Source organism: Typopeltis vanoorti, chromosome 5, assembly GCF_054136105.1.
Source record: "Typopeltis vanoorti isolate ZY-2024b chromosome 5, IOZ_Tvanoo_1.0, whole genome shotgun sequence".
NCBI lineage: Eukaryota > Metazoa > Arthropoda > Arachnida > Uropygi > Thelyphonidae > Typopeltis > Typopeltis vanoorti.
Genome location: NC_143553.1, coordinates 60740732 through 61852592, shown reverse-complemented (window position 1 = coordinate 61852592; position 1111861 = coordinate 60740732). Strand labels below are relative to the sequence as shown.

The following is a 1111861-nucleotide window of genomic DNA, read 5'->3' as shown; positions in this document are numbered from 1 at the left end:
CATTAAATTTAGAGTATGAGCAGCACATGACACGTAAAAAGCTCGAGGAGTTTTGTTTAAAAACAAATTTTGGAGCCTATATTTTTTCCCTTTCATATTTGCCCCATTGTCATACCCTTGACCTCGCATGTCTTCAATGGGAATGTTCCATTTTTCCAGTTGTACCATTATTGTTGCACATAAACCACGTCCTGTGGAATCTGATATATCTGAAAAACCTAAAGTTTTCCCTGATCTTGACAATTCCATTGTCACAGGAAACAAAGCGAATAATAATGGTCATTTGTTCTGTTTTACTTACATCAGGTGTGCAGTCAAAAATTATGGAATAATATTTAGATTTTCGAATTGATAATAAAATTGTATCCCTGATTGCATTACTTAAAGTTTCCAATATTTCATTTTGACTGTCTTTACTCAAATAGTGTGCTCTATTGTTTCATTGTAGGGTCCTTTCAACATGATTTTCCATAACGGGATCAAACTTCCCAAACAGTTCGACTAACTTTAAAAAATTGCTAAATTTTTTTAAAGTTATGATATGATAACTCTATAAGTTATGATAAATTATTTCTTTCATATAATTTATCAGATGATCCGCGAAAAGCTAAATTTTGGCTGCCAAGGAATTTTATAATTTCAATCAGGCGTTCTAAAACACTCGTCCAATGTTTCTTTTCCATTGAGTTTGGCAATCAATAGTAGTTCTGTTTTTTAAATTTTTATCAACTTCCTTCCATTTTAAGAAATTTTTCATGTGAGTTAAACTAGTCTCATGTCAATGCACAGTTGGCCTTACATTTCTCCAATCGTTATAACCTTCTATAAGACTACTTGATTCGGTAAGTGCGAAAGGTTTGCAACAAAATCAAAACACAGAATTTAAAGTTTCGGAATAAATGAGCCATGTTCTTTGCACGAGGTCACTATTTTCCATTTTTTAATTATAATACGTGTCGCCAAATTTATGACCATATGTATCTCTGGGATATATTATATGTTTCTTTTGAACAGGCCCCATTTCAATTAAAACAACTCGTAAATTTTCATCAATATTTCCCCATTCACCTGGATCTTCTAAATTTACAGAGACTAACAATGTGTTAGTTTCTTGGTCAACTACAAGTAAATATTCTCCTAACTGTTTTTCACTTAAATCATGCTTCTTGTTATCTTGTTCAATAGTTGCAACAGTACTTTCATGAAAACTGGATGATGTGCACGGTTCTTCAACTCTGATTTCTGATGTATCGAGTTGGTTACAATCTGCATCAGAATATTTTAATATTTTAATAAAATTTTTTAAATCAGAACTGCCCACTCAGTCTCCAAAAGTTAGATAGGGCTAAATGGCCTCGCCAACTCCCCGTACACGGGAATAAAAAGGCGTTAGCTGATTTTTTTTTTATTTAAAATTTATTAAGAGCCCCTTCTTAACATCTGCTTCTTTCGCAGCATGACGCTTACGATTTTGTGCACCGGATAACTTTTTTTAATTTTTGATTCCATTTCTATTTTACACCGACAAGAAATTATTACGCAAAATGACACAGCGACGAAATAACAGTGTGCACTTCGCTACTGTCAGTAGCCTACTGAGATGCGCCATATGACTGGTTAACTAGCAACAAATGTTTTGTACGAAAATTCGTTTCTGCACACAAACAGTTTCAACATTTGACAGTTTCGTAAGGAAAAAGAAAATCTTCTTTGTATCTATTAAATTTAATGAATTGACAAAAAAACATTACAGGCAGAGTTAATTACAATACTATCAACAAGATTTACTCAAAATAACCACCATTAGCATCGATCACGGCTTCAATTCTGCTTCGGAACCTCGAACAAGCTGATGCTACGGTCTCCCTGGGAAGGGCCGCAAAAACTGTTTTAATTTTATCCATTAACTGGGCTTTTGTATTACTGGAAGTGCGATTGGTGTCTTTTTCAACTGCGCCCCATACAAAATAATCCATGGGGTTAAGGTCTGGGGAGTTTGGAGGCCAAACATTTGGACTGGTGAAGTCGTAGAAATTTTCAGACAACCATTTTTGACTTTTCCCAGAGGTGTGGCAAGGGGCCGAATCCTGCTGCCATACATACGGCCTACCATTGGCTACCCTTGTTATCCAGGGCTTGACTACAGTTAGCAACTCCACGAACAAAGCCCAAATTCCAATGCCAGGGTTCTTCAACACCTGTTCCTGCAGATTTGCGAGGAATTCTGCTGTACGAACGCAATCAGATCGTCTGCTAGGGATCTTTCTTCTTGCTACATCCTCGTAGTCACCATTGCAAGTCTCTAGTTCATGCCTGATTGTTTTTACTGTATTCAGGGAGCATTGGGCAGCAGTCGTAATATCCTTATTTTGATGGCGGGCACGAATCATCATGATACAAGTTATTCTCTTCCATGATTCAGGTGGGTTCCAGCTATCCATCCTTTCTGACATCTTGTATATGAATGAAGAAGGGTCCAAACTTTTAAATGAAAAGAAGTGTGTGTTAATACATGTAACTTACGGAAAAATATAATTAATTATAAATATGTCAAATTTATCCCGAACACCCTGTATAGTTAGTGATTTTTGATTTGTCGCTTGGGCACAGGTGTGTTTCGTTGATGAGCATAATATTGGCTTGGGTCTCTGCAGCGAATTCCTGTACTTCTAGAATATTCTTTGTTAGTCCATTCGGGTCACAGCTGACAATCTGCAGTGAGGTAGGTTTCTTTTTGTGTTTATCCATTGAGGATTGCTGAGAACAGTAACTGAGTATGCCTAAAGATGATGTCCTTGACCTCTTGCGTGGGATTGGTTTATTGGAGTTCTGATAGCATTTTTCCGATCCAGCTTGACAAATTTGACAGGTCCGATTTAGTGGAATTTTGTGGTTAGGTTGATCATGGTTTAGGGTCTTGGGGGGGGGGTAAGTAAGACTTGGCATAGCTATCTCTGAGTAAGATTTTCTGCTCGTTGTGGAGGACATGGCTTGTATGGTGGTTCTATATTCTTGTGGAGGTTAACTGAATCTAGGGTTTAGCCTTCTACTTCTGTGGGAATGCTGTACAGCCCCTGTAGTTTGAAGAGTGGGCGCCACAATTTATTATATAATTTTTTCGGTATTCTGCTTTACAACAGCGTTGTGCCTGGCCAAACTTTTGGCAGCGATGACATTGAGTCGTTGTTGACTTGTGTTTGAATGGTTTAATCTTTATGTCGCAGATAGTTTGGAAATCATAGACGTGTTTCTGGTCCTTGCTGATTTTTACCAAAATTAGAGGGTATTGTGTTTTGTTGGCTCTGGGCCAGCGGCTGAACTTAACTGGTTTGAATCCTTTGTTTTGGAGGTGTCATGTGACTTCTTCTGGTGATATTGTTTCTGTTACCCCCTCAGAGCAGTACTTTGAGGTTCTTCTCCTTGTTGGGTGCGAAAGTGTTACGATAGGCTGCTGTTATCAAGGAATTTGTTTAGTTTCCTCTAATCGGTGGAGGTTTTTGTTTTAATGCAAATTCCTTCTTCAGTGTTGGTAGCTTTCATAAATGTGATTGGTAATGTTTTGAATGACGTGACAACTGATGTCCACTGATTTTTTGCTCATAGAATGACTGGGGTTATTCTTTCTTATGGATTTGTAGCATTATCACTCTCTATTTTCATTGGTCTGGGTGTGACTTTGGTAATAATGGAGATTTTTCCTCTTTTTTTTTGTTTGTTTTTTGGAATTCCTTCGCTGTGTGTCTGCTATATCCGGTATTATGGTGGGCAATAGTTTTCAAGTTTGCCGTATCCTCTGGGTTTGGTGACTGGTCTGAGCTCTGTTGTCTTTGTTTAGTGCTATCATGTTCTTGTAGTTTGGGTGTTCCAGATTATCTTCTGCAGTGATTGTGGGGGAAATTCCTCATACAGTTTTACTCTACCTCGCCGATTGTTATTAAGTACTTTCCCTAATCTGATAAATTCTTGATATATGTCAACGAATTTAGTTTCATCTAGTAGTTTTTGCATCAGTGTTGTTATTTGTGGAGATCAAAAACCTCTTCTTGCCTGTAATTGTCTCGATCGGCTGTTTTGTAGCAGTATTCACCAATGTGATCTTTTGTAGAAAAGAATTTTCTCAAATCACAAATTGAATCTCTTTTATAGTTTTTTAGCACTTATAATACAATTCACAGTTCAATCATGCAAAATCTAATCACAATTCAAATTCATCACTCGCAAATAGATCTTTCAAACATACCAGACGATAATTGGGAAAGGTGACACTTATTAATGTTTAAATTATTGTTCGTCACATAAAAGCAGTGATAAACTGCGGATCCTGGTATGGATGCTTATTGAGCTAGCATAGTTTATCTATTAAACACTAACCCTACTTAGTAATTAATGCAGGGACGTCTTAAGGCATGGACACACTGGGCAGTTGCTCAGGGGCCCCATGTGAGAGATCTCTTGACAGAGTGTGTAAATTACTCGACCTCTCGCTTGAACACTTGAGCTAAGGGTAGAGACCCCCCAGTGCATTGCTTTGCCCAGGGGCCTACAATACTGCTAAGACTGTTCTGAATTAGTGTGTCCATCTAGTCGAGATCGCAGTCCTAAGAATAACGCAACACCCAAAGTTCTTGTCATACTGTTTACAATGCACACCTGCATCTTTTTTAAAATTTTTGTTTTCTAAATGGGAAGGTACTTTAAACTCATAATCACTGATTTCATTTGAAATATTTAGAGTAATGGACAGACATAACGAACCTGACTTTCATAGATATGCAAACATGCAAAGCTAAATTTAATTGCACTCCTCCCTTAAACAGTTATGTGAACTTCGAAGTTTCATATCATAGTAGTGTGGGAAAACTGGTTTTACTCTGCCAAGCAGAGTGATATACTTTTCCCATCAAAATGGGAACATTGTATGGTTCTCCAGTCTGGAGTCATATGGTAGACTGAAACGCTACCAAACTACAGATAATCTAGAAAAAATGCTTATGAATAGCAGCGTTCAACGCACTGGTATCTAAGAAATGTACGGTTTCATCGAGAAGCGGTCAGCCCAGAAATTAAAATTTGCTATGCCAAGAGTCTGGATAATTCTTTGCAAATGCTGCCATCCACTCTGACCCTTTAATACTCCAAACGGTAGGTTACAGCGAGCTCAACCATGCAAAACACAAACTCCCAAAACTATACTGAGCGGACAAGTTTTTAAATCACTACTAGAAGCCCACAATACGTGTGTCAAAGGATGAATAATATCTAAATCCCCTCGAGTCTACAATCTGGTGATAAATTACAATCAACAGATATATTGGAGCGAAACGTCCCAAAAATCAGGAAGTAAACAGGTATCTTTTTTTAACTTACTTCTAATAACCTACAGTGGGCGAGCCAACTGCTCAATAATTCCCATTAATTCAAGAAATTCTTTAGTAGATTCGACAGAAGAATAAAAAACCACAGGTTCAGTTAATCCATTTTGCCAGAATAGTGATCTCTGTATCTCTGGGATACAGAGATCACTCTGTATCTCCACAGGAGATACAGAGTGATCTCTGTATCTCCTGTGGAAATAGATTCCCATCCCCAGACCCGATGAACTGAGCTTTTTCCAGCAGGACATTCTCATGAATTCGCTTGCCAGAGGTTGTTTGTGGGGAAGGTGTTGCTCTTAACCAGTTACCCTAAGTCACGTTTTAACTTTATACCATTTCTTTTGTTTATTACTAATTTTGATTGCTAGTGGTTAATTACTTCTACACTGCGAGGAGATTATACCTGGCAGTCAGTTCACATCATATATATATATATATATAAACTTAAAAAACCAAGATAACTTATAAAGATTTTAATGAGAATAATACAACTAGTTTCGGCTTATAACAGCCTTCCTCAACATGCTGCAGTTATTCAATATTGGCGTTCACGTGAGCCGCCTGCACGCACACCTGCAATAAACAATGGCACGCCTGTTAGAACAACTTGAAAAAATACAACGTTTTTTATGTATCAATTATGTGTGGCAATTTTTACCTGTAATTTCCAGTTGTTTTAGATACTTCAATGTTTATTACTATTCTTTTCCTTTATGAATATCTGAGGAAGGCTGTTATAAGCTGAAACTAGTTGTACTATTCTCATTAAAATCTTTATAAGTTATCTCGGTTTTTAAGTCATTAAATCTATGTTTTAATATATATATATATATATATATATATAGCATTTTATGATAAGGTACTAAGTGTGTTAGATATAGGAGAATCACATACAGCGATATTCTTGAACTATGAAAAGCTTTTGATAGATTACTGCTTGATAGGTTTTTGAGTGTTCTAATATGACAGAACACTCAAAAAATTCAGGATAACTAGTGGAGTGGCCCAGGATTCTGTTCTTGGGTCACTGCTGTTCAAATTATTTCTAAAGGATATATCAAACAGATTGACTTGGACTCTTCACCTGTTTGGCGATGATGCAAAATTGGGGAGCATTATAAGTAGCAGAGCTTATGTAAATTCCCTTCAGGAAATTTTAAATAGGCTTTTGACTTGCACAAAGGACTAGGATTTTAATTTTAATATTAACAAGTGCAAGGAGTTGCATTTTGGAGTACAGAAATATGTGACTGTGTACTATGTTGACGGAGGTGCATTAGAGGAAGTTGATCATTTTCGAGATTTCGGAGTGATAGTTGACTGCACAATGACGTTCAGAGGGCATATGACAAGAGTTGCAAACACTACACATAATAGTGCTGCTATGATAAGTACTATCAAAGGGATATCTCTAGGAAAAAAAAGGTGGTTGTACCACTGTATATTGCACTGGTCAGGCCACACACTTGACATATTGTGCTCACATTTGGCCACCCGAATATTATGGAAACACTGGAAAGGAGAGGAGTCCAGAGCATAGTGAATAAAGCAATATCAGGACTCTGTAAAGAGAAGATGAAGAAATGTGAGTTGTAGTTTGGTCGACAGGGAGAAAAAGAGGCATATAATCGATACGTTAAGGTTAGTGAGGGATTATATTGGATTAATCCAGAAGGGATTACAAAAAGCATAGAAGAGAGAGGCAGAAGCAAGTGTAATTAATATGTGTAATTTCCTTCGAAATTTCATTCTTGCTATAATAGGTCTCTGTAGGTCCCTAGGTTTCTCTCATTGAATTGGAGTTTGTTGATGATGTTAGGTATGTACACGCTTCGCATGGCTTTTCATTGTGATTATTATACTTATATGTTATGTAGTTTGTTAACTATGGTCCTGTTATATGATACGTTATTCTTGTTATTCTGTAACAAGAATAACAAGATGTTATGGAATGAGGTAAAGTTTTATCAAGACTGTGTAGAAGCAAAAGAATTTCACCTTAAATATTTTGTGTTCCATCATTGCTTCCCATATGAGTGTGGACCCTTTCCTTTGTTCCAAGAATATCAGTTTTATCATTTTATTTTGCCACGATTGTAATTTGTTGAGTTTGTAGACCCCACAGAATGCATATAATATAATTGCATATCTTAAAATCTTTTCACATAATGCTTTACTTACATATTGCTTTATTATCCTATAATAGAAAAAAATATATAATGGAAATATTATTATATTATATATTATAATATTATTGATATTTTATTTTCTTTATATTATATATATTATTATAAAATTATATCAATATATAATAATAAGCTAAGCTTTTTATTCCCTTATAGGGAGTAGGCAAGGCCTTTAAACCTATCTATCTTTTGGAGACTCAGTGGTCAGTTCAATGTCCACTGGAATCCAATCAGAGATAGCTGGCCCATGTCTATCACTAATTATATGCAGCAACCGATGAAGAGTAAACAAGTCCTGCCATCTCTTGATACCTGACCCTAACAGGATATGACACGGTCGAAATAATATGGTTTCAACGGCCTATTTTCTTATAATATAAATAATATAAATACATCATATAAAATAATATAATAATATAAAAATATAAATGAAAATATATAAAATATATTTTGGAGAGGTTATAGTGCTATGCAGTTGTTTGAAGATGATGCAAAGTTGGGGAGAGCTATCTGATGAGCTAGCGATATGATGTAGATTTGCAATAGGACTTGAATGCACTGGCTGAATGGATAAATGAGTTGGAATGTCAATTCAATGTTGCAAAGTGTAACATTTTGAAATTTAGGAAGCAGAGATGGGATGTAGTATAAACAATCGCTGGAAATATCCTTGGAAGAGGTAGAGAAGATGAGAGATCTTGGAGTCATTGTGGATAAGGACCTAAATTTTCGGGGATATATTGCTAAAATTGTAAGGACAGCACAGCGGATAATCGAATTGATGCGGAGGGCACTGATTTAGAAGTAAGGATCTTATGGTTCCCTTGTATAAGGCTTTGATCAGGCCACATATGGATTACTGTACACAGATTTCATCACCTGGGTTTCAAAAAAATGAAAATGTATTGCAAAAGGACCAGAGATGTTAACTAAGGTGGTTTGTGTTCTCTGGAGTGTGAAGTATAAAGAAAAATTGAGAAAATGCAATTTGCAGAAATTGATGGATGCATTTTAGAAAAAAAAAACTGGATGATCGATATTTATAAGCTGTTAAGAGGTTATTACTAGATTAATAAATAGGGATTTTTGCATAGAATGGATGAAGATAGCGTGGGAACAAGAGGTCATCCTTGTTCCCACCTTACTGTATAAGGAAAGTGTGAGCAAGGAGGTGAGCAGCAGTTTTTTGCATGGAGAGTGGTGAATGATTGGAATGCATTGCCCAAGATTGTGATGAGCTCGAAGAGAGTGCACATATTTAAGGCGCAGTGTGATAAACTGTGTGAGTAACAGTGGGACCTCCCATTATGAGTCTTTTGTTTCCACGGACGTTTTAATAATAATAAATAATAATCATTTGTGGTAGCATTTTCCCACAAAATGCAGGATGAACTGATCGCTGATCCATTAGATAAACGAATATTTCATTGTTCAAAGCATTTGCAAATTCGCTGTACTTCTTCATATTCAGAGTTTCTAGTTTTTTTTTTTCTAAAATTAACTCATTTCATTCTTAGGGAATGAGCCATTGCATTTGAATGTCGAGAATAAATAAGTTCAGACAGGTTACAAAAGCATTACTGAACAAAATGTGCAAGATTTATAGGGTCTGTTGGTTTATCCTTTTCAAAAAGTGGAAGCCTTCAAATAGTTACAAATGCCAGTGAAACGAGGTACTAGAAAGTTTATACTTCAATAATCAGTTAGTTAATTACACCCTTCTAATTGGAAGTTCGTTATATATAATCAAAATAGAGAGAAACTGTTTGAAGTTTATGTATTACGTATTCATTGAAACACTCTCTAAATATGCTACTGTAAAGGAGATACAACAGAAAGCCTCTTTTGAGGAATTCAAGTGAAAAGTGGAAGAGTACACATGATCTGGGTTTTGAAAATTTCCCAACTTACTCTATTGCAGGTGTTATAGTCATGCTGAACTATTATAGTTCGCCCACCGTTTGTAGGTCCCTGCTTCGCGTCTTTCCAAGAATAGTCGATTCATGCTGAAGGGGAGAAAGAAATGAAGGACGTCCGAATTGGTCGCCAACACGCGAAATCACTTGCTTTATAGGTAAAATTTTACAACTGTTATACAAGCAACATAGTTAACTACAATAATCGTAAAAGAGAAGTTAATTGTCCGACCGGTAATAATAAACAACTCATCCCACTATACGGACTGATTACCCTATTATCGGAATGGATTCTCCTTTTTCTGAGATGCGCAGAAGTGTCGAAGGATCTCTAATCGGTGGGGGAACTATACAACGTGAAATGGTAACCCATATGGTACAGATCAAAATATGACATCACATCCAATTCCGAAAGGAGCACGGAGAGAATGCACATATTTAAGCTTTATTTATACAAACTTATTTATACAAACGCTTCCATTGTATTAATACAGAACACATCACTAGCTAGTGCTCCATAACCTGTAAAATATGAAACCCTCTGCAGAGAGATTTGCGTCAGAAAATATGAATTGTACTAACCAGCCAGCTAACATAGCAACACAAATCGGCTAATCAAGACTTTCTTCACTAACCAATGTAGTGCTAGTTATCAAAAGTAAATCAGATATTTATGAATTTTCAGAATAAAGCAAGAAAAAAGAGCAGTAACAGAGCAGGTGAGTGCTTATAGCTAAAACACCTACCAATAAATTAAACAATCACATCCCCTCATACTATAAATTAATGCTGACTTAAGCCACGTTCATCTGGGATTTTCCTTATTAAAAGTATTGAAAAATAAAATTGATTTTGAGAGGTGCATGTCCAAATGAGTTGAAACAACTGCCATAAAAAGAAAACAGAGAAAGCAAAGAAAATCAAGTGGAGACTATTCAAAAATCTTCAATTACTTTTGAGATTCTAAACATCACATGTCCATTGAATAACTTCAGAATAGTTGAAAATCATGAGAACAGCTGAAACCGTCAAATCACGAACGACATTACTTACATTCAATTATAGGAAAAGCAACATAAGTAGCAAGTGGAAGTAGACAGACTTGACCAAGCAAGCTAACATTTATCTTCATGGAAGCTGAAAGAACTTAATCAAATTCGAATCAAGTTCTTTTTTGATAACACCGAAGAATTACCGACCTCGTTATACAAGTGGAAAACATTCGATTGCAACTACGTGTCTTAGATTATGATTATGCTTGACATCGTGCACGGTCTCCCAAATAAACTTTGGGATAATCCTCTCAGAATAAACATCGAAGTTGCATTTTTCATCAATTAACTTAACATGACAGGTTTTACTCAAAAGAGAGAGAGAGAGAGAGAGAGAGAGAAAATATAAGCTCATATTAACTATAACAGGAAAAGTAGTTGCTCTAATATGAAAGTGTTTTTTTGGCAAGGAACTCATTTTTTTTCAGTGACACACACACACACAACACAAGCGAGCGCGATTGCAAGCTGCAAACGACTGGTATGGTCTTTGGAATTTAGTGTTCGTCGATTTTATCATGGAGTTGGTTTGCTAATATCCCTATACCGACCCTTGGATCATTCTTAATTATTAATGAAATATCAACGAGGTCATATTAACTATTGAGTGAAGCCGAAGTGGAAGAGTTTTATGTTCACCCTATTTAATAATCATCTTAAACATCTGAGAGTATTACTATTGCGGATTATGGAGTAAATCAAATCATAGAACTGGTCACTAGAACTACGTGAAAGACATGAATCTAGATGGATATAATTGCATCAGTGGAAGTACATTTCTTCAAAACTTCATGCTGAACTTTAAAGGGAGAATAAGGAGAAGAAACGATTAAATGTTGGATTATACATAGCATGAAGAAGTAAAGATTGCATTGTGCTGAGTCTGCTTGCATATTGAGTCTGAGTCTAAATGCAGTATATAACGCAGTCATAATGAATCTCATATTAAGTTTGTTCAAGCTAACTTAAATAAATAAATTAGAACTGTATTCGGTTTGTTAGAATTCGCAATATATGTTAGGGCAACATCTTAATCTTTCCATTCCTGAAAATAGCTAAGTGGTAAATCACTTTTACATCTCTTGAGTTCCCTGATCTAAATCGGTTTCGCAGACTGATTTTAAAACGAGGCAAAACTGTCACTTCGGGTTCTGTTTGTGCCACTCTTAGCATGATTCATAGATTATACTTTGGAAAGTCAAACTTGGGAAGACTGTTATATGGTCTAAAATTAGCCACTTAGTATTGATGATGCTTTTATAGCTGATTACCATTTTTTGTCTAATTTAACTATTCTTTTTGCATCCATTCTTTTAATTTGAGCCTGTGTAGCTCAGTAGATGTGGCGTTTGCACACCATGGCGCTTGACCGCACGGAGGAAGACTTCTTGGTTTCGAATCTAGTTTCGACTAGAAGAAATTTTTCTAAGCCTTTTTTCGACCTGTTTCCGAGTTAGTCAATCTCTGGCACGGGGAAGCGGGTTTTTTCTCACGGAAACTCGGGTTTTTCAACCGTAAACTCAAGAAAATCGACCGTAGAATCCACATTATTTCAGACATTAAATACGAGTGTTAACGTTAGGGACCAGGAAATAGCAGCACTTCTTGAGCCGTCTCTCTTCTCTGCATGCCGCTTAATTAGCGATAGCCTTGGGACAGCTATCTCTGATTGGGTGCCAGTGGAGATTGCACTGCCCACTCAGTCTCCAAAAGTTAGATAGGGCTAAAACGGCCTTGCCTACTCCATACACATAGGAATAAAAAGGCGTCGGCTGATTTATTTTTTATTCCAATTTTCTCTTGTTATCAATGCACTCAAATATTGCATCGTTTTATTTTTTTATTCTCTCAAAGTTTTAAGTATTTTCTGAGCATTTTCATTTCACAGATATTATTTCTTCTTCTTCTTCTTTTTTTTGACATTTCTATTTTTGTTTCACCATTCCAGTATCATGAACACCATTAATAGTAGCCAAAATACTGTTCGTATAATCTTACTTTTGTTTCTTTTGTTAGATCTTCCATGTAGTTATTATCCTGATATTTTGTCTTATTAGCCTTAAGGACTTGATGTCTTACTTCATTCTGTATGATATTTTCAATGTTCATAGTTATTTTTAAATATAATGTAACTTCAGATTCGGATGTTAATACGAAACACAGTGGAATGGAGACTGTTGTAGAGAGAGGAAAAGGAGTAAATGATAGTAAAAACAAATCAGCTAACGCCTTTTTGTTTCTGCATAGAGAGTAGGCGGGGCCGTTTTAGCCCCATCTAACTTTTGGAGACTGTGTGGGCAGTTCAAACTCCACTGCTAGCCAAGCCCAAGGCTATCACTAATTAAGTGGCATGCAATGAAGAGGCATGCCACTTCATTGCATGCCATCTCGTGGTCCCTAACCCTAACACAATATTCTCAAATCAAATCAAATGAACTAACGCCTTTTTATTCCCGTATACGGGGAGTAGGCGAGGCCATTTAGCCCTATCTAACTTTTAGAGACTGAGTGGGTAGTTCAATCTCCACTGGTACCAATCAGAGATAGATGGCCCAAGGCTATCACTAATTAAGCGGTACTCAGTGAAGAGAGACGGCTCAAATGTGCCGCCATCTCGTGGTCCCTAACCCTAACACAATATATTTAATGTCTGAAATAATGTGGGTTCTACGGTCGATTTTCTTGAGTTTACAGGACGAAAAACCCGAGTTTCCGGGAGGAAAAACCTGCTTGCCCGTGCCAGAGATCGACTAACTCGGGAACCGGTCGAAAAAAGGCTGAGAAAAATTTCCTCTAGTCGCCGACTAGACTCGAAACCAAGTCTTCCTTCGTGCGGCCAAGCGCCGTGGTTGGCAAACGTCACATCCACTGAGCTACACAGACTCTACACAGGAGGAAAAACACGCTTACCCATGCCAGAGATCGACTAACTCGAGATCCAGCTGAAAAAAGGCTTAGAAAATTTCCTATAGTCGCCGACTAGATTCAAAATGAAGTCTTCCTTCGTGTAGTCGAGCGCCATGATGTACAAACGCTATATCCACTAAGCTACACAAGCTCTTTAAAAGAAAATTCATTCCCGATAGAGAATCGAACCCCGGTCTCCCGCGTGACAGGCAGGGATAGTAACCACTATACTAGCTAGGAAATAAATAAATAGAAAAGACGGCGAAGATGAGGTAAGGGATGAAATGATTGCAGAGTAAAATGAGGAAAATAATACACACACATATATGCAAGATTGAGAGAGAGAGAGAGAGAGAGAGAGAGAGAGATTTTAGCATAAGAGATGTCAAAGTGGCAGAGGTGTCGACTGGCCATATATGAGACAGAATTATTAGAGGTGTGGTTAATGAGAAGGAGCATAACGTTTGGGATTTTCCAATGTAGAATAACTGAGCAGAGTGGGTGAGCACTGTATATGAGATGTGGGAATGCAAAACTGTTGGAAGTGGTAACAGGCAGAAAAGATTTTGTTCGTAACAACGAGAATATAAGAATGGATATCAGGAAGTTACTAAAGAGAGTAAAAGATAACAATGTGAAAGTAAAGGTAGTCAGAGTGGTGCTCAGGTATGAGTGATGAGACGAGACGGCGAGCCAAGATTATGTATCAGTGAGATACAAGAGGAGTTGGTGAGGAGAAATGAATTCATTTTCTGAACCTGTAGAATGAACTTGAGGGATGGAAGGAGAAATATAAAACAGACAGACTACAGTTAAATGAATTTCGTATCAGTCAGATAAATAAAGTGTGCTGTGAGAGAGCAATGACTGCTCTCTCACAGCGCACTGTAAAGAGATAATACAGGTGATGCGAAAGAGCAGGAAATTAGATTAAGAGAGGTGAGTAGTATGAATTAAAAGAATAATATAGAGAAGGAACACAAGATAGACAGAAATGGAACCTGGAAGATCGGGGTCGACAGATGGCCATTGTGTAGAAGACAATGTGATGGATATAGGAGCCAATATGTAAGCATACAAGAAAGAATTGGGGTGAGCATGTGTGTGGAGGAAACAGTTAGAGACCGGGAGAGGTGTATCATCAAAGATCATAGAAAGGAATGACCAGAGTGGGAATATTATTATTATTATTATTATTATTATTATTATTATTATTATTATTATTATTATTATTATTATTATTATTATCCTTCTTCCTACACAGCGCCCTCTCACGCTGTGTATCGTGCGTGCAGACGGATGCATGCACGATGTTTTCGCTTATATCGATTTTATCACGGTTTATATAGATTTGAAGTGGTTTTAACTCATGTTTTTAATTTGAAAGTGCTGCTATTTAATTCCGCTAGTCACGCTGAAGAGAGGGTCGTTTAAAGTATCAAAATCGGCTAAGTAATATTGATATTCTGTGTGCTGAAAGTCATTGAGTCAACTGCTCTCACCAACCAACAAAGATCGTAGAACGTCGCCATTTTAAACGTCGCACTACAGTCGCTAAAGGGAAGAAAGTCCAAAGCTTACCGAGACAGTGAAGGTCAAGCACAATAAGCCATTAAGCGACGAAGAGGACGGGCGGCATTGTTCTGGATGTGGCCGAAGACAACACCTCCAATATTTTGGGATCTCAGAAAGCACATGGAAAGCAAAAGGACCCTCGAAACGGACAGAATGTCGCTGTCCGCAATGACGTGACAAAATAAAGAACAAAGAACAGACGCCAAAGAAAAGCAACGATGCACATCAAAGTAAATCCATTCCTGATCCTAAAATAACAGACAACTTAGACTCTTTCAAACTTATAGTTAAATATTTGCTAAATACATACCTGGAACAAATTAACAAAAAATTCAAGGGGTATGAAAAGTAGATACAATACAATAACATAACCGTTGAAGAAATGTTAGGAACCGTGCGAAAAATAAATACAAAATTAACGGCAGCGATAGAAACACACAAGCGCGAAAACGAAGAATTGCAGAAAGAGGTAAACACACTCAGGTGTCAAATGGAGCACATGCTACAAAAAGAAAAAAAAATCTTTAAATTAATGGAATCCCAAAAGAAAAGACAGAAGATTTAAGCAACATTGTGCAACTGACCAGCAGCAAATTGGCATTCAAGTCGCAACCACAGACATCACCTCTATTAACCGAGGCCCACAAAAAAAAAGAGAGAGAGAGAGAGAGACCGCCACCAATCATCTCTCGTTTTACCAGAACAACGCTGAGTGACTCCATTCTTGTAGCAAGCAAGAAAATACGGCCGACAGTGGACCCCATTCTTTAAAAATGTTTTATACCAAGCAAGGAAGACAAAAACCGAGAAAAACTACAAGTTCTGTGGTCTAAGGATTCAGAGATATTTATGAGGAAGAATGAAAACACTAGAGTTTATATAATTGCAAAAGCATCCAACCTACATAGCCTACCAATATAAAACACTAACTCTTGACATCCTTAAGAACAAGATTAGAAATCACTTAAAAACTGTATAATGGAGATCTCAAATATAGGCGAATATATACAGTCAGACAATATAAAGTTCAAGGTTTCTGACTCTGTAGAAATGGTCAGACAACATTTTCACCAATATCGACTTCACTATCATACACACAAACATAAGAAGTATTAAAAAAAAAAACTGGCTTATATTGATAACACTGCTGCGAAACGTGGTGTTTTGAGTATGACCCCGAAACAGAGTGCTGAGTGAAGACCACCAGAAGAGGGGGCATCCTAAAAAGGTCACTTGGAGAAGTCAAAGGTAAAGACAGTGCTGATTTATTTCTACAATTACAAGGGCATTATCCATAAATAATTCGTTCCGCCTGGCCAAACGGTCAATAGTGAGTTTTATCTTGAAGTTTTGAAGCGATTGATAGTGAGAATTCTTTGCGTACGGAATTAATATCGGCTTCTAATGAAACAAATGTCATAAACAGTTGACACAACACTAATGAAGGTTGTCGCTTTCGGCAACAAAAAGATACAACATGTGGCGCCACTAGTTTCTATTTTTGAAAAGTTCGGTTTCTTTTTGAAAAGAGGATATACATACCCCAGATAATAATCCACTCAGATTTCTGCATGATTTAGAAGCATGGCTCAGCGGCATCGAACTCCGTACAACACGTAGGTTCATCCTAATAGGAGACATACTCTTGACCACTCTTCTTCACATACCTTGACATACTAAGTTCAGTACAACGTAAACCCTACCATTAACTCCCCAACAAGAAGAAATACTCAACATTTCACTAACACAATCATGGATGGGAGCCTGTATGTTGATCATATCAACATACAGGCTCCCATCCATACATACACATCATCAGTAATTAACGTCAAAATTGCCTCAACTTCATTTTATTACGTTACTTACCCCCCCTCCTCCTCTCACTACGACAAAAGTCAACAAAACTCGATCATATTAAAGAGCATTATCGATAACCTTGTAAAAAATACAGACTGGAATTGCCTACTTAAAATAAATGATTTTGTAACATTATACGATATTTTCCGACTAACGTTTATAGAAATATACAAAAAAGCAACAAAGGCTTCATAAATGAGGCGACAAACAGATAATAATGCATTTGTAGGATAAATGGCGATATACTAAATAGTATTATTGTAAAAGAAAATCTATGGAAAAAAAAAAAAAAAGTCACCCAGTAACACACATTTACAAACATTATTTTTGTTGTTACTTGATTTCTTGTGTTTTTGTATAAAAACACAAGAAATCAACTAACAACAAAAATAATTTGTTGTTGTACACCTGTGCGTGTGTGGAATCACGCGATCTCCAGTATCTAATAGTAGAGTTGAAAGAGTCAGCCAAATTATAGCTAAGATTGTTATTCATGTGAAAAGGGTCCAAGATGATTTCTTTTGACTCGACAATGCGGTGCTCTACTTTATCATGGGAGATGTGTAGGTTTGAAGTTGATGTCCAATTTATCTCATGTTGGCGGCTGTCGTTGTTCGTGTTTATTGAAAACAGGACATGGCTTGACAGAGCAGTTACTCTGGTTCTCTTATAAGCAATGTCACGCTGGTGCTCTTCGAGTGTAGTAAGAGAGATTTCTCTGTCTGCCCATAGTAAGGCTTTCCGCATTCACAAGTGACCTTGTATACACCTGGGAATTGTAGAAGGTTGTGAGGTTGTTTATAGTTGTTGAAGCGTGATCTTATTTTTGGCATAGTCGAGAAGCACGTTTTTATGTTAAGCTTCTTTAGAATTCTACTCAGCTTTTTGGACAGTGTGCTGATATATGGCAAGACGATATGACCTTTGGAGTTGTCCTGTGTCTCTACGTTGCTACGTTGACGGTGGGATAATTGGTTGTTAATATTTTTTAGAGAGTAGCCATTGTTTTTAAAGGTCCATTTAAGATGTAGTTCCTTTTTCAGTTCTTCTTCATCTGAGAGTACAGATCTTGCACGATTCGCTAGAGTTGATATAATACCCAACTTTTGCGCTGGATGGTGATGGGATGACGCATGCAAATATCTGTCTGTACGAGTTGGCTTTCTAAATATAGAGACTTTAATTGATTCAGGCGTCTTAGTGAGTTTAACATCTAGGAAACAGATGGAACTATTTTCTTCAATCTCCATAGTCAATTTTATATCTTGATGGCGGTTGTTTAAGTGGTCGAGAAACTTGTGAAGATTCTCAGTACCATGCTCCCATATGAGGAATATCTCATCCACGTATCTAAGCCAAATTTTCGGTTTTAAAGTAAAAGAGGAGATTGCTTTTTGTTCAAATTCCTCGAAAAAAATGTTGGCTAACACAGGAGAGAGGGGGCTTCCCATAGATAATCCTTTGACCTGTTTGTATAATTTACCTTCGAATTCAAAATAGCCAGAGTTTACACAGTGAGATAACAGAGAGAACATTTTATTTGAAATCTTGTTTTTTAAAATATGGAGAACGTCCTGTGTCGGAACGTTGGTAAAGAGTGCTACCATGTCAAAGCTCACCATGATGTCAGAAGATTTTAGTTTTAGGTCCTTTATTTTAGAGACAAAATCTGTTGAGTTTTTAATATAAGAAGAAGATTTTCCCGCATAAGCTTTTAACGATGACGCCAAATATTTGGATAACCTGTATGTGGGTGAGTCAATGCTGTCTACTATAGGTCTCAGTGGATAGTTTTCTTTGTGTACCTTCGGGAGACCATATAACCTTGGAATGAGGGGGTGTAAAGAGCGGATGGAGCCGTGTATTCCGTGGAATTTCTGTGGTCTTTTGTAGGAGATTATTGGTTCTATTGTGTATTTCTCTTGTTGGATCTCTCTCAATTTCCGAATAACTATCTGAATATATATATATATATATATATATATATATATATACAATATGAAAAAAACTGTAATAATCATATGTATGTAATTTATCTGAGACATTATCATGTTATTATTATTGTCGTTGTTGTTGTGAAGCGCATGTGGAACACATCAAATCATGGAGTGCATCGTGCACTGCAAACTCTCCACATACGTTGAAAAATTTCAAATCATACCCAAAACACAATATAGCTTTCAAAAAAATAAAAGAACAGCAACAGTCCTGGAAGATTTCACAGACCTAATAACCGTTGCATTGAATAAAAACAGAATAACATTAGTCGTATTCATTGACCTAACAAAAGCATTTGATACACTAACACACAAAATCTTATTAACTAAACTAACGCATATCGGAATCGGAGGTCGTCTTCTCCAGTGGTTTATAGCATACATGGAAAACAGGAAGCATATCACACGTATAGAATCAGCGTACAGCAAAGAGGTACCGCTAACCACTGTCGGTGCCAGGTTATTTTGCGCCCTACGCAAAATTTACAAGTGCACCCCTTATTTCACAAGTTGAATATTTTTTAAAATGAAATTTTAAATATAAAAAAAATATATATTGGCATGTTTATTAATAATATACAATGTGTATAATATATGAAAAACAAATTTAAATTTTTCTTGCCTTCAATTTTGCAAAATGTTGAAAGTTTTGCGCTTCTGGCGGTTGCCCAGTTTGCCTAAATGGTAATAACGCCGGCCCTTCCGGTAACCTGTGGAGTACCGCAAGGAGATGTCCTATCTTCCATTCTTTTTAACATATACACACACGACATAAGCCATCTTCCCTTAAAAAGTAAAATCTTGCAGTACGCAGACGACAGGGCCATAGTATCCATTCACAACAACGCAAATATCGCTTACACAAATATGCAACACGACATCAATCAAATCACTAACTGGTTAACCGAAAACGGTATGTATATATAAACCCTGGAAAAACAAAGCTAATGATATTTAAAAACTCCCAAACCCTGCCCATAGAAACAAAATATCTCACTATCCGACATTCACCTGCCTATACACAAAGCGCTGAACCTAAAACCACTACCATCAAACAGGTGAAAGCAACACGCTATCTCGGACTTCACTTCGATGCTGATCAAAGTTGGAATAGCCATATAAACTACCTACACACCAAGCTTAGGATAATAGCATAGCAAGTAATCTATACCGATTAAAAGACATAGCCCCGATACACATAAACATACTAATCTATAAAGCAGTATGTGAAAACACTTTAAGATACGCAATGGCATCATATGCATTCTGTGCAGACTACAGACTTAACAGGTTATTACAATGGTTGCAAGATAAAATGGTAAAACTGATATTCTGGGAACAAAAAAAAAAAAAAAAAGAAGAAAAAAATAAGCTAACGCCTTTTTATTCCCGTATACGGGAGTAGGCGAGGCCATTTTAGCCCTATCTAACTTTTGGAGACTGAGTGGGCAGTACAATCTCCACTGGTAACTAATCAGTGACAGATGGCCCAAGGCTATCACTAATTAAGCGGTACGCAGTGAAGAGAGACGGCTCAAATGTGCCGCCATCTCGTGGTCCCTAACCCTAACACAATATATTTAATGTCTGAAATAATGTGGGTTCTACGGTCGATTTTCTTGAGTTTACAGGACGAAAAACCCGAGTTTCCGGGAGGAAAAACCTGCTTGCCCGTGCCAGAGATCGACTAACTCGGGAACCGGTCGAAAAAAGGCTTAGAAAAATTTCCTCTAGGCGCCGACTAGACTCGAAACCATGCCTTCCTTAGTGCGGCCAAGCGCGGTGGTGTGCAAACGCCATATCCACTGAGCTACACAGGCTCTGGTAACAACCGACACTTATGCAGGCAGCACGGAGACACAACACAAAATATTTAAGGTGAAACACTTATGCCACTACATAGTCATGTTAAAACACTATTACAACCCAACCTATAGAGTAACCAGAACAACAACAACCTATAGAGTTACAAGACCACAGTCAACAAACTAAATAACATATAACTACAGCAATCACTATGGCAAAGCCACCTGAAACTTTTAATGTACTTGACATGATAAACAAACTGCCGTTCGATGACAGAAACCTACAGACATACAGAGAGCTGAAATAGACACTATATAAATATTATAGCGCGAAAGAAAATTAGAGAAATTCCTGTTTCTCTCTCTCTCTCCCTCTCACACACACACACACACACACACACACACACACACACACACACACACACACACACACACTGGATGTGAGTTTAGTGATGTTACGAGAAGAATGAAACGTTTAGTGATGTTACGAGAAGAATATCCAATATTTAAGAAGGTACGTTTCAGGAAGTTCGGTTCTATTTGAAGGTCTTCTTCAATAGAAGAAAGACGTCTTGCTCAACAACACTAAACGTTTTAGACAACGTCAACAACCTCGACAAGAAGAGGAATCCAACCCGATCACTCACATCCAGTTATCATATATAGGTTCTTTGACCCCAAAACTTGCTACAATTTTGAAGAAATTCAACATAAAAACCAACTATACCACTCTACCAAAGCCTCGTTCCTTTCTGAGCCGCCCAAAACCAAAACACAACCAGCTACATTTTCCATGTGTTTATAAAGTTGTGTGCGACTATGGTAGACCTTATTTCAGTCAGACAGATAAATCTATATCACTGCGTCTAGAGGAACACAGACGTGACATCTCCTACAAAAGAACCCGAGCGAGCGCCCTCTCCAGTCATGTTCTTTTCTCCGCCAACTCTAATCTTGAAGAGCGTCAACAAATCAATTGGGATCACACGACCAATTTATATATATGCAATGATGAGTTTGAAAGACGCATTGTAGAATCTAAAGAAATAGTCCTGGTTCCTTTACACATGAACAGCAATCTAAGTTACAGTTCATATATAAAGGGCTGAAACCGGTCTGGGTAGTGACCTCCCTCCATAATAACAGCATACATTTCCTAGGAAATGTGTTTTTACATTATGGAAAATACCTAAGAATAGCGATCTGAACTTCTTCCTCCTCCTTTGCAACGAGCTGCCCAGTATTGTACTATGTACTAGGATCCCTTGCATTGGCTAACGCTAGTGTTCGCCGATACTTTATAGTTTACTATATTCGGCAAGAAACTCTCTGATTCCTATCTTTGAGTTTCTTATTCGGTTTTAAAACTATGTGGGATTTAATATCCCCTTAATTTAAGTAATGTTTTCATTGCCGAAATGAAGCTTATTAGCTCTTTATACTTAAGTAACTTAATGGTTGCATCTGTTTGGGAAACTCGTTCGCAAAGTACATAAGTTCTTTTCGCTATACACTTTGGTATTAGGTCTAGCTGCTCACTGATGAAGCCTCAAAAAAGGCTGAAACCGGTCTGGGTAGTGACCTCCCTCCATAATGTAATAACAGCATACATTTCCTAGGAAATGTGTTTTTACTTTATGGAAAATACCTAAGAATAGCGATCTGAACTTCTTCCTCCTCCTTTGCAACGAGCTGTCCAGTATTGTACTATGTACTAGGATCACTTGCATTGGCTAACACTAGTGTTCGCCGATACTTTATAGTTTACTATATTCGGCAAGAAACTCTCTGATTCCTATCTTTGAGTTTCTTATTCGGGTTTAAAACTATGTGGGATTTATTATCCCCTTAATTTAAGTATAAAAGTTTATATTATAAATTTTATATATATAAAATTTATTTATTATATGCAATTTATCTGAGACATAATAAAAAAATATTTAAAAAAATTATTATTTTTATTATTATGTTACACTTGAATGGATGAGTACATGGAATAGTCCTTTATGAGAAGTGGGATCTTTGTGGACTTATTTAGTACTAACATAAGCTAGTATATTTGTTTAAAAAATTATAGAAGTATTCGAAATAATGACGAATCTCATTTATTCGTCCAAAACTTGTCCGAATAAGTGAGACATGGTTGATTGAGGATGTGTTACTGGTCGGAATAAAGATGAATGAATATGATACTTTTTCATGAGGATAGACATGTCAAAAAGGGAGGGAAAATGGTTTTGATTGTTGCAAAGGAGTTATGTCAATTTACTATAAAGGCGAAATGAGCAAAGGTAGCATTGATTCTGAAGTGAGGTGAAAGGCAATGGGGTGAAGTATCTAATTAATGTTACCAGAGACTTGGAAATGTGGAGGGTATTGAGAAGTCTATTGTCAAATTTGTGGGTTTAATAAGAAAAGGGAGATGAGATCATTATAAGTGATTTTACGTATAATAATATAGCTTGGTAGACAACAACTTGGGACAAAGCATATAGATTTCTTGAGTTAATAAGGAACAACTACCTTGAGTAGTATGTAATAAAGGTTATGTGGGGATAAATTGTCTTGATTTTGATTAAGTCATCAGAGGATGTTTTCGCAAACGAGTTGTCAAATCTCTCTCCCGTTAGTCACAGCTGACATAACGCCATTACTTTCGCCATCTGGAATTCATCATATTGCTGGCCAACAGTGAAAAACTGATATGTATTGAAATATAAGGCTGGTAGTCAAGCTCAGGAAATATGGGATAGTATATCATGGAATAAATAATTGGATGCAAAGGAGATCAATACTGATTAAGACCTATTTAGGAACCTTCTGATCAGAAATGAATGAATGAAGAGATTAAGCATGCAATTAGAAGAAAGCGTTATGGAGGCAGCAGAATATGAATGGTAATAGTCATTTGTATGAGGAGTACAGTAAGCAAACAAATCAGATTACTCCTAAGAGAAGGAAACGTGCAGTATAAGTATATAATAAAATAATAAATCACTTCAATCCTTTTATTCCCTTATGGGGAATAGGCAAGGCCTTTTAACTAAACCTTGGAGATTGAATGCATACTTCAATCTCCACCAGCAGCCAATCAAAAGATGGCAGTCCCAATACTATCACTAATTATAAGCGGGAACCAATGAAAAAAATGGTAAGTAATCACTGCCATCTCTTAGTACCTAACCCAAACAAGGATATGTAATTGTCAGAAATAGTGTGGATTCTACGGTCGATTTTCGTGGGTTTATGGGACGAAAAATATTAGTTTCTAGAACTAAAAAACTCACTTGCAAGTGCCAAGGATTGGTAACTTCAGTCGGCATCTAGACATAAATCTATCTTTCGGAGGCCTAGCACAGAGGATGCAAAATGTAACGTCCAGTCATCTATACAGGCTAATATATAAGCAACAGTTAGCTAATCAGGCTAAAGAAAATTCCAGGGAATTTTTTTTTATGCATGGCCATCAGAAGAAAGAATGATTATGGAAGATGATATAGATTGTGAAAATGGTAGAATGATAAGCACTGCTGGAGATATAGTTGAGGTATTAAATGATGTTAATAAGGGTGAAGCGCTTGACATATCACCATGTTCTTTGAAGGAATGCTCCAGAAAGTCAACAAAATGATAACAAAAGCATTAATGTACCTCGTTATCATGAACTTAGATTGTATCGAGATCTAAATGAGTGGAGAGAGAGAGAAGGCAAAATTGTTCAAATTCATAAGCTATTCTTTTTTCTATAGTTATATTTAGGGTGCTATTAGAACACAGAGGACTAGGATTCAGAATTGGGTCGAAAAACAGTAGCATTCTCTTTGATGGACATCATCGGTTTGCTAAAGGAAGATCGTTTTTTTTTCGACAGTCATCTTATTTGTCATAACAATGTATCAAATGCATTTGAGAAAGGGGGAAGGATGCATACACAGTGGTATATTTAGATTTTGCAAACCTTTGATAGATTGCCATATGATAAGCTGGCAATTAAACTAGAACTGTGAGGGAGTTGGACAAAAATTACTACACTTGATTTGGGATTGGTTATGTTGTAGATATCAGCAAGTTGTGTATGGGGAGAGTTATCGAAGGAAAGAAATCCACTAATTATATTGCTAAATCATGTGTTTTTGGAAAGGCATTGTAAATGTCTACGAAAATGAATTTGAAAAGGGCATGAATACCGACATGCAGTTGCTTGCTGGTCATGGCAAGTTCGAAAGAAGTAGAACGGTTGTTGTATTTTTCAAAGTGAACATGAGCAGAAATGTTGAATGAAAAATTTATCATGTTGTATGTAGAAAAGTGTGTGGTTTTAAAATGAGGAAATCCAGGTTGGATGTAGAACATAAAACTAGAGTGAATATTCTCGGTTGAAATCCCTGTCTTCGGTTGAAAATGTTCATCTTGGAATTGAAAGTGGAAAAATTAGCTATTGATGTAGCGTTTAATCTTGGAATTGGAAGTGGAAGAATGAGCTATTGATGCAGTGTTTAAAGAGTTTCACCGTGTCTGGTAGGAAGAGATCTTGTAATAGTTGTATGGATTAATTTTCTTGGAATGTTCGTGAAAAGATTTACTACATCTAGGCTTGAAAGTATATTAGTAGGAACCACTTTTACATAAGAATATGTTTAGCTGATGTGTCAGCTTAATAATAACTTTACTAGGTATTTCGATGATCGATGAACAGGAAGAGATAAAATAACAGAAGAACAGAAAACCAACACTTTAGAAGAGCAGTGATTTTCCCATACATACAATCAGTCACAGATTACCCGTAAATAGCAAGGTTGCTTCCTCAAAAAATTTCAAAGGTCTCTTTCTACTCAATGAACAAAATCTCTATTCACTTGAATCATCCTAAACCTACATACCAGCTATTTAAAAAAAAAGCAACTATCTACAAGATCATATGTAGTTGTGGTTTTCACTACATAGGAGCAGGGCCGGTTTTATTATTAGGGGAATCTAGAGAATCGTGCAGGGGCACAAAGATTTCGGGGAACCAGATTTTTCTACATAGTTCGTGGAGTAATCATACATGTATACAAATGTATTGGTGTTGATTAATTAATTTTTTAATGCTCACACAAGTACACGTAAACCTACACATATGGATATTTATAAAAATAATATAATTATGAACATTAAAAAATTTATTAATGTTCATAAATTAATGTCATAAGTATGACAAAATATATATAGAGAGAGACAATGTATAGGGGTGCCTAAATTTTCTTTGCCTAGGGGCATCAGATACTCTCGGATCGGCCCTGCATAGGAGAGAGACAGCAGGTCTGGTGAGATACGGCGATCAGAACACTTCAAAGACGTTGAAAACGAAAGAAGACACAAATCACGGCTGACAGCACATACGACCGAAACAAAACTTCACTTACAGATTGCCGTTTTTTCTCGAAAGTGTCCAGCTAAAATTTATAACACACTCTACAGTGCAACAAAAAGCAAAGGACGATTTTGTATCAATTTTTTTTTCCTTTTGTTAAATTTTTTTTTCTAACAAATATTTTGTTAACTGTTATTTCTGTTTGTAGTTTTTTAAGTTTATTCACGTACTTATCCTGATGATATGGTGTAAAAGAGTTACATGAAACTAGACAAGAAAACAATAAAAATATTTTCTTATTCTATGTGATACTTTATTTTTGTGGAGTAATACCATATTTCTAGCATGTCCTCTCTCTCTCCATGTAACGCCTATGTAACGAAATATGAGTTTATTTAATTTATATCCTCTTTTACCTTTCTTGCTGTTTCCACTGAAGCATTCCCAGTAAAAGTCGGAGTTCATCAAGGGTCAGCTTTCACCCCCCCCCCTTTTTATTTGTTATGCTCTTGGATGTGTTGAAGAGACAATAAATCACAAATACATTGGACAATGATTTGGTGATTTGCACAAAGTCTGAGAAGGAATCAGAATAAAGACTTGAACCATAGAGGAAAGCTTTGGAAGACAGTGGTTTGAAATCGGTAGAAATAAGACTGAGTACATGTATTGTAGCAAAGCTGCAGGATGTATAACATTGCAAGGCACAGACATGCCACACGTATCTAGTTTCACATATCTAGGATAATGTGTCCAAAGTGATTGATACATGGATTTTGAATTCAATAGGATGATCCAGTCAAGTTGGATAAACTGGAAATAGGTTTCAGGTATGTTGTGTGATAAAGAAGTGTCTAGCAAGTTAAAACGAAAGATCTACAAAATAGTAGTGAAACCTCCACTGATGTATAGCAGTGATAACTGGCAGATGATGGATAGTGCTAATGATATTGTAAGAGAATGAACGTAGGTGAAATGAGAATACCGAGACTTGCAATTGACGTAACATGATTGGACAAGATCAAAAAGTCACTGATCAGGGGAACAATGATGGATCCCAAGAATCTGGAAAGATTAGGGAATCAACGGTGAGGTGATTTGGTCATGTTATGCGGCGATATAAAAGCTATGTGAGAAGGAGAGCACTGAAGATGGAAGCACCAGCAAAAGAGAAAAGGGGAAACCTAAACAACGATGTCTGGGGAGTTTGAGAGTGGTACCTCCACGACCTCGGACTAGAGGAGAAAAGGGCTTTGGACATAAAATGGAGGAGTTTGATCCGTTATAGGAACCCTACTTGAGCGTGCATGAAAACAATAAAGATATTTTCTTATTTGTGTGATATTTTATTTTTGTGGAGTAATACTGGAAATATTACATATTTCCAGTATTACGATATGTAACCATATGTGAGATTTATTTAATGTATATCTTCCTTTACCTTTCCTTTAATGTGGCTTAGACTCCAGGAGAATTGTAATAATAATAATAACATATTAATATATTTTATAAATTATTATTACATAATTCAAAAGGAGAAAGTCCATAAACCTATAAACCTGAGTGCATTGTTTTGTTGGCTATGTCTTGCAGAAGATTGCTTAATTCACTGTTTGGAATTAAATATTCTAACTCCTCTCCAACCATCACACTAGATGTCACATTGGTGCCGGTTAGTGATAACAATGTTTAAAGATCATAATTATTGGTTAGTGTTTACGACGGAACTATAATGGTAAGGAGAATTATTTAACCAAAAAATAAAGGAGAAAACACTTAGCCCTTCATATAATAGGACATTAGTCTTTCTGGGTTAAACAGTTATATACAGTTAATATGTTACAATACTGTATTCGTATGTTCGCTTCCCTGATAAAATGTGGTATTTGGATTTCTGTCACTGAAGAAAGCTAGTCGTGATAACGCAAAACGGTAGGTTCTGTAATTGAGTTTGAAATCGTAGTTTGTGTTTGGCATAAACAACGAATTGATATATTATTATTACTATCATTATTAAGAGAGACTTCCAGGGAAAATCAATATGAAATACGAGTCAGGTACTCGTATTTTATTTTAAAGTCAAGGTTTGTTTTTATTGATTTTTTTTTTGTCCTTTATATTTATCGATTTAAATAGGAATTTTTAAACTATAAGAATAATTTTAAATTATATAAATTTTGATATAATTAGAGACAATATATTGAATACCTTTTAAAAGCCTATACTGTCCCTCTTCGAGGGAGGAACAATATATTGCCATCCCCTTACTGCTGATTGGGGATGGTAATATATTGTTATATTACCATCTTCACCTCTTTATCTAAACGTATTTTTGAATGTTAATTGCTTGTATCCTCCGGAAAGTTTCTGGGACAAAAGTTATTACAATTCTCCTGATAGAGGCAAGCTGAGATGAAGAACTATAACGGTAAATGAGTCAGTGCATAGATTGTGTAGGAAGAATGGTGAAAGTACAGTTAGAGAAACTAGAATGTTTGGGGAGAGGAATGCAAGAGTGAACGTGGGTCCAGAGAACCTAGAGATTAGTAGTTATGAGAGTGATCACATGATGCAAAATGTATCACCTAGGTTAACTTTAGTGGGCTAAGTAATACAAGGTGTAATGGAGATTGTGGGATGAAAGGGGCATTGTAGTTTGTGTATACTAATGCAAGAGATATCTGAAATAAGGTTCAGGAGTTTTTGGCATTGGTTAGCACAAAAGTTATAGACATTAGTGAGACATGGTGACTGAGGATATGGCCATAGGAATAGAATGCAAGGGATATAGTGTCTTCAGAGAGGACAAAAAGGAACGGGATTGGGGGAAAGGGTTTTACTACTGATAGCAGAGGAAATAAAGGAAAAAAAGAGAAGTGCATTATGGAAACAGGAATTCAGAGAGCAGCTTATTTGAAGCTATCTGGTGAAATAGAGGCCAACAGGACTAAATATGTAATTGGCTGCTGCCATAATCTGGGGGGGGGGAGGGGGTATAAGGGAGAATGTAGATGACGTGCATTCACAAATTGGCATGATGAGTACAGGTCAAGTAATTATTTATTATTATTATCATTATGTGATACCTCATCGAGGGAGGGCACCTACTCTACCTCTCCATCTCCACCACTCACAATCCACCAACTACAGCGAATCGCAACTATACCAACATTGTCATCTACACAAATGCCATCTACTGGCCACTGCCACCATCACTAGTATTTTCACAGACATCCATGTCCACAATCACAAGCATCCATGCCCACAGCGGGATTCAAACTCGCTGTGGACATGGATGTGTGTGTACGAATCCTGCAGCCTTTTGGCTGGAGAGCTGATACTCTAATCACTTGGTCATCCAGGCCGGCAAAGAATTAGTATGGGAAATTTCGATTATGGAGACATAGATTGGCTGGAGGAGGGGTCATAGGCAGGGAAAGAAATGGAATTTATACAGCTGCTGGGAGATAATATGTATGAGATTCAAGAATGCTGGATCTGATCATTGCATCAGAGAAATTAATACTAACCAAGTAGCTCTGTTACTTCTGCTTGGAGAAAGTGATCATGTAGTCTTGACCTGGGAGATTGCCTGACATGCAGAATTTTCTATTAAGAAAATATATGTAGAATTACAAAGCAGGTGATTATGACAAGCTGAGGAGTCAGCTTTTAACAGAGCCATGGCATAAGAATTTGGAAGGGAGAGATGGTAGTGGTATATGGAAGGTGGTCAAGGAGTGTTTGAAGAAAGCAGTATCTGAATATACCTAGAATCAAAAGGATAAATCAAGCAGGAGTTACATGGATGAATAGCTTCATTAAGCAGGAGTTGCACACAAAGAAAAGGTTGTGGAGGGATTATAAAGAAAAAGGTGATCAGCATGCCAATGATCATGTATAAGAAGATCAGGCAAGAAGGCTGACTCATATGGTAAGAACTAAAGCTAATTATGAGAGCTGATGAGGCTAAAAGAAACCCTAAGGAGTTTTTTCTTTATATGGCAAGTAAAAGAAGGAATGACTGTAAAAAGGACTAATTTTAAGGAGGTAACAGAACCAAACTAAATAGTTGAATTATTGAGTGAGCATTTTTTACTGGTGTAACATCTAGGTAGAGACATTGCAATGCCAGATGTGACATTGACTGATAGGAGAATAAAGGTTGAAGAAAAGGAAGCACTTAAAATATTGCACAGAACCTCAATATGAACACAGCCATGGGATTAGATGGCATATCAGCCCATGTATTATAAGAATATGTGAGGGAATTATTATTATAGAGTCCAGAGAATCGTGAGAGACCCAAACTAACTGTTATGCACGAAACCTCTCCTTAAACTCATTCACTGTCAGGGAACTCGCAACTAATTCTGATAGTCCATTGCATTCATTCACCACTCTCCATGCAAAAAATCTGGTTCAGGTCTGCACATCCCCTTACTAACCACACTCTTATACAACTTCCACAGATTGCCCCTAGTTCTCTGTCTACTTAGTTGCTCTTCTTGCTTGTACTTTGTACTGCTAATGAGTATGCTGATCACCTTTTCTTTATATTCCCTGAATATAAAGCAAAGAAATATAAAGCAAGAGCTGAAAAAACATTGTTTTTTTTTCAGCTCTTGCTTTATATCTCTACTCATCCCCTTAATTCCCACTTGTTTTATCCTCTTGACCTTGGGTGTGCAATCTGATATGTTCTGGAAAGTCTGAAGACTTTATATGTCAAGAAGGGAGAGAACAAGGGGTCACCAGTGGTTATCAAGAGTGTTGGACTAGATTTTTGGCTTTGAGGGTGGTGAATGGATTGCCAGAAGCAGTTGTGGGTGCTTCATCTGTGAATAAGTTTAAGGAGAGGTACTATAGTTTTGTGTGAATAATGGATCTACCATGGTGGGTCTTCTGACACTTGTGTAATAATAATAATAATAATTACAAGTAGCCTATTTTATCTCATTAAAAAATGCTGCTTATCCTGAGCAAAATTTCGACATCTGATTTTTAGAAATGGAATCATGTTATTCATGATTACAAATTACGGTACTGTGAATATTATGCTCTTATTGCAATACAAAAATACACATAAAGTTATTTAGAAATTTATCCACCTCTAATACTAAGAGATGGATAGCCTTAAATATTTTCTGTATCTTGAATAAGCACATTAGTTTAATATTAGCTGTTAAAGGAATGCAGAAATGAATTTACACACATGCACATTTTTTATGTTGCTCCCACCCACGAAATGTTATTTGCAAACATATAGTACATTGTGTTGGAGGTTTAATGGAGTATTCACATCACTAAGAAAGGATTAAAATCTAATTTTAATGCTTCCAGTATTCCATCTCAGTCAGTGCGACATCTTCAGAGAGTACAAATAACACTTGTAACACACACACAAAGACAACACGATACTCAAGATACTGAAGATGTCTCAGTGACTGAGATGGAATACTGTCTTCAAAAAGGCTCAACAAGGATACTGCTAAGCACCCTAAACCTTGGCTAAAATTTTGCTTTTGCACTGAAAGACATGCCATTGCTAGACCTAATGTAGAATGTGGAATCCATCACTTAGCTCTGGAAATAGTCAACAGCATCAAACTTGACATCACCCATATCCTCTCCCAGTCATTGCTTCCTAAAAGTAATCTATTTTCTGGTCAACTCACAACTTTCAGAAAGTTATGAAGATATAAAACATTATCATCACCAGAGTGGATAATTATAATGCCACAGTAATCCTTACTGCCATGGGATATAATTGAAAAATGTTATTATCCAAGATTGTGCTACCTACATCCCACTAGATTATGATCCCACCAAAGCACAGGTTAAAAATTAAAATGTCTACTTTAAAAAAGTATCTTCCTGGCTGCTGGACATCACAAGACAACTCAAACCCTTCTGTTTGTGTGTTTCCCCCTCCACACACACACTGGATATGTTTACCTAAAATCCACAAACATAATTCCTCCCTAAGATCTAAAGTAGTTTCCTCTGATGCTCTATGCTACAAACTGTCAAAACAGCTGGCAAACTCTCTTACCCTCTTCATTGGACTTACCACATCCTATATAAAAAAAACTACCCATTTCAAAACCTTGATTGAAAATCTAACTTTAAATTACAGATATACAGAATAATACAGATAAGCTTTGACATCACCTTACTGTTTACCAATATTTCCTTAAATGACACCTTAACAATCATAAGAAACGTTTTTTCTTTCTAACATCTTAGATCTCTTTTCCTTTGCCATCAGTTCTGACTATTTTTCTTGGAAGAACAAAATTGGCAAACAGAGGAAACCACTATGGGTTACCCCCCCCTCTCTTATCCCTACTTGCCAATTTTTACATAAAACATTTTGAAAAACGTGCCATAGACTCAGCCCCTCTCAAAGCTTCTATCTGGCTAAGATATGTAGATGATGTGTTGTCTATTTGGCCTCATGGCCGACACACTTTAGACTCCTCCTTCAGTCACCTCAATAGTCTATATCCTAGAATCCAGTTTACGATGGAAAAGGAAAATAACAATAAAGAGCCAAAAGGCTATTTTTTCGGCGACATAAATTAAGTTAAGGGACTTACGCTTGGACTCGCCGATAGTTCTTCGGCATGAAACGCTTAGATTTCGATGGATTTTGATCTCTGAGTTCCATACCCAGCTGTTAAATAAAATAATACGGGATTTATTATCCCCTTAACTTAATTTATGTTGCCGGAAAAATAGCCTTTTGGTTCTTTATCGTAGTAATAATAATATATGGGTACACCGGTCTGGCAGTTCATTAGTAGAGGTATATGTAAGTTCAGTTCACTTAAACCTTGATATTCCAGGGTCTACCTACTCACTGATGAGACCTCAATAAAGGTAGAAACTGGTCTGGGTAGTGACCTCTCTTCATAATGTAAAATAGTAATACATCTCCTAGGAGCTGCGTTTTACATTACGAGAAAATATTAAGGATAGTGACGGACCTTGCTCCACCTTTGCCACGAGTTGCACTACCCAAGTGATGACTTATGCTTGGACTCGCCGATAGTTCTTCGGCATGAAACTCTTAGATTTCGATGGATTTTGATCTCAGAATTTCATACCCGACTGTTAAATAAAATAATATGGAATTTATTATCCCCCTTAACGAAAATAACAATAGTTTACCCTTCCTAGACACCTTACTGATCTGCCTTCTGAATAGTAACTTCTTCACTGTATATAGAAAACCCACTCACACAGGCAGATACATTCACAAACTTTTTCATCACCACCCCTCTCAATGATATGGAATCATTAAAACTCTAACCAATAGAACCTATAATCTTTGTTGAAGTGAAATCTCTCTTTCAACAGAACTCAACCATAAACACACCTTCTTATCCAGTGGCTACAATGTTTACAAAATTAAAAAAATATATTAAATCCTTCCCCCATTCTTCAGCCATCCCTTCAGTAGGTTTTCAGAAATGCCATCACCATTCCCTATGCTCAGAGCACATCAGAAAAAATAGCCAGATCGTTAAAAAAGTACAACCTCTACACAGCTTTTAAGCCTCATTGGAAACTTGCTACCCCTTATTCGTTCTACCAAATATTAGCTCCCTCCTCTCTCAGTGCCTGGAATACATAAAGTACCCTGTTCCTGCAAATTGACTTACTTCAGACAGTCAGGTAGATCACTATCCTTTTAGATGAACACAAGTCTTACATGTGTAGTCACAATGATGGTTGGTCAATCTGGCCTTCACAGACCATGTATTGGGTATCACTCACAGGATCTTCTGGAAGAAAACCATAACGCTCCACCATACGAATAAGGGGTAGCAAGTTTCCAATGAGGCTTAAAAGCTGTGTAGAGGTTGTACTTTTTTAAAGATCTGGCTATTTTTACTGATGTGCTCTGAGCATAGGGAATGGTGATGGCATTTCTGAAAACCTACTGAAGGGATGGCTGAAGAATGGGGGAAGGATTTATTATTTTTTTTTAATTTTGTAAACATTGTTGCCACTGGATAAGAAGGTGTGTTTATGGTTGAGTTCTGTTGAAAGAGAGATTTCACTTCAACAAAGATTATAGGTTCTATTGGTTAGAGTTTTAATGATTCCATATTGTTGAGAGGGGTGGTGATGAAAAAGTTTGTGAATGTATCTGCCTGTGTGAGTGGGTTTTCTATATACAGTGAAGAAGTTACTATTCAGAAGGCAGGTCAGTAAGGTGTCTAGGAAGGGTAAACTATTGTTATTTTCGTTAAGGGGGATAATAAATTCCATATTATTTTATTTAACAGCTGGGTATGACATTCTGAGATCAAAATCCAAGAGTTTCGAAATCTAAGAGTTTCATGCCGAAGAAAAAACGGAAAGACTGTTTTTGGAATCTGCAGCAGCACCCAGAAATCATCCTAATTTAAACAAATATAGATGCATAAAACTTCCCAAAATTTGGGAAACAGTCGTCAGCAGTCCCAGTTTGCATCCTAGGCCACCCACAAATGCCGATAGAGGGCACACCACCTAGATAGGACTTTAGAGTCACCCATGTGTTTCATTGAGTATTGTATTGTCTTTGTGTGTGTTACAAGCATTATTTGTACTCCCTGAAGATGTCTCAGTGACAGATGAAATATCGGAAGCATTAAAATGAGTTTTAAATCCTTTTTTAGTGCTGTCAATACTCTATTAAACCTCCAACATGATGTTCTCCCAGCATTTAAGCCTTAACATATGGAAACATATGGTACATTTTGTACTGTGGGTGGGCTAAGGATTTTGTTTTCATCTATTTTTATTAATTTACATTTTTTTTTTGTATTTTTAATTTATTTTTTATATAGTCTGGAACCTGCTCTAGCGTCCAAAGATGGATCTTTTCAAGCCAATTCATGTCTCCAATAAGTGGGGTAGTGGGTTTTGCACTGAGCAGTTCACTTCCACCTAAGAACTTCATTCTTTATGAATCTTCAATATGACTACAACTGAGGACAAGATAATTTGGTTTATTTGTATTAAATAACCAAAGCTGTAAGGCATTACATTATTTCTATAAATTACATGTGTAATGACAATTTTCCCATTCGCAGGACCTGAGTTCTTCTTAGAACTCAGGAACTTCAGTTGGAAAGTCCTTACAAAGGTTCCTCACATCATTTGATAGGATTTGAATCTAGTTCATTCCAATAACTCAGTCATCTAACCAATCTGTGGAGACTTCCAGTTCGGAAAAAGAATATCAATGCAAAAAGATGGTGCTGAAGAAGAGTCAGCAAATTATAATAAAGTCTTAGCTTAATAAACTAATCACATTTTATAACAAAGTGACCACTAATTGAACCAAGGCAGTGTCTACACTGATATTACTGGACTTATGACTTCAAGAGAATACTGTAGAGAGAACTGTATCGGAAGGTATTGAATAAATTTGGATAGTTGAGTATTATTATTACTATTACTATTATTACGGGCAACTCCAGGGAGTCATTAGACTCATCGAGGGAGGCCCCAAATCATATTCATCACAACTATTCGACATTCATACAGTATCTATCATACCTCGCCTTAAACTCATTCACTGTCACAGCATCCACCACAGACTCAGGGAGCGCATTCCACTCATTCACTACTCTAAAAGTAAAGAACCCAGCTCTAACACCTTTACTAACCACACTTTTGCCCAGTTTCCATGGATGTCCCCTAGTCCTCCCACAACCAGCCCTGTTCTCAAAAATATCTTCTGAATTAATTTTATAGACACCCTTCAGTAATTTGAATGTCTCAATCATATCTCCCCTCCTCTGCCTATCAACCAATTTTTGCAACCCACAAATCCTCAACCTGTTCTCATACGGTTCATTCCACAGACCTGCTATCATCTTGATCACTCGCCTCTGGATCCTCTCCACCTCCTCCCCATCAAGAAGAAACCTAGGTGACCAAATCTGAGCACATTAGTCGAGATGGGGTCTTATCAAGGCTCGATACAGAGGAACAATAACCTGCTTGTCAACGTATTCTTCAGCAACCAAGTGATTTGATGAGCTGATTTGGCCACTTTTGCAATGTGTCCCCTAAATTTCAATTCCTTATCCACCAATGCAGTAAACTGCCACCAATCTTTTCACCCCAAAATGCATAACCTTACATTTTGCCACATTAAATTGGCATCCATTCTCCTTAGCCCAAACCTCCAATCTATCCAAATCATCCTGCAGAATTTTGACGTCATCTGCATTCACTATTGCCCTACCCAACTTCGCATCATCAGCAAACAAATGAACTATTCCTCTCAGATCCTTTCTTATATCATTTATGAACAAATTAAACAGCCGTGGTCCAAGAACAGATCCTTGTGGCACACCACTAGTCACAGGCTGTCTTGTGGACACTACTCCTGAGTAAACCACTCTCTGATATCTCTCCGTCAACCACCATCCTATCCATCTCACCAACCTTATGTCCATTCCCATATGCTTCAATTTACTGATTAGAATTCCATGTGGTATCCTGTCAAAGGCCTTAGCAAGGTCCAGTAGAATCACTGTAAACCCATTACCCTTATCCAGTTCAGCCGTCACTGTGTTATAATACGTGAGCAAGTTACTGAGGCATGACCTACCCTTCACAAAACCATGCTGTCCCCGATACAGTATCCCATTTTCTTCTATCCAATCTTGTATTTTCCTCTTGACTATTTTCTCTAAGACCTTGATAATGATTCCTATTATGCTGATTGGCCGGTAATTTTCAACAGCAGCCTTGGAACCACCTTTGTGCAGTGGAACTATTTTCCCCTCTTTCCACCCCCTTGGGACTGACCCAGTCCTGAGGCTCAAATTAAACAAAATGGTCAAGGGCACTGACAATTCTTTGGCTGCTTCACGTACGACACGAGCTGGTATACCATCCACTCCCACAGATGTATTGACATTGAGGTTCTGTATAGACTAGTTACCTCTACTTCATTCATCACAATTCCAGTATAAGCTGTTGGTTCTTCCATTCCTGCAAAGTCACCACCTGGATGATATACTCTTGCAAAGTGCTCGCTCAGTAATTCCACAATATCGACTGATTCGGTTACCTCCCTACCCTCAGCATTTTTTAAGATCATTCTACCATGAGCATTTTTCCTTTTACTTGCAACATATTGAAAAAACTGTTTGGGATTCTCTTTAGACTGCATGGCCAATTTCCTTTCGTAATCTGCTTTTGCTTTTCTTACCACCCTTGTTACCATCCTGGCCTGAGCTTTATACTGTTCCTGCGCCTGATGGTCACCCTTCTCCTTAAATTCCCTCCACAATTGTTTCTTTTTTTGCAGCTCAAGCTTAATAGTGTTATTCATCCATTTAACCACTACTTGATTTATTATTCGGACTCTTGGTATACAGTCAACCATTGCCTCCTGCAAACAGTTCTTAACCACCTCCTATGCACTATCAACATCCAGCCCTTGCAGTTTTACATGCCATGGCATTGAGCCAAGCACACACCTAAGCTTGTCATACTTACCAGCCCGGTAATTCCACATGTACCCTGTCTTAATTGTAAATTCGACTCCTTTAGCCACCTCCCAAGTCATGACCTTATGGTCACTCTCACCAATTGGTGGCAACATGGTCATGTTCATTACAGCCACATTCTCAGTTGCAATTACTAGGTCCAGCACTCTCTGCCCCCTGGTATTTTCCAATACATGTTGCTGTAGATAGTTGTCCCTTAATAACCGCATAAAATCCAATTCCTTCCTCCCATGTGCCCTCTCCTCTTTCCAGTCAATGTTACCATAATTGAACTCACCCATAATAATTACCCTCCTTCCACTCATTTCTTCTATTTGCTTATGCATACTATCCCCACCATCCACTCCATCACCCGGTCTATAGCAGCACCCAATTGTATATTTTGTTCTGCTAGATTCTATCTCACACCAAACAGCCTCAAATGTGCTTTTTTCGCCATCCTGCAGTTCAACTTCTATACTCCTTGGCTGAAGCTCATCAGCTATCATCAATAACACTCCTCCCCCCTTTTTATTCACCCTGTCACTCCTGAACACGCTTTACCCGTCGCATTCAATCCCACTAGCTTTATCATCTTCTGTCAGCCATGTTTCACTAATACTGACAACCTGTGGCCTGGAAGTGCCAACCATGGCCAAAAACTCTTCCTTCTTGTTTCTAATACTCCTGGCATTAGTGTACATGAATTGCAGAAGCCCATTTGTCCCATCCCTACTTTGATGCCTTATACTAACTATCCCATTCTGATTTGTTGTCCGTCGTACTCGCTCGGGCATAATATACTCATTCATACACTTAACTGCTCCCCCTAAAGTCTGCATATCTACTCCCCCCTCTTAATAAATCTAGTTTCCCTGAGTCTGTACATCCACTTCCACATCATTCATCAACACTCTTTCAAGTCTCCATACACCAACTCCATTCAAATGTAACCCATCCATCTTATATAAGTCCTTTCGCCCATCGAACTCATTCCACACATCCACAAATTCCACACCACTCTCCATGCATAACCCACGCATAAAGTCATTGGCAATTATGGCCCTCCTTCTAAATACTTCGCTGTCATACCGCAGTAAGATACTCGCCATCCTAACTCTCTCACTCTTCTCTTTTGCTACCTCAAACAACTCCCTCACATCCTCTATCATTTCCATTTTGTCCTCTTTCAAATCATTCGTTCCTGCCACGATTATCATCTCTTTCACTCTTTCACCCTCTGTTTTTGCAGTCGAATAGATTCGCTGACGTCCTTTATGTTCGCACCCGGCTGGTATGACTTCGTTAAACTCTCAATTATTACGCCTCTTAATAGCGAATCCCCATACAGCACTCGCTCCTTCATTTTATTGACGTTTACGAACATTCTGTTATTTGCCATCAAATCACCCATAATAATTAGAGTATGGATAATAAGCTGATGGTGTGAATAACATACTTGACATTCTGACAGATATCAATGAGTAGTGTTTGGATTAGAGTCGAAGCACATAAATGTAAGTAGGATGATACAGTACATTAGCCTGGGTCGTAATTTTCTTCCTTAACTTGCTGAACTTCTAAGGTTCTTTGCTACAAGTATCAGCTTCTTCCATTCCTTTCTGTCTTGAGCTCATCCAGTCTAGTCCAAGATTCTCATCTCAGCTGTGTTTTTTGGATATTATCTTCCTAGCCTTGCTGGAATGCCATAGTCTTACTGTAGGTCACATTTCATTAAGCTTCATCTTCTTGAATGCTTGTTTAGCCATTCTCTCCTCACCCATTCTTTCCACATGTCCAAGCCATCTCAATCTGAAGCTCTGATTTCATCAGGTAGAAGTGGGGATCTATACAGTTCATATAGTTCTCTTTTCACCTGTTATCTCTTGCAGGTCCAAAGACTTTTCCCAAGGTTTCATTTTCAAAGATTTGCAAAGCTAAACAGTATGTTTAATGATTTTCTTGTATATTTCTGTTTTAACTCTGCTTGACAGATTAAAATGTAGTAAATGATGTAGTGATTGATACGATCTATTGTTTCTGTACTAATTTTTTTTATCTCAAATAATCAATTTTCTAAGATATTTGAAGGAATTGCCAGTTTTAAATCACATGTTATCAATGGTAAACTGGTCATTTTCCCCTTGATTGCGATTTCTACACACTTTTAAATATTCAGTGTTTTCCTAGCTGATTTATTATTATTGGATGGATACCTCCATTAAATTCTAAGACTCATTGTGGGAGACCCAAACTAGCAACACAATATCTGTTGTACCTCTCCTTGTAACCATTAATAGACAAAGCACTCACAACTGACTCAAGCAACTCATCCTATTCATTCACCACACTGAAAAATCTAGTTCTCACACCCTTCCTAACCCACTCTTACCCAACTTCCAAGGTGATTTCTTATTCTGTCCCTTTCTAACCAAGTGCTTAAATATTTCCTTTGTATTAATCCTATAAAATTCTTTGAATAACTGAAATGTTTCTATCATATTACCTCATTTTATCATATTCACTTGCCTCTGGATCATCTTCTCCACTTTCTCATCCCTAAGAAATCTAGGTGACCAGACCTGAATACAGTAATCCAGATGTGATTATATCAAGACATTTTAAAAAAGAATGATAACTCCATTATCTCTGCTCGTTTATGTTCTTCAATACCCAACTAATCCTATAAGCCCAGCCCCTCCCCCCTTGCTACTTTAGCAGTATGCCCTCTAAACTTACTCTCAATCTGTTACTGCCTCCAAATCTCTGGCTTCATCAATTTTGTAGATTACAGTTCCCTCAATATGGTACACAGCTTGTAATCTTTGTAACCCAAAATGCCAAACTTTACACTTTTCTACATTAAATTGACATCCATTGTTTTGCCTGTATTGTCAACCTATTTAAATCATCCTGTAAGCTCTCTACATCACCTTTATTTACTTTACTCTATCAGCAAACTTTACTCTATCAGCAAACAAATTCTCTTCAAATTATTTCCTGTATCATTTATGTTTAAATTAAACATCAGTGGTCCAAGCACAGAGTTTGAGTGATTAGATTGTGTGGTCAACTTTTAGAGATAGATAATTAAAACAGTCTGTATAATCACAACATTAGGAGAGTGATAAAAGCAGCAATTGAAGACAAATTGAGGCAAGAAAGTTCTGAACCAAAGTAGATTATATAGAGGAAATTCCAAGTCATGATACCCTTGGCATAGCATATCAGACCTGACAAAAGCACACTTTTCAACCTTCTTATGAAAGGCATCATATTGTACTGTGAAAAGTTTAGGTGAGCTGCAGTTGTAGAGGGTGCTTCTTCCTGAGGTTTAATGATGAATAACAGATCAGGTTTGATAACGATTGATTAGTATTAAATCCCAGATGTTAGTAATATTTGTTTTTTGTATTGCATGTTATTTTGGTTATTTTTTTTAAAATATTTTTTGTGAGTGGGGGGGGGTGTTATATTTTTATTTATTTATTACAATTTTTTTGTTTGTTGTATTCTTGATATTTTTCTGAATTCTTATTTTTTTTTTAATACTGACTTTTTTTAACTCTTAAGTGATTTTTGACTCTTTTAACACTGATTTTTTTAAATAATGTAATTCATGTTAGAATGTTGGGAAAATTTATAGAGTAGGGTAAAGGACTTGTGTACATGACCATCACATGCTCACATCCCATTCCAAACATGGCAAGTTGTTATACTTGCACTCTCTCCAGGCACAACTGGTTGAGTAAGCAGTAGCAGGATTATTTGCTAGCTGATTGGGAAGTCTTCTGAAGTGTTATGAATGGATTCGGTCCTGTGCACTATCTGATAGGCAGTGGAAACTCCTTTACTGCTGAATGAATGAAGTACAAGCCCCCTCCCCCCTCCAGTACAATAATTGTAGTGCAAAGAGCATGCCCAGAAAGATCATCACTCGCGTTGCATGTAAGAATAAACGGAGAAAACAAAAACTGGAAACCCAACTCTAGAAATGAAATGTGGCAATAGCTACTTCATGCCTCTAGTAAGCAGGACAGCAGTGTTTCACTGGGCATCATCTACCACCTATATGTTCAGTTGACATTTTCCAACTATGGAAGGTATGCTTTTAAGGTAGCATACCTTCAGGTACTCACCTGATGCCTGTTTGTTGAAACAGGTCATACCACAGGCAGGTGTGATTGACTTAGTTGGGAGAGGCTACTCATTGTGCATTGTCAGCTCATTAATGGCTGATATGTGTACATCAGTATATTTTGATTTTGTAGTAGTCATTGATAGATTATCTCATGATAAGTTGATAGTTTAATTTGAATGGATGGATGGGTTTGTTAATAGATTGGCTAGTTGGATAGATTTTTGTCCACAAGTATTAGCAAGTTGTGTATGGATAAATAACATTATCCATGAAGAGTAAAGTCACCAGTGGCATTCTTCAGGCACTTGTTTTGGGACCATTATTAATTAACTAATGAGTTATTGATATTGGGAGAGATTTAAATGAGGACCACACACACACCACATTTGTTTGCAGATGATGCAAAATTAAGAACTATGAGCAGAGAAATGTAGTCTTACAGGAGGATAGGAATAGACTGCATATTCACTTGAGTATATTTACACTTAATTTAATTGCATTTAATCACCCCTTCACTATCTACTTTTCTACTCTCTTAAGATCATTCTGAAATTGAGGTCTTGCCAGTTTGGCGAGTATCCAGTTTATCAGTATATGAGCAAAGAGAAAGCTAAACCAAGTTCTAACCAGATGACTTCTAGAAGTCTTCTGTTTAAATGCTACTTCCTGCCACCCACCTATTAATCAGTTATTTATCCATTTAACCAACAATTATTTAATGAAACATTTAACTAACTAATTGATACTTGGCATATCTTTATTTGCAGGTTCATATATGGAATAGCATTAAAGGCTTTAATAAACTTGAAATAAATAAATCACATCCCAGCCATTGTTGAATTTATCTCCTTTGTAATTATGGTTGGTTCTAGCTACCAGCAAAGCATGCTTGGGGGATAACATTTACAGGAGTAAATTCCATCAGTATACAGAAAATTATTTGTATAAATGTATATGAAAATACCTATACATAAAATTTTAACCTTTGTATAAAAATTCTACATAGATGTATTAAAAATATTCAACAGATTAACAGAGAGAATTCAATCATCACTTTCCAAAATTCTGAAATTTTTAAACCATCATTACTGGAATTAAAAAATGTTTGCTTTTTTTAATTTTTACAAATTAAAACTTCTTTCCTCTAAGAGTGGAGGTTTGGAAGGCAGTGACACTAATGGTTTTGAAAGCATATGATGTGAGGTAGAAGTGGGCAAGACAGGATATTTAGTGGGGTGTTGCTACAAGCCAGGGAGCACAGAAGATAGGGAGCAGATGTTTATGCAGTTGAGCTTGGCACAAGAAGAATGATTATGGAAGATTTTAACTGCAGCAGTATAAGCTGGGAAGAGGAAAATGCATGTAGTAATAAGGGAATGGAATTTCTAGAATTCTTGAGGGACAAATGTCTTAGGCAACATGTAATAGAGGGAACAAGAGGTTCAAGAGTTTTGGATTTGGTCATAGCATCAGAAGAGCTGATAATAAGTGAGATGACATTCCCCCCCCCTCCCCCACCCAGTTGGAGAGAGTGACCATGTAGTTTTGACTTGGAAGATGAATAGACATGCAGGAGTATCAAAGAAAAGGGAATGTATGTGGAATTATAAAGTGGATGATTATAATAGTCTTAAATATCAACTTGGAGCAGTTCCATGGAGGATGGAATTGGAAGGCCAGGATATCATTAGTGCTTAGAAAATTGTGAAAGAATATTTGTTTATCAAATATTCTTTCAGCTTACTATTGCAGCAATAGTAAGCTGTATTCCACAAATGAAGAAGAGGACATAATTTGGTCTAAAGTGGATGACAAGCAATATGAAACAGGAACTGCAGGTGAAAAAGAGATTATGGAAGAGATATAAGGAGACGGGTGGAGAGCAGATGCATGAAGTTTTTTTTTTTTTTTGTATATGGTAAACCCTTTCCTTACAATCATGTGATCCTTTTGAATCATCTGAATTGACTGACCAGTGCTGAGTCCTGTTTTTTTCTGAATCTACAACCATCTTTCTAATATAAGTGTAGTTTATATTAGAACAATCTCTCTTCACAGTACATAGTGGGAAAATCACAGGATATCTGGAGTAATCAGTATCATACTGTATACCTGAAGTTAGGAGGGTAAATCGGGTAGGAGTTAGATGGACAAGTAGTATCATTAAGCATGAGCTGCAACAAAAGAAAATGTTGTGGAAGGCATATAAGGACAAAGATGACCAGCATGGCAAGGAAGACAAAACCAGATTATGAGAAAAAATTAATCAAACAGGCAAAAGGAAATCCCAAAAAATTTTTCATTAGGTGGCAAGTATGAGGAAGAATGACTATGGAAATATAACTTCAACGAGTGCAGATAGTAGAGAGGTATCAGAGGCAGATGAAATTGTTGAGCTACTGATGAGTGACCATTTTGCAAGGGTATTTCATCCAAGTGAAGATATCGTTATGACGGGGACCGATGTGAGAACAGAAGTTGATGAATTGAAGCTACTTAGGATATTACGGAATCCGAATGTAAATACAACTGTAGGATTGGATGGGATATCGCTTGCATTTTAAGAGAATGTGCAGGAGAACTGGAGAAGCCTTTGACTAGGTTTTCTAATTTAAGTCTCAGTTCTGGCAATGTCTCAAAAGAATGGAAGAATGACAAAATATTTCCTTCACATAAAGGAGGATCTAAGTCTGATTTCAGGAGTGGTGGTGAAAGTGCTGGAAAAGTTGGTCATAAACAAAATTCAGGAATGGATGTATAAGAATGGGATACTCTGAGGGGCAGCATGGTTTTGTGAAGGGTAGGCCATGACTTAGTAATCTATTAACTTTTTATATTTATAATAAGGTGCCAGTTGAGTTGGATAAAGTGAGTGGCTACATAATGATACTGCTGAATTTTGCAAAGGCATTTGACAGGATACCACATGGAACTGTGTTATGCAAACTGCAACAGATGAAGATGGATATAGAACTGGGTGACATGGATAAAATGGTGGCTCATAGATAGATACCAAAAAGTAGTATATGGAGGAGTAGAAGGCAGGTGACTAGTGGTGTGTCACAGGGGTCTGTGCTTAGAACACTGCTGTTTAATTTGTAAATAAATGATATATAGGAAATAATTTGAAAGGAGATATTTAGTTGTTTCCTGATGATGGAAGGTTGGGTAGGGTAATAATTAATCAGGGTTATGTAGAGAGCTTGCAGAGATGATTTAAATAGGCTGACAGTTTGGGCAAAATATAATAGATGTCAATTTAATGTAGAAAAGCATAAAGTTATACATTTTGGGATACAAAGATTACAAGCTGTGTACCACATTGAGGGAACAAGGAAATTGATGAAGCCAAGGATTGGCAGATAGTAGTAGTAGATAGAGTTGAAGTTTAAAGGGCATATTGCTAAAGTAGCCAGGGCAGCTCACAGAATTACTTTTATTGAAGAACACATTAACAAGCAGAGATAAGGGGGTTATCATTCCTCTTTATAAAGCCCTGATGTGACATTCTGTGCTTAGGTCTCACCACCTGGATTTCTTGCCGATGAAGTGGTGGAGAGGATCCAGAGGCAAGTGACCAAGATGGGGCGTGGTCCGTGGAATGCTCCCTGTGAAGATAGATTGAAGGTTGGTGGATTGCAGAAGTTGGTTCGATTTAAGTTAATTTTCAAGTAACTTAAATTGAAACATTTAAGTTACTTGAAAGATTTTATAAGATTCATGCTGGGTTATTGTTTCATCACTTGGCTAGAGGGGACAGAATAAGAGGTCATCCCTGGAAGTCGGGTAAGAGTGTGAGGACTAGATTTTTCACTTGAAGAGTGGTGAATGATTGGAATGAGTTACCTGAGTTAGTTGCGAGTGCTGTTTCTGTTAATAGCATCAAGGAGAGGTGCGATAGATATTGTGTTGATAGTTTGCATAATTGCAGATTGGTTCCCCCACAATGAGTCTTAAGACTCCATGGATATGCCTATGCAATAATAATAACTTAATTTGACCTCATTGAATTTACATTGGGTAAATAGTCTTGGCAGTAGTGTGACAAAATAGGTTTCATCCTTCTGCCTCTACATTTCTTAAAATTTGTGTTATACTAATGAATCAGATCGACAGAAAGAAGTTTGAAATTTGTACTGAAATAATGTATCTATATAAATTTAGATAACTTTAAAATGTATTCAAAATATTCTTGTAAGGAAATCCCAACAGTACTAAACATTGACAGAAGAGCTTAAAGATTTCCAGTAGGAAATTGGCCAAGTCATAATATTTAGAACAGGATATTAAATATCTTTTTTTCAACCAATATTGTAACTATACAGTTTCTAAAATGACAGAGCACAACTTTATTCTGTACTTAGTGCAGTCACTGACCTGACTGCACTTTCAAACTGTCCAGGGCTCAGAAGTCAAGTAGAAACCTTAAGAGCACCTCACCACCACTACCACATTAAACTGCAGCAGTCGTATGTTGGAAAGTTGCATCTTACTTTAAACTCTCTACAAATGACTCAATTCATATTTATACTAGGAATGTATATTGTGTGTGTGTGTGTAACTTAATAGTCATTGCAGATTTAACTATTTTTATTTTGTTGCTTATTTTATTCTTTTTATTCTTCTCATAGCACAATACCTCATCATTTCAGTAAGAAGCTTAATTACCATGCATATTGAAAATATCAAATATATTCATTTGTGTCAAGTTCATGGATGAAGAGGCAGCTACTCAAAATGAAAATTCAATGGACTCTTGATTCCTGTGCTAGGCGTCTTTGGGAACGACTGAAATTTCAAGCATATGTTCTGAAGCTTACCTGCTGCTCTCTTTGCTATAATGAGTTTGCTGATAAATATTATCTGAGTGATACATGTATGGAACCAATGTTCTGGTTTGTTGATCATTTTTCTAAAGCACTGGGTCCAGTAAGTATAATTGCAATATTAACAAGAAATTAAATATGCATGATTTTCACTGTTCCAGTCAGTTCATATTTTAATCCCTGCATAGAAATGTTATTTGATTAGTCAATTTCTTCCCTGTGGAATGTAAATAAATTATACTTCTGGCAGATATATCTTCTTTGATTAATTTCAGTTTGGGATACCTAACCAATATAGGAATATTTGTTAATTTTAGTGAGTATGCAAAAATTATTTTCTAAAATTTAAAGCAGGAGCATGAGATGAGAGATCAGTGTAATAATTTAAAATATCAAAAATCCATAATTCCAAATATGCAAAACTTGTGAATCCACATACCACTGATGCATACATCTATCACAATGTACATTGCTTTAACATGTCACTTTTCAGAGTTGCTGCTCTTTTACCATGGATTGCTGTAGCATATGCCACCATTTAGTCTAGACATAACCACCTTTTAAGAGCAGTGAATTAAAAAGTATAACACTTATCAGTTATTTCATTGATATTTTAATTATGCTAAAAATTTTCATTTTTATTTCAAATGAACACGGGTTCATTTGATAACATTAATGGATGGATAATGCTTCCATGAAATTTACAAGAAATGAAACAGGTGTTTATTTCTAAAACAGGTGAATCAATTTTTTGTCATTAGAGAAGGTAGCTAGCATAATAAAAACAGAAAATGCTGTCCTTGGAGATCTAAACAGAGTAGGAAATTAATCTGAGGTATATAGAAATGTTTTGAGAAAATTTGGAGAAAAGGATTGAGATAATAATGATGAGTACCTGCTAGATTTCTGTTGCAGGTATAGACTGGTCATTACTTACACCACATTTCAACATAAAGATGTGCAAAAATTCATGTGGAGAAAAGATGCAAGAAAAAAGGAAAGTCTTTGATAATAATGATATCTCTGCTCTGGTTCAGGATACATGAGTATTATACGAATAATTTGAAATTGGAAGTGATCTTCATTTAGTTTTAAGCAGAAAACATATTTTTTTTACATATTTTTACTTTTTCTTTTCAGCATGAATATTATATTGAAAAGAAAAATATCTAAGAAAGTTTTAAAAAGAATTAAAAATCAAGTGGCTTTTAGAGGTGAACTCTAGGCTTAACTATACAAATGTCATTCAAGAAAAAATTGTAGAGTTTGAAAAACAGGAATTATCTTGGATTCCCACTGGCAAATTTTGAAGAAAATATTCATTGATTTAGGTAGAGAGGCATGTGGTTAAGTGGTTTACAAGGATAGCAAAATCAGAACTCCATGGTGGATGCAAGATAGAGATAGTCCTGGAAACATATTTAAAGTTCTTAGCAAGCAAGTTGACAGATGCTCTGAGAGAGAGAGTACAGAAAAAATGTAAACTAGCTAAGGTATATGTAAAAGTAGCTAAACAAAAATGATGGGAAGGGTTTGGTAAGAAGGTGGCAGAATATTCTATAGACTATTAGGAGGAAAGATTACTGTAAAAAGGATCAGAGATAATGAAGGTGATATAAAAAAACTTAAGATAAAAATATTCTGGATGTGTAGAGTTATTATTTTGAAAGAATATTAAATGAGACAAGCAGTGATAGAACAGTAATGAAAAAATCAGATCAGAGGAATCTCATCAGTAGTGTATATCATTCTTTGAGGTAGAAATGGCCACCAGAAGCAAACATGAAAAGGTAGTTGGAGTATATGATATTCAAATAGAAATGCTGAAATATGGAGGCATAAAAGTTTTATAGTGGATACACTGGGTTTTCAGAGTGCCTGGTCTGAAGGTCAAATTCCAGACAATTGGAGTAGAGCTGTCTTAGTTCCTACCTATAAAAAAGAGAAATAAAGCTGTATGATAATTACAGAGGGGGGGAGGTGCTTAAGAGTCAAAGCTGTATAACTGAGAGGAGACCTCCACATGCGGAGAACTGACTAGGACTTCTGACCTAATGTCCAATCCACACCTTCTCGTGGTGCACCCTGTTAGATATCTACCTGGATACTGAATGAAAATGGATAGGCTGGCGATGAGGGATTTTGCCGACCAAATTGTATTCTTATTGGCTTAAACCACAATATAATATGATGGTACAACATGACAGAATTTCATGCCAGCAGGGGTGTCGCCCAGTTAACAAGGGCCCCCGTTGTTTTCACCAGAGAACCAGGGTGAACAGCGAAAAGTCAGCCACTGGAACAAATCCTGAAACACACTCCAACTCAACATCACTGTTCAAGATTAATACTATCAACATAAAAAGCCTGAATGACATAATAGATTGACAGATTGACATAATAGAGGTGATTGAAACAAAAAAAAAAGACAATCTGCTGAGATCTTTCTGAGCAATAAATACAAAATGTTATATTCAGGCAATCACAATCAAGGAAAGGAGTAGATATAGTATTCAAAACTAAATACAAGGCTAATCTTCTTGAATGGCAGGCAATATCAAGTAGAGTGATGTGGGCAAATATCAGAATGGGGAGCTGGACAATGAGACTTGTTTGTGCCTATGGTCCCACAGAAAGTTCTAGTAAGGTAGAAGTAGAGGAATTTTTTTTGAGGCTCTAGAGAAAGCACCTGACACAATGAAAAAGAAAAAGTTGGTCCCTTTTGGTGATCTAAATAGCAGAGTAAGAAATGAGTGTTAGACGTACAAAAATATTTTGGGAAAATTTGGAGAAAAGAGCAAAGCTAATAACAATGGCAAATACCTGTTGGATTTCTGCTCAGGACATGGACTGGTTATTACTAACACCATGTTCCAACATAAAAATGTGCACAAATTCACATCAAGAGAAGAGGCAAGGAATGAGAAAAGTCTTATTGACCTATGTTATTGTTGATAGTGATTTCTTACTGGTACAGGACACTAGAGTGTACAGAAGATTTGTATACTCTAGTGTCACCATTTAGTATTGAGCAGAATAAAATTGAATTTCATATTAAAAAGAAGAATATGTAAGAAAGTTTTAAAGCAAATAAAACTAATCTTTAAAGGTACCTATGGCATAATTAAAATTAATAACTTAACACATATATAACCAACAGTAGTAAACTTTAATGAATTAAAGGTACAAATATTTCGTGCTGAAAGTAACAGTACATTATCAGCGTAGAACAAACAGTTAAAGGATGGAATACAAGGTACAGAACAGTCAGTGGATTACCAATTAAAATTGTTGCCGTGTGCCAGAAAATTACTATTAATAAAATATTATTAAATAATTCTTAAAAACTATTTCATTGATGGTTACATAAGATAAGAATCTCCCAAACTTTTGGGAGAGAGTCATTTCAATTCAAATTTGGCCGATGTAAAAGGGCTTTGCAACTTTCTTTGAAAAGGCATTCATATTTAAACTTGCATCTCTGGAGAAGACAAGCTTTATCCCACTGGATATTATGTTTAGTGTCAATATTATGTTTTGCTAGACCAGACTTATGAGGTTTCATGTATTCGATATAATACTGATGTTCCTTCATTCTTTTTTCCACAGAACAGCCTATTTGTCCAAAGTATGTTAAATTACATTCACACGGTATCTGGTAATAACCAGCTAATGATAGAGGTGCCAGTTTGTCTTTTGTAGATGGCAACGAGTGAGAAATTTTGTTGATAGGAAAATGTGGGAATAAAATGATATTACTTCAAAATTCTGCCAATAGGTTTTGAGATGCCTGAAATATAAGGGATTGGAACTCTATGGTCTGTTGAAGAATCCTGAGGTGTTGGAACATAGGAGTCAGTTATCTGCTGGATTTGATTAGAGTTGTAACCATTTGATTCTATGAACTTTTTTTATAGTGAAAAGTTCTTGTTGTAAGCTTAAGGGGCAGGAGCAAACTTTATGTGCTCTATTAATTAAAGATTTGATAACACTGATTTTTTGAGAGATGTGATGAGCAGACTTTTGATGAATGTATCTGCCAGTAAAGGTAGGTTTTCGATAGACACTTGTTGATAAAGTACCAGAGGATGTCCAAGAATGGTAAACTACCAACCTTTTCTTTTTCCATGGTGAACTGAATGCGTGGGTGAAGGCTATTTATCTGTTGTACTGTTTGCCCACAGTTTGTAAATCTCTGCTTGGCATCTTGCCAAGAATAGTCGATTCATGCTGAAGGGGAGAAAGACGTATGAATTGGTTGCCAACACGCGAAATCACATGCTTTATAGGTAAAATTTTCCAACTGTTATACAAGCAGTATAGTTAACTACAATGATCATAAAAGAGAAGTTAATTTTCTGATATGTAATAATAAACAATTCATCCCACAATACGGACTGATTATCCTATTATTGGAATGGATTCTCCTCCTGTTGACATGCACAGAAGTGTCGAATGGTCTCGAATCTGTGGGCGTACTATAGAAATGTGGTAAGTTCCTCTTCAGCATGTGGCCAAATAGCAAAGACATCATCGACATAACGAAACCAAAGAGAGGGTTGGGGATGAATGGACAAGAACAAAGTGTCTTCCAGATGGTTCAAAAAATAGTTTGCCAAAGATGGAGACAGAGGGCTACCCATGGCAGTACTTTCAACTTGTTTGTAGATCTTGTTATTCCAGCTGAAATATCCTGAATGTATAACAAATTCAAAAATCTTTACAATATCCAGAGGGTAATCATCATATAGTAAGTTGACAGTGTCAGCTAATGGAATATTGGTAAAGAGGGAAACAATATCAAAACTGACTAACAAGTCAGACTCTTTGATTTGAACATTCCTTGATTTGTTCAAGAAATTGTGTCGAATTTTTGATGAAATGATCTGGAATGATGTCCAGTATGAAATCAATCATAATCCTACAAATTTGCAAATTAAACAATTAAATGTTGCCTGATGAAGTTATCAGTTGGGATCAAAAGACCGTGGATAAACTGCGCATTCATTTTGGAAGAACTCTTTGTTTATATGGGCTCTCAAAAATCCATAAAGAAGGTTATCCAATAAGACCCATCATGAATTGTATTGATTCTCCCACTTATCGAATTGCTAAATTTTTGTCACGTTCATTAACTGCCCATACTGGACATTCCAGATCATTCATAAAACATTTCAGCTACTTATGCATGCTTTTTAGTGAAGATGGTAAATTAAATATGGAATTAACAATAGAAACAGCAAAGCTTACATGGTAGGAAGTCAACTAAATAAATTTATATGGAATAAGAGAGAGAGATTAGTCAAAATACTAAATTAGCTGTATACAACACACTGTTCAAGCCAATTTTTCTTATGAATCTGAGAACTGGGTTAGAAATGAAACACTTGACCAAAGACTACAGACTGCAGATACGAGAGTCCTGAGAAAGATTAGGGAAAGTGAACAGATGGCATCAATGGCAATAAATTATTAAAAACGAGAATATTAGGAAAGAACTTGACATTGTTGGCATCCAGGAATGTGTTAGCAGAGCTAATCTCTGGTGGTATGGTCGCTTAAACAGAATGGGAGAAGAAAGATTAGCAAAACTAGTGTTCTCTGCTGAGTTGGCAGGAAAAAGACCCAGAGGAAGACCAAGATATAGGTGGATTGATACAGTAAAAAAAAAAGTGCCTTAGAAGACAGAAATATAAGATCTGATAATGTCTTGACAGCTAACAGATTGATTTGGAGGAAAATTGTAGACAGGAAGTTGGTGATGATGTAAGTTTTTCATATAGTATTATCATATCCTGTACACCACTTGAGGGTACATGTCAGGAATTTGATGTTGATGATGAGAATTACAGAATTTCCCAACTGAGTCCTACAAGTAAAATTGCACAAGGATACTTGAGATGAGGGTAAGAGAAAAAGATTTGAATTCATTACACCAAACTAGGTGCAAAGAATGAATCTGTGGGATTTTTCTTTTCCCCTCAAGATTAATATATAAATATAGATGTGAGCACAAAATATGTTAACATAGACTTCTTAAAAGGAAAGAGAAAGGTACAGAAGACAAATTTTATTTGAGGTATGTTGTTAGTGCATCTTTCATTTTCGTTTTCAATAATTGTTGCTTTATTATGTATTACATGGGAACATGTATAATCAGTGTCAGTAGGATAGATAAAGAAGTGACTACTCTGGGTAGTAAAACCAAGAAGAGTTCTAATGTCAATGACATTTTCCCTTACTCGTGCGGTAGCTTTGGTATCTAGTCTTGACAAGCTATTTTGTACTTGGCAAAGATTACTGTTATACCTCTGTTTGCATTGAGGTCGAAAAGTTGAAGTTTTAATCTTGATGTTCAAAAAAAAAAAAGCCTGTTGTACTCTGAAATGACTCATGACTCAATTTTATAATAAAAGATGTCACTGGCTGCACACAGTTACACAATATTAATCACTATTTTACAAATAGTGATCTTCACTGTAGAGCCCCCCCTCCTCTCCCATTGCTTAGTTGGCATGAAAGACTCCATAGCTCAATTGGTTGGAAAGAGTTGGGTTTGAATCCCATCTATGATGTTAGGAACATTTATCAATTTTTTTAAATCAAATAGTGAGTTTGCTGGTGCCATACAAGAATGGAGAGTTTTTCTTTTTTCTCCTGGAAGCTCAGGTTTTTCATCTTTTTTCAGCAGGCAAACTGGACCCACAAATACACAGGTCTACAAGCATAAATACTTGCCCTTAAAGAATGCATCAAAGTAGTGGCATACTACCCCTAATCAAAAGATTACCCATCCTAAGGGATGGATGTGTTGAAGAAGAGCATCACTGTAACATAGCATTTAAATATAATTACATGAATACTAAAGTAACGGCAGTATGCACTAAATCAGTTAAACTTTTACTTAATTTTTTTTCTTGTTTATATGAATTCACCCATGATAGGTTGTAAACCTGTGCAGAAACTCTATTTTTGAAAAAATAAAACTTTTTCAAGCATCCAACAAGGAGAGTGTTGTCTTGCATCATTCTTATAATTGTAGATCTAATGGTTCATTTTGATATTGTGTTGTTGTTTACAAAACATACCCTTAGATCAGAGTTTTTCAACCGTTGTGCCGGAAGATTTATGAAAACAAATTAATTGAAAGAAATAATGTCGTAATTTGTGCATTTATTTATTAGTGTCTGGTCTTCCATCTTCTTGCATGTGTAAATCAATCAAAATTATGCCTATTTTTTGCCAGATCATCAAAAAAATTAAAAGAATATATTTTTAGTGTGCCGCAGAATTTTAATAATTAGTCTAGGTGTGCTATGTTGTGAAAAAGGTTGAAAATCACTGTAGATGATACCTTGTGTTCATCATCCCAGGACTTTCTTCCTGATATGCTTAAGATTTTTAACTTTGTCATGTACTTCAGTTCTTTTAGTTAGAAGTATGGGATCTGCAAACAAATTGAAGGCACAACCATGGGAAGCCGTCTGTTTCCTTCTCTGGCTAACTGTTATCTAGATCAATGCTTCCCAAACTGGGGGCTGTTACTTTTGTTGAGGGAGCCGTGGAATAATGAAAATAAATTTAAAATGTTTTAAGACTAAGTAGATTTTTTTTTATCTTAAAAGAAATGTTTCATGTGCTTATACTGCAAATGTACAATAACAATATATCTATCTATATAGAAATATAAGATAATGTGGCAGATTTCATTATGTATGTAAGATGCTAAAAATGTAATATTTTCATTTGATTTTTGCAATATTTGCTGTGTATATTACTTTTATTATCTTATTATAAACATTATCTTATATTTTTATATAGATAGATATATTATTATTGTACATTTGCAGTACAAGCACATGAAATGTTTCTTTTAAGATAAAAAAAAAATCTACTTAGTCTTAAAACATTTTAAACATTAAACTTTATTAAAATAATTTTTGGCACGTTAATCGTAGATATGAGTCACAATATATCTGGATACGAAAATATCAACGGAGGAATAAGGATGTTTCGGATAATTTCGATTAATTAAATACTAAACTATATTTATGGAAATACTGAATCTTATGTTTTTACATGAATAAGGAAAAACAATCTACTTCTTGAGTATTGAATATACATACAATAAGTATAATAATAATATATATCTGTATTACAATTTTTTTTTTCGATGGGGGGCCGTGAAATATTTTAAATTTTTCTAAAGGGGGGGCCTTTACATCCATAAGTTTGGGAAGCACTGATCCAGATCATTATAATAGACAAGAAATTATATTCTTGTTTTAATCTTTTGCCAAAGTCTGTTATAATTTACCTGATAATCGAGCAAAAACAACAACAACAACAAAAAAAGATATCGATTGTTATTAAAATCATAATGTAGTTCTGATTTCTACCATGGATCAATAGTTCACATCCACTTGTCTCTGTGTTGTCTGAAATTATAAGAACGAAGTAGAATGAGCTTCATTAATTTATGCCTAATTTCCTTTAGTTGGTTTATTATTTTTGGTCTTCTCTCCAAATATTTACACTTAACCCCAATGTACCTCTTATTCATTATTTAAGCCGAAGTTCTCAAAGAAATATGCCAAGAATATACAGGAGAAGAACCAGGCATATCACAATAGGCTTACATTGAAATTTCCATCTTCCTTTGCTGTTTACACCAAGCCCAAAATAAATAGCTGCAAGTAAACTATCAGCTCATCTAAAACTGATTTTGAAAGGGCTAAAAGTAAGAAACTTGCATCTTATAAAATGTCAGTCTCTTGCAAGTGTTGTTGGTCATAACTTTTTGTGCAACTTTGTTTCAATCTCTTTGCACCGAGTTATGGAAAAATCTGCCTCCATTACTTGTCTGAAAATCCTTGCTAGTACAATCTTTGTAAATGTCCTACTGCTGCTGTTGCTCACTAAATGTTCTACTGCTGCTTTGGGCACTGAAAGTTGCTCAACAAGCAACTTTCAGTGCCCTTTGGGTTTTTCTTCAGGTAGAGATCAGAAGAATCTTGTCCAAACTTAATACCAAAAAGCCTGATTCTATATTTGATTTAACCATCAATCAAATGCAAGAAATGAACATAAACTGGGTTGTATGTTGGGCAAAGAATTTTTAATACTAAAAATAAAGTAAAAACACTGACAAGTTTCGCCAACTTGGCTGTTTGGCTTCGTCAGGGTGTATAAAAGTGATACAAAATAACTTAAACGGTTTATGAAGGAATAAACCGAATACAAATGTATTTTTTTACAGATTCAGAAGAACACGTACATCAAACGCATGGAACATGTATGATATCAAGGATTAATTCTAGCTGACATTTGGAAGACCCTCATAAGATCACTAAGTACGCCAGAGTTTAATTTCGCTGCTAATTACAAAATGTACTAGCATAACAATAGTTGATATCATACACGCTCCATCCTTTTGATATATGCATTCTTCTGAATTCGTAAAAAAATACATTTGTATTCGATTTATTCCTTCATAAAAAAACTGTTTTAGTTGTTTTGTATCACTTTTATACACCCTGACGAAGCCAAACAACCACGTTGCCGAAACTTGTCGGTGTTTTTACTTTATTTTTATTATTAAAAATTCTTCAGCCAATATACAACCCCAGTTTATGTTCATTACTTGTACCAAAAGGTCTCTTGATCCTGAAGACATTTTCTGATTGTTCTAGAAGTTGTTGCTTCTATTCTAGAGTAGATTTTTCTGTTTTTATCTGTTCTACCAGTATCTATTCTATATCTTGGAAATTAGCATGTGTTTAACTCATTCCTGAGAAAATCAACAAATCTTTGCTATTATATTCCCATCCAGTTTCACTTAAGTTTTTTCTGAAATAATTTTAAAAACCATTTAACACAACTTCTGTGCTACTTTGAAACCTCCAACAAATAAACATTTACCAACATGGTTTCTGCCACTGTCAGTCAACAAAGGGTCTTCTTGCTTATGCAACTCACGTTTGGACAAATGCCATGGAAAAGTTTGGAGCCTCTGAAGTGTTTTGATATCTCTAAGCCATTTGATCTAGTTTGGCACTGAGGCCCATTAAGTAAACTCCCATCTTATTGTCTGTCTTCTGATATCTGCAACTGGTTTGTTAGTTTCTCTCTAGATGCACATTGTATGTTATGGTGGATGAATGGATGGATCTTTATCTTCAAATTTGGCAACTGCTGCCAATGATGATGATGCTCTACCTCCAGTCAACTGCAAATCTAGTACATAGTTTTGTGATGACAGTATATTGCATTCCTCATTTTGACAAACCTTGAATTACTTAAATCACCCAAATTTCAAAGTACCAACTTGTACAGTCCTATCTGGTCTCCAAACAACCATTCCTCAGTGACATTCTGTGATAACTGTTAATATCAGTGTTAGTCAGATTGTCTCATTTCCCTCTCTTTCTCTCTCTCTCTTACACGTACATGCACACACAGATTGTCTTACTTTTGACAGCTCCCTCTAGAAAAGATAAGATTTTTTGTATAAAAATATTTGTAATATGCTAATCTTTTGATATAATCATATTAGAAATATTTCTTGCTCAACATCCAACTGTTAAGGTTTTCTCTTTTGTACAACATTACCTTATCTGAATATTGTTATTGCATTTGAAGTGGTGGCCTCAAGAACTCTAAAAATTCTTAGTACAGAATTGAACAATTAGGTTTATTCAAGACCCATCTTTTACCAATTCATTTTATCCTCTTCATACAGATATTTGGTTTCTGCTGTTTTCATTTTTTCCAAATATATTCCCATGGTGACTGCATCAGAATTGGCATCAGTAATTTCCCCCACTCTTCTAAATGTGTTAAAATGCACAAGAACTGTTCAGCACTCCTTCACAGTTCACCTCCAAACTGACCAAGCAAATTTTTCTTCCTCTTCATTCATTCCTTCTAATGCTGTCTTCTGAAACAGTCTTTCATCTTGTATATTTCCTAACAAGTACAATCTATAGGTTATGAAATCAATTGAGTTTCTTCAAGCTTATTTCTTTTCGACTATCTGTCCATGCATGGCACCAACTTATTACAGGCTGAACAGTTCCTTGTTCAACCTGTAGATGAAATTGAAAAGATGGGATCCCAGATTCAAAAGGAAGAATGGTTAAGATGATAGAAGAAAGGTTTTGCATTTCATAAAAGGAAGTTGTGTATTTTAACTTCCTTCAGTTTATATGACTTAAATTCCTTTCCTCTTCATCCAACTTTGCTCCTACTTTTCATAATTCTTGCTATCCCTTCCTCGCTCCTCCATAATTAAAAATACTTGTGCGAATTTTTTGTGAGAGGTATTGTTGTACAATTGGTAATTTTCCATTTTTAACCCTGGGATGACGCGTTACCCCCAGGTGACTCCATTTTCTTCTACACACTAGTTGCGGATGTGCACATCGCTTCCCCCACCTAGCTATACTCTAACCAACAATTGTTCTCTGCGTCAGTCAATGAGTGAATGTAGGTCATGAAGTACATGTCATTCTGTAAGACCGTTGGGGTGTGTTAAATTTGTGTTAATCACCACGGCTATTTCTATGAATGTCAATGATGAACGTTTTGAAGATTTCATTAATACTGCTTTGAACGAAACCCTCCCTCCTGATTATGAAATTGAATATGATAGCGACAATAATGAACATGATGAAGAAGACCATGTTGAGTGTGATCCTGATTATGTATCTGAACAAAGTGCTTCAGAAGATGATGATGACGTTGTTCACAATTCTGGTCCTGTAATAAAAGATAAGAATGGCTATAAGTGGTCTTCTAATCCACCACCAGCAACCAGAATGCCTTCTCATAACATAGTTTTGAGAATTCCTGGGGCACAGGGTGAAGCAAAAAAAGTGAAAAATGAAACTGAGGCCTGGGACATTTTCTTTACAAAGGAAATGACTGATATGATTGCAAAACATACTAATGAGGAAATTTCTTGTCAGAAAGTGTCATATACTGCAGATACGAAGTTCACAGGTTCAATCAACGACATTGAAATTAGAGCCCTGATCAGACTTTTGTACATTTCTGGTCAACAAAAAAACAACCATCTAAATATAAAAGAAATGTGGTCTCCTTTTGGTGCATCAATTTATCGTGTTGTTATGAGCTAAGTGCAATTCCGATTTTTGATAAACTGTCTTCGTTTCGATGACAAAGATCTTAGGGACCGCGAGGATAAATTTGCACCTATAAGAGTTCTGTGGGAGATATTCATTTGCCACTGCACTGCATCATATACTCCTCATGAATACTGTGCTATTGACAAACAGCTCTCGTCTTTTAGGGCAAATTTTCCTTTCTGTGTCTACATTCCCAGTAAACCTGACAAATACGGAATGAAAATAGTTTGTACGTGTGATGCTAGAACATTCTACATGCTCACAGCTATCCCATACATTAGGAAAGAGAATCATGGACCAAATCTATTGTTTCTCCTTATGTACTATGTAAAAGTTCTATCTAAAGCAATCCACGGAACAAAGCAAAACATAACCATGGATAACTGGTTTACTTCTATTTCTCTAGCAGAAACGATGCTCAAAGATCATGACCTTACCATAGTAGTTACCCTTAGGAAGAACAAACCAGAAATTCCTGCATCATTCAGCCTAATAAGAAGAAAGAAGCGCTGTCTTCGCAGTTCACTTTTGACTGAGAAAAGACATTAGTATCATTTTGTTCAAAGAAGGGGAAGCCTGTACTCATGCTATCAGCAATGCACAGTGACAAGAAAGTTGATGAGGTCTCTAAGAAACCAGAAGTTATACTTTTTTATAACACAAACAGTGGTGTTGACAGTTTCGACCAGATGGCTCACAACTACACAACAAGCCCAAAACCAGAAGATGGCCTCTGCACTATTTTTCTGGGATGCTGGATCAAGCAGGAATCTACTCGCAGATAATTCTCCAGTCAGCAACTAAGAATAAGATGAAGAATTTTGCCTTGAATCTTGCGACACCACATGAAAAGGAGACAGGCTCAGTCACTGTCTAGAGAACTTAACAAATATCATAAAGTTCTGAATATCCAAGGTGATGGAGATACCAATGCTGGTCCTGCTGTGGCACCTCCAGAACCAAAAGTGAAGAAGCAAGCTAGATGTCAGATCTGTCCATGAGCCAAGGATCGGAAAACCAAAGTCTGGTGTTCAGTATGTGACATTTTTGTGTGTGCGGATCATAGGAAAAACATTTGTGATGAATGTGCTAGAAAACATAGTTTATAAACTGATTTTTGACACTCATTGTTTGTTTTGTGTAAATAAGTTTGTCTTTGTATTGTAAGGTATTTTTTTCTTCATGTACATTTTAACTGAAAGGTAACAACACTGTTACCTTTCAGGTTACACAAGAAAAATTAGGATATTCATTTTTTTTTTTTTATGTTTTCATTAGAAAGTATGGCACTTGGTAAATAGTAAATTTTAAAATGACTATTTTAAAATTTACTATTTACCAAGTTTATTTAAAATACAATAATATTTAAATTAATATTGTATTTTATTTTTTATTTTCCCTTTTTTCCTTTCAAAATATCGTAGTAGGTAAAATCTGTTAATAGCTTGGGCTATCTAAACACAATAATAGTTTCAATTACCTATAGTGGAGGGGAGAAAGGGGGAGAAGAAATGTTGTGGGGTGACAACATACCTCAAATGAGCAGTGATGATGTCCAAAAAAAGGGTGAGTAGTCTAGGGTTAATTATCATCATCAATTTCCTGATGTTTCCCCAAGGAATGTGCAGGTTACTATGACACCACTACATGATTAAGTTTATATTATTATTAATCTCCTATCCATAATTTTTCTCTCAATTAGTCTTACTTGTGTGCACTCCAATATTGTCATATCTGACATTTCATTCTTCTAAGACTGTTCTGACTGAATCAATCTACCTAGACCTTGGTCTTCCTCTGAGTTTCTTTCCTGCCATCTTGGCATCAAACACCTGTTTTGCTAACCTTTCCTCACCCATTCTATTTAATGGCCAATACCACCTCAGATTAGCTCTGTTTACACATCCTTGAATGCTAATAGTGTCAAGTTCCTTCGAAATGTCTTCATTTTTAATATGATTCTGCCACTGATGTCATCTGTTCAGGTCCCTAATTTTTCTCAGAACCCTCATATCTGTGGTCTCTAGTCTTTGATCAAGTGCTGTATTTCTAACCCAACTCTCAGATCTATAACTTAAAACTGGTTGTACTGCTAGTTTGGTGTTTTGTCTAATTTCTCTCTTATTTATATAAATTTATTCAGCTGGCTACCCACCATACCAGCTTTGCTTATTCTGTTGTCTGTTTCCAGATTTAACCTGCCACTTCCACTTAAAACTATGTCTAAATAGCTGAAATATTTTACTTGTTCTATAGGGTCTCCATTGAGAATGCAGCTGAAGTTTTCTATGCTCTTTCCTATTTTCACAGTTTTGGTCTTTTTATTGCTGATTTTCATGCCAAATTTGTTTACAGCTGTTATTCGGTTTAGTTAGTGAAGCCTGGAGACTTGTACTAGATGTGTTTAGGAGTAAATCATTTGCATAAAGCAAAGAGCTAAGTTTGACATGTCCAATTCTAATATTCTAACTGACAAATTAAATATAGACTATTGCTCTGTATAATGTTCTATTCACCCCATATGATTGTAGTTCTGAAAAGTTTTTCTCTGGGCATCTTGTTGTATGCCTTTTGCAGATCCACAAAACTTAGTACAAATCCTTGTCATATTCCCATGATTTCTCAATTATATGTCTTAAAGTGAAAATCTGATCTTGACAACCTCTATTTGGCTTGAACCTAGCTTGTTCTTCTTCTTCGAATTTCCCTTCCACAATCTTTCTTGACCTCTTTCCAAGTATGCTTGCATAAATCTTACCTGGAACACTTAATGGAGAAATTCCTCTGTAATTCTCACATTCAGCTTTATTCCCCCTTTTTTTTTTTTATAGATGGATAGTATGAGAGCTCTGTTCCAATCATTGGGAATTTGACCTTCTGTCCAGACCCTCTGAATTATGCAGTATAGCTGCTGTAAAACTTTTATATCTCCATACATAAGCATTTCTGGTCGAATATCATCTACTCCAGATGAATTTCCACATTTCAAGTTTTTGATTGCTTTTTTTTATCTCAAGTATTGATATGCACTCCTCTTTGTATTACTCTTGAAATTCCAGTATGGTTCCGGTACTACTTGGTTTGTTTAACAGTCTTTCAGAGTGATTATTCTAGACATCTAGAATATCCTTATCTTCAGTTTTCATGTCACCTTAATCTTCTTTGATTCCTTTTACAGTACTTTCCTCCATTTCTAAGCTACTTCAATGTCCTCCAGAACATTTTGCCACCCTCCTGATATTTATTGTCCATACTCTTAACGAATGTCTTACGTCTTCCCATGACTTTTGTTTAGCTACTTTTACACATAGCTTAGTCACTTACATTTCTTTCTGTATTCTTTTAGGGCATCTGCGAACTTATTAGCCAGGAACTTTTGGTATGCTTTCTTCTTTTCCAGGACTGCTTCTTTAACTTCTTGTATCCATCACTGTGTTATTATTTTTTTATGAGTTTACAATTTACTTGTAAAAGCTGCTGAACTTTAATTATTTTTAAAACTTGCATACTTCTTTTCAAGGTGATATCCATTTTTATCTTGCATGGTACTTAGTAATGGTCACTTACAGTTTGATTCCTCTGTCCACTCTTGTATCCTTAACCATCATTATGATATCACTATCAACAATGACAGTCAGTGAGGCTTTCTTATTTCTTGTGTCTTTTCTCCATGTTAACTTATGCACATCTTTATGTTAAAAGATGGTATTAGTAATGACTAGTTCGTGTTCTGAGCAGTAGTCCAATAAATACTTACCATTATTATTAGTTTTGCCATTTTCTTCAAATTTTCCCAGAATGTTCTTATATGCCTGGTGGGATTCATTTCCTACTCTGCTGTTCAGGACCACTTTTCCATTTTCTTTGTCAGCTGCCTGTTCTAATAACTCAGAAAATTTCTCCACTTTCTCCTTAGAAGAATCTTCTGTAGACCATAGGCACAAATAAGTTTCATTGTTCATTTCCCCATTCTGAAGTTTGCCCACATAACTCTACTTGAAACTGCCTTCCAGTCAATAAGTTTTTCTTCATGACTAGTGTTGAATGCTGTCACTACTCCTTCCTTTCCTTGATCATTATTGGCTGAAAATAGCATCCTATACTTATTTAGTAATATCTCACTGTTTTTCTCTTCTTTGTCTCAATAATTCCAAGTATGTGCACTTGGTATAGTATGTCCACACTTTGTAAAGCTTCGCTTGGCTTTCTGCCAAGAATAGTCGATTCATGCTGAAGGGGAGAAAGAAATGAAGGATGTACGAATCAATCAGCAACATGCAAAATCACATGCTTTCTTGTCTGTCACTAGTTTAAAAACTACAATGTTCGTTAAAGAAAAGTTAAATTTTCTGACGTGTAATAATAAACAAACTCATCCCAGAAGATGGATTGATTACCCTGTTATTCGAATGGATTCTCCTTTTTATGACATGCGCAGAAGTATCGAAGGGTCTCAAATCTGTGGGCATACTATACTTATCTAATTCTTCTTCAAGTTCGATTTCCTTTCCATTAATACTTCTTATATTGATGGTTCCTATCTTCAGTTCTTCGATGTCAGGTTTATTCTTCTAGGTGTTGAGTTGGAGCTTGTTCCAGTAGCTGACTTTTCACTGTTTGCCCTGGTTCCCTGATGAAAACAGTAGGGACCTTTTAATCGGGAAACCACAGCCTCCATGAAATCTCATCGTGGATCATATGCATTTGTGGTTTAATCCAGTAAAAAGTACAATTTGGTTGGCTAAGTCCCAAATTGTCAGCTCATCCTTGTTCATGCAGTACCCAGTAGATACTACTAACGTGGCACACCACGTGAAGGTGAGGATTGTATATTAGGTTAGAAACCAAAGTTAATTCTCCACATTCCTGAAAGGCAATGAAGAGGTCTCCTCCCAATTATTTGACTTTGACCCTTAAGTGATCTCATTTTTAATTATTGATTATAAATTTAACCTTGGAGTATTATGATATCTTATGTCTTTTCTTAATAGAACCATTTTGGAGTAAATCAGTTTAGAATGTAAATTGCTATTTTGGTTGGTTGACTAGATAGTGTTTCTCTTCTCCAGCCAGCATGTGGTTTGAATACCACTGTGGCATGAATATTTAAAAATGTATTGATGAAGTTACTGAATTGCATTATCCAGTGTGAGACCAGAACTATTATGTTTATTTGCCTGAAATGGCTGAAAGAAAAAAAAAAAAAGCACTAGTGTATAGCTTACCTGTATGTAGGTGTATAACCTTTGGTGAGTATGATTCATGTAAAAAAAATAACCTATTTAATATAAATCAGCAAAATTGATTTATATATTTTTACTACAAGCACTACCAATTTTTGGATCCTACTTTGTCTTAACCTATACTTTGGATCCGATATTTAGTTATTATGATGTTCTTAAACAATTGATAGGTTGCTAGTTGATTTCTAATCCAAATATAGAGAAAATTTATATTTATAGACTGCGCCACTCTATATCTGAATTAGTTCAAGAATTGAAGAAAAACCAACTCCCAACTATTTCTCCTTTATATGTTGTTATTATGTTTACAGGCCAAGTTTATTTAACTTACTTATCACTCCCGCTTTGGTTCGAATATTTTTATGGATGGTGCAGTAAAAGAGATTCAGGCAAAATACAACTTTAGATTAACAAAAACAAACATTTAATTTAGGATCACAAATTATACACTTAAGTTCAAATCACTAAATAAGATATTATAAACATTTTAACTCTTCTGATAATACAGTCATGTAATTTTAAGCAATGGTAAATCTGTTGTCCGAAACACAGCCTTCACAAAATTCAATTAAACACTTGGTAAAGCTCAAAGTCATAAAGTTCCTTGGTAATCACTTACACAAATATCTCACAGTTACTTAAGTTTCAAATACAATATAATGGCGGCAACACTTTTTCACAAGTATACACTTTTAAATCCACACTTCAGCTAATCTCTGCAAAAATGTTACTGTTAATATAGGGATATTTTAGGAAGAAATACACACATATCTCTGCATAGGAATATCAGTGGTTGGAACATTCTTACCGGTAATATTCCTTCTTCATCTACTTATATACGAACACTTTTTATAACTTTATACACTTTAAAGAATTAACGGCACTCATTAAAACAAATCTTCCTAGTAATAACTGAATTAATTAACGATCACAATTCACATGGTTAAATGTTCTTGCATGAAGTAAAACACTTGTACTATCTTAGACATTACTTGACCAATTCAGTATTCTACTAATCACTCATGAACTAAGGTGACACACAATAATCCCTTAACTTGAAGTTTTCATGCACAGTTGCCTATTCCTCCAGCATTCAATTAATCTTTTAGGCACTATAATTCTTAACACAGCTATCGTTAAACTCAACCTTGTTGCCTCTAATTATTCTCTAGTTACTCCGTGCTATGCTTCAAGTTTCCGTATGTCCTTGTAAAGTTGGCCCTGAAATTAAACCTCAACTAAAGTACAGCTAGTCATTCAGTAGTCACTTAGCTATCTTTCTTTGCTTTATTTGTTATTCTGCAACTTACTAGCTAACCTGCTCCATGACTAGCAGACTTTATTTAACTACTTGAGTGACTTGCCGACTCGCTAATATCGCACTCTGATTCCCCGAATCAATCTCCTTTTTTCTTTCCTTCCTCCGAATCAGAATATCCTCTCTTTTTTCAGCGTTCCTAGCTTATATATCCCTTCTTCCCACCTAAATTGTTCTCGTGCTCTCTTTAACTAAAATGCTTTCCAGTAAACTTTCAACATTCTCCCTCACACTCTGTTCCAAACTCGTGCAAGCTATCTAACATACGTTTCCATGACAACAAAACAAAATATAATAAAATTGAGGCATTGCATAACGTTATACCTCTACAAACAGGAACAAATAAAGAATATTTACATTTCAATTAATACGCAGTTAAATGTTAAATACAAACTCCTATAATATTAACATAGCAATAAATAAAATAACTTAATAATATTTTAATACAGAGTTATTTCTTTATTAGTACACATACTTGATTAAATAATTAAATATTAAATCAACTTATAGGTAGTTATATGAATATTAATTTATAAATAAGTGATTTACATTAAATAATATTTACAAATGTAGCCTTTGCCATGGTGGATTATGTTGGATTCTGAAGAGAGTATTAATAATTTAAATTTCTCTTCATTCAGAATCCAACAGTGAGTATGATTCATGTAAAAAAAATAACCTATTTAATATAAATCAGCAAAATTGATTTATATATTTTTACTACAAGCACTACCAATTTTTACATATAAAATTAAAATGTTTTGTGTTACATTGTAATTTTCTGTAAATAAGTAAAATGTATGTTTGTAATTTTTGTTTGCAGATTTTAGTGGTTGGTGTGATCATTTTAATGGCATCAGTGGTTGCAGTTGCCTATATTATTGGATTACCATTCTGGTGGCAGAAAAGTAAACTTATGACTGCTGTGGTTCTTGTAATTGGTCACTGGATATTAATCAATGTTGTCTTCCATTATTATATGGCATATATCACATCTCCTGGATTTCCTCCTGAGGTATTATGTTATTCATTTATAATAGTTATTTTATCAAATATTTCTGATATATTCATATTAGAATTGTTTTAGTTAGCCTCATTGGCAAAGTGGATGTTGTGCACCATGGCTGTCAAACTCGTGGGCTGCATGCAGCCCGCAACGAATATTTTTGCGGTCCAGCCAAACATTTGCCAATGAAAGTGATTACTACATATAGCCGTGTTGCATGAGTTTCCTTTACATGCAGGCTAACCATTTCCCCCACTATTTCTACTAGCCGATTATATACTTACTATCACGTGCCAGTGCCATGCCCACATCTAGTCGTCAGTCTTGTTTGAACTGACTTGTTTTGTGTGCGTAACAGGAAATATTTTGCTTTCAGTAAACAAGAAAAATAAGTTTATTTACATTAAGCTTATTAATTTGTGCAGTTATTTAGTGTCTGGTAAGTTGATGTTCAAGAAAAAATATCAGTTTTTATTAAAATATTCTATTATTTTATGTTAACAATTATTAATTTTTATCAATGCTTTGTATTCAGCATGAGTCTATTGAAACCAAGTGACAGCAATAAATGAAAAATTGCTGACGAACATCAAAATTTCCAAGAAAAGTGGGAATTGGAGTATTTTTGCTGTGAAGTAAAAAATAAAATAATCTATTTAAATATAAAGAGCCAATAGGCTTCATTTCGGAGATATAAACATTATTCAAATTAAGGGGATATTAAATCCCACATTGTTTTAAAACCAAATAAGAAACTCAAAGATTGGAATCAGAAAGTTTCATGCCGAATATAGTAAACTATAAAGTATCGGCGAATTACTAGCGTGAGCTAATGCAAGTAGTCCTAGTACATAGTATAATCTCGGGCAACTCATTGCAAAGGTGGGGAAAGTTCAGATCGCTATTCTTAGGTATTTTCCATAATGTAAAAACACATTTCCTAGGAAATGTATGCTGTTATTACATTATGGTGGGAGGTCACTACCCAGACCGGTTTCAGCCTTTTTTGAGGCTTCATCAGTGAGTAGCTAGACCAAAAGATACCAAAGGGAGGGTATAGCGAAAAGAACTTATCTATTTTGCTATACGAGTTCTCAACCAGTTGCAATCATTAAGTTATTTCATTTTAATTTTTAAGATTCCAATCTTTGAGTTTCTTATTCGGTTTTAAAACAATGTGGGATTTAATATACCCTTAATTTGAATAATGTTTATATTGCCGAAATGAAGCCTATTGGCTCTTTATATTTAAATAACTTAATGGTTGCACCTGGTTGACAACTCGTATAGCAAAGTATACAAGTTCTTTTCGCTATACCCTTTGGTATCTTTTGGTCTAGCTACTCACTGATGAAGCCTTAAAAAAGGCTGAAACCAGTCTGGGTAGTGACCTCCCACCGTAATGTAATAACAGCATACATTTCCTAGGAAATGTGTTTTTACATTATGGAAAATACCTAAGAATAGCGATCTGAACTTTCCCCACCTTTGCAACAAGTTGCCCGAGATTGTACTACGTACTAGGACTACTGGCATTAGCTCACGCTAGTAATTCGCCGATACTTTATAGTTTACTATATTCGGCATGAAACTCTCTGATTCCAATCTTTGAGTTTCTTATTCGGTTTTAAAGCAATGTGGGATTTAATAACCTCTTAATTTGAATAAAATAATCTGCTTAATATGTAATAATGTTATCAGTGTACCAAAGTTATACAACATTAATTGTCACCATGAAGAACATAAATCAAAATATGATAATTACGAGGGATTAATGAGACAAGAAAAGTTGAAAGAGCTCAAGTCGGGACTGAAAAAACAACAGTTCATGTTTACTAAAGTATCACCAGAAAGTGAAGCGACAGTGCATGCAAGCTACGTCTTGTCAGAGTTGATAGCTAAACACTCGAAACCTTTTACTGACGGTGATTTCATTAAGGAATGTCTAATTAAAGCTGCAGAAATTATTTGTCCTGAAAATATGAAGGCTTTTCAAACAATCTCTTTGTCTCGAAATACGGTTGCGGAAAGAATTACTGATTTGGCCGACAATTTAAGTGTTCAGATAAAAGCAAAATCATCTAGTTTCGAAGCTTTTTCCATTGCCTGTGACAAGAGTACAGACATTGGAGCGTAGCTCAATTAGCTGTGTTTCTTCTTGCTTGCAACACTGATTTCAACATTTTTGAGGAATTATTGGAACTAGTACCAATGCATAACACTAGTACAGGATAAGATATATTTAATTGTGTTTTTGAACTTCTGCAAAAATACAATCTACCTCAGTCAAAATTAACTTCTGTAGCTACAGATGGAGCTCCTTCTATGACCGGAAAAAACAATGGTTTCGTGGCATTACTGCAAAAAAAACAAAGTGAAATTTATGATGGATCCAAGATTCATCATGCGCATTACATTATACATCAAGAAGTATTATGCACGAAAGTAATAAACATGGAAAATGTGTTGACATTTATCAAAAAAATCATTAATTTTATAAAATCTCGAGGCTTAAATCAGCGACAGTTCTCTGCTTTCTTAAGTGAATTAGACAGCGAATATTCCGGTTTTGTCCTACTATACCGAGGTACATTGGCTATCCTGCTCCAAGATTCTTAAACAATTCTGGGACTTGAAAGAAGAAATATGTCGGTTCTTAAATACTAAAAATCAAGACACAAGCCTGTTTTTTGACACAGTGTGGTTGCAAGATTTATCCTTCATGGTTGATATAACAAAACACTTATATGATTTAAATTTTAAACTGCAAGGAAAAGATCAGATCATTACGAACATGTGTGACCAAGTTAAAGCATTCAGATGTAAACTAATTCTTTGGGAAAAGAAGTTGAAAAATGAAGATTTAACGCACTTTCCAACATGCAACATGAACAAATCAAGTTTAAGTGAAACTGCATCGTATCAAAAATACGCAGAAAAAATTGTAAGCCTTAGAACTGAATTTGAAACAAGGTTTGCATATTTTAAATTTTTGGAAGACAAGTTTTCTTTGTTTTCTTCGATTTTTTCAATGAATATTGAATCAGTATCTAATCAAATGCAAATGGAGGTAATTGAGATTCAGTGCGATTCAGATTTGAAGGCAAAATTCAGTGAAGTTGGCATGCCTGGATTTTACAAATATTTACCTGCCAGGTTTAAAAATACTCAAAAATTCGCATAAGAAATTATATCCATGTTTGGAAGTACTTATCGGTGTGAGCAGTTATTTACAATTATGAAGGGAATAAGTCTCTTATCAGATCCAGAATTACTGACATTCACCTTGGATCAGTTTTGAAAGTAATCACTAAGCTTCCTACTTTGGGGGAAACAAGATTTCCCCCGTGAAGTAGGAAAGATAGTAGCAGAGAAGAGATGCCAAGAGTCAGGGAGAAAACATTAATTTTATCGTTGTTCTTGTTCTTTTTTTATGCTGTACTTTTCAAAATAAACCTGCGTTTTTATGAAAATTGAAGTTTTTGTTTTTTGCAGCCCACATAAACTTAAACCTCATTTATTTGGCTCATGTTAACCTTTGAGTTTGACATGCTTGTTGTACACACTCTCCTGTTAACGAGTAGTTTCTTGTGTTTACAGGCTTAAGGAAAACTGGAAGAATGGGGGTAGCCAATTCAGCAGAATAGCACCTCATGGAAATACTGTAAAAGAAAAAAGGTAGAAGTATGTCTCTGAGAAAGTGTCTGGAGCAAATCCCTGAGAGAGAGCGTATAACCAATTAACTACGAGGTAGGTTCCAAAAGTTTCAGGCTTCGCATGCAAAATTCGTGCCAATTTTAAAACAGCCTGTGGAAGTAATGACTGAGGAAAATGTCTCTCTTGTGCAGATAGCACAACCTCTGGGGAGGTTAGTGAACCAGCTTCAACTTTACCTGTATCATTCAGTTGGAGGCACTCGTTTGACTAGCATGTGGCATGCTAAGTGGCTGTAATGTTAAAAATTGAGTACCACAATTTTGAGAACATTATCTAAGTTTTTCACCAAAGAAGGGATTTCTACAAGTCCTAGCAAACAGCGATTGGATAGTGTTTATAGGGAAGCTTCTCCTTAATATTCCACTATGAAGGAATGGGCTAAACAGTTTCGCCTCCTGGGGGGGGGGGGAGAAGTGCTGGAATCCATTGTTGCCGGGGGTGAAACCATGGTCCTTTATTATGATCCTCTTTTCAAAAGGGAATCCTGGAGTGGTGCAAACCAGGTGAATCACTGTTGAGAAATGCCAAGGTCACTCAGTCCACCAGAAGACCATGGCAACAATCTTTGGGAACCAGGGAATTCTCTTGATTGACTTCAAGGAAAGGAATACCACTGTGAATGCAGAATATTATGCTTCTCTCCTGCACAAACTGTGTGATGGCATAAAGGAGAAGAGATGAGAAATGCTGAGTCATGGTGTTTGCCTGCTTCATGACAATGCTCCAGTCCATATGGCTATTGTTGCGAAGGTTGCAGTGAAGGACTCCCTGTGGCTTCCAGGAGATTGAACACCTAACCTAGAGCCCAGATCTAGCACCCAGTGACTATTACCTCTTCTTGAAACTGAAGAAAGAAAGACCTTCAAGGAAGAAAATTTGCAGATGACAATGAGATGAAAGATACAGTTTTAGGCCATTTTGCAGACAGAAGTACAGACTATTTTTTTAAGAGCCTAAAAATGTTAATTCAAAGATGTGAAAAGTGTAAAGGGAGATTATGTTGATAAGTGACAGATTTCTTTCTATCACCTATAAAAGTTAGTCAGGATGGAAACTTATGGAACCACCTTGTAGATGGCCCTTCTCTGGTAGCTCAAGCATTTTCAGAGATTTTTGATATACCAGTCATATATAAGAAAAATATTCTAGGCAGAGCAGTTTGGATGTAGGAGTTGTAGATCAGAGAAGTACTTGAGCAGAAAAGGATACCTAGTTTTTTGGAAGCAGAATGGACTTTGGATGTAATGTGCTTATACCAGGAGAAGCTAGAAGTCCAAGAAGAGAGATCTGATCTCATGTGGAGATCTTAGTATTATCAATGGTGAGGGGAGGTGAAGTGTAGTTTCTATATGTGAAATAAGACAAGATTATGTTTTTGTGATGTTCAAGTTAAGAAAGTTGTCCTCACCCCTATGAATTTTTTTTTATTTTTATTTTGGGCCCATATATGAGAGGTTGGCTGGTCAACCTATAGTACTTTAGTACCATATATGGGTAGTGGGATGGGAAAGGAGAAACTTGTTGACATTCGATTTAAAAGCCTGCATATTGTATTCCTTGGGAAATACATCAGGGGGAAGACTGTTCCACAGTACAGCAGTAGCAGGAATGGAGGAGGAAAAGAAACTTGTTCTGTGGGTTTCAAGGTGTACTGCGAAAGGATGTTGGGCAGCAGCTGTACGTGTTCCAATGGGCTTAGTACAGAGTGGAGGAATTATTGATGCTGTTTCAGGTGAGCATTTTCCATGGAAATATTTATAAAATATACAAATTGGAGAGACTAAACATCTATGTGAAAGTGGGGGGAGTGAGTTGGTAAGAGATGGATCATTTATCAGTCTAATTGCTCTCCTCTGTATTGAGTCAAGCATTTTAAGGGAGATTATTGGAGCCCCCCCCACTCCAAATGTGAGAATAGTATTTGATAGCTGGGTGGATTTGTGATTTGTATAAGGTTAACAGCTGTTTTGAGGTGAAGTAGTGTCTTGAGCGAAAGAGAAATCCTAGTTTTTTGGAAGCTGAGGATGTGATGGTTGTGATGTGTTTATGCCAGGAGAGGCCTGATGTAAAGGTAATTCTGAGAAGAGAAATTTCATCTTGTCTGGGAATTTTAATGTTATGAAAAATAATACTTTGGTAAAATGGTTCTTTTTTGTGAGAAATAAGACAGAACTCGGTTTTACTAGTGTTGAAGTTGACGTGGTTATCTAATCCCCATTGGAAGATAGCTTGGAGGTCCAAATTAAGGGAAGTTGTGGTTGATGTTCTGTGGGTTGAAGTCAGTTGTGTAGGCTAAGGTTTATCAAATGAAAGGGAGGAGTGCAATGTGCTGTCATCTGCAAAACTGTGTATTGGGTTGGAGGTTAACTGAAGTAGGTCATTGATATACAGAAGGAAGAGGGTCAGTGAGAGAACTGATCTTTGTGGGACCCCAGCATTAGTTGGATGGTGAGAAGATAGGGAGCCATCTACCATCACACGTAGTGTGCATCCAGACAGAAAGCTGGCATTCCATGTGCAGAAGTCCTGAAACAGTCCAAATGATGGAAGTTTGCTTAGTAAGCCTTTGTGCCAGACCCTGTCAAAGGCTTTAGAGATATCAAGTGCAACTACTTGGGATTCACCAAATTTTTCCATGGCAAGTCACCTGTTGATCAGCATTGACGGAATCTGTACTGGTGGTCGCTTAATAGCTGGGTACCTTCAGGATAGAGTAGGAGTTGAGAATTGATGGTTTTCTCCATCACTTTAGATTGGACTGAGGTGAGCGAGATAGGACGGTAGTTAGATGGCAGCGATTTGTCACCCTTTTTAGGAATGGGTTGAATATAAGCCAATTTCCAGGCTTTGGGATATATATCAGTGAAGTAAGAGAGTATGAACAGATGGCATAGAATAGGAGTCATTTCTGCTGCACAGACCTTCAGGACAATTGGAGGAATGCCATCAGGATCAGGAGCTTTTTTTGTGTCTAATTTTGACAACAGGTTTATGATCTCTTTCTGGCAAAAGGATACAGGGGCATTGTATGTTGGGCAGTTGGAATGACTGGTAAAATATGGTAAGAAGACCACCATTTAAGGCATTGAGTGTGGAAGATCTCATACTTTGAGATGTACTAGGACTTCAGGATTTGTAAAATGAAAAAAACAGGAATGAAGAATACTTTCATTTGCAAAATTATGGATATAATTTAAGAATAATGATAGAAGGTCATTTTATGAAGAGAGGTACATTGGCAAAGGTACAGAGTCCCAGAGAACTCCAGCATTGATGAGGAATTCTGAAGATCTCATTGTTATCAGTGATATGTATTAAATGACCAGACAAGAAAAATGTCAGTGCAGTTGAAATAATGGATAAGGTGGTAATTTATCAAGCAGAGTTTTTGTGCCAGACTTAGTCAAGTGCCCTGATAATGTCTAGAGTTACCTCATGGGTTTCTTTGAACTCATATTTTTTCTGTAGTTTGTGCCAATGGGTGGGTGGATGATGTTGGTATGGAGGTCTGCTATTGATCAGAAGTTGCAGAATCCCTATCAGTAGTTCCAGATAGTGTTGACTGTTGATGACTTTTTCCATTATTTTTGATAAAGCTGATGCGACTGCAGTGAGAACAAAGTTTGATGGTTGACATTTATCTCTTTTCTTTGGAATGGCTTGAATATAAACTTTTTTTTTTCCAAGTTGGAAATTAGATTCCAGGTGAGTATAAAATAGGGTGACCAACTTTTGAACGTGAAAATAAGGGAGATTGGATCACCACAAATTTCAGCGAAATTTTTGGGACGTGAATCCTACATTAATTGATAGGTTGGTTTATATTTAAAATATACAAGTAGCAATTTAAATTATAGCACATCAAAATATTTAATATAATTTTAAACATTTATACTTATCCATACTTCTTAGATTAAACTTATTTATATTTATCAACCGATGCTGCAGCAGCTTTGATTTTCTCGTTTCCTTGTGCAAACTGCAAAAACTCTTTACAATCATAATCAAAATTGATCAGTACCATTAGTTGTAATTTAATTAATTCTAAGCTACTTTGATTTCTCTGATCTGTCCATTTATTGTTCATCATTGAGAACATTCTCTCAGTGTGGACATATGAGCCTGGAATACTTAACACAAAGCCTAAAATTTTACCAAGATTTGGAACATTGATTTTCTTGTTATTTAATTAAGTAAATATATTCACCCACTTTTGTTCAGTATTTCCTGATTTCACCATATTCACAATACTCATTGCACTACAAAACTCTTGATACAGATTGTTTTCATTTACAATATCAATATGAAATTGTTGAACAATGGCTTGCGCAAATGCCTGAAAGAAAGTTCACTGTCCAAATTTAGGGACACAAGACAATGGATGGGATTTGCATCAGGTAAATCAAAATTCTTGGAAATATACTTGTACAATGAACAGTAAAAACTAACAAAATCATCTTTAATTTTTTTTTTTTTTTTTTTTTTTTTTTTTTTTTTTTTTGTGGTAGGGCTGGGGGTCATACAGTTCAAAATCTTTCCAGTGGCATTACCAAAAAAACTGTCCTTTATCCTCTGTTGAATTTTACTACCTAAACATTGCATTATACTGTAGCATTCGATGATACTAAGATCTGCAGTTTCAAGGGATTTGGAAGCTTGGTATAGCACCAGTGTTGGAAAAAAAAAAATTAAGGTATACTTCAACAACACACTCCTTTTCTGGATCCTCATCACCGAATTGTTTTTTCAAGATTTTTGGACAGTCGTTGATACTTTTAAAATAACTCTTAATGGGTAACCAGTTCTTTATTAACCTATCTACAACTGATGTCAAAGAAAGCCACATTGCATTATACTGGAACATGACGAAGAATTTCAGACCATTCTGCTTCAAGAAAATCAAAGAATGATTTTAATTCTTCCCTTCTTTTTGCAGATACTGCAAAGTGTCCATAAATTTTTAAAACTATCATTTCAACATCAATATCCAATCCATCAGAGGCATGTTTGGTTGCATTATGCAAAATATGATTGCAGCAGTTTGCTTTAACTATGTTTTCATTGTCTTCTGTGAGCAGCTTCATTACAGAATTATGTTTCCTGTAAATCACGTGTGCATTATCTGCAAAATATGAAGTAACATTTTTTATATCTAAATTGTGCTCATCAAGGGAAGACTTTATCATGCTATAAATGGAGTTAGCTGTCTCATCAGCTTGCTCAATGAAGTCCAGCAGCCTATTTTTTAGAGGAAGCATCTTTCTATTTTTATGGTTCGAGGCATCAGTTGCGATTGAAAAAAAGTTTCTGGTTTTTGAAGGATCTTTTAAAACATCAATAAAGTCCTGCACACTTCTTGGAGCCAGAACATTTTTCACAATGCTTCTGCCTTTGTTCGACCACATGAAATCTTCTTGGCCAAATTCGAGTCATAGAAAATGTCCCTTGATTGCTTATTTGCGCAGTTCATGCTTCTATGACTGATGTTGTGTTTTACAGTGTGAAAAACTAACGCTAGCTCATCTGCAGTGTTGTTTAAGTCCTTCCTTGTGTTACCGAAAAAAGAGGTTCAAATTCGAAGAAATCTTCACATCTTTCTCTCTCTGTTTACGTCCTTCAGTGCTAGAATGTTGCTTGCAGTCATTATTATCCCCATTGGCGATACTGATGTTACTTGTATATTATGTAAATGTGACTTCAGTATTTGCCAATGGGGATAATAATGACTGCAAGCAACATTCTAGCTTTGTGAACGTTGCATGGCACGGGTTTTAGCCATGAGTACTGTTCTTCCCATTTCTTCAGAATAAACACACAAATATTTACATTTCTTTTTTTGGTGGCATTTTTACATTATTACTTTCTGTTTCACCATCACTATCCATCATGAAAATATACTATGGCACTCAATGTTTAAGGATACTGAAAATACTTTGAGAATGAATGCAGACACAATGGCTGGTAAGAACGCAAGATAGGAAACAGACAAATAAAATCCGGAAGTGTATATCAAAAATCGCTACCAACGATTTGATTATTCCAAATGGGTATCGATTATTAAAAGGGAGCCAAAGGTTACAAGATCAATGCAACGATATAACATCTTTGCCGGAACACCCATGTATATTCGTGTATCCATGTGTTGCCGAAACAGAATTGTATCGATTAGAATTTTCCAAACTATTGATATTAGTGTCAAATTGTATTTTGTAGTTATAATATACACTGAAAAATTAACGACCATGATTGATTATAAAAAATACGGGAGTATTTGAAGATCAATACAGGAGCAAGGAATAATCCAAAAAAATTAGCTAAAATATGGGAGTTCCTGGGAAATACGGGAGAGTTAGTCACCCTAGTTTAAAAAGTTGTAATAATTATCTAGAGCCCTTAATTTAGAGGAAATGAGTTCTCAGTACTATTTTTTTGGGGGGGGGGAAGAGTTGTAATCAGAAGATCTGTTAATATTTAAGATGTTCAAGATTCTTCTGTTATTTTTCTGGTGAAAGACTACAAGATAAATGTATTGAGTAGTTCTTGGTAACATGGAGGGTTTTGTCTTGATCATCATAAGAGTTGGAGGAGAATAATGAAACCAGGGTAGCATTGTCTTTGGAAATTGTTACAGTAGTACCTTGTGGATGTTAGAGAGAGAGGTGGAAACATGGATGAGCAAAAGTTGCACCATCCATGATGGTGGAACTATAAGACCCAACGCTGTTTGAGCAGGAGACAAGTTTTCTGCACTTCTACATTCAGCTACTGTGTGTGTGTGTGTGTGGTGTAAACTGAGTGTGATGCTGGAGTTTTGGTTTTGAACAATTTCTAAACCAAATGTACTATGGTGGTCCATGAAAAGAATTCAACTTGTAATATGCTGATACACACCCTGGTACAAGTGTTGAGAACCAAGGATAATGGTAGTTTTTTTGGGGGGGGGGAGAAAGAAGGCTTGTATTTGAGCAGGTGTTTAGGTCAGGATAGCAAAAACAGTAATCAGTCCAAGGAAAGGAGCAGAAATTCTGCAGGTCATCCTGTTTGTTGGAATTGTAGTGACAAACACAAGTCTGATAGTGTTGGGTGAAAGATGTTTTCTAGAGAAGAAAACCTGGACAAGTTTTATGGATTGACCTGATATCTATATAATATTTATCAGAACTGATTAAGAAGAGATCCAAGATGTTGATTGAGTAGAGAGGAGTATCATGTATTCTAGTGGGCAGAGAACAGATATAATTTGTGAAAGATTGTTGCTAATGGCAGACATCTGCAACTCTTTTGGCTTGATTAGCAGAAATGGAGAAAGAAAAACAGAGTTGTGAGCATTGAAATTACCAAGAAAGGCATTCATTTGAGCATTTGGACAGGCTTCTAAGGCAAATAAGGAAGAAAAAAAAGTCCAGAGTGATTATTAGAATTTGGAGAGCAATGAGATGATGAGAAGAAGTGATTCAAGATTGCCATTTTTTGACACATATGTAATATTTGACAAAAGGGCTGTCTCCATCCTTGTGACATAGGGAATCATGCAGAGTGTAGTTAAGAATGTTCAGGTGAACTGTAAAAAAAAAAACACATAGTGGGTTTTAGATATCTCTGTAAGTGATGATATGTCAATTATATTGCAGTTAAGATCATGAATGCAAAGAAAGTAAGTGGATTGTTTTCTTGGAAAGAGCTTTTTTTTTTTTTTTTTTTTATTTGTTTCTGTTCATGGGTTAGTTTATTTTCGTATACTTTTTTATATTTTTAACATCTGTGATTAACAGAAATGAAACATTTGGATTAATAATGTCAATTTTTTTTTAAATTTAAAAATATATTAAGTAAGCTTTTTTGTTTATAGAACTCCATAACAACAACAGCAAAAAAAAAAAAAAAAAAAAAGAAGCTTGCTGATTGATTTTCTAATATTTAAACCAAAGTAGCAACATAAACCCAAGAGGTTCAGACCACCACTAAGTAATAAATTTTTTAAATGATTAATAAATGTTGATTCTAAGAGAGATGAAAATATTACTTTCCTGCTTTTAAGAATAATGATAAACATCACATTATATATCATTGAGTTAGCCAAAGATTGCAAATTTGATTCCAGAAAAATCATAAGATACCACTGCTTTGGATCCACAAACAAAAGAAAAAGATAGAAAAAAAAGCTTCCTGTGTCTTGTGAAAGTGACCTGTTACATACTGATGAACATGTCAGGTTTAATAATGGTGAACAAGTTTGAAGGCCCCCCCCCCCCCCTCAGGCAATGACAATCAAAGGAATATTATAGTATTCAACACTAAATATGAGGCTAATCTTCTTGAATGGTAGGCAGTATCAAGTAGAGTTATGTGGACAAATATCAGATTGGGGAACTGGACAATGAGACTTAATTGTGCCTATGACAGTAATTTCCTAGCAGAGTAGGAAATGATTGTCAGACACAAAAATCTTTTGGGAAAATTTGAAGAAAAGAGCAAAGCTCTTTTCTTCAATAAAAATCGACTGAAACATTGAAAATATCAACTTCGTTGTGAATGGAGAACCTATAGAACAAGTAAAACAATTTAGCTACTTAGGCACAATTTTTAGTGAAGATGGGAAATTAAATATGGAAATAGACAACAGAATCAACAAAGATGGTATGGTTGGAAGTCAACTGAATAAATTTATATGGAATAAGAGAGAAATTAGTGAAAAGACTAAATTAGCTGTATACAACACAGTATTCAAGCCAATTTTAACTTATGGATCTGAGAGCTGGGTTAGAAATAAATCACTTAACCGAAGACTAGACACCACAGATATGTGAGTCCTGAGAAAGATTATAAACATTGTTAACATTCAGGAATGTGTTAGCAGAGCTAGTCTCAGGTGGCATTGTCACTTAAACAGAATGGGAGAGGAAAGATTAGCAAAACAAATGTTCTCTGCCAGGTTGGCAGGAAAAAAAAGACCCAGAGGAAGACCAAGACAGTAAAATTTGCCTTAGAAGACAGAAATATAAGATCTGATAAGGTTGATATCTTGACAGGTAACAGATTGATTTGGAGGAAAATTGTAGATAGGAAGTTAGTGGTGGTGTAAGTTTTTCATGTAGTACTATCATATCCTCTACACCCCTTGAGGGTACATATCAGGAATTTGATGATGATTATAAACATCATTATATATCGTTAAATTAGCCAGATTTTTCAAATTTGATTCCAGAAAAATCATAAGATACCACTGCTTTTGACCCACACAAAAGAAAAAGAAAAAAAAACTTCCTGTGCTTGTAAAAGTGACCGATAAACATATCAGGTTTAATAATGGTGTTATTATTACCCCCCCCTCCACACACACATACACACACAGTTGAGTGTACAAGCCCAACCAAACCTTACTTTCACTTAGTGGGAATGATGTGGATAACTAGCAGAAAAGTGCCAAAGTGATGGATGGATCATTGATTACAAAAAAAAAAAAAAAAGGAATATTAGTACTATCAGCTATTGTGGAAACCAGTATATAGTCATTGCATAGGAAATGTGCATAACCTATGCAAGCCTTCCAAATCCATAAATATGTGGTCTCATTTCCAAATTCAATAGTGTTCACTTCCATATTCATTCTGCAAACCTACGTTTCTTGGTAAAAATTTCAGCTCCCTCTTTCCCTGTTCATCTCAGCTTTCACAATTATACACTCTTTGATTCTTTTCAACCCAAAGGTGCACCAGTGCACATATTAACTTTGATATATCATGCCAGAGGGCATCTGGCCTAGAATTTCCTAACTTTGGCTTTCTCTGGCTGAAAATCTGTTACACCCAGTCCATTTGCTAACTCTGTCAATCTTTCAATGCCACCAACCACTATGAACTCTGACTTCCTCTCCACTCTCACTTTCATAATAGAAAAATATGGAAATAGAATTTCCATAATTTTTGTCAAAAATTATGGAAATAATTTTTGTGAGCATTACTTCGGTAATGCTCATAAAACCATCTAGCTTTCCTCCTCTCATTGCACAGACTGAGCAGACAAAGATCCTGAGACATTTGCCATCACTAATGACCTTACACAAATCATTCACATGCCTTCCAGGATACCAGATAACCTAGCCACTCCTCAAACACCGAAGATCGCTTCCTTACTAGTAATTCCAAATACACTGCAAATGTTGGATGTCCTCTAAGTAATTCAATCTAGTGCTTATCTCTTTTCTCATGGAATGCTGGCCTTGGCAAGTGGTTAGCATATCTGCTCTCCAGCCAATGAGCTGCAGGTTCAAATCCTGTCAACAGCATGCATGTTTGTGATTGTCCTACTAACCAATTAGCATATATACTACTGTGACCTATTTCCTGGTGCAGTAGGACCTTTAATGTCTCTGCACCATAAAAAAATAAAATCCATCAATCCCCATTAAACAATGCTGACATAGCCACTCTCTCTCTCTCAATCAAGAGTTTTATGGTAATTTAACAGTGCCAAGTGGAATGACCTTAGAGTTTTTTTGCCTCATTCCCATGGTTGAACTATTGTTTTTGGCCTTCTAAGCTAAAATCTGCACTGAACTTATCACTGAAGTAATCCTTTCTGGTATAGAAACATATTCATCATTCTGCTCTAAACTGCCATTCTCAGTTCTTCAAAAGATGTGCCATGGCTATACAAATGAATTACTGGCTTTCATCAAGAACTCCAACTCCTTTAATGCTTGTATCAAAGTCCAAAACTGCAAGTAAACCATCAAGCAGAAATTTGCACTGTGTCCAAATGGCAGCCAAACCTTCTGATCTTTTGTCAAAGCAATTAGTCATAACATTTGCTCAATACTCATCCCACCCTTCTTGCATCTAGATGGATTTATTGCATCATCACACGCATAAAAATCCAATCTCCTGGCTATTTTCTAGTTTAATAAGCTGATCAAAAGTAGTTATTTTAATATACTTATAAAAAAAAACTCTCATGTACATATTCATTATATGTATCATAGTTTCAAAGAATTATCATTTTTAGTTGTTTGGAAAAAATGTAATTTTATAATATATGGTTCTTAGCTATTAAATAACACTAAATATACTCTTGGGGGTGTTTAAGGGTCAAAGCTGTATAACTGAGAGGAGACCTCCACATAGCCTTTAAAGGAATGCGGAGAACCGACCAGGGCTTCTGACCTAATGTCCAATCCTCACCTTTTCCTGGTGCACCCTGTTGGTTATCTACCCGGATACTGAACGAACGAGGATGGGCTGGCAATTTGGGATTTAGCTGACCAAATTGTATTCTTATTGGTTAAACCAAAATAAAAAATGATGGTACAACATGACAAAATTTCATGCCGGCTGAGGCATCACCCGGTTAAACAAGGCCCCCGTAGTTTTCGCCAGGAAACCAGGGCGAACAACGAAAAGTCAGCTACTGGAACAAATCTGAAAGCACACCTCAACTCAACATCACCAAAAAAGTTAAACTGGTTAAACAAGGCCCCTGTTGTTTTCGCCAGGGAACCAGGGTGAACAGCGAAAAGTCAGTTGCTGGAACAAATCTGAAAACAGCTCAACATCACCAGAGTTAAAGATCGGTACTATCAACATAAGAAGCCTGAATGGCGAAGAAATGGAGCTAACTGAGAAATTAGATAAGTACTAGATCGACATAATAGGGGTGACTGAAACAAAAAAGACAAAAACTGGTGAGATCTTTCTGAGCAATAAATACAAAATGTTATATTCAGGCAATGAGTTTTTTTGTGTTATTTTGTGTTATATTAAGGAGTAGCCATAATATTTTGGCTACTGCTTAATATTTGTGTTAAATATTAAGGAGTAGCCATAATATTTAACACAAAATACGAGGATAATCTTCTTGAATGGCAGGCAGTTTCAAGTAGAGTGATGTGGGCAAATATGAGAATGGGGAACTGGACAATGAGACTTATTTGTGGCTATGGTCCCACAGAAGATTCAACTAAGGTAGAAGTGGAGGAATTTTTTGATGCTTTAGAAAAAGCAACTGACACAATGAAAAAGGAAAAGTTGGTCCTTCTTGGAGATCTGAATAGCAGAGTAGGAAATGATTGATAGACATGCAAAATTATTTTGGGAAAATTTGGAGAAAAGAGCAAAGCTAATAATAATGGAAAATACCTGTTGGATTTCTGCTCAGGACATGGACTGGTTATTACTAACATCATGTTCAACATAAAAACGTGCACAAATTCACATGGAGAGAAGAGAATAAGAAAAGTCTCATGGACTATGTTATTATTGATAGTGATGTTTTTTCCCTGTTGCAGGACACCAGAGCATACAGAGGATTTGAAATTGGAAGCGATCACTATTTAGTCTTGAACAGGATAAAATTGAATTTCATATTGAAAAGAATAACATGTAAGAAAGTTTTAAAGCGAATAAAAGTTGAGCAGCTCTCAGATGTGAAATGTTGACTAACATACACAAAGATTATTGAAGAAAAATTGAAAGAGTTTGAGAACAGGAACCAAACCTTGAAGAAAACCCTGATTGATTCAGCCAGAGATGCATGTGGTGAGGTTGTCTGCAAGGATAGAAAAATCAGAACTCCATGGTGGACACAGGAAGTTAAAGAGGCAGTGAAGGAAAAGAAGAAATCATATCAAAAGTTCCTGGCAAATAAGTCAGCTTTTGCTCTTAGAGAACACCGAGACAAATGTAAGAAAGCGAAACACTGTTTAAAACTAGCTAAACAAAAGTCATGGGAGGACTTTGGAAAGAATATAGAAAATAAATATCAAGAAGGTGGCAAAATATTCTGGAGGTTGTTGAAGAAGCTTAGGAATGGAGGAAAGAGTGCTGTAAAAGGAATTAGAGATGATAAAGGTGACATGAAAACAGAAGAAAAAGATATCCTTGAAGTATGGAGTAATTACTTTGAAAAATTGCTAAATGAAACAAGCAGTGATAGCACAGTGGTAAAAACACTCAACAGGCATACAGTCAGGAAAACATATCCATACTCGATATAGAAAAAGCCATCAAAGGCTTGAAATGTGGAAAGGCAGCAGGAGTAGATAATATTCGACCAGAAATGCTGAAGTATGGTGGTATAAAAGTCTTACAGTGACTGCACTGCATAGTTCAGAAAGCCTGGACACAGGGACGAATTCTCGATGATTGGAGTAGAGCTCTAATAGTGCCCATATGTAAAAAGGGAAATAAAACTGAATGTGAGAATTACAGAGGTATTTCCCTACTGAGTGTTCCTCCCAAGATCTATGCAAGTATACTTGAGAAATGATTGAAAAGAATTATGGAAGAAAAGCTTGGTGAAGAACAAGCTGGATTCAGAAAATAGAGGCTGTCAGGATCAGATCTTCATTTTACAACAAATTGTTGAGAAATCATGGGAATATAACAAAGATCTGTATTTAAGTTTTGTCGATTTGGAAAAGGTATATGACAAGGTGCCAAGAGAGAAGCTATTCAGTACGCTACAGTTATATGGTGTCAATGGGGCATTATATCAAGCAATACTTAGTCTTTATTTGAGTTGTAAGTCAGCAGTTAGAATTGAAGGAAGTACAGGAAGATGGTTTAATGTTAAATCTGGTGTGAGACAAGGACGTACATTATCCCCTCTGTTATTCATTATCTATATGGATCACATTATGAAGGAAAGTGGTATTAAACATTCTCGATGAAGGACGTACATTATCCCATCTGTTATTCATTATCTATATGGATCACATTATGAAGGAAAGTGGTATTAAACATGATATCAGAATTGGAGATGTTAATGTCAGTTCTTTGCTTTATGCAGGCAATGTTATACTTCTAAATAAATCCGCTACAAGTTTGCAAGATTCCCTGACTAAACGGAATAACTGTTGTAATAGATATGGTATGAAGGTCAGCATTAAAAAGACAAAGATAATGAAAATAGGTAGAATTGTTGAAAATGTCAACTGCGTTGTGAATGGGGAACCTGTGGAACAAGTAAAACATTTCAGCTACTTAGGCACGATTTTTAGTGAAGATGGTAAATTAAATATGGAAATAGACAACCGAATCAACAAAGCTGGTATGGTAGGCAGTCAATATGAGTAAATTCATATGGAATAAGAGAGAAATTAGTCAGAAGACGAAATTAGCTGTATACAAGACAGTGTTCAAACCAGTTTTAACTTATGGATCTGAGAGCTGGGTCAGAAGCAAAACACTTGACCAAAGACTAGAGACCACAGATATGAGAGTCCTGAGAAAGATTAGGGGCGTGAACAGATGTCATCAATGGCAATGTCGTATTAAAAACGAGGATATTAGGAAAGAACTTGACGTCGGCATCCAGGAGTGCGTTCGCACAGCTAATCTCAGGTGGTATGGTCACTTAAACAGAATGGACGAGGAAAGATTAGCAAAACAAGTGTTCTCTGCCAGGTTGGCAGGAAAATGACCCCGATGAAGACCAAGATATAGGTGGATTGATACGGTACATTGTTCCTTAGATGATAGTAATATAAGATCTGATAATGATAATATTGGAGTCTTGACAAGTAATAGACTGATTTCGAGGAAAATTGTAGATAGGAAGTTAGTAATGATGTAAGTTTTTCATGTGGTACTATCATATCCTGTACACCCCTTGAGGGTACATGTCAGGAATTTGATGATGATGAAATATACTCTTAAGAGGGCTGAGTAAAAAGTACTGGTAGTGAGTTTTTTTTTTTTTTTACCCTTATAGTTGCCTGCTAACCAGATAACCTCTGTTCACCATTAAATACCATCTCAAAACAAGTGGTTCTGAATACTCACAAGGGACACTGTGATATGAAAGATTTTCTGTTTGCTGAAAATATTTACTTTGGAGAGGTGCTTTCATTTTAGTACAAAGATGGCAAGAAAATAGAAAATTCTCTTTCTTACTTCTGTCAAGTCAGATATATAATAGATTCTGTTGAATATCTCTGTGTTTTGCCAACAGTGGATAATTTTGCAGTTGCTGTGAAAGTCTTTTACTTATTCAGCAAGAGTTCATTAAATATTTATAACAGGGCTTTCATTCCACTAACTTTATATAAACCATATGTACATCAGTATACAAGCATGATGCTGCTTTTATTTTAATCCACATGCATTGCTTTAGTTTTTTAAACACTTTACTGACTACTTTCAAGTAAATGATGTACTTGTCACAGACACAGATGTCACTGTGCCAAATGAATGGGTGTGCTATCATTGCTTCATCTGTAATTTCAAATTGCCTGCTATAGTGATTTATGGTATTGCTGCTACTTTTTTTCCACTAAGTCCAAATTTTAAATCACTATTCTTTGGATCACTAAGTTAATCTTTTCCTAATGTTTAATTGCTCCTTGTTTCAAATGATTAGCTAATATCAGAATTTTATTTTATATTAAGGGTGCACTCATTCCAGAAGCTGTTTCAATTTGTAAAAAATGTATATCTCCAAAGCCTCCTAGAACTCATCACTGTAGTGTTTGTAATAGATGTATATTAAAAATGGATCACCACTGCCGTATCCTTTGGTTTACTCAATAAATTGCATTCCTCTCAGTGCATAGCTAACTTGTGTTCTTGAAAAAAAAAATTATTTTTTAAATTAGAAAAAACTTAATTTTTAATTTTCTTAAAAATTTTCTTAAAATTTATGAACTGTTATATAAGGCTGATTTCTGTAAAATTTATTTAATAATGTGCATGAAGTCAAGCACTTTTGAAATGCTGTTATCATATTGTATTCAGCTGTATACATTCCAGATGTCTTAATCATTTCCTCATCAAGATGCTTTTTAACCTGAGGAAGAAGTTGTGATAAAGGGACCTAATCTAGTCTGGCAGGTGTTGAACTTCATAGAGAACCAGGTGTTGCACCTGGTTAAGAATTATTACACATCCTGGACTGCATGGCATGATTCATTGTGGTGCAAACAATTTGTTGGTTCCAATGAACTGAGATGTGTTAGGAAGTTGTTCTGTAGACAGTCTGATTCATGTTCTGGCCTTAGAAGAAATTTCTAAAATGCTTTGTTTTCTCTGGCTGAAGTGATCTTCCATTATGATGATATTTGCTTTGTCTCTGGATTGCATTCATAAACTCATGCCTTATCTTCTTCTTCTTCTGCAGCTTTTCCCAACTTAAGTAGGGTCACTGTCATTTGATCATAGCTAGAGCTGGCAGTGAAGTTTTACAACCAGATGCCCTTCCTGACATCAACCCATTTATCTGGGCTTAGGACCGGTACCTATTGGGGCCAGCTTGTCCCCTTCGGTGGCTGCATAAGATGAAATAACATAGCAAGATAGAAAAGATTCACCCCTAACCCTCGAATACTCTAATAGCATTGGGGATAAGGAGCAAGAAGAGAAGAAAATAGCAAAGGAAGAAGGGGAGGGAGGGAGGGACCAGTCTACAGATAATATAGCAGATGTATATTTCATGAAGTAAGGCATAGTATTATCTCATTTGTGATAATATTTGTGCCAAAAATGTTATTCTTTCTATTATCATTATAGCATTTTGCAGCAAGTTGTTCTTAGGTAATAGGCAGTTTTATAAATAGGAGATGACTAATTAGGGAAAAAAAATTGTTTGATGCAAAAAGATCCAGGTAGAAAGGTTTAAAGAAGATCTGATTAAAGACCTAGCAAATGCAGCATGCTAAACAAGCACATCAATTTGTAAGAACATTAATAATAAAAAAAACTTGTAATGTAATGTAATGTAAAGTATGGTGTATTATTGTAATCCTGCTCATTTCTTGATTGATACATATCAGGAAATGAAACATTGTGTTTTCTACACATGATGTTGTTGAAAATAGCACAGCTACTTAAACACATATCACTTAGCTATCTTCAGAGGATGTTAGTGAAGTATGATTATACAAACAATATACTTAATCAGTTTTAGTAAACACACTATATTTGGTACAGTGTACATCACGTGCACCATTTCTTTAAATTGGTGGGTGGGGACTTTAAAAAAATATATATAAATCAGAATCTCATTCATCTGAGAGTGGTATGAGAACAGTATTTGTAATACATTATATAAAGAAATATAATAATTATTATTACAATAGGTCCAGGGACTTATCATGGAGGGGAACTCTACTCTGCTACATTTATTTAGACAACATGCACAACTTGCCCCCTGTCCTACTACTTAATTCTCCTGTTACAACACAACAATACCACCACTGTCTATTATCCAAATAATTTAAAACTAAAATATTTAAGAAACATATATAATCCTTTGAAAATTGAAAATCCATTAATCTTGATATAAAAACACATCATAGAAACTGACAGTAGATATAGCTAAACTTTTATCTCATTGTATCTGCAAATTTTTTTCCTCTAAGGTTTTTCTTCAGTTTTGAGAAGTAGTAGTCGTCACGGGGATGCTATATTTCGGCTGTAGGGTGGATGTTCAATCTCCTTCAAGTCACAGTCCTTTACAACAATAGCTGTATGCATTGGAGCATTGTTGTGAAGCAGGCGAATACCATGACTCAGCATTCCTCATCTCTTCTCCTTGATGGCATTGTGCAGTTTGTGCAGAAGAGAAGCATAATATTCTGCATTCACAGTGGCATTCCTTTCTTTAAAGTCAATCAAGAGAATTCCATGGTTCCCAAAAGATTATTGCCATGGTCTTCTTGATGGGCTGAATGACCTTGGCTTTTCTCAGCAGTGCTTTGCCTGATTTGTGCCACTCCATGGATTCCCTTTTGGAAAGAGGGTCATAATAAAGGACTATGGTTTCATCCCTGTGACAATGGATTCCACCACTTCTCTCTGATTCCCTTTGCAAAGCTCTAAAAACTTGCAGGAACAGGTTCCACAATGCTCCTTCTGAATTAGAGAGAAGGTGTTGCACCCACCTTGCACTGACCTTCATCACATGAAGCTTCTTGTGAATGATGCAAAAGATCCTTCTTTTCTTTGTTCATTGCATAACCTACTGTGAAATTGGATGTTTGTGAATGTTTTTAGTTGGCAGATGATTTTCATTGTCCTATGTGAGACTCTTATCCTACTAATTAGAGGCTCGAGGTGACTGAAAAAGCACTATGTTTGGTGTCTAGAGCAAGATTCCCAGATTAGCTAATTCTTAGTCCAATCTCTGTATTAATAGATATGTACTGTAGGTTTCAGTTTTTCATGGACAGGATTCACATCCCAAAAAATATTTATTTTTGTCAAAGTATCTGCCTCCATAGAGGAGGATTAGATTACATCTAATGTGGTGAATTGCATATGTCCAGTCTGGCTCAACATGGTATTGGTACCCAACATACAATCCTTTTCAATGACACCGAGCTCATCTGCAGAAGCAGTTTTAGTTTATAGGTATGTAGCACTTATATCGAAGAGCTAGTTGATTGTTATGTATATTCTGCATTCAAAGAACCTTGTTAACTAGATATTTAGTTTTTACATCACTGGAGATGGAATAAGTTATTCATGCTGAAATATTTGATGTTTTAAGATTACCATAACAAATAGTGTGTTTTGAACCAGTGCTTTAAAAAAACAAAAAATATACTAGTACTTTGCTAGCAGGAAAAATTTAGGATTTAAAAGATATGAAAAGAAAACTAAAAATACATTTACCTATAATGTTACTTCATAATATGATAATATTTTCTTTCTTAAAGATAATAGCTGTTTCTGTCTGCTTTCACAGTTTATAGGCAACTTCATTGTTTGCTCATCCTTAGAAATCTTCATGTCCATCATCTTTTCCACTCTAAGCATTCTTTTATTCATTTACATAATGCACATCACATAGTGATCCACTGAACAACTAAGGCAGTGGCTAGGAAAGTACTTGGAGGGTGACAAAATGCTGTCTTAGAAAACCTTTTTTTTTTTTTTTTTTAATATATACTTATTTTCTTGAATTTAGGAGTGGCGTTATACTCTAACAATGGTCCTGCATCTAAGTCTCTTATTTTGAGAATTTAGCCACTTGTACTCCATGCAGAAGTAATTTTCAAATCTTCACTCATTTTCTCACTTGTTTTTAAAATTCTTAACTGTGGAAGGTGAAAAGAAACTAGTCATCCTTTTAATTTTTTTGCTTTATGGTTGAAGACAGTTTTTTTATATTATTTCTTAGATGAACACAACATCTGCGAAAGTCGAAAACAACAAAGTAAAATGATTTGCTTAACATGTTTGCAAAGGGAAGAGACAAATTGACTTGTGTTGTACTTAACCTTTAGACAGGACATGAGAATTTGTCAACTGCTTTCTGTTTGTGCATCTGATATGTATTGGTAGTTTAGTACTAGAATGAAAATGAACCCATATAGTGAAATACATCTCTCCCTACAAATACCATATTGCACAGATGGAAGAAAAACAGAATACATTTTTATTTTATCACTAAAAACAGTACACAGATGCAGTCAATATATACTGTATTTAGTGAAAAATAAGGTAATTAGAGGACTTCATCTCAATCCTAGGAAGACAAAGATTATGGTTCTTGAAAGAATATAGACAGGGAAGCTCCTGAGAAACAAGTGTACCTTAATGGAGAAAGAATTGAGGTAGTCAGGAAGTTCAAGTACCTGGGATCCATTGTTAATTTTAAGAATTCCTGTTCAGAAGACATCAGAAGAAGATTAGGAGTGGCTAAAACAGCAGAGTCAGAGACTTGTCTGAAATCAGTAAGGATGGATCTAGCACCACAAGAACAGAATTGAGGATTTTGGATGCTGCTGTTTTTCCAACAGTGGCTTATGGATGCGAGACCTGGAACCTAAAGAAATCTGATAGGAAATCCGCAAGGAGATGTGTTTTGCATTATGGGAGATACTGAGATAGGAGTGTTGGTAGCTTGCTCCACCTTTGCAAGGAGTTGCCCGGTGTTGTACCACTTTACCCCAGTCCTGAAGATACTTTCAGGCGCAAACTATGTTTGCACACACTTGGATAAAGGATTAAACTAAATTTATTATAGTCTGACCAAGTGAAAAATAAACTTTCAACACCTTTCTCTAAATCCAGAGTAATTTAATAAAAAGGTGGCATACCTTTGCAAGGAGTTGCCTGGTGTTGTACCACTTTACCACAGTCCTGAAGATACTTTCAGGCGCAAACTTTGTTTGCACACACTTGGATAAAGGATTAAACTAAATTTATTATAGTCTGACCAAGTGAAAAATAAACTTTCGACATCTTTCTCTAAATCTAGAGTAATTTAATAAAAAGGTGGCATACCGTTTGGCAGCTCCTATAGGAGGAGATGACCTTGCTAATGCTTCTGCCTTGGTATCTCCACTTGGGCCTGGCTCCCACTGAAGAGACCTCAATAAAGGTCGAAACTAGTCCTGGTAGTGGCCCTTCCCTTAATGCATAACATTAGACATATCCGCAAGGAGATGTGTTTTGCATTATAGGAGATACTGAGACAGGAGTGTTGGTATCTTGCTCCACCTCTGCAAGGAGTTGCCCGGTGTTGTACCACTTTACCCCAGTCCTGAAGATACTGTCAGGCGCAAACTTTGTTTGCACACACTTGGATAAAGGATTAAACTCAATTTATTATAGCTGCTTTTGAGATGTTGTGTTACAGAAGGCTGTTGAGGATATCATACATTGAAAGGCAGCAGACAAACGGATGGGTGCTAGAAAGGATCAGTAGAACTTTAAGGCTCCTTAAGGATATTGATAGAAGAAAGTTGAAATACTTTGGACACATTGAGAGGATAGAAGATGGATTTCTCAAGACAGTAATAGAATGTAAAGTTCCTGAAAAAAAAGGAAGGGGTAGACTCTTGATAAGATGGTTGAGTGTGTCTGGAATGACTGATCTTCAGAGAGTTGAAGCCTTCAGAAAAGCATATAACAGGACCACATAGCAAGGACTGAGGTGGGACATCACTGGGCATCTCTTCATGTTCATTGAATAGATGGATGAAAATATTTTGTGTAATTAGAAACAACTGGAATGAACAGCCTACTGCATATTTGCAAAAGGAAACAAAATAAGTTTTATTGTAGTAGCTCTAAAATAAAGTAGTCTTGCTTGAGGTACAGCTCTCAGGAGACAGTCTGGCGTGAAGAAGGCTATAACAGGGATTCTCAACCTTTTCCAGTGGCGTACCACTATATTTAATTCAAGATATTAGATGTACCACTAAGGCAGTGGCTCATGTACCACCAGTAGTACGCATACTATAGGTTGAGAATCCCTGGGCTATAACAATAGGCATTTTTTCTATGCCTATTGTTATAGCAAATATCTTAACAGTAAGCAGAGAAAAAATTATATTCAAATTTCTTAAGTAACTAAGCTTATTTGAATACTAGGAACATACAAAAGTTGCTGAATAGTACACATTTCTAAATGTATTGCATCTGTACGTGACACATTGCTGCTTAATGGAGTTGCCGGTACACCATATCTTTGCTGCATACCATCCCAAATTACTATTACTTATTACTATTATATATTATATATCATCATCATCATCATCAAATTCCTGCCATGTACCCTCAAGGGGTGTACAGGATATGACAGTACTACATGAAATATAGTTACTATTCCAAACCACAAATATTTTAAAGTGCATAACAGAAACTAAGTGTCAGTTTCTTCAGTCACTACTATTTCTATTTGCATACCCATTGACTTTTTTAGATGTTGAAGGTGGAAATTTTGCACGTTTGTTTGGACATCCCATGTGACAGAGAGAACATTTACTCTATAATCTGTTTTGCTCTTTGGCTAAAATTCTCTTTACATCATTTGATTAATTTGTTGCGTGTTGCTTGGGTTCCCCCCCCCACATACAAAATAGACACATTACTGGAGAATGCTTGTTAACACAATTAACAGGCATAATACACATGGTCTATGGTTTTAGTTACCTTTGCATAAAATCATCCACTACATTCTCTTTATTCAGATAGAGGACTCCAGATCTGATTGGGTAATAAGACAAATTTCAATGTTCTTTCAAAAATGACATTAGAAGCGTGGTCTTATCACATTCTCAGTAAAATTTTATAGGATAGTACATAAGATATAATTTTTAGGTAGCACAACAAGATAAATGAGAATGATAAAAGAGATTTGAGGCTTATTCCCCCCCCCACACACACACCAGCATAGTGATGGATAATAGCATACCCATTAGTTGGAAAAGTGATTTGTGTGTTGCCCATTTATGGCAATAGTGAGTCGAGATTGTAGAGATGAACAGCATGATAAGTGAGCTGTATGAAGCAAAAACATTAATTTATAACAGTTTTGTAACATAATATCCTATTATTTAAATTAAGGGGATATTAAATCCCCCATTGTTTTAAAACCGAATAAGAAACTCAAAGATCGGAATCAAAGAGTTTCATGCCGAATATAGTAACTATATAATTATAGCCGAATATAGAAACTCTTTGATTCCGATCTTTGAGTTTCTTATTCGGTTTTAAAACAATGTGGGATTTAATATCCCCTTAATTTAAATAATGTTTTACATCGCCAAAATGAAGCCTATTGGCTCTTTATTTTAAATAATATATAATATCCTATATTATGAAATCAGCAATAAACAAGTAATCATTACATATACTTAAGACAACAGATATCATGGAACAAAATATCATGGACGAAATTAAAAGATGCACGATGTTTTTTGGTGGAAAGCATTTGGAAAACTACATTCAATATTCAAAAGCCAACTACCATTATGCCTGAAAAGAAAAGTTTTTAACCAATATATTCTTCCTATATTGACATATGGCCATGAAACATGGACACTAAATGCAAACGAAATTCAAAAATTAAGAACAACACAATTTAGTATGGAAAGAAGTATGCTTGGAATATGTGGATAAGAAATCAAACCAAAGTCTCTGACATCATAGGAAGAGTGAAACATCTGAAGTGGGAATGGGCTGGACATATTGCTCGAAGACAAGATCAACGATGGACAAAAGAAGTACTGGATTGGATTCCATGAGAGGAAAAACGACCACAATGCCAACCTAAATCACGGTGGATTGATGATATCATCAGATTTGCAGGAGTGACATGAACAGACAGTTTTGGAGTAATCTTGGAAAGGCCTTCAACTAGCAGTGGATCGATAATGGCTGATGATTATGAAATTGTAATCATATTGCAGTTTAAATGCATTCTTATAATGTAGTATTTATAACAAAACTGATGTAAAATGTAACAATTATTTGAAAATTCATTTTTCTTTAAAATATGAAATTCTTAACTTCTAACAGCTTGGCTGAATAACTGTATTGGCCACTTCAACCACCGTTATTTCTTTATGTTTTGTGTGTATATTTTGTTAGGTGTCAGCTTTGTAATGCTTTTTGGACTTCCTGTTGCTTGGGAACATTATTTTGGAGAGGATTCTGTCTTACCTGTAAGCTAAAGCATTTTACTTTTCTTTTTACCATACTTTTAGATAATGTTTACTTTATCAATACAAAAAACTTGAATTCTAGAAAAAAAATGGATTTGCATGGGAAACAACAGAATCTTGTTTTCGACAGGTTTTTAATTTTTTTTTTTTTTTTGTTAAGTGTGATAACAAAACTGGAGTGCTTAAGGATCAAAGCTGTCTAACTGGGACTCCACATAGCTTTTTAAGGAATGCAGAGGACTGAGGATTTTGACCTAATGTCCAATCCTCACCTTCTCGTGGTGCACCCTGTTAGGTATCTACCCAGATACTAAGGATGGACTGGCAATTTAGGATTTAGCTAACCAAATTGTATTCTTATTAGCTTAAACCCTAGTGTAAAATGATGGTACAACATGATGGAATTTCATTCTGTCATGTTGTACCATCATTTTACATTAGGGTTTACGTCTTTGGAAAAAAGATGGAACTAGCAAAAGAATTGGATAAGTAGTAGATTATAGGCATGCCTGAAACAAAGAAAACAAAAACAGGTTAAATCCTTCTAAGCAACAAATACAAAAGTTATATTTGGTCAATAAAAAATCAGGGAAAAGAGTGAATAGCTATAGTATTTTCTTCTTCTTCTTCCTTTCCAGGCTTATGGGCCAAGTGGCCTATTCTGGACTCGATTCCATCTTTTTAAGGGTCATCCTCTGCATTGAGTACCTTTTGGGTGGTGATTTAGAATTAATTTGGATATTCTGCTTCTATTCATTCTCAGTATATGTTCTTTCCATTTTTCTCTATAGCAAATAACTGTTTCATTTAGGGAGTTTGTAATTTTTTATTTTTATTTCTGATTATTTCTGATTTTGTTTATGAGTTTATTTCTGATTTTGCTGCTTTTCATTTTATCCATTATTGTGACTCCTTCAGTTCTGCGCAGAAATTTCATTTCAGATGATTCAATTCTTCTTTAATATGCTTTTTTTTTTATTGTCCATATCGCACTGCCATAAAGTAAGCTGGTTTAGCTACTGTATTGTAGATTCTTATTTGCATGTGTTTTTGTACATAATTGGGTTTAAAAATTTAATTTATAATGCCTGTTACTTATAAAAAGTTTGATAGCTTCAGTTCTATATCAGCTTCATTTTCATATGACATTGTGCATCCTAAATATTTGTTCTATTCTTTTGTTTATTACTATTTCGCTTCTTATTGGATTAGCACCTTTGAAGGCCATGACTTTTGTTTTGTCTGTTGATATTTCCATACCATATGTTTTTATCAGATTATTTAGACTACATAATAATTTTTGTGGTTCATCTTCATTGTTTACAAGGATTATTTGGTCATCATCAGCAAAAAGTAGGATATCTAACTGTTGTTACAGTTTATCTTGAATCCTCCTTCATTAGTTATCTTCCATTCTTTTATGATTTTATCTATGTATATATATTAAATAAAACGGTTGAGAGAGGGTAGCCCTGACATACTTCTCCATTTATTGGTTTCCAGCTTGATGTTAAATGATTGTACTTCATAGATATTTTATTATCTTGATATATATATATATATATTAAGACTCTAAAGGGTTGGTTTGGGATTTCCCATAGTTTTTCTCTGATAATTTTATAAAATGCTTTGGTGTAATCTATAAAAGCTATGTGTGTTTCTCTGTGTTTTTCAGTTAGTAATTTTAATGTAAATGCCAAATCTATGCAAGACCTGCCTCTTCTGAATCCATTTCATTCTTTTATTAATTTTGAGTCTACTATACATTTAAGTTTATATGCTAAGATTTTTGCATATACTTTATAACAGGTACTAAGAAAGCTGATGCCACGATAATTGTTACAATCAAATTTGTGTCCTTTTTTGTAGATAGGGGATAACTATTGCTTTAGTTCAATCTTGTGGGCATTTTCCTTCTTTCCAAATCATATTATTAAAGTTAAGTAACCTGAGTGAGAATTCAAGTCCTACATATTTGATAAGTTCCAAGTTTGTATTATCTTCTCCTGGAGCTTTTTCTTGTTTTGCTTTGGGTTAATACTTCTGTTAATTCTTTTAGAGTGATGTTTTCCAAGTTGTCTGAGTTGTTTACAAAGGGTGATTTTCTGTTTTGAATGTTTCCATCATATCACAGATCTTGATAGTAATTTTGCCATGTTTCTATTTTAATGGTATTAATATCTACTTTTCTTTAGTTCAATTTCATTATTCAGATCTTTAAGGATTTTATATGTGTTAGGTATTTTGAGTGTACAGTCTCTCTCTCTCTCTCTCTTTCTCTCTCTCTAATTTTTTAAATTGTCCCATCTGTTTCTGTTTATTATCCTGCATGTTGCTTTTGCTATAGTATATTCAACACTAAATATCAGGATAATATTCTTGAACGATAGGCAATATCAAGTAGAGTGATGTGGGCAAATATCAGAATGGGAAACTAGACAATGAGCCTTATTTGTGCTTATTGTCACATAGAAAATACTGCCAAGGAAGTAGTGGAGGCATTAGGGAAGACAGCTAGTACAATGAAAAAGGAAAAGTTGGTCCTTGTTGGAGATCTAAACAGCAGAATAGGAAAAGATTACCAGGAAAATTTGGAGAAAGGTGGAAAGCTAATAACAGTGGTAATTGCCTCCTGGATTTCTGTTCAGGGTATGAATTAGTTATTGCTAACACGATGTTCCAACATAAAAATCTATACAAATTCACATGGAGAGAAGATGCAAGGAAAAAGGAAGATCTTGTTGACAATGTTATAGTTGATAGCGATGTTTTATGATTGGTTCAGGACACAAGAGTATACAGAGGATTTGAAGTAGAAAGAAATGATCACTATTTAGTTTTGAGCTGGATAAATTCGAATTTCATATTTAAAAGAAGAGTGTGTAAGAAAGTTTTAAAATGAATCAAAGTTGAGCAACTTTCATTGGTAAACTTGTAGACTCAGATGCACAAACATCATTGAAGAAAATATGACAGTTTGAAAAAGAAACAAACCTTGAAGATTTGATGGCAAATCCTGCAGAAAACATTGATTGAAAAAGCTAAAAAATAGAAGAAAAAGTACTGTAGAAGGAATCAGAGATGATAAAGCTGACATGAAAACTGAAGATAAAGATATTTTAGGTGTCTTGAGTAATTGCTTTGAAAGACTGCTAAATAAAACAAGCAGTGCCAGCACAATAGTAGAAACCTCCCAACAGGAATGTAGTTAGGAATGCATACCTATTGTTAAGTTTAATGATTTTTATATTCTTTAAGTTTTTTATGTATACCTTATTCGAGATGTATTCGATCTTATTTCTTTACTTATCTTATTTAACTTCTTGTCTTAACAGTCGTAACTCCGAGTTATAATCGTTGCTTGGTCTAGTCTTATCACCGTTAATCCTTTAGTCTACAATTTCAAATCCCCCCCCCTCAAGGTCATAACTATGCTACTTTCACGTGTGTGTGTGTAGTATAGAACTTTGTCTAACTAGCTGGCTTTCTCTAACACTGATCTTTAAATATTTATTTGTGTAACGACTGCGCCATTAAAGATCACGCAAAGGGATTGTTTGTCTTTACTAAACATGTAAGAGAAATGATCAACCAAACACAGAAATATTTCTAAAATTCAGCACTAAATCAAGCAACATTTGAAACTTACTATTAGTCACTTATGGCTACTTTTAACTTTAAGGACACACAGGTTCTATCTTTTTATGAGAAGTGCATTGGTAAGTCGAAATCAGGCAAGTTATTTAACAAACAAAACAATTTATTCATGCTAAGACATGGAAATTACAAATTAAAGGAAAAAGGATTTCACACATAGAATTTATCAGGCTCTTGTCAATTCTGCCAAGTAACAAAACAATGCACGTGTCTGGTTCTCAACTTACTTAAATCAGTACTTCTAGCCTTTAGCTTAAAGACGATGACAAATATTTACTTTCACATATACGTCAGACACATGGTTAGTTTCATATACTTTAAAACAATTTAGCTTAGATCAATATCAGAATTATGCTTAACTAAGCTTCACAATCTCTACTTTAAACATTAACAAATACTCTGACTTCTGTGGATAACAATCTCACGATAATTAAGAAGTACGGTTTCTGACTTCATAACCTTACAATATGCTAGCAACTATATAATCAACAATCCCTGCTCTAAGGTTCACAATCCATAACAGTTCTACATTAATCTTACTTGATACATTTCTCAGACAGTTCAGCATTCATGATCCTAGAGATCACGAATATAACCTTCTTCTTTCCCATTAGAACTGCAAACAGACATTATTCCATGGCAACGACAATACAACATTCCTGGAGATCGCTTAAGGAACTTCGCAATGGGACTTTCTGGAACGGGCCGACACCACCATTAAAATTCTCCTATTATCGTTGGAAATACTGCTAGCAGGATATCCTTCCCCCTTCCATGGAACAGCTGGATACAGGAACCATCTTCGAAGCGACAGCAAAACAAGTCAGGAACAGAGAGACCAGAGCAAAGCAAGCCTGAAAAGTCTGGAGCAGAGCACCTGTCTCCTTTTTATTCTCCATTGATGGCCTTGGAACTTCTTTAGATCAAGTTCCCCTGGATGTTCTACCAGGGGTACCTTCCCTCCTACAAAATCGCTGAGTCATGGCAGGAAAGCCCTGTAACTCGCTGACCTTCGTGCCTGGTGATAGCCTCCGGTCTACATTCTAATTCTGTCTGGGATATCTCTTTGTTTGTACAATATTGGCAGTCAAATAACTTAGCAGTTCTTAGCAAAACTTAGCATCATCAGGACTTAGGAAAACCATAGCTTCCTTGCTGTGTTTAGTGCCTGCGTGCACGTGTCCTTATTGTAAGTTCCTTTGAAGATGGCAATATTGGAAATATATTAAAGTTTAATTTAATGTATATTCTATTGTACTTTGTAATTTCCTTAAGTTATTTAGTAAGCATGTACAACCGATGTTTAAAGCCTGTCTATAAGAATTACTATCATCCACGAAGATTCCATTGCGCGCGGGGGCCGCCAATATGGTAAAATGAAGCTGAAGCTATCAAGACAACTGAATCGCCTGGCTTTCCTAAAACACCGCTGGGATAATCAGGTAATCCCAAATTGTGTTAAATTCAAGCACCGTTTCTTTTCACAAAAGGCTTTCCGAATTTATAACCGCATGAGCCAAGCTTTGCTACGAGAACAAATTGTTGCCACATGCATTCTCCTAGCTGACGCTAACACAGCTATTCAGGCGCTTGAAGGAGAGCTTTCAGCATGTTAAATCACTAGCTTTGGTAAATTTTATATGACATCTCATGCACTGTGGCGGATAAAGAATTCGAGAAAATACGGGGTCGACATATCAAGAAATTTGATAAATTAAAAAAGAACTCTACCTCCGAACCAAAACTTCCAACCAACATGGTAATCAACCTTTCTTCGGTTATTCTGAAGCCTGAAGCACTCAACGCACTTTCATGTGGCCACAACTTCATCATTGCTCCCAGAAAAATGCCGGCCGAGGATATTATGATCCAAATTGAACGCGGGATCTGCACCTTCCAAACCACATCGCCAACAATATTAGGCTGGATGTAGTTTGTGTTATCACCAAAGCAAGACCACCAAAAACCAACTTATCCAATAAGGAATATAAAGTACTGCAGGAAATGAGGAAAAACAAAGAAATAATAATCACCAAAGCAGATAAAGGAAATGCCACCGTAGTACTCAACTAAACGGACTACACAGGTAAGCTTAAAGCTCTATTATTAGATCAGGCTACTTACCTCCCCATTGAATACAATCCTACCAACTCACAAATTAGAAAACTCCACAGGCTCCTTAATAAGGTCACTTCTTGGCCTGTAGACTAACAAATTAAAACCGTATATATGGACTCCCAAAAATGCATAATGAAAATGTGCCATTACGTCCCATAGTGGATGGCATTGATTCCCCCACATACAAATTAGCTAAACATTTGGCCAAAGTGCTTGTACACTATACTGGCAACACACCATCACACACAAAAAACAGCCCACTTCAAAGCCAGCATAGAAAACCTTACATTCCAACATACTGACATAATGGTCAGTTTTGATGTCTCCTCCTTATTCACAAATGTCCCACTCAAGGAAACCTTAGAGCTCATCCAAGCTAAATTTCCTCCTGATATCTCAGCCCTATTTCAGTTCACAATGAACTCGGACTATTTTATTTGGCAGAGAAAATTCTACAAACAAATAAAGGGGACAGCATGGGTTAACCACTCTCCCCACCCTTGGCCAATTTCTTTATGGAGACCTTCGAAGAGAAAGCCTTAAACTGTGCCTCACAAAAACCTACCATATGGCTTTGCTATGTTGATGATGTGTTCGCTATTTGGCCACATGGCTCTGATACGCTCGTCTCCTTCTTAACACACTTAAACAACCAACACCTTAGAATTAAGTTCACCATGGAAAAAGAGGAAAACAACAGCCTCCCTTTGCTAGACACACTAGTCACCCACCAGCCTAATTGAACCTTGGTTTTCTTTTATAGAAAACCCACCCATACAGGCAGATACATTCACCAACAATCCCCCCCACCTCACAACAATATGGAGTTGTTAAGACACTATACAACAGGGCTAAACTAATCTGTTCAAATGACAATGCCCTAACCAATGAACTAAATCACATCCTCAACACTTTCTCAGCCCAAAAAAATATTGAAACCAGTAAACCACAACTCCCCCCCCCCTCACAACAAGGATTACTCTAAATCCATCGCCATTCCCTACATCCGAGGCACCTCAAAAAAAATTGCCAAAATCTTAAAAAAACATGACTCGACCTCTTGTTACAGACCTTATTGAAAATTGGTGTCCCTTATCTGCTTCACTAAAGACCAACCACTCCCCCCTAGACTTACCTGGTGTATACCAAGTCCCTTGCAGCTGTAAGTTGTCATACTTTGGCCAAACAGGCAGGACAGCGAATATCTAAATTTCAGAACACAAGGACTACATCTGGTTTCACCAGTACAGCCACTCTGTTCTTGCTGATCATGCTCTGGATACATGCCACAGAATACGGTGGAAGAAAACCACAATAATACACCATAGCAAGTTCAAATTTGAAAGACTATTCATGGAATCATCCTCAGCTCTAAGAAACATGCCAAACTTCAACAAATTTGGTTGCATGAGACTGCCCCAAATTTGAGAGGCTTACATCAGGAGACCTTCAGCCCAAGCCTACATAGCCTGCTTGGGGGGCACCATCAGGACTTTTAGGAAAACCATAGCTTCTTTGCTTCGTTCTTATTTACTATGTTTAGTGCCTGTGTGCACGTGTCTTTATTGTAAGTTCCTTTGAAGATGGCAACGTGACGTTGCAGAAATATTGGAAATATATTCAAGTTTAATTTAATGTATATTCTATTATACGTTGTAATTTCCTTAAGTTATTTAGTAAGCAACTTAGCAATTCATTCTAATATTTTTATAGATTACATATTGGTGGTTAAATAATTTAGCAATTCATCCTAATATTGCGCCAGATTACATAAAACACTTATGAAAAATTGTTAATTTAACTACAAGTATTTTGCATTGACTTTCTTTCTCAAGTAAAATCTGTATATAAGAATTTTGTACAAAATTCTTTCTATACAAGATTTTATACTATACTTGAAGTAGAAAAAGTCATTAAAAACCTCAAATGTGGAAAGGCAGCTGGAGTAGATGGAATTCGACCAGAAATGCTCGAATATGAAGACATGAAAGTTTTACAGTGAGCGTATTGCATAATTCAGAAGTTGAATTCTGCGTGATTGGAACAGAGTTCTCATAGTTCCCATCTATTAAAAGGAAAATAAAACTGAATGTGAGAATTACAGAAGTATATCCCTGCTGAGTGTGCCTTTAAGTAATCCTGAGAAACAGCTAAGAACAATTGTGGAAGGGTAGCTTGTTCAAGTTCAGGCCAAATAGAGGTTGTCAGGATCAGATTTTCACTGTAAGACAAATTGTTGAGAAATCTTGGGAATATAACAAGGATGTGTATTTAAGTTTTGTTGATCTGGAAAAAGTACATTACAAGGTGCTAGAAGGAAAGTTCTTCAAAATGCCACAGTTATATGGGACATCATATTTAGCAATATATAGCTTGATATGCATTTAACTAATTTCATGTTAAATCAGCTGTTTGACAAGGGTGCACATTATCTCCACTGTTATTTATTATCTATATGGATCATATTATGAAGGAAAGTGCTATTAAATCTGATATTAAAATTGCAATGTTAATCTTAGCTCTTTACTTTATGCAGATGATATTATACTCCTGAATAAATCCAGCACAAACCTGCAAGATTCTCTGACTAAATTGAATAACTGCTATAATAAATTTGGTATGAAAATCAGCAATAAAAAGACAATGAAAATATCCCCAAACATTGAAAACCTCAACTGTATCCTGAATGGTGAACCTGTGGAGCAAGTACAGCATTTCAGCTATTTAGGCACTATTTTAGTGAAGATGGTAAATTAAATATGGAGACAACAGAATTAGTAAAGCTATTATGGTATGAGGTCAGCCGAATAAATTTATATGAAATAAGAAAGAAAATTAGTGAAAACACTAAATTAGCTATATACAAGATAGTTTTCAAACCAGTTTTAACTTATCGATCTGAGAGCTCAGTTGGAAATATGAGGGTGTGCTGAAAAGTTGTGATAATCACCATGGAGGAATTGAGTTAGAACCTTCTATGTATTCCCCATGAAGTGTTATACACTTGTTACAACACTGCTGAATCATTTGCAATCCTCTGAGAAAATAATCTTTCCCTTGTTGCACAAACTAGTCCTCAGCTGCAGATATGACTTCATCTGTGGTAAATTTTGTTCCTCTCAAGTGTTTCTTTAAATTTAGGAATAGGAAATAGTCAGATGGGACCAGGTCGGGCAAATAGGGTGTGTGAGGCAATCATCGAAAGCCCAAGTTGTGTGTTGTATGTTGGGTTTCATGAGCAGTGTGAGCAGGTACTTACTCAGTTTCCTGCAGTATTTTTCCTTCAGTTCCTTCAAAGCTGTTGTAATAAACTGCTGCTGTAACAGTTTCAACTTTTTTTGAGGTACTTGATAAGGATTACACCATATCTCAAAAGACAATGGCAAGAACCTTCCCTGCTGACTTTTAGGTTTGGAATGTCATTGGCTGTGGAGAACCTTTGTATCTCCACTCCATTGATTGAAATAACTCTTGTTTAGTCTCTGGATCATAGAGATAAAGCCATGCTTCATCACCAGTCACAATATGAGCCAAAATATTTGCACCTGATTTCTCAAAATGACCCCAAATTCCTTGAGATAACAGCACACATTCTCTCTTTTGGTCGGCTACATTTGGGGATTCACTTTGCTGAGAGCTTCTGTATGTCTAGATTGTATCAATACATGCCATATAGCATGTATTGATACAATACGTGCTGTATGGTATGTATTGTATCAATGTTTTCAGGTGTGTTCACTGTGGAAGGTCTTCCTGACCTGGGTGCATTTGTTGTCTCAGGATGCCCAGTTTTAACTTGGGCACTCATCTGGCAACTGTTGGATATGTTGGGGCACAGTCCCCTGAAGTCTCACACAAAGTTTTGTGAATCTTAGTTGCATACTTTTCTTGCAGCACAAAAAAACTCGATGATGGCCCACACCTCTGTGTCTTCGAATCTCCTCAAAACTTCTGACATGTCTTCTTATATATATCCTAAAAGAAAAAGAACAAATTTTATATAATTTGATGAAACATGGGGGTTAAAGGGTTTTAAGATATGTTCTTTCTTGTGGTTATATCAGTTGCTTTAATATCATTTTTGTTCTAGGTGTTTATCAGAACTTTTCAGCCTTCGCTCGTAAAACAGTTGATCAAAGACTGGAGACCTCTGACATGAGAGTTCTGAGGAAGATTAATGGAGTGAACAGATGGCATTGTTAGTATTCAGTAATGTGTTAGTAGAGCTTCTCAGGTGGTATGGTCACTTAAACAGAATGGGAGAAGAAAGATTAGCAAAACAAGTGTTCTTTGTCAGGTTGGCAGGAAAAAGATCTAGAGTTAGACCAAGATGTAGATGGATTGATACTGTAAAAAGTGCCTTAAAAGACAGAAATATAAGATCTGATAACGGAGTCTTGACAGATAACAAATTAATTGGAGGAAAATGATTCATCAGAAGTTGGTAATGGTAACTTTTTATTTATCCTGTAATAATTATCTTGTATGCCCCCGAGGGTACATATCAGGAATTTGATGATGATTATGACAAAGTAGGCTGGTGTTTGCTAAATGAAAACGTAGCATGTATGATTGTATTTTTAATAATTCCATAACTCCTAGACCCTCGTATTTAGATGTTTGTAAGGAGTGCTTATGCATTGCATACTTAATACATTTAATTATACTGCTTATTAAGGATACCAAGTAATTTTATAAACTTTTTTTTTTTTTTTTACTCCTTCTCCCAAGTAAGCAAAACAGTTAGGTTTGCGCCTGAACGTAGTTCAAGTCTAAAAGGTAGTGCAACACCAGGGCAACTCATTGTAAAGGTGGGTAAAGCTCTGATCACTGTTCTTAGTATTTCCCATAATGTAAAAGACATCTCACTGGAAGATGTATACTGTTATACGTTATGGGTGTGGGAGGTCACTACCTAGACCGGTTTCAACCTTTTTTGAGGTCTCCTCAGTGAGTAGCTAGACCCTGAAATAGCAGGAAGATGTATAACAGTATACATCTTCCAGTGAGATGTGTTTTACATTATGGGAAATACTAAGAATAGTGATCAGATCTTTATCCACCTTTACAACAAGTTGCCCTGGTGTTGCACTACGTTCAGGCGCAAACTTAACTGTTTTGCTTACTTGGGAGAAGGAGTAAACAAAAAAAATTCAGATATACTGCTTATGTAAATGTTTATAAAGTTAAGATAGTTAACTCACTGTAGTGCATTCTTAAAGACCCAAAACTATAATTTGTTATAGTGGTAGGTTTGCTCTACTAAATGTAAGGCTAAGAATGGACTTTTCAGTAGCGTGTTAGTGAGTTTGCCATGCCACCTTCTACTAAAACTGTTCTACTCATCTGTTATAGAGTTAAGGTATATATTCTTCAACTTTTGAAATTTTTGTTCAGTTTTTAACTCTGAACATAAATTGTAGATATATTTGAATAAAAATAAATTTGAATGAAAACATTGAAATGTGCATTATCTACTGGGAATGCATTATTATTTTTATTATTAAAAAAAAAAAAAGACATTCTGGGAGTCAGGGAGGCCACATACTGCACAAAAACCAGTTGTCATACTTGTTCTTGAATTCATTCACACTATTTGCACACACAACACCCAATGGTAATCCATTCTAATCATGCCCCACTTTATGAGAGAAAAGTCTAGCTCTTACTCCTTTCTTGATGGCATTCATTCTCATCTTCCAAGAATGCACTCTTGTCCTTTCCCCCACCCTCAATAAAATAAAAAAAATTCCATGAACCGAAATCCTGTATGGTACTTTCCAAAGTTTGTAAGTCTCAATCATAATCATCTTTCTTTCTCCTCTTTGCTAGTGTATGCAGTCTTCAAATAATCAATCTGTCTTCATAATCAGTATTCCACAATCCTGATATCAATTTTAACATCCTCCTTTACACTCTTTCTCTCCACTGTATCAGAATCGCAATGGAAACCTGGAGACCAGACTTACACACAATAGTCCAAGTGAGTCTTATGAAGATTCTTGTAAAGAAGCAAAATGACATCCTTATCTTTACATGTCAAAGTTCATTTCAGTATTGCAATTATCCTCCAAGTTGTATTTGCAATCTTTGCTATATGGCCCATGAACTTGAACTTCTTATCTACTAAAACTCCAAGATCCCTAGCCTGATTAGTTTCTTCTAGCATAATTCCACCAGTGTAATATGATGCTGAATATCTAATCTGACTGAAGTGCATGACTATATTTACTAATATTGAACTGATGAACATTTTGCCATGCCCACAATTCCAGCCTATGCAAATCATTCTGCAATTCTTGCATATCAGCTGCATTCCAGACTACCCTGCCTATCTTTACATCATCAGCAAATAACTGTTGGCTGTCAAATCCTAAATGTTATTAATATACAGATTGAATGACAATGGACAAAGAACTGATCCTTGAAGCATACCACTGGTTACCTTGAATCTTGCAGTCCCCCCCCATTTATGACTTTTTGATATCTGTCAGTCAGCCATCCTCTAATTCTTGCCAGTAATTTATAATTCAATCCTATAGTCTCCATTTTATGTAACAGTTTTCCATGCTGTGTTCTGTGAAAAGCTTTAACAAAATCCAATCCAAAAATATCATGATGTATCAATTCTCCTTGTCTTGCTCAATGGTAACATTATTGTAGAATGTGAGCGAGTTGCTAAAACATCACCTTTCCTTAGTAAAACCCATGCTGTTCATTGCATAGTAGAGATTCTCTGTCACCCCATTTCTGAATGCGAGCCCTAACCAACTTTTCCAAAATCTTTACCACCACTCCTGAGATACTGGCTGGTCAATAGTTGGACACATTGGTCTTTGCACCACCCTTGTGCAATAGGACTTCCCTGTTCTGAGACTCAAATTATATAACCCAGTCAAAGGAATGACCTGTTCAGTTGAACACTCTTTTAGCATCTGTGCTGATGTCCCATCAGACCTGATTGCTAAATTCTTATTTGGTTTGTGCAACAACTCTAATAACTCCTCCTCATACACCAGAGTTTCTTCATTCGTTGTAGAGGTTGCAGTGAGTGCAATATTGCATACACCAGATTGATAGCTTTTAGCAAAATGGGCATTAATTTGTTGAACAACCTTATCTGCATTCAATAGAGTTATTTTTTCATATTCATTTTTTCTTTTACTTGCAGCATAATGATAGAATTCTGGGGTTGTCTTTAGCTTGCAGAGCTGGTTTCTTTTCATATTCATACATAGCTTTCCATACAACAGTTGACTCTTCTGGCCTGCTGCTTATAATTTTTTCACTGGAAAAATACAGTAAAGTATTTTTCCAGGGTCTTACTTAACACTTCTAGATCTTCATGGTCTTACTTAGCACTTCTAGATTTTCTGGAATGACACATCACATCCATAGTTTATATAAAAAAAAAAAAAACTTGGTGTTTTTTCAAGTTCAAGACACTACTCACCTGCACAAGACCCTCTTTATCTCAGGCTTGCTTCAGTCCCTTTCTTGTTTGGCATTCTGCTCTGCATTATGCATTTTATGTAAGTGTTTTAAAGAATGCTCTTCATCTTTAATTTTCACTATTCTTTGACTTTCCTCTGTGTCTTTAAAAATATGTACAACTGTTGTTCAACATCCATGCACAATTTAGTTGCAAATCTATTTATAACAACTGCTCTTATCCTCCTCTTTTTTTTTTTTCTTCGAGGATTAGGTATTTTCCTGTTCTGGCTGCACTGGTCTTCCTCTTTCTCTCTGTCTCTTCCTTTGGTCTGTATTTATCCATCTCTTTTGATAGCTGATATCTTTCCTTCCTAAATAGATGCTCTTTTTTCTATTTCTCTCTATATTCCTTGATTCCCCCCCCCCCCCATCTATTTCTGTTTTCTACAGCAGTCTTCTTTCTACTATAAGCTCCAAGGAATGTAACCTCCATCTCTTTAGAAACGCAGCTGTAGTTTTTTATCTTTCTTTAATCAATTAGTTAACACATAGTATTAACTTGTTATAGATTTTGCAATCTCATATAGGAGATTAATGTATATTAAAGAAATTTTATCATACCTTCTCAGATTATCTCTGTTTTACGTTCTTGATTGTTAATATCAAGATATTATTAGATTCTGCCATTGACTTCACTCTTTTGCTTTTCCCTAACCTAAAACTGTTTTTTTTTTATAATCCAGCTTTGGGTACAGGTTAAAATTGTTTTGAATAAACATTGTCTATTGCAAATTTTTTTTGCAATAGACAATTAAGTCTTTAAGCAAATTAAGTCTTTTCTTGTGTGTTCCTTCTCATGTGAGTTAACATTTTTATGTTGGAACATTGTGTTAGCAATGAATAGTCCATGTCCTGAACAGAAATCTATGAGGGACTTGCCAGGATTGTTAGCTTTGCTCTTTTCATCCAAATTTTTCATTTGCATGCGAATGAGATTCATTTTGTACTCTGCTGTTTAGATCTTTAACATATACAGCATGTTATGTTAATCCCAAAGAAACTATGCTGTCTTTTTGAATTACTCAGAGTTAAAGATTTGTTCTTATTTATATTTGCAAATGTTTTTTCACCTATCATTTTTGATCCCTGTAAATCACGGAATATCAAGTTGACCTGTTTATTGGAGGCCTAAAGTGAGTTGAAAAATAATTCCATGTTTGGTTTCCAGAACATAGTTTCTGGACTACTTAAATAAAATAAAAAAAATATATAAAATTAATAATAATAAAGTAGAAAATCCTTAGCTGTTCCATAGTACAAATGTATGATAAACTTACAGAAATATCTCTTCATTGGTGGAAGCTTCAAAAAAAAAGACATTCCCATTGAGTATTTGAATTTCTGTGACTTGGCTTTGATACCTAAACATGCTTCTGTTTCAACATGCTGGTGAGTAGGCCTTGCATAATTAGTGTGTCTTTCTTCTCTATTGATTTTGTCTCCCACCCATGAAAGATTGTAAATATATAGTACTACATCAGTATTGTGAGTGGATTAAAGATTTTTTTGTCACTTTATTTTATTGAAGCTTCCACCAAAGAAGAGATATTTCTGCAAGTTTATCATTCCTAATTTAAAGAATAGGAGTATTTCTCCTATTCTTTAAATTAGTTTTTACATAGTCTGGAAACCCTACTCTAGATGCTTGAGCATAGAGCTTTTTTCAAGCTGTTTCAGACATTCAATAATTGCAATTGTGGTCTCAAACCAGATAATGAAATTCATTTCCCATTTAGATAATCACAAACATTCATATCTATGGTAGGATTCATATCCAGAACCTATTGGTTATGTATATGAATCTTAGAGCTAATTTTCTGTGTATTTCCTTTTCTCTTGGTTATGCAATAACTAAATTATACTGTTTTTCTAAAGAGGTAATTTCATTATGCTCCTGTACTGCTATCTTTATTTACAGCTAGAAGTTATACATGGTGTGTTTAACAGAAGAATACATAAATGCATGTCTAATATGAAATTAGCATTTAATTACTTTGTTTTGCTAGTAATTTCACTTTAGCATATCATCAGAGAAGAGCCAACATAGATTGTTGGAAAATTTTAGAAAACAATATAGAATTGATTAAAGCACATGCATGACCATTATGACTATAGCTGAAAAATGTGAGATTTAGTAGCTGAAGCCGTTTATGAGAAGAATATAGTTAATGTTTTTTTTTCCCCTTTATAATTAGCTTACTAGTTAAATATAAACAAAGCAATTAAAAATACATCCAGATTTTTAAAAAATCTAGATCATCCATTCTGGATGATCTAGATTTTTTTCTCCTTCAGGGGAAAAAAAATTAACAGTCATATGCAAGCATATAGTATACTAGGAATGTATGACCTTGAAATAAAAATGCACAAAGCACATTGAGTATATATAAAATGAATGAGAAAAATATGTTCTAAAAACCATGAAATGAAATCATGACTCGTATATTCGCATGATTTGTGTTTCCCATGTTCACGAAATTGTAAAACATTTGGTTATTTTTATGATTGCTGAATTACTACACTTATGCAGACACACTGAAAACTTATTTTTATTTACTTATAGCCCATTAATGTGTCCACAGAAGTGAATGGCAACTATTTCTTTAATGAAAGTCTAGAATCTCAGGTAAGTAATGCCTTTTTTGGAACCAAATTCCATATCATTATTTAGTAACCTAAGATAACTGATTTCATAAGTTATTTCCTGATTTCACAAGTGTCTGTCATAGATTTATTTCTGTTAATATTTTGATCCTGATGAAACACAGATTTGTTATAAAGTGTTTATAAATGAATTTGCAGATAAAGACTTCATTTAAATCTCTTTACTATGCTGCCTTTTAGTATAGAAGCCTTGAAAAAAATGCTTTTTTTTTTTTACAAAATAAAAAGAAAATTAATAAAAAAAATGGAAATAACTGATTATGCTTCTTTACAAACTTATAAAGTATTGTCAATTATTCATCAACTTATTAATACTTTTATATCAATAGTTGGCATATTATGATCCTGCTAAAAAGGTGAATTAGCCAAAAAAAAAAAAAAAAGTAATTAACACACATCATTACACTGGCCTCACATAACCTTATTTGCTTTCACTGTAATCAAACAGTGACAGTGAGCAAATCTGTTGTACACAATTCATAAATAAAATAATTCAGGGCTAATCTCATGGAAATAAACAAAAATACCCTTTAGATGTTGACAGACAATTTTTATAAGGCGATCAAGGTAACCAATTAACTCCTGTTACAACTGTGTTTTCTGTAAATAAACTCTTTCATTTCCCTGTGTGATATAATTCTTTGTAGTTGGTGAATGTGCCCTCCCATGACTTTCAATGAGAGAGTCCATTACTCATGGTTTTCCCATTGTGGTGCTTTTCTAATGAAGACTATGTTTTCTCTGATATACCATGCTAAAGAGTATTCAACTTAGAATCTCCTGATTTTGATCTCCTTTGGCTGACAATCTCTCTCTTTACCACATTATACCAAATTCATCTGCTGTTTCTATTACTCCCCTAATGCCAACAATCATTCTGAACTTTTTGATTACTTCTCTTTTAAATGTTAATTTTCTTCATTGTGACTTCCTAACAACAAAGTCATCTTCTGAGGAAGATTTAATGTTCACAACACCAACTGGCATTCCTTTTTCAACTGCGCATATCAGGCAGGTAGATATATCAAGACATTTACAATCACCAATGACTGCATGCAAATCATTCACATGTCCACTCAAATACCAGATAACTCTAGCCACTCTCCAAACACTCTAGACCTCTTCCTTACAAGTGATATAGCTGTGAATTTTACTTGTCCTTTAGGTAATTCAGACCATAACCTAGTGCTAATTTTGTTTCTCATGAAACAACATGCACACAGTTGTTCCTACCAACATGTTGTTTGGCATTATAAAAATGTCAATTGGATTATTTTTGCAACCTCTGTGCTCTGTTTCCTGGTTCAAGTACTATTTCCAATCTTCTGACCCAGATTTTCCAATCTTGGCCCATCTCAAGTGGTTGCTCTTGATCCCCAAGGCTTTTGATAGGATCTGGCAAAAGAGGCTATTAAGCTCACATCATTTGGGAGCTTAATTTATCTCATGAATAAACTAATCCCATAATTAATGCAGAAGGCACTTAGTTTCAGATGTGATGCACACTATTTTATCCTCTAACTGTGCAACTAATGTTGAGTTGCCACAGAGTTCTATTCTCTCACCCACTGTTTTCATTCATTGCTATATAGAGCACTGTATATCAATGACCAAAGCTATACATCAGCACATTATATATTGATATATAGTGTGCTGATGACAGCACCTCGCACTCCTTCCATTCATCACCATAACCTCCAGAACAGTAACTTCTACTACTACCCTAACTTCTCATCCCCAGACCATTTTTCCATGGGGGGTGGGGATTCAACAGTTTTAATGTCAATTTCAGTGCTTGTAAAACATTATTCTGCCTTATCTCCCATTAAAAAAAAAAAAAAAAAAAAAAATGTCTTTGCACTCTTACTTTCACCAACATCCAAATCTCTACAAGATGAGATTGGATTGGCATAAGTACATTACAACTGTTGCTTCCTCAACATCCAAAAAATGAAAATTTCTCTTTTGCCTAAGGCATTATTTTATAACTGTTAACCTTATACAAATTGCAGAATCTGCCCAACCATTGAATATTGTTCTCACATCTAGGGCAATGCCTCTAAGAGATATAGAAAAGTGCTATTATGTTGATTAATGATTCTCATTCTCACACAGGCATTCAGTTTCTGCTGCTTGCATCTTCTATAAATACTTCCACAGCCAGTATTCAGTTTAAACCTGCATCAATAATTCCTCTATCCATCTGTTAAATTCATTGAGACACATGCAGCACTATTCAAGATCACTTCACAGTTCAACTCCAAACCCACAGAACAAATTTTCTCCACCTCCTCATTTATTCCTTCTACTACACTCTGTAACAGTCTTCCATCTTGTTAAAGTAAAGCTTCAGTTTAATATAAACCAGAAGAATCACTTGACATTTCGACCTTCGCATTAAGGTCATCATCTGGAATATACACATATATACAAAGAAACAAGCTACACTACAACCTACATTGTATGCTAAAGTTGCATTAATTTGGTCAAACATTAAAAGTATTGGCCTGGCCTCTGATGGAAAAAAAAATTCTTACTACATCAACACTAGTCCTGTTATTATTATTATCTATTTGGTTACAAAAAATAAATTAAGCTAGAGAGCAACATGCTCTCACATAATTACTCATATAAGTATATATGTAAATTAGAACAAACCAGTATGAGCTGAAATTATTGCTTAGAGTCAAGATCATGGTTTGCTAGAAAACTTAAGTGGACTGAATGTGTGCCATCCAAATTCTTGGGATTTTTATGCCACCATTATTGTTAAGATTAGGATGGTTGATTAAAATTTCACAGGCTTCTTTAAATTTGTGTTCATACCAGTTTTTGTATGATGCAAAGAACAGGTACTATTCCACTAATCTTGGTGTATCATGTTAAGAGCAGGATCTGAGAGGCTTGCTTTACAAAAATTGTTAATTTTAATGTGTCATTTGTGTTCTCTTTTATGGATAGGAATTGTACATCCAGTTTCACTAATATGAGGTAAGTGACAGGTGCAATTGATACGATATACTCCAGGGTGAGCCAATGGGTAGATGCCGCATTTCAACTACTAATGGAGAGCTGAGATTTAGAATAAACAAGGGCACTGACAATTCCCTAGCACCTTCTTATAAAACTCGAGCTGGTATACTATCCAGTCCCACAGTGTATTCACATTAAGGTTGTGTAAATATGCTATGCACTTCTATTTCATTTATCTCAGTTCCTATATAAGCCTTTTCCTCTCTTGTTACTGCAATATTTCCACCTGGATAATATGCTCTTGCAAAGTGTTAACTTAGTATTTCTACTATTTGACTGATTCAGTTACCTCCCTACCATCTGCATTCAATTAAATCATTCTGCCATAAACATTCTTATTTTTTCTTGCAACATATCAAAAGAACTGTTTGGGATTATCTTTGGCCTGCATGCTAATTTCCTTTCTTACCACACTGATTACCTTTCTTGCCTGTGCTTTGTACTGTTCATGTGCCTGCTGGTCACCTTTCTCCTTGAATTCCCTCCACAATTTTTACTTTTTTTTTTTTGCAGCTCCAGCTTAATGATGATATTCATCCATTTAACTCCCACTTGATTTACTCTCCTGTCTCTAGATATAGTCTGCCATTACTTCCCTCAAACACTTCTTTACCACTTCCCATGCCATGGATGTATTAGTTATAGGCAAATTCTCAGATACAGTTACTAGATTGAGCACTTGATGATGAAAATTTATTTTTCACTTGGTTAGAGTATAATAAATTTAGTTTAATCCTTTATCCAAGTGTGAGCAAACAAAGTTTGCGCCTGAAAGTATCTTCAGGACTGGGGTAAGGTCGTACAACACCAGGGCAACTCGTTGCAAAGGTGGAGCAAGCTACCAACACTCCTGTCTCAGTATCTCCTATAATGCAAAACACATCTCCTTGCGGATATGTCTAATGTTATGCATTAAGGGAAGGGCCACTACCCAGACTAGTTTCGACCCTTATTGAGGTCGAATGGGAGTTCATGCCTTTCATCACTGGCCTCTTTAGATTTAAAAAAGTTGTGCTGAGAGTCAGCTTGATAGTGAGAGAGGAGGAGAAAGGTAGAGTGGATAGTAGTAGATAGTTAAAGGAGGCCTCAGTCGATCTACTTGGCCTGACTTAAATGTCAGCACCAAGCAGATCTCCGACATTATCTCCCTCCATCCGTTCTTTTCAGCTTTCCTCGGTCGGTCACCTCTTCAGATGACCGCCCGAGGAAAGCGGGGGAAAAACAAATGAAAGAAGCAACACATGAAAAAGGAAACTGGTAAATAACATTAAAACGTACATATAACAATTTGTAAGACAGAACCAAAGAAATAAGAAACTAGGTGAATTTCGGAATTTCAAACTGAATGACCAGAAGAGCGGGGGAAGAGCCTGGCCTGAGTGATGCAGCTCACAAGGAGCTGCACCGCCTCGATGTAGGCCTTCGCAGCCCAGGTTCTCAGGGTACCCCCCTCCTGTGGAATAGACAAATACCTTTTCATAACAAAAATTCTAATGTGAAATGGAAAGAGAAAAAGGGGATTCCCCCCCCCCCCAAGTCTGGTTGCTCAGTACGACGAATCTACTGACTTGTCTGCCTGTTAAGCAAGGCTTACATCCTCCTGCTTTCTGTTGTTGTGGGTTTTGAGGATGTGATCTGCTAACTTTTCTCCGCGGGAGTAGTTTAACATTCCTAGGCCTCTGTACAATGCTGCTCCTGCGTCATCCTTTGCATCAATAAATTCTTCGATTTGTTCTGGAGTGATTTCGTCTATGTCTTCAACAAACATATCGTTCCACTCTGCGCTTACCACTTTAGGCCCGTTTTTCCCTGTGAGGATAAGTAGGATATCCCCGAATGCTTCTATACCATTTCGTAAAGCCTTCTCTTCCTCGGGGAAGTCTTTTAGTAGATGTAGTATTGTCGCATTGGCTTTTGCATAAGGGTACTTTGTGGGTTCTGCTATTACCTTTCCAGGTTCAGCTATGCCCGGACTCCCTGGTTTTGGTTTTTTTACATTCCCTTCTTCAGGGCTGCCTGGCCTTTTTTGTGTGGTTTCTTCGCTATGAATTTCCATTTCTACTGTTTCTTCTTCTGTTATTTCTTCAACTACCATGATAGGACCTTCCTGCTGGTGTTTCTGTTTATTTTCTGTGGTGGTGGTTTGGTCGTTGGCTGGCTCCTCATGCTTTGTGTCTTTCCTGGCTGCTTCTACAATTTTGTCTGTCGGTTTCTCTGTTACTTCCTTTTGCGATGTGGTGGTGTGATTCTTTGTTGCTGCCCTTTCATGTGCAGCCTCCAGGGTTGGGAAGTCGTTCTGCTCCATGCCACTGATATTGTTTTCCGGTGTTGCAGTGTTGGGTGTAATAGTACCTCCCACTCTTTCTGCATGGTTTCTACTTGGACAGGTGTCCACTTTATGGTCTGTGTTACCACATTTTAAGCAGGCCGACTGGCAATTCTGCAATGTATGGCCAGCTGTCAGGCAGTTCCTGCATTTCATTTTCGGGCACTGAGCCCCGAGATGCGTGAGGGCACCGCACTTAAAACACTGTCGCTTTACGCCAGGGTAGCTGACCATTACCCTGGCCGATCCTATCTTGACAAAATTCGGAATTTCTGCCTTCATCATGATGGAAAAGGTGACTTCACCTGACTTCCACTGAGGGAAGTCAGCGTCCGTGCCAATTTTTATATCACGCACGGCTCCCCATTTCGAGAAGACTTTAGTTATGATGTCAGTGTCTTCTTCGAGATATTCTAGTGGGAAGCGATCTATTCTTACACTTTTGGAAAGACTTCCTACCACAAAAGGATGAAAAAATTTTCCCTGGCACTCGACTCCTGTCAGTAATTTTTCTCTAGTTGCAACGTTAGTACATACAACTTGAAACCTTCCCCCCCCGTAAGGGGTAAAGCCAGAAATGTTGTCGGCCCCAACATAGTTAATTATAGTCGTCGCAAACGTCCGCTTCTCAATATTAGCATCAATTTCGAACCCGAGGGTTCTTACCCTCGGCAAAACCGAAGACATTACTTAAACAAAGAAAGGAAGAAGACTTTCTAAGGATAGTCTATTCCTTTCCTATAAAGTAGCAGAATGCCGTGTATAGGCCTAAAAAAAAAAACCACAAAAAAGAACAAAGGAATCTTACCAAGGCACGACTTCAATCGGAGCTCTGTTTTCGGTTCACCTAAACTGTTGCTGGAATCCGCTGGAACAGGTTTGAAGAAGGACTGGAACATGGAGCTTTCTCTCGTGGCCGCTGCAAACAGGTCTCTTCAGTGGGAGCCAGGTACAAGTTGAGATACCAGGCAGAAGCATTAGCAGGTCATCTCTACTTATAGGAGTTGCCAAATGGTGTGCCACCCTTTTTTAATAATTTACTCTGGATTTAGAGAAAGATGTTGAAAGTTTATTTTTCACTTGGTTAGAGTATAATAAATTTAGTTTAATCCTTTATCCAAGTGTGAGCAAACAAAGTTTGCTCCTGAAAGTATCTTCAGGACTGGGATAAGGTGGTACAACACCTGGGAAACTCGTTGCAAAGGTGGAGCAAGCTATTTTTAAATTACTCTGGATTTAGAGAAAGATGTTGCCAAATGGTGTGCCACCCTTTTTTCAACTCCTATAGGTAGAGATGACCTGCTAATGCTTCTGCCTGGTATCTCAACTTGGGCCTGGCTCCCACTGAAGAGACCTCAATAAAGGTCGAAACTAGTCTGGGTAGTGGCCCTACCCTTAATGCATAACATTAGACATATCCGCAAGGAGATGTGTTTTGCATTATAGGAGATACTGAGATAGGATGTTGGTAGCTTGCTCCACCTTTGCAACGAGTTGCCCTGGTGTTGTACCACCTTAACCCAGTCCTGAAGATACTTTCATGCGCAAACTTTGTTTGCTCACACTTGGATAAAGTATTAAACTAAATTTATTATACTCTAACCAAGTGAAAAATAAACTTTCAACATCTTTCTCTAAATCCAGAGTAATTTAAAAAAGGGTGGCACATTTGAAGAGACCTCAATAAAGGTCGAAACTAGTCTGGATAGTGGCCCTTCCCTTAACGCATAACAATGGACATATCTGCAAGGAGATGTGTTTTGCATTATAGGAGATACTGAGACAGGAGTGTTGGTAGCTTGCTCCACCTTTGCAACGAGTTACTGGTGGTGTACCACCTTACCCCAGTCCTGAAGATACTTTCAGGCGCAAACTTTGTTTGCTCACACTTGGATAAAGGATTAAACTAAATTTATTATAGATTGAGCACTCTCAAACCCCTAGTATATTTCATCACATGTTGTTTCAGGTAATTATTCATTAGTAACTGCATAAATTCCATTTCCTTCCTCAGGTTTTTGTATGCCTCCTTCCAATCTATGTTCCCATAGTTGAAATCCCACATAATAATTACCCAACCTCCACTCATTGAGCATATTTGCCAATGCCTACTATCCTACCATCTTTTCCATCCCCTGGTGTATAGCAACATCCAACTGTATATTTTCTGCTGGCCTCTTTCTCACACCAGATATCCTCCAATATGTTACTTTCACTGGCCTGCAGTTGAACTTCTGCTCTCTTTGGTTGCAGTTCATCAGCTATCATCAATAACACTCCTCTCCCCATTCTTTTCTCTCTATCCTCCCTGAACACACTATACCCTTCACATTCTATCCTAATAACTATATCATCTGTCAGCCATGTCTCACTAATGCCAATAACCTTTGGCCAGAATGAACTAACTAATGCCAAAAATTCCTCCTGCTTGTTCTGAATGCTCTTGGCATAGTGTACATAAAGTGCAAAAGCCCCTTAGGTCCACTGCTATCCTCGTGCTTTATACTAACTATCTCATTCTGGTTTGTTACCAGTGGCACTAACTTAGATATTTATACACATTCTTACACTCACCTGCTTCGCTAATGTCTATATATCCACTCAACATCTCATCTCCCTCCCCCCAAAAAAAGCTCTAGTTTCCCTGATTTTGCACATCCACCTTCACTTCATTCAATAGCACTTTTTCTAGACTATGAACACTAAATCCCATTCAGATGCAAACTATCCTTCTTATATAAGTTCTTTCACCCATCAAACTCCACTCCTCCTGCATGACCTATGCATTGAGTCATTCACTATTATGGCCCTTCTTCTCAGCTCTACTCTGTCATACTGCAGCAACAGACTCACTATGGCATACTCTCATGGCATACTTTTCTCCTTTCAAATCATTCATTCCAGCCAATACGATCATCTCTTTCACCCTACCCTTTTGTGCTCTAATAACCTCACTAACATCATTAATTTTCGCACCCGGAAAGCACAATTTTATCAAACTCTTGTCGATCACACCTTTTATGATTGAATCACCATACAAGGCTTGCCCCTTAATTTTTCTTTCTCTTTTGGTCAAGCCTTAATTTCTCTTATTTCATACTTTTGTGTTTTTGTTATCAGCTGACTGACTCACTAGATGTTTCTGCATTCGCTCCAGCTCCCTCTTCACCCTGTGTATCACTCTGCATACCGAGCTATCTCCCTCTTCACAGCCAATCCTTCATTCTTTACATCTGTTCAACCGCTATTCTTTCTATCTCTCTCTCTCAGTCATGTCACATTTAATCTCTTTCAATCCTATCTGCCGTTACATCACACACATTTTCAAGCGTATTCTCAGTTCCGTCCACCACTTCAATCTCACAACCTGTTATGCACTTTTGACCCTCGCTTTGATGGCATTTTCGGCACACTTTCCCATCATTATCACTTTCAGACCAAATTTCATTTGCTTTTGGTAATGTGTATATCTTGCAGACATTACACTGCATGAAGTCCCTGTGGTTAAATTCATTAAACAATTATGCTTTGGATGCCATTATTCTGTTTCACATCAGTGCCATGTGCTATGCTATATAACTTGCCATGCAAAAGGCTATATTGACTATATTTAAAAAAAAACTTAACTTGCATCTAACTAACCCCCACAATACATTCTAACACAATTTTTAACTAATAACACTATTTTTTAAACTAAACAACAGCTTTCAGAGCTCTCTAAACACAGCCGCACCACCACACCACCTGATAGCGATTCCCAATATGGCAGTAAATTAAAGAGACCAAGAAATTATATACTTGGTTTAAACCTTTATCCAAGTGTAAGCAAACAAAGTTTGCACCTGAAGTATTTTCAGGACTGGGGCAACTCGTATAAGGAAGCTAAGACTCCACATCACTTGCCTTAGCATCCCTTAATGCAAAGCACGTCTCCTTGCGGACATGTATAATGCTATGCATTCAACACCTTTATTGAGGTCTCTTACTAAGGCTAGTGATGTGAATGTCTTAGCTTCCTTATACGAGTTGCCCAGTCCTGAAAATACTTCAGATGCAAGCTTCGTTTGCTATAATTTCTTGATATCTTTAATTTATAGTATAACCAAGTAAAAAAACTTTAACGACTCTCTCAAATCCAGAGTAATTTAATAATAAGGTGTGACACCTTTTGGCAACATGTATATGAATATAACTTCTGCATTACTTCAACCTTAAAGGATTAAACCAAGTATATAATTTCTTGGTATCTTTAATTTATAGTCTTGGTTTAATGTATAACCAAGTGAAAAAACTTCTAAAAAAAGCAATATAGCAGTGTAAACATGAACATCCTAATCTGGAATACCATCTGCTGTAAAACTGCTGTGTATTGTGAAATGAACCAAATCGTTTTACTGTAAACAGTTATAATAATCTTATAAAAGATAATTTTCCTGCTCAAGCCCAGTAAATAATTTGGACTTAAAGAGATTAGCAAACAAAGTGAAGTAGATAATTTTATCACCTTATTTAGGAATATTTAAAGATGTTGTCATTAATCAGATGAGCATAGGAATTGAATAGTTAGGAGGTGCAAATAACAATAGAGGATGAAATTAACAAGTTAAAACAGAATAAAGCAAAACATGTAAAGATAAATAATTGATGCGTTAATAGCCAACAAAAACTTATATCTGTAGGAAATTGTAAAAAAAAAAAAAAATTATATATACACAATATACTGCTTGGAAAGAAGTCGACGGACACCCCTTCATGGTCAAGGTGCATCGTGCCATGTAAAGAGTCACATGTTTGTGGCCTGTATAAATTGGAGGAATATGATGCTCCCAAGTTTAGTGTAGCTGCGTCTGATTGAAATGGCTGTAAGAAGGGAAATTATGAAGTTTTAAAGAGATATTGTAAAAGGATGCCATGTTGCAGGCCTATCTGTTGAGCGATTGGGTCATCCCAGATCAACAATGAGTGATACCATACTGAGATGGAAGTGCAAGGAGTCAACAGCAAGTGCTACCCATAGTGGGTTGTCCACTGTGAGTAGCACTAACATGACTGTAGGGCGCTACGAAGGATGCAGACTTCCCGGCATCAACTGGAACCCAAATCTTCCAAAAATATTCAGAACCGAGGCTCACAACATGGTTTCCATGATAGGACAGCATTATGCAAGCCACACCTTTCCTGAATTAACATGCAGCATTACATTACAACTGTAGTGTAATATAATGTTGCAACACATTACATACACTGAAGATGTGTTTTTGCAACACATCTTCAGTGTTGCAAAAAAGCATGTACAGTGAGATGTGGAGGCTTGGGAAGCTGTGTTATGGAGGGATGAATACACTACACCCTCTACCTAGCAGATGGACAAGTGTTGGTGCGGTGGAGGCCAGGTGAACATCTCTTACCAAAGTGAGTAAGCCCAACAAATTTGGTGGTAGCAGTTTGATAGTATGGTTCTGTTTTTCCTGGTTTGTTCTGTTTTTTTTCCTGACCTGGTTTGACCTGATCTGACATTGGTAGCTTAGTAAATGATTATAGGGAGAGACATTTCCATTGAATGCTGATCAGATGATTCATCTAGATATGATTTGGATGTATTGATTTAGCACCATTGGTGCAAATTATCCTGCATACAATTTGTTGTGATTGTTATGTGTATTTATTTTTATATTTTATTTTCTAAGAAGAATTTTTCATAATTTAGAAATGATTGTTATGATCAGCTAATATGCTAATATTTGTTGGCAATCACCAGATACAGCTCTTTTCATGTAAAACATGGGATCCATTTTTATTCACAGAAATAAACAGTTTTCCTCACTTCAGAAAGAAACAGCAGTTCTTTCTGAAGACTGGAATGAAAACATCCCATATAGTGACAAAAAAAAAAAAAGAAGCTTTCCCACCAGCATTATACTGCACAGACACAAGCAAACAAAGAATATTTTCATGTATCACTGAAACAAGGACAGTGAGAATTAGGGACTATATATTACATTTAGTGACTATTAGAGTAATTAGCGTTGAGGCAACGGGAATGAAAACAATCATGTATAATGAAAGCTCTTCCTTTCTTACAGATGCTATGTAAATGCCATCAAAACAAAGTAGAACTTTTACTGTAGTGCTAAATACATTATTTGGGCATGTATTGCACATCATTTGATCCACAATTATGTAGCCTCTTGCAGTCAAGTCCTCCTCACCTTTCAGCAGTATAGCCTGTTTCCAAACATGGGGCTCTGGTGAGCATTGCCGCCGCAAAAGTACATCTTCCCTAGTTGGAGGAAATGCCAACTAGATCTTGCTTATTAGAGACCTGAAATGGCTGCAGCCATGTTTGGTCGCTAGAGCAAGGTTTCTAGCTTCCCCCACCACCACCCCCACTCTTGATGCAGGTAACGCCCTCAATGACATACCAATCTTACTGTAGGTATCCAGGAACCTCTCCATTTGAGGGTACAGCAGTAAAATGGCTGGCCACTGGATAGTGTATGGGACTCAACGAGTTAGGAACTAATCTGGAGGCTTCCCGATCAGCCAGTGTCAAATCCTGCAGCCACATATTTTGCCAGTTCGTGATTGAAGGGAGACCAACTACTGTGGCTGAAGGGGAACTGTTGAGGCCATGTATGGACAGGAAACTGAGTTCCCTCTGTTTGATCTGCTTTGGCTCAAAATTTCTCTGCCAAACCAACCTGCCCTTTTCACATGCTCTCTCTCTATTGCTCTCCAAATTCCGTCAACCACTCTGAGGTCTTCAACTATCTCTCACTAAAGATCAACTTTCTGCAGTTAAAATACCCCAATAGTGAGTCATCCTTCTTGGGGACATCAATGTCCACAATACACATTGGCTCTCCTCCAGTTTCACCAATCAAACAGGCAGGGATGCTGAGGTATTTGCCATCAGCAAAGACCTATCTCAGGTCATCACTCTTTCTACTAGAATACCAGACAACCCCCTCCACTTTGCAAAACACACTTAACCTCTTCTTAACAAGCTCCCCTTCCTGGTATACTGTGGTTGCCAGTTCTCCTGTTGGTAACTCAGACCACAACCTCATGCAAGTCTCTTTTGCCACAGAACAATCTTCACCCATCAATCCACAGTCTCGTGTCCTTTGACACTACAATGGTGTCAAATGAGGGGATCTCCGTGACTTCTATTCCTCCTTTCCACTGTCCAACTACTGCTTTAGTTCTTCTGAGCCAAACATTTTGCTCAGACTGAATCACAGAAATCGTCGTTACAGGAATGAAGACTTTCATCCTTTATTCCACTCTAAATTCTCAGCAATCATCCAAACCTTGGTACTCAAAAAAAAAGGTTGCAATGCTGTAAAAGAAAAAAAAAACTCTGTGTACTACGAATGGGTCAAGACCAAAACTCCAGCTGCCCGCTCTGCCTACACTCGCAACAGCTGTAAAAGAATCGTCACCAAGCCCAACTCAGACTTTGAAAGGGCCAAATGATGTAAACTCGCCTCCTGCCCAAGTGGCAGTTGTTCCTTCTGGTACCCCTGCCAAGGCCACTGGGCACAATTTTTGTACACCTAGTTTTCCACCATGTATGCATCCAGATGGTACTGTAATCACGTCACCTGAAGACAAGGCTGACTTATTGGCATCACTCTTCTCTTTAAATTCCTACATTGATCACCTGGGTAAACTTTCCTCCACTCCCCAAGAACGGCTCTTCATTTCGCCCATAGTCTTCCACCAGAAAGAAATCCGAAGAATCCTTAATTACCCGAACACAAACAAGGCATCTGGTCTTGATGTTATCCCACCTATTGCGTTAAAAAATTGTACCCCAAAACTAACACTTATCCTGTATTGCCTCCAATCTATCCTATTCAATTTGCATCTACCCTACAACATGGAAACAGGTCCACATCCAACCCATCCCAAAGAAAGGTGATAAAAGTCAACTAACAAACTACCGCCAATTGCTCTCACTTCTGTTCTCTTTAAAATTATGGAGAAGGTCATTAACAACCAACTGTTGAACACCAACTAATCAGTGACCAGCAGTATGAATTTCGCCACTCACAATTTACAATTGATCTTGCTTTCACTACCTGCCTCTGGACTCAAGTGATGGAGAAATTTGGAGAAACTCACATGGTTGCCCTCAACATTTCAAAGGCATTTGATCAGGTTTGGCACAGGGGCTTACTTAACAAACTGCCATCATATAGTCTGCCTTCCTCACTCTGAAACCGGATCACTAACTTTCACACTGGTTGCTCACTACGTGTCATGATGGATGGTTTGCTCTCCTCACATTTCTCCACCATTGCAGGAGTGCCCCAGGGCTCTGTTCCTTCACCTACTCTTTTCCTCTTGTATATAAATGACCAACTCTGCCATTGCCGGTCCCAAGCCTGGATGAAAAGGAGGAGGGTTGTACTTGTGGCTAGCAACCATAATATCAAAAGAACATATTATTACTATTATTACGGGCAACTCCAGGGAGTCATTAGACTCATCGAGGGAGGCCCCAAATCATATTCATCACAACTATTTGACATTCATACAGTATCTATCATACCTTGCCTTAAACTCATTCACTGTCACAGCATCCACTACAGACTCAGGGAGCGCATTCCACTCATTCACTACTCTAAAAGTAAAGAACCCAGCTCTAACACCTTTACTAACCACACTTTTGCCCAGTTTCCATGGATGTCCCCTAGTCCTCCCACAACCAGCCCTGTTCTCAAAAATATCTTCTGAATTAATTTTATAGAAACCCTTCAGTAATTTGAATGTCTCAATCATATCTCCCCTCCTCCGCCTATCAACCAATTTTTGCAACCCACAAATCCTCAACCTGTTCTCATACGGTTCATTCCACAGACCTGCTATCATCTTGATCACTCGCCTCTGGATCCTCTCCACCTCCTCCCCATCAAGAAGAAACCTAGGTGACCAAATCTGAGCACAGTAGTCTAGATGGGGTCTTATCAAGGCTCGATAGAGAGGAACAATAACCTGCTTGTCTCTGCTTGTCAACGTATTCCTCAGCAACCAAGTGATTTGATGAGCTGTTTTGGTCACTTTTGCAATGTGTCCCCTAAATTTCAATTCCTTATCTACCAACACTCCTAAATCTCGTGCCTCATCAATTTCCTGGAGCACGGTTCCACCAATGCAGTAAACTGCCGCCAATCTTTTCACCCCAAAATGCATAACCTTACATTTTGCCACATTAAACTGACATCCATTCTCCTTAGCCCAGACCTCCAATCTATCCAAATCATCCTGCAAAATTTTGACGTCATCTGCATTCACTATTGCCCTACCCAACTTCGCATCATCCGCAAACAAATGAACTGTTCCTCTCACATCATTTCCTATATCATTTATGAACAAATTAAACAGCAGTGGTCCAAGAACAGATCCTTGTGGCACACCACTAGTCACAGGCCGTCTTGTGGACTCCACTCCCGAGTAAACCACTCTCTGATATCTCTCCGTCAACCACCCTCCTATCCATCTCACCAACCCCATGTCCATTCCCATATGCTGCAATTTACTGATTAGAATTTCATGTGGAATCCTGTCGAAGGCCTTGGCAAGGTCCAGTAGAATCACTGTAAACCCATTACCCTTATCCAGTTCAGCCGTCACTGTGTTATAATACGTGAGCAAGTTACTGAGGCATGACCTACCCTTCACAAAACCATGCTGTCCCCGATACAGTATCCCATTTTCTTCTATCCAATCTTGTATTTTCCTCTTGACTATTTTCTCTAAGACCTTGACAATGATTCCTGATATGCTAATTGGTCGGTAATTTACAACAGCAGTCTTGGAACCACCTTTATGCAGTGGAACTATTTTTCCCCTCTTTCCACCCGCTCGGGACTAACCCAGACCCGAGACTCAAATTAAACAAAATGGTCAAGGGTACCGACAATTCTTTAGCTGCTTCTCGTACAACACGAGCTGGTATACCATCCAATCCCACAGATGTATTGACATTGAGGTTATGCAATAGACTACTCACCTCCACTTCATTAACCACAATTCCCGTATAATCTACTGGTTTATTCGTTTCTGTAATGTCACCACCTGGATGATATACTTTTGCAAAGTGCTCACTCAGTAACTCAACTATCTCAACTGATTCAGTTACCTCCCTACCATCGGCATTCTTTAAAATCAATCTGCCATGTACATTTTTCCTTTTACTTGCTACATATCTAAAAAACTGTTTAGGATTCTCTTTAGCCTGCATGGCCAATGTTCTTTCGTAATCCTTTTTTGCTTTTCTTTTCTTACCACACTCGTCACCCTTCTGGCCTGCGCTTTATACCGTTCATGTGCCTGCCGGTCACCCTTCTCCTTAAATTCCCTCCATAGTTGTTTCTTTTTTTGCAACTCAAGCTTAATGGTGTTATTCATCCATTTAACCCCTACTTGATTTATTATTCGGACTCTAGGTATACAGTCAGCCATTGCTTCATGCAAGCACGTCTTAACTACCTCCCATGCACTATCAACTTCTAGTCCTTGCAGTTGTACATGCCATGGCACTGAACCAATCAAACTCCTAAGCTTGTCATACTTTCCCGCCCGATAATTCCACATGTACCCTGTCTTAATTGAAAATTCTACACCTTTAGCCACCTCCCAAGTTAAGACCCTATGATCACTCTCACCGATTGGTGGCAATGTGGTCATATTTGTTACAGCCAAATCCTCAGATGTAATTACTAGGTCAAGCACTCTCTGACCCCTAGTATTTTCCATTACATGCTGTCGCAGATAGTTATCCCTTAATAACCGCATAAAATCCAGTTCCTTCCTCCCGTGTGTCCTCTCCTCACTCCAATCAATGCGACCATAGTTGAAATCTCCCATAATAATCACCCTCCTTCCACTCGTTTCTTCTATTTGCTTGTGCATACTGTCACCACCATCTTTTCCATCACCTGGTCTATAGCAGCACCCAATTGTATATTTAGTTCTGCTAGCCACAATCTCACACCAAATGGCCTCAAATGTGCTCTTTTCTCTATCCTGCAATTCAACTTCTATTCTCCTTGGCTGGAGCTCATCAGCTATCATCAACAATACTCCTCCCCCCATTTTATTCTCTCTGTCATTCCTGAACACACTATACCCATCACATTCAATCCCACTAGTTATATCATCTACAGTCAGCCATGTTTCACTAATACCTATAACCTGTGGTCTGGAAGTGCCAACCATGGCCAAAAACTCTTCCTTCTTGTTCCTAATACTCCTAGTATTAGTGTACATGAATTTAAGACCCCCATTAGCCCCAACCCTACCTTGATGCCTTATATTAACTATCCCACTCTGATTTGTTGTCCTTATTTGCTCTGGCATATTATATTCATTCTTACATTCAACTGCCTCCATAAGGACTGTATCTCTACTCCCCCCCCCCTTAACAAATCTAGTTTCCCTGAATTTGCACATCCACTACATTCAGCAACACTTTCTCAAATCTTCTTACACCGTAACCATTCAAATGCAAGCCATCCATTTTATATAGATCTTTTCGCCCATCCAACTCACTCCACACATCCACAAATTTCACACCACTCGTCATACATAACCCACGCATAAAGTCATTTGCAATTATAGCCCTCCTTTTAAACATTTCACTGTCATACCGTGGCAAAAGACTAATCATTCTATCTCTCTCACTCTTTTCTTTTGCTACCTCAAACAATTCATTCAGGTCTTCTATCATTTCCATTTTATCTCCTTTCAAATCATTTGTACCTGCCACAACAATCATTTCTTTCACCTTTTCCTTTTGCTCTCTAATAGACGCAGTTACGTCCTTTATGGTCGCACCAGGTTGGTACGATTTTGTCAAATCCTCTACTAACACACCTCGTACTAACGAGTCTCCATACAGCACTCTATCCTTCATTTTGTTCATGTTCACATTCATACGTCTATTTTTCCTGTCATACCTTTTATTATTGGTTGGTTCATTCAGTCTACTTTTGTTCATGCACTCTAGCTGCTGTTTTGCTCTTTCTATCGCACTATTCAACAATGCGATCTCACTCAATGCATCTATCTCATCTTTTTTGTTCTCTGAGAAACCATTTATACTATCATTCACACTTTCTACATTCACACTCTCACAATTTTCATGTACAACCTTGCCGTTTCTTGTCATATCCCTATTTCCTTCATTCTGAAGGTTGACAAAAATATCACACTCACGATCCGAAATACACTTCAATTCCGCATTCTCCCTACATTTTCTACACATATTCAATCCTTTATCATCATCTAACCACACTTCGACCGCACTCCGCAAAGCGTACATTTCACAGCTAGTACACTGACTCATTTCTTTTATGCTACCGTTCTTTGATAACGATGGCGAACCTTCATTACTGGCCGCCATTTTCCTACGCACAGGTGCCATATTTATCTGTAACGTGTTTTGTCAAATTAAACGTTATAACACACCAAAAATAGACGCACTAAAATACGCAAGGCAAACAAAACAAAACTACACAATATTAAGTAATTTGTATCGATAACTGAAAATGATACTTATCTTATCTGGAGCTTGCACGAACACTACTCATTACGAATTCATCTAGCGGCGACTTCCCGACATAGATTATGTTATAAAACACTTTAGTACACTAACCACGTTAATAAAGCTCTAATAATATACCAAAATTAAACACTTAAGTCCATTAAATTGAATCCAAAACACTAATAAATCAACAAAAAACACAAATCTCTCAGGAGCTCTCCGATAGCACGTCCGTTCACCAGCTAGCCTCGACACCAATGTTGCTACAGAAACCTCAACCATTGTTGGAAAACCGACAAAAAACCAAGAGGGAGAAGTACTGGGGAAAAGTGAAAGCTCCATTGGGGAAGCTGACAGGCAGAAAACTCCAAGAAAAAACCTCTTTATCCCAAAACTTTTAACCAAAATTGGGTGCGGGAATAGCTAACTTACTAACCAGAGAAATGGAAAGATACAAAATAGAAATGCTAGGTCTAAACGAGACAAGATAGAATGGTAGCGGAGAAGTCCAACTAACAACAAACAAATACATTTTATATTCTGGAAACCAGAATGAAGACACACATAGCAAAGGTGTAGCTTTTATGCTAACAACAGATGCTAGAAGAGCACTAATTGAATGGAAACCAGTTTCTGAAAGAATCATCAAAGCTAGATTTAAAACTAAATACAGAAATGTGACTATAATAAACATATATGGACCAACAAACAATGCAAAAACAGAAGAGAATGAAGGCTTCTATGACATGCTGCAAAAAGAAGTACATGAAGTCAAAAGTAAAGATATGCTTTTAATTATAGGTGACACGAATGCAAAAATAGGAAATAGTAATGTGGGATATGAACGAATAATGGGAAAAGAAGGTTTAGGAAACTGTAAAGAAAATGGGGAAATCCTAAAAGACTAGCACTTTCAATGATATGATATGATCATAGGAGGAACCGTATTTAAACATAAAGACATCCATAAACAGACTTGGATATCACCTGATAAGAAATCCAAAAACCAAATAGACCATATGTTAATAAAAAGACCTTGGAGAACCTCTTTGATGGATGTAAGAGTTTGGAGAGGTGCAGATGCCTTTATAGACCACTTATTATCGATTGCAAAAATAAAAATGAAACTAAGAAAAATATTTAAAGGCAAGAACCAAAGAATTAAATACAATATATCCGAACTGAAAAACAATGATACAAAAGAAAAATATAAAGTAATATTAAGGAATAAATATGGAAGCCTTGTAGAACAACATAAGGAAATAGACATTGACGAGAACTTGGAAAAAATGAAGAATATATTTAATAGTACCGCCGAAGAAGTTCTGGGAAGGCAGAGTAGAAATCACAAACAATGGATCTCTGAAGAAATCAAATTATGTGAAGAAAGGAAAGCTTTATGGAATACACTTCTGCAAAGTACAGAAAAAAACAAAAGAAATAGGATAAAGGAAAGATACAGGCTTAAAAAAAGACAGGTAAAAAAAAGTGCAAGGAAAGATAAAAGAGTTTTCCTGGAGGAAATGTGTAAAGAGGCTGAAGAAGCAGCAAGTAAATTTGACCCAAAGAGGTTGTTTGAGATAACAAGAAAGCTAGCTGGGAAGAGTTTTAAAAGAGAAGGGCCTGTAAAAACTAAACAAGGAAAGTTACTCACAAATGAAGCAGACATAGAAAAAAGATGGGTAGAACATTTCTAAGAAACTTTAAATGGAGAAATAGAAAACTTAAAACAAGGAATACCAGAAAAAGAAATACTTAAAATAAATACAGGAATTATAACTAAACTAGAAATAACTCATGCAGTAAAGAAAACAAAAAACAATAAAGCAGCTGGGAGTGACAATATACAGGCTGAACTACTTAAAGCAGATATAAACACTGCTGTTGAAATGCTACAGCTGCTATTTAATCAAATATGGGAAAAGGAGGAATGGCCAGAAGACTGGAATACAGGACTCTTGGTTAAACTGCCAAAAAAGGGAGATATAACACTTTGTAAAAATTGGAGAGGAATTTTACTTTTAAATGTTGTAAGTAAAGTATTTACTAGAACTTTGCTAGAAAGAATGAAACAAGAAATTGAAACTAAACCGAGTAAAGAACAGGCTGGGTTCGGTCCAAACAGATTTTGTATTGATCAGATAATAACATTAAGAATAATTATTGAACAGTCAATAGAGTGGCAGAGTAGCATATATTTGGGATTCATCAACTTCGAATGTGCATTTGATAGCATAGACAGAAAGACTCTATGGAAGTTAATGAAGCACTACGGGATTCCTCAGAAAATCATAAATATAACAAAGAAAACTCATGAAAAATACAAAATCCAAATAATAAATAATGGGAAACTATCAGAACCATTTGCAACAAACACAGGAGTAAGACAAGGATGTACTCTCCCTGACCATCTTTCTGATTGTCATTGACTGGGTGATGAGGAAAACATCTGAAGAAAGAATATGCATTCAATGGGGATTGTCAAATAAAATCAGTGACCTGGATTTTGCAGACGATATATATGCCTTTTTGGCGCAAAAACATCAACACCTCCAAAAGAAAATAGATAATTTAAACCAGGAAGCAAAGAAATGTGGATTGAAAATAAATCATAACAAGACCAAAGTAATGAAGATAAACCCCAAACAAGAATTAGTTTTTGAAATACTAGGGAATACACTGGAACAGGTAGATAACTTTATCTACCTGGGATCAGTGATCAGCACACAAGGAGGAACCAAACAGGACATACAAAATAGAATCCAGAAAGCACAGATTGCATTCAATATGATGAAGAAAATTTGGGGGTCCAAAGAAATAAAATTAAAAACCAGAATTAGGCTCTTCAACACTAATGTTAAACCAGTTTTACTATTCGGAGCTGAGACATGGTCACTAACAAAGGAAAAATGAATAAAATACAGGTCTACATAAACAAATGCTTGAGGAAGATACTAGAAATATACTGGCCAAATAATATAACAAACATAGAACTTTGGCAGAGAACAGGTCAAACCAGCATCAGAAATGAAATCACTAAAAGAAAATGGAACTGGATAGGTCACACAATCAGGAACCCAGATAAAGAAATAGCAAAATTGCACTAGAATGGAATTCCCAAGGCAAGAGGAAAAGAGGCAGACCTAGGATAACATGGAGAAGATAACTAGAAATAGAGGCAAGGCGGCAGGGACGTTCCTGGAAAGAGATCAAAAAAGAAGCACTGAATAGAGTCAGATAGAAGTCAGTGGTTGAGGCCCTATGCTCTGCAGGGAGTGAAGAGGGTAAGGTAATATAAATGACCTGCTCTCTCAGACTGCCAATCTTATCCATAGCTTTGCCAATGACAGTACACCCCATTCCTCCTTTCATTCCACAAACCTTGTAGTGCTCAAGTATTAGAATCCTGAAGTTCTACCACAACCAGTGACCTGAACTCAGATCTCCTTGCGATATCCCAGTGAGGCAAGGACAACCTTGTAAACTTCAATGTCACCAAAACTCAGTCCTGTCTCTCAGTTCATCATTATTATAAATTCATAATGGACAATGACTCTCCAATCGAAAAATTGATGTTCTTAAGAAAGTTTTCATGACCATTTGCATTGGCAAGCAGTTCCTGACTGATTTCAACACTGTTCTCTTTCTGATCATCAGTCAACAAACATGGCATGAATTTTGCACTGACGCAGTGCATCTGAAGTTTTTCAGTCAATATTTGATGGCAAGATCCTATGGTGATGCCCACTTCATCAGCAACTTCTTGGACAGTTAAATGATGATTTCCATGAATCACAGCACAAACTCTCTCTCGACATGGTCATCGTCTGGTGATAAGGTCATCCTGGCCTTAGATCTTCACCGACCAACATTCTGCCCTTTTTTAAAATGCTTAAACCACTCGTAGCACTGCATTCGGCTCTTATATTCCTCCTGTATGCTTGGTTATGCAATTAAAATGGCTCTGTAACATTTTTACCAGGTTTGAATCAAAATTTCACATGCACACATGTTCTAAAAGCTCTTTCATTGTCACTTTGTCACTAATCTGATGAACAGCTTGTGCACATACTTACTTCAGCAGATGTAACTCGACAACTAATGCTCATAGCAGAACTGGTCAAATGGCATTTTGTTGTCAAAACCTTCTGCTAGGTACGCTCAGTAGGCTGCAACGCTATTTAAAAAGTTCGGTCATTTTTGGAACAGCCCTCATATTGCTCCCATATTTGTGGTAGTGGTGCACCAAACTCCTCTCTATGATTGCTAGATTCCATTTGGGATAGGGCATTCTGGCTAATTAATGATCCCTCTCTCACATACACACTTCAATCCCTCTAACATACAGACATTCAGTTTCTGCTCTTCTGCAGATATTTTCATTGACAATGCTCTTTTGAATTGGCCACAATTATTATCATTATTATCATACAGGCACCTCCATGGAGTCTGAAGACTCATCGTGGGAGACCCAATCTGTTAACACAGTCTATCATATCTTGAACCCATTAACAGACAGAGCACTCACAACTGACTCTGGCAACTCATTCCACTCATTCACAACTCTCCAAGCAAAAAATCTAGTCTTCACACCCCTACTAACTATACCTTTATTCAACTTCCAGGAATGACCCCTTGTTCTGGTCTATCTAGCCAACTGCTGAAACATTTTCCCTGCATCTAAAACTCTTTAAGCAACTTAAATATTTGTATCATATACACTCTTTTTCTCCTGTCAACCAACTCTGCAATCCATACACCCTCAATCTATCCTCAAAGCTAACATTTCACAGACCACTCACCATCTTGGTCACTCACCTCTGAATCTTCTCAACCGCTTTCTCATCCCCAAGAAACCCAGGAGACCAGATGTGGGCATATCGAGACCTTGTACTAATTTGGCGATAGATGTCTTCAGATCATCTGTGGAACTCCCTAGCTTATAGGAACAACCAACTGTATATTTAATCTTGCACCAGACTGCTTCAAATGAACAGATACCCTCCCACCTATCTCCTATTCTTTTTGGCTACAATTCATCCACTATCATCAGCAGTACCCCCCTCCCAATTCTATATTCTCTATCTTCCCTGAAAATACTAAACCCTCTAAATTCTATTCCTGTAACTCATCTGCTATTAGCCAAGTCTCACTAATACTTTTGACGAGGTTGCACTAACAAGGTTGCCATGCTGACAATATTGCATTTTAACCAAACAAAAAAATACAAGGGTTACTTACAAACTAACTTATTCCTTCACTCTCCAAAAATCATTAAAATGAGCCACTGCTAATAAACACCCTTTTACAGACCATCTTAAAACTCACTGAATCAACTTCTGTCATTTGGGACAGTCTCCACCACTTTGCCTTCTCTGAAGATTACAACTCTCTACTGTTCAAGCAAAATGTGAACAGATTCCTCCTTTCTTCTATTCCTCTAGTTTATACATGGCATTAATGTGTTATAGGAATTATGACCTTTCATTTGTGGATCAGATATATATATAAAAAAATTTAACCAAATATTATGGCCTAGCAGCTTGTTTCAAATTTTCAGTTGCAAGAAAATGAAGTCACACTAGTTCATAATAGTCTGAATACAGAATCCAACTAATTTATATAAAGCAAATTATCAAAAAAAAAAAAAAAGAAAACAAAACAAAAAAAAGTGAAATAAGTAGAATTACACTTGAGAATTTTTATATTATTATGACAGTGTACAAATACCTAACTTTCTAAATAAAATTCTACCAAACCATTGAAACTGGCATGCAATATATATATATATATATATATATATATATATATATATCAACAGCAGCCATTGTCGATCCACTGCTGGATAAAGACCTTTCCAAGATTACTTCAAAACTCTCTATCCATGTCACTCCTGCAAATCTAATGATATCATCAATCCACTGTGATTTAGGTCGGCATCGTGGTCGTTTTTCCTCTCGTGGAATCCAATCCAGCACTTCTTTTGTCCATCGCTGATCTTGTCTTCGAGCAATATGCCCAGCCCATTGCCACTTCGGATGTTTCTCTCTTCCCATGATGTCAGAGACTTTGGTTTGATTTCTTATCCATGTATTCCTTTTGTGATACCAAGCATACTTCTTTCCATACTAAATTGTGTTGTTCTTAATTTTTGAATTTCGTTTGCATTCACTGTCCATGTTTCACAGCCATGTGTCAGTATAGGAAGAATACACTAGTTAAAAACTTTTCTCTTCAGGCATAATGGTAGTTGGCTTTTGAATATTGAATGTAATTTTCCAAATGCTTTCCACCCAAGCATCGTGCGCCTTTTAATTTCATAATGTATATATATATATATATATATATATATATATATATGTAGAAAGTATTTTTACCTTGGGTATAAATATGTTAAAGATACCAAGCAATTTTAAACCTGGTTTTACTCCATTTCCCAAGTAAGCAAACAGACTAAAAGTCAAGTTTGCGCCTGCAATTGATGCAAGTCTAACTGATCCCACAGGTAGTGCAGGACCAGGACAACTCGTGGCAAAGGTGGAACAAGCTCCGATCACTAATCTTAATATTTACCCTTAATGCCAAAACACATCTCCAAGAAGGGGATGTACGATGTTTTGTATTAAAGGCAACGGGCCACTACCCAGACCGGTTTCGACCTTTATTGAGGTCTCGTCAGTGGGAGCTAGGCTTAGAAATACCAATACCAAGATTTAGTAATACCGAGCTTGTAAGTATTTCGCCAAAACAAGTTACCATAAGGTGTTTTAACCTTATTAAATAAAAATCTCTGGAGGAGATATAAATGTAGAAAGTATTTTTACCTTGGGTATAAATATGTTAAAGATACCAAGCAATTTTAAACCTGGTTTTACTCCATTTCCCAAGTAAGCAAACAGACTAAAAGTCAAGTTTGCGCCTGCAATTGATGCAAGTCTAACTGATCCCACAGGTAGTGCAGGACCAGGACAACTCGTGGCAAAGGTGGGAACAAGCTCCGATCACTAATCTTAATATTTACCCTTAATGCCAAAACACATCTCCAAGAAGGGGATGTACGATGTTTTGTATTAAAGGCAACGGGCCACTACCCAGACCGGTTTCGACCTTTATTGAGGTCTCGTCAGTGGGAGCTAGGCTTAGATAGAAATACCAATACCAAGATTTAGTAATACCGAGCTTGTAAGTATTTCGCCAAAACAGAAATACTTACAAGTTTTCGCCAAAACTTGTAAGTATTTCGCCAAAGGGTAAATATTAAGATTAGTGATCGGAGCTTGTTCCACCTTTGCCACGGGTTGTCCTGGTCCTGCACTACCTGTGGGATCAGTTAGACTTGCATCAATTGCAGGCGCAAACTTGACTTTTAGTCTGTTTGCTTACTTGGGAAATGGAGTAAAACCAGGTTTAAAATTGCTTGGTATCTTTAACATATTTATACCCAAGGTAAAAATACTTTCTACATTTATATCTCCTCCAGAGATTTTTATTTAATAAGGTTAAAACACCTTATGGTAACTTGTTTTGGCGAAATACTTACAAGCTCGGTATTACTAAATCTTGGTATTGGTATTTCTAAGCCTAGCTCCCACTGACGAGACCTCAATAAAGGTCGAAACCGGTCTGGGTAGTGGCCCGTTGCCTTTAATACAAAACATCGTACATCCCCTTCTTGGAGATGTGTTTTGGCATTAAGGGTAAATATTAAGATTAGTGATCGGAGCTTGTTCCACCTTTGCCACGAGTTGTCCTGGTCCTGCACTACCTGTGGGATCAGTTAGACTTGCATCAATTGCAGGTGCAAACTTGACTTTTAGTCTGTTTGCTTACTTGGGAAATGGAGTAAAACCAGGTTTAAAATTGCTTGGTATCTTTAACATATATATATATATATATATAGCTGTAAATATGTTTTTTTACCTTGGGAATAATGTATATTAGGGTTACCAAGTAATTTTATACAAATTTTAATTTTTAAGCAACTCAATTACTTGGTAACTAATTAGGTTAAGTAATTAGGTTACCAAGTAACCTAATTACTTGGTAACCCTAATACATATATATACAGGGTGTTCGGGATAAATTTGACAGTTTCGTAAGGAAAAAGAAAATCTTCTTTGTATCTATTAAATTTAATGAATTGACAAAAAAACATTACAGGCAGAGTTAATTACAATACTATCAACAAGATTTACTCAAAATAACCACCATTAGCATCGATCACAGCTTCAGTTCTGCTTCGGAACCTCGAACAAGCTGATGCTACAGTCTCCCTGGGAAGGGCCGCAAAAACTGTTTTAATTTTATCCATTAACTGGGCTTTTGTATTACTGGAAGTGCGATTGGTGTCTTTTTCAACTGCGCCCCATACAAAATAATCCATGGGGTTAAGGTCTGGGGAGTTTGGAGGCCAAACATTTGGACTGGTGAAGTCGTAGAAATTTTCAGACAACCATTTTTGACTTTTCCCAGAGGTGTGGCAAGGGGCCAAATCCTGCTGCCATACATACAGCCTACCATTGGCTACCCTTGTTATTCAGGGCTTGACTACAGTTAGCAACTCCACGAACAAAGCCCGAATTCCAATGCCAGGGTTCTTCAACACCTGTTCCTGCAGATTTGCGAGGAATTCTGCTGTACGAACGCAATCAGATCGTCTGCTAGGGATCTTTCTTCTTGCTACATCCTCGTAGTCACCATTGCAAGTCTCTAGTTCATGCCTGATTGTTTTTACTGTATTCAGGGAGCATTGGGCAGCAGTCGTAATATCCTTATTTTGATGGCGGGCACGAATCATCATGATACAAGTTATTCTCTTCCATGATTCAGGTGGGTTCCAGCTATCCATCCTTTCTGACATCTTGTATATGAATGAAGAAGGGTCCAAACTTTTAAATGAAGAGAAGTGTGTGTTAATACATGTAACTTACGGAAAAATATAATTAATTATAAATATGTCAAATTTATCCCGAACACCCTGTATATATATATCAAAAACTTTGTAAAAATGCATCTGTCTGATGCAGAAGGGACATATTGAACAAGACAGTTGGGTTCAAGCCTTATGTACAGTACGTAGTTTGGCATGAATGTTCTCTTTTCTTTATCTTTTTTAACTGTGTTAAAAAAGATAAAGAAAAGAGAAAATAACTGACGTAAGAAAATAGACAATGAAATGAAAGTATTACAGTACAATCTCACAATAGGAAAATAATAATAATAATAAATTATAATAGATGATAATGGATGGGATATTAAAGATTAAAAAAAAACATAATAGACAGGGCTAGACAGTATTTTTTTGGAATTGAATGACACTGCAAATTGTTGAAAACATTACATGAAAGCCAGAAGAACAGGAAGCAGAAGAAGAGGAGGAGTATCCTAGAAATAATTAAACAGGATCACCAGATTATTAGATGAAACTTAGCCTAATTCACAAGTTGATTTCAGAAAGGGTTGTCATAATCAACCATCTGCTGAAATTGAATCAAAATCAAGTGAGAGAAAAATGTAGAAAACACAACCTGACATTGTACTAAGGTTTTTCTAGATTAAAAATACCTTTGATTCACTTGAAAAACAAGTAGTCTTAATATCAATAAAGAAACATGGAATAAGCCAAAATTATAATCTTCTAATAAACAGAATATATCAAAAAACAACTGCTAGTATTTTTATATATGAATAAAACAGTCCACTCAAAACAAATCAGGGCTATGCCAAGGAGATACCATTTCACCCAAATTATTCAATGCAATATTAGAATATGCCTTATGTGAACTAGATTGAGTGATAAAAGGATTAATATCAATGCTAAAAAAGACAATCACCCAGTGGCATCCATGTAAAGGAAGATGAATGCCTTGGCAACCACAAAAAAGATGGAAGGATGACCTAGTATATATGATTGGAGAATGCAGGCATTTAGAAGCCTACAATGGAAAAAGATGAGACAAATAGGAGAGGCCTATAACCAAAAATGGTTATAAAAAGGGGCGTAAATTGAAAAAGAATGTTTTCTTGGAAGCCAAGGATAGTGTAAAAGTAACTGTGTCACTAAAGAAGTAAGTCAGCTTGAGAAGAACAATCTGGTTATGACTGTTAAGTTGAGCATTATCAAAGGAAAGGAGAAAAGTCTTTTTTGTGAGAAGAAAGACAAAACTATTTTGGAATGGTATGGAGAATCATTGTTTCTGACACTTGTTGTAGGTGTTCTGGAAGCTTCAGATGTTTGAGCAAAGTTTGTCATATGAGGTGGAGAGTGCTGTCTTCAGCAAACCTATGGATAGGGTGTTAGGTCATTGAAACTGGGGGGGGGGGGGATCATTTATGTATATTTGAATTCTTCTTCTTTGGTGCATCAATCCGAAAATTGGTAAATATAGCAGCACATCACAACATCCTGTCTTGTGACTTCCTTTTTATCTCTTCATAACTCTTAGTGCCAGTTAGCATCATTATGTTATTTATATATGAAATTCTTGGTCTGCCTTGTGGCCTCTTTCCTTCTACAGTCCCCTCCATTATTTCTGTAGTCCCCCATGCCTCAAATGGTGTTCAATTAGGCTTTTTCTTCTCTTATCGATGTGTTTCATTAATGACTGCTCTTCATGAACTATATTCAGAACTTCTTCATTACTTTTCTTTTCTGTCCAACTAATTTTTATCATCTTTCTCCAGCACCAAATTTCAAATGCCTCCAACTTTTTCATATCTTGTTTTGTTAGAGTCCAGGCCTCACAACCATATACATCTCCCTGATAAAAACTGATATTTGGATTAGGATGGATAAAATAACAAAACCCTGAGTAACTACCTGCATTAATCCGAAAATCTGAAAAAAAAAGATAGAATCTCCTTTATTACAGACAGTGAATGGCACAACAGAAAAGGCAATCCAATTACAGAAATTTCAAGTACAACAGCACAGGTTTCTCCAAACCTTTGCATTTCCATGGCACATCCAAAGGTGGGATGTAAGCAAAGAGATCCATTGTAGATCTATTGACAAAAATCCACATCGGTGATTGCTGATCATTTGACAGCTCTTGATATTTTGAAGTTGATTGCTAATGGCTTCTCTATTACTTTAGACAACATTACAGTGAGAGCAGTTAGCAAGTAATTTAATGTTATACACTTATTGCATATTTTTGGAATAGGATTTGTATGGATTCATTTGAGTATAATATGTTGTAGAGATGGAAGCCTACTTAACTCAGGAGCATGCACATCTCTGGAGCACAGTTTAAAGGTGGTGATTTGCCTTGACCTTGTATAAGTGTACAGGAGTTGGATGACAAGAATGATGCCAGACTTTAGTTGATGTTGCAGCATTACCATTTGGATGGAGAGGTGGAATAGTTGATAGAAGCTGCATTCTAAGAACTTTTGCAAGAGACCAGAAGGCAGATCTGCCATTAGCACAAACAGTGCATTTTCTGTATTTAACTCCTTCAAAGTCAGACCTAGTTTCAAAGTCAGACAAAGTTATACCCTGTTAATGCTAGTTTTGCAAGTGTTGTGAGAACATTCAATGTAGGCTGTGAATGAAGCTGGAGTTTTTGGCTCAAGCCACCTATGATAAGGTGTTTTCTACCTTCAATGTTCTTTATGCACTTTTTGGAAAACCACGGATTTGGATACTGGCTGGGAATTTTGAACATAGTAGTGAATGAAGGTCTTCATTTTATCATGGATAATTTCTGTAACAGAATCACCAGCATCTGGATGTTGAGAATGGAATTAGTTGTCTCACCACAGAAAGGAGCACTAAAGTGAGATTTACTGCTTGCAATTATAATGCCCAAGGACAAAATATTGTGAATGGCTGAAGGGAGGTCATCTTACTAGAGACGAAACTTAGATGAGATTTTAATCTGAATGACGAAGAAGAGCAGTCATCTTAAAAGATTACATGAAAGGGAAACCATTGAATAAAAGATCAAGAGTATTGGATGAGTGAAGATGATTATCAGGAATTTGGTTGAGCATTACTAGAATGGTAGTTCTCCAAACAGAAATTACCTGTTGATAGAAGATTAGTGATAATCTCTTGCCACCAATTTTCCTCCAAATTAGTCTGCTACTTATCTGCACTTCAGTATTGTCATATCTTATATTTCTGTCTTCTAGGGCAGTGCTTCACAAACTAATGGATGTAAAATCCCCTTTGGAAAAATTAAAATATTTCATGGTCCCCATCGGGAAAAAAAATCATAATACAGACATATATTATAATACTTATTGTATTTATATGCTATATGTGCTATCGGCACAGTCGCCCTGCACCCCAATTCCTGTGCATCACCCCTACCTGTGTACATTAGCAATGAAACATTAATTTAAAGTGCGAAAAACTTGTCCGTTTTAAATGAGCACAATATTTTGCATTTGTAACTTTTTTGTGCTTCTTATGAATTTTACCTTTGAAATGAAACTTATATGAATAAGCATCATCATCAAATTCCTGACATGTACCCTCAAGGGGTGTACAGGATATGATAGTACTACATGAAAAATTTACACCATTACTAACTTCCTATCTACAATTTTCCTCGAAATCAGTCTATTACTTGTCAAGACTCCAATATTATCATTATCAGATCTTATATTTCTATCGTCTAAGGCACATAGTACTGTATCAATCCACCTATATCTTGGTCTTCCTCTGGGTCATTTTCCTGCCAACCTGGCAGAGAACACTTGTTTTGCTCATTCTGTTTAAGTGACCATACTACCTGAGATTAGCTCAGCTAATGCATTCCTGGATGCCGACAATGTCAAGTCTTTCCTAATATCCTCATTTTTAATATGATATTGCCATTGATGCCATCTGTTCACGCCTCTGATCTTTCTCAGGACTCTCATATCTGCGGTCTCTAGTCTTTGGTCAAGTGTTTTACTTCTGATCTAGCTCTCAGATCCATAAGTTAAAACTGGTTTGAAGACTTGTATACAGCTAATTTAGTGTTCCGACTAATTTCTCTCTTATTCCATATGAATTTATTCAATTGACTTCCTACCATACTAGCTTTGTTGATTCTGTTGTCTATTTCCATATTTAATTTACCTCTTCACTAAAAATTATGCCTAAGTACTGAAATGTTTTTACTTGTTCCACAGGTTCTCCGTTCACAACACAGTTGACATTTTCAACAATTCTACCTATTTTCATTGTCTTTGTCTTTTTAATGCTGACCTTCATACCATATCTATTACAACAGTTATTCAATTTAGTCAGGGAATCTTGCAAACTTGTAGTGGATTTATTTAGAAGTATAACATCGTCCACATAAAGAAAAGAGCTAACATTAACATCTCCAATTCTGATATCATGTTTAATACTGCTTTCCTTTATAATGTACATCCTTGTCTCACACCAGATTTAACATTAAACCATCTTCCTGTACTTCCTTCAATTCTAACTGCTGACTTACAACTCAAATACAGACTAAGTATTGCTTGATATAATGCCCCATTGACACCATATAACTGTAGTGTATTGAATAGCTTCTCTCTTGGCACCTTGTCATATGCCTTTTCCAGATAGACAAAACTTAAATACAGATCTTTGTTATATTCCCATGCTTTCTCGACTATTTGTTGTAAAGTGAAGATCTGATCCTGACAGTCTCTATTTGGCCTGAATCCAGCTTGTTCTTCACCAAGCTTTTCTTCCACAATTCTTCTCAACCGTTTCTCAAGTATACTTGCATAGATCTTGCCAGGAACTCTCAGTAGGGAGATACCTCTGTAATTCTCACATTCAATTTTATTTCCTTTTCTATATATGGGCACTATTAGAGCTCTACTCCAATCATCGGGAATTCGTCCCTCTGTCCAGGCTTTCTGAACTATGCAGTGCAGCAACTGCAAGACTTTTATACCACCATACTTTAGCATTTCTGGTCGAATATCATATATTCCTGCTGCCTTTCCACATTTCAAGCCTTTGATGGCTTTTTCTATTTCAAGTATGGATATGTTTTTCTGACTGTATGCCTGTTGAGTGTTTTTACCACTGTGCTGTCGCTGCTTGTTTCATTTAGCAATTTTTCGAAGTAATTACTCCATACTTCAAGGATATCTTTTTCTCCTTTTTTCATATCACCTTTATCTCTAACTCCTTTTATAGCACTCTTTCCTCCATTTCTAATCTTCTTCAACAACCTCCAGAATATCTTACCACCTTCTTGATATTTATTTTCTATGTTCTTGCCAAAGTCTTCCCATGACTTTTCTTTACCTAGTTTTACACAGTGTTTCGCTTTCTTACATTTGTCTCTGTATTCTCTAAGAGCAAAAGCTGACTTATTTGCCAGGAAATTTTGATATGATTTCTTCTTTTCCTTCCCTGCCTCTTTAACTTCCTGTGTCCACCATGGAGTCCTGATTTTTCTGTCCTTGCAGACAACCTCACCACATGCCTCTCTGGCTGAATAAATCAGGGTTTTCTTCAAGGCTTGTTACTGAATCTCTAAGATTTTTGGTTCCTGTTTTCAAATTCTTTCATTTTTTCTTCAATAATCTTTGTGTATTTTAGTCTACAGTTCACATATGAGAGCTGCTCAACTTTTATTCACTTTAAAACTTTCTTACATGTTATTCTTTTCAATATGAAATTAAATTTTTTCCTGCTCATGACTAAATAGTGATCGCTTCCAATTTCAAATCCTTTGTACACTCTGGTGTCCTGCAACAGGGAGAAAACATCATCAACAATAACATAGTCAATGAGACTTTTCTTATTGTCTTCTCTCCATTTGAATTTTCACTATATTAAGGAAATTACAACGTACTAGGATATACATTAAAATAAATTTTAATATATTTCTATATTTTGGCAACGTCACGTTGCCATTTTCAAGAACTTAAGTACAAGACACGTGCACGCAGGCACAACAAAACAATAAGTGAGGAAGAAGTATGAAGCTATTATTTCTCCTAAAGTGCTGATGGTGCCCTCTAGTGGGCAGTGTTGGTATTTTTGGGCGATTGGGCTGTGAAGGTCTTCTGATGTAGGTTTCCCAAATGTGAGGAAGTCTCATGCAGCCAAATTTGTTGAGGCTTGGATCGTTTCTTAGGGCTGAAGCTGATTCTATGAAAAGCCTTTCATATCTGTATTTGCTACGGTCCTTGCTTTCTTCCACCGTATTCTATGGCAGGTATCCACGCATGGTCAGCAAGACCAGAGTGGCTGTATTGGTGAAACCCGATGTAGTCCTTGTGTTCCAAAATTCTGATATTTGCTGTCCTGCCTGTTTGGCCAAAGTAGGACAGCTTACAGCTGCAAGGGACGTGGTATACACCAGGTAGGTCTGGGGGGGGGGGGGGCAGGTCGGTCTTTAGTTGAGCGGATAAGGGATGCCAATTTTTTATATGGTTTGTAACAAGAAGTTAAGTTATGTTTTTTTAGGATTTTTGTGATTTTTTCTGATGTGCCTCAGATATAGTGTATGGTGATTGATTTAGAGTAATCCTTGTTGTGGGGGGGGGGTTGTGGTTTACTGGTTTCAATATATTTTTGGGGGGGGTAGCCATTGGCTGAGAAAGTGTTGAGAATGTGGTTTAGTTCTGTGGTTAGGGCATTGTCATTCGAGCAGATAAGTTTAGCCCTGTTGTTAGTGTCTTAATGACTCCATATTGTTGTGGGGGGGGGATTGTTGGTGAATGTATCTGCCTGTATGGGTGGGTTTTCTATATACTGAGAAAACCAAGGTACCATCAGGCTGGCGGGTGACTAGTGTGTCTAAGAAAGGAATGCAGTTGTTGTTTTTTTTTTCCTCTTCCAGGGTGAATTTGATTCTGGAGTGTTGGTTGTTTTAAGTGTGTTAAGAAGGAGAGGAGTGCATCGGAACTATGTGGCCAAATAGCAAATACATCATCTACATAGCAAAGCCAAATGGTTGGTTTTTGTGGGGCAGAGTTTAACTTTCTCTTCAAAAGTCTCCATATAAAAGTTGGGCAAGGGTGGGGAGAGTGGAGGACCAATGGCTGTCCCCTCTATTTGTTTGTAGAATTTTCCTTGCCAAACAAAATATCCTGAGTTCATTGTGAACTGAAATAGAGCTGTGATATCGGGAGGAAACTTAGCTTGGATTAGCTCTAAGGATTCTTTGAGTGGGATATTTGTGAATAAGGAGGAGACATCAAAACTGACCGTTTTGTCAGTGTGTTTGAGTGTAAGGTTTTCTATGCTGGCTTTGAAGTGGGCTGAGTTTTTTTATGTATGAAGGTGTGTTGCCAGTATAGTGCGAGAGAGCTTTGGCCAAACGTTTAGCTAGTTTGTATGTGGGGGAATCAATGCCATCCATTATGGGACGTAATGGCACATTTTCCTTGTGAATTTTTGGGAGTCCATAAATATGGGGGGTAAGGAGTTGTATGGTTTTAATTTGTTGGTGATTTCCACAGGCCAAGAAATGACCTTCTTAAGGGAGCCTGTGAAGTTTTCTAATTTGTGAGTTGGCGGGATTGTACTCGATAGGGAGGTAAGGTGGCCCGATCTAACAATAGAGATTTCAGCTTACCTGTGTAATCTTTTTGGTTCAGCAATACTATGGAATTCCCTTTGTCAGCTTTGGTAATTATTATTTTCTTCTTTTTCTTTAATTCTAGTAGAGATTTAATTTCTTTACTGGGCATGTTAGTTTTAGGTGGTTTAGCTTTGGTCAGAACACAAGCTACATCCAGTCTAATATCGTTGGCGATGTGGCTTGGAAGGTGTCGAATCCCACGTTCAATCCATATCATGATATCCTCAGCAGATATTCTTCTGGGCGCAATGGCAAAGTTGTGGCCGATGGCAATGGCGAGGCCGTCGAGTGCTTCAGGTTTCACACTAAGTGACGACAGGTTAACTACCGTTTCCGGTAGGAAGTTGCAGTTTCGAGATCGCATCCTTTTTTAATTTTTCAAACTTTTTGAAGTATTGATCTCGTACTTTTTTAAATTCTTTCTCCGCTGCAGTGCATGAGATGTCGTATAAAATAAACCAAATTTTTTGGCTTAAGGTGCTTTAAAGGTCATCTTCTAGTGCCTGTATAGCTGAGTTAGCTTCACTCAGGAAACGGCGAGTGGCGGCAATTAAAAAAAACATAACTTCTTGTTACAAACCATATAAAAAATTGTCATCCCTTATCTGTTCAACTAAAGACCAACCTTCCCCCTTAGACCTACCTGGTGTATACCAGGTCCCTTGCAGCTGTAAGCTGTCCTACTTTGGCCAAACAGGCAGGACAGCAAATATCAGAATTTCAGGACACAAGGACTACATCCGGTTTCACCAATTCAGCCACTCTGGTCTTGCTGACCATGCGCTGGATACCTGCCATAGAATACGGTGGAGGAAAGCCAGGATAATACACCGTAGCAAATACAGATATGAAAGGCTTTTCATAGAATCAGCTTCAGCCCTAAGAAACGATCCAAACCTCAACAAATTTGGCTGCAAGAGACTTCCTCAAATTTGGGAAACCTGCATCAGAAGACCTTCAGCCCATTCGCCCAAGAATACCAACATTGCCAACTAGAGGGCACCATCAGGACTTTAGGAGAAATAATAGCTTCATACTTCTTCCTCACTTATTGTTTTGTTGTGCCTGCGTGCACGTGTCTTGTACTTAAGTTCTTGAAAATGGGAACGTGACATTGCCAAAATATAGAAATATATTAAAATTTATTTTAATGTATATCCTGGTACGTTGTAATTTCCTTAAATAATATAGTGAAAATGCATAATCAATGTCTAAGCCTTTCCACGAGAACCATGCGAATTTGTGCACATTTTTATGTTGGAACATGGTGTTAGTAATAACCAGTCCATGTCCTGAGCAGAAATCCAACAGGTATTTGCCATTATTATTATTAGCTTTGCTCTTTTCTCCAAATTTTCTCAAAATATTTTTGCATGTCTGATAATCATTTCCTACTCTGCTATTTAGATCCCCAACAAAGACCAACTTTTCCTTTTTCATTGTGTCGGTTGCTTTTTCTAAAGCATCAAAAAATTCCTCCACTTCTACCTTAGTAGAACCTTCTGTGGGACCATAGGCACTAATAAGTCTCATTGTCCAATTCCCCATTCTGATATTTGCCCACATCACTCTACTTGAGACTGCCTGCCATTCCAGAAGATTAGCCTTGTATTTTGTGTTGAATATTATGGCTACTCCTTCTTTTCCTTGATTGTCATTTCCTGAATATAACATTTTGTATTTATTGCTCAGAAAGATCTCACCAGTTTTTGTCTTTTTTTTTTGTTTGTCACCCCTATTATGTCGATCTGATACTTATCTAATTCTTCAGCTAGCTCCATTTCTTTGCCATTCAGGCTTCTTATGTTGATAGTACCGACCTTTAATTCTGGTGATGTTGAGTTGGGGTGTGCTTTCAGATTTGTTCCAGTAGCTGACTTTTCGCTGTTTGCCCTGGTTTCCTGGCGAAAACTACGGGGGGCCTTGTTTAACCGGGTGATGCCCCAGCCGGCATGAAATTTTGTCATGTTGTACTATCATTTTCTATATTGGTTTAAGCCAATAAGAACACAATTTGGTCTGCTAAATCCCAAATTGCCAGCCCATCCTCGTTCGTTCAGTATCCAGGTAGATACCTAACAGGGTGCACCACGAGATGGTGAGGATTGGATATTTGGTCAGAAGCTCTGGTTGGTTCTCTGCATTCCTTTAAAGGCTATGTGGAGGTCTCCTCTCAGTTATACAGCTTTGACCCTTAAGCACCCCATGAATAAGCATATATTTACTAATATTCATTAAGCGCCGAAATACACAGCAAGCAAAATTTGTGAACCAACCCCAATGTGTGATTTTTTCCATTAAAATATAAAAAATAACAAAAAAGAAAAATAAATAATAAATAATAATTAACCCGGCGTTAGTAAGGTTGGAAAATGTAACAAAAGTGGTTAGGTGGGGGTCCCACACTAAACTTGCTTGAACGCAACAGCCTGTCATCTATGGCGTCAAGTAGCAGGTTTCGGGAGGGGAAGCTATTCTGAGGCATGACTCACTGCCACACGATATTAAGAAGTTATAGTCAATTTAAAATCTTTGGAGTCTGTGACACCCTACCTTACTACCTCTGGCTTAAATGCATTTCTTTTAAGATAAAAAAATATCTATTTAGTCTTAAAACATTCGAAATTTGTTTTCATTATTTCACAGCCCCCAAGGAAGCAGCAGCAGCCCACAGTTTGGGAAGTTCTGTTCTAGGGCATGTATGATTGAATCACTTCTAGGTGAAGTGATTAATTTTTTTTTTTTTTTTCCCTTGCTGTTTTGGCATCAAACATTTGTTTTGCTAACCTTTCCTCTCCCATTTTGCTTAAGTGACCATACCACCTGAGAGTAGCTCTAGTCACATAGACTTGAATGCTAACTGTGTTAAGTTCCTTCGTGGTATCTTCATTTTTAAAATGATTCTGCCATTGATGCCATGTGTTCATTCGTGGCATCAATGGCAGAATCGGTAGTCTCTAGTCTTCGATCAACTGCTTTATTTCTAATCCAACTCTCAGACCCATAAGTTGAAATTTGTCTGAATACTGCCTTGTACGTTGCTAGTGTTTTGGCTAATTTCTCTTTTATTCCATATAAATTTATCCATCTGACTCCCAGCCAGACCAGCTTTCTTAATCTTCAGTCTGTTTCTAGATTTAACCTGCTATCTTCACTAAAACATGTGCCTTAATAGCTAAAATATTTTACTTGTTCTGCAGGCTCTCCATTGAGAATGCAGTTGAGGTTTCTTTACTGCAGCCTTTTTCTTCATTTTGGTCTTATTGCTGATTTTCATACTAAATTTGTTATAATTGCTATCTAATTTAATAAAGAATCCTGGATACTTGAATTGGATTTGCTTAGGAGTATATCTGCATAAAGCAAAGAGCTAAGTTTGATATCTCGAATTCTGTTATCAGGCTTAATGCCTTTTCTTTCATATGTAAACCATATTGATGATCAATAGGAGTGGAGTCTTACTACTTGAACACAGATTATGTATTGCTCTGTATAATGTTCCCTTTATCCCATCATATGTAGCATTTTGAAACTTGACAACTTCTTTTGACTCCTTGTTATATTTCTGTGATTTGTCAACTGTTTGTTGTAAAGTGAAAATGTTCTTCGCAACCTCCATTTGGGCTGAACCCAAGTTTTTCTATTCCACAGTTTTTCTTAGCCTCTCTTGAAGTATGCTTGCATTAATCTCATTGGAACACAAAGTAGAGAAGTTCTTTTGTAATTCTCACATTGTTTTATTTCCTTTTATTTAATTTAATTTATTTTTTTAATAGATGGGTACTATGAGAGCTTGACTCAAATCATCCAGAATTAGCCTCGAATTATGCAATTCAGCCACCATAAAACTTTTATATCTCTATTTTTGAGCATTACTGTTCACTTGCTATTTTCTCCAACTGCTTTTGATAATTTTTTTTACTTCAAGTCTTGATATGTACTCCTGACTGCATTTCTCTTGAATAAGAGAGAAATTAATCAACTCTGTCACTGCTTGTTTCATTTAATAGCATCTTTCAAAGTAATTACTCCTGATATTCAAAATATCTTTAATTTCAATTTTCATGTCACCTTTATCATCTCTGATTCCTTTTGCTGTACTCTTGCCTCCATAGCTTTTTCAATACCCTTCAGAACAGTTAGTGGTATTAGTGATGAGCAACCTGTGGCCTGCACGGCCCTCCAACTACTAACCTCCAGCCTACTGAAACATCACACTTCATGTAGCTGAAGTATAAAAATTTTAGCAAAAGGCACAATGTGTCATCAATATGAAGCATGCATTAAGAGGTCACGTGAAAAATATTTGCTCATGACGATAGTTCCCACGATTGTGCCATTTGGCTTTGCATTTTCAGTTGTGCATGAGCAGTTGTAATTTAACGATATATGAAAGTAGTTGCATTATTCTTGAATAAACTTATTGATACAAGTTCATTCAAAACCTAAGCAAATTATAATTTATAAGGTAATATAATTTTTTCTTTTAAAAAATTATGTCTTTACAAATTTTTTCTTTTTTTTTAAAAACAGAACCCTGTGCTTAATCATTGAGTTCAAAATTTAGAAAATGCCAAGTTGAGGACAAAAATCATCAGTTTAACGAAAGATGGACTTGCGACTATTTTTTTACTTGCATAAAAGACAATGCTGTTTGCTTTATATGTTGTGAAAAGATATCTGTTCTCAAGGAATATAACATCAAGAAGCATTAAAGAACCAAACATTCTTCAAAAATTGACAATTTGCAAGGACAATTGCGCAAAGACAAAGTGCAAAACTGCAAAAAAAAAAAAAAAAAAAAAAACTTAAACAATGACAAAATGTATTTAGAGCTGCTTCATTAATTGCAGATAATGCAGTTTGTGCAAGCTACATTGTTAATAAAATTTTGGCAAAAAAAATGAAATCATTCTCTGATGGAGAAATAGTAAAAGAATTCTTACTACTACCGGTAGCAGATGTCGCTTTCCCTGAGAAATAAAGATATAATTTCGAAAATCAGCTTCTTGTGATTGTAAATCGCAAGAAGGATTGATGATCTTTCGCAAAGTATTGAGGAAATTTTGCAGGGACATGTTTCTAAGTTAGAATGGATTTCTTTGGCTTTGGATGAAAGTTGTGATATTAGTGATACAATACACTTGCTGTCTTTTTTTGAGAGGAACAGATTCTAGTTTCAATATCACCTAAGAATTTGCAATTTTAGTTCCATTGAAACAAATTACTACTGGAAAAGATATATACAGGGAATCGAAAACTCTTCTTAATTAAATATCCCAATAGAAAAGATCATCAGTATAACAACAGATGGAGCTCGAGCCATGTCTAGTATGAATGTTGGTCTGTTAGGATTATTATCCAGAGACATAAGTAGATTAACAGGATACGAAATAATTATTTCTCACTGCATTTTGCACCAGGAAATTTTGAGTACCAAAGTTTTGAAACTGTCCAATGTTGTTTCACGAATCATTAAAATTGTAAATTTTATTAGATCTCGAGGACTGAATCATCACGAATTTAAGGAATTTTTGAGAGATGGAAAGCGAATATGGTGATATCCTTTTTATCACCGAGGTTCGATGGTTAACTCTGGAACAATGCTTAATCGTGTGTACGATTTGAAGAGCAAAATTCAGTTATTCTTGGATATGAAAGACAACCTGTTTCCAGAATTTAATGACAAGGACTGGGTGTGCGACTTTGCATTTTACGTTGATATTACTCAACATTTGAAAGAATTAAATGTAAATCTTCAAGGACAGAACAAACTTATTAATGAAATGTTCGATAAAATAAAAGCCTTTGAAAATAAACTAAAAATTTGGAATCGGCAACTGGAATCTAATAATATGGTTCATTTTCCAATTTTAAGAAAAACTCCATCTGAAATGAAAAAATATACAGAGGAAATGCAGATACTACAAGAATTCAGTTTGCAGTTCAGAAACTTAGATGAAAATGAAACTAATTTTGATATTTTCTCATCAATATTTAATATAGCCGTTGAAAGGGTTCCTGAAGAATTTCAAATGAAAATAATTGATTTGCAAAGCAACACTGAAATAAGTTTCAAAATGTTAGTCTTATTGACTTTTATTAGAGTTAATTTCCAAATGATAAATTTCCATTTCTGGTTACCCATTCCAGGCAAGTAATGGGCTTATTTGATAGTACTTATCTTTGTGAACAACTCTTTTCAAAAATGAAAATTGTAAAAAATGATTGTCGAAATCGCCTTGATACGAACAACTACAAAATTGTATCAGCGTCGCAATTTCAAACATATCTCCCAATATTGAAAAGCTTGTTAATGAGAAACAGAGCCAAATATCTCATTAATTAAATTTCAGCAGCTATTTAATTTCTTTTGATTAAAAAAAATTATGTACATATACCTGTGTATATATTGAAAGTATTATTAATAAAGAGTAAATCAAATAAAAAACTTTTCATTGTAAATCTGTTGAAAATAACAAATTCCACCCCATAAATTAAACGTATTTGATTAATATATTAAAGTATTTATTATTGTGTTTGTTGTGGCCGATATGGAATATTAGGTTATCAATTGTGGCCCACTGAAGAACAAAGGTTGCTCATCACTGTTCTGTATTTTATTGAAGTGTTCCCATGACTTGTGCTCATAGCTCTGGCTAGGAGAATGCTGCTGCTTTATAAGCATATTTTCCTTGGAGGAAATGCCAACTAGATTTCTAGGTAGTAGATGTGTTATCACCCAGCAAAAACCATCACCCTGCTTATTGGAGATGTGAAATGGCTGCTGCCATCTTTTATCTCCAGAATAGGGTCTCTGGTTTTCCACTCCTCATATACAGTGTGGGCAATGGTCTTATTGAGCATGTACAACATATTATTATTAATAAATTAAGGGAACAGTATTGTATCTATTTGAGGGTATAGCAGTAAAGCAGTGCATGTAGGTTGGGCAGTAGATAGTACATGGGACCAAACCTAGTGGTAACATGTCTGAAGACTTCCTGATTAGCTGGCAAATGAACCTATAGCAGCATGCAGAGGATACTCTCAAGGCTGTTGGAGTCTAGACATTTCATGTATGGGAGTCATGTATATAAGTCCTTCACCTCAACTGCATGTCCTTGCTCACTCTTAAGTTTCCTAGGGTCAAAGCTGTATAACTGAGAGGAGACCTCCACATAGCCTTTAAAGGAATGCGGAGAACCGACCAGGGCTTGTGACCTAATGTCCAATCCTCACCTTCTCGTAGTGCACCCTGTTGGGTATCTACTTTGATACTGAACGAACGAGGATGAGCTGGCAATTTGGGATTTAGCCGACCAAATTGTATTCTTATTGGTTAAACCAAAATAAAAAATGATGGTACAACATGACAAAATTTTATGCCGGCTGGGGCGTCGCCCGGTTCAACAAGGCCCCCGTTGTTTTCACCAGGGAACCAAGGCGAACAGCAAAAAGTCAGCTACTGGAACAAATCTGAAAACAAACCCCAACTCAACATCACCAGAGTTAAAGATCGGTACTATCAACGTAAGAAGCCTGAATGGCAAAGAAATGGAGCTAGCTGAGGAATTAGATAAGTACTAGATCGACATAATAGGGGTGACTGAAACAAAAAAGAACAAAACTGGTGAGATCTTTCTGAGCAATAAATACAAAATGTTATATTCAGGCAATGACAATCAAGGAAAAGAAGGAGTAGCCATAGTATTCAACACAAAATACGAGGCTAATCTTCTTGAATGGCAGTCAGTCTCAAGTAGAGTAATGTGGGCAAATATGAGAATAGGGAACTGGACAATGAGACTTATTTGTGCCTATGGTCCCAAAGAAAGTTCCACTAAGGTAGAAGTGGAGGAATTTTTTGATGCTCTAGAAAAAGCAACTGACACAATGAAAAAGGAAAAGTTGGTCCTTGTTGGGGATCTAAATAGCAGAGTAGGAAATGATTGTCAGACATGCAAAAATATTTTGGGAAAATTTGGAGAAAAGAGCAAAGCTAATAATAATGGCAAATATCTGTTGGATTTCTGCTCAGGACATGGACTGGTTATTACTAACACCATGTTCCAACATAAAAATGTGCACAAATTCACATGGAGAGAAGAGGCTAGGAATAAGAAAAGTCTCATTGACTATGTTATTGTTGATAGTGATGTTTTCTCCCTGGTGCAGGACACCAGAGTGTACAGAGGATTTGAAATTGGAAGTGATCACTATTTAGTCTTGAGCAGGATAAAATTGAATTTCATATTGAAAAGAATAACATGTAAGAAAGTTTTAAAGCGAATAAAAGTTGAGCAGCTGTCAGATGTTAACTGTAGACTAAAATACAGAAAGATTATTGAAAAGAAAATGAAAGAGTTTGAGAACAGGAATCAAACCTTGGAGATTCAGTGGCAAACTCTGAAGAAAACATTGATTGATTCTGCCAGAGAGGCATGTGGTGAGGTTGTGTGCAAGGATAAAAAAATCAGAACTCCCTGGTGGACACAGGAAGTTAAAGAGGCAGTGAAGGAAAAGAAGAAAGCATATCAAAAGTTCCTGGCAAATAAGTCAGCTTTTACTCTTACAGAATACAAATGTAAGAAAGCTAAAGTGTGGTGGTATAAAAGTCTTACAGTGGCTGCACTGCATAGTTCAGAAAGCCTGGACAGAGGGACGAATTCCCGATGATTGGTGTAGAGCTCTCATAGTACCCATATATAAAAAGGGAAATAAAACTGAATGTGAGAATTACAGAGGTATTTCCCTACTGAGTGTTCCTGGCAAGATCTATGCAAGTATACTTGAGAAACGATTGAGAAGAATTGTGGAAGAGAAGCTTGGTGAAGAACAAGCTGGATTCAGCCCAAATAGAGGCTGTCAGGATCAGATCTTCAATTTACGACAAATAGTCGAGAAAACATGGGAATATAACAAAGATCTGTAGTTAAGTTTTGTCGATTTGGAAAATGCATATGACAAGGTGCCAAGAGAGAAGCTATTCAATACGCTGCAGTTATATGGTGTCAATGGGGCATTATATCAAGCAATACTTAGTCTGTATTTGAGTTGTAAGTCAGCAGTTAGAATTGAAGGAAGTACAGGAAGATGGTTTAATGTTAAATCTGGTGTGAGATAAGGACGTACATTATCCCCTCTGTTATTCATTATCTATATGGATCACATTATGAAGGAAAGCGGTATTAAATGATATCAGAATTGGAGATGTTAATGTTAGCTCTTTGCTTTATGCGGATGATGTTATACTTCTAAATAAATCCGCTACAAGTCTGCAAGATTGTCTGACTAAATTGAATAGCTGTTGTAATAGATATGGTATGAAGGTCAGCAATAAAAAGACAAAGACAATGAAAATAGGCAGAATCATTGAAAATGTCAACTGTGTTGTGAATGGAGAACCTGTGGAACAAGTAAAACATTTCAGCTACTTAGGCACGATTTTTACTGAAGATGGTAAATTAAATATAGAAATAGACAACAGAATCGGCAAAGCTGGTATGGTGGGAAGTCAATTGAATAAATTCATATGGAATAAGAGAGAAATTAGTCGGAACACTAAATTAGCTGTATACAAGACAGTCTTCAAACCAGTTTTAACTTATGGATCTGAGAGCTGGGACAGAAGTAAAACACTTCACCAAAGACTAGAGACCACAGATATGAGAGTCCTGAGAAAGATTAGAGGCATGAACAGATGGCATCAATGGCAATATCATATTAAAAATGAGGATATTAAGAAAGAACTTGACATTGTCAGCATCCAGGAATGCATTAGCAGAGCTAATCTCAGGTGGTATGGTCACTTAAATAGAATGGGAGAGGAAAGATTAGCAAAACAAGTGTTCTCTGCCAGGTTGGCAGGAAAATGACCCAGAGGAAGACCAAGATATAGGTGGATTGATACGGTACATTGTGCCTTAGATGATAGTAATATAAGATCTGATAATGATAATATTGGAGTCTTGACAAGTAATAGACTGATTTGGAGGAAAATTGTAGATAGGAAGTTAGTAATGATGTAATTTTTTCATGTAGTACTGTCATATCCTCTACACCCCTTGAGGGTACATGACAGGAATTTGATGATGATGATGAATGATAACCAAATGAATACCGATCACTTTGAATGTAATAATATAAATAACAAATGAAAAATGCAACTAAAATTGTAAAATATGACAAAAATATCAGAGTGGTTATTGTATCCACTCTCCAGCCAAAAGATGGGTTCGAATCCTCCTGTGGGCATGGTTGTTTGTGATTGCCAGTGAAAGTACTAGTGGTGGTTGGCAGTAGTTGCAGTTTGTTGTAGTTGGTGAATTGAGTAGTTGTAAAGTAGGTGCCTTCCTCGATGAGTCCTTGGACTTCCTGGATGTCGCGTAATAATAAATATCCTCCTCCCACACACACAAAAAAAAAAAAGACTATTCCTAACCAAACTCCAGTTGGCCTCTTCCATGACAACTCTGTCCACCTTATCTATCCCAAGGCATCATGTAAGATGTCTTCTCTAAAAAAAAAGGAAGGAGCATGCATTTAAAGCATTCCTCACTTTATAGCTTTCATTTGATACCTTTCACCATTTTGCTAATTCTGCAGTCATTCTGTTGCTGCTGCTCTCTTTGATGACTTATCTCTAAAAGTCGATTTCATAGTCTAATTACATTCTGTGATTCTATCTCTCTAGGAGAGTTTAACATTCATAGTACATAATGACTTCCTTCACAGATCAAGCCAGAAGGAAAGCTAAATCATTTGCTATCATTCATGATCCAATGCAATAGTAAACTTACCAATCAGAATACCTGATAATCCTCATCATTCTTCCAACACTGGACATTCTCTTAGCCAGCTCTCCCTCCAAATACACTACTGTAGCTCTGCTGATAACTTTTCCACATTTCTGCAGAACAGTCTCTTCCCAGCAAATCCCATTCTTGTACCCTATGCATTATAATGGTGTGAAGTGGGAGTTCTACAGTTCTTTTCCATGGTCTAATTATTGTTTCCACTCTCCTGATCTAAATGCCTCTTCTGATCAAATAATCAGGGTAATCCTTAGGGGGCAAAGGCCTTCATAACCTACTCTGCTGCAACCCCTTCCACACACACACACACAAAATCTCCATCCAAGGCCTAGTTCTCAAAAAAAAGTAAAAAAAAAAGCCTTTGCAGTCTGTGATAAAAATAATATAGCATGTACGAGGTGGTATCAAAAAGTTTCGAGACTAGCTGTGTTTACAAGAAATTACTTTATTATTCTATGTTTACACACTATCACCTTCAAAATAGTCGCCTTGTATATCAATACAACACTCTCAGCATTCTTGCCACTTCTGGAATGTGTCCTGGAAGTCTTCTTTTCGAAGCATGTCAAGCACCTTCTGTGATTCGCACTGGATCTCCTCAGTGGTGTCAAAACGGTGACCTTTGAGCTGGATCTTCATCTTTGGGAAGAGGGTGAAGTCTGCAGGAGCCAAATCTGGCGAGTAGGGTGGGTGCGGAAGTGAGATCATGTTGCTTCCGGTGAGAAACTCGTGTGTGTGGAGAGCTCGGTGACAGGGTGCATTGTCATCATGGAGCATCCAGATTTTTGCACACCACAGATCTGGTCGCTTTCACTGAATGTCCTCCCTCAGACGCCTTAAAACCTGGCAGTAGAACTCGCTATTGACAGTCTTGCCCCTGAGGACGAATTCTCGATGCACATTGCCACGAATGTCAAAAAAGATGATGAGATGAGCTGCACTTGTTCGAGCTGCGGACCTGCCTCACCTTTTTCAGTCGTGGAGATGATGGGCTCTTCCACTGTGAAGACTGTTGCTTTGTCTCAAGGTCGTACCCGTACATCCAAGTTTCGTCACCAGCAATGATCCTCGACATGGATGGGTCATCCACGGCACGCTGACGGAGTTCTTGACAGACTTCGACGTAGTGTTCCTTCTGCTCCTGGGTCAACAGCAGCAACACGGCGCATGTTCAAATCACACGTGAAGATTGCCTGGACTGGACCGACAATGGCAGCAATATTGCAGAGTGTTCTCCGACAATCCTCATGCACCAGTTGCTGAATGGTTTTGACATTTTTGGGGGTTGAGCTCGTTGAAGGTCTTCCTGATCTCTCATTGTCTTCCAGTGATGTTCTTCCGCTCTTGAAGCACGCGTGCCACTCAAAACACCTCAAACCACTCGTTGCAGCATCGCCGTAAACTTGCCAAATCATGTCAAATGTCTCTGTGGCAGATTTTCCCAGTTTCATGCAGAATGTCACGTTTGCTCTTTGTTCTAACTTGCTGTCCATGATGAAATCGCATATGTGGTAATGCAGGTGGTCAGAATAGCATCAGTTGCACAGCTCCCAATGTACACAGGACAATCACACTGACTTTACAATCTCAGGTTTGAGATTATTCACAGTTTTGCTGATGATAGTATTATCCTCTTCATTCAAGAAATCCTGTAGTACTCAAAGTAGTACTCTGTAATTATTGTTTTAAACACTGATCTTCTCACTATTCTCCAGTGGTGAATGTAACTTAATTTCATTGCTATCAAAACATAGTCTTTATTACCTACAATAAATATCTTCCCCCTCCCCTTTACTTTTGATAATGATCTGAATTCCATTCAAGATCATTCCCAATGTATCCAGTTTCTTAGACTGACTTTCACAACTGACTTTACCTGGCATAAGCATATTACATATTCATAGCCTTGAAAAACTTATTCTTTTGTTATTCAAAGCACCACTACTTCATGTATACTCCACTGAGCTGGTCCCCACCCTTTCTCTGCCTTCCTCTAATCATGCAAGAATATGAGCCGCCACTAGTCAATATCCATACACAGACCAACTCCAAACATATTTGAACCAATAGATTCCTAACTGTTGGTTTCAATATGTTTTGTTTTGTTTTAAATTAAGGCTATTAAGTAAGATGTCTTATAAATATATGGTATAAAATTCTTTCTTTTTTTTTTTTTTTTTTTTGGAATGCTCCTGATAAATGATGTTTATTTTGCATTACAGTTTGCATTGTTGATTAAATTTAAATTAAAAAATTTTTTTTTTTTTAAATTTAGTAAATCTTGTCAATTTTTAACTAAATATAGGTCGAACTATCTAGTCATGCATTTAGTGAGTTAAACGCTGCTGGTATATCCAAGAGGTCTCTTTCAAGCTACTTTTATCATGTATCAATAGTTTATGCTGGGTTACTTTGTATCGGTGTATTTATGGCTGTAGGAGCCCTGTCCACTTGGCATGCTCGTCTTATAACCCGAGGGGAAACAAGCATCGAGGCTCACATAAACAAAAAGGAAACATTACGATTAGCTAAAGAAGGAAAGGTAAAGATTCTGTTGAAATATTCAAATTATTAACTCATTACGTTTCTGCTTCTTTAACTACTTTGCTTTAACTACTTTAACTCTGCTTCTTTATCACCTTTACATCAATAACATTAGTTGGAAAGTTAGTTCAATTTCTTTTCAAGAGATGATGCTGTGGCTATTTATTTTTAATATGTGTGATGTCCAATCCTCACCTTCTCATGGTGCACCCTGTTGGGTATCTACCTGGATACTGAACGAACGAGGATGGGCTGGCAATTTGGGATTTAGCAGACCAAATTGTGTTCTTATTGGCTTAAACCAATATAGAAAATGATGGTACAACATGATAAAATTTCATGCAGGCTGGGGTGTCACCCGATTAAACAAGGCCCCCGTAGTTTTCGTCAGGGAACCAGGGCGAACAGCGAAAAGTCAGCTACTGGAACAAATCTGAAAGCACACACCAACTCAACATCACCAGAGTTAAAGATTGGTACTATCAACATAAGAAGTCTGAATGGCAAAGAAATGGAGCTAGCTGAGGAATTAGATAAGTACCAGATCGACATAATAAGGGTGACTGAAACAAAAAAGACAAAAACTGGTGAGATCTTTCTGAGCAATAAATACAAAATGTTATATTCAGGAAATGACAATCAAGGAAAAGAAGGAGTAGCCATAGTATTCAACACAAAATACGAGGCTAATCTTCTGGAATGGCAGGCAGTCTCAAGTAGAGTGATGTAGGCAAATATCAGAATGGGGAATTGGGCAATGAGACTTATTTGTGCCTATGGTCCCACAGAAGGTTCTACTAAGGTAGAAGTGGAGGAATTTTTTAATGCTTCAGAAAAAGCAACTGACACAATGAAAAAGAAAAAGTTGGTCCTTGTTGGGGATCTAAATAGCAGAGTAGGAAATGATTGTCAGACATGCAAAAATATTTTGGGAAAATTTGGAGAAAAGAGCAAAGCTAATAATAATGGCAAATACCTGTTGGATTTCTGCTCAGACATGGACTGGTTATTACTAACACCATGTTCCAACATAAAAATGTGTACAAATTCACATGGAGAGAAGAGGCAAGGAATAAGAAAAGTCTCATTGACTATGTTATTGTTGATAGTGATGTTTTCTCCCTGGTGCAGGACACCAGAGTGTACAGAGGATTTGAAATTGGAAGAGATCACTATTTAGTCTTGAGCAGGATAACATTGAATTTCATATTGAAAAGAATAACATGTAAGAAAGTTTTAAGCGAATAAAAGTTGAACAGCTCTCAGATGTGAACTGTAGACTAACATACACAAAGCTTATTGAAGAAAAAATGAAAGAGTTTGAGAACAGGAACCAAACCTTGGAGATTCAGTGGCAAGCCTTGAAGAAAACTCTGATTGATTCAGCCAGAGAGGCATGTGGTGAGGTTGTCTGCAAGGATAGAAAAATCAGCACTCCATGGTGGCCACAGGAAGTTAAAGAGGCAGGGAAGGAAAAGAGGAAATCATATCAAAAGTTCCTGGCTAATAAGTCAGCCTTTGCTCTTAGAAAATACAGAGACAAATGTAAGAAAGTAAAACACTGTGTAAAACTAGCTAAACAAAAGGCATGGGAGGACTTTGGCAAGAACATAGAAAATAAATATCAAGAAGGTAGTAAGATATTCTGGAGGTTGTTGAAGAAGCTTAAATGTAGGAAAGAGTGCTGTAAAAGAAGTTAAAGATGATAAATGTGACATGAAAACAGGAGAAAAAGATATCCTTGAAGTATAGAGTAATTACTTCAAAAAATTGCTAAATGAAACAAGCAGTGATAGCACAGTGGTAAAAAACACTTAACAGGCATACAGTCAGGAATACATATCCATACTTGAAATAGAAAAAGCCAGCAAAGGCTTGAAATGTGGAAAGGCAGCAGGAGTAGATGATATTCGACCAGAAATGCTAAAGTATGGTGGTATAAAAGTCTTGCAGTTGCTGCACTGCATAGTTCAGAAAGTCTGGACAGAGGGACGAATTCCCAATGATTGGAGTAGAGCTCTAATAGTGCCCATATATAAAAAAAGGAAATAAAATTGAATGTGAGAATTACAGAAGTATCTCCCTACTGAGTGTACCTGGCAAGATCTATGCAAGTATACTTGAGAAACAGTTGAGAAGAATTGTGGAAGAAAAGCTTGGTGAAGAACAAGCTGGATTCAGGCCAAATAGAGACTGTCAGGATCAGATCTTCACTTTACGACAAATAGTCGAGAAAGCATGGGAATATAACAAAGATCTGTATTTAAGTTTTGTCTATCTGGAAAAGGCATATGACAAGGTGCCAAGAGAGAAGCTATTCAATACACTACAGTTATATGGTGTCAATGGGGCATTATATCAAGCAATACTTAGTCTGTATTTGAGTTGTAAGTCAGCAGTTAGAATTGAAGGAAGTACAGGAAGATGGTTTAATTAAATCTGGTGTGAGACAAGGATGTACATTATCCCCTCTGTTATTCATTATCTATATGGATCACATTATGAAGGAAAGTGGTATTAAACATGATATCAGAATTGGAGATGTTAATGTCAGCTCTTTGCTTTATGCAGACGATGTTATACTTCTAAATAAATCCGCTACAAGTTTGCAAGATTCCCTGACTAAATTGAATAACTATTATAATAGATATCATATGAAGGTCAGCATTAAAAAGACAAAGACAATGAAAATAGGTAGAATTGTTGAAAATGTCAACTGTATTGTGAACAGGGAACCTGTGGAACAAGTAAAACATTTCAGCTATTTAGGCATAATTTTTAGTGAAGATGGTAAATTAAATATGGAAATAGACAACAGAATCAACAAAACTGTTATAGTAGGCAGTCAATTGAATAAATTCATATGGAATAAGAGAGAAATTAGTCAGAACACTAAATTATCTGTATACAAGACAGTGTTCAAACCAGTTTTAACTTATGGATCTGAGAGCTGGATCAGAAGTAAAACACTTGCCCAAAGACTAGAGATTGCTGATAAAGATTACAGGTGTGAACAGATGGCATCAATGGCAATATCATATTAAAAGTGAGGATATTAGGAAAGAACTTGACATTGTCAGCATCCAGGAATGCGTTAGCTGAGCTAATCTCAGGTAGTATGGTCACCTAAACAGAATGGGTGAGGAAAGATTAGCAAAACAAGTGTTCTCTGCCAGGTTGGCAGGAAAACGACCCAGAGGAAGACCAAGATATAGGTCAATTGATACGGTACAAAGTGCCTTAGACGATAGAAATATAAGATCTGATAATGTTGGAGTCTTGACAAGTAACAGACTGATTTGGAGGAAAATTGTAGATAGGAAGTTAGTAATGATGTAAATTTTTCATGTAGTACTATCATATCCTGTAAACCCCCCCCCCCCCTTGAGGATACATGGCAGGAATTTGATGATCTATAGAGCAAAAATTATGTTAAAATCAAAAGTATTTTGAGAGATAGAAACTTGCTGGAAAGCATTTTTAAAAGCTTTTTTAAAAAAATATTTCTGAATATATTTTAAATTCAAATTAGTATTCATCTAAGCAGGAAAAAAAAATACTTTTAATAAAATTCCAATTTTTTTAAAAATTGAACTTGTTTGTATATGCTAAAACCATTTGATTAATATCTCATGAATGCCAACTCTAATATTTTATTTCTCATTTGATCTTTACTGTATTTTTGGTGTTTTATGTTATTACTCTCAATAGGTATATGTAAATCCATATAACTTTGGACCTAGAACAAACTGGAAACTCTTCCTTGGACTCTTGCATGGACGGTAGGCTTGAATATTATTACAAAGTAAAGTTAATATAGATAAAATGCATGCAATAGTGGACAAAAACAAATTGCAGTATACCGTAATATTGAGAATGAATCCATAATGATAAAAATTTATCTACTAACTCAGGATGGATGATCAAGTAAGTTAATAAAATTTGTTTCATCGTGACAACACTTGACTTAAATATTGTAACCTGAGTTGAGAGGAAAATGTATGTGTGTATATTTGATATCAGAAGGAAATACTCTTAGCTGCAAAAATTAAGAATGATTTCTTAATTAAAAAGCATTTTTTTATATGTTGCATGCTTACTTAATACACATAATTATATAACTGTACCATTATACAACTTTATGAAAGCTGCTAGGAATGTGTTTGCTGGTATTTTTCCACATGATAAGACAGATGAGATATATAAATAATTTATTGACTACTCTACTACTTTTGTGATTTTTTTTTTTTTACATCAAGAGAAATAAGGGAGTAAACAAACAAAAAAACAAGTAATGCTGATAATGAAATATTTGAAATCAGGAATAACAATTGAAAACATTGAATAAGTACCAGATCACCATAATAGGTGTTACTAAAACAAAGAATACAAAAACAGGTGAGATCTTTTTAAGCAAGAAGGACAAGATATTCAGGCAATAACAATTGGGGAAAAAGAGTATCTCTAGTATTCAACACTAAATATGAGGATGATCTTGAATAGCAGGCACTGTCAAATAGAATGATGTGAGAAAGTATCAGAATCGGAAACTGGACAATGCAATTTATTTGTGCATATGATCCCATAGAAGGTTGTCTGCAAGGATAGCAAAATCAGAACTCCATGGCGTTCTCAGGAAGTTGAAGAGACAGTCAAGGAAAAGAAGGAAGGAAGTCAGTTTGTGCTCTTAGAGAATACAAAGAAAAATGTATGAAAGTGAAGCACTGTGTAAAACTAGCTAAACAAAAGGCATGGGAAGGCTTTGGTAAGAACAAAGAAAATAAATATCAGGAAGGTGGCAAAATATTCTGGAAACTATTGAAAAAGCTTTGAAATGGAGGAAAAAGTACTGTAAAAGGAATCAGTGATCATAAAGATGAAAAAAAAAATGAAAGTAAAGATATTCTAGATATCTGGAGTAATTACTTGGAAAGACTGCTAAACGAAACAAGCAGTGTCAGTGCACTGTTCAGTAGAAAACTCCCAACAGGAATACAGTCAGAGATGTGAAATGTGGAAAGGCAGCTTGGAGTAGATGAAATTCAACCCGAAATACTCAAATATGGAGGTATAAAAGTTTTACATTGTCTGCACTGCACTGCATAATTCAGAGGGTCAAATTCCAGATTATTGGAGTAGAACTCTCATAATAACATCTATAAAAAGGGAAATGAAACTGAATGTGAGAATTACAGAGGTATTTTCCTGTTGAATGTTCCTGGTAAGATTTATGCAAGTATACCTAGAGGTATATTTAATGGGAAAGTGACAAAAGCATGTTTTCCAGGTACAAAGATGTTAGTGAAGCTTTAAGTATGCAGAAGAAAGAGGCGAATGAGTTAATTGTTTTGCCAGGCACAAATGATTTGAAAGGTGAGAAATATGCAATGAGAGAAGATATGGAAGAGTTGTTAGTAGAAGCAAAAATTAAGAGTAAGAAAGTAAAGATTGTGAGTCTGCTGCCTTGGTATGATAGGACAGATCTGAGAAGAAGGGCTATGATTGTGCAGGAGGAATGGTGTGCAGTTTGTAAATGTGTGGAGTGAATTTGATTGATATAAGGACCTGCATATGCCTAATGGACTGCACTTAAATGATTTTCGAGTTAGATGTTTGTAGAAAGTGTTGGAGATGTTGGAAGTGCAAAACCAGAGAAACTAGAGATATGGGGGGGTGGCATTTGAGCAGGTGTCTAGACAGTTCTGGGTCAAATTAGTTTGAAGGGATGGAAAGGTATAAGAGTGTTGGATCTGGTAATAGCATCAGAAGATTTATTTGTAACTGCAGTAGCAATTCTACTTCCAATTGAGGAAAATGGCCATGCAGCCTTGTCCTGGAAGGTTGCTCAACATGTCGAAATCTCCTCGTGAAATTTATGCAGAACTATAGAGCTGGCAATTAAGCTTAGGAGGCAATTTGGAGGAATGCTATGGCATAAACTTGTCACATCAGGGCAGTGTCTAAAGGTAAATTAATTTGTTTCTACTGAAGAGAACATTTGTCCTGATGAGCAGAAGCACTGCTTCAGCGATGATGATAATATATCTAAGGATAATCTGATGATTAGTAAAATATGGGATATTTTAATCGGAAATATCCCGATAAAAGAAATTATTAGAAAATTGACCAGAGAATTGGAAAAAGTGGAAAAACATTTAACAAAACATAGGATAACAGAAAAGGACCAGAACAAGAAGAGGCAGGAAAACACTGAACTTGATAATCATAATAATAATAATAATATAACAAGTAAGTCAATTAAAATCTAAGGAAAAAAAGAGGTGATATAGTGTGGTGATTCAAATATGAAATTTACCCTTGCTAGGGAGTCACTACTTCTAGTTTCCCAAGGGTGAAACTAGCTCCCTAGCAAGCATAAATTTCATATTTGAATCACCATTTAAGTGCAGGCCACTTAATTTAATTGAGATATGACAGTACTGAGTTAAGAAGGAGAGCAATGATAGCAAATGATTCCATGCAGATTTCATGTAGTGTTGTCATACTAACCTGAACATCCCTTGGAAGTTCATATCAGGAAATTGATGATGATTCCACACACAGGCTGTGTAGAAGAAATGGATGCAAGTTTTTAGATGTGTGGATTGTGTTTGATGGTAGAAAAGACATATAAGACTACCTGCACTTGAATTCATTTGGCAGCAGGAGCCTGGAAAAATTACTTATTGAGATGAGGCCAAATGCAGAGTCAGAGAAACTAGATCATCATGAGAGGAATGGGAAAAATGTGTGTGGAAGTTCAGCTATGGTATGCAAATGTGATAAAGATACCAATGACTTTGAACACGGCTATACATCTGTCGAAGAGGTGGAAATATGCACTTTGGGTTCAGACCTTTTGAGTATTTCTAAGAAGGGAAAAGAGAAAGTTTTACAAGGCCAAATAGATTTCATATCTCATTATAAGAATAGGCTAGGTGGTAATTTGTTATGTCTATACACAAATGCTAGAAATATAAGAATTAAAGGGATTGAGCTCATTGCTTTATTGGATATGATTTGGCTTAAGATTGTTGGCATTAGTGAAATATGGTTATCAAAATCAGGGGTAACTGAGATCGAGAGTAATGGGTATACTATTTAGGGTAGAAATGCAAGAAAACAATGTCTCATGTAGCAGTGAGTTTGAGACTATCTATGTGAAGTGGAGGCTAACAGAATGAAATATATGGTGGGGTGTTGCTACCTGGCAGCTAAATTGCAGGGGATGCAGAAATGCATCACTAATTTAGCCTTATGGGTGCTAAATGAGTAATCTTTATGAATGATTTTAATTATCCAAATATGATTGAATAGAAGTCTCGTGATAAGAATGAAAAAGAATTTATTGAATTGTTGCAAGACAAATTTCTCAAGCAGCATGTGAAACAAGGAACTCGAGGTCCAAGAGTGTTAGATTTGTTCATAGAGGTTGAAACCGGTCTGGGTAGTGACCTATCTCCCTTAAAGTAATAACAACATACATCTCTAGGGGATGAGTTTTACATTAGGGCAAATACTAAGAATAGTAATCCTAGCTTTATCCACCTTTACAATGAGCGCCCGGTATTGTACCACTCAGGTGTTTACTCACGCTTGGACTCGCCAAACTTATATAGTTTACTATATTCGGCATTTAACTCTTTGATTTCTATATCAGAGTTTTCTTATTCGGCTTTGAAATAATGTGGGATTAAATATTCCCTTAATTTAAATCATTTTAACATTGCCGAAGTGAATCCTTTTGGCTCTTTATTTCATTAATTTATCTGTGCACCTTTTTGACAACTCGTACTGTAAAGTATTAAAGCTATTATCACTATAATCTTGATATTATTTGGTCTACCTACTCACTGATGAGACCTCAATAAAGGTTGAAACTGGTCTGGGTAGTGATCTATCTCCCTTAATGTAAAACAGCATACATCTCCTAGGGGATGAGTTTTACATTAGGGCAATTACTAAGAATAGCGATCCTAGCTTTAACCACCTTTACAACGAGTTGCCCGGTATTGTACCACCCAGGTGTTTGCTCATGCTTGGACTCGCTGAACTTTTATAGTTTGCTATATTCAGCATGAAACTCTTTGATTTCTATCTCAGAATTTTGTTATTCGGCTTTGAAATAATGTGGGATTAAATATCCCCTTAATTTAAATAATTAAAAGCACTATTTAACCATGCTACCAGCCAAGACGTCTATAGACGTCAAGTATCATGGATGCAAAGTGCATATTAAAATTGTAATACCATTGATATTACATTGAAGTATGTGATGGATATGAAGCGCATGAGGATGTGTATTTGATCCATAATGGCCGGTAAGTTAGCATTTTTTTTTTTTTTATTTATTTCAAAATTGCCATTCATTACTTCTTTACTATATTAACTGTATAGAGTTAAGTTAAATTTTGTATAATCTTCATAAATCTGAATTTCTCTGTAATTATATAGAACTTGGAGGCATTTCCTTCTGCCATCTTCACATAAACCAGAAGGTAGCGGACTTACGTGGTATACACGATTCAGCATAGGTGAAAGTATTTCGGATTTAAAGAGCTGACAAACTATGGAAATGCTCTGTGGTGTGTTGTTTTCTCCTCCAGGTGATATTTAATTACCAGTTTTGATATTTCCTACAGTCATGTTTTGTTAAGTAAATTGGGATAATTGTACCAGCAAGCAGTTTTATGTGAAGGGTGTGTAGATTAATGAGATGCTATTTTTTTAAAAAAAGATTTTGCTCAATTTGAGGATAAGAAGAGCAGCAGCAGTAGAAATATCCAGTTTGTATTTTCATACTCATTGTTATTTTCCATAAGTGAGAGAAACATTTTTTACATGCTAAGATAGTTACTTATTTCTACATATCTTATTTCTACATTTTTAACATAAAAAATATGTCATCTGTTCTCTCCCAGTATTTTAATGGGAAAATATGCATTTAAATGATAGATTTGAATTAAGTTCAATAATTGTAATTTGAACCAATTATTTTTCAAATAATTGGCTCAAAATCATTATTTGAAAGCATATTTCACATTGTTTTTGAACAGATTAGGTTGACATGCCAAGGTAGCTTGTAATTTATTTATTTATTTATTTTGTTATCATTTCTAACAAGATAAATCACATTAGGTGCATGAAAATAAACGAGTATTGTTAAGATATGGTTCCTATAAATATATCAAAATGCAGTGAAACCAGCGTGGGATTTCCAACTTGTTAACTATGTTTTGTTATTGTGGATTCTGTTTTTAACCAACATTTTTATGCCAACATTTGAATGACTGCTTGAAAATACTAATTCTCAAAATTTTATTTAAAAAATCTTTGAAAATATAGGTTTCTTAAGAAAAAGTGATTATTTTTAAGAATCGCTAATCTGGTGTTTGATAATGTTTGAATGTATATATATTGTTGAATGTGAACTAAATTGGATTTTGCTTACTTCACACACGTGTTATGTCATAGCTATGATATGTTGTGTGATTTATTCCCTACCTCTTTGTACTGTGCACAGATGAACTAGAGGGCCTTAATATTTTATGTTATGAAAATCTTAACTTAATATTTTAACATGGTGAGAATTAATCACTCTACCATTTGCAAAATTTATTTAAACCTCCCACTTAAGAACTTAGTAGCTGAATTGATTTTATGGTATTCTGTGGGAATTTTTGCAGGTTTCCTGTTGAAAAACTAATAACATTTGAAATGGCCATAGGGATGCTAAAATATTTATGAGCTATAATAAAATGCAAGGATACTCATGCAAAATTGGGGAGAATGCCCTTTGATTATAATGCTGTACCAAGATAGTTCATTATGAATTAATGTCTTAAATATATTAAACTTTGATTCCACCATTTTTTGCAAACTTCTGTTACCTTTTTCTTGGTTTGGAAATAGGAATTTTAATCCTACTTTCTTTACTTTGCGTCAATGGGATGAGAAGTCAAACGTTTTTGTGTATAGAATTAAATAAATTGTATATGAGGTCACACCGTTGTCTTGATGAAATAAGATTCCAAGTAGTGTTTTTACATGCAGTGTACAACATCATATATAATTGCAAATACCATACATTTAATATAAATGAACCTCTTCAATATGGTAAAGACACAACATCAGATATAAAGGAATTATCAAAATATGATTTGCATGACTTATTTTAACAAGTAATACTCTGAATATTTACTACAATATCAAGGAGGCCATGAAGTTTTTGTTTTTGCTTATATGCAGTGGGAATTATCAAAATATGATTTGCATGACTTATTTTAACAAGTAATACTCTGAATGCTTACTACAGTATCAAGGAGGCCATAAAGTTTCTGTTTTGCTTATATGTAGTGATGTTTAAAGATGTGTCTTGAAGCAAGAGATATTTAAAACAGTAATATTCTAACTTTTACAAGTTTTTGCTCTCAGAACTAGATCAGGTGATAATTATATCCATTTGCACACAGTGGGAAACAGTGGTGAACAAAAGTCAACCATGTTGGCACTTGCCAGAAAGAATCCCATTTAAGGAACTTACTGTTTCATGTCAAAGTCAAATAGTGCTCGTGTGTTATACTGAATTGAATTTTTTTTTCCATATATGGGTATCCATCTGAAGAAAAATGTTGATCCATATCAAAATGTATTCATTTAATTTTTAATTCATTAATATGTGGTGAGAAAAATAAACCATAACAATTATTATATATACAAACTATAACTGTAAAATTTTGAAGTCCCATATATTGGAAAGCTTATATATGTGAGTTTTCACTGGCAAGAAACAACAGAATTAATATTAACTGTTTTTGTTCTCCTTCCAAAGGACTTCTTCAGGTGTAAGATACATTAAAAAAATACGTTCACAGAAATATAAAAACATGGCAAAAGACTGTTGTCTAACAGATTTTTATTTTGTTGCAGTGTTGTGAAACAAAATTCTAAGTAACACTGCTCATTGAATGCATCCATGTCGAAAGGGAATTAACTGTTGTAAACCGTTATCAGCAGCTGCACATTATTCATGACCAAACATTAATCATTTGTTTTCTCTGCTTGGGCTTTTGAGCAGATCTCAGATAGTTCTGAGAGCAAAGCAAAACTAGAGGAAATTGGATTTGGATTTCTGAATAGATCAGTTTTCAAAATTGGCTCCTATAAGAATATATTATTTTGCATTGTATCTGTTGGAGATTTAATGATTTTTGTAGTATGTATACCGCTTACACTCACATTTCATTTTATACATCTATTCCCAGAGATCTGCTCAAAATTTGAACAGGTCTCAAACAGATCTCTTGTGGATGTACAAACATTTCAAAAGCATGGAAATATATATCTTCACATGATTACTTCAAACAGGAATGGTTTTTCTTCATCAGCATTTATTTTATGCTATCCAGAAAAGAGCAATCCAATAATTTCCAGCCCTCTTACATCCTCACTACAGTCACTACTTTCTCATAGACATTCTTTCTTTTCTGCATTTGTGCTTCTTATATTTTCATGGTTCTTTCCTCATCTTTCTCTTAAGCTTGTAAAAACACACCTATTGGTTAACATCCATTCTTTGTCCAGCTTCAGTTCCATCGAACCAATTTTTGTCCTGTTTTGTCCTTTCATTCTGTTTATCTCTGTTCTTTCTTTTCAATAGCCTGCTTTATATTGCTTTACACTTAACAGAGTACTCCTCAAATTCTCAAAATTTTATTTAAAAAAAATCTTTGAAAATATAGATTTCTTAAGAAAAATTGATTCTTTTTAAGAATCAATAATCTGGTGTTTGGTAATCGGTAATCCTATTTTCTTAACCATTTGCTAATACAAATCACTGTTATGCTATAAGTTTCCCAGTCTCTTATATATAGGATTCATATATGTGTTAAAAAAAAAAATTATTTACACTTTGGTCAGTTTTACCACATACAGTACTAATGTTATAAATACCAGTACATCTTTCCTTACTCAGTGGATGAACATTAATGAAAGGAATTAGCTGTTGTAGCTACTGTCTCCTCCATTATATTATATAAAATGAACTTTTAAGTTTTTAAAATCCAGTTCTTAAGGGGAAAATCCATCATACTAAATTGGATGTTTTACAATTCCTGGATAAAAGATTTAAAGACTATTGAAATTGTTTTATTCAAAGTAAAAAAAAAAAAGAACAACAAAATCAGTGGAGTGAATCTCTAGAAATATAGTTTCAAGAGCACATAATTAAATATATAATTTATGATTTTCAATGTATGAAAAAAGTCACCGTTTACTTATATGAAAATAATTTATTTAGTGACAATTAATAAAATATCCATATTCTTTAAGCAAACAAGGAAACTGTTTGCACTAAGAAATTGAAACATCCAAAAGAAAGTGGTAGCATTATGATGACTTATAAAGCCTTTATCACTATTAAGTATTGCACTACTAACACATTAACTCTGTGCTATGTTTTGCATGTGTCGCACATCCAGCAGTAGTTCACTTGACTGTGTAACATGTTCCTCTTTCTTTGGGCAGATGAGTGCTTCACACATTTCGCTAATGATATGTACAAAAATATTATTGGTTAGTTGTTTTTGTGCAAAACAAACCACTCCCCACTTTTTTTTTTTTTCCAAAAATAAAGTCCTTCATAAATTTGCAAGTGCATAACTAGAGTTTATATATGACATGTAATCTGTTCCCTACCAGAGTAATTTATTGTACTACCCATAATACCACAAGTGTAAATTATTGTATATTTATTTGATTGTAACAAATCTATTTACATTCATGCCTATTCTTTCTCTCAGACATGCCAGTCATATGCAAAGGTGCATATCTGATTAATGCACATTGAAATATAATTACCTGCACCTTTAGAAATTCAAAAATATGAACATTTATGTAATTTCTCTTAATTATCAGTGAATTATATAATCCTAAAGCAAAATCCTTTTCCCCTTCTAACATAAATTTGGTTTCTCTAAAAAGTACACATAAACAATTAATCATGTGACAAATAGATGGCAAACCAGAGGTAGGAGACGATTTGCTACATCCTACATTCACACAGGAGCTATACAAATTTTGTTAGCTCCTGTGTGAATGTGTTAGAAGACCTGAAGATAAATGAAAGCATACTCTTACCTTTTATAAGGTCATTTTATGTGTAATATCAATTAGTGTGAATTTAGAGCAGTTTTCTTTAATACTCTTAAATATTCAGAAGAATGCACTCTCCTAGTATTCCTTTCCCAATTTTTATTTTATCCTTTGGAAAGATAGTCAATTGTTTACAGAACTCTATGTTTTAAAGACTATATACTATGAAATGGTGTTAATATATCTGCATCTTCAGTTGCTGCATGTGAAGATTCAAATATCAGTTCAGTTGTAAACACAACATTATGACCAAACAATGCATGTTGTTACAGGTTATAGTCAGTTTTTATCAAATAAATTTTTTTTTCAGATTCCAGAAATGTTTTTTCTGTTATATACTAAAATTAACTTATTGCAGTTTTTATCAAATTAAATATCATCAAGAAATACTAAATATCAAATAACAGTTGTGAAGGCAATAAGTAATCAGACTTAAAAGAATTACTTAACAGTGTGTATTGGCATTTTGATTTTTCATCATTAAAAACTCGTATAAATGAAAACTGTGCTCTTAAAAGTTCAGTTATTTTTCTGTCACGAAAAAAAATTCTTTCTGAATAAATAATTTCATTTGGTTATAAAATAAAATAACGTGTGTAACTGATGCTGTGGCCAGACAAATCACATGATCATACTTTATAATTCTGTTGATTTTCCTCTCTGTGTAGTTAATAAGTTGATGATATATACATAAACTTATTTGTACATGCCTAACTAGTTCTTAGGATGACACATAATTTGTTCCCTATCAGAGTAATTTATTGAGCCACCCATAACCCCACAACTGTAAATTATTGCATTGGTAACTCTCATTATACACAGGAATTGTGTTCTCGAGAATCGGTACGTATATCAAAAACACATGAAATAGAAGGCTTATAACATGGGGTAATAGAGGCTCTGTTCCCAAGTGAGCAATGTTCAATCTTTCAAGATTAATTTAATGAAAAATGCACCTATTTTTCAATCATATTAAGACATAAGAGCAGTAAATAAAGTATTCAACATATCAAACAAATAACTATTCATCGTAATCACATATTCATGCTGAAGTTGAAAGCTCATAGGAGGCTGAATGCTACTTTTTCAAGAATACCTTAATGGAAACCTGACTTGCAGTTTTCAACTTCTGATTGTTACCTCTCAGTGTGTAACTTCCTTCTGCTATCTGTGGCAATGTGATCTACAGCTGTAACCTTTCCAGTCATGTTGAAATTGTGGAACACATAGCAACTTTTATGAACCATCTGCATCTTGCTGCAGAAGGTGTCAGCTTCTTTTCATCTTTCATGAGATCTTCACACAAATTTTTTGCCTTCTCTGATATGACCACCCAAGACAAAGGCATGCTCAATCCATGTAACCATCATCCTTTCCATTTTCTCAATTACATGACATCGAGGTTTTGTTACTAATTGTGGACAGCTGAGTGCTCTACAAATTGTATCAGCCATTATCACTGTAGAATCGCTTAGTTCCATGGCCCTTTCAATGTCAGTGCTACATTCATCTCTATCAACCCAATTGAAAACTTCCAACTTCACCTCTAAATAATGGGATTTCATAGGCCTTTTCTTCAGTTGGTCTTTATTCACATTCTTCTTTTCACAAGTAATTTCATTGTTTTTCTCTTGCCAGACATCTTGCTCAAAGGGTGTAGAAGTTTTTTATAGTTAAAAACAAATACCATATAGACCCAGCAAGGCAGTAGAGACACAAAATGGACACTGAATTGATAGCTTCTACACCTTGTAGAGGAAACAGTGATAGTCCTTATGTACTATAATAATGAAACCGCATATATGCAAAAATGTGGATAACAAAATCGTGTATAATGAGTTGCCTGTACATATATTTGATCATAAATCTATTTACATTCATGTCTATTTTTTCTCTCAGACATATGCAAAGAGTGCATATCTGATTAATGCATAGTAAAATATAATTACTTGATCTTCAGAAATTTAAAAATATGAACAGTTATAAACTTTCTCTTAATTGTTAGTGAATTAGATAACTAAAAAGTAAAAAGTCTTTTCCCATTAACTTTGGTTTCTATAGAAAACATGTCATGATTCTTTGTGTGTGTCCAATACATGGCAAACTGGAAATGGAAGACAATTTTTCATGTCTTGCTCCATGGACAAGTAATGAATGATACAGTTTGCATGGTGCCCAGTATGAATGTGTTAAGTAGTCAAAAGAATTTTCCACTTTTCAAATACATGGTAAATATTCTTTTCAAATTATCAGCAAGGATCACACTTTTAAATCTATTCCTTCATGTGAGAAAAACAGTAATATTTATTATTATTATTTTCTTGCATATCTCCATGGAGTTGAGGACTAATTGCAGCAGGCCCACACTAACCACTATTCAATACTTATCATACATCTCCTTGAACTCATTCACCAACAAAACTCTCAGAACCACCTCTGGCACCCCCCCCCCCCCATTCACCACCTTTCAAGAAAAAGAAAAAAAATTAGTCCTAACATCCTTGCTATCACATTCTTACACAATTTTCAAGGATGTGTCCCTCCTCCCTTCCTGTGATGCTTTGAAAAAAAGTCTTTGGTAGTAATACTATAAAATCCCTGTAATATGGTTCTACCATGTCTCCTCTTTTTCATCTATCAACTAGTCTTTGTATCTCATAGACCCTAAATCTATTCTCATGGGTTCCAGGGAACTGAGTCTTGGTTACTTGTCTCTGGATTCTCTCAACTTAACCTCCATATTCCTGCTTGTTGGTGTGTGTGCTTCAGCAACTGAGTTATTTGATATGCCACTTTGGCTACCTTTTCAATATACTTTCTACACTTCAACACTCTCTGTCCACAATCACCCTGAAGTTCCCTGGCCCATCAGTTTCCTCCAATTCATTACAATCACTGTAGCACACAGCTTGTGATTTCTTCATTCCAAAGTGAATTACACCAAACCATGTAAATGCCAAAGGAACTTCTTTGAAAATTATGCCATTTGGATAACTACACGAACTTCTCATTCTTTCCGAAGAATGACTTCAATTACATTTACTCAAATAAACATTTTTTATTTTCCATTTCTAGATGAGCCAAAATCATGCTTGTTTTATCTGTAATTTATTAATTTTATATTATTTTATTTATTTATTATTATTATTATTTTTAATGTCATGTTTTTTTGGTACACATACATGAAAGAGTGCACATGTAAAGCAATTGATCGTGTTTTTAAAACTTCCTATGGCAGAAGTCTGTCCCTACCAGTCATTGCCGAAAATATATTATCCACATATACCAAGCATTTCACAGCCAAATAATAAAATAGACATTAGTATTAAGTTCATTTAGCTTTTCATTGAATGAAGGTTTCTGTAGCATAATTAAATTTTTACAAATACCTTCTTTGTCAGCAGTTAATAAATTCTCAGTGCCTTTATTCAGAAAGTGTTGTTTTAGATATCCTGAACTGAATTATAAAGTTCATGATGCAGTTGTTCAACTTAAAGTAATGTTGTATTAGGAATAATACAGCATTACTTTATGTTGAACTACTGTTGAACAGTTTTTTAAGTAAAACAAAATATAATTACATTGAAAATTTGTTTTATTTATTTTAGAGTATATTTACTGAATTCAAGTGTTTAAATCTAGTGTAATGTTATTCAAATTGCATAATTATAGTATATCAGATACATAACAATTATATTTCTTTTTATGAATTCTTTGTAAGATATGATTCAGCCAGGATTTTTTATATATGCAAAATCTAAAATTTTTATTATTATTTATTATTATTATTATTACGGGTATCTCCATGGAGTCAGTAGACTCATCATGAGAGACCCAAACTAGCAAAACAATATCTATCATATCTCTTCTTGAATTCATTTACAGACGAAGAACTCACAACTACGTCAGGCAATGAATTCCACTCATTCACCACCCTCCAGACAAAAAACCTCGTTCTCACACCCTTATTAACCACACTTTTCTTTAATTTCCAGGGATGAGTTCTTGTTCTTCCATCACTATCACACAGCTGAAACATTTCCCCTGCATCAATCTTATAAAAACCTTTTAGTAATTTAAACGTTTCTATCATATCCCCTCTTCTCCACCTATCAACCAACCTCTGCAATCCACAAACTCTCAATCTGTCAATGTAGGGAGCATTTTTTACATCACTCACCAACTTAGTCCCTCTCCACAACCTCCTCATCTCCAAGGAATCTAGGCGACCAGACCTGAGCACAGTAATTCAAATGTGGAAGTATCAACACTTTATAAAAGGGAATAATAACCTCTTTATCTCTGGATGTTAGTGTGTTCCTCAATAACCACGTAATCTTGGACACCTTAGCAATGTGTTTTTTTACAGTTTAAAATTTTAAGATTTTAGCAAGCCAATTAATAACAAATTATTAAATGAATAATGACTTACGATGTGATACCCACAAATGGATATCATTGGGTTTCACATAAACATTTCTTTTTTTTGGGGGGGGGGGGGTAAATTGTGGATTTAGATTTCAGTCCATAACAGTTAATCATCCATTCAGTCACTTGTGATAGGAAACTGTGTACAAAATTTACATGCTATCACCTTATAGTTTCCTATCACAAGTGACTGAATGATCTATCAATGAAAATATGTAGTAGTATCAATACTTACTACATATTTTCTACATTTATGGGGTGATTCAGAAGCACTTGACAGAAAGAAACTTTAATTATTGCTAATATTTTTCACATTAATTTAAATTTTAAGTTCTGAAATAAACCTAGCATATTTTTGTTGGAATTATGTTGAATCAGATTCTTAGTAGACTTTGAGAGCAGCCACAATTTCAAAGGATTATATTTAGAAGAGATATATTACAAAAGAGAAGTTGAAAAAAAAAATTCATATTTTTTAACTAAAAAATACAATGTTATATCCTTTAATAAATATTAAGTATAAGTGCCATGATTTTTTGATGCAGAATAATATAAATTATTCTGAATCAAATTAACTATAAATTATTTATTTGAAGAATAGATCTACTTTGCTTTAAAAAAAAAAAAAAAAAAAAAAAAAAAAAAAAACTGAATTACATACAGGTCATCATGTAAACAATTTATGCTCATTTTTAACTCCAAGCAAACTGACCGTGCACCATATGAATTAATTACTATACCAATGTTTAGTTAATTTTTTTGCTTAAATTTTCAGTGTTAATCAGTACAAAATTTTTATAAATATTCCCCCCCCACACACACACACATTCTCCATTTATTTCATTTTGAGACAATTTATAGCAAGAGTTGTTCAGTAGAAAGTATATTTTTATTTTCATCCTTATTTTTATCCAAGCACAAACAAACAAAAATGTTCATACAAAAATTAAAGCCACTCTACACACTATATTAGAGAACAATCTTCTTCTTTCTGGCATTTTAGTTCCAGACAGTCCTGGGGTCTGTCACTCAGACAGTTTTCTTCCACTTGTTTCTATCTTGGGCATCTCTTCTTTCCACTCCATCTTCTTCCATATCCCTTTTGATGTTTTCCCACCATTTTTTCCTTGGTCTTCCTTTGGATGATCTACCAGTCTTCTCCATACATGGTTGGCCCACCTCAATCTACTTTCTCTCACTTTGTTACTAATTTTTCTAACCTCCATCTCCTTCCTTATATCTTTGTTCCTCCTATGCTCTCTCCTTGAAGTTCCATTTATCATAAAGATGAGGATCTTAGCATCCTCATCTTTGTTCTTTCCAAATGTTCCTCTTGAGTTCTCTTTGTTGCCTATGTCTCTGCTCCATACAACAAGGCAGGTCTAATGGTAGATTTATATATACTTATTTTTACTTTTTTGAGTGCATTTTTGTCGCATATCACTCCTGACATCTCATTCCATTTAGTTCAACCTGTCCTAATTTTTTTTCAGGCTGCCAAGTTATATGTGCCTTCTCTCTCTCTCTCTCTCTCTCTCTCTCTCTCTGAGGTTGATCCCAGGTGCATAAAATGGTCAACTTCTTTCAACATACCACCTTCTCTATCCTTTATACTAATTTCTCCATGTCCTTCCCTCTCACTAACCATTACTTCATAACTAACCATTATTAGAGAATAATTATAAAAAAGAGGCAAGAACAGAACCAAAACATTTGAAGCAACACGAGGTTCTTAGACAGGGATGGCCCTTTCTCCAATATTGTTTGGAATATACATGAATGAATTAATCAAAGAATGGAGGCTAACCAACAAAGAAGGAATTCATATGAAAAATACTTTTATTTTAGATACCTTACTCTTTGCAGATGACCGAGTAATATTTGGAAGTAATGAGGACACTACAAAAGGCTGTATATAAATTTAATTTAATAATAGAACTATATAATATGACACTCTCTCAAGGAAAAAAAAAATGATGGCAATGCAAAGGAAAAATGTCCATCCAAACTAAAATAGTAATAGACAATAAACTAATTAAACAAGTCAACAATTTGAATTATGTGAGCTATAAATGAAAATGAAGATTTAAACATTTCTAACAAAATTAATAAATTATCCAAAGTAAATAGATAATAAGCAAAACATTAATACCAGTAATAATTACCGAAAAAATGTAGACTAAGAATGTATAATTTATCAAAACTAACATCATTATATGGCAATGAAGCATGAACAATAAGAGAAATAGATAAGACTCATTGTAGCAGAAATGAAACATATCAGAAGAACAGCAGGTTATACAAGATTAGATATAAAGAGAAACGAAGACACTGAAAGAACTAAACCAAACAACAATAATGGAAACCATAAAAAAATACAGAACCAAATAGAAAGAACATCTAGAAAAAATGGCATATAATTAGGGATCCCAAACGTATGATCCCAAACGGGATCATACCAATTTTGGCTACTGCGTCCCGTTGTCTCGAGAAAACTCTTCGGGACAGTTTTTTGTCCTGTATTTTAGAGTTGAAGACTGAATAATAAAATCGATGAGTTACAATTTCTATTCTATTACAAACATCGCTCTCTGTCATTACAGGGAACTGTAGATGCATTGAACTGTAGAAGAGTGATGGCAACACCTGCAACAATGATAAGTTCGTTAGAACAGTGCGCATGTGCATTGACATTTTGGCATGTGCCGTGATATTGGCTCAGCTTTAAATAGCATGGAACGGTCCGCTTAGCCCACGCCATTTTAGAAGCTTGCTCCGAGAGAAACAGGTTGGTGCTTGCAGAGTATTAATTACTGGACGGCCGCTGTTAAAATGTATGGTTTTTCAATTCTCCTGTGGCTCTGTTGAACGTTGAAAATGCCGAAAAGGAAGTGTGATTATACAGACACTTTAAAAAGGATTGTGTAGCTTTTCATGACATGATTCTTAAAAACAAACAATTGTTAAGTGAAATTCACCTTTCAGAAAAGTATTGCAAGAGTCAGCAAGACTGATTGATTAATAAGAATATTGTCAGGTGAGAAGAGCAGTACTGTATTAACAATCTATTTTGTATCTATAATAGTAAGTAAAAAACCATTTGAAGGCAACTTAAAGTGGCTTAATGAAAATATGCAGCCTAACAATTGGATTTACTATTTGTTTACTTATACTTAGTAAAGTGTGTGCATAGTAAACCTTACCACGCACACATTTGGAAAGTTAGAATCATTTTGCAAGACTGGCATATGTGATGGATGCACATACTAAACTTTCACCCTCAGTCTTAAGTGTCCCGTATTTTTTTCCAATGTATCTGGGATCTCTACATATAATAGAATACCCAGGAAGATGAACTACAAACCAAAAGGTCATAGAAACAGGTGGACCTTGGAAACACCTGGCTGAGACCAAAACAGCCACCTGGCCTAGATACATGAAAGGAGGAGGAAGAAGACAACATTTGGTACACTATCTCCTGCACATTATGCATTGAATCATTACCAATCACATTTCCCCCTCTCAGCTGACTTATATTATATTTTGACAACTACATACAAGCTTGACTCTTTTGCTATCCTTTTTCATCTCATTTAACAACTCTTTTATGTCTTCTCTGAAATCATCAATTATAAAATAAATATAATTAATGATTTCAGATTATATTCAGATTTAATGATTATAAAATAAATATAATTATCTCTCCTGCACATTATGCATTGAATCATTACCAATCACATTTCTCCCTCTCAGCTGACTTATATATCTTGACAACTACATACAAGCTTGACTCTTTTGCTACCCTTTTTTATCTCATTTAACAACTCTTTTATGTCTTCTCTGAAATCATTAATTATAAAATAAATATCATTGCTTTTTAAATTACTTTTTTTCGCATTCTTATAATTTCCCTAGCACTTAAAACTTTTCTTTTGCTGTTGTAGTTTTTTGACACATTACAAAACAAACATAATTGCCATGTTTGGTGACTCCTTGATTTCAATCATTCACACTGGATGATTCCTTAGAAATATTGGACTGAGTCATTTTTTTAAGCAGTGCACTACAATGCAACTCATGCTGAAGGTTATGTTCTTACACTCTTGATTACTTTCAGAGTGTTCAAAGAAAAACGTTTATCTACTTGGTTATAAACTATTACTTTCTTTTATTAATAGTATGGGTTACATTAACCTAGTGCTTATATGTTTTAGTATGATATCTTACTTGCTTCTTTCTGAGTTCTCTTTGTTTCTTTAATGTTTTTTTTTTTTTGTATCATTTCTAAAATTTCTTATGCCTTTGTTTAATAAGTATTTTAAATAAAAATACTTATTAAATAAAAAGACCCATAATAAATGTGCAGTAAAAGTATAGATGAAAATTTAATATAAAAATATGTTCCTGGCAAGTTTGATCATTTAATTTAGACACTGATTTTGATATGCAGAATATTTTTTCTGTGGTTATACTATTTCTGCTGTCTTTTATTTTAGGGATTTATAAATGAATCCTAATTTTAAATTATCTAAAATTTAAGAAAGTGACATATTTCCAAATTTTTAAGCATTTTTGTTTAGAATTAGCATATAAGATGAATTGAACTATTAATGAATATAAATTTCAATAGCCTTACTTGTTTTCACATTCACAAAATCTGTAACTATATATATATATATATATATATATATATATATGTGTGTGTGTGTGTATGTGTAGAAAGTATTATACCTTGGGTATAATAAATGTTAAAAATACCAAGCAATTTTAAACCTGGTTTTACTCCATTTCCCAAGTAAGCAAACAGACAAACAAGTCAAGTTTGTGTCTGCAAGTGATGCAAGTCTAGCTGATCCTACAGGTAGTGCAAGACCAAGGCAACTCGTAAAGGTGGCATAAGCTCCGATCACTAATCTTAATATTTACCCTTAATGCCAAAACACATCTCCAAGAAGGGGATGCATGATATTTTGTATTACAGGCAACTTGTTCTGGTAAAATACTTATAAGCTCTGTATTACTAAATCTTGGTATTTCTAGCCTAGCTCCCACTGATGAGACCTCAATAAAGGTCGAAACCGGTCTGGGTAGTGGCCTCTTGCCTTTAATACAAAGCATCATGCATCCCCTTCTTGGAGATGTGTTTTGGCATTAAGAGTAAATATTAAGATTAGTGATCGGAGCTTATGCCACCTTTACCACGAGTTGCCTTGGTCTCGCACTACCTGTAGGATCATCTAGACTTGCATCACTTGCAGGCGCAAACTTGACTTGTTTGTCTGTTTGCTTACTTGGGAAATGGAGTAAAACCAGGTTTAAAATTGCTTGGTATTTTTAACATATATATATGCAGAAATATGTGTATATATATATATATGTGTGTATATATATATATATGTGTGTATATATATATATATGTGTGTATATATATATATATGTGTGTATATATATGTATATGTGTGTATATATATATATATGTGTGTATATATATGTATATATGTATATATATATGTATATGTGTATATATATATGTATATGTGTATATATATATGTATATATATATGTGTATATATATGTATATATGTATATGTGTATATATATGTGTATATATATGTATATATATGTATATGTGTATATGTATATGTGTATATATATATGTGTATATATATGTATATGTGTATATATATATGTGTATATATATGTATATATGTATATGTATATATATATGTATATGTATATATATATGTATATATGTATATGTATATATATATGTATATATGTATATGTATATGTATATGTATATATGTATATGTATATATATATGTATATATGTATATATGTATATGTATATATATATGTATATGTGTATATATATATATATATATATATACAGAAATATGTAGACATTTGCAGTATTTGAAGATGAAGGGAAAAGGTGATGAGATAATTTGTAATTAAAAGATCTTACTGAAAAGAAGTAGCATCTTGCCTCACTTGAAACATTAGTTACTTATATATTACAGGTTGATCAAACTTAAAGTATCCCTGTTTAAAGCTTTGTGGAGAACAACCCAGCAATTCAAATGCTGTGAAACTTTGCAGGAACATCATGCATGGAAGTAATATCTGAGTATTCCAAATTTGTCATCAGGGATGCTGTGTGATGTACCGAATGTAGATGTAATTTTCCTGTGTGTGTGTGTGTGTAAGAAGGAGAAAAGCAACACAAGCATAAATAACACCTTCACTTTGATTATGCATTCACAGGTTGTACTGTTCAATATGCTACCCTTCCTGGTATGTTACAAAGTGCATCCTTTGCACAGCGCATTCAATGGCAGAACACGGTTGGGACTAATGTTGTGCACATTCACATTATACTGTCTTTCAGTGCTAGGAAGTTATCAGGATGATCCTGATAATCCCTGCCTTTGAGAAATCACAGGGGGGTAAGTTCAGGTGGCCATGTAGTGGGAAATGCATGGCTCATCACTTTGGCTTCCATGAAATATTCTTAAAGGACCTTCTATACGAATGACTGATGTGTGGAGAGGGCCCATTCTACATGAAAATACTGAATCCATGCACAGGCACTGCCGTAGCACCAACAAAATTTTTTATCATATTGTGATCATTACTGAGCAGATCACAGGACGCGACTGATGAATGTCCTCAAACAAGAATAGTCCAGTGATAAATGAATCTGTACACAAGGCAGTAACTTTGTGTGAATGCCAAGTAATTTGTTGGATTGCATGTGGGTTTTGCATAGTCCATACCTGGCAATTGTAGGTATTAACAGCTCTGTTTCAGGTGAAAGTGAGCCTCATTCTCCCTGCAAAATCTTCCATGGCCATGCAACGTCGAACTGCACTCAAACAAGAAATGTTAAAGTAAATGTCATTCATCTTTCAAAGTCCTGTAGGAGCAACTCCTATGTCAGGGTTGTCTTGAATGAGTAGAAATGTAGAATTTTCCAGACAATTGTGTAAGGCACATCCATGCATCTTGATACAGCATTGTGCTGCAGGAACCAACACTCATTCATGGCCTGCTCCACAACAGCAGAATAGCAACTTCATTCACTTGTTGTAAACTAATTGGTTTGCAATCTCTGCCATGTCTAACTCCCAATAATCCTGTTTCTTCAAAACAACTAATAATTTGTCGCAGAGCACATGGAGATAGTGGACCTTGTTGGCATTTGTTCGGTTGATGAAATTTGCAGAGTGCAGCAACAGTGTCTTGCAGTTGTTTAGGTAGTACAGCTACATGAGCAAAGCACATTGAGTTAGTGCCATCACTCTAAACGGTATTAACAACCAGAATGAAGGGGAAAATTCCATGTCAATCTTTTTAAACTGCCCCAGCACCTGCCAAGTTGTGTGATATGCAAATTCCATGTGTTTACAACACTCCTATGGTAGTGAATTTTGGAACTTTTTTTTCTCCTCAGATATGGCTTCTACATGATGCACAATATATTCCTGCAAAATTTTGCAACATTTGGATCACTGGGTGGTGCTCCACAAGGCCTTAAACAGGGATATTTTAGTTTTCATCACCCTGTATATCCCCCCCCCCCAGACAGACACACCTTTCTTTTATACTATTGTGTGTGCTTTTGAACATACTTTGATAATTATTTCATCAGATATTCAGACATTGTTGAATCTTTGATAAGTGTTACATGGTTGGAATTATTTTTGAATGATTTACTCAATTGCTATAGTGCTTTTGTCTTATTAAAAATACTATGCTAGTGTGTTAATAACTTTTTTTTTATAATCGGTTAAGCTTAAACTGTATATGTAAACATGTGGAAGTATTTTTATATTTTTGAACACAATTAGTGCTTTGTACAAATGCATTTTAAATTACTTTTCTATATTAATGTTTGGAAAGTTCAAGCCTCTAGTCTACAACAATAAAATTACTAAAATTTTTTTGTTTCTTAAATTACATTGCTAATCACCATCAATTGCTGTGTGATAAGTATATAAGTAAAAAGGTTAAATATTAAGAAAGTAAGGTAAGTATTTTGAGAATATTATTATTATACTGGCACCTCCATGAAAGACTCATCACGGGAGACCCAATCTATCCACAAAGCAATCCATTCCACTCATTCATCACTCTCCAAGCCAAAAATCTAGTCCTCACATCCCTACTGACCACACCTTTTCAAATTCCAGGGATCCCTTGTAATGGTCCCTCTAGCCAAGTGCTGAAACGTTTCCCCTGCATCTATCCTATAAAATAATTTAAGCAACTTAAATGTTTCTATCATATCCCCTCTTTTTCTCCTATCAACAAACTTCTGCATTCCACAGGCCACTCACCATCTTGGTCACCCCCCTTTGAATCCTCTCCACTGCTTCCTCATCCCCAAGGGGGACCACACTTGAGCACAGTAATCCAGATGTGGGCATATCAAGACCTTATAAAGAGGAATTATAATTTCCTTATCTCTACTTATTAATGTGTTCTTCACTAGCCAAGTAATCTTATGGGCTACCTAAGCAACTGTAGCAATATGTCCTCTAAACTTTAATTCTCTGCTTATCACCATCCCCTAAATCTCTAGCTTCATCTATTTCCTGGAATACAATGCCATCAATGTGATACACAGCTTGTAATCTATTTATCCCAAAATGCATAACTTTACATTTCTCAACATTAAATTGACACCCATTAACTTTTGCCCTTACTGACAGCCTATTTAAATTGTCCTGCAAGCTCTCCACATTGCTAATCTTGATTAACTATTACTCTACCTAATTTTGCATCATCAGCAAACAACTGAATATTTCCTTTCAGGTTATTTCCTATATCGTTTATGTACAAATTAAACAGCAATGGTTCCAACACTGAACCTTGTGGCACACCACTGGTCACCTGTTTTTGCCTTGATTCTTCCCCTCCATATACCACTTTTTGATATCTGTCCAGCAGCCACTCTCTTATCTACTTAACCAGTATCATATCCATTCCCCATTTGTTCTAATTTGCATAACAGTGTTCCATGTGGTATTCTGTCAAATACCTTTGCAAAATTATTGCATAGCCATTTCCTTTATCCAACTCAATGTTATTCTATTATAAAGAGTTAGTAAATTACTAAGGCATGACCGATCCTTTGCAAAGCCATGTTAACCCTCGTACAGTATCATATTTTTATCTACCCATTCTTGGATTCTCTTTTTTATAAATTTTTCTAGTACTTTTACTACCATGCCTGAGATATTTATTGGTCTATAATTTGCTACTATAGTCTTAGAACCTCCCTTATGCAAAGGAATAATTTTGCCCTCTTTCCACTCCCTTGGAAACTCTACCAGAGCTGAGACTTAAACAGATTAGTCAAAGGCACTGCCAGTTCTCTTGCACATTCTCACAAAACCCTATCTGATATCCCATCTAATCCCACAGCTGTATTTACATTCAGATTCTGCAATATCCTACTTCCATCCACTTTTGTTCCCACATCAGTGTCGGTCACATAGGTTAAATCAGTAACCTCACTAGAATGATATACCCTTTCAAAGTGGTTTCTCAGTAACTCAACTATTTTATCCACATTTGTCTCTTCATGACCATCATCACTCATTAAGGTTAATCTTCCACAGTCATTCTTCCTCTTACTTGCCACATAAAGAAAGAACTCTATGGGATTTCCTTTGGCCTGCTTATCTAAATTCTTCTCATAATCTGATTTTGCTTTCCTTGCCATGCTGGTCGCCTTTCTCTTTATATACCCTCCACAGAATTTTCTTCTTCTGCAGCTCATGCTTAATGATATTACTCATCCATCTAACTCCTACCTGATTAACCCTCCTTACCCTAGTTATATAATTTAATACTGCTTCCTCTAGATGACCCTTAACTATATCCCATGCACTACTAACATCCTTATCCTGCAGTGTTTTATGCCATGTTACAGATTTAAGCTTTTTCCTAAGCATGTCATAATCACCTGCCTTGTATTTACACAAATACCCCTTCTTGATAGAATATTCTGCATGGTCACTTTCACCAACTGGAGGCAATGTTGTCACCTTGGTTATTGAGAGCTCTTCTGATCCTATGACCAGGTCCAGTACTCTCCCATCCCTAGTCCCCTCCATCACATGCTATCTTAAGTGATTATCCCTCAGCAGGTGTATAAATTCTATTTCCTTCCTGCAATGTGATCTTTCTTCCTTCCAGTCTATATCTCTATAGTTGAAATCCCCCCCCCCCCATAATAATCACTCGACCTGTACTCATTTGGTGGTGCATGTCTTCCAGGTCATCTCTGGAACTCCCTGGCCTATAGCAACAACCAACTGTATATTTTTTCTTATTGGTCTTAATATCACACCAGATTGCTTCAAATGAACAGCTACCCTCCTGCCTGTCTCCTATTCTTTTTGGTTGCTATTCATCTGCTATCATCAGCAGTACTCCTCCTTCCATCCTATCTTCTCTATCCTGAAAATACTAAACTCTTCAGATTCAATTTCTGTAACTACATCTTCTGCTGTCAGCCAAGTCTCTTACTAATGCCTATAACTTTTGGAAAGGTTGCACTAACCAATCCAGAAATTTCTCCCTATAGTTCCTGATAATTCTGGCATTAGTATATAGACTACCCTACCTACTACTAAAAATATTGAATTACCCTAGTCAATATTTTTGCTTGAGAGACTATATTTCTCGCTTGAACATTTTCACACTCGCTCGCTTCATCACACTTCATGGGTGCCTTCACACAAACTCACTTGCTTCTACCCTAATTGCTTAAGTTTCCCTGAATTTGCACGTCATCATGCTCACTGAACAAAGCTCTCTCCAGACACCTAACACCAAAACCATTCAGCTCCATAAATTCTACATCATTCCGTTTACACAGTCTACATATAGACTCATTAGCTAACAATGCCCTCCTCCTCAGTTCGCCTCTATCATAGTATGATAGGAGACTTAAAATCTTCACCTTCTCGCTTTTCAATTTAGCCTCTTCTAACAACTCCTTTACATCCTCCCTCATAGAATACTTCTTGCCTCTCAAATCATTGGTACCAACCAAGACTATCATTTCCTTTGATTTACCTTTTTGCATTTGGATAGTGTGGCTAATATTGTGAATTTTTGCACCCGGGAAAATGGGATTTTATCACACTTTCGTTAAGTACTTACCTGATTATTGACTCTCCATACATAATTTTCTCCTTAACTTGTTTTCCTTGTTTGTTCAGTCGGTCTTTATTATTCTTTCGGATCACCTGATTCTTTCTTTTTTCAGCCTTGCTTAACTCTTTCCGCTTCTGCAGTTTTTCAGTTTCATGCTTTGTCTTATGAAGGATAAGATTTAAGTGTGCTATTTCTTTATTGATATCCATTTCATTCTCCTCTATTTCATGGCCGCACATTCAACATTATTAACATCATTTTCCATCTTATCATCAGTATTTGTTGCGTTCTTGTTAACACTAACAGATACTCGTATTTAAAACGCTTAATACATACTCTCTCTCTCCAGTTTCAATTTCCTTCCACATATTCTTTAATTTTCTCGACACATACATTTTGCATACACTGCACTGAATAATATCTCGCAAATTCAAATTACCAGACAGCATGTCTTTTACCGCCATTGTTTGTCACATTGGTGTGCCATGCTACCAGTATCACAATAAAAATGTTATAAATATACTAATACTATAAAAACATGAACATCTGCACTAATACACTATAATACTCTAATTTTCCAATGAAAAAACACACCAAAACAGACAAAAATTGCTAAATTACACGACCATTTGCAATATGAAACCAAAACCCATATATAATTATGTTCAGCATTTCCTTGCTTTATTGGCTGTAGTAATGCTCTTTGATTGGTAAGACAGTTTGAATCTGGATATGAGGGACCATTATACAAACTTTCAACTGAAGGTGATTTTTGTCTCATATGGGGATGACAGTCGTTTTTTATCTTGAAAAGCAGGTGAATGAACTGGCCAGAGAATACATGCAACAAGTGACATAAAAATTGTGCAGATGAATTAATTGCCATATCATCATTAATTAGATTTATATAAAACCATTTATATGTAAAATGCTTGTAAATAATAAATGGTTTTTGAATTCCATTTTTAAAATGTTTTCCCACCGTTAATTTTTTATTTATTTTTTTTCCATATAAGCTGTTTCAAAATCCTCTTGGTCTATAAGTTCACCTTTCTGTGCTTGTGCAAGAGGCATGTAAGTTATTGTTGCATGGCATCATGGGACTTATAATAAAACTTCATTTTTTTTTTTTTTATGAATTTTATGTCTTTTAGTCCTTTTTTATTGAACTTTGATGCTTGGGTTGAGAGAAATCAAAAGCTTTCTCATTCAGCACTTAAAAAGCATGTGATCAGTATACCACATACTTCAGTCCTGTAATCTTCATACACAATGTGGACCACAAAATTAAGAATCTCTAGAAAAAACTAAACTTGCAATAATTAAAAAAAAAAAAGTATAAAGAATAATCCACCCAGATGCATTTCATATTTATCTGTTTTAGTTTTTGCCAACCTATAATAGTGAGTATGTAGTTATTAAAGTAATATTTTATTTACATTATATAAGGTTTACTAATGAATTTTCTTTAGAATAGCACTGATAATGTGGAACTTTTCATTTATAACATATTATTATATATATGGACTACTGTGTACCAATTTGATCACCTGGTATTCAAGGAGATGAGAATATATTAGAGACATTACAGAGAAGGTTCACTGTCAGTTTCAGATGTATGGAATGTGGGATATGAGGACAGATTGAGGGAAGGCTATGCACGTGGCACATGTGCATAGCTTTGTGAATAGGAGAGGGGATATAATTGAGGCATAAGTTGTTAGTTGTTGTTACCAGATTAATGTGGAGGATATTCTTCATAGAGAGAGTAGAGGGAGATAAGATTGAACAAGAGGCAATTCCTGGAAGCTGTATAAAGAAGGTGGGAGAGAGGATAGGGTTTTTTGGATGGAGAGTAGTTAGCAGATGGAATGCATTACCTGAAAGTGTGGTGAGTATAAAAATTGTGAATGGATTTAAGGCATGGTTTCAATGATCTTTTAGCATGAGAGTGTGGAATTTCCACAATAAGTGTTTTGACTCCATTGAGGTCTGTGATGTTAATAATAGTCTTGCCATAATACAACCCCTACAACTTCTGCACAACCTCATGCTGCCCACAGAATCAAGTGCGTATGGTTTATGGTATGAAAGCATGTGTCATGAGAAAGTATCATAAATGTTTCATGAGTGAGTTTTTGAAGTAAAAGGTGTCATGCAGGAAATCAAAGTTATGAATTTAATAATGAAAGATATGAAAATGAGGATGTAGTTGGAGTCAGTGATAGTAAATGAAATGTTAATGTGATTATGAAAGGTGATGGGAATTGATGAGGTGGCTGTGATGAGAGGATGCGTAAAGAGTCCTTTGCAGGACAAAATGAGCCATCTGTTGTGTCGAATAACAGAATGAAGAATGTTGAAAGTTTATTTTTCACTTGGTTAGACTATAATAAATTTAGTTTAATCCTTTATCCAAGTGTGAGCAAACAAAGTTTGCACCTGAAAGTATCTTCAGGACTGGGATAAGGTGGTACAACACCAGGCAACTTGTTGCAAAGGTGGAGCAAGACATCTCCTTGCGGATATGTATAATGTTATGCATTAAGGGAAGGGCCACTACCCAGACTAGTTTCGACCTTTATTGAGGTCTCTTCAGTGGTAGCCAGGCCCAAGTGGAGATACCAGGCAGAAGCATTAGGAAGGTCATCTCTACCTATAGGAGTTGCCAAACGGTGTACCACCTTTTTATTAAATTACTCTGGATTTAGAGAAAGATGTTGAAAGTTTATTTTTCACTTGGTTAGACTATAATAAATTTAGTTTAATCCTTTATCCAAGTGTGAGCAAACAAAGTTTGCACCTGAAAGTATCTTCAGGACTGGGATAAGGTGGTACAACACCAGGCAACTTGTTGCAAAGGTGGAGCAAGACATCTCCTTGCGGATATGTATAATGTTATGCATTAAGGGAAGGGCCACTACCCAGACTAGTTTCGACCTTTATTGAGGTCTCTTCAGTGGTAGCCAGGCCCAAGTGGAGATACCAGGCAGAAGCATTAGGAAGGTCATCTCTACCTATAGGAGTTGCCAAACGGTGTACCACCTTTTTATTAAATTACTCTGGATTTAGAGAAAGATGTTGAAAGTTTATTTTTCACTTGGTTAGACTATAATAAAGTTAGTTTAATCCTTTATCCAAGTGTGAGCAAACAAAGTTTGTGCCTGAAAGTATCTTCAGGACTGGGATAAGGTGGTACAACACCGGACAACTTGTTGCAAAGGTGGAGCAAGCTAACATCACTCCTATCTCAGTATCTCCCATAATGCAAAACACATCTCCTTGCAGATATGTATAATGTTATGCATTAAGGGAAGGGCCACTACCCAGACTAGTTTCCTGTATCAGTTGTTGTACCTGTAGTTGTCTGGTATCTCCACTTGGGCCTGGCTCCCACTGAAGAGACCTCAATAAAGGTCAAAACTAGTCTGGGTAGTGGCCCTTCCCTTAATGCATAACATTATACATATCCACAAGGAGATGTTTTGCATTATGGGAGGTACTGAGATAGGAGTGATGTTAGCTTGCTCCACCTTTGCAACAAGTTGCCCGGTGTTGTACCACCTTATCCCAGTCCTGAAGATACTTTCAGATGCAAACTTTGTTTGCTCACACTTGGATAAAGGATTAAACTAAATTTATAATATTAGAGTGAAGAATGAAAAGAAAACCAGAAGAGTATGAAAGACAAAGTGGCATTAAGGAAAGAGTATTGTATGGTTGATGCTATGATAATATGTGTAGTTGACAAAGATGTGATGAAAGTATGTTTTCTGGGTGCAAAGATCAAGGATGCTAGTGAAGCTGTTAGTATGCGTATAGGGAAAGTAACAGTTGATTGTTTTGGCAGGCATGAATGATTTAAAAGGCAAAAAAAAAATTTAATGAAAGAGTTACTGAGTAAAATAAAACAGAAGAGTGAGAAAGATTGAGTATGCAAATGAGTCAACAAAGATTGTTCAGGAGAAATGATGTGCAGTTTTTTAGATGTTTAGAGTGAATTTAATGTACAAAAGGACTTGTATATGACTGAAGGATTGTATCTGAATTAGTTTGGAATTAATGTTTCGAAAAAGTGTTGCTCAATGTGAGGCTGGAATTGCAGAGTTAAGTACTGGGAGATATTCTGTAAGGCTCTCTTGTGTGAGATATCTTGCATTATCAGATTGGCACAATGAGTCAGGCCAAGCAATTATTAAAGAGTTGTCAGGTTCAACTGTTGGTCCATAGATTGTAGAGAGGAAATGGAGGTTTTGAGTAGCATTTCAGTGTTGCCAAGCATAAAATTATGCATTATGTATAAGCCAGAGACTTAGGGTGGATGGGGGTATTAATTAGGACATTGAGTTCAAGTTCAGGGGCTGCATTGCTAATGTGGTTGTCATTGCATTTCATTAGATAACAGTGCTTTTAAACAGAACACTATAAGGAAATTATTTTCCCACTTTATAAGGCTTTGATAAGACCACATCTTTGGAACATTGTGTTCAGATAATGAGATGGGAAGACATTTTAAAAGATTGATTCAGTGTCAGGTAAAAAATATAACTTACTTATGAGGAGACTAATGAAGGCAGTGTTTTTCAAACTTTTCTGATCACGACCCACCACAGGAAGTATATTTTACACTACAATGCAAAATTTGTTTTATATGTTATCCATGAATTTATTAATAATTAAATACAGAATGATGCCAAAAAAAAAAATCAAGAAAAATATTAGCATTTTTTTTTTCAGTGTCACATTTCATGCCAGTTCAGTGAGAGAGAAAGAGTTTATAGATAAATTTGAAACTTTTTTTTTAACCAAGTGGTTGCAATGTATATTTAATTAAGCAAACCAAGAAAATATTCCTAATTCCATCAAAATGTCATGTTCTTCTCATAGCATTAAAAATATGAAGTAACTAGTATTGATCCTTTAAATTAATCAGTAAGACTGTATAAAACTTTATTCTTGATAATCAGTGCAAGCTGGTGCAACCCACTATTCATCTCACAATCCACTAATGGGTCACAACCTGCACTTTGAAAAATGTTAGGTTAAGGGAATGCAGGTTGCAAAGTTTGAGGAATAGAGGGATGAAATAGGATATAACCATACATTTAAACATATAAACATACATAAAAAACAAACATAAATAAGGGGATCTTACGGTATTTACAAGAGTGAGATTTTGCAGCTTATGGATGGTGTAGGTAGAAACATAAGTCTTCTCTGATGGATGTTTGCTAGGGGTGTTGTGAGAAAGTATCAGATTCAGGTTCTTCTCATAGCATGTAATGAGTGTGCAAAATTAGCTTCCATAAGATGTGTGCAAAGACACTCAAGAAGACAGTTGAGTGTCTAAATTGGGAAACTTTCTTAGTGAGCACTAGATCTTCTTGAAGGATCATTCATAAAAAAATAATACAATAGTTTTGATGACCACAATGGAAATAGCAACGTCCAAAATTTTAATGACCACAATGGAAATAGCAACGTCCAAAGTCATCCAAAATTTTGAATGCTTATCAATTCCAGAGTGTACCATATATAAACAGCTAAAAGAACTAGCTACTGTAAGTTAGTCATATTGGTATGTGGGTGATATGTAGATGATGGTTAGATACCTGTCAAAAGTTTCAGGTGGTCTTTGAGTCCATCTGTGGCATTATGCAGGTTGCACCTTCATCTTGTAGAGCATAATAATAGTGACTGGAGAAATGAAATATATCATTTAAAATTTCAGTTTGAAGAGGAAAACGAAAACACTAGTGTTGCTGCTATGAAGTAAATTTTTGTTTTAAATCAGTTCTTCATCATGCTTGTTATTTTGCAACCTCAAATCAAGAAAGGAAGCAGTTACCTTCCTGAATATGTATATACTCAACTGGCTTACCACACATTTAGTCACTGAAGTAAATTAGGAGAGAGGAAGGGGAGGATATCCCAAACCCTAACCAGTCATCCTATTAATATGATAATGTGTAGGTGTTATAAACAGACAACTGCAATTTGGCTGTAAATAAGTAAATCTTCATAACGTTAACTTCTATTCCAAAGAGATCAGGCAGATTGTTTTAAAAAAATCCAAATTCATTTCACATTTGCAGTAGCTTAAACACCCAACTTTAGAGTTGACTTCCTGTTTTTAACCAAACCACAAATTGCAACTTCAACGAACAAAGTCTACTCTGAATATTCACATTACACCTTTTATCATCATTCCTTTTGCTATAAGGGCAGCTTCTTTTTTTGTGTGTGTGTGTGGTCTGGTATACCTTACCAGAGGATTCCAATTCTTGAATCTCCTTGTTTGGACCTTCTCTAGCTCAAGGTTTTCTTCATTATGCATGTTGGAAGTTTTTTTCACTTGGTTATACTATAAATTAAAGATACCAAGAAATTATATACTTGGTTTAATCCTTTATCCAAGTATAAGCAAACAAAGTTTGCACCTGAAGTATTTTCAGGACTGGGGCAACTCATATAAAGAAGCTAAGACTTCACATCATTTGCTCTCGTATCCCATAATGCAAAGCACATCTCCTTGTGGACATGTATAATGCTATGCATTATGGGAAAGGTCACTATCCAGACTGGTTTCAACCTTTATTGAGGTCTCTTCGGTGGGAGCCAGACCTAGAGGTGATACTAAGGTTGAAGTAATGCAGAAGTCATATTTTAGTCATATAGTATCACCTCTGGGTCTGGCTCCCACTGAAGAGACCTCGATAAAGATCTAAACCAGTCTGGGTAGTGACCCTTCCCATAATGCATAGCATTATACATGTCAGCAAGGATTATGGGATACAAAGGCAAGTGATGTGAAGTCTTAGCTTCCTTATACGAGTTACCCCAGTCCTGAAAATACTTCAGGTGCAAACTTTGTTTGCTTACACTTGAATAAAGATTAAACCAAATATATAATTTCTTGGTATCTTTAATTTACTTCATTATGCATCATTTATCTGCTGTTTCTGACCTCTTTGACTTGAAGCTAGATTTCTTGCAGTCCAAAATAAAGTTTTCTCCTCAATTTACCCAACATGCTAAATCTCTTCTTTACCAGTTTTAGTTACATTGCTGAGATCATCTCTCCTCTTAGCCTATAGCTTATATCTGCTCATATTGAATATCTAGTGCAATGGCTTTCTCTCTGCCATTCTCAATCTCATATTCTTTGGCATTACATTACTACCAAGTGGAAAGCTCTATGGGAACTCTATTACTCATTTTCATGGTCAGACTACAGTTTCTAATTTCAATATCTGGATATTTTCTGTGATTAAGTTACAAATATTATTCATGTGAAATGGGATACTTCATTCAAAATTCCTGCTCAGTGTTTAGTGTTTTTTTTTTTTTCAAGGATTATGCCAAAGGAGAAAGAGAAGAAAGGAAGCAATGAAAAAAAAAAAAGGCATATTGCAAGTTGCAACAAAAACTCCACCTTCATTCAGCATACACTGAAACAATTGCAAAACAACCTCTAAATTCTTCTGCATTTAGTTCTTTCAAATCTGAGTTTGAAAGAACTAAATGCAGAAATTTTTTGCACAAATGATAATCTTTCTTTTGATCCTTTAAAAGGCTATTGTATGCAGTTTCCAACCATCTAATATCCCACTTCTCTTTGGTACAGATGGCACTATTGCAACAATATCTGAAAACAAAGTTGACCTTCAACTCAGCCAGAACAAGTCACATGCCTTCTGTTAGAAAGAAACTAGACAAGTACAAGTATCTTTTAGGCCTAGTGGTAGCCTCCTTAAGAGGTGTGCTTGTGAACAAACACAAGCACATTCAAAAAAAAAAAAAAAAAGGCTGCATCCAACTATCAACCTATTGCCCAGTACTCTTAAAAGATAATGAACAGTCATCTTTATCATATGGAGAACTGGAGATAATTGGTAACCACCAGTATGGATTCTTCTACTTGAGATCCACTACAGATCTCATCTTCATCACTCAATCTCTTGGCATATGATATGGAAATGCCTCAGTAACCTGTGCTATTATGTATAACCACACAGATTACTGAGGCATTTCATAGTCTCTGTTGTAGAGGATTTCCAAAGAAATTGCCATTTTATGGACTTCCTTTTACACTCTTTGTAATTTGGCAATGATTGCTGCAGATAATGGCCAATAGGTGCAGATTTCTTTATTAATGCAGGTGTTTCTTCATGGTCTGTTATATCATTATCTTCTTCCTCATATACATAAATGATCTCAGCCTCTGTAGTTTTTCTGATAATAGCACTTGCTATTCCTTCTGCTCATGAAATACCCAGAAAAAAGAATATGGAAATCATAGATGTCAGATTTCCTTAGATAAGTTATTATAGATTCTTATAAGACACCTTCAAAGTGTGTATGGAAAATATGAGAAAAGATAAAGCTTAAACTGTGGATGCTGAAACAGACTGAGAAATGTCAAGAACTTGGTCTCACATCAGCTTCAGTCTCCAGGAGTTAACTGCAGGCAGTGCAAATGAAGACACGAGAAATTTCGAAATGTAATGGTAGGAAATCAGAAGAGCAAAATATGCTGGTGGAATGGTAACGTTAAAGAAGCTATTAAGTAAAAAAAAAAAAAAAAGAAAAAAAAAAGCCTTTTGGAAGGTAGTTTAGGTCAAGTTGATGGAATTGAGAAGTAGTCATGCAGAAAAAAGAAATAAAGTAAAATAAAAATAAAAAAAAACAGTTGAATTTTCACATAAGAAGATATTAAGGACAAAAAAAAAAAGAAGAGCAACAAGATTGTTTAATAAATGGAGATAGAAAATTTGTGACTACTACCAGAAGAGAGCTCAGGGTGTCACAACCACATTTTAGATCTGTTAAAAGATAACAACAGTGAAATTAAAAAATGAATATAGGAGACAGATAATACAGAAATAGCTACCAAAGGGGGAAACATTGAAGATGAAAATGCCTTGGGATAAATTTGCGTGTTGAAATATTTGTCAAGTCCTACTTAAAATGATCTGATTATATAAGGAGAATGAATTTAGTAAGAATGTTGGGGAAATGAAAAACCAGAGGCAGACGAGAAAATATTTAGATGGGACAGCATTCAAAGAAAGGAAGGATAGTGAGAAATCTGATCCGAAAGTTTGAGCAGATAATAATCGCTGCTTTTTTTTTTTTCTTCGAGTACCGCAAATAAAAACATAAATTGAAAATATAACTTCACCAACTATGTGAAGTTATATTTTTATATGTATAAATTTTTATCATTTTATAATTTATAATATAGATAAAACGAATCTCATGAATGTTATCTGTTTTGGGAAATGTCTTTAAAATAAATCGTTTAACACCCTTTAATTTCCTCATTGGAGTTGGTGAAAACCCTTCAGTACTGACTTGGAAATTACTAGGTCACTAGTCATACAGGGTGTTCGGGATAAATTTGACAGTTTCGTAAGGAAAAAGAAAATCTTCTTTGTATCTATTAAATTTAATGAATTGACAAAAAAACATTACAGGCAGAGTTAATTACAATACTATCAACAAGATTTACTCAAAATAACCACCATTAGCATCGATCACAGCTTCAATTCTGCTTCGGAACCTCGAACAAGCTGATGCTACAGTCTCCCTGGGAAGGGCCGCAAAAACTGTTTTAATTTTATCCATTAACTGGGCTTTTGTATTACTGGAAGTGCGATTGGTGTCTTTTTCAACTGCGCCCCATACAAAATAATCCATGGGGTTAAGGTCTGGGGAGTTTGGAGGCCAAACATTTGGACTGGTGAAGTCGTAGAAATTTTCAGACAACCATTTTTGACTTTTCCCAGAGGTGTGGCAAGGGGCCGAATCCTGCTGCCATACATACGGCCTACCATTGGCTACCCTTGTTATCCAGGGCTTGACTACAGTTAGCAACTCCACGAACAAAGCCCGAATTCCAATGCCAGGGTTCTTCAACACCTGTTCCTGCAGATTTGCGAGGAATTCTGCTGTACGAACGCAATCAGATCGTCTGCTAGGAATCTTTCTTCTTGCTACATCCTCGTAGTCACCATTGCAAGTCTCTAGTTCATGCCTGATTGTTTTTACTGTATTCAGGGAGCATTGGGCAGCAGTCGTAATATCCTTATTTTGATGGCGGGCACGAATCATCATGATACAAGTTATTCTCTTCCATGATTCAGGTGGGTTCCAGCTATCCATCCTTTCTGACATCTTGTATATGAATGAAGAAGGGTCCAAACTTTTAAATGAAGAGAAGTGTGTGTTAATACATGTAACTTACGGAAAAATATAATTAATTATAAATATGTCAAATTTATCCCGAACACCCTGTAAGTGCTGTCATTCATTTTTCTTTGTATTAAAAAACCCTTGAATGGTGAATAGCAGTAGGTGGAATGATCTTTTAGAATTACTATAAAATCCAATGTAGAACTTAAGTATCAGTGACGTCAGAATACTCGGAATGTATTCTGTTAGTGTATGTAATGGGAGAATCTAGAAGGGAATACGGAGTGGAGTAGAATGGTCTCCCGCCTTGAGCCCTTGGAGGTGTCACGTAATAATAATAATAATAATAATAATACACTAGCCTTAATTCCAAACAACAACCAGCAGTAAAAATTGCCTTACTCAGGAACTTGGGGGGGGGGGGGAGTTCCTCTAATCCAACACACCTAACAATGCGCTATGCATATGCAAAATGTAATTTCCTTTCATTGAAATATCTAATTAACTGTTTTAGTCATGTAGTCTTGATATACTTGCGTTCATTTTCCTATGTATTTAAAAAAAAAAAATCTTTAGGTTTGCTGCTCACATTGTTGGTTTGAACCTGTACAAACTTTGGATCTCCACAAATTTCTTGCCACGATTGAGGTGCGCGGTATTCTTTCACCCTAATCTGAAGCACAAAACAGGCTATACCTCATGTATGATGACAGAAAAGCTGGTATGGATAAAATAATAATACGAGATTCTCATTGTTAAAAATCCAAGGATAATTTACTCTTTCATTAAGGATAAACTCGTTACAGCAGAAGATGAAAAGGACAGGAAAATGGTTAGACTTCGTTGAGCATATTGTATTACCATTTGGAGTAATTATCTCAGAAAGGTCACACGTGTGCTAGAGATATATGATTTTTGTGTTAGCAGCTTTCAGCATGTGGTTACTAATAACATCTTTAGCAGGAACATTTCGTGTCTGAGTATTTTGTTAGTGTTCTGACGTCAATGATACTTAAGTTCTGCATTGGATTTTATAGTAATTCTAAACGATCATTCCACCCCCCCCCCCCCACACACACACTCAAAAGCTTGCTTATTTTCAATCTTGTCAATGATCTTAAGTGAAATGCAAAATCGTTAGCGCACCGGCGGTACTACTGTTATTGTTAGCCTAGATGTCCCACCGCAGGGAAAAGGCCACTCCTGTCCATGTGACACTGAGCCGTTTTTCGTGTCATCTCTCCATCTTTTTCTCTTGTCTTCAGGTTTTCTGACTTTTCTCTGCAGCTACTCTGTTGCTTTCTTTGAACACCTATCTTGATATTTTGCCAAGTAGTCTGCCCAATCCCATTTTGACTTCCTAGCTCTTCAAATGATGTATTTTATTTTTATTGAGCCTCTCAAGCCCTTGTTCTATTACTACTACTGTATTATAGGTTAACAACCTTCCGTGGGCGGAAATCAAAAAAAAAAAAAAAAAAAGCGTTAAAAAGCTTTGGACTGTTTCTGTTATATTCAAAACAAAGTACCACATCTAAAATGTTTGCAATGAAACGATATCAGAGTAAGTTCCTTATTTCCATATTAGCTTAATAATCATATCACGAAATTTTTAATAGGATTGATTGCTTAAAATTACGAGCGAAAGAAACTAGGCTGTGAGGCAAGCATAATGTTATGCCTGTTAAATTTGGTCTCTGGCTGTTATATCTATTCTGTGGAAAACAAAGCTTCTCATAACAGATGTGAACTTTTCAAAACTTAAAAGGAGTTCTTTATAAAGTTTTTTTTTTTTTTTTCCGTCTTACCTGGGATTCGAATCCATGGTTTTCGCATCAAAAGACACATTGCAATTGCAGTATTTTTTTATTTTTGCAATTTGATTATTTTATTTATTTTTACACAGCTTGAAAAATAATGACTTGTTCTGTTTGCATTAACGAAAATAATAATAAAAAATCAAAATTAACAGTTAACATTACAAAAATATAAAAGTTAGAACGGTATTAATTTATATATATATATATATATATATATATATATATATATATAAAATAAACTATCATATTTTAACTCAAGTAAATAGATTATAATTACACAACGGGAAAGTTAAAAAAAAATTTAAATAATAATGTTTAGTAGCAACTCGTAAAATGATACCCAACTGTTAAGGGCTCTTTTTCAGACAGGAAATGTTCTTAATCTTCAAGAAGATCGACATAATTCAGAAGCAACTTTGGTAATGGAAGTTTTCTAATTCCATTCGGAAGCTTCCAATTATCGTTTAAGCATTTCCTAATAGTACAACGGCACAAATGCTGTAGTTCAGCCGGTTCAAAGTACCGCCTTTTTAGTCTAGGCAGAAAGTTTTCCTCGATGAGAAATTTGATGAGAACCAAGCTACTAATTCTAATCATTTTTCTTGACTCATCGGTAAAATGAATCATAGAAAAGTCCAGAGTACCAAACTTTAACTGAGGAATTGCTCTTAGTAGAAGATTGATAGTTGTTAATGTGGCATGTCTTCTTTTCTTTTCATCTGATTTTGCCATCGACTGTCTGATTTCCTTACCAGTTACGATGTCTTCTATATCGCTACCAAAATCAAACCAAGCAAGCATAAAGAGACTACGAAAGATATCAGATTTTTCCAAGTTTTCTTTGCTAAGAGGATTGGCCTCCAACTCTATGGATGCACCGGAACGGAGAAGAATCGAAAGAACTTCGTAGTTGCGGTACAGAGCTGCAGTCGTAGCTGGCGATGCCCCGTGAGGCGAATCTAATGGTATGTCAATGATTCGATGGTCATTGAAAACGAGTTTAGTCTGACATAATTGATGAAGAAAGTAAATAAGCGATGAAACAGCCGTCTTGTAATATTCACCGCATTCTAAACTGTAGACGATTGGTTTATTAAAAACTGGCATGAAATTACGCTTGCAGTGATAAATACAATTCAGAAGTTCGCTGATTATAATGTTGTTTTCGATGTTGCATTCGAAACAAAGCTGTGTAATTAGCTCCAGTATAAAATCTTCAAAGGCGGTAAATTTAAAAAAAACAGTACATTTCCAATGACGGAAAGCGTGTAACATTTCGCTTATAATATTTTCTATGGTCTCTTGACGTTGTTCCTGCCTGGCAAGGTTTGCTTGTTTTTCGAACCATTCTTTTGTTAAAATGGTAAAACTATATTCATGAAACTCATTTGGTATAGGAAAGAGTTGCTGATTTTGCTCATTCATATCTAAAACTCAAAGATTTTCTTGATGTTAATAGCTATCTAAACTTCAGAGAAGTAATTTCAATTCACCCGCTCTCCACACCGATGAACTATCTCAATTTAATGAATTTTACTATAGAAGAACGACAATAAATCTAGTTGCAAGAATGCTTTATGTTAGTTGTGAAATTAACGCGGTTATTTTGTGGTATTGTTGAAAGAAACATTGTTTTGCCAGCATTGAAATAGTCGCCACCTAGTGGGTTTAATATATTAAATATTTTATATTTTAATATTTCCATTTATAAACTTTTAACAACCCGAATACTAACATTTTTTTTTTTTTTTTTCAAGTTCAGTTACAGACTTCGATTCCAAAATCAGTTTAAAAGGAAGAAAGAGAGATACTGACGTCTTTATAATGCATTTGTGGGAGGGTGGTGGGATGGATAAATGGTGTAATGATTTTGCTATCCTTCATTATGTTGAGTTTAAACATGCAAATAATTGCGATGTGATTTATGATTGTAATTTTCTATGTTTATTACTTGATTGTAGTATATGAAATATAAAAAAAGAACTAGGATGAAGTTTGTAATTAGATAAAGTTGTCCATCATCAGGTAAACAGGCAGAGTACAAAAGAAATAATATCCGAATAACTTATAACTTGAGCACAATATAGCTGTATCATAAGTTACGTTCACGCATTAGATCAATTTTGTACCATTCAGCCTTTCGAAACCAGTTCCGATGTAATAGGGTACTCAATCCTTATTCCCGTAATATCTTATGTTTTTATATATATTGAGTGTGTTCTTCTAGCCGGTTTGCATGTTTTGAGAGATGAAAAGTCTCGGTTTCCTCAAGCAAAAATTTTGTTATCTTGGTACACTCACTTCCAGATGAAAAATCCTGATAAAGGTTATTCGCTCCTAGACGGGATGTGAATTCAGGTCTTTAGAAAACGGAATCTTCGAAACCAACAGCTGTTTTTTTTTTTTTTTTTTTTTTTTCTGTTAATAATTGAAGGGTACAGGGGGAAAAACAACTTCAGTCCAATTTTGGTGAATTCAACATAATTGCCATTTGTTTTTTTAATTTTTAAATATTTAAATTAATTATGCTTAATATACATGAATGTTCCATATCTATTATTTTTTTTATTTTGTTATGCTATGTTTATGGGATGTGAATAAGGAAAATTTAATTACGTTTTTTTCGGAAGTCAATATCGTGGACTGAAGTTGTTTTTCCCCTGCACCCTTCAATTGTAACATTTATTTACATCGTAATAAATTATATATACAATATGTACATCGAAATAAGATTTTTATACCATCATTTATAGAGAAGTTTCATCTGTTATGTTACAATGTAGCTATTACCTTGTTCACTTAAAACAGTGACTTCCTTTGATTTGCTTTTCTTATAATCAGGGAATCTGATAACTGGCAGTTAATTATATAAACTTATAAATGATGGTATAAAAATCTTATTTCGATGTACATATTGTGTGTGTGTATATATATATATATATATATATAAAATTTATTACGATGTAAATGATTGTTACAATTGAAGGGTGCAGGGGAAAAACAACGTCAGTCCACGATATTGACTTCCGAAAAAAACGTAATTAAATTTTCCTCGTTGTCAAAATGCAAGTAAACATAGCATAACAAAATAAAAAAAATAATAGATATGGTACAAATAATCACAGAAGTTACAGTGGTGTATATTAAATTATGGTATCTTTCAGCTTTGTTAGCTTTTGTTTTCCTCAGTTGGGTTTACACCCAACCAAGAAATATATATAATTTACTATGCACTCTTCTTTATTTAAGAAGCTCATAGTAAATTATATATACATCGAAATAACATTCTTCAGCTTATTCCACCTAAGTAAGGTCGCTGTTTTTAATCAATATCCTCCTGTCTTGGGCTGTAACCACATCTAGTTCTTCATGTCCTCCTCCACCAGCTCTATCCATCTCTTCTGAGACACTTGTTTATGTAAGGTGTGCAATTCACATGATTATCCACTTGAAGTGTTACACTGAATAGGTAGTCATCACACTGGTGTTCACTAAGACTAAGAGTTACACTGTTGTCAGAGAAATTATTGATGTTGCATTTTATTTAACTCAGATAATGGTAGATACACTGGAGTTGTGGATGTAATATTGCTTTGGATACAGGATGTGAGTTCGCTGTTTCCGTTGAGGTAGGGAGGATCACGCTTTTTCCTGCGGTCAGCGATCCTTTTCATTTGATGAAGGTGTAGTGCAGGCACTCTTTTTCCGATGGAAGTATAGGGCTAGGAGTTCTGATTGTACTTCAGTTCTACATTATTTCCACTGAAGTGATCATGGTAGTCATTCTTCTGAACTGAATTTGTCACCGCTTCCCGAATATAGGGATGTAGTTTCGATATGGTGCCTGGACTGTCTTTTCTTCCATACTCTTGGTCGTACCTGTGAGACCAAATTGCGTACATCGCTAGGATGAGAACGATTATTTGCACTCTGTCTGTTTTTCTTTTAACCAGAATATTTCCTAGTTGATTTGCTGGATTTCAGAAAGCCATCTTTTAATGGCTTTCCAAGTTTCTTCTGCTTGTTAACAATATATCATTAGATGGTGTAGTCTTTCTGATTCTGAGCAAAATTGATGTATATCTCTAGCGACTGTCCACATTTTGGTTATTAGTAATGAAGTATGGTAGACTTCATAAAATAAAATTTTTATATTTCTGATTTATTGCTAACTTGAATAAATTTTTTAATACAGGATGAGTGTGATTTAGCCTCTACTTAATTCTCTAAGTTGTATGAGAAAGGTTGCTCTGCTTAGTTTGGAGTATGTGCCTTTTGTTTCTTGAATTAGGGTTTCGGTGCTAATGTGTTCTGTAAAAAAGTATCCCTCTGCCATCTCCGTAAATATACTGTGAACTATTCCATGAATCTCTGGCATTGTGCTGAATATTCTGTGTGGGGCATTTCTCTAGGAATGCTATTGCATATCCGTGAGTAGGAGTTAGTGTTTGGTATTTTAGCAGTCTTTGCTTTTATTTATTTTTTTTTCAAGTATATATTGAGTAGACCCAGGCCTCCAGTTTCTAATCCATGGAAGAGTGTTCTCCTCATCGGTTTGTACTGACAGCTCCAGATGTAGGTAGCACACAGTCTGAAGATCTTGTCTGCCCGTGGTGCAGGATGTTGTTTACTTTGTACTACAGGCGAAAGAATGAATATGTGTTGCATATTTTTGCTTTTCCTCTTGCAGGCAGTTGTCTTTGGTGCATCTTATTTATTTTCCTCGCGACAGCTGCATCGAGTTCTTTCTATGCAGCTGATTTTAACTCCCAGCATCAGTATTCAGGGCCGAGGTTCTTGCAAAAGCCTCTAGTAATTTCATTTGTTCTTCTATGGATCTTTCCGTCAATAACGTCAACGTTACATCATCAGCATGTACCAAGATTTTTGTTTGTCTCTCCCTGTGAATGTTCCCTTCATTTAAGTTGATCGCTCTGACGACTGGTTCTAGTGCCAGGACGAAAGGGGCCATTGAGCTGGGATCTCCTTGCCTCATAAAACATTTCATTTGAAATGTGGATAGCTTCTTGTTCACGAGTACTTGATTTTCTGCATTCTCGTAGAAAGTTTGCACCCAGTTCCAATAGTAGAGGAGATGGGATTTGGGCCAAATCCCATCTCTATAACTGAATATACACTATCTACCAATGATTATCCACAATTTATAATTGATACTGGCAGGTTAACCCTAATATCAGGTATGTTCACCATTGGCTTTGATCACCTCCTGCACCCTTTGAGAGAAGTTTTCTACCAATTTGTGCAGGCATCAGGTGGAATTTGTCTCCATTCCACCATCAAAGCAGCACTGAGTTCAGCAATAGATTGAGGACTTGCTGCTGTGGATCTCAACTCCTTTCCATTGGCAGCAGGAGCGAATTCTCCATGCTTGCTGCTCAAGCTCATTACTTGAGAAAGAAATAATATTTATTTGTTTATAAATGCATGCATTTATAACATTCCATTTAGGCTTTTATTTTTGTAGACAGAAGATGTCTTAAGTTTGCTTGGCAATAATTGAACTTTGCGTTTTGTATCGAAGGCTGATGCTTGCTCATCTGGTCAAAGCTACCTTGGCTTGCCCAGTTGCGTGAGCTTTCAGGTCCTCGCTACAGCACTGATTTCATGCACGCGCATAGCCATTCACGTCATCTTAAACACAGGCCATATGTAGTAAAAGCTCTAGCCTGTGAGCTTCAGCTAGCCTTTACAAGCGTGCATGTTGCTTGGGAAAATTAAGTTACAACCAACTTTTTATGACGGTGTTATTGACCAGTTCATAAAGAAGACCCGTAGGGGAGAATTTGTATTCCAGCAGCTAAATTGAAAAAGATAAATATCATTTGTAAAATAAATGTTGTATTTGTATGATTAAATGTACATCAACTTCTAAATATATAGTTTTAAATGGTCAGTAATTCATTATTCTGCTAATCAATTTTCAATCACACATCTCACTCCCTGAATGATAACAAGAGTAAGCGTGAATTTCAAGACCAGCATTCGCCACTGCTAGGCAGCACCTAATTATCTAGAATATCAAGATACTGAGCTACCTTCATGGAACCAGCAGTGGTTCTGCTCCAAACCAGCTGTATGCATCCCTCACCATTACTTCTCTGCGACCAAACTATTGTGGGTGCAACACACTGGTAACAAGCGTTCACCAAGCTGCCTCCGCACCCTGCCATCCTGGAAACGGGAAACTTGATTCCCCGCCCCAGGGTATCGTTTTTCACTGGTCAATTGACCAGTTCACATGCTCTTTTCACCAGGTCAGACGAACCGCCTTGTTCATTGTTTGGCTTCTATGCCACTGCTGTTTCGTGAAAACCAAGTAAATGGAGTTATTTTCGTAGTATTAGTGCTCACCATGGTGATACATGCGCCCTGGAACTAATCACGGTTGACCTATGCCGACTGTACTCGGTTTTTGTGTGCCAACCGGTTTTACACCCTCCTGTCCCTGTCAGTCATTTTAGATGCCCACGCTGGGTATTTTCATGCAGTAGCGATGCCGGAATGTCTCCATTTGTTGATCACATCGTCAACCATTGAGTGGCAATGGCACATATGGACATGCCACCAATATGAACGCCCACGATGACGCCTTTCTCTAAGTCACCATGTTCACGTCGTGTTGCATATCACCTGTATTCAACTGCTATGCTGAAATACTGTTCCTACTATCTGTACACTGGTTTTTGTGTTATTAACAAACCTATAATATTCCATAACTTCAAATAACAGGGGTGTCGCTGTTATTTAAAGTTATTAGTGGATAGTGTATATAAATGGCTTATTGTATCAAATGCCTTTTCTATATCTAAGTCTAGCAGGACGCAGGGTTTGTTGATCAGAGTATAGTACTCATATACCGATTTTAAATGAAATCGTGTCTATTATGTTTCTTTCCTTAATAGTGCTGGCGATATTTCTATAGGTACTTCTGTATTCTATTGGACAGAATTTTTGATATAATATTGTAGTTTGTTTTTAAGAGAGTTATTCCTCTCTATTGCTTTGTTTTTTAATTTCTCTGTGTCTTACATTTTCGGGAATAAATGAAATGTACCCTTTTCTGAATCTATCTGGCTTTATTTGTGTTTCGTATATTTCTTGCATCATTCTCATGAATAAATGCTCGAATTTTTGAAAGTAGTGCTTGCAAAATTCGCTGGTAAGACTATCTTCTCGGGATTTCTTGTCTGGTAAATGTCCTACCATTTGCCTGAATTCTACTGTTATTGGGACATTAATTTCTTCCGCCTCATGCTGGGTTATTTAGGTATGAAAGGAAAGAATTTGTTTCGGTCAATTCCTCGCTTTGTTTTTTCGAGAATAGTATTGCATAGTACACGTGAATCGCATGCAGTTGTTCTGCATCATCTGGAATAATTTTCCCTTCGTAGTGTATGCATTCTATTCTCTTTCGTAATTCCGTTTTCAAAAGAGCCGAGCTGTGGATCTTTTACCCTCATCATTTTATATGGTTCTTAACCATGCGCGGAGCCATTCTCGTCTATTTCCTGGGTTGTTGGGGATTTCATTTTGTCTCTAATTAGATTTATTTCTTGTTTAACACGTGATTTGGTCCTATCCGTGTAGTACAGGCTGGATAGCTTCTTTAGATCTGCCTCTCTTTCTTGGTTCTGCTGGGTTTTCTTTATTTTTTTCTACATCTGATAATTTATTTGGTACGTGTTTATTGAATTCCTCGTTTGGGTTCTGATTAAATTTATATAGTGGGAAATTTCTACGAATTTTATTCTTTTTTCCTTGTGAGGGGATATAAATGCTGCTATTACCATGCGGTGATTGCTGAAAGCTACAGGGATGTTAACACTGGTTGTAGTGAAGCCAATGTATTGGGACAGGTAAATCATGTGGATGCGAAGTGTGTGAATTCCTTTTTTTCTAGGATGCAGGAATCTGAAGGCAACTATTAGCCCACAGTCTACAAAGGTCTTGGTGGGTCTTTTCTATGGCGCATATGACTTTCTCCTGTTCAATGAAATTCCTATCTCCTGCAACTACTTCCATGTCCTGTTGCAGAGTGTCTTTAATTATCTTCCAAAATGTTACTTTGTCAAAGCATGAAGAATTCACGCTTTGTTGGGGCGTACACATTCATTAATGTTAGTATTCAAAAAAAAAAAAAAAAAAAAAAAAAATCAGCTAATGCCTTTATGTTCCCGTATGGGGAGTAGGCGAGACCGTACCCCTAACTTTTGGAGACTGAGTAGGCAATTCAGTCTCCACTGGTAGCCAATAAGAGATAGCTGGCCCAAAGCTATCACTAATTAATCGGTACGCAGTGAAGAAGGCGGCTAGTAAGTGCCGCCATCTTGTGGTCCTAACACAATATTTTTCATGTCTTAAAAAGTGTGGATTCGGTAGATTTTCTTGAGTTTATGGGACAAAAAACCCGAGTTTCAGGGAGGAAAACCCGCTGGCCTGTGCCAGAGATCGAACAACTTGGTAACTGGTCCAGAAAAGGCTTAGAGAATGTTCCTTTAGTCGTCAACTAGATTCGAACTGCTTCGTCGTGCTGTCAGCGCCATAGAGTGCAAACGCCACTTCTACTGAGCAACACAGGCTCTTATATATATATATTTTTTTTTTTTTTTTTTTCTTTTATGCAAAATTTTATTAAAATTCCATTAAAGCTTACATAGACATTAAAATGTGGATACAAATCACTTCAAGATCACTATTACATTAATACTGAAATTAAATTTAAAGACATCTAAAAACTTGGATAAAAAGCAAATTAAAAGCCACATCAATATTTAAAATTCCATTTAACACTTTCATTGCTAAGCTGAAAATTGGAATTTCGTGTGGTGGCCAAATTTTTTTAAAATTTTTTTATTTAGTTAGCGACGTCCACGCGATAACGCGTGATCGGTCTTTTGGTGAGAACTCGCATCGCGTGATTGGCAATGAACGTGTTAAGCTTGCATTTAAATTTGACAGTACATTAATGATTATTCATCTTCTTTCTTAGAGTCATTGTTCTCTGCAGCACCTTTAGTGTCGCGGCAGATCTTAGAGGCACAAGTGATCGAGTGGCATTGACATTCCCCACTACACTCGCATTTGGAATTTGTACACTTGCAGTATTCCAGTACCACAACAGGGCAGCTTTTGCAGAGACATAAGAAGGGCTGTACATGACATCCACAGTCTATGACAGATGCATTCCTTAGTGGTGCTGAAGCATCTATGAGGTTTTAGATCTTCCCTGGCGTCTTGTGTACGGTATACACAGAAGCCTGCAGAGTCGCAAGTATATTTGCATCTTGGATCTCTACATTTGCAGGTTGCTCCCGTCTCCGTAGCAGCACTGTTACAATGGCATTCTCCTCTGTCACAGAAACAGGTTTCTTTACAGATATATTCTGGATCGCCACACTTGCAGGACCCTTCGCCTTTTTCCGACTGTGATGATTAATCGGTACTCTTCTATTTCTACTGAGCTGCACAGGCTCTTTAATGTTAGTATTTTATTCTCAAAACTTATATCGACTTACAAAGTTTTGTGCCTGACAGAGACCCCTTGTGGGACAGCAGTTGCATACGTGGTGTCCTTTATAAGGATAGTTACGGGTAGTTACGCCTCCGCTAGAACTGCTGGCAGGCTCGTTAATTAGAATGTGGTGCTCAGCGAGTCTTTTTTTCTAGCCGCGTTACTGGCTCTGGAGCGTGAATTTTCTTGTTTCCTGTAACATTGCGATATCCGGCAATATTTCATTGATTAGGATTTGGACATTCTTTGTTGTTTAGCCCATCACAGTTTAGGCTCGTCAGCATCATTTTCGTTTAGATTTGTTTTGTGTTACAATTGCTCGGATTCTATTTCTTTCATTTTATCTTTTTCTGGCTCGGGTAATATTCGGTGTGATTTTAATTTTTGTTTTTCACTGCGTTTAGTATCACTGGCGATTTGTTACTCGTTTCCCCTTGGGATTTAAAGTTTGGCATTATTTGTGACTCATTTGGGATTTCAGTTTGTTTCCTGTACAGGAAAAGGAATCTTTTCCTGTACTAGGGAAAAGGTAATGCTGCTCAGGCGACTTTCTGGAATTTCGTTTTCGCAGCTTCCCCCTCTTATCGTTTGATATAGACATTTGGTGAACTGCGATTTGGTTGCCTTTTTTGTAACCTGAAGTCTATGTTCTCTTTCCTTTTCAAGTTGTCTGTTAATGATTTGTTGCTTTCGTTGATATTCTTATTTGCTTCTTTGCATTTGTCATACTCTTCTGTGTCTTGCACATCCTCTTTGCCTTCTGTGTCTGAGTATTCTTCGTTTTGCCTCATTATGGAAACGTACATGCTACCCTTGAATTGGTTGCACTTTTCGCATTTCAGCTCCATTGCAGTTTCTTCGTAGGTGTCTGATTTTTTTACAATGGAAGCAGGATGGCGGCCTCCCTGGGACGACGACTATTCCCATAATCTTCACTCGTATCTGTGGGATGTCGTCAGTTTTTACCCCTTCGTTGAGTTCTATAACTGTTTTTTTTGCTTAGAACATCTTCACTCGTATCTGTGGGATGTCGTCAGTTTTTACCCCTTCGTTGAGTTCTATAACTGTTTTTTTGCTTAGAACATATGACCAGTCATTATTCTTAATTGTTGAGATGTTTTCTAGAAATTCTATTTTTCCGAATTTCTCAAAGTGGAGAACAACCAAGTAATTTGGAATGTGGAGTGGCATCTAGTGTATTAATATTTCTAATTTAAATTACACGCATTTATTTTTATAATTTTACAGGTACCATTCCTCACTTGGATGCACCCCATGCTGAAAAATCGTTCTTTAACCTTCAGTTGTTTGAACGAAAGTAGGAACACAGTTATATTTTAGATGGCCTAAATGCCACACATTATTCCTTTCACTTTGCTATCTAGGCTTTTAATTATATCTTCCTCGGTGTAATGACCACATTTTGTATCCCATTTGAGAATTACAGTTTTAGACCAATCTATTCCTGTGGTAGATTTAGCGATTTTAACGGGTCATGCGCGTTAACAACTTCCGAACGATTTAACATAATGGTTCACTATATAATTTAGGTTCCACACTGTCTTTGGACTGCTTCTGCGGCTTGGAGGTCGGGGAAACTGTCGTGAACAATAAGGAGAGCTTGAAAATAGTCTGCACTCTATGAGGGCTAGAGGCGAACTTATTGCGATTGCTGCTTTAAATCGAATAATATACTCAACGAGCACTACTGTCGATTCTTAAAGCACCATTTCTAAGATACTAGAGAAAAAAAAGACAAAAGACACAAAATCTGTTATGGAAATATTTTAAATTAATTCTAAAATAAAACTATTATTTCAAAGAACCGTGAATTATCCGTTTTGTTTCAATTGTACACCGCCAGTGAATTTGCTTGAATTACTGCTCTGCATATTTATATTGCTAGACTTCTAGCTTCTTCCGAAACTATCCTTAAAAATCATGATCACATTATTATTACAGGTGGTATTCAAAAATTCGGCAACCTCTGGACCCGAAGGGTGCCGGATTTCGGATGGTTATATATATGCTGTATATTTTTAAACAGAAAATGACTACCTGTACAGTCCTTTAAAGAAAGAAAATTAAACCCTAAATGAAAAGCTTATGAAATTTTAATGTTCATCAACTAAATATAATGGTTCTACAGAATTTTAGTTCAACTGAATAAAATAGTTCCTCAGAATTTTAATTAATAAAATGTCGATGGTGGTGACAGCACATGTGGTGTCACCACCATCGACCTGAAGTTAATGGCAGTGGATTATCAAGTGTGGACACCACTGCTGCTGCTTCATATATTTCGGTCTTTCTCTAAAAAGTTCATATTGGAGCAAGTAAACATTTATGATTTCTTGTTCACTTACAAAACTTCGTTGCTCTAGTCCAGCTGGTAGTTCAGTTGTCAATGTAATTAACCTGTCAATAGAGATTCTTTCTCTCACGTCTTCCTCATTTTCGTCACTGCTTTCATCTTCATCACTACCTGTAGAGGCATTTATCTCCAGACTTTTAACCATATCTACAATTTCGGAATCAGTGTAATGATGAACTGTAGGCACATTATCACCAACATTCATCCATTCCGTTAAAACATCTTCATTTATCCTTGATGAAAGCTCCTTGGCATCAGGATTAGTTACACCTTTAACATAAGCAAGAAGTTCCTGTATAAGCTGCTTTTCTGTAGGAACCCTAAACCCTGCAATATTATTTTCAGTGTCTTCGTTAGAATGAGCAGTAAACTTGGCCACAATTGATGCCATCCATTTTTCAGTGGTGATGTTAACGCTAACAGTTCCTGTTAATAGGCGAGGAAAGAAGTTTTTCCAAGCTTAAAAAATTATTTGCGAACAGCAATGACCCAAGAAAGATTGGTTGGTCTTGCAACTATATCGATAGAGGCGGATATAGCTTATAATTTAAATTTAGAAGAGCTTATATTATAAGCTCTTCTAAATTTCACAATGAAACTGTAAGCCTTATAAATAGTTTTATTGTGCGATATCCCCGTGCAGTAAACAAATCAATATCAGCTAACGCCTTTTTTATTACCATATAGGGAGTAGGCGAGGCCGTTTCAGCCCTATCTAACTTTTAGAGACTGAGTGGGCAGTTCAATCTCCACTGGTACCCAATCAGAGATAGCTGGCCTAAGGCTATCACTAATTGAGCGGCATGCAGTGAAGAGAGGCGGCTTAACAAGTGCCGACATCTCGTGGTCCCTAACACAATATATTTAATGTCTGAAATAATGTGGGTTGTAGAGCAAACATTTAATTAATATTATGTAATAATTTTGCACTAATGTCTCTCTTGTAATAAAAACAAAATAGCAATTGGAGATTTTCTTATATTTATGTCTTATAATCCATCAGGTGCGATATTTAATTTTTTTTTGCCTGAGTGCACGATCTAATCTGGCGACAGCCCTGAGGCTAATATGTTGAGCAATTTACTGTTTTATTTTTGGGCTTGATTTCCTTCAATTAACGCAGTCCAAACTTGCCATTGAAGCAGGAAAATTATGCTATTTATTTCCAGAGAGGAATTCGGTAAGGGCACTGTTGACAAATCCACACTTCTCGGAGATTTTATTTTATTTTTCCTTCCAAAACTTGAATTCTTAGCTCCACACCGCAGAAACCGGCTTGCGGATGCATGTTTTTATAATCACTTTAGGGAAGTATGTTTACAGCACGAAACGAATTTGTATCGTAGAATAATAAAATGGGGAGGTTCCCCCCCCGCCAATGTAGAGAGAAACTTTCACTTTAAAGTCATAGAGATTATTACCAGAAATATAGAAAAACGAACCGATAACTCTAGCAGGAGAGGATTTGAAGAACAGCAGCATATATATACTAACTGCACATGAACTGATTTTTAACAGTTGACCTTATAAAGGAATATCGTCAAGGAATAAGAGAAATTAAACCAGTGATTTTAGTATCTGGACTTCATCACAGTACCAGTTTCTGCGAGTTAATAATCTACTGTGGCGTCTTTATCCTCTTAGCATTGCGTTCTTTTTTTTTTTTTTTTTTTTCACTTCACGCACAAACTTTATTTATACTTGGATAAAGGATGAAACCAATAATATAATTTGGCATCTTTAATTTATAGCTTTGCGTTTGTGTAATACAAGTAGAAGGATGCGAAATATTGTTTATGCCTAAACTTTTTATAGTTTAGATCCTGTAAATTTTGGTCCCATCTTAGAATTACGGATTAGAAATTTGCCTTTATGACTTCAAATTAGGCGCATTCATCAAAAAACATCTATGCCAACACTACTTTATATGAAATCTTTCACATTAAACTCTTTGAACAATATCTTGATTACCACTGTTGTTCACATCGGTGGCACAGTATATTATTACCAAGTCTAGCCATAAATGCTGTTACAACTTGAACAGCGCATAAACCTTTAATTTATCGGTAAATCATTTGCAGCTTTCAGCACATATAAATTACATGCATATGGCAGCATGCGATGTTCAAAATGTCCCCCTTTTGCTTTCATGCACCCCCAAAGTCTGTAAGACAACATACCAATGATGGCATGCAGAAACATCCAATGGAAATGCTGCCACTGTTCTCTTGAAATCCACCTTCTGGCTGACGATGCTTGAATGTCATTTCTTGCAGCCACCCTCTCAAGCTCCAACCACAATTTGAAGTCCAACAGATTCAGATTGGGACTTCCAGATGGCCAATGAGATGGTGATACGTGGTCTGGCACATTCACCTTCAACCAGTGGTGGCCCGTGAAGTTTAAACGGGGGGGGGGGGGGGGTGCTGCCTATACAAAATAATTTAAAAAAATTCTTTTTTTTCCTAATTAGTAACCAATTTATTAAACTTCACGTTTTATAAATTTATTAAATTTATAAAACCCCGACTTTAAACTTCACGGGCCGCCACTACCTTCAACCACTGTTGTTTGGTCCTCACCTTGTGTGCAGTTGTTGAATCCTATTGATCCTATTGTTGAATCACTGCCTCCCCTGAACCAAGGTGTTGTTCAGCAGCCATACCACAGGTTCTAGCACAGTGTCTTGTTGCACTTTGGCAGAAGCTTTGACCCCTTTCTCACAGAAATGCAAGTTGGATACCCCCATGATTATGTTCCCCCTCACACCAAACTATCACTGATGTGGGGTGATGACCTTTCAGATACCTGGGTGCTATGGTACATGCTGTGCAACCATCCAGGGCATGTACCTAATCGTTTTGATGGTTAAACAAGTCTTCAGTGGTAAAAATCTCTGTCTTTGAGGAGGATATCTCTGTGTCTGTTGTTATACTGCTGGAGAAGTGCCTTTAATTTTATCACCCCTCTGCTGCATAAATTGTGGTGTTAAGTGTCCAGTAGATTCCCCCCCCCCCCAGATCATCAGTTAGTATTCAACAGCATTCTCTGCGAAACGTTCACCTCTTGCAACATTATTTTCTGGGGTCTCACAGGATTATGATGGAGGCATGCCTTTATAGCCTTGACAAGCTGCTGTTGTGTTCTAATGCAACATGATCGACCTGTTCTTTTGTGGTCAGATACATTTTGTGTATCATTATAACAGTTATTAGTCCAATACAGAAACATCCTGATCCTGAGGGCTTTTAGCATGTTTGAAAATAACATTCCAACCTTTCAAAGTGCTATTAAAGCTACAAGGTTCTCATAATCTCACCACTGCATGTTAACCTGTACAGCTAGACAACTCTCTCTAATAATAAACATGCAAATATTGACTGCACACAGTACCATTAATGGAACCAGGCTCATGCAGTTCTGTGGGGGCGGTGCGGAAGTTGTAACAGTATTTATGGGGCAGTGCGGAAGTTGTAACAGCATTTATGGCAGGAATAGGAATGTTATGCATATTTTTGAGTTACTGTTCATTCTTACAGTTGCAAAATAGATTTAAATTTGATTTAAAATTGATAGTGATGTTGAGAGTTTGCAGGATGATTTAAATAAGCTGGCAGAATGGGCAAAGAAAGGGTAATGGATGTCAGTTCAACGTGGAAAAGTGTAAGGTTATGCATTTTGGAATTAAAGATTACAGGCTGTGTACTACATTGATGGAATGGTACTCCAAGAGATTGATGAGGCTAGGGACTTAGGGGTGTTGGTGGATAGGGAGATGAAGTTCAGGGGACACATTGCTGAGGTGTCCAAGATTACATATAGGATTACATGGTTATTGAGGAACACTAACATCCAGAGATAAAGAGGTTATTATTCCCTTTATAAGGCATTGATACCTCCATATTTGGATTACTGTGCTCAGGTCTGGTCACCTGGATTCCTTGGAGATGAGGAGGTTGTGGAGAGGGTTCAGAGCAGAGTGACTAGGTAGGTGAGTGATGTAAAAAATGCTCCCTGCATTGATAGATTGAGAGCTTGTGGATTGCAGACATTGGTTGATAGGTGGAGAAGAGGGGGATATGATAGAAACATTTAAATTACTAAAAAGGTTTTTATGTGATGCAGGGGAAATGTTTCAGCTATGTGATAGTGATGGAAGAACAAAAGGTCATCATGGAAATTAAAGAAAAGTGTGGTTAACACGGGTGTGAGAACGATGTTTTTCGCCTGGAGAGTAGTGAATGAGTGGAATTCATTGCCTAACTCAGTTGTGAGTTCTTCGTCTGTAAATTAATTCAAGAAGAGATATGAAAGATATTGTTTTGCTAGTTTGGGTCTCTCATGATGAGTCTACTGACTCCATGGAGATACCTATAATAAAAATAGTCATGCCCAAAAGAACGTTATAAAGCTTAGTGAATTAGTGAAGAAAAAAATTTTCTTTTTTAAAAAAAAGTTGTAAATAATGGCATTTTAATGTTCAGTACACCATATGTAATGAAAAATTTGCTATCAGACATGGAGAACGTTCGATAGGTGCGATATATCAAAACAAAGACACATAGGCTACAACAAATAAATCTTCATCCTAAAAGCTAATTTCAGACAACAGTATATAAGAATCGGCAAAACTATTGCCTGTCATAGAAAACATAATCTGTAGTTTTTGATCAATAGATCACACAATAATAATAAATTCTTACTCTGAAACTGAAACATAAGCAATAATTGGGAATATTTTCCCTCCATGTGCACAATCAAACAAGTTAAGTTTGTCACCTTGCCAACTGCTAGTTCCAGTCACCTCGACATAAAAGATACTTTTTATTTAAATAATTAATTTGATCTGATTTGCATTAAATTTTTGTGGGCAAAATTGCAAACAGTGTATAGTGTAGTGTATTGTTTATCACATCTGCCTTACACATGGAAGGTGTGAGGTATGGTAGGCACAGTTTTTTTTTTCTTCCCATGCAATAATAATAATAATAATTACTCTTATTACTCTTCCTCTTTCATGCTCTGGTTCATCTTTCCTAATTTCCTCTTTCTTTTGCTTCTCTGCTTACCACTTTCCAGGTATATTATATCTCCAATTAATTGAGTTGACATTCTTCCTGTGAGACTCCACCATAATCCCGCTACTGCTCTTATTACCACCTCATCATTCACTTCATATTCCACTATATGTTACATGCTATCACTTAGACATTATACTCTGTATATGTTCACCTACTCTTTCTGACACATTTTCTTGCCTTTTGTTATTCACTAATCTACTCTCCACACTTCTGGCATTCACTTTTTTAAAACGCTTCCAGCATACTATCTTATCAGTTTCACTATTCTTCCATAGAGCTTTCATCCCTGTACAGAATAAATCTCACACACTTCAGCAAACAGAATCCTTTATGTTACATTCACTTGGCACTATGACATTCATTCCAAATATTGATCAGAAAACAATAATAATAATAATTATTAATGTCTGTGCAGTTAGCCTAGTGGCTGTGCGCTTTGCAACCATATGGTTGGGGAAGGAGTGTCCTTGGTTCGATTCCTGTCGGTGATGTGAGGAACTGAAGGATCTTTCTCAGCCATAGCCAAGTTAGCTGGTCTTGGGTGTGGACAGTAGGGTTTTTTCTCCAGTTTATCCTGGGGTTTTCATCCTGCAAAGCAGGCAAACCAGCCTTGAGAACTCAATACTACAGAACATAGGATACACCAGGGTGTAGGGCTGACCACCTTATCCTGTGAACGGTTTGAGGTCTGATGATTAATAAACTCTCTACACCACAAGGTAAAAGAGGGTATAAAGAAGATGAGATGAGATTATTATTAATTATGTCCAATCCTCACCTTCTCATGGTGCACCCTGTTAGGTATCTACCTAGATACTGAACAAACAAGGATGGGCTGGTAATGTTGGATTTAGCCGACCAAATTGTATTCTTATTGGCATAAACCACAAGTAAAATGTTGATACAACATACAGAATTTTGGCTGGGGCATCACCAAGTTAAACAGGGTCCTCAATGTTTTCAAAAGAAAACCAGGGCAAACAGCAAAAAGTCAACTACTAGAACAAATCCTGAAACACACCCCAACTCAATATCACCAGAGTTCAAGATCGGTACTATCAACGTAATCCTGAACAGCAAAGAAATGGAGCTGGCTGAGGAATTGGATAAGTACCAGATCGACATAACACAAAAAAACGAACTGGAGATCTTTCTAAGCAATAAATACAAAATGCTATATTCAGGCAATAACAATCAGAGAAAAGAGGGAGTAGTTATGGTATTCAATACTAAATTTGAGGCTAATCTTCTTCTATGGCAGGCAGTATCAAGTAGACTGATGTGGTCAAATATCAGAATGGGAAACTGGTCAATGAGACTTATTTGTGCCTATGGTACCACAGAATGTTCTACTAAGGTAGAAGTGGAGGAAGTTTTTGAGGCTTTAGAGAAAGCAACTGACACAAAGAATAAAGAAAAGTTGGTCCTTGTTGGGGATCTAAATAGCAGAGTAGGAAATGATTGTCAGATATACAAAAATATTTTGGGGAAATTTGGAGAAAAGAGCAAAGCTAATAATAATGGCAAATACCTGTTGGATTTCTGCTCAGAACATGGACAGATTATTACTAATACAATATTCCAACATAAAAATGTGCATAAATTCACATGGAGAGAAAAGGCAAGGAAAACGAAAAGTCTCATTAACTATGTTATAGTTGATAGGGATATTTTCTGACTGCTGCAAGACAGTAGAGTGTATACAGCGGATTTGAAATTGGAAGCGATCACCATTTAGTCTTGAGCAGGATAAAATTGAATTACATATTGAAAAGAACATGTAAGAAAGTTTTAAAGTGAATAAAAGTTGAGCAGCTCTCGGATGTGAATGAAAGACTATAATACACAAACATTATTCAAGAAAAACATGACAGAGTTTGAGAACAGGACCCAAACCCTGGAGATTCAGTGGCAAGCCCTGAAAAACATTGATTCAGCTGGTAGAAAAATCAGAACTCCATGGTGGACACAGGAAGTTAAAGAAAATATATTGAAAGTTCCTGGCAAATAGTCAGCTTGTGTTCTTAGAGAATACAGAGACAAATGTAAGAAAGCTAAACAAAAAGTAATGGGAAGACTTTGGTAAGAACATAAAAAATAAATATCAGGAAAGTGGCAAAATATTCTGGAGGCTGTTGTAAAAGCTCAGAAATGGAGGAGAGAGTGCAGTAAAAGGAATTAGAGCTAATAAAGGTGATGACATGAAAACTGGAGAAAAAGATATCCTTGATGTATGGAGTAATTACTTCAAAAAAAATGTTAAATGAAACAAGCAGTGACAGCACAGTGGTAAAAAAAAAAAACACTCAACAGGCATGCAATCAGGAATACATATCAATACTTGAAGTAGAAAAATCAATCAAAAGCCTGAAATGTGGCAAGGCAGCAGGAGTAGATGATATTCAACCAGAAATGCTCAAGTATGGAGGTATAAACGTCTGGCAGTGGCTGCACTGCATAGTTTCAGAAGGCCTGGACTGAGGTACAAATTCCAGACGATTGGAGTAGAGCTCTCATAGTTTCCATATATACAAAGGGAAATAAAACTGAATGTGAAAATGACAGAGATATTTCTCTACTCAGTGTTCCTGGTAAGATTTATGCAACTATACTTGAGAAACAGTTGAGAAGGATTGTGGAAGGGAAGCTTGGTGAAGAACAAGCTGGATTCTGCCAAATAGAGGCTGTCAGGATCAGATTTTCACTTTATGACAGGTAGTTGAGAAATCGTGGGAATATAAGAAAGATCTGTATTTAAGTTTTGTAGACCTGCAAAAGGGATATGACAAGGTGCCACAAGACAAGCTATTCAAAATGCCACAGTTATATGGTGTCAATGGGGCATTATATCAAGCAATACTTGGTCTTTATTTGAGTTGTAAGTCAGCAGTTAGAATCGAAGGAAGTACAGGAAGGAAGATAGTTTGGCATTAAACCTGGTGTTAGACAAGGATGTACATTATCCCCTCTGTTATTTATTACCTGTATCGATCACATTATGAAGGGAAGCGATATTAAACCTGATATTAAAACCTCAAATTTGGAGGTGCTAATCTCAGCTCATTACTTTATGCAGATGATGTTATACTTTTAAATAAATCCTGTACAAGTTTGCAAGATTCCCTGACTAAATTAAATAACTGTTGTAATAAATTTGGTATGAAAATCAGCAATAACAAGACAAAGACAATGAAAATAGGCAGAAACATTGAAAATATCAAATGCATCATGAATGGAGAACCTATGCATTTCAACTAAATAGGCACAATTTTTAGTGAAGACAGTAAATTATGGAAATAGACAACAGAATCAACAAAGCCAGTATGGTAAGAAGCCAACTGAATAAATTTAATGGAATAAGAGAGAAATTAGTCGAAACACTAAGTTAGCTGTATACAAGGCAGTGTTCAAACCAATTTTAACTTATGGATCTGGGGCAGAAGTAAAACACTTGACCAAAGACTAGAGACCACAGATATCAGAGTTCTGAGAAAGATTAGGGGAATGAACAGATGGCATCAATGGCAATATCATTATTATTATTACTTCACACCTCCAGGAAGTTCAAAGACTCATCGAGGGAGGGCATCTCACTACTCCACCAACCTTCATATTAAAAACGAGGATATTAGGAAAGAACTTGACATTGTCAGCACCCAGAAATGCATTAGCAAAGCTAATCTCAGGTGGTATGGTATCTTAAACAGAATGGGAGATTAAAGATTAGCAAAGCAAGTGTACTCTGCCAGGTTGGTAGGAAACAGACCCAGAGGAAGACCAAGATATAGGTGGATTAAACAGTAAAAAATGCCTTAGAAGACAGAAATATAAGATCTGGCTAATGTTGGAGTCTTGACAGATAACAGATTGATTTGGAGAAAAATTGTTGATAGGAAGCTAGTAATGATGTAAGTTCTTCATGTAGTACTATCATAATATCCTGTCCACCACTTGAGGATACATGTCAGGAATTTGATGATGATAATTATTATTATTATTTACAGTATCTCCATGGAGTCTGGAGACTCATCGTGGGAAACCCAAATCGACCAACATACACACAAATCCTATCATACCTCTCTTTAAATCAATTCACTGTCAAGGAACTCGCAATTCTGGCAATCCATTCCACTCACTCACCACTCTCCATGCAAAAAAATCTGGTCTGTGCACACACCCCTACTAACCACACTCTTACACAACTTCCACAGATGGCATGTAGTTCTCTGACTATTTGTCATACATTGAAAAATTTCATTTGAATCATTTTATAAAACCCATTTAGTATCTTAAAAGTTTCTATCATCTCCTCTCTTTTCTGCCTATCAACTTAACTTTGTAACCCACAAACCTTTAGCCTATCCTCGTAAGGCATATTCCACAGACCTGTCACCATCTTGGTCATTTGTCTCTGAATCATTTCAACCACCTTCTAGTCCCCAAGAAACGGTGACCAAATCTGTGTACAATAGTCAAGATGTGGCTGAATCATAGCCTTATAAAGAGGTTCTTTATAAGGCTATGGGGACCACAAACTTCTGTTTGTGGTTCCTATAATTACAAGGCAATCATTAGAAAGTGAGTGCACAGAGCAAGATTCATATTAGAGTCCTGTGCCTATAAAAAAAAAAAGGGGGGGGAACTTAAGATCATTTGGCAGTCTTAGTTATGTAAGAGTTTGCAGAATATTATTAGTTACTGTTGTTACAGGAATCCTTGATAAATTGGTCTATATTAATGGGTTAAGTGTGCAGACTAAATGTTTGTAATTTTGAACCCCATCATTTTTGTTGAGGTTAAGGCTGGGCGATTTGGCCTAACATGCCTCACTGAATTTACTTTAGTGCCATGTCATGGTGAAATGTAGCAAATAGATTAGACGTTATTTCATTCAATCAGGTTTCCAGGACATGGCTGGAAAAGCCCAACCACAAATCACAACAGATGGATATAGAAATGATGTATCAAAGATTCCTATAATTGTAGTTGATAATAAAGAACCCTCGCATCTATGCTTGCAGGTTAACCATAAGCCCCAGTTTTTTTTTTTGGCATAAATTTTAGGATGAATCTTATTTCTTTTATTCAGTTTCTGTTGATAGCCTTATAATTATGAAAACCAATGACAACAAAACTTTAGCTACTGTGATAAATCTGAGTGACATAGATGACCATACTAATGCATTTCTCAGACTTAAGATTAATTCAATCTCACTAAAATAAAGATTTCTGAATAAAAACTATAAATAAAATTAATTACAACTATCTATCATTTATAGGTTTCCAGTTAACTGCCTCTTGAAAGTTTGATGTTTTTTTCCCACGAAGTGTCAAGCTAGTTATGAAGGTTGTGACAGCCAGGTTCTGTAATGAGGCACTGACTTCCCTTAAAAGAATCATAATGGCCAAAATTTGACTTGCTGTTATAATTACTAGTCTAAATTGAATATCATTGGTCTTCCATTTGTTATTTGAATTGGCATATTCAACAGGACAAAGTTAGCCAAATTTTAAGCACTAAATCCAATTAATGAAAGTGCCAGGGCACTTTGAAAATAGCAATCCCTTTAAAAAAAACTCTCTCTCTCTCCCTCCTCCTTCTCCTCCCCCCCTTCCACCATAGATACCTTTACACGTTGCACTATTCAATTCATTTCAGTAGACTATCCTCTGGATACTCCTTCACACATGGTGAAATGGAAGAAGACATCGGTATTACATATAGTCACTATAGATCTGAGAGATTTGTTTCAATAATGAAATGCTGTGAGTTGGCATAATTCTTTTCATTAGGTCTGGAGGACTATTTTTAGAATAAGCATCTACTATGAAGCACTTCCCCAACATCAAGAATGGTTATATTAATTTGCCAAAAATCTGGGAAGCAGTCATTCTTAGACCAGATAGGTGACTCCTCCAAATTAACTTCATGGTTATCCGACCTATAACCATATTTGGATATTAGTTCTGTTTTAGTTACAATTTGAGTTGTTCCTAATGCTTTAGTTTAATGTCTGTGTGTACTTGTCACAGTTATAATTTGTGCTCTGAAGATGCTGAGTAGAAATCCAGTGAAGTATTAGTAAATTCAATAAATTAATTTATTTTTTCCTCTGTTGGTGGTGTTTATACCATATAGTGCTATTATGAATAATTTCAGTAACATTTGGGACATAGCTGTGTCTTACATTACTGAAGTTCCCCTGACACATTAAGTTTAATTTGAATTAAATGAAAGAAAGAGAGAGAGAGATTGCTTCATGTGTATGTATGGGAAGGGTTCTCCACTGACATAGGACATTCAATCAATTTCTGCCAAATCTGGAATACAATTATTTCTTATTAAATTACTTAAGGAATTGAACAATGTAGATACGAATATAAATTAAATTCCACTTTAATAAATATTTCCGATATTTCGGCAACGTCGCGTTGCCATTTTCAAAAGGAACTTACAAAAAAAAAAGAGGCACGTGCACGTAGGCACTACAACATGGTAACTGAGAATGATTTTATTCTGAAATATCGGAAATATTTATTAAAGTGGAATTTAATTTATATTCGTATCTACGTTGTTCAATTCCTTAAGTAATTTAATAATGCATAACCAACGTATAAGCTTGTCTACGAGAATTAGTTCTTATGCTGCCAAAGATCTGGGAAATTCAGACCAATCGCCCTAAAATGAAGGGAAGAAGCTCACAGGTTACATTTTTACTCAAACACCACACTATTCGACTGTTTTTGAGCAAACTTGGAATATACTTTTTTTTTTCATACAATGTTTAAGTTCTTGTAACAATTTTGGCATAACTGTACCAAAACGGTGTAAAGAAGTGAGAAGAAAGTAAAATGCCAAATAGTGCCAAATGTTGAATCACTCTAAATCATACTAAAGGTAGTATTACTTCTAAGCCTCCATGGAGTCGGAAGACTCATTGTGGAAGGTTGACCACCATAAATATCATACTTTGCCTTAAACACATTTGATATTGGAGCACTCACTACCAACCCTGGCCACATATTTCGCTCGCTAACCACCCACCAAGCAAAAAAATCTCCTTTTCACTTACATGACCTTTGTTACAGTTTCCAAGGATGACCTGTTTGTTCTTTCATCACCCATTATCCTGTGCAATTATTCTCCTGTTTTTTATTTGATAGGCTCCTCTCACCATCTTATATGTCTCAATCATATCACCCCTCCTCCTCCTGTCCACCAAACTCTGAAGACCACAATTCCTCAATCTGTACTTATACTCAATATTTCAGAGTCCTGAGATAGTCTTAGTTATAATTGCACTTGCTCCAGTGTTTCCTTATCACCAATACAGCCAGGTGACCAGATCTATGCACAGAAATCCAATTGAGACCTAATTAGCACCTAATACAGTGGAACTATCACCTCCTTATTCATACATATCAGCATGCTTTGCATTATAGCAGCAGTTTTCTGGGTAACCCTTCTACTTTCTCAATGTGCTCTCTGAACTTCAGTTCCCTATTCACTAAGATCCTCAGATTCCTTGCTTCCTCCCCTTCCTGAAGAACAGTTCCTTCAGTCTGGTAAACCTCATTCCATCTTTTCTGGCCAAAGTGCATAACTTTTATACTTAGCAATATTGAAATAACATCCTCATTCTTCAGCCCAAAGCACTAACCTACTCTTGTAATGACACATCAGAACTTCCTGATATTTTTCTTCCTAATTTAGCATCATTAGCAAACGGCTGCTCTGGTGGGCTGAGTGGTTAGCATATCAGCTCTCCAGCCAAGAAGCTGCAAGTTCGAATCCCACCATGGCCATGGATGTTTGTGATTGTCCCACTAACTTTGTGTGGAAAAGGCATCTGTGACCCTACCACTTCTTCTAGCAGAAGGTTTCACTCCCAAAACCTATGACGTACGGAAGTGGCCAAGTGCTGTCCAGTGAAGTGAAATGTGGATAATTAACTAACTAGCAAACAACTGAATATCTCCTTTCACACTGTAAACTATATCATTTATATGCAAGTTAAATAACAGTGTTTCCAAAACAGAACCATGTGGCACCTACTTATTACCTTCCTTTATCAGGACACTGCACTTCTGTATACAACTTACTGGCTTCTATCAGGCAACCATCCCTGTAACCAAGCTACTACCAAATTACACTATTCGTGCCCATCCTGCTCAATTTCAAGAGTAGTTTATCTGTGGTACTCAATACTATGCTGAGTATCACACTGGAATATTGAGTATGTCAATCAAATGCTTTATCAAAATCTAAATAAACAGTATCCAAACTGGAGAAGTAAAGTTTTGGACAGACAGGGTTGGAGGCATCAAATCCAGTAAGCCAAGGCTCGATTTGGGTTGTAAAGCCATAAGAAGAAGAATATTTCTTGCACTTGAAAAATGCAAACTAAAGTATCACAGAGGCAGATACATTTTTGAAGGATATTTATAAGAGCATCATTATTATTAAGAAACCTTCATGGAGTCAAGAGACTCATTGTGTGAAGGTTTTACTCAACTAGCAACATATAATACAATTGCATGAAGTTACTGTAATAATATGTTACTGGTTGCACAAAATTTCCCCACAGTGAGTCTCTTGACTCCATGAAGGTTTCTTAATAATAATAATAATGTTTTTATAAATATCCTTCAAAATTGTATCTGCATCTTTGATACCTTAGTGTGCATTTTTCAAATGCAAGGAATATAATTTCCAAGAAAATTCCTGCTTTTACAAATATGTTTAAAATGATTACTACTACTAAGGAATTGATTCACTAAATCTGTCTGTTGTTCTAAGGTAAGTCCCCCCCCCCACCCCAACCTCCATTTTTAAAACTTTCAGGGGGTGGCCTCTCATTCTCACCCTTCACTCCTTTTATAATTTCTTCTGTAGTATTCTGGTAAAATCCTTTCACTAAGATGAATGCCTCTATTATATCATCTCTCTCTTCCTCCATTTCTTGTATAATGAAACCTGTGGGCTATTCACTATTATAGATTCACACATGTACCATAGTAAAAAAATGATTTATTAATACTATTGTTATTAAGAGAGCCTCCAGGGAGTCAGAGATTCATCGAGAGAGGCCACATACTACATGCACCAGCTATCATACTTATTCTTGAATTCATTCACACTGCATGCAAACACAACATTCAATGGCAATCCATTCCAATCATGCAGCATCCTATGAGAGAAAAATGTAGCCCTCATCTCCTTCTTAGCAGCATTCTTTCCCAGATTCCAAGGATGCCCTCTTGTCCTTTCCCTCCTACCACCCATAAAAAAATCCCATCAACTGAAATCCTATATGATCCTTTCAGAAGTTTGTGAGTCTCGATCATATCACCCTTCTTTCTCCTGTTTACTAGTGTCTGCAGTCTACAAATTCTCAGTTTTTCTTCATTCCGCAAACAAGCCTTAAAGTACAAGCCATTAGGAAAAAGAAAACCAGGACATCCTCTTAAATGATTCAACGATGACTTCTAAGGCCGGAACAGGCCGTGCTAGGCCTAAATCCTTGATACGTATGATGATGTCTTCATTCCGCAATACTGATATACTTTTTAACACTTTCCTTTGCACTTTCTTCACTGTATCAAAATCACTACAGAAACCTGTGCACAGTAGTCCAAGTGAGATCTTATCAAGGCCTTGTAAAGAGGCAAAACTACATCCTTATCTTTACATGTGAAAGTTCGTTTCAGCATTGCAGTTATCTTTTGAGTTGTATTAGCAATCTTTGTTACATGGCCCTGAACTTCACTTGCTATCTAACACTCCAAGATCCCTAGCCTGATCAGTTTCTTATAGTATAATCCCACCAGTATAATATAACATTGGATATCTAATCACACCAAAGTGCATAACTGCATTTATTGACACTGAATAACATCCAATTTCCCATGCCCACAATTCTATTCAAATCATTCTACAAGTACTGCATATCAGCAGCATTTCTATTTCAATGATAACATTATTATGCAATGTGAGCAAGTTCTAAAACAAGACCTTCCTTTAGTAAGCCCATGCTGTTCATCCTTGCAAAGTAGAGATTCACTCTAACCATTCCTAACCAATTTTTTGCAAAATTTTCACCACCACTCCTGGGATACTGATCGGTCAATAGTTGGATACATTGGTTTTTGCTCTACCTTTGTGCAGTGGGAGGATTACTATACATTCTTTCTATTTCTATGAAATCTTCTCTGTTCTGAGACTCAAATTATATAGTCTGGTGAAAGGAATAGTCAGTTCACCTAAACACACTTTTAATACCTGTGCTGATATCCCATTAGTCCATATTGCTGAATTGTCATTTAGTTTGGGCAACAGCTCTGACACTTCCTCTTCATATACCTGACTTTCTTCATTCAGTGAAGAGGTAGCAGTGAAACTGAATGTTGCACACACCAAGTTGATAGCTTTTAGCAAAATGGGGACTCATTAGTTGAACAACCTCTTCTGCATCTGTCACCCTCACACCATTTGCATTCAGTAGAGTTATTCTTTCATATTCATTCTTTCCTTTACTTGCAGCATATAGACAGAATTCTTGTGGGTTGTCTTTAGCTTGCAGAGCCATTTTTTTTTTCATACTGAGACTTAGCTTTCTGTACTACAGTTTTAACCAGGGGTGGCTCATGCATAGGCACTGCAGAACTCCAGCACCCCCAATTTTTCTCGCTATATAAATATATTTATTAATTAATTTATATTTGCTTGTAATATTTAATTTTATCATCAACAATCCTATACAGTTCTCTTATTTTGTATAAAAAATAATAAAAATTCATCTTGTAGCACTTAGGAGGGTGAAGGATGCTAGCAGCACTGTGTTTACCAGTGTCATATTGCTATGCACGTCATAGTGATATGCAAGCTATTAGCGTGATGCGGTACTGTCCATCGTGCAGTTCCACTGTTGTTTATGTGCAGTTTGCTCCAGTAGTAGAGTGTTCATAGTGCTTATTGTGTTTACTCAGTCTCTTTAAATATTTGGACATTACAATTAAAGGATTTAATTGTATTGTCCAAAAATTGTAAATCCATTCATTTAATTACAAATAAAGGAATGAATTTTTTTTTTAAGTAAGTTTGAATTATACTAAGCTGTATAATTTTATCAATAATAAACAATATTTTTTCATGAAACAAAACAAGAAGAATATATTTTATTTTTAAGTTATTTTGAATTATACCAAACTGTATAATTTTATCAATAATAAACAATATTTTTTATGTTTAATTTTTTTAAAAATTTTTACCATAATTTTGATATTTTATCCAAATAAGTATACATTGTACTTACAGTGTGTATATATATTTCGAAAGTTGCAGCACCCCCACGATTTCAAGCCACCAGCCACCACTGGTTGTGACTATTCTAACCAGCTATCATCCATTTCTTACGAATCTCTTGCTTAATAAGATTACGCATCCATTTGACTCCTACCCTATTTATTCTTCGAACTCATGGGACACATTCTGATACTGCATCATTTAAGTATTTTTAAATGCTTCCAATGCAATGCTGATATTCTTCCCATCCAGGAGCCAATACCATTCTGCTGAATGAATATACTCCTCATTTGTAGTTCAACATGTAATCTTTTCTGAATGGAACATTCATAAACTTAGTCACTTCCCATGTGAATACTGCATGATCACTGTCACCAACCAGAGGCAGAATAGTTACGTCTTTAACTGAAACACCCTCTGACACTATAATCAAATCTAACACTCTTTGACCTCGAGTTCCTTCTGTCACATGCTGCTTGAGGAAGCAGTCTTGCAACAGCTCAATAAATTCAGTTTCATTCTTGTCATGAGATTATATTGCTACCCAATCAATAATTGGATAATTAAAGCCTCGCATTATGATTACTCTTTTCGTGCTCATCGTATCTATTTGGCGATGCATTTCTTCATCACTAGCAACCGATCCGCCAGGTCTGTTACAACACTCCACAATGTAGTTGAAAGTGTTTCCACTTGGTTATACTATAAATTAAAGACACCAAGAAATTATATTTTTGGTTTAATCCTTTATCCAAGTGTAAGCAAACAAGTTTGCACCTGAACTATTTTCAGGATTGGGGCAACTCATGGTAAAGGTGTCTGTCTTCCCATCACTTGCTTGGTATCTCATAATGCAAACACACATCCTTACGGGTATGTATAATGCTGTGCATTATGGGAAGGGTCACCACCCAGACCAGTTTCGACCTTTATTGAGGTCTCATCCTTGGGAGCCAGACCCACCAGTGATACTGAGGTTGAAGTAATGCAGAAGTCATATTTTTACATACAATTTGCCAAATGCAATTTGTCACACCTTATTATTAAAATACTCTGGATTAGAGATAGTTGTTGAAAGTGTTTCCACTTTCATATATAATTTCTTGGTATCTTAAATTTATAGTGTAACCAAGTGAAACACTTTCAACAACTATCTCTAATCCAGAGTATTTTAATAATAATAAGGTATGACACCTTTTGGCAACTCGTATGTAAAAATGTGACTTGCATTACTTCAACCTTGGTATCACCTCTGGGTCTAGCTCCCACTGATGAGACCTCAATAAAGGTCGAAACCAATCTGGGCAGTGACCCTTTCCATAATGCATAGCATACCAGTAAGGATATGTGCTTTGCATTATGGGATAATAAGGCTAGTGATGGCAAGCCGTACCTTTACCACGAGTTGCCCCAGTCTTGAAAATAGTTTAGGTGCAAACTTGTTTGCTTACACTTGAATAAAGGATTAAACAGGTATATAATTTCTTGGTATCTTTAATTTACCCCACTATGTAATTGATCTTGTTAGATTCCACCTCACGCCAGATGTCTTCAAATTCACTGCCATATGAAATACTGCTACTAGTACTGCAACCATAGGTCTCAACACTGAATTCAAGTCATCCAATATTATTAGCAGCATGACTCCTCCTATCCTGTCTATCTTCCTAAAATTACTCTACCCTTTACACTCAGTACCAGTTAATATGTGTGATTCTGATAGCCAGGTCTCATGAATGCCTGCAATCTGAGGTTCCAACCTATTGACCAAGGCAACAAACTCTATGCCTTTGTTTCTGATGCTCCTGGCATTTGTGTATAGAAATAATAATAATCTACCTTCATGTTCTTTTGTATACTCTTATCTGCAGTCTGCATGCCACAGTTGGCTTGCAGATCTCTATTCTTCTCTCTAGTGCCTTATATATGTAGATATCTTTGCATGCTTATATTTGTCCAGTTCAGACCCATCAAAGTCAGAATCATTCTCTCCTTGAAATAATATCCACGAGAATGCCCATTCTTATCATTAGCACAATTATATATTTATTCAATCAGGAATTTAAAATAAAAGAAACAGTGCATGAGATTGGAATCCCTCTATATATAGTTGCAATGGGCTCAAATAATCACTATCACTTAACCTAGTAACTTTTATATAGAACACCTGGAAGAAAGGATCTTGGCACAAAACCATCAATCTGGGTGTGGTACATAGATGGTCTTTGCAGTCTGGAGTCATACAGAATCAGAACTGCATTCATTTCTACAAAAAATCAACACTTGACATCCTCATATTAAGTTCATGCTAGTAAAAGAATCATCAAAAGGAATCTCCTTTCCAGATGTATGCATCCAATGGAAACAAGATGGATTCTCCACATCGGTCTACCAAAAACCATCTTTTATGGGATACTATAGCTACAATAAAATCTAAACTAGAGGGAATGCAATCCTGTGAACAAGCTGGATTTAGGAAGAATTACAATACTTTGGACCATATTCACACATTAAGACAGCTCATTGAAAAATCAATTGAATACAATAAACCCTTATGTCTGGCCTATATAGACTATGAAAAAGCATTTGATTCAGTTAAAACATCTGCAACACTAAAAGCACTTGAAACCCAGGGAACTGAGAAACCATATATTGAAACACTAAAACATATTTATAATAATGCAACTTCTGCATAATTAAATTATATAAAAACAGTGAAAAGTTCCCAATACAAAAAGGCATCCGGCAAGGCGACACCATATCTCCCAAATTATTTACAGCTGCACTAGAGGAAGTCTTTAGAAGCCTTGATTGGGAAACAAAAGAAATAAACATAAATGGAGAAAGGCTGCATCATCTGAAATTTGCAGATGCTATTGTCCTGATAGCAGATAATCTTGAAGATCTGGAAGAAAGGCTAAATCAGCTAAGATTTAGCCTTTCTTCATCTGGAGATGAAGAAAGGCTAAATCTCTTTAGCCTCCCGAGAAATTGGATTAAAAATAAATAGAGAAAAAACAAAAATAATGATGAATAAATACATAAACCATAGAACTATCAAAGTTGAAAACCATAAAATAGAACAAGTTACTTCATATGTATATTTGGGCCAATTGTTATCCTTTCAGTAGTGCCAAAGAAACGAGATTGAACGAAGAATTCACCTTGAATGGATGACTTATGGGAAAATGAGAGACATATTCAGAAGTGACATCCCTATGAGTCTAAAACAGAAAGCTTTCGACCAGTGCATACTTCCTGTCCTAACATATGGAGGAGAAACATGGACTTTAACAGAAGCCCTAAACAAAAAGCTGAGAACAACACAACATCGCATGGAAAGAAGTATGCTAAAAATAACATTAAGAGATAGGAAGACAAATATCTGGATAAGATCTCAAACAGGTGTCATGAATATTGTAAAATACATTAAACAGGTTAAGTGGAGATGGGCTGGCCATCTCTACTTAGCCTAGTCCATCTCAACTTAGATGGGAGATGGACTAGAAAAACAACAGAGTGGAGACCAATGGATGGAGCAAGGCAAAGAGGAAGACTGAGAAAAAGGTGGAGAGATGAACTGGAACAAATTGCAGGAGTGAGATGGATGGGAGAAGCAGAAAACAGAGTGATCTGGAAAATCATTGGGGAGACCTTCGTCCAGCAGTGGATGGAACCAGAAGGTTGAAGAAGAAGAAATCTACAATACATTGGCCTATCTCAAAAACATGGCGTCATTAAATCTCTAGTGTCTTGAGCACACAAGATTTATTTCTCTGGATCTGGATTTATTTTGTTGTACTATATATAAAAGGCATCTCTGAATGAGTGGCAAAACGTATGGGATAACAGAAGCTCATCACTACTTATCCATCAACCAAATTTATAATCTTTCATTATTAAAAATAGTAAATATATAGTGTTATAGTAAAACTTCAGTTTAATATAAATTATTATTATTATTATTATTACAGGCAACTCCATGGAGTCGACAGACTCATCGAGGGAGGCTCTAACGAGCCTCCCTCGATGATGTTAATCATGTCAAGAACAACTATTCGACATTGACACAGTATCTATTATACCTTGCCTTGAACTCATTCACGGTCGTAGCACCCACAACAGACTCTGGCAGCTTATTCCACTCATTTACCACTCTCCAAGTAAAGAACCTAGCTCTATCACTCCTGTTAACCACATTTTTGCCCAGCTTCCATGTATGGCCTCTAGTTCTCCCACCACCAGCCCTATTCTGAAAAATATCTTCTGGATTAATCTTATAGAAACCCTTCAGTAATTTGAATGTCTCAATCATGACACCCCTTTTCTGCCTATCAATCAATTTTTGCAACCCACAAATCTTCAATCTGTTCTCCTAAGGTTCATTCCACAGACCTGCCACCATCTTGGTCACTCATCTCTGGATCCTCTCCGCCTCCTCCCCATCAGGAAGAAACCCTGGTGCCTATATCTGGGCACAGTAGTCCAGATGAGGTCTTATCACTCGATATAGAGGAACAATAATTTGTTTGTCTCTGCTCATTAAAGCATTTTTCACTAACCAAGTGATTTGATGAGCTGTTTTAGCCACTTTTGCAATGTGCCCCCTAAACTTCAACTCCCTATCCACCAACACTCCCAAATCCCTGGCCTCATCAATCTCCTGGAGTACAGTTCCACCAATGTGATATACTGCTGCTAATCTTTTCACTCCAAAATGCATAACCTTACACTTTGCCACATTAAATTGACATCCATTTTTCCTTAGCCCAGTCCTCCAAACTATCCAAATCATCCAGCAAAATTTTGACATCCTGTGCACTCACAATTGCTCTACCCAACTTTGCATCATCAGTAAACAAGTGAACACTTCCTCTCAGATCCTTTCCTATATTGTTAATGAAAATATTGAAAAGTAGTGGTCCAGGAACAGAACCCTGCGGCACACCACTAGTCACAAGCCGTCTTTTGGACTCCACTCCTGAATAAACCATCTCTGGTATCTCTATCAACCACCCTCCTATCCATCTCACCAACCCTATATTCATCCCCATCTGCTCCAGTTTACTGATTAGAGTTTCATGTGGTATCCTATCAAAAGCCTTGGCAAGGTCCAGTAGAATCACTGAAAACCCATTACTCTTATCCAGTTCAGTCGTTACTGGGTTATAAAACGTGAGCAAATTACTGAGGCATGATCTACCCTTCACAAAACCATGTTGTCCCCCATACAGTATCCCATTTTCATCTATCCAATCCTGTATTCTTCTCTTGACTAGTTTCTCCAAGACCTTGACAATGATTCCTGATATGCTAATCGGTTGGTAATTTACAACAGCAGTCTTGGAACCTCCTTTATGCAGTGGAACTATTTTCCCCTCTTTCCACCCCCTTGGGACTAACCCAGACCCAAGACTCAGATTAAACAGAATGGTCAAGGGTACTGACAATTCTTTAGCCGCTTCACGTACGACATGAGCTGGTATACCATGCAATCCCACAGATGTATTGACATTGAGGTTTTGTAATAGACTACTCACCTCCACCTCATTCACCACAATTCCCGTATAAACTTTTGGTTCATTCATTTCTGCAATGTCACCACCTGGATGATATACTCTTGCAAAGTGCTCGCTCAATAATTCAACTATATCAACTGATTCAGTTACCTCCCTACCATCGGCATTCTTTAAAATCATTCTGCCATATACATTTTTTCTTTTACTTGCAACATATCGAAAAAACTGTTTAGAATTGTCTTTAGCTTGCATGGCCAATGTTCTTTCGTAATCTTTTTTGCTTTTCTTACCACACTCGTTACCCTTCTGGCCTGGGCTTTATACTGTTCATGTGTCTGCCGGTCACCTTTCTCCTTAAATTCCCTCCATAGTTGTTTCTTTTTTTGCAGCTCAAGCTTAATGGTGTTATTCATCCATTTAACTCCTACTTGATTTATTATTCGGACTCTAGGTATACAGTCAGCCATTGCTTCATGCAAACACTTCTTAACCGCCTCCCATGCACTGTCAACTTCTAGCCCTTGCAGTTTTACATGCCATGGCACTGTAGCAATCAATTTCCTAAGCGTGTTATACTTACCAGCCTGATAATTCCACATGTACCCTGTCTTAATTGTAAATTCCACACCTTTAGCCACCTCCCAAGTCAAGACCTTATGATCGCTCTCACCAATTGATGGCAATGCGGTCATATTCATTATAGCCAAGTTCTCAGATGCAATTACTAGGTCAAGCAGTCTCTGACCCCTAGTATTTTCCATTACATGCTGTCGCAGATAGTTATCCCTTAATAACCGCATAAAATCCAATTACTTCCTCCCATGTGTCCTCTCCTTCTTCCAATCAATGTTACCATAGTTGAAATCTCCCATAATAATTACCCTCCTTCCACTCATTTCTTCTATTTGCTTATGCATACTATCTCCACCATCTGTTCCATCACCTGGTCTATAGGAGCACCCAACTGTATATTTTGTTCTGCTAGTTTCAATCTCACACCAAATAGCCTCAAATGTGCTCTTATCTCTATCCTGCGGTTCCACTTCTATTCTCCTTGGCTGTAGCTCATCCGCTATCATCAATAACATACCTCCCCCCATTTTATGCTCCTTGTCTCTCCTGAACACACTATACCCCTCACATTCAATCCCACTAGCTGTGTCATCTTCTGTCAGCCATGTTTCACTAATGCCAATAACCTGTGGTCTTGAAGTGCCAACCAAGGCCAAAAATTCTTCCTTCTTATTCCTAATACTTCTGGCATTTGTATACATGAACTGAAGAAGCCAATTTGTCCCATCCCTATTTTGATGCCTTATACTAACTATCCCATTCTGATTTGTGGTCTTTCCTACTCACTTGGCATATTACACACATTCACACACTCAACTGTCTCCCTAAAATCTGCATATCTAACCCCCCCCCCCCCCCAATAACTCTAGTTTCCCTGGTTCTGTACATTCACTTCCACCACCACATTCGACAACACCTTTTCAAGTCTCCGCACACCAAATCCATTCAAATGTAATCCATCCATTTTATATAAATCCTTTTGCTAAATCAAAATAATCACTCGACATTTTGACCTTCATATCATAATCATGGAGTATACACATGTATATATGTATAATCACGTAGAGTTAGTACATACACATATGTAGAGTCAATAAGTAAAAAAAAAAATGTACTATTGCATAAAAACTAGATTTAGGACTCTAGCTTTGATGTAGTAGTAATTTTTTTTTCACCAGAGGTCAGGCCAGTTTTAGTGAAATAATAGTCATAGTAAATTGACCAAATTACTGTGACTTTAGAATACCATATAGATTGTAACATAGCTTATTTTTTGTGTATAGGAGTATACTCCAGATGATGACCTTGATATGAAGGTGGAAACATCGAGTGATTACATCCCTGGAAGTTACGAAAGGAAACTGTGAGCCAGAGGGTGAGGAGTGGTTTCTTTGCATGTAGGGTGGTTGAACCATGGAATGCATTGCCTGATGGAGTGGTGAGAGTAAGAACGGTCAATCAGTTCAAGGAGTGGTATGATAAACTTTGTGTTTCTTAGGAAGGACCTCCCACGATGAGTCTTTTGACTCCATGGAGGCCTGAATAATAATAATTATTATTTTGGTTTATGTTAAACTGAAGTTTTACTATAGCATGATAGTTGTTTCCATAATTTGTAATGAATGCTGATCACTGCGTAACCATGAAGGAAAGGAAACAAATTCATACTCTGTTGTCTTCTCCAAAACTCTCACCACTTTGATGCTACCTGGCATATAAAAAGTATGATGTTTGTGTAATTTGTCTTACTACGAACAAACAGGAAGATCTGCCAATAAACATCTCTGAACATCGAGACCATATCTGGCTCTTCAAACCTCACAAATCTAGCACAACATGGATTGAAAAACCCAGCCACAGGATCCCATGGGTAAATGCCAAACTATTACATAGATCCATGTATAAACATAAATGTTTCTTCAAGGAAAGTGCTGAAGCCCTACTTCATCGACCTAACCTCAATCATAGCAACTGTTTCACCATTCCTAAAGTGTGGGAAATTATCATCCATAACTGTATTAAATAATTGTATTCTGAAGGTTTCTTTTTTTAACTCAAAATTATTTATCCAATTTAATTTTATTTCAGCCCAGCAGTTTTATTTCAGCCCAGTAACCAATGTACACACGACTGTATATATAGAGGGATTCCAATGTAATGCATGTGCTCTACTGTTTTTCTTTTATTTAAATTCCGTATTGTTGTTCACCATCCACACTGATGATGTCTTACAATATGCAAGATGAAATATCTAAATAATAAATCAGTTTTTTTACTATGGTACATGTGTTATTCTATAATACTACAACTACATTCCTCCAACTGTCACTTTCATACCAACATTCCAGAGTCCTGATATCACTTAGGTCATTCACCTCTGGATCCTGTTGACATGATGCCGTAAACTCTTCTAATCAACTTGACATCTATATATCATATCACCTCTTTTCCATCTATCCACAAAAATTTTGCAATTTATATTTCTTCAATATAGCAACCCCCCCCCCCCCACACACACACTAGAAGATACTTACATAAGCAGTCACACCATCATCCATTCCAACAACATAGTATTTTCAAAACATTTACACACAGAGCCAAGACTATTTGTTCAAATGACACAGCTCTTGCTACTGAACTCAACTCTACCTCCAAAACCTTCATCCATGGCTACAAATTTTTGTTCTGTTTTGTAATAGATAACATACTACATTCCCTCCCATTCTTCTTGCATCCAACAAACAGGAGCACAGCAAAACTGCTCCCATCACTATATCCAGGGCATATCTGAAAAAATAGTTAACCTTTTTGCAAACTTAACCTCCATGTCACTTTCAAACCATACATGCACCTAGCAGTCTTCGTCCTTTTGCACATTTTGAAGTATAAAGTTCCTTCTGCGTGCAACTTAAGCATGCATTAGAAACAGTGGCAGACCGGTTAACATCTGTCCTGAAGAACATGAAAACTACATTTACAATCATTTGTATGGCAAGTCAGGACTAGTAGATATGCCTTCATATCTAAAGCATGGTCTTCAGAGGATTAAATGAGAGAAGACAGCAGTGCTGCATTTAGGTCTGAGAGAATACTTTTGGAATCAGCATCAGCTATGAAACTCTAGCATTCATTTGCCAATGTTCTGGGAGGCAGTCATTTCAAGATGACATTCACCATGCATTCTCTGAATTAAATCTGGCCTCTAGAGGGTGCCTTGATAGAACATCAGTTCCTTTTCAGTTAAAATTTGAACTGCTTCTACTACATTCTAATTGAGTGCTGCATGTGTTTTAACACAGGTGAAATTGTGCTCCGAAGATGCTGGTTAGAAATCCAGAAAAATATCAATAAATTGTTATTTATTTTTCCCAGTGTTCTTTCTTAATACCACAAAGCACTGTGATGAATAATCAAAGAACTTTGCCATCACCATGTGCTGCCATTTTTCTACCTTCACCTTGAACAAGAATAATTCCTCTGCTAAGTTTAATTCTCATAGAGTCTTGTCACCATGTACTGTGATTTTCCACCTCCACCCTGAGCAAGCATAATTCCTCTTCTGTCATCCTCAGTTAACCAGATGTTGCATTTTTTTATGTGAATTCCACTCATAAAAGGTTGTAAACCTATCTTTATTTATTTTTTTATTCCAGTTCTGTGGGTGAGCTAAGAGTTAGATATCTTGGAAACCCTTCACTAGAGACCAAAAATGGTACTTTTTTCAAGTCACTTCAGACTTTCAATAAGTAGGACAGAGGTCTTGCATGAGGTAGTGAAAATTGTCTACCACTTAAAGACTTCCATAAATATCCATGCTACAGTGGAATTTGAACCCACAGCCTGTTGGAGAGAGTAAATATGATATCCATACAGCCAGTTATTATTATTTTTATACAGGTATCTCCATAGTCAGAACATTCATCATGATAGACCCACACTAACTTTTATACACACAATATCTATTATACTGCTTCTTGAACTCATTCACTGCCAGGGCACTCAAAACTAATTATGGCAATCCATTCCACTTATTCACTGCTCTCCAAGCAAAATATCTAATCCACACTCTTACACAACTTCCAGGGGGTGACCTCTAATTCTCTCTCAATTTTTCATGTATTGAAAAATGCTATTATGTGTTATTTCTTCTTATTATAAGGCTGTGATTTATCATGCCCCACCCTTTTTTTTTTCCACCTATGATCCCCAAGAAACCCAGATGAAAGTCTGTGTACAATAGTCAAGATGCAGCTGAACCATAACCTTAAAACAAGGAATAATAATCTTCTTATTGAAGTAATTCTTTGAGCTGTTTTACTAACTTTTGCGATATGCCTTCAGAACTTCAGTCTGTTCACCATTACCTCCAAGTCCCTAGCCTCCCTGCAGTCTACCATCAATGTGATACACAGTATGTAACCTTTTAAAATTGAAGTGCATAACCTTACATTCTGCAACATTCAATTGATAATCATTATCCTCTGCCCACAGTGATTTATTTAAAGCATCCTGCAAAATATCTAAATCTTCTTTATCAATCCATTGATAAATGACTATTGACCTCCCCAGTTTAGCATCATAAGCTAACAACTGAATATTCCCTTTTAAATCTTTCCCTATACCATTAATATACACATTAAAGAGTAGTGGCCCTAGTACAGAACCCTGAGGTACTCTGCTAGTCACCCTCATTTCCTATTTTCCACTCCACCAAACCCTCATTGCTGGCTTATCACATTTTCCTTTTATGATTTAATTAAAAAGTAACATATATAAAACTATTTGAGTTGTTTTAAAATTAAGATTAACCAATAGTGTGACATTTATAAATTGTTTAATTGAAAATCTTTCTCAGTACTGGCTGTTCTGCACCACCTTCATTATCCTTTCAAAATTTAGCTGTTGTGTGATAATTTTCTGATAGATACACCTATGACAGGGCAGCATTTGTCACACATATATCTACTGTTCCCCCCCCCCCTTTTTTTTTTTATTCTCTTCAAGTGAGTTGTTTGAACACACTTGGCAATACCTTGTGATTAGTAGGATTTTTCTTTTTTTTGATGCAAGTAGTACCAGGGATGGGAAATATCTTTGTTTCAATCTGATTGGTTGGTCACCATGTGATGTACATTCCATTTTAGCAGTTGTTCTTAGGTGTATGAGATGCATTATGGGATAGTGACCCATAATGCATCTCATGGGTCACTGGAAAACTTTGTAAGAAAACAAAGTTTTTGTGTGAAGTAACTTCATGACTGGGCAACTCATATATGGAGGCTAATGACTTTGCATCACTTGCCTTAGTATCACATAAGGATATGTGCTTTACATTATGTGATACTAAGGCAAGTGATGAAAAGTCATTAGCCTTCATATATGAGTTGCCCAGTCATGAATTACTTCACACGAAAACTTTGTTTGCTTACACTTGGATAGAGGATTAAACCAAGAATATAATTTCTTGGCATCTTTAATTTATTTAAATGATATTATACAGGATTACAGAGAGATGTTTAGTTGTTTGCAGATGATGTAAAGCTCTGGAAAGTTATTAGTAATAGTGCTAACATTTTGGCTGAGGTGGATGAAATAGTGAGACTAAATTGCACTTTTTATCCATGTTATTCAACGGGTGTTAGAGAATCATATCCAGATTTAGCTGGACATCTATAGACGTCATAGTCAGTTAGAAGGTTAAGTAAGCCTCCTCTTGAAGGCTTATTCAATCCTTCAAGAGGATTTGATGATGGGATGCTTCATGCTCACTTGGTAGAGTTATACTGGAAGGAGCGGAGGAAGCAAGGGATCATGAGGTGAGTGTGAAGTGCCGAGGATATATTGCAAAGGTTGTGAGGACATCTCAGAGAATTGCTGCAATGTTGAGGAGGACATTGATCATGAGAGATAAGTGTAGTGGTCCCATTGTATAAAGCTTTGGCCAGACCATATCTGGATTTCTACAGATAGATCTAGTCACAGGGATTTGAAGGGGATTAAGTGGAGAGATGGATAACAAAAATGACATCAGGACTGTACAATGTTGATAAGGATAGACTAAGAGCATGCAGACTGCAGAGTTTGGTAGACAGAAGACAAAGAGTGGGATATAATTGAGACATTTAAGCTGCTGAAGGGTTGGTATTATATTAACACCGAGGAGATTTTTCATATGGTAGAATGAGGGGGAAGAGACAAGGACAAGGGAGGGGCCATCCCTGGAAGTTACAAAAGGAAGGAAACTAAACTAATTACAACAGGCAATTAACAACCTTTATTTGTCTGCCTTAAATACAACACTGTAGTACAATTTTCAACAGACTGACATTACAATGTTGGTAAAATATGAGCTGACATTAATCAATGGCAAAACATACAGGAATTTACTGACCAGTCCTATCAGGCACAATCATGTTCACTATTTCCTCACACAGCTGAAGAACAAATATTTATTGTAAATTTTGAAATGTTAGTACTGTATAGTTCGACAATATACAACAAACACCTTTATTTTTGAATATTACACCACATTTTGGAAAGGGATCTTGGAAAACATTTTTCAAAGTGCATTTATAGAAATATTATGATTTGTTAATTTTAAATAATTGTCAATTACATGTCCCAATATGTTTTTCTCATACAAAAACTATTATACTTACACAATCGAAAAAAACATAATAATTACACAATAACAGTATAATTATTGATAGATATTTTCACCACAAAATTATGCTTTAGGAACTTAAAAAGTATCATTATAATATATTTTGATTCCATCTTTTCAGTTCAGTTCTTTGTCAATGCCCATGAGTCTTTCTTTTTATCACTTGCAGAAGGAAATTAGGGTAAAACTACTCCATCTTCAAATATTACACAGCAAAAATATTTACAATGCTGGAGTAAGTTTTACATGCGTGCTGCACATGCACCGCAGGAATACACACAGGAGTATGGAAATACTCAAGAATACACACTCTATAGTTACAAGTATAGCTGACATTTACATATATTCAGATAAACAAACAAACAAAAAACATTGAATAAAGTCAGTATGACAGGTATAGTACAAAATTCCCATGTACAAAGTTTTATAAGCTTAAGTTAATATGTACAGCTGACAAAAATCATCTATAAATTTTGGGAAAGATTCTGCAGTAGCAATTTTACAGCAAACTGTTTATATTATACACAGAGAACTAGAAAGGGAAGTACTATTGGATAGTGATTATTTTTCTTAGGAAAACTATTTACTTTAAAAATAAAGTTGTGATTTAATAATAACTTGAATAATAGTAATAACACCATTGCTATGAAAACTAAACATAGTCCTTTTTACTTCCACTTTTCCTCTATCACCCAGAGAAAATGCTGACTGATACAGTTTACTAACCTCTTAAAACATTACTTTTCATTCGAGTTTCTTCAAATGAATTTTGACTATATTCTGTTTGAGTACAAAAAAGAGAACTTTCTGATTTATTTTGTGCACTACATTTTGTAAAAACAACCCACTGAAACTGTGACATATCTTGAGCATTAGAATTATGATAATGTTTATAAACTAAAATTATATGACACTAAAAACACAACATATGATTAATTAAGTGATATAGTCAATTCTCACTACAGTAAACTCAGTGACAAAAGGAATAATTTGTTGTAGTGAAAGGTTTGCTATGGTGAATATCTATTAGAACATCACGGATGTTAAGAAGACATAGTTGGGACTTTTCAGTAGTTTACTGTAGTGAGTCAATTCACTAGTAAATTACTGGAATAATGAGATCTGACTGTATGGTAAGCTACTGTAATCACGTTGCTTGTAATAGCTGATTGTAAATGATTTTGATTAACCTGCATGATAGTGTCAGTCTTGCTTATCAGAAACCTAAGGCATGGAGAAAAAAAAAGTTTTGTTTCATTAGCTCCCATGACTTTGGTTTTATCAACTGGAAGACCCACCCAATTTATTACAAGACATACTACTTTAGCTGTTTATTTATTTATTTATTATTAAAGGAAGATTAAGAGAAGGACTTAATTCTTTTACATGTTGTGTTTTTTCTTCCTTTTCAGTTTTTTCATATTTTAAAAAAGTATGATTTAAAGGGATTAAACAAATGAAAAACAATAGACAGTATAAAATTTATTAAAAAGACAAGTATTAAAAAATATTTTCATCTTCTAATGTATCCTCAAAAGATGTACATTAGAAGAAGATGATATGACAGTGTAATTAAAATTTCATGACTAGTTTCTGGTCAACAGCTACTGTCTTTCAAATTGGTTTATTATTTGCTAGATTTCTTCTGATCAGTTCTTACATTTCAATTTTCAAGCATCCCTAATTCATCTACAACCTTATCTTCCTCAAGGACTTTTTCCTTGCCATTTTTGCTTCAAAACACTTGTTTTGTTTTTGCTAATCTTTCATCTCCATTTCTGTTCAAGTGTTCATACCACATTTATTTATTCTGCTTTTCTTCACATTTATGATATATTTATTTATTCACATTTATGATAAGCTCTGCTTGCACATTATTGAATATTAATAAACATCAAGTTTTTTTTATATCTGTTTTTAATATAGTTCAGCCATTAGTGTCATCTATTTAATCTCTTAATTTTCTTCAGAAATCCCATATCTGTAGCCTCCAGTCTTTGATTAGCTGTATTATTTGTAATCCAGTTCTCCAATCAATATGTTTAAATTAGTCTGAACACTGATTAGTACACTTTCTTCCAAACTGGTTGGAATTAATGGGCAAAGCAGCTAAGGTCAAGGTATTATATGTCTGTTAATTGCATATGTTCTCCTTAAATGAAAAAAAAAAAAAAAACCAAGTTTCTAGGAAGGAAAAACTCTACCACCTCAATATGAGACAAACTGGTTTTGGCTTGGTTTTCTGATTAATTTTGCTCTTGTTTACAAATATTTATCTGGCTTCTCAACATAGCAGTCTTACTTATACATTACTTATGTTACATATATATGATGATAAAACATTATCATATAATTATGTTCTTGATGATGAATTCTAATTTTAATATATTAATTCAAAACACATATCATTACTATAGTTATATTTCATTTCATTTAAATCAAAATTATTAATACAATAAAGAACCAAGAGGCTATTTTTTCCGGCGACATAATTATCCCCTTAACAAAAATTATTAATGTAAATGCTAAAAGGAGAAATTTTTAAATCTTAACATAAAAAATTACACATAATCTGCCTTAGCATAAAAATATTTCTATAAACTGGAAAAAAGATTAAATATTCATTGTTCAAGTTCAAGAGCGCCTGTGTAGCTCAGTGGATGTGGCGTTTTGCACACCACGGCACTTGACTGCATGAAGGCAGACTTGATTTTGAGTCTAGTCGGCGACTAGAGGAAAATTTTCTAAGCCTTTTTTCGACTGGTTCCCGAGTTAGTCGATCTCTGGCACAGGCAAGCGGATTTTTTCTCCCGGAAACTCTGGTTTTTCGTCCCGTAAACTCAAGAAAATCGACCATAGAACCCACACTATTTCAGATATTAAATATATTGTGTTAGGGACCACGAGATGGCGGCACTTATTGAGCCATTCTCTTCACTGCATGCCGCTTAATTAGTGATAGCCTTGGGCCAACTATCTCTGATTGGGTACCAGTGGAGATTGAACTGCCCACTCAGTCTCTAAAAGTTAGATAGGGCTAAATGGCCTTGCTTATCCCCCTATACCGGAATAAAAAGGCATTAGCGGATTTTTTTTTTTTTTGTTCAAGTTAAAGAGCAAAATAGCATTTTTTTTTATGTGACTCCTGTCATGAAAGGTTGTAAACTTATAGTATGTTAGTACCCATAAATTGACTGTGGATTTTTTTATATAAATTTTTTTTGTATTTTTATTTATTTATTTTTACATAGTCCAGAAACCCTGCTCTAGAGACCAAACATATATAACTTTTTTCAAGCCACTCCAGGCATCCAATAAGCAAGATGGGGGTCTCATACTGGGTGATTAAATTCATCTCTCTCTTAAAAATGGTAACAAACATCCATGCATGGTGGGATTCAAACCTGCAGCTTGTTGGCTGTAGAATGGATACACTAACCACTCCTCCGACAGGTTGGAAATAAATGCATATGGTATACTGTTTTGCTCTTGACAAAATATTTATCTGAATCCAATGGATTTAGGTATATCCTGTTAATCAGACATTCAAGATGAGATTTACTCCTATAGTTATGCATTACAGTTGTAAATTCATCACCAGAAATCAAAGGAATAAATAAGTATTTAGTTTGATAACAAGGTAAAGAAACTCAAGTTTAAGTTGTATTCATCTTTGCTGTAATACTGCTTTACTTAAAATAATCCCAGAGTTGTATTTTTGCCCACTCACCCTTTTCTGGGTGATCTGACAATCTTGATTCTATTCACAAGCCAAACAGAAATCCAAAATATGTGCAGTAGTTCATGGCAAAAAATAAATGTTAGCCGATAACTTCTTGAAAGGTTTTGTCTTTTAATAATGAAGCCAAGTTATAACAACAGTTATAACTTGGCTTCATTAATTATACTTGTTATCAGTGATTGTTAATTAAATAACAAAATTTAAATTAAATTAATACTGCATGACTATTTCTTTTCTACACTACATTATATAAATTTTCTTTATTTTTTTTGCCAAAGTTTGATAGAAGGATGAGGAGAGGAGAGGAGATATGAAAAGAGGGAGATTTTCACTGATTGAGTTTATTCACCTCAAAACTGTTGGAATAAGTGAAACATGGTTGAATGAAGATGATATTGTAACAGGAATAGAAATGGAAGGATACAGTATTTTTTGAAAGGATAGAAAGAGCAAGAAGGGGTGGGGGGGTACTGCTGATGATAGCAGGGGAATTAAGTCCACACGATATAGACATGAAAGGGGGAAATAGTGGCAATGGTTATGAAGCACTGTGATGCAAGGTGGAGGCTGACAGAAAGATACATTTAGTTGGATGTTGCTATAGGCCAGGGAATGTGAAAAGTGGTGATGAAGAAATGTATAAACAATTGGGTTAGTGAACAGAGGAAGGGTGATTATTACAAACAGTTTTAATTATGGCAGTGTAGAGTGGAATGAAGAGATAACATTTAGGAATAAGGAAAATGAATTTCTTGAGAGACAACTATTTCAGGCAGCATGTAAAGGAGAGTGCTCGAGGATTCAGAGTTCTGATCATTTCATCAGAGGATGTAATTGTGAGTAGAGTTTGCACTTTCTTCCAGTTGGTGATCACTCTCACCAACTGGAAGAAAATCACCACAATCACCTTGGGTTGTGGCTAGCCATATGCAAACTCCTGTGAGGAAAGATATATGTGACAGTACAAGGCTGGAGATTATGACAAGCTTAGGAGGCAGCTTGGAGCTACAGCATGGAATGAGGAGTTGAGCAGTAGGAGAAATAAATGCTGCTTGGGAACTGACAAAGAAATACATAACAGCATCAGTGTGTGAATGTATTCCAAAGGCTGAATAAGGTAGATGTAAAATGGATGAATGAGGGGATTAAGCATGAAATCTGGAAGAAAAAGAACACATTTTGGAGGCAGCACAAAATGAATAATGGTAATAATCAGTTACATAAAGAATATAAAGAACAAGACAGAAGAGTGACTTGATTAGTAAGGAAAATAAAAGTGCACACTACCAACAGAAATTAGCAAATCAGGCAAACAAAAACCTAGAGAGTTTTTTAGATATGTGGAAAGTAGAAGGAAGAATGAATATGATAAGATGATTTTAATGGATGATAATGGTTAGCTGCTGCAGAAAATATTGTTGAGGTATTCAGTGATCAATTGATAAGTGTGTTTCATTCTCACTGAAGGGTTTTTTCCACCAGTTTATCTGGTGTTTTTCATCCCGCAAGCAGGCAAACCAGTCTGAGGACACACGGATTACAGTCAGGAATACTGACCCAGCCATACGTCTAATTCGTCAGCCTATGCTGGTTCCGGAGCCCGGATAAAATTTGGGGGGACTAGATAGTACCGTGAACTCCCGTAAAAAAAGGGGGAACGCGGTATCATCACACAAAATTTATTTTTTTATCCTCACTGAAAATCGTGAGAAACTCAAGTGTAGAGGACATAGGAGAGTTGAATGAGCAGGAGGTATTTGAGGAAATAAATAATCTTGGTGTCAATAAAGCAATATTATATGATGATATATCACCATGCACCTTAAGGGAATGTTCCAGGGAATTGGCAGTAGCACTGGCATGTCTGTTTAATAAGCGTCTTACAACAGCACAGGTTCCAAGAGAGTGGAAAGCAGGTAAAATTGTCCTACTGCATAAATTTGATGATAAGGCTGTGGCTACAAATTATAAGCCAATCTGTATGTCTGGAGTTGTGGTGAAGGTACTAGAACTACTTTCCATATGTATAACAAGGTGACATATATCTTGGACAAGGAACATGCATGTACAGTAGTATACTTAGATTTTGCAAAAGCTTTTGATAGCCTGCTACTTGACAAGTCGTTAAATAAATTGAAAGAGATGGGATTGGATAACAGATTTTTGAGTTCAATCGATGACTGGCAGTCAAATTAGGTATCAGAAAGGTGTATTGGGGAGGATGCATTATCCCTTCATTATCCATTATCACTGTGGGTATGCCACAGAGGTCAGTTTTGGGACCATTGTTGTTCAATTTGTATATTAATGATATTGGGATGGGTTTAACTAGTGCTATGTAGTTGTTTACTGATGATGCAAAATTGGAGAGAGAAATGCAGAGTTAAGGAGGACTTGAATAGATTGCATGAAACAAGCAGGTAGTAGAATTGTCAGTTCAACATTATAAAATGTGAGGTTTTGAAATTTGGTAAGCGAGAATGGGATGTGAATATACACTAGGTGGGAAAACTTTAAAGGAGATCTGGGAATGGTGATGGACAAGGTCCTGAATTTCAAGGGCTACATCACACAAGTTTTGAAGACATCACATCTGATAAACGGCATGGAGGACCCTGACATACAGAAATAAATAATTTATGATGGCCATGTATAAGGCTTTGATCAGGCCTCATATGGATTATTATGCACAGATTTGGTCACTGGGTTTTCATAGTGATGAGGATATGTTAGAAAGGATCCATAGAAGATTCACAGAGGTGGTCAGTGGTCTTTGGAATGTGGAGTACGAGGACAGATTGAGAGAATGTGAATTGAAAAGCCTTGTGAATAGGAGGTGGAGGGATGGGAATATGATTAAGACCCCTAAGTCAGAGGATGTTATCAGGTTGATATAGAAGAAATATTTCATAGAATGGGAGAGGGAGAGAGAACAAGAAGCCATCCCTAGAAACTGTATAAGGAAGGTGTGAGCAGAGGAGTGAGGATGAAGTTTTTTGCATGGAGAGTAGTGGTTGTTGAGTGGAATGCATGGCCTGAGTTTGTTGTGAATGTAAATACATTGAATCAGTTTAAGGCATAGTTGGATGAGCTTTGTGTGTGTGATAGTGTATAACTCCCACAATGAGCTTAACTCCATGGAGGTCAGATGCTAACAATAATAATAATATGAAGAAACTTCTTATAGTAAGAAGTGCTTACAGTATAGATACTGGGGAAATTCTGCAGCTCATGGTAGGTGGAGGAAGAACTCAGGGTCATCTTTGAAAGCTGAGTAAAGGTGTCATCAGGAAGAATGTAAAGTCCAGATTCTTATCACAGAAGGTGAATGAATTAAGCTACCAGTGAATACTTTGAGTGTATCATCAGTGAATGTGTTTAAGAAGAGATATGATAGGTATCAAGGAATTACACCTTCCATGACTCTCCTTTGTTGAGTCCCTGAAGGTTATATATAATAATAAAGATGATATTTCTATTGCATTTATATTTTAATGTTATTGTTTTAATAATAATAATTGCAGTGTGTTACACTTTGGCATACAGCGATATAAGGCTACGTATTGTATTGGTGGAGCTGTGCTTCAGGAAGTGGATGAGATTTGGGATCTTGGAGTGATGGTAGACAGTGGACTGAAGTTACAATGGCACATTGCAGTGCTGCTATGATAAAAAGTACACTGACATATAGGGATAAGAAGGTGGTGGAGCCACTGTATAAGGCATTAAGATGTTGTTAAGATGGGAAGAATGAGAGGCCACCCCTGGAAATTGTATAAAGATGTGGTGAAGGAGAGTGTGAGGAGTAGATTTTTTATGTGAAGAGTTGTCGAGAGGCCTGAGTGGAATGCATTGCATGCGTGCAGGTAGTGTAAATAACTTCAAAGCTAATTATGACAGGCATGTTGCTGGCTGAGTGGGCCTCCTACATGAGTCTTTTGACTTCATGAAGGTTACCAAAATAATAATAATATAAAATATATGTTATTTATATACTCGGTTTGTTAAGTAAAACAATTAAACACTATTTTACACATAATAAAATAATCCTATTAATTATTAAGAAAATAATTTTTAATGTAATTTGTGAATTCCTTTAAAATCAACAATATTTTTCATTACAATTACCATAAGATTTTCTAATAACAACAACAAAAAAATCTGTTAAATGGATTTTGAATGCCACTAACTCCCTGGTTCTTAACTTACAAATCTAAGCTAGCCTGGCTGGCTGTGTAGTGTAACTGCTCTCTAACGCGAAGGCTGCAAGTTCAAATTCTGAAAGAGGCATGGATGATTTGTGAATGTTCTTAGGTATAAAAAGATGAATTTCAGAGACTGGACACTACCCTGCTAACATATTAGATATTAGACATCTGTAAAAGTTCCGTGCTTGCTTTCTAGAGCAAGGTTTCTACTGGATTATGTAAAAAAATAAAACCACATCACAAATAATAATAATAAAAACATTAACCAACATAGTAATAATGTATTATAGGTTTACAACTTTTTGTGAATGGGAGCCATTAAAAAATGAAACAATTATACCTCATAATAAAACTGTCAATATGATAAAAAGCAGCTATAGCTATTATTATAATACAGACATTGCATGAAGCCTGAAAACTCATCGTGGGAGGATATACTAACTGTTATTAACACAATACCTATTATACCTCTAAATTCATTTACTATCAAAGCATTGACTACTACCTCTGGTAACCTATTACCCTCATTCACCACTCTCCAAACAAAAAATTGGTCCTCAAACCACATTCTTACACTACTTCCAAGGATGACCCTTGTTATCTCCCTACTTGTCATGTATTGGGAAATTTCTTCTGCATAAATCTGCTTTAGTAACTTATACGTTTCTGTCATGTGCACTCTTTTCTCCCTATCAACCAAACTTTGCAACCTACACACCCTCAATGTATCCTCGCAGAGAGAGCATCTCAAAGATTGTTCACCATCTTGATTGCTTGCCTTTGATCCTCTCCACCATCTCCTCATTTCCAAAAAAACAGTGAACCAAACTTTGCACAGTAGTCTAGAAGCAGCTGTATCAAACCCTTATTTATTTATTTGTTTAAAAGATTCTTTATAAAGGTTTGATATAGCTGCAATGTGTTCAGCATCCAACCTGCATGCCACTATCATTACTTGAACTAATAATGAAATTACAAAATAAATAAAAGAGCAATCAAAATAAGAAATAAAATAAATATGAAAAGAGCCATGTGCAGCTCTCAAACTACAGGATGCCCAGCATGTTGGAGGGAACACAAATCTAGAAATGATTTACAGATACATAAATAAAAAGTTATTTGGCAGAAAAAGCTATTCTGCAGTAATTTACAATGTGTGCTTTCATTTGAGTTTAACCATACAAAGAGAACAAATGAGCTTGCCCCTACTCACAATTACATTCACCCAAGATTTTGTTTTATGTTATCTATAGTATTTCATCTTACTGCAGCTCACAAGGACTGGGAGCCTTCTCTGTGCAGCTGCAGTGATATATCTATCAGTAGGAAGATTTATCACTTGATTTAAAGCATATTATACTTGAAAAGAAATTATATACCTGATTTAATCCAAGCAAATAGACTAATTGTGCAAATGTTCATGACAAGTCTACCTGTATATAGAGGATGTTAATGTCACATCAATTGCCCTAGTATCCCATAGTGCAAATCACACTTCTTTTTTGAATGTGTGTGTATATACTGCTGCATTATGGGAAGGATCAGTACCCAGACTGATTTAGAACTTTAATGAGGTGTCATCAGTGGGAGCCAAACCAGGAAGATACTAAGGTTGAATTAATGTAGAGGTCATATACTTTTATTTTCCATATGAAAATAGTAAAAATGGTGTATCACATAATCTTGTATATGTAAAATATATGACTTCTACATTGATTCAAATTAGTATCTTTCTGGGTCTAGCACCCACTGACACCTTATTAAAGGTCTAAGCTAGTGTGAGTAGTGACCCTTTCCATAATGTATAGCAATATACAAATGTGAAAGGTTTTGCATTTATGGGATAGACAATTGATGTGAAGTCAACAGCTTCTATATACAGGTAGACAAGTTGTGAATATATGCTTGGGTAAGGATTAAAACAAGAATATAATTTCTTGTCAGGTATAATATATGCTATATCTATCGGTATAAGGAGAGAGAAAAAATATAAGGCAATAATAATTTCCACCGCATAAAGGTGGTGATAAGGCCGTAGCTTCAAATTACAGGCCAGTCTGTATATCTGGAGTTGTGAAGGTACTGGAGAGATTGGTGAGAAGTAGGATACAGAGATAGGTTGATAACAGCAGTATTCTCTGTGATTATCAGCATGGATTTGTTAAGGGGAGACCATGTTTCGCTAACTTATGTACTATAACAAGATGGCAAATACCTTGGACAGGGGAGATACATATATAGCAGTGTACTTGGATTTTGCAAAAGCTTTTAATAGACTGCCACATGACAAGCCTGTGAATAAATTGAAACAGATGGGATTGGATAACAAACTTTTGAGTTGGATCAGTGACTGGCTGTTAGATAGGTATGTATCAGAAAGTCATATGGGGGTGTGCTATCCCAAAAGAGAAAGTCACTAGTGGTGTAACACACTGGTCAATTTTGGGATCATTGTTGTTCAATTTGTATGTTAATGATATTGGGATGGTTTCAACTGGTGATATGCAGCTGTCTGCAGGTGATGCAAACTGGGGACAGCAATCCAGAGTCAAGTTAATGTTATGGCCTTACAAGAGGACTTGAATAGAGTCCATGAATGGCAGGTAAGTGGAACTGTCAGTTTAATGTTACAAAGTGTAAGGTTTTGTAATAATCCATATAAGGCCTTGATCAGGCCTCATATGGATTACTGCACACAGATTTGGTTCCCAGGCTTTAATGGTGACGAGGATATGTTGGAAAGGATCCAGAGAAGAAGATTCACAAAGGTGGCGAGTGATCTTTTGAAATGTGGAGTATGAAGACAGATTGAGAGAATGTAAGTTGCAGGGAGTTGGGAATAGGAGGAAGAGGGGGGGGGGCTATGATTGAGACACATAAGGTAGTCAGGGGTTGTTATCAGGTTGACATGGAAGAGATTTTTCATATAATGGGGGGGGGTAGAACAAGAGGCCATCACTAGTAACTTTATAAGGAGGGTGTGAGCAGAGGAGTAGGTTCTTTGCATGGAGAGTGGTTGGTGATTGGAATGCATTGCCTGAGTGTGTTGTGAATCTAGACACATTGAATCAGTTTAAAGCATGTTTGGATTAGCATTGTGTGCAATAGTATGTACCTCCCAGAATGAGTCTCTGACTCTATGGAGGTTATATGTTAATAATAATAATTATAAAATGAGAGGAACAGAATTTTGCATTTGGTATTCTCTTATTCTTTGTGAAGCCGTTATTCAAAAAATGTAGTATGTCTAACAAACGTGTCTCTATTAAACAACTAGTAAGTGCAAGATCTTTTACTGAAATGTGATATAGATAATCTCAAGAGTTAAAAGTTCCAATATTTGAACAGAATTTCATAAACACACTCTCATTATACATATAAAGTTATAAGTAGGCATCTCCTCTCTGCATTCCACAGAGTACAGGTATATTAGCTGGAATTTTTATCATCGGTAGCAGCAGTTGTGAACTTTTCAACTTTTCTAAATATGACAACAGGTATGCAGAAAATTAACTGAAAACAATTAATGGAATAAAAAATTCATCAAACAACAGTTAATCGAAAAGACAATTCATTGAAACTAAGTCATTGAATCAACTTCACTGAATAATGTATTATAAGGTGTGAGAATGTTTAACAAAAATAACTTCAGTGATCCATTTCTGCCACTTGAGTTCAAAAACAAGTAAATTATAGTAAGGGTGAAAAAAAGCAAGAAATGAACGGAGAACAGTCAGTTATTCATAAATGAAAACAAAAATACTATAAACCATAAAAGCAACAATATGCACATATAAATTTAAAAAATTTAACCATGGCTGTATTTAACTATAGGAAACTAATATGGAAAATAATTTATTTATTATTAAACTTTTTTTTTTTTTTTAGTATTCTGCAGGTATCAAAACATATTTTTTTTAAATTTAGGAGTAATTATCATCAGGGCATGTTTACCAATTTCATCTTTTTATTCCTTACATCAGAATATCAGTATTTTGTAATTTACAGTGTAGCTACGTTAATAATAATTAATCCAGATGGTTCATTGGCAACAATATATCAGCATGGATGCTTCATCGCATGGAATCCTTAAGTTCTTAATTAAAGACATAATTATATAATAATTATTGTTATTATTATTAGGTGAGGTTTATATACCAGTTATTATAGGATGAATTTTACTCAGATTTGGTATTTGAAACCCTTAGAAAACTTTGTCAAACTTCCAATTTTCAGTTCAACTATATTCAGTGCTATTAAGGGACAACATGCTGAAATTATATACTACAATAAATCTTTGACTTAATGGAATATAATCAACTTCATGATTTAGGAAATGCCCTTGAAGTTACCCTCAATTCAGTTTTAGTTACAGTTGGCTCACTTGGAAAAATTTGTGAAAGAAGTTTCAAAATGATGTTAATAATTCTGCTTTGGTTGAATGAAATTTAAAGAGATTTTGCAGTCAAGATCTATATTAAAAATTATCAGTTTTGATTTCATTCTAACCATTACTGTTGTGAAAAAATAAGGGTGAATAAAATTTTGTCTAGAGATAAATTTCTTTATATTTCTATAATTTCTTTATCCAAGTGTAAGCAAATATTGTTTGCTTGCACTTGTATATAAATAAGAATATAGTTTCTTGGCATCTTTAATTTATAGTATAACCAGGTAAAAAAAAAAAAAACTTTTAACATCTGTCTCTAATCCAGAGTATTTTAATAAGGTGTGACCCTTCTGACTATTTGTATATGACATCTGCATTATTTCAACCTTGGTATCTCTTCTGGGTCTAGCTCCCACTGATGAGACCTCAATAAAGGTTGAAACTGGGTCTGGGCAGTGGCCCCCTCCCACAATGCATAACATTTTACACATCTGAAAGGGTATGTGCTTTGCATTATGGGATGCTAAGACAATTGATGTGAAGTCATTAGCCTCTAATTATATAAGCAGCCCAGTTGTGAAGATACTTCACATGCAAACATTGTTTGCTTACACATGGATAAAGGATTAAACCAAGATGCCAAGAATATAATTTCTTGGCATCTTCAATTTATGAAACAGTCATTTACTCTGGGTGATCCCATTATAAGCAAAATATTTAAATTAGAACTGAGAACTGTACAACTAACCTGAAATCAAGAAAAAGAATGTGAACTTCAAACTAGACTTACAATGGTACTAAATATAAACCTTCTCATACATGTGATGATAAAGGAAAACTACAATCCAACAATAAGTTACTTCAGATCTTCTTTTCAGTCATTTATAATAATTATTATTTTTCAGATTAATGTATTCACAATAAAAAATCAAATAATTAACATGTCCAATATTTGCAATACCATTTAAAGAAGGCAGTATCATTACAGCTCAATCCTATCCATTTGTTTGTAGGATAAACTGAAGAACTTGGTATTCTTTGATTATTACTCAAATAAATAAAGTTGCTGTGTTTAACTATACAATCTACTGTGTCTGTCTTTCTGCCAAGCAGAGTCATGATAAAGTTTAGTAGACTAAGACAACTTCACACATAAGAATCAAATCAGTAGTTATATTAAAAATCTTTCAGATAATATAATACAGAATTGATGCTATTGACTGATATATTGCCTTGTCATATAAACTGTTTTCAGCCATGCTCTGAAATAAGTGTCTCGAACTAATATATTAAAAAAAAGAAGGCCATAATGGTACTAGAGGTATACCAGTGCATAGAAAAGCACAGAAGGCTGCTTGCTGCGGACAGTATCAGTTTTGTCACATGGCTTCCTATTTCTTGGTAAGTAAGCTGTTATATTATCATAATTTCAAAATTATTACACCAGGTTTTTTAATATATTGCTGACGCTGAATTATTAGACCAAAGATCTTTCAATTTTTTAACATATAATATATATATTTTAATTTATAATGTACAGCCACTTGCAGTTATTTTCATAGGTAATTTTACCTCGGGAAAATAGTAATAACTGTGCAATAAATAAACAATGATTTTATAATATATCAATAAACTACTCTTTTTCAGTTAACTTGAATAATATTGCTCACACTAATTTAGCCAATAAATAGTAAAATATTCACATTCCATATTTTCTCCAAAAATATCTTATGAACAATTTCAGTAATTTGATAATAATGACCCAGTGTATTTTACTACTAAAGAGGTTTGTTTAAACATAATGTAATACACATACACAATACATAGAGAGTATTATTTATTTATTTATTATTTTGAGGAATCTTTACTGTTAAACAGAAATTATATATAATATGTTAAGGAATAATTTTAGTTTGGTGAATAGTTAGGGAATAATTTGTTCTATTACAGTGTATTAAAAACGTCTTCACAATCTGAGGGTTCTTATGAATTAAGAAGCTCTGTGAAAATATGATATAACATTAAAGAAAAAAAAAGCTGAAACATTTTTGAAATATTGTGCTTTCATGCTTATATTTTCCTTTTCATTAATAGCTAACTAAAAATTACTAATCTGGTTTCCTAAACTTTTCTTCTGAGAAAAGACATGCTGCATTTTATTCATTGAATCATTATATAATTTGATACGAGATTTGTTATATCTGCTTTAATATACCATTTATAAATACAGTCACATTAGCTTATTCATGGCACTGTTGAGATTCTGAGGTAGAAAAAAGAAATGCAGAAATGATTCTTATCTTCGGCGTGAAACTCAACAAACAAAGTATGTTTGGATTATCCCTTCCTGAACATTTATGCAACAAGGTCATATTTTATCCTTTAATGAAAAATTAAAATATGAAACATAAAAAGTAATATTTAGGGCTAAAGAAGATTTCTTAAGATTTTAGTAAATTGTACTGAAGCTGAAATCAAAGTGAAAAATTCAGAAAACATGCTGCAATTTTGATGATTCGTATTAAATAAAAAATAATTTGCTTAAGTACCTCTTGAATGTAAATTTTTAAGGAGTACAGGGTTTACTTTAATAGAGTATTTAAAACAAATTTACCATTGTATTTATACAACATATATATATACTGATTAGATAAATTATAGTTAAATAAATTCTAGTGACTATTTTATTCACTGTAAGAATATATTACCCTGATTAATATTAGACTGGCAGTGTAAGGCAGTTCAGTAAATGAACTCTATTGCTGTTACATTTATGTAACATATAGATATATAATATATATGAAATTTAAAACTAAGAAGAGAGGAAAAAATTACAAAAAATAGCTCAACATGCATTTGATTTCCATATTTTTTTTATTGGAAATAAAACAAAAATATAATAGCAACATACATATTTAGTAATAAAAATAGAATCAAAGTCCTATTTTTCATTGGTTCCAAATAAAACAAGATGAGTATGTTCAATAACTAATATTTAAAACTAGTGTAACAGATATTCTGTTATACTTTACTTAATAAGTAAATTGCCTTTGTCAGTGAATTAAATAACTAAATGGTATCTTTCATTTCTGTGAACCTGCGTGTGATGTGTGTGTGTGTGTGTGTGTGTGTGTGTGTGTGTGTGTGTGTGTGTGTGTGTGTGTGTGTGTGTGTGTGTGTGTTGAGGGTAAGAGTGGTCTGCAGGTTTTTGTCTTTAATGATGTTAACTCATATTAGAAATTACTTTTGGAATCATAAGACATATGCAGTTAACAGAAATGCATTTGTTTTGTTAATCTAACATGAGTTTTGCAACAGGGCATGTCCCAAAGAAATGGAAGGCAAACATTGTTCCACTTCACAAAGGGAAGGGGAAATGAGACTAAGGCTACAAATTATCAATCTATATACCTGGGATTGTTTAAGGTATTAGAGAAGTTGGTGAGAACTAGGATTCAGAAGTGGGTTGATAATAGCAGTATTCTTTATGATGGTCAGAATGGGTTTATTAGGGAAGGTCATGTTTCGGCAATCAGTTTATATATTACAACAAGGTAATAAATTCACTCAATAAAGGAGATGCAAATACGGTGGTGTGTACTTGGATTTTTCAAAGGCCTTTGTTTGATAGACTACCACATTACAAGCTAGCAGCAAAACTGAAACAGAGGGGGATTAACAAACTGATATGTTGGACAGCTGATTGACTGTCAGACAGGTATCAGCAGGTTGTACATGGAGGAGTGGTATCCCAAAAGAGGATGGTCACTAGTGGAGTGGCACAGGGATTTGGCTTCAGACCATTATTGTTTCAATGTATATTAATCACATTGGGACTGACTAAACTGGAGATGTGCAGCTGTTCGTTGATGATGCAAAGTTGGAAAGGGCTATGAGAAGGAGAGTGGAGACAGTAGCTTTGCAGGAGGATTTGAATAGACTGAGGTGGGAAAATGCTTAGAGTTATCAGTTTAATATTGCAAAGTGCAAGGTTTTTAAATTTGGTAGGTAAGATTGGGATGATACAATTAATGGATGACACATAGTATTCAATTAAGGGAGAAATTTTGGAGATGAGAGATCTGGGAGTGATGGTGAACAGATACTTGAAGTTTAGAGGTTACATTGCTAAAACTGTAAGAATATCCCAACAGATATGTTGGGATATTCTTATGACAATAACGAGGAGGACATTTCACATGCAAAGCAAATGTGGCCTAATTTTTGATCAGGCCATATATAAACTACTGTGCACAGATTTGGTCATGTGGTTTACAGAAGAAAGAGAATGTCCAGAGAGTTTACTAAGTTAGTGTCAGGTCTATGGAATGTCAGATATGAGGAAAGATTGAGGGAATGCAACTAACAGTGCTTTGTGAATAGAAGAAGAGGGGTATGATTGAGCATAAAAGTTGGTGAGGGGTTGTTACCAGATTAATGTGAAGAAGAAATTTCATAGAACAGACGGAAGCAAAGGTAGAGGCCATCCATTGAAGCTGTGTAAGGAGCTTTTGGGCAGAGAAGTAAGAAGCAGGTTCTTTTTGTGGAAGTGATTAATGAGTAGAATGCATTGCCTGAAAGAGTTTGGAAACTGAATGGGTTCAAGGCACAGCTCAGTGATCTTTTAGCATGAGAGGGAGGGAGAGAGAGAGAGAGAGAGCAAGAGGGAGTATAGATCTCCCACGATGATTCCTTTGACTCCATGGATGCCATTTATTAATATTATTAATAATAATATTGCAGAATCTTAATATGAATATCACAATGGAATTAGATGGTATATCATCTTGTATATTTTCAAGAATGTGCAAGGGAATTGGTAGTTCTTCTGACCAAGCTGCTTAATCTTGCTCTGGAAAAAAGTCAAGGGAGTGGAAAGAGGACAAAATATATAGTTTCATTGCATAAGGAAACTTCAAGACAAAGGTAGTAAATTATAGTCAGTATCTCAAGAGTGGTAGTTAAGATACTGGAAAATTTGATCAAAGTCAAAATTCAGAAATGAGTGGATAGGAATATGATACTCTGTGGGGAGTAGTGTAGTTTTGTGAACAGTATCTCTTGCTTTTCTTAAATAACTCCTCCCCTTTTATTTTATAATAAAGTGACAGCTAAGCTGGATGAGGTAAATGGTTACAAGAGAAAGGTATTTGACAGCATACTACATGGAGCTGTGTTAAGAAATGGGGGCCAACAGAGAAGGATACAAAGCTATTGTTATGGATAAGAATATGTCTGATGGTCAAACATTAAAGAGTAGTGTATAAAGGAATGGAATCAAGAAGAAGGTGAATGACTAGCAGTATGCTGCAAAGGGCTCTTTACTTGGATCACTGGCATAATTTGTACATGATTTAAGGGGTTAAATATTGAGTTGCTTGATGATACACAAATTGAATAGAGTAAAAAATAATAAAGGTGATACAGGATGACTTAAACAGACTACCAGTATAGGCAAAGGATAAAGGATAACGTGTATGGTTATGCACTTGGATGAAAGAGATTACAAGTCATGCACCTTAATGGTACAGAACTGGAGTGTATGAAACTGATAAGGCTAGGGATAGAGGGCGATTGTGTATGAGGGGTTAAATTTTAGAGGACATACTGAAAATAACTCAGATTATCTGGATGTTGAAGAACCAACTGATATAAGGAGGTTATTATCCTTCTTTATGATTTGTTGATATGGCCACACCTGGACTTTGAGCACAGTTCTAGTCATCTGGGTTCCTTGGGAATGAGGAAGTGGTAGAGAGGATCCAGAAATGAGTGACCAAGATGGTTAATGGTCTATGGAATGTTCTATGAGGATATAATAAATGATAGACTGAAGGTTTGTGGATTACAAAATCTAGCTGATGGAGTTCCAAGAGGAGATATGATAGAAACATTGAAGTTGTTAAAAGGGTTTTATAGGATTAGTACATAAGAAATTTTTCACTGCATGAATGGACAGGATACAATCAGGGCTGACCCTGAAAATTGCATAAGAGTATGGTTAGCAAAGAAATAAGAACTAGTTTTCTGCTTTGAGAGTGGCAAATGGGCCGTAGTTGGTTCTGAATGCTTTGTAGGTGAACGAGTTCAAGTATGATGAGTTTATTAGAGACGTATATTCACAAGAATATAGTAATTTTATTAATGCAAATATTTCAACCAGAAACCAACTGATCATCATCAGTGATCAGCATAATCACAAGTTGAAGCTACAACAAAATAAATAAATATGATTAACATTCCTTGTATTCACCTTGTGATTATGCTGATGCACTGATGATGATCAGTTGGTTTCTCGTTGAATGTAGTAATAAAAGTAATAGTAATAAAATTACTATATTCTTGAGCACATGTCTAATGAACATTATCGTGCCACAAGTCCCATTAAAAAAAAAAAAAAAGTATGATGAGCATTGTGTGTGTAACAGTCAGTGGAGACCTCTTGCAACAAGGCTTTGATTACATGGAGATACACAAGGGGGAAAATTTTTTTCCTTTAATATATCCCATAATAAGGGTAATACTAATTTAATGATCAGTCCAACTTTGTTTATGTGCTGTGATATTATTTTGTTAACAAATGTTTTAATTTGGTGTGTAATGGGCTACTTCATTTATTCAATGGAAAACTAATATTTCAGTAATAAATAAGATTATTTGGTCAACTGCAACTGACAAACTCAGATGATGAAAAATTTGAAAATAATTAGCAGCTTGACTTGATGTTAGTAATTATTATCATTACCTAGATGAAACTTCATCCCATAATAACAGTAGATTTTCTGAGTCACCGATTAGTGATCAAACAAATCATACAAATCCCAGAGCATGATACATGCAGTTTATTCTCCTGTTTTCACTGTTTCTGCAACGTATTTTTCATCTAAAACCCATGTTTTTATTGACAAATAGTTATATCTGATTTCTTGTTTACCTGCTCTGGTCTTGCATTCATTTTTTTATGGTATACAAGGAAGAAATTTAATCAACCAATCACTCAATCAACTTTAATTTCAGTTCAACTTATTCATGATTATTTGACTGTCACCTCCATCTCATAGTTGGAAGAATTACAATGAATCCTTGGATGGAAAAGAGCTAGGTTCAGTTCTTGTCATGATGTAAAGAACCTTAGTATGGGTATGGGCTTTTGCAGTTGAAAGTGAGTTAGATGGTCTTAGATATCAGGAGTTTTTCTTCTCAAAACTTGGATTTTTGTCTTCTATCAAACAAGAAAACCAACCAGATAACACATAAGTTAACAAACAAATGTAAAAAAAAATGCAAGTGGTGTCATGTATAGTGGCCTCCTGCAATGAGCTCAGGGACTCTCTCTGAAAGTACTACGTAACAATTCAGTTTTTTTTTTTTTTCTTTTGGATAATTAAGCTCAACTCAATAAGTAGTTCTGCATGTCTCTATCATTAATATGAATTAATGATAGAGACCTGCTCATAAAAAAGAAATCACCTTTATGATTTAATATAAGATCAGTCATTGGATAATCTTTTAAAATTATGAGGCCCTTCTCCAATGCAGTCTTGAATTATAAATAAACTTTTATTATTGTTTTTATTATTTAAAACAATGTCACAATCATATTTTAAAATGAATATTCAATAAATTTGATGGTCCTAAGAATAGTATGTCATCAGAAGGTTGAATGACAAGTTTCCAAAGAGAAGAAAGAAAGAAGGAAATGACTGACACTCTTAAATGTTCAAATGCATGCTTCTTGAAATGCTAAGAATGATCAAAATAATATATAAATATGAAGATATAAATGAAGCCTCTACAGCTCAGTCAGTATCGATGATATCACAGTTTTTTCAAGTAAAGGTGAGTTAGTTGGTTGTATGTGGAGATGGAAGAGTACCCTCCCCAGAAATTCAAGTTTTTTCATCCTGCAAAAGAGGCAAACCAGCCAGAACAAATACTTGCAATTTACAGACATGGCAGATAATGCAGATAGGATTAATTACCTTATCACAAGCAGCAAATCTGGTTTCTAAGGAGCCAAGCTACTTAGCTGTGACAACAGGGCATTGAGCATAACTTGAAAGGAAGATGGGATAAGAGATATATAAGGGAGCCTACATGGTGCAGTCAGTAATGACAATGGTTATTGATTGGAAAGACCATCTAGGATGGACGTGAAAAATCTTTATAAAGGCTTTTCAAGCTACACAACAGACAAATCAACCAGAGAATACATGCTATGACACAGTAAATAGGATCAACCACCTTATTATAACTTTAAGTTTCTATGAAACCAAGTTACTTGACCACGAGACCATTGAGACTAACACATTAAGAGGATGATTAAGCAATATACGAGGAAAATATATTTACATAACTTGTCAGTATTTCTGAATCCTGATGCAAATGGAATAAAGTCTGTATATGAAGTCTGCATCATATAAATTTGCTTTCTAGGATCTTAAAACATCTTTCCAAGCCACTGGCGTGGTAACTTGATTAAAGGTTACTTTTATGGCATTAATTAGAGTTTTTGCTGGGAACATAAAAATATATACATAATAAACACCAGAAACTTCATATGTGATTGTACTCCTATTTGTAAGAGGAGCACAATTACATGAAAATACAAAAACCCTCATTAGGAAGCACAAAAAAAACTAAAGCCTAAGTCTCCTGCTTGTTACACAAGGTGCGTCAATACACCCAGTTACATAATAGAATAGCAACTTTGTTCACCATTACTTTGTGTGGAAGCACACCCGTTTATTATTATGAATGGTTTGTTAGTTAATAAAACAATGATATAAATAATGTTTTGTATATGTTTCTTAAAATATTATATTAGAAATTTTATTGCATTCTTCAGATACTGGCTTCACATTATGCTAAGACAAATGGATAAATCTTTTCTATTAGGGCCTTTATAGCATCATTGGTATTCTTTGTATTTAAGCTTAAGTGTGCTAGTTGGAGCTCATATTTTGGTTTAATGGAATGAAAGCCACTAATACGGAAAACAGTAATTAGGCCCTCACAGAACAGCCAATGCTATCACTATCCACAGAGGTGTTCCCCCCATCTCAGGACTTCAGGTTTTCAGCTAATCTCTTCCACTGGCTTGTATTGCAATATTGAAATTCTTATATTGTATCCCTGTTGATGTCTCTGTGATAGAGACAAAATACTGGAATCATTAAAACTTTCTTTAATTCATTTCATGTGCTGTCTTTATTCCATTAAATCATAATATGACAATGTGAGGTCATTTTAAAAGCTTTTGCAAGGAGGGTGAGATGGTCTCGTATGGAGGTGGCAGAGTTTCTCCTTCTGCAAAACATACTGCCTACACAAAAAGACATAGCATAGAAAATAGCATGGGATGAGATCAACTTCTATTATTTTTTGCAATACACAATTTGACAATTTGTCTTGGTTTTTCACTTATAGAAAGTGAAAAATAAAATAATCCTAGTTATTTTATTATGTTATTTTTATTTATTTATTTTATTATATTTAGATATTTTATGAAATGATAAAAATTTTTACACTACATAACTAAGACTTATGAATCAGTTTGTAATGGATAATTCTTTAATGGAAGGTTGATGTATGTGATCCGCATACATTGAAGAATAAAATTATTGGAAAATTTTTTATCATGTGACTGTACAGAATGATATCTTCTTTATCTCACTATTCATATATCATAGATGTAGGATGGCATGCCCTTCCTTATCTTTCATGTCTTAAACTGGAATGCTTTCTTTCCCCCCCCTTCTACTTCAGGAAGGAGGGGGAGGAAGTAGGACAAGAAATTCATAAATACGTAAAAATTATATAGTAGCTTTTATTATAGTTTAAGTAGTTTAAGGTTTTTCCTTCCTGGAAAATGAAGTAATTTTCGTTAAATATCATGTGGTGCAATATAAAATGGCACAAGATTTTGAGCAACTCACTTTCATGTAATATAATTTAATGAAATCAAGAGACAACGACCACATTGCTGGTGGGATGTTATTTCTCCTTCATATAGTTTTTCTTTATAAGTGGTATTTTGCTTTCTCTCTCTTACAACCATGTTCCCAATTATTTCAAAAGAGATCTCATAATTTTATATATATATTTTTTCCTTCCCATCAGTAAATTCAACTGCACATTATACTTTTCAGTTCCATTCAAATGTTAAATGACGGCCTGGTTGGTTGAGTGGTTAGTGTCCATTCTCCAGCCAAAAGGCTGTGGGTTCGAATCCTGCCATGGGCATGGATGTTTGTGATTGTCTGTGGAAATACTAGTGGTTGTGGTAGGCGGTAGATGGCGTTGGTGTAGTTGCAGTTGGTGGATTGAATGGTGGAGACAGAATTGTAGAGTAGGTGCCCTCCCTCGATGAGTCCTTGGACTCTATCATGTAATAATAATAATAATAAATCATGAAGGATAACAGTAAAATGCAAATTTTTTATTTATGTTTGTCTTTTGTAGTGAATAGCTGTAATTTACAGGTTTGTTTGACTCATGCGAAAAGAGAAAAGAGCTGGGTCAGAAGTAAAACACTTGACCAAAGACTAGAGACCGCAGATATGAGAGTCCTGAGAAATATTAGAGGCATGAACAGATGGCATCAATGGCAATATCATATTAAAAATGAGGATATTAGGAAAGAACTTGACATTGTCAGCATCCAGGAATGCGTTAGCAGAGCTAATCTCAGGTGGTATGGTCACTTAAATAGAATGGGAGAGGAAAGATTAGCAAAACAAGTGTTCTCTGCCAGGTTGGCAGGAAAACGACCCAGAGGAAGACCAAGATATAGGTGGATTGATACGGTACAAAGTGCCTTAGACGATAGAAATATAAGATCTGATAATGTTGGAGTCTTGACAAGTAACAGACTGATTTGGAGGAAAATTGTAGATAGGAAGTTAGTAATGATGTAATTTTTTCATGTAGTACTGTCATATCCTGTACACCCCTTGAGGGTACATGGCAGGAATTTGATGATGAAAAGAGAAGCTGAAGGGCCACAAGTGTTAAGTAATATAGCAAAGAAATCAAAATAAAGAAAATATAATGAATCATTTTGTGATGAAAATGATGAACTATATTTGTTTCTTAGTTTCACTAGTTTAGGACTGGTAACGAGAAAAAAGTGCATTATGTGATATGCATTTAGATTATCAATAGCAGATATCATAAGCAGCTGATTCAATGTCACCAAATATTTTGAAATTTGAAAAGAAAACCTTGTTAATAATAAATTTAGTTTAATCCTTTATCAAAGTGTGAGCAAACAAAGTTTATACCTGAAAATATCTTCAGGACTGAGGTAAGGTAGTACAACACCAGGCAACTCGTAGCAAAGGTGGCCAAACTACCATCACTCCTATCTCAGTATCTCCCATAATGCAAAACACATCTCCTTGCGGATATGTATAATGTTATGCATTAAGGGAAGGGTGGCCCTTCCCTTAATGCATAATGCAGTATCTTACTGAGCACAGGCAGTATCTTACTGAGGTAAGATACTACCTTACCTCAGTCCTGAAGATATTTTCAGGCGCAAACTTTGTTTGCTCACACTTGGATAAAGGATTAAAATAAATTTATTATAGTCTAACCAAGTGCAAAATAAACTTTCAACATCTTTCTCTAAATCCAGAGTAATTTAATAATAAGGTTTCACACCTTATGGTAATTCCTATAGGTAAAGATGACCTCTACATTGCTTCTGCCTGGTATCTCCACTTCAGGGCCTGGCTCCCACCGACGAGACCTCAATAAAGGTCAAAACCGGTATGGGTTGTGGCCCTTTGCTTAATGCATAACATTATACATATCCGCAAGGAGATGTGTTTTGCATTATGGGAGAAACTGAGATAGGAGTGATGGTAGCTTGGCCACCTTTGCTACGAGTTGCCTGGTGTTGTACTACCTTACCTCAGTCCTGAAGATATTTTCAGGTGCAAACTTTGTTTGCTCACACTTGGATAAAGGATTAAACTAAATTTATTATAGTATAACCAAGTGCAAAATAAACTTTCAAAACCTTGTTAACTTTTTTGTGCTCAGCAGGATAGTTTCTTTGCAAACTACTACAATTCCATCAAAAGTACTTCCAGTATTGTATAAAAGCCTATTAAAATGTTTAATTATAAATTTGATTACTGAATGGGAAGAAACAAAAAAAAAAAGACAATTTCTGCAGAGAACACCAGTTGAAAAACCTTGGACATCTGAATGATTTTTTTTTTTTTTTACAAACCTGTTTTATATAATATTAACATGTATTTGTGCACTAAACCAAAATAATTATTAAAGAATATTAAAACTATAAATGCAAATTTTAAATAATTATAATAGTTTGTAATGCAATATTTTATCTATCCAAGGAGGTCCAATAGTTCAGTTAGTATTAATACTCGACTTCTTTAGCTCACATGATCTTATAACATATGTATGATATTTTAAACTAAGCAATAGGAATTAACTGCTTTCCTGTTATTTACATATATTATTCAAAACATTTTATATATCCATATGCAAATAATAATATATATATATATATATATATATCCAAAGTTTAAAGTCATAACATGACATTAATTAATTATCTTTTTGCAATATAGATATTAACCTGCATATGAAAAATCTTTTCTGAAAAAATGATTCACATAATTTATTTGATAAAATGATTCATCCAAGAAAATTAATACATTCATCCTAGACAGAGATGAATCACCTTGCTCACAGGATGGGACATAAGAAATTGCCTTATTCTTTTTTGGTGTACATAGTCAGTCATGGCACTCCATGAATTATGGTATATATGTTTTCTCTTAAAGCCAACGTTATGGAGAAAAGACTCTTTTGGTTTCAGAATATATTTGAATCAGTAGTGATTAATTGGACATTTAAAACAGAAAAGAAAGTGAGAGAGAGAGAGTGAGAGCATGAGAGATTCAACTTCATAAAATAATCTAATAACCCAATAATTTAGAGGATAGTCTTTGAACCTTACTCAGTAAAAAATGATGCTGTTCAGCTAGAAAGACCTGGATTCAAATCCATCTTGGACATGAAGAACCCTTATAAAGACTTTTCAGCTAAAGATGAGTTAGCTACTCTCATACAGAAACTTGGGTTTTTCATACTTCAAAAGAGACAAACTGGTCAGAGAATGCATGCAAGTAGCAGACAAGATTAACTGTGCTACCATAGCATTAATTAGTAAGATCCTATGAAGCAAAGTTACTTAGCATTGACAGACTTGAGTTTAACCTGTAAGAAGAGGTTGACAATTTAGAGGATGTCTGTTGTGTAGGTGATATGATAAATTGCTAAGGAATTACATATGAATTCTGTATAATCCTAGTATCTATAACCATGAATTATATGTGAATATTTGATGGATTTAAGTTAAAAAAAAAAAAAGAAAGAAAGAAAATGCAGAAGAAAGATTTATTACAATAAAAAAAGAGTATACACAGCTTCCATAGCACAACACAACTGGAAGAATGACAGTATGTTGTACCCCTCAGTTAGAAAAGATCTAAGTTTGATTTTCATTGTGATGAGAGGAATCTGTATATATGGGTTTTTTCAATTGAAGGTGAGTTAGCTGATCTCATATGGAGATAGGTTTTTTCCTTACAGAAACCCATATTTTCAATCCTGCATACAGGCAAGTTGGCCTTGAGAACACACACAATTTACAGACAAAAAATATTAGTGGTGGTAGTGAGCAGAAGATGGCATTGTGAGTGGATAAAGATGGTAGTAGCAGTCCTGTGTAGTTGGTGAATGAAATGGTGAAGACTGAGAGTTGTTGAGTGCCCTTATCTGCTTAATAATAACAATACTCTGATCAAAACTATCTGGACCCCCGTCCCCTTTGTGGTAGTGGGAGGAAGTGGTAGAGAATTGAGACAAGTGACAAGTCTGTGGAATGCTCCCTATGAGGATAGATTGAAGATTTATGGGTTACAAAGTTTAGGCAGAAAAGAGAGGACATGATAGAAACTTTTAAGATATTCAAGGAGTTTTATAAAATTTATGCAAAGGAAAATTTTCAGTATATGACAAATAGTTAGAGAACTAGCTTCCATCTATGGAAGTTGCGTAAAAGTGCAGTTAGTAGGATGTGCAGACCAGATTTTTTGGCACAGAGAGTGGTGAATGAGTGGAATGAATTGCCAGAATTAGTTGCGAGTTCCCTGATAGTGAGTGAATTAAGGAGAAATATGATAGGTTTTGTGTATATAATAGTTAGTTTGGGTCTCTCACAATGAGTCTCGGACTCCATGGTTTGTACAGGTATAAAAGGAAGCACATAGCCTTGCAATCTTCATAGACAAACATTAATAGCAAAATAGGCTGTACTGAAGAGCTCCTTAACCTTTGACATGCCACTGTCATAGGATGCTTTGCAATAACTCAGTTCAGGAAATTTCTGCCATGATCAAATGATGTTATTGTGAAGTGGTAGGCCACATAAAAATCTTTGATCAAAACACTTGTTACTGAATTCCCAAATGTTTTTGCAAGCAGTGCCAGCACCACTATTGTTCATCGGGAGCAGAAGAACACCGGTTTCCATGGCTACACATCCATATACACACACAAGACTAACATTAGCAAAGGGCCAAGTGTTTGGTGGAATAGTGTGCTTACCACTACTGGACTCTGGAACAGTGGAAAAATGTTCTCTTAAGTGATGAATCACATTTTACCATCTGATAGCCCAACAGATGAGTCTGGGTTTAGCAGATGCCAGGAGAACGTTACCTGCCTGAATGTGTTGTGTCAACTGTGAAGTTTGGAGGAGGCATCATGGTCTGGGACTGTTTTTCATGGTTTTCGAAATGGGCCCTAGTTACACTAAAAGGGAATAACACTGTGGCCTATAATGACATACTAGACAATTCTGTGAATTCCAAATTGATGGCAATAATTTGATGAAGGCCCTTTCCTGTATAAACATGATAATATCCCATCCACAAAGCAAGGCTGTGCAGGAATGGTTTGTTGAGATGAATATTGAAGAACTTTACTGGCCTGCACAGAGTAATGATTTGAACCTCAAACACCTGTGAGATAAACTGGAACACTGATTGTGAGTCAGGCTGAATCACCCAACACCTCATTAATGCTCTTCTGGAAGAGTGGAAAGGAATTACTACAGCAGCATACCAAATCTAGTGGAAAGCCTTTCCAGAAGACTGTTATAGCAGCAAAGGATGGACTAACTCTTTCATTAATGCCTTTTATATTAGAGTGAGAGTTAGGATGAGCAAGCATCCAAATATTTTTAATCAGACAGTGTGCATATGTATTCATAACTTAGTAAATCATTACAAGGAAGAGTTATATATAGCTATTAATCCACCGGACTAAAAAGACACGAGTGTGAATCCTGAAGCATCCGGGTAATGACATTTAAAACACATATTCATTGATGAAGTAGTTAGTATGCAAAACAGTATACAATTGTTTGTCTTGCTTTGATATAGCTATTAGCAGAAGTAAAAGAGATTCTATAGCTCATTCAGTATTAGCAATACCCTTTAACTAAAAAGACCTGGATGTGGATCCTATCTAGAAAACAAGAAACCTTTGTAAAAGTTCATCATCCAAAGGTGAGTTAGTTAGTTTCACATTGAAGCGTTAGGATTTTTACTCCAAGAAACTCAGGTTTTTCATCCTGCATAACAAGCAAACTGGACAGAAAATACACTAGATATATCAGATCATGCAGACAGGATTAACTATCCAATTATGATGCTAAGCTTATATGAAGCTACATTATTTAGCTGATGAGCCTAACAAAGGTCTTAATCAAAGGGAAGGTTAAACAGAAGTAAAATAATATTATTATAATATTATTTTACTTCTATTATAATATAATATTATAGCAGAAGTAAAATAATAATATTATATGTCACAATATGACTGCGACATATAAACAAGAAAAGATGTGAAAGCAGATTTTTTTTGCTTGGAAGATGATAAAACGAGTGAATGAGATACATTGCTGGAGTGGGTGGCGAGTGCACCAATGCTGATTATGCTAAATGTGAGACATTATTATTACCAGGAGACTTGTGCCTATCTAGTGTGGTAATGACCAACTCATGAGTTATCCAAATTTATACTTTATACTCTTTATAACAGTACATTTAAAATCTGCCCCATAGCCAAAGTCTAAGACTGACTAAATCAATGTGTGTGTGTGTGTGTGGGGGAGAGCGAATGGCAGTTGAACCATATACTAAAGTAATCGCCACTGTGGTCAAACCAATCTGTGACAGTTCACTATCACATGTACAGGTTGATGTATATTCACACCCAACTTATTTTCTTCTCCTTTAATCTCAAATATCCTTCTTTTAAATTTTTTCTTTAATTTTTGCATACATTTTCTCCACCCATATTTACTGTATATATGAACACATAACATTGCTAACATTTAGATAATATTATGTTACACATACATTTTAATAATCTATTCTCCACCCATAACAACTACTAAATTCATTCTTGAATTTACATAAATTCACCATTTCTATAACATGTTACTGAAGGCCGCATATTTTCAACCTTAAAAAACTGAATTTTGTATTTGCTCCAAATTTGCTGCATTATGCAGAGCCTGGTGCAGCCAAGTAAAATCTCCTGTGATCTCTTATTATATATTTGAAATCATGATATCCAATATTTTGGATATCCAAAAAATAAATTTAAAATGGATACACTACTTGATTTTGTCAAAATGTTTGAGAGAATTCTGCATGGAGATTGTTATATAAACTTAAGGATGGGTATGTAAAATAGGCTTGTGATATGGATAAGATAGTAGCTGACTGATAAGTATCAGAAAGTAATGTATAGGGATGCTGAGTCTAAGAGAAGGAAGGTGGCCAGTGGGATACCCCAGGGTTGTACTTGGGCCACTGTTATTAACTTGTATATTAATGATATTTGAGGAATATCAAGTTATTTGCCAATGGTAACATTGGGGAGTGTGATAAGTGATATAGTTGATACAGAATTCCTCTGGTTTGATTTGAACAAACTGGAAATTCTATTGGCAAATGACAATGAGTGTCAATTCAATGTTGACAAGTGTAAAGTCATTCCCTCTGGACTGACATTGCAGGCAGAGTATTATATTAATGAAAATTTGGTGAGAAGCCAGAGACGGTTGGAAATGGTGAACAGAGAGTAGAAGTTTAAGGGCTACATGCTAAGGTAGTTGTTATCGCGTTGGATAAATGCAGTGTTGGAAAAAAAAAAAAAAAAATGCTGATCTGCAGGAATAAGGAAGTTATCATCCAACTTTACAAGATTTTGATAAGACAATATCTGAACAACTGTGCTCAAATATGGTCAGCTTGAGGGAGAACTTGGGGACCTCACTTGCTTCCTTACTTAGCATACTGTGATGCTGTGAGTGTGTGTGTGTGTGTGTGTGTGTGTATTCAAGTGAATATGTTCAAGGAGAGATATGATAGGCATTGAGTGACAAAGAAGGAAGAGCCTGCATAATAATAATCTTAGAATATATAGGATAGTAATACATGCATGTATGCACACACACAAAAAAAGAATCTTTTCTCCATCTTGTGTTAGGTAAATTAAATAAAGTACAGCAAATTCACTGATTTTTCTTACCATTATGTACAATCCTTCCACACACTTAGTAGGTCTTATCTGAATGCCTTTGATTCTCCTGACATCCCTTAAAAGTCTCGATAAGTAAATTTGAGCCATGATCCAAAAATTAACTGATCAGCATCTTCTATAAAGATATCATAACTTTTTTTTCTCTCAACAACTGGACCACCTTCTTTTAATTATACCTACAATCTGGAAGCGTTATTAGTTGTCTTACCAATATGATTCCTGAACTTAATTCATTATCAAACAAAATATACAAATTCTTATATTCATTGACTCTTTCTAAAACCTCCATTCAACTTATATCCATTAAATATTACGTTTGTACTCAACTGAATACAGTAATCTACCGTTTATCCGACCCTTCAATTATCAGAATGGCAAGTTCAGATTATTGAAGAGTTGGACAATTGAAGTATACATGAAGCTCTACTGAGAAGTCAGTTGACATGCGAAGGTCGGATAAATGGTAGATTACTGTATATTTGTTTACTCACATGAAATTTTAACCCTTCCTCCCACTTTACTGTCTATTCTTCTGATGTTTTACAATCATTACAAGAGTTTTCACTGCCTCAATGAGTCGTGAGACTCAACAGAAAGCTGGAATAATACTAAAAAAAAAAAAAAAGGGAAGGGACCTCCCTTGACTTTGAACTTTAGGAAATCAGAAATCTTCAAGATTTATTCAAATCTGTATTCAAAACTTATTGATGTACCTGACACTATTCAATACCAAAAAATGTGAAATGTCTTATTCTTTGAATTTGTTCAGTGAAATGAAACTAAAAGAAATATCTGATTATTTAAAATAGCAATGAAGAAAATAATAAGAGCAATTGAGTTTTATTTAAGTTTGTAATACTGATGATGGAAGGGATAACAAACACTACAGCATAATTTTATATTAGCACTTAATGATCTAAAGTTGCTGTTTCATATTGTACTCTGAGGAGTATACAGCCTCTTCCCACACCCTAATAATGCTCATTTATAAAAGTGGAGAAAGGAAGTACTAATTTTTGAAGGTATACCCTAGGTTTCTCTTATAAATTTGAAGATCATGTAATATACTATACCACATAAAATTATAGTCTTGATGTGCATACATAGATATCTGCATTGGACACAAAAATCAGCTGATTCCTGTAATACATAATACTTTGACAATGAAATATTTATTTTAATTACTTGAAATAAGATAACACTGTTTATGTTAGTTTTCTATGAAAGCACAGTACTGAGATATTAAAAAATATTTGTTTTTATACATGAAAATTCTTCTAGTAAGAACTGAAACTGGTATCACATAAATAGTAATGACTTGTAAAAATTAATCTGTCCAGTTTAGAAAGGATGTTAAGGCAAGATCTTGTGTAGTGCACAAATCGAGACATTCCTAGCATGAATGAGTTAAGAGTAAACATTGGGGGGGGAGTAGAAACAGCAAAAATTACAATCCCATCTACATGAGCGAAAGAAAAAAATGAAAATGTACTGAACATATTTAATCTCTTTACAGGATTTTGGTTATAAACATTTCAGCTTTAATGGATTGGTAACTTCATATTATATATAACTGTGAAATAACTTCATATTATATATAACTGTGAAATAACATTTATTCATAAAGTATTAATAAAAGCTCTTTTGTGCCTTTCAACAAGCTAATGTTAAATCCTATGAAATGATTTACAGATCAGTTAATATAAAACACTTACATTAACTAATTAGTTGAATTATAGATTTAAAATTATGTACATGACATTTTCATGTTAATACTATGAAATACAAAAGTGATAAACTCAGAGTAAAAAATGTGACACACACAATAAAATTTATATAAACTTTTTAAAGTAAACAAAAATGTTTCATTATTAAGCAGTGTATCAAATGAAATATGGATAAAAAGAACAAAAATATAATTATGAAATTAGTATTTATTCACTTGAAGGAAATCTATTCATTTCATATTTGTTTCTTTGAAAAATGATAAAAAAAGAATCAGATGTTAATTTAAATATACTTTTTTAAGATCACCTTAAAGCTGAAGTCAATTATTACTTGTTTTAATTTAAAACACAAAAATGATATTTCTGTTATTTTGCATGTGCAAGAAATATAAAAATATAAAATGTAACATATAGTAATTTAATATATCTATATAATTTGTTCTCTGCCAGAGTTAATCAGAATCATCCACAATATTAAATTAAATGCTAAAATTGTTAAGAGCATCATTCAAGAATCACTTTATAGAATCAAAAAGAATATCATATGCCATAATTTATTATAACAACTACAAGTACTTTAAACTGTAGAGCAGTTATCAGTTATACCAGTTAGCAGTGTAAAAAATGAAGTATAAATTGTATACAATTAATTTGCATTTATGATTTTATTTGAGGCACTATTCTTGCATTATAATATTTTTTTTTTCCACCTAAAAATCAACTAATATAGTACCACATGTTGCTCTATGCAACTGATTATAACTAGAAAAGGTTAACAATGCTACTCCTTTTATCTAAAGACAGTACTGAAGTCTTTGGATTTTCTCTTGCTTTAAAAATAGTTTTAAACATCAATACAAAAAGAAAAAAAAATGTGGACAATTCAGAAGATAGCTGATATCTGTACACTTCTGGATCACTCATGTTTTGAAACTATTATATCTTCTGAAGTAATAACTGAACTTGGAGCCTCTGAGTAAACTACTGTTATTTCCTGTGGTTGTCTTTCTTATTCTCACAATAGTTTTTTTTTTTTTTTGGCTTGGTTTAGATTTGTAGATTTTAAATTTATTCATCAGAGATATAGAGAAATTATGTTTAAGATGTGGTAGACATGGTTTTTCAGTAATGTAAAAATAAAGGACATCTTGTCCTGTTTTCATAATTGAAATATATTTTCGTGATATAGTTGTAATGCTAACTGTGCTGATACTTCCTTATAATCATTAGAATTCTTATCTGTTTCTACAGGAGTAAATCACTTCATAATTTTATTCTTTTTCCCATTACCATTTAGTAATATCACCTCCAAAATCTATATATGCCTTTATTGAGATAAAACAAACCCTTGAAATCTTCCTTTCCATGAAGACAGGTTTGAAGAAATTAAACAAATATTACATATTTTAAGCTGTGCTCACCACAATACTTTTACTTTATTTTTTGTTAAAATGTGGGTCAGTTGTATCCTGTTAATACAACCTCTAAGTTGCCATTCTATATATTTAAAGATGAAAATAGTGACTTTTGCCATAATGAACAAAAATCACTTTTAGTATAATGATTATAATTAATATATATAAATGAAATGGAAATTTTGTTCTTCAGTTGAGCTGTTTCTGAGAAACTTGCATTTTTTTTTCTGTCTTCATAAGAAATCTAGTCCTTAATTATTGTCTAACTTAATAATTATTAAGTATCAGCAATAATCTAGTTTTTTAGATTCTGATGTTCTTCATTTATTATTATATTCTAAAACATGCCCATTTGGTGAATAGTGTAGGAAGACTATTCAGCTTATTTACTTTTCACACCATAATGAGTGGATATTGCTTTTTACTATTAGTTTTTCCAATCTGATAGTAATATGATTCAATAACATTTTCCTCTGGACCTTAGAAAAATTCAATTCCTTTGTTTTATTATAAAAAAACAATGAAACTGTTTTATCATAAGATAGTCAATAAAATAACAAAAAATAAATAGTCCATTCCATTTGACTCAGTAAAATTATGTCTTCATGAGTTTGCTTTCCAAATATGCTTGCTTATTTTTGTATAACTTATATGTAAAAGTATTAAAATAACTATTTCTTCCATTTATTATCATTATCTCCCCCCCCCCCCCCCCGTACCTCTCACTTATATTTGTGTAAGAAGTTTATTGCTCTAGTCCTAATATAAACAGTTTGATTATTTTTGGCTGTTACAAAATAGCAATTCCAATACTTTTCTATTTCCTAAAATAAAACCTTTGAAATGATGATGATTCTATATAAAGAAAAAAATCTGAAATTCTAGTGATTCCCCCCCCTCCCCTTCTTACTATACAGAGAAGGTAATGAAGGCAGTTTTTGTTGTTATTTATACCAAAAATGGTATGAAGTATGTCTGAATATCAAATAAATATTAAATAATAACTGGTGTAGGTCAGAAACTTGTGTACTTGCAAGCAGGTTAATGTCACAGTTCATGTGCTATATATATCTTTACTAAAAATGGAAAAAATAAGCATAGTTTTGGTAAATTTATATACAAAAGAAGTTCACACAAATTCTCCAGTTAAAATTTAGTAAAAAAAAAAGGTAATAAAAAAAACTTGGCAATAAACAGTGATATGACTGGAAGGAGAATAATTTTGATATGAACACATGCCAAGAGTTCCTGCAAAAAGTTTTGCAATGTTCTGTCGGGTATGATATACAATCAAGAAAAAAAATCGCTGGTGGGTATTACAATTTGCCAAATGATATTCTAAATGTGTGTTTTCATATTTTTACTGTCCTCGAATGTTTTATGTGAAATTTCACTGCTTGCTATAGAGGTCCACACCTGGAAAAATCTCTTCACATTTAGTTACCCGCTCCATTTACAGTAGTCAACCTACACCATAGTTAACAGACTTTAGGTACAAGAATGTACAACACACATACTAGGGAAGCTCTATAAGAGGTACGATCGAAGTTTATCTGACCATCTGGCCAGTCTGCTTTTATGACCAAGGGCAGCAGTTAGCCCATCCAAGTTGTTCACAAGGTCTTGCATCCACTAGCACTGCAAGAACACTACAGCTCTGCTCTGGATTGCTGGCAAGGAATGTCTAGAACTCAGCTGGTAGGCGAGAAGAGCTCCCTGCACGAGCTGATAGCACTGGTTGGACCAGATGCTGGCTGGGTGGAGACTGTTGAGTTGGGTTCTTCTGATGATGACAAACAGGTGCTACCATTGAAAATCTTCACTCCACTGGCTGCTTGCCTGGATCAAGTAACCATTATTTACTAACGTACCCTAGGAACATAAATATTAGCATATATATAGGAAAAAATATGCTTAAATAAAGATGTATTATATACCATTTTCACTGAACTAATGATTGCATATTACAAACATGCAAAATGCTTTATTAATATAATAATTTTTTTCTTTGTTAGTAAAGAGAAAGTAAGGAAAAGGTAATTGGCTATGAATTGTTAAGAAAAAAAACTCGAAAAATTGACTTATTTAATAAAATAACTGAACTGTATCTGCTGCATAATTTTTGGCCAAATATCATAGCCATATAACAGTGTGAGTAGTACCAATTACAGGAAAAGAATGGTAATAAATATCGGTAGAAGCCAACAGAAATTAGAAAGATACAATTGGAGAGCAATGCATGCTTAAGTCAATTATGATTAATATGGGCATTTTGGAAGCAGAAGAGTCATCATGGGAGATCCACACTAACTTTTAGTTTTAGCCAAATATCATGGCCATTATTAATGCAAAGCTATTGGCATGAGGTAGCAATGAAGCAAAATAAGTTAAAATAAGCTACGATGTGAGTAGCACGCAGTTACAGGCATTGTGAGAAATACCATTAGAAGCTACCAGAATTAATATTTTGATCATATTTTGATGATTGTGATGGTGGGAACAAATGACTTGAGTGGTGGTGTAAATAGGGCAGAAAGAGATATGAGATTCTTGCTTGAGGTGGTATGAAAGAAGACAGAGAGGAAAGATAGTGTGTGTGTGTTGCCTAGGTATGATAATGACGAGCTAAGCAGAAGAGCAGTAATATTGAATGACATAATAGCTAGAATGTGTGACAAGAGAGGACTGGAATATGTGGATGCTTGGAGTGTGTTTGAGGACAGAGAGGAATTGTATGCAAGAGACCGCATACATTTGAATGAGGAAGGACGTAGGTATCTGGAGAGATTGCTGTTCTGAACAAGTCAGTGTGTCCCAGGGAGGAAGGTAGCAGGGGTGGCCTCTTGTGGGAATGGGTACTTGGGAGAAGGGGGACTACAATAGCTAACACTGAGCCCTGTGGAGTCTAGAGGGGATAATGCTGGGTATAGAAACAACGGCATTTATATGCTTTATACTAATGCCAAGAGTATCCAGAATAAGGGAGAGGAATTGGTGGCGCAGATAGCATCAGCCTGGCCAAAAATTATTGGGATCACTGAGACGTGGTTGACAGAAGAGGATATAATAACAGGAATAGAAGTCGCTGGGCACAGCATTTTTCAGCAGGATAGGAAGGGAAAGCGTGGTGGTGGAGTACTGCTTATGATAGGTGACGACCTATGTCCTCTAAGAGTGGAGACTTTGGAAGTCAGTGGCACTAATGATTTTAAAAGCATATGGTGTGAGGTAGAGGTGCGCAAGACAGGATATTTAGTGGGGTGTTGCTACAGACCCAGGAGCACAGAGGGTGGGGACCAGGAAATGTTTCGACAGTTGAGTTTGGCAAGTGCAAGAAGAATGATTGTTATTGGAGATTTTAACTACAGTAGTATAAATTGGGGAGAGGAAGATGCATGTAGCAATAAGGGAATGGAATTTCTAGAATTCTTGAGGGACAAATGACTTAGGCAACATGTAATAGAGGGAACAAGAGGTTCAAGAGTTTTGGATTTGGTTATAGCATCAGAAGAGTTGATAATAACTGAGATGACATCTCTCCCACCGATTGGAGAGAGTGATCATATGGTTTTGACTTGGAAAATGAATAGACATGCAGGAGTATCAAAGAGACAGGAACATATGTGGAATTATAAGGCAGGTGATTATAATAGTCTAAGACATCAACTTGGGGAGGTTTCATGGAGGGAGGAATTGGAATGCCAGGATATCATTAGTGCATTAGAAATTATGAACGAATATTTGTTAGCAGCAATGGTAAGTTGTATACCACGAGTGAAGAGGACACAATTTGGAATAAAGTGGATGACAAACAATATTAAACAGGAATTGCATGCGAAAAAGAGGCTATGGAAGAGATATAAGGAGACAGGTGAAGAGAAGATGCATGAAGAGTATAAGACACAGGCCAGAAGAGTGACTAGTATGGTAAGGAAGACAAAACTGGAATATGAGAGGAGATTGGCCCTAAAATCCAAAGAAAATCCTAGGGAATTTTTGAGCTATGTGGCCAGTAGGAGGAGAAATGACTGTGGAAGAATGATATTGTGGGATGAAAATGGGAATAGAGTGACTGATGCAGAGGACATAGTTGAATTGTTCAATGAACACTTTATGGAGTATTTCATCCTGGAGGAGACAGTTTTAATGCTAGAGGGATTGGGCAGGTTTGAGGTTTAGAGGTACAGGAGGAGAGTGTGTTTCAAATACTGAATACTCTGGATGTCAGTAAAGCTGTGGGACTGGATGGTATTTCACCACAAGTTTTGAGAGAATGTGCAAGGGAGCTGACAGTGCCTTTGAATTGGCTTTTCAATAAAAGTCTGGCTGTGGGAAAGGTACCAAATGGAAGGAAGGTAAGATAGTGCCATTGCATAAGGGTGGTAGCAGACTGAAAGTGTCTAATTATAGGAAAGTTTGTGTGTCCTCAGTAGTTAGTAAGATCTTGGAGAAAGTAGTGAAGGAACGTATACAGCATTGGGCAGATAAGGGTAATGTTATCTGTGAGAGTCAACATGGATATGTGAAGGGGCGCTCTTGTTTTAGCAATATGCTAGCCTTTTATGATAAAGTTACAAGAGCATTAGATGAGCGAAAGGCATATACTGCCATTTTCTTAGACTTAGCGAAGGCATTTGATAGGGTACCACATGATAAGCTGATATTTGAGTTGCAGCACATGGGTCTGGATGTCAGATTGGTCAACTGGATTCAGGATTGACTGTCTGATAGGTATCAGAGAGCTGTGTATTGTAGAGCAGTTTCAAGGAAGCAGAGGGTTACAAGTGGGGTCCCACAGGGCTCAGTACTGGTACCTATATTTTTTAACCTTTATATTGATGACATTGTGAGTGGATTGCAAGGGGATATTCAGTTGTTTGTGGATGATGCGAAGCTGGGAAGGATTGTTAGTAATAGTGCAGATGCGGCAGCCCTGCAAGAGAATTTGAATAAGCTAGATAGATGGGCAAATGAATGGGGGTTTCGGTTTAATGCAGCAAAATGTAAGGTCTTGAGGTTTGGGAACATCGATGGGACACTGTATACTCTATGGGAGGAGTTATACTTGAAGAAGTAGGAGAGACAAGAGATCTGGGATCGATGATTGATAGAAACCTGAAATTTAGGGGATATATTGCGAAGGTGGTGAAGGTAACACAGAGGATTGCTGCAATAATGAGAGGGATGCTGACCTGCAGAGATAAAACAGTTATCATTCCGTTGTATAAGACCCTGATCAGACCACACTTGGAATATTGTTCTCAGATTTGGTCCCCAGGATTTGAAGGGGATAAATTAACTGTGGGAAGGGTACAAAGGGGATAACAAAGATGGTTTCAGGACTGTACAATGATAGTTATGAGGATCGGCTGAGGGAATGTGGACTGCAGAGTTTGGTGGATAGAGGAAGGAGAGGTGATATGATTGAGACTTTTAAACTATTGAGAGGTGGTTACAGGGTTGACACTGGAGAGTTCTTTCGCTTGGTTGAACAGCGGGAAGGAGTGATGACAAGAGCCCATCCCTGGAAGTTACGAAAGGAAACTTTGAGCAAGAGGGTGAGAAGTGGTTTCTCTGCATGGAGGGTGGTTGAACCGTGGAATGCATTGCCTGATGGAGTGGTGAGAGCGAGAACGGTCAATGAGTTTAAGGAGTATAACGATAGACTTTGTGTTTCTTACGGGGGACCTCCTCTCGATGAGTCTTGATAGACTTTGTGTTTCTTAGGAAGGACTTCCCACGATGAGTCTTTTGACTCCATGGAGGTCAGGATAATAATAATAATAATCTCTTCTGTCTGTTCATTTCTGCATATTGACCAAATTTTGTTAACTTGCAAACCTTCAAACTAGTACAAACGTACTAATTATATATTTGGTTGTATCCTTTATCCAAGTGTAAGCAAACAAAGTTTGCACCTGAAGTACTTTCAGGACTGGGGCACTCGTGGTAAAGGTGGTATAAGTTCTCATCACATGCCTTAGTATCCCATAATGCAAAGCACATCTCCTTGCAGACATGTATAATGCTATGCATTAAGGGAAGGGTCACTACCCAGACTGGTAGTGACCTTTATTGAGGTCTCATCAGTGGGAACCAGATCCAGAGGCGGTGATAATAAGGTGGGAGTAATGGAGAAGTCATATTTACCTATATGAGTTACCAAAGGGTGTCACACCCTATTATTAAAATTCTCTGGATTAGAGTTAAGTTTATGGAAGTTTTTCACTTGACTATGCTACTAATGCTCCCACTGATGAGACCTGAATAAAGGTCGAAACCGGTCTGGGTAGTGACCCTTCCCTTAATGCATAGCATTATACATGTCTGCAAGGAGATGTGCTTTGCATTATGGGAACTTATACCACCTTTTACCAAAAGTTGTACCAGTCCTGAAAGTACTTCAGGCGTAAACTTTTTTGCTTACACTTGGATAAAGGATAAAACCAAATATATAATTAGTAGTATAGCCAAGTGAAAAACTTGGCTATGCTAAGATCATGGAAAAACTTCCATAAAAAAAAATATAAATGTACTCCAACATATACTAAAAATTATCAGAATCAACAATGGGAGACAAAACTTTAATCCTTAAACACAGAGGACCAGACACTTTAAAAAATTATAAAGGCCCTACACATATAATCAATAAACACCTTCTGCTAATTAATAGCAGGCAAGGCTTGATACACTATGATGAGTAGAAAGCTGAAGCCTTTGTTGAAATCCTGGAAAAGCAGCTTTTTTTTTTTTAAATTTTAAATATTGATCCCATACACGAGCATAACCTAAACTATACCAACATGGACCTAGACTTCATCAGTAAAGTCATATCTGGATATCATGTCATTTGCTAAAATGCATACACCACTAAAGATCCATCCAACTAACCTATCCTAGTGTGATACATAAAGTCACTGCTTTGCTTTTCTGTTCTCCATCATTAATACAATATTCAATATGATGGAAAGAAGCCGACACAATCTTGAAACATGAAAGCAGAGTTGATGAAGATGAAGTACATGTGAAATGAAATGAAAAGAATTATGGACATACATCATGGAAGAGTGCAAAAGTGTGGAAGAAAAGATGTAACAAATGATTCGAGAGTGACTCGATGGAGATTCCATTATTAGAGGTGTGGTGAATGAGAAGATTTGTTTTCTTGGTGGTAGCATGAGCAGAGTGATTGAAGCATTGGACATGAGGAATAAGAGAGCAAAAGAGTTGGTGGTTGTAGTAGGGATGAATGATATGGATGGGAACAAGGAAAATGTCAGATTGGATGTAAGGAGATTATTAAGTAGAGTAAAAGATAATAGTGTGTTGGAAAAGTACTCAGTGTGTTGCCCAGGTATGATAGTGATGAATTGAGGAGAGCGAGTAAAGATTATGAACGATATGTTAGCGCAGTTATGTAAGGAGAAAGGGGTGCATTTTATGAACGTGTGGGATGAATTTGAGAGACAGATGGCACTGTATAAAGAAGATGGGCTGCATTTAAATGGTTTTGGTGTGGGTCAGCTGGTGAGATTGTTGCTGGCAGGAGAAGTAATGACTGTAATAAATAGATTTGAGGTGGTGCGAGGTGATATGAAAGAGCAAAAGAAGCAGGATAGGGAGGCTTGCAAATTGAGAGGTGAATATCATGAATGAATTAAATGCGAGAGTGGAAGCCCAACACAATCAGGGAAACAGGAGGGTGTCAGGATGGAGACACTTTATGAAACATGAATGCTGGATTCAAAGATGAACGTGTGAGTGGAAAAAAAAAAAAGATCGAGATGGCCTGGGAAGGAAGGGGAGAGTTTGGGTGTGAGGAAAGTTGTAGAATTGGTGATAATATAGGGGAAGGTACTGAAAAGTTACATCGGAAAAGTGATGTTCATAAGATCTTGTATAACCAGAAATCATTTCTTATGTTTGTTTACTAATGCCAGAAATATTCAAAATAAGGGGAATGAAATTGTTGCATTGCAAGATTGTTGGTATAAGCAAGGATGACATCCTGACAGGAATAGAGATTAATGGCATGAAAACAGACAGGGAAGAAAGAGAGGAGAAGTGCTGTTGATGGTAGCAGATGAGTTGTGCCCATCTAAAGTGGATTTGCAAGGTGCAAATAGTGGCCACAGTTTTGAGGCAGTATTGTGTGAGGTGGAGGTGAAGAGGATGAAATATTTAGTTGGGTGTTGCTATAGACCTGGTAATATGGGGGAATAATGAGAAAGAAATGTATAGGCAAATTAGCCTAGCTAGCAAGAAATGAGTGATCATTATGGGTGACTTTAATTATGGTAATACAGATTAGAATCAAAAGACTGCATCTGGATCTGGGGGTAAAGAAAATAAATTTCTGGAATTTATGAAAGACAACTACCTTAGACAGTATGTAATGGGGGGGGTACACAGGGATTAAGAATATCGGATTTGATCATCTCATTAAAATGGAGAATGGAGAGGTTATTATAAATGGGGTGTCAAATCTTCTACCAGTTGGTGAGGGTGACCATGAGGTGATCTTTCAGGGTGACCAGTCATTTGAGAACATCTATTAGAAAGGGATATATGTAGAATTATAAGGCTGGTAATTATGAAAAGCTCAGAAAACAGATTTTAGCAATAAATTGGAAAGAGGAACTGGATGGAAAGGAGATCAATGCTGCTTGGGCCCTACTCAAGAAATACGATGGTGGTCTGAAAAGTTCTCTGCCTAACAATGAAAAAACAAATTTATAATTTCAAAATTATTTTTATTTTTCAACCTAATCTCCCTTAACACTAATACATTTATTCCAGCGATGCTCCAGTGCCATTATCCCATCCCTGTAGTGGTTCTCAGTAAGATCTGCAAAATATCCTCTACAGCTGCAATCACCCCTTGATTCGAAAAAAAAAACACTGAGCAGCGAGGAAGGGTTTTAGGAAGAGATAGAAGTCGGAGGGAGCCAAATCTGGGGAATAGGGTGGATGTTTCAACAATTCACAGTGCAGATCCCTTAATTTTCCCATTGCCAAAACACCTTTTTTTGGGCAGGTGCATTGTCCTGATGAAAGATGATTTTTTCTTCTGCAAACCAGGTCTTTTCTCACGAATTTTTTCATCTAGTCTGGTTAAAAGATTGGAATAATATTCCCTGGTTATTGTTTTACCCTTTTCAAGATAATTAATAAACAAAATGCCTTTAGCATACCAGAACATCAATGCCATGACCTTTCCTGCTGATGGAACTGACTCTGTCTTCTTTGGCGCTGAACAACCGGCTTCTGTCCATCATTTTGACTGCTGTTTGGATTGTGGTGTGTAATGGTGAATCCAAGTCTCATCCATAGTAATAAATCGATGCACAAAATTGGTTTTATTCTTGTTAAAATGCTCCAAGCACTGTTCAGAGATTTTCATGCAAATGCATTTTTGATCTGCTGTGAGCAAGTGCGGCACCCATCTTGTGCAAAGTTTTTCATTTGCAATTCTTCATGCAAAATATATCTTACACATTCTCAGCAATTTCATGCACTTTGACTCACTGGTCATCCAATTCCATACCGTGCACTTGATCGATGATTTTGGGTGTTATTACACTTTTAGGAGGTCCTTCACATGGGTCATCTTCAACAGGTATGGCCATGTTTAAACTTGGCAGCCCATTTCCTAATTGTCAAAAACGAAGGACAAGAGTGCCAATAAACTTTTATGAACTTTGAATGAATTTCTTTTGGCGTTAAACCTTCTTTTACAAAGAATTTTATAAATGCACGATACTCAATTTTATCCATTTCAAGGGATAAGACAACACTTTTGCTTCAGACAGCTGTATAAAAAACTACTTGATAGAATGACTTGCAATTTCACATGGATGCTTATGACAGATGAATCAACTTAGAAAAAAAATCTTGCCAATAGTGTTAACATCTGTGGTCGAGGCTGAGAACTTTTTAGACCACCCTCGTATTTAGTGTAGGCAATATCAGAATGTATTCCAAAAGTTAAGAGGGTAAATAGAGCAGGTGTGAAATGGATGAATCAAGAGATAAGGTATGCAGTCTGTAAGAAGGTATTATGGAAGAAACACAAAATGAGCAGATATAACAACTAGTTGCATGAGAAGTACAGAGCAGGCAAGGAAGGTCACTCACTTGCTAAGGGTAACAAAAGTGCAGTATGAGCAGCAGTTAGCTAATGTGGCCAAAAATAAATCCTAAGGAATTTTTTCGATATGTGGCCAGTAGAAGGAAGAATGATTATGGTAGAATTGGATTCATTAGCGAAAACGGAGGAATGATAACTGCTGCAGAGGATATGGTTGAAATATTTAATGAGCAATTTATAAAGGAATTTCATTCTTATGAATGTGACACATGCAGAACTCGATAGCAGCAGTGGGAGAAGTGTTAATAAGTGAACAGGAGGTATATGAGGAATCGAATAAGCTTGATGTAAATAATACTGTAGGACTTGATGCTATTTCACCATGTGTTTTGGAATGTTCTGGAGAGTTAACAGCTTTTACATATCTTTTCAACATAAGTCTTGCACTGGGTCAAGTTCCAAAGGAGTGGAAGAGGATAAAATTGTTCCAATTCATAAGGGAGGTGATAAGAGTAGAGCTTTAAATTATAAACCAGTCTGTGTGTTAATTGTGGTTAAGATGTTAGAGAGGTTAGCTAGGACCAAGATTCAGAATTGGGTTGACAACAGAAAAATACTCTTTGGCAGCCAGCATGGATTTGTTAAAGGAAGACTGTGTTTTAGCAATCTGCTTACTTTTTATAATAAAGTAACAAATGCATTGATTAAGGGCGTTGCATAAACAGTGGTATATTTAGATTTTTCAAAGGTGTTTGATAAATGCTTGGTAATTTAATTGGAATGGATGGGGCTGAACAGTAGATTAGTTCACTAAAATGGAGATTGGCTACCTGGTAGGTATCAGCGAGTTGTCTATGCCTGGTTTTCCCTTTCATTCGTTTCCGACCATAGGTGACTTTTGTAGGCATGCCCACAAAGTATTCCTGGTGAGATTTTTATAGGGTAGTTCATCATTGCTTTCCCCAACCCCTCAATTTTATCCAGGCTCAGGACCGGCACATGGCTGAGATGTATTCATGACTGTAATACATGTGTGTTCACAGGGCCAGCTTGCCTGTTCTGATGGATGAAAAACCAGAGTTTCCAGGTGAAAAAAAAAAAACCCTACCTCTGTATGAGACCAGCTAACTCACCTTTAGTTGAAAGAGACCAGACTGACCGAGCTATGGAGACTCGTGAGTTGTTTATAGAGGAGTGATATCCCAGAAGCGGAAAGTTACTGGTGGTGTACCCTTGGGGTACACCACCAACTGTTTTGAGTCCGTTGCTGTTTAATTTGCATGTAAATGATATTAGGAGAGGGGTCTAAATGGTGATATGCAGTTGTTTACAGATGATGCAAAGTTGGGAGAGCTATCAGGAGTAGAGCAGATGCTGTGGCTTTGCAAGACTTGAATACATGGGCTGAATGGGTAAATGAGTGGGGATATCAATATTCAATGTTGCAAAGTATAAGGTTTTGGAATTTGAGAAGCAGAGATGGGACGTAGAGTACACATTTGATGGAAATATCTTGGAAGGGGTAGAAGGAGATAAGAGGATCTGGGAGTGATTGTAGACAAGGACCTAAAATTTTGAGGACATGTTGCTAAAATTATGAGGACAGCACAGTGGATAATGAGAATGATGTGGAGGGCACAGACGTAGAATTAAGGATGTTATGGTTCCCTTGTATAAAGCTTTGTGCAGTGTTGCTGTGTGCAGATTTGGTTACCTGGTTTTCAAACAGATGGTGTATTGCAAAAGGTTCAGAGATGATTGACTAAGGTGGTTTCTAGTCTTTGGAATGTTGAGTATTGACAAAATGCAATTTGCAGAAATTGGTGGATAGAAGGAAGAGATGGGATATCATCGAGACATAAGCTGTTAAGAGGTTATCACCAGATTAATGCTGGAGAAGTTTTTCATAGAACGGGTGAAGATAGGAAGAGAACATGAGTGCTGGAAGCTGTATAAAGAGAGTGGTGAATGATTGAAATGCATTGCCTGAGAGTGTGGTGAGCACAGAGACAGTGAACATATTTAAGCTGCAGTATGATAAATTGTGTGTGGAACAGTTGATATTCTCTTTGACTCCATGGATGTTTTTTTATAATAATAATAATCTTAATCCCAAAACCAAGAAAAGAACTTGACATGTTTCACTTAAATCCAACTCAATTTCACCATTCTCTCTCTCTCATGGTGCCACTCTTGTTCCATGATACACATCTTAGTCAATCTTTGGACAAAAGAGTCATCGAAAGATTTAGACATATGGTTACTCAGGGCATCTGATTAGGTCTAGCAAAGAGTCCTATCTAAGGCTTGAAAAGGTTTCATGTTTGGTCTTTAGCATAGGGTTCCATATTATATAACCTTAGGAAATCCACAGTACTGATGCTAATCCACTGTGCATTTATATCTTTCATGAGTGGGATTCACATAAAAGAAGTGAACATCAACATGCAGTTCACTTCAGACTTACTGAAAAAAACTTCACATTCTCCTTTTTCATATCATATATCTCCAAAGATGGCATGAGGAAGAGGTCCTTGTCCCCACATCTTTGGAACAACTTCCTCACACATTATCTCCAGATTATCTGATGATAATCTGGAGAAACACTTCAACAGGTTCCTTCTTTTTCCATACATCTGTCCACATATCACTATTGCAACCCTGCATGAAAACCCATAACACAAAAGGATGCAACAAAAAGGAACTGTCAGTTTACATTATCCATACTAGTCATCCATCTCAGGATGTATCATCTGATGTAAAAATTTTTCATCTATTTTTGAACTGTGCATTTTCCTTCTGTATCTTCTCCAAATGCCATGAATATCTTGCTGGTTACCTATGTAGCATTTGTGTCCATTTTATGCTTGTGAAGTATACTTGTGCAATAACTCTAACTGGAGCAGCTGTTTTGTCGTTTTTCACTAATTTACTGAACTATCACAATTTATGCTTGCTAGGTATTGACTAACTAAGCATAACCTTTTACTAGGTAGTAGATGACTTTCTTTACCTGGAGAAACACAACTGGTCTGGAATCTTTATAATGGCTACTGCCATGTTTTGTTTCCAAAGAGAAACATCTCCAGTTCCACTTCCCCCCACCCTCAAAAATGCAGCACAATAAACATTATTCATGGACATGCCTACATACCATACTAAACTTGGGAGTCAATGGAGGGTACAGCAGCTTAAACAGAGAATATACTATCCATGCACAGCCTTACCAGTGTCCTCTTGCATAATGCTATACCCAGACCTCCCCTCGCCTCCAGTTATGATCTAACAGCGTATGTAACAGCAAGAATATTTGCTATTAGATCTAAAAAACAGCAAACAATTTTTTATTACTGAACGAACAAGGATGGGCCAGCAATTTGGGATTTAGCCAGTCAAACTGTATTCTTATTGGCTTAAACCACAATGTAAAAGGATTCTACAACATGGCAGAATTTCATGCTGACTGGGACATCGCTTGGTTAAACAAGGTCCCCCTGTTGTTTTTGTCAGGAAACCAGAGTGAACAGAGAAAAGTCAGCTACTGGAACAAATCCTGAAACATCCCAACTCAACATCACCAGAGTTCAAAATCGGTACTATCAACATGAATGGCAAAGAAATGAAGCTGGCAGAGGAATTGGATAAGTACCAGATCAACAAAATAGAGGTGACTGAAACAAAAACTGGCAAGATCTTTCTAAGCAATAAATAAAATGCTATATTCAGGCATTAACAATCAGAGAAAAGGAGTAGCTGTAGTATTCAACACTAAATATGAGGCTAATTGAGTCTTGTATGGCAGGCAGTATCAAGTAGACTGATGAGGGCAAATAACATGGGAAACTGGACAATGAGACTTATTTGTGCTTATGTTCCACAGAAGGTTCTACCAAGGAAGAAACGGAGGAATTTTTTGAGGCAGAGAATTATTATTATTATTTTACAATATCTCCATGGAGTCAGGAGACTTATTGTGGGAGACCCAAATTAACCATTCTACACAAAAATCCTATCATACCTCTCCATGAATCCATTCACCATCAGAGAACTCGCAACCAATTTTGGTAATCTGTTCCACTCACTCACCACGCAAAAAATCTGGTCTGCACACTCTTACTAACTACACTCTTACACGACTTCCACAGATGCCCCCCCTTGTTTTCTGACTATTTTCCATATATTCAAATATAAATTAAAGATACCAAGAAATTATATTCTTGGTTTAATCATTTATCCAAGTGTAAGCAAACAAAGTTTGTGCATGAAGTAACTTCATGACTGGGTAACTCATATATAGAGACCAATGATTTCACATCACTTGCCTTGGTATCCTATAACACAAAGCACATATCCTCTATGATCCATCGAGTTGTTTCTGACTCCTGGTGACTCCATGAACATACACTCTCCATACCGATCTGTCCCTGACCATGCCTTTCAGAACTTCCAAGCACACTCCAGTTGCTTCTTTAACTCCGTCCACCCATCTAATTCTTGGTCTTCTTCTTCTCCTGCTTCCATCAACTTTTGCAAGCATCATCATCTTCTCCAGACTGTCATTTGCTAGCATAATATGTCCGAAGTATGACAATTTTTGCTTGATGATCATAGCTTCAGGGAAGCAATCTGGCTTTATTCTGTCTATCATTGATTTATTGGTTTGCTTTGCAGTCCATGGTATTCTTAGTAAGTGTCTCCAAACCGATAATTCAAATGCTTCTATCTTCCTTCTTTCACTCTTTCTCAGGGTCCAACTTTCATATCCATACAGCACCAGGAATACCATTGCTTTCACGATTCTGATTTTTGTTGTGTGGCTAATATCTTTATCTTTAACGATCTTGCTTAAATTTGTCATTGCTTTTTTTCCGAGTAATAATCTTCTAACTTCTTCGGTACAATAACCATCTTTATCAATTCGGGATCCTAGGAACACAAAATTGTTAACTGCTTCCATTTTCTCCCCATCTACTTCAAAATCATTAAGTTCACATGTTAGCATAACGTTTGTCTTTTTGAGGTTAAGTTTAAGACCATATTTAGCACTTTCTTCTTTAACTTTCATAATGAGTTCCTTCAAATCTTCTTTGCATTCTGCTAGCAAGGTGGTATCATTTGCATATCTCAAATTATTAATATTTTTTCCACCAATTTTAATTCCAACTGGAGACTCCTCCAGCCCTGCCATTCTTTAAATGTATTCGCTGTACAAGTTAAACAGGTACGGAGATAAAATACATCCTTGTCGCACCCCTTTATCTATTGTGAAATACTCAATTTCTCCAAGATGTCCGGACAGTAGCTTCTTGTTCATAATAAAGATTCCCCAGAAGGATAATGAAATGCTCTGGGACTCCCATTGTTCTTAACACGTTGCACAGTTTCACATGATCTACAGCAGGGGTTCCCAACCTTTTTGTTTCTTAGAGCACATTCTAAAATACCGATAGGGCGACGGGCACCATCTATTTTTTCAAGCACATTTTTTGAATTCGTTTGTTAAATGAATACATACAAAGTTTACATTATATAAAAATTTAAATATATATATGTAAGTTAGTGTGATCTTTGGCATTGCATTTCATTGGCCAGTGCTTCATAATTAGGAGAATATGATGATATTCCAGTTCTTAAACTGGAATGAACAACTAACTTCGAATGCACGTCTACTTTACCTTGTATGCGTTTAATACTCGTTATGTGTCATTAACACGTCTCATATAGCATGCCATGAATTGTTGCGTGATTATTTCAAACTATATGGCACATGGTTGAACAGCGGCAGGCACACACAAATTGGTCGATGGGCACCATGGTGCTGCGGGCATAGGGTTGGAAACCCCTGATCTACAGTCAAAAGTCTTGCTATACTCAAGGAAACAAAGGTAGACATTCTTGTGATATTCCTGTGCTCTTTCTATTATCCATCTCACATTGGCGATTTGATCTCTAGTTCCTCTGCCTTTTCGAAATCCTGCCTGTTCATCTGGCATTTCTCTCTTCATGAATGGTTCCAGTCTTTTCTGAATGATCTTAAGTAAGACTTTACTTGCATGAGAAATCAGTGCTATAGTTCTGTAATTTTCACACTCTCTTGCATCGGCTTTCTTCAATAAAGGTATATAAACCGATTTTTTCCATTCCCTAGGCCATGTAGTTGTGATCCAAATTCGCTGACAGACAGCTGTTAAAATTTTAACTGCCTCTTCTCCCAGGGCTTTGAGCAGCTTAATGGGTATTCCATCTCTTCCTGGTGCTTTCTTACTATATAGCTGTTGCAGTTCCCACCTCACTTCACTCTCCAGTGGTACTGGCTCCTGTGTATAATCCTGCTCTTCATATTTCTCAGTAATTTTGGAGTCCTTTCTGTAAAGGGCTTCTGTATACTCTTTCCATCTTTCTTTGATGCCTGCAGCTTTAGTTCTCTGATCTTATTGAAAAGATCTCTTGTTTTTCCTTTCTACTTTTGGTCTTCTATTTGTTGTCATTAAAGTGTAGTCTCTTCTGGCTTGTTGTTGAAACTCTGCATTCAAATGCTGTACTTCCTGCAAATTTACATTATACATGTCCTTATCATTAAGGACATATACAATGCTATGCATTATGGCAGTGGTTCCCAAACTTTTTTGATTATCGGCACCCTTAGTGAATCAAGGTTTTCCCAACGCACCCTATGTCAAATTCTAACAAGTACACTTTGTGAAATAGAAAATAATTTTTTTTAAATTAAAGGGTTAGGTAAAAATAAATAAAACACGTATTTAAGATCACAAAAAAAAAAATAATTGAACAAATTCAACTAATTATCATTAGTGGGATAAGCAGGATAATTATCATTAGTGGGATTGATGAGCCTGTTGATCACTGCACATTTTCTTAAATCTTGGAATCAAACTGGACACAACCACCCTCATTTCCTTCTCCACATTGATTTTCGCGCAATACTTAGTTTTTATCACAGCGACCGCCGAAAATCCAGCTTCGCACAAATAAGAAGTCGCAAATGGAATTAAAATTCTCTGAGCTTTTTCATTCGGAAGGGGATATTCATCTTTTTACTGATATCCAAAATTCAGTTAATTCCATGCTGCTAAATTTTGTTTTCAACGTATTGTCACAAAACAACTCAATAAGATTCTCTTCTTCTGCAACAGTAAATTCAGATGGAGCACTGGCATTAAATGGATCTTGAATCCATGCAAATTTATCGATATTATCATTTTGAAAATATTTCTCAAACCAGGTGATGAGTGTTCTTCAAAAATGGATTTCATATCTCGAGAGAAACCAACTCCATTGGAGGTCAAAAACTGTTGCAACAAGGGGAAACATTCTTTGCCTCCGTCTTCATTCATTTTTCTTTTCCATAGTTTTAGTTTTTTTATAAAAGCTAAAATTTTCTCAATCGACTTTAAAAGGTGCATGTTGCATCCCTGCAGGGAGAGATTCAGAGCATTCATCTTTTCAAAAATATCACATAAGTATTCTAGTTTTACAAAAAAAATCTTCATTCACAAAATTTTCAGTATACTTGTGGTCTTCCACTTTAAGAAAAATATAAATTTCCTGTCGCAGTTCAAAACGTACGAGACAAAACATTACCAAAAGAGAGCCATCGCGAAATGCTGTAGTACAACAAAGACGTGTGCTTTGATCCCATATCCTCACATAGTTTTTTTGAAAAACCTTGCCTTCAACAGCCAAGTTTTTATAAAGTTGACTACATTCACTACATATTCTAAGACCTGGTTCAATGTAGGACTCAGATATTTTGATGCGAGTGCTTCCCTGTGAATAACGCAATGGGTCCACACTGCATCAGGGGCTTTGCTTCGAATAAGTGCCAGCAATCCTCCATAACAGCCGGATATAGAACGAGCACCATCAGTGCAGACACCAATGCACTTAGTCCACTTCAAATTATTTTCGGATATAAAAGTATCAAGGATCTTGAACAAGTCTTGAGCCTTAGCACCAGCAGTGATACTTTTACAAAAGAGAAGGTCTTCTACAATGTTATTACCATCTATAAACCGTACATAGCAAATCAAGTGAGGCATCATTATTATTATTATCTGTGGCCTCATCCAGCTGCAAACCCAAATTCCTTCCCTTTTATTTTTTTCAGTTAATTGATCATTAAGGTCCTCCGCTATGTGCTGTATTCTGCGACTGATGGTGTTATTGGACAAAGGTGCTTTTGAAAGCAGCTTCCCAGCAGACTCATCGATCATAATGTTCACCATATCTACAGCAGCCGGTAGAATGAGTTCTTCTGCGATGGTATGAGGTTTCTTATATTTTGTGATTCTATGTGCCACCTTGTAAGATGCTAGCAAAGCATTGCTTAGTATTGATGTCTGCTTATAAATCATTTATTCTTTAAAAACTACCTTTTTGTTGATTTAACTCTTTTAACTTTCTGGTAAAGTAGTCACGAGATATACTACCCATGCTGGGATGATTGGTTTCTAAATGGCGTTTCAACTTACTTGATAGCATGCACTTTGGTGCCAAAACTGTCATATACAGTACACACTGCGGCCTCCCTTCACCACTGACTTCTGTCGACGTAAAACCAAAGTACAAATAACTGTCATCATATTTTCGATATTTACACTTCTTCACACTCCTGTCACTATTTGACGGTGTGCCCTCTTTATTTTCTTTCTCACAATGCTTATTACTGTTTAGTAAAAACCGATCCATTTTTAAAAATACATATGAGAAGAAATACTTCAAAAACTTAACTTGACTAAATCACAACAATATTCAGTTTATACAATCTCTGAAAACTAATTCAACACTAAGACCGCGCAAAACCGACAGCTATTTATATACGAATACAAAATACCGAGAAAGTTCGAGAAACTTAATTATTGTAGAGCACCATCTAGTAATCATTTGTAGAGGATTCTGCAAACAGTTATTACTAAGTGAGTTACTGGTTTGCACCAGGTCAGCTAGATGCCGCGTCCTATCGCATTGAATTGAAAATGGAAATAAAATTATGAAAATTTTGTAATTGCGGCGCCCCTGTGACAAAGCTGCAGCTCCCCAGGGTGCCGTGGCGCACACTTTGGGAACCACTGCATTACGGAAAGAGTCACTACCCAGACCAGCAGAAGTTATACATCCATATACAAGTAGTCAAAAAGTGTCACACTATAATCTAGATTAGAGATAGATGTTGAAAGTTTTTCCACTTGGTTATACTATAAATTAAAGATGGCAAGATCTATATACTAGTTGCCCAGTCATGAAGTTACTTCAATACAAATTTTGTTTGCTTACACTTGGATAAGAGGATTAAACCAAAAATATAATTTCTTGGCATCTTTAAATTATATTCCCCTAGATTCCAACCATATACTACTCTCCGGTATCTGTTCATCACCAACCCTCCCCCCCCAATCCATGCAACTAGCCACATATCCTTTTCCATTTGGTCCAGTTTTTGTAATAGTTTTCCATATGGCATTCTCTCAATTGTAAGTACATGGATTATTCATCATTAACACTATCTTCACGCATAAATCTGTATATGAGGAGAACACACACATATATAGACAGTTATTGTTCACAGTGATATCTTCAGAGTGATCCAGGATACAATAGTATGAAGGTGAATGAAAAAAGGAAATAGTCATCATTTGGTTTTAAGTTGGATATTAATGAAGATAATACTGAAAACAAAGAAAGGAAGAGGGAAAAAAATACATATATATATATGTGTGTGTGTGTATATACATACTCTTGTTCAAAAACCTCAGGATCAACAGTATTTCTGAAGATTAGAACCACAAGCTGACGCACAAATTTATGCTAATCAGATTGTGGAAATTTGTATAATTGATGATTTTGAGAGTAGAAAGTGGATACACATTGAAATTTTCAAATCACATGCAAAGGGATTGTGTGGTAGCACTCAACAGAATAAAAGGCAAAAGACTGTGCTAAGTGACGTGTTTCAAGGAATCTCTTTTTGTGAAGGAATAATGTTGTAAATTTCAAGGTCTTGTGATGTCTCAAACACATTATCTAGATGATTTAACATGGGGAAGAATTACTGGAAATCTTGAAGAAGTCTGCAGAATTACCAATATTGCCAGAGAGTTTGGAATTCTGTGAGATTCCAAACTAGAAGAGAGAGCCTGGAGTTGTATCCAGGCTCTGGGCAGTGTTTCAAACTAATGGAATGTGTTCCAGACATTTGCTAAGAGGTCACCATCACTCTACTACAGGGTTATGAATATAGATTTATAACAGCAAAATGTATTGATGCACAATGGCAGGTCAGCTTGTGAGTTGGCTCTATTCATGCACAGGTACACGGATATCTTGACAAACTGTAGCAAAACATCTGTGACAAGTAGACCTATATGCCCGAAGGCTTGTAGTATGTGTCCCTTTATATCCACAGCTCATGGTAGAGCACATTTTCAGTGGTGTTGTATCCATAAAAATTGGACAAGACACCAGTTGGCTAATGCACTCTTTACAGATAAGAGTTGTTTTAGCCTTTCCTCCAATTCTAGATGACAATTGATCTGATGTGAAAGTGATCCTGCTTACCATCGTGAGAATGTTCTTGAAAGGGATTGATATAGCAAGATCATGGTGTGGGGAGGCATTATGCTTAATGTATGCACTGAGCTACAAGTGCTGGAAAATGGGACTATGACTGGTGAACCATACTATAACGAAGTCCTTCAGCATCATGTTTGATTGTTCTGTGGTGCTGTCGGTGAAGATATCATTTTTATGGATGAATGCCACACTACATTACACATACAAGCAATAGAGATACTTCTGGAGAATGAGAATATTAATCAAACTGAGAAGCCAGCACCCTTCCCAAATATCAACCTCACAGAACACATTTGGAATGCAATAGGGGGATGTATTGCTTCTCGACATTCCCCCCCCCCCCCCCAGAAAACAAACAACATCTTATCCTTGTTTGCCTGAAGAACTCCTGAATCACTTGGTGTTGAGCATGGTATGACATTGTGAGAGCTGCATTGCAATTTGGGGTGGACACATTCTATACTGAAATGTCTCTATTCATAGTTTTCTGTAAGCACTGTATATTAATTCCCTAACTACATTCTTAGGAAATTTATAACACATTTATTGCGTAATGTAATTTATTAGTATGCCGGCAATAAATTTATCATTATTATTATGCAACATCTCCAGGGAGTCTAAGGACTCATTGCAGGAGGGCACTCTAATTTGATAAATACATCTCACCCTCTCCACTAATACTTAATTCTCCTACTAAGACACTACACTACTACCATGAATGCTATCTACTGTATCCACCACCACCAACAACAACATTTTTTGGTCTGTAAATTTCGTGTGTTCTGAAGGCTGATTTATCTGTATGTGGGATGAAAAACCAAAGTTCCCAGGAGAAAGAACTCTGCTACTTCCATATGAGATCAGCTAACTCACCTTCAATTGAAATAAGCCATATAGTGATTCCCCTCATTATGATGAGAAATGAACCCAGGTCTTTTCCAATTGAAGGGTGTAATGTTCCGCTGTTCTTCCAGTTGCACTGCAGAGGGACATTTATCTCCACATTTGGCTGTAATCATGAAAATTTTTTCATATACTGGTAAAATGTAGTTCATCCTTAGCTTTTAGGCACCAGTGTGTGTGTGTATTCAATGACATCTTTCTAATGGAAAGACACTGGTTTGAATCCTGTGTAAAATGCAAAGGACCTTTATGAAAATGCAAAGAACCTTTTCGGCTGAAGGTTAGTTAGCCTGACCTGAGAATCTACATAACTGGCAGACTATGCAGATATGATTACCTGTTTCATCAAGCATTACTTAGTTTATATGAAGCAAAATTACCTGACTGCGATAGGCCACTGCATAACATGTTACCAAAAAGGTGAGATGGGGTACAAATTTTTGAAAAGAATCAAAAGTCAGACAGCTGTTTAATGAGAATGTAGATTCAAATAAGAAAATATTTTTAGAGAAAAGTGAAACATTTTGAAACCAGGAACCAATCATTAGAGCCAGTGGCTAAATCTGAAGTTAAGCAATCCATCCTGATAAGCATATTGCAAAGTTGTCTGCAAGGATATTCTATCCTTGCATCAGAAACATGGCAGATTCAAGAAGTTCCAACAGTTAGTTTGAAAAGTAGTAGCAATCACATTAAAAGTCAGACAGCTGTTTAATGAGAATGTAGATTCAAATAAGAAAATATTTTTAGAGAAAAGTGAAACATTTTGAAACCAGGAACCAATCATTAGAGCCAGTGGCTAAATCTGAAGTTAAGCAATCCATCCTGATAAGCATATTGCAAAGTTGTCTGCAAGGATATTCTATCCTTGCATCAGAAACATGGCAGATTCAAGAAGTTCCAACAGTTAGTTTGAAAAGTAGTAGCAATCACATTAAAAGCTCCTAGTAAGTGAGTAATGCAGTACCCATTAAAAATACTTATAAGAATGCAAAAAAGCTAACCATGTATAAAAGTAGTTAAACAAGAAAATAAGAATGCGTTTGGAAGAAAACAGAACATAAATATCACAAATAAATGTGATATAAAAACTAAATATGAACGCATTAAAAAATATATAATTACTTTAATTTTCCAATGTTTTGACTTTCATATTAAGATCACCTGGAGTACACACACAGAGAACAAGCTACATACAGTTAAAACAGTATGCTAAATTAACACTAATTTGATTAACTGTTATTTAAATAGCCTGGCATAGTGAAAAAAAAAAAAGAAAAGAAAAGATAAAAGTCCCACTGCATTTGAAACCCAACAAGTAATTGTTCAGCTCTTTATTGTTGTATATGTTGTCTTGTTTCAGGCATGAAGAAACTGTTTAACTATCATTTGTAACTATAGAATGTATTTGTGAAACAAAATCATTCTTAGTATCTTTGATCATGATTATTGTAGAAGACAAAGTTGAAAAACAGTTACATCATTATGGTTTAGAGTCTCATGGTTTTTCCTTCAAGTACTGCTTTCTTGAAGAAGCAATTCCACTTACAGTCTGAGTGGAAAGGTTTAATAGCTAATTCAAATTAAATGCATACTCTATCAAAATGGCATGTGCTATCAGACTTGTCTTATGTACCATGATTGATAAATAAAAACGGTCTGGTTTGTCTTATATGCTTTGCATTCTTTTCTTTATATCAAGTAAACGTTCTCTCTCTCTGTGACCAAAAAAGTGCTGCTGTAGTGACATCTGATTTCAAACTCTTGAAAATTTCTCAATGGATAATTTTCAGTGACCAAATGCATTGTTCTTGGATGATAGATTAGTAAGCCACTTTTACGCTGCACCTTTTAACAATAGACAAAAGGGGATTCTTTATCTAGTTCCATCTGAAGCAATGGAATCTATGATAATTAACTAACTTTGCATTGTGACCATTCCTAATTTTTTTTATCTAACATAATAGCTGAGTTAGCATGCAAGTATCACTGTTCATGTTTCTTCTTTTATATATATATGGGGTGCTTAACGGTCAAAGCTATATAACTGAGAGGAGACCACCACATAGACTTTAAAGGAATGCAGAGAACCGACCAGGGCTTCTGACCTAATGTTCAATCCTCACCTTCTCGTGGTGCACCCTGTTGGGTATCTACCTGGATACTGAACGAACGAACGAGGATGGGCTGGCAATTTGGGATGTAGCCGACCAAATTGTATTCTTATTGGCTCCAAAATACAAATTGATGTTATAACATGACAAAATTTCATGCCGGCTGGGGCGTCACCCAGTTAAACAAAGCACCTGTTCTTTTCACCAGGGAACCAGAGTGAACAGTGAAAAGTCAGCTACTGGAACAAATCTGACAAATCTGAAAACAAACCCCAACTCAACATCACCAGAGTTAAAGATCAGTACTGTCAATGTAAGAAGCCTGAATGGCAAAGAAATGGAGCTAGCTGAGGAATTAGATAAGTACCAGATTGACATAATACGGGTGATTGAAACAAAAAAGACAAAAACTGGTGAGATCTTTCTGAGCAATAAATACAAAATGTTATATTCAGGCAATAACAATCAAGGAAAAGAAGGAGTAGCCATTGTATTCAACACAAAATATGAGGCTAATCTTCTTGAATGGCAGGCAGTCTCAAGTAGAGTGATGTGGGCAAATATCAGAATGGGGAATTGGACAATGAGACTTATTTGTGCCTATGGTCCCACAGAAAGTTCTACTAAGGTAGAAGTGGAGGAATTTTTTTAATGCTTTAAAGAAAGCAACTGACACAGCGAAAAAGGTAAAGTTGGTGCTTGTTGGGGATCTGAATAGTAGAGTATGAAATGATTGTCAGACATACAAAAATATTTTGGGAAAATTTGGAGAAAAGAGCAAAGCTAATAATAATGGCAAATACCTGTTGGATTTCTGCTCACAACATGGACTGTTATTACTAACAATTTGTTCCAACATAAAAATGTGTACAAATTCACATGGAGAGAAGAGGCAAGGAATAAGAAAACTCTCATTGATTATGTTATTGTTGATAGTGATGTTTTCTCCCTGGTGCAGGACACCAGAGTGTACAGAGGATTTGAAATTGGAAGTGATCACTATTTAGTCTTGAGCAGGATAACATTGAATTTCATATTGAAAAGAATAACATGTAAGAAAGTTTTAAAGCGAATAAAAGTTGAGCAGCTCTCAGATGTGAACTGTAGACTAAAATACACAAACATTATTGAAGAAAAAATGAAAGAGTTTGAGAACAGCAACCAAACCTTGGAGATTCAGTGGCAAGCCTTGAAGAAAACACTGATTGATGCAGCCAGAGAAGCATATGGTGAGGTTGTCTGCAAGGATAGGAAAATCAGAACTCCATGGTGGACACATGAAGTTAAGGAGGCAGTGAAGGAAAAGAAGAAAGCATATCAAAAGTTCCTGGCAGATAAGTCAGCTTTTGCTCTTTGAGAATACAGAGACAAATGTAAGAAAGCAAAACACTGTGTAAAACTAGCTAAACAAAAGTCATGGGAGGACATTATTATTATTACCCCAAGACCTCATGGAGTCAAAGACTCATCTGGGACTTTGGCAAGAATATAGAAAATAAATATCAAGAAGGTGGTAAGATATTCTGGAGGTTGTTGAAAAGCTTAGAAAGAGAAAAGAGTGTAAAAGGAGTTAGAGATGATAAAGGTGATATGAAAACGGGGGGAAAAAATATCCTTGAAGTATGAAGTAATTACTTTGAAAAATTGCTAAATGAAACAAGCAGTATGACAGCACAGTGGTAAAAAACACTCAACAGGCATACAGTCAGGAATATATATCAATACTTGAAGTAGAAAAAGCCATCAAAGGCTTGAAATGTGAAAAGGAAGCAGGAGTAGATGATTCGACCAGAAATGCTGAAGTATGGTTGTATAAAAGTCTTACAGTGGCTGCACTGCATAATTCAGAAAGTCTGGACAGAGGTACTATTCCCAATGATTGGAGTAGAGCTCTCATAGTACATATATATAAAAAGGGAAATAAAACTGAATGTGAGAATTACAGAGGAATTTCCCTACTGAGTGTTCCTGGCAAGATTTATGCAAGTATACTTGAGAAAATAGTTGAGAAGAATTGTGGAAGAAAAGCTTGGCGAAGAACAAGCTGGATTCAGGCCAAATAGAGGCTGTCAGGTTCAGATCTTCGTTTTACAACAAAGAATTGAGAAAGCATGGGAATATAAGAACGATCTCTATTTATGTTTTGTCAATCTGGATAAGGCATATGACAATGACAAGGTGCCAAGAGAGAAGCTCGGTTATATGGTGTCAATGGGGCATTATATCAAGCAATACTTAGTCTTTATTTGAGTTGTAAGTCAGCAGTTAGAATTGAAGGAAGTACAGGAAGATGGTTTAATTAAATCTGGTGTGAGACAAGGATGTACATTATCGCCTCTGTTATTCATTGTCTATATGGATCACATTATGAAAGAAAGTGGTATTAAACATGATATGAAAATTGGAGATGTTAATGTCAGCCCTTTGCTTTATGCGAACAATGTTATACTTCTAAATAAATCGACTACAAATCTGGAAGATTCCCTGAGTAAATTGAATAAATGTTGAAATAGATATGGTACGAAGGTCAGCAATAAAAAGACAAAGACAATGAAAATAGGCAGAATCGTTGAAAATGTCAACTGCGTTGTGAACGGAGAACCTGTGGAACAAGTAAAACATTTCAGCTACTTAGGCACGATTTTTAGTGAAGATGGTAAATTAAATATGGAAATAGATAACATAATCAACAAAGCTAGTATGGTAGGAAGTCAACTGATAAATTCATATGGAATAAGAGAGAAATTAGTCGGAACACTAAATTAGCTGTACACAAGACAGTATTCAAACCAGTTTTAACTTATGGATCTGAGAGCTGGGTCAGAAGTAAAACACTTGACCAAACACTAGAGACCGCAGATATGAGAGTCCTGAGAAAGATTAGAGGCATGAACATATGACATCAATGGCAATATCATATTAAAAACGAGGATATTAGGAAAGAACTTGACATTGTCAGCATCCAGGAATGCATCAGCAGAGCTAATCTCAGGTGGTATCGTCATTTAAATAGAATGGATGAGGAAAGATTAGCAAAACAAGTGTTCTCTGGCAGGTTGGCAGGGAAACGACCCAGAGGAAGACCAAGATATAGGTGGTTTGATACTGTACAAAGTGCCTTAGATGATAGAAATATAAGATCTGATAATGTTGGAGTCTTGACAAGTAACAGACTGATTTGGAGGAAAATTGTAGATAGGAAATTAATAATGATGTAAATTTTTCATGTAGTACTATCATATCCTGTACACCCCTTGAGGGTACATGGCAGGAATTTGATGATGATGATATATATATACATATATTATATGTTAAAGATACCAAGCTATTTTAAACCTGGTTTTACTCCATTTCCCAAATAAGCAAACAGACAAGCAAGTCAAGTTTGCACCTGCACATATTGCAAGTCTAGCTGAACCTCAAAGTAGTGTAAGTCAAGGCAACTCATGGTAAAGGTAGAATAAGCTCTGATCACTATTCTTAATATTTACCCTTAATGCACAGCCCATCTCCTTGAGGAGATGTATGATGCTATGTATTAAAGGCAAGGGGCCACTACCCAGACCGGTTTCGACCTTTATTGAGGTCTCATCAGTGGGAGCCAGGATAGAAATACCAAGGTTTTAGTAATACAGAGCTTATAAGTATTTTACCAGAACAAGTTACCATAAGGTGTTTTAACCTTATTAAATAAAAATCTCCGGATGAGATATAAATGTAGAAAGTATTTTACCTTGGGTATAATAAATGTTAAAGATACCAAGCTATTTTAAACCTGGTTTTTCTCCATTTCCCAAGTAAGCAAACAGACAAACAAGTCAAGTTTGCACCTGCACGTATTGCGAGTCTAGCTGATACCCAAGGTAAAATACTTTCTACATTTATATATAGGAGTTAATTCAAAAATATTTTCATACATACTTTAAAAAAAAGTTTATCAGAGAGAGGAGAGGATGGAATATTCCTTGAATGGAAACAAGACAATGTTACTTACCTGTTTTTCACTTTCTTCCTAAACGGAAAACATCCAGTTGTTTCTACAGGTGGTGGCTGATCTAAAATTAAATCAGGACTGGGAGTATTGTTGGGGCCAAAAACATTTAATTCTTTAAAACAGTCAGTCTCTATCATCTGAAATTAAGAAGTAAAAAAAAAAAGTAATTTAAATGGAACACAACATATAGAACTTTCAAATGCATTGATTCTTTAATATTATATGGGCACATGTAAAGAGGAAATTCAAATTTTGGTGACCTGAAAAGCACAATGTAATTTAAAAAGTCTTGTACACATGCTAATTAATAAACATCATGGGAGACTTCACATAGTGCAATATAATTAGAAGTTGCCCAGAATTAAATAAAAAATACCATAGGAAAAAAATTTTGAATTATGTTAATTATTGTCAATTATTATTATTATTATTCAGATCTCCATGGAGTCAAAAGACTCATCGTTGGAGGAAGGACCTCCAACGATGAGTTGGAGGAAGAAACACAAAGTCTATCAAGACTCATCGAGGGGAGGTCCCCCCCTAAGAAACACAAAGTCTATCATACCACTCCTTGAACTCATTGACCATTCTCGCTCTCACCACTCCATCAGGCAATGCATTCCATGGTTCAACCACCTTCCATGCAAAGAAACCACTCCTCACCCTCTTGAGTGATGACAAGAGGCCATCCAGGGATGGCCTCTTGTCATCATTCCTTCCCGCTGTTCAACCAAGTGAAAGAACTCCCCAGAGTCAACCCTGTAACCACCTCTCAACAGTTTAAAAGTCTCAATCATATCACCTCTCCTTCTTGTATCCACCAAACTCTGCAGTTCACATTCCCTCAGCCGATCCTCATAACTATCATTGTACAGTCTTCAAACCATCTTTGTTATCCACCTTTGTTACCTTTCCACTGTTAATTTATCCCGTTCAAATCCTGGGGACCAAATCTGAGAACAATAGTCCAAGTGTGGTCTGATCAGGGTCATATACAACAGAATGATAACTGTTTTATCTCTGCAAGTCAGTGTCCTTCTCATTATTGCAGCAATCCTCTGTGTTACCTTCACCACCTTTGCAATATGGCCTCTAAATTTCAGGTTTCTATCAATCATCAACCCCAGACTCTATGGGAGGAGTTATACAGTGTCCCATCGATGTTTCCCAAACCTCAAGACCTTACATTTTGCTGCATTAAACCGAAACCCCCATTCATTTGCCCATCTATCTAGCTTATTCAAATTCTCTTGCAGGGCTGCCGCATCTGCACTATTACTAATAATCCTTCCCAGCTTCGCATCATCTGCAAACAACTGAATATCGCCTTGCAATCCACTGACAATGTAACTGATATAAAGGTTAAACAATATAGGTCTCAGTACTGAGCCCTGTGGGACCCCACTTGCAACCCTCTGCTTCCTTGAAACTGCCCCACCATACACAACTCTCTGATACCTATCGGACAGCCAATCCTGAATCCAGTTGACCAATCTGACATCCAGACCCATGTGCTGCAACTTAAATATCAATTTATCACGTGGCACTCTGTCAAATGCCTTCGCTAAGTTGTAACTTTATCATAAAAGGCTAGCATATTGCTAAAACAAGAGTGTCCCTTCACAAATCCATGTTGACTATCACAGATAACATTACCCTTATCTGCCCAATGCTGTATACGGTCCTTCCCTACTTTCTCCAAGATCTTACTAACTACTGATGACACACAAACTGGTCTATAATTAGACGCTTCCAGTCTGCTACCACCCTTATGCAATGTCACTTTCTTACCTTCCTTCCATTCCATGGGCACCTTTCCCGCAGCCAGACTTTCATTGAAAAGCCAGGTCAAAGGCACTGTCAGTTCCTTAGCACATTCTCTCAAAACTCTTGTGAAATATCGTCAAATACAAGTAAGATTAAATCACGAGCTATCATATACAAGAGAGATAAACCAAGGGGTCTGACAGGGATGTCCCCTCTCAGCAACTCTTTTTATATTTACTAAATTAAATAATAATAAAATGGAATAAAAATATACATCAAGGAATTAAACTTTCTCCTACAGTCAACTTAAACACTCTTCTTTTTGCCGACGACCAAATAATAATTACAAATTCTGAAGATAACTTACAGAAAGCTATTTTAGATCTAAATGAGATATCCAAAGATTATGGTATGATAATATCAACAGAAAAATCAAAAACTATGGCCTTTAAAGGACAAGATCCGGCAACAACAAAAATAGTAATAGATAACAAGATCTTAGAACAGGTGAATCCATTTAACTACCTAGGATGTATGATCACATATGAAAATGAAAAAGATATAAATGTAAAAATTGCAAAATATTTAAAAATAACAGGTGTAATTAACTCTATATTTAAACCAAACCTAGTTCAAAAACAAACCAGACTAAAAGTATACAATACGTTAGCCCTACCAGTTTTAATGTATGGAAGCGAAATCTGGACAATAAAACAAAAAGACAAACGAAGATTAATAACAGCAGAAATGAAGTTTATGAGAAAAACTGCAAAGTATACCCTATTTGATCACAAAAGAAACGAAGAAATAATGAAAGAATTAAACCAAGAACCAGTAATAGAAAAAATTAAAAAATATAAACATAAATGGATGGAACATGTTCAAAGAATGAAAACAGAAAGATTACCAAAACAAGCCTTACAAGCCATTAGGAAAAAGAAAACCAGGACGTCCTCTTAAACAATGCAACGATGACTTCTAAGGCCGGAACAGGCTATGCTAGGTCTAAATCCTTGATACGCATGATGATGATGATGATGACTGAACTTGCAAATAAATTTCACTCATATAACATTTGAATGTAACTACATGAACTCTATAAACATTATGCAATACAAGTAGTAGAAAAAGTAACCAATATATTATTATACAGTATCTCCATGGAGTATGGATACTCATTGTGGAAGACCGAAACTAACTTTTATGCACACAAAACCTATCATACCTCTCCTTAAACTTGTTCACTGTCAGGGCATTCACAACTAATTCTTGCAATTCATTCCACGTACTTGCCACTCTCCATGCAAAAAACCTAGTCTACATGCTAACCATATCCTTACTAACCATACCCTTACACAACTTCCACTGATGTCTCCTAGTTATCTATTTGCTCTATACTGAAAAACTTCCTTTGTATTATATAAAAACACCTTTAATATCTTATAAGTTTCTATCATGTCTTCTCTTTTCTTCCTATCAACTAAACTTTATAACTCACACACCTTCAGCTTATTCTCATAGGAAGCATTCCATATACCTGTTAACAGCTTGGTCACTCGTCTCTTAATCTTCTCTACTATCTCCTGATCTTCAAGAAACTCGTCATCAAATCTGTGCACAGTAGCCAGGATAGGGCCAAATCATAGCCTTATAAAGAGGGATAATAACGTCCCTATCTTTACTTGTTACTAGTTTACATGTTTTTCAACATCCAAGTAAACCTTTGAGCTACTTTACCAAGCTCTCTCATCTTCAGTTCTCTGTCCACCATTACCCCGAGTCCCTGGCCTCATGAATTTCCAGCAATCAGTACCATCAATGTGATATATGGCATGTAACCTTTTCAACCCGATGTGCATAACCTTACATTTTGAAACATTAAATTGACAATCATCATCATCATCCCTCTCATCAGCCCACAATGCCAGTTTATTAAAATCATCGTGCAGGATATACATATGCATCACCTTTATCAACGAGTGCCCTCCTCAGTTTTGCATCATCAGCAAATAACTGACTATCCTCTATACCCCCTGAATATATGCTAATAAGTTTTTTTTTCATGAACCTATATGAGGCATTTACTATCATAGCAACAGTTTGCATTATCTTGCTAAAAGAAACAGAAGGTGTAGCTCAGTGGAAGTGGCATGTGCATCCTCGAAGCTAGGCTGCCTGAAGAAAGAGCATCCTAAGTTTGCTTCTAGCAAGCATTGCCTTAGGAAAAACTCTGAACTCTTTCCAAGCTCGTTTTTGACTGGTTCCTGAGTTAGTTGATCTCTGACATGGGCAAGTGAGTTTTTTTTCTCCCAGGAAGTCGGATTTTTCATCCCATAACCTCAAGAAAATTAACTGCAGAACCCACACTATTTCAGGCAGTAAACATAGTGTTAGGGCCACTGAATGATGGCACTTGTCAGCTGCCTTTCTTCGCCAGATGCCATGCATAATTAGTGATAAGTCCTGGGCCAGCTATCTCTGACTGGCTACTAGTGGAGATTGAACTGTTTTCTCAGTCTCCAAAAGTTAGACAGAGCTAAACAGCCTTGCCTATTCCTTATAGGATGTGTTGTGAAATAAAACATTCCATTTTGTGCACAGTATTCCAACAGGACAGAGCAACCTGTCGCATATCACGTGGCTCTAGCGCCTATTTATCAGAACACTTCCTTGGGACACTCATTTCGAGGTTCACAGAATTCCCATATCGTTCACATTCTCCTGATCTCATATCACTTGATGCCTTTGTTATGTGTATGTCAAAGGAATGAGTATTCCATCATGACCTGCCTTCAAACCTTGATGAACCAAGGGATGAAATTACACGATATGTCCATTAGATGTTCCAACCCTTGTTCTCCAAGATGACAGAGAACCTTTGCATGTGCTATGAAACCTGTCTTGAAAGACAAGGTGTCTATTTTGAGTACATAATCTACAGTCATTAATACTTCATTCAACCAAGATTAGACTGATAGTTAGAATTGTCTACATACATATATTTTTTTTTTATTTAAAAAAAAAATAAATTTGGAAATTACTACACTTGTATAGTTATCTCACATTAGCTACTTAGGCAGAGCTTTATAGAATTGTCTGCTAATGTATAATTGAAATTCTGTGATTATGTACTGACAATGTCTATAATACTTAGGCAAAATTCTGTGCTAATAGAGTTTGTACGAGTTTTCCTCCGGTGTTATAATTCTTTTCAATATGCCAACAACTCACGGTATTTTATTATTGAAACAAATTTACCTACATCTTGGTCTTCCTCTACTGGCAAAGAATATTCTTTGCTAACTTTCCTCTCCCATTATGTTTAAGTGACCATATTACCTATTGTCTCTGTTAACACATTCTTGAATGACAGCAATAACAAGTTCTTTTTTAATAGCCTCATTTTTAATTTGATACTGCCACTGATGCCAGCCGCTCACTCTCCTAATCTTTCTCAGCACACTCTCACATCTGTGGTCTCCAGACTTTAATCAAGTGTTTTATTCCTAACTCAGCTCTCAAATCCAAAAGTTAAAATTGGTTTGAACATTGTCTTGTATGCAACTAGTTTAGTGTTTTGATAATTTATCTTATTCCATCTAAATTTATTCAGCTGACATCCTACCATATCAATGTCTATTTCCAAAGTTAATTTGCATCTTCACTAAAATTTGTGCCTAAATAGTTTAAAAGTTTTACTTGTTTTATAGGTTCTCCATTTAGAATGCAGTTGATGTTTTAAAAGTTGTGGCCTATTTGCATTGTCTTTTTATTCCTGATTTTCATACCAAATTTATCACAACAGTTATTCAATTAAATCAGGAGATACTGAAAACTTGTAGTGGATATATTTAGAAGAATAACATCATCATCTCCAATTTTGATATCAGGTTTAATACCACTTTCCTTCATAAGGTGATCCATATAGATGATGAATAAAAGTGGAGATAAAGTATGCCCTTGTCTCACACATGATTTAACATCAAAAACCATCTTCCTGTATAATAAATTTAGTTTAATCCTTTATCCAAGTGTGAGCAAACAAAGTTTGCTCCTGAAAGTATCTTCAGGACTGGGGTAAGGTGGTGCAACACCAGGATGACTCCTTGCAAAGGTGGAGCAAGCTACTAACACTTCTATCTCAGTATCTCCCATAATGCAAAACATTAAACATGTGTTTTGCATTATGGGAGATACTGAGATAGGAGTGTTAGTATCTTGCTCCACCTTTGCAAGGAGTCATCCTGGTGTTGCACCACCTTACCCCAGTCCTGAAGATACTTTCAGGAGCAAACTTTGTTTGCTCACACTTGGATAAAGGATTAAACTAAATTTATTATATTCTAACCAAGTGAAAAATAAACTTTCAACATCTTCCTGTATACCCTTCAATTCTAACTGCTGACTTACAACTCAAATATAGACTAAGTATTACTTAATGTAATGTCCTATTTACACCATTTAGCTCTACTGTTTCAAACAGCTTTTCTTTAGGCACCTTGTCATGTCTTTTCCAGATCCACAAAATGTAAATAAAGAGCCTTGTTATGTTCCCATGATTTCTCAACTATTTATCTTAAAGTGAAAATTTGATCCTGACAACCTCTATTTGGCTTGAATCCAGTTTGTTCTTCTCCAAGCTTTCTTTCCACAATTTTCTTTAGCAATGTTTCTCAAGTATACAGTACTTGCATAAATCTTACCAGGAACAATCAGTAGGGAAATTCCTCTGTAATTCACACTTTATTTCCTTTTTTATAGATGGGGTACTGTGAGAGCTCCATTCCAATCATCCAGAATTCAACCCGCTGACCAGGCCTTTTGAATTATGCAGTGCAGCTATTTTATACATCCATATTTGAGCATATTTCAGCAGAGTAGAAATGAACCCACCAGGAATACAGGAATATTTTGGGAAAATTTCGAGAAAAGTCAGCCAACAAAGATTGGTCGTTTGGTAGAGCCTCTGCTACTAATGGCTCATGCAAAAAGTTAAGCAAGTTTGAGCATGGTTAGTAGTTGGAAGGAGATCAATTGTTCGATGCTGTTGCCACACTCTCCCTCGATGAGGCGTTGGACTCCCTGGAGGTGTCACATAATAATAATAATAATGAAGGGCAAAGCTAATAATAATGATACTATATGCCCACAGATGCGAGACCCTTCGACACTTCTGTGCGTATCAAAAGAAGGAGAATCAATTCCGATATTAGGGTAATCAATGCATTTCGTGAGATCATTGTTTATTATTAGAAAATGTCAGAAAATTAGCTTTTCTTTAATGAAAATTCTAGTTCTTAAAGTGGTAACTATTTTGCTTGTATAACAATTGGAAAATGTACATATAAAACACGCGTGTGTAGGTGACCAATTTATACATACATCCTTTATTTCTTTCTCCCCTTCAGCATAAATTGACTATTCTTGGCACAAAGCCAAGGTCGGCTCTACGAACTTTGGGCATACAATAAGTATTTACTGGACTTCTGCTCAGGACATGGACTAGTCATTACTAACACCATGTTTCAACATAAAGATGCGCAGAAATTCACTTGGAGAGAAGACACAAGAAATAAGAGAAGAAGCCTCATTAACTACATCAGTGTCGACAGTGATATCATCATGCTGGTTCGGGATACAAGAGTATACAGAGGATTTGAAATCGGAAGTGGCCATCAATTAGTACTAAACAGGATAAAAATGGATATCACATTGGAAAGAACAGTATGTAAAAAAGCTTTAAAAATAATTATAGTTGAGCAACTTTTACAGGTAAATTGTAGACTCAACAATTCAAACATTATTGAAGAAAATTTGAAGCAGTTCGAAAACAAGAACCAAACCTTGGAGACTTAAGGTAAACTTTGAAGAAGATACTGAGTGATTCAGCTAGGGAAGTATGTGGTGAAGTTGTCTGCAAGGATAGAAAAATAAGAACACCATGGCGGACACAAGAAATTAAAGGAGCAGTCCTGAAAAAGAAGATATATAGGAAAAATACAGGAAGATGGTTGATGTAAAATCAGGGGAAAGACAAGGATGCACATTATCTCCTTTTATTCATCATCTATATGGATCACATATACAGATGATGATGATGCACTCCTTAACGCATCAAGTGCAAGTCTCCAGGATTCTCTGACTAAATTAAATAACAAATTTGGCATGAAAGTTAGCAATAAAATGACCAAACCTATGAAAATAGGCAGGAGTATAGAGAGCTTCAGCTGCATTCTGAATGGAGATCCTGTAAAACAAGTAAAACACTTCAGCTATTCAGGCACAGATTTTAGCAAAGATCGCAGATTAAATCTGGAAATAGAGAACTGAATAAGCAAAGCTGGAATGGTGGGTAGCCAGCTGAAGAGCTGGCTACCCACCATTTATATGGAATAAATGGTGGGTAGCCACCTTTATATGGAATAAGAGAGAAATTAGTCAAAACACCAAACTAACAGTATACAAGACAATGTTTGAACCAGTTTCAAGTTATGAATCTGAGAGTTGGGTTAAAGCACTTGATCAAAGACTAGAGACCACAGATATGAGGGTTCTGAGAAAGATTAGGGGAGTGAACCATTGGCATCAATGACAGAATCATATTAAAATTTTGTATTTATTTATTTCTTCATGTGGGTCCCCCCATTTCTCAACCATCCCTTAGGACTGGTTGAGCCCTCCTAGTGAAGGATTAAGTATGTATTTTATGTCTGTAGATCCGTGTGTGTTCACAGGCTGGTTTGCCTGTTCTAGGGGACAAAAAACCCATTTTTCCAGGTGAAAAAACCCTCTACCTCCATATCAGACTAGCTAACTCACCTTGAGTCAAAAGAGACCAGATAAGGGTTTCTCAAGTCATGGATGGGAATCAAACCCAGTCTTTCTGACCAAACAGCTTCGTCTATACCAACTGATCTACAGAGGCGCTATGAAAGAATATATTAGAAAGGAACTTAACATTATTATCATTCAAGAATGTGTCAGCACATTCTTGAATCTAACTCACCTCGAGTCAAAAGAGACCAGATAAGGGTTTCTCAAGTCATGGATGGGAATTAAACCCAGTCTTTCTGACCAAACAGCTTCGTCTATACCAACTGATCTACAGAGGTGCTATGAAAGAATATATTAGAAAGGAACTTAACATTATTATCATTCAAGAATGTGTTAGCAGAGCTAATCTAAGTTGGTATGACCACTTAAATAGAATGAGTGTGGAAAGACTAGCAAAACAAGTGTTTGATGCCAAGATGGCAGGAGAGAGACACAGAGGAACACCAAGATCTAGGTGGATTGATTCAGTTTGAAGTGCCTTAGAAACACGAAATGCTAGATATGATAATATTGGAGTTCTAACAAGTAACTGATTCATTTGGAGGAAAATTGCTGATACTAAATCATGTGGTGCTGTCATAGTAATCTGAGCACCCCTTGGGGGGGGGGATACATATTGTGAAATGAGCAATTCTAGTCAAAATCATGTATTCCAGCTGACTTGGTACATTTGAGGTTTTTGATTTTTTTCCTATTTCAAGTGTTGATATGTACTGTTGTTTGCAATCCTGTTTTGCATTTTGTACCATCATGTTGTCACTGCTTGTTTCATTTAGCAATCTTTCAAATTAATTACTCCATATATCTAGAATATCTTTACCTTCAGTTTCATTTCATGATGATCATCTCTGATTACTTGTATAGCATTCTATCCTCCATTTCTAAGCTTTTTTCAATACCTATAAAATCTTTTGATGCATTCCCGATATTTATTTTGTATGTTTTTAACAAAGTCTTTCCACGATTTCTGTTTAGTTAGTACTAAACAGTGCTGCACTTCCATACATTTTCCACTGTATTCTTTCAGATCCTGAGCTGACTTACTTGCAAGGAACTTCAATACACTTTCTTCTTTTGCTTGACTTAACTTCTTGAGTCCACCATGGATTTCTGATTTTTCTATCCTTGCAGACAACCTCACCAGATGAGCATCTGACTTAATGTTTTCTAAAGTTTTTTTTTACTATTGAATCTCCAAGGTTTGGTTCTTGTTTTCAATCTCTTTTAGTTTTTCTTGAATAATGCTTTGCGCATTTAAGTCAACAGTTCACCTCTGAAAGCTGCTAAACTTTGATTTGTCTTAAAACTTTCTTACACACACTCTTCTTTTCATTACGAAATTTAATTTTATCCTGCTCAACAATAAATGATGATCACTTCTAAATTTCAAATTCCCTGTACACTCATGTCCGAAACCAGCTTAAAGAAATCACTATCAACCATAACATAATAATAATGAAACTTTTCTTTTTTCTTGTACCTTCTCTCCAAGTAAATATGTGCATATCTTTATGTTGGAACATGATTTTAGTGATAAAAATTGTCCATGCCCTGCACAGAAATCTAGCAGGCACTTACCATTTTTATTATTATTAGCTGTGCTCTTTTCTATAAATTTTCCCAAAACATTTCTATATGTTGCAAAATCATTTCTTGCTCTAAAGATTATCTTCTTCATAAGCTAAAATTTTTAAGCATACTATTATATTATTTTTTAAAATGTTTATATTAGAGTAGATCATTTTGAAAAAGTTAATAGTTTTTTAGTACTCAATATCAGTTACAGTTTATAAACAAAAAATAAAAAAATATTATTAGATCAATTAGGGAAGATAATTAATTAAACAGTTTCCAATGAAACAGAGCTGGGAAGTTTTTTCACTTGGTTATAAAATTAAATTTGATTGGATGGTATACCGGCACGGGTCTTACGTGAAGTGGCTAAAGAGTTATCAGTGCCCTTGACCATGTTGTTTAATCTGATTCTCGGGTCAGGTTTAGTCCCGAAGGTATGGGAAGAGGGGAAAATAATTCCACTGCATAAAGAAGGATCCAAGACTACTGTTGCAAATTACCGACCGATTCAGCATATCAGGAGTCATCAAGCTCTTGGAGAAAGTAGTTCTCCAAGGGAAAAATACAAGAATGGATTGATGAAAATGAGATACTGTATGGGGGACAGCATGGCTTTGTGAAGGGTAGATCATGTCTCAGTAACTTGCTCAAGTTTTATAATACAGTGACAGCTGAACTGGATAAGGGTAATGGGTTTACAGCGATACTGCTGGACCTGGCTAAGGCCTTTGACAGGATACCACATGGAATTCTAATCCATAAACTGCAACATATAGGAATGAATATAGGGTTGGTGAGATGGATAGGAGGGTGGTTGATGGAAGATATCAGAGAGCAGTTTATTCAGGAGTAGAGTCCAAAAGATGGCCTGTGACTAGTGATGTGCTGCAAGGTTCTGTTCTTGGACCACTGCTGTTTAATTTGTTCATTAACAATATAGGGAAGGATCTAAGAGGAACGGTTCATTTGTTTGCTGATGATGCAAAGTTGGGTAGGGCAATAGTGAATGCAGAAGATGTCAAAATCTTGCAGGATGATTTGGATAGATTGGAGTTCTGGGCTAAGGAGAATGGATGTCAATTTAATGTGACAAAATGTAAGGTTATGCATTTTGGGATGAAAAGATTAGCAGCAGTATACCACATTGGTGGAACTGTACTCCAGGAGATTGATGAGGCCAGGGACTTGGGAGTGTTGGTGGATAGGGAGATGAAGTTTAGGGGACACATTGCAAAAGTGGCTAAATCAGCTCATCAAATCACTTGGTTGCTGAAAAATACTTTGACGAGCAGAGACAAGCAAGTTATTGTTCCTCTGTACCGAGCCTTGATAAGACCTCATCTCGAACACTGTGCTCAGATTTGGTCACCTAGGTTTCTTCTTGATGGGGAGGAGGTGGAGAGGATCCAGAGGTGAGTGACCAAGATGATAGCAGGTCTATGGAATGAACCTTATGAGAACAGGTTGAAGGTTTGTGGGTTGCAGAAATTGGTTGATAGGCGGAAAAGGGGAGATATGATCGAGACATTCAAATTGCTAAAAGGATTCTATAGGATAATTCAGAGGATATTTTTGAGATCAGGACTGGTGGTGGGAGAACTAGGGGACACCTATGGAAGCTGGGCAAGAGTGTGGTTAGCAAGGGTGTTAGAGGTGGGTTCTTTACTTTTAGAGTGGTAAATGAGTGGAATAAGCTGCCAGAGTCTGTTGTGGGTGCTATGACAGTGAATGAGTTCAAGGCAAGGTATGATAGATACTATGAGAATGTCGAATAGTTGTGTGGACATGATGTTTAGGGCCTCTCTCGATGAGTCTAAGGACTCCCTGGAGTCGCCCGTAATAATAGTAATAAAGATATCAAGAAATTATATTCTTGCGTAATCCTTTATCCAATTGTAAAGAAACAACTATTGTGCATGAAGTTTCTTTAGGACTAGGCTACTTGTATATAATGGCTAGAGTCTTCACGTTAATCACTTTAGTATCCCATAATGCAAAGCACGCATCCTTTCAGGTGTGTATAATGCTATGCATTATGGGAAAGAATAACCAGACTAGTTTTGACCTTTATTGAAATGAAAAAGTAAAGGATGTTCATCATAGGCCTAGAGTAGTTAGTATAGAAGTGTAAGAAAACTTGATAATATTAAGAGAAAGAAAACACAAACAGATAGTATGAGAGAGAGAGAGAAAAAGACCTCAGCACCAGCACTTTTACATCATCATATAGCCAAAGGCTATGGTTTTTTTCTTGTTCACCAGTATCACGCAACTGAACAACAAAAAGACTAGCTGAAACTAAAGAGCAGAGATGACTGATACCTAGGTGGTTAGCCTTGTCTCAGTTAACTGCCTTGAGTTGGCTTTCTCTGCCTATGATTTCTCTCCAGTCATTCCTGCAAATGACCATAAGACCACACTGAGCTAAGAGGGCGGAACCATTTAAAAAACCTGTCATAGTTAAAAACAAAAAAACAAAAAAAAAAGACAGGATTTTATCTCCTCCTGGTGAATATTGCATAATGTGGGTGGTCTATACCAACTTAAAATTTTGTATCTCCGAGAATGTATCTTTCTAAATACAAAAATCGTCTGACTGAACAATAAAATTTCCACAATATAATATTGTGAAGCATTTGTATGTCATATTGCTGGTTTTCAAATCCATGTCTTCCTAACTTTCTATAGATGATATTTTAATTCATTAATTATAAAATTAGATATTCTCTTCCCACTAATCGTAGGTGGGGGGGGCACGCAAAAAAAAACAAAAAACTGTTCTGCTGAAAGTAATGGAATGTCCAACATATTACACAACCTGTTCCAAATATGCAGGGCAAGAGGACAGCTGTAGAATGCATGTTATACTGTTTCCAATCAGTAACAGATGTCATCACAGATTGGGCCACCGATGTTAAATTACCTCTATTTGATGGCATTAACTGGAAGGTGACCATATGCAATTCTCCAAGAAAGATCCCTCCTGTTAGGTTATCCTTGGAACTTCAATAAGTCATGAAACAAGGTGCTGTTGTCAGTACCCAACTGTGGAAGTTCGTGATGCAAGAGGTTAAAGATTTCTTTATACCAAATTTTACTTGTATTAATGGAAAGAATGTCAATGCCAGAATGTTGTAGTTTTCAAGAATAATTTCAGCTTTTGGACCTTTATAATTATTTACCCCAAACTGGGGAAGATGAAACCCAGTTAATAGTGGAGAAGGTCTTCATGATTGGTCTGCAACAATTTATGGATTTTTGAAGCTATATTTCTTAAATAACATAATTTGCAATTCTGGGGAATATTGCATAATGTGGGTGGTCAATACCAACTTAAAATTTGGTATCTCCGAGAATGTATCTTTCTAAATACAAAAATCGTCTGACTGAACAATAAAATTTCCACAATATAATATTGTGAAGCATTTGTTTGTCATATTGCTGGTTTTCGAGAAAAAGAAATTCCTTTTTTTAACTTCTTGGAAGTGAAAAAGGAATTTCTGAAAAACTGGGCATGAAAGTGGCCCAGTTTTCCAGTCTTCTAAGGTTTAAATGTTTTTGTATATAAGATCTTGAACTTGTAATATTGGGTAAGTGGAGAAGTGAATTCCAAGTATAAGTAAGGGGCTCTTAGGGATTAGTCCAAAAGGAATGTCTCCAAGATCCTACTTTCTAAAAAAATTTAATTTTGTCTTGTCTTGTCTGCATTAGCAGTTAATCCACTGATTTTGTTGACTTTTTCCAAAATACCAAAAAAGATCTATATAGAATCATTATCCTTTAAAGTGCCTACTGCATCTAAAGGTGAGATAGAAGGTTTTTCCCTCTGGGAAACTCGGGTTTTTCATTGCTCAGAACAGGCAAACCAACCAGTAGAACACACGCAATTTACAGACAAGAATACTTAGAGGAATAGGGTTAACTGCCTTATCCTCATATTACAGTTAGGAAATCCAAGGATACTTGAAAGGCTGTGGGTGCCTTAGTGCCTGTTAAAGCCACTGATGAATGAATGAATCATGCAATGGAGAGCATGTGTTTAATTGTTGCTATGTCATTTAAATTTGAAATCAATGCTCCTAGGTAATTAAAACCTTTAACTTGTTCTATGGTTTTCTGAATGAGAATTATTTGTATATTTTCTGGGTATCTTCCAATTTTCATTATCACTGTTTTAATTTAATTTATAATCATATTAGAATTTCTACAGGTTTCTTATAATTTTACAAGCTGGTATTGGAGATTTGATTTGTTATCTGGAGAAAAAAACATCTTCCTCCTATCCACTAGACTCCATAAACTGCATCTTCTCAACATTTCCTCATATTCAGCATTTCAGAGATCAGAAACTACCTTAGTCAATCATCTCTGGACTCTTTCCAACATCCCTTCACCCTTTCGAAAACCACATGACCAAATCTGTGCACAGTAGTCCATATGTAGCCTAATCAAGGCCAAATACAATACAACAATCTTCTTCTACAAATCAATGTCCTCTGAATCATTCCCAAAATTTGATATGTTGTCCTCACAATTTTGGCAATGTGTCCTCTAAATTTTAGATCCTTGTTCATCATCACCCCAAGATCTCATTTCCTCTACTTCCAACAATATATCCTCACCAAGCATATATTCTACATCCCATCTTTGTTTCCCAAATTATAAAATCTTACATTTTGCAACATTGAACTGATAACCTCACTCACAAGTCTATTAAAGTGTTCTTGTAAGGCCAGAACATCTGCTCTACTCCTCATAGTTCGTCCTAACTTTGCATGATCTGCAAACAATTGAATATCCCCATTCAAATCTTCCTCAATATCACTGAAATACAGGTCAGTGATATTGAGGCGCCATCTAAGTTAAAGAAATAAAATAAAGTAAATAAAAAAACAGAAAAAAAAAACAGATTAATTTGATCTTAGGATGACTGTCTCCCAAATCTTTGGTAGATTTATACAGCCATACTTGTTGAGGTTAGGAGTATGCTTTAAGGCCTCTGTTGATTCCAGGAACAACCTCTCTGACTTGTAAAAGCTTCTATATAGTACTTTTGCTTTTTTCCAATTGATCCTGTGTGCAGGGGTATTCAAAGCGACTTGCCATAGCGAAAGTGCCAGATATATTTTTTGTGTTCATTGAGGCGGATGTCCACAGTTCTTCCTGTCTGTCCATAGTAGGCTCGATGACATAAACAGGGCACTTCATAGACTCCTGGATGTGATAAAGGAGAGAATCTGTCTTTAGGTGAACAGATGAGAGTTGCCAATTTCACATAAGGTTTAAATACAGTGCGTAGTTGGTGTTTGTTAAGCACCCTAGATATCTTTTCAGATGTGCCTTTAATGTATGGGATGGTCATAGTTTTGTTGTAGTCTTCTGTGGTAGACAGTGGGGGGGGGGGATTTTTGAGGAACATTTGGTATTTTATCTATTTTATGGGGATTATAGCCATTGGTCAGAAAGGTGTGACGCAGGTGAGAAAGTTCAGCAGTGAGAGCAATGTTATTGGAACAAATTGCTCTAGCTCTATGGGTTAGAGCAATTTGTTTTTAAGATACCATATTGTTGATAAGGGTGATGGTGTGATTGTTTGTGTAAATATCTCTCTGTATGTGTGGGTTTTCTATAAACCGAGAATGCTAAGGAATCTTCTGGAAGACATGTGATAAGAGTGTCCAGGAAGGGCAGATGGTCACTGGCTTCTAGTTCCATCGTAAAGTGGATTTTAGGGTGCTGGCTATTTAGATGCACTAAAAATGTATTCAATGTGTGTCTGAGCCATGTGGCCAAATAGCAAACATCATCAACATAGCATAGCCAGAGACTAGGTTTGAGAGTGGCTGTGTTGATAGCTAGCTTTTCCAGATGCTCTATGTTTGAGTTTGTTGACTGTTTCTTTTGGCTAGGAAGTGACTTTGTTCAATAACTTGCACACCTTATTCTTTTATGAGTTGGTGGGATCTCTATCTATGATTTGATATGTTGACTGGTCCTGGAGAAGAGCGTGCATTTTTCTTTCATATTCTATTGTATCCATCACTATAGTTGCGTTTCCTTTGTCTGATTTGGTTATGGTGATGTGGTTATTATTGCATAGCTCTTTTAGAGCCATGATTTCTTTATGTGGGATATTATTTTTGGGAGGCTTAGAATGGGTTAGGATGTTGGCCATTTGTATAATTCTCATTGCATACTTAGGCTGGTTTAGTTATCGAGTAATAAGACCTTGCTTACCACTATGCTGCAATTTTTTATTAAGTTCATAATATGGAGATAAACCAATATCTAATTGTCTTGCGAATTTTCCGAAATCTAACATTTTGAACCCTGAACTATGGGATATCCTGGATAGCATCTCTGACTCTACAGCCAACAAAGAATTTGTCAAAGTCAAAAACTGGCACCAGAAGAAATTTAATATCCTCCAACAACACATTGCTACGCAGCTTCTGCAATTACATCAAGATGGTGTCATTGTGAACTTATCATTGGTAACTTTAACCAAAGAAGCCACGAGTGCATTAAGTCGAGGATACAATTTTGTCGTTACTCCTAAAGAAGTTCCAAAAGCCAAATACGACCTGCCTCCAACAATAGCCCATAATATTCGATTAGACATGGCTAACATCCTAACCCATCCTAAGCCTCCCAAAAATAATATCCCACATAAAAAAATCATGGCTCTAAAAGGGCTATGCAATAATAACCACATCACCATAACCAAATCAGAAAAAGGAAACGCAACTGTAGTGATGGATACGACAGAATGAAAGCAAAATGCACGCTCTTCTCCAGGGCCAGTCAACATATCAAATCATAGATCAAGATCCCACTAACTCAACAAAAGAATAATATATGCAAGTTATTGAACAAAGTCACTTCCCGGCCAGTCAACAAACTCAATCCCCTCCATGTTAAAACACCCAGGATATATGGAGTTCCAAAAATTCACAAACAAGGTACACCTTTACGTCCTATTGTAGATAGTATAAACAGTCCCACATATAAACTTGTTAAACATTTAGCCAAACTACTAGCCACTTACACAAACAATCTCTTTTTGTTAAAAATTCTACCGACCTAAAAAGTATTTTACAGAACCACACCTTAAAAAGTTCAGACTTAATGGTGAGTTTGATATCACCTCATTATTTACAAATGTACCATTAACTGAAACTCTTAACTTACTAAATTCACAATTTCAGCCTGATATATTTCAGCTATTTAAATTCACAGTACAGGCAGGTTATTTTACATGGAAAGGGAAAATATACAAACAATTAGATGGGGCAGCTATGGGATCTTCCCTTAGCTGACGTCGACATAGAACATCTGGAAAAGCTAGCTATCAACACAGCCACTCTCAAACCTAGTATCTGGCTACGCTATGTTGATGATGTTTGCTATTTGGCCACATGGCTCAGACACACATTGAATACATTTTTAGTGCATCTAAATAGCCAGCACCCTAAAATCCACTTTACGATGGAACTAGAAGCAAGTCACTGTCTGCCCTTCCTGGACACACTTATTACATGTCTTCCAGAAGATTCCTTAGCATTCTCAGTTTATAGAAACCCCACACATACAGAGAGATATTTACATATTTACACAAACAATCACACCATCACCCTTATCAACAATATGGTATCTTAAAAACAAATTGCTCTAACCCATAGAGCTAGAGCAATTTGTTCCAATAACATTGCTCTCGCTGCTGAACTTTCTCACCTGCATCACACCTTTCTGACCAATGGCTATAATCCCCATAAAATAGATAAAATACTAAATGCTCCTCAAAAATCCTCCCCACTATCTACCACAGAAAACTACTACAAAACTATCACCATCCCATACATTAAAGGCACATATGAAAAGATATCTAGGGTGCTTAACAAACACCAACTACGCACTGTATTTAAACCTTATGTGAAACTGGCATCTCTCATCCGTTCACCTAAAGACAGATTCTCTCCTTTATCATATCCAGGAGTCTATGAAGTGCCCTGATCACATCATTGAGCCTACTGTGGACATCCACCTCAATGAACACAAAAAATATATCCAGCACTTTTGCTATGGCAGGGCGGGTCTGGCAGACCATGTTATGGAAGAAGTTACATGTCTGTGGTTATAAAAATTTTTAAATTTATGATTTTAGAGATTTAGTGGAAATGGATTTGACTGGAAAGTTACAAAACGCAATTCCAGCATGGTGAAAAAAGCCAAAGTGATTATGGCAGCAATTGCAGTTTGCAGCACTGAAGCCGAACAAGCTTTTAGTGTGATGAATAATATTGTAACGATGAAGAGATCTTCTCTCACTATAAAACATATTTCAAATTTAATGACAATATGTATGTCAAATCTTTTCTAGAAAATCATTGCTCAGCTATAGATCCTCCTAAAAGAACACAAGACATGAAGGAGGAAGGAAATAAGGCGTGGCAGCTGTTGTCATAAGTATTTCCTTAAAGTAATTGTTTGTAAATGTTAACCTGTAAAGGAGTGAGTTTTTTCTGGGTAAATGTGCACCAGACAGTTTTTTTCATGTAAAATCGTCTCGAAAGTGATTTTATTAAATAAAATATTATATTACTGTTACTACCATTTTACAAATAAGAATTTCACTTTTGGTAATTGCATATAAATAAATAGGACTATAAAATAATGCCCGTTGATTATCATTTGAAGAATAAAAAAAAAGAGAAATATAACGTATTTTAATATTATTATGTTTAGATAATATTTATTTATTATTTATAGATTGTTTGTCATAAAAACTTCTATCGCAAACAAAACAAATTTATTTTGTTTATAAAAAATGTGGACTATTGCATATGTGCAATGATAAAAGATTTTATTCTTAATATATTTTGATAGTTGAAAAATGTATTTTTTAACTATCAAAAGGATTAAACCAAATTTATTATAGTCTAACCAAGTGGAAAATAAACTTTCAACATCTTTCTCTGAATCCAGAGTAATTTAATAATAAGGTGGTACACCTTTTGGCAACTTGTATAAGTAAAGATGAACTCTCCATTGCTTCTGCCTTGGTATCTTCACTTCTGGGCCTGGCTCCCACTGACGGGACCTCAATAAAGGTAAAAACCGGTCTGGGTTGTGGCCCTTAGATGTGCAAGGAGAGTATCTCCATTATGGGAGATACTGAGATAGGATTGATGATAGCTTGGCCCACCTTTGCTACAAGTTGCCTCAGTCTTATTATTATTATTATTTATATTATTATTATTATTCCTGACACCTCCAAGGAGTCCGAAAACTCATCGCGGGAGGACACCTACAACTGTCTCAACTGATACAACTGTCTCAACCACTACACCAAACCTCTACTATGAATCGCCTCCATCTACCGCCCACCTCCACCACAACTGGTATTCTATGTCTGTAAATTGCGTATGTTCTGAAGGGCCGATTTATCTGTATACGGGATGAAAAACCCGAATTTCCAGGAGAAAAAAAACCATGCTACCTCCGTATGAGATTGGCTACTACCTCACCTTCGATTGAAAATCATCCAGATAAAGATTCCTCCCGTCGCGACGAGAATCGAACTTAGGCCTATTCCAATCGAAGGGCGCAATGGTACCATCGTTCTTCAAGTGTCTGGAAGTGTCTTGAAGTATCTTTAGGCACAAACTTTGTTTGCTAACACTTGGATAAAGGATTAAACTAAATTTATTATAGTATTACCAAATGGAAAATAAACTTTTAACATCTTTCTCTGAATCCAGAGTAATTTAATAATAAGGTGGTACACCTTTTGGCAACTCATATAAGTAAAAATGACCTCTCCATTGCTTCTGCCTTGGTATCTTCACTTCTGGGCCTGGCTCCCACTGACGAGACCTCAATAAAGGTTGAAACCGGTCTGGGTTGTGGTCCTTCCCTTAATGCATAGCATTATACATATCTGCAAGGAGATGTGCTTTGCATTATGGGAGATACTGAGATAGGAGTGATGATAGCTTGGTCCACCTTTGCTACAAGTTGCCTCAGTCTTATTATTACTATTATTATTATTATTCCTGACACCTCCAAGGAGTCAAAAAAGTCATCGCGGGAGGACACCTACAACTGTCTCAACCACTACACCGAACCTCTACTAAGAATCGCCTCCATCTACCGCCCAACTCCACCACCACCACAACTAGTATTCTATGTCTGTAAATTGCGTGTGTTCTGAAGGGCTGATTTGTCTGTATGCAGGATGAAAAACCGAAGTTTCCGGGAGAAAAAACCCTGCTACCTCCATATGAGATCGGCTAACTCGCCTTCGATTGAAAATCGTCCAGATAAAGATTCCTCCCATTGCGATGAGAATCGAACTTAGGCCTATTCCAATCGAAGGGCGCAATGGTACTGTCGTTCTTCCAATGGCGCTATGGAGACGCAATTGGAAGTGTCTTGAAGTATCTTCAGGCACAAACTTTGTTTGCTAACACTTGGATAAAGGATTAAACTAAATTTGTTATAGTATTACCAAGTGGAAAATAAACTTTTAACATCTTTCTCTGAATCCAGAGTAATTTAATAATAAGGTGGGACACCTTTTGGCAACTCATATAGGTAAAGATAACGTCTCCATTGCTTCTGCCTTGGTATCTCCACTTCTGGGTGTGCCTCCCACTGATGAGACCTCAATAAAGGTCGAAACCGGTCTGGGTAGTGACCCTTCCCTTAATGCATTGCATTATACATGTCCTCAGGGAGATGTGCTTTGCATTATGGGAGATACTGTGACAGGAGTGATGAGAGCTTGGTCCACCTTTACCACTAGCTGCCTCAGTCCTGAAGCATCTTCAGGTGCAAACTTTGTTTGCTAACACTTGGATAAAGGATTAAACTAAATTTATTATAGCCTAACCAAGTGGAAAATAAACTTTCAACAAAGAGAATAAATTTCTTGAGTTTTTAAGGGATAACTACCTTAAGCAGTACACAACAGAGGCCCTGCATGGATTGAGGATCTTGGATTTGATTGTCTCATCAGAAGATATTGTTGTAAACGAAGTGTCACATATCTATGCTGTCTACTTTTGTGTTTTGCCTTTCACCGCCACATTGTATCAGTGTATTACTGGTTTGCTGTGATAACATGTAAGGAGGAATTGGATGGGAAAAAAATCAATGCTGCTTGGTCTCTACTCAGGAAGTATCTGGAAAATGCACTGACGGTGTATTTCAGCAATCAGGAGATTAAATAAGGTAGGTGTAAAATGGATGACTGAAGAGGGTGAAGCCTACAATCTTGATGAAAAAGGCATTGTGTAGGCAGCACAAGATGAGTTGAGATAATCAGTTACATGAGAAGTAAAAAGAGCAAGTAAGGAAGGTGACTCACTTGGTAAGGGTAACAAAAGTGCAGTATGAGCAGCAGTTAGCAAATGATGCTAAAAGAAATCCCAGGGAGTTTTTTCAATATATAGTTAGCAGAAGGAAGAATGATTAGTGAGTTGGATTGAAGACTGGCTGTCTGATATGTATCTGCAGGTTGTGTATGGGAGATTTATTTCCCAGAAGAGGAAAGTCACTAGCAGCATGCTCCAGGAGTCCATTTTGGGGCAGTTGATGTTTGTATGTAAATGATATTGGAAAGGGCTTAAATGGTGATATATAGTTGTTTGCAGATGATGCAAAGTTGGGGAGAGTTATGAGAAGGAGAGTAGATGTTGTTACTTTGAAGAGGATCTAAATAGACTGTCTGAATGGACGAATATGTGGGAATGTCAGTTCAATGTTGCAAAGTATAAGGGAAGCAAAGATGGGATGTAGAGTATAAGATTCATGAAGATATTTTAGATGAGATGGAGAAGATGAAAAATTTGGGGGTGATGGTGGATAGAGACTTGAAATTTCATTCACATTTTGCTAAAATTGTGAGGACAATGCAGCAGATTATGGGAACGATGCAGAGAACACTGATATGTAGAAGTAAGGATGTTTTGATTCCATTGTACAAGACTTTGATCAGGCCACATATGGATTACTGTGCACAGATTTGGTTGTCAGGTTTTCAAAAGGATGACATGTTGGAGAGGGCTCAGAGATGATTGACTAAGTTGGTTTCTGGTGTCTGGAATGTGGAATATGAGGACAGATTGAGAGAATGCAAATTACAGAGCCTAGTGGATAGAAAAAAGATGACCTCTTGCACCGACTCCCTCCAGTCACTTTCTCAGAAGCACAATGTTTCTATATTATGCTTTTTATATAGGTACTTTCATAGCCATTGCTCCACTGAACTGACTATTACCATTCTTCTGCTTTTCAACAGAAACAATCACAGTCACTTAGTAAGGGCAACTTTTGCTGCCCTCACTGCCTTCCACATTACTAGGTCGATAGCAACACTTTATTAATCATTTTATCCTGTCCGCTTCCACTTCATACCATAGTGCTTCAAAATCACTGTCAGTATTTGCTTCTTGCATCTCCACCCTAGATGGGTACAACTCATCTGCCATCATCAATAATACCCCTCCTCCCTTTTTTTTGGTTTGTCTGTCTTCAAGAAAGACTACATATCTCTCCATCTCTATTCCTATCAGAATGTCATCTTCATTGAACCATATCTCACTTATACTAACAATTTTTGGGAGAATGAATTCTATCAATGCTACAATTTCATTCTTACTTTGAATACTTCTAGCATTTGTAAACATACACACTAGCTCATTTTTGCTTCTATAAAAAGTCCCACTAATCCCACTTCTTGAATACAACTCCTCCACACTCTCCTCTGTCCATTCATATCTATCACTCAACTTGCCTTACTTTCTTGCTCTTCTACAACATCTCTTGCTTCCTCAGGTCTTATATTCGCTTCAGTCATTCTGTCTTGCAGCAACAGTTTCTCCAACTGACTTACACCAAATCCATTCCAATGTAGCCCTGTAGCCCATCTCTTTTATACAGCTCTATCTTCCCATGAAACTCATCTTAAACATTCACACAATGAAATCCTTTCTCTTCACACAACTCTGCTAGCATATCATTCATAATCTTCACTCACCTTCTCCAGTCATCATCATACCTGGGTAACATGATGAGTACTTTACCCACCACACGGTTATCTTTCAGTATCCTTAATGGCCACATGACATCCCTTCTTACATTCTTCTTGTCCCCAGTCAAATCATTTGTGCCAACTACCACTACCAACTCTTTTGCTTATCCAATTCTTCAACCATCCTGCTCATTCTAATTCCTGGAAAAACATACCTCATACCTTCGAATCTCCATACATTGCCACTTTCAAATCATTCAATATTTCTTTCAATTCTTTCATCTCATTCTTCCTCACATTGCTATGCATATCTGTAATTCTCTGCAGTTTATTCCACATACATCTAATCTCTTGCCTCATCTTTACCAACTCTACTTTCATATCGTCAATTATTTTTCCAATGCCATTTATGTCAATTGCATTTCACTACCTTGCAGGTCTGCTGTCTTACCATTGCTAACTCACTGCTATCTATGCACACTGCCTTACCAATCAACATCGCTATCTCATCCCCACTTTTGCTTGCTGTCTTACCATTACCGTTCAATCGCTCAGCTGTACCATCAACTATGCTTACTCCAATAGCAACATTTACAATCTTTTGCTCACTACTGCTTACATTCAATAATATTTCATAATTCATAAGTACGCTGCGATTCTTACACATTCAAACTCTCTCATCTCTCCTATTAATCCTCTCCACATAAATATCTTTAATTGAAAAATTCATGCCACTTGCATTCGTCTTTTGCATTATCTTAAGTTTCATTGTCATTTTACTCATGCTCACAGCTACATACAAGAAACACAGTTATATTGTTGTCTAGCATAGCTGTCTTATAAGGAAGAAATTTCGTAACTCAGTTGATAATTATTTTCCACTTTATTTTTAGCCATTTTGGTTTAAATCAAATTTTTGCCAATACTATATAACGATCAGTGTTGAAAGCCTCGATATGCTATTACATCTAGGATTAATTTCACTAGTATAAAATTTGCAATAATATAATCACTAACTGACTTACATCCTCTGGCTGACCATGCATATTCATGTATTTCTTTATGTTCAAATACCTAGTTCATTGTTTTCATATTATTTTCATGTTGTATTCATGTTATTATGGATGAATAAAGAGATTAAGCATGCGATACAGAGAAAAAGGGCATTGTGGAGACAGTATAAGAGATGTGGAAGTAACCAATTTCATGAGGTCTACAAATACCAGGCAAGGAGGGTGACTTGGTTGGTGAGAGTAGCTAAAGAGAGATATGAACAGCAGTTAACCAATGAAGCCAAAAAGAATCCTAGGGAGTTCTTTCGATATGTAGCCAGCAAAAGAAAGAATGATTATGGAAGGATGACATTGATTGGAGAAAATGGTATAAAGGCAGCTGTTGCAGAATGTGTGGTGGAGATACTTAATGAGCAGTTCATAAAGATCTTTCAATCTTGTGAATGTGACTTCATGGAGAGATTGAGAGCAGTTGATGATGGGGAGGAGAGACTGACTGTAAGTGAGCAAGAAGTGTTTGGGGAGTTGAGTAAACTAGATATAAATAAGGCTGTGGGACTTGATAATATATCACCACGTATTCTGAAGGAATGTGCCAGAGAGTTGAAACCTGCCTTGACATATTTTTTTAATATGAGTCTTGCATTTGGTCAAGTTCCTAAAGAGTGGAAGGAGGGCAAAATTGTGCCACTTCATAAAGGAGGTGATCGAACTCAAGCATCAAACTATAGGCCTATCTCTGTGTCAGGTGTTGTGGTTAAGTTGTTGGAGAAGCTTGTGAGAACTAGGATCCAGAGTTGGGTTGACAACAATGGTATAATCTTTGATGGACAGCATGGATTTGCTAAAGGGAGGTCATGTTTTAGTAATCTACTTACTTATTTCAATAAAGTGACTGCTTCCTTGGACAGAGGAGAAGGATACACAGTAATATACTTGGATTTTGCAAAATCTTTTGTTAGAGTACCTCATGATAAGTTGACAGTCAAACTAGAGCAGATGGGGTTGGATATTAGATTAGTGCATTGGATTGGAGACTGGCTATCTGATAGGTATCAACAAGTTGTGTATGGGGGTGCAATATCCAGGAAAAGGAAAGTCACTAGTGGAGTGCCTCAGGGGTCTGTTTTAGGGCCATTACTATTTAACTTGTATATTAATGATATTTGGCGAAGATTTGGATGGAGATATTCAGTTGTTTGCAGATGATGCAAAGTTGTGACGAACCATAAAGAGTAGTGAAGATGTTGGGGCCTTGCAAGAAGACTTGAATAAATTGAGTGTTTGGGCAAGCTAATGGGGATGTGAGTTCAATGTTGCAAAATGTAAGGTTTTAAAATTTGGAAAACAAAGATGGGATGCAGAATTTATGTTTGGTGAGAATATATTGTTGGAGGTAGAGGAAATAAGAGATCTGGGGGTGATAGTGGATAAGGATCTAAAATTTAGGGGACACGTTGCCAAAATTGTGAAGACAACACAAAGACTTCTGGGAATGATGCGGAAGACACTGACGTGTAGAAGTAGGGAGATTCTTGTTCCATTGTATAAGGCTTTGATTAGGCCACACATGGACTATTGTACCCAGATTTGGTCACCGGGTTTTCAGAAGGATGAAGAGATGTTGGAAAGGGTCCAAAGGCGACTGACTAAGGTAGTTTCTGATCTCTGGAATGTTGAGTATGAGGAAAGATTGAGAAGATGTAATTTGCAGAGTCTGGTGGAGAGAAGGATGAGGGGAGATACAATAGAGACCTACAAGTTGGTAAGGGGTTGTTATAAGATCAATGGTGTAGAAGTTCTACAGAGAATAGCGGGAGATCAGGGGAGAACCAGAGGTCATCCCTGGAAACTTTATAAAGAGGGTGTGAGTAGGGAAGTGAGAGGCAGGTTTTTTTCGTGCAGTAGTTGTGAATGATTGGAATGCCTTGCCTGAGCGTGTGGTGTCTGCAAGGAGTTTGAGTGTGTTTAAGACACGGTATGATGAGATGTGTGTGTGATAAAAGGACCTCCCAGATGAGTCTTTGACTCCATGAGGTCTTGTTTAATAATAATAATAATTATAAATGACAAAACCTAACAGTTTCTGTCCATTTTGATTGCATATATTATCGTCACCAAATCTCCCTATGTTTGTTTTGTATTTTATGTTTCCTATTCTGAACTTTTAAATCCTCATCTAGTAGTAAATCGTCTGTTTATTTGTCATAGATAAACTATGATTTTCTGCAGTTCTTTGTAAAAGGTTTTACTGTCTTCTTTTCTCCCCTTTTTTTTGAATCATATGCCCCAATTATTATGTGTCCTATGTTTTGAGTCTAATTTCCATTAGTTTTCAGTCCAAGAGTCATAATAGACAGTAACTGTTCTTCATAGAATTATGTATCATTATTATTATCCCTGCTTTTGCTCTTTCTTCTTTTTTTACTCTGCTATCGATTGGTGTATAGATATTTCATTCTTTGGTACCTTTTTCTTTGTTTCTGTTACTATATATATACTTATAACCAAATTATTCATATAATGGCACAAAGAAAATGGAGAGGATCTCTTCTGAATGTGAGATAAATGAGAGGAGTAGATTTTTAACACAGATAATAATACAGATCAGTTTTTTGTAAAATGGACATGGTTTGTCTTTTGGCCATGACTATGTTTGTGAATACCAATGAAAAGCAGAATGTGTGAAGAGAGAGAAATAGAACTCTTGAGAAAGGAGACAAAAGGAATGGAAACTGAGTTGAGGAGGGTTAATGAAGATCTTGAGAGGATAGAGAGGTTGGGTAGTGTGAGAGTGAATGCAAGAGAATGGCATCAAAGAGCAAGGAAGAGAGGAAGGCGAGAGATGGGTCAGACAGGAGAAGATTGGAAATTGCAGAAAATCAGAAAATTGTGGATGTGTATAAGCGAACTATCAGAGAGGAAAGCGAGAGAATGGGAAAGACAGTGGAAGACAGTCGACTACAGAAAGGCGAGAGGGTGGAAACAAGGGATAGATAGGTGAGTTGGAGAGAAATGAGAGAGAGAGACATTGGAAGGTGAAAGAGAGAAAGATGAATGAATCTGTTTAGAGTGTCATGCATGGAGATTCAATGATTTGGGAAGCACAGAGTAGAGTGCCAGAGGAGTGCTTGCCTGGTGGAACAATGGAGAGTGGGAATGGCTGTCAAGAGGGGGAAAAATGTGGAAGAGATAATAGTAATGGTTGAACAAATGACCTGGGAGGTTGTGTGAATTGTGTAGCATTACATTTGAGGTAGATGTTAGGCATAGTGCAGCAGAAATGTGTCTGAGGAAAGATAGTGAGCATGTTACTCCAGTGTGATAACGTGGAGGGCAGAGAAGAGCAGTGATAACGAATGAGATGATAGCAAGAATGTGCAGGAAAAGAGGTCTGGAATATGTGGAGGTGTGGAGAATATTTGAGGATAGAAGAGAACTCTATGTAAGGGATTAATTACATTTGAATGCAGAAAGGTGCAGGCATTTGGAAAGACTGTTGTTTCTCCAACTGTGTGTTAGAATATGGAAACTAGAATTGCAGAGATCACCTTATGTGGGGATAGTTTAGGATAGTGGCTTGAAGAATGAGTGGCTGTATAATACACTATATTACAGAACCAGGTGGAATATAAGGAGAGTAATCATAGTTAAAAGAATACTGGCGTAACTACTGTATACAAATGCTAAGAGCATTAGGAATACAAGAAATGAATGTGTGGCAGTGATTGACTCAGTCTCTGCAAAGGTTGTTGGTATCAGCGAAACTTGGTTAACCGAGGAGAATGTTCTAACAGGGACAGAAATCGAAGGGTATAGCATATTTCAGCAGCATATAGAGAAAATAAACAAGGTGATGGTAGAGTGTTACTCATGACAGAGATGAATTGTGTGCCCTCAGGTTCGAGAATCATAGCAGAAATAACACTAATGGCTTTGAGAGTATATGGTGTGAGATAGATGGTTATAAGACAATATATTTAGTGGGATGTTGCTACAGACCAGGGAATATAGATGGTGATGAGAAAAAAATGTTTAGGCAAATTAGATTGGCAAGTGCAAAGCAAGCCATCGTTATAGGAGACTTCAACTATAGTGATATAAACTGGACAGTGGAGACAGCATGCAGTAATACAGGAACTGAATATAATAGATTTAGTTTAATCCTTTATCCCAGTGAGAGCAAACAAAGTTTGCGCCTGAAAATATCTTCAGGACTAAATAAAGTGTTGTACTATCTTATCCAGTAAGTAGTGCAACACCAAGGCAACTCGTGGCAAAGGTGGAATAAGCTACCAGGCACTTCTAACCCAGTATCTCCCATAATGCAAAACACATTTCCTATGTGGATATGTATACTGTTATGCATTAAAGGGATTGGCCATCTACCCAGACTAGTTTCGACCTTTATTGAGGTCTCTTCAGTGGGAGCCAGGCCCAGAGCTGGAGATACCAGGCAGAAGCAGTAGCAAGTCATCTGTGCCTATGGGAGTTGCCAAAAGGTTTATCACCTTTTTTAAAAATTACTCTGGATTTAGAGAAAGATGTTGAAAATTTATTTATCACTAGGTTAGACTATAATAGATTTAGTTTAATCCTTTATCCCAGTGAGAGCAAACAAAGTTTGCACCTGAAAATATCTTCAGGACTAAATATCTTCAGGACTAAATATTTAGTCCTGAAGATATTTTCAGGCGCAAACTTTGTTTGCTCTCACTGGGATAAAGGATTAAACTAAATCTATTATAGTCTAACCTAGTGATAAATAAATTTTCAACAGGAACTGAATGTTTGGATTTCTTGAGGGACAACAATCTTGGACAGCATACAAGGATGGTCTGAAAAGTTCTGGGCCTAACAATGAAAAAACGAATTTATAATTTCAAAATTATTTTTATGTTTCAACATAATCTCTCTTAAGACTAATATTATTCCAGCGATGCTACAGCACCGTTATCCTGTCCCTGTAGTGGATCTCGGTAAGATCTGCAAAATACCCTCTGCAGCTGCAATCACCTCTTGATTTGAAGAAAAATGCTGACCAGCGAGGAAGAGTTTTGGTTTTGGGAAGAGATAGAAGTCAGAGGGAGCCAAATCTGGAGAATAGGGTGGATGTTCGAACAATTCATAGTGCAGATCCCTTAATTTTCTCATTGCCAAAATACCTTTCTGGGCAGGTGCATTGTCTTGATGAAAGATGATTTTTTTCTTCTGCAAACTGGGTCTTTTCTCACGAATAGTTTTGTCTAGTCTGGTTAAAAGATTGGAATACTATTCCCCAGTTATTGTTTTACCATTTTCAAGATAATTAATAAACAAAACGCCTTTAGCATCCCAAAACATCGATGCCATGACCTTTCCTGCTGATGAAACCAACTTTGTCTTCTTTGGCACTGAACAACCAGCTTCTGTACACTGTTTTGACTGCTATTTGGATTCTGGTATGTAATGGTGAATCCAAGTCTCATCCATAGTAATAAATCGAAGCACAAAATCAGTTTTATTCTTGTTAAAATGCTCCAGCACTGTTCAGAGATTTTCATGTGAGTGTGTTTTTGATCTTCTGTGAGCAAGCGTGGCACCTATTTTGGGCAAAGCTTTTTCATTTGCAAGTCTTCATGCAAAATACATCCTACACGTTCTTTTGAAATGACCATTGTCTCAGCAATTTCACACACTCTGACTCGCTGGTCATGCACTTCATCAATAATTTCTTGTGTTGTTACACTTTTTGGAAGTCCTTTACGTGGATCATCTTCAAGGCTGGTACGGCTACATTTAAATTCGACAGCCCATTTCTTAATTGTTGAAAATAAAGGAGAAGAGTGCCCATAAACTTTTATGAACTTCAAATGAATTTCTTTTGGCGTTAAACCTTCTTTTACAAAGAATTTTATAACCGCATGATACTCAATTTTATCGATTCAAGGTATACAGACAACACTTTTGCTTCAGACAGCTGTATAAAAATATTACTTGATAGAATGACTTGCAATTTCACATGGATGCTTATGACATATGAACCAACTTGGAAAAACAAAATCTTGCCGATAGTGTTGCCATCTATGGTCAAGGCCAAGAACTTTTCAGACCACCCTTGTATTTCATTGTCATCTGGTAGCATCCTCTAAAATGAGGATTGGAGCAGATGAGCAGCTCTTCTCCATTTCTCTCAGTCTGTTGTCTCAGTCATTCTTAAACCAGTCCATTCCACGATGTCCTTAAACCACTCTTTGGTTGGCCTTCCGTCTCTCGTATTTAGTGTAGGCAATATCAGAATGGATTCCAAAAGTTAAGAGGATAAATCGAGCAGGTGTGAAATGGATGAATCAAGAGAGCCTGAGGGAAGACTTGTGACAAGTGGGTCTAGAAAAGGAAGTGAGTTTATTGTTTTCAATCTCAATGGTAAATTAGATACGTTTGTGTTGTTTGTTCAAGCGGCTTAGGAATGTATTTAATGTTTCGCGACCATAGGACCAAATGGCAAAAATATCAACAACATATCTGAGACAGACTTTGGGCTTGAGTATTGCTGAATCTAGAGCTCGTTGCTCAAAGTCTTACATGTGAAAGTTAGCTATTGGAGGGGGGGGGGGGATTGAGTAGTAAGCCCATGGCTGCACCTCCTTTTTGTAGGTAGAAATTATTTTGCCACATGAAATACCTTGAGTGAAGTATGTGGACAAAGAGGGCTGTGATATCGGGCTGAAATATGTTCTGTATGAGAAGAATAGTATCGTTCATTGGGACATTAGCAAAAAAGATAGTTATGTCAAAGCTGACTAATAAATCTTCTTCGTTGAGTGTGATGTTTCTAATTTTGTTTATGAAGTGTTGTGTATTTTTTATGTAGGAGTGTGTGTGTGGGAGAATGATCTACTAATTCCTTGAGCGTAGCTGCTAGTTTCTTGGCTAAGTGATAAATGGGTTGATTCCTTCAACTATAGGTCATAGTGATGCGTTTGTTTTTGTGTACTTCAGGCAGGCCATAAATTCTTGGAGCACAGTCATAATGCAGTAATAGCTTTATAATTGTTTTCTCTGGCCACATGATCACTTACTTGATTAATTCTGTTGTTTTCTTTTTGATGCAGTTTGTAGGGTTGGAGTTAACTATTTGTTTCATTTTTTCAAGGTATGCTGTCTGATCAAGGGCGACGGTAGCAATGACTTTGTCTGCTTTAGTAATAGTGATGTCATGCTTATTTCTTAAAGATGTAACCACTAATTTTTCTGCTTTGGTTAAATTGCAACTTACTTGTTTATTGGAATTTAGTATGTTGGATGTTTCCATCCGTATTTTATCAGATATATTGGAGGGGAGGGATTTTAGACCTCTTCCAATGTTGTAGATGAAGTCTAGTTTGTTTCTGACTTTTGTGCAATAGCATAGTTTAAGGCTTTTTTGCAAAAATGACAGTTCTGCTTCATTAAGGTTGTAGCTGGATGTGTTGATAACTTGGCCATGGCCGGTTGGTGGTTGGTTGCTTCTTATATCGCTTTTTTTGTGATTGGCTGCTTCTTATATGATTGGTTTGTGATTTGCTATCCCTCTGGGCACGGCCTCCAGATTATCTGTGGTTTTCGTGTTGTTTCACCGTTTGGAACTCCACTATTAGTTTTTCTTAGTTTTTATATGGGTGGTTGAGCCGTGGAATCCATTGCCTGATGGAGTGGTGGGAGCAAGAACGGTCAGTGAGTTTAAAGAGTGGTATGATAGACTTTGTGTTTCTCAGGGGGGGGACCTCCCCTCGATGAGTCTTGACAGACTTTGTCATAGGAAGGACCTCCCTCGATGAGTCTTTTGACTCCTTGGAGGCCTGAATAATAATAATAATAATAATAATATATAAAATGTGCTTCGCAGAGTCATCTGTGATCCTCTCCAGGATATCCCAAATATTACGATTTATGTTATTCAATAGCTCTAATTTTATGTACCTATAGGTTTCTGTGGTTAAGCAGCTCTGTGGGAAGTTTTCAGTATTGAGACCACACTGAAATATAAATAAGGAGTTTATTAAAAATTAAGCAATTAAAACCACAAATTTCATGTGTCGTAAGACTTACATCATCAGGAATAGCGGTACATGAAAGTTTTGCACAACAAAAGCCTATTAACAATTATTATTATTATTTATTATTATTATGTGATACCTACAGGGAGTCCAAAGACTCATCGAGGGAGAGTGTGCCAACTGCATCAAACGATTTTCCCCTTCCAACTACTAACCGCACTCAAACTAGCCTAACTTTTTGCGAGCCATTAGTAGCAGAGGCTCTACCAATCGACCAACCTTTGCTGGCATTATACATATTCATTATCATACACATTATCAAAAACATATTATGTTTTTGATAACTTCACAACTGTTAAATATAATTGATAAACCAGAATACAAATGATAAATTCATTACTGTATGTGTGATGGAATATTGCTAGTTGTTGCTATTACGTTCTGTGGTATTACACGTGGTGTTATTATTATTATTATTATTATTATTTTGGGCTACTCCAGGGAGTCCTTAGACTCATCGAGGGAGGCCTTAAACATCATGTCCACACAACTATTCGACATTCTCACAGTATCTATCATACCTTGCCTTGAACTCGCTCACTGTCATAGCACCCACAACAGACTCTGGCAGCTTATTCCACTCGTTTACCACTCATTTACCACTTATTCCACTCATTCCACATAAAGAACCCAGATCTAACACCCCTGCTAACCACACTCTTGCCCAGCTTCCATAGATGTCCCCTAGTTCTCCCACCACCAGTCCTGATCTCAAAAATATCCTCAGAATTATCCTATAGAATCCTTTTAGCAATTTGAATGTCTCGATCATATCTCCCCTTTTCCGCCTATCAACTAGTTTCTGCAACCCACAAATTTTCAACCTGTTCTCATATGTTTCATTCCATAAACCAGCTATCATCTTAGTCACTCGCCTCTGGATCCTCTCCGCCTCCTCCCCATCAAGAAGGAACCGAGGTGACCAAATCTGGGCACAGTAGTCGAGATGAGGTCTTATCAGGGCTTGGTACAGAGGTACAATAACTTGCTTGTCTCTGCTCGTCAAGGTATTTTTCAACAACCAAGTGAGTTGATGATCTGATTTAGCTACTTTTGCAATGTGCCCCCTAAACTTCATCTCCCTATCCACCAACACTCCCAAGTCCCTGGCCTCATCAATCTCTTGGAGTACAGTTCCACCAATGTGGTATACTGCTGCCAATCTTTTCACCCCAAAATGCATAACCTTACATTTTGTCACATTGACATCCATTCTCCTTAGCCCAGAACTCCAATCTAAGTCATCCTGCAAGACTTTGACATCTTCTGCATTCACTATCGCCCTACCCAACTTTGCATCATCAGCGAATAAATGAACTGTTCCACTTAGATCCTTCCCTATATCGTTAATGAACAGATTAAACAGCAGTGGTCCAAGAACAGAACCCTGCGGCACACCACTAGTCACAAGCCGTCTTTTGGACTCGACTCCTGAATAAACTACTCTTTGATATCTCTCCATCAACCACCCACCTATCTATCTCACCAACCCTATATCCATTCCCATATGTTGTAGTTTACGGATTAGAATTCCATGTGGTATCCTGTCAAACGCTTTTGCCAGGTCGAGCAGTATCACTGTATACCCATTTCCCTTATCCAGTTCTGCCGTCACCTTGTTATAAAACTTGAGCAAGTTACTGAGGCATGATCTACCCTTCACAAAGCCATGCTGTCCCCTGTACAGTATCTCATTTTCATCAATCCAGTCCTGTATTTTTCCCTTGACTACTTTCTCCAAGACCTTGACAACGACTCCTGATATGCTGATCGGTCGGTAATTTGTCACTATAGTCTTGGATCCTCCTTTATGCAGTGAAACTATTTTCCACTCTTTCCATGCCTTCAGGACTAAACCAGACCCGAGACTCAGATTAAACAACATGGTCAAGGGCACTGATAATTCCTTAGCCGCTTCACGCAAGACCCGTGCCGGTATACCATCCAATCCGACTGATGTATTCACATTAAGGTTCTGTAATAGACTATTCACCTCCACTTCATTCATCACAATTCCCGTATAAGCTAATGGTTCCTTCATTTTTTCAATGTCACCACCTGGATGATATACTTTTACAAAGTGCATGCTCAGTAACTGCACTATATCGACTGGTTCAGTGACCTCCTTACCATCATCATTCCTTAAAATCATTGTGCCATGTGCAGTTTTTTTTTTTGCTTGCAGCATATTGAAAGAACTGTTTGGGATTCTCTTTTGCTTGCATAGCTAGTTTCCTTTCATAATCGGCTTTTGCTGTTTTTACCACACTCATTACCCTTCTGGCCTGCACTTTATACCGTTCATGTGCCTACAGGTCACTCCTTTCTTTAAATTCCCTCCACAGTTGTTTCTTATTTTGCAGCTCAAGCTTAATGGTGTTATTCATCCATTTAACCCCCACTTGTTTTACTATTCGGACCCTAGGTATACAGTCAGCGATAACCTCCTGTAAATGCTCCTTGACCACTTCCCATGCTCTATCGACGTCCAGCCCTTGCAGTTGTACATGCCATGGCACTGATCCAAGCAATCTCCTAAGCTTGTCGAACTTGCCAGCACAGTAATTCCACATATACCCTGTCTTAATCAAAAATTCCACACCTTTAGCCACCTCCCAGGTCAAGACCTTATGACCACTCTTACCAATAGGTAGCAACATGGTCATATTCATTACAGTCAAATTGTGAGATGCTATTACCAGGTCAAGTACTCTCACACCCCTAGTATTTTCAATTACATGCTGTCTCAGATAGTTATCCCTTAATAATTGAATAAAATCCATTTCCTTTCTCACCTGTGTCCTCTCCTCCTTCCAATCGATGTTACCATAGTTGAAATCCCCCATAATAATTATCCTCCTTCCACTCATTTCATCAATTAGTTTATGCATACTATCTCCTCCATCTATTCCATCACCTGGTCTATAGCAGCATCCAACTGTATATTTTATTCTGCCAGTCTCAATCTCACACCAAATAGCCTCAAATGAGCTCCTTTCATTATCCTGCAATACAACTTCAATTCTCCTTGGCTGCAGTTCATCAGCTATCATCAATAATACTCCTCCCCCATTTTATTCTCTCTGTCCCTCCTAAACACACTATAACCTACACATTCTATCCCACTAACTATATCATCTTCCGTCAGCCATGTTTCACTAATGCCAATAACCTGTGGCCAGGAAGAGCCAATCAAGGCTAAAATTTCTTCCTTCTTGTTCCTAATACTCCTGGCATTAGTTTACATGAAATGCTGTGATCCCTTTGTCCCACCCCTATCTTGATGCGTTATTCTAAATGTCCCATTCCCATTTTTTGTCCTTAGTGCTGGCTCAGGTACATTATATACATTTTTACACTCAACCGACTCACTGAAGTTTGCATATCCACTCCCCCACCTTTGTAGTTCTAGTTTCCCTGGTTCTGCACATCCATTTTCACTTCATTCAGCAACACTTTTTCCAGTGTCCGCACACCAAGTCCATTCAAATGCAGGCCATCCATCTTGTATAAGTCCTTTAGCCCATCAAACTCATTCCACACGTCCACAAATTCCACACCACACCGTCTGCATAACCTGTGCATAATGTCATTTGCGATTATGGTCCTCCTTCTAAACTCCTCTCTGTCATACCGCTACATACGGCAACAGACTCACCATTTTAACTCTGTCACTCTTTTCTTTCGCTACCTTTAACAATACTTTCAAGTCCTCTCTCATAAAAAATTTATCACCTTTCAATTCATTCGTACCCACCACAATTATTAATTCTTTCACCTTCTGTTTTTGCACTCTAATACTCTCACTTACATCCTTAAATTTCGCACCCGGCAAGTACGATTTAGTTACACTCCCATCTATCACTCCTCTTAATAACAAGTCACCATACAACACTCTTTTCTTCATTTCAGAAACTCTCCCACTCTTATGCTGTTTATTTACATTAGCTGAATCACTCTGGAAAGAGTTTTGCAGTTGCTCTAATTGCCGCTGCGCATTTTGTATCACTGCGTGCAACCTAGCGATCTCACTTCCTACAAATAATTCCTCATTTTTTTATCATTCAAACCATTTTCTCTTTCTATATAGTTGCTCTCACTCTTTCTTAGATCAGCGCTCTCATTGCCATCTTGTACATCGTCATACCCTATCAAGCCACTATTTTCACTCTCATTCTGGCTTTCTTCAACCATAACTGTCTCACAACCTGACACATACTTCAACTCCTCACTTTGCTTACATTTTCTGCACATTCTCCCACCACTATCACTTTCGATCCAAACTCCAGCCTCATTCGGGAATGCATACATTCCACACACATCACATTGGACAAATTCTCTCACATTATAGTTTTTGAACAATGGCGTCGTATTTTTGGACGCCATTATCTTACGTTGCATTGCCGCCATATTCAAATCTATGAAACGTATCGTTAAATACTGAATTAAATAACGGAATTCACACCAAAATCACAAAACTACCAAAATTAGACAATATTACGTTATAATTTTAACCTATATTCTAATTTTCATTCAAAATTATATTTAGCTTTCGGGAGCTCCCTGAAAATACGACCGACCGTCTGGCCCTCTAGCGGCCAACAATGTGTTATATCCAAGGTCCATGGAAGTTAAATTTCTGATGACAGAAGACCATACTTGATGTAAAATTAAGCCTTGATTTTTACTGCATTGTGTAGGAATCCTAAGCATTTGTGAGGCTTCTTTAAATTTTTTTGTGAAACAGTTCTTATCAATATGTGACATTTTTGTTTGTTGCTAGATGGCCAGTAGTGGTTGTTTGGAATGCCAGGCCTGATTTATGCTTTCTTCTTTTTGCTCATAAAAGACATGCTTTTTGCATGTCTTTTATGTATTCAGACATGCAGATCTCTCCCAACCTCCCTGTGTGGCTTACATAACAAATGCCACAAGAGCAATGAATCTCATAGTTGCCTGGTTTTTTCATGGGGTGATGTGGAGGTTTTGGTGGATGTAGGAATCTTGATATTTTTTGTAAAGGTAAAATAGCCACTTTTATGTTGTACTCATGAAACAACACAGCCACTTTGTGACATTCTTGATGTAAGGCAGCGTGATTGCACTCTTGAAATCTTGTTTAAGTAAGGGAGTTGTAGGAGATGTATTAAGAATTGTTCTGATCGTCTTGGGTTCAAAACCATTAAGTGTGAGGTTCTGTTTCAGGTAGTGCAGTTCTTCATTCCTTTTAATTGGCATGCTTAATATATTAATATATCATTTAATATATCATTGATTTAATATATTTAATATCAAACATATAGAGATATATTAAAAATCTTTCCATTGTGGTAGGTTTTCTGTATACAGAGAAGGATAACTTTTTTTCCCTCTTCATTTATTTGAAAAGGTAAAAGATATAAATATAGAACCTTCAGACATCATAGCAAGTTTCAATGTAGTCAGTGTCTTCACCAATGCATCCAGAAATGATACAGTGGATCTACTTGTAAATCTTTTCCCATTGAACACTGTAAGACTATTCAAATACTGCATGGAATACACTTTTTTCATATTTCAAGACAAATATTGGGAACAAAAAGAAGGGTTTGTGCCATTGTTTCCCCTCCACCCTCCTTTCTCCAGCCTTAGCCAACCTGTTTATGGAAAATTTCAAAACTAATGCATTAAAAACCTAACAGAAGAAACCAAAAGTTTGGTTACATTACATCGATGATATTTTTGTCATTTAGTCGGGAATAGCGGATAAGCTGCCTGCTTTCAAAGATTATCTAAACAACTTGCATCCCAATATAAAATTCACTCTTGAACTAGAACAGCACAAAAAATTACCTTTCCTTCATATCCTTGTCAAAGTAAATGAAGAAGTAAAAAGGTTATTACTATTATTACTATTATTACGGGCAACTCCAGGGAGTCATTAGACTCATCGAGGGAGGCCCCAAATCATATTCATCACAACTATTTGACATTCATACAGTACCTATCATACCTCGCCTTAAACTCATTCACTGTCACAGCATCCACCACAGACTCAGGGAGCGCATTCCACTCATTCACTACTCTAAAAGTAAAGAACCCAGCTCTAACACCTTTACTAACCACACTTTTGCCCAGTTTCCATGGATGTCCCCTAGTCCTCCCACAACCAGCCCTGTTCTCATACGGTTCATTCCACAGACCTGCTATCATCTTGGTCACTCGCCTCTGGATCCTCTCCACCTCCTCCCCATCAAGAAGAAACCTAGGTGACCAAATCTGAGCACAGTAGTCTAGATGGGGTCTTATCAAGGCTCGATACAGAGGAACAATAACCTGCTTGTCTCTGCTTGTCAACGTATTCTTCAGCAACCAAGTGATTTGATGAGCTGATTTGGCCACTTTTGCAATGTGTCCCCTAAATTTCAATTCCTTATCTACCAACACTCCTAAATCTCGTGCCTCATCAATTTCCTGGAGCACGGTTCCACCAATGCAGTAAACTGCCTCCAATCTTTTCACCCCAAAATGCATAACCTTACATTTTGCCACATTAAACTGACATCCATTCTCCTTAGCCCAGACCTCCAATCTATCCAAATCATCCTGCAAAAATTTGACGTCATCTGCATTCACTATTGCCCTACCCAACTTCGCATCATCCGCAAACAAATGAACTGTTCCTCTCAGATCCTTTCCTATATCATTTATGAACAAATTAAACAGCAGTGGTCCAAGAACAGATCCTTGTGGCACACCACTAGTCACAGGCCGTCTTGTGGACTCTACTCCTGAGTAAACCACTCTCTGATATCTCTCCGTCAACCACCCTCCTATCCATCTCACCAACCCTATGTCCATCCCCATATGCCGCAATTTACTGATTAGAATTCCATGTGGTATCATGTCAAAGGCCTTGGCAAGGTCCAGTAGAATCACCGTAAACCCATTACCCTTATCCAGTTCAGCCGTCACTGTGTTATAATATGTGAGCAAGTTACTGAGGCATGACCTACCCTTCACAAAACCATGCTGTCCCCGATACAGTATCCCATTTTCTTCTATCCAATCTTGTATTTTCCTCTTGACTATTTTCTCTAAGACCTTGATAATGATTCCTGTTATGCTGATTGGCCGGTAATTTTCAACAGCAGCCTTGGAACCACCTTTGTGCAGTGGAACTATTTTCCCCTCTTTCCACCCCCTTGGGACTGACCCAGTCCTCAGGCTCAAATTAAACAAAATGGTCAAGGGCACTGACAATTCTTTGGCCGCTTCACGTACGACACGAGCTGGTATACCATCCAATCCCACAGATGTATTGACATTGAGGTTCTGTAATAGACTAGTTACCTCTACTTCATTCATCACAATTCCAGTATAAGCTGTTGGTTCTTCCATTCCTGCAAAGTCACCACCTGGGTGATATACTCTTGCAAAGTGCTCGCTCAGTAATTCCACAATATCAACTGATTCAGTTACCTCCCTACCCTCAGCATTTTTTAAGATCATTCTACCATGAGCATTTTTCCTTTTACTTGCAACATATTGAAAAAACTGTTTGGGATTCTCTTTAGCCTGCGTGGCCAATTTCCTTTCGTAATCTGCTTTTGCTTTTCTTACCACCCTTGTTACCATCCTGGCCTGAGCTTTATACTGTTCCTGCGCCTGATGGTCACCCTTCTCCTTAAAATTCCTCCACAATTGTTTCTTTTTTTGCAGCTCAAGCTTAATAGTGTTATTCATCCATTTAACCCCTAATTGATTTATTATTCGGACTCTTGGTATACAGTCAACCATTGCCTCCTGCAAACAGTTCTTATCCTCCATATATAGAAAATCTACCATAACGGGAAGTTTTTTAAATGCCGCTTCACACCACAATCCACTGCAAAAGATAGGCAAAATTAAACTTAATGAGACAGGGTATACAATATATCAAGCATGCGAATTAAAAGGAACAAAACTGCACTAACTGAAACAGAACCTCACGCTTAATGGTTTTGAACCCAAGATGATCAGAAAAAAGTTTTAATACATCTCCTGCAACTCCCTTACTTAAACAAGATTTCAAGAATGCAATCATGCTGCCTTACATCAAGAATGTCACAGACAAAGTGACTGCATTGCTCTGCGATTACAACATAAAAGTGGCTTTACAAAAAATAGCAAGATTCCTACATCCACCTAAACCGCCACATCACCCTATGAAAAAATCAAGCATCTATGAGATTCATTGCTCTTGTGGCATTTGTTATGTAGGCCAGATAGGGAGGTCAGGAGATATCTGAATGTCTGAACACATAAAAGATGTCACAAAAAGAAGAAAGCATAAATATCAGGTCTGGCATTCCACACGGCCACTACTAGCCATCAAGTACTCTAGCAACAAACCAAAATGTAACATATTGATAATAACTGTTTCAAAAGAAAATTTAAAGAAGCTTCACAAATGCTTAGGATCCCTACACAATGCAATAAAAATCAAAGCTTTAATTTTAGTTGTACCACCTTGTTTTTGGGTAATTGCTAGAATTTTCCAGGCCTCATGGATTTGTCTCTCCAAAAAAGCTTTTTCCATAACCGCATAAATACAGCGCACTTTGGCTGAAGTAAACTTCCTTTTAAGCTTAATGTTGTTAGGTATTAAGTTGCTGTCTCTACATCATTTTAGAAAGGTTAGCCAATTAATTAACAACGAAACACTTATTTTATAGTTTTTTTAATATGTTTCATCTTACCACATGATCACTGACTTGATTAATTTTTGAAGGAATCAACAGTCCCAATTATCATTTAGCCAAGAAACTAGGGGCTACACTCAAGGAGTTGGTAAGTCATTCCCCCTCCTACATAAAAAATACACAACACTTCATAAACAAAATTAGAAACATTGCATTCAACGAAGAAGTTTTATTAGCCAGCTTTGATTAGCTCTTTTTCTTCTCATACAGAACAATAAAGAAGGTCAGGCTATGGTAAACGATTATCAAAGCATTTAAATTTATCTTAATTTTGTGTAGTGTAGAGTCATGAAGCTTGTATCCTATACATATATATGTTTTCTTAATGATTACCTCAATACAGCAGTCAAAACGTCAAGTGTTAATTTTAAGTAACCTTAAAAGAAATAAATGAGGATCAAGAACTTATGGAAGTTTTATCACTTATGGAAGTTTTATTAACTAAAGTGTTTAGGTAAAAGTTGCATTTTACAATGGATTCCTGCTCATGTAGACATTGATCACAACGAAGCAGCTGATAAATTAGCAAAAGAGGCCAGAGAACTCAACCAAGAAACTCATATGATAACTCTTGCTGATGCCAATGCACTAGCAAAAGCTAAACTAATTCCATTGAAATCAGTGATACATCATCAAATTCCCGAGATCAATGCTGACAGAAGGACCTCCACCACGATAGCAAGACTACGAACAGGACATTATAGAGGAATGAAGATCAATACAGATGATACGAGAACATATAGAAACTGCAACAACTGCCCCAATACTGAACTGACACCCACTCACATCTTTACCTGTCCAGCAATTACAGCAGCCTTGCAAGAAATAGATCCTAATCCTGAACAACAGCTCTATACAAACAAAATCACAGACATAGCCAAAGCAGTACAAGGAGCACACGGAAACATCTAAGACTCTTCAAAGGACAAGACAACAACATCACTTGGCTATGCTACTAATTATATATTTGGTTTTATCCTTTATCCAAGTGTAAGCAAACAAAGTTTGCACCTGAAGTACTTTCAGGACTGGGGGCAACTCATGGTAAAGGTGGTATAAGTTCTCATCACTTGCCTTAGTATCCCATAATGCCAAGCACATCTCCTTGCAGACATGTATAATGCTATGCATTAAGGGAAGGGTCACTATCCAGACCGGTTTCAATCTTTATTGAGGTCTCATCAGTGGGAGCCAGACCCAGAGGTGGTGATACTAAGGTGGAAGTAATGGAGAAGTCATATTTACCTATAAGAGTTGCCAAAGGGTGTCACACCCTATTATTAAAATTCTCTGGATTAGAGATAAGTTTATGGAAGTTTTTCACTTGGCTCTGCTACTAATTATATATTTGGCAACTCGTATAGGTAAATATGACTTCTCCATTACTTCCACCTCAGTATCACCACCTCTGAGTCTGGCTCCCACTGATGAGACCTCAATAAAAGTTGAAACTGGTCTGGGTAGTCACCTTTCCCATAATGTACAGCATTATACATGTCCACAAGGAGATGTGCTTGGCATTATGGGCTATTAAGGCAAGTGATGAGAACTTATATCATCTTTACCAAGAGTTGCCCCAGTCCTGAAAGTACTTCAGGCACAAACTTTGTTTGCTTACACTTGGATAAAGGATAAAATCAAATATATAATTAGTAGCATAGCACAGTAGCAAATATTGTTTGCTTACACTTGGATAAAGGATAAAACCAAATATATATAATTAGTGAGGATCAAGAGTTTTGGATTGGGTCACAGCATCAAAGGTTCTGATTGTGACCAGTGGTGAGCTATAAGAGGCTCGTAGGAGCTCGTGCGAGCCCTTTGTTAAATTTTTCTCAAATTTGTGAGCCCCTTGTTCATCTTGTTTAATAATCTTATAGAACAAGAAAATACCACCGTGGAATATATACATGCTACTACAATTGCTACTTTAAATTCATATGGATTTTCTGATAACTATATAAAAGATCTTGGAGAAACTGAGTATTTCACAACAGGTAAAGGGGCTCGACAAGGATGTATTTTATCTCCGTACCTGTTTAATTTGTACAGCGAATACATTTAAAGAATGGCAGGGCTGGAGGAGTCTCCAGTTGGAATTAAAATTGGTGGAAAAAATATTAATAATTTGAGGTATGCAGATGATACCACCTTGCTAGCAGAATGCAAAGAAGATTTGAAGGAACTCATTATGAAAGTTAAAGAAGAAAGTGCTAAATATGGTCTTAAACTTAAACTCAAAAAGACAAGTCATGGCAACATGTGAACTTAATGATTTTGAAGTAGATGGGGAGAAAATGGAAGCAGTTAACAATTTTGTGTTCCTAGGATCCCGAATTGATAAAGATGGTTATTGTACTGAAGAAGTTGGAAGAAGATTATTACTCGGAAAAAAGGCAATGACAAATTTAAGCAAGATCGTTAAAGATAAAGATATTAGCCACACAACAAAAATCAGAATCGTGAAAGCAATGGTATTCCTTGTGGTGCTGTATGTATGTAAAAGTTGGACTCTGAGAAAGAGTGAAAGAAGGAAGATAGATGCATTTGAATTATGGGTTTAGAGATGCTTACTAAGAATACCATGGACTGCAAAGCAAACCAATAAATCAGTGATAGACAGAATAAAGCCAGATTGCTCCCCTGAAGCTATGATCATCAAACAAAAATTGTCATACTTCAAACATATTATGCAAGCAAATGACAGTCTGGAGAAGATGATGATGCTTGCAAAGTTGATGGAAGCAGGAGAAGAAGAAGACCAAGAATTAGATGGGTGGATGGAGTTAAAGAAGCAAATGGAGTGTGCTTGGAGGTTCTGAAAGACATGGTCAGGGAGGGATCAGAATGGAGAGTGTATATTCGTGGAGTCGCCAGGAGTCGAAAACGCTTCGATGGATCATAACAACAACAACAAAATATAAAAAATCATTTCATTGAATTTTGTTCTGATGGAGCTAGTGTAATGTTAGGAAATAAATCAGGTGTTACAATCAAACTTCTACAAAAAATTTCCCAACATTGTGATTTGGCATTGCGCGCATAGTTTACACTTGACATTAGACGATTCGATAAAAAAACATTAAAGAAATAAAACATTTTGAAATATTTATGGATAAATTATATGCTTTTTATCATCAATCACCAAAAAATCAACGAGAATTAAATACAATTGCAAAAGATCTTGGTATCGAAATTTTAAAGATCGGCTGTGTGTTAGGACCACGATGGACAGCTTGCAGTTTACGAACAGCTCTTGCTTTGTGGAGAAATTACCCAGCTTTATGCAAGCATTTTGAATCATCATCATCAGATTCCTGCCACGTACCCTCAAGGGGTGTACCGGATATGATAGTACTACATGAAAAAAATTACATCATTATTAATTTCCTATCTACAATTTTCCCACCAAATCAGTCTGTTACTTGTCAAGACTCCAACATTATCAGATCTTATATTTCTATTGTCTAAGGCACTTTGTACCATATCAATCCACCTATATCTTGGTCTTTCTCTGGGTCGTTTTGCTGCCAACCTGGTAGAGAACATTTGTTTTGCTAATCTTTCCTCACCCATTCTGTTTAAGTGACCATACCACCTGAGATTACCTCTGCAAACGCATTCCTGGATGCTAACAATGTCAAGTTCTTTCCTAATATCCTCGTTTTAAATATGATATTGCCATTGATGCCAACTGTTCACGCCTCTCATATCTGCAGTCTCTAGTCTTTGGTCAAGTGTTTTACTTCTGACCCAGCTCTCAGATCCATAAGTTAAACTGGTTTGAACGCTGTCTTGTATACAGCTAATTTAGTGTTCCGACTAATTTCTCCCTTATTCCATATTAATTTATTCAATTGACTTCCCACCATACCAACTTTGCTGATTCTGTTGTCTATTTCTATATTTAATTTACCATCTTCAGTAAAAATCTTGCCTAAGTAGCTGAAATATTTCACTTGTTCCACAGGTTCTCCATTCACAACACAGTTGACATTTTCAACGATCTGCCTATTTTCATTGTCTTTGTCTTTTTATTGCTGACCTTCATACCATATCTATTACAACAGCTATTCAATTTAGTCAGAGAATCTTGCAGACTTGTAGTCGATTTATTTAGAAGTATAACATCGTCCGCATAAAGCAAAGAGCTGACATTAACATCTCCAATTCTGATATCATGTTTAATACCACTTTCCTTCATAATGTGATCCATATAGATAATGAATAACAGAGGGGATAATGTACATCCTTGTCTCACACTAGATTTAACACGTTCGCTGCCAAGCTACTTTGGCATGGTCTCTTCCCCTACGCCGAGCAGTTTTCCTTCTTCAAGGTCAGTACGATAATCTCGTTACTGGAGGTAAATGTCCTACGAGTATACTCGTAGTTGGCTTGTACAGAGCATATACGTTCTATGAGAATACACAGTTTTGAAGCTAGCCCCACAAGCCAAGCATTTTCACTTCTTCAAGGTCACTACAATAATCTCGTTCCCAGTGGTAAGCGTCATACGAGTATACTCGTAGCTGGCTTGTGAAGCAGGTTTACCCACTACGAGTATACTCGTAGTTGGCAGCGAACGTGTTAACATTAAACCATCTTCCTGTACTTCCTTCAATTCTAACTGCTCACTTACAACTCAAATAAAGACTAAGTACTGCTTGATATAATGCCCCGTTGACACCATATAACTGCAGCGTATTGAATAGCTTCTCTCTTGGCACCTTGTCATATGCCTTTTCCAAATCGACAAAACTTAAATACAAATCTTTGTTATGTTCCCATGCTTTCTCGACTATTTGTCGTAAATTGAAGATCTGATACTGACAGCCTCTATTTGGCCTGAATCCGGCTTGTTCTTCACTAAGCTTTTCTTCCACAATTCTTCTCAACCGTTTCTCAAGTATACTTGCATAGATCTTGCCAGGAACACTCAGTAGGGAAATACCTCTGTAATTCTCACATGCAGTTTTATTTCCCTTTTTATATATGGGTATAAAAAGAGGTATATGAGAGCTCTACTCCAATCATCAGGAATTCGTCCCTCTGTCCAGGCTTTCTGAACTATGCAGTGCAGCCACTGTAAGACTCTTATACCACCATACTTCAGCATTTCTGGTCGAATATCATCTACTCCTGCTGCCTTTCCACATTTCAAGCCTTTGATGGCTTTTTCTACTTCAAGTATGGATATGTATTCCTGACTGCATGCCTGGTCAGTGTTTTTTACCACTGTGCTGTCATCACTCCTAGTTTCATTTAACAGTTTTTCAAAGTAATTACTCCATACTTCAAGGATATCTTTTTTTTTTCCAGTTTTCATGTCACCTTTATCATCTCTAACTCCTTTTACAGCATTCTTTCCTCCATTCCTAAGCTTCTTCAACAACCTCCAGTCAATATTTTGCCACCTTCTTGATATTTATTTTCTACATTCTTGCCAAAGTCCTCCCATGACTTTTGTTTAGCTAGTTTTACACATTGTTTCGCTTTCTTACATTTGTCTCTGTATTCTCTAAGAGCAAAAGCTGACTTATTTGCCAGGAACTTTTGATATGCTTTCTTCTTTTCCTTCACTGCCTCTTTAACTTCCTGTGTCCACCAGGGAGTTCTGATTTTTTTATCCTTGCACACATCCTCACCACATGCCTCTCTGGCAGAATCAATCAATGTTTTCTTCAGAGTTTGCCACTGAATCTCCAAGGTTTGATTCCTGTTCTCAAACTCTTTCATTTTTTCTTCAATAATCTTTGTGTATTTTAGTCTGCAGTTCACATCTGAGAGCTGCTAAACTTTTATTCGCTTTAAAACTTTCTTACATGTTATTCTTTTCAATATGAAATTCAATTTTATCCTGCTCAAAACTAAATAGTGATCACTTCCAATTTCAAATCCTCTGTACACTCTGGTGTCCTGCACAGGGAGAAAACATCACTATCAACAATAACATAGTCAATGAGACTTTTCTTATTCCTAGCCTCTTCTCTCCATGTGAATTTGTGCACATTTTTATGTTGGAACATGGTGTTAGTAATAACCAGTCCATGTCCTGAGCTTTCTTATATCCCACAGATATTTGCCATTATTATTAGCTTTGCTCTTTTCTCCAAATTTTCCCAAAATATTTTTGCATGTCTGACAATCATTTCCTACTCTGCTATTTAGATCCCCAACAAGGACCAACTTTTCCTTTTTCATTGTGTCAGTTGCTTTTTCTAAAGCGTCAAAAAATTCCTCCACTTCTACCTTAGTAGAACCTTCTGTGGGACCATAGGCACAAATAAGTCTCATTGTCCAGTTCCCCATTCTCATATTTGCCCACATTACTCTACTTGAGACTGACTGCCATTCAAGAAGATTAGCCTCATATTTTGTGTTGAATACTATGGCTACCCCTTCTTTTCCTTGATTGTCATTGCCTGAATATAACATTTTGTATTTATTGCTCAGAAAGATCTCACCAGTTTTGCTCTTTTTTGTTTCAGTCACCCCTATTATGTCGATCTGGTACTTATCTAATTCCTTAGCTAGCTCCATTTCTTTGCCATTTCAGGCTTCTTATTCATTTCAGGCTGACATTACGTTGATCTTTAACTCTGGTGATGTTGAGTTGGGGTTTGTTTTCAGATTTGTCAGATTTGTTCCTGTAGCTGACTTTTCTCTGTTCGCCCTGGTTCCCTGGCAAAAACAATGGGCGCCTTGTTTAACCGGGCGACGCCCCAGCCAGCATGAAATTTTGTCATGTTGTACCATCATTTTGAATTTAGGTTTAACCAATTTGGTTTAACCAATAAGAATACAATTTTGTCGGCTAAATACCAAATTGTCAGCCATCCTCATTCGTTCAGTATCCAAGTAGATACCCAACAGGGTGCACCAGGAGAAGGTGAGGATTGGACATTAGGTCAGAAGCCCTGGTTGGTTCTCGAATTCCTTTAAAGGCTATGTGGAGGTCTCCTCTCAGTTATACAGCTTTGACCCTTAAGCATTTTGCATCGAACAATAAATCAAAGGGCTTTTTAAACCGACTTCTCAATTTGGAATTTTTAAAAGATTTAGCATTAATGATTGATATCCATCATCTTCATCATCATCAAATTCCTGCCATGTACCCTCAAGGGGTGTACAGGATATGACAGTACTACATGAAAAATTTACATCATTACTAACTTCCTATCTACAATTTTCCTCCAAATCAGTCTGTTGCTTGTCAAGACTCCAACATTATCAGATCTTATATTTCTATCTTCAAAGGCACTTTGTACTGTATCAATCCACCTATATCTTGGTCTTCCTCTGGATCGTTTTCCTGCCAACCTGGCAGAGAACACTTGTTTTGCTATATCTTTCCTCTCCCATTCTATTTAAGTGACCATACCACTTGAGATTAGCTCTGCTAACGCATTCCTGGATGCTGACAATGTCAAGTTCTTTCCTAATATCCTCATTTTTAATATGATATTGCCATTGATGCCATCTGTTCACGCCTCTAATCTTTCTCAGGACTCTCATATCTGCAGTCTCTAGTCTTTGGCCAAGTGTTTTACTTCTGACCCAGCTCTCAGATCCATAAGTTAAAACTGGTTTGAACACTGTCTTGTATACAGCTAATTTAGTGTTCCGACTAATTTCTCTCTTATTCCATATGAATTTATTCAATTGACTTCCCACCATACCAGCTTTGCTGATTCTGTTGTCTATTTCTATATTTAATTTACCATCTTCAGTAAAAATCGTACCCAAGTAGCTGAAATGTTTTACTTGTTCCACAGGTTCTCCATTCACAACACAGTTGACATTTTCAATGACTCTGCCTATTTTCATTGTCTTTGTCTTTTTATTGCTGACCTTCATACCATATCTATTACAACAGCTATTCAATTTAGTCAGAGAATCTTGCAGACTTGTAGCAGATTTATTTAGAAGTATAACATCATCCGCATAAAGCAAAGAGCTGACATTAACATCTCCAATTTTGATATCAGGTTTAATACCACTTTCCTTCATAATGTGATCCATATAGATAATGAATAACAGAGGGGATAATGTACATCCTTGTCTCACACCAGATTTAACATTAAACCATCTTCCTGTACTTCCTTGAATTCTAACTGCTCACTTACAACTCAAATAAAGACTAAGTATTGCTTGATATAATGCCCCATTGACACCATATAACTGCAGCGTTTTGAATAACTTCTCTCTTGGCACCTTGTCATATGCCTTTTCCAAATCGACAAAACTTAAATACAGATCTTTGTTATATTCCCATGCTTTCTCGACTATTTGTCGTAAAGTGAAGATCTGATCCTGACAGCCTCTATTTGACCTGAATCCAGCTTGTTCTTCACCAAGCTTTTCTTCCACAATTCTTCTCAACCGTTTCTCAAGTATACTTGCATAGATCTTGCCAGGAACACTCAGTAGGGAAATACCTCTGTAATTCTCACATGCAGTTTTATTTCCCTTTTTATATATGGGTACTATGAGAGCTCTACTCCAGTCATCAGGAATTCGTCCCTCTGTCCAGGCTTTCTGAACTATGCAGTGCAGCCACTGTAAGCCTCTTATACCACCATACTTCAGCATTTCTGGTCGAATATCATCTACTCCTGCTGCCTTTCCACATTTCAAGCCTTTGATGGCTTTTTCTACTTCAAGTATGGATATGTATTCCTGACTGCATGCCTGGTCAGTGTTTTTTATCACTTTGCTGTCATCACTGCTTGTTTCATTTAGCAGTTTTTCAAAGTAATTACTCCATACTTCAAGGATTTCTTTTTCTCCTGTTTTCATGTCACCTTTATCATCTCTAACTCCTTTTACAGCACTCTTTCCTCCATTCCTAAGCTTCTTCAACAACCTCCAGAATATTTTGCCACCTTCTTGATATTTATTTTCTATATTCTTGCCAAAGCCCTCCCATGACTTTTGTTTAGCTAGTTTTACACGCTGTTTAGCTTTCTTACATTTGTCTCTGTATTCTGTAAGAGTAAAATATATATAATAAAGATAAAAGATAAGAATAATATAAAATAAAAGATAAGAATAATAATAAAAATAAAAAGATAAGAAGATAAGATAAAAAAAGCTAGTTGTGCACACTGTTTAGCTTTCTTACATTTGTCTCTGTATTCTGTAAGAGTAAAATATATATAATAAAGATAAAGATAAGAACAAAGATAAAAGCTGACTTATTTGCCAGGAACTTTTGATATGCTTTCTTCTTTTCCTTCACTGCCTCTTTAACTTCCTGTGTCCACCAGGGAGTTCTGATTTTTTTATCCTTGCACACATCCTCACCACATGCCTCTCTGGCAGAATCAATCAATGTTTTCTTCAGAGTTTGCCACTGAATCTCCAAGGTTTGATTCCTGTTCTCAAATTCTTTCATTTTTCTTCAATAATCTTTGTGTATTTTAGTCTACAGTTCACATCTGAGAGCTGCTCAACTTTTATTCGCTTTAAAACTTTCTTACATGTTATTCTTTTCAATATGAAATTCAATTTTATCCTGCTCAAGACTAAATAGTGATCACTTCCAATTTCAAATCCTCTGTACACTCTGGTGTCCTGCACAGGGAGAAAACATCACTATCAACAATAACATAGTCAATGAGACTTTTCTTATTCCTAGCCTCTTCTCTCCATGTGAATTTGTGCACATTTTCATGTTGGAACATGGTGTTAGTAATAACCAGTCCATGTCCTGAGCTTTCTTATATCCCACAGATATTTGCCATTATTATTAGCTTTGCTCTTTTCTCCAAATTTTCCCAAAATATTTTTGTATGTCTCACAATCATTTCCTACTCTGCTATTTAGATCCCCAACAAGGACCAACTTTTCCCTTTTCATTGTGTCAGTTGCTTTTTCTAAAGCGTCAAAAAATTCCTCCACTTCTACCTTAGTAGAACCTTCTGTGGGACCATAGGCACAAATAAGTCTCATTGTCCAGTTCCCCATTCTCATATTTGCCCACATTACACTACTTGAGACTGACTGCCATTCAAGAAGATTAGCCTCGTATTTTGTGTTGAATACTATGGCTACTCCTTCTTTTCCTTGATTGTCATTGCCTGAATATAACATTTTGTATTTATTGCTCAGAAAGATCTCACCAGTTTTTGTCTTTTTTGTTTCAATCACCCCTATTATGTCAATCTGGTACTTATCTAATTCCTCAGCTAGCTCCATTTTTTTGCCATTCAGGCTTCTTACGTTGATAGTACCAATCTTTAACTCTGGTGATGTTGAGTTGGGGTTTCCTACAGGAATTAAGTTAGGCCTTTTTTTTTTCTCGAAGATGCGAGCCGTTTGTTAAAATTTCCACAGCTCACCACTGATTTTGACATACTTGGCACCTTTTGGCGAGAATGACCATGTAGTTCTGACTTGGAGGAATGAATAGGTATGTGGAGGTATCAAAACAGAAGTTATGTGGAATTATAAGGCAGGCGACTATGTGCGCTTCTGGAAAGTATGCCTCATAGGACTGCTGCATTCATCACAGCAAAAGAAGGTCCTACATCTGATTAAGGAGGACATCATGGCTCTTCCTCACAGTATGGTGTCTCTTCTGACTTCTTTCCAAGCAGTGTATATTTTAGAGCCAGGTGAAGTATAAGGAGTATAATAATGGATACACGAATACTGGAAATACACTCTTTTTTTTTGTATAAATATTTTAGAAGCATTAGGAATAAAGGAAATGAGCTTGTAGCATTGATTGACACAGTCTCTCCAAAGACTCTATCAGTAAGACTTCATTAACTAAGGAGGGTATTCTAACAGGGATAGAAATCGAAGGGTATAGCATATTTCAGCAGGATAGGGAAGGTAAACATGGTGGCAGAGTGTTACGCATTATAAGAAATGAACTGCACCAACCTTTCAGGATAGAGAATCACAGTAGAAATAGCATTAATGACTTTAAGAGTACATCATTTGAGGTAAATGTTCATAAGACAAGATATTTAGTAGGGTGTTGCTACAGACCAGGTAATATATATAGAGATGAGCAGGAAATGTTTAGGCAAATTAGTCTGGCAAGTAATCATTATAAGGGACTTCAACTATAGCAATATAAACTGGCAAGAGGAGATAGCATGTTATAATAAGGAAACTGAATTTTCAGATTTCCTGAGAGTCAACTATTATAGGCAAATTTGGTGGAGGGAACACGAGGATCAATAGTTTTTGATAGCATCAGATTTAGTCATTACATTGGCTTGAATATCAGGTTAATGCATTGGATTGGATTAGAGAGATCTGATTGTGACTCAGATGTCATACTTGCTTCCCCCCCACCTGTGGTTAAGGTGACCATGTAGTTCTCACGTGGAAGATGAACAGGCATGTAGATGTATCAAAACAGAAGGAATTTATGTAGAATCATTAGGCAAATGACTCTCAGACTTAGAAACAGGCTTGCAGCAGTGGATGAAAGAATTTGAAGGTAGAGGGGTAGCCATTACTGCATGGTAAATATTTAAGTAAAAACAGTTGATTGTATACCTTGATTGATGAAAATAAAGCAATTTGAAGTCAAATAGATGACAAGAAATAAAAGTGGAATTGCAGATGAAAAAGAGATTATGGAAGGCATAAAGAGAGAGGTTGGGAACAGTTGTATGAGAAATGTAAGGCTCAAACTATGAACGTGACTAGTATTGTAAGGAGAGAAAAATTAGAATATGAGAGGACACCTTGGAATTCCAAGGAGTTTTTTTGCTACGTGGCAAATAGGAGGAAAAATGATAGTGGATGGATTATCTTGTAGGATATAGATGGGAATCAGGTGACGAAAGCAAATGACATAGTTGATCTATTTAATGATCATTTTAGTGTTCCATCCTGGTACTACAGGCTTTATTCCTAGAAAGCTAATGACTGGTGAGGTTAGAAATGAATGAAGAGTATTTATTCTGAATACTGAGCATGCTAAATGTCAATAAGACAGCCTAGATTGAATTTCGTCATGTTTTAAGGGAATGTGCTTTAGAGCACTGTGCCATTAACTTGGCTGTTTAATGAAATTCTTGCATTGGGGCAGGTTCTTGGAGAATGGAAATAGGGTAAGATTTTGCTTTTTGACAACATTGAGAGAGAGAGAGAGAGAGAGAAGCAGTATGGAAATTAATGGCATATTATGGCGTATCATGTAAAATCATCAACATAATTTTTTTAAACTATGAACAATATAAAATACAAATCATATGCAATGGAGAACTTTCAAAAAAAAAGTTTGAAATTAAAACAGGAGTTATACAGGGCTGCATTCCCCTCTCCTTAACAATATTTCTTATTGTTGTAAACTGGGGAATGAGAAATGCCATGAAAAATGCAGAAGGAATACAATGAAATTTAACAGAAGAGCCACATGTTGTGGATTTTGCAGATGATATGTGTTTACTAGAACATACACAACAACATTTAAAGGTAAAAACACTAAAACTCAACAAAAAAGCCTTGACCACTGGATTAAGAATAAATAAAATGAAAACTACATGGATTGATTCAGTCAGAAGCACCTTAGCAGCACAAAATGTTAGATACAACAGTAATACACTAATTTGGAGGAAAATTGTGCACATAAAAGATTAATAATAATGTAAACTTAATCACATAGTGCTGTCGTAGTAGCCTAAACATCCTTTAAGGGTAGATATCAAGAAATTGATGATGATGAAAACAAAAATAATGAAAATAAATAACAAACAAAAAGAAGACATGGTACTGGATAGTCACATTTTAGAAACAGTGGAGAACTTTAATCACCTAGGATCAACAATAAATAAACAGAGAAGAGCAAAGGAAGATATAAATCTAAGATACAGAGAGCACATAGAATTTTTAACATGTTAGGGAAAATACGGAGTTCAAAGAAAATAGGTTTAAAAAACAAAATCAGATTACTTAATACAAATATGAAACCATTTCTACTATATGCATCAAAAACATGGACAACAACAAAAGCAATTTAGGAAAAGAATTGCAAAACTTTGTAAATAAATGTTTAAGATGGAATCTGAAAATAAAATAGCCAGAAAATTTATTCAATAAAGAATATGGCAAAAAACTAAACAAAAATCAATAATGTATGACGTCAATCAGAGAAAATGGAGATGGATAGGGCATTTACTAAGAAAATCTGCGAGGAAAGAGGAAGAGAGATAAACCAAAGATGAGCTGATGGAGAGGATTGGAAGAAGAGCTCAAAAAGATTGGAAAGAACTGGACACAGATGAAGAGAGAGACACAAAATAGAGTCAGATAGAGATCTGTGGTCAAGGACCTATGCCCCTTCCCCCCACTGGAATGAAGAGAAATATGTACATAATAACTAATTGTTTGTATACTGTGGCAAACTGTCCTGGTTAAAAAATCAGTGAAAAATTAGCAAAATAGGTACCTAGTCTATTTTGTTCTTTTGGTGTTATGAATTACTGCAAAGTATCAAATAAATCCCTCTGAGTCCTGCAAAGATGCCTGATTGTGGCAGAGGGATGATACTGGAGAGAACAAGCAAAACATGTCAGGAGTATACGTATATATTCTTCTCTGGTAGGGTCACCCTAGGCAAACATTGTTCCGCATGTCCAACTAAATTCTTGCAGGTGAAGTCAGGAGAAGAGATGGGTACCACATGTCCTTAATTACCCACTAATTAGATATGAAAAAAAAAACATTACCGAATGTCATGTTGGCTCGGTCATCACCTAGACAAACAAGGACTGCATCATCTTCTGGAGACACTAGAAGAGATGATGAAAAATGTGCTACTGGTGACAATGACATTCCATGAATATACAGATATTTAAAGGTGAATTTCATCTGAGAAACAGATTTATGATCGGAACATGGAATGTTAGATCATTATATCAACATGGTCAGCTCAAGATTCTGCAACAAAATTAACATGCAATGAATGTCCCATCATTCGTATATGTGAGAAAATATGGCCAGAATTTGGAGAATTAACAATAGAGGAAGGAAATCTCTTTCTTTGCTCAGGTACTCCAGAAGGAGCTGGCATTGATGGTAGTAGTGTGATTATGTATTGTTGGAGAATTAAATAGTAGGGAAGATGTGTTGTGGAGTAGAGCAGAGGAGGGCATCCTGCAATGAGGTGTCAAATAATAATAATAATAATCTCTTTTATGACCAGATCAATAAACATGATCTGTGAAACACCCAAGAAAGATTCTTTGTCTTACTTCAAAAATTTGTAATAGGACCGGTGTATGGTATTGATTATTCAATTAAACTATTCAAGTGTGATGATAGACCGGACCAAAATCAGCTGAATTTGACAATATTCTATCAACTACATAAAGAAGGGAAAGAATTTATTGTTAGTGCACGCCACAAAATTTGCCAGCAGGTGTGGAACACTAAGATCTGGCCAAAAGACTGGCACACAGTTATCTTTATTCCGATTCAAAAAGTGCAATAATTTTAAAATAGCTAGCATCATACGCCATCTATATAAAATATTTTTGGACATCTTACTCTCATGTATTGAAGCAAAAAATGGAATTCAATTTTTCAGACTTTCAGGCTGGATTTAGAAAGAAGTGCAATTGACCATTGTTTATGTATATTTACACTTCCCAATAAAGATACCAAAAAATTACATACTTAGTTTAATCCTTTATACAAGTGTAAGCAAACAAAGTTTGCACCCTTGAATATGATCAAGACTGGAGCAACTCATATTGCTCCAGTTCTGATCATATTTCAGGCATTATCCAGTATATAATTTCTTGGTATCTTTAATTTATAGTATAACCAAGTGAAAAAATTTCCAACTTCTCCATACTATAGGAGAAAAATATGCAGAACGTAATTCCAGAATATGCAGAACGTAATAAAAATATGCTGGCCTGGTTGGCCGAATGGTTAGCATATCCGCTCTCCAGCCAAAAGGCTGTGTTCAAATCCCACCGTGGGCATGGATGTTTGTGATTGTCTTTGAAAATAATAGTGATGGTGGTGGACAGTAGATGGCATTGGTGTAGTTGCAGTTTGTTGTAATAGGTGGATTGAATGGTGGAGACAGAGAGGTAGAGTAGGTGCCCTCCCTCGATGAGTCTTTGGACTCCCTGGAGGTGTCGCATAATAATAATAATAAGTGATGTGCCATAATTCTATTGATGTACAGAAAGGCCTTTGATTCTTTTTTGCCATGATGCCCTTTGGGAAATTTTGCAACATTATGGAATAGACAGCAAAATAATATGACTGATTGAATCTCTGTACTTATCTTCTGAAATGATGGTTGAAATCAATGGGAATTATAGCACTGCCTTTCCAATGGAGTATGGAGTGAGACAGGAGTGCAGATTACACCACTGTGCCGAGGTCATTTAACAAACTGGATATCATTCATCATATCAAGAGAGGTCTAAGATCCCTCTCCGCCAATCTAGCTGACAAAATACGTATGGAAACATCTTGCATACTAAACTCAAACAAAAAACTAAGCAGCAACCTAAACAAAAAGGAAACACTGGCTGTCAAATCCCTAAAAAATAACAAGGACATTATAATCACAAAAGCAAATAAAGGGAATGCTACTGTTGTTTTAGATCAGACAACCTACACAGAAAAAATGAACCATTTGGTATCAGACCACAACACCTACCAAATGGTAAACTATAACCCCATGAAACGCATCAAAAAGAAAACAACTGAATTAATTAAATCTGTTAACACATGGCCAGAAGAAACAACCAAAAACTAATATCTCATTATACCTGCAAGCCCAGAATTTATGGCCTGCCAAAAATACACAAAACACACCACTACGTCCAATTGTTGAAGGAGTCGACAGCCCGAATTACTACTTAGCCATAAAATTAGCGACCACACTCAAGGAATTGGTAGGTCATTCCCCTTCCTACATAAAAAATACACAACACTTCATAAACAAAATTAAAAACATTACACTCAATGACCAAGATTTATTAGTCAGCTTTGACAGAACTGCCCTTTTCACCAATGTCCTGATCAATGATACTATTATGCTCCTACAGAACATATTTCCACACGACATCACGGTCTTCTTTGCCCACATACTCTGCTTCTGATATTTCATGTGGCAAAACAATTTTTACCTTCAAGAAGAAGGTAAAGCCATGGGCTCACCACTTTCCCCCCAAATAGCTAACTTTTATATGTAAGAGTTTGAGCAATGAGCTCTAGAGTCAGTGTGCCTAAAGCCCAAATTTGGCTCAGATACGTTGACAATATTTTTGCCATTTGGCCGCACAGCCGCGAAGCACTACTACATTCCTTAGCCACCTGAACAAACAACACAAACGTATCCAATTCACCATTGAAATTGAAAAAACAACTATCTTCCTTTCCTAGACATACTTGTCACACATCTTCCCTCAGGCTGTCTCTCCTTCTCGGTCTACCGTAAACCTACACACACAGGCCAGTACATACACAAAAAATTCTTACCACACAAACACAAACTCAAACAGGGCGACTCCTTGCAAAGGTGGAGCAATCTATCAACACTCCTATCTCAGTATCTCCCATAATGCAAAACACATCTCTTTGCGGATATGTCTAATGTTATGCATTAAGGGAAGGGCCACTATACAGACTAGTTTCGACCTTTATTGAGATCTCTTCAGTGGGAGCCAGGCCCAAGTGGAGATACCAAGGCAGAAGCATTGGTGTTGTACCACCTTACCCCAGTCCTGAAGATACTTTCAGCCGCAAACTTTGTTTGCTCACACTTGGATAAAGGATTAAACTAAATTTATTATATTCTAACCAAGTCAAAAATAAACTTTCAACATCTTTCTCTAAATCCAGAGTAATTTATTAAAAAGGTGGCACACCATTTGGCAACTCCTATAGGTAGAGATGACCTTGCTAATGCTTATGCCTTGGTATCTCCACTTAAGCCTGGCTCCCACTTAAGAGACCTCAATAAAGGTCGAAACTAGTCTGGGTAGTGGCCCTTCCCTTAATGCATAACATTAGACATATCCGCAAGGAGATGTGTTTTGCATTATGGGAGATACTAAGATAGGAGTGTTGGTAGCTTGCTCCACCTTTGCAAGGAGTCGCCCTGGTGTTGTACCACCTTACCCTTATCCTTATCCTGAAGATACTTTCAGGTGCAAACTTTGTTTGCTCACACTTCAATAAAGGATTAAACTAAATTTAATATATTATGGTCTGCTGTGGACTATGAAAAGAAGTATAAAAAAAAATAAAAATAACTACCAACTCTCTAAGCTAGTATCCAAACAGCCTAACAGCTGATGGTGTGCTCAATGTGAGGTCTTCATGATATACCATTATGCAATACTTTTGGAACTATTTTTGTTTAAATTTTTTTTATCTATAATATTATTTAGCTAATTATCTTGATAAAGCCACCAGCTGTAAAAGACAGTAAAAACATGTTTTGATAAAAAATATATTAATGACATTATAAGTATGATTATGTTTATTATGTGTATGCAAGGCATAACTAGGGGAGGGTGGTGGTCCACCCCGGGAGGCACTTTGAATCTTTTTTGAACTTTTGCAGTTAATTCTAAAATGCAGTCGCGAGAACTCAGTTCCAAATATTGTAATACTACTGTGAATTTTCCTCACAATTGCTGTAAGTTGCAAAGAGGAGTTTTTCTAAGTATGATTATGTTTATTATGTGTATGCAGAGGCATAACTAGGGGAGGGCGGTGGTCCACCCCGGGAGGCACTTTGAATCTTTTTTGAACTTTTGCAGTTAATTCTAAAATGTAGTCGCGAGAACTCAGTTCCAAATATTGTAATACTACTGTGAATTTTCCTCACAATTGCTGTAAGTGTTGCAAAGAGGAGTTTTTCTAAAACTCCTCTTGTTGTGAGAGGAGTTTTTCTAAATAAAATAGATTAAGAATTACCTACATTACTATGAAATAGACTTTGCAATGTCATCGAAGATTTTGCTAACAGAAAAGCAAGAAAAATAACATTTTAGAATGTTGGAATTCAAGTTTTACTTCAAAAATAAACATAGTGTTTTAATTTATTTCCCTATACGTCATTTTGACTTTTTGTAGTATTTCTGGTGTGTACTGAGAGGGGCAGCAAACTCAGGGATCGCCCCGGGCAACAAAATATCTAGCTACACCACCGTGTGTATGTGATTTGTCATGAAAACAATTTTTAATATGAAATCAAGAAAATTAAAATCTGGATGTGTGTGTGTGTGTATCTACTTTTATGCATTTTGCCAAATGGCCTGTTATGTTAGTCAAGTAACTTGTCTTATAAACCCTAATTCTGGTAATGATACAGTACTTTGTCTCAGAGCCGGTGCTAGGGTCTTTGACACCCGCATGCAATTTCTATCTAAGCGCTCCTGTAACGATCCGGGAGTGTGTGGTTCTTTTACGATAATAAAAATTTATATTATTTGAAATTTCTTAAATAAATTTTGACAGAACAGCCACACGTTGGTTCGCTAAATGTAATGAACCGGGAGTGTTGACAAGGGAGGGTAATTGTTAAAAATCCGTATATTCAAAAAATTCTCAAAAGTTAAAGCAAATTTTGATAAAGCCACTTCACTTTAATCATTGAATATAATGATACAGAGATTATAGCCTTCTCACCGACCCGAATCGCTAAAAAAATTAAAATGAATTTCAATTAAAGTTAAAATTTATTTGAACTAAAGTTTAAAAAATTCTTGCATTTTACAAGTTACTAAATTCTTAGTAACTTGTAATAATAATTTTTATAAGTGGAACTATCTTTTAGAAAAATAAAAGAAACTCGAGATAGATGAGAAAATAAGAAAAGAATTCAGAAATAATTAGAACATTTAATATAAGTATTCAAAAAATGACATAAATATACTTCAATTTTTTTTTATTAAAATTTTAAGGTTTTTGATTTCATATTCACAAAATTAGAAATAATGGTCTCAACGTCTAATTCCGCATATATATCATTTTCAATAGCTATTAATGCCAAGCTAACAAGCCTTTTTTGTGACATACTTGTTCTTAAGTAGGTTTTAATCAATTTCAACTTAGAAAAGGAACATTCACCGCTTGCTTCACTAACAGTTAAGGTTAATAGTATTCTTAAAGCAACAATTGAAAAGTTAGGGAAAAATAAATTATTGAACACAATAAAATTAAGAATATCGAAAGGGCTTTTGAATATTTAAATTATCCTTCCAAAAAATATCCCGGAAAGCACATATCTCGTCATATAGTTCTATTGCATTTACGTTTTTATTGTCGCAGTCCTTCAAGAGAATCTCTAAATCGTCACAAATTTGTAGTAATCTATACAAGAAATTGAAATTATCATATCGTTTAGATGTTCAAAACGTTCTATTAACGAACACATTGCAACGTCTAGAAGCGTATAAAACACATCACTCTAAATTTATCTTCTGGCGATTGTGGCATTTCGTCATGATGCTCGTAGTCAAATTGTCGTGTCTTCTTTCGTCGTTGAACTTCCGTACCAGTTTTATATTCTTGTTCTCCGTCCACCTCTTCACTCAGTTATTTTGCTGTCTTTAGAACTTTTTTAAAATTTGTATCTGATCAATACTCTTGTAAGAATATTTTTAAGTTTTCGATAGATTCTAAAGTAAGTGTAATGTTCATATTTTTGTCTTGAAGCATTTTACTCTAATTTTACTTTCCCATCGCGTTTCTGATGGTTGTTTCAATGTTAATTTTTTTTACGAACTTTAAAAGGATTGCCCAACGTTTGTAAGAGAATGAAAAGAATTGTATATTTCTTGAATAATTGCAAAGAAACTAATTGTATCTGCATTCACTTTGGCTGCATCGTTAATGATTAAATTTAGAGTATGAGCAGCACATGGCACGTAAAAAGCTAGAGGATTTTTGTTCAAAAGCAAATTTTGGAGCCCATATTTGCCTCATTGTCCTACCCTTAACCTCGCATGTCTTCAATGGGAATGTTCCATTTTTCCAGTTGTTCCATTATTGTTACACATAAACCACGTCCTGTGAAATCTGATATATCTGCAAAACCTAAAACGTTTTCCCTGATCTTGACAATTCCATTGTCACAGGAAACAAAGCGAATAATAATGGTCATTTGTTCTGTTTTACTTGCATCATGTGTGCAGTCTAAAATTATGGAATAATATTTAGATTTTCGAATTGATAATAAAATTGTATCCCTGATTGCGTTTACTTAAAGTTTCCAATATTTCATTTTGACTATCTTTACTCAAATAGTGTACTAAACTGTTTCGTTGTAGGGCCCTTTCAACATGATTTTCTATAATGGGATCAAACTTCCCAAACAGTTCGGCTAACTTTAAAAAATTGCCATTATTTCTTTCATAAAATTGATCAGATGATCGCGAAAAGCTAAATTTCGGCTACCAAGGAATTTTATAATTTCAATCAAGCATTCTAAAACACTTATCCAATGTTTCTTTTTCATTTCATACATGCTTTGAGTCTGGAAATCAATAGTAGTTTTGTTTTTTTAAATTTTTATCAAGTTCCTTCCATTTTAAGAAATTTTTCATGTGAGTTAAACTAGTCTCATGTCTATGTAAAGTTGTACTTACATTTCTCCAATCATTATAAACTTCTACAAGACTCAGTGGGTGATTCAGTTGATTCAGTAGGTGTGACCAGTTTGCAACAAAAGCAAAAAACATAATTTAAAGTTTCGGAATAAATGAGCCATGTTCTTGGCACGAGCTCCCGTTTTCCATTTTTCTATTATAATATGTGTCACCAAATTTACGACTATACGTATCTCTGGGATATAATATATTTTTATTTTGAACAGGCCCCATTACAATTAAAACAACTCGTAATTTTTCATCAATATTTCCCCATTCACCTGGATCTTCTAAATTCACAGAGACTAACAATGTGTTAGGTCAACTACAACTAAATCTTGTTGTAGTTGACTAAATCCTAACTATTTTTCACTTAAATCATGTTCAATTATCTTGTTCAATAGTTGCAATAGTATCTTCATGCAAACTAGATGATGTGCATGGTTCTTCAACTCTGATTTCTGATGTATCGAGTTGGTTACAATCTGCATCAGAATATTTTAATATTTTAACAAATTTATTAAGAGCCCCAGTTTGTTTCTTAATATCTGCTTCTTTCGCAGCATGACGCTTATGATTTTGTGCACCGGATAACTTTTTTTAAATTTTTGATTCCATTTCTATTTTATACCCACAAGAAATTATTACACAACACGACACAGACGAAATAATAGTCCGCACTGCACTACTGTCAGTAGCCTATTGAGATGCGTACCATATGACTGGTTAACTAGCAACAAATGTTTTGCACGAAAATTCGTTTCTGCGCATAAAAACTGTTCACCGTTTCACTTTAGATAGACTGCGGTAGACACAACATTCTGCAGGCAAGCATTTAGCCTGCTCTAGCTGCAAAATTGTAAACAGCCAGCTGATCAAAGAGGTGGCAATATACATTTTTTTTCCAATTTTTATTAGTTGTATACGGGTCATTTATTTTAATATTGATCATTCTAAGAATTTTTTTGTTTTTATGATAAAAATTTTGTTTCTTAAAAATTAACTTATGAACCATTCCCTGGTGGCGGTGCTCGCATGCTCTGCATGCCCGCTTCCACCGGCCCTGCTTAGTCTCATCACCATAGTTTGCTGTATCCATTAACACATGAATTATTTGGCTAGTCTTTCTGATTGTTTTGCAAAAGGGGAAAACAATACTGTTAAAAGATATATTTAAGCTACCTCTGGCTGAAAAGGCCTTAAAAGGTTTCTCAAAAAGTGGACTGGAACCCAATCCTCACTATGCTTACAGCATTATGAAGGCACTATACAAGTTCTCAGCATGTAACTGATTTATGATAAACAGAGAAGGGCACATCTTTCCTGAAGCATATGCACTCTGCGTAATATGAGTCACTCCAATTATAATAAGATTATGGATGCAGAATTAGAAAATTCATCGTCTTCTTATATTATTAAAATGAAAATCATACATAATGGGAAAGAGAATTAAATAATTACCTCATTTTGCCAAGGTATTGAAATGCTTCCCATATTGAACTTGCTATAGAAAGTGTCATCACTGGCATCTAAATTTACACCTTTAACAGTAGAAAACTGTTCAATGTCCAAAACATCTTTTGCATAAACTGCATGTGGCTATCAAGTAAAAATTAATGAGCACAAAATTATTTTAAATTCAGAATTAAATCATATGATACTACAGAAAAGAGAACTGTTATTTTTATTTTACAATTATGCAAATTTTAGCAATTCTTGAAATTCATACCAAGAATATTCGTACAAACTAGATTGTAAAGAGAGCCTATTAAAATGGACTGGAAATTTAAAAAATGAGAAATATTTTTGGTGATCTAATTTTCTTTTCTTTTTTTAGTTATCCACATTGAGACTTTACCTTTTAGAAAATTAATTTTCAGTTAAATTACTTTAGTTGAAGTGATTTCAGTAGTCAGTTTTGAGAAAACATGCTAAACCTTTTCAGGAAATGTTATTTACATTACAGTCTACTCTACTACAATCTGTAGTAGAGTTAATTGCTCTTAAACAAAAAGGGAAGTAATGAAATTATTTCATGCTAAATTTTATTATTTATTTAAGCTGTAGTGAAACATATATGAAAGAAATAATATAATTTCTTGTTAAAGTAAAATATACTGTTCGATTCTATGAAAATATTGCTAGAACTTTTCAAATCCAGAGTATAGTTAAAATATTGCAATACACTGCCTTATTTTTATATACTAAAGGAGGAGGTGAAAGCTTCTACTACTGAGCTGCACAAAGTGTTTCAAGATATGGAGAGCTAATAATAAACTTTTTTTTTAATTATAAAAGTTAGCAATAAATGTTTCTTTATGAAAGCTGTGTTCTGAAGTGACTTTAAATGATTTCTCTTACTTTCAAGTGTAAAAATAAGAAAACTGTTATTCCTACAAATGCAGTTATTGAACGTGGAGAGGGAAAGAAAGAATTAGTACTACAGTAGTATTACCTTATACTCCTGTGGATTCTTGTGATGATTCATGAATGAGATTTGTCTACTTGGCTGGTCAGGCCAAGGTTACCTGAAGGAAATTTTTCCACTATTTGGCAAGCAAGAGAAAGAATAACTATGGCAGGGTGACAATGATGGTTAGTCATGGCAGCAGAAGTTGCAAAGGATATAGTGAAATTATTGAATGAGCACTTTATCAGTGTATATCATACTGGTGTAAATGATGCAGTGTCAAGTAGGAGAATTGGAAGTGAAAAAAAATCAGAGGTGTATCAGGTGTTTACTTAGATGTTAATAATGCAGTGGGAATGGATGACATATTACCATGTATTCATAAGGAATGTGCACAACAGTTAGCTATGCCCTTGACCTAGTTATTTACTGAAAATCTCACAGTGGGTAGGATTCCTAAGGCATGGAAAGAAGGCAAAATAATACCAGTTCCACAAGCATGGTTCCAGGACAGAATTTTCCAATTATAGACCAGCCTGTATAACTGCAGTTGTATTCAAGGTGTTGGAGAGATTGATTGGAGAGACAGGATTGGGTTGATGGACATAGCATTCTTTATGATGGTGAGCATGGATTTATAAAGGGTAGGTCTTGTTTTAGTAATTTACTTACATTTTATGATAAGGTAATGAGTGTGTTAGATAAGGAAGAATCATATACAGCAGTATTCTTGAATTTTGCAAAAGTGTTTAATAGATTACCACATGATAAGTTGGTGTACTGGTGTACAAGCTTAAAAGCTGCAGAGGATGAGAATGGATGGTATACTGGTTAGATGGATCAGAGATTGACTGTCTGAACGATACCAGCAAGTTGTGTAAGATGGCGTTTCACAAGAATCCCCAGAGTTCTGTTCGTGGGTCCCTGCTGTTTAACTTGTTTGTAAATGATATATCATGTGGACTGATTGGGGGATTTTCAATTGTTTGCTGATGATGCAAAGTTGGGGAGAATTATAAGTAGCACTGCTGATGTTAATTCCCTTCAGTAAGATCTGAATAGACTTTTGAATTGGACAAAAGAGTGGGATTGTAGTTTTAATATTAATAAGTGCAAGGCATTGCATTTTGGATTGCAGAAATATAAGGCTGTGTACTATATTGATGGTGCAGTACTGCAAGAAATGGATGAGATTTGAGACTTGGGAGTGATGGTTGACAGTAGACTAAAGTTTAGAGGTCATCTGCAAGTGTTGCAAAGGCAGCACATCACAGTACTGCTATGATAGGAAGTACTCTAGCATTTAGGATAAGGAAGTGGTTGTGGCACTGTAAAAAAAGCACTGGTCAGACTACACTTGGACTATTGGACTCAAATTTGGTCACCTGCTTCCAGTGTGATATATAAACATTGCAGAGGGTCCAGAGATGAGTGATTAAGACAATATCAGAACTTTGGAATGCTGGCTATGGAGAGCAGTTGAAGAAATGTGGATTGCAGAGTTTGGTGGATAAGAGAAAAAGAGGTGATATGATAGAGACATTTAAGTTAGTGAAAGGATTTTATTGGATTATAAAAAGAGTAGAAGGCAAGAAGGGATAAATCAGGCCATCCCTGGAAATTATGTAAGATGTGGTGAAGATGGATGTGAGGAGTAGATTTTTTAAATGGAGAATTGTCAGTGAATTGAACACATTACTAGAATATGTTGTTAATGCAATGAGTGTTAAGGAATGTTTACACATCACACTGAAAACCAGGTGACCAAATTTGAGTCCAATAGTCCAAGTGTGGTCTGACCAGTGCTTTTTACAGTGGCACAACAACTTCCTTATCCTAAATGTTAGAGTACTTCTTAGCATCACAGTGCTGCTGTGATAAGATATGATAAGATTTTAAGATGTGGTATGATAAATATGCTGTTAGTTGAATGAACCTCCCACAATGAGTCTGCTGACTCCATGGAGGGTGCAATAATAATAATAATAATAATAATAATAATAGTATCAGATCCGCATTATCCTCTTTTTATGCAGCTCTTGCTTGAAAATATTGGATTAATGGATGAATATCCATTAATCCATTAATCGCATGTAATTAATTCTCCTAACTGGGGATGCAGATATAGCTTATTTTAGGCACCCTTTGACTAATTCAAATGCACTGTTGATTGTTCTACCTTGCAGTTTCTCATGTGAATGTACCACCTCAAGTTACCTTCTTTATTATAATAACCTGTCTTATAGTTTCACATGTGTTCCTTGTTAGTCAAAACTCTTATATGGAGTCACTTCCGAAATCAGGCTCACGATCCCTCTTGCTGAGTGTTATTATGCGACACCCCCAAGGAGTCCAAGGGTTCACAGCAGGAGGATACTCCACATAACTTATCATCTCTGCGACTAATCCTATATCTATACACAATGATCTACTGCCAACTAATAATATTTTTGTCTGTAAACTGAGTATGTTCTCTGGCTGTATGTGAAAATTAAAAAAAAATCAAGTTTATGTTGGTGGGAGTTGGGAACTCTGCTACCACTGTATGAGACCGGCTAACTCGCCGTTAATTTAAAAAAGTACATATAAAGATTCCTTTAGGGTTTCCTCATGAAGAGAAACAAACCCAAGTCTTTTCCAGTTGAAGGGCACAATATCTCATCACTCTTCCCATTGAGGTAAAGAGGTGGGATGCAATTACTACATTCAATGCTCTGGTATTGCAGGTCCCTTCCATTACATGCTGTTTAAAGTAGTTATCCATGAGTAATTCTATAAATTCATTTTCCATCATTTTGCATGCTTTCTCTGCTCTCCAATCTTATATCCCATAGTTGAAATACCCATAATAACAGTTCTAATTGTACCCATAAAATTTATCTGTCTATGCTCTTCATAGTAGTCCTTTTCAGATGATCATGGTCTAGCAGAACTGAATCATATTTTGTCCTGTTAACCTCTATCTCATACCAAACAGCCTCAAACCCATTTCCTGTAGTATTGATTCTTCTTGGCATTAAAACCATTAAAAAAAAATCTAATGGCACCATAAATAGAGCATATCATACACATTTTGAATTTAGTATTATTTTGTAAAGGAGAATTTATGTTCTTGTTATTTGTGCATTTTTCTTTATAATTGCAGGACTTAAAATGATTTAATTCACTACTTATATCAAAGCTTTATAACTGACATCATTAGTTAGAAATTTTACTCACCGATATAGGCAAAAGTCTGCTTATGTTGGTGGGTAAAGCTGGTATAGTGCATGTAAAGAACTATTTCTCATTATGGTTAAACACAATTAAGAGTCTTGTACATTAACAAGAGTAGGAAACACATATATTGCTTCTTCTTTCTTTATTTTTTCTTGCAAAGGATTGGGTGTCACATGATAAGTTGATATTTAAGTTGCAATGCATGGGATTAAATATCAGATTAATGAAGTAGATTGGAAATTGGATGTCTACTCAATATCAGAGTTGCATATGAGGGAGCGGTATCAGGAAGAAGGTCATAAGTGAAATTCCCAGTACTGGGACTTTTGCTTTTTAATCTTTATGTCAATGATATTGTCCCTGGGTTGCAAGGAGATATTCAGTTATCTGCAGATGGTGTGAAACTTAGGAGGATTAATAATAATAGTGCAGATGTTTTGACTCTTCAAGAGTATTTGAATATGCTGGAAATGTGGCTAAATGAATGGAGATAACAGTTTAATACATCTAAATGTAAGGTCTTGAAATTTCGGATCCACAGATGAGACACTGCATACACTACTGGTGTGTAGTGTCTCATCTGTGGATCTGTGAAGCTGTTGATATGAATTTAATGTTTCAGACACATATTGCAAAAGTTGCCTTCAGGCAACTCAGAGGACTACTGCAATACTAAGACTTGGACCAGTAGAGGTAAAAGAATGGTGTTTTATTGTATAAATGACACATCACATCTGAACTATTGTGCCCTGATCTAATTATCTGGATTTGAAGAGGATATATTAACCCTGGAGAAGTTAGAGGCAGATAACCAAACCGATATCAGGACTCTGCAATGTTAGTTATGAGGACACTGAGGGCATGTAAACTAGTTTGGTGGATAGATGATAAAGGGATGACATGACTGAGACATTTAAACTGTTGCGAGGTATTTACAGGCTTGGCACAGGAAGTATTTTTCATCTAAGTACAAGGGGAAGGAGCAAGGACAAAAGGATGGTGAAAAGTGGATTTTTTGCATGGAGGGTGGTTGTACCATGGAATTCATTGCCTGATAGTGGTGAGTTTGCAGAAGGTAAATAGGTGTAAGGAGTGGTATAATACTTTGTTCTGTATGAGATGGGTCTTCTGTGATGAGTCTTATGACTCTATGGTGGTCTGGAATAATAATAAATTAAAAATTTTCAGGTTGCCATTCAAATTTCAATAAACTTGCAGTTCTTTTCCACATTATTTTTGAAAGTGACATTTTGAGAGATTACCATACTAAAACCACTAATGTTATGTTTCTCATATTGATGTTGCCTCCGCCATTTGCTATAACCTGTAAAACTGCAAGCAAAGCACTAAATTAATTTGTTTCAATCCACTTAGCTATAAAAATCCAGTACTTTGTACTAGTTCAAGTAACTGTACTGTCTAGACAGTAGGCACTCTAAACAAATATGCTTCAATTTGTGACATCAGCATCATTTTGTTCATGTGCCACAGGCTAAAAGTAAGTAACTAGTGTATTAAGTTAAAATGGGTTAGAGTAATATTGGAGTAGGGACATTAGAGAAATTATGAAATAAAATAAGTAACAGGTATACTTTATTATATAATTGGTTTTAAAAAAAAATAAAAAAATTTCAGGTAACATCTGTGCAACCATTATAATTACTTACATCTGGTACAAAAGGAGGATCTAACATGCCAGCCTCTAACCTTTTCCAGTTCAAGCATTTAAAGAAGTCATGTGCTTTAACTTCGCATGCCCCATATTTTCCATTATTACATCCTAATCTTTCTTTAGGATTTTTTTCAAGAAGCTGAAAATGAATTAATATAAAATTAAGAAAAAACAAAAGAAAATTTGATAAAAATTTTTATGAGTTTACAGTAATGATCATAAACAGTTATATTTTACTTAATTATTAACAATTTACCATACAAAAGCACCTACAAGACCTCGTGATAATTTCCATGCTGCTAGGTCTAGAGAAGAATGACCATAAAGTTCTAGCTACCAACAAGAGAAGCTTTTTTCAGCTAAATCTAAAGGTAGTCAAGGATTGATGTACAAAGTAGGGTTTCTACCCAGGAAAAAACTCAGAGTTTAATCTTGCAACTAAGCAAAATTGACTCAAGCAGTCAAGAGATTTCTACCAAAACACATTATTACAATAGTCAATGCATATCATCCAGATAACACAGATATCAATACAGAACTAATTAAGCAACTAAATCAAACAATCAAACTAAATCAAACAATCAAATACAAAGATCCTTTTATGAGATCTAAATGCCAAAAGCCCAACTTGGGGCTCTCCACATCTAGATCGGAAAGAAGCACAAACAGAAGACATAACTGATGATCTAAACCTTGGGATCATAAACAACAAGCAAAATACATACCTGTCAAAAACAACAGGCACAGAATCAGCATCAGACATCACAGCAGTAGATTATGAAACTGCAAGTCTTACCCAGTGGAAAATAATAAAGAATGCCATCAGTGATCATAAACCTATTATCACTATCATTAATTTGCAGTTAGACCAAAATCCATAGACAAATAAATTTTGGAACTTCAGAAAAGCAATTGGCCTAAATACACACAACTACTAGAAACACATTGCACTGGTACACCCACTAGTATAAAGATCTTGATCAGCAACTACTAGAATTAAGCCGGCCTGGTTGGCCGAGGGGTTAGTGTATCCGCTCTCCAGCCAAAAGGCTGCGGGTTCGAATCCCACCGTGGGCATGGATGTTTGTGATTGCCTGTGAAAATACTAGTGGTGGTGGTGGTAGATGGCGTTGATGTAGATGATGAAGGTAGTTGCAGCTGGTGGAGTAGTGGAGACAGAGAGCTGTAGAGTAGGTGCCCTCCCTTGATGAGTCTTTGGACTCCTTGGAGGTGTTACATAATAATAATAATAATAAACATACAGAGAGCTACAAAAAAATTCAATTCCCAGAAGACCCAGGAAAAACAATTGGGTTCCATTTTGGAGTGATTATAATATCAATGCTATGATCACTGAAAAAGATAATACGAACAGTTAAAAAAAAACAATACAGAAGACAACAGAAGGAAGTTAAAAGAATTAACTCAAAACACAGAAGATGAAATTTCTAACTGCAAATAAAAAAAATTGGGAAAAATTCTGCAATAGATTAGATCCAAGAAAAGACTCACAACACTGGAATATCATCAGATTACTAAATAACACAACACTTCCGGATACTGATCATTCTTCAAACACAATCTTCTCAGGAACTAATACAGCAGCAACAAACAAACAGATGGTAAATATGCTAGTGTTAGATACTGAATGCAGAGCTTTACAAGTAAATTCTTTATTCAGGATTTAACATAATAAATTACTACTAATTAAGGAGATATCTGCACATCAGCTAGTAATTATAAAGTGTTGTTTTATGTTTTGTAATAATGTATAGTCCATGTGTGCGATATAGTGAGAGTTATTGTTAGGTTATTTGTAATTCCCAAGTAAGCTGTCTAGTACTTTGCGAAATTCTGAGAAAAGTTTATAACAGTAATCCGGAATAATCGCGTATAATCGGTATGAGTCGAGCATAGCGATGGAGGCTATACCTACGCAGAAATATGACATCAGAGCGCCTTCCTAGAATAATGTAACCGGACAGGTTAGCGAGAGTGTAGGATCACCCAAGGGGCATGAACGATGGGGTTCGTGGGTGAAAACCGCATTGAATAGAGGGCGCCTGAATAGGGCGAATAAAAGACGAAGCACGCCGTTTTAGGGAGCCTTTTGACCTTTTGATCTTCGAGTGCCGGATTTGAGTTTTAGGGGGAGTTGGTCGGAGGATTCATGAGAGAGAGCAGTGGGTCTTCTACGGTAATGACGGACGGCAGGTTCTTTTCTTGAGAATGCTTGAAGATTTTCAAGCAGAGCTGATCGCGATATGACGGCCCATGTGGAATCGAGCCTTAGCAGAATGTCCCATTGGAGAAAGTTTCCTGCAGAGCGGTAGACAGCACGCAACAGTCGGAAACGATTAGAAGAAAAAGCGTAGTACATCGCCAGGTGCAAAGACAGCCGAAGAATATGCAGTGCGGTAATCCAGACCTACATGAAATGAAGGCATGAAATCTGAAAGGATCCGGTAATGTAAGAGTTTTCATTCTGTGTTAAAAATTTGTTTAGAAGAACAAGAAATTTGTGTGTGTTGTAACTAAAGGACACTAGTAGAACTTTCAGTGAGAATTTGACTGAATTAATTAAGCCTTTGTGGAACAAAGAAGAGTTGTTAAATAGGCAGTGATTTGTGAATGGCTAGACGTGCTTAAATGAAATTTAGAATTAAGGTAATCATTTATAGAGTATTAATGAAAGTGTTCAATAAGTATTCTGTGAGTAATTTGTGAAAGGAGTTATATAGTAGTAGTATTATGCTTAAACCTAATCCTTTCATAATTGAAGGATTTAATTTGCTCTGATTCATTGTGATTTAGTATAACCCTTAACTTAGAGTGAATTTTGATCCATTGAGTATTTAAACTTAAATAACTGTAAAATGTTTTATGTTTTTTCAATAATGCTTTGTACCTTATACCTGAGTTATGCCTGATTACGAATTCAAACCACCACTTATGAAATTGAACCTTTTTGGCGGGAAGGAATTTAGATATAATTGTTTAAGTGAGATTCGGTCTACGACTGCTAACTGAATCTGCACAGCGCTAGCGTAAGATAAATTATTGTGTGTATCCTTTTTAGTTTTGAATTATTTCCCTGAACAAGAGTCTCTTCTGTTATAGGATATTGGCTGGCGCAGCAAAATATAAATTTTGCCAATATCCGAAGAGGAAATAAATCTGAATTAGTATTTTAGGAGCACGACAATAGATTAGAAGGAAAGTTATTATAGAGGTAGAATAAGATATAATATAGAGAGATAGCGACGTAACAATAGAGTAGCCGGTAGGACTTTGATTGTACAAAGTTTTGAGTAAGCAAAAGGATAGATTCTAGAGACAGTAAATTAATGTATAATAAGATTGAACTTACGAGTTACGAAATAACATTATATGAAAGTAAGGATATAACAATAATCCAGCTGACAAATTACAGATATAACAATGGCGTAGCCGACAGGATGTGATTAGGGGCCCTAGAATTAAAGTTGACACCTCCTTAATCACTGTAAGTTGGTTTTTGATATCGTATCAGGCAATCAGGCATTTATTGGAATAATTAAAATTTAAGAAGATTACATTGTGTTGAATTGTAAGATGAATGCAGATATGTCCCTACCTACAAGCTCAGAGTTAGATGACTCAGAGTTTTTTAGAACGATTAATCTCCAACAGGTATTCCCTCAGTTTTCGGGTGATGAATCTGATGACGTGATTGTATTCTTCGAGTACATTGAGGAATTGAGAAGAATTGGTCGGTGGAGTGAATTCCAACTGCTCATTCTGCTATGCAGCAAGCTAGTTGGAAAGGCTAAGACCTATTTCCATTCCTCACTGGTTCTGAAAGACACCCAGAGTTATGTAAAATTTAAAGAAGTCCTTATTTCACAGTTCTCAAGGGTAAAGAACCTGGGACCGAATATGTGGAAGCTCCAAAGAATGGTACAGAAGGACAAAGAAAGCGTATCCAATTATCATCGGCTGTTAGATCTTGCTAACACACAAAGTGTTTCGGACAATGACAGGCACCATCTGAACTGGGCCGTCTTCCAGCACTTTAGGGCAGGATTGAAACAAGATCTTAAGGAGACAACATACGGAAAGGATATATCAAATATTGAGGAATGTTTGCTTGCTGTAAAAGAAAAGGAACAGATGCTCAGAGACGTTTGTCCCGCATCTAATGCCAGCTATGTTAACGTAATTAAAGAGGTGAATAATTTCGCTAGCGAGAATAAAACTGAGAAGGAATTTAGCACAAGCAAAGGAAAGACTAATGATCAAAGGGATAGTGAAAGAGAAATGTAGTCAATGTTGGTCAAGTGACCAAAAATGAATTGAACATCCCAAAACAAGTAGGGCTATCAAATATGGAAGAAGTACGTTCTATAATTAAGCAAGAAGTTGAACGACTTCAACAGCCCGTAATGGACCGTCTTGATGCTGTACTGAAACAGCTGGCGGAAGTCACAGATAAGACTTCAAGATCATCTATCCCTCAACCGGAGAAAACTAATGAATTAATTAGACTAGAAATAGAAAGACTTCAACAGCCTATGTTGAACCGTCTGGAAGAAGTAATGCAAAGGGTGGCGGCAGTGTCAGAATGGAAACCCGAGGTGTCTTTACTTCAATCGCAGAGAAATAATGAGCAAGGAGACAGAAGGGAGCCTCCTAGATGTTTTAATTGTAACAAGAATGGGTATTTAGCTCGTAATTGTTTTAGTAACAGGAGACCCTCCATGAGAAATAATAGAAATGAGTCGAAGTTTGGGCAAACTCGAAGGTAGACAAAGAAATCACGAACAATAAGGAAGAAATAAAATGATAATCAAGGGTAAGATTCAGGGAACACATTGTGACATGTTGTTAGATACTGGTTCCCAGGCCTCTGTCATAAAGGAAGATTATTTTCAAGGAATAAAATCCCGTGTATGGCGAGGCATTTCTAATCTAAGGAGACCGATCAGATTATCAGGGTTATCGACATCTAAAGTTTGTGCAACAAAAAGTGTTAGGGTAAAATTATACTTACCTGAGTTTAACATGTGTGTTTGGCAGGAATTGTTGGTCCTCCCTAGGACATCTCGCCCACACGTTCAGATAATTTTAGGAACTAACTTTCTAGAAAGGCACAAGTTCTCTTGCAACTTCTCTAGAAATGAGATAATCCTAATGGGAAATAAATGGTTCAGAAGAGGCAACGAAAATTTTAAGGTTAGAAATAGAAATGAGAGATCTCCTGAAGAAAGAATGCAGGGAAGAGGAAACGTCATGCCAATGGACAGAGTTAATGAAGTGTCTCCAGATGTCCAGACTGATTCTGAATTAGCTTCAACTTCAGAAGTGAACAGTCAATCTGAGACTTACCAAAAATCAAGTGTAAAATTAGCAAATGACCAAGGTGTTACAGAAGAAAATTTAGGGGAGGACTGTCCGAGAACAATCGGGGTAAACTACATTGAGATAGTTAATAGAACTAGAAATTCCTATAACAGGCCCAGACGGAACAAGTACAGAAAACATGAAGTTATTATACAACATCAACGGCAGTTTGATTATACAAACTTCCTCTGTTTTCTTTTTGTGCTTAGAAAAGCTATAAGTGGTTTGTTGTGTTGGAACTTAGCAATTGCTACAAAGGGTGCACACTTACTAACTGATTGTGCACGCTTTATGAGTAAAAATAATGGAGAATAAATAGGTCCAATACATTAAAAGAAGCACCGAATATACATCATGAGAATGAGCAAACTAAGTCATATCATGAGGAAACAATACAGTCTCATAAACCAAGATACGTACTAAGGCCCAGAAAGAATGGAAGGTTCATCCCCAGAAAATTGAGAGAGAGACAGAAGGGAGTTATTCTAGAAATTTAGAAAACAATCTTACAATAAGAGTTGCTTAAAGAAAATTTTATCTTACGAAAAATTTTTTTTGTAAGGGGAGACTTTTGTTAGATCCTGAATGCAGAGCTTTACAAGTAAATTCTTTATTCAGGATTTAACATAATAAATTACTACTAATTAAGGAGATATCTGCACATCAGCTAGTAATTATAAAGTGTTGTTTTATGTTTTGTAATAATGTATAGTCCATGTGTGCGATATAGTGAGAGTTATTGTTAGGTTATTTGTAATTCCCAAGTAAGCTGTCTAGTACTTTGCGAAATTCTGAGAAAAGTTTATAATAGTAATCCGGAATAATCGCATATAATCGGTATGAGTCGATCGTAGCGATGGAGGCTATACCTACGCAGAAATATGACATCAGAGCGCCTTCCTAGAATAATGTAACCGGACAGGTTAGCGAGAGTGTAGGATCACCCAAGGGGCATGAACGATGGGGTTCGTGGGTGAAAACCGCATTGAATAGAGGGCGCCCGAATAGGGCGAATAAAAGACGAAGCACGCTGTTTTAGGGAGCCTTTTGACCTTTGAGTGCTGGATTCGAGTTTTAGGGGGAGTTGGTCGGAGGATTCATGAGAGAGCGGTGGGTCTTCTACAGTAATGACGGATGGCAGGTTCTTTTCTTGAGAATACTTGAAGATTTTCAAGCAGAGCTGATCGCGATATGACGGCCCCTGTGGAATCGAGCCCTAGCAGAATGTCCCATTGGAGAAAGTTTCCTGCGAAGCGGTAGACAGCGCACAATAGTCGGAAACGATTAGAAGAAAAAGCGTAGTACATCGCCAGGCGCAAAGACAGCCGAAAAATATGCAGTACTGTAATCCAGACCTACATGAAATGAAGGCATGAAATCTGAAAGTATCCGGTAATGTAAGAGTTTTCGTTCTGTGTTAAAAATTTGTTTAGAAGAACAAGAAATTTGTGTGTGTTGTAACTAAAGGACACTAGTAGAACTTTCAGTGAGAATTTGACTGAATTAATTAAGCCTTTGTGGAACAAAGAAGAGTTGTTAAATAGGCAGTGATTTGTGAATGGCTAGACTTGCTTAAATGAAATTTAGAATTAAGGTAATCATTTATAGAGTATTAATGAAAGTGTTCAATAAGTATTCTGTGAGTAATTTGTGAAAGGAGTTATATAGTAGTAGTATTATGCTTAAACCTAATCCTTTCATAATTGAAGGATTTAATTTGCTCTGATTCATTGTGATTTAGTATAACCTTTAACTTAGAGTGCATTTTGATCCATTGAGTATTTAAACTTAAATAACTGTAAAATGTTTTATGTTTTTTCAATAAACATGCTTTGTACCTTATACCTGAGTTATGCCTGATTACGAATTCAAACCACCACTTATGAAATTGAACCTTTTTGGCGGGAAGGAATTTAGATATAATTGTTTAAGTGAGATTCGGTCTACGACTGCTAACTGAATCTGCACAGCGCTAGTGTGAGATAAATTATTGTGTGTATCCTTTTTAGTTTTGAATTATTTCCCTGAACAAGAGTCTCTTCTGTTATAGGATATTGGCTGGCGCAGCGAAATATAAATTTTGCCAATATCCGAAAAGGAAATAAATCTGAATTAGTATTTTAGGAGCACGACAATAGATTAGAAGGAAAGTTATTATAGAGGTAGAATAAGATATAATATAGAGAGATAGCAACGTAACAATAGCTTAGCCGGTAGGACTTTGATTGTACAAAGTTTTGAGTAAGCAAAAGGATAGATTCTAGAGACAGTAAATTAATGTATAATAAGATTGAACTTACAACTTACGAAATAACATTATATGAAAGTAAGGATATAACAATAATCCAGCCGACAAATTACAGATATAACACTAGCCAAACATTACTCTAAAGTAAGCAAACTGCAGTACAATAAAAAAGACAAAAAGCGCAAGAAAATTGCAAAACATCTGTTAATACAATTCAGAAAACCTATCCTTCTGAATACATCTTTATTCAGGACCTCGCAATGACAGAACTAGAAACAGCAATTAGTCAAATTGAACCTGACAAATCATCAGGAATTGATCTTATCTTTGGACACATGATTAAAAACACAGGGAAAATAGCCAAAAACTGCCTTCTGAAGATATTTAACACTTCCTGGAATACAGGCAAACTACCAAAACAAAACAAAACAAAAATCTGGAAAATTTCAGTCATTATACTCTTACTAAAACCTAGCAAAAACCCTAGTGACTATAAAAGCTACACACCAATAGCTTTGGCTAGCACACTCTGCAAACTAAATGAAAGAATAATACATATCAGACTTATGAACTGGCTCTTAGAAAATAACAAGATCAACTTCTACTAAACTGCACACAGGTCTCAAAACAGTACAGAAGATCAATTATTTTATCTGTGCCAATCAGTCATAGATGGCTTTCAAGAAAAACCACCATAGAAGACAACAACAATATTCTTGGCTCTTACAGCTGCCTTCAATTGCATTTGGAGACAAAAATTAATAAAAATTGCATATAATACTGGAATAAGGGGGGAATGCATTAATTTGGATTTCTGATTTCGTGAAAGGAAGAAAAATTAAAGTAAAAGTTAATGAAATTTATTCCAACATGCATCGAACTTGGGCTGGAGTCCCATAACGTTCTGTCTTAAGCCCACTCCAATTTCTCATCTATATGAACAATATCCATCCTCACATAACAAATGACACAAAAATAGCATGCTAAGCAGACGATATAGCAATCTGGCATATAAGCAGTAATCCTCAACAATCTGGAAAAGTCCTAAATAATTCATTAAAAGGTTTAGAAAGATTGGCAAAGGAACTTAAATTACAGATAAACCCAGAAAAAACAAAACTGAGCATCTTCTCTACTAATAGAAAAAATAGACATAATTTCAACCCTCAAATCAAAATATATAATACCAAAATAGAAAAAAAAAGTCTCCAAAATACTTAGGCCTAACCCTAGATACTTAACTGAGATTTACAACTCATATTACAAATATATCTAATAAAGCTCTTAAAAAGTTTAATATCATCAAAAGGCTTTGTGGAACAAAATGGGGTGCAAAACCAAAGATACTCAAAACTACATATACTGCACTCATATGACCCACTATGGAATATGCCTCATCAATCTGGGCTCCAGCTTCAATATTTGTCTGTATGCAGGATGAAAAACCCGAGTTTTCTCCCACAAACTCGGGTTTTTCATCCCGCATACAGACAAATCGGCCCTTCAGAACACACGCAATTTACAGACATAGCATACTAGTTGTGGTGGTGGTGGTGGAGAAGATGGGTGGTAGATGGTGTTGATGGAGATGATTCGCAGTAGAGGTTTGTTGTAGTGGTTGAGACATTTATAGCAGTTGAGACAGTTGCAGGTGTCCTTCTGCGATGAGTCTTCGGACTCCTTGGAGGTGTCAGGAATAATAATAATAACTAGCTCAAAAGTAAAACTTGATAGAGTACAATCAAGAGCAGCAAAAATTATTATAAGTGCAATCTCATCCACAAATAACTTTGTGGATGAGAAAGTGGACTTGTGAACGTGGATACTCAAAACTACATATACTGCACTCATATGACCCACTATGGAATATGCCTCATCAATCTGGGCTCCAGTTTCTACTAGCTCAAAAGTAAAACTTGATAGAGTACAATCAAGAGCAGCAAAAATTATTATAAGTGCAGTCTCATCCACAAATAATTTAAAAGCTCAGCAAGAATGTGGACTTCACATATTAGAAGACAGACAAAAACTCTCCACAGTTAAATTCACTAACAGGATCACATCTCACTCAGGACTTTCGGTGCCTGGACAAGAAAATCTAGACTAAAGAGATCATTCACTTTACAATACGATCATGAAATTAGAAAACAAATCAACTTAGAACACCTATCCATTGAAATAAGCAAAGAGCCAGTCCTTTCCACTATTCTACCAAAAAACACAATGATAAACTTAAACCTCCTAGAACCTTGTTAAAAAAAGGATTCACAGGAAGAAAATAAAAGAAAAGGACTTGACACTATACATCACTTAAATAATCTAAACCATGTCATTGCCTTCACTGATGGAACATCTGATGAAGCATTCAACCAAGGAGGTTCAGAGGTTTTTCTAACTGTACCTGGAGGCAAGGAAATGCAAATCAAAACCAGAACTGCAAAATAGCTTCAAACTTCACTTGTGAATTAACAGCCATACAAACAGCTTTCGAGTTCTATATTTCTAATCCAGTAATAAACATTACAGAAGGAATAACCATCTACAGCAACTCTAAATCACACAGGAAATTCATGAACAACTAACAACATTAAATTTGAAAAATAAGAACTGTATACCACAATGGATACCAGTCCATGTAAATATTGAAGGCAATGAAAGAGCAGACAGCCTAGCCAAAGAAGCAAGACATTTATCTCAAAAATTACACCCACTATCACTAACTGATACTAACTCAGTTGTGTTGCAAAAAATAAGATTGGTAAAATAAACACTCAAGAAGAAGAATGAAATCAGTGAAATTAATGAAAATAGAGAAATAACCACATCATCACCAGACTAAGGATGGAACATTTTAAAGGCACGAAAATTCAGCTAGACAGTAGTAGGAGCTATGAAGCATGCAAGAACTGTCCAGGAGTTGAACTAACACCTGCCCATATTTATTCTTGTCCAGCAATTGCTGCTGCTACTCTACAGAAAACTGACAGTAACCCTAGATAAAAGCTCTACTCCATCAATATTCAACAGATTGCCAACAGTTCTACAGTTCCACGGTTATATCTAGAAGCTCTTCAATGGGCTCGACAACAACAACAAGCAAAATTGACTAGAAAACACACACACACACACACACACAAACTTCCCATATTTATGTTGAGAACAGCTTAGGTGTTGTTGATTGTTATTAACAGTGCTTCACAGTATAAATAAACACTAAGAGAGGACAAAATGATTCATTGAAATTACTAATATTTCACTGGTTTTCTACACAGCATCTTTACAGCACAAATTATAACTGTGTCAAGCACACAGGCACTCAACTAAATCATTAGAAACAATTCAAATTGTAATTGAAATGAAACTGATGTCCTAACATAATGCTCTCTATGGACTGGACAACTACAAGTTTTAGAGAAGTCAGGTTATCTGGTCTCAAAATGACGATCTCTGATCTTTGGCAAATTAATGCAGCCACACTTGAAGTTGAGAAGTGTTTCATAGCCAGTGCTGACTCTAACAACAGTCTGTTAGACCTGCAGTGACAATGCTCTGGATACTCCTTAACAGAGAATTAAATGCAAGAAGACATTGGTATTAATAGTAACCAGAGCATTGTCTGCCGGTCTCAACTTGCTATATACAGATAACCACTGATGTAATTTTTGTGTTCTTCAAGGCAATGTTAACTTATCTACCACTCTGTCCAGAGTAGGCTACAGGTACTAGAGAACTTTATACACTCCAGAATGTGTAAGAGGATGATGAGGAAAATGAGTGAAGATTAGATGAATGCATGGTTTGAAAGTGGTATGGAGGTCATATTTGAAGAGAACTTCAGCTATCTTTTCTGATATACTACCCTTAATATATGGGATGGGAACAGTTTTGCTGTGATCCTGTGTGTGTGGTTGGGTGCAGGAAAAAGAGAGCATGAAGTATTTTAGATATTTTATATCGGTTATAGCCATTGGCTAAAAAGGTGTTGCAGAGATATCTGAGTTCAGTTTCAATTCGGTTTCTGTGTCATTTATACAAATAGTCTTGGCCCAGTGAGTGTTTTGAAGATGTCATTCAGTTGGGATGGATGGTGGTATGATTGCTTATGTAAATATTTGTTGAAAATTAAAGACTGAAAATAAAACTTACTTTAAGTAAATTTATTAGACGTAAAATTTTCGCCTAAATATCAAAGGCATCTTCAGTACATTAAATGGAACACAAAATAAAATGCAATCAAAGAATCAATTTTAAAAGTGTCACTACAGCATAAGTAAGATAACAATCAGTAAATTCCTAATTAAAAAAAATTAAATAAAAAAATCGATATAATCAGGAATTTATATGGGATTGATACAGTAATACTGTATCACTCATATAAATTCCTGATTCTTATCTTATTATATTGATTTTTTATTCTGTTATTATTTTTTAAAACTAAAAAAAAATACTGCTTGACTGTTGTCTTACTTATGCTATAAAAATGTAAATGACTTAGTTTTTTAAATAAGTCTTTTACTTTTTATTCAAAAAACACAAAGAAGACTAAGAAGAGGAAAAAGAGGATATCTAGATTTCTTCATTATTTCATTGCATGCAAACTGAATTCATCTCATCTTCCATCAATGTGCTAAGCTCAACTGCTTTCAGAACCAAGTAACTTGACTTCAATAGATACCAAATTAATATTACAAATGAACATGTGATTTTATCAGTAAATTCATATGACTGTGAACTGAGTATTCTCCCCACTTTGCCAATTTGTGTGATAAAAAATCCAAGGTTCTGGGAGTAAAAATCCTACTATTACTGTATGAGACCAGATAACTCAATTCACTCAAAATGCTATTATAAAAATTCTTGGCTACAGATAGGATTTGAACCTAGGTTTTTTCCAACCAAAAGGCATTATCATTACTGAGTGACCTATAGAAGCTTCATCATCTCATTTATTCAGTGCAGAACAGATTGCAGTGAATATAGATGGAGTGAACCAAGTCTGAAAGTTGTCGAAGGAATGTTGGTGTTAATAGGTTGGTCATGAATAGACTACAATAGATTATTAAAACAACAATTATTCTGATGGGAAGGATAAGATTCTTTTGTCATGGACTGGGGAATGCACAGAGGTGAATAATTCCATGAATCACACTTAAGGAACATAAATGATTTATGTTTATTTACAGTAACATAAGTATCAGAAATATTGGCAACAAATATTGAACGACAGATTTGATTTTCACATAGATTATTGCATAAGTAAAACAGCATTAAGGTGATATGTGGAAGGGGGCAATCAATATTTTCAATAAAGACAGAAAGATAAAGGAGAATATGAGATGAAATCAAAAGGCTAAGATACTAAAAACTCTCATAAAGATTCCTTACATTCTGGATGGGATTTGAACCCAGTTTTTTCAATCAAAGGGCATCATCATTATTGAATGAACTACGAGGCTCCATTGTCTCATTTATTCAATGCAGAATAGAGTGCAGTGAACATAAGTCTGAAAGCTGTGAATGGAATGTTGGTGCAAATAGGAAGATTATGCTGCTAAAGTAGAGTCATGTTTTAATAATATGCTTACTTATTACAATAAAGTGATAGGTGCATTGGACAAGGGAGATGCATATTGTAAAAGAGAGCGATGCATATTGTAAAACAATCATGGGTGATTTCATCGTGCATAATTGTGTTCACTGCAGCATGTACAAAATGTATGCACTTCACAGAATGAAATTTATGGAAGGAAAATGAAACTGGACAGCTTGTTTATTGTAAGTGATTCAAGAGCGAATGCTAGAAGTGTGAAGAGAGTAAGAAGAATGATAGTTATGACTGAAAGATGAAATATGTGAAAATGCGATTGACAAGGATGATGTCACAGGTGATATGAGTAACTGTAAGAATGAAATGGTGGAAAATGGAGAGAATTACCAGATGGTAATGGAAGAGATAGCATGCTTATTGTGGAACTCTAGAACAAAATGTGAGACTGAATGGTTCAAGAAATGCCTAGCAGATGGTATGATATCTTAATATTACGAAGAGCTAGTTTACCAATCGACTTCAGGTGCATCTCCTGCAAGCAGAAGCATGGTTTATATTTTCTCAAGAGAGCCTGTTGTCTATGTTTAGTCAGAATCCATGACAATTCCATTGAGTGTAGGAATGTTTCCATTATTTCTTTTTGGTGGTATCATCTGGCTTTCTGTGTTGAGAGGTTTTGTTTTCATTAGTCTTGGATTTTTTCTTTTTTGAGAATTATGAATGGTGAGTATCCATAATTTCTTCTTCTTTTGGAAAAAATATCCAAGATGTTGTCAAATTCTGCTCCCTTTAGGACTCTCGGTATATTAACTGTTTAATCTTACTGAGGGGGGGGGGGAAGCTAAGATATCTGTAAACAGGCTATCTAATAAAGGGTCCATAATGATTTTTCTCTTTCATTCACTCAAAGGATAGCGAGCAAGTCACATCTTTCAAGGATATTGTAGTTATGAGAAGAAGGCAGGATTAACATACATGTCAACATCCCAACTGACTTTATAGTTGCCTTCTCAGCACAAGGAGGTTTAACCGATGTTGTTATTGTTGTGATATATTGCCTCTAAACCTCCTGATAAGTAATACATTGCTCTGTTTTTTAACTTTTGTATCTCCATTTCTAATTTCCACCTTTGGCATGTGCAAGAGTATCAGGGTGGTCTCCCTCACAGCTGGAGCATTTGGTTGTGAGCAATTGGCCAGTGGGCCTTGCCTGCAAGGCTCAAGGGTGTTGCAGTGGATCTCCTTCCCCTTTTGTTCTTAGTCTCTTAGTCTTTATTTTCTTGTTTGTTTGTTACTGCCACTACAGGCAGTTTAAGAATAATCATATTTCTAGCATTTAAAGCACTGTAAAGGTTTAGAATATAGAGCTGTACTAGACAGGTGAGATATCCTGCTTTGACTGATATTGGTGGTTTTGGTTTACTGAAGGTAAGGATAATGTTTCTGGTGGAAAACAGATACCGATCCTTACATATCAGGGTGTCGCTTTTTGGTCCTTGAGTTCAGGAGCATATCTCTTCATCAGGGACATCAAGGAAGCCCCACTCTGATAGTGCACCTCTAGAAAAGTTTAGTTTTGTGGAGAGTAACTGTAATTGGTATTTCCCTGATAAATGTTGCATGGAGTAATTTTCTGATTATGCTAGTGAAGGTGCTTCAATAAGGATACCTAAATGCAGTTTCTTTACAGATTTTGGAGATTCTGCCAACCCTTCTGGATGAAGACAGGTGATATTTTTCCAATTGGATGTCACCTGTTCAGTGTATGATTAAATATAGTGGTATATTTGTTGAAGCTCCTCAAGACTTGTTTCTTACTATGCTTTTCTGTTGATGATTGTGTAGTTTCTGTACCTGGTTGGGGCTTTTTGAGGTCCACTTGATAGACAAGATGAAGAAGGTGTTCATTCTCAAGAGGAGCTGAATTTAGCAGCACAGCTCCTACCCACCATGGAACCACAAATGGACACCCATACTCCAGCAAGGACTGAATTCAAGAATGGAATGTCAGGGCTATCCCAGATACTATATGGGTACAACAGCAAGACTTGGACCCTGTCTGAGACCATGGGGAAGAAGATCCGCTGCAACACCCTTGAGCCTTGCAGGCAAGGCCCACCAGTCAATCGGTCCTAGCAAGGCCATTCAGGACCGTCCATCTTGCTAAAGCAGAAGTCAAAGTAGTGTGAGATTACAAGGATCCCCCTTCCCAGATGTCCATAGGTCGCACTACATGCAAACATGGTGGCAAGGTGTTGATCCCAGTGATGATGATCTGGAAGACAGAATAGTGATAAAACCTCAAAAGAGGTGCTTCACATGGAGGGCTTTCAGAAGTACCATGCCATAAGAATTTGGTGGAGAGAGAGATGCTGGTTGTGCACAGGAGGTGGTCAAGGAGTATTTGAAGAAAGCAGTATAAGAATGTACACCCAGAGTCAGAAGGATCAGGTAGGAATTAGATGGATGAATAGCACCATTAAAGCAGATGCTGCAGACAAAGAAAAGTTGTAGAGGGATATAAAAAATGCGATCAGCATGCCCATGAGCAGTACAAGGCTCAGGCAAGAAGGGTGACCTATGGTAAGGAAGGTCAAATCTAATTATGAGAGAAACTCATGAGACCAAAAGAAATCCTCAATAGTTCTTTCATGGTAATTATTTCCCACATAGTGAAAGAACCAAAAAGGATGAATGACTCTGAAAAAGATGACTTTAAAAAATAGTGCTGATGGTAGGGAGGCAATAGAAGCAAAGCAAATAGTTGAATTACTGAGTGAGCATTTTGAAAGGGTGTACCATCAGGGTGGTGATGATGAAATGCCAAATGTGACATTGACTTGTGGAAAAATAGAAGTTAAAATAAAATGGAGATGCTTAGAATATTATTATTATTATTATTATTACCACGGGCTACTCCAGGAGTCCTTAGACTCATCGAGGGAGGCCCTAAACATCATGTTCACACAGCTGCTCAACATTCTCACAGTATCTATCATACCTTGCCTTGAACTCGCTCACTGTCATAGCATCCACAACAGACTCTGGCAGCTTATTCCACTCATTTACCACTCTAAAAGTAAAGAACCCAGCTCTAACACCCCTGCTAACCACGCTCTTGCCCAGCTTCCATGGGTGTCCCCTAGTTCTCCCACCACCAGTCCTGATCTCAAAAATATCATCTGAATTAATCCTATAGAATCCTTTTAGCAATTTGAATGTCTCAATCATATCTCCCCTTTTTCGCCTATCAACTAGTTTCTGCAACCCACAAATCTTCAACCTGTTCTCATATGGTGCATTCCATAGACCTGCTATCATCTTAGTCACTCGCCTCTGGATCCTCTCAACCTCCTCCCCATCAAGAAGGAACCGAGGTGACCAAATCTGGGCACAGTAGTCGAGATGAGGTCTTATCAGGGCTCGGTACAGAGGTACAATAACTTGTTTTTCTCTGCTCGTCAAGGTATTTTTCAACAACCAAGTGAGTTGATGAGCTGATTTAGCTACTTTCGCAATGTGCCCCCTAAACTTCATCTCCCTATCCACCAACACTCCCAAGTCCCTGGCCTCATCAATCTCTTGGAGTACAGTTCCACCAATGTGGTATACTGCTGCTAATCTTTTCACTCCGAAATGCATAACCTTACACTTTGTCACATTAAATTGACATCCATTCTCCTTAGTCCAGAACTCCAATCTATCTAAGTCATCTTGCAAGACTTTGACATCTTCTGCATTCACTATCGCCCTACCCAACTTTGCATCATCAGCGAACAAATGAACTGTCCCACTTAGACCATTCCCTATATCGTTAATGAACAGATTAAACAGCAGTGGTCCAAGAACAGAACCCTGTGGCACACCACTAGTCACAGGCCGTTTTTTGGACTCTACTCCTGAATAAACTACTCTTTGATATCTCTCCATCAACCACCCAGCTATCCATCTCACCAACCCTATATCCATTCCCATATGTTGTAGTTTACAGATTAGAATTCCATGTGGTATCCTGTCAAACGCCTTTGCCAGGTCCAGCAGTATCACTGTAAACCCATTTCCCTTATCCAGTTCAGCCGTCACCCTGTTATAAAACTTGAGCAAGTTACTGAGGCATGATCTACCCTTCACAAAGCCATGCTGTCCTCTGTACAGTATCTCATTTTCATCAATCCATTCCTGTATTTTTCCCTTGACTACTTTCTCCAAGACCTTGACAACGACTCCTGATATGCTGATCGGTCGGTAATTTGCAACCATAGTCTTGGATCCTCCTTTATGCAGTGGAACTATTTTCCCCTCTTTCCATGCCTTCGGGACTAAGCCAGACCTGAGACTCAGATTAAACAACATGGTCAAGGGCACTGATAATTCATTAGCCGCTTCATGCAAGACCCGTGCCGGTATACCATCTTATTATATACCAATATTATAGAAAATTAATTTAATCCTCAGTACTGGGAAGGTGCTAGTGGAGTGGAAAGAGGGCAAAATAGTCCTGCTGCATCAAGGAGACTCCAAATAGAAGTAGCAAATTATAGGCCAATCAGGTGGTTAAGGTACTGGAGAAATTGGTGAAGGAGAGAATTCTGCACTCAGTAGATAAGAATATGATACTTTATAAGGGACAACATGGCTTTTTGAAGGTAGATCTTGCATTAGTAATTTTCTTACTTTTTTATAATAAAGTGACAATGTAGTTGGCTAAGGGAGATAGCTGCTCGGAGATACTACTTGACTCTGCAAAAGCATTTGATGGATTCCACACAGAACTCTGTTGCATAACTTGGAGCAAATAAGAATGGATATGAATCTGATGAGCTAGATTAGAGTGTGGCTGATGAGCAGATACCAAAGAATGGTTTAAGGAGGAGTTGCGTTCAGTACTTGGTTCTCTGTTGTTTAATTTGTACATGAATGATATAGGAAATTATGGGAAATATTCAATTGTTTGCTAATGACAAAACTGAGAAAAGTGATGGTAAATGAAGATGATGCAGAGATCCTGCAGGATGACTTAAATAGACTAGTAGTATGGATAAAGGTAAATGGCTGCCAGTTTAATGTAGCCAAGCGTAAGATGATGCACTTTGAGAATAGGAGATCATAAGCAGTGTACTATATGGATGGAACTGAACTGCTGGAAACTGATGAGGCCATGGACTTGGGGGGTGTGGACAGTAAGCTGAAGTTTAGAGGACATCTTGAAGCTAGACAAAACAGCAGATCAGAATATGTGGTTGTTGAAGAATATATTAACAAGAAGAAGCAGAGATCATCTTTATAAGGCATTAATAAGGTGACATGTTGACTATTAGATGCAGATCTGGACACCTGGATTTCATGTAAATGAAAAAGTGATGAATTCAGTGGAGAATTGACACTGAAGACTTTTTTTTTTTCAGTACATGGCAGGAAGGGAGAGAACAAGGGGTCACCAGTAGAAATTGTATAAAAGCACAGTTAGCAAGGGTGTTATTACAAGGGTGTTAGGTAGTTGTAAGTGCTTTGCTAGTGAATGAGTTTAAGAAGAGATATGATAGGTATTGTGTGAATAATGGCTAATGTGTGAATGATGGATCTCCCACAACAAGCCTTCTGGCTCCATGGAGATATCTGTATAATAATAATAATAATAATAATAATAATAATATACAGTTGTATATTTTTTGAAAAGGCTTTTGATAGATTGCCATATGATAAGTTCATAGTTAAACCAGAACAGATTGGGAGAGGAGTTGGACATTGGATTAGAGACTGGCTATCTGAATAGTATCAGCAAGTTGTGCATGAGGGAAAATATCCCTGAAGAGGAAACTCAATAGTTGTGTAGAACAGTTTTGGGATCATTGCTATTTAACTTGTATGTTAATGACATTTTGTTGAGGATATTTTGAATGAATATATTCAGTTGTGTGCAGATATATAAATTTGGGAAGAACTATAAGGAGCAGAGTAGATGTCGAGGTCTTAAAAGAGGACTTCAACAAACTGATTGAATGGGCACAGCTGTGGGATTGCCTAGTTCACTGTTGCAAAGTGTAAGCTTTTAAAATTGAGAAAACAAAGTTGGGATGTACAGTCTATAATTGGTGGAGATATATTGGAGGGGTATAGGAAAAAGAGATCTGGGAGTGATAGTGAATAGGGACTAAAATTTAGTTGACACATTGCACCACACATCAAACTCTGAAAGTAGAAGTAAGAAGAGTACAGTTTGAATATTGGAAAGGGTCTGAAGGCAATTAACTAAAATAGTTTCTGGAGTTAAGTGTGAAAGGTTGAGAAAATGCAAATTGCAAAGTTCAGGTAGATAAGAGGAAAAGAGAGGAGAGTATGATAGAGGCATATAATCTGATAAAAACCAGGAATTTGGTTTTGATCAGATATATTAAAATATTTCATATTTTAATATGAAATCTGTAGACAACAAAAGGTCATTCTGGAAGCTGTATAAGGAAGGTGTGAGAAGTTTGAATCCATGGCAGTCTGAAGATAATAATAATAATAATAATAATAATAATGAATAGATTGGTCTTGAATCACAGGACTGTGAAATGTTTAGGTAAATTGCTTTTATTAAATGAAAGGAGGTTATCCTTGTGGGATATTTCAGTATATATGAGAACAGAAATTGAAAGAAATACATGACATATGAAAATAAAAAGAGAATTTCTTGCTGCTTTGTTACCTTAAGAGCAGCAAATGATTTAAAAAAATAACATGAGGAGTAAGAACTCTAGAATTAAAAATAACTTTCAAGGATGTAAAAATATGAATGAGGATTCAGTTCTCTTATCAAGACAGAAGGATCATGAAATTCCAACTTGGGATGTATGCAGAACAATATGACAGGTGATTATGAAAGGCTCATAAGGAAATTTTGAGGAATCACAAGGGATGAGGAATTAAGAGGAGAAACAGAATGATAGTAGGTGGGGATGAGAGGAAATGGCAAAATAAAGTAGCTCAATTAAATGTAGCAGGCACTGTGGAAAAAGATGTTATCAAAAACAAACAACCAACAAAAAAAAAAGCTGTGACTGATTGACTGTATGGAATTACAGCCATAGTAGCTATGGTTATGAGGCAAGTGAAGGAGACTGGAGGCATAATTATGACAGGAAAATAAATTATGCTTCAAGAAATTATATTCTTTTCATCCTTATTTTATCCACACATGAGTACACAAGTTTGCTATGAAATACTTTATCTCATCAAAAATATCTGGATGTTTGCTAATCCCAACTTTCACTCTAATATGAAAGGCATTAACGTGGAGTTGATAATTCCTCTGCTGCTATGGCAGTCTTTAATCTTCTGGGAAGGCTTTTCACTAGATTTTGTTATGTTTCTGCAGTAGTACTCCATTTCTCCAGAAGAGAATTAGTGAGGATGGTCACTGATATTGAGTGATTCGGCCTGGCTCACAATCATGTTCCAGTTCATCCTACAGGTGTTCGATGGGAGCAAGATCAGGGCTCTGTGCTCTAGAACTGAAAATAACTTTCAAGGATGTAAAAATATGAATGAGGATTCAGTTCTTCTATTAAGACAGAGGAATCATGAAATTCCAACTTGGGATGTATGCAGAACAATATGACAGGTGATTATGAAAGGCTCATAAGGACGTTTTGAGGAATCACAAGAGATGAGAAATTAAGAGGGAAACAGAATGCAAGTTCTTCAACACATCATTCCTGCACAGACCTTAGTAGACAGAAGCACTGTCATGTAGAAACATAAAAAGGCCATCAGTGGATACTTGCCTAAAAGGTGGAAACACGAAATTGTCTAGAATGTCATTACACATTCTTATGAATGTGACTTCATGGAGAGATTGAGAGCAGTTGATGATGGGGAGGAGAGACTGAGTATAAGTGAGCAAGAGGTGTATGGGGAGTTGAGCAAACTTGGTATTAATAAGGCTGTGGGACTTGATAATATATCATCACGTATTCTGAAGGAATGTGCCAGGGAGTTGATATCTGCCTTGACATATTTTTTTTAATATGAGTCTTGCACTGGATCAAGTTACGAAGGAGTGGAAGGAGGGCAAGATTGTGCTTCTTCATAAGGGAAGTGATAGAACTCAAGCATCAAATTATAGGCCGAACTATGTGTCTGTTGTTGTGGTTAAAGTTAGAGAGGCTGGTGAGAACCAGGATCCAGAATTAGGTTGACAATAATGGTATTATCTTGATGTCTGCTAATCAAGACAGCATGGATTTGCTAAATGGAGTTCATGTTTTAGTAATCTACTTATTTATTACAATAAGGTGACAGCTTCCTTGGACAGAGGAGAGGGATACACAGTAATATACTTTGATTTCGCAAAGGCTTTTGATAGATTACTGCGTGATAAGTTAACAGTCAAACTAGAGCGGATGGGGTTGGATATTAGATAAGTACTTTGGATCGGAGACTAGCTATATGATAGGTATCAGCAAGTTGTGTATAGGGAAGCAATATCCCAGAAAAGGAAAGTCACTAGTGGTGTACCTCATGGGTCTGTTTTAGAGCCATTACTGTTTAACTTGTATGTTAATGATATTAGCGAAGATTTGGATGGAGATATTCAGTTGTTTGCAGATGATGCAAAGTTAGGACAAACTATGAAGAGTAAAGAAGATGTTGTGGCCTTACAAGGAGATTTGAATAAATTGAGTGATTGGGCACAGAAATGGGGATGTGAGTTCAATGTTGCAAATATATGGTTTTAAAATTTAGGAAACAAAGATAGGATGTAGAATTTATGCTTGGAGGTGGAGGAAATAAGAGATCTTGGGGTGATAGTGGATGATCTGAAATTTAGGGGATACATTGCCAAAATTGTGAAGACAACACAAAGACTTCTGGGAATGATGTGGAGGACACTGACTTGTAGAAGTGGGAGATTCTTGTTCCATTGTATAAGGCTTTGATACATATGGACTACTGTGCTCAGATTTGTTCATCTGGTTTTCAAAAGGACGAAGAGATGTTGGAAAGGGTCCAGAAGTGACTGACTAGGGTAGTTTCTGACCTCTGAAATGTTGAATATGAGGGAGGATGCAATTTACAGAGTCTAGTGGATAAAACAAAGAGAGGAGATATGATAGAGACCTACAAATTAGTAAGGGGTGGTTATAGGATCACTGTTGGAGGGGTTTTTACAGAAAACAGTGGGAGATCAGTGGAGAATGATGTCATCCCTGGAAACTGTATAAAACTGTATAAAGAGGGTGTGAGCACGGGAGTGGGAAGCAGGTTTTTGCATGCAGAGTTGTGAATGACTGGAATGCCTTGCCTGAGAGTGTGGTGTCTGCAGAGAATTTCAGTGTGTTTAAGGTACAGTATGATAAGCTGCATTTATGATAAAAGGATCTCCTAGATGAGTCTTTGACTCAATGGGGTCTAGTGGTAATAATAATAACAATTACAGGCTACAGCATTAAGATTTCTCATCACTGGAACTAGGAGACCCCAGTGTGAACCATGAAAAACAGCTCCAGACCATGATGCTTCCTTCACCAAATTTCACACTTAGCATAACACATTTGGGCAGGCAGCATTTGCTTGACATTGACAAAATCAGTACTCATCCATCAGACTGCCAGATGGTGAACATGAATCATCACTCCAGAGAACATGATTCCACTTCACCTGACACTTGGCATTACCCTACCTGGTGTTCATCTAGTGAATATGGCTGTGCAGCCATAGAAACAAATGCCATTCAGCTCCCTATAACCAGTTGTGGTGCTAGTGTTGCTTGTAGAGACATTTTGGAACTCAGTAGTGAGTTTCAACCAAGTACAGTTTTTTGTGCCATACCAGGTTGCAATTGAGCTGCTCTTGCTCCCAAACATTTCCACTTCACAAAACATCACTTATAGCTGATTGGGACTGCTGCAGCAAGGCAGAAATTTTCCAAAGTGACCTGTTGCAAAGATGGCATTCTATGATAATGCCATGTTAAAAGTCATTGAGATCTTCAAGTATAGTCTATTTTAGTGTTGGTTGCGATGTATATATAGCCACTACTACAAAGAGGCATCTGAAAATTTTTATCAGATAGTGTATCTTCGTAGCTAGGCTATGAAGTACATAGAGGTAAGTTGACTTCACATCAAATTGCCTTGGTATCCCACAGCACACAGGACTTTTTCTTCACACGGATACTGCTTTGGGAAAGTCATTATCCTTTACTAACACCTAACAAAGGTTCTGAGCCTTCTCCAAAAACTAAGAATGATTACTCTAAACCTCACTGAGTAATCTGATCAGATCACTCTGATTTTATCATTCAAGACCTGGATCACTCCACGATACTCAGCACTGGTTCTAATAATGCTGAGTATTCTGGAGTGCAAAAGCAGTTTTCTTGACTACTCAGACGCCACAAAAAAAAAATCAACCACTATGCTGAACCTTTGTATTATCCAGTAGCCAGCAGAAACTGATTATATGCCTAACGTAAGCAGTCACATATCCTCAGGTGTATCATGATCAAGGCTCATCAATTTGTGCAAAGCATCACTAGTCTCTAAATCAAGAGACCTCAGTAACAACATTCAATTCATGGGTTGATTATTATAAAGACTTATCCAGACTGTTTGTCTGGATAAGTCTGTTCTGGATGAGAGAGTTCCCAAACACAGGTATGGAGAAGAGTCTCCATACGTGTGTGGGAACTCTCTTGGGATAGTTCTCCCTCAAGATGCTCTTCAATGTCCAGGGTTACTTAGGGCTCTCTCACTTTTAACTAGTAGTAAATTAAATAAGTTTTGAATAGCTTTGTTGTGATAAAGGGATCTTGAAATGAAAAATCCATGAATAGAAGAACTAAGCACATTTTGATGATGCCATACACAAATCACAGACTATTGTGGTATATACAAGTGACTATGGAAAAAAAAAGTGGAATCCCCTATACTGAATCATTCTAGAAAAAGGAATTTAGATAATGAGCTGCCAAAGACCCTCAATTATAGGGGAATAAAGTTTTGCTACTGGGTTTATTATTATTATTATTATTATAGCTTAGGATAATAGCAAGCAAACTATACAGATTAAAAGACATTGCCCCAACCCACATAAAAATACTAATCTATAAAGCATTATGTGAAAACATTTTAAGATATGCAATCACATCATACGCATTCTGCGCAGACTACAGACTTAACAGGCTACAATGGTTGCAAGATAAAATTATAAAACTGATATTCTGGGAACAACCCACTCTTATGCAGGAAGCACGGACAAAACACGAAATATTTAAGGTGAAACACTTATGCCACTACACAGTCATGTTAAAACACTACTACAGCCCAACATATAGAGTAACCAGAACAACATATCAAATAACAAGATCACAATCAACAAACTACATAACATATAAGTACAACAATCACTACGGCAAAGCCACCCGAAACTTCTACGTACCTGACATGATAAACAAACTGCCGTTCGACAACAGAAACCTAGGAACATACAGAGAGCTGAAACAGGCACTGTATAAATATTATAGCGAGAATGAAAATTAGAGCAATTCCTGTTTCTCTCCCCCCCACCACACATGCACACACACACACAAACCTATGACAACCCCCTCTCTCTCAAAAACTATCACTACAAGAATACAAAGAAACAAACAACCATGTCTAAATCCAACCCTATTTGCACAAAAAAAAAAAGGAAAAAAAAAAGTTAAACTGTAATAGCAGTCGAAGTCTTCCAAGCACGTACCAATAACAGTAAAATCAACACCTGGCTTGTGACCAGCATAGGAACACAACCATGAAACCACCACCCTCTGTCATCTATTATCTTCCTCAGATAAGCTCAGCTAAGCTTCGAGGAAGAAAATTACTAACTTGCAAGGATCTGTTATACACACTTGTAATGCGTTATAAATATTATATAAATATAATTACTACAGCAACTATGTATGCAATTCATCTGAGACATAAAAAAAAATAATAATAATAAATAAATAAATAAAATAAATAAATTATTATTATTATTATTATTATTATGTATATTCTAAATTCAAAAATTCTGTATAATCCTTATTGTAAATATTGTAAATATTATTACTGTATGTAATTTATACTGAGACATAATAAAATGTTTAAAAAAAAAAAAATTATTATTATTATTATTATTACCCCAAGATCTCATGGAGTCAAAGACTCATCTGGGAGGTCCTTTTATCACACACACACAGCTCATCAAACCGTGCCTTGAACACATCAAACTCCTTGCAGACACCACACTCTCAGGCAAGGCATTCCAATCATTTACAACTCTGCACGAAAAAAACCTGCCTCTCACTCTCCTACTCACACCCTCTTTATTCCAGGGATGACCTCTGGTTCTCTCCCGATCACCTACTATTTTCTGTAGAACTTCTCTAGCATTGATCCTATAACAACCCCTTACCAACTTGTAGGTCTCTATCATATCTCCCTCTCTTCCTCCTGTCCACCAGACTCGGCAAATTACATCTTCTCAATCTTTCTTCATACTCGACATTCCAGAGGTCAGAAACTACCTTAGTCAATCGCCTTTGGACCCTTTCCAACATCTTCATCCTTCTGAAAACCAAGTGACCAAATCTGGGCACAATAGTCCATGTGTGGCCTAATCAAAGCCTTATAGAACGAAACAAGAATCTCCCTACTTCTACACGTCAGTGTCCTCTGCATCATTCCCAGAAGCCTTTGTGTTGAATTTTGACACAAAATTGAACACAAATTTTGGCTATGTGTGTCCCCTTAATTTCAGATCCTTATTTGCTATCACCACCAGATCTCTTATTTCTTCCACCTCCAACAATATATCCTCACTAAGCATAAATTCTGAATCCCATCTTTGTTTTCCAAATTTTAAAATTATTAGCATGACTTCGCCAGCCTAGCTGGCCGAGTGGTTAGCATATCCATTCTCCAGCCAAAAGGCTGCGGGTTCGAATCCCGCTGTGGGCATGGATGTTTGTGATTGTCTGTGGAAAAAGCTAGTGGTGGTGGTCAGCGGTAGATGGTGTTAGTGTAGTTGCGGTCAGTTGGTGGATTGAGTGGTGGAGACATAGTTGTAGAGCAGGTACCCTTCCTCGATGAGTCTTTGGACTCCCTGGAGGTGTCAAATAATAATAATAATAATAAAACATTACATTTTGCAACATTGAACTCACATCCGCGTTTCCATGCCCAATCACTAATTTTATTCAAGTCTTCTTGTAAGGCCACAACATCTTCACTACTCTTCACATTCCTCGTTAGGAATCATTACTTTAATTTTCTAGTATTTTGACCTTCATATTAAAGTCATTACCTGGAGTACATACACACACACACACACACACACACACACACACACACACACACACACACACACACACACACACACACACACACACAAACACAAGCTATATTACATTTCAAACAGTATATCAAAGTGACAATGATTTGATCAACCATTATTCTATTGGCATTGGACTGACCTAAAAGAGAGAGTGGAATTTATCCTCGACTTACCCATCGTGGCATATGCCATATTCATTGCACCTATAACTTGTTCTATATAGGCGAAACATGATGCACAATTCTTATCCAAAAAAAGAAATAAAGTGGCACAATAAATTTAATAGCTATGGTAAATCAGGCCTATCTGATCATGTCCTGAATACTCTACCTAGAACTGACTTGAAAAGCACTTGTTTTTCACATTACAGAAAAACATGGCATGAGCATAAATTTAAAGAGTCCTCTGAAATTCTTATCAACCACCCTAATCTTAACAATAATTGTGGTCTAAAAATCCCAAGAATATGGGATTACAAACACTTATCTGATGTTAAATTATTGATTAGACCACCAATTCCAATTTTGCTGTATTAAAGGTATTTATGAATTTGTTCCCTGATGATGTTATAAATAGGAGATACCTTTGATATAGTTATCATTGTCACTTTGGCAAGACTTCACCAGCGAGTGAGTAACTTATCTTCATAAGTCAATCACTAGCTCTTATTACTCTATTGTAAAAGGTAACCAGATTACTAAAACCACAGCATCCATTAACAAATCCATACTGGCCTGAATAACAATATTAATCTTATCTGCTCAATTCTTTATATGAGTTCTTACCAATTTCTCCAAAATCTTAATAACTACAGAAGAAATACAAACAGGCCCATAGTTTGATACCTCCATTCTACCAACACCCTTATGCAATGGTACTATCTTACCCTCCTATCACTCTCCAGGAACCCTTCCCATTGCAAGACTTTCATCAATAATTTAACATAAGCCAAGTTGAAGGCACAGTCAGTTCCATAGCACTTACTTTAAAACATGGTTAAATTCCATCTAGTCCCTCTGCCTTACTGACATTTAGCATAATCAGTATTGGGGATACATCCTAAGACTTCCCCACTGATTACTTTTCTAAGAGTAATGCCTGTAGTACCAGGATGGTACACTAATAAAGTGATCATTAAATACCTGAACTATGTCATCTATCTGCTTTGGTCACTCTATTCCTATCTCCATCCAGCAGGTTAATCCATCCACTATCATTTTTCCTCCTACTCACCATAAAGCAAAATAACTCCTTGGGATTATTCTTGGATTGCAGTGCCAATCTCCACTCCTTTCATATTCTAATTTTTCTCCTCTCTTTACAATACTAGTCACTTTCTGAGAGTGAGCCTTATATTCCTCGGGCGACTGTTCTCCACCTTTCTCTTTATATGACTTCCATACTCTCATTTTCTTCCACTATTCCCCTTTTATTCCTTTTGTCATTTAATTGACTGCATATTGCTTTACCTTCTTCACTCGAGGTATACAATCTGTCATTGCTGTCAACAATTTTTTCTCAAGTATCTTCTATGCACTAATGATCCTTCTTCCTTTAAATTGTTTCATTCATTATACAACTGTAAGCTGGTTTCTAATTATATGATAGTCACCTGCCTTATAATTGTACATAACTTCCTTCTGTTTTCATACCTCCCCATGCCTATTCATCTTCCAAGTCAGGACTACATGGTAACTCTCACCAACGGGTGACATCTCAATCTCTAGGTGTACTCTCAAAGCCATTAGTGTTATTGTCACTAATAATTATGATGAATTATGTGCTCTCAGGGCAGAGAATCTCTGCCCTGAGAGCACATAATTCATCCCTTATCATGAGTAACACTCCACCACCATGTTTACCTTCCCTATCCTGCAGAAATATGCTATACTCTTCAATTTCTGTCCCTGTTAGAACATCCTCCTCAGTTAACCAAGTTTCACCGATACCAATAACCTTTGAGAGAGTGAGTCAATCAATGCCACAAACTCATTGCCTTTATTCCTAATTATCCTAGCATTTGTATACAGGAAAAGAAGTGTATTGCCAGTCTTCTTATATCCATTATTATTCCGTTCATAATCCACCTGGCTCAGTAATATAGTGTATACCCCCAACATTTCACAAGCCACTCCCACATGTCAGGATATTCCTGCAACATCCCACCTGTGCAATGTTTAACTATCCCAACACACTCACTTGCCCAGAAAACAAGACATCAAATGATTGCACCGTTCTGCTTTCAAATTCAATCCATCTGTTGCATAGAGCTCCCTTCTATCCTCAAACAAACTCCATGCATCCACATATTCCAGACCCCCTTTTCCTGCACATTCTACGAGGGTGGTCTGAAAAGTTCTCGCCTAACAATGAAAAAACGAATTTATAATTTCAAAATTAGTTTTATTTTTCAACATAATCTCCCTTAAGACTAATACATTTATTCCAGCGATGCTCCAGCACCATTATCCCATCCCTCTAGTGGTTCTCAGTAAGATCTGCAAAATATCCCTCTACAGCTGCAATCACCTCTTGATTTGAAGAAAAATGCTGACCAGCGAGGAAGAGCTTTAGTTTTGGGAAGAGACAGAAGTCAGAGGGAGCCAAATCTGGGGAATAGGGCAGATGTTCCAACAATTCACAGTGCAGATCCCTTAATTTCCCGTTGCCAAAACACCTTTGTGGGCATTGCATCGTCCTGATGAAAGATGATTTTTTCTTCTGCAAACCGAGTCTTTTCTCACGAATTTTTTTGTCTAGTCTTTTTATAAGACTGGAATAATATTCCCTGGTTATTGTTTTACCCTTTTCAAAATAATTAATAAACAAATTTAGCATCCCAAAACATCGAAGCTAACCTTTCCTGCTGATGGAACCGACTTTGTCTTCTATGGCACTGAACAACCAGCTCCTGTCTATCGTTTTGACTGCTGTTTGGATTCCGGTGTGTAATAGTGAATCCAAGTCTCATCCATAGTAATAAATCGACACACAAAATCAGTTTTATTCTTGTTAAAATGCTCCAAGCACTGTTCAGAGATTTTCATGCAAATGCATTTTTGATCTGCTGTGAGCAAGTGTGGCATCCATGTTGTGCAAAGCTTTTTCATTTGCAATTCTTCATGCAAAATATATCCTGCACGTTCTTTTGTCTATAGTCTTGTTTTGCCTATAGTCTCAGCAATTTCATGCACTTTGACTCGCTGGTTATCCAATTCCATACTGTGCACTTGATCAATGATTTCTGGTGCTGTTACACTTTTTGGACATTCTTCACATGGGTCATCTTCAGGGCAGGTATGGCCATGTTTAAACTCGGCAGCCCATTTCCTAATTGTCAAAAACAAAGGAGAAGAGTGCCCATAAACTTTTATGAACTTTGAATGAATTTCTTTTGGCACTGAACCTTCTTTTACAAAGAATTTTATAACTGCATGATATACTCAATTTTATCTATTTCAAGGGATACAAACAACACATTTGCTTCAGACAGCTGTATAAAACAAACTACTTGATAGAATGACTTGCAATTTCACATGGATGCCTGTGACAGATGAATCAACTTAGAAAAAAAAAAAAAATCTTGGCAATAGTGGCGCCATCTATGGTCATGGCCAAGAACTTTTCAGACCACCCTCGTAGCTATCATCATGTTTGTCATCACAGCTCTTCTCCTGCACTCTGCATTATCATACTGAGGCAACACGCTCACTATCCTTCCTTGGACACATGTCTGCTACACCATGTGTAATAATCTCAATCTCAAATTTTGTGGTATGCGATTGATATTACCTCTCAGGTCATTCGTCCCAACCATTACTATCATCTCTTCCACACTTTCACCCCTCTTCACTGCCATTGCCATGCTCTCTATCATTCTACCAGGCAAGCACTTCACTCTGCACACTTTGAATCATCAAATCTCCATACATGACATTCCAAACAGATTCATTCATTCTTCTCTCACTAGCATCCCTGATTCTTACTGTTTCCAGTCTCTCTCTCTCTCATTTCTCTCCAATCTCCTTCCCTTGCTTCCTGACTCTTGTCTTTTTCCAATTTCCTCTCTTTTACTGTCTCTGTCACTCTTTCACATTCTTCTCTTCCTTGCTCTCTGATTCTGTTCTCTTACACCTACTCTCATTCCTCTCACACTAGCCAACCTCTCTATCCTCCCAAGATCTTCAATTCTTTCCATCTCCTTCCTCAGCAGTTCTGTTTCTCTCTCCACACATTCTGCTTTAAATTGCCATTCACGCATACAAGCATGGCCATCAGACAAACCATCTCCATCTGCTAAACTACCAAAAGCTAAATCAATATGTAGGTCTTTAATGTTCTCTTCATTCTCCAACTTGCATCTATAAACTGAAAACCTCCCATTTCTGAAGCACTATCTTTGCCGCAGCTAAAATCTGAGATTGAGACACTCATGTCTCCCAGTGCCTTCCACTGCCTGCATTTCATGCACACACATACATAGCAAGTTATAGTATCATCAAATAGGTTGCAAATAACGTAATCTTTAAATGGCGGGGAGGCTAGTGCTAGTACTAAAACTGGCAGCTGCCATGTTGAATATAATAACTACACGTTGAGACAATACTGAGATAGTAAAATCCTAACTAAATACGACACAATTATACAACTAAAATAGTGCAAACTTAAAAACCAGTTATTTTAATCAAACACAATAATATTTTTCCTTAGTACTAATACTTAAAAAAAATCACGTGATCCATCTACCTTTGTGTGCTAACAATGCCCTTCCCTTCTCTGGAGATGAATGTTAAAATTTTTTTCACTTGGTTATAAATTAAATTAAAGATGCCAGGAAGTTATATTCTTGTGTATTCCTTTATCCAAGTGTAAGCAAATAAAGTTTGCATAGGAAGTATGTTCATGATTAGGCTGCTTATATATAAAGTCTAATGAAGCCTAGTCATGAATAAACTTCACATACAGAGTTTGTGAAGGATAAAATTGAATAAAGGATTAAACAAAAATATAATTTCTTGGAATCTTTAACTGAATTTAGGGTATATTTTAAATTTGTACTTTACATTTGAATAAATAGGTGAAGATATAAAGACAAGTATTGGGGTGTATTAAAATAGTTAAAAACAAGTCTGATACAATTACCTCCTGACAAACTGCTTTAGCCTCATCACTGAATTTAGAAGAATATCTTTCTCTATCTTCTTTAACTCTCCTTTCAACCTCCTCTCTCTTTACTTTTTCTTTTCTTGCACGAAATGGTGCCTGCAATTAAATTAAGCATTTATATAGGAATTAAATATTGAAATAGGGCAATGATATTATTTTTAAGTGGATGTGCAGTGAAACTGCAGTAGCAATAACATCAAGAAAAATTTTTAATAAATGAGTAATTTTATATTTATCCTATGCATTAAAAAGAGAAAGTTGTAACAATAAGGCAAGGTCTGCATGTATAAAATAATGCACACATTTTTGCAAATATTTCACTTTGTTCAGCAATAAACCAGCCCTACATATTCTGTCTAAGAAGACTTAACACTATAATAGTATTTCAATATCTTTAGAAAAATAATAATGTCCTTTTGTCACTTAAGAGCTTTACCATGGCAACTAACATAACTCATTATCCTTAGCTGCAGAAGACATTCTTGAAAATATTTTGCATGTCATGAGTAACTGCTTTGAAAAATGGCTAACTGAGAGGAACAGAACAGCAGAAAATATACAAGAAGAATGTACTCTAGAGTACATATCAATCAATACTCAAGGTAGGAAAAAAGCCATCGGAAACCTGAAAGGTTGAAATGCAGCTGAAGTATATGATATTCAATGAGAAATGGTAAAATATAGAGGTATAAAAGTTTTCTAGAGAATAATTCCAACAACCTGGTTAGAAGAATGTGGTCAATAATCTGTTCTGTATGACTTGAATAAACCACTCATATTCAAATAGGAAAATAAAACTGAATGTAAGCATTAAAAGAAGAATTTCCCTGGGTTTCAGCTACAATTTATGCAAGTAATGTGATGGTGTGTGTGTGTAAGAGGGGGGACAAGTTTGGCCCAGGCTAAATATGGGCTGGCAGGATCAGATTTTTACTTGAAGACAAATAATCTATAAATCATGAGAATATAATAATGATCTGTTTATGATTTCTAGATCTAGAAAAGGTATACACCCAAGGTGCAACACAAGAAAATTTTTCTAAACATGACAGTTACATGGATAAATCAGACATTACACACAGTAATATGTATATATATCTTATACCTGAATTGTAAATCAACTTTAGAACTGAAGGAAGAAGATAGTTTGATGTAAGATAAGGTGTATGACCAGAATCCCATCTTCTCCAACATTATTCATTATCTATATGATCACATCATGAAAGAAAGTGATACTAAACCTGATATCAAAACTGGAAATATTCAACTAACTCCTTATTTTATGCAGATGATGAATAAATAAATAAATAAATCCTAAAAGAAATAAAATCCAGAATCACCTTGTGGACTCTCTAAATTGTAACAAGCTTGGTATGAAAATCAACAATTAAAAACTATGAAAATATGCTAAAACCTGGAAAATATGTTGAACAGAGAACCTATAGAATAATGAAAATATTTCAGCTATTTGGGGACAATTTTTAAAGAAGGTGTCAAATTAAATATGGAAAAAGATAATAAGCACAGCTGGTATGGTGGGGGAGCCAGTTGAATAAATTTATATAAAATAAGAGAGAAATCAGCCAAAACAATAAGCTAATAGTATACAAGAAGGTTCAAACTAATTTTAACTTAAAATTCTGAGAGTTGGGTTAGAAATAAAACGTTTGTTTCAAAGATCAGAGAGACCATAGAGATAAAATAGAGGTACTGAACACATGACATCAGTGGTAGAATTATATCAAAAATGAGGATTACAAATAACCTCACATTATGAGCAATCAAGAATATGTGAGCAAAACTACGGTTGTTAAAAGTATATTTTTCACTTGGTTAGACTATAATAAATTTAGTTTAATCCTTTATCCAAGTGTGTGCAAACCAGTCCTGAAAAGTATCTTCAGGACTGGGTTGTACCACTTTACCCCAGTAAAAGTCGTACAACCTTGATAAAACTGCCAAAGGTGCCACACCGTTTGGCAGCTCCTATAGGAGGAGATGACCCTTTTAATGCTTCTGCCTTGGTATCTCCACTTGGGCCTGGTCCCACTGAAGAGACCTCAATAAAGGTCGAAACTAGTCTGGGTAGTGGCCCTTCCCTTAATGCATAACATTATACATATCTGCAAGGAGTTTCCTGGTGTTGTACCACTTTACCCCAGTCCTGAAGATACTTTCAGGCGCAAACTTTGTTTGCACACACTTGGATAAAGGATTCAACTAAATTTATTATAGTCTACGGTTGTATGGTCACTTTATTCAAAGCCTAGCTTATTCAAATCCTCTTGCAGGGCTACCACATCTGCACTATTACTAATAACCCTTCCCAGCTTCGCATCATCCACAAACAACTGAATATCCCCTTGCAATCCGCGGACAATGTCATTGATATAAAGTTAAACAATATAGGTCCAAGCACTGAGCCCTGTGGAACACCACTTGTAACCTTCTGCTTCATTGATACTGCTCCACCATACACAACTCTCTGATACCTATCGGACAGCCAATTCTGAATCCAGTTGACCAATCTGACATCCAGACCCATGTGCTGCAACTTGAATATCAGCTTATCATGTAGCACCCTGTCAAATGCCTTTGCTAAGTCTAGGAAAATGGCAGTATATGCCCTTCCCTCATCTAATGCTCTTTTAACTTTATCATAAAAGGCTAGCATATTGCTAAAACAAGAGCTCTCCTTCACAAATCCATATTGACTCTCACAGATAACATTACCCTCATCTGCCCAATGCTGTATATGGTCCCTCACTACTTCCTCCAAGATCTTACTAACTACTGATGACACACAAACTGGCCTATAATTAGACACTTCTAGTCAGCTACCACTCTTATGCAATGGCACTATCTTACCTTCCTTCCATTCCATGGGCACCTTTCCCGCAGCTAGGCTTTCATTGAAAAGACAGGTCAAAGGCACTGTCAGTTCCTTAGCACATTCTCTCAAAACTTGTGGTGAAATACCATCCAGTCCCACCGCTTTACTAACATCCAGAGTACTCAGTATGTGGAACACACTTGCCTCCTGCACCTCTAAACCTCGAACCTGCCCTATCTCTCTAGTATTAAAATTGAATCCTCCAGGATGAAATACTCCAATAAATGTTCATAGAGCAATTCCACTATGTCCTCTGCATCAGACACTCTATTCCCATTTTCATCCCACAATATCATTCTTCCACAGTCATTTCTCCTCCTACTGGCCACATAGCTCAAAAATTCCCTAGGATTTTCTTTCGATCTTAGGGCCAATCTCCTCTCATATTTCATTTTTGTCTTCCTTACCATACTAGTCACTCTCCTGGTCTGTCTCTTATATTCTTCATGCATCTTCTCTTCACCTGTCTCCTTATATCTCTTCCACAGCCTCCTTTTCGCATGCAGTTCCTGTTTAATATTGTTTGTCATCCACTTTACTCCAAATTGTGTCCTCTTCTTCACTCATGAAATACAGCTTACCATTGTTGCTAACAAATATTCCTTCACAATTTCCCAAGCACTAATGATATCCTGGCCTTCCACTTCCTCCCTTCACGAAACTTCACGAAGTCGACGTCTTAGACTATTATAATCACCTGCTTTATAATTCCACATACGTTCCCATCTCTTTGATACTCCTGCATGTCTATTAATTTTCCAAGTCAAAACCATATGGTCACTCTCTCCAACTGGTGGGAGAGATGTCATCTTAGTTATTATCAACTCTTCTGATGCTATATCATGTATGACCCTTTCAGAAGTTTATAAGTGTCAATCGTATACCTCTATTTCTCCTGTCTGCTAGCATCTACAGTCCACAAGTTCTCAATCTCTCCTAATAATCTACATTTCACAGTCCCAGTATCATCCTTAACATACTCCTTTGCACTCTCTTCATTATATCTGCATTAACTTGGAAACCAAGAGATGAGATATGCACACAGTAGTCCAAATGATGTCATATCAAATTCTTGTAAAGAGACAAAATGACTTCCTTATTTTAACATGTCAGTGTTCATTTCAGCATTGGCATTGTAGTTATCCCCTGAGTTGTATTCATAGTGTTTGTTATATGACCTATATATTTTGCTATGTCTTCAATTTCCTATCTACTACTAAAACTCTAAGATCCATAGCCTGGTCAGTTTCTTTTAGCATAATCCCACCAATATGATATGCCATTGGATATCTCATTACACCAAAGTGTACAATTTTACATTTACTAACATTGAACTGATAACCATTTTCACATTTCCACAATTCCAGCTTATTCAAATCATTCTGCAATACTGTATGTCAGTTGCATTCCTTATTATCCTACCTATCTTTACATCATCAGGAAATAGCTGTGTGTGTCTGTTAACTCCATAATATCATTAATGTAAAGATGAATAACAGGAGACAGACGACTGATCTCTGAGATACACTACTGGTCATTCAAATCACCACAGTCCATTAATATGAGGGTCATAAATAACATTGTGGCAACATGTGCATGTTCACAAAATGTAAAACAGTTTATTTATCAAGTCTATACAATTATATCACTTCAGCATAATTCACTGCCTTAATCTGCACCTGTTTCCAATTTTATGGAAACCACTGGATACCATCAGCAGAGTGTTGCCTGTTGATATCAGAAATTCACCAAAATGAAAGAACTTCCTCTGAGGGGATGGGGGGGGGGTCTTTCATTTTGAGGAACAAGTTGAAGTCGCAAGGACTCATATTTGGTGAATATGGAGAATGTCCAAATACTTTCCATTTCTACCTGTCCAACATTCTACACCAATTGCAGCACATGACTTTGTGCACTGTTGTGCAACAAACATGGTGGAGAAATCCTGAAAAAATGTAGTCACTTTCTTCTTAAAGCTGAACTCAAATTGTGCTCCAGAAATCATCACTAGTACTGAGCGTTAACAGTTTTCCATGAACACCCCCCAACCAGCCATGATATCTATAGACATCCTACAAAATCTGGATACGATTCTGTAACAACTATTGAATAACATACATAAGAAGTGCAATTTGGTCTCACTGTTTCATCCACTATGGCCGGTAGAGAGCTTAAGGCACAGCATGATGAAGAATGACACCCTGAACATAGTGACTATCAGCATGATTTTAACTTTGCTGGGTTCCTAGCCAAGTTTTTTTGAACAGTATGATCCTGAATAGTGCCATTCATTGGATTGTCTCTTCAGTTCAGGCTCATAAGCCCTTTCTCAAGTTTCATCAATGGCTATAATATTCAGGAATGCATCCCCTTCATTTTTGTATTGTTCCAGATGGAGGCCAGCAACTGCATAGCTGTACCATTTTTTTGCATCTCAGTCAAATGATATAGAACCCAATGAGCCTGAAATTTTGCACATGATGAACCTCACTTTTAGGATGTGCCAATACTTGGGTGGTTTATTCCAATTTCTTAGGCCAACTGGCATATAGTCCATTACCAGTTGACCACAAGGAGTCCCTGAACAACCTCAGCATGTTCATCTGAAATGGCAGATCATCCTGCACGCTGATTATCATTTGGGTGATCAACACAGTTTTCAAATCGGGACATTCTCTTTGAAACACCCTGTATAAAGATTCCTCCTGTCATGATGAGAATTGAACTCATTCTTTTCCAACTGAAGGGTGCAATGTCTCATTGTCTCAAGCTTTGAATAAGATGAGCAAATGAATGGGAGTATCAGTTTAATGCAGCAAAATGTAAGGTCTTGAGGTTTGGGACACATCGATGGGATGCTGCATACTCTATGGGAGGAGTTAAACTGGAGGATGTAGGGGAGACAAGAGATCTGGGGTTGATGATTGATAGAAACCTGAAATTTAGGGGTAAGTGAAGGTAACACAGAGGATTGCTGCAATAATGAGAAGGACACTGACCTGCAGAGATAAAATGGTTATCATTCCATTGTATAAGTAAGACTCTGATCAGACCACATTTAGACTATTGTTCTCAGATCTGGTCCCCAGGATTTGAAGGGGATAAATTAACTGTGGAAAGGGTACAAAGGCGGATAACAAAGATAGTGTCAGGACTGTGCAATGTTAGTTATGAGGATTGGCTGAAAGAGTGTGGACTGCACAGTTTGGTGGATAGAAGAAGGAGAGGCGATATGATAGAGACTTTTAAACTGTTGAGAGATGGTTACAGGGTTGACGCTGGGGAGTTCCTTCGCTTGGTTGAACAGTGGGAAGGAGTCATGACAAGGGGCCATCCCTGGAAGTTACGAAAGGAAACTGTGAGAAAGAGGGTGAGGAGTGGTTTCTTTGTATTGAGGGTGGTTGAACCATGGAATGCAGGAGGGACCTCCCTCGATGAGTCTTGATAGACCTGTGTTTCTTAGAAAGGCCCTCCCATGATGAGTGTTTTGACTCCATGGAAGCCTGAACAATAATAATAATAATAATATCTACTGGTGAGAGCACATCCATGGAAGTTGAGAATGAATGTGTTCAAGAAAAGGGTGAGAGAACTAGCTTTTTCTCTTGGAATGTGGTGCATGACTAGAATGGCTTGTCTTTGGATATTGTAAGTGCAGATAGTGTGAATGAATTCAAGAGACTGTGTGACATATGATATGAGTTATATGTGGCCTTCCTTGATGGATTCCCGAGTCCCTGAGATCTCTTATAATAATAATATGCACAGTTACCTTATTTCATGATGGTTCTATGTTACCTTATATTGATTATACATGCTAAATGCATATAAGGCTATCCACAGTCTGGATCCTTTTGTAAAATCTCTTGTGGTGAAAAATAGAATTATTTTTCACCTATATCGATTTTACATAGGCCATAAAATACTTATAGTTAGAAGCGTATATAGCATAGTAATATAATAAATTTTGTAATATAATGTTAGAATAATTGAATGTAGAATCACAAGCGATACCACAAGTAACAAAAAGGATCAGACAGGTTAAGCTAGTAAACTGAAGGTCAACAACAGTCAAAGAATTATGGGAGTTTTTGCCGCCAAAACCTAACATAAGCGTGGGTGACGTAAGGGCACATCCAGTAAATATGGGAAGTTTTGGAAGGCCAAGGGACAGCCAATGATATAAAAGGCAGAGATTGAAGGGCAAAGGCTCTCTCTTTTTTTTTTGTTCCTGTGGCAAGCTTTTCGAGGAGAAGAAGAGTTTGGGGTCCCGAGAGCAGTCATCCTGGAGATCATGAGGAATTCACTGGCAGAAGAGGCTGTATTTCAAGATAGCCTTCCGTGAAATTGACAAGTGTACCGATCCATGTGTGTGTGCTGATTTCTCGCAGCCAAACCAGTTCCTGACATCGCCGAAGAAATACATTACTGCTACAAGGAAGGAATTTGCAAAACGACTACTGTCAGATAGAGCCCCAGCCAGAGGCTTTTCCTCAGTCTACATTACTAGAATGTGTAAGAGTATACTTTACGAGATTGAAAGGGGGGGGGGAAACAAGCTAAGTAGATTACGAACGGACTAAATTAGGATAATAGTATTATAAGTGAGTTTGAGATACGAGCAACACTTTAGAGATTTTCTTATCCTAAAAAAAAAAATACCATTTATTCTCTGACTCATTCTATTAATGAGTTGTTTAACATATACTTAATCATGTCTACCAGACTAATTACCTTTTTTTTTTTTTCACAACACATTTTCAGAACAACAAAGTGCTCATCAGAGTCAGTTTCTTTGTTAGGTCCTTTCCAAAATAATAAACTTTACTTCTTGTCTATGGGATTCTTTTTTATCCCCCTATTTAGCATACATCTGCTCCAATCATTCTCTCTTCCTTGCTGGAGTAATGTTCTTACCTCACGTAGTTCAATATGACACACAAATCAAAAAAATTAATAATTTTCTTTACCAGAAAAAGACAGTTTCTTCTATTATTTTATAAATAACATATCTTAGTGGAGCTCTTCATGTTAAGTCACTTTACAGTTTCAGATTTCACTCATTCTATTGCTTTTTTCCAGAGAATAATAAATAGATCCGGAGTCTTTAAGACAGAAGATGAAACTTTTCATTTAGCATTTCCTCGAACATTGAATTAGAATGTGACAATTTCAACTCTTCCAGTTTAAAGATTCACAGTGCTATGATTCCTTTTAGAATCTTCTATTAATATTCTTCCAACAGTCACGTTTTCTTAAAAACTTCCTAAGATCAAAATTCTCTGATCACTGTTCTCAAATTTCCATTCTCTCTCGCTTTTGTTTTCCTCATTACTATAGACGAACACTCTCTCTGTCAGCTGCCAATCACCCATCAATCTCCTCAGTGAACATGCATACTTGTTGTAAATGGCAAGCAAGAAGTTACATAGTAATGGCTGACACATTATCTTCATTAACATAAAGAGAATGTCTTCATAAAGAACTAAAGGTATCTCAACAACACTTAACAAATATGAACTACAATAAAGAAGACTGAAATTATTACAACTATCAGAATATTATAAGAATATCAAATCTCAAATGCTTTACATTTCATTTTAACAATAATAATGTTAATAATGAGAATATTGTAAGTGACGATCATACATGTTGCAAAAACAAAACTAATAATATACTAACAAACAATTGCAAAAGATTCATAATTTTAAATTATTATTATTTTTACAATATTACTATAATCAGCCGCAATCATAGTCAGTGCATAGTGTATTAAATGATGAGAAATTATGTTTCTTTATCATAATTCCTTTAAATGTTCATGATTATTTTAAGAATCTTATGAATTATTTAAAGAATTTTTAGGCCAGCCCGAACTGAACAAGAATGATTCCATGCCAATCAATTTGTATTTAAGAATAAGTTAATTAAATGATTCACAACTCTCATAGTCTGGTGAAATGCCAATGCCTGACTTACTGAAGGCATGAAGTGGCCACAACCATATTTGGTCCACAGAATTAGAATTAGGTATCTGGTTTCTGTCTTTCTCCTTTCTTCTTACATGGAGCATGAGTGACAGTCTCAAAGATGTGCAAACTCATTGTAGAGACCTCAAATCTCCCACATGTCAGGGTGCAGCAATACAATGCTTCCAGGGACTTGGAGTAGATAGCACACAGGACTGAAGCTGCTGGAAATGTATCAGAAGGCTTCCAACAAGGTGATGGGGAAAAAAAATCTGCTACTGGAAGGGGCATGAGTATAGAGGTATACAAGGAGAAATTGAAGCTATGCAATAGCAAACATATGCAATTTCATTAAAACAGTAGATAAAAAAAAATTACCCTAAAAAATCAATACAAAAAAAAACAACATGGAATTCTTTCTTTTAATGTTACATGGTGATCAGCATTCATTTTGATAAATTATGGAGATTGCCACCATGTTAAGAATAATTACTTTAATCTTCTGATGTTTCAACTTTCATATTAAGGTCATCATCTGGAGAATGTACATTTGTATATAGAGACAAGCTACATTACATTTCAAACAGTATGCCAAAGTGACATTGATTTGATTGACAGTTATTCTACTGGCCTGACCTCAATTAGATGGATGGTGTGTCTGGAGTGACTGATCTTCAGAGAGTTGAAGCCTCTAGCAAAGCATACAACAAGACCATCTGGTCTGGTGTGGTACATCACTGAGGAATGGAGGACCATATGGCATCCAATGAATAGATGGATGGATGATCTCTAGTGAAAAAATTACAACTTATCAAAGAATATCTGATTTTTTCTAACATGGTCAGAGAGAAAATTCATATTCTCTTTTAATACAGTAATCGTGGTGGTATAATTAAAAATATTAAAAGAGAACATGAATTTGTTCACTGACCATGTTATAAAAAAAGAGGATATAGCTTTGATGTAGTTTTTTTTTTTCTCCTTCCCGCTAGTGTCCAGGCCAATAGAATAATGGCTGATCAAATCAGAGTCACTGTTTGAATTATAATGTAGCTTGTCTGTCTCTACACGAGGGTGGTCTGAAAGGTTCACAGCCTAACAATGAAAAACAAATTTATAATTTCAAAATTATTTTTATTTTTCAACATAATCTCCCTTAAGATTAATACATTTATTCCAGCGATGCTCCAGTGCCATTATCCCATCCCTGTAGTTGCTCTCAGTAAGATCTGCAAAATACCCCTCTACAGCTGCAATCGCCTCTTCGAAGAAAAACGCTGACCAGCGAGATTATAAGATCGGAATAATATTCCCCAGTTATTGTTTTACCCTTTTCAAGATAATTAATAAAAAAAAATGCCTTAAGCATCCCAAAACACCGATGCTGTGACCTTTCCTGTTGATGGAACAGACTTTGTCTTCTTTGTCGCTGAACAACTGGCTTCTGTCCACTGTTTTGACTGCTGTTTGGATTTTGGTGTGTAATGGTAAATCCAAGTCTCATCCATAGTAATAAATACCTGCACAAAATCAGTTTTTATTCTTGTTAAAATGCTCCAAGTACTGTTCAGAGATTTTCATGAAAGTGCATTTTTTTGACCTGCTGTGAGCAAGTCAAAAAAGCGAGGCACCCATCTTGCACAAAGCTTTTTCATTTGCAGTTCTTCATGCAAAATATATCCTACATGTTCTTTTGAAATGCCTATAGTCTCAGCAATTTCATGCACTGATTCGGCAGTCATCCAATACCACATCATGCACTTGATCAATGATTTCTGGTGTTGTTACACTTTTTGGACGTCCTTCACGTGGATCGTCTTCAAGCCTGGTAAGTCCATGTTTAAACTCGGCAGCCCATTTCTTAATTGTCATAAATGAAGGAAAAGAATGCCCATAAACCTTTATGAACTTCAAATGAATTTCTTTTGCCATTAAACCTTCTTTTACAAAGAATTTTATAACCACATGATACTCAATTTTATCCATTTCAAGGGAATACAGACAACACTTTTGCTTCAGACAGCTGCATAAAACAAACTACTTGATAGAATGACTTGCAATTTCACATGGATGCTTATGACAGATGTACCAACTTGGAGAAAAAAAATCTTGCCGATAGTGTTGCCATCTATGGTCGAGGCCGAGAACTTTTCAGACCACCCTTGTATGTATATACTCCAGATGATGGCCTTAATATGAAAGATGAAACGTCAGGAAATTAAAGTAATTAGTCTCATTGCAGTAGTAGTTTCCATAGTTTATCAAAAAAAAAAAAAAAAAAGAAGAAAACAATGAACTCTAATCCAGAAAAAACACATTAAAACAAAAACCAAAAAATCACAAAAATCAAATCAAAAATCATAAAAAAAACCATTAAAAATTGGATTGCAATTTCCTCTCTGGCCATTCACATTCAGCATGTGTCATGATGGGTGGCTTATTTTCTTCAGATCTCTTCTCCAATACTGGAGAACTTCTGGGTTCTGTGTTTTGTCCATGCTCTTTCTCATATTTATTAGTGACCTTCTATCACTTTCATTGATACTCTATCTATGATATTATTATTATTATTATTACAACACCTCCAGGGAGTCCAGGTACTTATCATGGGAGGGCACACCACTCTACTTCGCTAAATACATTTTGTCCTCTCCACTACTACTCAATTCTCCAACTATGACACTACTACCATCAATGCTATCTATTGCCCATCATCACCAACAACAGTATTTTTTGTCTGTAAATTGCATGTGTTCTGAAGGCTGATTTGTCTGTATGCGAGATGAAAAACCTGAGTTTCCGGGAGAAAAAAACCCTGCTACCACCGTATAAGATCAGCTAACTCACCTTCAACTGGAAAAAAAAAGCCCATATAAGGATTCCCCCTCAAAACAATGAGAATTGAATCCAGATCTTTTCCAATCGAGGGGTGCAATGTCCGCTATTCTTCCAATTGTGCTATGGTGGTTACGATATTGCCAATAACAACAAAACTCTCCATTTCTTTTTATTTTACAAACCTTGTGGAGCTTATATATATATCCCAAATTACAAGATCATACATAAACAGTGTGTGCTTTAAAGCTGATCTTGTGTATTTCAGTAGAAAGAGAGAGAGAGAGAGAAAAACTACCTTGTCAATTCAATGCCACCAAAACAAAATACTGTTTTTATTTCATGCAAGAAAGACCACACATCACTTCTCCACACTGTTGATAATCTCCACTCAAGATCAGATATCTCTCACACCCCTAGCCTCTCCTACCATAAGCATATCACATTCATAGCTACTCCACTTCCACTCCTCCAAAAAACTAGATGTCATTTTCTGTTCAATACATTTACATTACTTGTCTGCTGTAAATTCCTAAAGCTGTGTAAATTCCAAATATGTACTACCTTAAAATACTGTTCCCGTATGTGTGGTAACGCACCAAAAACTGCTTGGTGCTATTCAGAGGAGGACTATTCTGGTTAATCGTGATGCCTCACTCACAATTTCACTCCATTCTCTTTCTCCTGTATGTTCTATTTCCACCTCATCTCTTTTACAGGCTGCTACCATTACTCCACTTTCTCTTAAGCCTGTAAACACATACAGATACTTTATGGGGTGGAACAACAGGGTTTTGTGAAGGTCATGCCTCAGTAACTTGCTCACATTTTATAATATGATGACAGCTGAGTTAGATAAAGGTAATGGGTTTACAGTGATACTGCTGGACTTTGCAAAAGCCTTTGACAGTATACCAAATGGAATTCTAATCAATAGACTGCAGCACATGGAGATGGATATAGGGTTGGTGAGGTGGATAGGAGTGTGGTTGATGAAGAGATATCAATGAGTAGTTTTTTCAGGAGTAGAGTCCAAAATAAGGCCTGCAACTAGTGGAGTGCTACAGGGTTCTGTCCTGTTCTTGGACCACCACTGTTTAATTTGTACATTAACAATATAGGAAAGGATCTGAGAGGAACTGTTCAGTTGTTTGCCAATGATGCCAATCAGCTGGGTAGAGCAATAGTTAATACAGATGATGTTAAAATTTTGCAGGAAGATTTGGATAGACTGGAAGTCTGGGCGAAGGAGAATGGATATCAGTTTAATGTGGCAAAGTGTAAGATTATGCAATTTCGGGTGAAAAAATTACCAGATGTATACCACATTGTTGGAACTGTACTCCATCCAGCAAGAGATTTGGGAGTGTTAGTAGATAGGGAGTTAAAGTTTAGAGGCACATAGCAAAAGTGGTTAAAGCAGCTCATCAGATTACTTGGTTACTGAAGAATGCTTTGACAAGCAGATTATTGATCCTCTTTAGCGAGATTTGATAACACACCATCTTGATTACTGTGCACATATATAGGTGCCAGGGTTTCTAGACGATAAAGAGGAGGTGGAGAAGATCCAGAGGTGAGTGACCAAGATGGTAGCAGGTCTATGGAATAAACCTTACGAGAACAGGTTAAAGATTTGTGGGTTACAGAAACTGGTAGATTGATAGGCAGAAAAAGGGGTCATATGAAGGAGACATACAAATTACTGAGGAGGTTTTCACAAGATTAATTCAGAGGAAAATTTCCGAACAGGTCTGTGGTGGGAGAACTAGAAACTAAGAGTATTGTTAGCAAGAGTGTTAGAACTAGGTTTTTGCTTGGAGAGTAGTGAATGAGTGGAATGGGTTGCCAGACTCTGTTGTGGGTACCATGACTGTGAATGAGTTCAAAGCAAAGTATGATAGATACTGTGCAAATGTTGGATAGTTTTTGACATGATGTTTAGGGACTCCCTCGATGAGTCTAAGGACTTCTTGGTGTAGCCTGTAGTAATAATAATAATAAGCAGATAGAACAAGACCTGCCTTTCACAAACCAATGCTTATTTACTTTCCGAGTCCAGAACACCAATCATATCCTCTCCATCCAAAAAACAGCGGCTTGTATCGCCTTGTCATTGACTATCAGAATGTCATCCGTGGAGCACACATCGATTAGATCTGAGCAACATAAAAGATGTTTGTCAGTTTGGGCATCTCTGCAGTCACTGTCATCATCTGCATAACTAACCCCATTTCATCAGGTTACTTCTGCATCTGGACACTCCCACTCTAAGACGGTTCAGAGTCCTCCAGGTGCTATAGGGTAGGTGATATCCCTTGGTTAACTCTTCCTTAATTATGGGGGCTTCTTGAAGTTGAACCGATTCCCTCCATAGAACAAGGCGTTGCTCCTCAGGTTTATGGATCAATGGTTTTGTTCTTTGCATAAAACTATGCCTTGATTTGAGTCGAGAAGCCATGATGATATGGCCATACATTGGATGTCTTTCATCCGTCATCTGCTTTTTTTTCCTCCACCTCACTGGCCATACCAATGCTGATCATTACAGAGAATCTTATTGGGTCCTTCAACCCAATCCTGTATTCTATTTGCAACCAATTTTTCCTACACTTTGATCACAACTGTAGTTATACAAACCAGTCTATAATTTGAAACTTCTTTTCTCAAGCCATGCTTATGGAGAGGTATTATTTTGCTTTCTTTCCACTCCTTAGGAACCTTTCCCACTGCAAGATTTTCATTAAATAACCATGTTAAGTCAAGGGCATGGCTAACTCTTTTGCACATTTTTTTAAAAAATAAGTGGTGACATGTCATCCAATCCCACAGCTTTACTAACATCTAACCCAAGCAAAACTTTACACACCTCTGATTCTTTGACCTTTAATTCTCCCAATCTTTGCCTCCATTCTACATGTGCACAGCATCATCCATACCACTATGATATACACTGATGAAGTGTTCATTAAATAATTCCACTATATCATTTGCTATAATTATTCCATTACTATCCACAAGTGTCAACCTGCCATAATTATATTTCCTCTTTCTTGATACATAGTAGAAAAATTCCGTTAGATCAGCTTTGACCTGACTGTCCAGTCTCCTCTCATATTCTACTTTTTCTTTTTTAACCATGCTTGTCACTTTTCTGGCCTGCAGTTTATATTCTTCATGCATCTGTTCACTGCAAACTGTCTTGTACTTCCTCCATAACAACTTCTTTTGTAACATTGTTTACTTGATTTCACAATTCATTCATTCATTTCACTCCTAATCTATTGGCTTAACTCTTGGTATGCAGCTATGCATTGCTTATATTAGATACTGCATTATCATTTCCCATGTACTGTTAACATCTTTTTTACACAACTCATCAACCCAATGTATTGATTCTAGTTGACTACAGAGCTTCTCATATCACCCACCTTATAGTTCCACATATAGACCTTCTTGATAACAACTTTTTCTTGTTTGACTACCTTACAAACCAATGCTTCATGATCACCTTCACCAACAAGTGCATTGTTTGATACCTCATTCACAATCACATCCTGTGAGAATATCACCAAAGTTTAACACTGATGAGCCTCATGCTTCCATCACATACTTCTTTAGATAGTTATCTTGCAGAAACTCAACAAATTCACTCTCCTTGTTATTATACACTATCTCTTCTTTCTAATCCACATTCCTATAATTAAAATCTCCCATTGGGATCATCTTCCTTTTACTTGCCCAACTAATTTGTCTAAACATTTCACAATCAATACCTTCCACATTCCCTGGCCTATAACAGCATCCTATTAGATATACTATCCTACTGATCTCAACTTCACACCAAAAAGCTTCAAAGTCTTCACACGTACTACTATTTTCTACTTCCACTTTTCAAGGAACACTATTCCTCTGCTACCAGTAACTATATCCCCCTCCTCTCTTCATCTTCCTATCATTTCAGAAAATTCTATATTCTATCATTCCAAGTCCTGAAAGTACATCATCCTCATTCAACCAAGTTTCACTTATGCCAATTATCTTTGGGCATACTGATTCAATGAATGCTACAAACTCAGTCCCTTTATTTCTGATACTTCATATTAGTATACAAGCATAACAATTCTCCACTTTTTTGAGGCCATCCCATCAACACAATCGCTCTTTACTATCTTTGTTATAGTGCACTTCTCTCCTCATTCTGACCATCCCTGTGTTTCTCTGATCCTGACTGTGATTTTCATTCATTCATATTCTTAGCATCCCCCAACATTTCGCACTGCATCACTCTGTTCTGCTATAATCACTTCCTCACCTTTTATCTATCCTCTTCCTGACCTTCCAAAACCTGTTTCTCCGCCTCTCTCTCTCTCTCTCTCTCTGATTCTTAGCAGTACTCGTTTCATATGAACCCTATGTACTCTTAGTAAACAACAATTGCTCTAAATGACCAACACCAAACTTGTTCAAATGCATTCTATCAGCTTTGAACCATTCTAATTTCTCTTCAAATTCATTTCATGCATTCACAAACTAAATACTCTCTTCCTGACACAATTCAGTATCGTTGCTCTCCTTAGTTCACTGCTGTCATATCTGGGCAACAACTAATCAAACTACTTTCCCAATGACACTATTATCCTTCACCTCTTGCAACAACCTCTTCAAATCCATGATTCATGCCACATCTCAGGTCATTCATCCTGACCATTACTATAACCTCCTCTACATTTGAATGACCTGAGATGTGGTATGAATCAGGTAGCATAAGCGATTTGTGGTTGATGTTAGGGATAGTGCAGCAGAAATGTGTCTGAGAGAAGATACTGAGCATGTTTCCCCAGTATGAGATGATAGTGAAATCTCATTTGTAGGGAAAGAGGTCTGGAATATGTAGATGTGTGGAGTATGATGATAGAAGAGAGCTGTAAGCAAGAGATAGATTATATTTGAGTGCAGAAGGGAACAGTCATTTGGAGAGACTGTTAATTTCTGGACAGGTGAGTGTGCTAGACAGGGAAACCCTCCTCTTCACTGCCATTGCCACACTCTCTATCGTTCCACCAGGCAAGCACTCTTCTGGCACTCTACTCAGAACACCCTGAATCATCGAATCTCCATACACGACACTCTGGATAGATTCATTCATCCTGCTCTCACTGGCATCTTTGACTCTTACATATTCTAATGTCTCTCTCTCTCTCTCTCCCTCTTGTCTCTCTCTATCACTTGCTTCTACATTCTCTAGACTTTCTGCAATTTCCTCTCTTTCCTTATCACTCCAATTCTCTTGCCTTCCCTCTTACAACTACTCTTGTTCTTCTCACACTAGCCAACCTCTCTGTCCTCCTAATATTTTCATTCATCCTCTTTATCTGGGTCATCATTCCTTCCATCTCCTACTTTGATTTGTCATTGGCCTCTTAATCCTCTGCACCACTTCATCCTCATGGAATCCAGGGGTCCAAGATTTATGCACAGTAGTTCAGATGCGGTCTTATTAAAGCCTTATAAATGGGAATAATAACTTCTTTATAACTATCACTTTGCATGGAAGCCATCACTAACTGGAATTTAAGACATTTCAAATAAATCTAATAAATCTATAATCCAGGTTATGAAGATAGCAATATCTATTATCTCCATGGGAGTGTCAGTAAAGACTGCATCCATGTTCACCATCTACTGGCTGTTTTGCTAATTAACAGTCAAGACCATTAATTTCAGATATTACAACTGAGGACCAACATTTTGTAAACAACAGATTTTGTCCAAATATAAAAAAAAAGTGGAAAAATATAAAATATTAAGAGAGGTTATACTAAACAGGAGCAGACTACCCAGGCAAACTACCAGGAATATAAGCTCATTCAAGAATCATTTTTATTCAGAAAGTATGACTGAAAAAAAAAAGATTTTTAAATGTGCAGCAAACATCGCAAAATACATGCATGACATTTCAGACTTGCAGCACACTATTGTGCAACTTGTTCTTTCATTTTGTTTGTTCTTTCTGTGAGTACAGATGTATTTGTGGCTGCTAAATAATACTAATAACTATTTTTCTATGCTAGAGGAATAGTGCATTGTATAATATATAGTGTTATTTAATAACGCACTCATACATATGTCAAAAAGGAATGTGCATGGTAATTTGGAAGCAGTTAAAAATGATTTTACATTTTTTGTTACAGTCGTTTTACAGAAAAAAAAAATCTTTCATCATGAGCCAAATTATAAGATGTGATCAAGTCTTTTCTGTCTCCATTATTCTCACTGAATGCAAATACCAACACATTTCTCCTTTCTTTTAGTGTTATACGGTGATCAGCATTCATTTTTGAAATTATGGATTCTACAACCGTGTTAAAATAACTCTTTTTTTATTAGTTGTCTACATCATACCAAAACATGGTATGAACGCAAATTTAAGGAAGCTTGTGAGATCATTATCAACCACCCCAATCTAAACAATAATGATGGTCTAAAAATCCCATACATATGGAAGGCATATATTTGTCCCACGAATCCTTCCTCTCTAAGAACAACTATAAACAGGACTGCAGAAAATCCAGGATCCTAAATCTAAAATAACTTTAATACTAAAAAATAGGACATCACTGTTAAGGAGAAAAGGGAGGAAAAAAAAAAAGAAAAAAATCTATAAGAAAGAATGTTTATTCATGTTGTAATTTATACAAAATTTTTTCTTCTTTTTTTTGTTATCAAAAATAACAATTGTAATAATAGAAATAGGACATCACCGTTACTGGAATGAAAACCATCTGTAAGCAAGAATGTTTATTATGTAATCATAAATTAAATTAGCTTGATGTAATTTTATTTTTTTTTTCCACTAGAGGTCATGCCAGCGAGTAACGTGATAAAATCATTATTTCTCTAGCTTACGTTTGAAATGTAACGCAGCTTGTCTTGTATATTTATGTATGCTCCAGATGATGATCTTGATATGAAGATCGAAATGTCGGAATAATAAAAAGAGTTATTTTAACACGGTTGTAGAATCCATAATTTCAAAAATCAACACATTTCTATTATCTAAATAATTGCAGTTGAATTCAGTACACATTATAAAAGCATATCAGATGAATCAAAGTGCATCTGACGATTATCAGAAATTTCAAGATATTTTCAATAATTCTTGAAAATATCTTGAAATTTATAAATGTTATTAAATTATTGAAAATTATTGTTGAATGAGCACTTCATCAGTGTATATCATACTCCAGTAGTATCAGGAGTTGATTGGGTTAGATGTTAATAAGACTGTGGAAATTGATGACATATCTCCACATATTTTTAAGGAATGTACACAACAGTTATCTATGCTCTTGACCTGGTTTGTTAATGAAAGTCATGCAGTGGGTAAGGTTCGTAAGGAGTGGAAAGAAGACAAAACAGTACCACTCTACAAGCATGGTTCTAGGATGGAAGTTTCCAATTATAGACCAGTCTATATAACTGTAGTTATAATAAATTTAGTTTAATCCTTTATCCAAGTGTGAGCAAACAAAGTTTGCGCCTGAAAGTATCTTCAGGACTGGAGTAAGGTAGTACAACACCGGGCAACTCGTTGCAAAGGTGGAGCAAGTTAACATCACTCCTATCTCAGTATCTCTCATAATGCACAATTTACAATATCTCCCATAATGCACAAATTGTGCATTATGGGAGATACTGAGATAGGAGTGATGTTAGCTTGCTCCACCTTTGCAACGAGTTGCCCGATGTTGTACTACCTTATCCCAGTCCTGAAGATACTTTCAGGCGCAAACTTTGTTTGCTCACACTTGGATAAAGGATTAAACTAAATTTATTATAGTCTAACCAAGTGAAAAATAAACTTTCAATAACTGTAGTTGTTAAGCTGCTGGAGAGGGTTAGGAATAGAATATAAGATTTGGTTGATGGACATAGGATTCTTTATGATAGTCAGCATGGATCTTTAAATCTTCCTTATAATTAAGAAAGATTTGAATAGACTTTTGGCTTGGACAAATAAGTGGAGTTGTAGTTTTAATATTAATATGTACAAGGCATTAATATTAATAAGTATATTTTGGAGCATAGAAATATAAGGCTGTGTACTATATTGATGACACTATTCTGCAGGAAATGGATGAGATTCAAGATATGGGAGTGATGGCTAGTGGATAGCAGACTGAAGTTTAGAGTGCATATTGCAAGTGTTGCAATGACAGCATATTGTAGTGCTGCTATGATAAGAAGTATGCTAACACCTAGGGATAAGGAGGTGATTAAGCCACTGTATAAAACACTGGTCACGCCACACTTGGACTACTGTGCTCAGATTTGGTCACCTGGATTTCATTGTGATGTGGAAACATTGGAGAGGGTCTAGAGCAGTGGTTCTTAACCTTTTCGAAGTCCTGGAACACTTTTGATTATAAGAAAAATTTGGGGAACACCAAAAGCATTAGGGTCATAAAACTAACAGTAAATATGCATGAACTTGCCTTTTGTAAAAATGGAACTTATTTTAATGCGATATTTGAGCTTGTCTGCTTTTGCAGATTTCAGCAATATCAGGTTTAATATGTGATATAGCTATCCTCATCTTTTTGTCCATATTAGTAAGTCTTTCACACTTTTTAGTTTTTATCTTGGTTATTATTGAGAAACCGAGCTCACACAAATATGATGTTGAAAACTGTAACAAAATTTTCAGTGCCCTTGTGGAGAGAGCTGGGTATTCGGCTTTGACAAAAATACAAAATTCCTCAAGAGTTATTTCAGAGAATTTCACTTTTAGAGTACGATCCATTGACAAGGTAACTAATTGTTCTTCTTCTTGTAACGAAAATTCACAACTCGACGTATTAACTGTGCCAAATGGATTTCGTATCCAGTTATAATTGTGTGTATTTAAGGGAGGAAAGTAACTTGAAATCTTTTCTTCCAATATTGTTAATTGTTCTGTTACAACGGGAATAATTTGCTTGCTATTTTTATTCAGAGTAGCCAATTACACTCAGAACTGTGTCACGTGACATCTTTCACTGGCGGAACACTTGTAACCAGTTCGCAGATACAAGTGTTCCGGGGAACACCGGTTAAGAACCACTTAACCGGTGTTCTAGAGACAAGTGATTAAGACAATATCAGGACTCTGAAATGTATGCTGGCTACAAAGTTTGGTGATATGATAGAGACATTTAAGTTAGTGAGGGGATTTTATCAGATTAATCTAGAGGGGATTATAAAAAAAATAAAAGGTGAGAGGGGGAAGAAACAGAGGCCACCCTGGAAGTAATGTAAAAGTGTGGTAAAAAGGGGGTGTGAGGAGTAGATTTTTTTAATGGAGTATTGTGGATGAATGGAACACATTACTGGAATATGTTGTTAATGTAAGGAGTGTTAAGGATTTTAAGATTCCATATGACAAATATGTTGTCAGTTGAATGAACCTCCCACGTGAGTCTGCTGACTCCATGGATAGGCATGATAATAATAATATTATTTTGAATAAGACTTCTTGGAAGCATAAAAAATTTTAACAATTGCAAAGGACATCTTAGAAATCAGGAATATCAATACGTTTGTTGAAACAGATTTTAAAGATAAGCAGATAGAATTCAGAAAATATTCCTGAAGAAATTGCTTCCAATAACAGTGAAATACAAACAAAACTTATCATATAAATGTGTTTAATGTACAAACGGATAGTATATTTCCTCATTTTAATGAAAGGTGTTTAAAACACCATAATCTTTAGAAAGAATTCTCATATTTGGATGCAAAAAAAATTGAAAATATTCAAAATGATCTTCCTGAAAATGCCCTTCTATACCTGACAGTGATTAAAACAATTTAGAAAAGATTTTAACAATAAATAAGTAATAAAAATTGCAAACAGAGGTGTTGGATATTGCAAAAAAAAAAAAAAAAAAGGAGAAAATTCAGTTCAATTCCTGTTGAAGATGTGTGGATAGGCTGACTCTAAAAATAATGATGACTTTGATGAAACTGACCATGCTGTTATCAGGTTTTAACTAAAATTAATTTTCATTTGCATATATTGGCATACAGGTGCAGTTTTTTGCTATATTATTATTATTATTATATGGGTATCTCTATGGAGTCAAAAGACTCATTACAAGAGACACAGACTAACCATTATTCACACAATACTTTCATACCTCTCCTTAAACTGATTCACCATTGAGACATTCACAACTACCTCCTGCAATCCATTCAACTCATTCACCATCCTCCAAGCAAAGAACCTAGTCTGCAAATCCTCACTAACCATACTCTTACACAACCTCCAGTAGTGACCCTTTGTTCCCCCCCCCCTCACGTAATGAAAAAATTCTTTTGTGCCAATCTAATAGAATCCCTTTAGTAACCTATACGTTCTATCATGCACTTTCTCCTATACCTATCAACTGACATCTACAACCCACACACCTGTAGTCTTCCCTCATGTGGAGAATTCCACAAGCCTGTCACTGCTTGGTCACTCATCTCTGAATCCTCTCTATCACCTCCTGATATCCAAAAAAAGCCCAGGTGACCAAACCTGTGCACAATAGTCAAGATGCAACAAATCATAGCCTTATAGAGAAGTATAATACTCTCTCTATCTTTACTTGTCAATGTGTTCTTCAACAGCTAAGTAATCCTTTGAGCTATTTTTCGAACTTTTTAGCAATGTGTCGTTTGAATTTCAAACCCACCATCATCCCCAAACTCCTAGCCTCAACAATTTCCTATAATCCAGCAGCTTCAATATGATATAATGTATCATATCTTTTCATCCTGAAGTGCATTTTACTTTACATTTTGCAATTGACGACTATTGTCCTTTGCCCACACTGCCAATTAATTTAAATCATTCAGCAGGATATCTACATCTCCTTTAACAATATTGCCCTTCTCAGTTTTGCATCATCAGCAAACAACTGAATATCTCTCCCCAAATTTAAATTTCTGTTATATCGTTAATATTCAAATTAAAGAGTAGTGGTCCCAGTATAGAGCCCCTGGGAGCACTCCTCTAGTCACCTTCATTTGCCTAGATTCTACTTCATACTCCTCCCTCCCTCAGTCCATGTCCACCAGCTTCATAGCTGGCCTGGTTGGCTGAGTGGCTAGTGTACCAGCTCTCCAACCAACAGGTCATGGATTCGAATCTCAATGAGGGCATGGATGTTGTGTGATTGTCTTACTTTATGTACTGCTATAATCTGATATGGTGCAGTATGATCTTTGCTATCCTTTGCATCATTAAAATCATCATCATCATCCAGCCTCATATCCATTCCCATTTGCACCAATTTATGTAAGTTTTCCATGTGGTATTCTGTCAAATGCCTTTGCGAAGTCTAGCAGTATCAAGATGTAACCATTTCCTTTATCCAATTCTTTGTCACTCTTATAAAATGTGAATAAATTACTAAGGCAGAGCCTGCCTTTTACAAAGCTGTGTTGCCCCCCCCCCCCCATATAGAGTATCATATTCCTATCTACCCATTCCTATATTTTACCTTTAGTCAACTATTGCAATACTCTAACCATCAAACCAGCATTCCACAGATACTAACTAGACTGTAATTTTTTATTTCTGTTCTTGGAGCCAGCTTTATACAATGGAACTATCTTACCTTCTTCCCACTCCCTTGGAACCTTGTCAGAGCTGAGAATTAGATTAAACAACTTTGTCAGAGGCACTGTCCTTCTCATTCACATTTTCATAGCACACAAGCTGACATATGATCTAGTCCCCCTGCTGCATTCACATTGATCTTTTTCAATATGTTGAGTACCTCCAGTTCACCTACCTGAATACGCACATTGGCCTCTGTCACATCAGTAACTGCAAAGTCCACATGAGTGATATATTCCTGCAAATTGATCACTTAGTAACCCAACTTTTGCTTTTGCTTCTGTCACTTTCCTACCATCAACACTAAGTCAAGTTATCATTCCATAATCATACTTTCTCTTACTTGCTACATAACACTCTTGGATTTACTTTGGCCTGCTTAGCTAATTTTCCCTCATAATATGATTTTGTCTTCCTTACTATACTAGTTATCCTTGTTCCATGTGCTTTATTGCTCATGAGTATGCTGATCACTTTTTTTGTTTATATTCCTTCCACAATTCTTTTTTTGCAGCTCTCGCTTTATATTGCTACTCATCCACTTGATTTATCTTCCTATCCCTGGGTATGCAGTTTGATACTGATGACTCTCTCATACAATCCCTGACTACTTCCCATGTACTACCGACATTTATTCCTTGTAGTTTCTTATACCATGGTACTGCTCAAAGTCACTACCTAAGTCTCTCATAATCACCAGCTTTGTAGGTCTGCACAAACCCTTTCTTGACTGAGAATTCTACATGTTGAACAAACTGCCAGAACAAGACTGCATGGTTACTTTTTCCAATTAGAGGCAGAGCTACTACTGTAGTTATAGATAAATTTTCTGAATCTATTACCAGATCCAATATTTTCGAACCTCCAGTCTCCTCCATCACATGCTGTTTCAAGTAATTATTCCTTAGTAACAGTATAAATTCTGTTTCTATCTTGCCATGTGACCTTTCCATCTTCCAATTTATAATGCTGTAGTTGAAGTCTCCCATGATAATTGCTCAGCCTGCACTCATTGTGCTAATTTGCCAATGCACAGAATCCACATCTTCCTCTTCTGACCCCCCCCCCCAAGTATAGAATGTTGTCCTAGTGGCCTCTATCTTGCACCAGATAGCCTCAAATGAACCACCTTCCTCAGATCTACAATCCACCTTAACATCTATTTTTCTGGGTTGTTAAGCTCTTCAGCTATCATTAATAATATCAGTCCTCCTGCTCTATTTTCTCGGAAAACACAATATCCTATACATTCTCTTCCTGTAACTTCATCATTCTCTGTCAACCAAGTCTCGCTGATGCCAATAATTTTTGCCCAAGCCTAGCTCGCCAATGCCCAAAACTCCTCGACTTTATTTCTGTTCTGGCATTTGTGTACAGAATTTCAATATTCCTTTAGGCCCACAGGTATCCTTGCATAAAGTTATTAATAGCCCATTCAAATTCATTTATTCCAGGGGTAGTTATATCCACACAATCAATCCGTCAATCCTACACTCACACTGTCTTAGGAATGGCCAGACACATGCTTAGTTGCATCCTCCCTTGTATCTCTAGTTTCCCTGATTTTGCATTTACAAACTCTCATTAAACAACAATTTCTCCAAAGGTCAATCAAACTTCAAAATCATTCAAATGCAGTCCATCAGACATATACAAGTCTTTGTGTCCATCAAATTCACTCCATACATCATCAACTGCACACCATTCTTCCTGCTCAATGTTCTCAATGATAGCTAATGAATCAATATGCAGATTGTGCAGAAGGAATGATGTAGAGTTTGTGGACCTATGGCCTCATTAGCAATCACGCCCTTCTTCTCAATTCTGCCCTATCATACCAAGGCATGTTATGTTACTGCTCACAGGCATGATACAGACTCACAATCCTTACTTTCTTTTTCATCATTTTAGCATCCCCCCCCCTCAACAACATTTTCACATCCTCTCTCATTGCATATTTTTCACATGTCAAATTTCTGTCTACCAAAGCAATCTTCAAAACAGGTATCCTATAAGAAATATTTCTCAAAACTAAAATATATTCTGAACAGAAGAAATTGTCTTTATATAATACTACACACTCACTTGCAGGTAGTCCTTTACAGGACAGATAGTGAGATTAAAAGGCTGCAGAAACAGCAAGAGATTAGTCAAAGTGAGAACAGAAAAAAGCAAGAGGTCCAAAGCAAAATAAGAAAATTGTAAGAATAAACAAGAGAAAGAGCATAAACAGATAATTTTTACAGCAATTTTATGATAAGGGGAATGCTTCACAAAAGCAAAATCTCATTTACCAGATGCAATAATTAATAATATTAGTAATGCTGATAGAATGGAATGTAGAAAGGGAAGGCAAAAGAATTTATTGTTTATGCTGAAACCAATGACCTGAGAGGTGAGAAGTATTGTATGAAGGAGGATGTGAAAGAGTTATTGGAAGAAGAGAAAAAAAAAAAAAAAAGAGTGAGAAGGTGAAGTTTGTGAGTCTGCTGTTATGCTATGATGGAAGTGAACTGAGGAGGAGGACAACAATAGCTAATCAATCAACATGCAGATTGTGCAGAAGAAATGATGTAGAGTTTGTAGACCTATGGCTTGAGTTTGATGGACGTAAAGATTCATACCATGCTGATGGACTGCACTTAAATGGGTGCATATTTAGGTATCTAGAGTGATTTTTTTTTTTCACTGAGAGCGGGGAAATGCAAAGTCAGAAAATTAAAGAAATTAGGGTGGATACAGATGAATGTGTGTGAAGACAATCATGAAGCAAATGGATGCAAGAATGATCAACAAGTGAAGAATCTAGTTTCTCAAGCAAAAATATTGAATAGGATAGTCAATTCAGGCAGTAAAGGTGGTTGGGGGCCCACAGATATGTTACAGTTTCTATATACAAATGCCAAACAAATAATAGCATTAGTGAGACTGGGCTAACAGCAGATGATGTAATTATAGGAATAGAATATGATCGATTTGATATTTTCAGGGAGGATGTGGCAGACAGGACAGAGAGTGGAGTATGATGATAGCAGATGAATTGTAGCCAACAAGAGTAGGAGTCAGTCAGGATGATGGCAGTTCTTTTGAGTCAATAAGGTGTGGGAATGAAGCCAATAGGACAAAATATAAAATCGGTTGCTGCTATAAGCCAGGGGGTTGCCAGGGATAATGTGGAACACTGGATCAGCAGATTAGTATGAATGCAAGTCAAATGAAGCAGAATGTAACAGATGGGACTCAGGGTATGAGAGTACTGGATCATGTTATAGGATAAGAAGACCTGTCTATAATGAAGGTGGCTACATTGCCTCTACATAGAAGAATATGTAGAAATTCCAGAAGAAGTATATATGGAGCTACAACGCAGGTGATTATCATATACTTAGGAGTTGGCTAGAAACAATGTCATGTCATAGAGATCTGCAAGGAAGTGATGTTCACAATCAAGGGGTATACGGAGGAAGTAATATCGCACTGTATACTCAATGTCAAGAGGGTAAATTGGGTAGAAGTTAGATGGATAAGTAGTATCATTAAGCATGAGCTGTAAACAAAGAAAATTATGTGGATGGTATATAAGGAGAAAGGTGACCAGCTGACTCATGAACAGTACAAGTATCAGGCAAGAGAGATAACCAGCATGATAAGGAAGGAAGGCAAAATCATATTATGAGAAGAAATTAGCCAAACAGGCAAAAATAAATCCCAAAGAGTTTTTTTGTTGTTGTTGTTATGTAGCAAGTAGGAGGAGGAACGACTAAGGAAGGAAGGAAGAGAGGTAATGGGGTAGATGAAATTGTTGAGCTATTGAGTAACCATTTTTAATGGTATTTCATGCAAGTGAAGATATTGTTATTACAGAGATGACAGGAACTGGTGTGAGAACAGAGGTTGATGAATTGGAGGTACTTAGGATATTACAGAATCTGAATGCAAATACAGCTGTGGGATTGAAAGGAATATCACTTGCATTTTAAGAGAATGTGCAGGGGGAACTAGTGATGCCTTTCACTAGGCTGTTTAATTCAATTCAAAGCTCTGGCAAAGTTCCAAAAGAATAGAAGAATGGTAAAATAATTCCTTTGCATAAAGGAGGATCTAAGTCTGTGGTAAAAAAATGATTGACCAATCAATTTCAGGAGTGGTGGTAAAAGTACTGGCAAGTTGGTCAAAGAGAGAATTCAGGAATGCATGGATAAGAATGTGATACTCTATGAGGAATAACATGGATTTGTGAAGGATCAGTCATACCTTAATAATCTGCTAACTTTTTATAACAGAGTGACAACTAAGTTGGATACAGCAAATGGCTACATGATGCTGCTGGATTCTGAAAAGGCATTTGACAGTATACCACAAAGGACTCTCTTACATGCAGAGCAACAAATGGGAATGGGTAAGAAACTGGCTATGTGGATAAAAGGGCAGCTGATGGAAATAGTATATGGAGGTGCAGAACACAGGTGACTAGTGGTGTTATGCACGAACACCTCTGCTGTTTAATTTGTACATAAATAATACAGGAAATAACTGGAAGGGAGATATTCAGTTGTTTGCTGATAATGCAAAGTTGGATAGTTAATCAATATGATGTAGAGAGCTTGCAGGATAATTTAAATAGGCTGACAATATGGGCAAAACATAATGGATAAATTAAAGAGGCCAAGAAATTATATTCTTGGCCTCTTTAATTTTTTATCCAAGTTGAAGCAAATAATGTTTACACATGAACTTCTTCACAACTGGGCTACTTGTATATAGAAGCTAATGACTTCACATCAATTGCCATAGCATCCCATAAAGCAAAGCACATACTATTTCGGATGTGTATAATACTATGCATTACAGGAAGGACCACTACCCAGACTGGTTTTGACTGTTATTGAGGCATGTTAAAATGCAGGGATGCCTCACCAAAAACTCTTAGTGATCTTCAAGATCACTCTAAATCTCACTGAGTGATACTAATGGATCATTATACTAAACTCATGAATGACAGGCAAAATCTACCACTGAGGAGAGCCTCTCTGCTTCCCAGGAAGCAAGCAACCTAAAGATGAACATTATCAAATGGCATCAGTGAGAGTCAGATCAAGAAGAGATGCCAAGGTTGGAGTAATGCAGAAATAATCTCATATGCAAATAGTTTCACACGTTATTATTCAACTATAATGCTCTGGATTAGACATAGATGTTGAAAGTTTTTTCACTTGGTTATACTATAAATTATATTTATGGTTTAATCCTTTATCCAAATGGAAGCAAAAAATGTTTGCATGTAAAGTATCTTCATGAATGGGATATTTATAGAGGCTAATGACTTCATATCAATTGCCTTTGTTGTTGTTATGTTCCATCGAGTCGTTTTCGACTCCTGGTGATTCTATGAACATAAACTCTCCATTCGGATCTGTCCCAAGCCATATCTTTCAGAATTTCCAGGTGCATTCCAGTTGCTTCTTAACTCCATCCACCCATCTAATTCTTGATCTTCCTCTTCTCTTACAATCAACACATCTTTCACATCTTTTTAGTTTGTGAAAAAACTTTCAACAACAATCTCTAATCCAGAGTACTATAATAAATAAGGTGCGACACCTTTCGACCACTTGTATATGGGAAATATATGACTTCTGCATTACTTCAACCTTGGAATTTCTTCAGGGTCTGGCTCTCACTGATGAGACTTCAATAAAGTCAAAACTGGTCTGGATAGTGGCCCTTCCCATAATACATGCCATTATACACATATGAAAGGGTGTGTTTTGCTACTAAGGCAATTGATGTGAAGTCATTAGCTTCTATATACAAGTAGCCCAGTCATTAAGATACGTTTATTATTATTATTATGTGGCACCTCCAAGGAGTCCAAACACTCATCGAAGGAGGGCAGGTGCCTGTTCTACAACTCTCTGACTTCTCCATTCAATCCAACAACTACAGTGAACCACATCATCTACACCAACACCATGCCCAACACTACTGCTAATATTTTCACAGAGAGTCACAAACATCCATGCCCATGGCAGGATTTGAAGCCTTTTCCCATAGCCTTTTCACTGGAGAGTGAATACTCTCCGCTATTCAGCCAACTAGGCTGGCAGTACTTCATGTGTAAACATTGTTTTCTGAAAAAAAATTACTGCAAAGAAGTGTGCTTTATCTCTATATGTTATCATAGCACCATCAGGATATAAGAGATGAGGAAGACATGGGACAGAAGTTACATCCAATGGCCTTGGTGAGGGATCAGAAAGCTCAACTGCCATTTGAACAGATACAAGCTTAGTGCATCTGGCACCTACAAAGTCAACTTTAGATTTGTTGATTTTTAAAAAAAAATATTATTTTTTATTTATTTATTTATTATTTATTTTTGCAGTTGATACAAGCTATAGTATAAACTAGGTGAGATACTGGAGTTTTTGACTTGAGCCAGGGCACACATATGCTGAATTTTTAGCTTTGACAGTTTTTGGCACAACTGTTGGAGAAGAATGGCTTCAAATAAGGGTCGAGTATTTTGAATGGAGTCGGAGATGAAAGCGCTCATCTCATTGGGAATAACAGGCCTGCTACGGAAAAGCTGTCTGAGAAGTAATAATTGATTCTTATAGATTTTTAGGTGCTGTGTTCAGAAAAAATATTAAAAAATTCCATCACCCACCAATTTTACCCAATTTCTAATTTTATAATTTTTATTAGTAGTATTTGGATTTAAATTCAGAGCATTGGTATTTATTTTCATTCTCCTTTATTTACAGCTAATTAGTTGTATAAGTACTTGTTCGAAGTGCCTTTTTATGGTAAATAAAGAAACTTCCATGAAACTTCTCATTCTTAAGATAGGAGAGGGGGGAGGAATGCAGATAAAAGTGCAGGGGCTACTTTGAATCTGATTCACCGAGATAACGGATGACTTTCCTGTTGGTACAGACACTTACATTTTCTTATGTGATTCTTTAGTTGAACTTTAGTCGTTGACTACTAAGGTTATCATATTTCTGAAAGTTGGCATATTTTCTAAGTTAGTGTGAAGATTTAATTTAATACGTTTGCAGTTTTTTAATGTTTTTACGTAGTGTCGTGTAATAGTGTTTGGTGTCATTCATTAAAATTCATTTAACTGTGTTTTAAGTGGTGTCTGTAATGGCTTTAAGAGGTTGCAAAAATTCACCTAGCATTTTCTGCTACATATGCAGGGAGTTAGTGGTAAAAAAAAACAATGAAGAAACATTACAGATTTCATGAAAAAAAGTGTACTATGCATATTTTGGGATGAAACTTAGTGACTTAGATAAGCCATGGGCGCTATTTGAAGAAAAAATGGCAACTGTTGAAAAAGAAGCATGGAAAGCTTTGAAAGAGGTGGTGACCAAATTTTTAGGAAATCACAAGGACCCCAACTATAAAATGATTGTGGAAGACATGCTACAGAAATTCAAGCATTTGGGATGTTCCATGAGCTTAAAAGTGTACTTTCTCTACTTTCATTTAGACTACTTTCCTGAGAATCTGGGAACTGTAAGTGAAGAGCAAGGGAAGCAATTCCACCAAGACATCAATGAAATGGAAAGAAGGCATTTCTAGACCAAATTTTTAGGAAATCACAAGGACCCCAACTATAAAATGATTGTGGAAGACATGCTACAGAAATTCAAGAATTTGGGATGTTCCATGAGCTTAAAAGTGTACTTTCTCTACTCTCATTTAGACTACTTTCCTGAGAATCTGGGAACTGTAAGTGAAGAGCAAGGGAAGCAATTCCACCAAGACATCAATGAAATGGAAAGAAGGCATCAGGGGAGGTGGAATGCTAAAGATTAATCTTTAACTACTTTAATTAAAAATTTTTTCTCCAATACTTTCATTCCAAAAATGTTTACTGAAACTTTTAAATACTGTTATTTTACTTAATATAATGTATTTTAAAGCTATTTTACTGTAATATTGAGATCCATTTTGTGAAAAATCCTTACGTGATAGAGAAAAATGGAAGAGAGATTTGAAATCAGTGGTCAAAAATAAATCAGAAACAGTTAATAGTTTCCAGACAACTTTTCATGACTCGAATTTTGCAGGCCTGTGTAATTTTTATTATTAGATCAGAGCACTTGCTGGGATCAGATCATGGACCAGGGAATCCTAAGTCTTGTCAAATGCCACTGTTGTGCCACAAAATGTGGTGAGCACCAGAATGACTTGGAGAAGAAACAAACTATAGAAAACAAAATATGGACCAGGACAAAACATGTATGGGTATGAAAGCAAAAAATAAATAAAATGGCCAAAAATATTAAAGACAACACATGATATAGCATAAACTGTACTAAGAAATTAATAGCATAATAATATTAAAACGATAAAAATTGGAAATCAGCTAGTGCTGATGGAATTTATAATGCAATGCTAAAATAAAGTAGTAATAATAATAAAAAACATAAGAACCTTAAACTATCTTTAAGAAAAGACAGATTTGGAAAAAACAGAACATAACAACCATTATAATGCCGATTCTTAAAAAAAAGGGAATAAAATCTGAACTCAAACTGTGTTTACATTAAAGAAGAATAAATTCACTTAAAAATATGCATATATACAAAAAATGCATGTATAATAAAACATTACAATATGATTAAAAATCCCTATAAGGAAAGGAATTCAATAGGCAGATGCTTTAAGTCCATCTTTAAAATAGTATTAAAAATCAGCAATTAAATGGAATAAAAATAAAAAAGATGGTGTAAAGTTGGTGGAATCTGCATATGACAAGGTACTACTTGCAAGGAAGATGACCTGAAATTACTATTAGACTGCAGCAATATGCAGTAATTTTAATCATCATCATATTCCTGCCATGTACCCTCAAAGTGTGTACAAGATATGATAGCACTACATGAAAAATTTACATCATTACTAACTTCCTATCTACAATTTTCCTCCAAATCAGTCTGTTACCTATCAAGGCTCCAACATTATCAGATCTTATATTTCTATCTTCTAAGGCACTTTTTACCATATCGTTCCACCTAGATCTTCCTCTGTGTCTTTTTTCTGCCAACCTTGCAGAGAACACTTGTTTTGCTAATCTTTCCTCACCCATTCTGTTTAAGTGACCATACCATACCAACTGAGATTAGCTCTGCTCACGCATTCCTGGATGCCGACAATGTCAAGTTCTTTCCTAATAACCCCATTTTTAATACGATATTGCCATTGATGCCATCTGTTCATCCCCCCCCCCCCCCCCCCGCAGTCTTTCTCAGGGCTCTCATATCTGCGGTCTCTAGTCTTTGGTCAACTGTTTTACTTCTGACCATGCTCTCAGATCCATAAGTTAAAATTGGTTTGAAAACTGGCTTGTATATATACAGCTAATTTAGTGTTTTGACTAATTTCTCTCTTATTCCATATAAATTTGTTCAATTGACTCCTGCCATATCAGCTTTGTTGATTCTGTTGTCTGTTTGCATATTTAATTTACCATCTTCACTAATTCCTGCCTAAGTAGCTGAAATGTTTTACTTGTTCTATAGCAGTGGTGTTCAACCTTTTTTACTATGCGAGCTACTTTTCTATAAAAAGTTACTCGGCGATCTACTCTCTTATATATATAAGTTATTCAGCGATCTACTCTCTTATATAGATCACGTTCCCCCAACCTGATATCTGATTATGCACAAATAACTAAAAATAAACAACTAAAAAAAAAAAATACACAACTAAAAACATTATTTGTGTATTTAAAAATTTATTTATCACTTTTAATTATTTTAATACAACAAATATTTTAACACAACAAAAAAAAAAAAACAAATATATTGGAATAAAATATTTATTTCTCAATTTTGGAAAACCAGTTAGAAAAAACAACAGATTGATTACAAACTCAGAAGTTATGGAAAATGTTGGTTGATTAAAAAAAAAAAAGTTAATGTGAAATTTGGCATTGTTTGGACCTCGCAATATTTTCATGGTCAAGTTGATATGAAGAAGTGGCCAATCGCAGACAATCATCCAAATGATCATTTGTAATTTGGTTTCTTAATTGATTTTTTAGGACAGGTCATATTTGAAAAGGCGGATTCTGACAAATATGTCGATCCGAAACACGACAGAATTTTTCGCGCAATACCAGTTAATATTGGGCATACTTCCAAATGACTTCATTGTTTATTGATTTTGAATGTAAACTATTCTGAATGTTTATTATCTCAAGTTCTACTTCAGCTTGGTTTATATGAAACAGCTCACTAATTTTATTTGAAATTTCTGTGATGATCAAGTTTTCTTGAAATGGATTATTGATAAAAGATAAAATCATTTTAGTTTTATTAAAATCTTTAAATCTTGAATTTATTTCTTCCTCAATTAATTCTATTTCACGAATAAATTATTTTAAATCATAGCGAAGCATTTCTTGATTTTGTTCAAAAAATTTTAATAAATATGGGAGATGTCTAAATTCGTGGTCATTTATATTTTACTTTAATAAAAGTAAGTATTGTTGGAAATTTTTATTGAACTTAACATGTCAATTAAATTTTTATCTCTACCTTGTAACTCTAAATTTAAATTACTTAATTTCGTACAGAAATCTACTAAAAATGATAAGCGTAACAACCATCTTTTATCACTCAATTGTGGATAAATATCTCCTTTTTCATCAAGAAAAATTTTTATATCATTAATTAATACAAGAAATCTTTCTAAAAATTGACTTCTGCTGAGCCAGCGAACATTATTGTACAACAGAAGTTCCCTATCATTATCTGCCTGTAATTTAAATAACTGCCATTGCAAGGCTTTTCCCTCGAACAGAATTTACAATTTTAAATGTAATATCCAAAACATTTTTTGTATTTAATCTTTTACTACACAGTACTTGTTGGTGAATAATACAGTGGTACGTTAAAAAATCTGGATATTTGTCATCGTTTTACATAATGAAATGAAGCCCGAGTTGTTACCTATCATTGCTGGAGCACCATCAGTAGTAATAGACACAAGTTTAAAAAGCGGAAGTTTGTGTTGTTTCACAAATTCATCAAATGCCGAAAAAATGTCTTCTCCCCCAGTCCTTCCCAATAATGGTATAATTTTCAAAAGTTCTTCTTTACTTGAATAATCCTGAAATACCATTAACTGAGCAATATCAGTGAAGTCGTTTGATTCATCAAATTGTAATGAAAGAGCAACACACTGGTGAATGTCTGACCTTAACCTGGCCTGGAAACTTTTCTCCGGCAATTGAAACTCGTCCTTTTGGCAATTTGAAACCCTTTCTGCGGCCTAGAAGTAGTCTCTCTCTAGCGACATCTCGAACCGAGAAGCTCCTTTCTGGAAACGGGAAACTCTCTCAAGCAACGTGGATCCGGGCAGTCTCTCTGACGGCGACTCTGGACCGGGCGGCCTCCTCTCTGACAGCAATTCTGGAACCGGGATCCCCTTCTGCTTGCTTCAGTCCCTTTTTATTAGGCCTCCTCTGAGACCTCGCATGAAGTTTGGCAACCCCCGAAGAATCGGTATGAGTCTTTCATCTTAAGTTTCAAGTTCGGCACGCCTTTTGTTCTCCTCTGCTTTCTTTTGATTGTAAGTTGCCGGCCACCAGAAAGTTATTTGAACTCTTTCTGACTGACTTCAGAGAGAGATGTTTACACTTAGAGCCTGCAAGCCTTTCTCATACATAAAAGTTTCAATAACAATCTTTCTAATGCTGCCATGTACAGCTTCACCGACAAAAACATTGCCTTTGTTTTTAACACTCGAACATATTCTTATTAAAGCAGTATATACAGTTAGCTTCAAAAGAGTTATTTACAAAAACATCTAATACAAACTATACTGAGACAAACGAAGTTTATTTTTTTACAATATTCACATGGGACTTAACCTAAGTAAAAAATCGATGTAATGTGCTTTGGAATATTTAATATTTAAGCTACAATCGAGTTTTTATACTTTGCTTATAATCGTATTCACTTGGCTCGCTGTTTGACTTCCACTGATCCAAATTAATTCATTTACCCGGAATTATAAGAAAATTACTGATTTGACAATTTTAACGAAAAATAAATAAACAATAGCAATACACTTAAAGCGAATTAAAAATAATACAAAATAATGATAAATAAAATATTATGTTTTCAGTTTTAATTAAATTTGTAAGTAAGGAGGAATACACAACAGATCGACCAAAAATCGCTCCGCGATCCACGGGTTGAACATCCCTGTTCTATAGGTTCTTCATTCAAAATGCAGTTGATATTTTCAATGATTCTGCCTATTTTCACTGTCTTTGTTTTGCTATTGCTGACCTTCATACCATATCTATTACAACAGTTATTCAATTTAGTCAGGGAATCTTGCAGGCTTGTAGCAGATTTATTTAGAAATATAACATCGTCCGCATAAAGCAAAGAGCTGACATTAGCATCTCCAATTTTGATATCCAGTTTAATACCACTTTCCTTCATAATGTGATCCATATAGATAATGAATAACAAAGGGGATAATGTACACGCTTGTCAGGTTTAATATTACACCATCTTCCTGTACTTCAATTCTAACTGCTGACTTGCAACTCAAATAAAGATTATTGTTTGATATATAATGCCCCTTGACACCATATAACTGTAGCGTTTTGAATAGCTTCTCTCTCTCTTGGCACCTTGTCACATGCCTTTTCCAGATCTACAAAACTTAAGTACAGATCTTTGTTATATTCCCATGATTTCTAAACTATTTATCGTAAAGTGAAAATCTGATTCTGACAGCCTCTATTTGGTCTGAATCCAGCTTGCTCCTCTCAACCATTTCTCAAGTATACTTGCATAAATCTTACCAGGAACACTCAGTAGGGAAATACCTCTGTAATTCTCACATTCAGTTTCATTTTCCCTTTTTATATATGGATACTATGAGAACTCTACTCCAATTATCCGGAATACGTCCCTCTGTCCAGGCCTTCTGAATTCAAAGGTCTTACAGTACAGCCACTGTAAGACTTTTTATACCTCCATACTTGCGCATTTCTAGTCGAATATAATATACTCCTGCTACCTTTCCATATTTCAGGCATTGATGGCTTTTCTACTTCAAGTATGGATATGTATTCCTGAATGCATGCCTGTTGAGTGTTTTTTAACACTGTGCTGTCATCACTGCTTGTTTCATTTAGCAATTTTTCAAAGTAATTACTCCATACTTCAAGGATATCTTTTTTTTTTCCAGTTTTCATGTCACCTTTATCATCTCTAATTCCTTTTACAGCACTCTTTCCTTCATTTCTGAGTTTCTTCAACAACCTTCAGAACTTGCCATCTTCTTGATATTGATTTTCTATGTTCTTACCAGCTTCCCATGACTTTTGTTTAGCTAGTTTTACACAGTGTTTAACTTTCTTACATTTCTCTTTGTATTCTCTAAGAGCACAAGCTGACTTATTCACCAGAAACTTTTGATATGCTTTCTTCCTTTCCTTCACTGCCTCTTTAACTTCCTGTGTCCACCATGGAGTTCTGATTTTTCTATACTTGCAGACAATCTCACTATATTCCTCTCTGGCTGAATCAATCAGTGTTTTCTTCAGGGCTTGCCACTGAATCTCCAAGGTTTGGTTCCTGTTCTCAAACTCTTTCATTTTTTCTTCAATAATGTTTGTGTATTTTAATCTACAGTTCACATTTGAGAGCTGTTAAAACTTTTATTTGCTTTAAAACTTTCTTATATGTTCTTCTTTTCAATATGAAATTCAATTTTATCCTGCTCAAGACTAAGTGGTAATCACTTCCAATTTCAAATCCTCTGTACACTCTGGTGTCCTGCACCAGGGAGAAAAACATCAATATCGACAAGAACATAGTCAATGGGACTTTTCTTGTTCCTTGCCTCTTCTCTTTAGGTGAATTTGTGCACATTTTTATGTTGGAACATTGTGTTAGTGATAACCCTCCATGTCCTGAGAAGAATTCCAACACTAGGTATTTGTCGTTATTATTAGCTTTGCTCTTTTCTCCAAATTTTCCTAAAATATTTTTGTATATCTGACTTCCTACTCTGCTATTTAGATCCCCAACAAAGACCAACTTTTCCTTTTTCATTGTGTCAGTTTCTTTCTCTAAAGCCTCAAAAAAACCTCCACTTCTACCATAGAAGAACCTTCTGTGGGACCATATGCACAAATAAGTCTCATTGTCCAGTTCCCCATTCTCATATTTGCCCACATCACTCTACTTGAGGCTGCCTGCCATTCAAGAAGATTAGCCTCGTATTTAGTGTTGAATATTATGGCTACTCTTTTTCCTTGATTGTCATTTCCTGAATATAACATTTTGTATTTATTGCTCAGAAAGATTTTGCCAGTTTTTTCTTTTTTTTTGTTTCAGTCACTCCCCTGTTATGTCGATCTGGTACTTATCTAATTCCTCAGCTAGCTCCATTTCTTTGCCATTCAGGCTTCTTATCTTGATAGTAATTTTAATATGGATATATATTAATAGAGTTAAGAATGCTTTTGTTCATAATCACAACAGAATCAATATGATGTGAATTGGTGCTAAGCAGGAAAATATTAGAATAATTAACAGAATTTATATAACTAAACATAACAGTTTAATAGTGAGGAAACAAACAAACAAACAAACAAAACAGAAGTAAGAAAGTAATTTTTAAAAGATAACAAATTACAATGATGTTTAAAGCCACCGAAATGAAAATATAAGACTTAAAAAAAAAACAGCAAAACCAAGAATTGAATGAGTACTATGAACAGTATTAATATATTTAGATGAAATAAGAATACAAATTAAAATCAAAACAGAGATGGAGTGCAGTTGCATGAGGAATTTAAGGCTGAGGCTATGAAAGTGATTAGTATTGTAAGGAGAGAAAAATTATAATATGAGAGGGGTTTGGTACTACAATCCAAGGAGAATCCCAAGGAGTTTTTTTGTGTAGGAAAGATGATAGTGGATGGATTATCTTGCAGGATATAGATGGGAATCGGATAACCACAGCAAATGACATAGTTGAGCTATTTAACAATCACTTTATTAGAGTGTTCCATCTCGGTACTGCAGGCTTTATTTCTAGAAAGATCATGAGTGGTGAAATGTTAGAAGTGAATGAAGAGGATGTATTCCAAACACAAATATACTAAATGTCAATAAAGCAGTGTGAAGTGTATTTCAAATACAAATACACTAAATGTTAATAAAGCAGTGGGACTAGATGGAATTTCACCACCTGTTTTATGGGATGTGCTATGGAACTGACCATGCCATTAACTTGGCTTTTTAATGAAAGTCTTGTAATGGGGCAGGTTTCTAAAGTGTGGAAGGAAGGTAAGGTAAGGTAGTACCATTGCATAAGGGTGGTGGTAGAATGAAGGCATCAAACTAGAGACCTGTTTGTATATCTTCTGTAGTTGATAATATTTTGGAGAAATCGATGAGAACTCATACACAGAATTGGACATGTGAGGGTAATATCATTTATGCAGGCTAGCATGTATTGTTAAAGGATGATCTCATTTTAGTAATCTAGTTACCTTTTACAATAGAGTAAAAAGAGTAGTGGATGAAGGCAATGCATATACTGTTATTTTTGAAATTTTATTTTTCAAGGCATTTGAGAGGTTACCATGACTGGTTGATTTTTAAGTTGTACCTTACAGGTTTGGATATCAGGTTAGTGAATTGCATTAGTGATTGGCTCTCTGATAAATATCAAAGAGTTGTATATGAGGAAGCAGTATCAGGGTGTAGGAAGGTTACAAGTCGAGTTTCACAGGGTTAGGGTTCAGTCTTGGGAGCACTGCTGTATGTCAATGATATTGTCACTGGACTACAGGGAAATGTTCAGTTGTTTGCAGATGATATGAAGCTTGGAAGGGTTATCAGTAATAGTGCTGATGTTTCAGCTATTCAAGAGGATTTAAATAAGCTCTAATGGTAGGTAAAGGCAAGGGGATGTCAGTTTAATGGAAGTAAATGTAAGATTTTAAAATTTGAGATTCACAGAAGGGGATGCTTCATACTCACATTGTGGAGTTATACTGGAAGAAGTGGGAAAGCAAAGGATCTTGGGGTGACTGTGGATAGAGATTTAAAGTTCTGAGGACATATTGCAAAGGTTGTGAAGACACTTCAGACAATTGTGTCAATTTAAGGAGAACACTGACCATGAGAGATAAAAGTGTGCTTGTTCCATTGTATAAAGCTTTGATCAGATCACATCTGGATTTCTGTGCTCATATCTGGTCACTGGGATTTGAAGAAGATGAAATAACTTTGGAGAGGGTACAGAGATGATAACAAAACTGATGTCAGGACTGTACAGCTGATTATGAGGATAGAGTCAGGGCATGTGGACTGCAGAGTTTGGTAGATAGAAGACAAGGAGAGGGAGGAGATATGATAAGGACATTTAAGATGTTGAAGAGTTATGATTGTATTTACATTAAGAAAATTTTTCATATGGTAGAACTAGGGAAAAGAACAAAGACAAGTGTCCATCCCTTGAAGTTGCAAAAGGAGGTGGTGAGTAAAAAGGTAAAAAATTAATGTAAGTTTTTTGCATGGATTGTAGTAGGAGTATGGAATGCATTGCCTGAGAGGGTGGTGAATGTGCAGACTGTGGATGATTTTAAGGAATGGTATGATAGACTTTATGTTCACTAGTGGCTAGTGTTGACCTCCTACAATGAGTCTTGTGACTCCATGGGGGTCAGGGAAATAATAATAATAAATATTATTATTATTATGGGTGACTCCAAGGAGTCCTTAGACTCATTGAGGGAGGCCCCAAACATCATGTCCATCACAACTATTCGACATTCACACAGTGTCTATCATACTTTCCCTTGAACTCATTCACTGTCATAGCACCCACAACACACTCTGGCAGCTTATTCCACTCATTCACCACTCTAAAAGTAAAAAACCCGGCTCTAACACCCTTACTAACCACACTATTGCCCAGCTTCCATGAATGTCTCAATCATATCTCCCCTTTTCTGCCTATCATCCAATTTCTGCAACCCACAAATCTTCAACCTGTTTTCATAAGGTTCATTCCATTGACCTGCTATCATCTTGGTCACTTGCCTCTGGATCCTCTCAACCTCCTCTCCAACTTGCCTTTACAATGGGAATAAACAAATTCATACTGTAATTTCAAAATTTCAAGATGGACATATGAAGTATAAATTGCTTTGGATACAGGCAATTATAAGGTGTGAGAAATAAGGACAGAATTCACTCTATTAAAAGACAGGAAATATACTATCAACCAGTATGTTAATAATAATAAAAACACAACAAAAATACTGTGAAACAAAACAATAAGAAACAAACAGTTAATACAACAATATCTGACATAACAAAAAATTTGAAAAAATTATGATGAATATCAATTACAGCCAATATAATGAATGATGAATGGATAAAAAAAAAAAAGAAAAATTATCTACAGTGAGCAATTGAAATTTCAACAAGCTGAAGCTTAACTGAAAACAATAAGAGCTTATGTCTGCAATTTCCAGTACAACTTGCCTTTACAATAGGAATAAACAAATTCATACTGTAATTTCAAAATTGCAGGATGGACATATGAAATATAAATTGCTTTGGATATGGGCAACTATAAGGTGTGAAAAATAAGGACAGAATTCACTCTATTAAAAGACAGGAAATATACTATCAACCAGTATGTTACAATGCTTGAAACACTTTGTATCTTCTATGGACACTTACATATTCTTAATTTTTGAAAAACAAAATTATTTTATTACTGAAATGTAGAACCAAAATTTTTCAATCTGGCATAAGTAAGATATTAAACTAGAGGGTATTATGGCTCCATTTATGTTTCAAAAGCCAAATTTAGAGAGACTTAAAAGTTTCAAAATGTACCAGAGAGCTTATGAGAAAGATAACCATCACCAGAGTTGCCCAATATGCACTACTTAAAAGACACAAACTCTGCCCACAAGCCTAAGTGTTCACATTTTATTAGTGCTTAAAATTAGGTTTCAACAGCTTGCCAGCTGTTTTGAACTGTTGTTTCTTATCAGAAACCATGCAGAAACCTAAAGGGGGCAAACATCTGGTAAATTTCAAAACTTTTAATTGACTTTTGTATATAAAATATGGATAGATTCATAATATCCTCCATTTTAATAATTTATGTCAAACTGAAGCCTTTCGGCTCTACATTTCACTAATTGATTATGCACCTACCAAGAGTTCACTTATGATGAATATAACTTTCTGATATAGGATTGCTAAGGTATTGAATATAACAGGGAATATTTACTATCTGCCTGGCCTCTGATGAGAATCAACAGTGTGAAACATCTGTCATGCCAGTAAAACCTAATTCTAAGCACGAATAAAAGAATAAAAGGTGGATGTATGGGCTCCTAGGCAGAGTTTATGTCTTTTTAAGTAGTGCATATCAGGGCAACTATGATGCTGAATGTTAACTTTCTCATCATAAGTTCTCTGGTAAATTTCAAAACTTTTAAGTATCTTTCTATATTTGGCTATAAAATCTGATCGAACCATAATATCCTCCATTTAAATATAAAATCATTAACATTGAAACACATAATAAAAGTTTAACATTTCATTATAGAATTAAATATATTTGACATTTATGACAATATATACATAAAATGTATACCTGTCCTTCAATCATTTCATAAACTAAACAGCCTAAACTGAACCAATCTGGACTGAAGGTATATTTTTCATTATCTATCACTTCAGGAGCTGAAACAGTAAGGGGAAAAAATGCTATATATACAAATACACACAACAGAATACACACACACACACACACACACACACACACACACACACACACACACACACACACACACACACACACACACACACACACACACAATAATTCCAATTTAATAATTTAACAATTTCACAGCAATACAATTTTATAAATATCAGTCAAGAAAATATCTATTAGTTTATTAAATATACTCACAAAACAACGTCTTTATAGCTCTCTGATTTATAAATGTGCTTCATACATCTAAAAGATGCATTAAATTTGTCAAGAGAAACAAAGATAATTTCCTTGAATATTACTTGAACTCATAAATAATGAGAAACTGGGGAGAGGAAGATGCATGTAGCAATAAGGTAATAGAATTTCTAGAATTCTAGAGGGACAAATGTCTTAGGCAACATGTAATAGAGGGAACAAGAGGTTCAAGAATTTTGGATTTGGTTATAGCATCAGAAGAGTTGATAATAACTGAGATGACATCTCTTCCACCAGTTGGAGAGAGTGACCATATGGTTTTGACTTGGAAAATGAATAGACATGCAGGAGTACCAAAGAGACGGAACGTATGTGGAATAATAAGGCAGGTGATTATAATAGTCTAAGACGTCAACTTGGGGAAGTTTCATGGAGGGAGAAATTAGAAGGCCAGGATATCATTAGTGCGTGGGAAATTATGAAAGAATATTTGTTAGCAGCAATGGTAAGTTGTATACCACGAGTGAACAAGAGGACACAATTTGGAGTAAAGTGGATGCAAACAATATTAAACTGGAATTGCATGCAAAAAAGAGGCTGTGGAAGAGATATAAGGAGACAGGAGAAGAGAAGATGCATGAAGAGTATAAGACACAGGCCAGAAGAGTGACTAGTATGGTAAGGAAGATGAAACTGGAATATGAGAGGAGATTAGCCCTAAGATCCAAAGAAAATCCTAGGGAATTTTTTTTAGATAATTGGCCAGTAGGAGGAGAAATAACTGTGGAAGAATGATATTGTGGGATAAAAATGGGAATAGAGTGACTAATGCAGAGGACATAGTGGAATTGTTCAATTGGAGTATTTCATCCTGGAGAAGTCAGTTTTAATGCTAGAGGGATAGGGCAGGTTCAAGGTTTAGAGGAGAGTGTGTTTCAAATACTGAGTACTCTGGATGTCAGTAAAGCTGTGGGACTGGATGGTATTTCACCACAAGTTTTGAGAGAATGTGCTACGGAACTGACAGCGCCTTTGACCTGGCTTTTCAATGAAAGTCTGGCTGCTGGAAAGGTCCCCATGGAATGGAAGGAAGGAAGGTAAAATAGTGGCATTGCATAAAGGCAGTAGCAGACTGGAAGTGTCTAATTATAGCACAGTTTGTGTGTCATCAGTAGTTAGTAAAATCTTGGAGAATGGGAAGATGAGGGTAATGTTATCTGTGAGAGTCAACATGGATTTGTGAAGGGGCGCTCTTGTTTTAGCAATATGCTAGCCTTTTATGATAATGTTACAAGAGCATTAGATGAGGGAAAGGCATATACTGCCATTTTCTTAGACTTAGCAAAGGCATTTGACAGGGTGCCACATGATAAGCTGATATTTAAATTGCAGCACATGGGTCTGGATGTCAGATAGGTCAACTTGATTCAAGATTGGCTGTCCGATGGGTATCAGAGAGTTGTGTATGGTGGGGCAGTTTCAAGGAAGCAGAGGGTTATAAGAGGGGTCCCACAGGGCTCAGTACTGGGACCTATATTGTTTAACCTTTATATCAATGACATTGTCAGTGGATTGCAAGGGGATATTCAGTTGTTTGCGGATGATGCAAAGCTGGGAAGGATTATTAGTAATAGTGCAGATGTGGCAGCCCTGCAAGAGGATTTGAATACGCTAGATAGATAGGCAAATGAATGGGGGTTTCGGTTTAATGCAGCAAAATGTAAGGTCTTGAATTTTGGACAACATCGATGGGACACTGCATACTCTATGGGAGGAATTATACTGGAGGAAGTAGGGAAGACAAGAGATCTGGGGTTGATGATTGATAGAAACCTGAAATTTAGGGAACATATTGCAAAGGTGGCGAAGGTAACACAGAGGATTGCTGCAATAATGAGAAGGACACTGACCTGCAGAGATAAAACAGTTATCATTCCATTGTATAAGACCCTGATAAGACCACATTTGGACTATTGTTCTCAAACTTGGTCCCCAGGATTTGAAGGGGATAAATTAACTGTGGAAAGGGTACAAAGGCAGATAATAAAGATGGTTTCAGGACTGTACAATGATAGTTATGAGGATCGGCTGAGGGAATGTGGACTGCAGAGTTTGGTGGATAGAAGAAGGAGAGGTGATACGATTGAGACTTTTAAACTGTTGAGAGGTGGTTACAGGGTTGACACTGGGGAGTTCTTTTGCTTGGTTGAACAGCGGGAAGGAGTGATGACAAGAGGCCATCCCGAAGTTACAAAAGGAAACTGTGAGCAAGAGGGTGAGGAGTGGTTTCTTTGCATTGAGGGTGGTTGAACCATGGAATGCATTGCCTGATAGGATGCTGAGAGCGAGAACGGTCAATGAGTTTAAGGAGTGGTATAATAGACTTTGTATTTCTTAGGGGGACCACCTCTCAATGAGTCTTGATTGACTTTGTGTTTCTTAGAAAGGACCCCCCACGATGAGTCTTTTGACTCCATGGAGGCCTGAATAATAATAATAAATACTAGTATTAGGCTGATGATACATGAAAAAAGGAAAGAGGGCTATTGCTGTAAAGCAGAGTGAAAAAAAAATGTACCTTAAGTGAGGAATCAAAAATACCATTTAAATCTACTAGTCACAAAAAAAAAAAAAAAAAAAAAAAAAAAAAAAAAAAAAAAAACTTGCCCATAGTGGTAATATATTATTATTATTATTATTATTATTATCATTACACCCTCCATGGAGTCATCAGACTCATCATGGGAAGTTCATTCAACTATTTTATTTATTTAGCATATGGCAATCTAAATGCAGTTATAAAGGTACATAAGTCAAAATAAATATATAAAAAGTAAGCAACAAACAATTAGAATTAAACAAAGACACTTATAATTTCAACAAACAAAACACTTATAAGTTAATATCAAGTTGTCTGATCCAGTCTATAACAGGCGGTGTCACCTCCAGGAAGTCATTTCTTTGGCCTGTGTATGCACGAAGACTGCACTCAGTAGAAATGTGGTGGATTGATTGATTGATTGATTCGGGTGCCCACAATCACATTCCGGTGAGGGAATTTTTTCCCACTTGTAGAGAGAGCTTGCACATCTTCCATGTCCAGTGCTAATCCTGTGCAACAATGTCCAAGTCTTCCGGCTCAGTTCAATACCCGGGATGTTGAGATGATGCCTATCAAACCAAGTTTGGAGTTGAGCATTGGTATTTATGCTACACATTCGCTTCCATTGTTCTTTGGTGTTGTAGTTGGTCGTTCTCAGGTGTTTGGCTTCACAGAGAGGGGCTTTCTTTGATTTCAGTCTATTGAGCTGTAGCTCTAGTATATCACTGTGTATAGGCAATTCAGTGTTTCTGAGTATTTTATCATATTCACGTAGTAGAGCATCATGTCTTCGTAGGTTTGGTGGTATTATGTTATTCAGCATTGGGAGCCAGTAAATAGGAGTTGATTTTATGGTTCCAGTGATAAGTCGCATTGTGGTGTTAAGCTGGCGGTCAGTTAGTTTGGTATGGCAGCTGTTGAGCCAAACAGGAGCACAGTACTCTGCCACCGAAAAAATCAATCCGAGTGCGGATGGTCTTAATGTGGTTGCTGCTGCACCCCAAGAAGTGCCACATAATTTCTAGATGATGTTGTTTCTAGTTCTAATTTTTCCAGCAGTGTTTTCAGCATGTTTCTTATATGATAAGGTGCGATCAAGTGTAACTCCTAGGTATTTAGGATATTTGTTATGGTGTAGAACTGAGTTTCGAAATCGGATGTTCAGCTCGTCATGTGCCAGTTTATTGATGAGATGGAATGTTGACACTTCAGTTTTACTTTGGCTTGGTTGCAGTCTCCATTTTTTAAAGTAGTTATGCATAGCAGCAAGGTCATTTGTGAGAGTTTCCTCCATCCGTCTTAGTTCTCTGTTTCTGGTGGCTAATGCTATGTCATCCGCATAGCAGAATTTTCTAGATGCTGTATCTGGCAGGTCAGCTATGTATAGGTTAAATAATAGGGGCCAGTACTGAGCCTTGTGGTAGGCCGTTGTTGAGTTTCTTTTGATTACTGATATTTTCTCCAAGGATAACATGGAAATATCTATTGCTGAGCATATTATTAATAAGCTGCATTGTTCTTCGGCACAGTAGTACTTTCATTAGTTTATACAGCATGCCCTCTCTCCAGACGGTGTCGTATGCAGCAGTTAAATCAAGGAAAACTACAGAAGTTTTAAGATTTTGTTGAAAGCCTGCTTCAATGTATGATGTCAGCTTCACAACCTGGTCAGAACAGTTGCGATTGGGCCTAAATCCTGCCTGTTCTATCGGAACGTGTTCGAGGATGGTGTTGCTTATGCGGTTGTACAGTAGTCTTTCCAGTAATTTATATGTGCAGCTTAGTAGTGCAATTGGACGATAGTTTTGTGGGTTGTCAGTTGATTTTCCGGGTTTGGGAAGGGCTATGATCTTAGCTCTCTTAAATTTCTTTGGCAACACGCCGGTGTTCATTATTTTCGAGAAGAAACGGGTGAGCCATTTTTTGGTATTTTTGCCAGCATGAATAAGAAATTCCGGGTGAACTCCATCAAACCCCGGGGCCTTTCCCATATTTGTATCAGCTAGTGCGTTGTTGATTTCCTCATCACCGAAGGGTCTTGCATATTCTGATTCGTCTTGTAGTTTTGCCTTCGGGTCTCTGGCTTCTCTTTTAACTTTAATGGTATGGTTTTTATCACATTGGCATCTCGAGATTCTAGTAATGTGGTTAGCAACTTGGTTTGGTGTGACATCTGTCTTTTTGGTAGTCATTGTTGTAGCGTCTCCTAGCTTCCGTAATACACTCCAAGCCTTCCTGCTAGAGTGCCCGAGGTTCAGTCCCTCAACTGTTTCAATCCAGCATTGTTGTCTTGCTGCATCCAAGTCATGGAGGAGATCTGCAATTTCCAGATCACTGCTCTCCATAAATTTCTCATAGAGCTGTTTGCTCCGTTCATTCCCTCCAGGGATATACTCCTTTCTGTAGTCCCCTAGGGATATGTTTTTTAGTAGAGATGACAGCTCCTACAAATCGATTGCAGTTATTGGGTACAGGAGGTATGAAACAAACACTTGTCAAGGTCAATGGCATATTTTTCCCCAATCGGCTCTTCGAAGGTTCCATCTCAGGTGGGAAATTGATCAGACAAGAGATATTTTTATGCCCACTTCAAGGACTATGTCAGTTCATTCAACTGTTGTCAGTTGAATGAACTGACAACATATTTCTCATATTATTATTATTATTATTTGTGATACCTCCAAGGAGTCCAAAGACTCATCGCGGGAGGACACCCATTGTACAACTCTCCGTCTCCACCAAACCTCTACTACCAATCATCTACATCAGTCCATCTACTGCCCACCACCACCACCACAGCTAGTATTTTTTGTCTGTAAATTGTGTGTTCTGAAGGGCCGATTTGTCTGTATGCGGGATGAAAAACCCTGCCACCTCTTTCAAACACCCTTGACCATTTCCCATGAACTGATAACGCCCTTCCTTTGCAAATTCTTATGCTATGGCAGTGTTTCAAGATGCCCTAAGACAACACTGATGTTGTCACTAGATCCAGCACTCTCAATCCCCCCCCCCACCCCCAAGTCTCCTTAATAATTTAGCATTTCAGATAATTATCTCTTAGTGGCTGCATAAATTCTATTTCTTCCTTCCAATTTATATGCCATAGCTGTATTGTAATTTTTGTGCTAAGTTGCCCATGCACATTCCTCTACATCTTTCTTTACCCCCCCCCCCCCCCACCCTGGAATACATATTTTGTTCTGTTGGCCTCTAACTTATATACCAGATATAAGTGTGCTTCCTTCTGCAACCCTAACTTCCTGCTGATTTCCTAGTCTCTTTGTCTGCACTTTTCCTACTACCTACTATCATGAGCGATACCCTTATCCATCCTGTTCTCTTAAGCATCCATGAAAACACTACACCTTGGCATTTTATTCCAATATTTATGTCATCCTCTATCAAGAAGGTCTGCTATGCTAACTTTATGCCAATTTGAACTGACAATGACAAAAATTCCTTCCACTCATTCCAGATGGTTCTAGAATTTTTTCTAGAACCATTCTTAAATTTTTATCTGAAGATTTGATCCTATTTTCTTCATAAAAAACAAATACCTGAAAATTTCCCTTTTCTTATTACACACACACAAACACACACACACCGATTTGTATGTGTGTGTGTAAACATTCTGTATTTACATTACAGCTAAGATAAGGCAAACAGACTATCTCTGATAAGTAGCACATCGAAGTTGAAAAAGAGAGAGCTCAGTTTTAATGGCCTCAAGAATGAAACATTCATAAAACTTTAGCTTTTTTTTAATGATTTTTAGCTATTTTCTTATGGAAAGGATTAAAATTCATGTTTGTGAAATGTACTTCATGGGTCATTTTCAACATACTGTTAAGGCAATGAACATATTGATTATATAGAGAAACCTATGGAGAATTTGTGACTAAATTTAACACACATGAACCACAGTAGTAGGTTTTTTTATTACGTAAATATTTCATCCTAGGTATCATAGGACATCATCAGTACAGTAGAACAATACTAGGAATGACACAAAGGATAGGGCACGTACGTACAATGGAATCCAAATTGCGTACAGTGGCGCATTGCGGCCTGAACTTAAATTAAATTGAATTCAATTAAATTAATTAAATTACAATTAAGTTATTTTTACACAATTTTGTATGACAATTTCCCATACTTTATGGATGGCAAGAACATCATTGCAGTTTAGATTTGGTCTGTGAAGTAGGGCTTCAGCACTTTCTTTATATAAGCATTCATATTTATATGAAGATTGGTGTAGGAGGTTTGTCTTTTCCCAGTGGATCTTGTGGTTTGGGTTTTCAACTCCGTGTTGAGCGAGGCATGATTTTTGTGGTTTGATGAGGTGGATATGGTCTTGATGTTCCGAAATGCGCTTAAAAACTGATCTGGTCTGTCTATAATAAGAGAGTTTACAGGAGCATGGAACCTCATATACACCAGGTGGTAGCATAGGTGAAAGTTTGTCTTTAGGCAAAGGTAACAAGTTGTGGATCTGGTTGATGGGTTTGTAGGTGGCAGCAAGATTGTATTTCTTCATAATTTTCAAGAGCCATTCGGAGATGCCTTTGATATAAGGTAAGGTATGGGAATCCTATGGGCTTGTTCTTGTCTATGTTGATGTGTGGAGAAGTTGCTGATGATTTTTTGAGTTGTTTTGAGATTGTATCATTTAGAGTGGCTGTGTTTTTGATAATTTCCAATTCTTGTTTTAGAGAATCCTCGGAGGAGCAAAATCAGTGTGCTCTGGTTACCAATGATTTAATGATGCCAAATTTTTGAGAGGGATGATGAGCAGAAGTATGGTGAATGTAGCGACCTGAAAATGTCGGCTTGTGATAGACAGAGGTGGAGATGGAACCATCTTCTTTTCTTTGGATGTGTAAATCCAGAAAGGGGATGTCCTGTGGAGATTCTTTTTCTAATGTAAATTTGATGCATGGATGAAGAAGGTTGATTTTATCTAAAAACTGAAGTAGCTCTTGTTCGGAATGACTCCAGACTGCGAAGATATCATCGACATATCGAAGTCAGAGTTTTGGTTTGGGTTTAAACGCAAGAATTTTTTCTTCAAGATGTTCTATAAACAGGTCTGCCAAGATGGGTGACATGGGGGACCCCACTGCTGTTCCCTCCTCTTGCTTGTAGATTTTTCCTTTCCATGTGAAGTAACCAGAAGTGATAACAAATTTGAAAAGTTCAACAATATCCAACAGAAATTTTTGATTTAACAGATCTACAGTTATGGGGGATACTGGTGAAGAGAGAGACGATGTCGAAGCTAATTAGCATGTCAGTTTTCAGCAGTTGAAAGTCTTTTATTTTGGTGTGAAATTCTGTGGAATTTTTTATTGAAGAGGTTGAATAGCCTATGTGGGGACGGAAAAGGTTGGATAAGAATTTTGATAACTTGTAAGTCGGGCTGCTAATTGAATCAACAACAGGTCTGAGTGGGACGTTGTTCTTGTGAAGCTTGGGTAAACCATATATTCTCGGAGGTCTAGCATGGCATGTCTTGAGTTTTTTTGAAGTTTCTTCATCTACAACTTTGTTTCATCGAGTAACTTGTTCAGTTTCTTCAGCTGTCTTTTTGTGGGATCATAGTCAAGTTTTGCATAAGTATTTCGGTCTCGGAGTAATAGATTCATTTTTTGGTCATACGAAACAGCATCAAGAACCACTATAGTATTTCCTTTGTCGGCTCCGGTGATGATTATGTTTTTATCATGTTTTAAGGAAGTAAGAGCCTTCAATTTTGAAGGTGGAATGTTTAAGACTGAAGGTTTGACATCAAAAATTATTTTTGCTATTTCAAAATGAGGTTTGTTGGCTTCAATACTGGGAAGGTGGCTGATGTTTCTTTCAATGTTGTATATGAAATCTAGATATGGGAGACGTTTAGGGGGGAATGACAAATTTATCAAATTCTATCGCATTATTGACATCAAGTTTATTTATTTCCTCAAATACCTCCTGCTCACTCACAATTAAGCCACTCTCTACAATGTCCTCTACACTTAAGTTTCTCATGATTCCACCCTGATCAGGAAGAACCACCCTTATAAATTAATCACTGAATATCTCAATCAAACTTTCTTTTGCTCCCTTATCACTAAATTTCGCTTCTACATCTTTGTACTCTTTCATTCCCTCAGTTTCTCTAGCTTTCATTTCATTTCCATTTTTTGTGACTTTTTCCATTACTTTTTCTTCTACATCCTTGAACATTTAATTCATTTTCTAGAACATTTTATTCGTTTTAATAGAACATTTAATTCATCTTCTATTAGTGGGTGATTAGATAAGTTAACACCCATTTTTCAGTCGGTAATTTATTGATATTTTTCTTAGATTGATTTAACAGGTAAAGGTATTTTTTCTGTAGGTTAATATTGCTTTTATCGAAAGCTTTGATCCCCCGAGTTTTTTGAGACACTAATAATCACTTGTAGCAACTCTTGATTTAGAGTGTTTGACAAATCTGCTTCTAGTTCTATAATTTTTAAATTATTTGTTGCCAGTTTATGTTTGGAATCTCATAGCTGATTCAGCAGTAGTGAATGGCTTGCTTTTTGATAGATTTTATGGGCACTTGGTGATTTAATCACTTCCTTTAGCTTGGCGAATGTTGGAATAAGTTTATTGCGTCTGCACTTTTTTTAATTTAAATTCAGGCCGCAATGCGCCACTGCACGCAATTTGGATTCCATTATACGTATGTGCCCCATCCTTTGTGTCATTCCTAGTATTATTATTAAAAACAACACGTAAGTCCACAGTAATAACTTTAATTAATAAATAAGGTAGATATTTCGTACTAAAACTAATAGTACATCTTCAGTGTTACAAGCAGATAGGAATAGAATACAAGTAACGAACATTCAGTGGATCACCTATTAAAATACAATGGTGTTGCAAGCTAGGAAATGAAAGAAATTAATAAATAATTAATATTTAAGATAATTAGTTTTTTAATGATTACATAAAATAAAAGTTTCCCAGATCTTCGAGAGAGAGAAGCAATCATTTCGATTTAAATTCGGTCGGTGTAATAAAGCTTCATAACTTTCTTTAAAGAGGCATTCATATTTGAACCTGCATCTATGAAGGAGAATAGCTTTATCCCACTGGATATTATGGGTAGTGGTAATACTGTGTTGTGCTAGACCAGACTTCTGAGGTTTGTTGTAATCGATATAATATTGATGTTCTTTAATTCTTTTTTCCAAAGAACGGCCAGTTTGTCCAAAATAAGAAACATCGCATTCACGAGGAATTTGGCAAATGCCAGCCAAAGACAGAGATGACAGTTTATCTTTTGTAGAAGGCAATAAGGAAAAAATTTTGTCGATAGGAATATAAGTGGGAATCAATTGGTACTTTTCTAAAATTCTACCTATAGGTTCTGAGATTCCTGGAATGTAGGGGATTGGAACCACATTTAAATCAAAATGATTGCCTCTCTCTCTCGAAGATCTGGGAGACTTTTATTTTATGTAATCATAAAAAAATAAAAAATAAATAAAAAATCAGCTAACGCCTTTTTTATTCCCGTATACGGGGAGTAGGCGAGGCCATTTAGCCCTATCTAACTTTTGGAGACTGAGTGGGCAGTTCAATCTCCACTGGTACCAATCAGAGATAGATGGCCCAAGGCTATCATTAATTAAGCAGTACACAGTGAAGAGAGACGGCTCAAATGTGCCGCCATCTCGTGGTCCCTAACCCTAACACAATATATTTAATGTCTGAAATAATGTGGGTTCTGCAGTCGATTTTCTTGAGTTTACAGGACGAAAAACCCGAGTTTCCGGGAGGAAAAACCCGCTTGCCCGTGTCAGTGATCGACTAACTCGGGAACAAGTCGAAAAAAGGCTTAGAAAAATTTCCTCTAGTCACTGACTAGACTTAAAACCAAATCTTTCTTCGTGTGGCCAAGCACCATGGTATGCAAACGCCACATCCACTGAGCTACACAGGCTCTAAAAAAACTAATTATCTTAAATGTTAATTATTTATTAATTTCTTTCATTTCCTAGCTTGCAACAACATTGTATTTTAATAGGTGATCCACTGAATGTTCATTACTTGTATTCTATTCCTATCCGTTTGTAACTGAAGATGTAGAGAGTTTATTTTTCACTTGGTTAGACTATAATAAGTTTAGTTTAATCCTTTATCCAAGTGTGAACAAACAAAGTTTGCGCCTGAAAGTATCTTCAGGACTGGGGTAAGGTAGCGCAACACCAGGCAACTCGTTGCAAAGGAGATACTGAGATAGGAGTGATGAGAACTTTCTCCACCTTTGCAACGAGTTGCCTGGTGTTGCGCTACCTTACCCCAATCCTGAAGATACTTTCAGGCGCAAACTTTGTTTGCTCACACTTGGATAAAGGATTAAACTAAACTTATTATAGTCTAACCAAGTGAAAAATAAACTCTCAACATCTTTTTCTGAATAAAGAGTAATTTAATAATAAGGTTGCACACCCTTTGGCAATTCCTATAGGTTAGGATGACCTCTGATTGCTTCTGCCTTTGTATCTCCACTACTGGGCCGGGCTCCCACTGACGAGACCTCAGTAAAGGTCGAAACCGGTATGGGTAGTGGCCCTTGCCTTAATGCATAGCATTACACATATCTGCAAGGAGATGCTTTGCATTATGGGAGATACTGAGATAGGAGTGATGAGAGCTTTCTCCACCTTTGCAACGAGTTGCCTGGTGTTGCACTAACTTACCCCAGTCCTGAAGATACTTTCAGGTGCAAACTTTGTTTGCTCACACTTGGATAAAGGATTAAACTAAACTTATTATACTGAAGATGTACTATTAGTTTTAGTACAAAATATCTACCTTATTTATTAATTAAAGTTATTACTGTGGACTTACGTGTTGTTTGTAATAATTATACTATGCCATAGGTCCCTCTAAAAATAAGAATTCCTAGTATTGTTCTACTGTACTGATGATGTCCTAAGATACCTAGGACAAAATATTTACGTAATAAAAAAAACCTACTACTGTGGTTCACGTGTGCTAAATTTAGTCAATGAACATATGGTGAAAAGCATTCATCATCATTGTCATCAAATTCCTGATATGTACCCCTACAAAATATTTACAAGATGATATAATATGATAATACAGACACCACCAATTTTCCAGCATCCTTGGTTTCAGACCTTGCCAGATTAACTATTTTGATCAATATTAATTCACCAGTACATCTCAACATCTTTGACCTACTTACGCAAATTAAAGCTCTCATATGTCTCTAAACAAGGATGACGAGAAACAAAAACATCAAATGTAAAATAAATATGAATTAAGTTATTAAATGAAATGCATTAGTATAAATGATACAGTAAGTGGGTATGGATGTGTGCTTATGCTTGACACCACCACTGTGAATCGGCCCTTGCTTAGAAGCTCCAGCTGGAGTTAAATATACCCATACTATCTTGGTTTTTTTTTTGAGAGAGAGCAGAAATGGAAACAATATAGTCTGTTACATACACCCTTGATTCACTGATATATGTTTTGCAGATGTTTCAGGATTAAATTTTGCAAGTTGTGGAAAGGTGCTCCAATCGGGTTGGTTAATTCTCCAGCTTAGCAACTTAAAGAGAACATAGTTCCTGTGAGGATATACTGGAAAGCATATTTACCTTTCATTATTATTATTAACATCTGACTTCCATGGAGTCTGAGACTCATCATGGGAAGTACACACTACTGCACACAATGCTCATCCAACCATGCTTTAAATTGATTCAATGTGTCTACATTCACAACACACTTAGGCAATGCATCCCACTTACTAACCATTCTCCATGCTCCCCATTCTATGAAAAATCCCTTCCACGATGACCTTCCATGATGACCCTGACTAGCTTATGTCTCAATCATATCCCAACACCACCACCCTCTTCCTCCTATTCATGAGGCTCTGCAACTTACATTCTCTCAATCTGTCCTCATACTCCACATTCCATGACTACTGACCACCTTTGTGACTCTTCTCTGGATTTCCAACATATATTCATCACCATTAAAACCCAGTGACCAAATGTGTGCACAATAATCCATATAAGGCCTGATCAAGGTCTTATATATTTTGCATGAAGAATTGCAAAAGGAAAAGCTTTGCACAAGATGGGTGCCATGCTTGCTCACAGCAGATCAAAAATGCACTCCCATGAAATTCTCTTACCAGTGCTTGGAGCATTTCAACAAGAATAAAACTGATTTTGTGCGTCGATTTATTACTATGGATGAGACTTGGATTCACCATTACACATCAGAATCCAAACAACAGTCAAAACAGTGGACAGAAGCCGGTTGTTCAGCACTAAAGAAGACAAAGTCGGTTCCATCAGCAGGAAAGGTCATGGCATCGGTGTTTTGGAATGCTAAAGGCATTTTGCTTAATAATTATCTCGAAAAGGGTAAAAGAGTAACTGGGGAATATTATTCCAATCTTTTAACCAGACTAGATGAAAAAATTCATGAGAAAAGAGACCTGGTATGCAGAAGGAAAAAAAATCATCTCTTATCAGGACAATGCACCTGCCCATAAAGGTGTTTTGGCAATGGGAAAATTAACTATGAATTGTTGGAACATCCATACTATTCCCAAGATTTGGCTTCCTCTGACTTCTATCTCTTCCCAAAACTAAAACTCTTCCTCGTTGGTCAGCATTTTTCTTCAAATCAAGAGGTGATCCCAGCTGTAGAGGGGTATTTTGCAGATCTTACTGAGAACCACCATAGGGATGGGATAATGGCGCTGGAGCATTGCTGGAATAAATGTATTAGTCTTAAGGGAGATTATGTTGAAAACTAAAAATGATTTTGAAATTACAAATTTGTTTTTTTCATTGTTAGGCCGAGAACTTTTCAGACCACCCTCATACAATGGCATCGTAACCTCTCTATTTCTTCATGTCAGGGTCCTCTGCATTACTGCCATTATCTGATGTGATGTCTTTGCAACTTGTGCAATTTGGCCCCTGAATTTCAGGTTCCTGTCCGCCATCACTCGTAGATCTCTCATCTCAACATCCCTTAAAGTTTCCCCACCAAGTGTATACTTCTATAACATCTATTCAAGTCCTCTTGTAAGGCAATAATATCAGCTTGACTCTGCTTTGCTCTCCCCAGTTTTGCATCAACTGCAGACAGCTGCATATCACTAGTTAAATCCATTCCAGTATCATTAAAATACAAATTGAACAATAATGGCCCCAAAACTGATCCCTATGGCCTTCTCTATAAAAGGGCCCAGATGCAAGACATCTTTTGGGGCCCTAAAATATTTTTCAAAGGTAAAAATTAAAGAATTCGAAATAAACGTATTGTAAAACCTCTTACCTGCAAATGATTTTGGCACAGGAAAACAAAAAAAAAACACATTTGAAATATAACAGGTTAACATAACGTTTACTGAACACAAAACGCTAATATAACAGAGATATTATTATTACCGGGGGCCCTAAAATCCCGTCGATGAAATCGGCAGGATTTTAGGGCCCCGGGAAAAAAATAAGAAAAATAAAATAAAATAAAAAATACGTTTCCACAAATGTGTACCGACTGTGCCCACTCGATCGTGGGGCCCGGGTGCATTGCACCCATCGCACCCCCGAGATGGCCAGCCCTGCCTATGGCACACCACTAGTGCCATTTCTCTTTGGGAATAGCGCGTCCCCCATGTACAACTTTCTGATATTTTATCTGACAGTCAGTCACTGATCCAACTCAGAAGTCTGTTATCCAATCCCATCTGTTTCTATTTATTTAAGAGCTTGTCGTGTGGCATTCTATCATTCAAAATCTAAGTACACCACTGTATATGCATCTTCCCCTGTCCAAGGTATTTGTCACTTTGTTATAGTACATAAGTTAGGGAAACATGATCTCCCCTTAACCGATGCTGATAACTACAGAAAATACTGCTGCAATCAACCCATTTCTGCAATCTCTCCAGTACCTTTACAACTCCAGATAAACAGACCAGCCTATAATTTGAAACTACAGCCTTATCACCACCATTATGTAGTGGAACGATTTTAACCTCCTTTCACTCCCTTGGAACCTGTTCTTTTGCAAGACTTTTATTAAACAAGCATGGCAACGCTGCTGCCAATTCCCTAGAACATTACCTTAAGATGCATGGCGATATGTCATCAAATTCTATCACATTATTGACATCAAGTTTATTTATTTCCTCAAATACCTCCTGCTCACTCACAATTAAGTCACCCTCTACTATGTCCTCTACACTTAAGTTTCTCATGATTCCACCCTGATCAGGAAGAAACACCCTTATAAATTAATCACTGAATACCTCAACAATGTCTTTTCCTCAATCAAACTTTCTTTTGCTCTCTTATCACTAAATTTCATTTCTAAATCTTTGCACTCTTTCATTCCCCCAGTTTCTCTAGCTTTCGTTTCATTTCCGTTTTCTGTAATTTTTTCCATTACTTTTGCTTCTGCATCCTTGCATTCTTTCCCCACAATTTCCACCGTTTGTTTCATCCACATATATTTTCTTTAACTTCCTGCATAAAAGAGTGGAAGGATAGCAGATTGCAATATCTATAGCAGAAATTGAATGGGCACAAGAATAAACATATGAGAGAAGGTATTGCTTCTATTATGCAGAAGAGAAGTTACTGAGCATCAAGCATATGCTCAGTAATCTAGCCTCTCCCATTGGTGTTTGACTACTCCACAAAGTACTGAGTCCATTAAAATCATAATTCAGGAAGAGACAGCTACAATAAAAGAATATGAAGGTTAGCCTGAGTTAAGTCAGAATCCATATAATGCCATATACTTGCACCAGTAGCAAATAAGATCACAAGATGTGGATGTGGTTATAAATTAGATACCAACACTGCTGCCATTTGATGAGAATGATCATGAGGTATTAGTCAGGAAGCTGATCAAACAGGTAAGGATTATTACTATTATTATTATATTTAAAAAATAAAATAAAAAATCCGCTAAAGCCTTTTTATTTCCGTATAGGGAGTAGGCGAGGCCTTTTAGCCCTATCTAACTTTTGGAGACTGAGTGGGCAGTTCAATCTCCACTGGTACCCAATCAGAGATAGCTGGCCCAAGGCTATCACTAATTCAGTGGCATGCAGTGAAGAGAATGGGGCTCAACAAGTGCTGCCATCTCGTGGTCCCTAAACCTAACACAATATATTTAATGTCTGAAAAATAGTGGGTTCTACGGTCGATTTTCTTGAGTTTATGAGATGAAAAACCCAAGTTTCTAGGAGAAAAAACCCGCTTGCCCATGCCAGAGATTGATTGACTCGGGAACCGGTCGAAAAAAAGGCTTAGAAAAATTTCCTCTAGTCACCGACTAGACTCGAAATCAAGTCTTGCTTCGTGACTGTCAGGAAAGAATGTAAGGGAAGTATAAGGTGGGTAATTAGAAGAACTCTGTAGTCAGCCAGCATCAGTATAGACTGATGAGCTGTAGGAGAAAAGAGGTTGACTGAGTATGGAAAGTGACTTGGAAGCATCTGAAATTAACTCTTGGTATATAGGAAGGAAACAGATGAACAGCAAAATCAGGCAATCAGTGTGGGAAAAGATGATGTTATGAAGAAGGATGCCATATAATACAGTTGATAGCGATCAAATGCACGAAGAATATAAAATGAAAGCTAGAAAGGTAAAGAAAGGAAAAGTGCAATGAGAGAGGTCACTGGCCTGCCAAGCCAAAGATAGTCAAGGCAATTATTATACTGTATGGAAAACAAATGGAACAATAATTATAGAAAGATGACACTGATGGATAGTTATGGTAGAAGAATGACCATGGCAAAGGATGTAGTTGAATTATTTAAGGAGCAATTTATCAGTATATATCATGCTATGAATAATGAAAGCATAAATGAGTTTAAGATTCAATTTGATAGATAAGTTGTCAGTTGGGTGGAGCTCCAATGACGAATCTAACAACTCCATGGTAGTTGCTATAATAATAATATACTCACAAATGATTTGGTTTAAATGTTAAAAGTAAAGGGGCATTCTTGTTTTAGTAATCTGATTGCCTTTTGTAATAAAGTGATAAGAGTGGTTGATGAGAAAAAGGTATATTCTGCCTTTTCTTTTTTTCTTTTACAAAGGTATTTGACAGGATGCCACAGTTTCAGTTATATCATGTCCTTGTCTACTATCCACCAAACTCTGCAGCTTGCAAACTCTCTGTGTCGATCATAACCAACACTGCACAATCCTCGTATCATTTCTGTTATCTACTGCTGAACCTCTCCAAGGTTGCTTCATCCTCTTCAAATTTCAGTGACTATGATTTGAGCACACCAATCCATATCTGGTCTTATCAGGACTTTATACAATGGAATTACCAATCATATCTCTGGTAATCAACATCCTTCTCAGAACTACAACAATCCTCTGGGTTACCTCCACCACGTTTGTAATATACTCCTTAAACTTCAAACTTTTATCAACCATCACCCCCAAGATCTCTTGCCTCCTCCACTTCCTAAAGTATAGTTCTACCAATAGAACACACAACACCTCTACATTAATGGGTAGGTCAGTTTTTTCTTTAGAAGAAACTGATCTACTGATTTATTCGCCTACCTGTCCAGCTGATTCAAATCTTCCTGAAGAGCCATACCATCAGCATTATTACCAATAACCCTTCCAGGCTTCAAATCACTACAAATAAATGAACATCTTCCTGCAATCCAATGACAATTCATTTACATAAAGATTAAACAATATTGGTCCCAGTAAGCCCTGTTGAATCCTACATATGAACTTCTTTTTCTGTAAATACCATTCTCTGATAGACCACTCTCTGATATATATCAGACATCCAATTTCCAATCCAATTCACTAACCATACATTGTAACTTAAATACCTGTAACTTAAAATCTGCATGAGGAGTCATCACCTGAGTACCCAGGCCTTTGTCTCTTATTGTGGTACAACATACACAACATGGTGCAGAATTGCCACATTTAACTAGAAGGAAAAGAGTAAGACCGTGAGGAAGAGTTCTTCGCAACTGTAAAGGCATGAAGAAAAACATGCCACGAAGAGCTAAGGAACTAGACATGTTGGAGATGCAAAAGGATACTAACGAGGAGGTACAGTCAACTGCAAATGAAAGAAAGTCAGAGTTTAACATTTTAGCATTTAACAATCCACTAACTCAGGTTTCTGTTTCTTATTCAAGCATGTACGCTAGTCCTACTGAGCAACTACTTCCATATGTACAGAGTTCAGTGATGTTAGAAGAATCACAGCCTACCAAAGGTACAATAAATGAAATACAGAAACCTCAGTTAATTGTACAGGCAACATAAACAGATACGAGTGTAGTGTATTTGTATTGCCTGAAAGTTTGCACCAATGTGCTATGTTAATTTCAGTTATAAATAAGCTACCATTCTTCAAACTACTGGATGTTTGACCCTCAACCTCATCTCATGGAATCAGGGGTAGCAGTGACAGTAAAGTATCAATTCCTAGTTCTCTTCTTTCCTGAGTTATCCACATTCATATTCTTGAAACATAATACAAGAGTATGATTCTTGCAAAGAGAAGGAAGAAGGATCACCACTCAATCACCAACCAGAATGGCCTGTCATTTGTTCCTGGTCCCACACTGCTTGAACTGCAATGACTGGAGAAAGAGAAATGGAGTAGTCAGAAAGGAACAGAGTTGAGGATAATGAATAGAGAGATTAGAATGCTTGAGATTAGTTTAGTTAATGATACAAGAACAGGACTAGGTGGGAGAAAGAGAGAGAGAAGCAAGTGAATGTGAATGCAAAGGAGAGAATGAAAGTGATAAGAAATCAAGAGAAAAAGACAAAAGAGAAAGAGATGGAATGAGATGATGTTGTAAAAGTGCATGAGTAAGTGGAAAGAGAGAGAGAGAGAGAGAGAGAGAGAGATGAGTAAAAGAAATGAAAATGGGAGAGCAAAACAAGAAACAGTATGGGAAAGGAGAGAGTGAAGAATGCCAGTGTGCGCAGAAATTAAGCTATGAGAGGTTGCAAAATTTTAAAAAATATAAATCTAAATTTTAAAATTTAGATTGCAAAATCTAAAAACGTAATTAAATTTTGCAAAATCACTTAACAGGTTGCCACATGATAAACTGATATTCAAGCTGCAATGCATGGGTTTGGATATTAAGTTGCTGGAGTGGATTGGCAATTGGCTTTCCAATGGAGGAGCAATATCGGGGAAAAGGAAAGTTGCAAGTGGGTACCACAGGACTCCATGCTAGGAGCATTACTTTTCAACCTTTATATCAATGATATTGTCACCGGAATTCAAGGAGATATTCATGTGTGAATGACATAAAGCTCGGGAAGGTTATAAAACACAGTGCTGACATGGTAGCTGTTCAGTAGGAAAAATGGGAAAGTGAATGGAGATATTAGTCTTATGTTGATATGTGTACGATCTTGAATTTTGGGATCTGCAAATGGAACAATGCATATTCTATATGTGGAATTATAGTGAAGGAAGTGGAGGGAGCATGAGGTCTTGGAGTTATGATGGATTGAAATTTAAGGAGCATGTTGCAAAGGTAGTAGAGACAACTCAGACATTTCAAACATTTCATTCCTTACAACTGTATGCCATTCCTCTGCTTAACTTGTATTACTATAGTAAAATCTCCCATAATGATCCCATAATGAGCCATTCCTCTGCTTAACTTGTATTGCTATAGTAAAATCTTCCATAATGATCCCTTGCTTAAAAGTTGCCAAACTAATTCACCTAAACATTTTCTGCCAGTCACTCTCTGTGTTTGCTGATCTATAGCAACATCCTACTAAATATCTCACCTCCACCTCCTCACACACCATACACTCTCAAATACATCCAAAATACTGGAATTCTTTGAAGAGCAGCTATTGCATTTTTTTCCTTTTTAGATATATTGAACTAATAATAGTCAAAATGTTCATATTAAAGTGCATTGTTACCATTTATAAAATTCAAAACTGAATGCAGCTACTATTGCCACAATAATAAACAAAATGTCTTGATTCTGATTAGTGAGATTAAGTGATAACAAACATACAAGGGTAACCAGCTGTACGACTTCTCAGCATTTATATATTTTTGTATGATCTTTCATTCTAATCAGTCTAAGTCATACATACCAGTATGGCAAGTGACAACAGAAAATGTTTTAACATTACACAAAACTATGATGATGATGATGTCTATATTAAGGAATTAATGTTAATGAGTCTGATTCCACGGAGGTCTGGGGATGATAATAATAATAATGTTCTCACAGCTCAACCTGTGAAAAGCATATAAATGAAGTCCAAAATTAGTTGATAGAATGTTATGCACTCATGTAAATAAACTCACATCTCCACTATTATGTACCTCATTTACAATCAAGGATCTATCCTACAATGTGAAATCAAATATTGGAAGCATTATGGTAAATAAAAATGGCCATTTAGAGGAGATTGTTTGTGTATGTGAGTGCACATACACAAACACACATTAAGTAGCTCAAGAAATCTGTTACTAAAAGGTAGTAGAAAAACAAATAATAAGTAAAATAAAACACTACTCCTGTCTTAATAAGCCTACTGACTCCTATTCTAGAACGTATATAAGAAATAACAAGGAACTTGAAGAAATAAAGCAATTCTTACACATATATCCTACAGTTCCTACTCTCCCTCGAACCATTTCCCCATCAGGTATTTCTACTGCAAGACCAAGATCAGATATTCTTACATGACCTAGAAAAAAAAGAAATAATCAACTAATGGAACCAATTTGTAAAGCAAATACTACCTCATAAATGTTATTATTATTATTATTATTATTATTATTATTATTATTACACCTCCATGGAGTCAGCAGACTTATCATGGGAGGTTTATTCAATGGATAACATATTTATCATATAGAATCTTAAAATCCTTAACACTCCTTGAATTAATAACTCATTCTGGTAATGCATTCTATTCACTGACAATTCTCCGTGTAAAAAAACTGCTCCCCACCATACTTTTACACAACTTCCAGGAATGACCTCTGGTTCTTTCCCTCTCACCATCTACTCGTTTTATAATCCTCTCTGGATTAATCTGATAAAATCCTCTCACTAACTTAAATGTCTCTATCATATCACCTCTCTTCTTCCTATCCACCAAACTCTGCAATCCACATTTCTTCAACCTCTCTCCATAGCCAGCATTCCAAATTCCTCATATTGTCTTAGTCACTTGTCTCTGGACAATCTTCAATGTCTACACATCGCATTGAAAACCAGGTGACCAGATCTGAGCACAATAGTCATATTGTGGTCTGACCAGTGCCTTATACAGTGGCACAACCTTATCCTTACATGTTAGAGTACTTCTTATCATAACAACACTACGATGTGCAGCCTTTGCACCACTAGCAATATGCCCTCTAAACGTCAGTCAACCAATGTTAGATAACAGAGAAAGGATCACGGCTAGGGCATCCCCCCATAAGCGACGCGTAGTTCTGTCGCCCAAGGACTGTGAGAAGTGGGCTAGGGTTACTGAACCAAGGATGGGTTCAGCTAAAGAAGCGAGTCCAACAGAAAGAGAGTGTGCATAAAGTAAGAATTGGGTCGCTGAATGTGGGTACGATGAATGGGAAGAGTAGGGAGATAGTGGACATGATGAGAAGAAGGAAGCTAAAGATCTTGTGCGTGCAGGAGACAAAGTGGAAAGGCAATAAAGCAAAGGAGCTGGCGGAGGGATATAAACTGTTTTATAGCAGTGTGGATGAGAAGGGAAGAAACGGAGTTGGAATTATCATCGATAACGAGCTAAAGAGTGGAGTCTGCGAGGTGTGCCGGAAGAATGATCGGATTATGAGCGTTAAGCTTGAGATGGGAGGAAGTGTGGCTACTATAGTGTGTGGCTACGCCTCGCAAGTAGGTTGTGATGATGAGGAGAAAGAGACATTCTGGAGAGAACTTGACCAAGTAGTAATGGGAATCCCTAATGGTGAGAGAGTGATTGTCGGAGCAGATCTGAACGGGCATGTAGGAAGGCGACAAAGTGGTGAAGAAAGGGTACATGGAGGTTGGAGTAGTGGTGAAAGAAATGAAGAAGGTAAAAAAATCATAGAATATGTTGTGGCCTTTGATCTGGCTATAGCTAACACGTGGTTCAAGAAGAGAGTTGGGCATCTTATAACCTATAAGAGCAGGGATAGAATGAGTCAGATTGACTATATTATGTGCCGTAGGAAACATCTGAAGGAGGTGAAAAACTGTAAAGTGATTAATGGAGAAAGTGTAGCAGCACAGCACAGGTTGGTTGTGGTAGACTGTGATATAAAAGGGGAAAAGAAGAATAGACGGAAGTGGTGGGTACAGATGAGAATAAAGTGGTGGAAATTGGAAGAGGAAGGACCAAGGAATAAGTTTAAAGAAGAGGTATTGAAAGAAATGAAGTTACCAGAAGATGTGGAAGAATGGTGGGACGTTAATAGTCAGAATATTAGAAAAATTGGAGAAGAGGTGCTTGGTATAACATCAGGAAAGGGACCACCTGAGGATAAGGAGGCATGGTGGTGGAATGAGGAGGTGCAGTTGGAGATTAAGGAAAAGAAAGAGGCAAAGAAAAAAGGGGACATGATTGGAACTAGAGCCGACAAGAAAGCATATAGATTAGCAAAGAAAAATGCAAAGAGAGCTGTGGCAAGGGCGAAAGCGAGGGCAGTTGATGAGGTTTATGAAGAACTGGAGAGAAACGGTGGCGAAGCTCAGTTGTTGAGAATAGCGAAAGCCAGAGATAAGGCCTCGAAAGACATAACATCAGTCAAGCAGATAAAGGATGCCTCAGGAGTAGTATTACAAGATGAGGACAAAATCAGAGGAAGATGGAAAGAATATTTTCGAAAACTACTAAATGAGGAGAATCCAAGAGAGAGGTGTGAGGATGGAGAGGTAAATGAGAGACCGGTGCAAGACATAAGTAGAGAGGAAGTGGTTTGGGTACTGAGAAAAATGAAGAATGGAAAGGCTGTGGGAGCAGACCAGATACCTGGGGAAGTATGGAAAAGTTTGGGCAGTGAGGGCATGGATATGTTATGGGATCTGATGTGTAAAATAGCCCAACAGGAAAAGATACCAGAGGAATGGAGGAAAAGTATTCTCGTCCCAATCTACAAAGGAAGAGGAGATGTTCAAGACTGTGGCAACTATAGAGGAATCAAGCTAATGTCACACATATTAAAAATATGGGAAAGAGTAATTGAAGCAAGGTTACGGCAGGAAACGAAAATTGGTGAGGAGCAGTTTGGATTTATGCCAGGAAGAGGGACAACGGATGCAATATTTGTGCTAAGGCGATTGATGGAGAAATATAGAGAGATGCAAGTGGAGCTGCACATGGTGTTTATAGATCTGGAAAAGGCATACGACAGAGTGGCCAGGCAGGAGGTATGGAGGTGTATGAGGAAGAAGGGGGTGTCGGAGAAGTACGTGAGGTTGGTGAAGGAGATGTATGAGGGAACAGAAACTCAGGTCAGGTCTAGTGTCGGCATGACAGAAAGGTTCCCTATTGTCGTAGGGCTACACCAACGGTCAGCTCTGAGCCCCTACCTCTTTGACCTGGTCATGGATGTACTAGTGGAGGATGTTAAGAAGGAGGCACCATGGAGCATGCTGTTTGCCGATGACATTGTTCTATGCGAATCATCCCGAGAGAAGCTTGAAAATACCCTGGAAGAGTGGAGAAAGGCATTGGAGGAGAGCAGCATGAAAATTAACTGGGTGAAGACTGAATATATGTCAATGGGGAGTGACGAGGATATCGTCATACGACTCCAGGGTGAAAGGCTAATTTCAGGGAAGAAATTCAAGTACCTTGGGTCGGTTGTCAAGAGGAATGGTGACCTGGATGAGGAAATACAGCACTGAATAACATGCGGTTGGATGAATTGGAGGAAGATGAGCGGGGTCCTGTGCGACAAGAGAGTGAGTTGTAAGAGGAAAGGAAAGCTCTATAAGATGGTGGTGAGGCCAGCAATGCTCCATGGTGCGGAGACGTGGCCTATAACCAAGGCACAGGAGAGGAAGATGGAGGTAGCGGAGATGCGGATGTTGAGATGGATGAGTGGTGTGACAAAGAAGGACAGGATAAGGAATGACTACATCAGAGGGACGGTTAAGGTGGGACCAAGTGGCAAGAAGATACAAGAAAGTAGGCTGAGGTGGTTTGGACATGTTGAGAGGAAGGGTGAGGAGTATGTTGGTAAACGAGTGGAGTATATGGAGTTGGAGGGAAGGAGGAAAAGAGGCAGGCCCAAGCTCAGGTGGAGGGATAAGATGACAGAGGATCTTAGGGAGAAAGGATGGAGTCCGAAGGATGCCCTGGACCGGAGAACTTGGAAGAGGAAGGTTAAAGATTGGTGCGCCGACCCCGTTTAACATGGGATAAGGCAGAGTAGAAGAAGAAGAAGAAGAAGTGCTACTTATAATTCTTCCTACTTTGAATCATTAGCAAATAACTGAAGGTCTCCAGTCAGTCCACGTGATATATCATTTACAAACAAGATAAACAGCAGGAGCCCAAGAACAGAGCCCTTGGGCATGCCACTGGTTATCCTCCTTTTTTGAGACACTGCTCCATCATACACAACCTGCTGGTATCATTCAGAGAGCCAATCTTTGATCCATCTAACTAATATACTATCTATTCTAACCAATTATTATCTATATTAACCAATTTCTCAAACACCTTCACCACAACTGCAGTTATACAGACTGGCCTGTAGTTGGAGACTTCTGTCTTACAACCATGCTTGTGGAGTGGAACTATTTTGCCTTCTTTCCACTCCTTAGGAACCCTACCCACTACAAAACTTTCATTAAATAATCAGGTCAGGGGCATAGCCAACTGTGGTGCACATTCCTTAAGAATACGTGGTGATATGTCATCCATTCCCACGGCCTTATTCACATCTAACCCAACCAACATCTGATACACCTCTGTTTCTTTCACTTCCATTTCTCCTAATACTTTCCTCTCTTCTATATATTCCACTGCATCATTTACACCAGTATGATATACACTGATAAAATGCTCGTTCAATAATTCCACTATATTCTTTGCAGTTAGTCTGCTGCCATGGCTATCCACCAGTGTTAATCTGCTATAATTATTCTTCCTCGCCATGAAACAGAAAAATTCCCTTGAATTAACCTTGACCTGAGCAGCCAATCTCCTCTCATACTGCACTTTTCTTTCTTTACCATACTCGTCACCTTTCTGACCTGCACTTCATACTCTTCATGGGTCTGATCACCACCAACTGCCTTGTACCTCCTCCATAACATTTTCTTTTCCAGCACAGCTTGCTTAATTTCACTGTTCATCCAGTTTACTCCTACTCTATTTGCTTGCTTAATCCTTACTAAGCAGTCATACATTGCTTTTTTCAGATACTGCCTTGCGAGGGTTCCATGCCTGTCCACATCTTTTCCACTCAGCCCATCTACCCAACGTACTGATGCTAACTGACTACAGAGTTTCCTATAATCACCTGCTTTATACTTCCACATGTATCCATTTTTGGCAGTAACCATTTCTTGTTTCATAACTTCCCAAACAAGAACCTCATGATCACTCTCACCAACCGGCAGCAGTGTCAACACTTCATTAACAACTACATCTTGTGAAGTTATCATCAAATCCAAAACATTAAAGCCTCTAGTTGCTTCAATCACATGCCGCTTAAGACTTATCTCTCAGAAATTCCACAAACTTGCTCTCCTTGTTCCCATACACTATCTCCCCTTCCAGTTTATATTCCTGTAATTAAAGTCTCTCTCTCTTCAGGATCACCTTCTTTTTATATCTCGAACTAATTTGCCTAAACATTTCACAGTTAGTATTCTCTGCATTCCCTTGGCTTGTAACAGCATCCTATCAGATATATTAACCTGTTTATTTCAACTTCACACCACACATTCAAAATCTGTGCGACTTCCACACTTTGTGGACACAATTCCTCTGCAATCATTAACAGCACTCCCCCCCCTCCTCTTTTTACATTTCTATCCTTGCAGAAAATTATATATCCTTCTAGTTCTATTCCTGACATCACATCCTCCTCGGACAACCAAGTTTCGCTTAATCCAATTATTTTTGGGCATACCATCTCAATCAATGCATTTTATTTAGCATTAATATTTAGAATTTCATATTAAAAACAAAGAAATCTCTTAATGTGGTCAGTAGTATTAAAGATACAGTTCAAACACAGACACAGTATAAATATACACTAGTTTATTTTGTATGAAGTACGAGGGTAATCTGAAAAGTTCTCGGCCTAACAATGAAAAATTGAATATACAATTTCAAAGTTACTTTTATTTTTCAACATAATCTCCCTTAAGACTAATACATTTATTCCAGCAATGCTCCAGCACCATTATCCCATCCCTGTAGTGGTTCTTAGTAAGATCTGCAAAATACCCCTCTACAGCTGGGATCACCTCTTGATTTGAAGAAAAATGCTGACCAATGAGGAAGAGTTTTAGTTTTGGGAAGAGAGAGAAGTCAGAGGAAGCTAAATCTGGGGAACAGGGTGGATGTTCCAACAATTCACAGTACAGATCCATTAATTTTCCCCATTGCCAAAACACCTTTGTGGGCAGGTGCATTGTCCTGAAGAAAGATGATTTTTTTCTTCTGCAAACCGGGTCTTTTCTCACGAATTTTTTCGTCTAGTCTGGTTAAAAGATCGTAATAATATTCCCCAGTTATTGGTTTACCCTTTTCAAGATAAGTAATAAACAAAATGCCTTTAGCATCCCAAACCGATGCCATGACCTTTCCTGCTGATGGAACCAACTTTCTTCTTTGGTGTTGAACAACCGACTTCTGTCCACTGCTTTGACTGCTGTCTGGATTCTGGTGTGTAATGGTGAATCCAAGTCTCAACCAGTGTAATAAATTGATGCACAAAATCAGTTTTATTCTTGTTAAAACGCTTCAAGCACTGTTCAGAGATTTTCATGCAAGTGCATTTTTGATCTGCTGTGAGCAAGCGTGGCACCCATCTTGCACAAAGCTTTTTCATTTGCAATTCTTTATGCAAAATATATCCTGCACATTCTTTTGAAATGCCTATCGTCCCAACAATTTCACGCACTTTGACTTGCTGGTCATCCAATACCATATTATGCACTTGATCAATGATTTCTGATGATTTTTACACTTTTTGGATGACCTTAACGTGAATCATCTTCAAGGCTGGTATGGCCACATTTAAACTCAGCAGCCATTTCTTAATTGTCAAAAATGAAGGAGAAGAGTGCTCATAAACTTTTATGAACTTCAAATGAATTTCTTTTCCAATTAAATCTTCTTTTACAAAGAATTTTATAACCATGCGATACTCAATTTTATCCATATCAAGGCACAACACTTATGCTTATAAACAACACTTATAAAACAAACTACTTGACAGAATGACTTGCAATTTCACATGGATGCTTATGACAGATTGAACTTAGGAAAAAAAAAAAAAATTGCAGATAGTCTGGCCATCCATGGTCGAGGCCGAGAACTTTTCAGACCACCCTCTTAAGTGTATCCTCAATGTTAGAAGAACAAGCAGTCAAACAAAATGCATGTTTGAATGTTTGTTACAGTAGCACTGATCTTCTATAAATTCAATATACAGTATTCTTCCCAGTACTTTTCATTTCATGTCAGTAAATAAGCATATTATTGTACTTCTATTTATCCATTATCAAATTTTTCTATTTTCTGTATAATTTAAATTATAAAACTACAAGATAATGCTTTACAACAATAGAGTACTGTGCATCCAACCTGGAAATCAGTAAGTGATTAAAATTATTAATGAAACAGGAAATGAATACCAAATTAACATTTATATTTATGATAGCTTTAAAATTCATTAAACATATCAGATTTTCTTAATTATGAAGGTGTCACAGAAACATATTATGTTTCGAAAAGTGATATATGCTGCAATTTTATCTTTGTCAGATAAAACTTGTCTAGAGGCTATTTCACAACAAAATTATTAGCAATTGGTTTTCAAAGTGTTCCATGCAAAAAGTTTGCTGGGGGGGGGGGGGGCGACATAGCAAGTAACATGATGAAAGTTTATTTTTCACTTGGTTAGAATATAATAAATTTAGTTTAATCCTTTATCCAAGTGTGAGCAAACAAAGTTTGCGTCTGAAAGTATCTTCAGGACAGGTAAGGACAACACCAGGGCACTCCTTGCAAAGATGGAGCAAGCTACCAACACACCTATCATAGTATCTCCCATAATGCAAAACACATCTCCTTGCGGATATGTCTAATGTTCTGCATTAAGGGAAGGGCCACAACCCAGACTAGTTTCGACCTTTATTGAGGTCTCTTCAGTGGGAGCCAGGCCCAAATGGAGATACCAGGCAGAAGCATTAGCAGGTCATCTCTACCTATAGGAGTTGCCAAATGGTGTACCACCCTTTTTTAATAAATTACTCTGGATTTAGAGAAAGATGCTGAAAGTTTATTTTTCAATTGGTTAGAATATAATAAATTTAGTTTAATCCTTTATCCAAGTGTGAGCAAACAAAGTTTGCGCCTGAAAGTATCTTCAGGACTGGGGTAAGTTGATACAACACCAGGGCACTCCTTGCAAAGATGGAGCAAGCTACCAACACTCCTATCATAGTATCTCCCATAATGCAAAACACATCTCCTTCCGGATATCTCTAATGTTCTGCATTAAGGGTATGCCTGGTATCTCCGTTTGGGCCTGGCTCCCACTGAAGAGACCTCAATAAAGGTCGAAACTAGTCTGGGTTGTGGCCCTTCCCTTAATGCAGAACATTAGACATATCCGCAAGGAGATGTGTGTTGAATTATGGGAGATACTATGATAGGAGTGTTGGTAGCTTGCTCCATCTTTGCAAGGAGTGCCCTGGTGTTGTATTACCTTACCCGAGTCCTAAAGATACTTTCAGGCACAAACTTTGTTTGCTCACACTTGGATAAAGGATTAAACTAAATTTATTATATTCTAACCAAGTGAAAAATAAACTTTCAACATCTTTCTCTAAATCCAGAGTAATTTATTAAAAAAGGGTGGCGCACCATTTGGCAACTCCTATAGGTAGAGATGACCTGCTAATGCTTCTGCCTGGTATCTCCATTTGGGCCTGGCTCCCACTGAAGAGACCTCAATAAAGGTCGAAACTAGTCTGGGTTGTGGCCCTTCCCTTAATGCAGAACATTAGACATATCCGCAAGGAGATTGTTTTGCATTATGGGAGATACTATGATAGGTGTGTTGGTAGCTTGCTCCATCTTTGCAAGGAGTGCCCTGGTGTTGTATCACCTTACCCCAGTCCTGAAGATACTTTCAGGCGCAAACTTTGTCTGCTCACGCTTGGATAAAGGATTAAACTAAATTTATTATTATTAGCAAGTAACATTAATCTGTTTGTAGATTTTTCCTCCCCATGTAAAATAACTAGCATACACAGTAAATTTGAATAATTCAAAGATATCAGGTGAAATTTAGACTTTATTAAATCAAGAGTGTCTATTAGTGGTACACTGGTAAATAAAGAAGTGACATCAAAACCCATTATGCCTGAATTTTTGAGGATATGATTTTTAACTAATAATTTGAAATGGACTGAATTTTTTTTTTTTTTTATAAATGTACAGTATTTTATAAAAGTATGCTAGTAAGGGAGACAAAGTGATTGGCTAACTGTTGAGCAAGTTTATAAGTAGGTCTATCTATGCTATCAACTATAGGGTGTAGGGGAATATTAGATTTGTGGATTTTTGGGGTCTCAATCTATATGCCACAGAATGAAATAGCTCCCTTAAAAATGTTGTATAGAAAGAAAAATATTGTTATTACTAAAGCTGATAAGGGTAATGCAATCGTTATCATGGGCCAAGAGAATTATAACAACAACAAAAAAAAAAAATGCTAGATCTATGTGACAGTTCTACTTACCAAATTATAGATCAAGATTACAGAACTAATTTGAAATTCTGGGAAATATAAGCCAATTAATAAACGTTTTTTTTATGAATATTCATCTGGTGTTATTAATACTGTAAAGTAATTTACAAATTGTCTTCTACATTTCAACCTTCACGTAAAGGTCATCTTCAGCATGTGCATATATATGTATACTACACAAAAGCAACTACAATGCTACTACTCTATGCTACAACATCTCCATTAACAATTAACCTGCCTATCCTGACCTCTTGTGGTGAAAACAGTTAACAATAAATTAAATTAATAATTAATCATATCAGACAATTCAGAAATTAAATTATTTGATGTCCTGTTATTAATTCTCTATTACAGTGAATAAAAATTTGTACAGAATTAGTGGAAGGGGGGGAGGGGGACCTGTTGGACCTACTTGGCAACATTACAGTTACTTTTTGAAAACCTGCCAAAGTAGCAAATAGCTGATGTGATCATCATTATCTTAATTTGTAGAGTTAGAAGAGCCTGAGCAGGCCCGGCTGGTGGCGTGTGCGAAGTGTGCAATATACATAGGTGCCACAGAAGAAAAGGCACCTAAAAGATGTCAAAAAATATGAAATAAGAGTTTAAACGAACAACGAATGGTACAGAACAGTACATATGATTATGAATGCACGTCGTCTTCCATTCGGGCCCCTTCAGATCTTCCCGGAAACAAACAAATAAATTCTGAAATTGTATCCTGGACCTGATTGTTTCACTGTAATTTCTGATTAAAATTTATGAAAATATACCTAAAACAGTTCTTTATTTTTTGATGTATCATAAATCAACTTATGATTAATTGTTGAGTTCTGTGTAAGGGCCGTATCCTAATTTTAATTGGATCGGATGCATATGGTCCGGCCCTAAAAGTCGGCTTACTACTGATAACTCATTCTTCTCGACATTCGAGCCTGTTATATTAGCAAGCTGTTAGGGCGGTGTCAGCGACACAAAATAATTGGCGAACTCTCGAGTCCAATGCGAAACATTTTTGTAAAATTCTCTTATCTATTTTCATTGAATCTTCCTGAGAGAACTAAGTAGGCTAGTATTCTGTAACATTTCCAACAAGTTATATTGAATAATTGTTGGTATAAAAGAAATACTGTTTTGTATAAAAGACATAATGATAGGATATTTCACTTGCTTTAGAAGAAATGTACCTATGTAACTAGGTTAAAAAAGATTTGTAGAAATATGGGGTGAAGTGGAATTCCTGGGTTTTTTAAAGTTTTCAAATATGAGTTAAAGGTCCAACCCTTAGGGGTTGATGTTTTCATTAGAAGAATTTAAAAATCATGAATTAATAGAAAATATAGGATAAATATTTGTGAGAACCTCCCAAAACTTTTCCAAAGCAATATTTCAAGGGACTTATCTTCTTTATAGAACCTCAAAATTAGTGCTTGGGTAAAGCTCTGGGAGATTTTCACATTGCTTAATATTTAATAAACAAAGATTTTAATAAAACACCAATATTTTTCATTCTTAAATTTTTAAAAGACGGTAATTTTATCTTTATTTTCAAATTTATGTTATTTTAATAAAAATATTTTTTGCATTATTCATAATTTTATCATTCTCTAATTTTTGTACCTATTTTTAAATTTTCCAAAAAACCCAGGAAATCCACTTCACCCGAAATATGGATCAAAAGAGAAAATTGTCTGTTTGGCAGAATAAACAAAATCGAGAAAAGAGGCTGATAGAGCAATTAAGGAATCAAAAAATGCTACATAGTTTTCTGCAAGATGGGCAAGACAAGGATAATTCTGTTCACACTATCGAACGAATGGACACAAGTGAGCTTAAGCATGATGGTAGAATTGTAACCATTGTGAGGCCTGGAGCTGAAACTAATGAAACTTGTGTTAAGATTGAATCAAATACTGGTACAAGTGCAACAAAACAGGATGATGGGAACTCAATCGATGTAGTGTTTGAAAGAGAATGTTCAAATAGTGATGTAGCAATGAGTGCTGTGGAGATGACTAACTATTCTGATCTTGAAAACATAGTGGATTGGCCAGAAAACTTACAGAATTTTCAAATTGAAAAGATAGTACTGAAAGGGCCAGCACGAGTTAACATTATCTGAAAGACCGTATTGGGCAATCATTTAGTAAAATATATTTCCAACGAAAAACAGCAAATGGTGAATTAGTGGATAAACATGGCTTGTATATTCAATCAAATTAGATAGAGTGTTCTGTTTTTGTTGCAAAATATTTAGTAGTGATGAATTTACCTTAGCAAAGGCTTGCACAAATGATTGGGGACACATTATGTTGATTTTGAAGAGACATGAACGAAGCACTCAGAATTTTGATTGTTATGGAAAGTGGACTGAGTTAAAAAAAACGACTTTCTGATGGTCAAACCGTCGATTCTTTGATGAACAAATTCTATTTGAGTGAAGTAAAACATTGGGATGAAGTGCTGAAGAGAATAATTTCAATTATTTTAATGATGGCCTCAGAAAATATGGCATTTAGAGGGTCTTCAGATAAATTATTCACAGAAAATAATGGTAAATTTTTTTAAAGTTGGTCGAGTTGTTCTCAAAATTTGATCCATTCTTAGAAAAACGTAAAACGGGCAATAGAAAATCCACACAAGACTCATTACTTGGGAAAAGATATCCAGAAGGAAATTATTTTATTGATCGCCAAAGCTACAAAGGATAAGATTTTGGACATGGTCAAAAATGTATTTCTCAATTAATGTGGATTGTACACCTGATCAAAGTCATAAAGAACAGATGTCCATTGTTGTGCGTTATGTCCACATCGAAAAAGCAGCTGAGGGTCACAATGCCAATGGAAATTAAAGAAAATTTTTTGGAATTTATTAACGTTGTAGAAACAACTGGAGTAAAGATGACCGAAGAAATTTTAAATTCTTTGAAACAAAGTGATTTATCTATTATGAATCTTTGTGGTCAAGGCTACGACAATGGAGCCAACATGCGAGGTAAAAGAAACGGTGTGCAGTCTCAAATTGCAAATATCAATCCAAGAGCCTTTTTCATTCCAAGTGTTTGCCATTCCTTAAATTTAGTTGTTGTTGATGCAGTAAATGAAGCTATTGAAATTGTTAATTTTTTTTCACCCATTCAAATAATTTACAAGTTTTTCTTGGGATCAACAAAGTGTTGGCATATTTTTCAGTCCACGTGTTGTAAATTGACAGTGAAATCGTTAAGCGATACTAGATGGGAAAGTCATGTCAATGCCGTTAGTGCTTTGAAGACCAGATTGAAAGATATTTATTCTGCGTTGAAAAAAAGTCATTCAATTGGAAAAAGATTCACTTACACTTATAACAGTGGAATCAATCGCATCAAAATTAGATAGTTTTGAATTCATTTGTGGATTAATGATCTGGCACGATGTACTTACAGAAATCAAGTGTACAAGCAAATTGTTACAATCACAAAGCATGAATGTTAAATCAGCAGCAACTGCATTGAAAAGGACAATTGAATTTCTCATTTCCCATAACTCTGAAGATTCCTTTGAGAATTATATTTCCCAAGCAAAATGCATCACAATAGATGCAGATTTAAACGATTTTAGTCCTGAGTTAGATAATCGAATCTGAAAGAGAAATTCTTTGACGAGGAACCAGATACCCCGGAGCCCGAAATTCAAAACCAAATTTTTCGACATTTTGTTCACAACAGTAATTACTTCAATGAAGTAGCATTTTGATTCATTTAGTAGCGTTTTGGAGCCTTTTGAATTTTTGTACAACATTACAGAATGTGATAACATGGAAGACCAACAATTGGAAGAAAAATGTAGTTCATTAGAAAAAGCATTAAGTGACAAAGAAAACAAGGACATTGAAGCAGAAGAACTGCAAATAGAGCTGAAATTATTATCTGGAAAAATTCAAGAAAAATTGAAGAAAATAGTACACCAGAAATGGTTTTGAAGTGGATTTATAACAACAACCTTGAAGAACTCTTTGCAAATTCACTGATTGCATTGAGAATACTATTGACTTTGTCTTTCAGTTGCTAAGGGAGAGAGAACATTTTCTAAATTACAATTAATAAAGAACTACTTGCGATCAAGAATGAGTCAAGAAACACTAAATGGTTTGGCACTAATTTCAATAGAAAATAATATTGCTCAGTCTATCTACATTGATGTACTGTGACAGGATTTCGCTAAAATGAAAGCCAGACGAGTCCCTTTTAGCAAAATTAATGTAAAAAATATTTGAATAAATCTCTTAACTTTATATTACTATTTTATATTATTTTGAAAATTTATATAACTTGAAAAAATTTGTATAAGCAGGACTAATCCGTAGGTAATATCATACTGTAAAGCGGTTTTCAATTGTTTTTCATTTCCTATTCGTTTTATTCACACTTCATTCAAAAAAAACTTTTTTGGAAAGGCACCGAACATTTATCGCACACACAAGAAAAATACTATGTGCCAGTCCTGAGCCTGAGACTGCTATCACTGCAGTTTGGTGCTGTATGCAATCAGAATACATGAGTTGTTGTTAAGACCAGATGTGTTCTTTTTTTAATTTCCAGTCTGAGGAAATCAGAAAATAACACAAGCCATAGAAGTTGTGTAAGAGTGATGCAGACCAGATTTTTTGCATGGCAAGTGGTAAGTGAGTGGAATGGATTTCCAGAATTGGTTGTGAGCTCCCTGATGGTGAATGAATTCAAGTATGATAGGATTTGTGTGTATGATGGTTGCTTTTGGGTCTCTCATGATGAGTCTCCAGAATCAATGGAGATACCCTAAATAATAATAATAATAATAATATCTGTCTAATCTGCCATGGGAAAAGGCCTTTCTGATCATGATCTGGAGACATTCTATAATAATAATAATAATAATAATCGTATGATGATACATGGCCGTGAGTCCCTTTTACGGGGAGGTACAGCACCATCTCAGTCCCTCCAAATTTTATCCGGGCTCCGGAACCGGCATAGCTGACGAATCCGACCTATGGCTGGGTCAATATTCCTGACTGTAATCCGTGTGTGTTCACTGGACAGGTTTGCCTGCTTGTGGGATGAAAAACCCCAGATAAACTGGTGGAAAAAACCCTGCTGTCCACGCCCAAGATTGGCTAACTTGGCTATGGCTTAGGAAGATCCTTAAGCTCCTCGCGTCGTCAACGGGAATCGAACCTTGGACACTCCTTCCCCAGGCATATGGTTGTGAAGTGCATAGACACTAAGCTAACCGCACGGACAGACATTCTATAGTATTGGCTGGAAAGGCACACATCTCTTACATCTAACTAGAACAGCTAAAAGAAAATTTGAAGAAGTATGTGAGATCTTCATAAAAACAGCCAAATAAATATATTATAAAACAGTTAACAGGTGTAAGGGAAAACATGAATTCAATATCAACTCTTATATATTTCACTCATGTAATGTGAGCATCATTCAGGGAGACTGCAAAAGACTGGCTACAGCATCCAAATTATTCAACACAAGAATGAGTGGTATGGCATAAATATACTTCCCCTATCTTGATCAAAGTTGAATGAACAGGAGAAAGCACTATTAAAGTTCCAAGGAAACAAGTATAGTTCGGTAATTCAAGGTTAAAAAAATAAATTTTGAATAATTTTAAAAATTAAAAAAATTATTATGAACAGTTGAAAACTTTAAAGATGTGAATGCAGTTCAATTGAATATGATTAGGGCAATGACATAGGGTTTTGAATGTTTCAAGGAACAGATAATGAAATTTAAGTCTATAGTTGTGCAAAATCTTGCTTTGATTCCAATGAACTCTATGGTAAGAGAAACAAGGCTTCTCAATGATTCTAAACATATTTCTTGGATTCTGACCTTAGTTGAACAGCCAGTCTATCCAATGTAGTAAAGGTGGCAGGGACAGGGTACTTGATAAACACTTGAAAAATAGGTAAGGACAGAGGTGGAATTTATCATTAGTAGATGATGCGAATGAAGATAACCTTGCATCCTATCATCTGGATTGTATTTGTGAAGAATTTGCAGTATTTCTTCAGAAGTCCCTTTAAGGTAGGGTATTGAAATCCTTTCAACATTAGATTGTAGTCTGGCTGTAGGATGATAATTACTGAATTTTTTTTTCTGGATGGCAGTTTCATTATACCCATTAGATGCCAAGGTGATTCTTATTTTATTGGATTCTTCTAACAGAAGGGAATCTGAAGAGAAAATTGTGTGAGCCCTGTGAATTTTGACAATACCTATCTTTTGTGATGGATGGTGATGTGAAGCTGGGTGGATATACCTGCCAGTGAAGGAAGGTTGCCTGAAAATAGAAAATTCAATATTGCCTGTAAAGTTATGGATTATTAAGCTATCCAGAAAGGGAAGGGATGGGTTTTCCTCAATATATTATCAGATTAATAGCCAACTTGTATAAGGAGCAAGAAGCCAAGGTAAGAACAAGTGTTGGATTGACTGACTGGCTTCAAGTTGGAAAAGGAGTTAGGCACAGATGTTTACTTTCTCCTCACTTGTTTAGTATATATGCAGAGGACATCATGCGTGAAGTATTGGATGAGCTCAGGACAGGAATTAGGATAGGAGGTAGATTGATCGGTAATCTGAGCTATGCTGATGATACGGTACTCCTTTGTAATGACATGGAAGAACTAGGACTAATTCTTGACAAAGTTAACAAGATCAGTAATAACAGAGGACTTCAGCTCAATCCTAGCAAGACAAAGATCATGGTTCTCAAAGGAAAAAGAAACAGAGAAGCTCTTGAGAAACAAGTGTACCTTAATGGAGAAAGAATTGAGGAAGTCAGCAAGTTTGAGTATCTGGGATCCATTGTGAAGAATTGCTGTTCAAAAAATGTCAGAAAAAGGTTAGAGATGGCTAAAACAACAGTCAGAGATCTGTCTAAAATCTGGAAGGATGGATCTATCTCCATGGGAACAAAGTTGAGGATTTTGGATGCAATTGTTTTTCCAACAGTGACTTATGGATGTGAGACTTGGAACCTAAAGAAGTCTGATAGGAAAAAGGATAGCTGCTTTTGAGATGTGGTGTTACAGAAGGCTGTTGAGGATATCATACACTGAAAGGCAGCAGACAAACGGATGGGTGCTAGAAAGGATCAGTAGAACTTTAAGGCTCCTTAAGGATATCGACAGAAGAAAGTTAAAATATTTTGGATACATAGAAAGGATGGAAGGAGGACTTCTCAGAACAGTAATAGAAGGTAAAGTTCTTGGAAAAAGAGGCAGGGGCATAGACCATCAATGAGATGGATGGATGGTGTGTGTGGAGTGACTGATCTTCAGAGAGTTGAGACCGCCAGAAAAGCAAACAACAGGACTACATGGCGAGGCCTGGTGTGGGACATCACCAAGCATCAGAGTGACCATACGGAATCTGTAGATGCCCAGTGAACATAGCATTAGTAGAAAGGGAAGACTGTTGTACTTAGTTCAATAGTGAAGTTGATGCAGGTGCATAAGGAGTTGATTTTGTCCAAAAATTGAAGTAATTCTGCTTCAGAATGGAACTATAGTGCAAAGATATCATCCACAAAGCAAAGCCAAATATGAGGTTGAGGAAAAATGGTTGAAAAGTTGCCATTCCAGATGTTCCATAAAGTAGTCTGCCAGAGCTGATGAAATAGAAACACCAGGACTACATAAGAGTTTTAGAATCAGAGGGTTCTGACCATGCTTCTTAAGCCATAGATGCTACACATAAGAGTTCACTAGAATCAAAGAAAGATTTTGACAGATTCAATATTTGATCATCTATTTCTTGAAGCTTATTATTATTATTATTATATGACACCTCCAGGGAGTCCAAAGACTCATTGAGGGAGGGCACTACTCTACAACTCTGTCTACAGTTCATTCTAACCACAACTATACCAACTCCATCTACCACCCTAGTATTTCCACAGACAATTACAAACATTCTTGCTCATGGCAGGATTCGAACCTGCAGCCTTTTGGCTGGAGAGTAGATATGCTAACCACTCAGCCAACTATGCCAGCAAACTTATGAAACCATGTATCATCATGCTAATTTAAATTGATTGGACTACATGCCTGTTTCAAAGTTTTGGGAAGTAATTGCCATAAACTGCTATAATAATATCACCCTCCCTCTCCTTGAATTACAGAACTATACTTACTGCCCTGGAACTTTAACAGGAGTTGATATTAAATTCTAATTTCACTTACATGTGCTAACTGCTTTATAATACATTACTATGTCTACCATACATCTATAAAACATAATATACAAGAATGAGGGCCTTAAAATTTCTAAGATTTAGTCAATACATATCTGGCCATGACAACAACTCATGTCCTCAAACTGCCTAGAGTCATCATCATCATCATCTCATCCACTTGGTAACGGGTTGAGTCCACGAAGAAAGGTTCTCCACTTATCACGATCTTTGGCCATCTCGGTCATGACTCTATAGCTGGGCAGATGGGAATGTTCTTTCAGCAACTTTATCCAAGTGTTTCATGGTCTGCCTCTAGGTCTTTTACTTCCTATACATCCATTCAGAGCTAAATATGGCAGTCTATAAGGGGCCATTCTCTGGATATGGCCAAACCATCTCAGCTGATGCTTAATAATTGTATCTATTATGTCATCTGGGAAAAGATCTATTCTGATTTGATCATTGGTATTGTGTTGCATCCAGTGGGTGTTATTAATTTTTCTGAGGCATTTCATTTCGAATGCTTGAAGTTTCTTGATTGGTTGTTGAGTTAATCTCCAGGCTTCTGAAGCATAGGTAGCCAAGGGGATGACAATTGTTTTATATAATTTAATTTTTGACTTGTTGGGATTATTTTATTTTTCCATATTTTATTTAGTTTATTCATGCTGGTCCAACCAAGGTTTAGCCTATGTTTTACTGTTTCCATGTTGTTGAGGTTACTGGAAATGAGACTGCCGAGATAAACATATTTCTTAACTTGTTCCAACAGGTGATTTTCGAGATTTATAGAAATATTTTCTTCTTCTCTATCTATCTTTATTATTTTTGTTTTATGAAAATTTATTTTTATACCATAGGTTTTACAGGAGTTGTTTAAGATAATAGTTTTTTTTTAATAGTAATTTGGAATCTTCTAGGATAATGATATCATCCTCTTATTTGATATGATTAATGTTGGTGCCACTGATTTTTTACACCTGGTTCATCAGCTATGGTTTTATAAACTTTTTTTAGGAAGATGATAAAGAGTTGAGGTGAGAGAGGGCAACCTTGCATCACACCTTCCTCAACTCTGAAATCCTCAGTTTTAATGTTGTTCATTTTAATAAAAGCTTTGGTATCTCCATAATAATTTGTAATAAATGTTAAAATATCAGAATCCATTCTAACGTTTTTTAAGATAGTGATCAATTTATTTCTATTAACTGAATCAAAGGCTTGCTTGAAATCTATAAAACAGCAATATATGGGCAGGTTATATTCCCAATATTTTTCCGCAATGTTATTAATGGTGAAGATGTGGTCTATAGTGGATTTATATGGCCTAAATTTGTTCTGTCAGTATCTGTGTTCTGTTTTGGATAATTCGGATGAATAGTTTATAGTTATAACTTGAGAATGTTATAGGTCTGTAATTTTAACATATTCTTTTGTCACCTTTTTTATGAATTGGTATAATAACTCCTGTTTTCCAGTCAGTTGGGATTGTTCCAGTATAAAGAATTTGATTAAATAATTTCATTAAGAAATTAATGGCTTCCTTACCACCATATTTCCAAAGTTCTATAGGTATTTCATCTTTACCCGTAGCTTTCAAGAGTTTCATTTGGTTTATTACATTTATAATTTCTGCTGCAATTATGGGTGGTGCCTTTTCATACATCATCTCTTCTGTTATACTTTCCTCTTCATGTTCTTTTTAAAATAATGTTTGATAATAGTCCTTCCAGATTATTTTAATATTTTGTATTGATCTAGTTTCTAAATTGTTTTTATCTTTCATTGTTAGTAGTTTATCTTTGTAGATCTTAATTAGTTCTTTTATAATTTTATATACAGTTTTATTGTCATTTCTTTTATTAGCTTCTTTGCATAGTTTTGCTTTTTCCTCCAACCAATCATTTTTGGCAGATATGCACATTTTATCAATTTTGTTTTTAAGGTTCTTATAGTGTTGTTTATTTTCTTCTGTATTTTTTATATTTAATATATGCTTTGCTGCTCTTTTTTCTTCTAAATATTTAAAATTTCAGGGGTTATCCATTCATGATTTGCTCTTGATGTTGTACTGAGTATGTTTCATGCAGCCTGGAGTACTTAACTACAATAAAGCCAATCTCAGGCACATCCAGCTCTAAAAGCTAAAATAGTGAAGATCACATCAGCCATTGGCTACTTTGATAGGTATGCAATAGTAACAAAAAGCAAACAACAAAGTCCAAGAGATTCTCCCCCCCACACACACACCAATAATTCTGTACAATTTTCCATATCCACTCCAACATGACACTATGCTAAGTGCTAAGTATAATTAACAAGACCTCAGGTAAAGGAAATTGACTACAAAGGTCTAATCTGTGGTTCCTGCTTTTCCCTTTCAGTCGTTTCTGACTGTAGGTGACTTTTGTAGGCATTGCTTGCCCACAAAGTATTCCTGGTTAGATTTTTACAGGGTAGTTCACCATTGCTTCCCCCCCCCATTTTTTTTTTATCCGGGCCTGGGACTGGCATATGGCTGGGATGTATTCATGACTGTAATCCATGTGTGTTCACGGGACCGGTTTGCCTGTTCTAAAACCCAAGTTTTCAGATGAAAAACCCCCTACCTCCGTATGAGACTGGCCAACTCACCTTTAGTCGAAAGGGACCAAATAAAGGTTCTTCAATCACTGAGGGGAATCGAACCCAGGTCTTTCCTACCAAAGGGCTTCTCTATACTGATTGAGCTATGGAGGCTCTAAGCCATGAATTATTACAATAATATAAAGTGCAAGAGTAATTACAAGGATTAATGGTAAGATGAAAAAAGAATTAAATGAACTTAGCTGATGTAATTAATTTTTTTTTCCCACCACAAGAGTTCAGCTAGTACAGGGTGATCAAAATTAAAGTATCCCTGTTTAATGCCTTGTGGAGCACCATCCAGTGATCCAACTCTGTGTTATGCAAAAAATGATATCTGAGGAGTGGGGAAGTAGTTTCAAAATTCACCACAGGGGAAACTGTAATTTCCAAATGCATGGAATTTGCATATCATGAAGCTCAGGATGGACACAGGATTTTTCCCTTCATTCTGATTGTTAATACTATCCACAGTGATGACACTAACCTTGTCCCAATGTGCTTTGCTCGAGAAGCTGAACTATCTAAACAACTGAATACTGTTACTGCACTCCACGAATTTCTTGCATGAAAAAATGTCAACAATGTCCACATCTCCAAGTACTTTGCAATGAATGATTAGTCGTTTTGTTAAGTTGTTACTACTGTAACAACTTAACAAATCAAGACCAAGTCAATTTGTTAAGTTGTTACTGTTGTTGTGGAGCAGGCCATGAATAATAGCATTGGTCACTGCAGTGTACATGCTGTATCAAGACACATGGATGTGCCTTACATAACTGTTTGGATGCCTTACATAACCTTCATTCTGATTGTTAATACTATCCACAGTGATGACACTAACCTTGTCCCAATGTGCTTTGCTCGAGAAGCTGAACTATCTAAACAACTGAATACTGTTACTGCACTCCACGAATTTCTTGCATGAAAAAATGTCAACAATGTCCACATCTCCAAGTACTTTGCAATGAATGATTAGTCGTTTTGTTAAGTTGTTACTACTGTAACAACTTAACAAATCAAGACCAAGTCAATTTGTTAAGTTGTTACTGTTGTTGTGGAGCAGGCCATGAATAATAGCATTGGTCACTGCAGTGTACATGCTGTATCAAGACACATGGATGTGCCTTACATAACTGTTTGGAAAATTCTATGGAAGATACTGCATTTCTACTCATTCAAGATAACCCTGACACAGGAATTGCTCCTGCAGGACTCTGAAAGTTGACTGACATTCAATTTAACATTCTTTGCTCAACAAGAGTTGGACACTGTAGCCATGGATGATTTTATGGGGGAGATGAGGCTCACTTTCACCTTAAAGGAGCAGTGAATATCCACAATTGTTGGGTATGAGTTATGCAAAACCCACATGCAATCCAATGAATTCCTTTGCATTACTCAAAGTTACTGTTTAGTGCAGGTTTACAGCTTCGTTTATCATTGGACCATTCTTCCTTGATGAAGAATGTCAAATGCAATCACAACTGGTAATCACAAGAATTGACTTTGCCAGTCAATTCTTGTGCTGACCTGCTCAGTTACTGTTGAGAGGTATCAACGCTTGTGCATGGATTCAGTCATTTTCATGCAGGATGGGGAGAGGCCTCCACACATCAGTTGATCCATACAGGAGGTTGTTCTTTGAGAACATTTCACGGAAGCCAGAGTGATTAGCCATGAGATTCCCACTACATGGCTGTCTCGTTCACCTGATTTGACCCCCCCCCCCCCTGTGACTTCTGGCTCTGGGGTTTCTCAGGGTATATGGGGATCATCCTGATAACTTGCCAGTGCTGAGAGACAGTATAATGCAGGATGTGTGCAACATCAGTCCCGACCAGCTGTGCAAAGGATTCACTCTGTGGCACTAGGAAGGGCAGCACATTGAACAGTACAGCTCATGAATGCATAATGGAATTGAATAAAAATGTGTTATTTATACTTGGGTTGTTTTCTCCTTCTTACACACAGAACATTTACTACATCTACATTCAGTACATCACACAGCAGACCTGGTGGTGAAGTTTGGAAAAACCTTTTTTTCCCTTTTAGATATTGCTTCCATACGATGCAGAATATATTCATGCAAAATTTCACAGCATTTAGCTTGCTGGGTGGCACTCTTTGAGGCCTTAAACAGGGATACTTTAATTCTGATCACCCTGTATATACACTCTTGAAGATAACAGTGTAAAGCTCAAAATGTAGAAGATAAGTTTAATGCTATTAAACTTATTTTACTCAAATTGGTAATTGATTCCATAAATCTAATATATACAGAATAGCCACTTATTAAAAATATCTATTCCATTTAGGAAAATAGACCATTCTTGAAAATTTTGAGTCAGGTGGCTGTAATTTGCTACATAAATCAGGCAGGGAGGCATCCAATGGTTCTGTTTTTTTGTGTTAAATGCATCAGAAAGGGTAAAAATATGCGACTTAAGTGACTATGAGCATGGTAGGATTGCTGGTGCCAGACAAACTGGTGCTAGTATTTCGCAAGCATCTACTTTTCTAAGCTTTTCATGCACAGCAGTGCTTAGGGTATACTGGAAATGGTGTAAGAACCAGACAACTTTAAGCCAATGGCAGTCCTCTGGTCAAAAACAGCTCATTAATACATAAGGTCAGAGAAGAATGGCAAAGATTATAAAACATGACAAGAGGGCTACACAACCTGGACACAACATCATCTCAGAGCACACAGTCCTTCACATGCTGTAATGGATGGGGTACAAGAGCTGACTATCCTTGATCTTTCCAGCTTCAGTGGGCATGTAAGCACCAACAGTAGACAACTGGCAATTGGAAAAATTTGCCTGGTCTAATGAGTCCTGAGATGTACATTGATGGCAAAACAAGAATATGGCAGTAGTAACATGAGACCATGGACCCTTCCTGAGAAGCAGCAATAGCTTTGGTTGGGAGCAGGGGTGTAATGGTGTGGAGAATGCTTTCTTGCCACACATCAGGTCTCCTGATATTGAACACTACCTGAATGCCACAGCCTATCTTAACATCACTGCCGATCACATTCATCCATTCAAGGCTGCAGTATACCCATTGTCAAATGGGTACCTCCAGCTAGACAAGATGCCATGCCACAAAGTGCATAGCGTGTTGAAGTAGTTCAAGGGACATGACAGCAAGTTTCCTTTACTTCAGTGCCAATTCAGTACCCAAACCTCAACCCAATAGAGCATTTTTGGGATGGGGTGGAACAAGCAGCCCACCATCCAATCTGCAGCAACTGGACAATGGCATTATGACAGCATGGGCAAACATCCCAGAGGAACATTTTAGACAGTTGAATCAATGTCACAGAGAATACGGGGTGTTCTTAAGGCAAAAGGGGATTCCCACTCGTTATTAAATGCTGTTCCTAATAAAGTAGACACTCAGTGTATGTGAGTGAAGTTCACCATTAAATCAGACTGAAAGAAAAAGGATATTTATGAAAAGTGAGTCAAGTGAGTTCAGCAAGAGCAGAGTATTAATTAATTTGATTACCCTCTCCTGAATAGCATCAAGCATTTTTAGGATGGAGGTTATTGACATGCTACCCCAAATGTGAGAAAAGTGTTATAATGGTGGGCAGATTTAGAACAGTGTTTTGAGATAAAAGCATACCCTCAGCCTTCAAATTTTTTAGAGGCTGAGGATATGATATGTATATATGCTCAAAAAAAAAGAATTTATATTGTCACACACATTCATTATGCATAACTTACCATGATCATCCAAAAGTATATTCTCTGGTTTTAAATCCCTAAAAATAAATCATAATTTCATTTAATGGAAACTGATATATTAATGTAAATTATTCAAAAATTACTTTGTACTATATTATATTCAAATAGTTTATGAATATAAAGTAATACAATTTTGTGTTATCAATTTTGTTTTAGAATGATAATAATGGCAAGTATATTTCTAATAATTATGATGAAATATCCAATAGCAAGACTGCAAATACAACTAATGGGATAACTGCAATGCTGAAACAAACATGGGCATATAATAAGTCATTTTGCCTTTTACAAGTCTTCCTATGATCCTGCCGACTACAATGTACAGATCTACTGCCTAATTTCCAAGGTAATATAGATACAGTGGAGAGAGAGTGCAAAGGAGAATGTTAAGGAGAGATAGATAGATTGAGAAAGTGTGAACCGCAGGCACAAGCAAACAGGAGAGGGTGGGAGGAGACCTACAAACTTCTGAAAGGGTCATATTGGATACTGGTGGATGAAATTTTTCATTTTATGGAGGGTGGAGAGAGGATGAGACGGCATTAACGGAAGTTGAGAATAAATGCAGTCAAGAATGGGATGAAAGCTAGATTTTTTGTTAGAGCAGTGCAGGATTTGGAATGATTTGCCTTCAGAGGTGGCAAGTGCAGGTAGAATGAATGAATTCAAATAAAGGTATGATGACAGCCAGTGTGAGTGATATGTAGCATCCTTTGCTGCATACCTGATTCCCTAGAGATTTCTGGTAATAATAATAATATATCTTAATTTTGAATAAGGTTCAGTTATTTGTTCATTCTCTTTCCAAGAAAGGAAAGGTGAAAGAATTGATTGTTTTGGCTAGAACCAATGACCTGAGAGATGACTACTGTATGAGGAAGGATATGAAAGAGTTATTGGAAGAAGCAAAAAAGAAGAGTAAGAGGAGGAAGTTTGTAACTTTGTAAGTCTGCTGCATGCTATGACCAAGGCGAACTGAGAAAGAGGGTGATGATAGCTAATGAATCAATACCCAGTTTGTGAACCTATAGCCACAAAGATTTTTATGCTGCTGATGGACTGCACTTAAATGGATTCATAGTTAGGTGTCTAGAAAGAGTTTTGTTCATTGAGAGTTTGGAAGAGCAAAGGCAGAAAAATTACAGAAATTAGGGCAGATGCAGATGACTATGTGTGTGTGAAGCCACCCATGCAGTGAGTGAATGAATGAAAACGTGAAATCTAGTCTCTCAGGAAAAAAATATTGAATGGAGTAGTCTATTCAGGATGTAAAACTCGTCAGTGGCCTAACGAGTGGTTAGTGGCTACAGTTCCTACACACTAATTCTAGAAGCATCAAGAATAAGAGGGAGAAGTTTGTGGGCATTGGTTAGTGCAACCTCATGAAAAGCTATAGGCATTAGTAAGACTTGGCTAACAGTAGACAACGTAGTTACAGGGATAAAATGTGATGGATTTAGTATTTTCAGGAAGGACAGAGTAGACAAGATAGGAGGAGGAGGGTATGATGATAGCAGGAGAATTGCAGACAACAAGAGTGGACAGTAGTGCAAAATATAAAATTCATTGCTGCTATAGGCCAGGGGTTGCCAGGGATGATATGGAAGACATGCATTAGCAGATCAGTTCAAGTTGAGTAATTATTATGTGGGATTTTACCTTCAGAGACATAGATATGATGGAGGAAGGACACATAGCAGGACGGAAATGGAATTTATATACTTACTGAGAGATAATTATTTGAAGCAGAATGTTTCAGAGGACACTCGAGGTCTTTTGATCTTATAACCAGATCCAACATTCTTGTAACTTGAGTCAGCTCTGTCACACTCTGCTTCAAATAATTATCTCTCTCAGTAAGTGTATAAATTCAAAATTGCCACATAACTCAGGTGGTTACATTGATTCCAACTGCAGAAACTGATCATGTGACATTGACTTGGGAGGTAACAAAACATGAAAATTCATTAAGGAAGGGAGTATATGTAGAATTACAAGGCAGGTGATTATGATACACTTAGGCGGCAGCTTAAAGCAGTACTATGGCATAGAGATCTGCAAGGAAAGAATGTTCACAGAGCAAGAGAGAGATAGTCAAGGGGTATCTGGAGGAAACAATATCACTGTATACCCAAGGTCAAGGGGGTAAATAGGGTAGGAGTTAGCTGCAAAAAAAAAAAATAAACTGTTGTGGAGGATATATAAGGAGAAAGGCAACCAGCTAACTAATGAAAAGTACAAGGATCAGGCAAGAAAGGTGACAGGAATGGTAAGAAAGGCTAAATAAGATTATAAAAAATTAGCCAAACAGGCAAAAGGAAATACCAAAGAGTTTATTGTTATGTGGCAAGTAGGAGGAAGAATGACTATGGAAGGATAACTCTAATGAATGTAAATGGCAGAGAGGTGACAGGGGTAGACAAAATTGTTGAGCTAATTAGTGACCACTTTGCAAGGGTATATCATCTAAGTAAAGATATTGTTATGCCAGAAGTTCCAGGGACCAATGTGAGAACAGAGGTTGATGAATTGGAAGTACTTTGGATACTGCAGAATCTGAATACAAAGCTGTAAAACTGGATGGGATATCCGGTTGCATTTTAAGATAATGTGTGGGAAACTGGTGATGCTTCTTACTAGGCTGTTTAATTCAAGTCTCAGCTCTGGTAAAGAGTTCCAAGAGAGAGTGAAAAGAGGGCAAAATAATTTTCTTGCACAAGAAAGGTTCTAAGACTGCATTAGCAAATTATAAACTAATCCGTAACTCAGGAGTGGTGGTAAAAATACTAGAAAAGTTGGTCAAACAGAGAATTCAGGAATGAGTGGATAATAATATGATATCCTACGAGGAATAACATGGATTTGTGAAGGGTCAAGTCATGCCTTAGTAATCTGCTAACTTTTTATGATAGAGTGACAATTGAGTTGGATAAAAGGAATGGCTACATGATGATACTGCTGGATTCTGCAAAGCCATTGGACAATATACAACATGGCAAGAGATCTAGTTTAGTATTAATCGATTCACTGACAACATCGCAGAAATTATTTCTGGGCTTATGTTAAATATTTATAATTAAGTTTTCAAATAACATTTATTGAAATAAACATGAACTTTTTCTTTCCTTACAAAATATCATCATATGGATTGTCATGCTTCAAATGAGATTTTCTGTTTTTATGAACGAAATGACATTAAAATGCAGTACCCACTTCTCAATTGTGAGAATTAATATCAAAAATTTATATCCCACAAAAAAATACAGTAGAAATTCGATCACTTTCTGTTTAGCTCGCTCATCTGAAAATTGCAACTTTTTTTTTTTTGTAGGATACGCATTTCAAAAATATATGAAACATCATATACAGAATGTATATGAAAAATCTGTATATGATATATGTATATGAACAATCTGTATATGAAAAATCATATACAGATTGACTCAAAATTTATGCTCATTCTGAAGATTTCCAATTGCTTCCCCTCTCCACCCCCAGGAACTGAATTATAAATAACTACTTTTAATTTTCTACTGGTTTGAAAGTTTTCATAGAGAGTACTCAGAATCTATTACTTCATTACTTCATACTGTTTAAACAAAAGAAATAAGGTAATAATAGTGTTGTATCTGTTGAAGCATTGTCTAATATCAGGCTATTCTTCTGCAATCTGCTTCAGCCAATGCCTTCTTTAATATCAGTTGTTCATGTGTTTGCAGAAATTATTCAAAGTTTTGCAAATACATTATGCACAAAAAAAAAAAAAAAAAAAAAAATTAGGAGTGTTAGTTCCACCCCCCCTTAAAAAAGTTCTAAATATTACTACTTTCACTGGTTTACTACTTTTAAATTCTGTCTTAGAAATACTAGATAATAATCTTCTCTACATAAGATGAAAGCTTATATTATTCTCACTGCTACTGAGAAATAAAAACAAGAACACTTCTCATGAGGCCAAAGTTATAGTGGGGCATGTTCTGAGAAAAAAAAAAAAAAAGGACATGTTTTTGTCATAATTTTTACAATTTTTCCTTTAAATTTACAGGGACTCTAAGCTAGAAGACATAATGTAGAGTCTGTGGATAGTTTGTGCTTATTGAATTTGTATTTTAGCATAATATTTTAGTATAGTTCACTAGTGTTCTTTGTGCAGTGTCTCAAGTGGAAGCAGCTACAATTCATTTTGCTAATACTTTATGTCAAAGTCTGCCACCATTTAAAGACTACATTTCACACAAAATATTATGGGATTTTGTAGTATACAATGCTTGTGGCATGTTCACATCCCAGCAGTTAGAAATAAGGTAAGAGACCAGGGAGTGTATATCTGCTTAAAATGTCTTGTTAAAAAGAATCTGGTGATATAGAAATTACCATAACAGATTTCAGCAGTATTATTATAAGTGGTATGTAAATAAGAATATAAAATCAGGGAGTGTAGTAAGTTTGAAAGATGGTGTAGTTTTGGAAGATAACGTTGATTGGAAGGATGTCAAGTTAGAATAGGTTGCTTGCAAAAAGAGAGAGATGCACTAAAATAAGAAGTGCAACATATGAGGAATGAGTTAAGAAGCATGAAAGAAGGAATTAGAAGACTTGAAACAATGGATGCAAAGTGAACAAGAGTAGGAGTGAGAAAGGGTTATGGGAATGATAGAAGGAAAGAGAATAGTAGAACCAGGAGAAGAGAGGAAATGAGAGGAAGGTGAGGCAGTGCATTAACCAACAATGGAGAGATGGCTAAAAGGCTAAGTGAGAGAACAAGGAGAAAAAGTGTCAGATGAGATAAAATTAGGGATGCAGATGAGCAAGGCAGAAACAGGGTGGTAAGAGGTGTTATGTATGGAGATTCAATGACCCATGGAATGCAAGATAGAGTGCCAGAGGAGTGTTTGCCTGGAGGAACAATAGACAGTGTAACTATGGCAGTTAAAGCAAGGTGAAAGAGTAAATAAGATGACTGTGATAGTGGGAAGCCAGTGCAAGAAATCTGAGGTTAATTTCTTGAGATTGTACTGCAGGAGAGGGAAGATAATGACTGTATTACCCAAGTGTGATAATAGAAAACTGAGGAGAAGAGTATCAATAATGAATGGTATGATAGCCAGAATGTGTTGAAAGAGAAGCATGGATTATGTGGATACCTGAAGTACATTTGAGGACAGAAAAGAAGTGCATGCAAGAGATGCCTGAATTTGAATGAGAAAGGATGTATGCATCTGGAGAGAATAATGTTTTCTGGACAAATGAGAGTGTTGGTAGAGTTATTAAGGTGGATGGTATTAGGAGTAACCTCTTGAGGGAATAGTCACTTGGGAGAAGGGGGAACACATGGTGTTATGCAGAATCCAATGGAGTCTGGAGGAAATAATGATAGGTGCAGAAACACTGTCAATGTATTGATAATTTTTTTTATACTAATGCCAGGAGTATCTGGAACAAAGGAGATGAACTTGTGGCACTGATAACCTCAACCTGTCCAAAGATTATTTGGGATCATTGAGACATGGTTCATGGAAGATGATATACTGACAGGAACAGAAGTAGCAGAGTATAGCATTTTTTTTTGGCAGGATAGGAAAGACAAACACAGGGGTGGAGTATTCCTTATGATAAGTGATGACATGGGTCTTCCTGGAGCGACCTTCATGCAATGGAATCTTACCCTCTTTTCACTCTCTTGGAACCTTGCCAGAGCTGATACTTAGATTGAACAACTTCATCAGAAGCCTATTCTCATAAACATGCACTTAGTACACAGGCTGACATGCCATCCAGTCCCACTGCTGTATTCATATGCTGAGCACCTGTTTTCAGTTCTGACATCAGTCCCTGTCATATGAGCAACTGCAAAATCTCCACTTGATCATAGGATACACTTCTGCAAAGCGATCGCTCAGCAACTCAATTATTTCTTTTCCTCTGTCACCTTTTTATCATAGCCTTTTTTTTACCATACTAGTCACCTTTCTTGATTGCATTTCGTACTGCTAATGAGTATGCTGATCACCTATTTCTTTATACTCTCTCCACAATGTTTTTTTTTTCTTTTTAGCTCTTGCTTGATATCTCTATTCATTCACTTAAACTTCACTTGGTTTATCTTCATGTTGTGCATATGCAGTCTGATACTGCTTCTCTCAAACAATCCCTGACGACTTCCCATGCACTACTAACATTCTTTCCTTGTAGCTTCTTAAGCCATGGTACTGCTTCAAAACACCTATATATGTCATAATCACCAACTTTATAGTTCAAATTAAACTCTTTCCAGACAGAGAATTACACATATTTAGCAACTTACTGAAACAAGACTGCATGGCCACTTTTCCCTAATTGGAGACAGAGTGTCTGCCTTGGTTATTTATATATCTTCTGATGCTATTACCAGATCTAGCACCATCACCCCCTGATCCCCTTGATAACATGTTGCTTCAGGTAATAATCCTTTAGCAACTGTATAAATTCCACTTCCATCTTGCCATGACTCCTTTCATCCTTACAGTCTAATTAGAAAAATAATAAACACCTTAAAACCATCTGGCTAACCCACTAAAATATATCAGATTATTACAAACTACAGTCAGAACTAAATATCCTGTATAAAGTTAGAATATCAGGGAAAGGAATTTGGCATTGAGAGAGGAGTGAGGCAAGTAGATCCATTATCGCTCAAATTGTTTTCTACCACATTAGGAGAAGTCTAGGAATGGAACAAATCTAAATCATTTATATTTTTCAGATTATATAATTATATAATATTCATATTATATAATATAATTATATAATACGCGTGGATAAGTTTATGTGTTCATCAGACATTTTTGTAATAGATTTCACGGTTTGATATGAACACAGATGGATAAGAAAATAACTATTTATTAACTTAAAAGCTAATATTTCGCTGGTATTATATCCAGCATTTTCAGAGCACACAACACAAAGTTTGTTACAAATGCAAAACAACCACAATCCGGTGTAACAGTGGAACTAGTAAAAGTAATTGCAGCATGCAACACAAGACTAAAGTCCTAATATGGCGCCACACAAAACACAAAAAATATATCCGACACTTTCGCTATGGCAAGTCGGGTCTGGCAGACCATGCTTTGGATATCCCTGCACACAGGATCAATTGGAAAGAAACAAAAGTAATGCACAGAAGCTTCTACAAGTCAGAGAGGTTGTTCCTGGAATCAACAGAAGCCTTAAAACATACTCCAAACCTTAACAAGTATGGCTGTATAAATCTACCAAAGATTTGGGAGACCGTTATCTTAAGACCAAATTAATATTTATTACTTTTATTTATTTCATTTTTTCAAACTTTCTAAGACTATCATTTGGACTACTATTTCAAAAAACTTTGAATTTTTTTTATTTATTTTTTTTTTTAACCTAGATGGAGCCATATTAGGACTTTAGTCTTGTGTTGCACACTGCAATTACTTTTACTAGTCCCACTGTTACACCGGATTGTGGTTGTTTTGCATTTGTAACAAACTTTGTGTTGTGTGCTCTGAAGATGCTGGATATAATACCAGTGAAATATTAGCTTTTAAGTTAATAAATAGTTATTTTCTTATCCATCTGTGTTCATATCAAACCGTGAAATCTATTACAATAATTATATAATATTCATATTATATAATATAATTATATAATTATTAATTATATTGTCGGCCAGGCTTGCCGAGTGGTTAGCATATCCACTCTCCAGCCAAAAGGCTGCAGGCTTGAATCCCGCCGTGGGCATAGATGTTTGTGATTGTCTGTGGAAATAGCAGTGGTGTTAGTCGACGGTAGATGGCGTTGGTGTAGTTGCGGTCAGTTGGTGGATTGAGTGGTATAGACAGAGTTGTAGAGCAGGTGCCCTCCCTTGATGAGTCTTTGGACTCCCTGGAGGTGTCAAATAATAATAATAATAATATTATTATTATTAGCAAAAAATAAAGAAGCTCAGAAATGCTAACTGACTTTGACAGAGAAAGCTGGAGCAGGAAAAAAGGTCTACAGATAAATATAACTAAAACAAATTTATGACAAATTCATATCAAACTGAATTATAATTAGCAGCTAATTCTACTGAAATTGTGATTGACTATTTACTTTGGAAAATTAGCTAGCTTTAAAGAACCTCAAGATAAAGAAATAAAAGTAGAATCACCTTCCTGTATGTTTGAAAAAAAAACTATTTAATAAGTACATTATTCCAGTGTTTACATATGAATCGCTAACTACAGAAAGATGACATTTCTATTTTTTCGAAAATGGCTTTATTGAGATCTCTTACCCAGGTGTGTAAACTCATCACTTCCTATATAACAGCCATGTTTTTAATGTGTTTTTTACTGGTAACAGATGAAAGACTAAAATAAGCTAACCACAGAAATTAGTCATGTCCAGGACTTGTCTCATTTTGCAGAAAATGTTGTGACATCATGTCTTTGACAATTCATATTATTCATATTATATAATAGGATTATATAATTATTAATTATATTGCCAGCCTGGCTTTCCGAGTGGTTAGCGCATCCGCTCTCCAGTCAAAAGGCTGCAGGTTTGAATCTCACAGCCTTTGACAGGAATTTGACAATTGACAGGAATGATTCATTTAATTTCTTTGGAAGTGCTAATTATGAGAGTCTTTGTTTCTTTTTTCTGTTTAAAATGACCACAGAATCAGAGGAAGTATATGTTACTAGAAATGGTATTATTCAAAGTGATCTTTACCAAAGGAACATAATTAAAAATATGAAACTGCATGGACTAAAGCACATTAATTATGCCGGAAAAGTGGTGCCTGCTAAACTTCCACTTGAAGTTATAAATTAATAAAGTCAAAAGGAACCATAAATTAAGGATTAAACTAAGAATATAATAAAAAATTATATTTTTGGTTTAATCCATTATCCAAATGTAAGCAAACAATGTTTGCGAGTGAAGTATCTTCACGACTGGGCTAGTTGTATACAGAGACTACTGACTTCATATCAACTGCCTTAGTATCAATTAACATCACTTAAATTAAGGGGATATTAAATCCCACATAGTTTTAAAACCGAATAAGAAACTCAAAGATCGGAATCAGAGAGTTTCTTGCCGAATATAGTAAACTATAAAGTTGTTTGGAAAACTCGTTCGCAGAGTACATAAGTTCTTTTCGCTATACACTTTGGTATTAGGTCTAGCTACTCACTGATGAAGCCTCAAAAAAGACTGAAACCGGTCTGGGTAGTGACCTCCCTCCATAATGTAATAACAGCATACATTTCCTAGGAAATGTGTTTTTACATTATGGAAAATACCTAAGAATAGCGATCTGAACTTTCCCCCACTTTTGCAACGAGTTGCCCTGGTATTGTACTATGTACTAGGATCACTTGCATTGGCTAACGCTAGTGTCGCCGATACTTTATAGTTTACTATATTCGGCAAGAAACTCTCTGATTCCGATCTTTGAGTTTCTTATTCGGTTTTAAAACTATGTGGGATTTAATATCCCCTTAATTTAAGTAATGTTTTCATTGCCGAAATGAAGCTTATTAGCTCTTTATACTTAAGTAAATTGTGTCACCAAAAACAAAAATAATACAATGATTTATTTCTTAATGAGCTTTGTTGAATCTGGTAACTTTAAGGAAGTTTAAATATACTTTTCCATTAAAGAAAATCCCTTATACCTTCGACAGGGATTTTGGTATAATAAAAAAATTTGAAGAAATAAAAAAGGAAAAAAGAAAAGAAAAGAATGCACACCCTCGATGAGTACACTTTTTTTGGTGGCAAGTGCATCTAAAAATCCCAAAAGGTTTTCAATTAAAAACATTAATACCGAAATTTTGAACTTCAAAAACAGGTAGACAACATATTAAAAGAAATCCTGCTTGAGTAACAACTCCTATGGAAAATCAGTACCAAAATGTGACAAGAAAACATTTTCTCTTTCTCTTTCTCTGTACCAACACCTCATGATAAAGTCTCTTAATAGTAGAGAAATTATTATTATTACAGCTATTTTGCCTGCTTTTGTTTAGGAGTACCCCTTTTTTTAATGTCATTGGCTTTTTACTCGAGAATTCTTAGAGCATTGCAGATTTATTTTAGAGACAAATATATGTAGCATAATAGATGAAAATTTGCACATACCTTTTCTTGGATATAGTTGCCTGTCTTCTTTCTGCAGTGTGCATACTTCTGCTGTTATGGTGTTGAAAGGGGAGCGGGGGGGGGTTGGCAATGTGGGAGAATTAATATGAAAAACCCGTTTTTTTTATATAATATATACATATAGTATTTTTAAGGGTGGGCAGAGTGCTTTTTTGTAGGGTGAGAAAAAAATGATGAAAAAGGGGGCTGAAAATAGAAACTGTTTTTAGGAAGGGGAAGGGTTTATGGGAAAAGGGGGCCGAGTAGAGAAATAATTTGTAAGGACTTTATCATTGGTTCTGTGGAAGATGTATTTAGAACAAGAACACCATAAGTGTGTGGACAGACTTATGTGTTCGTCGAACATGTTGTTTATTATTTTAACGGTATAATAGAACACAGAAACTAAGTAAATAATTAATTTATTAACTTGATGCTGATATTTCGCTGGTATTATAACCAGCATCTTCAGAGCACAAAAACACTGTTTGTCACAATACGCGAGACTAAAACAACATGGTGTACATTAACAAAATTGTAGCAGCAACACAAAGACTAGAGTCCTGATTTTGGCGCCCTCTATCTGAAAAAAAAAAAAAAAAAAAAAAAAAAAAAAAAAACGCTATCATATATTGCTAGAGTCCTAGAAAAGTGCTAGTTTTTCCTTAATATGACTGTCTCCCAGATCTTCGGCAAGTTAATACAGCCATATTTGTTGAGATTTGGGGTGTGTTTTAGGGCTTCTGTCGCCTCTAAGAACAATCTCTCTGATTTATATGGGATTCTGTGTAGTACTTTTGTGTTTTTCCAGTTGATCCTGTGTGCAGGGGTATCCAGAGCATGGTCTGCTAGGCCCGACTTCCCATAATGATATTTCCGGACGTATCGTTTATGTTCGCTGATGCGGATATTCACAGTTCTTCCTGTTTGACCGTAGTAGGCTTGATTGCATGAGCAGGGTGTGGCATAGTAGGCTTGATTGCATGAGCATGCCTGTATGTGTGGGTTTTTTCAGAAAACCCACACATACAGGCAGATACTTAACAAACAATCACACCATCATCCTTCTCAACAATATGGCATTTAAAAACGCTAACCCATAGAGCGAGAGCAATCTGTTCAAATGACAAGGCTCTTACTGCTGAACTGACTCACTTACGCCACACCTTCTTGGCCAACGGCTACAATCCACAAAAAATAAACAAAATACTAAACACTCCTAAGAAACCCCTCCCACCATCCACCACAGAGAACTACAACAAAACAGTCACCATCCCTTACATTAAAGGCACATCCGAAAAGATCTCAAGAATTCTCATTAAACATAAACTACGCACTACATTCAGACCATGTAGCAAATTAGCCACCCTCATCCGCTCACCCAAGGACAGCATTCCTCCTTTATCACATCCAGGAGTCTACCAAGCACCCTGCTCATGCAATCAAGCCTACTATGGTCAAACAGGAAGAACTGTGAATATCCGCATCAGCGAACATAAACGATACGTCCGGAAATATCATCATGGGAAGTCGGGCCTAGCAGACCATGCTCTGGATACCCCTGCACACAGGATCAACTGTAAAAACACAAAAGTACTACACAGAATCCCATATAAATCAGAGAGATTGTTCTTAGAGGTGACAGAAGCCCTAAAACACACCCCAAATCTCAACAAATATGGCTGTATTAACTTGCCGAAGATCTGGGAGACAGTCATATTAAGGAAAAACTAGCACTTTTCTAGGACTCTAGCAATATATGATAGCGTTTTTTTTTTTTTTTTTTTTTTTTTTCAGATAGAGGGCGCCAAAATCAGGACTCTAGTCTTTGTGTTGCTGCTACAATTTTGTTAATGTACACCATGTTGTTTTAGTCTCGCGTATTGTGACAAACAGTGTTTTTGTGCTCTGAAGATGCTGGTTATAATACCAGCGAAATATCAGCATCAAGTTAATAAATTAATTATTTACTTAGTTTCTGTGTTCTATTATACCGTTAAAATAATAAACAACAACACCATAAGTGATTTAAGACATCCTACAGATAAAGCATATTCGAAAAGACTGCTAATAACCAGTTAAAAGATGGACAATATTACAAAAATCACGATATGTTATTGTCTGAAGTAGGGTAGATCCTATGGTCAATAATTTTTTTGAGTTTCCAGGATGAAAAACCTGCTTTCCCATGCCAGAGATAGACTAACTCGGGAACCAGTTGAAGAAAGGCATAGAAAAAGTTCCTCTAGTCAGAAACTTGACTTGAACTTAGGTCTATGTTTGGACAGCTTAGTGCAGATGCCATTTCCACTGAGCTACACAGAACTCTGCCTAAATTGTATTAAATTAAAATTAATGAGAGCAATGAATTGTTTAAATAAATATCATATTCTCAGAAATTTATTTATTTTTATTTATTAAACCTTGCTCTTAATGCAGAAAGATGACAAGTCCACAAACAAAATTAATCAGTTGATTAAATATGAACAACATCATAGATTTTGAGAATGATGAATTATAAAGTATTAGACTCTAGAAAATGACTGCAGTAGTTCAAAAATTAAAAATTTGCAACAAATCATTGAACCTATAAAGATGGCAAAAATGGACATAATTGCTAACTGCAGTAAGCAGACATGTTTTTGGAGGTGAGACATAGGTAATGACTAAAACCAAAAAAGGCAGGTTGCAAGGCCCAAAGAGCATTGGAGAGAAGAATGCTCTGCATAACAAAAAGATATAGAATTAGAAATAACAGAATTAGAGAGATGACTGGAAGAAGACATTGTGAAGTAAAGCATATCAGTACTGGAGGGAAAATTAGAAGGAAGAAGATCTCCTGGTACCAAAACCTTCTTGGGTTGATGAGGTAAAGAAATCGATGGGTAACAGGAGCTATTACAACATCAAAAGAATCGCAGAGGAACAGACACTGGTGTATCATGATTGCTAACCTCCAAATTGGAGAAACTACTTAAAGAAGAAAGCATATCAATCGGGATGGAGTGGCCAAATTAACAGATTAATCCCCCAACTGGCCATGATGTCTATAGATATTCAGCTAAATCTGGATATGATTCTGTAACACCTGTTGTATAACATGGATAAGAAGTGCAATTTGGTCTCACTATTTCATCCACCTCACTGGTAGGGAGGCTATATTATTCCCTACTGTTTTCATTCAGAAAACAGTAGGGAGCTGTTTATCAGGTAACAGCCAAATCTGCATGAATTTTCCTTATACGAGGATGGTCTGAAAAGTTCTCGGTCTTGACCATAGATGGCCACACTATCGGCAAGATTTTTTTTTCTGAGTTGGTACATCTGTCATAAGCATCCATGTGATGTTGCAAGTTATTCCTTCAAGTAGTTTGTTTTATACACCGTCTGAAGCAAAAGTGTTGTGTGTATTCTTTGAAATGGATAAAATTGAGTATTGTGTGGTTATAAAATTCTTTGTAAAAGAAGGCTAAATGGCCAAAAAAAAAATTCATTCGAAGTTCATAAAAGTTTATGGCCACTCATCTTTGTTTTCGACAATTAAGAAATGGGCTGCCGAGTTTAAACGTGGTCGTACCAGCCTTGAAGATGATCCACGTGAAGGATGTCAAAAGAGTGTAACAACACCAGAAATCATTGAGCAAGTGCATGATATGGTATTGGATGACCGGCGAGACAAAGTGCGTAAAATTGCTGAGACTATAGGCATTTCAAAAGAACATGTAGGATATATTTTGCATGAAGAATTGCAAATGAAAAAGTTTTGCGCAAGATGGGTGCCACGCATTGCTTACAGCAGATCAAAAATGCACTCGCATGAATATCTCTGAACAGTGCTTGGAGTGTTTTAACAAGAATAAAACTGATTTTGTGCTTCGCTTTATTACTATGGGTGAAACTTGAATTCACCCTTACACACCAGAATCCAAACAGCAGTCAAAACAGTGGACAGAATCCGGTTGTTCAGCACCAAAAAAGACAAAGTCGGTTCCAGCAGCAAGAAAGGTCATGGCATCGGTGTTTTGGGATGCTAAAGCCATTTTGTTTATTATCTTGAAAAGGGTAAAACAATAACCGGGGAATATTATTCCGATCTTTTAGCCAGACTAGATGAAAAAATTCATGAGAAAAGACCCGGTTTGCAGAAGAAAAAAGTCATCTTTCATCAAGACAATGCACCTGCCCACAAAGGTGTTTTGGCAATGGAAAAATTAAGGGATCTGCACTATGAATTATGGGAACATCCACCCTATTCCCATGATTTGGCTCCCTCTGATTTCTATCTGTTCCCAAAAATAAAAGTCATCCTCGCTGGTCAGCATTTTGCTTCAAATCAATAGGTAATTGCAGCTTTAGAGGGGTATTTTGCAGATCTTACTGAGAACCACTACAGGGATGGAATAATGGCACTGGAGCATCGCTGGAATAAATGTATTAGTCTTAAGGGAGATTATGTTGAAAAATAAAAATAATTTTGAAATTATAAATTCGTTTTTTTCATTGTTAGGCCGAGAACTTTTCGACCACCCTCGTATTATGCCATACTGAAAACTTTGATTTGAACTGATATGGAATAAATATCATTTCACATAGACAGCCCCAAATTCTTAGAAAGTAATTGATCTTCGTTACCCGGTGTGAAACTAGTACCCTCAATTTAACACAACCCCAGACTGACACAATCACACGACAAAAACAATTGTCCTCATCTCCACAAATTTCTCTGAATTTTTCTTGAAAGTGATATTTCTTGAAAGCTGGGTAGTGGTTATGCACCAGGCAGGATGCAATTTGAAGAGCTCCTGATTCATATAAGTTTTACTAGGAATAATTAAGTATATATGGGTAATTGTTTGAGTAAGAGCGGGTGTAAACGTTGTGCGCTACCGGTATTATTAGTGTGGGCGATTTTTCTTGCTAAACTAAATTATGAAATCGTTATTATTAGACCTAGTAACCTGCAGAGAGAAAAAAAAAATGCTGGCGGCATTGTCATTCCATGATTTTAATTTAGATTTCAGTCATTTCGTTAAGTGTAAGGTCTGTTATATGTATTCCTTCGATTACATAAATGATTTGTGGATGTTTAGTGCGGATGGAAGAAGGGTGTGTGCAAAGTGTGATCTGAACGAGGAACTGATGAACGTAAATATGAAATTGATGACAGAAAGTGTTAGTACCGATTGTGTCGCGAGTGCATGTTTGAAAGAAATGGATGGTGAGAAAGAGAGGCAAAAAATGTTAAAAAATGAGGAAAAAAGAAAAAGAGCGATTTGAAAACCGTAATGGATGTTAAAAGGGACGAAAGTGAGGTGGAAAGAAACGAAATTGAGAGAACAAATGAAAGTAGAAATGGCATGATGCAGAAATCGCAAGTGAAAAAAATCAAAAGAATCAATGATATCGAAAAAAGAATGAATGATAGCGAAAGTTGGATGCATGTTGGACTGAAAGTACTGAAACAAAGAAAGATGAATAAGAGTAAAAGTGAGAATGATAGTGAAAGTTGGACGTATGTTGGACCGAAAGTACGGAAACAAAGAAGGATGAATGAGTGGGAAAGTGAGAAGAGGGGGTCGAGATTTAGAAAGATTTAATGATAGAGAGAATGTGTCGCGAGATTCGGAAAGTGAATGGGATTGGATGAGGCAAGAAATGAAATGGATGCGGAAAGAAATTAAGAGAATTCAGGTCAAAACTATTAAAATAAATCATGATGGCATGAAAGAGTTAACAAAAGATGAGCGAGTGGCATTGTATGGCAACTCCATTATTAAAGGTGTGCTAGAGGATAAAATGCACAAGGTATGTTTTCCAGGCAGTAAAATGAGTAGAGTGATTGAGGCATTGGATATGAGGCGAGAGCGAGCAAAAGAGTTAATAGTATTAATTGGTACAAATGATTTGAGAGAGAACAAAGAGCATGTCAAAATGAATATCAGGAGGCTGCTTGGAAAGATAAAAGAGAATAGTGTGACAGGAAGGGTAGTCAGTGTGTTGCCTAGGTATGATTGTGGTGAAATGAGGCAGAGAGCAAGGATTATAAATGATATTCTGGCTGAAATGTGTGAGGAGATGGGAGTACAGTTTGTTAATGTGTGAAATGAGTTTGAGGTAGAGAAGTGAGCTGTATAGGAACAATGGACTGCATTTGAGTGGTTATGGTGTGAGTCGCTTGGAGAGACTGCTGCTGGAAGGTAGAGAAGTGAATAGAGAGAATGAATCAGATCGAGAGGGGAGTGATGCGGAAGAGCAGGAGAGTAAGACAGGAGAGATTGAAGAAGTGGATATGAATGGGGAAGTGAGTGGTATGAGTATAGAAAATGAGAGAATGGGTGTGCAAGAATGGGAGCAGGGAAACGGGGAGGCTCAGGGTGGACAGGGGTACACAGCGTGAGAAAGGTGGATGCTCCAAGAGGAGGTGAGAGCATGTGTGGCAGGAAAGAAATGGGATGACCAGGGATCAAGAGGAAACAGATGGAATTGCAAAGGGTTCTAAAATGAAGAAGCAGAAAGGGAAATGGCCCCAGTCCAGCATGGAGAGATCACATCGAGTGAGTGGTATCAGTGGAACTAACTGTAGATCCAGAAATGAGCTGTCGTATGTTTGTATACCAATGCTAGTATATGAGACTTATTCTGACAATCTTTGGGTCTGTTCACCCAAAGATTGTCGGAATAAGTGAGACATGGTTAGATGAGGACGACATCCTGACAGGAATAGAGATGGAAAGGTATGATGTGTTTCGTGAGGATAGAAGGGGTAAAAAGGGAGGGAGAGTGCTATTGATGATAGAGAAAGAGTTATGTCCATACAAGGTAGAGATGCAAGAGGGAAATAGGGCCAGTGGTTTTGAGGCAGTATGGTGTGAGATAGAGGTGAATAGAATCAAATACTTGGTGGGATGTTGTTATAGACCTGGTAATGTGGATGATGGTGATAGTGAAATGTATAGTCAAATAACCCAAGCAATTGCAATAATTATGGCAATATAGACTGGAATGAAGAGATGTCAACTGGAAGTAAAGAAAATGAGTTTCTTGAGTTTTTGAGGGATAACTACCTCAGATAGTATGTAAAAGAGGGCACACGAGGATTAAGGGTCTTGGATTTGATCATCTCATCAGAGGATGTAATTATAAATGAGGTGTCAAATCATCCACCAATTGGTGAGAGTGACCATGAGGTGATTACCTGGGTGGCTGCCAGCAGTGCAAGAACCACTGTGAAAAAAGGGTATATGTGGAACTACAAGGGGGGGGGGGAATTATGAAGAGCTCAGGAGACAGCTTGCAGGTGTAGCATGGAATGAGGAGTTAGCTGGAAAAGAGATCAATGCAGCTTGGGGGATTTTCAAAAACTATTTAGTAGATGCAATGTCTAAATGTATTCCACGGGTGAGAAGGTTAAATAAGGTAGGTGTGAGATGGATGAATAAAGAGATTAGGCATGCGATACAGAGAAAAAGGGCATTGTGGAGGCAGCATAAGAGAAGTGGAAGTAACCAATTTCATGAGGTCTACAAATACCAGGCAAGGAGGGTGACTTGGTTGGTGAGAGTAGCTAAAGAGAGGTATGAACAGCAGTTAGCCAATGAAGCCAAAAAGAATCCTAGGGAGTTCATTCGATATGTAGCCAGCAAAAGAAAGAATGATTATGGAAGGATGACATTGATTGGAGAAAATGGTATAAAGACAGCTGTTGCAGAATGTGTGGTAGAAATACTTAATGAGCAGTTCATAAAGATCTTCCAATCTTGTGAATGTGACTTCATGGAGAGATTGAGAGCAGTTGATGATGGGGAGGAGAGACTTACTGTAAGTGAGCAAGAGGTGTTTGGGGAGTTGAGTAAACTAGATATAAATAAGGCTGTGGGACTTGATAATATATCACCGCGTATTCTGAAGGAATGTGCCAGAGAGTTGACACCTGCCTTGATATATTTTTTTTAATACGAGTCTTGCATTTGGTCAAGTTCCTAAAGAGTGGAAGGAGGGCAAGATTGTGCCACTTCATAAAGGAGGTGATCGAACTCAAGCATCAAACTATAGGCCTATCTCTGTGTCAGGTGTTGTGGTTAAGTTGTTGGAGAAGCTTGTGAGAACTAGGATCCAGAGTTGGGTTGACAACAATGGTATAATCTTTGATGGACAGCATGGATTTGCTAAAGGGAGGTCATGTTTTAGTAATCTACTTACTTATTTCAATAAAGTGACTGCTTCCTTGTACAGAGGAGAAGGATACACAGTAATATACTTGGATTTCGCAAAAGCTTTTGATAGAGTACCTCATGATAAGTTGACAGTCAAACTAGAGCAGATGGGGTTGGATATTAGATTAGTGCATTGGATTGGAGACTGGCTATCTAATAGGTATCAACAAGTTGTGTATGGGAGAGCGATATCCAGGAAAAGGAAAGTCACTAGTGGAGTGTCTCAGGGGTCTGTTTTAGGGCCATTACTATTTAACTTGTATATTAATGATATTGGTGAAGATTTGGATGGAGATATTCAGTTGTTTGCAGATGATGCAAAGTTGTGACGAACCATAAAGAGTAGTGAAGATGTTGGGGCCTTGCAAGAAGACTTGAATAAATTGAGTGTTTGGGCAAGCTAATGGGGATGTGAATTCAATGTTGCAAAATGTAAGGTTTTAAAATTTGGAAAACAAAGATGGGATGCAGAATTTATGCTTGGTGAGAATATATTGTTGGAGGCAGAGGAAATAAGAGATCTGGGGGTGATAGTGGATAAGGATCTAAAATTTAGGGGACACATTGCCAAAATTGTGAAGACAACACAAAGACTTCTGGGAATGATGCGGAAGACACTGACGTGTAGAAGTAGGGAGATTCTTGTTCCATTGTATAGGGCTTTGATTAGGCCACACATGGACTATTGTGCCCAGATTTGGTCACTGGGTTTTCAGAAGGATGAAGAGATGTTGGAAAGGGTCCAAAGGCGACTGACTAAGGTAGTTTCTGATCTCTGGAATGTTGAGTATAAGGAAAGATTGAGAAGATGTAATTTGCAGAGTCTGGTGGAGAGAAGGAAGAGGGGAGATACGATAGAGACCTACAAGTTGATAAGGGGTTGTTATAAGATCAATGGTGGAGAAGTTCTACAGAGAATAGTGGGAGATCAGGGGAGAACCAGAGGTCATCCCTAGAAACGGTATAAAGAGGGTGTGAGTAGGGGAGTGAGAGGCAGGTTTTTTTCGTGCAGTAGTTGTAAATGATTGGAATGCCTTGCCTGAGAGTGTGGTGTCTGCAAGGAGTTTGAGTGTGTTTAAGACATGGTATGATGAGATGTGTGTGTGATAAAAGGACCTCCCAGATGAGTCTTTGACTCCATAAGGTCTTGTTTAATAATAATAATAATATGCTCATGGTATTATGCTAACACCAAAGTAAGGGCTTATGTAAAAACAAGACAGAAATCAAAATGCACTTTACAATTTCTATTTATTTAATCCTGAACATGCTTAGTAATTCACAATTATGGTTCCTGAGTTCTACATAATTAAAAATTCTACCAATATGGAACTTTTCCTGCAAGTTCTGTCCTGTCATTGTTTCTGATTTATCTACAAATGAACTTTTATATACTGATGCAGGTTTGCATTTAATACTTGTATTTGAAAAAATCTCTAAATTCCACAGTAGTATATGGTGAAATATTGCTGTTATTCAATAAACAGATGGATAAGCATAATATAAAATTTCTATTCAAAATCAATACAAATGAAGTGTCTCTGTAATTTAATTATCTTTTTCCTCCATTTCAAAAGAAGAGGACACACCAAATACCATACAAATGTCAATAAATGTTTCTTGAGATTAATGTGACTGAAGATTATTTAAAAATCACATAACATTTATTGCATACATATGTGCATGTGTATGTGTACGCTTATATCATGTAAACAAACAAAAAAATTAAATAAATGTTTTCTTACCTATAAACAATTCCCTGAGCATGCAGGTGTTCCAGTCCTTGTGTAACTTCAGCTGTATAGAACCTAGAACGATCTAAATCAAAACCTGGTTCTCCTCCCATATTATAAATATGGAATTTCAGATCACCTCCATTCATTATTGTTAGCACCAAACAGAGAGCATCTTTTGTTTCATATGCATAGGCTAGACTAACCTGTAATCAGATGAACTGAACATTCTTAAATTTCCAATATGAAAAAGATGGATATCCATTAAATGAGAAATTCTAAATGACTTGCTAAACAATCTATACAAGATAATCAAATGAGATAAGATAATCAAACATTCTAAAAGTTATTTTGCATTTCTGAAGTAACTGGCTGAGTTTATCTGCTGACCGTAGCTATAATAACAGGTGTGTGTCAGAACCAAATGACACACTGATTATTTAAATTATGAAGAAATATGTGGAAATTCTTCTTCAATCCACCAGCAGTATTTCTGTTAGTGGAATGGAGAAGAATTTCCTCTTGGTCTTTTACCGAGAGTTATTTTTTATATCTTCATAAAAATACTGTTATTTTCCACATGAAAAACAAGTTCTGCCCACTGCAACTTTTTGACTTGATTAAACTAGATATTTTTCGATATAATTCATGGTTGTATCTGATCCTCCAGTGACCATTATCATTCACTGGTACAAATATTTTTCTAAAGATTTTCCTCTCAAAAGCTAATATAAAATTCTCCACCCTTGCTGTAAATCCAGGTTTCACATCTGTAGGTAACATGTTTTTTTTTTTAATTTTTTTATTTAACATATTTTCTTGCCCATCTCTGCCTGTATCTAGCCTGGGCATATAACCTCCTTTAATTTGCTTGATTGCATTATATGTTTGTCTAATTTCCGCTGTGCATATCATTTCATTAAGGGCCAGTCTTTTCTTCCTTCAAAAGATTTCATCTATTTCTCATGTTAGTTCTTTATATTTTCCTTCTTTAATGGTCTTGCAGTAAATTCTTTGTATGCACTATTTCTTTTTATCATTGCTTGAGCACCTTCATCATCAGCAATCTCTTTTCATTTCCTTATTTTCATATTCCAGAGTTTCTTCTGCAGTATTCAGAATCCATTTTTAATATTATTATTACGTGACACCGAACCTCCATAAATCAGTTGATACAGACGAAGCCTTTCAGTTGGAAAGACCTGGGTTCAATTCCCATCAGTGACACAAGGAACCTTTATCTGGTCTCTTTCAATGAAAATTGAGTTAGACATTCTCATATGGAGGTGGGGGGGGGTTCACCTGGAAACTTGGTTTTCGTTCCCCAGAACAGGCAAACTGGTCTCGTGAATGCACACAGGTTACAGTCATGAATACGAGTGATGAATGGACTGCATTAATTTATTGTTAGTCCCTCAAGGTGGGGACTCAATCCGTTCTAAGGAATGGATGGATGGATGGATGGATGGATGGATGGATGGATGGATGGATGGATGGATGGATGGATGGATGGATGGATGAGAAGGATAGAATTATATGACACCTCCAAGGAGTTTAAGGACTCATCATGGATAGGCACTATCTACTACACACACACAGCTCATCATCTGCACTACTTAATTTTCCAATTACATATAATGCCATCTGCCACCTGCCACCACCACCAACAATAGTATTTTATGTCTGTAAATTATGTGTTTTCATGGTTGATTTGCCTGTATGCAGGATGTAACCAAGTTACCAGGGGGGGGGGGGAAATCTGCTACCTCCAAAGGAAATCAGCTAATTCACCTTCAACTGAAAGAAGCCCATATAAAGATTCCTCTTGTCACAATGAGAATCGAACTCAGGTCTTTTCCAATTGAAAGGTGCAATGTCCCATTGTTCTTCTCATTGCACTATGAAGGCACTTTATAAGTCCAGCTTTTTTCTATAATGTGTTCTATATTTTCAACTTTATTTCTTTTTCTAATTTTCTGTTGGAAATTGGTTTTGATTTCATCTTCTTTAAGCTTCTGCAAGTTAAACTTTAGTGTTCTTTCAATTCTTTCTTGTTTCTTCACTGAGATTATTCTGCACTTATATTTAATTTTGTAGTATTGATTTAGTATAATTTAGTATTATAATTACACTATAATACTTGATGTTGATCTTTTATCCATAAGCATGTGATCAATCTGATTAAATGTTGTACCATCTGGGGATATCCATATCCCTAAAGGGATTCCTAGAAAAGGGATATGGATATAACCATATTTTTACACACAGAAAAATCTATCAGTTTCTGTCCATTATAACTAGAGCAGGTATGCAAACTATGCTTTTAAGCTGTTACTTCATGCATATCATCCTGCTCAACCTTGGCAATGAAATCTCCAGTAACCATTTTTATGCTACTAGATGGTGCTGAATCATATATCCTCTCCATTTTACAGAAAAAATTGTTCTCTCCCCCCCCCCCATATAATCCCTTTCTGCTATTGGGCAATGGACAATTATAATCCAAAAATTAAATCCCCCCCCATCGCATACAATCTTTCATCTTTAGATGAAAGACTGTATGCGATGAATCTTTAGACAGACATTAAAAGACATTCTTTTAATGCCTATCTACTATATACGTTACTCCAATTTCATGTTTTCCTAATTCGTTTCAACTTCAAAAAATTGTGAATGTTCCAATCTTGCTTTTTTATGTACCTACTAATTTTAATGTATATTGATGGATTTCTGATTATATATGTGGGTCGGAGCTAGAGCAACTGGAGAAAATGTGCGGAAAGGCTTATATGTTTGCAGTATGTGTTATTTATTTTCACGGTGCTGATGACAACACAGAATGATAAGAAAATAATATTTATTAACTTATTTGCTGATATTATATCCAGCATCTTCAGAGCACAAACACAGTTTGTCACAGTATGCAAAACAACAATAATTTGGTATAACAGTGGGACTAGTTTAATAAAAGAAAATTGTAATAGACAACACAAGGAACTAAAGTCCTAATTAGGTACCAGTTATGCTGGAAAAAGAGAGAAAACAAATATTAATTAGATCTTAAAATGACCATCTCCCAGATTTTGGTAAAGTGAAGTGATATCCAATATATGGTCTGCTAGACCCAACCTGCCATAACGATAGTGCTAGGTGTATTTTTATGTTCACCAAGGCAGATGTCAACAGTTCTTCCTGTCTGTCCATGGTAAGCCCGGAAGCACAAGAACAGCGTACTTCATAAACTCGTGGATGTGATAAAGAAGAGAGTTCGTCCTTAGGTGAACAGATGAGAGTTGCAAATTTGACATAAGGTCTTTTCAGATATGCCTTGAATGCATGGGATGGTAATAGTTTTGCTACACTCTTGTGTGGTAGGCAATGGAGGGGATTTCTGGGAAGCAGTTAGTATTTTTTCTATCCTATGGAGATTATAGCCATTGGTTAAGTAGGTGTGATGTAAGTGAGAGTTCAGCAGTAAGAGCATTGTCATTGGAACAAATAGCTCTAGTTCTGTGAGTTTATGTTTTTAGGATACCATACTGTTGAGCTGGATGATGATGTGACTGTTTCTGCAAATATCCCCTGTATGTGTGGGTTTTCTATAAACAGAAAAAAAATAAGGAACCATCTGGAAGCTGTGTGATTAGTGTATCTAGGAAAGGCAGACAGTTATTAGCGTCCTGTTCCATTGTGAAGTGGATTTTAGGGTGTTGGCTACTTAAATGCACTAAAAATGTATCCAATGCGTCTGGACCATGTGGTGAAATAACAAACATATCATCAACATAGCATAGCCAAACCACTGCTTTGAGAGTGGCTGTATTCATAGCTGCCTGATAGGCAGGAATTCAGAAGAGCCATGATTGCTAATGAGTCAATGAGTAGATTGTGCAAGAGGATTGGTGAGAAGTTTATAGATGCATGGAGTGAATTTGGTGAATGAAAGGACTTATATGCCTGATGAACTACATCTGAATAATTTTTAAGTTGGATGTTTGGAGGACATGTTGTTTAGTGAGAGTCTGGAAGAGTTAAACCAAGAAAACTAGAGATATTAAGGGTGAGATGCACTCCAGCATGTGTCTGGCTACCCATGGGATAAATGAGTGTGTGTGTAAAGAAATGATAATGTAATGCTAAATGTTCACAGATTTCAGATTTGAATTGGTTGGTAATGACAATACACAAGGATAACTGTGGGTCCAAGGTGACGTTGAAATGCATATACGGTGGAACCACGGTTGTCGAACGACTCTCATCTTGAACAAATCAGTTCCCAAACATATTTTCCTAACAAAAAAAAAAGCACAGGTTTCTGAACAGAATCTCGGTTCCCAAACAGGCAAACCAGTAACCACACGCTCCACAGAATCAAATGTAAGGTGGGAGAGTGTCGATTACATGGCAGCCTCCGCTCAGTGCAGACACCTGCTCGACTTTGCAGTGCACTGATCTGATTTTCTTTCTGTTTTGTTGTTTTTTTACAAATTACAACTCTCCTCCGTATAGTTAAAGTGAAGTTAATAAAGAAAATTAAGGATGTAAGTGAGGCTATTAGAAAACACAAAAGCAGAGGGTGAAAGAAATGATAGTAGTGGCAGGAAAGAATGATTTAAAAGGTGAAAAATTTGCTATGAGAGAGGACTTGAAGGAATTACTAGAGGTAACAAAAGAAAAGAGTGAGAGAGAGTTAAGATAGTGAGTCTGTTGCTGCGGTATGACAGAGAAGAGGTTGAGAAGGAGGGCCATAATTGCAAATGACTCTATGCACAGGTTATGCAGGAGGAGTGGTGTGGAGTTTGTGGATGTGTGGAGTGAGTTTGATGGGCAAAAGGACTTATACGAGATGGATGGTTGTTTGCATCTGAATGGATTTGGTGTGCGGAGACTGGAAAATGTGTTGCAGAATGAAGTAAAAGTGGTTGTGCAGAATCAGGGATACTAGAGCTATTAGGGGGGGGGGAGTGGATATGCGGATATCAGTGAGGCAGGTGAGTGTAAGAATGTGTATAATATGCCCGAGTTAGTATGAAGGACAACAAATCAGAATGGTATAGTTAGTATAAGGCATCAAGATTGGGGTTGGACTAACAGGCTTCTGCACTTCATGTATACTAATGCCAAAAGGAACAAGAAGGAAGAATTTTTGGTATTGGTTGGCTCTTCCTGGCCACAGGTTATTGGCATTAGTGAGACATGGCTGACAGAAGATGATATAGCTAGTGGGATAGAATGTGAAGGGTATAGTGTGTTCAGGAGGGACAGAGAGAAACAAAAATGGGGGGAGGAGTATTACTGATGATAGCTGATGAACTGCAGTCAAGGAGAATAGAAGTTGAACTGCAGGATAGTGAAAAGAGCACATTCGAGGCTATTTAGTATGAGATTGAGACTAGCAGAACGAAATATACAGTTGGGTGGTGCTATAGAACAGGTGATGGAATAGATGGTGGGGATAGTATGCATAAGCAAATAGATGCAATGAGTGGAAGGAGGGTAATTATTATGGGGAATTTCAACTATGGTAACATTGATTGGAAGGAGGAGAGGACACATGGGAGGAAGGAATTGGATTTTATGCAGTTATTAAGGGATAACTACCTGAGACAGCATGTAATGGAATATACCAGGGGTTCAAGAGTGCTTGACCTAATAACTGCATCTGAGAATTTGACTGTATTGGTGGCAATATGACCATGTTGCCACCAATTGGTGAGAGTGATCATAAGGTCTTGACCTGGGAGGTGGCTAAAAGCGTGGAATTTTCAATTAAGACATGGTACATATGGAATTACCAGGCTGATAAGTATGATAAGCTTAGGAGATTGCTTGGTTCAGTGCCATAGCATGTAAAACTGCAAGGGCTGGAGGTTGATAGTGTGCATGGGAAGTGGTAAAGGATCCTTTGAAGGAGGTAATGGCTGACTATATACCTAGAGTCAGGATAGTATATCAAGTAGGGGTTAAATGGATGAATAACACCATTAAGCTTAAGCTGCAAAAAAAAGAAACAACTGTGGAGGGAATTTAAGGAGAAAAGTGACCTGCAGGCACATGAACAGTATAAAGCACAGGCTAGAAGGGTAATGAGTGTGGTAAGAAAAGCAAAAGCAGATTATGAAAGGATATTAGCCACGCAAGCTAAAGAGAATCCCAAACAGCTTTTTTGATATGCTGCAAGTAAAAGAAAAAATGTATACGGCAGTAAAAAATGTATAGGGAGGTTACTGAATCAGTTGATATAGTGGAATTACTGAGTGAGCACTTTGCAAGAGTATATCATTGCAGGAATGAAGGAACTTATAGCTTATACGAGAATTGAGGTGAATGAAATGGAGGTGAAGAGTATATTACAAAACCTTAATGTGAATACAACTGTGGGATTGGATGGTATACTAGTTCAGGTCTAGAATTGTCAGTGCCCTTGACCATTTTGTTTAAATTGACTCTAGGGTCTGGGTTAGTCCCGAGGGGGTGGAAAGAGGGGAAAATAGTTCCACTGCATAAAGGAGGGTCCAAGACTGCTGTTGCAAATTACCGACTGATCAGCATATCAGGAATAGTTGTCAATGTTTTGGAGAAAGTAGTCAAGAGAAAAATAAAGGAATGGATAGATGATAATGGGATACTGTATGGGGGGACAGCATGGTTTGGTGAAGGGTAGATCATGTCTCAGTAAATTGCTTAAGTTATATAATACAGTGACGGCTGAACTGGATAAGGGTATTGGGTTTACAGTGATACTGCTGAACCTTGCTAAGGCCTTTGACAGAATACTGCATGGAATTCTAATCAGTAAACTGCAGCATATGGGGATGGATATAGGGTTGTGAGATGGACAGGAGGGTGATTGATGGAACATATCAGAGAGTAGTTTATTCTAGTGGTGTGCCGCAGGGTTCTGTTCTTGGACCACTACTAATTGATTTTTTTATTAACAATATAGAAAAGGATCTGAGAGGAACTGTTCATTTGTTTAATGATGATGCAAAGTTGGGTAGAGCAATAGTGAATGCACATGATGTCAAAATTTTGCAGGATGATTTGGATAGGTTGGAGGATAGCTAAGGAGAATGGATGTCAATTTAATGTGGCAAAATGTAAGGTTATGCATTTTCGGGTGAAAAGATTAGCAGCAGTATACCACATTGGTGGAACTGTACTCCAGGAGATTGACGAGGGCCAGGGATTTGGGAGTGTTGGTTGATAGGGAGTTAAAGTTTAGGGGGGGGGGGGGGGCACATTGCAAAAGTGGCTAAATCAGCTCATCAAATCACTTGGTTACTGAAGAATACTTTGACGAGCAGAGACAAGCAAGTTATTGTTCCTCTGTATCGAACCTTGATAAGACCCCATCTTGACTACTGTGCCCAGATCTGGGCACTAGGGTTTCTTCTTGATGGGGAGGAGGTGGAGAGGATCCAGAGGTGAGTGACCAAGATGATAGCAGGTTTATGGAATGAACCTTATGAGAACAGGTTGAAGAAAGATTTGTGGGTTGCAGAAATTGGTTGATAGGCAGAAAAGGGGTGATATGATTGAGACATTCAAATTACTAAAGGGTTTCTATAACATTAATTCAGAGGATATTTTTCAGAACAGGACTGGTGATAGGAGGACTAGGGGCCAGCCATGGAAACTGGGCAAGAGTGTGGTTAGCAAGTGTGTTAGAACTAGGTTTTTTACTTGGAGAGTGGTGAATGAATGTAATAAGCTGCCAGAATCTGTTGTGGGTGGCATGACTGTGAATGAGTTCAAGGCAAAGTAATGTAGATACTGTGTGGATGTTGAATAGTTGTTCTTGACATGATGTTAGGGTCTCCCTCGATGAGTCTAAAGACTCCTTGGAGTCGCCCGTAATAATAATAATAATATTAAATTTTCATCTATATTTTATCTATTTATTGTGTTTATTCTTTTTGTGTAAGATTTTATGCATATTCATTGTTTTTGTATACGATTTTATGCATCAAGTGGTATTATAAAGGCTTAAATAAGCAATCATCTGGGGTTTGGGAATGGATTAATCCATTTTTCAATTTACATAAATTCTCATGGGAAAATGATTACAGTTTTCAAACAAATCGGAGAATAGAGAATGGCAAAATTAGAAGTTGGGATTTTTATGTCTGGGGTGGATGGTTAATTTGAGGCTATCTGGTGTGAGATAGAGGCCAATAGGATAAAATATATGGTTAGTTGCTGCTACTGACCAGGAAGTCCACAGGAAGATGTAAATGCCATTTATACATTTGCTCAGAGATAATTACCTGAAACGACAGGTCATGGAGGGCAACAGGGGTATGATAGTGCTCAATCTGGTAACAGCATCAGAAGATATATCCATAACCAAAGTAGACACTCTGCCAACAATTGAAGAGACTGACCATACAGTCTTGTCAGACTTAGGAGGCATCTTGGAGCAGTGCTATGGTTTGAGAAATCACAAGGAAAGAATGCTGGCAGTGCATAAGAAGTGGTCAGGAATTGTCTGAGAGAAGCAGTATCAGACTGCATACTAGTCATGAAGATAAACTAGGTGGAGATTAAGTGAATAAGTAGAGATATAAAGCAAGAGCTGCAAAAAAAAAAAAAAAATTGTGGAGAGAATATAAAAAAAAGTGATCAGCATATTCACGAGCAGTACAGAATGCAAGCATGAAGGATGACCAGTATGGTAAATAATGCTAAATCAGATTATGACATAAAATTAGCTAAGCAGGCCAAAATAAATCCAAATGAGTTTTTTTTCTAAATAGCATGCAAGAGAAAGAATGATTATGGAAGAAACATCCTTACTCAGTGCTAATGGTAAGAAGGTGACAGAGCAAAAGAAATACAGTGGTATTTCACTAATCCAAACTAATAAAAACCGTGCTTGTTCGGATTAGTGAAAAGTTCGGATTAGAGAATTTTCTCCCAAGAGACAATAATAACTAGCATTTAAAACAAAAATAATAAGATTCTAATGGTACATCAAATTTAATTCTGTAAATAAATGAAGTAACTGATAGAAAAAAAGCTACTGTACTTGTAATGTAAAAATACGGTACACAAGTTTATTTTAGTAAAAAAATTTAGTTTTGTATGTACCTGTTTTGTTCAGGATTCTGATTTAATAAAATTGCATAGTTCATTACATAACTTGATTTGCGTAAAAAATATCACGTTCTTGTACACATCACAAAAAAAAGTTTCACAAAATAACACACAAAAAAGTTTTTTTTTATTTCTTTGTAAAAAAGTCACTGATTTTTTTTTGCTTCTTGGAAGCTAAACTTTTTACAAATGCTTCTTCTCTGAGCTGCATTAGCAACAAAATTTTGTGGAATTGCGTATCATTCTGCTTAGCCCATTCTATACACATATTAAAACTGTCAACTTCTTTATCATCATCATCGTCTTCTAATTCATTCTGTAGCGTCATATTTATAATTTCTGCATCTGATTTGATTTCAAATTCGGTGATTCATGCCGACAATACAGTACGTACTGTACAGTATAAAAAAGCAAACGTGAACACATGCAATAAATCAAAATAGGCCTACAATATAACCGTACAATCGAAAGTATGAAAAAAAATACTGTACTGTAATAATAATAAAATAAATAATCATAGTTAAAATAATAATTATTAAATAAAAATAATAGTGCATAAAATAATAATATGTAATAAATGTTTTTTTCTTTCAAACTGCAGTTCAAATGACTGGAGGGTTCGGACTAGCGAGATACCACTGTAATCGATTTGCTGATCCATCAATTTGCAATGACATATAATATGATCAGGTGGAGATTTTTGCAGTTGCTGATATAACAAAAACTAATGTCAGAATTCAGTTAGATGAACAGGAGATGCTCAGCATATTGAAAAATATCAATGTGAATACAACAATGGGAATGGATGGCATGTCAGCCCATTTGATATGCAAATATGCAAGAGAGTTGGCAGTGTCACTGATGAAGTTCAATCTAAGTCTCAGCTCTGGCAATGTTCCAAGTATTGGAACTATCTTACCCAAAGAGGCTAAGATAGTTCTAATACATAAAGGTTACTCCAAGACAGAACAATAAACTACAGACCAATTAATATTTCATGAGTGGTTGTTATTGGTTAAAGGCAAAATCTTACAGCGCATGGATAGGGATACAATACTCTATAGTAGGGCAGCATGATGTAAAAGGAAGGTCCTGTTTTAGTTATGTATTCACATTTTATAATAAAGTAATAGCAGAATTAAATGAAGGAAATGGCTACACTATGCTGCTGGACTTTGAAAATGCATTTGACAAAATACCACATCAAATGTGAATGGATCTGAAGCTAGTAGCAATTATGTGTGTGTGTGGGGGGGGAGCTGACAGACAGACACCAGATACTCTCCTCGAGTCCTGCAGACTATAACAGAATGATGGTGACTAATGAAGTAACCCAAGGTTCTGTACCAGAGCCACTAATCTTTAATTTGTATATCAATGATATAGGGAAAGATTTAAGGAGGAATACTCAGTTGTTTACGATGACAGAAAACTTGAGATGGCAAATAATTCATAAAGGTGATATAGATATCCTGTAGGATGATTTAAATAAACTGATATTATGAGCAAAGGATCATGATTGTCAATTTAATATTGCAAAATGTAAGTTAATGCACAGGTTAAGAAGTTACATACTGTCAAGGCTGTCTTAAGGCATGGGCACACTAGGGAAATTCCTCAGGGGGCCCCATGCTGCCATATTGTTCATGAGAGATCTCTTGGCAGAGTGTATAACTTACTTGACCTCTCAACTGGAACACTGAGCTAAGAAAGAAAACTGGAGATGGTGCACAATACGTCAATAACTAAATACTTTTCATACTATACTAGAAATAAAATTTTAAAAATATTTTTTTCCCCAGGTGGATAACATTTAAAGATTGTTTAAACAATTAAACATTGGTGTTTAAACGATTGATGTTGTTAAAAGTACCAATAAATCTATAGGCTTAATTTTATTAACCATTTACATTTTTATTCCTGTAGGTGAGTAGGTAGTATTTAAGTTGGTAAGGAGGCTGTTACTAAATTAATGTGGAATATTTTTTTTTTAAAGAATGAGAGAGAGGATAGAATAAGGGAGCCATACCTGAAAACTGTTATTAGGAGGTTATGAGCAAGGGGATAAGGAATAGGTAGTGAGAGGAATGCACTGAATGAGAGTGAATGCAAATACACTGAATGAATTTAAAGCAAGGTTTGATTGTCTTTGTATGTGATTATGTGCATCTCCTGCAATGAGTCTTGATTCCAGGGAAGTCTGCTGTTAACAACGAATAATAATAATTAACTACCTAATAATTCACTGATTTTTTAACCCAATTCTTCAGGACACAACTACTTGTTACAATATAGCATGGATCCCCTTTCACATAGGATTAGATGGAAGAAAGCTAATGTGGTGTATAAAAGTGATTAAAAGAGACTTTTTAAGAGTAATAGAAATGACACTGTACAAAATAAGGCTGCATTAATTTGCCTAAAATTTGGGAGACATTCATTTTAAGATCAAATCCAACCTAACAGTAATAAAAACTTCTATTTGTAGTGTTAGAAGGCATCAAGTTAGGACTTCAGGTCTTTTTTCAATTGCAATTTTAATTGTCTCATGACAAGTAGTTGCGTTCTAAAGTTGCTGGTTTAAAAAATAAAAAAATTAAAAAAAAAACTCAATCAGATATTATTTTCACTATTACTGTTATTATATGACACTTCCAATCAGTCCAAGGAATCATCTTGGAGACATTCATCTGCATAATCCTCTCTATTAACTACTTAATCCTCCATTTACATCCAATGGCAACTAGCCACTGTCTACACATGATGCTACCAACCATTATTTGTCTGTAAACTGTGTGTATGTTATCTCACTAATTTACTTACATGTATGATGTACAACCCTGCTGTCTCCATATGAAGTCAACTAACTCATCTTGAACTGAAAATGTCCATATAAAGATTTCTCTCATCATGACAGGAATTAATCTCAAGTCTCCAATTGAAGGACAGTGTCGCATTGTTCTTCCAAATGCGCTACAGAGGTACTTAGACAATATCTTATTTATTGTTTTGGTGTTGAGATGCTATTAGAACATGATGAAATGCAAACTAGATCTCTAGGTACATGATTGGTAGATGATTATCACTGTCCTGTTAAGCACCACCTCATTTACTAGTAACCTAAAGTAGCTGTTGCCATGTGTGATCTCTTGAGTGGGATTTCCAGTTTCTGTTTCCCCCTCCATTACATGTAGCACAGACCCACAATGTCATGCCAAGCACACTGTAGAGTCCTAGGGACTTCCATTTGATGCTATTGCAGTAAACTGGATTTGCAGGTCAGCTGTCACAGCACACAGAAACAAATCTGATAAGAATGCATCAAGAAGCTTCCCAATTAGTTAACATATAAAGCTACTACTCACACTGAAAGATCGTGTATGGAGGAAGTCCAAATATAGTGGCATGCAGGGAGCACTGCTGAGAGTACAGAATGAAAAGAGGAAACTAGGTACTTTTATAGAAATGCTTATATGTTGGCTATTCATAACTATTATTTTTGAGGAAATTACAATGTATTAATTATAATAACTTTAAAATTAATACGTCCAATATTTCAGCAACATTACATTGCTATCATCAGGTCACAGAACAATGATATGTGCATGCAGGCACTAATATTAAGTAAATGAGGCTGAAGAAAGGCAACCAAAGTCAGGCGTAGAGTCCTAAATCATGCCCCCTAGTGGGTGAAATTGGGTGGTCTTTGGGTGGTTGAAGATCAGAGGATGAGTACTTTCTAAATTTGGGGAAGTTTCATGCACCCAAATTTGATGAGATTTGGAAAGTTTCTCAGAGCCAAGTTAGATTTCAGGAATACCCTTTCATTATTTGTATTTGCTGTGGTGCAATAGAGTGCCCTTCCTCCAGAATATCCTGTGGTAAGTATCCAAACATGATCAGCAAGTCCAAAGTGACTGTAAATAGATTAAAGTCCAGAATGACTATAATCTATTTACTCTGGACTGTAAATAGACAACCTCACTATTTACAGTCCCTCAGTACCTCTGGAGTTATTATAAAGGAAGACAACCTAAATAGTGAGGTTGTCTTCCTTTGGGACTTGAGTGTTTACAAATCAAACTGGCTTCCATTCTTCAATTTCAATGGTTAAGATGGAAGAGATTTTAAGGTATTTGTGTCAGCAAATATTTTACACAAATCTTCCATCCATCTATCAGAATATCAGATATCATCTCCACCCTTCCAACATTCTTCTGACCGGATGTAGTCTGCGTGTTCAGAAATTCTGATATTGGCTGTCCCGCCTATTTGGTCATAGCAAAACAGCAAGGGATCTGGTAGACACCTGTAAGGTCTAGAGAATATGGCTTAATATTCAGTATATGTTATAATTTGCTCAAAAATAATCATTAGAAACTAGGTACTCTAATTGAACAGAGAGAGGACTGCAAGCCTTTCACCCTAAAATGCATACCCATACTTTTTAATAACTTGTTGCCAATGCTCAATCATGTGACAACAGGTTGCTGCCATAATTACATTCACCTGGGGGTATTTGGCAATTTTCTGAGTGATATGATTTTTTCTTGAAAAACAAATATTTTCTAGAAAACAAATAGTTTAGAACATGAATACTTTCTAAAATTCAAACCGTCTCAAACACGAAGACTATCTATAAATTAAACATGCCAAGAAATTATATTCTTAATTTAATCCTTTATCAAAGTGTAAGCAAACAAAATTTGCACATGAAGTATCATCATGACCGGGCTACTTGTATACAGAGGCTAATAACTTCACAAATCGTCTACTAAATCATAAGTCATCTACTAAGGCAATTCATGTTTCACATGAATTGCCTTAGTAGATGATGTCTAGATCAAAAAAGCATGTTTCTATGGATATTCATGTTTTCTTTACTATGTTTTCTTTAGCATCAAAAATGATGCTCTGATGTTCTCCTAAAAAAAAAAAAAATGAGTTAATGCTAGAACCACCCTTGATGAATGTAAGTCTCCTTGTGGAAGTATGAAAATAATAATTTAGTTTCATTGATTCTGTCTCTACTGATCTCTAAATTCTGATAATCACTCTGACTTTTCTCATTATTTATCTTTAAAACTTGATTTTCTACAGTCCAAATAGTGAGGTTGTCTTCCTTTGGGACTTGAATGTTTACAACTCAAACTGGCTTCCTTTTTTCAATTTCAATGATTAAGCTGGAAGAGATTTTAAGGTATTTGTGTCAACAAATATTTTACACAAATCTTCCATCCATCTACCAGAATATCAGATATCATCTCCACCCTTCCGACATTCTTGATCTCTTTTTAAGGAACTCTACTTCAAAATATGATGTAGATGGTCTGTTTACCTTGGAGTGGGGGGAACATCCAATGTCCCTCTTGGTAACTCAGACCATAACTTCATTCATGTTTTCTTTACTATGGATCTTCAAAAACAGTCACTCTCAGTCTCTTTGGCACTACTAAAATGGTGCCAAATGGGATGACATTCATGATTTCTACTACTCTTTTCCTTGGACTCATTGTTTTTCCTAATCTGATCCATTCACCTAATCCAATTGAATAAATGATATATCTCTTTCTGTAATGAAGGCACACACCTTCCATTCTACTCATAAAAACCAGACCAGTATCCATGTCTTGGTTTTCTAACAACTCGCTCTTTGCCACTAGACTGCCAATTCCGTCTGGTCATTCACTACATAATCTCTGGTCCTTTCTTCATGTAAGCAGCATATCATATCCATAGACTCCTTCACTTCAATAAAGCCAGATGTCTAGATGCCCTTTTCTGCTCAAGACACCATACAACTTCTAACACTGTATAAATTCAAAACTGTTCACACATTTAGAACAACAGCAAAAATTTTCCTAAAATTTCCAGTCACTTTTTCATGACCATTCTGTCCCTGCTTTTTGCCTGTTCAATACATATTTTCATGGATGCTATTCTGCTGAACTAGTTACAGCCTTTCTTCCACTTTCACTTAAGTCTGTAAACAAAAGAGGAACTGTTGATCAACACCCATTCACTGTCAACTTCAAAACTACCAAACCATATTCTTGTCCTGTTCATTCATTCCATCTGCCTATGTTGTTTAGAGCAGTGTCTTTCTCACACCATGTTGCTGAAGGACTATAATCTTTATTTGTAAGGGACTACACCAACAGGTTATTCTTTCTCCAAAACTACTTTCCACACATACACACACAGCACTGATGTGTAAAAAGCTAATAACACGTAACATGATTATGAATAACATGCTTCTTAAAGCATATCAGTTGTCCTTACTAAAAAGAAATATAATTGTAGCAGCAACCATATTGTTTTTCAATAATGACATTATTTCGGTTCTGTTTTGTGAATTATTATACATAACTGAAATAATTTCATTATTGAAAAACAAAATAGTTGTCTGTGGCAGTTATTTTTCTTCTAAGGAGGGGCAGCTCATATTCTATAAGAAGTGAATTATTCATCAATTATGTATAATAATTCATAAAACCGAAGTGATGAATAATGCACTTTTTATGGTAATATCAGCTTCCCCCTCCTCAAAAGAAAAAGAACTATAGCAGACAACCATATTGTTTTGCAACAGTGAAATTATATCAATTTTGTTTTGTGAATTACTACACATTTTGTATGATACTGAAACACTGCACCAATTTGTTATATTCAAAAGAGAGTTTGATTGCTCCAACCATGTATGTTATTTTCCACCAATATCCAACCTATATTTTAATAATCAGGCATGGAGTATAGATAACAACATATTGTTATATATTATAACAACAGTATATATAACGTGGGTTGGGTTGGGTTGTGGTATGGTATGGTATGGTATGGTATGGTATGGTATGTTAATGTTTATGTTATGCTATGCTATGCTATGCTATGTTATGTTATGCATGTATGTTATTCTCCACCAATATCCAACCTATATTTTAATAATCAGTATAGATAAAACATGTTGTTATATATTATAATAATATATATTATAACAACAGTATATATAACGATATATATATATAATTTTAATTTGGTTAGTTAGAATGTTTCAAGTTCATATCCATGATGGTGCATTGACTTCAATGATCAACAAGTTGTATATTCTCCCTAACCTGTGTGCAGGGGGTATCTAAAGCATGGTCTGCTAGACTTGACTTGCCATAGCGATAGTGACAGATATTTTTTTATGTTTACTGAGGCGGATGTCCACCATTCTTCCTGTCTGTCCATAGTAGGCTCGATGGTTAAACTAGAACAAATGGTGTTGGATATTAAACTAGTGCATTGAATTGCACTGTCTGACAGGTATCAGTAAGTTGTGTATAGGGGAGAATCTCTCCTTTATCACATCCAGGAGTCTATGAAGTGTCCTGTTCATGTCCTCGAGCCTACTATGGACGGACAGGAAGAATGTTGGACATCTGCCTCAGTGAACATAAAAATATATCTGGCACTATTGCTATGGCAAGTCAGGTCTAGCAGACCATGCTTTAGATACCACTGCACACAGGATCAATTGGAAAAAAACAAAAGTGCTGCACAGAAGCTTTTACGGGTCAGAGAGGTTGTTCCTGGAATCAACAGAAGCCTTGAAATACTCCAAACTTCAACAAGCATGGCTGTATAAATTTGCCAAAGATTTGAGAGAGACAGTCATCTTAAGACCAAATTAATACCTGCTTTCTCTCTCTCTGTTTTTTTTTTTTTTTCAACATAGATGGCGCTTAATTAGGACTTTAGTCTTTGGTATTGCACATTACAATTGTTCAAACTAATCTATTGTTATATCAGATTGTGGTGGTGCATACTGTGACAAACTGTTTTTCTGCTCTGAAGATGCTGGATAGAATACCAGTGAAATGTCCATTTCTATTCTATTCACTCAGCCATAAAGCTGGTGAGGGTAGCTATATGCTACCATCCTAGGGAAATGATTATGAGCAAGGTAGTTTACAGTTGTCTTCCTTGTCGTACTATATCCTATGACTGTAGCCTGTGTGTTTGCAGGATGGGATGAAAAACCCCAGATAAACTGGTGGAAAAAACCCTGCTGTCCACACCCAAGACTGGCTAACTTGGCTATGGCTGATAAAGATCCTTAAGCTCCTCACATCGTCGATGGGAATCGAGCCTAGGACACTCCTTCCCCAGGCATATGGTTGCAAAGTGCATAGCCACTAGGCTAACAGAGTGGACAGTGAAATATCAGCAATAAATTAATAAATAGTTATTTCCTTATCAGTCTGTATTCTCATATATACTCTTAAAGTTAAGCAACATGACTGAAGATTTTTTCTGGTTCTGGAATGTTGAGTATGAGGAAATGTTGAGAAGATGCAATTGCAGAGTCTAGTGGATATGGATGAAGGGGAAGGTGATATAATAGAGATGTACAAGTTGGTAAGGGATTGTTACAGGATTAACGTTGAAGAGATTTTTCATATCATTGAGGGAGATGGAGGGAGAACAACAGGAACAACCTGAAAGCTGTATAAGGAGGGTGTGACCAAACTAGCGAGAAGTAGGTTTTTTGTATGAAGAGTTGTGAATGATCAATGCCTGAGAGTGTGGTGTCTGTGGAGAATTTGAATGTATTTAAGGCATGGCATGATGAGTTGTGTGCATGACAAAAGCGACCTCCTAAGTGAGTCTTTGACTCCATGGGGATAGGGGGGGTGTCTTGGGATTATGATGATCATAATATATGAATTACTTTTTAAAAACACATGTGAAAGTATATGATCTTGTAAGAGAGGGGATGATGGTAACTGAACTACTTTAATAACAGATGGAATGCCATATTAGTCAGAAAAGAAATATCTCTATTATTATTATTAAGGATTGATTAATCAAGCAAAAGCATTAATTCATTTTTTATGTAACTACTCAAGAGGATGGATTTCATGGACTAACTAATATTATTACCAATATCATATACATATGCATATCTCAAAAAAAAAAAAGATGTACAGAATTAAGTCATGAACTTTCATGAATTTTGTAGATATATATTTCAGAGTTGACATCTTTCAATTAAACTACTACTGTATTATAATCGAAACTCTGATAAAATACCTTCTGCACACAGTTTACATCAAAGTCCTTTTATCAATGAAGCTAACAAATTATAACAAATAAGACTAAAGTTCATGCTGACCTGCTATGTAACATAAGCAACCCTTTCTTTGCAAGCATGTGTAGACAGGAAAGGAATGGGATGACCTGGGATCAGGGGGAAACAGTTGGAATTGAAGGGGGTTCTAAAATGAAGAAGCAGAAAGGGAAATGGCCCCAGTCGAGTGGAGAGACCACATCGAGTGAGTAGTATCAGTGGAACTAGCTGTAGATCCAGAAATGAGCTGTTGTGTTTGTATACAAATGCTAAAAGTATAAGAAACAAGGCAGATGAAATGGTTGCACTAATTGCATCTGTTCACCCAAAGATTGTCGGAATAAGTGAGACATGGTTGGAAGAGGATGACATCCTGACAGGAATAGAGATGGAAGGGTATGATGTGTTTCGTGAGGATAGAAGAGGTAAACAGGGAGGGGGGAAGTGCTATTGATGATAGAGAAAAAGTTATGTCCATACAGGGTAGAGATGCAGGAGGGAAATAGTGCCAGTGGTTTTGAGGCAGTATGGTGTGAGACAGAGGTGAATGGAATCAAATACTTGGTTGGATATTGTTATAGACCAGGTAATGGGAAGGTGGTGGTGATAATGAAATGTATAAGCAAATAAGAAAAGGGTGATCATTATGGGTGATTTTAATTATGGCAATATAGACTGGAATGATGAGATAGCAACTGGAAGTAAAGAAAATGAGTTTTTTTAGTTTTTGAGGGATAACTACCTCAGACAGTATGTAACAGAGGGTACACGAGGATTGAGGGTCTTGGATTTGGTCATCTCATCAGAGGATGTGATTATAAATGAGGTGTCAAATCATCCACCAATTGGTGAGAGTGACCATGAGGTGATTACCTGGATGGTTGCTAGCAGTGTGAGGACCTCTGTAAGAGTTATTCATTAAAGTTACCTTTAATTAATATACTTTATATGCGTTGTTAATTCCGTAAACTAATTACCAGTTATGTCTGGCCAATGTATAAGCCTTGCTACTAGAATCTGTGAGAAAAGGGTATACAGGGTGTTTGGGATAAATTTGACAGTTTCGTAAGGAAAAAGAAAATCTTCTTTGTATCTATTAAATTTAATGAATTGACAAAAAAACATTACAGGCAGAGTTAATTACAATACTATCAACAAGATTTACTCAAAATAACCACCATTAGCATCGATCACAGCTTCAATTCTGCTTCGGAACCTCGAACAAGCTGATGCTACAGTCTCCCTGGGAAGGGCCGCAAAAACTGTTTTAATTTTATCCATTAACTGGGCTTTTGTATTACTGGAAGTGCGATTGGTGTCTTTTTCAACTGCGCCCCATACAAAATAATCCATGGGGTTAAGGTCTGGGGAGTTTGGAGGCCAAACATTTGGACTGGTGAAGTCGTAGAAATTTTCAGACAACCATTTTTGACTTTTCCCAGAGGTGTGGCAAGGGGCCGAATCCTGCTGCCATACATACGGCCTACCATTGGCTACCCTTGTTATCCAGGGCTTGACTACAGTTAGCAACTCCACGAACAAAGCCCGAATTCCAATGCCAGGGTTCTTCAACACCTGTTCCTGCAGATTTGCGAGGAATTCTGCTGTACGAACGCAATCAGATCGTCTGCTAGGGATCTTTCTTCTTGCTACATCCTCGTAGTCACCATTGCAAGTCTCTAGTTCATGCCTGATTGTTTTTACTGTATTCAGGGAGCATTGGGCAGCAGTCGTAATATCCTTATTTTGATGGCGGGCACGAATCATCATGATACAAGTTATTCTCTTCCATGATTCAGGTGGGTTCCAGCTATCCATCCTTTCTGACATCTTGTATATGAATGAAGAAGGGTCCAAACTTTTAAATGAAGAGAAGTGTGTGTTAATACATGTAACTTATGGAAAAATATAATTAATTATAAATATGTCAAATTTATCCCGAACACCCTGTATATAGAACTACAAGGGGGTGATTATGAAGAGCTCAGGAGACAGCTTGCAGGTGTAGCATGGAATGAGGAGTTAGCTGGAAAAGAGATCAATGCAGCTTGGGAAATTTTCAAAAACTGTCTGGTAGATGCAATGTCTAAATGTATTCCACGGGTGAGAAGGTTAAATAAGGTAGGTGTGAGATGGATGAATAAAGAGATTAAGCATGCGATACAGAGAAAAAGGGCATTGTGGAGGCAGTATAAGAGAAGTGGAAATAACCAATTCCATGAGGTCTACAAAGACAGGCAAGGAGGGTGACTTGGTTAGTGAGGGTAGCTAAAGAGAGGTATGAACAGCAGTTGGCTAATGAAGCCAAAAAAATCCTAAGGAGTTCTTTTCCAGATCGACAAAACTTAAATACAGATCTTTGTTATATTCCCATGCTTTCTCGACTATTTGTCGTAAAGTGAAAATCTGATCCTGACAGCCTCTATTTGGCCTGAATCCAGCTTGTTCTTCACCAAGCTTTTTTTCACAATTCTTCTCAACTGTTTCTCAAGTATACTTACATAGATCTTGCCAGGAACACTCAGTAGGGAAATACCTTTGTAATTCTCACATTCAGTTTTATTTCCCTTTTCATATATGGGCACTATTAGAGCTCTACTCCAATCATCAGGAATTCGTCCCTCTGTCCAGGCTTTCTGAACTATGCGGTGCAGCCACTTAAGACTTTTATACCTCCATACTTCAGCATTTCTGGTTGAATATCATCTACTCCTGCTGCCTTTCTACATTTCAAGCCTTTGATGGCTTTTTCTACTTCAAGTATGGATATGTATTCCAGACTGTATGCCTGTTGAGTGGTTTTTACCACTGTGCTATCACTGCTTGTTTCATTTGGCAATTTTTCAAAGTAATTACTCCATACTTCAAGGATATCTTTTTCTCCTGTTTTCATGTCACCTTTATCATCTCTAACTCCTTTTACAGCACTCTTTCCTCCATTTCTAAGCTTCTTCAACAACCTCCAGAATATCTTACCACCTTCTTGATATTTATTTTCTATGTTCTTGCCCAAGTCCTCTCATGACTTTTATTTAGCTAGTTTTACACAGTGTTTTGCTTTCTTACATTTGTCTCTGTATGCTCTAAGAGCAAAAGCTGACTTATTTGCCAGGAACTTTTGATATGATTTCTTCTTTTCCTTCACTGCCTCTTTAACTTCCTGTGTCCACCATGGAGTCCTGATTTTTCTATCCTTGCAGACAACCTCACCACATGCCTCTCTGGCTGAATCAATCAGGGTTTTTTTTCAAGGCTTGCCACTGAATCTCCAAGGTTTGGTTCCTGTTCTCAAACTCTTTCATTTTTTCTTCAATAATCTTTGTATATGTTAGTCTACACAGTTCGCATCTGAGAGTTGCTCACTTTTATTCACTTTAAAACTTTCTTACATGTTATTCTTTTCAATATGAAATTCAATTTTATCCTACTCAAGACTAAATAGTGATCGCTTCCAATTTCAAATCCTCTATACACTCTGGTGTCCTGCACCATGGAGAAAACATCACATCGACAATAACATAGTCAATGAGACTTTTCTTCTTCCTTGCCTCTTCTCTCCATGTGAATTTGTGCACATTTTTATGTTGGAACATGGTGTTAGTTATAACCAGTCCATGTCCTGAGCAGAAATCCAACAGGTATTTGCCATTATTATTAGCTTTGCTCTTTTCTCCAAATTTTCCCAAAATATTTTTATATGTCTCACAATCATTTCCTACTCTGCTATTCAGATCCTTAACAAGGACCAACTTTCCCATTTTCATTATGTCAGTTGCTTTCTCTAAAGCCTCAAAAAATTCCTCCACTTCTTCCTTAGTAGAACCTTCTGTGGGACCATAGGCACAAATAAGTCTCATTGTCCAGTTCCCCATTCTCATATTTGCCTGCATCACTCTACTTGAGACTGCCTGCCATTCAAGAAGATTAGCCTCGTATTTTGTGTTGAATACTATGGCTACTCCTTCTTTTCCTTGATTGTCATTGCCTGAATATAACATTTTGTGCTTATTGCTCAGAAAGATCTGACCAGTTTTTGTCTTTTTTGTTTCAGTCACCCCTATTATGTCGATCTGGTACTTATCTAATTTCTCAACTAGCTCCATTTCTTTGCCATTCAGGCTTCTTATGTTGATAGTACCGATCTTTAACTTTGGTGATGTTGAGTTGGGGTTTGTTTTCAGATTTGTTCCAGTAGCTGACTTTTCGCTGTTCGCCCTGGTTCCCTGGCGAAAACAACGGGGGCCTTGTTTAACCGGGCGACCCCCCAGCCGGCATGAAATTTTGTCATGTTGTACCATCATTTTTTATTTTGATTTAACCAATAAGAATACAATTTGGTTGGCTAAATCCCAAATTGCCAGCCCATCCTCATTCGTTCAGTATCCAGGTAGATACCCAACAGGGTGCACCACGAGAAGGTGAGGATTGGACATTAGGTCAGCAGCCCTGGTCGGTTCTCTGCATTTCTTTAAAGACTATGTGGAGGTCTCCTCTCAGTTATACAGCTTTGACCCTTAAGCACCCCTAATGAGAAAATAAATCTGTTAATGTGTTTCTTGAATAGCTCAAGGGTGTATTCATTAGAGAAAACAGTAGGTAAAAGACTGTTCCTAAGAACCAGGGGAGATGGAATAATAAAGAGAATTAGAATTGATTCAATAACTTTACGGCTTAACTGTGCATGGATGTTGACCAGAAGTTGCATATTCTTAAATGACTAGAAGAAAGTGGAAAAATGGTAGTGGTGGTCAGTTCAGTGGAGCAGCACCCAAGAAAATGCTTAAAAAAAGATAATGTAGAAACAGAATATCTATGAGAAAGCAACTGAAGAGAGAGGGGGATTGGTGAAAGAGGGATTATTTATTAAGTAGAAATAGCATCAAACATTCTTAGAGAGGATTTTTGGTGTACTAGCCTAATATTGAGGGATTTGCAAAGTGTTATGAACTCTGCAGGTGAGAAACAATGTTTTAAATAAAAGAGGACACTATAAGTTTTTGGAGAGCAAGGAAGAAATGGATGATGTGTTTGTGTCAGTATAACTAGATGTGAAAAGCAATCCAAGAAGAGAAACTGATCTCAATTAAAGATCGGAAGAATATCAAGGATGCAGGGGGGGGGGATAAAATCATGCCTCTGAGAAATAAGACAGAAGTGTTTTGAAAGATGAAAATTTACCACTCCTACTGAGAAATAGTGAGGAGATCAGAGTTTACTGATTATCTGAAGCTTGAATCATTTAATCATTATATGGTTTGTCAAATGAAGAGGAATTGGGTGCATTATCATCAGTAAAACTATAAACAGGATATGAGATCAATGAGAGAAGGTTGTTAATGTAAAAGAGTGTGACTGTGAGTAAAGCATAGAGTTCTGGGGTACTTCGTGTTTTCATCTTTGTATAGGTGATATGGAATTTGTGTTAATTTTAGGTCACAAAATTAAACACTTATTAGTATCAAGATTATTGAGGATATTTCTAATGTCTTTCTGACAAATGATCAGCAGCAACACATAGTGAGTTGTTCATAGCATAGTAAGGTGATTTTTCTTGGTTATCCATGCAAGAGTTGAGAAAAGAAGACTGATGCCAAATGCCAGCCTAACCTTTAGATTATGTTAACAGGATACTTTCTAGATGTGAAAGAAATGGAAGCATGGAAAGAGAAGGTGCACTCATCAGCTTTAGCATGGGATCAGAAAAATCAACTGCAATTTCAGCAGGAGAAAAGTTTTTTTGCATTTGATCTTGTCAAAGGCTGCTTAGATTTGTTGATTATTTTTTTTTTTTACAGATGTTGCAGAACTGCACATTAAGTGTGAATCCAGTGAAGTTTTCTACTTGACTGACATATGCTGAATTCTTATCTTTTAAAATTCTTTGGCACACCTGTTAGAGAACCAAGGTTTTGTAAAGCGGTCAGGAGTTTTGCATAGAGTGGAGAATAAAGACCCATACCACAAAGATTATTTTGTATATTTGGTTAGAGCAGATGATTAGTCCAGGAAAGTGGAAATGTAATCAGACCATGGAAAGAGATAGGCAGAGAAATCCTGGAGGTCATCCCAAATACACCATTAGTGCAAAAGGACTTAAGGCTGAGAATGGCTCAGTGAAGGTCAATCTGTAAAAAAGAAAATGTGGACAAGTTATGGTCAGAGCTGCTAGGAGGATGGCCAACATTTATTTGGAGCAGCATTTGGAGAGAGTTGATTAAGAAATGTTGGGAGGATGATCAGAATTATCAGGCATTCTATATTATAAATGAAAGAAATTATATTCTTGTTTTAATCTCTTATCTAAGCATATACTGGAATGTGCTGGAAGAGAAAATGTCATGAAGGAGGTACAAGACAGTTGGTGGTGAGCAGATCCATGAAGAATATAAAGCACAGGCTAGAAAGTGATGAGCATGATAAAGAAAGAAAAGGTGCAGTATGAAAGGAGATTGTCAGGCCAAGTTAACTCAAGGGAATTTTTCTGCTATATGGCAAGCAAGAGGAAGAATAATTATAGCAGATTAACACTGGTGGATAAGTCATGTAGCAGATTAACAGCTGCAAAGGATATAGTGGAATTCTTGAATGAACACTTTATCAGCATATATCATAGTGGTCTAAATGATGTCGTGCAATATATAGAAGAGAGGCAAGTATTAGGAGAATTGGGAGTGAAAGAATCCAAGGTGTATCAGATGTTGGTTGGGTTGCATGTTAATAAGGCTGTGGGAATGAATGACATACCATCATGTATACTTAAGGAATGTGCACCACAGTTGGGTGCACATTCCCTTAACCTGGTTATTTAAGAAAAGTCTTGCAGTGGGCAGAGTTCTAAGGAGTGGAAAGAAGGCAAAATAGTACTACTCCACAAGCATGGTTCTAAGACAGAAGTCTCCAACTACAGGCCAGTCTGTATAACTGTGGTTGTGGTCAAGGTGTTGGAGAGATTGGTAAGGAATAGAATACAGGATTGGGTTGAAGAACATAGCATTCTTTATGATGGTCAGCATGAATTTGTAAAAAGTAAATCCTGTTTTAGTAATTTACTTGCATTTTATGATAAGGTAACAAGTGTGTTAGATAAGGGAGAATCATATACAGTGATATTCTTGAATTTTGTAAAAACATTTGCTAGATTACCATGATAAGTTGGTGTACAAGCTGCAGAGGATGGAATAGATAGTATATTGGTTAGATGGATCAGAGATTGGCTCTCTGAACAATACCAGCAAGTTGTGCATGATGGAGCAGTGTCTCAAAAAAAAGGAGGGTGACCAGTGGTGTGCCCTAGGGTTCTGTTCTTGGGCTCTTGATGTTTAACTTGTTTGTAAACGATATATCATGTGGACTGACTGGAGATCTTCAGTTGTTTGCTGATGATGCAAATTTGGAAAGATTTATAAGTGGCACTGCTGATGTTAATTCCCTTCAGGAAGATATGAATAAACTCTTTACTTGGACCAAAGAGTGGGGATGTAGTTTTAATATCAATGGTGCTGTGCTGTGCTGCAGGAATTGGATGAGATGTCATATATAAACAATTATTAATCCCAACAGGAATTGCATACTTGAGTATGCTTTATTAGCAACTATTACCAACTACAATGATCATAAATTAAGCAAAATTAATAAAATATATGAAACAGTATGCATAAAAATTAAAGTTCATCGCATTTTTCACATAGCCCATGTTTTTAGATTTATGGACACAGTACAGCTAATGATCATTGACCATACATTATTCAAAATCATCCCAACAATTTTGTTACAAGATATCATATTTCCACTTAGCTGATTCCTTAAATATACTTTCAGAATTGTTCTAAGAGATGTAAATTATTGTGGCTTACTAAATGAATGTATGTTTTTTTCTTGATGATATGAAATTCCAACTCCAATTTCTCTTTTACTCTATAATCCTTCATGAATTCTAAAAAGCTTCTTTTACTCGTCATATTTCGTATACCCCAATGTTTTTTTTTTTTTTTTTCTCAAATAGATGTGGTAATTTTTGCCTCAAGAAGAATGCTACAGATTTTCTTAACTGGAGCAGAAGATACTTTTCTGCTGTTGTATTTTAGGATTACAGAATTTATCTGTGACAGTGTTCATGTACAAGATTGTCATTGTCCTTTATATCAGAAAGCATTTTCTGTTTAGCCTTTGTCTATCCTGATATAGTAGCTTATATTTAGATCCATTCAAGACTGTTATTATGGATTTGTGTGTGTGTGTGTGTGTGTGTGTGTGTGTGTGTGTGTGTGTGTGTGTGTGTGTGTGTGTGTGTGTGTGTGTGTGTGTGTCAGTTATTGACTTAGTCCTCAAAATCACAAATGATGTTTTTCACTTTGTATTTTAATGTTGTTATTACTATTATTCCCTCTTTTTTATGAGATGGTAATGTGGCATCACAGGCAAGCAGCACTTTCTTGTGCTGCTTGCCTGTGATGTGATCCTTGCCTTTCAGTCTTCTATGCCTTTTTTTTTTCTTCTCCCCTTATAAATTGTGTTATTAAGTGATAATTTTCACTAATTTTCACCAAATTATAAATATATCATCCATGTATCTGTATCAAGTCTTACAATTCACAAGCTGCTAATTCCTTTTTTTTTTTTAAGTCTCCATAAATATGATGGTAATCCAAGAAGGGGAAACTGATAGAGCCATGACCCATCCCTGTTATTGATGAAATGGCATTATCTAACACCAACAAACTGAAGCAATGTCAAAAGAGTTTTCTAAGTCATAATGGAACAGGTCTTCAAAGCAGTGCATTTGCTTCCTATCTTGAGCACTTGTTTCCAGCTCTAATTCCACATGCTGGCTTATATTTCTAGATGGACATTACTCAGTTGTGTCTGGTATATGAGCTACATCAGAAGTATCACACTTTCAGTGTGATACTTCTGATGCTTTTGAGAGAACTGAATGAACAATGTATAAATTATCCACTAATAGCAATGTGCTGTTGGAAAATTCATGTAATTCCTCATTACTGAGACTGAAAAGTCCAGAAAATGAGAAAAATGACATAATTATCCACAATATTTAGAAAACTATCAATAAGTACATGCTAAAGGGTTTAAAAATCAGCAGATAACAGCTAGAATCATCAGCAATATTAGCTTATTTATCAATAAACAGTAATTATTTTCATATATGTCTTATTCATTTTTTTAATTTAATCATAACATGAATATAAAATAGTTAAGTATTTTAAGTGCACGAGAAATCAGAAGTAGTAGTGTTTTATCTCACTTGTAATATTTGTAAAGAATTAAAAAAAAAAAAAAAAAAAAGTGTGCTCTTAAAACAAATCATGACTTTAACTTACAACAAATCTTGAATTAATCTTCTGAAGAATCTGTTTCTCTATAAGAACCATAGATTCACCTTTCCTCTTCTTTATCCTCTTTTTTTCTAACTTTTTACAAGCATACATCTTTCCAGTTGCCCTAACTTGACATGCACATACTTCACCAAATCCACCTTTACCTAAAACCCTGTACATCCTAAAAGTTTTGGCTGTAATAGGCTGGCTAAAAAATAAATAAATACTTTTTTAAAGAAAATAAACTATAATTAATATGCATACAGAACTAGATCAAGCAATTCAAGCATTTTGGATTCAAATTCATAACAACTGTTCAGGTTAATTCATCTCTATATGAAATTAATAAACTCTTTTAATAACACAAACTATTTGAGAACAGATGCTCATTGCTACCAAATAGCACATGATCAGTGCAGTGTAATTTATTTATCATGCCACAAAGTGCCTAATACTACAAGGTTTTGTGAATGATAAATTACATATTTACTAAGATTACAACCTTTCCAAAGTTTGAATATATAAGAACTAAAAATCCTTCATCATCTTTTCATTCATGTTTAGGATTACACTAAATTACAAAACCTATGATAGATATCTGGATCATCCAATTATATGGAAAAGAGAGTTTCTTATTGAGATCTCTTTTCCACAGAAATGGATAATCCAGATCAAAATATGATTATTGATCTCAATAAACAAATAGTTATCAGAGATGCCATAATAAGATTACGAATGCATCTCTCTCTCTCTCTCTTTCTCTCTCTCTCTCTATATATATATATATAATATTCATTTTTTAAATAAATTTATTTTTATTTATTTACATATTTATTATTATATATATCTATCTATATATTTATTCTATCTCAGTCGCAGAAGGCAGTGGGTATGTCCAAGGTTGCTCCTGCTTAAAGTTGGATATTGTGCAGTTTTACATTTCAGTTAACTTCAAGTAATATACTGGCATAATCGTAAACACCTGATCTGTCATAGTATAAAATTAGCTTTTTAAATTTGCAAAGTTAGACCAAGTTATTTTTAATTTTTAAAAATGTTTCATTGTTCTTATTGTTATCGCTACAATGGTATGCCTTTGAGTTTCAGGAAATTGTCATGCATACATTTTCCTCAATTTGCCCAAAGCAATGACCAGCAAAAACTCAACCAGCACTGATATTTCACCACCAGCAACTGCCCCTCACCCGGGCTCAGCAGGAATCAGTCAAAGGTTGCAGGATTCCGATAACCAAAGAAAAGACACCAGCCAGAGTCTTAGGCACAGCGACGCAAAAAAGAAAGACATCAGTCTCAGTCCTACCAAAAACAACAGACAGAGGTCAGTGCTCTCTCTCTCTCTCTCTCTCATGCCAATATTGTAGCTAACACTGCTGCACGAATTACTACTACTGGGATGACCACCTCACACACAAATATACAACTAACCAACCATGTTTTCCAAGACAATGGAATAGTAATTTTCACAATTGAGAATTGAGAAATACCTAGATGCAGTGGTGCAGCATGTCCCACCGAAAAATAAAACCATAAAGCATAAGACAGAACTCCTCATCACGCTACATGATTCAACAACTGCCTGCACCTCTTTACCAAAAGATAAATTTCCTGACATAGACAGGCTCACCATTGAATACTACCAGTCCTTCTGCAAACAACTTGGACCTATCGTCTACAGAATATATGTCTAGGCCAATAGCAATGGCTTCCCATTCAATATGACAACATCTGTTATTAAGCTTATCTCAAAGAAAGGAGATACTACAAAATTAGGAAACTGATGACCCATCTCTGTCGTAAACACTGAATTTGAAATAATATCAAAAGCCAATGCCAACAAACTTAAACCCATGCTGAACGAAATAATAGACAGGCACCAGAGCTAATCTATCTCTGAATGATCTATCCACAAAAACCTACACCTCATAAGGGATCTCATAAGCAGAGCTAACAATAACAGTGAAACAATGGATCTTGTAACTAGACCAAGAAAACGTTTTCGACTGCATTGAACATCACTACCTATTTAACTGCTTGAAAGCCTTTCGCTCAGGCATCATTCAATCCTTTAAAGATGTTATATGCTAAAGCACACTTTTGCATGAAAATAAACAACAAGCTCACCGTATCTGTACAATACAATAGAAGTATTAAACAAGGCTATCCACTTTCAGGTCCTAAGCACAGGGCATCCCGTCCTAATCTTTCTTACCAGACTGATTTCCTACTGTATGGTCACTGGTCCACAGAAGAAAACAAATACCTTTCAATTTACCTAGGAAACACATCCTCTTATGTGGATAAGAACTGAGATATACTTATTAAATGTTTCAAGTAAGTACTAGGAAAGTGGGCAGCAATACAAGCCTCTGCCTCCACAAGAGGAAGAGCAATAATTGTTAACCAAACTAAAGATTCTCATGCCACTAGTGCAATTTATCCAACAAACACAGTCAACCATCTATTGATTCATATGGAACCAAACAAACTGGCTTTCCTACTCAAAGCTAAGTACTTCTTAAAGAAGGAAGACAAAACTTGACTGCCATTGGCCACAGAATAAAAACATTCCATACTCGCTTTTTCCTTAATACACTACAATAGAAAATGGCATACAAACGCACCACTGAATATATTTTAAATTCTGCCACTAGAGGTCTCTCTTTATCCACAACCTTACGAATGACAAAAAAGGATGTGCCAATGAGCCTAACAAATTTCTATAAAGATGCTCTTCAAGGAAGGAAGGAAGAAGTTAAACCTCTAGCACACAGTGAAGACAGTATCCCTTCCTAAAATCCTCATGAAACCGTCTTCCACATCACGATGATAAGGAACCCCATCACACTCAGAGAGATATTTTCTTTCCTCCATGGAGCTGGCGAAGCATGAGGGTCTTGGGTGATATTATTTCCTCTAAGCCTTACCTGGCACTTTACAAAATCACTCACAAACCTGGAATGCAGGAATTAGGCTGAGCAGATATACACACTATGAAATCTGCTTTTCAAGCTGCTATGCCTGATAGCATAATGGAAGAGGGGGGGGGGGGGGGGCTCAGTCCTACTGATGCAGAAGATCCGGTGTTTTTTTTTTTTTTTTGATAAAAATCAACAGTGCACAAGAGACTTACACCCTGCAATATAAACAAAATCTACAGCACTCTAATACAACAGTTCAACCAAAGCACTTCATTGGAAAATCCTGCATCATCCCACCACAAACTATGTCACAGGGATCTACCATTTTGCACAAAAGCCACCAAACCCGATGCAGATATTCAGTTTTAAATGTGGTACAATGCACTACCCACACCAACCATATTGTAGAAATTCAACTCAGATATTTTAGATAACTGTCTCTTCTGCTACTGAACAGGAACAGTCCAGCATATATCTACTTAGAATGCCCTGTCAACATTCAATCAGTTCATCTCTCAGGAAACGGCAGCCCTAACCTGTGGTTGTCTTCATATAGAAGAGGAACATCTCAATCTTGTCCATGCAGAGTGAAAAAAAAAACATTCAATCTGCATCTCTTCATCACTGCTAAAGCAGTAATATACAGTTTCTATCTTGAACCCACAAGACCAGACAGCACAACAGTTTCACAGGGAGAGGCAGCTGACCATCTCCTTGCAGCCTTCAAACAAAAGGTGAGAAGTTGTATCCTACATGAGCATCATCACCACAGGCAAAACAACACCCTAGACTTTTTCCACCAAGACTAGATTCCAAGGAATCAACTCCTCACTGAGCAGGGCAACTGCATCATCACAGTCCTCTCTCCAACATACAAGTGCCATCAAAGCTCCTTCTCCCAAAGAAAGGGAGAAGAAATAGATTTTCGAGCTAAACAATCTGAATGATGATCACCTGTTGCTTTCATGTAATATAATATGGTATGTATATATTTCAGGTAATATAATATACTATGTAATATTGTCTTATGGCAACTGTATTTTCGTGTGAGTTGTAACATCATGTTATAATAACTGTTATTGGTATGAAAAGTGTAATATCATCCTATAACAACTGTTATTCTTACATAATTTATTTCAACAATCAATGAGCATGTATCCTCTCTGTCTGACTGCAGAGAACCAAAACCATTCAAACCTGTATATAAGATTTTTTTTTTTTTAAACTTAAAAATAACAATCCAAATAGATAGCTAGATACTGCAATATATATATATATATATATATTGCAGTATCCCTTTTAACAGTTATTCCTCGACCACTTAAACAACCGCCATCAAGATATAAAATTGACTATGGAGATTGAAGAAAATAGTTCCATTTGCTTCCTAGATGTTAAACTCACCAAGACGCCTGAATCAATTAAAGTCTCTATTTTTAGAAAGCCAATTCATACAGACAGATATTTGCATGCGTCCTCCCATCACCATCCAGCGCAAAAGTTGGGTATTATATCAACTCTAGCGAATCGTGCAAGATCTGTACTGTCAGATGAAGAAGAACTAAAAAAGGAACTACAACATCTTAAATGGACCTTTAAAAACAATGGCTACTCTCTAAAAAGTATTAACAACCAATTATCCCGCCACCAACGTAACAACGTAGAGACACAGGACGACTCGAAAGGTCATATCGTCTTGCCATATATCAGCACACTATCCAAAAAGCTGAGCAGAATTCTAAAGAAGTTTAACATAAAAACGTGCTTCTCGACTCTGCCAAAAATAAGATCACGCTTCAACAACTATAAACAACCTCACAACCTTCTACAATTCCCAGGTGTATACAAGGTCACTTGTGAATGCGGAAAGCCTTACTATGGACAGACAGAAAAATCTATCTTACTACGTCTCGAAGAGCATCAGAGAGACATTGCCTATAAGAGAACCAGAGCTACAGCTCTGTCGGGCCATGTCCTGCTTTCAATAAACACGAACAACGAAGGCCACCAACATGAAATAGATTGGACATTGACTTCAAACCTACACATCAGCCATGATGAAATAGAGCGCCGCATTGTAGAGTCAAGGGAAATCACCTTAGACCCTTTTCATTTGAATAATAATCTTAGCTATAATTTGGCAGACTCTTTCAACTCTACTATTAGATACTGGAGATCGCGTGATTCCACACACGCACAGGTGTACAACAATGGAACTTTAACTCGGACTGTAGTTCAAGCTCATAACTGTAATTTACAGTCGAATATTATGGCTTTATAGTTGTATAGCTTTAGAGTGTGTCAATGTTAATTTAAGTGTCTTTTATTGTCTTTCTATGTTCTTATCGCCTGAAGAAGTCATTTTTGACGAAACATGTTGCGTTTTTTTCAAATAAATGTCATTGTGTTATAATTCTCGGGTTTAAGTCAGTTATATATATATATATATATATATATATATATATATATATATATATTGCATGTACATTCATATCGCTCCAACCTTTTTTCTCTTTTATACACGTCTCCTTATCAGTGGTGTAGCTAGAGCTTTTGCTGCCTGGGGTGGTCCCTGAGTTTGCCGTCCCTCTCAATACGCACCAAAAATACTACAAAAAGTCAAACCAACGTATAGGGAAATAAATTAAAACACTATTTAAGTTAAGGGATATTACATCCCATATTGTTTCATAGCCGAATAAGAAACTCAAAGAGTTTCATGCCGAATATAGAAACTATATAAAGTCTGGATAGTGACCTTCTCTCTTAATGTAGGACAGTAATACAGCTCCTAGGAGCTGGGTTTTACATTATGGGTAAATACCAAGAATAGTGATTGGAGCTTACTCCACCCTTACTATGAGTTGCCTCAGTGTTGCACTACCAAATGGGTTATGTGTTGCACTATCCAGGTATTTGCTTACGCTTGGACTCGCCGAACTTTATATAGTTTCTATATTTGGCATGAAACTCATTGAGTTTCTTATTCGGCTATGAAACAATATGGGATGTAATATCCCTTAACTTAAATAATTTCATGTCATCGAATTGAAGCCTTTGGCTCTTCATATAATTAATAAAACACTATGTTTATTTTTGAAGTAAAACTTTAATTTCAACATTCTAAAATGTTATTTTTCTTGCTTTTCTGTTTGCAAAATTGTCGATGACATTGGCGAAGTCTATTTCATAATAATGTAGGTAATTCTTAATCTATTTTATTTAGAAAAACTCCTCTCACAACTAGTAACACCTACAGCAATTGTGAGGAAAATTCACAGTAGTATTACAATAATTGGAAATGAATTCTCGAGACTGTATTTTAGAATTAACTGCAAAAGTTCAAAGTGCTGCCCAGGGTGGACTGCCCCCTCCACCCCTCCCTAGCTATGCCTCTGCTCCTTATGCAGACATGTATAAAAGAAAAACATGGAGAAGGGCTTGTATTTTTATATAGTTATATTTTTCATTCTGAGAGCCATCCATTGACTTATATCAGTTGTGTGCACATTCCTGTAACAGTTTTCTTTCCTGCTATATCAGTTCCAAGCTATCTTCAACTTCAACACCATAATTCCTTTCTCATCAACTACACATGCTGGACTCCTAACCTGTGGCTATTGCCAGCAAAGAATTACCTACCATGTCAACCACACTTTCCTGTACCATCACTGACTCAGCAAAACAGAGCCCCTACCACTTTGCACGTGAAAGGAAGAGCAATATTCACAGAAGCTATAAGCACGAAAGATAGGTCGGTCAATTCTAAATCTTATGCCAATGTAGTATCTATAATGGAACTATCCTATCATCCCCCAAAAACACCGATCTTGCAAATAAATGCTACATCAACCAACAGTAGACTAATTAATGCAAAAATACCTATATCTGCTACCAACACCATTTCCTGAGAAAATGGAATTGTGATTTTTGCCACCAAAGAAAACACTCCACTATCAGAGTATCTGACAGCAATTGTACCTGCAAAATATCACTGATACTTCCTACATAGCTGGGTACTAATGCGCAGGTGTATTTCAGCTACATCTCATGCAAAAAAAGGTACTACCAAAAGGCACTGACATCAATATCACCTCGAAGAAACCCCAATAGCAATGGCCCTCAACAAAAGTAATAATATCATACGTTCTCCATTAATTCCTTATCAGATCCATGTTATCTAGATACAGTTCTGTGAGAGGAAAAATACACCCATTGCCAGCAGCCAAGAAAAAGCCTAAAGCTGCCAATGTCAAAAGCTTTCAGATATTGCACTTTCCAAACAATGATGTACTACACAACCTGTCAAAGTTAATTAACACTGACCTGAATGAAATCACCTACACGTTAGACTTATCTGTCTCATCACCTTTCTTTTAACGTTACACAGTGATCAGCATTCATTTTCGAAATTATGGATTTTACAACTGTGTTATAACTAACTCTTTTTATTATCCTGATGTTTCGATCTTCATATCAAGATCATCATCTGGAGCATACATAAATATACAAGACAACCTGAGTTACATTACAAACCGTAAGCTAGAGAAACAATGATTTGATCACATGTTATTCTACTGGCATGACCTCGAGTGAAAAAAAAAAAAAAAATTATTTATAAATTACATCGAGCTAGATTTAATTTAAGATAACATGAATAGACATTTTTTTTTATTCCTTTTAGATAGTTTTCTTTCAGTAACAGCGATATCCTATTTTTAGTATTACAATTATTATTTTTGATTTAGGATCCTGGATTTCCTACAGTCCTGTTTATAGTTGTTCTTAGAGAGGAAGGTTCTGTGGGTCGAATATATGCCTTCCATATGTATGGGATTTTTTGATCTTCATTATAGTTCAGATTGGGGTGGTTGATAATGATCTCACAGGCTTCCTTAAATTTGTCTTCATACCATGTTTTGCTGTGATGTAGACAACTAGTACTTTTCTGTCAATTCTATGTAAGGTGTTCAGGGCATGACCAGAAAGGCCAGCTTCACCATAATTGTTATTATTATTATTACGAGCAACTCCAGGGAGTCCTTAGACTCATCGAGGAGGCCCGAAATCATGTTCATCACAACTATTTGACATTCACACAGTATCTATCATACCTCGCCTTAAACTCATTCACTGTCACAGCACCCACCACAGACTCTGGCAGCCCATTCCACTCATTCACTACTCTAAAAGTAAAGAACCCAGCTCTAACACCCTTACTAACCACGCTCTTGCCCAGATTCCATGGATGTCCCCTAGCCCTCCCACAACCAGCCCTGTTCTCAAAAATATCTTCTGAATTAATTTTATAGAAACCCTTCAGTAATTTGAATGTCTCAATCATATCTCCCCTTCTCCGCCTATCAACCAATTTCTGCAACCCACAAATCCTCAACCTGTTCTCATAAGGTTCATTCCACAGACCTGTTATCATCTTCGTCACTCACCTCGGGATTCTCTCAACCTCTTCCCCATCAAGAAGAAACCTAGGTGACCAAATCTGGGCACAGTAGTCGAGATGGGGGTCTTATCAAGGCTCGATACAGAGGAACAACAACTTGTTTGTCTCTGCATGTTAAAGTATTTTTCAGAAGCCAAGTGATTTGGTGAGCTGTTTTAGTCCCTTTTGCAATGTGCCCCCTAAACTTCAACTCCTTATCCACCAACACTCCTAAATCTCTTGCCTCATCAATTTCCTGGAGTACAGTTCCACCAATGTAGTAAACTGCTGTTAATCTTTTCACCCCAAAATGTATAACCTTACATTTTGCCACATTAAATTGACATCCATTCTCCTTAGCCCAGACCTCCAATCTATCCAAATCATCCTGCAAAATTTTGACATCATCTGCATTAACTATTGCCCTACCCAACTTTCCATCATCTGCGAACAAATGAACTGTTCCTCTCAGATCCTTTCGTATATCATTAATGAACAAATTAAACAGTAGTGGTCCAAGAACAGATCCTTGTTGCACACCACTAATCACAGGCCATCTTTTGGAATCTACTCCTGAATAAACCACTCTCTGATATCTCTCCATCAACCACCCTCCTATCCATCTCACCAACCCTATATCCATCTCCATATGCTGCATTTTACTGATAAGAATTCCATGTGGTATCCTGTCAAAGGCCTTAGCAAGGTCCAGTAGAATCACTGTAAACCAATTACCCTTATCCAGTTCAGCCATCACTGTGTTATAATACATGAGCAAGTTACTGAGGCATGACCTACCCTTCACAAAACCATGCTGTCCCGATACAGTATCCCATTTTCATCTATCCAATCTTGTATTTTCCTCTAGACTATTTTCTCCAAGACCTTGATAACGATTCCTGTTATGCTGACTGGCAGTAATTTTCAAAAGCAGCCTTGAAACCACCTTTATGCAGCGGAACTATTTTCCCCTCTTTCCACCCTCTTGGGACTCACCTAGACCCGAGGCTCAAATTAAACAAAATAGTCAAGGGCACTGACAATTCTTTAGCCGCTTCACGTACGACATGAGCTGGTATACCATCCAATCCCACAGATGTATTGACATTGAGGTTTTGTAATAGACTATTTACCTCTACTTCATTCATCACAATTCCAGTATAAGCTGTTGGTTCTTCCATTCCTGCAATGTCACCACCTGGATGATATACTCTTGCAAAGTGCTCGCTCAGTAATTCCACTATATCGACGACTAATTCGGTTACCTTCTTACCCTCAGCATTTTTTAAAATCATTCTGCCATGAACATTTTTCCTTTTACTTGCAACATATTGAAAAAACTGTTTGAGATTCTCTTTATCCTGCATGGCCAATTTTCTTCCATAATCTGCTTTTGCTTTTCTTACCACCCTTGTTACCTTTCTGGCCTGAGCTTTATACTGTTCCTGCACCTGCTGGTCACCTTCCTCCTTAAATTCCCTCCACAATTGTTTCTTTTTTTTGCAGTTCAAGCTTAATAGTGTATTATCAAGTTATTCGGACTCTTGGTATACAGTCAATCATTGCCTCCTGCAAACACTTCTTAACCACCTCCCATGCACTATCCAGCCCTTGCAGTTTTACATGCCATGGCACTGAGCCAAGCACACTCCTAAGCTTGTAATACTTAACAGCCCGGTAATTCCACATGCCTTATATTTAATGTGTCGTTTATGTTCTTTTTGTCTGATAGGAATCGTGCGTCCTGTTTCTCCTATATATGGTATGTTACAGGAGCAATGAATGCAGTATACTCCAGGGTGGGCCAGTGGGTCTTTGGATGAGTTGAGTAAGTTTTTTAATTTTGCAGGGAGTTTAAAGGTGGCTTTGAGGTTATATTTTTGTAGTACTCTGTTTATTTTGTCTGATATCCCTTTAATATAGGGAATGGTTATAGTTTTTTTGTAGTCTGGTTTGTCTTTGTTTTTTATTGAGGTCTTGTAGAGAATTTTGGCTGTACCCATTTTTTTGGAAAGTATTGCTGATTACTTTAAATTCGCCTTTTGCCTGTTCACTGGAGGAGCAAATTTTCAGAGCCCTGTTTTTTAGTGTATTGATGACACCTAGTTTTTGTGTTGGGTGGTGGTAGGAGTTTATGTGTATATATTGGCCAGTATGTGTCGGTTTTCGGTAAACCATGAAGGAAAGATTGCCAGAAGGAAGACGTGTGACAATCCTTCTGGCAATCTTTCCTTCATGGTTTACCAAAAACCGACACATACTGGCCAATATATACACATAAACTCCTACCACCACCCAACACAAAAACTAGGTGTCATCAATACACTAAAAAACAGGGCTCTGAAAATCTGCTCCAGTGAACAGGCACTGAAAGACGAATTTAAAGTAATCAGCAATACTTTCCAAAAATATGGGTACAGCCAAAACACTATTAACAAAATTCTCTACAAGACCTCAATAAAAAACAAAGACAAACCAGACTACAAAAAAACTATAACCATTCCCTATATTAAAGGGACATCAGACAAAATAAACAGAGTAGTACAAAAATACAACCTCAAAGCCACCTTTAAATCCCCTGCAAAATTAAAAAGCTTACTCAACTCATCCAAAGACCTACGCCCCCACTGGCCCAACCTGGAGTATACCGTATTCATTGCACCTGCAACATACCATATATAGGAGAAACAGGATGCACGATTCCTATCAGACAAAAAGAACATAAACGACACATTAAATATAATAATTATGGTGAAGCTGGCCTTTCTGGTCATGCCCTGAACACCTTACATAGAATTGACTAGAAAAGCACTAGTTGTCTACATCACACCAAAACATGGTATGAACGCAAATTTAAGGAAGCCTGTGAGATCATTATCAACCACCCCAATCTGAACAATAATGAAGGTCAAAAAATCCCATACATATGGAAGGCATATATTCGACCCACAGAACCTTCCTCTCTAAGAACAACTATAAACAGGACTGTAGGAAATCCAGGATCCTAAATCAAAAATAATAATTGTAATACTAAAAATAGGATATCGCTGTTACTGAAAGAAAACTATCTAAAAGGAATAAAAAAAAATGTCTATTCATGTTATCTTAAATTAAATCTAGCTCGATAATTTATAAATATTTTTTTTTTTTTTTTTTTTTTCACTCGAGGTCATGCCAGTAGAATAACATGTGATCAAATCATTGTTTCTCTAGTTTACGGTTTGTAATGTAACTCAGGTTGTCTTGTATATTTATGTATGCTCCAGATGATGATCTTGATATGAAGATCGAAACATCAGGATAATAAAAAGAGTTAGTTATAACACAGTTGTAAAATCCATAATTTCAAAAATGAAATCTGCCTCATCACAGTGCTCCTTATGATGAAGGTGCCATTGGGAAACACTGCCTCTATATTTCCAATGATTCATCAACAGATATCATAGCCCAGAATAACAGAACAGTGGAATAGAACAACATTGTATATGAAGAAAATCAAAGCATGGGAAAAAATAAACTGAAAGTCCTCTCCCCATCATTTCCAGAGCCAAGAAAATCCTGAACTGTACAAGACAAGGTTTACATCATTCTTGAATGCCAGCCAAACAATGAGATCCAAAAGTCTAATACCAAAGTTTCACAGCACACAATGCTCAATAGCATGCAAACAGTGACCCGTCCAACAGAGATGACCAAGATGAACAAATTATAAGCAACCCTTAGACCCAACAACTAGAATTACCAACCCAACCTTCTACTAATTCAGAATCTCATTCAATTCTGATCATAACTAACTTTTCCAATACCTTAACCACAACTCCTGAGATATTAATTAGTCTATAATTGATACAGACTTTGATTTTAAGGACTCTTTTGAGTAATGGAACTGTTTTTTCCTCTTTCCACTCCTTTGGCACTCTATCAGCACTGAGACTTTCTTAGTTTTTCAACTACTTTTCTTTATCTACTTTTACACACAGATTAGCTTTCTTATATTTTTTCTATGGTTTAGAATTCAATACGTCAGAGAATGACTAACTTCATCTTAAGGCATCTTAAATATCACTATATTATCATGCTTCGTAGGAAGTGAATACTATATTATATTAAAAAGAAAGCTCCTTTTCAGATTGTTTTTAATTTTTAGTGTAGTCTTATCTTTGTGAATTATTACCCAACTCAGCAGAAAAAAAACTTCATACACCTAACTTAAATGAAGAGCATACTTGATTCATGGCAGTTATACATCATTTTGTATATGAAACTTCTATAATCATGATAGGGAAGAGCATCTCCATGAGTCTAGCTTTCAACTAATGATTTCTCAATAAAACAGAGGGGTTAAATTAATAAAAAAAATAATTACTATAAGATCATTTTGCCCTCTTTCTGATCCTCTGGCACTGCACCAGCACCAAGACTTTCTTACTATAGTGTAATGCACAGGCTATTATACTCATATTGTTGCATATGTAATATAAATTATAAGAATATAAACAATTAAAGAAAATAAAAATGATGTGAGAAAGTGCAGAAGGAGAAAGATTTGAGATTTGAGTGTAATTTGCTGCTTGCCATGGTAACAGGCTGTGGGTTTTAATCCTGATATGGCATTGGTGGCAGATGCTTTTCATTGCCCAGTTTGAGATCACCATCTTGCTTACAAGAGGATTAAAGTGACTTGATAAAGTACTGTATTGTCTCTCTTGAGATTGGTTTTAATGTCATCTAATCCTTAATACACCTACAGTAATAAATATGCTACAGGTGTCCAACCCATCCCTCCAGACATGAGCTAGTTGGTGTTGATGAGTGGGATTTTGCTTTTCTCTCCTGATCCTCCATTTTTATCCTTTCAAACAACCTCAAAACCTCATGTGAGTAGTGTTACATGAAAAGCAGAAAGTAAGAATTATTATTATTATTATTATTATTATTATTATTGTTATTGTTCCGGGAAACTCCAAGGAGTCGACAGACTCATCGAGGGAGGCCCTAACATCATGTCAAGAACAACTATTCAACATTCACACAGTATCTATCATACCTTGCCTTGAACTCATTCACGGTCGTAGCACCCACAACAGACTCTGGAAGCTTATTCCACTCATTCACCACTCTCCAAGTAAAAAACCTAGCTCTAACACCCTTGTCAACCACGCTCTTGCCCAGCTTCCATGCATGGCCCCTAGTCCTCCCACCACCAGTCATATTTTCAAAAATATCTTCTGGATCAATCTTATAAAAACCCTTCAGTAATTTGAATGTCTCAATCATATCACCCCTCCTTCACCTATTGTCCAATTTATGCAACCCACAAATCCTCAACCTATTCTCATAAGGTTCATTCCACAGACCTGCTATCATCTTGGTCACTCGTCTCTGAACCCTCTCCCCATCACGAAGAAACCCTGGTGCCCATAACTGGGCACAGAAGTCCAGATGGGGTCTTATCAAGGCTCGATACAGAGGAACAACAACTTGTTTGTCTCTGCATGTTAAAGTATTTTTCAGAAGCCAAGTGATTTGGTGAGCTGTTTTAGTCCCTTTTGCAATGTGCCCCCTAAACTTCAACTCCCTATCCACCAACACTCCCAAATCCCTGGCCTCATCAATCAAATATTAGATAATATGCGGATGTCGCTTGCCAACTTAAATGGACTTATGCCTTACACCTGAAGATAACAATAATTTGATGATAATAGTAATAATCAAAAATAAAAATACAACACACAATATTTATTGCTCAGCTTCACTAGTAGAGAAATGACTTCAGAGTGGGGTATGCCTTAATATATCAAGCAGCTGACTATACACAATTTAACAAACTGATCTTGTTAATCTTGTTAGTCATTATCATATGTTTATCAAACATTCTGAAATGTTTGATAAACATATGATTGTTTGAATGTTTGAAGATAAAACCTAAATATAAATTAATTATAAACTAGTGTAAAATGCTGCCACTGATAGCATGTGTCGCTTGCTGTTAAAAATAAATAAATAAATAAGTATTAGTAGTAAGGAAAGATTGTGTTTATTATGTTGCCAATACTGGTTTTTAAGTTTGTGATACAGGCAGTCCCCAGGTTATGGATGTGATATGTTCCTGAGAATGTCTTTAGGTCGGATTTGTATGTAACTCGGATCTATGATGAACAGCACATATATGGTAATAATAATAATAATAATAATAACAATACTATAATGGCTCATATGGGGCAATAATAATACAGTGTAATAATAATAATACCCCTATATTCTAATAATAAGTTACAGAAACTATTGTGCTCTTTCTTTTAATTCAAACAAACAGAACATAAAAACAAACTCATACATGCAGGTTTGTTTGCATGTGTGGAAGAAACTAGTTCCTGAATTATTAATTTAATCCAGTGGTTCCCAAACTTTTTCTGTTCACAACTCCCTTAGTATATCAGGATTTTTCCATGTCATCCAAAGTCAGAACATAGGCCTACCTAATAGTTGCAGTGCACAGTTGGTGCAGTTATTTCAGTGAAAATATTGGAATATTTCATGGCATACAGTTTGGGAACAACTGATTTTATTATTAATTATCCTTATGGGGAGCCTTGAGAGCCTGTTCATAAGTATGGAACGCCATAAGTCAGGTCGTCCATAACCTGGGGACCGCCTCTATTCAAATCGATGATTTTTGTGTACATTTGTGTGATATTTTCTTAAGATTTTATTGTCTCGGTATTGTCAGAATCGTATCCAACATGGTGGCTGCCAGTTTAAGCAATTCACTAAGTCCCCTACCATTTAAAGACTACATTATTCACAGCATAGTTGATGATTTTGTTGCTTGTATGCATGCATCCTGTTGTTTAAAAATGTGGTTGTTGTGGAATGGGAATGTGTATGTGTGCATGAAATGTAGGCTGCAGAAGGCACTGGAAGACATAAGTATCTTGATCTTGGGATTTAGCAGTAGTGGATATAGTGGTTTGGAAATGAGTGAAATTCAGTTTGTGGATACTACTAGCATGTGGGAGGGTGGGGAGAATATTAAAAGCATATGCATAGATTTAACCTTGAGTAGTGTAGCAGATGGAGAGAGTTTGTCTGATAGTCATGATTGTGTGTGTGTGTGTGTGTGTGTGAGCGCGCGTGCGTGCGTGCGTGCGTGAATGTAAATTAAAAGCAGAATGTGTGGAGTTTATTTTCAGAGAGAAATGCTGAGAACAGAGAATGAAGGAAGAAAGACCGAGTTGTGGAAGGTGAATGAAGATATTAGAGGATGGAGAAGTGGGTTGGTGCAAGGAGAATGAGAGTAGGTGTAACAGAACAGCATCATAGAGAGAGAGAAAAAAAATTAAAGAGTTGAGAGAGTGGGAGAGAGAGAGATTGGAAGTGTAAGAGTCAGGGATGCCAGTGAGAGAACGATGAATGAGTCTGTTTGGAGCATCATGTATGAAGATACAATGATACAGAGTGTGCAGATTGGAGTGCCAGAGGAGTGCTTGCCTGGTGGAAGGATAGAGAGTGTAGCACTACCATTGAAAATGTGGATGAGATGATAATAATGGTTGGGATGATTGCCCTGAGAGGCAGTGTGAATTATATGGCACTATCCCTAACATCAGGTTAATGTTAGAGATAGAGCAGCAGAAATGTGTCCAAAGAAAGGAAGGATAGTGAGCATGTTGCTCCAGTATGATAATGTGGAGTGGAGGAGAAGAGGATAATAACAAATGAGATGATAGTGAGAATGTGTAGGAAAAGCGGTCCAGAATATGTGGATGCAGGAAGTACATTTGAGGATAGAAGAGAATTATATGCAAGAGATCGATTGTATTGAATACAGCGGGGAACAGACATTTGGAGAAACTGTTGTTTTCTGGGCAAGTAAGTGCATCAGGGGAGGGAAACTAGAATTGCACAGGTGAAATGCAGCAGGGATGGCCTAATGTGGGGATAGTGGCTTGAGAAATTATTATTATTATTATTATTTCATGACCCCTCCAGGGAGTCCAAAGACTCATCGATGGAGGGCACCTACTCTACAGCTCTCTGTCTCCACCAACTCAAACCACAACTACACCAGTGCTATCTACCGTCCACCACCACCACCACTAGTATTTTCTTCATGGATAATCACAAACATCCATACCCACGGCGGGATTCGAACCCACAGCCTTTTGGCTGGAGAGTGGATACTAACCACTTGGCCAACCAGGTCAGCAAGGGTATACACTATATTACAGAGTGAGGTGAAATATGAGGGGAGTAATAATGGGTATAAAAAGACTGGCAATGCACTGGTCTTTCTGTATACAAATTGTTATTTTTTATTGTTATTGCATAACACCTCCAGGGAGTCCAAAGACTCATCGAGGGAGAACACCTGCTCTACAACTCTCCGTCTCCACTAACTGCAACTACCTTCATCAGCTACACCAGCAGCACCTAACGCTGATCACCACCACCACCACCACTATTTTCACAGACAATCACAAATATCCATGCCCACAGCAGGATTTGAACCAGCAGCCTTTTGGCTGGAGAGCGGATACGCCAACCACTCGGCCAACCAGGCTGGCATTAACACCCATCTGTCCTGACACAGTATGTGGTAGCCTACCAAAGGCCTCTGCAAGATTTAATAATACTATTATATATGCATCTTCCGGATCTAATACATCTGTTATAGTAAAAAGTGGTAAATGCATTTGAAATATAACCTCTTAAGAAATCTATGATGAACATCACAGAAGGTCATGTTATTAACCCAGTTCTGGATCCTGGCCCTTTCCCACATCTCTAAACAATTTAACTGCAATTTTTTTGGCCTATAGTTTGAAGCTTCAGTCTTATCATCCCTTTGAAATGGAAAATTTTGCCTTCCTTTCACTCCTTTGGGACTTGCCTTGTTAAAAGACTCTTGTTAAACAAGTATGTCAAAGATGCCTTTAACTTTCTTGTAGCATTCTCTTAACATGTGTAATGATTAGGGTGGAGAATCACAGTGGAAATAACACTAATGGCTTTAATAGTATATGGTGTTAAATAAATGTTTATACGAGATATTTAGTGGGATGTTGCTACAGACCAGGAAATATAATTGGTGATGAGCAGAAAATATTTAGGCAAATTAGTTTGGCAAGTGAGTGATTATTATGGGGGGACTTCAACTATAGCTATATAAACTGGGTAAAGAAGATAGCATGCAGTAATAAGGGAACTGAACTTTTGGATTTCTTGAGGGAACACAAGGATGAAGAGTTTCGGATTTGGTCATAGCATCAGAGGATCTGATTGTGACTGAGATGTCACACTTGCTCCCCATTGGTAAGAAATTGTGACATCTCAGTCACAATCCTGTATTAACTATAATCATCTACCCCAGGGGTTCTCAACCTTTTCCAGTGGCGTACCACCATATTTAATTCAAGATATTAGATGTACCAGTAAGGCAAATCTGTTTTCGTACCACCCGGCAGTGGCTCATGTGCCACCAATGGTACGCGTACCATAGGTTGAGAATCCCTGATCTACCCAATTCTGTATACGAGCTCCTCTTTTTATAAGAGCTCGTATACAGAATTGGGTAGATGAGGGCAATATTTTTTAATGCAGGCCAGCATGGAATTTGTTAAAGAATGCTTTTTTTTTAGTAATCTGGTTAGTTACCTTTTACAAAAGAGTAACAAGAGCAGTTGATGAGGGTAAGGCATACACTGTCATTTTTTCGAATTTTTCCAAGGCATTTTACAGGGTGACACATGGCAAGTTGATTTTTAAGTTGAACCCTATATGACCACTAACCTGATGTGTTGCAACATGCTAGTGGATTGGAATGATGACTGGCTATCTGATAAATATCAGAGAGCTGTAAATGGGGAAGCAGGAAATAGAAAGGTCACAAATGGAGTTCCACAGGATTCAGTATTGGGATGGACTATTGCTGTTCAATCTTTATGTTAATAATATTATAAGAATACAGGGAGATGTTCAGTTGTTTGGAGATGATATGAAGCTTGGGAGGGTTATTAGTAATAGTGCTGATGTTTTGGCTCTTCAAGAGGATTTGAATAAGCTGAAAGGTGGACAGATCAATGGGGATATCAGCTTGATGCAACTAAATGTAAGGTTTTAAAATCTGAGATCCACAGATGGGTACTTCATACTCATTTGCTAGTCTTATACTGAAAGAAATGGAGGAAGCAAAGGATCTCAAGGGTGATTGTGGATAGACTAAAATTGCAAAAGTTGTGAAGACATCTCAGAGAATTGCTGCAATGTTGAAAAGGACACTGATCACAAATGATAAAAGTGTGGTAGTCCCAATGACCACACTATATCTGGAATTCTGTGCTCAGATCTGGTCACTGGGATTTGAAGGGGAAGTAACCTTGGAGAGGATGCAAGATGGGTAACAAAAATGATATCAGGAACTGTATAATGTTGATTATGAGGACAGATTGAGTGCATGCAGAGTGCAGTGTTTGGTGGATAGTAGACAAAGGGAGGGGGAAGATATGATTGAGACATTTAAGCTATTGAAGGGTTATTATCATATTAACACTGAGGAGATTTTTCATTTAGTAGAACAATGAGAAGAAGCAAGAACAAGTGGCCATCCCTGGAAGCTGCAAAAGAGACTGGTGAGTAGAAGGGTAAGAAGTAAGTTTTTTTGCATGGAGAAAGGTAAAAGAATGGAATTCATTGCTTGAGAGCGTAGTGAACATGCAGACAATGGATAAGTTTAAGGAGTGGTATGATAGACTTTGTGTTGACCTCTTACGATGAGTCTTGTGACTCCATGGAGATCAGGATATAATCAGGAGATCAGGAGATAATTTTTATAATTAAATTAATATACATTAAATTAAATTAATTGTATAATAAATAAATAAGTTATATAAGTATACTTTTAAAATGAAATATTTTGAGATTATTAAAGGGAGGGGCATAAAAATTAATATATTTTCAAAGAAGGTGGCAAGTGAAAAAATTTGAATCAGTTGGAGGATGTCAACTATTCATATTATTATCACCAGACCTCAACAAAGTCTTTGATTCGGTGGAGTGTCTCACTGTTTCACTCATAGCTCATCAAACTATGCCTTCAACTCATTCAACTGTTTCTGCACCAACCACATTTTCAATTAAGGCATTCCACCTACCAACCAACACTCTCCATGTAAAAAAACATGCTTCTCCCTCTCCTGTTCAGTCAGTTCTCTATGAAGAATACCCTTCATATTAATCTGGTAATAACCCCTTAATAACTTATACATCTCAATGATATGTCATCACTTTCTCCTCTTATCCATGAAACTTTGCAATTTACATTTATTATTATTATTTTGATAACCTCCATGAAGTCAACAGACTCATCATGGGAAGTAAACTCAACCAGCAACATGTCTATTGTAATGAGCTTTGAATTTATATTTCCTCAATATTTCTTCAGAACCAGTATTCCAGAAACTATATTAGTCAATCCTATCTGGATCCTTTCCAATATATCCTCATTTCCCCACCTCAAAAAGTAACCAAATCTGCAAACAATCCATATGACCTGATTAAGGCCTTATACAATGGAACCATAACTTACTTCTACATGTCAGTCCTCCACATCACTGCCAAAATTCATTGTGATAAACTCACAACTTCAGATACCATGTTTATTTTTTTGTCAGTTTTATATATTTTAGATATCAGTTTTAATACAATTTGGAAGAAACTATGGACTCAGTATATGGCTCACCCACAATTTGAAATCTGTCAATAATTTAGAAGAAAACTATTGACAAAAAATATGCAACAAAATCTTTGCTCTGATTTATCAAATTTTAATAAACAAATAATTACTTCATTTATCTATATGCTACTTTTATTCTCAATTCTTAATTTCCTGTAATATCTCTCTGTAACTTTTTTCTGAATCGAAAACCCAATTCAGGTTTGCTTGTTATTCTTTTATGAATGAATCTTACTATGAAAACAATTAATATACAATGAGAAATTAAATATAAATGTTTACGAGGGTGGCTGAAAAGTTCTCGGCCACGAACATAGATGGCAACACCATTGGCAAGATTTTTTTTTTCTAAGTTGGTGCATCTGTCATAAGCATCCATGTGAAATTGCAAGTCATTCTATCAAGTAGTTTGTTTTATACAGATGTCTAAAGCAAAAGTGCTGTCTGTATCCCTTGAAATGGATAAAATTGAGTATTGTGCAGTTATAAAATTCTTTTACAAAGAATTTTATAACTGCCAAAAGAAATTCATTCGAAGCTCATAAAAGTTTATAGGCCCTCTTCTCCTTTGTTTTCAACAATTAAGAAATGGGCTGCCAAGTTTAAACGTGGCCATACCAGCCTTGAAGATGATCCACATGAAGGACGTCCAAAAAAGTGTAACAACACCAGAAATCATTAATCAAGTGCACAATATGGTATTGGATGACCAGCAAGTCAGAGTGTATGAAATTGCTGAGACTAGAAGCATTTCAAAAGAACGTGTAGGATATATTTTGCATGAAGAATTGCAAATGAAATTTGCGCAAGATGGGTGCCCCGCTTGCTCACAGCAGATCAAAAACGCACTTGCATGAAAATCTCTGAACAGTGCTTGAAGCGTTTTAACAAGAATAAAACTGATTTTGTGCATCAATTTATTACTCTGGTTGAGACTTGGATTCACCATTACACACTGGAATCCAAACAGCAGTCAAAGCAGAAGTCGGTTGTTCAGCGCCAAAGAAGACAAAGTCAGTTCCATCAGCAGGAAAGCTCATGGCATTAGTGTTTTGGGATGCTAAAGGCATTTTGTTTATTAATTGTCTTGAAAAGGGTAAAACAATAACTGGGGAATATTATTCCGATCTTTTAACCAGACTAGACAAAAAAAAATTCGTAGAAAGGAACCGGTTTGCAGAAGAAAAAAATCATCTTTCATCAGGACAATGCACCTGCCCACAAAAATGTATTGGCAATGAGAAAATTAAGGGATCTGCACTGTGAATTGTTGGAACATCCACCCTATTCTCCAGATTTGGCTCCCTCTGACTTCTATCTCTTTCCAATACAAAACTCTTCCTTGCTGGTCAGCATTTTTCTTCGAATCACGAGGTGATTGCAGCTGTAGTAAGATCTCAAAATGCAGATCTTACTGAGAATACTGAGATGGGTTAATTTTGTAGCTCTTACTGAGACAGGATAATGGTGCTGGAGCATCGCTGAAATAAATGTATTAGTCTTAGGGAGGTTATGTGGAAAAATAAAAATAATTTTGAAATTCAAAAGACATATTTCGGTGATTACACCACATTTGCTATTATTCAGTTATACAATATACTGAAAAAATAGTTCCCGACAAGTTTTGTAAATCGTAGGATTTACATCTTCAGGGGTAAATAGTATAACTTAAAGTTTAAACAAGAGAAATTAATAAATACAAATTATAACCGTCTGGCTATTCATAAACTGCAATAACAGAATGCAGATATAAAACGTTATTGATGTTGAACAATACTGGATGATGTCACGTGTTCTTGTTCTCGTTCATACAGTCCGAGCTCATTTTGAGGTAGATTTTTTATTAGAGCTGACCACACTTGATGGAGAATTAATCCTTGATTTTTATTGCATTGGGTTGGGTTTTTCAGCATATTAGCAGCTTCTTTAAATTTTCTTATGTAGCAGTTGTTTTCTATGTAAGTGGTATGGAAAGCATGATCCGTTTTTTTGTTCTCTTTTGTATTGTACATGTTTTTGGTGTTCAGCATGCATAGCCATGCGTATTTCTCCAGATCTTCCTGTCTGTCCTACGTAGCAAATCCTGCAAGAGCAATGGATTTTGTAGACTCCTGGTTTTTTAAGAGGATGATGAGGTGGTTTTGGTGATGTAGGAATCTTGAGATTTTTTTCCATAGAAAGAAAGGTTACTTTTACATTGTGTTTGTTCATTAATTTGGCTAGCTTATTTGTAACATTTTTGATATAAGGAAGTGAGATTGCGTTTTTATAATCCTGTTTTATTGTCTTGTTAGTTGAAGGCATTTTAAAGATTCTCTTGATGGTTTTTGTTTCATATAATTTTGAAATTATAAATTTTTTTTTTTCATTGTTAGGCCGAGAACTTTTCAGACCACACTTGTATGATGCTTAATGATATTACTTTCAGTAGTACACTTAAAATAATATTATTTTTGAACTGTTTGTGTTACTAGTACTATTAATACTGCTTTTCAAATACATAATATAGATACCTTTCTAACCACTTCCACTGAAGATATCTATGAAAATACATGCTGTTTTCAAATTCTTTAAATGGTTCTCCAGCAAGAAAGTCTTTTACTGCTCTGAAATGTAAATATTATTTATATAAGAATAACCATACAACAATTTAGTATTGTGTGTGTGTGAGCATGTGCACATGTTTTATTGAATGTATTATGCAAAATCCAAATTTTATTTAAGTTTTCCACATATGACTCAATTCCCAGTTGAAAAGATTTTATGCAATCTCAAATCTAAACATAAATATCTCAGATTACAGACAGCTCATTTCTCCTCTTTTTTTTATTTTTATATTTCTTTACTATAAAAAGAGCTATTAAACATAATCATTTACATTTAGTCAACAAAAATAACAATTTAATATTTAATATTAATTCCACTTACATAAGATTAGAAATGACTAAGAATAAAAGACATTATATTTAAGTTCTTTGTGTGAACATTTTTGATATTTCTGCCCTTAATATTAAGATACAAAAATAGAGGACATCCCTGCAGTGTGGATTATATAACAATGACTACATAACATATATATAGTTACCACCCATTATAGCAAACACCATTATAACAAAGTTACTCACTGCATTTCTATATAATCACTATATAATCTCTCTATATAATACTCAGCATATAATGCAAGTATTATTATTATTATTATTATTATTATTATTATTATTAACACCAGGTGTCCATAGAGTCAAAAGACTCATCGTGGGAGACAGACATTGTTACACACGAAACCCATAAAACTGTGCTTTCAACTCATTTAATCTATCTGCATTCACCACAATGTTAGGCAATGCATTTCGCTCACCAACCACTCTCAATGCAAAGAAGGAGTTAGACATCTGGCTCTCAGATAAGTATCAGTGAGTTGTGTATGGGGATACAGTATTCCATACTTTAATGAATTCAGAAATTCATTCAAGGGCAGTCATACCCAATTTTACCAACCTACTTATGTACTATAACAACATGATGAATGTATTAGACAAGGAGATGCATATGCAGTGGGTATACTTAGATTTTGTAAATCTTCAGCTAATAGTATATGAGGTGCAGTACCCTCTAAGAGGAAAGTCACTAATGGTATGCTGCAGGGGTCTTTTGGGACAATTGTTATATAATTCATATGTTAATGATACTGAGATGGGTTTGACTGGTGATATACAACTGTTTGCAGATGATGCAAAACTGGGAAGAGTGATGAGGAATCAAGCAGATGTTGCAGCCTTACAGGAAGAGTTGAATAGATTGTATGAGTGAGCAATAGGGAACTCTCAGTTCAATGTTGCAAAGTGCAAGATTCTAAAATTTGATAAACAACAATGGAATGCAAAGTATACACTTGGTGGGGAAATTTTAGAGGAAGTTGAGAAGACAAGAGACCTTGGCATGGTGGTGAATAGACATCTGAAGTTCAGAGGTCATGCTGCACAAGTTGTGAGGTCATCACATGAGATTATGGGAACGATGCAGAGGACCTTAACATCAAGAAATAAGTTCTGGTTCCATTGTATAAGGCCTTGATCCTTGTATAGATTATTGTGCACAGATTTGGTCTCCTCGTTTTCATGGGTGATGAGTATATATTGGATAAGATCCGAAGAAGACTGACTGGTCTTTGGGATGTGAAGACAGACTGAGAGAATGTAGTTTGCAAAACCTTGTGAATAAGAGGAAGAGAGGGGATATGACGGAGACATTTAACTTCATGAAGAATTCTTACCAAGTTAATTTGTAAATATTTTTCACATAATGGGAAAAGGGGCAGAACAAAGGGACATACCAGGAAGCTGTATAGGAGGGTGTAAGCAGGGACATAAGGAGCAAGTTCTCTGCATGAAGAATGATTGGTTGGTGAGTAGAATGCATTGCCTGACTTTGTGGTGAATGCAGATATGTTGAATGAGTTTAAAGCATGGGTTGATGGGTTTGGTGTATAACAATGTGTACCCCTCATGACTCCATAGGGGAGTATTCTTAATAATAATAATAATATTATTATTATTAAATTTAAATGCTATCAAAACACAGTCATGTCTTATTGTTCTGGAATAACGATCCATCTTCACTCCTTACTTTTGATAAATTTTTCATTTCCAGTCAAGATCAGTCCTCTTTCTTGGATCAAGTTTCACATCTAATTGATCTCATTATATGAGATAAGCTAGACATAAAGATGAGAAAATTTGGTAAGACCTTACTAAATCTTGCTGCTTATGTTGATATCAGAAAATCTTCCAAGTTAGCCACATTGTCTCTAATTGGGTACAGAGTGATGATTCAGTCTTGACTTGGGAGAAAACATGCATACATGAAATTTTTCAGGTAAGAAAGAACATATGTGGAAATACAGAGCAGGTTAATGACAAGATCAGGAAGCAACAGTGTAACAGCATAAGAGGATGGCTACATTTTACAGGGTGTATGAAACTCATATATATATATATATATATATATATATATATATATATATATATATATATGATTTAGTCAGAACCCTCCAGTAATCCGAACTGCGGTTTGAAAGAAAAAAAAAGTTTTATTTATTACGTATTAGTTATTATTTTGTGTACTATTATTTTTATTTAATAATTATTATTTATTTTATTATTATTACAGTACAGTATAACAATGGTGATACACAAAAAGAGGGAAATTCAAAACGAGCATAATTTGGTTAAAAATATAAATCCAGATGTTGCAATTTCACAAACGGATGTTACGAAATGGATTACAGGTAGAACCGAAAGTGAATTCAAAATCAAATAAGATGCTGAAATTATAAATATGACGCTACAGAATGAATTAGAAGACGATGACGACGATAAAGAACTCGAAGAAACAAAACATGAAGAGGCAGTTGACAGTTTTAACATGTGTATAGAATGGGCTAAGCAGAATGATAAGCCATTCCACAAAATTTTATTGCTAATGCAGCTCTGAGAAGAAGCATTCGAAAAAAGTTTAGCTTCCAAGAAGCAAAAGAAAATCAGTGCCTTTTTTTTACAAGGAAATAAAAACTTTTTTGTGTTATTTTGTGAAACTTTTTTTTGTGTTGTGTACAAGAATGTGATATTTTTTACACAAATTAAGTTACGTGCTGAACTATGCAATTTTATTAAATCAGAATCCTCAACAATACAGGTACATACAAGCTAAATTTTTTACTAAAATAAACTTGTGTACTGTATTACTTTTTAAGTTTTACATTACAGTACAGCACAAAACTTTTTTTTTTTTTCTATCAGTTACTTCATTTATTTACAGAATTAAATTGATGTACCATTACAATCTGACCTTATTTGGTAGATTCAAGACTAAGTTGAATCTGCCAAATAAGGGCATTCAACTTAGTCTTGACATAGCCCTACACTCATTCCGAAAAAGTTCCGATGATGGTCAGTCGACCGAAACGGTGCGCACCCCGTTAATCCTCCTCCCCTGCCCCAGTTTCCACATAAGTAAACCCTTCCCCTTCTCCCCCCCCCCCCCCCCACAAAATGCGCCCCTAAACACAATAATATATATATATATTATTAATACATAACCCGGGTTTCCAAATTTATTTTCCCCCATCAAAACACACCCCCACACTTCCTTCCCCCCCTTTATAAACAACCTTAAGCAGGATCATGAAATTGGAAGACATTCTGGAATCAAAACAAGGTATGTACAAAATTTTTCCAGCTCTTTTATTCTGCTATAATTGCCTTCTATACTCACCCATAATGCCCTAAAATATATATATGCTTTTTTGAATAATAATAGCCAATGTATTTAAAATAAGGGACACTCCTAAACAAAAACAGGCTATAATAGCCGTTATTATAATAATAGTGTTATATTATTATTATTATTATTATTATTATTATTTGACACCTCCAGGGAGTCCAAAGACTCATCGAGGGAGAGTGTACCAACAGCATCGAACGATTGGCCCCCTTCCAACTACTAACCGCGCTCAAACTTACTTAACTGAGCCATTAGTAGCAGAGGCTCTACCAATCGACCAACCTTTGCCGGCCGTGTTTAAGAGGAGTAGTATGGGAATTTTCCCAGAAACTATACCTAATAATAATAATCATCCAGTTAATCCAACAAGTTTTCAAAGAAATGTGACTTTAAAAAAAAAAAAATATATATATATATATATATGTGTATTCCTGAGCTTCTACTTAGTTGTAATAGTACATTTTAAAGAATAAACATTTAATGACATAAACCAAGATAAAATATGAAGTTTTAATGAAAATGATACAACTAGTTTCAGCCTTTTACAGCCTTCTTCAGGTATCCACTAAAGGTAGAACACAGTGATAAAAATTGAAGTTACAAAAAAACTGAGAATTAAAGGCAAAAAATGCAATACATAATTGACACAAAAACGTTGTATTTTTCAAGTTATTCTATCTAACACGCTATTGTTTGTAGCATGCGAGCTTGCAAGTTCTCATGAACGACAGTATTGAACAACTGCAGCATGGCTATCAGGGATGTTGTAACTCAAATTGTTGTTCAAATGATCAGGATTAAGGAGGATTTCCCTGGACTTCACAATTTTCCTTTCAAACTCATCACTGCAGCGAAAAATGTTTTCAGATTTATCCCAGCAAACTGAGTGACTCTGTAGATCATTGTGAGGATTGTTTGAGAAAAGAACATGACTGGATAGGGCAGATGCATGTGATCTCTTATTATTATTATTGTTCCGGGCAACTCCAAGGAGTCGACAGACTCATCGAGATAGGCCCTAACATCATGTCAAGAACAACTATTCGACATTCACACAGTATCTATCATACCTTGCCTTGAACTCATTCATGATCGTAGCACCCACAACAGACTCTGGAAGCTTATTCCACTCATTCACTACTCTCCAAGTAAAAAACCTCGCTCTAACACCCTTGTCAACCACGCTCTTGCCCACCTTCCATTCATGGCCCCTAGTCCTCCCACCACCAGTCATATTTTCAAAAATATCTTCTGGATCAATCTTATAGAAACCCTTCAGTAATTTGAATGTCTCAATCATATCACCCCTCCTTCGCCTATCGACCAATTTCTGCAACCCACAAATCTTCAACCTATTCTCATAAGGTTCATTCCACACACCTGCTATCATCGTGGTCACTCGTCTCTGGATCCTCTCCACTTCCTCCCCATCACAAAGAAACCCTGCTGACCATTACTGGGCACAGTAGTCCAGATGGGGTCTTATCAAGGCTCGATACAGAGGAACAACAACTTGTTTGTCTCTGCATGTTAAAGTATTTTTCAGAAGCCAAGTGATTTGGTGAGCTGTTTTAGTCACTTTTGCAATGTGCCCCCCTAAACTTCAATTCCCTATCCACCAACACTCCCAAATCCCTGGCCTCATCAATCTCCTGGAGTACGGTTCCACCAATGCGATATACTGCTGCTATTCTTTTCACCCTAAAGTGCATACCCTTACACTTTGGCACATTAAATTGACATCCATTTTTCCTAGCCAGTCCTCCAAGCTATCCAAATCATTCTGTAAAATTTTGACATCCTGTACACTCATAATTGCTCTACCCAACTTTGCATCATCAGCAAACAAGTGAACACTTCCTCTCAAATCCTTTCCTATATCATTGATGAACAAATTGAAAAGCAGTGGTCCAAGAACAGAGCCCTGTGGCACTCCACTAGTCACAAGCCATCTTTTGGACTCCACTCCTGAATAAACCACTCTCTGGTATCTCTCCTTCAACCACCCTCCTATCCATCTCACCAACCCTATATCTATCCCCATCTGCTCCAGTTTACTGATTAGGGTTCTATGTGGTATCCTATCAAAAGCCTTGGCAAGGTCCAGTAGTATTACTGTAAACCCATTACCCCTATCCAGTTCAGCCGTCACTGTGTTATAAAACGTGAGCAAGTTACTGAGGCATGATCTACCCTTCACAAAACCATGTTGTACCCCATACAATATCCCATTTTCATCTATCCAATCCTGTATTCTTTTCTTGACTAATTGCTCTAAGATCTTGACAATGATTCCTGATATGCTAATCGGTCGGTAATTTACAAGAGCAGTCTTGGAACCACCTTTATGCAGTGGAACTATTTTCCCCTCTTTCCACCCCCTCGGGACTAACCCAGACCCGAGACTCAAATTAAACAAAATGGTCATCAAGGGTACTGACAATTCTTTAGCCGCTTCACTTATATGACACGAGCTGGTATACCATCCAATCCCACAGATGTATCGACATTGAGGTTATGCAATAGACTACTCACCTCCACTTCATTCACCACAATTCCCGTATAATCTACTGGTACATTCGTTTCTGCAATGTCACCACTTGGATGATATATTCTTGCAAAGTGCTCACTCAGCAACTCAACTATATCAACTGATTCAGCTACCTCCCTACCATCGGCATTCTTTAAAATCATTCTGCCATGTACATTTTTCCCTTTTACTTGCTACATATCTAAAAAACTGTTTAGGATTTTCTTTAGCCTGCATGGCCAATGTTCTTTCGTAATCCTTTTTTTGCTTTTCTTGCCACACTCGTTACCCTTCTGGCCTGCGCTTCATATCGTTTATGTGCCTGCTGGTCACCTTTCTCCTTAAATTCCCTCCATAGTTGTTTCTTTTTTTGCAGCTCAAGCTTAATGGTGCTATTCATCCATTTAACCCCTAGTTGAGTTATTATTCGGACTCTAGGCATACAGTCAGCCATGGCTTCATGCAAACACTTCTTAATTATCTCCCATGCACTATCGACTTCTAGTCCTTGCAGTTGTACATGCCATGGCACTGAACCAATCAAACTCCTAAGCTTGTCATACTTTCCAGCCCAATAATTCCACATGTATCCTGTCTTAATTGAAAATTCTACACCTTTAGCCACCTCCCAAGTCAAGACCCTATGATCACTCTCACCGATTGGTGGCAATGTGGTCATATTTGTTAAAGCCAAATCCTCAGATGTAATTACTAGGTCAAGCACTCTCTGACCCCTAGTATTTTCCATTACATGCTGTCACAGATAGTTATCCCTTAATAACCGCATAAAATCCAGTTCCTTCCTCCTGTGTGTCCTCTCCTCACTCCAATCAATGCGACCATAGTTGAAATCTCCCATAATAATCACCCTCCTTCCACTCGTTTCTTCTATTTGCTTGTGCATACTGTCACCACCATCTTTTCCATCACCTGGTCTATAGCAGCACCCAATTGTATATTTAGTTCTGCTAGCCGCAATCTCACACCAAATGGCCTCAAATGTGCTCTTTTCTCTATCCTGCAATTCAACTTCTATTCTCCTTGGCTGTAGCTCATCAGCTATCATCAACAATACTCCTCCCCCCATTTTATTCTCCCTGTCATTCCTGAACACACTATACCCATCACATTCAATCCCACTAGCTATATCATCTACAGTCAGCCATGTTTCACTAATTCTAATAACCTGTGATCTGGAAGTGCCAACCATGGCCAAAAACTCTTCCTTCTTGTTCCTAATACTGCTAGCATTAGTGTACATGAATTTAAGACCCCCCCCCATTAGCCCCAACCCTACCTTGATGCCTTATATTAACTATCCCACTCTGATTTGTTGTCCTTATTTGCTCGGGCATATTATATTCATTCTTACATTCAACTGCCTCCCTAAGGACTGTATATCCACTCCCCCCCCCTTAATAAATCTAGTTTCCCCGAATTTGCACATCGACCACATTCAGCAACACTTTCTCAAGTCTTCTTACACCGTAACCATTCAAATGCAAGCCATCCATCTTATATAGATCCTATCGCCCATCGAACTCACTCCACATGTCCACAAATTCCACACCACTCGTCATACATAACCCACGCATAAAGTCATTCGCAATTATGGCCCTCCTTTTAAACAGTTCACTGTCATACTGTGGCAAAAGACTAATTATTCTAACTCTCTCACTCTTTTCTTTTGCTACCTCAAACAATTCATTCATGTCTTCTATCATTTCCATTTTGTCTCCTTTCAAATCATTCGTACCTGCCACAACAATCATTTCTTTCACCCTTTCCTTTTGCTCTCTAACAGACTCAGTTACATCCTTTATGGTCTCACCAGGTTGGTACGATTTTGTCAAATCCTCTACTATCACACCTCGTACTAATGAGTCTCCATACAGCACTCTATCCTTCATTTTGTTCATGTTCACACTCATACGTCTATTTTCCTGTCATACTTTTTATTATTGGCTGGTTCATTCAGTCGACTTTTGCTCATACGCTCTAGCTGCTGTTTTGCCCTTTGTATCGCACCATTCAACAACGCGATCTCACTCATTGCATCTATCTCATCTTTTTTATTCTCACTAAAACCATTAATACTATCATTCATACTTTATACATTCACACTCTCACAATTCTCTGGTACAACCTCGCCATTTCTTGTCATATTAATACTATCATTCATACTTTCTACATTCACACTCTCACAATTCTCTGGTACAACCTCGCCATTTCTTGTCATATCCCTATTTTCTTCATTCTGAAGTTTGACAAAAATATCACACTCACGATCCGAAATACTCTTCAATTTCTCATTCTCCCTACATTTTCTACACACATTCACTCCTTTATTATCATCTAACCACACTCCGACCGCACTTCACAAAGCATACATTTTGCAGCTAGTACACTGAATCATCTCTTTTATACTACCGTTCTTTGATAAAGATGGTGAACCATCATTACTGGCTGCCATTTTCCTTCGTACTGAGCCATGCTTACTTGCAACGTATTTTATCAAATTATAAATTATAACACACCAAAAACACACAAAAAGTTGCACTAAGAGACGCAAGGCAAACAAAACTATGCAATATTAAATAAATTTATCAACGATAACTGAAAATAATACTTATCTTATCCAGAGCTTTCACGAACACTACTTTTATAGGAGATGTCTCTCTTATGCTCCTCTATACGAAGTTCAACAGATTTGTTAGTCTGTCAAAATAAGGAATATTACAATCGCACCATAACTTGTAAACACCTGGTTATTTCAGGTTGTGATGAATAGGCTTCGGATGGCTTATAAGAGAACGAACTGTAGGGAGTGTAGTAAAAAAATGTCCTGATGTTGTATTTTTTAAGGACTTTAGCCAAGTTTACAAAATATAATGTTTTTGTGTCAATTATGTATTGCATTTTTTGCCTGTAATTCTCAGTTTTTTGTAACTTCAATTTTTATTACTGTGTTCTACCTTTAGTGGATACCTGAAGAAGGCTGTAAAAGGCTGAAACTAGTTGTAACATTTTCATTAAAACTTCATAGTTTATCTCCGTTTAGGTCATTAAAGATTTATTCTTTAAAATATATATATATATATATATATATATATATCATCATCATCATCATGCATATCAATGATTTAGGCCTAGCATGGCCTGTTCCGGCCTTAGAAGTCATCGTTGAATCATTTAAGAGGACGTCCTGGTTTTTCTTTTTCTTAATGGCTTGTACTTTAAGGCTTGTTTTGGTAATCTTTCTGTTTTCATTCTTTGAACGTGTTCCATCCATTTATGTTTATATTTTTTAATTTTTTCTATTACTGGTTCTTGGTTTAATTCTTTCATAATTTCTTCATTCCTTTTGTGATCAAATAGGGTATACTTTGCAGTTTTTCTCATAAGCTTCATTTCTGCTGTTGTTAATCTTTATTTGTCTTTTTGTTTTATTGTCCAGATTTCGCTTCCATATATTAAGACTGGTAGGGGTAATGTATTGTATACTTTCAGTCTGGTTTGTTTTTGAACTAGGTTTGGTTTAAATATAGAGTTAATTACAAATTACACCTGTTATTTTAAAATATTTTGCAATTTTTACGTTTATATCTTTTTCATTTTCATATGTGATCGTACATCCTAGTTAGTTAAATGAATTCACCTGTTCTAAGATCTTGTTATCTATTACTATTTTAGTTCTTGCTGGATCTTGTCCTTTAAAGGCCATAGTTTTTGATTTTTCTGTTGATATTATCATACCAAAATCTTTGGATATCTCAATTAGATCTAAAATAGCTATCTGTAGTTTATCTTCAGAATTTATTATTATTATTATTATTATTATTATTATTATTGTTCCGGGAAACTCCAAGGAGTCGACAGACTCATCGAGGGAGGCCCTAACATCATGTCAAGAACAACTATTCAACATTCACACAGTATCTATCATACCTTGCCTTGAACTCATTCACGGTCGTAGCACCCACAACAGACTCTGGAAGCTTATTCCACTCATTTACCACTCTCCAAGTAAAGAACCTAGCTCTAACACCCTTGTCAACCACGCTCTTGCCCAGCTTCCATGCATGGCCCCTAGAGCTCCCACCACCAGTCATATTTTCAAAAATATCTTCTGGATCAATCTTATAAAAACCCTTCAGTAATTTGAATGTCTCAATCATATCACCCCTCCTTCGCCTATCGTCCAATTTCTGCAACCCACAAATCTTCAACCTATTCTCATAAGGTTCATTCCACAGACCTGCTATCATCTTGGTCACTCATCTCTGGACCCTCTCCACTTCCTCCCCATCACGAAGAAACCCTGGTGCCCATAGCTGGGCACAGAAGTCCAGATGGGGTCCAGAAAATTTAATTCCTTGATGTAACTTTTTATTCCATTTTATTATTATTTCATTTAAGTAGATATTAAAAAGATTGCTGAGAGGGGACATCCCTGTCGGACCCCTTGGTTTATCTCTCTCGTATATGATAGCTCGTGATTTAATCTTATTTGTATTTGATTATTTTCGTATATACTTGTGATAGCTTTTAGAATATTATTTGGTATTTGTCTTTCTTTTAATATGTTAAATAATATGTTTCTTTTAACTTTGTCAAATGCTTTTTCAAAGTCAATAAAATGTGTTTCTACATTGTATTCTCTTCTTTTCTCTATTATTAATTTTAGGCAAAAGGCCGGATCTATACATGATCGTCCTTTTCAAAATCATTCTGTACTTCTAAAATAAAGTTTTCGGAATATTTCATTAGTTTGCTATTTAATATTCTGCTATATATTTTGTAACAGGAATTTAGTATACTGATACCTCTATAGTTTTTAGGGTCATCTCTATTACCTTTTTTAAAGATAGGAATCACAATTGTTTTTTTCCATTCTATTGGGGGGATACCAGTTGAATAAATTTTATTTAAAAATAATTAAGAGTCTTTCTTTGAATCTAGTTCCTGCATATTTATATAGTTCTGAACCTAGTTTATCTTCTCCAGGTGATTTTCCGTTTCTTGTTTCTTTCAGGCTGATTTCTAATTCTTCTTTAGTTATTTCCTTTCATTTTCGTTAATTGTTTGCCAGTTGTCTTTTTTAAAATATTTGTCTGTCCAGAATTCTGTGTAGTAATTTAGAAATTCTTCTCATTTCAATTCAGTGTTTAATTTTATGTTTTCTTTGGTATCTACATTTAAGTGTTTCAAAATTTTATATACATTGGGTCTTATTTTATATAAATCATGTTCTAAATTAGAAACAAATTTGTTCCATGATTCTCTATGTCTTTTTCTGACTTCTCTTTTAGCTATGGCTCTTATTCTTTTATATTCTATTTCATCTTCTAATCTTTTACTGCTTAACCATTGTAATAGGCTTCTTTTTTCTTTTTGATTATTTCTTTCATTGTATCATCCCAGATCGATCTTCAGTTTTTTCCTTTTATTGAATTTTTTGGTCTTTCCTAAGCTTTCATTTGCTGTTGCATTTAGTATCGTTTTTATATTAAGCCATTCTATTTCTATTTCTTCATTTTGTTTTATTTTGTCAAGATATTAGTTAATTCTTTGTTCATATAGCCATTGTACATTTGTGGCATTCAATAGTCTAGTTTTATAAACAAATATTTCAATTTTTCTTTCTGTTCTTGTTACTTGTAGTCATTTAGGTGGTAATCTTAATTTTAATTCCATTCACTCACTACTCTCTGGGAAAAAAACCTAGTTCTTACCCCTTTCTTGACTACAAATAAATTTAATTTCCATGAATGCCCCCATGTTTTCTCCCTACCTTCCATATAGCGAAAAATTTCATCAGATGATATCCTATAACACCGATTCAAAAGTTTATAGACTGCTATTATATCACCCCTCTTTCTTATGTTAACTAGAGTCTGCAATCTACATACTCACATTCCATCCTCATAATTTAAATCCCATAATCCGGATATAATCTTTGTAACTCATTTTTTTCACCCTTTCCACTGCTTCTTTATCCTCTTGGAACCCGGGAGACCAAATCTATGCACAATAATTCAGATGTGGTCTTATCAAAGCCTTATAAAGAGGCAAAATGACTTTCTTGTCCTTACATATCAAGGTTCGCTTCAACATCGCAATTATCTTCTGAGTTGTATTTGCAATTTTTGTTATGTGGCCTCTGAACTTTAAATTCCTATCCACCAATATTCCAAGATCCCTTGCCTCTTCAGTTTCTTGTAGCATAACCCTGCTAATATAATATGCTGCTGGAACTCTGCATTACTGCATAACTTTACACTTACTAACATTAAACTGATAGCCATTTTTGTTTGCCCAAACTTCCAGTCTATTCAAATCATTTTGTAATTGCTGAATATCAGTAGCATTCAGCTACTGATATTCAGCAATCAGACCTGATTGTCCTGCCTATCTTCGTATCATTATTATTATTACTATTATTATTATTATTATTATTACGGGTATCTTCATGAAGTCAGTAGACTCATCATGGGAGACCCAAACTAGCAAAACAATATCTGTCATATCTCTTTTTGAATTCATTTACAGACGAAGAGCTCACAACTAAGTCAGGCAATGAATTCCACTAATTCACCACCCTCTGGGCAAAAAAAAACTTGTTCTGACACCTTTGTTAACCACACTCTTCTTTAATTTCCAGAGATGACCTCTTGTTCTTCCATCACTATCACACAGCTGAAACACTTCCCCTGCATCAATCCTATAAAATCCTTTCAGTAATTTGAATGTTTCTATCATATCCCCTCTTCTTCGCCTATCAACCAATGTCTGCAATCCACAAGCTCTCAATCTATCAATGTAGGGAGCATTTTTTATATCACTCACCAACTTGGTCACTCTTCTCTGAACCCTCTCCACAGCCTCCTCATCTCCAAGGAATCCAGATGACCAGACCTGAGCACAGTAATCCAAATGTGGAAGTATCAATGCTTTATAAAGGGGAATAATAACCTCTTTATCTCTGGATGTCAGTGTGTTCCTCAACAACCAAGTAATCCTATGTGCAATCTTGGACACCTTAGCAATGTGTCCTCTGAACATCATCTCCCTATCTACCAATACCCCTAAGTCCCTAGCCTCATCAATCTCTTGGAGTACCTTTCCATCGATGTAGCACACAGCTGGTAATCTTTTAATCCCAAAATGCATGACTTTACACTTTTCCACATTGAACTGACATCCATTATCTTTAGCCCATTTTACCAGCTTATTTAAATCCCCCTGCAAACTTTCAGCATCAGCTTGATTTTTTATTGCACTACACAACTTTGCATCATCAGCAAACAACTGAATATCTCCCTTTAAGCCATTTCCTATGTCATTTATATACAAATTAAACAACATTGGCCCAAGCACAGAGCCTGAGGCACACCACTGGTCACCTGCCTCATTCTGGACTTGGCTCCTCCATACACCACCTTATGGTATCTCTCCCTGAGCCATTCTCCTATCCAAATCACCAATTTAATATCCATTCCCATCTACTCCAATTTGCGTAACAGTGTTCTATGGGGTATCCTGTCAAAAGCCTTAGCAAAATCCAGAAGTACCACTGTGCATCATCAGCAAACAATTGCACATCTGATTTTAGCTCCTGCCTGATTTCATTGATGTATATATTGAACAATAATGGCCTAAAGTCTGAACCCTGAGGTACACCATTGATCACCTTAAATCTGGCAGATTCACACCCACTGGATACCACTTTTTGATATCTACTCTCAACCATCCCCTGATCCAAATAAAAAGTTTGTATTCCAATTCCATATTCTCCAGTTTAGCAACAGCTTTTGTGTAGTATCCTATCAAATGACTTAGAAAAATCCAACATTATCATAGTGTATCCATTCCCTTTATCCAACTCGGCTGTAACATTGTTATAAAATATGAGCAAATTGCTAAAACAACTTTCCTTTAGTAAACCCATGCTGTTCCTTGCAAAGTATAGCATGTTTGTCTACCCATTAGATACTGATAGGTCAGTAGTTAGACACATCAGTTTTTGCACCCCTTGTACAATGGAACCATCATACATTTATTACACATTCCTTCCATTCTTGTGGTATCATTCCTTAGCTGAGATTAAAGTTATACAAACATGTGAAAGCCATAGCCAATTCGGCTGAACATGTCTTCAGTAAACGGGCTGATATTCCATCTGTCCCTATAGACAAATTCTTATCCAAGTTATGCAACAGCTTTTCATTCTCATTTTCATGAACCTCTAACTCTTCATCCAATGTAGCACTGTGCATCATGTTACATACACCTAGTTGATATATCTTAGTAAAGTGAGCACTCATTAACTGAACAATCTCATTAGCTTCCGACTCTCGAGTACCATCTGCATTCAATAAAGTTATTCTTCCAAATTCATTCTTTCTTTTGCTTGCAGCATAATGATAAAATTCTTTTGGATTGCCTTTAGCCTGCATGGCCAATTTATTTTCATACTCCATTTTAGCTTTCCTCACAATACTCATTACTTTTCTGGCTTGAGCTTTATATATTTCTTAACTCCTCTCCCTCTTATTCTCATGATATTCTTTCCACATCATTATTTTAGTAGCTGCAATGTACTACTCTGTTTGTATCTTGTGATAATTATAAATCCTGATGCAAAAATATTAGTATATCATAACTTTAATAAGGAAAACTAGAACAATGTAATGTGGAAACATCATCTCGAAGTTAGCTCAATTATAGAGCATGTCAAGTAAATACTCCCATCCAATACTTAAACTGCTAATACCAAAGAATGAATCAAGTAGTGTGGGATTTGTGGGTGTTGCAAGAGACAGTAAAACAGAAGAGTGTAATGAGAGGAAATGTAAGTGTGTTGTCAAGATTTGATAGCAGAGAGCTGAGGAGAAGAGCAATAATCATGAATGGGCATGATGGCTAGAAGGGACAGAAAGACAGGATGTGAGTTTGTACATGTATTGGGTAAAAAGGTAAAATAGCTGTTTGCTGCAGACGATCTACATTTAAATGAGAGTGGTAGTGTGAAGTGGAGGAGGAGAGTGCATAGCCAGATAGCCAGGAAAACAAAAATTAACAGTGAAACTGAGTGTAAGATGGTACTGGTGTGAGATAAAGGATGAAAAAAAAAAAAAAGACATGATAGGGATGTAGGGATGGGTTCAATGGGGACAACAGAGTCAAAGGATTTGAATGATGGACGATGACGGGGAAGGAAAAGAGACCAGGGGAAAGCTACTGTACATATACACAACAAGTAGTATTAGAAATAAGGGTGCAGAGTTTGTGGCCATGATACAGTTAGTCAGTCTACAAATCACTGGCATCAGTGAGATGTGGTAACAGAGGATGATGTACTAAGAGGAATAGAATGTGATGATTATATCATGAATTGAAAAGATAGAAAAGAAAGAGGAGGAGTATTACTGATGATTTCAGGATTGTGTCCTCTCAATGTGGAACTTGAAGAAAACAGTAGTAATAATGGCTTTGAGGCTACATATGGTATGAGTTTGAGGTCATTGCAAATGTTTGATTAATTGTTGCTACAGGCTAGGAAATGCAGAGGGAGATGATTCTGAAATGTTTGGACAGATCAAACTGGTAAGTGACAAGAGAGTAATTATAACAAGTGACTAATTATGGAAGCATTGACAAGAAGCAGGAAATAACGACTGAATTCCTTGAATTACTTAGGGGCAACTATTTTATGCAGCATGTAGTTGAAACAACATGTGGTACTCAAGTGTTCAATTTAATAATATCATCTCATACAGCGTAATAGAAGATATCCCTAATTGGATAGAGTGATTATGTGAAGAGTGGCCAAGCAGGTACAAGTTTCACAGAAAGAGAGATGAGTGGAACCACCAAGCAGAGTCCTGTGATAAGGAAACAAATTAGTGATGTGCAGCGGCTCAATCAGTTGAAGCAGAGAGAAATCAGCAGTGGCTGGTACTTGGTCTGGAATCAGTTACTTATGACAATGTTCAATTGTATTCTTAAGGTTAGGAGGATAAATAAAGTAAGAGTGAAATGGATGCATCATGGAATTATGTGGGCACTTCTGAGAAAGAGGACATTATGGAGGAGATATAAAGAAGGGTGTACCACTCAGCAGCATGAGGAGTATAAGGTGCAGGCTAGGAAAGTGACTGAGTGTGGCGAGAAAGGATTAATTGGCATTTGAAAGGAGACTGGCTGCAAAGCCTAGAGGGGTAGTGTGAAGTGTTGTCTATAGTTATGTTGCTAGTAGAAGACAGGGTGAATATGAAGACTGACTTTGGTTGCTGGAGATGTAACACAAGCCTCATGTGCTGAAGATATATTGGAAATGTTTAATGAATATTTTGTTAGTGTATTTCATGTAGGGAGGTTAACAGAATTATTAAATAGCAATAGGAAGGACAGAAGACCTACAGACAGTTCAAGATTGGGAAGTTTTTATAACATTAACTAACCTTGATGTTAATAAGGTTGTGAGATTGGATGGAATATCACTATGTATATTATGGGAATGTGGAAATGACACAGCATTGCCCTTGATTTGGTTGTTAAACAAAGTCTGGCAACAGGAATATCCCAGAATAGTGGAAAGAAGGAAAAATGAAAACTGCTGCTAAAATGTGAAGAATGCCAACATGAAAATAGTTGAAAATATTAAAAAACAACAAAAATACAATAAAAAAATACAAAACAACAAAAATGAAACAAGAAAAATCGAAACAACCTGCCAGCATTAATTCTCACAAAAAAAAAGTTTCCACATCAATTTCACCAGGGCCTAAACAGTAATATAAACAATGCGCACCACCACCTACAGTCATCTAAACAAGAATTACAATTCTTATCAGAACCCTAACTGGCAACCTCAACAATCTGTTCACCTCAACTGCCCAAACTACACATTACACAGTTCTTTCTACCACAAGGGCAGCACTTGTGCATTCATTAGAAATGACATACCATGCCAAAGATTGCAAAACCTTGAATCCGTTCTCTATGCTGTTTGATCTGCTTTGGCTCAAAATTTCCCTACCAAACCAATTTGCCCTTTTCACATGCTCTCTCTCTCTCTATCACTCTCCAAATCCGTTAGCCACACTGATCTCTTCAGTTATCTCTCTCTAAAGCTCAACTTTCTATGGTCAAAATATCCTAATAGTGAGGTCATCCTTTTGCCACAGAACTTCTTGAGGACTTCAACATCCATAACTCAAGCTGGCTTACCTTCTCCAGTTTCACCAATCAAGCAGGCAGGGATGCCAAGATGTTTGCCAATGGCAATGACCTATTGCAGGTCATCAATCTCCCTACAAGATTACCTGACAACTTCATCTAATTTTCCAATACATTTGATCTTTTCTAATAAGCTCTCCTTCCAAACATAGTATGGATGTCAATTCTCCTCATGGTAACTCAGATCACAACTTCATACAAGTTTCTTTTGCCACAGAACAACCTTCACCCACCAGTTCTCATGACCCCCAGTGGTTTCCATTCCTCCTTCCCACGATCAGAATACTGTTTCAGTTCTTCTGATCAAAACACCTGATCACACCAAATAACAGAAACCATCCTCTTAGGAATGAAGGTCTTCATTCCTTTTATTCCACTCCAAATTCACAGTCACCATCCAAGCCTTGGTTCTCAAAAAAATGTTCCAATGCAATAAAAGAAAAACCTCTCCATATCACGGATAACTCAAGACCAAAACTCTAGATGCTCACTGTGCCTATACTGAAGCTCACAACAACAATTGTAAAAGAATCATCACCAAATCTAAATGAAAGGGCCAAATGATACAAACTTGCCTTCTGCCCAAATGGCAGTTGCTCCTTCTGGTCCCCTGCCAAGGCCACTGGGCACAACTTTTGTCCACCCAGGTTTCCACCATGCTTGCATCCAGATGGTACTGTAATCACTTCACCTAAAGTTAAGGCTGACTTACTATATCATGCTTCTCTTCAAATTCCTGTATTGGTGACCTAGATAAAATTCCCTCCACTGCAACAGCAATGGCTCTCTTCATTTCACCCATAGTCCTCCACCAGGAAGAAATCCGAAGAATCCTTAATAGCCTGAATGCAAACAAAGCATCTGATGCTGATGGTATCCCACCTATTCTGTTAAAAACTTGTGTCCCAGAACTAACACCTATTCTGTATCGCCTCTTCAAGCTATTCTATGAATAGCTTGAAGAGACAACATAGAAACATACCCATCAAGAAATCCTAAAGAAAGGTGATGAAAGTCAACCAACTGCTCTCCTTTCTGTTCTCTTTAAAATTATGGAGAAGGTCATCAATAACCAATTTTTGAACCGCCTAGAGACCTACTAACTAATCAGTGGCCAGCAGTACATATTCTGCCACACAATCTACAGCTGATTTTCTTGCTTACACTACCCACTTCTGGACTCAAGCCATGGATAAATTCAGATAAACTCACATAGTTGCCCTCAACATTTCAAAATATTTGACTCGGTTTGGCACAGGGGGATCTACTTTGCAAACTGCTATCCTGTGGTCTGTATTCCACACTCTGCAACTGGATCACCAACTTTCTCACTCACTATGTAATGATGTATTGTTTCCTCTGCTCAAATTTCTCCACCAATGCAGGAGTACCTCAGGGTTCTGTTCTTTTTCCCACTCTCTTCCTATTGTATATAAATGACCTGCTCTCATAGACTTCCAATCCTAACCATTGCTTTTCTGACAATACTACACTCCATTTCTCCTTTGCATATGACAAACCTTTATGTGCTCAAGTATTAGAATCTCCAAGATCCACCACAACCAATGGCCTAAACTCCAATCTCCTAGCTATATCCCAATGAAGCAAGAACAACCTTTGTGACTTCAATGCCACCAAAACACAGTACTGTCTGATCACTTGCAAGAAAGAGCTCACACTACCTTCAATAACATCCAGATAATCAAAACACATTCAGATTTCCCTATACAGACTTTCCTATACCTCCAACCTTTCCTGACACAAACACATTTAAACCATAGCTTCTGCAACTGAAACAAGTTATTATTATTACGTAATACCTCCAGGGAGTCCAAAGACTCATTGAGGGAGGGCACCTACTCTACAACTCACTGTCTTCACCACTCCAACAACTGCAACTGCCTTCATCATCTACACCAAAGCCATCTACTGCTGACCACCCACCACTAGCATTTTCACAGACAATTGCAAACATCAATGTCCATGGCAGGATTCGAACCTGCAGCTTTTTGGCTGAAGAGCAGATATGCTAACCACTCAGCCAACCAAGTTGGTGTATTTGGTGTTGGTTTCACAGCTGCTAACTCTATACAAATCTCAAATCTGTCCAGCCATGGAATATTTCTCCCATATATTTGGAGTGATGCACCAAAATTTTCTCTAAGATAACTCGATTCCATCCAGAAGAGGGCAACCCAGTTAATTAATGATCTCCTCTCTCACTTATCCACTTCAATCCCTTTTACAGGCATTCAGTTTCTGCCTTGCATCTCTTCTATAGATACCTTCATGGATAGTGCTTTACTGAAATGGCCACTAATATTTCTCCAATTTCCTTCAAAATCATTTGAACAAGAGATGGACTGTAAATGGATGCTAACCAACACCCATTTACAGTTCATCTTGAAACTTATTGAACCAACTTGCAAGAAAGAGCTCACACTACCTTCAATAACATCCAGATAATCAAAACACATTCAGATTTCCCTATACAGACTTTCCTATACCTCCAACCTTTCCTGACACAAACACATTTAAACCATAGCAATATTAAATGAGTGGCGCTAGTGTCCTTGGTAAATGTGGCGGTCGAGTTAAGCTAGTCTAGAAAACGTGTTTTTAAAGTTAAATATAGTGTGGCTTTTTGTCACAAATTGTGCTAAAATTGTGCATCGGTTAGAAACAAGTGTCCTTCAGTGGTATTATTGTTTAGAACTGTGTTGTATATATTGTGTTTTCACTGCCGTTTGTTTCACTATATCAACGTGTAAAGATGGCGTCCAACAAGAAACGTACGTCAGCGGCGCGCAGGACTTCTACTATTACACGAAAGGCTGGCTCAGCGTTAGATTTTTCGCAATGGATGCGTTGCGGAAACTGCTACATGTATGCACCGAAAAATGTGAAGGATCTGTGGTCGGTCTGGCAAAATGAAAAGAAAGAAAATGTCGACGTATGTGAGAAGTGTCGGGATAGGCTGGAGCGTTTAGGAATGGAAGCTGACATCGGGACCGTAGCGGAAGAACTTCGGCGGGAGTTTATGAAAATGAAAAATGACCTTCATCTTCTTCATGAGGAAGTGGAAGTGATCGGTAAGGAGATACTGGAAGTTAAAGCTGAGTTTAATGTGTTAAACAGAGAAATTAGGACTATAGAGATTACTTTAGCTGAAGTAACTAGAACAGGATTACATATGGGTGAGTCTTTGGTGAATGATTCAGTAATAAATAGTATGGGAGTGATTGGGAGTCAACATAATAAAACCACAAGTGGCCAAGAAGAAATGAGATGTAGTGAGAGTGGGGGGGTAAGTAATAGAGAGTTGAGTAATGAAGCTGGGAGAGTCATGCTGAATAGTGTAGAGAATGAGTCCATGAGTGTGAACTTGAATGAAGTTAATAGTGGTAAAATATATGGTGATTCTATGATTAAGGGTATGGAGAGTGGTATGCATGAGGAGTGCTTGGCTGATGGTACAATAGAAAGAGTGGCTTTAGCAATAAAGAGAGGGCATGAAACAGACAAGATGATAGTTATGGTGGGTACGAATGACCTGAGAGGTAGTATAAATCGGGTAGGAAAAGATTTAAGAACATTATTAGATATTGTGAAGAGGAAAAGTGTCAATGGGAGAATAGTGTGTGCTGCCTCGTTTTGACAATTACGAGTTAAGAAGACGAGCAATGATAATGAATGATATGATTGCAAGAATGTGCAGAAAAAGAGGTCTGGAGTTTGTTGATGTTTGGAGTGTGTTTGAAGGAAAAAGGCAGTTGTATGCTAGAGATGGACTGCATCTTAACATGGAAGGACATAAGAAATTGAAGAAGTTATTGTTTTCTGAACAGGTTGAAGTTATTGGGCAGGGAAACTAATATTGAAAAGGTTGAGTGTAAGAGAGAGAAACTTTAGCACTGATTGTGTATTTATTGATCCTTATAGGCAGAATAAATTGCAGAAGAGAGGGGGAAAAAATCGGCATAGGTCTACGGTAGTTAGTGACTTATATATCAGTTCTAAAGCCGGTACAAGATCTAGAGGGAATCTGCAATTTTTGTATACCAATGCTAGAAGCATTAGAAATAAGAGAGAAGAATTTTTGGCATTAGTCAGTGAAATCTCACCAAAAGTTGTAGGCATTAGTGAAACTTGGCTGTCAGCAGAAGATGTGGTCACTGGAATTGAATGTGATGGGTACAGTATTTTCAGGGAGGATAGAGAAGATAGAACAGGAGGAGGAGTACTGTTGATGATAGCTGATGTGTTGCAGCCAAAGAAAGTAGTATATCATGATGATAGACATGTAAATGAGAGTTCATTTGAGGCAGTCTGGTGCGAAATAGTGACCAACGCAACCAAATATACAGTTGGATGCTGCTATAGGCCAGGGAGTACAGGGGGAGATATTGAATTCATGCATCAGCAACTTAGTGCAATGAGTGAAGGCTTAGTGATTATTATGGGGGATTTTAATTATGGTGATATCAATTGGAAGGAGGAAATATCACGTAGCAAAAAGGAAATGGAGTTCATACATCTGCTACGAGATAATTACTTGAAACAGCACGTAACTGAAGGGACACGTGGTGTGAGAGTGTTGGACCTGGTTATTGGTTCAGAGGTTATGTGCATAAGTAAGGTGACCTCGTTACCTCCAGTTGGTGAAAGCGATCATGTGGTATTGACTTGGGAGGTTGCAAAATCTGTGGATTTTTCTATTAAGAAGGGGTATGTACGAAACTACAGGTTAGGCAATTATAACAAGCTTCGGAGTGAGCTTGCAGCCATCCCATGGCAGAACATATTGCAAGGGAAAGATGTTAGCAGTGCTTGGGATAAAATCAGTGGGTATCTGAGGAAAGCAATATCAGATTGTGTCCCCATGGTCAGGAGGTCAAACAAGGCAGGCATTAGATGGTAGTATCAAGCTTGAACTACAAAAAAAGAAAATGTTATGGAGAATTTACAAGGAGAAGGGCGATCAGGACACCCATGAGCAGTACAAGGCTCAAGCTAGGAAGGTTACCAGCATAGTAAGAAAAGCTAAATCAGATTATGAGAAGACCTTAGCCAAAGAGATCAAGGGTAATCCCAAAGAGTTCTTCCGCTATGTGGCAAGTAAGAGGAAGAATGACTTCGGAAGGATAACCTTAGTGGGTGCTGATGGTATTGAGGTGACAAAATCAGATGTAATAGTCGAGTTACTGAGTGATCACTTCTCAAAAGTCTATCACCCAAGTGAGGATATCTCTATACCTATAGCAATACCTAATGTGAGAATTGAAGCTAAAGAATCAGAGGTATTAAATATATTGCGAAACTTAAATGCAAACACTGCGGTAGGCTTAGATGGAATATCAGCTCGGGTGTTGCGTGAATGTGCAAATGAATTGTCAACCCCTCTTACCTGGATATTTAATTTAAGTTTGAACTCTGGTATGGTCCCTAGGGAGTGGAAGTTAGGCAAAGTGGTTCCTTTGCATAAGGGTGGCTCTAAAACTGCAGTATTGAATTACAGACCAATCACCATCTCAGGAGTAGTGGTAAAAGTATTGGAAAAGTTGGTTAAAGACAAAATTCAAGAATGGGTCGATCAGGATATGATACTCTATAGAGGCCAACATGGTTTTGTTAAAGGTAGATCCTGCCTTAGCAATCTATTAACTATCCATAATAGAATAACATCAGAGTTGGACAAAGGAACTGGCTACACAGTGGTACTTCTGGATTTTGCTAAGGCTTTTGACAGGATACCCCATAGAACACTGTTACGCAAATTGGAGCAGATGGGAATGGATATTAAATTGGTGATATGGATAGGAGAATGGCTCAGGGAGAGATACCATAAGGTGGTGTATGGAGGAGCCGAGTCCAGAATGAGGCAGGTGACCAGTGGTGTGCCTCAGGGCTCTGTGCTTGGGCCAATGTTGTTTAATTTGTATATAAATGATATAGGAAACAGCTTAAAGGGAGATATTCAGTTGTTTGCTGATGATGCAAAGTTGTGTAGTGCAATAAAAAATCAAGCTGATGTTGAAAGTTTGCAGGAGGATTTAAATAAGCTGGTAAAATGGGCAAAAGAAAATGGATGTCAGTTCAATGTGGAAAAGTGTAAAGTCTTGCATTTTGGGATTAAAAGATTACCAGCTGTGTACTACATAGATGGAAAGGTACTCCAAGAGATTGATGAGGCTAGGGACTTAGGGGTATTGGTAGATAGGGAGATGATGTTCAGAGGACACATTGCTAAGGTGTCCAAGATTGCACATAGGATTACTTGGTTGTTGAGGAACACACTGACATCCAGAGATAAAGAGGTTATTATTCCCCTTTATAAAGCATTGATACTTCCACATTTGGATTACTGTGCTCAGGTCTGGTCACCTGGATTCCTTGGAGATGAGGAGGCTGTGGAGAGGGTTCAGAGAAGAGTGACCAAGTTGGTGAGTGATATAAAAAATGCTCCCTACATTGATAGATTGAGAGCCTGTGGATTGCAGAGATTGGCTGATAGGCGAAGAAGAGGGGATATGATAGAAACATTCAAATTACTAAAAGGTTTTTTATAGGATTGATGCAGGGGAAATGTTTCAGCTGTGTGATAGTGATGGAAGAACAAGAGGTCATCTCTGGAAATTAAAGAAGAGTGTGGTTAACAAAGGTGTCAGAACAAGGTTTTTTGCCTGGAGGGTGGTGAATGAGTGGAATTCATTGCCTGACTTTGTTGTGAGCTCTTCATCTGTAAAGGAATTCAAGAAGAGATATGACAGATATTGTTTTGCTAGTTTGGGTCTCCCGCGATGAGTCTACTGACTCCATGGAGATACCCGTAATAATAATAATAATAATAATAACTTCACTGCTTCCTCTTTCATTCCATCTACTTCTGCTCTTTAGAACAGCTTTCCCCAAAGAATACAATCTCCAGCTATTCAAGCAAAATGTGAACAGATTCCTTCTTTCTTCTTATCTCTTGCTCATGCATGGTACTAATCTGCTGTAGGTCTTGTGACCATTCATGTGTGAGTCGGATAAAAAAAAAGTATAGATAAGGAGGTGAAAGTCCTACTGTTTACGGGCCTAAACTGGCTGCATTTGGATTTCTGTACAAGGATCTGGTCACTATATTGGTGATAAAGCTATATATTTCCCTTTATAATATATTTGACAGTAGAACATAAGGGAGACTCCAAATCAGTACTTTCCTGCATTGCTGAGAATGGAACTTGTTTTTCAAGTTCCACCCCTTTGTGAATACCGTACAATGTGGAAGTCTACATCACATAGCCAAAAATTTGATAACTCCTAGAATTCTTCTTTCTATTCATATAAATAAAGTGGATATTAAATCCATCATTTCAAAGCCATATATGGAAACTATAAAAGTTTTGTGTGAAAACTGACCAGAGAGCTTGTAGGAATACACTCGCTGTCACACTACGAGTTGCCCTAGCCGAACCTTATAGGAAGCAACACATGCTCAAAGCACCTGTATATTCGCTTCCTGTTGGTCCATTTTGATAAGGTTTCACTGGTCTCAAAGCTGTTTCAAACTCACTGGTTTTTGTCAGAAACCTAAGAGAGCAAACACTCTCAGTACTAAGGAACTTGAAGCATTGGAGAGGTGTATTTTCAGTAAGTGAACTCTCAGTTGGTGCGTAAAGTATTTACTAAAATAAAGAGCCAAAAGGCTTCACTTCAGTGATGCAAAATTATATAAATTAAATGGATAGTAAATCCAACATCCTTTCAAAGCCGAATACAGAAACTACAAAAGTTTCTTGCGAAAACTGACCAGAGAGCTTACGGGAATGCGCTTGCCACCATATTACGAGTTGCCCTAGCAAAACCTTATACAAAGCATGAACACTCAAAAACACTGCTCTCTTAGGTTTCTGCCTGATCTCTGGGGAAAACCAATGAGTTTGAAACAGCTATCAGAGTGAAATCTTTCAAAATGGACCAATAGGAGGCAAATATGCAGGTGCTTTGAGCTTGCATGCTTCCTATACGGTTTGGCTAGGGCAACTCGTAGTATGGCAGCGAGTGTATTACTGCAAAACTCTCTGGGTCAATTTTCACATGAAACTTTTATAGTTTCTGTATTCAGCTTGAAATGATGTTGGATTTAATATCCACTTAATTTATATAATTTTGCATCGCCAAAGTGTGACAGTCTGACAAGTTTTAGCAAAACTTGTCAGAATGAACAAGAGCCTGTGTAAAAGAGCCTGTGTAGCTCAGTGGATGTGGCGTTTGCACACCACGGCGCTTGGCCGCACGAAGGAAGACTTGGTTTCGAGTCTAGTCAGCAACTAGAGGAAATTTTTCTAAGCATTTTTTCGACCGGTCCCCGAGTTAGTCGATCTCTGGCACGGGAAAGCGGGTTTTTCCTCCTGGAAACTCAGGTTTTTCGTCCCGTAAACTCAAGAAAATCGACCGTAGAACCCACATATTTTTCAGACATTAAATATATTGTGTTAGGGTTAGGGACCACGAGATGGTGGCACATTTGAGCCGTCTCTCTTCACTGTGTACTGCTTAATTAGTGATAGCCTTGGGCCATCTATCTCTGATTGGTACCAGTGGAGATTGAACTGCCCACTCAGTCTCCAAAAGTTAGATAGGGCTAAATGGCCTCGCCTACTCCCGTATACGGGAATAAAAAGTCGTTAGCTGATGAACAATAAAATTTCCACAGTACAATACTGTAAAGCATTTGTATGTCATATTGCTTGAATATTGGATCTCCAATATTCAAGTACCTCTATTTGATGGTACTGGCTGGAAGGCAATCCCATTTTTCCAAGAAAGATCCTTCCTTTAGGGTATCCTTGGAACTTCAGTATGTTTGAAACAAAGTGTTGTTGTTATCAGTACCCAACTATGGAAGTTCATGGCAAAAAGAGGTTAAAGATTTCTTTATACCAAATTTTACTTTTATTAATGGAAAGAATGTCAATGCCAGAATTTTGTAGCAATCTTAGAGATAAGCACATAATGTTCTAGTAATCAGGAACAATCTCAGCTTTTGCACTAATATAATTATTGACTCAAATAGGGGAAGATAAAAACCCAGGTAGTACCAGAGAAGGTCTGCACATGTGTGATTGGTGTGCAACATTTTATGGATTTTTGAAGCTGTATCGCTTAAATATAAGAATTTTAAGAATGGATGCCCAAAGTCTACATGCTTCTTTGATAACTGAAGAAATGAAGAGGTTATTATTCCCCTTTATAAAGCATTGATACTTCCACATTTGGATTACTGTGCTCAGGTCTGGTCACCTGGATTCCTTGGAGATGAGGAGGCTGTGGAGAGGGTTCAGAGAAGAGTGACCAAGTTGGTGAGTGATATAAAAAATGCTCCCTACATTGATAGATTGAGAGCTTGTGGATTGCAGAGATTGGCTGATAGGCGAAGAAGAGGGGATATGATAGAAACATTCAAATTACTAAAAGGTTTTTATAGGATTGATGCAGGGGAAATGTTTCAGCTGTGTGATAGTGATGGAAGAACAAGAGGTCATCTCTGGAAATTAAAGAAGAGTGTGGTTAACAAAGGTGTCAGAACAAGGTTTTTTGCCTGGAGGGTGGTGAATGAGTGGAATTCATTGCCTGACTTTGTTGTGAGCTCTTCATCTGTAAAGGAATTCAAGAAGAGATATGACAGATATTGTTTTGCTAGTTTGGGTCTCCCGCGATGAGTCTACTGACTCCATGGAGATACCCGTAATAATAATAATAATAATAATAACTTCACTGCTTCCTCTTTCATTCCATCTACTTCTGCTCTTTAGAACAGCTTTCCCCAAAGAATACAATCTCCAGCTATTCAAGCAAAATGTGAACAGATTCCTTCTTTCTTCTTATCTCTTGCTCATGCATGGTACTAATCTGCTGTAGGTCTTGTGACCATTCATGTGTGAGTCGGATAAAAAAAAAGTATAGATAAGGAGGTGAAAGTCCTACTGTTTACGGGCCTAAACTGGCTGCATTTGGAATTCTGTACAAGGATCTGGTCACTATATTGGTGATAAAGCTATATATTTCCCTTTATAATATATTTGACAGTAGAACATAAGGGAGACTCCAAATCAGTACTTTCCTGCATTGCTGAGAATGGAACTTGTTTTTGAAAACAAGTTCCATTTTAAAACAAACCCATGCAACTTTCTCAAAAGATGCATGGGTTTGTTTAAGGGAAAGTCATGCTTTAGTAACTTGGCTATATATTATAATAATGTGACTAGTGTATTGGACAGATGAGAAGCTTATAAAGGGATTCATTTGTTAAAGCATTTGATTGAGTACCACATGATAAACTACTGTTAAAATGAAGAGGGGATTAATTGTCAAGTGGTAGCTTGGTTATAGGAATGGTTGACTGATAGGAACCATTCCTATCAGTCAACAGATTCATTGAGTGGGGCATCAAATTACTGGAATACCACAGAGTATCCTAGCAGGTGGAACACCACAGGGTGCCCCACTTGCTAGGGACCAACCATCAGTTTGCTGATAATGCTAAATTAGGAGCAATGTTTTGACATTAAAAATTTGCAAATATCAAAAACAAGTATCCTATTAATGACTGTATGAATGACCATTTGCAAATTGCTACATTTATGTACAGAAATTTTTATAGCTTCATAAGCAGGGAAAGACGGACATGCAAAAAAAAAAAAAAAAGACATCTTAAAAAAATGGCATTTAGGAATGAAAAAGAAGACAATTCACAGAAAAGTGTTATTTGAGTACATTTAAATCAAATGAAAGTACCTTGCACATTCCATAAATAGTTCTTTATTTGCTGTGTGAAGATTTGATTTGCATCTTTCTAGTAAGTCTTCATTTACAACCTCTACATACTCACTGGACTTGAAAATAGAAAAGAAATATATTAACATGTTATCTTTTCTGAAAAATAAATGCATAAACTTAGTAGTCAAAAGTTGTGCTTTATCTTAATTACTTTTAATGAACAACCTCTACATTCTATATATAGAGTCAATGCATGCAAAAAAAAATATAACAGGATCTTTATATTGGTGATAAAGCTACATATTTCTCTTTATAATATATTTGACATTACAGCATAAGAGAGAATCCAAATATAAAAAACAAACATCAGTTGCAGCTAAAACATACAATAAGAAATCTTACTTTAAAATTTCTTTGCAAATGGGAGCAACTTTGTGCTAAATACCACTCAAAAACATGACCGTCAACCATCAGTGATAAAGAAGTATTGTATTTATTGGGACTGTAAAGAAGATCATCATATAACATATCATGGACTCCTTTTGTGTAAGGTATTACTGTTGCAGCACTGCTATTAAAGCATGCTTCATTTGTTTGTGGCTTCAATTTGTTTCTGCAAGTTTCCCCATTAGAGAATACTAGAAACAGAACAATGCACTTTTCAGATTTGTGAAGGAGAACAAGAATATCTGATGTAACTGAATAGTTATTGGAGCAGTCTCTAATAATTTTTCTCCATTCTCCAATGATAACAGAACTAGATATTCCTAGACTGAGTAAGAATATGGTATAAAAAACTCCTAAATTCCAGATGATAAAGGACAGTTCAGATTCTCTATAGGAAAAACCCACTTGGACATGACCATTGCATTATAAAATCTGTTACGATTTTAAAGAGATATCCTTTCATGGCTAAAGATACGTAGTTGGGAAGAGACATGTAAAATATTTTCTGATGATACCTATTTATTTAGATCATGCATATGATTAAAACCTCAGGCCATCAAAAAAAAAAAAAAACATAACTGTGCATACAAAAATGGAACTGTTCTGATTAAAAAGTATACATATTGCATAATTTTGAAAGAAGCACTGGATAGGTATTTCAAATGTGTCTGCTCCACTTACCCTGCATTTACCAGATCATTCACAAAGAAAGTATTACTATCTTGATATTTAGATGACATTACATTATAGGTTTGGTGCAGTCTACTGTTGAATTCAAGGAAGTGAAAGCCCTTATAAACAGCAAACGATCATTTGATGGAGCATGTCAATGATTCTGCTTATTTTAAAGAAAGAACTCTTATAGGATTCCTGTTCAAGTGTAGTTTTTTTTTAGGTTGAGTGTCGTGTCATAATTTTAAAATGTTGATGTATCTGTCTGAATTTTTAAAGCTAAAATTATCTAATTTTTTATGAATGTTATAAAAATTACATGCAAAGAAAAAAAAAAAAACACCATATTTATTTGCCATAATACAAGTGATGCTCTAGACCAAGTTTTCAAAACTGGGCTAATGATGCAAATCAAAATAAATCAAATAAATGCAAATCGAAATAAACTTTTAACATTTTCATATATTATTTTAAGCCAAAAGGGAAATATTTAATCAATAGAAATAGTGCTCCTTATCTTCTTGGAGAATAACACCTACTCACCCTTTTTTTTTTTTTTTTTTTTTGAGACGTTATATGATTCTTGAGGTTATTCAAATATACAAGAATGGGTTAAGACCTAAGTGCTGGGAAAAACTCATAATAAGAGTTTAATGGAAAGAAACAGCACTAGAAAATGATTAAAAATAGTACTTAATGCTTCCAGTATTTCATCTCAGCTAGAGAGACATCGTCAGGCAGTACAAAACAAGACATAACATATGCACAAAGGCAGAATAAAAAAAAAAACTGAAACACATGGACAAAAGACTAAAGTCCTAACTAGGTGGGGCATCCTCTATGGACACCTGTAGGTGGCCTAAGATGTAACTGAGATCTCAAAGTATTAATGTTTCCCAGGAAGTTTTATCCAACCATATTTATTTAAATTAGACTGATTTCTAAGAGCAGCAGAAGATTCAATAGACAGTCTTTCTCCTCTAAATTTACTGTGATGGAGTATAATGGTCTTTTTCCAAATGATTCTGTGAGCTGCATCCAAAGCATGGTCTACAAGGCCAAGTTGACCATAGTAATGACTGCAGATGTACTTTTTATGTTCTTCCATTCAGATGGTAGCTGATTTTCCTGTCTGTACATGAGTACACCAACTTGCAGGAACAAGGAACTCTATATATACACCTGAAACTGAGGGGAGGGAGTTGGTCACAGTAAATTTAAAAGAGAAAGACTGCTTTTAGAATCTGCTGCTCATAAAAATCAGCCTAATTTAAACAAATATGGTTGTATAAAACTTCCCAAACCATGGGAAACACTAATACTTCAAGAACTCAGTTAACACTAATACTTCTTCAAGAACTCAGTTTACATTCTAGGTGTGTGTGTGTGTGTGTGTGTGTGTGTGTGTGTGTGTGCGCGCGCACGTGTGTGTTACAAGTCTCATTTTGTACTCCATGATGATGTTTATAAGTGAGATGAAATACTGGATGCATTAAATAGTATTTTTAATTGTTTCCTAGTGCTGTTTCATTCCATTAAACTTTTATCATGAGTTATACAAGTGTGCGTGTTAGGAGAGGGGATCTCTATCTCTTTATCAAGTTGGCAGTTCCATTATTTTATTTGGCTACTTATCATCTATTAGAAAAGGACTTACAATCTAACCAAAAAGAAATTTTATTTATTTTGAATTCGAAATTAATTCAATCTAAATTTACTATTCGAATAATGTACTTCAAATGAACAATAAATTTATTCCATTAAGTTAAAAATAAAGAAATAAAGAGTTTAGCATTTAAAAAAAATTTAACAGATTTTGCAACTCCCATTTAAGTGATCCGTCTTTACAGCCAGCAAAAAAAAAAAAAAAAATGATTATGGAAGGTTGACTTTGATTGGAGAAAATGGCCTAAGAACAACTACTGTGGAAAATATAGTAGAGATACTTAATGAGCAGTTCATAAAGGTCTTTCTTTCTTGGGAATGAGACATCATGGAGAGTTTGAGAGCAGTTAATGATGGGGAGGATAGAGTGACTAAGTAAGGAAGAAGTATATGGGGAATTGAGCAAACTTGATGTTAATAAGGCTGTGGGACTTGATAATATATCACCACGTATTCTGAAGGAATGTGCAAGGGATTTGGAATCTGCATTGACATATTTTTTTTAATGAGTCTTTCAGTGGGTTGAGTTCCAAATGAGTGGAAGGAGGGCAAGATTGTGCTGTTTCAATAAAGGAGGGGATAGAACTCAAGCATCAAATTATAGGCCTATCTGTGTGTCAGGTGTTGGAGAAGCTGGTGAGAACCAGGATCCAGAATTGGGTTGATAACAATGGTATTATCTTTGGATAGTATGGAATACTATCTTATGGATAGTATGGAATTGCTAAAGAGAAGGTCATGTTTTAGTAATCTACTTACTTATTACAATAAGGTGATGGCTTCACTGGACAGAGGAGAGGGATAACAGTGTATACTTAGATTTTGCAAAGGCTTTTCATAGTAACCACTTGATAAGTTGATAGTCAAACTAGAGCGGATGGGGTTGGATATTAGATTAGAGCATTGGATCAGAGACTGGCTATCTGATAGATATCAGCAAGTTGTGTATGGAGGAGCAATATCCCAGAAAAGGAAAGTCACTAGTGTTGTGCCTCAGGAGTCTGTTTTAAAGCCACTGCTGTTTAACCTGTATGTTAATGATATTGGCGAAGATTTGGATGGGGATATTTTTTGCAGATTTGTTGTTTGGGATTGTTCGCAGATGATGCAAAGTTGGGATGAACTATGAAGAGTAGAAAGATGTGTGGCCTTACAAGAAGACTTAAATAGATGAAGTGAATGAGCACAGGAATGGGGATGCAAGCCAAAATAAAATTTGGGTTGAATTTATGCTTGGTGGGGATATATTGTTGGAGGTGGAAGAAATAAGAGATCTTAGGGTGATGGAGGATAGAGATCTGAAATTTAGGGAACACACTGTGAAAATTGCAAGGACAACACAAAGAATTTTGGGAATGATGAAGAGGACACTGACTTGTAGAGGTAAAAAGATTCTTGTTCCATTGCATAAGGCTCTAATTAGGCCACACTTGGACTACTGTGCACAGATTTGGTCACCAGATTTTCAAAAAGATGAAGAGATGTTGGAAAAAGTCCAGAGATGATTGACAAAGGTAGTTTTGGATCTCTGGAATGTAGAATGTGAGGAAAGTTTGAGAAGATGCAATTTACAGTTTAGTGGATGGGAGGAAGAGGGGTGATATGATACAGACCTACAAGTTACTAAAGGGTTGTTATAAGATCACTGTTGAAGAGGTTTTTACAGAAAATGGTGGGAGATCTAGGAAGAACAAGAGGTTATACTGGAAGCTGTATAAGGAGGGTGTGAGTGTAGGGTAGTGAGAAGCAGAATTTTTGCATGGGGAGTTTTGAATGATTGGAATGCATTGCCTGAGAATGTGGTGTCAGCAGAGAATATGATTGTGTTTAAGACATGGTATGATGAGCTGTGTGTATGACAAAAGGACCTCCTAGATGAATCTGACTCCATGGGGTCATAGGATGATAATGATAATAATCATCATCATCATCATCATCATCATGCATATCAAGGACTTAGGCCTAGCATGGCATTAGAAGTCATTGTTGAATCGTTTAAGAGGACGTCCTGGTTTTCTTTTTCCTAATGGCTTGTACTTTAAGGCTTGTTTTGGTAATCTTTCTGTTTTCATTCTTTGAACGTGTTCCATCCATTTATGTTTATATTTTTTAATTTTTTCTATTACTGGTTCTTGGTTTAATTCTTTCATAATTTCTTCATTCCTTTTGTGATTAAATAGGGTATACTTTGCAGTTTTTCTCATAAACTTCATTTCTGCTGTTGTTAATCTTTATTTGTCTTTTTATTTTATTGTCCAGATTTCGCTTCCATATATTAAGACTGATAGGGCTAATGTGTTGTATACTTTCAGTCTGGTTTGTTTTTGAACTAGGTTTGGTTTAAATATAGAGTTAATTACACCTGTTATTTTAAAATATTTTGCAATTTTTACGTTTATATCTTTTTCATTTTCATATGTGATCGTACATCCTAGGTAGTTAAATGAATTCACCTGTTCTAAGATCTCGTTATCTATTACTATTTTAGTTCTTGCTGGATCTTGTCCTTTAAAGGCCATAGTTTTTGATTTTTCTGTTGATATTATCATACCATAATCTTTGGATATTTCATTTAGATCTAAAATAGCTTTCTGTAGTTTATCTTCAGAATTTGTAACTATTATTTGCTCGTCGGCAAAAAGGGGAGTGTTTAAGTTCACTGTAGGAGAAAGTTTAATTCCTTGATGTAACTTTTTATTCCATTTTATTATTATTTCATTTAAGTAGATATTAAAAAGAGTTGCTGAGAGGGGACATCCCTGTCGGACCCCTTGGTTTATCTCTCTCGTATATGATAGCTCGTGATTTAATCTTATTTGTATTTGATTATTTTCATATATACTTGTGATAGCTTTTAGGATATTATTTGGCATTTGTTTTTCTTTTAATATGTTAAATAATATGTTTCTTTTAACTTTGTCAAATGCTTTTTCAAAGTCAATAAATGCAATTTGTATTTCTAAATTGTATCCTCTTCTTTTTTCTATTATTAATTTTAGGCAAAAGGCTGGGTCTATACATGATCGTCCTTTTCTAAATCCATTCTGTACTTCTAAAATAAAGTTTTCGGAATATTTGCTATTTAAGATTCTGCTATATATTTTGTAACAGGAATTTAGTATACTGATACCTCTATAGTTTTTAGGGTCATCTCTATTACCTTTTTTAAAGATAGGAATCACAATTGCTTTTTTCCATTCTATTGGGGGGATACCAGTTGAATAAATTTTATTTAAAAATAATTAAGAGTCTTTCTTTGAATCTAGTTCTTGCATATTTATATAGTTCTGAACCTAGTTTATCTTCTCCAGGTGATTTTCCGTTTCTTGTTTCTTTCAGGCTGATTTCTAATTCTTCTTTAGTTATTTCCTTTTTATTTTCATTAATTGTTTGCCAGTTGACTTTTTTAAAATATTTGTCTGTCCACAATTCTGTGTAGTAATTTAGAAATTCTTTTCATTTCAATTCAGTGTTAAATTTTATGTTTTCTTTGGTATCTGCATTTAAGTGTTTCAAAATTTTATATACATTGGGTCTTATTTTATATAAATCATGTTCTAAATTAGAAACAAATTTGTTCCATGATTCTCTATGTCTTTTTCTGACTTCTCTTTTAGCTATGGCTCTTATTCTTTTATATTCTATTTCATATTCTAATCTTTTACTGCTTAACCATTTGTGATACGCTTCTTTTTTCTTTTTGATTATTTCTTTCATTATATCATCCCAGATCTTCAGTTTTTTCCTTTTATTGAATTTTTTGGTCTTTTCTAAGTTTTCATTTGCTGCTGCATTTAGTATCGTTTTTATATTAAGCCATTCTATTTCTATTTCTTCATTTTGTTTTATTTTGTCAAGATATTAGTTAATTCTTTGTTCATATAGCCATTGTACATTTGTGTCATTCAATAGTCTAGTTTTATAAACAAATGTTTCAATTTTTCTTTCTGTTCTTGTTACTTGTAGCCATTTAGGTGGTAATCTTAATTTTATTTTCACAAGGAAGTGGTCACTTCTTATTTCATATTATTATTATTATTATTAAACAAGACCTCATGGAGTCAGACTCATCTAGGAGGTCCTTTTATCTCACACACATCTCATCATACCGGGTCTTGAACACATTCAAATTCCCTGCAGACACCACACTCCAGGCAAGGCATTCCAATCATTCACAACTCTGCACGAAAAAAACCTGCCTCTCACTCCCCTACTCACACCCTCTTTATACAGTTTCCAGGTATGACCTCTGGTTCTCCCCTGATCTCCCACTATTCTCTGTAGAACTTCTCCATCACTGATCCTATAACAACCCCTTACCAACTTGTAGGTCTCTATCATATCTCCCCTCTTCCTTCTCTCCACTAGACTCTGCAAATTACATCTTTTCAATCTTTCCTCATACTCGACATTCCAGAGGTCAGAGACTACCTTAGTCAGTCGCCTTTGGACCCTTTCCAACATCTCTTCATCCTTCTGAAAACCAGGTGACCAAATCTGGGCACAATAGTCCATGTGTGGCCTAATCAAAGCCTTATACAATGGCACAAGAATCTCCCTACTTCTACACATCAGTGTCCTCCTCATCATTCCCAGAAGTCTTTGTGTTGTCTTTGTGCTGTCACAAATTTGGCAATGTGTCCCCTAAATTTTAGATCCTTATCCACTATCACTCCCAGATCTCTTATTTCCTCTACTTCCAACAATATATTCTCACCAAGCGTAATTCTGCATCCCATCTTTGTTTTCCAAATTTTAAAACCTTACATTTTGCAACATTGAACTCACATCCCCATTTGCTTGCCCAATCACTCAATTTATTCAAGTCTTCTTGCAAGGCCACAACATCTTCACTACTCTTTATGGTTCGTCACAACTTTGCATCATCTGCAAACAACTGAATATCTCCATCCAAATCTTCGCCAATATCATTAATATACAAGTTAAATAGTAATGGCCCTAAAACAGATCCCTGAGGCACTCCACTAGTGACTTTCCTTTTCCTGGATATTGCAGCCCCATACACAACTTGTTGATACCTATCAGATAGCCAGTCTCCAATCCAATGCACTAATCTAATATCCAACCCCATCTGCTCTAGTTTGACTGTCAACTTATCATGAGGTACTCTATCAAAAGCTTTTGCAAAATCCAAGTATATTACTGTGTATCCTTCTCCTCTGTCCAAGGAAGCAGTCACTTTATTGTAATAAGTAAGTAGATTACTAAAACACGACCTCCCTTTAGCAAATCCATGCTGTCCATCAAAGATTATACCATTGTTGTCAACCCAACTCTGGATCCTAGTTCTCACAAGCTTCTCCAACAACTTAACCACAACACCTGACACACAGATAGGCCTATAGTTTGATGCTTGAGTTCGATCACCTCCTTTACGAAGTGGCACAATCTTGCCCTTCTTCCACTCTTTAGGGACTTGACCAAGTGCAAGACTCGTATTAAAAAAATATGTCAAGGCAGGTGTCAACTCTCTGGCACATTCCTTCAGAATACGCGGCGATATATTATCAAGTCCCACAGCCTTATTTACATCTAGTTTACTCAACTCCCCAAACACCTCTTGCTCACTTACAGTCAGTCTCTCCTCCCCATCATCAACTGCTCTCAATCTCTTCATGAAGTCACATTCACAAGACTGAAAGATCTTTATGAACTGCTCATTAAGTATCTCCACCACACATTCTGCAACAGCTGTCTTTATACCATTTCCTCCAATCAATGTCATCCTTTCATAATTATTCTTTCTTTTGCTGGCTACATATCGAAAGAACTCCCTAGGATTCTTTTTAGCTTCATTAGCTAACTGCTGTTCATACCTCTCTTTAGCTACTCTCACCAACCAAGTCACTCTCCTTGCCTGGTCTTTGTAGAACTCATGAAATTGGTTACTTCCACTTCTCTTATGCTGCCTCCACAATGCCCTTTTTCTCTGTATTACATGCTTAATCTCTTTATTCATCCATCTCACACCTAACTTATTTAACCTTCTCACCCATGGTATACATTTAGACATTGCATCCACTAAATATTTTTTGAAAATCCCCCAAGCTGCATTGATCTCTTTTCCAGCTAACTCCTCATTCCATGCTACACCTGCAAGCTGTCTCCTGAGCTCTTCATAATCACCCCCTTGTAGTTCCACATATACCCTTTTTTCACAGGGGTCCTTGCACTGCTGGCAACCACCCAAGTAATCACCTCATGGTCACTTTCACCAATTGGTGGATGATTTGATACCTCAATGATAATTACATCCTCCGATGAGATGACCAAATCCAAGACCCTTAATCCTCTTGTGCCCTCTGTTACATACTGTCTGAGGTAGTTATCCCTTAAAAACTCAAGAAACTCATTTTCTTTACTTCCAGTTGCTATCTCTTCATTCCAGTCTATATTGCCATAATTAAAATCACCCATAATAATCACCCTTTTCTTATTTGCTTGGCTTATTTGACTATACATTTCACTATCACCACCATCCACATTACCAGGTCTATAACAACATCCCACCGAGTATTTGATTCTATTCACCTCTATCTCATACCATACTGCCTCAAAACCACTGGCCCCATTTCCCTCTTGCATCTCTACCTTGTATGGACATAACTCTTTCTCTATCATCAATATCCTCGGTGAACTCTAACATCTAGTGAAAATTTTGATGCCTTTTCATTTAGTATAAAGTAATCTGATATTGATTTCCATCCTCTTGCTGCCCAAGTATATTTATGTATGTCTTTATGTTTATAGAAGGAATTCATTATTTTTAGGTTATTATAAACTACAAAGTGAATCAATTTTTTACCATTCCTGTTTAGAGTATGTTCTCCATGTATTCCTATATTATTATTAATTTTCGTGTTTCCAATTCTTGCATTTAAATCTCCTGCTAAAATTATGTAATCATTTTTATTTATTTTATTATATATGTTTTGTAGCTGATTATAAAAATCAATATTATCATGTTCTCTTCCCTCTTCTGGGGCATATAAACCAATTATTGTTAAATAGCCTCTATCTATTTTTATTCTAGCTTCTATTATTCTTTCATTCCATAATTTATAATGTTTTAACTGTTCTGAAAGGGAGTTATGAATCCAAATCATGACTCCTGCTTGTGCTCTTTGGTCTCTGTCAACTCCACTGTATATCACATTAAAATTTTCAGTTCTCATGTTCCTTTTAATTTCTTTTTTTGTTTCAGTTATTACTGCTATTTTAAAATTTCTTTCATTTAATAATTGGCCTAATTCTATCTCTTTTTATGCTATTCCTCTTACATTCCAGTTTGCTATGTGTATTATATTTTGTCGTTTCCATTTTTGTTTTACCTTTTCCATTCCAGGGTCGTTTCCTACAGATTCAATCCGATTATCTTTTTCTGTCAGCTTACTAGTAGAATTATGTTCTCCATGTCAGGGGAATAGCCTGACGATGGAATAGTTCAGTGGTATGGCTGCTACCTTAAGGCTTCTGAACGAGTCTTCTTCCGAATTTAAACCCATAGGAGTAATAGGGTATATTGAAGGAGGAAAGAGTAGATTATAGAAGAATTACAATAAGGTTTATAGAGAGGGCATAGTTGTAAAGCCAGAAATGAAAAGACCCCATGGCCCTCGAGTACTCTAATAGCATAGGGGTCATAAAATAAGAAGAATTGGCTAATAAGGCCTTATAGGAAAGATTAAAATAAGTGGATCTTCCTCAAAGTAGTAGAAGAATAGATAGATTCAGCTAGGGATCCATGGGAGTGCCACTTCCCTTACAATCAAGATGATTGCTCCTTATGGCCCTGTTGGTCCACGAGTCCTTATTCAATGTATTCGGACCATCCCACCATATACATACGCACGCACGCGTGCACACACACATGGTGGGCTCCCCTATCCGCCACCCAGGGGACATGCTCTCTAGGGGTTACAGGATCCCCCGAGAGAATAATAATAATAATAATAATAATAATAATAATAATAATAATAATAACAGGATAATAAACTGTAGGTTGCCATCTGAGTGGGATCAGATATCCTATGAGAGGAAACAAATATAAACCCACTGGACATAATGGCAGTTAGAAAGTTGAAAATTCCAAGATCATCATCATCATTATTATCATCATGCGTATCAAGGATTTAGGCCTAGCATGGCCTGTTCTGGCCTTAGAAGTCATCGTTGAATCATTTAAGAGGACGTCCTGGTTTTCTTTTTCCTAATGGCTTGTACTTTAAGGCTTGTTTTGGTAATCTTTCTGCTTGGAAAATTCCAAGATGAAATACATTATGTATATTTCACATAAATGTATGCACCTCAGAAACAGGGACTAATGGAAAAGGAATGGGGACAACGTACTAAGAATAATTCGTAGATAAGTCAGACAGAAAATGTTTCAAACAAACAAGTACCTGAAAGAACAAATAAAAGTTTAGAGAATGAGATTAATCTTCTTAAGAAAAAGAAAATGACCTCCTAGATGAGTCTGACTCCATGTGGGTCTTAGGATAATAATAACAGGGCAACAAACTGTGGGTATAATATCCACAGTTTGTTGTTCACAAACTGTAGATAATAATAATATTCCAAATATAACAGCTTACTATAGTGAGCAACAAAGTCTGAATAGTCTTGTTCACTTCTCATCAACTATCATCCATAAACTGTATTGCTTGTAAAAGATTAACTTTTGAGCTGACATCCTTAGAAATCGTCAAGAAACAGTAAAATTTTTTCTTGATTTCTACTGTAATTCCATGTTTCAACTCATAAGGCAATTCTTTAAAAAAATCAGATATCATTCCTGTAGTTTTGTTTTCATGTTATTGAACTGATAAAATCTCCATTTTAATCCCTATCATGCATCACGCAAGTCCTTTCTCCAATAACCAACAGCTTTTGTTTATGAGTTCTGACATATTTGAATAGCCTGCTTAGCTCAGTTGGTATAGACAAAGCTCTTTGTTTAGACAGTCATGGATTCGATTCCTGCCCATGACATGAGGAACCTTTATCTGGTGTCTTTCAAAGTGAGTTAGCTGGTCTCATATGAAGGTAGGGGATATTTTCACTCAGAAACTCTGGTTTTTCATCCCACAGATTCCATGAACACTTACGACAATATGTGGAAGAGACAGGGTTCTCTTCCACATGTCGTAATGCCCATAGTTAACCATGAGTCATATCATGATAGTCAACCTCCTAGATAGGAGATGGTACTTGAATGGGATGGGGACATATTTGAACAGCATAACACTATTATATGATTTTTAGATTTCACTGATCCTAACAGTGTAGTGTGCTTATAACACAGAGAACCATCCAATGTAACATGATAAAATAGCTATGTTTCATCAGCACTAAATTTTTGAAGCAAGATTACAGAATTTTTTTCACATTCTGTGTGTTAGAGGTTACTGGCTGGCCAAATTAAATGTCATTGTGTCCCAACTAAACGAAGCAAATTCTTATATTCCCAGATTAACAGGGAATATAAGGTGGACCAATGAATAGGAATTGACTGTATACCAAGATCTGAACAAAAAAGGGAAGTGGTTAAGTAGGGATATCAGTTTCATGCATTTAAATGCAAAACCACTTTAGAATTTTCCGATGGTGGCTGAGGATGTCAGTTTAATGCATCTAAATGCGAAAGCACTTTTGCCATTGTGACATGGCATGATGATTACTAAATTCATGAGATATAGTGCAAGAAGTGGGCAAAGCAAAGGAACTTGGAGTGATAAGTAAAATAGGGAGCTGAAGTTGAGGAGGATGCATTACAGAGGCGGAATAGAGAAAAGCAGCCAGATCACATGTGGACTACTACTACTACATGCATATTTGGTTGGTTATCTAGCTTTCATATGGATGAGGAAATCCTATAGTGAAGAAAGTCTGAGAGAGAGAGAGAGGGGGGGTCATCAATCAATTAAACTACTCTCTTTTGAACTGCATCAAGAATTTTTATAAAGGTATTGGGTGCACCATCACATATGTGAGAGCATTATTCCAAGGTTGGATGGAGTTGAGATTTGTACAGAGCAAGCACTTAATGTCTTGAGCAAAAAAGGATGCCAAGTATTTTGGAAGCTGAAGATGATATAGAAGTGATGCAGTTATGATAGAAAATGGAGTAAGAGTCAGTCTGAGAAGAAAGATGTGGTCTTGATTTTGATTTGAACATTATCCAAGATAAGTGGAGAAGAACTAAGGTCTTTTTGCAAGGAAACAGGAAAAACTGTGTTCTGGAAGCACTGAAGATGACCAGATTGATGTTGTTCCAATGATGGATAGTTGGAAACCAGTGTTTGGGGCACCTATTATAAATGATTTTGAAGAGTGAGACGTTTGCACACTGCAAGGTTTGTTGTATAAATAGAATGAGTGGAGAGTGCCATTGTTGGATCCTACTTCTTCTTAATCTGTACTTTGGATCCAACATGTTAGTCACTATGATGTCCTTAAACAAAATAGAAAGTTGCTAGTTGATTTCTAATTCAAATATAAAGAAAATTTATATTTAAAGACTGCGCCACTTTATATCTGAATTAGTTCAAGAATTGAAGATAAACCAACTCACAACTATCTCTCCTTTTAGGTGTTAATATTATATATACTGGCCAAGAATATTTAACTTACTTAATTTACCCGCTTTGGTTCGAATATTTTATGAATGGTGCAGTAAAAGAGATTCAGGCAAAATACATCTTTTGATTAACAAAAACAAACATTTAATTTTAGAATCACAAATTTTACACTTAAGTTTAAATCAGTAATTAAGATATCACAAACATTTTAGCTTCTCTGATAAGTACAATCATACAAACTCAGACAATGGTAAATCTGTTATCTCTAATACAGTCTTCTTACAGTTCCTTAAGTTCCAAATACAATAAAAATTGCAGTAATACACCTCTTCACAAACAAACACTTTTAATTTTACACTTCAGTTAATTCTCACTAATAGTTACTGTTAATATAAGGAAATTCTAGGATGAAACTTACACACTTCTCTGTATAGAAATATTAATGGTTGGAATAATCTTACCGATAATCTTTTTTCTTCATCTACTTATACGTAAACACTTTTTATAACTGTAAACACTTTAAACAGTATACGGCACTCATTAAATAAACTCTTCTAAGCAATAACTGAATTAATCATCTGTCACAATACATATAAACAAATGTTGTTGCATAAAGTACTACTGATCACTCATGAAATAAGGCAATACATACACAATAATTCCTTAACTTTAGGTTTTATATGCACAGTTGTTCATTCCTCCGGCATTCGATTAATTCTTTAGGCACTATAATTCTAAACACATTCTAATTATAATTCTAAACAGCTAACGGTAACTTCAATTTCACAGCCTCTACTATTCTAGTAACTCCATGCTTTATTTCAAGATTCTGTGTGTCCTTGACAGGTCGGCCCTGAAATTAAATCTCAACTCAAACATCGCTAGTCTATTTAGTAGTCACTCAGCTGTCGTCCGTAGCTATAATTGTTATTCTACAATTTATTAGCTAACCGTCTCTCGACTAGTAGACTTTATTAGCTGCTTGAGTGACTTGCCGACTCGCTATTATTGCACTGTGATTCCCGAATGCTCCGATTCCAACCTAATGCTAATCCTCTCTCTCTCTGTTTTCCATTAATTTCAGCGTTCATCGCTTATATATCTCCATTCTTCCCGCCTAAATTGTTCTCTTAAATTCTTTGACTAAAACTCTTTTCAATAAACCTTCTCCTCACGTGGTGTTCCAAAAACGTGCTCACTATCTAACATACGTTTTCATGACAACAAAACAAAATATAATAAAATTGAGCTATTGCATTAAACTTCTACAAACAGGAATAAATAGAGAATATTTACATTTCAAATAATGTAAAATTATTAATTAAATAAAAAAAAATTATCAGTTAAATTATCAAATATAAATTCTTATAATATTAATATAGTAATGAATAAAATAGCTTAATAATATTTAATACAGTCTTTTCATTATTAATACATATATCTTTGATTAATTAATTAAATATTAGATAAAATTAAAGTAGTTATATGAATATTAAATTGTAAAATAAGTTGTTTACATTAAATAATATTTACAAGTCTAGCCTTGGTGATGGAAGATCATGTTGGATTCTGAAGCAAATAATAATTACTCAAATCTCTACATAATCAGAATCCAACACCATCATCCATTATCAGCAAAACTGTCAATAACAGGAAGGTCTGAAGAGAGAACGGCTTCTACCATTACAAGTAACGAATGATGTCAGAGAAATTTCGTCAAAAGACCAGAGAGAAATTTGGCCACCCAATTACAAAAAGAGGCAAGACCATAAGGCACTAATTTCCTAAGAAGTCCTCAAGGAGTTAGCATCCGCCTTGGCTTACCTGTTTAACAAGTCTTGCAACAGCATAAGCAAAGGACTGGAAGGAAGATATATAATTGTGCCACTTCACAAAGGTGGTGATAGACTAAGGCAGTAAACTATAGCCCAATCTGTATACCTAGGGTTTAGTTAAAGTATTAGAGAGATTGGTGAGAGATAGGATACAAAAGTTGCTTAATATATGAAAACAGTGGTATTCTTTGTGCTTGTCAGCATTGGGCTGTTAAAGAGAGGCTGTGTTTTACCAGTTTGCTTATGTACTATAACAAATGTACTAGACAAGGTAGATGCACATATACTTTAGACTTTGCAAAAGTTTTCAATAGATTGCCACACTGCAAGATGAGATTAGATAGGATGAGATTAGCGAGTTGGATAGGCAACTGCTCTCAGATAGGTATCCGCAAGTTTTTTTTTTTTTTTTGGGGGGGGGAGATATCCCAAAAAAGGAGTCATTAGTTGTGTGCCATGGGGTCTGTTTTGGGATAGAACCTATTTAATTTGTTTATTAATGATACTGGAATAGGCTTAACTGGTGATATATAAGCATTTGCAGATGATGCAAAACTGGAAAGTGTGATAAGGAATCATGCAGATGTTGTGGCCTTACAGGACTTGAATAGATTGCAGGAGTGGATAATAGTTTGGAACTATCAATTCAATGTTGCAAAATATAAATTTCTTAAACATTATTCAAATTAAGGGGATATTAATATCCCCTTAATCTGAATAATGTTTATATTGCCGAAATGAAGCCTATTGGCTCTTTATATTTAAGCAAGTTCTGAAACTTTTATAGATAACAATCAGATGCAAAGTATACACTTGGTGGGGAAATTTTGGAGGAAGTTGAGTAGACAAGATATCTTGGAGTGATAGTGAACAAGGATCTGAAGTTCAGAGGTCATGAAGCTGAGGACCTTAACTTGCAGAAATAAAGAAGTTCTGGTTCCATTTCAGGTTTCATTCCATAGTTCTGGTATAAAGCCTTGATTACGTCTTGCATGGATTATTGTGCAGGTTTACTCCCCTGATTTTCATGGTGATGAAGATATATTGGAAAGGTTCCAGAGAAGACTGACTAAGGTGGTAACTGGGATGTGAAACAGGAGAGATTGAGGGGATATGATGGAGACATTTTTAAGTTGGTAAAGGGCTGTTACTGGGTTATGTGAAAGAAATTTTTCATGGAATGGAAGAAGGGAATAGAACAAGGGGACATACATGGAAATTGTATAAAGGAGAGTGTGAGCAGGGATGTAAGGAACAGGTTCTTTGAATGGAGAATTGTTGGTGAGTAGAATGGGTTGCCTCACATCATGGTGAATGTTCACACATTGAATGATTTAAAGCAAGGTTGGATGGGCCCCCCACACAATGCAAGAGTGTGCTCCTACTGTGTCTTTTGACTCCATGGAAATCTGGTGTTAATAATAATAATAAAGTAATAAATGCAGATATGGAAACATGTTGTCACTTTTTATAAAGTACCACTGATTTATTTTTGTTGTTGTTCTTTATTGGTTTCAGTTTTTGGTTTTTATGTTTTGTAAAAAATTATTGGTAAACTGTATTTAATTATGCTTTATATTGTATTTCATTGTAGAGGAAAAGTTAAATAAGAACAGATGAATTCAGTAAGAAGTGAAAGTGAATCTTGAACATACCTGCAGACCAGCCTGCTGAACTACTCTATTATATCCCTGAACAGGGAGAGGCACTCTGGATCTCACAGTGTATTTGGCATGCCCTTCTCACGTTCAGTGCAAGATTATACCAACACTGCATGTGAAAAGGGAGGGTGGGGAAGAAAAACTAGAGCACTTGCTCTGGGAACACAATATAGCAACAAACAACATCAGGCCTTCAATAAACAGGGTGGTGGCATAGAGGATTTTGCAATAACAAATTTTCTTTAGAACAGCACTCCATTTATGACAGTTTGACTAGGATTTGTAAATATTTCATTCTTTTTATCTAAATTTGATAGTCAAATGTATATACATTAATTTTTAAATTTCTTTCAGACATCATTTGCAGCCTATAAACCATAATTATTAATTCTAGATTATCACAGTAAAAAGCTTTGCCATTCCTGTGGTGTAGGCATAAATAAAATTAAGATACATGAATCTCCTCTTTTAGTAATGAAAGTACAATCATAAGCACTATTAAAGTGCTTATGTTAAATCAATATATATTATACTTGACAAGAAATTATATTTGCTTTAATCCTATACCCAAGTGTAAAGCATAAATGTGAAGAAACTTAACGACAAGCCTACTCACATATATATATTATTATTATTACGGGCAACTCCAGGGAGTCCTTAGCCTCATCGAGGGAGGCCCTAAACCTCATGTCCACACAACTATACGACATTCTCACAATATCTTTCATACCTTGCCTTGAATTCACACACTGTCATGGCACCCACAACAGATTCTGGCAGCTTATTTCACTCATTTACCACTCTAAAAGTAAAGAACTCAGCTCTAACACCCTTGCTAACCACACTCTAGCCCAGCTTCAATAGATGTCCCCTAGTTCTCCCACCACCAGTCCTGATCTCAAAAATATCCTCTGAATTAATCCTATAGAAACCCTTTAGCAATTTGAATGTCTCAATCATATCTCCCATTTTCCACCTATCAACCAATTTCTGCAACCCACAAATCTTCAATCTGTTCTCATAAGGTTCATTCCATAGACCTACTAGCATCATGGTCACTCGCCTCTGGATACTCTCCACCTCCTCCCCAAACCTAGGTGACCTAGGTGACCAAATCTGGGCACAGCAGTCGAGATGAGGTCTTATCAAGGCTCGGTACAGAGGAACAATAACTTGCTTGTCTCTGTTCGTCAAAGTATTTTTCAACAACCAAGTGAGTTGATGAGCTGATTTAACCACTTTTGCAATGTGCCCCCTAAACTTCATCTCCCTATCCACCAACACTCCCAAGTCCCTGGCCTCATCAATCTCCTGGAGTACAGTTCCACAAATGTGGTATACTGCTGCTAATCTTTTCACCCCAAAATGCATAACCTTACATTTTGTCACATTAAATTGACATCCACTCTCCTTAGCCCAGAACTCCAATCTATCCAAATCCTGAATTCTGAATAAACTACTCTCTCACATCTCTCCATCAACCACCCACCTATCCATCTCACCAACCCTATATCCATTCCCATATGATGCAGTTTACAGATTAGAATTCCATGTCGTATCCTGTCAAATGCCTTAGCCAGGTCCAGCAGTATCACTGTAAACTCATTACACTTATCCAGTTCAGCCATCACTGTGTTATAAAACTTGAGCAAGTTACTAAGGCATGATCTACCCTTCACAAAGCCATGCTGTCCCCCATACAGTATCTCATTTTCATCAATCCATTCCTGTATTTTTCCCTTGACTACTTTCTCCAAGACCTTGACAACAACTCCTGATATGCTGATTGGTCAGTAATTTGCAACAGTAGTCTTGGACCCTCCTTTATGCAGTGGAACTATTTTCCTCTCTTTCAACACCTTCGAAACTAAACCAGACCCAAGACTCAGATTAAACAACATGGTCAAGGGCACTGATAATTCTTTAGCCGCTTCACGTAAGATCCGTGCCGGTATACCATCCAATCCCACAGATGTATTCACATTAAGGTTCTGTAATAGACTATTCACCTCCACTTCATTCATCACAATTTCCATATAAATTAATGGTTCCTTCATTTTTTCAATGTCACCACCTGGATGATATACTCTTGCAAAGTGCTCGCTCAGTAATTCCACTATATTGACTGATTCAGTGACCTCCTTACCATCATCATTCCTTAAAATCATTTTGCCATGTACAGTTTTTTTTTTTGCTTGCAGCATATTGAAAGAACTGTTTGGGATTCTCTTTAGCTTGCATAGCTAGTTTCCTTTCATAATCTGCTTTTGCTTTTTTTACCACACTCGTTACTCTTCTGGCCTGTGCTTTATACCGTTTGTGTGCCTGCTGGTCACCTTTCTCTTTAAATTCCCTCCACAGTTGTGTTTTTTTTTTTTTTTTTTTTGCAGCTCAAGCTTAATGGTGTTATTCATCCATTTAGCCCCTACTTTTTTACTATTCGGACCCTAGGTATACAATCAGCCATAACCTCCTGTAAATGCTCCTTGACCACTTCCCATGCTCTATTGACATCCAGCCTTTGCAGTTTTACATGCCATGGCACTGAATCAAGCAATCTCCTAAGCTTGTTATACTTGCCAGCACGGTAATTCCACATATACCCTGTCTTAATCGAAAATTCCACACCTTTAGCCACCTCCCAGGTCAAGACCTTACGATCACTCTCACCAATAAGTGACAACATGGTCATATTCATTACAGTCAAATTCTCAGATGCTATTACCAGGTCAAGCACTCTCAAAGCCCTAGTATTTTCAATTCCATGCTGTCTCAGATAGTTATCCCTTAATAATTGAATAAAATCCATTTCCTTCCTCACATGTGTCCTGTCCTCTTTCCAATGAATGTTACCATAGTTGAAATCCCCCATAATAATTACCCTCCTTCCACTCATTTCATCAATTTGTTTATGCATACTATCTCCACCATCTATGCCATCACCTGGTCTATAGCAGCACCCAACTGTATATTTTGTTCTGCCAGTCTCAATTTCACACCAAATAGCCTCAAATGAGCTCTTTTCACTATCCTGCAATACAACTTCAATTCTCCTTGGCTGCAGTTCATCAGCTATCATCAATAACACCCCCCCCCCCATTTTATTCTCTCTGTCCCTCCTAAACACACTATAACCTACACATTCTATCCCACTAACTATATCATCTACCGTCAGCCATGTTTCACTAATGCCAATAACCTGTGGCCAGGAAGAACCAACAAAGGCCAAAAATTCTTCCTTCTTGTTCCTAATACTCCTGGCATTAGTATACATGAAATGCAGAGGTCCCTTTGTCCCACCCCTATCTTGATGCGTTATTCTAACTATCCCATTCTGATTACTTGTCCTTAGTACTGGCTCGGGTACATTATATACATTCTTACACTCAACTGTCCCACTGATGTCCACATATCCACTTCCCCCCCCTCCTTGGTAGTTCTAGTTTCCCTGGTTCTGCACATCCATTTTGACTTCATTCAGCAACACTTTTTCCAGTCTCCACATACCAAATCCATTCAAATGCAGGCCATCTATCTGGTATAAATCCTTTCACCCATCAAACTCATTCCACACCACACCGTCTGCATAACCTGTGCATAAAGTCATTTGCGATTATGACCCTCCTTCTAAACATCTCTCTCTGTCATAGCGCAGCAACAGATTCACCATCCTAACTCTGTCACTGTTTTCTTTTGCTACCTTTAACGATGCTTTCAAGTCCTCTCTCATAAAAAATTTATCTCCTTTCAATTCATTCGTACCCGCCACAACTATCAATTCTTTCACCCTCTGTTTTTGTGCTCTAATATTCATCCTTAAATTTCGCACCCGGTAAATACGATTTAGTTAAACTCCCATCTATCACACCTCTTAATAACAAGTCACTATACAACACTCTTTCCTTCGTTTCTGAAACTCTCCCACTCTTACACTTATTTTTCCTTTCAAACACTTGTTTATTTCCGTTAGCCGAGGCACCCTGGAAAGAGTTTTGCAAGTGCTCCAACTGCCGCTTTTTTCACTCCAGAGAAAAAAGGCCTCAGCTCTTTTATATCATCATATAGTCAAAGGCTATTTTTTTTCTTTTTCAACAGTTTCATGCAAATAAACAACCAAAAAAAAAAACCAGTTGAAACTAAAGCACAAAGATAACTGATACTCATGTAGTTAGTCTTGTCTGAGTCAACTGCCTTGAGGTAGCCTTCTCTGCCTGGGAGTGCTTTCCAGTCATCCCTGAAAATGACCATAAGACCACACTGAATTAAGAGGATGAAACCATTTAAAAAAACTTCTCATAGTAAAAATACTGAATTTTATCCCCACCCCTTTGTGAATACAGTACAATGTGGAAGTCTACATCACATAGCCAAAAATTTGATAACTCCTAGAATTCTTCTTTCTATTCATATAAATAAAGTGGATATTAAATCCATCATTTCAAAGCCATATATGGAAACTATAAAAGTTTTGTGTGAAAACTGACCAGAGAGCTTGTAGGAATACACTCGCTGTCACACTACGAGTTGCCCTAGCCGAACCTTATAGGAAGCAACACATGCTCAAAGCACCTGTATATTCGCTTCCTGTTGGTCTATTTTGATAAGGTTTCACTGGTCTCAAAGCTGTTTCAAACTCACTGGTTTTTGTCAGAAACCTAAGAGAGCAAACACTCTCAGTACTAAGGAACTTGAAGCGTTGGAGAGGTGTATTTTCAGTAAGTGAACTCTCAGTCGGTGCGTAAAGTATTTACTAAAATAAAGAGCCAAAAGGCTTCACTTCAGTGATGCAAAATTATATAAATTAAATGGATAGTAAATCCAACATCCTTTCAAAGCCGAATACAGAAACTACAAAAGTTTCTTGCGAAAACTGACCAGAGAGCTTACGGGAATGCGCTTGCCACCATATTACGAGTTGCCCTAGCAAAACCTTATACAAAGCATGAACACTCAAAAACACTGCTTTCTTAGGTTTCTGCCTGATCTCTGGGGAAAACCAATGAGTTTGAAACAGCTATCAGAGTGAAATCTTTCAAAATGGACCAATAGGAGGCAAATATGCAGGTGCTTTGAGCTTGCATGCTTCCTATACGGTTTGGCTAGGGCAACTCGTAGTATGGCAGCGAGTGTATTACTGCAAAACTCTCTGGGTCAATTTTCACATGAAACTTTTATAGTTTCTGTATTCAGCTTGAAATGATGTTGGATTTAATATCCACTTAATTTATATAATTTTGCATCGCCAAAGTGTGACAGTCTGACAAGTTTTAGCAAAACTTGTCAGAATGAACAAGAGCCTGTGTAAAAGAGCCTGTGTAGCTCAGTGGATGTGGCGTTTGCACACCACGGCGCTTGGCCGCACGAAGGAAGACTTGGTTTCGAGTCTAGTCAGCAACTAGAGGAAATTTTTCTAAGCATTTTTTCGACCGGTCCCCGAGTTAGTCGATCTCTGGCACGGGAAAGCGGGTTTTTCCTCCTGGAAACTCAGGTTTTTCGTCCCGTAAACTCAAGAAAATCGACCGTAGAACCCACATATTTTTCAGACATTAAATATATTGTGTTAGGGTTAGGGACCACGAGATGGTGGCACATTTGAGCCGTCTCTCTTCACTGTGTACTGCTTAATTAGTGATAGCCTTGGGCCATCTATCTCTGATTGGTACCAGTGGAGATTGAACTGCCCACTCAGTCTCCAAAAGTTAGATAGGGCTAAATGGCCTCGCCTACTCCCGTATACGGGAATAAAAAGTCGTTAGCTGATGAACAATAAAATTTCCACAGTACAATACTGTAAAGCATTTGTATGTCATATTGCTTGAATATTGGATCTCCAATATTCAAGTACCTCTATTTGATGGTACTGGCTGGAAGGCAATCCCATTTTTCCAAGAAAGATCCTTCCTTTAGGGTATCCTTGGAACTTCAGTATGTTTGAAACAAAGTGTTGTTGTTATCAGTACCCAACTATGGAAGTTCATGGCAAAAAGAGGTTAAAGATTTCTTTATACCAAATTTTACTTTTATTAATGGAAAGAATGTCAATGCCAGAATTTTGTAGCAATCTTAGAGATAAGCACATAATGTTCTAGTAATCAGGAACAATCTCAGCTTTTGCACTAATATAATTATTGACTCAAATAGGGGAAGATAAAAACCCAGGTAGTACCAGAGAAGGTCTGCACATGTGTGATTGGTGTGCAACATTTTATGGATTTTTGAAGCTGTATCGCTTAAATATAAGAATTTTAAGAATGGATGCCCAAAGTCTACATGCTTCTTTGATAACTGAAGAAATTCATTTTTTTTTATTCAGCTTCTGTAAGCTTTGTAATATTTATTATGTACAAATGAGCAGGGAAGATTAAGGTTTTAAGTAGAAAAAAACTTTGGGCCACTTTCCTTTTAGAAGAAAAGGAAAGTGGCCCAAATTTTCGCTCTTCTAAAGTTTCAATGTTTTTATACATAAGTTCTTGAATTGGTAATACTGGGTAAGTAGAGAAGGGAATTACAACTAGTGAGGAGTTCTTTCTTAGGGTTTAGTTCAAAAGTAATGCCTCCATAATCCCACTTTCTAAAAATTTTTAATTTTGTCTGCATTAGCAGTTAATCCACTGATCTTGCTGAATGTTTCCAAAATACCAAAACACAAGTATATGAATTATTACCTCAAAGTACCTACTACATTGTCAGCATATGCTAATACCTTATTTTTCTTCATAGCTTAAGGAACTGTTATTCTTTGCACAGTACATGCATTGTTGACTTTCTACAAGAAAGGTTCTAGAACCAATGCAAAGAATAATGGACTAAGAGGGCAACCTTGCTTAACTCCTTTTTCAATTATGAATGGGCTTGACAGGAACCCATTAACTAAGAGGTGGGTAGCTGAATGGGCATAGGCTCTTTTAATAATGGATATCAGCTTTTTACCCACATCAATTTATTGGAGGATGTGGAACAGAAAGGGATGACAGACTTACAGTCAACAAATGCTTGAGTAAGGTCTACCTTATTCATGTATTTGAAAATTATTATTATTATTATTATTATTTTCGGGCTACTCCAGGGAGTCCTTAGACTCATCGAGGGAGGCCCTAAACATCATGTCCACACAACTATACGACATTCTCACAGTATCTATCATACCTTGCCTTGAACTCACTCACTGTCATAGCACCCACAACAGACTCTGGCAGCTTATTCCACTCATTTACCACTCTAAAAGCAAAGAACCCAGCTCTAACACCACTGCTAACCACACTCTTGCCCAGCTTCCATAGGTGTCCCCTAGTTCTCCCACCACCAATCCTGATCTCAAAAATATCTTCTGAATTAATCTTATAGAATCCTTTTAGCAATTTGAATGTCTCAATCATATCTCCCCTTTTCTGCCTATCAACCAGTTTCTGCAACAAACAAATCTTCAACCTGTTCTCATATGGTTCATTCCATAGACCTGCTATCATCTTAGTCACTCGCCTCTGGATCCTCTCCACCTCCTCCCCATCAAGAAGGAACCGAGGTGACCAAATCTGGGCACAGTAGTCAAGATGAGGTCTTATCAAGACTCGGTACAGAGGAACAATAACTTGCTTGTCTCTGCTCGTTAAGGTATTTTTCAACAACCAAGTGAGTTGATGAGCTGATTTAGCTACTTTTGCAATGTGCCCCCTAAACTTCATTTCCCTATCCACCAACACTCCCAAGTCCCTGGCCTCATCAATCTCTTGGAGTACAGTTCCACCCATGTGGTATACTGCTGCTAATCTTTTCACCCCAAAATGCATAACCTTACATTTTGTCACATTAAATTGACATCCATTCTCCTTAGCCCAGAACTCCAATCTATCAAAGTCATCCTGCAAGACTTTGACATCTTCTGCATTCACTATCGCCCTCCCCAACTTTGCATCATCAGCAAACAAATGAACTGTTCGACTTAGATCCTTCCCTATATCGTTAATGAACAGATTAAACAGCAGTGGTCCAAGAACAGAACCCTGCGGCACCCCACTAGTCACAGGCCGTCTTTTGGACTCCACTCCTGAATAAACCACTCTTTGATATCTCTCCATCAACCACCCACCTATCCATCTCACCAACCCTATATCCATTCCCATATGTTGTACTTTACGGATTAGAATTCCATGTGGTATCCTGTCAAACGCCTTTGCCAGGTCCAGCAGTATTACTGTAAACCCATTACACTTATCCAGTTCAGCCGTCACCTTGTTATAAAACTTGAGCAAGTTAATCAGGCATGATCTACCCTTTACAAAGCCATGCTGTCCCCTGTACAGTATCTCATTTTCATCAATCCATTCCTGTATTTTTCTCTTGACTACTTTCTCCAAGACCTTGACAACAACTCCTGATATGCTGATCGGTCGGTAATTTGCAACCATAGTCTTGGATCCTCCTTTATGCAGTGAAAGTATTTTCCCCTCTTTCCACGCCTTCGGAACTAAACCAGACCCAAGACTCAGATTAAACAACATGGTCAAGAGCACTGATAATTCCTTAGCCGCTTCACGCAAGTGAAGCGGCTAAGGAATTATCAGTGAATACATCTGTGGGATTGGATGGTATACCATCCAATCCCACAGATGTATTCACATTAAGGTTCTGTAATAGACTATTTAGGTTCTGTAATAGACAATTAAGGTTCTGTAATAGACTATTCACCTCCACTTCATTCATCACAATTCCCGTATAAATTAATGGCTCCTTCATTCTTTCAATATCACCACCTGGATGATATACTTTTGCAAAGTGCACGCTCAGTAACTCCACTATATCGACTGGTTCAGTGACCTCCTTACCATCGTCATTCCTTAAAATCATTTTGCCATGTACAGTTTTTTCTTGCTTGCAGCATATTGAAAGAACTGTTTGGGATTCTCTTTTGCTTGCATAGCTAGTTTCCTTTCATTTTGCTGTTTTTACCACACTCGTTACCCTTCTGGCCTGCACTTTATACTGTTCGTGTGCCTGCAGGTCACCCCTTTCTTTAAATTCCCGCCACAGTTGTTTCTTTTTTTATAGCTCGAGCTTAATGGTGTTATTCATCCATTTAACCCCTACTTGTTTTACTATTCGGACCCTAGGTATACAATCGGCCATAACCTCCTGTAAATGCTCCTTGACCACTTCCCATGCTCTATCGACGTCCAGCCCTTGCAGTTGTACATGCATTGGCATTGATCCAAGCAATCTCCTAAGCTTGTCATACTTGCCAGCACGGTAATTCCACATATACCCTGTCTTAATCAAAAATTCCACACCTTTAGCCACCTCCCAGGTCAAGACCTTATGATCACTCTCACCAATAGGTGGCAACATGGTCATATTCATTACAGTCAAATTGTGAGATGCTATTACCAGGTCAAGCACTCTCACACCCCTAGTATTTTCAATTGCATGCTGTCTCAGATAGTTATCCCTTAACAATTGAATAAAATCCATTTCCTTCCTCACATGTGTCCTCTCCTCCTTCCAATCAATGTTACCATAATTAAAATCCCCTATAATAATTACCCTCCTTCCACTCATTTCATCAATTTGTTTATGCATACTATCTCCACCATCTATTCCATCACCTGGTCTATAGCAGCACCCAACTGTATATTTTATTCTGCCAGTCTCAATCTCACACCAAATAGCCTCAAATGAGCTTCTTTCACTATCCTGCAATACAACTTCAATTCTCCTTGGCTGCAGTTCATCAGCTATCATCAATAACACCCCCCCCCATTTTATTCTCTCTGTCCCTCCTAAACACACTATAACCTACACATTCTATCCCACTAACTATAATAATCTTTCGTCAGCCATGTTTCACTAATGCCAATAACCTGTGGCCAGGAAGAGCCAATCAAGGCCAAAAATTCTTCCTTCTTGTTCCTTGCCAGGAACAAGAAGGAAGGAACAATACTCCTGGCATTAGTATACATGAAATGCAGTGATCCCTTTGTCCCACCCCTATCTTGATGCATTATTCTAAATGTCCCATTCCCATTTTTTGTCCTTAGTGCTGGCTCAGGCACATTATATACACTGTCTCACTGAAGTGTGCATATCCACCCCCCCCCCCTCCTTGGTAGTTCTAGTTTCCCTGGTTCTGCACATCCATTTTCACTTCATTCAGCAACACTTTTTCCAGTCTCCACACACCAAGTCCATTCAAATGCAGGCCATCCATCTTGTATAAGTCCTTTCGCCCATCAAACTCATTCCACACATCCACGAATTCCACACCACACCGTCTGCATAACATGCGCATAATGTCATTTGCGATTATGGCCCTCCTTCTAAACTCCTCTCTGTCATACCGCGGCAACAGACTCACCATTCTAACTCTGTCACTCTTTTCTTTCGCTACCTTTAACAATACTTTCAAGTCCTCTCTCATAAAAAATTTATCACCTTTCAATTCATTCGTACCCGCCACAATTATTAATTCTTTCACCTTCTGTTTTTGCACTCTAATACTCTTCCTTACATCCTTAAATTTCGCACCCGGTAAGTACGATTTAGTTACACTCCCATCTATCACTCCTCTTAATAACGAGTCGCCATACAACCCTCTTTCCTTCATTTCAGAAACTCGCCCACTCTTACGCTGGTTATTTACGTTAGCCGAATCACTCTGGAAAGAGTTTTGCAGGTGCTCTAATTGCTGCTGCGCATTTTGTATCACTGCACGCAATCACTGCACTATCATTGCAATATCACAATATCACTGCACTATCACCGATCTCACTTCCTACAAATAATTCCTCATTTTTTTTATCATTCAAACCATTTTCTCTCTCTGTATAGTTGCTCTCACTCTTTCTTAGATCACCGCTCTCATTGCCATCTTGTACATCGAAATTCCCTATCAAGCCACTATTTTCACTCACATTCTGGCTTTCTTCAACCATAGCTGTCTCACAACCTGACACATAATTCAACTCCTCACTTTGCTTACACTTTCTGCACATTCTCCCACCACTATCACTTTCAATCCAAACTCCAGCCTGATTTGGGAATGCATACATTCCACACACATCACATTGGACAAATTCTCTCACATTATAGTTTTTGAACAATGGCGTCATATTTTTGGACACCATTATCTTACGTCGCATTGGCGCCACTTTCAAATCTATGAAACGTATCGTTACATACTAAATTAAATAATGGAATTTACACCGAAATCACACAGACACCACAAGCTACCAAAATTAGATAAAACATTACGTTATGATTTTAACCTATATTCTAATTTTCATTCAAAATTATACTTAGCTTTCGGGAGCTCCCTGAAAACACGACCAACCGTCTCTTTGTCCTTACTGATAACACTACCACTGACTGCTTTTTCTTATTCAATAGACTGATAGATCAAGTAGTAGCAGAAACAGATTAAATTCTACTGCACGGCCTGGAACTCCATGCACTTGTGTGCTTTTAATTATGTATCTTACTCCTACTTTGAGTCTGTTATTAATAATATGAAAAAATATCTTGCAGTCAGTATTAGACAGAGAAATAGATCTCCACCTACTGATTAAAGTAAAACTCTCTTAAGTTTTGGAATGAGGATGGTATGGCTTGCTACGAATTCATCTGCTATGTGTCCCAATGAGAGAAAAGAATTAAACAGTATAACCAGAATGGGAAGAATAAAATCCCATGCCTTGTGGTAAAGTTCTATCCCTAGAACATCAGGTCCTGGGAATTTTCTTGTCTGGCATTCTTTATAGGCTGTGATAACTTCAGATGCTGCAATGGGTCTGGCAAGCCCATCTTGTATATGAAACAGGAAAGACATTAATGTTCCAAGAGTTATAATTTCCCACAGTGCTATTGTCTTCAAACAATTTTTTGTAATGTTTTTGAAAGGAGTCAAGGATGTCTTGAGTGGTGTATATGTCTTCACCATCAACGCATCAATGAATTTAGTGAATTGTCTATTGAAGAATGCAGCTGAAGGACTATCTGCTAAGTGCTGCTGCATTCTTATTTTAAAATTTTTTCTTCCACTTGTTTCTGACTTTCCACTTCTATCTGTAAGTTAATGTTCTTAATGATGTTGCTCCATTCCATACCATTGTGTTAGTTTGCTACAAATCAGATTCTTTCTTTATACAGGTGTTTCAACTTTTTTTTTCTTTTGAGGAACACCCATTCCACCAACTGAATCATATTTTCCCCATTCAATCATATTCTGTTTTACTGCTTGTTTGAATTTTAGCCACAAGTAGTTCCAGGAAACATTATTCCAGTTTGAGCAGAGGGTCTGGAAATTGGTTGAAAAGATCAACAAAAAATTTGGTGGAAGTCCCCATGGTCCAGAACCTTATCTTGTTCCATGCAGTGGAATTTAAGTAGAGCTGGATTATGATCTGATGTTGATGTCAAGATATTTTATCTGAATTACCCTATTTATAAGGGAAGAAGAGATATAAATCTGATCAAGATGGGAGACAGACCCAAGAAGATACCAACATTAAATCACTGAAAAAATCATATATTTTCTGTATATAAGTATGAAAAAAGAATCGTCTGACTGTTAAATATGCTGAATGAGAGACAGTTGTGGAAAGTTTTTCTATACCCAGGAGTATAGCATGTCTTAAATCAAATATCAAAAATAATTACATTCAAAATTATTCATCCTACCTCTGGAATGAGGTATTTGTTAAAAACTTCCTGAGCAACAGCAGCTCTATCTTCATCAAGTTGAACTTCATAACTTTCCTATAAAATAAAGATGTAATTAATTTATTTTAAACAAATATAAATATAAAATACAGGAATTCAATTTGCATTGAATGATTCTTCAAGGAATCTAATGAACCATTGTTTATGACATGTAATTCCAGCGCTCTATACATCAATCACAATGTATCATAAATGCATAAAAATTTCAAAACCATAAACCAAGTAAAGAATTCACTTTTCCTTCTCTCTCTCTCTCTCTCTCTCTCTTAAATACATACATGCAATTTTCTAAATTAACTTTCATGCCTAATCTATTCTACTATTTCTAGTTGCCATAGGTATAGAATCTGTAGAATCTTTCCACCATTCTTCTTTTCAACGATGCATCTTTCTCTCACAATAAAATCTATGTATGTTAAAATTCTGTACCCAATTAAATCTGTTTCAAAATTTTATATTCATTCAGTCTATCTCAAGGGAAATAAGCTAATTTAATTCATGCATTCTTTGTTCCAAGGCATTATTACATGTAGTACGAGGGTGATCTGAAAAGTTCTTGGCCTCGACCATAGATGGCAACACTATCGGCAAGATTTTTTTTTCCTAAATCGGTAACTTCTGTCTTAAGCATCCATGTGAAATTGCAAGTCATGCTATCAATTTGTTTTTTTTTATACAGCTGTCTGAAGCAAAAGCGTTGTCTGTATCTCTTGAAATGGATAAAATTGAGTATCATGCTGTTATAAAATTCTTTGTAAAAGAAGGTTTAACGGAAAAAGAAATTCATTAGAAGTTCATAAAAGTTTATGGGCACTCTTCTCCTTCATTTTTGACAATTAAGAAATGGGCTACCGAGTTTAAACGTGGCTGTACCAGCCTTGAAGATGATCTACGTTAAGGATATCCAAAAAAGTGTAACAACACCAGAAATCATCGATATGGTATTGGATGACCAGAGAGTCAAAGTGCATGAAATTGCTGAGACTATAGGTATTTCAAAAGAACATGTAGGATATATTTTGCATGAAGAATTGCAAATGAAAAAGCTTTGCACAAGATGGGTGCCGCTCTTGCTCACAGCACATCAAAAACGCATTCGCATGAAAATCTCTGAACAGTGCTCGAGCGTTTTAACAAGAATAAAACTGATTTTGTATGTCGATTTATTAATATGGATGAGACTTGGATTCAGCATTACACACCAGAATCCAAACAGCAGTCAAAACAGTGGACAGAAGCCAGTTGTTCAACACCAAAGAAGACAAAGTAGGTTCCATCAGCAGGAAAGGTCATGGTATTGGTGTTTTGAGATGCTAAAGGCATTTTGTTTATTAATTATCTTGAAAAGGGTAAATCAATAACTGGGGAATATTATTCCAATCTTTTAACCAGACTAGATGAAAAAATTCATGAGAAAAGACCCAGTTTGCAAAAGATGTTGGAAGTTTATTTTTCACTTGGTTAGACTATAATAAATTTAGTTTAATCCTTTATCCAAGTGTAAGCAAACAAAGTTTGTGCCTGAAAATATCTTCAGGACTGAGGTAAGGTAGCGCAACACCAGGCAACTCCGAGCAATGGTGGAAAAAGCTCTAATCACTCCTTTTGCATACTGAGACAAGGAGTGATGAGAGCTTGGTCCACCTTTGCTCGGAGTTGCCTGGTGTTGCACTACCTTACCTCAGTCCTGGCGCAAACTTTGTTTGCTTATACTTGGATAAAGAATTAAACTAAATTTATTATAGTCTAACCAAGTGAAAAATAAACTTCCAACATCTTTCTCTAAATCCAGAGTAATTCAATAATAAGGTGGTACACCTGTTGGCAACTCCTATAGGTAAATATGACCTCTCCTATTGCTTCTGCCTTAGTATCTCCACGTTTGGGTCTGCCTCCCACTGACGAGACATCAATAAAGGTTGAAACCAGTCTGGGTAGTGGCCGGTTGTTCAACACCAAAGAAGACAAAGTCTGCTTTGGTGTTGAACAACCTTGGTAGTGGCCTTCCCTTAATGCGTAGCAGTATACATGTCCACAAGGAGATGTGCTTTGCATTATGGGAGATACTGAAACAAGGAGTGATGAGAGCTTGGGCCACCTTTGCTTGGAGTTGCCTAGTGTTGCACTACTTTACCTCAGTCCTGAAGATATTTTGTTTGCAAGGTATTATATTGTCCCTCAGTCCTGAAGATATTATTTTGCACAAACTTTGTTTGCTTACACTTGGATAAAGGATTAAACGAAATTTATTATTTGCAAAAGAAAAAAATCATCTTTCATCATAACACTGCACCTGCCTACAAAGGTGTTTTGGCAATGTGAAAATTAAGGGATCTGCACTATGAATTGTTGGAACATCTACCCTGTTCCCCAGATTTGGCTTACTCTGACTTCTATCTCTTCCCTAAACTAAAACTCTTTCTCGCTGGTCAGCATTTTTCTTCGAAACAAGAGGTGATTGCAGCTGTAGAGGGGTATTTCACAAATCAAACTTTTCAGACCACCCTCATATAATGCATTACAATACTCCAATCCATGCTAACAGTTACAAGTTGTTTGTGCGTGTGTGTGTGTGTGTGACATCAAACCTACAAAAGCTTGTAAACCTTTAAGGCATAAGTTTTATTTTTTTATTATTTAGATACTATTAACTTTATCTTTTATTTTTTTATATGATCTCAAAACCCTGCTTTAGAAGGTAAACATGGAACTTTTTGAGCTACTTCAAGCTTTCCACAAGTGGGGTGATCTCATACACCAGAGATGAAATTCATTCCCACCAAAAGATATTCACAAACAACTATTCCTATAGTGAAAAGTCAAACCTGTAGCCCATTAGTTGGAGAGTATAAATTGTGTGTGTGTACTCAAGGCCGATTTGTCTGTATGTTGGATGAAAAACCCAAGTTTTCAGGAGAATAAACCCTGCTACCTTCATATGAGATTGGCTAACTCACCTTCAATTTGAAAAATTCCATATAAAGATTTCTCTTGTCATGACGAGAATCAAACTTAAGCCTTTTCCAATCAAAGGGCACAACATGCCATCGTTCTTCCAATTGCGGTATGGAGGCAATGTTTTTATGTTCACATATAAGTTCACAATCTCTGAATTCATTCTAATAATGAATCTTCACTGTCTCCACATTCTTTACAAACTCTAGTTAGCTAAGTGGATAGAATTTCCACTCTCCAACCAACATGCAAAGGTTCAAATTTTACTGTGACTTGAACATCTGTAAGAGTCTTCAAGTGGTAGACATTTTCATCACTTAGTGTGAGACTACCATCCTGTTTACTAGGGATCTGGAGTAGTTTGACAAAATATCATATTTGATCTCTAGAGAAAGTCCAGAGCCCTGCACTAGAGATAAAATATGGTACTAAACATATAACTTGTCACTAAGTGGGATTCACATAAAAATAAATAAATACTTTAAAATAAAAATCTGGGCACAATCAATCCACATGTGATCTCATTGAAGCAATCCAAAGAGGTAGATCAATTCCTTATGTTTCCTCTTTCTTATTTCTATAGTAGGCACTGTCTTCATTATCACAGTTATATGTTATGATGATATTCTCATAAACTTTTCCACTTTAACAATATCAGGAAATGAAGACTGCCTCATTTCTTCAACTCTCTATCCATTATCTGTCACTTTTAGAAGTGACACATAATGGATAGAGTTGAAGAAATGGGGCAGTCTTCATTCTAATCAGTGGTCTCATCAGATGATTACAACAAACTCAACCAAATGCAATAATTTTTTTTTTAATCTAAAATGAATCCCACACTAGACAACACTGAAATAATGCTCACTATCATTATCCCGAGCAACAGTCTATTTAGATCATTCTTTATGTATGCATTTTGTATCAGAAGTGTTCCTTATCATCCTTCCCAACTTAGCATTAGTGATAAATAACTGGCTCGCACCATTCCTAGATTTCTTTGACTATGCTCTTCCCATACACTACTATTTTGATACCTATCAGTGGGCATTCTCACCAGACTATTTTTCATTTCCATTCATTTTTATAAACCATAACAGCCCTCTCAAAAATATTCTGTAAAATACATCCACAATGACCAGAAAAATATGGTGGTATATTCATCTTTCCTGTCCACTATTGTCACTTTATTATGAAATTAAGCAGGTTGCTATGACAAAAACCTACCTTTAACAAAGCAAATGTCCTCTACAGAGGATACATTTATTTCTGCATTGCCAGTCTGGCTGCCAGAATGGTTAGCATATTTTCACAGCTAAATACTCAATGTGAAAATGCATTTTCCACATTAAATAAATGTTTATCTATTAATTATCTATAACTAATGATCAAAATCTATCTCAATATGTTAAAAGGAGTGAAAAAGTGTTAATAATTACATACAATAAATTACAAAACTTGAAGGTATTGATTTTTAATTCAAGAGTGAAACTATTTTCTTGCTTTCCTGAAAAGTAGCCAAATCCAGATTCATTTGTTTAGCATGGTGGGGACAATATCTGCTCTCCAACCAACAGGCTGTAGGTTCAAATCCTGGCATGGGCATTATGTTTGCAACTCTTGTCAGGTGGGAGATGAACTTCATTGCTTGATGTGGGCTACCCCACTTAATGGAGACTAGAAATGGCTGGAAATTGTGTTCTGTGTTTGGTCTCTATGGCAGAGTGCTCAGATTATGGGAAAAAAGTAAATTAAAAAAAATACAAAGAAAATATATAAAATTAATGAAAACAGAAAAAAAATCCTTAGTCCACTTATGGTACTACTGTATTATAGATTTAAAACTTTTTGTGAGAGTAGAAGTCACATAAAAAAAACATAATAATATGAACTCTAAGCAGTCTTACCGATACAAATCCAAAGACACTGATTTCTCTATAATCAGCCGCACTTGTTAGCAATACTCTTGTGCAATTATTTTGCTTTCCTTCCATTTCTTTGAGACTTTGCTTTTTTGATACTCAAATTAAATAAGCAAGTATGGACGCACTGATAACTTTCTTTCACATTTCCTCAACCATCATCATTCTGCTCCCATCTAATTCCACTGTTGCCCTACTGAATTTCATTAAACTGTTGCAATATTTTCAACACCTCTACCTAAATATGAAAGTTGTGGAGAGGATCCTGAGATGAGGGATCCAGATTGTTACAGGTCTATGAAATGCACCCTATGAGAACGGACTGAAGCCTGTGGGGTTACAAAGACTAGTTGACAGTCAGAAAAGAGGGAATATGATAGAAACATGTTATGAAGTTCTGATAAACATCTGGAACAAAAATGATATTAAAGCAACTGATATAGTCACAATTAAGAACATACTAGTAGCAGAGTTATGAAGGTAACTTATGTTCTTATATTCTCATATGTTCTTTCTTATGGTTATATTATATCAGTTGCTTTAATATCATTTTTGTTCTAGGTTTTTATCAGTATTTTCCAGCCTCCCCTCACAGGATTGACACAGAAGACTTTCTGTGTCAATCTTTAATATGTGATGACATTATGGGAGAAAACAAGGTCAATTTCCCCTCCCTGGAAATTGTGTTAAAGTGTGGTTAGCAAAGATGTGTGGATTAGACATTTTTCCTGGAGGGTATGTAATAGGTGGAATGGTTTCCACCTATTACATATTATATACTGACAGAGCACTCATAACCAGGTGGTTATGAGTGCTCTGTCAGTGAATACATTTAAGAAGTATAATAGGTACTATATGAATCATGACTCCCTGGAGATGCCCAAGAAAATAATTAAAATGCACTCCTACCAAAAGTCATGGTGCATCCCTCCATCTACAGAAAATGGATCTAACTATACATATCATTCAGTTTATTGTTTTGTTTTTTTAATCAAAAAAAAAAAAAAAAAAAAGAAAAAGAAAATCAGCAGTTTGCTTGGAAGTAATCATTTCCAATGAGGAATGAGAATATGCAAAATGACAATTATGGGGAAAGAGTTAACAGCATTTGAGAAGAAAAGAATAGTTCGACATAATTGTGAAAAATATTTTGTTAAGCAATTAAGTATTCCAAAGTCCATACCTAGCAATGACAAGAATGGCAGTCCACAGATGACCCTGAGCCCAGGATAAGGGAGTAGAATTAAAATACTACAGCAGCCAATGCTCTCAGAAGGCTGGTTCTTCTCACCATCACATCTTAGAGAATCTGTGTATGGTAATACAAGCAATCCCATAGGTGCTTCAACAACAAACAGAGAGCTGCAAGTAGAGAATTTTCATGGAAGGGATTAAACCCATAAACCGTTGTTAACAGCAAAAGTTTATGTACCATGAAGCAGTGAATTATGCTATATGCTCTCCATTTTATAGGTGTATTTATGTAATGAAGATGCCTGGAGAATACTATTTACATAGGTGTGATGGAGTTTGGTGTCATGAAAGCCCACATCATGGTGACAATTTAACGTAATCCATACCCCCAAGGTATGGATTACGTTAACTGGCATAATGCATGGAACTGTTATTGCTAGATTCTAAAATGATGTTTTCTGGACAACTATGTTTCTCATGTTTGGCCATTTTATGGTGCCAGTACATGGCATGACAGCATTCCACATCAATAAAATGCAATAATTATCAACATGCACTGGAAGACAATAATATTAGATCAGTGCAATGACCAGCACAGAACCTAGAGCAAGTCAGAACAAGTATAAACAAACTGGAACACAGAATTGGACATAGCCAAAGATGGCCTTCTTCTCTGGGACAGGAAGGGAGTTAGCATTCTTAAAAATTGAGGATGACTGTGGTTAGGTCAAAACTGTGGAGAACAGGTTACCAGAAGTGGTTGTTGTCAGCAAATGAGTTTAAGGAGAGACATGCAAGCATTGGATGAATGATAGTTTCTATGATCCCTTAAGGTCTAAACTCCACAGAAATGTCTGATTAATAATAGGAATTCATTTCCAAAGAGTGAGGTATTTTAATATGTCCTATCTGAATACCAAAGTTAATACCATTTTCTACATATTCAATGTGATGTAGTCCAAGAACTTTGCATAAATATTTCTTCTTGGTCCTTTTCCTTTGCTATTCCTGACACAGCAACTTATTTTTTCTTTGCATACCTCAACTTTGCATCACAGTGATTCACAGCCTAAATATCATATCTCCTGTATTTCTAGGCATATCATAATAGATATAGATATAGTTTAATCCTTTATCCCAGTGAGAGCAAACAAAGTTTGCGCCTGAAAATATCTTCAGGACTAAATATAGTGTTGTACTATCTTATCCAGTAAGTAGTGCAACACCAAGGCCCTGAAGATATTTTCAGGCGCAAACTTTGTTTGCTCTCACTGGGATAAAGGATTAAACTATATCTATATCTATTATAGTCTAACCTAGTGATAAATAAATTTTCAACATCTAGGCATATCAGTTTTTATTCATTGGCTATACTCAGCAATGACTCTCCTGCCAAACATTTTAGTTTTTTCAAGTTCACCCTTGCTGAAAATACTATACTATACTATACTTGTCAAGCTATATTTGATAATATTACAGAAATAATGAGAAGGAAAGAGAATGAATTTTTGATAAATAAAAAAAAAAAAATCTTAAAAAATATTTGACTAATAACCTATAAAGATTTACTTACTACTGCATCTAAAAAGGTGTTACATTTGTTATAAAGGGATATGGTTTCACAGTACTGTCTGAAGAGAAGCCATCCAATGGGTTGCTGCTCCACCACATAGCAGTATCTTACATCTAAATTAAAAAAACACTATACCTTAGTTTAATAGAATTGACTGTTTAAGATTACTGTTATGAACTGAAGCATTACTTGTGGATTAATTAAAAAGTATTTTTAATAAACTATTTTTTCATATATTTTTATGATCATCTGATTCATGAAAGAAGGGAAACCTTTAACAAACTCATTAATGTGATGGATAGGTCAGGAATTAACTAGGAATCCGGCTCTAGAAATCAAAACTTGTTTTTTTTCATCTAACTTTCACACGTTTGATAAATAATGTGGCAGTGATGATATCACACTATCTGACAATCAATTCGTATACTGCTTAAAGACTTTTCACAAAACATGCTACAGTAGGATTTAAACCCACAGCATGAAGGTAACAAAGCAGATAAGCTATTCCCACTTGAATGCATGCAAATTAATATGCATTTTAAGTGAATTCTGTTTTTATAAGTATTATAAACAGAGATTCATTATCAAAAGGCATGTGGTTGAATAGTGATGCCTGTGAAAGAGACTGGAATTCAAAGTCTGTTTGTAATGAAAAAAATTTTTTATTATTATTATCACCCAAGACCCCCATGGAGTCAAAGACTCATCTAGGAGGTCCTTTTATTACACACACACACACACACACACACACACACACACACACACACACACACACACACACACACACACACACACACAGCTTTTTCAGCTCATCATACTACACTTTATAACTTTTTTTTTTTCAGGTAAGTTAGTTGCTTTTCATATTATCTAATTATTACGATATATATTCATATGTCCCCCCCAAAAAAAGTAACAATTTAACTTAATGATCAAGCAGTACACGGGTACTGCTTGATCATTAAGTTAAATTGTTGCAATGAGGAAAGTAATTTCAGAAATATTCACTTAAATTTCTGTTTAATTGTTATAGATATCATAATAGCATACTTATACTTTATTTGGAAGCAAAAAAAAATTAATATATTTAAAATCTCAATAAAAAGCAGGATGAAACTGAATATCATATTGAAAAGAAAAGTGTACAGGCTCAAATATGCAAAATATATTCAAAAAAATAAATAAATAAAAAATTGAAAACAAGAATTACAACAGACTCTTAAGAAATGACTAACTGATTCAGTCAGAGAATCATGTTGAGAAGCTGTCTGCAAGGATAGAAAAATCAGAACTCCACAATAGACTCAAGAAGTCTAATAGTCATGGAAAAGAAGAAAGTGTTTCAAAAGTTCCTAGCAAGTAAGACAGCATGTGCTCTGAGCAAATACAGAGAAAAATGTAAGCCAGCAAAGCAGCATGTAAAAGTAATCAGAGATGATAAAAGTGATGTAAAAACTGAAAATAAAGATATTCTATTGTCTGGAGTAACTACTTTGAAAGATTACTAAATGAGATAAGCAGTGGAAAAACTGTGGTAGGAAATATTCAAGAGGAATTGGTTGACAATTGTGGACAGTCATCGCAGCAGAATAACAGTTGCAAAGGATATAGTGGAATTATTGAAAGAGCACTTTTTCAGTGTATATCATACTGGCATCAATTATGCAGTGCATATATAGAAGGGAGGCAAGTATTAGCAGAACTAGAAGTGAAAGACTCAGAGATATATCAGGTGTTGATTGAATTAGATGTTAATAAATTCAAGTGGTTGGCATATCTGCTCTCCAGCCAAAAGGCTGTGGGTTCGAATCCTGCTGTGGGCATGGGTGTTTGCGATTGTCTGTGAAAATACTGGTGGTGGTGGTGGGCAGTAGATGGCATTGGTGTAAATGATGCGGTATGCTATAGTTGGTGAATTGAGTGGTGGAGATGGAGAGTTGTAGAGTAGGTGCTCCCTCTCTCTCGATGAGTCTTTGGACTCCTTGGAGGTGTCATATAATAAGGCTGTGGGAATGGGAATTTTACTAAGGAGTAGAAAGAAGGCCAAATAGTACCACTCCACAAGTGGTTCTAAGACAGAAATTTCCAATTATAGACCAGTTTGTATAACTGCAGTTGCAGTCAAGGTGTTGGAGAAATTGGTTAGGAATAGAATACAGGATTGGTTTGATGAGCATAGCATTCTTTATGATGATGAGCATGGATTTGTAAAGGGTATGTCTTGATTTAGCAATTTACTTGCATTTCATGATAAAGTAGCAGGTATGTTAAATAAGGGAGAATCATATACAGTGATATTCTTGTACTTATGTGTTTGATAGATTATTCCATTTAACATGATAATTCCATTTAACTTTGCATCATCAGCAAATATTTGAAGACCTCTTCTCAATCCACATGAAATATCATGAACAAATAAATTAAACAGTAGGGACCCAAGAACAGAATCCTAATGAATGCCACTTGTCACCATCCTTTTCTGAAACAATGCTCCAACTTACACAACTCACTGATATTTTTCAGAAAGCCAATCTTCAATCCACCTAACCAACTTGTTATTTAATCCCATCTTCTGCAGCATGTACACTAATTTATCATGTGGTAATCTATCAAACAACTCCTCAACCCAATGTATTGATGCTAGTTGAATATGGAGCAGTTAATAATCACCAATTTATAGTTCCACGTATATACCCTATATCTTGATAACAACCGTTTACTGTTTGACTACCTTCCAAACCAATACCAGATGATCACTCTCACCGACAGGAGACAGTGTTGATACCTCATTGACAACCACATCCTGTGAGTATATATCACCAAATGCAACACCTGAAAACCACGTGTTGCTTCAGTCACCTGCTGCTTAAGATGGTTATCTGCAGAAACTCAACAAATTTACTCTCCTTATTACCATACACTATCTATTCTTTCCATTCACATGCTTATAATTAATATCTCCCATTAAAATCACCTTCCTTTTACTTGCCGAATTACACTCATGTCCAAAACCTAAGGACAAACACCATTTCTGAAAATTACAACTGCAAATTCAAACAAATCAGCTTGTGGCAATTTCTATAACTGATGATTCCAAATAGAAAGTGGGTACACATTCAAATTTTTGAATCGCATACAAAGGGGTCACAGAATAAAAGGAAAAAAGGCTGCACTGTTTGAAGAATGCTCTTTTCATGAAGGAATAAAGTTGCAAACTTGGATGTCTTGTAATGTCTCAAAGACGTCATCTAGATCAGGGATTCTCAACCTATGGTACATGAGCCACTGCTGGGTGGTACGAAAACAGATTTGCTTACTGGTACATCTAATACCTTGAATTAAATATAGTGGTACACCACTGGAAAAAGTTGTGACCCCCTAATTTAGATGATATCATACAGGGAATTATTGGAAAGCTTGAAGAAGACTGCAGAATTACTAATACTATGTCTCAAAGACATCATCTAGATCAGGGATTCCAACCTATGGTACACGAGCCACTGCTGGGTGGTACGAAAACAGATTTGCTTACTGTACATCTAATACCTTGAATTCTCAACCTATGGTACATGAGCCACTGCTGGGTGGTACGAAAACAGATTTGCTTACTGGTACATCTAATACCTTGAATTAAATATAGTGGTACACCACTGGAAAAAGTTGAGACCCCCTGATTTAGATGATTTCATACAGGGAAGAATTATTGGAAAGCTTGAAGAAGACTGCAGAATTACTGATACTGCCAGAGAGTTTGGAATCTCACATAGCATTGTATCCAGGCTCCAGGCAGCATTTCAAACCAATGGAATGTGTTCCAGATGTTTGCTAAGAGATTGCACCACTTGGTCTACCACAGAAAATGAAGACAGATTTTTAGGCACGGTTTTTAGTGAAGATAACAGCAAAACATAATTGATGCACCATGACTGGTCAACTTACAAGCTGGCTCCATTCAAGCACAGTTATGCAGATATCTCAGCAAATTATTGAGATGTCAGAGCTCTCTTTGCCCATATACTACATTCTAGTTATTTTGTTTGGCAAAATATTTTTTAGTTGAAAAAAAAAGGTATGCCATGGGAGTTGAAAGTTTTTTTTTTTTCACTTTGATTATACTATAAATTAAAGATGCCAAGAAATTATATTCTTGGTTTCATCGTTTATCCAAGTGTAAGCAAACAAAGTTTTAACTGCTTTATACTTTTTTCTTCTGGTAAAGGCTTAAATATTTGTAGATGACAGGTATAAGGCATATTCTGTTCAAAAGTCTCAGCAGGTTCATCTCATTTAGGAGTTTGTTAAAGTACTCTTCCCACCTGTTTGTTATATAGTCTTTGTTCATTACTATTGTTTATTATTCTTGTTTTCATATGTGGACCTGTTTTTAAGATATGTTATAATAATCAGACTTGTTTCTCTTTGTGTGATATCAGTGTTCTTTGTTACAAGCATGCCAAAACTTAATCTTCTGTAAGTATTGCTCAATGACTTAAAAAATAATAATAATAAAATAAATTAAAAAATATTCAATTAAAAAATTATACTTGGATATTTTACTATTACATTACGTAAGAAAACAAGAAAAAAGAGATGTTAACAATACACACAAATTTAAAAATGCTCATAATTATTTCTTTTAATCATAATTATTTCTTTTTCACCTTCACATGCCTCTCTTTGAAGAAATCAACAACACCCTCTCAGTGGCTTTCTGTTTTTCCTGGTATCATCACTCCATTATTAAGAAGTCCTTGTGGCACTGTTCACCTTGCCCAATTGATCACCGCATCAAGTTTTCAGGAAGGAAATCTTGGCGAGAATGAAGGAAGTGAATCTTCAGTGAGATCATGGTGCCTGTCTTGGAATATTTGTTCTTTGTTGATCAGCTGGTTTGTAATCATTTTTACTAATTATAATGAAGAGCCAAAGGCTTCAATTCGGCAACATGAACTTATTTAAGTTAAGGGATATTATATCCCATATTGTTTCTTAGCCGAATAAGAAACTCAAAGAGTTTCTTATTCGGCTAAGAAACATGCCGAATATAGAAACTATATAAAGTTCGGCGATTCCAAGCATAAGCAAATACCTGGATAGAGCAGCAACTGACCCTTGAAGGTAGTGCAAGCTGAGGCATCTTATACAAAGGGTGGAGCAAGATCCGATCACTATTCTTGATATTTACCCATAACATAAGACTTATTGTTTAATTGACCATATATTTAAAATGTACTTCTGTTCATACAAATTGCCTACCGGCTTCTTTCTTTGTGGACAAACTCAAAAAAGTTAAAATAACACAAACAGACATAAGGGCCAGTCTAGATGTAGTGTCTTTGTTCACGAATGTACCAGTAGAAGAAGTAATGAACACTATCAAAGATCTCTTTCCTGCATATATTACAAAGATGTTCAAGCATTGCCTACAATATCAAATTTTTTCAAAGTTAACAACAGGGTTTACAAACAATTAGAAGGCCTAGCCATGGGGAGCCCTCTGTCGCCACCATGTGCAGACCTTTTCATGGAGAAATTTGAAGATGAAATCTTCACGAGCATTACTCCTAAACCTTCTATATGGTGGAGATATGTGGATGATATCTTCATCATATGGAAGGACAAGTTATAAAACCTACATATGTTTGTTAATAGAATCAATGCACTCCACAATAAAATAAAATTTACTCTAGAAGTAGAAAATAACGAACAGCTACACTTCTTGGACTTACTAGTAAGAAGACAAGGTAACAGTATCAAACTGTCAATTTACAAAAAAACCAATGGACACTGGACGATATCTACATTACTCTTCAAACCATCATAGGTCACAGAAACATAGCATCATCCACATGTTGAGAAATCGAGCTAGAAAATTTATCTCCGAAGAGGAAGAAGTTCAAGCAGAACTGTCTCATATAGCTACAACACTATCACAAAATGGTTATCCTCGAAACATCATCAACAAATTTCTATACAAAGATAACCAACAACAAAGAACAGTCTCCCAACAAATTTCAACAGCAGTCATCCCCTTTATAGGTTCAACTTCCACAAAAGTTGCGAGATTGTTAAAGACCCATAACATCAGGGTTGTATTTAAACCAACAAATAGCTTAAGACAGTTTCTAAGATCTCCAAAAGACAGTGTTCCATTTTATAAATATCCAGGTGTGTATAATATTCCTTGCACATGCGGTCTTTCCTACATTGGACAGACTTCGATAAGCCTGGAAATAAGACAGAAAGAACATGTCAGTGATGTTAATCACAACAGAACGATCACCTCCGGATTGGCACATCACTTTTCAACTTCGACCACACTATAGATTGGAATAACAGCTCCATGCCCTACGTAGACGAGGATTACAGACATCGAGTATTTAAAGAAGCAGCAATTGTACTACGTATGGGCAGTAACCTAAACAGAAATCAGGGGGGCCATACTGAACGATACTTGGAAAAATTTAATTAATTCCCTCAGTTCAACAGAGCTACAGTACGCGAATAATCATATTACGCGTTTGCGTGTAACGCGTGTTCATGATACTGAGTAGATATGTCACGCGAACGTGTTACCTTAGCTACCTAACAGGTACTAATGGTTCTTTGTATTCTTAAACCTTTTTGCATTTACCATTTTTTGTACTGTGCAAGCCTTGAGAAAGCTAGTCAGTTACTAGCGAAACCAGTAGGCAATTTGTACGAACAGAAGTACGTTTTACCCATAATGTGAACTTAACTTATTATTGTTCAACATTATGAAAGAAGGTCACTACCCAGGACCTTTTTTGAGGTCTCGTCAGTGAGTAGGTAGACCTAGTTAATACCAAGTTTGTAGCGAACAGAACTTACATCCCTTTTATGAGAATTGCCAGGAGGTGTCCTATTAAATTACTAATTATAATGAAGAGCCAAAGGCTTCAATTCGGTGACATGAACTTATTTAAGTTAAGGGATAGAAACTCTTTGAGTTTCTTATTCAGCTAAGAAACAATATGGAATATAATATCCCTTAACTTAAATAAGTTCATGTCGCCGAATTGAAGCCTTTGGCTCTTCATTATAATTAGTAATTTAATAGGACACCTCTTGGCAATTCTCATAGAAGGGATGTAAGTTCTGTTCGCTACAAACTTGGTATTAACTTGGTCTACCTACTCACTGATGAGACCTCAAAAAAGGTCAAAACCGGTCTGGGTAGTGACCTTCTCTCATAATGTTGAACAATAATACAGCTCCTAGGAGTTAAGTTCACATTACGGATAAATATCAAGAATAGTGATCAGAGCTTGCGCCACCCTTTGTATGAGTTGCCTCAGCTTGCACTTCCTTCAAGGGTCAGTTGCTGCTCTATCCAGGTATTTGCTTACACTTGGAATCGCCAAACTTTATATAGTTTCTATATTCGACATGAAACTCTTTGAGTTTCTTATTCGGCTAAGAAACAATATGGGATATAATATCCCTTTAACTTAAATAATTTTTACCACTTTATTGTTGCCCAAAAATAGTCCATTAATATCTCCAATAAATTCCAGACTTCTAGTTCTACTTTTAGTAAGACTCATTTTTAATTCTTCATCTTTTAAATACTCCTAATTTGAGATCCAATAATTATTACCTTCTTCAAATTGAGTTCTAAAATTTTGAAAATAATCTATTTGGGCCTAAAAGGCTGGGCGTAGATTCTTCTTGAGTTAGCAAAGACAAAATGCATGACTGCAATGTCTGAAACTAAACACTGGAAGTCTAAAATTCCGATGGAACTAGTAATTCCCACCTAACAGGCATTAAACCATCAGATTGGAGGGAACTATCTACGGATGACCTAATGCAGTGGCACACCCAGGATTTAATGTTGGGAGGCGGGGGGGGGGGGTTGAGTTGAACGGATAAAAATATTTTTAATACAATGAATTTGCATTAAAAATATTTTTATCCGTTCAACTAAAATTCGTTAAATTTCATTCATTCAATAAAATTCATTAAATAAAATTCATTAGGTAATTATAAAAATTTATTTAAATAATAAAATCCAGTTTTATTTTCTTTTTACAAAACTCTTGAATTATTTTAGTCGTGGTTACATTAATCTCTCTCTCTGTGTACATATATAGCAAAGCCGTCCGTTCAATCGTGATTGTGTCATGGTAGATCTTAAATAGATTTTTAAAAGGCGTAAGTTAGAAAATGACCATTCATTGACACATGTTGTTAATGGAAGCATTGCAAATATTTTTAATAAGTTATAGATGTTAGGATATATCATTTTGTCACACTTTGAAACCGTATCAAAGGCATTTTTGCATGGAGCTATTGCAAACAATTTTTCAAATTTCTTATACCACAACTTGAATTCGGCGTTCAAAATTGCTGGATTTGTATAAGGCAAATCACCGGCATAAAATTCACACAATTGGCGAGAATCTTCCATTGCACTTGCTGTTGGAGCATCTTTTCCATTTGGTAGAAGAGAAAAAAATATATTTCAAAATGTTGCTGTGCCGAATGAAACGTTCATGAAGTTCAGTCAATATTTGGTCAATAAATGGAATGAAATAGTTCTCCTGAAATACTCTTCTACAGAATCAGCTGGAACATTGGACCTTAATGTTTGTTTTGACGAAGTCCTTGGCTTTTTAATGTCAATATTAAAATTATTGGCTTTTATACATGCTTCATCATAAATATCTTTAAATGAAGAATCTGGTGTTTAACGAATGGTATTTAATTGAGCCACATCATCATCAACAAAATTTAGGGCAATTAAGAGGTCACAGTTTTTTGCATTATTTTAGACAATGGTAAGGTGCACACAAATATTTTTTGCAAGCTAAATAAAGATATTATAAATCTTAAAAGATATTAATATTATAATATTATAAATAACACGGACGTCTTGTCTTTTAGGGGTATTGAAAAAATTGTGTGCCTTTTCAATTATGCCAATGCAATTTCTTATTTGTCACAGATATAGCATTTTCAAGTGCCAAATTCAAACTATGTGATGCACAATGAACATATAAAGCTTGTTGATATTATTATTACATAACATCTCCAGGTAGTTCAAAGACATATCGAGGAAGGGCACCTACTCTACAACTGTCGGTCTTCACCAACCACAACTACAATCGTCATCACCATCTACACCAACGCTGTCTACCGCCGACCACTACCACTAGTATTTTCACAGACAATCACAAACATCTATGCCCATAGTGGGATTCGAACTCGCAGCGTATTGGCTGGATAGTTGGCCAACCAGGCCGGATATATAGATAAAAATTAAATTTTGTGGATAAAAATTAAAACTTTGTTTTAATTTTTATTAAACAAATAAAAAAATTATATAATTATGTTACTATTTACTTTTAATGAGATGGATGAGCTTCTCGACCTTACAGAGTTGCTGGATATCTGGCTCAATATTGGTCAACTTCAGTCGAAGATCGGCACACACACTAAGACGAATTCAGTATTTTGTTTTTATTTGAAGGAGCGATGAAAATCATTTCTCACAAAGATAGGTTGTAGAAAACTGCATGACGATTTTCGACTTCTTCAAATAATTCGGGAAATTCACTTCTCAGCATTTCTCACCCTCTCGAAGCCCAAGGACAAGTAAAATGCCTAAAACAATTCTATGGACCACTACATTATGTAATTTTTTTAAAAACTTATGTGGGGATTACCAACATTTGGAAAAAAACTGTGCCATTTATAACATAATAAATCTAAAAGCATGTTTTGAATATATATGGAAACATAATTAACTTGGAAGTAAACAAGTAAAAGTGTATCATCATCGAACAAAGTTTTAATTTTTATTAAACAAATAAATAATATGATAAAATTATTTACTATTTACTTTTAATGAGATGGATGAGCTTCTCGGCCTTGCAGAGTTGCTCATATCTGGATCAATATTGGTCAACTTCAGTCGAAGATCAGCACGCACGCATGCGCACACGCGCGCACACACACACACACACACACACACACACACACACTAAGACGAATTCTGTGTTTTATTTTTATTTGAAAGAGTGATGAAAATCCCTTCTCGCAAAGATAGGTTGCAGAAAACTACATGACGATTTTCGATGCTTCTTCAGATAATTCGGGAAATTCACTTCTCAGTGAGGACAAGATTCAGAATCAAGCCAAACCACAATCACGAAATTGCATATTAAGCCCACTGTCACTTGAAAGCTCAATTAGCTGTTCTTTTTTTCGATAACGAAAGTCGTTCTCGTGACTGCAAGCCTGAAATGGATCGTGATCCCACAGAAATTTCTTATAAAAGTTATTCGGAAAATATGTTTCCAAATTCTGTTTCAGAGTTTGAGATGGACACAAACCCTTTCCCAGTGGTTAAATTCTAAACTAATAAGTTTCGGGACCTATACAAAATAACCAATTGTATTTACCTTTTGAATACTATCCAGGGAAGCTCCAAACCTCCCCGTCCCTTTCATCACGCGTTCGAAATCAGGCTACTGTTGATATTGATTTATATACACATTCTAAACTGTAAACAATTGTTGAATAATAACACAATAATGTAGGCATAATTACTGTAAAGGGAGAAAAGTCACAAAACAGAAAAATGTTCCTACAAAATAACCGACTATATTTACCTTTGAATGAGATCCACTGATCAAGTTTTTATTTTTTAAGTATCCATTTTATTTCAATAATTTTTACTTATTCAATTTTAATTTGTTTTGTTTGGATAATTAAAATATATAGATTTATTTGGTTAATTTCTGCCTGTGGACCACCTGTCCCATCGTCGCGGACCACAGGTTGAGAAACACTGCTATAGGGTACTCTCACCTTATGTGACTGCTAATTCATAAGTAGTATAGAAATAGAAGACATGACACAACATAAATAAAAAATGAATTTTAATTAGGAAAAGTATTTTGGAAAATTTTTCAGTGTATTTTAACTTTTTCTTTTTTTTTGGGGGGGGGGGGGGGCAGTGCCCCTTGGCCCCCCTCCCTGGGTGTACCACTGTGAGGAGGAGTTATTAAAACTGTTGCAGAAACTGAATAAGAATTTGCAACCAGGTCTGATGGGATATCAGCATAGATGATTGAAAGAGTGTTCAGCTGAACAAGCTATTCCTTTAACTTGGCTATATAATTTGAGTCTCAGAATATGGAAGTCCTATTGCACAAGGGTGGTGCTAAGACTGATGTATCCAACTATTTAACTATTAGCATCTCTGGAATGGTGGGGAGATTTTGGAAAAGTTGGTTACGGCTCGCATTCAGAAATGGATTGACAGAGAATCGCTACTTTGCAATGAACAGCATAGGTTTATTAAGGAAAAGTCATGTTTTAGCAACTTGCTTATATTCTAAAATAATGTTACCACTGAGTTAGACAAATCACCATGATACTTTTGGATTTTGCTAAGGCTTTTAACAGAATACAGCATGGAAGACTGTAACATAAAATGGAGAATATGGGATTGGATTATAAACTAATGGCATGGATAAGAGGATAGCTGACTGATATCAAAAAGTCATGTATGGGGGGGGAGGGTATGAATCTGCAAGATTCAAGGTAACCAGTAGTGTGAGTCAAGGATCAGTGCTTGGTTCATTGTTATTCAATCTGTACATTAATGACACTGGGAAGGATTTGACAGGTGACATACAGCTATTTGCTGAAGATGCAAGAATAGGTACAGTAACCAGGAGTGCTACTGATACCCAGTACTTGCAAAATGATTTGAATAGACTGGAATTGTGGGCATGGAAAAATGGATGTCAGTTCAATGTTAATAAATGTAAGGTGATGCACTTTGGTGTGATTAGATATTCAATATTGTATTATATTGGTGGGATTTTGCTAGAAGAAACTAATCAGGCTAGGGATCTTGGAGTTTAGTAGACAGGAAGTTGAAGTTCAAGGGTCATATAGCAAAAAGTGTAAAAACAACTAAGAGATAATTGCAATGCTGAAATGAACCTTGACATGTAAAGAAAAGGAAGTCATTTTGCCTCTTTACAAGACCTTGATAAAAAAATAAAAATAAATAAATAGATATAAAAGTCCACTATTTTATATTGTATTTTTAAATTTTGGCAATACGCCACTTTAGACACACAAATTCTGCAACATACTGCAACTCATTTTGATGGGGGTTAATAGTAAATATTTAACATATTGCATTTAGTAAACTTTAACTTGTTACATTTCAAAAGTTTTATTTTGGGGTTAGGAGGCGCAAGTTAGACACTTGCTACAGGCACTTCATACCCTCGTTACTGTACTGTTGGGGAGTGCCAAAGTGATATCAGGATTGCAGAATACTGATTATGAAGACAGATTGAAAATTTGTAGGCTGCCGACACTAGCAAACAGGGAAAAAGAGGGGTGATATGATTGAAAGTTACAAACTACTAAAAGTTTGTAACTCTCAGAATTTCAGTAAATGGAATTTTTTCATTTTATGGAGGGGGTGCAGAAAGGAAATGAGGGCACCCTTGAAAGTGGAGAATGAATTTTTCTCTCATAGAGTGGTACATGACTGGAATGGATTGCCATTGAATACTGTGTAGGTAAGTAGTGTAAATGAATTCAAGAACAGGTATGACAGCTGGTGCGAACGGTATGGCCTCTCTCGATGAGTTCCTGACTCCCTGGAAATCTTTCTTAATAATAATAAAAAGACAAATGAGTAAATAAAATGTATGTATAATGTTTAGTACCAACAATGCAGAATGGTTGCATGGTTTCGCTCAACATTTTAAAGGCATTTGATCGGCACTTTAAAGGCACTTCTTTCTTCTTCACTCTGCAACTGGATCACCAACTTTTTCACTGGTCGCTCACTATGTGTCATGGTGTACAGTTTACTCTCTCCTCAGATTTCCCAGAGTTATGTGGTTTCTCTTCTCTCTTTCTCTTGAGTAAATGACCTGCTCTAACAGACTTCCAATCCTATCCATAGCTTTGCTGATGACAGTATACTCCATTTCTCCTTTTCATTCAACAAACCTTATAGTGCTAAAGTATTAGAATCCTGAAGATCTACCACAACCAGGGACCTGAACTCAGATTTCCTAGCTATATCAAAGTGGGGCAAGGACAACCTTATAAACTTTAATGCCACGAAAACTCAGTCCTGTCTGATCTCTTGGAAGAAAGAGTTCACATCCCTCTCCCTTACCTTCAATAATATTGAGATATCCAAACCATGATCAGATTTCTCTTCTGGACTGACCTATGCCTCTGATCTTTCCTGGCACAACCATATTTCCACTATAGCTTCGATAGGTGCCAAAAAAATTGGTGTAGTGTAGTGTACTTTTCATACAAGTTACTACTTCACACCTTCACAACTGCTAATTTCATACGAAGCCCAAATCCATCCAGCCATGGAATGTTGCTCTCATATTTGGGGTGGTGCACCAAAATCCTCTTTAAGATTGCTTGATTCATCCAGAAGAGGGCAATCTAGCTAATTAATGATCCTTCTTTCACAGACATTCAGTTTCTGCCCTATGCCTCTTCTACAGATACATTCATGTATCTGTAGAAGATTCATAAGGCTCTGCACAGTGCTCTGCTGAATTGGTCACTATTATTCCTCCATTCTCTTCCAAAATCATTAAAACAAGAGCCTCTGCTAACAACACCCTTTTACAGATCATCTTGAAACTCACGGAACCAACTTCACTGCCTCCTCTTTCATTCCATCAATTTCTGTCTTTTGGAACAGTCTCCTTGACTCTGCCTTCCCCAAAGATTACAACCCTCATCTGTTCAAGAAAAATGTGAACAGACTCCTCCTCTCTTCTATTCCTCTTGCCCACACATGACACTAATGTGCTATAGGTCTTGTCGCCTTTCGTGTGTGGATCAGATATAAAAATAATAATAATAAAAATCTACATATAAAGAAATTTATGATTAAATGTGTTTGAATGAATTAATTATTTGTAAAAATTTAAAAATGTCATGCAATTAGTCAGAGTCTGATAACATCTGCCTGAATGTATAGGACTCAGTCAGATAAGTAAAAATGCCATTCCTTTCTAAGGCGAAGTGCTTGCATTCCACCAGAATATGACTAATGGTGAAACAGGTGTTGCCTTTCTCATACATAGGTGGGCCATCAGCCCTCAGTAAATAAGAATGTGTAAGATGACTGTGACTTATGTGGAGCCTAGAATGAACAACTTTCATTCTTCTGTTCCCATGTTGACCAAACATGTCTAGGTTTTGGTCAACATAGGAACAGAATGCCATTGTAAATAAACTGAGTTCACAAATATTGAGAATTTGCTAATTCATGGCAGTTTTATGTTGCTAAAACTGTCATATGAGCAAATGCAGCATCGTATAAATGGGCATTGGTCATAATTGAAAAATGTTGTACAAGAGGATTATCCTAAAGAGAAGTGTTGTAAGGTATGGTAGTATTGTAAAGAGCACATCACAAATATGAGGTTACAAGCATGAGGAAAACTTGATCTTACCCCATTAGAGACCACTGTAAAAAAAAAAGTCATTCCAACGAACAGCAGTAGTGGTGGCATGGTGTATTCAGTACAATCACATCAAAAAACTGGAAAGTTTCAGCAGTCATCCTTATTTAAAATCAGTATTTTATAACTCTCTTCATATAATTGATCTATTAAAAAATCAGTCTCATGTAACACTTTAGTCTTTCCAATGGATTCTGTGCCTGGAAGATATAGCACGAGTTGCAAGATCTCCATTTATTCATCTCACAGAAACAAATGTAATCTTGTTCTTCTAAATGGACCAATTGATATCAACTGGCATACCCATTATTAATATGGAAGATAACAAGAATGCCTAGATGGGCTAGAAGAAAAACGTTTATCTTTTGAGAACCATAAAACATCACTAACCTGCAAACTGGATGTAGCTCTTCCAATAAGGAATAGAATCTCTAACAATTCCTCTTGAGAAGAATGAGAGTCTCCATTGTTGTTTATTATCTTAAAAATGAGATGTGAACTGGAACCATTATAGAGAAAAGTGAATTTAATGTGTGGCAGTTCTTGACATTAAAAAAGGTTTCATTGAACATGAAGTAAGTGCACAATGAGCTAAGGTACTGATGCCACCAGACTCCTAAGAAGAATGATGGGAAATGGCATCGTTCCTGTGTTGGTTTTCTTTCTGAACACAGAAAACTGCAATGTATCAATGGCTATGTTAGGATAAAAACATCTGAAAAAGGTAGGATCTACCTTCTTCAGTTGATTGCAAATATAGCACTACATGAATCCACAAACCTTCCATAATATAAACTTCTGCAACCTTAAATTCTGATATCCAAACCATTCTTCAATGAAGTTTTGATAAACCTGTCAAACTTAATCCCATCTTATTTCTTGCAAGGTAAAAATAAATAACTTTTCTTCCAGTCTTACTTTTTGCATATCTCTAGAGAAGATGTGATTTCTCTTCTATGGAAAATTCTAGCTTCTAATTTTTCTTAGCATAAGCCTATCACAGATATTGTCTCTTCGGCATCCAAGAAATTAGATTTTCTTTTTTGCATAAGGCATTATTACCTCTGAAGAAAAGCTATTGACTCTTACAAATCAGAAAGTCTTCCAAAAAATTTAATAATGTTCTCACATCTTGGATGGTTCACTTAAGAGATACCTAAAAATACTTGACTCAGTACAGAAATGAACAATTCAAGTTAATTAATGACTTATCATTAAACAACTCATCACACTGCTGTTTGCATTTTCTATAAATACTCCCACAGTCACTTTTCATCAGTCTGTCTACTGCTGTCTTTTGGAACAGTCTCCCTATTGTGAATTTCCTAAAGGGTAAAATCTGCAGATCATCAAATTCAATGTCAAAAATTCTTCTTTGTTCTGAACTTTCTGCAATTCAGTACTGACTGAACTGCAGAGAATTGCAAGGGAAATACCCTTTGGATGGAAAAGCCTGTGTTAATGGAGGTGGAAAATTTCCTTCCAGAAACTTTTTTTCATACAGAAATTTTCTGAAACGTAGTTTCATATTGCTCCTGTTTTGTAATACCTGTTTAACCACCTAACATCATCATCATCTCACCACGACAACCAGTACACCATCATGACACTGGTCTGTATATACTTTACCAGGTTTTTTTGTTTGTTTCCTTTATTCTTTAATTTTAGTCTTCCAAATTTTTAGTTTTTATAAATTTAAATTTGAAATCTGTTTTTCATTCCATTCATCATCTTCCTTGTTTACTGATTATAATCATGTTTCATTTTTGGCTATTCAATGTACATATTTAAATTCAAATAATTCAGTTCTTTCTCAACACCTTTTTCATATTGTACATTTCAACTCATCAGGTTTGGCTCATCCCTACCTTCTGAAATTGCACTACCAGGTATATCTTTTGAACTATCCTTCACTAATTTAAATTTTATATTAACTACCTTTATATTTCATACAAAGTTGCCATGGAAGTGAATATTAAAATTGCAATACCACTGATATTATATTGAAATATAATATCAGTAGTATTATATTTCACCTGTATCGACACTGATGTGCATAAATGTAACCACGTGTTAAAGCTTAAGTGCTGGGAGGACATCATGTTGGAGGTTTAATGGAGTATTGACAGAACTAAGAAAAGATTAAAAACTAATTTTAATGATTCCAATATTTTGTCTCAGTCACTGAGGCATCTTCACAGAGTAAAAATAACACTTGTAACATACACACGATACTCAATGAAACACATCTGTGACTCTAATTGAGGTGGTGCAGTTACTAGGGGGAAGTTATAGGCTGCAAATTGGGATCTCTGAAAATTAGGTTTCCCAAATATTGGGAAGTTTTTTTGGACCCATATTTGTTTCAATTTGGTTTTACAGGTGCAAAAAACTCAGAGGTTCCAATTTACATCCTAGGATGCCTATAGAGTGCACACTACCACCTAGATATGACTTTAGAGTCACCCACATGTTTCATTGAGTATTTAGTATTTTGTGTGTGTGTGTGTGTGTGTGTGTGTGTGTGTGTGTGTGTGTGTGTGTGTGTGTGTGTGTGTGTGTGTGTGTGTGTGTGTGTGTGTGTGTGTGTGTGCGTGTGTGTTACAGCCATTATTTGTACCAAGACGAAATATTGGAAGCATTCAAGTGAGTTTTTAATCCTATCTTGGTACTGTCAATATCCCTCATGTTGAGGGTTTAATATAAATTTTCCTTTGGTTGGAAAGCAAGACAGCTCCATCACTCAATATGCTTTGCTCTTTCCATTATTCAATTTCATCCTACAAAAGGCAAAAACTAGCCAGGAGAACACATGCAATTAACAGACATAACACAATCATACACTGACCTCACAACCTTAGTTGCTTCAGCCATTCAAAATAACCCAACCCAACTTGGAACTTTCTGGTCATCCATGGTACTAATGTACACTGAGTCCAAAAGCTAAGGACAAACTACATTTTGACCTGTATATGAAAAGATTTTCATGACTAGAGCCAAATGTGGACATTAATTTATTGTCAGCATACCAATTATATTACACAAAAAATGTGTTATAAATTTTGTACAAATTAAATTGCAATATGTTATTATGCGTCTCGGGAATTACATATGTGGCTTGTTAAAGAGAGTGGAGAGCGTATGTGCGCAAAATGCAGGCAGTTGGAGGAAATAAGTACATTAGATATATCGATATCCGACTTTGTTGCTCCAGGAATGGGGAATGAATGTAGGAAGACAAGTAGTGTGATAGGAGAAAATGAGAAAATAATAGTTGATAGTGTGGAAGGTGTGAGTGACTGTGAAAGTTTAGGAGATGGTTTTGTTTGGGAGAGTGAATTTAGATTAAGAGTGACTGACCTGCAGAGGGAGATAGATGAGTTGAAAGAGAAGGTGGAATGGCTTGTGAAAGAGAGCAGAAGTATGAAAGATAAGATTAGGAGAATGGAAGAGATAAATGCAAGGCGAATCAGAGTAGGAGAGAGAGAGAATTTAGGGAGTATGAGTGAGAGGTATGGGAATGCTAGCAGACGAGAGGATGGAAAAAGTAGGAGAGACGGAATGAGAGAGAGATATGGAAGTGCTAGAAGAGGAGAGAATGGAAACGGTAGGAGAGATGGAATGAGAGAGAGGTATGGGAATGCTAGAAGACGAGAGGATGGAAACAGTAGTAGGAGAGACAGAATGAGAGAGGGATATGGAAGTGCTAGAAGTGGAGAAAATGGAAACAGCAGGAGAGAGGGAATGAGAGAGATGTATGGAAGTGCTAGAAGAGGAGAGAATGGAAACAGTAGAAGAGAGAGGTATGGGAATGAAAGAAGAGGAGAGAATGGAAACAATAGGAGCAAGGGAATGGTAAGAGGTATAATGTATGGCGACTCAATGATCCGTGGTGTTCAAGATAGGATGCGTGAGGAGTGTTTGCCAGGAGGAACAATAGAAAGGGTGGCTATGGCAATTAAGAGAGGTGAAAGGGTGGATGAGATGATTGTGATGGTAGGAACGAATGACTTGAGTGGTAATGTAAGTCGGGCAGCGAGAGATATGAGATTTTTGCTTGAGACTGTACGGAAGACACAGAGAGGAAAAATAGTGTGCGTGTTGCCTAGGTATGATAATGCTGAGCTGAGCAGAAGAGCGGTGATATTGAATGGCATAATAGCGAGAATGTGTGACAAGAGAGGACTGGTATATGTGGATGCTTGGAGTGCGTTTGAGGAAAGAGAGGAATTGTATGCGAGAGACCGTTTACATTTGAATGAGGAAGGACGTAGGATCTGGAGAGATTGCTGTTCTGAACAAGTCAATGTGTCCCAGGGAGGATGATAGCAGGGGTGGCCTCTTGTGGGAATGGATACTTGGGAGAAGGGAGACAATGTCAGGTAACACTGAGCCCAGTGGAGTCTAGAAGGGATAATGCTGGGTATAGAAACAATGACATTTATATGCTTTATACTAATGCCAGGAACATCCGGAATAAGGGAGAGGAATTGGTGGCGCAGATAGCATCAGCCTGGCCAAAAATTATTGCGATCACTGAGACGTGGTTGACAGAAGGGGATATAACAACAGGAATAGAAGTCGCTGGTATAGCATTTTTTGTCAGGATAGGAGGGGAAAGCGTGGTGGTGGGGTACTGCTTATGACAAGTGATGACCTATGTCCTCTAAGAGTGGAGAATTTGGAAGGAAGTGAGACAAATGATTTTGAGAGCGTATGGTGTGAGGTAGAGGTAGGCAAGACAGGATATTTAGTGGGGTGTTGCTACAGACCCAGGAGCACAGAGGATGGGGACCAGGAGATGTTTGGACAGCTAAGTTTGGCAAGTGCAAGAAGAATGATTGTTATGGGAGATTTTAACTTCAGTAGTATAAATTGGAGAGAGGAAGATGCATGTAGCAATAGGGGAATGGAATTTCTAGAATTCTTGAGGGACAAATGTCTTAGGCAACATGTAACAGAGGGAACAAGAGGTTCAAAAGTTTTGGATTTGGTTATAGCATCAGAAGAGTTGATAATAACTGAGTTGACGTCTCTCCCACCAGTTGGAGAGAGTGACCGTATGGTGTTGACTTGGAAAATGAATAGACATGCAGGAGTATCAAAGAGACGGGAACTTATGTGGAATTATAAGGCAGGTGATTATAATAGTCTTAGACGTCAACTTCGGGAAGTTTCATGGAGGGAGGAATTGGAAGGCCGGGATATCACTAGTGCGTGGGAAATTGTGAAAGAATATTTGTTATCAGCAATGGTAAGTTGTATACCACGAGTGAAGAAGAGGATGCAATTTGGAGTAAAGTGGATGACAAACAATATTAAACAGGAATTGCATGCGAAAAAGAGGCTATGGAAGAGATATAAGGAGACAGGTGAAGAGATGCATGAGGAATATAAGACAGGCCAGAAGAGTGACTAGTGTGGTAAGGAAAGCGAAACTGGAATATGAGAGGAGATTGGCCCTAAGATCCAAAGAAAATCCTAGGGAATTTTTTAGCTATGTGGCCAGTAGGAGGAGAAATGACTGTGGAAGAATGATATTGTGAGATAAAAATGGGAATAGAGTGACTGATGCAGAGAACATAGTGGAATTGTTCAATGAACACTTTATTGGAGTATTTCATCCTAGAGGAGTCAGTTTTAATGCTAGAGGGATAGGACTGGTTCGAGGTCTGGAGGTACAGGAGAAGAGTGTGTTTCAGATACTGAGTACTCTGGATGTCAGTAAAGCTGTGGGACTGGATGATATTTCACCACGAATTTTGAGAGAATGTGCTAGGGAATCGACAGTGCCTTTAACGTGGCTTTTCAATGAAAGTCTGGCTTTGGCAAAGGTGCCCAGGGAATGGAAGGAAGGTAAGATAGTGCCATTGCATAAGGGTGGTAACAGACTGGAAGTGTCTAATTATAGGCCGGTCTGTGTGTCATCAGTAGTTGTTAAGATCTTGGAGAAAGTAGTGAGGGCCCGTATACAGCATTGGGCAGATGAGGGTAATGTTATCTGTGAGAATCAACATGGATTTGTGAAAGGATGCTCTTGTTTTAGCAATATGCTAGCCTTTTATAATAAAGTTACAAGAACATTAGATGAGGGAAAGGCATATACTGCAATTTTCTTAGACTTGGCGAAGGCATTTGACAGGGTGCCACATGATAAGCTGATATTTAAGTTGCAGCACATGGGTCTGGATGTCAGATTAGTCAACTGGATTCAGGATTGGCTGTCTGATAGGTATCAGAGAGTTGTGTATGGTGGAGCAGTTTCCAGGAGGCAGAGGGTTACAAGTGGGGTCCCACAGGGCTCAGTACTAGGACCTATATTGTTTAACCTTTATATCAATGACATAGCCAGTGGATTGCAGGGGGATATTCAGTTGTTTGCGGATGATGCGAAGCTGGGAAGGATTATTAGTAATAGTGCAGATGTGGTAGCCCTGCAAGAGGATTTAAATAAGCTAGATAGATGGGCAAATGAATGGGGTCTCAGTTTAATGCAGCAAAATGTAAGGTCTTGAGGTTTGGGAAACATCGATGGGATGCTGCATACTCTATGGGAGGAGTTATACTGGAGGAAGTAGGGGAGACAAGAGATCTGGGGTTGATGATTGATAGAAACCTGAAGTTTAGGGGACATATTGCAAAGGTGGTGAAGGTAACACAGAGGATTGCTGCAATTATGAGAAGGACACTGACCTGCAGAGATAAAGGGTTATCATTCCTTTGTATAAGACTCTGATCAGACCACACTTGGACTATTGTTCTCAGATTTGGTCCCCGGGATTTGAAGGGGATAAATTAATTGTGGAAAGGATACAAAGACGGATGACAAAGATGGTTTCAGGACTGTTCAAGGATAGTTATGAGGATCGGCTGAGAGAATGTGGACTGCAGAGTTTGGTGGATAGAAGAAGGAGAGGTGATATGATTGAGACTTTTAAACTGTTGAGAGGTGGTTACAGGGTTGACACTGGGGAGTTCTTTCGCTTGGTTGAACAGCGGGAAGGAGTGATGACAAGAGGCCATCCCTAGAAGTTACAAAAGGAAACTGTGAGCAAGAGGGTAAGGAGTGGTTTCTTTGTGTGGAGGGAGGTTGAGCCGTGGAATGCATTGCCTGATGGAGTGGTGGGAGCGAGAACGGTCAGTGAGTTTAAAGAGTGGTATGATAGACTTTGTGTTTCTCAGGGGGGGGACCTCCCCTCGATGAGTCTTGACAGACTTTATGTCTTAGGAAGGACCTCCCTCGATGAGTCTTTTGAATCCTTGGAGGCCTGAATAATAATAATAATAATAATAATAATAATGTTTTTGGCAAAAGTTACAAATCTTCTAAGGACGTAATTTAAGGAATTAATGTTCATTGCTTACAGAAAACTATGCAGAGATACATTTCAGTGTGGAATATGTGCACCCTGAACTTAGCACAAAGTGATTCAAGGGTTCTTGAACAAATTGGCCTGTTTCTTATTCAGAGGCCTTGTTTGTTTTCTGGAGAAGAAATCTCAAGCAGCAATGCATCTCCCTATTGCATCCCAAACATGTTCTATGGGGCTGAGATCTGGGGAGCGTACTGACTACTCAATTTAATTAATATTCTTGGTCTTCAGGAGTATCTCCACTGCTCGTGTACAATGTGGTGATGCCACACCATGATGCCATCCATGAAAATGAATTATTGACTACAACACCAACAATCAAACATGACATTGAGAAACTTTGTTGCAATATCGTTCACCAGCCATAATAAATTTTTTCCAACATTTGTAGTTTGAAGCATCCATTAAGCATAATACCTCTCCACACCATGACCCCAGCAATGGTGTATCTATTCCTTTCAAGAATATTCTTGAGATGGTAAGCAGTACCTCTTTCATGCCAAATCAAGTGTCGTCTATAATCAGAGTAAAGACTAAAACGACTCTCATCTGTAAAGAGTACATTAGCCCATTGGTGTGGTGTCCAATTTTTATGGATAAAACACACTGAAAACATGCTCAATGATGAGCTGTAGATAAAGGGACGCAAACTACAGGCCTTCAGGCATATAGGTTTACTCGTCACAGACATCTTGCCACAGTTTGTCAAGATATCCACATACCTGTGATTGAATGTTATTAATCCGACTTGCAAGCCGACCTGTCGTGGAGCATTGATTACTTTTGCTGTTATAACAAAAATCTCACTCTAACATGCTCCATGTTAGAGTGAGGGTGACCTCTTAGTAAATGTCTGGAACACATTCCATTGGTTTGAAACACCGCCCAGAGCCTGGATACAACACTATGTGAGACTCCAAACTCTCTGGAAATATCAGTAATTCTGGCCTTCTTCAAGCTTTCCAGTAATTCTTCCATGCTTGAAATCATCTAGTATGTCTTTGAGACATTACAAGTCATCTAAATTTGCAACTTTATTCCTTCACGAAAAGAGCTTCATTCAAACAGTTTGCTTATCACAGCCTTTTGTATTTTATCCTGTTGAGTGCTACCAAGTGACCCCTTTGCATGCAATTTGAAATTTTGAATATATACTCACTTTCTACTTGAAATTATCAGTTACAGAAATTGTCGCAAGCTGATTTGTCTGAATTTGCAGTTGTAATTTTCAGAAATAGTGTTCGTCCTTAGGTTTTGGACACCAGTGTATTATTGGCTGAATATCTAATGGACAAGATTACCATAAAATAGATTTTCAAAGTTTAGCCAAACATCATGGAGAGACAAAACATCTTTTCTTTTTATTTTTTTTCATCTTCTTTTCTTTTCTTCTTTTTTGTGAATACAACTTTAAAATGGTTATTCTGTAGACTGGGTACTAGAAGAATCCTTATACTGAACATAAGAAGAATGCTTTTGGAGGCTTCCAGGTTAGATAGTGAACAGCCTTGATGCCTCTATTCTAAAAAATCTGATCAGTGAAAATCCAAGTAGTAGAATGTAGGGAACACTGCTAATGATACAATTTAGAGGGAAATTGGGCAAAATTCTTCAAGTGTATGGCTCATTACTGTGTATTCTATGTTCTTCCCAATTTCAACTCATCTTAAACAACCACTATCATATCTAAAAAAAAAAAAAACATTACTATACAGTCTAAAAGGCTTCATTCTGGCAAATTAAATTATAAATATGAAGTATATTATTAATTCATCATTGTTGTAGCTATAGAGAGAACCAAAAAATGTTTCAAAATTTACAAGACAGCTTATGAGAATATAGCTTCAACATCAGAGTTGCCTTGGCTTGCATTATTAAAAAGACAAGGAAAAAGGTCATTCACTCACTCTCTTATTGCTCCTGACTGGGCCTGTTGTGAATCTCTGTGGCTGTGCTTAGGAACACTGTGTTGAACCGGAACCCAACACAGACAAAGTCCACCAGCAAGCAAAGTCGCAGCTCTATGCAGTGACAGAAAAAAACCACACCAGGTGGAAGATAAAGTCTGCTTGACATGCATAGGGCCCAACATTCTAATCGCAGCCCAGGCAGAAAATTAAGAGGCCAAAATCTCTCTCTTCAATAACATAGCAATCTCATGTCAGAAAGTATACTTTTCATAAGCAAACTCCCAATAGGTGTGCGTACATAAATTATTAGAGTACAGAGCTTAAAAGGCTTCAATCTGGCAAATTATAAATATGAAGGAAATTAAATCTATCACTGTTACAGCCAAACAGAAGTGCACTAAAACATTTCAACAGAAGTAGAGTGATCAAGGGTGAGGAAGATGAGCATTATGTGAAAAAGAATATAAAATCACAGAGTGTAGCAGAATTGAAAGATAGTGTAGTGATGGTGTTGACCAGGAGAAATGAATGTCAAGCTAGATAAGTTGCTTGCAAGAGAAACAGATGCATTGAAATAAGAAGTAGAACATATGAAGAAAGAGTTAAGCAATGTGAAAAAAGAGATTAAGCGATTGAAAACAATGGATGTGAAGTGAATGAGAGTAAGAGTGAGAGAGCTATGGGAATAATAGAACAGGAGTACAGGGTGAAGAGAAGGAATGAGACAGTCCAGGAACCGGGGATGGGGAGATAACAGGAAGGCAAGTAAGTGGAAGAAGGAGGAGAGAAAGCATCAGAGGAGAGATTATGGATGCAGGTGAGCAAAAAAGGAACACAGTGGTAAGAAGTGTGATGTATGGAGATTTGATGATCTGTGGAGTGCAAGATAGAATGCAGAGGAGTGTTAGAATGGAGGAACAATAGACAGTTGCAGTTAAGTGGATAAGATGATTGTAATGGTGGGTACAAATGACTTGAGAGGCAGTGTGAATCAGGTGGCAAGAGATCTGAGATTCATACTTGAGAAGATTGAGAGAGAGAAGACACAAGTGTGTTACTCAGGTATGATAATGCTGAGTTGAGGAGAAGAGTATCAGTAATGAATAGTATGATAGCCAGAATGTGGTAAAAGAGATACTTGGATTATGTGGATGCTTGGAGTGCATCTGAGGACAGAAAGAAACTGTATGCAAGACAGCTTACATTTGAATGAGGAAGGATGTAGATGTTGTCGGAAAATATGCTGACTCACTATTTGTAAGCCAGCTTGTTTACGACCCAACACACAGTAATGATTAGACCTAAGGATAAGGACATTCAGAGACAAGGCTAAGAGAGTATTGTACATATGTTCACTCAGAAGTATATCAAACCGACTGAGATTGTTAAAATTAAGTAAACTTAGGAATTCTGTATTTAGAATTGATAATATCTGTGTAAAATAAGCAAAGGGAAATTGTGTCTCAGGACCGAAATTGTTATTATGAAATGTGCATGAGAGATCTATGTATTAGAACCATGTCAAAACAGTTCGGAGTTGGGGTGACCAATCAGCCGTGGCTAAGAGTATGACGTAGTCACCAACAGAGCATGCTCGCATTTGTAATATAAGGCGTGGCATGAGACTCAAACGCTCTCTCTTGTTTTCTGTTCCTGCGTTCCCATCCAAGTCCTGGATAGCTGTGGAAACTTGCCGCCGGTGCCCAGCAACAATCTCCCGGTTGCTGTTGTGCCGTGTCGAGTATAGTCACCAAAGGAATGGGGTCGGAATTCCAGTAAAGAGCCGTTGGTTAGTTATGCCAACGTGTAGTCAGCGAGAGGGCAACCTTTCGAAGATAATAGAAGTAAGTCGTTGATGTCATGAGAAAACGTGGTGAGAAAACACGGAAGTATAATCGCAAGGAAGCCCCAGCAACTCCGTGAAAACACGAGGATGGTAATGTACAAGTTTTCATACTCATTTCAGAATAGTAACCAAGGAATTTAGGAGCTCCACACATTTAACTTTCATATGATGCCTAAAGAACTGATTTTGGACTAGTCTGTCTATGTCAAATAAGCTGGTGCCACTCTAAGCTTATGCTGAGGAAGGGACCAAACCTTCGAACTGTTTATTAGAAAGAAACTTTATGATATTATGTTAAATATTAGCTTGAATATCAACTAAGTTGGGGAGGATAAAGCTTGAGCATAAATAAGAATATTATCCCATGTTAAAATACAAGACGGATTGTGTCTGATATGCTCTACACAAGGATTGTATATAACTATGTGCATGTGTTTTTTTTGTTATATGTGAGCACTGAGTAACTATGCATGGAATAATCGAGTCTGAACATAATAATATAACAGAGATATAGGATTGGTAGATTTAAACATAGGAATTGAAATTTTGGATATCTTAACTTAAAGAGGTGGGGGAATATTTAAAGTGTGTATATGCAAGAGTTTATAATAAATGTATTTCTTTAAGTCAAAGTTCATGAGGCTGTTGTTTCTGAGATTGAATTACCACTTATAAAACTTTCGGACCTGTATGAGAGAAGGGGGAAACCATTTATGTGAGAAATAAAAAGGGGGGAGACATGACTGCACATCACGTGATCCCTTTGTTGTTTAGTGTTGCTTATTTAAGTATCAGATTTTATTTGCCGGCTGGCGCAGTCGTTTTAAACTAATATAAATTTGTCGGCAATGGAATAACTGATATCCTTAAATGACAAATAATATAACAGAAAGAAAATAAGTGCAAAGATAAATACGGGAGTAGTCGCAGACATAACATAGGCATCTTGAGGTAATGTTGTTCTCTGAACAAGTGAGAATGGTGGTGCAAAAACTAAAATTATCAGGGAGGAGATGGTATCAGGATGGCCTTTTGTGGGGATAGTCACTTGGGAGATGGGGGAACACACAGTGTAATGCAGAATCCAGGGGAGTCTGGAGGGAATAATAATCAGTATAGAAACACTGACAATGTGTTGATAATTCTTTACACTAATGCCAGGAGTAGGAATATTCGGAATAATGGGCATCGGGAGCAGTTCCATGAATGAAGCAACTGAAAAGACAAGATATCATCAGTGCATGGAAACTAGTGAATAAATATTTATTAGCAACAATGGCAAGGTGTATACCTCATGTGGAACAACAACACAATTTGGTGTAAAGTGATTGATAAACAATATCAAATGGGAACTGCAGATTAAAAAGGGGTTATAGAAGCGATATGAGGAGATGGGTGCAAAGCAGTATAAAGAATATGAGACTCAGAATAGAAGAGTGACTAGCATTGTAAAAAAAGCAAAACTGGAATATGAGAAGAGATTAGCCCTGCGACCCAAAGAAAATCCTAAGGAATTCTTCATTATTATTATTATTATTATTATTACGGGCCCTAAACATCATGTCCATCACAACTATTCGGCATTCACATAGTATCTATCATACTTTACCTTGAACTCATTCACTGTCATAGCACCCACAACAGACTCTAGCAGCTTATTCCACTCATTCACCACTCTAAAAGTAAAAAAACCAGCTCTAACACCCTTACTAACCACACTCTTGCCCAGCTTCCATGGATGTCCCCTAGTCCTCCCACCACCAGTCCTGTTCTCAAAAATATCATCTGAATTAATCCTATAGAAACCCTTCAGCAGTTTGAATGTCTCAATCATATCTCCCCTTTTCTGCCTTGAGTATGTGGCCAGTAGGAGCAGGAATGATTGTGGAAGAATGACATTGTTAGACAAAGATGGCAGCAGAGTGACTGATGCAGAGGATATTGTTGAGTTGTTAATGAACACTTTATTAGGGTATTTCATCCTGGAGAAGTAGGTTTTAACAGTAGAGGGATGGGACTGGTTCAAAATTTAGAAGTGCAAGAAGAGAGTGTATTTCATATACCGAGTACTCTGGATCTCAAAGTAATGGAACTGGATGGGATTTCGCCATGGTTTTGAGCGAATGCACTAAAGAACTGACAGCTCCAATGACCTGGCTTTTCAATGAGAAAATGGCTATGGAAAAAATGTTCAAGGAATGGAAAGAGGTAATTCTGTTGCATAAAGGTGGTAATAGAATGGAAAGTGTCCAACTATAGACCAGTTTTTATTTCATCAGTAGTTGTTAAGATTTTGGAGAAATTAATGAGGGATCATATACAGCATAGGGCAAATGTAGGGGTAATGTTATCTGTGAGAGTCAGCATGGATTTTTTATGGAGCACTCGTTTTTAAATAATCGGATGGGCTTTAATAATTTTTTGTGGATTTTACAAAGGCATTTGGCATTTAATTACAGAACATGAGTTTAGATGTCAGGATAGTGAATTGGAGTGGGGATTGCTGTCTGATAGATATCAGCTTAATGTAAAGTCTTATAGATTGGGATATATCAATGGGAGGCTCATACTCTGTTGGAGGAACTGTACTAGAAAAAGTGAGGCAAGCAAGGGACCTTGGGATGATAATTAATAGGAACTTGAAGTTCAGGGAACATACTGTAAAGGTGGTGAAGGTAATCCAGAGGATTGCTGCAATACTGAATAGAATGCTGACCAGCAGAGATAGAAGAGTTGTGATTCCATTGTATAAAGTCCTGATCAGGCTACACCTGGACTGTGCGCTCAGATTTGGTCTCCAGGATTTGAAGGAGATAAACTGACCTTGGTAAAAGTACAAAGGCAGATAATAAAAGTGATATTAGGTCTGTACAATGTTAGTTATGAAGACAGAGAGAGAGAGAGAAAGAGAATTGTGGACTGCAGAAGTCTGGTAAACAGAAGAAGAGGTGATATTACTGAGACATTTAAACTATTAAGAGGCAGTTACAGGGTTAACACTGTGGACTTCTTTCATATGGCTGAACAAAAGAAAGGAGCAAAAGGCAATCCCTAGAAGATGAGATAGAAAATTGTGAGCAAAAGGGCAAGGAGTGGTTTCTTTGCATGAAGGGTGGTTGAATCATGGAATGCATTTCCTGGTAGGTTGGTGAAAGCAGTGAATGAGTTCAAGGAGTGGTATGATAGATTTTGTGTTGTGTAAGATAGGCCTCCCATAATTAGTTTTGTGACTCCATGTAGGTCCTGAATCATAATAGGTAAATATGACCTTTCCTATTGCTTCTGCCTTGGAATCATGACTTCTGGGTCTGCCTCCCACTGACGAGACCTCAATAAGGTCGAAGCCGGTCTGGGTAGTGGCCCTTACCTTAATGCATAACATTATACATGTCCGCAAGGAGATGTGCTTTGCATTATGGGAGATGCTGAGACAAGGAGTGATGAGAGCTTGGTCCACCTTTGCTGCAAGTTGCCAAAGTGTTGTACCACCTTACCTCAGTCCTCAAGATATTTTCAGGCACAAATTTTGTTTGCTTACACTTGGATAAAGGATTAAACTAAATTTATTATATTATAATAATAATAACCTTCAGTACAGGAGTTGCCTTGGCTTGCAATATTTCCAGGATATGGACTCGTCCCAGGAATCTGTATTTGCTTTTTTAATACTTTTATATGAAAGCCAACAGGTTCAAAATAGCTGTCATGCTAGTAAAACCTACAGGTGCTAAATTTAGGGAAATAGATAGGCTCATGAAATATTTAAGAAATATTTAACAATATAAACTTGAGACTTTTAAACTGTTGAGAGGTGGTTACAGGGTTGACACTGGAGAGTTCTTTCACTTGGTTGAACAGTGGGAAGGAGTGATGACAAGAGGCCATCCCTAGAAGTTACAAAAGGAAACTGTGAGCAAGAGGGTAAGGAGTGGTTTCTTTGTGTGGAGGGTGGTTGAGCCGTGGAATGCATTGCCTGATGGAGTGGTGGGAGCGAGAACGGTCAGTGAGTTTAAAGAGTGGTATGATAGACTTTGTGTTTCTCAGGGGGGGGGGACCTCCCCTCGATGAGTCTTGACAGACTTTATGTGTTAGGAAGGACCTCCCTCAATGAGTCTTTTGACTCCTTGGAGGCCTGAATAATAATAATAATAATAATAATAATAAACTGGACAAACCTTGGAATCAAAATTAATATCAGAAACTTAACACACCTAAGATATGCAGATGATATCATAATTTTTGCAAACACTCCAGAAGACCTTAATATAATAATAGAAGACCTATATCATGAAAGCAGAAAAGTTGGCCTAAAAATAAACTGAGAAAAAATTAAATCTTGTTTAATCATTTTGTAACGCCAAAACACATAATAGAAAACAATTTCTTGGAAAGTCTCTTCATATACATATTTAGGTCATCTCATTGATCTGAACTGTGAACTCCAAAAGGAAATAAACAGAAGAGTTCAACTTGTCTGGAGTGCATTCAGAAAATTGAAAAGCATTTTTCAAAACAACGTCTCACACTGTTTAAAAAAGGAAGATATTTAACCAGTGTATACTTCCAATCATCACATACAGTTGTGAAACTTGGTCTCTAACAAAAGCACTGACAAATACACTAGCAACAACTCAAAGAAAAATGGACAGGTGATGGACTAGGCATCATTAAAAGATAAGAAATGAAACACCTGGATAAGAAGCCAGACATGCTGACATCATTCTTCACCACAAGTGACTAAAATGGAAATGGGCTGGACATCTGTCCAGAAGAGAAGATGAGCGATGGATCACCATACTAACAAACTGGATTCCAAAAGAAGGGAAACAAGGCCAAGGACGTCCTAAAAGAAGATGGAGTGATGAATTGTCAAATTTTCATCATCATAATCAAATTCCTGATGTGTATCCTCAAGTGGTGCACAGAATATGATAGTACTGCATGAAAAACTTATACCATTACTAACTTCCTATCTACAATTTTCCTCCAAATCAATGTCACCTGTCAGACTTCAACATTATCAGATCTTATAATTTTATCTTCTAAGGCACTTTTTACTGTATCAATCTACCTATTTCTTGGTATTCCTCTGGGTCTTTTTCCTGCCAACCTGGCAAAGACCATTTGTTTTGCTAATCTTTCCTCTCCCATTCTGTTTAAGTTAATCACTTAAACAGAATGAGAGAGGAAACCTAAGATTAGCTCTGCTAACACATTCCTGGATGCCAACAATATTCAGTTCTTTCCTAATATCCTCATTTTTAATATGACATTGCCACTGAAGCCATCTGTTCACCCCCCCCCTCTCTAATCTTTCTCAGGATTCTCATATCTTTGGTTTCTAGTCTTTGGTCAAGTATTTTTTTTATAACCCATAAGATCCATAAGCTAATATTGGTTTGAACACTGTCTTGTATACAGCTAATTTAGTGTTTTGACTCATTTCTCTTTATCTCTCTCTCTCTTATTCCATATAAATTTATTCAGTTGACTTCCTACCATACCAGCTTTGTTGATTCTGTTGTCTATTTCCATATTTAATTTAATTTACCATATTCACTAATTAGTGCCTAAGTAGCTGAAATGTTTAACTTGTTCTATAGGTTCTCCATTTACAATGCAGTTTTCAATGCTTCTGCCTATTTTCATTGTCTTTGTCTTGTTATTGCTGACCTTAATACCAAATCTATTATTCAATTTAGTCAGGGAATCTTGCAGACTTGCAACAGATTTATTTAGAAGTATAACATCATTTGCATAGAGTAAATAGCTGAGATTACATCTCCAATTTTGATATCATGTTTTGATATCAACTTTCATTCATACTGTGATCCATATGGTAAATAACATAGGGGATAATGTACATCCTTGTCTGACATCAGATTTAACATAAAACCATCTTCCTGTACTTCCTTCAATTCTAACCGCTGACTTACAACTCAAATAAAGACTAAGTATCGCTTGATATAATGCGCCATTGACACCATATAACCGTAGCATATTGAATAGCTTCTCTCTTGGCACCTTGTCATATGCCTTTTCCAGATCGACAAAACTTAAATATAGATCTTTGTTATATTCCCATGCTTTCTCAACTATCTGTTGAGAAAGTGAAGATCTGATCCTGACAGCCTCTATTTGGCCTGAATCCAGCTTGTTCTTCACCAAGCTTTTCTTCCACAATTCTTCTCAACCGTTTTTCTCAAGTATACTTGCATAAATCTTGCCAGGAACACTCAGTAGGGAAATACCTCTGTAATTCTCACATTCAGTTTTATTTCCCTTTTTATATATGAGTACTATTAGAGCTCTACTCCAATCATCTGAAATTGCTCCCTCTGTCCAGCCCTTCTGAACTATGCAGTGCACCCACTGTAAGACTTTTATACCTCCATACTTGAGCATTTCTGGTCGAATAAAAAAAAATTATTGTGATCACTGAGATATGGTTGACAGAAGGGGATATAACAACAGGAATAGAAGTCACTGGGTATAGCATTTTTCGTCAGGATAGGAAAGGAAAGCATAGTGGTGGGGTACTGCTCATGATAAGTGATGACCTATGTCCTCTAAGAGTGGAGAATTTGGAAGGAAGTGAGACAAATGATTTTGAGAGCGTATGGTGTGAGGTAGAGGTAGGCAAGACAGGATATTTAGTGGGGTGTTGCTACAGACCCAGGAGTACAGAGGATGGGGACCAGGAGATGTTTAGACAGCTAAGTTTGGCAAGTGCAAGAAGAATGATTGTTATGGGAGATTTTAACTTCAGTAGTATAAATTGGAGAGAGGAAGATGCATGTAGCAATAGGAGAATGGAATTTCTAGAATTCTTGAGGGACAAATGTCTTAGGCAACATGTAACAGAGGGAACAAGAGGTTCAAAAGTTTTGGATTTGGTTATAGCATCAGAAGAGTTGATAATAGCTGAGTTGACGTCTCTCCCACCAGTTGGAGAGAGTGACCATATGGTGTTGACTTGGAAAATGAATAGACATGCAGGAATATCAAAGAGACGGGAACTTATGTGGAATTATAATGCAGGTGATTATAATAGTCTTAGACGTCAACTTCGGGAAGTTTCATGGAGGGAGGAATTTGAAGGCCGGGATATCATTAGTGCATGGGAAATTGTGAAAGAATATTTGTTAGCAGCAATGGTAAGTTGTATACCACGAGTGAACAAGAGGACACAATTTGGAGTAAAGTGGATGCAAACAATATTAAACTGGAATTGCATGCAAAAAAGAGGCTATGGAAGAGATATAAGGAGACAGGTGAAGAGAAGATGCATGAAGAATATAAGACACAGGCCAGAAGAGTGACTAGTGTGGTAAGGAAAGCGAAACTGGAATATGAGAGATTGGTTCTAAGATCCAAAGAAAATTCTAGGGAATTTTTTAGCTATGGGGCCAGTAGGAGGAGAAATGACTGTGGAAGAATGATATTGTGGGATAAAAATAGGAATAGAGTGACTGATGAAGAGAACATAGTGGAATTGTTCAATGAACACTTTATTGGAGTATTTCATCCTAGAGGAGTCAGTTTTAATGCTAGAGGGATAGGGCTGGTTCGAGGTTTAGAAGTACAGGAGAAGAGTGTGTTTCAGATACTCATTACTCTGGATGTCACCTCGAGTTTTGAGAGAATGTGCTGGGGAACTGACAGTGCCTTTAACCTGGCTTTACAATGAAAGTCTGGCTTTGGCAAAGGTGCCCAGGGAATGGAAGGAAGGTAAGATAGTACCATTGCATAAGGGAGGTAACAGACTAGAAGTGTCTAATTAGAGGCCAGTCTGTGTGTCAACAGTAGTTGTTAAGATCTTGGAGAAAGTAGTGAGGGACCGTATACAGCATTGGGCAGATGAGGGTAATGTTATCTGTGAGAGTCAACATGGATTTGTGAAAGGGCGCTCTTGTTTTAGCAATATGCTAGCCTTTTATAATAAAGTTACAAGAACATTAGCTGAGGGAAAGGCATATACTGCAATTTTCTTAGACTTAGCGAAGGCATTTGACAGGGTGCCACATGATAAGCTGGTATTTAAGTTGCAGCACATGGGTCTGGATGTCAGATTGGTCAATTGGATTCAGGATTGGCTGTCTGATAGGTATCAGAAAGTTGTGTATGGTGGAGCAGTTTCAAGGAGGCAGAGGGTTACAAGTGGGATCCCACAGGGCTCAGTACTAGGACCTATATTGTTTAACCTGTATATCATTGACATTGCCAGTGGATTGCAAGGGGATATTCAGTTGTTTGCAGATGATGCAAAGCTGGGAAGGATTATTAGTAACAGTGCAGATGTGGTAGCCCTGCAAGAGGATTTAAATAAGTAGATTATTATTATTATTATTATTATTATTAAACAAGACCTCATGGAGTCAAAGACTCATCTAGGAGGTCCTTTTATCTTACACACACATCTCATCATACCGTGTCTTAAACACATTCAAACTACTTGCAGACACCACGCTCGCAGGCAAGGCATTCCAATCACTCACAACTCTGCACGAAAAAAACCTGCCTCTCACTCCCTTACTCACACCCTCCTTATACAGTTTCCAGGGATGACCTCTGGTTCTCCCCTGATCTCCCACTATTCTCTGTAGAACCTCTCCACCATTGATCCTATAACAACCCCTTACCAACTTGTAGGTCTCTATCATATCTCCCCTCTTCCTTCTCTCCACGAGACTCTGCAAATTACATCTTTTCAATCTTTCCTCATACTCAACATTCCAGAGGTCAGAAACTATCTTAGTCAGTCGCCTTTGGACCCTTTCCAACATCTCTTCATCCTTCTGAAAACCCGGTGACCAAATCTGGGCACAATAGTCCAAGTGTGGCCTAATCAAAGCCTTATACATTGGAACAAGTATCTCCCTACTTCTACATGTCAGTGTCCTCCGCATCATTCCCAGAAGTCTTTGTGTTGTCTTCACAATTTTGGCGATGTGTCCCCTAAATTTTAGATCCTTATCCACTATCACCCCCAGATCTCTTATTTCCTCTACTTCCAACAATATATTCTCACCAAGCATAAATTCTGCATCCCATCTTTGTTTTCCAAATTTTAAAACTTTACATTTTGCAACATTGAACTCACATCCCCATTTGCTTGCCCAATCACTCAATTTATTCAAGTCTTCTTGCAAGGCCACAACATCTTCACTACTCTTTATGGTTCGTCCCAACTTTGCATCATCTGCAAACAACTGAATATCTCCATCCAAATCTTCACCAATATCATTAATATATAAGTTAAATAGTAATGGCCCTAAAACAGACCCCTGAGGCACTCCACTAGTGACTTTCCTTTTCCTGGATATTGCACTCCCATACACAACTTGTTGATACCTATCAGATAGCCAGTCTCCAATCCAATGCACTAATCTAATATCCAACCCCATCTGCTCTAGTTTGACTGTCAACTTATCATGAGGTACTCTATCAAAAGCCTTTGCGAAATCCAAGTATATTACTGTGTATCCTTCTCCTCTGTCCAAGGAAGCAGTCACTTTATTGTAATAAGTAAGTAGATTACTAAAACATGACCTCCCTTTAGAAATCCATGCTGTCCATCAAAGATTATACCACTGTTGTCAACCCAACTCTGGATCCTAGTTCTCACAAGCTTCTCCAACAACTTAACCACAACACCTGACACACGGATAGGCCTATAGTTTGATGCTTGAGTTCGATCACCTCCTTTATGAAGTGGCACAATCTTGCTCTCCTTCCACTCTTTAGGAACTTGACCAAGTGCAAAACTCGTATTAAAAAAATATGTCAAGGCAGGTGTCAACTCTCTGGCACACTCCTTCAGAATACGTGGCGATATATTATCAAGTCCCACAGCCTTATTTACATCTAGTTTACTCAACTCCCCAAACACCTCTTGCTCACTTACAGTCAGTCTCTCCTCCCCATCATCAACTGCTCTTAATCTCTCCATGAAGTCACATTCACAAGATTGAAAGATCTTTATGAATTGCTCATTAAGTATCTCCACAACACATTCTGCAACAGCTGTCTTTATACCATTTCCTCCAATCAATGTCATCCTTCCATAATCATTCTTTCTTTTGCTGGCTACATATCGAAAGAACTCCCTAGGATTCTTTTTGGCTTCATTAGCTAACTGTTGTTCATACCTCTCTTTAGCTACTCTCACCAACCAAGTCACCCTCCTTGCCTGGTCTTTGTAGACCTCATGAAATTGGTTACTTCCACTTCTCTTATGCTGTCTCCACAATGCCTTTTTTTTTCTGTATTGCATGCTTAATCTCTTTATTCATCCATCTCACACCTACCTTATTTAACCTTCTCACCCGTGGTATACATTTAGACATTGCATCTACTAAATAGTTTTTGAAAATCCCCCAAGCTGCATTGATCTCTTTTCCAGCTAACTCCTCATTCCATGCTACATCTGCAAGCTGTCTCCTGAGCTCTTCATAATCACCCCCCTTGTAGTTCCACATATACCCTTTTTTCACAGGGGTCCTTGCACTGCTGGCAACCACCCAGGTAATCACCTCATGGTCACTTTCACCAATTGGTGGATGATTTGACACCTCATTTATAATTACATCCTCCGATGAGATGACCAAATCCAAGACCCTTAATCCTCGTGTGCCCTCTGTTACATACTGTCTGAGGTAGTTATCCCTCAAAAACTCAAGAAACTCATTTTCTTTACATCCAGTCGCTATCTCTTCAATCCAGTCTATATTGCCATAATTAAAATCACCCATAATGATCACCCTTTTCTTATTTGCTTGGCTTATTTGACTATACATTTCACTATCACCACCATCCACATTACCAGGTCTATAACAACATCCCACCAAGTATTTGATTCTATTCACCTCTATCTCACACCATACTGCCTCAAAACCACTGGCCCTATTTCCCTCTTGCATCTCTACCTTGTATGGACATAACTCTTTCTCTATCATCAATTGCACTCCCCCTCCCTTTTTATCCCTTCTATCCTCACGAAACACATCATACCTTTCCATCTCTATTCCTGTCAGGATGTCGTCCTCATCTAACCATGTCTCACTTATTCCAACAATCTCTGGGTACACAGACACAATTAGTGCAACCATTTCATCCGCCTTGTTTCTTATGCTTCTAGCATTGGTATACAAACACAACAACTCATTTCTGGATCTACAGCTAGTTCCACTGATACCATTCACTCGATGTGCTCTCTCCATGCTGGACTGGGGCCATTTCTCTTTCTGCTTCTTCATTTTAGAACCCTTTGCAACAACATCTGTTTCCTCTTGATCCCTGGTCATCCCATTACTTTCCTGCCTACACATGCTCTCACCTCCTCTTGGAGCATCCACCTTTCTCACGCTGTGTATCCCTGTCCACCCTGGGCCTCCCCGTTTCCCTTCTCCTCTTGCACACCCATTCTCTCATTTTCTATACTCATACCACTCACCTCTCCATTCATTTCCACTTCTTCAATCTCTCCTGTCTTACTCTCCTGCTCTTCCACATCACTCCCCTCTCGATCTGATTCATTTTCTCTATTCACTTCTCTACCTTCCAGCAGCAGTCTCTCCAAGCGACTCACACCATAACCACTCAAATGCAGTCCATCGCTCCCATACAGCTCACTTCGTCCCTCAAACTCATTCCACACATTAATAAACTGTACACCCATCTCCTCACACATTTCAGCCAGAATACCATTCATAATCCTTGCTCTCCGCCTCATTTCACCACAATCATACCTAGGCAACACACTGACCACCCTTCCTGTCACACTATTCTCTTTTATCTTTCCAAGCAGTCTCTTGACATTCATTTTGACATGCTCTTTGTTCTCTCTCAAATCATTTGTACCAATTAATACAATTAACTCTTTTGCTCGCTCCCGCCTCATATCCAATGCCTCAATCACTCTACTTATTTTACCACCTGGAAAACATACCTTGTGCATTTTATCCTCTAGCACACCTTTAATAATGGAGTCGCCATACAACGCCACTCGCTCATCTTTCATTAACTCTTTCATGCCATCATGATTTATTTTAATAGTTTTGACCTGAATTCTCTTAATTTCATTCCGCATCCATTTCATTTCTTGCCTCATCCAATCTAATTCACTTTCCGAACCTCGCGACACATTCTCTCTATCATTAAATCTTTCTAACTTTCTAACTCTCGACCCCCTCTTCTCACATTCCCTCTCATTCATTTTTCTTTGTTTCCGTACTTTCGGTCCAACATACGTCCAACTTTCACTATCATTCTTCTCACTTTCACTCTCATTTATCTTTCTTTGTTTCCGTACTTTCGGACTAACATGCGTCCAACTTTCGCTATCATTCTTCTCACTTTTACTGTCATTCATCTTTCTTTGTTTCAGTACTTTCGGTCCAACATGCGTCGAACTTTCGCCATCATGTATTCTTTCGATTTTTTTTACTTGCGATTTCTGCATTACGCAAGTTCTACTTTCATTCGTTCTCTCAATTTCGTTTCTTTCCACCTCACTTTCGTCCCTTTTAACATCCGTTACGGTTGTCAAATCGCTCTTTTTCTTTTTTCCTGATTTTTTAACATTTTTTCGCTTCTCTTGCTCACCATCCATTTCTTTCAAACGTGCAATCGCGACACAATCAGTACTAGCACTTTCTGTCATCAATTTCATATTCGCATTCATTAGTTCTTCGTTCAGGTCACACTTCGCACATACCCTTCTTCCAAAAGATGGGCAAAGGAATGGGGGTTTCGGTTTAATGCAGCAAAATGTAAGGTCTTGAATTTTGGACAACATCGATGGGACACTGCATACTCTATGGGAGGAGTTATACTGGAGGAAGTAGGGAAGACAAGAGATCTGGGGTTGATGATTGATAGAAACCTGAAATTTAGGGAACATATTGCAAAGGTGGTGAAGGTAACACAGAGGATTGCTGCAATAATGAGAAGGACACTGACCTGCAGAGATAAAACAGTTATCATTCCATTGTATAAGACCCTGATAAGACCACATTTGGACTATTGTTCTCAAACTTGGTCCCCAGGATTTGAAGGGGATAAATTAACTGTGGAAAGGGTACAAAGGCAGATAATAAAGATGGTTTCAGGACTGTACAAGGATAGTTATGAGGATCGGCTGAGGGAATTTGGACTGCAGAGTTTGGTAGATAGAAGAAGGAGAGGTGATATGATTGAGACTTTTAAACTGTTGAGAGGTGGTTACTGGGTTGACATTGGGGAGTTCCTTCGCTTGGTTGAATGGCGGGAAGGAGTGGTGACAAGAGGCCATCCCTGGAAGTTACGAAAGGAAACTGTGAGCAAGAAGGTAAGATGTGATTTCTTTGCGTGGAGGGTGGTTGAACCGTGGAATACATTGCCTGATGGAGTGGTGGGAGCAAGAACAGTCAATGAGTTTAAAGAGTGGTATGATAGACTTTGTGTTTCTTAGGGGGGGGGACCTCCCCTCGATGAGTCTTGACAGACTTTATGTTCTTAGGAAGGACCTCCCACGATGAGTCTTTTGACTCCGTGGAGGCCTGAATAATAATAATAATAATAATAATAATAATATCATCTACTCCTGCTGCCTTTTCACATTTCACGTTTTTGATGGCTTTTTCTTCTTCAAGTATGGATATGTATTCCTGATTGCATGTCTATTGAGTTTTTTTTTTACTACTGTGCTGTCATCACTGCTTGTTTCATTTAGCAATTTTTCGAAATAATTACTCCATACATCAATGATATCTTTTTCATGAGTTTTCATGTCACCTTTATCATCTGTAATTCCTTTTACAGCATTCTTTCCTCCATTTCTGAGCTTCTTCAACAACCTCCAGAATATCTTGCCATCTTCTTGATATTGATTTTCTATGTTCTTACCAAAGTCTTCCCATGACTTTTGTTTAGCTAGATTTACACGGTGTTTAGATTTCTTACATTTGTCTCTGTATTCCCTAAGAGCGCAAGCTGACTTATTTGCCAGGAACTTTGATACGCTTTCTTCTTTTCCATCACTTCCTCTTTAACTTCCTGTGTCCACCATTGGGTTCTGATTTTTCTATCCTTGAAGACAACTTCACCACATACATGCCTCTCTGGCTGAATCAATCAATGTTTTCTTTGGGATTTACCATTGAATCTCCAAGGTTTGTTTCCTGTTCTCAAACTCTTTCATTTTTTCTTCAATAATGTTTGTGTATTTTAGTCTACAATTTACATGTGAGAGCTGCTAGACTTTTATTCATTTTAAAACTTTCTTACGTGTTCTTCTTTTCAGTATGAAATTCAATTTTATCCTGCTCAAGACTAAATGGTGATCACTTCCAATTTCAAATCCTGTGTACACTCTAGTTTCCTGCACCAGTAGGAAAACATCATTATTGACAATGCATAGTCAATGAGACTTTTCTTATTCCTTGCCTCTTCTCTCCATGTAAATTTGTGCACATTCTTATGTTGAAACATTGTGCTAGTAATAACCAGTCCATGTCCTGAGCAGAAATCCAATGGGGATTTGCCCTTATTATTAGCTTTGCTCTTTTCTCTAAATTTTCCCAAAATATTTTTTGTCTGACAATCATTTCCACTCTGCTATTTAGATCCCCAACAAGGAGCAACTTTTCCTTTTTCATTGTGTCAGTTGCTTTTTCTAAAGCCTCAAAAAATTCCTCCACTTAGTAGAACCTTCTGCGGGACATAGCCCCAAATAAGTCTCATTGTCCAATTCCTCATTCTGATATTTGCCCACATCACTCTACTTGATATTGCTAGCCATTCAAGAAGATTAGCCTTGTATTTTGTGTTTAATACTATAGCTACTCCTTCTCCCTGATTGTCATTGCTTGAATATAACATTTTGTATTTATTGCTCACAAAAATCTCACCACATTTTGTGTTTTTTGTTTCAGTCACTCCTATTATGTCGATCTGGTACTTATTCAATTCCTCAGTTAGCTCCATTTCTTTACCATTCAGGCTTCTTATATTGATAGTACCTATCTTGAACTCTGGTGACAAGTTGGGGTGTGTTTTTTGATTTGTTCCAGTAGCTGACTTTTCACTGTTCACCCTGATTCCCTTGCGAAAACAACAGGGTCCTTGTTTAACCGGGTGATGCCCAAGCTGGAATGAAAATTTTGTTGGGAAAAATTGGTAAACCATTGCCAAGAACAGAGAAAGGTGGAAGGAACTGGAGGCAGCCTTCGTCCAGCAGTGGACAGAAAATGGCTGAAAAGATGAAGAAAAAGATGGGCTGCTTAGACAGATTCCATGTTTTTTAAGGAATGAAAGCCAAAGAAACATTGAAGTTTATATTCACATAAGCTGTCAGAAAATTTTTGAGAATTTTAGCTTCTAACAATGAGGGATTGATAATATTTTTCATATTTATAATAAGGAAAACAGAAAAGAGAATTACACAAAAAAAATGAGGTCTTAATTCCAACATCTATAAAATAATACCTATTTTCCTATCAGGAATTCAATTTTAGCCTCTTTAATTTATGTTCTCTGTGCACATAAATCTTCTCAATTATATGTTCTTTGAATGCTTTTCATTAGAAAAGGTGACAAATGTGTTCACTTTTATTTTTTTTATTTTATATCAATCCAAAACTGGTTGATAGGCAGAAAAGGAGTGATTTAATTGAGCCACAGAAATTACTGAGGGGTTTTACAAGATTAATTCAGAGGAAATTTTTCAGAATAGGTCTGGTGGTGATGGGAAAACCAGGAGCCATTCATGAAAACTGAGTAAGATTGTAGTTAACAAGGGTGTTATAACTGGGTTTTTTGCTTGGAGAGTGGTGAATGAATGGACAGGTTGCCAGAGTTTGTGGTGCCATGAGTGTGAATGCGTTCAAGTGCAAATATTGGATAGTTCTTGACACAATGTTTAGAGCCTCCCTCAATGAGTAAGGGCTCCATGGAGTAGCCCATAATAATAATAATACAATAGTGAAAGGGTTTAACAAGATTAATTCAGAGAAAACTTTTCAGAATAGGTCTGGTGCTGGGAGAACTAGGGGGCATCCATGAAAACTGAGTAAGATTGTAGTTAACAAGGGTGTTATAACTAGGTTTTTTGCTTGGAGAGTGGTGAATGAGTGGAATAGGTTGCCAGAGTCTGTTGTGGGTGTCATGACTGTGAATGAGTTCAAGTACAAATGTTGGATAGTTCTTGACTATCCAACCATTATATTGCAGCATTTTTAATGTAAAACAAGTTCAAATATTTCAAATATCTGAATCTCCAATCATTTTCAAAACTACTACAGCATGCCTCAAGATAAAAACAGTTACAAAAGGACAACTAAGTGACAATAATTTAAAATGTTAGTATTAGTAATGACTTATTCAAGATAACATATTCCAAAAACCTATGAAAATATACATATCTGTTTTAAAAAAAAATTCTACATGATGGAATTTTTTGGATTGAACATCTGAATTCAGCACTTCAGAATACATTACACTTGCAAAAATTAACTTCAGTTACAAAAAATAAGTTTTAATTTGTTGACTAATATTACTTTCATCGTTTTACCTAGCATTAAAATGTCATTAGAGGTCAGGAAATAGCCTATGTCACAAAAAAAGTTATCCAAGGCTTTCATAAAAATTATCTGAATCATACCAAAAGCTCCAACCGATCCACAGACACACACACACCTCAGCAATAAAAGGAGATAATTATTTTAGGGCAACTTATTTCTTTGAGGGAAAAGTGATAAAGCAAGTTTCCTTTGTCTAAAATCTTGTTGAGAGTACGCCCTACATAAATGATGATGCCCCATAATTATATTTTATTAACCACCTAACTAACCATGGTGAACAAAATATAAGCATCTTATGCTTCGCATCCATGTTATTTCAATTTTAATGTAAACTTCCTATCCATGTTTTGATGGACATCTAAACATGTCATAGGATAGTTTAACCATAAAATATATACAGTACATATCTTATATAAAGCAATAACAAATAAAATATATAAATATTTTATATAAAATATTAAATTTTGCTTTTTGTTTTATTTTTTTCAAAGGCCTTACAGTATTTTTCATTTTCACTGCAGTTTATTTCTCTCAGTATCTAAACACATTTGAGGTAGATATAAACTGATAATTAAAACTTGAGTTTTTTCTTTGGTTTTATTCGTTGATCATATATTAATAAATGATATACACAAATTGTCAACAAGTTACACCAGCTATTCTGTCTGGCTTCTTCAGGACAAGTATGATGGTACACAATAACATCTGCTAGTAAAAAAGAAGAATGGAGTAACACAGTCAAATAAATTAAAATTGACAAGTAACATCATAAGCATGGAGCGTGGTGTCTCAGTCATTGTTTATTGAGCTCATTGTATAGTTTTTATTAGGCTTTTCCAGATGTCTTTCAGAATCGTTCCTTGATTTCTGTTTAGATTTTCTCCTGAACGGAGTACAACTGCGGCTTCTTCTTTGAAGTTTCTACATCAAAAATTTTCTTCTATATAAGACATGGAGCTGTCATCCCAATCGATGGTGTGGTTAGAGATTGAGAAGTGATGGACTAATCCTGAAGTGTCTGTTCTGTTGTTCACATCCCCTATATGTTCTTTTTTTCAAATTTCTCCAGGCTTCTTGATGTTTGGCCTAGGTAATTTAATCCACAGGAACATGGGATGTTGTATACACCTGCGTATTTGAAGAAGGCATTAATGTTCTTAGGAGATCTTACAATGTGGTATATAGTTTTGACAGATTTGAAAGCAACTCTGACGTTGAAAGACTTCATGAGTTTGACTATTTTTTTTTTAAACTGAGCCTGCATAAGGGATGACGATGTATATTGTGTTACAGGAGGTTGTTGCTGTGGAGAGTTTCTATGAAGTATTGTTTTTGATTATATTTTTTGGGTAACAGTTGTTTACTAGTGTTTGAGATATGAGAGTGAGTACATCAAGGAGATCTTTTTCTTATGAGATAATATTGGTAGCTCTATTTTTAAGCATATGTATTAGCGCCTTTCCAAATGATGAAAACATCATTTACGTATCTGCACCAAACCAACGGCTTTGGATTTACTTTGGAAAGGATGTCAGCTTCTAGTTTTTCCATGAACAGATCAGGTGATAAGGAACTGCCCATGGCTAAGCCATCAAGTTGTTCATAAATTGTGTTATTCACTTTGAAACAATTTGATTTGAGGCAATGGTAAAAAAGCTGCGGATAGAGATTTTCTATGATCTTGATAACTTCTTACAGGTATGTTGGTGAATAATGAAAAGCACATCTAGGCTTGTAAGGATCTCTGTTTTTAAGATGGTGATGCCTTTTAATTTTTCAGTGAAATGCTTAGAATTCTTTATGAAGGAATCCGATTTTTTTATATTATCTTTCAAAAGACGGGTTAGATATTTAGCTAGTAGACATGTAAGAGAATTTCTTCTGTCGATGATTGGACAGAGCGGAACTCCAATTTTGTGCACTTTTGGTGCACCATATAAGTGTGGTGTCAGTGGGTGTAGAGATTTCAGACTCTGTTGCAAGTCCGAAGACCATCTGGTCATGTTCCATATTAGGAAATTAGTTTCTTTTTGATTTTTTAAAGTTGGATCAACATCTAATATGCAATAGGTTGACATGTCTGAAACTAACTCAGTGATCTTTGTTATGTAGTCCTTGGTGTTCAAAATAATCGTCGAGTTGCCTTTGTCTGCCTTTAGGATGATTATATCTTTTTCTTCTTTAGGTTTGAGAGGGCTTGCTTCTCAGGAGGAGTTCTATTAAGTTTTGGTGGTTTTGAAGTTGAAAGGATGATAGTGATAAACTGATAATACTAAAATGTGTAATCAGTTGGCAGTAAGCAATATATGAAGCTATAAACTTCAAAATATTCAATATTGAATAATCAAAAAATGTCAATATTTTTAGATGAATACTATACCTATCTTGTTTCTCAAATCTATGCAATGTGATATGTGTGGGAACTGAAGAATTTTCTTCCATTTTTTACTCTTTCCCTTGTTACTATCAGCGCCACCTGAGAATGAATTATTAAAGTTCAGAATAACTGAAGTTAAAAATAATTATAAAATCAAAATAATCTGAAACAGTACTCTGAACTATGCTTCATAATTTACCAAATGCAATGATAAATGACCAACATGTAAAAAAAAACTCAACATGTAAAAACAAAAAAAAACTTTTAAGTGCTAAAAATGATTATATTATTGTTACCACTAGCATCTCCATTGTCCGCGCAGTTAGCCTAGTGGCTTTGCGCTTCGCAACCATACCTGGGGAAGGAGTGTCCCAGGTTTGATTCCTGTCAAAGACGTGAGGAACTTGAGGATCTTCCTCAGGCATAGCCAAGTTAGCCAGTCTTCGGCACGGGCAGTAGGGATTTTTCCACCAATTTATCTGGCGTTTTTCATCCAAGCAGGCAAACCGGCCCCGTGAACATATGCTCCTACAGCTGAAATATATCCCCCCCCCTCCAGCGGCAGACTAAGTGACAGGTCAGTTGGGAGTGGTACTAACAAGTAGTCACATCTAAGTAACACGCGGACCCTGCATAGGAAGCAGGAATAACACATAGTGAAAGAAGATCACTAGCATCTCCATTAGACTTAATTTAAATAAATTTCAAAGATTCTGAAACAACAGGAAAACTATAGGGTTTTCGAACCCTATCGTTTTCCTGTTGTTAAGAATTATTACACCTCATTCTATGACTTATATTTTGTGTTGAAACAAGTTAAAGACATTAAAATGAAGGACGATTCTTTTAATAGATATTTTTGAGATTCCTTCTGAATTGTTTTTTAGACTAGAAAACAAATTAAAGCCTTAAAACAAATAAAAAAAATCAGCTAATGCCTTTTATTCCTTATAGGGAGTGGGCGAGGCCGTTTTAGCCCTATGTAACTTTTGGAGACTGAGTGGGGCAGTTCAATCTCCACTGGTACCCAATCAGAGATAGCTGGCCCAAGGCTATCACTAATTAAGTGGCACACAGTGAAGAGAGAGATGGCTCAACAAGCTCAACCATTTTGTGGTCCCTAACCCTAACACAATATATTTAATGTCTGAAATAGTGTGGGTTCTGCGGTCAATTTTCTTGAGTTTACGGGACAAAAAACCTGAGTTTCTGGGAGAAAAAATCCGCTTGCCCGTGCTAGAGATCGACTAACTCGGGAACTGGTCAAAAAAAGGCTTAGAAAAATTTCCTCTAGTCACCAACTAGATTCGAAACCAAGAAGTCTTCCTTCATGCAGTCAAGCACCGTGGTATGCAAACGTCACATCCACTGAGCTACACAAGCCTTAAAACAATTTTTTAAAAAAATCTCAAAGAATTTTGGGATTTCTATTTCTACAAAATCTCAGACTACAGATAATTTAGATACAAGTATTATTATTATTATTAATAATAATTAATTGATTATTAATTAATTATTAATGATTATTATTATACAAATGCCAGAAAGATTTAACGGGGGAAGAAAACCACATAGCATGCAGAAACTGCCAGAGAAACATGCACTTTGTATGTTCAGAACTGTCCGAGGCCACTTGGCAGTGAAAATCAAATGCAAAGCGTGATGAGTGGAAGTGCCTACATTGTAGAGAAAACAAAGGAATGTTGGCTTCAACTGCAGGCAGGAAACAGCCAATGCAGAAAACAACCGCAGATGGTAAACAGCTAACATGGCAATCAACAGCAGAGGAAATGAAAAACAAAGAATACAACAACGGAAACCTAGATGAAATCTAGGAAATCAAAGTTGGCACTTTGAATGCATTACTTGAAAATAGATTACAAAATCTAAAAGACAGTTTAATCAATTTTGTCGGAGAACTTTTTGAAAAACAAATTACAGAAAAATTCAACCAATACGAGGAATTTATTAAATTTAATAATAGCTCAGTACAGGATGTATTACAGACCATTAGAGAAATTAAAACCTGTATTAAAGAGCTAACGGAAAGACAACATAATTTAATTAAAGATACAACGGAACTACGACAAGATCTAAACTCTTTAAAGCAATAATATGAACTCTTAAATCAAAGCAGTATAAAAATGATCTCCCAGAAATTGCTACAGAACATTTAAAAGACACTGTAATACAACTAAGCCAAAATATTGGTGCTTCCATAGAATCAAAAGATATCCAGTCAGTACATTAGTCACCACAAAAAAGGAAAAGAGAAAGTAATCCCCATCCTCTTCCCGTCGTGGTACGACTCACTAACAGCCCAACAAAAACTACACTTATAAAAGCTAGCAGGATTAAAAAACCAGTAGTCAAGGATATGAATGGAGCCCATGACAATACCCCAATATACTTGTCTGAATACTTAACGCCATATTATCAGAAACTATTCTACCAAACAAGGAAAGTAAAAACAGAAAAAAATTACCAGTTTATATGGATAAGAGACAGCAAAACATTCCTTAAAAAACACACAAGATGCAAAGTCAATCCAAATAAAATCCGTAGAAGACCTCAATAGGCTGCCACACTCATCAGAATACTGATGAGTCGTAAAGAAGGGAACAACATGCCAACCCACATGAACGCAGACTACCAAGCAGATGTAATCACCCCAGAACATGACAATTGCCACGAAATCGATAACAGAATGGAAACAAGTGACTATCCCCAAAAAAGGACTATCTATTCTCCACATCAACATCATGAGCATTCAAAAATACTGGTTGACCCTACTGACTGAAGGAAGATAAAGACAACATAGACATTTTAATACCGGCTGAAATATCTATGACAAATGAAGAGGCAACCATCTACCAAATGCCAAACTTCCAACAACACAAACACTGCAGACAAACTAAATGAGGTGGTGGTATACTAATATTTACCAAACATAAACTAGACGTAACAGAAATAAACTATAAATTAGAATGCATATGTATTATGAATTCTAATTCGATGCAGAATACATAAGCATCGAAATTAAAAACATCAAACAAGAAAACTCCTTGATATTAAACACAATATACAGACCACCCAACTTAAGCACTACAAAATTTCTAGATGAATTAAATAGATGGCTTTCAACCACGAAAAAAGGCACCTCAGAATACTTGATAATGATATGGGGCATGAATAAAAACATTAGGAACATAAATAACAAAACAGAACAATACCTAGACCTCTTATCAGCATATAACATAACCACATTCATATAGTCGTATACACAAGAAGAGATAGTCGGAAATACAACCACCTCATCCTGTATTGACCATATAAATATACGGGCCCTAAGAAATTATATATATATATAATTTCTTGGTATCTTTAATTTATATCCTCAAGACTAAACTACTTGTTATTTATTTTCACAGTTTTGATGACAATACAGAATGATAAGAAATAATATTTATTAACTTATTTTCTGATATTTTGCTGGTATTATATCCAGCATCTACAGACACAAAAACAGTCTGTCACAGTATGCAAAACAACAACAATTTAGTATAACAGTGGGACTATTTTAAAAAAATTGTAACGGTCAACACAAGGAACTAAAGTCCTAATTAGGCCATTTATGTTGTAAAAAAAGAGAAAACAAATATTAATTAGATCTTAAAATGCTGTCTGCTAGATTTTTGGTAAATTTATACAGCCTATACTTGTTGAGGTTTGGAGTATGTTTTAAAGATTCTATTGATTCCAAAAACAATCTCTCTGACTTATAATGACTTCTGTGTAGCACTTTTGTTTGTTTGTTTTTTTCCCAATTGATCCTGTGTGAAGTGATATCCAAGGCATGGGCGGCTAGACCCAACTTGCCATAACGATAGTGCCAGATGTAATTTTTATTCACCAAGACGAATGTCAACAGTTCTTACTATCTGTCCATTGCCCAGTCACAAGAACAGGGCATTCATAAACTCCTAAATGTGATAAAGAAGAAAGTTTGTCCTTATGTGAATGGATGAGAACAGCCAATTTGACATAAGGTCTAAATACGGTATATAGCTGATATTTAATGAGCACTCTAGATATCTTTTCAGATGTACCTTAAATGTATGAGATAGTTACAATTTTCTTGTTACCATCCTGTAATGTTTCTTGTTATGAATTTGCTATCATTTTTGTAAATATAAGTGTTTTTTTTTTCTGAATGTGCAATAACCCAAAAAATCCCACTTGATATGAGTATTTATTGCAACATAAAAGCAATACGTGAATTATAAGTGTTTTTTTTTTCATCTTTTGATAAAACTATTTATACAGAACAAGAACAGCTTGTGATTTCTATAGTTGTGTGCATTTTATTCCATTTTTCTTCAGCTTTACTTACCCCTCCTCCATATAGGAAGACATTGCTCCCAATCCTTTAAATTTATAAAACAATGTTTGATTTCTTTCTGCTTGCAGTCCTACTCCCCAATGTCTGATAAGGGCTATATGATATACATTCAAACTGCATTATATTTATGAACGTTTTTCAACATTAACAGCTTAACAAATAAGTACAACTTTGAGTTTGGGGAAGGGTTACTACCTTAGTTTACTTTGCTTTTAGAGTTCAGGAAAAATATAAGAAAATTTTAAACTTAAAATAACCTAATAGCACTTTTGATGGCAGTAGGCAAAGAGGAAAAACAAGGAAGAGAAGATGGCAAAATTAAATTGTTAGAACTGTTGGAATACAATGGAATGGAGAATACTAGGGGAGACTGTCCAGCCTGGGTGTCCAATGGACTGATCTAGACTGAAAAATAAGAAGAATAGCTTTTGTTGCACAGAATGCATGATAGCTTAGTATCCTTTTTTCCCTATTATTCCTTTATTTGTAATCTAGATTTGTTTAGATTAACAAATTTAAGAGTATGATATTTGTACCTCTTCAAATTTGGGGTCATGTAAACAGTATATCTGCTTCCAACCCTACAAGCTGTAGGTTCGAATCTTGTCTTGGTACAGATGTTTGTGAATGTAGTATTATTATTATTATTATTATGTAGTTATAATGAATGTAGTTATGTGTCAGAAAATTTTCATCATCTGATATAAGATCCTCATTTTGAAGCCTGAAGTCACTTTAAGAAAAGCATCATGTTTAACATACAGAGAAAGAATGCCTTGTAGTGTAGTGCAGTCTGAAGATGTCACGATATGTATATAAAGGTTAGTGTGGGTTTCTGCGATGAGTCATCTGACTCCATGAAGATATCCACATAATCATAATTTTCATCGTCCAGTATGAGACTATCACCTTGCTTAATGGAGACCAGGAGCCACTTGAAAAAGTTCCAAGTTCAATTTCTAGAGCAGTGTTTTAGAATTATTTACTCCTTACCCTAAACTCTAATGTCATAATATTAGAGCTTAGGGTAAGGAGTAATATAATACTGTCTAATATAATATTGTCTGAAATAGTGTGAATCCTACAATCAATTTTCTTGAATTTACAGAATGAAAAATCTGAATTCCAGTACCAGATACTAACTCGAGTACCAATCAAAGAAAGGCTTAGAAATAGTTCCTCTGCTTGGCAACTACAATCAAACTTAGAACAGTCTTTATTCAGGAGGCTTACAGCTATGGATGCAAATGCCATTTCCACAGGACTACATAGGCCTTATAATGGGAGATTTTAACTAATTAAATATAAACTTGGAAAGTGGAATAGCGAGTCAACAGAAGTAACAAAAAAAGTTAATTTCTTGTTTTGAAGGACACTTATCTCACAAACATATACTGGCTACTGAATTAGAAACCTTATGCATATGTACGTAAACATCACTTATGCAGCATATATGCAAAATACTTGGAAACATGCATCACCACGTGTTCTAGGCAACTATTGCAGAATTCTGCTGAATTCAATAATCCCAATTGGAAAAACAGCATCTTTCGGAGCTCAGTAAAGAGCTTACTGTGGGTGCCCATATAGCTAGAGCTGACTGGTTTCTCAAAAAGTGACATATCAATAGTTTGATCAGCAAAAAAATAACCTATTTTGCTTGTCTAAGAGGAATAACTGCAGTCCTAAGACAATCTGTCAAGAACAAGATCGCTGTCATCTGGGAAGGCTTGTATGGAACTAGGAAGTTCTATTATGGAATGTAATAGAACTTCCTATATGCAGCAATTAGCCAAAGCATTTAATGAAGACTGTTCCCAACCCATATCCCACCAAACTATGCGCAGGGAATTGTAGAGGATTGGTATTGACAGTCGCATGCCTATACGTAAAATAAAAGTTTCTAGTTCAGTGGCCGGTATAGTATGCAACAAAGAGAATACACAGATTAAGATTAACAGATTATGAATATTATGAAGGGATGAACAAGGAGGGGAAAGAGATTAAAATTGCCTGGGAGATAACAAATATTTGAGTCAAAGGAATGAATTAAGTAAGAATGGCAAAGATATATTCGCCATTCTTATTTATTTCATGACGAGTAAAGGAAGCGTGAGAAGTGGCATGTAAAGAAAGAGAAATTAGAATAAGAGAGGACACTAATAGAGCAGGCTAAAGAAGATGTAGGATTTTTTGCTATGAAGCAAGCAAGAGAAAGAATATAGGTGCTTCCCTTTGCTGGATGAGAATCATGACAGTGTTTAATATTTAAATTAGTTTTAAATGATTATTATATATACTCGTATATATATAAAACAATGAATTTCATTGCTTGGCTTCAGGGCCAGCGGAAGCAGGCATGCAAAGCATGCGGGCGCCGCTACACCGTTCATAAGTTAATTTTTAAGAAACAAAATTTTTATCATGAAAACAAAAAAATCTTAATATTATCAATATTAAAATAAATATTGGCCGGATACACCGAATTAAAATTTTAAAAAAATTGTATATTGCCACCTCTTTGATCAGCTGGCTGTTCACAATTTGCAGCAAGAGCAGGCTAAATGCTTGCCTAAAGAATGTTGTGTCTACTGCAGTCTATCTAAAGTGAAATAGTGAACGGTTTTCATGTGCAGAAACGAATTTTCGTAAAAAACATTTGTTGCTAGTTAACCAGTCATATGGTACGCATCTCAGTAGGCTACTGACAGTAGCGCAGTGCGGACTATTATTTCATCTCTGTGTCATGTTGTGTAATAATTTTTTGTAGGTATAAAATAGAAATGGAATCAAAAATTTTAAAAAAAGTTATTAGGTGCACAAAATCGTAAGTGTCATGCTGCGAAAGAAGCAGATGTTAAGAAACAAACTGGGGCTCTTAATAAATTTGTTAAAATATTAAAATATTCTGATGCAGATTATAATCAGCTCGATACATCAGAAATCAGAGTTGAAGAACCGTGCATATCATCCAGTTTTCATGAAAGTACTATTGCAACTATTGAACAAGATAACAAGATGCATGATTTAAGTGAAAAATAGTTAGGAGAAGATTTAGTTGTAATTGACCACGAAACCAACACATTGTTAGTCTCTGTACATTTAGAAGATCCAGGTGAATGGGGAAATATTGATGAAAAATTACGAGTTGTTTTAATTGAAATGAGACCTGTTCAAAAGAAAAATATAATATATCCCAGAGATACATATGGTCATAAATTTGGTGACACGTATTATAATTGAAAAATGGAAAACGGTGACCTCGTGCCAAGAACATGGCTATTTATTCCGAAATTTAAATTCTGTTTTTTGCTTTTGTTGCAAACCTTTCGCACCTACCAAATCAAGTAGTCTTGTAGAAGGCTATAACGATTGGAGAAATGTAAGTACAACTTTGCATATACATGAGACTAGTTTAACTCACATAAAAAATTTCTTAAAATGGAAGTTGATAAAAATGTAAAAAACAAAACTACTATTGATTGAGAGACTCAATGAAAAAGAAACATTGGACGAGTGTTTTAGAATGCTTGATTGAAATTATAAAATTCCTTGGTAGCCAAAATTTAACTTTTCGTGGATCATCTGATAAATTATATGAAAGGAATAATGGCAATTTTTTAAAATTAGTCGAACTGTTTGCGACGTTTGATCCTGTTATGGAAAATCATGTTGAAAGGACCCTACAACGAAACAATAGAGTACACTATTGTTTACTCTATTGTTAGAGTAAACAATAGTGTACTCTATTGTTTCGTTAAGTAAAGTAAAGACAGTCAAAATGAAATATTGGAAACTTTAAGTAATACAATCAGGGATACAATTTTATTATCAATTCGAAAATCTAAATATTATTCCATAATTTTAGACTGCACACCTGATGTAAGTAAAACAGAACAAATGACCATTATTATTCATTTTGTTTCCTGTGACAATGGAATTGTTAAGATCAGGGAAAACTTTTTAGGTTTTGCAGATATATATCAGATTCCACAGGACTTGATTTATGTGCAACAATAATGGAACAACTGAGAAAATGGAACATTCCTATTGAAGACATGCGAGGTAAAGGGTATGACAATGGGGCAAATACGAATGGGAAAAAAAATGGGCTCCAAAATTTGAACAAAAATCCTCGAGCTTTTTACACTTTTAAACAAAAATCCTCGAGCTTTTTACGTGCCATGTGCTGCTCATACTCTAAATTTAATCATTAACGATTCAGCCAAAGTGAATGCAGATAGAATTAGTTTCTTTGCAATTATTCAAGAAATATACAATTTCTTTTCATTCTCTTACAAACGTTGGGCAATCCTTTTAAAGTTTGTAAAAAAATTAACATTGAAACAGCCATCAGATACGCGATGGGAAAGTAAAATTAATGCAATCCGCCCTCTACGATATCAGTTACGAGAAATTTACGATGCACTTTTTGAAATTTTAAATAATGAAGATTTTAAGAAAGAAACTCAGCATGAAGCACAAACATTATGTGATAAAATAAAGGACTACAAATTTATTTGCTCTCTTATAACTGGGCATGATTTACTTAACAGAATAAATCCTGTGAGTAAAATGCTTCAGGACAAAAAATATGAACATTACACTTGCTTTAGAATCTATCGAAAACTTAAAAATATTCTCACAAGAGTATCGATCAGATACAAATTTTAAAGAGGTTCTAAAACGGCAAAAGAACTGAGTGAAGAGGTGGACGGAGAACAAGAATTTAAAACTGGTACGGAAGTCCGACGACGAAAAAAAGATACGGCAATTTGACTACGAGAATAATGAGAAACGCCACAATCGCCAGAAGATAAATTTACAGTGAATGTGTTTTATACACTTCTAGACGTTGCAATGTGTTCGTTAATAGAACGTTTTGAACAACTAAAAACATATTATGATAATTTCAAGGACGGTGACAATAAAGACGTAAATGCAATAGAACTATATGACGAGTTATGTACTTTCCGGGATATTTTTCGGAAGGATAATTTAAATATTCAAAACCCTTTCGATATTCTTAATTTTATTTTGTCCAATAATTCTTTCCCTAACTTTTCAATTGCTTTAAGAATACTATTAACCTTACCTGTTAGTGTAGCGAGCGGTGTACGTTCCTTTTCCAAGTTGAAATTGATTAATTTAAAACCTACTTAAGAACAAGTATGTCACAAAAAAGGCTTGTTAGTTTGGCGTTAATAGCTATTGAAAATGATATATGTGCGGAATTAGACGTTAAGACCATTATTTCTAATTTTATGAATATGCAATCAAAAACCCTAAAATTTTAATTTAAAAAAATTCAAGTATATTTATGTAATTTAATTTATTTTCTGTTATTCTGTAAAGATGTTATTTTTTGAATACTTATATTAAATGTTCTAATTATTTCAGAATTCTTTTCTTATTTTCTCATCTATCTTGAGTTTCTTTTATTCTCCTAAAAGATATTTCCGCTTATAAAAATTATTAAAATTTTTTTACAAGTTACTAAGAATTTAGTAACTTGTAAAATGAAAGAATTTTTTAAACTTTAGTTCAAATAAATTTTAACTTTAATTAAAATTCATTTTAATTTTTTTAGCGATTCGGGTCGGTGAGAAGGCTATAATCCCTGTATCATTATATTCAACGATTAAAGTGAAGTGGCTTTATCAAAATTTGCTTTAACTTTTGAGAATTTTTTGAATATTCGGGTTTTTAACGATTATCCTGCTTAGTCAACACCCGCGGTCCGTTACATTTAGCGAACCAACGTGTGGCTGTTCTGTCAAAATATATTTAAGAAATTTCAAATAATTTAAATTTTTATTATCGTAAAAGAACCACACAAGCCCGGATCGTTACAGGAGCGCTTAGATAGACATTGCATGCGAGCGGCAAAGACCCTAGCGCCGGCTCTGCTCGGCTTAGAAACCACCGCCCTGCTTACTGGAGGTCTGAAGTTCCATATCTGATCTTTAGAGCAGGGTTTCTGGATAATGTAACAATAAATAAAATACAATGCTGATATATATATATATATATATATATATATATATTTTTTTTTTTTTTTTTAATTTAGTGGTGGAAGCGTTTAAATTCCAAGATTGAGGGAAAATTTAAAGAATTCGGGTCTTTAACGATTAATTCGGGTCTCTAGAAGTGTTTAGGATATCATGTAACATTGATGTGCAAGTGATGGAAAATGAAAGAGAGGAGATAATGAAATCACTTATACATTAATGCTAAGGAATAGATAAAGCAACTGGCTGATTAATGAATCATTCATCTGAAAAGCTTCTCCCCTTCCCCTCAAAAAAAGGGGGGATGAGTATAAATTGCATAACGGCGAAGCATATACAGTAAATTACAGACCAGCTGTATTTGTGGAGTGGTAGTTAAGCTTTTTGGATAAACAGTTCAGGAACAGGATTACAGTGGGTAGACCCTGAAGTAACGTTCTAAATAAAATCCAGCATAGATTTGAAGGAGTGGTTTTGTTTTAAGAATCTACATCTAGTCACATATAATGAAAACAGTGTTAAATAAGGGAATGTATAATACTGCGATATTTGCAGATTTATCCAGGCATCTAACAGATTACTAGATAGCAAATTAGTATTTAAATTGCAGATGGAACTCGAAAATTGTAGCCAGTGGAATGGACTGGATAGAAGAACAGCTGTCAGATTAATAGTAAAGAATTGTGCATTTATGTTAATGATGTGAATGGTTTTGAGGATATGGCATAAAGGTGGAAAGAACTACAGGAAAACCTCGCTTAACGCGAATTCAATATGCGCGATAATTAGTTAGTGCGATTGAGTGAAATGATACTATTTTCCGCTTTATGTCCGGTATCAGTTAACGCGATTTTTTACGTTATGAAATTTTAAGTTAATGAATTTTTTTATTTTTTAATTTATTGTCGCCAATCTTCAGCAAGCGGAAAAGCTGGAAGTCATTAAGAGACATGAAAGTGGCGTAGCTAGAGGGGAGTGGAATGGGGCGGCACCTTGAACCTTTTTGAACTTTTGCAGTTAATTCTAAAATACAGCCTCGAGAACTCATTTTCAAATATTCTAATACTACTGCGAATTTTCCTCACAATTGCTGTAAGTGTTGTTGCTAGTTTTGAGAGGAGGTTTTCGAAATAAAATTGATTAAGAATTACCTACATTACTATGAAATAGACTTCGCCAATGTCGTCGATGATTTTGCTAACAAAAAAGCAAGAAAGGTAACATTTTAGAATGTTGAAATTAAAGTTTTACTTCAAAAATAAACATAGTGTTTTAATTTATTTCCCTATACGTCATTTTGACTTTTTGTAGTATTTTTTGAGTGTATTGAAGGGGCGACAAACTCAGGGATCGCCCCGGGCAGCAAAAGCTCTAGCTACACCACTGTTAGTAATACAATAATTGTGCGAGATCTGGGATACTGCGAGTCAGCAGTTTGGACTATATTAAATAAGAGTAAAGAATACAAAGAACAAGAAAAAATTGCTAGTTTCTTTAATCTTGCAGATCACCCGAAATAGAAGCAATTTAATGATCCAGATGGAGCGTCTTCTATCACTCTGGATTGAGGATTATAACCAAAAAATAATATCTCTTAGTACAGGGAATATTCAGGAAAAAAAGCTCTCATTATTTTTACCTCATTGAAAGAGACTAAATTTCAAGAGGAATGTGAAAGCTTTACTGCGAGTTTAGGATGGTTTGACCGTTTTAAAAATTGAGCTGGACTGCACAACGTAAGAATAGCTGGAGAATCTGCTAGTGCTGATAAAGATTCTGCAGCCAAGTTTCCTGAAGAATTACGAAGGATAATTCAGGAGGGTGATTATGACGATCGGCAAATATTCAACGTTGACGAAATTGGTCTCTTTTGGAAGCGTATTTATTCTTATTATTATTATTATGTGACGCCTCCAGGGAGTCCAAAGCCTCATCGAGGGAGAGTGTGCCAACAGCATCGAACGATTGATCCCTTCCAACTACTAACCGCGCTCAAACTTCCTAACTTTTTGCGTGAGCCATTAGTAGCAGAGGTTTTACCATTCAACCAACGTTCAAACATTTTCAGTTATTTTTTTTTTTTTGTAAAAAAAGTAGCTCAATCAAATGTTTAGACATTAAATAAAATTTAAGCAACTGATTTTTATTAACTTGGTTTATTTTATCCTCTTATGCTGTAATTTTTTTTCCAAATTTACGCTAACTGATGGATGAATTATAATTATTCATATTGTTTATTGTATTCGTTTAACGCGATTTCGCTTAGCGCACATTAATTGAGGAGTTAATTAATCGCGTTAAGCGAGGTTTTCCTGTATTTGGGATGGTACTGATATAGTAGCTCTTCACGATGATTTGAACTGTGATATGAGCGAAGTATGGGAGGCCCATTCAGTGTAGAGAAATGTAAGATTTTTCCGTTTCGAAGGTTCCGCGGAGGAACCTTCGAATAACGCTGGTAATTATCACATCTCTGAGCAGCTCGTCATTTACAGCGTCTTGATTGTATTGGTGGTGGTAAACTCATGCGTGTTTAGACAGTATTTGCACCTGAAACTACTTGTACTACATGCGTTAGAAATAAATTCGTCTGTCCCTATAACACATTTTCTTTTTCATTTCCCAAAGGGGTGGAGGGTATCCTTTTAATTGTAATATTTTTCATATCAGAAGGCACTGATTTCAATCTCTCATTATCGTCAAGATTGAAGTGTACTGCATGCTAGATAACAGGCGATATTCCTGACCTTAACTTGTATTTCATATATGAGCAGCGTTTCTATGGATTTTGGCAAGTTTCTTCAGGAAGGAAAGAAAAAGAAAATCTACTTGTTTGTACCAAATACTGACTTGTACTATAGAATCGGCTGGAAAAGGCCTGGAAATCATGTAAACTACCACGAGACTTAGAACTAAAAAAGGAAAAAAAATGTGCACAAGAATGACACACGCAATATAATTATGTCATAGCCAACATTTTTCTCCCCATGCACAATGGATTAATGACTGGTATTATTTTGCAAACAGCGTTTATCTCGGCAAGTTAAAAACGTAAGACTTCAAAAACCGATTAATAAAGAATCTGCGATAACTAATACGAGATTGTGTGTGTGTGTGTGTGTGTGTGTGTGTGTGTGTGTGTGTGTGTGTGTGTGTGTGTGTGTGTGTGTGTGTGTGTGCGTGCGTGCGTGCGCGTTCTACGTCCTTAGGTCATATACTACTTTCAGCCACTAGCTTATCTGGAATTCTATTAGTCTCGGCACGCCCACACTCAACAGGTTGTAACGGCGGTGATAAACATCACCACGTCTCGGTACCCATGACGAAACGTGCATCCCACAACATATATAAATAAAAACGATATAGCTATTTCCTTTCCAGCACTTGGCAGTGTTCCAGCCGATCGCTAATGGTATACTATCATCGCTGCCATGTAAGAAAGAACTAATGTTTTCTTTCACACATATGAAGGCCAGTTGCACTGGCTTCATACGTACAAAAGGAATAATTGACTGATTAATTATTAAGCAATTACTCCTTACCACATTTACTGTTTATATATATATATATATATATATATATTAGGATAACCAAGCAATTTTATATGCTTGGTTATTTTAGCACCTAATCCCAAGTATGCAAACAATTAAGTTTGCGCCTGAAACAAAGTTCAAGTCTAAAGATGGTACAACACCAGGGCAACTCATTGTAAAGGTGGGTAAAGCTTTGATCACTATTCTTAGTATTTTCCCATAATGTAAAGCACATCTCACTAGAAGATGTATACTGCAATGCATTATGGGTGGGGTCACTACCCAGACCGGTTTCAACCTTTTTTGAGGTCTCCTCAGTGAGTAGCTAGACCCTAAATACCAAGGTTTTAGTAATACAAAGCCTTATCAACTTTACCTATATATATAAGTTGCAACAAGGTGTATTAAGTTTTAATAAAAATCTCTGGAGGAGATATTGATGGGAATAAATTTTTAACTTGGGTATATTGTATATTAGGATAACCAAGCAATTTTATATGCTTGGTTATTTTAGCACCTAATCCCAAGTATGCAAACAATTAAGTTTGCGCCTGAAACAAAGTTCAAGTCTAAAGATGGTACAACACCAGGGCAACTCATTGTAAAGGTGGGTAAAGCTTTGATCACTATTCTTAGTATAACCGGTCTGGGTAGTGACCCCACCCATAATGCATTGCAGTATACATCTTCTAGTGAGATGTGCTTTACATTATGGGAAAATACTAAGAATAGTGATCAAAGCTTTACCCACCTTTACAATGAGTTGCCCTGGTGTTGTACCATCTTTAGACTTGAACTTTGTTTCAGGCGCAAACTTAATTGTTTGCATACTTGGGATTAGGTGCTAAAATAACCAAGCATATAAAATTGCTTGGTTATCCTAATATACAATATACCCAAGTTAAAAATTTATTCCCATCAATATCTCCTCCAGAGATTTTTATTAAAACTTAATACACCTTGTTGCAACTTATATATATAGGTAAAGTTGATAAGGCTTTGTATTACTAAAACCTTGGTATTTAGGGTCTAGCTACTCACTGAGGAGACCTCAAAAAAGGTTGAAACCGGTCTGGGTAGTGACCCCACCCATAATGCATTGCAGTATACATCTTCTAGTGAGATGTGCTTTACATTATGGGAAAATACTAAGAATAGTGATCAAAGCTTTACCCACCTTTACAATGAGTTGCCCTGGTGTTGTACCATCTTTAGACTTGAACTTTGTTTCAGGCGCAAACTTAATTGTTTGCATACTTGGGATTAGGTGCTAAAATAACCAAGCATATAAAATTGCTTGGTTATCCTAATATACAATATACCCAAGTTAAAAATTTATTCCCATATATATATATATATATATATATATATATTCCGTGTTCAGCAGAAACATAAAATAAGAAGTTTGCAATACATAAGTAAAAAAGTCAATAATAATACAAGTTTAAGACAGGAAGAATATGAATGTTAAAATTCAGATATTGATCAGAGCTTGGCACGCTCAATAGACTTGTGGGCACATCAAAAGATGTAGCGTGGTTTCAGTTTCCCCCACTTCCGGAGATCTGAATCTTTTATATAATTTTTTTTTAGGTTTGATTGTGTTTGAATTTTCCAATCTCAGTAAGCAGACTGTTCAGACTCTACCAAGTATTCGAGTCTGGCTTGCCAGGTGGTAGCTCGTCTAATGGCAGCTGTAGCTCATTCCAAGTATTAGTGTCATCAAGTGATTTTTACCAGAGGTCTGGCTTGTTGGTTGCTGATTTACTAAGTGGTTCTGTAGAAGATAGAAAGCTATGGCGTGAGTTGAGACACTATCTGGCTGAAGTGAAATGTCTGTAGTCATTCAGGCGACGAACAGTTCTTGTAATAGCTGGTAGAACTATACCAGAGTATCTATTAGAGAGATCAGTCACATATGTTGGTTTTAAATTGTGATTCATTTGCAGCTCTGATAATAATACTGTATCAAGTTTGGAGGTTTATCTATACTACACATGCACACCTTGCAGATGTTAAAAATAAGGAAAGACTTACAGTTCTCAGGGTATGAGTAAATGCATCCCACTTTGATGAGGTAAGTTTTATAAGAAGCTGTCTGACTCCCTGCCTCAGCCCATGTTTTCTCTATAAGTTTTTAAATGTTAGGGCATGATCAAGAGCAACACCCAAATGCTTATTGTGTATTGGGACTGTATGTTCTCTATAAATGTTTACTTCTCTGACTCGTGCTTACTGTGGTGAAATAAGCTTACCTACGTTTTGGCCTTAAATGACATGCAAGAAATTTTCTTTATAATAAAATAACCATTTCTTTTCTTTTTTTTAAAGGTTAACTGCATTTGCAAAGCTTCTTGTACTATCATACATTGATACCACTGGCATAATTGTTAAACATAAGAGGGCAAGCACACTCGCCTGTGGTATTATTATTATCTGTGTAGCTCAGTGGATGTGGCGTTTGCACACCACGGCGCTTGGCCGCACGAAGGAAGATTTGGTTTCCAGTCTAGTCGGCGACTAGAGGAAATTTTTCTAAGCCTTTTTTCGACCAGTTCCCGAGTTAGTCGATCTCTGGCACAGGCAAGCGGGTTTTTCCTCCCGGAAACTCGGGTTTTTCGTCCCGTAAACTCAAGAAAATCGACCGTAGAACCCACATTATTTCAGACATTAAATATATTGTGTTAGGGTTAGGGACCACGAGATAGCGGCACATTTGAGCCGTCTCTCTCTCTTCACTGTGTACCACTTAATTAGTGATAGCCTTGGGCCATCTATCTCTGATTGGTACAAGTGGGGATTGAACTGCCCACTCAGTCTCCAAAAGTTAGATAGGGCTAAAATGGCCTCGCCTACTCCCGTATACGGGAATAAAAAGGCGTTAGCTGATTATTATTATTATTATTATTATTTTGCATGCGTCACCAACTCTTTTTACAGAAAAAAAAAAATCCATTGAAGACGGATTTTAAAGGAAACTTAAGATAGCACTTGCCCTAGTTGACCTTAACCTCATTGCTACCTATTAGTTTCTGGCAAATAGGTAGTTCTTTGTGACTAACAATGTTAATAATGAAAAGAATGTTAGACAATTTACCAGTGTGAACTGCAAGTAACCTCCTGCTTTCTCAGTACTTGATCACTTTTATATATGGGACATTGGAAATAACAAAATTACAGAATTCAGACAAAACGCGTTGATGCTGTATTCATCCTATACTAAGTTAGCGCAGATACTGAGTAAGGGTGGATCAATTATCACTTAAACAAGCTTAAGAGATCTATTTTAGTCAGATCTATGTTTATTTCCTCTAGTGGAATAGGAGCTTTTTTTTTTTTTTTTTGTGGCGGTATCTTGGTATGTCAAATGTTCTCATGGACATCGCTGGGTCCTCAGGTCCTCCATCCTCATTGAATGAACACACCTTGACGCTAATTCTTACTTGGGGATGGTCTCGAACCGGGTATTGTCCTACATGATGACAATGCCGCCCGATGGATCTGGACTATTCCATTATTTATTTTATTTTTTTATTTTTTTGCGTGAAATTGAATCACTGAACTGAAGGGCTCTTGTAAATAACGAATAGCTTTTTGCGTTTAAGACTGTTTCTAGTATGGCTGGAGTGTCGAAAAATAAAAGTGGTGTATATAAAAAAAAAAAGCAAGAGAAGTTTCATTTCCTACTGGTTGTACATGTAATATTGTACTGTACTATATTACAGAAGTTGTTCACGAAGTTGAATTACACGTGAAAAAGGATTAGGTTATTTATACACTTTAGGTCTAGCCAAGCAGTTTAATTATTATTATTATTATTATTATTATTATTTCCAAGCATGTACATATAAACAGTTAAATCTTCACCTGGCTCGCGACGGGTATTGAAACAAAACCACGAACCCACTGTCATCTATTATCTTCCTCAGATAAACTCGCACATTACTATTATTATTGTGTATATTTATATACACAATAATTATAGTAATGTCAATAAAATTATTCCATAACCGATACCGTTAAAATGAAAAAGATCACTCTCAGCATATTAAATGAACCGTTTTTCTGGACTGAATATTTGTACTGAACAGAAAATGTGATACCACCTTCAGTTGTATATTTGTAAATCTTATGTATATGTGATGAGGATAATAAATTTTGTCAATGTCAAAAAAGAATTATTATTATTTTATTATTATTATTATTATTATTATTATTATTATTATTATTATAAGTAAACTCATCCCCAATGCCATAATTGTAACATGCAGATTATGCCAACCATATGAGGTGAAAGTACCGAAGGTAACAATATGTTTATTTGTACTTGTTACGTAGAAAAAGCAGAAAAAAAAAAAGGGAGGGTCGTTATCTAGGTCTCAGATTAGTTGACAGAATACCACTTATGTGCGGAAAATGTTTCACTACAAAAACGTACTTGCGAGTAGAGGAAACAGTTAGTTTCCGCAGCTCAGTCGGGTTCGATGAACTCCTTTTGTTTGGAAAGACTTGGGTTCGAATCCCGTTTAGGACGCGAAGAATCTTTATCGGAGATAACTGAAGGTGAGTTAGCTAGTATCATACGAAAGTGACAGAGTTTTTCATCCAGAAACTTGTGTTTTTTCAGCCCTTAAACCATATGGGATAAGTTACAAAAATATACATTTAGGCATAAGCTAACAACCTTCTATAATTATGGTTACGAAAGCTGAGCTGCGAGACATTATTTAATGGAAGAGACACTAATACAAAATATACTGATGACACTGAAAACACTTTTGCATAATTTAATGTTTATCTCTAGCAGTAAATTTCATAATTAACCGTGGAGAAATACGCTGTAAGAAAAAGCTATGGAAAGAGTGTGGCTCTGACAAATCATTTATTAAATGTAGACATAAAGCAACAACTAACATTAACAAAATCGTTAATTAAAGATTGTAGAGCGCAATTTGAATTACAGCTAGCTATGAAAGCTAAGATTAATCTAAAATAATTTACAAATAGGTAATAGGAGTAAGGAAAATAAACGAATTGAACATAATCAGTTCCTCTGAAACGCTTTTGAATGATCCACTTGTGATTGCTGAAGTATTTTAATAAGCACTTCGTAAGTGTATATGTGAACAGTGGTGAGTTCACGTGTACACTTCTCAGGCAGAATTTTCTCTTGACACATGAGAAGAGAAAATATGCTTGAGGATGATTAATGATTCAATATAGGAGGGACTATGAATATAGGAGACTATCAATATAGGAGGACTATATAAAGATACAATGGAAGTTTTTTTATTCAGATTGCACTAGACTGTACTAGTTTTTAAAATTTAAAAAAAAAAAATTAATTAAAGAACATTATCTATAAATTGTAATTTTAGAAGTTCTTAATTATTCTTGGCTTCGGATGCTGTTTGATTCCATCGTATTCTGAAAGTTCACGCTCTTTTTTACTGTTTCTGCTATAAATTCGTCGACTTTGATTCATGCCAAACGTATCTACTGGATTTATGCCAGCTGCACTTCACTGCCATCTCTGATTATTCACATCTAAGGTATTCTTTCACTGCACTGTGAGATAATCCAGATTTAATCTATATTAAGCCTGACTTCCACAAATTTAATATAGGTCTTTAATGATATTCTTCTCCCTCCCCTAGCTCATCAAAAATAACGCAAATAGTGTAAGGAAATCTGCACTGTAAACAAAAGATCTACACAGATTTTATTAAGACGGATTTATTAAAATCTATGTTTCGTTTTGCTGTTTCTGCAGCGGATCTATTTACTTTTGATTCCTGTTGACCATCTACTAGATCTATGCCAGGTGTCACTTTGTTCAATTAATTAGGCATGGAAGGCCTGCGTTCTTTAGCTTATTATGACTGTCTATATATCATTTGAAATTTTCTATTTACCGGTACTTAGTTTAAAAAATGCAGTAAAATAAATACAGGGTTTATAAAAAAAAAAGTTTTTAACAAACAAGCAAATGAATAACCACTAGACTGAACAAAATAGTGTTTTTTTTTTCCCTATTATTTGACCGAAATATTTCCGATTCATTCATCATATCTGGTTTATAGTTATTGATGTATCTCTATTATTAAACTTAATTACTACATTGAAGGTAGGATTCTAGTCATACTAGGATTCTGTTGCATAAGCAAAACTACACGGGCACACTGATGATGCAAACATAGTCTAAGAAAATCTTCATTTAGCACTTGGCAACAGATACTAGCTGCACACACTTTTGTGTATACACAAAGGTATTGCAACAATTCATTAAAAGTAGCCAACACCTTACAATAAGTTTTCCACACCTCCTGTAAATTTTTTCCTGATTTTTTAATACTCGATAACTGTAAGAATCAGCAATTTTGTAGTAAAGCAATTTAAATTAGAATTAAATATCCAAAACTGATTGTATTGAAATCCGAATTATAAAATTATATAACTGAAATCACAGAAAACTAAAATGAATTTTTATTTATCGATCGATTAAGTCTGGATCTGAGAATTCAGTATGAGGTAGTCAAATTTCCACAGTTATTTTTAACTCAAGAGAGCCCACATTTTTTTTTTAATAATCACTTATTGCATAAACTGGAAAATTGATGATAAAGGAAGATTTAACTACAAATTACAGGAAACGATTGTAAGGAAATTCTAATTATATATCCTAATCCTATGGCCTCCTCTCTATCGAGAGGAATGAAACTGATTACTAGGGAGATAACTGTGAAGCAAAAGTGGTTTCCCGTTGCCTTGCCGTATTTATGACTGTAGCCGTGTGTGTGTGTGTGTGTGTTCACGGGAGCGGTTTGCCGTTTTTGAGGGATGAAAAATCCGAGTTATCAGGAGAACCAACCCTCTACCTCCGTATGAGACCGATTAACTCACCTTTAATAGAAAGAGACCAGATAAAAGATTCCTAACGTCATGGACGGGAATCGAACCTAGGTCTTTCCGACCATACGGATTCGTCTATACCAACTGATTTACGGAGGCTCCATATATATGAACAGATATATAATCCGTTGCACGCGTTTTTTTTAATAAATATTTGAAGTTTTTTTGGAGATTTGCGACAATTTAAAAAAACTCGCACACGAACTGCATAGCCTAGAAATATCAAAAAAAAAAAAAAAGAAAGAAAGAAGAAAACGTTAAGTATGGCATGAATGCATAAAACATATGTATATACTAGGCGATTTTAGCATTTACTACCATAAAGTATACACAAATCTATTATAAAAAGTTAAAATTTATCAAAACTTACGCACACAAACACTTACAGATCGTAGATGCAGCCATTCGCAGGCGTGAGAAACGTAGACAAACGTAAAGATGCAGTGTTAAATCAAAAGTGCATAAAATTAACTTATTAATTAGTTAAATTAATTAATTATCATAAAATAAAATTTTTATTACTAGGCTACCATAAAGCAATTGTGTTGCTGCTGCTTCGTTATCAATACATGAATCGTTATACCAGTAAATAAATATGAATTTCTTTTTCATATTATCTTTTCATTTTTGATGTCTGGTGTTAGTAATACGTATAACATCTACAGTGTTTTGTATCATATAAGACAACTGACAGACAGACGATTCATCCAGTGTTTACAAGATGAAACAGACGATATAAACTTACGGCATCGATAAATACAGTACAGTACTATAAATGTATTTTCCCTTCTTTATGATTTTCTTTTCTCTAGCTTACTTTATTGTAAGAATAAAAGTGGGTAATTTTTGCCATTTTATAGAACTTTATTCTCTGAACCAGCATACAGATAAGGAATCAACAATGATAGAAAATAAATCCATTAATGCCTTTTCATTCTCAGATAGGAGCAGACAGAACTCTTAATTCTAACTTAAGAAATCGATAGCCAGTCAGGCTCCACCATTCGTTTCCCTTCATAGTTGAGTTTTGGCTACAAACAAGCTGTAGAGTTATGGTGATACATTTACAGCAAATAATTGTTGCCATCTTGTAATCCTAGCCCTATTTGGTATAACTATGTGAAACGATGTAAACTCTACAGTCTATTTATGTTTTCTGAGTTTTGGGGTTAAAATCTTAGTTTCCGGGTGGAAAAAGTCCATTTTTCGGTGTCAAAGATCGACTAACTCGGAACCACCAAAAATAGTCTAGGAAAATTCCTGTATAGGTTACAGTTTCATTTCTAGTCGGCGACTAAAATTAAGCCTTAAACAGTGTTTTTTATGCATTGAACAACTTTAATACTTCCATATTTGAGCATTCCTCATCGAATATCATCTACTCCAGCTGTCATTCCACATTTCAACTTTCATAGCTCTTCTGCCGCAAGTTTTAACAGATACCAATCTAGAGTATAGATTGCATTCTACCTGAATATTTTCTACCACTGTTCTGTTGTACATTTAACAATCTTTCCAAGTAATTATTCTAACATACAGAATATCTTTATTTTCAATTTTTATGTTATCTTTGTCACCTCTGATTCCTTTCACAGTACTCTTTCTTCCGTTTCTAAGCTTTTTCAATACCCCCAGAAAACTTTGTAACAAGTTCCTTGTTAGGAACTTGTTACAAAGTTTTTTCCGTCCTTACAAAGGAAGGAAAAAAACGAAAAATAGTTGTAGGTATCCTACAACTATCTTTCGTTTTTTTCAAAACTCAGTACGGAAAGGGAAGAAGATTTGATGACCTCATCATGATTCAAAAAAATGTAGGCTATACTTGCCGAATTAAAGCAGACTTTTGCAAATGTTTTCAACAATGGTCACGAAAGATAGGCTCATGGGCTCAAAGCGAACGAGAACTACTTTTGAAAGAAACTGCGGTTATCTTACAAAATAAATAAATATTCAAAACCCGAAAGTTTTAATTTTTTTCATATCACACCACATTAAATTACATAACAATCACCTTATTGAACAAAAGCAATAAAAAAGCACAGTTATCTGTTATATAATAAAAAAAAAGGAACTTGTTAGAAATATCCGCGATAGAGTGGTTTCCGCCAAGTGTTCCCTGCCTCAGAAAGAAAGAAACCTCCGTAGTTCACTCAGTATCGACGATGCTCTATGGATGGAAAGGTTTGAGGTTCGAATCCTTTCTAAGACACGAAGAATTTTCAAGGCTTTTCAGATGAAGGTGAATTAGACTCGCATGTTTTCTATTAATCGCACTCGCATGCGATTCGTAATCGCATGTTTTCTCTGTGGCAAAAGAAATTTCCCAACTTCTGTTCAGCAATCAGAAGTTAATCGGTTCTGTAGGTGGCAGGATCTGCCCCAACTACAAACAGGGAAACCGATTAAGGAACGTGCAAGTTGATTACGATAATTATACGGTGACGCATGGAAAGCGACGAGAAACTAACTACCTGGCTAAGATCTGACTTCCCTCCCCAGTCACAGAAGAATAGTACTGAGAGGACGGCTTAAGAGGACGCCACTTGCGAGCGAGCAAGAGAGAGAGAGAGAGAGACGTTAAATCTAGTCTCGACTGTATAAATCAACCTTAAATACCAAGGGTAAACCCAGTGATCTAACTTCGACTGCCCTCTAGATACAAATCACATTTAAGCATTTTTCTACTGCCGACTTCTCATACTTCAATAAACAAAAACAAAACAATAAACCAAAAGACAGACCAGTGCATCCCACAGTATACCAACCAACGATCGATATAAGGTCTGCAAAGCATTTCATGTGATCTGTGTGTGAAATTATTAAGGGCAGAACGCATGGCATAATAATGGAATGCGAACGTGAATCTACATGCATTTAGATGCTAAACATGCAAATTACGTCATCTAATAGAATTCTGTAAATTACTCGTACAAACAATTACTCCTACTGCGCTGCTGTGAACATGCTCCTAGATTTAAAAATTACGAAAACAATATGAACTTCAATGTTGTTCCTAGTTTAGACACATGCTTCATGGTTCGTAGCATTTAGATTCCTAATGAGAAAGAAGAAGCTATGCCATTTAGAATATAGACCGGAAATCTTATAAACGGTTTCTACCGCGATCTAGAACTACTTTCAATGTCGAGAAATTCTTAAGACGATTCAAGCAGCTAACTTACACGCAATGCAGGCACTTTTTATAAGGTGTTTTTTCGTAATATAAATAAAATAAAATAATTATTTTATTTTTTTCGTAATATAATATTCCAAAAAAGAAAAAAAGATCTGAGTTTTTGAACAATTAAATAAATAAATAAATCTCAGGTAGATACCATCTTGTACATTTAGAATTGCTAATATTCATAGGCTGTGATGAACGATATATGTGCTTCATACACGCTTTGATGTTGTCCTTAAGCAAATTCGAACTAAATTTTAAAATATACTTTGCTTTTTAGTTGTTCTTTCTAAGAAGAAAATTAGTTGTGGCAAATAAATCTGGGATGATAAAATTTAGGTTCAGGATAAATGATCCACAAGCACATTGCAAAAATGCTTGTTTCATGAACAGCATAAAAAATAAGGAATCACTCGAAATCAGTAATGATAAACAATACAAAATAATGATTCCATATACTCTAAAAACAAGCAAAGGAAATAACTATTGAAAATTAACCAAGAGCTATTAATTAATTTATTTATAACAGAAACAAAAAATCAAATATTATATTTAAAACATATTTAAGTTGTTCGAAATTGCTGTTGTAATATTATGGAGAAAATTTTCTGTACCGTACATGCAAAGCGATAAAACAAACAATTCATGTCCTAATATTAAGTTAGGACATGAAAATGTTAGCCATTACTAAATTAAATATATCTGCATATGTGGGGCGGAACATAGAAATTAAGTTAGTTCTATGCAAGAAGTTAAAAGTCTAAATTTTTAACATCTTGTATATCTGTAAAAATCGCCTATGTAAAAATTTCAAGAGATAACTTATTATGTTATAAAAAAGTTCGCCCACCGATTAGAGATCCTTCGACACTTCTGCGCATGTCAGAAAAAGGAGAATCCATTCCGATAATAGGGTAATCATTCTGTATTGTGGGATGAGTTGTTTATTATTACAGGTCGGAAAATTAACTTCTCTTTTATGATTATTGTAGTTAACTATGTTGCTTGTATAACAGTTGGAAAATTTTACCTATAAAGCACGTGATTTCGACCAATTCGTACGTCCTTCGTTTCTTTCTCCCCTTCAGCATGAATCGACTATTCTTGGCAAGACGCCGAGCAGAGACCTACAAACGGTGGGCGAACATACTGAACAGCATTGCATAACACTAGATTTCTTATGCTTTTCTACAATTGACAATGACTGGATGCAATGGCATCATTGCAATAGGGATGAATGGAGAGAAAAGATTATTTCTTAATTTTGCCATCTTGGTTGGCCGAGTGGTTAGCGTATCTGCTCTCCAGCCAAAAGGCTGCGGGTTCGAATCCTGCCGTGAGCATGGATGTTTGTGATTGTCGGTGAAAATCTAGTGGTAGTGATGGGCAGTAGATGGCGTTAGTGTAGATGATGATAATAGTTCCGGTTGGTGGAGACAGAGTTGTAGAGTAGGCCTCGATGAGTCTTTGGACTCCCTGGAGGTGTCATATAATAATAATAATAATAATTTAAAAGAACTACCATTAAGCAGGAGTTTTATGTTATCACCATCGGAATATGATGAAATTTATGGCAAGTCTTCACTAAATACAATTTTGCTGTGTGCACTTTCGTTATTATACTTTTTATATACGTTTCGTAAAATGCATAAGCATTTTTATATTAATAAGTCCTTTGAGATTTCGAGTTATCAAAATTTTTATTTCAGTCGGACAATTGTCCGATTGAAATAATACAATTTAAAGGTGCACAAGGGAACAAAACATGTCGAAAAGCATATACTAAATCATTCGTATAAGAGTGAATGGATGGATGGATGGATGTGTGGAATTAATAAAATTTTGGTTTAGATTGTACGCAAAAGATGTTTAGTTGATTCAAGTTAGCATTCCATCCGATCAATTTTATTATCTAAATGATTCAGAATATTTCTTCGTGGCCGGATGGAATTTAATGAAATTTAACATTACGATCTTTATTAAAATTTATCGAATCGAATCGTTCAATTTTGGTTTTAATCGGACAATTCATAAAGGAAAATAAAGCAAAATAAAATTACGTTTCGAGTAAACAAAAACGGGTAATAATAAACGTGATATAACTTTTGACAAAATCGATCAATTAGTATCTCAAGAGTGGTGGTGAAGATTTTGAAATAATTGGTTAGGGATGAGGGCTGACAGTGAATCTCTAATTTATAATGAGCAACATGGATTTACTAAGGGAAGGTCATGTTTTAGCAACTTGCACACATTCTATAACAATGTTACCATTGAACTAAACAAGGGGAATGGATACACCATGACACTTTTGGATTTTGCTAAGGCTTTTGACAGAATACAGCATGGTAGACTGTTGCATAAATTGTAGAATATGTTTGGATTATAGAATATTAGGGTGGATAAAAGGATGGCTGGCTAACAGATATCAAAAAGTGGTATACGGGGGATGTGAGTCCGCAGGGTTTTAAGGTAACAAGTGGTGTATCACAAGGATCAGTGCTTGGTCCACTGTTATTCAATCTTTACATTAATAAGATTGGGAAGGATTTGACAAGCGACATACAGCTATTTGCTGATGATGCAAAGATAGGTAGGGTAATCAGGAATGCTGCTGATATGCAGTACTTCCAGAATGATTTGAATAGGCTGGAATTGTGGGCATGGGAAAATGGATGTCAGTTCAATGTCAGTACATGTAAAGTCATTCACGTCGGCGTGATTAGATATCCAATGTCGTAGTATATTGGGATTATGCTAGAAGAAATTGATAAGGCTAGGGATCTTGGAGTGTTAGTAGATGTTAGGAGTGTTAGTAGTAGATAGGAAATTGAAATTCAAGGGCCATGTAGCAAAGATTGCAAATACAATTCAAAAGATGATAGTAATGCTGAAAAAACTTTCACATGTAAAAATAAGGATGTCATTTTGCCTATTTACAAGGCCTTGATAAGACCTCACTTGGACTATTGTGCGCAGGGTCTGGTCTCCTGATTTCCGTTGTGATTTTGATATATTGAGAGAGTATAAAGGAGAGTGTCAAAAATGATATCAGGATTGTGGAATACTGATTATGAAGACAGATTAAGAATTTGTAGGAGAAAGAGCAGAGATATGATTGAGACTTACTTCTGAAAGGGACATACATGATTTTAATTGATGGAAGGTGGGGAAAGGAGAAGAGGGCATCATTGGAAGCTGAGAATGAATTCCTCTAAGAAGGGATGAGGGCTAGATTTTTTTCTCATAGGGTGGTACGTGATTGGAATTGATTGCCATTGGATGTTGTAAGTGCAAGCAGTGTGAATGAATTCAAGAATAAGTATGACAGCTGGCGCGTGTAGTATATAGCCTCCCTCGATGAGTCCCTGACTCCCTGGAGGTCTCTCTTAATAATAATAATTATTATTATTATTATTATAATAAAATCATGATTTTCACAAAAGTACTATTATCGATCAATAGAATTCTTCGAATACTCTAAATTTGTCACAGAAATTAACGGAAGTATCGATTATCGAAAATTCAACTCTGAATAATTACAAACTGTACTGTATATACACAATAAGAAAGTAGTAAGTGTAATGTTTATCTAGTCAAAAGCACAAAACTGCATAGTAGTAACGTTAGTTGTTAATGTAATCTTGGATTCAGAAATGCTTATGAAAGCATCCCTCGTCATAATTCCGTTTTAATAGACAAAACAACTTGAAATAAAATTTTTTTTTCCCTAACTAAACAGCTTTATTGTCAAAACATTTCCAAATGATAATAATAATTCCTTATTAGCTTGATGGAATGTAATGAAGTTTAGTTTAGTTAGGGTTAAAATTTGTCTTTGGCAAAACAAAATTACCTCTAGAGCCTGTATATGCCAAAAAGGATTCTATGTTCAATTACTATATAAAGGATGCTATCAAATTGTTTTCAGCAATCATTTCCTTACTTTTTCTTATTTCTTATTAAGAAATTAAGGAATAATTTGAAAAATTATTCCTTAATTTCCATTTAGACACAAAAATGTGTCTAAATAGAAATTAAGGGAAAAAAATAAAAATGGAAACTAATGGGAAAAAAATAAAAAAATAAAAAAGTTCTCATAGAATCGCTTATACTTAGAAATAAATATGGACTGAATTAGTTCTCGTAAATTCAAAATAAATGGAAACTTGTCAAGCGTTAAATCAAATCATTAGTCTAGACAAGGAAATAGAACGGACGTAGTGAAGAAATCAGTTTGTAACTTGTAACTTCTGTGGCTTGATGGACCTCAATCCCATGGATTATTATCCCTTCATCGCTAGGAAATATTTTGTTAAAGATTAACGAGCACTTGGCTCACCCTATTCAGGGCAGTGCGGAAGCGCCTGAACCGAAAAGCAGAGCAGCTTTCGGGTGTTGAGTTGCTTGGGATCAAAAGCCGCTTAGATGAATAAGTAGTGGTAGTGTTACGGAGCAACGAGGAAATATCTGGGATATCAGCAACGATATGCAGGAGAGCATGTCACTTGTTGATCATGGAGAAGATGACTTGGGTATTCCTGAGGAATTTGTTGGTGCTAAAGACTGTTAGCATCTCCCCTAGTGAGGCAGCAAGAATCAGTGTAGAGTTTTGGCTATAAGCTGCTGAGGTTCCGGGTAAAATTCGAGGAGAAACCGTAGAAGCGAAAGTTTTATCGGCTGTAACACCCCGCGCTATGAAATCTGGCGCAGGTTTCATGACTTGATTCTGGCGCAGGTTTCATGACTTAGCGGGGCTAACGCCGCTCTTGTCATCTGTAGGTTAGAAGGGTGAATTGAGCAGCCCTTATAGTTGGCTGGATGCGGGCCGCCACAATTCGCGCATTTAGCAGGTGTAGACCGTGGTTTTGTGCAAGTGTGCTGTCACCGCACTTTACACACTTGTAATCTACCTTACATAACATTTGTGCATGCCCAAATTTTTGGCAGCGATGACATTGACCGGCGGATGCCTTTCTTCTGAGTGGTTCGGTCTTGATGACTAAGCTGCAGACTATCATAAGGTCGTAAATTTCTCTGTGGTCTTTACTGATCTCCACTAAGACCAGAGGCATGGAGCGCTTGTCTGCGCGGTACATGCGCGAGATCTTAATTGGTTCAAGGCCTTGTGATCTGAGGTCAGTAGCTATTTCATCAGATGTAATGGTTTCTGCGAGACCTCTGAAGACCACTTTTAGGGTTTTTTTTCACTCTTGAGTTGAAATGTGTGATATGGGACATTCAGTTCGTCCATATGTCTGGTGATCCGGCGGTAGTCCAACGCCCCTTCTGTTTGAATTCGGATTCCATCATCTGTGTTTTTAGCTGATATAAATTTGATGTTGCTGTTCTTGATTGTCTTCGCGATTGATGACCATTTTTCTTTCGATCTTAGAATAACTGGAGGAATCCTCTCTTTGGGCTGGCCCCTGAGTCCGTCGCTCTTTCTTCAGCAGGTTGTGCTGTTGTGTCCATTGGAGCTGTACTTTCCAAGGGCTGGGGTATTATTTCAGGATCTGCTGCAGGGGACTTTTTCTTTCTCTTCTTCCTTCTGACCTCCTGAAAGCCACTGGAGTTTGAATTAGGGATGTCTTCAGTTGTTGTTGTTGCTGGCTCGCTGGCGTTGTCATGTGAAAAGGGAGGAAGTTCAGAGGGCTGGAGGTCCTCTGTCTCCACTTCAAGAACCTGATGTTTTCCGATTTTATCGGGCCATTTTGTGTTTAGTATGTTGCCTAAATGCCTGAAAAGAGCCAATAGTTCTTTAAAACTGAGATCGTCAAAAGGCAAATCCATGTCAAGGCAAAAGCTTTAATGTAGGGGACAAGACCTGCCTTGTCCCTTCTGACCGCTACCGGAAAAATTGCGTTACCGAAAAAAGTCTTACCTGCTCTGCTGAACGAGCACGCTGCTGACGCTACAGGAGAGATCACAAATCATTAATCACAATTCAGAATTCGCAATCATTTTACTTGACTTGGCCATACTTCTCACTAATTTACAACACACCCTAACAAGTCGCAATCAATCTCTTGATATCTCTAATGACCAAGGAATCAGTTGTTTGCATCATGGATCACATAATGAGAAATTATCACATAACGAATTAAAGCCACAAGATAAGAAGCAAGAAACTAAGCACTAGGAAACTAAACTTTCAACGCAGCTAAACTTAAATCCACAGTTTTGGCTACTGTTGATGATGCTATTTAACAGCCTGGCCCAGCCACTCGATACATTTCTGGCATATTTTAACAGCAGAATTGAAAATTCGCTTCACCAAGAAAACGAAAAAAATGGCATAGTTTGCTTTTCCTATACACTTTTACTTACACGTCTTCCTAATGGTTTACTATAACTTTCTGTTTATTATTGAAAATCCACCCAAAAAAGTTGATCATTGCCTACATAAATAATCACACAATCACCCAGTCCGCCAATGTACGAAATATCGTAGTATCGTTAAGACATTAAAACCCAGGGCCAAGGCTATTCGCAACAGATACAGCAATTTCTATCGACTGAATTATTTACTCCACGCTTTTTTTTAGCCAATGGTTAAAATATATAAAGTTCTACACCTTCCCCTAAATCCTCTGACATGCATGTGATCATAGCAACTATTCCCATTCCTCATTCATATGTGGAATACGTCTAAAAGATAATCATGTTACTACATATAATCCCCACACAGCCCTAACCACACATCCAACCAGTAGCCTTTATCTTTTGGCCAGAAGAACATAAGAAATACATATATTACCATCCTTAGACGGTAATGGGCTATTTGGACAACGACTGTGGATTGGGCCAACTATTAGATAACGTCTATTCATGGTCCATAGAAAGGATATTTCTCCTCGTATAATGAGAATTGGCGAAGCATTATCAGCAAATTCATGTATCTCAGATTTAAATTAACCGACCAAGTGAAAGGTGCACCGTGTGTTATCAGTTCTTTTCCTGAAATTCATCTATCAATTCTTCTTCATTAACTAGTTATAAGTCATTACAAAGTTTGTCATATTTCATCATTAAATTTATGAAAAACGTGCAAATGTTTCCTTCGTCATTAATTTTCGAGTTGTCGATTCAACATAGATAATTTTACTTTCTTTTTTTTTTTTCCTTTTATCTTTCCTTTCAAGATTTTCAAGGGTCTTTCCAATCAAAGGACAACGTCATTTCCTCCAAAAAAAAGCAGGATGGTCTCATACTGAGAGATGAAATTCACCTACTAAATTTAAAGATATTCACAACATCCATGTCCACGGTGGTATTCAAACCCGCAGCCTATTGCTTGGAAAACCAAGTTGCTAACTACTAGTCAACCAATATATTAAAGATTTAAAATGTATGATAATGAGTTTAAAAGCTAATTAATTTTTATCTATCAATCCCACATACGAAATGTTGAAGGCCTACGCTTGTGTAGGTACAAAAGATTAAAAAGAGTGAAGAAATCTGAACAGCTGGATGTTACAGCTCTTGCGGAAAGCTATTTGAGAATAGTTGTGTCCAAAGGTAGAAGAAATGAAGGAAAGAAAAGGGGAAATTCGGTGGGTTTAAAGTTCTAAGTTTAAAGTTTAAAATATAAAATAAATAAACAACAAATTTTTTAAACGTAATTTTAATAATAATAATGCACAAATATTTATAAACCAAAACGATAAATTGCAAATAACTTTTGTAATAGATAATTTCTTAATAGACATATTTTGTTCTTTAATTTTTAAACATGAGTTTATTTAATATCTTTAAATTTGCTTTCACTTTCACTTGAAGTATCATTAACATTTAAAGTGAATATAAAGGCTCTAATTAGCCAATACTATGGGAATAAACTTAACTTCGATATTCGTCAGACATGTGTTAACATGAAGTCGCTGAATCTAGAATACGATTAACAGCATGTGACATTTGACGATGTTGCGTTCACTTTATTTTGACCTTGGGATTAAATAAGTTAATAATTATATAAAGTTCAACAAAATCTGAAACGCATAGTAAATAACATTTTTGACAGCATGTATTACATTTATGAAGTGAGTTTTTCATACTATTTAAAGGAACTTTAAATAGTTTGCTCTTACTTATTAACAATCGTACATAAAAAGGGGTTAGAGGATTTATAATTTAATACTATTTATATTTGTATATTATCAAAAAAAAATGATCGCTAAGATTTCATTATTTTTCAATTACTAAATCCTATGACAAAAATATAATGTGCTACATAATTTAAAGTCGCTCATCGTTAATAATCAGCAAATAATCATCATTAATCATCAGCAGAGTATTGTGAAATACACAAACAGATGTCTAGCCATTGTTTATAACATGATACACGTCGAACTTGTTAGTATATTAACTCTTCAAGGTTGAATCGTGAACGACATCAATGAGTGAAGAGCAAAGTCTCCTACCTCTACTATGGAAATATCTCCAGGAAGGAGCGGTACTTAACAAAGAATAAATCGTATAAAATCGAGTTTCCGTGAGGTGCCATGGAGGCATAATGATATCTACTGTACTTTTGAGAAACATGGATATAATTTCACAATATATCCCCCAGGTGGTGAGTTTCAGGTGTACATTCAATGAGTGTCGTTTTCTAATTGCGCTGTTAATTTGATCTAAAAGATTCACGTAATCCGCGTCATTTCACAAGATACACGCATATACACTATTTCATTCCGTAGTGTTATTTTTGACTGAAAAAGAGTTAGTCTAATCAGTCAGTATTTAAAGTGTATTAAAATAGGTTTAAACTGTTAGAAAAATAATCGTGGTATTTTAGAGTTTAAGTAAATCAGTCTAATAATATAAAGTGATTTAAAATATTAAGTCGCCTGTGTGATTTTCATTCCTTCACTTCCACCCTTTCGGAAGCAGCAAGAGATATATTGAGTCAACTCTTAAAAGCAAAATGGCAAGTAAATGCTATTAGTTATTATCAGAAATTCTTATAATAACATATAATAAAGAATAACATAATAACATAAATATGTATATACATATACGTACATGTTTAATATAGAGCATTTAGTTTTTAGATTTCTAATGGAAATATATAAAGTATATGTTTCATGTGAGTTCTATAACAACTGGAAAGTAGCAGCGCTGGGAATTTCTGCTGTAAATAAAATCAACAATTAACCTTTATAGTTTCAATTTTAAATAAAACTATATACATATACTAAGTAGTTTATGGTCAGTAAAAAATCGTGCAGTAAATGTCAGATGTAACAACTGCCGAAAGCGAATCTTTTTTCCCCCCTCATACAGGATATTTTTTTTATTATAACGAGAATACTATATCATAATTTTCGCAATGCAGAGCATGTGATCATTTTTCATAATCGTGTAATTGAACGTTTTCCAATGCCGAGTAACTTTTATTTCATTATTTTTTTTTGCAAAACGAAACTGATCATTTTCTGTAATTGAGAAAAATTTGGTTTGGCAAACACAGCTTAACAGGTATTGCTATTTTCCGTCGGTCACGTTCCACTACCACCACCAGCGCTAGTGATCACGATGTACTAACAGCAATCATGCTGTTTGTTGGGATAAGGCTTATATTATAAACCCGAAACCTTGTTCTAGCGACCAAACATTGACCTTTTCAAAGCACTTCGTGCCTCCAGTAAGCAGAGTAATCTCGCATAGCGACGAAATGCATCTGCTTATTAACGACATTTATAAACAAACGCTTCTTGTTGGAGAGCAGTAACGTTCACTCACTCTACCTGTATAGGCGCCCAACCATAGAAGCATAGGGAAGTAAAGAGACAAATTTGTTTATTAATTCAGAAATAAAGTTAGCATGAAATCTTATTTTTTTTCTCGCTCCAGAACCGTATCTTAATCGCACTTGCAACAATCATGTTTGCATATGACTGCAATACAATTTGACTGAACTAAAATTAAACAGGTTCTTGAACAATAAATGTGCAGGACTGAACTCTTTGTATATGTATATTCAGCCTACCTCCCGCACTTCAGTCTATGCGCTAAACCGCTCGTAGTTACAGTTCTAGCAAGCCCCACCCAGCAATGCAGGGTTTTGGATTATGGTGATTATAATATAATATAATAGAATAGAATAATATAATAATAATATAATAAAAAGAATAATAAAATTATTTATATGTATATATATTATAAGGAATACCCCCTCCCTCCCTCGAAAGGTTGGAAACTTAATGTACACTGTACCACGGGAGGAAAATGGGTGAAGAACATTATACATTTATGCTTTATCAAAATAGGAAACTACTGACACTAGGTGACAGTAGTTTTATCGGGCTTGAGGAGACTCAAAAGACACACAAATGGATGAGAAGGATGTTACTGAATTCCTGGATGAGCATGGTAAGAATCATTTTTAATTATACTTGCTGGAGTTTAATAGCGAGAAACAGAGAAAAGCGGACGAAGATTCAGAGAACGTGCTCGAGACGATAGAAGAAAAAGAATTCGCCATCATGAATAGAAGCATTGAAAAAATGTGAATAAGTATTTGAGCTCCTTTATTAGTCTACAGGTACATATCATATTTCGGGAATTGCTCCGAAGAGATATATCGCCAAAAAAATAATACTTTAGCAGTACTTGCGGATCCTCTCAAAGAGCAAATAAAGAAATTTTTCGATCCAGTAAGCTGATTCTGGATGGTATCTAAACAGCAAAGCAGAACAGGAAATCCCAGACATTATACAAATATTTTGTAGCAATTCAGAGAGAACGTAGAACTGGTGATAATGTGAAGAAACAGCTCAAGAGAAAGATTTTAATTACTAAATTTACATTACTAACATCATGTTCCAACATAAAATGGGCACAAATCCAAATAGGGAAAAGCGCCAAGTCTTCGATTACGTTATTGTTGACCTTCAGACGAGTTCAGGATACAAGATTATACAGAAGAATTTGCAACAGAATAAAAGTGGGCATCACATTGAAAAGAAAAACGTATATGGAAGTTTTAAAAAAGAATAAAAAAGGTAAGCAGTTTCAGATATGAACTGCACACTAGAATATAGAAGTATTATCCAAGGAAAAGTAAATGAGTTTGAAAACAAGAACCAAAATTTAGCAACTGAGTAGCAAAATCTAAAGAAAATATTGACAGGCTCAGCCAGGGTGGCATATAGTGAGTTGTGTACAAAGTTTAAAAAATAAGAATCGCACGGTAGATATGGAAAGTTAAGGAAGTAATCCATGAAAAGATGGAATTATGATAAAAAAAAAGTTCTTGCTAGTCAATCAGTATGTGCTCTTTTAGAATACAGAGAAAAATGTAAGAAAGTTATGCGTAAAAGTAGCTAAACAGAAAGATTTTGAAAAGATTATAGAATAATATCATGAAAGTAGCAAAATGTTTGAAGCTACTAATAAAACTTGGAAATGGAGGAAATAATGCCACAAAAAGAATCAATGATCATAAAGATTATATCCTTGCTTCAGAAGTTCTTCACTTCGGAATATTTTCACTCCAGAATATCGACACTCACTTTTTTAAAGTGAAAATATTCTGGATGCCTGGAGAAATTATTTAAAAAGTTTATTAAATTACATAATAATTTATAAAACAGTGGTAGAAAGTATATAGGAGAAGTGAATGTCAATTTTTTTTTTTCATTTGAAAAGAGTGCAATTTCATACTGTCTATTAACAAGTATGTACTTGACAGTAAAGCAATGAATCCCCAAAATATTACGTTATAAAATAAATATTAAACAACTACAATGAATGTACTTTTTCACTCCCACTAAACTTTGTGCATTTTTGTGTTGAGCTATTTGGTCAACTACGTGTTTTTGTTTTTTTGTTTTTTTTTGGCAGGTTTACCTGTTATGCGTGATAAAAAACGCTGCTATCTCCGTATAAAAACCTGTTATCTCGCCTTCAGTTGAACAATGCTTATAAAGGTTTTTAGAATCTAGTTTTTCAAAACAAATGGGCATTGTCGATATTGACTGAATTCAGTGCGGAAGCTTTACTCACTTTTTTGCACATCTATGTATTAGAGATTTGTTTTTGTTTCCAATTATTCAGAAAAAGCAAATCATCCGTTTTTCGCTAGTCTCATGCAATACAACAAGCATATCATGAGGGTAGCACGAATGTTAAAAATAAATAAATAAATAAAAAGCACAACGTGACGTTCTGCAATTGCAAAGCATGCAGAAAGCCATAAAAGCTAAAAGGGAGAGAGGAGATTTTACTATTCCTTAGAAACAAACTACTAATGTGTAACTGTATGCAATGTGTGTTGAGGATTTCAGAATATTTGGTTAATTTTATTCTTAAACACGCGCTTTAGTGATTCAATATAATTTTATGAATTGGTGAACTGTTCATTTATCTAGTTATAATGTTCCAACAAAAGGGGGGGGGCAGTGATGTTTCAAAAAAAAAAATTTAGTGAACCTAAAAAGTTTACTGATTTGAATACGAGACCTCGCATTATAGAACATGCTGAAAGAGGTGAACCTATGGCTGATAATGCATATATGTCATGGTCGTTACTGTTTGTTACACACCGATGACAACAGCAAGAAGAACGGGAAAGTTTCCTGACTTTCTCCCTCCGAAAATAAGCGGAGAGACTCTCGATCCCAAACAAGTAGGAAATGACCGAATTTAAATTTTCTGTTAATGATTTTAGAGGGTTTTTTTTAATTAATATGTAATGGGTAGTTGCGTTTATGTGTTTCGTTATATATATTATATTTCATTTTTTGAGCAGCTTTCCAAAAAAAAAAAAAAACATTTACATTTAAATTTTACTTCTTTAAAATTTTGCGCTAGTCTTACTTTGAATTAAATTACGATTGAAGCAACTAAGTCTTTATTATATTTTATATATATATATATATAATAAACACTAGTCAGTAATGGATTCGGATGCCACAATTTTTTGTTCTCGTCAAACATTGTTAAATAAGGAAGTCAGAAAGTAAATTTTATAAGTAGAACACAACTTTGAAAGCGTCTGCTGTTTATTCCCCCAGAAACTGAAAAGGCATGCGCCACTCTTATTATATCTCTGAAGTTACATGACAATAGCGAAGACTTGTATTTCTGGACAATAAGCTCTAATCTTCTCTAAGACTATTATACAAGCTAAATACTAAGTGAAATGTCAAATCATAATTCATTTAAGGAAACGAAGATGCCCGACAGTTGCTTCAAGCTATATGAGTTAATGTTCATCCACAGAGCGAGGTTATCAATAATAACAAAACAGGTGTGATATGAGGAGGGAGTGTGAGAAATGGATTTTGTATGTTATTTATTACAGGCACATCTATGAATATACGATGTTCCGGTACAAGGATCTGAAGAGAATAGATAAAATGTTCAAGAACATGGCTAGATCGTATCTTGGATAAATTAGCTACAACACAAAAGGGTTATTTTCCATTCCGGTGATTTTCAGTAAATGTTAACTTGACCTTGCTTAAGCAGCAACTGTTAGTATGCTTCACGGAAAGCTCTAGTGTTTCAGAGGGGGGAGCTCCCCCCACTCTATTACTCACTCACTCCAAAAAGTTATTGCCATAAATGTTTTCAGTCCCGGATATCATCCACAAAGTTATGGGGTCCTCTGAAGGAGAATTAACTACTTACAACCTTTCCTGAAGGGTTGACATATGGTTTTGAATATGGGTGATTAATGCTGAAGGAAATAACAGGTTTAGATATAAATGTTATTTTAAGGCATTCTAGTTTCTTCCTCCACTCAGAGGACTTCTTAGAATACGAATGTACACACACAGAGAGAGAAAGAGAGAGAGAGAGAGAGATTCCCAAAAATGCATATAATGAAATCAAACTACATGGATAAACATGTCACAGAAATATACTAAATTGATTTGTTTATAGATTTCTTGTAAAAAATAATTAAATAGATTAAAAGAAGATAAATATACTAGAGATTATTCAAAAAAAAAATGAACACTTCTAGCAACAGTCAATCAACGTATATATTAATATTAAGGACTAAATGCACTTGTGCAAGATCTTCACATTGACACAAAGGAGGTCTGATAGGCAGGTCCGGTTTTATCATGAGGCGAACCTGGGCAATCGCCTAGGGGCACTAATACTTCCGGGCGCCAGATTTTGCTACATAGTTCGGGAAAAAATTAAAACCTTCGAAAAACAATTAGTAAAACCTTGATTAATAATAAAAAAACTGAAATAAGTCAAGCCGTCCTGGTGGTCGCTGATGATCCTACATTATTTTCGCCTTTCTCTATTTCTTTATTTATTATTTTTATAAATATCCACATGTGTAAGTGTACGTGTGCTTGTGTGAGTATGCCAAAATATATATAGAGAGACAATGTATAGGGGCGCCTAAATTTTCTTTGCCTAGGGGCATCAGATACTCTCGGACCGGCCCTGCTGATAGGTTACATAAATGTATAAGAGACTTTCATGTGCCATGAAATATAAGGCCCGGGTGCCTGTTAAAGGCAACACATGATCATACCACTTCAGAGGATTCTTACAAAGTATATAAAAAGAAACTTTTCAGGTAAGGCATCGAAGACCAATCAATTTCATGATGCTCTGACAAAACGTGCGGTGAGACCACTTTCCGTTTATATTCAATGTCGTCCTGATGTTCTTTTTTTGCGGATTTCAAACAGTCTTCCCATCTGTTCGATGTAAGCTTTGCTACAAGTATATGGAATCATGTAAAACTCAGGACTTTTTACCCCTTCAAAGAAAATTCTGTAGGTTGTGGATAGGTTTAAAAGCTCTATATTATTGACCGTTTTAGAAATTGCGCTACATATTTAAGTTTGCAAAAAATCACCGAGTTACAAATAATTTGTTCTTTGGTTAATACATTAACGAAAGTAGACTCGGTCTCCTATTGTCATAATTCCATAAAATTCCTAGTTGAGGTCTATAATGGTAGAATGTTCCGTGTAAATATCCCTTTTATGTGAGTTGTTTATTATATACTGTAATTTTTAGTTTATCCAAAGACCGAGATCAAGATACATTGATGATGTGAAGATCCATTATTAATGTACGTTTACAGTGACTTGGTTGTGGGGAATGTGTATCCATCGGTTTTCCTATAAATGGTTCTATATGGATACTGACGAGAGAATGAGGATTTCGCTACCAGGTCCGAGTTCTGCTCATTTTACAAATTTGTACATTAAGAAACCTGGATCTACATAATTCAGTGGTGAAATAATTTTCATGGAGAGTTTATCTTTTAATGATAGTACAGCAATCCCTCGATTAGTGCGCCTAATGCGTTCTTTAAAACAGGTGCATTAATCTAAAACGCGCTAATCGAGTATAATAACCTATGTGAAAAAGTATAATTCGTTCCTTAAATTTATTTTTTTACCCTTGATTTTTTTAATAAAAGAATTAGGGTATGTGTCAGGGCCTAGTTAAAGGAAAACTATGAAGCTGAAAGACAATAAAACATATTCAAAATATAAATCTATTATTCTGGTGGGCATTCTGTTTCTTTTTTTTTTTTCATACAACTACCTCTTCTGCAAATTTTCCTGCTTCTCTCTTCACAAGGGCCAATCTCTAAGCATTGCTACTTAAAAGTTTCAGTTGCACGAAAAATATTTTAATTTGTTTCTGTGAAATCTCTTTGGGCTTGTCAGTGATTAAATTTTCTTCATATTCTTCAGGATCTTCCCACTGTGCATTTAAATTTAACAGGTCGGAATCACCCAATTTCTCAGAATGAGATTTAATTGAGTTAGATTCATTTGAAAATCCTCTAAAATCATTTGCACAATGTGGAAGAATGTGCTTCCAAATGGATCGCATATTGCTAGCAGTAATTTCATTCGACTTTGCAACTTTATAACCAGGCTGAAATTTCTCTGATTTAGCCAGAAAAGTTTTGGGAGGCATTGGCTTCCAAAAAAAAAGGCCAGTTTCATCGACATTAAATATTTGTTGGTCACAATAACCCCTTCTTATACAATTTTCTTCAAATCTCTGGATAATCTGAGGCCACCTCCTTATCAGCACTTGCAGCTTCGCCTGTGATTAGAACATTATGTAGGCTATTTCTCAAACTACCCAGCACTAACGTGGAATTCTTCTTTTCCATCATTGATAGCCCTTTCTTTCAAGGTTGCAAAGAGACTTAATGCTTTTGATTTAATAAGGTCAGTTCTTAGCAGGATCCGTTTTTGGTTACAATCTTCAATCCGTGTACAAAGAAGTCTCTCTAATTTAATACTATTAAATTATAATACTTTGTATTCAGCAGCTTTGCTTAAAATTGCTCTTATAGTTGATTCACCCATTTTCGTGTTCTTGTCTTATCTTTGCTCTGGACTTGCCTTGTTCACTTTCTTTATTATTTCAAGTTTTTCTTCCAATGAGATTACTTTTCGAATCATTTTCACTTTTTTGCTCACTAATTCTTTTATTCATGATGAAGGGTTGGGAAGATATTTAAAATAAAATTGAAAAAGATGTAAGGAAAATAATTGCAAAGGAGGTACGAGATATGATCAGGAAAATGCTATGTAATTAGCAGACGACATAAATTTTGGCGGTAAAAAATTTGGAACATAGTATACATAGCGTACATGGAAGTAGTGTAGTATGCCATTAAAAATAACTTTGTAAACTGTTTTAAATCGGTAACTAATTTATTTCATTCTAGTGAGCGATTTTTTAAAATAGTTAGCCATAAAATATGGATAGATAGAAAAATTTTTAAAATCTGTAACATTTATTTTTAAGATGTATATAGGTGCACTAATCGGATTTTAGAGGCGCACTAATCAAATTTGGGTATCGAAAAAAAAAAATGACGCAATAATCGAGGGCGCATTAATCGAGGGATTACTGTATAGAATTTCCTGTGCTATACTACCAAGGAATGCATGTTATTGTACAGTTGTGTACAATACAGGAAATGAGATGCGGTTTAGAGGTAAACCAAATTCAAGTAAGATGTTATTATTAGTTGTCACGTCAGTAATCAGTTCATGCAACAGAGATACCATTAGAACGTCGTCCCAGATAAACTGCTGGCATGGATGGCGAGTGATTAAAGTATTCGAACTCCAAGACAACTAACTGTTTGTTGGAGGCTTGAAGTGGCATGGAAAAAGGACCATGTTTGATCTCAAGAACAAAGTTTCCAGATTATGTAAACCTCCTGCGGCATTAATACTGATTACCCATAAGGGAAGATTCACATTTAATTGTATATAAAAAATAAAAACAAAAATGCAGTTACGCACACCATATAAACTACCGAAAGAGAGAAAAGTATGCTCAAAAAAAAAAAAAAAAGGTTTTGTATTCCTATACGCGCACCAGTTAATTCTCTGATCCAAGAATTCACGCATTCCAGTGCTTAGAAATTTCTCTTAAAGCATTAAGTTCTCTAAAATACAGCTCCTAGAATATTGGGGGGGGGGGGAAGAAAAAAATATATAAGAGCCGAATTCTATTATATTCTAATAGCATGCAGCAATCCTTTCATGGAAAGACTGCTAATTACAGCCAAACACTATTCCTAAATAACGTTCAGGTTGGATTTGCGATTTCTGAAAATGAGTATGCATAAACCTCAAAAAGCTATGCACCTTGATTTGTAGCTGAGTCAGCTACAAATTATGGAGCTTAAAAGAATGAAGAAATCGAGTAAACAGATAATAAATACAACACACGAACATTTTAAAGGGCTTTCTTGATTTTATATCATTGTCAGAGCCAAGCTGCAAATGTAACCAATCATCCCTGTGATACATTCATAATCACCCTGTAGCAGAACATCAGTAGGTTAAGCTTACCTGAATAGATGTTAACACATCTCATGGTTACGTAAACAAACAAGCGTGCAGCAGAAATAAATGCTGTCACACAAATACGGAGGGAACTTAGCATAGATTCGGAGAATTGTTATCTACATATGATGACTAGACACGATGTATGTGCAAGCTAAGATAACACGACGACACTGTAAACATACCGTTTCTGTTCTATAAACATAATCGTTGTTCTTAAATTTGTTATGTAGATATTTGTATAGAAAATCCGATATCGGACGTCTTTCGAAGTCGGCTCGGCAAACACAATTTAAAAAGCTTATCGGTCTACCAGCAGTACGGAATTTAAAACGCCCTTATCAGAGTGCACTAATTAGTTAATATGCATATGCATGAAGATTGCATTCTAAGCGAGCGCTAATAAAAGAAGAAAGTACTGTGCTCAGAAATAGCGAATATACAATTATATAAAATGAAGAATTAGTGCAGTGATATATTTCAAAGCTACTGACCGTAGGTGTAATTTAATGCAACAGTCTGTCCAGTTACCAGAAAGAATTAAACAGACTGCTTCCAACATTACTCGTAATAGTGAGCCAATTACAGCGAGAGTGAAAGGATACCGAACTAAATTAGGAAGTAACATGGCACGGAGAGTAACTATTATCTGCGAATCAGATCACAATTAATTTGTGCTAGTCGTTACTGAATAAGATTGTTTCAGTAGCTCCGGGATCTGGCAACATGCGCAAATGTTCTTCGCTTGGTTTGCTGAATACTGAATATCAAGAAATCGAAACAAACCTATTAGGAATGAATTTATTTAACAATTTAGTAGACAAATTACTGTTGACTAATTACTAATTATATTTTTATACAAATCAGTCGAGGTAATACATTAGGAAGCTGTTTTTGCAGATTCTTTCCCTCCTCTCTCGTTTTTGGCATAACATTTCATCTGTACTGGTCATTCACTGATCAAGAAAACATTTTAAACCAGGATCCAAGTGGATTCTATGTGTTTTAGGGTGTAGAATTAAAATCCAGTCAGTTTCAATAAATCTGTTTAGCTGGAAAGAGTTCGAACCTATCTGCGACGCGAAGCACATTTTATCAAACTTTTAAATTGAAAGTGAGTAAACAAGTCTCATACGGAAGTGGTAGAGTCTTTTCCCTACAAAAAATACTTCGGTTTTTCGTCCCGCTAAGCAAACCGGCCAGGAGAACACATGCAATTTACACACCCACACAAATATATACATATTTAGAAAGACTAACGACCTTATCTTAAAATTATGTTAAGGAAAGTCAAGAATTCTTGGAAGATTGAGATCCTTGAGGGAGGGGGGGGCTGCAAGCCCCGCGGACTATTATATTATTAATATTATATATATTCATGTCCCCCCCCCCCCCACACACACACCTAAAAGTTTTGAAACCTACAGTACGTTAGTAACCTGGTTGCGCTAAGATTTTTTTCAATTTAATATTTTTTTGTATTTTTATTAATTTTTTACATAATTCGGAAACTCTGCTCTAGAGACCAAGCATGAAAGGTTTTGAAGCCACCTCAGACTTCCAATAAGCAGGACAGTATACCGAAGTTTCAGTAAGGAAATACCGTGAGTAGACATATTACTTGCTATTATAATAACGGAATTAACTCACTTAAAATATTCTTTATTAGTAGAAGTTTCGCCTGAGTATCACAGGCATCATCAGTACAAGTACAAAGGCTAATTAAACAATAAATGATATATTCACAAAGCGCCATCTAGGCAGGTAAGGTTAAATTTCCTAAATTTATTTCAAGAAAAAAAAATTAAATAATTAAATAAAATGTATATATATATATATATATATATATATATATATATATATATATGTGTGTGTGTGTGTGTGTGTGTGTGTGTGTGTGTGTACAATTACAAAAGTTAGGAAAGATTTGCTGATTTACAAAGTACTATCTCCCAAAAGGGGAAAATACGTAGACCATCGGATCTGTTTAGGCTAGGGGAGTGAAGTAACGTTTCACATGTTTCTTTGTAAAGCCGTTCCATGAGAAACCGACTTTTGTGAATGACTTTTGTCTTGTTCCACTGAACTCTATGTCTAGTGTTGATGGCATGCTCTGCAAGTGCAGACTGTTCAGGTTCAAAGTACCGAATATACGACTTGTGTTCTAATCGGATCAGAGCAGATATTCCTGTTTGTCTGAAATATGATAACCCACAAGAGCAGGGAATCTGGTAGACACCTGGATAGCTGAGATGTTGGAGCTTGTCCTTTGGAGACGTGACGAATGTAGAGATTTTTCTGATGAGTCGAAAGGCAACACAAATATTTAGTGGTTTTAACACTTTAGCTATGCATTTGCCAACGCCTTGAACATAGGGGAATAGGTATACGCGTTGTTTCTTCTGTATTTGAAGAGGATACTGAAGCACGACTACTTAAAGCTCTTTTTATGAAGGAATTCTTATAACTATTGGATATGAAGGAGAAATTAATATATTGTAATTCTTTTTTGTAATAGTTCTTCTGAAGAACAAAAGGAGTGGGCTCTATGAACCAGTGTTTTTATAGTACTTGCCTTTTGACTGGGATGGTGATGTGATTCAGCATGGATGTACTGGCCTGTATGAGTCTCCTTCCTATAGACTGTTAATTTTAGGTTACCATCTGGTTTTGTGAAGAATTAAGAGGTCTAGAAAGGTTAACTGCTTATTTACTTCTAGGTTGAACTGGATCCTTGGATGAAGTGCATTTATTTTTGAGAGAAACTGTTGTAATTCTTCCGAAGTGTCCTTCCATATGGCAAAAATGTCGTCCACATATCTGAACCAAAGGTTAGGTTTGGGTGAAATGTTGTCAAAGATAAGCTGTTCGAAGTGCTCCATGAAGTAGTTGGCAATAGCTGGAGATATTGAATTACCCATTGCTGTTCCTTTGATTTGTTGGTATAACTGGTTTTTGAAAGAAAAATAACCGGACTTTATTACAAATTCAAATAATTTGATTATGCCCGGAGGAAATTCTTGGTGCAGTAATTCAATGCTGTCCGCTAACGGAACATTAGTAAATAGAGAAATTCTCCGAATCGTCCAGATGAAGATCGGAAATTTTATTTCTGAAATCCAAAGAATTTTTTATATACGTAGCAGTTCTTCTAGCTGAAGAAGTGAGTAAATTTGACAGAAATTTTGAACTTTTTTGTAAATGAGACAACCTATACAGTCTACAACGGGTATTAATGGATTCCTGGCTTATGTACTTTTGGAAGACCATATAATCTAGGTTGGCGTCCGAAGGAGGTTTTCAGTGTTTTCTTTTTATCTTCATCCCATATCGATATATTATCTATAAGAGCATTAAATCTTTTTATTTGACTACCGGTAGGATCCGAAGTGAGGGGCCTATAAGTCGAATAGTCCCAGAGTAACAGTGACTTTTTTTTTCGTATTCTCTTCTGTCTTGAATTACTATAGCCTTCCCTTTGTCAGCTTTCGTAATAATTAGGTTCTTGTTATTGTTCAATTTCAGTGCTTTTTGTTCAGCGAACAATACGTTCGGCCGAGGAAGTAGTCGATCCTTACCCCAAAAAAACAGCTAACAGGACAAGATTTGAATGTGATGCAGAAATAAAATTTCCAATCTTCATCTAGACGATTCGGAGATTATGATTAGTCTAGATGTTGTTTCTCTATTTACGAATGTTCCATTAGCGGACAGCATTCAATTACTGCACCAAGAATTTCTTCCAGGCACAGTCAAATTATCTGAATTTGTAATAGAGTCCGGTTATTTTTCCTTCAAAAACCATTATACCAACAAATCGAAGGAACAGCAATGGATAATTCAATATCTCCAGCTATTGCCAACTACTTCATGGAGCACTTCGAACAACGTATCTTTGACAACATTTCACCCAGACCTAACCTTTGGTTCAGATATGTGGATTTTTCCATATAGAAGGACACTTCCATAAGAATTACAACAGTTTCTCACAAAAATAAATGCACTTCATCCAGTTCACCCTAGAAGTAAATAAGCAGTTCGCTTTTCTAGACCTCTTAATTCTTCACCAACCAGATGGTAACCTACAATTAACAGTCTATAGGAAGGAGACTCATACATGGATGTACGAGTCTCCTTCCATTCAGGCCAGTACATCCATGCTGAATCACATCACCATCCCAGTCAAAAGGCAGGTCTATAAGAACACTGGCTCATAGAGCCCACTCCTTTTGTTCTTCAGAAGAACTATTACAAAAAAGAATTACAATATATTAATTTCTCCTTCATATCCAATGGTTATAAGAATTCCTTCATAAATAGAGCTTTAAGTAGTCATGCTTCAGCATCTTCTTCAAATACAGACGAAACAACGCGTATACCTATTCCCCTATGTTCAAGGCGTTAGAAAACGCATAGCTAAAGTGTTAAAACCACTAAATATTTGTGTTGCCGTTCGAATCATCAGAAAAATCCCTACATTCGTCACGTCTCCAAAGGACAAGCTCCCAGTAAACTTGCAGAGCATGCCATCAACACTAGACATAGAGTTCAGTGGAACAAGACAAAAGTCATTCACAAAAGTCGGTTCCTCATGGAACGGCTTTACAAAGAAACATGTGAAACGTTTTTTCACTCCTTTAACCTAAACAGATCCGGTGGTCTACGTCTTTCCCACTTGTGGGAGATGATACTCTATAAATCAGCAAATCTTTCCTAGCTTTTGTAATTGTATACATATAAATTTTATTTAATTATTTATTTATTTATTTTTTGTTGAAATAAATTTAGGAAATTTAACCTTAGCTACTTAGGTCATACATCAGTTATTGTTTAATTAGCCTTTGTACTTGTATTGATGATGTCTTTGATACTTAGGCGAAAATTATACTAATAAAGAATATTTTACGTAAGTTAATTCCGTTATTATAATAGTAAGTCAAGTATACCGAAGTCGTACACCGAACGATGACATCATCCACAAGAAAATCACAAACATTCATGTATACAGTCTGTTGGTTGGAGAGTGGATATGCTACCCACTCAGCTAACCAGGCAGGTAATATATTATTATTAAAATTTCAAAATGAACCCCCCCCCCTTCAGCATATTAGGGTTCTTTGTTACAGATGTGACAAAGCACAAGTCTGGTTAAGTGTTACTCAATGATCAAAATAAAATAAAAAACCTCTTAATTAAAAAATGTATATTATAAAATGAATTTAAACAATAATAAATTTATTATAGTCTAACCAAGTAAAAAATAAACTTCCAACATGAATTTAAACAGTCAAAATTCAAAGATTTACATATTTTACTATTACTATAAGCAAGAATACAGAAAATTAAAAATACACTTAAAAGTGCATTGTGCTTCCTTTTCTAACACTTTCGCCTGTTTCTCTTGAAGAAACTAAAGTAATTTCCCATCTCATCCAGACGAACCAGTCACTCTGCCCATTACTCACTGCGAAGAGATTTTCGGGAAAAGGAGTCCATTTGAGAATGAAAGAAGCGAAACTACAGTTACATACTCTCATCTTGTAGTGCTCAGTTATAGGCTAATTATCTACACATACCGGCCACTGAATTAGAAACTTTTATGCAGATATACCTAAACGTCACTTACGCAGTGGATATGCAAAATACTTGGTCATGTGCGTCATCACGTATTTTAGGTGACCAAAGAATGTCGCTGGCCAGTAATCGCCAACAGTGTTGATCCCAATGGGAAAAACAAAGGATTTTTCTGAGTTCAATAAAGGGCTTATTGTGGGTTCCCGTCTGGCTGGAGCGATGATTTTGAAAACAGCAGAGCTGACTGGTTTCTCAAAATGTGAGATATCCGAGGTGTTTAATAAGTGGAAAAATAACCCACTTTGCTTGTAAGAGGCGTAACTGTGGTCCTGAGACAGTCTGTCAGAAAAGAGATCGCCATCGTCTGAGAAGACTTGTACGGACAAACAGAACTTCCTGTGTGCAGCAAGTCCGAAGCATTTAATAAAGGCTGTTCCCGTCCCATATCTCACCGAACTATGCACAGGGAATTGAAGAGGACAGGCATTGGCAGTTGCATGCCTATACGGAAACCACTGATTTTTGCAGTTTCTAATTCAGTGGCTGGTATGTGTAGTTATTTATAATATACCGATTATTTGCAACTATACCGATTGTCTAAAAATACTTCATCAGTATCTTTGTACGATGTTTATACCTATTTTATTACGATTATTTTCAAATTCTTTATCTTACAATAATAATATTTCCCTAATTTGAGATCCAATAAATATACATTCCATAAACTTTAATTCTGAAATTTTTAGAAATGTTGCACTTATGATGGAATGTAGGTCTATTTTTACGCAATGCTTAACAAAGTGTTTCATCAGACCCAGTTTAATATGCAATGGTAAGAGAATATTTTCTTTGGTTTGTGTTTTATGTTCTCTATTCTTAGTATGAAATCTCTCTGGGAAGACCACATTTTCTTGATGTATAATGTTACCTTGCTATTCTTAAATGCATAAAAAGCAGCACCGTTTTTTTTTAAATCCTCCTTGCAAAGCCTGTAGTAATGTAATTATTTTTAATTTACCATTGTAATTCCAATGGTAATACTTGTGCCTTATATATATGAAGCAAGTTTTGAAAATGTGTGGACACATTTGCAAAACTCACTTCATAGTTATTGGGTATGGAAGTTTCATGTTATTATTACGCAACAGAGCTATTTTTAAGCTTGTTTAGAAAGAGTCTACAACAAGAACTTCCTTTGTTTCTCAAAAAAAGTCATCTATATCATGGTTTTACTTCCATTTCTAAAAATAGAAACTTTCGTTCGTGAAGCTAATAAGTTCCACTATTTGAAGACGAAATACACGTACTTCAGTTTTTTTTTTTGTTTATATAATTCATATTTCTAACAAGACTTAATTTTTTTCTGTCCAATGATTTGCATTTTTTGATAACTTCATAAATGTTTTTATCTAATAGCGATGATATTCTATCCACACCAGCAGCCCAAGGTTTATCATCCGTCAGCAATACAATATCATGTGATGATGGTATCACGTGGTGGAAAATTTAAAGAATGAGAGCCTTATATAGATTTCAAAGTTTGTTTTTCATTTAGCAAATCCAGATACACGCACTAAAAGAGAGAGAAGCAACAATCTGCTTGTTAGAAATGCATTACTTAGTTGAGATACATAAAGACAGAAGTAACAAATGTTGCATGATATTTTCATATCATTACCACTCAAAAGTTATACACAGACTGTTTTCTTGAATCCACTGAGTCAAATTAAATTTACAAGATGTGTAGCATTAATGAGGAACTTGCTGTTTTTTTTTTTTATTATTATTATTACGTTGGTCCTTTACTTCACGCATAAAGCAATAAAAGTATGCTGTCCTCAAAGCGCAAGAGACTGCTACTTAGCACTTGTAAACGACCAACACATACGGGTATGAAAAGCAGTCGACGTTTATTTTATAACCTGCAATTTATAAATGTCGTACAATAATAAATTAAAGAAACGTGGGATTTAAAGACGTCTGAGCGCAAGTAAGAATCCAAAGAGAATGTGTATTCTTTAATGAAAGCCAAGTTCAAATACCCCACTTCTTTTGAAACTATTGCTTCAATGTCGCAACACTATAAAAGGACAATTAAACTACTATAATTTAAAGTTTTGTCACTGTTATCGCTAAATCTATTATAAAATGTTTTCAACGTGCAGAAAAAAATAAAAAAAAAATTTCTTAAGCGATGAAATTTTTTGAATTGCAGTGTTGGATTCAGCGCTACGAAATACAAGGAAATCACCAAATCAATTCTGTTACAATTAAAAAAAAAAAAATAACCAACGTGATTTAGTGCCATGTATATTTACGTGTGTCAACCTGATTAACGTATGTTAGTCAATTTAACATTAAAATAGTAAAGAATCCTTTACTTTCTGTTTCTTATTAACGAATTTACTGTATCGTATACTCAGCGTGATGGATGGTACCACAGATAAGTCACGCAGCTAAAGACATTCGGCTTTTCAATTATAAGTAGTAGTACGTGGAGTACTTGCACCGGATTATATACGTTTATTCGCAAATTCATGACTGAAAATCACAGGATTATCTTCTCATAAAACAGATGAGTGAAAGCACAAATATTTCTGCTTTTACCATTTGTAAATTTTTTTAAAAAAAAGACAGTTTGTCAGCGAATGATGTTTTTTTCTATCTGAGAGTTTAGAGTTTTCTTAACGAGTTTTTATTTTAATTATAGAAATTATGAAATGCTAAAAAAAAAGTTCCAATGCAAGCCAGCAATGTACAGTATATAACTGGAAACCCGAGAAAAAATCACGACGTTTTGCAGTAGCTGCTTTTTCTAAAATGTTTTTCTATTTTTTTTGTCAAAAATGAATTGTGTTATGACTGATTTAAACATTTCGATTATGCTTGAACTTTCAAATTTCCTTGAATACAAACCCGTGGGGAAGAGATCAGTTGGAAGACAAAATAAAAGATAGAATGAGACCGTAATAACAGACCCCGAAGCCTAATACAAGATAGGAAGTTGATGATGAGTGATTTAAATTTGTTTAAAGCGATAAACTGATTTTAATTGATAAAAAAATTTAAATTGTTTTAAATAAAAAACAAACGTTTGGTATTTAAAACACTGTACAACTTTCATTCATCTTCGTTCTAATTTCAAAAGATCGCTATCAAAATTTCAACGAAATAAAAGCAGCCTCCGATTATACATACATACATAAGTATTACTGATCCACACTTCTATCGCAGTATAAGTTAAGGATCTTCAACTTTTATAAGTATAAGTATCGCAGTATAAGTTAAGGTTCTTCAGAAACCGCCTGGATGGTGCAAAAGAGCATCCTCACGTATTAGACGTTTTGATACGTGGTCGCTACATTGGAAACCTGTTTCAGAAATAAAGTGCTTCCATAAATCAAGTAATTCATTTTCCACATTTTAGAACTCTCTTTCGCTCACACACACACACACATTATTAATATTCCACTCCAAATCTACGTATTAAATAGCCAACTTCAACTCATAGCGAACAAGTATCACAAACAATAAATGATGCTGTTATAATATTCATCACGATTGTAATATATATAATATTTAATTTTATTTCAAAATAAAATTGTTAACAAATAAATAAATCCTATAAATGTATTATGTTTTCTCAAAAGGAGTTAGGTTGCACTGTTTTAGATCAAACGTTTTAGATGTCAATCCCTCCACCTTTCATCATCTCGGTTCAGCGTACATTCTACAGTGTGCACACTGAACCAAGTTCCTATTCTTATTATGTGTTCATGTGTATGTACTCGTGTGTGTTTTATTCGATTTTTCGAGTTACGGGATTAAAACCGGAGTTTTTCCAGAAATAAAAATACGTACATGTCCCAAATCAGACTATTTATAATTGGTGAAAAAAAAATCATCTGGTCAGTGACAAGACGATAATCAAACCGTTGATTACGCAAGGTATTTCTTACTTAATTAACTTAACAAATAATCAAAATAAAAGTGCAACGTTCCTTAAAAGGAAATTCTTTCATATAAATAAAAATGTATTAAAAAAAGACTACCCAAAACTTTGGAATTTATTTGTTATTTTGTTTATCAACCTATTCTGGTTGATAAACAAACTTTTAATGCAAATTAGTACTCTAGTGTATCATGCATCAATCAAATAGCCAATTTCACCATGTTGCTCAGATGTAATTAGTACTGTCGTATTTATACAGAAACTATGGCATATTATACAATGCGTAAAATAGCTTATTTTTAAATATTACAATTTAGAAATTTTAAATGTAATATAACTGTAATATAAACTTCTTGAAAAGTAGCAGATAAATTGCTATTAAAAATAATAAATGAATAAATTTTGTTTCTTCTTATGAAACTCAGCTTGCTTTCATTTCCTCACTATAATCGGATCCAATATGTTATATGAAATATGTCTAACGGATTTGTTGATACACAATTATGCACTGCACTGCGTATTCATATTTTAACTTCACTGGTGGATAGTTACATAATGTCGCAAGGAGAAGGACGTATTCTCACTACAATTCTTCATAAGTGGAATTTCAAAAACAGACAGTTCATGGTAGTCTATTCTGTATAATCTGCTAATCAGCGTATCTATCGATAGTGAAAATTAAATTATGGTGATAATTTATTTAATGTTAATAAGTTGATTTAATAGTGTGGCGAAGTTCTAATTAGTTGCCTTGATAATAAAAGTACTTTGTTCTGTGGTTGTGATGTAAGCAAAAAGGAAATATTCAAAAACAACAACAATAACAACAATAATAATAATAATTAGTGAAATGGTGACAACATTCTAACAGTAATTAATATATGGGCCATCCCTGTAATCAGAACAAAATGGTGAATAATAATTGCGAGTTCATAGTAGCGTTAAGAGTAATACTAAGAATATTTATGAAAAAATCAGACCTCCCATCCAGGAAACGGCACTGTTAGGAACATCTCAAATTTTAGGATAATATTTAGCTGATTTCTAGGCCTTTGGAAGTCTTTTGAAGGTTATGCTTTTGTATTTTGATGATTATCTGGAAGTTTTTTGAAGATTATGCTTTTGTGTTTTGATGATTATCCGGAAGTCTTTGGAAGATTATGCTAATTATGCTTTAACATAATTCAGATCTTCAACTTTCTTGTTACTGTTGACCCTGAATGAACTCTGAAGTGACTCTCGTAAATGCAAAATTTCAAAGTTATGAGAACAGCGTCATCATTTAATGTTAAGAATTGCCTCTTCAGCGTGCAATATCACGCTGGGAGACTGCCAAAACAAAAGCGTCTCAGATACTATCTGAAATGCGTTTAAGAAGTATTAACCTTCAACATCTCTCGGTTGAAAGAAACATTTGACCGATTATCTGATAAATATTACAACTACTTCCATTCACATTAAATACAACATTCACAGAAGATAGCACTTATGATAATTACGCTGCAATATCATAAAAGCTATCCCTAAGAATATCTTCTTTAGGGTAATATCTCAGGATTATAGATGCATTCGTAATATCCAGATAAAAAGAGTAAACATGACTTTTTCATCAAGCCATATAAATTATAATATAATAATAAAACAGCTAATAAAACATTGCACGCTCATCAATGTAGCAGAATTAGCACTGATGTGACTCATGCAGCTAAACTCTTATTAGGAAATAAGGTAATTAGTAAGGAATAGCAACTTGCGATTACATTCGGCTCACACTTATATTCACACAGACACACACGTGTAAATTTATGGCATGGTGGCAACAGCTGAAATACTTTCACGAAACTTGGTCTGAACTTAGAGAAGCTAAAAGCAATCCAACAAGGATTAACATCTGCAATGTTATTCCGTATTGGAGAATGACATCTTTTTCTGTTTAAATTTTAACCACTACATTCCTCCTGTTGGGCAGTACGATTATACTCGGAGTTTAATAACTGCACTTCAAGCCTTAGGAGATACCAATTGAACTGTTTGCTTAAAGTGGTCCGCTTTATTAACTTGAAGTGTCATTAATTCATCAAAAAGAGGGTCTTTATTGATTAAATCTTCTTACCCATCCTTCCAAACCAGTGGAAGTGTAGAAAACATTCAACAGAGTTAGACGCATTATTTGAACGTAAACCGAAATGGACTATAAATACGAATAGGTATTTGACAGAATAGAACATAACTTAGCTCGATGGTTAAAGGCGATGAGGAATGAATTTGAAAATATAAATAAATAAATTAAATTAAAGTAAATTGCTTTCTTCAAACAAACAACTAACATTATGTAGCCACTTATGAAGTAACATTTAATTGCATATGGGAAATTAAATTTTTATCTAGATGCCAATTTTTAAAACACTGATGTTCACTTCAAAATACATTTTGTGAACATTTGCTTAGTAAATGCTATGAGCGTTTGTACAATTGTGTAAACGTGCCTGTTTTGTATTTTTTTTTTTAAGTTTAGATTAAGAGTTATAGTGAGCTGGCATTTTATATAAGAAAACTATAAAATGCATCTCCCAATCCGTCTGGTCAGCATGGGAGATAAGACCAAAAACATCCATGAATATGAAGAGAAAATAGAAAGATCACAATGGACAACTAATAAAATCACGAATACGATTGTTTTCGGACAGAAACATGAAGAAATAGTTCCAAACCTGAAAGGGAGTGCTGTTTCTGATGGAAACAACACGACCAAGATTTAAAAATGGATATGTCATTAAATAAGAAGAAATGGTCATCAAGAATTCTATGTATAGCTACGTATAATGTGGATACTCTTGTCGGTGACCACAGATTACGAGATCTTGAAGGTATTAAATGGAATATAAGTGGAACAAATGAACATAGACGAAAAAAAAATACAGTCCATTAACTAACCAATCGCATTTACTAATAACATGTGGAAAACAAAATGATAGAACCACTGTGTTGGTTTTTTGATTAATAATATAAAAATTGACAAATAAAAAAAAATCAGATGTAAAATTCATATCAAAAATAATAATCGGCCAAATCAATCACAATAAGGTTAAATAAAAAATATACCTGTACAGATATACAAGTAGCTACAGGGATGAAGGAGTAGAACTCGTTTATAACCAAATACACCATCTTCTAGATTCTAGAAGATGGTAAACATTATTTTAATATTTTGATGGTAGATTTCTATGTAAGGGTAGAAAAAAAATAACTAAATTAAATATATTGCCACTAGAAATGAAAGGAAAGAAATGTTAGTATCTGGAAGAAAGAAATCTTATATTATAAACAAAGTAAAAATAAGCAAGATCTTTGATTAGTCCGAAGCAAACTAATAATAAACCTTGGAATAGAAAGGCAAAATTTGATTTAAAAAAAAGAAGTTTCGATTAAATTTGATTAAAAAATAAGAATTTCAATTAAATTTAGAAAAAGACGTTAAACAAATTGACCTAATATTGAATACTGAACATTTCAACAGTATCCTAACAAAAAGAATAACAAGAAATGCTGAAAATTTCTCTGGTAATTTAAAAAGAGCAAACATTGACGAATTAAAAAAAAAAGAAAAGTATAGTATAATAGGGGGGGAAAAAGACACACAAAACAGGATGCACATGTCCAATAAACGTAGAATACACTGAACTTGACAAAACAATAAGGAAAAAAGATAAGAGATGATATGACATTTCGATAAAAAAATTATAACAGCAATAGAAAATAACAATAGTATAAAGAAACAATAAAACTTCCTGATAATTCAGGTAATCTTTATATGACAGGTGTAAAAGATGAAAATGGAAGAGTGATTATAAACAGAACAAACATATTGGAGATTAGCTAAACTTTATCAAGAATTATATACAAACAAAGGGAACAGGGGGAAAATGGAACGTCACTGTTTTAGTTCATTTTTTTTCTGCATATTCATTTTAGTTTTCAATAATAGAGAAAAGGATATTGAAAACTAAAATAAATATACAGTAAAAAATGAACTAAAATACACTTACAAAAATGAAAAATGCAAAGATAACTGGACTTTATAGAATACTAATAGAAATGTTGAAAAATAGAGGGGATCTCTTGCATATATAAGTAGCAGTATTACATACTGAATGTTAAGAACAGGAAGAACCCCTAAAAGCTGGAACACTAGAAAAATCATCCTTCTATGTAAGAAAGGTGATAAAATTAACATAAGAAATTGCGTGGTGGTTTATCCCTTCAGTCGTTTCCGATCCTAGGTGACTTTGTAGATTGCTCCCCCCCCCCCAATTTTATCCGCGCTCGGGACCAGCATGGGCCGGTTTGCCTGTTCTGGGGGACGAAAAACCCGAGTTTCCGGGTGGAAAAAAAAACTTATCTCCGTATGAGACCGGCTAACTCACCCGTTAGCCGTGAATGTCCTGCAATGAGAATGTCTAACAGATAACAAAGAGAAGAAGAAAAAAAAAGAAAAAAAAAACGACACCGAGAACTGGTTATCGGAGACGAGCGGTAAGATAAGATGATGAGATAACTAGATGTTATGGACACAAAATCGGCCAAAATGGAAGAGGCATTCGTCCAGCAGTGGACTGAAGAAAACTGTTGTTGATGATGATTCAAAGTGAAATCTTAAACAAATGTCTGTGCATCTTATTAAAATGACCAGATAAAAGTTCCCCACGTCACCGACGAGAATCGAACTTTGGTCTTTCTGACCAAAGAGCTTCGTCTAATACTGAGGTACGGAGACTCAAGAAATTATAGATCTAACTTTTCTTCCAATCCTTTATAAGCTTTTTACAAAAATTACAGATGGCAGAATAAACAAATAAGCGTTATATTAAATTTCCAGGAACCAACGAATAGGAAGGTTTCATAATATCCTTCTCAACTTTAAATCATTTACAAGCCTTAAATTAAGTAATGAAAAAAAAAAGAGAGAGAGAATATAATATGCTAGTTTCTTTGTCTTTCATAGAATATGAAAAAGCTTTTCGATTCAATAGACTTATGTAAAAAAGTTTTAAAGCATATAGGAATAGACGATATTTATATTGATATATTAACTTATATATATATGAAAGTGGTTCAGCGGTAATAAATTTAAATGGAAAAGAAAGAGAAATATAAATAAAAAGAAGAGTCAGATAGGGAGACTGTCTGAACAACATCACTTGCTACAGCTCTTGAATATGTTATGAGAAAGCTGAATTGCGAGAAAAAAAAGGATTGAATATTGATAGAGGGTAGTACTTAAGTAACCTACGATTATCTGATGAAATCATACTAATAGCAACATCACCAAAAGAATTAGAACACATGATTATTGAATTAAATTAAGTTAGTTGGGAGATGTAAATGAAAAATAATTAATAGTAAAATTGCTCCAGAACGAAATCGAATCGAAATAAATCAAAGACAGATAGAACAGATACACTCATTATGTGTATACAAATATCTACGACAAATCATTACAAACCACAATTTACCATACTGCTTAAAAAAATCTACAACCAGTGTGTACTCTCAACAATGATCTATGGTAGTGAAATCTAAAGTATAACTAGAAAACAATTAGAGAAATTGAAAACACAAGAACCACTTTGGGAATAACACAGTTAGATAAAAAGCATACTTGGATCAAGAAGCAAACAAAGATAACTGACATTGCATCAGTAATAAAAGGCAATAAATGGAGCTGGGTAGGACACGTGAATGTCCTGCAATGAGAATGTCTAACAGATAACAAAGAGAAGGAGAAAAAAAAAAGGAAAAAAAAACGACACCGAGAACTGGTTATCGGAGACGAGCGGTAAGATAAGATGATGAGATAACAAGATGTTATAGACACAAAATCGGCCAAAATGGAAGAGGCATTCGTCCAGCAGTGGACTGAAGAAAACTGTTGTTGATGATGATTCAAAGTGAAATCTTAAACAAATGTCTGTGCATCTTATTCAAATTACTGGTTAAATAAACGAATCACATACAGAAAACAACTAAAGAAAATTTTAGTAATTCACCTGTTTCGGTATTCTTAAGCAGGGGCATAACTGATTCACGTATACTAATTTGAAAATATATAAACTAAATAACTGATTAATAAATAAACATATATATTATAAAATAAGGAATTTTAATGTTACAATAAAAATGACTTCGCACATTGTTAATACATTTTTAATATTTGATGCTTCTGACACAAAGACGATCTCTCTATATATCATAAAAACATAACAAGATCGAGGTATTGATGCAAGGAACTACTCTACAAACTAGGGAGGAACGAGGCAAACGCTGCTGAGTCGAAAAATGGCCAAACTGCATAATGGGGAATTGCCAAGAAGTTGCGAGTGGGGATACTCCACTAGCAGTAACGACTAATAATGATTATAATAAATGATGGTAACATTTGCAGTCAAGTATTTTATGCTAAACATTTCTACAAGACGATTCTATAATAACACTGGACAACAAAATTTTACAAAAGTCATGTCCTGCCAGATTAATTTAGTCATTTATTATACATTTCGAGGTGCTGAACACGAAATATATGACAATGAAAATTGGCTACAGTTTGTGAGACATCCGCAATAGTTTTTTAAATAATAGAGTGATACGTACTTATCACATATACCAGTAAATGCCTGCCTCTACGTCCGACGTCGCTTGTATAGCTGCTCAGGATTATCTCTAGCGAACGTCCAAAAGTAGTCAGCCAAAATGGAAGTGGACCACTTTCTCTGCTATCGTTTCTCCATCGTTCTGACGGAAACGTTCATTGGGCTCATCACTAACCATGCTGCTGTTGTTGAGGAAGAAATCCAAGTGGGGACGGAGAAAGTGTATTTTTAAGGACATATTGCGCCAAGTTTGTGATACAAAGACAAGTCCTGAACCAATTCCTTGTAGTTTTCTGCCTTGACATTTCCGAAGAAGTTAGCTGACACAAGACAAAATGCGTTCCATGCTTTTTCCTCATCGCCCTGTAGCAGGTTGTCGAACATCTCTCGTCAACGAAGAGCTCTCAGATCTGAGGACTCACAAAAACTTCCTCTTTAATTTTCGCTTCGCTGAGTCGAGAGAATTTGTCAGCCAGGTACTTGAAAGCTGATCCAGTCCGGTCTATGGCTTTTACGAAGTTTTTTACCAGACCGAATTTGATGTGTAGGGACGGTAGCAGAATTTTGTGCATTTCTGCCACTGCTGGGTGTTGCAGATTCTTCTGTCCGGTCTTCAGAGATTTACTCGCAGGCCAGTCTCTCTTCACATAGTGCAAAGTCCTTGCTCACAGTTTGAAGTCACTCTGATATTTTCCTTAAGAAGATTCTATTGTAGAAGTCTTGATTCCAGTAATTCTGCGTTGGCCTTGGACCTACAGATCGTTCAGTTCTTCTTATGTGAGAATGTGTGGCGCAGGTAACGCACCGTGGCAGACATATGGATCATCATTAGAAGACTCAGGAGAACCCAACATCCATTCGCCTCCGCCCTCTGAATCGATGAAAATTCTTTCGGACGTTCGGGAACGAGAAATCCATCGCCGTGAGGAACTAGTCGGAGAGAAGATGGTATATTCGGGTACGCTATTGTCCACTTCCTTTTCCTCGTGATGCCTCCCGAAACAGGTGGTACCATGCAGAAATAGCAGTCATTTGCATGACTGCTTGGCTCCCTCCAAACCATAGGAACAGCAAACGACATCGACACTTTACCGTCTTTCAGCGCCACTTCGGAAGATTTCTAGCACACGTATCGCAGCATATGTGCGGGGTCCAGGCCTTGTCCTGGTCCCGATTGTACATCCGAAATATAGCTGATACGCCTTTTCCTGGTTTGCAAACGTCACTTCCCCGCAAATGCAACAAAAGTTATTTGCACTATTAATACAAGTACGAGGCATCACTACTGCTGGATTTATACTGCAGGGATCACTTGTGTAGTACTTATGACGCAGGAGTAAATGGGAGTGTAGAGCCCAGGAAGTCTCACAAGCACTTGCTCACCCTACAAGACTTCACTTTAGACTCAACTGCTGATTATGGCTCAACGGCACTGCATCGGCTAATGATGCAATACCTCCTGGGGTGTTTGTGTATGATTGGTTCATGCAATATGTTGAACTCAGGAGATTGAAGTACAGCGTTGCCAAATGATACCTATGTACGCAATGCGGACTGAGGTTCTCCTAAACAAGAGCCAATGGACAGATTTTATTGTCATTTTCGTGTTCAGCACATCGAAATTAGCAAAGAATCGCTATTTTTTTTTCAGATGCAAACTGTGTGTTGTCCAGTGTCATCGATAAAAAAAAATACCGTTTCAAAAATATCTAGTGTCTTTAGATTTCGAAAACAAACGAGGGAAATGAATGAATATTTTTCTTATGAACTTATCCCATTGGGTTGTTTTATGAATACTCAATACCAAACGAAAATTCAATAAAAATAAATAAAATGTTAATAAATATATTAATATTTTGCGTGATAAAATTTAAATAAAAAAATTAAAAGATTCTCTGTTGAAGTGATCATGAGCAGAAAAAAATACAAAATCAAGTATATGTCGTGCTTAATAACAAGCCAACAAAACAGAAGAGCAACTTTAATTTTTTTTGTAAATTTTTAATCATACTAGCATGTGTCTTTAAACATTTATCTAGCAATGTAAAGTGCAAAATTTTATGTTTGCTTTTGAAAGTTTTCTGCGGAGACTTATCACTAAACAGATTCTAATACTGAGGAAGAATGTATACTTTATATCAGACCCGCTAGTATTAATATATTCTATACCAAAAAAATGAGACATTGCCTACATTGAAATGTCCCTTCACATTAGAAGTTTCAATAAAATTAGAACAGTTAGAATTTTGTTCTAATTTCATCGAAGAATTGGGATTCTAAAACTAAAATATTATTACAGAGGTAAAGCAAAACAGGAGGGTCGTACTTAAAATATTCAAGATATGTTTTCGAATGATCAGAAGTTCTATTTTAAACACAGGGCATTCGTGTGTATTAGAGGTAGCGCTTTCTCGAGATATTTTAACCCACTGTAAATTTTAGATGAAATTTAAAATAACTTATGAGTCGCTTCAGAAAAATTTACTTCGGTCTCCATAAAAGTGAATATATTTAGTTACAAACAGAAATGTCGCAATTAGAAATAATGACGATGAAGATAATTAGTTCATTTGTTAAATGTTTATTTATTAATTATCGATTCATTTATTTGTGAATTAATATGTCAATATGATTATACACTGTTTCTAGAAAAGAATGCTGGTATTTTAAAATTTTCAAACGAAATGCTTGATAGATACCTGAACTAAGAGAATTGCACCTACTCAAAGAAGAACAAATGTTATGCAAACGCGGCCTTACCATTCTAATAAGAATTATGAATATGGAAAAAGTTCAAAAAAGTGTTTTACGATAAACAATATGTGAGACAATAATTCACATACAAAGAAAAATGTATGCTAAGCTATACCTTTTTATTTTTTATGTAAATAATACTCACTGAAAGACCGTAAATCTATGTTGACATTAATAATGGACTAATGATTATGCAACTGGAAAAATGCTCTTGAGATCAAACAGAACTTTTATCCTAAGCGATTTTAATCTCCTGTGAAACAGGGTGTGGTCTCATGCTAGGCAATGAAGTTCATCTATCGCCTAAAGACATACCCATACATTCATGTGCCTATCAGTTTGAATCCCACTGTTTGTAAGCATAGATCTCGACCAACCAAGCTGGCTAACGTGGAATTTACACTGCGCTTGTTCGAATTCTCCTATGTCCCCCCCACAAAGTTACACTTCGAACTATCATTTACAGCAATGTCGCTGCTGTATCTAAATATTTTTGATAAATACACCATTTGCATTTAAAATAACGACATTAATTGTGCAAGCTCTGTATATGAGTAAATCAAGTATGATTTATTTTTCTTAAATTCACAATATGTTCATAATTCAATTTATTTAAAGATAATAAAGAAAGGAGAAATACGCGTTTACTTGAAATATTTAGATAAAGAGGAAACCGTTTTCTTTTTATTAACTATAAATGAAGTGCTTTACAGTAAATATACGCATAATAGGAGAAGGCGAATTATGCTGCCTAGCAAAGTTAAAACTATGTTTCTCATCAGTGCTCCAAAGAATATCATGCCAATCACGACACCGCCTAAATAGCCCAATATTACTCTTTATATCTTAATCCCAGAAAGAACTGCTTTCGTGACAAAATTATTTTAAGCGGATGGTAAAGACAAGACTCTACAAAGATTTAGCGAGAGAGAGAGAACTAAGGTGGAATGAACGTTCAGTTTACGTATTAGTCATTTACGAATAACAGTTGTATAATATTAGCCTGATGTGACCAATTTAGAATACTTGATATATTCAAGTGTTACAAATTCACTTCAATTTAGACAATTTCAATTTTGTGCACAAAAAAATAAATATGTCAGATTCAGCAGCCACTTGGAATTGAATGGAATAACTATAAAGCAACCACGGATGGCCCGTCTGTTTTAAAGGAGAGGAATCCGAGTCACTTTCCGTTGAAAAGCTCTTATAAAGGTTCCTCGCTTCACAGGTTGGATGCAAACCTGTCTTTCCAACCGAAAGGATCATTGTCGTCTCCGACAATGTCTTTAGATTCAAAGATCTGGGCTCGAATCTTATCTAGAACAAGAAGAACCTTCACAAGGGCTTTTCAATGAAAGGTAAGCCGATCACATACAGAAGTAGCAGGTTTTAACATCTCGCAAAACAGGCAAATCGATCACAGCCTTAATTTTTTCGATCGTAATTCCAAACAACAATCCAACCGAGAGGTATATGTTGTGCTGTCCTTCTCAGAGCATTTGCTAACCTATATGTCCACTAATTGAAAACAGAGCACCGTCAGTATCAACATACACAAATGGAATACGCTTGAAAGTATATACTATTCAGATGAATCTACGTTTTGATTGTAGTGATATCCCATGAGAGACGGGCCTTTCACTGTTACAATCCAAAGGAAGCAGAACGTGCAAAATGATCATATCATATGATTTAAACACGATGATATCTTTGAGCGAAACAGGCATCATCAGCCGATGGAAATGTAAGGGTGCCACATAAGAAACGTACAGAGAGACCCAGGAAGATGACACAAGGGACCAAAAGGTACTTGGAGGAATAGAACACTATTCCTGAAAGCACCTTCGGACTTTGGATTCCGAAGTGGAATCCAAAAGCGTCTACAAAGGTTCAAGTTAATACTGGTCGCTGTGTGAAGAGCTACATAATCTCGATTTTGTTTTTTTGCTGGAGACTCATAACCCAAATATGAGTCATGGAAATAACAGCCAAGACCAAACAGATGTAAAGAGCATTATGATATGAAAGTCCATCATATGGAGCAATGAATCATGACGCTACATACCTCTTTACACCTGAATGGATAAGTGTGGTTATAGCCGAAGCTTGAAAAATGCCTTATACCTAAATACAGCCATTAAAGAGCTCTTGAAAATGTGAGCTTTATGTCCGCACTTTTACCAATAAACTTCATCGTAATTATGAAGTTTGGTGGCGGTGTAATGGTCCGAAGCTACTTCTGTATGAACTGGAAGAATGAAAGCTGAGGAATATGCAGCCTTTTTACAATGTGACAGTTTCACGAACCCATGTCTTTTCAACATTCACCAAGTCGTATGTGTGCTGCTCCATATCATTTTCTTCAAAACAATACAGTTTGAAGAAAATGACGTAAAAAAAAAAAACTGAGTGACATGCATAGAGTCATGATTCAACCCAAATGAAATGAACTGAAAAGCTGAATGACGATCAGGCCAGACTAATTGTGCATGGACTGGTTGTTAAGATGAAGGAAGACTAGCCCAAAATACCTGAGTTATATTATCAAACGAATGGAGAGTATGCCTAAAAGTGTGATCAAGGCCAAAGAATGGCCAACACGTTCTTGAGGTGGGTAGGTAAATTTAGGTTTCCCGGAAATATAGTGCTGACTCAATGCTTATTTCAACTCGCGCATGAGTGTTATACCTTTCTGTCGGCCATCATTTAAACAACAATAAAATTTATTTCTTATCTGATTTATCAAGGAAATAGTGCCTCCATTCTTTAACCAACAGATGCTGAGTACGAATCTCACTGCGACATGGATGCTTGTAAAAGTCGTTAAGGATAAACGTTTCTTATCGTTAGATGCATAATCACCACATGATTGCTGAAGGTCTGAAATGACTTGAGAGTTCCATGTTTGGTTTTTACAGCGAATTTTTAGGCCCGATTATCTAACCCTTAGATAACCTTTGTGGACTGCATTGATATAAAAGAAAATTAAATGGCAATAACGGAAGCTTTGCCAGTAATTGGGTAAACAATAAAAAAATAGGAAAAAAAGTAAAAAAAAAAAAAGAAACAGGTTCACGGATCATATCTGTGATTAAAAAATGCTGATAAGAATTCTCACGGTGAATATATACTGAAGTATGAAATTTCATGTATGTCTATAAATTATCCAATTCATTAACTGATTTGGCTTGTCTAAGCTTCGTGGACATGTTATGCAGTTCATGAAGCTTGATTTATGAACAGTTGCCCTGACCAATCGAAGAAAGAAAGGAGACTCAGCAGTGAAAATCATTTCATGCTAATAATACCTTATTAAAAGATATTACAATTGATATCAGAAAAGATATCTGTAATGTTTAATGGATCAGCACACAATATCGGTGCAAGTGTGTGTGTTGATTTACTAAATAACGGATTAATTAATTTAACTTGCGTGGATTTATTTTATTGTCTTCATATACGAATAGCTTACTTGTATACAGTATTTTCTTTACATTTGTTTTAACAATGCTCTGGCTCAGTGGCAACTTTATCATATCCAGATGCTGAAATACAATATAATAATTTGTTTGTACGTGTTTAGAAATCTGTAAAGTTCCAATGATAATTGAACACTGAGAGAAGTGGAAAGGTTTGAAATCGATTTCAAACCTTTCAGATTTTAGAATTTCAAACCTTCAGATTTTAGATGCGTTTCTCAAAACTGCTTAAGTATAAGATTCGTGTTGTCCAATACGTACGTATGTTACGCTTTGGCTCTATCAGATGAGAGACTGAAAACATTCAAATGTTTTGGAAACATCTCAATATTCTTTTGTTAAGTTATTTCTTTTGTATATTATACATTCTTTTGTTTATATGTTACAATTTGGCTTTAGCAGTTTGAGAAATTGAAAAGAAAACTGAGATGTCTGAGAACATCTCAATATTCTTTTGAGATCCTTATGAAAATTTTTGCGATATCTCAATTTTCGTTCAGACTATTACAAGGGTAAAATTTGACCATTCATTTAGAAATGCAGAGCAATAACTCTAACTAAATTACATGAATTTTGTTTATATTTATACAGAACGCTCGTTAAAATTTTCGGCGAACGAACTCAATTTTGGGATTAATCAAACTATTTTGTTGATAATATTTGACAAGACGACAATAATTATTTCGCTCAGACTAGATGGAATATGATAACACTTTTATATAAGGTTTCTACTAAAATATGTTGGTCATCTCAGTTTTTGTTTCAATCGGATCCATTTACGGAGGGAAAATTTTGATCATTCGTTTCGAAATATTAACATGAATAACTTTGCTATGGGTGGATGACATTTAATCAAAATCGGTATACCGAGTGTGAAGTGCTACTACATCACCCTAACTTGAATTAGAAAAAAAAAACAAAAAAAAACAGATATATCACAGATAAATAAATAAATTCCGTGTGATGATACAGCGTTCCCCCTTTTTTCATCTAGTATCATCTAGTTCTCCCCAAATTTTATCCGGGCTCCGGGCATAGGCTGACGAATCAGACCTATGGCTGGGTCAGTATTCCTGACTCTAATCTGTGTGTCCTCGAACCGGTTTGCCTGCTTGCGGGATGAAAAAACACTAGATAAACTGGCGGAAAAACCCTGCTGTCCACGCCCAAGACCGGCTAACTTGGCTATGACTGAGGAAGATCCTCAAGTTCCTCACGTCTTCGACGGGAATCGAACCTAGGACACTCCTTCCTCAGGCATATGGTTGCGAAGCGCAAAACCAGGCTAACCGCGCGGATACATTAGCAAAATTGGTATGGAATTTTTTCATCTGTGATATGATGAAAAAATGCCATACCAATTTTGCTAATGTGTGCAAAAGTTAAAAGAGATTGCATCATTTATTTTTTTTTTATTTCAACTTTTTACTGATAGAAAAAAAGTTGTTTACTAGTCAAAACATGGAATATGTGAACAATATGGATGGCTGGAAAATGAGAACCTGTTTGAAAATAAATAAAAATATACCATTGCGACATACTTGGATTAGCGGAGGTGCGTTTGACGTCATGAGGAGAGATGGGTGGATACGAAGTCATCTGGTCGGGAAATGATATGAAATATGAAGCAGAAGTTGGATTTTCCTTCTTGGTAATGAAAGAGTAATGTTGCTCTATCTCTAGTCGGGATATATATATATATATATATATATATATATATATAGTTTACTGTAAGAATTATGATAGCAATATTTGAACGTTTAGAATTTCAATAGTTCAGCTGCATGCACTCATGTCTGACAGCATAGACGAAAAAATTGAACTAATTAATATGGTTTTCGAAAAGACGTTAGAAACTGTACTCGAGAGAGAGAGAGAGAGGGAGAGAGAGATTAATTACTGGAAGGGATATGAACAAACAAGTTGGGAAAGAATGGAAAAATATGGTTTCGGAAAGAGAAGTGAACAAGGTAAGAATATGTTAGACTTTACTTCTGGAACACGAGATGGTTATCTATACGAGATAATGGTATAATGGATATGATATGGTAACAAGAAAATGAGTAACAACAGTACAGCAGTGTCTTTTAACTTTTCAAGGAGCAGATACAGATTCGAATCATAGTTTAGATTTAATATTAAGATGAAACTTTAAATATATATATATATATATAAGCACAACTTCAGAAACAAACCTGAAGATTAGAAGAGGTATTTTTTAAGCGATGAAAGAGCAACGCAAAGTAAAGTATAATGAAGTTTGAAAAAAAAAATAAACAGACTGAACAGGGTGAGATGGTTATAAGATCACTGTAAAGAAACAGATACTATATATATATATATATATATATATAGAGAGAGAGAGAGAGAGAGAGAGAGAGAGAATATAAAACTATTTGGAATTACCGACTTATCAACTAAGGCAGTATATTATGTTTGTAAATTGCTTGCGTTCTACTGGCCGGTGCCTCTGTTTTTTAAAGGATAAAAAATATGAGTGAGGTCAGCATAATCCGCATGAGATTAGATACATAGCTTTCAAATGTAAAGAAAAAAAAATAAAGAAAAACCTTATAAAAGTTCTATGCATCCAAGAAGGGAATCAAACCCAGGTTTTTTCACCCAAAGAGCGTCATCGATACCGACAGAAGTAGAGAGGGGGGGGGGGAGTGCTTATCAGTGAGGATAAGGGTTGAGAATGCTAAATAAGTCACGGAAATTCGCTAAATGGATTCGTATGATTTGGAGCGGCCGATTGTGCAAAAAGCAGTGAAACTGCTCAAGAATAGCAAAAGCTTTGAAAAGAATAAAATATCACGAGAGAAATTATTAAATATGATGGAGACAATTTGATTAATGAGCTACATCAATTATGTAATACTGTATGAAAAAAAAGTAATGTGCAATAAGGAGTGTGAAATATTAATAACAGTGAGCAATACATAAGGAACGTAGCATGTCAAAATTTACAAATTATGGAACAATTAGCCTAAAGAATCATCTAGGCAAGGTGTTAATGATGAGACCGAAGAAGAAGTTGAAATTAAATGGAAAAATATCCAGCGGATGAGCAAGAAGGATTCATAAAAGACAGACATACTGCATAAAATATATCGGCACCGAGTAATATCACAAAATATTCCGCTAGAATACTTTCAGAAAGAATTCAATAGCATAGACTACGAGAGAATTTGAATTATTATAATCATAGGGAGTGGATGATAATCGATGATTATTAAAATATATCTATAGGGAGATGTAGCGGCGAGGTAGAAAATTGGTTAGTTTAGAACAAGTACAGATACGAGTGTGGGAGATTCCATACCGCTGAGTACTTTCATCTAGAAAGAGCGAGCGATCGAGGAAAAGGTAAAAGGGATATCGATGCGTACGATGGGAATTAATAACCTGATAACGTCTTCCTTCTTTCATAAACTGACAGCAATCAATCAGAGGCAACCAAAGGTTTCTCGTTATTAAAATTGAATCTTTGTACTGATAAAGTTTTTTTGAATCTAAATTATTGTATTATGGGTTAACACGGAACCTCCAAGCGAGGTTGGTTATTACATATGAAAAATTAAAAATCATTGTTTAGTTGCAAAGCATATTATTAATTTAAAGTTGCATACAAATCTTAAAATTCTACATTCCTGATATATAATCAGAAATTATAAAAACACGCAATTACAAAAATGATCGCCTAATTTGCTTCCACCTATAAAGAGCTGTAAAACTACAGTACATTAGTATCGTAGGGAAAGTTTTTTTTATATTTATTTTTTATTTTCGTATGTATATATTATTAATTTTATCATGTTTATTCATTTTTTCAGTCTGGAAATCTTCACTAAATACCAAACAAGAAACTTTTTAGAGCCAATCCAAACTGCCAATAAGCAGGAGAAGGGGCTCACTCAGACCAGTGGTTTCAAAACTGGACGCCGCGGAGCACAGTTTGAATCTGACAGAACAAAAAAGGTACATTTTTTAAACAAGCATCAATAATACCAAGCAACGCTTTGCTTGCATCCTACAAGGTGGCATAAAGAGTCAAAAAGTATAAATAGCCTAGGGGTGCTGTGAAAAAAAATCTCTGGGATACGAAGGGCGTATCCCAGAGATTATCCCAGAAAGTTTGAGAACCTCTGCACCAAACGATGAACTACATCTCCCACTTAATTTACACCACAGTTAATAAATATATGTGCACAACACCTGCGAATTTAGCACTATTAATTTTATTGAATGAAAACTAAGAACTGTGCCGATATTACAAAAGTTATTACTTACAATGGATGGTCAAACATGACAGTAATTCGTTGGTATAAACGATGTCAATCTGGAATAAAAGAGAAACATCTTTCTTTAAAGAATTCTCTATTATTAAAATACACTGAATTCTCGCAATTCATCTGTGAGATGAATGAGTAGATAATATAGAGAAAGAGAGAGAGACTATTATTAAATCTCATTAAGTCGAACTGCAGGCGATCAAAAATGTGAGCTTCAAAATAAACAAATTTAAATTACCCATTTGTTACTCGTCAATTAAATATTATCTGACTTATTTAGGCGTCCTTTATCAACAAAGGTTATAATAATAGACGGATAACAAGTTGATATCCTATCAGACCAAAGTTAATGAAATTGGCAGGATTGTTTCAAAAATGGACAAGTTCTAGTAATTTTAATGATAAGATTTTTTAAAATCTGAAATATATAATATATAAAATTTTATATTTTCCAATTATATATGTTATTTTATTTAGTCTACTTAGCTTAAACTACCAGTTAACTTGATCTTTATGAAATACAGCAGGCACTTAGCATATCGACAGGTTCCAATTATTTTACTAGGCCTATTTTATGTCCGTTAATTTTTCTTATTATCGCTATGTACTAAAATTAAAATTTAAGGTAAAGTTAAAAATATTAAAAAATACCAAAATATTATCTTAAAATTTCAATTATTCTGTTTTTTTTATTATTATTATTTGTAAAAACCAAATGAGGAAAAAAAACATCTGAACCATTCTTCTTTTTGTTCCAAATAAACATAAATGCAAGTTGAACAGTAATGCCAAGACATTCATTTTGATTATAGTGTGTAAAAATAGAGGCAGAGTTCATGCAAATCGGATGACCATTTAATCCTGAAAAAAAATAATTAAAAATTATTTCCTTACTTCTATAATAACAAATCTGACAAGTACAACTGTTAATTTCAAAAACGATAAAATGGTTTTTACACATAATCAAATAACGGAATATCTGAAATTTTAAGATACTATTTTTTTTTCCCGCATGAAATTAGCAAATAAGCAAAGAGTGTAGCAAAACGCTTATGGTAGAACAACAAAATACAATGAAAATAACTGAAGATCATCTCATTGATCGCAAAACAATGAGCTTTTCGACATCATTGAAAAACTCTTCGATACATTCGCGGCTATTTAAAATAAATAAATAAATAATGATTCACATAAACAGAATATTTTCTATGACAACGTTTTGAACAATTAATATATTAGTGGAATAATTTTTCTCTCGAAGCACCATAAAAAATTATAGCGTGCTTGTTTGCGAACGGTGAATCTCATCTCATCTCGATGTACGTAAGCTTCAAGTAAGTATCTAGTACTTGTTAGAAATTAATTTACAAATAAACTATTAATAAGGACAAAAAAAAAAAACTAACAAAATTATGTAATTTATAAAGTATGCTGTATCGTTTGGGTTTAGTTTTAAAAAATTGCGAATTCAATCATTGCTTATGCAAGCAAACGCTTATTTTATTTTTTATTTTTGGAATAAAAATCATCACTGTTTTCTTTTTAATTCAAAATATCATGTATTAAATTGAAGAAAGGCAGCATCGCCGGCAATACAAGGTGTCACCTTGTCTTTCGTGTATGTCGTAATAACTAAAAGGTCAGCACGATCAGTCGACACGAATCATACATACGAAGCCATGAGTTAAAATTTCTTTAAGGTCTGAACGTGCCCATTCACTTTTGGTTCAATGATTGTTTTTAATGTGTTTTTTTTTTCCCATATCAATCCTAATTTAAGCTTTTTTTTTTCTTACTGGATGATGGGTATTGACTATCTTATTTTTAACGCTAATTATTATCCTGCTTCTTTACAGTAAGCTTTTAGATATTATTATTTCTGGTTCACTCCTGTATATAACACTAAAATAAATGCCAGTACCCAACTCGTATATCATGCATAATTACGATAATTACTGATAAGTTTTCCGTTAACTAAATGACTTAAATTTTCTAAAACTCGTACATTTAGTAGTTTATAACTGAAGGCACAAATATGTTATGAATTTATTAGTAACAGAAGAATAATATTTATGCAAGAAAAATTAAAACTATCAGGAAAAACATAAATTTCTGACAACAGAATTAAAGAAACTCTTCTCGAAGATGCAAAGTTTCAGGCACAAATATACTACAAATAATTATTGTAGATAATTAGCTTGAAGTGCAAGTTAGCATTCTGTTAAATTCACAAACAGGTCTCCAGGTTCCCAAATGAAAGTTAAACTAAAAGCAGCATATGCTTACAATAAAGAATAAAATAAAATAAAATCACCCAAATTAAGTCTTGTGATAATTTACTTAATGACGGCATGCTTTCAAATCCAAAAGAATTTATTATATAACGGCCAGCATACCTGCTATCTCATAACGATAAAGGCTTTCATTCTGATGGTATATTACATTTTTCTAACTAATACAAATATTAATATTATTCATTTCTATTACGCTTAATAAATTAGATTTAATTAAGCGACTACTCATGTATTTTAAACAGGAATTAAATATATTATTTTGCAAAATTTTAAACTAAAGATTCTGAATTTTATAGCGTCATTTGGCAATTTGCATTCGACAAATCACCTTTAGATGCTCTCTAGAAGTCTACTAGAACTAAAGATGTCTTAATCAGTTTAGAAGCAAACTGAAGCAAACTATTTGGATTTGAATTTTAACATACCAAGGCAAAATACAAAGTTTTGAGTATGATAATCCAATTCAAATGTTTTCAAACAGTATTGTGGTGTGTTATATCAATTAACTTCATACATCGCACTTGTTATCCCGTTTACAATAACTTGGCTGTGTTTGGGCATTGCTATTGTGCACTTGAATTTACTGTTGTGTGAGTATTTCCGCATATCAACTTTAGAGGAATATGGTGTGTGGGTGGGTGGGTGAGTGAGTGGATGCGTGCTAAATTTTATGTGAAAAGTGTTTTCGTGTTTTTTTTTAAAATAGACAAGAAGACGCTAAAGACGATTTCTGCGATCCAATCGACATCATTAATAACATTTAAGAAGAAAATCAAACATACATATTCATCGCAATTATAGAGGTAGCAGAAGTCTTCAACGTCGGATATAACTGCTAGCGTACTGCAAGATCTGAAGTTGCTGTCTGTCGGTATCTGTAAAATTCGATCCGAAGAATTTCACATATCAGAAAGAAAATCAAAATCACATGCATTGATCTCAGAAACTTTTGTCAATGAGTAGAAGATGAAAATCCATTGCTTCCTACCACTTCTACCTGATCCAAAGCTAAAGATATCTGTGAAGGAAACAAGATCCGAAGTCATCTATTCAGTTAAAGGCGTGAAAGGAGAAATTAAAACAGAACACTGCGTGTCTTGTTTCGAAGGACGAAAGACCATTAAAATCATTGTATAGTGTAAACACAAAATAAACTAGTTCGAAAGTGAGTGTACATAGGAAGCAAACAGGACTAAAAAGTATTAATGTTTGTATACCAGCAGATCCACAGTTTCGGATATTTTAATAAAATAAATAACAAAAATATGAATTAAGCCAAAGAATACTATCTCGATCAGCATAGTATACAATGTTATCTTGACGTACACAGTAACGGATAATTTTAGCATATAATTGCATTTCAGTTTAGATTCTAACAAATGTTTACAGAGACTAAAACACCTCCTGTATATTAACTATTCATTTTTAATAATTACATAGATTTTTATCATCCTTGATCAATAATTAGTGTACGCGACAAAATTTTCTTAATTTTAACCAAGAAAAAGTATAAGGACACTTTTCCCTAATTATTAACGTGCGCTTTGCAAAATGGATAAACACCTATTAGATTCGTTGAGGGAAGCAAATTATTGCTGGAAACTGGCTGAAAGGATTTTATTGCAATTAGAATTTGGAATAAACTTTTTTCGAACGATCTCAATTTTTGTTACAATCAAATCACTTGCAGGGAATGAAATTTACAGAACAAAACTCCGCTCCATTCGAACAGAACTTAATAAAATTATGCATTTCGGATTTGCAACAAGAGATGTCCATCGGAGTAAATTTTGGTTTAAATTAAATCATTTTTATTATCAAGGATTCGAACTGATAGAATAGTGATAATTCCACTCTAGATGAATGCAATTTAATATCTCGTATGAAAGATTTCTAGTAACATTTTGTCGTCATATTAATTTCTGATTTCAATTGAAGCATTTATCGTGACAAATTTAAGCCAAAAAAAAAGAGTCTGCTAACAATGACGATTTTTTTTTTGCTTAAATTTGTCACAATAAATGAATTTGTTACTGTTCAAGAACATAATCCCGTTCTCGCACAGTGACACTATTATCTCAACAGCGGAGCCTGTGTAGCTCAGTGGATGTGGCGTTTGCACACCACCGCGCTTGGCCGCACGAAGGAAGTCTTGGTTTCAAGTCTAGTCGGCGACTAGAGGAAATTTTTCTAAGCCTTTTTTCGACCGGTTCCCGAGTTAGTCGATCTCTGGCACGGGCAAGCAGGTTTTTCCTCCCGGAAACTCGGGTTTTTCGTCCTGTAAACTCAAGAAAATCGACCGTAGAACCCACATTATTTCAGACATTAAATATATTGTATTAGGGTTAGGGACCACGAGATGGCGGCACATTTGAGCCGTCTCTCTTCACTGCGTACCGCTTAATTAGTGATAGCCTTGGGCCATCTGTCTCTGATTGGGTACCAGTGGAGATTGAACTGCCCACTCAGTCTCCAAAAGTTAGATAGGGCTAAATGGCCTCGCCTACTCCCGTATATACGGGAATAAAAAGGCGTTAGCTGATTTTTTTTTTTTTTTTTTTAAAAAGAGTCTGCTAACAATGACGATTTTTTTTTTTTTTTTTTGCTTAAATTTGTCACAATAAATGAATTTGTTACTGTTCAAGAACATAATCCCGTTCTCGCACAGTGACACTATTATCTCAACAGCGGCGCTATAAAACATAAAACAGTTTAGCCTATTTATGTCATTAAAATAATCCTGTTAAAGCCAAAATTAAAAGTACTCGAAAAATTTTAATAGACATCCTAATACGAAATTTTTAACAATCATGTACCCAATGAGAGCAGTCGTTTTCACTATCAATAAGCAAACTATTCCGGGAATCTAGATGGACGGAGTTTATTCAAATCTGTGACTCAAATATGATCTAATGGATGTTACTAGGCAGTAGTTTTTCTTGTTAAATGAGTCCCTCGTTTAATACTGTTTCAAGATTTTCTCTCTTTTTTTTTGTTCTAATTCTTTTTTGTTACCAAAACGACTTAAAATAGAAACATTTTTCACTATAAGTGGATCATTGTGTAATAAAATCATAGTTACACATAAGGTATACCCTTTAAGTTCATCGTCCTGCTTTTTAACGTAGTGTCACACAGTGGCTGTCAAGAATTCCAGACAAAATTCCAATGAACGCCTGAATATATTAATAAAAATTTAAAGTCAAACTGAAATTTCCTCCTACTGATTGAGAAAAGAGGATATGATAAATAGATGTTAACAAGGATCCGAAATTTAACACACATCCCTCTATTGCTAAACAAAATTTGCTTATCTGCTGTACGACGGCTAATAAACACCTCTGGGAGAGGATCTCTGGTTGGATAAAGTAATTAAGTCGCTTACTAATTAATCGGTGTTGTAACTTTCTCTCCACAGAAGCATGCTTTGCATCGAACCCAGTCATCCTGCCTATGTGACCAATCAAATACTGACAGGCTTTTAAAAGAGGTCTTGTTCCAAATTCCAACCAAAAAAACACAATTTTGCGTCATTAAGGAACGTATATGAAGTCAAAGATCCCGGAAAAGTTTGAGTATAATTTGCAAGGTGAGTCTACTGTCTTAGGACAGGCCACGAACTTTTCTTGCTCAGCATAACTGGACTTTACGAGTAAATTTTACAGGGATGCTTCGCTTATTCGGAAGATCCAAAAAGTAAGTAGCTGTAAAAGGTCTCATAAAAATGCGTTTGCAAAAAACATGAAGAGAAAGCAGAAACATGAAAACAGTTGTGCTCCGGATATGATATCTCATTGTTGGGAACTCTACTAGATGGGAAAAATATACTTAAGGTAATTAGCCGTTAAAACACGAAAGATACAAACGCTCTTTAAGCAATCATATACGCTTAATGAAGGTGACATAATAAACTGAAACGAGTATTAATAGATTTCTATATTCTGTAATCTAGTCAGAAAAATTATGTTTTTAATGTTAATTACATCAATTAACATTAGAAAGAAGCATAAGAAAGCGTTAGTTTTCAATTTTTCTAATCCGATAATATGAACCGTACACTGCACACTACTCTTTTGTATTACCTCAGTTATTTCTCTATTCTGTAATCTTTCAGAAGACAATCTATCGAAGGATCAGAATATTTTAAAACGAGAATGTTCATTTTAATCTCTAAAGAATTCGCTCATGCAGTGAACTGGTGCTCCGGATGATATATCATTGTTGGGAACTCTACTAGATGGGAAAAATATACTTAAGGTAATTAGCCGTTAAAACACGAAAGATACAAACTCTCTTTAAGCAATCATATACGCTTAATGAAGGTGGCATAATAAACTGAAACAAATATTAATAGATTTCTCTATTCTGTAATCTAGTCAGAAAAATTATGTTTCTAATATTAATTATATCAATTAACATTAGAAAGAAGCATAAGAAAGCGTTACTTTTCAATTTTTTTACTCCGATAATATGAACCGTACACTGCACACTACTCTTTTGTATTACCTCAGTCGTAATTTTTCGGAAGACAATCTATCGAAGGATCAGAATATTTTAAAATGAGAATGTTCATTTTAATCTCTAAAGAACTCGCTCTTTAAACTACATTTTTCTTTCAATAACGACTTAAGAATGACATGAAAGCAACAGCGACGGGGAATGAATATTTAGCATTCGATTTACATATTTCACATAATTTAATATTAACTGAGGTAAGGACCTTCGGCTACACCTAAGAGATGAAGAAAATACAGTGTTGCTATATTGTTTAGAAAAAGTGAAGAAATTTTGAAACACATTTGTGTATTTAATTTATTAAATTATATAGGTAATAATTACAATTTGCTGTTTTTAAATATTGTTATGCTACCCTGTACTGACTATACCGTATCTAATACAGCAAGAAGAAAATTATTCAATAATTATTTAATGTGCCATGTAATATTTTTAACAATGAATGATTTCGCAACGCGTCTCATAGCTAGGAAAGAGATCCAAGTTTAAATTCTTGTCTATGGAAGAAGAAATTTTATTAAGCAATTTCTTGATAAAGTTAAGGTTAGCCAGCGTTACAGAGAGAGAGAGAGAGAGAGACTGAAGTGTGTTGTTTCTTCCCCTCCAGTGACAAGACATATCAAACTGGGCACAGAGGGTTACGCCTAACAAATGCGGTTGAAATGCCACTGCCAGACAGATTATTAAGAAGGTATTAACTAAGGAAAAAGAAGACTATCAGAATAACTGTATGGGGGATAGCATGGTTTTGTGAAGGTTAGATCATACCTCAGTAACTTGCTCACGTTTTATAACACAGTGACGGCTGAACTGCATAAGGGTAATGGGTTTACAGTGATCCTACTAAACCTTGCTAAGGCCTTTGACAGGATACCACATGGAATTCTAATCAGTAAACTGCAGCATATGGGGATGGATATAGGGTTGGTGAGATGGATAGGAGGGTGGTTGATGGAGAGATATCAGAGAGTGGTTTATTCAGGAGTAGAGTCCAAAAGACGGCCTGTGACTAGTGGTGTGCCGCAGGGTTCTGTTCTTGGACCACTACTGTTTAATTTGTTCATTAATGATATAGGAAAGGATCTGAGAGGAACTGTTCATTTGTTTGCTGATGATGCAAAGTTGGGTAGAGCAATAGTGAATGCACAGGATGTCAAAATTTTGCAGGATGATTTGGATAGTTTGGAGGGCTGGGCTAAGGAGAATGGATGTCAATTTAATGTGGCAAGGTGTAAGGTTATGCATTTTGGGGTGAAAAGATTAGCAGCAGTATATATGACATTGGTAGAACCGTACTCCAGGAAATTGATTAGGCCAGGGATTTAGGAGCGTTGGTGGATAGGGAGTTGAAGTTTAGAGGGCACATTGCAAAAGTGGCTAAATCAGCTCATCAAATCACTTGGTTGCTGAAAAATACTTAGTAACTCAATAACCTGTTTGACGAGCAGAGACAAACAGGTTATTGTTCTGTATCGAGCCTTGATAAGACCCCACCTAGACTACTGTGCTCAAATTTGGGCGCTAGGGTTTCTTCTTGATGGGGGAGGAGGTGGAGAGGATCCAGAGACGAGTGACCAAGATGATAGCAGGTCTGTGGAATGAACCTTATGAGAACAGGTTGAAGATTTGTGGGTTGCAGAAATTGGTTGCTAGGCAGAAACGGGGTGATATGATTCAGACATTCAAATTACTGAAGAGTTTCTATAAGATTAATTCAGAAGATTTTTTGAGAATAGGACTGGTGGTGGGAGGACTAGGGGCCATCCATGGAAGCTGGAAAATAGTGTGGTTAGCAAGGGTGTTAGAGCTAGGTTTTTTACTTGAAAAAGTGGTGAATGAGTGGAATAAGCTGTCAGAGTCTGTTGTGGGTGCCATGAGTGTAAATGAGTTCAAGGCGAAGTATGATAGATACTGTGTGAATGTTGAATAGTTGTTCATGACATGATGTTAGGGCCTCCCTCGATGAGTCTAAGGACTCCTTGGAGTTGCCCGTGCTATTGCTAATAATAATAATAACCACTGTCAGAATTATGTCTGCTGTACTCATCATATATTCAATGTGTTAAGTGTATAATGTTTCGAATCTAATATCAGACTTGTTTTACTGGCAAGATCTCGTTAATAAAGCAAGACGTAATACATTTCAAATGAATAAGTTCCAAGCTTTCATTAAAAAATAATATATAAATTCTAAGAAAATTTTGAAACAAACCATTTTCACAGGATCCAGAACTTGGTTATTTGGAAAATTCTGTGGGCATGGGAGCACAGATCAACACAGGCAGCAGTTATTTTGCATGGAAATACCTGAGGTATCCTTTAGGAAGACTCAAAGGTATACAAAGTTATATAAGTTTTAACATAAAGAAGGGATTAAACCATCGAAAAACTGGTTCATCAATCTTTGTTGATAAAAGTCAGTCGGATGAAGCAAGTTAAAGAGTAGCTGTAGTATGCTGGTGCACATATCGACCACTGATTTAGAAACCATTATGCAGATGTACGTAAACGTCATTTACGCACATATGCAAAATACTTGGTCACGTGCGTCACCGCTGTTCTAGGCAACTATTTAAGAATGCTACTGGTCAGTCAATAGTGTTTATCACAATGGGAAAAACAAAAGATCTTTCGGAGTTCGATAAAGGGGTTATTGTAGGTGCTGGCTAGAGCTACGATTTTTGAAAACAGCAGCACTGACTGCTTTCTCAAAAGGTGAGATATTTCGGATGTTTAATCATGGAAAAATAAATAAAAATAATAAGAAGGCTTGTACGGTCAAACAGAACTTCCCGTGTACAGAAATTGACAGAAACATTTAATGAAAGCTGTTCCTAACCCATATCTCACCGAACTATGAGGGAGAAATTGATGAGGATCGGTATGGCAGACGCAAGGAAATTACTGATTTCTGTGAAGTTTCTAATTGTAACTTAGTTGCTATTCGATTGATGCCGGCAAAGTCGGCTCGATTGGAAATGGTTTTCAAAACTATTTCTATCCGAGCTACATTTTCAAAATTTTCAAAACAAGTGAATAAAAAATATGACAAAATCACCTCCGTATACTTCCTATTGTAGCTCAATTATGAAATTCCACGCTTACTTAAGAAACTTAAAATATCTTATATTTTAAGCTTCTCTGATGTCTTTCATATCGGACGACTTCCTCAATTAGAGATGTCCGATACGAAACACAAAACCAATAAAAGAAAAGTCCATTATGATCGACAGGTGAAGATAAAATTCCAGATAAGAACTTCTACATTTCACGAGGGACAAATTATAAATTTTAAAGTGTAAACGGAGAAGGGTAAAACAACTGCTATGATTAACTCGCTTCTGCGGGACTTATTCAATAGCACAATTCAAGTTGTGCCATTCAACAAGTCCCGCCAATAAAATGACGCCAATAAATTTGGAAACAGTATTACCACTTTGGTATCGGAAAAACTGATTCTTGTAGTTTTTCTCATAAACGCTCGCATAATTATCTATCCCATCAGAATCCTCTAAATTTACAATTTTCTAAGGTTGTAAATTTAGAGGTTGTAAATTGGCGAACTTCTTATTTGAAAATCTCAGGCAGTTTGCTATTCTCTAAATATCATCTAATATCAATAAATATCAATATCCCTATTTTATATATTTCACAAATGACAATACATAATCGCCTGCAGTAATATGTTGAACCAAAGAATGACCATATAACAAGAGCTTTCACTGCTTGGAAACAACTTGGTCAATTTTTCCTACGCATTTCTAAAACCATTTGCAACTCAATATGTATACCATTACAACATCTTCTGTATCAAAATTTTTGTCCTATCATTTCTAATTGCTTTCTCAAGTCAGAATATTTACATTCCAAAGGGTATATTCCTAATATCAAGACATCTCCAACTGTCATCATTTTTATCCTAAGAATTTCTTAGTATAAAAATGCTTGCAATGCTTCTTAACCAACAGGTAATGGAACACTTTTCGAAGTTGGTGGAAACATATGCATTATCCTACTATATCACAAAGAAGCTTGATATAGTCTAAAATTTCGGTGCACCGATAAAGTTCTTCAGTGCACTCATTCAACTTTTTATGATTGGAACAGAAAAAAAAAAAAAAAAAAAAGAGTAATTCAGTCATTTTTGATGAAACCATTATGTAAAATTCAGGTATATGAATTTTCTGAATTGCTTCAAATCTGGAAAACGAACATCATTGAGCCATGTTTCGACATTTCAATTAAGATCTGGAGAATTTTCTATTTGTTCCGTTGTTCTGTTCGACAGAGAGAGCTGTAGATATTGGGATTTTGCGTGGGGGGGGGGGGGATTAATGTACTGTACACAGGAACCCTTCAAGAAAAAAAAATTTTTTTCGATATATGCAGGTGGTATCCAAGAATTGGAAAAGCTTGTCAACATGTCGGAATTAAGATCCCCTAACTGATCGAAATTCTGAAACTGATGTAGTGGCAGGTGTTATTTGGTATTATGGTCGAAGCAAATAAGGTTATATGTCAGTGTATTATGTCTATAAATTGCGTGTATTCTTCTAGCAGATGTGGCTATTCTGCGAAGTGAGAAAAAAAAAGTTTCGGATGGAAACACTCTGCCACCTACGTATAAGACGTATGAAATCTGGCATAACTTATGAATAGGGAAGGAAACAACGATATGCTTACAAAGACAGTCTTCTTAGTTAGTTGGTTTAATTTTTACATTGTAAAAAAAAAAAAAAAAAGAAACATTCGAATCCCGTCTAGCATGTAAAGAATCTTTATCACAGCTTTCCAACTGAAGGTAAGATAGCCGTCTCACATGGAAGCGTAAAAGTTTTTCCTCTCGGAAAGACGGTTTTTCATCCCACAACCGGACAAATCCACCAGAACACACGCAATTTACACATGTATATACTGTACCTTTAAGCATACAGATCACCTTATCCCAAAATTATGGTTACAAAAGCCAATACAAATGGGATGTGGGCTTAAGGACTTATTAAGTAACGTGGATTATCATTACAAAAATTAGAACAAATTATATGCAGAAATTCAGAAAATGTTTATTGACGTTTTTTAAACTTTAATGAATCTCACCCAGAATGGACTGGAAAGCAGATACCACTCTACTAACAAGGGCAGCATTCAAGATTTAAATTTAATGATTTAAAATTTAATTAGCTTGAAATTTTTAGCCTTATTCAAAGAGCGTGCTCAGTCGCAAGTAGTTTTTACAAACACCCATATTTCACGCCGGATTTTAACCTGCCCTGCAGCCATTATCTGTGTAAACAAACAAACACGGTTTTCGCCAACCTGAATAACCCACGCCAGCAATTTTAACAACCCTTAAGATATACTTTAAGTACAATTCGCCTAATTTTTTTTATAAAAGTACAATCATATTCATTTTCGATATTCTTATTTAATAAATGCATTTATTAAATTTGATAATCAATCATTATCAAATTTGATAATCAATCATTCCCAGCAAAAGCTGGGAATCCACGGATTCCCAGCTTCTGCACTAGACTATTAAGATTCTTAAACTTTTTTCGGACACACGGTCACACTTTACCACTTCCCACCTCATAATTTTTTATGAGCATTGTTATCAGGAAAAAAAAATTAGAAGCTTGTTTTATAGAAATAAGTAAACTTAACGTCAGCTTAGGCTGAACAGTATAGCATGAGTTAGATTAATCAAATCTTCTTCTTCTCTTCCATCTAAGACGGGTTGAGTCTTCTCTAGTCCTTGCTGTTCGAAAAAGTTCCTTATATGTTCTGCATCCCGAGATGTTCTTTATTAATTTCAGCCAGGTAATTTTTGGTCTTCCGGGTCTTCTTTTTTCAATTGGAAAAGTATTGATTAGGACGTTAGGAAGTCTGTCTGCGTCCATGCGTACAGTGTGTCCAAACCATCTCAGTTGTTGTTTTCTAATTTTTTCTATTATTGTCTTTTTATACAATAGTTCTTGTCTGACTGAGATGTTTGTTTTCTTTTCTATCCAACTTGTTCTATTTATTTTTCTTAAGCATTTCATTTCAAATGCCAGCAGTTTTTTCTCCTCTCTTTTTTTTTTTTTTAACTGTCCACGCTTCTGCTCCATAGATGGCTGTTGGTATAATTATTGCTTCATATAATTTGATTTTGGCTTGCTTAGATATCTTGTTTGTTTTCCAGATTTTCTGTAATTTTCCCATGGTGGTCCATCCTATCGCTATTCTGTGTTTGATTGTTTTGAGATCATCTATTGTTTCTGTTAGTTTTGATCCAAGGTATATGAAGTTGTCTACTTGTTCTTTTTGTTCTCCGTTTAGGGTGGCTGAGATGGTAGTTCCGTTCCTCCCTATTTTCATCACTTTTGTCTTTTGTATATTTATTGTTATGTCATATGTTTTACATGTTTCGTTTAGCTTGTTGATCAACTTTTGTAGTTCGTTTGGGGTTCTTGCAAGAAGGACGAGATCATCTGCATATCTGATATTATTTATGTTTAAACCGTTGACATTGATTCCAGGCTCATTGTCTATTGCTTTCTTTACAACTTCTTCTAGATATATGTTGAATAAGCATGAGGATAATGGGTATCCTTGCATTACTCCTTTTTTGGATCTCTATGGGTTCTGTTGTGAATGTGTCCTTTTTAATTATTGCATTTGTCTTAGAGTAATATTTTATCAGAAACTGTATTATATATCTGTATATTGCTTTTTCTAGTAGAATTTTAAGAAGGATTTCTTTGTTGATGTTATCGAAAGCTTGTTTAAAGTCCACAAAACAGCAATATAGTAGTTCTTTATGGTCTTCCCAGCTGAGCTCTGCTAGTCGGTGCAATGTGAAAATTTGGTCTATTGTTGAATAGTTTCCTCGAAAACCAGCTTGTTCTATGCCTATCGTTTCTTCATAGGTGTTTATTAATCTATTTTGTATAATTAATATGAATATTTTATAGGTGTGGGGGAGTAAATTAATTGGTCTGTAATTTCTGCAGTCTCTTTTGTCTCCTTTCTTGGATATTGGGATGCTCTTTCCAGTTCTCCAGTCATCTGGGATCTCTCTTGTTTGTAGTATTTTATTGAATAGGGTTGTTAAATATTCTATTGATATGCTGCCTCCATATGACCACAGTTCAGTAGGGATAGTATCAATGCCTGGTGTTTTATTGTTTTTCATCTGTTTTATTGCGTATCTAACTTCTTGTAAAATTTTTGGGTGATCATTATTTTCTTCTATTGTTGGCATTGTAGTTTTGTTTCCTTGGTGGAAGATAAGTCTTAAAATGGTTTGACCAGATTTTTCTTATATATTCAATATTCCCAGTTTCAGTCATCTTGTTGTTTATCATTGTTACTGCTTTTGTTGAGAATTCCTTTGTAATTTCTCTTACAGTATCATGGAAGACTTTTAGGTTGTTTTGTTGGTATGCTTCTTGGCATTTCTTAGCTTTTTCTTCTAACCATTTTCCTTTGGCTTTTTTGCATAGGTTATCAACTTTATTTTTTAGTTCTCTGTATTTTTCTCTATTCTCTTCATTGTTTTGTTGGTTTATTAATCAAATAGAAACAGAAAATTATTTGGTGTACAAAATACACACACACACAAAAAAAAAGAGGAAACTGTAAACTTTACTATTACATACATACATGTACAATAAATAAACAAATGAAGAATTATTCATTTACTAATGTGAGGGAGTCGTCTTGGTTTAATCTCCAGAAAAGCACAGCAGACTGCTTTCAATGCGTTAGCTGTTGCGTTGCTTTATTTTAAGAGCAACTGGAGATATGTGCTTAAACTAAGCTTTTTTTAAACTTAAGTAGTACACTGCGATCCCAAAACAGATTCTGCGCATTTGAGTAGACACAGTGAAACATAGTAACACCAAGTTTTTATGATAGATGTCTATGACTGCTTATCTAAGAGCACGAGTTGAGTTTGCATAAGTTTATTCAGTGAATCCTTTGTTTCATTTTGAGTTGGACGCATAACTCACACGTCATGTTGAAAGCGGTCTGAGATAAAATGTCACTATCATGCGTAAAAATACCTGTCTAGATTTTCAGGTAAAAACTGAATTTATCTAAATTGCTGCTTCCCCCCCCCCCCCCGAAGACGTTTATTTGCGGGGTAAAGTCTCCTCGTACGCTTTCGTGGGGTCGTTTCTTCCAAGTAAAAACCCACTGGTTTAATGCTTTTCATATTTACGTTGGCAAGTGAATGACGGAGAACTGTTTGCTAATGCTCGTGATAGAAATTTCCGCTAGGCACTTCCTTTTCAATTCGTGCTGTTGACCTCGAGCAATGGTCGAGGAGATGGTCTCAATCGATTTCTCTAGTTTTCCCTACTAGATGCATAAATGTGGGGTAATATTATTTTCATACGTGACCTGCAATTAATGGCAGGAAAGTCTCGTGCAGCAAGAAAAAAAAATGACTTTCAACATCACTTGCTGTTTCGTTTCCATCTGAGCAACACAGAAGACCACAAGACTAAAGGCATTACATAACGAAAGCGTATGAGATACAGTAAAGTATCTCATACTTTATCTCATATTTGATTTTCGTTAAGATTTATTTTATTCTATAAATAAATAAACTATCTTCATTTATACAAGAGGTTAATCATCGTTATATAGAAACAATATACTAGAAAAATTCCTCGTCAATATAAACGCTCAGTGTTGAAAGTAATCGTATGGAAAGGTAGGAATCAGTATTGAATATTAAATAATGATTATAATTCGCTATAAAAAATCGCTGATTAGTAGCAATTGTCTGGTGCAGTCAACCATCTATGGCCATGATTATCTGCTGCGTTATGCGGCGCTCGTGAACCTTCTGCCCAGTTAAAGTTTGCGAGTCCAGTTTTTGCTTGTCGTACATTGCTGTCCATAACGCCGATGAGTAATACGAACAGCTATCTATCCACCAACCAAGTTTAGAAACTAGAGCAAGCTACACTGAAGATGACTAATCGGCTTCGGAAAGACATCTGCAATGATTTCACTTGGATCTCATCACTCAACAGCTATATTATACAAGCATATAAGCCTGAGCATGTCAGGAAAATTGTTTGCATTTCGTGCCAAGTACAAATACAAAGAGATGCCATTTTTATCCCCACTTCTAAATAAATTTTATCAGATATGTTGCTGTCAACAAGCAAACTTACACTTAAAACTGTCGAAAGGCTTAAAGATGGTAGATAGTAATGTATGTTAATTCATGATAAGATCATAACGTACTATTCATCTATGATTACAAATTATAATCTGTGTTACTCTCTCCCCTTGCCTCAGTGATATTATAGTAATAGAAGGTAGATGAGGGAAAAGGTAGAACAAACATCTTAAGTTCTAATGGACTATGTAAAAAATAAAAATAAAAATAAAAAATAAAAATAAATTAATATAGAAAAATTCGCATCTCGTCCACGGTACTAAGTCTTTATTTTATTTCATCAATATATAAGAGGAGTATAATAATTCATATATGAAAAAAAATAGAAAGAAAAAATGTTTTCAATAAATATGAAGTGGTGAAAGGTGGTATAATTTACATACTACAAATTATACCACTGTTTTTTGTAAATTATACATGTAAATGAAAAAAATTATATATATATATATACACATTCACACAATAACAGATTTGTTAATCTTGGAATTAGTAAATCTCTATTATTATTTGATAGAGACTACTAAGGCTATGTGGCCGGTGTATTATGTCTGTAACTTGTGTGTATACTTCTGGCAGAAGGATACACGGGTTTTTCATTCTGACTTTCCGGGAGGAAAACCCTACACCTCTGTATTAAACCAGCTAACTCGCCTTCAGTTGAAGAGTTCATAAAGGTTTTTCTTGTTCTAGAAAAACCTTTCCAACCAAAGGGCTTCGTTGATACCGACTGAGCTACGGAGGCTCGTATAATCTACAACTATATGTTAACATATACCATATGAAATGCTATCGTCTAAATGAGATCAAATATGGACAATCATTTATATACATGTTGCAAAAATTCTATAAACACTTAAGTAATTCCCAATTATTATTACAAGCCCCAAAATACAGTTGTTAAGACTTTGACCACAGCTCTCTTGAATGCCCTTTCAATAAATCTTACTAATCAGATAAGGATATTCATTTCTTTGCAGTAGTAAAGTTGGATGCATTGATCTCGCCTTTAACTGACATTATTCCAATGGTGGATTTTAATGATACTAATAGGGAATCCATGTGCTTATCAGTTTAACCTTTCGAGAATCTATACTTATCAGTTTAACCTTTCGAGAATCTATACTTATCAGTTTAACCTTTCGAGAATCTATGCTTATCAGTTTAACCTTTCGAGAATCTATGCTTATCAGTCTAACCACATCGCCATATTTGTGCAGTACTGCATAGTATATTATCGTACTGATACTCAAATGTGAAGTTTCCATTCTTCCAGGCATTATGAAAGGAGGGTGATAAGAGCCTAGTCCAAACCAGGAGAAACATTTTTCATACCATACAACCACCGTTATCACAATTAATATATGGGAGAACGAACACACACACACACACACACACACACACACACACACACACACACACACACACACACACACACACACACACACATTCTGGAAAGTAATATTCTCCCACGAATCATCACACTCAAGCATGTCCACCTGAGTTGAATGAAGAATGCGAATCGCGATTCGTCGCTTCATGAAATAGCTTTCAATTATCTACAGTCAAATTACACAAGCAATGTACCCACATAAGTCGAAACCGAACAAGCCTCCTAGTAAACATTTTTCTTGAAAAACTAGAGATAGTAGTTGTTGGAGAGCACTAGAGAAAACCGTTCCAAAGAAGAGAGGTAGACGGAATAAAAGAGGAAATGGAGAAGCAGATTCAGTATGTTTGCAGTTGGACTTAAAGGGATGTATGAAGTAAATATATTTTTCTTCAGGAAAAAGAATGGGAAGAATGTACAGCACATTTGTGCCCAACAAAGGCACAACTGCATTTTGAAAATACTGAAATGTTTAAGGAAGACCTTGAAGCTCGGGTTGGTTGTAAACAGCACGGTTTGTCGATCATAGGCAAAACTAAGGATAGGGTTATTATAAATCAGAGACGATCGTTAGGTGTGGGAGAAAGAGGGTAGGCGATAGAACAGTTCTATCCGGTGGAGAAGCAATAAGAGGAAGCCATCCACTATGACACGCTGCAAACAACCAAACTGCAGAGTTAATAGATCTTTGGCCAGGAAAGTTTATTTTTTGGTTCTCGGAGAAATTTGAGTTTTTCAAACCCGTAACTCATCAAAATCGGTCGCATAACACACACACAAATGCATCAAACTGTATACCAGTTAGGAGAAGGAGCATCGCCTTCAGTCTAGAAACCACAGAAATTCACGGAACACGGCGATGGTGAAAGGTCGAGACCAGTTAAGTGTACCTTTTATTCCTCCAGTAGGTTATTTTCCTTATTCAAATCACTCTCACCTTATTTTAAAAAAGGTAAGTAAATTACACAGTTATGCTCCGGCCTCCATATAGTGTCATGGATCATCCACCCATGACACTATATGGAGAGATATTTCTCCATATAATGTCATGGGTGGATATATGAATTCGGGCTGCAACTATTACAGAACAACTCCTACAACTTACTACAACTCCAGAAATATTTAGTACCCAATAATTCGATGCTTGTTTCTTACTTCATTCTTGTACAATGAGAAACCAGGCCAACAGTTGTCGTCAAAGGCCATATATTTACTCATAGCCACAGATATTTATAGAATTCAAATATCTACAATAGCTTTACGACGTTCAACTCGTCCACTTCTTTGTAAAACATAGAGGTCAAAAAGAAACTATTATGTACGACTAGATCATAGGTTCCCAAAGTGGGCAGTACCGCCCCTAGTGGGTGCTGAGGCCTTCTAGGGGGGGGGGGGCTATAGTGGGATCAGAAGCATTTGGGGTCGTTTAGGCGGTCTAGGGGTCGGTGGCTCTTTATAGAAGAAATTAATAATATATATTTAAAAATTAATTATTTTTGTGATTGTGCGATTAGATAATCATTTAAAATTTAAATATTGCATTTTAATTCATCTTATGCCCGTCTTACACGATCAATTTTTTATCGATTTTCTATTTCAATTATTTAATCATTTGAAAATTTACCATGTCAGATAGAAATAGATGTCAATTTTCTATGTCAATGAGAAAATAGAGCATGTATATATGTGTGTATAATAGGAGGGGGGGGGCGTTACAAAATTTATGTCTTGCAAAGTGTGCGGAGGCCCGAAAAAGTTTGGGAATCTATGGACTAGATGAATATATAATTCATGGTGTAGAAAGAATAGATCAAAATTTGAGGACGAAATTCGCTTATATTCAAATAATTTTGAAGCTAGGAAACAGCAGAATGAATTAAAGAAATCATTATGTTCTAATAACAAAAAATTCAAGACATAAAATTCCATTATTTAAAAAAAAAAAAAAAAAAAGGAAAGAAAAGAAAAAAAAGAGTTTAGTTTAATCGTCGCCACCTTCGGAAACAGATAAAATGCTGAACAGTATACTTCTGTATTTTTCACTAATATGATTTAAGAACAAATAAATACATGGAAAGAAAGAACTCTGGCCGGAAAAATCCGGGGAATTACTTTAATGTAATAAAGTGAGCAGTTGAAAATTATCTTATTAAATAAATAACGGTTTGAAATTATTTGATTCTTTTCACATTACCAATTAACTAGTTTGGATAAACCTCTCGAATTATTTAGATTCAAATTCCCAAATTTCAAAAAAAAAAAAAAAAAAAAAAAAAATCAGAATACTTTTATCTGAATACCTGGAACTCAAACTAAATATTGTGGGCCAATTTTAAGGAGAGAGAGAGAGAGAGAGAGAGAGAGAGATAAGAACAATAATCGGAATAAATATAACACAAAAATTAATACATAAAAAAACAAGGATTTCCGGTAAGCATGAAGTCCGGAAAACCCATTGCAATGGCTGGACAAGATTACAACTCTTTAAGAACTATTTCCGTATTACACCGACAGAAGGGTCTACAACTCTTAAACAGGGAGAGGGAGGAATAGTTTATGGCTATTAAATACTTATTACTTGGGTAACTCATGATTACGTAAATCCTGCAATATTTAATTTTTAAGCAACCTGAGCAGCAAAATCTCGCATGTTTGTTAGAGGGATATAACAACACTCTTGCCCATTGATACACAACTATACAATATGAATAAGTCGTAGTTATCCGTTTACTTACATTACTAAATTACATATGATTTAGGTAAGCTATGTTATTAAAAAATTATTATTACAAAATTTTATGGGAAATTAAATGAGTTTGGTCACAACATGTACATACTGAAATGATACCTGAATCGAAAAAAAAAAAAAAAAGTACACTTGATTTTAAATCCTATTTTTTTACTCGTCCGATTTAAAGCAGTCTGCTTATTGAATTATATATAGCGGCAAAACTTCCTAAAGATCATAAATACAAACTTCGTCAAAAATCATTTTAACTAGCAGTGAATTTAGAGCAAGCGCTCACTCGGCAGCGGTTTGCACGATACGCCCACCATCTATATATGAATACGATGCAAAGATCCCAAGAAAGCTTAAATTAATGCTTTGATTCCGTAGATGTGCCTAAAAAATAATCAGATTTCAAATTGTGAAACCAGAGCTGCAGAAAAAGGTTTAAAGTTATACACACTGAAGGGTACAAAATGAATCCTTAGAACGTTTGTACTTGTTGATCGTAGTTATAGTTAGAATTTCTGAGTGCAAAAATCTAATGCATGCAGGATATGATATTCTAAAATAATCTTAAGGGAAAACGCAACCAGGGCTTCCATCTAGGCACTAATCCGGGTAAACAAGTTACTGCAAGGCCACATGAACAATAAAATCCCTTTCGGCAGCAAATATCTCATTCTTGAAGATTTCAGATAAATACCCTACACGATAGTTCTTTGTAAACTGAGAATAAACAACTGGATTTAAACGTTGTTACTGGTATACCACTTCCAGATGGCTGCTTTTACTCGAACAGATTGGAAAATGGTCCAATACCATACCTTTTTTTTTTTTTTTTTTTTTGCTATCGAACGATGGAAATTCCCTATATGTCTATCTTTCAACACACTCGAGCGTTTTCAGCTTACTCAATAATCTGTATATACAAAGTATTTTGATAGATCAAGTATTTCAACTTTACATTTTTGTAAGTCTCTTTATTTTGACTTGTGATATTTAAAAAACAGTTCGGTCACGCGTTTAGGTAAGCCAGTCAGTGAACGTGCCGCTCCTCAAGGCATTGATTAAATTCGAATCATGCGTGTTAATGAACGTGAGTGCTTTCCCGAATATTTTGCTCAGCTGTGCACAGTGCGAACAATATTTACAAATATAAACTTTACACACAACCACACACAGTCTTGATCACATCCTCGAAATATACTATAAATACGAATCTGGTTTCATATGTTGGGGAAAATATTATAGAAAAGGAATGCAATATTTCTTATCGAATTAACGCTTAAATTGAATATGGAATCTAAATATTTCTGGTAACTATTTAGTAATAACTAATAAAAGGAACTATAATGTGAGCTGAGAGAAACATAATCGTGATGCAAATATTTTATTATTTTTTAGTGTTTATTGTTAATAAGGGTTCGACTCTACTTTTATGCTGATATAGACAGCAAAGAGGAAAACTGAATTCTAAAGAGGAGAGAGATGAGATGAGAGACTCCTGCATCTAACTCTCCCCCTCCCCTTCCTACCAGACCAATTGCTTATTTATATAAGAACAAGAAAATTCTAAAAGGAAACTGTGCATTCTCCAAAATGCATTTACGTAATTTTAAAATTCTAACCTTTTAATCACATTTAAGTAATATCAGCTATAAATAATGCCATATAAACAGTTTTTGTTTAAGACACATTTTATAAAACACACACACAATAATAAAAACTCATTTGCAGATCCTATTTTTGGTTTGACTAGGACCTTGCTACTAATTCTTATGACAGCCTGCAAAAATGTAAGCTATATGTAATGCCAATGTTATCACTGTTGACAACATTCAACAGATGAGTGATAATGATATGCCTAATGAAACTTGACCATAAGTAGGATTAAAATCCGAATCGCGTCCGCGGGATAACGGACGCAGAAGTAGAACGACCGTTTTCATCACAATTATAGATCTTCCACAAAAAGATCCTTGTATATCATCTACAGTTGCAAGCCTTGGATTCCGCAAATTACCCAATTCCTATTCTTTGTAGAACTACTTTATGTGTGGCACCAAACAAAATTAGTTTGGTGTCGGTTATTTTAGTTAAGAATAAAATGGGTAAAGACCAACATCGTAATCACAGCACGAGAAAAACTAATTCAATACTGAAAGGGAAAAAAAAAAAAACTATCAGATATATGATTAATTGTCATTGTGATCAAAGCGATGTGTGTAGCACGCAATTCCCTTCATCATATATAACATGGCGTGTGCATATTAATGCATAAGCAAGCAATATAATTCAATTAATACTGATGAACCACCCTTACCACAGCAATTATCTATTTTTTTTTATTAAAGGTGCCTAAATTTACTGCTTGGACAACCTTCTGATGAATGACAGACATTCACAATCATCATCAATTCTAAGAGTAAAAAAATTAACTCCTTATATTTGTTCTTTATCCTTTTCTATGTGCTCTTTTTTTAACATTCTTCTGGGATCTTACATTCTTTGAGCATTATTTAAAATAAATATGTTTCATTCCCATATTTCAATCAATAATTATTTACATACATGTAACTTTTTAAATATATCTACTACTGCTTTTATCAAACACTCGTTATTATTAGTTTCATCTCGTCATTAGTTTCTTCTTTCAGAATTTCATATTAAGGTTTGTTGAAATGATCGTTTTGAGATAAATGTAATTTTGGTCTGCGTCTTCTGATTTCATCAGATTTACATATTCACCACGCTCTTCATTACGTATCCTAAATGTTTTCCTTATAAGCTTCTATATTCCACAAAATCTTCCATTTGTCTTGAATAGACTGTCAATGCCCAGTACTCCTTATACGACTTTCGTTTTACTACATTAATTTTATTTTTAATTTTTATATATTATTCTCAATTTTCTTGAATTTAATCCCAAACACGAGAGGTCGCATACTTCCTAAATCAGAACAGTGCAGTGTGCGGGAAAGGTAGTAGAGAAGAAAAAGGAACATATTGATATTCTTCTTATAATTCAAATATTTTTTCTCTCTCACCCTCTCTCTTCAATCATTATTTTTAATTTATCATTAAATCAGTGTCCATCATTTCTGTGAATTTTTTTTTTCATATCCTTGTACTATCTTAGGCAGCTTGTGATGGCTATTCCATTAGTACCGTTATTTTCAAATGTTACTTTAATATGATTTCTATAAAGCCGTTGCTTAATGCTGCCTTGTGCAATAATCTGTTTGAATTAAAAAAAAAAAAAAAAAAAAAAAATATATATATATATATATATATATATATATATCTTTGTACTGTAGTATACATTTAATTTTATAATACGTAATCTGTCTGCCTGTGGTTGTCATGCTTCTGCTGAAGTCAAAACTAGAGCGTCATTCACTTCAGATGGATACTGTTACCCTGGGTCATTTAATATTTTTTTTTGTTTATTGGAAAACGTGTTATCTTAAACTGAAGTTATTGTTTAGTATGTGTTCATTCACTGTTTACATTATTCCATTTATAAGTTTTCTAAAATTCTCTCTACTCTGTATAAGTTCACTATATTAATTAATGTGTTATTTTGAAATGAAGATAAATAGAAAGCCGTGTCACTGCTTTTCCGTTAAACAGTCCATTAAACATTATTCCATTTATAGGTCCATTTCCTACTCTTGCATTTAAGTCTCCCAGAATCTTTTTTTTTTTTACTATTCTTAATATCCGTAGTATTCTGTAATATTTTATATAAACGTTTCTGATCTCTTCTCTTACTCTTTTAGGTGAATGCTCACGAAATGCATCGTCTTCGCTGTGTTTATTAGAAGTATTCAATGATTTATGGATATATATAAATATATTCATTCTATATAAAATATATATAAAATGCGTTAGGTAATTATGGCTAATTATTAACTCATTACAGAGAATTTTTAACTTTCCTAAACAACAAACCGGCTACTGTCGTAAAGCAATGTAATAATTAATGACTAAATACTAACTGAAAAGCATAGTGAATAGATCTCTAGGTCAGGTTCAGATGTACGTTGTACATCTGACTTCTATCATAAATACAATTACACTGCACTTGAAGGATATAAAACCAATTGAAGCTCAAAGAATATTCTAAGATCAAATTTGCAGATTTGATCCTATCTGCATAATATTACACGCTCCAGTCTGTATTTTCAGTCAAGGATATATTAACAATAATTAAAAGGATAATTAAGTATCACTGAAGATTATCCACCTGTGTAAAAATGCTCAAATGAAATCCTGTAATAATTTAGCTTTACATATTAAAGACTGAAAGATTTAATCTGAAAAAAAATATATATAATAACAATATACTCAAATAATTACTGAAAGAAATTAATGGTAAATATCTCAAATCATTATAAAAATAACTTTACAATGCTTTCATCGTGTAAACCACTTGGGAGAAAAAAATATTATACTTGAATCGTCGTTTCCTTTACCAAAAAAAAAAAAGAAAAAAAGAAAAAAAAACCTTCAGCTTGGCACAATATGTCGTCTTCTTCTGAAAACATATTATTTCAACATTTAATATCATTTCCAAAATTTCAAAATCCAGAGTTTATCCATGACATACAGTAGGTTCCATACCAGCGACTCCATCGTTGTTTAAGAAGAAGGAAATTCTTCGTATCTTCCGTCCTAGTTTCGATTAAGCCAACAATTAGGGATTAGACATTTCATGTAACCAGCTTGCCATTCTTCTGTTGTATTTCTTAAATACACTTACTGCCCACATCGCGCAGGATGAAAAACGCGAGATTCTAGGAGCAAAAGCTTTGCCAATTTTGTATTATACTCGTAACCACATCTTACCAATTGGCGCATATCTGCAATTATTATGGTTTTACATTAACTGTATAATTCTCATTAAGCATACTGGCAGAATTTTATCACCATACTTATTCAACATTACTGTAACTACCCACAGATAATCTATCTGATCTGAACATAAGAGTATAACAATAACAAATAACTATAACATTTGGTAAATCGGTACTTTCTATACCCCATACACAAAGTTTCATATGATAATGCAACCCTACAAGCTTAGCGGCTCTTGTTTTCAGCTCACTGAGATTACTCAACTACTTATTTATTTGTTTGTTAGTTAAATTTAAAGTGTTATTTCCCTTTAAATTTCTTGTATTTGTTTTCTATATTTCATTGTTGGGTTCTTCTGGTTTTACAGCATACGTAAAACAGTTTTTTTTTCTCCAAAATTTCAGATGGTCTTCTCTAATTAGTTTATTTGTTTTATCTAATAAAAATTAGATTACTCACTTCATTTGGATAATGAGATGAGTAATGAAAATCAACTACACAGTTTTCTCCAAATAAGTTTTCAAAATTCTTAATCTTCATTACTCATCTGATTTTCCAAAAATATGATTTTTAAAATATTTTTTTCCTTTCTCTACATAAGAACTGATATAGGAAAAAAGTCGGTATGAAAGAGACAGCAGTTACTAACCGTATTAGAAACTTGCTTTTTTTATGATACTTCTATCACTGTAATAAAATGTAGATGCACACAGTACTGTACTCTGTGTAATAAAAAATAATCATTATTTTTATCAGACCTCCGTTGATCATTTATCAATGTGAGGCCTTCATTATGACCATCAAAATAAGCTTTAAACGCATTCATTATACTCTATATAAATGCTTCTCAAATTTTTAAGCTGAGCTTCTCAATATTTGAAAATCACTAAATCAATGCATTATGATTTCCGGTAACCCTTTTAATATAATAAATCATATACAGGTATGTCTGCTGAGATTAATCGGCCTGGTTTGTCGAGTGGTTAGCGTACCCACTTTCTACCCAAGCTGTGGATTCGATTTCTCCCCACCCCCCCAAGGGCATGGATGCTTGCGATTGTCCTACTAACCAATTACCATATGTATTGGTATGTCCTGGAGCAGTCTGACCTTTGATATTTTTGCGCTATAAAATAATCTAAATCTACTGAGATTAAAAACTCGCAGAGAGATATTTCAAGATATTTAAATAATTAAGTTAAACAGTAATTGAGTAGCAGGCTAACTAATTAGTATTATTCGTTTCAAGTGTTTATTAACTAGAATGTGACATACTTCTTCGAAGTGGAACGTGGAACTGAGGTAACAAAACACTTGTCTAGCAATGCATTACATTCATTGACCACTCTCCAATTAAACATCTTGGCTCACCACTACATTGGGCAATATGTCTTATTCCTCCTTTCCTATTTCGCCTTATGAACAATTTTCTCAGCATCCATCTAGTAAAAAAAATCAACGTTTCTTTCAAATCATCCTTTTCCCTCTTATATACTATCTTCTGGAGAGCATATTTCCTCGACCTATCCTCACAATCAACATTCCATCCTTGATATTGCCTTGTCGTCATTATCTTATTTAATCAATGCTTAAATTAGCAGAACAATAACTTCTTTATCACCACTTGTCAATCTCCTGCTCGTCAGTGGTAATCTGCTGTGTTCTTCACAACGGTTGCTTCAGCTCTTTGTCCATTATAACTCCTCTAATACTATTTCCTCCACAGAAATACACTTTATTCTATCTCTATATTCCAAACGATAAAGATCTGCACTTAGCAACATTAAAACTAATAATTCACTCATTCACAATATCAACATATTCTTCGAGGAAGCCACAAGAGTGATTTTTCATATTTCGAAGATGTGTAATCGTATTATTATGGTTTTTTTTTTTAATGAATGACGATAAAATGCTACTTCACATAATTAAATTTAAAAAAAAAACATGAAATAAAAAAATTTGTAGACTATCTTCAGATTATCCATTTTGATTATATTGGAAAAATCTACTGTCCGTTTACGATAAGAACTGGTGTGAAACAGAGTAATGTCAAGAATACGTTTTAACACAGTTATTGATTAGATTATCAGAAAAAGTTTCAGGCATAAGGAATGGAATAAAATGAAATACTATATCACAGCTGGAAGATCTAGATTATGCATACAACATAGTTTTGACATCATTAAAACATACTGATATACAAATAAATCGGCAGCGGTGTATAAAATAGCTGTGAAAAGTGGACATAAAATAAATGTAAATAAAACAAAAGTCCTTAAACTGGATAGCAAATGCCAGAAAGAAATTAACATTGACTAACATCCAGTAAAAGAAGTTAAATAATTTACATTCTTGGGAGCTAAGGGTGATACTGAAGGTGAAATTGACAAAGATATACCATAAATATTCACAAAAGTAAATACGACTTTCAGAAAATTGAAAAATATATGGAAATCATCCAGATGTCATAATAAAACCAAAATAAAAATCTTTAATAGCAATTTCAAGACTGTATTATTATATGGATCAGATACATCAAATTTATTGAAAAGAAGAACAGGGAGCTAAATTAAATAGTTTTCAAAGAAAGTGGTCGCGTAAAATATTTTAAAAAAATATATTTTTTTGGCCTCAGCGTATAACAAATGATAAATTATATAAAAGGCTTAGGGAAAAAAAAGTATTGCCAGTGAAATAAAAAGACGCAGATGGAAATGGATTGTACATATACTGAGAATGGGCGGGGAATATGGAGAATGGTCAGTTTGATTTAGGAACATTTAACTTAACGTCCCATTGTTAAGAAAAAAGTCTTTATGAATTTTGACCAAGAATCCAGTAATCGATTAATATTTATTTCCTCTCAATCTTTATTTAAAATATTAAAATTACATAACTGTGTTACATATTATATAATATATAGCTGTACCAACCTTACAAAAAGAGAAGATTTGCATCTGTAATACACCTGTCCGAGTAACAAACGTTCTCATCTTTGAATGTCCGAATCTTTCACACCTACTATATATTTATCCCATCCCCAATTTATAATAAATGCATAAACGCTACACGCATTTGATGTATTTCTAACATGGAACACTATAAACAAATCTGACCAGGTATAATAATATTTATCGCAGATTTATATTCTAAATAATCTTAAATTTTATAAAAAAAATAAAACATTTTATATCTTTGGGTGTACAGAAATCCCAACCACGCGTCAGAATGAAAAATTGCATATTCGAAAATATTAGCAATTGTCAAATATTCACTGGCACACTCACTCCTACAGTGAAATCAATTTAATACTATTACTTCCCATTGCTAACATTAAAAATGAATAAAGAGAACAAAAAATTGTTGGACCACAACACCATATATTCATACAATATGGCAGGCGTAACTGTATCTCTGTTACACAGTGATTTGGTTCAGTGGCATTCGTCTTATATTTCTAGCAATCCTAGAAACAGATTCTAGTGACCGGAAGAAAGCGATGTATTTGCATTCGGCTACTCATCTGTCTGCTTCTAAGATCATTAATATTTTTTTATTCAAAAATAACGATGTCGAAAGCATTTCCGGTTACCACACCCTGATTTACCCAGAACAGTTGTGTTCTTCCACTTATGCATAATTTAAAAAAAAAAAAACATTTAAGGTCATGGATCCTTCGTTCACATAAGTAATGTTCTTAACAACAAAAAAAGTCACGTTATCAGCAAATCAACATCAAAGCTCTAGCTTTAATCGATTCAATGTGCTTTTACTAGGAAACGTTCTTCAGAAGGCTGCAAATGTTTCACACAAAACGAGCACAGTTAAACATATGGTGATGTTACGTTATTATAAATTAGGTCGTTAAACTACAACTACTCACTTCTTAATACGTATCTAAAAATAATAAAAATTAAAGGCATAGTAATTTTTAAAAAAACTTCAAAAACGATCAGAACTTTAAATTCGTAATAATACAGAAGAATAGTTATTAGAATAAAAAGAGTAAATATTTGTAATTCCGGTGTTTCGTAAATTTTAAAATACCGCAAAACTGCATAGAGAAAGGCATAGACTATTAAAGTGGAGTTTCTTCTTCACTAAATCCACGTGGTTAACGGAATTGCAAGCAAGGAGACCAAATGACAGGTAAGAGAAACATAAGTCAATAAATCAATGGATAAGCATTAGCCGGAACATCACAGACATCCGCCCACGATCAAGTAGGATGGATAGAGTACAGTAACAATACAACGGATGGCAGAGTGCATTTAATGAATAATGACAAAAGACCTCCATGGTTACCAAATTCTGGACTACAGGAAGTTTAACAAGCTTCTACTCATACCGAATTAGACAGACAGTAGTGACTTGTAAGATAAGAAGTACATCAGAGGTAAGATGTTTCTTACATGACTAGTAGAGGATACTGATGCTGCAACTAACACACTACGGAATATAGACAAGGCTACCTAATTGTCGTGTCAACAAGCACAAGTACAGTACCTAAGCTCTTTATGTTAATTAGTAGTTAGAGTAAAAGCGCTTAAAGAGCGATCGATCAATTTATAAATGGCAAAATACTATTATAATTGCATGCAAAATTAAAAAGATTTTAAGATGATGACCTTGTCCAAAACATATGTTCTACATCGATCACAATATCGAACAAAATTGTTGTTTTTCATAAATTCCCCATAGGCATAACATAACGTCGAAATACAAAACAATATCATACGAAGCGATTACAAATTATTCCAAAGATCACAAAAAAATAAATGTTTCTATAAATAAAGATCTTATATGTGACAGAAAGACGGAAGAATATATCTTGAAATCAGCCTGAGAGAGAGTCTAAAGCTTAATAAGTCCATATAACTCTGCTGACACCATCCACCTTTAAAAGATACAATTGCAGAGGTAAACTTTGATACAATATGTTGTTGTTCTTCCTGAAGTAGGCATGCCAAGTTTTGGTTTTCGGCAAGTGGCTTGATAAATGATCCATGTTTGGTCTCTAGAGCAAGGTTTCCCGATTATGTAAAACATAAATATAACCTTAACCCACCCACGGTATTAATGTATCATATGTTTACAAACTTTCATAGTGGAGAGTCACATAAAAAATATCATACTAAAAATCTTAATGGTGAATTGCAGAATGACACAAATCATATACCAATGAAAGCAAAATCTGTTTCATTTTCTTCCAGTCTATACTCTATAAACACGCGAAACATTTCCCCTTACACACACACAGCAAAATTAAACTCTTGCTTTGTCTTTTCTAATCAAAATATTAAAAAAAAAAAAGTTAGAATCAGAGAGGTAAATGCTGTCACTGAATTCGTTGACAGAATCATGCTGCATAAAATGTAAATAACAGTAATCTGGATATGTCAGAAATGCACGAGTAACATAGGTAAAGAAAAATTATATTCATTACTTTTGGAACCAAAAACAACTGCACATAAATTGTATGAATAAAAACTAACACACAATATACAGTCCCTTTAGGCATATAACACTGGATTGTAAATCGCAAGTTTTGTTTATTTTTATAATTTACAAATGTCACTTCTTCGGTCGATAAGAGTGCTTTGCTTCTCCAGAAAGTGAACTCGGTCGTGTTTACATGCCATTTAGAAGAAAATGTTTGTGCTACGCGCTTTTAGATAAAAATCAAAAATGTGCTATTTAAAAACATGCAGAAATGAATCTTTACACAGCAGCGACAAAGAACAGATAAGAAATATGGCACAGAGAAAGAAGGGTTTCTCAATTCCTTTTAATATTGAAAAACACACAAAATTGTTGAATAAATTTATATTGCTGCTCTTAATAACTCAGTGCATATTAAAAGTCTACATTAATTACTCAGATGATGGTTTTTCATTCATGATACAAAAAAAAAAAAGAAAGAAAGTTTGATTTCGTGTTTGATGACGTGCATGTGGGTGCAAAAAAAACATAACTGCATGCGTTAAAGACAAGAATAACATGCATATTATTCCATCACCTACAATTTGACTAGAAAAATGTTTGTTTCTCAGCAGATCACTGAATCAGTTCAGTGTAAATAAAACGAGTGTGTCAAAAGTCTTCCGTGTCGATCCCTTTTGTTTATGTAATGCAGACATTATTTTTTGTCCAATTTTTCAGCTACAAGTGATGTGAATAAAACCAAGATTAAAATCATTCGATGCATTTTAATTAACAGAGATCCTGAATAACATATTTCATTACACTCGCCAGCTGGTACGGAATTATTCATATTAATTCGAATCCTTTTGAGAACAGTAATGTCAGACTGAAACTAACCCTGAATCACATAACCACATGGTGTAATACAAATTCGCACTGTTGGATTTATAACCAAATTTTGTAACAAATGGTCTTCTAATGTACATCCCGGCAATATGCATCCTACTGGATTTCATTTTATAACATACAATTTGGTCAGGGAGAGATCACAGACTATATTTTGGCATCAACTTTTTGTTTCCCCGAAGAGGCATGTCATCATTGGAAACGCTAGATCATAAGGTTATATGAAGGTCAATCTTCAAGCAATTCCATCTCCATTTTAGGGTTTTCACACGGATAATAGAAATCAATTTGCCATCATAATTTGATATGATATCAATAACTCTCAATAAATACAGTACAATAACTTATATCAATTACATATCATATATGATACGTAACTGATAGTTCAGAAAGAGAGAGAGACGCTACTACACTAATCTGCCCAAATTTTTTTGCTAATATCGCAACAACCGTTCACCGTGTATGTGTGTGTGCGCGAGTTTTCAAAACTTTACAGAAACATATACCTACTTTTTTTTTTCTCCTAAAATTTGAAAAAATTCAGAAAAAAAATTCTGAATTTGTGATCCAAATGAAGCTCAAATGGGTTGGACTGATTTGGAATTACGACAAAAGAAACAAAAACTATGTGACCAATGTGTGATGTCTTAATTCTGTGTGTGTGTTCTGGCTGTTTGTTGATCTGCAATATTTTTTTTTTTAAATATCTGAGTCCGTAGAGCTAATCGAGTTAAGAAACCGAGAAATGCCAGCTTTTTTTTTTTGTTTTTGTTAGCAATATACAAAATAATAAAAAGAGATGCATTTTTATGTGCATTTCGTAAAATACCTTTACGAAAATCGTTTTGTTGTCCGTAAACATTTTTCCTTGAGTGCGGGGTGAAAGGATTTTACAGAAATACAGCATTTGGGATCAATATGAAAATCTGCGGTCACTGCAATTTTTGGTTTTATTAAGATCATTTGGAGGGACACAAAGAGACAAAAAAAAAAAAACGCATCTAAATTATATATTACAATAAGTTCGGTCTCAATGGTTAAATTTAATAAAAATCTGGGCTTAAAAATAAAATAAGATGCTCGGATGACGGGTTGAGGGGTCATAAATACGTTATAACGTTTGAAACACACACCCATAGGATTTTTACAAGAGTACAACCACTCGATCAAAAGACGTGGATCAAATTTCGGCTAGAACGCAAAAAAACTTTTAGAATGGCTTTCAAATGAAGGTGAGTTACTCAATCCTATACAGAGGTGGCAGGAGTTTTCATCAGAAAAGAATACACGCAATTGCAATGTGTAGAAGTAGGGTATGGTTCTGTATAAGGCTTTGGTTAGGCCGCATATGTGGCGGCATAACTAAAAATATTGTGTAGGCAGAAATTCCGTGTCCTTGCGGAAGTTAAAACGTCCTTGTCTTAATAGCGTTCTCTATGGATAAAGCTGATGAGCTAATGAATTCATTAATCCATTCCTTATCTGTGTAACTTAAACCTTATATTAAAACTCATTGCAAGAGTAATAAATTTTAATATATTCTCGTACAGATCATATTTCATCAAAATCCGTTTCGTTATATAATTTTAATATATTCTCGTACAGATCATGTTTCATCAAAATCCGTTTCGTTATATATATAACGAAATAGTAATAATCGTTAATAGTCATTAAACCTTTTTTTATATATACACACACACACACACACGTGTGAATGGTTTGCAAATCAAAATGTTTACTTCCAGTGGAGACAGGAAACCGAAATTTGATGAAGGTAGATGGTGTGTGTGTGTGTGTGTGCGCGCGCGCAAGCAATGAGCAAAATCCGAGAAATGTCGAAATTGAAGTTTAAGATGCTTCCAATAATTTGAAAAATTAGCTGAGTTTTGAAAATGGACAATTTGCAGTCATCATTATACAGAACAGAAAGATGTGTCAAGAGGACTGCTAAAGTAGTGTTAAAAGCTGCGTAACAAGCAACGAAAATTAAATAATAGAAACAGTTTTTAAGTACATCCATATATTGACCTAATTTTTTTTTTTTTTTGTCAAATTGGCATTTTCATCGGAAGTGTTTCATTAATTCAGGTAAGTTTACAGAACAATTATTTAACAGAATATCTTAACTTCGCGCACATGTTGCTGCCTTACATTAATCCTTCTGCGTCTTCCAGTTAGCGACAGACTATTCACATGCTAATTTCTATACCAACTGCCTATCGTTCTAGAAAAATAACGTTTCATGTAATTAACAAATGATGCTTCACCACAAATAAAGACAGAGAAGAGTATTTTGCGTAAATGTGATACATAAAATACTATAATTTCCACATTAAAAATATTTTAATTTGTTTGAATGCTATAACTTCAATAACAGCCCGATTGCATAACTCAGTTCAACCAAAATTCGAATGCCAGCCTATATCAATGAATAGTATTATCTCGCTCCTCTCTAACCAACAAGATGCGGTTGCATCCCACCGTGCGCAGGAATGTTTGTGAATGTCTCTGGACGGGAGATGAATTTCATCACCCAGCGTAAGACCACCGCCCTCGCTTCGAAACCTGAAGTAACTTGAAAAAAAGTCAAAATGTTGGTCTTTAGAGAAGGATTTCTGGATTACTAAAATAATATATATTTTAGTAATCCAGACTCTCTCTCTCTCTCTCTCTCTCTCTATATATATATATATATATATATATATAGCCCAAGCACAACAGCTGCTATAAGTTCACAACCTTTCGCGGGCGGATGCTGAAATTTTAAGGAGGTAGAGGCCAAAGGGACAGAGCGCCTGCTGGTATAAACCTACATTGGGTCACAAAGACAGAAGTGACCTTCACATGTCTGTCGAATTATATCTGTAGAATTATATCTGTGGAATTGTATCACTTTCACTGGAGCTCCCTTCCAAACTTTGTTTGGAAGGGAGCTCCAGTGAAAATGGTCGTGAAAGGTGTCATGATGAAGAAAATGACAATGAATGCAACAGAAATAAAAATAATGCAACATGATATTGAGTCAAAAATGTACTTTTTCAGCAACTACTTGTACCACTATTCTTTTGTTACAAAAACATTAACAGGATATCTGGTGTTACATATACACACAGGAACAGTATAAATGGAGTATCTGGTGTGTTACACATATATACAAGCAATCTATTAGAATGGTGGTCATAATATATGGTCACCGTCCTAACAGTTCATAGGTGTGGCATGGACTATGTAACGACTTTAAGCATTGCAATGGGTATACCGTACCTTTTCAAGATTACTTAACGATTTGGCACAGTACCTATTTCAATGTTTAAAGACAGTAGATCTGCGAGTGTTCGAGGTGGAGGATTAAAATCCGGCAGCCATGGTAACCTGAAAAGAGCCTTCGTAGCTCAGTCCGTTTTGACTATGCCCTTCGGTTGGAAAGACCTGGGTTCGAATCCTGTCTAGGACGTGAAGAACCTTTATCAGGACTTTTCAAAAGGTGAATTAGCCGGTTTCATATTGGGTAGCAGGGTTTTCCTCCAGCAAAGCAAGTAAACCGGTCATTAGAACACACGCGATTAACGGACAATACACTGGCCTTATAGCCTGAGTTGCCACGGCCACAAATTCAAATTAACCAATCATCACCTGAAAATCGCTATCGTGTTTGGCGAACCACTCTTGAACGACGCCTGCAACGCCTCGTCACAACGCATTATCCTGCCAAAACACATCTGAATTATCTAGGAAGACGGTCACCATGAAGGGGAAAGGGTCTATGTGATAAGTCACAATGAACAGGTACTTTGCAACATTCATAGTATGGTCAACGGATATCGGACTCCAAGATTCCCAGGAAAGCATCCCCATATTACACGGTGTCTCCCCCTGACTGCTTCTGTTGAACCGTGACATCTGAGCGATTCCTCGACCCAGCTTTTTTGCCGAACCCTCAGCCTACTAGCCACATGACATGGCACAGCTGGAAAAGACAACTTTTTATCCAGTCTTCAATGGTGTCTCTTGGATACAAACAGTAGCTGTAGTTGTGGTTAACTGAGGAATAAACATGAATTGAAGTCTACTTTGGACACCCATACGGAAGACAGTACGTTGGATGGTGGTCTGAGAAACACTGCCATCCCCAAATATTTTTTCGAAGTTGGTCACGTATACTGACTTTTACCGTGACACTTGGCAGTGTGAAATCACTTGGAGGATCGTAACATGCTGATTGTGCATATACAACTGGAATTTCAAAGCCGAGACACCAATTTATAATAACGAGTGAAGATGATCGTCTGATATCCCATTTCTGGTTTTAGATTTGTTCGTTTTCATAGGAGAAACTGTCTGATTGCATCACAACGATACGACGAAATAAATTAGAAAAATACAGTAGAAGCAACGAACAATTCGTGGCTGAGGACATTACAATGCATGAGTACTTGCTCATTTCTTGAGAGGTTTGAATCATATAAAAAGATGTTTTTAGATCTATTTCTGGATATATTCTTGAGAGCATGATTAAAACAGTCAGCAGACTGTAGGTTGAACATATTGCAGAAGAACATCTCAACATCGCTTTTTGTGGATAATTACATGTTTCTCATTCCAAATATGTAATTAACTAAAATTATGGCTATAATTATCTTATTCAAATTAGCGTGCCGAGTTCTGCAGACAGGTCGTGAATAACAAGAAGCACTCTATATATTTTTAACAATTACAACACTATGGCTGAGGACATTAGTCGGGTATAGTTATAGAGTACTATAACTATACCCGACTACGGATTATTATTTTAACCCGTCTATGCTTCATTTCATACCTAGATGAATTTGCTCTCCATGAAAATTTTTGTTTACCATTTTCAGCTTCTCGTATTATAAATGGAGAAATGCTTCCAGCTTAAGTATTTCCGGTGCAAAATGTAACATAGGAGGTTTTGCTTTGAAACGTTCGTTTCCAGTACACTTCATAAACTGGTAACTCCAGTTTCCAGTGAAGAAACAACCAGTTCTCAGATTTCCACGCCTAAGGGAAAATACTCTCTCTCTCTCTCTCTCTCTCTATCTATCTACTTCTTCTACTACGCGTTATTCCTGCTTCCCATGCAGGGTCCGCGTGTTACTTTAGATGCGACTTCTTGTTAGTACTATTCCCAACCGACCCGTCGCCTGGTCTGCCGCTGGGGGGGATATATTTTTGACTGTAGAGGCGTATGTTCATGGGGCCGGTTTTGCCTGTTTGCGGGATGAAAAACGCCAGATAAACTGGCGGAAAAAACCCTACTGACCGCGCCCAAGACCGGCTAACTTGGTTATGCCTGAGGAAGATCCTCAAATTCCTCACGTCTACAACGGGAATCGAACTTGGGACACTCCTTCCCCAGGCATATGGTTGCGAAGCGCAAAGCCACTAGGCTAACCGCGCGGGTTTCTCTCTCTATCTACTGGAGAAACAAAACCGCGATACAAGCACATATGTGCAAGCTGTAAAAAATACATGTGATTAATTATAATATAATTTCCTTAATTATTCACTTCACAAGAAATCTTCTAAACAAAATACAGCTGAGGAGCATTTTTTAAATAGGATAACAGTTGCTGCCAGTTTCTTTTATTGAAATGGATAGATTTTATTTATGTAAGCTACTCAGAGAGGTCAACATTAATTATAAGAGCCCTTAGTCTAGCCATGATACCGCTGCATTGTGCTCTAAATTTACATCCTTTCATAGATAGGATTGTCATTAAAAAATGAAATTACGAGTATATGACTGCTATACATGTACTTGGGTAAATTTGATACATAAAATACTATAATTTCCACATTAAAAATATTTTAATGTGTTTGAATGCTATATGTTTTCTATTGCAAGAAAAATCACATCACTGCACCTCAATGGATACTACTAAATGAAATCTTTCCGCTAAAATAATGAGAAAAATAGTTTACATTGCAAAGAACCATACTTTACTACATCACAGAGGAAGAGAAAGAACCATATTGGAGTAAAATGCAAATGTGCTAAACTGTTTACAACTCATTCACCGTACAATATCGAAAACAGAAAAACCTTCGTTCACTTAATCGTTTGCACATGTTAAGATAAGAATGCGGAGGCTCAGTGAACATATAAGGTTAAGGCGTGAGACGTAATTACAAATTGAAGAATAACCCCACCCATTTCGAATATGAATTAAAACGCGCAAGCAATCAACGTACAACAGAACAACTGTCGATGCTAGTGCATCTCTCTCTCTCTCTCCAATTTTTCTTAGCCTTACTCAGCATTTGTATTCGGTTCGTTTTTTTTTCCCCAAAATCAATATGTAATACTAGCAACTAAATGTATAGTGAGCTAGGGTTAGTCCTATTTAAGTCTTACTGCTCGGGTTCTTAACTCGTGCTTTTTCGAGTTAATCACAAAATGTAAATACTCGCGATCTGTTTAATTTAAAAAAAAATTAGGAAAACAGAAGTTCATATAAATAAATGATACAAACGTTGCAATATCTGCAAAGCTTATTTACGATACAAAGGTTTGCAGATTTTCTGTGTTTAGGATACAAAGATTTGCAGATGAATTTCTGCCTAGAACAAATAGAATTTGTTCCAGAAAGACAGAAAATCTAAATTAAAAAAAAATCATTTAAGTCAACGTATTCGAACCATTAAAGAGAAACATTATAAACTTCAATCTATCCTCTCCCTCTCTCACTCGTCTTGTCTCTTGGATTGTAAACCCACAAAATCTCTTCCCTTCCTCATAAAGTCACGTATACCAACTATTAATTCGGACTCCTTGCTTTTTTTATAATAAGCAGTTACGAAATTTATATAGAGGCGACTTCCCAAGTTTAGAAAATTTTTCAATGCATCTCCCCCTTCTTTTCTGTAAATAAATTTTACAAACACTATCGTAATGATTATTTAATTGAAGACATACAACGGAAATTATTGCTTCAAAATTAATACACCGCACACCACGACTAATCAGCGACTGTAAACTCACATGCGCCATATACATGATTTAGAAATATAGTAATATTTATATTAGACTGTTTAGATATTGTTAGATATTGGGGTTACTCAAAGCATCATGGGGTGGCTGTGGTGCTAAAGACAGTTAAGGCATGAGCCCCCCCCCTTCTTGGTTATAATCTAATTAATGCCAGGATATGTTGTATTAGGCTTAAGGCTCATCCTGCTAACCTGTCAATCGTTATAGTTTATGCACCCCCCCCCCCACACACACACAGATAGGCCTAATGAAGAAAGAGGAATTCTATGAAATAGAAATATTTCATAGAAAAAATCTATGAAGTTCTATGCGATTCGAGCCTTCAAATATTTAAAGAAAATTCAAGTATTGCGAAGTTAATCTCTGATCTACGTGCCATTTAAGTTCAAACTGAACATGCTGTCTGGTTATATAATTATCTTTCTACAACGCATCTGCATTATTGATATTGATATTATTCTGACTCGAGCAGGTAGACGATTTCAGAATGGCCGAATCCTTATTTTGTTTAATAGCATGATATTAATTATTATAGCCTTTTCCGAAATTCATCATGAGCTATAAGCATCCCATTATCCTGACAAATTTAAAGGACATGTAAAAATACGCATCTAGATCAAAAGTTTACCATTTATAATATGACACCATTATACGAATGGTCCATTTACATTTTTTTGATATCGGTTGCAGATAATTAGTAAACTGTTGCATTATGCTACGTTTATATTCCTAAAATGGTAACGTTATTCTGTCTTACTCTGCTTCATATCTCCACATGCGATTCGAGCCGATAGATGATTTCAGAATGCATATTTTGTTTAATAGCTTGATATTAACCGTTTTGATTTCCCTCGCTTAAATATAACACATCATGAATAAAATCAACGTAGACTAAATATACGACAGCTGTATGAAACATTTTCATAAATAATTATTTTTCTGTACAGCAAGTACTACAAATTTCTCATTTACGTCCAGTTAACAGAGAATGTCAGTAAATTCGAAATGCTTGCTTAAACTGCTACTTTAACGAAAACAAGACTTAAACACATTACTGCATTCCATCTAACAACAACAAAATAATAACTTTTCTTTAATAGAAAACTTATAAAAGAAATTTTCAATAAACTGCCTAACCCACAAATATTATAAGTGGATGATATTTATGCAAAAAGCAATAATCCTAACAAAAATCATGAGAATTAAAATCGAATCGGCTTCCGAGATTTTCGTCCTTGAACTGGTTGATTTATTTTTGATGTACTTCGCTTCTGAAAATGCAAACTCCCATATGCATGTACGTACTTCAAAAAATGACTTAGAATCTGCTTTGCCAATTTTCTTCTATAGGGAAATTTCATTTACTGAAAGCTACATTTTGTTTTTTCTATAGTGTCACTGAAAATCGATTTGAAGAATTTCAACAATGTTTGGAGTTTGTTTCGTTTGATATTTTCGCAGAGAGTATAGAGATCCTATTACTTTATCTCCAAACCCAGTGATTCGTGGATATCAGGATGATGGGCACCGGTGTATTACAAAAAATATGTTATTCTCAATTTATTCTGGCAAACTGAATAAAAGAAGATGCGGCTGTTTTTGGTTTGCGAGCCGCAGGCTGTAAGCTACTGTTTTTAACTCCCACCCACGAAAGGTCGTAAACCTATAGTACACTAGTATTTTTTTTTTTGTAATTTATTTTTACTACCTTTTTATTTATTTTTTACATAATCAGAAACCTCTAGAAACCAAACATGAAACTTTTTCGAGGCCCATCAGACCCCCAATAAGCGGGGACCACATTTATGAAATTCACCTCCTGCCAAAAACTATCACACACATTCATACCTGCGACAGAATTCGAACCTGCAGCCTGTTGGACACTCGGACAAACATGTCTGTGACCAACACTTAATGTATTATGCAAAACTAACAATATTCATTCCAAAAATAATATGTTCATATATATTTGGTAACAGATTTTCATATGGTACGTAAATATAATACGAAAGCAGTTTTTAACAGAGAATAAACTTCGATAAAGATTTTTTTTTTTTTCAGTTAGAGGAATACCTTCATGGCTCAGTGAGGAAACCGACATAACAGTTGTATGGAAAACTGAATTCAAATCCCGTCTACGAAAGCAGGAATACATAAGATTCAACCAAGGGTGAGTTAGGCAGTCTCATTTACAGAAGAAGAAACTTTTCTTCCAGAAACGCAGTTTTTAATTTCTGCACAACAAACCGGATGGAAAACACATACAACTGAAATATATAAAACATACCGTTAATGGTATTTAACTGTATCTCTCCTCTCTATATATCCGTGATACAGATTGTTCATATTAAAATGTAACCCATAATTCTTTTGTGAGATTTTTTTTTTTTTTTGTTACTGATAAAGGGAATTGACCGAATTTGACTAGTGAGACATCACTTCATGCATCTGAGCTGTTGCAGTTGTTTGGAATTAGGGCTGAAATGTTTCGCGGGGCGAAAAGATTGAGTTTTCGGAAGTAGAAATCTGACACTTCCATATGAGAAATGGACATCGCTAGAAATTAGCAGCTACTATCGTAGAAAATGGACGCGAGTTGGTGCATTGAGACGGAGTAGAAGACAGTTTTTCGATCACCAATGATGATTGCTCATGAATATAATTTTCGTTGTGAAGCATTATTTTGGTAACAAATTACATGCATTGTGCCAAAATGTTTTCCAGCAGCATTCCCAAAGTAGACACTATGCAGATCGCCTTTTCACACGAAGTCTGACGAGATGCTTTTATGAGTGATCGAAAACATAATCGCGGTCGCATGGTCCTGAACGAAAATGGACGACATGAGATTAAGTTTGTTGCAATCCTCGCCCTCCCCCCCCCCCCTAAAGTAATGCAAAAATTATCCCAAAAGAAGAACATGTCTTTAGACAGCCATATAAAAAAATTCACACCTACTTCATTTGTGAGTGTATATTGCATCCATGCGATACTATATTTGCGGCCTACTGACTATGCTGATACTCGCTACTGTAATCGGTTTAAGGTTTTGGTTCGTAACAACATCCGAGGGTAAGACAAAATTTGCATTTTTTTTTTTTTTTGCCACGAAGCATGGTTTCATCTAAGCATTTAAGGAGTTCGCAGATCCCGCAAACTTATCAGGAAAGTTCACTGCATTTGGTGAAAATCGGTGTTTGCGCGGTCTAAAGGTGCACGATCATAGGTCCATGAGGAGAGTCTGATAGCCGAATGCTATCAAGACATTCAGTACCGTAGAACAGTTAATTTCGAATTTTATGAGATTCTCCGGACCTATCCCCATTAGATTTCTTTGGACATCTTAAATAACAGTAATCGCATATAACAGTAATTCTTACTTTACAGAAACCTGAAAACGAAAATCTCAACCTGAGATCATAAAATAATAATGCTTCGACAATACCAGGAAGTTTGGTTTGATTTACGAACAACTATGGCTATGGAAGCCGGCGTACTGTGTTAATTGAGCGTGTTCGTGTGGAGGTTTGCCTGTTTTGCAAGAAAAGGAAACTCATCGCCATATGGAAAAAAAAAAAATTTAAAAACTAGTATAAGTTCGCTAGACGGAATTCGTACTCAGAACTTTCTAGGCAAATGTCGCGACTATGCTACACCAACAAGTAGGGAAGAAATGTGGAAATTACCGTAAATATAGTCCTGTTGGAACATCCACATGCAGTTGAGTGACTCACGACAAGAATGTTCAAAATATAAAGAGAACAAACCATCTAGTTAATTGGCACTACATTAAGCTTTAAGGCTCTGCGACAACGTAACACAGCCAGATCTCAAGATTACATACTAGAGGGTAATTCTCCTCCATCGATTTTAAATCCTTAATTTTACTTTATTTACTTAATTTTAAAGGATTACTTTTAAATCAAGTAATCCTTAATAAAGATCCAAAGTTTACAACTTCATGACAACCCAATGCTCGGTCATTTTAAATAAGAAAAGCTTCTATGACAGAAATTACAGATTAGTGGCTAATACAGTATTTATAAAATCGCATTAGACAGTGGACAGTTCCAATGATTGTTAGTAAAGCTTATGTAAATCCATCCTGAAGAAAGTTCAGTATACCTCGAAACATTCTTTAGACGTTTTTACTTTCTTTCTTTAACCAAGCGACCCAATACAAGTTCCGAAAGATTCACTGGATCGTTATTTAAGACATTAAATACTTATATATGAAAAACCTCCTTAGCTCAGTTGGTATCGAGGATGCCCTTTGGTTGGAAACACCTTGGTTCTTCCGTATAGGACGTGAAGAATAAGCGATTCAACTGAAGGTGATTTACTCAGTTTCATACGGAGAAAGAAAGGTTTTCCACCCGGAAAACTTGAGGTTTTTTTTATTCCGCAGAACAGACAAATCTGCCAGAATAAACACATGCAATTAACCGACATAATACACTGATTTTATATTCTTGGTTGCTTCGGTTGAAATCCCAAATAACAACCACAACAACACAATGGCGCACCCAGAGGGGGGGGATGCCCCCCAAGAAAAGGAAAAAAATACTAGAAAATTTTCGAAAAATCTTTTCCTAATTAAAATTCATTTTTTTTTATTTATGTTGTGTCGTGTCTTATATTTCTATACTACTTATGAATTAGCGATCACTGCAGATGCTCAGGTCGTATGCGATGAGTAGAGTGTATTCTCAAATCGTCTACAACTCCCCACCCCCCAAGATTAAATCTTGAGTGCGCCACTGCAACAACATAACTTGTATATAACATCGCTCTTATGCATTCATTTTATCTCTGAAAAAAATAGTTTGAACAGTGGTCTTATATAAGACGTTTACTCTGAAAAAAGAACTTAGTACCGGAAGAACTTAGGACCGATAGCACGCTTTCTAGTACCTAGGAGAAGTATGTTAAATACAACTTAGTAAATTTGCCTGATGGCCATATTCCACTTCTGCCCTCCTCCACCATTCTAGGCTGAAGTAAATTAGACTAATTAGACCATGTGAAAAGGACTGAATCCGTTACGGATCCTCATGTAAAGATCCACTGATTGTTTTTTAAAAAAAAAAACGTTACTTTATTCCACACTTTCAACCAGTGCTTATCAATCCAAAACCTACTATGACCCGGTTCAATGCGTCATTATTATTTTTTTTATAGATTTCAGTTAATAATAGATATAGTAATGTCGTTGTTCTTATTTAGAATTATGTGGGGATAGATAAGATATTGAGAAGAGTGTATTATATCTGTCAATTCCAAATGTTCTCCAATCGATAAGGAAGAATTTTTGGAATGTAAAATCCAACCACCTCAGTACAGACTAGCTAACTCCAATTCAGTTGAAAGTCCTTATATTATGTTCCTCGCAACCTAGACGGAGAAATTTATTCTAGACGTCAAAGGACAAGCATAAAATGGTCAATAGCTCAGTATCTTTCTGTTCTTAAAAGCGATCCTGGAATTTTGATACATGCTTAAAGAAATCGGAGCGGCAGCTTTGTTCAATCCGAACAGGTTCAATTATTACACTACAACTACCATAGCATAAAGAATTATGTACAGAAGGAAATTTTTAAATAATTAAACGTATAGCTTAAGTGAAAGAAACAATTATTTTTAATATGTCCATTTATGTTTCATGAAAACGCCCAACAAAGGATTTAAGACGAATAAATCGGCTATTCAAACGGAGGGGGGGGGGGTGGATTTCACCTTTAGTCCATACGGCTTGAACAGAAAAATCCAGAAATCTGAGACTTAACTGTTTTGTTATAAAGCTGTCTGTTAATTAATGAAAATTTGAACTTTATAGCAAGCCGTTTATTTTTCCAATTCAGAAATGGATTAAGAGTTGAGCTGAAAACAGAAATCTTTGTAAGAAGGACGTTCTCAATATCTGCCAAGCTTTAGATATGGCTACAAATGAAGAAAAGCTTCAGAGAGTCTCTTGCATTCTGTTGAAACTAATGATGATTTTGTAAAATTTGCAAAAGTAAAACATCAAAGGAAAGGAAATAATTTAAATCTTAATGGAAATTTTTCATTGTCTAAACAAGTAGCTCAGGAAATGAAATCCATTAAAGATGATTTAGATTTTAAAAAAAGGAAAAGAAGCTATAATCACTTAGAAAATTATATATCACTTTAGAAGGACAACTTGCTTTTTTTATTTAGAGAAATTAGGTTGGGAAGAGAAATTAGAAGGGGAGGAGAAACGTTTAAAAGAGAGAACAGAAAGAAGAAATAGAACTAAAAAATAGTTATCCTTTAATAGTTCTATCCACTATACGTTTAGTTATCAAATACCACTGTTCAAACTAGTTTTTTCAGAGATAAAATAAATGCATAAGATAACCTTGACGAAAATACCTGGCAACTTTTATAATATGATTTACAACAGTTATGCTAAAACCTTCAGTTACAGCAAAAATACGCAAATTGATAAATTCAACCTGCTATATGATAATCACATTAACTCTATATTGAACCTATCTAATCACAATTTAACAAAACCTGAGATCTCAATTCTCAAAAAAAGGATTCAATTTCGCCTTAAAACCTACTGCTATTCCTAAAATAGATTTCATCTGCAACTTAGAAAAAGCCATCTCATTGCTACCACACCCAATAGCTAATGCCCTACGATTAAAAAGCAGCATAATCCCCTCTGCTCCGTCAAGATCTCCTAACACCAACTCTAACCAAATGGAAAGAAGAACACTACTCAAATTAAAGAATAATAATAAAGACATCATCATACTTAAAGCGGACAAAGACAATAATACTGTTATCTTAAATACAAAAGATTATGAAGAGAAAATTAACAATCTATTATCAGACACGTCTGTCTATGATGTTCTCGGTACGGATCCTACGCAAAAAAACCATAATGACACCAACGAACTATTACGTGGAATAACTAACTGGCCTATAGATTTAATAAGAAAGCTAAAATCCATGCACCCGTTGACTCCAAGATTATGGCGTTCCTAAAATACATAAAGAAGGTAACCATTACGTCCAATAGTTGATGGAATCTATTCTCCAACTTACCAACTGTCTAAATATCTAGCCAAAATTTTACAACACATTCACAACTCGGATACTTATATCAAAAACTCACAACATTTTATTGAGAAATTAAAAAACATCCCTATCTCTGAAGATGATATACTAGCTAGCCTTGGCGTCACATCTCTGTTTACAAACATTCCAGTTGTGGAAGTCATCAACATCTTAGACAACTTGTTCCCAATAAACATCACTACGTTGTTCAATCATTGTTCAACTTTAACTATTTTGTTTGGCAAAAAACCGTCTACAAAACTTACCGGATTAGTGGGTAGTCCCCTCTCTCCTTCTTGTGCTGACTTATTCATGGAAGACCTAGAAGATAAAATCTCATCTCAAATTACCCCAAAACTTACAACTTGGTACAGATATGTAGATGACATCTTTATTATTTGGAATCATAAGAAAGAAGAACTAATGGAATATCTCAACAAAATCAATCGTTTCCACCATACTATCAAATTCACATTAGAAATTGAAAAAGATGAAAAACTTCCATTCCTAGACATCCTAATAAAGAAACAAACCAATAACAGTATCAACCTGTCTGTGTATAGAAAACTTACGAATACTGGACGTTATCTCCATTTCAACTCGTCACATCATATATCCCAGAAACTTAGCATTATTCATATGCTTAAGAAAAGAGCTATACAGTATACCACTAACCAAGATGACTTACAAGAAGAATTAACTACAATATCCAGAGAGCTATCCTTAAATGGTTATCCTAAAACAGCGCTTCCCAAACTGTGGGCCGTAGGTTTTGTTGAGGGGGGGGCCGTGAAATAATGAAAACAAATTTAAAATGTTTTAAGACTAAGTATTTTTTTTTTATTTTAAAAGAAACGTATTTAACTTTTATTATTTCTTTTTTGTTATTTTTTATATTTTAATGGAAAAATTCACACATTGGTGTTGGTTCACAAACTTTGCTTCCTGCGTATTTCGGTGCTTAACGAATATTAGTAAATATTGCTTATTCATATGTTTCATTTCAAAGCAGTGGTTAATTGTATTTACTTCGAATGTTCTCCAGGGAAGTTCCAAATCTTTCTGTCCCTTTCATAATACGTTCGTAATCAGGGACTGTTGATATTGACTTTATATACATATCAAAACTTGTTTTATATTATCACTGTCATCCGAGCTAGTTTTCTGTTACCAATAAAAGTTTCGCATATACTTCACACATGAAAAAAAGCTTAAACAAGTTCATGTGGGGATATAGTAACTCGCTTGCAGTGGTAAACAACACGCCCTCCCTAAGAGCCACTATACTGCAGAGGCAATAAAAATAAGTACTTTTATTATGCCAGTGAATAAGGTATGAGGAGTCTGTGTAATATATTTCTCAACAAATAGTGCAATTAGAGACAACTGGGATAAAAACACACTAATTAATGAATCACATGTCCCCTCATACAGAAACTATGCTGTATAGACTGAAACAAAACCATATGTTGCATGGGCAAACATAGTATCTAACTAAAAACTATTGTTATTAATTAGATGTATGCGAGTTCGATTTCCCAAGGCAGCAATAAAATTCAACCGAACGTGTTAAAATTCGTAAAAGTGTTAAAACTAAGTAATATATATATATATATATATTAAATGTTATGGCAGTTTCACATATGGAATTCGGTTGAAGAGAGTTAGCATTTCAACTCAATTGTCAGCTATGCTTTTATCTTTCGGTTGCGCTATCTTTTGTTAATACCGCACCAATCATATGTTATGGCAGTTTCACATATGGAATTCGGTTGAAGAGAGTTAGCATTTCAACTCAATTGTCAGCTATGCTTTTATCTTTCGGTTGCGCTATCTTTTGTTAATACCGCACCAATCATATGCACGTTTTAATAAACAGACTGCCTTTGCTGTCTGTTTCGCGTTAGGCTTAATTACAGTAAAAGGAGAAAAGTCACAAAAGTGAAAAATGTTCCTGGTCCGGGGATTCCCGTATTCAGGTAATATTCACGAATTTCATGTTATCAGTCTGTGGTGTGCCAGTATTGGTAAGTGGTGATGTTATTTTATCTATTCTACGTTAAAAAATTTAACCCTGAGATGGATAAGTGGTTGATAAAAAATAAAAAAAAAATTCCGCGAACAATCAGAAGAAGCAGAAACAGACTAAAAAAAAAGGACAGTATTTCATATTTTACCAGAACAGCCCGCATCGTCTTCAGAACCAAACGGTAAGAGGCAAAAAATGTAATATATGCATTTGATTTTTGCAATATTCGCTGTGTATGTTTTGTATTGAATATAAATACAATAAATATAATAATAATATATCTCTATTACGATTTTTTTCGAGGGGGGCCGTGAAATATTTTAAATTTTGCAAAGGGGGCCCTGACATCCAGAAGTTTGGGAAGCACTGTCCTAAAAGACTCTGCAACAATATCATCTTTTCGGATATACCACAAAGACAACGTGATGACACCCAATACATCAGTACTAACTATTCCATTTGTCAGCAGTATTTCAAAAAAATTGACTATCCTTCTAAAACCACACAATATTAGAGTAGCATTCAAGCCAGTCAATACTATTTGGAAATTTTTAAGATCACCGAAAGACCCTCATCCATTCTACAAGTACTCTGGAGTATACAATATACCTTGTTCCTGTGGTGTTAATTACATTGGTCAGACCTCTAGAAGCTTCGAAACGAGACGGAAAGAGCACATAGACTATGTTAGAAACAACAGACAAAATATTTCAGGCCTTTCTTCCCACTTCGCCACTACCAACCATCTTATTGAGTGGGATAAGAGTCATATGCCCTATATAGAAGAGAACTACCATTCCAGAACCTTCAAGGAAGCTGTAGTCGCTGTAGGTATAGTCGCCCGTTCAACAGGAAACCTAAATAAGAATCAAGGTCTAATCCTACCTGATATTTGGAAAACTTTAATTAGATCACTAAACACTAAAGAAATGAACTTTCACGCCAATTACATTATGTCTCTCAACCAATAAATCATGTACCCGTGACACGCGTATTGTCTCACGCACAGTACTAATTTTGTATGAATTAGAACTGTCAGTTAAAACCTAGTCTGTTACCTTCATATCGCTTACCAATTGTATCCCTGAAGATGCCGATAGCAAAAATCGATGAAACTAGTCGGATAATAAATATTACTCACTTGACTAACATTCCTAAAAAATGAGCTATAGTTTCTAAGAAACAGAACTGTTTAAGGACGAACGGTTAATAAAGATGTGCGAAGGTAAGCATAAAGTACTTTCTTCCAATATGTTTTATCTGTAAATATTCACACTGAGAGATAATACTCGGTGTTAATACTTGAATAGTAAATATAGAGAACACTAACCGGACAGAATCTAAAGTTGTTTCAAAAAGACATCACTCTAGAAATTAATTCTTTACTCATGTCAGCAAAAATAAGATTCAAAGGACTTATGCAGTCCCCTATACCGTTTATTAAATGCTCTTGAATAAGTATAGCTATCAATACTCTGCCTTATGGCACATAAGGTAAAAAATAAAGGACTTAAAATCTTTCAGTTTTTTTATTTTATTTTCTTTATTCTTCATCTTCTCCGGTTAACTCTGTATTTTGCAACGAATTCTACTGCTGTCCAGCTCTCTCAAACCAACCATCCTTTTCCTGTCAGTCTCTGCATAGTTATTTTAGGCCTGTCCCTTTTCTCCTTTCCTTCAAGGATCTATGTCAAAGCGATACTTAGAATCTCTCATTTCTCCATTCTCAATACATGTCCAATCCATTCCCATCTGCGTCTTTTTTTATTTCACTGATGATACTTTTTGCTTTGTCATTTCATGTAATTCATATGTTATTTATGGTCAAAATATTTGAATATTTTATGCAATACATTAGAAAACTATTTCATTTCCGACTGCTGAAGTGAAAAGGCTTCACTTCGGCGATGCAAAATTATTCAAATTAAGTGGATATTGAATCCAACATTATTTCAAAGCCGAATAGAGAAACTACAAGAGTTCCATGCCGAATATAGAAACTATAAAAGTTTCGGCGGATCCAAGAAATAATGTTGGATTCAATATCCACTTAATTTGAATATTTAATTTCCTGTTCCTTTCAATTTCCACGTATTTAATCCATATAATAAGATGCCTTAATATTGCTACTGAAGTTCTTTATTTTTGGTTTTATTATATTTAAATGATTCCCAGAAATTATTCAATATTCTTGCTTTCGACCTCCTGTAATCCGTTTAACGGATTGATGAATATTATTGATCCGTAACTTTCATTGGAATCTGTCAAATCTGAAGAGTTAAATATTACTAAAGATAAACAGAACTGAAACACATTCTCTGGAATACCATTTCTTGAAAACCGTCGAAAATGGGTCGTTCTTCAAAAAATAAAACGACGCATTTTCCTCTTTAGATCGCAACTGATTTCGATCAAATCTGAAACAGTCGTTTCATACGCTGCTTAAGGTAAGTATAGAAGTGTCTGAAGAGGAAGTGTCTCATTCTCTCCCCTTCATTTTTATCCGATTCTGAAGAAATTCTCTGAGCGATCGACGATTACCGAATATAATAATTTATTGCGTTGCTTAAGGCCTTCTCCTGAGAGCAGAACTGAACCAAAATGGAGACGGTATAAATAAAATGCCGAACACTTCTACAGGTCGCTTTGTTCAACCAATTTCAATCCGTTCAGCCGGTTATGCGTCGAATGGTTTACTTCTAAAAAATACACCACCATCTCTTAAACAAAACATCCCCTGGCCGCAATATAGAAAAGGTTATTTGGCCGATGTTATTGTTTGAATGAGTGAGAATGAATTCCAAGCTCAAATTTTGGTAACATGATAATAGTAAACGCAATATTCAATAAAAAATGAAGCCAGTCAAGTAACCACTTCTTAGCTGAATTTAACCTGTTTCCTCAGTATTTGGTTAACTTAAAAAACATGAGATAAACTGTACAGTATTAGGTTCTAAAAACGTCAATAAATATCAGAGCATATATGTAAAAGAGCAACTTATTTCGTATGTTCATATTTCCTTTCTTTCAAATCCGCACTATCTTCAGGATAATTTACTCCTGTCCTATCTCCAATTCTTCCTTATGTTCTTCATGAGTAAGTCTGAGGGCTTAGTAGAGGCTCGACAAAAGCTTGAAAAGCCCGAGAAACCTCTTTGTGAAGTGAGTAGGATACAATAATCGTTTATTCCGGCCGGCCAAGAAAAATAAAAAAAGTCAATAGATTACAGCTCATCCGTAGTTTCAATATTATTATTACTTGTTTGTATCGCTGGAGAATGATGTAAAACGGCCATTTTCAAAAATGCCAGTTTTTGTTTCCAAAAACATTTAACCGGTTTAATCGCAGGAAAAAAATCTCTATTTCGATCTCACAAATCAAACAACAATGACAATAACAAAAGGGATTTAAAATGCCAAATATACTTGCTGTCTGCCTAGAAAAAATTTAGACTTTAAATCAGATTTTCATTTCTTAAAAAAACAGCAAATATAGTAGTGATAACATCGTATATTCTTGAGAATTGGGAAAAATCATTACTTTGTCCAATACTACTTAGGTCTGCAAACAAATAATCGTTCTTCGGTTTAATTCAGGATCTTATAAATTATCCGCCTGCCTTTTCCTAACGAAATTCAACAAATCAAATGGCAAGTGAAAAGGATAATAGACATAATTTCCGTCCATTAACCACACCAAGAATATTTACCTTCGCATGAACGAAAAAGAGTGGTCTCTAAAAAATCCTCTTTCATTCCATTCGTCTTCGTTTCATTTTGTACGCTTCCCTCTAATGGAGCACTAATTTGCTGTTACCCACAAATTCCAATAACATTTAATGTATATTTCATCAGTTGCATCACATGTTACCAGTTAACTACCTTGCGTGAGAGTGATTACTAAAGCAATCTCTATAATTGGCCTTAGTAAGAGACAATTCTCTGAGAGATTCAATTTGCTAAGGAAACGAAACAATCGACCAACTCTCATTTCTAGATTATATTAACGATGATACTTAATAACTATCTCTTTTTTTTTTGTTTTTAATTTCACACAGAGAAATCGATCGATATTTCGACTCTCAAAACCCTAATTACCATTTACTTTAATCACTCTCCAATATTCAATACAGATTACTTGAAACATGAAATGAAAATTTTAACAAAATAATGAATCCGAATGATTCTTTTCCAAAAAAAAAAAAAAAAAAGATTATATTCGAAAATTTCTACAACTACATAAGGAAATAATTTTGTTGGAGGAGTTCGATTGCCTCAACGTTCTTGAGCACTGTACCTACAAAATGATGATATAAAAACAGTTTTATTTCACATAAAAAGCATTGATCACAATTTGAACAGGTTGGGAAAATAGTTGGATTCTGTGGTAGTACCTCATTGCTAAAAAAAAATAATAATCTTCCGACTCCGGAGAACAGGATCATTAGACTATTATATGACATGACATCTTTCTGAAAAAGAATGTGTTGCTTCAATGAAAATCTAAAAGTATTTACCTACGATCTGATTATGCACTAACATACAGACCTTTTAAAATATTTAATACTACAGCCATCCCGCGGTTTCCAAAATTTTATAGTGGCTCTTCCTTGAATAAAAAAATGTTCTGCTGCACACACGACTACTTTTTAAACAAGAAATGTAGTTTTTATACATAAATAATAACATTCCCATTAAATCTTATCACACTATACTATAGACAATAAAATACCTACACTCGCGAAGTATTTTTCATATCCAAAAATAAATAATAACAATTGACCATCCCCTTTCCTATTTGTGCTCTCTTGGAATGTATAAAACACTGCATTAAGCTGTGACACAATAACAATAACAAAAAAAATCTTATCAGGACATTTTTGAGAAACTAAAAATCACATGGATTGAGCTTAGTTAGTCAGCTTAACATTCATAAGCAATGCACCACTAAAATTAGCATAAAGATCATTTTCAATCCATATCCCCATTCCAATGATCCACATTCAAGAAAATAGTTACATGACACACCCTTATTCTCTTACTTCATAACACTAATATAATAACAGTAATAATCAGAAGCCGAACTACTTATATTTACGTGTTTTTTCTCATTGCGTAGTATCATTATAGAGTTACTCTACAATTTGAAAGACTACTTTTTCACGCGAAACACGCCCCCCTCATATAGAAGAAACAAACACTGGACCTCAAACTGAAACTGCTGAACCTTAACTTACTATTCGCTAAGTATGAGTTAAGGAGGACAATTCTACTGTCCTGAACTCAAAACTTGACATTGAATTATTTTCTTTTCCCCGTTGCTTACACTTTGATCAGAATCTGAAGTGCACTTTTAAGTTTCTACAAGAGACAATGAAAAATATAATTTATTATCCACTCAAGCAAAAACTATCAAGCGATTTGCGCTATTGCTAGTTATATCAATCTCGTGTCAGGAAAGAAGTTCTATCTCCCCCACACCCTCCTTTTCTCTCTTTTCTCATTTTTTCTTCGTAATTCTTTGTAATCTGGACCTCGCGATGATCTCACAGCACAACTAGAAAAGGAAAACCCAAAGACAAACAAACAAACAAACTTAATGGAGTGACGTTCTCAAAAATCTATTATCATCGAATCGATGATGCCTCTCTGACAATATATTTCTACTTTCTATATTTTCTAACAGATACTTCTAGGGGCGCTGTTCCAATGGACTGGCACCCATTATTCTTCCACTTTACACAAAATCAGTTGAAACACAAACTGTATTTACCAACATCCTTTTTTACAATCCATCTGAAAACCCAAGGATCTACTTCTCTTTCATTCCATCTGCCTCTATCCTCTGAAAGAACTGTTCATTCGAAGTTTTCTCCAACTACATCATCAAGCTTTTCAAGAACAATATAAATAGGTTTTTTCTTCCCTAACCTTTGTCCACGAATATGACAGATGCATTAATAATAGTAGAATTGATGTGACAGAAGTCCTGCACCTCTTTTGTGTGACTGAAATTAAAAAAAAATAATAATAATAATAAAAATCAGTGTAAGTGTGATGGTTATATAATCCTGTTGGTATAGCTTCACTGTACGACAGATAAATATTGCGGGAAAGTTAGTTTATTGTAACCAGTGGACCACTAGAGCAGGGATTGGCAACATACTACAATCGCATCCGGGTATCTAGCATCATAACGTGGAGTGAATGACTAGTTCTTGAGTGTTAAGAGAAAGAGAGAATACATATATTTGTAAATATACTAGCTAATGCGTGAATTAGTAGTCCCGGGCATGTTATTATTATCTATAACAAAATGAAGAACAGAACAGCAAAAAAAAAAAAAAAAAAACTGTTTAATGTCAAACCAAATCTTAAACTATATTATTTCTAATGAAAACACTTAGCCCTTTGGTAATATGAACAATGTTTCTTATAGGAATGATATTTAAAACTAGCTGATTTCAAAGTTTAAAAGAAAAAAACTTCGAATTCATAGTTTCTGAGATAACCTTTAATAGTGTGAGGTGTTTTTCATTTTCTACAAAACAAAAAATCAACTTCTTGAGACCGAATATCAAATTACGAACAATAAAACAGTAAAAATTCTATCGATTTTTATACTTCTTAGGTACCAATGAAGTTTTAAAAAAGCATGTTGCTATTTCTAGCAGTGTTACTAACATGTATACAAAATAAAAGAGGGGAAAAAATACTCAATATCATCCTCCGGTACTATAAAAATACTATGACAACAATAAAATTTTGAACAAATGAAACTTCTGAAATAGCAGCAGAGGGAGGTGTCCACTTTCACCATATGTGTTTAATCCTTGCCTGGAGAAACTGGTAAAAGAGTATATCTCAGAAAACATACAGCACGAATACCTGTGAATGGACAAATGCTATCGTTCATTGTAGCCTCAATCCACCTTACGTAATGGAGAAGGATGATGATGATGACGAAACAATAGTTACGTGTTGCTGTCATTTAATTTAATTTTGAGGAAATAAAAAATATTGGAGGAGTTATTTTATTTTTCATTTTATTTTCAATAGATTATAATATGATTTTTCCTCTATCGACTCACATTCCACAACCAATTTCTGAGAACTTTTTTTTTTGAGGAATTTTTGATATGGAATTTTTCATTATATGGAGAGTGGTGAGAGGGAATCTATGGAAGTTGAAAATGGATGCAATCAAAAAAGGAGGGGAAAGCTAGATTTTTTCTCTTATTGAGTGGTGCGTGACTGGAATGGCTTGCCTTTGCAGTCACGCACTACTGAGGTGGTGAGTGCAGATAGTGTTCGCATTCGCCGCATTCTTGGCTGTCCGGTGTATCTTCTTTCGTAAAACAATCGTTTTCGGTTAAGCTTTCGATAACGTTCCATAATGGAGTTCTTAGAGGATGTGTCTTTTACAAACGTTCCTTGCCGCTTTTGCATAATTGTCACAGTTGTAGTTTTCCCAAAATCATGGTGTGTTTGTGATGCTGGCCTAGTCTGCTAATGTATGACACCTTTATAACTTTACGGCGGGATTCGCACTACCAAAAACCACGTTAAAACAACTAAAACTATGAACCAGTATATGATCTGCTAAATGTGTGTTCCCTGATCCCATATTTAGAAAGATGAATATGCCACAAATGATGATGCTTCTTCCAAAGGTGGCTGTTGGAATTATGACCGAAGCAACTAAGGCTATGCATGAGACGAGTATGTCTTTTAGATGCGTGTTTTCCCGGTGTGTGTGTGTGTGTGTGTGTGTGTGTGTGTGTGTGTGTGTACGCGCGCGCGCGCCTTGTGGTGAGCCTTTCGTGGATTGCTTTGTAGGAAGAGCCTTTTCCTGAGGAGTAGTCATTTTTCTCAAGTAGCAGAAATGCTGTCTTCCTTCTATTTCACTCGGACATTTATAGACCACCTTGTATTAGATAACCTCCAGCTATGGTTCGCTAAATGGAACGAAATACGAAGTTCAAGAAACTTAAAAGCGCATTTGTTTCATAAATTTATCTACATACGTTCGTGTACTTTTATCATTGGTTATTCATATCAGCTGCATACCGTAAGTTTTTTTATGTGACTCCTACCCATGAAACGTTTTTGTAAACCTACAGTACATTTGTATTGTGGATAGGATGAGGTTTATTTTTTATTAACTTGTGTATATATATATATATATATATATACATACACATATATACACACACACACATGTACTAAAAATAATATATACACTATTATACGTGTTATTATACACTATTACAGGTGTGTATATATATATATATATATATATATATATATTTATTTATTTATTTTATACATAGTCCGGAAAACCTGCTCTAGATACCAAGCATGGAACTTTTTCAAGCCACTTCAGGCCTCCAATAAAGGAGGCGGAACCATTACCCTGTAGTCTCATACAGGGTAATGGTTCATCTTCTTCTCAAAGACGATTACAAACATCTATCCCCACGACGGGATTCGAACCCGCGACCTGCTGGTTAGCGTATCCGTTAATCACTCGATCAACCTGGCCCGCACTGAATAGGTTAATACCCAATTTCTTCGGGCGTGTAACTGTTAACAAAATGCTACTGTTATTACCAATAAAGGCAAAAATAAAAATTCATTGGTACCACTACTGCTATTGTTGTTTTTCTTTTACTATTAAGCCTAGCTGCTTGTAGTGCCGCTGTTTTCAAGACCAGCCCGCAAAGTTTGAAACCACTGTTTTCACATAATAAAAATAAAATTTCATTTTTATGGTTACAAATAATGAAAAATGATTACAGAAACTCGTAACCCGTGCAAGTTATAATAAGGCTAAAATACTTTGTCTCATTTATTCCTGCAAAAATAATTGACTGTAGCCATTCAATGCTTACCTAATAGCTTAAGATCTTCATTCTTTCACATATTTTTACAAAAAAAATGACTAAAGTAAATCAAAAAATAAATTTTGTCTATATAATAAAATTAGCATACAGTACAGAAAGTAAAAGTACATCATTTCTTAACAGACCCTCTGATTTTATTGCAGTTGTTTGTAGATAAAAACCACTGGGCCGCAAGTCACATATGCAGTCTCCTTCAAGCTCTTGAACACAGGCTAAATGACGGCCTTTCAAAACATTCTGAGTGGCTCAAACATACTACAGACAGTGTGATGGAACAAGGTCTTGACTTTATCAAACAAGATGCTGTAGAACTTCAAACCGTAATGTCTGAAGGATGCCTACAGTTTGATCTAAAGTATGGGGATTGATGCAAGTGTAAGCTTGAATTCTTACCGAAAGTTGAATAGCTGCCTTAATCTTATCACACAGCACTTCGATTTATCACCACAACCCTTTCCTGATGATGATGTTTAAGGAATTGCGAATTGCAGAAAAGTAATGTGAACATTACTTTTCTTACTGAAAGTTATGATCTGAATGTTGTGTGCTCTCGGCCTCGTAATGGTGTATATGTTTCGTCACCAGCAATAATGGGTCACAGGATGACGGTGAACTTCAACAGCACCAGGTTAGCGATATCTAAATGACTGTCTACGCTCGTTTAGGAACCCATCTTACGTATACTTTATGAAGTGAAGTATACTGCAGATGACATCACAAGCAGAAGTCATTAATCTACAGTTAGTTTGCTACTTTATCGAAAGTCACCCGCCCGTCGAGAATATGTATGCGAACTTTTTCATCGGTCATTGATGTGAATGGGTGCCCTAATCGTTCTTATTCAGTGACACTTGTTCGTCTTTTATAAACATGTATATACATTCGCAAATATTCTCGCTATCTATGCAACAAGTCTCTTAGATAACTTTCTTTTAGCCAACAAAATCGAATCCCTAACACTAGTTGGTGTAGCGGAAAAATCCAGGTTCTTTCTCTCTCTCTCTCTCTCTCCCCACAAGTAACATGTATTAGGACTACTGATAATACGCATATGAATGAAGTAAGCAGATACTTTTTTTATTAACGAATTTAATAGAGAACATTTTATTTATATTTGGAAAATATTAATATATTATACATATTTCGCCATTTTGTATAATGTATATTTTATATTATGTATACTGTAAAATAATGTTCATTGTAATTATTTAATTAAACGCATAAATAACTACTGGAATAGTTTGCCGAGTGGTTTACGTATCGGCGCTCCACTCATATCTCGAGTGTGGATGTTTGTGATTGTCTTGAGGTGGGATATGATTTTCATCGTCTGGTCTAGAAAAGGCATTCCCATTATATAAAAATAACAACAATAATAAAAATTTCTTAGCCCATCTGATGCGATAAGTTTCTAATCTTTCGTGAGTGGAAATCGCATACACAAAAAAAATCATACCCGAATTGTGTATAATGAAAAAATTTTATTCCTCATTAATTTTATTTCAAAAGGATCCATTTACTAATATTCTTAACTTTGAGATCAGGAAGAGATGCTCTCCCGTACTTTAATTTTCAGAATTTGGATGTTAAAATAAAATAAAGAAAACAAAGAATCTTACATTGTGTTTACACAGTTCTGTAATGTGCAAAGTACAAGTGCCTATACACTTCCTTTTATTCCTTTACCGATAGCCTAGAATTAGGCCAACCTTTTGTGGAATGCGAAAATATTGGGCACTGAAATATAATAATTGGGATAAATTTATTACAGTGTCATCTTTGCAGTACTTTTTATCACATTCGCTTTCAATTTGGACACCTTACACTCTGTTCAGCTTTAGTGCTTGCAATAAACAGAGCAAGATGCTGAATTACTGTGTGATTCAGCAAGGACACCGTTGAATGATACGTAATCCACCAAGGGCGCGGGATTAGCCAAGGCCAAATACCTCACTTAAATAATATGAGGTATATTACTGACGGCTGAGCACATTAATTAGGTTTGAAAGACCAAATTACTTAACCAAGAATGACCATTAAGCCAAACACGGAGGAAAGAAAAAATTGCTGGGCACACATTTAGCAGTGTGACAGATCGAAGAAAAAAATAAAGCGTTTCAGAATTTTCTTTACTCATGTAAAAAAATAAAATAAAAAAATATGCGAATATTAAAGATCTCAAGTGAGAGAACAGCAATGAATTATTTTATAGTTTCACTGCAAGACACTAAAAATTAATTTATGAAAGACTTCAAGTCGCAAGAAATCGGTTATATATTTTAAAAGTATTACCTTTTGTATTTTTCCTTATAAATATTTATTTATTTATTTATAATATACGTAATTTCGAATAAATTACCAATATTTGATAAATGTGATAATTTCATATACTTGCATTTTATGTGCACTAAAAAGTAAAACACGTTAAAATGAGTAAAATTATAACAATACAGTAATGTCAATCTATTCTAAACTAAACTATTTAACCGCATTTATGAATCCCATCTGATTTTTTTTTCTGAAACCCCCGTTTACTGTAATATTTGGTTAGATATCTCCATAATAGCTGCTCAGAATGTCAGAAAAATGACATGGCCTCTTTGTATGTAAACATATGGTTCGAATCTAGAATGAGAGGAATGTTTATATATAGATTTTTTTACAATTGAAGTCAAATTAGCAGGTCTTAAAGATTTTCTTCCGGAAAACTTTGTTTCAAGACGAAAAAGTCTCTGCTAAACAGGCCGGATAAAGAAAACATAAACGCACAACTATCCGACAGATTTTCGGTTCACCTTTAGTTGCCTCATAAACAATGTTTAATTCACAAAATATATACGTGGGATGATCAAAACAATTTGGGTATTTTATTTCTTTAAGATAAATTGTAATTACCTGCGAGTCTATACCCTGAGAAGCGTTTCTCTTGAAATTTGAAACAAGGATAGAAACGTTTGCCAATAACTTAAAACATTTGCAAACTCCTTTGTTTTGAACACAAGTATAATCTGCTATTTCCTTTCTTTTCAATCGTGATATCATCACATCTTCGGTACTAATTTGTAGTGAGCCAGACCTTGTTTGGGGGGGGGGGATACTGGATGAAGGAAGATGTGAAACAACATTCGTGTCATTTTCTATTAGAAATTCCTAAGCAGAGAGAAAGCAGGGGCACTGCCGTGATGAAATCTACCGTACGTTATTGTCGGGTTATTTTTGTCGTACATTATCCGGATAACAAAGTGCTTTTACGCAGAACGTTAGCTAGTCTCTGGTTGGCTGGACATAGCGTATATGCTCTCCAACCAATAGCTATTGGTTTGAATCCCACAGTGGATATGGATGACTATCAAAGTCTTTAGATGGTAGACAATTCTCACCACCCAGTGGGAGACAACCACCTGCCTACTGTAGGCCTTGATTGGATTGAATAAGTTTGCTGTCTCCAGAACAGGATTAAAGGATTATCTAACCCTTATCCTACCTATGGTACTAATATACCATAGAAACAGCCCTTCGTGAGTAGGATTCCCAGTATAAAAAACTTCAAACAATTGATGGACATAACCTGCAGCTTTAAACTAAAGTTTAAAGTTTAAACTAAAAAAAAATTAAAAAGCTTTAAACTACTAACTAAAGCTTTAAACTACTAGCTTTAAACTAACTAACTACTTGTTCAGTGATGAACAAACATGCTTTGTTAAGAAAAAAAACTAGAAATTATCATTCAATTGATTATGAAAATAAGAACATAAAAATAATAATAGCAATAACTTTTTTTTAATTCAAAACGTCATTACCAAATGCAAATAATTTCAAAATGGACCAGAGATATTTTCCAAGAATACTGAATCCCATTTATAATTCCATTTCCGCGAAATGCGTAGAGAACGAATTTTTTTGGAATAATATTCCATCATATATAATACCGGAATGGCAATTAGAATGTCAAATAAGTAAAGATTTTTTCTTTTGATCACAAAGAATTTTTGTATTCAGTATGTGCAATAATCCTTTAGATTAAAAATTTTTATTCAACGTAAACTTACCGATATCTTGAATAAAATATTGTTAATAAATAAATATTAATAATTTTACCATTATGTCAACATTATTCATGACAATTACGTGTTGTTACAAGATTCCTTCTCGGCACATTCAACTGTCCTAAGATTCAGAAAGGTTCTTACAACTATTACTTACTAAACTGGTCCGAAGACCAGGGATTGTGGAGTCGTTGTCGGAGTCAGTAAAAATAAATAAATAAATGATAAACTGGTTCCGTTGCTCCAACTAACTTGGTCAGTTATAATCATGAAGGTGACACATTCATAGTGTAGTTTTAATTTATCTATTCTTTTTATTTACTATGTTTTTTGTCTAAACCAGTGAGTGGTTTTCGTTTCATTTTTTTCATTTTCTAGAAAAGTCTATTGAGCGTTTATTTTCAGCTCGAAAAAATCATTAATTTGAGGGCATCAATGAAAGAGGAACTTGCTTGAGGCAATCTTGTTCTTAACAGAAAACTGCTATGGATAATTAAAATTTTGAAAATTGTTCTTAATTGAATTAAAGTTTTACATGTTTAAATATATATGTCAGTGTTTTTTCCCTACAATGCAATTAGTTGTTTTCAACTCATAATTCATTCACTTTTGTTCATCAAACTAAAGGTCAAATTAAATGTGTATTTTTAGCTTATAATGTAAACATCATTCCAAGTGTTTTCATTTGTCAATTGAGTATGATCATGATTCACTTCAGCAGTTCAAAACTAAATTAGGATTTTGATACATTCAAGAAGACGCAAAATTTTCTTCAGGCTCCACAACCCTGCCCAAGACTGTGGGATCAGAGCAACCTAAAAGATTACCTTTGAATTAAAAACTAATCTGTATTTATATTTGTAAATACTGTAACAAAAACTGTAGTCCGCACTTTACTAACCACATTCACGCAATTTCCAGGGGTGACCCCCTGCCTCTCTCTCTCTCTCTCTATTCGTCATATATTGAAAATTTTCTTTCGTGTCAATCTTATAGATAATTTTATATCTAGTTAGATATAGATATAATTTCTGATTTCGTTTCTGGTATCTCCTTGAAATAACGAAAGAAATTAAGCATTCTTTAAGTGTTGTATAAATTTCCCATGTTATCCGGAGCTACTTACCTTTTATCATTATTATAAACAGATAACCTAGCCCAATTAATAAAAATCCTATTCTAACTACTCTTACCTACAAAATTTCTATCACCTAAAGTTTTTCTCAACCTGTAGTTCAGTCATTAAAAAAAACCCACTTCCTATTTTCTTTGACTTATTATTTGTGATATGTAACTTTGTTTTTTACACGGCTTGAAAGTGGCTGTGGATTGATCCTATTATTCTCCCATCAATCCCTTACTGATATTATCCCGAGAATCCCGTTATGCCCACACAAAAAAGATTTAACTTATTTGTGTGGGCATAACGTAATAATTTAACTTACTATTTAGTTAAATTATTATTAAACATAATAATTTAACTTATTATGTTTTCAATTGGGTATATTTATCATATATTTCTTTTCCTGTTTCGCATTAGGGGAAAAAAAAAAACTCTTTACAGTCATGAGACCGATACAGGTTCATTCTCTAGTTATTTTGAACTACGGCCGAAGAAATTTAAGGGAATGAGGTCAGCGTAATATGCCTTGAACTTAATGGGTTCGAGTCCCTAGAATGTAAGGACAGTTATAAGAGCTTTTTGACAGCAAACGAGTAAGCCGGAGTCATACGGAGGCGGAGAGATAATGAACAATAAACTTCCTGCACTAAGCCACAGGCGCACAATGAACTCGCCTGTAGCTTAGTGCAGGCTTGTGTGAGCGCACTTCAGAAAAATAAATAAATAAATGTGTTACTTATCCCGACTTACCAAAATGAGAATAGTGCTATCCTACTTCTAGAAAAGAAATCAGTCATTTAAGATATTCAAACATTATGCGGCGTGCATATAAAATAAAAACGTTTCCTCGTATCTTACGAGATGGCATTTTCGCATTGAAATCCAAAATTAATCTTTCAGACAAACATGATGTGTTTAACCAAGTGTTCAATGTCCAATACCAATATTAGTTATTATGCTTAAACCGGCAACCTGTACGTTCCTCCTATATTTTTACATAAAATATTTTAAGAACTCATATAATTATATTTTAAAAAAAGTATTTATATTATATTATATATAATATAAATATTATATATTTATATTATATATAAATTGAAGGTGGCCATAATTGAAGAGGAAGTGTTCATAGTCCTGTAGCAAAAAATGTATTGACGAAATTCAACCAAACTTGGTATATAAGTACACTCTTGAACATGGGGTTTTGATATTTACAGAAGAAAAAAAAAAAAGGACAAAATTCTGTCATCATGGGACAACTGGCGCTAGAATCACGTGATATTTGCATAATCTCACCGTTTCTACTGACAATTTGGTGGATATAAGGAGGACCGAAACGGATTCGCATCATTCTGATAAGACTGAAGTGTGATGGATCTCACCTTACTGGAACGTGCGTTGCTAGTCAAGCTTTACTATCAACAACGCGGTAATGCTAATGCCGCGCTTTGAGAATTCCGGCGTTTAAAGAATAGGAGAAAAAGATCCAATAACAAATCTTAGTAAAATAATTTTACGATTTGAAAATAGCAGATCTTTAGTGAGGCCAGGAGGAGAGCACAAACGGATTGTTCCTCAACAAGTTCACAAAGTTGTAACTGCTGTCGCGAAATACGCAATGAATAACGTTCAAGGGTCCAGCAGTGCTCGGGCAATATCAAGGCAACTGGACGTGCCATACTCAACATGGTGTTGCGGAAAATCGACTGCAGTTTGCCCTGACGTTCTTAGTTCGAATGGAGGTGGATGAGGCATGGCCATGGAAGATCTTGTGGAGTGACGAGGCACATTATGAACGGTAGTGTTAACTCACACAGTTGCAGCATCTGGGCTGCGAATAACCCTCATGTGTTTCATCAGACCCCTTTACACTAAACGAGTCACAGTGTAGCGTGGTTTTCACTGCAATGTTTATTATGGGCCCGTACTTTTTCGAAGAACTTCGCCGACACGACCAGTGACTTGTACCGTCTCTGCTGTTAGGTATAGAGAGATGCCGAGCAACTTCGTTGTTTCACAACTGCAGCAGCGAAGATGCCTTGGCTCTACCATATTCATGCAGGATGGAGCACCACCTCACATTGGATTGCCGGCACAGCGAATGCCAATAAAACACTTCACAGAACACAGAGTGATTAGTCATGCATTCCCAAAGCATGGCCACCTCGTTCGCCTGATCTCAACCTCTGTGACTTTTTGGTTGCGAGGCCCATCTAAAACGCTTGGTGTATGAAGGACACGTTCCTGATCTGGCAAATTTGAAAGACAGAATAACGCAGCATGTGAGGCAAATCAATGCAGATCTGTTGGGTTCTGCTGTAGAAAATGTCATTCAGAATGTAGTGCTTGGAACATATGAAAGGAAGACATATTGAGCCACATCTGCATGTTATAGGAACACGAAAAAATTGATATTTGTTGTGTCTCTTCTAGCCATTACTGTTTAGTTAATCCCACTGCATTACAATTATCACAATGCAATATTTATGCTATTTTAAATTTAAAAATCAATTTTAAAATTACAAACCACGCGCTTATAGCGCCAAGTGGCCCCTGGTGGCAGAATTTTGTACTATTTTTGTTTTCTGTAAATAAAAAACCCATGTTCCAGAGTGTACCAAGTTTGGCTGAATTTCGTCCGTTTTTCGTAACAGGGCTCTGAACGCCTCCTCTGCAATTATGGTCACCCTGTGTGTGTGTGTGTGTGTGTGTGTGTGTGTGTGTGTGTGTGTGTGTGTGTGTGTGTGTGTGTGTGTGTGTGTGATTTTAAAATTGATGTTTAAATTTAAAAAAGCATAAATATTGCATTGTGATAATCGTAATGCAGTGGGATTAACTAAACAGTAATGGCTAGAAGAGACAACAAAATGACATTTTAAGAATGTCATTAAAAAATAAAATAAATTCCATTTGAGCTGTTTAAAATTAAACAACTCAGAATAATTCAGTGAGAAAAAAAATGACTGTCAAGATAAATCAATTCTCTTACCCTAGAGCTTAACAAAACTTTTTTTTATGTATATTAACTGTTTCCACAATTTCATGCTCTTGATATAGCGCTAATGAGTACCACTATTCAAGAATATAATTGAACGATGGCTTTAAATGGACAACTGGTTAAATGCAAAACAGATCCCAGATGAATCAATCCCGATATTGTAATAACAACAATTACGTTTTGATTAGCATTGCACACAAAATTATCTGAATTTTAATGTTCTTTACTGAAACGTGTCTTTGAATTTCTTGGAGTTTCTCTTTAAAAAAAAAAAAAAAAGCTTCGGTAGGAGAATAATTCTCCAGTGACATTAGGAGAATTATTAAGAAACTAAAGCCAATAAATCCACTCCGATAAGCTAAATAAGAAACACATTTATTGCAGCATGTAGTCGAACCAAAGATGTCATGTGACATTAATAAAGTGTGCTTATATTACAGGAACGTTGAATGTAGGTTGAGAATGAATTTTTACCACAAGATTTAGTAAGCAAACTAGCGATCTTTGGATCTTTTGAGATAAGAGAATGGAATTTGTCGAGAAAAGAAACACAAGCACTTGAACACTTGACACGGAATGTCTGTAAATACTTCTGTATAACTACAATCAACGCAGACATTAGACATTAAAAAAATAAAAATCCAGTGACGTAAGTTGTGGGTAAGTCCCGGAATATGCATCTCTTCTTCCTTCTTAAGAATGATGTATAAATCAGAACAAACCTAAATGCGGATTTCCGGCTTTGCACTGAATTTTTGTCACTAACTGACAGTATAAGGGTAAGACAATAATACGAACGGTTAATTAAATTAATACACTTACTCTCTGTGTATGTAGTATCACAGACTTAACATCAAGTCATTCTGAACTTTTCAACTTATTTCTCAAATCTAGATCTCTTGCAAAGTCATTTCCTAGAATACCTTAATGCCACAATTTCTTACTCACTTTGTCTCCAGATGGAAGAGATACTGAAACATTATATATTTCTCATATGCAATTGCCGATAATACTATCCGCTATACAGACATTCTTGATGTTTTCCACACCAATAACCTTTCAAACTAAAATGTTGTTTACATCCCCCACAACTACGTAATTCAGAATCAAAATTTGAATCCGAATTTTAACCATTATTCATCTGGAACTTAAAATTTGTGTGTATGTGGGTGCGTTTATATTTACTAATTTCTCTTTCGTCGGCTAAAAGTTCGATAATCTGAGAAGCTTTGTTGTACAGAACAAATATACATGTTTACAGCATTCAAGACACTTCAAATCTCCAATTCTGGGAGATTTTCATCACTTCGTGAGCAAAGACTTTTCCAAACAACCATTTCGCAGCAGAATTCGAACCTATTATTGGTTGGAAAGCGATGATATTATCCACTCAGCCAGGTATACAGCGATCACCATAATATCTATTCTTCTCTTTCCATTGACGAATTAATGCTTTTATTCTTGATTGTCATCACTTACTCCCGACACAACAGAAATTATTCTCACAATTATATATGGTACCATTATGCCTCAATTCGATTTGGAATTCTCAACGTATATACCAAGCCTTGGTACCCCTGGAGTACTAAGGCAGTTCACAACTGCCAATGAGCACATGAATAATTAGAACTTCCACCAGGAGGACTTTAGCAACCGAACAAATAAATAAATTGGCATACTCGTTTATTTGTCGATTTTTTTATTTGTTTATTAACCAACTGTAAATTAGAGTAGTACAGTACTGTGAGTGGGATAAAGATCAGATAAACTGGGAATCATGCAAAAGAAAAATGAATTAGTGAACATATCTCATACTTACTGGATAAATATTTGAATCTGTATATTATTTTTTACTTAAGATCGAAATGCAACATAACTTTTAAAATAACACTCCTATAAGATTATTAATGTTTTTTTTTTTCATATCACGCCGACTCGCAAAAGATTGTAGAATCTATACAGCTCGCTAATAGTGCCTGTGAATTTTATATGCTACTGGAGACCTGTAAATAAATTATCACACATGCAAGGAGTAACTGATCCTTAGCGCACTGTGGATGAACTAAGAATCAGTTAAACGAGAACCGTGCTAGAACGAAAGATATTTTTCAGCTTAATAAGCAATGTAGCAGTATTGCGCTTCCCGGCGCAATACTGCTCATATCATATTATTTATGACTGCAACAATTTTCTGATGTTAGAAATGTTTCCACCTAATGTTCAGAAATATTTAGTTTTTTTAGCAAAAACATTGGGTGTTTTACTAATAACAATAAAACGCCCAATTTGAGGTTACTACGGTTAGCTAACTTGCATGTAAAAAAAATGAAAGGAAAGAAAAGAAGTAGCTAAGCGCCCGACACGACTGTTGGTTCAGTCGTGTCGGGTAATAAAAGTGCAGAGTAAGAAAATCATTTAAAATTATTCCATTTTTTAACTGAAAAACAAAAACAAATCTGATTTGTCACTCACAACATTAACGAAACTAATGATTGTTGCCTTGCCTTGTCTTAGTTTCTCACGGATCAATGCTGCAGGTGCAATTCAAGACAGCACATATATGATAAAGTTAAATCCTATTGCATAAATTAATTTTATGCAAATATTATGCGTCAAAGAAAGAAAGAAATTTGAATGAATGATCATGCATGATTAACTGAAATTCCAAAGGATTACAGAAATGCCAGAGTTATGTACGAGCAATTCACGTACATGTGAAATATGCTCCGATATAAAATTTAAACATGTTTCTCGCTTTACAACGACTTGCTGGGATTTCTATTACAGCAAAAAAAAGATAAAACTAAAAACGGAAGTGACGTTCCTACTATGTTTTCCGGCCACACCTTACTAAACAGAGAGTTCAGGGAATGTTAAAAGATAAGTGTGGTACATGGAAAAATGGGGCATCAGCCTTTTGGAATATGGGCACTACCTATCGTATAAAATGGCAGCAAACCTTATTGAAAGCTAAAAGACATAATAGATCCAGAAGTCATAAAAATAAGTATTTCATGTCAAATGACACATTATTTTATATTATTATCTACTGCTAATAGGATTTCGTAAAATGCAGTTTTGTAGAATTCGTATCATTTCATGTAATTTCATAACGTGAAATTACATGAAATGACAAGTTGGCTAACTAAAACAACTCAACAAGATTTAACAAGGATTCCACATACAGAACATACATTATCAAATCAATCCACAGTTGTATTATATCAGCTACATACAACGGAGGTGGCGTAAAGAATCGGGATTCGCTAAGTAAAGAATAACTAAGCAGACATAAAACCGAAAAAGTTGACTATAAATGCAGTGTGATATTGGGGTTCGTCCATACGATTAAAATCAGTCTTTGTTTCGGCTAACACGCTTGTCGGTGACATTTGGCCATGAAACCATGTAATGGTTCGGTGAGGTCGTCTAAAATTACTAAAAATTACTAAATTACTAAAAATTACTAAAACTCTAACGGTTGATCTATAACCAGCTTCTCAACCGTTAGACTTTTAGTAATGATTTCAGTATTGACAATGAATCATTAAACCATCCAGAGCGGCATCACTAACTTTGAAGGGGGGAAAAATCGTGTAGTGCATTTTATTCTCATAGTATACCAATAGTGATACCAGTAATGCTTCCAATGTCAGTGAAGAGTGACAAAGTTTTTTTGGTGGAAAGCTATCGGAACCAACATAAAGAAAAGTCCACTATGAGACTGAATGGGAGATATGGTAATTAACTTGCCATCTTGGCTGGCCGAACGAATAGCGCTCCCACTCTCCCTTATTAGCAAGATCTAAACGCATGGTGCTGTAACACTTTTAGATCTGAAAAGTAAAATCTAAAAGATTTTTTAGATCTTACTTTTAAAGAATAAGACTATCTACTTTCTGCAGTCCGGCCAGTCAAAGTGTAGAGTACTTATATTTACTGGTACAGGTTTGGAAACGAATCTCATTTTGCCAAATTTTGGACTACAAATGGTCCGCTTTAAATCAAAATTGGTATTACAATTTCAATACACATCCCTCTTGTCGGCCTAGTTGACCAAGTGGTAGCGTCTTCGCTTTCTAAGCAATAAGCTGTAGATTCGAATCCCACTGCGGCATGGATGGCTGTGAAAGTGCTTAGCCGGTGGTCGATTTTCGTTCGGTAGTGCAAGATATTGCTTGGAAAGCAATTTCTTACAACAACCTAAAATATCACTGATTTCGTCCTTTCCCCCTCCCAGTTCATAAGAATATTTTGATGAAAGATGGATGGAATCAAACGCAAAATATGTTGAGGTAGTGAATTTGGAAAGCGAAGACGCCACCACTTCTACTGCTTTAGAAGCCAAATAGAACCGGATTATCTAACTCTGAGCCTACCATATCCATCCAGTTCTCGTCCGTGCAAGACGGGCTGATTCACCTAATTACGGATTTTAGGCAATTAATATATCCTGCTTGCATCCCCTAATGGCAAGTATTTATGTCAGTAGAACTATGTATTCACGGAGCCGTTTTAAGGGACGAAAAACCCTTTACCTCCCTATTGAGATGTAATTAAGAGACCGGATAACTGACCGTTTGATCGAAAACACTTGATTAAACACACTAACTGGAAGAAAGAACAACTCTGTAATACGTAAGCTGTGGTAGAGCGAATACCAAACTTGATTTTGAGTTGATCTCAGATATAGTATGATCTCGAATATTTTTCACATTCTTCAGCTGAAACAAGTCTCTGTGAGGATGATTCAGATGCAAATTTAATATAGTTATAGGACTAACATTTTCTTGGAATTGAAGCAATTTGGTACTAAATTTATAGTGTAAATAGCCATTGACGGGTACAACAACCTAAAATATCACTGATTTCGTCCTTTCTCCCTCCCAGTTCATAAGAATATTTTGATGAAAGATGGATGGAATCAAACGCAAAATATGTTGAGGTAGTGAACATCCATTTTAAATGTTCAGCTACTTAAAAGCAGCTGAACCCATGACCACTTACAACGGAAACATTACGTTAATCAAAAGAAACAATAATAATAATAATAATAAACTTGAATATCAAAGATCAGTTTAATGACTAAAGAAATCTAGTTATTACTTTTAACTTAAAGGTGCAGTTTGAAAGTACGCAGTATGTCTTACTAGATCTATGAAGGACGACTACAGAACTAGGTATGGTAAGAAAGCAGGAAGGGCAAAATCTAGGAGGAACCACCTTAAAAAAAGAACTGGCAAGACGAGAAATCGGAGAAATATTGTAAGCAGATATAAGATTCTTTGAAACCATAATACAGAGGTTAAGAAAATCAACTATGTAAAGTGTAGAGAATTTATTAACTGAAGAAGGTCCAAATGATAACATCATGCAACAGTGATGTTTGTTACAACAATACAAGTGATAATGGAACATAGATATAAATATACTATATAATACGGATATGTTAACGAAAAGACATGATGATAAACATGAAAAGAAAACATAAGGAACTGCACAGCATGTGTAAGCCATACTGGTTACTAGAAAAATTAAACTAATTTTTCTAGTAACCAGTAACGATACAGTCACTGCAAAATCCAGTGACTGTATCTATGAGGATTCACATAACATAGTATATACTTGTCATAATATATCAGAATCGTAACTGGACATAATACATTAAACTCTAAAACTTTAAAAAGGAAAAAAAAAAGCCACCAGGTAAATACGATTAGCATGCAAGAATTCTACTAAATAAGAAATTTGGAAACTGAACAACTAGAGTGGCAGTAACATCTTAAACTATATAATTTCAGAGACGTCATGATAGTACACCCAAACATTTCATCGCTTTGATCAAGGATGTTGCTTTTAACATTTCCTAAATTTTGAAATATCCATATTTATCTATTATACATGAAATGTTAGGAATAAAGGAACTGTTTTCATTGGTTATTTTAAACAAAAAGTGATAAGTAAAATTGAAAATTTTTCAGGAAAAAAATGTAATAAGCAAACAATATTTGCGTTCACTAAGACCGTCGGTAAAACGAGGCCAGCGAACGGCACGTCAGAAAGGCCATAGTTCACGAAGTAGATTAACATCTTACAAGACCTACAAAAGCACTGTTCAAGCAAGGAGTAAGCAAAAATGCTCTAGAGAAACCTGAATTAAAAGTTTACGTGAGGATAATTATTACCGAAGTGAAATTGCTGTGGCTGAAAGCGAAATTCGAGGCAGGCAAATACTGTCAGTTCAACGTTTTAAAATGCTCACTACGCCATCTCGTTAAGTAATTCAGAAAAATGACTTAATTTCAATCATGTCATCCAAATCACTTCATTTCTATATTATAAAGAATAGTACAATTTCTTCCTAAAGCGTAGACAATTTAACTTTTGCAATATTACAAATTCGTGATTAGTTCAAGAAGTAACAGCAAAAGTAGATAGAGCTCCTTAGTTCTATACGTGCTACTCATTAAAACTAAGATATGATATGAAAATCATCTGACACAAATCGATCTTCTTACAGATAATTAATAATATAATAAACATAATTAGCCTAATAATATATGATAGTGGACTGCAACACTACTCTCTAATAATTGAATCCTTTTTCAGTTTTGAAGTTCTCCTTGATGTGGACTCATGTTACTTGAACCTCAAAACTGCAATTCCCCCCCCCCACACACACACACTCTTCTACACAGGGTCGTCAATGATGTCAAAATACCACTTATAGTGAAGTGGCTGCAATATGAGCACTATCAACATTGCAATTGCACATAACTATATCGTGACAAGAAAACAAACGCCTTTTTGTTAATTCATTGACAGAACTCTACTAATAAATAAATGCCAAATTAAGTTTCTTGTCCTTATGAAACGTAATACAAAGTGCTTCGTTACACAAGAGATTACCGAATGGGAAAAAAAAAAAAAAAAAAAAAAAAAACGCTAAGTAATTGTTTCATGTTACTTCCTGAAGTGAAAGCAGTTAACAGGTTAAATGACACAGTACTCACATAAAGCACTTCGGGATGAATAACCGTTGGAGAAAAGAAAACTTAGGGAGAATAATTAATTAGATATATAATGAAAAAACAAAAGTGGAATAAAGTAATAAAATTACTATCATGGATTACAAACATCGAATAATAATTACAATAATCATATGCAATCTAAATGAGATATTTAATAATAATGCAACGAAGTAAACAAGGCTAAGAAGTCAATGGATTCTATCAACTGTGTATTTGTTTACCATCCAGTGCATGATTGTTTTGCAGAAGAACCTGTAGAAGTTTCAGGAGAAAAGGGAATCTTCAATCAACATCTAGGATTAACATCAGCTGAAAAGGCCTGGAAAATGTGCCTCTCGCCCATTCGAATATAGATGTTTTCAACCAAAGGGTTTTATGTAAGCGAATTCAAAAATACAGAAATTAACAGCATAGTAATCAAGATGTTCATTAATTGTTAAATATTAAATTACCACTGCCTAGTACGAAGTAAATGTTATATCGTTTTACTACTATTAAAAAAAAAAAAAAAAGACAATTATGCAGTAAAAGACTCAAAAATTGCAGTTATTTTCTAAGTATATACACATCATCGCAGAAAGGCTTACCAGAAGTAATAATTTGCTATCTAGTGGCTGTTACTGATGAAGCAACAAACATGAAACAATACTGAAACACGATTATTATATCCTGTGTATGTGTGCGTGCGATCGCATCAATTATTAAATATATAAATCATTTTAGGGCACTTTTAATCCCTTTTAGAATATTTATCGCTCAAATAATGTATATAGTATTTTCAATAATAATAATTCCTTCCTGGCTTTATGGAATTCGATGACAGTTGGTACTCAGAAAATATTAAAATCTGAAGTTTCATATGGACTATTTAATGGCAGAATTACACAAAACTGTTGTTGTTGGAGGAGAGAAAGCAGTATATACATGTACCTTCCACTGAATTAGAAACTTTTATTTAATACCGTGGTGGACCTCCTTTAGCCCGAATTACAGCACATATGCGGCTTGGCATAGATTACATAAGGTGTTGGATTGCATCTACGTCTACAATTTGCCAGGCGTTCACCAGTCTTTTAACTGGCTCAAAATTGACGGAAGAGGACTTTGCTCCCAAATCTGTTTTTCTAACATGTCCCATACTAGTGGCGCACTCAGGATTTAATCTTGGAGGGGGCCGAGCGCTCAGGATTTAACCTTTGGGGGAGGGGGGGGGGGCCGAGTTGAGTAGACGATTTGCGAATACACACTACGCATCGCATACAACCTATGACTGAGCATCTGCAGTGATCGCTAATTGATAAGTAGTATAGAAATAGAAGACACGACACAACATAAATAAAAAAAATGAATTTAAATTAGGAAAAGATTTTTGGAAAATTTTCTAGTGTTTTTCCCTTTTCTTTGGGGGGTGCCCGTACCCATTGCCCCCCCCCCCTCTGGGTGCGCCACTGTCCTATACAATCTCAATGGGGTTCAGATCCAGTCTTTGTGGCGGCCGGGGAAGATGGAAGTCACTGTCATGCTCGCTGAACCACTGCTGAGTAATTCTTGCACGATGGAGAGTAACATTGTCGTCTATGAAACAACCGTCACCTGCAAGGTAAAAAGTCAACACTACAGAATGGACTTGACTGGCAACAATATTCAGATATTCCTTGGAGGACAATCGACCTTCCAGTAATATCAGGAAATCTGTTACATTCCAACAGAACATATCCCACACCATGACACCACCTGCAGAGCCTTGAATTGTGTTTACAAGGCAAGCTAGGTTCATTACGTTACGGGCCCCCCGACAGTACAGAACAAGGTATACTGTACTTCACTCGTCGAAGTACGACTTTTTTTCCAGTGTCCAGTTTCCTGACACCAATGGAGACGAACTTTCTGTATCTTCAAGGAATTCAGTAGATTCCGTATAGGCATGCGACTGCCGATCATCTTCATGTCTGGTGATCTTCATGTCATGTGGCGATATGCACTCATTCTTATGCAGACCAATAACTACCACTCTCCAAAAAAGTTAAGAGCTAAAAGATTTCTCCCTTGATTTATTTATTTATTTTGCATACAGCACTAAAAGCTTATTCTTATTTGCAAACTGTTCAAATTGCATAAGTGAGTGACAATCAAAAAGAACAAAATTATTAAAGCACTAAGTTGTTTCACTTGTTCACAAGATACTTGACAAAAATTTATATTCTTTTAACCTTGACCCAACATAAGCAAAAAAAGTTTACTTATATATACATAATGTTGACTTCACATCAATTGCCTTACTATCCCATAATGCAAAGCACTCGTCATTTCAGATGTGTATATATATTGTCATATATTAGTAAAGGATTACTGCCTAGACTAGTTTCAATCTTTACCGAGGTCTCATCAGCAGGAGCCAGACCCAGGAAGTACAAGGTTGAATCAATGCAGAACTGACTTCTGCATTGATGTCAAATATAGGTGAAAACTAGTCTGGCAGTGACTTTCCCAATACACGGCAATATATTATTATTATTATTTGACACCTCCAGGGAGTCCAAAGCCTCATCAAGGGAGAGTGTGCCAACAGCATCGAACGATTGATCCCTTCCAACTACCCACGCTCAAACTTGCTTAACGTTTTGCGTGAGCCATTATAGCAATGGCTCTACCAATCGACCAATCTTTGCTGGCATATAATCAAAAGGAAGTGCACTTTGCATTATGGAATACTAGGGAAACTGATGTGAAGTCAACTATCTTTATATACAAGTAGACCAGTCATGAAGATACTTCACAAGCAAACTTAGTTTGCTTACACTTGAGTGATTAAAATAAGAATATAATTTCTTGTCAAGTATAATTATGAAAATTATTATAGCTTTTATATGAATTTGTATATAAAAGGAACTGTGCTGCCTGTATAATTTACAAAACCCATAGAAAAACAGACACTATCCTTACATTCACTATTTGACTGTTGGATATTCCTCACTGAGGAAAAAAAACTTGGAAACTGAGAAAAAAAAAGTCAACTGATGGATGTGACCCACAGATTTCAAAGCATCTCTCTCTCCAACAATGAAAATTCTGCACGGTTTCAGTGCAGAAAGATTAACCATAAGTAGGTTCACCGTGCAATTGAGATCTCTTGTATACATGAGATAGCATTCATAATTGCATATATAATTATTGTAGCAACCAAACCTAGGTACATCAATATGTCTGTGGTACAGTGATAACGCAATACATTCTGCAAAATGTATATAGCACCTATTGGTATTTATTTTGTCTTATTCATACATGCACATTATATAACTTTTCTGTGGCAGAATGGATTTTTATAGAAATTTTATTTGAGATCCTTACTAAAATTTATCAAATCTTTCTCAATTTTAGTTTTGCTCAAACCATTTTAGTGTCATTTAGGCAAAGCAATCTGCAACAATGCAAAATTTATTTAAAAAAAAAAAAAAAAGTCAAATGCCAAGACAGCAAAGGATGGAAGGAAGGATGTCCATACCCACTGGCTTTTTTACTGTAGACAAGTTCTTATTTATTGTCAGATCACTGATCAAAGCTGGTAATGGATCACATTTGGCTGTGTGCATTTCAGGTAGTCCATAAAATGTTTTCCTAGCATGCTGATATGCAATCTATTTGACATCTTTTGAAAACACATAAATTATAAAAAACTGGTTTTGTTATTTGCAATAAATTTCAGTATTTTGTTCTATGAAGGTAATTTCACACTTCGTTTTATTATTTTATGAGATTCCAATAATTTTTTTCACTGAATAAAATACACATCAAAATATAACAAAAAATAATTAAAAAAACATTCAAAATCCAACCAAAAAAACAAACATTAATAATACTCAAAAAAAAGAAAGAAAAAAAAAAGTTTCCATATCCACTTCCCAAATATTCCCAATTCCCACTTCCCAAATATTCATGACCTCAACAGCAATATAAGCAATATGCATCACCACCACCACAGTCATCAAAATCAGACTTATTATTACTAATGGAACCTCAGCAGACAACTTCAACAATTACAGGTCACCGTAGATCTACCACAATTCCATCTACCACACGTCACCGTGTGGTACATGGAATTGTGGTAGATGCACAATTCCATTTACCACACGGGCAGCACTTGTGTATTCATCAGAATACACAAGTGCTGCCTGTGTGGTATTCTTTCATATGTGTACCTAGAATACACATATGAAAGAATGCAAAACTTCAAACTCTGCTTCCCTAAGTTTGATTTGCTTTGGCTCAAAATTTCCCTATCAACATATGTGTTGCATTCATTTGCTGTGTCTATTGTTTCCTAAATGAGATAGTTACTCAAGTATCTATCTTTTCAAGCTTGATTTTCTGCAGTCAAAATACCAAAATAATGAGATCATCTTCCTTAGGGACATCAATGTCTAAAACTCAAAGCGGCTTCGCTTCTCTAGTTCCACTGATCAAGCAGGCAGGGATGCCAAAGTATTTGTCATTAGCAATGACAACAACACATACAGTCCATCTTCCTACCAGATAACTTCCACCATCTTTCGAACACGACTATTTCGTAACAAGCATCCCTTCAAACACATCATGTATGTCAGTTTTCATCTTGATAACTCAGACACAATGATCCAAGTTTCCTGAACTTTTACAACCTACACCCAGCCATTGCCATTTTCAGTCTCATGTCCTCTGGCATTATGAAGGTGCCAAATGGAATGATTTCTGTTTTTATTTATCGCTGCCTAATGCTTCAGTCCTCCTCATCCAAACACTTGCTCAGACCAAATACCAGAAATAATTATAACTGGAATGAAGGCCTTCATCCTTCACTCTACCAAAAATTCCCAACCAGTATCCAAATCTTGGCTCTTCACCAAGTATTCCAAGGCAGATCCATTAAAAAAAAAAAAATTCAGCATATGATGACTGGCTTGAGACAAACTTCAGCATCACACTCAGCCTATGCTGTAGCTGGAAACAGCTGGGGGAGGGGGGGAATCAATAAATCTAAATCAAATTTTGAAAGGGCCATACATTAGCAAAGGAACACTTTGGATTGAGCTGTTGCCAAGTGCATAGTATCAGAAGAGCACTAGTGACAGGATATTCTGCCAATTATTGAACGTGTCAAGCTAAAAAAAAAAAAAAAGGCATAGACTACAAATTTGCAAAGGGCACCAAAATCTAGCTATACTACTAGAGTCAAATGCAACAACCTCATCTTCAGTTCTAATGGCAGTTGAGCCTTCTGGTTCCTATCCAAGGCCACTGGGTGCAACTTCTGAAGACCAACACTTCCGATGCTCTCACATCCAGATGATACAATTATTACATCATCCAAAGACAATGCTGATCTACTGGCATCATTCTTCTCCTCCAATTCCTGCAGTGATGACTTATAAGTTGCACAATTCCATCTACCACAAGGGCAGCACTTGTGTATTCATCAGAATACACAAGTGCTGCCTAGAATACACATATGAAAGAATGCATATGAAATACCTGTATATACAGGGTGTTCGGGATAAATTTGACATATTTATAATTAATTATATTTTTCCGTAAGTTACATGTATTAACACACACTTCTCTTCATTTAAAAGTTTGGACCCTTCTTCATTCATATACAAGATGTCAGAAAGGATGGATAGCTGGAACCCACCTGAATCATGGAAGAGAATAACTTGTATCATGATGATTCGTGCCCGCCATCAAAATAAGGATATTACGACTGCTGCCCAATGCTCCCTGAATACAGTAAAAACAATCAGGCATGAACTAGAGACTTGCAATGGTGACTACGAGGATGTAGCAAGAAGAAAGATCCCTAGCAGACGATCTGATTGCGTTCGTACAGCAGAATTCCTCGCAAATCTGCAGGAACAGGTGTTGAAGAACCCTGGCATTGAAATTCGGGCTTTGTTCGTGGAGTTGCTAACTGTAGTCAAGCCCTGGATAACAAGGGTAGCCAATGGTAGGCCGTATGTATGGCAGCAGGATTCGGCCCCTTGCCACACCTCTGGGAAAAGTCAAAAATGGTTGTCTGAAAATTTCTACGACTTCACCAGTCCAAATGTTTGGCCTCCAAACTCCCCAGACCTTAACCCCATGGATTATTTTGTATGGGGCGCAGTTGAAAAAGACACCAATCGCACTTCCAGTAATACAAAAGCCCAGTTAATGGATAAAATTAAAACAGTTTTTGCGGCCCTTCCCAGGGAGACTGTAGCATCAGCTTGTTCGAGGTTCCAAAGCAGAATTGAAGCTGTGATCGATGCTAATGGTGGTTATTTTGAGTAAATCTTGTTGATAGTATTGTAATTAACTCTGCCTGTAATGTTTTTTTGTCAATTCATTAAATTTAATAGATACAAAGAAGATTTTCTTTTTCCTTACGAAACTGTCAAATTTATCCCGAACGCCCTGTACTTTCTATATAAAAATAGAAATTACCTCTTACTCTACTAAGAACTACATATCACCTTTAATTTTCCTCCAGAAAGAAATCTGAAGAATCCTGAAAAGCTTAGACATGTTTGAATCATGTTCTGATAGCAGACCATTCTATTGTGCAAATAACTTGTCCTCTGAAATTAACACTTTTCCTGTATTCTCTTCAATCTTTCCTACTTGACTGGTTTATCCTAGAGCATGGAAACAAGGCTGCATTCAGCCCATCAAATAAAGGTGATAAAAGTCAGAAAACATACTACTGTTCAAATTCTCTCGCTTCTGTTCTCTCAAACTCTATGAAGAAAACCATCAACAGCCAACTTCTAGACTATCTGGAGAATCACTAGCTAATTAGTAACCAACACTATAAATTTTGCAACTCTTCATCCACAAATGATCTACTATGCATCACCCACTGATGGACTCAAACCATGGAAAGGATCAGAGAAATTCACTTGGTTATTTTCGACATTTGATTGGGTTTGTCACAGAAGTCTTCTCAGCAAACTACCATTCTATTGTAACTGTCACCAGCTTCCTCTCATTTCAAATCCTATCCATAGCTATGTTAATGGCGGTACACTCTACTCTTCTTTCTCACATGACAAACATTACAATGCCCAATCATTAGAAGGCTTTAGATACTTTATAACAAATTCCTTTAATTCTGATCTCCTGACTATTCTTCAACAATGAGGATAACCTGGTGTACTTCAACACTACTAAAACATAATTCTGTATAGCTTCCTGCAAGAAAGATATCCCACCAATTCCCCTTATTTTCATTAACACTCAGATATCAAAACATGATCAAATTTCTCTTCTTGGACTGACCTGTACTCCCAATTTTTCTGGCACAAACACATCTTAGCCAATAGCTTCTGCAGTCAGTCACCAAAAAATTTACCTTTCCACACAAGGTATTACTTTTCTCCTATATACTGATCACACATTTGTGATGGTGCATCCAAAGCCTCACCTGCATTGCTTGATGCTATTCAGAAGAGAGCAACCAGATTAATTGATGACTCCTCTCTCACAGAAGTTACAGATTTTGCCTTTAACTCTCTTCTATAGGTACTTCAATGGTCAATGTGCTGCTGAATTGGCCATTATCTTTCCTTTACCGTCTTCTAAAATTATAAGCCCAAGCACAGCTGCTGCTGCTTCTTTTATACCATTTACCTCTCTTCCCTGAAACAGCCTCTCTCACTCTGTTTTCCCAAAGATATTCAAAGAGACCTTCAAAATATTTTAAAAGAGTCAAAAAATGTCTTCTTTCCCCACACTCATCACTAATGTGCTACAGGTCTTGTGACCTTTCATTTGTGGGTGAGATATTAAAAAAAAAAATAAAAAAAATAAGTCAGCAAAGGTTGGTTGATTGGTAGATCCTCTGCTACTAATGATGCACGCAAAAAGTTAAGCAAGTTTGAGCATAGTCAGTAGTTGGAAGGGATTCAATCATTCGATGCTGTTGGCACACTCTCCCTCAATGAGTCTTTGGACTCCCTGGAGGTGTCACATAATAATAACAATAATAATATATACATTAATAATATTATATTACACTATAGTATATAATATATATATATATATATATATATATATATATATATACACACACACATACACACACTGTAGTAATAACTATTCATAATACAGTAGATATATATACACAATAATATATAGGTGTATAAAATAAATTTACAGATGTAAAAAGTCTTGTTTTAGGAAAAATTTTGCAAAATGCCAAAATGTGGAAGCACTAATGAGATTCATTTTATTTAGATACACATGTTAGCCAGGACTCTGGTGGCAATAGTTTTAATGAAATTTGGTATTTGAAATCTTTATGAAAATTTGCAAATTTATCAAGCCATCCCAATTTTTGTTGCACATATTTTTTGCTGGAAAGGAAAATAAATTATACTAAACAAGAAATTATATTTTTGTTTCATCCATAATTATTTTACCAAAACATGAGAAAACAAAAATTTACATGTGAAATATCTTCTAAACTAGCTACTTGCACACAGAGGTGGCTGCCTTCACATGAGAATAACCTATTATTTCATAATACAAAGCATACCTCCTTCTTAGGTAGGTAGGTATATCGCCATGCATCAACAGTTACTGTCCAGACTTGTGTGATCTTTACTGATGTTTTGATGATGGGAGCTAGACCCATGGAGATATTCAGAGCTAACTCAATGGCAGAAATCATATTTCCATATATAAGTCAACAAAATGGTATATCACTATATCATTATATTTTGGATTTGGGATAGCAATTTTTTTTTTGTTGTTGTTGTTTTTTTACTGGGCATTTTACAAACTTTTCTTTGCTCATGCTTGGGTAAAATAATGAAAAATAAGAATATAATTCCTTGTCAAGTATAAGCCATCAGATCTCAATCCAGCTGAGCATCTGTGGAATAATGAGATAGAATGAGCTGTTCACAATACAGATCTGCTGCAATCAAGTATAAAATAACTGTGAGATATAACTGAGTGTGCATCTATTGTTGTTACTGTTGTTATTTTGGAATTATGGCCAAAGCAACTCAATCTATTTCCACAAAAGTGATACATGGCAAAATCAAAAGCACTGAAGGCATAATTTCAAAAGGAAGAGAGGTGCATATTTTGAAATCTGCACCTCTAATTCATGATCAAACTCAAGTTTAATCATGAATTATATAATAATTATTATTAATATTATTATTATTGACTTCCATTATGTAATGACATTCACTGTGAGCAATCCATCTGGCTCTCATTATACCTGTCATGCCTTCTATTAAATTCACAGGTGCATATTATGCTAAACATGTACCACAATGTCTCCTGCAAGTTGTTTATCACTCACCTCCATTATCATCCATAGAAGAAGCTTCTTTTAATGAAGGATAATGAAGGATATAGCAGGCTAGGTAAAGATGCAATGAAGAAAGTTGGGGTGAAACGTTTTTTAGCCCTAACTACTTAAAAAAAAAAAAAAAAAAAGACCTGCAGGGAGCTAGCCATCACAAAACGTTAAGTTTCTGGTTACTACATGCTACAGTTCATTTGAAAATTTTAGATAGAACAGTATAGCAGCTAGCTACCACCATCTTCTGTTGCTAAATCCTAACTGATATTGCTGTCTTAAAGAGTGCAAGCTCTATGGTTGATTTTTTGTGTGGGCTGTGAGGTTAAAAATCCAAATTCTGGAAAGAAAAGGAAAAAAAAACCTGTTTGGCTGCACCAAAAAACTCTTGGGAATCAGCCACAACAACAACAACAAACAAACAAAAAAAAACTCTTAAAAAGGTTCTCTAGTCAGCAACTATAATATAATCAAACTTATGACAGTCTTTTTTCTGGTGGTATTAGATAAAGGAATGTTACCAGAAAAATACACAAATCGTGACAGACTTGATGCAATGTGTAATAACTATATAAATTAAAGAATCATATTTATATATAATTCCACGGGTGAAGAAGCGAACACAATTTGGTGTAAAGTGGATGAGAAACAATATCAAATAGGAACTGCAGTTGAAAAAGAGATTATGGAAGATATACAAGGAGAGGGGTAAAGGATAGATACACAAAAAATATAAGACGCAGGCCAGGAGAGTGACCAGAATGGTGAGGAAGGCAAAACTGAAATATCAGAAGAGATTAGCACTAAGATCCAAAGAAAATCCTAGGGAATTTTTTAGCTATGTGGCCAGTAGGCAGAGAAACGATTGTAGAAGAATAACATTGCGGGATAAAAATGGGAATAGAGTGACTGATGCAGAGGACATAGTGGAGTTGTTCAATGAGCACTTTATTGGAGTATTTCATCCTGGAGGAGATTTTAATACTAGGATAGGGCAGGATCAGGATTTAGAGGTACAAGAGGAGAGTGTGTTCCAAATACTGAGTACTCTGGATACCAATAAGCTGTTGGACTGGATGGTATTTCAACACAGGTTTTGAGAGAATGTGCTAAAGAACTGACAGCTCCATTGACCCGGCTTTTCAATAAAAGTCTGGCTGAAGGAAAGGTACCCAGGGAATGGAAGGAAGGTAACATAGTGCTGCTGCATAAGGGCAGTTGCAGACTGGAAGTGTCTAATTATAGGCCTGTTTGTGTGTCATCAGTAGTTGTTAAGACCTTGGAGAAATTAGTGAGGGACTATATACAGCGTTAGGTAGATGAGGATAATGTTATCTGTGAGAATCAACATGGATTTGTTAAGGGGTGCTCTTGCTTTAGTAATATGATTGTCTTTTATAATAAAGTAACAAGAGCAGTTGATGAGGGAAAGGCATATACTGCCATTTTTTTGGAATTTGCAAAGGTGTTTGACAGGGTGCCACATGATAATCTGATATTTAAGTTGCAGTACATAAGTTTAAATGTCGGGTTAGTCAAATGGATTCAGGATTGGCTGACTGATAGGTATCAGAGAGTTGTGTATGATGGGGCAATATCAAGGAAGCAGAAGGTTACAAGTGGGGTTCCACAGGGCTCAGTACTGGAACCTGTATTGTTCAATCTTTATATCAATGATATTGTCAATGGATTGCAAGGGGACATTCAGTTGTTTTCAGATGATGTGAAGTTGGGAAGGGTTATCAGTAATAGTGCAGATGTGGCAGCCCTGCAAGAGGATTTGAATAAACTAGACAGATGGGCAAATAAATGGGGTTGTCAGTTCAATGCAGCAAAATGTAAAGTCTTGAGGTTTTGGATCCATAGATGGGAGGATGTGTACTTGATTGGAGGAGCTGTACTGGAGGAGGTAGGGGAGACAAGAGATCTGGGGGTGATTATTGATAGAAAACTGAAATTCAGGGAGCATATTGTAAAGGAGATGAGGGTAAGTCAGAGGATTGCTGCAATACTGAGAAGGATGCTGATCTGCAGAGATAAAAGAGTTATCATTCTGTTGTATAAGGCCCTGATCAGACCACACCTTAGACTATTGTTCTCAGATTTAGTCCCCAGGATTTTAATGGGATAAATTGACTGTGGAAAGGGTACAGAGCAGATAACAAAGATGGTTTCAGGACTGTACAATATGAGTAATGAGGACTGACTGAGGTGAATGTGGACTGCAGAGTTTGGTGGATAGAAGGAGAGGTAATATGATCGAGACTTTTAAACTGTTGAGAGGCAGTTACAGGGTAGACATTGGAGAGTTCTTTCACTAGGTGGAACGGCAGGAAGGAGCGATGACAAGGGGCCATCTCCTAGAAGTTACAAAAGGAGACTGTGCACAAGAGGGTGAGGAGTGGTTTCTTTGCGTGGAGGATGGTTGAACCTTGGAATGCATTGCCTGAGAGTTTGGTTGGAGCGGGGACGGTTAATGGGTTCAAGGAGTGGTATGATAGACTTTGTATTTCCTAAAAACGACCTCCCACAATGAGTCTGTCGACTCCATGGAGGCCTGAATGATGATGATGATAATAATAATCATTGCACAGACATATCAATGATGGCTAAACCTCATTCATCACAGGAGGCCCATACTAACTCTATCTGCACATTATGCAAAAGTGTCAGTACTAGATTTTTTAATAGTAGTGAATGAGCAAAGAATGGGTTGCAATCTGTTGTATTTTATTAGTGAATGTTTTCACTAATAAAATACAACAGATTGGCAACCCATTCTTTGCTCATTCACTACTCTTGAAAAATCTAGTACTGACACTTTTGCATAATTATGCTGCTATTTTTGTGTCTGCAAATTAGAGAGGATCCAAATAAGGTTCAGTAAGTCAGTGTGTGTGGGGGGGGGGTCTATGGAATGTCAGATATGAGGAGAAATTGGCAGACCCTTGTGAATAGAAGAAAGAAAGGGTAACTATGACTGAGATGTACCAGTTGGTGAGGGGTTTACCAGATTAATGTGGAGGAGATTTTTCATAGAGTAGAGAGAGAGCAGGATAGATCAAGAGGCCGTCCCTAGAAGCAGTATAAGGAGAGTGTGAGAAGCAGATTCTTTGCATGGAGAGTAATTGATGAGTGGAATGCATTGCCTGAAAGTGTGTTGAGTGCAGAAACTGTGATTAGGTTTAAGGGCAATAGTTCGATGATATTTTTGCATGAGAGAGTGTGGACTTCTGACAATGAGTCCTTTGACCATATGAAGGTCAGATAATAATAAATATTAATAATAATAGTAATAATAGTGCCCTTTGTCTGGATTTGTTTTCATAAAAATTCATGGATCTAACACTGATTTCTACAATACTAAAAAAAATACACACACACACACACACACACACACACACACACACACATATATATACAGACAGCAAGATATATCTTGCTCAAAGGAGTTCCTATTTGAAATGGAATCTCATTCAATTTCAGTTTTCATTCAATATATACCAAATAAAATCCAAATGTCCCTTTTTTGTTAAAAGCTCCAATTAAGTATGCACTCACTTACATATTAAATAATGCTTTAGGAGGAAAGAAAAGAGGATCAATTTTTTTTAATGAAAATAAACATGAAGCTGTTATATAATGGCACTTTGTGACAAAAGTATGCAATTGATTGTCATGCCTTGTGTCAGTTTAATAAACTGCAGCACTTGGAATCAACAAATCAATAAATACTTACTAAATCTGAAAGAGTAGCTGTGATACTGAATAAACAAGAATTCAAAAAAATAATTAAATGTAGTATGTCTAATAATTGTCTAATGAAAATTTCAAAATAAAACTCATCACTTTTTTTTCTGGTTTGTGAAATGTTTCATTTGGCAACATAACTCAAATATCGAAGTAGCAACATCATCACACATATGCTACATGGGAAAAGGCAGGGGTAAAGTAAAATTCACTCCAATTCTTTTATGCATATTTCTCTTACATGAATTAATCTAAAGTACATTTTCTGAGACTTTTTTCCTAATGCATTTTGTGCATTTCAGAAGAATGAAGTATGCAGTCCAAATTTGAAAAACTATGCACTTAATAGTGCATGCTTTTAAAATAATGACATATAATTTCAAAGAAAGAGAAAAATTTGTCTTATTTTATTATAACTGCATAATCAATACTTATGATAATATGTCCAACATGTATATGCACACTGGATAAGAAGCAGAAAAATTCTGATTAAACATCCTCAGAATTGTTTGGTGCCTTATTTTGTGTCAAGTATCATAATTTTTTTTTATATTTATATTATAGTAAGTGGTTTTAAATGCTGAAAGTCAATGTACTTCAAGCTTTTGAGACTCCTGACCATAATAAATAAAAAAAAAAATAAAAAAAAATAAGGCACCATAACATTAGACATAATTTAAATATTTTTAATTAGCATATGCTTTTTTTGTAATGCTGCAGTTGATGTTAAACATTGCAAGCCTAACTAAATAAGATTTTCTAGCTAACCACTGAAACTTGAAAAAAAAAATACTTTAAAATTTCTTGAAGCGATTTCTTTGGCCTGCAATACAAAGGAATTGCTTCATGGAGTTTATTTAAATCAGGAAGATGACTACAGCATCACAAGATCTTTTGATATTTCTACTAGTTTTGCCACTGAAATTATTCAGCTACAGAAAATAGGTCTTTATTCAGTCGAACTGTTAATGAACTCCTCAAAATAGTATGACTGTAATTGCAACTCAAACTGAGCTGTATTCTTGTATGAACAGAGTCAATAACAAAAGAAGAAGGCATTAAATCAAAACTGGAAAACAGAGTACATCAATTGTTTTTGCTTTGAATATGAATTAAGAAGCTCACAGGTAATGAGCTGTGGTTAAAGGTTTCTGAATTGTTTTCTGTAAGACAACAGCTTTTACTTGTTGTTTTTATGTGACTCCTACCCATGAAAGGCTATAAACCTATACTGCATTAGTACTATGGGGACTTTATTATTAGTTTATAGTTTTTTTTCTTGTTTTTTTTTTTTTTTGAATAATCTGGAAACCCTGCTCTAGAGGCCAAACACTTTTTCAAGTCACTTCAGGTCTCAAATAAGTGAAATGTGGTCTCAAGCAGGCAATAAAATTTATCTTTAACATAAAGGGCTATCACAAAAATCCAATATACTGGGAATTTGATTTCCACCATGGCATGAATGTTTGCGAATGTTTATAGGTGGAAGATAAATTTTATCTTCTTGAAATAATAATTAATTTTGGCTTTCTGTTTTGGAGTGTTCACATTTATTAATAATATTCAAGAATATTAATACAGTAGCCTTAATGAAGAGAAACTCTGTTCAGTAGAGGTACATTAAATAACTGAAATTATTACAGTTACTTCTCCCTACAAAAATGGCTTTGGTTTGTATTTTGCTCCTAATGTATTGATAAATTAATATACTTAGCAATAAAACGGGGGGGGGGAGTAATCTGAAATATAAATCACAGTTTCTCCTTGTATTAAAAAAAAAGAAGAATATATTCAGATTGCTCTTAGCATGGTATAACTTTCCAAAAAAACAGCAACAACCAAAATTCATGTTGCAAACTACATTTAACCCAAATAATAGAGAATGCACCTAATATATATACTGTATATATATTCTGAACATTCAGTTAAATAACAAAAGTGAAACCTAACCACCTATGTTTTTCGTGAACTATAATACAGCAATATAATACAAGAATTTTTTTTTTAAAATGTCATTTATGAAAAATTTAAATAAACTACATTAAATTAAAAAGTACGACAATAGGAAAACTGACAAATGCGTGACAATCACTTTCATAGCTAAAGTTGGATCTTCAAAATTAGTATATTATGCGATGGATGATAATATGCTACTTGTGAAATATTATTCATCACTGCAGTAAATAAATAAAGAATGTCTTTTGAAATAAATAATGTGATATCGGTCTGATCTATCAGAGTTTGCGCCATGTTCCAACACCTGGCCATGTTCACCGTGATTTTCACAGTGGGGGCCATGGATCCATGCATATGATCAATTGTTGCATCTCCGTAACCACAGCAACGCTCCTAGCATTTTAAACAGAAAGCATTTTGCTATATTCAAATTTTCATAAACCAATAATCCCCATATTAATTCAATATTCGATGCTAAATGATAACTGTTCTTAAAAATTAAATATTTCCTGGCTTAAGCTTTTTCTTTAAGTGCTTCGCAAATAATTTTAAAAGAAAACAAATTTAGCTCTTAAAAAATCAGATCTTAAAATACAGGCAACGAAGCCCTTTTTCCTTTTTTTTTTCCCACTTACAATAAAAACCTACTTCGATTCGTGCAAATATTACAATCACTTCGAAACACGAATTAGGAATCGTTTTTAATACATCGAAGGAAATTAAAAATGCATGTGTAACTTTTTAAAAAAAACGACAACAGCACTCCGCTAAAATGTAATCTGGTCCTACAGCCTACCAGAAAAAAAGCCCTATTTTTTTTTTTTTTTTAAATATTCAAGACATCATGGGATATAGATGCGAAGGATGATGCTATCTAATATGTAAATGAGAAAGTATACACTTATGTACAATGAAACTGACATTTCCTTTTAAACAGCTTGATTCCAATCTTAATTTCAACAAATGCATATGCATTAGCTGTTTCTGCTAAATTGGCGGCGATTTTCCTCATACTACCGGTATTAACGAGAGAGAAAAAAAAATCTGACTGATAAAATCGGACATGTGTTGCAAGTTTCACAAACCAAGTACACAGCTATGAATTGAGACCTAGTCCACTGTCAGTGTCGGCTGGCGTGATAGTAATAATAGCGCACCCATACGGGCGAAGGAGGCTTGGTCGTGCTACAACTTACAATGAGCTCACTGCTGCTACGGATAGGGTTACTCACCTTCTCGTGCCTTCAGATAAACGGTATTAGCAACGATGTTCTCTAATTCCATCAGTTCCAGCTTGATATATCCAAAGTAAGAGGGTCCGTAATGAACCCCTCACCCACAAACTAGACGTTTTCACACTAAAATTACCGCCGACGCCACTCCGTCTGGGTGTGGTGATTCTAAAATGGCGACGACCAACTGGTGAGCATTCATCTTTCTGATTGGACGAAATGCTTTGCATCTCGGTTGGAGGACGCCGGGTATTTGACATTCGCGCGGCAGTGAGCATCTATGTGGTAAAAAGCCCCTTTTATTTATTTATTTATATTGTAACAGGAGACTGACTAACATTCGTTACTCCTTCACTTTACGATCTCTAGTGACTAGTGTTAGCATAGCGTACAAGACACCCCAGTGTGGCAGATGCTTCATAAAAAGCATAACTGTAAGCGTGTTAACGGTATAAACTAGGATGCAAGTGTGTCAGTTAAAGATTAAAGCATTCGAAGTATTTTCTTCGTAAGTGGTATTGCTCTTTTCTTCCCCCCCCCCTCTTGAGCAAACACATTTTCTCAATCATCACAAATACCAACTGATTAAAAAATATATTTTTTTATTTGATACTTCTTACCTGAAACGATTCGTTTTGCGCTCCGTCTCATACATTATTATACTGATTAAAACCGGCATTTTCTTTCTTCTCATTCAAAGATGCGACAGTCAAGATGTGCATCTATCTGGTTGTCCTTTTTAAATTACACAGATTGCAAATACCAAGATGTATGACATAAAAAGTGTGTGTGGGGGGAGGAGGAGATTACTTCTGAAACACGAAAATAAATAAATAAAATGTCATTAAGCGTGAAAGTTACGTTTAATATATCTAATAGTCATGCAAACCCATGAAAAGGGACCTAAATTGCTTTTTTCTCGGGTCCAAAAAAAAAATGTTTATTATTATTATTACATATGGGCACCTCCATGAAGTCCACAGGCTCATCGAGGGAGGTCGATTAAATTTTTGATTTGATGTCCATTTTGATTGTTATCAATGGTCAAAAGTGCGCGTGTAACTCTATCAGCCAAACAGCACTAAAAATTCAAAACAGATTTTTAAAAAAATGTGGCCTGGAATTAATTAGCCAAAAGAAAATGGTTTCTGCATTTTAAATAACACTTTCTAAACATTAAAAAAAAAAAAAAAAAAAAAAAAAAGATAATGTGTTAAGAAGAGAGGGGGAGAGAGTTTATATATCAATCCCCACACAGGAGAGGTCGGAAACAACGACTGTTCCAAAGAACAGAGGTAAGCAGAAAAGAAAAAGAAAAAGATGAGAAGTTGGTTAGAATTATGTATGAATTTCTTAAGTTCTTAAGAAATTCATAAGTCACTTAAGTTCTTAAGTGATGGAGGGGGGGGGGGCGTAGGAATGGTAGTAGCCAGTCCGGCGAGGAAAATAGCTATTTAAAAAAAAAAAAAAATTAGAATGCGGAAACAGAGGTCTATGAGAAGCGACTGGAAGGAGTTTGTGTGTGTGTGTGTGTGAGAGAGAGAGAGAGAGAGAGAGAGAAAGAAAGGAGTCATCTATAAAACTGAGTACCTTCTAGCATCGAACGTTCACAGGCAAGTTTCTGTTAAACACACACACACACCAAATTTGACAACAGCATTTAAAGGTCGGTCCGATTTGGAATTTATACTTTTGGAGTGGTGGAGGCAAGAAGTAGTATTTGGAACGAAACAGAACAACTTTTTTGGAGTATAATGAAGCTATGAATAGGACGTGTTTGTGCCAAGACGGGCTAGATGTAAAATTCGCCCCACGAAGAGAAACCTAAACCTACATAATATCGGAATATTATTACAGTGTGGCGGGGATAAGATAATTCCTCGAGAAGTAAGACAGGATTGTGTTTTGATAGCATTGCACTTTATAGATTATATTCGCTCCCCTTGAGAATAGTGAAGATATTAATATTGAAATATTCGCTATACACATACCAGCTACTGAAATGGAAATCTTTATACAGATGTACGTAAACGTCACTTGCGCAGCGTAATATACAAAATGCATGGTCAGGTGCGTTCTAGGCAACTATTCAAGAATACTGCTTTACTGCTGCTGGTCAGCAATCGTCAATACTGATCTGGTTGGAGTCACGATTTTGAAAACAGCAGAGCTGGCTGGTTTCTCAAAAGGTGAGATATCCCGAGTGTGTAATCAGTGGAAAAATAAGCCACATTCCTTATCTAAGAAGCGTAACTGTGGTCCTAAGAAATCTGTTAGGAACGAGATTACCGTCGTCTGAGAAGGCTTGTACGGACAAACAGAATTTCCTGTGTGCAGCAATTGACCGAAGCATTTAATGAAAGCTATTCCCGACCATATCTCACCGAAAACCATGCGCAGGGAATTGAAGAGGATCAGTATTGGCAGCCGCATGCCTATACGGAAAACAATGATTTCTACGAAGAACCGATAAACTCGTCAACAGTGGTGTCAGGAAACGGAGAGTTTGGCGGAAGCCCCATGAAGCAATAAACACAGCTTGCCTTGAAACACAACTCAATGTTCTGAAGGTCGTGTCATGATGTGGACAGGTTATGTTGGTACGGAACAGATCCCCTGATATTGCTGGAAGGCCAGGTGTCCTCCAAGGAATATCTGACCATTGTTGCCGGTTGCCGATGGAGTCCATCTTGCAATGTTGACTTTTTTTATTCGGCAGGTGACGTTTGTTTCATGGACGACAATGCTACAGTCCATTGCGCAAGAATTGGTCAGCAGTAATTCAGCGAGCATGAAAGCGACTCAATGGGGCTCAGATTCAGGCTCTGTTGTGGCCAGAAAAGATGGTAGACACAACAAAGCCTGGATCTGAGCCCCATTGAGAATGTATGGGGCATGTTAGAAAAATGTTCCATACATTCTCAATAGGACATGTTAGAAAAATAGATTCCAGAGCAAATTCCTCTTTCGTTAAATCTGAACCAGTTAAAGGACTGTTTGGTGACGCCTGGGTGTGTTGTAGGCATAGATGCAATCCAACACCTTGTGGAATCTACACCAAACTGCATTTAGAATTTATGCGTTTGGAGTGGTGCTGTAATTCTGGCTAAAGGAGGTCCTACATGGTATTAAATAAACGTTTCTAATTCAGTGGCTGGTATGTGTAGAAGATCTTGAAGTATGAAATATTTGTTTGAACACTACAAGGTTTCCCGAATGAAAATGTTTTTTTTTTTTTGCTTGGAATTACGGAAAAAACAATTAAGAGTATGAAGCCAGTGAATTATGTCTGAGAATATGCAGATGAACACTCCAATTTCCGAGATGGAAAAACCATGTCATATTTATGCATAAGACCAACTAACTCATTCGAATAAAGAAGCGCAATAGAGTCTACTGTCATCATAGCCTGGTAACTCACTTTCTTTCAAAATTATTGAAAGAAAGTGAGTTTAGTGAAGTAAGTCATTGATGAATAGAATAATAATAGAAGAATCTGATGTGAGGAAAACCATCTACTAAAACTTACAATGAACAACCTGAGAAGAAAGTGTACTCCAATACAATAGCAAGAGAGAGGGGGGGGGCTGTAGTACGGTAGCTTAAACGCTTTGGAAATATTAAGAGCGACCATAGTGATGGCACAGATAACTACTATGGTAGCTACTCTATTTGACTTCTGTACCACACCTTTACATATAGAGTAGTTGCCAGAGTAGTCATCTGTGCCGTTACTACAGTTGAGGTTCTCGGCAACCAACTTTTAACAGGTCCCATAAGGGCTTCCGTTGTTCTCGCTTCCTCCCCGTCCCTTGTTAGATCTTGTCGTCTCAAGAACAACAAGATCGTACTGTGTGTGGGAAAGTGATTAGAGAGAAGAAAGCAACTGTTAATATCTCTCTTGAAGAGCTAGAGTTGTGTAAAACGGTATAAGGTAGATTGTTCTAAATGACGGGGATATATGGAATATAGAAAGAGGATGAGAAGTTAGCTCGGTGTGTATGGAGATGAGTCGTGTATGGATACTGACCAGCAATTGCCCATGTTCGTATTCACACATAATTACAAGAAAACGGAGCAGAATCTATGTAAAAGTTCGGGAAGATAGGTTAATGGCTGCATTTTTTTCTTCTTTTCTTTAAAATAAGTTATTAGACATGATTCTATGCAGTAGGGGGGGGTAGATGAAAGACTGTAACGACAATACAAGAGGGATGTGAATTTTGGGCACGACTGGAGCGATACCATCAGGATCAGAAAACTTATTGACATCAAAGTTATTAACACTTTCATTGCCAAGCTGAAAACTGGAATTTCGTGTGGTGGCCAACTTTTTTTATTTTATTTTTTCATTTAGTTAACGACGTCCACGCGATAACACGTGATCGGCCGTTTGGTGAGAACTCGCATCGCGCGATATCGCGTGTTTGGCAATGAACATGTTAAAACATTCTTTAAATGTCTGTTATGAATTATTAGAGTTAAGAATAAAGTGAGCTATTCTTGGTATAATGGGAGGTGATTGGCTTTAGTAGTCTGATACAGTACTGGATTAAAAGAATTGTATCAAAAAGTTAGCCTTAGCTTTAGGTGATCTTACGATCATACTATCTGGATATGAGAGAGAGAGAGAGAAAGCATGGAAAAATTGAACATGTGGCCATTAGCCTTCTCCAGGACCACAAAATCCGACAATCATTACAGCAGGAGACGAGTTTTCTGTATTTAGTCCTTCAAAGCATTTGTATTTCCTGATGGTTTTTATTTTTATAGCAGTTATTGAGGACTGTTGTGTAATGTGCAAAACTGGAGGAAATTTTCTCCCTCTAGTGACTTAACACGTACTGATTTTTTTTTTTCGTGGATTGGGGCTCTGACACTAGTTGAAGAATCACGGTCGATAGTAGGTGGAGATTTGGGTTGAATGAAGGATGGACTTCGTTTCAACAAGGACTATTTCAATTATTCGGGCAGAGCAACTTTTCGGATCAAGAGCGTAATGTGTGTGTGTGTGTGTGTGTGTGTGTGTGTGTGTGTGTGTGTGTGTGTGTGTGTGTGTGTGTGTGTGTGTGTGTCATGAAGAATAAGACAACGTGGAACTGCTATTTACAGACTAACCGAATCCAACGGATGTTTGTGCCTCTTTCAAAACGCTTGCATTTTAAGGGGAGAATCTGTTGTTTCGAACTGAATTATTTTTAGTTAAGTCTACTTTGATGTACATTTAACCATTTCCATAATTCTATTAATAGATAAATATCTTCATAAATCTATTAAATGCTATGCATCAACAACAACTATGAGAGAAAATAATAATAAATAAATAAATAGTACTAGAGTGCAGTTATGTTTGTACCAAGAACTCTTCCTGTTGGCGAAACAGTGATGCAGATCTATTTTCAAATGCATGGAAAAGAAAGGTGCTTGGTTTCTCAAACCAAGCGTTAAGTATTCCTTCTTACTTTCTCTTTTTTTCTTTACTTTTGAATGCATTGTTTAAAGCGTTCTAAAAGTCCTTGACAAGGAAAACTACTATCTACCTACAGAACTTCGTCAGCTCAAGTCTCACCCTAATGACTACAGTACATTACATTATATATGAGACTTCAGGTATAAATATTTTATGGAAAGTAAGTGTTCACTTCGGAAGATTTTTATTGTTTCATTTATTTTAGAGAAAAGAAGACAGAATAGAGTAGGAGAGAGAGAGGAAAGTAAGAGGAAAATAAACACACATTACTTTAGATTTTAGTTTTCTTTTGAAATATTAATATCGAAAAGGAAGAGGAAGAACTATTGATAGCAGTTCTTAAGTAAACTTAACATGAAGAACATTATTTTTTGTAATTTATAATTTTTCGTGGAACTCGAAGTACATTAATAATTAAATAAACATAAAAAAATTCCTTGTTCAAATACTTTTTTTTATTTATAAACTAGTATACCATTAATATGATTATTTATGTCCTTAGTTTTCACTACTTGGCTCCTTTTCATACTACTTCCATCTCTCGCAAAGATCCTCCAACGATTAGTACTTTCAAATGACTAGTCAAAAGGATGTATACACAATATTATTGTTTAAATAGCAAAAATTCAGTCCATGTTATGTTAGTAGTACAAAACAAAAGCAGCTCGAAGCAATGAGGGGAGAGCTCCACATTCGATCATAACGCTACCATTTCAAAAAAAAAAAAAAAAAATCAGCTAGAACAAACATTAGTTTGCTTCCTAGTAAGAAGCATTCGCAGCTGTTAGTAGTAAAGGAAAATGAAATCTGTATTTTGAAATCCGAGAACAGGAAAAAAACAAATGTCGATTTTGTGCTGTTAAGTTAGTATAAAGTGGAGTTTTCTTCCGGGGTGAGTCATAAGACTCCATGGAAGTGTCACGTAATATAATAATAATAATAATAATAATACCTTCAAATAGCCTTTTCCAGGCCTTTTTCCTCGACATCCATCAGTTTGAAGGCAATGACAAAGTAAAGTTGGCTCCACTCGTGTACATTTTCAGTAACTCAGAAAGAATGCGAATCTGGTCTTTTTTTTTTTCCCCTTGATTTTATATCCTTTATTCATTTTTAACGACTAAGTCCGGAAACCCTACTCTTAGCGACTAAGCATGGAACTTTTTCAAGCCACTTCAGGTATCCAATAAGCGGGATGGTGGTCTCACACCGGACAAGAAAATTCATCTCCCACCTAAATTGGTTAATTAATGCGTGTTAATAATTCATTATAAGAGAGCATTATTAGGTAATATTTAAATTTCTAAAATCTCAAAATCGGTAGCAATTAAGTAAACGTTTTGAATTACTGTTTTCGTATAATGACCTCTGACTTCCGAAGATATTACATAACATGAAGCCACCCCTTCTGATTGATGTCGCACAGCAATAGTGCTAACTTTCAGTTCTTTAACAATATGTCAATTCTTTTATAAACTCAATGAACCTCTTAAAATTCTTCGCTGTAAGCCAAGCACCATCTTCTACCCTCCCCATTTTTTACTGTTCTGTGTTTTTCCAGTTCAATTCAGGAGTTCCATCTCTGTCTGGTCTTTTTCAAATAGTCTCCTCCTAGCGTTTCCCTGATAGGCCGCTTTCGTTTAAAGGCCGAACGAAGGCCGCCTTCGTTCAAATCTTATTGTAAATTTTTTTTGGAGAACCCTTCTGCAAGAGGTTAGTCAAGCTATAGTGCCATGGATGGGGAAGAAGGAACTTGTTCACATTTTGACTTAAAGGGTGTGTAGATTGTATTCTTTGGGAAAGATACGAGGGAGACTGTTCCAGTCTCCTACCATATACGGAGATGACAGAGAGCAGAGAGATTATTTATGACAGTTATGATTAGAAATGACTATACAATTATTTATAGAAGATGAAAGCAGCGAAACTGAAACGCATGTGTGAAAGTGAGAAGAGTATATTAGTGTCATTAATTGTCATTATTAGAGGGTCATTAATTAATCTAACTGCCATAAGGAACTCATAGATGCACCATCTCAGATGAGAGAGCAACTTGTTTAACAATTCTTTCTTTTTCAGTTATTTCCAAATGTCTAAGCCATATGTCTGTAAATTTTGTGGGTATGTCTTTTTCTCCATGAAGTTAAAAATATATATAAGAAATATGTAATTTAATTTTAAACTGAATATAATTAAATACTAATTTTTTTTTTTAAAAAAAAAAAAAGAGAATATAAATCAACTTAGAAATGCACCTTGAATTCAGAGATTATAAGCTCTTGACAACAGATAAATAAAAGTAAAAGCTATTTGGTATATTAAACCCCATGTTATAGGTATATTAAAGCCATTCTAATATGTCTACACATAGGTATATAGTGCGTCGTGTCAATAAAGGTGCAATACGATGTACCGTTGCCTACCTATCCCCCCCCCAACAAAAGTACTATATATATATATATATATATTCTTATTATTATTATTCCTTTCCTCTTGTTTTACCTTGCGGTGTCGAGGATTTTTCTACATTTAACCGCTGCCGTATTGAGGATAAGGTGGTTAGCCCAATGCCTCCAGGTGTATCCTATATATATATATATATATATATATATATATATATATATATATATATATACCCTATAATATAAAATGATAAGCTTTTTTTTTGTAACGTTTTTGTGTCACGTTTTTTTGTCAAGTTATTTGAAACGTTTTGAAACTCAGGGGCTACCATGAGTGTCGAGTCTTCAAAATTCGAGTCATCAGAATTCAAGGAGAACCGGCCTACCAGTCCGGAACTCGGGGGGGGGGGGCCGTAGTGTATATATATATATATATATACACACACACACACACACATACACATGCCTGTGTAGCTCAGTGGAAGAAGAGCACTGGTGAGATCAATCAATAATGTCGGGCGATTTGGCCTGGCTCGCAATCAGCGTTCCGATTCAACCCACAGGTTGGATCGGAACGCGAATGAGGTTGAGATCAGGTCTCTGTGCAGGCCAGTCAAGTTCTTCAAACCATCGCATCAAACAATTTCTGTTTGATGGGATGGTTTCTCGCTGTGGACTGGGCATTGTTGGATTGATAGAAAAGAGCCTTCACCGAACTGTTTCCATAAAGTTGAAGCACAGAATTGTCTGGAATATATGTCATTATACGTCGCAGTGTTAAGATTCCCCATCACCAGAACTAGAATGACCAATCGGAACCATGAAAAACAATTCCAGACCATTATACTTCCTCCACTGAAATTCAAAGTTGGCGCAACGCATTCCGGCAAGTAGCGTTCTCCTAGAATCCTCCAAACTCAGACTCTACTGGTGAACTTCCAAATGGTGAAGAGTGATTTCATTACTCCAAAGAACACGTTCACACTACTCTAGAGTCCAATGGTAGCGAGCTTCACACCACTTCACCTGATGCTTTTTGTTGCCCTTGCTGATGTTCGGCTTGAGTGCGGCTGCGGGGTCATGGAAACCCATGATATTAGGGCTCCACACGAACAGTTGTGATGCTGGCGTTGCTTTGCAGAGGCATTTCGGAACTTTCTTTCCGGGATTTTTTTCGCCAACGCTTCAGCTCTCGGTGGTCCCGTTCCACGATTTTATATGGCTTACTAGGCCGCGATTATTGTTCCTAGGTGTTTCCACTTCACAATAATATCACTTGATCAGTTGACCGGAGCAGATGCAGCAGTGTAGAAATTTCCCGAAGGGAGTTGTTGTAAAGGTGGCATCCGATGATGCCACGTCGAAAGTCACTGAGCTCTTCAGAACGACCTATTTTACTATTAATGTTTGTTTATGAAAACCTCAAGATCGTGTGCTTCCTTTTATACCTGTATGAGCCATGGTTGTGATGTACACATACGGGCCACCGAACGTAAATGTCATTTACACAGAGTATGGAAAATATTCGGTCATGTGCTTCACCACATGTTCTAGACAATTACAGTATTTAAGAATGCTGCTGGTCAGTAATCGCCAATAGTGTTGATCACAAAAGTAAAGGATCTTTCGGAGTTCGATAAAGGGCTTATTGTGGGTGCCGTCTGGTAGGAGCCACGATTTTGAAAACAGCAGAACTGACTGGTTTCTCAATAGGTGAGAAATCCCGAGTGTTTAATCAGTGGGAAAATAATTCACATTGCTTATCTAAGAGGCGTAACCGTAGTCCTAAGACAGTCTGTCAAGAACGAGATCACCATCGTCCGACAAGGCTTGTACGGACAAACAGAATTTCCTGTGTGCAGTAACTGACCGATTATAAGCCTTCATTAAATGAAGGCTGTTCCGACCCATATGTCACCGAACTATGAGCAGGGTATTGGTAGTCGCTAAAGGAGGTCCAACACGGTATTAAATAAGAGTTTCTAATTCTACTACTGCGAAAGAGTATGCAGATATTTTTGATCCAATAGTGTACTTGCAATTTGTAATATAGATAATACTGCGGAAGAATTATGCAACTATGTCCCATTACATTACGCATTATCAATTATGATGCAATTAGTATAACAACTAATACAATTAATTGTCAAGTATTGCATTCTTCGATAAAAAAAAATATCACTGCTTTAATGTGCGCCTAGATCATATCCGAAAAAAAATAATGAAATATATTAGAAATGCCCTTTTATATTGTCGTCGCAAAAGACAAAGCGATATGCTTGCTCCCTTGGATTGAAGGATACTTAAATCAGAAACTGATCATTATGAAATATATATATATATATTTATTTATTTATTTTTTTAAAGAATTGAATGACATAAACCGAGAGTAAAGGAAAAAGGTTTAATGGTAACACGACTAGTTTTGGCTTTTTACAGCCTTCTTCAGGTGTTTTCAAAAAAGAAAAGAAAAAACATTAAACATTGAAGATAAAAAACTGTGAAAAAGTCACTATACATAGTTAACGTTGTAGTTAACGTATTCAAAGCTGTTCCTTCGTTGGCCACATTGGCTAAAAAATCTTAGCCTTACTTACTCATTGCATGAAGTCTGGATACCTTAGATTTCAGGACACTATCTACAAGCAAAATCATGGTCTAGCAATGGGTAATCCTTTATCTCCTGTACTTGCCAATATTTATCTGGAAGATCTTGAAGTTAAAGCTATCTCTTCTTATTCCTTAGCACCTAGAATTTGGAAACGATATGTGGACGACATTTTCCTCATTTGGAGCCATGGACATGATTCTCTCCTGGATTTCCTTGAACATCTCAATAGTCAACACCCGAATATCCAATTCACGGCTGAATTTGAAACTAATGGTTCCCTGCCTTTCCTGCACGTGAAACCGACCCGTTCTTCTGAAAAACTTAAAATTTCGATGTACAGAAAACCTACACCATAGATATCTCCATAGGCAGTCCCATCATTTCCCTCCTCAGAAACTTGGAGGGAAATTCATCTTCATAGAGCTCGCTCTCTTCTTGACGACCCATATGAACTTCATAAAGAAATCAATTTTCTTAGATCTACTTTCAGACTGAATGATTATTCTCAAAAAATTACTAAAAAATACCTTTTCAATCCTCCTAGTCGTCATACTGAAGAAATTAATAATTTTAAAGGCAATATATCTATACCATACATAAGCTCAGTCTCTCAAAAATTAGCCAAAGTTCTCAAAAAATATAACATTAGAACTTAATTCACTCCGCTTCCTAAGATCCGCTCTCTAGTGAGCCGCAACCTAAAATATCCAGGTGTATACACGATTTGGTGTGACTGCGACATTCCTTACTTTGGCTAGACAGATAAGTCTATTGAATTGAGTATGGAGGAGCACAGGAGGGACATCACTTACAAGAGAACACGTGCCAGTGCTTTATCCAGCCATGTGCTTTTTTCTGCCGATTCTGATGATCAAAACCATAGTCATACAATCCTTTGGGATAGATCTAACAACATTTTCCTTTGCCATAACGAATTGGAGAGAAAAATTGTACAATCTAGAGAAATCATCCTCAACCCTGTACATTCATAATAATTATATAATAATTTAAGCTATAATAATAATTTAAGCTATAACCTCCCGGACTGTCATTCTGCTGTGATCACATACTGGCGCTCACGGGTTGCTATACGTATGCACTCACCCAACAATGTGGCCAACGAAGGAACAACTTTGGATACGTTAACCACAACGTTTTCACGTTAAATATGTATGGTGACTTCCCTGTGCTGTTCACAGTTTTTTATCTTCAATGTTTAATGTTTTTTCTTTTCTTTTATGAAAACACCTGAAGAAGGCTGTAAAAAGCCGAAACTAGTCATGTGATACCATTAAACCTTTTTCCTTTACTCTCGGTTTATGTCATTCAATTCTTTAAAAAATATGTTTAACAACCAAGTAAATCAACCTCAGTACACACACACACACACACACACACACACACACACACACACATATATATATATATGAACTGAAGATGAATTAACAGAAAACTAATGGGGAAAAGAATTAGAAAAAAAGGGGAAATAAAAAAAAGATATGAGCGTTCGGGGTTATGAAAAATAACAGCTCATTATTTTTTGTTTGTTTTAGTCTACGTAAATCTCTAGCTGACAGAGTGTTAGTTGAAAGGAACTGCTTATCACCGGAAATTATTACCAACATGGCAAAAATAATTAAGTTCAAGACATATGTTAATCTCTACTGCCAACGTTCATATCAGTATCAGCAACACAAGAACAGTGTCAATATTTGATAAACTCACGCATGGAAAAGTTATTCAGATGTTAGACTGGGGAGTGAGAGTTCTCGCAATTACTCAAATAGCAGTGTGGCTTTATATGCAATCAAAGTATAAATATGATAAATCGTCCATCAAGTGTAATACATTTCAGAAAGATAGAGTGACAGGCCCTATTATATTGCTAAATTTGAATGTAGGCACAGTAAATACCTCTGTTTTGAAATCAATGATCATATAACCACAAATAATAGATTTGTTTCATTAAATTTCAACTCTGTAGTTCGTTACTGCTGATTGTAATTTAAGATTTTAACTAAACAAAGAAAATTTCTAGAAAATTACTTTAACTAAACAAAGAAAATTCCTTGAATAAGTAGAGACAAGTCATATTATACAACAGAATAGAAAATACACTCCTCGCTAGTAATTAAACAAAGCACAGTATATCAAGTATCAGCTGAGTTACATGAAGTTTAGTGAATTCTAAAATTGCTGCATGTTCTTTCGTAAATGAATATCAGACACCAGATTTTATATAAATGTTATTTCTAATGTTTAATGATATGTTAATGATATTTTTGCCGGTCTGGTTGGCCGAGTGGTTAGCGTGTCGGCTCTCGAGTTCCGAATTCAAATCCCGCAATGGGGATATATATATATATATATATATATTGTGAAGTTCGTCAGATTTCGGTATATAAATTGTATGATATAATTACTCTGATCAACATGCATTTTGCAACTTGGAGATAAACAGTTGAATTCTATGCAGAATTGAAAAAGGAACATTTTTATCAGCAGGTCAAAATTCTCTGTTAGAAACATGCCAATGCATAAGATTCATTAAGGATTGTTGAATGTAAAAAAGAATAATAAAAAATAAATAAATAAATAAATAAAACAAAATAAATGAATATAATTGTCAATTATAATATATATATATATATATATATATATATATATATATATATATATATATATATATATATATATATATATATATATATATATATATATATATATATATATATACACATGTATATTGTATATTTGGAATATACATGTATATTGTATATTTGGAATAAATAAGAAACATATTTATTTGGAATAAATATGGAATAAATATAAATATAAATATAAAAAAGATATAAAAAATAACTATACTATATTTGGAATAAATAAGAAACATATTTAAAAAAATGTTAAAAATACATAAAGTTAAAGGTATTTAAAAGTGCTCCATTTCCCCATTTGTAAGCACTTGTTATCCTCATTAAAAATACTAACTATAGTCTTCCATCATGATAGGAAGATAATATTTACATGACATAATGTTCTAATGTTGTTCAATTCCCCCCCCCACCCAAATAAAAACATTGTTAAAATCTTTCTTGAATACTCAGTAAATTACTTCAGTAAAATTACCTCAGTAAATTATTTTTAACTAGTCACCAATGGTTCGGTGGTATTCCTTTTATCTTATTACTTCCAACAGTTTAAACATACTTTCAAAAATCTTTTTTATACTTCAGCAACACAGAATTGCTTTTAAACTTGTTTTGGAAGAGTCCTTAAACAAGAGCAATCTTTTGGATTCGTGAACCTCATCCCTCCTCTCTCTCTCTCTCTCTCTCTCTCAGAAAAAAAAAAAAAAAAAAAATATATATATATATATATATACACTTTTTTTTTTCTGAAGATTACAACCGCAAATTCAGACGATTCAGCTTGTAGCAATTGTATAACTGACGATTTTGAGTAGAAAGCGGGTAAATATTCAAAATTTTCGAATCGTGCACAAAAGGGTCACACAATAGCGCTCAGCAGGATAAAAGGTAAAAGGCTGCGCTAAGCAAATTGTGTTTGAAGAAAGTTCTTTTCGTGAAGGAATAAAGTTGCAAACTTGGATGTCTTGTAATGTCCCAAAGACAACAACTAAATGATTTCACGCGAGGTAGAATTATAGAATTATTGGAAAGCTTGAAGAAGGCCACAGAATTACTGATATTGCCAAAGAGTTTGGAATCTCACATAGCGTAGTATCCAGGTTCTGGGTAGCAATTCAAACCAATGGAATGTGTTCCAGACATTTGCTATGAGGTCGTCCCCGCTCTATGACGGAACATGAAGACAGATTTTTAGTTATAGCAACAAAACGTAATCGACGCACCACGACAGGTCAGTCGGCTCTATTCATGTACAGGAACGCGGATATCACAACAAACTGTAGCAAGACGTCTGCGACAAGTAGGCATATACGCCCGAAGGCCTGTAGTCTGCGTCCCTTTATCCACAGCTCATCATTGGTGCTGTGTGATGAGCTGTGAATAAAGGGATGTTGTAAAAGGTTTCATTGGTGTATCTATAAAAATTGCACAAGCCACCAATGGGATAATGTACTCTTTGCAGAAGAGAGTCGTTTTAGTCTTTCTTCCGATTTTAGACGACACTTGATATGGCGTGAAAGTCGTACTGCTTATCATCGCGAGAATGTTGAAAGGATAAGGATGTGCTGGGGTCATGGTGTGGGGAGGAATAATGCTCAATAGACGCACCGAGCTACAAGTACTGGGGAAAAGGGACTGTGACTGGTGAAATATATTGTGACGAAGTTATTCAACGTCATGTTTGTTCGATTGTTCCATGGTTCTACAGGCGAATAAATTTTCATGAATGACAATGCCACAACAAATTGTACACGAGCAGTGGAGATACTTCTGGAGACCTAGAATATTAATCGAATCGAGGGGCCATCACGCGCTTTAGATCTCAACTCCATAGAACATCTTGGGGACGCAACAGGGAGACGTATTGCTGCTCAGAATTCCCCTCCAGAAAACAAATAAGGCCTTATCCGTTATCAGTTTACCTCAAGAACTCCTGAATCACTTGGTGGTAAGCATGGTAGGACGTTGTGAGAGCTGCATCGCAGTTCGGTGTGGACATATTCCATATACTGAAATGTCTCTCCACATAGTTTTCTGTCAGCACTGTGCATTAATTCCTTAACTAAGTCCAAAGGAAATTTGTAACTTTTGCCAAAAATGTATTACAATGTAATGTATACGAAATTTATAACACGTTTTTGTGTAATATAATTGATTAGTATTCTGGCAATAAATTTATGTCCACATTTGGCTGTAGTCATGAACTTTTTTCATATACAGGTAAAAATGTAGTTCGTCCTTAGCTTTTGGAAACCTGTGTATTTATGCTATAAAGAGAAAACTGATCTGAGTGAGAGTGCAACATGGCGTTTCTTAGGGAAATAAGGCAGGACTGTTTTGGTAGCATTACAATTCACTAGGTTATTTTCACGCTACTTACGGAAATGGGATTGTTTTTTTTTAAATATAGCTCCACCGAAGAAAGATTTTTTAAATCTATAGTACATTCCTACCGTGGCAGGGCTAAGGATTTGTTTCTATTCTCATGGATTTTATATATTTCTTTATTAATATTTACATAGTCGGGAAACCTTGTTCTAGATACCCCACATGGGCCTTTTTCAAACCAATTCAGGCTTCCCGTAAGCGGGGAGGTGGTTTCACACCGCGTGATGAAGTTCATCTCCCAACTGAGGTTTTGTGAATGAGGAAGATGAATGAAATATATTGAAATCAGCTGTGTTATGAATAGGATTTGGGGTTAGTGAGACAAAAACATTGATATATGGGAATAAAGAAGAAAATCGAAGATAAAAGCACAGACCTGGGATATTACAGCATTAATGGAAAATTTTGATGAAAGACCATAGGAAGCTGGAAATCCACTCAGTGGCAGAAGTTATCACTGTACCATAAGGATGAGAGAGAGAGAGAGAGAGAGAGAGAGAGAGATGTGGAAACATGTGAAGAAGTTGTCCGACAAGCTTAGAGAGGAAAGTGCAATATCGGTGAGAAACTGGAGTTTTTAACTTCAGCCATTGGATGTGTGTATGCTGAATTTTTATCATGGACTCCTTTGCACATTTTTGAGAATCAAGGATTAGATAGGGAATTTCGAACGGAGTGAGAAATAAAGGAATTCATCCCTGCAAGTTAATTTCGATTATTTAAGTGAAGAACGTGTTTGGTTCAGGAGAGCAGAAGCAATAATCAGACCATGGAAAACAGGCATAATAAATCACGAATATAATGTCAACTAACACCGTTGTAATGCCATTAGATGACCGAGATTGGATGGGAGGAAGGACGATCTATAAAAAAAAAAAAAAAGAAATAAAGAAGCATGGAAAGATTATGGTCAGAGATGCCAAAAGGTGAACTAAAATTATGATACATTTGGAAGAATACAAGGCGTTATCTGATTTTATTATTATTATTATTATTATTATTATTATTATTATACGGCACCTCCATGGAGTCCGTAGACTCATCGCGAGAGGCCAAAACGATTCCTTCAATATCTGTCATACCTCTCCTTAAACTCATTGACAGATGAAGCACTCTAAACTGAATCAGGCAACGTATTCCACTCGTTCACCATGCTCAAACCAAAAAATATAATCCTCACGCCCTTATTAACCACACTATTACTTAATTTCCAGGGAGGACGTCTTGTTCTTCCACCACTGGGCAACTTCTGAAATATTCGCCTGCACCTTTTAATAAGTTAAATAATTAAAAGAAACACACGTATTAACCACAACGAAATAATTTTCACTGTGGTTAATACGTGTGTTTCTTTTAATTATGATCGCACCACAGGTTTCGTTATTTAAAAAAGTTTTATATAATAAGTTAAATTTTTCTATCATATCCCCTCTTCTCTGCATATCAACCAACTTCTGCAACCCACAAACTCTCAGTTTATCAATGTAGGGAGCATTCCTCAGACCACTCACTAACTTGGTCATTCGCCTCTGAATTTTTTCTACCACTTTCGCATCTCCAAGGTATCCAGGAGACCCAACATGAGCACAGTCATTCAGATATGGACGTGTCAACGCCTTATAAAGAGGAATAATGACTTCTTTATTTATGAATGTTAGCGTGTTCTTCAATAACCAAGTAATCCTATAAACTACCTTAGACACCTCGGCAATATGCACTCTGAACTTTAACTCTCTCTATCCACCAATAACTCCAAATTTCTAGCCTCATCAATTTCCTGGAGTACAGTTCCATCGATGTGGTATACAGTTTGTAATCTTTTAAACCCAAAATGCATAACTTTACACTTTTCCACCTGAAATTGATATCTGTTATCTTTGGCCCATACTACCTGCTTATTTAAATCATTCTGCAAGCTCTTTGCATCAGCTTGATTATTTATTATGCTACCCAACTTTGCATCATCAGCAAACAACTGAATATCTCCTTCAAATAATTTCCTATGGTCACCTGCTTCATCCTGGCCTCTGCTTCTCATACACTACTTTTTGACATCATTAGTTTAATATCCATCCATTTGTTCTAATCTGCGTAACAGTATTTCATTGAATATCCTGTCAAACGCCTTATAAGCAAAATCCAACAGTATCACTGTGTAGCCATTCCCCTTGTCCAACTCAGCTGTCACTCTAGTATAAAAAGTTAATAAATTACTAAGCAACACCGACCTTAAATAAACCATGTCCCCCCCCCCCCCCACACACACACACAATAGATGTTCACAGCAGAATTTCATTCAGCGGCGTACTGGTACATTATCCGTGCGACAAACCAGCTCCACTAAAAGTTTAACGGAAGTAAAAATATGTTGGATGATACTTGCCTTCTCTTTAAATCACTGACGAGCTTCAAATTCAGATACCGGCGTTTCTCTAGATCCAACTTTTAATATCTCCTGTACTTCACAAACAAAATAATGAAATATGTAGTTCTCTTCCTTGCAAATAACGCTGTGTCATTGCTGCTTAACGCTTGTAAACGAACTGCGTACATAACAATAAACAGTCCCCGCTTGTTTTACAGCTTTTCTGACTTTAAAATGTGTAATCATAATACATTAAAGAATCGAATGATTCATAGACTTCGGAACGCAAGCCAGAATTCTAACAGTATACTATGTACATGTCTTAAGAGTTAACAACATCTACAAAAAGGCAATTATGTGGAGATAATTTATAATTTTTTTTAGTCGAAGATAAAAGCACAGGTCTGTGCTTTTATCTTCGACTTTCTTCTTTATTCCCATATATCAATGTTTTTTGTCTCACTAACCCCAAATCATATTCATAACACTGCTGATTGCAATATATTTCATTCATTTTCCTCATTCACAAAACCTCAGTTGGGAGATGAACTTCATCACGCGGTGTGAAACCACCTCCCCACTTATGGGAGGCCTGAATTGGTTTGAAAAAGGCCCATGTGGGGTATCTAGAACAAGGTTTTCCGACTATGTAAATATGTACTAAATGTTGATGAAATATTCCAGCATATGAAAAGTATACGCACCTGCAAAAGATATTCTTACGTGAAAGTTTCTGGATGGAAGATTTGGAATTATCACGTCGAAATACATTAGATTGAGACAGTGGTGTAGCTAGGCTTTTGCCGCACGGGGCGATCCCTGATTTTGCCTCCCCTCTCAATAGACATCAAAAATACTACAAAAAGTCAAAACGACGTATAGGGAAATAAATTAAAACACTATGTTTATTTTTGAAGTAAAACTTTAATTTCAACATTCTAAAATGTTATTTTTCTTGTTTTCTGTTAGCAAAATCGTTGATATTGGCGAAGTCTATTTCATAGTAATATATGTAATTCTTAATCAATTCTATTTAGAAAAACTCCTCTCACAACTAGCAACACTTACCCCATTGTGAAGAAAATTCGCAGTAGTATTACAATACAGTATTTAGAACTGAGTTCTCGAGACTGTATTTTAGAATTAACTGCAAAAGTTTAAAAAGGTTCAAAGTGCCGCCCGGGGTGGATTACCCCCTTCGCATCCCCCCTAGCTACGCCACTGGATTAAGAATAAGAATAACAAAGATATCCAAAAGTAATTTCATTTAAAAAAAAAAAGGCTAATTTGTTGACCATCGTTATTTATTGGAATGACAGTTATATAATGTGTTAGCTTAAATAATATATATATAATAGTCCTTTTAAAACACACACAAACACTTTTTCCTTAGGAAGTGTCACGACACTTAAGATCTTACATCAATTCTCATGTCGCAAGTGTCACATAAGTACTATATTCTGAAATCACGAGGTAAATGAATAATTATATTCTATTTGTACTCAGCAATTTTCCCGATTTTTCTCGAAATTTTTAACATTTTAAAAATCTGTTGAGAATTATGTTTCTAATCTGAAAGGTTCAAATTTTGCTATGAAAATACTTTCACTTCTTTGTAATGTAGAATTATTCCAAAGAAATCCAAAAGTGTTTTTGCATGCTATAAACCCAAAATCTGGTCATGTTGACTACTGAGCTTAAATAAACATCATGAGGGGCAGATGAGGTGAAATAAAAATATATCAAAATATGTTAATCTAAAAGCATTCATACTATAAAAGGAAAATGCTTCGACTTTATGACATGGATCATTCTATAAATATCACTTCCGACCGTAGCGTTTTTCAAATCCTCGCCTTTCAAAAGACACAACATAAGTTAAAAGACAATTTGATCTCTACATTCGTTTGTTTGTTAGATTATTAACGTACTGTTTTGGTATTTTATAAATTGTGAAGTTTTAAAATGTATAAAATTTCAAATGCAGTTCAATATATTACATGTATTAAATCACAACATGCAACAAATAATCTCGAATCTGGTCTTATTTCAAGCGTTTATCATGTTGACTTTTCCTAAAGGTGTAACGTATATGATATTCATATATCTCACCGATTTGAGACTACTAATTTTTATAGAGTTTTAATGGCATAAAAACAAGATTTATTTATTTTAAAGGTGGAGTTGAACATCAGTGGAAAAAAAAATTATATATATATAAGGAAAATGCTTCGACTTTATGACATGGATCATTCTATAAATATCACCTCCGATATATATCTAAAAAGATAAGCCGAAATTTGAAATGTTTTTTGTCTTACCAGCTTACCAGCCCGGAACTCGGGGGGGGGTTGGGCGCCGTAGGCGCCAGGGGGGGGGATTCCCTAGTATATGTATATATATATATATATATATATGTGTGTGTGTGTGTGTGTGTGTGTGTGTGTGTGTGTGAGGGGCGAATATTCCCGGTGTGCTAGGTGTGCGGTGCTCGTCCACGAAATATCAGTATCACCGATATTATATTTTTGCATTTATTCCCGTTAAAAACTCACCCAATTGTTTGCAGACTTCGCGAGCGATTCCTAAAATTGAACACAATATACTGTATTAATGCTTCATTGTCCTCTTCACGAGGATAATAAAGTATTAGTGCTTCATGAAGAAGGCGCTTTTCGCGGCGTAAACATTGCGTCATATTCGCGTTAATAAAGTGAGTGTTCTTTCAAAATGCACACACCTTTGAGCCATTCGAAAAGATGTAAAGAGGGCGCAGCGTGTCAAATTCTTAGTGTTGTATTATTTTTAAACCGCTGAGAAGGGTAACTGTTAACTTTAATGGCGAGATGGACGTCAATCCCTTGGATTTTTATCCCTGCATCGCTAGATTGTGATTATTGATAATGAGAAATCTTTGAGAGCCTGGCTCGCCCGAGTTAGGGCTGTGTAGAATTGTTTGAAGCGATGATCAGATCTGCCTTCGGGAGTTTGTGTCTCCATCTGTCGTTTTCATCCTAATTTGATGCATCACGAATGAGTTGGTTCGGATGGAATGATGCCTGGGCGAAGTAATTGGCAGCAGTCTGGTTCAGATATGAAGGTATGTCTGGCATGTTTCCGTCTTGGTGGAGGAGAGCATTCCTAACAAACCACGGGGTGTCGGAGATCATTCGGAGGCATTTATTTTGTAGTACCTGTAGTCTTTTAATGTTGCTGGGGGAGGTGTGGCTCCATGCCGGCGATCCGTACGTTAGTATGGGTCTGATGATTGTTTTGTATTGTTAGCTTGTATTCTGTACTGACTTTGCTTCTTCGGTTGAGTAGCGGGAAGAGTTGAGCTATTGCTGAGTTGGCTTTGTTGCAGGCATGTGAGATGTGGGGGGGGGGGGGTGAAGCTGAGTCGGTTATCCAGTTTGATTCCCAGGTATTTTACTTCTTTTTGCCATGGGATATCAGTGTTGAACATCGTGACTGCTCCTTGGTGGGTTACTTTCCTTCTTGTAAAGAGTATAGCCGTGCTCTTGTCGGCGTTGACATCTATCCTCCATTTCTGAAACCATTCTTCAAGATTTGTTGCTGCGTCTTGTAGTCGTGTGGCTAAGTGTGGCCTGATTGATCTGGTCAGTATTGCCATGTCGTCAGCATAGAAAGCCATGGTGGTTGATGCTGTGTTTGCTATGTCTGAAATGAAAATGTTGAAGAGTAGCGGCGATAGGAGGGAGCCTTGCGTGACACCTGCTGTGATGCTTCTCATGGAGGATCTGAGGCCACGTAGCTTAACTTGAAATTTTCGGTCTTTCAGATAGGATTCTATGATTTTGGCGAGGTTTAGTGGGTATTTTGCAGCTATTAGTTTGTGGATGAGGCCTTTGTGCCATACTTTGTCAAAGGCTTTCGCCACATCCAGGAAGATCGCTGAGAAGGCGTGACTAGGTGAGCTTAAATTTTGAGCTCACTCAGCACCTAGCGGCTGTGATTGGTTATTGTGTCAACCAATCCAATTGAATGTTGTCATGATTGTTGAGAGATTACTATATCCGATGGCTTTATTACAAACAGCTGTTATACATGTTTTCTGAAACTGAAAATTTGAAAGTGTATGTTAGGAGAAAATGCTAATTGTTTTTCGTTTGCTTGTGCAGTATAGCATCTGTTGAGGTTGCAAAGTTTTTTAACGGTATAGAGACATTTTTATTCTGTCTTTGGAAACAACAGACAGTAAAAAATATCTATTCCTGAATAAAAATGAATATTCTGTGTATTGTAAGACGTTGTTGATCTACAACAAAATACCACCATATTTTAGATTGATAAGATAGAAGAACCGCTGATACTAAAAAAAAAAAAAACTAATGAATGTAGGGTTCCCGAAAGTGTGGATAATTCCGATAATGATCGGGTGTTATGTATACTGAGTCTCAGTAAACAAAATAAAATTCTTGGAAAACGGAGCGAAATATACACAAACCAGAGAAATACACATAACATGTGCAACAAATTTTACGAGATGAATTGCTGCTCCATCAAACCATATTTATTCCTGCAATACTTTCTCTCTCTCTCTCATATTTTTTTTTTAATTATGCCATCATAAATTCACTTATTCGTGTTTAGAATTTATAGGATCGTGCTATTCGCTCTACCCAACAACTTAGTACACACATATCACAAATGATAATTATTAATTATTCGTTTACCATTAATGAAAGTGTTTCTGCTCACACTTATTCCTTCCTATTCCCACATGTCTTATAAATGACGGTTCACATATTTTCATCTTTGAGTATTTCAAATATACCAACCAAATATAGCATTCTCCTTCATTGTTGTTTTCTAATCAATCATAAAGTAGATTGTTCACCCACTCTACACAGAAGTATTCAAAGTTATCCTGCAATTAATTGCATTGGACCAATTAAGATGAGGGCTGATGCGCTATGCCCTCTCAAAACTTTCATACATCGATAAAATACAATACCACGGTCATGGGCGTCTTCGGCGGGGGGGGGACTCCCCCGGGGATCGGTTAAAAAATTCCACAAATTATAAACGTAAAGTTGATTGCGATATGTAATATTACACCCTCTACCCTGGGAATGCTTTGTCTGTCATAAAATTTTATTATGGGTTGGCCAATTGCGGGGTAGCCATTGAACACCTGTTTTATTGCAGTAATAAAACACTTGTTCCTGTTTTTGGTTCATCTTTTTCTGATTTGTGAACAGTGACCGGTTAGTTTGCCTTCTGTCTAGTAAGTTACAGAGTGAAATGTGAATTGTAAATTTATAGTGAAACAAATTTTAATTTAAAAAAATACATTTTTAAAAGGTAAGTGTTATGCAATTTAATATTGTTTTATTTGTTAGTTTTATGATTTTTTTGTTTTTAAACTCAAATATTTTAATTTAGGATTAATTAATTAGTTGATTTTTAATAAAATATGCCGGTCAATTTTTTAATATATGAAATTCTGCTAAAAACTATTCATTTTGAATACTTTTTTTTTTCCAGGAATTAAAGATTATTAAAATCGATGCAAAAAGACAATAATGTATTTATAGTTTACATCGACAAATAATTACATTAAAAAAACTAAAAGACGTTTATTGATGATGTAATTATTTAATTAAATCAATAATTATAAAAATTTATTGATGTAATTATTTTTCATTCCCCCCCCCTTTCCTGGAAACATGATAGCACACCTAACCGAGATGATCACGCGACGCCACTGGTATATATATATAAATTTATTATATAAAAAATATATTATATAAAAAAAAAATATATATATATATATATATATATATATATATATATACTGTATATAAAGATAAGCCGAAATTTGAAACGTTTTCATGTCACGTTTTTTGTCTTACCATCCCGGAACTCGGGGGATTGGGCGCCGTAGGGGGGGGGGGGCTAGTATATATATATATATTATATTGAGGCGTATCAAGGAAGATATACATTTACTAGGTGTTAAAGTCCCATGGCAGAATACAGTCAAATATCTTGGAGTAATTCTGGATAAAAAACTACAATTCACCAACCATATAGAACACATGAGTTCAAAGACGTCTAAAGCAATAGCGCAGCTCTACCCCATGATCAACAGAAAAAGTAAATTAGATACTCAGAACAAACTACTCATATACAAGATGGTAATACGCCCAGTCATAACTTATGCATCTCCTGCTTGGAGTCACACTTCGAAGACAAATATTCAGAAGCTGCAGAGAATACAAAACAAATGTCTGAGAATGAGTTTAGATGCTCCATGGTTTATCAGAAACTCCCAAATTCACAGAGACGTCACCATTCCCTACATCGCGACTCTTTTTCATGACCTAGCTGAAAAGTTCTTCAATAAGACAATTAATCATCCGAACCCACTGATCAAGCAAGCTTCAGACTATAATGAAGCAGATTTCTGCAAATACAAGAGACCCAAGTTAATTCTATGCTCAGCTGAACAGAGTTAACCTCACTTCCCTTTCAGGGCGAGCTTAAAGCTCAATAATTCTCCACCCCAAGAACTTTCCTTTTCAGATGGAGGGGAATATGAAAAGCATTTATGCTTCACCCATCAAGTCAGTACCGTTATGCGTTATATTGAGGAGTAATAGTTCAAACTGAACTTGGATCAAAAGCGTTTATTCAGAAAAAGCTAAAGTAAATATTTAATCTATGAAGTGAATAAAAATTCATACTCATGAAGAATAAAAGGCAACAAAGGCAAAAGTTGCCCAGATACATACACATCAGCAGTAAACAAGCTACAATCATCACCACTGCGACGAGTCATTAATACATTTCTGACTTTTGTTTTAAAGATAACTTGAAATAAATATAAAGAATAGGTACATACTGATATCATTCAGTCTTCCTCATAAATCTATCAGAATATTTATAAATATGTAATACTTTTCATTACATAATAACTAAAATGAAACCTGCCATTATGCAACACAACTTACGTTTGCTTTATTTTATACTGAAAGCTAGTTATTTAAATTAGGTTTAATTATGTAATAAGGAATCGCACAAAAAGAGCCAATAAACATAAACTGGAAGAACCATTGATGGCACAAAAATTGAACGGTAATATACATTCACAAAACTTTTTAACTTTGACATATTAAATAATAAAGAAAATAATGTATTTGAAAATATATTAGGAAAAGGATTTTAAAAAAATAAACTAATAATATATGCATTATAGAAAATATATTAGGAAAAGGATTTTAAAAAAATAAACTAATAATATATGCATTATAGAAAATATAAAATACAGAAATACAGAAAATCAAAACGAACTATTATTAGAAAAAAATAAAATTCAGGAGAGATTTAATAAAATAAAAACAGACAAATTCAAATAAAAAAAATAAAAAAAAAACTTATGCAGGGTTGCCCGCTGTCACCAAATTTTATTTACTATCAATCTCAAACAAATATGGAAAACCAAACCCGAAGAACCGGGTCTACAAATAAATGGCATGAAAATCTATCAGTATTAAATATGCAGACGATATTATTATTTGTTGCAGAATCTTGAATACAATAAAAATTTGGGATGAAAATCAATCTAAGCACAACTAAAACAATGAAAATAGGAAGAGATTAAGGGGGGGAAAATTAATAAATTTAGAAAATCGTATATTTGAACAAGTAAAGCAATTTACATATCTTAGCAGTGTCATTACTCACAACCTCGACAACACAGAAACAGTAAAGTACAGACTTACCAAAGGATGGTCCAATATGAATAAATTAAACAAAATATGAAAAAATAACAGCATTTCAAAAAGCCTCAAACTAAAACTCTACAAAACAATTATTATACCTACGGCAATATGGAACCAAGACATGAACACTCAATCAGGAAGAAATACAGAAATTCAAAGCATTCAAAATGAAATTCTTAAGAAAAATAAATAAGATACTCGTCAGAACACAAAAAACAAATTAGCAAGTCAAACACGTATTAAACCATAGAGAAGATGTCATAACTATAATTATTAAACAGCAATTAATATGGTAGGAGAACCTCCAGAGAATGCTCTCCCAGAGATTATCAAATATAGTCTTAAATGAAATCAATGAAGAAAAACAATCATGAGGCAGACCAAAAAGAACTTGGCTGCAATCTTTGAAGGAACTGCATCATTTTCCATGGCGCTATAAAATTAATAAGTGATAACTTATTAATAATCCAATGCAAATGTTCATCTAAAACAAGATGTTAATGAACTTGCCACAGTTATTGGTTTATCACGATCAAAATTGATTATCAGTATTTGAAACAAGACTTGCGAGCAATGGAGTAAACTAGAGAAAACCGAGTTTCCATGAGTGTTTAATTTTTTATTTACTTTAGTTATTTTATCACCATTAAAACCCATTTAATAATTAGCAGCGTTATGGTTTGTGTATAAGCTTACCTAGTGTATAGGCGCCAAATTTTGCATTTGGCGCCTAAGCCTATACACTTACCTAGTGTACAGGCGCCAGACCGCCCGAAGATAGATTCAAGTTCGAGTCTAGTCGCTGACTAGAGGAAGTTATTCTGAGCCTTTTTTAGAACGATTCCCGAGTTAGTCGATCACGGGCAAGCGAGGTTTTTTTGTGTGTGTGGCTTTTAAAGCGTATAATTTAAGTAGCTTTTAAAACTACTTAATGACAATTGTAAATTATTATAAATATAAATAATGGTTAAAATTATATTTTATTGAATATTATGGCATTAACATACACGAATTATATTCGTATATGAGTAAATGTGCTTCAAATGGAGGAAGGGCCTTGCTTGCCGAAAGAAAATTCTTGAAAGCATAATATTAATAGAATATAGGAACAACATAACACATCATCATCATCATCAACAACCGTGGGTCCAATGCCCGTAGGTGTCTGCTGCCATCTTGACATGATTCTTCCATTGCATTCTATTTTGTGCAAGATGACTCAGTTTGTGTATAGAGTTTCCACCCCATTTGACGATATCATCGCCCGATTCTCTGTTTGGTCATCCTCTTTTGTTCTTTGCTTCAGTCATTCCAAACAGCAACGTTTTAAATTTTCTCTCATCATTCATTCTACATATATGGCCAAATAGACGTGGTCTACTTTTGATTATTTTCTGGATCAGGTTTTCTTTTGGTTGTATTCGTCTGTAGGTTGTATTCGTTCCTCATTGTTCACTTTCTGTATCTATCTTATTCTCAAGATCTTTTTATAACACTCCCTCTCAAATTCCAATATCCTCCTTTCAGATTCTATCAAGAGTACCCAGGCCTCTCATCCATAGAGCATGCTGCTGAAGATACAAGTTTTTACAATGCGCAGTTTAGTTTGAATCTTTATAGCTCGGCTCTTCGATATTTTGTCCATGGCTTTTAAAACAGTTGCTGCTCTGGCTATTCTAATTTTTATCTCTTTTTTGGGGTGGTCCAGGACATCCAAGATATGTGCGTCATGTGGCATCCAAGATATGTGAAGTGTTCCACATTTTCCGGTTGGAATCTCGTAACTCTGTTCAGTAACTCCTGTTGTCCGAATATCATTGTTTTAGTTTTTTCAAAGTTGACATTTAGTCCATATCTTTTTCCTTCTGTGTATAGTGTTTGCAATGTCTGTTCCAGCCTTGCTGCATCTTCTTCAATCAGGACGATGTCATCTGCAAAGCAGAGGTAGTTTATTCTCATGCCATTTATTGAAATGCTTTCACCTTCTTCTTTAATCTTATCTAGTGTTCTTCCCATATGTGTGATGAAGATGATTGGTGATATTGGATCCCCTTGTCTTGTGCCTTGACTAGTGGCAAATCAATCTCCAGTCTCACCTGCTATTCTAATTTTTGCTTGTGCTTGGCTGTTTATATCTTTCAGCAGGTGGATCAATTTATTATCCACACCATAGGATTCCAAGACAGCCCATGTTATATTTTGGTCAAAATTATCAAATGCGTTTTGGAAATCCAGGAAACAGCAATATATCTTTTTGTTCTTTCTTCGAGCTTTCTCTGCTATTAATCTTAGTGCGAGTATTATTTGTTGTACTGTACTTCGATCTTGTCGAAATCCAGCTTGCTCATCAAAGATGTGCCTCCATATGCCCCTTCAGGCGTTCTGTTAGTATTTTCATCAGCACTTTGCCAAGATGACTCATTAATACAATAGTTCTGTAATTGGTGCATTCTAAAACACTGCCTTTCTTATGAAGAACAACCAAGACCGATTTTTTTCACTCTTCGGGGGCATACCCTGATCTCGATATTTCATTACATAGCTTATGCATTTCTTTTACAACTGATTCTCCCCCATATTTTAGCATCTCACCTATTATGTTTTCATTTTTAGGACTCTTGTTGTTCTTGAGATGTTTTATAGCCTTATTCACCTCCTCTTCCAAGATGTCATTTTCGAAGATCTCTGCTGGTGGAGAGATTGCTTTTAGTTCTTTGATCTTCTGTAGCAGTATCATTTAATTGATTTTTATATAGTTCGCTGCAATATCTTGTCCATCTGTGTATGATTTCTGTCTTGTCCATCAATACTTTACCATTTTCATCTTTGACTGCTACTGATCTTGTTTGCCACTTCCTATTGACATTTCTTATAAGTTTGTAGAACTCTCTAGTTTTGTGTTCTCCATGGTACTGTTCAATGTCTTTGCACTGGTCCTCCAACCATTTGGTTTTATCAGATCTTGCTGCTTTCCGTACTTCATTGCATTTTTGACGGTATAACTCATCTGCTGCCTCTGAATTATCTCTTTTAAGTTTCAGTCCTCTTTTCTCTGAACCACTTTTAGGGTTTCCTGAGTTATCCATTTCTTGTTGATCTTTTCTCTTTCAGGAATTACTTCCTCTACCTTTTTTAGCACTGTAGTCAGTCGTTCTGTTCTTATATTTATATTTTGTTTTTCACTTGAGGTCTTAAGCTTAGTTTCCAATATGTTCTGATAAGGTGTTCTTAGCCTGTCTTCATTTAATTTTGAGATGTCTCTAGCTTTTTGGAACTTTCCTTTGTACTTCTGTTTCAGTTTTAGTCTTATATTCTCAAGCTCCTTGGAATGATCTGCACTGTTGAACTGAGGTTCTCCATTTCTGGTCTATTAATATCAGGTCGATCATATTCCTGTGTTTGCCATCGAAGGAGCGCCTCGTCCATTTACGACAATCTTTTTGTTGGAATTTAGTATTGCAAATCATCAGGTTGTTATCCGTGGCAAATTCCAGAAGCTCATTTTTCTCCAAGTTCATTTTTTCTCCATATCCACATTTTCCCATAACCTTTTCCCATCCTGTGTTAATTTTCTGTCAGCATAGCCAATCTTTGCATTCCAGTCTCCTCCAATGATAAGTATATCCTGCTTCGGCACCTCATGAATTACTAGTTGTAGATCCCTGTAAAATCTCTCAATGTTTTCATCTGCACTCTCTGCAGTGGGCGCATATATTTGAATAGTTGTGATATTAAATGGTTTGGCACTGAATCTTGCAAACATTATTCTTTCACTAACTGGTTTGTATCCTATCATTGCCTGACAGGCCTTGTTATTTAGCAGGAAACCTACACCTACTTCATGCTTACTTTCATTTCCTGACCAGAGAACTCTTTCACCATTTGATTCTCCACAATGTCCATCTCATTTCTGAAATACCCAATATATCACATCTGTATTTCTTCATTTCTTCTTGAAGTAACTGCAATTTTACAGTTGCCCAGAGTATACGAACATTCCATGTGCCAATTGATATTCCATCCTTTACAGGTCTGAGTTTGATTTTTTTTTTTTTATCTTTATTTTCAGTAAATGATTTTTCGATCCAACCCTGGTTACTCGATTGGGAACGCGGACCTTGTTTGACCGGGCGACGTCCGAGCCGGCATGAGTCTTTTTTCTTGTACTTTTGGCATCAGATTTCAATCGTGTTTTCTTTTTACTGTCAGCACATCGACACTTGACAAACCCTTAGGAGGGAATTAAAAGGAGCATATAGATTTAGGCTTAGGGCGGCCTAAGCTCGCCTTGACGCAGTACCGTCATTGGACTTCTGTGGCATTTTATAGAGTTACTGGAGTTGCCTACTAACCCACCACATCCTGTTAGTATTGCCGCTTCTTGTCCGGGACTGCTTATTGGCTATTTGCAGTTAGCCACCATCTCTGGTGGCCATTCCTCGATCCACAACCTGGAGACCCGTCCGGCGGCGTGTAGCTTTGCCTCTGGGGGAAAGACCCCAGACCGGAACATAACACAGCTGGAGACTATATTGGAAGATATTATGGAACTTCGGGATTTATTGAAGGCAAATAGAATACACTCTCAGGGGACCCTGTAACCCCTAGAGAGCGCGTCCCCTGGGTGGCGGATAGGGGAGCCCACCATGTGTGTGTGTGTATATATATATATGATGGGGTGGTCCGAATATACTGAATAAGGACTCGTGGACGAACAGGGCCATAAGGGGCAATCATCTTGATTGTAAGGGAAGCGGCACTCCCATGGACCCCTAGCTGGATCTATCCTCTCCTTCTTCTACTTTGAGGAAGACCCACTTACTTTAATCTTTCCTATAAGGCCTTATCAGCCAACTCTTCTTACTTTATGACCCTTGTGCTATTAGAGTACTCGAGAGCCATGGGATCTTTTCATTTCTGGCTTTACAACTATGTCCTCTCTATAAACCTTACACTATATTTCTTCTATAATCTACCCTTTCTCCTTCAATATACCCTATTCCTCCTATGGGTTTAAATTCGGAAGAAGGCGAGTTCAGAAGCCTTAAGGTAGCAGCCCTACCACTGAACTATTCCATCGTCAGGCTAGTCCCCTGACATGGAGAACATAACCATACTTGTAAGCTGACAGAAAAAGATAATCGAATTGAATCTATGGGAAACGACCCTGGAATGGAAAAGGGAAAACGAAAATGGAAACGACAAAATATAATACACATAGCAAACTGGAATGTAAGAAGAATAGCATATAAAGAAATAGAATTAGACCAGTTATTAAATGAAAGAAACTTTAAAATAGCAGTAATCACTGAAACAAAAAAGAAATTAAAAGGAACTATGAGAACTGAAAATTTTAATGTGATATACAGTGGAGTCGACAGAGACCAAAGAGCACAAGCAGGAGTCGTGATTTGGATTCATAACTCCCTTTCAAAACAGTTAAAACATTATAAATTATGGAATGAAAGAATAATAGAAGCTAGAATAAAAACAGATAGAGGCTATTTAACAATAATTGGTTTATATGCCCCAGAAGAAGGAAGAGAACAGGATAATATTGATTTTTATAATCAGCTACAAAACATATATAATAAAATAAATAAAAATGATTACATAATTTTAGCAGGAGACTTAAATGCAAGAATTGGAAACACAAAAATTAATAATAATATAGGAATACATGGAGAACACACTCTAAACAGAAATGGTAAAAAATTGATTCACTTTGTAGTTTATAATAACCTAAAAATAATGAATTCCTTCTATAAACATAAAGACATACATAAATATACTTGGGCAGCAAGAGGATGGAAATCAATATTAGATTACTTCATATTAAATGAAAAGACATCAAAATTTTCACTAGATGTTAGAGTTCACAGAGGATATGAAATAAGCAGTGACCACTTCCTTGTTAAAATAAAATTAAGATTACCACCTAAATGGCTACAAGTAACAAAAACAGAAAGAAAAATTGAAACATTTGTTTATAAAACTAGACTATTGAATGACACAAATGTACAATGGCTATATGAACAAAGAATTAACCAGTATCTAGATAAAATAAAACAAAATGAAGAAATAGAAATAGAATGGCTTAATATAAAAACGATACTAAATGCAGCAGCAAATGAAAGCTTAGGAAAGACCAAAAAATTCAATAAAAGAAAAAAAACTGAAGATCTGGGATGATACAATCAAAGAAATAATCAAAAAGAAAAAAGAAGCCTATCACAAATGGTTAAGCAGTAAAAGATTAGAAGATGAAATAGAATATAAAAGAATAAGAGCCATAGCTAAAAGAGAAGTCAGAAAAAGACATAGAGAATCATGGAATAAATTTGTTTCTAATTTAGAACATGATTTATATAAAATAAGACCCAATGTATATAAGATTTTGAAACACCTAAATGCAGATACTAAAGAAAACATAAAATTAAACACTGAATTGAAATTAGAAGAATTTCTAAATTACTACACAGAACTGTGGACAGACAAATATTTTAAAAAAGACAACTGGCAAACAATTAACGAAAATGAAAAGGAAATAACTGAAGAAGAATTAGAAATCGGCCTGAAAGAAACAAGAAATGGAAAATCACCTGGAGAAGATAAGCTAGGTTCAGAACTATATAAATACGCAGGAACAAGATTCAAAGGAAGACTCTTATTATTTTTAAATAAAATTTACTCAACTGGTATCCCCCCCCAATAGAATGGAAAAAAGCAATTGTGATTCCTATCTTTAAGAAAGGTAATAGAGATGACCCTAAAAACTATAGAGGTATCAGTATACTAAATTCATGTCACAAAATATACAGCAGAATCTTAAATAACAAACTAATGAAATATTCCGAAAACTTTATTCTAGAGGTACAAAATGGATTTAGAAAAGGACGATCATGCATAGACCCAGCCTTCTGCCTAAAATTAATAATAGAGAAAAGAAGAGAATATAATTTAGAAACACATATTGCATTTATTGACTTTGAAAAAGCATTTGACAAAGTTAAAAGAAACATATTATTTAACATATTAAAAGAAAGTCAAATACCAAATAATATCCTAAAAGCTGTCACAAGTATATATGAAAATAATCAAATACAAATAAGATTAAATCATGAGCTATCATATACAAGAGAGATAAACCAAGGGGTCCGACAGGGATGTCCCCTCTCAGCAACTCTTTTTAATATCTACTTAAATGAAATAATAATAAAATGGAGTAAAAATTTACATCAAGGAATTAAACTTTCACCTACAGTTAACTTAAACACTCTCCTCTTTGCAGACGACCAAATAATAATTACAAATTCTGAAGATAACTTACAGAAAGCTATTTTAAATCTAAATGAGATATCCAAAGATTATGGTATGATAATATCAACGGAAAAATTAAAAACTATGGCCTTTAAAGGACAAGATCCAGCAAGAACTAAAATAGTATTAGATAACAAGATCTTAGAACAGGTGAATTCATTTAACTACCTAGGATGTATGATCACTTATGAAAATGAAAAAGATATAAACATAAAAATTGCAAAATATTTAAAAATAACAGGAGTAATTAACTCTATATTTAAACCAAACCTAGTTCAAAAACAAACCAGGCTAAAAGTATACAATACATTAGCCCTACCGGTCTTAATGTATGGAAGCGAAATCTTGACAATAAAACAAAAAGACAAACAAAGATTAACAACAGCAGAAATGAAGTTTATGAGAAAAACTGCAAAGTATACCCTATTTGATCACAAAAGAAACGAAGATATTATGAAAGAATTAAACCAAGAACCAGTAATTGAAAAAATTAAAAAATATAAACATAGATGGATGGAACACGTTCAAAGAATGAAAACAGAAAGATTACCAAAACAAGCCTTAAAGTACAAGCCATTAGGAAAAAGAAAACCAGGACGTCCTCTTAAACGATGACTTCTAAGGCGGAACAGGCCATACTAGGCCTAAATCCTTGATACGTATGATGATGATGAAATAGAATACATCTTCACATGATTATACCTCTAGATATCCAATTCTACAGGTTCCAGCCTACAACTTACAAAGGGATTCTAATATATAAATTGTATTTCTCGAAAGTAAAAGCAATAAACTAAGTTAGCCACTTCATTTTTGAGCATTTTTAGCACCACTCACTAAGCGCGGCTCTGGTTGGATTTTTACATGAAATCACATGAGCGAACTATCTCAGGAGGTGATTGTTCCATATAAAAACCAGTATAAGCGTTCTCAAGCACGTTGGTAATATTGAATCAGTCTAAGTTGTATGCATACTCTGTGTTTCAGAGGGAATCAGTGATGCATTTACTGATGCATCCTGGGAATTAGGAATTACGTATAACCATGGAGCTCCGAAGGTCCACACAGCACCAGATATTCAGGTGATTCTGCAACATTCATTGAATAAATGAAATTGATTTGCACTCCAACCAAAACACTTTATCTCAATCAACTAACAAACAACTGTTAATCAGGAATAGTCTCCAGAAGAAATAAAGACGAGGTTATCAACTAGTTCCACGAGTTGCCTATTAATAGTTCATATATTTTGAAGAGGAAGTATTTTCACACTCTTTATATGATAGTGGATTAGTGGAATTCTACAAGTTACAGCCTTGAAAATATTGGTAGATATGTTGTATTGATATCTGATATTTTCAAAACCGATTGTACATTTAGTTACTGTAGATAGTTGGTCGGGTTACCCTGCTCTGCTATAACACTATAATATTATTACTATTACTTGAGACATCCAAGGAATTTCAGGACTCGTCGTGAGAGGGCACACTACTCACTACATCAAACTCACCGTCTTCCTTACTTAATCCTTCAACTCAGGCATACTCCTTTCTGCAAGTGGAAAGTGAAATTGTTCGAAGCAGTTATTGGTCAGAACATTCACGGCGTTAATATATGTTGAGCGATCAACATATATTAACTTCAATAATTTAATTACGATTTATTGACGATCTCGGGAGTACTGCAACAGCTCTGGTATAACCAAAAGACAGCAACTGGATCAGTTGCTGTCTGACTTTTAGCAATGACTTTTATTAATGACTACAAGTTGTCATTAGTGCAGGTTAAGTTTTCTAATGAGATCGTACATTGAATCAAATTATTAAATTACATTTATACTAAATAGAAATCTTTTATCTAGTTGTTACTGCATATCTGAACGTGAATTTATACTCAGTTATTCTTCAAAATGTAAAATACTCAGTACTGTTATACAAGTCTACCAAATATTATAAGTTGCCCTTTTCTCCAAATATTTAAAATCATCCATGCAGTTTATGCTGACATTTCCTAAATATAAGGATATGTATGAAACTATAATCATTTATTAGTATATCTATTCATAAAATTAAATTAAGGAATATACGTGTATAAAAACAGAGTCAGAGCATTGAATAATCCTGATCAGTCGAAAAGCTTACATATCCAAAGAAGATAACGTTTTCGAACCTAAATATTAATAATAAAGTAATTTACTCCATTTTTGTGAGAAATGTCGCTCGATTATGTTTTTTTTATTACAAGAAATATTAATTTCAAAAAATCTCACGGATGAAAGTGATACTTCCTCTCTACAGGATTTTTACGAAGGTAGTGGAAGGGTTTTTCGTACCACAAACACGAATCTGATTCTTACATCCCATATAAGTGGTTTGGCTATAATTCCAAAACAACAAGAGCAATCTTATATTCACAATGCTATTCATTCTCTTAGCTTCGTGGTAATATTTTATGCATTTTCCAAGGATCGCGCTAGTGAGAACGCTTCTTTGAGCTTTTCGTGTTTAAAAACAGGAAAAATCTCCTTGTCTTGTCTTGTACTTGTTCATTGTGATGAAGAATGCTTCTCATACCGAAAATTGCAATCCCTTTCCATAAAAATAGAACAATGACAGGCACAGTTAAAGGCTACTCTTGGCAGCAAACCTCGTTTATTGGATTTCCAGTGATCACCTTCTAATATATGCATTTTGTACATTTTTGACGATATATCTAGTTCCATGGTTCCCATAAGTCTGTTTTTGGATTATTTGAATTCCTCAAGAAGATAACAAAGACGGTCTCGGACTGATAACGAAACGGTGATTTCGTGAAGAGGAATCATCAGAGCAGTTTTACCATTTTGTAACACCATTCTGTATAAATTATTCCTCTCTTGACAGTTTTAAGATCTAAAGGCAAGGTGTATCAGCTCTTAATGAAAAAATACTGGTTGCTTATCTTCATCTGTGAATTAAAATTTTGGAACTTTTATAATTTTGTGCAACCCTACCCTGTTTCAGCTTTCATACATATATATAAAATAAAATAAAAATAAATTTAAAAAAACGAACAAAATTGCCTTTTTGATCTCGGAGATTAGATTTACAAAGTTTCAAAAATATGTGCTAGATACATAAATTTCAAGTATAAGTTTAGTATCGTGCCTGATTTTAGTTTATATAATTCTGTGAATACTTTACACTATTATAAGTTCATGAATATATCGATTTATGGTGTCTTCCAAAACTAGTAAATCGAACTGTTGCTCATCCTTTTTGATTGTTCTGTCCATCCCATTTGTATCTATTGCTCATTATTTTCACTTTCTCAAATTTCTCACTTTCTTTTAACTCTACTGACATCCTTCCCTCCTTTTTTCTTCTTCTGTCAGACTCTTTAACTGAAATTCCTTTTGGCATTCACAGATTACATAACATTTTTGTCATCTGACCTTTATTAATCATATTCACTTTCAGAATGCGTAAGCACGTTCTGGGTTTCTGTTCTTCTTTCTCTTCTGCAACAAACAGGAGTTAGCTAAGTATTCTTAACCAACACTCCAACACACAGCCCCACCCCCCATTACAGACGAGTGGAAGATGTCTACATAGTTCTTACTAATATGATGACAGTGTAACTCTTTGACTTTAATATTAATTGATTTGTTTAGACGAGAATTTTTTTCTAGCCAAAGCCGAATTTAATTTTACTCTGTATTTATATAGATTGTTTATAATGTAAATCCCATACATTATTTCCTCGAGTGCAGATGTTGGCAAGAATATCGCATTCTAAGTAGGTATGTATAATTAATAGGAACTTCATCATGCAATGGAGTCATCTTTCCTACTCAAGGTTAGCCATGTAAGCCTAACATTATCATAACTAAATTACAGAATATTTAAATGCATAATGAATGACACAATTAAATAGGCGCAGCGGTCTATGTGTGTGATAATTATAAGACAAGATTGAACTCGTGTATCTGTCTATAATAAAAATGAATAGGTAGTAACGGCAGCAAACTCTGTCGGACTCAGTTCCCATAGTTTTGAAATAAAGCAACATCAATGTCAAAAGAACTCGACATATTAGAAGTTAAGCATGAAGGAAAAGTGAACTACGAGTACGAATGAACTAGTATATTTTTTTAAAGATGACTGTTGAAATTGTGGCCCTGGTTCTTTCAAGTTGCAGGCGTTCCGCAGAATGTCTGAATAGGTTGTCTTGGCTAGACTTTAAGAGCTAGACATTTAGAACTTAAATTCTATGAGATTCATCTGATGGTACTGTGATATCAAATTTCTTTTTTCGTCATAATAATTCCATCAAAAAGATTTAGAACCTGTTCTTCAAAAGTACAACGTTGCTAAAATTAGGTAGAAAGAAGATTATTCCTCGTTTTTAAATTTTTAAATTATTTATAGATAGTAGTTTCTAAGAAAAGTTTTGGAAGCCCGTTCCACAGAAAAGAAAAGAAAAGAACGGGGGGGGGGATAATATGGTTGGTATCGTGAATATTAATCGATAATTGAAAACAGATTAGTACTCAGATTATCATTTTGAGAAGAGTTGTGAATTTTCGAGTATAAATGCAATTCCAGATGATTACCACTCATTGAAGTATCTATAAGAAGTTGTGTAAAAGATACCGGATAGGATGATAAAACAAGGATCATTAATCAGTTATTAACCACTTCTCGATAAACTTCTTCGAATAACGTAACCTTGTGACATACTTCATCACAGTTCTCGCAAAATAACAGAAATATCGACAATCAAAAATACAGTTTTGGTCAATATCATACTGTGTGGTATATAACACAATATAGAACAGTTATAAAAGAATTCTAATGTCAATGTGGTAGAGTAGATAAGTTATGAAAGTAGTTTTGTTATTAAACTAATTCTACATTCAACACTGCTTGATATTTCAAGAAATAATAAACCAAGAAAAAATCTTATTACATTTTCTTTTCTTCCACTTCCTCCCTCCGTTTTAATCAGTAAAACAATTTCAAATGATTTTTTGCTATACTTGGACCATTTTATTCTGATTATTTTCAAATTAACATCAATAAAGATCTTATAACAGTTGCTTAAATGTCTGTCTTCTACCTGGATACATATTTATGCACGTGAATAAATAGTAAAATTACTTGGACTGATACAAAAATCCGCAGGTCACTCTGTGCTAATAAACAGTAGTAAACGGGAACAATAAAAATGAAATAATGACAAAAAATGACGAACAACGAGAATAACTATTATCTACAATTATTACGTACAGTTATATAATATTTAAGAGAAAACTTGCGTGTCTATGTAGTTTGTGACAACGTTTCTGGGTTCCATAATTCTTGCCCACCAGAAGACAAACCAATTTGATTCCAGTCGTCTGCTAAAGGAACTTCTTAACAGGCCTTTTTTTTTTAACAGTCGTTTCCCGAATAGCCAATTTTTTAAGCAGTTATTCATGGTTTTATCCCTTCTGAGATAAAACTCAGACAATAAGACGAATTGGTAAAGGTTTTAGGATCATAACATGCCAAGAGTTGTTTCTCATACTCTTCCTTCAATGTCTGTGCAACTATTCTTCTAAGGGCGAAGAACAGCTACACACCGATTTCTAAAAAGTCAGAGTTAATACAGCTCGACTACTCACTTTTGGAAAGGATTTATTTTATTTATTTATTTTAAGAGAAAACTTAACTATTTCGTAGCATACGTTTTTGCTATGTTAGAAATAATAATATTTCTAATATTTGCCTTATTTAATTTAATATTTGCCTCTGTTAGAAATAATAATAATAAAAAAATAAACTTGTTTACTTTTAATTTGGGTATAATATTCATGAAAACAATAACACAACTTTGTGTATACTATGTTATCATATAGCATTGGTGTTCAACCTTTTTTACTAAGCGAGCTACTTTGCTATAAAAAGTTATTCTACTCTCTTATATAGATCACATTCCCCCAACCTGATATCTGATTACGCACAAATAAACAACTAAAAATAAACAACTAAAAAAAAATACACAACTAAAAACTTTATTTGTGTATTTAAAAAATTTATTTATCATCTTTCATTATTTTAATATTTTATAATAATGTTTGACAACAAATATTTTAATACAACAAAATAAAACAAATATATTGGAATAAAATATTTATTTCTCTATTTTGGAAAACCAAAGTTAGAAAAAACAACAGATTAATTACAAACTCACAAGTTACAGGAAATGCTGGTTGATTTAAAAAAAAAAAGTTAATGTGAAATTTAGCATTGTTTGGACCTCGCAATATTTTCATAGTCAAGTTGATATGAAGAAGTGGCCAATCGCAGACAATCATTCAAATGATCATTTGTAATTTGGTTTCTTAATTGATTTTTTATGACGATCATATTTGAAAAAGCGGATTCTGACAAGTATGTCGATCCGAAACACGACAGAATTTTTTGCGCAATATCAGTTAATATTAGGAATTTTTCATGTGCAATACTTCCAAATGACTTCATTGTTTATTGATTTTAAATATAAACTACTTTGAATGTTTATTATCTTAAGTTCTACTTCAGCTTGGTTTATATCAAACAGCCCACTAATTTTATTTGAAATTTCTGTGATGTTCAAGTTTTCTTGAAATGGATTATTGATAAAAGATACAATCATTTCAGTTTTATTAAAATCTTTAAATCTTGAATTTATTTCTTCCTCAACTAATTCTATTTCAGGAATAAATTCTTTTAAATCATAGCGAAGCATTTCTTGATTTGGTTCAGAAAAATTTAATAAATATGGGAGATGTCTAAATTCGCGGTCATTTATATTTTTCTTTAATAAAAGTAAGTATTGTTGGAAAGTTTTTATTGAACTTAACATGTCAATTAAATTTTTATCTCTACCTTGTAACTCTAAATTTAAATTGCTTAATTTCGTACAGAAATCTACTAAAAATGATAAGTGTAACAACCATCTTTTATCACTCAATTGTGGATAAATATCTCCTTTTTTATCAAGAAAAAATTTTATATCGTTAATTAATACAAGAAATCTTTCTAAAAATTGACTTCTGCTGAGTCAGCGAACATTATTGTACAACAGAAGTTCCCTATCATCATCTGCCTGTAATTTAAATAACCGCCGTTGCAGGGCTTTTCCTCGAACAGAATTTACAATTTTAAATATAATATTCAAAACATCTTTTCTCTAATCTTTTACTACACAGTACTTGATGGTGAATAATACAGTGGTACGTTAAAAAATCTGGACATTTGTCATCGTTTTTACATAATGAAATGAGGCCTGATTTGTTACCTATCATTGCAGGAGCACCATCAGTAGCAACGTACACAAGTTTAAAAAGCGGAAGTTTGTGTTGTTTCACAAATTCATCAAATGCCAAAAAAATGTCTTCTCCCCTAGTCCTTCCCAATAATGCTATAATTTTCAAAAGTTCTTCTTTACTTGAATAATCTTGAAATACCATGCGAATAAATACCATTAACTGAGCAATATCAGTGAAGTCATTTGATTCATCAAATTGTAATGAAAACGCAACACACTGGTGAATGTCTGACATTAACCTGGTCTGGAAACTTTTCTCCGGCAATTGGAAATCTTCCTTTCGGCAATTTGAAACCTTGTATGCGGCCTAGAAGTAGTCTCTCTCTAGCTACGTCTCGAACCGAGAAACTCCTTTCTGGAAGCGGGAAACTCCTCTCTCAAGCAACGTGGATCCGGGCAGTCTCTCTGACGGCGACTCTGGACCGGACGGCCTCCTCTCTGACAGCAATTCTAAACTAGGACCCCTTCTGCTTATCCCTTTTTATTAGGCCTCCTCTGAGACCTCGCATGAAGTTTGCAACCCCCAAAGAATCGGCATGAGTCTTTCATCTTAAGTTTCAAGTTCCACGCCTTTTGTTCTCCTCCGCTTTCTTTTGATTGTAAGTTGCCGGCCATCGGAAAGTTGTTTGAACTCTTTCTGACTGACTTCAGAGATGTTTATACTTTGAGCCTGCAAGCCTTTCTCATACATACAAGTTTCAATAACAATCTTTCTAATGCCGCCATGTACAGCTTCAGCGACAAAAACATTGCATTTGTTTTTAACACTCTACATATTCTTATTAAAGCAGTATACAGTTAGCTTCAAAAGAGTTATTTACAAAAACATCTAATACAAACTATACCGAGACAAACAAAGTTTATTTTTTTACAATATTCACATGGGACTTAACCTAAGTAAAATATCGATCTAATGTGCTTTGGTATATTTAATATTTAAGCTACAATCAAGTTTTTACACTTTGCTTATAATCGTATACACTCGGCTCGCTGTTTGACTTCCACTGATCCAAATTAATTCATTTACCCGGACTTATTATTAAAATTACTGATTTGACAATTTTAACGAAAAATAAATGAACGATAGCAATACACTTAAAGCGAATTAAAAATAATACAAAATAATGATAAATAAAATATTATGTTTTCAGTTTTAATTAAATTTGTAAGTAAGGAGGAATACACAAGAGATCGACAAAAAATTGGTCCGCGATCGACGGGTTGAACACCCCTGTCATATAGTATACGATACCATAATATATATGATCTGCGTTTTTATAAACATGCATAAACTACTTCAGCAAAGCAAATTCCATTTATTAAAATACCGCTTACCAATAGTTGAACAGATGGATTTTTGCTATATTTTAAAACATTATTTCCCAACTTACACTTTTTTGCACTCTATAAAGTGTGCCGTTGACCTTTCCAGATTCGATTTTGTTTATTTTTATCACAGTCCTTCCACTGCAAGCACTGCATCATTCATTTCGCTGATCGGTTTTCCTGCTTTGATGAACTGCTATCAGCTAGGCAGCTTGAAGCAATTATCTTCACTCGGAATAATTCTCCCGTGGTGTTGTATTATTAAACGAATGTAGCATTTAATAACAATTTATGCTGTGCAGCTTGCTGCGGCTGCGTTATAAATGGATACATTCAAACTTCCACGAACCGCCCACATGCTTTCAAATTAATATGACAGGGATCCGTATGTTCTCTAAGTTCAAATGAAGGTTACAGTATGTAATGCAGTTCTCTGAGAGGGGAGTTTTTTCTTTTTCCTAATTACTTTCCGAAGAGTTTCATAAAATATATAAATGTATAAACTTCTACTCCCTGTAGGTCCGACGACGACCATTATTATTGTTATTGTTCTTGTTGTTGTTGTACAAGCAAACAGACATAGGTTCGTTTAAGCTAAAACCACCACGGACTTCATGAATTACCTTAATATCCTATGAATATCTTTAAACTTTTTTTCCGATTTTTTTTAAATCAGTTAACATACTTCAAAATGTAGAGTGTTCCCAAACATCCCTGATAATGTAAATCCTCATTGCTACATAATGAATGTAGTGTAAAAAAAAAGAAAAAAAAAAGAAAAAAAAAATTTACTGCAGAAAATGTTTTTTCTGCAGTAAATATGATTCTTGTAATATGATTCTAACATTAATATCAGAATCGGATTGCATCGTTCCGAATAAACTTTAATTTGAGAAGAAAATAATCTTGATCATTACGATTTAATAGCTATCATCAAAGTAAAAACAAGTTGTAAGAATCATATGCCTAGGAAAGGAGTGTCCTGGGTTCGATTCCTCGCCGACTAGGAGCTTAAGGATCTTTATCAGACATAGCCAGTCTTGGGCGTGGACAGCAGGGTTTTTCTCCCCAGTTTATCTGAGGTTTTTCCTCCCGCAAGCAGGCAAACCTCCCCGTGAACACACGCAGATACAGACATAGGACACACCGGGAGGCATAGGGCTAGCCACCTTATCCTCGGGACGGGTACGGCTTAGAAGGACTAAAGATAGCTCCGTAACAGGCCACTAGGCCTAAAGAAGAATTTAGATATAATGAATTTTTTTCTCACAAAAGGAAGATATGTTAAGAAATCCATTGTTTCTGCCACTGTGTGAATATGCTACAAACAAAAGGTGCTAAGCTTGTATTTTGTATTTTAATGAATAATCTCCTCCTTTAAAATAAAGTAAAGTAAAATAAAAATTTAAAAAAAAAGAAAGAAAATTATCCGCTTACTCCTTGTAATATGAGATTAGATTTTCCACTTAGAATAGTTCCTTACGCTACAAAAAAGACTTGATTCAGTGGTTTGAGACCGTCTTTCTCATACAAAAAACTTTCGATGGGTCTTGCAAATAGTCTAGTTAGATCTCTTACAAGCTATCTTCCAGCCAAAAGCACGCTTACCGTCGCATATAACAACCACAAAAACTCTCTCTCTCTCTCTTTCTTATTTTTTATAAATAATTATTATAACATAATAATAAGGATTTTAAGGATAATAATTAGGATTGATAAATTAATACATTTCAGGAATAATTCTGAATATTAAGATATACAAACATTAATTAATATAAAAATCATGCATATCACGAATAAGTTTGTTAAATCGCAGGTCTTAACTTTAATTCTCAAAAAAGCTGTGGGGATTACTGTGCACACTGAGGGTGGGAGAGAGCTCGAGAATGGTTGCCTAAGCACATGGATTTAATATTTCTCTCTCTCTCTCTCTCTCTCTCTCTCTCTCTCTCTCTCACACACACACACACACACACACACACACACACACACACACACACAGTGAGAGAGAGAGAGAGAGAGAAAGAGGTGCATTTTCATTATTATTATTATTATTATTATTATTATTATTATTATTATACTTGTTTAGAGTGGGCGTCTTAAAATGTGAGCCTTCGTGCTTCTTCCTAATGAGAAATCCACTGGGTACACGCTTGCAAGTATGAATGCAACTTGGGAAAATTAACTCCTTAAATTATCCTTCCTAGAAAGATTTAAGTAATTAAAACATTTGACACAGTTGCATCATTTGAAGCTGATAGTGCAAGAGCAATACTGCTCTTGCACTGACAACTTCAAATGCACAGTGCATTTCCATTGAATTTCCACAGTTTCATTACTCTGATTAAGATATATCTGCCATTACACGATGCTACATCATCCTCCTGACTTAGCATACAAACACGCCATGACTTATATATATATATATATATTTTTTTTTTTTATGAATTAAGCTAAGCCACAGCAAGTTACTACTCTTGCCGTTTCCACTAATTAAAAATGACGGGTACCTTCTAGCAAATAACAAGCTGACATCATGGCAAGCATATTCTGAATACAGTGGCGGCTCGTGGCTTGAAATCGTGGGGATGCTGCAACTTTCGAAATATACATACGTACATACTGCAAGTACAGTGCATACGTGTTTGGATAAAGTATCAAAATTATGGTAAAAATTTATAAAAATATTAAACATGAAAAAATATTGTTTATTATCGATAAAATTATACAGTTTAGTATAATTCCAAACTACTTAAAATAAAATCCATTCCTTTAATTACAATTAAAAGATTTACAATTTTGGGGCATTACAATTAAATCCTTTAATTGTAATATCCAAATATTTAAAGAGACGGAATAAACACGATAAGCACTACGAACACTCTACTACTGGCGCAAACAGTGTAACTGCGCGACGGACAATGCCGCATTACGCTAATAGTTCGCATCTCACTATGACGTGCATATGCTTGCGCGCGTAACAATATGACACTGTGGTAAACACAGTGCTGCTACCGTCCTTCGCCCTCCTAAGTGCAACAAGATGGACTTTTATTATTTTTTATACAAAATAAGAAAATTGTATAGGATTGTTGTTGATAAAATTAAATATTACAAGCAAATATAAATAAATTAATAAATATATTTATATATCGAGAAAAATTGGGGGTGTTGCAGTTCCGCACTGCCAATCGCCCCAATTTTATGCCTATAAACTTGTATAACATTGTACGGATTTGGTTTCCACTTTGATCACACACACACACACACACACACACATTTCAGGAATGCATCTATTAATATGAACATTTCTAGTTTAAAAAAAAAGACGTAATTCTATTTAGTGATTGAAAAGGAATTTATTATTACTGGCAAGCTATGAAACATGGATTTTGTCTTATCAAATATTCATGAATTAAAAATAGAAATAAATTGCATTTTATCCAAAAAAGAAAGAAAGAAAGAAAAATATTTCTCGGAAATTATGACTTACAAATGCACTCGATTTCATGTGACAGCGCCACCTTCCTTTTTTTTTTTTTTTAATTTCACTTAACTCTCGATAGACTGCTAACCTATAGCATATTTACTACAGTGGCTAAGCTAAGAGGTAAATAATACAGAATTTCCCTCTGATAACCATATCCCAGCCACTTTAAGTCTTCTTTAAGCAGAGCGGTGTTCTCACACCACAGAAATTGTCTAATATAATTCTGAAAAATAATTATCGTAATAAATACTTTATTTACTCCCCGTGTGGTTGCCGGGATAAGAATAGCACCAATGTCGCTCATGCATGTCGTACGAGGCGACTAAAATGTGTACCCAAGGAGGATAATGGATGGCAATGCTGTAGCCAATGAAGTTCTAACTGAAGTTCAGCTATTGCTGTTACCCTTTTGCCATGATCAGAGCTTTATAGCTCAATAACACCTTATCCTCTACGGACAACGGGAAATATGAAAACCATTCTTCCTTCGCCCCTTTAAGCAAGTCCTTATAATGACTAAGGACTTTATTTACCTTAAATGTATTTTCAGGAGCGGCTCGTGCATAACTGCAGCACCCTCCAATTTTTCTCGATATATACATATATTTATAAATTTATTTATATTTGCTTGTAATATTTAATTTTATCATCAACATACAATTCTCTTATTTTGTATAAAAAATAATAAAAATCCATCTTGTAGCACTTAGGAGGGCGAAGGACGCTAGCAGCACTGTGTTTACCACAGTGCCATATTGCTACGCGCGCAAGTATATGCACGTCATAGTGAGATGCGAGCTATTAGCGTAATGCAGCACTGTCCGTCGCGCAGTTTTACTGTTGTTTATATGCAGTTTGCGCCAGTTGTAGAGTGTTCGTAGTGCTGATCGTGTTTACTCCGTCTCTTTATTCGGACATTACAATTAAATGATTTAATTGTAATGTCCAAAAATTTTAAATCTATTCCTTTAATTGTAATTAAAGGAATGGATTTTATTTTTAAGTAATTTTGAATTATACTAAACTGGATAATGTCATCGATAATAAACAATATTTTTTCATGTTTAATTTTTTTTTAATTTTTACCATAATTTTGATATTTTATCCATACATGTATACACTGTACTTACAATGTGTATGTATATTTCGAAAGTTGCAGCACCCCCACGATTTCAAGCCAAGAGCCGCTGTGCATTTTAATAATCCATCTGGATATATATAGGGCGGCCATAAAATAACTTTCCCTCTTTGGAGGCATCTGTAGCTAAAACCAATAAACGAAATGAGACTGAATTTTATACTGAGACTTTTGAAGGCATGGGGAGATGAATTCCTCGAAAAAAAGATTTAGTACCAAAAGTCGCCGATAGGGGAAATTTTGGCGCTGGTGGAGCCTAAAGCAGTCAAATATTCGCAGTAAACGCAAGTAAAAAGGATTATGCAAATTTTACTATGCGTACGTGACAGCAGCCCTACCAATTCCACTTAAAAAGGGATTGGGAACGTTCAGGCAGTTATTCGAATGACTGATGAATTGTGTTCAATATGCGTCCTATCTTGCCTCAGCGTGCTTTAATTGTTAAGTTGTTTTCCAATGGCGTCATTTCAAGACATGCAAGTTGGCGTTCCCAACTTGCATGTCTTGAAAGAGAACATAAAACGGACTGTTATGAACATCCAACCCGACTCCTTACGCTCAGCTGGAGATCATGTCGCACACCGGATGCAGTTTGTTGTACACAAGAAAGGTTAGCACATTGAAAATCGTGTATGTGGTCCAGGGGACCCTGATTCTGATGAATGAAACATTATTTCCTGTGAGTTCGATCACTACATTAATTTCTGTGTCTCTCGTAAGTTGTTGTTTTAGTTTTATTATTATCATTCTTATTATCATTGTCATTATCATTATTATCGCACATATCCAGCTGGAATGAGTGACGGCTGTCGCTTATACCGTCGAAATGTTATTATTCCATTTATCTGCCTTTAAAGTAATTATTCGCTTGTTTTCGGATCCACCAGCGCCAAAATTTCCCCATATCGGCAAGTTTTGGTACTAAATCTTTTTTTTTTCGCGGAAATCATCTCCCCATGCCTTCAAAATTCTCAATATAAAATTTGGTCTCATTCAGTTTATTGGTTTTAGCTACAAAATGCCTCCAAAGAGGGAAAGTTATTTTATGGCCACCCTATATTTATAAAACGGCGATTTGAAAAAATAGTTTTCTATAATAAAAGTTATTTCGAAGTAATATGTTGAACAAATGAATTTATATAACAGGAAAATTAAAGGTCAAGATTCATGCAAGTATATTCTCAGGAAAATAGATCTTTGCACTTAAATATCTGTTTGATTAAATGTCATTAATGAATCAGGGTTAGAAAGACGTTTGAAGTAAGATATTGTTCTGCATTGCAAAGTATGTATGATTGAAGTTGTTACCGAATTATACATGATAACGAATCAATCATCACCCCCCCCTAAAAAAAAAAGTTTTTTCACAAGTTTTTTGCGGGGAAATAAAAAAAAAAAAGAACAGCCATAGAAATGTGCTGATAAGATTAAAATCTTATCAGCATATTATCAAGTACTTCAAGATAACGATTTGATTATTTTATCATTATATAAGCATTTCAAAATTACTTTATGTTTATGTCTTGACAGTACCGAGCAAATCAAACGTTGGTGCTCATAAACGGATCAGATAATTTCGCGCTTGTTCGCGTTTACACACACAGCCATGTGCAGGTTAGTGCTCTTTGGTATTTACTCTTACCTCTTATGCTTTGACCTTTATTTCAAAGGTCTCAGTCTTACTGGAGCCTCTCCTAACCAATGCGTACTAGAAACGTGCAGCAGAAAATATTTAGAACGACGACGCTGATTCAAGGAAGTGGAAGCATTTAATGTTGTTACATTAACAGGGCCCTGATAAAACGGAGAGGCAACGACTGCCACACAGACTTGCAGTAATGTTAATTGAAAGAACGCTTTAAGATTCTTCGCAAGGGGTTTAATGAAGCTGTGAGCTTTATGCGTGACATTTCAGTTAGGTTCAATTTAGTAAAGGGAAGAACGTAGCGAAAGTTAGAGTGAAAAATAAACTACTGCGCAAATAAATGTTTTTTAAAAAAGCAATTAATGTGAGTTTTCCTTGCAAAACTCATAAAGGAGGGACTTCTTTTTTCTATTATTTCAAATAGAATTTATACTTCTGAAACACCTGCATGCAATCTTTTTTTTTCTTTTTTTTTTAATGGAGAAAATCCCGAAATTCATCTCAACGTCTTTCACTTTTTTTTTTTTATTAATCTCTTGAAACCTATTTACATAGAATATTTTATCGTGGCTGTTATGAGGATGTATTGTGTTAGACTGTAAAGAAAACAAACTCCTGCTTGAAATTAATTAAAATCAGTGAAGGTTTTAAATGCAATTACATTATACCAATGGGTTTTTCTCCCATTTTTCAATTGTATATTGAGCAATGTTCTAACTGTTCACTTTAGGAAAAGTGGAAATTAAAGCAAATAAATAACTATATTTTAATTAAAGTAATATCAGAAAATGCCTGTGTACTAAGTTCTGTCCAAAAGTAGATAAATCTAAATTCATCTGACCACAATTTTTCTAAATCTTCCCTAATCGAATTCCCTACTGACACAGTTGGAGGCGACAACTACTGAATCTCGTTCCTGAGTTAAGAATGGAAACTGATCTCCGCTTAAGTTGAGAACACAAGCCAACTAATAAAACAAAATGATGATCCAATTTCAAAATTATGTTTGAAACTTTTTGGAACTACCAAATTCTGACCAACCACTATTACATACATATTTTACGAAGTTAGCTTTCACTAATCCTGTGATTATTTACGTCGTTCTTGCGTCCGTAATAAGACTTGAAGAAGCTCATATTTACTCCTGTAATCAATATTGACTTTATTTTGTCACACAATCTTTTGTTTGAAAGAATGGATTCGAATTCTGTCTTCTTGGCCTCTTCAAGAAGGAAAGATTTATCAGATCTCAAATAGATGGTTCAAAAAAAAAGATGGGTTCTATGATCTGTAGAGCTCCGTGAGATAAAGCACTTTCTCCTAAAAATAGATAAGTTTGTTCTGAAAATGCACGTCACAGAAATTAAGTCTAGAATCATCATGGCCTTAATTCATACCCCCCAACCAAAATTCTATTCTTAACAAAGCATAGATAAAGTCTGTGGGCGGGGGGTGGGGTGAAAGAAAGAAACTTTTGCTTCTTTTTTTTTTACCTTTTTATTTCTTCTTCTTCTTTAAGAACAAGAAAAACAATATAAAATCAAATTTCATCTGAATTTTTCTCTTTCCCATCAGTCAATATGTATTCCTTACTGACTGGCAATTACCGCTGTTTTTATTTTATTTATTTATATTTATTTAAACATGAAATATTTTCTAAACCAGTTGTTAATTACATCTAATTGTTCTAGGAGTAGAAAATTAAGAAAGAAATCAACGGAAACAAATTGCTTTCTGGAAGAAAAAATCTCCTCACATAAGACTGGTAAACTCAGCCTGTCAAAGGCATAGAAAATTCGTTTCGACATAATGTGATTTGAAACTAGGACTTTCGGAATTCATCCCAAATCTAGAGGGAGGTTTCTGTACCTCGAATAGCTTCAGTCCCCCTGCATAGATGAATTGCAGCGAGTCATGAAAGAAACACTGCAGTTCGTCTTGAGGTGTACAGTCGCGTGGATTTGTATTTATTAGCACAATTATAGGATATTTCTATTAAATGAGTTTGTTCTTATTTAATGTTTGGAAATCATTATTTTCACTTGAATCTACACGGCGGGCCTCGACAAACAGAATGAATTTTTAAGAAGCACGCTAGTTATCAACATATTTCCAAATTTAGAACTGTATATTTGAAAAATCTTCCAATATGTAACATAAATATATACCCCTATCTCATCTCCAGTAACATATTATTATAGCTTGTTAAAGCCAAATAACTTTGCTAATATGAACATCGTTTTTGGTAATGAAAGGACGTTAATCCCATCATTACCTATAATTACAAATTCACTTTTTGCCTTCAGTTGTCTCATATTGTCTTTCAGTTCATTTGTATTATCTGAGTGATTGTCCATGTCTGGAATTTCTCAGAAATCAGAATTTTTATGAACACTCACCTCCGCATGAGATGGGTGCAGTACTTTTCGTTGAACGTCCATTATAAATTATCCTCGTGTTCTAGACGAGATTCGAACCCAAGTCTTTCCGACCAGATTGCACGAACAGTCTTTGTAATGTTCTATAGAGGTGCTTAGAACGATACCTTAAATAAATATTTTGTATATGAGTGAGTGCATGTTTGTTCATTAAGAATTAGTTAACAGATGGAAGCAATAATATCTTGCCATGCCGTGGTAAATAATAATAATAATAATAATAATAATAATAATAATAATAATAATAATCTCATTCTTAAACTAAATTATCTACCTTTAACACGATTTGAAGAATGTTTGAAAAATCTCTTTATGATATATTTTTTTTAATTTTAATAAATTATCCGTAGGTAGATAAAATGGCCACAACAATTAATTAGCAAATGTCAGAAAAGCGATTCAAACAGAAGGAGAAACAGTGTTTGACAATGACATTAATAACCTTAAATTTATTCACGCGAAAATTCAAATTAGGCATACAAAGATCTTCCTTAATGTCCTCTTTAAGGTTTTTTAGGATCCAAAAACTCTACAGCCTACGATTTTTGTTCTCATGATTAGCGCTCTTTTGTACACTCGATTAATTATTGCTTGTTTATCATGTTCATGTTCGCCATGAGCGAAGTATTTATTTGTTTATTTTTATTTTTTTTTTTTTTCAGCACAAGTCAACAAGAGACCAAATTGTTCAGTCTTGTTAAATAGTTCACCAACTTTCTTTGCCTGAATTTGTAATTGCTTGCCCATCCCATCTACGTTTTTCTTACTAAAATTATTTTTATGAATTATTTATTAAATCTGTTTGTTATTCTTTGATTTCACTCTTTGCAAAGTTTCTAATTCGTAATGATGTTATTTTAATTTTAATTAAATAATTTTACCTCTGACTTCTGCACTGAATGAAAATGCTCTTAACTGGTGTTATCCGATTTTTTTTCAAAAATTATTACCTATAAAGTATAAAAATCAGAATCTTCGCAAATTCTCATGTTTATACTTTATTTCTTTCTTTAATTTTAGGCTTCGAGTCTTCATATTACCCGCCTTCATCCTCTCGTTTCCCATTTCTTTCTTCGACTGCTCAAGTAAGATATCTATAGTTAATGGGATATACAAGCGATTATTTTTAACGATGAGTTCTGTTTGTGGAGGCTAGAAATGCGCTTAATTATGGACGTTTTCACTTCGTCATCAATTATTTCTGGTAAATTCTGGAGGCTATTTTAATCTCCCCCTTTCTATGGAATTAGCTATGTCAGCTAATTAACTGAAATAACTTGTGTCATACAAAGCCAGCAGTGCAGGCACCAACACCCAATCATGCATCTAGTACAGTCATTAATGTTATCCGTTTATTCTAGTGCATATCGAGATAGAAATAATTCAATTAGTTTTAACAATTTAATTAACGATGTAAGGCAGCACTCTGCAAGCACACGCATATTAAATCATACTAATAACTATGTCCACTAGAGGTCGCTTATATGGAACGAATAATCATTTAAATTTCCGATGAGGTGGTTGTACCTTCATGTGGTCTCTCTTTTTCTGCTGAAAGATTTTTTGAGATTATCAACTTGTATATTATCTGGTAAAGCAAAATTGATATTCTTGCTGTCTCTCCATCTGGTCGCATTACGTATGTCAAAAGGCCACACCATTATACAGTATATGTAGACATCGAGAAATTGTGGCATTTAGTAAATAAAGCGCAACAAATAGTGACGGTTGCGAGGCGTTGACCTCTGAGCTCATACCTTTTATTATTATTTTTTTTTTTTTTCGTTGCGATCTCTGTAAATAAAATGATCAATTCCTCGTTCCACATTGGAGATACAACTATTGAAAAATAAGATTAGACTCTAGAAAAGTAATAATAAAGATCTACAGAATTTATCAATACAGTAATCCATCGATTAATGCGCCCCCGATTAGTGCGTTTTCGATTAGTGAGTCATTTTTTTTTCGATACCCAAATTCGATTAGTGCGCCTCTAAAATTCGATTACTGCGCCTATATACATTTTAAAAATAAATGTTACAAATTTTAAAAATTTTCTATCTATACATTTTTTATGGCTAACTATTTTAAAAAAATCACTCACCAGAATGAAATAATTTAGTTACTGATCCAAAACATTTTACAAAGTCAATTTTAATGACATATTACACTACTTCCATGTACGCTTATACCATGTTCCAAATTTTTACCGCCAAAATGTATGTCGTCTGCTACTTACATAGCATTTTCCTGATCATATCTCGTACCTCCTTTGCAATTATTTTCCTTACATTTTTTTATTATTATTTTAAAGTATTTTCCCAACCTTTCATCATGAGTAAAAGAATTAGTGTGCAAAGAAGTGTAAGTGAAAATGATTCGAAAAGTAATCTTATTGGAAGAAAAACTTCAAATAATAAAGAAAGCGAACAAGGCGAGTCCAGAGCAAAGATAAAACAAGAAAACAAAAATGGGTGAATCAACTATAAGAGCAAATTTTAAGCAAAGCTGCTGAATAGAAAGTATTATAATGATTGAAGAATGTATCGGATCGAAGATTGTAACCAATCTTCGGATCCTGCTAAGAATTGACCTTATTAAATCAAAAGCATTAAGTCTCTTTGCAACCTTGAAAGGAAGGGATATCAATGATGGAAAAGAAGAATTCCACGTTAGTGCTGAGTGGTTTGAGAAATAGCCTACATAACGTTCTAATCACAGGCGAAGCTGCAAGTGCCGATAAGGACGTGGCCGCAAATTATCCAGAGATTTGAAGAAAATTGTATAAGAAGGTGGCTATTGTGACCAACAAATATTTAATGTCGACGAAACTGGCCTTTTTTTTTTTTTGGACGCCAATGCCTCCCAAGACTTTTCTGGCTAAATCAGAGAAATCTCATCCTGGTTATAAAGTCGCAAAGTCGAATGAAATGACTTTAACATAAATCTTTTATTTTAAATTGCCTTAGCAATTAGGCTTAACAATTCTTAGGCTCAAGTATTAAGCCTGCTTTCTCTGTAGTTATAAACTAATTATTCTTTCGCATTGTGCAAATGATTTTAGAGCCTTTTCAAATGAATCTAAGTTAATTAAATCTCATTCTGAGAAACTGAGTGATTCCGACCTGCTAAATTTAGATGCACAGCGGGAAGATCCTGAAGAATATGAAGAAAATTTAATCACTGACAAGCCCAAAGAGATTTCACAGAAACAAATTTAAAATATTTTTCGTGCAACCGAAACTTTGAAATAGCAATGCTTAGAGACTGCCCCTTGTGAAGAGAGAAGCAGGAAAATTTGCAGAAGAGACAGTTGTACGAAAAAAAGAAACAGAATGCCCGCCAAAATAATAGATTTATATTCTGAATATGTTTTATTGTCTTTCAGCTTCATAGTTTTCCTTTAAGGCCCTGAGACATACCCTAATTCTTTTATTAAAAAAAAAAATATAAAAACAATAAAAAAAGATGGGTGGTATATTGAATATGAGAGGACAGAGATTTAAAAAAAAAAAAATTAAACTTTGAATTCGCTTCAAAATTATTTATTGCCAGTGAATAATTTTGAGATGATTTTATTTAACGAATAATGAAGAAATGTTGAAAGTGTCTCCGTAGCGCAAATGGAAGAACAACGAGACCTTGCGCCCTTCTTGTCGTGGCGAGCGGAATCTTTATATGGGTTTTTTCGATCGAAGGTGAATTAGCCGATCTCCTACGGAGATAGCAGTGTTTTTTTTTTTTCTCCCAAAAACTCGGCCTTTTTCATCTCGCAGAGAGGCAAATCGTCCATGAGAACACAGGCAATTTATAGACAAAAAAATACTGTATTATTGATGGTAGTAGTGTTGTTATGTATAGTTGAAGAATTAAGTAATGGAGACGGTGAGCTGTGTGTAGTTAGAGGATTAAGTAGTAGGGAAGACGGTGAGATGCACCTGTGTGCAGTGGAGTAGACTGTCGTCACGCGATGAGTCATTAGATTCATTGTAGGTGTCACGTACTAGTAATAGTAATTACAGAAGACCTTACTAGACAGATTTACGATTTGCTGGACAATTGATCACTACCGATACCGTGCACTTTGCTTCTATTTGCTTTAATCAACCACCCCGTTGAAATATCTACGAAGCCGAACCTATTTTCTTCTATTGTCAGTACTACAAAACAAAACAAAAATAAATAATAATAAAATAATAAATTTTTTATTTTAATATATGAATATGAATACATATGAAATACATATTTAGGGGAAAAACAGAATAGGTCATTTAAAATGTTGAATTACATTGAATATTAAAAATATCGAGTCATAAAGTCGCAAAATTGGGGTCGTATGAAGTTCTCTTTCAGATATCCGATCTAAAATTATATCCTAGGTCTTAAGCATTACAGAATTGATGTTTTTCAAGTCAAACTCTTAAAAATATTGTGATCTAAAAGAAATTATAACAAACGATGTCTTTAACTAGATTTTTCGCATTTGTAAGATAAAAATGATCCTCAAGATCCCCACCATTCATTCACACATACATGATGGACTCTTTTTTCTCTAAGTTTCACCCAAAGACAAAATCGGAAACTCGATTTTAAGTTGATGGCATGATCAGATTGAGATCAAATATTCAATCATAGAGCCTTTAAAAATAAACTCTGTTGGCCTTATTGCACACTAAGAAAAATTGCACATGTATTTATATCACCTTTTAGGAGTTCTTATTAATCCTTTTCGAAATCTTACCGTTCATCTCATGAGTTAATTATTTTCTTAGGTAAAAATGAAATATTTAGAAAGTGATCGTTACAAGGGCCTGTTTATACAATCTATCCAATGCGAATGGGATTAATTTGCAATGGCCAATAGTGAATTCAGCATTAAGTAAGAGACAGCAATAGGTTCGACTAAATATACTCATAAACATTATGAAAACTAAGCAACTCATGAATCATTATATTTAAATCTAAAAGCGCATGCACTTCGAAGGGAATGAAAATATGAAGCGCTGAAAATTATGATAACCGATTAACCTTCTCAATCGGATTACTTATATAAATACAAAGAGTAGCGGAAGGATTAGCTGGAAATAAGATAATTGCTTTACTCTAAATAAACCTCTGGAAATATTTCATTCTTTTGTATCAACAACATGTAGCAAAGCTAATGGATTTGTCTACAGAGTAGCCACTAAGAAATATAGAATAAGAATCGCGTAATGTTATTGCTGTTATAGTTCGACCATAGATGCGAGATCCCTCGATACCTCTGCGCATGGCAGAAGAGGGAGAATCTATTCTGATAATAGGGTAATCAATCCGCCTTGTGGGATCAGTTTGTTTATTATTACACGTCGGAAAATTAGCTTCTCTTTTATGAACATTCTAGTTTTTAAAGTGGTAAATATTTTGCTTGTATAACATTTTGGAAATTTTACATATAAAGCACGTGATTTCGCCTGTTGGTGACGAATACGTACATCCCTTATTCCTTTCTCCCCTTCAACATTAATTGACTTTTCTTGACATTGTGCCAGCTACGGTTCTCTTAACTGTGGGAAAACTATAGGTTCTCGTAATTTACTTATAAGCTGTGTATTCTCTAGTCATTTTGCCTGTTCTGATAGGAAAAAAAAAAAAAACTTACCGGAATAAAATAGCCTTACCACTTCCGAATGATACAGTGTAACTCATCTGCAGTTGAAAAGCTCTTATAAAAAGTTTATCAAATCCCAGACCGGATTCGAATCCAGATCTTTCCGACTGTTCGTTCTCCTGGCTGTGCTTATTGAAATATTAATCTATAAAGTATTCTGAAAGATACTTTCAAAATACTCTTTTTTAGTATAATAATAATATTTGGTTGCAGATCAAGTGTTGATCATTATTATTAAACTGAACCAACTAGTTTCATAGTTAATTTTGTCAGTTTTGCAGTTACGCATAATTGTGAGATTGTTTAAACTTATAAGTGCCCTGAAGATGGCAACAGTTAAAGTGCGGCGAAACTAGTTGGTTCAGTTTAATAATAAAATTGATAAACACTTGATCTGCAACCAAATATTATTATTATACTAATTTATGATCAAGAAAATACCTTCATGATGAATACTCTTTTTTATTTTTGTTTACTGATTGAGAATATAGAAGTCTGATACGAGAAAGTTATATGAACACTTTTCATCTATCGGTGACTTAATCTGTCTCAAAAGAAGGTAGAAGAGAATTTTTGGTTTGGTTTGTTCTGTATTGTTCCCAAAATCCTACATGAAATTCAAACGCAAGTGTAAAATCGAAAAACATTGTTAATACTGGCCTAACTTCGGATTCACTGCCTATTTATGCATTAGTAATGTTTATATTGTGAACGTGCCAATTATACTAATCAGTCGTAAAGTTCATATACATTTAAAAAAAAAACAAAAAAAAAAGAAAGAAAGAAAGAAACGCCACCTACATTTGAAGAAAAAGAAATTAGACATTTACTCGATTTAGCGTGTCAAATAAAAATCGTTTGCGAGGGTAAAAAATAGTAATAATAATAATAAGAAGAAAGGTGATGTAATGATTCAGCTAGAAATAAATATGTTAAACGAATTATATTAAAATGTATTCTGCATTAGCTATCTCCATCGAAGGCTGTTGGAAGCGAAGCTCTTTGAATTCTGTGTTTTCCACGACTTTATTTTTTGCAAACGGTAAATTGGATAAATTGGTTGCTTGAAGCGATTTGTTTTCAGTGTTTCCTTTAAGCGTCGGACTGGACATTAAATCTTAAATTAAATTAAATCATACTAGCGCCAAACAGAAGTTAACATTTAGTGTCTTTTAAAATATTTTAGCGCATGCGCACTTAGAAAAAACAAATTACAAACATGAAATGTATCTGTAAAATTACCAAACGACTCTCTACTTCGTTAGTTTATTTGCTTCCTTCATGAAGCCTTAATACATGGGAAGCTTCTATATCTTTATCGAAATATTTGTTTCTGAGTTACTTTTGTTTCCCACTCTTCGTACTGCAGAATTCGAATGAGTTGTTTTAATTGTGTAATTAAAACATCTTAATTAATAAACCAAATCATAAAATACTATTTAGGAGCCATTCGAACTTTGAAAGTTTAGCGCTGCTCTCACAAATAAAGTCATAAAATCAGTTTTGAGACTTTAACGAGAGTTTGTACTTCATTGACGTGCATTACATGCCTGTTTTCTTATTTTACGATCGTCGTAACTTATTTTGAGAAGAGCAAGACAGTTGAAATCACCACTACTCTAGCACACGATTACAAACTAATAGTAAGAAAGTGTCTTTCTATCACTGGGATGCATCGTTGAAAGAGCAGCTTTATTGCTACTCTTTTAAAATACATATTAATAAGGAGTTGCTCTTAATAATTTCTATCGAACATACATGAGTTCATGCAACTTGACGGTATGGTTGGTTTTAATATGCAATTAAATTAAATACGTATATAGCTGTTATATTCAAAGGCTGCTGTTTAATTATCAGAAACTAGAGAACCACACCTCAATATTAAAGTTAACGAGTAAAGAAAGGAATTGTAGACAATCTCAAACAGTTATATTTCGTAGTACTATTAACCATTATTACTACACTTGTATTGTAGACATAATTTTTCTTTGCATACTTTTGCTACTTAAATGGCCCAATTTGAAATAACAAATTTTAATAGGGATTCTGAAAAGTAAATTTTTATTAAATTCCGTTGCGTCATGTCATTTCGAAGAGTTTACCAATTAAAGCAATAAAACCAATAAAAATCCAGTTGTAGCAAAAACAGATAAAAAAATATTATTATTAACATTTTACATGTTTTGGAAAGGAAAATAGAATTATAACGAGCATTAAAAAAGCGTTTTATTTAACCTGTTTTCAATCTGGACTGGTTCAAAAACGAAAGTCATTGGCTATTGATGTGTTAATAGGAATTTCCATGTTCTTACATCTTCTTCTTCTTCGGTTGTTTACCTAGCCTCTAAGGGCTGAAGGCTTCAAAAACCAAGGATACCTGATTTCCGAAACATTCATTTAGCAGGATAAGATGAGTTGATGGTCTGAGGGGGAAAAAAACCGTCATCTCCATATAAGACCGATAAACTCACCCTCAGTTGAAAGGCTCTTATAAAGGTTATTCTAGACGAGATTCAAATCCAAGTCATTTTAGTCAAAAGACATCGTCGTTACTGATTGAGCTACAGAAGCCCAATTATTTATATTCAATATAGATTTATCAGAGTAAAATTTTCGATTGAGGATATTTCTGTTGTTCGCGAGAATTATCATATATGCGACAAAGTCAGCTCATTCAAAGAACCGTAGCAAGTTGCGATAACTTTTGTAAACATTTGAAAAAATGTGTCAAATTTTTTCAAATTTGAAAAAATTGCACTGTTGGTATGTGACAAATAATGACCAAGTTGAAGTTAAGATTTGGAATTATTTGGAGTTATTTACTTATTTCTGTATTTGCGCATAATGGTTGTGTCATAATACGCTAGTATTATGCACACGATAATAGGCTAGTAAAAATCCAAAGAGTATGTCAATAAGGGCACATATTTTGTACATGTTTTATTCGTCAAAAGTGATATTAATGAGGAAAGGAAGAGAAGCTAATGCGAATTATTACTATCATTTCGATTTTTTTTTATTCTAACAAAACAATCCAATAGTTTCTAAATCCTTCGAAACCAAAATTTGGAATTGTATAAAATTCCATTCTAGCCAAAACAGAGTTATTGTTACATCTCTCAAAGTCGTTTTTTTTTTTTTTTTTTTATTCGTGCTCTGTTTCTTTGTAAACGGTCCAATTAAAAAATACCGGCTCAGGAATACCTTCAGTATGGATGGGAATACAAAAGGAATCAAGATACTTCTTAAGCATTTATAAATTTACGAATTAAGTACCATCAAAGGGTTCGAAAAACTTCAGAAGCATTTAAGGTTTAAGAATTAGCAATTACAAAACTCTAGCATTTTTTTTTTCAAACCATCTTCAACTAAAAATTATTACTTACAAATAGTATAACTCAAGAATCCGCACGCTACTAAAATTTTTCTAAGCTCTTATTAGTAGCACTTGACGCTTGATGCTAGAATTAATCTGGTTTCATCTTTCCTTAAGCTTAATGACCTGTTTACAGCTAATTAAGTTTGCTTTTCATTAACCTAATTAGTATCATGATAGCATGGTTAATTCTATCTACATCGTCAGTTATTTCTGTAATTTTGCAGAGTGTCTGTTTTGTGGGGAAATCGTTCAAGTTTGCTGAGGAAGAAATCCTTTCGGCGATCCTATAAGGCTGGCTAACACCCTCTTTGGTTGAGAAGACTTTAGCAGTTTTTTTTTTTTTTTTTTTTTTTTTTTTTTTTTTTTTACAACTGTTAATTTGGAGTTTAGGAAAATATTATTACCGAGAGAGTAATTCTCAATGTAACAAATAAAATGTACGGAAGCATAAATGAGGACAAAAAAAAAGCTACATTATTTATATATAAAGAGTAGCGTAACTAGGTAATTTGTCGCCCGAGGTAACTGAATTGATTGTATTTCCTTCTCTGCTAATTGCTGCGTTCACATGCACACGCAATTTACTGCAGAGTGAGATTTATTAAACAGTTCAGCTATTCAGGACTGATTTACAGGCATAAACAAGTAATCAAGTAAAAAAAAAAAAGTAATGAAAATCCATTTATATGGGGACAATGCTTTCTCGATATTCAGGTACACCGATATTACGAATTTATTCCAACGTATAACGAAATATAAAAATTTAGGATATTTACATTCTTTAATCCAGCTTTATAATTTTATTTGAAGGATTAGTTTATTAAGAAGAAGTTATGAATATTAAAAATTCTTAAACAGTGTCATTATGACAAAAATACTATAAGTAAGAGTCAGTCCGAGAAGAATGAGAGAGAGAGAGAGAGATCTGGCCTATTTTACCCTGAACATTATCAAAGGTAAGTGGAAAACTGAGTTCGTTAGAAGAGGTAGCAATTTTCTGAGAAGCCCTCGACGCCAGACTCTATCAAATGCCTTGGAAATGTCAAATGCAACAAGATTTCTCCTAACCTTTCCATGGCAAGTATCCAGAGGTTGATGATATAGGCCAGAAGATCTGCTTTGGATCTTGAATGGCGAAAGCCATAATGGTCTCTGATTAATTGACAATTCTCTTAGAAGAAATTGACTATCGATGACTTTCTCCATTACTTTGAACAACAGTGAAGTCAGAGAAACAGGTCAATATATTGATGGTAGACCACCATTTTTTGGCTGTATATGGGCTTGCTTCTGTGCTGTAAATAGATGCCCAGCTGAATATAATATAGTGATAAAGAGCAGGTGTTATGGCGATATAGTAATACAATTATAGAGATAAAGAACAAATGATAAAGAGCAAGTGTTAGCTCAGAAACTCTTGAGGACAGATCAGACGCGTTTTAGTACCCAAGTTGTTCAAGATTCTTCTGTCCTTCTGGCAGAAGGCTACAGGAAGCATGCACTTCAATGTTCCAGGTAAAGAAGATTTGCCTGAAGTTAATGAGAAGAATGATGCCAATAAGTCAGCCTTATTTTAAGTGATGTTGCAATGAGTGAGAAAGAAGTGATTATATTATCCTATTATATTTAGCCCTATCAAAGTCAGACTTAGATGATGGTTTTGCAAGTATCGAGAGTATCGTGAAGACTGTAAATGATCTGGAGTTTTTTTCATCTCAGGTTACTTAAGATAAACATCTTACTTTTCTTGAACTGGCTTGAGATACTCTAAAACTGGTTCTCGAAATGAACTAGTGAGGAGGCTAAAATAAAAAAATTACTGAAATCAAACAGCAAAAAAAAAAAAAAAAAAATCTCTATTGATATAAAATCATATTCTAATGAATAGAATAATAAATTTTTAAAAAATTTCTATTAATTTGTGCACTAATTCGTCAATGCTTTTTAACTCTTCAGTCATTCGATGTGATTTAAAAAAAAAAATTCGATACCGATTTACTGGAATTGTATGACAGTTCATTGGACTTGTAGATAATGTTGTAATCTCTATCATTTTTGTTGATGACGACTTTTTTGTTTTATTCTAGAGACACAGCAAAATTCTCAAAGTTTAAATTTCTTTAAATAGTTTAAAGTAATTTAACTTGAATCGTAATGATCATCGTGTGATATGGAGCGTCTTCTCCATTTGCAGGAAAGCGGCTCGCCAAACAATTCTTGTCCATTAATTATGATTTCCCGCTGTGTGGGATTATTACTGACTAGTAAGCAAAGTTCCTCGTCACTACAGTTGTTATTATCACGATTCTGACATCTCTAGTTGTGATTCGATCATGAATCATCAGTTTGGAATGTCAGCAAACCACCGAAGCATGCACTAACAGTCTGCTTCTCTACTCCATGTAGTTGATAACATAAAGATGAGATTAGTTGCAGAACAATTAGCCAGATTAGTAACTTGCAAATGATTAACTATATTTAATTAGAAACCAGATATCCCCAAATAAAGTCAACATCTATGCATGAATAATTTGTTGTGGTTGTTTAGATCTGAACAACACATTATTCAGCACGAAGGACTAAATAAGAAAATTATAAACCTGCAAGATTCAGGTTTTGCTGTCTTAATTTTTATTTTATTTCATTATGGATCCAATCCACGAAATATCATTAACCCATCGTACATTAGTATTGTGGATGGTCAGATATTCTGAAAATCCTGTTCTAGAGGCCAGCTGTGGAAGTTTTCAATCCGATTCATGCTTCCAGTAAGCAGAGCGGTAGTCTCGCACAGAGCAATGAAAGTCTCCTCTCACCTAAAGACACTCACAAACATTCGGTTGTCTGTCGGGATTCGGACCGACAGGTAACCATTCGTCCAATCAGAGCGGAAAATTAGGAAATATTAGGGAAGCTGAAAATTAGGGATTATAATATTTATTTATATACTGTATATATATATATATATTTTTTTTTTTTTTTTCCCTAAAAGTAAATTATTGGATCCAGCTTTCCTTGAAGAATATCATAATGTTTTACCTTCTTTTTGCCCCTTTACGTATGAGCGAATACCTCAGTTTTTCTTGTTAATCATTTATTATAATTGTTAATCTCATTATTATCCAGTTTTCGGCAGGTTAATTCTGTTTTCGCGGTCATGTAGTTTGGTTCCTGAAGCAGTATAACTGCAAAAATGTAAGACTCAAAAACAAGTTACGTCTCTCGAGAAAAAAATACTAAGTGAATTAAAAACCAGTTACCATTACGATCCACACCATAGACGCAGTATTATCTTAGACAAAAAAAAAAAAAAAAAAAAAAAAACTTGCTTTTAATATCATTTTATCCCAAACAGCCAAATCAACTCAAAAAGTTCGTTTACAATTGCTCCTATTTTTGCTTCGATTTTTTAATAATTTTTTCTTTTAATTAATTTTTAATAATTTAATAAAAAAAATTAATAATTTTAATAATCTCACTTAAATTTTAAAACACAAATAATACTGTCAGCTAAGAAATGTAAATATTTCATGCATCTCATTATCTCTCTCTCTAATTCTTTCCTTCCATAAATAATGCAAAAGAAAATTAAGAAATTAAGTGTATTTTTAATAAAATAGTAAGCATTTCTAAATTTACAATGTACAACATAATGTTTTTTTTTTACTTTCAAAAATCTTATTTTAGATTCGTTATTTCAAAGAGAAATACTTTATACGTTCCTAAGACGAGTTGAGCACTTACGCTCCTTTGCTTTCATCGCTGGATATTCATGAATGACCGCCCATCAGCTACCAACCTCGATCATGAAAGCTAAGCAACAAATCTTTCGAATTCAATTACGTGCAATACGCATTTTCATATACAACTCTGTAGGGTGCCTAAGAACCTAATGATATAAAATCGAGGTCAATTGCATGATTTGGCAATTGTTCAATAGTCAAAGAGATTGAGACGCACAGTTTCGAAGCTTGAGCAATGGGAAGAACTGAAATAAAACTGAATATTACTTTACAATGCTAAGGTTTAGAAATATTTAACTTTTCTAGGGTGCAGCACATTCGTTAAGATTAACAAGTGCATATGTGAGAGACGTTTAAGGCAATGAACATCAACACGTGAAACGATGTCTTTTTTAAGCCAATTTTTTTAATGTTTCATAGAAGTGAAGACAAGTTGAAGAACTTGTCCTGTTTTTGATGGTAGCATTCTATGTTTGAAAATTGATTTTCTGCAAACTTTTTTAGATGTTCTCTCTCTCTCTCTCTCTCTCTCTCTCTCTCTCTCTCTTCTTTTCTTTCTTTGTTATATGTTCAGATATAAAAAAAAAGACTTCCAACCTATACATTACAGTTCTGTTTTCCTTAAGTGTGAAATTTCGATGTTGTCGACAACTAGTCTTAGCAGTCATTCAACTGACAAATTAAATTCTTTGAAACGGAATCACTCAGTACAGTTACGTGTGGATCCTGAGAAACGACTTGGCTACATGAAAAAGGAAATCTTGGAATCTGTTAGCAGAGTTTTTTTATATTGAACTTTTTGCTTGTGATCCATGTCGACTATGAGAATTGAAAATTGCACAGGAAATTGATTTTCTGCAGACTTTTAGATACTCTCTAAAAGTTTGCAGAAAATCAATTATGAGTATATATATATATATATATATATATATATATATATATATATATATATATATATATATAACACCTTATGGTAACTTGTTCTGGTAAAATACATATAAGCTCTGTATTACTAAAATCTTTTATTTCTAGCCTGGCTCTCACTGATGAGAGACCTCAATAAAGGTCGAAACCGGTCTGGGTAGTGGCCCCTTGCCTTTAATACAAAGCATCATACATCTCCTCCAGGAGATGTGTTTTTGCATTAAGAGTAAATATTAAGATTAGTGATCAGAGCTTATTCTACTTTTACCATGAGTTGCCTTGGTGTTGCACTACGTGCAGGGTCAGCTAGACTTGCAACACTTGCAGGCGCAAACTTGACTTATTTGTCTGTTTGTTTACTTGGGAAATGGAGTAAAACCAGGTTTAAAATAGCTTGGTATCTTTAACATATATATATATATATATATATATATATATATATATATATATATATATATATATATATATATATACACACACGTTTTAGTTGTTGTTGTTTTTTTAACCAGGTTCCAGAGTTAGTCAATCTTTGTTGCAGTAAAACACAGTATTTCATGCAATACATGTTAGGGTATAGTAATGCAGTCTTATACCCTTAGTTGGTTCGGTCGGGATTCCAACATGTCAACGAACGTAGATTATTTTGGTTCAATGGAAACGATCCAGATTAGTATGAATATAGTAATACAACATGTCATGGAGGAGGAGAGGGCGCTATGGTGACTTGATTTGTGGACTTACAGTGCAAAGACTGGCCAGCACAGAATTCAAACCTGAAGTTAAAGGCTGATATCGGGAATCTTCCGAAAAGTGCTATAATGCACATTCAATAAGAGTTAAAAAATGTGAGATTGGGTGAGATGAACAAGTCCAACTTTAATATAGCAAGTAACTGTAAATTTTGGTGACGAAATGGGCAAAATTCATGTGTGTTTATCAAAATTTAGTGAAGTCTATCCAGGATAGTTGGGGTTTGTGATACGCTCGGATATCCACACCATTGCAGAATAGTGCTTTACCTTAATATAAATAATTGGATCAAGTACTGTTTTCAAAGAATGCCGTCATGTATTCCTTTGTTCTTTTATCATGGGTGAAGATTTCAGAGTCTCCACTTTAATTCTATATTAGTATTGTAGGTTTACCATGCATGTTGTAGGTTTACCATGCATGCTGTTCTGAAAAGGAGAGCTTTTTGTTTTAATAAACATGGCTAACGTTTCATGATAGTTACAGGAAATTTATCTTTTGCTATGGACAGAGGTAATTTTATTTTCTAATCTAATTAAGGATGTATTTGTTTGAAATATTAAGTGTAGTTTTGTTTTCATTTTCGTCTTTTTACGCCTATATGATCAATGAAAAAAAGACTTCCATCCTACAAAATGCTAACATACGCATTTTATTTTTCTATACTTTTTTATTTTTAGGAACAAGATGAGTTTCGTAATCCCAGGGTGAAACCATCGTCCTTCTACTGGAGACCTTGAATGACTTAAAATGTGTCGTGTTTGGTTAGAGTAAGGATTTGAATTATCTGTCTCTTAATTCACTGTAGATGTCTTGTATATATCTTACTAATGTCTTGTAGATTCAGAACCATTTTTAGATGGAACAGTTATATAAAAAAATCCATCTCTGAATCTTCTTCTTTGTGTCGCGGTGCTTTTTTTGGAAACAAATAAATATTGTGCAATGCGTTACTGTATGTAGTATATAATTAATTAGTATATGTATTATTCAGAATATATTCATTTAATGAGAACCAATTTATACGAAGGTTACATAATGTTGTAGTGTGTGTGTGTGTGAGAGAGAGAGAGAGAGAGATTTGTATTCATAGCTAAAGGATATATTTTCATGCCATTTATTTTATGTTTTACAAAAGAAAAACAAGTGTCTACACTAGGAAATGTGATTTTCCATCTCAATGTTTTGTACCATTTCTTGTTTAACGCTTTACTGCATCAAGAGTCACAAACTGGATTTTAAAACCATTTTATTCCATTTGTGTTATCTATCGAAAACACATTTCTGTAGTGTAGCCAGAAAGCGTTTTGTTTGGAATGAAATACGAGAATAAATGTTATCGATCTAATTTAAAAGTCAAAATAAATGCATTTTTCGTTGTTTACGTGAATAGTGAATTATCATCCATGTGATTTCGCAGTTGTTTTCTATAGAGTAAATGACGTGGAAGAAAAGACATATCATTGAATTATAATTCTAAAGATAGCATTCCATTAGACTAATTCCATGCGCTTTCCTTTACTACATATTTTATTTAAATGACTTTGTTAAAACCACATTTAAACATTATATGTAATCAACAACAAAGCTAGTTTTATTATTCATTATTGTATTCAATATTACCATCGGAATATCTTTAGGCTGGTTTCAATTTTTTTTTAAAGAATATTTGAGCCAGTTAGTGTAAGTGTTTTCTTGTGTTCCCTATTACTTTCACCGAAGTTAGAATCATGTTATCAGTAAATGCTACGGTCGGATCCGGTTTCCTTTCGAGAAAGTAATATTTTACTCTTTTTCCCCCCTTTTTTTTTTTAACAATCTTTAGTTATTTTGTGTAAGATCGAAACTAATCCAAAAGGAAAAGTGCGTTACCGTTGATGGGTAAAAAAATCAAAATATGCTTTGCTCACCAATAAATCGGGAACGCATTGCAAGCAGCAGAAATGCCTTATTCACTTCCATATAATGTAGTCCATTTATCTAGAGCTCATTTCCTAGTCATGCCAGCTGTTTAGATTGGGCAATTTATGAGCTTGCACTGAAAATAATGTTTAACAAGCGCCCGTGTCCATATTACAGGCAATATTTCACTTACTTGAATTACTGATGTTATGGCAAGAAGTAGATTTTACAGAAATGTCTTCTCTCCTTATAGCTTTACCTTTCGCACTTCAAACAAGGTTTTATTTACTGCTATTACAAATTAAAACGGAATTGCATCGATAAGTGGCCAGTTGAGTGTAATATATAGAATAACTGTTTAAGTGAAGAACTCTAGGGGTAGAAAAGTATTCAGATTAAATGAACAGAAAGAGGAAGAGAGTTGTTTAATGTGATTTAAAATTTATATTCTTCCGTTTTAACCAGAATATCTACAGGAATAAACTGATATACGAGTAAGGAGTAAGCAGTTTTTTCTTATTTTTAATTGGACGCTTCCACTCTCGGATTCCTAAAATAGTAGCAGAGAGTATTTCGAGAACTTTGTTCGGACAAGCTCATATTCTTTAAAAGAAAAGTTTGTATTGTTATGCTAAAAAAAATAATTAATTTTTTTAATCAGATATTGTACTTTTATAAATGATAGAGACGTTCGTTTGATTTCTTTTTTTTGTATTAAATATGCATGACATCGGAAAGCGTATACGGCGATTCTTAATAAGGTCAACGACACCTATGATATGAAGATTGCTCGCATCATTCGAGAAATTCGAGGTGTCAAACATTTCAAAGTTTTCAAAGATCAAACCACAGTCAGATTTTCCTTTCGAGCGATTCAGTTTTGTCTCGTGTAGTAGGAAGGTCATTTTAAACATTCTGAGCACCTTACATTCGTAACCAGTGGGATGATGTAATAGTTTACACCTTCATGTCAGTTGTAAGCCGAAGTGAATAAAAATGTCATGTGCTGGTTTTCTGTTTCTGGATTCTTCTTGTTCGTCTAAAGAAGACTTTAAAAATGGAAGAAGAATCCTACACAATAACTCGTCATTGCGTACAAGTGGAGGATCTGATCGCATGGAAAAATATGGATTGCAAGCCACCGTCCTGATATCAGCCATCCTCTACTCCCAAATTTAAAGAATCATTCCGTGTAAATGGTTCGGAAACACGCATCCCTCGTGGGATGAGTCTTAAAGTTGTTGAATAATAATAATACTATATTTACGGAGAAAGGGATTTTTCCCCCCATTATATTTGTTATGCTGAGTATTCATTGAGAATATTGAGGACTGTTGAATACCGTAATTGTCGTCATAAAACAAATTTATAATAATTAAATTTATAATCATAAAACAAATTTATAATTATTAAAGTAACTATTACTATATAAATTTATTTTACTGCATTTATTTTCATTATTAATCACACATTATTAAATTTAATAAGCCATAAAATGGAATAATTAATTATAGTGTATTAAATTAAAACACCAAAAAAACAAATTTAGATGGCGTTGGTGTAGATCAGTGTTTCCCAACCTGTGGTCCGCGGACCCCCAGGGGTCCGCGAGTAATTCAAAGGGGGTTCGCGGGATAGTTTATTTTCATTAAACTTTATCTTACATGTTGCTCACACCTGTTGTTCACACCTGGCCTAATTGATATGTTCATATTCTTCCGAATATCTCCATTTATAACAGTATTGCGTTGTCATAAATGACGCATTTACTGTTGTAAAACTGTAATTAATTTATTACTTCAACTTTATGATATGTAAAATATAAAAACTTTCCATTTTGGATTTTATGGGGGCCGCAATGAATTAACATTCGTTACAGGGGGTCCGCGACATATTAGCATTCGCTACAGAGGGTCCGCGACATCAAAAAGGTTGGGAAACACCGGTGTAGATGATGATGATGGTGGCAGTTGGAGAATTTGGTGGAGACCAGTGGCGGCTCGTACGTAAGCACTGCGATACTGCAGCACCTCCAAGGAAAAAAATGAAAAAATTAAATTTTGTTTGTGTTTATAAATAATAATAATGCTTACAACATTATATAAATGTAATACAACATGTTAAAGGTTACAGCTTATGTTTTGTCATTGATTGAATAGATGATAATTGGAATTGTTCGATTAACGCTTTAGATTACGAAACAAATGCACTACGATCTAACGCAGTGTCAGAATTATCACGTTAGGCCAATTGCAGCTAGCTTCGCCGATATTCGTTTGCGCTTCTCATTGCATGGTACAAGTGATTCCGACGCTGCTCGTATGCTTACGCGAGTTATTTCTGTGAGATACGAAACTTTTATTATTGGTGCGTGTCCGTGGTGAACTATTTTTTATGAATCTTATTTTATTTTGTTAAAATAACATATAATTATTTATTTATTATATATAGATACATGGCTGAATTATGACGAGTGTCACTGTTGTAAATATGAAAATAATTATATTTTTTTCAATTATCATTAAACGAAACAAATGCACTGCGATCTAACGCAGTGTGAGAATTATCGCGCCAATTGCAGATAGACTCGCCGATATTCGTTTACGCTTGTCATTGCACGTTAACAAGTGAATCCGGCACTGCTCATTTGGGCAGTGTATCGTATGCTTGCGCGCGTTATTTCTGGGAGATCATCATCATCATCGTCATCATGCGTATCAAGGATTTAGGCCTGGCATGGCCTGTTCCGGTCTTAGAAGTCACTAAGAACTGGTGTTTGTTCGTGGTGAAATATTTTTAATAAAGCAATTTTTAATATATAAATTTATTTATTAATAAATTGGTTCCTGATTAGGAAAATAATAATTTTTTTATTTTGTATATGCAGCACCCCCCCCCTCCCCCACCACTTAAAATTTTCACCGGCCGCCACTGGTAGAGACAGTCCTGTAAGAGCAGGTGTCACTTCCTCGATGAGGCTTTGGATTCCCTGGAGGTGTCACGTAATAATAATAATAATAAATTTAAAATAAAAATAGAATTTTATTGACAAACATAAATAAAATAATAATAAATAAATTATGTTCCTCTTAAAGACATTCCATGAATTTTATGTAAATAAAATTTACAGTTGAGTTGCAGAAATAAATTAAACCATTGCAAAAAACGTTGAAAATCTTGTAACAGTTGCTACGAGAGAAACGACATAAAGAAACTATAGTAATGCATTATAAACGAGTAAGGAAATGAAAGTAGACATTTATGAAATAAAAATAAATAAATATATAAAGATGCATTTCGTAATGATGTTTTTGTATACTGACATCATTCATAATCACAGCAAAAAATCTAGAGGCGTTCATGGCTTATGTAAACAGAATTTTTCCCCCCTGATTTTGTCATTAAAATAGACCTATTCGAACTATTCCACAAAATTTTAAATGTGCTCCTAATTACCAAATTTTTTATTAACTTTTGAACAAAACAATTATCATTTTAAATTATTTTGCTAACAAAATGGGAAAAAAAAATTCACATTATGATAATGGTAAGACAAATTCATCGACTGTAACTCAAAGTGAAATTGTTCGGTTGCATTTTCTATTGTCATCACCATTCAGTTGTTTTCGAAAGAATTACCATAATGTCTGCGATAAATTTATGTTATTCAGAACACTTGGTCAAGATACAAGCGGTATTTTGTAAATATGATTAGGTTATCAAAAATTATCTCTCTTTTTTTACTTCGAATTGGTTTTGGCAACACACACACACACACACACGCACACACACACACACACACACACACACACACGCGCGCGCGCGCGAAGTCAAAATTTAACCGAAAGAGATCCTAAGTCCATTAATTTCATGAAGACAGTCAGAAATTATTATCAGTTCGATCGCTTTGCTAATTTTTGTCGTTAAAATGATTCAATTGAAAAGAAAAAAAAATTAAGATGGGGATACATTCTTGATACAACCAAGACGCCAAATTTTCTTTCATTCCATCTGGCGAGTGAGGAGTTCCTGCAATGCCAGAAGCATGGTAGGCGAGTGGTTAACAAGTCGGCTCTCTAACTAACACGCTGCAGGTGCAAATCCTTTACCCCCGCCTCATGGTCTTAAGTGCTAGTGATTATCTTCAGGTGGAAGATGAAATTTATCTCTCATTTGAAGACAAACACCTCCAATAAGAAAACCACCTCTCCTCTGCTTAGTGGATGAATAAGGATTATTATTCCAAATTATTCCAAATATCGAAATTCAATAAAATTTTTCTAGGCGGTCTTGAACGAACATGCAATAAGGATGCGCTGACAAAATGAATAGGCTTTTGCAAAACTAGCCTAAAAGATCGAGCATGCTTTGTTAACATTAAAATTTTGGTATGTTTATGCTTTTTTAATGTGATGTTATGATTAAATCGATTGTCCTTGTCGCTGACTTGCCACATTTCTTGATGACAATGAGAAACAATATCCTCTAGCTTAATTTTGATTAACATGAAAAATCCCTCGATGAGTTTGGACTCCAGAAGTGTTTGTATGTATAATAATACTAATTAGACTTAGTAAAATCGGTAGAATAGAAAACGTAATTGTTGTTGACATTTTTTATTTCATTATGCAATTGTTGGTTAATTACAGTAATTATGTTCTTATTTGAAAAAAGGCCTTCGATATTTTTAGAACACACCCTTTACAGCTAATAGACTGATTAAATCATTATTTATTAAAAGCGTGTCGAGTAACACGAATAGTTTGAAATTAAAGTAATAAATTATCAATGGAATCGCATGCTGCAGGGAGCGAAAACTCTCACTAATGTTGAGATGCTTTTTTTTTATTTTTAATTATTTATTGTTAGCTAAAGTTTATGAGTAATGTTTCTATGCACGAACACATGCATTATTTATACTGGCACCTTGAGTGAAATTTTAATAAAACTATTAATTATTTAATAATGTTCTGGAATATGTCAAGTTTTATCCAGTACAGAATCACCGTTTCTCTTTCTCTCTCTCTCTCTCTCTCTAGAGAGAGAGAGAGAGAGAGATTAGTTGAAAGAATGTGATGAGAACAGAATCACAGATTAGCCATTTAATCCCTTTGCCTTAAAAAAAAATGTTAATAATGTTCGTTTTATCTGTGTACACAGTAGAATCTCTCTTAACTTGCAACAACGGGACTTCGCCGATTCCGGATACGAGATTTTCCCGGATAATTGAATATATATTTCGAGAACTAACCTGTTCATGTTTTGTGATGTCATGTGTAGAAATTGCAGCATGCGAAGTTCGTTGGTCGTGTTTTTCGATCTACCGGCCATAATTAAATAAATAACATCAAAAATCGTGCGGATTTTATAAAATTTAAAACACATACACATACCGTCATTTTATATTTCACAAAATCAAATTTAAACAGCATTTAAAAATTACAGTACGTATTATCACATGAAAGTTGTTGTGAATTTCTTCATGTGACGACATAACATAACTTAGTACTTCGAATGTATGTCTGCTTACAAAATTGTCGCCGGAGCTTTAAAAATCCACTGTATATACAATGAAGTTTCATAACATCATGTGCTGACATAGACGAACATTGCTCGGCAAATCTTGCCAGAATACAAGCCTATTGCATATTTTTCTTATCTCATAGGTTTAAATTGAGACCTTCGAAAGTGCCGCACGCACACACACACACACACACACACACACACACACACATACACACACACACACACACACACACACACACACACACACACACACACACACACACACACACACACACACACACACACACACACACACACACACACACACACACACACACACACACACACACATCGGTTTGTTCTTTCACTACATACAACAGACAGTCCATTATGCAAGAACGCTGCTCTAGACTGCATCCTCCCTGTTCCAACAACCAAGCAGAACAACTTGCTATAGTTCAGTCACTTACATATCTCCAGGAATTAAAACTCAACACCTCTCAGCAAAAGACAGCAACAATTTGCAGTGATAGTAGAAGCACTATAGACGGCATAAAAAAACCAGAACACCATATTGCATTAATAGAACAGACAAGAAATCTGGTTCGAAATCTCACTCTAGAGGGATGGGAAACCAAGTTCTGCTGGGTGAAAACGTATATTGGAATAGCAGGAAACGAGAGAGCGGATCAGTTGGCTAAAGAAGTAGCTAGAAACGAACTGCTAGAAACAAGTTACCAGAAATTCTTGAAATCTACTATAAAAACACTTGCAGAAGAGAAAAGCCTGGACATGTGGGGAGAAGAATGGAAAACATCAAAAAACGGATCAACAACAAAAGAATTCTTGCTAAGCATCAGAAGCAGACTCCGGCTGAAAAAACAAGCCATTTCTCCAAATTTAACAACGCTACTAACGGGACATGGATAACTAAGACACTTACATAGATTCCATATCCTGGAATCGCCATCATGCACTTGTAGTCCACACACACACACACACACACACACACACACACACACACACACACACACACACACACACACACACACACACACACACACACACACACACACACACACACCTCCAGCAGACTGTTGACCATATACTTTACGACTATCGTTATTGGACTCCATCCGGATGCCCCTAATACAACACGTCATCACTTCCGGAGACAAGTGTCCAGTGTCAAGACAGAGACTTATCGAAAAGTAGTACATAGAATTAATTAAATTTGCTAATAAAATCAACTTCCAGTCCTTGTGATCTAACATAAATACTATATTACGTGAATTATACTGTATAGTGTTGATATATGTATATATAAAAATATAAATGCAAATACGAAAATTTATATAAAATATAAATAGAAATGTTAATCAGTACTTGTAAGCTACCTGTGATATAAGCATTGTAATGCAATGGAGCATGTAGGAATAAATTACCTCCTGGTAGGGTTACTATTGGGAGGAAAACGCAAAACACACACACACACACACACACACACACACACACACACACACACACACACACACACACACACACACACACACACACACACACACACACACACACACACACACACACACACACACACACACACACACAAATGAAATTGAGGCAGTATTAAAATCAATGGATCCAAGTAAAACTCCTGGAGAGGACGGAATAACCAGCGATAAACTACTAAGAGCGTTTGTCGAATTCCCCGAATTTATAACAACAGTTTACAACGAATTCCTAAAAAGAGGGCGATTATCTTTAAAATGGAAACGTTCTAAAATTATACCCATAACAAAACCAGGAAAAGAAACATCCGACGAAATTAGCAAATACAGGCCAATCAGTCTCATAAACGTTGCTGGCAAGGTACTAGAAAAACTTCTGATAAACCGAATAATGTACTATGTCTACTCAAGAAACCTATTAAGCAACAATCAATATGCATTTAGACCTCAATCCAGCAAAGTAGACGCAATTACTGAGGTAAAAGATTTCACCGAAGACAGTCTACAGCAAAAATAAAAAATAAAAAAATGACATACTACTGATCTCACTCGACGTACAAGGAGCTTTCGATGCTGCATGGTGGCCAGCCATAATCAATCAATTAGGAGATTTAAAATATTCAAAAACTTACTCGATCTTACAAAAAATTATTTTACAGACAGAGGAGCAACCATGCTATTAAAAACCACAACTGTAACGAAAGAAGTCAAACGAGGCTGCCCGCAAGGCTCCTGCTGTGGACCAGGGTTCTGGAACATCCAGTAAGACTCGCTATTACCACTTCCTTTCACTTATAGAAACAAAAGTCATAGCTTACGCCGATGATACGATGATAATGATTCGGGGACGCGACGGGTTACAACTGGAAGTAACGGCCAACGAAGAACTCTTTAAAATTGCAGAGTGGACACGCGAGAAGAAAGTTACATTCGATAGCAGCAAGTCTAATGTGCTTCATATCTCACGTAAAAAATCAAACCAACGTGTCTTCCTAAACGGAGAAGTTCTCGAGGTAGCCAGTGAGCTAAAATACCTAGGGGTAATAATAGAGAAAGATTTACCTTCAACCAGCACATCTCACATGGTGCTAAAAAAAAGCTTAGAAATTGTAAACCTTCTGGCAAAGTCGGAAAGGATTAAGTGGGAAACGAGCGCTGAAAACAATATATATCGGAGCTATACCACCATTAATATCTTATCCTGCACCTGCCTGGAAACATTCACTAAAATCAAAGAAAAATAGACAAAAGCTAAATAGAGTTCAACGCCTTATAGCCATACGTACAATTAAAGGATACAGGACAATATCTTTCGAGGCAGCTTGCGTAATTGCAGCTTTTACACCGATCTGCCTGAAAATACAAGAATTATTTCTAATATACGAAGTCACTTTCGGAAGATATAACGAAAATTCTAACGTAGATCCAAATTGCTACGAACGTCCACTTCACTACAGTAAGTGGCCTCACCCAGCAAAGAAAACAAATATTAAGGAGAAGGAAAGCTCTGAAAGTGACGAATTCCATATATATTCTGACGGAAGCAAAACCGTAGGGAATGTCGGCTGTTCTTTCGTTGCATATAACAGGCAGTCCATTATACAAGAACGCTGCTCTAGACTGCATCCTCTCTGTTCCAACAACCAAGATGAAAAACTTGCTATAGTTTATTCACTTATATATCTCCAGGAATTAGAAGTCAACCCCTCTCACCAAAAGACAACAACAATTTACAGTGATAGTAGAAGCACTATAGAAGGCATAAAAAAAACCAGAACAACCATATAGCGTTAATAGAACAGACAAGAAAGCCGGTTTGGAATCTCACTCTGTCGGGATGGAAAATCAAGTTCTGCTGGGTGAACGCACATACAGGGGTTTGCAGGAAACGAGAGAGCGGATCAGTTGGCTAAAGAAGCGGCTAAAAACGAGTGTTACCAAAAGTACTCGAAATCTGCTATAAAAACATTTGCAGAAGAAGAAGCCTAGACTTGTGGGAAGAAGAATGGAAAACATCAGAAAATGGATCAACAACAAAAGAATTCTTTCCTAGCATCAGAAGTAGACTCTGGCTGAAAAAACAAGCCATTTTTTCAGGATTAACCACACTACTAAAGGGACATGGAAAACTAAGACACCACTTACACAGATTCCATATCCTGGAATCACCATCATGTATTTGTAGTTCACAACTCCAACAGACTGTTGAGCACATACTGTACTTTACGACTGCCAGCTATTGGACTCCATACGGATGCCCCTAATTCAACACGTCATTACTTCTGGAGACAATGGCCAGTGTCAAAACAGAGACTAATCGAACAGTATTACTCAGAACTAATTAAATTTGCCAATAAGATTAACTACCTAAAGTAGCATATCAGTAATTTATGTTACTTTACCAGTCGTTGTAAAGTAACATAAATTACTGATATTGTATGAATTATATAGTGTTAATATATGTAAATACACTATATGTATTTACATATATATTACACTATATATAAATACATATAGTATAATATATAATAAATAATAAATATATATGTAAATATATGTATTTACACTATTATATAGTGTAAATACATATATTTACACTATGTAATTCATACGATTCATTTTTATATATTTTATTTAATTATATTCATTTATTTAATTATATTTCATATAATTCATTTTTATATATTTATATAAAAATATAAATATAAATATAGATGCAAAAAGTCGGAATATGTACATATAGATGTAAAAATATAAATGTAAATATGAATATTAATACAAAATTAGAAATGTAAATGTTAATCTGTACTTGGAAATTACATGTAATGTATGCAATGGAGCATGTAGGAATATATTACCTTCTGGTAGGGTTACTACTAGGAAGAAAATGAAACACACACACACGATTGTATATGTACTATTCTCGTGACAACATACCATCACTACTATCACTGATACTGAAACATTTAAAAATCGCGCCTATGTGGGAAAATCAATGCTGTTGAATTATAATTTAGACGAGAGATTTTCTAGCTGCAAGGAGTATTTCCCTTTGATGCCCAGGAGAGTAAGCGAATGTTATTTTTAGAAATCTGGTGATTATCGTTAATACATTAAAATATTTTAAACTTTCCGCTCAGCTACTTCAAAATAAAAAAAATAATAATAATAATAAACGAGTTCTATTTTTACTTTCACTGCAATTATTTTCTTTCATTTTGTTGCTTTTCTCTTTTATTTTTATATAGAAAATGACGGATATTTTATAAAAATGGATTTCACATTCTTTTATTATTATTCTATGTTGCGGTTATCGCATAGATTTAGAAATAAAGTTTGTATGACAAAACATTTATCGATTTGTTGACTGAATGCGGGCAGTAAAGAAACATTTGCCATGCCGTGTTCATCACGACAGTCGCAGCAGCAGTGAGTTGTATTTAATTTCCTCAGGGAACAAAAATCTAATTTTCATATTGTAACTATGGCAATCTGTAACTCCATCTTGTGTGAAGAAAGCAAACAAATTTGAGGTGTGAATAACGGATAACATTTTCTTGAAACATGATGTGTAATTCAGACGTTTTAGCAAGCATTTAGAATTTTTTTAAAAATTATATATATATATATATATATATATATATATATTTTTTTTTTTTTTTTTCTCACGAAGCTGGATATTCATTAGCCAAAATGATATTAGCACACTCTTGTGTACATTTAAATTTGAGAATACCATCAGAAGTCAGTTCTAATTGCACGTCTTGGTGTGAAAGGTTATTTCTCACTGTTTCAACACTAATATTAAATGAGTTTCTTCTTCCTTCAAATTATTGTTCGATTCGGGGAAATATTGGGGAAGATTTGTATGTCACCTATCCACACGTTTCGATTTTTTTACTTTCTCGCGGAGATGTAGAAAACAATCTAATTTGCCACTACTAAGTCGCTCTTGCCACAACTGCAACTACTGTGCATGAGTGCATTCACTTTGTCTTACATGCGAAATATAGAGAGTTATTTACCACTTAACGACAGGTGGAGGTTATTGTTTCAATAAGAAAATATATCTGTATGCTAATTTATAAAGTGATTTCTGATAATATTAAGAAACGGTTTTGTAGCTCAACAGTTTTTATCCAGAAAAATATTTAGTTCTTCCCGAAGTTCAAAAGAATCGTTTTAGAACTTTAGGACCACACGAAACCAAAAAGAATTTGAAATTCTTTTAGTCGAAATTTGAGATGGAGGCGGGGAGACTTTCACGAAATTTATAATTTAATGTGTTCATTTCGCTCTTTATTTATTATTATTTTTTTTAAAGTTTGCCTTCTTATTATGTGTAGTAAGCATCTCTCTGTGTATATACACGGAGGGACTATTATGTATACAACGTGTAAATTTTGCTTTCAGTGTAACAGCTTGAATGAATATGTGCAGTATAGCAAGCTTTTTTACTGCTTTTTTTTAAAGCAATCATGGCTATTGTTCTAACTATGCTTATTCCAACACATCGACTCCAATCCAATTTGTTTATTTATTTATTTCCCATTATGATCATTATGTATTCATTTAACTCGTATCTCACCAAAGCTAAATAATCTGCAAAATGCAATATTAGGTCGAGTCGTCAGCTTGCATGCATGCATGCAACTATCATAATAGCATACCTTGATGGACCTGTGTTTCACTCAGGATTTCTCCATGAGTGCAGGTCACAAAGATGCCTCCAACAATCTCGATCGTGAGCCTCTCTCTTCCATAGATTATCCATAGATTTCATATATCCATAGATTTCACTAGTGGATCTTCCCATCTTGTAGGTGGTCTTCCTGGTTTTCTCTTTATTCTTCGTTGCCCGTTGAGTATTCTAGATGTCCATCTGTTTTCCCTGAGTCTAGCTATATGACCTGCCCATCTCATCTTGCTTTCTTATACTGCAGTTTTCACATCTTTTATGCCTGATTTCTTTCTTAGTTCAGTGTTTCTAACATGTTCCATTTTGCTGATGTCACAAATCCTACGTTCTATTGCAAGCAGCATAATACGAGACAGTATTATCTGATTTACATTTTCGGTAATTTTTGTGATTCTATGATGAATAGTGGTATTGGAGAGGGGAATATGATCAATAAGTTTGCTTATCTCATCTCTGATTATCACTCGCGTCATTATTTTGGTAGCAAGTTTACTAAGGTTTCGCCAATCGTTTGGCTGCTTCATATTTCACTATAAATGCCACCTGATATGAAGCTTCCAAAGTATTCATATTTCCACATCCTGTCATACCACGTATAATGACGAAATGAAAAGTGTATCGCTTCTGAAGATAGCAGAATATTTAATTTCATTACTGATTTCTTCATGAATTTATTTTTGGGCTAATCGTTACAATGTAACACTGTTTACTATGCTAGTACTTACATGTTGCTTAATTATATTTAATAGCATCTTCTTCGTGCGTCTGGTAAGTAATGTAATTTAATTTGAAAGACCAGAGCTCTTTATTATTATTATTATCATTATTTTGTTTTGTTCTGTTTATAAGACAGAAAGTGAGTTAGTTGGCTTCATACGGAAACAGCATGATTTCTCCTTCTGAAAACTAGGTTCATTAAAATATGAACTGGCCAGAGCATACAACGTAATCGAAAGCAAAGCAGATAGTGATGGCAAAACTGATTTCTGCAGAGTGTTAATGTCTCTATCATACATAAATATGGTTCATGAAGAGTCAAGTTACTCGGCCGTAACTTGTATATAAAAAAAATATGACTTCTGGGTCGATTTAGCCTTGCTAGCTTTCTGGATCTAGTTGCAACTTATGCGACTACAATAAAAGTCATTAACCACTCTCCAAGCAAAAAAATCTAGTTCTGACACCCTTGCTAACTATACTCATGCTCAGTTTCCAAAGATTGTCCATAGTTCTCTACTACCACACCTGATCTGAGAATTTTTCTCTGTATTAATCTTGTAAAAATCCTTCAGTAATTTGTATCTCTCAATCACATCATCACTTTCCCGCCTGTATACCAGTTTCTGTAAGCCGCAAATATTCATGTTCTCTTAGAGTTCATTCCATGGACCTACCATCTTGATCACTCGTCTCTAGGTCTTCACTTCTTCCTCATACGCCAAGAAACCCAGGTGACCAGATTTGCCAACAATAGTCAAATTGGATCTTATCAAGTCTCGATAAAGAGGAATAACAATCTGCTTGTCAAAGTATTCTTCAGTAATCAAGTAATCCGATTAAGAACTGCTTTAGCCACTTTTACTATGTTCCCTCTAAACTTCAACTCTCTATCCACTAACAATCCCAAATCTCTGGCTTCGTCAATTTCCTGAAGCACAGTTCCATCAGTGTGGTATACAGCTGGTAATCTTTTCACCCCAGAATGCATAATCATATACTTTGCTACATTAAACTGACATGCATTCTCTTTTGCCCCAGACTTTTATACAAATCATTCTGCGAAATTATAACATCTTCGTATTAACTATTGCCTTACTAAATTTTGTATCATCGACAAACAACCGAACGGTTCCTATTAGATTGTTTCCTATACCATTAATGTATAAATTGAATAGTAGTGGCTCAAGAACGGAGCCCTTTGGCACGTCACTAGTCACAGGCCTTTTTTTTTTTTTACTCTACTCCTGAATAAACTACTCTGATATATTCCCATCAACCGCCTTCTCTTATCCACCTCATCAACCCTATATCCAACCCAATATACTGCAGTTTTATTATTAGAATCCCATGTGGTATCCTGTCAAAGGCTTTTGTAAAGTCCAGCATTATTGCTGTAAATTCATTACGTATATCCAACTCAGCTGTCACGTATTATAAAACACGAGCAAGTTACTGAAGCACTACCTACCCTTCACAAAACCATGTTGTCCTCATACAGTATCCAATTTTTCCGGACAGACATCAGAGAGTAGTATATGGTGAAGTGGAGTCTAGGAGAATTATGCTGACTAGTAGCTTAGGGTTCGGTACTGGGGACACTACTCTTTAATTTGTATATCAGTGACATAGAGAAAGATTTAAGAGGATGATATTCAGTTGTTTGCTGATGATGTAAATCTGGGGAGAGCACCATTTGATAAAAGTGACGTAGATATCCTGCAGGATGATTTAAATAAATTGGCATTCTGGGCAAAGGATAACGATTGTCAATTTAATGTTGCAAAATGTAAGGTTATGCACTTCGGTTGAAAAGGTTGCGTATGATTTATCATATTGATGGTATTGGCTTGCAGACAACTGATGAGGCTAGGGACTTGGGGATAATGGTGGACAAACAGTTAAAGTTCAGAGAGCATATTGCAAAAGTTGGTAAAATAGCTCAGCGAATTACTTGGATGTTGAAAAACACACTAACAAGTAAAGATTATGAAGTTATTATTCCTCTTTATAAGGCTATGATTCGGCCACATCTTACTACTGTGCATAGATTTGGTCACTTTAGTTTTTTTGGGATCAGAAGGTGGTCGAAAAGATTGAGAGACGAGTGACCAACATGGTGACAGGTCTGTGGAATACTCCCTGCGAGGAAAGGTTGAAGGTTTGAGGGTTACAAACTTTAGTTGATAGGCGGAAAAGAGGGGGCATGATAGAAACTTTCAAGATATTAAAGGGTTTTATAAAATTGAAGCAAGCGAAAATTTTCAATATATGACAAATAGTCAGAGAACTATGGGCCATCCATGGAACTTGTGTCAGTCGGGGTGAGTGGACCAGATTTTTTTGCATGGAGGGTGGTGAGTGAGTGGATGACTGTGAATGGATTCCCGGAGAGGTATGACAGGATTTGTATGTATGATGGGTCTGTTGGGTCTCCGAACTCCGTGTAAATGCCGTAAATAATAATAATAATAATAATAATAATAATAATAACAGACTGCAGCAGCAGCAGCTCTGTATCGGGTTCGATTGTATTAGTGTGGTATAACGCCCGTAGATGGCAGCACGTACAAACCTGGTTGCATTATTGCTATCGCTGCAGCAATAACTTTGTTATTGTTACTGTCGAAGGTTTTTTTCACTTGGTTACAAATTAAAATTAAACTTGCTATGCATACATATAGCCTAGTTTTGAAGCTACTTCACACTCTAACATATAATTTCTTGGTAAATTTGATTTAAAATTTACCAAGATGGTAAATGGTTTAAAATGGTTGCGTACATTACATTAACTATGTAATGTACGCAACATTACATTGCGTACAATACAATGCGTACAATACATTAACAATGAAATGAGGAGACGAAATGTTGGACATGTAGACATTGCATAGAGGTCATAAGAATTACCAAAAAATCACATTACAGAAGGCGACAGTATACTCGAAAATATGGTCGCACATTAATATCAGTATGATGTATGGTTTATTCACGGCTACACAGACTAAACAACGGTGGAAATGCTCAATATAAGCGTGTATGTCAGTTGGATTTATATCTGGTGAGCGTGCTGGTCAAAGATCTCATTGGATATCTTGATTTCAGACTTCTTGATTTTGTTTCATGCATGAAAGAAAATTAAGTCCAACTACACGGAGGGTTACTCCTTCGTAACTGAACATTACGATGTTCAAACCCTATTAGCAAACAAACCGAGAAAGCTCTATACGATGCTGAGTAAAAAATCACCCCCTCCAAACATAGAAAAGAAAGGATAGGCGAAATTAAACTCAGTCCTGTTCTAAACCAAGCTTTCAGATTACCAATACCTCGTAAATACAAAACTTTCTTCTACAAAGTTCACCATGCATGCTTACACACAAAACTTTGGTGCATAGCAAAAAAAGATTCCAATCCAAGGACCGGCCAAATGTCAATTCCGCCCACTCCCAGAAACAATACATCACATCATGTTATACTGTCGCGAAACTTCACAAATATGGAACACAATACTACACTTCCTACAATAAGAACCAACCATTCACCGAGAAAAATCTATTCTGGGTGGAAGACCAGAAAACAAACAAAATTGAAAAGATCCTCATAATAATAATAACTATGCATGCAATATGGTCATACAGATGCGACAAATTAAATGGAAGAGAATCAAGACCAAACATCCCAAGTAAAATTAACAACTACCTAAAAGAAATAATCAATGACACACTAAACAGCAAAAAGATAACAAAACAATCAGTGGAGACAAATAGGACTGATAGCGAAAGAAGAAGGAAAGATAACAATAACACCCATAAAGGAACCTCAGACGTTAAAGAGAAAAAAAAAAAACTGGCCAACCCAACACAGCACAGTCGAAAAATAATGAAATTAAAGTCACGAGTTCATCATCATCATTATCATGCATATCAAGGATTTAGGCCTAGCATGGTCTGTTCCGGCCTTAGAAGTCATCGTTGAATCATTTAAGAGGACCTCCTGGTTTTCTTTTTCTTAATGGCTTGTACTTTAAGGCTTGTTTTGGTAGTCACGAGGTAAAATACATTATATATGTGAACACATTGTTTTCTAATAAACTACGGACCATATAATCTTTAATATGTGAATAATGATAATGAATGGCACATAAAACAATGTGCAGTGTGCACATTGTTTGTGTGCCATTGAACAAATTGTTCAATAATATCTGGTATAACAAGTGTTACATGTGTCACGCGTATCACAATATATATATATATATATATATATATATATTATAATTAATAATATATTATGCTATGTAATATACTAGATAAATGTTGTATATTATATGTTTATATGTATCATAATACATTGGGTGTGCATGTTCTATGTATAAGATAAGAGAAGAAAAAATGTTAATATAACACATGCAGCAAGAAATGTATATACCATAAATACCCACTACCCACTCAGTCTCCAAAAAGTTAGCCCTATCTAACTTTTTGAAGACTGAGTGGGCAGCTCAATCTCCACTGTAGCCAATCAGAGATAGCTGGCCCAAGGGTATCACTAATTAATCGGTACGCAGTGAAGAAGGCAGCTAACAAGTACCGCCATCTCGTGGCCCCTAACCCTCATACAATATTTTTAATGTCTGAAAATAGTGTGGGTTCGACGGCCGATTTTCTTGAGTTTCCGGGAGAAAAAACCGCTTGCCCATGCCAGAGATCGACTAACTCCAGAACCGGTCGAAAAAAAGACTTAGAAAATGTTCCTCCAATTGGTGACTAGACCTGAACTGATGTCTTTCTTCATACGGTCAACCGTCGTAGAGTGCAAACGCCGCTTCTTCTCAGCTTTTATTTGTATAATCAACATAATATGTACATTCGGAACTATACACAAATATTTATAATCTATGTACAATATTTACATAGCATGGTTGTTGTTGTTTACATATTATTCTAATATGTTGACAATATCAGTTTGCAAGTACATTTTTTTACTTTATTAACATATCACTTAACATTTTCCCCCCTTTTTTTACACATAATATTTTAGATATATCTATTTTCATATATGTTACTAACCAATTACATTAGTTCTATATTTCTACTATTTTTGTATTTGCATGTTATTTTTACTCTTTACGTCATTCATTTCTATTCCCATGTATTACATATATTTATATATATATAAATATATACATACATAATATATATAAATATATATAAATATATACATAATATATATATACATATATTTATATATATATAAATATATATACTGATAACTTTGGGGGGGGGAAAAAACGCGTTTTTTTGTTTTTTTTCCTCCGAAGTTATTAGTATCACTTGGAGGTGAAATCACTAAAAGATATCTGTAAATGAGGAGCTCACTCATCTCCACTAGGTTGAGCAGACATTTTCTGGAGGAGAGAGGGATGAGGGGTTAGAGTAAGGGTGAGGAAGCATTGCAGGGAAGCGTTTCTTTCTTTTTTTTCGCTCTGCATTTATCAGAATCAGTTGGAGGTTTTTCCCCCCTCAAAAGTTATCATTATCAGTTGGAGGTGACATCATAAAGGATATCCGCAAATAATGAGCTCGCTCATCTCCACTAGCCTGAGCAGACATCTTCTGGAGGAAACGGTGAGAATAGCAGGATGATGGATTAGGGGGGGAGAGCATTGCAGGGAAGATCTCTGTCACCCTCTTGACTACCTTTTCACTTCCACCACCTAATGCTTTTTTCCCCATCCCAACAATTTCATACTTAACATAATAAGGACAAATAATATAGAAAAATCTTCGAGCCAGAGATATAAGATTTGCCCTATGATGTCTCAAAGTAAGATAATCTCACATCGACATCATATCCAACAGCATGTAGAAACATGTCCGTGAATCATCTGTGCAAAAGTTTCATTTTGGAAGGAACGGTCAGGGTTAAGGGTCAAGTAAACAGTACTATAGGGAAAAACAAATGAGTCAAGTGTCTTTGCAGTTACGGCAATTCATTCATCCCATGCAGCTATCGTATTGTGTTGTAGTGACTGGTATCCAGGAAAGTAAAGTAAACTAATGGATGAGCCACAAAAGTCATTGAAATTTTCTTTCTTCAGGAAAATAGCACGAGACAAAACTCTTCACATAGCTCTAAAAGGATGGAAACCGATTATTATTTTAGAAGACACATACATTGTGATGTATTTATCCAGGATCACTTGGGAACAGTTATGCAGGGAGTGGTCTGACATCCTCGGCTACTTGCAAAGAAGAGTTGACTATGAAATGGACCTCGGTAAGTGTTATATTCTGAAATTCCAAGATGAGGAACTAATACTCGATGATACAGGAGCTGATGGACATAAAATTTTCTCTATTAGTTGTGAAGAAGCTGAGAGATTTTCAACCAAAAAGTATGACATTGATAATCATTTACTATTTTTGGAAACTGAATTACCAGCTATTCGTATCATGGAGAATATTATTGCTAATCATTTAAATTAATCAATGGTAAAATTAGACTTTCAAGATTTTATCCAATTCGATAAAGATTCTTTATTTTGGGACATTTACGAACATTTTACGAAAACTGTTTGTGTATATTTGTTGACAAAAGAATACACAGAAAGTGTAGGGAGGCATGGTGTCATTTCCAGACTAACACAATATCAAATGTATGGATCTGTGCTTACCATGGTATCTCATCTAAAACCTCATTTGCATGACCAGCTATTTTGATGTAATGTAACCAAGAAACAATGAGTAACAACACTTTTCTTTATTGAACTCTTTGGAAAATGTTAAGAGTGTAAACTAAATATTGTGGAATATTTTTAGGTCATTAAAAAAAATCAGATAATACCTTTTATTCCCTTATAGGGAGTAGGTGAGACCTTTATACCCTACCTAGCTTTTGGAGACTGAGTGGGCAGTTCAATCTCCACCGGTAGCCAATCAGAGATAGCTGGCCAATGTCTATCACTAATTGCGGCAGCCACCGATGAAGATGCTGGTAGACAAGTGTTGCCATCTCTTGGTACCTAACCCTAACAAGGTATGTTACTGTCTGAAATAATGTAGGTATTACAGTCGATTTTCTTGAGTTTATGGGACGAAAAACCCGAGTTTCCAAGAGGAAAAACCCGCTTGCCCATGCCAGAGATTGACTAACTCAGGAATCAGCTGAAGAAAGGCTTAGAAAACGTTCCTCCAGTCGCTGACTAGACTTGAAGTTAAGTCTGACTTCGAGCGACCAAGCGCAGAGGACGCAAGCACCACTTCCGAGCTACACAAGCCTTAGGTAATTGCATGTTTCAATTTTTTCTCTGTAAATATACTTGTAAATATTATTTCAGCAAAATAAAATATGCAATTGTAAACTGAAATGAACAAAGATGTGTTTTTGTTGTTGTGTTTTTCCACAGTGAATTTTTTACTGAGTTATTCTGATTAGAATTTAATATTTAAATCCATAACTTTATACATTAATGCATTCTGATTAGTTATTGTAAAAAAAATCACACTGTGAAATTAATGCCAGAAACGGGAAAAAAGTGTTGAAAACTGATATCCATGTAATTGGTTATTTTAGAAATTGTCTAATGCTACCTATTGACATTGTTTGAGTTATCTGAAAACAATTCGTTCACATAATCGAAAATCCGAACTGTTAGAATTTGGTTGTTTTACAGAGAGACAGCAGATAATTAACCCAAAAACCATAGAAAAAATGTTTGTACTCTCCAGATAACACAAATACCAATTTTACCTTTCCCTACACAAAGTAAGATAAAAACACACCAACAGTATATCCAACAGCATGTGAAAACATGTCATTGAGTCATCTGTGCAAAAGGTTCATTTCTGAAGAAACAGTCAGGGTAGGGCATAGTAAGCGTAAACAATACTATAAGAAAAACCATAGAGTCGAGTGATTTTGGACTTAAGGTAATCGTTCATCCACTGCAGCTGATGTATTGTGTTGTGGTGTTTTGTGATCAATAATTTATAAATAATGGGTGCACCACAAAATTCTTTGAAAGTTTCTTTGTGAAAAGTTCTAATTGTTCAGAATTTTGTAACAGAAAGTTAACATAAATATAAGATCAGAGCTAATAATCAGTGAAATAATAATAATAATTATAATAAATAACTATTTATTTGTGGTGCCAAATGAATTAATGTAAGAAGAAGAATGAAGGAAAACGAATATGCAAAATCTACAGGGGGTGAAAAATACGAATTTTCAGTGATCATTGCTATAATTGATGTACAATTTCTTTTGAATAAGACTTCAAATTTATTTCCTAAAGAAATTTGCATATCTGATGGAATTATTGTAAGATACGCATTGACAAAATCACCTTGTAGTTGGAAAGAATTACCTGAAAGAGTTAAAAAACAGAATTCTTGGTTAATAAAATATAACCATCAGCTGAAGTGGGAAATTGGTTCATTATCTCTGGACAAACTAAGAAATTGGATGATAGAATCAACATGCAAATATCAAATATCATTCGCCAAAGGAGGAGAAAAAATCAAAAACATTAACAAGGTTAATAGGGAGTCCTATTCTTGATTTAAATGAAATTGGAGGTCCAAACTGTGAAAACATAACATGTACTTTTAAATGCTTTTGGAAACATAACGAAAGATCTGTGCTTTTAATAATTCTCAGAAATATATGTATTGGTTTCAAAAAAATAAATATGCAACCCTTAATTTTACTACAATAATAAATTCCCAGTGATCACCAGATGAAAATTAACTTTCAGATGAGAGTCGCATTGTTAAAAACCACATGATGGCAATTCCACAAGCATGGGAAGAACCTTTGAACAACAGTGCAAATTTAACAATAAGAAGATTAAGGAACAAAAAAATAGATTGTATTTTTCACTTTATTTATTTTCTGTATGTTAGATTTAGTAAATACAATTTGTAAATAATATTTCACTCAAATAAAATGTGTAAATTTAAATGAATAAATTGGGTGTTGTTGATGTGTTATACAAATTTAAGTAAGACCATAACATTTTTTTCCCTTGTGAAATTTTATGCCACAAACTAACCAGAGACTTTGTTTTCTTTTTTTTTTTTTTAAATCCATTCATTGAAACTGTGTCAACCCTTGGAAGTAAAATGAAATGGATATTAAATTAATAGGCAGAATTTTAGTGGAGAATATTTTGCCTGAAAACTGAAAATAAATAAAAAGGTATCGTAGCATGCAGATAACAAGTGATTCAACATGCATATATCAAAAAATACTCACCATTGGAAGAGACAAATCAAAAAACATTAACGAACTTAATACCGTTTTTCATTTAAATGATACGAAATAATGAAAACAATATGTGCATGAATTTCAAAACTTTGAAAAAGCTGATGAATTTCTTGTTTGCTGTGATCATCAATATTTATTTGATGGGTAAACATTTTTTTTCTGTACAATTTTTCTTTATTTCTTTCTTTCTGAGCTAATTTTCATTTGAAATAAGAATAAATAATTATTTATTTGTATTGGAAAGAATATGTAATATAATAATTGTGTTAAAATATATACTGTATATAAATATCCCTACTGTGAAATAAATGTAGGGCTGAGAGGACACCAGTCAATTAGGACTAACGGAAATGAGTTTTACATAGTTAAACTATATAAAAACCATTTTACATAGTTCAACTTGTTTTGAAATGTCACATGGAGAAAAATCACATGAATTACACATGAACACCAGTGGCAAATCATATACTATGAACATCAGCACAAATATTAAATCAGAAGAATAAGATAAAAAAATACTGTCTTTTTCACTTTAGTTAATATCTGTATGTTAGATTCAGTATATACAATTTGTTAATAATATTATAGTCAAATAAAAAGTAATATAGAAATTAACAAAGTATATATTACAGAGCTAATATTCATTTGAAATAATAAGAAATAACTATTGATTTGTTGTGCTGAGAAAAGAAGTTTCTAAAAGAATATGCTACGAGTTTAAAACCTTGTTTGTTCTCATATCCATTACTTAAAATAACTAATGCTAAAGAAAAAAATAAATAAAATAAATAAATTTCAGTTAAAGAAATAGGTTCATAGCACAAGGAATTGAAGGTAAAATTAATAGTCATATTGGTTTTAAAAAAATAAATGTAAGCATTAATTTACTACAGCAATAATTTCCCATGGAAACGAAGAGTTCCAACTAAACACACAATTTCTCACCTACGTACAACAAAATAGGCGACCAGATAAGAGATATATCTTTAAGATAAGACTTAATGAGAAATCTACAGTGTTAAAAAATAAATTCTCATACGTTTTACTTATTTATTAATTTTTCTCAGTTATTCTGTTAGAATATGTAGTTAAACTGAATTTTAAAAGTAAAACAGTGAAAATAACGAATCAATTTGGAAAAAAATCATTTCACTTGTCAGAATTCCATACTCTAACAGGACTCCGAAACAGGAAATAACACTGACCCTAAATAAAACGGCGCATAGACTTTCCCACCAAGCTGGAAAACATAGCATGAGCAACTGTGGGAAGGAATTAATACAGAGAACCAATCGGATAGTAATCTAAATTAAGTAGTCAACTAGCTTTTCTGGATATTTACAGAAATATCTTTCAACGCCTATGTTTTTTGTGCTGTGAATATATGTTAGCCCCAGTAACCTATAATGAAAAAGTCAACTGCATTTTCAGACTTGTGTTTGTGTTCTGTGTTGTGAATATATGCTAAAAATTAACAATTTGGAATATTCAGAAAACCTAGATAGAACCAAAATGTTCCAATTCTGGAAAGAAATGTAAGTTAAGTTAATTTTCTTTTAACTTAAACATAACAATTGATAATTGTAATTTCAATAATCAAATGTTCGTGTGTTTTGGTAAGCGTAATTCTAATACTGAATAGTTTTTTTTCTCATAAGAATAATCATAGGTACATATTAGAGTATCAACTTGGATACATTAGCGACTTTTCATGTCTAGTGTGTGTGTGTGTGTGTGTGTGTGTGTGTGTGTGTGTTTGAAGGACACCAGCATATAATTAAATTATTCAGAAAAGCCTAATCACTGCCGCCATCACGACTCTACTGTAAGAATTCCCACCCTTTAATAGGAAAGAAATACCCCAAAATGTATTGGAAAATTAGTAGAGCCATCTATAGACAACCAAAAACAAAATGTGACAACAATGACGAATGTGTGTCACCCTGGGAAAATTCCGAGATATCTTATCTCAAAAACATCGCCCACAATTCCATAGACAAACCAAAACATCATATGATATCACAGAGACATATGTTCCCCAGAAATACATATGTTCCTCAGAAAAATTCCAAACATTCCAATCTCATGACGTCACTCCACGCCTCCATCACAATGATGTCAATGATCTCATCACACAACGACATCACGAATCCTTATCTTATCTTGATCTTGTCACTAGTGGCCACCCTACTACTAACGTCTCTTATCAGAGTGCGTAACCTCAACTATGAAATTCAGAGGTGGTGTGATTGCATGGTCCTGTTTTTCCTGGTTTGATATCAGACCTTTGTTTGAGGTGCCACGAACAGTGAACTCTGAGTGGTATCTGAATATTCTGGGGCATACAATGTTTCCTAGTTTGTGGCATTTCTATGGAACTGGCTTTTGTCTCTTTCTGCAAGACAATGTCATAAGGCTGCTGCTTTAACTGCGGGATTTGTAGACATGAACGTCACAACACCTGACTGTCTTCCACAGAGCTCTGATCTCAGCCCTATTGAATATATGTGGTATGAACTGGAGCGTCTCTTGAGGTCAAGAGACGTCTCATCCACAACAATTCAGGACCTAATTTCATGACTACAGGAAGAGTGGTCAAAAAATTCCCATCGATCGCTATCTTGCTCTCGTGAAAAGTGTACCCCATAGAATTGCTGCAATCATCACAGCGAAAGAACGACCGAGATCTTATTAAGGTGGACGAAATGGCAGTTTTTCCTCACACTATAGTGTCAGTTGATTTCTTTCCAAGCAATGTATTTATTATCTGAAATAGTGCGGTTCTACGGTCGGTTTTCTTGTATTTACCAGATGAAAAACCAGAGTTTCCAGAAGAAGAAAACGTACTTGTCGAATATCGACTAACTCTCGAACCGGTTGATCAAAGGGTTAGAAAAAAAGTTTCTCTTATTGGCAACTAGAGTTGAACTGAAAACAGCTTAATCTGGGCAGCCTGGCGGTATGGAAGCAACAGCCACCATAGTGCCACCACCAAAATTGAAGAAAATTTGAATTGACAGTAATGCGTGTCATATGTCAAGCGCATGGCATTTTGCTTTGAGTGTCAAGTGCTAGCCAGATAATTGAAAAATGCTAAACTGTCTGATTTGATTAAAACAATTGAGCATATTTATTGTTTAATTTGTACAGCAATGATATTGGAAATACCTTGAATGGAAATATCCACTTGTTTGCTGATGATGCAAAATTGGGAAGAGCGATAATCAAGTCAAATGATGTGGATATTTTACAGGATGACTTAAATAGGCTGACGCTATGGACTGAATTAAATGGCTGTCAGTTCAATGTGGCTAAGTGTAAGGTGATGCACTTCAGGAGGATGACATCGCATGCTGTTTACTATATTAACAGAACTGAACTGCAGGAAGTTGATGAGACAAGAGACTTGGGAGTTATTGTGGACAGAGAACTTAAGTTTAAAGGGCATATTGCTAAGATTGCCAAAACATCACATCAAATTACATGGTTGTTGAGGAACACACTAACAAGCAGGGATAGGGAAGTTATTGTTCCACTCTATAAGGTATTAATAAGGCCGCATTTGGACTATTGTGCACAGATCTGGTCGCCAGGATTTCTTGGTGATGCGGAAGTGGTAGAGAGGATTCAGAGGCGGGTTACAAAGATTGTTGCAGGTCTGTGGGATGTTCCCTATGAGGATAGATTGATGATCTGTGGGCTCCAAAAACTAGCTGATAGACGTAGGAGAGGAGATATGATAGAGGTATTTAAATTGTTAAAGGGATTTTACAGGATTGATACTGATGATATTCTTAAGACCAATGCAGGATGTGAGAGAACGAGGGGCCATCCCTGGAGATTGTGCAAGAGTGTGGTTAACAAGGGTGTTAGGACTAGATTTTTTACTTGGACGGTTGTGAATGGGTGGAATGCTTTGCCAGAACTGGTTGTGAATGCTTCAACGGTGAATGAATTTAAGGAGAGGTATGACAGGTATTGTGTAAATAATGGTTAGTGTGTCTATGTCGGGTCTCCCGCGATGACTCCATGGAGACACCGTTAAAATTAATAATAATAATAATAATAATAATAATAATAATAATAATAATAATAATATTTCAATACCAAAACCCTACTTGCCTATTCCGGAGATCGACTATCTCCATAGCTGAAAAAAAATAAAAAAATAAAAAAAGGGATACTCCTAAAGAAAAATAGGCAAATACCCATAAAAATTAATATTAATTTAGAGGAGTAAGTAACATGAAAAATTTTCCAGAAATAATATCTTAAAAAAAAAAAAAAGTACTGCTACTTTTGCGAGTAGAAACGGTCTTTTCTCTGGCAGCGAAACATTTTTCCCCTCTTTAAACTACTTACGCCATCTTATGGTGATTGCATGGTAACAAGAGAAGTTGTGTACACACGTGTATGTGAGTTGCACGTGGATTTGTGTCGGAATGAGTGGGTTCGGTGTCGAGGTAATTTTAGGAACAGAAGAAAATCATCCAAATTGTCCGCATGGTAAGCATGTAACCCTGTTGTGTCGTGACTAATTGGTTCTACGTACAGTTGGTCGACTTCAGTATTATCTGTTATCGTGTGCACAAGCAACCCTCCACTCAAAGTGCATAAGGAGTTAATATTATTCGTAGAGTATTTTGATAAAAGCATTGTGAAGGGAATCATTTCCCTCGACTTCCTGAACCTGGGATTGGAGAAAATAGTATGTCGCAGGGGAATTCTCCCCCCCCCCTCCCAAATCCTCGGTGTACGTGCACTCACACGTACATACACACACATATATATGTACATATATTTAATCCATGTAGATTTGTTTTGTATGGTATATATGTATATATTTAATCCATGTATATTTGTTGCGTATAGTATATGTACGTGCAGTTTTGTTATCTAGACACGTTTTAGTACTGAAATTTAGACACTTTTTAAGGTATACATATTCGTTGTATAAAAATTATTGGCTTACTACTGATTAAGTAATTAATAACTATCTCAGAACTAATTAAGTAACAGCAAATATTTTAGAATTTTTAATTTATTCCATCTTAAATATTTTTAACAACAGCTAGATTTAGATTGCACAAAAGACAGCTACAGCTATTGACTGACGGTTTCATGAAAAGTTGCATGCCAGAGTAGTGTGCTGTTATATCTAATATATTAAGTCTCTGTAACTTATTCAGTGTCAAGAGTGTGTTCTAGAAGAACATGCAATTAACAGGCATAATGCACTTCTCTCATAGCCATAGTTGCTGCAGCTATAACTACAAAGATCCAATATATTATTCTTTTAATCAGAAAGATATGTTATGAAAAGGAGCTGTTTCGAGAACACAGTCTCTTGAATTTTTCAGTGTTTCTAATTTTAAAAAATTTGACATCATTCTGGATACCTATGTATATTCTTGTCTCATGTGACATTTAAGAATGAACCTCCATAGCAACTATGACTTTTAGAATAATACTTTTTAAAACACTATGGATTATCTAGAATTTCAACAGAATGCTGATACAGTGATACCTCGGCTAACGAAGATAACTCGTTCCAGAATCACATTCGTTAGCCGAAACGTGATTTCCCGTAGGTTTCTATAGAAAATCGTTTAATTCATTCTGGATGCTGTCTACTATTTAAAGATAAGTTTTATAAAATAGTAAAAAGCACACTATAAAAGGGCAAAAACTCACCAAAGGCTGAAATGAACAGCCACCCAATTAGATGAAGGAGAATGGAAAGTAGAATGAAAAACTGATGATCTTTGCACTATTATATACACTTTATTAAACTGAAAATATCTACACAACGTTTTTACTATTCTTCCAAATTTTCAAAGTTTTTTTCAAGGTAAGTCTCCTCTTCTTCAGTAGCTGGCCTCTGTCTCTTTGCTAAAGGAGAAGTCAAAAAATCTGTTCCAAAGTTGATTGAACTTCTCTTTTTTTCAGAATGCTTTTAAAGTGATTCAGACACTTGTCTTCAACCAAGCCACAAAGTCTGTACATTTCAGCTTTGTTGGGATGCCACTTTGTAGCCAAAGGCTGAAACTCTTCCCAGTAGTGCAGCATTTTTTTAATGTCACCTGTTGGCATTCTTCCCTTTTTATTGCTGTCCTCCTCCTGCTCTGATGAGCACTCTTTATCTTCCTTGTCTCTTTCCTGATTCAGTTGCTTTTTCAACTCTTCAGTATCTTCTGTTGTCAGATCTTTTGAGTGTTCTTCAACTAAGTCTTCTACATCTTCTTCATTTACACTCCAAATGTAATGCTTTGCCCAAGGAGACTATCTTATCTACAATGTCAGCATTTTCAGCAGCAAGTTCCCCAGCAGCAGCATCTTGAACACTGGAAACAGCACTTCTTATCTTGCAGCAGTCTGGCCATAACTTTTTTCAGGCAACATTAAGTGTCAACATTAAGACACTTCGTCCCATGCCATGGCAAGACTTGAATAGCATGAAGGATATGATAATGATCCTTCCAGAATTCCCTCAGAGTCAGACTGGTAAATGAAGTTGCATCAAAACATCTTTGGAATATGTGTTTTGTATATAATTTCTTAAAGTTTGATATGACCTATTGGTCTATGGGTTGCAAAATAGATGTGGTGTTTGCAGGAAGAAATTTTATCTTGATGAAGTTAAATTCTGCCTCCAAATCTTCTTCCAAGCCAGGTGGATGTCCTGGAGCATTGTCCAGAAGAAGCACAGCCTTTTCAGGCACATTTTCTTCTCTCAGGTACTTTTTCACCGTGGGCCCAAACACAAACACATTGGTTTAATTTTGAGATCACAATTTGCATTAGCACAAAATAAAAGAGTTATTCTATCTTTCATAGGTTTGTATCCTGCGATACACTTCTCTTCTTTTGTGATGAAAGTTCTTTTGGGCATTTGCTTCCAGAACAACCCAGTTTCGTCACAATTAAACACTTGTTCTGGCTTGTATCCATGAATGATGGTCCACTCCTGAAATTCTCTAACAAACTTCTCAGTCTCCTCTTTATTTGCACTGGCTCCTTCTCCATGTCTAATTACACTATGGATCCCTGACCTCTTGAACTTCTCAAACCATCCTCTGCTTCCTTTGAATTCTTCCTCTGCTGTACTGTGTCCTGCCACATTTTTCTTCAAATTTTCATAAATCATTCTAGCTTTGCTGCAGATCATCTCTTGAGTCATAGTGTCACCAGCCATTTGACTCTCATTTATCCAGATCATCAGAAACTTTTCCATTTCTTCATTCACAGAACTTCTTTGAGATTGAGAGGCTAAGGTCTTCACACCAGCTGCAACTGAAGCTGCCTTAATCTCCTCCTCCTTCAAAATTGTAGCTATTGATGATGATGCTATGCCATGTTTGACTGCTAAATCCACAATTCTGACTCCTCTTTCATATGCTGAAATTATATTTTTCTTTTGCTCAGTTGTGAGCAACTTTTTGCTTCCCTTGGGTTTGTCGCTTACTTTTTTTTTGGACCCATTGTCAAGAAAATTTTTTTCTGAAAAATATAATAGAAATATGACATATAGCATATTATTTATTTAATTAGATAAGAATAGAATTTACTAATTATAAATTAATCCCCCATAGTAGAATTTAGCCAAGTAAAGAATAAATGCCATCACACTTGCCTCTTGCATTCACAGCCACACGGAGCGTGCACCATACTGACACTGGTATGAGGTGTCTCACTTCTCACTGTCTTGAATGTAAACAACTCAGTCGGGTTGATGGGTCTCCTCTATGTGATGTGGTCAGCTCATTTCTTTGTCACACACACATACAGATGGAAAAGATAAGCTCCTGGAATGGCCTGACCGTTCATGTTTGCTGCTTTATGTTAGCGCGCGCATACACTAAAACATTCGTTAGCCAAGTCCGAAAAACAGCGAAATAAATCTTCATTAGCAGAGTCGCTCGTTAGCCGAGGTATTACTGTATATATGTCTTACTATTCTTCAGCTCATAAATTAAGCAAGGATTTTACATACAGGATTATGGTTGTGTTTTATGTTAAGTCAAAGTTGTTCACCTGGCTATTGAAAATATTCAGTAGGAAGCAGTGACTGACATCAAATGTTTTGAATTGACAGTGAAAAAAATATGAGCCTCCATAGCATAATTGGAAGGATGACAGGTCATTGCACCTTTGATTGGAAAAGACCCAAATTTGATTCGTGTGGTGATGAGAGGAATCTTTATATGTGCTTTTTCAATTGAAGTTGAATAAGCTGATCTTATACGGTGTGTAGTAGGTTTTTCCCTCCAAGAAACTTTTTTTTTCACCCTGCAGGAAAATCGGCCAGAGAACAATTTCCAGACAGAAATAACTACATTATTATTATAACAGAAGACTCATCACTGGAAACTATATTAACACATTACCCATTATTCACACAATACCCATCATACATCTCCTTAAATTCATTCACGGAAGAAACCCTTGCAACTGCCCCTGGCAACCCATTCACCACCATCTAAGCAAAAAAATCTAGTCCTACCACCCTGGTTAACCACACTCTTGCACGCTTTCCAGAGTAACTCCTTGTTCTCTCCTGCACTGTACCAAAAAAAAAAAAAAAAAAGTCATTCGTGTTAAGATGGTGCCCTACCTGTCCGTATTGACCTCTCATCCATTCTGTCTTCATACGCTATATAAATATATAAATTAAATAATCAAACAAATACAAAGTTATTAATTTCTAGATTATACTTGACAAGAAATTCTAGTTTTGATTAATATTTTGCTTTGACATAAAGAAACAAAAGTTGCACTTGGCAGACCTGCTTCTGTATAGAGTTTTTGACTTCATTTCAAGTTGTTCGTGGTATACCATAATGAACATTACACTTGCTTCACATTATGGTCAGTCACATTCCAGACTGATTTCTGCTTTTATTGGGATCATTAATCGGAACTAGATTCACCAAGATGGGAGCTATCTTGATTATAGAAGTCACATTTCTCATATGCAAGTACCAAAATGGCATATCACCATATTATTACAGTACTCTGGATCAAAGATAATTGTATGAATTTTTGCAAGCCTGGAAATTATATTGGAAAAGATGGTTTTTGAAACATAAAGCGTACCATATTCAGGTTCCTTAGTGAACCTGAATATGGTACATAAACTAAAATTTTGAATTCTGGATAATATTTTGAAAATAACTCTTTTCTGATTGGACAAAAATTTAATAAAATTCATCCAGCTAGGGTGGAGTTATATGGATTCAAGTTATAGCTTGGATCCATAACAAAACACTTAACATGCTATCCAAGTTATGTGCATACTCAGATGGTCAAATAATATAATAGATGTTTATGCATTTTGCAAAACATCTAAAAATGGTAGTAAGTACATCTTAAAAACAGTCTTAAAGAAGATAAAATACCAATTGTTGTCACACACAATTTTAAAAGCAAAAGCACTGTTAACAGATATTATGTGACACTTCCAAGGATTCACCATGGGAAATCACTCTGCTCCATTACATATAATTCACCATCGCCCCCCCCCCCTCCCCCACTCATCCTCCAACTACACTTGATGAACACGATACCATTTACGTCCACCGCCACTCTACATGCATAACTGTATATATGATTGCTCAAAGAAGACTGGGAGAAGATCACCTCTCACAGTTGTGAAGGTCTTCTCCCAGTCTGAAGGAATGAAGAAAAATTATGTATATAAAGATTTAATTCCATCCATCTTTTTATTGCTTAATCTGAAATGATTTTTATTTTATTTATAAATATTTGGAATTTTACTGTTTGAAATTATATGCTATCTTTTCTCCTCATATGCATTTCTACTATGTGCTTGGTAAAGTCATCAGGAGGTATGATCTGTCAGTGGTGCACCCAGGATTTAATCTTGGGGGGGGGGGGGAGTTGAACGGATAAAAATATCTTTAATTCAGTGAATTTGCATTAAAAATATTTTTATCTGTTCAACTAAAATTCGTTAAATTTCATTCATTAAATAAAATTCATTAGGTGATTATAAAAATTTATTTAAAGAATAAAATCCAGTTTTCTTTTCTTTTTACAAAACTCTTGAATTTTTTCAGTCGTGGTTACATTAATCTCTCTGTGTATATGCAGCAAAGCCAGTCCGTTCAATCGTGATTGTGTCGTGGTAGATCTTAAATAGGTTTTTAAAAGGCATAAGTTAGAAAATGACCTTTCACTGACGCATGTTGTTACAGGAAGCGTTGCAAATGTTTTTAATAAGTTATAGATGTTAGGATATATCATTTTGTTACACTTTGAAACTGCATACGCATTTTTGCATGGAGCTATTGTAAACGATTTGTCAAATTTCTTATACCACAACTTGAATTCGGCGTTCAAAATTGCTGGATTTGTATAAGGCAAATCACCAGCATAAAATTCACACAACTGACAAAAATCTTCCATTGCACTTGCTGTTGGAGCATCTTTTCCATTTGGTAGAAGAGAAAAAAATTTTTTCAAAATGTTGCTGTGCTGAGTGAAACGATCCTCAAGTTGAGTCAATATTTGATCAATAAATGGAATGAAAATAATCCTCCTGAAATACTCTTCTACAGAATTGGCTGGAACATTGGACCTTAGTGTTTGTTTTGATGTAGTTCTTGGCGTTTTAATGTCAATATTAAAATTATTGGCTTTTATACATGCTTCATCATCAATATCTTTAAATGTAGACTCTGGTGTTTCACAAATGGTATTTAATTGAGCCACAACATCATCAACAAAATTTAGGGCAATTAAGAGGTCACTGTCAGATTTTTGCATTATTTTAGACAATGGTAAGGTGTACGCAAAATATTTTTTGCAAGCTAAATAAAAATATAAAACTAAATTCACACAATGAATTATTCAAAAGTTTTGCGTTAGAGGACAAGTCTCTGTCTTCCCAAGAAATGATTGTTTCAAGATTATGAATCACTGCATCATATAATTCCACCATAGTCATGATGGCTTCATGGCATTCCACCCACCTAGTCGGGTAAACTTGGCATAGTTTCTGTCTCTTAGTATCCGGTGTATATTTATCAGTGTTGTCGACAAGGACGTCCTGTCTCTTAGGGGTATTGAAGAAATTGTGTACCTTTTCAATTATGCCAATGCAATTTCTTATTTCAGTCACAGATACAGCATTTCCAATTGCCAAATTCAAACTATGCAATGCACAATGAACATATAAAGCTTGTGGATATATAGCTGATGTGTGAGATTGGACACCATTAAACTTTCCGCTCATTGATGCGGCACCATCGTAACCTTTCCCACGTAAATATGACAAATCGATGCCATAATTATTTAAGCTTTCTAATATTTTGTTGGATAAGTTTTTTTCCTGTAATGCTTGTTACAGGAACAAATTCTAAAAATTATTCACTAACTTTGTTGTCATTTTCTTCGTCTATATACCTGGCACACAAGGAAAGATGTTCAGTGGTAGAAATGTCACAAGTTTCATCATCAAGAATTGAAAAACGTTTTGCCGAATTAATTTTTTCGACCAAACGGTTCAAAATGATTTCATTACATGCATTTATAATTTGATTTTATATGTTCCTGCTAATGTAGGTAGCGTTTTGCTCCTGTTCAAATGAAAATTCTCCATAATCATGATGTCCTCTCAAGGGTATATTTTGCCGACCACATAAAATTACTGTTTTTATAATTGGCTCTAATCGTTTCCGATTAACTGCAACTTGTGATGCACTATCTACATCAATTTGTCGATTGATTGGAATACATTTTCCATCTCGAATATTGTTTAGCCTTTCGTAAGTCATAACAGTCATATGACATTTTGTTTTTTGATGATTATTAAATTTTTCAATGGCTTTCTTCCAATTATTATAACCTTGCATAACTAACTGCCCAGGTACTTCAGATTTAGATTTTCCCACATTAGCAGGTGCAAAAAACACACAATATTTACAGTATGCACTATTTTCAACTTGAGTACACAAGCCATGTAAATTTTTGCAAACCATGTGTATTGAAAACTTCGGTTGTGAATTGCAGCACAGGTTGCAGGAAAATTAAAATTTGGTTCTGGTTTCCACAGCTTTTTCACGATATCTAAATTATCGTCAAAATTAAATGTTTGTTCTTACAAAAATGCGATGTCATGAAAATTATTAATAACTAAGGAAGTACTTTCTTCTGGATAATTCGATGGTTTTGTCAGACCTACGACTGGGGACACCGAATCCAAATCAGTATTGACAATATTAATAGCGCCAACATTGCTACTAACATTTGAATCATCCTTTTTTGGTTTTTTGGTTTTATTGAAATAGTTCAATAAAACACTGCATACTTTTTTCACCCATAATTTGAAGCACAAAAAACAAAATAAAATCTTTTACAAATTTAACTTTAACTTCAATGTTATTGAAGAATTTACATACGGTAAGGTTACTCTTCAGAGATGGAAAGAAGTTTAAAGTTCAAGACATGCTTTTCTACAAAATCAATGCAAAATAGCACAGAATACGAGCGTATCGCACATGACCTATGACTGAGCATCTGCAATTATTTGCCAATACATGATACCCCTGATCCTCTCTGGCCTGGCTCTGACAGCTATAGGAATGCGTTTCTCACCCTTTCTAAGCCTAAGGACAACTAAAATGCCTAAAACAATTCTATGGACCACTCAGTTATGTAATTTTTTTAAAAATATATGCAGGGATTACCAACATTTGGAAAAAACTGTGCCATTTATAACACAAATCTAAAAGCATGTTTTGAATATACAGTATATGGAAACATAATTAACTTGGAAGTAAACGAGTAAAAAGTATCATCATTGAACAAAGTTTTAATTTTTATTAAACAAATAAATAATATGATATAATTATTTACTTTTAATGAGATGGATGAGTTTCTCGGCATTGCAGAATTGCTGGATATCTGGGTCAATATTGGTCAACTTCAGTTGAAGATCGGCACGCTCACTAAGACGAATTCTGTATTTTGTTTTTATTTGAAGGAGTGATGAAAATCCTTTCTCGCAAAGATAGCTTGTAGAAAACTGCATGACGATTTTCGATACTTCAGATAATTCGGGAAATTCACTTCTCACCGAAGGCGAGATCCAGAATTGAGCTACACCACGATCACGGAATTGCATTTTAAGCCCACTGTCACTTGAAAGCTCAATTAGCTGTTCTTTTTTCAATAACGAAAGGTCCTTTTCGTAACTGCAAGCCTGAAATGGATCGTGAACCCACAGAAATTTCTTATAAAAGTTATTCGGAAAATATGTTTCCAAATTCTGTTTCAGAGTTTTGAGGTGGACACAAACACTCTCCAGTGGTTAAATTCTAAACTAATAAGTTTCGGGGACCTATACAAAATAACCAATTGTATTTATCCTTTGAATACTATCCAGGGAAGCTCCAAACCTCCCCCGTCCCTTTCATCATGCGTTCTTAACAGGCTACTGTTGATATTGATTTATATACACATTCAAAGCTAAACAATTGTTGAATAATAATATAATAATGTAGCATAATTACCGTAAAGGGAGAAAGGTCACAAATCAGAAAAATGTTCCTACAAAATGACCAATTATATTTACCTTTGAATGAGATCTACTTGTCGAGTGTCCAGCAAGTCAGCAAATCTTTCCTTTTATTCAGCATATTAATATTATCACATTGCAACTGATGGAAATTCTGTGTTTCTGTGGATTCGTTACAGATCTCTTTCTCTTCAGAAACTACACACAAACTGTCATTACAAACTCGTTTTGTATTATCACTGTCATCCGAGCTATTTTTCCGTTTAAAGAAGGTACCAATGTACTTATCCATAATTTAAATACCATACTTACTCGAATATAACTCGCCCTCGCATATAGCTCGTACCCCTGATTTTACTCGTCGAAAAAAGAAATTAAAAAGTTTCGCATATACCTCGCAAATGAATAAAAGCTGAAACTCGTTCAGAGCAGGGGGTAGTAATTTGCTCCCGCGGTAAACAACATGCCCTCCCCAATAGCCACCATATTGCAAGAAAAACAAGTACTTTTATTATGTCAGTGAATAAGGTACCAGCAGTGTGTGTAATATATTTTTCAACAAATAGTGCAATTAGAGACAGCGATGATAAAAACGACACTAATTATTGAATCACGTCCTTTCATACAGAAACTATGCTAGTTAGACTCAAGCAAAACCATATTTTGTACCGGCAAACACAGTATCTAACTAAAAACTTGTTATTAATTAGATGTGTGTGAGTTCGTGTGCCCCAAAGCTGCAATAAAGTTCAACCGAAGGTGTTAAAATTCGTAAACGTGTTAAAACTTGGAAATATATATATAGTGAATGTTGTTATGGCAGTTTCACATATGGAATTCGGTTGAAGAGAGTTAGCATTTCAACTCAACTGGCAGCTTGCTTTTATCTTTCAGTTGCGTGATTTCCTAAAAATATATAAATATTGTGGTTAACTCACAACACATTTTTGTCCAAGTATTACTTAGCACTTCTGAAGATATATTGATCCTTGGTTGAAGGAGAAAACCCTTTAACAATAAAAATCAATAAACAACAAGCAATTGGTTGAAATGTGGTCATGTGGACAACACATGTTTACTTCAAATCTGACAAAACAGCAAGGGAAAGTGGAAGCCATAAAACCATATTGTTGTTCACTTAATCCCTCTTTTATTACTCATCATTCTGCTGCTACAAATTAAAATAGTGGCGGAATCTTCGTTCCATGAACATTCTGCCACTATTTTTATTTTATTTTTTAAGTCACTAATTTTTACTTATTCAATTTTAATTTGTTTTGTTTGGATAATTAAAATATATAGATTTATTTGGTTAATTTAAGTCTTCTTGTGGACCACCTGTCCCATCGTCGCAGCCCATAGGTTGAGAAACACTGCTATAGGGTACTCTCACCTTATGTGACCACTAATTCATAAGTGGTATAGAAATAGAAGCCTCGACACAACATAAATAAAAAAATGAATTTTAATTAGGAAAAGTATTTTGGAAAATTTTTTAGTGTATTTTAACTTTTTCTTTTTTTGGAGGGGGGGGGGGGGGCTTTTAACTCTTCTTGGTGCTCTGCCAGTTGTGGTTCTCTCAACTTTGTGCAGACTATATTCCTAAATGTTTATAAATATTTAATTCACAGTTAATTGAAATTATTGGGGGGGGATAAGAAATGGGTAAAATGCAAATATATTACTGTTGTTTATTGAGAAGAAAACTCAAGAATTTGGTTCCCTAAATATTATAATGACAAAGTGTAGCAATGAATCTTTTGGGTTCTGCTTTAAATTTATGGCCTTGTACGTAGGCACATATAGATTAGAAAAAAAATAAGAACCTTGCATCGCATTGGTTATAAAAGGTGCATTTTGTAATAGCATTTTTTGTTTTTATCATTACAATTGAAACTAAAGCCATTTTTAGATGCTTAAGCCCCTATTGGATTCATTTGTTTCTCTCTATTCTTTTAATATTTATTGAACCATTCAAATATTTCTTTCACTCAGACCATTTACAGAGAATCAAAGAGAAATGTGCCAGAATTATATATTGCAATAATGTATTCATTCTGGCTGTATAAAGTTTGATAGAATTTGAGATTTAGAACAAGAAATGCCCTTATGGTTAATTTTGGTTTTATTTAGATTATTTTTATTCAAAAATGATTCAGTACTAATAACATAGCACTTGCTGGATGGAACTTTGTGAAATTTAATATGAGTTCTGTTATTATTAAATTTTGTTATTTTTAGTTTTATTTGTACCATTTTTAGCTGCAGAATTATTATTATTATTGCACCCTCCATGGAGTCAGCAGACTCATTATGAGAGGTTCATTCAACTGACATCTTTATCATACTGACTCTTAAAATCCTTAATACTCCTTGCATTAACAACACATTATGGTAATATGTTCCATTCACTGACAATTCTCCATGTAAAAAAATTATACTCCTTGGTAGAATTTTTTTTCACTACACTCTTACATAACTTCTTCAATACACACTTACATAACTTCCAGGAATAGTTTCTGGTTTTCCCCCTCTTGCCTTCTACTCTTTTTTAATCTCATCTGGATTAATCCGATAAAATCCTCTCACTAACTTAAATGTCTCTATCATATTACTTCTTTTACTTCTATCCACTAAATTCTACAATCTACATTTCTTCAACCTCTCTCCATAGCCAGCATTTCAAAGTCCTGATATTGTCTTAGTCACTAATCTGTGGGCCCTCTACAATGTTTCCACATCACACTGAAAATCAGGTGACCAGATTTGAGCACAATAGTCCAAGTGTGGTTTGACAAGTGTTTTATACAGTAAAACAACCAATTCCTTATCCCTACATGTTCAAGTACTTCTTATTATAGTAGCACTGATGTACAGCCTTTGTATCACTAGCAATATGCCCTCTAAACTTCAATCTGCTGTCAACCAAAAACTTCCAAATCTCTAACCTCATCCACTTCCTGCAGTATGGTACCGTCGATATAGTAACAGCCTTATCTTTCTGCACTCCAAAATGCAATTCCTTGCACTTATTATTATTAAAGCTACAACCTTTGTCCAAGTCAAAAGTCTATTCAAATCTTCCTGAAGGGAATTAACATCAGCAGTGCTACTTATAATTCTTCCCAACATATTCTCCCCCAGTTATGCAAAATATAATTATAAATCTAAAGCACATAAGCCAAAAAGCACTTTGATTTTTAATAAAATTCATTTATAACTTTTAATAAAGTAATTTTGCAGAAATATGCTTGACCAATAGTTATTTAATAATATAACTGTTTTATGACATGCTAGTGTTTGTGAAAACAACAGAAATATCAGTTAAAAATTTGATTATCAGGAAATTCAACCTCTATTGAAAAGTTATCAGAGTTTCTGTTGGTTGCTATAGAGATTTTTTTTTTTTTTAAATAACTGTTAATATTTTGTAGTGTTGTATCATGGTATGCATTAACATTTATTGTGCAGATTGCTATAAAAGTTACTTAAATATATTCAACTATATGAAAGAACTGTCCATTGTTTATGTATTTCATGTTATAGGTTTAATGGAGTAAAACAGCACTGAGAAAGGATTAAAAATGATATTTAATTCTTCTAATATTTTTCTTAGTCACAAGAGACATCTTTAGGGAATGCAATATGAGACTTGTAATGCGCGTGCACACACACACACACACACACACACACACACACACACACACACACACACACACACACACACACACAAGGCAACACAAAAGTAAGTGAAACACTTGGATGAAAGACTGGGATATCCTCTGTGGGTACTTGTTGATGGCTTAGGAGGTAAACTAGTATCTTGAAGTATTAGTGTTTCCCATATTATGGAAAGTTTTATGCAACCACTTTAATTAAAAAATTTGGTTGCTTTTTGAGATCAGCTATAGATTCTTAAGACTTTCTCTTTTAAATTTACCATGATGGAGCATAGTGGTTTTTTCCCAATTGATTCTGTGAGCTGTATCCAAAGCATAGTCATCTGCAAGGCCCAGTTGACCATAATCATGATTTTAGATGTATATTTTTGTGTTCTTCCATACAGATGTTGGCTGATCTTCCTGTCTGTCCATAGTAGCCTACTTGCAGGAACAGATAATTCTATATGCACCAGAGAAACAGAGTAGGGAGTTGGTCTTTAGTGGAGTGAATAAGAGTAGCTGGTTTCAAGTGGGGCATGAAAGCTGTGCAGAGGTTGTATTTCTTTAAGATTCTGGATTCCTGATGTGTCCCTTATTCCTATGAAAAACATAGGAATGATGATGCTGAAGTTTTCAGTATAGTTAAGTGATAACTCTGGGATAGTATAAATGCATATTTATAGCCAGCCTGATTGACCAAGTGGTTAGGGTATCTGTTCTCCAGCCAAAAGGCTACAGGTTCGAATCCCACTGTGGACATGGATGTTTGTGATTGTCTGTGAAAATACTAGTGGTGATGGTGGGCTGTAGATGATGAGGTTCACTATAGTTGGTGGAGACGGAGAGCTGTAGAGTAGATGCCTTCCCTCGATGAGACTTTGGATTCCGTGGAGGTGTCAGTACAGTGGTGCCTCGCAATTTGGCACTAATCCATCGCTGAACTGTGGAACAATATTTCCCATATAAGTCTATGGAAAATAGATTAATTCGTTGTCGGAACTCATCCTACTCCCCCTAACAGGAGAGTGGGAGAGAAATACACCATACTATTTACTTTACTTTACATATTTTACTATTGTATAACACACTAAATTACAAACTACACTATTGTATATACAATGCATACAATCTATCCAGCCTTAGATGCTGGAAGGGAGTCTTCTTTATCCTGTTCTACCTCTTCTCGTCTCCTCTTTGCTTGAACAGGGATGAGGAACTGATCAAGGGTGGACTGTCTCTCCCTCTTTTTCAAGATGGTTTTGAAGTGATGTATGATGGTGTTGTTGAACAAGTCTGTCATTCTACTCACATCAGCAGTGTTAGGGTGCCATTCCAAACAAACAGACTGTACCTTCTCCCAATGGAATAAAACTTCTTTAATGGCAACTGTTGGCATCGGTCCTTTTTCTCTGCCATCCTCTTCTTCAAGTGAAATTCCTCTTTCTTTCTCCTTTGTTTGCTGTTCACTTAGTGCTCCGAGTTCTTCCACGGTCAGTTCGTCATCATGATCCTCCACAAGCTCTTCTACATCAGCCTCATCAACCTTTTCTATGTTGAGATTCTTCGCCGTTGAAATTATCTCTCGCATAGCTTCAGCTGCTTCTGATTCTCCAGCTGCTTGGTCTGCACTGTTGTCATCCTGAGAAAAATTACGAATGAGTTTCTCTCACGATGCACAAGGGTTCTCTGTGTCCCTCCATCCTAGGCAGTTTTAATAAAGGAAATGGCATGTAGAATGTTGAACTTGGTCTTCCAGAAGTTCTTCAGTGTCTTGTCAGAAGAGTGAGTCACTTCGAAAAGCCTTGAGAACAAAGCCTTGGTTGCATGCAGTTTTTCAAAGTTTTTTAAAACATGCAATCATTTCTTGACCTTTCTCTATGGATTGGATCAGTGACATCGTGTTTGGAGGCAAGAACCAGACTTGGATAAAGTCAATTTCAAGAATGTCCTCTAAGTCTTGAGGGTGGGCAATAGCATTGTTGTCAAGGATCACCATTGCTTTCAAAGGCACATTTTTCAGTGAGGAACTTCTTCATGCTTGGGGCAAACACCTCAAAAATCCAATCTTTGAAAAATTGCTGGTCTACCCAGGCTTTTGCATTGGATATCCACATCACTGGCAGTTTGGACTTAATGATTTTCTTCCCAAAGCACCGAGGATTTTCTGAGTGGTAGACCAGAAGTGGCTTTAGTTTAAAGTCTCTGCTTGCATTTGCTGCCAATAACAAGGTAAGCCTATCTTTCATAGGCTTATGTCGTGCAGCTTCAATTCTTCTTGCGTGATGTAAGTTCAATTTGGCAAGCGCTTCCAAAATAACCCAGTTTCATCCCTGTTAGAAATTTGCTGTAGTGGTAGACCAGAAGTGGCTTTAATTTAAAGTCTCTGCTTGCATTTGCTGCCAATAACAAGGAAAGTCTATCTTCATAGGCTTATGTTCTGGGAGCTTCACTTCTTCTTGCGTGATGTAAGTTCAATTTGGCAAGCGCTTCCAAAATAACCCAGTTTCATCCCTGTTAGAAATTTGCTGTAGCAGGTAGCCTTCCTTCCTGAATAAATCTTCAAATTTTTTTTCACAAACTTTTTTGCAGCCTCTTTATCTGCACTAGCAGCTTCCCCCTGTCTGAGAACACTGTGGATGCTATTCTACCTTGGAATCTGTGAAACCAGCCTCACTTTGAATTCTTCAGTTTGATCTGAGGTACATCCTGGAGTTTTCTTCTGCAATTCTTCAAAAATTAACGTGGCCTTCTCACAGATCATTGCCTGAGTTACTGGATCTCCCTTCATCTGTCTTTCTCTAATCCAGGTGATAAGCAGCTTTTTCCATCCCTTCATTGATTGAAGATCTATTCTTGTCAGAAATCTTCATTACATCAGCAGATACCCTGGCACCCATAATCTTCTCTCTCTGTTGCCACAGTTGACCTAGGAATGCCATACTCTTGAGCTACATCTGTAATTGTTCTACCTTTCTGCACTTTATTTACAATTTCTTTCTTCTCTATGCTCAACCAAGTGTGCTTCTTTCCTGAATTATTCCTCTGTTCAATTCTCTTTGGATCATTCTTAAATTTCACTCAAAAAAATAATAACTGCAGATGCACAAAATTTTTACTTTCTGAAAAATGCAGAATTGAAAATTAGCACAAACACAAGCAAACACCAATGCAGCCCAACAAGAAATGACAAATAACAAATGACATCGCACAATTCCATGCACGCGCATATGCTGGCCTTGAAATTCAACTGTCGAATTGCAAGGCACCACTGTAATAATATAGTTGCATGCAGGGAGCCTCCATAGCTCACTCAGTATAGACGAAGCCCTTTGGTCATAAACACCTGAGTTGGATTCTCATCAGTGATGTGAGTAGTCTTTATCTGGTCTCTTTCGACTAAACGTGAGTTAGCCGATCTTGTATGAAGGTGGAGGGCCTCCCCCCCCCTTGTAACTCATGTTTTTAATCCCTCAAAACAGGCAAACCAGTCCCTTGAACAAAGGAAGGCAACAAGAAAACACCATGCTCATAATCATCTCCTTAGTATGGTAGCATATAGCTACCCCTACCAGCTGTATGACCGAGAGAATAGGATAGGATAGTTGCATACAGTTTTCATGAAACAATAGATGCTGGTATGCATTCTTTGCTACCAGGAAAAGTTAAAATCATCACATCCATGTATCCATGTGTCATTGTTAATAAAGGTGATGGTATACCATACCATTGGCACCATCCAAAAAAAAAAAAAAAAAGCACTCGTCGCATGTAGGCTTGTTTCAAATGAGATGTAAAATAAAATGCCTTTAATTTTATTTAACATTTATTTGTGATTTATGCATGTATTTATAACAATAAAGTTTACCGTCTATAGTTTTATTGTTCATGCTCAGTTTAGTTCATACATCCATGACATATTGGATTCATATATGAGGGCAGGGGGGGGGTCTGGAAAGCTCTAATAAACACCTAGAACAAAAATGATATTAAAGCAACTGATATAACCACCAGAAAGAATATACAAGGATATAAGAACATAACTTACTTTCTTAACTCTGCTATTAGTGTGTTCTTTCTTGTGATTATATCAGTTGCTTTAATATTATTAAAGTTCATCAGATATTAAATATTATATACTTAAATATTATTAATCTGGAAGGGGTGCTTAATGGTCAAAGCTGTATAACTGAGAGGAGACCTCCACATAGCCTTTAAAGGAATGCGGAGAACCAACCAGGGTTTCTGACCTAATATCCAATCCTCACCTTCTCGTGGTGCACCCTGTTGGATATCTACTTGTATACTGAACGAACGAGGATGGGCTGGCAATTTGGAATTTAGCCGACCAAATTGTATCCTTATTGGTTAAACCAAAATAAAAAATGATGGTACAACATGACAAAATTTCATGCCGGCTGGGGCTTCGCCCAGTTAAACAAGGCCCCTGTTGTTTTTGCCAGGGAACCAGGGCGAGCAGCGAAAAGTCAGCTACTGGAACAAATCTGAAAACACACCCCAACTCAACATCACCAGAGTTAAAGATCGGTACTATCAATATAAGAAGCCTGAATGGCAAAGAAATGGAGCTAGCCGAGGAATTAGATAAGTACCAGATCGACATAATAGGAGTGACTGAAACAAAAAAGACAAAAACTAGTGAGATCTTTCTGAGCAATAAGTACAAAATGTTATATTCAGGCAATGACAATCAAGGAAAAGAAGGAGTAGCCATAGTATTCAACACAAAATACGAGGCTAATCATGAATGGCAGTCAGTCAGACATGAAATGCGAATGGGGAACTGGACAATGAGACTTATTTGAGCCTATGGTCCCACAGAAGGTTCTACTAAGGTAGAAGTGGAGGAATTTTTTGAGGCTTTAGAAAAAGCAACTGACACAATGAAAAAGGAAAAGGTGGACCTTGTTGGGGGATCTAAATAGCAGAATAGGACATGATTGTCAGACATACAAAAATGTTTTGGGAAAATTTGGAGAAAAGAGCAAAGCTAATAATAATGGCAAATATCTGTTGGATTTCTGCTCAGGACATGGACTGGTTATTACTAACACCATATTCCAACATAAAAATGTGCACAAATTCACATGGAGAGAAGAGGCAAGGAATAAGAAAACTCTCATTGACTGTGTTATTGTTGATAGTGATGTTTTCTCCCTGGTGCAGGACACCAGAGTGTACAGAGGATTTGAAATTGGAAGCGACCACTATTTAGTCTTGAGCAGGATAAAATTGAATTTCATATTGAAAAGAATAACATGTAAGAAAGTTTTAAAGCAAATAAAAGTTGAGCAGCTCTCAAATGTGAACTGTAGACTAAAATACACAAAGATTATTGGGAAAAAAAATGAAAGAGTTTGAGAACAGGAATCAAACCTTGGAGATTCAGTGGCAAACTCTGAATAAAACATTGATTGATTCTGCCAGAGAGGCATGTGGTGAGGTTGTCTGCAAGGATAAAAAAATCAGAACTCCCTGGTGGACACAGGAAGTTAAAGAGGCAGTGAAGGAAAAGAAGAAAGCATATCAAAAGTTCCTGTCAAATAAGTCAGCTTGTGCTCTTAGAGAATACAGAGACAAATGCAAGAATACTAAACACTGTGTAAAACTAGCTAAACAAAAATCATGGGAGGACTTTGGCAAGAATATAGAAAATAAATATCAAGAAGGTGGCAAAATATTCTGGAAGCTGTTGAAGAAGCTTAGAAATGGAGGAAAGAGTGCTGTAACATGAAAATGGGAGAAAAAGATATCCTTGAAGTATGGAGTAATTACTTTGAAAAACTGCTAAATGAAACAAGCAGTGATGACAGCACAATGGTAAAAAACACTGACCAGGCATGCAGTCAGGAATACATATCCATACTTGAAGTAGAAAAAGCCATCAAAGGCTTGAAATGTGGAAAGGCAGCAGGAGTAGATGATATTTGACCAGAAATGCTGAAGTATGGTGGTATAAGAGTCTTACAGTGGCTGCACTGCACTGCATAGTTCAGAAAGCCTGGACAAAGGGATGAATTCCTGATGATTGGAGTAGAGCTCTCATAGTACTCATATATAAAAAGGAAAATAAAACTGAATGTGAGAATTACAGAGGTATTTTCCTACTGAGTGGTCCTGGCAAGATCTATGCAAGTATACTTGAGAAACGGTTGAGAAGAATTGTGGAAGAAAAGCTTGGTGAAGAACAAGCTGGATTCAGACCAAATAGAGGCTGTCAGTATCAGATCTCTAGTTTACGACAAATAGTCGAGAAATTTGGGAATATAATAAAGATCTGTATTTAAGTTTTGTCGATTTGGAAAAGGCATATGACAAGGTGCCAAGAGAGAAGCTATTCAATACACTACAGTTATATGGTGTTAATGCGGCATTATATCAAGCGATACTTAGTCTTTATTTGAGTTGTAAGCAGTTAGAATTGAAGGAAGTACAGGAAGATGGTTTAATGTTAAATCTGGTGTGAGACAAGGATGTACATTATCCCCTCTGTTATTCATTATATATATGGATCACATTATGAAGGAAAGTGGTATTAAACATGATATCAAAATTGGAGGTATTAATATCAGCTCTTTGCTTTATGTGGATGATGTTATACCTCTAAATAAATCTGCTACAAGTCTGCATGATTCTCTGACTAAATTGAATAACTATTGTAATAGATATGGTATGACGGTCAGCAATAAAAAAACAAAGACAATGAAAATAGGCAGAATCATTGAAAATGTCAACTGTGTTGTGAATGGAGAACCTGTGGAACAAGTAAAACATTTCAGCTACTTAGGCATGGTTTTATTGAAGATGGTAAATTGAATATAGAAATAGACAACAGAATCAGCAAAGCTGGTATGGTGGGAAGTCAATTGAATAAAATCATGTGGAATAAGAGAGAAATTAGTCGGAACACTAAATCAGCTGTATACAAGAGAGTGTTCAAACCAGTTTTAACTTATGGTTCTGAGAGCTGGGTCAGAAGTAAAACACTTGACCAAAGACTAGAGACCGCAGATAAGTGTGTCCTGAGAAAGATTAGAGGCATGAACAGATAGCATCAATGGCAATATCATATTAAAAATGAGGATATTAGGAAAGAACTTGACATTGTCAACATCCAGGAATGCGTTAGCAGAGCTAATGTCAGGTGGTATGGTCACCTAAACAGAATGGGCGAAGAAACAATAGCAAAACAAGCAGGTTGGCAGCAAAACGACCCAGAGGTAGACCAAGATATAGGTGGATTGATACGGTACAAAGTGCCTTAGACGATAGAAATATAAGATCTGATAATGTTGGAGTCTTGACAAGTAACAGACTGATTTGGAGGAAAATTGTAGGTAGGAAGTTAGTAATAATGTAATTTTTTTTCATGTAGTACTATCATATCCTGTGCACATCTTGAGGGTACATGTCAGGAATTTGATGATGATAAGGACATTAGTTACTTTCTTAACTCTGCTATTAGTGTGTTCTTTCTTGTGGTTATATCAGTTGCTTTAATATTATTAAAGTTTATCAGATATTAAATATTATATACTTAAATATTATTAATCTGGAAAGTTTATCAGAACTTTCCAGATCCCCCCCCCCCTCACACACACACACACACACACACACACACACCTTGTACCTTTTATAGTTCATTTGTGGCTTAATTGCAGATTCCATGTAAATATACAGACAGCCAAACTTCCATAAGAGTTACATTCCACATATCTTTACATAATACTACTTTTACACCAAAGATTTATTCTTATTATTAACATCAGATATCCATGGAGTTAAGAGAGACTTCATGGGAGGTCCACACTCTGATGCAAAAATATCATCAAACCATGCTCTAAACCCATTCACTTTCTGCACTGACCAGCTACTCTATGTGCAAAGAATCTATTGCTACTCCTTTCTCACATCATCCTTATATAGCTTTTAAGGATATCTTATTGTTCTACCCTGTCTCCCTTTACTCTTAAAAATCTCCTCCACTTTAATCTGGTAATAACCACCAACATATAGGTCTGTCATATCCCCTCATCTTCTATTCACACTGCTCTGAAACTTGCATTACTTCAGTCTTTCCTCATATCTGGCATTCCATAGAACTGAAACAGAACCTTCTCTAGATCCCTCTGATATATCTTCATCTCTTGGAAACCAGACAACATTTAAACCACCTCACCTGTTTATGACACTGTTGCTGTGCATTTACAATGTGTTTATGCAGTAGTACATTAACATGTTTTAAAGGTTATTTCTGTTAGTTTCATTAGCAGAAGCACACACAAATTAATTTCAATAATTTAGTATAAATGGTATGAGAAAATAAAAATAAAGTATTTTGGCTGTTTGACCTTCCTTTGGAAATTATCAATAGGCAACTGAACAGTGACGTCTTTCTTCTCTTCATAAATTTCTTGATAGCATGCTAAAGCAGTGTTTTTCAAACTTTATTAACCATGACCCACAATAAGAAATATATCTCACGATGTGACCCAGTACACACATACAGGTAGTTCCGGGTTTTGAGTTAATTCATTCCTAGCACACAATGGTCAAGTGGGAATTTATTTCCCTTAAGTGTAATGTTAAAAACAGAGGTTATGTTCTCAACAACAGCATTTGACCATAGCTAATGTTTTAGCTGGGAGATGATTTCATCGTCCTTTATTAAACCACCTTCCCTCATATCCACAGTATAAATGTACTATGCACAGTATGAATGCACAAAAGGTTTGCATAAATCTTTTGTGCCACATAAAAAAATAAAGGTTAACAAAGCAATAGTGTATGCTTAAACAATGATTTATTTATTTAAAGAAATTATCCCCCCCCAGCCAGAAAAGTCCACATTATGAAAGTATAGCCTTTAATCAGAGTTGTCCAAAGCAATCGTTTTTTTTTCCTAGCACTTTTCAAATTTTCTAGTGCACTCAAAATTTGAATCTTGTGACTCATAAATCTCAGTTACTTTTTTTGTGTGGCGAAAGACTCCATCCAGCATTTTGCCATTTCAAGGTTGTCTGCATTTCTGAGTTCTCCATTATGTGCTTGAAGATAGTGACGTTAATTGTAGAAACCTTAAGCTGCAATTGATTAGCAGCATTGCTGATCAATGATTTATTTATTCAAAGAAATTTTCATCTCCCCACTCCCCAGAAAAGTCCAGAGTATGTAAGTGTAGCCTTTCAATTAATCAAAGTTGTTTCCAAAACAATCTTTTTTTTTGTATTATTACATTGTATTATTAGTTATTAATTAACTATATTAATTTTTGAGCTAGTAATACAGCAATCAGTAGCTTCTCAGAAAGAACCACCCAGTCTTTTTGATTCCTGTATTCCTAACTCAGAATAGCAAGGAAACAATATGTTGAGTCTCTATCCCATACATTTCTTGCATCTTAGAACCAATTTCCAGAATTCTTAAGAAATAGAGTTTAGTGGTTACTTTTCTTCCTGTCAACAAATTATTATTATGGTTTCTGTCTTTCAAAGATAAATGCTCCCCTCTGACTCTTCCTAACATCTACCAAGTCCTTTTGACTGTCATCATTCTTACTTCAGATTAAATGAATGCTCAGTGGAAAAGAGAACACCACTCTTACATCAGACAGGAAATCTGAGAAATCTGGCTTGGCACATCATGCAATAAATATACAGACCTGAATATCGTATGGTCTGAAACATGCTTACTTCATCTATGTTGCTATAAATTTGAACTTCCATTCAAAGAAAACACAGAAGTTTTACTTCACCATCTGAACTTAAATCTGAAAAACTGCTTTTCACTAAGATATGAGAGAGTTTTTTACTAATCATGCATCACTAAAGTTTTTATTAATACAGTTAATAACTAATAATGGAATGTTTCCTCATTTATACTTTTGTATTGTTTTATGTATAACATCATGCAGTTCTCACTGTTTCAAATCAATCCATTGTTTGTGTTCTGCCTTGTAATTAACTAACATTGCCAATGATGATAGCCTGTAATATCCAGGCTGAAATATGACTCTAAATAAATATTTTCTTATTTCCTTGTGTTTATGTATGAATAGAACAGGACTGTGTGTGTGTGTGTGTGTGTGTGTGTGTGTGTTAAACAAGTTTTACCAAACAGTACATACCCTTACTACACATAATAAAGTAAAAACAAAAACTAATATCAAACATGATTTCATGATTATTTAAATACATGTTTACACCTGCTGGTGTGAATGCAAAAAAAAATGAAAGAAATAATAATATTAATTTTAAGTGTGGCTTCCATTCAGGGGCGAATGCTGGTCTTGAAATTCACGCTTGCTCTTGTTATCATTCAGGGAGTGGGAGGTGTGATTGAAGTCTGATTAGCGGAATAATGAATGACTGATCATTTAAAACTATATATTTAGAAATTTATGTACATTTAATTATACAAATACAACATTTATTTTACTATTAATATTCTATCTTTTTCAATTTAGTTGAATACAAATTCTACCCTATGGTTCTTCTTTGTGAACTGGTCAATAACATTGTCATAAAAAGTTGGTTGTAACTTAATTTTCCCAAGCAACACGCACACTTATAAAGGCTGGCTAAAGCTCACTGGCTAGAGCTACTTTCACTGTGTATGGCGTGTGTTTAAGACTATGTGAAGGGAGCGGAAATGGCTATGGGTGCACACGAAATCACAGTGCTGTAGCGAGGACCTGGAAGCTCACACAACCGAGCAAGCCAAAGTATCTTTGGCTAGACGAGCAAGCATCGGCCTTCAATACACAACGCAAAGCTCATTTATTGCCGCGCAAGCTTAAGATGTCTTCCGTCTACAAAAATAAAAGCCTAAATGGAATGCTTATAAATGCATGCATTTATTAACAAATAAATATTACTTCTTTCTCAAGTAATGAGCTTGCACAGCAAGCATGGAGAATTCGCCCTGCTTCCATTTATGTTTTATAGTTAGATTTGAACCTTTTATAAAATTAAATTGAAGCATGTTTACTCTGTGAGATCAGCTGCGATATTTTCTATTCTATTTCATTAACATTATCAGTTTCCTGATGTATATCCTCAAGGGGTGTGCAGACTACTATAGCAGTACAAAATGATTAAATTTACGTTCATATTCGTCTCCTATCAGCAATTTACCTCCAAATTAGCTATTACATGTCAGCACTCCAATATTGTCATATCTAACATTTTGGTCTTCTAAGGCACTTCTAACTGAATCAATCAATCTAGATCGTGGGCTTTCTTTTGGTCTTTTTCCTTCCATCTTGGCATCATACACCTGTTTTGCAAACTTTTCCTCTCTCATTCTGTTTAAGTGATTATACCACCTTAGATGAGCCCTACTCACATTCTTGAGTGCTATCAAGTTCCTTCCTAATACCTTCATTTTTAATATGATTCTGCTATTGATGCCATCTGTTCACACTCCTTTTTTTTTTAGAACTCTCAAATCCATAACTTAAAACTCTCTCATTCCATATAAATTTATTCAACTGGCTCCCCATACAAAATTTGCTTATTCTGTTGGCTATTCTGAAATTTAATTTACCATCCTGTGCCTAAATGACTAAAACTTTTTTTTTTTTTTTTTTTTTTTTTTTTTTTTGTTCTATAGGTTCTCCATTGAGAATGCAACTGAAGTTTTCTGTGTTTCTGCCTATTTTCATAATTGTGATCTTTTTATTGCCTATTTTTCATGCTATATTTGTTATAGCTGTTATTCAGTTTAGTTAGAGAATCCTGGAGAGTTACAGATCCAGTGCAACTCTCAAGGATTCTTTGCATCTTGGAGAGGCATAGGTACAAGGTATCTGCATAAAGCAAAGAGCTAAGATTTATCTCCAATTATAATATCAAGATCAAGCTGCTTCCCTTTATATTGCAATCCATATAGATTATGAAAGAGTGCAGATAATATGCATTCTTGTCTTACTAGATTTTACATTAAACCATCTTCCAGTATTTCCTTCAATTGTAACTGCTGACTTATAACTTAAATACGGACTGTATAATTCTATTTATTCCATATAACTGAAGCGTTTTGAAAAACTTTTCTCTCTGCACCTTGTAATGCCTTTTCTAAACGTCTTCAGAACTTAAGTATAGATGCTTGTCATATACCATGATTTCTCCACTATTTGTTGTTGAAAATCTGATCTTGATAACATCAGTTTGGCCTGAACCCAGATTGTTCTTCATTTTATCTTTAGCAGTCTATGTACTTTGTAGATTATATAACCATGTAAACACATAAAAAGGTAATTTAAATGATAAGGAAACTATTATTTGAAAACATTCACAAAATTAGAATAATTTTTAACGTGGTTCAAAATATTAGAATAATGTGAAAATAAATGCACAAAAATTATACAATGATAATTAATACTTTGTTGCATCCCTCTTAGCTTTTATGACCATTCACAAATATTATTTACTAGCGGTTCACAATCTTTTTCATCAAAACATGTCCATATGGTCTGCAGACTAGAAACAAGTTAATTTTTGTCTCTTGGGACAACTTAGAGACGTTTGTTCCTAATTCCACACAAATTCTCAGTGGGGTTTAAATCTAGTGAGTTTGCCAGCCAAGGAATTACATTGATTTGCCTTTCTTTGAGTCTTTCTAGTAGTGGTCTTGGAAGTGTGATAAGAAGCTGAATCTTGCTGAAAAAGGAAATCACCATCACATAAATCTTCCAATGCCAGTAACATTAAGTGCTCAAGAATTTCTTGGTACACTTTGGAATTAACTCTTTCGTACACAATACACAGCCCACCTGGATCCTCTGTGGTCATAAAAGCCCATATCATGACAGGTTGCAAATTTCACCAAACGTTTCATGCCTTCTTTATCAGATGCTTCTTGCTTAAGATGCCAAACACATATCCCTTGATGACCATGGGACACGCACAAAATGTACTTTCATCACTTAAGAGTAGTACCTTTTTCCAGTCCTCTTGACTCCACAACAGTCTTTGCTCACACCATTGCACTCTAGCTGCCTTTTGCTTGGAAGTCATAAGCAGCTTCACACATGTGATTTAAAGCCCAGTTTGTGAAGCTGTTTGAACATCTTAGATTTAGACACATTCACACCTAGTTCTTTCGATCTCATGTGAAAATACCTTACACTTTTTTAGCAGTTTTTCTTCATTATATTCTTCCATCTCTGCTCATCTCTTGATGTAGTTATTACCTTTCGACTGCTTTTGCAGCGAGTATTTTGAAAATTCTGGTTATTAAAATGTTGTCTCACTACTCTACTCAAATGCTTGCTTGAGAACATTTCAATTCCTTAGCTATAAACTGTTGAGTTCGGCCTTCTTTGTGTAGAGACACCATACAAAACTTCTTAGCTTCTGATATGTCACTTGTTCAACCCATGTTTAGCAAATGATTAACTGAAATCCACGCGCAAATGATTCCTCACACACACACACACACACACACAAATCAGTCCCACAGCTACTGAAATATATGCTATTTCTATGCTCTCTCAAAAGCAATCAGAAAAATTTGGAATATTCTAATATTTTGAACCACATTAAAAATTATTGTAATTTTGTGAATATTTTCAAATAACAGTTTTCTTATAATTTATATTACATTTTTATGTGTTTACATGGTTATATAATCTACAAAGTACATAGATTTAGATTATGCTAATTCATATTTGGTAATAATTATTTTCTATACAATAAATTAAGATTGCAAATCATTCATCACATTTTCTTTGATTATTCTAATTTTTTGATTTCGAGGTGCATGAGAACTCTGCTCCAGTCATCTGGAATTCGACCATCTGACCAGGCCCTCTGAAATGCACAGTATATCCGCTCCAAAACATATCTCTATATTTGAACATTTCTGGTCGAATATCATTTACTCCAGCTGCCTTTCTAGATTTCAAGTTTTTGATGGCTTTTTCTATCTTATGTATTGATTCCTGTTTGCATTCCTCTAGTTTTCTGCTAATATTCTGTCTTTGCTTGTTTTATGTCTTGTGAAAGACCATTGTTAAAAGTTATCAAAATAAATTTTGATAACTCGAATTTTTTTCTATAGCTCTTTCAGAATAATTTGCCTTACCCAAATTTTCATTAGCAGGGGTTTGTCTTTATATTGTTATGTAGATCATGGTCAGTAGATTACATACTAATTGGTTGTACATAATCTGCAATAATGCTCAGAGTAGTAGTAGTTTATTTTTATTTCACAATGCTAATAGAAACTTTATTTTTTTAATATAATAAATATTTTTATGATTTATCTGATTTACTTTATTTTATAATTTCATTGCTTTCAGGTCCAACTCTTTTATTTGAAAGATACCAAAGTGATGGCAAAAAAAGTGGAAGACAATTTTATGCCTGTTCAGCATGCAGAGACAGAAAAGCTTGTAGCTTTTTCCTGTGGGCTAATGACAAGTTGTCAGATTCTAGACAACATGCTTGGGCAAAATTGATAGAGGATAAAAGACCCCCATTTTCTTCTCAACAGTGTTATGTAAGACTGAAAAAGTTCTTAAATCTTCCACTTGATGAAAGATATGTATGTAAAATTTGTGGAATACTTTGTCCACCAGAAAATCTTGATGAACATGGTGACCATGGGATTTTAAAAGGTTTAACTGAAAAACAGCTCATGAAACCCAGCGTTTTGCTGAACACTTTGGAAAATAGTAAAGCAGAAGCAGTTGAGTAAGAATGTCTGTTATTTATTATATGAATCCTTCACTTTCCCTTTAGCAACTTACACAAGAGCCTATATAGTTAGTACTCTAGAAATCGTGAAATGAAAGTTGTCTTTTTATTTATAAGTATGTTTTGTTTCTTGAAATTTGTTTAATTACTAAAGCATCTTCTGTTTCTAGTTTATTTTCTGTGGATTTATTTACACCATGAAATGCTATATTATTTACTCTTGTATTGCTCTGAACATATATAACATTTACAATGATTAGTTTAGCAGAGTCCTGTTTAGCCTAAATTCATTTTGGCTCTGAGACTATCATTTTTGTTTTTATTTAAGGGAGAAAAAAATCTATGAAACATTATAGATGATGAAGAGGGTGAAGAACAGAAAATCGGTAGGCCCTGACAGGATCCCAGTGGAGGCATGGAAGGCACTAGCGGAAGTGGGAATTGACCTGCTATGGGACCTGTTCATAAAAGTTTGTCAACGGGAAAATATACCTGAGGAATGGAAGGAAAGTACTCTTGTCCCCATCTACAAGAGTAAAGGAGATGCCTAAGACTGTAAGAATTACAGAGGAATAAAGTTGATGTCCCACACAATGAAGCTCCTAGAGAGGGTTCTTGATGGAAGACTGAGGAAGGAGGTGGAGATTGCAAGGAGCAATTTGGCTTCATGCCTGGTCGATCAACAACAGATGCTATCTTTGGGTTACGACAGATGATGTAAAAGTTTCGAGAGAAGTAACGGGAGCTACACCTGGTTTTTATTGATCTGGAGAAAGTGTATGATAGAATGCCAAGGCAAGAAGTCTAGAGGTGTTTGAGAGAGAAGAAGGTACCAGAGAAATATGTCAGGTTGGTGCAGGAGATGTATAAAAATGTGAAGACAAGAGTTCGAACCTGCCTGGGAGAGACAGAAAGTTTTCCAGTGACAGTTGACTTGCATCAAGGGTCAGCATTAAGTCCGTTCCTGTTTAATATTGTGATGGAGGTGGTGATGGAGGAGGTGAGAGAAGACGCACCTTGGACTATGTTGTATGCAGATGACATTGTGCTGTGTGCAGAATCAAGAGAAGAAGTGGCACCTAAACCGGAAAGTTCGAGGAAAGTACTGGAAGAGAGAGGTATGAGACTGAGCAGAAGTAAGACAGAGTATATGTGTTGCAATGTGGATGGCAACCAGGAGACAGATCTAGAGCTGGAAGGAGATGTCATCAGGAAGGTCAGTGACTTAGATACTTAGGTTCAACAATGAAAGAGGATGGTGGGGCTGAGAAGGAAGTGGGATGCAGGATACAAGCAGGATGGAAGAACTGGAGAGAGAGATGGCTGGAGTGCTATGCAATAAGAGGATGCCGATCAATCTTAAAGGCAAAATCTACAGGACAGTAGTGAGACCAGCTATGATGTATGCCATGGATACTGTGGCTCTGAGGAAAAATAACATCAGCAGGATTGAGGTAGCGGAGATGAGAATGCTTAGGTGGATGTGCGGTGTGACCAGAAAGGATCGTCTGAGAAATAACTATGTAAGGGGAATGGTGAAAGTTATGAACTTAGGAGCAAAGATACAGGAGGCGAGATTGAGATAGTTTGGTCATGTGATGAGGAGGGAGGAAGAGTATGTGGGAAGAAAGGTCATACTGATGGATGTGCAGGGGAGGAGGAAACATGGATGGCCGAAGAAGAGATGGTGGAGGAGGACTTGAGGATGAAGAACTTGGATGTGGCTACAGCCCAAGATAGGAGGTTGTGGAGGAGGCTTACCACAAACAGCGACCCTACTTAAGTGGGAAAAGCTGCAGAAGTAGTAGTAAAGAAAAATTTATTTTCATTATCTCTTCACTTAATTGGGTGTTCCTCATAGAGAACTAGCACAATACATTATGTGGTTATGTCTTTCTCTCTGTATGTCCTTATCCTTATTGTTAGCTTAACTAAACGTCATAAATTTTGATGAAATTGGCTACATAGAAACACAAACGTTCATTGCAGGTAATAATCTTTAAGATATCAAGAGTACATCACAATATTTCCATATTCAATTCACAATATTTCTAGTTATAGTGATTCATGTTGACATTTTTGGGGAAAAAAAAGTATGTAGATGCAGGAATGAAAGAAATAATTTATGGACTAAATTAAATATTTATAGCTAGATATTTTGCAGCTCATGCTAATATTATTAAATACACTTTGAAGACACACATTCAATGAAGACTAAAGTTAAAATGAATTTATTTCAGAACAAGGACAGTCATGTGCAAGGAGGATGAGACCAGCACTCTCTGCTGTGATGTTCTGTGATTACTATTGATGGGTGGATAGGGCAGTGCACCAAAATTTATGTTGCATTAAACCATCATTTCTATTACAGTTCACTGGGATCTGTGTGTAGTTGTTTTACTTTTTTTCAACTGAAATGGCCTTCATCCAAGACATGTTGTGCTAGTCTGCTTTTTGGTTGCCCATATGGAATATGTTTGTTCTTTTCTTCACAGTGGTCTCTCCAAAGTACTGGATTCCACATTGACAGTAAATACTGTAGACACCTAGGAAGGAGAGATGCTTCTGATAGTTTTTAATTTGTCTGAGGAAAGCAGAGACTGTCCTGAGCTTTGTACACTGTTCTAATTTTGTGTTGTTTCAAGTGCAAACCCAGTTTATCGGTTGTGTCTTTAATGTAGGGTAAGGAATGTGATGTGTGCATATATAGTATGGTTGGCATGGGGGGGTCTTTATAAGGAATTTATTAAGAGTTCTTTTGTTGTAATTAGAAAGTATAAGTAGAGCCTGTTGTTCCAGATGCAGTGCAGATCCTGAGAACAAAATTTACTCTACTCTGGATACTAACGTTTTGAAAATTTCAAGTTTCTGTGGCAGGATGGTGATGTGAAGTGGCATGTATGAGGGTGGTCTGAAAAGTTCTCTGCCTCGACCATAAATGGCAACACAATCGGCAAGATTTTTTTTCCTAAGTTGGTACATCTGTCATAAGCATCCATGTGAAATTGCAAGTCATTCTATCAAGTAGTTTGTTTTATACAGCTGTCTTGAGTATCGTGCGATTATAAAATTCTTTGTAAAAGAAAGTTTAATGCCGAAAGAAATTCATTCAAAGTTCATATAAGTTTATGGGCACTCTTCTCCTTCGTTTTCGACAATTGAGAAATGGGCTGCCGAGTTTAAATGTGGCCGTACCAGCCTTGAAGATGATCCACATGAAGGATGTCCAACAACACCAGAAATCATTGATCACGTGCACGATATGGTATTGGATGATATCATATCTTGTCAAAGTCCAAGAGCGTGAAATTGCTGAGACTATAGGCATTTCAAAAGAATGTGTAGGATATATTTTGCATGAAGAATTTCAAATGAAAAAGTTTTGCGCAAGATGGGTGTCCACTTGCTCACAGTAGATCAAAAATGCACTCACATGAAAATCTCTGAACAGTGCCTGAAGCATTTTAACAAGAATAAAACTGATTTTGTGCATCGATTTATTACTATGGATGAGACTTGGATTTACCATTACACACCAGAATCCAAACAGTAGTCGAAACAGTGGACAGAAGCCAGTTGTTCAACGCCAAAGAAGACAAAGTTGGTTCCATCAGCAGCAAAGGTTATGGCATCGGTGTTCTGGGATGTTAAAGGCATTTTGTTTATTAATTATCTTGAAAAGGGTAAAACAATAACTGGGAAATATTATCGTGATCTTTTAACCAGACTGGATGAAAATATTTGTGAGAAAAGACCTGGTTTGCAGAAGAAAAAAATCATCTTTCATCAGGACAATGCACCTGCCCACAAAGGTGTTTTGGCAATGGGAAAATTAAGGGATCTGCACTATGAATTGTTGGAACATCCACACTATTCCCAAGATTTGGTTCCCTCTGACTTTTATCTCTTCCCAAAACTAAAACTCTTCCTCGCTGGTCAGCGTTTTTCTTCGAATCAAGAGGTGTTGACAGCTGTAGAGGGATATTTTGCAGATCTTACTGAAAACCACCACATGGATGGGATAATGGCATTGGAGCATCGCTGGAATAAATGTATTAGCCTGAAGGGAGATTATGTTAAAAAATAAAAATAATTTTGAAATTATAAATTCGTTTTTACATTGTTAGGCTGAGAACTTTTCAGACCATCCTTGTAAGTATCATCTACTGGGGGAAATATTTTGCAAGGAGCTCTAGTGTATCATCACTGTAACATTAGTGAAAACAGATCTCATCAAATATCACTAAGTGATCATTTCCCTCCAATTGAAGGTTCTGTATAGTGGTTTTAAAGTGTATGGATTTTTTTTTTTTTTTAATGAAAGATATCTTAGAATTGGCTCATATGCTGCAGAACCCAGTGAACTATGATAGAAATGATGGTTTAATTCAACAAATTTTGTGCACCGCCCACCAGCAGTAATCACAGAACATCGCTGCAGAGTGTGCAGCTATCATCCTCCATATATGTGTCCTTGTTCTGGAGGTCATTTTAACTTTAGTCTTTGCTGAGTGTGTGTGTCAGGTTGTAATTAACGAATACAATTAGTAAATTATTTATTTCATTTCTGTATCTATGTAGTTTTTCTATTTCGGCATGAATTAATTAAATATATTAGATCTTAATCAGAAGTTCTTAAATCAGTAGGTTAACAGAAGATATCTAAAATAATAAGCTTTATGTATATAAAGAATGTCACCTAAAGTTCTGTATACACTCTCCCATTCTTATTTTTTTTTTAATTTCAAATTTCAATGATAATATTGATAATGACCTGTAGTTATATGGGAATTATCTGTAATTATAGAAGAAGGAATTTTTCCTTTCATTTTAAGGGAATGTTTCAGTAGAGGCATTACATGGGTGGGAGGTGAAGACCGACTTTACACTTCTGAATAGCAAAAGTTTTGAAAGTGTTGGTTAGGAGTGAAATACAGAATTGAGTGGATGAGAACACAATTCATCATGAAGACCAGCATGGATTTGTTAAGGAAGTCTTCTTTGAATGATAATAATCTGGTTACATTTTATAATAAGGGAATGGTAGCAGTAGATGAGAAGGGATGTACATGGTATTTCTGAATTTTGCAATGGCATTTGACATATTAATACTTGGTGAACTTGAGAAAAGACTTGCTGAGAAATGGATATCAGAGTTGTATAAGGAAGAACATCATCCAAAAGGAGGCACTACTTGGTTCTGTATTTGATTTACTTGTATTAAATGAGATTAGGAATAGTTGGAAGATGTTCTGTTTGCCTATAGCTTAGAAGCATAATAGGCAGTTTGAAATCTGCCTATTATGCTTGTGATATGGACAGATAAATGGGATGTCAGTTCACAGTAATTCAGAGATGGAAGATTACATATAGTAGAAGGGTGGTGGTTCCCTTATAAAAGTCGTGATCAGACCATACCCAAAATACTGTGTTCAGATTTGTTCTTGGTTTGCAGGGTGATATTGATATCGAAATCCAAAAATAGTGCAGAGAGTGGTAACAAAGATGCACATATTGGCACCTTTGTTACCAGTATCAAACTGAATTAGAAACCTTTATGCAGATGTACATAAATGTCACTTATGCAGCACATATGTAAAATACTCAGTCATGTGCATCACCCATGTTCTAGACAACTATTTAAGAATGCGGCTGTCGGTAATCATCAGTAGTGTTGATTACAATGAGAAAAACAAAGGATCTTTCAGGATTGATAAAAGATTTATTGTGGGTATTCGTCTGGCTGGAGACATGATTTTGAAAACAGTAGACATGACTGGTTTCTCAAAAGATGAGATATCTGGAGTGTTTAATCAGTGGAAAAATAACCCACATAACTTGTCTTGCATAACTGTGGTCCTAAGACATTCTGTCAGAAATGAGATCACCTTTGTCTGAGAGGGTTGGTAGACAAACATAACTTATTGTGTGCAGCAATTGACTGAAGCATGGGTATCTACCTGGATACTGAACGAACGAGGATGGACTGGCAATTTGGAATTTAGCCAACCAAATTGTATTCTTATTGGCTTAAATCAATATACAACATGACAAAATTTCATGCCGGCTGGGATGTTGCCCGGTTACACAAGGCCCCTGTTGTTTTCGCCAGGGAACCGGGGCGAACAGCGAAAAGTCAGCTACTGGAACAAATCTGAAAGCACACCCCAACTCAACATCACCAGAGTTAAAGATCAGTACTATCAACATAAGAAGCCTGAATGGCAAAGAAATGGAGCTAGCTGAGGATAAGTACTAGATTGACGTAATACGGGTGACTGAAACAAAAAAGACCAAAACTGGTGAGATCTTTCTGAGCAATAAATACAAAACGTTATATTCAGGCAATGACAATCAAGGAAAAGAAGGAGTAGCCATAGTATTCAACACAAAATACGAGGCTAATCTTCTTGAATGGCAGTCAGTCTCAAGTAGAGTAATGTGGGAAAATATGAGAATGGGGAATTGGACAATGAGACTTATTTGTGCCTATGGTCCCACAGAAGGTTCTATTAAGGTAGAAGTGGAGGAATTTTTTGATGCTTTAGAAAAAGCATGTGACACAATGAAAAAGGAAAAGTTGGTCCTTGTTGGGGATCTAAATAGCAGAGTAGGAAATGATTGTCAGACATACAAAAATGTTTTGGCAAAATTTGGAGTAAAGAGCAAAGCTAATAATAATGGCAAATACCTGTTGGATTTCTGCTCAGGACATGGACTGGTTATTACTAACACCATGTTCCAACATAAAAATGTGCACAAATTCACATTGAGAGAAGAGGCAAGGAATAAGAAAAATCTCATTGACTATGTCATTGTTGATAGTGATGTTTTCTCCCTGGTGCAGGACAACAGAGTGTACAGAGGATTTGAAATTGGAAGTGACCACTATTTAGTCTTGAGCAGGATAAAACTGAATTTCATATTGAAAAGAATAAGTAAGAAAGTTTTAAAGCAAATAAAAGTTGAGCAACTCTCAGATGTGAACTATAGACTAAAATACACAAAGCTTATTGAAGAAAAAATGAAAGAGTTTGAGAACAGGAACCGAACCGCGGAGATTCAGTGGCAAGCCTTGAAGAAAACCCTGATTGATTCAGCCAGAGAGGCATGTGGTAAGGTTGTCTGCAAGGATAGAAAAATCAGAACTCCAAAGTGGACACAGAAAGTTAAAGAGGCAGTAAAGGAAAAGAAGAAAGCATATCAAAAGTTCCTGGCAAATAAGTCAGCTTGTGCTCTTAGAGAATACAGAGACAAATGTAAGATAGCGAAACACTGTGTAAAACTAGCTAAACAAAAGTCATGTGAGAACTTTGTTAAGAACATAGAAAATAAATATCAAGAAGGTGGCAAAATATTCTGGAGGTTGTTGAAGAAACTTAGAAATGGAGGAAAGAGTGCTGTAAAAGGAGTTAGAGATGATAAAGGTGACATGAAAACGGGAGAAAAAGATATCCTTGAAGTATGGAGTAACTACTTCGAAAAATCACTAAATAAAACAAGCAGTGATAAATAAAACACTCAACAGGCACACAGTCAGGAATACATATCCATACTTGAAGTAGAAAAAGCCATCAAAGGCTTGAAATGTGGAAAGGCAGCAGAAGTAGATGATATTCGACCAGAAATGCTGAAGTATAAGTCTTATGGTGGCTGCAGTGCATAGTTCAAAAGACCCGGACAGAGGGGCAAATTCCCGATGATTGGAGTAGAGCTCTCATAGTACCCATATATAAAAAGGGAAATAAAACTGAATGTGAGAATTACAGCGGTATTTCCCTACTTAGTGTTCCTGGCAAGATTAATGAAATATACTTGAGAAATGTTTGAGAAGAATTGTGGAAGAAAAGCTTGGTGAAGAACATGCTGGATTCAGGCCAAATAGAGGCTGTCAGGATCAGATCTTCACTTTATGACAAATAGTTGTGAAAGCATGGGAATATAACAAAGATCACTATTTAAGTTTTGTCAATCTGGAAAAGGCATATGACAAAGTGCTATTCAATACTGTTGTTAAATTGTGAATGAAGAATTTTATGATTTATTAATACTTCATTCATGATTTAACATGAATTGCATATCCTGAGCTAATTTTGCTTCTAAGTAAATTCTAATTTAAATACTTGCTGTTCTTTTTTTATTGAAATAATAATTGTAATTTTTTTTAGTTATTTATTCTGTTTGAATTCTTTATGTAACTTGTAAATGTATCCTAAGTGAATTGTAATATATGCATTTTATTTGTTGTTATGGAAAGTATTTCTAACGGACTCTTCTAATGTGATTTGATTGGCTGCTGTCAGTAGACTAAGTTATTTTTAGATAGCGTGTGCCTTGGCTTATGGAGAACTATACAACGATCACGTGAGAATTGCGTGTTTTGGGCAGGAAAAAGGGGAGAGGATTTATGAGATAGAGGAAGAAGGAACAAGAAAGAAAATGACGTGAGTGTAGATAGGTAGTGAGAAGTGACCTAACCTGAGATTGAACGTCGCAACAAAGATTTGGAAGTTTGTTCTGATTTTAATGAATCTTACTTCGAACTCATAATTATTTATAGTTTCCTGTCACCTTGTAAAGGAATTTACATGAGTGATTGGATAATAATAATATGATTGAGATTTATCGTAAGACAAGTTATTACGAGCAAGAAAATATCTTTCCAGTCTCGGCACATAAGTTGTTGAACTCAGGGATACTATAAGTTTTGTGTCGTCTATAGTGGAAGTTTATCGAGTGCCTAGAAGTGATGTAAGAATTTTCCATAATGTGCAAGCTATGATGATCATACCGGTAAGAATATCTATTCTATAACTAATGTGTGATAGTGTTGCTTGTGTTCGGAGAACTTGGTAAAATTTCGTGTTGCTGAAACCACCTAGTCCAGCTGGATTGAGTGATATTATAAAACATTTCCTTGTGAAACAAAATGTGAGAAACTTCATTAAAGAAATAGTTCATGTTTGAATGTGTTATCTCACAATGCATATGTATATTTAAGACTGAACCTTTTAAGAACTATTTTAATCCTCTGATAGATATTGAAGTTGCCAGTCAAGTGTTTGATAAATTGAAGTTTATGAATATTTCTCTGAGACTAAAAAGAATTAACTTTTAAATGTTTTTGCTGAATATTGATGTTGTTTAAAGTGAAACTAAGTTGAAATCATAATGGATGAGAATTGTGAAAGCCTTATACATAAGATCTAGCAGTAAATGATATACTCAGCTGAGTAGAACCTTAATATTTTATTGAATGTAGAAATTTTCTAATTGTATTGATCTTAATAGAGTTTTTGTTTCTTATGTAAGAATAAATTTGAGAGAGAATTAAATATCTTGTTTAACTTGATTCTTGTGCTTGCCTAATTTCACTTTCATTGCACTGCTTATTAAAATACGAATCTTGCGGGGAAACCCTATATACAAGTAAGACATTTTTGGCCTGTAGTAAGTTCTCATAGTTGTAGTGCTAATTGGTGCTTGATTCCCTCACAAAAATTGTGTGATTTCAAACATAGAATGGCACAGTATAATATTAATTTTCTTTATGTTTGAATGTAGGGTCAACCAACAGCTAGCAAATATAAGGATGGATGAAAGACAGACACAACACTGTACAGTTATGTGGTCTCAATGGGGCATTATATCAAGCAATACTTAGTCTTTATTTGAGTTGTAAGTCAGCAGTTAGAATTGAAGGAAGTACAGGAAGATAGTTTAATGCTAAATCTGGTGTAAGACAAGGATGTACATTATCCCCTCTGTTATTCATTATCTATATGGATCACATTATGAAGGAAAGTAGTATTAAAAATGATATCAGAATTGGAGTTAATGTCAGCTCTTTGCTTTATGCAGATGATGTTATACTTCTAAATAAATCTGCTACAAGTTTGCAAGATTCCTTGACTAAATTGAATAGCTGTTGTAATAGATATAGTATGAAGGTCAGCAATAAAAAGGCAAAGACAAGGAAAATAGGTAGAATCGTTGAAAATGTCAACTGTGTTGTGAATGGAGAACCTGTGGAACAAGTAAAACGCTTCAACTACTTAGGCACGATTTTTAGTGAAGATGGTAAATTAAATATGGAAATAGATAACAGAATCATCAAAGCTGGTATGGTAGGAAGTCAATTGAATAAATTCATATGGAATAAGAGAGAAATTAGTCGGAACACTAAATTAGCTGTATACAAGACAGTGTTCAAACCAGTTTTAACTTATGGATCTGAGAGCTGGGTCAGAAGTAAAACACTTGACCAAAGACTAGAGACCGCAGATATGAGAGTCCTGAGATTGGAGGAGTGAACAGATGGCATCAATGGCACTATCATGTAAAAAACGAGGCTATTAGGAAAGACCTTAACATTGTCAGCATCCAGGAATGCGTTAGCAGAGCTAATCTCAGATAGTATGGTCACTTAAACTGAATGGGTGAGGAAAGATTAGCAAAACAAGTGTTCTCTGCCAGGTTGGCAGGAAAACGACCCAGAGGAAGACCAAGATATAGGTGGATTGATATGGTAAAAGTGCCTTAGACGATAGAAATATAAGATCTGATAATGTTGAAGTCTTGACAAGTAACAGACTGATTTGGAAGAAAATTGTAGATAGGAAGTTAGTATTGATGTAAATTTTTCATGTAGTACTATCATATCCTGTATCTGTCAGGAATTTGATGATGATGTTCCTGACCCATATCTTGCCAAACTATGCAGAGGGAATCAAAGAGGATTGGTATTGGCAGTTACATGCCTATATAGAAACCACTGATTTCTGTTAAATTTCTAATTCATTGGCTGGTATATGTAATTTTAGGGCTGTGGAATGTTATAAACGTAGATCACGGAGAGTGTAAATTGCTAAAGATGTTAAATTACAGTAAAATATTTTTTAGTTATATGAACCTTGCATGTCAGAGGTTGCAAGACCTATAACCTGCTATGAGTGGGCAACTGGTTAGAGAGAGAGAGAGAAGGAAGTAGTTTGTTAATTTGTTACTTAAAAAAGGTGTCTTATATTCATTGGGTCAGAAGATATGGGAAAGGCTGTTTTCAGACAAAGAGATAGTAGGAATGAAGGAAAAGGATTAGAAGTGTTTTGTAAGTTTGGAGCTAACCAGTGGCTTGCCCCTTTGTTTGCACATGATTAGAGGGATGGTGTGGCCAATTCAGTGGAGCAGTGTCCATGGAAATGCCTGTTAAAAAAAAAAAATAAAATATATATATATATATATATATATATATATAGAAATGGTCTCTTTGGGATTTTGTGGGTGAGTCATCTGTTAGGGATCACTTCTAGACACAATCAAGTATCTTGACACCAGTTTTGGGTGTGCCACCATAAATGTGAAAACAGTATTCTAAAGTTGAGCATATTTGGGACTTATAAAATGCTAAGAGTTGAGCAGAGGAGAAGTACAGTTTAGAACAGAAAAGAATACCAATTTTTTTTTCTAAAACAAAAGATACAATTGGAATATTGTCAAAAGTAAGAAAGGGTGAAGCAAGATCTTTCTTCCAAAAAAGTAAAATAGAAATATCTTGGTAACATTGAAATTCACTACATTGTTTACAAGATCAGGTGTCAAGGTATTGATCATAGAATGTGAATGTAGAAGAGAAATGGAGTGTTCTGTCATCAGCATGACTTTTATAGAATTTGAGTTAGCAGGATAAGGTCATTGATGTACTGGAAGAAGAGAGTGTAGAAAGTTTTCCCACTTGGTTAGAAATTGAGGAAAAGTATGGGTGAAAGCACAGAGCCCTTGGATACACCAGCAGTGATGAGAAAAGTTGTTGAGAGGAAACTGGCAATCTAATCATGAAAGACAGCCCTTTTTGCCAATTTACCATATGAAGGCTGCATTGTCATACTCGGATGCTTTGGAAATATCGAGTAATGCGAATTTCTCTACTTTTCTGTGGCATGTGTCTGATGGTGTGGCTAGTTATGAGATATGTTGTGAATTGAGAGTGGCAGAAGCTACTCTTGGTTAAACCTGCCATGAAATTATATTCTTGTTTAATCCTTTATCCAAGTATAAGCAAACAAAGATTTGTGACAAAATATCTTCAAGACTATGCTACTTATAGAGGTATTTAATGCAAGCATGTCCAAAAGGATGTGCTTTTAGTTCCATAGCATTATGCATGTCCAAAAGGACATGCATAATGCTATGGAAGGACCAAACCACTGCCCAGCCTAGTTTTGACCTTTATTGAGGTCTTATTAGTAGGAGCCAGACCCAGAAGAGATTAGCAAGGTTGAAGTAATGCAGAAGTCATATTACTTATCTACAAGTAGTGAAAAGCTCTACATATTACCTTATTATTAAAATGCTCTGAATTAGAGATAGTTATAGAAAGATTTTTCAAAAACTTTCTGTAGAATTTATACTGGTGATTGCTAATTAATTGGTGGGTGTCCAAATAGTTGGCCTTTCCAGTTATTTTCAAGAGCATTCAGTGGAACAATAGCTTGATGGCTGACTCTTTTCCTCTGTTTATTTTGGAACAGGTTGTATAAAAGTTTTTTTGATAATCCCATACACGAGAGGTTGACAGCCTATAGTGTGTTAGTACTGTGGATGGGTAAGAAGGGACTTGTTCACATTTAGTTTGAAGAGCTGTGGATTGTATTCCTTGGGGAACACATACAATGAGAAACTGTTTCAGCAAGTTGCAGTAGAAAGGATAAATGAGGAGGAGCCATTTGTTCTATAGATTGAATTTGAAGTATGAAGGAGTGTTGAGTAGTTGCTGCATGTGTTTCAGTGGATTTAACAAAAAGTGGAGCAGATATTGGTATCAGTTCAGTTGAACATTTGTTGTAGAAGTATGTGTAGAAGATGCAAGTAGTGGAAACTGAATGCCTCTATGAAAGTGTATAAAGTAAATTGGTGAGAGATGGATCATTAATCGATCTAATTGCTCTTTTGTTTTGAGTTTAGGATTGGGGGAACAGTATTCAATGGCCAGATGGATTTGTGATTTTTATAGGGTTAATAGTTATTTAGAGGTAAATTAATGGCTTGAGTGAAAGAGAAATCTTTATTTATTTTTTTGGATGGCAAGGAAGTAGTGGTTATAATGTGCTTATGCCAAGAGAAATTTGATGATAGAGAATCCCAAGAAGAGAAGAGAATCTCATCTTGTCTGAAGATTTGGGTGTTGTTAAGAGTAAGACTGGAAGAAAACAGTTTTTTGTGGGAGATAAGTGGAACTATGTTTTACTAGCATTAAAACTGACAGGGTTATCCAAGCTCTATCAAAGAATGGTTTGGCAACCAAAACTTAGGGCGGTAGGAGTTGTTCTGTGTTCTAGAGGTTGGGGTGTTTTGTGTAGTACAAGGTTTGTTGAATAAGAAAGATGAATGTAGTGTGCTGGCATCAGAGGAATTGCAGATTGGATTGGTGGTTAGTTGGAATAGGATATATTGAAAGACGAGGATAGGTGAGAGAACAGAGCCCTGTGGAACCCTTGTACTAGTTCCATAGAAGATACAGAGCCGTCTATCCACGGCATCATTCATTTGATCTTTTGCCAAAAAGACATTAGAAAAAATATTCAAGTCTTGATATGAAATCATTCCCTAGTCCAGTTCCTGATATAGTGAAAGGAGATTTGCTTTGGTCATCTAAACATGAATTGGTGGAAAAGGATGATGCCAAGACCTCATCTTTAAATCATAGCACCATCAAGATGTGAGAGTTTGAATTAAGAAATAACATAAGTTGCAGCAAACAGAATTAGCAAGCGACCAAAAGGCTTGACTGTTCGAGCAGGATGCAAGCTTTTTTGAATTTGACCTTTACAAAGTCTACTTTGGATTTGTTGCTATTTTTGTTATTGCTACAAGAATGGAAGCTGGAGTTTTTGACTTGTGTCATTGTGTATATGCGGAATTTGTTGATGGATTGGGAGGTGGAGGGATTTAGTGGAGTTGAGACTAAAGGTATTATCTGGTATTATGATTAAGGTTTGATTGATTAAGTACAGCTTTGACACTTTCTTTGAATAAATGTTTATGCTTAAATGTAGATCTTTGTAATAGTTCAGTGTTATCCCATCGGATCCTACGGTTGGTGTTTTCAATTCCATGTTGTGCCAGCCAGATTTATGAGGTTTTCAAGCCTCATAAATAACACCAAACTATTACACATATCTATGTATGAATATGAATGTTTATTTAAAGAAAATGCTGAAGCCTTGCTTTATCAACTGTACCTTAATCATAATGATTGCCTTTCCATTTCTAAAGTCTGGGAAAATTCTCAATTGTATTAAATAGGTTGTCTTTTAATTAATTTTAATTTCAGTCAATTTTTTTTTTTTTTTTTTCAAATAATGTTTTCATCCTAACATGCGACTTCATGTATAGAGGGATTCTAATGTAATGCATGTGCTCTGCTGTTTTTTGTTCAGATCCCTCACTGTTGTTCTTTGCTTATGCTGATGATGTCTTATAGTGATGACAAAATATATTTGTACAACAAATAATAAGTTTACTGCATTACACATGTGAATTTATAGTTATGGAAACTCCACAGTTCTCATTATACAAGAAAATAATGTATATGAGAAAGATCATGAATGAGAGAGAGAGAGAGAGCAGAAACCTGGACACTTCAGCAATTGAAGAAGAATTCTGGTGAGAAGCCATTCACCATAGCATTTACTGAATGGCCAAAGATAAAGCTGGCAATCAAATCACAAAGAGCAGGGTGGAGATCATGCAGTGATAGCTTGCTAAGAAGGCTTTGATGGCAGATGTGATCAAATGCCTTGGAAACATTGAGAGCAGCCACTCGAGTTTTGCCAGCTTTGTCTGGGGTCCCTATCCAAAGTGAGCTAGGAGATCTGCTGTAGGTCACAAATGGCAAACTCCATATATGTGATCACTAATGGTTTTCAGGTATTGAAGAAGGCAGTTATTAATGACCATCACTTTCAAGAGTACTGAGATGAGAGTAATAGGACAGTACAGGATTTGTGCCAATTCTAGAGCACAAGTTTTGAACATAACTAGGGATGACATGCAGACCTCATTTTAGTATCAAGACTAATGAGGATTATTTTGATGTTCTTTTGGCAAAAGATCACAGGAATGTGCTGTGAGCAGTTTGTGGTATTGAAGGAGTGGTTTGCCTTCATTATCCCTACAAGAGTTGAAGAAAATGACTGATGGCAGAGGCAGATCTCTTGGCATCCCTAAAAAAAAAAAAAAAATTGCCTGTTACTTAGACATTTACAAACTTCATGTTGTCTGCAGTGGGTTTGAACCCACAAGCTATTGGTTGGAAATTTGAAGTGTTGTCCACTCATGTAACCAGTCATCGAACCTTTTTACCTGTCCACAGTACTAATGTACTGTAAATATTTCTAGTTTTTATAAATTGGACTGGGAGAGGAAAGCTTTCCTTAAATTTTAGATTTTATAATAGAGGGCTTACAGTTGCTCTGAAAAATGTGAACATTTCCATTTATATCTTGATATCATCAAGTAAAGATAATCATATTTCAAGGTTTAATGTAGCATTAAAATTGCATTAATACATTTACCCTTCAAGATTCAGTATACATTAAAGTGCAAGTGATACATTAAACATATTCACAAAAATGTAGGAATATAATACATGTATTAAGATTATATATTATTTCTTTTTTAGCAATTTTGGTTTACCGACGAAGCTGTAAAATTTATCGTGTCAACATTAAGAGATCTGAAGTTTGAAAGAGTCATATGTATTGGAACACCTAGGTATGTTGTCATGTTTAGTGCTGGTTTTCTCTGAGTTAAATTCTTGTGAGGTGTAGCATTTTTATTCTCTGAATATTTATTAAAAAACAAACAAGGTAATGTGGTAACAATTTTCTCAGATAATGAGGAGGAAATAAATAAAAAAAAAAGATTTTTTATTATTATTCAAAATTCACTGCATATCTCAAACCAGTTTTGATATTGTTTTGTCATCACTGCCTTTGAACATCACGTTTCTGTTCTGTTGATTTCTGTTTACATGAAAGCAGATATGTAAATCCTCCTCAAGTCCAACCCAAACTTCCTCATCATGGGAAGTTTGGGTTGGACTTGATGGGAATGCCTGTAGGGGTGAGGTATAATGGTGACTTTTTGGGCCCTAAGCCACTATGCTAGCCATCAAGGCCTTGTAGGAATGCTGGAAATATCTGCCTAATTTAAGCGATAGTGAAATCCTGATGGAGAGAAGCTGCTCTTATCAGTAGCGGCTTGATGCTGAAGATAAATAATGTCAGAAAAGGCTCATTTCCAGAAACTTACAGGCATAATGAGAATGATTATAATGGTATGCTACTGCAGGATGGAAGAGATCACAGCCTCTCCATCTTTTCACTACATGTTATGGATCACAGATTGAAGAGTTTAGTGATGTAGAAGAACTTGAGTCCTTTGCAATGGACTCTGCTGTATATAACTATAGGGAAGAACAAAATGCTAAAAATGGGAACTGTAGGATGAACTTCAATTGGCTTATGAAGATGATGTCTCAAAGCCATCAGAACAGCCATTATTGGATTAAGTTCATCTGAAAACCATAAATAGGCTCCTACAGGCATCTACTTAGAATGTCAGAACGTTACACCAAAGTGGTAAATTTGATAATTTAATGGAATAGATGCTGAATATAGATATAGACATAATGGGAGTTAGTGAGACAAGATGGAAAGGAAATGGAAAAAGTGAAAGCTACAGCTTGACCTTAATTTATTCAGGAAGTGAACGCACGAGATGTTGAAGTCATAATGAAAAAAGAAATTTGCAAAAGTAATTCTTGGATGTTGGCCTGGGATATAATCATACTAATCAAACGTGCAGGAAAACCTTTTGACATTGGTATCACCCAGGTATATGCTCCTAGTGACAGCCATTGTGATCAAGAAGTTGAAGAGTTTTATGAGGAGGTGCAAAAGATTATAAAACAAATAAAGAAACATGATATCCCACCCAATTTTTATGGAGAAGACAAGTGCAAAAGTTGGATCTACAGGAAGAGGAGTGTCCCCGCTAGCTCTGGACTTAGTGATATGAATGATAGTGGTGTAAGATTTGATAAGATACGGTGCAATGATATGATAATAACAAATTTCCAAAGCTTTCAACCACATCAAGGCCTAATAAACAAATTGCATCCTTCAGTCTCCCTGCCATGCTCTGTAATTTGGTAGCCAGCTTTCTCTCTGGTTGTTCTCTGTGAATCATGGTAGATGGCTCCCTCTCTTTGACCTTCTCCACCAATGCTGGAGTGCCTCAAGGCTCTGTCCTATCACCTACTCCCTTTCTCCTACTCATAATAACCACTAATCTCATCCACAGTTTTGCAGATGATAGTACTTTCCACTCATTCTACTGTTTCACAAACCATGCAGTTCCTTGACATCTCAGGCTATAAGATCATCTACAACTATTGCCTTAAACACTGATTTTCATACTATTCTCTAATGGGGGCAAGAACAACCTTGTTATATTCAATGCCACCAAAACACAGTCTTGCCTTTTCTTACACAAAAGAGATCACAGCTCACCCATCCTTACCCTCAGTAATGAACAAATCACCAGACAAGATCAGATCTCTTTGCTTGGATTAACTCCACTCTTTCCAGTTTACTTCCAGTCTTTCCTGGCATAAACACATCACATTAATGGCCTCCTCAGCATCCAAGAAACTTGACATTCTCTTTTGTTCAAGAGCCTATTTTACACCCAGCCAACTCTTTACTATATACAAATCCCAAATTTGTTCATGTTTAGAATACTGCTCACGTTTGGGGTGGTGGTGCACTTAAAACGTCTCTTAAAATCTTTGACATCATGCCGAGGTGTGCAATTAGGCTCATAGATTATTCTTTTCTTACAGACTCATTTCAACTTCTATCTCACAGGTGCAGTGTTTCATCACTGTCTGTTCTACAGGTAGTACTTCCATAGTTGCTGCTCCACTTTGTTGCACCTGTTAATACAAGAGCTGCAGCTGCCCAACACCCATTTACTTTGCAACTGCAAATGCACTGAAACTGCTTCTATTCATCCCCTTTTATTCCATCCACCTCTGTCCTCTGGAACAGCCTTCTTCAAGAAGTACCTATTTCCAAACAACTACAACTTGCAGCTCTTCGAAAAGAAAAAAATCAATAAACTTATATCTCAGTCCTTATCTACACCATACACATGGCACTGTGTCTATAGATTCCTTAACCTCTTGTGTATGGGATCAATATATATAAAAAAAAAAAAAAAAAAATCTTTCAACAACTATAAAGAATATTATATACCAGAAAAAGCCTAGATGGTAAAATCAAAAACCAGATTGATTATATAATGATAAGAAAAATATTTTGAAATAGTGTGCAAACAAAAATGTACCCATGAGCAGATAGACTCAGACCACATTCCAATTGTTTCAAAATGAAGACTAAAAAACACTAAAATTGAATAAAGAACTTTTATGTAACTGGATTTCGGTTACTTGAAGAATGGCTCAATTAAAAATAAGTATGCAACTAAAATTAAAGATTGTTTTGAACACATGAGAGAGTTTCGTTTACAGCATCAAATGGAACCTGATAACTGAAGATAGAAAAGAGAAACAAAGTTTTGAGAAGACTTTAAAGATGCTACCTTTTGACTATATCCTCAAAAAGAATCAAAATGAAAGAAAATAATGAATGAATGAAAGTTTATTAAATCTGTTCAACAAAAGAAGACAAGCAAAAAGTAAACCATAATATAAATCTTTAAACAGTATAATAAGGAAAGCATTCAGGGAGACCAAGGAAATGGCTTAATAATAAGTGCAAGAAAACAGAAAATAGAAGACCTCAAAATAAAAAAAAAAAATGGCTCAAGTGATACACTAGAAAATCAAAGAAACGAAACAAGAAAATGATCTACGGCACATTTCAATCAAGAGATGAGGGCAAAATGTTTTTTTGAAACAGAAGTTAAGAAAGAATGGACTGAATATATTATCAGATCTTCTCAGAGATTAGAAGAGAAAAATAATACCAGTTTGACACTCTTGATGGTCCTGCATTACTAAAAAGAAAAAATATTAAGAGCTATAGAACACTTGAAGACAGGAAATGCACCAGGTCAAGATGACATTTACACAGAAATGCTAAAGGCCTTAGTAAAGTCAAAAACAGCAAATGAAATAAAGGATGTATGTCCAAAGTGAATTTGTGAGAAACAGGGGAACAGAAGAGGATGTCTTGAATATCAGAATGATAGAAAGAAGCTTGGAAATGCAGAAAGATGTTTATTGTTTTATAGATCATAATAAAACATTTGATAGTGTTCACCATAAGAAATTAATAGCAACATTAATAAATAATTAACAATATATATATCAATGTTTCAAAATATATATATCAACCTTAATAACATAAGGTTGATATATATATTTTGGAACCAAGCTGCAAACATAAAAATCAGCAATGAACTGTCAGAAATTTTGTAAATATAAAGAAAGGTGTTAAACAGGAATCTGCTTTCTCCTCTTCTGTTCATCTAGGGTGAAGAAAATTTTGAAAATATGGAAGAACTGGAGGGAGTAAAGATAGGAGGAAGAAATATAAATAATCTTCATTATGCAGATGATACTGTATTGATTTGTTAAGAGAGAGTTAGGCTTGCAAATGTTAACAGAGTGAATAAATTCCAAAATAAAAAGAGAGCTAAAGTTATGAGAGTAAGCATGGAAAAATATATCCTAAGTTAAAAATCAGAGTACAAACGAGATTATATAAGTCAAATGTTAGTCCTATTTAGGACTAATTACAGAAGATGGAAAATATAAAAGAGAGATTCATCATCATGAATCGTGGGCTCACTGTCTGTTGGTGTCCATGCCTCCTTCACTATCTTCTTCCACCTTTCTTTGTCCAGTGCACAGTGTCGGACTTTCTGTATACCTATTCTACACCAGTCCTTTATGTCATCTATCCATTCTCTGTATGGTCTACCTCTTCTGTTCAAACATGAATGTCTTTATCTTCCAGTCCTTACTCATTCTGCAGATGTATCCAGATAATTGCAGCTTGCGTTTTATAATCTTCTGCATTAGATTCTCCTTTGGTTGTATCTTCTGATAGAGCTCTTCATTTGTGACTTTCTATACCCATCCTATTCTTAAAATATTCCTGTAACAAGTTCTTTCAAATGCTAAAATTCTTTTTCTTTGATTCCTTATTTATTACCCATGTTTTAGATCCATACAGTACACTACTAAAAATGCATGTTTCCAGCACTCTTAGTTTTGTTTGCAGGCTGATCACTATACTTTTCCAGATGTTATCCATGGCCTTTAGATTTGTTCTTCCCTTTGCAAGCCTGATCTTTATTTCTTTTTTACAGTCCAAATCATATGTCATTGTACTTCCCAGATATGTGAATTGTTCTACATTTTTTTTATATTAATTCCAACCACTTGTATCTTTTGTTTCATGTTCTTCTCACCAAATACCATTGTTTTTTTTTGTTTTTTTTTTCCCAAGTTCATAACAAGTCCAAAAGAGAGAATAGAAATAGCAAAATCAACCTTTAATAGAATGAAGATTAACATCAAGAGAAATAAGCGAAAAAAAAACTAGGTTAAGAACGATTAAATGCTTTGTTTGGTCTGCTTTTCTCTATAGAGCAGAAACACAAACAATAAACAAGGAAGAGACTAAAAGGATTCATGCATTTGAGATGTGGGTGTACAGAACAGCTCATGGATCAAGAAAAAGAGAAATGAGGAAGGTTTGGATGGTGCTAAAATGATGATGTTGGGTATTAAAATGGGAGGAAGAAATAAAGAGCATACAAAAAAAAAAAGAAAAATATTATGTATGGGTCATATTGTAAGGCATGAAAGTCTTCAGAAAGATTTCTTAAAGGGAAGAATTGAAGGCAAGCAAAAGACAGCAACATGTTTCAAAAACATAAAGGTCTGGCTGAGAGCAGCCCAAGACAAATATATGGAGATCCATATCCAGCCTCCTGGGTGGAAATAATGCTTGAGAAGACAGATGTATAAGCCTACATCTGCTGAGGGAGAATCTTCTCCTTTCCTGAAGGTTGGTCTGTTTTTAAAAATTGCTACTTTGGTATATGTACTTGTAGGGATCAAACAACTGACAACAGTAGCATTACTTGCAAGCAGAGATAGTGCATTGGACTTCCAAGAATTGGAAGAGTAGGAAGGCATGCACTTTTTGTTTAGATGGAAGCAATTTGTCTTCCTCCTCCCCAACTTGCTCCTATCTAAACAAAAGTTTTTCTTGTAAAGCTCAAGTGAAAATTTTGAAGATATATACTCTACAAATCCACAAAGTTTTCATTGGGATATTTTTTGATCTTAATGGAATATTATGAGATCAAAATGATTGTAGGAATCACCTTGCTGCTGAATAATACATGTAACTGTTTTTGGCTTCTAGTTTGATAAAATTATTCTAAAAATATATTTTGCAACTATAAATAACATTTTTAAAATAAAGAAAAAGTAAATTATGACATTTATAATTTTTATATATTTTATATGTGAATCCCACTCATGAAAAGTTGAAGATCCATAGTATAGCATTCCTGTGGATAGGTTAGATTGGATTTAGAAACCCTGCTCTCGATACCAAACAAAATATTTTCAAGTCACTTCAGGCCTCTGATAATGAAGGTATTGGTAGTGGTCTCACACCAGGTGATGAAATATATCTACCCATAAACACATTCATGAACAGCCAATTCATACCTACTGTGGGATCCCAACTTGCTGCCTGGATTGAACAGTAGAGACACTCTACCCAGCCAAACAGGCTGGCAGATGAATATAATAATTTATAAACTGCATGTGGTTAATTAGTTTAATTGATCTGCTTTCAGAAGTAAAACATGTCATTTAACTTATGGCTAACAGAACTGCAAATGCACTGTAGCAAACATCTTTATGAAATACTATTTTAAAGAAAATTCACTGTGGCAAACTATCCACTATAATAAATTTTACCTGTGGCCATATGAGTTCTAGTTTGAGTTAGCTGTATCTTCCTAGCTGGAGAAAATGCCAACTGAAACATTAAATGATAAGTGATTTTCCTAACTTGGTATGGTACTGCTACTATGTTGGTTATCGGAAGTCTGAACATGTTAAACTGTGTTTAGATTCCAAAGCAGCGTTATCAGCTTTCTTTTCCTCTCTCGGAAATATATATCTTTACCAGTAGTATTCTTTTTCTTTGGTAACTTTCATGTGCACAACTCCGCTCTGAGTGCTCTTGCTCTCATCAAGCTAGAAATATGGCATAGCATTTACTATCAGTGATGATCTTACCCATAAATACATGCACCCATTGGAATTCTTTGTACTTCTGCTCATATACTTCTAACATATCTTTTCCTCCACAAGTAACTCTTCCTAATACAGTTAAGTGTTAATTTTTTTTTTCTTTCTTTCCCATAAGCTATTCATGTCATAACTTGGTACAAGTTTCTGCTCCATGAAACACTCACCCTCATGATGTTCAGCACTATCACAATGTCACATGTTCCTATAAAACATCTTTAATAACTTATGTTTCTGTCATGTCTCCTCTTTGAGTTAAACTAAATAATTGCATCTAAATATAATAAACTTCATTCTATAAAGAAATCAAGAGCAATATTAAAACATTAGCACCCTTAAGGGGTGCTTAAGGGTCAAAGCTGTATAACTGAGAGGAGACCTCCACATAGCCGTTAAAGGAATGTGGAGAACCGACCAGGGCTTCTGACCTAATGTCCAATCCTCACCTTCTCGTGGTGCACCCTGTTGGGTATCTACTTTGATACTGAACGAACGAGGATGGGCTGGCAATTTGGGATTTAGCCGACCAAATTGTATTCTTATTGGTTAAACCAAAATAAAAAATGATGGTACAACATGACAAAATTTCATGCCGGCTGGGGCGTCGCCCAGTTAAACAAGGCCCCCGTTGTTTTCGCCAGGGAACCAGGGCGAACAGCGAAAAGTCAGTTACTGGAACAAATCTGAAAACAAACCCCAACTCAACATCACCAGAGTTAAAGATCGGTACTATCAACGTAAGCAGCCTGAATGGCAAAGAAATGGAGCTAGCTGAGGAATTAGATAAGTAAAAGATCGACATAATAGGGGTGATTGAAACAAAAAAGACCAAAACTGGTGAGATCTTTCTGAGCAATAAATACAAAATGTTATATTCAGGCAATGACAATCAAGGAAAAGAAGGAGTAGCCATAGTATTCAACACAAAATACGAGGCTAATCTTCTTGAATGGCAGTCAGTCTCAAGTAGAGTAATGTGGGCAAATATGAGAATGGGGAACTGGACAATGAGACTTATTTGTGCCTATGGTCCCACAGAAGGTTCTACTAAGGTAGAAGTGGAGGAATTTTTTGAGGCTTTAGAAAAAGCAACTGACACAATGAAAAAGGAAAAGTTGGTCCTTGTTGGGGATCTAAATAGTAGAGTAGGAAATGATTGTGAGACATACAAAAATATTTTGGGAAAATTTGGAGAAAAGAGCAAAGCTAATAATAATGGCAAATACCTGTTGGATTTCTGCTCAGGACATGGACTGGTTATTACTAACACCATGTTCCAACATAAAAATGTGCACAAATTCACATGGAGAGAAGAGGCTAGGAATAAGAAAAGTCTCATTGACTATGTTATTGTTGATAGTGATGTTTTCTCCCTGGTGCAGGACACCAGAGTGTACAGAGGATTTGAAATTGGAAGTGATCACTATTTAGTCTTGAGCAGGATAAAATTGAATTTCATATTGAAAAGAATAACATGTAAGAAAGTTTTAAAGCGAATAAAAGTTGAGCAGCTCTCAGATGTGAACTGTAGACTAAAATACAGAAATATTATTGAAAAGAAAATGAAAGAGTTTGAGAACAGGAATCAAACCTTGGAGATTCAGTGGCAAACTCTGAAGGAAACATTGATTGATTCTGCCAGAGAGGCATGTGGTGAGGTTGTGTGCAAGGATAAAAAATTCAGAACTCCCTGGTGGACACAGGAAGTTAAAGAGGCAGTGAAGGAAAAGAAGAAAGCATATCAAAAGTTCCTGGCAAATAAGTCAGCTTTTACTCTTACAGAATACAGAGACAAATGTAAGAAAGCTAAACAGTGTGTAAAACTAGCTAAACAAAAGTCATGGGAGGACTTTGGCAAGAATATAGAAAATAAATATCAAGAAGGTGGCAAAATATTCTGGAGGTTGTTGAAGAAGCTTAGGAATGGAGGAAAGAGTGCTGTAAAAGGAATTAGAGATGATAAAGGTGAAATGAAAACAGGAGAAAAAGATATCCTTGAAGTATGGAGTAATTACTTTGAAAAACTGCTAAATGAAACAAGCAGTGATGACAGCACAGTGATAAAAAACACTGACCAGGCATGCAGTCAGGAATACATATCCATACTTGAAGTAGAAAAAGCCATCAAAGGCTTGAAATGTGGAAAGGCAGCAGGAGTAGATGATATTCGACCAGAAATGCTGAAGTATGGTGGTATAAGAGTCTTACAGTGGCTGCACTTCATAGTTCAGAAAGCCTGGACAGAGGGACGAATTCCCGATGATTGGAGTAGAGCTCTCATAGTACCCATATATAAAAAGGGAAATAAAACTGAATGTGAGAATTACAGAGGTATTTCCCTACTGAGTGTTCCTGGCAAGATCTATGCAAGTATACTTGAGAAACGGTTGAGAAGAATTGTGGAAGAAAAGCTTGGTGAAGAACAAGCTGGATTCAGGCCAAATAGAGGCTGTCAGGATCAGATCTTCACTTTACGACAAATAGTCGAGAAAGCATGGGAATATAACAAAGATCTGTATTTAAGTTTTGTCGATTTGGAAAAGGCATATGACAAGGTGCCAAGAGAGAAGCTATTCAATATGCTGCAGTTATATGGTGTCAATGGGGCATTATATCAAGCAATACTTAGTCTTTATTTGAATTGTGAGTCAGCAGTTAGAATTGAAGGAAGTACAGGAAGATGGTTTAATGTTAAATCTGGTGTGAGACAAGGATGTACATTATCCCCTCTGTTATTCATTATCTATATGGATCACATTATGAAGGAATGTGGTATTAAACCTGATATCAAAATTGGAGATGTTAATGTCAGCTCTTTGCTTTATGCGGATGATGTTATACTTCTAAATAAATCCGCTACAAGTCTGCAAGATTCTCTGACTAAATTGAATAGCTGTTGTAATAGATATGGTATGAAGGTCAGCAATAAAAAGACAAAGACAATGAAAATAGGCAGAATCATTGAAAATGTCAACTGTGTTGTGAATGGAGAACCTGTGGAACAAGTAAAACATTTCAGCTACTTAGGCACAATTTTTACTGAAGATGGTAAACTAAATATAGAAATAGACAACAGAATCAGCAAAGCTGGTATCGTGGGAAGTCAATTGAATAAATTCATATGGAATAAGAAAGAAATTAGTCGGAACACTAAATTAGCTGTATACAAGACTGTGTTCAAACCAATTTTAACTTATGGATCTGAGAGCTGGGTCAGAAGTAAAACACTTGACCAAAGACTAGAGACCACAGATATGAGAGTCTTGAGAAAGATTAGAGGCGTGAACAGATGGCATCAATGGCAATATCATATTAAAAATGAGGATATTAGGAAAGAACTTGACATTGTCAGCATCCAGGAATGCGTTAGCAGAGCTAATCTCAGATGGTATGGTCACTTAAATAGAATGGGAGAGGAAAGATTAGCAAAACAAGTGTTCTCTGCCAGGTTGGCAGGAAAACGACCCAGAGGAAGACCAAGATATAGGTGGATTGATACGGTACAAAGTGCCTTAGACGATAGAAATATAAGATCTGATAATGTTGGAGTCTTGACAAGTAACAGACTGATTTGGAGAAAAATTGTAGATAGGAAGTTAGTAATGATGTAATTTTTTTATGTAGTACTGTCATATCCTGTACACCCCTTGAGGGTACATGGCAGGAATTTGATGATGATGATGATGATAGTTGATAAACTTGAAAGAATTAATAGAAGTTAGAATTGGAAGTAACTAACTAATAAACAGATATAACTTTGGATTATTAACATGTTATGATATTAAACATTCAAAGAACACGCTTCAAATTTACTGCATTGTTTTGTATTTAATCCAAAATACAAAAGTTGATACAATTTTGCACAAAATGATCACAATTTTAATATCTTTTAATCAATTACCGTATATTATCGCGTATAATGCGAAAAATTTATGGTAAAAAATACTACTTAAAGTTAGGGGTTCGCATTATATGCAGATCCTAAAAAATATAACATCTTATTAGACTTGCACATACAAACAATATATACTACCTAATGCCTATGCAACCAAATCTACTTGACCCACTCGCATTTGGCGACCGAGCACGCATCATATCTGCGCATGCGCTCTCCATCGCTGAATGATAGAGCACAGTTAGGTATATTGGTTTAACCACAGTTCATTTTAAATATTATTCGTTAAACAAATCTAGCCTGAAAATGAGCCAACAGAAACATTAACGTTCAGCATTTGAAGCAGGATTTAAATTGCGTGCAGTTTGCAGAAGAACATAATAACAGTGTTGCTATGAGAGAATTTGGTGTAGCAGAGAGTAATATTAGACTTTGGCGTAAGCAAAAAGACAGTCTTGAAAAAATTCTCAAAACGAAACGTGCCCGTCATGGAGATGTAGCATCCTTTCCAGAACTCGAAGAAGAGCTAAATGAATGGATTTTGATGCAACGACAAGATGGCATTATAGTAACAAGAAATGCAATTCGTTTTTGAGCTCTAAAACTCAAGAATGGTAAATTCAAGGACACACCAGGTATTTCATCTTTTCTTGCTTCTCCTGGGTGGTGCAACAGATTTATGGAACACAAAGCATTAACATTACGACACTGAACAAAAATTGTGCAGAAGTTACCAAAGCAGCTTGAAGAAAAAGTGCAGTCCTTCCATAAATTTATCATAAAGTTACGGAAGTGTCACGGATATGAACTTTCCCAAATTGGCAATATGGATGAGATGCCTATGTACTTTGATATGCCTGGGAATCGAACAGTAAACTCAGTTGGTGAAAAGGGTGTCTTCATAAAAACAACGGTACATGAAAAAACGCATTTTACCATTGTTCTAGCATGCATGGCAGACGGAACCAAATTAAAGCCAACAGTGATATTTAAAAGGAAGAAAATTCCAAAGTATATGAAATTTCCACCAGGTGTAATTGTTTGTGCCAATCAGAAAGGTTGGATGGATGAAGAAGGTGTGCAATTGTGGCTGGATCAAGTATGGAACATACGTCCAGGTAGCTTGTTACGTCAACAAAGCATGCTAGTCTGGGATATGTTCCAGGTGCATTTAACAGAGGCACACAAAGAGAAAGCACGTGAGCTACGTACAGACCTAGCAGTCATACCAGGTGGTCTAACTTCCGTTTTGCAGCCACTTGATGTCAGCTTGAATAAGCCATTTAAAGATCACTTACATGAAAAATGGAGAGAATGGATGTCATCTGGTTTGGTGAAGATGACAAAGGGTGGGAATTTTCAGAAGCCTGAGATCACCCTAGTCACCAGCTGGGTTAAAGAAGCATGGGATTCGATACCATCTGAAATGATTCAACGCTCATTTCTTAAATGTGGAATAAGTAATTCAATGGATGGATCCGAAGATCACATCATATACAAAAGCGAGGATGACACACAACAAATTGGAGAGCATGAAGATGATGACGTCAACTGCTACACTGATGACGCAATCCCTACAGATGAATTTATAAATGAAATGTTTGACAACTCAAAAGATGAAGAAGAATTTAAAGGATTTTGACATTTTGTTTTAAAATAAATATTTCTTTCGTTAATTCGTATTGTATTTTGACATTTTGTTTTAAAATAAATATTTCTTTCGTTAATTTATATTGTATTATTTATAATGTTATGGAACAAGATTAACAGATCGCATTATATGTGGACATGGCATTTTAGGGCTAGTTTTCAAACAAAATTTCTAGTTCATTATACGTGGATCGCATTATACACGATAATATACAGTAATCATTTTAATAAAATGATCACAAGATGTGGCTATTTCAGAACCAATGAATGAAATTTTTTTCTTATATACTGCAGAATACAGTTATCAATAAATAACAAGCAAGCTTCAGGCAAGACAGTATGAGAAAGTTTTTTTATATGTGAGAAAAATAGCTAGTGTTAATTACTCAGGAACATGTGTCAGCTTTTTGAATCATTTCTGATGGTACAACAGAGGCAAAACTGTTAGAAGAATATTGAACAAAGTACAGTTGACCCTTGAAAAACATGGGTTTGAACTGTATTTGTCCATTTATAAGTGGATTTTTTTCAATAACTATACTGGAAAATTTTTTGGAGATTTGCGACAATTTGAAAAAAACTCTTAGATGAACCATGTAGCATAGAAATGTTGAAAAAATTAAGAAAAAGTTAGGTATTTCATGAATGCAAATTATTCTATTATAAAAAGTTAAAATTTATCAAAACTTACTTACACTAACACTTACAGACCGTACATGGTGCCATTCGCAGTCGAGAGAAATGTAAAGATGTAGCATTAATCATAACTGCATAAAATTAACTGTAGTACATACTGTAATAATTTCGCAGCCACCTCTTATTGCAGTGAGCTCAAGTTGCGAGTATTCACTTAAAACAAACATTGGAAGAAGAACTGGTACCATATAGAAACATTTCTAGAGAAATATAAAGCAAAAAAGTCGGACAGAAATTACGATGCTTTTCCGTAAAGTTACAGCTAACGTGTCTGCCTCTCCTGCTTTGTTGTCAGTGCATGAATTGTTATATCTGTAAATAGATATGAATTTCTTTTTCACATTATCTTTTCATTTTTGATATCTAGTGTTAGTAATAACATCTACAGTGTTTTGTATCATATAAAACAATATTGAAGTAGGTACTAACAGACAGATGAAACAGGTGACATAAACTTATAGTATCGTAAGAATACAGTCTATGTATTATAGACTGTATTCTTACAATCAAGTAAGCTAGGGAAAAGAAAATGTTATTAACTCTAGCTTACTTGATTGTAAGAATACAGTCTATAATACATAGACTGTATTCTTACAATAAAGTTGTAAGAATACAGTCTATTGTAAGAATAAATCAAATGTGTTGATTGATTGTTTATGTAATCAGTAAGGCTTCCGGTCAACAATAGGCTACTATTAGTAGTTTAGTTTTTGGGGAATCAAAAGTTATATGTGGATTTCTGACAGCATGGGGGTCGGCACCCCTAACCCCCGTGTTGTTTTGGACCTATCTTTGTGAGAGATGTTCTCACGTAAGTACAGTATTTATTTGAGCAGTATGTAATGATATTAGAAAATCGAATATTTTTAAAATAGTTGTCTTTTTTAATGTACCTTTTGCAAATGTGTTTTGGTATTTATTTATAGTGATGACTTACAGTATACATATTTGTTCATTTCTTATTTACGTTTTCTTTCTCTCCAAATAATGAAAATGTTTCGGCATTCAAATCCCAGTTGTACTACTCTTTCAGGGATTTAGTGTAATGTGAATTTATTAAATTTAAAATTTGTTAAAATATTTGACTGCCATTACAGTTTTCCCTGATTGGTGATTGATTTTCAGAATTAATTTAACATTCTGCATTTTTATGTCTTAGAGTACACGAATACATCTGTATTGAAGAGAAACATGACCTCTCAAGCCTCTTACTTGATATAGACCATAGATATGTAAGTTGAAATTATTTTTATTAGGAATTTTTTTTTTTTTATCAATCCAAGGGTAAAATCAAAAAAGAAAATGCACGGAATGCATTTTTCTTTTTATCATTCTTATTATAATAGTTATAAAAATTATTTTGAAGAAAGAAAATAAAATGGCTTTATTTTAAGGCTTCAGTTTGCATATATTATTTTATTTAGTTGGTATGTTTAATATGAATTCCCATCCAGAAAGGTTGTGGCATAGTACATTAGTACTGTGGTGAGTTAGCAATGAGATAATCCAGAAATCCTAGAGACCAAACTTGGGACTTTTTCAAACTGCTCTAGGTCTCATGCTACAACCACACACATTAAGGCCACTGTCTCAGTGTGTGAGCTGGGCATACAGAAGATTTTCAGTATAATTGGCAGGATGTATTGTTATCATCACTTGTGTTGGTTGATCTCTTTAATTTTTCAATAATTAAATGAAGACTCGAAAGGGGGACCCCGCCCTTTCGAGTCATCAGAATTCAAGGAGAACCGGCCTACCAGTCCCGGAACTCAGGGGTTGGGTGTTGTAGGCGACAGGGGAGCGTAGTCCCCCTAGTGTGTGTGTGTGTGTCTGTGTGTATATATATCATTTAATTGACGCTAATAAATCTATTCATTACATTCTATTTTAAAAGCTTGAAAACTAACCAAAAAATTTTAATATTGAAATGACAGAAATATTAAATCTTTGTACAACACAAGGGTGCTTAAGAGTCAAAGCTGTATAACTGAAAGGAGACTTCCACATAGCCTTTAAAGGAATGCAGAGAATCTACCAGGGCTTCTGACCTAATGTCCAATCCTTACCTTCTCGTGGTGCATCATGTTGGGTACAACATGAAAAAATCTCATGCTGGCTGAGGCGTCGCCCAGTTAAACGAGGTTCCCGTTGTTTTTGCCAGGGGAACCAGGGCAAACAGCAAAAAGTCAGCTACTGGCACAAATCTGGAAACACAACCCAACTCAACATCACCAGAGTTAAAGATCGGTACTATCAACGTAAGAAGCCTGAATAGCAAAGAAATGGAGCTAGCTGAAGAATTAGATAAGTACCAGATTGACGTAATAGGGGTGACTGAAACAATAAAGTAAAAAACTGGTAAGATCTTTTTGAGCAATAAATACAAAATGTTACATTAAGTAGCCATAGTATTCAACACAAAATATGAGGCTAATCTTCTTGAATGACATGTAATCTCAAGTAGAGTGATGTGGGCAAATATCAGAATGGGAAACTGGACAATGAGACTTATTTGTGCCTATGGTCCCACAGAAAGTTCTTCTAAGATAGAAGTGGAGGAATTTTTTGAGTCTTTAGAGAAAGCAACTGACACAATGAAAAAGGAAAAGGTGGTCCTTGTTGGGGATCTAAATAGCAGAGTAGGAAATGGTTGTCAAACATACAAAAATATTTTGGGAAAATTTGGAGAAAAGAGCAAAGCTAATAATAATGGCAAATACCTGTTGGATTTCTGCTCAGGACATGGACTGGTTATTACTAACACCATATTCCAACATAAAAATGTGCACAAATTCACAAAGAGAGAAGAGGCAAGGAATAAGAAAAGTCTCATTGACTATGTTATTGTTGATGGTGATGTTTTCTCCCTGGTGCAGGACACCAGAGTGCATAGAGGATTTGGAATTGGAAGTGATCACTATTGAGCAGGATAAAATTGAATTTCATAATGAAAAGAATGACATGTAAGAAAATTTTAAAGCAAATAAAAGTTGAGCAGATCTCAAATGTGAACTGTAGACTAAAATACACAAATATTATTGAAGAAAAAATGAAAGAGTTTGAGAACAGGAACCAAACCTTGGAGATTCAGTGGCAAGCCTTGAAGAAAACCCTGATTGATTCAGCCAGAGAGGCATGTGGTGAGGTTGTCTGCAAGGATTGAAAAATCAGAACTCCATGGTGGACACAGGAAGTTAAAGAGACGGTGAAGGAAAAGAAGAAAGCATATCAACAGTTCCTGGCAAATAAATCAGCTTGTGCTCTTAGAGAATACAGAGAGAAATGTAAGAAAGCTAAACACTGTGTAAAACTAGCTAAACAAAAGTCATGGGAGGACTTTGGCAAGAACATAGAAAATAAATATCAAGAAAGTGGCAAAATATTCTGGAGATTGTTGAAGAAACTTAGAAATGGAGGAAAGAGTGCTGTAAAAGGAGTTAGAGATGATAAAGGTGACATGAAAACGGTAGAAAAAGATATCCCTGAAGTATGTCGAAAAATTGCTAAATGAAACAGGCAATCAGTGATAGCAGAGTGGTAAAAAAACACTCAATAGGAATACATGTCCATACTTGAAGTAGAAAAAGCCATCAAAGGCTTGAAATGTGGAAAGGCAGCAGAAGTAGATGATATTCGACCAGAAATGCTGGAGGTATAAAAGTCTTACAGTGACTGCACTGCATAGTTCATAAGGCCTGGACAGAGGGACAAATTCCCGATGATTGGAGCAGAGCTCTCATAGTACCCATATATAAAAAGGGAAATAAAACTGAATGTGAGAATTACAGATTTATTTCCCTACTGAGTGTTCCTGGTAATATTTATGCAAGTATACTTGAGAAACGGTTGAGAAGAATTGTGGAAGAACAAGCTGGATTCAGGCCAAATAGAGGCTGTCTGGGTCAGATCTTCACTTTACCACAAATAGTGGAGAAATCATGGGAATATAACAAAGATATGTATTTAAGTTTTGTCAATCTGTAAAAGGTATATGACAAGGTGCCAAGAGAGAAGCTATTTGATATGGTACAGTTATATGGTGTCAGTGGAGCATTATATCAAGCAATACTTAGTCTGTATATGAGTTGTAAGTCAGCAGTTAGAATTGAAGGAAGTACAGGAAGATGGTTTAATGTTAAATTTGGTGTGAGACAAGTATGTACATTATCCTTTCTGTTATTCATTATCTATATGGATCACATTAAGATGGAAAGTGGCATTAAACATGATATCAAAATTGGAGATATTAATATCAGCTCTTTGCTTTATGCAGAAGATGTTATACTTCTAAATAAATCTGCTAGAAGTCTGCAAGATTCCCTGACTAAATTGAATAACTGTTGTAATAGATATGGTGTGAAGGTCAGCAATAAAAAAACAAAGACAATGAAAATAGGCAGAATCATTGAAAATGTCATGTGCATTGTGAAAACCTGTGGAACAAGTAAAACATTTCAGCTACTTAGGCACGATATTTAGTGAAGATGGTAAATTAAATATGGAAATAGATAACAAAATCATTAAAGCTGGTATGGTAAGAAGTCAATTGAATAAATTCATGTGGATTAAGTGAGAAATTAGTTGTAACACTAAATTAGCTGTATTCAAGACAGTGTTCAAACCTATTTTAACTTATGGATCTGAGAGCTGGGTCAGAAGTAAAACACTTGACCAAAGACTAGAGACTGCAGATATGAGAGTCCTGATAAAGATTAGAGGCGTGAACAGATGGCATCAATGATGATATCATATTAAAAACGAGGATGTTAGGAAAGAACTTGATATTGTCATCATCCAGGAATGCATCAGCAGAGCTAATCTCAGGTGGTATGGGTGAGGAAAAATTAGCAAAACAAGTGTTCTCTGCCAGGTTGGCAGGAAAATGACCCAGAGGAAGACCAAGATATAGGTGGATTGATATGGTACAATATGTCTTAGACGATAGAAATATAAGATCTGATAATGTTGGAATCTTGACAAGTAACAGACTGATTTGGAAGAAAATTGTAGATAGGAAGTTAGTAAGGATGTAAATTTTTCATGTAGTACTATCATATCCTGTGCACATCTTGAGGGTACATGTCAGGAATTTGATGATGATGATATTTTTAAAAGTTTTAAAAGACACATGCCTCATAGGCTGAATCAATTGATGCTTTCTTCAGATTTTTCCTCTGAGTCTCCAGAGTTTGGGTCTTGTTTTCAAATGATTTCCATTCGGTAATATTTGTATATTTGAGTGAACAGATAACCTTTGATTCAGTTTTAGTTCCTGAAAGTCAGTAATATACTCTGCTGAGTTTAATATGAAAGGACAGTTTAAAGTGTGGAGAAAAATATCACAACAAAAAATAATGAGTTGCTTTAAAGTATAGAAGAACGGAGTAATGACAATGGTTAATGGAAGGTATAACATGGGTAACAAACTAATTTCAAATCTTCAGATAGTGGAGTTTGCCTATGCACATTTTGTTTTATTATTATTAACATAGCTTTGATAATATTTACAGAAAAAAATGACAATTTTATATATGACCTTATTATATATATATGTATACAGGTAACCCTCGTGTAACGCGGATGTTAAGTTCCACAGAAATGCAGCGTTACATAAATTGCGTTATGCAAGACTCAGTTATATAAGTTAAGAAAACATATAAACTCTGAAACATATACATAGTATAAACTTATAAAAATACAAATTGTATGTAAGCTTCATTGTGCATAACATATAAATGTTTTAGGCAGAATAAAATAAAGTGCATATTTTAATCGTCATCACTGTCTTCAAAGCGAACATTTCGTAGATGTTCTTTATTACGAGTTGCTGGACGTCGTCATCACTTGAAATCTCTTGGACATCATTTCTATAATTCTCATCGCATACTTCAGCTGGTTTAGTTATCAAGAAATCAGTAATAAGATCTTGCTTACCACTGTGCTGCACTTTTTTTTTTTATTAAGTTCATAATATGGAGCTAAACAAATATTCAATTGTATTGTGAATTTTCCAGAGTGCTCCATTAAGGGATCATTATTCGTAAAATAACTTTCTTGCCAAGTCCAATCCTGCTAATTTTTTAAACTGAATTGTTTTACCAATTAATCACAATTATAATCTTCAGCAGAACTTTCCCCGCCATTTGGTTTGACGTCATCTATTAATTGTACCAGTTCCTCCTCATTTAAATCTGTTTCCCCATCAATTAATTCACTAATTTCGTTTTCAACCATATCGCAAAAGTCCTCTAAGTGGCCATTACTATAAAAATAAATTTTTATATAAAAAAAGCATTACATATTGTATATAACTGACCAGAAAATAAAATGGTCAGTTTGAGATTAATGCACTTTCCTGGCAGAAAACGAAGGCAATGTTCAACAATAATTAACACTTTATACGGTAAACAATTGGCATACATAGGTGCTAAAGGGTATTTCCCCTAATACAAATTCGCTACTTATAACTACATGCATGATACGGGCAGACGCAAATTTAACGAAGATAAAATTTGATTTTCAAGTCGCACGGTGAAAAACATACGAAAAGATAAAGAGTTACTACAATTTGTAGACCGTGTTTTTATCAAAACCGCGTTGAACAAGGGTTGCTACAATTTGTAGACTGCGTTATAGCGAAATCGCGTTGTATAAGTACCGCGTTATACGAGGGTTACCTGTATGTATATATATGTGTATGTACGCTAGTGGCCAAAACTGTGGAAACCTTTGGTAAAAGTGTATTTTTGAGGTTTGATGGCTCATAACACCACTTTTTTTTGGTGTAATACCATAAAATTATATATCAATGGAAAGATAATTTAATCAAGAATGTAATGCAAGAAAGTTTGTTCAATTATCTCTATTCTATGAAAGGTTATAGCCAAATAACTAGAAAAAAGAAGCACAACTTGCTTAGCTTGATATGAAGTAGCTTTCCTTCATTTGAATGTAGCCAATGAGCATGAGAGTGTTTAGAGAGCCAATCAGGTGTCATCTTGTTTTTTGCAATGAGCAAATAAGGTCACAGTAGGATTCAGCTATTGATGTCATGTATTGGAGCTGAGAGGAGGACATTTGTCAGTGTGTTATGTGATTGCTATCAAGTTGGTTGATTTTTTTTGTGTTCTTTCATTTAGCGAGCTTGTAAAACGTAATAAATTTAAAGAAATGGTGCAAAGAGTTGACTGGTCACCTAGAAAGCAATTTAAAATAGTACTATTAAGTGAACAAGGCTACAGTTATGAAGAAATTAGAAAAAGTGGTGGAAACTTAACCAAAGGTGGCATTTCTAAATTTTTGAAGAGGTATAAGGAGACTCAGTCACTACAAAACCAGACTGGTAAAGGCAGGAAAACGTGCACAACAGCAAGTGATGATAGAAGAATTGAGAGACTGTGCCTATGTGACAGAAGAAAATCATCTAGGTGTATACAAGATGAAATAGCGCAATACAATGTGAAGTTGAGTGCAAGGACTGTTTGGCACAGACTGCAGGAATTTGGTCTAAATGCTAGAATTCCATGAAAAAAAGCCATTTTTTTTATTCGAACAAAGGTTGTACAGATTAAACTGGGCTAAAACCCATGTTAACTGGACAGCAGAACAATGGGACAGTGTTATTTGTAGTGATGAGACCAAAAACTTCCTCTTTGCTACCGATGGCATAAAATACGTAAGGAGAAGAATCGGAGAAGATTTGCATCCTGATTGAATTACACGTACCATGAAACACCCACTTAGTGTTATGATCTGGGGTTTTTGATGTATGACATCAAAAGGTGTGGGCAGAATTTGTGTGATTAATGGGAATATAAATGCCCCAAAATACATAATGAAATACTTGAGCCCAAACTGAAGCATTCTGCATGTGATCTTTTCCAAGATAATGAAGCATTTATATATATTTCAACAGGATTCAGCTCCATGTCATGTTGCTGCTGTGTGCAAAAAGTGGTTTCAAGATAATCATATTTCACTGCTGGAATGGCCTGGGAATAGCCCAGACCTTAACCCAATCAAAAATCTATGGAACCAATAAAGAAACTTGTTAGTCAGAAGCAACCCAGCAATAAAACCCAATTAATAGAAGCAATTATTCAATCTTAGTTTCACATTATAACAGCTGCAGAACTAAAAAACTTGGTTCACTCAATGGGAAGGCGTTGTAAGACCGTAATTAACATTAAAGGTTACCCAACTAAGTATTAACTCACATTGTGAGAATTTTTGTATATTTCATTTTTTCTACGTGTTTCACTTTTCTCCTTTATAACTGCTGTTCTAATAAAAAAAATACTTCAGAAAAGTTATTGCATTACATTCTTGATTAAATTATCTTTCCATTGATATATAATTTTATGGTATTACTCAAAAAAAAAAGTGGTGTTATGAGCCATCAAATCTCAGAAATACACTTTTTCCAAAAGGTTTCCACAATTTTGGCCACTAGCGTATGTAAATATGTATGTATATATATATGTATGTAATGAATATTAATATGGTTTGAATGACCATAACACCGAGATTAAAAAGAATCAGGTTTAATCGTGAGACACCACTAGTTTCGTTGAGAAAATCAACTTCTTCAGGTGACCAATACAAAGAATTATATAAAATATAACAGAAACATTGTAAAATAACAACAACAGATCTAATGTAAAAAACTGAAGTACAGTTTAAAAAAGAATATGTGCTGAAATTCCAATTGAAGTAAGATATCGCGAGTGTGCCAATATTGGACAGTAGAGGTGTGTGCATCAGATAAATTGTAGCTGAGGCTGTTATTCATGTGGGTTGAATTGAGTGACATTTCTTTAGATTCAAGTATCCTTCTCTCGAGTTCATCATAACAAGTATGTATATTGGACTCTTGATATGATATGATGAACTCGAGAGAAGGATCTTGAATCTAAAGAAATATCACTCGATTCAATCCATATGAATAACAGCCTCAGCTACAATTTATCTGCACACATCTCTACTGTCCAATATTGATGCACTTGCGATAGCTCATGCACAGTTTACTTCAATTGGAATTTCAGCATGTATTCTTTTTTAAACTGTACTTCAGTTTTTTACATTAGATCTGTTGTTGTTATTTTACAATGTTTGTTATATTTTATATAATTCTTTGTATTGATCACCTGAAGAAGTTGATTTTCTCAATGAAACTAATAGTGTCTCACGATTAAACCTGATTCTTTTTAATCTCGGTGTTATGGTCATTCAAACCATATTAATATTCATAACATTATTAACCGAGTAAATATGAACTCCAATATGTATGTAAGTATGTATATATATATATATATATATATATATATATGTAAGTATGTGTATTTATATGTATGGATGTGTGTATTTATTTATTTGTTTATTTATTACAGCAACAGTTTTATAATCCACAAAAGGTTTGCTACTACAACATGTTTAATCATCATTTTTTTGATGGACCAAATTCAGAAAGTATTTTTAAAACTTTTTTATGTAAAAATGATGGTAAAGGAGTTGTTATACTTCTTGATCCACCATTCGGAGGATTGATTGATGCTATTGTCCACAGCTTAAAGAAAATAGAAGCATTGTGGAAAGAAAAAGTTGAAAACATTGCACTTAATATGCCAGTTCTGTGGTTCTTTCCTTATTTTAATGAAAAAAGAATACTCCAGCTGTTGCCTTCGTTTTGTATGTTGGACTACAAAGTAAGTGAATATTTTGATTTTTTTTAAAACTTTAAAAGAAATTAAAACATTATGAAACAAAAACACTTAATGCTTTTGTTTCATAAATAATGAGTTTAGTTAATCTTACTCTCATCATCTTTCTGTCTTGTATTAGCTCTGTGATAGAAAAATTTTCAAACTTATCAATAAAAACAGTTGTAATACTTCAGTTCCTTTTGCAAGTCATCCTAGTGATGATGTCACTCTTGCACAGTATTTTCTGCTTTGATTGTTTAAATTCTTTTTACAACCCAGGTGTGAAGACATTGGATAGTTTGCTGTATATAATTCAAGTTTCTGATTTTGTTAGCTCTTATAATTAGATCTTTTAAAACACTTCTCACTGCATCTGTGTTGTTTTCATACCATTTTCAAAAACTTTTACTAATCTTTCCTTTCACATTCTGTTTAAGTTCACGCTATCCTAGATTACCTCTGCTTGAGCACATTATTACTAGTATTAAGAGAAACATCAGGGGGAGTCAGGAATTCATCAAAGGAGGCTACATATCGCTGGTATCAACTGCCATACCTTCACTTGAATTCATTCACACTGCCTGCACTCACAACCTCCAAAGGCAGTCCATTCTAATCTTGCACCACTCTATAAAAGAAAAACCCCCTTTGTGCCTTCATTCTCTTCCTCCTCCTCTCCATAAAATGAATCTACTGGTATCCTGTATAACCCTTTCAGAAGTCTCAATCATATCATCCCTCTTTCTCTCTTTGCTAGTGTTATGATACATGGCACACAATTATGATATCCTCTTTAACACACTCTCTGCACTCTACCAGGAGACCAGATCTGCACACTATATTTCAAGTGAAATCATATCAAAGCCTTGTAAAGAGACAGAAATGATTTCTTTATCCTTACATGTCAAAGGTCATTTCAGCATTGCAATTATCCCCTAAATTGTATTTGTAATCTTTGCTATATGGCCTTTGAAAGATTCAACATCCTGTCTGTTAAACTTCGGGATCCCTAGCCTGATCCATTTCTTCTTCTAGCATAATCCCACCAGTATAAGGGACATTCGATATATCATTGGATATCACTAAAGTGTGCATAACTTCAATTTACTAACATTGAACTGACAGCCATTTTCACATGCTCACAATTCCAACATATTCAAATCATTCTGTAAGCACTGCATTCCTGATTACCCTGCGTGTCTCTGCATTATAATCAAGCAGCTGTATATCGCCTGTCAAATCTTTCCCAGTGTCATTAATGTAAAGATTGAATAACACTGGACAAAGGACTGATCCATGTGGTCCGCTTTTTTGATATCTGTCATTTAGCTGTCCTTTTCTCCACACTAATATTTTCTAATCTGGTCCCGTATTCCTCCAGTTTAGGAAATAGTCATCCATGCTGTATTTTTTCTCATTGTCTAACTCAACGGTAACATTTATTATAAAATGTGAGCAAGTTACTCAAACAAGACCTTTCCTAAGTAAACCCATGCTATTCATTGCAAAGTATGAATATACATAAATGGACTGATCTGTCAGTCCATTTATGTATAGAGGCCCTTAACTTTTCCAATGCATCAGTTTGCACTACACTTGGGCATTCTCTTTATACATTCTCTGTGGAATCTTCCCTGTTCTGAGGCTCAAATTATATAACCTGGTCAAAGAAATAGCCAGTGCAGTTGAGCACTCTTTTAGCATCTGTGCTGATATCCCATCAGCTCCTATTGCCAAATTCTTATTCAGTTTGTGCAATGGCTCTAGTAACTCCTCCTGTTGAATGCACCAGGTTGATAGTTTTGAGCAGAATGGCACTCATTAGTTGAAGAATTTCTTCTGCATCTGTCACACTCCTATCTACATTCATTCATTAGAATGATTCTTTTATACTCATTCTTTCTTTTACTTTCAGCATATTGAGAAAATGCTTTTGGGTTGTCTTTAGCTTTCTCTCTGTTGAATGCACCAGGTTGATAGTTTTGAGCAGAATGGCACTCATTAGTTGAAGAATTTCTTCTGCATCCGTCACACTCCTATCTACATTCATTCATTAGAATGATTCTTTTATACTCATTCTTTCTTTTACTTTCAGCATATTGAGAAAATGCTTTTGGGTTGTCTTTAGCTTTCAGAGCATTTTCTTTAACATTCCTTACACTAGTTGTGACTCTTCTGGCCTTATAATTTTCGTAACTATCATCATCATTCTTATGCATATGATATTCTTTCCATATCACCTTTTTCTTAAGAATCTCTTGCTTAATAAGATTACACATCCATTTTACTCCTACTCTGTTTATTTTTCAAACTCCAGGGTCACATTCTGACACTGCAGCAAGTAACTATTTTTTAAATGCTTTCTATGCATGCCTGATATCCTTTCCTTTTAGCAAATGATGTCATGAGACAGAACCTAGCATTGTCTTCAGTTGATCATAATTTCCTGCTTTGTAGTCCAGCATGTAACATTTTTTTGAATGGAACATCCATAACTTAGCCACTTTCCAAGTCATTACAGCACGATCACTGTCACCAACCAAAGGCAGAACAGTCATGTCTCTAACTAAAACTTCCTCTGACACTACAATTAGATTTAATACTCTTTGACCTTGAGTTCCTTCTGTCGCATGCTGTTTGAGGATGTTGTTTGGCAATAGCTTAGTAAATTCAGTTTCATTCTTCTTGTTAGAATTTTTGCACCCATTATGTTTATTTGATAATGCATGTCATTATTACTAGCAACCAATGCACTAGATCTATGACAACACCCTACTAAGTATTTGATCTTGTTAGACTCCTTCTCACATCAGATTGCTTCAGACTCACTGCCAAATGGAAAATTGTTACCAATATTGTAGCCATAGCTTTCTACCCTAACTGGACTCAAGTCATCCAATATCATTAGCAGCACACCCACCCTACTCTCCTATCCTGTCTGACCTTCCTAAAACTACTGTATCCTATACACTCAACACAAGTTAGTATATCTGTCTCTGATAGCCATTCTGGGCTATTAATAATGACAAGTAAGCTGTTTGCTTTCTTAATTTTCCTCAGAAGACTGATATCTGTGGTCTCCAATCTTTGATGAACTGTTTTTATTTCTACCTGCTCAAAGGTGGATAAAATTGGTATAAAATACATTTCTGTTCTACTAGTTTGGACATTTTGGCTGATTTCTTCCTTATTCCATATCAGTTTTATTCATTTGACTTCTTGCCATGCTTGCCTTATTCTGTTATTTAGTTAATAATCTATACTAAAATTGCACCTGTAATAGCATAATAATATTAAAACTATTACTGAATTCTTATGGTTCACTAATGGCATGAATAAGTGTACAAATGATTAAAATTCTTAATTATTTATCATTAATGATTAATTATCATTCTTTTATGATTACAAAAAAATCTCATATTTTAGTATAAGGTGTGTACATTGTTATGTACGTAGTTTTTGGCATAATAAACATCTTGTAAGATGCATAAATGACATGATATTCATAACCGAAACAAAGAAAACAAAAATAAGTGAGATTTTTCTGAACATCAAATACATGATATTATATTCAGGCATTGAAAAGGAGTAGCTACAGTATTCAGCACTAAATATGAGGACAATCTTCTTGAATGGTAGGTAGTTTCAGGTAGAATGATATGAAGAGATATTAGAAAGGGAAAAACATGGGTACACAAATAAGTCTCACTTATTTGTGTGCCCCTGGTCCCACAGAGGGTTTTACTAAGGAAGAAGTTGGAGAATTTTTTTGAGGCATTACAGAAGGCAGGTGACACAGTAAAAAACAAAAAGTTGGTCCTTGTTGAAGATCTAAACAGCAGAGTAGGAAATGCCTGAACCAGACATTCAGAAATATTTTTGGAATATTTGAAGAAAAGAGCAAAGCCAATGGTAATGGTAAGTGCCTGCTAGATTTTTTTTTTTTTTTTCAGAACATGGACTAGTTATTACTAACATCATATTCCAGCATAAAACATGTGCACAAATTCACATGGAGAGAAGATGTGAGAAATAAAAGTCTTGTTGCTATCAAGAAAAGTCATTGATATCGATATCTTCATATTGGCTCAAAACAAGAGTATGCATAAGATTTGAAATTGGAATGATCACCATTTAGTTTGAGCTGGATAAAATTGAATTTTAAAAGAGTTTTAAAATGGATCAGAGTAGCTTTCAGAGGTGAATTGTATACTCAAATACATAAACATTATTCGGGGAAAGAAAAAAGAAAGTGTTTTTAAAAATAAGAACCAAACCTTGATGATTCACTGGCAAACCCTAAAGAAAGCATTGATTAATGCAGCTAGACAGTTGTGAGGTTGTCTCAATCAGAATTCCACGGTGGATTCGGAAAGTTAGAGGCAATCTAGGAAACAAGGACAGCATATCGAAAGTTCCTGATCAGTAAGTCAGCTTGTACTCTGAGAGAATACAGAGAAAAAAATGTAAGAAAGCAAAACACTGTGTAAAACTAGCTAAACAAAAGTCATGGGAAGAACATAGAAATTAATGAGATAATGGTTTAAAATGGGGGGTGGGGTGCAAATTATGTGAAAAAAATATTTCAAATAGACTTTGAATGAGGCTGAAAATTCACTTACCACTTGTTTATGATCATTCACTTGTGGCAAGTGAATTTCTTTAGCCCTGCCTATAATTATTTGCTGAGCTGGTTAACTGAGTGGATAGTGTCTCTGCCCTCAGCTAACAGAGTGTTAGATGAGGGCAGGTGTATGGGAATGTCTTTAGGTGGAAGATCAGTTTCATCATCTGGTGATACCTAAAGGTATGAAGTGCCTTGAAAAAATTCCACATTAGTCTCTAGAATAGGATTTCTAGTTTATACCCTAAGCTCATTCAGATCACTATAGGTATCTTTTGTGGATGGGAAATGCATAAAAAAGTAATACCACAATCTCTTGACAGTGTATATAGTTTATAAATCCAGATACATCTTGTTCTTTGTCAATTTATCTTAATTTTTTCTGAGCCTTTCCTAACTAGTATGATGAATTTATATATGTGTGGAGTGTTCTGAAAGTAATGCCACACACAAACACAGCACCTAGAGCATTAATGGCTTTGAAATGTGTCTACTTTTGGTTTATTCTGTCATCTCTCTCTGCTACAATTCAGTATATAGTGGTGATGTATAATCAGAATTGTGTTCTCATATTATTGTATATATAACAGATGAGCCTATCACAAGTAGTTTGCAGAAGTGTGTAAAACAATGTGCATTAATTAAATTGTTGATACACAAAAATGTAAAAAATTCAGGCTTATTATATATGGCCTGTATAGTGATGACATCTGATATATATATATATGTGTGTACCATAGATTGTTGGTCATGCAACACTTGGCAGAGCTGACATTAATAAAAACAAAGTGGGCATCCAGAAACTTCATGTAATCAGAGAAAATTACCAAATAAGTCAGAGATCATAGATCACTTAGCTATGAAACTGAACATTACACTAACACAAGTCAACCGAATCATTATAGAATTAGGCCACAATAAAGTGTGCACATGTGTTTCATTAATTGGTCAGCAAAATCAAAATAGTTAACAGAGGAAGTTTGTTTCTGATTGCTTCAACATTACCAAAAGGAAGACTGATTTTGTGTACAAAATAATGACTGGGAACATATTGCTATCCTACCTCACTTAGGACCAAAAAAAGTTCAAAACTGCCTTCTTCTGGAAAGTGCATCTTGACTGTCTTTTATTTCACTTATTTGAAAAGGTTGCACAGACCAATCTTGTGTCTTTTGTTTGATTTTTCCTTTCAATTGTTCATGCTTCACTTGGACTTAAAGTTTAAAAATGTTAATTTCACAAATATTAGAACTTTAAGAAACACTAAAACTTTTCAGAGGTCATTGTTATTATGAATGTGTGTGTGTATGTATGTATGTACACACACACATAGACTGTCCATAGGTAAATGTGTTTGAAATATAATCATTTTTGTAAGATGCTATGTCAGGCTTATGCATTTGTTAGGTTAGATCATTTTTTTTTCAAGCCACTTCAGGCATTCAGTAAAAAGTTGGTTTCAAATAGTGATAAAACCATCTACACCCTAAAGCCACAATGGGATTCGTATCCACTGTTGGATGCAAAGTAGAGACACTGCTTCTTAGCCACTAAGACTGAATTTATCAGTAATATAATATTTGGGTAATTTTTTTTTAATTCTAAATATTTTCTTATATATATAGGTTGATTATGTGAACCATATACATTTCAACAGCAAATCAAAAGGCAGAAAACATGGTTCTCCTGTTCGTATATTTACAAACATTAAGCCATCTCTGATCAAGTTACCTGAAGATAAAGGCTATAGGTTTGTGTTTTACTATTTATTGTATTCTTAATTTGTAAAATATAAACAAATAAAATCAGTTTGTCCTGAGTATAAATTTAAAATGCTTTATCAAAATTTAAAAGCATAACTGAAAGTATGGAACTGGTTTAATTCAGTTCCATACTTTCAGTTATGCACTTCTGCCATGGGATTTACATGAACAGGTACACTTCGAAATGTGCTTTTCTATCTCTTTGAAGAAAGAGCCTAAATGGATTCATCTTAGCATCAAAAAACCATTAGACAAAAAAGAATAAATATCTGTTATTTTATAACCAAGTAAACAAACCATAAAAGTTGCTTGAAATTTTCAATAATATAAAATTAGAATAAGTAGACACTTACTTAGTAAGCAGAGTGTATTCAAGAATTTACATAAATACTATATACAGTAAAACCCCATTTTTACGTTCCCGCAATTTACGTCGTTTTCTGTTGGTCCTGTCTTAAGGCCTATTCTTATGATATATTGTTTTCCCGCCATTAACAACTTGATGTGGACGTTATTTTCTGTGATTTGTGTTTTTTTTCTCGGGTGGCACTACTGATTTTCGAATCGATTTCTGCGGAAATCTGTACATTTCTGTTCCCAGATGGCGTTGCTTTTGGCTGTAGTTTCGTTTCTGCCATCACAGTGACCTGCACGTTTGCAGCAGTAATGTAGTGATGAGCGCGATACTGTGATTTTTCAATCACAGTACGAATTTATATTGCAGAATTTCTGCTACGTAATTTAGCATGTGAAAGTTGCTTTCAAGTTGCGGTGGTGGTAATATGGAGAAAAAAGACAGAAAATATATTTCAGTAGAAGAAAAGATGGCAATTCTGCGATGTGTAGATTGGCATGCCAGAACACATGTGCATTTAGCAAAAGATCTTGCACTCCACTCTCCATGTCCACTTTGAACATGATAGTAAAAAACAGGTCAAGTATTGGACTCAATGCAAAGCAATCTGGCACTAGGTCAAAAAAAAAAAAAAAAAAAAAAAAAGCAAAAACAATCAACAATTAAAGATTTTTTTAAATAGATAAATGTAATCAATTGTAAATTCATTTATTTTCAGTTATTAAATTTTGTAATTGAGTATGTAGACTTGCATACTAGCAGTAAGTCATCTTTTAGCCTTTTTTTAATGTTTCTTTACATTTCCTGCTATTTACACTTTTTTCCATCATTCCCCTGAAAAGTGTAAAAAAGGGATTTTACTGTATATATAAATACACCTTAACCTCATTACACAATCTGTAATCCCCCTGTATATGATATGTGTGAAGTTACATTAGTTCATTAGTACCCTTTATATAGGCTGCAGAACCTAAGATGAAATTGAGTGGTGCATGTCATGCTTCTGCTTTTGCTAGTTCTTGAATGATAGAATTAGTGTACTAATCCATTCATCCACATCCAAAATCCAACAGGTTTATGTCTGGAGATCTGGGTAGCCAACTTTCTGTACGATTACAATTGATATCCTTGCCAGAAAAATTATCATTGACATGGAATACTCATATGTATGATGCTATGTAGCCAAAAAGGTATATCATCTTACAGCAGTAGCAATTTGTCTTTGCAAAGAAAGAGATTAGCAGACTGTCTTTTCTGACCATATACATGAATTGCAAATGTTGTTAATACTATCATAAGTGAATTGAGCTTCATCACAAAAGATGTATGATTGGCATGGAGGCAGTTATTCCAGCCATTCTCCAGAGTCTCGAGGTTCAAGATGCTGAATGCTTTGTGATATAGATAGAAGCCTTTTCATGTAATATTCTTCATTTCCAGATCACCACGATGTGGAAATTCTTTGCATACTTGCAGAATATTGTCTCCTTAAAACAAAAACTAAAAACACTAATTAAAAAAATTAGATTACAAAAATGTAAAAATATCTTATATATAAGAAAGGAGGGGGGGGGAGAAGAAAGATGAAGGAACATCTAAAATTAAATGAATCCATTTTTAGTGGTGCAAAGAAACAAGCTACAGCAGTTATATCAGTGATGATGATGCAAGGAAATTTTCCAAATGATATGAAAGAAGGAATATATATTTGAGAAAATATTGAGGATAAAAATGCAGAATAAAACAATATAAGAAGTGTCAATAATTCTGAGGAAGGAAAACCCAAACAAAAATTGTAGAATTTTATGAAGCATTAGAAAACTTGAAAAAAATTATCATTAATTGAATTAATAATACTGACTGAGACTTAAATGTAGGATTGCTTAAGAGCCCAAGTTAGGTAACTGGCAGGAAACTTTTCCATGGGCTATAAGGAATGTGGAGCATCAAGGCTTCTGGTGAATGATCAGTCCTTACTTTCGCATGGTGTATGCTTTTATTGGGAATTCACAAATAAGGATGGACTGGAAAGTTGGAACTTATCTGACTAGATTGCATTCAGTATTGGCTTAAAAATTCCATTGTAGATAAATATGTGGTACAGCATTATAAAATGTCCTGCTTGTTGCCTTGTTAAACAAGACTCCCTCTGTTTTCATCAGGGAACAAGTGGGAAATGAAAGCTTTTTTTTCGATGAAATTGAAAAAGATACTGTTGACATAAGGAATATCAATGGAAAAGAAGTATCTTATTATCAAAATCAGTGATATCAAGATAAAGAAGATAGGTGAGATAATTCTGATTATAATTTTAAGATGTTATATTTAGGCTAATGAACAGAGAAAGAAACGGCAGTATTTTTCAACATTAAACATAAAATTAAACTTCTTGAATGATAGATAGTTTGAAGTGAAGTGTGCAAATTACAAAATGAGAAATTGGACAATGACTTATTTTTTTGCATTTGGTCTCCCAGTCCCAGAAGGTACTAGCAGGAATAAAGGAATTTTTGAATCATTAGAGAGTGATCGACATAAAAAAAAAAAAAGCATCTTGTCACAGACCTAAACAGCTGAGTAGAAAATGAATCCCAGATATAGAAATGCTTGGATTTTTTGGGGGTTTGTGGGGGACTAATAAGAATTGAAGAGAACATGCAAGAAATAAGAAAATTCTTTGTTATTGTTGATAATAACATCTTTAAACTAGTTCAGGATGCAAGAGCGTACAGGGAATTTAAAATAGAACAGGATGAAATTTAAATTTCATTTAAATGCCATTTAAATTTGAACAGGATGAAATTGAGTATCATAACGAAAAGCAAAATATGTGTGGATGTTTTGAAAAGAATCAAAGTGAGCATTGCAGACATTATTGGAGAAAATGTGAGAGTTCAAAAACAAGGACCACACCTTAGAGATGTGGTTCTTGTTTGAAGAAAACATATGAGTCATCCAAGAAATCATGTAACCAAATTGTTTGCAAGAAAATCATAGTGTACTCAAGAAGTTAGAGACTCCTGGAAAACAGAAATCATATTGAAAGTTCCTGCAAGCCTGTTTGGTAATAAGAAAGATGTAAGAAGTCCAAGTTAAATCAATCTTGGGAAGAGTGAGCAACAAGGACCTGTAGTTATATTTTGTTAATATGGAAGAGACATTATGACAAAGTGCTAAGCTATTATACTGTTCTATATAGAACAGTATAATAGCTCGTACTTAAGTTATATATCAACTATTAGAATTTAAGAATGAAACCGATTTCTGTTGAGAGAGCCATGTGAGTAGCAACTGTGAATTCATTTGGTCTGAAAGTAGGTTTTCCTTAAAAATGATTCATCTGCTTGATGAGCTTGCACGTTATTTACCTACCACAAATCATGCCATAATCTATCTAAACAAAATTTCTTTTCACATTGAATCAGAGAATCCATTGCTGCTCTTTGGTTCCTTTAACAGAAATTAAGAGTCATCTTAAATTGTGTCTGGAAGTTGCTCATCATATCTCTCAACATACTTGAAATTAACTTTTTATAATCATCACCGGAACATTATCCTAAAAGACTGATGTGCATGCATTGATTTGTAATCTGCTACCCTAAAGAAACCACTAATCATTAGTATGCAAAACTTGGCTGTGTGTAATTTTATTGTATATGATATCGAATGACTATTAAACCAGTACAGGTAATCCTCGTGTAATGTGGATGTTAGGTTCCATAGAAATGCAGCGTTATATAAATCGCGTTATGCGAGACTTAGATCGCATAGAAAAAGTATGTTATGTTCCGAAATCTTTTTTTTTTTTTTAATTATATAAACAATGACACATCCAACAAAAATATATTTTTATTTAATTCAGGTAATTCATGTAAGTTAAGAAAACATAAATTATTAAACAAATACATAGTATAAACTTATAAAAATTACAAATTGTACTTAAACTTCATTGCACATAATGCAATATTTTAGGTAAAATAAAGTGCATATTTTAATCGTCATCACTGTCTTCAAAACTAACATTTCGTAGATGTTCTTTATTTACGAATGGCTGGATGGCATCATCACTTGAAATCTCTTGGACATCATTTGTATAATTCTCATTCCATACTTCGGCTGGTTTAATTATCAAGAAGTCAGTAATAAGACCTTGCTTACCACTATGCTGCAATTTTTTATTAAGTTCATAATATGGAGCTAAACAAATATCCAATTGTCTCGTGAATTTTCCGGAGCGCTCCACTGAGGGATCATTATCCGTAAAATAACTTCCTAACTTTTTTGCCAAGTCCAATCCTTCTAATAATTTCTTTAAACTGTATTCTTCACTATAATCACCTTCTTCAATAATTTTTAATTAATTGGAATTGATTAATATGTATTAATTATGTATTTCTGGGCAGCTTCTACGTCTGCTGATTCTCCCTGGATTTTAAGATTTTGCAAAGAAACCCGCTTTTTAAAGTTTTCGAACCAACTCTTACTGGCACAAAATCCATGCTGAGAGCTTTCTTCTGAAGAATCTTGATTAAATTCTTTTAGTTGTTTATAAACTTTGAGAGCTTTTTCTTTAATAAGATTTCCATCCAAAGGAATTTTCTTTTGAGTGCAATCTTCTATCCAAATCATTAGAGATTTCTCCATTTTTTTCATTAGAATATCGCGTACGCGAGCAACGTGCTTTGCACTTATCGTTGACCCAGCAATCAGATTTTATGTTCATTTTGTTCGATTGTTGTATTGTTGATTCATTTAAATTCAAAGTCCTTGCAACAACAACTGGTTTTTCTCCATCTTTCAACTCTTTCAACTCAATGCAAGGTGAAAGAAAAGATAAAGGATTACTGAAATTTGTAAGATGTGTTTTTATCGAAACCACATTGTATAAGTACCATTGAACAAGGGTTGCTACAATTTGTAGACCGCATTGTATAACTACCTTGTTATACGAGGGTTACCTGTATTTAACCTGCATTCTGAATTGCTTAAATGGCATATAATCACAAATAGAAAGAAATCGAAGATTGATTGATCTCATCCATCGCGTTAGGATGGGTAGAGTCCCCTAATGAGAGGTTCATGATGAATTTTAATGTGGCTGTTTTGTCACTCCTTGCTGCATCCCGCCTAGGGACAGTATCCACGTGTGTTTACGGGGCCAGTTTGCCTGTTCTGGGGGATGAAAAGCCTGAGTTCATGGGTGAAACCACCTCCCCACCACCACCACCTCCGTATGAGACCAGATAAAGGTTCCTCGTGTCAATGGAATCGAGTCCAGGTCTTTCCAACCAAAAGGATACCAACTGAGCTATGGAGGCTCTAAATCAAAGATTGTTAATTATTTATTATCAACTTTCCACCAGGAGACTTGTGTCCAAGGATGAGCAAATTGCACAAAAAATGTACTCCTCTCCCTCATCTCATTTTTTAAATATCTCCTTATGACCCAGTAAGTCAATAAAAGTTTCATAAGTGATCAGTGGTGTTGCATCTGTGTTAAAGTTAAAAACATTTTGTTGGAAGTTTAACGGAGTATTGACAGCACTAAAAAAGGATTAGAAACTAATTTTAATGCTTCCCATATTTTGTCTCAGTCACTGAGAAATCTTCAATCAGTACAAATAACATTTGTAACAACCACACACACACATAAAGATAACACAATACTTAGAAACACATAGGTCTTATCTGGGCGGTGCGCCCTCTATGAGCATTTGTAGGCAGCCTAGAATGTAAATTGGGACCTCTGATGATTATTGTTTTCCAAATTTGAAAAGTTTTTTGCACTCATATTTATTTAAATTAGGTTGATTTCTGAGTGCTGCTGCTGCAGATTCCAAAAACAGTCTTTTTTTTTTAATTTACTGTGATGGAGCATGGTGGTTTTCTTCTAGAAGATCCTATGAGTGGTATCCAATACATGGTCTGCAAGATCAAATTGATCATAGTTGTGATTGCAGATGTACATTTTGTGTTCATCTAAACAGATGGTGACTGATCTACTTGTCTGTCAGAAGTAAGCCAACTTGCAGGAAGAGGGTACTTCATATACTCTAGGTGCTGAGAGAGGAGGGAGCTGATCTTTGGTTTCCACCAAAGATAAGGGTAGTAAGTTTCTGGTTAGGCTTAAAAGCTGTGGTAAGATTGTACTTCTTTTTTAAAGACCTGGCTATTTTTCCGATGTACTCCAGATATAGGGGATGGTGATGGCATTTCTTCAGAGATTCCATCACCATCCCCTACATCCGGGGTACCTCAGTTCTACCAAAGATCAGTTCCTTCCTCTCAGTACCTCAAGTATATAAAGCAAGTTGGCTTGCTTTGGACAGGCAAGTAGGATCAGTCACCATCCATTTAGATTAACACAAAACTTACATCTACAATGACGACTATCAATCTGGTCTTGCACAGCATGTACTAGATACCACTTGCAGGATCTGCTGGAAAAAAACCACCATGCTCCATCACAATAAATTTGAAAAACACCATTTTGGAATCTGCAGTGGCACTCAGAAATCAGCCTAATTTAAACAAATATGAGTGCAAAAAACTTTCGAAAATTTGGAAAACAATAATTATCAGAAGTCTCAGTTTACATCCTAGACCCCCCTACAAATGCCCATAAAGAGTGCACCACCACCAAGATAAGACTTGAAAGATTTGTACTCCCTGAAGATGTCTCAGTGACTGAGATTGGAAGCTTTAAAATTAGTCTCTAATCCTTTCTTAGTGCTGTCATTTCTCCATTAAAAACCACCAAAACATGATGTCCTCCCAGCATGGTTAAAAAAATTTTGTTTAGAAAATTATTTTTTTATTAAATAAAAAATTCTACTTGGTTCAGTCTGTAGCTCCCTGCCAGCTGGTAAAATCTACTCACCATAGGTGAGTGGGCTAGCATATTTGTCAAGCCCTGCTTATGTCTGATCTATGGTAGCAGTGACATGAACTCCACAAAATACCCAAATTCATATTTACCAGGATGTACATACAACCAAAGTTGTATAACATATAACTAAAGCCTGGAGACTTTGTGAGGATAAAGTCTCGTGAGTTTTCTGCTCATTCTTTCTGAGGAGAAACCAGAGGGAAAACTACAGTCATAGTTTCTCAGACTGATTAACTCAGTGCTAGCAAGAAATGAACAGTAGGTAAACCACATAATGACTAATCACCATTATGGCGAGACCAATAATACATGTACCATGAATTTCACCACTGGCATATAGGATGGCTTGTGCAGATTAACTCTTTTTCTCCACCTAATTCATTCTCTCATCTCCCCCCCCCCACCCCCATATTGTGTATAAATGCATAGCAGTACCAACATGTTCATCAGTATCATTTAGATAATCATTGTACATAAATCTGAATTAAATTAATCTATCCTCCAGCCATATCTATCTAGTTCTGAAGTTACATAAATTCACTGATTCTGTAACCTGTTGATGAAGGTATTCCATGTATTTTCTGTCCCAGCAGTAAAAATTGAACCTTATGTGTTTGTTCTAACTCTCTTCTTCACTATCTTTTTATTATGTCCACTAGTAGAGCTGGTTTCAGCCAAATGCAGCAAACTCTTGTTAGACTGCAGCTTAACTAACCAGTTCTCATTATGATCTCTCTACAGACTTTGTCTTCTCTGAATATACCTTGATTTTGTTGACATTCATTAAAATCCCCTTGGTGAGTAAAGCTGGGAGTCATAATCCAATGTTGGTCTGACTAAAGACTTCATCATCAAATTCCTCCCATGTACCCTCAAGGGGTGTACAGGATATGATAGTACTACATGAAAAAAATTACATCATTACTAACTTCCTATCTACAATTTTCCTCCAAATCAGTCTGTTACTTGTCAAGACTCCAACATTATCAGATCTTATATTTCTATCATCTAAGGCACTTTGTACCGTATCAATCCACTTATACCTTGGTCTACCTCTGGGTCGTTTTGCTGCCAACCTGGCAGAGAACACTTGTTTTGCTATTGTTTCTTCATCCATTCTGTTTAAGTGACCATACCACCTGAGATTAGCTCTGCTAACGTATTCCTGGATGCTGACAATGTCAAGTTCTTTCCTAATATCCTCGTTTTTAATATGATATTGCCATTGATGCCATCTGTTCACACCTCTAATCTTTCTCAGGACTCTCATATCTGCAGTCCCTAGTCTTTGGTCAAGTGTTTTACTTCTGACCCAGCTCTCAGATCCATAAGTTAAAACTGGTTTGAACACTGTATTGTATACAGCTAATTTAGTGTTCCAACTAATTTCTCTCCTATTCCATATGAATTTATTCAATTGACTTCCTACCATACTAGCTTTGTTGATTCTGCTTATCTATTTCCATATTTAACCATCTTCACTAAAAATCGGGCCTAATTAGCTGAAATGTTTACTTGTTCCACAGGTTCTCCATTCACAACACAGTTGATATTTTCAATGATTCTGCCTATTTTCATTGTCTTTGTCTTTTTATTGCTGACCTTCATACCATATCTATTACAACAGCTATTCAATTTAGTCAGAGAATCTTGCAGACTTGTAGCAGATTTATTTAGAAGTATAACATCATCCGCATAGAGAAAAGAGCTGACATTAACATCTCCAATTTTGATATCATGTTTAATACCACTTTCCTTCATAATGTGATCCATATAGATAATGAATAACAGAGGGGATAATGTACATCCTTGTCTCACACCAGATTTAACATTAAACCATCTTCCTGTACTTCCTTCAATTCTAACTGCCAACTTACAACTCAAATAAAGACTAAGTATCACTTGATATAATGCCCCATTGACACCATATAACTGTAGTGTATTGAATAGCTTCTCTCTTGGCGCCTTGTCATATGCCTTTTCCAAATCGACAAAACTTAAATACAGATATTTGTTATATTCCCATGCTTTCTCGACTATTTCTAGTAAAGTGAAGATCTGATCCTGACAGCCTCTATTTTGTCTGAATCCAACTTGTTCTTCACCCAGCCTTTCTTCCACAATTCTTCTCAATCGTTTCTCAAGTATATTTGCATAGATCTTGCTGGGAACACTTAGGGAAATACCTCTGTAATTCTCACATTCAATTTTATTTCCCTTTTTATATATGAGTACTATGAGAGCTCTACTCCAATCATTGGGAATTTGTCCCTCTGTCCAGGCTTTCTGAACCATACAGTGCAGCCACTGTAAGACTTTTATACCACCATACTTCAGCATTTCTGGTCAAATATCATCTAATCCTGCTGCGTTTCCACATTTTAAGTCTTTGATGCCTTTTTCTACTTCAAGTACGGATATGTATTCCAGACTGCATGCCTGGTCAGTGTTTTTTACCACTGTGCTGTCATCACTGCTTGTTTCATTTAGCAGTTTTTCAAAGTAATTACTCCATACTTCAAGGATATCTTTTTCTTCCGTTTTCATGTCACCTTTATCATCTCTAACTCCTTTTACAGCACTCTTTCCTCCATTCCTAAGCTTCTTCAACAACCTCCAGAATATTTTGCCACCTTCTTGATATTTATTTTCTATATTCTTGCCTAGGTCAAAGCTGTATAACTGAGAGGAGACCTCCACATAGCCTTTAAAGGAATGCGGAGAACCGACCAGGGCTTCTGACCTAATGTCCAATCCTCACCTTCTCGTTGTGCACCCTGTTGGGTATCTACTTGGATACTGAACGAATGAGGATGGGCTGGCAATTTGGGATTTAGCCAACCAAATTATATTCTTATTGGTTAAACCAAAATAAAAAATGATGGTACGACATGACAAAATTTCATGCCGGCAGCGGAGTCGCCTGGTTAAACAAGGCCCCCATTGTTTTTGCCAGAGCAAACAGCGAAAAGTCAGCTACTGGAACAAATCCGGAAACACACCCCAACTCAACATCACCAGAGTTAAAGATCGGTACTATCAACATAAGAAGTCTGAATGGCAAAGAAATGGAGCTAGGTGAGGAATTAGATAAGTACCAAATCGACATAATAGCGGTGACTGAAACAAAAAGGACAAAAACTGGTGAGATCTTTCTCAGCAATAAATACAAAACGTTATATTCAGGCAATGACAATCAAGGAAAAGAAGGAGTAGCCATAGTATTCAACACAAAATACGAGGCTAATCTTCTTGAATGGCAGTCAGTCTCAAATAGAGTAATGTGGGCAAATATGAGAATGGGGAACCGGACAATGAGACTTATTTGTGCCTATGGTGCCACTGAGGGTTCTACTAAGGTAGAAGTGGAGGAAATTTTTGATGTTTTAGAAAAAGCAACTGACACAATGAAAAAGGAAAAGTTGGTCCTTGTTGGGGATCTAAATAGCAGAGTAGGAAATGATTGTCAAACATACAAAAATATTTTTGGAAAATTTTGAGAAAAGAGCAAAGCTAATAATAATGGCAAATATCTGTTGGATTTCTGCTCAGGACATGGACTGGTTATTACTAACACCATGTTCCAACATAAAAATGTGCACAAATTCACATGGAGAGAAGAGGCAAGGAATAAGAAAAGTCTCGTTGACTGTGTTATTGTTGATAGTGATGTTTTCCAACTGCTGCAGGACACCAGAGTGTACAGAGGATTTGAAATTGGAAGTGATCACTATTTAGTCTTGAGCAGGATAAAATTGAATTTCATATTGAAAAGAATATCATGTAAGAAAGTTTTAAAGCGAATAAAAGTTGAGCAGCTCTCAGATGTGAACTGTAGACTAAAATACACAAAGATTATTGAAGAAAAAATGAAAGTGTTTGAGAACAGGAATCAAACCTTGGAGATTCAGTGGCAAGCCTTGAAGAAAGCCGTGATTGATTCAGCTAGAGAGGCATGTGGTGAAGTTGTCTGCAAGGATAGAAAAATTAGAACTCCATGGTGGACACAGGAAGTTAAAGAGGCAGTGAAGGAAAAGAAGAAAGCATATCAAAAGTTCCTGTCAAATAAGTCAGCTTGTGCTCTTAGAGAATACAGAGACAAATGCAAGAATGCTAAACACTGTAAAACTAGCTAAACAAAAGTCATGGGAGGACTAAAGACTTGTATAACGGTATTGTTACTTCATTTCTCCTATTACTTTTCCAGTATCATTACTTCCCCCATCCACTCTTCCAGTGTTTTAAGATCACCTGTAGAGAACTTAGGTTATCCAAACAATTCATTACTCTGCCCAAATTTATATCATCAGCAGAGAGAGAAATTTTACTCAGATGTTTGAATCTAGATCATTTATGAATATATTAAGCAAAAAAGGTCTAACTCCAAACTCTATGGTCTCCAGCTCCTAGTATCCTGTCTGTTTGCATACTTGCCTCTAGCACTTGTTTTTTCTCAGTCAACCAGTTTCCAGTCCATCTTGCCAGATGATCCTCTATAACTTATTTGGTACATTTTAATCAGCAGGCTCATATGTGGAATCCTCTTACGAAGACCTTGCTAAACTCTGAAGAAATCACATCATAGCCATTACCTTTGTCTATTTCTCTTGTCACAAGATTTGTCACAACTAATTTCCACTTAAAATCAAGTGTGCCATGCCATGCTATGTCCATCAAGTGATTCCTGTCGAGGATATTATTATATATGAGTATCTCCATGGAGTCAGACTCATTGTAGAATAACCACACTAACCTTTATATACAAAATACTTATCATATCTCTTCTTAAACTCATTCACTCACAACTAATTCTGGCAACCAATTCTGCTCCATTCCCACTCTCTAAGCAAAAAAACATAGTCCATATACACCCTTATTAAACATGATCTTGCAAAACTTCCATTGGTGACCCTTAAATAGATGACTATTCATCATGTATTCAAAAATTTCTTTTATGTCAATCTAATAGAACCCTTTTAATAACTTAAGTTGCTATCATATGCTCTTTTTACCGCCTTTCAACTAAACTTATGCAACCCACATACCCTCAATCTCTCCTCCTAAGGAACATTCCACTCACCTGTCACCAATTTGGTCACTTGTCTTTGAATCCTATCCAGCACTTCATAATCCCCAAGAAATGCAGGTGATCAAATCTATGCAGTAATCAGGATAGAGCTGAATCATAGCCTTATAAAGAGAGATAACTTCCCTATCCTTGTTTGTATAGAGCTATTTTGCCAACTTCCGCAATATGCCCTCTGAACTTCAACTCAGTCTGCCATAACCCTAAGTTATGGCAGACTGAGTTGGGAATTATGAAGTGCTGGAAAGGATTCAAAGACAAGTGACCAAATTGGTGATAGGTGTGTGGAACGTTCCTTAGGAGGAGAGATTGAGGGTATGTGGGTTGCAATCAGTTTTCTGCAATTTAGTGTGATGAGAAACCTGCAGTGCATCACTTTACATTTTGCAACATTAAGTTGACAATTATTATCCTTTGCCCACGATACTAGTTTATTTAAATTATCCTGCAGGATATCTACATCACCTTTATTAACTATTGCCCTCCTCAGTTTTGCATCATTGGCAAAACTGAGAAGGGCAATATACTGATTATCCCCCTTAAATCATTCCCTATATCATTAGTATTGAAATTGAAAAGTAGTGGTCCTAGTACTGAGCCCTGAGGCTCTCCACTAATCATCCTCATTCGACTAGATTTCACTCCACCAGATACTATTTTCCGATGTCTTCCTATCAGCCATTCCCCCCATCCATCCACTACTGATATTCTTTTCTTGCAGCTTCTTATGGCATTGCGCTGCTCCAACTGCTACCTAACTCTGTCCTAATTACCAGCTTTGTAGTTCAACATAAACTCTTCATTGACAGAGAATTCCATATATTTAGCAACCTCCCAGAACAAGGCTGAATGGCCACTTTCCCTGATTGGAGGCAGAGTATCTACCATCATTATGGCTACATTCTCTGATGCTGTTACCAGATCTAACACTTTCAAACACCTGGTCTCCTCCATCACATGCTCTTTCTGGTAATTATCCCTTAACAACCATATAAATTCCACTTCCATTTTGTCATGCCCCTTTCCTTCTTCCAGTCTGAGTCCCCATAGTTGAAAAGTCAACCATGATAGTTGCTCAGCCTGCACTCTTTGTGCAAATCTGCCAGTACATGCATCCACATCTTCCTCTGAATCAGATCTGTAGCAGCAACTAACAATATATTTTGTCCTATTGACTTCTATCTCATACCAGATATGAATCACCCTTGGATCTAAAATCCTCCTTAACTTCTATTTGTCTTAGTTGAAGTTCATCAGCAATACCACACTTCCTGTCCTATTCCCTCTGTCTCCTCCCTGAAAATACAGTATCCTTTATGTTCCATCTGTATATGTTGCTGATGCATAAAATTTTTGGCTAAGTCAAAAACTCCTCTCCTTTATTTTTGATACTCCTGGATTATATATACATGCATTTCAACATCTTGAACCTACAGTTACTCTTGAATAATGTCATTACCATTTAGATTTGAACCTGTGAAACTGCATTTGGCATTGCACAATTATTTGTTCCAGGGGTTACTGAACGGATACTTGACTGCATTTCCCTATGCTTACTAAAAACTAAACAACACTCTCCAAACTCCAAAACCATTCAAATTCGTTCCATATCTATAAACTGCACAGTATTCCTTCTGCACAATCTTCTCATTGACTCCATTCTCTTCAAAAGTCTCCATTCTTTATGGAGACTTTTGAAGAGAAAGCATTAAGCTCTGCCCCACAATGGCTTCGCTACATTGATGATGTGTTCGCTATTTGGCCGCATGGCTCTGACACACTCCTCTCCTTCTTAACACACTTAAACAATCAAGACCCCAGAATCGAGTTCACCCTGGGGAAAGAGGAAAACAACAGCTTCCCTTTCCTAGACACACTGGTCACCCGCCAGCCTGATGGAACCTTGGTTTTCTCTGTTTATAGAAAACCCACTCATACAGGCAGATGCATTCACCAACAATCCCCCTCCACAACAATATGGAGTTATTACTATACAACAGGGATAAACTAATCTGTTCAAATGACCATGTCCTAACCACTGAACTAAATCACATCCTCAACACTTTCTCAGCCAATGGCAACCCCCCCCCCCCAAAAAAAATCCAAAAAATATTGAAACCAGTAAACCACAACCCCCCCCCCCCCTTAACAAGGATTACTCTAAATTTATCGCCATTCCCTACATCCAAGGTGCCTTGGAAAAAATTACCAAAATCTTAAGAAAACACAACTTGACCCCTTATTACAAACCATATAGAAAATTGGCATCCCTTATCTGCTCCACTAAAGACCAACCACTTCCCATAGACCTACCTGGTGTATACCAGGTCCCCTACTTTGGCCAAACAGGCAGGACAGCGAATATCAGAACACAAGGACTACATCTGTTTTCACCAGTATAGCCACTCTGGTCTTGCAGACCATGCTCTGGATACACGCTGCAGAATACAGTGGAAGAAAGCCACAATAATACACCATAGCAAGTTTTCAAAGACTTTTCATGGAATCCACCTCAGCCCTAAGAAACATGCCAAACCTCAACAAATTTGGGAGACATACATCATGAGACCTTCAGCCCAACGGCCAAGAATACCGACATAGCCCACTAGGGGCACCATCAGGACTTTTAGGAGAAACAATAGCTTCCTGCTTCGTCCTCATTTACTATATGTAGTGCCTGCGTGTACGTGTCTTTATTGTAAGTTTCTTTCCAGGATTATTCTTGTAAATATCTTACTGACCATGCTCAGCAGATTCTTCTCCAATTTTTACATTCTGTGATATCACCTTTTTTGGTACTTTGACTAGTATTCCTATATCCCAGTCCTTTTGGTTATTTTTCTTTCTCCCATATCTCATTTATCAGTGGATGTAATATCTCTGTTGAAAATTTAATGACTGTTTTAATTAATTCCTGCTGCCTTTCCAGTTTTTTAGCTTCTTTATTGCTATTTCTCCTACATTTATATTTAGTGTCTTATTTATTTCTCTACATTTATATCTAGAGTCTCCATTTCAATGTTTTCTGGTAGTATTTCTTCATGTGTTGTAGATTTATTTCCCAATACTTCCTGAAAATATTCAACCCAAATTTTTTTTGTTTTTTCCCTGGTCAGTAAATTTCCATATTTAACTTTTATTTGATTTTCTTTTCTCGTGTTTTTCCCAGTTATTTTCCTTGTTATCTCATATAGTTTCTTAGTCATAGTTCCTTGCAACTTGCATACATATATATTTATGTATGTCTTTGTGTTTAAACAGAGTGTCTCCTATTATCAAGTTATTGAAGAGGCAGAAATCTTTTAATATTGTTCCATTTTCATTTTCAACTCTTAGTCCTTCGTTTCCCATAATTGCTTCATATCCACTATTATCTTTACCCAATTTTGCATCGCCCAGAAGCAAAATTATGTCTCTTCTACTAGTCATATCTATCTCTTTCTGTAGTAGTTCATGGAAATCTTCTTTTTCCCTTAAATCAGCATTGTTTGTGGGGGCATGTATATTTATTATTGTAACATTTTTATACCTTGTTTTAAATCTAGCTCTTATCATGCTTTCTGATATTGGTTTCCATTCTAACAATGCCTTTCTTGCCTCCTCTGACACAGCACCTTTATTATGTTCCTCATCTTCTGGGTTTGCCAGAGTATATGATATGTTTGTTTCAAGATAATTTGACTTCACAAATTCCATTCCATCTGGTTTCGCTAAGTCCCAGGATTTGTATGTGGTATCTGTTCATTTCTCTTACTATTTGGTGTTGTGCTTTACCAGTCTTGTACATTGCTCTGATGTTCCAGCATCCAATTTTTGTCACATGTTTGGGTGTGAAGATATTCCTTCCAGTTTTCTGCCTGTTGGCATCTCAAATGAACTTTCACCAGCATGCATCATCATCATCTTTGGTGGTTTTTCAGCAACATAAGTCCAATTTCTTTCATTTCTTGAGGTTTCTGTAGCAGTTTTTTTTTTTTTTTTGTGTGTGTATTGTCGTTGCTAGCCATAAGTGCATCCCTCCTCCTTTCTCATCCAGGCTTGGGACCGGCAATGGCAGACTTCTAGTTGAAGTGACTATGGTTAATTTGTTTCTGTTATCCTTAACCCTTTTTTACATACCTATAAGTTTTTCAGATTAACCTTCGCATGTCTTAGTTAGTTGTAATTAAAATTTTACTTTGCAGTCTTTGACGATGTAGGTAATGTTAATTGCTTATCCCAGAATTATTTGGAATAAGGGCAAGGAATTCTTGGCATTGGTTAGCTCAACTTAGCCAAAAGTTATAGGCATTAGTGAGACAGTTGATTGACTGTGGATGGTATAGTCATAGAGATAGAATGCAAAGGATATAGCATTTTCAGATAGGACACAGGTAAGAAGGGAGGGAGGGGTTTTGGTAATAATAGAAGAATTTAAGCCAAAAAGAGATATACATCAGGAGGACAGGGTTGCAGAGTGCAATTCATTTGAGGCTATCTATAAATATATACTTGGTTGCTGCTATAATCTGGGAGGAGTAAAGGCAAATATACATGACATGCATTGGTAAATTAGCACTTGAGTGCAAGTCGAGTTATTATGGGGGATTTCAACTGTGGGAACATAGATAGATAGATAGATAGGAGGAATGGTCACAGGGAAAAAAGGAAATGGAATTTATACAGCTGCTTAGAGATAATTACCTGAGATAGTATGTAATAGATGGGATATGAGGTTAGATTTGAGAGTGTTAGATCTGGTCATTGCATCAGAGAACTAAACAGTAATCAATCTAGTTCACATGCATAATTAAGAAGCGATATATGTGGAATTACAAATTAGGTGATTACGAAAGCTGAGGAGTCAGCTTTCTCCAGTGGCAATAAGAATACGGTTGTGTGGTATTTGTTCATAAAGGGTTGTTTGATAAAAGCACTTTCAAACTGTATACAAGAGTCAGGAGGGATAAATCGGGTAGGAGTTAGATGGATGAATAGCATCATTAAGTAGGAGTTGCAGAAAAAAGTTTTGGAAGGAGTATAAAGAAAAAGGTGATCAGCATGCCCATGAGCAGTACAAGGCATAGGCCAGAAGGGTGACCTGTATGGTAAAGAAGGCCAAAGCTGATTATGAAAGGAAGCTAGCTAATGAGCCAAAAGAAATCGTAAAGAGCTTTTTTAGCTACATGACATTTACTTGTCACTCACATAGTGAAACAAAATTGAAAAGAATTGGTGCAAGATCCCTTAATTTTCCCATTGCCAAAAACCTGGTGCATTGTCCTGATGAAAGATGATTTTTTTCTTCTGCAAACCGGTCTTTTCTCACGAATTTTTTTTGTCATAGAAGGATGACTTGAAAAAGGGCTGATGGTGGGGGGATATCAGAAGCAAACCAAATAGTTCAGTTACTAACTGATCATTTTGCAAGAGTACTCTAGGTGGTGATATCACAATACTGGATGTGATATTGATAATGGGAAAACAGAGACTGAAGAACTGGAGTGCTTAAAATATTGCAGTACCTTATTGCAAACATACTTATGGGATTGGATGATATATTGTTCCCTGTATTATAAGATTATCAAGGGAATTTGCACCTCCTCTGAAGGAAAGACAGCAAAAAAAAAGTCTTATTGCATAAAGGAAGCTCCAAGATAGCAGTAGCAAATTTTAGGCCAATCTGCATCTCAGGAGTGTCAGTTAAGGTATTGGAAAAATTGGTAAAAGACAGAATTCAGGACTGGGTGGATAGAAATATGATACTCTATAAGGGACAATATGGTTTTGTGAAGGGCAGGTCTTGCCTTAGTATGCTTACTTTTTATAATAAAGTGATAGTGGAGTTGGATAAAGAAAATGGCTACTCTGTAATACTGCCAGACTTTGCAGGGGCATTTGACATGATTCCACATAGAACACTGTTGCATAAATTGGAGCAAATGCGAATGGATATGAAGCTTGTATTATGGATTAGAGGGTGGCTAATGGATAGATATCAAAGAGTGATTTATAGAAATTCTGGACTTTACAACCATGTTATAAATAACTCTTTTAAATTCCCAATGTGTCGATCTTCATATTAATATCATCATCATCTGGAGCATATACAAATATACAGGAAAAGCTAAGTTACATTACATACAGTAAGTTAGAGAAACAATGATTTGATCATAGGTTATTCTACTGGCATGACCTCTAGTGAAAAAAAAAAATTGAATTAATTAGAAACTACATCAAGCTAAATTCTATTTATGATAACATGAATAAACATTCTTTCTTATAGATAGTTTTCTTTCAGTAACAATGATGTCCTATTTTTAGCATTACAATTGTTATTTTTGATTTAAGATCCTGGATTAACTTCAGTCCTGTTTTTAGTTACTCTTAGAGAGGAAGGTTCTGTGGGTCAAATATGTGCCATCCATATGTTTGGGATTTTTAGACCATCATTATTGTTCACATTGGGGTGGTTGATAATAATCTCACAGGCTTCCTTAAATTTGCGTTCATACCATGTTTTCGTATGATGTAGACAATTAGTGCTTTTCCAGTTAATTCTATGTAAGGTGTTCAGGGCATGATCAGCAAGGCCAGCTTCACCATAATTATTATATTTAATGTGTCGTTTATGTTCTTTTTGTCTGATAGGAATTGGGCGTCCTGTTTCCCTTATATATGGTATGTTACAGGTGCAATAAATACGGTATACTACAGGGTGGGCCAGTGGAGGGAGTGGGTCTTTGGATGAGTTGAGTAAGATTTTTAATTTTGCAAGAAGTTTAAAGGTGGCTTTGAGGTTGTATTTTTGTAGTATTCTGTTTATTTATCTGATGTCCCTTTAATGTAAGGAATAGTTATAGTTTTATTGTAGTCTGGTTTGTCTTTGTTTTTTATTGAGGTCTTGTAGAGAATTTTGTTAATAGTGTTTTGGCTATTACTGAGAGGAACCAAGTACTGAGCCCTGTGGTGCACCACAGGGCTCAGTACTTGGTTCCTCTGTTGTTTAATTTGTACATCAGTGATATAGGAAATGATCTTATTGGAACTATTCAGTTGTTTGCTGGTGATGCAAAACTAGAAAGAGTGATAGTCAAAGGTTATGCAAAGATAGTGCACAATAACTGAAATAGACCAGTAAGTTATTGTGCACTATATAGTAGACCAGTATGGACAAAGGTAAATTGGCTGCCAGTTTAACTTAGCCATGTATAATTATGGCAATGCACTTCATGAAGAAGTGATCACAAGCTATGTACTATATTGGAGCTAAACTGCAGTGATGTAGGAGTTGATTGTGGACAGGGAGTTCAAGTTTAGAGGACATGTTACAAAGGTTGCCAAAACAGCACATCAGATTATGTGGTTGTCCTTATCACTGACTAGCAAGAATAAGGAGGTTATTGTTCCCCTTTGTAAGGCTTAATAAGACCATACCTAGACTACTGCGCACAGATCTAGTCACCTAGACTCTGTGGGGATGAAGTGGTGGAGAGGATCCATAGGCAAGTGACAAAGATTGTGGAATGTTCCCTATGACAATTAAGATCTATGGACTTCAAAAATTAGCTGAGAGGTGATAAAGAGAAGCTATAGAAGCATAAGTTATTAAAGGGATTTTATAAGATTCAAACTGAAAGCCTTTTGCATTACTTGGCAGGAGAACAAGGGAAATCATCCCTGGAAGTTATGTAAGAGTATGGTTATCGAGGATGTTAGGATGAGATTTTTTGCTTGGAGGACAGTGAATGGTTTACCAGAGGTAGTTGTGAGTGCTTCATCAGTGAATGAGTTTAAGGAGAGATGTGATAGACACTGTGTGAATAATCGCTAGTGTATGCATAATTGGTCTTCCACATTGAGTTTCTGACTCCATGGAGATCCCTTGTAATGATAATGATGCCTAATGCTAGACTAGTTAATTAGCATTAGTCATATTGTAGCTTACAATAGTATGGTGCTAGTTGCTTTGAATGTAGTGTATGTGTATATGATATATATTGATGCATTTATCAAGATGACCTTAATGTAAAATTCAAAACATAGAAGATAACTTTAATAATAATAATTTTAATGTTAGTTGAGTCCATACATCTAATGTAATGAGTGCTATTCACTTCACTGAAAGAAAGGACATGACATCTGTGATATGAAAATGTATACGCTATTTAACATAAACAGTATTACAGAAAGAATCTGTTTAAACGATTGGCTACACTATTTTGCCTCTCTTGAGAAACAGATAATAAAAATGCATTTATTCACTCTTTTGATAATCTTATTGTTACTTTATTTTGTTTATTCTTGTTGATTTTTGGTAGGTAGGTTATTCCAAACATTTAAAAAAAAAAACCTTTTTTGCAAATATTTACATCATACTGTTCTGCTGATCTTGTTTTGTAAATTCAAAGGCAAAAGACAGTGAGAAAGTTTTTTTTAAAAAAAAAATTGTCATTCCAATCTAAGACCAACTGGATTATTATGCTTGAAAACAAACGTTTAATAATGTCTCTCATCGAAATGGAATTCAGTTGCTTTGATAACACCAGAAATCATTGATCAGAAATCAATGTGGTATTGGATGACCGGTGTGAGTCAAAGTGCGTGAAATTGCCGAGACTATACGCATTTTGAAGAATGTGTAGGATATATGTAAGTAACATATAGTAAACTATTCAGCTGTGTACCATAGTTCTTGTTGCATGGATATTTATATTTATTAATTAGCTTGGTATCTTGTTCATAATGATTTAGGACATTTTTTGTATAATATTAATAACTAATTATGTTTTTTTGCCTTTTGTTTTTATTTGTTTATGTCCTTGCTGGCAGAGCACCTTCATTTAAGATGAAAAGGTGTACTTTAAAGTAAAAAGTATAATTACTTAACAGTTTTTTCTAAAAGTTCTGAATAAGTCAGGTCATCCATTCTCATGTTGTTTTAATTGTTTCAAGTGGATGGGTGGATTGATGACAGAAATGCCAAGGGCTAATATCTGCTGTTTGCTTGTGAACACTAAGAAGTGCGAGGGTGGTCTGAAAAGTTCTTGGCCTCAACCATAGATGGCAACACTATCGGCATTGAAAATCGGCAAAATTTTTTTTTTCTAAGTTGAGTTTCTAAGCAATTTCACATGTATAAAATTCTTTGTACATGTGAAATTGCAATTCATTCTATCAAGTAGTTTGTTTTATACAGCTGTCTGAAGCAAAAGTGTTGTCTGTATCCCTTGAAATGGATAAAATTGAGTATTGTGTGGTTATAAAATTCTTTGTAAAAGGTTTAATCCCAAAAGAAATTCATTCGAAGTTCATAAAAGTTTATGGGCACTCTTCTCCTTTATTTTCGACAATTGAGAAATGGGCTGCCGAGTTTAAACATGGCCATACACTTTGTAGATGATCCATGTGACGTCCAAAACGTGTAACAACACCAGAAATCATTGATCAAGTACACGATATGGTATTGGATGACCGGTGAGTCAAAATGCGTGAAATTGCTGGGACTCTATGCATTTTGAAGAATGTGTAGGATATATTTTGCATGAAGAATTGCAAATGAAAAAGCTTTGCACAAGATGGGTGCTGCGCTTGCTCACAGCAGATCAAAAACACACTCACATGAAAATCTCTGAACAATGCTTGGAGTGTTTTAAAAGAATAAAACTGAATTTTTGGCGTCGAGATATTACTATGGATGAGACTTGGATTCACCATTAATTGCACCAGAATCCAAACAGCAGTCAAAACAGTGGACAGAAGCCAGTTGTTCAGCACCAAAGAAGACAAAGTTAGTTCCATCAGCAGAAAACGTCGTGGCATCGGTGTTTTCGGACGCTGAAAGCATTTCGTTTATTAATTATCTTGAAAAGGGGTGAAACAATAACCAGGGAATATTATTCCAATCTTTTAACCAGACTAGACGAAAAAATTCATAAGAAAAGACACAGTTTACAGAAGAAAAAAAAATCATCTTTCATCAGGACAATGCACCTGCCCACAAAGGTGTTTTGGCAAATTGGAAAATTAAGGGCTCTGCACTATGAATTGTTGGAACATTCATCCTATTCCCCAGATTTGGCTTCCTCTGACTTCTCTCTCTCCTTCCAAAACTAAAACTCTTCCTTGCTGGTCAGCGTGTTTTCCTTCGAATCAAGAGGTGATTGCAGCTATAGAGGGGTATTTTGCAGATCTTACCGAGAACTACTACAGGGACTGGATAATGGCACAGGAACATCACTGGAATAAATATATTAGTCTTAAAGGCGATTATGTCGAAAAATAAAAATAATTTTGAAATTATAAATTTGTTTTTTCATTGTTAGGCCGAGAACTTTTCAGACCGCCTTCGTACTTGAAGAGAACTAGAATAGTTTGGAAAGTTAGAACTTTTGTTTCCCCCTTGGTTTAACAATATATTTATAAATATATAATAAATATTATTTATTTATTAAATATAATAATATATTTATTATAATTTGAATTTTAAAAAATTTCATATTTAAATATTTCTTTTCTGGAAGCTACAAAATTTTAAGATGTAATAGAATTTTTATATTTAGTGATCTTTCATTTAACCACTGCACTTATCATGTCATTTGACTCAGCCCTTTTGTACCCTTTGTTCAGACCTGTGAATTGATTTCCAAACATCATAACTGAGAGATCACTATATAAAGTTATTTACCATAGAACATAGTTAAAAGGTTAGATTTTAGTTAATAATAAGCTACTTTGAAACATATAGATATCCTTGAATTGTTGTAGGTTCTGTACAAAATGTCAACGACATGTGGCCAAAGAAAATAAACACTGTGAAGAGTGTCAAACTTGTACCTCTAAGGTAAGTAGTAATAGCTCTTTTCTGAGTTCATGAAATCAACATGGACTTGGTAGGTAACCAACTGAAAAAAGGTGAAAAATTGAATAATATATTGTTTTTCCGAGAGGAAAATATTGTTGTCTTTGCCTTTTAGGGAAGGTTATCCAGGAGGAAGTAACACAGATGCCTGTGGTACTCGCTCCAGCAATGAACAAGAAATCTGGATTCCTTTGTTCTTATTCATATCAGGCCTCCTCACTAGGCTGTGGACATGAGCTCTGGAAAAGTCTTGAGTGTCTCATGCAGTTACTTTTGATATTTCCAAGGCATTTGATTGAGGCCTTCTTTCCAAACTTCCATCTTATGATCTCCTTCCTTCCAGTTTTGAGAATAGATTGGAAATATCAAAAGCAACTATGTGAAATTCTTGAGGCTTTTCCATAGCTCATGTCCAGAGTCTAGTGAGGAGGCCTGCTATTGAATAAGAACAAAGGAATCCATGACCTGAATGACCAGAGAGAAAGCTAGCAATCCATTCAGAAATGGAATGAGGAGACCATAAGACAAATTCTACATTCTTTTATACGTGTATTCCATTATACATTCTATTCCAGTTGATTAAACTTTTTCTAACCTTTCTTTGCCCTCCAGAGATCAACTGGTTTCTCAGTTGATCTCTGCCACAGCTAAGTAAGATTACATTATCAATTTCCTGATATCTACCCTCAAGGAGTATTCAGACTACTATGACATTACTACATGATTAAATTTACATTATTAATAATCTCCCATCAACAGTTTTCCTCTGAATTAGTCTATTCCTTTTCAGCACTCCGATATTGCCATTTTAACATTTTATTCTTCTAAGGCACTTCTGACTGAATGATTCCATCTAGACCTTAGTCTTCCTCTTTCCTGCCATCTTGTCATCAAACAACTGTTTTGCTTTTCCTCTTCCATTCTATTTAAGTGATCAATACCACCTTAGATTAGTCATGCTCACACATTCTTGAATTCAATCAATGTCAAGTTATTTCCTAATGTCTTCAATTTTGATATGATTCTGCCATTGATGCCATCTGTTCAGGCACTTTATTTTTCTAAGAACTCTCATATATGTGGTCTCTAATCTTTGATTAAATGCTTTATTTCTAATCCAACTCTCAGATCCATACTTAAAACTGGTTTGAACACTTTTCTTTACTGCTAGTTTAGTGTTTTTACTAATTTCTCTCTTATTCGATATAACTTTATTCGACTAGCTCCCCCACCATATCATCTTTATTTATTCTGCTGTCTATTTTCAGATTTAACTTACCATCTTCACTAAAAACTGTGCTAAATAGCGAAATATTTTATTTGTTCTATAATATATGATCTCCATTCAGAATGCAGCTGAAGTTTTCTGTGCTTCTGCCTATTTTCATAGTTTTGGTTTTTTTTATTGTTAATTTTTTCATGCAAATTTGTTGCAGCTGTTATTCAGTTTACTTAGAGTCCTGGAGACCTGCACTGGATGTGTTTAGGAGTACAACATCAGCATAAGGCAAGCAGCTAAGTTTGATATTACCAATTCTAATATCAGATTTAAAGCTTTTTTTTTTTTTTTTCATAATGTGCATCCTTCCTTGCCTTACACCTAATTTTACATCAAACCATCTTCCTGTATTCCCTTCAATTCTAACTACTGATAACTTAAATATAGACTATGTACTGCCCTATATAATGTTCCATTTAACCCCATATAACTGTAGTGTTTTGAAAAGCTTTTCCCTGAGCAACTTGTCATATGCCTTTTCCCCGATCTACAAAACTTAAATACAGATCCTTGTCATATTATCATGATTTCTCTACTATTTGTTGTAAAGTCAAAATATGATCCTAACAACCTCTGTTCTCCTAGTTTCTCTTCCACAATTCTTCTCAACCCTTTTTCAAATATGCCTGATAAATCTTACCTGGAACACTTAGTAGAGAAATGCCTCTGTAATTCTCACATTTAGTTTTATTCCCTTTTTATAGGTGGGAACTATGAGAGCTCTACTCCATTCATCTGGAATTTGTTCTTCTGACCAGGCCTTCTGAATTATGCAATGTAGTCACTGTAAAATTTTTTATATCATATTTGAGCATTTCTGCTTGAATATCATACTCCAGTTGCATATCACATTTCAGATTTTTGATGGCTTTTTCTACTTCAAGTATTGATATACAATACACACTCGATTTAACAGACAAAATTTCCAGTCTGTATGTCACGCAAAAATTAAACCCTGGTAATTTTAAAATGCTTTTAACCAAGATTTGCTTATAATTAAATTAAGAGGTTATTTTTTGTTATTAATTTCCTGTTATTTTTAATAAATTTTGGTGAATAGGCCATCATATGTTGGAAAAAAACACTGTAGTAATTTAGCCGACATAAATGAGTCACCGCTCATAAAACATGTTTGGCGAATGATTAGAAAGTGATCACACCAATCGCACTGTAATTGGTTCTTTTGTTGCATGGCGTAACTTTTTGTGGCAGTTTTATTACACACATTTTCGTATTTTTAGGGAGTTAATTATAAAAAAACAGCAGAATTCAAAAGTTCAAAAAAACTTGATAGTTTTATCAAAGCAGGATTGCCTCAACATCGAACATTAACTTATCTAAAAGTATGAAAATTGTGTGTAAATCAGTTTTTTTTTTTTGTTATTACAGTGCTAATATTGATAAAAATGCAGTATAATGTTACCGATATTTTTATTTAAAAAAATTCATGCTTTAACGGACACCCCATTAGTCTGTTAAATCGGGGGGTTTACTGTATTTCCTAATTGCATTTCTGATAAGTGTTTTCTATAACCATTGCTGTCAATTCTGGTTTCTTTTAGCAATCTCAAAGTAATTACTCCAGACATCTAGAATATCTTTATATTCAGTTTTCATGTCACCTTTGACAGTACTCCTCCTTCCATTTCTGAACTTTTTTCAACAGACTCCAGAACATTTTGTCACCTTCCTGATATTTATGTTCTATATTCTTACCAAAGTCTTCCCATGACTTATGTTTAGCTACTTTTGCATATAACTTACATTTTTCTCTGTATTCTTTTAGGGCATCTGCCAGCTTACTTGCTAGGAACTTTTAGTATGCCTTTCTTCTTTTCCAGGGCTGCTTCTTTAACTTCTTGTATCCACCATGGCATTCTTATTTTTCTATCCTTGCAGACATCATCATGTATCTCCTTAGAACTCTTTCATTCTTTCTTCAATAATGTTTGTATAGTTGAGTCTACAGTTCCTGTATAAGCTACTGAACTTTAATTATTTTAAAATCTTTTTTACATACTGTTATTTTCATTGTGGTATTCAGTTTTATTGTACTTTAAAAAAACCAAATGATTGTCACCTTCAATTTCAAATCCTCTGTATAGATCCTGAACCAGCATGAAGATAGCATATCACTATCAACAAGTTAATGAGGCATTTCTTGCTGTTTGTGTCTTCTTTCCATGTGAACTTGTTCACATCCTTTATGTTGGAACATGATGTTAATAATGACTAGTCCATATCCTGAGCAGAAATCCAGCAAATATTTACCATTATTATTAGCCTTCCTTTGTTTTTTTTTTGCCAAATTTTCCCCAAATATTTTTATATGCATGGTGGGATCACGTCTTACTCTACTGTTTAGATCTCCAAGAAGTACTACTTTGTGTAGTAGGGTTTCTCCTCCCTGAAATTTGAATTTTTAACATTGTATTTTAAAATTGACTGTAGAACTTGCTATTATAGTCAATAATACCAGTGTTAAGGCTATGAGGTTGTGGTACTGCTTGAAAATATGCATTTACACAATGTATATTTAGATTAACTACTTTATCCTAAAAAAAAAAAAAATGAAAGCTTGTATGGTTAGGTTTGTGGACCTGTATGTGCCAGACTATTAGCAAGTCTTTGAGTAGTCAAGAAGCTGGCATCGGAAGATTGGTTAGATGGTAAACTTTTAGCTTCCCTTTTTGTTTTGTTTGGTAACTTGCTAGAAAAGCTTGCTTCTATGTTGTAAAACAGATGTCAGATGAATGACTACTTGTAAAGGTGATATAGTTTGTGTGTTAATTATTATTACGTGCCACCTCCAAGGAGTCCATTGAGGGAGGGCACCTACTCTACAACTTTCAGTTTCCACCACCACCATTGACTGCCCACCACCATTCGTATTTTCACAAACATCCATGTCCACAGCAGAATTAAACCTGCAGCCTTGTCTGGCTGGAGAGCAGATATGCTAACTGATTGGTTAGTGTATCTGCTTTGTTTTTAGTACAACTGGGAGCACTGTCTGGACTAGGGAACTTAATATTATTATCATGACCAGAGCTCAATGAATATGCTCAACCATGGCAAGTAGCTGTAGACTGGCCAAAATAAAATATTTTTATTTAATAAGTAAAAACTTTCTAAACAAAAAAAGATTTTTCCCCCCCCATTTTAAGGAAACACACAAAACAATGTGTGCAATAAAAAGTGTCATACTAACAAAAATCAGTACCTATATTTCAGAAAAATCTCGATGTTTTACTATTCTTACTGTTCTCATTATTTATTGGCTTCTACTTGGAATAGCTCTCATACAATGCAAATGTTCTTCAAATAATGATACAGTACCACTGACCACTTTATGGCACGCTTATTGATTCAAGGATCTCCTCCCCCCATTTACAAAATGGGGGGGTTCCTTAAGTACATTTTTTTCATGGTGAGTAAGATTTTGTATAGTTTGTCAAGACCTGATCATAACTAGAGCATTTTTCTTATGTCCTTTTGGCAGGAAATGAGACGAGATGAGACAAGTGGGCAATTTGTTGGTATAGGTGAGAGCCAATTTACTTTTATTGTTTGGACAGCAAGTGGAGTTTTAAAAAATGATGCCAGAAGGTCTACCTTATCTTTAAGTGATGTCATCATTGCACCATCAGGATGTGAGAGGAAACAAATATGCACAGAAATTATGCCCAACAGCATTCAAGACTAGAAGGCAAACTTTTTTTCAATGTGGTCCTTACAAGATCTGTTTTGGCACATGCTGGACAATCATAACTTGTGTAGGAGTTGGGGGAATGAATTCCATCTTTGTACCAAGGCTTATAGATTGAGTTGTTTGAATAAAAAAAAAAAAAGAAAGAGCAGAAACAATAATTGAATATGTAACAGAGGTGTAGAAATTCTGTAAGTCATCCCAATGTGCACTGTTATACTACTACTATACAGGATTTCAAGCTGAGATTGGCTAGAAGGTTGATGTGCAGAAAAGGAAATATGTTTAAAATTGCCAAGAGGGGACTATTTCAGAATGTTGAGAAAAGTGGTGCATGTTATCTGGTAGGTAAGTAAGTGAAAATTTATGGTAAATCATCACTGATTGCAAATAGATTCCTTTCTTGTCTGAAATTAGATACAGGTTTGAATTATGAACATTGAAATCTCCAAGGAAAATAATTGCACAGTTTTGGTAATTAAACTGTATGAAGTTAACTTTGAGAGATAAACTGAGTCCTGCATGGTCATCTGAATTAGGGGAGCAGTGAGTGTGGGGAAGGAAATTTTTAGCCGGTGCAGATATATAATACAGGATTCAAAGTTTATTAACCTCTGGCATGGAATGTCAGCCGTGACAGAATTACATGTTCTGCTCTCTTTAAGGAAGGGATCAGTGATATAGTTAGGATAGCTGAGAACTGAGTTGTAGATGTCAATTGGGTTTGCCAAAGAATAAAATAACACATTGGGTTTGATGCCTTTAAATGTTGGTGTACATTACTGTTTGCATTAAGAGGTAAAGTGTCTTCCCTTGAATGTTGATGAAACAGAATAAGAAATTTTTTTTGGTATAGTATTTTTTTGTGGGATATTTATAATTGCAAAAATGCAAGCAATGACATATAGTAGGAGTGAAGGGATTGTGTGCATAACTATCACAGAGTTCTTGAACTGCAGTCCAAGGTGGCCTTGACAGTGCATCCTACTATACTCATACCCTCTGGATATGACCTGGAAGATTAAAAAATAGCAGGACTATTCACCAGCTAGTTAGGTAGCCTCTTGCCACATTACCATTATATTTGATCTCCATCTACTGTGGAGAGCATAGCAGTGTTTCATTAGGCCCATGAAAATTATCTTGCCACCCATAAACATATGCAAAGGTGGTGCCTAAAATGCTTATTCTTATTAATGCTGAACAGAAACTGAATTTAGTCTGAAAGTGGTGTACAGCAATTTCACCTACAAAAGATTGTTTAATATTCCTTTTGTCTATGAATTGTAATTTCAGAGAAAAAAACTGCTCAAAAATGTTCATTAGGATTGATGTAGCATGGGTGAATAATAAATAGGACCAAGTTATTATGAAATGCAAATTAATGCTGACTGATTGGAATTTTTAAGGGTTTGAGTCAATTGGTGGATTTATGGATGCAGTATCAAAGAGACATTGCCTGTGAATGTATCTATAACTGAGGTAGATGAGTGTTATTTTGCTACTGAGTTAAGATGGATTATGTTTAAGCATGTTATGTTTTCTCTTGAACAGAGTTCTGCAGTTTTTAAATATGTTTCAGAAATATTGTCCAAAACACAGGAGTTCTCTGCTGGACAAATTTGGGATTTTATTATGCGATACCTCCAAGAACTCATTAGGAGGGCACTCCACTCCATAGAACCATCTCCACTACGTAATCCTCCATCTAGACATGGTGCTATCCACCACCCACCAGTGTTTGTTTGTCTGTGAATTGTGTAAATTAGTTTTCACACTTTTGAGAATAAAAATGTTAGTGATTGTAGTCCTGCCTGGTGTTAAATGTAAGGCTGCATGATGCTTTTTTGAGAAATGAGATGGGAATTGAATTCATTATCAAATTCATGACATGTACTTTGAGGGGGGGGGGGATACAGGATATTATGTTAGTACTAGATGAAAAGTTACATCATTACTAGCTTCCGGTTGCATATAAGGCAGTTTTTACTGTATCAACGTAGATCATGGTCTTTCTCTAGGTCTTTTTTCCTGCCAGTCTGGAAAAGACCACTCATTTTGCTAATCTTTTCTCTCCTATTCTGTTTAAGTGATTGTACCACCTGAGATTAGTTGTGCTAACACATTCTTGAATGCCAACAATGTCAGGTTCCTTTTTAATATCATCAATTTTAATATGATATTGCCATTGATACCATCTGTGGTCTCCAGGCTTTGGTTGAATGTTTTATTTCAAACCCAGCTCTCAGATTTATAAGTTAAAATTGGTCTTAATTTACCATCTTCACTAAAAATTGTGTCTAAGTAACTGAAAAGTTTTACTTGTTCTATAGATTTTCAATTCAAGGATACAGTTGATATTTTCAATATTTCTTCCCGTTTTCATTTTCTTTGTCTTCTTATTGCTGATTTTCATACCAAATCTATTCCAACAGTTAATCAGGGAATCTTGCAAACTTGTACTGGATTTATTTAGAAGAATAACATCATCTGCATAAACTAAAGAGCTGAAATTAACATCAGGTTTATTACCACTTTCCTTCATAATGCAATGATGACTAACATGGGGGGATAATGTACATCCTGTCTTACACCTGACTTACAACTAAACTAAAGACTAAGTATTACTTGATAAAATGTCCCATTTACACCATATAACTGAAGCATTTTGTATAGCTTTCCTCTTGGCATGTTGTCGTATGCCTTTTCCAGATCAACAAAATTTAAATATAGATCCTTGTTATATTCCGATGATTTCTTAACTATTTGTCTTAAAAGTGAAAATCTAATCCTGAAAACCTCTATTTGGCCTAAATCCAGCTCGTTCTTTACCAAGCTTTCCTTCCATGATCCTTCATAGTCATTTCTCAAGTATACTTACATAAATCTCACCAAGAACACTCAGTAGGGAAATACATACCTCTGTAATTCTCATATTGTTCTATTTCCTTTTTTTTATAGATGGGTACTATGAGAGCTAGAATTCAGCCATCTGAATAATGCAGTGTAATCACTGTAAAACTCTTATACCTCCATATTGGAGCATAGAATATCATCTACTCCAACTGCCTTTTCACATTTCTCATGACTTTTTTTACTTCAAGTATTGATATGTATTCCTGATCACATGCCTGGTGAGCGTTTTTTACTGCCAAGCTGTCACTGCTTGTTTCGTTTAGCAATCTTTCAAAGTAATTACTCCATACTTCAAGGATATCTATCTCCAGTTTTTATGTCACCTTTATTATCTCTGATTTCTTTTATAGAAGTCTTTCTTCCATTTCTAAGCTCTTTCATTATCCTCCAGAATATTTTTCCACCTTCCTGATATTTATTTTCTTACTTTTGTTTAGCTAGTTTTACACACTGCAAATAAGTCAGCTTGTCTCTGTATTCTCTAAGAGCACAAGCTGACTTATTTTGCCAGAAACTTTCAAAATGCTTTCTACTTTCCCTTCACTGTCTCTTCAACTACCTGAGTCCACTATGGAATTCTGATTTTTCTCTATCCTTGCAAACCACCTTTCCGCATTCCTCTCTGGCTGAATCAGTCAATGATTTCCTTAGGCTTTGCTACTAAATCTCCATGGTTTGGTTCCTGTTTTTACACTCTTTCATTTTTGTCTTGAATAACATTGATGTATTTTAGTCTACAGTTCACATTTCAAAGCTGCTCAACTTTGATTTGTTTTAAAACTTTCTTATGCACTCTTCATTTCAATCTGAAATTCAGTTTCATCCAACTCAAAACTAAATGGTGATTACTTTCAATTTCAAATCCTCTGTATATTGTGCCTTGAACTAGTTGGGAAAATGTCACCATCACCTATAAAATAGTCAGTGAGACGTCTTATTTCTTGCAGCTTTTCTACACAATTTGTGCAACATTTTTATGTTGGAACATGGTGTTAGTAATAACTATTACTATTCTGTCCATGCCCTGAACAGAAATCGAACAGGTGCTTGTCTGTTTTCTATTCATTTTTCCAAATTTTCTATTCATATTTTCTATTTCATTTCCTACTTTTCTCTTTAGATCTCCAACAAGGACCAACTTTTCCTTTTTCATTATGCTAGTTGCTTTCTCTAATGCCTCAAAAAATCCACCACTTCCTTCTGTTTTACCATAGACACAAATAAGTGTCATTGTCTAGTTCCTCATTCTGATATTTTCCCACATCACTCTACTTGATATTGCCTGCTATTCAAGAAGATTATCCTCATATTTAGTGGTGAATATTATAGCTACTTCTTTTCCCTGATTGTTATTGCCTGAAAATAATATTTTGTATTTGTTATTTAAAAGGATATTGCCTGTTTGTCTTCTTTGTTCATTCACATCTATTATGTTGATACTGACTTTTTGCTCTTCGTCCTGATTCCCTGACAAAAATGACGTGGGGGTGAGGCTTATTTAACTGGGAACGCCCCAGATCAGTATGAAATTTTGCCATGTTCTTCCATTATTTTGCACTATGGTTCCAATAAGAATACAGTTTGGTCAGCTAAATCCCATGTTGTCAGAAGTCCTGGTTTGTTGTACACATTCCTTAAAAGGCAATGTGTAGGTCTCATCCCAGTTATACAGCTGTGACCCTTAAGTATACCCTGGGATTGAATTGGAGAATGGTATGCGTAGAATAGTATGAGCAGTTAATTAGGGAAAAGGAGACAGAAGATGAGAAGCTGGCTTAATAAGCTTGAAGTTGAACTGCATATGGATGTTGACTGGCAGCTGTCTCATTTTTTTTTATATGTTTAGAGGCAAGTGGAAGAATGTTGATGGCTAGTTTGGCAGAATAATTCCCATGAAAAATACATGTTGAATAGACATCAAGTGGAAGCAGAGTGTCTGTTAGAAAATTATTAGGAGAGTCTGAGAAATAGAGATCATCATCAAATTCCTGCCATGTACCCTCAAGGGGTATACAAGATATGATAGTAATGATGTAATTTTTTTTCATGTAGGACTAACTTCCTATCTACAATTTTCCTCCAAATCATTCTGTTACTTGTCAAGACTGCAACATTATCAGATCTTATATTTCTATCGTCTAAGGCACTTTGTACCGTATCAATCCACCTATATCTTGGTCTTCCTCTGGGTCATTTTGCTGCCAACCTGGCAGAGAACATTTGTTTTGCTAATCTTTCTTCTCATATTCTGTTTAAGTGACCATACCACCTGAGATTAGCTCTGCTAATGCATTCCTGGATGCTGACAATGTCAAGTTCTTTCCTAATATCCTCATTTTTAATATGATATTGCCATTGATGCTATCTGTTCATGCCTCTAATCTTTCTCAGGACTCACTTATCTGCGGTCTCTAGTCTTTGGTCAAGTGTTTTACTTCTGACTCAGCTCTCAGATCCATAAGTTAAAACTGGTTTGAACACTGTATTGTATACAGCTAATTTAGTGTTCCGACTAATTTCTCTCTTATTCCATATGAATTTATTCAATTGACTTCCTACCATACTAGCTTTGTTGATTCTGTTATCTATTTCCATATTTAACCATGTTCACTAAAAATCATGCCTAAGTAGCTGAAATGTTTTACTTGTTCCACAGGTTATCCATTCACAACACAGTTGACATTTTCAATGATTCTGCCTATTTTCATTGTCTTTGTCTTTTTATTGCTGACCTTCATACCTTATCTATTACAACAGCTATTCAATTTAGTTTGAGAATCTTGCAGACTTGTAGTAGCTTTATTTAGAAGTATAACATCATCCGCATAAAGCAAAGAGCTGACATTAACATCTCTAATTTTGATATCATGTTTAATACCACTTTCCTTCATAATGTACATCCTTGTCTCACACCAGATTTAACATTAAACCATCTTCCTGTACTTCCTTCAATTCTAACTGCTGACTTACATCTCAAATAAAGACTAAGTATTGCTTGATATAATGCCCCATTGACACCATATAACTGCAGCGTATTGAATAGCTTCTCTCTCTTGGCAGCTTGTCATATGCCTTTTGCAGATCGACAAAACTTAAATACAGATCGTTGTTCTATTCCCATGCTTTCTCGACTATTTGTCGTAAAGTGAAGATCTGATCCTGACAGCCTCTATTTGGCTTGAATCCAGCTTGTTCTTCACCAAGCTTTTCTTCCACAATTCTTCTCAACCGTTTCTCAAGTATACTTGCATACATCTTGCCAGGAACATGCAGTAGGGAAATACCTCTGTAATTCTCACATTCTGTTTTATTTCCCTTTTTATATATGGGTACTATGAGAGCTCTACTCCAATCATCGGGAATTCGTCCCTCTGTCCAGGCTTTCTGAACTAATAAGAGTCTTACAGTGCAGCCACCGTAAGACTCTTATACCACCATACTTCAGCATTTCTGGTCGAATATCATCTACTCCTGCTGCCTTTCCACATTTCAAGCCTTTGATGGCTTTTTCTACTTCAAGTATGGATATGTATTCTTGACTGCATGCCTGGTCAGTGTTTTTTACCACTGTGCTGTCATCACTGCTTGTTTCATTCAACAGTTTTTCAAAGTAAAAGTAATTACTCCATACTTCAAGGATATCTTTTTCTCCTGTTTTCATGTCACCTTTATCATCTGTAACTCCTTTTACAGTTACTCTTTCTTCCATTCCTAAGCTTCTTCAACAACCTCCAGAATATTTTGCCACCTTCTTGATGTTTATTTTCTATATTCTTGCCAAAGTCCTCCCATGACTTTTGTTTAGCTAGTTTTACACTGTGTTTAGCATTCTTGCATTTGTCTCTATATTCTCTAAGAGCACAAGCTTACTTATTTGACAGGAACTTTTGTTATGCTTTCTTCTTTAACTTCCTGTGTCCACCAGGGAGTTTTGATTTTTCTATCCTTGCAGACAACCTCACCACATGCCTCTCTGGCTGAATCAATCAGTGTTTTCTTGAAGGCTTGCCACTGAATCTCCAAGGTTTGGTTCCTGTTCTCAAACTCTTTGTGTATTTTAGTCTACAGTTCACATCTGAGAGCTGCTCAGCTTTTATTCACTTTAAAACTTTCCTACATGTTATTCTTTTCAATATGAAATTCAATTTTATCCTGCTCAAGACTAAATAGTGATCACTTCCAATTTCAAATCCTCTGTACACTCTGGTGTCCTGCACCAGGGAGAAAACGTCACTATTAACAATAACATAGTCAATGAGACTTTTCTTATTCCTAGCCTCTTCTCTCCTTGTGAATTTGTGCACATTTTATGTTGGAACATGGTGTTGGTAATAACCAGTCCATGTCTTGAGCAGAAATCCAACAGGTATTTGCCATTATTATTAGCTTTGCTCTTTTCTCCGAATTTTCCCAAAATATTTTATATGTCTGACAATCATTTCCTACTCCTCTATTTAGATTCCCAACAAGGACCAACTTTTCCTTTTTCATTGTGTCAGTTGCTTTTTCTAAAGCATCAAAAATTTCCTCCACTTCTACCTTAGTAGAATCCTCAGTGGGAGCATAGGCACAAATAAGTCTCATTGTCCGGTTCCCCATTCTCATATTTGCCCACATTACTCTACTTGAGACTGACTGCCATTCAAGAAGATTAGCCTCGTATTTTGTGTTGAATACTATGGCTACTCCTTCTTTTCCTTGATTGTCATTTCCTGAATATAACGTTTTGTATTTATTGCTCAGAAAGATCTCACCAGTTTTTGTCCTTTTTGTTTCAGTCACCCCTATTATGTCAATTTGGTACTTATCTAATTCCTCATCTGGCTCCATTTCTTTGCCATTCAGACTTCTTATGTTGATAATACCGATCTTTAACTCTGGTGATGTTGAGTTGGGGTTTGTTTTCAGATTTGTTCCAGTAGCTGACTTTTCAATGTTCACCCTGGTTCCCTGGCAAAAACAATGGGGGTCATGTTTAACCAGGCGACTCCCCTGCCGGCATGAAATTTTGTCATGTTGTACCATCATGTTTTATTTTGGTTTAACCGATAAGAATACAATTTGGTCGGCTAAATCCCAAATTGGCAGCCCATCCTCGTTCGTTCAGTATCCAAGTAGATATCCAACAGGGTGCACCATGAGAAGGTGAGGATTGGACATTAGGTAAGAAGCTCTGGTCGGTTCTCTGCATTCCTTTAAAGGCTATGTGGAGGTCTCCTCTCAGTTATACAGCTTTGACCTTTAAGCACCCCAGAAATAGAGATAAGGTCATTTATTAAGCAATTTCCTTTTCAGGAATAGTGTGAAATATTCTTAGAGAGGTTTTGAAGGTCTCTATCTGAAATGTGAGGACAGTATTATGGGCTAATTACATTAGAGATTTATTTAGTGTTAGGAGTTCCAAAAATTAATGTCTTAAACTTAAAATTAATGTCACAAAGGTGGTACTGAACTACCACCTTTGTGACTGGATCACTAGTTTCCTCTCTGGAAACTAGTCGCCTGCCTTGTGAACTTCTGGAACAACTATGTAAGTTACTTCAAATCTTTTGGTGATCACAAATTTGCATACAAATTAGATCTCAAGAAAAAGAATATCTTCATTTACTTATAGTAGTTAAAAGTAATTAAGAAGTTTTGATTTTGACACTGACCACGTAATATTAACTGCCGAAGTGAAGATAAAATTCAACAGGAAAAATAATATCAGAAAAGAAGAAAACATCAACTTAACAAAAATAAAAGATAGCTCAAGCAGAAGTTGATTTTTAGAACAGATGTGCTTGAAATTAAAACCCTCCATCTTACAGAACAGCGGAAAATTCTGGGAAGAAGGAAAAGAAACAGTGTTATCAATTGCAAAAGACACTCTAGGTTCCAAACCCAAAATAAACAAACAGTGGATAACCCAAGAAATCATAGCTACCATAGAAGAGAAAAGAGAGGCCAAGATACTTGTAAACCAACAAAACAATGAAGAGAATAGAGAAAAATAGAGAGCACTAAAAAATAAAGTTGATAACCTATGCAAAAGAGCCAAAGAAAAATGGTTAGAAGAAAAAGCTAAGAAATGCCAAGAAGCATACCAACAAAACAACCTAAAAGTCTTCCATGATACTGTAAGAGAAATTACAAAGGAATTCTCAGCAAAAGCAGTAACAATGATAAACAACAAGATGACTGAAAATGGGAATATTGAATATATAAGAAAAATCTGGTCAAACCATTTTAAGACTATCTTCCACCAAGGAAACAAAACTACAATGCCAACAATAGAAGAAAATAATGATCACCCAAAAATTTTACAAGAAGAAGTTAGATATGCAATAAAACAGATGAAAAACAATAAAGCACCAGGCATTGATACTATCCCTACTGAACTGTGGTCATATGGAGGCAGCATATCAATAGAATATTTAACAACCCTATTCAATAAAATACTACAAACAGGAGAGATCCCAGATGACTGGAGAACTGGAAAGATCATTCCAATATACAAGAAAGGAGACAAAAGAGACTGCAGAAATTACAGACCAATCAATTTACTCCCTCACACCTATAAAATATTCATAAGAATTATACAAAATAGATTAAAAACACCTACGAAGAAATGATAGGCATAGAACAAGCTGGTTTCCGAGGAAACTATTCAACAATAGACCAAATTTTCACATTGCACCAACTAGCAGAACTCAACTGGGAAGACCATAAAGAACTATATTGTTGTTTTGTGGACTTTAAACAAGCTTTCGATAACATCAACAGAGAAATCCTTCTCAAAATTCTACTAGAAAAAGCAATAGACAAATATATAATACAGTTTCTGATAAAATATTACTCTAAGACAAATGCAATAATTAAAAAGGACACACAACAGAACCCATAGAGATCCAAAAAGGAATAATGCAAGGATGCCCATTATCCCCATGCCTATTCAACATATATCTAGAAGAAGTTGTAAAGAAAGCAATAGACAATGAGCCTGGAATCAATGTCAACGGTTTAAACATAAATAATATCAAATATGCAGATGATCTCGTCCTTCTTGCAAGAACCCCAAATGAACTACAAAAGTTGATCAACAAGCTAAATGAAACATGTAAAACATATGACATAACAATAAATATACAAAAGACAAAAGTGATGAAAATAGGGAGGAACGGAACTACCATCTCAGCCACCCTAAATGGAGAACAATTAGAACAAGTAGACAACTTCATATACCTTGGATCAAAACTAACAGAAACAATAGATGAACTCAAAACAATCAAACACAGAATAGCGATAGGATGGACCACCATGGGAAAATTACAGGAAATCTGGAAAACAAACAAGATATCTAAACAAGCCAAAATCAAATTATATGAAGCAATAATTATACCAACAGTCATCTATGGGGCAGAAGCGTGGACAGTTAAAAAAAGAGAGGAGAAAAAACTGCTGGCATTTGAAATGAAATGCTTAAGAAAAATAAATAGAACAAGTTGGATAGAAAAGAAAACAAACATCACAGTCAGACAAGAACTATTGTGTAAAAAGACAATAGAAAAAATTAGAAAACAACAACTGAGATGGTTTGGACACACTGTACGCATGGATGCAGACAGACTTCCTAACGTCCTAATCAGTACTTTTCCAACTGAAAAAACAAGACCTGGAAGACCAAGAATTACCTGGCTGAAATTAATAAAGAACATCTCGGGATGCAGAACATATAAGGAACTTTTTCGAACAGCAAGGAATAGAGAAGACTGGAAGATCCTGCTCAAGAGAAGACTCAACCTGTCTTAGACGGAAGAGAAGAAGAAGAAGAGTTAAAAGTTGATATGCTGCTGCTTCTTGTGATGTTGCTGAGAAACTACCTGTATGTAGAAGAGTGGTTGCTGAGCTTCATAATCACTAACATCACTCCAAACCAGGAGAAGGGAAAAAATTGACTCTCGGTGAGCACTATAATAATAATAATGCCAAACACCATAAACCGGGGAAAGACTTTTGATAAGTTCCATGGATGTGCCAGTTTATGGTCAGAATGTAGTTGGAGGTATTATTGGTTAAGAAAATGATAACCATGCAAAGAAGGGAGGTAGGTGCATTATTTGGATAAGTTCATTGCTGATAAATGTTTTGATTTTGATATGAGTCAGAATTGTACAAATCAAGATCTTTCACTGTTGGATTAGTATCAAGTAGGATGATGTGGGAAAACATCAGAATGTGGAACTAGACAATGAGACTTATTTGTGCCTATGGTAAAACAGAAATAAGAAGTGAATTTTTTGAGGCATTAGAGAAAGCATGTCCTTGTTAGAGATCTAAAGAGAAGAGTAGGAAGTGATTACTAGACATGCAGAACTATTTTGGGAAAATTTGGAAAAAAAGGGCAAAGTTAAGAATGTTAAGTACTTGTTAGATTTCTGCTCAGGGCATGGACTAGTTATTACTAACACCATGTTCCAACATCAAAATGGGCACAAACTGATGTGAAGAAAAGATGCAAGAAAGAAGTCTCACTATGTTATAGGTAATAGCAACATTTTCCCAAGTTAAGGGAGTGATAAAAACAAAAAAAAAAATTCTCAGAATGAAAATTCAGTTTTGGAAGATTATGAATTGATAGGATTATTGGGGGGGGGGGGGGTCGTGAGGTTTAAAATTCCGTTATTATGAAGAGTAAATGTGGTTTTGAGGCTTAAAGATAGAAATGAACTTAAGTGAAGTTTTTTTTTCTTTAGAAGATTAATATGAACAAGACAAAATGCACGACACTAACATTAATGGCAATTATTGGGCTCTTTATAGTCACATCAACATGATTTTGTTATGAAAAATAGAGGCAATATAATGATGTACAGTACATGAAGTATCACTTTTTTTTGGGGGGGGGGATTCGATTTTAAAAATATATATATATAACTTTATTATGAAGAAATCAACTGGATTATTATGTACACCACAGGGATACTAAATCTATTCACTTACAACACCTTTTATCTAAATTGAATGTTTAGTAATGTAATTGTGTATCTGATCTAACTCTTATGTATGCTCTCATTATACATTTCATAGAAAAATTTTAATCCCATATGTGCTAAAATGAAACTTGATAGCTTCCAGCATTCTTAAATGGAGTAATATTACAGCAATCCCTCGATTAGTGCACCTAATGTGTTCTTTAAAACAGGTGCATTAATCGAAAACACACTAATCGAATATAATAACCTATGGAAAAATGTATAATTCATTCCTCAGATTTCTTTTTTGACACCCTAATTCTTTTATAAAAAAATTAAGAATGTCTCAGGGTCTAGTTAAAGGAAAACCATGAAGCTGAAAGACAATAAAGCATATTCAGAATATAAATTTATTATTCTACTTCTTAACAAAGAATTGAGCTAATGTAGTTTGGAGGCATTTTGTTTCTTTTTTTCATACAACCGATGATTGTACGAAAAATATTTCCAAATTGTTTCTGTTAAATCTCTTTTGGATGACTATCAGTGGTTAAATTTTCTTCATATTCTTCGGGAGCTTCCCGCTGTGCATCTAAATAAATTTTCTTCATATTTTTCTTGATCCTGCTGTACATCTAAATGTACAGTGGGATCAAGAAGATCCCGCTGTACATCTAAATTTAGTAGGTCGGAATCACTCTATTCTTCAGAATGAGATTTAATTAACTCTTGGACGTTATCATTGAAAGGGCGTACGAATTAGTCACCAACACATGAATAAACATACAAATAATAAACAACTCATCCCAGAAGACTGATTGATTACCCTATTATCAGAATGGATTCTCCTTTTTGTGAGATGCGCAGAAGTGTTGAAGGGTCTTGAATCTGTGGGCATACAATAGCAGACGACATAAATTTTGGCGGTAAAAATTTGGAATATAGTGTACATGGAAGTAGTGTAGTATGTAATTAAAAATAACTTTGTAAAATGTTTTAAATCGGTAACTAAACTATTTCATTCTTTTGAGTGATTTTTTAAAATAGTTAGACATAAAAATGTATAAATAGAAAATTTTTAAAATCTAACATTTATTTGTAAGATGTATATAGGCACACTAATCGAATTTGGGTATTGAAAAAAAATGATGTATTAATTGAGGGATTACTGTATATATATAAATAACCAAAAATTATGTCCAAAGTACATCCCTTGTCAGGAATTTGAAGATGATGGGGAAAAAAAATCTTCCTGTAAACAACAGTTGCACAAACCACTCAGGAGCAGTTTGTACTTAAGGGAAAAATCACAAGAACTTCAAGCCCCAATTTTTATTTTCTGTTCCTCCTAAAGCAAAATAGAATGAGATGTGACTGGCTGCTAGCTGAACTACACATGCATGATACCTATTTTTTCTGTACCTATTTTTCAAGATTTCAGCAATTTTTAAAATAATAAGATTTTATTTTTAGCCAATGAACAGGGTCTGCATGTGCCATCCTAATATTTAAAGTAAGAATATTCAAATATGTTGCACACATGCATTATTTAAAAAGTTTTTATTTTGTTTATAGGATGGCAGACCATATAAACACTGTAGTATATGTTGCCACTGTGTAAAATATTCATACAGTCATTGTAATAAATGCAATATATGTGGTCCTGCTAATCATATGTGCAACCAGAAAGCTAAACCTGGAGCCTGTCATTTGTGTGGTGAACTTGGTCATAAGCGCAAAGAGTGCATCAACAAATCTAAGCAGATCAAGTATGTAAATCCAGTTCACTTTTTATTTTATTATTATTTTTTTTGTTGTTGCTGCTAGTCTTTATAGTGTATTATAGTAGAAGGTTTGAAGTCAGTTTCTTTTAGAAGAGAACTTTGATAGTTTGATTCTTGAATTCACTACAGTGAATCTGAATGTATTTTACATAATAGTGGATAATTTATCACATTATCTCATTTTTATCTATGGGATTAAGACAAAGCAGCTTTGTTGGTACAAATTTTTAGCTCCTGAATTTCTGATTCTAAGCTGCTTCCCCATTTAGTTAATTATTTACTTGCAATGAAAAATAATTTACTGGTAGTTGACTAAACATATGGTTGGACAGTGCTGCCTCCAGGAGCCTAGTAATATACGAACCCATCCAAACATTGGCTAATTGTTATTTTCGTTATTTGAGGACATAATTGAGAATCACTTTTTAAATTAAAGATGCCAAGATGGAGGAATTTTTTGATGCTTTAGAAAAAGCAACTGACACAATGAAAAATGAAAAGTTGATCCTTGTTGGGGATCTAAATAGCAGAGTAGGAAATGATTGTGAGACATACAAAAATATTTTGGGAAAATTTGAAGAAAAGAGCAAAGCTAATAATAATGGCAAATATCTGTTGGATTTCTGCTCAGGACATGGACTGGTTATTACTAACACCATGTTCCAACATAAAAATGTGCACAAATTCACATGGAGAGAAGAGGCTAGGAATAAGAAAAGTCTCATTGACTATGTTATTGTTGATGGTGATGTTTTCTCCCGGGTGCAGGACACCAGAGTGCATAGAGGATTTGGAATTGGAAGTGATCACTATTTAGTCTTGAGCAGGATAAAATTGAATTTCATATTGAAAAGAATAACATGTAAGAAAGTTTTAAAGCGAATAAAAGCTGAGCAGCTCTCAGATGTAAACTGTAGACTAAAATACACAAAGATTATTGAAGAAAAAAATGAAAGAGTTTGAGAACAGGAACCAAACCTTGGAGATTCAGTGGCAAGCCATCAAGAAAACACTGATTGATTCAGCCAGAGAGACATGTGGTGAGGTTGTCTGCAAGAATAGAAAAATCAGAACTCCCTGGTGGACACAGGAAGTTAAAGAGGCAGTGAAGGAAAAGAAGAAAGCATAACAAAAGTTCCTGTCAAATAAGTCAGGTTGTGCTCTTAGAAAATATAGAGACAAATGCAAGAATGCTAAACACAGTGTAAAACTAGCTAAACAAAAGTCATGGGAGGACTTTGGCAAGAATATAGAAAATAAATATCAAGAAGGTGGCAAAATATTCTGGAGGTTGTTGAAGACGCTTAGGAATGGAGGAAATAGTGCTGTAAAAGGAGTTAGAGATGATAAAGGTGACATGAAAACTGGAATAAAAGATATCCTTGAAGTATGGAGTAATTACTTTGAAAAACTGCTAAATGAAGCAAGCAGTGATGACAGCACAGTGGTAAAAAACACTGACCAGGCATGCAGGCAGAAATACATATCCATACTTGAAGTAGAAAAAGCCATCAAAGGCTTGGAATGTGGAAAGGCAGCAGGAGTAGATGATATTTGACCAGAAATGCTGAAGTATGGTGGTATAAGAGTCTTACAGTGGCTGCACTGCATAGTTCAGAAAGCCTGGACAGAGGGACGAATTCCCGATGATTGGAGTAGAGCTCTCATAGTACCCATATATAAAAATGGAAATAAAACTGAATGTGAGAATTACAGAGGTATTTCCCTACTGAGTGTTCCTGGCAAGATCTATGCAAGTATACTTGAGAAACGGTTGAGAAGAATTGTGGAAGAAAAGCTTGGTGAAGAACAAGCTGGATTCAGGTCAAACAGAGGCTGTCAGGATCAGATCTTCACTTTACGACAAATAGTCGAGAAAGCATGGGAATATAACAAAGATCTGTATTTAAGTTTTGTCGATTTGGAAAAGGCATATGACAAGGTGCCAAGAGAGAAGCTATTCAATACGCTGCAGTTATATGGTGTCAATGGGGCATTATATCAAGCAATACTTAGTCTTTATTTGAGTTGTAAGTCAGCAGTTAGAATTGAAGGAAGTACAGGAAGATGGTTTAATGTCAAATCTGGTGTGAGACAAGGATGTACATTATCCCCTCTGTTGTTCATTATCTATATGGATCACATTATGAAGGAAAGTGGTATTAAACATGATATCAAAATTGGAGATGTTAATGTCAGCTCTTTGCTTTATGCGGATAATGTTATACTTCTAAATAAATCCACTACAAGTCTGCAAGATTCTCTGACTAAATTGAATAGCTGTTGTAATAGATATGGTATGAAGGTCAGCAATAAAAAGACAAATACAATGAAAATAGGCAGAATCATTGAAAATGTCAACTGTGTTGTGAATGGAGAACCTGTGGAACAAGTAAAACATTTCAGCTGCTTAGGCACGATTTTTACTGAAGATGGTAAATTAAATATGGAAATAGACAACAGAATCAGCAAAGCTGGTATGTTGGGAAGTCAATTGAATAAATTCATATGGAATAAGAGAGAAATTAGTCGGAACACTAAATTATGTATACAAGAGAGTGTTCAAACCATTTTTAACTTATGGATCTGAGAGCTGGGTCAGAAATAAAACACTTGACCAAAGACTAGAGACCGCAGATATGAGAGGCGTGAACAGATGGCATCAATGGCAATATCATATTAAAAATGAGGATATTAGGAAAGAACTTGACATTGTCTGCATCCAGGAATGCGTTAGCAGAGCTAATCTCGGTGGTATGGTCACCTAAACAGAATGGGCGAGGAAGGATTAGCAAAACAAGTGTTCTCTGCCAGGTTGGCAGGAAAACGACCCAGAGGAAGACCAAGATATAGGTGGATTGATACGGTACAAAGTGCCTTAGACGATAGAAATATAAGAACTGATAATGTTGGAGTCTTGACAAGTAACAGACTGATTTGGAGGAAAATTGTAGATAGGAAGTTAGTAATGATATAATTTTTTCATGTAGTACTATCATATCCTGTACACCCCTTGTGGGTACATGGCAGGAATTTGATGATGATGAGATGACAAGATATATTATTGTTTAATCCTTTGTTTGTTTACACTTGGGTAAAATTTGTGCATAAAGGTTTATTCACAGCTAGGCTACTTGTATATATAGAAGCTAATAATTTCACATTAATTGCTTTAATATCCCATAATGCAAAACACACATCCTTTCAGGATGTGTATAATACTATGCATTATGGGAAGGGCCACTACCCAAATCCATTCCAATCTTTGTTGAGGTTTCATCAGTGGGAGCCAAATCTAGAGGAGATACCAAGCTTAAAGTAATGCAAAAGTCATATTTCCTCTCATATACATCCTCTGTATACGAGGTGTGCTAATTTAATTCCCAAAATTGGTGCATTAAAAAAAAAAAAATTATTTTTGAAGAATCATCATTTCACAAATATTTCTTTTACTCAAGTTTTATTTTTATATTACATATCTAGAGATTATGAGAGATTTAATTTTCTCCACAACTGTAAATTATCAGTTATTCATTGACTTATACTGAACCTACCACGGTTTGTAGGTTGTCTGTCAGTGCGCAAAGTAACAATCAGAAGTTTCACCCAAAGCAGCTTGTCAAAGAAAATAGCATTTTTTGTTATTTGGGATTTTAGTTTGGGAATACCAGTTATTTAAAAATGTTTATTTACAACACTAAGACGTTGATGCATTAAAAAAATAAATAAATCGAAGAATCATCTCATAAATTATGATGGACATACTTCAGTGTATGCATGGATTGTTGCCTTAAGATAGATGAATTTCATTGCCTCATACTTGACAACCACTGTTTATTGGAGGTTGCAAAAATTCATATTTGTAGTTTGGAGAACTGAAGCAAAGTTATCTGCTCTTATCCAACTGATAGTAATAATCTGATGGATTTACAATCTTTCATGAATGAGTGGGAGTGTTCACATCAAATAAAAAAAGTTTTTGCAGTTTGTCATCTACTGCATGTCAAACATAAGGCCTTCAGCTGAATATTTTCAAATATATATACTTTATTACATTAAACTTTATTGTTTAGGAATGGAAGAAACTTAATTAATGAATTTATTTTTGTTGTGTATGGGAAATGTAGAATAACTTTTTTCTTTTCTTTTTTCCAGAAAAAAGAAGAAATGATTATGCATAGTTCATAAGAAAAATCTTGAGAATATGTACATAGTTCTCTTTAATCTGATAATCATATGAAAATAAAACATTGAAGCTAAATGTAGATATGAACTCTCATATTTGGCAGTACTACTCAATTAAGTTTATGTTATTACTAATCTTCAACAATTTTCCTTCAAGTTTAGCCTATCACTTGTCAATATTTCTGTCATTTAGGGTACTTTCTAATTGCATCAAACCACCTTGATTTTTGTCTTTCTCTGTCTCTTTTTTCCTTCAATCCTGGCATCAAGAATTGGTTACAGCAGTTTTGGAGAACTGCATTGGATTTGCCTAATAGAAAAACATCTATTTGAAGTAAAAAGCTGACATTGATATCTCCAGTTTAGATATCAGGTTTCACATTTTTCTTCTGATCCTGACAATCCTTATTTGACTTGTACTCAGCTTGTTTTTAACACAGGTTTCCCTTTCAAAACGTTCTTTCATTTCTTCTCGAATATGCTTGCATAAATCTTATCTGGAGCACTCATTGAAGAAATTCCTTTGTAATTCTAACGTTCTGTTTTGTCTTCCACCCCCGGTGATTACTATGATACCTATGCTCTGATCATGTGTAATTCATCCTTATGAATTTTGCTTTCCAGTCATTGTAAAACTTCTATATCTGATGTCATATACTACAGCTGCCTTTCCACATTTCAAGTTTTTGATAATTATTTATTGTGATTAAAGCACTAATCAATATCTGAGAGAGAATTTTTTGTATGAGAATCAGCCAATAGCGCTGAAATGGTAATGTACAAGAAAAGATGACATCTTGTCTGAGTTGAGTGGACTGACCTATGCTCTGATCATGTGTAATTCATCCTTATGAATTTTGCTTTCCAGTCATTGTAAAACTTATACATCCATATCTGATGTCATATACTACAGTTTCCTTTCCACATTTCAAGTTTTTGATAATGATTCATTTTGTTATCTGAAATGGATGTATTTAAAGCAGTACCATATGCATCATATTCTGCTGCAAATTTTGTAACAATGTTACATTTAGGGAACTGTTAAGACCTTGTGCATTGCTTTGCAACCAAACCAATTATTTTCCTTTAGACAGAGAGGGACTGGAGAATTGGAATTTTTCTGAAGACTGCAGTGAATCTGGGGAGGGGGGGGGGGGTATGATGGAATATCCATATCCATCAGCATAAGGAAAAACAAACCACAGTTAAGGTGTAGGAAATTGAAAGTAATTAATTACAAATATTTATGTCTGGTAAAACATCTTCATTGTTTAGAATGAACAGCACAAATTTAATTATACAGTTAACTCATGCTACTGCAACACTCAACCACAGTCCCATATGTACAATGCTATGCTAAAAGAAATTCATTATTGAAAACTACCCACTATAAACTCCTAATATCCCTTTGCGTTTTGTCATGGTACAAATCATGCAGTAATAATGGAAATATCTTAAATGTGCAGTTCTGTATAATATGTTATGTTTAAAACTAAGAAAAATCCATTGTTTATATTCAGATTTCTGTTATGAAGATGTTTTACACAAAAAAACGAAATATTTTTAATTTATTAAAGCTTCACACTAGAGTTCACATTTTTCCTTATATTCATAAATCAGGTTGCAGAAATGGCCTCATAAATGATACCTTGTTTCTGCACCACTGCCATACATTTCTGATTATTCAGGAATTCTTAGCCAGTTGTGTAAGTTTGCAAATTGCTGAATTAAAATCAGAAGATAATGCTTGTTTTAACTTTTGTACAAAAAAAAAAAGTAACTAGATATTTTTGTTTGTCAGCCTACACATTCATAGCAATTTTCCATGTTTGTTTCAATAATGTACATATTTTGTCAGACATTCACAAAGACATTTATTATCTTTCTTATTTTTTATTGCGCCATATAAACTATTGATACCTGGAATGTTGATCTTAATTCTAGAGCAAACTGCAATTTGATATGCATTAATTATCTGTTCTTAAAGGGGAAAAAAATGAGAAGCTGAAATTTCAAAGCAAACATTTGGGTATCTGACCCAACTCAGTCTTAATAAATGGAATTTGGTTTTGTGCCCGAGTGATTTAAATGCAATGTTTTATTCATCCTGCATATATAAAACAAATCTCAAAACAGTGGTAAATATCTGCTCACCCCATGTTGTTTGAATGCTATTTCTTGAGCCTGAAACATTAAGTGGTGCTGTACCAGTTGAGGTATTAATACACCTAACTGATTTTCTTTTACTTCCACTTATTTTGCATTGCTATGTTTGACCACTTCAGTGCAGGTCAGGAATTATCCTGTCAGTTTCCCTTAGGAAAATTAACATTTCAACTTCACTGTTGAATTATCAGTATCAGCTGTTCTTGATCTTGGATGTAACTTCACCCAAGTTAGTGTGACATAGTGGACAAATATCTTGTACATTTAGCCATTTTCTTAAGCAAATTCCATGAAAGTAATGGTTGCAGCGAGTGATTCGTGCATTTGTAAGTTCCTGAAAACAAATGGCACAGAGATCATCCAACTTCTTGAGTTGTTCTTCTGTAGCTTCTGGCAAGCAGCTGATTTTCTTAACTGATAAGCGTCTCTTCCGAAAGCCACTTAAGCCCGCCCTGGCCTGTACCCATACATTGAAGTAGGCATGTAAACAAATCATGCAAGCTCTGATGGCACCCCCAGATTCAAAAAGCAGAATCCATGAACCATTAAGAAGAAGAAATACACCACAGAAGAATTCAGTACAGCTTGAAAAGCTGTGTAGGTAGTAGATGTAGTCATCAAGCTTTTCCCACAAACCATTGTGAAAAGCATCAATAACAAAGAGAATATAAATCACTACAGATATTACCACTTTGACAATCAGCTCCACTGTAAAGAAAGTAAGGGCAAGGAGCCATGTACTGATAGCTTGAGTGGACCAAAGGTACATAAGTAGCCATGATGGAAAAATGATAAGAAACATGCAAGTTAAAAGTGTGCGGACATGTTTCTTAGTAGACTTATTTTTACAAGCACTTAGTGATAACAATAATGGATTAACTACATTGTGAACAAAATGTAGAATAGCAATCGTTATAAGACAAGTATTACGACATAGGCGAATGAAACGTCTCTCTGCTGCCATGCCTGTTAATCCAGTCTGTAATGCTAAGACAAAGAACAGTATGGCTGAAACATTCCCCAGATTTTTTTCATTTGACTCTGCAATTAACAGAAATGATTGAATACCATAACTAACATACTCTGAAACAGAGGCCAATACTGATGTCATTCCTAGTACTGCCACAATATTTTCACATCCTTTAACTGAAACTTCTTTGACTATACCATACACATCAAATGCTTGATCACTTGATCTGCTAAGCAAAAGATTAGCCATATGATCAGCAAGTCTGAGTAACCAAAAAACACGAAGCACCTGGGGCAAGTGGAGGTTAAGCCAGTGATTTTCTAAAAGAGTGTAGATCCCATAATGCTCCACAACATCGTGACACCAAGTTAGCCCTTTGTAAACTGTCTCACAGATTTTAAACTCATGTGAAAAGATGCTTTGTAGGAGCAGGGTGACAGTTATGGCAGTGGAGATCAAAGGAGTACATTGTAAAATTATGGTTGGCAGTGGAAGCAGTGATATAGCTACTGGAGTGAGGAACATTAACCATTCTATTTTCAGAGGTAGCAGGTGGCATTGCTTGCGAGTAAGAAATGAGAAGACTGCAGCTGATAACGTCTGTAAGAGAATAAAAGCAAATAACTGTAGAGATGTTCCAAAATTTTTTGTTGAAATGTCTTGCCATAAACTGGTTTGCTTGGAATAGTTTTTAACATGAATGACATAATGAACATTCCATCTGTAAGAGAAGATAATTACTGCTGCTGATCCCAAGTGCATGTAAAGAGCAATCAACTTCTTGGTAGGCAAGAGGAATGTAAGCAGAGCCAGCAAGAATGCTATAAAAAAATAAAATTATTATTAGTTTTTTTTTTTGTAATTTCAGAATTGAATTTTATCATTAAAAATATTAACAATATTGTTTTTCTAATGTTTGAAAAAACAGTTTAATACATGTAAGGGAAATTAGAAATTGTTAAAATCTGCTATATATTTAGCTTGCTGTAACATAAACATCATTCAGGAAGGAAGGAGAGAGAGAGTAAAACCGTTGGTTTCAACATTCAAATCATTAACACACGAATAAGTCAAAGAGCACGAGTATACTTCCACATGTCTTAGTTGCAGCTGAGTGCATGGGAGAAAACACCATTGAAATTCCAAAATTAATGAAATTATTCATGATCACTACTTCCCAAAATTTGCAGATCTGTTCAATTAAAATTAAGTCAATGATGTGTTTTACATGTTTCAAGGAATAAATGATTGAATTTAAATCTACTATATTATAATATTGATGGCATCACTGAGTCTAGAAATCTTGGTGTTCTTTGATTCTGATCTTAGCAGAACAGCTAGTCGACATGAACATCAAGTAAGGATAGTGCAAGCAATTTATCTTTAGTAGATAAAGGAAAGAAGATAGAGTACACTATTTTAAAACCAGCACCAAAGTTATTTGTTCAGAAATCCTCTTATCAGACTTTAGTCTGGTGTGAAGGATGATAATTATCAATTATTTTTGGAATGGTGGTTTTCTCTATATCCATTAGATAATGGCACGATTCTTATTTTATTTAATTCTTTTAATAGTAGAGAACCTGAGGAGCAAATTGTGCATACTCTGTGTACAAGACTTGATAATACTCTCTTTTTTGAAGGATGATGTGAAGCTAGATGTACCTGCCAGTGAAGGAAGACTTCCTATAGATGAAAAATTCAATGTTTTTAAAGTAATTTTGCCTGTAGAGTTACAAATTGTTAAGGTATCTAGGATGTGAAGACTTATTAGATTCATGTTCAGTAGCTTGTAAATAAGCTTATATGTTGGTAACATGACTATTAAATTATTTAAGGAAATTACAACGTATACTAAATATTAATTAAAAGAATACTAATCAATACTTCCTATATTTCGGCACTGTTACATTGCCATCTTCATTTGAACATAAAACTATGATATGTGTACGCAAGCACTAACAACGAGCAAATGAGGCTGAGGACAGTAACCAACGTTGTTCCTAAAGTCGCCCCCTAGCAGGCTAAATTGGGTAGTCTTGGCTGTTGGACTGATGTTCTCATGATACAAGCTACCCAAATTTGTTGAGGTTTGGAAAGTTTTTTTAGAGCTGAGGCTGATTCCATGAACAATCTTTTGTATTTATATTTGCTGTGGTGTACACAGAATGCAATCGAAGAAAGCCACTTTACTACACCGCAGCAAATATAAATACAAAAGATTGTTCATGGAATCAGCTTCAGCTCTAAAAAAAATTTCCCAAACCTCAAATTTAGGTGCATGAGACCGCCCCAAATTTGGGAAGCTTGTATCATGAGAACATCAGCCCAACAGCCAAGACTACCCAATTTAGCCTGCTAGGAGGCAACTTTGGGAACAACATTAGTTACTGTCTTCGGCCTCATTTGCTCGTTGTTAGTGCCTGCATGCACATATCATAGTTTTATGCTCCCATGAAGATTGCAATGTAACATTGCAAAAATATAGGCAGTATTGATTAGTTCTCTTTTAATTAATATTTAGTATGCGTTGTAATTTCCTTAAATAATTTAATATTCATGTTCAGTAGCAGACTTGCATGTGTGTATAAGGAATTTATTCTGTCCAAAAACTAAAATAATTCTGTTTCAGAGTGAGACCAGACGGCAAATATATCAACAAAATGTAGTCAGATATGAAGTTTAGAAAAAATAGTGTTAGAGCATTTGGAAAATTAAATTTTTATGAAGTAATCAGCCAAAGCAGGTCAGATAAAAACTGCCCTTGGCTGTTCCTTCTCTTTGCTCGTGCAATTTATTGTGCATGTGAAGTATCCTGCATTGATGGTACATTTAAATTTAACAGCTGCAGGGAAATCATCTAAGCTATCTTTCTAAACTAAGTAGGAGAACCAATGCAGTTAACTGTAGTAGATAACTTCAATCATCTATTCCTTGAACCATGTGAAACACACATTGCCCTGATCTTAATCTAACAGACTGTATGCCTATATCCAAGTTTTGAAAAATAATCACCATAAATTGTTCATGAATATATATTATTAATTTTAAATTACACAACTATACCTAGTTCGTTGAAAGTTGAATAACATTTTTAATGTTGTAGCCCAAACTATGTTCCATGAAAAATTATCGAAATTAATATGCGCCTGGAATGATTTTAAATGCTGTGACAAGTTCAAACATGTTTGAAAATCAGGCACTTCTCATTTTGTGGGTGTGGATTGTGCTATTAAGGTCAGCCAGCCATGGTTGTTGACACCTCCGAGCACGAGTGAAGTACAGAGGTATCTATTCTAGGAAACGTGCGATCACAAGCAAGGTCAATGCCATGCGCTACAGCCCCCCCCCCCCCCCACTCCTGTAGTGTGCACTGTCACATTTTTGCTATGCGACAGCCTGCTTCAGCAATAGTGTGTGCTTAGCTTTACATTGAATTACCAAGGTGTTCTTAAAATTTCAGGATCTGTTAAGTGTTTCATCATAGGAAAAATTTGGGAAATGCTGTTGTAGCCAATTCTTTTGCTTTCTCTCCTTGAATGATACTCATGTTACAGTGAGTGAAGTATATACATTTTAATTTCCCTTACTATTTTTTTCAAGCATTTTTTTTTGTAGTCTTAAGTTCCATAAATTTCATATATACACATCATAATTTTGAAGTCTCCCTTATAATAATCAATAAAAAAACTGCTTAAAATTTATAACTAAATAGGAGGAACAGTGTCGAGCTATTACTTAAATTATATAGTTTAAGACAAAAAACTTGAATACTAGTTTCGTCTCAAATTCACACATTTTACAAATACTATCAGTTACTAATAAATCATAAGTAGGTCATTCCGAATTATTAAAAACAAATCAGTCATCTTTTCTTATGCATATTATTTTGCTTTACTTTTCAAATCCTCTCAAAAACCTATACTATTCATAATGAAATGAAACTTTTTATGTTATCCAAGATTGAGTGTGGAACTGAAACACTTTTTCAATATGTATAAATTTGTCATCAGAAAGAAAAAGCAGTATTTATATTGCAGTGTGCATTATTAGGAGAGAAATATCGTATGATGCAAGGTTAGGGTCATTGTTGTTAAAACATAAATTATAAAATAATCATTCATAAAATATTAAGAATAGAATTTATCTATTGCTGATGTAAAGTTAGGTAGAGTAAGCAGTTATAGGATGATCTTAAAACAATGGAAAAGTGAACAGGGAAGCAGAGTTATAATTTAATGTGAACAAATGCAAGTGTATCTGGTTTGGAAAGGATATAAATTGAATGGACAGGCTTTAAAAAAGTTGATTAATATAAATATTTGGATATTTTAGTTGATAAGGAATTTAAGTTCAGGAATCATTGCTAAGAAAACTAGTCAAGTCAGCAGATTGCAAGATTAATTAAAAGAAGTTTCACATGTAGGAAAAAAGACAATGATACTGTTATGCAAGTCTTTCTATAGTTGGATTTGGGCTTCCAGCTTTGCAGGTTTTTTAATTGATCGAGGATATTCAACAAAGATTGACTAAGTCAGGGGGTTTATGTTGTGATAGTTATAAGAATCAGTTTGCTAGTTGCAATTGGATTAATTTATCTAGCAGGAGATGGAAGAAGATTTAAAATTTAATTCCAGGTTTGTGCGAGATAGATAGAAAAGTTTACTGCTAAATGCACTGAACCAGACTACTAGAGGATAAATAAAAAGTTAGTGAAGAAGAGGAGAGATATCATTATGGCAGTTAAATATATTAATCCAATTTGGTATTGTTGAATGTGTGTAAAAATATGAGGGATTGGAGAAGACAAACTGAGTGAATATACACAAGCAATTCTAGCTACCATTCATGGAATTCATAGTGCACATATTGGTTTGATCACACACTATCAGCATGCTGTTCTACTATTCATTTTCCCCCATTCCTCCCAGCATTGAATCAGACAGTGTCAAACTGTGCTGTGGGGTGGGTTTCTCTCCCCTCAAATATATAAAACTTTGTATTCATTTTGATTTTACATACATACTTAAATCTGGGTATTGCATGGAGTTCATGTTGTTGTCACTATAGATGATGCATCCATCTCCTGGTGGAAGGCCAATAATATTTGAAATAAAAATATCCATATATGCAAATAATCATGCAGTGTTGTTTAGTTTCACTGAATATATTAACTACAAGTAGTCCAAAACTGCAATTTCTTATTACACACTTGAAGGAAAATCTTAACTTAGATAAATATCATTGCATAATTTTTACCAATTCAAAAAGTTTGGTCTGCAAGTTATTCCCTCCCACGCACAATTACCCACAGTTTGGGAATGTCTGGTTTAATCTATTTGAAATATAAAAAGTTATAGAGAATTGAATGCCCTGTAACCCACTTTTGGATGTACTGTATTATGCAAATATTGAATAAATTGGGCAGTTTAAAAATAATTTTTTTTATTTTTTAACTATCACTTTTACTCATATGAAATGTATTCAAGAAAACAGTGATAATCAAATATTAAACTAAGCATTTGTAAGGAGTAGCAGACCAATCATGAAGAGCAAATCAACTTTTAAGTTTGTTAGATTTCACTCAACTGTTGTAGCAATATATCTTATGTGACTTGTTCTCCAAAATATCTCATTTATTGTGTGTTAAAATAGTGTGTCTAGGAAAGTAATGTCAAAGATCTTGCTGTTTAACTGGACTAATTTCTACAATTCAAACTAGTATAAACAATGATTGCTTTTCAGGTTGCCGACTTGGGAAAAAAATTCACATCAACATTCTTTTTAAGTACACAATGAACCCTTTTAAAAATCTTAATTGCAACTTAATTTTTTGTTAGAATATGCATTAAAATAGGCAGCAGCACTGAATTCTGTACTTATCAGTTTTTGAAAATAACTGATAAGTACACAATTTCTTTATCATAATAAGTTTTATAGTGTGTAGTGTACCCAGATGACATGCATTTTGGTAGGAAAATCCACACTGAAATCCCATCTCTGATGCAAGGGAGAATTTATAATAGCTTTTTTTTTTCAGTAGCTAACAGCTTCCCATTCTTGCAAAACAAGCAAACTGACCGGAGAACACTTGCAGTTGATGGTATATGTGGGTATGGCAAACTATCCTAACCAAATTAGGTATACAAATATGCATTTTTCTCAGATGTAATAAGCTACTCAGCGATACATTAATGTGAAGATTAACTTACATAGTTAATTGAACATAATTATTTTGTTATTGTATATATTTTCCATATATACTTGCAATGCTTTTTGCTTGCATACGTATATATTTAAGGAACAAACTGTGGACCGTACTCAAGAATGAACATTCCAAATCAGCTACTTTATCAGAACAACATCAAATACTGTAAGAATCAATGAAAAAGTTACAGAATGGAAATTAATAAACAGGAGTCCATCACGAATGCTCAGCATCACTCTTATTTTAATATCTATATGGAAGAAAAATAAAACAAGCATTTAAACTGGATCACAGAACTAACTTAATAATACCCTTTTTGTTTGCAGATGACCAGATAATCAAAGCAAGAAATGAAGATGAACTCCAGAGATTAGTGTACTCAAACATAATTGCTAAAAGAATTTGAAATGTAAAATCAGGGCTGTTAAAAAATCATCTATAGTCACAGTAAAATCAGGATTGAAAATAAAATTTTAGAACAAAATAACTGCTTTAAATACCTTGGATGTGCTGTATCATATACAAAAGAAGCCAATATTGATATCTATTATTTTTCAGGAAATTACAATGTATACTGAATATTAATTATTCAGTATACATTTTATGTGGTCTGATTTTTCAGCAACATTGCATTGCCATCATCATAACAGAAGAATGATATGTGCACACAGATACTAACAATGGGTAAATGAAGCAACCAAAATTGGGCATAGTCCTAAATAGCATCTCCTAGTGGGCTAAGCTTGTTGGACTGAAGATAAGTGTTTCCCAAAGTGTGAGCAGGTTCTTGCACCCCTATTTCTGGTGGTTTCAAAAGTTTCTCAGCTGAGAAAAATTCCAGGAATAGCCTCTCATATTTGTATTTGCTGCAGTGCAATAGAGTGGCCTTCTTCCAGAATATCCTGTAGTTGATGTCCATAACGTGGTCACCAAGTCCAGAGTAGCTGTAATGAACTGGATGCAGTCTATGCCAGTTTTTTTTTGTGTGGTCTGTAAGTGGTTGTAAGGTATTTCTTTGGGATTTTTGTTTATTTTTCAGATGTGCCCCAGATATATGGAATGGGGGATAGATTTTGTGTAATCTGTTCTGAAGGGGATGTTGCTGTTACACGGTTTCATTTTATTTATTATTTTTATTGTGGTGGTTGTAGTCATTGGCTAAGAAATATCTGGATTTTTGAACACATGGAATACATCCAGTTGTACTATTACAGTCACTCTGGACACCCACTGCAGGATACACTGGAAGAAGGCCACTGTATTGCACCACAGCAAATAACATCAGCTTTTCCTGGAATTTGCCTTAACCCTGAGAAACTGCCCAAGCATCAAATTTGGGAAGCACTCATCCACATATAATTGTTCTGTGATCTCTAATGATGGCAGTATATAATGTTGCAAATTTCTTGAAAAATAATAGTTATGAATAGCCATTGTGTAAGCCTTTCTACCAGAATTGACATTGATATCAAATTTTCAAACCTAGCCATGTTCAAAAACATAAGCAAGAATAAGAGTATAAAGTTTTGGCAAGACCTTCTCTGCTGTACAGAAGTGAATTATAAACCATAAAAACAGCAAAAGAAGAAAAGAATAGAAATTGGAGAAATGAAATTCCTATGAAGGACAGCAAGCTATACTCTCCTGGACAAAAAAAAAAAAAAGACAAATACATAAAGAACTAAAAATAGATATGGTATTGGATATAAATACTGAAAGAATGGACAGTTCAAGACTACCCAAAAAGATACTCTGATACCACCCAGTTAGAGGACATAGGGATGATGAAGGAAAAGATGGAATGGGGTCTAAATCACTGAAAGGATGATGCTGACATTTTTAACAATGTCAACAACCATAGCCTCTGTTGAGAACAGGAAAATCCAAGTTATCCTCTCATCTTGTTTTCCTTGGAGAGGTAAGATTTCCTCAGCAGCATAATTTTATTTGATGTATATTATAATGACTTCATCACACCCAGCCTTTGGGATTCATGGTTTGGAGCATCAAAAAACTTAATTGTCTTTCACTTATATCTAGATGAAATGATCATCTTTTCCTAAATCCTAAATGAATACACTACAGAAAGTATAAGGATCACCTACTTGCATCTATACTTTTTTTTGGTTTTTTTGAAGAAAGTCATTTTCATATCATTAATTTTCTTAAAACAAGCAGTACAATAACTAAGAGAGCTCAGTCTTTGTCAAATTAACTGCCCATTAATTCAGCATTACCTGATGTATGAACTTAGTTTAATGGTTATTTCATGAACAGAGGCAGTAACTATATTCTGTATTATTCAAAACATTTGAATTCCAGATGATTATCAGAAATAAGTACAACGAAGACAGAACTAGATTCATTAGAGGAATTTCTCAATTGGATATTGTTGAGAAATTTGCTATTACTACAGTATTGTCAGCATATTATAAAATGATTTAGTTTTTTTTTTTTTCCCCATTGATATTAATTCCTTTTTCACTCCAATCTGGTGAAGAAGTTGGGATTAGGCACCCCACCACATTTTTAAGGCAGATGTTTAATAAACTGTGGGACTTTAACAGTATTTAATAAGTTGTATTGATCTCGAAAAAGCAAGTGATAAAAGTACAAATGGAAAATGTTCAAAACTTGAATGCTGATTGAACTTTATAGAACATAGCAATACACAGCTCAAGTTGCAAAATGACATGTAGAAAAATGGTTTGCTAAATGAGTTTATTATTATTATTCCTGATGCCTCCAAGGAGTCCGAAGACTCATTGTGGGAGGACATCTACAACTGTCTCTACACCTAACCTCTACTACGAATCATCTCCATCAACGCCATCTACCGCCCAACTCCAACCCCACCACAACTAGTAATTTTTGTCTGTAAATTGCGTGTGTTCTGAAGGGCCGATTTGTATGTATGCGGGACGAAAAACCCTGCTACCGCCGTATGAGATCGGCTAACTCACCTTGGTACACGAAGTTATTATTATAGAATCATATGTGTACTACAGTTTTAAAAAAAAAAAAAAATTTACAGATATATAATGTTATTCATTGTGAGACATCATTAATGTGGGCAGAGAACAAGTCATTTAAATAAAAAACAGTGCATGCACTGTTTCCATTGGAATCCCTCTATATCTGCAGTTGCATGTTCACTGGTTAAAAACTGTTGGGCTGAAAATAAAATAAAAAGTGGATCATTGAGTTTTAAAAAAAATCTTGAGAATACAATTTAATATAGTTAAGGATGACAATTTCCCACACTTTAGGAATGGTGAGACAGTCGTTACGTTTGAGGTTAGGTTGAAGTAGGGCTTTAGGACTTGTATAAACATTCGTATATATGTAACTGTTTTATGTTTTCCATTGGATCCTCTGCCTGGTGTTTTCAGTTTAGTGTTGTGGTAGGTCAGATTTCCGAGTTTGGATGAACCACATATAGTCTTAATGTTCAGAAGTGCGCTTGTTGACAGTTCATCCTGTTTGAAGTATGACAACTCACACGAATATGGTAGTTTCTATGCTCAAGACACTAGAGATTTAATGATGCCATATTTTTGAGGTAGATAGTAGGGTAATAGATTTTTGGTAGACCAGTGTGAAAATGGATCCAACATGTTTCCATTAGATGTGTACATTTAGAAAGGAGATTTCTTTTGATTCTTTTTTTATGATAAGTACCATTATGGCCGAAAGTTAACCTGTTACACATTTTTCTAAGTTGAACATCGATCTGCCATTTCTCTACCGATGCATTTACAGTTTGCATAGTTCAACTAACTTTAATGAAATCTGCTTTTTTTTCCTGTTCCAGGTAGGTCCCCCAATTTAACAAAGAAATTCAACCTGATTGGCACTGATTTCTACCAAATTTGAAATTAACTTGCTTACAGTTGTGTTGTGCGAGTAGTTACCCTATCTGCTCTTCAGCCAAGAGTCTGCGGTTCGAATCCCGTCGTGGGCATGGTTGTTTGCAGTTGTTTTACTAATTCTCTGTGTGGAAAGGGAATCTGCCATCCTACCATTTCTTCTAGCAGAAGGGTTCACCCCAAATCCTTATAGGGTACGGGCTATGACCATACCGAGTCCAGTTATGGTTTTATTTGTTCTTGAGCCTTAAGAAATTCAACCTAATCTGAATGAAGGAATTGGGGTCCTCTCCCTCATGCACTTCTTTTAATTGTTCATAATTTTTCTATAAATAGAGCAGTAGCAGAATTAATAAATATCTAATTATTAATAATAATTGAGGGCTGTGTAGCTCAGTGGAAGTGCCGCTTGCGTCCTCTGTGCTCGCTTGGTCACTTGAAGTCAGACTTAAGTTTCAAGTCTAATCGCCGACTGGAGGAACTTTTTCTAAGCTTTTCTTCAACCGATTCCCAAGTTAGTAGATCTCTGGCAATGGCAAGTGGGTTTTTCCTCCTGGCAACTGGTTTTTTTTTATCCCGTAAACGCAAGAAAATCGACCATAGTACCCACATTATTTCAGACAGTAACATATCTTGTTAGGGTTAGGTACCAAGAGATGGTAACACTTGCTTGCCAGCCTCTTCATTGGTGGCTGCTATAATTAGTGAATAGGCCAGCTATCTCTGATTAGCTGCCAGTGGAGATTGAACTGCCCACTCAGTCTCCAACAGCTAGATAGGGTATAAAGGCCTTGCCTACTATAAGGGAATAAAAGGCATTAGCTGATTTTTTTTAATATAAGTAAAGCAGCCGATTCTAAATTGCATCCAACCTGCTCCTTTTTTTATGGTTTAAGAGAAATTAGAGTTATCATTAACAGCTTATGTATTATTGCCATGACTCGATCAGGATTAAATGAGAGGGCTTATAGTATCACTCCCATGTGTTACCAAGAGTATGTGCGAGTGCCAACTGTTACAATTTCGTGATCCTAACACTCATATCGTCTGAAAAAGCGAGTTCTATAGTCGATTTCTCTGAGATGTGAAGTTAAAAAGCAGAGTTTCGATAAACTAATTGCCATGTCAGAGATCGACTAAGTCAGGAACCGACTGGGGAAAAAAAAAAGTAGTCGACGCATATAATGGAATCAACTGAATTTTTTCCACTGCACTAGCATCATGGTAGAAAAATGTTATTTCAGGCTATGGTGGCATCTTTAGAATTCAACAAACAGTCATCTGAAATTATGGATTTTTATCGTTTATTCTGCATCACAATATTATACCACAAATTAAAGTTCAAATAGTATTTTCTTGTTTTGTTCAGGTCTTTCCACACTTAAGAAGTAAAGATTATATTTTTATTAATCCAACAAGCTGCTGATGATTACTCACACTGCTGGTTTATCGGAATTCTGACCGACTTTGCAGTTAGTCTCATACGTAGATGCACGGAGTTTTCCTTCAGAAAAGTTGGGATTTTTCATTCTGCAAACCAGCCATAAAAACACGCTTCCCCCTCTTTTTTTTTGGCCGTAATTTCCAGAACTGATCAAGTTTTAAAGTAATACTTCACGTACTCGTTGCTTCAACAGACGTTCCATTTCATTTGATTTTCCCTCAAATTCTCTTTCCTTTGGAGATATTTATTCTACTCTTTCATGGTTAATCACATCCATCTGCAAAACCTATAGTGCTTCGTGTGAACAACCTGCACGCACGCACAGATATGCAGGCAACTGAGGTGTAAGTTTATATATTTTAAGATAAATCTTATCAAAACGTATATCTTTCCTTCTAAAGAAAATCGTAATGGCCTGTTCCTCACTAACATCCATGTGAAAAGAAACTACTATTTCGACTGACAGCATCAACGACTAAGCTCGAATTGCTTCCAATGGTTAGCAGTACGTTCATGTACGTAAGAAATTGAAACTGATTTAAAGAAAAGCCGTTTCTAAATATAATAAAATCTCCAAGATTTTCGTTTGTTTTTCTAGCTCAATGATTACAGAAATATAAAATTCTGTAACGGGTGTGCATGCGCGTGCACGATGTTTGTCTTTTAATGAATACATTTTAAGAGCTAAATCGTACTGAAACATGATTGAAGGAAACAAAGTTTAAAAAGCAAGGGGTTTAAACCATTGACAGATTACCTATCATTAGGGGAGGGGGGTGAAAGTGATAATATCGACAGTGACACGCTCCCCCCCCCCATCCCACATAACTCCTTAAAATCATGAATAAGCAACAGAGAATAAACTCGCATTATTCAGCATCGTGGAGTCTTAACTACTTCGTTATTGAAACAGGGCTATTACATCGGACGACTCCAACACATAACAACAAAACTAATATCGCGAGTCGAAGAATATGAAATAAGAAAAATATACTAAATCTAAGTGAAGTGAAAAGAAAATCGGAAGAACGTTAAAATCTGGGAAATGCTTTGAAAAGAAGTCTATCAACCCAAATCGAATAATGCAAATAGCAGAATGGGAAATTAAAATTCATACATCTAAAAAACATTTGGATGGATGTGTTAGATTTTAACGTACTACAAAATAAATTAAATAAAAAGAAATATATATAAGAAAAGTAAGAGAACAAAACGAAAAAGAAAATATTAAACGATGAGGAAGCAGTTGAATGCTATGAACCTCATAAGAAAAGACAAGCCGAAAATGTACAAAAAAATAAGTTAGATTATACTTGAGTTTCAATACAAGAATCTAAATATGTTTCGGGCATTATCCAATAGGTATACTAAGTGATCAAGGAATAGTTTAGACTGAACTGAGTGAAATGAATAAAATCAAAGCATCTAAAAGTCAGCCAACAGAGAACTATGAAACTAGAAAACATGATCGCAAGAAAAACTTCATAGAAAAGTAGTGGAAGAAATGTTAAGTTCCAGGCAGCACGATAAGCTTTTATCTATTATACAATACAGAATTAGTTTCAGTGCTTCATCGAGTATATATATACAGGGTGTTCGGGATAAATTTGACATATTTATAATTAATTATATTTTTCCGTAAGTTACATGTATTAACACACACTTCTCTTCATTTAAAAGTTTGGACCCTTCTTCATTATTATTATTATTCATGATACCTCCAAGGAGTCCGAAGACTCATCGCGGGAGGACATCTTCAACTGTCTCTACATCTTACCTCTACTACGAATCAACGCCATCTACCGCCCACCTCCAACACCACCACAACTAGTAATTTTTGTTTGTAAATTGCGTGTGTTCTGAAGGGCCGATTCGTATGTATGCGGGATGAAAAACCCGAGCTTCCGGGAGAAAAAACCCTGCTACCTCCGTATGAGATCGGCTAACTCACCATCGATTGAAATCGACCAGATAAAGATCCCTCCCGTCGCGACGAGAATCGAACTTAGGCCTATTCCAATCGAAGGGCGCAATGTACCGTCGTTCTTCCAATTGCGCTACGGAGGCGCTATTGGAAGAACATTCACATACAAGATGTCAGAAAGGATGGATAGCTGGAACCCACCTGAATCATGGAAGAGAATAACTTGTATCATGATGATTCGTGCCCGCCATCAAAATAAGGATATTACGACTGCTGCCCAATGCTCCCTGAATACAGTAAAAACAATCAGGCATGAACTAGAGACTTGCAATGGTGACTACGAGGATGTAGCAAGAAGAAAGATCCCTAGCAGACGATCTGATTGCGTTCGTACAGCAGAATTCCTCGCAAATCTGCAGGAACAGGTGTTGAAGAACCCTGGCATTGGAATTCGGGCTTTGTTCGTGGAGTTGCTAACTGTAGTCAAGCCCTGGATAACAAGGGTAGCCAATGGTAGGCCGTATGTATGGCAGCAGGATTCGGCCCCTTGCCACACCTCTGGGAAAAGTCAAAAATGGTTGTCTGAAAATTTCTACGACTTCACCAGTCCAAATGTTTGGCCTCCAAACTCCCCAGACCTTAACCCCATGGATTATTTTGTATGGGGCGCAGTTGAAAAAGACACCAATCGCACTTCCAGTAATACAAAAGCCCAGTTAATGGATAAAATTAAAACAGTTTTTGCGGCCCTTCCCAGGGAGACTGTAGCATCAGCTTGTTCGAGGTTCCGAAGCAGAATTGAAGCTGTGATCGATGCTAATGGTGGTTATTTTGAGTAAATCTTGTTGATAGTATTGTAATTAACTCTGCCTGTAATGTTTTTTTGTCAATTCATTAAATTTAATAGATACAAAGAAGATTTTCTTTTTCCTTACGAAACTGTCAAATTTATCCCGAACACCCTGTAGATGCTATTTTGGATTTACGGCCGAAGCATCTATGAGGTCACTGTATCAATTCATAGCATGTGTTCTATGAGCTGGCTAATTACATCCAGTTGAAAAGGCCAAAGAATGGTTATTTGTATCCTAGATGGGATTAGAACTCAGATGAATATAAGTAAATCCAGAATTGGTTGAACTACAATTTGAAATTATAGTAGGCAAAATTACACACTGACAATAAACTCTAGAGTCAGGATTTTTTTTTTTTTTTTGCATGACTTGAGTACACGCTGAGGAAATAAAAAAAAAGTAGCAAGGCAAGATGAGAAATAACTGTTGGAAGGTAGTAAAATGCTTAATGTGAATCTCGAAGATTTTTCTCTTAAAGGAACTGTTCACACATGTACAAAATGTAAAGAAATAGCACCATTAAGGAACAAATGGGAACAGCTTCAAATAAGAGTAGAAAGTGAAGAAATGCTACGAAGTAGAGTGACTATTCTTGAAAGGGGAATGTGGCATATAAACAAATAGCTTTGCTTTGCGAGGGGAAGAGAATTATTTGAGTTATTCGTGAGCCTAAACATAACCACCCACTCTGTTTCCATCCAACCAGACTGGACAATTGGCCAGAAACAAGGCCGGTGGTAGTATCTTGGTATGGGAATTGTTCTCGTGGAACAGTCACTGGATCTTATCAACCAAAACCGCTAATTTCTGCCTGTTAATCTGGTTCCACCTTGACAACGCCAGTGTCACAAGACTCGCATTATTCAAGCATGGTTCGAAGAGCATATCGAAGTATTACATGTGCCCCCTGCAACCGCCTAATATCTCTGATTTACATCCAATGGAACATTTGTGGGGACATGTAGAAGGCAGCACCCACCAGTATCTCGCTTGGCCACTCCACTGACCTCAGGGAAGTTATTCTGTCTAGGTGTTAAAGTAGCAGCAGGATACCTTTCGTGGTACAGTGGAATCAATGCCGTGATGGGTGCAAGTGGTTATCTCGGGCAGAAGATGCCCAACGCGCTCCTAAGCAGGTGCATCATGTTTTGGCTGATGAGTCTAGAAACAAACAGCTTTGGTCTGCGAGAGGAAGCAGTATGGCAAATACTTCTGTTACAAGTGCGAGAAACAAACCACTCGGTCAAATCACACTGTCTGGTTGGCAGAATGGTTAGCGTTTCCGCTTTTCAATCATCGGGCTGCGGATTCGAATCCGGCCGTAGGTGTTAATGTTTTTAGATCACTGGTGAATTGTATCGCCCAGTGTGAGACTATCACTCCACTTATTAATTAGAGACCTGAAGTGGCTTGAAGAAGTTTCATGTTCAGTCTCGAACAGTGAAAAAATTACAAAATTTAATAAAAAATAAATGACACAAGAGGTGAGAATATAGTGGGCTTAGTTACTCACTAAGGAGCCTGCTAATGTAATTAACCTTCAGGTTACTGAGTTATTATCTGGAATATGTCTTCTCCGAAATGATTTCGGACAATATATTTGGATTTTAGTTATTGTTATTTGAGATTATGGCAGAAAGTTTTCTTATGTGCTTAATTTTCATCATTGATATCGAGAATGGAATTAGAAGTGTGAATTTTCATATGACAAAGTGGACAGGTTAGTTAATAACGAAGCCCAAAGCTTGCTTCAGGCAAACTTTAAATAGGATATTTCGCTGGTCTGGCTACTTAAGTAGCCAAACTCCAACGGTAACCTACTTTGTGCTAAGAATAAACTCGAAATGGTTGAAAATGAAAAAAAGACTTAAGAATAATAATGCAAATCTAATCTAGTATGACTTTTTCTGAAGTACGTAGTAAAAGCATCCAGGACTTCAACCTGGTTTCTTTGATTCATTTTCAGAAACAATACTAGTATACACTAAGATGTACTCATTTCCTTATACAAAACTATATAGCAATGATTAAGCCTCATTTAAAGTAAAGTATTCTCTTTAAGTTCAGTCTCTATCCTACGAAGAGAAACATGCTGGAGACGGTGCAGAGGAGAGCGACCAGATTGATATTGGGAATGAATAGCTACTTGTATGAAGAAAGATTTAGATTTCAACCTTACAGACAAGACGAAGAAGAGTACAGTTGAAAATCTATAAAGCTGTTAAAGGAATGAACAACTTAAATTATCGAAATATTTTTACATTCTCCCAGGAATCGCGTATTAATCTTAATTTTAAACTAATAAAGACTCCAGGGTTAAACTGAGAAAAATATTTGTTTATAAAAGAGCAGTTAACCAATGGAGAAAAAAAAAACTTCTAGAAAGTATTATAGTAGCAAATGATTTAGACAAATTTAAAGAAGTCCTAGACAATAAGTATTTGGAAATAATTTAGTGTAATTGGTATTCCTTGAAGTACATACCTAGGTATGCAATAGATTTATTGAAAACTTTGCATTGGATTTTATTCTCATTAACATGAAAGAATAGAAACCAATAAATAAGATAGAGGAAAAAAATCTTAATATAATCATTGTAAAAAACTCCAACGGTAACCTACTTTGTGCTAAGAATAAACTCGAAATGGTTGCGTTGCAAAAAGATTAAAAGCGTATCATGGAAAATAAATCTATTAAAAAAAAAAAAAAACAGACTGTAGAAGAAACAAAAATGCAATAGGCTTGGTTCAGAAGATTTTAGTATAGTCCACCATCTGCAAACATTGAACTGACTGAAGGCAAACTGCAGATTTTAGTATAGTCCACCATCTGCAAACATTGAACTGACTGAAGGCAAACTGCGGAGAATACAGGTTATCGTTAGACTGACTATAAAAAACACATTGACATGAAAAGTCACATAATAAGCCATGATTACATTCACCTAATAAATGCTCTATGTGCATTATCACAATATGTCCTAAATGAACTAGAGTGGGGTGATACAATGATTAATATCGATGGTAAAAAAGAACTCTGCGATATGCTGACGACGCTATATAGTAATAAACAACAAAACAGATCTAAGAAAAAGAAGAAAATTATTGCAGTATCAAATTAAGCAAGATTATACATAACTATGGAAAAACTAAAATAATTACAAATATTGAAGCAAACTATAATATGCATAACAATGGAACAAAATGCCCCAAACGGAACGTTACACTACAAAAAAAAAGTAAATAAAAAAGGTGATGTACATCAGGAAAGAAACTTTAAAATTAATCCCATCTTTATCAATAGATGGAAGAATAACCTGTTGAAAATGGCTGGAGAATGCTACCATCGGAAATCCTTTAACTGGGAAAATAAAGAAGGCCTATAACCAGAGATCGTTATAAAAAATTCATGACTCAAAACGAAGAAATTTAAAAATCACGTACGAATTATTCTATTTTCTTTCTAATATGAAGTAGAAAATTATAAGAATAAGATACAGGATGCGAAACCGGCATCTTATTGTATGGTTACATAAACTGGTCTTAATATAGTAAGTGTATTGTAACGTTCGCCAGATCGCTGCATTATGTTGGAGGAAAACAGAAGTTGTTTGTGCATATCTGATGTAAAGGATGAATGCTATATGCAGTCGTATTAGACAGCATAATTAGATATGTATGAATGTGCTGACGTCATTTTGTTAGATAAAAGAAAAACCGTTAAATTTTGTTTTTCTCTCCTTGGCTTTGAATATGTGCATTGTAAGATGTTTTGTGCAACAACACTTTAATGGCATTCTGATGGGGAAAAAATGACCTTCGACTTCGAACGCATTTAATATGATCATCCTTTCAAATATTCTCATCGTTTCTGAAAAATATAGCTGAACAAAAACACGGATAAAAGTACAATAAGTGCGTTTAAAATAAACATTCACAATAAAACTGCCTAACAAAGCTTTGCGGCTGCCATGTGGTATTCAAATCCAGCAGAAAAGGTTAGTTTGTTATGATGACATGTGATTTCAACACGAATATAGAATTCGAAATCATCTCTTGAGTAATTTTTGGAGCGTTTCGCTACTCCAAACAAATGTAATTTCGAATAATATTTTCCGAAAGAAGTCAAACGTTTATGAAAGTTGAAAAGCAGTCTTGAAAAAAAAAAAAAAAAAAAGGCATTTTTTTTTTCCTCTTTTGAAATCAATTCGAATTCGGCACTAAGGAAGAAAAGGGCGAATCCTAAAAGGAGTTAATTTAATAACTTTTTGGTTTGTTAGAAAGAAAATTATAAAGTTTTTCTATTTTAAAATTTCACGTCAATTTATTTTCATTTTTCCAGTTTTAAAAACATGAGATAATCACTAACTGAAATTATTTATATCCCATGCATTTCAAAATGTAACAGTTTTTTTTTGTTTGCCCCCCCCCCTTCTCATCTCTGAGGTATCAAAAATCATCGACAATCCTGAACACGGTTATCAGTGACTTAAGGGTGGAGACGTGCTGCCAAATGATTTAAAAATTAGTTAGAACTAAAATAGTTCCATCTAAATTGTTTCGAGAAACAAAATGCAGTTGGTGAATTGAGAAACAGTTAATTAAGAAAATTCTTCGCTTTCTTGACATATCGATTTAGATATCTAAAATGTTTTGTTTGCCGTTAACAATAACACATCAAAATAGATTCAAAATTTCTTTTAATGAGTTAGACCAGTGGTTCCCAAACGTTTTCGGTTCTTGGCCCCCTTAGGATTTTTTTTTTTCACGGCGCCCAGAGTCAGAACATAGCAATTATAGTGCGCAGTTGGTGAGGTTAGGTTGGATAAGTTAAAAAAAATAAATGAAACACGTATTTCAAATTCACAAATAATTTGTGTAAAAAGTATCAAATAAGTACATTTTGAATAATCAAATCACTCAATAAATAAATTGTAATTAGTGGGACAGTGAGCCTGTTGTTCACTGCACATCTCAAATCTTGGAATCAGACTGGACACAGCCACCCTCATTTTTTTCCACGTCGATTTTCGCATGATACTTGCTTTTTATCACAACGTTAGTGGTTTGTACCGTGTCCGTTATGTCCTTATCATCACATCGATGGTCCGATTCTAAAACCACGTGAGTTAAGTGTCATTTCAGTGAAAATATTGGAATATTTCGCGGCGCCCCAGCTCACAGGTTGGGAACCACTGAGTTAGACAATAAGTACCGAGGTAAAAAAATGTAGGAGAGATGGAAGAATAAGGTTTTTGGAGTCTAACTTCAGGTTAGCACAGGGGACCTAGTTACCAAACTACCATCCTATGGTCTACCTTCCCCGCTCTGCAACTGGATTCGGCAACTTTCTCACTGGTCGCTCACTACGTGTCATGGTGAGCGACTTACTCTCCTCAGATTTCCCCACCAATGCAGGAGTACTTCAGGGTTCTGTTCTTTCACCCACTCTTGTATATAAACGACCTGCTCTCACAGACTTCCGATACCATCCATAGCTTTGCTGACGACAGTACACTATATTCCTCCTTTTCATTCGACAAACCTTGTAGTGCTCAAGTATTAAAATCCTCAAGACCTACAACAACCAGGGACCTGAACTCAGATCTCCTAGCTATATCCCAGTTGGGCAAGGACAACCTTGTAAACTTTGATGCCACCAAAACCCAATTCCGTCCGATCTCTCCCAAGAAGAGCTTACATCCCTCCCCCCCCTTACCTTCAGTAATACTGAGATATACAAATACGATCAGATTTATCTTCTTTGGCTGACCTGCACCGCTGATCTTTCCTGGCACAACCACATTTCAACTATAGCTTCTTCAGCCGCAAAAAAACTTGGTATACTTTTTTTGCACAAGACACTACTTCACACCTTCACAGCTGCTAACTCTATAAAAACCCAAATCCTCCCAGCCATGAAATATTGCTCCCATACGTGGGATGGTACACTAAAATCCTCTCTAAGATTGCTCATTGTATCCAGAAGAGGGCAATTCTGCTAACTAATGATCCCTCTCTCACAAACCCACTTCAATCTCTCTCTCATAGACGTTCAGTTTCTGCCTTGTGCCTCTTCTACAGATACTTTCATGGAGAGTACTCTTCTGAATTAGCCACTAATATTCCTCCACTCTCCTCCAAAATCATTAAAACAGGAGCCACTGCTAACCAACACTCTTTTACAGTCCATCTTGAAAAGTCACCAAACCAACTTCACTGCCTCCTCCTCCTTCATCCCATCTATTTCTCTCCTTTGGAACAGTCTCTCCCCCCCCACTCTGCCTTCCCCCAAAGATTACAACCCTCAGCTGTTCAAGCAAAATGTGAACAGACTTCTCCTCTCTTCCTCTTGACCACACACGACGCTAGTGTGGTATAGGTCTTGTGACTTTTCGTGTGTGAACCAGATATATGTAACCGAGCGGCAGGGGAACTCATATGACGTTGTTGCCAGTTGCTTCACCGTAAAACTGGGCGTGTGGTAGCAATTACGAAGCAACCGAGGCCAAGGTTGTATGTCTGTTATGGCATGCGGGTTTAGTGAAAGGTAGCGGAACTGATAGAATTAAAATAAAAGCGATACAAATAACATGAAATTAACACAGCTATCGGGGGGGGGGGGGGAGTTTTGTCTGTTTGGGAAGTTTTGTCTGGCATGTGTCTCTCCGTAACAAAATTTCGTTTGTTTCCTCCCAATCCAGGTTTTACGAGTAGTCACAATTTTATATATAATTAAAAATGAAACAATAGAATTAATAATTACAAGAAAATGTTATGACAAATTTGAATCTTATTTAGTTTATGTATTAATATACTGATTTCTAATGTATAACTCAGAATTACTTGGTGACGGGGGAGTCCGAATTTAATGGCTCTAGTGGCTAACTAGAAAAGCTGTCCATTCAGTAGAAGTATATTTAGTAGAGGACACCAATCTGGGTTAGATCATTGTATAGCCATAATTCAAGTTAAAAGGATTTAGTGCATGAATAAGATGGAAGGAAGATAAAATACGAGCATAGAGTATTATAATGCGTGGTGATTCTAACAGATGTAGGGAATAAATTATGTAGGATCATAAGTATATTAATGGAGTACACATCCTGTCTCTAAGGGAAAAAATTATAGAAATTCTAGGGTGTTTATGCTAGGATGAATGAATGATTTAAAACACGGGAGTTTTTTGGTAATTTTAATAAATATTAAATCAAAAATTAATTTCATTAATATACTACCGGTGTGACAACAAGGATTCTATTGTCAGAGCAATGGAAGCTAATTGGATTCGAAGTGTACTACGAGGATCATAACTATACATAATGGTTGATTTGTTAATTTATAAGAAATTTGTTAACGGAAAGAGTTTCGTGGCGATAGTCGAAATACTGGCAAATCTAAAATCTAAATACTGTTGCATAAAAGAAATGGAAAAGCAGGTGTTAAATGAAGGATTTTAATACAAGTAAAAATTTTGAAGCAACTTTTACAGGTTAGGTTCCGTAATATCAGACGAATTGGTGATGAACCACATTAAATAATCTATTTGCTTTTTGACTAACTTCAATGAATCCCGGAGATTTGAAATATGCGAGTGTTTTCTGAGTCTTAAGAGTTTTTGAAAAAGTGGAGAATTACAAGACCAATCTTCAACAATAAAAATCCCATTTGTGTTATGGACAAAAGAAAAACACGAATCGCATCTGGGATGCGATGTTCTTTTGAAAAGAATTCATACTGAGCAGGGAAGCAATCCTTCGTGGTTTCATTAAAGGAAGGCCGATTTTAACAAATCGGCTTATTTCCTTTATAAAGCGGTTACGAGTAAGAGGGAGAAGACCAAGGTAATATCTATGATGGGATTTATTCTGATGTTAGTAAAACCTTTGATAATGTTCCATACAAATATACTAATTAAAATGTAAAAAATATTGCCAAATTTCGTTCACAGTGATATGGCAAGAAATTGGCTAACTGATGATTTGAATCGAACCTATAACAGTCTTTTCGCTGACTAGCGCTATGGAAGCAAACGTCATTTCCGCAGGAGACTACACAAACTTCATTGTATTACGTATTTAATAAGCCTCGTATTCGTTATTTGATTTTGCATGATTTCGATTCTGCTCAATTTTGCTTTACGAAACGTTCTGCCAGTAGTGTAATCAAGCAACTTTTTAATATATTTTTCAAGTCCATTTTCTAGAAATTAATTTTACGACAAGAGAATTGTTCTACTGGATTGTTCGCCTTGTTTTTCCACTACTGCCAGTGTACTGCTTGTTTTCTCAGCAGTAGGAAACCCATTTATCACATTCGAGTTCGACTTACGTTGACAGGTAGCTTTTGAGAGACCGGAAGAAAGGAAATGCAAATTTTTCGCCCATTTCTTACACGCTATATAGTTGCCATACGGCTAGTAAATACCTCGAGGCATTTATCACACTTCATGGATTGGCTCACTTCTTGGACAACTTCCCTGAGACTTACAATGGAGACGTATCGTTTCCGGCACTGTTGACTAAGCACCTACTTTTATGCTTTGTACGTTCAAGAACTACTCGACTGTTTATGAAGAATTATATATCAATATCTTCAGTTTGACGAGTGCAATCACTTAAAATCATTTACATTAAGTGTCAGGGAGTGTGTGAGTTGGGATGTTAAAATTCAGAAACGTCAACACTTAAGGAAATTAACAGTGACGTTTCATTTTGTTACAATTCTCTTCACCGTAAGAAAATCAGGCATACATACAAAATTTCATATCTAACAACCCAGAGCGCCTCCTGCATTGACATATTTCATAATTGTAATGATGAAACATATTCAATTTATTTGACTCTGAAGGTAACTGAAACACGGTTGCAAATTTTGGCATGCGTTAAACAATATATACATACGTAAACTTCCATTTTGAACATTAAGATATCTAAATTTATCTGTTTAATCACCATAGTACTTGGTGTAATCAGTCGCAAGAGTGCTTAGCACTTTGTCGAGATATTGGATTTTACGAATGTATCTGATAATCGGTATTTGACTACCGATATAATTAAAACATTTAAATTAATAAATGAGAAAAGTTGTTTGAATTTAATATTAAAATCATAATTAGCTAGAAATTATATGAAAATAAAAATGAAATGAGAAATTTACACCCACGCTATAATAGAAATAACTTATTGTTTGTCGGGTAAATTTATTGTATATTATTACCACACATGGGTTATGTGTTAGATAATCGGGACATCGTTCTTTGAAGATCAAAACTTTTATTGTTTTAAGCCACTTGAGGATTTCATTTAGCAGGGGTGGTGATGGTTTCCGTCTAAAGATATTCACAAACATCCATTGCCGGATTGGAATTCGAAGCCACAGTCTGCTGATTGGAGAAGGGATCTATCTAATCGCCAGTTGGCACGGATGTAATTATGGATGATCATATGAGCATAATGTAAAGAATTATCTTGTTTAATTTCCATTCATTGTCTCAACAACAGCTTTTAAGAAAGCACGAGCGATCAACACTACTATTATTCGATGGGGTATGTAATTTTGATATAATGAACCATCGACAGAGGACTAGCTCTATGCTTCAGTTAAAACAGAGGGGAGAATTGAAGAAAATCAGGTACTACTTCTTTTTCTAGATTATGCCAATGCAATTATTAGAGTAAGATTGCAATGTAAGTATATTATGTAAGTAAATTGGGTGCATCTATGTTTGCACATGTTAGAGGGAAATAAAAGTAGCAAACTTCTGGTACGAAAAACCATGTCGTTACCTTATGTAACTAATTCATGTTTACTTAAAAAAGCGTATTCTATAAATTACCTCCTGCAACGACTAGAATCGAACCTGGGTTCGATTTCAATCCAAAGGGAGGTGGCGTTATCGACTGCACTGCAAAGGCGTTTAATATACTAGGTCCAAGATATATTTTGTAATAAATTGCGGATAATTTCATTTACTAAGGAGCGTTTCAAGTCTTTCATTAATCCTTATATTTTATAGCTATCTACCACTGACAAAAGCTTCCTAAAAATAGCAAATCTAAATATTGGACATAGTGCAATTTTGTTAATAAAGGGTGTGTGTGTGTGTAGAGTCTTTTTTTTTTTTTTTTTTTTTTTTTTTTTTTTAATAACCAGGAGAGTGTGCAACAAAAACTACAAAGCGTGCAGGTATACGAGGTATCCATAAAAGTAGTTATGTTAAATGTTGTATTTCCAAACGAGCTGATGTTTTGACCTTGGCAGTTTTCCAAGAAGGATAGTTCATGAACATTCTTCACAATCGATGAATGGCGCTAAATGTTTACTTCAAACTGAAAATGCCTTTGCTTATGTTTAGCTACCCTAAAAGCAGAAGTTTTTTTTTTTTTTTTTTTCCAAGTTATTTTGGGGGCTTGTTACAGGAAACAGCAGATAAGAGTGTGTACGCAAAAACATTTGATAAACTAGAGAGAAAAATATCCATATATGGAATATTAGTTTTGAAAAGCCAAGCAAGATGTCTCAACTCAAGAAACTGGAAGTTTTCTCTACGACTCAGATATAACAGCAACATACCGTGAACCCTCGCAATTTGGAAGCACGAGAGATTAGGCGAAGTCTTATTGGCTCTGAGAAGAACACCCAAACAAATATTATCATCATCAAATGTGCGTTGCAGGAAATCTAAACGGCTTGTTGAACCACTGCTACAATACATGTCGTTAAAATACTACATCAAGATGATAAATAAATTTTGGTTGTGCAGTGCGCGACCATGCGGATTACCGGAAATTAAGTGCCTTGGCAGATTATCAAACTCTCAGCTTACCCACGGTCTAATGTGACGTTTTGTGTGTGGGAGTTCTTGTCTTTTATTTATGTAGTGCAATACCAAGGCGACTCCAATGGAGACAGATGAATTCACTTTAGTTTTGAAATTAACCAGACAGCTTAAGTTTCAATTTCCTTTCATTTCAATAGCATTATGATCCAAAATTGAAGCCTTCTAAGCTCTCTTCACCAAATGCAAGTATCCATTTCTAATAGCACTTAATGCAAATGAATTTACATTCACTGCAATCCTTTTTTTTCAGGAGCTATTTGAATTACGAGCAAAGCACCTCAAGTCATGAAAGTATAATATGAACAGTGACACACTCAGGATTTAATCTGGGGGGGGGGGAGTTGAGCAGACGATTTGAGAATACACACTACGCATTGCATACGATCTATGACTGAGTATCTGTATGATCGTCAATACATGGTACCCGTGATTTCCTCTGGCCCGGCTCGGGCAAACGAAGTAGCGCTCGGTTCCTCCCAAGCACTGCTTCGTTCGCCTTGCGTTCACAGCGGCCGTGATTCCGGAGAGCTATAGGGTATTCCCACCTTATGCGACTGCTAATTCATTAGTAGTATAGAAATAGAAGACATGATACAACATAAATAAATAAAAAAAAAGAATTTTAATTAGGAAAAGATTTTTGGAAATTTTTCTAGTATTTATTTCCTTTTTCTTTTTCGAGAGAAGGGCCCCTTAGCTCCTCCCCCTGGGTGCGCCACCGAATATGAGACTAACTTAACTTTAATTCTGAAGTCTTTCAGTTAAAAACACTTCACATAAAGATTCATGTCAGACTGGATTCTAACACAGGTCTTTCCATCCGAATCGCACATGTTACAATAACACCGGCATCAGTATAGAATATTGTGCATCAGATTTTAAGATTCTTTCTTTGAGGAGCGTTCTATACCTTAAAATTTTAGTTTTGGTACTAAATAGTGTGTGTGTGGGGGGGGGGGGGAATGATACGTATCAGGCTTTCACAAAAGAATAACATACTATTTTGATTCTAAATAAGAAACTGACATTTTATTTATTTTCATTAGTAAATTATCGGCCTTGAATGGCAGGGCTGTTTCAGTAAATAGTAAATTTCCTTTGGAGAAAAAAATAAATAAGAAATGTAAACGCCGCTCTGTTACATGAGTAAATTGAATAATGGCATTTAATAAAACCTAACAGTCACATAATTTTAGTACAGGTAATAGATTTGACTCTTTTTAGTCTTGCTACTTTCAAGTAACATCTGTGAACCGATAATTAAGTACTTTATGGATAGAAAATTATAATTCTTATCGTTCTGCGACAAAGTGTTTCCAGTAGAAATCAACAGAAATAATCTTTGAATAACATGCTATCCTTGAAATCTTGAACACTGTTTGTATAAACGAAAAACACGCTAAGAAATGTGGGGGGGGATGATAAATGACTTCTAAACAGGTTTTGTTTGGTAGCCATAGCAACCAAGAAAGCCTCCCAAATGCAAAAGTACATTCGTAGAAGATGTGCTATTCACTTTCAGTAAGTTGCAACCGTTGCAAAAACAAAAAATTTTACAGAAGGATCCAGGGACGAATGCTGGTCTTGAAATTCACGCTTGCTCTTGTTATCATTCAGGGAGTGAGAGGTGTGATTGAAGTCTGATTAGCGGAATAATGAATTACTGATCATTTAAAACTATATATTTAGAAATTTATGTACATTTAATCATACAAATACAACATTTATTTTACAAATGATATGCTATCTTTTTCAATTTAGCTACTTGAATACAAATTCTACCCTATAGTTCTTCTTTGTGAACTGGTCAATAACATCGTCATAAAAAGTTGGTTGTAACTTAATTTTCCCAAGCAACACGCACACTTGTAAACACTAGCTGAAGCTCACTGGCTAGAGCTACGTTGACTGCGTATGGCCTGTGTTTAAGCAATAGAGTGAGACGACGTGAAATGGCTACGCGCGCGCATGAAATCACAGTGCTGCTGCGAGGATCTGGAAGCTCCTACAACCGAACAAGCCAAGGTAACTTTGACTAGACGAGCAAGCATCGGCCTTCGATACACAACGCAAAGTTCAATTATTGCCGCGCAAGCTTAAAACGTCTTCTGTCTACAAAAATAAAAGCCTAAATGGAATGCTAATAAATGCATGCATTTATTAACAAATAAATATTACTTCTTTCTCAATTAATGAGCTTGCATAGAAAGTATGGAGAATTCGCCAATGGAAGGATCACAAAACTTTAAAAAATAACTTTGGAGGTCTAAATCACCATTCCGCAACCGAGTAAACTTGCAGCTTAGATTCGAATTCGTATCGTATTCGTTAAGCAATAGTTTCAGTTAGAAATTAAAAACATCCAGTGAGCTCATTACATGGCTGGACTTGTAAGACTTGGAAAAAAAAAAAAAAAGGTCAAATGAATTTAAAACTCTTGTGTACTGATAGCAGAGAGAGTGAAGACTATTGACATAATATTGATCACTCTCATCCAGAACAGTACACGCCCAGTTACAATTTTAAACAACGGTATATAGTGTTACATACAGCAAGTTATATTATAATGTTACATATAACATCCTGTATATCCAACTGTAGAGCAGTTAGATATACAGGATGAGCTAAAATGGTGTTAGCGATTGAAAACATTGCAAAAGAAAAAAAAGGTATTAAGCACAAAAAAAAATATGAAACTTACACTATTCAAAAGGGCAACTCAACGATTTTTTACTATGTTTTGGGAAAGTTCAATGTGCCCATCATGCATCTTCCATGCATGATGTGCACATTCATATTGCATGCCATCTTTGAAATCCTGTCAAGCTGATAATATGGGTGGTGCTCGATCATCGCAACGCAGCGGACTACGTTGGCGATTCCTCGAGTCATCCGCGTTTTATAGCAATGGCGCTATAGACCAGTATCATTTGGTTAATCCCCCAGAGGTAAAGTAAAAAAAAAAAGGAGTTAGTTCATCCAATTCATTGGACAAAGGGGCTTTTTCTGGGGATATCAAGGTAATATCAAGGTAAGCAGTTCGCCAATTCAAAAATTTATACTGAACTTACTAAATTTCATTTTTAAGAATGAAAACTACTCAAATGATCCGAAATCCAAAGACATGCATGTCCGTTTGTCTCTTTACCGAGAGTGTCATGCGCAACATATTACCACAGAATGTTTTGTCTTTTTATAAATCATTTCTGCAACATAGCATTCTCATATATCTTTCTGCAAATGACTTAAGCAGTTTCTTATCAAGTAGCAGAAAAATTACCTACCTTGGCTCACTTTTATGGAGCTTTTTTGTGTGTGAGTGCATGTTTTGCAAGTCCTTACTAATGATAATCTTTCACAGTCGACCATGAAGCACGTTTGTGTTCTACGAGTGAAATCTTTTGACTGAGAATATCGTGACCATGTCTCGTTGCACATCTTTGGTGCAATAACGAAAAACTGTTGATATTATTTTTACTGGAGCATGCGTCTCGACTTCCCTTTGGTTAGAAATACCTAGGTTCACCCCCCCCACACACACACACACACATACCAAGGCACCCGGACCCTTTATAAGGATTTTATATGGGAATACACCTTTAATTCCGTGCAAATCAATCTTATCGGAATTTCACTTCATACAGGATTTCGTAAATGCCTACCATTACAAAGCCTTGTATATCTCTTAAAAACTACTTCAAATGATGTTATGTATAATGGATACAGGTCACAAGAATGCATCTCTAATAACATAACCAATATCAGGATTATATTCAAACTTCTATCATGCTACGATGTAATATGCTCACATTTATTGGTGTAAAAGTTTCGGGAAAGTGGTCTTTCAGTTTAAGAATATTCCGCTGTGCAATCCAACGCGAGTGTTGGATTGAAGGGAGGGACTCTAGCCCATTCACATCGCTTCTCGGCTGACATGGCCCAACATTCTTACATAAGTGTGTCCTTTCCAAATTCTATTCGATAGCGAGAGATTTTGTCGTCGCATCATATCAAAAGCATGGTCTTTTTTTGAATATTATTTCGCTCTACTGTATGACACTTAATTTTCTAGTGCCTGAAACGTTTATAATTGGTCAAATCTTCACAAAAAAAAAAAAAAAAACCGTATTTCAGCATATATTACAGAACGCTGAAGGTCTTGAATGATAAGTAAACCAAGGTTGTTGTTACACACACACACACACACACACACTATCAGAATAAGGAATTATAAAGTGATGGCACATTTGGAACGAACTTCTTCAGCAACGTGTCTCAGAGTTTGAGATTTCTTTCTTCATGTTACAAATGAAAAATAAATATTTAAAGATTGCTTTCAATTTCCAGATAAATTTCTAAGTGTTTATTAATGGATTGTTTGCATTTCTGTTTTCTTTGAATATTTCTAAAGTAGTTTATAAAATAAGCTTGTGTTTTTAATGTTTTGAGACTTTGTAACATCGTTTATTGCCTGTGAACTAATTATAGGTGATGCAATTTTAAGAAGTTATTGACTTGTGAATGCGCCTATCTTTGAATTATACAAACAGAAGTGTAGCTTAACTAATGCAAGTTGTGATTGACAATTGGCTCTTAACCCACATTACAACTTCAGTACTTGAACAAATAAGTGTTTTGACGGGATAAGTCTCTTCCCGATTCAGTGACCTGAATTGGAAGGCACAATAGGTCAGACTCATTGAAACTGGGCATTTCTTTAAAATGTTGGTATGAAATCATGTACCAAAGCTCTCTTTCTTGCTTAGAATTTATAATCAGGTTTTATTTATTTCGAAAAGAGTAATAACCTGCATTGATCTGGCTCAACATTTTTGTTTTAGTTTGGAATATTTATATAAATAACCTAATTTTTGAAACAAACATGTCGTATTTAGAGCAATAAAAAAGTTAAAAGAAACATGTATTGATGGACAGTTTGCATGAAGATAGGGAAGGGGCAAATGTTGTCGTTAATCAAACTTACATAACTGGGAATGTAAACTAAAGAGAATGATCTTATGACAAGATAACTGCTAATACAGCGTCCCCGCGTGGGCGGTAGAAATGAATTGATAATAGGAACACATCATCTCAAACACACTTGAATATTTGTTTCCATTCAACGTACAAGGCTTAGCTAAAGACTTATTCCATTTTCTCAAACATAATAGTTTGTGTTGCGCCACTTAGCCGGTCTTAAGAGGATGAGCACCATTAGTGTCTGGAGGGTGGGGGGAATTCTTGTTAGCTTCCTTTCCTTTGTTAATAGCTATGGTAGGAATAGCGTTCTGATTGCCTACAAAAATATGAGAACTAGAAAGGGATCGCGTGAGAGGATGAGTTTCTTAGGACCCAAATTCTGTTAGCATGTATTATTTTCCATAAAATTATGTATTATTCTTTAAGTTGTTTTACTCTAAAAATAATCATTTTTATATTCTAATTAAATATTGAATTATTCGTTCAAGAGAGAATCTGTTTGTCAAGAAAGAACACTACTGCGTTGATTCATATCAAAGATTTCCCAAGAAGCCTTAATCTCTTGTATAGACTGACTTTGAGTTCGGCTTAATCTAAAATTATAAGCTTATGCAACTAAAAAACACGAATCACCTTCACGCGAAGATTTGTGAACGACTTCATTTTAAGGAAGCTGTCATAAAACTTGTTTGGATGCAAAGTTCATGGAACTCGCAGGATAAACAACTAAATGCCGTATGGAAATGTACGTTTAAAGATCTTGACTGAACTGCTTTGCTACACACTTGCGGAAGCGAATACGAGCAGCCTGAAGGTAGGCGGGCAAGATCAGGAAATTAAAGAAGACTTCCTGTAAACGTACCGTGATCCGCATAAAGAATTGTTGGATGTAAAGTTGAAACTTTACAGTCATACGCCCTATTGGGTCTTTGTTTTAGAGTACAAAAGGAGGGATGAAATTGGGAACAATAGCATTTTTCTTCAAAATATGCAAATTAGCTCTACATGGACTTTTTGCTGATCACAGCAACTAAAATACTATTTCAGATTCTGATTCCGGTTGTGAAATAATTAAATTTAAATTTCATTTAATTAAATTCAAATAAAAAAATCACTCAAGTCTTATAACTGCGGTATTAATGTTTTAATTAATTCCTGGAAAACTAAACTTCCCTTGAAAGTCGCTTGTGATCAAAACTCCCCATATGAGAATCGTGATTAAAAAAATAAATAAAATAAAATAAAAAATTTGGTAACGAACTCGTTACTAAAACAGAAAGAACAACAAAATGACAAATTACTCGCTTGTTATCTATATAGCAATCTAGAGAAAGGATGGAAATGGTTGGGCACAATGTACATTGCGGGGGGGGTTTCGAGGTCTTTTGACAAGTACTATAATAACAGAGTCGTGTTTTTTTTTTTTTTTTTTTTTTTTTTTTTATGGTAATCCAAAACAGAAGAGGTTATTCAACTTGTAGTACTGTGGAGTAGCAGAGAGAAGAAACTTGCTAATATTGGATATGAAAGTGTACAAGCCACTTTTCTAGAATGAACGAAGGTGAAAAAAAAATAGTAGTCTAGTTTGAAGGTGAAATGTAAAGTGGTAATTGAGTAGCTGCTGCATATGTCTAATAGAAATGTTGATGTAATTTCTGTTGAACAGCAACCATGAAGATATTTCGAAAATACATTTCTTTTAATGCCATTAATTATTGAGGAATTTGTTCCAGTTTAACGCTAATACAGTTTGGTCATTTTAAAATATTATTATTATTATTACATGATTCCTCCAAGAATTCATCGTAAGAGTACTCCACACAGCCTACCATCTGCAATATTTAATCCATCATCTACATGAAACTACATCTAAAATTAATTAAACAGTTACACGTGTACCACAGTAGAAATTTTATTTTACAAATATTTCGTTTTAAGAGGGATTAAAATTGGACACATGCGCTGTACTGTTCTACTGTTCAAATTTCTTACCGTTGTTCTTCGCTATCACTGAAGATGTCTTACGATACTTAAGACGAAATAATGTAAAATAAATATAATTTTATACTACGACACATATGCGAGTGTTTAATTATGGAAACTACACAGGTCTTTACAAGGAATTAAAAATAATATTACAAGAACTTTACAAAAATACAAGGAACTAACGCCCACCAATAGTATTTTTGTCTGTAAATGGCATGTGTTCCTTTGCTGATTTGCCTGTATGAAAAAGCTAATTGTACGAGATTGGCTAACTGACATTCAACTAATTACATAAACAAATTGATTTTGATCTTTCATGTAGTTAGATCAGAGAATGAAATACTTACAATTAAAATATCTGGTTTTTAAAGAAAATTTTCAAAAAATTATTTGATACGGTCTTTGTATTTTGGAATCTCCGTAGTGTGATTAACGACTGGTTTAAAATGAGTTAATTCCTTTCGGTTTTTTACATTTTTACTGTTCACTCAATCGTAAGCAAAATTTGCACAATTTTTGAGCAATCAAACGCTTCAGAATAATTACTACCACCATGGCGCTCAATGCAACTTGTAGAAAAGTCTATTTGTAGCTCCAAAAAATGCTGAAAAGAACTAATGAAGCTACGTTGTTTACCAAATATTACCAACTGGGGTTACAGAGTTAAACAGAATAAGAATACTGAGTATATAGATCTAGCATTATTAATATTAGATTGGAAAATAACAAGAAAATGATTGTATGAGAAGTTCACAATCGCTCGTAAATGGATTCACATAAAAAAATAATAAATTAAAGACTATCACAGCTGGTGGTACAATTTTGTTGTTGATTTGATTACAGTTATGGCTGAAGCAACTAAGGCAATGGAGGTATATTATGTCTCGCAACTAGAACCAGAAATGTAATAAGGTTCAACTACCGCAGAAGAAGTCGTATATTTCCTAATGCAAATAATAAAATGGTGTATCATTTCATCAAAACACCACAAATCAGAAACTGTAGAAAATTTTCCGCTTGAAACAAAGTATTTTATACTTAACAAGATGTTATTCTTGTTAAGGGTAGTGAAGCTTCCCTTAATGCATAGCAATATACATGTCCTAAAGGAAGTGTGTTCTGCATTATGGAATACTGATGCGAAGTCATCAGCCTCTATACACAATTCCACTAGTCTAGTCGTGATTTCTTTGCTTGCACTTGGATAAAGGATTAAACAAGAGTATAAATTCCTTGTCAAGTATAATTATTTTGTAATCAATTTAAAAACTTTCTATAGTGAGTAACTGGAAATAGTCTAAAGGTTGGGGGGGGGGGGGCTAGATTGTATCAAGTTGCAGAAGGTATAGCGTGAGAAGTGTAAGGAAACTAGAAATGTATACAAGGTCTCTTTCTGAATTTATCCTTATCTTGCCCTTGGTCAGCAGATCAAAAGGGATCTCTTTTTATTATCTTAGCGTGACACGCCCTTCAGCTAGAGAGAAAAAACTTTTTTTTTTCTAGCTGAACAAACCTTAATAATCAAGTACAAACAAACAAGCTGGAATTATTTAATACGTTAAATAAATAAAAAAAAAAAAAGTATTTGTGTAGAGTAAGTGTTTATGAACACGGAAGTAGATTATGTCAACTGTTCTCTTCACTTTAATCCCATTCATAGTCTTTCCTTCGTATGTGAAAGCACAGTCTTTGATGCAAAGTCCCTTGGCTCCGACTGCTCCCGACTACTTCGTTTGTCCTTAGGCATCGAGACGCGATTTCGCTGTCTGTGACTTCCTACGTTTGCAGGAAGTCACGAATCTTCCGCCTTGTAGTTCAACTAAGGAAGAATTGCCTGTCATTTTGGACAGCCGCTATAATACTGTATTATTCACAGTATAAGCATTAAGAATATAGTTCTTTGACTCCGTTCCTTAACATATCCACATTTTTCACACATTGAATGCGAGTTTTGCCTTTCTTTTTTCTTTTTTTTTTTTTTTGGACCATCTCCTCTTTTTTTTTTTTTTTTCCCGTTAAGCATATTTTTTCGTTCTTCTATTTTTCTCGCCAATACTTCTTCGCCATTTTTTTTTGTCCACTCTTTTCTTGCCTTTTTCCTGATCTCTTTCGCTCGGTCTTCTTCTCAAACTCGGTTACATGATTCTTTTCAGTATTGATGGGTCGTGTCATTAATCACTTACAAAAAAATATATCTTTAGTATGTAGCAAAAACTGGTTAATATGCTTGTTTCACATAAAGTTTCAATCTTTACGCTTTATCTAGAGAGCAGAGAAAGAAATCTGAAAGTATGAATCAGGAATTGTAAACAAATAACTAATCAGAAAATTAAACCCACGAATAATTAACATATAATGGGGGGGAGGGGTTAACCGGTATCATACGGAAATTGTGTTTTTCATCTGGCTGGTTCGCCTGTTTTTAGAAAAAAAACAAAAACAGGCGAGCCAGTCAGAGAACATAGTTTTGACCACGCAGTTTAAACCACAGTTCTGATATTGCGGGAGCTCCATCAGCGAGTATCCCTTGAATGATGCTTTTGGAGGGAATACGAACAACAACTACGCCTCGAATGGAGTAGTTATTTACTGACTGAGAGCTTTTATATTTAGTCGAACAACCCGTCGTTTAGGTGACACTAGCTCTGCATTTACTCGCTATCGATCTGCGATACGAAAGTGAAATAAGTACGTAAGTATCCCGTCCCTCAATTTACCGTCTTTAGTTAAAAGACGAGCTGCTTAACTAATAAGTACTAATAACTAATACTGATTAAAATTTAAAAATTAAATAATATCCTACCAAAACGCTTCTTTGTCAGCGTTGGCTCCGCTCGTAGGAAAAAAAAAAAAAGGGTTAAACATCACATTATCTCCATATTTTTAAACACCGTGATATAAACAGTGCCATCCTGATTAATTATTTTTTTTAACGGTACCATGAATGGATGAAATCAAATTAACACGATTTATAACTAGGAGTTATATCCACATCATCTATTCTCAGCAGCCAGAGGAATAAAAACTAATTCCTATATCGGCATTTATTTTCAGTTTCACTATCGTGAAGTAAGTACTATTTCTGTACGCCCCCCCCCCCCAGAGACATTCGAAATAAGAACGATTTTTACTTAATGCTTCATTGTTTCCCCAACCTCAAATGAAAAATCTTGGAATTCCCAGCGTTGAGGAACAAAAAGATAGAAAGCGGGTCATTTTGTGAACTAAAGACCCACTAGGATGGATCGCCAAAAAACCATTCGAGTCTGTCACTTTACATCGTAAGGTATATTCCAGTACCTTGAATAAATAAAGTGCTGTGTAAGGTACTGGTTCCGAAATCCGTGAGGAGAAAGATATGAATGAATGACGAAGCAATGTTTTGACACGATGTCAAGTGTTTCCCTGCATACTGACATCATTCAAGAAAACTTGTTTAAGAAAGAAAGAAAAAGGGAAGGAAGAAGTGGGAGTTGGTGTGATGTAATCCACGTAATTTTACTGGAAGACGTGCTAGTCATATCGACACTTGAGCGCATGAAAAGTAATATACTACACACACTTCGCATCGTAATAAGAATTGCATCAAGGATTATACAACACAATGGGATTTAATTTTTGAATATGCATAAAGGGATACGGGTAAACATCCAAGCATTTCTTCGCTATATAAGTATTGTTTATAGCATGTTTAAAAATGTACCGATAATTATTGGCAAAAAAATAATAATCTGTATAAATATTTCAAAACAGAAAAATAAATCCGATTGTGTTGAACCCTTGACCATGTGATTGCAGCTAACAAAAACAGCAAGGACAATTTAAGTCCCCTATTGCCAGCCCCGCCCTCTTTCGTTTCTTTGAAAAGTCAAAGCTTGAGTGTCACGGCTGATAACAAAGCAGACATTAGGCACTACTTTATATAATGATTATATGTTTTTCAGATATACAAATCAATAATGTAGTTTTAAAAATGTGTTTAAATTTCATTTCCATTATAAACAGCTAATAAATTATCACAAAATTAGGCTGTTATAAGATAACCTAAATATCTGACGTCGTAGAATACCTAATTATGAAAGGGCCAATATGCTTGTTCAAATATTTGTTCAGTCTATCAATAAAGGCATGAAGGAGTAGTAGTATGTTCTTGTCGTATCTTATTCATTACGAGACCTCCTTTTAGCTCACTTATCTGATGAGAAATGTTAGTCGTAGCATGCATCTTCAAAATGGTGAAAATGCAAAGGTCAAACTGAGTTTCCCAATGTCCTTATTGGGACTAATAAGGACGTTGGGAAAAGGTTCGGTGCCAAATGTTCGCGAAGACGGGTGTGGCTTTCTCATTGAAAGAACTAATGTGCAACTAGTTCTTGTGAATCCAAAAGACCACACTGCTTGCAACGAATAGCAGTACACTAAAATACTCGATTGCCTTCATTATCTCAACGATCATTCCCAACAAACCTAAATACGATCGCAAAAATTGCCATCGATACACATATTTCGTTCTCAGCAAGACATTGTGAATGAAGTGGAAAAACTTAAAATTAAAAAAAAAATAATTATAATAATAAATTAAATAAACCCTCGCCTTCTTTTATCCTATGATTGCAAATTAAGACGAACGGGATCGAATCCATAATTTTCAAATCGAAAGGCTCAGATCACGTCATCCTAACTACGCTGTTGCAGTACTCGGGGAGAGGGAGGTAGAAAATTTCACAAAATGAGTAATGTCATAGCAACAGCATAATACGTGTGTGTGCACGCACGCAACCTAATAGGGAGAATGTGTTTAAACATTCGGCTACAACTTGAAGGTAAAATATTGTCCTAATAAGTTACTTTGTGTGTGTGTGTGTGTGCGCGCGCGCGCACTTAAGTCAGTTACTTAAGTTCATGTATGAACTTAAGTAACCCCAGTTATTAATAAAGGGGTGGAATAAAGAGGAAAACAGTGACCAGGTGGAGTAATTCAACATTCCTTTATGTCGCCATTGAGGAAACAAAAGCGTATTGGGTAATGTTGGTTACGATTCTTGTCCAATTTTAAACAAAACAAACAAAGAAAAAAAATCTAATTGTTCTACAATATTTCTTTATTCTTAAATGTTTTATTTCCAAATTGAATCATCTGTTTTCGCGTTGTACCGAGTAGACAAACAGGACGAAATAATACGCTATTGTTTGTTAATTAAAATGTCAAATATTAATATACAAAGAAACTCCAGAGGAATATTTAAAAACGCTGTAGCGCCGACAAAAAATGAACACTTTGTTGCAATTAAGATATTAAAATGAACTTTAAAACTAAAGTACTGTAGATTTTTCAAATCCACACCGAATGCTCAAAAAACGCAGATATTTAGGAAAGCTCTTTTTCGTAATAGAGACTGTAAATATGATGTAGAGCATTTAAAATAACTAAAAATCTTAACAGATCAACATTAAATTTTAATGCTACTTTGTTACGGTTCATTCATTTTTATAAATTACCTATTTATCGCAACAATGAAGTTTTGGGGCCATCATTTATGAAATGACAGACTAAAAGCAACTGCTGATTCAAAACGTTCCAATGCTTCTACTGGAATTAAATATATAATTAGAAAAACAAACTCTTCAGCTGAATCACTGGCATATTCATTTAATTTCTGCTAACTGGTGCTTTACTGTAAACAATTCAACCCTATTCCCAACATCGTTTCTAGATGACTACTTTCCCTAACCGTATTAGAAATAAGAAGCGTGACTGTGATTTATACTTTTGCTGATTGGACCTGATGCAAATATGCGTCATTTACTATAAATTCACTAACAATTCGATTTTATTAATTTTTTTTCTCTCGACTTATTCGACTTCAAAAACAAGCTGTAAACTTACTGTATTTAATAAGCCAATTATTACTCTGAGCCTGATGAGATCCTGCTAATTTTTCAATCTCAGCTTCAATGTTCGATAAACGAAGTCTCAAGTCTGCTCTTTCACTTTTGCAATCTATTTCGCTGCTCAGCTAACAACCGCAACACGGCGCTGAATCCTTTCTCGACCAAGTATGAAGAAGGAAAAGCAATGAGCAGTAATTTTATTTCTTGCCAAAGCTGAGGATACTTGCATTGCATGTTTGGCCAGAATCTTTCATACCCACACTGTTAAAAAATGATTTTGAAGCTCAATTTCAAGTCAATAAATTCTTCACATAAATTTGGATGAAAACAGAAGTGGCATTAGAAAGAAATGGATTTTTGACCCAATCGGGTATTTTGAGCATAAAGTCTTTGAATCTAATCAAGTCGTCTTTCAGTGTCAATGGAAACAATAACAATCCAAATCTGTATCTAATATTAAATCATCATCATTTGTAGTCCCAAGACTACAAATGATGATATACAATATCATGTTTCTTCCCTGCAATTTGATGTTAACCTCATTTAATCTGGTGAAAATATCGGAAAGATAGGCGATGTCAACATTTTCCCTTTACGCATGTTCTCATCACGTGAATTAAGAAATTCCAGAACAGTACCGTAGAGATCATTAAAGCGTCACAGACAGTTTCCACTTGAGAGCCATCTAACTTCATTTGAAGCAAAATATGCTCAAATTCTTCGTTTTCATGACAAAGTTCTCGAAAAATACAGGTGTTCAATGATTAAGCTTTTATTTTTTTCGCTGCTTTAATAACATAACCAAAGTCTTATGAAGTCTACAGCTAAGTGCTATGAAGAATGCAGTGAATTGTAAAGATATTTGGAACTGCTTCTTTTAAATGTGCTATAAATCCACGCTGACAACCAATCATAGCTGGTGTCCATCAGTTGCACAAGCAATAATATTTTTGAGAGGATGGTCTATGATAAAGTCTTTAACAACCTTAAAAATTGTGGAACCTTTTGTATCAATTTTCAGTTGTTCAGCAAATAGAAACTCTTCAATAATTTCTTCATTAGTATTTATATAACGCACGTAGGCCATTACAAAGCTTCGTTGTAACGTAAAGGTGTCTCATCGAGTTGCAAAGAAAATTCTATGGTTTTTAAATCAAAGTTTTTTTTTTTTTCCCAATTTCCTTTGCATTTTGTCAATTCTTGTTGATACTGAACTATTGCTGAGAGAAACTGACATCATATTACTTTTACTTGGGCCAATCATCGTATCTAAAACTTAATTTATAGCCGGTAAGATGAGAGTTTCACCGATAGTATGTAGTTTTCCACATTTGGCAATTAATTTTCAAAGTTTGTATTCTTTTATTGGTTACTTTGTTTTGCAACTAACCCTTTAAGTCCAGGACGAGCTTTAAATTTAGTCTTTAATTTCGCATCTTCACATCCTTTTTTGCTTTATTTGGATGCTTTGTTCTTAAATGAAACTTTCTTAAAAGAAAGTTTTTTCACATATTAAGCACATTGATAACTGCTCATTATTTATAGACGGGATAACTCCATATTTTAAATATTCACTTGAATATTGACAACACTTTCTTTTTTCACTCATTTTAATAGGCTACGGTGCTACACGATATCAAACGAAGTGCGCCACACGATACCAGAGATTAGATGTAAACTGCAAACCAGGGTTGTCCGATGGGCGTTAGGAAAAGTAGCAGATTCTGCTAAAAATATCTCAAATTAATTATTTTCAATGTAGAAAATCCAGACCAAAAGGTCCCAATTACTTAACTTTCAATGCAAAAATTCTATAAAATAGCGAATAAATTTGAACAGTACTGCCAGACATACAATATGCTGAACAGTTTTGCCAAACATGCAGTATAAATAGGGATGCTAGATTAAATACAGAATTTTTTGTTACTTTTATTATATTAGTAGTATTATAACGCTAACCTCCCCCCCCCCTCAGCGTTCACAGCGCCTCAGGGGGGGACGCTACTACCCTGGTTTAGAACCACTGCCCTAGATAAATTGAAGTCTGGTAAAAGACCGATTATAATAAAGGAAGATTGGACGTTATAACCCTAAATCATTTTTAACGATAAAGCTCAATTTGAAATAATTTCATATATATATATATATATATATATATATATGGTTCGACTAAGGGTGAGTTAACCAGTCTCATACGGTGGTAGGTTTTTTCCCCCACCCGGAAACTCGGGTTTTCGTTCCCAGAACAGACAAACCGGCCCCGTGAACACACGCTTCTACGGACATAGGACACCTCCAGGAATAAGAAGTAACCAACCTATTCCGTAAGATTTCGGTTCCGAATACCTAACGGTAAAATGTGCAAGTCTACGCGTGAGAGAAAATTAGGATATGTGGTTATCGTTTATGTAAAATTTTTCTATTTAGTCAAAATAATTAACGCCTATGTTCGATTATAGTAGAGTACTATTTTAACAGACTATTGTAATTTTAATAAAACGATTAACATTAATTATTGTTTTTGATTAAACAAATAAGATAATTATAAAACAGGTTTGCTATTAATATTCTGTAGTTTTGCTTATAGCAGAAAAAAGGTTGTACATTTAAATTCAAAATTAATAAATTAGAGTAAGAAATCAGGTTTTGTTGCAAATTCGTGTCTGTTATTTATTTATAACGCCATACCACGAATAAGTAAACCATATAAACAGCCAAACGAGGAGAGATCAGGGGCAGCAAGTGTACTGTTCCGGTTTTTTTTTTTTTTTTTTTGAAAGAGACGTGGAATCAGCCTGAATTAGGTGTGCGTTACGGCTATTATACACATACACACAGAAATGCCACTGACGATGACCGAATATCACATGTCTACAGAATGAAGTCAGAGAGAGAGAGAGAGAGAGAGAGAAAATGAATAATAATAAAAAAAAATACTGGAGAGACCCAAAATTTGCATAGGTTATGAGATTATTTCATACGCCATGACGCGTATGAAATAATTTCATACGCGTCATGATTTTTTTTTCTCTATAAAAAAAATTAAATTGCGGTAGCAAGAAATGAAGCACATCCATGATAACATTCTCACTAAATGTTAATCAGTACTTCAATGTAATGACTACGCTTATAAAAAAAAAAAAAAAAAAAAAAAAAAAAAAAAAAAAAAAAGGCGATTATGGCAATTTATTTACACAATTCTATTGGTAGCAAACAAGGACTTACCAGAAAAAAAACAGACACCAGAAATCCAGATTGGAACAAAGCGAAACATTTCCAAATGGACTATGTATTTGGACTTTATTATAAAATTATGAAACGTCTCCAACAGTTGTGGTTATTCTGTAATTATAGAACACTCTACATTCATTTGCGTGTATGAAGCTTGTCACCTATGTATTACGAAATATTAAGACGAACCTGTCTCCGAGATAGGCACACTCACTGCCAGCACCCAAGGTTAGCACAATCCTCGTTGGTCAATGCAATGTAAGACTGTGTTTTTCTTCAGTACTGTAGTCATCACTACCCCCCCCCCTTTTTTTTTTTTGGTACAATATAAGAAAATAATGAAACCTTCGTAGTAGCAATTTAGTAACGACGATGACCTTTGCTTGGAAATACTTCGGTTCGATTAATTTTTTTTTTTTATCCTTCCGCAATCCAGTTAGAAGAACAGGTTACAGACAAAGTTCACGGGCCAAACACTCACTACCTTCTTCAAGGGTACTTGGATGGTCAGAGGCTTAAAGGTCTGGAAAAGACCGCAGTCGAGAGGAGATGGGATAACTGTGATGGGACGCAACAGCCTATTTGATCCAAAACAGAAATGACGCGTGGATGAAGCAAACGAAGTCTCAACGAACTCATTCAAAGTTTTTTCGAGGAATAAAAAAATTTTTTTTTAAAGTATTTTTGGCTACAATTCATAGCCAACAGATCTAAGTTTTGCCAATTAAACAACCAAGAGGAGGAAATTGCTTCCAGTTGCCGGTTTTTTTTTTTTTTTTAGTGCAGTTAACGAAGATAAGATCAATTTGATGCTCTAAACCAGCGCTTCCCAAACTGTGGGCAGCGGCCCCCCTTGGGGGCCCATGAAATAATTAAAACAAAATTTAAAATATGACTAAATAAGAAACGTATTTAGTTTTTATTATTTTTTTTTATATTTTAATGGAAAAAAATCACAGATTGGTTCACAAATTTTGCTTCCTGCGTATTTTGGCGCTTAATGAATATTAGTAAATATCTGCTTGTTCATATATTTCATTTCAAAGATGTTGATAAGAAGCACAAAAAAAGCTTACATACGCAAAATCTTGCGATCATTTAAAACGGCCAAGTTTTTCGCGCTTTAAATTAATGTTTCATTGCTAGTGTACACAGGTGAGGCGATGCGCGGAAAGAAATACGCTTAGTATGTATTTTTTGTATTGAATATAAATACATATTATTATAATAAATATTATAATAATATATGTCTGTATTATGATTTTTTTTTTCAATGGGGGACCGTGAAATCTTCAAATTTTTCCAAAGGGGGCCTTGACATCCATAAGTTTGGGAAGCACTGCTCTAAACAACAGACTTGTTGATATCATGATCACTTAAAACTTTGGTATTCTGAATACAGTTAGTATGCTGTACTGTGCGTCTCTGCGTGTGTTGAATCTCTGAAAAGGTGTGCTTTGCAGAAAGTTGATCTAATGCAAGATACAACGGCAACTATTATTATTATTTTACATTTTAATCCTTAAATTTATGACTACTTGTAAAACTAGTGTAATGCAATTATTAGAGGGGGGGATAGTCCATAAACAGCCGGGTTTAATTTCAAGTGTATTCGTAAAATTCATAATAATTTATTCATTTGATAATAACACTTGCGTAAAAGCCTAACATGCAGAAGGGAGGTTGCTACTAATGTTGAGTTCACTAACCTGCCCATCCTATTTTTCTGTTAGCATCATGATGTATTAAATTCCCTCTCTTCCATTAAAAATAACACTTTCTGGTGGGTCCCGTTAGTGTTTGTATTCCCTCAAAACTCGGACACATTAAATCAACACCCCGATGCACATGAGCTTTCGCAATATCAAAATTAGCCGCTGGTAGAACACAGCTTGCATTTTTTATATTATTGTTTCTTAATGGGGATGGTTTCCCCATAGTTTTAGAGTGTCCAAATGATTGTCTACAATCGGCAAGATTTATCAAAGTCATGATAGTGGATAGCTTGTATTCCAACAATCATTACGACCAACTTAAGTGAGTTGAATGTTACGAGTGTCATTTCAATTCGACTGATATATTCAACGGAAATCATCTACTAAGCATTAAATTCAAAATTAATAAAAAGATCGGAGCATTCTGTAAATAAAAAAATCGCCCAAATAGAGCACCTCCCCAATTCTCTTCCTTCGAAGAGACAGAATGAAGGGGAAGGATGATGATTTCGACGAACGTTGTTTACTGTCACCTCAGGAAGCAACGTTCCAATCGCACTAAAATTTGTTAAAGGGTTGTTAATTCCGTGGACAAGACACGAAAGCTTTTCAACAGAACGTGATGTCGCTTTGGATGTGGCACCCTTGTTCACTACGATCAACAGGCACTGCAGGCGACCACTACCAAATAACAGACAACACATTGAGCTCGTAGCATTACAGTTACTTCGGGCGTAATTTCAACCTAACCAAAACCACTTTCCATATAGTCTCAGTAATTCGCAGAGTCCCTGTGTATTTCGATACGGTCAGATCAAAATGGAGGAGAGAGTGAGTTAGTCAGGACGAAAAGTCAAGTGCATGATTTGAGATGGTAGAATGGTTTATTTTCCCCATTCCAATATAATTATTTAAAGGGAAATAATAAATGTCTAAACATGACGTAATAGAAATTATTCTAAAATAGAAAAACTTTTTTTTTTTTTTAATAAACAAATAATGTATGCTTGTCATATCAGAAGACAATTTGGATAATGCTGGTTTAATCATGTTCTTTCCCCAGTCTTTTGCCAAATACTAATGTGCTCATGAAACCTATAAAATAAATAAATAATAATAGTGGTACCAAAAGAGGTTCTGTTAGCTGATGTCATTTAAAATAACGATGCTATAATGTCGACATTTTTAAAGCAGAAATGAGTTGTCACTGTAGCTTCAAACTGTGACATCTCAACCATAACGGTTTCAACTGCCAACATATTTCAGATTTTTTTTAACTGCATGAACAGTTAGTTTTGCACAATAAGTTTTATTATCCTGGTTTTCGTTTTAAGAGACTATTTTCTGACAACCATGTCTCTAATTTCTTCGTACACCCCTGTGATAATAGAATGATTTTCCATTTGTCTTCCCATGTGGTTTTCTGGATATCTACTGGAAGGTCACCTTAGAAAAATGAATGACAGTGTAATGTAGAATTTTTACGTCTTTTCATAAAAATGAAAAGGAAGTAGTATGTTATTACAGAAATGCAATAAGCTTTATTTTCCTTGATACGAAGAAATAAAATATCAGCTTAACGCTCATATTCTGAGAAGGCATTATTGCATACAACTGATGGCCAATTGTTATGTCTCAAATTTTGTATGCCATCAATATAGATTTGATGTACAAAATTTCTCTATTGGTAAAGTGCTCATCGAAGCATATTACAAACAAAGAGCAGAAATTATGGATTGCGTATTCTTAATATCAATGAGGCGAGAAGAATTTATAAATGATTGAAGGAAAAGACTTTACAATAATAGATAAGTCGCATCAACCCACACTTAAATCTTCTTAATCATTGTTTCTTTGAGATCAAAATTTCCTGTTTAATTCAGCTGGATAGGAATTAAGTGATGCAAATAGGAGATAGAGGAGAAATTTCGAGGAATAAAAAGCAAAACTTCAGTGCCATAATAAGATGATTATTTTCTCGTTAGACTAAAAAAAGATTTGTATGCGTTATATATGCTGTTTACGTTGGACTTTTCCTGTTTAATACTGAAGTTTCATTAAATAAGTAATTTGATTATTTTAAACTGCATGTATATCCCTTGTGGATATGGCACTTGCTCTTATAGTTAGATTGCTTTAATTATTATCTTACTACAAGTAAGATATGAATACTGTTGGATTATTTCGAACATACATTGAACAGTATTCTCATTCCATTTTCAGCAGTCGAATGTGTGGAGTCTTTAATGTAGTATTAGGGCAGAGAAGAATGCTCTGTTTCTATATGTTAACCTTGTTCATGAGATGAAATTACTAATAATGAATTTATAGTTTCATACTTCTTTATCAGTTATATCTCCATATCTTTTAAACACATCGAACTCTATTTAAATATCATTCGCAATAGCGTGAATATTCATCTCTTTTCACTTACTCGATGTGTTTGTCATATCTGATAATGATAAAATACGTTGCTGTAGAGTCCCTGTGGTTCTCAACCTTTTATTCTTCACGTACCCCTGGAAATGTGTATATAACCGGCGTTCCCCTTGTAGATAGATAAAACTATAATTGTAGTATAAGAATGGGAACACACACATTAAATTTTGTATTCATAAATTACATATATCGACACACACTTTAGAAACACCTTAATTTAACTTCACAGTAAACTGAAGACTAAAAATAACTAAGCACAGCAAGCGAGATAAATCACAACAAACACATAGAACATTCACTCAGAATGGATGTTTTGACTGCGCGATCAGCTGTTCGGCTCTCAGGTAGGGAAGATTCAAAAACGTGTATAGACATGAACAACAGTGCCGCGCTTCGTCATTCAGTTCTCAGAAAAATTAATCAGTATCAGTGTTGCCAACTTAGTGACTTTGTTACTAGATCCAGCGACTTTTGAGCTTCCACGGCGTACCCCCCCCCCCAAATGACCATGTACCCCAAGGGGTACGCGTACCACGTTTTTTTTTAATAGTCTACAGTGTAGACTATTAAAAAAAGTTTCAAACCAAGGCTTGGTAAGTAGTAGGGCAGCCACTTCTGACAAGATCAAGATAAGATAAGGAATCGTGACGTGGGTGTGTGTTGTTTTCAGAAGTAAATAAGTGACGTTATTGTTTTGAATGGAAAAGGGAGATATATTAGAGATAAAGAATCTTGTCGTGATTGGTGGGACACTTTTAACCAGATCAAGATAAGATAAGGAATCGTGACGTGAATGTTTGTTGTTGTCAGATGAATATCAGTGACGTCATTGTTAGTTGTAAATAAGTGACGTTATTGTTTTGAATGGAAAGGGAGATATATTAGTGTATAAGGAATCGTGTCGTGATTGGTGGACACTTTAAACAAGATCAAGATAAGATAAGGAATCGTAATGTGAATGTTTGTTGTTAGTTGTAAATAAGTGACGTTATTGTTTTGAATGAAAGAAGATATATTAGAGATTGGAAATTCACAGTTTTGAGGTTTTCTGAATAATTTAATTATATGCTATATCACTCAAACACACACTTTTTTTTTTCTTCTATAGATGGCTGTACTAATTTTCCAATACATTTTGGGTATTTCTTTCCTGTTAAAGTGTGAGAATTCTTAGAGAAAGTCGTGATGGCTGTCGTGTTTCGAGTTTTTCTGAATAATTAATTATGTACTGGTATCCCTTAAACACAAACACATACACATTAGACATAAAAAATCGCTAATGTATCCATGTTGATACTCTAATATATACCCTATGATTATTCTTATGGAAAAAAAAACTATTCAGTATTAGAATTACGCTTGCCAAAAACATACGAGCAGCTATGTTTAAGTTAAAAAAGTACTTACAGCTTTCCAGATGACTTCTAAATACGAATATTCCAAAATAGTTGAATTTTATATCCACAACACAACACAAACACAAAACCACAAAGAATGAAATTTCTGTAAATACTGTAACCGGAACTAGTTAAGTACTTCGTCTTAACTAGTTCAGACCATAGATGCTGTGGTTTCGTCATTTGCAATATCCCCCAGCGAGCGGTTTTCTTCAAAGGGGTCTTTCATGAAGATGACATGAGTCACATTCGTAAATTGTGGTATTGTTCAAAAGGTAGCATTTCCTCAAGTTTGGATATTTCTCAAATACTTACATATGACTAAGGGATTAGTATTCACATGTTTGGATGACACACATCCTAAATTATTCATTCTTCGTTACCGTTGGCATTTATTGGTGTAGTAAATTAATGCTTACATTTAATTTTAATTTAGATTACTATCCGATTGGTTCTCTGTATTAATTCTTTCCCACTGTTGCCCAAGCTTGGTGGGAAAGTCTATGCACCGTTTTGTTTAGGGTAAGTGTTATTTCCGGTTTCGAATTCCGATTGCTGTAAGAGTATGGAATTCTGACAAGTGAAATTATTATTATTATTTTTTTTTTCAAATTGATTGGTTATTTTCTGTATTTTACTTTTAAAGGTCATATTCTAACAGAATAACTGAGCAAAATTAATTCTGAATATTCCAAATTGTTGATTATTAACATATATTCACAGAACACAAGTCTGAAAATGCAGTTCACTTTTTCATTATAGGTTACTGTGGCTACATATATTCACACCACAAAACACAAGAGTTGAAAGCTATTTCTGTAAATAACCAGAAAAGCTAGTTGACTACTTAATTTAGATTACTATCCGATTCTTTCCCACTGTTGCCCAAGCTTGGCGGGAAAGTCTATGCGCCGTTTTGTTTAGGGTAAGTGTTATTTCCGGTTTCGAATTCCGATTGCCGTTAGAGTATGGAATTCTGACAAGTGAAATTATTATTTTTTTTTTTTTCAAATCGATTCGTTATTTTCTGTATTTTACTTTTAAAGGTCATATTCTAACAGAATAACTGAGCAGAATTAATAAATATATAAAGTGTATGTGAATTTATTTTCCAACACTGTATATTTCTCATTAAGTCTTATCTTAAAGATCTCTCTCTTATCCGGTCGCCATTTGTTGTACGTAGGTGAGAAATCGTGTGTTTTGGTTCGAACTCGTGGTTTCCGTTGGGAAATTACCAATATAACTATTAATTTTACCTTCGATTCCTTGTGCTTTTAACCTATTTCTGTAAGTGGAATTTATTTATTTTATTTATTTTTTTCTTTAGATTAGTAAATTTTAAGTAACTGATATGAGACAAACAAGGTTTTGAATTCTCAGCAGCGTTTTTCTACAGCAATCTTTTTAAGAGTTTTTGTAATGTGTCGCTGGTTTTAAATATCTAATGGCTCTGTAAAATAACCAAACTCTAACAGTATTGTGACTTTTCAGGTGAAATCTTAACCACTAAAATTCTAGCTATTAATTTAATACCCAATTATTCCTTTTGCTTCCAAGTTTTGTCAGTTTCTTGAAATATTTGAGGGCTTGCATGAACAAATAAGACTTTTAATTCAATGAATCAAAAAAAAAATTCTCTGGTTACTTTGTGGCATGAAATTTCACAAGAAAAAAAAATGTTATCCTCCTTAAAGTTGTAGATAACACATCAACAACACCCAAGTATTCATTTAAATTTACACATTTTATTTGAATAAAATATTTTTTACAAATTGTATTAACTGAATCTAACAATACAGAAAATAAATAAATTGAAAAATACATCAAAGGTTCTTCCATGTTTGTGGAATTGCTATCATATTTTTGACAATGTGACTCTCATCTGAAAGTTAATTTTTCATTTGGTGAACGTTGGGAATTTATTACTGTAGTAAAATTAAGGGTTGCATATTTATATTTTCGAATCCAATACATATACTTCTGAGAATTATTAAAAGCACAGAATCTTTCGTTATGTTTCCAAAAGCATTTAAAAGTACACGTTATGTTTTCACGTTTCGGGCATCCAATTTCATTTAAATCAAGAACAGGCCTCCCTATTAACATCGTTAATGTTTTTGATTTTTCTCTTCCTTTGGCAAGTAATATATGATATTTCCATGTTGATTCTATCATCCAATTTCTTAGTTTGTCCAAAGATAGTGAACCAATTTCCCCACTTCAGCTGATGGTTATATTTTATTAACCAAGAATTCTGTTTTTTTAACTCTTTCAGGTAATTCTTTCCAACTACAAGGTGATTTTGTTAATGCATATCTTACACTAATTCCATCAGAAAACAGATTTCTTTAGGAAATAAATTTGAACTCTTATTCAAAAGAAATTGTACATCAATTATAGCAATGATAACTGAAAATTCGTATTTTTCACCCACTGTCGATTTTTCATTATTGTTTTCCTTCATTCTTCTACTTAGATTACTTCATATGGCACCACAAATAAATAGTTATTTATTATTATTTCACTGATTATTAGCTCTGATCGTATACTTTTTGGTAACTTTCGTTTATAAAATTCTAAACAATTAGAACTTTTCACAAAGAAACTTTCAAAGAATTTGTGGCTCAACCATTATTTTTACATTACCAAACACAAATCACAAAACAGCAGCTGCAGTGGATGAACGATTACCTTAAGTCCAAAGTCACTCGACTCTATGGTATTTTCTTATAGTACTGTTTACACTTACCATGCCCTACCCTGACCATTCCTTCAAAATGAACCTTTTGCGCAGATGACTCAACGACATGTTTTCACATGCTGTTGGATATACTGTTGGTGTGTTTTTATCTTACTTTGTGTAGCGAAAGGTAAAATTTGTATATGTGTTATCTGGAGAGTACAAACATTTTCTCTATGCTAAACTTTAAAGAAGAGTTAAAATCACGTTTTGTTGGGTTAATTAGGTGCTTCTCTCTCTCTCTCTCTCTCTCTCTCTCTGTAAAATAACCAAATTCTAACAGTTCGGATTTTCGATTATGTGAACGAATTGTTTTCAGATAACTCAAATAATCTCAATAGGTAGCATTAGACAATTTCTAAAATAATCAACACATGGATATTAGTTTTCAACACTTTTTGTTGAAAACTAATGTTCTATTTTGGCATTAATTTCACAGTTGTGATTTTTTTTAAATAATTAAACAGAATTGCATTAAGATATAAAGTTGTGGATTTAAATATCAACTTCTAATCAGAATAACTGAGTAAAAAATTCACTGTGGAAAAACATAACAACAAAAGCACACATCTTTGTTCATTTAAGTTTACAAATGCATATTTTATTTTGCTGAAATACTATTTACAAGTATATTCACTGAGAAAAATTTGAAACATGTAGTTAACTAAAAAAATATTTCACAATATTTAGTTTAGACTCTTAACATTTTCCAAAGAGTTCAAGAATAAAATTTTTGTTACTCACTGTTTCTTGGTTACATTACATCAAAATAGTTGGTCATGCAAAAGAATTTTTAAATCAGATACCATAGTAACCACACTTCCATACATTTGATATTGTGTCAGTCTGGAAATGACACCATGCCTTCCTAAACATTCTGTGTATTCTTTTGTCAGCAAATATACACAAACAGTTTTTGTAAAATGTTTGTAAATGTCCCAAAATAAAGAATCTTTATCAAATTGGATAAAATCCTGAAAGTCTAATTTTACCATTGATGAATTTAAATGATTAGCGATAATTTTCCCCCATGATACGGACAGATGGTAATTCAGTTTCCAAAAATAATAAATGATTATCAATGTCATACATTTTTGGTGAAAATCTCTCAGCTTCTTCACAACTCATAGAAAAACTTTACTTCCATCAGCTCCTGTATCATCAAGTATTATTTCCCCATCTTGACATTTCAGAATATAACACTCACCGAGGTCCATTTCATAGTCAACTCTTCTTTGCAAGTAGCCGAGGATATCAGACCACTTCCTGTGTAATTTTTCCCAAGTGGTCCTGGATAAATACATCACAATGTATGTGTCTTCTAAAATAATAATCGGTTTCCATCCTTTTAGAGCTAGGTGAAGAGTTTTGTCTCGTGCTATTTTCCTGAAGAAAGAAAATTTCAATGACTTTTGTGGCTCACCCATTAGTTTACTTTACTTTCCTGGATACCAATCACCACAACACAATATGATAACTTCACAGGATGAACGAATTGTCGTAACTGCAAAGACACTTGACTCGTTTATTTTTCCTTATAGTACTGTTTACCTGACCCTTAACCCTGACCGTTCCTTCCAAAATGAAATTTTTGCACAGATGATTCACGGACATGTTTCTACATGGTGTTGGATAAAACATGACGACAATGATGGATGTATGTCACCCTGGGAAAATTCCAAGATATCTTATCTCAAAAACATCACCCACAATTCCATAGCCAAACAAAACATGACAACAATGACGTTATGTGTTTGGAAATTTCTGGGGAACATATGTCTCTCTTTCTGTGATCACAGAGGGTGACAGATGTCTTCCCTGCAATGCTCCCCCACCTAACTCCATCACCCTAGTCTCTCCCCTCTCCTCCAGAAGATGTCTGCTCAGCCTAGTGGAGGAGAGTGAGCTCATCTTTTGTGGATATCTTTTAGTGATGTCACCTCCAACTGATACTGATAACTTTTTGGGAAAAAAAAATTAAAAAAACGCTTTTTTTACGATCACTTTTTAGGAAAAAAACGTGTTTTTTTATGATAACTTTTTTTTACGTCACTTTTAAAACGTCTCTTATTTACAACTAACAATGACGTCACTGATATTCATCTGACAACAACAAACATTCACGTCACGATTCCTTATCTTATCTTGATCTGGTTAAAAGTGTCCCACCAATCACGACAAGATTCTTTATCTCTAATATATCTCCCTTTTCCATTCAAAACAATAACGTCACTTATTTACTTCTGAAAACAACACACACCCACGTCACGATTCCTTATCTTATCTTGATCTTGTCAGAAGTGTCCACCAATCACAACACGAATCCTTATCTCTACCATCACCCATAATGCCATACGCGAACCAAAACACAACAACTGAAGCCATTGACACATATGCCCACAGAGAAATTCCTAACATTCCAAACCCAAGAAGCCACGCCCACAATGACGCCATCAACCAATCACGTCACGATTCCTTATCTTGATCTTGTCAGAAGTGGCTGCCCTACTACTTTGGTATCATCTTGCTACACCTGATGCACCGCACACAGCAGGGCTGTTTAAAAATTGGATGGAACTATGACCAAAGTTCGATCAGTCCATTGCCATCTTTGTGGCTAAGTGGATAGTGTATTCGCTATCTAATAGGCACAGGCTGCAGATTTGAAATCCACCATGGATGTTTGTAATTGGCTTTAGGTGGAAGATGATTTTCATCACCCAGTGCGAGCACTTTCGCTTATTGGAGGTCTGACGTGGTTATGGTTACAAAACAAGGAGCGAATTCAACTTGTTTTGGGAGACAACAAATACTCATTACGTAAACATTAGGTTGGCTAAAAATTTCCACAAATACCACTGCAACTTGTTTATTTTTATTACGATAAAAAAAAACTGCATATAAGCTGACTTTCTTTTTTTGTTAACTAAAAATTCAAAGCTGTTATTGTTCGAATTTCTTATAGCAAGAAAAATGTCCTTCCAATGAATCCGCGACTGTATGCATGTTATTATCTCGTGGCAAACATTAATATTGCTATAATACAATAATAAAATGTAAAGCATACTTGCTTGGTAAGATAGATTCTATAATTGTACATATTGCTTGTTTTACTAGCGTGAAACAAGTATGTCTAAGATTAGCTCTTTCTTCCTTTTACTTCTGTGCATTTTATTGTTATATAGCTGCAGGATGCATTCCGGTTTTTCCTACCATCATCCAGAACAACAAATAATCTTTAATTGTAAAATATAAGCAACCTGCGAAGATTTACGTTTACTGAATAGCTCAAATCTTTTAGTTCCTCAATGAAAGTGTTCTCTAAGTACTAAAAAAAAAAAAAAACCTTCCAAACGGTTTTGGGGACTTCACATTAAATTCCACAATTATTCAATGGTATGCTAAATTATGCCAATTTCATGATTTAAGTTCTCGATTTTCAGCTTCCCAGTATACTGATAATCGGTCTCATAAGACAAGTGCAGTTCTTTAAGCTCCAAATAACTTCTGTTATCCTTCCGCGTTGTCGCTTGTCTTGCAAAGTTGAACCGAAAAACTTTCGCTCTCACTCATCTTACTCAATATTGCTATCTAGGTCATGATTCAGAAAGAGGAAGTATACTCGAATTTATTTCTTATCTCGCAGCGGTCTCAGACTTTGGTGTTATACTTTATCCTGGCTTCCTCAACTGTTTTGCTACGCCTCTTGAGCTAAATACCGCACTTATGTTGTAATGCGATGATTTTCCGCCATTTCGGGTATTCCTTGTAAGGTTCCCGAATTTTTTTCAGACCCATTTTCCCCAATTATTTATTCTATTATTCTTTCTTCAAGCAATCCACACTATACTTATATATATATTCTTTTGTTCCTTTTTATCAAGTTTCTCAAAAATAATGTACAAAATTAAAATATTCCTAGTTACAAGAAATTTTTCAGTAAAAAACTTTCCACCGTATTCTTCATGGTTTTCATGAAGTTTATTCGAAGTAATTGTAAATGTGAGCAAGTAATTTGAGTCATTTTCTTTAGTTTTCCCTCAGCCAAAGATAACAGATTCCTACGTTATTAAAATAGAGGATATTGTGGATTCATCCATATTTTATACTCAAATACGGAGTTTTGAAGTTTACCAGAGAACTTATGAAAATATAACCTTCAGCATCGGGATTACATTGGTATACACTATTTTAAAGACAAGCTCTGCTCAGGAGCCCATACGGTCTCTTTTTATTAGTGCTTGAGTTTGGTTTTGCTAGTCTAACAGCTGTTTCAAATTGTTGGTTCTCATCAGGAAACCAGAAAGGAACAAAATGTTCAAACCCGCCCAAGTTTCAAAACTTGGAATGCATGACCTTTAAAAAGCCATCCTCCAGTATGTACAAACTTGTCAGTGCCCCAAAAGGGGTCACTGTCTGGAATCCGGAAAACTCCACCTGTAAACTGAGTCGAACCTCAGCTCTGCACAACCAGAAGCAAACCTCTCTGTTCAATACCTTAGGAATCTTATGTCAGAAAGAATATTCATAAATCAACTCTTGGGAGGTGCACAATCAATTGCTAAGATAGCCTAAAGGGCTTAACTTTGGAATAAGATAATAAAATGCAGAAAATTATGAATCCATCAATATTATATAGCTAATTTTTAAGATTTTTTTTGTATATTTGGCTATAAATATGGATGGATACATAATATTCGGCTTTATACTGTAGTACTAGATTAATATGATTTGGTAAAATAGATTCGAACCAAGATCTTTTTCTCAGTTTAGTATAACGAAATTATTCAACCATGAAGATGTCAATTTTAGAATATAATTTTAATACATATAGGATAAACTAATCATGATTATTATTTTTTTTCCTTTTAAACTATCCACAAATAAGACATTGTTGCATAAAAATTACTTGAAAAGATAATACATGAATTGAAAGAAATTAAGCATTGTTTGAGATGTGGCTGCGGTGCAGTTTCTCCTTCAAACATAAAACTGACCTTTGAATGCATTTGCTAGTGGTTAAAGTAATTCGTAGAGTTCAATGTTGTTGTCACCCTAGATTATCGTCTCGTAGTGTAAGGTTAATAATAATAGTGCTAGCATAATTGCCTCCGTAGCGCAATTGAAAGAACATCGGTGCATTGAGCCCTTTGATCGAAAAAGACCCGAGTTCGATTCTCACGGTGAAGAGAGGAAGGACTTTTTCAATTGAAAGTGAATTAGCCGATCTCAAACGGAGGTAGTAGGGTTTCCCCCCACCGGAAATTCGGGTTTTTCATTCTGTATACAGGCAAATTGACCATGAGAACACATGCAATTCAGACAAAAAAAAAGTACTGTCGGTGTGGTGGTAATGGGCGCTAGATGGCAGTTGTGTCGCTGTGGTAGTAGTTGAAGGATTAAACGAAAGAGGTGGTGAGTTATGTATAGCGGAGTAGTGTCTCCCACGATGTGGAAGATATCACTTGGAGGTGTTACATAATATTTTCTGCTTGGTGTCCATCTCTAGAATGTTAAAGATCTCGACTTTTTGTGCGTATGGATTAGCACCGCCAGAGATAATAGTCCTCAACAAAATCACTCAATGGAAACAATCGAATTGTTAGTACTTTTTTTTTTTTTTAATTTATGGCGGTCAACTTTTGGTTCTCAGGATAAATATTTTTCCCTGCAGGTTAAGTGCACGAAGACGCTAAGGAAAAGTTATTTTGTTTATGGGATTGCATTTCATTAGATTATAAAACTACAATAAAAACCAAAATATTGCAGAAAGTTTAAGAAATAAATTAACAATCAACTAAAATGCAAGAAAACTAGATGCCTTGACGAAATATTTTACGTTGTTGTAAGATATTTCGTAAGAAAAGTGTATTAATTGTTGTGTAAAGGAAAGTGAATATGATATTGTCGAAGATTATATTTTTCTCATTACGCTACGGAAAATTGAGACATCACCTTGAATCAATGCTTTTTAAGTTTTTCTTTTACGAAAGGTTAAATAATAAGAGAGTTAAAGTTGTGAAAAGAAAGTTTAGAATAAAATATTTGAAAAAAAGGATAGGCAGATTGTTTCGTATGTTCATCTTTTATTAAGCGAACATATGAAAGTGTCTTAAGTAGTGCAATGCCAAGACAACTCCGATGAGAAGGTTATATTCGCATATGCTCTGATCTCAATTTTGAAACTAAGTTATGTCCTCTATGTCACCGATTACTTTTCACCTGCAGCATACTGTTTCCATGGTAACATGACGTCATGGAAACGTGTCTTACTAGATAAACGACTGTATTATACACAAGGATATTAAGCCATATTGGCAATCACTAAATATAATAATTAGGGCCGCCTTAAAAATTCAGGAAAAGTGCATATACGGACATTAAGAAATGATCCTTAATATGAAATAAATTAAAGCGGAAAAACTGTCATGTAAAGGAAAGCTTTCTTATTGTGTAACTTCCAACTAACGAAATCGTTTGTGTGATCCTTCCTTGTATGAAATCAAGACTATATTTTAAAAAAAACGGGGGGGGGGTTCTTCTAGAATTAATTTCATGGTTAATTTAAGAGTTACTGCCAGATTTAAATAAAAACGTATAAGACATCTCTAGAATACGTATCTTATTAGAGCTCTTGGCAATTTTTACATATAGCTTTAACATCCTCTAAGCGATTTGAATAACATATCAACGAACAAGCTTCACTGCCCTGGTGACCGAAAAAAAAAAATCTCCACTTGGGTAAGCAATGGTAAAGACGAAGTCAGCAAAACAGGACCTCAGTTTGTAAACTAAAGTTCAGCAAGAAAACAATCACATTGTGCGAACAGTCAACTCATTAACAATAAAAGATAAATCACGCTTCCTAGTTTATGCATGGGTTAACATGAAGGAGAATGCGATCCTGAAAACAACTATGAGAAAGTCTGTGACATATTTTATTTTACATGCTGCTGGTCTATTTTCATGCCGAGAATTGTTTCTGAAGTTTTCAAAGTTACAGTTTGCAACTACAAATAAGCGGTAAGAGCAGGGTCATTTCTTAATAAATAAACGGTTAAAATAAAGTCTAAAAATTTGATTGGCCATTCGAATCGAGATAACTCAAAATACTATTTACTTTAGTTGTAATATATAATGCCAATTACCTCCTTACACATTTTCCCTTATTCTTGAGATGCTGTTAATTTTTAATGTTTGACTTTAAATAAAATTATTGCTATTTCAACACCTCTTATGCGTAAATGTATGCATTTAATATTTAGTTCTGGCCTAGTGGTTAGCGTATCTGCTCTCCAACAAATAATCTATGGATTCTTGAAAAAGTTCCATTTGTTTCCGGATTATCAAAACGATAGCCCACCCACAGTACTAATCTACGAATTTTGGGAATTAAATAAAAATTAAAAAAAAAAAAAACCCAATAAGTTACTATTTTTTAATGGAAAATTATGTTCATTAATACTTTAACATTGTAAATCATTATGATATAAACTTGATATTTCTAAAATTAAAAACCTTAAAAGATGGCGCTGCGTTTTTTTTTTTTTTTTTTTTTTGTGACAAGATGTGACACTTAAACATGTGAAGATTCCCTGATAGAAGTATATCCTGCCATTCTGCCATTTATGGAAAAAAATTTCTCAAAAGACAGAATTGACAGGCTTATTCCTTTTCACCCTGTTAGTGACGGGCAGTATTGTGTTGGATGAGCAATAGTGCTATATTGAGAAAGGAAATACGTAGAATCGCCATCCCTTTAGTTTTTTATTTTTAATGTAAACTTCATGCAACGAAGGTGGTTAGAACCATCGGCTAGAAATCAAATACCTAACTTTAGTCACTTCAGTCCTCCTATAAACAGGTTGGGAGTCTCACACAAGAGCGATTATTGACAGATGTTCATGCCCATGGCGGATTTGATTCTGCAACCTGCTCGGTTAGAGAGCCGGTATGTTAACCGCTACCAACATCAAGAAAAATAAAAATTCAAAAACATTTAATTTCTGAAGACATTTTTTTTTTTAACTTGAAAATATTGCCACACTGGGATACGACATTAATGCAGGCTACTATTTTCCCTCCCAGTTTTGTACGAGTCTTGAAATCTCTTGACGTTCTACTGTTTTTAAGCAATAAATTGCCGATTTGTTAAATGCGTAGTGCTACAATCCATTGTAGTAACTGATGCTTCTAGAACAGTGCCAGTTTGTTGTTCCTGAGTAGAAGCAGTTCTCTATTTGGTCTGATTTGGATGATTTCAGTGGAAAAGGATGCCGAGCTCTTGAATTTTTCCAGAAAGGAAATTGCTATGTCGTAATTGCTTCACTGTGGGTTTTACCGTGACAACTACCCATGAAAATGAGGGCCATAAATAGCAGCAGAAGTAAATTGAGTGCCTAGAAAGTAGAGACCGAAGACATGATATAGGAATAAGAAATTACTTCCTAGAAAAAAATGTATTCAAGATTCGATTCTATGGTGTGTGTCCGCTGCCTTGGCAGTGGTAAGCGTATCCACTTTCCAGCCAAAAGTCTACTGTTCCAATCTCGCCTAGGGCATGGATGTTTGTGATTATCAACCAACCTCAGACATACACGCACATGTACACTCTTTCAAGATGGACTGGATTACCATAGGAGAAATAGTTCCCACAGTGGGAGAGCCCTTCACCTAGCAATGGAGAAGATACAGGCTGAATATCATCATATATATTCATCTGGAATTATTCTCGTATTTCAAAACTGTAATGAAGGTTTAATGAATGTTATTAATTCGCCTTGCTTTTCACTAGTGAAGCACTGACTTTAGCGTATGGAGGAAAGGCGTGAGCATGAGTAGCACTGCCAACACAGCTCACTGATCAAACATAGTGTGAAGTTAATGGGAGTTAGGCTCCCAACTTCACACACTGAAGGCTAGATATAGCAGCAGAGAATCTACCAATTACAACATACGGTGTGCATCCTACCATGCAACACATTTTGTCCTGATGAGGAAACAGAAGAAAGAAAGCGAGTTCCGCACCGTAGGCTGTACATAATCAGACCCTTTCAGAACAATAATACACAATTCTATCGACCGGATTGTGCCAATATACCTCAAGAAGCGTGAAGTGGAATTTAAGTTATCTGTTTCTTTTAACTTGTCCACTCACCAAATCTGAATTTCACAAAAACAATTTATGGAATGTGCTGGAGAACTGCTAGTGCTGAAACTTCTCGCAACACTAATACAGCGGAAGGGGATTTCACAGCCGATGTAGTTGGAGATATTCTCCATTTCCCTCCCCTACAAGGGGACACATTTGCTACGTCTAGTTAAGTTGCCATCCAAGAGAAGAATTCAACTATTCTGAAAGCGTCTTAATTTCTATAGCCAATGTAGAGTTGTCAGGCATAAAAAAAATTGGACAGAAGGTAGGGGAAAAAAAAAAAAAGAGTAAAAATCTCTTTTATTTTCTAAATGAACATAACTTTCAGGGCACATATTTTTAGTTAATTCCTCCACATCTAGTTTATCGCCGATATTCTTGATGGTCATCCTTATAAATTCACATAAAATATCTAAATCCTACGCAATATGTCTTAATTACCAAGAAAACTTTCAGCTAACAGTAATGAATGAAAATGCCATTTAATCCTTGAAATATAATTTAAATTGTTTAAATGGATTTCATACTCTCAATTTAAGTTAATTATGCTTACCTTGGGTATAAAGCAGTCGATAAACGACCGATAGTCCCGTTATAAGACTCGCGGGCAGCAACCAGTGACTATCTTCTTGGTATTCGTCCCTTCCGCCAGTTCCGTCATGACCATTTCCTACTGGGGTCAACCCAAAGCCGGAATTAAGGACAGCGTCCATAACCATTACCGGCGGGACACGCAGTGCGATATCCACGACAGTCCAGACTTTCAGTTTTAGCGCCATTTTTACCTCGACCCCACGACGGAACAGCTTACATGACGAGCACCGACAGAGCGGTAGCTTAACCCGCCGTCAAACTGCGACCGGCACACCTGACCGAGATGGAAGAATAGTGGAAGGGGGGGGGGGGGGAGGAAAGGCGTGACTGACGAATAAACGAAGTTCTCGAATGGTTTACAAGGAAGTGGGACACTTGCTGCCAATGACCGCTGTGCAGCGATGATTTTTAGTTTCGGTACGGCATCTGGTGGTCACGTAAGAAACCTGATGTGCTTTCAAACATTGGATGACGTCAAGGAAGAGAGGGATTCGCTCAGTCAAGGCTTCTTGCTATTCTACTCGGTGAATCAGTTTGGCCAACGATCTATAAACAATTTAATAAGCGGAAACGGAAAATAAAATTGGGACTGTTTAATGTTATTGAAGAAGTAGCATTGGCGCGAAGGCCAGTTAAAATTCTTTCGCGGACTCTCACTGGGTTATGGCTCACTATTTCAGGGCGACTTTTCTTTATTTTATTATTTTCTTTTTTTGAAGAGGAAAGAAATTGAGAAATATTTTATTTCACAACGTGTTTCAACGACGCTGGTACTGAAACTGATTTAAAATATCGGCATTTGACTGGTTCAAGTTCATTTAAAAACATGGTTTAGCCAAGGGAGAAACGATTCTGTAACGCTCAAAATGTACTTGCGAATATTTCTTGAATTAAGCTGTGCATTAAATTTTGCCGATTCCGTAGACCAAACAAAATGGAAAAAGTTTTATTTTATTTTTAAAATGCCAAAATTCACTCTAAAGAGTGTCCACGCTTTTATCCAGGCCCATCTCATCCACTTTCTTATTCAAACAAGGTTAGATACTTAGGTCAATAAATACACATTGCAAATATATTTTGGACTATCATCCGAATAATTAGGTTGAGGTGCTACTTTACGCTCATAATTACGTTTAATGGAATAAATACAGCCCATACAAATTATTAAACAGATGTCATTAAACAGCCCATATTTTGTCTTTATCATAGAGGCCTCATCTATCAAGTTTGAAACATATTAGAATGTTACATATGCAGAAAAAAAAAAAAATAAATATAATAAAATAAAAAATAATTATCTATTCATAAAGATTAAATAAAAAATAATTATGTTCATCATAAATGAAAATGACCAGTGTTATACTAATATATATATCATAATTTGAAAACATTAAAATCATTTCATTATAATTTTAATTTAAAACGAATATTTTAAATATATTTAACAAAAAATTATTGTTTTAACTGGAGAGAAATAAAATTCTTCGGCTTTCATTAAAATAATAATTACGTCACACGAAATATCGAAATTTTTTTGTTGTTTAAGAAAATGAAATTCATTTTCTGAAACATGTTATAACATGTACAAAAAATAAATTTTAAAAAAATCGAATTGAAATTTGATTTCTGAACAGCTGCATCATCCATTGTTTTTAAGGGTCTAAAACCGGCTATAGTCGACCACACTGCGTTTTCTGCTCTATTTAATTTGTTGGCAAAACTATTTCATAATTGTCTGTTGTTATGGGCCAATAGCATGTGTCTGGTTTTATTTTAGCTTCACTTATCCTTGAGAATTTATTCTCTAAATAAATAAATTCATCATTTTCTTGTTTAGAGGTTTACAAAAATAAATCATCAAGTCCGATTTAATGTAAAGCAGTGTCAAGTTTTTTTTTTTTTTTTTCGGATCTACTAAAAAGTTCGTTTGAATCTTCTGTCCTGGAATAAAATTCTGATTAGCAGACCAATCTTTGTGGCCAAACATTGGGCCACAAAAATATGGACAAATTGCACTAAATTTGTCCATATAATATGAACAATTGAGTGCAATTTTAAGGTTTGTTTTCCTAAATAAAACTGATTTTGAGATCTTAATTATTATTATTATTATTATTATTATTATTATTACATATTTGTAATGTTAGTGCGAAATACATAAAAATCAGTAGAATTCATGTAAAGGAAAAGACTTGTGTAGTTTCATTAAAAACCTCAAAATTTGTTTCGCTTTCGTGTTTTATGTAACGCGTCGTCGGTCGTTTGGCATGTGTCCCTTATTTGCATACAACTATGCAAAGATCAGATATTTTAAACTACAATAATAATAGTGCCTTTCGGAACTGTAAAAGCAATGATCAAGGAACAGATAATAGTAATTGGAACCGGATGAAATCTGATATAAAGTCTTTTTTTTCTCACTTCATTTCAAAGAGCATGGATTTTAGATCACATAGGCCAGCTAAGGTTGTCACTTAATTTAACACTTTCATTGCCAAGCTGAAAATTGGAATTTCGTGTGGTGGCCACATTTAAAAAAAATTTTTTTTTATTTAGTTAGTGACGTCCACGCGATAACGCGTGATCGGCCGTTTGGTGAGAACTCGCATCATGCGTATCGTTCATTGCCAAGCTGAAAATTGGAATTTCGTGTAGTGGCCAAATTTTTTTTATTTTTTTTATTTAGTTAGCGACGTCAACGCGATAACGCGTGATCGGCCGTTTGGTGAGAACTCGCATCGCGTGATAGGCAATGAACATGTTAAAGCTAGTTCTCTTCTTTTCCCTTTATCGACATCGGTCGTAAGCAACATTCTGTAATGAGATTTTGTGTGGTTTGGTTCTGTAATTTAGTTAGAATTGTGTCCAAAGCACTTAAGGCTATGAGACTATTTGTACAACGGGCAATCTACAGTATATTCAGTGTAACAATTTCTCTGAGAGAGAGAGAGAGAGAGAGAGAGAGAGAGGAATAAGTCGTGTTTCCTATGGAAAATAGGCTACTTAAACAAGAAGTAGTTTACTGAGCTTTAATATTGAAAACTACAAAAAGTGATTTTAATTTCAGTTAATTAAAAAAAAGTGATTTAAAATTTAAAGTCATTTTAATTTCAAGAACTGTTGTATTTGGACGTACGTTTTGTTAGTTTATCTATTATGTAACTTTTGCTCAGTTACTGTCTGATAAATATAATGATTATGTAATTAGAAGGACACACATCCCAGTTTGTAGAGAGTTCGCTGTTGCAGACTCAACGGAGTATTAGCTAGAGAGTGGCGGAACCTGTTACAGAGCATGTAGCAGCTAATTATCAGGCGTAAAATTTTGTTGTATTCTACTTCTGATAAAAGCGTTTTATCCCATTGTTTTGTATTCCAATGCTATTTTGGAATATTTCCTCGTATTCTCTCCACGTTTGAAATTTAAAATTAAAAAAAAATCAATACAAGTATAATATTGAACACAAAGAAGCCCAAAATAGAAGAAAAAGAAACAAAGGGAAGGCGAGACGGGGAGTGTAGAGAAAGTGAAAATAAATAAGTAAATGATAGTAGAGTAAATTTACTATCATTTACTTATTTATTTTCACTTTCTCTAATAAAGTAAAATAATAAAGTAAAATAAAATAGAATAAACAAAAATAAAAAGAAATATAATATAAAAATCAATGCTGGTCAGTAAAAAAAAAAGTTAAAGATATAATGTACAATCACATAACAAGGCCATCGTTAAATTATATAACTTAGTAGTAGTAGTACTACTACTACTGAGGACTTCTAAATAGGCTTCGGATTCGTCGCAAGATTCGTTCAACACGCTATCCTCTTAGGATATGCATTTCATGCACCTACTACTCCTCATGCACCTACTACTCCCCTGTGCTGTGATGTTCTCCTTGTCCCCTTGGCTTACCATTTGAAAAATCTCTTCCCTCTCATTTGTTGGCACATAGTTAATTAATTACATCGCATAAATATGATGTAACTATTCATCCCATGACACTTTTCACATATGATTCAACATCTGTTAACCCCCACCCAATCTATTTTAAATATATCATTTGAAATGATGTTGCTTTTGTTTCAAAGTCGCTAACAGTAAAATATGAACCGCATTTCTGAAAGCTCTTAATTAGTTAGGGAACACATTTCTATCACAGGCTTTTATTACAGCGCAATCATAATCGATCTTATATTATACAGGAATATTTAAAATATTATTTCTTCAAAGAATCAAACAGAAATATAAATAAAGTACAGATAAAGATATTGGCAATATAAATCTAAAGCGACATACAGTTTAAGAATATGAAAGTCAAATACGAGAGTGCTGAAAAGTTGTGATAATCACCGTGGAGGAATTGAGGTAGAACCATGTAACTTACATTATTTTACATATTCTCCACGAAGTTATACACTTGTTACAATACCGCTGCATCATTTGCAATCCTCAGCCAAAAAAAAAAAAAAAAAAAAAAAAGAGTCTTTCCCTTGTTGCACAAACCAGTCATTTTTGTTCTAGGTGTTTATCGGAACCCCCCCCCCCCTCGTAGATAAAACTCTGATTGTTCTGTTTTGTAACTTTTCGAAGGATAGCAGGTTACTATGGCTTTTGGTATTTGCTGAGACGGCAGTAATTTAAAAAGTATGTTTGAATCACATTTGACTGTGGTTATGTTCGGATAAATAGAGCCTGGCAAATTATCTTCAAATTTCATGGATCACAGTGGATGTGGTACTCGGGTTAGGAACCATTGACCTGAAGCCGTTCTGGTATGCATTTCGAAAAATGTGAAAACACCTATTAGATCAGGTTTTAACCCCCCCCCCCTCCATCCGTGTTACCTTAGCTCCGATTCAAATACTAACTCATTGGGTTTGAGTGAGATCATTTTTAGTGGCAAAACGATTAGAAAACAAGACAAATAATAATAATAATAATAATAATAATAATAATAATAATAATAAACTCAAACAAACAAACAAACCCATAGGTCAAAATTAGCTGTTAATTCAACTGCTGTAATACAAATTATTCGCTGTTGTGATACTTAATTATGTTATTTTATTATATATGAATAATATTAAGAAAACCACATTTTTTATAATTCTCTAGGATAAGATCCTTTCCATATTTGTTTCAAATAAAGTTTTGTCAGTTCATGTTCTTATTTGAAAAACGCCTTTCACAATATTAGCAACCTGGCTGTTTGCTAGATAGAAAAAGAAAATAAATGGAGGAAAAACGAAAACCTTCAGCCATATCATGGCTTTGCAAATTACTGCAATAAGGATGTTGCAACCTAAACTGAAGATGAAAGAGCCCAAAGATTGTTTAAAAAATATACTAAAGGGTACACCATGCACCTTTAATATATTTTTAACGTTGGGCAGCTGCTCTTAAATATGGTTTTCTAATTTTAGTCCACAAGTTTGAACTGATTAACTGAATGAAAAAAAAAAAATAGTATAAAAAGTATTTTAACGAAGAGCTTGCCAGTATCCCTCTTCTCCGTATTTTCAAGCAGACACGGAATATTTCCCGAAATTTTTTTTTGTATAATTTTTTTATTTTTATTTTTCGGAAAACAGTTCCAATGCGCTGTGAACAGGAAAGTGATCCAATCTACAACTACTAACAACCACTTTCTGGACAATAAACATGTGCGAAAGATTTTTTAAAGCAAAGATCGTTTGTCTCTCTCCGAAAAACCATGGCATCGCTTTACCAAATTCCTTGTGATCCCAAAGTGCAGCCAGTAGATTAGAGGAGAGGGAAGCTAAAGCATTTGCTAAAATGCATAACATAACAAAAATGCGTGTAATGTGATTAAAAAAATACTTAAAAAAAGGAAGAAACCTCGTCTTGTTTTCAAAATAATTTTTGCAGTTAGCATATATGGTTGCTGTGGTTATTATCATCATGATACATATTAATGGCATATGTTGTGATTTTTATTTTAAATGAATTTCTTCAGGGGATATTGAAATTATTTTTGACAGACAAAAAACATCAGACAGTAATATGAACATATTGTTTTATTGTGAATGTTAATTAACCACCCAACCGGCCACACGGAACACATATATCAAAAATATACATTTCGTATCCCTATCATTTTTTCATTACCATCCAATGGTTATATTGACTTCAATTGACTATTCCATGCGGGTACAGTGGTTAGCAAAGACGACTGTATGATTTTCTTTACAAATTGTTAAAAAAAAAAAAAATGTTTTTGTGGCATTAATAATAAACGAAATTTCATTTGCATTCATTTGCTAATAATGTAATAAAGTGATAATGTACGGGTACTTTATATATATATATATAAAGTACCCGTACATATAGATCCATCATTCTCATATAGATCTCCTCATATAGATCCATTATTTTGTAAAGGACTATTTGAATCACCTCCCTGCACATATATCTCGTTCTAAATCGAGGTCATGTAAACATTATCTCATATGCAGAACTCACTACTTGACCTCGTACTCCATTCTGATCCCGTGGTGCCATCCCCGGCCTGTGGCTGATTAATCTTGGAGTGCAGTATCTTTATTTCACAACTCAGGGGTTTACACTGAATTAATGTTGCAGTAATTTGTTCAGGTATATTTGAAAGGAATGGAATGTTTGGTATGGTTGCAGTCATGGTTTTCATGCGTGAAATGATTTTAGTAAACATTGACAACTAAAATAGTGCGCATACTTAACCTATACAAAAATACCAGTTGGTTGTTCTATTAGTAAAAGTAAAGAGTGACTATGTAACGTTGCTGTAAACCCTATTAGAGAATCTGCATTCACAGTTGGAGAACTTCTGCTATGTTCACGGCAATATTTTGAAATACTGTTGGGTATGATGATACCAACAATGAAATATGTCGGCCCTTATCTTCATCTGAATAACCCTATGGTACACTAAAGGTAGATTCAGTTTCTTATTTCGATTTCCTCGTTTGATTTTAGATATAATGTTTATAAGCAAATGTGTCATTTCAAATTATTTAAAAACTACTATTTGGGCGGATAACAACAGAAAACACGAATCTGTTTAACCTTGTATTAACACTAGATCGCAAAAGAAGAAGAAGAAGACAGTTTCAATTTCTATTTCAGTAGTCACAGACTCAACGAACACTTTTATCTCCTTTTCAAGTTAGTCGATCTCTGACAAAACATCTGTTTGAAATTGTTATAATTCTTGACCACATTAATGAATAACTAACTCTTATTTAGAAGTATTGGTCAAGTGCTGATAAACTATTTAATCACCAACTAGTTTCGTCAGCTATTGCTGTCGGCATCTTCAGTGTATAAATAAGGTAGGGAAAGTAAATTACAAGCTAGATGTTAACTGACAATTCTAATTCAATAACAAAATAGTACTGAGCGTGAAACAATACACGTGTCGCGGATACATGATTTACTTGTTGAGAAACATTTTGTAGTTGGAGGTTCATTTCATGTGTGTTTAGTGATCTGATTAAGATCTTCCATATATCAGGTAGGATTAAATCTTGATTCCTGTTGAGGTTTTTTGTGGAACGGGCGACTATAGCTGCTTCTTTGAAGATTCTCGAACGGTAGTTTTCTTCTATATAAGGCATATAACTTTTATTCCATTCAATAATGTGGTTGGGTGTAGAGAATTGGGAAGAAAGGCCAGATATATCTTGTCTGTTATTTCTTACATAACCGATGTGTTCCCTTTGTCTCATTTCGAAGCTTCTAGACGTCTGACCAATGTAACTTCCTGTTTACCAACATTCCAGTAGTTGAAGTCATCAACATCTTAGACAATTTGTTCCCACAAGACATCACTCCGTTGTTTAGTCACTGTTTAACTTCTAACTATTTCGTATGGAAGAAAACCATTTACAAACAATTAACCGGATTGGCCATGGGTAGTCCCCTCTCACCCTCTTGTGCTGACCTATTTATGGAAGATCTTGAAACTAAAATCTAATCTCAGATTAACCCAAAACCTACAGCATGGTTTAGATATGTAGATGTCATCTTTATCATATGGAACCACAAAAAGGAAGAGCTATTGGATTACCTAAGCAAAATCAATTCGTCCCACCATACTATTATCACACTAGAACTTGAAAAGGACAAATAACTACCATTCCTGGACATCATAACAAAGAAACAAGAAAATAACAATTTAAACAGAATGGGCGAAGAAAGATTAGCAAAACAAGTGTTCTCTGCCAGGTTGGCAGCAAAACGACCCAGAGGAAGACCAAGATATAGGTGGATTGATACGGTACAAAGTGCCTTAGATGATAGAAATATAAGATCTGATAATGTTGGAGTCTTGACAAGTAACAGACTGATTTGGAGAAAAATTGTAGATAGGGAGTTAGTAATGATGTAAATTTTTCATGTAGTACTATCATATCCTGTACACCCCTTGAGGGTACATGTCAGTAATTTGATGATGATGATGATGATGAAAATGACAGTGTCAACTTATCTGTTTATAGAAAACCTACAAATACTGGACGTTATCTACACTTTAGCTCATCACACTACATCTCCCAAAAACTTAGCATTATTCATATGCTAAAGAAAAGAGCTGTACAGTTTACTACGGACAAGAATTGATTTACAAGAAGAATTGACTACAATATCCAACGACCTATCCTTAAATGGCTACCCTAGAAAACTCGTCAACAAGATTCTCTTCTCTGACATAGAAGACTCGTCAACAAGATTCTCTTCTCTGACATACCACAAAGACAACGTGATGTCACCCAATATATAACCACTATAACTATTCCATACGTTGGTACTATTTCCAAAAAACTGGCTCTCCTCCTACAACTACACAATATTAGAATGACCTTCAAGCCAGTTGAAACTATTTAGAAATTTCTAAGATCACCGAAAGACTTCCATCCTTTCTACAAGTATGCTGGAGTTTACAGCATCCCTTTTTCCTGCGGTCTTAGTTTATTGGTCAGACGTCTAGAAGCGTCGAAATGAGACAAAGGGAACACATCGGTTATGTAAGAAATAACAGACAAGATATATCTGGCCTTTCTTCCCACTTCTCTACAACCAACCACATTATTGAATGGAATAACCTTATGTAGAAGAAAACTATAAGGTTTAATCCTACCTGATATATGGAAGACCTTAACCAGATCACTAAACACACATGAAATGAACTTCAGCGCCAACTACAAAATGTTTCTCAACAAGTACCCGCGACATCTGTATTGTTTCACGCTCAGTACTATTTTGTTATTGAATTAGAATTGTCAGTTAACATCTAGCTTGTAATTTACTTTGCCTACCTTATTTATACCCTGAAGATGCCGACAGCAGCAGCCGGCGAAACTATTTGGTTATTAAATAGTTTATTAACACTTGACCAATACTTCTAAATAAGAGTTAGTTATTCATTAAGACATCTGTTTATTTATTTATATATAATTATTTATAAACTCTGTACTGGAAACTCCATTTTCCTTAAGAGAGGGAAAAAAACTATACTTGTCAAGCTTTAGGAATACGAGATAGTGGTAGTTATCTGCTCACTCCCGAAGTCATTAAATCTTGGGTAACCATGAATACAATTATCATGAAGAACGGCCGCCTACGGATTTCGAAAATTTAGGGCTGAAGAGTTCCGCCTACTACTTCTCCAGAATAAATATAGGCGTTGAAGCATTTATTATTTCAAAAAAAAAAAAAAAAAAACGAGTTAGTCAAAAAATAAACAACTTATGCACTTTATGTTTAATCACTTCTCTTTTCGGATCTGGTTATGTGTGGTCTGCAAAAAAAAAAGAAAAAAAAATTGAAGTGACGTTCTGAATTAATGTCAAGAAAATCATGTTTATCAGACGAATAAATTATGGCTATAAACTTTTTTATATTCTCGATCCGATTCTCTTCTATGACATTTTCTGGGGGTGGGGGGGAGAAGTATCCAATTTAAGAAATTATTAAACATTAAATAATTCCATATAAAATTAGCCCATGCAATCTAATAGTACTAATGTGTTTCGTTTTTACTATTGCTTTTTGTCAAAAGAAAAGTTCTAAAAAACATCGCACAGTTACTGTGCGATCTATAATAAACGGAATTTAGAACTTAGAACAATTTAGTCCATAAGGCCAGCATGGCTGTTAATGGGTTGGTAATGCACAACATACAGCCTCTCCCCACAAGATGTCATTCGTGTCTCCACGTGGTGCAACCTGGAGTAAACAAACGGGGATCTGATGACCGAGTATTATTGGCGGTATAACCATAGCATCTGGAATGGAGGAAATATCTTTTCTAGTGCCGGTCCGAAAGCCAATGGGAGGGTAACCCCCACCAGTAGACTTACCGCATTTTGACTGGTAACCAACTTGAGGGAAATCGTATTACTCGAAAATCGCCAAGGAAATTTCATTGGACAGCCCTTTTGGATAGCAGTTTCCGAAAACGAATAAACTGGGGAATCAGAATTATTAATCTGGAACACACACACACACACACACACACACACACACACACACACACACACACACACACACACACACACACACACACACACACACACACACACACAAATAAAAAATAAGTGTAAAACTAAAGAAGGCAAAAGTTAATTTAGCAATAATCACTGAAACAAAAAAAGAAATTAAGAGGAATAAAAGAATCAAAACATAAACAGATATATTTCTGAGTTGGAAGAAAAAAGAGAGCTAGATCAGGATTAATAATATGGATAAAAATATTGGAAAGAAAATATACAAATTTACAGCTCTTGGAGCGAACGATTATTAGAAACAAGAATAAGAACAAAAAGAGATCATCTAACAATTATATGAGCATATGCCCCAATAGAAGGTGAAGATGAAGAAAGTGAAGAATTTTATAAGTTGTTACAGGATATATATTAGATAAAATAAACCCAAATGACTTTATACTGATAGCAGGTGACAAAGTGCAAGTTAGGTAACGAATCAACACATCTGTGATGGATAATTGTGAAGAAAATTGTCTTAATGAAAAGGTGGGAAAAATATTTAATAGAATTTGAATCTTACAATAACTTAAGAATAATGAATAGTTTTTAGACATAAAGATGCTCATAGATTTATCTGGTTAGCGATAGAGATCACAAATCAATAATTGACTACTTGATAGCCAATAATAAATTAGCATTTTGTTTTTACAATATTGATTCCGATCATCATTTAGTAATCGGAAACAACGATATCACCAAACTGGGTAAAGAAAAGAAAATCAAATGACAATGAATAAATATATAAAATAAATCTTTTACTAAAAACAGAAAAAAAAGAATGCATTCCAGGAAAACAGAAATAAATACTTAAAAGAAACAGAATAGAAAGAAGATAGAAGAATGAAAAATCTGGCAGAAAAAAAAAGTCTAGGAAAGAAGAAAAATTGGAAAAGAAAACCACGATTCAGAATATGGAATGATTAAATAAAGAATATAAGCGAAGATAAAAAAAATGTATACATTAAATGGAAGAAAACTGGAAGATGAAATCGAATATAAGACGAAGAGAGCAATGATAAAAAAGAATCACAGAAAAAATTGTGATAATTATATTAGTAAATTAGAAAAAGAAATATATAAACCGCAACTCGAAATCTTTATAGCAATCAAGTTTTTACAGAAAGAAACAATAAATATCGGAGAGATAGATGAGCAACAATAGATAGATTATTATTATAAACTCTGAAAAGGAAATAATCAATCAGAATTACTATTTAAAGGATTTTTAGAAAATGTAACTGATAATAGTTTCCCAAATAACATTACATCAGAATAATTAAAGGAAGCATTTAAAAGAAATGGAAAATCACCAGGAGAAGACAAAGGCTTAATAGAACTTATAAAATATGCAGAAAATAAATTTCTCCAACCATTTCTTACTTTATTGAACAAAATATATAGCACTGGAAGAATACCCAATAACTGGAACCATGCATTCATCTTAAAAAAAAAAAAAAAAAAAAGAAGAAGTAAGAATAACTATGACATCTACACGGGACTAAGCTTATTAAACAAAGATTATAAAATATATACCAAAATACTGAAGAATAGAATCAACTCTATGCTACAAAAAATTAGAAATGAAGAACACAATGGCTTTAGAAAAGGAAGATCCTGCATAGATTCTATATTCACCTTCAAACTACTAATTGCGAAAAGAGAATTCAAGTTAGAAACGCAGAAACGCATCTAGCATTCATAGATTATATATTTAAAAAAAAAAAGCTTTTGAAAAGATAGACAGATATATGAACTGTTTGATATACTAAAAATCACTTGCCTATAAATCTATTAAAACACCCTACCGCAAAACATATGAGAGAAAAATAAATAAATAAACATAAAAAGAGGTGAGAACAGGGTGAGGCTAGGTTTCAAGGGATGTAGTCCCTTTTAGGACTTCCAGGGTAACAAATGGCAATGCTGTAGCCAATGAAGTTTTAACTGAGGCTCGGCTATTGCCGTTACCCAGCCATGACTAGAGCTTTTAGCTCAACAACACCCCATCCACACAGATTTTCTTCATTCAGATGACGGGATAAAGAGTCGAGGACTCAGTCCATCTCCCAGTTATTTTAAGAACTTTAAGAACTTAAAGTGAGAACGGAACCAAAACATTTGAAGTGACAGGTCTTAGACAAGGATGCCCTTTTTCTCCAATATTATTTTGAATATATATGAATAAAATAATCAAAGAATGAAGGTTAACCAACAAAGAAGGAATTCATATCGCAAATAATTTCATCTTACATACCTTACTCTTTGAAGACGATTGAGTGATATTTGAAACAACTAAAGATACTACAAAAAGCTGTATATATAACTGAATTTAATAATAATATATCAATCTCTAAGAAAAAACTAAACTATGGCATTCAAAGGAACAATACCTATCCTAGCTAAAATAGCAATACACTATAAAATAATCGAATAAGTCAATAGTTTTAATTACTGGGGCTATAAATTAAGTTACAATGAAGATCTAGAGATTTCTTAACAAAAGTAACAAATTCTCCAAAGTAAATGGGGTAATGAACAAAACATTAAGGACCTCAATAGTTACTATAAAAAAGCAGAATAAGAATATATAATATTTTATCAAAAAACATTATTATATGGCAGTGAAGTATGGACAATAAAAGAAAGAAATAAGAAACAATCATTGTAGCAGAAATGAAAAATAAGAAGAAAAGCAAGCGATACAAGACTAGATAAAAAGAGAAATGAAGACATACTGAGAGAACCAAGCCAAACACCAATAATAGAAACCATAGAAAAATGCAGAACAGATGGAAAGAGTATCCCGAACGAATGGCATATGAGAGAACAACCAGAAAGATGATAAAGTGCAAAACAAAACATTATTGAAACAGAAGCAGGCCGATGAAACGCTGAGCCAAAACAAAAACAAGCCACCTGGCCTAGATTCGTGATAGGAAAAGAAGAAGAAGAAAACTTACATTAAACCCTGGATCGCAAAGTGTTAGATCCGCCCGTAAAGATTAGCTTATTACTGGCAGAATTAAGAACAACTTAATCCATAAGGCCAGCATTATTCGTTTGTGTGTGTGTGTGTGTGTGTGTGTGTGTGTGTGTGTGTGTGTGTGTGTGTGTGTGTGTGTGTGTGTGTGTGTGTGTGTGTGCGCGTGCGTGCGTGCGTGCGTGCGCGCGCGGTGTTCTCCGACCGGTTTTTCTATTTTGTGGAAGAAAATACCCAATTTTTGGCGATGATCCACCCACGGTATACATCAGAACCTCAGGTGGATTAAGTGTTAGGTAATCCGGAATTTCTGTTCTCTTAGAGACCAAAAAGGGAATTTTTTTTCTTTTCTTTTCAGGTTTAGATGGTGGTGATGGTGGTCTAATACTGAGGCGATGATATTTATCTACATTATCCGAGTGGAGAGCAGAAGTGCTATCAACGTGACCAACCAGGCTAACTATTAGTTGATTTTTTATCTCTGTTCTGACTTTTAGTACGAATCAGATGGAATAAAATGAATAAAACTCGATAATGTTAGGAGTGGTTGTAAGGAGGTAAAGTAACTAAGGCTATGAGGAGAATCCATTGTGTCTATTAATTGAGTGCCTTTGGCCGGTTTCATTTTGAAGCAGAAAAAAACCGGTCTTCTTAAAGGGGGGGGGGGAACTCTGCCATCTTCACCGACAACCGAGTTATATCTGTTCTAAGTTCATTTCAACGAGAACACTGCGTAGAGGATTGCATTTAATAGCTGTATTCCTGTTCAGACCGTCCTTACCTTTCATTTCATCAAGTAAGGAAGAGCGATCCTTACTTGGATCCTCACTTACCAGTGCAGGAGTTGAATGATCTGAAGATTTAAATGCTTGCCAATCTGCAATGCTCATGCATCCACATTTTTCTATAATGTTATCTTAACATATAATCTGAATCCATAATTTTAAGAGAATAATAATAAAATAAAATAATAAAAAATAAAAAGCTTGTTCCAAATTTGGTCGAATCAGTTGAACAAAATTTCGTTCTGAATGAGCTCATTTTTTTAGAGGATCTTAAGCAATGTCAGAAACAGCTTCGTTCCAAATTTATCGAAATCAATTGAAAAAAACATCTGTTAAAACGAGAACTTCGCCCTCCCTAACAATCCTTATTTTTGTCCAACTGGACTTACGGAGCAACCTAAGAAA

The 1111861-nt window shown here is 35.6% G+C and overlaps 4 protein-coding genes and 1 long non-coding RNA gene across 9 annotated transcripts; 3 read left to right on the top strand and 2 right to left on the bottom strand.

Annotated features, from left to right (window-relative positions):
- Positions 1–27751: 27751 nt before the first annotated feature.
- Positions 27752–170587, top strand: LOC150106467 (palmitoyltransferase ZDHHC16). Of its 2 annotated transcripts, XM_090392463.1 has the most exons (9): positions 27752–27955; positions 46306–46603; positions 66034–66225; positions 85320–85437; positions 93180–93325; positions 109158–109220; positions 156837–157073; positions 160787–160857; positions 165530–170587. In XM_090392463.1, exons 2-9 carry the CDS (start codon positions 46391–46393, stop codon positions 165636–165638), a joined length of 1149 nt encoding a protein of 382 aa, XP_090248589.1. In that variant the 5' UTR covers positions 27752–27955; positions 46306–46390; the 3' UTR covers positions 165639–170587. The 2 variants fall into 2 exon arrangements, with proteins under 2 accessions (XP_090248589.1, XP_090248590.1); XM_090392464.1 differs by lacking the exons at positions 85320–85437; positions 93180–93325.
- A 102469-nt stretch (positions 170588–273056) lies between these two features.
- Positions 273057–823897, bottom strand: LOC150106466 (G protein-coupled receptor kinase 2-like). Of its 4 annotated transcripts, none has more exons than XM_090392458.1 (16): positions 823742–823897; positions 667376–667471; positions 622795–622907; positions 615109–615186; positions 585577–585674; positions 557252–557344; positions 534629–534833; positions 507089–507282; positions 486961–486998; positions 463019–463108; positions 442388–442476; positions 400327–400446; positions 368655–368798; positions 362820–362957; positions 299733–299869; positions 273057–273880 (listed from the first exon to the last, which is right to left on the bottom strand). In XM_090392458.1, the coding sequence occupies exons 1-16, from the start codon at positions 823791–823793 to the stop codon at positions 273733–273735; spliced, it is 1833 nt and encodes a 610-aa protein (XP_090248584.1). In that variant the 5' UTR covers positions 823794–823897; the 3' UTR covers positions 273057–273732. The 4 variants fall into 4 exon arrangements, with proteins under 4 accessions (XP_090248584.1, XP_090248585.1, XP_090248588.1 ...); XM_090392459.1 differs by lacking the exon at positions 823742–823897 and adding an exon at positions 719737–719835; XM_090392461.1 differs by having other exon boundaries at positions 273738–273913.
- Positions 823898–846848: 22951 nt separating this feature from the next.
- LOC150106465 (uncharacterized) lies at positions 846849–911684 on the top strand. The gene is made up of 3 exons (XR_016548306.1): positions 846849–846956; positions 889198–889287; positions 911607–911684. It is a non-coding gene; the product is annotated as an uncharacterized LOC150106465 (long non-coding RNA).
- A 4814-nt stretch (positions 911685–916498) lies between these two features.
- Positions 916499–1036484, top strand: LOC150106464 (rRNA N(6)-adenosine-methyltransferase ZCCHC4). The gene is made up of 9 exons (XM_090392457.1): positions 916499–916624; positions 943644–944032; positions 959720–959811; positions 973813–973885; positions 982043–982357; positions 988604–988728; positions 1011818–1011893; positions 1030345–1030538; positions 1034709–1036484. Exons 1-9 carry the CDS (start codon positions 916561–916563, stop codon positions 1034722–1034724), a joined length of 1344 nt encoding a protein of 447 aa, XP_090248583.1. The 5' UTR covers positions 916499–916560; the 3' UTR covers positions 1034725–1036484.
- Positions 1036485–1036618: 134 nt separating this feature from the next.
- LOC150106463 (protein TRC8 homolog) lies at positions 1036619–1097404 on the bottom strand. The gene is made up of 2 exons (XM_090392456.1): positions 1097106–1097404; positions 1036619–1038695 (listed from the first exon to the last, which is right to left on the bottom strand). The coding sequence occupies exons 1-2, from the start codon at positions 1097329–1097331 to the stop codon at positions 1037098–1037100; spliced, it is 1824 nt and encodes a 607-aa protein (XP_090248582.1). The 5' UTR covers positions 1097332–1097404; the 3' UTR covers positions 1036619–1037097.
- Between the last annotated feature and the right edge of the window lie 14457 nt (positions 1097405–1111861).

Excerpts from the sequence above, each read along its gene's own strand:
- LOC150106467 (XM_090392463.1), top strand. The coding sequence starts at position 46,391 with ATGAAGAGGCAGCTACTCAAAATGAAAATTCAATGGACTCTTGATTCC. Across the intron at positions 66,226-85,319 it reads CTCCTGGATTTCCTCCTGAG|GGTGCACTCATTCCAGAAGC; the intron begins GTATTATGTTAT and ends TTTTATATTAAG. Across the intron at positions 157,074-160,786 it reads GATTAGCTAAAGAAGGAAAG|GTATATGTAAATCCATATAA; the intron begins GTAAAGATTCTG and ends TACTCTCAATAG.
- LOC150106466 (XM_090392458.1), bottom strand. The coding sequence starts at position 823,793 with ATGGAATTAGAGAACATCGTTGCTAATACCGTTTATCTGAAGGCACGA. Across the intron at positions 486,999-507,088 it reads GCTCAGGGAATTGTTTATAG|GGATTTAAAACCAGAGAATA; the intron begins GTAAGAAAACAT and ends ATTTATTTTTAG. Across the intron at positions 362,958-368,654 it reads ATCCTCCTTTTGTACCAGAT|CCACATGCAGTTTATGCAAA; the intron begins GTAAGTAATTAT and ends TTTACTTGATAG.
- LOC150106464 (XM_090392457.1), top strand. The coding sequence starts at position 916,561 with ATGAGTGGGTTCGGTGTCGAGGTAATTTTAGGAACAGAAGAAAATCAT. Across the intron at positions 944,033-959,719 it reads AAAATAGTAAAGCAGAAGCA|CAATTTTGGTTTACCGACGA; the intron begins GTTGAGTAAGAA and ends TTTCTTTTTTAG. Across the intron at positions 959,812-973,812 it reads ATATGTATTGGAACACCTAG|AGTACACGAATACATCTGTA; the intron begins GTATGTTGTCAT and ends TTTATGTCTTAG.
- LOC150106463 (XM_090392456.1), bottom strand. The coding sequence starts at position 1,097,331 with ATGGCGCTAAAACTGAAAGTCTGGACTGTCGTGGATATCGCACTGCGT. Across the intron at positions 1,038,696-1,097,105 it reads TCGACTGCTTTATACCCAAG|CATTCTTGCTGGCTCTGCTT; the intron begins GTAAGCATAATT and ends ATTTTTTTATAG.